The sequence below is a fragment of the Schistocerca gregaria genome, chromosome 5, assembly GCF_023897955.1.
Source record: "Schistocerca gregaria isolate iqSchGreg1 chromosome 5, iqSchGreg1.2, whole genome shotgun sequence".
In the NCBI taxonomy this organism is placed as follows: Eukaryota; Metazoa; Arthropoda; class Insecta; order Orthoptera; family Acrididae; genus Schistocerca; species Schistocerca gregaria.
The window spans coordinates 476,553,883-477,707,315 of NC_064924.1; the positions used below are offsets into that span (position 1 = coordinate 476,553,883).

At 42.1% G+C, this 1,153,433-nt stretch overlaps 6 protein-coding genes and 2 non-coding genes across 8 annotated transcripts; 4 read left to right on the forward strand and 4 right to left on the reverse strand.

Annotated features, from left to right (window-relative positions):
- Positions 1–514: 514 nt before the first annotated feature.
- Positions 515–34,793, reverse strand: LOC126273388 (uncharacterized). The gene is made up of 3 exons (XM_049976940.1): positions 34,695–34,793; positions 9,464–9,780; positions 515–1,115 (listed from the first exon to the last, which is right to left on the reverse strand). The coding sequence occupies exons 1-3, from the start codon at positions 34,791–34,793 to the stop codon at positions 515–517; spliced, it is 1,017 nt and encodes a 338-aa protein (XP_049832897.1).
- A 41,490-nt stretch (positions 34,794–76,283) lies between these two features.
- LOC126271937 (tyrosine-protein kinase Src42A) lies at positions 76,284–269,835 on the reverse strand. The gene is made up of 8 exons (XM_049974358.1): positions 268,949–269,835; positions 97,345–97,466; positions 94,129–94,292; positions 89,139–89,307; positions 88,774–88,932; positions 87,464–87,642; positions 80,369–80,525; positions 76,284–78,403 (listed from the first exon to the last, which is right to left on the reverse strand). Exons 1-8 carry the CDS (start codon positions 269,326–269,328, stop codon positions 78,195–78,197), a joined length of 1,539 nt encoding a protein of 512 aa, XP_049830315.1. The 5' UTR covers positions 269,329–269,835; the 3' UTR covers positions 76,284–78,194.
- Positions 269,836–282,989: 13,154 nt separating this feature from the next.
- LOC126271870 (ubiquitin carboxyl-terminal hydrolase 14) lies at positions 282,990–379,190 on the reverse strand. Its single transcript, XM_049974216.1, has 11 exons — positions 378,935–379,190; positions 372,071–372,249; positions 371,798–371,905; positions 353,142–353,256; positions 331,410–331,674; positions 323,687–323,843; positions 315,365–315,430; positions 297,236–297,418; positions 295,035–295,140; positions 292,527–292,709; positions 282,990–283,601 (listed from the first exon to the last, which is right to left on the reverse strand). The coding sequence occupies exons 1-11, from the start codon at positions 378,948–378,950 to the stop codon at positions 283,480–283,482; spliced, it is 1,500 nt and encodes a 499-aa protein (XP_049830173.1). The 5' UTR covers positions 378,951–379,190; the 3' UTR covers positions 282,990–283,479.
- A 41-nt stretch (positions 379,191–379,231) lies between these two features.
- LOC126271871 (ras-related protein Rab-23) lies at positions 379,232–822,230 on the forward strand. The gene is made up of 7 exons (XM_049974217.1): positions 379,232–379,478; positions 428,224–428,294; positions 599,401–599,522; positions 804,750–804,912; positions 815,578–815,657; positions 815,799–815,980; positions 821,379–822,230. The coding sequence occupies exons 2-7, from the start codon at positions 428,262–428,264 to the stop codon at positions 821,504–821,506; spliced, it is 708 nt and encodes a 235-aa protein (XP_049830174.1). The 5' UTR covers positions 379,232–379,478; positions 428,224–428,261; the 3' UTR covers positions 821,507–822,230.
- Trnat-ugu (transfer RNA threonine (anticodon UGU)) lies at positions 643,673–643,746 on the forward strand. Its single transcript has one exon. It is a non-coding gene; the product is annotated as a tRNA-Thr (tRNA).
- Positions 766,919–766,993, forward strand: Trnas-cga (transfer RNA serine (anticodon CGA)). Its single transcript has one exon. It is a non-coding gene; the product is annotated as a tRNA-Ser (tRNA).
- A 97,735-nt stretch (positions 822,231–919,965) lies between the features above and the next one.
- On the forward strand, positions 919,966–925,806 carry LOC126272277 (BAG family molecular chaperone regulator 2). Its single transcript, XM_049975029.1, has 2 exons — positions 919,966–920,516; positions 923,591–925,806. The coding sequence occupies exons 1-2, from the start codon at positions 920,219–920,221 to the stop codon at positions 923,926–923,928; spliced, it is 636 nt and encodes a 211-aa protein (XP_049830986.1). The 5' UTR covers positions 919,966–920,218; the 3' UTR covers positions 923,929–925,806.
- Positions 925,807–972,432: 46,626 nt separating this feature from the next.
- On the reverse strand, positions 972,433–1,078,829 carry LOC126272276 (armadillo repeat-containing protein gudu). The gene is made up of 11 exons (XM_049975028.1): positions 1,078,682–1,078,829; positions 1,072,174–1,072,405; positions 1,060,446–1,060,592; positions 1,048,065–1,048,274; positions 1,026,703–1,026,951; positions 1,018,396–1,018,506; positions 1,018,082–1,018,306; positions 1,012,172–1,012,468; positions 1,000,174–1,000,362; positions 987,491–987,712; positions 972,433–973,205 (listed from the first exon to the last, which is right to left on the reverse strand). Exons 1-11 carry the CDS (start codon positions 1,078,684–1,078,686, stop codon positions 973,080–973,082), a joined length of 2,013 nt encoding a protein of 670 aa, XP_049830985.1. The 5' UTR covers positions 1,078,687–1,078,829; the 3' UTR covers positions 972,433–973,079.
- Positions 1,078,830–1,153,433: the final 74,604 nt, after the last annotated feature.

Consider the following 1,153,433-nt stretch of genomic DNA (forward strand, 5'->3'; position numbering starts at 1 on the left):
TGCACCCGGCGAACGGTCTACCCGACGGGGACCCTAGTCAAACGACATTTTTTTTTACTGCTTACTACCAGATGAGTAAACTAATAAACACTACAGAGCGCTGTGTTGAACTCTTGTAGATGATAGATGTCCTTGTTACTGGATATCAGATCCGCCTGTTACGCAAACATCTTTTATATAAACCCGAACATGTCTTTTCTGAATGCATAATGTTGTCCCTAGCACATACCAATTCTCTCACTGCTCGCATCTCTACAGACAAAAGCTGCATACTTTGTTGGACTAAAACTCCTGGAAGGAAGTACACAGTTGAGAATTACTTAGTCACATCCTAGTGTTAATTTTTAAATTGAAACTGTCTCCTTGTACTGGGATGTAAGCTGTTAATAAATTTTAGGACAAATTATGTAAAATAGTACCCAGCAGACAGTCTTATTTGGACAGAACACATGACACTACAGGCTGAAGGTATTGTAATACAAATTGAGGAGAAATCAGCTAATTTTTTTTCTGATTACCGCATGATTTTCTGGTGCTGCATTACGAGACGAATTAAATCCTGGTACATCGCCCTTTGCCGCTCGACCAGCGCTAGACTCTCTTCATTCGTGTCCCACAAAGGACCATTCACTTGGTTGCCATACGACGAGTGCTCACTTTCAGTACTGCCTCGTCGTCGATTTTGTAGACAAGGGGAACTGCGAACAGGACGTCGCGAACCCATCTGACAGAGAGCATTGTTGAGCTCCTCGAGCTGGGAGCTGGCGTGGTTGGTAACGGCAAAGAAAAACAAATCGACATTAATCGCCGTGTGGCACGTGTAGTAGATGGCCACCAGTTGCAGTACGTAGACAACGTGGTACAATGGCGCGGTGTGCACAGCAGTGGGGTACCACAGCTCCAGCGGAAAGCGCCCAGAGAAGCAACCGCCAGCAATGCTGACATCGTCCTCAGTCTGCGGTGAAGCACAGATGGTCGCACCATCATCTTCATGTCCCAAGAGCGGCACCACCGAGTGCGTAGCGACGGCGAACATCACCATCGCCTGAGGCAGCGCGAACATCCACCTCGCCTTGCGTAGTGAAGTTGCTTCCATCTTCTTGTTACGCTCTGGCCTAGGTAAACAAAGAGCATTTATCAGCTCCGATGGAGATTGGTTTAATATTCAATTTTTAACTTAGTATTTCGTTTGCTGATAGGGTAAAACTAAATGACAGACCAGGATTCGAAACCATAGAGATGTACGCGCACTTGCATCTCTTTGCGTTCCAAGAGAAAACATTTCTTATTACCCAGTTCTTCAAATAATAGCTAGAAAGCCGTTCAGGTCACCCCTTACACCCATACCCATTCTCCACCAAACATTGTTTCTTCCACTGTAATACTGCGCATATATCTCCAAATATTCAGTTTTGTCACTTACACCCTTTTGCATCTAACCGCCTCGATTAATAAATCAGCTGCAAACAATTTCCTGTGAGTACAAACATAAAGAACAGTGAAGTGTCAAGCTACTATAAATTACTGAAGTCGTGATGATTTGTTTGTCAAAAAACTGAAAGTTTATCTAACCTAATATCAAATATACTGCTCACTGGTGGCTATTGTCAGCCTCAAGTTGTACTAACGGCAAAGCCCTGCCTCATGTGTGCTTAAAATGAGTTATAAAAATCAGTAAACTGACTCGTGAGCCGCAGCACAACTTAGATAACATTGTAAATTCCTCAAGTTCCGACCACTGACGCTCAAAATAAAGCACTTTTCACAAAAAGATGATAAATTCAAGTCTCGACTGTTCGTTACACTGCAAAAAAAGCTTCTAATTGCAGCTAGCATAAATGAAAAATGGAAATGGAAAACTTTCTAAATGCCAAACAGAAATTGGTCAGAGGAATGGAAAAACAGTGCTCTTACCAAATGAACAATGTTTTAAGGAGTTGTAAATTAGAAAGTGAAATGTTTCCTTCTACAGCTAATTACGTACTACGCAAAATACTATAAAGTATGTCCGAGAAGTCCTCGCATCCCTACTGTAAAAAGTATACAGGATGATTTTATCCGTCGTGTGCAAACTCTATGGAATGAGAGGATAGCCTACAGAACGAAAAAAGCTATAATAAACTTATGTCCGAAAATTCATGATTTCCATGCTAGAGACCATTTATTCAATCATACTTTGTTCAAATGGTTCAAATGGCTCTGAGCACTATGGGACTCAACTGCTGTGGTCATTAGTCCCCTAGAACTTAGAACTACTTAAATGTAACTAACCTAAGGACATCACACACATCCATGCCCGAGGCAGGATTCGAACCTGCGACCGTAGCAGTCGCACGGTTCCGGACTGCGCGCCTAGAACCGCGAGACCACCGCGGCCGGCTCATACTTTGTTACAGAGAGTGCGGTCTAATACCCGCTTTACCATGCTGCCACAGTTTCAGTATGCATTATTTCGCCGGCCGTAATGGCCGACCGGTTCTAGACGCTTCAGTCCGTAACCGCGCGACTTCTACGATCGCAGGTTCGAATTCTGCCTCGGGCATGGATGTGTGTGATGTCCTTAGGTTAGTTAGGTTTAAGTAGTTCTAAGTTCTAGGGGACTGATGACCTCAGATGTTAAGTCCTATAGTGTTCAGAGCCTTTTTTGTGTGTGTGTGTGTTATTTCCTCCTAGAGTGTTGTACTGTTCCTCATACGTCATGCACAAACGCCCTCTCCGCCACAGTAATTGGTAATGTTGTATCGGATGCACTTCTCTTGCTGACTCACATTGTAGTGTATGTGATACAGCGTTGTACACGATGGTTCCGTATTCGAATCGGGAGCTTGCCGACATGTTATTTACTTACGAAAGGGCGGCAACGGGCGCTGGGTGGCAATGGTGTATCAGGAGACCTATCGTCGCCGACAAAAGCCACAGCACTCAATGTGTACAAGTGTTTCTCTGTTTGTCTGAGACAGGATCGTTTCAGGAAGCAGGAAATCATGAAAGACGCACCCGAAATGTTCGGTCACGAGACCTGGAGGATAATGTGATTGACACTGTGGAAGGCGACCGCCTTGTCAGTGCTGGGCAGCTGGCCCGCCAGTACAAGGTACAGTGTGGAACATTCTCGCCGCGTGTGGTAGCCGTGCGGTCTCAGGCGTCTTGTCATGGTTCGCGCGGCTCCCCCTGTCGGACGTCCGAGTCCTCCCTCAGGCATGGGTGTGTGTGATGTACTTAGCGTAAATCAGATTAAATAGTGCGTCAGCCTAGGGAACGATGACCTCAGCAGTTTGGTCCCACAGTCCTTACTACAAATTTCCAACTGGAACATTCTCCATGACAAATGTTACCACCGTTATCACTTACAGCGTGTGCAGAGCTTACTAGCGACAGACTTTCCACAACAGCAGCAGTTTTCCCACTTGTTTTCTTCACCAGTCAACCACGGTTCCAGGATATGTGGCATCCACCCTATTCACAGATGAGCCCACCTTTAAGCGGAGTGGTCTCTTCAACTTCCATAACAGTCATCTGTGGAATAATATGCACAACCCCCATGGAATGGTGACACCGAGTCACCAGAATAGGTGCAGCCGGAACGTGTGGGCCAGGATAACTGGCGACCGTATCATGGGACCAGTCTTCCTTCCACGTCGCCTAACAGGCCGAAACTATCGGTGTTTCTTGCGGGTGACTTGGCCTCCCCTGCTGCAAGAAGTGTCATTGATGGTTCGAAGGGTTATGAGACTGCTACATGATGGTGCTCCTTCCCACCATGCGGTTAACGTCCGCACACATCTCAGTCGTGTCTTCCCAGGACGATGGATCGGTCGAGGGGATCCAGTTCCATGACCTACTCTTTCACCGGATCTCAACCCGTGCGATTTATGATTATGGGGCCATCTCAATAGTGTCGTGTATGCAAAGCCCATTCCAGATGTGGAGACACTGGAGCAGCGTATTCATGCTGCCTTGGCACTGTTCAGGTGCAGCCTGGCTGATGTGAAGGTGTGAGACATAACATGCTGTGAGGTGTACACGCATGCGTTGAGGCACAAACTGTAACTGTGGCTGCATGGTTCAGTGCTTATTAGACAGCAGTCTCTATATCTACACTCCTGGAAATGGAAAAAAGAACACATTGACACCGGTGTGTCAGACCCACCATACTTGCTCCGGACACTGCGAAAGAGCTGTACAAGCAACGATCACACGCACGGCAAAGCGGACACACCAGGAACCGCGGTGTTGGCCGTCGAATGGCGCTAGCTGCGCAGCATTTGTGCACCGCTGCCGTCAGTGTCAGCCAGTTTGCCGCGGCATACGGAGCTCCATCGCAGTCATTAACACTGGTAGCATGCCGCGACAGCGTGGACGTGAACCGTATGTGCAGTTGACGGACTTTGAGCGAGGGCGTATAGTGGGCATGCGGGAGGCCGGATGGACGTACCGCCGAATTCCTCAACACGTGGGGCGTGAGGTCTCCACAGTACATCGATGTTGTCGCCAGTGGTCGGCGGAATGTGCACGTGCCCGTCGACCTGGGAACGGACCGCAGCGACGCACGGATGTACGCCAAGACCGTAGGATCCTACGCAGTGCCGTAGGGGACCGCACCGCCACTTCCCAGCAAATTAGGGACACTGTTGCTCCTGGAGTATCGGCGAGGACCATTCGCAACCGTCTCCATTAAGCTGGGCTACGGTCCCGCACACCGTTTGGCCGTCTTCCGCTCACGCCCCAACATCATGCAGCCCGCCTCCAGTGGTGTCGCGACAGGCGTGAATGGAGGGACGAATGGAGACGTGTCGTCTTCAGCGATGAGAGTCGCTTCTGCCTTGGTGCCAATGATGGTCGTATGCGTGTTTGGCGCCGTGCAGGTGAGCGCCACAATCAGGACTGCATACGACCGAGGCACACAGGGCCAACACCCGGCATCATGGTGTGGGGAGCGATCTCCTACACTGGCCGTACACCTCTGGTGATCGTCGAGGGGACACTGAATAGTGCACGGTACATCCAAACCTTCATCGAACCCATCGTTCTACCATTCCTAGACCGGCAAGGGAACTTGCTGTTCCAATAGAACAATGCACGTCCGCGTGTATCCCGTGCCCCCCAACGTGCTCTAGAAGGTGTAAGTCAACTACCCTGGCCAGCAAGATCTCCGGATCTGTCCCCCATTGAGCATGTTTGGGACTGGATGAAGCGTCGTCTCACGCGGTCTGCACGTCCAGCACGAACGCTGGTCCACCTGAGGCGCCAGGTGGAAATGGCATGGCAAGCTGTTCCACAGGACTACATCCAGCATCTCTACGATCGTCTCCATGGGAGAATAGCAGCCTGCATTGCTGCGAAAGGTAGATATACACTGTACTAGTGCCGACATTGTGCATGCTCTGTTGCCTGTGTCTATGTGCCTGTGGTTCTGTCAGTGTGATCATGTGATGTATCTGACCCCAGGAATGTGTCAATGAAGTTTCCCCTTCCTGGGACAATGAATTCACGGTGTTCTTATTTCAATTTCCAGGAGTGTATGTATGTTTGAATAAATGGTCTCTACCATGGAAATCATGCATTTCCGGACATAAGTTCACAGTACTTTTTTGTTTCGCATCCTCTCATCGATCAATTCCCAGACTCTCTACACTGTGAGATAACAGGCGAGTTGTGGTGCCCTGAAAAAGTTGGGAGTTGGCGTGGCCGCTCGGCAAGCCAGGGCTCGTCAGCAACGGCATGGTGCCGAACATAAGTAGATTAGCCGGAGCGAGAGGGGGTAGCCCCAGCGCGTGGTCGAGGCCGACCGCGTGGATGGGAATTCCATGTTCACACTTTGTCGAGGAATAGGCTTCGTGTCGATGAAGGAGATTTGTATGCCGGGAGTGCCAAATATGGCGGACTTCGTGAAACCATAATGGCAGACATTTCACAGTTCATGTAGAAATTAATAATAGCCAGAGGAATCATGATACCTTAAAAAGAAACATGTACATTACCATTATTTGCACGACGATTCTGATGGAGTGGTCAGATTTTCAATATCTTTATTAGATTAAAGTTTAGTACCTGATTGTAAATTATACAAGTAACACCCAGCAACGAATTTCCAAAATCTAAACGGTTCATCCGATTTTGTCGATCGACATGTCTTTAGAAAGCTATTAGTGTAAACATAAATCGGTACGAATTACATGCATGTAACTTGAACAGTGAATGAGTTATTGGAGGTCAAAGTGGCAGATTCCTACTGATCGCGTCAGGCCGTAAGTACTCCACAGTTAGACGAAAAAACGGTAGCAGCATGCTTATAAATATATTTATTCATCTATGTCTTGGTTTATATCTGATATATACCACTCATGAAGAAATTGGTTAAATATCTCACTAGGGGTAAGATAGATATTGCATACAGGAAAATTAAAGAGACCTTTGGGGAGAAGAGAACCACGTGTATGAATATCAAGAGCTCAGATGGCAACCCAGTTCTAAGCAAAGAAGGGAAGGCAGAAAGGTGGAAGGAGTATATAGAAGGTTTATACAAGGGTGATGTACTTGAGGACAATGTTATGGAAATGGAAGAGGATGTAGATGTAGACGAAATGGGTGATACGATACTGCGTGAAGAGTTTGACAGAGCACTGAAAGACCTGAGTCGAAACAAGGCCCCCGGAGTAGACAACATTCCATTAGAACTACTGACGGCCTTGGGAGAGCCAGTCATGACAAAACTCTACCAGCTGGTGAGCAAGATGTATGAGACAGGCGAAATACCCTCAGACTTCAAGAAGAATATAATAATTCCAATCCCAAAGAAAGCAGTTGCTGACAGATGTGAAAATTACCGAACTATCAGTTTAATAAGTCACAGCTGCAAAATACTAACGCGAATTCTTTACAGACGAATCGAAAAACTGATAGATGCGGACCTCGGGGAGGATCAGTTTGGATTCCGTCGAAATGTTGGAACACGTGAGGCAATACTGACCTTACGACTTATCTTAGAAGAAAGATTAAGAAAAGGCAAACCTACGTTTCTAGCATTTGTAGACTTAGAGAAAGCTTTTGACAATGTTGACTGGAATACTCTTTTTCAAATTCTAAAGGTGGCAGGGGTAAAATACAGGGAGCGAAAGGCTATTTACAATTTGTACAGAAACCAGATGGCAGTCATAAGAGTCGAGGGGCATGAAAGGGAAGCAGTGGTTGGGAAAGGAGTGAGACAGGGTTGTAGCCTCTCCTCGATGTTATTCAATCTGTATATTGAGCAAGCAGTAAAGGAAACAAAAGAAAAATTTGGAGTAGGTATTAAAATTCATGGAGACGAAGCAAAAACTTTGAGATTCGCCGATGACATTGTAATTCTGTCAGAGACGGCAAAGGACTTGGAAGAGCAGTTGAACGGAATGGACAGTGTCTTGAAAGGGGGATATAAGATGAACGTCAACAAAAGCAAAACGAGGATAATGGAATGTAGTCGAATTAAGTCGGGTGATGCTGAGGGAATTAGATTAGGAAATGAGACACTTAAAGTAGTAAAGGAGTTTTGCAAAATAACTGATGATGGTCGAAGTAGAGAGGATATAAAATGTAGACTGGCAATGGCAAGGAAATCGTTTCTGAAGAAGAGAAATTTGTTAACAATGAGCATAGATTTAAGTGTCAGGAAGTCATTTCTGAAAGTATTTGTATGGACTGTAGCCATGTATGGAAGAGAAACATGGACAATAAATAGTTTGGACAAGAAGAGAATAGAAGCTTTCGAAATGTGGTGCTACAGAAGAATGCTGAAGATTAGATGGGTAGATCACATAACTAATGAGGAGGTATTGAATAGGATTGGGGAGAAGAGAAGTTTGTGGCACAACTTGACCAGAAGAAGGGATCGGTTGGTAGGACATGTTTTGAGGCATCAAGGGATCACAAATTTAGCATTGGAGGGCAGTGTGGAGGGTAAAAATCGTAGAGGGAGACCGAGAGATGAGTACACTAAACAGATTCAGAAGGATGTAGGTTGCAGTAGGTACTGGGAGATGAAGAAGCTTGCACAGGATAGAGTAGCATGGAGAGCTGCATCAAACCAGTCTCAGGACTGAAGACCACAACAACAACATTTACTGTGTTTCAGAAAGCAGAGAGACAGCCTACCCTTTGTTCTGTTCCTTTGATATATGTTGATTTAATTTGTTTACGTATCTAATAATGTGTGTTAGAGCGTGTTTATGGTCCAGCCGTAGGAATATTTATTTAATTTCAAGTATTTAAACGTAAATACAGTATTCAAAAGTGTTTTATGTTTGTGAGTGTGCATTGGATTGAAGACATGGCGGGAGCGCTCTAGCCAATATCTGCGCTCGTGAAGGGGTAGTTTTTGGGAGTGCAGTGCGAGGCTCAGTGTCGACAGAGACTTGGAGAATGTGGAGCAGTTTGCACGTTGTCGCGGCGGATATAAATACTTCGGAGTGCGGACTTGTGCACTTGAGAGAGTTCCGTGGCTTCTACATTGAAGACGTAGTTTGTGTTCAGAAGTGAATATCTCGAGAGCTGTGTTGTTGTTCATAACTAATTACGTGCTGTAGGATTCTACTGTTTCCCTGTTATTCAACATATATTTTATTTAACTGCTGGATCATCGACACCAATAAGCGTTCAGCAGAAATATGCCGCATTCTTAAAAGTACTTCTACTATCGTACTCATCATTTAAAGTTGTTGAGATAATAAGCGTTCAGCAGAAATATGCCGCATTCTTAAAAGTACTTCTACTATCGTACTCATCATTTAACGTTGTTGAGATAATACGTGCAGATTTTATTTAATTTCAACCTTTCATTTATAGATTTATATGTTACATTCATAGTTCGCAGTTGCCAAGTAATAGAAACATTCGCGCATTCGATTCATGTGTGTATTCCTGTCGTATACTGTAGACTCAACAGTATTTGTCCTGTAATGCGACAACCACGTATCCCAGCCCCTAGACAACGAAACCAGTTTAAACTTTTAAAATTGCAACTCTGAGTTGAAGGGTACGTAGTTGCGGCCATTCATCATTTCATTAGTGTTGTGAAAGCCCTCAACTGGTGTGCAGTACCAGGCGACGTCGTCGCACGATTGTGGCTCCATTTGGTGAATGTATTGGAGCGGGATTCATGCTGATGGTTCACAATACACGACACCATCGTCATAATCTTGTGATAATCTTCCTAGTGAAGCATTGACTCAGATGGAATGGCCTCTATATTCTCCAGATCTCAGCTGCATTAAGAATGCATGGGGCATGCTAAAGGTTCGCAATCGCCTCGACCTACCAGCGATCTTACAGGGCTTCTTGGAGGCCGCTGTAGAGGTAGGGGTGTTGGGATTGGATCTTGTGGCGGCCCTAGGATGGCTAAAGTATCCCAGGTGTTTCAGGAGATGGATGGGGGGCGTGTTACTTTGAAACAGTTGAACAGGAACATGTGTGGCAGAATTGGGCTGACCTGGGACCGCGGGCCAGAGTGGTGAGTGCCTGCCCGAGCCTGGCGCGGCAGCAGGCGAACACGGTGATCTTGGTGGTGTTGGAGAGCAGCACGGTGCAGTAGTAGGTGTGCAGGGCGAGCGCGCTGCCCCCGGCCTGCCCCTCCGCCCCCGACCGCCGCGCCACGTGGTCCGCGCTGAGCAGCACTCCGGCCACCAGCAGGGGGCCCACGGCCGCCACCACGGCCTGGTACAGCCGGTACGACGCCCCGGCGCCCGCAGGACGCCACAGGCCGCCCCACCGGAGCGCCGCCACCACCAGCCGCAGCAGCTCGTCCCCCTGCCACGACACTCACTGTGACGTATGCAGCTTCTACACTGGTTGTACACAAATACAGAGGGGTCCAAAAATAAATGTGTCCACTGTTTAAAAAACCATAACTGGCAAACTAATTGACACAGTTGTCTCATCTTTGGTAGTGTAATAGTTTGTAGTTCCGGCAATCGCCACACAAGCGCTGTATTGCGTTCTTTTGTTTTGTCAAATGACAGCCGCCAGATAGTCAGTGTTTTGTTCTTAGTTGCACCAATAGTTCAATTCTTTTTTTTTTTTTTTTTTTTTTTTTTTTTTTTTTTTTTTTTTCAAACTGCAAACTGCATGTCTCCAACTCTTAGCATTCCCCGGTCTACTGCTGTTGACATTCTAATAGTAACCAGGTATTTAGTTTTGTCTTCACTTATCCTTAGACCTACATCTTCACTAGCCTTGATTAACGCATTCGCATTTGCTGTTACAGATTCTTTCCTATCGCTGATGATGTTTAGATCATCTGCATATCCTAATATCTTAATATTTCCATTTAAATCCACACCCACTGAATTATCTGCTGCCATTCGTACAATATATTCTAGGACTAAATTAAAAAGTAGCGGAGACAGGGCATCTCCCTGCTTAAGTCCGTCCTTTATTACAAATTCTTCTGACTCCAATTTCCCCACTCGTACTCTACCTTTTGTGTTTTTCAAACTCGCTTTAGTATTCCAAGTTCCAAAAGAATTCTGTACAATTTTGATTGCAATACTCAATCATATACTTCTGTAAAATCTATGAAAAGATTATGAACTGATTTATTGTATTCCCATTTATTTTCCAAAATTTGAAGCACGGTGAATATTTTGTCTATAGTTGATCTGTTCCTCCGAAAGCCGGCTTGGTAATCCCCCACAATTTCATCTGCATATCCCTTCTCAAGGGAAGTATCTAGGCGTGGACAACCGTGTTTAGCAGAATATTGGAGACAATTTTCGAACATACTGGTAATAGCGATATCCCTCTATAATTACTACAATCCATTTTGTCGCCCTTCTTAAAAATTCGGATCAGATTCGACTCCTGCCACTCTTCAGGTATCATCTCTGAGTTCCATATTTAGTTATCACTTTGTGAACTACTTCCACCAATTTCTGTCCCCCATTTTTAACTAATTCTGCAGTTATGCAATCTGATCCTGGTGCTTTATGGTTTTTCAATTTGTTGATTGCATCTCTTACTTCCTTTAATGTTGGCTCAGGTATCTGCAATTATGCTGTATGTATTTCGTACGCCTGCTCATTTCCTGCTTCCTGGTGTACATTTAATAGATGCTCAAAATGCGCACTCCATGTACTTAATATAGCACTGGGATCTGTCAGTATTCCCCCAGCATCCCCTCGAAGTGCGTTTGTCCTAGCCCTCAAGCACTTCCTATACCTATTTATGTCTAGCTGAAGTTCCCTAATGTTTTTTGTTTTACTGTTTGTTTCCATTTTTGTAATTTGATTGTTCAAATAATCCCTCTTCTTTGCCCGTAGCCTACGACCAACTTCCCTTCTCAAGGGAAGTGTCTAGGCGTGGACAACACTTCGAGAAATGAGATTGAATCCGAACTGAAGAAGAGATTACGTGCAGGAAATGTGTACTACTTCTCACTGAATAGATTACTTTCATCACGGATATTCTCTAGGAATTTAAAGATTAGAATATACAAAACTATTATTCTTCCAGTTGTGCTGTATGTGTGTGCGACTTGGTCTCTCACTGTGCAAAATGTAAAGCCGTTTCGAGTATTTGAAAACAAAATTTTGAGGAAAATTATCGGAGCAAAAAAAGGATGGCATTAGCGGAGAGTGGCGAAAACTGCACACCGAAGAGCTTCACGAACTCTATTCAAGCCCTGACATAATCAGTATTATTAAATAATGTAGGCTGCTATGGGCGGATCACGTAGCTCGATTGGACGAGGGCAGGGCAGCGCGCAGATTACTGGTAGGGCACCTAAAGGGAAAACGTCCTGTGGGGAGACCGAGGCGTAAATGGGAGGACAATGTGAAGGCTGATTTAAGGAGCCTAGGTATTGAAGGTGAATGGAAGGAAATAGCCCAAGACAGGGACAGGTGGCGAAAATACGTTGCTGCGGTAATGGACTCTCGAGTCCGGTATGACAAGCGAGTAAGTAAGTAAGTACAGTTCAATTCTTTTATCTTAGCGGCTCGCGCATTCCCGCCCAGACGCAGGAGATTGCTGCGTTGCCAGCTGCAAACGACGCACGCGCCAAGAGAAGCCGCGCCATAGCATAGTATATGGCTCTGAGCACTATGGGACTTAACTTCTGAGCTCATCAGTCCCCTAGAACTTAGAACTACTTAAAGCTAACTAACCTAAGGACGTCACACACATCCATGCCCGAGGCAGGATTCGAACCTACGACCGTAGCGGTCGCGCGGTTCCAGATAGTAGCACCTAGAACGGCTCGACCACTCCGGCCGGCATAGTATAGTATAGTTCGCAAACTTACGTTTAGGGTGGAGCGCGCAGTTTATGAAGTAAAGCCATCACAGCCGCATTAACCCTTTCGCTGTTACAGAGACGTGCTCCCCGCATTCCGCTCTGTGCGCGATTTTGTCATCACTGCACTGTTCGCCTGTGCAGACACATGGTGTTCCGACTGCTTTGACACACTTAGCATTCGATTTCACAAAATCTATTTGGCCCAAAAATTTGATTTTTACTCATCTTCTTAATTGACACCTTCCCCCCATAAATGACTTAATTTTGTTTCGATGTTCAACGCAGTTACTGTACACCATTAAATGTAGTAAACCATTGTAGTAAACAATTTTGAAGAGTTTGCAGAGGTAGAAGTCCATAGCGTATACTTTCCGTATTGTCGATTTTAGTTGCCACAATGTTGAGAATGAAATGTGGACAAGATACCTAAATTTCATATATAATTCACTGTATAACAATATCTCATTTAAGTACCATATTGAGAAATATTCCGTCTTTCGCGACTGTAATAAAAGTTTTATTTATACCAGAGTCATTTCTCTTTTTTCTAAAAAGTTCTGATTAAAACAAAGTTGGCGAAGCACACAAAACTGAATTGTGGACGTCATAAAACATAGAAACTAAAATATATTGTCAGTGAGGCGCAGTGCGCAAACAATTTGTGTTTGTCACAATGGACAGCAAATACTTGCCAAAACATAGATCAGTCGACGAAAACATTGAATATGATGATGTTGCCAGAGCAGCGAAGCAAAGAACTGCGTCAGACAATCAAGTAGCTCGGCAACGTGCGAGCCGAAATTCTGCTCTAAATGATACTTTTAATACTGTCGCAAATGAATATATCTCAATACGAATAGTAAAACAGCGACTGCGGAAGAGAAGACATACAAACAAAACAGATAACATGAATATTGTAAGTGTGCCTTTTCATTGTTTTTAATTGCTGTGAAAAGAAATATTGGAGGACAAAATTAGTAAAACCGATAACGTATTGTGATTCTAATGAAGAGACAGCGCACTAGAAATTTCAAAAAATTACGTTCAAACGAATAAAATTCATGAAGTAAGACACTTCAATATTGTTTTTAAATAAAGAAAACGTTAATCATCGAACAAGGTTTGAACTCAGAACCTTTCGTGTAGCAGCTAAACACCTCAGCCAGTACTCTAACGCAGCTCGTCGTTCAATAGAATATCTGGAGGAGTCTGAAATATCACGCAAAATACCGACAAACACTGTTGGTATGACTATGAATTACTCACGCTTCGTCGAAGTACAACAGGAAATAAACAATTGCCGCTGTTCTTTATTGCGAAAAAGCGGTTAGTGACAATGATACAAATACCTTGCCTTGCTATTGTATTAAATAGGAGGCTTATTGCTTGTTTGGTTTAATTAATTAATAGAATATAAAGCGATTGGTATAATGAATGCTTTTTTCCAAACTTTCTATGAAATGAAGTCTGCTATCAAGACATTGCCTTTGTTCAATTACTTTATTTATGACTGAACGTTTCTAAAACTGAAGACACTCGTCCGTGCTCTGCACCTCAGTCCAGCTCTGGCAACGTCGTTCGCTGTTCATTGGCTGACTGTGTTTTGTGACGTCAGATGCGCAGAACGAATCTAAACTCGGCCCCCGTCGTAAGTGACGCGCACTTTAATTACTCGAGTAAACATGGCTGGCGCAAGGCTTACATTTGATGAAAGGAAGTCAGTTTTGAAGTGGTATTTTAAATACGAAAGCATTAATGAGTTTCAACGGCAATGGCGAAATGAGTATCAGAGCCACCGACACGTTTAACGATTCGTCGCATTCGAGACAAATTTTAAGCCTAAAGCTGTGTTAAAGATGTACACAAACAAAGATCTGGACGACCTGTAACAGTAACAAGTCCAACTAACTCCCGTCGTGTGAATTCACTCGTTCATCACAGAAGTCTTTGAGACAGTGTGCCCGTGAAACTGGAGTGAGTCGCTCAAGTGTTCGGCGAATTTTGAAGACAGCAAAGTGGAAATGCTACATCCCACGACTGCTACACTCAATGATCGAGGACGACCCAGATCGTAGATTGGAGTACTGCGAGTGGTTTACTAACTTGATGCACAACGATGAAGAGTTTGCAGAGATGATTGTGTGGTGTGATGAGGCACAGTTCAAACTCAATGATACAGTAAATCGCCACAATTGCATCTACTGGGCCGCCGAAAATCCGAACATCCATGTAGACAAAGACGTGAATTTGCCAGGAGTAAATGTGTGGTGTGGGTTGTCTTATCGGGGCTTCATTAGGCCATTCTTCTTTGAAGGCACAATTACCGGTGAGGTGTACCTTCAGAAGCTTCAGACATCCATTTTACCTGCCATCCGAGACTTGTATGGAGACGGAAGAGTTTAATTTTAACAAGATGGTGCCCGAGCCCACTACCAAAATCGTGTTAGGGTGTATCTCGACGAAAATCTACCAGGAAGATGGATAGGCCGTAGGGGTGCTGTGGAGTATCCACCACGTTCCCCAGACCTAACTCCTCTGGACTTTTACCTGTGGGGAACACTAAAGGTCGTCGTTTATTGACAAAAGCCGTGCTGCAGTTCGGCGGCATCGTTTGTGTGTGGATGTTAATTGTGACCGTTTCGAACACCTACAGTGATATGTTTAAGTTAGACTTTAAGCTACACTTTCACCAAAACTGAGACAGCTCCGTCAATTAGTTTACAAATTATGGACTTTTAAACAGTGGATACATTTTTTGAACCCCTCTGTATAGAAGCACAACAAACGCAATACGTTGCCATGTCTAATGCTGTTTAGGAAACCCTCTGGCAGTCAAAACAGCTTCCAGTCATCTCAGGATGAATAAATACAGATCCTGTATGGTTTTCAAGGGTATCTTATAACATCTGCATCTACATCTACGTGATCACACTGCAATTCACAATTAAGTGCCTGGTAGAGGGTTCATCGAACCACCTTTAAGTTACTTCTCTACTGCTCCACTCTCGAATAGCGCGTGAGAAAAACGAACAGTTAAATCTTTCCGTGCAAGCTATGATTCTTCTATTTTATTACGATGATCTCCCTACAACGTAGGAACCAGTAAAATATTTACACACTTTGAGGGGAAAGTTGGTGATTGAAATTTTACCAGAAGGTCCTGCCGCAGTGAAAGACACGCTTGTATTAATGACTGCCACCCCAATTCATGTATCATATTCATGACATTCTCTCCCCTGTTCGCGATATTACAAAACGAGATGCTCTTCTTTGAAATTTTTCGATGTTCTCCGTCAGTCCTGTACCTCATCGCACAACAATACCCCAGAAGAGAGCGGACAAGTATAGTGAAAGCAGTTTCTTCAGTACGCCTGTTGCATTTTCTAAGTGTCCTACCAATATCACCGTCTTTGATTTGCTTTCTTCACAACATTATCTATGTGATCGTTCCAGTTTAAGTTATTAGTAATAGTAATCCCTAAGTATTTAGCAGGGTTTACAGTCTTAAGATTCGTGACATTTATTTTCTAACTGAAATTTAGCAGATTCTTTTTAGAGCTCGTGTGGATGACTGCACACTTTTCATGATTTACAGTCAGTTGCCATTTTTTGCATCATACACATATCATGTATAGATCATGCTGCAATTCGGTTTAATCATCTAATGACAGCATCATCTGCAAACAATCTAACAGGACTGCCCAGACTGTCTCCTAAATCGCTTCTGTAGATCAGGAACAACAGAGGGCATATAACACTTTCTTGGTAAACGCCAGGATTACTTCTGTTTTACTCGACGACTTTCGGTCAGCTATTACAAACTGTGACCTTGCTGACAGGAAATCACGAATCTAGTCTAACTGTGACGATACTCGAGGCATATAATTTAATTAGAAGTCGGATGTGAGGAACGGTTTCAAAAGCCTTCAGGAAATCTAAAAATGTGGAATCAATTTGACTTCCTCTGTCGACAGCACTACTTACTTAGTGGCAACAATGATCTAGTTGTATTTCACAGGAATGATATTTTCTGAATCCGTGTTGGCCGTTTGTCAATAAATCGTTTTCTTCGTGGTGATTCATAATGCTGGAGCACAGTATATGCTTCAGAAGCCTACTGCAAATCGACGCTAGTCATAAGGGTCTTTAATTTAGCGGATTACTCCTATTTCCTTACTTGAATATTGGTGTGACTTGTACAACTTTCCAGTCTTTGAGTATGGGTCTTTCTACGAGCGACCGGTTGTGTACTACTGCTAAGTAAAGAGCAGTTGTATCAGCGTACTCTGCAAAGAACTTGACTGTACAATCTCAAGATGATTGAGGTTCTCTCCAAAATAGACCGCAAAGGCTGAATAATTTTGAGGTCTGGTCGCTGTGGTGACCAGGGCAGGTAGTCGTAGTCATAGCCTATGGGATTGAAATCGGATGATTTAATCGGCCTATCGAAGTGTGACAGTGTTCCTCAGTGTCCGTCGTACCAGGGAAGTGAGCGTGCAGCGCTGTGAAGATGGCTGTTGTCATCTTAGAAGGTGTGAGTGAGCACAGGACACTGATCGTGGAGATACTGAAGAAAAGGCAACACTTGGTCATGAGGACTTTGGAATAAACGTCCTGGTTCGTGTTGACTGTGGGACTTGAATGAATGAGTTCACATCGTTGTACGAAAAACAAAACTCAGAACTTCAGAGAACAATATTCACCTAAACCCTCCACAACCTGCGGATTAGGTGCCTCATTGGGCTGTCGGTGCACACGACTTCTGGAATATTTTGGAAAGAGGCAAAATCGTGATTCGTCGGACCACTACAGACGCCAGATGCCGTCCAGTTTCTCTGTTGTTTGCTCCACTGATGGCGTTCAGGCCGGCCGCGGTGGTCTAGCGGTTGTAGGCGCTCAGCCCGGAACCGCGCGACTGCTGCGGTCGCAGGTTCGAATCCTGCCTCGGGCATGGATGTGTGTGATGTCCTTAGGTTAATTAGGTTTAAGTAGTTCTAAGTTCTAGGGGACTGATGATCACAGATGTTAAGTCCCATAGTGCTCAGAGCCATTTGAACCAATTTTTTGATGGCGTTCAGCTTCATGTGCCGCTGTGAAGAATGGTCTTTTGTGAAGCACCCAATTCCGAAAGTCCATTACATGCAGTTCACTTCACATCTTGCCTTCGGATACTGGATGAGGCGTACTTTCATGCCCTGATGGCATCAATTCGCGCCATATTTGAAACCGATTGTCACTGCCACGTTGCGACACTGGTCTGCGGTCCCCGTCGGTTAGGTCATTTGCATCACCCCACCACTTCTTTAGGTCGTGTTACGTGGTTGCGAGTGGTGCAACAGTCCATGCAGCAACATTAGACAGTCTTCACAGATACATCAACAAATCGGGCAACTTCAATCGCCATATCGATAATGGCTCGCCGAGATACGATAGCTCATTTCTGCCACTCTTTCCCTTCTCTCTGTCGATCCAGGCTTCTGCGCAGATTCCTTTCAGCTTAACTGGTACATGCACAACACTTCCCTGCTATGACTTGAGTCAGCGGTGGACCGTCCCATCACCGCCTGGTAGCAGTTCAACAACTTACTACCCTTCTAGGTGAATAGTGCGCCCGTTTTAGACGCTGTCTGACATTGTATCCGCTGAGTTTACCTATAAATCACTCATAATCACGGGCGTCACAAATATTAAATTATTTGGGGTGGGGTGCGCTTCAAGAGATAGGATGTAGATCATAAGTGGCTCTAAACGGGACATCCCCCTGAAAAAAGCTGAAAGAAATTAGGACCTAAAAACCCTTTTTGAAGCATTGTGGATGACTCAGATGACACATTTCAATGGCCCTTAAGACACCTAAGGCACGCCAATTTCAGCCAGGATTAAAAAGTAATTTGCTATTAGCGGGTATAAAAGATTAGTATAATATTAATATTTAAATTTCCCAACAGTGTGTGTGTAATTATTATATGTTGTGTCCTAAATAACTGAGGATACTATTTCAAACTAATAGTTTTCAAACTAAATTGCGCTTGATTTTTATTGCAAATATAAATAAATAGTCTATCACATATAAAGTTTTATTCAGTTTCTTTTTCAGACATTAAAAATACATTTAAAAACACAAATGGAAAAATATAAAGACTATGAATAAAAAATAAGCAGTTAAAAAGTGAGAAACGATAATTAAATACGGTATCAAGAGCATAAGGTAAAATAATCTTGTAAAGTTCATCCTAAAGTGATCCAAATACATTTCTCCTGTTGCCAAAATTTAATATAAATTTTTCACCAACATTTCTTAAGTCTATTTTATACAACAGCAACTTGTGCATACTGCAAACTGCTACGTAATTGAGCCACTGTTCTGTCACTGTTCAACATTCTGCATCGTGACTTGGAGCTAGCGCAGATGCATAAGTGATATCAGTGCTTCAACATTAGCAAATAAAATGTATAGAACATAATAAACTGTGTCTCACATTTTGATCAGTTTAGAAGATAATTGATCAATTCCTATAAACTAGGTAAATGGGTAAAAGTGAATAAAATGGAAAACATTCTGTAATAAATATTTACTTAATACTATGCTAAAACGATACAGCAGTGATGAATTGTCTTGAACTTTGTTCATAGCAGTTCCTCTTGACACATGCACTGACTGTAACTTCATTATTAAAACAACACCGGATTGTAAGTGACATGATTTTTGTTGACATGATTTTTGTTGACTATTCTTCTACCAGTTAAAATGTTATTGCTGTAATTCTTCCTTGTAGTATCACCTCTATGTTAAAGTCACTTGGAATAAAAACTTCTTATTCGCCTTAAAACAAATCACTTTCCTGATCTGACTTCGTAACATCAAAATATTTGAGGACTAAGAAGTAAAATGATGGAAGTAATTATCTGCATTGATGAATCAGAGTTATTAAATCCAACTGCCATAATCTGTTTCTCTGAATATGATGTGAGTAATGGTATGGATGTCTAAAGTGTTAAAGGATTTGGATTAGCATCTCACTTTTGTAGAGCATAAATGGAGAAAGGCGAAGTTGCAAAATTCGTCAGGAATTGTCATAAATTTAAGAACATAGACATTCATAAATTTTGTCTAGACACCATGTGGCAGCATGCACAACAGAAGTAGAATTTCAAAATAGATCTTTCACAATAGTAAGTGTATATCAAGCATTTGTACCCTTTAATCGGTTTGTAAACCACATTGAAGCTCTAAAGGCCTACTTAACAACAAACAACAAAGAAATGGTTGCTGGTGGTGTTAATGTAGATTTCCCTAAAAATTTTCCCAATAAGAATTTAAAGAGTGAATAACTCTGGCATTCAGCTTCATTCAAACTGTAAACGTCCCAACTATGGGTCTAATGTACAAAACTATATTACAGAAACAATAACTAATTGCCTCTCAAACTATGGCATACAGTTTTTTTTGTTCAATATTAGTACTGAACAGGATGTAAGATCTGCCAAATCTGAATACAAGAGAGTTGTCAGTAAGCCAAAAATTGATTATTTTAGGGCAATCCTCACAGACATGAACTGGAGCGAGGTATACAGCGCTCATGACATGAATTAAAAATACAACACTTTCAATAATAAAGAACTTATCTCGTTTGCATACTGTTTTCCACAAAAACTAACCCAGATTAGACCAAACTTTACAAAGAAACCATGGATTACTTGACAAATAAAGGTATCCTGTTAGACAAACAGGAAACTGTATCTGTTAGTCATGCATGGCTCTGATGTTTTCATAATTGTTACTGAAAAGATGAAATTGTCATGTTCAGAAGATGTTGCCATGGAGTACCTCAAACCACATGCTTGTGACGGTACGTCACGTAAATGGACATTTGCAGAAAGAGAAAGGAAGTTTTGAAGTTTTTGTTATGAGACACGTGAATTATAAATTATTTCAAGACTGTGTACGTGTGCGCGATGTATAACAAAAAGTAAGGAATGTACGTTATTATTATCAGAACACAAATATCGATGTAATTAACTTATTATCAGAACACAAATATAGATGTAATTAACAAAAGACTTTTTTTGGTATAATCTCTGTGTAACATGGGCCATGAAGATCAGAGATAATGCTTTGATTGAAATAACTCTCCTGTTTTGTTTCGTCTAGCGGTAGGCCGCCATTGTAGCGCTGGATGATTATTAATGTGAGTTTTTCTGTATTTTTTTGCAAAATATAATAGAAATTGTTATTAGAAAGTGTGTATTACTGAATTAGTTGTCACCTCTCATGGTCGCAACCATTAATTTTCATTAACCACGTTTTTTACAGAACTTCGTAGTGCAGGGAACTCATCTCCCCTAGCAGGATTTGGTCGGCCATTATGCTGACTGTATTATTTAATTAAAATTTCATATCATAATATTAAATGTAAATGCGAGAGACTTCTCAATTTTGATCATTCATTAATTTCAAAGTTAAAGACAGTAGCGATAAATTTCATTTACTAAAATCCACAGCACTGAATGAGTTCAGTATGATTCATTTTGGCCGCCTAACGGCAGATGAGATTCTCTCCAGTTTTGCCTTGCAAACAGTGAACAAGAAATATTGAAAATCATTACATTCCGCAATATCTCAGTTAGTCATTATGTAATTTGGTGCATAAATAACCAGTAGCCCCTGAGACCCATATTAATAATTACAGTTTGCGTCAGAATACGCATATTTCCTTTTCTAAATAGCAGCGCTCACGCAAACTATTTATTACAAGGTCGTGAGTCGCGCGCTGTGTTTAAAAAATATTATATCGTACGTACTTCGGGGCAGCCGATGTCCGTACCAGTGTTATCGCGGTATAAGTTAATTTAAAGTCTCATGCTATCCCACAGTATTTAAAGGCACTCCAACCAAAATCATAAAATGTATAATTATAAAAACAAAAATATATAATTATTGTTTAATTATACCGTGATATGCTTCACTAACTCCCCCGACATGTATATGACTCTCACTACAGTAGTAGAAATAATGTCCACGATAAAATCCGCTGGTGGTTATGATAAAATATCAAAAAGTTAATTAAAGAGTGTGCTTTTGAGTTTACTAACATACTAAGCTACCTGCATAACCCGTCGTTTATCAGTGGGACATTTCCTGAATGGTTCAGATATGCTGTAGATAAGCTTTTGTTTAAGAAAAGAGATAAATAGATACCATCCAGTTTTCGTTCAGTTTCACTTTTTCCAGCATTCTCGAAAAAGGTAATAAGCTATTTGCCTCTTAAGCAACTGACAACTAATAGTATACTGTCAGTGTAACAGATTGGATTTCTAAAAGGTTCTGGTATTGAGAAGGCTCTCTACACGTGCAGTGAAAATTTATTTAATTCATTAGACAGTAAATTACAGGCTACTACTATATTCTGTGATCTGCCAAAGGTATATGACTGGGTCCAATTAAAATTCCATTGTGTACCGGGTCATTCTGCAAAATGGTTCAAATTCTGCACTTCTTGTAGGAAACGAAGACTTTTGTTAGGAAAGAGAGTTGTATTAAGGTATCAGTCATCATCCAACTTGGGACTAATTACTTGTGGTGTCTTAGGGCTCTAACTTTTTCTTGTGTATACCAATGATCTTTCATCAGTAGCATTACTAGATACCAAGTCTGTTTTGTTCTCAGATGATACAAACATTGCAGTAAATAGCAAACCAAGTACAGACTTAGAAAGCTCGGTTAATGAAATTTTCAGAGACATTAGTAAATGGCTACTAGCCAATCCTTTGTCACTGAACTTTGAAAAGACACACTACATGATGTTCAAAACTTGTAAGGTGTTTCACCCACCGTATATATGCCGAAAATACGATGACAGACAGAGAAAAGAAGTGAATGGTGTTAAATTCTTGGGATTATAGTTCGTTAATAAACTCACCTGGGAGGAGCACATCACACAACTGCTGAAGCCCCTAAACAATTCTATTTGCAATGCGAATGTTGTCAAACATAGAGATTATAAAAATGAAAAAGCTGGCGTACCATGCGTATTTGAATTCCATAATGTCATTTGAGTATTTAGATGGGTAATTCACCAAGCCAAACTAAAGTTTTCCATGTCCCAAAAAGTGTAATAAGAATTATTTGGGGTGTGAACTGAAGATCATCCGCAGAGGCCTGTTTAGGGATCTAGGAATATTAACTGCTGCTTCCCAATATACTAATTTCTTAACGAAATTTTTCATTAAAAAAGTATCTCTTTCAGACCAACAACTCACTTCATGGAGTCGATGCTAGAAGTAAGAATAATTTCCACGAACATTTAAAGTCACTTACTTTCGTCCAAAAAGGTGTCCATAACTCAGAAACACATATTTTCATTAACTTACCAGCAGCCATAAAATGTTTGCCTAGCAGTAAAGTCCAGTTTAAGGGTAGCATTAAAGATTTATTGATGACCAATTCCTACTTCGTTGATGAATTTCTTAGTAGAAACAACTGATGTGCGTGTATTACTAATAATATCAAGTAACGCTAGTACAAATTCAGTGCAACAATGCGACCATTGTAAATAGGTGTTGTAAAATAATTATCCTACTCAATATTTATTACCTGATAAATGAACACATTTCTCCAAATTTTTATTACTTACTTTATATCCACGACGATCATTCCACTTGGAATCTGTGTAAAGTACTTTAGCATATCTGTTTTTCATTGTAAAAGCTTATTGTGTATTCTTGTTTTTACGACATGTTATACATCCCGGAGGATCTCCTCATTTTGGATCAGTTGGAACGAAAAGTATATCTAATCTAATTTAAACTAATCTGAATGTCTGAATAAATTATTCATTTTCTATCTTTTTTGTAGTAGTGAGGCGGTTAGCATAATTCTGTGGTATCAGAACACCTCAAGTTTTAGGATACAAATAAGTTACATACAAAAAGAGATACTTGTAGAAATTCATTGTCCTGCATGGGCTGCTTTTTTTTTTACATAAAGACTATTTCATGATGTTTCGCTATTAGCTAGTTCCTCCCGCTTGGGCATAAACAAGCTATCTCTGTCACAGAGAGAAACTGGTCACCCACCTTCCACACATTAGTGTGGAGGAAGCCCTATCTAAGGTATCCTTGGTAAAGGTTATTTATGAAAGTGGTGGTTACGGGCACAACTTTCACAGGTGTGAATTCCTTACGTAAAATGATGAAATGTAGCGGATATTTGTCGCTGTGACAGCGTGAACCACACTAAAATCCGTTTTTAGATGTTGATGATGTCATGTTTTTCCTTTTCTTTTTTTAATATGAACCAATGAATGTAACATATACAGTCCCGACACTCACTGCTGCAAAAATTGTTAGCCTCAGGCAGTTGGTGCGACACTAGCGCCTCAAACGGCGAGAAAGCACCCGTAAATTTAAATTTTGTTTTTAATTATTTTTTGAGTTGATTAGCGAAATAGTTATTACATTTTTTGCGTTCACAGCACTAGTAAATCATCAAGAGATATGAATGATCCTGCAATACATGCAACAACAGACGAATCTCCCTGATTCAGTGACATAAGCTACAAATTAATGATGAAGAAATACCTTCGAAAATGTGAATACAAATACATATTTCATTAATGAGAAGAACATGTTTCGTTTCTTGTCTGTTCTTATTACGACAGGCACTTTCCTTGACACTTAACTACTCTGTAGGGAGCCTAATGTTTCCTACAGTCATACACTTCACTCAAATTTCTAATACAGGTACATAAATAATTTTGTAAATTTAGTTACTTTTGCATCAAACGCGAATGTGTTGAAGATTTTTTTCAGTTTATGGTTCAGATGCAGCAACAATTGTGGAATTGGGGTTATTGCTTTACTTCTTTTATAATCACGTCTGCGTGGTTTTCTCTTCAGCAACAGTTGTGATAGCTTATCTGCAACGTCAAATAATGTAGCTATTGCATTCCATACACGTTTCTTGTGTTCTACATTCACTGATTTGACTGGAAATGTTGTGAAGAAAACTACACGCTTTTTAGTACACATACGACGCCTTTCTGCAAAAGATCAAGTCTTCTGCTGTTTACTAGCAATTTTTTGTTCTTATAGAAGACAAGATTCTCCAGTCAACATAGTAGGTTACAAGAAAATCGTAAGAATACTGTTCTGTAATGCAGCGGTTCACACTTGTTACGGTTGCTACTGTCGTTAGAAAACCTGCAAAAAGACAAATGTGGTGTCTTCCTATTGCTGTTGCTGCAGTTTATTGCGCTACAGCCGCTCCCGTTTGAAAAACAATTCTACAGATCAATAGATCAATTTAGTTTCGCTTTCGCTTTTACAAGAACTTGCCGAACTTAACGGTGCAACTTCTGGCCGCTTGGCTCGCTGCAATCGCAGTGGGTAACAAAAGAGAGACGCGTGTCGCGACTGTTATATTAGACTGTGGTATTCCGGTAAGAGTTAGGACATCGATTTTTTACCCCAGTATTGGGATGCACAACCTGGCTGCTACCAAAACCGCTCAAATCGCGCGTCTTGGCCGCCCTGCACTTTAGCGACACCCCGACGTGTCAATACAGCGCCTGAAAGCATGCTAGCCTCTTGACACGCAGAATTACTCCATACTTCGTAGCGACAGGACAGTAGTAGTTTCTAATTCAGTAGGATAGCAGATGGGTTAAGACACTAACTCGCATTCGGAATGACGTCGGCTCCAATCATCATCCGATATTCCCTATTCAGGATTCTCGACCTTCCCCTGAAATATTCAAGGCAAATGCTGCATGATTTCTTTGAAAAGAACCAATTGATACTTCCCTCTCTATCCATCCCCATTCCGAGCCTGTGTTCAGTCTGTAGAAATCTCACTGTCGACGGCAGTTTAAACCCTTGTCTTCCTTCCTTCTCTATTTTGGTAGCTCCTGACGATAGTCTTCCAAGCAAAACCCAGACGTGTGTCTTTGCATTCATATCAGGTGAGTAAGTTAGACAGGGTCTGAGACTGGACAAGTTTTCGATTGATACCCTCGCCTTTTGGACTCCAATGCGTAAAGAGAAATTACTCGCGAAAGACATCATCACAAGGCAGATCAGATGCTCAAACGACAAAGTAATCGATTTTGGCTGTCAAAAGGGCTATGCGTGAAACCTTGAAGGTTAGTGTAATAGAATCTTATCGGGAGTCCTATGGCAAAACCGAAAGAAGTTCTGGTCCCATGCAACGTCTGAGAGGACAGAAAAGTTAACGTCCAGACACTCGTGGATGACACAGGAATACTAAACTCTGTTTTAAATGTTCCTTTACAAAGGAAATTCCAGAAGTACTGCCCCAGTTTAAATGTCGAACCACTGCAAAGTGAATGATATACTTAACAACTTTGAGGTGTTTTGACCACAATTTTATTACGCCAATACGCCTTAAGCGATTCGACATCACATCTATATCAAAGGCTATAAAATACAAAGACAAAATTGGTATCGGGAGAAATACAAGACATGTTGCATTTTCAGCAATTAAGAGGAGCCATAGTATAGAACGTACAAACATGGTTTAAAATTTACCAAGTGCTTAATGTCATTACTACGAGTCAGTAGAAACTTGTCTCCAAATGGTTACATAGTATGTCGTGGATATTCTTTCGCAACAAGAAAATACAAACCTAGCAGTTTATTCCACTTTGTATCAACATTGATCCTGAAGTCAATTTGCACTTTCTTGTGAAGAAATGTATCCATTTAGACAGGTTTCTACTGACTCATAGCAACGACATTAAGCATTCGGTAAGTTTCAAACCACATTTGTACTTTCCATATTGTAGCTACACTTAATTGGTGAAAGTGTAACATATCTTGTATTTCTACTGATACCAGTATTTTATAGTCTTACGCGATTTAGAGCAGGTACAAAAGTGGTTAAGTGCGTCCAATGGCCGCTTTGTCTCACAGGAATTTTATGCAGATGTTGTGAATGATGTAGATACTAGCGTCAGTAGCAGGGAGAAAGAGCTGTGTCTGCTAAAATCAAACAGGGCCCGATCTCTGGGACACTATAAACAGGATTTGCGTCTGAGTTACGCGATTTTTCACTCCAATGTGCCACAGATCCCTCGAACAATCTGAGTGTAGTAATTTTTATAGATATGAAATGGAATGACCATAAAGGCTCAGATGTAGATAAAGCTGGTGCCGACTTTGGTTCATTGGTAGACTACTGGGAACATGTAATCAGTCTGCAAAGAAGTACAAAACACTCGCTGGACTCATCGAGCAATTTTACTCTAGTGTGTGAGACCTATAGCAAAGCCAGCCGCTGTGGCCGAGCGGTTCTAGGTGCTTCAGTCCGGAACCGCGCTGCTGCTACGGTCGCAGGTTCGAATCCTGCCTCGGGCTTGGACGTGTATGATGTCCTTAGGTCAGTTAGGTTTAAGTACTTCTAAGTCTAGGGGACAGATGACCTCAGATGTTAAGTGCAATAGTGCTTAGAGCCATTTGAACCTGTACCAAATGAGACTATTCAGGGAATATTGGAGGTATACTCGAATGTAAATATTTTCAACATTTCGCGGCCCTATCAGCAACTGCATAAATATTAATTTTAATTAAAGTTGCAACTGAGACTGTTGATAAAATTAAAATTAATATACTGGAGTGGTCACAGGCTTGTTCGACACACGCGAGAGCCTCACGGAGATGCTGGGAGATGTGATCTGGCAGATGTTTGAAGGTAGGCGCCCACTACACTGCGAAAGAACCAGTATTAAGTGAGGAATCTAGAAATACACTAACTACAGCTCCCTCCGTATCGCTCATATGAGGACCGCGTAGAGGTCTAAGTATCATCTCAACAATTTAAATGATCGTTTGTACATAAAAGCACATTGCTGTCCACACCTATAGTGTGCCGGCCGGAGTGGCCGAGCGGTTCTAGGCGCTACAGTCTGGAACCGCGCGACCGCTACGGACGCAGGTTCGAATCCTGCCTCGGGCATGGATGTGTGTGATGTCCTTAGGTTAGTTAGGTTTAAGTAGTTCTTAGTTCTAGGGGACTGATGACCTCAGAAGTTAGGTCCCATAGTGCTGAGAGCCATTTGAACCATTTGAACCAATAGTGTAGAGTTACCGTACAGGATTGTTTCGCATACATACCTGGAACTGAATCGCATATCATAATTAATTCAGTTTACACATTAGAAACATCCGCGATTTAGAGCAGGTAAAAAAAAACATATCATTTGTGTTGAAAGAAACAGCCCAAAGTGAGCAATGAAAGAATAGAGGCAGGGATGCAGTTTATCTCCCACGCTGTTTGATCTCCACGTCGACGATGCTATTTGCGGACGCAGTTTTAAAGCAAACACTGGCGTACAGCTGCATGACCTGTCTGTATTAAAAGAACTTATTTATGATGACGGTTGTACACTGAAGTCTAAAAAAGAAAATTACCTTCAGATAGTTGTTAGTGAACTGTGTAAAGTTTGTTAAGAATACAGTCTGGATATTTCGTTGCAAAAAACTAAAACTGTGGTTTTTAGGCAAACACCAAACTCTCACTACTATTATCGTTGATAATAAAATAACAGCACATACGAAATTCCTGTGATATACTGAACACGATATAACGTATGATTATGATAAAGATATACAAAATAATGTCAATATTTGCAGAAAAGTCAGTAGATCTCTAGAAAATAAAACTATGAAACAAGTGAGATTAAAGTTTTTATAAGTCGATTGCTCTATCATCATTATTATATGGAACTGAGTAGCGGCTTCTAAACAGAAAGCGAGAATGTGTGGATAAAGTTTCTAAGAAGTGTCAATGGATGTAAAAATAGCAGTCAGAATAAGACATACCGTTATCAGAAATGAACTAATCATCCGACACATAAAAGAAAAATTAGGAGAAAATTATGGGAAAGGAATGAACATCTGCAAAGATTGGCGTCTGAAATATTAGCAGTAAAAACAAAATAACGACAAAGGAAAATTGAAACGAGACCCCGTGGAGAACCAAGAAAAAAAAATGGGAAACGTAATGTTTAATAAATTGCCTAAAAAAGGAAGTGAAGAAACAAAAAGAATATAAGAATCGGTACTTTTTATTGCATTTTTGCACGCATTCCGAAGAGTTCGCACCCCTGTCAGCTGAAATAATGGCGTTTTGTATAAACGGCAGAAAAGTAAGAAAACTTGCCGGTTGTTCCTCGACGACGTTCATCTCCACGAAAGGAAACTCGCTGTGTTAACATACGCTGTGCCCGGACTGGAAAATACATGTCCAGGTAGTTATATAGAACCGGACACCAAAGAAAACGTGTCCCATATTGAAAATAAGCGAAAGCTGCATGATTTATCGCTCTTTTGTAGGCGTATTACAAGGTGAATTCCGGACTGCGCACTTATAATATCTGTCCATCTCCTGTGGTCAATAACGTTTAATTTAGTGACTATACATGTGGTATACTGCTACATTCCTAAGTACTGCCACGCCACAAGGATGCATTAGAGTCAGGAACCCTGGGCTAAGAGTCGTTAACGTTTCAAGTCACTGCCAATTACGTAGTTTTAAGGCCTCGACACTAAAATCACGAGAGCTGCTGTCCTACATTCTTAATGAAACATTCGACAGCCTGAGTACACATTTGTTATTCCCTTTTGTTCTAGACAAGACAGTGGTCGTTAGGCGCCAGTTTAGGTCGTTTGACACTTATTGACTGTGAATGTAGCACAACGGCGTCAGTTGTTACTGGCAACGCTGCAGCTGCGGCATAAAATACGTAACGGCATATCAGTCGTCAAGAAAGTAAAGCACCGAAAGGAAACTTTGGAAATTAGGAAGGAGATACTGACAGAATTGAAGCTGTAAGGAGAGGAAGAGGTGGCGGGGGAGGGGGTGTAGGGAAGGGGAGAACGTTGGCCGTGTCTCGATAGTCAAGCTGGTACGAGCATTCCCCGCAAGAGGGAAGTTTCTGAATTTAATCACGACCCGATACACAGTTGCAATCGGGCAGGAAGTTTCGCAATGACGTACATACTGCTGCAGAATGAAAGAGTCGCTGTTGTTTGTTGTAATCTTCAGCACAACCATTGGTTTGGTGTAGCTATTCCACCCGGCGCAAGCATCCTCATCTTTGCATAACTACCGCATATGAATGCATCTGAACCATCTTACTGTACTCAAGTCTTGGTCTGCCTCCATAATTTTTAGCCATTCCGCACATTAAAAAATATTTCTTGATGCCTGAGAATGTGCCACAGCTCCTTTTTTCCCCCCACTTCCATACAAACCTCATCATTAGTTATTCGCCCTGTCCATCTCATCTTCAACATTGTTCTTTAGCGATACATTTCATAAGTTTCTGTTCTCTTGTCTGTACTGTTTATCGTCCACGTTTCACCTTCGTATGAAGCTCCACTTCAAATACTTTCAGAAAAGACTCCTTAACACTTAAATTTTTTTCCATGTTAAAATATTTCTCTCCTTCAGAAACGTTTTTCCCCTGACATTATCAGTTACCTTGCTGTGCAAATAGCAGAACTCGTCTACTAATTTAGCGTCTCATTTGCTAACCTAATTACTCTCCATCACCTTTGTTTTACTTTTGTTGATGTTCATCTTACAACTTATTTTTAAGACACTGTCCATTCCGTTCTGCTGATCTTACAAGGCTTTTGCCTTCTCTGAGAAAATTACAACGTCATTGGCAAATCTTAAAGTTTTTATTTCTTATGTCTGAACCTTGATTGTCATTCTGATTTCTTTTAGGTACTCTTTACTTTTTGCTCAGTGTACAGATTTAAGAACATAGGCGATAGGCTACAACCCTGCTTCAGGTACTGCTTCCCTTTCATCTCCTACGACAGAGATAACGGCAGTCTTGTCTCTTTACAAGTTATGGATTAAGATTCATTATATCGAAATAAAGCTGATAACTACGGTAAGAGGCAAGCTATCAGCTAACTAAAAGTTTTCTATACTCCTTAAATGGAACGTTCTTCCCTCCATGCCTACGGACTCTGTAATCATCCCAACCATGATTTATGTGCCTAGTTTTGCGTCTCCTTTTGGCTATCTCAATCAACGGTGAAATTAGTCTAGATGTAGCGTTAACGCCAGGTGAAAAAGCATACCAGCAATGTAAAAGGTCTGACAGAAATTAAATGCTACTACTCGCATTACTAGGCAACTGATTGCTGTCATGAATTAGCGCGCAGCTGTTTCTCAATCTCGTAATATCCCTTTACACTTGTAACGTTAGCTTTCATTTGGGATATTTAAATCATGTCCCTCTAGTGTTTCAAGTGGCAACACAGGTCTACAATTTGGTATCTTTGCAATTTTTTTAAAATCATTTTAGGTGATACCAATAGTTCAGAAATAATAAGGGTTTTCCTCTATCACATAAAGGCTTTTTTTGGGGAGATAATGATAAAGAATCAGAAAATTATAGAAAACCGTACATGTAAAAAACTTCATTAAAAACACGACAAAATCAATAAAATTAGGCACTCCTAACATTATTATACACACTGTAGAGCCAAAGAAACTTGTACACTTTCCTAATACAGTGTAGGGTCCCCGCGAGCACGCAGAAGTGCCGCAGCACGGCGTGATATGGAGTCGACTAATGTCTGAAGTAGTGCTAGAGGGAACTGACACCATGAATTTTGCAGGGCTGTCCATAAATACGTAAAAGCATGAGGGGGTAGATATCTCTTCTGAACAGCATGCTGAAAGCCATCCCAGATGTGCTCAATAATGTTAATTTCTGGGGAGTTTGGTGACCAGAGGAAGTTTCCTGGCGCCACTCTGTAGCAATTCTGGACGTTTGGGGTGTCGCATTGTCCTGCTGGAATTGCCCAAGTTCGTCGGAATGCACAATGGGCATGAATGGATGCAGGTGATCAGAAAGGATGCTTACATACGTGTCACCTGTCTGAGTCGTATGTGTCTTTGTAACCCTGTTCCATGTACTCAGTGTTTTGATGGAATCTTTTCCCAGTTCTTCACGCACAGCGCTTCGATTCTCCAGAGTACAGCTGACGCGAGAGGGCCTGAAATGCACCTTCAAGTCCACTGAGGCATCCAATACTTCGATGTTATCCAGCACGTTTCGTACTAATTGTCGTAATCAAGGTTTCTGTAATTGCCAAGAAACGCGTTGATAATTTGTTTACAGAATATCCAAGATGGTTTTCCATTTCATTCAGTTTGTCTTCAAATGTTTCATCTTTCAGTAGTTTCCAAATGTCAGGGCTGATAAAAACCACGTTCTTTCATTTTAGCTTTTCGTATCCATCGTAGCTTTCTTGCCACATACCTGAAAGTGTCACGTAATTTTGGCTGGACTTTCATAAATTGTTTCATAATACCAAGTATCATGTTAAATCGAGGCAGACGTTATTTGGGGGGGGGGGTTCCACCTTTGAATCGAATACTACATTACCGACCCAACTTTTGAAGTTCTAATTGGCCAGATTATTATTATTATTTTTAGTTTTACTGTTTGTCTTTTGCACGAATGTCCCGTTAGCGGTCGTTCCCAAATTAACGGGTCCAAAGGAACGGTTCACCAAAATGACCGGAACGAGCGAGGAACGAATTCTAAGGAACGGTGTTTCATAGTTCTCTTCAGTCGCTGCTTTCTACTTACAGTTTCCGGGAACAGGATACGGTCAGTCTCGTTCCCGAACGGCACGTCGGCTGGTCTCGTTCCAGGCTCGGTCCCGTTCCCGCCTGTCTCGGTCTCGGTCTCCCTCAGCCAGACTCGCCCTTCGCGTGGCCACTCGTCGCAGTTCCACTGCCGACTGCTCATAGTTCAGTATCGAGTTGTTGTTGCTCGTTCCGTTCGCTTCGCACGCCCAATCCAGATCTGTTTCAAATCTTTTTTTAACTCTGAACTTCTGCTTCTTTTCGTATTCTATTCAGTGTCCACGACCGGTAATTAAAATGTATTTTATAATTACGTAAACTACATAAAAATTACGTGGTATGTAATACATATATCTTTTCAGTAACAAAACGGCGTATCAGCTTACTTCACTATTCGATAAACAGGAGAAGAAATACTAGTAGCCGGCCGCGGTGGTCTAGCGGTTCTGGGCGCTCAGTCCGGAACCGCGCGACTGCTACGGTCGCAGGTTCGAATCCTGCCTCGGCCATGGATGTGTGTGACGTCCTTAGGTTAGTTAGGTTTAATTAGTTATAAGTTCTAGGGGACTGATGACCACAGCAGTTAAGTCCCATAGTGCTCAAAGCCATTTGAAATACTAGTAAAAAGGTAAGACTTTTTGTTATTACGCATGCAAAGGACTTCGGCACGGCACACACGAGTGACCATTTCCCAACCTTTTTTTGATCAAAGGTAAAAGAGCATGTTTATTGTTATGAAAGGCAGACCGACTTACAACCAAATGAAGCAAGCGCTTCGTAATCGAGTGTATGGTGTCTCATTTTGTAAAGAGAATATGATAACTCCTACAATATTATTTCAGTGGTAAGTGGTGGCGCACGAAAAATCGGCTCCGAGTACTAGACTGTTCATTGTCGCTTACTAATCGTCATCTATTGTTTCGAAGTTGTTTGCATTAACTTATTTGTTATTTCTTCACTGCCTTATTATTACATTTTTCTCTATTCTGCTCGTAGCGGTCAACAAATTGTGCATAATTGGCAAGCAGTCTGTACTCGGGACCGGTTTCTCATGCGCCACCTTATATTATTTCACTGCGATCAGCCACATAACGCTACAGTTGGCTAAACGAGATGTCTTGCAGAATCACGAAAATTACAAGTGGGTGAGAATTCTGTTATGAATAAAAAGTCTGTACTCCAGAGGGGGAGGCAAGTCACCCTCTTGGGGCCTTCCATCTTCGGTCACCTATGCTACTAATTTCCAATTTTTCATAAGAACCATATACCAAGCACAATGAACAGTGAACGAGTAAAAATGAACGAACGGTTCCAAAAAAGAGCGATCACCAATGAACTAGTTCCCAAGGATGAACGACTTTGCCCAACTGTAGTAGGAAGCAGGGGTCCTGCGTTACAACTTGAATATAGTCAATGTGGAGGAATGGCTTGTCCTGATCCCCAGTCTTTGGGCCAAACTACGCAAAATAACCACCCGTGTCAAAGTCTGAGACTGTCCCTCCTCCTTTTTCACTCTTAGTTTGTCAGAGATGTATCAGAAGTAGTTATGATATTAAATAATCTCTTGAAGCAAAGAAATTCGCAAAATCGGACACCAGTAGCTTTATCGCTCGTTGTTGAAGTTAAAGTGAAAAATGATATCTAAAACAAACACTTAGGCCTTAACTTTACAATATCACCGAAATATTATAGATTATCAAACTAAACATGTTTTTGTAGCAGGTTACATTGAAAACCTTCACAGAACAATACTGGCGTTATTATAACGATTAAATAGATATATTTTGCGTACTTCACAAAATTTCTAAATTATAGTCAAAACTGCATGTGACTGAACATTCTAAGTATGTTAACGGAAATCAGCACGCAAAAATACACCAGAGAAACCCTTTACCTTTAAGAAAAATATTTCACTGTCAGTCAGCGTAATTATCACAAATACCGTCTTTTTATTCAGGACCCACAATTCTTCGGCTATTGGACTTCATTTTTTGATTATAGTATCGGGAAAGCTACAGTACTATTATAATTCCACATTCGCAAAGTTAAGGTTCTTCTTTGAAATAGCGAGCACCCTCCTACTCCACAAAATTTACTGCCGAAACTGCCCCTCGCCCACCCTCCTCCACAGTCGCAAAAAAAAAAAAAAAAAAAAAAATATATATATATATATATATATATATATATATATATATATATATATATATATATATATATTCAAATTATTCTGAGCACTATGGGACTTAACATCTGAGGTCATCAGTCCCCTAGAACTTAGAACTACTTAAACCTAACTAACCTAAGGACATCACACACATCCGTGCCCGAGATAGGATTCGAACCTGCGATCGTAGCGGTCGCGCGGTTCCAAAATGAAGCGCCTACAACCACTCGGCCAAACCGGCCGGCGAAGTTAACTAAGCAAAAGCTATCTCAGGCAGTTACGTCTGTTAACAGCTCTCTGCCTACTTTGATATCATTTCCCGCTAAATTTCCGGAAAAAAGTTTGCAGTGGGGGGCAGAGTCAGTAATTTACAAGAACGTAGGGAGGTAATAACTCGCAGGTTCCAATAATTTTTATCAATTGTGTATTCTCAGCAAGAATGGCAGATTACGTAAATTTTGAACCATCGCTAAAGTGTTAAAATTAGTTAACAAAAACTTTGTTCCAGAAAGTCTTTGAAACTAGAGGTGTCGTTTTACAAGATGGTGGAGGTCATTTCATTTACGTGCTGCAACAAACGGCAGGCATGTTTACTTCTGATTCTATTACCCATCTAATCCTTACAGCAGAGGTGTTACGAGGTGAAGCAGCCCGTAATTCGTAGTGGAGTCTCCACATCAGCAGCCGGTACGTCGTCTGAGATGGCAGTGTCCCAGCCGCCATGTCCCTCCTCCACCGGATCCCTCAGTCGCCGGCTGCCGCCGCTATTCTGTAACTCGCACACTCACAGTGGTGACGTTTCGCCTCCGGTAACCTTCTGAATGTTTGTCTCAAAAAGGACCCTCTCTCGTGCATCTTCCACCGCTCAGCTGCCCCAGCAAGGCACGTTCTCATTGGTGGTCCTTCGTCCTGCTTTGTTACGTTAATATTTTAAATCTTTGCATGGTTCACTTAGGTAAAAAAGAAATAGCGGATATTGTCTGCATCTAAAATATATCATCACACTGTTACTTAGTTGCAACTCTTTTAGTATAAGAATTTATGTAATATAAAAAAAGATATATAGATCTTATACACTACTGGCCATTAAAATTGCTACACCAAGAAGAAATGCAGATGATAAACGGGTATTCATTGGACACATATATATGATACTAGAAATGACATGTGATTACATTTTCACGCAATTTGGGTGCATAGAGCTTGAGAAATCACTACCCAAAACAACCGCCTCTGGCCGTAATAACGGCCTTGATACGCCTGGGCATTGAACCAAACAGAGCTTGGATGGCGTGTACAAGTACAGCTGCCCATGCAGCTTCAACACGACACCACAGTTCATCAAGAGTAGTGACTGGCGTATTGTGACGAGCCAGTTGCTTGGCCACCATTGACCAGACGTTTTCAGTTGGTGAGAGATCTGGAGAATGTGCTGGGGAGGGCAGCAGTCGAACATTTCCTGTATCCAGAATGCCCGTACAGGACCTGCAACATGCGGTCATGCACTATCCCTGCTGAAATGTACGGTTTCACAGCGATCGAATGAAGGGTAGAGCCACGGGTCGTAACACATCTTAAATCTAACGTCCACTGTTCAAAGTGCCGTCAATGCGAACAAGAGGTGACCGAGACGTGCAACATATGGCACCCCATGCCATCACGCTGGGTGATATGTCAGTATGCCGATGACGAATACACGCTTCCGATGTGCGTTCACCGCGATGTCGCCAAACACGAATGCGACCATCATGATGCTGTAAACAGAACCTGGATTCATCCCAAAAAATGACGTTTTGCCATTCGTGTACCCATGTTCGTCGTTGAGTACACCATCGCAGGCGCTCCTGTCTGTGATGCAGCGTCAAGGGTAACCGCAGCCATGATCTCCGAGCTGATGGTCCATGCTGCTGCAAATGTCCTCAGATTGTTCATGCAGATGGTTGTTGTCTTGCAAACGTCCCCATTTGTTGACTCAGGGATCGAGACGTGGCAGCACGATCCGTACAGCCATCCGGATAAGATGCCTCTCATCTCGACTGCTAGTGATACGAGTCCGTTGGGATCCAGCACGGCGTTCCGTATTACCCTCCCGAACCCACCGATTCCATATTCTGCTAACAGTCATTGGACCTCGACCAATGCGAGCAGCAATGTGCCGATACGATAATCCGCAATAGCGATAGGCTACAATCCGACCTTTATCAAAGTCGGAAACGTGATGGTACGCATTTCTCCTCCTTACACGAGGCATCACAACAACGTTTGACCTGGCAACGCCGGTCAGCTTCTGTTTGTGTATGAGAAATTGGTTGGAAACTTTCCTAATGTCAGCACGTTGTAGGTGTCGCCACCGACGCTAACCTTGTGTGAATGCTCTGAAAAGCTAATCATTTGCATATCACAGAATCTTCTCCCTGTCGGTTAAATTTCGCGTCTGTAGCACGTCACCTTCGAGGTGTAGCCTTCGCCAGTAGAGTACTTAATTTTTCCTTGAGATGTTAAAGTCTAATCTTTACCTACAATAATGATGGAATCTGAAGAAATGGATTAAAATTTGTGCTATAGCCAGGTCTCCTTGCTTACTAGGTAGAAATGCTAACCATTACACCACCACAGCACTATAGTTTGGCCGGCCGCGGTGGTCTAGCGGTTCTAGACGCTTAGTCCGGAGCCGCGAGACTGCTACGGTCGCAGGTTCGAATCCTGCCTCGGGCATGGATGTGTGTGCTGTCCTTAGGTTAGTTAGGTTTAAGTAGTTCTAAGTTCTAGGGGACTTATGACCTCAGATGTTGAGTCCCATAGTGCTCAGAGCCATTTGAACCATTTGAACTATAGTTTACATTGCTGCATGGACTACTCGTATCAAATGCCAGCCCCAACACAAACGTCATATCTTCAGCTTATTTTCCCCTTCTAGTGTTCCTACCTGGTAAGCAAGAAGACCTGGGTTCAGGTCCTGTCTGTAGCACAATTTATAATTCATTTCCTCAAATTACTTCGTTATTGTAGGTAAAGATAAGACTTAAATATCTCAAGGAAAATTTAATTATAAGATCTATAGACCTATATCTGAGCTACAGGATTTCCCCATTATGTCCAACGCTGGGGTGCTATTCCAATGCAGGAGACCTTCGGCACTAGTAACAATCTAAGAAGGGGAAAATAAGCTGAAGATATGAAGTTTGTGTTGCAGGGGACAATGGACCTTGGGTAGTCCGTATACCCAAGTTTACTATAGTGCTGTAGTGGTGTAATGGTTACCATTTCTACGCACTAAGGAAGGAGATGCGGGTTCAGTGTTGGATGCAGCACAAATTTTAATTCACTTCTTCAGATTCCATCATAAAAAATATACACGACTGGCCATTAAAATTGCTACACCAAGAAGAAATACAGATGATAAACGGATATTCATCGGACAAATATATTATGCTAGAACTGACATGTGATTACATTTTCACGCAATTTGGGTGCATAGATCCTGAGATATCAGTACCCAGAACAACCACCTCTGGCCGTAATAATGGCCTTGATACGCCTGGGCATTGAGTCAAACAGAGCTTGGATGGCGTGTACAGGTACGGCTGACCACGCAGCTTCAATCTCGGGCACCATTGACCACACGTTTTCAATTGTTGAGATATCTGGAGGATGCGCAGCAGTCGAACATTTTCTGTATCCAGAATAGCCCCTACAGGACCTGCAACATGTGGTCGTTCATTATCCTGCTGAAATGTAGGTAATTTGCAGCGATCGAATGAATGGTAGAGCCACGGGTCGTAACACATCTAAAATCTAACGTCCACGGTTCAAAGTGCCGTCAATGCGAACAAGAGGTGACCGAGACGTGTAACCAGTGGCACTCCATACCATCACGCCGGGTGATACGCCAGTATGCCGATGACGAATACACGCTTCCAATGTGCGTTCACCGCTATGTCGCCAAACATGGATGCGACCCTCATGATGCTGTGAACAGAACCTGGATTCATCCTAAAAATATGAAGTTTTGCCATGCATGCACCCAGATTCGTCGTTGAGTACGCCATCGCAGCCCCCCCCCCCCCTGTGTCTGTGATGCAACGTCAAGGGTAACCGCAGCCATGGTATCCGAGCTGATGGTCCATGCTGCTGCAAACGTCGTCGTACTGTTCGTGCAGATGGTTGTTGTCTCGCAAATGTCCCCATCTGTTGACTCAGGGATCGAGACTTGGCTGCACGATCCGTTACAGCCATCCGGATAAGATGCCTCTCATCTCGACTGCTAGTGATACGAGGCCGTTGGGATCCAGCACGGCGTTCCGTATTACCCTCCCGAACCCACCGATTCCATATTCTGCTAACAGTCATTGGATCTCGACCAACACGAGCAGCAATGTCGCGATACTATAAACCGCAATCGCGATAGGCTACAATCCGACCTTTATCAAAGTCGGAAACGTGATGGTACGCATTTCTCGTCCTTACACGAGGCATCACAACAATGTTTGACCAGGCAACGTCGGTCAACTGCTGTTTGTGTATGAGAAATCGGTTGGAAACATTCCTCGTGTCAGCACGTTGTAGGTGTCGCCACCGGCGCCAACCTTGTGTGTTTGTCTGAAAAGCTAATCATTTACTTATCACAGCATCTTCATCCTGTCGGTTAAATTTCGCGTCTGTAGCACGTCACCTTCGAGGTGTAGCAATTTTAATCATCAACCGTGTATTTGAGTTTGAATTTGCCTTTGCCTCTAAGGTTTTTTACAAATTGCAGGCTTTGTAATGCATACGTGCATTCCCTTCACGTGTTTATGCTAATTATTACGCACATTTATTAACCTTTGCGAGATCTAAACGTTCGTTAATGCTCTGTAGCAGCCAGGATACATGTCCATCTGACAATTATGCGACAGAAAAGGCATTAACGATAGTATCATAAGAGGCAATGTTGTGTAACCTTAGTAGGCACAAGATCCGACCGGGTGTAGGACCTTACAATATGAGAAAGTGTTCCGAGACAAACTTCCGTCACACTGTCCGCAAACGTGACGTCACATCCGCCTGGCAACAGCGATCTGAACGCCCATTAGCTGAGAGTTTTGATATCTATATGCGTAGGAGACAAGTGGAGTATCCCTACTGGCTGAGGGAGAACGGTGCGGTCTCTCTTGTGCGTCGTGAAGACGGTGCAAAGGTAGTAGCAAGGCGCCACTCGAAACACATGGTCGAGTAACCGGAGGCGGCTCCAAAGGGACGGTCGCTATTAGGCAGTGGCAGTAGCAGAATGCACCATTGACGACAAATACGGAAGCGATAAACAAGATATAAAGTTTAAGTGAGCGGCATTAATTATCAGAGAACGCCACGTGTCATGGGCAGTATGTGCAAGGAGTACTGAAAGTGATAACTTACAGGGTGTTTCAAAAATGACCGGTATATTTGAAACGGCAATAAAAACTAAACGAGCAGCGATAGAAATACACCGTTTGTTGCAATATGCTTGGGACAACAGTACATTTTCAGGCGGACAAACTTTCGAAATTACAGTAGTTACAATTTCCAACAACAGATGGCACTGCAAGTGATGTGAAAGATTTAGAAGACAACGCAGTCTGTGGGTGCGCCATTCTGTACGTCGTCTTTCTGCTGTAAGCGTGTGCTGTTCACAACGTGCAAGTGTGCTGTGGACAACATGGTTTATTCCTTAGAACAGAGGATTTTTCTGGTGTTGGAATTCCACCGCCTAGAACACAGTGTTGTTGCAACAAGACGAAGTTTTCAACGGAGGTTTAATGTAACCAAAGGACCGAAAAGCGATACAATAAAGGATCTGTTTGAAAAATTTCAATGGACTGGGAACGTGACGGATGAATGTGCTGGAAAGGTAGGACGACCGCGTACGGCAACCACAGAGGGCAACGCGCAGCTAGTGCAGCATGTGATCCAACAGAGGCCTCGGGTTTCCGTTCGCCGTGTTGCAGCTGCTGTCCAAATGACGCCAACGTCCACGTATCGTCTCATGCACCAGAGTTACACCTCTATCCTTACAAAATTCAAACGCAGCAACCCCTCAGCGCCGCTACCATTGCTGCACGAGAGACATTCGCTAACGATATAGTGCACAGGATTGATGACGGCGATATGCATGTGGGCAGCATTTGGTTTACTGACGAAGCTTATTTTTACCTGGACGGCTTCGTCAATAAACAGAACTGGTGCATATGGGCAACCGAAAAGCCCCATGTTGCAGTCCCATCGTCCCTGCATCCTCAAAAAATTACTGGTCTGGGCCGCCATTTCTTCCAAAGGAATCATTGGCCCATTTTTCAGATCCGAAACGATTAGTGCATCACACTATCTGGACATTCTTCGTGAATTTTTGGCGGTACAAACTGCCTTAGACGGCAGTGCGAACACCTCGTGGTTTATGCAAGATGGTGCCCGGCCACATCGCACGGCTGACGTTTTTAATATCCTGAATGAATATTTCGATGATCGTGTGATTGCTTTGGGCTATCCAAAACATACAGGAGGCGGCGTGGATTGGCCTCCCTATTCGCCAGACATGAACCCCTGTGACTTCTTTCTGTGGGGACACTTGAAAGACCAGGTGTACCGCCAGAATCCAGGAACAATTGAACAGCTCAAGCAGTACATCTCATCTGCATGTGAAGCCATTCCGCCAGACACGTTGTCAAAGGTTTCGGGTAATTTCATTCAGAGACTACGCCATATTATTGCTACGCATGGTGGATATGTGGAAAATATCGTACTATAGAGTTTCCCAGACCGCAGCGCCATCTGTTGTTGACAATTGTAACTACTGTAATTTCGAAAGTTGGTCTGACTGAAAATGTACTGTTGTCCCAAGCATATTGCAACAAACGGTGTATTTCTATCGCTGCTCGTTTAGTTTGTATTGCCGTTTAAAATATACCGGTCATTTTTGAAACACCCTGTATGTAAAGTGTTGAGAGTAGCAGCGTAGCCCAGAGCTGTCATATTGGAAAGTCTGTGATGCGTGTTTTAAAGTCTTCTTCATTAAAACGATTATATTTCAAAACGTTGTTAACCTATAACAACTGACAGGAAGACACCAGCTTAGTGATAAAGATACCAGAGAAGGAAGGCATAGTCGCTTCCCTCTCGCTACAATACAACACATAAGAAGGAGGGCATTGTAGCTTCTTGTCTGATGTTAATGACTCCTGCCACACTACTTGTCTGTGTGCAGTGTGAGAGACTCAGAGATGCCCTTCAACAGTATTGCAACTTACCTCATAATTCTTGAAAAAAAATTCAGTGCCTGTCAATAGAAATGAAGCACGTACAAGAGAAAGGGAAATGGAAATGTGATGTTATTTCAGTCATTACAATAACGAGTCATAATTTACAAACGACTTTGCAATATGGGCTCACTTATCAGTATGACGCTGGACATCCTCTGGCCTGCATGTACGCACTAATTCTGTTGGGAAGGATGTTAGAAAGCCGCTGTATCGTATTCTGAAGCTAACTGGTTCTCAACTGTTGTAACTGGACATTGATATCCCGGGTACTGTCACCAGGAGGGAGTTCACTCTGAGCTGATCCGGGACAGATCTGGGGAGCACCTCAGCATTACACTGTCAGTTCACAGAGGCACGTACCACGTGTGGATGAGCACTGTCACGTTGAAAACTTCCTGCGAGTCGTTGAAGAAGCAGACGCAGCCGTGACAAGAGGACGTAGACGAGTCCGAAGTGGACACACGCGGATTTTAAGCACTTAAATCATCACAAAAATGCCTCCAACGATTTTCTAATTAGCTTGCATTTCATATCGACAGATAAACTATTGCAGATGTAATTGTTGCACAAGTTACTAGCAGAGGGAAGAAAATCAAGACAATGTATTACGTTACAAAACAGACGACTCCCACCATTCAGGACTTCACCATATTGATATTAAATATTTTATAACAATTCCTGTAACACATTCCTGTGATAACGTTTGAGTAATATTTATTTTACTAACAATCCAACAGTTCCTTGTTTATTCCCTGTAGTCGTCATAAAAATGTGAAGCATCTGTTGCGTAACGTTGCCAAACATTTTCCTTACACCAGGGACACCTGTTAAAAGAAAAATTAATGCGTTCGGGTACTTCACAGTAATTACTAGTCTTATTCATACAGAAGTGGAGTATGAAATGGCCGTGGCCGTTGTTCTGCATATTGCGCTGCGTACCAGGCATACTGGATCGAATTCGTAAAATGTGGTGATGCAAACTGACAATGCAGGAAGGACTGAAGTTTAACAGTACTGATCGCCTGATGAGCCAGAAATGAGAAGAGAACTATGGGAAATTATATTTTCGACAGTTTTATGGAGAATGCTGTATACTGATGAAAAATATCTTATACACAGGCTGAATCACACTATTAATTCCGGCTGTAATCCGAATTACATTAACAGTATTTTCATCGTCGTCCTAAAGACAGAAATGTCGTTATGTCCAGGCCAAGAGTATACAACAAAGGCAATGAAATATTTCCTACAAATGGTAAGAAGCGTCCTGGGACCTCTACTGTTCCTGATCTATATAAATGACCTGGGTGACAACCTGAGCAGTTCCCTTAGACTGTTCGCAGATGATGCTGTAATTTACCGTCTAGTAAGGTCATCCGAAGACCAGTATCAGCTGCAAAGCGATTTAGAAAAGATTGCTGTATGGTGTGTCAGGTGGCAGTTGACGCTAAATAACGAAAAGTGTGAGATGATCCACATGAGTTCCAAAAGAAATCCGTTGGAATTCGATTACTCGATAAATAGTACAATTCTCAAGGCTGTCAATTCAACTAAGTACCTGGGTGTTAAAATTACGAACAACTTCAGTTGGAAGGACCACATAGATAATATTGTCGGGAAGGCGAGCCAAAGGTTGCGTTTCATTGGCAGGACACTTAGAAGATGCAACAAGTCCACTAAAGAGACAGCTTACACTACACTCGTTCGTCCTCTGTTAGAATATTGCTGCGCGGTGTGGGATCCTTACCAGGTGGGATTGACGAAGGACATCGAAAGGGTGCAAAAAAGGGCAGCTCGTTTTGTATTATCGCGTTATAGGGGAGAGAGTGTGGCAGATATGATACACGAGTTGGGATGGAAGTCATTACAGCATAGACGTTTTTCGTCGCGGCGAGACCTTTTTACGAAATTTCAGTCACCAACTTTCTCTTCCGAATGCGAAAATATTTTGTTGAGCCCAACCTACATAGGTAGGAATGATCATCAAAATAAAATAAGAGAAATCAGAGCTCGAACAGAAAGGTTTAGGTGTTCGTTTTTCCCGCTCGCTGTTCGGGAGTGGAATAGTAGAGAGATAGTATGATTGTGGTTCGATGAACCCTCTGCCAAGCACTTAAATGTGAATTGCAGAGTAGTCATGTAGATGTAGATGTAACATTGAACACTATTCTCTCCCACTTTTCCAGATTTTGCTACATCGGCTATAAGACTTCCGCAAGTAAACAGTCCTTCTTTTTTAACTTTTGTCCGTAATTTCCCTTGATGTTCCCGAAGACAGAAATAGAGCTGCAGAAACAGCAATCCACTGATGTACGAGGGCTGTCCAAAAAGTAAGTTCCGATCGGTCGTGAAATGGAAACCACTGTAAAAATCGGGTGAAGCTTTTGCACAGATGTGTTGGGCAGTGTCTGTAGAACGCCCGTCGATCGCGCCACATCGCTCTTTCAGTTCTGAGCGCACCGTGAAGTGTATATAGAAAATAGTGTCTCCCGCCAAGTACGAGAGCCTGATGAGAAATTTCGTCCGAAGCTACGCACCCCACATAACACTTCTGTCACGCCGTTCCTTCTTCATGACAAAATCTCAGCTGCACTCTGCATGGGCAATGAAGATCCTCCTACAGCGTTTTCAGTGGGAAGTGTTTGATCACCTACAATACAGATTGCAATTGACCCCCTGAGTTTCATCTCTGCTCGCACGAACCGCTGACTATGAAGACAACATTTTGGCACAGACAGCGACCTGCACACCCGCGTAGAGAATTAGCGGAAAGCACTGGCGGCTGCCTTCTATGACAAGAGTTTTGAAAATACGCCACGACAAATATCCAAGTCGGAGCGGCGATTATTTAGATAATCAGTTGGGAGTTGTGGCTAGCTGTTGCAAACAAAATATTTATTATTTATACAATAGTGCCCATTTCACGGACGATCGGAACTTAGTTTCTGGATAGCTCTGGTATATCATTGTCATTGTTGAATATGGATGTATCGCAGCGTTCATCGACGCCACAAGCAGCTCTGTTCTTTATCGGTCGAAATGAGAAAGTGCGATTTGCACTAAATCTGATTGGCTTTATATGCAGCTTTTAGAGGATAACAGATAGCTTCGTCTTCATGTCAGCTACGAATTTCTCTGTAGTACTACCTGTGAATAATATCTCATCCACACGTTTCCTTTATGTAAACTTCGTAACTTTAAGACTTCCTTTACCGTACAATGTCCTGAATTTCTTTAACCAGATCGAAGAAGCCTATTGTTGTTGTTGTTGTGTTGTCTTCAGTCCTGAGACTGGTTTGATTCAGCTCTCCATGCTACTCTATCCTGTGCAAGCTGCTTCATCTCCCAGTACCTACTGCAACCTACATCCTTCTGAATCTGTTTAGTGTACTCATCTCTCGGTCTCCCTCTACGATTTTTACCCTCCACGCTGCCCTCCAATGCTAAATTTGTGATCCCTTGATGCCTCAAAACATGTCCTACCAACCGATCCCTTCTTCTAGTCAGGTTGTGTCACAGACTTCTCTTCTCCCCAATCCTATTCAATACCTCCTCATTAGTTACGTGCTCTATCCACCTTATCTTCAGTATTCTTCTGTAGCACCACATTTCGAAAGCTTCTATTCTCTTCTTGTCCAAACTAGTTATCGTCCATGTTTCACTTCCATATATGGCTACACTCCAAACAAATACTTTCAGAAACGACTTCCTGATACATAAATCTATATTCGATATTAACAAATTTCTCTTGTTCAGAAACGCTTTCCTTGCCATTGCCAGTCTACATTTTATATCCTCTCTACTTCGACAATCATCAGTTATTTTACTTCCTAAATAGCAAAACTCCTTTACTACTTTAAGTGTCTCATTTCCTAATCTAATTCCCTCAGCATCACCCGATTTAATTTGACTACATTCCATTATCCTCGTTTTGCTTTTGTTAATGTTCATCTTATATCCTCCTTTCAAGACACTGTCCATTCCGTTCAACTGCTCTTCCAAGTCCTTTGCCGTCTCTGACAGAATTACAATGTCATCGGCGAACCTCAAAGTTTTTACTTCGTCTCCATGAATTTTAATACCTACTCCAAATTTTTCTTTTGTTTCCTTTACTGCTTGCTCAATATACAGATTGAATAACATCGGGGAGAGGCTACAACCCTGTCTCACTCCATTCCCAACCACTGCTTCCCTTTCATGCCCCTCGACTCTTATGACTGCCATCTGGTTTCTCTACAAATTATAAATAACCTTTCGCTCCCTGTATTTTACCCCTGCCACCTTTAGAATTTGAAAAAGAGTATTCCAGTCAACATTGTCAAAAGTTTTCTCTAAGTCTACAAATGCTAGAAGCGTAGGTTTGCCTTTTCTTAATCTTTCTTCTAAGATAAGTCGTAAAGTCAGTATTGCCTCACGTGTTCCAACATTTCGACGGAATCCAAACTGATCCTCCCCGAGGTCTGCATCTACCAGTTTTTCCATTCGTCTGTAAAGAATTCGCGTTAGTATTTTGCAGCCGTGGCTTATTAAACTGATAGTTCGGTAATTTTCACATCTGTCAGCACCTGCTTTCTTTGGGATTGGAATTATTATATTCTTCTTGAAGTCTGAGGGTATTTCGCCTGTCTCATACATCTTGCTCACCAGCTGGTAGAGTTTTGTCAGGACTGGTTGTCCCAAGACCGTCAGTAGTTCTAATGGAATGTTGTCTACTCCGGGGGCCTTGTTTCGACTCAGGTCTTTCAGTGCTCTGTCAAACTCTTCACGCAGTATCGTATCTCCCATTTCGTCTTCATCTAGCCTGGCAATCAATAATTGTTATCTCACTTGCAATTCAGAGCGCCCAGTCTCTTAAACCTCCCTAGTTAACACTGCACTGACTCCCATGAGCTGTTCTAAATCTTTCGAGCGGTTTTTCTTTACTTCTGTGACTTTCATTTTGGTGCATATTTCATGCTTTGTTTACGTCTCTGCCGCGCGGGATTAGCCGAGCGGACTAGGCGCTGCAGTAATGCACTGTGCGGCTGGTCCCGGCGGAGGTTCGAGTCTTCCCTCGGGCATGGATGTGTGTGTTTGTCCTTAAGATAATTTAGGTTAAGTATTGTGTAAGCTTAGGGACTGATGACCTTAGCAGTTAAGTCCCTTAAAATTTCACACACATTTGAACTTTTTTTTTTTTTACGTCTTTCTTCCGATGATGCAATTCATGTTCAGATTTTACAAGACGAAGCTGGCTTTGTACTCTGCTTAAGTTTAAGCATCTTCTCCTTCCTTCCTTTAACCAAAAAATTTACGGCCTTTTCTTTCTTAATGAAAGCTGTCACTTATCTCTTAACGAAAGCTGTCACTACACCCGTTTTGGGGGGGGGAGGGGGCGGGGGGGGGGGGAGGATCTGGAAGGTACACTGTTTTTTGTTCTGGACCTTTTACTACAATCACTGTTTGAACCACAATTCACAAAATTGTCGGAATTATTCTTGTTTCTCTTAATGTTTTCACATTACTAACGAAATGATGACGTCTTTGGAATGAACGCCCAAGAAATTAACTAATAAATAACACACATGTATGTGCTCAGGAGAAGAGGTGATTACAATTGCACACCACGTTCTAAATGTTTCATCTGAGCAACGCTGAAAACATTAATTGGATTCCCCTTACTGTCAAGCTCTGGAACCTGTATAAAGATAGCTGCTATTAGCAAACACATACCAAGAAATCAAAAAGGAAATTAGTTCAGTTTTTTCCTTGTCGTTAACACTTAGCGTTACTGCAAAGGGAGCTGCTAATTATTATGAATATTAAATGAGTTGCAAACTCTAGTGAATAGTAACTGTGAACAGCTGTGTCAAGAAACTATCAATGGAAAGTGAAATTCGCTTTACAAATTACGATCACATTGTGCCGTGGTCTCTGTTTACCTAAACCGAGGCTCGTGGTCTAGTGGCTAGCACCGCTGCCTCTAGATCACGGGATCCCACGTTCGATGCCCGGCCAGTTCGTCGATTTTCTCCACCCGAGGACTGGGTGTTTGTGTTGTCCTCATCTTTTCATCATGATTTGTGAGAGTGACTAGATTGGATTGTGGAAAAAAATGGAATGTGGAAAAATTGGAAATTTGTACGGCCGCTGATGACCGCGCAGTTGAGCACCCCACAAAACAAATATCGTCAACATCATCTGCTGTTTACCTATGTGTCGCCAATCAAGGAAATGCGGCCGCCGTGTTGTGTATGCGCTGTCCGCTACAGCTACGATAAGGCTGTATTTCTCCAGTTGGCGAGCGAGATACGAATTTGGGAAATTTCAACAGTTTTAAAAAAATGCTTGCAGTGCGTTTTATCAGCTAAAATTTTGGTAGTGTGTTTCTTTTGGTATATTCTTCCCGCATAAAAAATTTCAGGGCAGGTTTTAAGATGTCGAGTTCGAAAGCTCCGTTGTATGTAGCAGTTTAGCTAGTAAAATGAAGGCATAAAAAAACAGTTTGGCTGGCAAAATTAAATTATGAATAATTATATAAAAAATGTGAGAAAAGAGATAGCAGTCTTCAATAGGTAAAAATTCGATCGCAGCACTAAGAAAGAAACTTACATTAGAGGCAGAACACAAATGATCTGATGCACGATTAGCTCCTGTAGAAAATAATGTTGTAAAACTAGAATAAGATCGAATAAATAACAATGAAAATACTTGCGCTGTAGAGCTCTAGAAAACTGACTCTGATGTAGACAGGCTGGCAGCAGTGAATGGATGTTTGTGAACAAACACACTGTTAAGCTGCATGTCGTGAACAAAACTGCAAATGGTACTGATGCTGCACCCAAGAATTGCACAAACAACAAAAACAGAAGTGAAAGCACTAAAATATAGTTGAAATATCCAAAAACTAAAGCAAAAAGAAAACTTCTGAGTAAACATGAAGAAGTTGTATATAAAACAATTTTCGACAGAAGATATGTAGCAAAGAAAGTGATTATTTGCTTATGAGATAGATAGAGCTAGTAATGATACCAAAGAAAGGTAAAAGTATTGTAGGTTTACGTAATGCGAAAATGAATAGTAACCATGTCGTGTATAGTGGTAATTTCCAAGAATGTTTGCCTATCGAAGCCGCGGGCTCCAAACGATAGGTATCGCACGTGCGATTCTAAATCGATCACCCAACTACGGTGGCGCGAGTTATGATAAATTATTTGTGAGATGTTGGGAAAACCTAAACGATTTATGACGGTATTGACTGGAATGTCTAGTATTGTAGACGCTTCTTCGGCCGACCCCTCACGTGGAAGAATTTAATTCCATGCTTATGCAATGTAGAACATTGTTTGAATTTTTGTCGGAAATGTGACACTCCGCCCATATTTATGCGTGACACAAAGTCTATCCAAGTTACGGCAAAAAGTGAATACTTCCCGTAGCATACACATCAGATGGACTTTCTCATGACGACAACGTCGACGACGTGTGAGGCATGTCGTTTCCTTTGTAATTACTTCTATTTTGGTAACGCTCTTCTTTTCCCGTTGCTGCAGAGACCATTGCAAACATGCTCATAACGAGCGCCACCACAGCGGCGTGATCGATGTAGAATCGCACGTTCGATATCTATCGTTTGGAGCCTGCGGCTTCAATAGGCAAACATTCTTGGGAATTACCCGTATAGTAATACTATATGGGTGCAGCTAGAATTGGTGCTGTACTACCTTTGAATGGAGTGTATTTATTAAGCCGAGAGACAGTACTTGGAATATCATTCTCGCGATCTGTGAAAAGTAGGAACTTTATTTAACAGAATGAACACAACACACAATAGTTCCGAGCAACAAATAGGCAGAGAGACGTTGTACTTGAAAGCAGAGCTGTTTCTAAACGATAAGTATTAGCTCGTAACGGGGGAAAACTCCGTAACTATGCACATATTACAAATAATGAAATACGGAACGCAAAAGTCAAAGAATAAACTGTCACTGCTGCTGATTCATATAGCGTATCTGGCTGGTGCGTAATTAAATCTGACAGCCGCAGAGAGACGTTGTACTTGAAAGCAGAGCTGTTTCTAAAAGATAAGTATTAGCTCGTAACGGGGGAAAACTCCGTAACTATGTACATATTACAAATTATGAAATACGGAACGCAAATGTCAAAGAATAAACTGTCACTGCTGCTGATTCATATAGCGTATATGGGTGGTGCGTAATTAAATCTGATAGCCGCGACAACGGAGCAGATGACGGCTATTTGAGTTTATTTCAGCCGTCTCGCGGGAAGCGGAACGACGTTGAGAACACGTACGGAAAGTGCATGCGACGTCCGATTGAATCGTGCGTACCGGGTAAGGTTCTGCGTCGGACGATTGTTGAACCTGCGGTTGTTGTTTGGTGCTGGTAGTGAGAGGTTAGATTATCTTCATGGTGCTTCAGCTGGTAATGCACCCTGGAAGATGTATGAGGCCTTAACGCGATCGAGAGAAACGGTTGTGTTCTTGCCATTCAATGCAATGTCTAGTGTCCGCGCATCTCTTTTTAAAACACCGCGTGGAACAGTATAAAGAGGTTGTACTGAAGATTTCACTGTCTATGTGTAGCAATGCGTGAGAGCAACTGTCCGAATTGTGATGAACGATACCAGGTGGCGTGCCGTGTCTGGAAGCTTTGCGAGGACGAATGCGAGCAATGTGGTCGCTTAGACGATGTATAAAGTGTGATTGGTCTTGAGTGGATGACTCCAGAGAATTGGCATCAATAAATCCTTCTGGGAGAACTAGTGCTTCACCATAAACGAGCTCCGCTGACGAGGACTCTTATGTCTGCACTGTACGCATTCTGCAAACCAAGGAGAACTAATGGGAGAGCGGTCGTCCAATTAGTGTCGTGACACATAAGTGCAGCTTTGAGGCAAAGATTCAATCTTAAGGGCCCGGTTTCGATTCCCGGCTGGGTCGGAGATTTTCTCCGCTCAGGGACTGGATGTTGTGTTGTCCTAATCATCATCATGGGGATCGACGCGCAAGTCGCCGAAGTGGCGTCAAATCGAAAGACTTGCACCCGGCGAACGGTCTACCCGACGTGAGGCCCTAGGCATAAGACATTTAATTTTTTTTTTCTTTTTTTTAAGGCAAAAATACCATCGCTCGATCACGCCATTACTAGCTATATTACAGCTGGTGGTCCTATGGTGCACATATCCGCAGAACTTTTCGAGCTGGGCTAATACGTCAGGGCCGGCCGAGGTGGCCGAGCTGTTCTAAGTCAAGTCCAATAGTGCTCAGAGTCATTTGAACCATAATACGTCAGGTTCCAATTGCCGATTCTAACCTTCACTCATGCTCATAAATTAAGGATAATGCTGATACATGGTGAAACGACGCTATGGTGGGTGGTTTGTGGGTTTAAATCACCTCGGGGTATGACCATGCGGTGTATTTGACCTGCGGTCGTCGCACGGTGGTGCTGGCAGCAGTCTACATACACAGAGCTGTGCTGGTGCATGTCAGAGTACGGTGCAGCGAGTAAGTGTGCAGACGTTTTCAGATGTGCTAATGATGACAGTGTGTTGAAAATGGCTCAAAGAACACATATTGATGACGTTATGAGGGGTAGAATACTAGGGCAGATGGAGGCTGGTCGAACACAGCAGGTCATAGCACGGGCCCTCCGTGTGCCACAAAGTGCGATCTCAGGATTATGGCAACGATTCCAGCAGACAGGAAACGTGTCCAGGCGCTACAGTACGGGACGTCCAAGGTGTACAATACCACAAGACCGATATCTCACTATCAGTGCCCGCAGACAGCCACGGAGTACTGCAGATAGCCTTGCTCGGGACCTTACTGCAGTCACTCGAACAATTATCCCCAGACACACAGTCTACAGACGACTGAACAGACGTGGTTTATTCGCTCAGAGAACTGCAAGGTGCATTCCACTGACCCCTGGTCACAGGAGAGCCGGTGAAGCCTGTTGTGAAGAACAAAGTATATGGTCATTGGAACAGTGGTCCCAGGTTATGTTCACGGACGAGTCCAGGTCTAGCCTGAACAGTGATTCACGCCGAGTTTTCATCTGGTGTGAACCAGGAAGCAGATACCAACCCCTTAATGTCGTTGAAAGGGACCTGTATGGAGGTTGTGGTTTAATTGTTTGGGGTGGGATTATGATTGATTCACGTACACCCCTTCATGTCTTTGACAGAGGAATTGTAACAGGTCAGTGTATTGGGACGTTATTTTGCACCAGTATCTCCACTTTTTCAGGGGTGCAGTGGGTCCCACCTTCCTCCTGATGGGTGATAATGCACTGCCCCACCGAGCTGCCGTCGTGGAGGACTACTTTCAAACAGACGATATTAGGCGAATGGAGTAGCCTGCCTGTTCTCCAGGCCTAAACCCCATCGAGCACATCTGGGATGCTCTCGGTCGCTGCACGTCTTCAAACCCCTACGACACTTTAGGAGCTCCGACAGGCACTGGTGCAAAAATGGGAGGCCATACCCCAGCAGCTGCTCGACCACCTGATCCAGAGTATGCCAACCTGCTGTGCGGCCTGTGTACGTGTGCATGGTGATTATATACCATATTGATGTCGGGGTACATGCGCAGGAATCAGTGGCGTTTTGTAGCACATGTGTTTCGGGACGGTTTTCTCAACTCATCACCAACACCGTGGACTTACAGATCTGTGTCGTGTGTGTTGCCCATGTGCCTATGCTATTAGCGCCAGTTTTGTGTAGTGCCACATTGTGTGGCACCACATTCTGCAATTATCCTTAATATATGAGCATGAGTCTCCATAACCAAGCCACTACAAATCGGAGGCTAACGATTCTGCGGCAATACCGGGTGGTTATAATTAAATTTTCCCTATTTAACACGTTATAACATGGAAACTAATCACCATACGAGGACCAAATTAGGCAGCACTAATCTCAAGGACATGGCGAAGAGAAATGCAGAATCAATTTAGTTGTAACGCTTTTAATGTGCTGCCACAGTACATCATACCATTACATACCTGTACCATTACTGCTACAAAAGGGGCTCAATACGGCGCCTATCAATCTTCAGAAGAGTTTGAAAGCGCAGGATTGCATTCTGCACAGCAGAACGAAGAATGTCCATAGGTATGCTGGCTACATCTCTTGATATGCTGAGGGTTCTAGCACAACCAAGCGCACTGAATATAACCGCAGCATGCAAGGCATAATTATAGTCACACAATAATGGTACCACATATCAGCCTAACACAATTCTGGCGTTAATCATTCAATAATCTCCACATGAATGCTACACTCCACACTTCTTTGTTACGTGCTATAGGGGGGCTTGTCTGTCAGATAATGCCTTCTTTGAGTATGTTGTTGAACTCGGCTTTAGTGATAGCCAGGCAACTGGGTGCCAAACACCTTGGTCTGCATGGTACCAGTGGGCCACCAGTGATTTTTATATGGTGCTTCATATTATGTAGCACCGGTTTAGGAGCGCCTGGAAGTCTAGTCAAAGTTGGGAATTGTTGTAACAGAAAGGTGTACTTACTATCACTCACTTGAGTTAGCTTTGTGCTGTCCACTGCTGCGCTGCGACGAAATCCTGTAGTAGTCAGGCCGGTAACAATGTCAGCGAACTGGTCGTTCCCCATGTCTGACAGCAGAGGGTTACAAGCCAGAAGATCAATACCTGCTATTGTTTCCAACACACCAATAATGATGAAGAGGCAATGCAGTCCTAAATCCAGTTCCCTTCGTTGGGCTCCATATGTCGATGTGGAGCAGTTGTTTGTTACTGACAAACAGAATGCTCTATGAGATTTTGGGATTGCAGCTGGATCATGTTGACTTCTTGCCACAATATTTTGGCTGGCAACCGTCCAGGCATCTTCAGGTCGGTGTCCGCTACTGAAGACTGTTAGTTTTTTTTTTTTCTTTATTGTTATTTCATTCCCTGGCCACATAGGGGCAGGAGAGGGCTGTCAGCGGCACAGTCCACTGCTCTTCAATTGCGTGACAGTACAAATAAAAAGATGAAATGATACACATAAATGGTGATAAAAAGGTGGACATAACAACAGAAATAAGGGGAGACAATGGGGGTTAAAATATACACTTACTCGGAGATGTTCATTGTAGGACAGGTAAAACAAAAGGTCCACATAAAGATAAAAAACACAGGTGGTGGTGTGTGCAGAACATAGAAATACACTGAAGCCACATACACAAGTTAAAAGTTGGCCACAGTTAAAACACACCATAAAGACGACACTTTAAAAACCACTGCATGAGATGGAGCACACACGATGAAGAGTAAAAACTGCCAGGAGTGACCTGCCAAGACAGGGAAGGCCTGAGAGGAGGGAAAAGAGGGGAGAGGAGGGGGTAGCTGGAGAGGGGGGCTGAAGTGTGTGGTCTGAAAAGGAAGGGGGGCTTGGCCAGGCCAAGGGGCAAGGGATGGGTGGAGTGAGAGATAGACAGGGAAGGCAATTCAGGAGGGAGCACAGAGATACAGTAGGGGTGTGCTGGAAGAGGAGGGGATGGAGAAGGGAGGAAAAAACCGCTCAGGAGAAGGGGAGTGGAGAGGGAGCCCTGAGGAGGAGGAGGGGGAGGGGGAAGGAGGGGAGTTGGTAGGAGGGTTAGATATCAGGGCGAATCTCATCATGTGGGAGGTGTAGCCATTGGAAATTGCTTTGTGAAAGGAGGTGGAGGGTGTGGAGATGGAGAGCGGGGAGTAGTGGATCTGTGAGGGGGATGGGAGGCAGACATGGAAGGCGAGGTGGAGTGCATGACATTCGAGGCTTTGGAGAGCTTTATAGAATTTGGGGGTGGGGGGGAGGGGCGGAAATCCAGGCAAAGCTGGTATAACAAGGATGGACGAATCAAGGATTTGTAGGTGTGAAGGATAGTGGATGAAGTCCCCAAGTCTGGTCAGACAAGAGTTTCAGGAGGCGTAGTCTATTGTGGGCTTTATGTTGTATCGTAAGGAGATGGAGAGTCCAGGTGGAGACTGCTAGTTCACGGCGTCGACTTTATACGAAAAATTGGCCTGGAGACACATGAGCACTGGTGGCCATCACAGGAGTATCCTCTGTCGAAATACTGTTACATCTGTGGCACACAGGTGCATGCGTAAAAGTGAAACTACATATCTGTCCTCGGTCGGAACGAGCATGCGGCACTAAAAGCAAACATTAGATGTCGCCAGAAGAGTCGTTATGAATATTCCAGCCTCCCCCACTCTCAGATTGTCCTTTACGAAAACGAGAAGGTCACTAATCTACACAAGTGGCTGGTAGATTGTTTTAACTCGATGTTTCCTTAGGATCCTGACTACTTTAGATGAAAGGTTACTGAAGTATGGAAGGAACACCCTAGGCTTGAACAGCTCCTTATCCTCTTGATGTAGTGGGTGGTCACGTTCCTTCCTCCTCAGTGCTATACTAATCTGATGTGAAGAATAACCATTGTCTTTGAACATTGACTGTATATGTTCTAGCTCCTTTGTAAGGCTGTCTCCATCAGAAACAACATGTGACAGATCCACCAACGTTCTAAGGACATAGGAAGTTTGTGAAGGGTGATGGCAGCTCGACGATTGCAGTCAGAGGCGAACGCTCACCTTAAGATGGCTGAATGGTTGCCAGCCGAAACACAGAGTGTATCAGAAAGAATCATCCAATTTGACACATCTGTATTTCTGAAACTAATAAACATATACAATGAATTTTGTTTTTTGATGAACAAAAAACTCAAAAAGTTTTTTTCATATCTTCCATAGGTGTTCAATATGCCCCCCCTCCCCTCCCTGAGATGCATGGCATATGTCAGTGCAGTATTCAAATTGTACCCACACCGCAGCGAGTATGTCTTTGAGTTACAGCTTCCACAGCTCCTGTTATGCGATGTCTCAGTTCATTCATTGTTGTTGGTAATGGAGGCACATAAACAGAGTGTTTTATAAACCCCCACAAGAAATAACCACATACAGTCAGGCCCCGTGACCTTGGTGGCCAGTAATGTGAGGCTGAATTATTCGGTCCCTGCGACCGACCTATCGTTCAGTAATCCTTTGATTTAAAAATCGCCACACTTCCAGATGCCAGTGTGGCTGCGCTCCATCCAGTTGGTAAATGAAGTCGTTCGAATCAGTCTTCAACTGTGAGAAAAGAAAGTTCTCATGCATATCGAGATACGTGCGTCTTGTAAAGGATTCTTGGCAAAAAAAAAAAAAAATAAATAAATAAATAAATAAAAATTGCTGTACGCCTTTTCCCATGAAACTGCACGAAACACCTTAAATTTTGGAGAGTCCCTATCATGTAGTTGTTTCATATCCCATACTTTCACATTGCGACGGTTCACCTTTCCATTTAAATGGAATGTTGCCTCGTCACTAAAGACTAAGCGTAGAAGAAAAGTGTCATCCTCCATCTTGCCAACAACGAAATTACAAAACACCACGCGTTGTTGTTTGTCACCTTCACGAAGAGCTTGCAGTATTTGAATTTTGTTTGATTTCATGAGTAAACGTCGACTCAAGGCACGCCAGACGGGCATCGGGGACATGTTAAGCTGTCGAGCTGCAAGGCAAACGGATTTCTGCGGACTCCTTGTGAAACTATGGCGGATACGTTCGACGTCTTTGTCAAGACACTCGGGGATGGCCCGGCGATTTGCGTTTACACAAACAACCTGTTTCTCAGATTTGTTCATGCCATCGTCTAATCCTCTGTGTTGTAGGCACCATACCTACTACGAAAGTCACTCCGAACAGTCATTACTGACCCGCACTGCGGAAAAGATAGAATACAAAACGCTCTCTGTTGTCCCAACATTATTTTTACTAGAACTGAAGTGGGCGCACACTGCTGCTGCCTAGCGGAAACTATGTAAAACTCGAGAGTTGGCTCTTTCAAGTGTAAGTTGTTCACGCACATGTCTCAAATAACATAATAGTTATGATCTTTTTAAATCAGATGATTCTTTTTGGTACACCCTGTATTGTGTCAAGAAGTCAGCATGATCAGGCTACAGTCTCGAAACCTCATACAATATTCAGTGCGCCGGGAAAACTTTAAAAAATCATAAAGAGATAGCTGCCAGTGGTCTGCAGCAATGAGCTGAAGTTCGTGGCAGTAGACTTTAATCAGAACCGGCGACCACCAAATATTTTTGGCCTTATTTCCTATCGCTCATAAACAGGTGCTACGATGTTGACAGATAGCTAGCTGCGCGTACAACCGACTGACTGCCTCTGGCATTTGGGAAGGAACGCGGTTCAGTACACTTTCACGCTCACTGACCGAACTTGTCATGACACCACCGTACGGATGCCCTGCATTAAAAGACGTGGCGTTAGTCGATGAATGGCTCCTTGATCTTCTACGGTATCACCCTCTATCTTTGGTGGTACCGCTCTGAGACAACAGCTAGCTAACTTCTGCACTCAATAACCCAACCTTTGGCGCTAGGGAGTCGTAATCGGTGTGTACAACTGCTGCTGCCGTTGTATTGCTGCACGGCACTTTTACTGGGCTAACCTAAGCAGCAGCAATGACTTCTTGTATTCTGCCTGCAAGATCTGTAGCGCCATCCAGTACAATCTCTTTGGACCATTACAATCATCTTGACTTGTGATGATAGGCAGCTGCTCCAGATGGTGTGGAGGAAATTATCTGGAAGAATACCGATATCCGCCATGCTCGTTAGGTGCTGAAGGTAATGTGACGGTCTGCAGTCTCCAGTATCCTACTGCGCCAGCACTCGACGAATTCTGTCTAACAGTGAGACTGCGACTCTTCTAATTAACACTGTGTTGAGCTTCTCGTAAGCATTTGCCGCAGTGGCACATCAGCAGCCGGACACAGTGGTCATGTCTGTGTAAGTTGTGCTTGTGGAATGTGTGTGTGTGTGTGTGTGTGTGTGTGTGTGTGTGTGTGTGTGTGTGTGTGTGTGTCTTTTATACTTTTGAAGAAGGGCTGTTGGCCGAAACCTTAAATGTATAGCAATATTTTTATTGTACCTTTCTGTGACTCACCTTCTCCTCTGTATGATGAGTGGCAATCATGTTTAAATCATTCTTTACTTAATTATTTATGTTGTACGCTTAGTGAGATTTCTCACTACCAATTAGTAATACAAATAGATACAGACATCAAAATTATTGTATAACACACTCCTGTTCGGTGCATGCATACCACATCAGATGATGATGATGATATTTGGTTTGTGGGGCGCTCAACTGAGTGGTTGTCAGCACCCATACAAATTCCCAATTTTTCATAGTCCAGTCTCGTCCCTTTTCCATATGATGGTGAAATGATGAGAACAACACAAACACCCAGTCTCCGCCCGGAAAAAATTCCCGAACCCCGCAGAGAATCGAACTTGGGACCTCGTGGCAGCAACGCTAACCACCAGACCACAAACTGTCAGCGACTCGTCCGTAATTCTTACGGGCGATGTTTTAGGGGAAGGCGTGTAAACTAACAGAATGGGACGACACTTAACGAAAAGAGAATACACATCGTATCGTAGAATCATAGATACTGTTAGTATCCAGGGAACCCATTTTTATTAATTAAGTCAACTGATATCGTTACAATGAGTGCCCATTAAGTAATGTAACTTCATGCACCCATTGGGAGGTACTAACAGTCACCTCCTGTTAGGTCTTCCCTTGCTCTGCCTTCGGCAGGGCCCTGGCTGATGCCACGCAACTCCTGGTCACCAACTTTAGCTGCTCTTGCTCACAGGTCTCTCTGGTGGTCTTGTGGATTTCCCTGTGCCTCCTGTACATTGCTCCTAGACGTTCTGCTGCAAGACTTGCCCACATCTCGTTTTGCCACCTCCAGTGACCTGGATCCACTTCTTGATGGCTTCTCTGTAAGTCCTTTGTTTTTCCAGACCACCTCCCAGACAACCTTCAGCTGCTCATTGCTGCATACCTTTAGTCCTGTCAAAGCGCTTCCCAATGCCTGCTCCAATGCTGCCAGCCCATTCGCTGCTGGCACTGGTGCTGCTCTTTCTGTCCATCACTGGCTCGTACACTCAGCATCCGCCACTGGTCCAGCATGCACTCCCAGCTGCTTGCCTGCCCGTGCCTTCACACATGCACAAAGCTTACTTACCAGCCTCCTTCCTGCCTATTTCCTGTGTTCTACCCACGCCCTCGGCTCTCTGCTTCCACCCTTTGATATCTGCTTTCTCTCATGCACTGGGTTTTATTCCAGCAGCCACATTTGTGAGCCACCATACACCCTCATCCCGATGCTGCTCTGCACCATTCTGCCCTGCTCATCACCCTGGCTGTCTCTCTCATCCTCCAGGATCATCTCTTTCTGTGAGAGTACCAGCTTCTTATTTTCCCTGATGCCCCTTTTCTCCTGTTGGGTTCTCCCAACCAGCTGCACCCACTCCTCCATGGAGAAGAAGAATGCCACGCCCTTTGCTGTTGCCTCTGCCACAACAACTGTTCATACATTAAGATGGCTTCACCATCTCCCTCCAAAGGGAAGAGGAGTGCAGCATACAGCTAGAGCCAGATGACTCAGCACACAGCATTGGCCTGCCAGATTTCTGCAGGAGATGCATCTCCAATGCGCTGCAACATCTATTGCATTAACAAGGGTGCTACAATCACCAGACACACCTGGTAGTATCTCACATCTGCAGAGTCATGCTATGCTGGCCACTTCTTGGTATCCTTACTCTGAGAGGACTTTTAGGACCTTGAGCTCTCTGGCAATCTGAATCTGAGTGTGACACTGAATCCCGAGTAAAATGACTAGTTTACAGTACAGTACAACAGGACCAAGCCAATGCCAATACAAACATCAATTGTGACTGCAACAAATTCTGATCATGTCTACAGCAGTGTAACCTAAGCTGATAGACTGTGTGCCTTCTCTCACACCTTCATGAAACTCTATTGATAAACTGACAATTCTTCTCATAGGTCAGGATGATCTCTTACATTCCTTTCATGGAAACTCTGCTTTCTGTTATTCTTGTTTAATTTTTTTTATTTTCTTATAGAAATAAATTTCTATTGTTCATTGCTGCCTGGGCACCTCCTTGTTTTCTGCATGCACCATTCTACAATGGGATACTTTACCAATCTTTGAGTAAGGTCTGGATAAGAAGCAGCAGACATCCACATAGTCCCCATTCTTGAAGTTAATTAAGGTTGATGTACCATGAAGTGGTGTACACTTTTTTAAGGTCAAAAATACACTGACCAAATGTTTATGGCTAAGAAGGACTACTGTATCGCCATCTACAGTAGACTTAAGTTGTCAAGGGTGAAGCAGTAGTGAATGGAAAATTGTTTACTAACAACATAATCTATTTATAAATTAAATATATTCCCAGTTTGCTTATACATATTGATGTCAGGGAATAATAAGAGAAATGTATGTAGATTTCACACAGACATAGCATCATGCAATGCAATATGCAACACAGCACTAATAACACAAGAAAATTAAGATAAAAAAAGAATAAAAAACACTGAAGCAATTCAGATATTAGGTCATGGACTAACATTTGTAATAGAACACAATCACACAGCTCTGGAAGAGAACATTTCATACATAACAACGGAGCATTGCAAAGAAACCTTGTGCATCAGATACACAGGGAAATGAACGGAAAATGGCTGAAAATAATATTTCAGTAGGAAAATTTTAAAATTAAAAAATGAATAATAGAATGTAGCATGCTATGTGCTATTGGAGTCATAGCATGTAGGGAACCACTGCCATATTCTCTTCGAGTCAGTGCGATGCATTTGGTTGAAGTTGCCACTCATTAATCCAGTCACAGATCTAGGCATATCACACCTAGTATTATTTTCCCTTTAGAGGTGTTAGTGCAATACTGAACCTGATTTCTTTTAATTGATGAATACACAACCCACCCATGACCTTGATCTGTGAATAACAGCAGCTTCAGGATGAAGGGGAATGTAAGAAAGTATAGATGACATCAAAGGAAATTTGACTGAATAATCTGTCATTTTAAACCAGTTTTATGACTCTGCCTTCTTTTAGAAACTCCTCTTGAACATAACCTTTCACAGTGGTTACCTCTACATCAGTTCAACAACCATGTGGGTCCCAGTTTCTCTTTTCCGTAACTGATTGAATATTGGAGAAATGTTAATGTTTTCAAAAACCATGTGCAAAACAAGTTATGCAGTACCTGTTTCATTCCATCTATAGTCTTGGTATGGGACCTCTTAGCTAGTGTGACTGTTTATTGATAAGACTGTCATGAAAAAAATCTACAAATTTGTAGGTTGCAGTATTCACCCTTTAGAAAAATGAGTGGGTTTCAGAAAAGAAGACAGTAATTATGAACAATACTTGCTGTGAAAGAAAATTATCAGTATGCATGCAACAGCATGTACAATCAATATTTTCCAAAATGCCATGTATAGAAATGGAATTTTTCAAGGGCTTATACCTCAGGTTCCATAGAAAGTTAGCAACAAGTGTTTTGGATAGCCCTTGATCCTGGCAATACTTCTATACCCAGCAGAAGGATCAGAGAAAACTGGCTGGTTCTTATTTGCATTAGATGTGGTCTACAGTGCACTTTATAGGGTGTTTCCTGAGACAAACTGAAAAAAGCATTTTTCACCATTTTTTCACCACCAGCAGTGGGCATCTAAATAACTAACTGCAAGAAACTGCACAAATTTTAATGGTATATTCTCTAGGCATTTATCTAGAAGTACCACTTTCCCATTTTCAAAAATCTTGATTTGTCATCAAGGAATATCCCCCATAACATTGTTTATGTGTACCAAAACAGAGCTGCAGAGTCGAAGACAGCTGTGCAAAGCAAATGACTGAAATTTTTGCAGTATATTCCGAAGATCCCAATGTCAAAAAACCTTGAAATTTTTCTTGATAGCTTCATCCTTTCCCAGGATCAAGAGGTTGTAAGTTACCCTATTTGTACTTGCAAAATATGCACATAAAATAAAATGTGATGCAAAAAAGTAGTTTATAAAGTAACATAGCATGGAGGAATATGTTGTAGAGTGTTATCATCAACAGGATTCTAGGAACCTCATGCAAAATTCTTGTGCATGTAAAATCCAGTGAGAAGTGTGAAATTAGTTTTACATTATTTCAATTTCACATGAGTAAAATTATCGAAACTTTACCAACCCATAAAGTTATTTTCATATGAGTACCATTCCCTGCTGTAGCAGGGAAAGGAAGGGAAGCTATTGGATCACAAAACTGGCAAATATGTTCCTGTTTAAAATAAAAGACTTTAAGTGAAAAGTGGAATACCAGCTGCTTCATTCTGCCTTCATCAACACCTTTAAAAATTTTCCCTCAAATTTTGGCATGTGAACATATTTGCACTTTCTCATGCTGAGATAGGAGGACACAGTGGCAGTGGGAAAGAGGCAGAAAAATCATAAATAAGAGTGAAGGAGACAACTGCAATGTGAGAGGAAGGCACAAAGAATGAAGGAGACAGTGCGAGTGGGAGAGGAATAAAAAGAAGGAGAGCCAGTGACAATGAGAAACAGAGTGTATGTCAGCAACAACGAGGATGAAAGAGATAGCGAGTGGGAGAAGAGACAGTAGCAGTGGGAAGGCATGAATGAGATGGTGTCATTAACAGTGGACAAAAGGGAGACAGTGACAGTGAGAGAACGCAGCAGTATTACATAACAGCGAAGGACTGTAGCCTTGAGTCAGGAGACAGTGACAGCTAGAGAGACACAAAGAGATAATTGCAATGAGGTGGGATGAATAAGTGAATGAGAATGGGCAAGTGGGAGTGCAGGGGTACGAGCTACTTGCAGCATGTGTTGTGTGTGAGTTACTGTTAGGAGAGATCATGGGAATAAGGGGTGAGTTGCATGTTAAAAAGAGTGAATGTTTGCATGCTTAAAATTTTGGGAAAATTTTTAAAGGTGCTGAGAGAGGTAAAATGAGGCAACTGTCACCTCACTTTTTAATTGGAGTCTTTTAAACAGGAGCATATTCATCTTTTTTGTGCTCTGATAGTATTTTTCCATTGGTCAGAAATTACTCTCAATATCTGAGAATCATTTGTTTCAGTTTTCAATAACAGATACTAAAAGAAGACCAAATGCAACAACATGAAATTGAATCAATAGGTTGTACACTGCCAAAATCTTGTGTAATACCATCTCTTGTTGCTAACATCGTAATAATGAAAATTGTTTTCATTGCATCTATACTAAATTGTGCCAATAGTTATTCCAGTAATAAAATATTTATTTCAGGGCTCTTTCAGCCCAAACGAATATGGAAGTAATCTTCATCTCATGATACTTTCTGCACCAAAGAAACAAACAAAGTTAACTACAACTCAACACAGAAGATTAGGTGGTTTCTGAGAAGTTTGATAATAAGAACTTTTAGTGATTTGCCAATACATTTGAGTTGGATATAAAACAATCCCCCACATCTTTTGTGAGAAGTGAATTTTTTGCACTGTGTGATAAGCTGCTGCAAAAAACCTCATGCCAATTCTTGATTTGTTACTTGTGAGTAGCAAGTACACAGTGCCTAAGATGTATTGTGTTATACACAAAAACATTTTATTACAATAATATAAATGTGTGTCAATAGTACAAAAGAAAGAAACAAAACCAAAGACCTCGGCAGACAGTGATGTGGTTGCCATTTTATCCATGGACCAACCAGGTCTTGGTTCTTCATTTATGAACATAAATCACTCTTCCCTAATCGCAAACTTTGAGCAAATTTAAACAGGTGTTTATAACAATGCACAGAACTAGATATATGATATTCAGGCAGTAAATCATTTTTGAATACACAATATATAACAAGAGTAAACATTACTTGTCAAATCTCGTATATAGAAATGAGACAAAGAATGAATAAACTGTGTGTGGGTAGAAGGTACATTGAATCCAGAACTTAAAAATGTTCATGATGTCAAGTGAAGTGAGCGTAGAAAGTAAAATTATGCCTGACTTTTATTTTAGGCACAATCACAGAAGGTGATCACTATCAGCTCTGGTCCCAGCCCTAAGCTGGATATCTCCAGAATTTTGAATATGAGCAATGTATGACTGCAACCGTTAGTAATTTTATTCATATTCTGTGATTGAGTCTACAATAAAAGAAGTGTACAATAAGTCAATCACTTTTCTCCATAAGCAGAATGTTAATTTTTCTGGCAAGTAAAATTTGTGGAAGCAAACATACATTTTACAGTGACAGCAAAGACACCTGTAAAAATCATCACAAGCAAAAAATTTCTGCAAAGAGAGTATTCAAAAACTGGTACCACATTACAACAAAGATTTAATAATAGAGGCAGTGTTTCACACTGAATCATACATTCCAGATGACCTTTAAATTTCCTATGAAATCTTAGAGTACAACATATCAGTACTGCTACTTTTTCACAGAGCATGTTGTAATGCAGGTAAATGAAATATTTTCTGAAAATTTATGTCATGCTATCTACACCACATTTCATTTTGTTAGCTTCAGAAGGACACTGCTGCTTTGATGTAGTCGCTGTTATTCTCAATCTTCTTCATAGTTCCTTTTTTTATTGTGCTCTGTACTATGACAGTTTTCAGGAAACTTGGCTCAGAATTTGCTCTGTACTATGACAGTTTGAGGAAACTTGGCGGAGAATGCAAGGAACATGATGTTTTTATTTACTAATTCAGTCATTGTGTTCAGTACATAAACTCAAAAAGGAGATCTTTCATTCAAGTCAAAAGAGTCTGTATACTATATTACACATAAACTATCACTATACTGCTAAATACTCATTGAGAGTACACTAGCTAAGTTGTATCCTAATAAACTGAAAATAAAACAGATACATTTATCAAAGTTAGCGCTTCCTCTGTTTTACTAAACAGGTGTAGGTAAGGGATGTGATCAAAAAGTAATAGGAATTTTTTAATTTTGCGAGCTTTACACACTCAATTTTTAAATTTTTTTTATCTTATTGGTACACATCTTCCTGATGCATGTTTACATTTTCCGCTGTCTTGAATATTTAGTTTACTGTTGACAACTGAAAAGATTATAGATGTTTTTGAAAAGTTGACAAATTTTTATTTTCAAAAAAGATGGATCAAAGAATTTGCCCTAAATTTTGCCTGAAGAATGGAATACAGCACAAGAATGGAATGCATCACAGCACCGCATTTGAAATGTCAACTGTGGCTTTTGTGAATCTGCTATGAGTAAGATAAGAGTTTATGAGTGGTATAAATGTTCCAAAGAGGGTGCGAAGATGTAGAACACAACTACTGTCCTGAATGACCTCACACATCACTTACTGCCAAAAATGTGGAAAAAGGAAAGAAAGTGAAAAATAGTTGAATCACCATCAGAAGAGATGCTGATAATGTCAGCATATCCTTAGCTCATGCCAAGCAATTTTTATTATTATATATATTTTGGAAATGAAACGTATAGCAGCAAAAGATGTTCTGAAATTGTTGAATTTCAGACCAAAAACAACATCACATAGACATCGATCAGCAATTGCTGAATAACGTCGACAATGATCTAGAACATCTGAAGAGGGTTATAACAGGTGACAAAACCTGGGTATATGGGTATCACATCAAAACCAAGGCCCAGTCGTCCCAATGGAAACTGTCTGATGAGCCAGAACAAGAAAAAATTGAAAAGTTCGATCATATGTGAAGGTTCTTCTCACTGTTTTCTTCAGTTAAAATGGGATAGTGCATCATTAGTTCCCGCCTTATGGTCGTACAGACAACAAGGAATACTACCTGGAAGTCATGGACCACTTGCATGAAGCAATCCGAAGAAAACTGTGGCAAAACCACTCGTGGAAATTGCATCACCATAATGTTGCTGCTCGCACCTCAATGCTTGCTCAAGACTTTTTGGTATATTTTCTACCAGTAGACTACATATATCAAGGTTAATATTATTTCTTGATATAATTGAAAACATGTTAATCAAAAATTTTATGATATGACCATCAGCTGCTGTGAAAAACCTTTATTATTGCCATTACTTTCAGTTATCTCAGATCATCACCAGGCACTGGTAGCTACAAAAAAGATTTTGCATAGCAGCTAATAGTTGTACAATTATGTTTTTGATAAATATCTGCAGTCTAAAAGTATCTGCCACCCACTGAAAATACAAGGCATGTGCATAAAGTAAGTGTATTAGACTTTTAAATTTTTTTACAAAACATTTATTGGAAAAAACTTACATGATATTGTTGTTACACTTGCTGACTATTTTTCCACATAATTGGCAGATGGCAATTAATTCAGTGCACATGGTGAGCCGTAGCACAAGCTTCTTTAAACCTTCCTCAAACAACTCTCCCACCAGTTCCTTTCCCCACTTCAGAACCTCTTTCTGCATCTGCTCATCACTTTAAAATTTCATTCCACTCATCTGTGCCTTCAGAGAGATGAAAAGATGATCATGTAAATGTGCCAAGTCAGGGAAATATGGGTGGGGTGGGATTTCAATCATCTAACCAGATGAACCCAAGAGTGCCTTAGTGGATAATGCTGTATGAGGATGCATGTTGCCACGCAACAAGCACACTCCTCTCATCAGCATTCCCCACCTTTTGTTTTGAATGCTCATTTTCAGTTTTTTTTTAGGACTCACAATATCATTGTCCATTGACGGTCTCCACCAGAGGCAGAAATTTGAACAAAATGATTCTTTTTTGGTCCCAAAACACTGAAGCCATGATTTTTTTTGCCTGAAATTGTGATTCTGAAGTTTTTGGAAGATGGGAAATGATATGATGCCACTATGACAATTGTCTGTCTGCCTGAGGCATATAATGGGCCATCACATTTCATCTCCAGTTGCAACCGAGCAAAGAAAATCCTCACTGTCCAATCCAAGTTGCTCAAGAAACTTGTGGGCACTACTGACCAGAGTTTTCTTGTGCTGTTTTGGAATCATCTAGCAGCCAGTCCCTGATACCCCAGTATTTCTGTGAATGCCTCATATAAGAGAGTTGTGGAAACAATGCAGAAATTTCATCCACTATCAATCAGCAGTCTTCATGAACAGTTTCCTCAGTATTTTACATCAACTCATTAGTCAAAATGGAAGGTTCATCACGAACATTTGTTCTGCCTCCACAGAACCCTCAGCATCACTTAAACACACTCATTCTGTTTAAAACACCTTCACCACAAACTGTTTTGATTCATATAAAAAATTTGGTAGATGCTATTACTTCTGAGAGTAGGAAGCACATGGCACATACTTGACAGGATTTCTTACTGACATCTTTCATTCAGCTGGACACTTCAACACAAGTTTATGTACTACCATGTTCCTGCGATGCTCGCTCTGGTCAGGGGATCGCCCTCTGTCTACCAGCCCTTAAAAAATATAAAGCAACAGTCTGTTATGGCCGCAGTACACTTCCATTCTCAACATGCCTCATACTTCAAGAATACATTTCTTTAATGACTGTCTTATGTTTCTATTAAATTTGCTCACATTACCTTTTACATTTCTTCATACACAACATAACAACAGTGCACAGACAGAAGCGCATTGGGTCCACATTTTCAACAAAGAAAATGTATGGGAAAGGAAAAAAGGCAAATCATACTCATTTGATTATGTTTGTGCCCATTGAATAATATTACAAAACTACATACTTCAGTAACACATAAAGACAGAAATATAAAGAAAGCCAGCCAATGTTGCAGCTTGAATAGGTTTTTCATCAGCTTTCTGCAGATTGTCCGCAGCATATGGCCTGCACACCTGTAATATACAAAAAAGGGGCTTTGAGTGTTGCAGTTCACCATGTTCACAGTTAGCCCCACTGCTCCAGGTTCTCCATGCACCACATGACTCCATGTTCCAGCTTCTTCTAAATTTTCACTGCACCACATGGAACACCCATGAGGTATTATATTATAATGACTGGATTTAGTAATGGGAAGTTACCACAATTACACCTCATTCAGATTGGTGTCAGTCTGGTATGAGGAAAACTCCTCCAGATGGTTGCTGTAAATTCTGATACAGAGAAACACAAAGTAAGAGCCACATTACCAAATTATGAAAGCTTCATATTCCATACATTCCTGAGAATCTTGATAAATTCCTTATTATTGTATCTCCTTAATTTTCATCCTTTTTTTTTCAGTTTCTTCCATTTTAGTACGCAGGTCGAACCAATAAATTAAAGTCCAAGTGATGTCAGCCTCTGGAAACATCTTACAGTATAAAATGTGGTTTTGAAATCTTTGTCTTGCCATTACACAATTTTAAGCTTCCAGTGTCCTCATTTCTCTTTCATGCAAGCAACTTTCTTTCATGATTCTTAAAATGGGTGGTGGTGATGATTAAATTATGCTCTGTTCAAAATTCTACAAAGGAGGGTGGAGAGATGGGGGCTGCCTGGCTCAAAAATTCCTCTGAGCACTATTGGACTTAATTTCTGAGTCATCAGTTCCATAGAGCTTAGAACTACTTAAACATAACTAACCTAAGGATATCACAGACATCCATGCCCGAGGCAGGATTCGAACCTGCGACCGTAGCGGTCACACGGTTTATGATTGTAGCGTCTAGGACCGCACGGCCACTCTGGCTGGCGGGAGCTGCCTCTTCCATTCCTTTCCCTCAATCCATGTTCTCCTACTATTTTTCATTCTCTTTCTTTTCCTACTACTGAAATCCAGTTATCCATCACAATTAAATTTTCACCTCCTTCAACCATCTGAGTAACTTCCTGTATCTCATCATACGTTCATTCAATCTCTTCATCTGCTGAGCTGGTTGACATATACACTTGTTCTACTATGGTAGGTGTTGGCGTCATGTCTATGACGGCTGCAATAATGTGTTCACTATGCTGTTCAGCAACAGCTTACCCACAATCTTATTTTCTTACTCATTATCACACCTGCAACATGCCAGGATCTGAACAACTGAAAGGAAAGAGAAGAGTATCATTTTGTGCATTATGTGCACTGTTATGCACACCAGCTGCACTTTATTCTTGCCCAAGCTAGATGTCAAAATAAACATGTAAAATTGCTTTCCAGTACCATTGCACAGCTACTGCTATTTTTCTCTCATTCACCTCAAAGAGTGGCTGTTCAAGATGAATAGTGAAACAGAGTGTCCCTCATAGATCAGCCAAAAGATGGAGCTTTAAATTGAAAGCAATACTTACAGTTAACAAGAAAAAAAAAGAGATCATTCTAGAATGGCTTAAATATAGTAAAGGTACCAGCAAGCAGATAACAACTGTGAATCAAGCATATGGTCTAAGGTTGAAATAGCAACAGCCAAATCTTCATTTTGGTTAGAGGTATTTTATAACATAATGCCCCATTTGGATATCTCGTACAGCCAATTATAAAAGCGCACCACTGATTCCGTCTCAATAAAGTTTGCAACAGCATCATTCAAAAATGAAATTTTGAAAATTAGGGACAACACTGATAATATCATTATCGAGGAAGACCCAAATACATGAAAAAGAAGATGTGAGGACATTTATAAAACAAGGAACACAGCAGAAATAGAAGTATGTGACATAATAATTTAGCGGAGCAAACAGGTTTGAATTCTCCAGCCACTTATTGGCCTCTGCTTTACTTGACCAGCCCTTCCTACATTCACTGAAAAATAAATTTTTTCTGTTGTTGTGCAGTCCTATCCTTTCTTAAACACAGCCAAGTAAAAACAGAACAACAAATCATTTATTTTCTAAATGATTTTCAAGAAGTGGTAGGTGCAGTAGCCCTTCTGAAGCTTTCAATTGAAAATTACCTGCAAGAACCATTTGGTGACATCATAAAATTGTTGAAATTAGTAGCTACTATCCCAATGATGATGTGTGAAGCAGAGGTGTGGATCAAAATGTTTCTTAGAAGTACCGTGGATGAAGACAGACTGTCTGCTCTTGCCATACTATCTATCGAAAAGGAAATGATACACAAGCTTCCACATTTCAGCAAGTCACGGACAGATTCACAATAGAAATGAAAAGGAGGCTGAACTTCCTCTATAAACATACTCCTATAGGAGATTCAACCCCATGAATATCATCAGCATCTTTTAAAATAATTTTAGATCTGCAGAAATATTTTGAGTAGTTAAGGAAATTAAATTCTTTGGAAGCATAAAGTGTATGATACAATAAAAATAGCAAACCCTCATTCATTTTGGGCACAAGCCATCACTGCTGATCATATACATTTACCTGGGATAAGAAGGGGAAAATTTAAAACTTCATTTACAACAATCAAATTAAATTTCTTACAGAGATTCAGCATACAGTGATCAAAATTTATGTTGTTATGTATTTCAGCCTCCCAGTGAGTGCGTCTCCAGGAATGTTTAGTTAAACAGTTACTGTGTAACTAGTCATATCAACTAATGACAACTTGGTAATAAGTCAAAACTACTAATGATACTGCATGTGTGACCAAAGGCTGAACTATGTAATAATAGTAATAGTAATAATAATAATAACAATAACAATAATAATAACAGATTACATTTCCTTATGTTTTGGTACATTAACCATAACTCGTTGTATTATATAAAACCTAGGAATAATTTCAAACACAGCTGTAGTATGTAAACAAGGAATACTGTCAGTACATAGAAACCAAATGTGTTGAAAGTACATGTTATTGTTTCTATGCTCCTAAACTTATATAATTCTGTAAAAAGTATCAGTTCTCAGCAATAATACTGTAACACATTTGACAGTACCATCATTTATCTTAGTTTGGAGTATAAAAGGAGGAATGTCCACTTCCCGACAAAAAAAGTGATGCACACGGAAGAGACATATAGATGTCAATGTAACCTCGTACATGTACAAATCATCAGTGGGTACATGTTAGAACTGCAATTTTCTGTGAATGGTAGAACAGGCATCAAAATGCAGTAGCATTATTCATGTTTAGTGTTGTCATTAGGCCTGTTAGGGCATACAAGGGGCATGCACAGCATCAGATCTTAAGTGATCACTGTGAAGGAGATGCAGCCACCAGCTGAGCACCAGCAGCAACAGGGAAGTAACTAATTTTGTGCCATTTTACAAGCTTCTAACCGGGAGTGGATTATTTAGTCTCATCTGTGTGCTTTGGTAGTTTAGGTTTTGAATCTCTGTGTGTTAACCTAATTTACCAGACACAGCTTTTCAGTTTTCGTAACTGTCTACAGTAGAGTTCCACAGCATGTGTCAATAGTCATTTGTTTGTCTGTGTGGTGTAGTTTTCCACCATCTTTAGTATGAATAGGGAATGTAACTGCTGTATGCAATGTGAGATGAGTTGGTGACAGTTCGCTCTCAGCTCCAGGCTGTGCTAGCTTTGGTTACACAGCTCGAGGCTGCAGTAGATGTGCTTCGCTACTGTGAACAGGCGGTGGGGATCCAATGAATGTCCAGCACAACTCATTAGTCCACAGATCAGTCGACCGGATAGCCAGCCTGGTTGTTACCTGCATTGAAGTTGACCCCTCACCTGTGGTTGAGTGAGTGGTTGCCTCACGGTGCAGCGGGCTGTGAAAGACTTTCTATTTTGTATTATTGAGAAATAAGGGAGAGAGTGTCATGGACATGATACAGGATTTGGGGTGGAAATCATTAATACAAAGGCTTTTTCATTGTGCCCTGATCTGCTCATGAAATTTCAATCACCAACTTTCTCCTCCAAATGAGAAAATATTTTGTTTATGCCAGCCTACGTAGGAAGAAATGATCATCATAATAAAATAAGGGAAATCAGTGTTTGCACAGAAAGATATACTGTTTTTTCCATGCGCTGTTCGAGAGTGGACTAATAGAGAAATAGCATGAAGGTGATTCGATGATGCAGAGCAGCCATGTAAATGTCCAGAAGTTGGACCATGACAGAATATGGGAAGTAGCTCACAATTGGTTCACCTGTTACTTTAAAAACAGACAGCAAAAGGTCATTATTCAAAGAATGGCTGTGATGTGGGGCCTGAGTGAGGTGTGGACAAGTTGGGGGGAGGGGCAGGGGGGAGGGATCAGTGTTGGGGCCACTCCTGTTCCTTATTTATATAAATGATATGTTCTCTAGTATGGCAGATAATTCTAGAAAATTTCTGTTTGCTGATGACATTATCTTGGTAGTACATGGTGTTGTGTGCAACATTGGCTCTGTTTCAAATAGTGCAGTTCATGGCTTGTAGAAAATCGCTAAATCAAAGTAAGACCCAGTTTTTACAGTTTCTAACACACAATTCAACAAAACCAGACGTTTTAATTTCACAAAATGGGCATATGACTAGTGAAACTGTACAGTTCAAATTTCAAGGTGTTCAGATAGATGGTAAACTGTTATAGAAAGTCCACATTCAGGATCTTATTGAAAGACTTAATGCTGCCAGTTTTAGTAATTGAACGGTATCTGAGGTAAGTGTTCGTTCGACATGAAAATTAGTCTACTTTTCTCAGTTTCATTCTCTTATGTCATATGGTATTAAATTTTGGTAAATCTTCCCATTCTAAAAGAATATTTTTGGCTCAGAAACAGGCAGTTTGGGCAATAAGTGGTGTAGGTTTGCAAACCTCTTGTCGACCCCTGTTCACTAGTCGCTTCTTGTTAGCAGTATCAGCTTATTTCCAAGAATAGGCAGCTTTCACTCAATTAATACCCGACAGAAATCTAGTCTGTATTTGGATCGCAATTCCTTAACTCTTGGCAGAAAGGTGTGCAGTATACTGCTGCATCTATTTTCAGCACACCACCACAAGAATTCAAAAATCTTAGCAGTAATCTACATACTTTCAAATTGAAACTGAAGAGTTTCTTCATGGGTCACTCCTATTCTGTTGAGGAGTTTCTTGAAAAATTAAGCTGATTCTTACATTATATTGTTGACTACATTCATATAAACTTATAGTTTGACATTTTTAGGCTTCATAAACATTTCAATTTACCTGTTGTTAATTTTATGTTGTAATTTCTTGTACTGACATGTTCCATGACCTTCGAGATATGCTCCTCAATTTGGTCCTACAGAACTAGACATGTAAATAAATATATAAAATATGGATGTAGATGCAACATACTCATACGAAAGAGCATTATAAGCACCTGACAAAAACTGAAATGGTTATCATTGTGGACCTCTTTTTGGCAGATGGCAGAATCAGGCAATGTCCAGATCTGAGGAACATTCCGGGGTGACAGTGACCCGTTAATGGACGGCATGGAAAGGTGTAGGCAGACATGCCTGTCCATGTTCCGATCAACCACATCTGATCACCACAAGGGAGAATCCCCATATTGTGAACCAAGCACATCGTAATTCTTTCACATTTGCAAATGCCAGTCGAGAAAAAGTAATGGAGTCCCTGAAACATTCTGTGTTATCTTGCATTACTGGTGGGAGACTAGCAGCAGATGGACTAGGGAACTACCATCCCATGAATAGGCTACCATTACCACAACAACACAAATGGCTCCATTTGGAGTGGTGCTGTGACCAGGAAGCATGGACTGATGAAGAATGGCATCACATTGTGTTTAGTGATGAACTGTGGTTCTACACCATCCCAAATGACTTTCGTTGGTGAGTATGGTTGCAAATTAGGTAGGTTCCATTCTTCCAATGTTTTGGGGAGGTACAGTGGTCTTACTCCCTGGGAGCCACAGGTATGACTTGATATCAAAGCTGGTAGTGATTGAGAGAATAACAGCGCAACACTACATCTCCTACATCCAGCATCCTCATGTGTTACATCTCACACTACAGTACGCTTGTTCAACAATGCTCATTTACACATGGCACATGTCTCTACAAACTGTATGCATGATGATGAGTTACTGCCATGGCTAGCTAGAGCCACATATCTGTCCTTAACAAAAGGTGTGTGTGTGTGTGTGTGTGTGTGTGTGTGTGTGTGTGTGTGTGTGTGTGTGTGTAAAGGTACAAATGCTGTGTGACGACCTTTCCAACCAAATCAGTGCATGCATCCAGGTCAGAGGGTATGCAGTGTCATACTGTTAAGTGGGCTGCAAAGTTCTTTGTAAATTTGACTCAATATTTTAACTGCTGAAATAACATCACACCCCTTCTCAAACCATGAAGTTTCATTTGCTTTCCTCCGCCTCTTTCGATGCTTCAATTTTTTTCTCAGACAGTGCAATTATGGTACTTACTGTCCAGCACTTCCAGAAATAGGAAGAGATAAGTTTAAAACTTCATTGTGCTTATTTCACGATTTCTTTATGTCGGTTGTTTAATTCCTCATCCATGCCTACCAGCTACAATTAGTCCTCAGTAACCCACAATCCCTTATTATTCAGTTTTCATTTCCTTACATAAAATCATATGTAAGAGTTCTTCTAGACAAAATGTTTCTTTGTTCTTGAATTCTGCTGTGCAGTGTTATGGTCTCAATATATAATTTCAGAAACTTCTAATCTACTTCAAAGTTAATTTTTGATAGCATTTTCCTTAAGCAACTAAGGAAAGCTTCTCACTGTTGACAAACTTTTTTTTTTTACCACTTTTCTTTCACTGTTTCGAATTGGTTTATGTTCTCAACAGCGAAACACTACACTCCCTTTATTTCTCCTTTTTTACTATAATGAGAACTAATTTGCAGAAGACAATCCATTAGTTCTAAATGAAAGTCTCTTAACACTCAGTATAGGTCTCTAAAACAATAACCCGCTTGATTTAACTATCACAGAGTAAACTTTGCCTACTGTTTTCTGTTACTGGTCATTAGCATTGGCATTGCAGCATGGCAGTTCCTGTTTAGGACTACCATAAACACTGCTCACATGCTCTGTGAAGTACCAGAGAAATAGTATACTTTTACAATCCATCATATACAATACTGCCAAATGCTACCTTCCTTTTGGGATTCCACTATCAGTGAATCAGTGGAAATTTAAAGACCTGATTAATCAAGATGGCAGTTTTCAAACAGATATAAAATGGCATCTTGTCAATGTGAAACTCTGGGTACTTGAAGCCAGTACCTTTTTGAGTTTTTACCCAATAAAGATGATCAATTTGATATTGGTAACATGAACTTTCAGTGTGGAGAGCCACTATGTAATGCACTAACGAATCACCCATGTGCCAGCAGAGTAATGAATTGATGAGCTTACGTGCTCAGTAAATACCTGCAGGAGGCCACATGGCTCTGCTCCTCAATATCTAAGCAGCAAGTTAGTAGAATTTTACAGCTGTCCCAGAATGTAAATACTGGTTCTGTGTTTACGCTATTTCTCACAGTTAATACTTCATTCATAAGGTGAAAGGCTGGTCTCTGTTCACCTCTTTTTATATCCTGCAAAGGTTTTCCCATAACTCTATTAACTGAGCAAGAAGAAAGCAATATTTGAAATTCCAAATGTGAAGTTACATGAGAAACTAGTCAATATATGTTAGTCATTTGTTCCTTTGTTTGTGGGGTTAAACTGGCAATTGTGAGATAAAAGTTGTATTTCAGAGTTATGTTTTGTGGATTTTACAATCATTGTGACCCTTCAACATTTTTTTTTCTGTTCAACTATCTTGCACATCCAAAGATAGATAACAAGAGAATGAAAAGTACAGGGTCAGCAAAGAGACCTCCTTTATTTCTAAAGGTAGTTAGAAACAAACAAAGATGAATACAGATAAATTATTCTCTTTGTGAACAACAAATACAAAAATTATGTCCTGCAAATGGTATCCTCCACATTTACAGAGCTTTTCCTGGAAGCTGCCATAGTTTGTGTCATTTCTGGCGATGTGGCAGCCACTTCCTGGATGATTGCTTCCTGTACTACTTGCAGGGTTGTGGGGCAATGTTAGTACAATTGAGCCTTTAAGTGTCCCCAAAAGCAAAAATATCAAAAAGTGATAAACTGGGTAACTTTTAGGGCCAGACAATGTCTCCTAATAGAGAGAGAAGACTTCCAGGAAAGAACTTCCTCAAAATTTCTAGACAATGATGAGAAGTGAGAGTTGTAGCTCCATATTGTTGGAACGAGACTTCTCCTTCATGGTCCCCAACACACTGGTTTAACTTAGGACGGAAGAAGATCTCCATCAACTGACAGCAGCAATTCAAATTAACCATTACCATTACTCCATTGTCTATGAAAAAATACTGACCCCCTCACATCAAGTTCAGCAGTGGCATGCCGAACTGTTACATGATGGCTGTGAAGTGGTGTTTGGCAAAGTTCCTTGGCAATGAGGCTCAACAGAAGAAATCAAAACAGCATAAGGCGGAATGTTCGGAAGAATTTCCTCACACACAGCTCTACAAATTTCAAAATCTCTCTTACTTAATTCTTGGAGAACAATAATTTTGTAGGGGTGCCTATGAAGACCTCTGTGTAGGATCCAAATTACGTAACTCCAGGACAACTGCATGTTTAAGTCCTGAACATTTTGAAGCTTGCTGGATGGATACTCTCAAACACACCAAATTTTTTAGAGTTGTTACAGTCCGAGGTCGGCCAGTAGATTTTCTTTTCAGTGTAGAACCTGATGATTTAAAATATGATACCCAAGCTCTAATAGATTTTCTTTCAGGAACAGAATCATGCTGATCAAGTTCAAACCAAATGCTGCATGGTCACTGAGTAGTAACCACAGAACCACCATTACATATACATACTCCACAGTAAACTCATGATGTTTACCTAGCCAAGCCATTGCGCCTACTGAAACTGGCATGTACACCACTATCGATCGATACTCCTCCAGCATCAGTATCCCCAACAAAACTCACACAGTGGACTCTCCAAATACAGGAAGTCTTTTTACAGGAGTCTGTTTTGGGATTTACAGCCACTTGATCAAAATTCAGTGGTATTAAATTGTATATCAATTTCAATTATTCTTTTCTGAGTAAAGATTTCTTACTAACAGCATATAATTACTGGTGGTGAGTAATGAATAAGAAAAGAAACAACATTTGTAATAGATTTATGTTTCTTCATACAATTACACTGTCATACAGCTAATATATAACAAGCACTTTTGAATCGATATTTTATTTTTAGGAAACATCCACATAAATTTTGTACAAAAAAGATACTTGAATTAAATGCAAGTAAAATAAATCAAATAGGCTAATCTGAGATTTTAAAAGTTGTAAAACACTGCATAAATTTTTGCAAGCTTATACAGGGTTACTTTATAAAATGGAAAACATTTCTACTAATACATCTTCACTGCCGAACACACACACACACACACACACACACACACACACACACACACACACACACACACACACACACACACAATAATTTCACAACAGGGACCAAGTCAATCAATGTTCAATGAATAATCCAAAATGTAAACTTTCCAGAAAACTCTTTGTGCGAAAGTGTGCATTAAGTCTTTGTACCCACTGAGGCTAATGAACATGATACTGACATAAAACAAGCACAGAGAGAGAAAGAGAAAAAGAAAGAGAGAGAGAGAGAGAGAGAGAGAGAGAGAGAGAGAGAGAGAGAGAGAGAGAGAGAGAGGTAAGGTACCTACCAACCACTACTTTGGTTTGTTCCAGAAAAATAGAATCTGCTCAACAGTCAGTGTCTGCTATTAAACAAATATTTCTCAACAGTGAACTTTGTTCTTTGTAACGTGCATACCTATGCATGCATTGTAAAAAAGGAAATCAGAAGATTTGCTTGTTAAAATGAAACAAGAATAGAACTGTACAGCTAGCAAATCACACAAATATTTTACAACTGAAAAAAAAAAAAACAAATCATAAAATTTGAATACAGTGATGTAATTCATCTCTGTTGTAAACTATATAATAAACGCAACTATTACTGTGATTAGGCTTCCACAATTAAGTTCTGTGGCTCATAAAAAATTAAAGAAATAATGTCTCAGTTCTATAAGCCCTAAAGATGGGCAACTAGTTTATAAAAATAATATTTACATTGCATAATTACACATCCTTAACAATACGGGAGTATGAGCATTTCAAACATATGTACTATCTAAATATGACATGATATTTTTTTTTTTACGTTTTATCGATTCACAATTCCAAGTAACATCTAAAATAATGAGTGAGGGAATGCTTGTTAATGGAACTGTTTTCATTTTTCACTTCAGCACTATTTAATCAAGCAACATTCCCACCGTAGAATCAAGTCACAATGTTTAAATAAAAACATGAGAACTTGATAATTTTCCAAAGGAAGCGACACAAAACAAGCCTGTTGCAGACACGAGAAAAATACATAAAAGCTATATATTAGACAGTCTTTCATGAAGTGTGTGTGCTTAAGTAAATAAATACTCCACTATTCAATATGTTTGGCTGTGAACAAATAACTTTTTTGCTCCTGAATACTCTGACACTTCAGCTGGTACTGCCTGACTGTACTGCATCACTTTTGTAGGTATAATACTGCAAGTCAGCTGAGGAGCCTACATTTACTTTTTGCAGCTGATAACTGTTTACACTGAAAAGTTCTATGCTCCACATTTCATGCCAATTGAAAGGTACTTTTAACGAAATATATTTCACATTTAGTGATGACCAAAATACTAAGTTTAAGAGATTTCAAAAGCCTCGATGAGCACGGATTTTATGGAGCTTTACTTTTGAAGTAACCAGCAATATATTCTCATTCCTATACCAACAAGTCAAGTCTCTCATTCTCTAATTTACAACTGACAGAAGTACAACCGACCTCTGGCAGAGCCCAACATTAGATGGAAGCATTTCTATTCTTTAACCACCAAACCCGAAACGTTTTCCACAGCATTCAGACAGGGGGAGACAAAAAGTGCATGTGCGGAACCCTCCGTGGCAGAGTGTGCAGTGGCCATTCCGGGAGGTGGGCGCATTCTCAGTATGCCGAAGCTTCCTTGTACTCTGAACCTTCCATTGTAAAGAAGTCTTCCAGTTTCCACTGCAACGTTTCAAACGTAGGGCGTTTCATTGGATCCTTATGCCAGCATTCCAACATTATCTCATACAGGCTATTTGGGCAACCAGGAGGACACGGCATTCGATACCCATGTTCTACTTGATGAAGAACTTCTGCATTTGTCATACCTGAAAACACACACAATATATAATTATACATTATAAAGTTCTTTTTTCAATAAAAATGATAGTGAGACTCACTGCTAGACAAAACTAGATACATTAGGCACAATTATCAAGGAAGCATTGACTCACAGGCAGGCATAATGGAAAGATTGCCAGCATTCAAGCTTGCGGACAAAAGTCCTTCTTTGGAAATTAGAAAACACTTGTGTTCACACAAGCACAATTCACACACACACACGGCCACTGTCTCCTGCCACTGTGGCCCGACTGTGAGTCGGGATCAGGCCACAACAACTTGTGTGTGTGTGTGTGTGTGTGTGTGTGTGTGTGTGTGTGTGTGTGTGTGTGTGTGCACGCATGCATAAGTTTGTGTTTTATTTCCAAAGAGGGACATTTTGTCCAAAAGCTTAAATGTTTAGCAGTCTTTTCACCGGCCTGTCTGCAACTCAACAACGCCTCGCCTATGTGGCGAGCAGCAATCTATTCACATTCAATCACGAATTTTCTATTCTAATACAGAAATACTTCACGACACCACTTAAACAGAATACAGTTGACACAAAATGTTCAAACTTGTGCGAATGTTATACAATAAGTATTGTGGGACAGTCTGACTTCTTTCCATGATTAAGTTATATACAACGAGTCAACGCTCAACAACATGACACCGATACAAAGTATTACATGTCCACCAGTTTCTCCATTAATTTAAAAAATTTCAAATTAGGCAATTCTTATTATACCATTGATTGCCAATACTAGATTATATCAAAAAGGCTGTAATGATCAAATTAAACTTGGGGATCAGACTAGAAGACAAATCTAGGGATGGGCATTTATAATTAAAAGTCCATTAATTAGCTTTTTCAAATGATTAAATGGATAAATTAATCATACTGATTACCTGTGTCTTAGTAATCGATTATTTGATTAACTGTTATGTACTGTTTATTTTTATTTCCTCCTAAAATTATTTTTTAAGATGGACTATTTGCTCTACAAAAATTAAAGTAACAATATCACAACAACAAGGCTTAGTTATGGACGGAAGTCCAACTGGCCTATAGGCAGGTGGGGAGCAGAGAAAGACTGACATTACTGAAGAGATGAAAAAGAGAATGTTTACTTATTTCCCTCCAGCGGTGAAAACTCTTAGGTTTGTGTGCCTCACACCAATCAGCAACTATGTCATAGGCAAACCAGTCAGCTACTATGTCATAAGTTACACAAGTTTCAAGGATTGGTGAAAGCACATCACAGAGACAGATGGGTTCACACACACTTGTTATGTCATTTATTTCTGAACTGACACATACATAAGACTTCATCACACTACTTAAGATGTTGGCAGCAATCATAAACAGAGTGCAGTCAGCACAACATGTTCAAATTTGTGAGAACATTACACGATTAGCAATATGGAACAGTCACACTTCTTTTCCTAGTCAAGTTATAGGCATTCAGTCAACACTCAACAAGCTTTAAAACAAAAAAAAAAAGCAAATATAAATAATTAATTGTAGGGGCAATCAATTATGTAAAATTAATTATTTTGAAGAAATAGTGGTATATTATAATGACCACAAGAATAATTATGATTAATTGATTAATAGCAATTAATAATCCATCCCTTGTCAAAATCTAGTTCTAAGTTAGTGAAAAAACAGTCCTGTTAATTTGTGAACCACCATGTATAAATGTTGTACTGCTTCCATGCTCTTTACTGTTCCTTAAAATTACCACTGTACCATTCATAAATTTCTGTAGTTCCTGCATTTCTTCCCATTAAACTCCACTGACAAGCATTTTTAAATGCTCACACACTGAATGCAGTTATCAACAATATGTTCACACACAACCACATGAAAGATGAAAACTGATCTTCATGTCGACCCCCACAAAAAGTAAAAGGTGAATAAAAACTGTCTTACAATTCTGTGTACACGTGTAACTCCTTTATGCACATACCTGGATATGGGATACGACCATAGGTGACTAACTCAGTGAGAAGTATACCGAATGACCAGACATCAGACTTTATAGAAAACTTGCTGTAATTGGCAGCTTCTGGAGCAGTCCACTTAATTGGAAACCTGGCACCAACACGAGCTTCATACTCATCCTCCTGTACAACACAGAGATTTTCAAATCATTAGCCATATAAGTAAAGGTATATCACTAAAAGCACATTTGTTGAACAGAAACAATGAATTCATGTTTTGCATAAAAATATGTCGCTTAGTAAAAGACACCAAATATTGCTACTTGCATTAGCACAATCAAGGGCAACTCAAAACACCTGCAGATTAACCTCAAGTTTTCAGAGACAAAGATCATTTCTTTGCAAATAATGCCACAAGATTAATGAGGAAAAGTAGTATGACATATTTTAACTGAGAGTCTAGTTACTCAGGATTTTAAGTCATAAGAAAACAGTGTCGTGATATAGAAGAATAAAATACACAAATGTACAATACATACTGTATTTAGTCCAATTTTCACACCTCTCTTATCACAATATTTTGAGCAACATCTATTAGCCCCTCTTACAATTACCTATCTCTCTTTCTGGATTCCTTGGAAACCAGTTCCCCAGCCCTGAATTCTCTCTCTCATGAGGACAATGCTTCATCCTAGTTTTTTCAAGCAGAAAATAGAGTGCTGTGAATACTTTTTATCTGTAAAAATGGTGGTCATAATCAGCCCAGCGTGACAACTCCCGCAACACAAAACTCCCCATTTTGATTACCTTCCATCACCACACAAAATTTCTTGACTGCTGGTCTTTCAAGTTCTCCTGGAAGGTATTTTCGAAAAAGCTACTAAAAGAATAAATAAAATTACCAATTATCATCTAACAAAATAGAACTTACTCCTTCCTTAAAGTTAGTTTATGTCATATTCCTGTTAAAACTTCTTCAACGCTCGATGATTCAATACCTCTCTTGCGTTCTTCTTCAGGATTCTGCTGGTGTTCCTGAAAAGCCAAATACAGTCGAAGGACACTTTTGTTCACTTATAAAATGCTGTTTCCCAGCCATATTCCAAAGAAGTGGAGTAACCATGTAAAATTCTTCAGGCTGCTATTGTTGGACCATCATCATTCGATTACCGTATTTACTCAAATCTTAGCCACACTCGAATCTAAGCCGCACCTGAAAAATGAGACTCGAAATCGAGGAAAAAAAATTCCCGAATCTAAGCCGCACCTGAAATTTGAAACTCGAAATTCAAGGGGAGAGAAAAGTTTCAGACCACACCTCCAAATCAAAACAAAGTTGGTTCATTGCAACATGAGAAACAATTGAGGTCGAATGGATGAAGATACAGCTACAGTAGTTTGGTGCGAGTCGTAACCTTAACAGTTAAGCTTTACCAAGTAGCCATTGTTATGTCAAGCGCTCCGTCCGTATTTATACGGGTACCCTTCCTTTTTCACGTCTGGTTTGAATCAATTGCTTATTTTGCTTTGATCTGAGAAGTGCCGTTATCTTTCTTATAGGTGTTTAGGTCGCTCTCAGCTGAAAATGCATTATTGTACTGTGTCATGCATTGTTTCTCGCATTCTGATAATGAGTGTTTACGGTCTGTCGCCGCTCGTGGTATACCCTGCTATTGTGCAAACTACCGACGCTTAAAAAAAAAAAGTGAAACAATGTCAAGAGACTGCTATTTGTTGTTATTTACACTGCTGCTTTATTTGATAATGATCAGCAAGAACCAAATAATAGTCTCCGTATGATAGAAGATGTTCTGAACAAGAGTTTAGTGAAAATTTTTCTCTGTTTGAAAATCTTTGCAGACACCTCTTTAGTACATTACATTCTGCACAGAATTTAGAGTCATCTTAGATTTAAAAATCTAGTCAATAGCCGTGCTTCATTTCTGACTGTGTCACTATTAGGCATAAAAATAATACGAATATAAACATGACATGGTATGTATATTCTTCCGTGTTTGCTGTTGTCTCATTCTAGTTTCATAGTTTATTAGGCAAACAGGATTTAAATGAGATAGCAGCAAACACGAAAGAATACATGGTAAAATGTTTATATTCATATTATTCTTATGGTGAAGAGAATACTGCAAGTGATTCACACTTCATAAAAGTTGCTATTGGCAACCATCTCTTCGCATAGGTAGGAAATAATTCAGGAAGTAGAGTTGGCCATATTGAAAAACAGCCCAAACAGTCTTGCCAGTCGGATTTTCATAATACACTGAAATGCTGCTAGATTCGAAGATGAACAATACGGAATTTGTATTTACTTTGTTGGATAATGTATGAAAATGCAGTGGTCGAAACTCTGAGCGGAGAAAAAAAGATCGTCTTCCAACCCCCCCCCCCTCTTTTTTTTTTCTTTTCACGCAGAGGTTTTGGCGCCAGTATTTATCTTTGTGCCTGAAAAGCATGCCTGTGTAGCGCTACATATATTCGACTGCAGAAGTTAGTTGTGGCGGCACCTACCAACATTTTTCAGAACTTTCGCTTACTTTGCACTCTATTCTAAGCCGCAGGAGCTATTTTGGATCACAAAAACCGGAAAAAAATTGCATCTTAGATTCGAGTAAATACGGTCAATGAATTCAAAATATTATTGCTATTGTGCCACTTCAGTTTTTTTTTCCCCCTTCCTGGTAGCTGTTTTTATTCCTCACTCACTATTGCCGAGTGGTTTTCTGTGTCAGCGAGTAGATAAAAAGACAGAAGCCTGTAACCATAATCTCTGTCGAAATTGTACTCTTGCTTCAATATTGCAACTGCTTTGTTGACTTTCCTTCTGCATATGATATATTCTCTGGCTAGCATTTATGTTCTTTAAGTTCAAACTGGTTCACATTCTCCTCAGAGCTCTGCTATCACTGATTTTATATTTTGTCTCAAAAATGTGTGGTGTTCATGCTCTGTGATGTATTTTGTTACTGCACTTCCAGGTATTCAGGTAATCTTGTTGTAGATCAATGAAGTCTTATCATGTGTTGACTGAAAAGTATAGCCCTTATACAATTCCTTCAAAATATTCTGCATATGCTGTTCTTGTTTGCAATGTTGTTATTACCACTTCATTTTACAGGCCTATTTATATAAAGGTCATGATATTCATTGGCTATCAACATTTCCCTAAGGAAATCTGGTGCCAGTCACAAGCTGTATCTGTCACTGATGCGGACTACACGTAAAGACAGTGTTCAGAATGGCTTGCTTCTGGGCTGGATGGTGTAGCTTTTCTATAAATCTGTGTCCTAGAATACTGTGTCATATATTGATCAAAAAAATTATGAAATGGAGGCTGACATCACTCTCTGACTCAATGATAAAGCTGATTTTTAGATGAATGTTGTATAGAAAATTCTGGAATTTACATAGCTTGTCACTGTTGTGTGGTCGTGCAGCAAATCTGTCATCTATATAGAGGATCCAACAAGATAGTTATAGTTCTGCTTAGCTTAATGCCTTCCTTTTGAAATGCTAAAAAAAATGATAATTCCTACAGGCAACAAAGGTGAGCCCAAGAATCCCAGTCACATTGCTCATAAATTTCTCCCTTATATTTAAAACTAGCTGAGTACCAAGTGTTGCCTGCGTATGTATTTATTCCAATCTTCTATTAGTCCATCTCTTCCCCTTCCCCACACACTATCCATCTGCTCCTTCCTTCTCTCTCTATCCATTTGCTCCTTCCCCCTCTATCGATCTCCCCTCCCTCTCTATCTCCTTCCCCTTGTCTCTGTCCATCTCCTCCTTCCTCCTCACTGACTGTCGATATTCTCCTCACCCCTTCTCTCTCCACAATATCACCCCCACCTCAATAGAAGATTCTGGTTTTTACCCCACAGTATTTCTTTCCAGATAAGTAGTACATGTACAAAATTTAACAGAAATCGATCCAGGTGTTTAGGAGGAGCTTTTTACCTATGGCTTTACCAGTTTGCATGTCAAATACATTTCACATATATTTAATGTATTTTACACTTTCTTGAACACATAGTTCACTTGTATATCTCCAGCAAATTACGCTCTTTAGTTTTGTTTTCACACAGCTCAATCTTTATGACTCATCTACTGAACTATGAGTCATACAATGACATTTTCCAGAGGCCCTCTGTCGTGTATGTGAATACTGCCTACAAAACATGTCACAAATACAATTACTAGTAATGAAGTAATAAATTAAAATACCACACCTGATGCAGAAGTTTTACTGTACAATCAGTGAAAATGTAGTAAGTGATAAACTTCATCCATTTTGTGCACGTTGTCAGTGAGGAATGGTTTGAAATTATGTGTAAAGTTTGTTGCATCTCATTGAGTGCTCTCATTTTGAAATAATGCATGGATAAAGTCCAGGTATTCATGTGATGTGAGCTACACGTCTTTTTCACCCCCACCTCCACCATTTTCAAAGGTAGGTGTTTCTTATCCCCATAGTGATTCTTTCCACACAGTAAGTGATTTGTGTACAAAGATTGGCTGATATTGATCCATTGGTTTTGCAGGACACGTGGAACATACAACATACATTTTTATAACATGACTGGATTACATGACTGCAAGCATAACTGAAGCAGGTGGCACAAGTCTGGGACAATTTTACTTCCTATGAGCTGCATAATACCTGCTTGCTGGATGATAGTAATGAAGATTTGACACCGAATCTCACAAACATGTCAGCTGTGAATACTTTTACTCTGTTGTTTTAATGTCTGTTTTATACAGAAAAGTGATACTGTCTGTTGATAAGTGTTCAGGCACCTAGGAACACTAGGGGAATCCTGCAGAGATCCCAGCAGAAGGATCGAAATACCGAGGATTGAAGTTTGAAGAAGAACATTGCATGGCCTAACAACTCAGATGGTTTCACTATCAATAAGAATGGCCACAAAAGCTTGTTGACATACTCAGCAACAATGGTGTTCCTCCACCAGACTCGTTACAGTTCCTCAGAAGCTTGCTCCAACAACATCCATTCCTCTTCAATGAAACTCTCCATGCCACCCAGAACTTAAGCTAACCACAAGTATTAGTAACAGCAGGGTACCTTGAACCTGTCTTAGACAACTATTACACCTGGTAAACTGTCCAAACTACAGATGAGTCCTGGGTCAGCATGCAGTTTCAGTACAGTGAACAATCCACCTTGGTGTGGAAACTTCATTCTGAATTTCTTAGATACCTCAAATATCTTACTACTTCACTACCATCATCAACATCATTGTCTCTACACTAATGATATTCATGCGCATAGTATGATGCTCAACTCTTCCTGATACATTGCTTAACTGTAATCAAACCCACACTCTTTCCCCCTTACCTTAATTTTATAGCCCTATCAAAATTACATTAGGATAAATAGCTACGACAGAAGTACTGAATGAGGTTCATGAGGAAGGCATAGCATACATTTAGCCAGTGCCACAAGAGCTGTAGATGCAGCAACAACATGTGATTGCCTGACTTTAACACTGCCACTATTGCACTTGTCACTCTCAGTACTCCGCAGTTTCAAGAGGCTTCTTGTCCTGTGGGATCTTTTGTTGGGCATTAAGATTTTTGTTTTCATTTTTTAACAGTTTAGGGCTAATATTTTAATCGACATAATTCTCTTGACCAGGGATTACTGAATGAAGTAAGTTGAGAAAAATCATTTTGTGCTACATGCCTACACTGTCACCAACTCTTCTTCATCACTCTAGCACACATTCTGTTATTAACAAGACACCCACCATGTTAAAGTAGGAGATAGGTGGTTTCATCTTTGAAGTTAATGAATAATTTAAAGGTTGGTGCTTCTTAATCAAGTATCTCCACATTAACCACAGTTACCCATACATGAAATCAATGAACTGGCAAAGGCATATGGGCATCCAGTCATTAGGCTGTCACCTTATCACTGGCATTTAAATACAAGAATTGAAATGGATCCAAATTAATGGTTATGTTGCCAGCACCTTCAGCTGACTGTATACACCAAGAACACACTCTCCTACATCAATATCATTAACCACCCGACAGAAAAGAATATTTATAGTCGTTAAAGTATGAGGCACAAGTACCTGAGGGTAAGGAGAAAATTCTCACAGTCAATGAGGCATGTAGCAGAAAGAGTGTATCACACAAAAAAATAAAATTTCACATAGGAATGAACCGCCGTTCACAAGCAGATGAGTTTTGTTCCTGTATATGCATGTATAAGTGGTGTGTGTGTGTGTGTGTGTGTGTGTGTGTGTGTGTGTGTGTGTGTTGTCTATTTCAGAAGAAGGCCTTCTGGCCAAAAGCTTTGTGCCTAGCAGTCTTTTTGTTGAGCCTGTCTGCGACTCAACATCTCCGCTATATGATGAATAGCAATGTATCTGTCCTTATCATCCTGGATTTTCCATTCATCTATTTTATTTCATAACAATTTTCTTTGGATATGGGTCCACTATTGTTGCAATTTTCAAAATGACTCGACCACTGCCTGCAACAGCAAACCTCTCGGTTTATTATCAGTATAAATGTTGGATTCTACGAAAATGCAGCACACGGATATCACTCATATCTATGCATTTATTTGTACATTTATTTAAGAGGAACATTGAAGCATATACGAATCTGTTCTTTCTCACTGTACAGTCAACACATTCAACACCACTTGAAATAAACATCAGCTTTTCCTCTTGTGCTGACCAATCAGTACAAAAGGTTTCTACATGAGTGGAAAAATTTTACAATTTCAATGTGCAATTGTGTTGTTAAATCAGGGTACAGAACAGCCAAACACAATGTTACTGACGAAAATTTCTGAGAGAAACCCAGAGAAATCTACATTTCAGTCCTGTAAGTAGACCACATAAAACTTAACTCTAGAGCCAGTTGGAAACATTTTTTTTCTGTGTAGCTGGGTGTTATGTGGTTAAGGTACACATTGACATTACACACAGACAAATCTTAATCCAATAAATCTGCACAAGTAAAAGTAATATTTTATGAGAGAACATGTAGCAATTCTTTTATCTGCATTTACTGTAAATCACAAACCAATTTAGAGGATACCTTCCATTTAAAATGTAAAACATCATTACCTTTATGAGTCTCGCCAAACCAAAATCAGCAATTTTAACAATGTTTCCATCGCCAACCAGAACATTTCGCGCCGCCAAATCCCTATGGATGTAGTTCTGCGATTCCAGGTATGCCATTCCTGCTGCTATTTGTGCAGCCATATCTATCAGCTGTGGCAACTTCAGAGAGCGTCCCTTCCCTGGAAGGAGGATACCGTCTTGCAATAACTTTTCTTTGTCGTCACTTCACCCGACATTATCTTTAAAAATTAGATGCAGTGAAAAACACTGTTGATGAAATGTTATCAATTCAATGTTATCAATTCATAGTAAGGATGTTATGGCTACAGTATTTCACAGTTTCACCTGACTGTGCAATGAGGGTGGTGTGAAGATAAGTGGATTTCTCACATATAAACATGTATCTCTTCACAGAATAATTTTATCCTACTCTCCAGTAACCAATTAGTTCCACTTTTTGTGCAGAGTACTGCGATGTCAAATATGTAACATAACATTACGTTACAACTGTTACCATCCTCCACAGTGACTAGATGGTAATGAGAGTTCAAAACATGTGTTATATCAACTCTCATCTGACAGTAAGTTAACTGATTACCATTGTGATGTCAGGTTTCCTAACTTCATTGATAACTGGTGAAAAGATGATTGTTAACAAGTTACAATCCTGTCGAATGCAAATTTGTCCACAGGTTAATACTTGGAGCACTTAATGATACTCCTTCAAAAGTGGCAATGTGACAACTATGCAGCTCACACACTAATCCTCGACATCCATCATATTCACAAAATTTCTCTCATATCATTTCCAGAGGAAAACATCAAATGTTACAAAAAATTGTGATACTGAACTAGTATCGCAATGGAATAGATAAACTTCAATAACTGAAAATTAGGAGGTATCAATGAAGATCCATGACATAAGATTACAATTGTCTGAAGCATTGCATGCAACATCTCACGTGCAAAAATTTGAATATATGATTAATTTCTTTGTACTTTTCATTTGTATGATCTCATTAATTGTTACTCTGTACAAAAAAAAAAAAAAAAAAAAAAAAAAAAATCTTAGACTTTAATATATTTGAGTACTACTTGTACCACACAATGACAATAAGGAAATAGAAAGTCCTTGGTATAATATAAATGTTTTTCAAACACAAATTCAGGTACTACCATTGTAGACCACATGTTGACTTCTGTTTCAAAAAAATATTTTAAATTTATGACATCCCATTCCTTTACAAAAGAGTTTTAACCAGGTAAATGTACAGATTGCACTACAAAGTATTGATAGCACACGTATTTACCTTGCAAATATTCTAGCAAACTTCCATTCTTCATAAGTTCAGTGACAATATATATGGGTTCCTCTAATGTGCACACTGCATAGAGCTGAATTAATTTATTGTGTCTTAGCTTCTTCATAATATGAGCTTCCGCCATAAAATCTTGCCCATCCATGGTTCCTGTAACACCATTACTGTAATCAGTTGTCAGGATATGAATAGAGAAAAGTGTGACTTATGTGAGCTACATATAGAGCATTAGTGGCCCTTCAGTTGAAGCTTTTATTTTATTTCATTTAGTTCTTACACAGGAACTAAAGATAAAAATAGATAACTGAAAGTTACATAATTTATCAAATGTACTCTTCAAAATTCATTCTGTGTACCTGGCTTAAGGGTTTTTATGGCTACAGGGGTAGTGTTGTTCCACAAGCCCTCCCAGACCTCACCAAACTGGCCGTGACCTAACTTGCGGACGAACTTGAGGGACGAGCGGTCTATCTCCCACTGGTCTCGCGTGCTGTGGGACAGACCACCAGTAACTGGCTTCTCCACCTGTTACAATAATACATCAGTGCAAAATTAGTCCAGGACACTACCACATTTTTATCACTCAGAAGTCATTCAAGTTCTCTACACTTTCTAAAAACAGAACTTTATCAACAAGACACACTTGACTCCTTCATATGGCAATTCAAATCATGAAACTGCAGCATTTAGCAAAAATCTCACATTTCTGAAGTAGTTCACAATATTTACTACAGCAATTAAGTAATCTTGCAGTCTTTTCTAATCCAAGAAACTCCAATTTGTCTCAATTTTTACATTACCTGAAGTACAGTAATACGAGATGAATTACAAAATTATTGTTAAATCACTAATTTATAAAAAAATGACTCATCTTGCTAGAAACACAATATAATTTTTTGAAGTTAAACCACAATTTACTTTCTAATAATCATAATTATAAAAGCTGACACTTATTTGGTCCTTTTCAACTAGATACTTAAATGTGCACAGATCTCAAATTTCCCTCAAAAATTTTGCACTTGAAGACATCTAACATGGCTATTGGTTGCAGTAGTCTTATCTAGTGACTTAAATCCACTGAAAACTGTGTTTCAAGAAAAACGGGACAAACATTTTTTGAAGTCAAGGTAACATGACATCAAGATGTTTAAGTTCAGTAGCAAAAAAATTTGAGGCAAAAGCAAGTTCTCACCAATATTGCATCAGATGATTACCGACTTTATTAAAATGCGACCCCATGGACAAAGTTAGTTGTAAAAATGTTATAAAGTAAGGCACAAAACAAGACATTTCACTCCTGAAGTAAAGTGAAACCCAGAATTTATTTTAACGTGTGTACAGTACGTGTCACAGAGTGCAGTTAGTGTTTTTTTTTATTATTATTATTACTAAAGTTGAAATTATATGTACGTAAGTGTGACAGCAAAAACACAAAGGAACGAGTCCTTTCATTAAAATCAGCTAAAAAATTTGAAATTTTATCAATAAGAAAGAAAATTCCGTAACACTGATCAAAAAGCATTGAAGACAGCAGACCAATTTAAATATTTCAATTATTCTATATTCTGTAAATATCAATGGTATAGATGTTAATGACCGAAAAGATAAATTTAATATGAACAAAATCAACCTAGTTACAATTCTACATTTTGACATTTAAGTGATTTAAACATACTGCCATATAAATAAATAAAAATATCTTTGTTCAATTACATTTTTTTAAAGTATGTTACGACATGATGTACAATTAGAAAGATCCCACGTTTGAGTCCCAGACGTCCAGCACACAGTTATAATCTATCAGGAGGTTTTATGAGATGTAATTCACTGACACATTTCACATCACTGAATGCATATAGCAGGACAAATCTGTTAGCGGATTAATCACATCTGAAGATGGCAGTAAATCAGCAAAACTGGTATCAGTAATGTGAACATTGTATTTGTAAGGTGCTCTTCACATAGTAAATGATCATCATATAAACAGCTGAATTATGACTGTGGTAATGCTAGTGAATACAAATAATCACCACAGATGAGATCAGGTTATCATCGCCCATAAATGCTGGCTAAGAGTATGATGATTCAAGTTCAAAGTACAAAACACACTAACCGAAAAAATATAATGTATGTGACAAGTAACAGCAGTATTCTAGTGTTTCCAATTATGTCATCATATTTCACATAAAACTGATAACACTAGCAAACAGATTTATGTTGTTTTTGAGCATATTAATTATTTGGCATTTTCCCAACTGACTTACTGGAATGAGCTTAGTTCAGTTTACATTCAAGATGTTCTGAAATCTTATATGGTTGTATGAAATAGTTAATTCCAAACACAGAATCAAAAAACTAAATCTCTTTTATTTCCGTATTTTGTCTCTCTATTTTCTCAATGGTTTTCAGTTACCTCTAACTCAGAAAGTCTAAAAGTCTAAGAACTATGATCTGTCGATCTAGCAACAAATTTTGTTCTAATTCGTGGTAGAGCTTCACAGTATTTCACAGGTCATGAAGTACTGAAACAAAGAGAGAGAGTGTGTGTGTGTGTGTGTGTGTGTGTGTGTGTGTGTGTGTGTGTGTGTGTGTTTCTTGCTGAACACCACAGAACAAGCAAATATTCAAATACATACGAAAGTGTGTCTTACACATTAAGTTAGATGTTAATTAAATTTAATGCTAAAGTGATGTTGAGTCAAAAATCAAAATACACTAGTCTAAATGTTTTACAGCACGAGCTGTCTAAAATAACTTCCTTGAAAAGCTGAACACACATTCAGATGTTGGTAAACTAATAGCTTTGGATTTATCACTCTGAATTTGGTATTCATTAAGGAAAATGAATAACACAAATTAACTATTGTTATGAAATTTGATTTGTTGACTTGTTATATTGTAACAGTACAGCATACACACACATTTTCAAGCAGAATTTAATAAGGCACAACAAAAATACTTGCTGTCACATTGAGATGAATTGAAAGTGGGTCTACATTAATCTTGAGAAACATTTTTACTTTGCGCATAACTGAGCTTGGAAATTTATAACAAAAAGGAAATTGGGAAGATAACCATACTCTGACTGGAAAGGCAATTCAAACGCAAACAACAACAAATACCAAGCAAGCAAAAGGTTTTTATAACTTGAATACTTTGGTCTTAGTTGAGCACTTTATAACAAAGATTATTTGCAGTCTTCACCATAGCGAGAAAGATGTTGAGACTGCTGTAAGTATTGACACAGACATTAATGAAGATTATTTTAAATCCCAAATTACAGACTGTATTTCTTTCTGTACATTGTTGATGCACTGAAGATATTTCTGACAAAGTGGTTAACCATCAACACACAAATTGAAAGTGCAAACGAATTCAACCAGGCACAACATATGAAATAGTGCACTTAAGGTAACAAATACCTACATTAAACAGAACTAATATGGACTGAGAAGTATTTTGCATAAGCCGCAAAACAACTTTTTATGAAAAATCTAACTTTTATCAAGCAATGTGTGTCTGATGCCACACATTAACACATAACATTCAAAATGTGACCACTACATTTCTGCAATGTCACTACAAGGAAGGTACTTCTATACAGAATGAAGCAGCAAAAAGCATATCATCAAGGAATTCAACTACAACAGCAATGTAACTGAGAGATAACAATAACAAAAGAATCTGATGCAGCTGAGGAATGATTTTCATTCATAGTATAATGGTTCTATGTGCATATAAATAATCCAACAAATGTGGAACAAGTTCACTAAATTAACGAACACAAAGAATAGTGCAAAAAATAGTGGATAGCCCCTATATGCTTAGCACATAATTATTCTATAGTATGGAAATACACAAAAACAATGCTTTTCTAGAAAGTGCTAAAGCAGCAATGTGATATATACAGTGCTTATTTCTCTATGCAAGTGATTTATCGACACCCTAGGCATCCATACATTTCCATTCTGCATTCTGGTTCAAAATGGGCTATAAATATATGCAAGAAGAAGCACATGCAAGTAATTATACACGCAATAACTCCTAACATTCTGTTGTGTGTAACAATGCTACAGTAAATAGCCATGATTTACCAAAATATCCAGCAGGGGAAGCAGTAAAGAAAACAAAAGAGTAAATTGGTCCATTGGCACCAAATTATCATATAACACAAAATATTAGATCAGTTTAACAACAGATCCTGTAACTCAACAACTACATAAAATGAAAAAAAAAGAAACAAATATTAAGACTGTTAGTGAAAACTAAGCTTTACACATGTGACAAATATTTTTACCACAGTCTTTCCATGATGCCTGCTCAGTTCCACTAATTTTCCAGCAGATTGAGCTAAGAGTGTCTAGAATTAAAATATAGACACTGAATAAATATGTGCACTCAAAATCTGTTAACAATTGATCTTTAACTATTTTTTTTTACAAATAAATGTCTACAGAGCTTTATCACATCTTGTACAGAAGCCATGCTTTCTGTAAAGAAAATTATTTGCATTTTTGTGACAAACAGAATGCAGAAATAAAAGTATGGATGAAGCACTGATGATTCGACAATATACTGTTTCATTATTTCCAAAATACATGTGACTAAGGTAGTTCTTACATTAATAAATATTGCAATATAGAAACAGTTTACATTTTAGAAAAACACATGCAATGCCAATGAACTGCTGCTCCTAGGTGACTTCATTCAGCAACAGCAATAAAGATATCACAGAGGAGCAAATGGTATTTATGGCAAAACGAGGTAGAAAATGAAGCAGCTGAAGCAAATTATCTGAGATATTATTGCAAAGTTTATTTCAGCTTTCATCCACGAAATCAAGTTATAAACGGTATTCCATTTGAATACAGTATTAATGAAGATATCTGAAGCAAAAGAATTCACACGAAAACAAGACAATCTCAGTCCATACAAATACCTTACCAAAATATGCGAACATGCTTTAATAATTTTATTTCTCAGAAGTGCAATGTAAATGTTTCTACTTTCAGATACACATGCACTAGTAGCCCGCACACCGAGAACCAAAAATATAAAGTTCTTAGTCATTACTAACATAATCCTTAGTGCATTGAAAACTTAGTAATTCTGAAAATACTGGTCGATCCATTTAAGCAACATTTTAAGATGAAAAGCAAGATAAACAAAAATGTCTGCAGAAAGAGCTTCCCTGTTATATTACTTTTTTCTGTTGCAATGACTGTTATAACAAAAAGGAAAAAAAAACAGCCAGCAATTTTCTAAAGAATTTTTACTGAAATTCACAAATTTTTAAGCACCACACAATGCTATGCAGCAGGAAAAGGTTTTGAAAACATTACTTACCTGAATGCATGGTTTCCTAAGGTTCACACAGAGTCCATCTGCATCCTTGCTGTAGTGCTCTACAAGCTCTTGCAGAGTACGGAATGCTGTGCGACGAGCGATGAAGAAGCCTCCCTCATCAAGTTGCCTTATTCGATAGTGCTTAACAGTATCCCCATCCCTTACTGTGAATGGAGTAAACCAAACAAAATATATATCACATTATATATTACAAATTCATGTAAGCACAATTCATATTACAACACTTACAGTTACAGTACATGAGAAGCAACTTTTGACTGCCTAACCATACTTTGTTTCTAATATTATGGATTAATAACTACTTCTGAAGGAATTTACAACAACCAGTTACTATACAGACTTTTTGGCACACTCCACAGTCGATAACCAAATTTCCACGTTTTTACAGGCCGTAACACGAGAGTCACATTAATTACACAAAACAGAACATTTACATTTATATTTCATTATATGAAAATATTTAATAGTAAGACTCTTGTAATACACTACAAAGGGAGAATGTGTTAACAGATTCAAACTAAGACGGAGAAAAGCATTCTATGTATGTATGATTTATGGTGAGGATGAGTATGATTTAGGACATCTTTCTAACAACTCTAAAAGCATCAGCCCTGAAAGTGGCAAGTGTTTCTTTTTTTTTTTGTTGCAAACAAATGACTCACATCTGCGAGCAATGCAGTTCAAATTCCATTCCTATTTGACCATTTTTCGGTGGTTTCTTAAATTGCTTAGAGTGCAGGGTGGGGGGGGGACTTCAAAAACTAAGTTACACATGTCTTCACAACCTGAGGGCATTGTACAATAAGAGTGGTGCATTGTCAGAGGAGAGTACATGTTTCTGAGTATCTTGCAGACACAGTTCTGGACAACAGGTGCATCATATTTTGCAAATGAAATGGTGCAACAACTAGAAACATTCTCCAGAGTTGTAGTACCTGGGGCAGTACAATTCTTGTGGGCAAACAACCTAAATTATGCACAGATTCACCATAAAATTCTGGCTGTATATGGTTAAAATGCAATGTCAAGTCCAGCCATTGTGAAATTGGGCCAATGATGTGTCCAAAGCCACGCATACTCACATAGGTGGTGGTGGTGGTGATCGAGAAGGAAGACTGTCCATCAACCACAGATGACGCTGTTTGGTCGATTGAGGATCTGATTCTCAATAAGATTTCCATTGTTGATGACGTTCACATAGCAATTCTCAAGTGGTTCCATGACCAATGATACAATGTCTATCATTGAAGACCTTAATGACTGGTAGAATGTTCCTTCCATTGTTATCAGGCACTTGGTGACTATGCTGAAAAACAGTGTTATGTATCTGTGTGCAGCATTCAATAAAAGATACTTGGTCTGCTGTAATATACATACATTGTATCTTCCTTCCCCTATCTATTCTTGTGCTCCATCTTTAATGACCTCGTCAACTGCTGCTGTTGTAGTCCTCAGTACAAAGACATGTCTGATACAGCTCTTCACAACAGTCCATCATGTGCAAGCCTCATCACTTCATCTTCTTTTGCTATAATTTTCCTTTTCCCCCAATTCAATTTACAACAACCTCATTAATTATGCTGTCTACCCAGCATTCTTCTATAGCTCCACATTAGAGGAGCTTCTATTCTTTTCTTGTTTGAATAGTGTATCACTCATGTTTCAATTCCCTACAAGGCTACACTACAGACATGTACTTTCAGAATAGACTTCCTAACAATTAAATCTATATCCAATGGTAACAAAATCGTTATTTTCAGCAATGCTTTTCTTGCTTTTCCAGCATGCATTTTATATCCTCTGTGCTTCAGTCATCAACAGTCATTTTACTGCCCACATAGTAAAACTCATATGTTAATTTGTCTCTTTCCCTAATCTAATTTCTCAGTATCACCTGATTTTGTTTCAGCTACATTCCATCACCCATGTTTTACCATTACTGACATCTTATAAACTCTTATGGAGATATTATTCTGTCCATTCAACTGCTCTTTCTAGTCCTTTGCTGTCTCTGACAGAATTACAATGTCATCCTCACCATCTGTAATACCCTATCCTTCACATTCGTTCCCTTCTCAACCTCTCACTTCTATGCTAGAGTGTACATTGCACCATGTAAGTTATATATGAGAGAGATGTCACTGGGATATGGAAAGCAGTCATTTTAGTGTAATACTGTGCTTTAGAAAATAAGCATTTCGCCTCGAAGGTGAAGGTGACGAAGCTGTCTTCCATTAACTAGAAAGGTTAACTGCTACAATGTGAGACTGTGGGGCACTGAAAATCTGCACAAAATTGTGTGAACAAATGAGATTCACCGAAGGTTAATATTTTCTGTGCGATGTCACAGACATATCTCTGTAGGCCATTTTTCTTCTGTGTGAATTGATTGTTTCCACAGCTGACTGCCCATTTCCTGAATTTCATCTTCCAACAAGAACGGACACCCCTTCATTGGGGCATCAGTGTTCGTCGCTGCCTAAAAGACAAATTTCCTCACACCGCCTAGATTGGGCTTCATGGTGTAGATGATGTGGTTTTATTCCCTTGGCCACCCCAGATTGCCTGACCTAAAACCTTTCTATTTTTTCCTTTGGGGGTACATAAAGGATTATATTAATGTACACCCCTCTCCTCCCCCTCACACACAGCCAAAAACATTGGAACAGCTTGAGTATTCTGCACTGATAACTACTGAAACAATGTTGCTATATAAGGTATGGAACAAACTTGACTACCACTTGGACGTGATTGAGACCAGGAGGACACTTGCTGAACATTTGTATAGTACTAAATGCGAACTTGATGAGCTTGTTATTCTATAATGCTTCAGTCATATTTGTGCAAGTAACACTTTGGAAAATACAGAGCTTTGAAGACGAATGAATCACTTGTAGTAGCCTTGTATGTCTATATAACCAACATTTTGTTTTCCAAAATTGGATAAAATCCAATTAAACCACTGATCTTTCATGATGTCAATCGGTTGTTAAAAACTTCAGTAATGTGTGAGATAAGCAAGTTGTGTGACAAATGAAATGAAGAATGCTTATCCATCTGTACCATAAAAGTAGCACAGGAACCCAGAAAGTGCTGATAACAGATACTGTTAATTTTTATAAAACTACACACGTTAAATGTACACAAGTACAGACATGCAAGCAAGTTAGAAAACTGAAGTAGACTTATACACACCAGACAAAGAATAATCATTGCGACGACTCTCAGAATCTCTTATCAGAAAAGCACCGTGGTCGTTCTCTGGTAGCAGTAATTTCTTCTCAGCTTCGATTCGTTTTATTTTTCCAAAATACCACCTGCAAAAAAAAAATTCACAAAATTAACACCAGATCAAGATTTAATAATATTTAATCATATGTCACATACAAATATTGTTGATCTCTATCCCTTCTACATATGATACCACTTAAGATTACAATGATAGTTATAGCTTTCTAGGGAAAAAAGGTGAAACGTGAAACTTTATGTGCTGTATCTTTTAACTAGATGGAATGTTTAACCTCTTATATTTCATAACAGAGGCATTATTAGAATTACACTCAATAATTTAACTTGGCAGAGTCACATACTACTGAAAGCAAGCTGCAGAAACTTATTTGACACACACCACACCAAGACTAGAATTCCTATTCTTTCAAATGTAATTTTCTGATATTCATCCGTCAACTATCCTATGGAAAAATACCTTCAAGACCTGCAACTATGTACAATTAATAAAACACCAGTAAATCCCCAATTATTTAAAGAATCAAACCTCTCTGTATTACAAATGAGTCAACGTGTTAAATGTTTGACGTTAAGCATGTGAGCAAGTCAAAGTTTAGAAAAGGTTTAAAATTGTACTTAAAGTTTGCTGGACATCACTAAGTGCTCTCATTATGAAACACTGGATAAATATAGTGTCTGGGTAACTTGCACTTCATTTCAAGCAAAAGCAAGTTTTCCACACATCTCAGTATTTATGACATCTTATCATCTGACCTGTGTGTCGCACAATGATGTAATTTTTGGATTTATATTCAATGAGACATGCAGATACAATCTGCAAAGTGTGTTCGGAACAGAATTAACAATAAAGAAGTAATACATTAAAACTCGTGGCAGCTCACACAAAATTTTACCAATGTGCTACAATGTGGTGGCATATGAAAAAACTGTTTGAACACATTTACATTTTATAACTAGTAGTTCAACACTGCGAGGAATGGAAGGAAAAAAGAAAGAAATATGATGATGATGAAGGCGAAATCATAGCAGCAGGAACTGAAACTGAGCCGAACTACCAGTCAGTGCACTTGACCATTCGAACAGGATGCCTTTACATCGACTGCTTCTCAAAAATCTCCCATACTCTTTACTTGCACATTGTGTTACATGCACTCTAAAAGAAAGTACTGAGCTAGTGCTGCGAGCAACGTAGCACTCATGGTGGGAATGGATGAAATCATATCAGAGCACGTGCAGTCGAAAATAGACAGCTGCATCCCCTCTCTGAGTTGCTCGTAGCGTCACTGACCTTCATTTCACCACTTGAGACCAGTTTCTAGTTATCATAGAGAGTGCAATAAAACCTGTTTTCGTCCATTTTATTGGCATATCATCACGCATTTGAAGAGAATTTTAGTGTGATATCTATAGTGTGCTGTAACACATCAGCAGCTGATGACATGACGCCACTTGCCATGTCCGATACAGAAGTTGTACTGCATGAAGAGTGAGACTGTAACAAACAATGAACTTTTTCTCCTTTTATCTTTTTGTGGGCACTATCAGCGAGAAAAAGTTTCTTTTAAAGTTTGTAATTACTTGTAAAGTTTGTTGAACTAAAGTTTTTTGGAACTCACTAAGGGCTCTCATTCTCAAATACTGGATGAATAAATGTATTTGCAAGCCATCAGTTCACTGCCTTAAGACATACATACAGCCTCTAATTTTAATAGCTCACTTCCCACATTAAACTTTTAACATATTATTATACCTCTTAATGGCTAGATTATGATGGCATTTTAAATTTGTAATTCAGTCACTAAATGTGAGATATTGAAAATGAGATTTTATTGCCCCTGAAAGCCATTAGATAGGCATCCTGCAACCGGATCCGAGTTCCAGGATAGTCACTTCGTAATCAAGATACCAAGACAATTTTACCCCAAAAAGAGTAAATTATTTGGTAAAAACAATTTTATTTTCAGTCACAATCGCAAATAATTTCTTCAATGACAGATTTTTATGTTTAAGTCACCTTCAGGTAGCCAGTTCTGTTGTGACTTGTGATACATTTGGAACACTGACTTCAGAACTTTTCTACTGCTAACATGGCTCTACTAAAAGTTGATAAGTGGGTCTTAATAAGAGAATGGATTACCATTCTGTCAGTATAGTTGATGTGAATAAAAGCAATTTAATTCTACTCCACATTTTCAAAACATTCTCCAAATCTACAAATGCTGTAGGAAACATCCTTATTTTCTTCAAAATCTGCCCTGCACTATTAGTCCCAGCGCTAAAATTTCTTCTTGAGTGCCCAGATTCTCCTGAAACCAAACTGGTCCTCTCCTAATTGACTATCAATTTTCAAGTCCATTCTTCATTCAAGTACTCTCACAATTTTTTTGAGTATGTGATACTCGACTGACACTGCAGTAATTTTTAAACTGGGCAGTATGGTGTCAATAGTCACATCAGGTAGTAGTTAGTGACATATTACAGTTTTTATTTGTGGACTTGATGGACATGCCCTGCATTTGATTTTAATTGATGTTGTCATGTTGGCATAATTGTTTTTATTCCATTCAGATCTGAAGACAGTCATCACAAGCTGAAATACACAATAAATTACAATGAAGTGACATATTCATGGGACGCCTCCTAATATTGTGCATGGTACAGTGCAGAACGTGACGTGGCTTGGACTCAACAAATCACTGTAAGTTTCCTGCAGAAATATTGAGCCATGCTGCCTCTACAGCCATCCATTATTGCGGAACTGTTGCCAATGCAAGATTTTTTGCACAAAATGAATTATCATTTCTGTCTCATTAATGTTCAATGGGATTCAGGTAGGATGATATGGTTGGCCAAATCATTCGCCTAAATTGTCCAGAATGTTCCTCAAACCAACTGCGAACAATTGTGGCCCGGTTACATAGCACATAGTTAGCCATAAAAATTCAATCGTTGTTTGGGGACATGAAGTCCATGAATGGCTGCAGTTCTCCTAGTTGCCAAACATAACAACTTCCAGTCAATGATCGGTTGGGCTGAACCACAGCCCACACCATTATGGAAAAGCCACCAGCTCACACAGTGATTTGTTGACAACTTGGGTCCATGGCATGTGAAGTCTGCGCCACACTAACTCCACCATCAGCTCCACCAACTGAAATTGGGACTCATCTGACAAGGCCACGGTTTCCCAGTCATCTAGAGTCCAACCGATGTGGTCACAATCTCTAGAGAGGCGCTGCAGGCGATGTTTTGCTGTAAGCAGAGGCACTCGATTCGGTCGTCTGCTGCCATAATCCATTAATGCCAAATTTCACCGAACTGTCGTAACACATACGTTGGTGAAATGTCCCACATTGATTTCTGTGGTTATTTCACGCAGCGTTGCTTGTTTGTTAGCACTGACGACTCTAGGCAAATGACACTGCACTCTATCGTTAAGTGAAGGCCGTCGGTCACTGAGTTGTCCGTGGTGAGGGGTAATGCCTGAAATTTGGTATTCTCGGCACACTCTTGACACTGTGCGTCTCGGAACACTGAATACCTTAATGATTTCCGAAATGGAATGTCCCGTGCGTCTAGTTCTAATTACTATTCAGCGTTCAAAGTCTATTAATTCCCATCGTACGGCCATAATCACGTCGGACAGCCATTCACGTGAATCATCTGAGTGCAAATGACAGCTCCGCCAATGCACTGCCGTTTTATACCTTGTGGACGCAATATTACCGGCATCTGTATTTGTGCGTATCGACTTTCGTCACCTCAGGTTACCTACCATTTCGATCAAGCTCTGTGATTAAAGAGAATTATCGACATTGTTTAGATAGCTGTTTTGTTTCACTGAGGCGCTGTCGTAACTTATGAACAATTTTCACATCTATCTGCTGTTTCTGTTGAAGTGTATTAGTTATAGCCTATTATATAGAAAGTCTGTTGGAAATTGCTCAGTTAAATAAACTTCGTTCACGAGTTTGTACAGTTCTAAACCTGCCCTTTGGCTTGATGCTCGTAAAGATCTGATAATATTTCATGAATACATGATAATAAATCGTGTGAAATCTATCATCTACAGATCGTGTGGGACATCTAATGTGCATACAGAAGGAGAGCGGGAATAAACTTGGGTCTCCTCGCTTTTAGGAAAGTATTTGCCTATACGCATTCAATTTGCAATTTCACCACATGGCATGTGACAGAGGGTACCTAACTTTCCGGTGTCAAATCCTGCCCTCTTCCCACCTATGCCATTCACATACCATATCGGAGAAGAACGAGTGTTCATACTGATACCATTAAACGAATTTCTTCAGTTCAAAATCGTGTCCACTACGGAAAATTTATAGAAGGTGGCGTCATGGCACATACGCTCTCATGGTTTACGCCGTCTTTCAAGTGGTGGCACCGAGGAACTTGAAATGGGAGACGTGAACGGGAAGACAGCGATTACCTCATGCAATTATATTTACAGATTTCCAAAAACGGGCTTTCTAAGGACTGTCGTTTGAACTCTTAAGTCATGCGTCCCACTTCAGTTAAAAAGATGGGTCGAAGGCCGTGAAAGAAATGCGAGGGTAGTTTGAAAACTCTGATAAATTTCCGTGAAGGCATGGAACATTTCTGTTGCGCCTTCATGATTCGTTAGCTTGATTACTCAAAGGGTGTCATAAAGATATTCAACAATGCACGGTGTACAAATCATTGTTGACAGCCGTCTGAACTGATCAGCGTGACGAGAGCGATTGAAAATGGAGAAAACCGAGTTCGGTGGTTTATTAAACATTTTGATTTGAAGGCTTGGACTGCCGCAAAAATCAAAACAGAAATGCATGAAGTTCACGCCGATCACTGAAAACCATTTACCTTTGTACTAATGAATTTAAAATGGTCGGACAAGCATAAAAGACGTAGCGCGCTACGGCCGTGCAACTGAGGTCACCACAAAGGAAACCATTAACAAAACCCGTCATATGTTAATGCAAAACATCCGAATACAAATTCGGGTGATGTTTAATTGCAATCCGGAAGACTTTTTGCAGAGATTTGTGACTGCTGACGTAACCAGGATCCATCGCTACGCACCTGAGTCAAAACTATGGACAAAGACAGTTGAAAGTCCACCGATAAAGGTAGATAGAATTTTGTGAACTGATTAGGTGATGGCCATCGTTTTTGGGGATTCTCAAGCAATAATCATTACGAATTACTTGGGAAAAGGCAGAAAGACGTGACTGGATCCTATAACGCTTCAATGTTGGATTGCTTGAAACTTGCGTTAGCTGAATAAAGAACCAGAGTTGGCATGCAAAAATGTGCTCTTTCACCAGGATAACGCACCACACCACACAACAGCGATAATAATGGCGAAATTGCATGAACTGAGCTTTCAATTGGTTTCTCATCCACTATTTTCACTGAACTTCGCCCCCATGTGACTTCTTTCTGTTCCCTAATCACATTTTGGCTTGGTGGCAAGAACTTTTCAGCAAATGTGGACGCGATGGCTGTAGTTAATGAGTATTTTGCAGAGTTTGACGAAACCTATTTTTCCGATGGGATGAAAAAGCTGAAGGATCGCTCGACCACATGTATATCTCTCAAAGGAGGCTTTGTCGAGAAGTAAATTGTTTCCAAAACAATTATTTTCTTTCTTTTTTACCAGACTTATCAAACTACACTCGTATTCATAAAAAAACAAGTTTCATCAAGTCAGTGTCATAGACAAAGGTAGTATGAATATTCCATAAAAAGGTTTCTCTTTCGCATCGGGCGAAACTAACGTGAATTTTCATGGCACATCTGTATATGGCAGTTACTTGCCACAAGTGGCAATGTTAACATGTTCAACTAATGGTACATTTTTTCCCCCTAAATGAGTTTTCAGTAAATTGGGTGCAGTTAATTGTGTTCCACATTCTGCCGTTCGCTGCATAATATTTGCGCAACGAAAATAAATTTGATTAAAAGACAATTCAAAGAGGTGCAAATAAGCAATCATTCTTCCGTCTACGAATGCAGCTATTATCGTGGTTAACTTCTATCACAGTATAAAGTGTAGCTTGCCAATCACCGCTCTGTGATTTGCTAAGTGTGTAAGTGTCGCAGCTGTAAAACGAGCCTCGTGCGGCAGAAACTTCTAATCTGAAACGGAGCGGGGCGTTTTTCGGATGGATACGCAGTGGTGCCTCGCTTGCATGGCCGGTGGAATTCCGCTTCTAATGCACTCCTGCGCCACGGCTAACGGAGTGAAACCAGTGAAAGTGAGTGCCCCTAGCTGGCAACGCCGCTGTTCACCTTGAGCCGCTAACACCTGACAAGCGCGGTTCCATTCCCGGTGGCGGCTCGTTTCACAAGCGACAGCGAATCAAAGAGATACAAGAGTCAGCACACGGCTGTTAAGTGACGTCACACGTTCGCTGCAGCTGCGGGGCGTAATGCAACGAAAGTTTGGCTGCCAATACGTGGAGTCCAAATACAGACAATCTCCATCAGGATTACGTGTAACGTCCTCTGTGTGATAGTCAAACCTATCTTGGCAACAATGAGTGATTTTTTCTCCTATTTCTAAAGACACTGTAATCTTCGGAAGAAATGCTGCCATTTTAACAGTCGAGACCTCGGCGCTAGATCGTTGAAACTACGTATTGTTAATATGCAGAGTCTTTGGGGACTGTGCATATTTAAGCGTTATCGTTATGTCAATGGAATTTAGATTTTAAATAACTATCAATTTCTGAAAAGGCAGCTATACAAGTTTGAACTGGCTGTATTGATCTATCCAGAGGCCAGTGAAAAAAAAAAGTTCAAATGGCTCTGAGCACTATGGAACTTAACTTATGAGGTCATCAGTCCCCTAGAACTTAAACCTAACTAATCTAAGGACATCACACACATCCATGCCCGAGGCAGGATTCGAACCTGCGACCGTAGCGGTCACGCGGTTCCAGACTGTAGCGCCTAGAACCGCTCGGCCACTCCGGCCGGCCGAAATAACTACACTACTTACGTGCAAAATCCTCTCCCCCTAACAATGACGGCTGTTATATACGCGCAATAAAAACTGCATGTAATACGCAAATGCCGCTATGATGACGAGTGCAATAACTACTTCAACACAACTTATTGCCAACAGCTGTTTACAGCAATTGCATGGAAATTTCTTTATGTTATTGTGGCAGTTCTTAGTTGAAGGGAGGAGCGGGGGTGGGGGGGGGGGGGGGGGGAGTGATGTCTGAATTACGGCTGTATAACAACTTGAGCAACTTTTAATGACGAGAGGGGGAACACAAAATGCGCCCAGGAACATTGTCGAATGTTCGCTCTTGTGGTCCAGGTGCTATGGCATGGTGAGTCTTAATACTGTCTGGACATACTGACCTCCAAATCTTCACAAACGGTGCACTCAACTGTGAATTCCTTTCCCATCTGCGTCTTTTCAATTGTGCATTCGGCCCTAGCTTTATTTTTATGGATGACTGCGCGAACCACATCGAACCGTGCTGGTGAAGGAGCTATTACAACGTGAGGATATTCAGCGAACCGAGCACGTGTTGAATGCGTTGTGGAGACGAATTGCATCACGTCCATGTGTACCAACGATCATCTACCAGTTGTCAAGAGCTTTAGTGAAGGAATGGAATGTCTTACAAACAGAAATCCTTACCAACCTTGTGCCATGTCCTGCCTTTTGTAATCATAAATCGCAGTGACTTCGGTGTAACTACAGTCTTTGAACAAAAGTGTCACTTCTGTTCCCCTCATTGCGTATTTCTCTCAGTTACCTTGTGTACTATCTGCAGCTGTTCTTTCTATGTTAGGCACAAGTTTCATCGCGCTCTGTTATTTGGCAGTGACACATTATATGAAAGTTACTTTCGTCTTTAAATTTTGCTCACCAGCGAATACGTAACGCTTATGCATGATCCAATGGAGATTAGAGCTGGCTCGGAAGCATACAAGCAATTGTTTTCCCTGGCTCTATTTGCGAATGGAACAGGTAGGGGAATGACTGTAAAACTGAACAAAGAGTACCTACCGTCCGGACGCACTGTACAGTGGCTCGACGAGAATGTAAGCAGTACAGAATCATACATCGTGGTATTTACTGTACAGCTGCTTGAGATTAATTATGCTGTTTAGTGGCGATACTTTGGCTAATTTGTACGTCTCTCACTGGCTCCAAGGCCGAAGATAAATTCTTAGTTACCGTAATTTCACGTTTTATTTTTCTGCATCATGTCTTTTTGCTCGGGTAAGTTTCCATCGCAATGGACACGCAACGTATCTAGCAGCCTTTATATTTTATTCCTGCTCCCTGACTCACCGACATCAGTTAAGCAGTCTCAGTTACAGTAGACAGAGCGTCGCGTGAGAAGACAGAAGAGAATCGCTGGCTATTCGCTGGGAAATCCAAATTTCGATCCTCGCCTACATTGGGTATTTTCCGTTGAGGAGTCGATAGCTCACAGCAATATCAAACTACCGCCCAAGTTAGCAAGTATTGCTCCTTATCTAAGAGTACTGAAGAGTGTTCATACTTGTTTGTCATTCACAAACTGTGTATGTGTTTCAAGTTTTATTACCCTCACTCAACCGTCTTACAAGTCATTGGGATATTTATCTGAGCGGCGACGTGTTTCTTTACTTCAACACAGTTTCGATTTTATTCTCAAAAATATTATTAGTGGCTTGAAAATATCTCAGAGCTCAAATGGTAAAATGCGCAAGAAACATGATTTTGCAATTAAGAATCTATTTTAAAGCATGTTGCATAACAAAAAATGTAGCTTCTTCCCACTGAACACATTATGAGATTAGAATACAAAATATTGATGTCTAGGTTCCAAATCCACGCGCACCTGCATGACGCTAAAATAAAATACTCGAGCAATTTCTCGCTAACAACACACTAGTTAACGCCAACGATCATGTTCTTGTTTCATACGAATCGTGTGTGACGCATCACATTTTTTGAAATACCTTATTTAAGAAGAACTGCGCAGTTCGCTTCTGTCTACCACGGATGAACAGACTTGTTCGTACAGTACTTCAATACACATCACAATTCACAATGTCTGTCTTTCTTATTTTTGTCACAGGTTCTCTTTCAGTGCTTAAAACAATGGCAGATATCTTTTCACAGATTCTCGTCGCGGAGTGGAACAGTAAGCACGAGTATAAAGCGGTCGCTATTGCGAATTATGAAGAAAGTACGCACCGAAACATGTCTTCAATCTAGATCGTCACTGCGAAGTTACCATTTAGATAGCGCCAACTGTAATGGCGGAATGTAGCAGCGATGCCAATAGCTCTCTTCAAAGATCAAGGCAGGAAAATATAGGTATCGTTGCAGAAACTGCTATCTGCCAGATGAATTTGAAAAGGGAGTAAAGCTGGTCACAACCGAAGGTTACTTCGAACTCGGCTGTGCTTTAATGTCAAGACATCCTGAGAGTTAATCTGTAAACCAAAACGAATGGAAACACTTTTTATACCTATAACACCTTCTCCAAAATAAACACTGGATAATGGCTTAAGCAGCCGAAATTTCGTTGTGAAACGGAGAAAAAGTATAAATAAATGACTGTCTAAGTTTTAAAAAATCCCACATTCATTTAATTCAGTTCTGATCTTAGCAAGTTGATTACGTTGCCACATCGGTGTTAGGTCCATTTACAATAAGAACGGTCATTTATCTTTCGCCGCAAACAGTGAACAGCCTTCTGTGGATGAACAAGTCAGTTCTGAACTGGCAACTGCGATATTTATACCTAATAAATAGCATTACTAACACTGGCTGGTTGCTGAGCTACTTAATTATAAGAATCTACCTGCATTTTCTAATAGCCACCGTCTCGCCATGTCAGTTTTCAACAAAATAAGTCACACAAATTAACTCAAGTTCTTGACACTGCATTTACGAGAAACCCTTACTCTGCAGAAAAAAGAACGGCACTAGTAAAGATTTGCTGTTCGAGATTTCGCGTGGAAACGTCACCATACGCTTCTGTTCGTGTTTGGAATAGTCCACTCATCACTTCTACAAATAAATTGCATTCCTACGATCAGTTCTGCGTAGAGGCTGATCAGTTAGCATCACAGCGAGACGTCGCAATGGGAAAATATTGGGGCAAGCTGTTTTGTCGTTCAGTTTTTCCCGCGGATTGGTCCGATCATTTGCTTGGAAGTAATGTTTCCAAAGCCTGTACAAGAATGTGCACGACTTTCAGACTTCTGAAGAATTCGTGCGTATTACCTCAACAACAACTGAATGGACGGGAAAATAAAAATGCTTCTGCTACGTGAGATCTATTATCAGCATGTACTGCCAGATTAGACTATACTTTTTCGATCCAGAAAGCAGTCGTCATGCAATGCACACCATCCTACAAGTACAGAATAAAATGCGGTATCTATCTTTTTTTGTTAGTGTGACACCCATTGACAGAGTAACAAGTTTCATGTTTCATCTCGTGCGTGAAGAACCGTCCGTAAAATTGAAAGGGCGCACCTTGGTAAACAATTACACGAAACATCAAAACCTTGCCTCACACTCCACCGCAAATACGACCTACTGCCATTCTGCATGCCATTGTCTTCAAACGCGAGTGGCATAGCGGTTACAGCTTCATGTCCCAGTCGTTTTATGTCCTATAACGGTTTGATGCTACGCCATGAAACACAAGGTTCAGATTTAGGGACTAAAAACGGCGCCTGGGAAAGGTCAAACAGAAACCGGCCACTAGATGCAACTGCATTCTTACTTTCCTACGTGCCAAGTTCTTGGAATAGCGCACTAACAAAGTATAGTTGCAATAACGAGAGTTACCTGAGGCGTTTGTTAACAGTACCGGTACTTTATGCAGCTCTTACGACCGAGTACTACGTAAGATGTTGGACTTTTATTACCTGACGCTTTATTTACTCCTCTACGCTTGCGTCTACAGCGAACTGAGACGACATCCCCAATACAGTTCACAACCGTTATAATGGCATTCCACGGTAACTTGCGTCTGCACTATCAAGAGGAAATTAATTAAACACCCTTCCGACGTAAGAAGGAATCGATGTACAGTTTTACCAGGACTAGCATAAAAAATTAACTCCTAGTTGCGTTAGTATTCACACAAGTACTTATATCATTATCAGCATCATCATCATCATCATCATCATCATCATCATTTAAGTTTGCCGTTTGGCATCCGCAGCTGGATGAGTGTCTCCCCTGGACTTTTCCATGAACTACAGTGTTCATCTAATCGCATCAGCCGCGCGATTTGAGGCGACGTCACGGAATGCGCGGCCGCTTCCGCCGGGGGTTCGAGTCCTCTCTCGGGCGTAGGTGTGTGTGTGTGTGTGTGTGTGTGTGTGTGTGTGTGTGTGTGTGTGTGTGTGTGTGTGTGTGTGTGCGCGCGCGTGTGCGTGTGTGTGTGTGTGTTTTTTGTCCTTAGCATTAGTTAAAGTAGTGCGTAAGTCTAGGGGGCGATGACCCTAGCAGTCTGGTCCCTTTAACCCCAACCAACCAACGAACCAACGAACCAACGACCTCAGCGGTTTGGTCCCTAGGGAATTCACACACATTTGAACATTTTATTCGCATCCGTGTTATTCCTGCATGTTTTCAAACCCACCAACCAATCTTCGATCACAGTCTCTCTGATTTCAGCAAAGAACTCTCTCGATCCTTCAACAATCCTTCTGCCTGGCTGGATGCCGCTTCCTTCATTTCGTCTTCACTGCGGTCATTATAAAGGTAATTGATGACCTGAAGTATGTCATGCACAACCGCGAGGCAACAATATCGACATTATTAGTCTTAAACAAAGTATGTGGTACAGTCAAATTTTGACATACTGACCAGAAAAATGAGACAGCTAAAATTTTCATATACTACGCTGAAGTGGTTTCAAAGATTGTTTATGTGGCTTCTGTCACACTCTTCAGAGCCTGTTGCTGTCTGTATTGCGGTAAAATCCCAAGATATCTTAGTGATCCGTCAGATTCTATTAATTTCTGAATATTGCAAATAGTTCCTTCCTACTCTTCTCAGAAGTATTCCAATACCTTAGCACAGAACAATGGAGAACCTGGGTGTAACTTTGGATTAGCATCACAAGTGGACGCACAACACTATCGCCACATACAGGAAAACTTCAGCTTGCCTCCATGCCCTCAAAAAGTTCCGGAACATGTTTCCACAGAACGTGTAAACGTAATCATATGCAGTCATTCGTTGAACCATCTGAAACACCCATCTATTTCACCAATTCAGTGCTTCATACGTCCAGTTAGTAGGTCGCGGCCAGACAAGTTACTTGACTACGTCAACTTCAATAGGTTCCCTAGTGTGCAGGCGCACCAGTTCCTCACATCAGAGATTAAATACCCGTCACCTTATCATAATCTAAACTCGCGATCTCACTTATCTAGTATCCTACCTGTGTCAATCCATAAAAGAAAAATATTCGCAAACTCCTTCCCTGCTGCTGCAATCTAGCTCTGGAACATGTAACTATGCATTATGCGCATAATTCAATAGCGTTTTGTATTTATGAAGACACTGAAGCGCTTCCTTCCTCCGTCCAAAAATTAAACTTACATTGTCAGTTCTCCCTGTGTCAAACTGTAAAGCGAATGCTCCAAGATTTCCCAAGTTAAGCTTCCTTATGTTTACAGGTTTCAACTATCACGACACTTCTTTTCCACTACCTTAATAGTATTTCGTCACGTTCCTCTTTCTCCCCCTCTTCCGCCATTTCTGTTATGTCCATCGCTCAGAGCACACTTCAGCCTTCCGACAGTTTGTCTTTGCGGTATTACTTTTAACTAACGAATGCAAACCTTTTTTTCCTGCACTGCAGCTAATTCTAAATGTCGTATTTTATGTAAAATGTAACTTACACGATTCAGTCACATTAACGTGACCACAGCCCACGTTCGACGTCAACGTGCAATGACCACTCACAGACGACAGGTGGCAGCACTAGCAGTGGATGGTATACAAAAAAGTTGGGGGGAGGGGGAGTGTTTGATGCGGAAAACATTGCAGTCGTCGATAAGCGGAAACGGACTGATTTATCTGACGCCCGAAAGGGCATGATGACTTGCTTCCGAGCCAAGAGTGTAAGCATTTCCAAACCTGATAAGTTTGGAAACTGTTCGCCGATCTCTGTGTAAACCGTGCATCGCAAAACAGCACCACCAAAACCGGCGCCGGGGCAACCTTGGTGCACCACAGATGACAGGTGTGAACGACAGCTGTGACGATGTGTACGGCGAATAGACGTGCAACTGTTGAGGAACGGAACGCCCATATAAACTAAGGCTGGTATTACACTATCAAATTTCTTTGTCCAACAGCTTTGTCAAATACATTTGTCAAAGAAATTTGATGGTGTAATAGGGAACTTTGTCAAATGTCAAATATTTGATCAAATCTAGGACCTCGCAGTATATTTGATCAAAGAAGTCGCTTGTCTTCTGTTCTCTGCAATGTGACATGTTACCACGTGGAGCGCTAGCATCGCTGCAGCGTTCTGTCATCTGTAGGGTTTTTATAAACATTGCCGGTAAATACAATTGGTGTGTACCGACAACTGCAAAATTAATAGAAATTTATGAAGCTGATCGGGCTCTTTACAACGTGAGGCACCCTGAGTACAAAAATAGATTAAGAAGATTGGAGATCTGACCTGACCTGACCTAACCGAACCTGTCTCCTGTAGTAATGAATCGGAATGTTACAGTGAGCCTGTCTTCTGCAGATATAGCAGTCCTTAAGTGAGTATTGTGCTTTGTGATATGAGGATACACTTCACTGAGCACATACAGAAATGTATTTACACCCATTCTGAAGTAATTGATGTACGACTTGACGTCCTCCACTACAAGCTCAAGTAACAAGTTTTGTTGAATGCTTTTATCGTGTCGTCGTAAAACCCACGGCTTCACCCAGGCACGTTTCGTTTTTTTTCCCCCCCGCTTCTCTTCCGCATGTGCCCACAGCGCAATTGTGGTACATGCAACTGCTGCGGTTAATAACAAGTTGTTGTTGTCAGCCATCTTGAACTTTGACGAAAAATATGATGGCAGTGTAATACCCCCTTTTAGCGCCACGACAAAGATCTTTGTCAAATAAATTTGACGAATATTTGATGACATCTTTGATCAAATATTTGACAAAGAAATTTGACAGTGTAATACCGGCCTAAAGAGCAACAACAGTGTCTTCCCTGCAGGTACCTGGTTCATTCAAACATGCTGATTGCTATTCATTCGTGACAAAGGCTGGAATTGGCAGGCCAATAGCGGGTTTGGGCGTCCACTGAGCGGCGGCAGGAGCCTTTTCAGATGAATCACGTTTTATGCTCCAGCAGACAGATGGCCGTTGATGTGTACGGCACGGAACGTCTGATAGCAAACACCCCGCAACCCCGAGAGAGCGTTGTGGCCTGAGGAATGTTTTCTTGGTATTCCCAGGGTGAACTCGGTATTCTGGAAGTTACAATGGATCAACCCAAGTATGCACCTATCCTTCGGGGCTATGTTCGACTCTACATGTAGTCTGTTTTTGCTCGACGCGATGGCATCTACAAGCACGACAACTCAACGTGCCACACGGCTTGGCAGTGTACGTGCATGTTTCGAAGAGCACCCGGATGAGTTTACCCTACTGTCTGGCCACCAAATTTGCCGGATTTAAATCTAGTCGAGAATCTATGAGACCACCTCGATCGGGCTCCTGGTGCCATGGATCGTCAGTCGTGCAAACTAGCGCAAACGGCCACGGAACTGGAGGCGGGAGGGCTCTACATCCCATCCTTTCCTGCATGCCTCTCAGCGGTCCACGGTGCAAACGTGGTTATTCAGGCATTTGACAAGTGGTCTCAATATGAGTGGACAGTGTACAACATGCTTATCGTAATGATTGTAACAGGAAACATGCAGAATGCTTCGTTACATGAAACTTCGGGCTCCCGCTCTAGTCTGCTCCCCGATCCACTTGCTTTTCTTTCTGTCCCAGTAAATTTCCAACACATATCTCTCAATACTCGTTCGGCAAACTTTAGTGATTAAACAGTTTTTCGCAGTGAAAGCCCAAGTCTCAGTGTCGAAGACAAAACTGGTAACACATACTGTTTAACATCGTTTTTCAGACACATCAGTAGCTTAGAGAAACCCGTACAGAAACAGTCTGAAAAGCTTTTACAAGTGCTGAAGGGTAGGTTGTGTTGAAAAATAACTTAAGTAAAGAATACGATACAGTGCGCAGTTTCCAAGTAAATGGGACTGAACCTATCCAACCAGACAGCTGCGCGTGCAAATTCAAGCGCCCCCTTCAGAAACGGTGTCGCCAAATGTGTTCGTCTGGTTTCCAAAAACCTAAAAATAAAGCGACACAGAAACTGGACACGGGACGGTAGTAAGGATCTAACCTGAGCTAAAGCGTGAGCAGTCTCTTGCGCTGATATCTGCGCTAGGAGAACTGATACTATTGTATCTGGCAGGGAGGTTGAATTTGCACCGCGCAATGGCCTGATGGGCTAACTCCAATGCTAATTGGCGGAGCAAAGTGTCATTTTTTCTGAACAGCTGTTTCTTACCACAATCTACGCTGCAACAACCTTACAAGCTTTTCAGAGTGCTTCTGACCACTCTGCACATGTTGTGCATGGTCCTACGTGTCGGTCTAATAAGACCCATCAATAGCAGAAATGTCGATGTAAACAATGCTAACAACGTCAACAGATAAAGAAAGGTAAAACATTAGTATCTCAATAACATTATTTCACATTCCTGTCAGTATGCTGCATCGATGAGGGCAATTGCGCTATGAAAATATACAGTTGCATTTATTAATAGTGATCAATTTTTTAAGCGATCTGACATGTCAAGGTAGTTTGTTCTGCTTTATCACATAATGTAGGTGACAGATTGCGTAATCGTTCCCTAAATTGGACACGGTTCGACTTTCATCACTGCAAGCGACTTCGAAGACGACGGGTCGAAATCTTGAATTTCAGTTACTTTGTCGTAGGAAGTAGACTCGCTTAATTGTGCCAGTGTTCATTTAGAAAATTATCATTACATACTTCAACAACAGAACTGTGAGAACGTTGAGTGTTGACAAACTGAGTTTGATAGGATTGTTGATCACCACATTCGATGATTAATGCCGTTGGTATTAAGGATGAATTATAATTTTTCTACCGTCGAACCCTTTACTTACAAAACCCAAAATCGTTTGCTCAGCGCAGATACTACTGTAATATAGCAACGATAGCTAAAAATTATAAAAAAAAAAAGCGAATGGGGAATCATACTAGCGAATACATGGGCCAAAAATGAGAAACCCACTGAAGTAAGGGATATTCAGAAAGGACAGATTGAGATGGCCCGACATCTAAGAACGAGCATCTCGCAAGACGAAGCTGGTCAACTCTTGGCGTGCTCTTTCGTGTTCATCTGTGGATAGCGGCTGAACGACCGTGAAATCACGAGTACGCTACAAGATGTAGGACCGTCCACGCCTCATCGCAGAATATGGGGAGGCCGGAGGCTTTGAGTAGGATGGGCCTCAATCCATGGCAGATCTGACAAAGAGGGTAACGCTGCTGCACGCACAAGTTTCCGTAACACTGCGTTCAGCGCACATGCTAAGCAGGAGTGAGTGGGAAAAGGGGGGGGGGGGGGGCAGAGGGCACAGATGCATTAGACTGGTCAGTCTTCTGCCACCTCCCCCCCTCACCTCGATGCACCTCCTCACCACTACTCCTTCATTTTACTTACAATTTAAATACGTTTTTGACATCAAGAAAAATCACAACTAGCGGTTAAGTTGGCAACGCTACACACACAGAAGCCCAGAGGCACGTTCAGCCAGAAGTATGCAAACAAACGGTAGCTGTACTACAGTGTGTCGCGTTTCACATCAAGAAATAAGCAATGTGGGATTATGAGGGGAAAAAACGGCCGTGCAAAACGAGTATCTCAAAACAGTGCAAGCAGACGGCACTTCACGATGCGCAAGAGTACTAGATACAAATATCCCTAAGTGAAGTCATCTCTTCTAACGAATCAGGTCTAGAAAGTAAGCCGAATTGTAATTATCTTTCATTACAGATGTTTTCTACCAATAAAACGAACGCGTTTGGCGACGAAAATACGCATTTTTTGCAGCTGCACTGATCGATTTAAAGTATCTTCAGTAATTATAATGCAGCTACAGAAAATGGCCAAGCGAAATAAGAATTTAAATTTCCCAATTCTCTCAAATGCCGTGTACTATTGGTATCAACTATCCTGCCCGTAGTTCACACGAGCAGCGTAAACTCTCATAGCTGTTTTATGCGTGATTCCACACTAAAGTGAAGATATCGGGGGAAATTAATTGAAATCGACGTTCGGGCCACTTAGCACCGGCAAAGACGCGAGAAGCTGGTGAAATTAATGGGACACAACTAACAGCGGCGATATACAAACTGCTGTCTTAAACCAATGATAGTTCCGAAAATGGAAACTAGTTGGGAGCACAATGCAACGGCCCATTCTCGTGCAATCTATACTGCTGTTCTAAAGTGTTGTATGCCTTTGATTGCAATGATGTTCTTTTGTTAAGTTACATATTTCCACGCAGAAATGTACCTTTTTTAGGGAGCGGTACCTTGCGACAATCCCTAACAACAATGTTATCTCATATTGAGATCTTCGCCTCATAAAGGGCTCTGTATTAACAAACTCCTGCACTGAAAGTACTGCTGGAGTTTTTTTTTTTTTTTTTTTTTTTTTTTTTTTTTTTTTTAATTTTCTTCCTACTGTGCTTATGTGCATATACCGTGATGGTGAAAATTCTTGAATTATCGCCCAAAAAGAAAAAGTGCATCGAGTTTTTACTCAACGAAGGCCTACAAAACACTCAAATTGTGGAGGGATTAAACTGTTCGAGGTCAGCTGCAAAAGCTAATGACTAAAGGAAACACGCAAACTTTACCACGAAGCTGGCGCCCACACATTTCTTCGCACTGACAAAAGCATGGCACGAAACGATTGGAGTTGACTCCAGATCATCAGTTGTTGGGAAAAGTCTCTGTTCAATTGGAATAAAGGCAAGAGTTGTCAAGTACAAGCCGTTTTCAACTGCTGCTCTGAGGAACTGAGAGACTGACCTGGGCCAGACTTCACGTAAACTGGACGAAAGAGCAGTGACGAACTGTGATGTTTCCGGATGAAAGCCGATTTTCCATGAAGAGTGACAGACCACAACTTGTCAGGTGTGAACCCAACGATAGGATAGATCCTGACTGCCCTGTGCGGACGATGAAAGATGCTCCATCGTTAATGGTGTGGGAAGCAATGTCATACCAAGATGTTGGAAGGCTGTATTTTGTTCTGGGGACAATGAAAGGTTATCAATACGATGTTGTGTTTTGGACCCCTCTGATGTTCACTGTGGTACTTTCTCGGATGCGCAGTGGATTTTGCTCTAGGATTTGGTTCCATGCCACATATCAACAACGGCGAGGTTCTTTTTTGTTATCTTTGCAATACAATTTCCAAGGTAACTGCTGTTATATACCGTCCAAATCTGTCATTTCAGATTCGTCCTGCCATGAATGGATCGGGTATCAGAGAGCTTCCCTGGTCGGCAAATTCACCCGACTTACATGAAACTGACATCAGTACCATTAGAAAATTGATCGACACTATGTCCGACAGAGTGAAGAATAGCGTGGGGGCATCAGGGGGGGAGGGAAAAAAAATAATCATCATTTGAAGTACGACTATTGAATAGCTGAATACTGCGCTTGTGATACACAATATTTTACACTATGACCGATGTAATGGAAATTTCATCAAAATATTTAATTTCGATATCAGTGACATGACAAGTCATTGTACAGATAGGTAAGTACTGTTGCCATACACTGATGAGCCAAAACATTACTACCACATGTTTTTAATAGCGTGTTGTTCCACTTTTCAGAGATTCTTTATGGCAAGGTTTCTACAAGTCCTTAACAGGATTCCAGAACGATGTGGCACCATATGTATACGCAAAGGTCAAACAATTCCTGAAAATTACTAGATGGTGGTTTACGTGCACGCAGCTGGCGCCCGATGTGCCTGATCTGTGTTCATTGGAACACACATTTGCTGGCCAAGACATTAACGTGAGTTCGCTGTAATACCCCTCAAACCACTGTAGCACGATTCTGACCTTGCAACACGGACAGTTATCCTGCTGGAAGATGTCATAGCTGTAGGGGGAGACTTCAAGAATGAAGCGATGCAGGTGTTCCACAATAATGTAGTTCACTGCTGCCATCATGCCTTCGATTACCACCAAACATCCCATAAAGCCCAACTCAATGCACCACGTAGCATTATTCTGCCGTCACCGGCCTGCACCTGTGGCGCCGTTCATGTTGTGTGCAGTCATTTGCCTCGCTGACGACGTGTAAGGATCCAACCATCGATGCGATGTAGCAAGAAATGTGATTCATTCGAAAGGCGACATGTTTCTATTGATCCACGGTGAAGACTGAATTTTTCTGTGCCCACTGCAATCGTAACTGGCGATGTTGTTGGGTCACATACGAATAGGGATAATATGATGTGGAGCTCCATGTTCAACAATGGCCTTTTACGGTGTGGTCCCAAACACTGGTACCTGCACCAGCATTGTACTCTGTCGCCAGATCTGTCACAGATAGCTGTCTATCCTGGATTACACAGCAGGGGATCCTCCGACCTCTACGTTTTGTGATGAGACGCGGTCGTCCAATACCATACGGCCTACTCGTTATTTCACCCTCCTTCAACTACCTTTCACAGGAGCTAACGGCAGTAATATGCTAACAGGCGACCAACTTCGCCGTTTCAGATATTCCCGTTTCCAGCGCAGAGCCATAACAGTGTGCACTTTTGTCAAAAAGTAAGAGCATATGGACTATCAGACCAATTGTGTGATTGGATTGAAGCGTTCCTAGATAACAGAACGCAGCATGTGATTCTCAATGGAGGAAAGTCTTCCGAAGTAAGAGTGATTTCAGTGTGCCGCAGGGGAGTATCGTAGGACCGTTGCTATTCACAATATACATAAATGACCTTGTGGATAATAGCGGAAGGTCACTGAGGCTTTTTGCGGATGATGCTGTGGTATATCGAGAGGTTGTAACAATGGAAACTTGTACTGAAATGCATGAGGATCTACAACGAATTGACGCATGGTGCAGAGAATGGCAATTAAATCTCAATATAGACAAGTATAATGTGCTGCGAGTACATAGAAAGAAAGATCCTTTATCATTTGGCTACAATATAGCAGGTCAGCAACTGGAAGCAGTTCAAAATGGCTCTGAGCACTATGGGACTTAGCATCTGAGGTCATCAGTCCCCTAGAACTTAGAACTACTTAAACTTATCTAAGGACATGACACACATCCATGCCCGAGGCAGGATTCGAACCTGCGACCGTAGCGGTCGCGCGGTTCCAGACTGAAGAACCCAGAACCACTCTGCCACTTCGGCCGGCTGGAAGCAATTAATTCCATAAATTATCTGGGAGTAGGCATTAGGAGTGATTTAAAATGGAATGATCATATAAAGATGATCGTCGGTAAAGCAGATGCCAGACTGAGATTCATTGGAAGAATTCTAAGGAAATGCAATCCGAAAACAAAGGATGTAGGTCACAGTACACTTGTTCGCCCACTGCTTGAATATTGCTGACCAGTGTGGGATCCGTACCAGATAGGGTTGATAGAAGAGATAGAAGATCCAACGGAGAGCAGCGCGCTTCGTTACAGGATTATTTAGTAATCGCGAAAGCGTTACGGAGATGATTGATAGACTCCAGAGGAGGACTTTGCAGGAGAGACGCTCAGTAGCTCGGTACGGGCTTTTGTTGAAGTTTCGAGGACATACCTTCACCGAGTCAAGCAGTATATTGCTCCTTCCTACGTATATCTCGCGCAGAGACCATGAGGATAAAATCAGAGAGATTAGACCCCACAAGAGGCATACCGACAATCTTTCTTTCCACGAACAATACGAGACTGGAACAGAAGGGAGAACCGATAGAGGTACTCAGGGTACCCTCCGCCACACACCGTCAGGTGGTTTGCGGAGTACGGATGTAGATGTATCAGTGGATTTTCGCATTTGCGGCACGTATCATCGCTACAATGACAGCCCGTTCGTCCCTCTTCCGCTTACACTCTTCCGCTACTGCGTGCCCGCAGCACCACCTGAGTCGTCAGTGTATTTCCTTGAATTAAAATATTAGAAACGATCTTGTCCTTCCTAGTAGACAATCTCTCTTCAATAAATATTTGAAATTTCGAAGACGAATGGCTTCTTAGAAGTTCTGTACCAAAATTCTATAGGGATTTGCAATACTTTAGAACAGATTGTACATCATTTCCAGGAGAAGGCGTTAAGCACAATAGCAGTTCAAAATTTTTACGGGTAGTGTGACACAGACTCGGGCTCTGTCTGCGACGCGTATCAGGAAGTTGGACAACAGGAGGCTGTGGATTGCAGCCTCTGGCCGCGTCCTCTGTCCAGGGCCTCTGCAGGGCGCGGCGCTCTACCGCCAGCCAGTCGCCCACGGCCCGTGCGAAGGGCGCCGCCCGCGCGTATCGCACGCCATGCCACCTTCTTTTCTGCGTCCCCCCATTGTCCGCACCTCCGCGCATGCGCCGCGGGATTCCACCACAGCCGTGACCCGCCGCCTGCATTCTCACGCACAAGCACCCACCGTGAATGGCGATGCGTCTGCACAGAGGGCGGTGGCGCCAGCTTTCCGTCAAGGTATCATCGGCAAACCAGCTTCCCTTCTCATCAGAGAGAGAAAACAAAAGATGAATGTTTATCATCCCTGATAACGTCATCAGGATAGGTGGGGTGACAGGAACTGGTCGTTGGCGTTCCAAATATATCACTCCTGTTTTCACTTTAAATAATTTATGGAGACACGAAAAACTGAAAATCTTTGTTCAAGTACAGGGTGGCGCACGAAATGTGTTACCATTTTGTTTTTGAATATAAACTTTATTGTCAATACCATCTGAAAGGAACCTATACTACAATGAAGAGCCGTCCATGGAGATTTGTTCTAACTCAGCATATGCTCAGTATGTCCACCATTTAGTTTCCTAACTTCCTTCAAACGAGCACTGAAGTTAGTGAACACCCTACGGCACATGTCTTCCGTAATTTCACTACAAGCTTGAAGAATAAGTCTTCCGAGCTCCATTAAAGCATGTGGAAGTTTCGGGAAAAATTTTTCCTTCAGGTACCCCCAAAGAAAAAAGTCACGTGGATTGAGGTCTGGACTATTCGGAGGCCAATTTTGTCCGTCACTGAAGCGACCTGGAAACCTGAGTGAAATGATCCGCATGCCGAAATGCTCGTGTAGAAACTCCAACACAGTGTTTCCAGTATGTGGCCTTCCTCCATCCTTCATAAACCAACGCGTATTGAAGGACAAGGCAGTAGCAAGAAGCTGTGGAATGAAGCTCTTTCGAAGGATCCTGAAGTACTGCTCGCTGTTAACAGTTTCTTCAAAGAGAAAGGGTCCAATAAGTTCGTGACTGGAAATTGCATCCTCGGAGCACAATTTTGTCGTTCATGAAGAACTAGTGGGTTTTCAGTGGCCCAAAAGCGTGCATTTTGTTTGTTAGCCACACCGTCTAAATGAAAATGCGCCTCGTCTCAAAACCAAACGTTGTTGAGAGTTTCTTCCCTATCCTCCGCCCACTGAACAAACGGTAATCTCTGCTGCTTGTGTTCTTCATTGAGCTGTGCACAGGTCATCTTGTATAGGTACATATGGAGGTCACTTTTAAGAATACGTTGAACGGAGCGTCTGGATATTCCCAGTCGCACTGCTGCCTTTCTACACGATCTGTACAGCAACTCGTCCCGCTTCAATATTCTCCGGCGAACAAACAGGCTTAGGCAGAGGTCGCTTCGCTTCCAATACTGTTCCTTCCTGTACAAAGTTATCGTACAACCTGTGGATGGTCTTGCAAGGGACCCATCGTGTGTTAAAGTATTGTCGAAAACGCCTCTGAGTCACAACTAGGCTTTTGGTTTCATGAAAAAGTAACACAATTGCCGATCGTTGCTGTGTCGTCAGTCTTCCATTGTCAGCCATTGCTGCTTACTAGTCTCCTAGCGGCAGTATCGTGAATTACACGTCGTTCAGTAACTCTGTTTTTACAAGCTCTGCTGGTACTGCTGTAGAAATCCCAGCGGGATATCTAATGTGCGTCGTAAATTGTGAAAGACACAATTGGTAACACATTTCGTGCGCCACCCTGTATATAGGGTGATGGCTATTACATGTACAAAGGAAAAAGGAAATCAAAGGACGATGAAACGATGAAAAATTCTACGGTTCCCTCCATACGACGTATACACAACTGCACTCATACCAGTGCACAGTTAATGTCTAAGAGTTTGTTTACACTGATCAGTCAGTCAGTCAGAACATTATGACCACCTACCTAATAACCGGTATGTCCACCTTTGGCACGGACAACAGCTGCTGCATTTAGTGACGTGAAAGCAATGACACCTTGGTAGGTCGTTGGAGGGAGATAGCATCACATCTGCACAACCAAGTCACATAATCCCCGTAAATTCCGGGGAGGGCGGCGATGAACTCTGACACCACTTTCAATCACATCCCAGACGTGTTCGATCGGGTTCAGATCTGGCAAGTTGGTGGGCCAGCACATCAACTGGAACTCGCTACTGGGTTTCTCGAAACACTATCAAACTCCTGGCTTTATGATATGGCGCATTATCTTGTTGGAATATGCCACCGCCGACGGGAAACATGATCGTCATGAAGGGATGTACGCGGTCTGCAAACAGTGAACGATATTTCTTGGCCGTCATGATGCCTCGCACGAGCCCCACTAGACCCATCGATGGCCATGTAAATGTTCCACTGAGCATAATGGAGACGCCGCCAGCTTGTCACTGCCCTGCAGTACGGGTGTCAAGGAGCTGTTGCCCTGGAAGACGACGCAATCGTGCCCTCCCATCGGCATGATGAAGAAAGTATCGGGCTTCATCAGACCATGCAAAGCTCTGCCACTGTGCCAACGTGCAGAGCCGATGGTTACGTGCTCACTTCAGTAGTAGTTGCTAATTTCGTGGTGCTAATATTGGCACTAGAATGGGTTGTCGGCTGTGGAGGCCCATCGTTAGGAGTGTTCGGTGCACTGCATGTTCAGACACACTTGTACTCTGCCCAGCATTAAAGTCTGGTGTTAGTTCCGTCCTCGTACTACACACAGACGCCACTCTGACATACTACATGCACTGTGCATGTGTCTGATTAGCAGTAATTCCTCGCCAGATAACACTGCTACCGCCTGGACAGGTCTGTATCGATAATGTGTTGGTAGCCATGATAATCTGGCTGATTGCTGTATTTCTAAACGTCGTAAATAAGGCGCACAATACAAATTGGAAAACTGCCCTTGTTTGGTTTTATCAGCATTCCAGATACCTAAGTACTGGTAACTAACGTTTCGACAAGAAGTGTATCGGTCGAGGATCACGAATACCAGGCATACCAGCCCCCCCCCCCCCTCCCCCACTGGAACCCGTCGGACTTTTCTATGGAGTGGTATGTAATAGCTGTGCTGCATTTCAGTCCTGTTGATAGTGTCGAGTAACTCTGGGGAATTGTGGATGGCTTTCAATGCATTCGTAACACTTTTTTTAAATGTGTGTGGAAATCAAAGAAGAGACTACAGTAAAGCCCATCTTCACATCAACGGTGGTCACGTGAAAACCTTGTTGTAATGTGTTTCTCATCAAGTGCATATCTGCAGAACGAGTCCTCGGGGACTCTGTTATAAGGTATTCGCGTACTCAGTCGGAAACCACTGGTTTCCAGACCTACGTCTATTAAGAGTATTTGCTTGTTTCATTGTCCTTTCCTCACCCCTTTTGTTTGTACCTATAATAATCGCAATTTTTGATGTCCAGCATCTCCTCCCAAAACCCCTGTATCTATTTCAACCAAATCTGCCACACAAACAGCACACAAGTATCAGCACCTTAGAGGTTACAAGCTCCCCCACAGCAGTGGAGATAGGGTCAAAATCGTGTTTCTTGAACCCCTGATATGTAGGCAGCTGTGCAGGACAGGTGTGTTGTATGGGAGCAGTACGGACAGGGGGAAGGACGAGATGTACAGAGAGTTCAGGACAGGAAGGCAGGCAGGCAGGCAGGCAGGCAGGCACGCACACAGACAGAGACAGAGAGAGAGAGAGAGAGAGAGAGAGGATGGACGGACTAAGAGAGAGGGGGACAAAGAGAAGGTTCACAAAGGGTAGGGAAGAGGACTTGGGGGGAGAGGGGGGAAGGCGAGGTGCACTAAGGGAGAGGAAAAGAGATGTGCGCATTTTTCCACATAAACGACGTATTATTTGGACCCCCTGCTCCCCATTCCTCAGACATTAGTTGTCTTCCTTGAGCATTTACTAACTTTACTGTCACAAATATTCTTATATATTGACAGGCTGTAGATGATGTGGCACCAGATGAAGATATGTGCATCAATCTGTGAGCGACACAACATTTATAGTTTATCTAACTATACTCATTAAAATAGAAATTTTGTCGTTATTTATAGGGTGAACCACGATTAATAGCGGAAAGTGACTCGTGTGAAAATATACAGTAAGAGATGCAAAAACGTTCCAGTAAACATGTTTCCACGAAGGACCTGCTTGAGAGAGGACTGCGAACGTGTGATAACCATTCGCCACTGACTACACTGTCCTAGTTATTACGAATGTATTTCAAACGTAAACTTTTCAGTTGTCCATCTAATTGTGCGTAAATTTCAACGACGCACTTCCATACGTCGCGGGATGTCACCTGACCTCAGTCCTCTACATAGGTCTGGGGTCACCTCGATTGTGAAGTGCACATCACGTCTGTTAATGCGGGAGTAGTGAACTGAAACAGTTTTGGCAAGCTTGACGACGTGATCCGCATGCATCTCGAAGAATTCGCAACTAACTGCAGGAACTAGTGCAGTACTGCATCCAGAACAGAAGCCAAGTGGAACACCTTCCTTAACATGTACGAGTTGACAGTAAACTGTGGCATGGAACGTGCTGCAGGAGGTTTGTCTTGGGTTCAATTTAAACCGAATTAGATATTGACTTGATAGGAAAGTTTACATTTCGAATATATTTATACTAACCAGGACAATGCTTCATACAGGAGTCACTGTCTGCTCTTCAACACACATTCGCAATTACTTCTCAAATGGTTTGTTTGCTTCCACTCCTGTCAGTTTTCGCTCCAGCCGATACAAAAATTTCCCATTCTATGACTGCCGGTCCGAGGGGCCTCTTGCGTCGCAAACCAATCATCGGAATGAAGATCACAACAAAGATGCCATACCGCGCAGTAGCTCTCCAGAAGGGGGACGGACAAGCCCGGTGTGATGTCGATATTCCGTGACTGGATGATCAATGGACGTTTGATCACTGTCGTTCTGAGGTGACCTGTCGTTCCGTTGACGTCCAATGTGAAAAGAACGTCTCCAGCCGAGCGACACGTGGCCGCCACCCAGCGGTGGCGCGCAGCAGCCGCAGGCAGGCAGGTACGTGGGCAGACGGACGGCGGAGCCCGGTTCGCCTGGCCTCTGTTCTCCGCCGGCCTTGGAATGCCGCTGGCTGCCACCTGCACCGTTCCTCCGTCTATCTGCCAGCCGCTGCAGCCGACACGCCAAACTGGCTGCTACGCTAGCATAACCTCAAGCACGCCGCATCAGACTTTTCCCACAAAATTACACTCACAAGGGGAGGCCACGACGTTTGGAGTTTGGATTTACTGCAAACTTCGTACACACTTAGTACTCCACGAGGACAACAAAATGTGTAAGCAGTACTTCTCAAGCGTTATTGATAAAATCGCAACATAAGTTCGGTCGTCAAATATATACCTGTGAGTGGCCATTTTTACCGTGAAGCGCCGGCAGCCCTGTGGAGGCGATTTTAGCTGAAAGACGGAAACATGAAAGGAAAAATAACGTAGAAACTAAATATGCTGGAATAGTATGGAATGTGGTCTGGAAAAACATCAGTAGTGATGTTCTTTCGTCTGACGTGAGATCAGCGTGGTACAAGGTAGTCAATAACATCATCAGCACTAATGAGCGTCTCTTTGCCATCGGTTTAAGTGACACTAACCTCTGCAGCAAATGCAGCCTCGTTGATAGTGTGCCTCATCGTTACACATTTGGAGATCGGATAATAAACTGGAAAAGGACCAGGGAGAAAATTGCTCAAATAACAAAAACTTCAGCAAACAATGTACCGACTAACATTTTCTTCAGACCAGAGGAAAGTTACTACCCTCAGCCAAAAATAACGCAGTGATTTGGTTAATGGGCAAATATACAAGTTATGTTTTTAACAATATTGGGAGCGATGAACATATTGAATACAGGATGTGTATGGAAAATGAATTCGAGAAAATACTTAAATATCAGAATCACAACAAGAAATATGGTAACATGCTCCGAATTGTCTTCAACACAATGGGTATAGGTTAGGAAATGGATTCCTAGTAGAGAGAGAATGGGTTGGGTCACGTTTCCCACCCTAACCTCACCTGCAGCTCACACATGAAAAATAAATCGGTAGTACAGCAGATACAAGAATATGGCGACAAACATCTGGTGTCTGATATAAAGGAAGATCTTGAACTCCCTATGGATGCGTTTAGAAGGCTGGAACTGACAAAAATAACGAGGCCATGACGCGATTTTGTGATGTCGCTGTTCGGTACTGCTCTTTTGTCCACGTAATTTAGCCTGGAAGGAACACACATCAAGGATTTACTGAATGATTAATTTGGGTCTGAGAAATGATGATGAGGAACCTCAGGCTGCAGAAGAAGAAAACGTGCTGCTGGATTGCGACCAGTTGAAGGTGCTAAATGTGTGCTACTGCTAAAGCCTCATTATTTGAATGCTGTAATTTATGACTGCAATTATCTGTCACCTTATTTATGTCATTTCATCGTAGCCATTTTTGTAACAGTTTTTGTGGAATAAAAAAGAAGTGATTAGCGTTCACGCCCCGTAATCGCTGGGTCGCTAGGTCGAGACCCGCTCTTCAGGTTTTTTTTTCCTTTTTTCATTTCTAACACAGTCATTTTCTTTGCTATTTATATTACAATTGATGTAATGGGGAAAAATGCGTGTAATCGGATGAACTTTTATTAAATTTATAATGTTATTTGGCAGTATACAATTTTTTATTATCACAAATAATATAATATTCGTAACTACCGACTATTAAACGGCCATAGGCATAAAGTGATACTGAATATGTATTCTTGTCCGTGATTTGAGAAATCCCTTACACCTGGAAGGAGCCCGAAACGACTTGTTACCTCCAAGTTTTGACCGGCACAGACGGCTATCGAAAGATGTGCAATTAATCGTCGCTTTCGACATTACAAGTTGCGGGATGGTATTTTTCGTAAAAACATGAAAAACGAAGTTAAACGACACCAGCTGCATTGAATAAATGCTATGCTTCCGCACACGCACGGTCTTTTGAGGTTTTCCGTGGAAAAGCAAACCTCGTTAACATTTTCAAAAACCTCTCTTTCAGCCGATAATTTGGAAGCAAACTATGCATAACGCAGTAGTTCCTTAAATAACGGCGCTGATCGTTGGTCATGTAGTATCGAGTGTATTTTAATAGCGTCTTCAAGAGAAGCAATTTCTCGTTCTCTTTCGATTAAATACGAACAATTTTAAAGACACGGACAAGGATACATTGTCAGTATCATTTTATGCGTTTGGTCGTTTACTAGTCGATAGTTATGAATATTGTATTATTTGTGATGATAAAAATTTGTAGACTGCCAAATAACATTGAAAATTTAATAAAAATTCATCCGATTACACGTATTTTCCCCATTACATCAATTGTAATATAAATAGAAAAGAAAATGACTGCGTTGGAAATTAAAAAAAAAAAAAAAAAACTGACGAGCGGGACTCGATACAGCGACCCAGCGATTACGGGGCTTAAACGCTAACCACATTTTTTTAAATTTTATTTTATGACGCTGTCGTGTTTTATTCACACTGTTAAAACTTCGCTTGCACACTTCTGATATTAATTTTACCAACAGCTATATTTTCAGTAGTTTCCAATAGAGTGATTTAGAAACTAATCATAAGGCGAAAGAAGTGCATATACGTAATAGGTATATCAATTAAAAACGGAATCTTAAAACATAAAAATATTCATGGCTCTAACCACTCGGATGTCTGCACTTCATGGTAAAAATGGCCACGCACAGGTGTATATATATATTGGACGACCGAAATTATCTTGCGATTTTCTCAATAACGCTTGAGAAGTACGCGCTGCTGCTTACACATTTTGTTGTCCTAATGGGGTACTACGAGAGTACGAAGTTTGCAGTAAATCCGCGTTCCAAACGCCGAGGCCTCCCCTTGTCAGTAATGGCACCAGATGCGATTTCATAATCATCGTCGTCGTCTACTTTTTATTAATCCCCGTCGTCATCGACTTCTAATTACTGATGGATAAAGGCCTTCTCTACAACTTCCCAGGCATTATAGTCTTGAGTTATGAGCATCCACGTTGCTCCAGCATATTACCTAACGGCCTTCCATCAGGTCGTAAACTTGGTGTTTACGTCATCTCCTGCAATTCAGCAAGGAATTCCCGTTGTACACCCGTCATCTACTCACCTGGCTACATCTCTCGCCAACATCCAGTTCATTTCCATTATGGTCATTATTAAGCCTTCCACTCCAGTCTGTTCCCTGGTCAATTTATCTGTTTCCCTGTTTCTCCTGCCTGCTGAGCATCTATCAGTTTTTCACCGGTTTTTAGCATTGAAAGCCTATGTCCAACAGCCATATACCCAAAACACTAAAGGGTACTACTATTCTTTTGTTTTATTCTGCCATTGTCTTCAATTGCTCTGCGAATAAAAGCTCTTAGAATTGATTAAATACCCTCATTATTAATTTGTACTGTTTTCTTTTTGATGTGCTGCTTACAGACTTTTCTGTTATTATACCGGAGTACCAACTTCAACAGGACTATGCCTTGTAAAGCAGTGTGGTGTTAAAAACAATCTTAGGATTGATGACTGCTTTTCCATTTACTTACCTAATTTTTAGGCGTACTTTGAAATTTGCTCTATTAACGTTTTTCCATTCGTTGTTGTTTATCTGCACAAGAGACAAACGTAGTCGAACTAAGTCAAGTGCTGTTCTGGGGAAACTGGATAAGGAGATAGTAGTGCGAAACTTGAAAATAAAATTAAGACCGACAATAGCAAGAAAGCTTTCAGGAAAGAATAAGTATGCTAAAACTGAATGTTAATTTTAGTGTATGACTCGCTTTTTTAAAATCTTTTTTCAAGTGTAGTCTTATGTGGTAGAGGTGAGACATGGGCGACAAACAGTTACACACAAGGGGACAAACAGTTACAGACAAGGGGACAGTAAGAGATGTGTTAGAGAACGCTGAAAATTAAATGGGCAGATACAGTAACTACTTACGAGGTACTGAATCAAATCGAGGAAAAAAGAGCTTTGAGGCACACTATACGCAGAGATAAGTTAAAGGGGCACATCCTTAAATATCAGAAGCAATTAATTTAATAATGGAGGAGTGTTAGGGGGGGGGGGGGACGGTAAAAATGTAAAAAGGTCTTTTCAGCATTATCACGCACAGTTAAATGGATATAGACTGTAATACTTATGTAGAGATCAGGAGACATTTACGTCACATACTACCACATAAGTTGTAATCTTTGACTTTACGTCGTCTCTTGCAATCCAGCAAGGAGTTCCCATTGTGCGCCTAGCATCAATTCGCCTGGCTACATCTCTCACAAACCTGCAGTCCACCTCCAACCCAAGATTACGACAACAATACCAAAGAGTACAATGCAGCCGTCTCTAGTAAGATCGTCCGAAATGTTTAATTGGCGCGTTTTTCTTCAACATTTTCCTTGTTTATGGTTTTGGAAAGTTCCTAAAAGGAGGAGTATTCAAGATTCCTCTTATTCGACGTTTGCTGGAAAGAGATGGAGCTATCACGAGGCGCTCAAGGCAAAAGAAAACTGAAAGATAATGTGTAACTTCTACACTATTTCTCATATTCTTCTGGTAATCAATGAAGGAGATTAAGAAAAAATGGATATCTTGAGCAAACCTTCAGCTCTATCGGTTAAAAACCGACCGGCATTCGTATAAGCCATAAAGTTCGCTTGAAAGGTTGCAGGCACCGTTTGGATTCTGGTCAGTTCAATTGCAACGATTAGATAAAAAGTTTGCGATAAGCAACTTGGCTCTGAGCACTATGAGACTTAACTTCTAAGGTCATCAGTCCCCTAGAACTTAGAACTACTTAAACCTAACTAGCCTAAGGACATCACACACATCCATGCCCGAGGCAGAATTCGAACCTGCGACCGTAGCGGTCGCGCGGTTCCAGACTGAAGCGCCTAGAACCGCTCGGCCACCCAAGCTGGCAAAAGCAGCTACAGAGCCGCATGTAGAGTAGGAAGAAATGTTCGGAACAGAAACCACGAGCACAAGAAGTGTTTACCGACAGGGCATAAGCTTTCTGAAAGAACAGAGACCGCTTATGTCACGCCACGTTTTGTTCGACTGCCAAAGATAATATCGTCAGACAATATAGAAAACTGTGACTGTTGCTGTGACAAAATCGGCCACTGTCTTGGATATGGTCGAATTTAGGATTAATATCAGTAATGCTGACGCTGTATTTGACGAAAATTAGAGATAGGGGAGTATATGCCCACTATTTGTGCTGCTCGAAGCTATAACTTCGGCAGGCTTCCACACGACGGACGGTCGTGGCGAGCTGCTTCATCAAACAAGTACGTGAACTGAACATGACAACAACGAAACAACAACAACAACAACAACAAAGAAAAACAGCGTGAGAGAAAACGCGCTTACGTAATTGGTGACAACCTGTAACGCGAATGATTCAAAGGGTTGCAATCATTTGTTTCGGCGTTTCAGCATATACTTATAACTTTGTTTTTGTAACGTGCTGATTGAATAACTCCAACACAGAACGCTCAAAAGATGTTTCGTACATAGCCCAATGTCACCGCGAAACGTCCGTTCGTTTGTAGTAACAAAATTTTTTTAGTAGAATTGTTTTTGCCCACTCACGGTCCTATATGGTCTAGTGCGATCTTCTGTTTAACGATACGTCCACAGACACATGTGTAAAAATCACGGCGCTTCGTCAGACTGGTACGCCGTGCCGCGCCGTTCTGTCCGCCACCACCATGCAGCCATCCCATTCGGTACTAGTCATCTTCGCGTTTTGTTCTCCTCGATAATACATATTCGTAAATTGGGATATCGCACTAGATTAAATTGTGGCCGTTATACGGAATCAACACAAAAAAATCATTACAAAAATTTTAATGTTTGTTACGAGCTGCTTTTTATCCCTAAGTCATTGGGTTCAATACGAATTATTGGGTAATTTCACAGTATCGTATGAAATATTAAACTACTGGTTTCGGAAGCTTGAAATGGTGTTGGGAAAACAATATCGTATAACTAGTAACTTATACGCAGGTAACGTTAATAAACACAAGTAATGTTGAGTACGCACTCATTATCTTGGGATGGTGCTGGAGCATTGATTTTATAGTCGAGTTTGCCCCCCCCCCCTCCAAAAAAAACAGCGTACGTTCCATACTTTGTCTTGTATTCAAAATTGGTATTTTTGTCTTAAAAATACCTTGAAATGAAGAACCATAATATCAGTATTGGGTACAGCTTAAAATTTATGTTTAAGATCTGTATTTTGTTTGAGATTAGGGTATTTGTCGTTTACATCCGAAGTTTCTAATTCATTTTATATTCAATCTGGTTCATGAAAACATACCGGCAAGCAAAATTTGAATTGTCCTAAATTAACATTTTTGTGATCAGGAGAAGCTTAAAAACCCGTAAACAATCAATACCTTCCACTACAGTCGATACTGTTTCTTTTGTTCTGATATTATCGAGTAATCGATACAATTTTAGGTACTTGACACGATAGTGAAGCAGTAGGTGAGAACGGAGTGAGACAGGGTTGTAGCCAGTCCCCCTGGTTATTCACTGAGAAAGCAGTAAAGTTAACCAAGGAGAAATTTGGTAACCCCACTTATGTTTAGGGAGAATAAATAAAAAATTGCGGATTGCTGATGACATTTGATTGTCAGAGACGTAAAGGACTTGGAAAAATCAGTTGAACGGAATAGATGGTGCCCTTAAAAAGAGATTATTAGATGAATATCGACGAAAATAACACAAAGGTCATGGAACGCAGTTGCTCTATATCAGGCGATGAGGGGAGAATTAGATCACAAAATGAAGAAGTAATAGTAGCTGATAACTTCCTGTACTTGGACATCAAAATAACTGACGATAGGGAAGTAGCAAGAAGACACAATGCAGGCTGGCAATAGCAAGAACAGCATTTCTGAAATTTGTTAAAATCAATTATAAATGTTAACCAGTTGAAAGGATTTCCTGAAGATATTTGTATGGGATGTTGCAATATACGGAAGTGAAACGTGAGCGATAAACAGTTCAGGCAAGAAAAAATCAGAAGCTTTTGAAGTGGGATGCTACAATGTAGTGCTAAAGAGCAAACAATCATGTCAGGAAACCGAAAGAAGTAGAGAAGAGGATGTCACGGCACACCCGATTGAGGGGGGGGGGGGGGATGGGAGGGGGGAGGAGGAGGAGTAGTACGGTTGATATGACACAACCAAAGGCATCAACGAATCGTTAATTTGGTAATGAAAGGAAATGTGGAGGAGTAAAGTGGCAGAGGGTCACAAAAGCTTCATTACAGTAATTTGGTACAAAAGATTTAATATAATCCATTATGGAGTCGAGGTAGCAGTTGTCGTTATACTGGTTATCATTGTTAGCATTCAACCGCGATTCTTATACATATATTTTAACAACGCGTTTCAAGAGACAATGCTCTCATCATCAGGTTGGAAAGTCTTTACAACCTGATGATGAGAGCATTGTCTCTTGAAACAAAGGTCTTTACAACCTGATGATGAGAGCATTGTCTCTTGAAACGCGTTGTTAAAATATATGTATAAGAATCGCGGTTGAATGCTAACAGTGATAACCTTGGTACAAAAGGATGTGTGAGGCAGTAGTTTCGCAGAGATGAATATGCTGCATCAAATCAGTATGCGAATTGATGACAAAGGCAACGGCAACAGTACCAAACAACATGAAGTCTGATATTGAAACGTCCTTGTCTGCAACGAACAACTCCCGAGCACTTGCACTTAGGTGTAAGAGTTCCAGCCGTCATGGAGCTGTTATGTAACGTCCATTGAGCAGACTTTGCGCCTGTTATAGGCTGGACGTGCCCTGCCTAGAAGTGAAACGCAGCGACAGCTATTTGTGACGCGATCATCACAACAATTAATTATCGCCTGTGGGCGAAATGGCCGTTGCCACCCGGGCTGTCGTTAGGTGGCAGCGCCTACGACAGCGCGAGGCGTCTAGCTAGTGGCTTTCTCCGTGCAGGCTCGAGTCGGCCGAACAGTTAGCTACGCAAATGTCACCGGTCACGTTCCAGAAGCTCGCGAGCGCGTTCGCACACGGAATCCGGAGTTAACGCGGCAGCCGAGCAGCTTCTGAAGGTGGCTAAACACATAAATACAAGCTTGACAGACGTTCGTGTTCAAGCGGTTTGACCAAGACCAAGCATACTTTTACAATCACAAATTTTTACTTCAAATACATGAACATTTGCCTCCGACGATTTCTTCGTTCTGGCCACCTTACAGAATGCAATCATGAGAAAAATTTCAAATTCCACAAAAGAAGAACAGCAATAATGCGATTTTTCGCGAGCTAAAGTCTATGTAGACCTCGAACGTGCATCTACACACACACACATATATTCAGTCACTGTTAACTAAGTACCTCATTTCCTCCTGCCCAAGAATACTTTTTTTTCCTTTTCCTTTGCCCGTTTGTATCTTTTTCATGATGACACGTTCTTCTGAAGAAATCCATTGGTTTGTATTTTGTTAAAAATAAGTATAGTATATGTAACATCCTTCGTTGCCCAGTTGTGACAGATTTTCAATTGCATACCACTGAAACAATGTTTGATTTCATTTATTGACGAAGTTTCTCAGCAATTTGTGTTCCATTTGCTTCAACTCGTGTGGCGTATTAGCAGTACGAAGTCTGCCACGAAAAGCTTCTTCAAGCCTGCACACTGTCGATGTATACGGTGAATCACGTGAACGCCAGTATCCTTGCAGAAGCTTGCATGACTGAAAATCTATCAAACCTCAAATCGCTTGAACAGTCCGAATGGTCGCGAAACATTACTCCCAACAGACGGGCACGCACGCTTGAACAAAGTTCTGGACCACTCATTTCTGTCAAGCGCGTGTAATCTACCTTAAATCTCTAGATCTGTAGCCAGCGAAACAGTGTGTGTCTCATGCGTCAATTTACGAATTACCTGTTTCATTCACTGATCGTACTGCAATTTACGACAAGACTTTCGAAACAAACCGTCACTGCCCGAAGTACATAACAACATAAAGGCAGTTTATTTGTATTTCTTCCTCGTGTTCGATTGCATCTAAGGCAAAGCTACGACACAGAGAATGGGTCTCTACATACGTAACCCACACAACACAACTGAATGGAGCAGCGTGGGCAGGTGACACTTTTTTTGTGTGTATCCACACTGCAGCGGATCAATATCAAGAGCCACAGCGACCACATTATCTAGATCTCGACAAAACAGCTTAAATTTCGTTGTGTTTTGATCGACTTAACAGAAACTCCACGTTTGCGCTTCGATGATGCCAAATACCACACCAACTTCCATTTTGGTTAAAAAAAATGGCTAAGTACTACGTATGCTGTTCCGCAGCTCGTCGTCTTGCGGTGGCGTTTTTGCTTCCCGCGCACGGGGTTTCTGGTTCGATTCCCGGCGTGGTCAGGGATTTTCCCTGCCTCGAGATGAGTGGGTGTTGTTGTGTCGTCTTCATCATCATCATCATCATCATCATCATCATCATCATCATCATCATCATTCATCCCCTGCGCTCCTCGCAGTGTATGACATCATCATCATCACTGTGTTTGTTAACACATTTCATTTCAAGCAAAAGTTTATCTTCTTTGCCAAATCATACCTAGCTTCTGACTCTCGTGCATCTGCTAGCCATCTACACTGTGACGAACGTCAATGGATAGCAATAAATGGACACATACAGAAGATGGTAGTATGGCGTACACAAGGTGAAAAAGGACAGTGCATTTGTACTCAGTTGATTCATGTGAAAAGTTTCCGACGTGATTATAGCTGTAAGGCGGAAATTAACACACTTTGAACTCGGAATGGTGCTTGAAGCTAGACGCATTCGGAAATTGTCAAGGGATTCAGTTTTCCGAGAAACGAGGGTGTGCCGAGAATGTCACATTTCAGGCATTACCTCTCACCACGCACAACTGACTGGCCGACGGCTTTCACTTAACGATCGAAGAGCAGTGGCGTTGGCGCAGATTTGTCAGTACTGACACACGAACAACAGTGCGTGAAGAACTGCAGAAATCAATGTGGGATGTAAGACGAACGTATCCGTTAAGACAGAGCGGCTAAATTTGGCGTTGATTGGTCATAGCAGCAAAGGACCTACGCAAAAGACTTTGCTAACAGGACGACATCGTCTGCAGCCCCCCTTGGGAGTCAATTTGCAGCCATTCATGGACGCCATGTTCCCAAAAAAAAAGATGGCATTTTTATGGATGACAATGCGCCAAGTCATGGGACCACAATTCTTCGCGATTGGGTTGAGGAACATTCTGGCCGATTTGAGCGAATTATTTTGCCAGCCAGATTGTCCGACATGAATCCCAACGAACATTTATACAACATAATCACACTGGCAACACCTAGGACGTGTCACGCGACTTTTGTCAACTCAGTGCAGATATCTAAATGGCTGACCCAGTACAGGGTCCAAGCTGCAGGTTGCTAATCTAACTGCTTCTAAGGGGAACAAAAATTCTATTTTCAATGTTTCGTATCATTACTGACCTATTTTTAAAAATTAAAATGCTATCATAAATTACTAATTAAGAGCTATAATGTTAAGGTGCAACACAATAGCACAAGTACTATACCTAGAAACGGTGTATATGTCATTGGGCGGCGAAACTCACGGCGCGCAGTTTAACCAGACTATGTTGTTGTTGTTGTTGTTGTTGTTGTGGTCTTCAGTCCAGAGACTGGTTTGATGCAGCTTTCCATGCTACCCTATACTGTGCAAGCTTTTTCACCTCTAAGTACCTACTGCAACCTACATCCTTCTTAGTCTACTTAGTATATTCATCTCTTGGTCTTCCTCTACGATTTTTACCCTCCACGCTGCCCTCCAATACTATACGGGTAATTCCTTGATGCCTCAGAACATGTCCTACTAATTGATACCTTCCTCTAATCAAGTTGTGCCACAAATTCCTCTTCTCCCCACTTCTATTCAATACCTCCTCTTTGGTTACGTGATATATCCATCTAATCTTCAGCATTCTTATGTAGCACCACATTTCGAAAGCTTCTATTCTCTTCTTGTCCAAACTAGTTATCGTCCATGTTTCACTTCCATGCACGGCTACACTCCATACAAATACTTTCAGAAACGACTTCCTGACACTTAAATCTATACTGGATGTTAACAAATTTCTCTTCTTCAGAAACGCTTTCCTTGCCATTGCCGGTCTACATTTTATATCCTCTCTACTTTGACCATCATCAGTTATTTTGCTCCCCAAATAACAAAACTTCTTCACTACTTTGTGTGTCTCATATCCTAATCTAATTCCCTCAGCATCACCTCATTTAATTCGACTACATTCCATTATCCTCGTTTTGCTTTTGATGATGTTCATCTTATATCCTCTTTTCATAACACTGTCCATTCCGTTCAACTGCTCTTCCAGATCCTTTGCTGTCTCTGACAGAATTACGATGTCATCGGCAAACCTCAAAGTCTTTATTTCTTCTCTATGGATTTTAATACCTACTCCGAATTTTTCTTTTGTTTCCTTTATTGCTTGCTCAATATACAGATTGCATAACATCGGGGACAGGTTACAACCCTGTCTCACTCCCTTCCCAACCACTGCTTCCTTTCATGCTTCTCGACTCTTATAAATGGTTCTGTACAAATTGTAAATAGCCTTTCGCTGCCTGTATTTTACCCCTGCCACTTTCAGAATTTGAAAGAGAGTATTCCAGTCAACATTGTCAAAAGCTTTCTCTAAGCCTACAAATGCTAGAAACTTAGGTTTGCCTTTTCTTACTCTTTCTTCTAAGATAAGTCATAGCGTCTGTATTGCCTCACTTGTTCCAACATTTCTACGGAATCCAAACTGATCTTCCCCGAGGTCGGCTTCTATCAGTTTTTCCCTTCGTCTATAAAGAATTCGTGTTAGTATTTTGCAGCCGGACTTATTGAACTGATAGTTAGATAATTTTCACACCTGTCAATACCTGCTTTCTTTGTGAATGGAGTTATATTCAACCAGTATTTGAGAATGAAAGCACTTAGTGCTTTCCAAAATAGTACGTAATTGCAAACCTTTACATAACACTTTTTCGCCGGTAACCACCATAATATTATGAAAGGAAAATGTTTGTCGTTTACTACACTTTCGCTGTTCATGCAGTAAAACATCAGCAACAGAAATGACGTTTCAGCTTATTACTCTCTTAGTACCAACGCTATTGGCAATACATTTAACAGACAGTATCCACATGTACCACTGACTGATCTTAATGTCAAATATTTAACACACTAACTCATTTGTAATGTAATCAACCGTTTGAAGCTGTGTTTTGTAGGTGGGAGTTGGATCCTTCCAAGAACAGGGGCCAGGGTATTCGTAACTGTCTGTTACACGGTACTGCTTGTCAAAGCGACCTGAGCTCCTGAGGTCTTACGATTCGTTAACCTACAAACGTCGAATGTGCATAATTTCAGAGTTTTACAGGCAACTTGCCTTGTTGAGTGGTAAAACATATACATTGCCGCATTTCAATAAACAGTGTGCATCAAAAGGTACGCTACAATTCCAGTGCGTTATAAGCACACAAGCTAATTAAGATATTCACACCGTGTTTCGCTTATGTGATCGACAAACTCAAAAAGTTTTATTTGTGTGTGTAGCTGGTTGTCGTGAGAGAAGCATAATGACAACCCTTCGAGAAAAAGCTTAGTGAGTGGAATGGTTTATTCAGACCAATTCAGTCACGCAGATTCCAAGGAACTTCCGAACACGGTATAGGAAGCCGGTGTTACAAGTATTTTATGCAGACAACAATGGGCTCTAGACTGTGCGAGATGTTATAGACCAGGTGTTTCAACATCGCTGGACTGGCAGAGGTGGTTAAATTCCTTGGCCTCCTAGGTCGCCCGACACAACACCAAAACATTTCTTTATGAGCAGGTATGTCAGGGATAGTGTCTACAAGACGCCTGTCAACCACCGTTGATGCGTGTATGTTGTGCCGAGTGCGGATAGAACTTGAATGCACACTGGATAATGTGCATGCCAACTTTGTCTCACATGTTGAAACTGACTGAATGGCATAAAAGGTTTGTGAGAGACTATGTCACGTAAGCCAAATATAGTGTGAATATCTTAATTAGTTTGGATGCTGTAAAACATTAAAGCTGTACAGTACCTTTTGAGACACCTTGTAATTTTCACCCGGTTCTAGCCTTTGGGGCTGGGGTATTTCGCTTGTCAGTAGGTAATGTCTACAATCTGCTGACCATGTTTAAAGTTGTTAATTACTACGTACGACTGTGAGCTTTTGTTAAAAATTAACATTCCACATCATGGGCGACCAGTTTTGCCTTTAGCGACCAATTTCAAGCGAAGCCAAGGAGCCGGTCGAAATTTAGAGACTAGCAGCACACAGCACGGTTCTCAAACAGGGACGGTCCACAAAGAGCTGTATTTGGCAGTTCCTTAGAAAATGAGATTAGACATTCCGTAAGTAAAAAGTACTTATATATTTTCCCAACAACGAATTATTTTCGCGAAGTTTTATTACAGCTGAGTTTCCAAAACCATGCAACACCCAACAGACATAAAGCATGTCATTTAAAGCACCATAATATAACAAAAAAATTAACTAGATCTTTTCTGGAACGCGTCCTATGCAAAATTAGATAAAAATCATAACTGGTAGATGAGTCTTTACATCACATGAGTTTCATAAACAAAAATAGAAAAATAATTTCAACAATTACATTTATAAATGGTACACGAGATGACTTCCGCTTAAAAGAGGATCTGTTCATTACGCCATGCCCAGCGAAGAGTCGTTTGCAGGCTTCAGGAATAAGAATTGAAAATACTGTTCCCCATTCGTGTAGATGGAAGACTGATAGGAAACACTGTTAATATGGTAACGATGGCATTGGTTAATTGGTTACAAAAGTGCAATTAGTCGAACCACAGTAAATTACTGTCACTCTTAAAGCTATGAAAATGTTTGTTATTTTATCAAGGAAACGCACATGAGTTAGTTTTCAAACCATCATCTGTAATGTGCTTTACTGTAGATTTTTGAATTAATAAAATAAATGTTTTACTTTAAGCAGCTTACGACAATCTAATGCTTTTAGCTTGGTTGCATGTAACAGTATGATATACCAAAGCTACGCAAACGTAGTTTTAAAACACTGAATTCTCATCTGAGGCAATGCTTCACTGTGGAGGTCAGGGAAGTTTCGATTAACGACCAAGAACAAAAGAAAACCTCGGCCAAACAAAGTAATTGTACAACAGCTGAAAATCGTCAGTTCGTCCGAAAAAAGCTTCGTCTGTGGCATGCTAATGCTGCTGCCTGAGGTTTTACTAAGAACTGTGCCGTGTTACCGCCCTGTAATCAGCGATAAATATGACCTCCACTATCCGAGAATCAGTTTCGTCCCGAGAAGATGTAAGGAAGTAGTTATTAACAAAGCACATGACATCAACCTGGAAGAGACACTACACCGACAGCGAGATTCGCAGGAGATTATTCTTAGAGACCACCTCACCTGCGGTGTCTTGACTACTTTCCTTCTCTTCTGGACGGAGGTTACACTGAAAACTATATACAGCTTTTAACACATCTTTGTTCGCTCAGCGTTCTTGTATTTAACGACTAAGATAACTCAGTTTCCACCGTTAAATCTGAATATAAACGTGATGACCATTATATTCACCGTATGCAAATCTCATTATTTCGAAATAAATGTAATATTTGTGTGCTTCAACGATCCATACTGAGAACTGTCTTCTCGAAATTTCAAAGCTTCCGAGCCAGTACATTTCTGACAATACATCGGTAATTTCAAACGTTGTAGGCAGATTAGATAGTATGATCATAATCAATGTGCAGTAATGTCATATTACCGTAATGTTGCCTCGCATTATTCACTCCCCAACTGTTACGAAAAAGGCTCTCACATACACATCCTGCGAGTTTGAGCTCATTCGGGCACTCTGAATGTTGCCATTTTCACAATGGTTACTGTACACATATAACCACTGCTCATGGTCGTATCTTTGTGTTACTTGCGTTCGTGTTATTCATTTCAGTGCTTTTGTCGACTGCGTTCGTGAATGTGTGAGTTTTTAAACAAGAGCACACTTGGAAATTTCCCATTTAGGTGTCAAATAGACATTGTTAAAGCAAATATTCCGTATTTTCTGTTAGAGCAGGAAAACGGATATCATCCATTCCAAAGGCGACTAACAATAACTTTAAAAAAATTTTGAAATTATGAAAGTAGCGTATAGTACAGAATATATGTTACGGTTCTCTACAGTCTCTGCGCAAGTCAAAATCTGTTGTTAATTATGGCTGGATTTATGATTCTTCTTGAAATCGGCGAAATTTTCACTTGCGTATAACTTTCTATACTCGCGACTTGGCACAATGCTTTGCGCAGGGGAAAGCGCCAAAACAATGGGAGCCGACAATGCCAGACCACCACTGGTGTATCACTGGTGATAGCAATCTAGTTCGCTCATTATCAAATACCACCTAATTTATATAGGACTATAAACGGTCTTGAAGATGGGCATACTAAAGTAGCTGCGAGCAACAACATGTAAACTGCATATAAACCTTAACAAAAATTAAAGTTGTATGTCATTAATGGCCGGGGGATCCCTTCTGGTGCAGTTAGGCCTCGAGACTTGACTTCAAAAATCTACTCAAAATGGTGCGATAAAGCGGAAATTCATGTAAAATGGAGACACTGAATGCATTAACTTTTCTCTGACTGATGACGTCAAAACAGATGGGAGGGAGAGAAGTTGGCTGCTTTGTCTTCTTATCAACGGTTTAATAAAGTTTATAAAAATACCGGTGGTCTTCTAGCAATGTACGTCGCACAGCAGTTCTCTGTCCGAAGCAGTTTTATTTTTCCTGTTAACAGTGCACTTCTACAGAGTTCTTTCCTCGACTTTCACATGACGCATGTCAATGAGGGTTTCTAATTCATATTTTCGGTGTTTCACTTGTAAGGTAATAATTTCCTTTTTTCTCGCAGTTACTGTGAGTGTAGTGAACACTGCATGCCCTAATATTAAGGTAAAACATCCAATATAAGCACAAGCACGCCGCCATATAATGACTAGTTGAACCGGCGTTTATCTTGTGTTCAAATTGTTATGTTTCATGAGACTTTAATAAGCACAGACATTATACATGAGAACATTGTTCTATACCAACCTCACGTTAAAATCATAGTGACAAGTGACTAAAAACGATGAACAACAGTATTAAAAACAGAACGACGGCAAATTCTCGAGCGCTGCAGCAGCCAGCGGACGTACATGCAATATGCACCACCCTTAGGCAAGTAATATTTCATTTTTTCCACTCGTGTATACGATGTGGACCTAGGCAACATGGTGCCAACCAAGCAAACTAGCGGCAACCTACTTAACAATCTTAGTAACGGCACAGCTTCAAGATGGCGTTGGGCTTAGTAACGTAAATATATTTGACATGTATGCCTTCATGACTGCTAATAATGCGAGACACACATTCACCGAGGCCCTACCTCCTTCATATATACAAATGCACGATGAACATGAAATTTCAGAAAATAATCTCTTCTGAAAGTATGAAATCCTCAGTTAGATACACAAACTGGATAATACTACGCTGGATTTAGTCTTAACTGATCGTGTTCAGAGCGAATTATAAACCTCAAACGAGTAATTAGGTACATGAAATATCAAATAAAAAGATAATGCAAATATTTGTCTATTTTTAAAATGCTTCGATGAGGCTCCCTCCTCAAAATCTTGAAATTTGTAGCAAATAGGAAAACTCTCGAAATAACGAACCCTTATAAACACAGCATCTGAAGATAAATTTATTCCCTTCCAAATTGTAACAAAGGTCAGGCAAGAAGACTGCCGCCACTATCATTCAACTGTGAGCTACAAAGTTAGAGGAGAAAACAAAAACAAAAATTAATATGTACATAATGTTTATTAGGTCGAAGGAAGCAATTAACTTGTTTGATCTTTGCATACAATCTTGTAATAAATGATCGACCCTCAGAAGATGCAAACATTCTGAAGTAGACAACTGAAAAGGCAGATCTAAAAATATCGTTAGATGAGACAGAATACACGACCACTGAAAGTAACTCACCAAGGATGTTGAAAATCAAGTATGGCAATAAAAAAAAGGCAAAATTCAACTATCTGGATGAAAATTACAAAAAGTGAAAAACAAGCAATTAAAATAACGAAAAAATGCAAAGGGCGTACATGAAAGCAAGAAATCTATACAATACAAAATCTTTATCTAAAGATGTTAAATTAAGGCATTATAATACAGTCGTAAAACAACGAGTCCTCTGTGGGTCGGAAATACATTTATCTGGATGCAAAACAGGCAGTGACAGAAAATCTTGGGAAATATATTAGGTCCAAGACCAAATAAGAAAATACACAGCAGGGTGGTTATAATCAAACTTTCTCTACTTGAGAAAAAAGGGTGATCGTAGGACAATGGAGCTTTGTGGGAACATTTGTAAAGACATGCGGAAGAAAAGGAACCAATAAACAATTGAAAGAAAGACGTATTAATTTTCACATGAAAGACTTCATAGCTGATGATGATAGTGGTTATACAGTAGGAACAATTGGCCAATGATTCAATTTCCGCCTAACCTCACGACCATATGAGGTGAAGCTCGATCGTGCACCAAAACAGATGAGTCATTAGCTCCTCTCTCCCGCAGTGCAACGATCATATGTTGGCGAAGCAGATAACAGTAACACGTGACGTGCCGTTCACGATGTATGTCCTCGGCCCCTGGGCACGAGCTTTTCAAAGAAAAATGGACCAATCATGATCTGTGTTGTGAAGCCACACCACAGAGTGTGCACGACAACTTCATGAAAGGTCGTTGACGATGCCAATCCCGATGTGCGACAATTGTGTTCTCTGGTCCAGTGAATGCGAAGTGTGCTTCATCTCTCCACAAAATGTTACAACGCAACATGTCGTCAACTTCAACACTTGCGAGAAACGTACGAGCATACTAGAATATCTGCGACACGTGGCAGAAGTTGGTGAGTAATGTGAAGTTTGTACGGGTAACTGTTCGCAGCATTTTTCCAACGTCGGACAGTGAAAAGTTCAGCTTTCGTGACACAGCTTGTGCACTGCTTGAAGATCGCATATTGAGCCCAGCATTCTCAGCAATCACAACAGTAAATTCTTCAGCAATTAGTGGCGCAATTGGCCGTCGGCGTGTCTAAAGGAGCAAACCGAATCATAGGCCGGTCGTTCCAAACTGCATAACCACTAAGATGACCAGATTTGACGTGTTTCTTTCAAAGGTTTATTCGTTATCTCTCTTCCGCATATCCTTACAGAGGTTTCCAGAAAGCTTCATTGTCCTACGAACAACTCATTTTTCTCATATAGAGAGGGTTTAATTAAAATCACTCTGTACTCATTCAAATAACAGATGGGATCGGAAAATACGTCATATGCTTTACAGGCATACAGGGTAGGTCTTCCCAACATTTCCTCTGACGGAACAATTTGCAAATTCTGGTACTTCGGTGGAACACATTGTTTGTTTTGAACGTTAATAAAATTGTAAATAATGAAAAAAAATCTTGTTTTATTAAGTGATTACTCCGATTTTAAATCATACCTAATAACACAGAAATCAAAACGAAATTGAAGAATTAGTATCGTGAAAATGACGAAAAATAAAAACGCCACGTTACTTATAGTTTTTTGCGGAACACTTGTCCGCTTCCCGCAAAACACAATTTGGGAAATCCTGATCTAGAGAGAATGAAAGAAGGCAGATTAACAAAGAAGATTCACACATTCTTCCAAAACAATGCATGTTGAACAGGAGGCCTTATTCAACAGAGAATATTCAGACTAGAAGTCAAGAAACTGAAATTTTTTCAGACAGGAAAGAAGAACAAAAACACTGGAGTCAAATGTTCAGGTGAGAAGAAAAGAGCTCATTCTGGGGAAATAACGCGTTTTGGAGAGTGATGAATGAAAAAGAGGGATTTATCTTTACGTGGTCCTTAGTTGGGTCTGAAACCAAATAAGAAGCAACGATACTGCGAAAGCAAATACAGCGAACACATTGGCTACGACATCTAGTTAGTATTTGGGAGGACCCATCAATGTTGGATTATAGGACTGCGCTGCGCCTAGAGCTTCTAAAGTTAACGGCAAGACAGCGTACATTGTTAATGAGAATCCTTCAATACGCCATACATCGGCGCACAAAAACTGAATTTGCTTATAAACGTAATGCACGACATTAAAGAGGATTGTTACCTCCAGTGAAACGGAAACTGTGAAAGTAAATACCGCGAACACATTGGCTACGACATCTAGTTAGCATCACATCTCTGCCGGTTCACGATATACATCGTCCTCATCAAGTACGCTGTCAACGAGACGGCGAACAGCAAGTGAAGTCGAAGTCGGGATCATTAGGGGACGGATCAAAATGCGGGAGCGACGCCTCTGAAAAACATGCCTCCGCTAGGCTTCATCAGCTGTCGTGCAGAACGCCCACTTCTTGTTGCTGTGTGCGCCACGGTGGTGGCGCGTAATCTGATAAAGCACAGTACGCGCGTCACACACGCCGTCATGCGCAGAGCGGGATGAGCGTATCGAGCGGCACCTGCTCTGCGTCGCGGCGACGGCCTAACCCGGCCAATTACGCGGTTCGTCAGTGCGCCTTAAGCGTTAATCACGACCCGAGGCGACACACGGCCGGAGCCCCGTGTGGCGCCACACATCCGCGGTGCCGTCTAGAGGGGGGCGTGGCGCGTGTCCCGTAACTGGGTCGCCAGCGTCGCTCGCCTCAATCTCGACTACCTGCGCCTCACACTTCCTGTTTTCGTTCCGCGTGATGGGGCTGGCCGAAATTACATGACCGCACTGGTGCGGACTCTAACAGAGCTTGTGTTCCGAATGTCTGTAACCGACTGGCGTGTTTTAAGTTTCTCTCCTGAATAGTATGTTCGTAACTCCTCTGAGTTAGCAACACTATACATATCTGACAGTTCTTGCGTTGCGTTGACGTCCTGCCATGGTGAACCTTACAGACTTCTTACAAGGGGAAATTTTCTGTGGGCGTTTAGTTCCTGCACTGGCGACAACATTACTAAATCAATGCGCTGCGTCTAGAGCTACTGAAGTTAACGTCATGACAGCGTATGTTGTTAATGAGAAAACTTCAATACGCCTACACTTGTTTATAAACGTAATGCAAGACATTAAAAAGGATTGTTACCTCCAGTGAAACGGAAACTGCAAAAGCAAATATAGCGAACAGATTGGCTACATCTAGTTAGTATTTCGGAGGACCCATCAATGTTCGATTACAGGATTGACTATAAATCATTGTCTACAGTAACAATCGTAAAATATCTGTGACTCTTCCTCCGGAGTGAAATGACGACATAAACTAGCAGTAGGGAAACCGCGACGCCTCGCTCAGATTCAATGAAATAGGAGTAGCTTATGAAACGTTTGTCGTATGTTTCTTTTGTATGTTTATCAGTCTGTGGTCCTTACAATGTTGGATTAATAAGACGTAGATAAGATATAACGTCGTGCGGCGCGTCTCTTCGTGAGACCGCGAGATGGTATGGTTAGCGCAACAGTGATGCGGAGATGTCCAATAAACGTCGGACAAGCTATTTGCCTTACGGACAGACTCACTGTTAAAAACCCTAGCGCGGACTTTTCAAAAACGTCAGGCAGCGTGTTAATCCACGCATATAATCGCGAAATGACCACGACGCAAATCACAAGAATTTGAGCTCATACGAGGACAGTCGATCTTTCCACGTGCCACACGTCAACTGGTGAGATGAGGAAGGAAATGATAGTGTTAGGTACACACAGCCTCTGCCACACACTGTACAGTGGCTTGCAGGGCAAAGCTGTACATGATTGTTAGTCCCAGTAAGAAGGGTCCTGCAAGTGCAATTGTTACGTCACTGGGATGGTACTGAGGAAGTATGCAGGCCCAATTACTGACCGTTCCCCCAGATACCGTTTTCTTCGCGGTTAAAGGTTAAAATACGAGTAATGGTTACTCTGTGACACTAAAGGTTTATCAATAATTAAAATGTTACTCATACATTATTACTGACCAGTTCCAGTATTAAACCACATTTCCTAGTGATACATGTACGCTCAAGAAGATGTGCATTAAAAGCATTCTGTCTACGGGCAGTTTTAAATTCCCCAAATATATAATCATACAGTGACGAACGAGTTGATGCACCGAGAAGCTGCCAAATGCATCAGTTCTCTCACAGAGTAAAACAGGGCTAGGCAATAACTCGTTACACAGAGTCAGCTGAAGCCACGTGCTTCCTGCACTTTCGTGCTACACATATCAGCCGATATATGTCAGCTTCTTGGCTTCCTAGCAAGATCTTTGGAACAGGTGGGTAACCAATGCTTAACCAGTTGTATAAAAAAAAACAAGAACACCTCCGAGAGTGAAGGTCACTCTACTTTCACGTAATCTTTACGCATTGCTTAGGCACATATTATACTTGCTGAGTTCCTAATACAAATCTTTAAAAACTAGGACCACGCTGTATGATCAAAGTACCCCAGTGCACCGCCAAAGACTTTCCAAACCTACTTTTATGAAAGATATTTGACAAAGATCTTTTACAGTGTAATACAGGCGTTGTGAATGTATCAGGAGCGAATGTGTAAATTATTTTAAAACATCCATGTACAAAATGTCGGCGAGAACAATGGCTAAATACACTCCTGGAAATGGAAAAAAGAACACATTGACATCGGTGTGTCAGACCCACCATACTTGCTCCGGACACTGCGAGAAGGCTGTACAAGCAATGATCACACGCACGGCACAGCGGACACACCAGGAACCGCGGTGTTGGCCGTCGAATGGCGCTAGCTGCGCAGCATTTGTACACAGCCGCCGTCAGTGTCAGCCAGTTTTCCGTGGCATACGGAGCTCCATCGCAGTCTTTAACACTGGTAGCATGCCGCGACAGCGTGGACGTGAACCGTATGTGCAGTTGACGGACTTTGAGCGAGGGCGTATAGTGGGCATGAGGGAGGCGGGGTGGACGTACCGCCGAACTGCTCAACACGTGGGGCGTGAGGTCTCCACAGTACATCGATGTTGTTGCCAGTGGTCGGCGGAAGGTGCACGTGCCCGTCGACCTGGGACCGGACCGCAGCGACGCACGGATGCATTCCAAGACCGTAGGATCCTACGCAGTGCCGTAGGGGACCGCACCGCCACTTCCCAGCAAATTAGGGACACTGTTGCTCCTGGAGTATCGACGAGGACCATTCGCAACCGTCTCCATGAAGCTGGGCTACGGTCCCGCACACCGTTAGGCCGTCTTCCGCTCATGCCCAAACATCGTGCAGCCCGCCTCCAGTGGTGTCGCGACTGGCGTGAATGGAGAGACGAATGGAGACGTGTCGTCTTCAGCGATGAGAGTCGCTTCTGCCTTGGTGCCAATGATGGTCGTATGCGTGTTTGGCGCCGTGCAGGTGAGCGCCACAATGAGGACTGCATACGACCCAGGCACACAGGGCCAACACCCGGCATCATGGTGTGGGGAGCGATCTCCTACACTGGCCGTACACCTCTGGTGATCGTCGAGGGGACACTGAATAGTGCACGGTACATCCAAACCGTCATCGAACCCATCGTTCTACCATTCCTAGACCGGCAAGGGAACTTGCTGTTCCAACAGGACAATGCACTTCCGCATGTATCCCGTGCCACCCAACGTGCTCTAGAAGGTGTAAGTCAACTACCCTGGATCGCAAGATCTCCGGATCTGTCCCCCATTGAGCATGTTTGGGACTGGATGAAGCGTCGTCTCACGCGGTCTGCACGTCCAGCACGAACGCTGGTCCAACTGAGGCGCCAGGTGGAAATGGCATGGCAAGCCGTTCCACAGGACTACATCCAGCATCTCTACGATCGTCTCCATGGGAGAATAGCAGCCTGCATTGCTGCGAAAGGTGGATATACACTGTACTAGTGACGACATTGTGCATGCTCTGTTGCCTGTGTCTATGTGCCTGTGGTTCTGTCAGTGTGATCATGTGATGTATCTGACCCCAGGAATGTGTCAATAAAGTTTCCCCTTCCTGGGACAATAAATTCACGTTGTTCTTATTTCAATTTCCAGGAGTGTATATTCACTATATTATGCCACACAATCGCCAAACAAATTAGCACGTCGACGTATATCTGAAGATTTATCACTCGAAAAAAAGTATGTAGACCATTCAGTGATCATACCTGACATTTTATTAATAACTGATCGTACTGTTCGCACTTTATTACATAATACACAATACTAACGGTTTAACCTCGCTCATATACATTGTCCTTTCGTATTAATGGGGCCAACTGTCAAAAGTTTGAATAGCCACCTACTGCTGGGCGAACCGCTGCGAGACGCGCAGGCAAAGTGATGCTCTGAGAGGTACCGACTGGGATGCGGAACCACGCTGACTCCATTGCCGTGGCCAGTTGGGCTAGGTTTGTCAGTTGTTGAGGATCCATTGCGCATACAGCCCGATTCTCGACTGGGTTTAAAATCCGGGGAGTTTGGTGGCTACACGCGGGCGGTAAACTTACCGTGGTGCTCTTCCAACCACGCACATAAACCGCAAGCTGTGTGACAGCTGGTAAGATGCTATCGTGCTGCAGAAAAGAAACTGCTTGTAGCGGTGGATACTGTCCCAAAGGATAGATGCATACTTGTGCTGCTCCATTAACGCCTTCCAGAATGACGAGATCACTCAGGGAATGCCACGAAAACATTCCCCAGATCACAACGCTCCGTCCTCCGGCTTGGACCCTTACGACGATTGTCACAGGGTATTTGCTTTCACGCTGGTCCAAGCCAACGGCCATCTGTCCAATGAAGCATAAAACATGATTAATATGAAATGATCACCTGTCACTACTCAATCAACGCCCAGTTTCGTACGTCGCCGATTAGCAGCAGTCAGCCATGCGCAGCAACGTTTGCTGAACGGTCGTTGAGGAAGGACTGTTGGCAGCCCCTTGGTTCATCTGGGCGGACAGTTGTTCAACAGTTACACGCCTATTCGGTCGTAAAACACACCTCCGCAGCCGTCGTTCACGGCTGCCATGTATGGCCCGTGGTGCACCTAAGTTACCTCGACGCCGGTTTTTGGAGGCGCTATTTTGCCCTGCGCGGCGGCAAGCAAACGTTTACAAACTTATGCCGTCGGCACACGGACCGTGCTATCGAACGTCAACGTTGAGCGTGCTAAGTTCAACGTGCTGCTGAACGCTCAGAAATGATGCGACTTGTGCATACGGTACGTAGGGCCCAACGTGGTATACGCGACCACAACGCACTCCAACGGCAGTTGAGGGATTTTTCCAGTTCGTAAATCACACAGTTTACTAAACGGGCGTGCGTAAAATTTCCACGTTAGCCCTATTAAAACGCACATTTCCTCCATCGTCCACGAAAAGGAAAGCACCATGTCCAATCAGTAAGGACACAGGCTTATAAAAGTTCCATTACAAACAGTGAGATAGAAATTTGCAATACGTCTTCACATAAGATAAACATTATTTCATCATTCCCACATTTTAGTAAAACTCCAAGGCCAGTCTTACTTGATCACTGTTCCTACCCAGTGGCAGAATCTTTGCAACATGTGAAATACGAAGCGTAAAAGAAAAAGGAGCAAAATATCCTTGTACAAGTAGCACAAGCTGTCCAGTAGAAAAGCCAATCGAACAAACTCGCCCCCTCGAAAAACGGTGAACTTATATTTACATAACATCAAATATTATAGTATATACTTATACAAAACTAATATGAAAGTATCAGAAACTAATAAAAACGCAAATGTTAGGAAAAAAAATTCGAAAGTTCCGGGAAGCGAACCACCGCCCTACGTTTCAACCTTTCTACAAATTGGTGACGCTACTTACTACGCTAAACCTACAATAATTTGTGTGTAGCCAATTTTACATTTTTCCACTTGCCGAAAATCGTAGATATTTTACTGATTGAAATTTAATAATACCAAATTGTACCACGAACAATGGCTTTTTGGTGGACGTTCAGTTTGTCACTGCCTTCAAATAGCGTACTCTCATAATTCTGTTGCCAAGAACATGTTGCTTCTAATTATTTTATTGGAACGAATCACACAGGTAACAACGGGTTTCCCAGTGATTTTCAATTTGCTGGTGCTCAGAAACGGCATCTATACGGCGTATACGCTTGAAATGAATGTCAATACGGCACTTCACAACTCTGTGCTGAATGTGGACGGCGTTCATGTGACGTAGGTGGCGTTATGCCATCTCATTGATGCACGCTCAGAATATCTGACATACCAGATATCGCTCTGCACGTTCGTAAAGACTCCTGAACGTGCTATTCCACTCTATGACGTCAAAAACTCGGCACTCTCAACGCTCAACGTTCTGATGCACGGTCAGTGTGCCGACGACTTTAGCCCTTTCCGAAACGCATCCACCTTTTACTCGAAGGCCAAAGGTGTGCCGTTTTGGGTATCATTGCGCATCCCCCCTCCCCTCACCCCCCCCCCCCACTCCCACCCCAAACCCCCATCCACGACATGGTTTATACACGCTCCAAGGCTGCCGTCCTCGAGTGTAAAGCATTTGATAATGATACTCGTATAAGAATACTGCAAATGATGTTATAAATGCAAAAATCCGAAACTGGTAATATTGTGGACTACCTGTAAGTAGAGCAGTGTTATCAGTGCGGACTATTAATAATTCAAAAAAGTATAATTCTTGGCAAAAAGTTAACAGCGCGAGAGGAACGAGGCAACAATGGTTTTATCTCGTCTGGGCATAGAGTCGAAGTGAGTTTCGTCATTCCGTGATTTTTAATGTACTTCAAAGCATCTACTTGTATACTGCTCCCATCCGCGGAGCGTCTGCGCGTAAAGGTAGACTTACAAGGTCGTACATTAGAAACTGTCTTTTTCCAACTGTGAAACACAGTGGAGGTTAAATAAACATCTGGGCATTCAGTTCGTTCTGTGGTCATACTGGAAAGAAAGGATCACGTAAACATGTTTCCTGACGAATTCCATCTTCCTAGAAGAAAATATTCTCACTTGCACAGCTAAAAATTCTCATGATATGTCTGACTGGCAAATGCATGTAACAACATATCTTCCCCGACCGGCACAAGAGCCGGACTTGAAAACACTGTACTCATTATGATCATTATTCGAAAAAGAATTAGGAATTCTTATCCTACAGCAGCAACTCTGAGTGAATTCGAATAGCTCCTTTCAAAATAAATGTGTCACCATTCGGGTTTTTTTACTCATCAATCAGCCGTTTCGGACCAAATGAGATGCGGTTTCATATTTTTCACTTCAACCGATGTTTCTGACCAAAAAAACTACGTGTGTATCTGGTAACGAAGCTGCTCATGAAGCTATATAGAGTGTGGGTTCTATTTCTGTAAACTGTGATTCAACGTACATTGGACATGAATCACACAACTGTCGCCACCCCCCCCCCCCCCCAACCAATGGATAAAAGTAATAAAAACGAATGTCTATTACTCACTTCAATTAAAACTCCTCCTCCCCTCCAATTCACAGACCACTTTTTACCGCTTCAAAACGTCATCATGACTTCACTCGCACGTTACGTAACCTTTCCTTGAACAGCCGGGCGACCTTCGCGCAGGTAGTCTCACTTTACTATCGTTAATATTACAATCACATTTCTTAAGGCTTACGAAAAACAGTGACGACAAAGTTTGGATTCACCGCAGCGATGTATCCTGTTACAATGTTGGCCGTAAGCGCAGATCGTCATCATCATCATCATCATCATCATCATCATCTACATGTCATCATCAAGACCTTACCCTTCGGCTGTAACACCTCATCGACAGCGAGGTCATTCCAGACGGGTCTCTCTCCTAAATGAACAAAAGTGGGGACATTAGTCCTCGTTGCCTTATCAAAGGAATCGTCACAACTTTCAACTGAATTTTTTTGGAGCACGCATACAGAACCTAGAGCAAGATACCCTGACAGCTATCTCCACAACCATCATCACATGAATATTATCACATACTACAGTCTTATATGTGCTCTGAATGTGAGCTCTCAACTTCCGTCCATTTCGGAAGGCATCTTCACATACGAGATGTTGTCCATTTGTTTGATCTTCTTTAAGAGTGTTACTTAATCCGGTAAATCGACTTCGAGGGCCAGTCCTTGGATTTATTAAACTCCATTTTTTGTCAAATCACACTCTAGCCCTCCTCGTTAACTGCATTATTTTAATGTGATCGAACGACTGTGGTTTCAACACAGATCTCACCGGATGACAGCAGTGCCGAACGACAGCTGGAGCACACGTGCGAGCAATGTTTATCACAAAGATACCAGGATACAAGGGAGCCATTTCCACCACCATTATTAGTTGATTATTAGATGTAAAATGGCTTCTAGCCCAACACGCGCTTAACTACACACGGCTGGTGTTTGCAACACTTGAGGCGATTCGAATGCCAAGAACATTTTACGGTATGTCAAGTAGTCCTGAGTACGCTTAGGTGGCGGATTGCTAGCCGAGCCATAATTACCAAACGTCTCCGTGTGTACATTTGGAGTATAACCGCAAGAAATTACCAACTCCTCTACATGTTTTGCTCATTTGTTCAGTATTTCTTCCATCGTGTCGGAAGAGAAACTACAAACAATAAGATCATCCAGCATTATCTCAACCATATTCAGGTTGCTGTCTTTGATAGTCATTTTTACTACTAATCTGCTAATTACGCAAGCCAAACCAAAGCTGTACACTGAAGACTCTATACAGTTATTTACAAAATTTTATGTTCTGCCCTGTTTTGCAATCTTCTAACTCGTGGTATGCACGGTATTTGCCAAGCATTTAGTTACTGTGCTGAACTTGATGGTACGGTAACGGTTATACAAGCTGTTGTACTTGAAATATCCTCAACTCAGTATATTTTGCACATTTCAAATTTTTAATTGAAACAATGGGGCTAAGGGGATATATGTAAACTACACGTTGAGCTAGAGGTCCGAAATGGCAATCATTCTATACGCAGCCACAAACTGTCGTAAATTTTTTCAACACTGAACACTATTTCCAGCACTGAAACTACAAAACAGGATTTTGTAGAGAGTAATATGGCTTCTTAAAGCCTAATAGTTTGACTAACTCTGTCTACCTTTCTTCAGGTTCCAGTATAATCCTCCTTAAGTTTACATGCTGTCCTAGCCATTTTGTCTACGAACGATAAATACTAACACTGGCTTCCACCCGCAACATGCAAAAACTGATTGATCATGTAGTGCCAATAATGCTGAAGAAATACGATTCAGTGAGACTGCAATACGAGGAAACATCCAATACTTAAAAATATGATTTTTCCCCCTTTTAGTCACAGGCCTGGACTCTATCACAGACAAACTTTCTAGAACTAGTAACGTATTATTAACACCTACGTGCCAGTTCCTGACGAAGGCCTTATGAAGTACGCCGTCAAGTCCGTTGGCAGCGAAGTCTTCTAGTTACTTACAAGGCAAGTAGGATTACACACGACATTCATACCCTTTCTGGAAAGGAGGTTTGCATTAGCACCACTCACCGGAACGTTCCAAGGATTTAGATAAAAGTGAAATTTTGTAAATCTTGTTGCAAACGACGGGTTTACTTATTTTAAGAAGAAATTTCACGAACTACAGCTGCGCACACTCATGCAAGAGTTCGCTTATGCGGAACCGGATCTGCTGAGGTTTACGTCAGCTTTGGCGTTTCACTGGACGCAGTAACAGTTTCCAGTAGAAGTCTTGTGAAACGACTAACGCAACTTCTTTTTTTTTTCATAATAACGGTGTGTTTTGGATTAAGGCATTACGTCCTAAGCACGGGTTCAAAATTATTTTGATGGACACGTTAAGATAGAATTTAATGATTTCACCTGGAATATATCGAGATGTTCCGTACCTAATGTACCAGCTTGTTAACAAAAATTGCGCGAGCGATTTTTTCGGCATGCGATGGGTACTGTGCAAACGTTGAATGCTAGAACTGGATGGTGAACCTCAAATGACACATCAACTAAAAGCTGGACGACACGAAGTCAGTTTCAGAATTTGAAATGCAAAGGAAGGAAGAATGGAAGATTAGTGTTTAAAGTTCGACGCGACGATGACGACGACTTCACTAGAGACGGTGCAACCTCTGAGATGTCGTGTTACCTGTCTAAGGTATTGTGTTATTCGCACACAACCATTCCCCTCCAGAATGTCTGTTTCTTTCCCTAATCGTAGAAACATTTTCCCAAAAAATACCCACACTTAGTTAATGTTAGACATAACTGCCTGTAGTAACAATGTATATATACAAAACTTTGTTTCGCAAATTTGTAAACACTATCCCAAAAACTCAAATTTATATATGTACAAATAATAAAGAGCATTCTTCCTTTTCATAGACAAAAAAGTCCCCTAATGATTTTAAAACTTCAGTGAATCATGTCTGGGAAAGGTAAAAATTGTGTTTTGCTCATGGCGCATCCTCTTCAAAAACAAATAGAAGTTACGTCTGGAAGACCCTGTGTATGAATTTACACCACGTTCAATTCGCAATTTAAGATAATTGCTTTAATTTTGAACAAACATGGTGCCAACTGTAGTGACAAAGAGGTTAAAACGCAGCAGGAGCTGGTTAAAATCCCCGTCCGACATGCTAATTTAAGCTTTCCTCGTTCCCACTAAATCACTAGGATCGAATGTTTGGATAATAGCTTTAGCAATTTAATTCATGTCCATCTGTGCTCAATCTCCGCCTCTAAAAACGTAAGAGTCAAATACCCTTTTTCATTACTCGTACTCAACACACCCTATTTTTTAGGGCCGCTGTTGCCCATTAAACAGTTAGAGCGGCCAGTAATTAATTGCCTTAGATTTTCGTAATTCGCGAGTGAATTATCTCTCTGTTCATCACGGCGATTCTGAAGTACCTACACGAATCTGGCAATTCTAAACTTTGGCCTAGATATCCACACAGCTCTTTGACGGACGAGGGCATGACGTTTTCGATGGAAGCGTATCGAAGCCCGCTGTGACTCGTAGCACTTCACAGACCGGAAATATCAAAAGTGCAGACAGCCGGCGCACGTCACGAAGCCCCGTTCTACAACATTGCCAGTTCCGCACATGCTGCGACACACAGCTACATTCTGCATAGTTTTGGAGGGGTAAACACGCAGTACTTAAGAATCAATAACGCGATTTCTGTTAACTGAATTCGCAATTCCTGAAAAGTTGCACTTTTCCTAATATGACTGCGCCAAAATCACGATTAGATGATTTACTATACAATTAGGCTTCCTCTGTATAGTTTCATCCGCAGTAACGTTGTCATTTGAGCGCAATGCTACGGCGAGGGAACTATATTAGCACATATGACACTGAAAGTAGCAGGCGAGTTCTGCAAAATAACTGACGGTGGCTGAAATAAAGATATCGGGAACAGCAAGAAAAGCGCTTCTGAAGAGAATTTATCGTCATCAAACGGAAATATAAGTATTAGGAACACTTGAGTTATTTGTGTGCGCGTAATCTTAAACGGAGGTGAAACGTGGGCGACACAGAGACAAGAGGAGAAAAAACATTTTTGAAATGTGGTAGTAGAGAAGAGTGCTGAAGGTCATATGTAAAGATTGAATTAGTAATTAACTTCCGAAGGGACAGATGGATAGGGCACCATCCTGAGGCATCAAAGAATTGTTAATTTGATGATGGAGGAAGGGGTAATAGTTGTAGAAGAAAAACAGTGATTGACTACAGTAACAGGTCCCTTCACCGTAGAAGAACAATGAAGTGGTAATAATCCTACAGACCAATTTGTCTTTTGAACGTTTTCAGTAAGATAAATGAAAAACTTTTTTGCAAAAGATTACAAGATCACAGACTGTTACACGATGTCAGACCTCACCACTGTGAGTTTAGAAGAGGTAAGTCAACTGAAGACCCAATTAATAAGACGATTCTGCTAGCGACAGATACTATTTCTACGTGCGCTCTAGAGATGATGATCGATACTGCTGGAGCTTTCGATAATGTATGGTGGCCATCATTCTTTAGTCCCCTTAGGGATTTGAAGTGTTCAGTTGCGCTCTACAACTGCCTGAGAGATTATTACTACACGCGACAACCTCCTTTAACATGCCCGGGAAAGAAAATAACAAAGACAATAACGGAAGGTTCTCTGTACGACTCAGTGTGTGATCCAGAGTTTTTGGATGTAGCACTGGAGCCCATACTACAGAAGTTACATGGCACGCTTAACATAAGCGGACTGGTAGCATTTACATATGATGTGCAGAATAATATTATGGAAACTCGGAAAAATTATGGAAGATAAATGTAATGCAGTGCTCCACGAACTTGACGTGTTAGATTGTCACTACCACCTACGAAAACGTACCTCCAGCTGAAAGGGAACCTAGTAACAAAAACCTAAAACATAATTGAATAATGTAACGATCACGAGAAGGGCAGTACCGAAATATCTAGGGGTATTTCTGGATGAAAGTCGTAACTTTGCACATCACACAGCGGGAGCAGTCAGAAACGGTACCACGTGATGAATAAAATTATAACCATTGCAAATATGCAATTTCGGCTTTCGTTGAAAACAATCATGGTTTACCACCAATCCATACCACCATAAGCCGTAGGACATGATGCGAGCGTTTGGGCTCGCAGATTGCAGGTAGTTAAGTAAGCCCCATTAGGGTGGAGAGATGAACAAGGAGTGTTAAAAGATTAACGGTCGCCTATTGCACAACCCCCAATGGTGTTTTGTTAGTAATTCTAGGAATATACCCACTGGACTTTGACATTACGAAAAGATAAGCCTTTAACTGGTTAAAGACAGGCAATCACATGGAAGTGCAAATGGTTCTTGGACTGAGGCCAATTCGAAAAAAGTAATAAAAGATCGCGTATTACAACTGTGGTAAAATGAATGAAACACTTCAGGCACAGGCACAGGCAGGACATACGAATTTTTCTGTAACATCAAGGAAAGATTAACATGAGATTTTTTAACTCATCGTTTGGATTGATACATTACCTGACTGGCCACGGCCAGACAGACGAATGGTAGCTGGCCCTGCGGCAGTGTGGGCACACCAGAACAAACACTGTGGAACCGCGCGTCTACGAAGATGGGCGGCGGGTGATAGGCGTCAGGTATTAACGATGCTGGATCCCAAATCGGCACTAAGGAGCGAGTCGATATGGTGCATCTTGGACAACATAATCTGCAGATCGAAAGACGATAACTCTGGTCGGCGACCAGCGAATGAAATAGCTTTCCAAGAGTCTACACTGCGTTGGTGCAAGTGATCATGGAGGTGTGGATTTTAAGATGTAAGAGTGATGGGTGGAATCGATTGTTACAATGGAAACACTGCTGACGTGCTGCCCGACGCCCAAGGAATCCAGCCGGCAATGCCTGTTGACCGAAGTAGTATGAGGGCGGATCCAGTAACGGAAATAACCATCGACAAGTCAAATGCAGCACAATAAACGAACAAACACAGAGCAAATTCTGTAGGATTTATAGTAGTATTAGTAGTTGGGTAACTGATTAACGCTTTTATTGCAGTTTTGTATCAGTTGAATTAAAAAACATTATGTCAGAAATAAATAGTCAACACACAAATTAATTACCATCCAAGGAAATGTGACTTGCATGGCCTATTTTAGCTTTTCAGATAATAGGCTGCAATTATGAAGAATGAATAACAAAGTAAAGTATAGTAACAGGATCGGGCGTATGCAGTGTGTAATAATTCTGCAGAGATGATTGGTTAACAAAGCAGAGTGTTCCATGGAGAGCTGCATCAAAAATCAGTTTTCGGACTGAAAACAACAACAAGAAAACATGGGGTGCTGGATCCCCGTACAACGAGCACTCACTGAGTGTGATATTATCTTACCCTGAGAAGCCCGGCAACTCACTGGTGACTCCACGAAGATGATGTAAGTTCATCGTACGCGAGAGTACGAATTCTTGAACGCTGACAAATGTACATTACTAGTTGTTTGAAGTAGTTACTATAACAGTAATAACTTCCAGATATGGTAAAGAATAGTTCCAGAAGAAAAAAATGCGGAGCCATACATGAGAGTACGAAATCCCAATGATGTATGATTAAGACACAAACGAAAGAGCCACCAGCGAAATTTTCTGTCTGTCGCACATCTGAAGGGTAGCAGATCGATCTGTTAGCTCCAAGCTGCAGAATTACCGAAAAATCTCTTCCACTGTTTTCAGAAAGTGTAAATAAATTACCTTGAGTTCAGAAAGTATCACTTTAAGATTATGCATATGATTCGCTACTGATTTGTTCTAATTTATCAGAATGGGCCAGGTGAAATGCATCCAAGTGTTATATGAGAATGCAGGCTTTCTCGGCGAATCTCGATGATGAAATCTTCTGGGGTTGACAGCCGAGTCAATGCGTTGTTCTCCAGGCGAAGATTTCTGCATCCATGTGGTCTCCAAAACGATGCGCGGAAGTTTCTGCCGGTGTAGCCAACATCACGACCGTGGCAAGAATGAATACAACAGAGCAGGGGTTTCCAAACTGCGTCGCGGCTCCCACGTCCTTACGGTAGGGAAGTCGCTATGGTTTCATAAAAATAATTTGGCTGATTTTGTTTCTCAGTAACGACATGCGTGTAAGTGGTAATAGTCGGCAAGTAAGTGTTGTTACTATGGCAGCGTGATAGATGTAGTCAAATCGTATTACGTGCCTGATTCGCTTTTTTTTTTTTTTTTTTTTCATAAAGAGCAGTTTGGGCTAAGTTTCGTCGAATAAAGATCGTTTATGATTGTTGTTTGTCCTCTATGATTTTGATTCTTTGTCAGCAAGAACATATTTTTAAATTTAAGCACAAAACGTGAGATTTCAAATGAACCATGCAGCTCTAAAGACATAAATAGAAGAAAATGGCGGGAGTATGAAGATAGTAGTTTGAGCTCCAGTTCTGGGTGTACTGCTGTTGGACATGAAGAGCAATCATAGTGTATCTTTCTTTCGAAATCCTATATACGTAAGAGCCCCAATAGTGAGCCAAATCACGGTTATTTCGTAAACAAACCACGAGAATACTTTCCCACAAGTTAAAAGAAAGGATTAAAAAATAACTTTCACTGAGCAAGTTATGATTTCTACATAGTTGCGTGTTGTGTAGCAAAGAGCAAGAAACACCACTCCATAGCTAAAGGCAAAATTTCGGACTACAGAAAGAAAGTACTATTGCGAAAACGAAGTTGGGTGTTGAAGACGTACGTTACGTGTTCCGAGCCCATCACACGGTTTCAAAATACAATGGCTAACAGCAGAACGGAAGTCATGTTTGTGGATCATTTAACTGAACTCAGTGATTACTTTCTGAAGTACTTTCCAGATAATGTTAATCAACACAACGAGATGGAAGATAATGTCAGTATATAACTTCCATTAACAATTACCTCTGAAGAACAAGAGCCATTTACTGATATTTCTTTAGACTGTACATTGAAATCTAATTTCTTTTTCTCATCAAAGCTTGAGTTTTGGAGCTCGACGAAGCAGTCGGTAACAAAGCCCTACGAGATTTGATATCTTTTGCAACATGCCACTTACGTGAGGATGGTTTCTCCATTATTGGCAATCATCAACACGAAATATATATCACGAATGAATCTCGGCCTGACATTTGAATAACTGCTGCTGAAGAAGCAATTTCCCCCTTCCTATTGATTTACGTGCAAGGATGTGATCTGATAAAATTAAAAATTATTTAGAGTATCTTACGTCGACGGTTAATGAAGGAGAAATTGCTGTTTTTCATTTTTTGAAACTTAAGTTTATTTACTTTACAACTGGAGTCGAATGTTATGCGAGAAAGGAGCCGAAGGGTGTTTATGCTCTGGTAAAGTTTGAAAACTCATGTAATAGAGGAAAGTCTTTAGGAATTTACGAAATATTGATTTTTCATGACAATAAGCTGTAACCCATGCTGCAAACTTTTCTGGTCATTGTTCACAACGCACGACAGTCAGTCAGTCAGTCGGTCCGTCCTCAGTCCCAGAGCTGCCTTCATTCCAACATATGCAGCTCTACGTGCTATTTGCTGTATTATTCACTCTGCCAAATCAGACAAGACAAGATTAATCACTATGCTTCGTGACGAATGGAAACAATGTTATCTTAAGCTCACATACGACGGTCGTTCAACAAATAATGCGTCAATTTTGCTCTCAGCCGTTAAAACACAGCCGTTTTCCGAAAATTATTTCCTGCAGTTAGTTCATGAGCCCACGCGAATAGTCAACGGTTGTGTAAACACACTTGACCTCTTAACAACAAACAATCTTGAATTAATAACTAGCATCAAAACGGGTACAGGGATCAGTGAAAACATGGTTGTCGTAGCGAGATCGAATACTGTAACCCACAGGCCGCATCTCGTGGTCGTGCGGTAGCGTTCTCGCTTCCCACGCACGGGTTTCCGGGTTAGATTCCCGGCGTGGTCAGGGATTTTCTCTGCCTCGTGACGGCTGGGTGTTGTGTGATGTCCTTAGGTTAGTTAGGTTTAAGTGGTTCTAAGTTCTAGAGGACTGATGACCATAGATGTTAAGTCCCATAGTGCTCAGAGCCATTTTTGTAACCCACAAAGCCTCCAAATATAAACGAAAAATATACCTATTCAAAAAAGCCGATAAAAATTCATGTAACGCCTTCCTGGGAGACAATCTCCACTCCTTCAGAAAGTGTCGACCAGATGGCTTAAATTCAATGAAATAGTCTCGGCAGCAATTGAGAGATTTATACCAAATAAATTAACAAACGACGGAATTGATCCTCCTTGATACAAAAAATTGGTCAAGGACACTGTTGCAGTAACAACGAAACAAACATGCCAAATTTAAACGTGTGTGTGTGTGTGTGTGTGTGTGTGTGTGTGTGTGTGTGTGTGTGTGTGTGAGAGAGAGAGAGAGAGAGAGAGAGAGAGAGAGAGAGACTAAGAACATACACACCCATGCCTCGAACCTCCTGCGCGAGGGGTAAATTTAAACAGACGCAAAATCCACAAGATTGGCGAACTTTTACAGAAGCTCGAAATTTAGCGCGGACTTCAATGCTAGAGGCTTATAACAGTTTACACAATGAAACTTTGTCTCGGAACCTGGAAGAAAAACCATAGAGATTCTCGTCGTATGTGAAGTATGATAGGCACGAAACAAACAATGCCTTCTCTGAGGCGATATCAATGGAGAAAAGAAGACGAAGTAAATATTCCAGAATTCGAATCAAGAGCACCTGCTAACATGAGTAACGTAGAAGTAAATATCCTCGGAATAGTGAAGCAACTTAAATCACTTAATAAAAGCAAGTCTTCTGGTCCAGACTGTATACCAATTAGGTTCCTTTCGGAGTAGGCCGATGCATTAAACAATCGTATACAACCGTTCGCTTGACGAAAGATCCGTACCCAAAGACTGGAAAGTTGCACACGTCACACCAATATTCAAAAGAAAGGTAGTAGGAGTAATCGGCGAAATTACAGGCCCATATCGTTAAAGACGATATGCAGCAGGATTTTGGAACATATATTGTGTTCGAACATTTTGAATTACCTCGAAGAAAACTCTCTATTGACACACAATCAACATGGATTTAGAAAACATCGTTCTTGTGAAACACAATTAGCTCTTATGGTGTTGAGTGCTATTGACAAGGGATTTCAAATTGATTCCGTATTTCTGTATTTCCAGAGGCTTTTGACACTGTACCACACAAGCGGTTTATAGTGAAATTGCGTGCTTATGGAATATCGTCATAGTTATGAGACTGGATTTGTGACTTACTGTCAGAGGCGTCACAGTTCGTAGTAACTGACGGAAAGTCATCGAGTAAAACAGAAGTGATTTCTGGCGTTCCCGAAGGTAGTGTTCCTTATCTATATAAACGATTTGGGAGACAATCTGAGCGGCCGTATTAGGTTGTTTGCAGATGACACAGTCGTTTATCGACTAATGAAGTCGTCAGAAAATGAAAACAAACTGCTAAACTATTTAGAAATGACATCTGAATGATGTGAATATTGGCAGTTGACCCTAAATAACGAAAAGTGTGAGGTCATCCACATGAGTGCTAAAATAAATTCGTTAAACTTTGGTTACACCATAAATCAGTCAAATATAAAGAGCGTAAGTTCAACTAAATACCTAGGAATCACAATTACGAACAACTTAAATTGGAAGGAACACACAGAAAATGTTGCGGGGAAGGCTAACCAAAGACTGCGTTTTATTGGCAGGACACTTAGAAAATGTAACAGATCTACTAAGGAGACTGCCTACAGTACGCTTGTCCGTCCTCTTTTAGAATACTGCTGCGCGGCGTGGGATTCTTACCAGATAAAACTGACGGAGTACATCGAAAAAGTTCAAAGGGCACCACGTTTTGTTTTATCGCGAAATATGGGAGTGTGTGTCACTGAAATGACACAGGATTTGGGCTGGACAACATTAAAAGAATGGCGTTTTTCGCTGAGACGGAATCTTATCACGAAATTCCCGTCACCACCTTTCTCCTCCGAATGTGAAAATATTTTGTTGACACCAACCTACATAGGGCGGAACGATCACCACGATAAAATAAGGGAAATCAGAGCTCGTACGAAAAGATATATGAGTTCGTTCTTTCCGCGCGCTATACCAGATTGGAATAACAGACAATTGTGAAGGTGGTTCGATGAACCGTCGGCCAGGCACTTAAATATGATTTGCAAAGTATACTTGTAGATGTATGACGAAGTGAAGCACTCAGAAGACATGGTCGGTTATCAACGTAGCCGTCAATACGAATACCATCGGCAGGTATGTAAATGATTAAAGCTGCAATTCTCTAAGAAAGGTGGAACGGTCACCAGAGTGCGTTAATGATATTTGTGTTTAGTGTTGTTACCGTATCTCGAAAGTTATGTAAAAGGCGTGAGCAGCGTCGCATTTTGAATGATCAGTGTGGAGAAGCTGGGTAGTCGTGTGAGTCAGCGTGGCGTGTGCCAGCGTTGTCAGCACCAGACAGTTTGAAACGTGCCTCACTGTGACACATTAATTAACCGGCTGGTAAAATTGTGCAATATCCAGATTTGTTGGCTATTCGGATGTGGCAGTGGCCAGATGTTGGACTGCACGGGAATGTCGGAGCAGGCATACTCGTCGCCAAGACTCCGGCCGACCAGGTCACACCACAGTGATGATTGCTGTATTGTACACCAAGCACATCGTAACCCCTTCCCTTCTGCGCCCGCCGTCCGAGAACAAGTAACGGACACACTGCCGCATTCTGTGTCACTCCGCTTCACAGGTCGCAGACTAGCATCAGCCAAGTTAGATGATTACCGCCTCATACAGTTAACACGACAACGCAAACGGGTGCGTCTGGAAAAGTGTCGTCACCAGGAAGCATGGTCTGCTGATAAATGGCCCTCTGTTCAGCGATGAAGCGCTGTTCTGCACTATCCCGAGTGACCGTCGCTGGCGACAATGGCAACGACCTGCGAAAAGGTCAATTGTTGCGATATTTTGGGAGAAGCACGTCGATGTTAATCCTGGCAACAAGGTGTGGGCAGCCATCGCATGTGACCTGTGGTCATGGCTTGTGATTCAGGGAACCCTGACAGCACAACGTTTTACATCATTTGTTACTTTTCATGGGATGGTATCGTTGTGCCACTGAAGAGGAAAATGGTCGTCCACACATGACACGTATGTCTACGAGTCTGTCTGTGTGATGTTTAGGCACGCCCGTGGCCAATATGAGTCCCAGATCTGTCCCCGGTAGAACATGTGTAGGACCAGCTTGAACGTCAACTCCGTTACAGCGCCACTACCGATTACATCAATGGCCAGTTACAACGTTTATGGGCCGGCTTGCCTCGGGACGGGATGGGTGGGGGAATACAACGGCTTTATGACACACTTCCCAACCGAATCAGTGCCTGCATCCAGGCCAAATGGGAGTTCTCTCATAGACTGGCTCTTACTGCAAAGCTCTACAGTAAATTGGACTCGATTTTGTTATCAAACAACATCACATACCCCCTCTCAACCAGGTAAGTTTCATGTTGTTTCCTCCTCCCTTTCTGGGTGCCTCACTTTGTTTGTCAGGCAGTGAGTACAGAAAAAAGTACTTTTTAGGTGTTACAAATTTCATGTTTTCTTCGGACAGGTGAAAAGTTTCGAACAATCCAACAGAGTGCACTGCCACAGTAAATCATCAAAATGGCGTCTAAGCACAACACTCGTTAGAAACAACGTGCTGTAATTGTACTCTTGGCCGAGGAAAAAGAAGTCGTAGCGGAAACCTTTAATTGTCTGTGTGTAGTGTACGGTAACGACGCAGCTGAAAGGAGTACTGCTGGGCGATTAAGTATAGAGAAGTGTCAGTACGTGCAGAACATGAGCTCAATAATTGGCAATGTCCGAGAAGTCCTGTCACAGCCACTGCTCGCAACGTGGAGAATCACGCTGATACCATTATTTGTGGAGACTGGCGCCTCACAAATGGACTATTGCCTCTAAAAGTTATTGGTGAGGATAAGATGCATGTGTGCGATGACAGACTTCTGGATATTCAAAGGGCGTGCTCAAGAGGGTTTCCACAAATCCTCACTACAGGCTATACGTTTCAAAGAAAACCCACTTCATATGAACCGTTAGCAGCCAATGGAGAGGAGTTTTAATGGGACACCTTTTTCTAACATATCCTTTTTTTAAATAGAAGTATAGGATTAATCCCTAATATGGTGTAAGTGAAAATTCCTGGCTGTTTCCCTGAAAGAATTTCATTTGATTTTGTATACGATGTATTATATTTCAGGCTAACTTGTTACAAACGATACAGCTAAAATTATTCTTTTTGTAGAAATATTTGAAATTACGAAATATATGGCATACTTAAAATTCATGTTATTATTTACACAATCTAACGCTAATTATTAAATTTATTTCTGAATTCATTTACAAAATAATGATATATTTTAGCGAAGATCCTTCTTTTGTCAAGGAAGTTCGTAAACTCTTTGGAATACTGTGAGTACCACAGAATGTTAGGAGTAGTGGGCATGCCTCTGGTGGAGACAGACGTATTTATATGATCGATACAAACAATGTTATTTTGGAATTTTACGTGGAAATTGTAAAATCGGTGTGATATTTAATAATGTGACAGTGAATAAAATTCAAGAAATATACAGGCAAATCTTCATCAGTTATTTAGTCACCAGATAGCTACAACGTTAAATCAAAACTTCAGCCGCATGAATGTACCCCTAGACGCAACAACTGGAGCCAACAAGGAGATAATGAAAATAAGTAAAAAGTTTTCTTTTGTATATCTTGCGCCTCTCGAAGCTTTCAAAACTTGTGCAGACACACAGAATTTTAATAATGATGTGTCGGAGAGTAAGATTACAACTTTCTGTCACGAACTGCTACACGTGGCGACACCTGGGTGCATCAATTTGAATCAAAAACGAAAAGGCAATCACTGAAGCAGCACAAAAAAGAAGAAATTCAAGGCAGCTCTGCCTCCTGGTGATGTCATCACGACAGTCTTTTGGGACAGTGATGGTGTCATTCGCGTGGATGTGTTTCCTAAAGCATCAATCACTACTTCAGAGGCACATGTGAGGACTGAACAAACTTAGAACGGTTTCCGACGCTTTCGGTCCGACAAGAATCCAAAAGAAATACTGCTTCAGCACGACAATGCACGTCAGCCCAGACCTGGTGCCCCCGTACTTCCATCATAGCGTGATGTAGACTACCTGTAACAGAAATGATGACTAATATTCTCCAATTTCTAGCTCTTAAGAATAAATACACTAAGGTGACAGAAGTCACGGGATACCTCGTAATGTCTTGTCGGGTTTACCCGGCGCAGTGCACCGCCTCGACGTGGCATGAACTCTACAAGTAGATGGAAGTCCCCTGCAGAAACACTGAGCAATGCTGCCTCCATAGCCGTCAATAATTGCGAGTGGATTGCCAGTGCAGGCTTTCGTGCACGAACTGACCTCTAGACTGTCCCATAAACGTTCGATGGCATAAATGCCAGGCGTTCTGGGTTGCCAAACCATTCACTCCAACTGTCCAGAGTGTTCTTCAAACCAATCGCAAACAACTGTGGCCTGGTGACATGGTGTATTGACATCCAGAAATACTCCATCGTCGTTTGAGAACATGGCATCCATGGATGGCAGCAAGTGATCTCCAAGAAGCCGAACATCCAGAGAAGCAGTCACTTCCAAGTAAACTCAGCCCACACCATCATGGAGCTTCTACCAACTTGTACAGTGCGGTATGACAACTTGAGTCCATGGCGGGGACTGCGTCACACTCGAACGCTACCGTCCGGTCTTACCAACTGAAATCGGTACTCATCTGACCAGGCCACGATTTTCCAGTCATCTAGGGTACAACCGATACGCTCACGAGCCTAAGAGGGGCGCTGAGGGCGATGTGCTGTTAACTCAGTCACTCGCATCGGTCGTCTGCTGCCATGGCGCATCAACGTCAAATTTCGCCGCACTGTTCCAAGGGACACGTTCGTCGAACATACCGCTTTGATTTCTGTGATTATTTCATGCACTGTTGCTTGTCTGTTAGCCCTAAAAGCTCTATGCAAACACTGCTGCTCTCGGCCGTTAAGTGGAGGCCGTGGGCCACTGAGTTGTCTGTGGTGAGAGGTAATGCGTGAAACGCGATGTTCTCGACATACTATTTACGGTGTGGGTCGCGAAATACTGAATTCCGTAACGATTATCGAAATACAGTGTCCCATGCTTCTAGCTCCACCACTCCGCGTTCGAATTCTGTTAACACCCGTCGTGCGGCCATAATCATGCCGGACACATTTTCACATGAATCACAGAGTACAAATGACAGCTCCATCAACGCACTGTCCTTTTATAGCTTGTATACGCGATACTACGGCCATATGTATATGTGCATATCGCTATCCCAGACTTTTTGTCACCTCACTGTAAGTTCCGATGGGGAAAAAAAATGTATCGTAAGACACTTGCACATACTATCGTATGGCGCGCTAACTAGCCATCGTACAGTTTACTTCGTACAAAAATTGGTCGCTTCTATCTTGTTCCAATCACAGATTGCGTGAGGAAACACTCACTGCCTATATGCCCTTGTTTCTCAGATCTTATTTTTCATGATCCATACGAGGAATATACGATGATGGCAGCAGAGCGGTATAACAGTCTTCCTCGAATATAGGTTCTCTTAATGCACTCAGCTGGGTTTTGCGAGAATTACGTCGTCTGTGTTCCAAGAATTCGCACTGAAATTCCCGAAACATCGCGATCACATGTTTGCACGAGCTGTATCTAACATGTCGCATGCTAGCATCGCCTCTGAATTCTTTATACGACTGCTGTAATGCCTACTTGTTAATGACTACTAACGATGGCACAGTACACTGAATTGGTTGCTCCATCATTTTCTATGCGATTTCGTTCACATATTCACTGCACTTCACCAGAAATCTTATCGACAAACCTAATTCTTCAATCTGTGTTCCCCACTACTAATTTTACGAGCCCGTCCTGTTTCATATCGTTTCTTAGCGTTACCGCTTGAAGATTTACATGGTGAGATGTGCTGAAGTTGTTTAGCAATATTACAGCCGGAAACTATCGCATTCTCTCTCTTCCTTAAGGGCGTAATCACTATTTAAACGGAGCTGCCTTTCATCATCATAAATGAAAATTTTATTCAAATCTTTCTGCATTTTCTCACGATGACATATCGCATAGGAACTAGCATGTGGAGTTAGAGAGCGTGCGTAATCGGTACACGAGAACAGTGCACAGCTGTACAGTGAGACAGACAACGTAGCAAGGAAGGGACTTCACAAACTTCCTCCCAGTTATCTGGAGCAGCGATTAGCCACTTCCGCGGTTGGCGCAAACTGGAATGCCAGGAAAGAGAAGACACAGGGCGCAGGACAGCCCCGCGACCGGTCTGTAACGCCCATTTCACATGAGCGCCGTTTTGTCTTAATTGGCTGCTCGTCGCAAGATAGTCTACTGCAGCGTTTCCGACGTATTACTCCTTTTACGAGTCTCGCCTGTCACGACTGATAGTTTCTGTTCACACGTCTGCGACAAAACTGATTGTGTAAGACCTGTCTGCTATGCAGTTAAGTACTCGAATGGCGATGATCAGGTTACGAAGGACAGTCCTTACACAAAGTCTAAGTATAGTAACAGAACTGAGGACGTAGAATGAGGAAGGAAAATTCAGAAGGGATATTCTCTACGAAGGTAGAACGGCAAATTCCTCACACTGCTGATAAAATGAAAGAATAGGGGAAGTATTGTTCACATATCAAACAATACTGGCCATGGTAGGGATTGGCAAGAATGAAGAGAAACAGTAGAATCTCTCGTTGTGTGCGGGCGAATATTATCTTGCTGAAATGGAAGCCTAGGATGGCTTGGATGACGGGTAACAAAACGGGCCGTAGAATACCATCGACGTCGTACTACGCTGTACGGATGCCTCAGATGATAATGGAGTCCTGCTATAAAATGTAAGGGCACTCTACCATCAGTCCTGGTTGTCGGGCCATATAGCGGGCAACAGTCACCTTGGTATCCCACCGGTGTCAAGGCGCCTCCAGACAAGTCTTCACTGGTCATGGGGACTCAGTTAAAAGCTGAACTCATCACTGAAGACAGTTCTCCTCCAGTCAATGAGATTCCAGTCCCAATGTGTTCGGCACCACATCAAACGGACTTGTTGGAGTACAGAGGTCAATGGCAGTCGGCAGACGGGGCGCCGTGAGCTCAGCCTCCCTTTTGTCAGCCGCCTATTCATGCACCTTGTGATCACTGAAGCAGCAGTTGCACGTCAGATTGATGATGATGATGAATCAGGGGCAGTGAGTATATGACCAGGGTTTACCTATTCCCGCCAACATTGTCGAATAATGGCAACGCTCCTATTTAAATGTCGAACGATTCGCCGATTACTCCAGCAGGCTTCTCCGCGCCAAGCCACACATCCACTTCAAATGCTAACATCTGTGCACACTGTTCACTCGCCTGCCTGCGAGATATATCATTAATGTCCAACAGAGTACACGGAATGTTATTCGCAAAGACTTCATGCCCTGGTATCGACATGCCCCCTATTTACTGTCCTTGCCAGCTGCGATGTGGAATTTTGCTGCAATGTGATACATACATCCACCGGTCGCCGGAGTTTACAAATTTGGATTCTCCGTCGAAACCAGTATCAATATCAATTTGTTACCAATATGCTTAACTCCTTTGTGGTGTGGCGTTTTTTTCTGCCTTAGAGTGTTGTTGTTGTTGTCTTCAGTCCTGAGGCTGGTTTGATGCAACTCTACATGCTACTCTATCCTGTGCAAGCTTCTTCGTCTCCCAGTACCTACTGCAACCTACATCCTTCTGAATCTGCTTAGTGTAGTCATCTCTTGGTCTCCCTCTACGATTTTTACCCTCCACGCTGCCCTCCAATACTAAATTGGTGATCCCTTGATGCCTCAGAACATGTCCTACCAACCGATCCCTTCTTCTGGTCAAATTGTGCCACAGACTTCTCTTCTCCCCAATCCTATTCAATACTTCCTCATTAGTTATGTGATTTACCCATCTAATCTTCAGCATTCTTCTGTAGCACCACATTTCGAAAGCTTCTATTCTCTTCTTGTCCAAACTATTTATCGTCCATGATTCACTTCCATACATGGCTACACTCCACACAAATACTTTCAGAAACAACTTCATGACACTTAAATCTATACTCGATGTTAACAAATTTCTCTTCTTCAGAAACGCTTTCCTTGCCATTGCCAGTCTACATTTTATATCCTCTCTACTTCGACCATCATCAGTTATTTTGCTCCCCAAATAGCAAAACTCCTTTACTACTTTAAGTGTCTCATTTCCTAATGTAATTCCCTCAGCATCACCCGACTTAATTCGACTACATTCCATTATCCTCGTTTTGCTTTTGTTGATGATCATCTTATATCCTCCTTTCAAGACACTATCCATTCCGTTCAACTGCTCTTCCAAGTGCTTTGCTGTCTCTGACAGAATTACAATGTCACCGGCGAACCTCAAAGTTTTTATTTCTTCTCCATGGATTTTAATACCTACTCCGAATTTCTTAGAGTGTATATAGTAATTTTTTAAAACTCAGTCAATGCCGTGAGCAAGGGGAAAGGCAGAGGGACAACACGGTGTATATGAGGGAGACATGGTCGCGTGTTGGGGAATGATGTTCAGTACCCACTTTTTGCTATAAGAAGGGTGAGCGAGGCCTTTTAAGTTCAAATTCGGCGAACTAGACACAGATATTGTCTCAAGCTGGCGCAAAATCGAACCCAGGTTATGTCTCTCATATGGGAGCAGCTAAGCTACAGCACGAATTGTGTTGCCAATCTCGGAAAAGCCAGTGGGAGATATTTTCTGAAGCCAACTGCGTGTAACATGGGCCTACCTGCAGACGGGGGTCGTCAGGAAGCAGACGTGTCGTGCGGTCGCCTCCACGAAGAATGAGCCTCCGCTTCTGACGCCTGCTCTAAGCGGCAAGGCTACGGTGTTAAGTCTGAGTCCTCTGCGCGTCCCAAAACACTGGTGCGATTCTTCCTCTTTCTTGTCCCAGGCCCATCGGATCTCTGTGCGTTTTTCGATCGTTACAGCTTGTGCAATGAAACGCAATAAGAATACGTGCAGTTTTTACCAGGCCTTTTGTGTTTATGAGTTGTTTGATATCACCAGCCAAAATGGTAGAAAGTGTGACGGTACCCCACCCATCTTGCAGCTCTGGAATCGACCCGCGACTTATGGTAAGTAGGATCCAAGCGATGACCTCTGATCAAGAGCATTTCTATTTCGATTAATGTGCATGTTTATTCTTTCAGAGAAAACGGAGAGAAGGGTTCTTTTGTCGACCGTACTTCAATCACTTCAAGCCAGCAATACAGGCCCAGTCGGTGACGTAATCAGTAAGCAATGCACAACCTTAGGCGGAGACCATCAGATGGTTACAAGCGCAAGTTCTTTGCCGAGGTTAAATACCAAGTCCCTATGCGGGCTTAGCAATGCGTCACGAGAAGAAGGCCAACAATAGAATAAAGATTAAGGAGGCACAAACAGCGCAAAATCCATTACTGAAACATGAATGGGCGTGGCGAGAATTCCTGTTTTTGCGTGAGCGCAGTGTTCAGCATACTCTAGATTTTACAGCTCCACTTCTCGGACCAGCGGACCAGATAATTGATCGTTGACGTCACTGCTCCAACTTGTGACGCGATTGGCTGCTAACTTAACAAGTAAGCAGGTGACGCACGTCCACCGCTAGTAGTGGGATTTCTTGATTTTGAGGCAGAAAGTCGCTCGTGTGAAACGGTCGAAGGAGGGGTGCACATTTGGCGGCAGAAGATCCCGGTCGAGAAAGAAAGCGTGCTCACCAAGGACGAGAAAACAACGAAGAAGACTGGGACGCTGCTGGTAACGTTTGCAGCAGCAGCAGCTGCGGTAACAAAAAGCGTCAGTCGGTCCCACGGGCCGCCGCGGATACTGCAGTGCAGCCGCGCGCGGGGCTTCGTCCGCTGCGCGCAGCCCTAGCAGTTCACTTGCCCAGCAAACACGCGAGCCGGGCCAACCACTCGGCTGAGTGCTACTTTAGGACAGAAGCTAGTGGCTGCCCTCGCGAGGTTTCTCCTCGCTCCACGAGCCGTGTCTGCCGTGGATGGTCTCAAGTGAGCAATCCGAAGTCGGCTGGCTCCGCACCGTCTCGGAGACTACAAAAACGAGGAGAATAAATACCAAACGCTGCCAGGACATAAACAACTGACGCAGCATTCCCAACGCACGTACATTCATCGAATACTCGTCCGTCCCTTTAAATCTACAGTGACTCCACAAAGTATTCGTCGTCCGACCGTGGGGCATAGACTGTAATATGCACAGCCACACAAATATACCTGCGAAATGAATAATAACTATTTCCTTACATTCGTTGATTTCTACACTTGAAAATAACACGCTCTTTACGATTCACACGTCGCTTAATTTGTGATCAAATACACGCTATGTAAAATCACGCTGCAATGGACGCCAAACAACTATTCGTCTACTACGCAATATCTGTCGTACTGGGCCGCACAGACACACGTTCGATATGCAGTTCCGTTCCATCCAGGGCAATGAATAGTTGTCTCTTCGGTCTGAAAGCCGTTAAGTGATATTTACGTGAAAGGGTCGAAAACGTTGCGAAATTACAAAGGGAGGGAGAGAAATCTGCGTGAGGTTGTTTCGACAAGGAAAATGTTTTCGAGAAATCTGAGAAACCGTCGGTAGACCAACCAGTACAGTGAAGAGTATGATATACAGCATTAAAGTACGAAAACAAATCACGAAGCGGTAGTCCTGCAATTCTGTCCAAGAGGGAGAAACAACTGCTACTTCGAGAAGTCATCAGAATAAAGAAACTGGGCGCTCCACACTTTGCTACTGCTTTTCATATGCGTACAGGAAGGTCTGTTTCTGCACAGACTGTAAGAAATATGAAACTTTCTGGCAGATTAAAACTGTATGCCGGACCGTCACTCGAACTCGGGACCTTTGCCTTATATATGCTTCATGAAGCTGGGTATGGACGCCGAACAGCCCGCAGAAAACCGTACATCAGTAAAATCAACAGTAGAAAGCGACTTGCATTTGCAAGGGAACAATAATCAGATGGTTTTGATTTCTGGAAGTTGTATTTACTGATGAGAGTCGATTTAAGATGTTTAAGTATAAAGATCGCTTAACAGTGTGGAGGAAAAAAAAACTGTGAACTTGAAGAGAGAAATGTAGTAGCCTCAGTTAAACATGAAGGAGGTTCAGTACTTGTGTGGGGGTGCATGAGTGCAAATGGTTTGAGGGAATTTGTGTTTTATTGATGGCTTTATGGACCACAAGATCTACATAAATATCTTAAAAGCACACCTATCCAGAAGAGTGAATCAAATGGGTCTTAATGGGGATTACATTTTCACACAAGATAATGATCCAAAACATACGGCTCAAAATACAAATCAGTGGCTGTTGCATAACACGCTCCACTGGATGCAGACCACCGCAATCCCCAGACATTAATCCTATCGATAATTTGTGGCATTTACCCGATAAAAAAAAAATCAGAAATCGTTAGATATCCGGTTCAAATGGCTCTAAGCACTATGGGACTTAACATCTACGGTCATCAGTCCCCTAGAACGTAGAACTACTTAAACCTAACTAACCGAAGGACATCACACAACATGACCCCGCCGGGAATTGAACCCGTGAACCCGGGCGCGGGAAGCGAGAACGCTACCGCACGACCACGAGCTGCGGACTAGATAACCGGTAGATATGATCTACAGCCCGCTCTACAAGAGGAATAGCGTAAAACTACAGGGCAAACAACAGAAAAAGAGGCCCTACTAAGTACTGACAACAACATTCTATGTCCGAAGTGTGATTTTCAGTATTGTAGACGAATACTTATTTTGCGTCTTACTGTGCCTATCTGTACTTCTTAATGCTTAACCACGTATGTTTACATAGCAATCTGCGTTCCTTTATTCTATTCTCATTTTCACTGATCAATAAAGACATCCTTCTCCCTGCTTTAATTTAATCCACCACTTTTCACTCCTTTATACACCCTTACGCATCCAATCATGTATTAGACGAATATTTTGTGAAGTAGTTGTATCTCGTGCACCCATCTGCCATTGAAACTAAAGCGGCTGACTGAACAGAAATACAATAAATACCACGTCTGCCGTAGAAGAATGCACAGAATTATAAAAATATCGCTGACGTCCGCCTATCGCAAGATCCTAGAGCGTATCGTAACCTCAAACTTTACTACTTTCCTGTAGAGAAACAATATTCTCTGAAAGATTCAGGAAAAATCACTCGACACCTCCAAGCACGTGCAGGTCAACAGGTAGATTATTTCTCCCTATATTTCCGTAAGACGTTCGACATAGTAGTATATTGCCGACTACAACTCAAGATGCCATCATACAGAGTATCCTCCCGAATGTGTGATTGGTTCGAGGAATATGTAAGTAATACAGACCACAAAGTTATACTGGACAGGGAGATTGTTCAACATAAAAGAAGGTAACATCGGGCGTGTCCCAAGGAAGCGTAAGGTTGTTCGCTGACGACGGTGTCGTGTACAGGAAAGTATCTTCGTTGGAAGATCCTAAGTAATTTCAGAGAGACTACAAAGATTTCCACTAGGTGTAATTAATGGTAGTTCTCTTTACATGTGAGTACATGCAAGATAATGCCTATGGACGTAAATGTAAATTTGCATTCTCGGAGCATTTCAACAGAGTACTTTACCTCCAACAGTGTACGGTACTAAGCCACTTGTGTATATTATTACTATTATTTCGTGTGGCTCAATAGCTGACTGCAAGTCTTTTCATTGTACATCATTTCGGCGATTTGCGTGTCAATGTACCTCAGTTATCCAACCGGGGAACGAACTTACAGTTTAATGTCGAATCCGAACCACGCGTCGTTCCCTGTGGCTCACCACATCATTCTGAAGGCTAGATTCAGCCTTTGAGTGACAAAATGTTGTATCCAGCACAATAATCAAATTCATGTCAGTATGTACTCCTTGATAGCAATCAATAAAGCCGAACTTATCTATTTCTAGGCTCATCACCAGCTACCGCCATTACCATTTTCTTGCGCTTTGTTTAGCATGGACATTGTTATTAATCGGATGTAGCATGGTTAATTTAACGTGTAGCCAGATGGCCTTCCTGCTGCCACCCCCACACCCCATATGACGCAATACGAAACACCTCAACTGTCTCGGTGTTGAGTTATTCAAGTGAAAGTGAAAGTTTTCTAAATTTTGCTGATCGTGTAACTGAAGCGGGACTGGGATACCAGCCCCGCATTCACCTAGTGGCATGTGGAAAACCGCCTAAAACACCACAGCCAGGCCGGCGTACACCGAAGCTCGTCGTCATTCCGCCGGGCGGATTTGATCCGGGGTGAGTGCACCTCCCCCGTCCACGAAGCGGCGCTTTAACGCGCACGGCTGTCCGGGAAGGTCTAAGTCCACCAGCAGTTATGGGCTGGTAAATATTCATACCAATGAATGAGGAACACAAAATCTGTCCTGACGAAGTTCGAAAAAATATGCAGAAAATTAGTAATGTCAACTGCTGTTAGTAACCGAAAGTCCTCTGGAGGAAAACATTTGTCAGAGGATTGGCGTTCAGAACCAACTTCGTACCACGTATACAGGGTGTTACAAAAAGGTACGGCCAAACTTTCAGGAAACATTCCTCACACATAAATAAAGAAAAGATGTTATGTGGACATGTGTCCGGAAACGCTTACTTTCCATGTTAGAGCTCATTTTAGTTTCGTCAGTATGTACTGTACTTCCTCGATTCACCGCCAGTCGGCCCAACTGAAAGAAGGTAATGTTGACTTCGGTGCTTGTGTTGACATGCGACTCATTGTTCCACAGTACTAGCATCAAGCACATCAGTACGTAGCATCAACGGGTTAGTGTTCATCACGGACGTGGTTTTGCAGTCAGCGCAATGTTTACAAATGGGGAATTGGCAGATGCCCATTTGATGTATGGATTAGCACGGGACAATAGCCGTGGCACGGTACGTTTGTATCGAAACAGATTTCCAGAACGAAGGTGTCCCGACAGGAAGACGTTCGAAGCAATTTATCGGCGTCGTAGGGAGCACGGAACAGTCCAGCGTATGACTCGCGACTGAGGAAGACCTAAAACGACGAGGACACCTGCAATGGACGAGGCAATTCTTCGTGCAGTTGACGATAACCCTAATGTCAGCGTCAGAGAAGTTGCTGCTGTACAAGGTAACGTTGACCACGTCACTGTATGGAGAGTGCTACGGGAGAACCAGTTGTTTCCGTACCATGTACAGCGCGTGCAGGCACTGGATCATCCAACAATGTATCAATCCTCATTTCAGTCCAAATGTTCTCTTTACGGATGAGGCTTCATTCCAACGTGATCAAATTGTAAATTTTCACAATCAAAATGTGTGGGCTGACAAGAATCCGCACGCATTGTGCAATCACGTCATCAACACGGATTTTCTGTGAACGTTTGGGCAGGCATTGTTGGTGATGTCTTGATTGGGCCCCATGTTCTTCCACCTACGCTCAATGGAGCACGTTATCATGATTTCATACGGGATACTCTACCTGTGCTGCTAGAACACGTGCCTTTACAAGTACGATACAACATGTGGTTCATGCACGATGGAGCTCCTGCACATTTCAGTCGAAGTGTTCGTACGGTTCTCAACAACGGATTCGGTGACCAATGGATTGGTAGAGGCGGACCACTTCCATGGCCTCCACGCTCTCCTGACCTCAACCCTCTTGACTTTCATTTATGGAGGCATTTGAAAAATCTTGTCTACGCAACCCCGGTACCAAATATAGAGACTCTTCGTGCTCGTATTGTGGACGGCTGTGATACAGTACCCCATTCTCCAGGGCTGCATCAGCGTATCAGGGATTCCATGCGACGGAGGGTGGATGCATGTATCCTCGCTAACGGAGGACATTTTGAACATTTCCTGTAACAAAGTGTTTGAAGCCATGCTGGTACGTTCTGTTGCTGTGTGTTTGGATTCCATGATTAATGTGATTTGAAGAGATGTAATAAAATGAGCTCTAACATGGAAAGTAAGCGTTTCCGGACACATGCCCACATAACATATTTTCTTTCTTTGTGTGTGAGGAATGTTTCCTGAAAGTTTGGCCGTACCTTTTTGTAACATCCTGTATAAATTCGTATTTCCAGCCACTCCATTATCCAAGTCGGTTTCACGACTTTGATGAGCGCTTTTTCAAGCACTGGCTAACAGCCTAAACCACGAGCTGCATCTGTACGAGACGTTCTACCTACTGATCCAGTTGACACAGTGTTAATACACTAGTGTTTGAAACTGCATTCACGTCTACGCCAAATTCTTGATCTTCTGCGTGATCGTCTACAACGTCTTCCTATCACCTCATTACACGATCCGCCAGAATTTCAAAATGTTTCAAATGGCTCTGAGCACTATGGGACTTAACATCTGAGGTCATTAGTCCCCTAGAACTTAGAACTACTTAAACCTAACTAACCTAATGACATCACACACGTCCATGCCCGAGGCAGGATTCGAACGTGCGACCGTAGCGGTCGCGCGGTTCCAGACTAAAGCGTCTAGAACCACTCGGCCACCACGGCCGGCCCGTCAGAATTTCATCTGCCGTGAAGTCATTCTTATACATCTAAAAGAAATATTCATGATTTTCAGTATGATCCCTGTAACTACAAAAAGTAATCAGAAACGAGTAAAACATACGCTATCGTAAGTGTTTGCATCAACTGTTTTCGTCATTTGCGTATTTTTACTGATCATTCTAAATGTGCACTGCCAACGGAAATAATATGTATTATCTCAGCGACTAACTGTTGCTGGCTAATTTTGTCAAACATTATCTGCGATCTTCATTTTTCATTGGAAGAAGCATTTCACAGCAAATAATCAGTAAAACTGAATGTAACGAGAAACTACTCTTTGCTTACAAGGACGGAGCGAAAGGAAACTAGCTGCATACATGCTTAAAAACTATTCCAGTATTGATTTTATATTGGATAATGTGGGAAATTAACCCATCGTCGTTTATTTCAGAAGATATCACAACAGTAGATCCATAGGAGAAAATTGCCAACTGAACACAAAATCAGCTCTCAAGACGAGTGCCGCAAAGGCTGTCGGTAAATATTCGTTCCATTACTCACTTGTTCGCTTATATCTGAAGCCTACTGACTTATAATAGTATTCATAATTATCAGAGGAACTATTGTGAATATATTAATGCCAATTAAATCAACTGTTTGCAGCCAAGTAATGAACAGCATTTAAAGTCAGTGGCATATACATTTACAACTGTCACTGGGTTTTAAGCAAATATGAAAAAATCCGTGGTCCGGCCGGCATTCAATCCCGCGACCTCTCTAGTTTCCAGACACGCGGCTTACAGCTAGGACCGACGCGATGAATGTAGACAGGAAGAGATGTAGATACCTCATATACTCAGTCTACAGCGGGAGCTAGACGAAAAGCGGATTTTCTGAAGTAAACCAAACGCTCGTGACAAAGATCTGGATAATAACATCTCTACCGTCTTCGATTCGATGCTGGACCCCGCCTCACTGATACACAGAAAGAGATGTAACATGTCACAAGTTGCCCTTGTCAAGAGTGGACAGTGTTACATTCCGCCGTGTTTTAATCATTTGATTGAAACTACACACACACACACACACACACACACACACACACACACACACACACACACACACACACAGGGGAGGGAGGGAGACTTGCACGAAAAACAAGGAAAGAACGTACGACAACACTGTAAATTCTTAATTTCGGAAAAATGAGACTAAGTATTGCATGTGTTAACATCATTATATTATTTCTACCTATTGTTTAGCTTTTTGCCAAATACTGTCATCTGTGACTTCTGTGAGCCTGTTGGACATGCTTACCTACTACCCAGTCTCTTCAAGAAATTGTGTTTCCTTCGTTTCAGACTCTTAAATCTTCATAGATCGTTCACATAGAGTTTGGCAGACAATCTTGATGGGTGATAAAACAGATACCTCTTTGTACTTTGTAATCATTTTTATTCGGCTTTACCCATTCGCGCTGGAGTACCTCCCTTATTATAGGCTCATTCAAATTCGTCTTACTGCGAAAAGTTCAGACAAGCACAGTATGAAAAGAAATATTACGTAACCTTGTCCTGCTACGGAACATGCAAAGTCTTGTTAGATTTCGTGGAGCCAGACGTACAAACAACATGATGTGTAATGTCAGACACAATCAAAAAAATTAGACATGTCAAAATCAGACCCGATGCAAAGAAAAGCTGAGATACAGAACTGTCGGGATTTACGAGAACGCTCGTTACACACTACGCCCTAAAGATTCAGATCATTAAGAACTTTTGTACGTAATCCTTCCGCTGATTTCACAGATTCTTGACCATCGCTCTGAAGTTACACCCACTGCCTATTACCTCTTCCAATTCCCTCAAGTCATGGCTCACTAATCAATGTCAGAAAAAGACCAAGGCATCGAAAATATGATGAGTTCTTGACTGGCTAAGATACAATTTTGTTATACGTAGATGACTGTTCCGTAGCCGCGCTTAGGAACTAATGGTGGATATGTAGAAAAATGTGCAGAAAATGTATGTAGATCTAGCACCTAATTTTAATCGGTTCTCGTTAATGTGGAACTGTACAACCATGATGAAAGCTCATTTCATCTGCATCGTGAATAATACTTTAGTTTCACGCGTAAACAACTAAGACAGTAGTAATACTGTCAAACCGCGTTCTTTTTTATGTTCAGAAGGCATGAGACAGTGGACAAGTGTCGTACAGAAGTAATACGCTAACATCATGGTGGTATTTTGCTTGTTATCTCGCTGCTGGACGGAGGAACTTCCTTTTGTGCGGTTTTTAACTATCACTCCTCAACCAGCAAAACAGAAACCGATACTTCCCCGCAGCGCACTCTTGTATTCGTTGAAGAGCGCAATATTGGAACGCTGGAGTAGAACTACGCTAAGGTCAAGAGGAGTTTAGTTTCTATATTACATTTCTGGTGGAAGACAGAATCCGATCGGCAACTCATCAATATTTCTACGAAGAGATGTAAATAAAGAAACAGCATCTAGGCTGCAAATACGCTCACTGTCCCCTCTCACACCAGACCCACGCAACAGCGACGAGACACTTCTGCACGTTTCTGAGAACACGTTTTACACGAAGTTCAGAATGCAGCAGTTTCTATGTCGTAAGTCCCACGACCACAAGAATGATGGAAAGTTCCCTCTTTATTTGATGCAAAGAGTACTTGGAAAGTTTCACAATGTAAGTCTACAGGTGTAAAAACCGTGAACGTCATCTAAGACTTTTACGCCAGTTCGATACGTATCACAGCCAGCTATAACTTGAACTGCTCTTTCCACTTTTCCCGAGATTCTGATCATTTAGTGTTAAACTAAATAAATACATAAATAAATAAACACTCCGATGGAAGGAGGGAGTGTACTGAGCAATTATGCGGTATAATTTTTCAAATTGGCTGTTGGTGGTTCAGCGTTTTGAAGAAACTTCTTCAGTGTTTAAAATGACTCTTTCCGATTCGCTACAACACCTTCGCAAGGGATTACCTGCTTTTACTCTTTACCCGGCTATACACTGCGACACCCATGTTATGAGGAGTCGGCGTATTTGCCCCACATAGCACAAATGCTTATGCGTAATCAAGCAAGTGATTTACATGGCTCAAACACTCAGATTATCTCTAACTCGTGATGGAAAGACTTTGTGATACAATGTAGAACATTAAGTGCACAATGGTCTGACTAATTCAGACTGAGAATTGCGGAGAGTAGAATCGCAGTGGAACTGTAATCAGCGGCATTGTTGTAAGCTACTATTTTGAATAAGGAATGAAATTTCATTAATTGTGATAACATTTCATCTCATACAAGAGGATGACGTATAATGCAATGTAGCTACGTAAATCGTTCATGGGAAATTATAATTTAATGAGTGGAAAAGATTCACACAATTCTTTGGTTATTTTAATTTCTCCCTTGTTTGTGACTCAGAACATTATTTGGTGTGTCGTAACTTTCGGGGAACTTAGTATACTGGGTAATCAGTAGAGCCTGCACCATGGTCGTTTCTGCTCTATTTTAAGAGATTACATTCTGGAATTTATCGAAATTGACAACTTGGGCACTCATTCCCATGCTCCAGAGAGAGTACGTCGTAACACCCATGACGGGTTCCCCACGGAGTACGATTGTGCTTCTGATTATTTTAAGAATTGTCAGACGTGACAATCACCGAACTTCTGCAGAGTCGCAGAGATTTTATTCCAGGTGCTAATGCCGATGTCGGGAGTCAGGCAGGGTATGATTATAAAACGTAATTTCTAATCATTTTGTTTTCTAAACTCAAGCATTCAAAATAATAACAAAATTTCTAGCTAGAAGATAGTTGTGTAAAAATAATTGGGAAGTGACTTCTTTCGCCCAAATGTTTCGTTCAAGTAACTACATATTATTCAGTCATAATAATTAACTTCAATTTCATGGGGAGATAAGTTAAACCGACTGGGATTAGAAGCCGGATTCGGACCTTCCGCTGCCAATCGTGCCATCCAGGTATGCCTATCGGACTAACTCAAACGCGCCTTAGGTTGTTTTTATTCCTTCCAAATTTCTTAAGGTTCAAAAGATTTCAACACAGTTAACTTCTGTGTTGACATTACTAACTATTCATAGACCCTAAAAAGGCTTTAAAAAACGTCGTAGTTCACCGCCAGGAGCTGATGGTAAATACTCCTTTACTACAACAAATTTCAATTTTCAGACTATAACGTATCTCCAAGATACATGAAACAGCGCACGTGGCGATTTAAATCTATGGCGTTAAGTGAAATCCATTGTAAGTCACTGTTCCCAAGGACTGAAACCGGTTGTAATAAATTTACTAAATTTATTCCCAGCTCTTGGCCGTGATCTATTACCTTTTTTAAATATTTACTCGCTGTGGGACAATTCCTTCACAAGATGTTCTAAGAAAATTCTTGGCGGTGTGGATGATGGGACACGCTGAGTCGATAGACTCGACTGAAACAAATTCCATGCCTCGACCAACGTTAGATAGAAGACAACACTATGTTTAATGCGCTTAACATTATATAATGATTTCGCATCCAATTATTTATAACATACCTGCTACCGTAAACTATGTGTTACTTCCGTTTTCGTAGAAGCAGCTGCACAAAACAAATTATTTCTGCTAGTGAGCTGTGGCGGTGACAAGCAAAACCGATCGACGTCATTAGATTTCTTGCTACTTCGTAAACCTTGACAATGCTACCATCGAATATTTCTTTTCTCTCTTTTTTTTATTATTTTTTTCAGTATTTGAATCGACTTTCTTCGCAGAAAATGTTGGTCGTTACAGACACAAATATGTAGTTGCACATTTCAACAATTTACGGCTACTCTGAGGATCTACACTATCGTATTCAGAGGTGCCAATAGTTTCGGAGATTATGAACAGGCCAGCCAAAAATTAGTCACACCCCGCCAATAGTGTACCACAGACGCCAACGCTAATATTCTACTAAGGTTCCACGATTGCAATTCGGTACAGAAGACAGTCCAGAATCTCCTTCAGGTGTGCCGTATCAATCTGAAGCCCTCACAGACGATTACATCCCGTAGACCTACACAACTGCGGTGATGATTGCGACGTTACACCGTGTGTTCCAAATAGTCTCAAACATTTTCTGTGGCAAGACGACGGGGTCGGCCAACAGAGATGGAACAAAGAGTGCCAGAGTGAGGAACGTACGAGGTATGATCAGACAGTAACGGACATCTCTATTTTTCTTCAAGAATCTTTATTTATTGATCAATATCAACTGCGTTCCCTACAAGGCAATACTCCTCAGATATAACACACTAGCGCTAGCGCTTTTTCCAGTCTTGAAAACACTTCTGGAACATACTTTTCGTTATGATGTTCAGCTCCTTCAGCGATCCTGTTTTTATCCCATCCTTTCATGGCTCTCTTCAGCCTAGGGAATAGAAAGAAGTAGCATCGGGGAGCACGTCCGGAGAATACCGTGGCTGAGGCAACATAACGATTTGGTTTTTTGCCAAAAAATCACGCACAAGTATTGGTGTGTGAGTGGGAGCATTATTGTATTGCAATTTCCACGAGTGGTTCTACCACAATTCTGGAAGTTTTCTTCGGATTGCTTCACGCAAACAGCACACAGCTTCCAGAAAGTTTTCTTATTGACCGTGCGACCATAAGGCAGGAACTAATGATGCACTGTCCCACTGTACCCACTGTAATCGAAGAAAGCAGTGAGAAGAACCTTCACTTGTGTTCGAAATTGCCGAATTTTGTTTTCGGTCTTGGCTCTTCAGGCTGTTTCCATTCGGACGAATGGGGCTTGGTTTCGCCGTCACACACATATACGCACGTTTCGTCACCTGTTATAACCTTCTTCAGAAGTTCTGGGTCGTTGTCGATTTCACTCAGCAATTCCTTAGCGGAGTCCACGACGTCGTTTTTGGTAGAAATTTAACAATTTCGGAATAAACTTCGCGGCTACACGTTTCATGCTAAAAAAATATCCGAGAAAATCACTTGGCATGAGCCAAAGGATATACCGACATCATCAGTAACCTCCCTAATGGTGATTCGACGATTTACCAGAACCATTTTCTTTACTTCTTCCATAATGTCATCAGTGAATGATGTGCCAGGGCGTCTAGCGCTGCTGTCGTCTTCAATGTCTCTTAAACCCTCTCTGAAACGTTTAGACCTCTCGTAAACTCTCATCTTACTCGTAGTATATTCGTCAAAAGCCACAGTCAACAATTCGAATGAGGTGCTGCACTTTATTCCATATTTCAAGACAAATTTCATGAAAATTCTTTGATCCATCTTTTTCAAAAGCAAAAAGTCGTCTAGTACCCGAAAATACTTAGGACCATTTCGACTGAGAACAATAAACTAAGTATTCAAAATAAATGAAAATGAAAAAGTACATGACGAATGTTATGAGCCAACTACACAAATAATTGAAAATCTGACGCATTACGTCCGCGAAATTAAAAAAAAATTCGTTACTTTCTGACCATATCTCGTATGTGTACAGCCCTGTGAATACCGCTGTTGTCTTGGAAGATAGGAGTGTCGACACGAAAAAAAAAAAGGTGTCATCACTTGTCACCATCAGTGCTGAAATAAACGTTTTGATTATCGTCGCGTTAATCTGAATGAATGGGTCCAAACCATAGTACCTCCAAAACATAACACAACCACCTTCGGCTTGTACTCTGACATCATCACAGGCCTCCACTCAGCTACTGTCCTGTTTCTATTGTTCAGCCAATCGATGACATGCAGCTCAATGTGCCGCTGGGAGCAATGGGATTTTACGATGTACCCCACCCCAAATGTCCACTGCATGCATTTTCCTTCGTACCTGCCACTCAGAAACTGGTCGAGCTGCACTTACATTCACTGACAGCAGCAATTCTCGTCAAATTTGAAACGCACTGTCACTGAAAGGGCGGGACACTCGTCCACGGTACCTGCAGGTTACAACGTTTCTATGACCATACTTCTTACACCGTGCTATATGACGAGAGGTACGCTTCTCCTTGTACACATATTGGACAGCCTGCGTTGATAAAATGACAAATGAAGTTACTTCATTTGGTGTGTTGTCATTACACGACCAAAACCAATAGCTCTTTTCTGACATTCTGACAGGTCTCCATATCGATGTACCTTACTGCGCTGATTCCATACAGGTGACTGGCACATACACACCACTTCACCACATCTTACGTTAACAATGGAGCGTCGCAAGACCGCCTGGTACCAGTTCTGAGCTCTTTGGAAAAAAAGACGGGGAGGGGATGACGAATATTTCGGCCGGTCCTTTTAATTTGTGTAGCGTGCACCACATAAACACTGTTTTTATTTGAGCCTTTTATGAATGGTTTTAGTGTTTTATCATCATCATCATCATCATCATCATCATCATCAACAACAACAACAACATTTTAATTATATACTCTTGTCTCCGGTTTTATCCTTCAGTAGGTTGAACTTCGTAGCTCTGGCGCAAGCCAAGCATCAAAATTGTTAACAGATTCCCAGAATAGAGCTGAACTATGAATGCAGCTGCGACAAGATATGCTGGGTTATATCCTTTGGCACGAACCCAGTGGAGGCTGCAACTGTGGACCCACACACAGCGTAAAGTTTGAAAGCGCCAGAACGCTTGCGACCGCCAGGCTAAGAAGCTCTAAAACAGTGGTCGTCAAACGTTTCTGCTCAGGAGCCTATAGTGACATCGCAGGGCGGCGCCTCGGGCCGCATATGTACCGACCTTATAATTAATTCGTAACTCGCGTAATTAGCATGTTACAAGTCCCCCATGGGCTAGTTATAGTAAGGGCACGACAAGGTAGCCAATGGCTCCCTAGTACTGCTTATCGTTTAAACAGTCGGCACCATTCGCCACACAACGTGTTGACTGTTCTCTGTCAAATTGTTGCCACCCTCATCGACCCCATGGTTGTGACATAGTAACTGCCCGATAAAGTGTTGTTATGCTCTCTGTGGGAGCGGATGATTAACTGAATAACAACAGTAATTTATACTTAAATGCATAATGCAACACAAGAGACGATCGTAAAAGTTTACCCAATGTTCTGAGTATCATCTTCCTTCTACTCATCGTGAAGTATTACAACAGACTTAATTTGATTTCATATTCCTTATTACCAGCAAGTAGTGCATTTGAAGATGGCTGTCACTGTACTGTGAATTCACGAATCCATGTTACTTCCGCATCAAACTCTATATTGTAGCAGCTGACCGTTACGAGTTCTACACGACTATTAGTTGTCAGTACTGGAAGACAAGCAAAACATTTCTCCTGTCACATCCTCCAACAAGGAAGCTCTTAACGTTAGTTGGCGTTTTTGGGTTTGGCTGGTAGTTGGCAGAAAAATGCGAGGGTTGGAACTTAAATAGCTTCAACTATTTATTCACAACCGACACAAGAGTCATGTTTGCACCTGTTACACTGACCTTTAAAGCACTCGCCCGCGCTGTGTAGAACCCGTTGCCAGCGATGTGGAAGTATACTGTTAGCATAGCCTGTTCTGTGGATGGTGCGAATGGAGCGGTCAAAAGTTATGGTGGTTCTCGTGTACGACTGTGATGGTGTTATCCTAATGCATTACGTTCCTCCACGGCAGACCGTAAATGCACAGTACTACTGTTCATCTTTGGAGCATCACCTGCAACCAGCTTTGCGAAACAAGCTTTCTGCGCAACCCACCCATCATTTTGCACGACAATTCGCGGGCGCATACAGCGCAAGCTTTGGCTGCACTGTTCGGTCTATGGGACTAGGGAGTACTGTACCATCCATCATACTCCCAGGACTTAAGTCCTTGTGACTTAGATTTGACTCCGAAGATGAACGAACCACTTCGTGGCATTCGCTTCAGAACTGTTCCAGAGATTCGACAGGCAGTAGGCCGCTCCATTCGCACCATCAACGAAACTGGCTCTGCTGACGGTATACTACGCCTTCCACATCGCTGGCAACGGGTTCTACACAACGCTGGTGACTACTTTGAAGGACTTGTAACAAGGGCAAACATGTAACTCTTTTGTATCAGTTGTGAATAAATAGTTGCCACTATTTAAGTTCCAACCCTCGTACGTCTGAGGACAGTGGCCGTACGAATAGGTGATTTGGGCCGCAGTTCGACGATCACTGTGCAAAGGGAACTCGGAACAGTGGAACGATCCGTCACCGAGATACAGTAGATGCACGTCCCTCCTGTCTGAAAGAGGTCGGCCGGTAGAGCAGCAAACGTCGCATCACACTGATAACTCCACCTGTAGACTGACTGAGCCAGTGACCTACAAACGTCAGTCTGAATATTACAAACACTCAAGACGAAAGTCAATCCGGAGCATCTGCTCTAGTATCTTCAAACCGATCTCCAATGGAGTTGCACAAGCTGTGTTGGCAAAGGAGGGCGCGTATCACATGAGAACTTGTTTCTGCGACACAGTTTCAGCGACAGTATCAAGTTGAGTGCAGCGGCGCGCAGCCTGCTTCGACGGTATTACAGTGACGGGATAATATGGGTATCAACGGTAAATTGGAAAAAAATACAGGACTAACAGAAACGTTCGGCTTTCTGTTGCGTGGGAAACAACTGCTCTCAACTGTGCACCTAACGGTGAATTTCGTGTGTTCAGCACAACTATAAATACGAAAGATAATGACATGCAACTCATTTCATAGTTCTGAAAGGCCAGATAGAAAACGGCGCGTCATATACATCGGAATATTTCCCGAAAAGAGAGCATACAGCTCAAGTCGTTTGCGAAGTTTGTTTCGTGGGTCGTCTTTATTGCTGTTGTGGTCTTCAGTTCAAAGACCACAAGAAATACAGCTCTTCACACTCTTCTACCGTGTGCAGTCCTCTTCGTCTCTGCGCAGCTACTGCAACCTGCATCAGTTTGAACCTGCTTACTGCATTCAAGCCATAGCGCCCACCCCCCCCCCCCCCCCTCCAACCACACCCCACAAACGCTTTCTTCCATTACGGAACTGACAATTTCTTCAATCCCTTCATGCCCCAGCATATGTCTTATTAGCCCATCCCTTTTTTAGTTTCTCGAATTCGTTTCAATACCTCTTCATTTGTCATCCGCTCAATCTATCTAATCTTCAGAATTCTTCTCTAAAAGCGCATTTCAAAAGCTCGGTGCTCTTCTTGTCTAAATAGTTTATCATTCACGTTTCACTTCCATGCAAGGTTACAGTCCAGACAATTACCTGCAGAAAAGGTTTCCTAACACATTTATGTTCGTCGTTAAATCTCTCTTTTTCAAAATCGTTTTCTTGCTATTGCCAATCCACCATTTTACATCTCTCTCCTCTCTCCCGTTCGGCTATAGTCAGTTATTTTCTGGCTAAACAGCAAAACTCGTCTCCTAATTTTAGTGTCCTATTTCCTAATACAATTCCTTTAACATCACCATAATTACTTCAACTACATTCCATTACCCATTTTACTTTTGTTGTTGTTAATCTTGTAATCACTCTTCAATGCCACTATCGATTCTGTTTAACTGATCTTAAAAGTCAGTTGTCGTTCGCAATAGTTGATATACGTGATGTTTCAAAAAGATTCAGCCGATTTCAGAAGACTACATGAATTAAGGTAGAAACTAGGGGTAAATTTTAATTTATGCAACGAATCTGAAAGTTTCCTTGGAGCCAGTGGCAGGATGTCGGAAGGGGTATCCCTTGGTGCCGCTAGCCAGCTGATTACCCAATGTGCGCCGAGATGATCACAACACAGCAATGAAAGGCGTTTAGTGTTCTGAAAAGGTGCAGTTCAATTACAAATGTGGTGTTGATTTTCGTCGTTAAGACGGAACTGCATCTTCTCCAGCGTGTGACTCCGCTTCCAACAACTTTGGACAAACCGTAACGCCGCACAGAAACTGCAGTGAAAGCAAAAGCTCCAGACATACTGGTAGAAGTATGCTACAAATTTGTTTATCCGATGGATTCTGTCGTGCGTTGTGTAGAGCGCACGCTGAACATTTGTTAAAGGCAATTGAAAACTTTGCTCCTACACACAACTGTAACTCGTACCCCACGGCTGATTGTATACGCATGTCAAAGATATACCCTTGTAACATCAGTTTAGTTAGCCGGAATTTCTGTTTTGATTCACGTAGAAGAAACCGTCTTGTGAAAACGGGAAAATTTTTTGGGACACACTGTAGTATTCTCATGGTCGTTGTAATTAATATTACATGCTACAGACGTAGATCTATCCCACATCACCGTACCAGAATATTGTGCCCTGGAAAACGATAAATGCAGCTGTGTGTGTAAAGAAAATGAAATACAAAGTGTGGTACCTCACTTCCTCACTGAAAATACTTCCGGCCACGTCTCAACATGTGTTTGTGTAATCTATAATCTGCATCCGTACTCAGAAACTACATCATCGACTGGCGTCAGACGCTGTCGATTCGCCAACCACGGCGAACAATGCAGCAAAACCAAAATTAGCTAATATTGCAATTAATATACGTTTCTCTTTCTCATCTTTCAGCCGTTAACAGATAATAATTAATCTGAACCCATCTCTTAACCAGTATGCCGAGATACTGAAGTAACTATCGCTTCTTTTTTCCAGTCCTGAATTATTTACTTCTTTTGCGGTATTCGACAATTCGTGAAAAGAACAAAAGTACTCTGTAACACAACGTTTACACTATAATTTCATATAGATGGTATCCCACAATTTCTAAACGCAGATGCTTCAATAAAAACTTTTATTAACCATAACATTATCAGGTCCCTGTATAACAATGGAAAATCATGAAATCTCTTTGAGTAAGTTTTTTATCAAAATAAGTCATGCATGAAGCACATCTAGTCCACAATATGAAAACATAAAAATAAATGCTTAACACAAGTAAGACTTTGACGTAAATAACAGCATGTAATCTGAGTGATTTTTTAAATCATATCCATTGCTGTAAAGCAAAAAACCCAAGATATGAGAAAATATGGTACAAACTTGTACAACATAAACAGTTCAAATTACTGTAAATACTCTCAACATATGTATAAGAAGAAACAAATCATCGAGGCGACAGGATATATGTATGGACGATCACAGAAAGAATTAAAAATGCAATATGAAACACAAGTAACCACCTATTAACACTAACCTGCCTGACGTGTGTTGTATGATTACGGGGAAATTAAATTTTAAGTGATGTAATCATTATATACCTCACGACTCCTCGGAATTCAAGAGAACAGCAATTAAATGTATTTTGACATTCGCAGAAAACCATACAGCTATAATAGGGAAAAGTCGTTGGTTACAAATGTCAAATGTTCAAATATGTGTGAATTCCTAAGGGATCCCTCTTACACACTGCTTAAACTAACTTAAGCTAAGGACAACACACACACCCTCGCCCGAGGGAGGACTCGAACCTCCGGCGGGAGGGTCCACGCAATTCGTGACATGGCGCCTCTAACCGCCCGGCCACCCCGCGCGGCTTACAAATGTCACATGATCATGCTCGTAAAACATACCCCGTTACTTATCTGAATAAAAAAGAGCATACTTCAATATTACGCATTACAACATTAGCAACAGCTTATCCTGTTGGTCACACCATTTCGGAAATTATTTACAGTACTACTTCAGGCAAAAACAGCCGTAAGTTTTTCTACGTATATGGCCGTAGTATGCCGGTATAGTCCGTTATCTAACGTATATACTATAGCGAAAGTGAGATTTTGAAGTACCAGAAGAGTTACCACAGAAAAAATTAAAAATGGGACCCATAAAACAGCGATGTTATTTCTCTTTCACAGCGAACACCCTGAAACTGAAAACTAGCCAAAGTAAACGAACTTTCGCGTTTCACTACCAGCTACAATGCATATTCCAATACGATTGGTTGGTTGGTTGGTTGTTTGGGGAAGGAGACCAGACAGCGTGGTCATCGGTCTCATCGGATTAGGGAAGGAAGTCGGCCGTGCCCTTTCAAAGAAACCATCCCGGCATTTGCCTGGAGCGATTTAGGGAAATCACGGAAAACCTAAATCAGGATGGCCGGACGCAGGATTGAACTGTCGTCCTCTCGAATGCGAGTCCAGTGTGCTAGCCGCTGCGCCACCTCGCTCGGTGACATAATACTGATTTTAACACTGACCGCAAGTACCCAGCCATATGTGGGACAATTCGGTAACATTAACTCGGTAAAAGAGAAAAGAAACAAGAAGGAAATCTCATAAAATGAGGTCTACTCCTGTCCTGCTGAAAGGCTAAGAAACGTTGCTGAGAAGCGCTTAACATCTTTATAAGATACAGAGATCAGAAATAAGATTAGTGATATCCGTGTAAGGCTGCAGGAGACTGAATGGATTTAAAAACGACGATTTACAGAGAGAACTGAAAATTGTTAAAACACAAGAGACTTCCTGGCACATTACAACTGTGTGCCGAGCCGGAATCCGAAGCCGGCGTCGTGCTTGGTTAGCTCACTCTGGAGAGCATTTGCCTGTTAAAGGCAAAGATTCTGGGTTTGAATCTAGATCCAGCACTCAACTTTTAACATGCCATCAAGATTTGAGCCAGCGCAAACTCAGCAGCAGGGTGAAATTTCATTCTGCAAGATGGCTCTACACCTGAACAAAATGCAAGAAAGAATAATACCACAACAAGTTTTATTATATACATCAAACCTCAGTGATCGGACAGGCGAATCGCCTAATCCTTGAAGGAGGACGACACTTTGTCGACGTATTGGGAAATGTCGACGTATTGGGAAATTTCGGAACAATAGTTGTACTGTGACATAAAAACGAAAATACCATTTCGTAAAGGCAAGGTAAATCTTGTGCCGACGAATGGCGTCGACTTCAACAAAAACACTGAGGGGGACAGTTCATCCGTGACGTCGCGGGGAGCTGCCACGGCTGCAGACACCCAGCAGCCATTACTTTGGTGACTGGCAGCATGATACCGTAGCTCACTGCCCGACATCAAAGCTCGCCTGCTCCCCGGCTTACGACTGCGCGCAACGCCTGCAGCAAACCTAAATATTTTACGGAGCTCGCACGGCTGGGCGGCTGCTGTTGGTACTGGCGCTTCCGGTGCAAGCAGCATTAACCCCTCCCTTCCCGTCACAACAGCTCGCTCACTCAGTAAATTCTCTGATTTGCTCGCACAGGAAGGGGGGACCGGGACGATGAGTCGACGGTGGGGGCAGGAGAGAGGGGGGATGAGGACTCGCTAACACAAACACAGTCTGCTTTTAGCGATGATGCGAAACGGTATTTTTAGAGTTATTACCTTTGGGACAATGGACGCCACCTTTAATAGAATACGCCTCGACGATACTTATAGAGCTGCGCTGTTTATCTATACGTATAGATGTGTTCCAGGAGGAATTACCAGTATCTAGGGATACAACAAGAACGATCATTCAAATCACCAACATCCAGTAAATATGAGCTCTAAAATGCATAACTTAAGAGCTATTAACACTACTACTTCTTCGCAACTGGGAAACACATATCTCCTACTGAACAAGAGCTCATAGCTCTTAAGGTATGAATTTTATAGCCGATGTTTACAGTTTTTTTAAATTTATTTTTCTGCTTCGAATGGTCGTCCGTATTACATCCGTAAATACTGAATATTCTTCCTGAGACACCTTGTATACAGGGTGAATCATCTGAAACTTGCCCCCTTCTTATTCCGCGAACGATCCGAGACACTAAAACGAGCACTTCGGCAAATGATTGTAGGAGGAGAGCCACGTAATTTTGTTATATCAATTGATAGTTTGACTATTATGTATTTTTTAATGTAACGGTGTACTGTTTTAACGGCATTTGAAAGCTCTTGAAAACATTAATACAGTGATACAACACTTACGTTGGCGTTGAAACTTTTCGTCACAATATCACACAAATGTGGTAAAGCGTAAAAAGGCAATGCGGCCGGAATGTAACGTTCGATTACACACCGCCAAAGTTTCGCTCTCATGGCACACTCCGGCGTTGAGTGAAGTCTTTCGATGTTTACTGGTTTCATTGAAGCCGATTACGTGAACAGGAGATTGTACACACATTGGAAATAAGTTGTTTTAAATACTACTAACACGCTGGAATTTGGTATTTACAACAATCACAGCTAACCTTGCAACTACGTCGTTTGAAGTGGGGCCAAAAGAACACACGCTTTATCTTCGTAGCGTGTGCGTACCCTGCCTTTAGCACATGTCTGGGATATTTTCGCAAAAAAAACACGAGTTAAAAGAATTGAACTTACCACAAAATTACGCATACGTCTGTCTACTATCATTTGCCGTAAGCTTTGTTCCGATATGTCAAAGCACACCCGAAATAATAAGAACGCAAATTTTCGCTTACTGACAGCGTACAGCCCGCAAGTCAGTGTACAACGTACGGTAGCAGGCTACCGATACTGCCCAGTGTTGTATGTATTCCACCTGCAGAAGGATCGAGGGAGACAGTAACCTGTACGCTTCTGGCTGCGCCATAATATCCTATCTCCCCATGCGATACACGGCGTGTATCACAATTAACAGTGAAAACTGACAGCGACAAAAACATATGACAACAGAAGGTCCGCAAACGAGATAACAGCGAAATGTGTTGTTACTAACAACCACTTACTTCAGAGTCAAATATTACCGTAATCAGCACAAATGTGTCTGAAATATGAACTTTCACCCTCGACATACCTTAACAAGAAATAGAACACTGCGCTGCACGTTACACGTTACAATGTACTGTACACACTTTAAAGGTGTTCCACGTGTCGTCCTCTCATTTCGATGCAATACGCCACGTGTGTCTGCACTGAGTTACGAATTATTTTACACACACACACACACACACACACACACACACACACACACACACACACACAGACAGACAGACAGATGTCTTGAAAAGACTGTACAATTCACCGCTCCAGTTCAACCTTATCAACATGAATGCTGTACACCTCACTTTTGAGACGACCCCAAACAGAAAATCCAGAGATTGAAATCAGGTAACCTTGGAGATCAAGACAGAGGCCTTATTCGACCTATTCCTTTTGCACCATATTGGAACTTACGATACTGTCTTACATTATCAACAAAATGTGCTGTTGTCCCACAATGCATCTACCACAAACTTCAAACCATGGGTCATGAGTAAAGTTTGAGCCCTACTTAGAAGCGAACTTAATCGAAAATTTGTACGTCAAAAACATTTGTACTAACTAAGACAATATTTAACACTTGTGTCAAAGGCTATTCATTACCATAAATTCGTAATTATCTAGTAAACAGTTCGTTTTCTGAACCCCGTTTTTGATTCTACTGTCGCAAACCTTTACTTGCGTCAGTTTTCTCTATTATGATACCCACTGTATATGGCGATGGCAGTAGAATTGTCTTTTCGGGTATCACAATCATCATCATCATCATCAAAGTTGACACAACAGGGACTCAATAACAATCACTTTCTCTTTTTTTTTTTTTTAAGCTCCCATTTCAGTTGCCTGAGAATTTCTGTTACATCCAAGTCTGCTAAATCTCGTCGCTGTTGACAAAAACAAGCCAAGCACTTTTCAACGTAACGTTTCCGTCCCAATGCCGAAGCATTACCACAATTTCTTCACGAATCTAATAGTACGTCTGTTTATGTATGTTATATGTACTTTTATACAGGCTATGACCACCTGTTACGATCCTTGCACTGATTCTCTTCGCACAAAACAGTTCTAAACTTTACAGAACACGTAAGTGCTGTCCGTACTTCATACCGCTTCGTGGCATACCGGTAAGTATCGAAACGAGGTGGTAGGCTGCAGGCGTTTCTCGCTACTGTTGGAATATGATAGTACGATGCTTCCACGACGACGAATAACCACATTATCACTTACTGAGTATTTCGCTTACTTCAGCTTACATTCGGTGGAATCAGAACACATTACCTTACTCGTGTCACGTCTTCTTTAACGCCCATGCTCTCGCACTTCCAAGATTGCAGTACCTCAGACACTAACGAAAGTTCTCAGCTCATTTCGCCTCAACAGATAACACTATCACAAAACGTTATCAGCACCAATCCCGCTCCTATCGCAAAACAATATCATAACATCTTCAGAAGTACATTTAATTTCTCTTGTGTGCGTAATATTGGAAATAATAACAACAACAATCTTGATGTTAGTTACTTAAGCGTAATACAATACTGCAGCGAATACTAAAACGTGATACCACACTATACCACCTTATGAAATATAACTCACAAGTTGTATGTGAAGAAAATTTAAACCCACAGCTCACAGCTGATAAAAGTACTGTTAATGCACTTACCAGCAATTGTCTTTATCTCTTGTTACAGTAATATACCTGGTGTGCATACAAGTTCAACTAAATGTACGTCATCGATTTCTATGAAGTTGCTAATTAAGATATATTTCGCAGAAAATAAGGGTGCACCTGTGTCTTCCGGTCACAACCCAGTCCTTGATGTGAGTCATCACACCGCGTCATCACTGTTCATGTGTGTTATTTTCTAAATTTATACATTGATCGTTCAAAAACAATAATGAATAATTCGATATAGTTTACGCAACAGCGTTTAGGTTTTTAAATTAATGAATACACATTACTGTCAAGTTAAGTAAATTTTCATCAACGGCTTGAGTGAGTGACATATGTAATAACTGAATACAGTAACAGCTGTGTGCCAATTCACATTATTTTACATTTAAACCGACCACGAAATATGATGCAACAGACAATGAGACAACTCTAGGATTGTTACAGCGTAACCTGACGGGGACAAGAGTAACTATACAGGTAACATTTTTTCATAACGAACCATTCCCCTTAAAACAGCGTCGCAGCTCATGTGATACTTTTTCAGTTTTTCATATTTTGTCTTAATTAACTGGCCATTCACTAATAATATACTCCCAAATTATAAGAAACAAAATTACAGTGACAAACAACCATTGGCTATATATAAATCACAAGCAGAGGTCCACGATCCACGCTAAGCGTGACTGAACACTTGTCTCAACGTAGCGATTCCTTAGAAGTTTCGCAACCTGATTCTGTGGCATAGGCAGCACTGAACTGGCAGCTTCGCTTTTAAAGTTCATTGATATCAACATTCGTTTTTCATATTATGATTCGGAAAGAAACTTGTAAATACGAAGTCCCCGTCAGTCAAGTAATAAAATACTGGGAGATTTCTAGTACGTTCTGCCAAAAATTCAAACTTTGACATCCTTTGGAAACCAGCGAACAGAAATTGACTACTTGCGATAACGAGAAACAAGTAATGCGGTGTATCAAATCAATAGCTGTATCTCCAGACGGGCAGTGAATAGGAACTATTTCTGAATTCAGTGTTGTGACGTCAGTTCAATGTCAATCTGAAAAACATAACAGACTTAGATAAACAGCAACCGACGATTTGCATTCTTCTTCGCAGTAAATGGAAACTTTCAGTGGTAAAAAAATTCCTTGAGCTCAAAATTATTTTTAATCTATGTCTTTGAGCACTAGCGTTGTAAGCGCACCGAAAAATATAGTCGTCCCGAAGTTACACAGCTTCGTAGCTTCGATAATGGCCTCTATTTGGCGAGGACGTTCTTCACATATACGAGGGTAATCCCAAAAGTAAGGTCTCTTATTTTTTTAATAAGTACATAGACCTGTTTATTTCTACAATGATTTACATTAGTTTACAGCTTGAACATTTAGCTATTTTTCGACATAATCACCATTTCTGTAGATGCATTTTTGTAGACGCTGTGGCAGTTTTTGTATGTCCATGTCATACCAGCTCGCCTCCATGCTGTTCTTCTTTCACCTCGTTGTCGGAGCTGAATTGCTTTGCGGCCAAATGTTCTTTTAACCTAGGGAACAGGTGAAAATCACTGTCCGCCAAGTCAGAACTATAGAGTGGGTGGGTGATTATGTTCCACTGAAACTGTTGCAGGAGAGCAACGGTTAGCCGAGCGATGTGTGGGCGAGGGTTGTCATGGAGAATGTGTACGCCCTTGTTCAACATTCCTCTTCTCCGGTTCTGAAGTGCCCGTTTCAGTTTGTTCACAGTCTCACAGTATCTGTCAGTGTTAATTGTTGTCCCAGCGATTCAGCTCCCACGACGAGGTCAAAGAAGAGGTTAATAACTTTCTGAACAGCATGGCGGCGAGCTGGTATGACATGGGCATACAAAAACTGCCACAGCGTCTACAAAAATGCATCGACAGAAATGGCGATTATGTCGAAAAATAGCTAACTGTTCAAACTTTGAACTGGTGTAAACCATTGTAGAAATAAACATGTCTATGTACTTATAAAAAAAATAGGAGACCTTACTTTTGGGAATAACCTCGCATCATACCCAACTAAAGCCATTTCTTGATGACAAGACCCCTTAAAGGATTTGTGAGGATGTTCATTTTTACGATTCACCTGCTACTCCAAATAGTCCAGTGACTTTTCTACACGATTAAGATCTGAGTGATTATGTGGTTCAGTCCAGGTGCGACAGGCGTGCCTGAGTGTTCAACAAACAAGGTACGCAGGTGTACAGCCCTGTGAACAAGACAGTTGTCATTTTGGAAGACGGGAGAGCCCACAGGATAATTCTGAAGATGTGGAGCAAGGGCAACGCTTGGGCTGAAATGAACATCCCGATTCGTGCTCTGTGTTCCGCCCACTGACGACGTACAGCTTTGTGTGCCACCGAAAGCACTGGGCTTTTCCCGATGTAGTCGACTCTAAACGTCCATTGAATGCAATTCTCTCCGCAATTCGATTCGTGTGGGAACTGGTTGACAAAGACCTACATTCGATGACAGCAGCAAATTCTGTTGAGTTTGAAACCGAGTTACTGAGAGAACGTGCTACTATTCTCCGGTTCCCGACCATTAGAGTCTTTTTCGACCTATGTTTTTACGCCTTGTTACTTGGAGCGAGTAGTACACCATTCTTTCTAGACACATTGGACAACAGTCCACTTTAAAACACCAGCGAATCGGGCAATCTCATTCACAGGGTTGTTACGGGCACGACTAAACCCAACAACTCGCTTCTGGCATTCTGTCAGTTGGTCTCCACGTCGAGCATCTTACTGTGCTGATGACATACAACCGACAGACACATACGCATCACTTCATTGCCACGACTTGGTCAGCAGTGGAGCGTCCAGGGTCCACATCTGTAGGTGGCCATGTGTGGAGTGTCATACGACCTCCTCCTTCCACATCATCTGCAGCGCTCTGCGCTCCAAAGCGACTTGTGGTGACATGTATTGTGTGTGTGTGTGTGTGTGTGTGTGTGTGAGAGAGAGAGAGAGAGAGAGAGAGAGAGAGAGAGAGAGAGGTATGCTCTTTTCAACGCTCACTTGTTTACTTTCTCCTTCGATACTTCAACGTGCAAGTGGTGGTGCTCTCACTTTCTTTCCAGCAAAGCACTGGCCTACTGTTAACTGCAATCACTACCGACCCAACAAGGTGTCGCAGTGGTTATCACAGTGGATTCCTATTACAAAGTGAATCCCAGTACGGCCATCCACATTTCGAATTTCCGGTTTTCCTAAATCACGTAAGGCGAGTGCCGACATGGTTCCTTCGAAAAGGGACATTGCCTGTTACAACCACCTCACCCCAAGCCGAGGCTGAGCTCCGTCTGTAATAACCTCGACGTCGATAGGATTCGATATCGGCACCAGCTTACGCAGATATCCACGTCTCTGACGTCTCAAGAACGAGCTGCTGTAGCTAGATATAAATAAAGCTAGAAGTCCTGCGTACACCATAAGGAAAGTTCATCACTACCATTTGGCCAGAGAAGAAAAAAAGAGTGATGGTTATGCACAATTGCGTATGACCTGGATGCTGGATGAAGTTCGGAAACATTCCGTATCTTCTCTAACACGCAAGGGTTCGAGCTCCATTCACGATACTTGTGTTAATAATCATACTACATGCAGGAGCTGTAAAACACACAAGTTCACGAAATACGTTTTAGTTTTCATAAAATAATTTTCTCTGAACTAGACACGTTTTGTATCCAATATGGTGCCTTCTCTGGGTTTCATTTTTATTGTTAATAACTGTCACTTATGTCTTCTATGTGTAGAGTCACACTCTTCGATAAATAATGGATTCACAGCATGTCATGTTTCATTGTGCTAACATTTTTTTCTGTTTGTTGTGTAGTCATCCGATTTCGCAAGACTATATTTTCTACATGAATCAGGATAGAGACTTGTGGTATATCTTCGTTACGCATCAAACTAAAAATTTAAGTTGGCGCCAGTTGTAGGCTGCCGGTTTATGAGGCTGTCAGTGTGATCTAACCGGAGTAGTTTGTTGATTCACTCGCTCGCTTCTTTATTACCCCATGTTTCCGAATCGAGATGGTAGTAACACAGTAGTCCATTGTCCATTTCAAAAGCTGCAGCTCAGTTAGTAGATTGCGAAGTGATTTCCGTAGACAATACGGCACTGCAGGCCCTATACAACAACGGCCGTACATTTTACGCATTGCACAATTGGCCTCCTTGGTCGCCAGATCTCATGGCGGGCGGGCGGGGGGGTATTATTATTATTATTATTATTATTATTATTATTAAGTCGTAGGAGAGACTTCGTTACTCCCATGTAAGGTGAATTACAACACCGCATAGCAACAGAACTGATGCAGGAACTCCAAATATACTAGTGAAAGTATGGGACGAATTTTACCATCGTTCAGATGTTTGTCGTGCGTTGGATGGAGGGCACATTGAATGTTTGTGAAAGGTAATTGAAAACTTTGATCCTAAATGAAGTTATAAAAAGTACCACAAGGATGTAAGTGTATGCCTGTAAGAGACATACAGGGTGTATCATAACTAATGGCGTAAACACACACAGTTGAAAGCACAGGATACTAGGAGCAAAGAAATCTCAGTGAACATAGGATCGAAAATGCACACTTTAAGAGCTAAGAGTTATTTTTCACCATCGATACTGTGAAACAAATCTCTTCTTCTGCAAGCTCTTTGCTTTCCGTATTTTGGTAAGCGGTAGTATGGACCAAAACAAGAAAAAAAAAAGTCCAGTAAACATGTGTTCTAAAATGCATACTTTAAGAGCTATGAGCACTTTAACATCTTTGCTACATAACTCTTCTAATGAACAAATGCTCATAACTTTTAAGGTATGCATTTTAAAGCACATGTTTACTCGACCTTTTTTTCTTGTTTTGGCCCATACTGCCATTTCCCAAAATATGGAAAGCAAAGAGCATGCAGTATCGAAGATGAGAAATTGCTCGTAGCTCTTAAGGTACGCATTTTCCACCCTATGTTTACTGGGACTCTTTTTGCTTCGGTTTACTTCACGAAAACGGTGGAAACAAAGGAATACCATGCTACGTCGCTTTAAATAATTCTCGTAAATCTTAGATACTTTTCACTATTTTTTATTCATAAGACAATAAGACTTGCTCTGCTCGTCGCACAAACCATGAATACTAACAAGATGGCTGCCTTTCAGCACACACAAAAGATTACGTCCCTCCACTACAACGTAACAATCGAAAGTGTATCTTAACTCCTTCTTGGAGTATAAAACAAAAGAGAATCCAATATGAACATTACAGAGATTATATTCTACATTCCTCTCAATTTAATCTTTGGCGCAGACTTTAAAGCATTGAATCTCTCTGCGTCGGCGTGTCATTACAACCTCTGCTAGTTAATGACAAGTTGTAGTGTCACTTTATTACAAGCAAGCATCGCCTCCTAACAGTTCGTCAACTATAAGCAGTGCGCAATACTGTAAAATCTGTTCACATCCTTCCGCATTCAATATCTTCTTAAGCGTAATAAAGGGACCACACCCTCATCACGAAAAACACCCCCCACAACGTACATCACCAGCCGCGCAATTCACTGTCGGCACTTCATCATGGCAGGCAACTTTCTCAAAGCATTCGCCAAACGCGAACCCTTCCCGATTTAACATTTCAAATCACAAGTTTCCAGTCATCCACTGTCCAGTGGTGTCCCTCTTTGCACCACCTCCAGTATCGCTTAGTATTGGCAACAGCAACGGGTACTGCTGCTCGAGCACTGTACCCCATTCTTCTCAACTGCCTACGCACAGTCACTGTGATAGCTGTACTGCTGGGAGCACTTTGGAAATCACGAGTGATCCTTTCAGTTGATTTCATGCGAATTTTTGTACCCACCCAGTGCAGTGCTGGACAGTCCCTCTCTGTGAGTACATGCATGAATGAAAGTCTCTCGGTGTACATGCCGCGTCAATTCAGGATAAAACTCCAAGCTTTCGACCACTACCTCCAAGGTAGTCGTCAAGGTTAAAACTGACTGTCGTAAACTGGCGGGGTTTCCACTTTTACATGCAAAGGACTGCTTCTGATTGGCTGGAATACGTTATAGCAACAGCTATATGGCACGTAGTGAAGTGGTGCCATCTACTTCTATAGATGTTTCTATCCCATGTTGCTTGCAGCGCCATCCCTTGAATCAGGAGGTAAAGTGCGAGAAGTTTTTCTCTGCGATTTTTCTTTATCCAGTGCACTCTTCCAAGTGTTGCTAAGTGCATAACCGGCACCCTGATTCAAGGGATGGCGCTGCAAGCAACACGGGATTGAAACTACATCTATGGAAGTAGAGGGCACCACTTCACTACGCGCCATATCGCTGTTGCTAGAACGTATTCCAGCCAATCAGAAACCGTCCTTTGCGTATAAAAGTGGGAGCCTCGCCAGTTAACGAACGTCAGTTTTAGCCCTGACAACGACCATGGAGGTAGTGGTCGAAAGCTTGGAGTTTTATCCTGAATTGACGCGGCATGTGCACCGGCAGACTTTTATTCACGAAATACGTCGCGAAAGACTTCGTAGCCATGCACTGTGCACGGTATTGATTTTGCAGTGGTTGTTTCTTCGCGTTTCCACTTTTCAATCACACCACCAATAGTCGACTTGGGCACCTTTAGGAGGACTGAAACGTCCGCGATGGATTTATTGCTGAGGTGACATACGATGACTAGTCCACATTCGAAGTCACTGAGCTCTCCAGGCCGACCCATTGTCGCGTTACTGTTTCTCTGTTGACAACACCATACTTCCTGCCTCCTATCACTCCTGACTGAAAGGATCGTCTCGTGTGAGATCTAGTGGTCTATTCCGCATTACGTTGGGGTGTCCGGACACTTTTGATCAGGCAATGTAGATAGAGTTCTTCCGGGAAAGGACACTTCCCGTATGGAAAGCGCCACTCGTTCGTAAGTTTCCACGCTACTGTCAAACTACTCAGAAGTACTCGAGCATGCGCAATTTCAAACTCTCTGAGGTCACTGCCGGAACAAAGCCTTCGTGTTTTGTTACAGTACGCGGCTGTGACCGTGAGAGTGTTGCGCTTTAGACGGGGAGTAAATAGGAAGTTGGCCGGAAGCGTGGTGGCGACCCCTGGCGAGCCGGAGCGCGGCGGAAACTGCGCAGGTCGGCGGCTGTGGTCGGCAGGTACCGCTACAGAGCCGGGCCAGGCCAGACGGTGGAAGGCCGCGGCCGGTCTGCATTCCTTGCCCATACGGGCTGCGCGGAGGCAGCGCCCGCTCGGTATGCGTAGCGCGGCGCCCGCCCAGTGTCCGAGCGGCCAATCAGGCTGAGGTTCCGCACGGACGCGCAGACCTTCCTTCCGGTGGCGCTGCGTTCCCGCCGCGAATCCCAGTCAAGGGCGGGCGCGCCGTTCTGCGCACGCCAGCCTGTGGGGCACTACCATCTGGGCCTGCTGATAAACTATCGAGATATTTCAAGAAATATCTACAAATATTTCTCCAACATGTTGTTGTTGTTGTGGTCTTCAGTCCTGAGACTGGTTTGATGCAGCTCTCCATGCTACTCTATCCTGTGCAAGCTGCTTCATCTCCCAGTACCTACTGCAACATACATCCTTCTGAATCTGCTTAGTGTAGTCATCTCTTGGTCTCCCTCTACCGTTTTTACCCTCCACGCTGCCCTCCAATACTAAATTGGTGATCCCTTGATGCCTCAGAACATGTCCTACCAACCGATCCCTTCTTCTGGTCAAGTTGTGCCACAAACTTCTCTTCTCCCCAATCCTATTCAATACTTCGTCATTAGTTATGTGATCTACCCATCTGATCTTCAGCATTCTTCTGTAGCACCAAATTACGAAAGCTTCTATTCTCTTCTTGTCCAAACTATTTATCGTCCATGTTTCAGTTCCATACATGGCTACAGTCCATACAAATACTTTCAGAAATGACTTCCTGACACTGAAATCTATACTGGATGTTAACAAATTTCTCTTCTTCAGAAATGCTTTCCTTCCCATTGCCAGTCTACATTTTATATCCTCTCTACTTCGACCATCATCAATTATTTTGCTCCCCAAACAGCAAAACTCCTTTACTACTTTGTGTGTCTCATTTCCTAGTCTAGTTCCCTCAGCATCACCCGACTCAATTCGACTACATTCCATTATCCTCTTTTTGTTTTTGTTGATGTTCATCTTATATCCTCCTTTCAAGACACTATCCATTCCGTTTAACTGCTATTCCAAGTCCTTTGCTGTCTCTGACAGAATTACGATGTCATCGGCGAACCTCAAAGTTTTTATTTCTTCTCCATGGATTTTAATACCTACTCCGATTTTTTCTTTTGTTTCCTTCACTGTTTGCTCAATATACAGATTGAATAACATCGGGGAGAGACTACAACCCTGTCTCACTCCCTTCCCAACCACTGCTTCCTTTTCATGTCCCTCAACTCTTATAACTGCCATCTGGTTTCTGTACAAATTGTAAATAGCCTTTCGCTCCCTGTATTTTACCCCTGCCACCTTCATAATTTGAAAGAGAGTATTCCAGTCAACATTGTCAAAAGCTTTCTCTAAGTCTACAAATGCTAGAAACGTAGGTTTGCCCTTCCTTAATCTAGCTTCTAAGGTAAGTCGTAGGCTTAGTATTGCCTCACGTGTTCCAACATTTCTACGGAATCCAACTGATCTTCCCCGAGGTCGGCTTCTACTAGTTTTTCCATTCATCTGTAAAGAATTCGCGTTAGTATTTTGCAGCCGTGACTTATTAAACTGATTGTTCGGTAATTTTCACATCTGTCAACACCTGCTTTCTCTGGGACTGGAATTATTATTTTCTTCTTGAAGTCTGAGGGTATTTCGCCTGTCTCGTACATCTTGCTCACCAGATGGTAGAGTTTTGTCAGGACTGGCTCTCCCAAGGCCGTCAGCAGTTCCAATGAAATGTTGTCTACTCCGGGGGCCTTGTTTCGACTCAGGTCTTTCAGTACTCTGTCAAGCTCTTCACGCAGTATCGTATCTCTCATTTCATCTTCATCTACATCCTCTTCCATTTCCATAATATTGTCCTCAAGTACATCGCCCTTGTATAGACCCTCTATATACTCCCTCCACCTTTCTGCTTTCCCTTCTTTGCTTAGAACTGGGTTTCCATCTGAGCTCTTGATGTTCATACAAGTCGTTCTCTCATCTCCAAAGGTATCTTTGATTCTCCTGTAGACAGTATCTATCTTACCCCTAGTGAGATAAGCCTCTACATCCTTACATTTGTCCTCTAGCCATCCCTGCTTAGCCATTTTGCACTTCCTGTCGATCTCATTTTTGAGATGTCTGTATTCCTTTTTGCTTGCTTCATTTATTGCATTTTTATATTTTCTCTTTTCATAAATTAAATTCAATATTTCTTCTGTTACCCACGGATTTCTACTAGTCCTCGTCTTTTTACCTACTTGATCCTCTGCTGCCTTCACTACTTCATCCCTCGAAGCTACCCATTTTTCTTCTATTGTATTTCTTTCCCCCATTCCTGTCAATTGCTCCCTTATGCTTTCCCTGAAACTCTGTACAACCTCTGGTTCTTTTAGTTTATCCAGGTCCCATCTCCTTAAATTCCCACTTTTTTGCAGTTTCTTCATTTTTAAACTACAGGTCATAACCACTAGATTGTGGTCAGAGTCCACATCTGCCCCTGGAAATGTCTTGCAATTTATAACCTGGTTCCTAAATCTCCGTCGTACCATTATATAATCTATCTGAAACCTGACAGTATCTCGAGGCTTCTTCCATGTACACAGCCTTCTTTTATGATTCTTGAACCAAGTGTTAGCTATGATTAAATTGTGCTCTGTGCAAAATTCTACCAGGCGGCTTCCTCTTTCATTTCTTACCCCCCCCCCCCCAAACCATATTCACCTACTACGTTTCCTTCTCTCCCCTTTCCTACTACCGAATTCCTGTCACCCATGACTATTAAATTTTCGTCTCCTTTCACTATCTGAATAATTTCTTTTATTTCATCATACATTTCTTCAATTTCTTCGTCATCTGCGGAGCTAGTTGGCATATAGACTTGTACTACTGTAGTAGGTGTGGACTTCGTATCTATCTTGGCCACAATAATGCGTTCACTATGCTGTTTGTAGTAGCTTACCCGCATTCCTATTTTCCTATTCATTATTAAACCTACTCCAGTATTACCCCTATTTTATTTTGTGTTTGTAACCCTGTAGTCACCTGACCAGAAGCCTTGTTCCTCCTGCCACCGAACTGCACTAATTTCCATTATATCTAACTTTACCCTATCCATTTCCCTTTTTAAATTTTCTAACCTACCTGCCCGATTAAGGGATCTGACATTCCACGCTCCGATCAGTAGAACGCCAGTTTTCTTTCTCCTGATAACGACATCCTCTTGAGTAATCCCCGCCCGGAGATCCGAATGGGGGACTATTTTACCGCCGGAATATTTTACCCAAGAGGACGCCATCATCATTTAACCATACAGTAAAACTGCATGCCCTCGGGAGGATATCGAAATGGCAATTTCCAGTGCCGATATTTTTATTTCATATTTTACTTTTTCGTGCAATTTTCGGTAAACATTTGAAATTGTAGAACACCATAATTTTCTTTCACCGTGTGAAGGAGTCTTACTAGTTTCTGAGCTTCCATCATGTCCAGTCTTTCACTTTGACTGTGTGAAGGAAGTACAGGTGATCCAAAGAAGAAGTCCGATTGCAAAGGGGATATATAGGGTGTTACAAAAAGGTACGGCCAAACTTTCAGGAAACATTCCTCACACACAAAGAAAGAAAATATGTTATGTGGACATGTGTCCGGAAATGCTTACTTTCCATGTTAGAGCTCATTTTATTACTTCTCTTCAAATAACATTAATCGTGGAATGGAAACACACAGCAACAGAACGTACCAGCATGGCTTCAAACACTTTGTTACATGAAATGTTCAAAATGTCCTCCGTTAGCGAGGATACATGCATCCACCCTCCGTCGCATGGAATCCCTGATGCGCTGATGCAGCCCTTGGAGAATGGCGTACTGTATCACAGCCGTCCACAATACGAGCACGAAGAGTCTCTACATTTGGTACCGGGGTTGTGTAGACTAGAGGTTTCAAATGCCTCCATAAATGAAAGTCAAGAGGGTTGAGGTCAGGAGAGCGTGGAGGCCATGGAATTGGTCCGCCTCTACCAATCCATTGGTCACCGAATCTGTTGTTGAGAAGGGTACGAACATTTCGACTGAAATGTTCAGGAGCTCCATCGTGCATGAACCACATGTGTCGTACTTGTAAAGGTACATGTTCTAGCAGCACTGGTAGAGTATCCCGTATGAAATCATGATAACGTTCTCCGTTGAGGGCAGGTGGAAGAACATGGGGCCTAATCAAGACATCACCAACAATGCCTGACCAAACGTTCACAGGAAATCCGTGTTGATGACGCGATTGCACAATTGCGTGCGGATTCTGTGAAAATTTACAATTTGACCACGTTGGAATGAAGCCTCATCCGTAAAGATAACATTTGCATTGAAATGAGGATTGACACATTGTTGGATGAACCATTCGCAGAAGTGTACGCGTGGAGGCCAATCAGCTGGTGATAGTGCCTGCACACAGTGTACATGGTACGGAAACAACTGGTTCTCCCGTAGCACTCTCCATACAGTGAAGTGGTCAACGTTACCTTGTACAGCAGCAATTTCTCTGACGCTGACATTAGGGTTATCGTCAACTGCACGAAGAATTGCCTCGTCCATTGCAGGTGTCCTCGTCGTTTTAGGTCTTCCTCAGTCGCGAGTCATACGCTGGACTGTTCCGTGCTCCCTACGACGCCGATCAATTGCTTCGAACGTCTGCCTGTCGGGACACCTTCGTTCTGGAAATCTGTTTCGATACAAACGTACCGCGCCACGGCTATTGCCCCGTGCTAATCCATACGTCAAATGGGCATCTGCCAATTCCGCATTTGTAAACATTGCATTGACTGAAAAAACCACGTTCGTAATGAACACTAACCTGTTGATGCTACCTACTGATGTGCTTGATGCTAGTACTTTAGAGCAATGAGTCGCATGTCAACACAAGCACCAAAGTCAACAGTACCTTCTTTCAATTGTACCAACTGGCGGTGAATCGAGGAAGTGCAGTAAGTACTGACGAAACTAAAATGAGCTCTAACATGGAAAGTAAGCGTTTCCGGACACATGTCCACATAACATATTTTCTTTATTTGTGTGTGAGGAATGTTTCCTGAAAGTTTGGCCGTACCTTTTTGTAGCACTATATATATATATTATAGGGAGAGAGAGGTATCGGGGGTGTATGTGTGAGTGGAAATAATAAGATATCCGATGTGAAGAAATAGCACACCAGTTGCGCTGTGCTATTTCTTCACGTCAGCATTCTACAAAAACAGTTTCTGAAACTGATGAACAAAAGAGCTAAATGACAAGATTGTCTCTGCGGTGGCCGGAGGCACGTGAGGAGAAATGCTGACGTAATCGGCGCTACGAACAGAAAGTGCAACGTTTAACTTCACCACGCAATTTTGACACTACAATTGCTACGCCGCTGGCGTTTGCAGAAACGACAAAATAGGATAGTCGACAAGGAGTGTTCAGGGCAAATCCGATGTGACGAAACCGAACGACGGGCCCATCCGACACCTTTTATTTTGCCACTGGCATGGAGTTACCATTCTCAGCAAAGTAGTTATCGCCGAGCATAAACGTGCAAGGTTTTCCTTCCTATTCTTGCTGTAAGGGGGGATAAGCAGGCTGCTAGCTTGTTGGTGTATAGAATATCTAATAATAAATCAATACTTATATATACAGCTCCACAACCGGCAGCGTATTTACAATGTGCAGCCAATATTTTTAGGGCGGTACGTCGACATATCGATATGTCGAAGATAATTTTTTAAACATTGATATATAGTTTTCCTGAGATTTTTAAAAATATCAACACTCCTACTACCATCTAGTAAGTACTTTCTTGGAAAGCGCTTTCACCACCACCACCACCAGCATCACCAGCATCATGATCGCCTACGTTGTACAGTGATGAAACTGTCTCACGTGTGCAGAGCAGCACATCCTCTACTCGACACATTTACATCTGATGGACAGGTGCGTAACTAGAAATAGGCTATAGAGAATTACTGGGGCTGCTCGAAAGGAGCGCGAAATTAATCTATACCACAGGGATGCTACGGTGGTTGCGGACACAATCGTATACAGGGGACTGCACTCATACGATCCTACGGAATCTAATTCAGATAGATATGACCTACCTGAACGAACTTAAGGACACTCTTCCTTGCCAAACTGAAGCCATTATTAAGCCTCGTGTTGTGGTCCGGTGTGATTATTTAGGCGTTGATACTGGAAAACGTTTCTATCTTCCGTGACGCACTGTACAGTGGCTTGCAAAGTATATTTGTAAACGTAGGCTTGCCTGAAATAATCACTTAACTGACAAATGATAGTTACGCGCTGTTATTCCACCTGGTCCCTGTGCTAAAAAGGCACGATTTCACTACAGATAGCAAGCTCGTACTCTGGCGTCAGTTCATTTTCTTGTGTTTCTGCTGTATGCGGCTACGAAGTGTGATCTAATTTGTCGTGCCTCCCAGCGTCCGCAAGGGAGGGCAAGAGGGGGCACCTGGACACAGACTTTGCATCCATCTGTTCTCTGCGGAATTCTCTCTAACGTCTAGCAATGAAAGGCTGCGACTTCAATAAACTGCAGATTTAACAATGCCAACCGAGACGACAAATACTGCCGACTTAACAATGACTATACACCGTGGGTTTTCTTGGTTGTGACCGCCCACAGGAAATCCTGTCGATTCCTTGGTGCGGCTGCAATTCCGGCGCTGACCAGCAATCAAGCACAGTGCCGAAATGGTCTTTGTTCTGTCGCTTCGTCGTTCAGTCCTTACCGAGCTGCAGATAGGAGATGGTCCAGCACCTGGTGCTCGGATTTCGTCGCCAATTCGCGACACGTCATAAACATGGCCATGCCCGTCATTCCTCTCCAGTTCTCTACGGACAACCAATCCTTACTCCACAATAGAATCAAGACAACAGTTTACCATTTGCCTGTGGTCAGGGAAAACCCTTAAGGCTTGTAGATTCTACGTTCAGTTTTACACGAAAGAACTACTAAACAGAGCCATGCTATATACAGGGCGATCCACATAAACCTTAACTATTTCAATGGGTAAAAATTTCCCTTCGAAAGCTCGTAGAAACGGGAACGTTGTTTTAATGATATGTGTAGCTCTGCGAGAATCAGACGTACAACCCGTCGTTGCAAGTTCATTGTTGTTTCTGCGCATGATGTCCTCGACTCTGTGTAATGCCGCGCTTGCTCTGCCCGTGTTCATTCGTAGTCTCTTCAGCCGCGGTTTGTGAAGTCTGAGTGTGTAGTTCGGGCCGCATGACAATAACGAGCACATTAGTGATTCATTCCCAGTGTTTAGCTGACAGAAACACGCAGTACACACTTCGAGAGCGGATTTTTATTGCGAAAACATATTGGAAGGCAGACCCTCTGGTTACACACAATGGGCACTCAAGAGAATTCAATGCGCGCGATGTCCCAACAAAGGCACAAATTTTATCGATTGTAAGGAAGCTGGAGACAACTGGTGTTCTAAACAGTGACAGCATTAAACACTGACGACCACTGAACGGAGCAGTTATTGATTGTGTTGGAAGACGTTTGGAGATGTCTCCAAGGAAATGGTTGCGTCAATTGAGTCACGAGACACGTATTTCATATGACACAAGTCAGACAGCTGCGAAGAAATCAGAATTCCGACAGTAAAGAGTGCAAATGGCACAGTAAGAGACAGACCATGAGAGAAGAATTCTTGCTGTCGACTGTTTCTCTGGTTTCTGATTCAACGTCCAGATATTCTGTCGTTAGCTTTCTATACAGATAATGCATGGTTCCACCTGTTAGGGTACATCAACACACGAAACAGCAGATAGTGGGCTGCTGTAAAACCCCCACATCATCCACGAAACACCACTGCATAATGAAAAGGTTGAAGTGTGTTGCGCAGTTTCGGTTTCCCTATTGGAGGTGTTTAATTTCTCATTATTGAAGTACGAATAAATTATTTTTGTCGATATTTGCTAGCTTTTTTTCCCTAGTTCGTTGGATACTCTGGATTAATCATATGAGGATGTAATTTCAGCTCACATGATTCTAAAATTGGCACCCATATTCATATTTGGAAATGTGTACTTTCATGTACTACTGAAATATTCGTAAGTATTTAGGTAGCAAAATAATCTACCTTCAAAGTATTAATAATAGAAAACTGTTTCGAGATAAAACAGTTTTTCTGTACTGCTTGTCAAATCCACTTCTTGGGACAACTACAGCTGAACTTGAAGTCGGACGAACACAGGTTGGGGGCGGTTCACAATTAAATAAGATACTGACTGACATGGCATGGAGCCTGTATTTGTTTTCGAAGAAGTCTCATTCCAAGCGTACTGAATTCCATACGTAAACAAATGACGCCTCTACCTCCACAGTGCGTCCGTAAGTGGATACATTTGTGCCTTGAGCCGGTGTCTGGAACAGTAACTGTGCTATGTAGGCATGTATGGAATACGTCATTCAGGGGCCACTGGTCTGTAGACCGTTCCAGAGGCGAACCACAGCTGCGACGTGTTCTGGTGGGAGCAACCGACGCGAGGGATCGCTCGCCGGTCCACATCGGCACGAAACAGTTCGCCCGCGCCCCTCCCGGAACTCGCCTATTTAAGCGCTATCTGTTTGCCCAACACAAACACGGAATGCTGCTCTTCCACTTGAGATAGCTCGCCTTCCTGCCTGATACAGGCCCCAGGCAGCACGCCCGCTACCGCTGGGCTCCTCTTATCCGAGGTGTGCGCTCAGCTGCTTCCTCCGTCAGATTTTCTCGCAGACGGAAAGCTCTCAGTGTACTTCAAAACCTTGTGAAACTGTGTAAAACAAGACCAGCTTTTGGAAATCAAGATATACAATTCAGCAAACGCGAAACCTTTTATCTCGAATATTATAAAATACGAATACTGTAACATTAAATGCCAACCAAATAAATATGATATCGCAGTGCCTGTGTTGATCAAAAGTACGATGTAGTGTTCCTTCGGACATCCAAAACTGCCCGAAGAAAGAGGCACTACGGCGGCGACGGTCGCTATGAAGTACATCAAATGCATTCGCAGTTGGGAATAACGACGACAGTGAAAATTTGTACCGCATCGGGACACGAACCGGTATTTCCCGAACGGTCGCCTTATCATTAAGCTATTCCAGCACGCGTCACGGGCAGACTGAAACTTCCACATGTCAATCGTGTGTCTGACCGTGAGGAGTGCTCGGACAGCTTAATGGAAAAGCGACCGCAAGCGATAAATAGGAAATCACGGTTCGAGTACTGGTCCGGCACATTTTCATTGTCATTCCATTATAAAGCTGATGGTCTCATATTCGCAACTGCGAATACATTTCACGTATTCCACAACGGGTTGTAGTCGCCGCAGTGCCTTTTGCGTCGCACTTCTGAATAACACAGGCATGGCAATAACATATTTATCCAGCGACTTTGACCTAAAATGTCTCCCCTGTACAGAAATATATATAATTAATGCATAAGTGCAGGTTGAAGACACATGGTTGACGACAAGTGGAAATTTGGGTCTCGCCGTGAAGCGTGCTCGAACAGCATAATGGCAAAGCGTCCGCTCGCGATTAGTGGCAAATCTGGGTTCGAGTCCCGGTTCGACACAAATTTCCATTGTCTTCATTGCTTTATACAACTGATGGTTGTCGATATTAGCAACTGCGAATGCAGTTCATGTATGTCAAATAGATATGTTTCGTACTGATAATGCCTTCATAAAATACAAACTGCTCCTCTTTTCACATTTACATGTTTCAGTGTTTCACTATCATGTGTTTTCTCTCTTTTTGCTAATATACAACATACAGTCGTTCATGAAGCTGCCTGTCAGCTGATATTTCCGCACTGCTTTTTATCTGCAATAACTGAGGTTTTCCGTATTGTCAAAGTTTTAAGGAACTGTACTCGATGTTTAGGACACACACACACACACACACACACACACACACACACACACACACACACAGAGAGAGAGAGAGAGAGAGAGAGAGAGAGAGAGAGAGAGAGAGAGAGAGAGAGAGAGAGCGCAGTCAGTTTGACAGAACCTTGGGACCGCAGAAACCACAAAAATTGCAAATAAAAAGGCGGCTACACGAACAACAGTATTTAGCATTATTAAATAAAAAAATAGGATCCGAAACATCATTGGAACACGTGCGGGAGAAAACATAGAAGGAGTAAATTGTATCTGCTCAAACGTTTTCCAAAGATGTTGATTCGCTGAAGCGCACAGGAAAGTGACATTTCACCTCAATGTGCATATTTAAAAGAGTCTGGAATTATTTCCACAAACCTTTGTGTTGCTCTAGTACAGATTGGACGCGAAATGCAGATATTCCAAATTATGTGACCAACTTCAAATAAGCATTAGAAACCACAACAACGTCAACGAGCATTTTCTGGGATTCTGGGAGATGCGCGGACCCGGAGCGAGTCCGTACGGTGGATAAACTACAAGGGCTGGTGTGCCGACAATGTGTGTATGCAGTTTTCCGAGGACTTTCGCATGAGATAACACTGGACGCAGAAAGGTGGGGCACACAACTATCGTCCCATGGGGGAAAGGGTGGCGACACGAAGGGCTACGGTCACCCTATACTACTAACATTGCCAAATCCTAAAATTAACATGCCGACCCTTGAAGACGCGAGTAGACACCAGCATAATGAAGAAAGATACGTGACTGGTTTCCCACACAAATATTATGATGGAATATGTATTCCGAAATCGATCATGCATGTTGTACGTGTAATAAACATTAAAAGCAGCCCGAGGAAGTCAGCAATGTTACACATAATTAAAAACAATAACTTCAAATGCTTTACCCTTTCAGAAATATAACCCATGTCCTGAAATTTAAGCAGAATTAAATACAATCACGCTTCAAAATTCCATGGATATCGACGTCAGCAGTGACCTTACCAAGGGATTAAGAATGGACAGGAATGGAGAAGTAAATCTGGGATGAAGTTATCCACGCCTCCTCCTCAAGTATCCACCAAAAATACACTACTGGCCATTAAAATTGCTACACAAGAAGAAATGCAGATGATAAACAGGTATTCATTGGACAAATATATTATACTGGAAATGACATGTCATCATATTTACGCGCAATTTGGGTACATTGATCATGAGATATCGGTATCCCGAACAACCACCTCTGGCCATAATAGCGGCCTTGACGCGTCTGGGCATGAGTCAAACAGAGCTTGGATGGCGCGTACAGGTACAGCTGCCCATGCAGCTACAACACGATACCACAGTTCATCAAGAGTAGTGACTGGCTTATTGTGACGAGCCAGTTGCTCGGCCACCATTGACCAGACATTTTCAATTGGTAAGCGATCTGGAGAATGTGCTAGCCAGGGCAGCAGTCGAACATTTTCTGTATCCAGAAAGGAACGTACAGGACGTGCAACATGCAATCGTGCATTATCCTACTGAAATGTAGTGTTTCTCAGGGTTCGAATGAAGGGTAGAACCACGGGTCGTAACACATCTGAAATGTAACGTCCACTGTTCAGAGTGCCGTCAATGCGAACAAGAGGTGACCGAGACGTGTAACTAATGGCACCCCATACCATCTCGCCCGGTGATACGCCAGTATGGCGATGACGAATACACGCTTCCAATGTGCGTTCACCGCGATGTCGCTAAACACGCATGCGATCATCATGATGCTGTAAACAGAACCTGGATTCATCTGAAGAAATGAGCAATGCAACACATTTTTTCTCGGCAAGTTTCGCTTGAGGAGAAAAAAAGCAGCATTTGTTGTGGGACATCGTGCAATAGTCCTTATAGTTCCATGACGTTCCGACAGGTGGCGGCGCTATAGGTAGCTTTCAACGCGGCGTCCGTAACGGAGGTGCGTTCCAGAGCGCTGTCGCTGGGTTTCCTTTGGCGGTAAATCAGAACATCGCAGATATTCGTAGGCGCTTGCAGAATGTCTACGGCGGAACAAATGCACGGGCAGTCGTTGGGCAAGGCGTCTATCATCATCGGAACACGGTCGCGCAAACCTGCCCGATCTCCAGCGTGCTGGCCTGTCACGCACAGCTGTGACGCCTGCAACTTTGGAACGTGCGTACACTCTCACTCGTCGTGATCGACGAACCACAAGCAAACACCTCGCTGCTCAACTGGACGTTTCTGCTCGTAGTGCTGATGCACTCGTCTACCAGGTGGCGTACTTCAAAGTGTAAGACCGTTGGATTCCTCGCCGCCTAACGGAAGACCATAAAGAGCAACGACTGTTCATCTGTACGAAACTGCTTCGCATTCAGAGGCTGATAGTGACAATTTTATATCGAGCATCGCCATAGGCGATGAAACATGGGTTCACCACTTTGAACCGGTAAGAAAACGGCAATCCCTAGAGTTCCTCAGAGGAAAAAGTTCAAAGCCGCACCCTCAGCCGGTAAAGTCATGGCGGCGGTCTTAGGGACTCTGAAAAGAATATTCTGGTTGATGTCATTCCTCAACGTGCAACGATCAACTCTGAAGTGAATTGTGTTACACCCAGGAAGCTGAAGGAACGGCTTGAGCTTCCTCGTCGCCACGAAAATGCGAACGAACTTCTCCATGACAAGTCACGGCCCCACAGAGGTCTGGGTACGTAAGATGAGCTCAAGGGACCTCAGAGCAGCTCACTGGACTGTTCTTTCTCTTCTACCCTACACCCTGGATCTCGCACCTTTCGACTTCCATCTGTTTGCCCCAATGAAGGATGCACTCAGCGGGGACAGTACGTGGATAATTGATGCAGTAAGACGCTGGCTCCGATGTCGACCAGTTTAGTGGTACCATGCAGGCGTACACAGGCCCTCGCAATAATGCGATGTAAGGTCGTCGCATTGAACGGGGAATATGTTGAAAGATAGGGTTTTGTAGGAAAAGAGAGAGGAATAATATGGTGTACTGGAATCCTGAATAAAACCAACCTGCTCAAAAAATGTCACTACTTACTGAGCACCCCACGCAGAAAGCTGGACGTCAATTTTGAGGCCCGCTTCTCACGAAGGTTAGTTGACTACCTTCACAATTTCATCACCAGTTGAAGTCAACTTTAAGCAGAGGTCTCTGTAAAATAAGAGACGAAAGCGCAACGGTCTCGTGAGACACGATCGGAATTGCACAGACTACGTACTTTTGGGCGAAATATCAGGTTATTCCACTAATGAGCTTTCAGCAGCAGAAAGTATGGCGTTTAGCCTAGTTGACGTTCGTCTCCACGGGAAGGAGTGGAAACTGTGAGCCTTGGAAACCATTCAGACGGCTACGCTGTAACAAAATAGCTCGTGTGTTCAGAACACTCTCAACACACACGATGCCATTAGAGTATAGGGCTGATCCGAATTCTACATTCACAGCAGTTTCCGCTCTAGAGAGGAACCTGAATTAAGGTCGGTTCGAATACTGCAGTGCCTTAATAGTCCCGGTCCTGTAGGAGGTGGTTTGCCTTTGCCTTACTCCGATCTTTGAACTATCTTGCCCTGCCAGCTACGTGGGAAATTACAGTTCAACGTCGACTCCGACTACAATGCAGCCTGCCACATTTCTCATTAACAAATCACTGCACTGGCTGAAAGAAGCGATACTGACAGAATAAGTATCAGGACCGAGGGTGATCGAACCCTAGAACCTCTGGATTGCTAGAATCGTACTAATCATCGAACCTCGCCTACACACAGCCAGATTTCCCTACGTCAAATATCAAAGAAATTGCTCTCAATCTTTTCCTATTTACGAGTCTGTCTTTTTCCATTTCTCAATCAGTCAGGTCAAATGAGAGATTTGGAGTTAAGAACCACGCTATACCGGTTGACAACCTGATGGAAGGTTTCGAGTCTGGCGAATGCATGGAGAATGTTACCTGCCATCACGTGTAATGCCAGCAATGGAGTACAAATGAGGTGGAGTTACGGTATAGATATGATCTTCATAGTTAGGATGTGGTTCCCTTATTGCGCTTAAGAAAACGCTAAACGCGAAAGGATTTGGACACCTTTTACTACTCTGTGTATTACGTACAACACAGGAACGCTTCGGAGATTATAATTTACTGGCACTCAGTCATAAAATAGCATCTCTGAGGGAGTGGATTGTGGACAGCAACATTGCTGAAATGAACTGGCCAACCCAAAACCTCGACCTGGACCCAAGGAACATCTTTGGGAATAGTTACAGCGTCGACTTCGCTCCATATCCCAACGTCCAACATCAATAATTATTGTAGTTTCGGTTCTTCGCGAAGCGAAATTGTCGTTCCTATTCACTCATTCAGACACACACAATCGAAAGTGTCCTCAGGAGAGTTCAGGCCGTCATAAAGGCGAAGGATGGACGCAGCACCCCCATATTAATGTCCACTAATAGGTGTCCGGATACTTTTGACCAGATAGAATATACATACAGTATTGTAAAAGTTGGCCTAGTATATGGGATAGCGTCCAGCCCAGAACACTGGGCGCCACAATGTTGTCTTTTTGTTAAGTTTTTTTTTCGGGTTTGTAGTGGAATACACGGAAGTTTTATTTATAGAAAGTTGTGGACAAAAACGTAAAGAAGATTTTAATATACAACAACAGAACAGATAAAAACTGTGCGCGAGACCAGAACATGAATCCTTGTCTTTCGTGGACAATGCACTAATCCTGAGCTATCCAAGAACAACTCAATTCATGACGCGCCCACAAAGCTTCCATTCTGCTAGCACACTCTACTAGAAGAAAAGATACCTCGAAGAAATGTTTTAACTGTAGCCTACTGGTTGTATCCAGAAAAACTGTTTCACACTGTAGCGGAATGTGCGCTATTCTGAAACTTCTCGGCAGATAAAACTGTGCCGAATTGGGACTCCAACTTAGAAACTTGCCTTTCGAGGGCAAAGTTCTTTAACAGCCTGAGCAGTACTGTTTCGGAATCTTGCCCGGATAGCTCACGTGGAAACCCCACTGCCTGCAAAAGAGTAGTCCAGCAGAGTGCACGGTCTTCAGATTGAGACGAGTGTCGCTAAAATATACTAAACAGGAAGATAAAACAGTACGTAAAACACAGATAACGAAAGTTGGAAAACTAGTGCGTAGCCACACAGGAGTAAGGAACAAAGTATTGCTTCAGTACTAAAACATGAGCTACACAGGAAGAAACCGGCACAAGGAACTGAAACAATATAGCAGATGGATGTGGCTGGCTAACCGCAAGAATACAATAGGAGGAGCTGCAACACACTAAAACCTCCAGCCTACAAGTTCAGGCCAGAGTCCAGACATATCACAAAACTTTAAAACCATAGTCACACTCATCTCATCATCAGCTAAAATAGAGGGCAGATCCCCACCAATATTGGCTTTATTCTTGCATCACGGCATAAAATGCACTCTGTTAATATACGGCGGAGAGAGATGAGCACACCAGTTTAGTCTTCGAGTAAGCTTCAAAACGAGTCAGACGGCTGTAAAGCGATAGATCTATGCTATGGAAAATAGGATCCATCGATGGCCAGCGTCCTCCCTCAGGAAGCGAAGGTCGCGGGTTTCAGTCCTGCCCGTCGTTTGCTCAACAAAGTGTGACCCTACTGCTCGAAAACTGTCTTTAAATTTCAAGCGCGAAGGTAGTTCTGATGAAAGTGGGCCGCACTCTATAAACCTCACGGACAACCGTCGAATTACGAAATGTGCCGTAAAGGATGAAGACGTTTTGCGTAAAAGTAACCCACCATTAGATAACTTCAAGTACTCGCTTTGAGCAATTCAAGGGAACTGCGAAGAGGTTAGAACTTGTACGGTCTGGTAAGGATTGTACCCTGCAGTTATCTCAACGCGAATGAATAAGAGTCCTAGCAATTACTTTTGCACTGTGGATTAGATGATACGGACGATGAAATTGAACAAGGCAAGTATATACGAATAGCTGTCATAAATATCGCTAAGCCGACAATTTAGGAAGGAATCGCTCCAACTGACAAGGGGAGCTCTACATAGATCGCTCTGTGACACCTATTTCGGCTTAGGTGCCGAACCTCAATAGTTTCTGAGAAAAATGACGGTCAGTTTCGACAGCACTTCATCAGTCTGCACGCACGGCACATATGGATGAAACCCAATGTATCACATCACTGATGAAGGGAACATTATCGTTTCGAGGTGAGAAGGTTACGAAAATAGTTATGAGCCAACTGAATCACAAGACAATTACCCTTCCCAGTAAAAATTAACACTTGCCGAAAAACTTACCAAAATTTTTTGTTTGTCTCTAAGAAGTCCAACAAGACTGGAACGGGATCAGAATATGTAAGCAAAAGCCACGAAATTTGGAAAGCTCACAAAAGAAACCTGCCAACAGTTTTTGGGCAAGTTGTGCTATCTTACTAACAGATGTAGCAGTTACCGTATATTATTGATTCGTAGTGTCGACGAAACGATCCCTTCTTATGTATTGGGCTTTTTGTCAATGAAATCGGAATATCGACGTATTCATTAAAAGTTAATTCCGCCGAAGTGTACGCCGTTGTGTCAAACCTGTGTCGTATTCTTTCTCCGAAGAGTGAAGAACGACATTCGCCGATTACAGAAGCGCCCTATTTTAATCACACAGCAAATGGAAGCTGTGCAATTACAAGACACGCCTTGATCCATCATCCACTGCAGGCTCCAACTTTCGATAAAATGGTCCGCTGTGCGTGGTTTGGCGCAAAATTGCCGCCAAACAGCGAGGTATTTACCAAGGTAAACGAGATTTCTTTTTCCTAATGATATTCACGATAAAAAAATTTGGGTGTAACATACGTGCATTCGCACGTTGCTCATGGTGTTTCGAAATTTTATACTTTCAATGTTTTTGTACCTCCTTCTCCTTGTGGATGCACTTGTTGGTTCTCTTTAGGTACAGAAGTAAAAATCAAACCACGATTTGAAATTTTAGAATTTGCGCGTTTCTCATCTTCACTTACTATTAATGATATAAGATTATATAATATTTGTGATGATAGAACCTATTTTTTGTAACATTTGAAATACTTATTTCTTTTATGAATAATTCCATTGTATTTCAGCATGTATTAAAAAAATATTTATGACACATGGTTCAGCGACAACAAAACATTAAAAAATATCAGACTTAATCTAAACGCGGGTTGCAAAAATTCGAAATCATACTCTTAGCCACCGCGCTGCCAATTCAACTGGGCTTTGTACATCGCGGGCGCACTGATGAATAGACGTCGAAACTTAACTTATTTTCTCGGAAACAATAAATTGAGTGTCGTCACAAAACCAAAATTAAGTAGCCCTTTGTTTTCAGCCATCTTCAATACTGCGGCGTTTCCACTGTTACAGCGCCACCTGTGGAACGTTCCTCTAGTGAGCAAATACTTTGATTCTTCTCAATACAGCGCACACTACGAGGTCAGGGCACATATTTCAGTATTCTGCAAAATTTTATAAATTTAGCAATGGTGCTCGAAACATTTTGTGTAGCCACCACTGTCTGCAGCTACTTCAATTTAACGGTACTCTGCTGCAACTCCGTCCGACACTCACCATTAGACGGATACCCTATCGATCTACATCTACAGATGTGAAAATTACCGAACAATCAGTTTAATAAGCCACAGTTGCAAAATACTAACACGAATTCTTTACAGACGAATGGAAAAACTAGTAGAAGCCGACCTCGGGGAAGATCAGTTTGAATTCCGTAGAAACACTGGAACACGCGAGGCAATACTGACCTTACGACTTATCTTAGAAGAAAGATTAAGGAAAGGCAAACCTACGTTTCTAGCATTTGTAGACTTAGAGAAAGCTTTTGACAATGTTGACTGGAATACTCTCTTTCGAATTCTGGAGGTGGCAGGGGTAAAATAAGGGAGCGAAAGGCAATTTACAATTTGTACAGAAACCAGATGGCAGTTACAAGAGTCGAGGGACACGAAAGGGAAGCAGTGGTTGGGAAGGGAGTGAGACAGGGTTGTAGTCTCTCCCCGATGTTATTCAATCTGTATATTGAGCAAACAGTGAAGGAAACAAAAGAAAAATTCTGAGTAGGTATTAAAATCCATGGAGAAGAAATAATTTTGGGGAGCAAAATAACTGATGATGGTCGAAGTAGAGAGGATATAAAATGTAGACTGGCAATGGCAAGGAAATCGTTTCTGAAGAAGAGAAATTTGTTAACATCGAGTATAGATTTAAGTGTCAGGAAGTCGTTTCTGAAAGTATTTATATGGAGTGTAGCCATGTATGGAAGTGAAACATTGGAGGGCAGCGTGGAGGGTAAAAACCATAGAGGGAGACCAAGAGATGACTACACTAAGCAGATTCAGAAGGATGTATGTTGCAGTAGGTACTGGGAGATGAAGCAGCTTGCACAGGATAGAGTAGCATGGAGAGCTGCATCAAACCAGTCTCAGGACTGAAGACCACAACAACAACAACAACAACAACAACATATTAAGATCTTTTGCAGTGGTACGTAAGAAGTACAAAGTAAAACGTTAGTTTTTTTCTTGGAATGCCTCTTTAGACGGCGCCCTATTCGAACAATGGGAAGAGGAGACACAAGGTAGCTGGAGGCTTTTAAATGATGGATATTGGGGAGAAAGGCACAGCGACAAACGAAGAGGTGCTGAGAATAGCCAGAGAAGGAAAGTATCAACTGATATATTTGAACGTAAAAAATGGATTGGGAATATACCGAATTAAATATAAATAAATTTATGGAACAGTTTTATGATACGACTAGGGCAAGAGGAAATGATGAATGGAAAGATCCATGACAATGTGCTAAATCGATGCAGATACAACAATATGAAGCGATCGACTGAAAGAAGTGGTGGCAACAATTACCTGCACACATTGCAGAAAAAGTGATTATTGTCTCCTACACAGTTATGAAGTGACACGAAGTTTAACGTGGAGTCCAAAACACGTGGCAACTTGGTACTTTTCGCATTAAGAAATCTTTTCCACTGGTGAAAGAAGCGATAACTGAAAGAATAAATCCCATGACCGAGGACTGAACTCTGAGACCTTGGATTTGTAATCTAACAACGCGGAAATACGAGTATGAGGACATGAGCTTTCTCACACTTTTCTCAAAGATCAACATTACATATTTCTTCAATGAGAAATCCTTCATGTAGCTCAATGCGTCGGTGACCGGCGTGGACGATATACATGATCTGGCTGAGCTGGCGACCTCGCCAAGTGATTAACAAGTGAAATTACGAGAAAAGCCAGGGAGGGAGGGAGGGAGAGAGAGAGAGAGAGAGAGAGAGGGAGAGGGAGAGAGAGAGAGAGAGAGAGAGAGAGAGACTTAAGAAATTTACATAATTCAAGGCAGCACAGACGAAGCGAAACTGCGGAAACGCAACACCTTGTTTGTAACGAGGAAGTGAATCGACTTACGGCTGGGGACAAACAGGAACAGAGTGATTTAAAAAAACATTGCATAGCAAGGTACCCGCTTCCTACAATCGATCACCACAAAGTCACATCAACAAGAAAAGGATTTTAAAATTTTAGAAAGCATTACTTCAACGGAGAGTGAATGGCAATCGGTGTAAAACATTGAAAAGTAATTAAAAAAGTCTTGGTCACAGCAGATGTTTGTTTTGGTTAGCAACCGGTTTCGGTGAACAATTTTGACAATCTTCAAGCCGTAGAAACTGCCATACAATAGTAATACACATTCACAAGGATTTCTGTAACAAGCGGTGGTAACACGGCTAGAAATATCTTGAATGAAAGCTGCAATAATAGTTACGCCCATGGTGGCGGCTGGCGGTGGTGGATGGAGCAAGATCCGTCAGACCTGCTGAATTAGACAGTATTATTGGAGAATACATATTGTAAGCTCCGCTCTTCACATACGGCATTACATAACTCACAACCAGTCATGTAATTATTACTTGCAGTTAACTTTATCCTGAGAGGTGATAATTACAACTCCATGACTACAGCCAGTGGTAACCCCTTTCGGCCTGATTGCGATGCAGACACCGTGGCACGGACTTCACCATACAAAGGCGGCGGCTCAGGGGCAATTTTATCCATGATCGCTCAGTCTCAGTCCACCACTCACCGAGACTGGACAGTGTTTGTAAAATTTGCGCGCATTTCGCACGCTGGAGTCAGGCGACGTGGGCGCTCCGTAAGCACCTTCGTGTTCATGGACACAATTCTATAGCGACAGGGTGGTGCATTGCCTTCCTGAAGATTCACTGGCCTAAGGGATGCTACCGGTGAATAACAAGATCCACATAATCGACAGTACGTTAATGCAGTGTTCATCTATGAGAGGACGTATCTGGGGTCCATTTCATCCTTTATAATCATTCTCAAACGAGAATACGCCCACCACCTGCTCTTAAGAATGCCTTTATGCCCACGGAGAAATTAAATGGAGTAACGAAGAAAGACTGGCGAAGAATGCGCTCATGAGCTCACGATCCGTCACTAAGCTAATTAATAATTCGTACTCAAAGCTTACGTATTACTAATTTTATTTTACATATAAACATGGGCAAAAGATCTGTTTTAATGGAAATGTGTTTGTCTTGAGCCAACACAAAATCTACATAGAACTGATATGTATTTTAATGCGAAATTTCTTTGTATGTTATTTGATAGAGACCAATGATCCGACTGACGGGGGTGGAACTTCAGAGACAGGTGTACGGGTGTAAAAAGAATTATCATTTCTGTTGACTGAAGGCAGAACCACATTTTCCTCACTAAGTATTAGGAAGTAAACACTGACAAGAGAAGAACTTCACATGAATATCTTCTGAGACAAGTTTAAAATGCTCTCCCATAAGTTTACATCGTCAACTATTCTGTAAATATTAAAGTTTGTACAGTAGACTTTCCGTAAATGTTACTTTATTTTTAAGACTGATTAAAAAACATGTCTTCGTGTTGTATGTGTGGCAATCATGACGATTATACAAAATGTCTTTCGGTGCAAATCATAAAAATAAATTAATATTCCAGCGCATTTTCATGAGTTCATCAACCTAACATCGGCTGTAGGCACCAAAGTAGTGACCGCAGCACGGCAACGGAAAAGCTAGGGTAGCCTCCCTGCGCCCATCCGTATTTCCGTGGTTTATAACGAAGTGATCAGGGCTGGCTTTTCTACCCCATTGTGAGACGGTGATCCTGGATGGAATGGCTCTCCACCGGTTGTTTGTTGGTCGGTTGATTGCAGAGGAGGGGGAAAGGGGGACCACCACTGGGTTTTGTCCTACATCTAACTGAGGAGTGATAAGCTGCACAACACTGACTCTTCTATCAGTTTTTCAAACCATCGATGGATGCCTGCGGCACCTGTCACCAACGCGTTCTTAGCCAAGTTACTACTTTTGCCTGAATCGATGTCCTCACGGTATACCCTTGACAAAATAGCACGTGGAAAGCCCGATGCCTGCAAAACGTCAAATACGGAATGTCCCAAGAACTGGCTGCGATCAAGTGCGCTGATATCGCCCGTTTTGCCAATGCTACGCTCTATTGTCACGTGACACACACTACTCTGCATCACGCTGAGACCAGTCCTCATGAGAGTAAATACATCAGTAAAGAATAAGGCTTCAGAAGGCACGTCGCCAGAGTGAATATGCATGTCCTCTCGATACTCATTGCGACTGTGCACAATACGTGAATCAGTTGTAACTACTGAATGCTGAGCGACGAAACGTTTTGCGGTGATGACTAAAAGAGGGTTAGTAAAAAACAAAACTATCTAAACAGAATATTTCGCATCCTAGATGTACGTACTTAACGAATACCCCACAATCGGAAAACAAGCTGGATGTGAAAGTTCCATTTCCGTGCAAATGGATTGAGAGTACACTGACATATCGCTAGGTGCTTCCCCCATATATCGTTCTCGAATCAGTGTGGGACGTGGCAGCGAGCTCAGAAGTCCGAATAGTTGTTGGTGAGCATATTTGAACACTTCGTTTTCCGTGCGTTTGCGGAGGCTGACCAGAAAGAGCTACTTGCCTGCATAAAATTTTGTTTCAAACTTGGGAAAACCGCTGCACAAAGAACCAAATTTCGAAGCAAGCTTCTGGAGACAACACTAAGTCAGACACAGATTTACGACTGGTATATGCATTTCAAAAACGACAACAGAAGAGCCGTAAGAACGAATTGTTACTCTGCCTTTACAATGCAAGATCGCACACGGCTCTCATTATTTACGAAATTTTGGCTACAGACAATATGACAGCTGGCGCCCATCCGCCTTTCTTGCCAAACTCTGCTCCGAGTCATCTTTCCTCTTCCCAAACATAAAAACGAAGTTCAAGGGGGCTAATATTCGATACAGTGCAGCAGATTCAAACGCAAGTCTTGCAAGGGACATTTCGAATGTGGCAGAAACGTTGGGATCTGTGTATTAGCTCCCACTGGGACTACTTTGAAGGTGATGGTGCAAAATATGATCTAGGTAACATGTACTATTTTAATTAATATATTTCAGCAAATTTTGTATAAAACATCCAAATTTTTTACCACACTTAGAAAATTTTTTGTGTTGTGAGATCATTAAGGATCATCGTTACAGTCTCCTTCACTCATCAACTAGGTTCACCAGACTGACTCTTACGTAACACAGCAGTTCTCCGTCCTGGAAAACGCGGCCAAGGATGGAATCCAGGTCACGGCCTACCTGTAAAGTCACTGTGGTTTTCACGCGGTTTTCCACATACATCCTTCTAGATTCTACACTGATTCGCAGTTTGCATCTAAAATATACGCCGTAAAACTTGAGGCAATACAACATGAAAATTTATGCCTACAGTATACTATTATCGGGTTTACGACGGAGATTAATAGACTTCTGAGACCAACAAGAGGTTTCAGCAATGCATTTTCTCCATTACTTTGCGCTGCCCTATTCCTGAGTTTACACGTTCAGCACCTCCCAAGATACCCAGTTTCACCTGAAACTCTAATGCGGATGCTATTCAGTAACCTGATTTGTAGAGTTAACCGTTCATAAACCACTGGAAGCAAAAATATAAAAACGTCAGAATGTTCAATGCTTATAGAACATACTCATGACGTCACAGTTGTTAACCTGAGAAGCGTGGCGTTATGAACAACGAAGTTTAAATAAGCGGCAGTCAAATGCACAACAAGGAGTCTATACAGAAACGCGTGTTGGCTTAAAAAGCTACAACTGCAGTAGGACCTCACTCAAAATTCAAGAATAAAGGTCACGTCGTTGGCGAAGTCATTAGTGACCCAGCTCAGTAACTGTCTGAACTGTCTTAGAAAACCGCAGAAAATTACATATTCTTGCCTGGGTTTTAAGCATGCTAGTTCCAATGGGAATAGAGTGTCGTCTTTACACTCATGTTAAGACGACTCTCCTCAGTTCTGCCACGCGAGATTTCCATTTCTACACGAGTTTCTGTATCACCACTACCGCATTCCCAGATTAAAGGTATTCCTGTATTTAAAAATGCATTTTCCTGTTTCATTTACACATCGTGTGACATAAGCTACGCTGCTAGATGATAGACGACACATTCTGAGGGCAAAGTCCAACAGTAAAATATTCTCAGAGAGCCTGCATTTCGAAACTTTGACCGAAGGGCCTGCCGGTGCTGGGAGGAATGCCTCAACCTTTTCGGATACCTTTTCATTCACACGTCCTAATTTCTCCTTTTCGTTACTATGTGGGCGTGAAATAAACGTGTAGGCGGTAACGAGTTCTCCGAAGCATCACTTACGCTGTCCTCTCGGAACTGTGGCAGAAGTTTCTCGCAGGAGAAAGAGCGATGTCATTTCTCAAGAATCCCCATCGGAAACACAAAGTATCTCCGTGACTTTCGCGTTGAACAAGAACGCCATTGACGGCCCACGCAGTCTCTCTGAATCTTCGAGGTCATTTCCTCTGAGCATGCAACATATGGCGTATCATTTGGGAAGAGGCTTTTTCACTGGGCGAGGTAGTAATCATTATATGCAAGTTTTATATCTGTTTGGTCCTCGCTGCTTCAAACTGCGATGTTTTTATGATGCATCCAGAATGGTTCCATCGTGAAGGCCAGGCACGAATCTTCCCCCGTTACTGGTCAAAAATCGAACAGGTGTTCCGTCTCTTTGCTATCTACACTTTGATTACAAATCAAGCCCCAGTCATCAGCAGACACACGGGTGAGGCGCCCCTTAATTTGAGAGAAGCAGGATCAAATCTTCATTCGAATATCGCAAAACTGGTTTTCTGTCGCTTCCCTAAATCATTTTGTGTGAATGTTAGGACATTGCTTTGATAAAGCCACGGTCGTTTTCATTCTGCAGTCTTCGGTGGCAAAACTAGCACCCCTCCTTATTGACACGGTTGTTGTCTTAGACCATGAATCCGAATTTTCTTTTTTACCTTTGTAAACTCTTGTGGAGTTTGGGTTCCACCAACTGAGGAAACACATCCATGCCCCTTAATTAGATTCGCAGACTACTGCACTTGTTGCCTCAAAATAAATAAATAAAACACACACATCAGTGTGTGTGTGTGTGATCGCTCATATTTTCCATTTGTTCTAGTTGCGTACTAAAAGCAGTATCTGTAGAATAGTAGAAACCTTTCTGTATAATAATTCACCTATTGCTTAGTAAAACTATACGTCTTTAGTTGTATTATTACTATTCATGTAAGAAAAATTTAGTTTTATTTGCTCTGATTTCACGATGATGTACTTTTTCTTCCAGGTTGGGCATGGTAAGATTCTTGAGGCGTAAAACGATAACGATAAATGGCAATTAATATGGTAGCGTATCGTTAGAGTGCACCTATTAAAAAGACATCATTACTGTCAGAGGTGAAATCGATTCGCCACTAGAAGAGAAAGTAGGGAACAGTAACGAGGATGCGGAACGTTAGGAGAAACCTTCACGGTTCACATAATCCAAGCTATAGAAAACTTATTTTGCGAAAAGTAATTGGGACTCGTCACCATTCTTCTGTCCAGATTCTTGACTACTACTTGACTTCATCCGCATCTCATTTACTCGACAGCAGTAAAACTGTTTTGCTATTTTGACACCAGAATAAATGATGAGCGAAGAAGAGAGGATATAAAGTGTAGACAGACTACAGCACAGAAAGAAATTCTGAAAAAGATGAATTTGATAATATACAACAAAATGTTTCAGGAAGACTTTTCTGAAGGTATTTATAAGAAGTGTAGTCTTACACAGAAGTGAAACGTGGATGACATGCAGTGCAGATAAGAAGAGGACAGAAGCTTTTGCAAAGTGGCGCTACAGAAGAATACTGAAGATTAGATATGCAGATCGGGCAACTAATGAGGCACTATATCGAACTGGGGAAAAAAAAGGAAATTAACGGGATGATTGATAGGAGACATCCTGTGGCATGAAAGAATCGCTGTTTGCTAATGGAAGGAAGTGTGGGAGGTAAAAATCGTGGAGGGAGATCGAGGGATGAATACAGCATGCGGGTTCACATGGATGTAAGTTGCTGTAGTTATTCGGAGACGAAGAAGAGTGCATAAGACAGATTAGCGTGGACAGCTTCACCTTCATCAAATCAGCCTTCGAACTGAAGCCGACGACGAATACGACAACAACAATTGTGGAAATATTTCTGCGAAGTCGTTAATTCGAAAGTTGTGAACCATTTTCTCAGAATGGTATGAAAAAGAAGGTGAGCGTGCAACAGAGAATGTCTCACGAAGTACTCCTCTCAAAAAGCACCAACTTTAACGACTCTATTCTACAAATGAATCTCCATCAATAGATCTCATTCCCTATGTTACTGCTCGGGGATTTAGAACTTAACCTGTGATATTGGCATAAAGTGTTTTGGTTTTTCACGCTATCACCTATCTTCCCTTGGCGGCCATGTACTCCATATACAGGGTATATTTGAAACGGCAATAAAAACTAAACGAGCAGCGATAGAAATACACCGTTTGTTGCAATATGCTTGGGACAACAGTACATTTTCAGGCGGACAAACTTTCGAAATTACAGTAGTTACAATTTTCAACAACAGATGGCGCTGCAAGTGATGCGAAAGATATAGAAGGCAACGCAGTCTGTGGGTGCGCCATTCTGCACGTTGTCTTTCTGCTGTAAGCGTGTGCTGTTCACAACGTGCAAGTGTTCTGTGGACAACATGGTTTATTCCTTAGAACAGAGGATTTTTCTGTTGTTGGAATTCCACCACCTAGAACACAGTGTTGTTGCAACAAGACGAAGTTTTCAACGGAGGTTTAATGTAACCTAAGGACCGAAAAGCGATACAATTAAGGATCTGTTTGAAAAATTTCAACAGACTGGGAACGTGACGGATGAACGTGCTGGAAAGGTAGGGCGACCGCGTACGGCAACCACAGAGGGCAACGCGCAGCTAGTGCAGCAGGTGATCCAACAGCGGCCTCGCGTTACCGTTCGCCGTGTTGCAGCTGCGGTCCAAATGACGCCAACGTCCACGTATCGTCTCATGCGCCAGAGTTTACACCTCTATCCATACAAAATTCAAACGCAGCAACCCCTCAGCGCCGCTACCATTGCTGCACGAGAGACATTCGCTAACAATATAGTGCACAGGATTGATGACGGCGATATGCATGTGGGCAGCATTTGGTTTACTGACGAAGCTTATTTTTACCTGGACGGCTTCGTCAATAAACAGAACTGGCGCATATGGGGAACCGAAAAGCCCCATGTTGCAGTCCCATCGTCCCTGCATCCTCAAAAAGTACTGGTCTGGGCCGCCATTTCTTCCAAAGGAATCATTGACCCATTTTTCACATCCGAAACGATTACTGCATCAAGCTATCTGAACATTCTTCGTGCATTTGTGGCGGTACAAACTGCCTCAGACGACACTGCGAACACCTCGTGGTTTATGCAAGATGGTGCCCGGCCACATCGCACGGCCGACGTCTTTAATTTCCTGAATGAATATTTCGATGATCGTGTGATTGCTTTGGGCTATCCGAAACATACAGGAGGCGGCGTGGATTGGCCTCCCTATTCGCCAGACATGAACCCCTGTGACTTCTTTCTGTGGGGACACTTGAAAGACCAGGTGTACCGCCAGAATCCAGAAACAATTGAACAGCTGAAGCAGTACATCTCATCTGCATGTGAAGCCATTCCGCCAGACACGTTGTCAAAGGTTTCGGGTAATTTCATTCAGAGACTACGCCATATTATTGCTACGCATGGTGGATATGTGGAAAATATCGTACTATAGAGTTTCCCAGACCGCAGAGCCATCTGTTGTTGACAATTGTAACTACTGTAATTTCGAAAGTTTGTCTGCATGAAAATGTACTGTTGTCCCGAGCATATTGCAACAAACGGTGTATTTCTATCGCTGCTCGTTTAGTTTGTATTGCCGTTTCAAATATACCGGTCATTTTTGAAACACCCTGTACTAGTGGTGGAAATTTCTTGTGCCGCTAGGTATCGAATTGGCTACCTCCGAGTCGGGACCCAGTGCACAAGCGAGCGTCACTAACGTCCACTACAAGGATGAAAGAGAAGGAACGTACGGAGAGAAGTTCAGGAAACTGAAGTCGGAAGAAGGGAGGAACACGTTGAAATTTCGGTCTTAGTCATTAATGTTCACTAACATAAAAAATACCGGACAGGTGCGAGTAGAAATCGCACTCTGAGGGGTCCGTACAAACTTAATGACGTATATAGATACGTCATCCGCAGGTTTTGATGAGTGAGTTTGCGATTATCGAAATTGTGACATAAATGGCCGTATCCTTTGAATGCACTTACTTAGAAAATTAAATTTTGTACACCACCAAGAGACCGTAGACCTTAGTATTTGACATGAATTTCAACTTCATTACACTACCTGTTCCTGAGAAAAAGGGGTCTTAATAGACGGGTGGGCAAACGGACGGACAGAACCCATATTTACATTACCCCTTTCAGACTATAAATAAGCTCATTACGGATCGGTTTCAAGACGCTAAATATGCCGAGGGAGAGATTTGTTTGCTTGAAAAATAGAAACTGAAATTTGCAGTTTATTAATATAGTGAAAGAAAAAAATGCATGAGGGTGTACCAAGTGTAGGAACCAGAGGTCCAATTAACACGAAAGACAGTCCGCAGATCGTGTCAAGAGCTCTCATGTGATCGCAAGTTGCCACAGTAGCTCAGCGTGTTCGGTAAGAGGGCTGGCTGCCTTCTGCCCTGAAAAAACTGGTGAAGTATTGAAAAATAAAGTTGAAGGTGTGCCATGTGACGTCCGCACAGACCAAATGTCGAGAAAAATGACGAACAATACGAAAAAAAAGGAAAAAACCTGTTTAGCGTTGCTGCCTCTCGACCGTGGGGTCTCTGGTTCGATTCCCCCAGCTGAGTAGGAGGTAACACCGCTCGGGGGGTCGTTGTTGTGTTACCACCACCACCAAATCGACGCACAATTCGCGTCAAATAAAATTACATGCACCAGGCGGCCGGACAATCCCAGATGGGGTCTCCTGGGCAATTATACCATTCAATCATTTCGTTTCAAGTTGCAGTGTTACAGTACTGTAGTGCACTCCATTATCGGACGAGTAAAAATTGAGCGAAATCGTTCTGTTAATTGAAAGGGATGTAATATATTTCTTGCGTATGTAGCAGTCATTTTGGCTTGGTTCAAAATAAGCTTTTAGCAATTCGCACAGCTCTACCTACGATAATGGAGCCCATGTCATCGAAGATGAGTCAGGCACGGATGTCATACGTAAAAGCACCAGAGTACAAAGAGCGTGCCAACAGCTGGCGACAAACGCCGACCGGACACAAAGATGAGAAGCACTATCATATTTTCAAGGAACAACAGCGTCTGGGGACGCGTCATGTGTGGACCTTACGGTTGGGGCGTGGGGAGACTGTCGATACAGAAGGAGAAACTCGTCGGTAATGTAATGAAAAGTTTGGCCTCGCGACCATCGGGAATACAAATATCACAGACGAGGACGTACACAGACGATAACCAAACACGGATACGAGTCGTGTAGAAAAAGAGGGTAAGTACCTTCAATCGAAACTCTCGATAACGGGCGAGGAAGAGCATGAGAAATAATGCTCGTTGTCTCTGATCGGGACGTAATGGAAAGTGAAATGTAATGACTTTGCACTGGAGAACATCAAGATGACAGGCCAGTACAGCTATCTGCGTACACTAATGTTCGTGATAACTGCAACACACAGATTGATCGACTATGGGCTTAACTGAACGAATCCGCGAGATCATGCGTCACCCTGCTTCATTTAGAGTGGTTTGACGCAATTTCTCGCAGCTAATCTAGCCTACAGCGGTGCTAGTCTCTTCATCTCGGCATAACAATTGCCACCTACACTCACTAGATCCCGCTTACTGTATTTAAGCTTTTGTTCCCCTCTCCAGCTTCCCTCCATTAGAAAAACTAACTACTCCGTAATTCCTCAGGATCTGTCTAATCAATATAGTCCTTTCCTTGTCAAATTGTGCCACTGAGCTCTTATCTCTGATTCGATTCAGAAACTCTTTACCACTATCTTCACATTGTCAAAATTCTTCTGTAACGCCATATTTATAAAGTTTCTAATCTCTTCTTGTTTGTAGTAATTGTTGTCCACGTTTCACTTGCATGTAAAGCCACACTCCAAATACTTACAGAAAATTTTTTTCTGACAAGCTTATGTACAATGTTACCGAATATTTTATTATTTTATCAAAATCAGTTACAGATCCATTTCTTATGATTTGGAGCAATAGTTATGTTTCACTTTATTAAAAGTACTAGTTTCGGTTGTACAACAGATTATACTCCGGCATACAAACGACATTAATTTCAGGACATGTGTTTAACCAAGCATCATCACATGTACCTAGATGAACTTCATAAACAACGACATTATTGCATTTGACGGATAACGTTGATCTACACTACTGGCCATTAAAATTGATATACCAAGAAGATATGCAGATGATAAACGGGTATTCACTGGACAAATATATTATACTAGAACCGACATGTGATTGCATTTTCACGCATAGATCCTGAGAAATCAGTACCCAGAATAACCACTCCTCGCCGTAATAACGGCCTTGATACGCCTGGGCATTGACTCAAACAGAGCTTGGATGGTGTGTACAGGTACAGCTGCCCATGCAGCTTCTACACGATACCACAGTTCATCAAGAGTAGTGACTGGCGTGTTGTGACGAGCCAGTTATTCGGCCACTATTGACCAGACGTTTCCAATTGGTGAGAGATATGAAGAATGTGCTGGCCAGGGCAACAGTCGAACATTTTCCGTATCCAGAAAGGTACGTACAGGATCTGCAACACGTGATCGTACATTATCCTGCTGTAATGTAGGGTTTCGCAGCGATCGAATGAAGGGTAGAGCCACGGGTCGTAACACATCTGAAATGTAACGTCCACTGTTCAATGTGCCGTCAATGCGAACAAGAGGTGACCGAGACGTGTAACCAATGGCACCCCAAACCATCACGCCGGGTGTTACGCCAGTATGGCGATGACGAATACACGCTTCCAATCTGCGTTCACAGTGATGTCGCCGAACACGGATGCGACCATGATGATGCTGTAAAGAGAACCTGCATCCCAGGTTCGTCGTTGAGTACACCATCGCAGTCGCTCCTGTCTGTGATGCAGCGTCAAGGGTAACCGCAGCCATGGTCTCCGAGCTGATAGTCCATGCTTTTGCAAACGTCGTCGAACTGTTCGTGCAGATGGTTGTTCTCTTGCAAACGTCCCCATATGTTGACTCAGGGATCGAGACGTGGCTGCACGATCCGTTACAGCCATGCGGATAAGAGGCCTGTCATCTCAACTGCTAGTGATACGAGGCCGTTGGGATCCAGCACGGAGTTCCGTATTACCCTCCTGAACCCACCGATTCCATATTCTGCTAATAGTCATTCGATTTCGACCAACGTGAGCAGCAATGTCGCGATACGATAAACCGCAATCGCGATAGGCTACAATCCGACCTTTATCAAAGTCGGAAACGTGATGGTACGCATTTCTCCTCCTTACACGAGGCACCACAATAACGTTTCACCAGGCAACGTCGGTCAACTGCTGTTTGTGTATGAGAAATCGGTTGGAAGCTTTTCTCATGTCAGCACGTTGCCACCGGCGCCAACCTTGTGTGAATGCTCTAAAGAGCTAATCATTTGCACATCATAGCATCTTCTGCATCTTCTTTCCGTCAGTTAAATTTCGCGTCTGTAGCACGTCATCTTCGTGGTGTAGCAATTTTAATGGCCAGTAGTGTAGATACAAGTGAAGACGTTGAGCGCATGTAATGCATTTAATGTCGCTTCTTATGCGTTTGGCCAAAACTGGCAGCTTTAATAATACAACTATATAATCCCATAATTTTTCAGTCAGAACCCTCCCAGATAAAAAAAAAAGGGGGCTCCTAGCCAACGGGCACTTTAATGGCTCCACAATAACGTAAGCGAGCTCATCGCGGAAATAGATTTCCATCCTGTTGCAAAATAACAATAAAGAAAAATGGTGCTGTTCAGTGACTGAAGCGAGGAGTGTGTGTGGGGTGGGGGCAGGGGGGTGGGATGACTGGTAACCTGCAAAGTGAAGCGCATCATTTAGTCTGCACCAACCAATTCACTGCAGAAATAACAGGGAACGTAAGGCTCGACTGAATGGGGACGTCTACAACAAACTACCGGCCACGAACGATAATAAGAGACGGCGCAACAGCGTCTTACCTGTACAAGCGAAGAGCGGTAAATAACGCAGAATATTTTTTTTCTCCTACTATTTCAGCTGGAATGTTGAAATTTCATGGTGACATAGTCTGAAGTTTGCGCTACAGAGAGTATTTTGTTTTCATATGCACCGCTAGCGAGAGTAGCCTGAACTACAAAACAAACATGGCGCAAATGTCACTGTCATCAGCTTGTAAAGGGCAGCGAAGTGCAGTTCTCCATTTGTGGGTCAAAGGGCATAAACCGAGAGAAATTCACAGGGACATGAGTGGCGTGTATGGCGACGACTGTACGGACTGTAGCAATGTCTCTAGGTGGTGTGCGATCTATCAAGAGGATTGTGTGAACCTAAGTGATTAGCCGCGCTCCGGGCGATCGGTAACAGCTGAACCCCGCAGAACATCCGAGCCATTAGCGCAGCAGTTTTGACCGACCAACGTGTGCAATTGTGGACCTTATTGCAGCAGTTCAACATTTCCTACAGTGCGGTGTACGAAATTGTTCATGACACGCTGAAATTTCGTGCGGAAAGGAATCGTCACTGGTGATGAGTCATGAGCGTACCACTACACGTCCGAAACCAAGCAGGCTTCTATGGGGTGGAAACATTCTGGTTCCCCAGTACGGAGAAAAGAAAACGAAGTGACTCGGTCTGCTATGAAAGTGCTTGATGGTAACTGGTGGACTTCGCTGCACACGGGACCACTGTGAAACGTTGGTTAAGCCACGTCGTGCCCTTCTTGACAAACGCCACAACATTAATGCTGACGGTGTGAAACTATACCTTGACAATGCTCGCCCTATGTTGCTGTTCCTGTTCGTGAGAAAATCAAATTTGGGTGGGAGATGCTCCAGCAACCACCACACAGTCTGGGACCTGGACCGTCAAACTTTCATCTGTTTGGTCCCATGAAGAATTCCTTGCCGGCCAGTGCTTTGCAACAGACGCAGAAGTGATATCAGCAGTTCGAATGCGGCTATACTCCAACCAAATGGGCTTCTACGAACAGGTCGTATTGGAACTGGTACCACAATAGAAGAAATGTGTTGAGGACATTGGCCACTATGTAGAACAGGACTTAAAAGATGCACGTTCATTTGTGACTTTCGTTTTGTTACCTGTTAAAACCTTTTGGCAATAAAATTATTCTGCGTCACTTTCCGATCTTTCCTCGCATAACCAGCAATGACAGCGAAGGGTTGTCATACTAAAGTCGAAACGTGGAATGGACCGACAGCGTCTCTCTGCAACGCTAAATGACGGAAACAAACGAAATGTTACTATGTCTCCTGAAACGCGTTCGTCACACGGCAGCATTTCTGCCCCTACAAGATATTCCATGACGACAGCAGAGGCTGCGTACGAACAGCGAATCTGGATGATAACGTGCTATGACAGCCATCTCAACCGACCAGTCGTTACTGACCACGAAGTTTCGCCTACATTGTAACCTGGACACTGGATCGCAGACAGCGTCAGTGGTTCGACAAAGCAAGGAATGTGTTACTCTTCTACGGACAACGATGAGACCAAGTGGTTCCCTGCAGCGCACGAACGCCTATCACCAGTACAAATGGTTAGCGGATTCGGTTATCTACAGGGATATCACAAGAGGAAAAGCGGATGGGGTGGTCAATTGAGAAAAGATAGAGGAAGGACATTGATACTGTGTGTTCTAACACACTCTGTCATACGGAGAAGCAGGTACATTGCAGTTTATTTAGATTCTTGGATTCTTCTTGTAAAAGTGCTTCATCGAGTTTTATTATTATATTTGTAATCGGCAAATATAGTGGGTCGTTGCGCAAGTTCATGCCGATCTTCACTGCATTGTAAAGTCATGTTTTTCCATTATTTAATTGTTTTTCTTCACTTTGAAATATGACTGTTGTAAGGACGACTTGCATGCTGTTAATTACTCATTTTAGCCATTTTCAAGGCTAATCACAACGGAGTACCACGAGAGAAAAATGAACACTTCCAACATAATTTACTCTTCGAGTTTAATCGAGGATCTAGAACGACATAAGCCACGAAAATAATATTTTATTTGCTACAGCGGGGCACAGAAATGGTTTTCTCGTTTCCGAGAAGGATACTTCAGATTGTGTGCTGAACTACATTCTGGAAGACTTCTTTTTGACGGAAAATGTCAAAATCAGTTGGTTCGTAATAATCCTCGCCAAACAACGCGGGAATTGGCACTAGTTATGGAAAACGATGACACAATAATCGTGAGCCGTTTGCATTCATTGGGTTAGGTGCAAAAATTGGGTTCATGGGTATTACATGCGTTAAAGATATTTACATCTGTACGATTATTCTGCAACTCACAATTTAGGGGCTGGCAGAGGGTTCAAGCTATTTCTCTAGCTTTCCACACTCTAACAGCGTACGGGAGAAACTAGCACTTAAATCCTTCTGAATGAACTCTAAATTTATTTTATTACAATGGTCATTTCACCCTATACAGGTGAGCACCAACAAAATATTTTCACACTCTGAGGAGGCAAGTGGTGATCGAAATTTCATGAGTATGTCCTGCCATAACGGTGAGAAATGGTGCCTGTATGTGAACATAAACAAAAGGAAATAATGGCACAGCTCATCGAAAAAACAAACTCCCCGAGTGAGGGATGGCGCACGCAAGCACCTTCTGAATCTAGCGCCATCAGTCGAGAAAATACCAGACTTCTCCAGTACGTCAGGGCTAGAAATGTATTTAAGCAGAGCCACGCGGAAGAATCGGGCTCTTACCTTTTGAATAGCGATCTGATAAGACGACTTTTCTAAACGTTCACACTTGAATAGCGATCTGATAAGATGATTTCTTCTAAACGTAATACGAAGAACGGGTGCAAGTTAGTAATGACTGAAGTGTTTACTGCGGATATACATGGCGTGAAGTGTGTAGTGACGTGTACTTCGATGACTAACGTGTTACTGTCGACTGTTTATCCTCTAATAAACTTATCATAGCTTACGAAACTGTCTAAGGATGGAAAGAGAAAGTGCCACTTTTCGGGTGATTACACAAAAGAGTGGTCTTTTGTCAAGAAAGGACATACAGATCAGGAAGCGCTGAGAGAGATTTGTAGGCAGAGGTAGAGCATCACATTTCTACGAAGAATCATACAAAAAGATTCGCTTAAAAAGTTGTCAAGCACCATCGGTCCTTCAGTTCTCTTGACTGTACCGTAAAACTGAATGCCACGGATGTATCTTGACTCCAAAGTCGTCGCAAAGCAGTCTACAGTCAGGAACACAGCTTCAGTGATTGTTAAAAATATCAACACACCACACTCCGTATTCGAATGCATAAAACAATTCTTCTACTTCTTCAGCACTACAGCCCTTGGTGGGCCTTGGCCTCCTCAACAATCTTCCTCCATATCTGTTCTCAGCTTTTTTCTTACATCCACGGATCCCCATCTTGGCAAGGTCAGCCAGCACATTGTTCGTCCATCTAGCTCTTGGTCTGCCCTTCCATTTGGTGGAATACAGTCTGGCATTCGTTATTCCTTTGTGCATCCTGTCCTCCGTCATCCTCTCACCAAGTCCTAACCAACGTACTCTTTGAGATTTGATAAATTTCACTGCATCTTTCCCTTGTATAAGCTCCTGTATTTCATCGTTGTATCTGACTCTCCAATCTTCTGCCTCTCTCACAGGCTCAGAAATTTTCGTTTCAAATGCCTTTAGGCTGTTACTGTCTGCTGCTGTCACTGTCTACGTTTCTGATCCATATGTGGCAACAGGTCGCACAAGGGAATATTATACTCTCAATTTAGTTGTTCTTGTTATTAGAGAGCATAAAACAATTGCAAGATGTATCATTTTACGACATAGGCACCGACACATCGAACCACACGACAGAAAAGATGCTTCCTTTAGTTGTTCAACAGTTTACTGAAACTGAATCCAAAGGAAGCCGTTCAAGTCTGATTCGCGGAATAACAAAATATCGGAGACAACTGCAAAGTTTTGTCTAGACACTTTAAAACAACTACAAAATCCATTACAAAAATCAATCGCTTGTTGTGGAGACAATGTCAATACCAACTTTGGAAGGCTTCATCGACGCGGCCAGCGAAATGTGTTCCAGCAAATTAAAGAAAAACTACGATAAACTTTAGAAGGAATTGGATGTACTACCCATATTCCTCACAATACTACATCAAACGCTACTACAATCTTAACGTCGACACTGAAATAATCAATACAAAATTATTTAATTATTTTACAACATAGACGATATGGACAGAGAAGCTGAATGAGTTCTGCTTATACACTGATGTCAATCATCAGAGTGTTCTATCTCACTCAAAATGAAAATGGCTGTCGTTAATACCCGCAGTCAAGAGAATTCTTAACGTTTGGATTCTATTAACACAATTTTTTGACGCCAAAGATAGGCCACCTCACATAATTTCAAATTTTTTCAGCAGACCGAGCACGGAAATTTACTTAAAGTTTCTGCAGTCAAACGTGGCTCTATTTGGAAAAAAAGACAGAAAGAGCGTCAAGAAGAATAGCCTCGATAATTGAAATATGAAATATATTAGTCGACACTCAATGAAGTCCGAATGAAAGGAAGACTGCCAATTTTTATGGCACGCAAACCACGATGAATGACGCTATCTGAAACCCGAGATTGGGTGACGGTTGAAAACACTGTTATATAACTGACTAAAATGGTGTGAAGATTTAGGCGACAATTGTTTTCAGGAATATGTGTATCTAAAGAGCTTTTTAAAAACTAGGCGTGACTGGAGAATGGAAGACTAAACATCATTCCGTGGAAGAAAGGTCGATTCACTTTCTTAAGGAAACCGAAAACCCTGAACGCAAATGCCAACTGCTAAAATCAAATTACGCGAGTATCTGTTTTCTATTCCCCTACACACTGGCAATGTGGAAAGAATATCTTCGCTGATCATAGAAATCGATTGCTGCCAGGGACTGTGGAATTAATCTTACAGTGTCAGTTTAACAACAAGCCAATTTGAATGGTGTTTTTGAAATACGTAAAAGGTAAAACAAGAATTGCTGAAAAAGGTGAAACCTTCCGAAAAATATGGTGTACCAACTATTTCTGCCCCAACAAGTTCCATGCAACTGCGTTCAGAAAAAAAATTATATTAAATTAATTTTTACTTCATTTCTACACCTCCATCCCAGAGTGTTCCGACGAGGTCCCAGCTAGGTATGGCAACACTACGCACACTTAAAAAAATCTTGTGGGTTTTTGAAACTAAACTGGAATTCTTCATCGTGAATTGCCACCACGAAAGGCAACGATAAAAGCTACAGTACATCCTGAACAGCTAAGACGACTCGCTGTTGCTATTGAAAACTAAACACCCGGTAAAATTGTGTTGCTGCTACTCCACGATAATGCACGGCCGCACACGACCAAAATCACCACAGATGCGTCTGCTAAACTTGGTTGAGACCCAGTTGCTCATCCTTCCTATTCACCACTTACACTTAGCCCCTTGTGATTGTCATCTTTTCTGGTCTCTCTTTAACAACATTCGGGCACAAGTTTCTCGTAACAAATGGCTAACAGATTTTTTCAACTCGAAACTACAATAGTTCTGCTAAAGAGGCATATAGCCTCTACCTGAACGCTCACCGTCGGTGATTGGCAAAGATGGCGATTACATCACTGAATAGTGCATGGGCACTGTTATTGTGTACTGAATTGTTGTGCAGTGTATTTTATATTAAAACAAAGAAATCAAAGCACTGATCCTTGTATATACATTTATTTCAAAATTGGCAGCTTTTTGAAAGAGCAGAGGAGCAAAAACAAGCTATATACAGTGTCTATAGATGGAAGTGATCGTTCTATTTTGCATCTTCACAAACTGTTACAACTTGGTATTTGCACGAGTTGACTAATTCCAATTGCGCTCAGCAACACTGTAGTTACAGGATACCTAATTTTTCACATCTTGTAAAGACAAAATTTTTGAACGCCTACAGGAAATTACCATTCTTCACAACACTTTTAAAAAATATCAAAATCTGATCAAATATTTGTGTACCAGTTTTCAGACAGTGCTACAGTACATGCAACCCTATCATCAGCAAAAAGTCTGAGGTTACTAATAATACTGTCTGCCATGTTATTAACATACGCACAATATTTTAAATAAATACCGCTATTTGTGTTGAAATGAAGGTGAGTTAGATCGTGGCAGAAGTTTGTTAGTCACAACAGTAATGCCTTTATATGATGATGATGCAAAAACGCTAACACCACAGACGGTTTGTTGACATTTTCGAAATTTCCGCGGATGGATAGCTCGCCTACTCGGTACGACAAGCCCTTCATGTCGGGAATCGACTATGGTTCAAATGGCTCTGAGCACTACGGGACTTAACACCTGAGGTCATCAGTCCCCTAGAACTTAGAACTACTTAAACCTAACTAACCTAAGGACATCACACACATCCATGCCCGAAGCAGGATTCGAAACTGCGACCGTAGCAGTCGCGCGGTTCCGGACTGAAGTGCCTAGTACCGCTCGGCCACCGCGGCCGGCAATCGACTACGTCTGCGATACGGTTAGTCGGCGACTTTGCAAAGTCACACTTCTTGGCAACCATGGCTTATTCTTTGTAGTCTCGCATACACATCGCGAAGAGGGAGATCCCCATCGTCATGTTCAGACTCGCTGTGATACCATGCCGCTTCGTCTAAAGGCTCCGACTACAGTTCGTAGGGACGTTACACCACATTGAATTCTCCGAGCTGACGCACAGTTCTACGAGAGTAGACTTTTACTGAAGGATGCACTACATAGATATATGACACTATTTTTTCAACATTCGCCATTTTCTGTAAACAATCGTCAGAACGTTCTACTAACGGTTCAATTCCTTGACGACAGAAACCCGCGTCTTGCTCGCGGAGCTATTCGAGAACCGATCTCTTTCCCCCAGATATTATTTCAGCTTGCAGAAAAGATGGAAATCGCTCGGTGAAAGATCTGGCCTTCAAGGATCAGCATCGCCCAGTCTGTTCGGCCTCGATAAAACTGTTAGCCTCCTTTCACTAGGGTTGGACGTGACAATAGATTTCGTCCATATATCGCCAGAATTTCACAGTGAAGCTGTATAAAATTTACAGGTTCTGTCGACAAGAACCGCACTGCCCCACGTAGTTCAACTTTGGACTACGTCCCCAGTTACCATGCCTTTTCAATCGTGCCCTATGATAAACCTGTCATCTGTACCGGAGCAGTACAGTGTGTGTGGCGGGAGGGAGGGAGAGAGGGAGAGGGAGCGAGGGGGGGAGAGAGAGAGAGAGAGAGAGAGAGAGAGAGAGAGAGAGAGAGAGAGAGAGAGAGAGAGAGGGGGGGGGGGGGGGGGGGCAACCGGAATATGTACTCTGTTTTGACGATTTGCGACTCTTTACTACGTAACGTTCGTAGCGTGGAATGACATCTGTAACTTGCTTTGCGAAGTCCCTATATCATTAAACTCTGTAGTCGAAAGTCATGGGAAGGATTGTTTCATTGGAATATGTGTCGTGTATGACGTCCAAGTGTTGCGGGTAGATACAGCGTATCGCGCGCGAGTGGACACTATACCTGAAGCAGCCACAACTCTGTTACACACAGGTGTCACAAAACGTGGGATGGCAGTCGCAGCAAAGATGTGACGATAACAACATATCAGATACTACACAGATACATTAGTGTGCAAAACTAAAGGACGAGCTACACAGAGTAAGGTTAACGTATTAACTACTTGACAAATATGAAAGAAAGTGCGGGAGCAGGTTGCCAGTGGTGGATAGAAAGCTGGGCGTCACATGGCGTGACGTCGGGCCCACGAGAAAGACAGGCAGCGGCGCGTACGTCACGGCACATGACACTGCAGCTCTTAAACGAGTGTCAGCAGCTGTCTCCGGCTGGGAGAGAGCAACTATTTCAGAGGAGTTTAATAACTCTTAACCGCGCTTTTAAACGCACGCAGGCTCTCGACAGCACACGACAATGTTAAGACCTTTATGGATGCCTTGTCACTGACATACTGATCGTCCGCTTGCGCGATGTATGGCGGGCAAGGCGACTAATGTGACGTCAGGCCCGCCCGGCTAGCCGCGAGGTCTAACGCGCTGCTTCCCGAGCGGCAATCCGCCCGGCGGATTAGTGTCAAGATCCGGTGTTCCGGCTAGCCTGTGTATGGTTTTTACGGCGGTTTTCCATCTACCTCGGCCAATGAGAGCTAGTTCCCCTTATTCCGCCTCAGTTACACTATGTTGGCGATTGCTGCGCCAACACTGTCTCCGCGTACACGTACACCATCATTCATCACTCTACCACGCAATGACTTGGGATTACATTCGTCTGGTTTGAGACGTTTCCGGGAGGGAGAGTGGGTCCACTGGGGGCCGAACAGCACAATAACCTTGGGTTCGGTGTGGGGCGGCGGTGGGGTGAGTGGGAGAATGCTATGGGGTTGTGAACCACTGAGGGCTACAGCGGTACGAAGCCTCTCTGTCGTTTCTAGCTCCCCGGCTTAATACACAATTCACACACAATGAGACGTCACAAATTCGTTGCAGGGACTCGAGTTTGTCGTGGACTCCAGAATGAGATCAGAGTTATTGTAGCGCCATATGGGACTGGCCCCGTAACACGAGGCAGTTGAAGGAATGGCAAGAGACTGCCAACCAGTGAGCGGCAACGCTGCACTGTGGTGGTGGTGTTCATTATAGCATGGCCCGGAGACAACACCTGGAAGACTTCTCATGGGGAAGAATCACCAGGAAACTGAAAGCAGAACAAACTGATGCGAGTCCACGAACTATGGTACTGCTCACGGTGTTGTTTCATGTGCATGGGGAGTCTTTGGAACCACAGGGCACAGCTGTCCGAAGGAGGTGGTCGGTCACAGTAAACTACAGCAGCAGATGACCGCTATATTGGCCAGCAGCCAAGAAGGCACCTACGTCAAACAGCGGGTGCAACTGCCACCACTTGAACAAATCTGGAAGGCACGCAATCTCATATGCATGGTGGCACGGCAACTGCATGCGGGTAGCCTCTTTGCCCGACATCCAGTACGTTGTGTTCCGTTGATAGCCGCACATCGTCGGCATTTTTTCCGATGATGCCATGATCATAGAGTCTGGACCAGCCAGGAGTGGGATCGCAACGCAGATGAGAGAAGCTTCAATCTGTGTAGGTTTCTCGACACACCCTCATAGATCAATAGCTGGGGACACGTAATGCACCCTAACATGATCGTCGCGGCCGTCCAGGTGCTACGGTGTGGGGAGGCTTAATACTGCAAGGGCGTACTGACCTCCAGATATGAACACGGTACACTCACCGGTCTACTTTATAATGATTTCATTTGGCCCTGACTTCATTCTTATGGATGACAACGTGCGACTGCATCGAAGTGCAGGTGGAGCAGTTCTTCGAACGAGGAGGTACTAAGCGAATGGGCGGGACTGGCGTGCCCGACTCCCTTGCTTAAACCCCACAGAGCACTGGTGGGATACGTTGAGAGACGTGTTGCAGCACGTCCACACGCTCCCACGACCATAAAACAGCCGTCAACGGCGCTGGTGGAGGAATGTGACGCCCTCCCACCACCTGCACTCCCTACCGACACGGTAGCCACCATTGAAGCACGTTCCAAGGCATGCACTGCCGTCTGCGGTTATCATACATTCTATTAAGAATCATGCCCCGCCTCCTGTAACGTCCAGGGGACCGACATAAATCGCGATGACTGGAGCATAATTACAGCAGAGTCTCGATTATCCGATCTTCGGTTATCCGCCCCTCTGTGTTATCCGACCCTTTCAAAGCGCCGGCCGAGCGCCAGCCGACGACAGGTCAGTGACTAACGTGTTGTTTGTTGATACTCAGTTCATTGTAGCCGTCTGCTAACTTACATCTGTAGTGGAGTAGACGTATTGCACTTTATTGTAAAAATTTGTGGTGATGGCTTCAAAACGGAAAAAGGGAGTCGTTTCAATGGAAGAAAAACTTAAAGCTCTAAAAGAATAGACAATGGTGAAACTTATTTAAAAGTGGCGCAAGATTATAACGTCGGGAAAACAACAGGTGGAGACTGGAAAAGGAGCCGCAATAAAATTGAGAAATAGTTCCCAGCGAGCAACCTCGGCTGTTTTGCAAGATCGCAAAACCATGAAAAAATGTGATTATGAAAAAGTAAGTGAAGCTTTGTTCCTATAGTTTACTCAACATACAGATAAAGGTGTACTCATGTCGGGACCTAATTTGGAGGAAAAACAAAGTTTCGTAACGAACTAAACGAAGGCGAACCTAATTTCACAGCTAGTGTAGGCTGGCTCGATAGATGGAAGATACGGAATTCGGCAACTTGATGTCTGTGGTGAAAAGCTTTCAGCAAATTTTGAAGCTGTTCAATTGTTTAGGAATAAACTTCACAAGGTATTGGACAAGGAAAACTTAACAGGCGATCAAATTTTTAACTGCGACGAGACTGGTCTCAATTACAAAATTTTACCGGAAAAAACATTAGCGTCAAAGGGCGAAAAGGCAACGCCAGACTACAAACGTAGCAAAGAATGAGTGAGAATTCTTGCATGCATTAACGCCACAGCAAATTTGAAAATCGAACTGTCTATGATACGTACGCCAAAAATGCCGAGAGCATTTAAAAATGTATCAAAAAATGCTTTACCGGTGAAATATTACAACCAAAATATGCTTGGATGAGCTCAGACATTTTTAAAGAATGGTTTTTTCAACAATTTCATGCCACAAACTGAGAAGTTTTTGAAAGCCAACAACTTGCCCCGCAAAGTACTGTTGCTTCTAGACAATGCCACTTGTCATCCTAATGAAGACGAACTTCAAGATCAAGATATAAAGGCCATGTTTTTGCCTCCAAATGTCACATCCTTATGTCAGTCTATGGACCAAGGGACCTTAGAGACACTGAAGAGAAACTACCGCAGAAACTTGCTTTCCTCTTTAATTAATGCTATGGACAAAGGCGAGGACATGCTCGAGCAGTTGCGCCGTATTAATTTGAAAGACGTAGCTTATGACGTGGTCCAATCTAGCGAGAGTGTTGGAGCAAATACAATTGCAAAATCCTGGAAAATTTTGCTACAGGAAAATCAAGAAAATTCTCCAGATGATGGAAATCTACAGCATCAGACCGAACCAGAAAATACTACCCTGCTTTCATTGTTATGAAAAGTTCCGGGATGTGCTGACGCCACAGGGGATTATGACATAAATGAATGGATTGTCCGAGATGAAGAATTTGAAGTGACAGATGAAGAAATAGTCAACATGGTAAACAAAATCGAAGACGAAGAACACACACTGTGCTTTTCCTTTTTTTTTTTCCTTTTCCATTTAAGCAAACTGAAACAGCAACGCGTGGCCAAGTATAGCTAACACTGTATATATTTACTCTGGGTAATTTGCACGTGAGTTACGTTACCTCAAGACTTACACACAGTTTAAACCTTTAAAATAAGATTATACACCTCTTAGCGAATATGTTATGACAGCATATTAATCTTTAAAATTCGCTAAAAATTCGAAAAATACGAAAAATCAAATTTTTGTTTGCCGTGGAAACCGCTAGACAGCCGATTTGGAACTTGGCCCGCGTAACGTGAATCAGGTTATCCGTTTAGTAATATACAGGACGTCTCAAAAGGTAAACAACAACTTTGAAATGTTATGGCACCCTAACTAATTATGACATTCACACCATGTTTGGCTTACGTGACTGACAATCTCAGAACGTTTTGTTTTTATGTCCCAACAAGACGGGGCACCGCCACATTTACCTCAGACTGTGCGAGGTGTTCTACACCAGTTGTTTCCAAATCGCAGCGATGGCCCAACTTCCTGGCCTCCACAGTCGCCTGGCATAACACCGATGGACTTCTTTCTATGACGGCATGTCAAGGACTGAGTCTACCAAACGCCTGTCAACCAAATCAATGATTTGAAGAATCGGATCGTTGCCGCCATTGCCACAGGTGATGCGGATAAGTAGTGCCGTGTGTGGGTAGAGATTGAGTATAGATTGGATGTTGTGCGTGTCTGTATTTTAAAGCATTCCCTCCTGAGTGAAGTGGAACAGCAGTTAACGCATTGAGATCGTTACTGGAATGAGTTTGGTTAAATCACGCATACAAACGCCTAGATATTGGTTTTCCGTGGATTCCCTCAGTCACTAGAGGCAAGAATTGGGTTGGTTAATGACATAGGTCACGGCCGAATAGTTTCCCCATGTTTGTGTAACTGAGTTAGAGGGAATTCTTTAACCGGCTCCCTGTCGACGAGATGCGAAGCCCTAACCGTACTGTCTCTTTCTTCTCCCTGTCATCACATGTCGGTGCGTCCTCGAATTCGGGTTATTGAAAAGGTTATCCGGAGTGACTAAGCTGGATAGCAGTAAAAGTGCAATTAGAGGAATGCTGGTTATACGACAGTGACAGTCGAAGGAATTGTGTAACGCGAATGAAGTTGTGGAACTGGTTGGGGGCGAAAGTTCGCTGGGAACGCTGGCGCATACATATCTGCTAGCCTGACAGCAGTCAAAACAGATAAGGCTGATGGGCTTGTCCCTTGTTTGCAGGCAGAAGTTACAGGACGGAGAGGAACAGGTAGAATCTTCTCCTTACAGTGAGGTGACAATAGTCATGGGGTATCTCCTAAAATTGTATAGGTATTGACGGGTATAGTGCAGCAACACGACGAGGCACAGACTCAATAAGTCCCCAGCTGAAACACTGAGTCATGCTGCTTCTATTGCCGCCCATAATTGCGAAAGTGTTGCCGGTGCAGGATTTTATGTACGAACTGACCTCCCGATCATGTCCCATAAATTTTCGATGGGATTCCTATCGACCGATCTTGGTGGGTCATAATTAGCTCGAATTGTCCAGTGTGTTCAAGCCAAAAGAATAACAGTGGCCATGTGACATGGCGCATCGTCATCCATAGAAGTACCGTCGTTGTTTGGGAACAGGAATCCATGAAAGTCTGCAAATGACCTCCAAGTAGCCGAACATAACCATTTACAGGCAATGATCCGTTGACTTGGACCAGAGAATCCAGTCTGTTCCAGGTAAACACAGCTCACCCTTTCTGAAGCCACCACCAGCTTGCACAGTGCCTTGTTGACAACTTAGGTCAATGGCTTCGTGGGGTTTGCGCCACATTCGAACCCTAACATCACCTCTTACCAACTTAAATAGCGTCTCAACTGACCAGGCAGGGTCTTCCAGAGTCCAACCGATAGGGCCAGGAGCCCAGGAGAGGCGCTGCAGGCGATGTCGTGCTGTTAGAAAAGGCACTCGCGTGGGTCGTCTGCTGCCACAGTTCATTAACGCCAAATTACGCCGCACTGTGCTAATGGATACGATCGTCGCACTGTCCACATTGACTTCTGCTGTTATGTCACACAGTGTTGCTTGTCTGTTAGCACAAACAACTCTAGCAAACACCGCTGGTCTCGGTCGTTAAGTGAAGCTATCGGCCAATGTATTGTCCGTGGTGAGAGGTAAATGACTGAAATTTGGTCTTCTCGGAACACTCCTAACACTGTAGATCTCGGGAAACTGAATTCCCGAAAGATTTCCGAAATAGAATGTCCCCTGCATCTACCTCCAACCACCATTACGCGTTCAAAGTCTTAATTTTCATGGTGCGGTCTTAGTCACGTCGGAAACGTTTTACCACGAATCACCTGAATACAAATGACAGCTCCGCCAATGTATTGCCGTTCTATATCTTGTGTACGCGATACCACCGTCATGTGTGTATGTGCGTGTACCATGAGTGTTGTCACCTCAGTGTATCTTGTCTGGCCAACAGTCTTCTTTCCGAAAGTGTAATGGGTCGCGAACTCTGCTTCCAGCACATCCAACATTATATTACTTACTGAAACATTAATGAAAGTTGGCAACAATTGCTGCTCCTCTCTCTTAGGCCGGTATGAGGATACGCATCTACAGCACGAGGTGGCGTTTAGTTCTTATCACTTGTTTGCTATGTATACATTCTGCGTTAAGGACATGTTTACCCTCACCGTTTGCTGATAGGTACACAGTTAGTGGGAGGATCACTGATTCGCTTCAAGAGCCAATTTCACACTGCTGCAACTTAATTCTCTCATCCTTAGCCTTGACAGCAAGATCATAATCTTCTACTTATCCTTACTTTCTGCAAATCTCTTCAGCCGCGAACGTATATTAGATATTTTTAAGTTTTTGTTCTCTGCTTGTATAATGAAGACTTATCTTCCACGTACAGTTATTTTCCTGTAATATTAAGGATGTGGAATATCTGTGCATGTGATTAAGCCTCCAAACTCTCTGTTCCTTGACAGACAATTTTTTTTAAATTATATGTCATTCTATCTGCCCATGCGATTATTAAGAGTCTTTCACCGCACAATGCGTTATATTCTACAGTCTTTTTCTTCACGACTCTTCCACGGTCTGTACCTGGGCGAAAACAAAAACAACTTTGAAGCGTGGATTTCCACGTACAGCCGAACGTTAGGAAACGCGAGTCCTAAAGAAGGTAACAATGTATTAATTATTAAATGTATGTGGTTTTTCTGTCATCAAAGTTCGTAGTTCTTGCTGACACCCTATTCATTTTTCAGTTCACTTGTACAGAAATAAGAATTGTGCCAGTGAAATGGTAGATCACTATTGGAGTATGGCTTACAATAAATGAGTCTGATAGTGTGAATCATGTAACCAGGTGATAGCGAGTCTACAGGTTCGCTTCTTGAGGAACTACAGGAGTCGTAAGCAGACCCAAGACACAAACGGTACGTGAGGAATTAATATGTTTACAGACGAATCAGAAACAACATCGTATTTACAGGGGCCACTGGCGGAGGGCAAAGGAAAAGCATTGATCCGTACTCTGGATAGTCAGAATCATGTCCTGAGAACACTCGACCCATAACATTTCCATTTGACTTACTGAGGGAATCGTGCTTTGAACATTAGCAAACACTGTAGCAATGTAGGATGCTACCGACGAGCGCACTTCCTCCAATCACCTGACTTGCAACCAGATCGTACTGTGGCCGCTTGGGAGCTACGGCGTTCTTCCAGGTGACGCACAGTGTGTTGGTCCGGTGATTACCAAAGGTGGTGCAACTGGTCCAAGGGAGGTGTCAATGCTCATTGTCATCGTCAGGGACGGCAGTGGTATACAGATTCACGCCTGGAGTGCACGAAGTTCACAGTACGAATGAGGAACAACACTGTTCCCACTCTGTCAGTATTGGGAAACATTACAAACCATGGCTCATGGCTGGACTTCGAGCGTGGGTGTCATCAGCTACGCTTCCTGATGATGATTTAGATGTTTGTTTGTGGGGCGCTCAATATCGCGGTCACCAGTGCCCGTTCAAGTTCCCAATCTTTCCGTTTCCAGCCTCGCTACTTCCCGAATGATGATGATGACGACGAGATGGTAAGGACAACACAAAACACCCAGCTCCCGGGCGGAGAAAATCCCTGACCCGGGACCCCGTGATCCACACGCAGCAACGCTAACCATCTCTTTTTTGTTTTGTTTTTTAATCTCATTTCGTTCTTGATTAGTCGTCGTATTTGTTCGGGGTGGACGTGCCATGACGCTTGTTCAAGTTCATTGTTGATCCATTCATTCAGTTTTTATTTTATTGTTATTACATAGGGGAGCTATATCTCGGACCGATCACGCTGAGCTACCGCACCGGCATCCACTAGACCACGAGCTGCGGACGCAAACGTTTATCATCGGACTGAGCAGGTGGAAATGCTGAAGTGTATCAGGCAGTGACGTAAGAGACCGACACTGGGAAACATTACGTGCAGAGCCATACCAAACTCAACAGCATGCGAACATCCAGAAAAAAATGGCTCTGAGCACTATGGGACTTAACATCTGTGGTCATCAGTCCCCTGGAACTTAGAACTACTTAAACCTAACTAACCTAAGGACATCACACACATCCATGCCCGAGGCAGGATTCGAACCTGCGAACATCCAGAACATCGAGCAGGCACATCAGACACCACTATTATCGTTTCTGTGATTGAGGGCAGAAATGCACTGCGGAGACTGAAAGCTATACGAGTTACTCAAATTTCGGTATGCAGCCGTAACACACTGTGATTTTGATCAAACGCAGTGTACAACCTGTAAGAAATGCGAATAAAACTTCATAACTTGCGGCTATTGCCTCTGGGTGTTCGCTCTCAGTTTGCAGAAAGATAGAAACAATTCCCACAATATGAAAGCGACGTATGTATGCTGCATGTAAGTATGCACACGTGTAATATCAAGACATAAACAATTATTTTTACCATTTAAATGGCGCGCAGCCAATTACAAACAACATATATTGAATAACAGAAATAGTACGAGGGATAATCAAAGTTTTTTTAATTATCGCCTCGAACAAATAAATGTTTGTTTGCAGGTACATGTTTGCGGTCCCGATACACACTGAAATTCCCGCGCAACACTGCCATACGACATTTCATTTCAGTACTACAGCATTCCTTGACGTGAGGTTAAAACTTTGTGACTACTTCTCGTTTATCCTAGGTTACTTCAGTTTTGTCAATTTGTTCGCAAATTGCTCATCCACAGTTCGTTCTAGTGTCGTATGTCAAGTACAAATGTCGTTCGTATCAATTCCTTCGTAATTTTTGTGTTTATTGTAATTGGACGATATACTACGCTAAGTGCAATTTAACTTCCTTTGTACTTCCGCGGCAAATGCGGTATACGTAAAAGTGAGCGATTAGCGTTCGATAGCTGTTTTTACCATGAAGTGATAGCTCTGGTTGCAAGCTGTCATGACGACCTATGTCATGGAAATAGTACAGATTTGGAGAGTTTGAGGAACCTCAAAAGCAATACACTCAAAGGAACGGCCATGAATCCTGTAAAACAAATTCTCAATACAAGACATAGTTAACGTGTGACATTTATTTGATCTCCTTAAAAAATTTCGAATAAAATATGTGAATATTCACATGCGGCATTTTGAAGCTGGCAAGTAAGTGCATGCCAACTTCTCCCCGGAATAAAAGACACAGCTGATAAGAATCTGCAGAAGGGGCACAGTGAAGTGATAGCGAAAGAAAAGAATAGAAGAGGTACGCCGATATGTATGTGACATAGGCGATAGACAGTGAAGGCTGCAGCAGTTACAGAGAAATGGGGACTGCATTAGAAGAACTACAGAGTGGATAACCAAAACAACATTTTAAAAAGTGGGTAACGTTAAGATCGACTGACGTAACGTTTCCAGACATTTTCGCACCTCACGTCGTACCAAAAACAACGCATATTTTTAGAGCCATTTAATGAGCGAAACAGTGAATTTTCACAGAACGCGAGTTTAAGCATGTAGTCCAACATAACTACTTCATTTCTCCTAACAGCCAATTAAAGCACAGAAAATGGCACATCACGTAAACGTTTTTCCGGTGATAAAATGAAACACCATGCACTTTTATACAGTATTACTTCGATTACTTTGTTGTAATAAATTTTGTTGTTGAAGACTGCTAAGTAGTGTGGATCGAGGTCTGGTTTAGGTTGAAGGTTTAGGTTGAGTTGACAAACCTAACGTGATTTAACAAGAAGCTTTCACACTACTGGTGATGTGAAGACTATGGCGCTCAACCCGTAGCAGCGCTTACAGCCTGACTGCAGGCGGAGTGCCAGCTTTCGATCGCCGCGGCGCTCTGGTAAGGCGGAGGGAGATGAGTAGTCCATCGCCCCGGTCGACTTTTGCCCCCGGGGAAATATCCCCGAGACACAATTTGATAGCAGGTTGAGTGGACCAAGGACCGTCCTTGAAGGGCTGGAACGAGAGAAAAAAAAATCCTGTTCCTACCCGCGAATGAACCCGAGACCTACAGGGAGGTCTACCGCTACACCCACTAGGACCACCACATCGTACTAATGGGACAGCATTAATTACATTCTGAAATCCACCGAAAGTGACCACACAGCAACGTCTGTGTGATACATATGTTCTGTGCTATGACTACTTGACATAAGAAATTCGAAAGGCGTCGGTAATGGACAACACGTAGTATTTCCCAAAAATGTGATTGACTCAAGGAATGTATGAGTAACTCGACGGCGAACGTGCCACAGAAATGAATGTAACACCAGGAGTGCCGCAAGATAGTATAAAAGGGCCTTATTTAATGTGCTCAATGTACAGGGTGTGGGCCAAAATATGGAAATATCACAAAAACAACATACTACCAAGCGAAATACGGCATAAGGAAACTGCTCACATACAGCTTTCAGTCGTCTCGGAATGGATAAATATAATAGGTCATTAGTGGTTTTCAAGGAAAGCTTATACCATTCTACTGCAAAGTAAGGACACGTTCTGGTAACGATAATGGAGGTGAATAGCGAACACGCATCCTTCTCTCCTGGGTGGACCATAAAGGCTCAATAATGCTGAGATCTGGTGACCAGAGGAGATGCTCACAAGACCGGTCCAGGACGATACAAGCTCTATGAACGGAGGTCCGGTCTTGGAACACGGCATCATCATTGGGGAGCAAATTAGGTACCATGGGATGGACCTGATCAACCAAAATGGTTCCATGATCCTTGGCAGTAATCCCAACCATGTTTCAGTCTTGGTACGTTAAGTTGGCCAGAAGCTGGAAACAGTACCAAACAAGACCCATTCGACCAAACTACATTCTTCCACTGATACATAGTCCAGGTTTTATGATGTGGCACGAAGTTTTCCAGTTACTGACATCTGCCGCACTGACAACTGGTTTTCGAAACCCACCCCACCCTGTAATTCCCTTCTTCTGAAGCTCCCTTCGTATTGTTTTGGTGCTGACTAACACGTCGAGTACCTTTGTTACTGAAGCATCCACCATAACAGTATCAACACTTTGTCCACGTTCGAATTCACTTAGCTCCGGCACAATGCGCACACACACAAGTACATAGAACTCTGCCCTGACCTTGACTGACACCTGCAACAGTACTAAGAACATTGCACAGGTGCCGTCCGTGATGAAATACAACAGCGCAACCTGCAGGCTTGAATAGCATCTGCATTTCTGTTCAAGTGTTTCCATATTTCTATCCAGCCCCTGTGTATAAATAACTTATCAGAAATTATCAGGAGCACGATAGGGTTGTTCGTTGACGATGCTATGGTGTACAGGGAAACATCGTCGTCGGACGATCGTATGGGATTGCAAAAAGACAGGGGAAGAAACATATGAAACGTGCCTATCTAGCCGAATCAGCATTAAGGAAGGCGAATGGAAGACTTGATTTGTTGGAACGGTTCTGGGAAAGTATGGGATTTCCCCTACAAACGCCCCACAAAAGACGCTCGTGAAACCAATTCAGTACTGTTGCCCTAGTCATAATATGACATTTTATAAGGAATAATTCCAGGTAAACTGTAAGTACTTTAATTAGTACTGTTTCTACCTTACTACAAGCTTGTTTCGGTTATAATGCCATTCTCAACTGAACCTGTATGTCTTACAGTTGTTGAGTCCACTTATGTTTATTAACATTGAACCTATATAATGGCCAGTTTATATATATACTTACATTTAGTTGTAATAGACGCCCATACCGCATCCTGTTGACTGTATGTTGCGCTATTGGTTCAAGTTACGTTAGTTCTATTTGTACAGAGTTTTTCGTGAAATATCGGTGTTTCAAAAAGAAAGATGAGATTTTAATTGTTTATTACAGACAAACCACAAAATATAGGAACACATTGCGCATATCACTGGATAGAGTAAGGTTAAAGGTTTTGACAGCTGTGCTGTTGTTTCTACGAAGGACGTTAGAATACAGGGAGACGCTCTTATGCTGAAAAAGTGAATCCTGTCTCCGCCACATCGGTAAGTAAGAGGGAAGTATTGGTATTGCAGTGCCGCTCTTCAACGTCGGGTAAAACAGGAATAAAATGATCGCCTTATTTGTCACAATGTATACCATGCTCGACGAGTGCGAACCGGCGTTAAAAAATTAAAATGTCAATAGTCATCCACAACAACACATTGCTTCGAAGCACATACACAGAACTGACTGTCAATTCAACGTATTACCACTAGAAGGGTAGGTTTAGCACAGGGCTTTAACGGACAAACAACGTTCGAAGACACACAAAGATGACTGACAAGCTTTCCAATGATGTCTGTGCTCGGCATAGATAATGCGATCTCCTTTTATTCTAACCTCCTTGGTTAGTAGCAACATGGCGACTACACCACAAGAGATTTTTTTGTTGTAATTTCCGCGAAGTCAGAAGTCATTATATTGTTCAAGTGTAACGTGAATTCCATCGTGGAGTCAGCAAAACGCCGCCTCTGCACAAATAGATTTATAATTGGCATACAAAATTCTTGGAAGTTGGTTGCATCATCAAAGGGAAGGGCAATGGTCGGCCACGCACGTCTGATGAAACTGTCGGATGTATCTGAGATGCGTTCACACGGAGCTCTCGGAAATCCCCAAGACGGGTAGGCCACGAACTTCAACTAACAACGGCGTGGCGTGTTCTCAAAGGACGCCAGTAAATTGTTACAAGTAGCAGTTACTGCAGCAACTGCGTCCCAGCGACTATAACAGAAGGTAAGAATTTTGCATTTTAATTCTCCAGGATATGGCACAGGACACCTTTTCCAAACGACTCATCTTTTCGGACGAATCACGTTTCGTCTATCGGGTAAAGTAAAGAGCCAAGATGTAAGAATTTGGGGGTCACAATATCCTGGAGGAGTCGTCGAACATGAAAGAGACCCAAGGGAAAGAAATGTGTGTTTTGTGCTGTTCCGGTCCACAAAATTTATAGGCCTTTCTTTTTTCCGCAGGAAACTATGACAAAAACGTCATACCCGGGCAGGTGGTTTCCTCCACTTCACAAAGATTCCAATGACTTCGGGGTGTTGGTTTTTTTTCCGACGGCGCCCCGCCTCACTTTCAACTTAAGGTGCGGCGTTAACACCCCCACTTCACAATGTTGGATTGTAGAAGGACAACAAGATTTTTTTCATTGTTTTTGGCCTTCCAGGTCACCAGACCTCACACCTTGAGATTTTTTCTGCGGGCGTACATAAAAGACAAAGTTTTTGTCTCACTTATGGCAGCTACTCTTCAAGAGCTGAGAAATCGAATTGTTGAAGCTGTCCATTCAGTAAACCTGGAACTGTTGATTCGTGTGTGGAATGAAATGGACTAACGTTTCGATATTTCTCCAGCAATTCTTGGTGTTCATTGTGATTGTGTGGTGCAGCGTCCATGTGAACATAAATTTTTTAACTTGCCTCTGTCCAGTGACATGCACAATGTATTTCTATTTTTCATAATTTGTCTGTAATAAACAACTGAAATTCGTTCTTCCTTTTTGAATGACTTCGAAATTATATTACTGTTATGATTTTTATTTATAGTTGTCTTTAGTTTTCATTTACCGCGTATTTCTTTTATCCGTTCTCGTTTCCCAAAAGTCAGTAAAATTTTCTAGATAATTTTTATGTTTGAAATCGATTTATTCATTAATTTTTCCAAAATGTCCGTACCAAGTCCATGTGGAATTTTGTGTAGCACTTGTAATGCTTTTTCGATGTATGTTCTGCTTTTCGGTTTTGGTTATTGAAGTATAGGTAGTAGCTTGATTGATTTCTGTCGCCATTTCTTATGTGTTTTTTGAATCTAACGCTAAAATTTCGTCCCCTGTGACCGAAGCGCAGTCGTCACACGAAATACAGGATGTGAGCTAGAGTGATTGTGTGTGTGGTGATAGTTGAAGTTGGGAGAGAGTGAGCGCAATTTTCTCTCAGACTGCCTCTTACTTCTACATGTATACCTACATGATTACTCTGTAATTCACAATTACATGCCTGGCAGAGGTTCGCCGAACCGCCTTCCCTCCCGTTCCAAACTCAAACAGCCAGCGGGAAAAACGAGCACTTAAATCTTTCCGTGCGAGCTCTGATTTCTCTTATTCTATTCTAGTGATCATTTCTTCCTAAGCACGTGGTGTCAACTAAATATTTTAACACACTGAGGAGAAACTTGGTGATTGAAATTTCTTGAGAATATCATACTCCACGAAAAACGCCTTTGATTTAATGATTGCCACCCCAATTCATGTAGCGTACCCGTGGCACCCCCTGCCCTATTTCGCGACAGTACGAAACGAGCTGCCCTTCTTTGACCTTTTTGTATTAAGACCGTCGATCCTACCTGATGCACCTTGCTGCCGAGCGGTTCTAGGGGCTTCAGTCTGGAACCGCGCTACCGCTAAGGTCGCAGGTTCGAATCCAGCCTCGGGCATGGATGTGTGTGATGTCCTTAGGTTAGTTAGGTTTAAGTAGTTCTAAGTTCTAGGGGACGGATGACAGCAGATGTTAAGTTCCATAGTGCTCAGAGTTAGCCTATCTTGTGCGGATTCCGCAATGCAAAGCAATACCCCACAAGAGGGCCGACAAGCGTAGTGTAAGCAGTCTCTTAAGTAGACTTGCATTTTCTAAGTGTTCTGCCGATATTGCAGTCTTTGGTTTGCTGTACTCCTAACATTATGTGATCGTTATTGGAGTTATTCGTAACTGTAATCCTCAAGTAATTAGCTGAATTAACAACCCTTAGATTTGTGTGATTTATCGTATAACCGAAATTTTTGGGATTTCTTTTAGCACTCATGTGGATGACTTCACGCACTTATTATTTATAGTCATCTGCACATTTCGCACCATACAGATATTTTGTCTAAATCGTTTTGCAATTTGTCTTGATCATCCGATGACTTTATAAGACGGTAAATGACAGAATCCTCTGCAAACAAATTTTTAACGCGTTTAAAACGTTTAACGCCAACGGCCTTGCCGCAGTGGTAACAACGGTTCCCTTAAGGTCACCCAAGTTAAGCGGTTATCAATATTAATGAAATTCTCCAACAGCCATATAACTAAGCTGTTATTTTATTTTATTTTGAAAGTAACCAGTTTCGGCATTCCACTATGCCATCTTCAGGCCCCATATGCATCTCTCCAAATAAACGATATTGTTGTACAGTGCCCTAAATCCCTGGATGTCATGAATTCAATTGTTTCACAACTGCTTCATTCGAAGACTTGATAGCAACCTGTCTAGTTCCCAGAATGAGAGTTTCACTTTGCAGTGTTCGGAAGGTAGAAGACGAGGTACTGGCAGAAGTAGAGCTGTGAGGTCGGGGCCTGAGTCGTGCTTGGGAAGCTCAGTTGGTAGAGCACTTGGCCGCCAAAGGCAAAGGTCCCGAGTTCGAGTCTCGGTCTGGCAAACAGTTTTAATCTGCCAGGAAGTTTCAACCTATCAAGTTGCTACCAAGTCTTCGAATGACGCACTAATAAAAGATAGAATTCACGACATCCAGGGATTTATGGCACTACGTGACATCGTTTATTCGGGGAGACGCATATGTGAAGTTAAGCGCTGTCGGGCTCGGCTAACACTTGGATGGGTACCGTCCGGGTCCGTCGAGCGCTGTTGGCACGCAGTGAGGGCAATGGGGAAGCTACCTGAATGAGAAGTAACGGCTCCAGTCACGGAAGCTAACAACGGCTGAGAAAGCGGTGTGCTGACCACATGCCCCTTCGGAACTGCATTCAGTGACGCCTACAGGCAGGGGATGACATTGTGATCGGTCAGTACCGTTGGCCCTCCAGAGGCCTGTTCGGACGGAGACATTGTGATCAAAAAGCCAGCATAAATTTGAAAACTGAATAAATCACGGAATAATGTAGATAGAGGTACAAATTGAAACAAATGCTTAGAACAACATTGGGTTTTAATAAAAACCAAAAAAATACAAAAGTTCAAAAAATGTCCGACAGATGGCGCTTCATCTGATCAGAATAGCAATAATTAGCATAACAAAGTAAGACAAAGCAAAGATTATGTTCTTTACAGGAAATGCTCAATACGTCCACCATCATCCTCAAGAATAGCTATAGTCGAGGAATAATGTTGTGAACAGCACTGTAAAGAACATCCGGAGTTATGGTGGGGCATTGGCGTCGGATGTTGTCTTTCTGCGTCCCTAGAGATGTCGGTCGATCACGATACACTTGGCGACTTCAGGTAACCCCAAAGCCAATAATCGCACGGACTGAGGTCTGGGGACCTGGGAGGCCAAGCATGACGAAAGTGGCGGCTGAGCACACGATCATCACCAAACGACGCGCGCAAGAGATCTGTCGGACATTTTGTGAAGTTTTTTGTTCCAATAAAAACCCCATGTCATTCCAAGCATGTGTGTCAATTTTTACGTCTCTGTCTACATTATTCCGTGGTTTATTAAGTTTTCAAATTTATACTGACTTTTTGATCACCCGGTACGTAACCACATTCGTTTCAGCTAATTTTCGTAAGGGCGCCGATAGCCTAGTTGTTGGGCGACGGTAACCCCCCCCCCCCCCCCCACACACACACAATGACGATGAGTGTAGCAGACGCAAGAGCAGGAGACTTACGGCGGATGCACAGAGGAGGCTCCGGGCCGTCGCTGGGGTCGGGCGACGCCCAGCAGCTTCCGCCGCCACGACGCCGGCCAGGACTCGCATCGGCGCTCGGCGAACGCCTTCCTGCGCTCGCCCACCTCTGGAAGGGACTTCTGCTTGGACAGCCTGTTCTCCAGCCTCAGCACCTTGCCCGCGCCCCGGTCTTCCGCTCCCTCGTTACGCGGAACCGGCGACAGCCGCTGCTGGAGTCCTTCCCGTAACGCCCCCGCAACACCACTCGCCGAGGACTCGACGCGCTCCTCCGCAGTTCCTTTCGAACTCTCACTCTTATCCACGGCACACTCCCGTGTCGGCGTTTCCGCCGCCGGTACATCCTTCACCAAATCCGGCCTCTGGCTCCAAAACCGCCTCTCAGCGTCCGCACGGTCAACATTCCCTGCCCTCAGCTTGACACGATGTTCTCTACCAGGCACTGCAAGCACCGCAGCACTTTTCCCGCTTCGCGCATCCTGGCGCGGGGGAGATTTCTCGTCGCTCGGAAGAGGTTTATCTGCGCTCAGCTTCTCGTCATTCGGAGAAGACTCCTCGTCATTCGGAGGAGATTTATCATCATTCGCTGCAACACTTTGGGACACGAGCTCCTTGACGACTGCCCCGGCTGCTATCAACTGCAGAAGTCTGGTGGCAGACTCCCACTGCACTTGTTTTGGGTCGCCCAAGACATGGACGGCCTGCACTTGATGCGGCAGCCAACGATCGCCGTTCCAACACCAAAAGAGACCGCCTCCTTCCATTGGATCAACCAACAATAAAACTCAAATCACTCAGAAAAAAAAAGACACTGGCTACGGACAGCTTCGCATTACGTTCCTCCACCAACAGTCGTCCCAAAACGGTGTCCTCCAATTAGCGCCGAAAAATGTTCCACGTTCAACGATGGAGCTCAAACCGCAACTGCACCTATTGAAACACGAAACGTCACTCTCCACTGAACAGAGAGAGCAGCGCGACACGCAGAAACTCATAAGTGCGCACACGACCGCGCAGTCTGCAGAACTGAACGCCAGCACGGCGTGTGGGGAAGAGATTTTGCCTTCGTGCGTCCTCTCGCCGTCGCTTCTGAGAAGCCACTGCCGCCTCGGAATTACCTGTTCGCGCGTCCCTTGGGTAACCCCGCACGTGGTCACAGGCGACGAAAAGCGACCGCACCAAGGTCGGTGGCCGGTCGCCGGCTACGGTCATAACCTCGGCCGGGGCCTACGCACGCTTCACGGCCGGTGTGGTGCACCAGGGTACGAGAAGGATGCAGCCTGCACATTCCCGCCTGCAGCCAATCAGGCCATTGCCGCTGTCCAGAAGTAACGCAAATCGCGATAGCGGCTTCAGCACTGCACGAACTTCAGAGTGCCCGTCAAGGACTGTCGTGCAGTTACAGTGTCCTCAAGGCACCTACCACGCAGCGCGAAAGCTAATTCCGGGAGAAAAGGCAATTAACTCGACAAAAAAACCAAACACTGATTTCCTATAGCGAAACCCGATTTCCGTGAAGGAGAAGGTCGCCGCAACCTTATACAACCAATTTTCTTAATAAGGCGTTTACTTCCAATGTCAGATCGATACACCGCTAAAAGACGCGGGAATATACGTAGCTTGTGCTTCTCCTAGCGTATCGAATGTTCAAAAACCGTCGTCGACAAATGCCGTTATTTCGACAGATGAACACCCCCTCCCCCCGTCAGTTTCAATGCACAAATGAAACTCCAGTTGCCATGCACAGCGTTCTGTCGTTTCAATTGTGCATTGAATATTATCGAGTGTTCATCTGTCGATATAAAAGCAACTGGTTCAAATGGCTCTGAGCACTGCTGTCGTCACCAGTCCCCTAGAACTTAGAACTACTTAAACCTAACTAACCTAAGGACATCACACACATCCATGCCCGAGGCAGGATTCGAACCTGCGACCGTAGCAGTCGCACGGTTCCGGACTGCGCGCCTAGAACCGCGAGACCACCGCAAAAGCAACTGTCGAGGACGTTATTTGAACACTCGATACGCTGGAAGAAGCACAAGCTCGACAAAAAATCCGAATGCTGATTGCCTATGGCGAAATCTGATTTCCGTGACCGCAACCTTATACAAGCAATTTCCTTAATAAGGCGTTTACTTCCAATGCCAGATTCATAAACCGATAAATACACGCGAATATTCGGAGCTTGTGCTTCTCTCAGCGTATCGAATGTTCAAATAACGCCCTCAACAACTGCCGTAATATCGACAGATGAACAACCCGCCATTTTCGAGGCTCAAATGAAATTTCAGTTCCCATGCAGATCCATGGGTCGGTTCACCAGTGCCTTGAAAATCAGGGGGTATTTGAACATTCGATACGCCGGGAGAAGCAGGAGCTCTACATGCTCCGTATATTCGGCTGTGTTTTGGCAATGTTTCAGTCAACCAGTGGAAATAAACACTTTATTACGAAAATTCGTTGTATATAGTTGTGACGACTTCTCCCGTCATAGAAATAAAATTCTTTGGAATGGAAATTAGGTTCTTTACATATACTAACGGCAAAACTAAGTTACAACTAATTATGTACTAGCACACGTTTTGACGGAATGGGAAAGATGTAATTACATGGATTTATGCCGCCGTAATTTACGCAGCTGTTATTTACGATGTCAATTCGGGTCACAAGCGCATCATTTTTTTAATCCCCAACTGCCTCATCAGAGGTGATTTTCTGCCAATGATTATATCTGCACCACCATTACTATTAAACTGTCTGGTATCCACTACTAGGTGCATCTTCACACTGCGTTATGTATTATACTTCATTTACATTAGATCGCCATTCAGAGTTTTAATGCTTCAGTTGGTTTTGACAAAAGTTTTTGCACATGTTTTGTCCTCTGTTCCGAGCTTGGTACATGGTTGGTTTATTACGGTGTACGACGGCATCAGGCTTTATCACGTTCTGAATGCTGTGTGGGACTGTATGTAAAATACTAAGTCAGATTTCCTCCACTTTTACCATCATTGTCTCGCCGAACCTTGAAAACTGATTTTTATGATTACCTCTCACGAATTTCGGTTTTTAATGGCGAAACTATAACCAGTGGCGAGCGCTATTGAAAAACCGCCATCTTTTATCCATAAAAGATGAAATGTATTGTTACACTTTGTAAAAGCTATGCGAAAATACAGCGGCCAGTTTATGCGTCAGAACAACGAAAGATCTGGCATAACTGAAAACGCAAGTGTCTGCAGATAATCGCCTTTGACGAAGATTTAGGAAAATAATAAACGAAAGGCTAATAGAAAACTAACATGGAGTAAACAAAGACACCAAACATACATGAAAAAGAGCAGCTAAGATTATTGATAACACCTTAGAGACAAATCCGTGGAGATAAATATTCGACCCGCTCACTAGGTTCTTTTCCAGATTAATAACTCTATTGAAATTCTGACAACGCATCTCTCAACCACTCACCGAACACGCACGTTCAACAAGCGCTTACTTCTAGTGTGCCGCGTACCCGTCACGAAGTGTGATTTGGGCATAATCCGACGGCTGGTTTAACTATGAAAAGCTCAACGACGTTGCGGAAAAAAAGTTGGAGCTGGGAAACTGAAGACAAGTTTCAGTGATACGTCGATGGTGGTACGCAATAAAAGTGTAGTCTTGAGCGGCCACAAATTTCGCAAATTTTTTCCCATGTTTCGTTTCACATGGAACGTTGCAAACAAGATCGCACCTCATTTTCGTTCCAAATTTCCACAATTATATTACGTTTCACGCCCAACGCCCTGTTGGCGGCAATGTCGGTCGGTACGACCCATAACTTGGATGTCCGTGTGACATGGGTAGTGCGAGAACCGCTCAGTCTATTTAATGAATCGCCCGAACAGCAGGCGTTGTTTAGGAAAATGAAAGAGAGGGATTTTGACACTCTTATACAGTAGTTGCCCGCTTTTGTGGCATGCTACTTACGTGGCGCCCCCGCCCCTAAAACACACACACATATATATATATATATATATATATATATATATATATATATATATATATGCCCGCGCATCTGCAAATACGTGATTTTTAGGTGTAAAAATCCTATTGGGTTGTAAACATAGCTTTTATGTAGCATCTTTTACTTCCGAACCTTCAAACCCTGAAGACAATAACCGAAAGACGTATTCTCAATAAACGTAAAAAATTGAATAAAACAACGAAAAGTGTTTACGTTAAATTGAAAAAAAAGTAAACCAAATCATATTATTTTGTTGCGTCTGATGAACATAAAACAACACGCCCAAAGAAAATGCGTCAAATGAGCTTTTTTAAAAAAAATAAAAATAAAAAAAGGCTAGCTGACTCATTTTAAACTGCGGAAAAATGAACCTACAGTAGCTTACAGACAGTGCTGCAAATAGTCATGTATTTTTTGTGGATTTTATAAACTGCAGTGCAGCACAGTATTTCATTTGAAATTACTCTATTGTTATTGTCTGGCAGCAGTGTCACTGAATTTCATCTTACAGCTGTATTTTGTAAGTTTTTAAATGTCCTCTTTCTACTTTTATCTTAAATTTAAATACTGCAAATTAGCTCGCGGGAACTTTAGAGAAGCATATAATGCATTATATGCTTCTTTAAAGTTCCCGCGAGCAGTTTATCATTCCACAGCTCGCTTGCGATAACGCAGGTGTAAAGCATATACTTCGACAGGCGCGTTGTATCGACCTACCGTACCAGCTTATCGATGGGAACTGTCATTAAATTAAATCCAAGAGTGGCGTGTTATTTGCTGCCTGCTTCAGCCGAGACTTTTACACATCCGGTATCAAATCTTTTGATCCGTGTAGTAACACGGTTTATTGAAATTAAACTCGCATTCTGTGTGTAAGGCCAGAACCTGTTTTGATTTCAACAGCCATCGTCATATAACCAAACAGCATTCCTGTGCTAAAAAGACTACGTCACGCAGTGATAAACTCCGACCAAAGCCCTCCGGGCGCCTTGAATCATACAAAGTTCCTAACTGTAGTAAGCCAGCAGCTGCTTCGGAGAAAGTGGGCGTCAATAATGACTTCGCGCAGGCACCATTTCGAAGAAGCAAGATTTCGAATTAAGGTGACGATGAAAAGATGACGTGATTGGACACAAATCACAATGTAGGTCTGGACAAGATCAAAGAACAAAATCTATGCCAGCTACTTTCGAAAGTGACCATCGCTGCATTTGTCGTAAGTGATTTGGGGAAACGACAGGAAACTTACATCTGGACGGCAGGGGAGATTTGAACCCACCTTCAGCCGAATACGATCTTACTGTCTTATGCTGAGGAACCTCGGTGCGGCATTTTCGCCCAAGATATATTCTTTGCCTATTTGATGTTGACTGGTTAGGTCGAACAAACTATAGCCAGACATACAGGAGTGTAGTAGGAATGGATGCAATAAACCACAGTGTGATAAAATGCAGCTCTCGCTGTCGGTCTGTGACAAGTATAGGAAATACAGTACCTGATCAAAAGTATCCAGACACACCTATGTAACGTGCAATTCATCACTGCGAGAGGTCACAGCAGATGAACTCACCAGTATTGTGATGTCAGTAGAGAGGCAGTGAGAGCAGGGTAAGTCGACCAGGAGAGCTCAGTTACTTCGAATGTGGTCTAGTCACTGGATGTCACCCCATTAACACATCATTCAGGGACATTTCAATTCTCCTAAAGCTACCCAAGTCGACAGTTGGTCATGTGATTCTGAACTGGAAACGCGAAGGAACAACAACAACAAAACTAACACCAGGCATACCCTCATGTACTGAGAGAATGGTTGTAAAAAATTGGATCGAAGCAGCTTAAAGAATCACTTGTGAGTTCCATGGTGCTAGCAGTAGTCCGCACAATGAAAGTGCTAGGGAGTTACAAAGAATGGGGTACAATGGTCAGCACCACACACTTCTGTGGTCAGTGCTACGCGACACTTGAGGGGGGGGGGGGGGGGGGGTGAAGAGTGACACCACTAAACAGTGGAAGACTGTGTCATTCTGATAGAAAGGTTTGTGTTTGTCGCTGGAGACCTTTACTTGGCATCGTGCGAAGTACAAACAGTGAAGTGTGAAGGAGGTGGAGCTACGGAATGGGGGTGTTTTTCATGGTTATGTTGTGGTCCCTTTATTGTGCTCAAGAAAAACGCTAAACGCAGAGGGATATGAACACATTTTACCACAATGTACTGCGTACAGTAGAGGAACAGTCCAGAGACTATCAGCACAACAACACACCTTGTCATATAGCAGCATTATGCGGCAAAGTTTTGTGGACAATAACATTCTTGAAATGGACTAGTGTGCCCACAGTCGCGAACTTAACCCAATGGAACACCTTTGGGTAGAGTCAGAACGTCTACTCCTCTACAGATCCCACTAAGGATCATAATTACTATCTCTGGTACTGGCTCCTGAGGAAGAGTGAACGGCCATTCCTCCACTGACATTCAAGAGGACTGATTGAAAGTGTCGAAGTAGAGTTCAAATAGGTACAAAGGCAAAGAATGGACACACCTCATATTTACATCCACTAATAGGTAGCCATGAATATGTAACGGGATAGTGTACATAGATTAGATATAGAAACGACAGTCGCAACTTACAAATCACTTATTTACCATTAAACGAGTCAGGAGATCCTTGTTTTGACAAATTTGTACTTTTTTACAGTTACAATGCTAATGATATTTTCTTCACACCGAACTTTCACATAATCTGCCGCTGCAACTCAGCACTTTGTGTGTCAAGAGTGTCATACGATGGATGTGGATACTGCTAAGTATTTTTTAAGGGACCCGATGCACGTGGGATGTACTGGAGAAGTGCAAGCGAAGCGTGCACTGTTTTGAAATTTCCTGATGAATTAAAAACTGTGCGCCAAGCCAGGACCCCAACATTGAACCTTACCTGTTGTGTTCTGAGCATCCCTAAAAACCTGCATCAGAATAATTGTACAAGTACGGGAAATGTGTTTTTGCTGATCGTGCCTGCAGTCTCCAAACTGTTAAAGACTGCCTCGCAACTAGTCTAGTCTTCAACACCTGTCAAACCGCTACCGATGTTTTTGTTCATACCTGACAAGAACGAGCAAAAAGTCAACGGCCCTAATTGCTGCGTTCGTGGAAGCACTTCAGCTTACATAAAGAAATGCCACAAATTTTATGTCCAGAAGTGTGGCCAGGACCAGACAGAATAGCTCTGAGATGTTCAATAAATTCTGACCATGAGGGGTCTGGCAAACCATACATGAACATACACATTATGTAAGAGCGACCTTGCGGCTCTTCTCACCAAGTTCTCAGGGCTTGAAGAGCAGTTTATGCCTCGCAGTAGTGGTTAAGAAAGGACTAAGATAGGGTGTGGCGTCTGCCCAATGTTATTTCATCAGTACACTGGGTAAGCAGTAAAGAAAATCAATGAGAAATTTGTAAAGGGAATTAAAGCTCACAGAGAAGCAATGAAAAAAATGTGGTTGTAGTTCTGTCAGAGACGACTAAGGACTTATAAAAGCAGCTGAACAGAACTGTTAGCGAGTTTAAAGGATGTTACAAGACGATTATCAACAAGAGTGAAACAAGATTAGAAGAATATCGACAAATTAAATCAGGTTATGCTCTTAGAATCAGATTTGGCAATAGAAAGTAAAACCAGTTGATCAGTTTTGCTTTTGGACACAGCGGCAAAATTACTAATGATGGCAGAAGTAGAGAGCATGCTGGCAATAGCAAGAAAACATTTCTTTAAAATAGAAATTTGTCAATATCGAACATAAATTTAAGAAATGTGGTGCTACAGAATACTGTTGAAAACTGGATGGGTATTTCAAACTCAGGAGGATGTACTGAATTGTGTGTGTGTGTGTGTGTGTGTGTGTGTGTGTGTGTGTGTGTGTGTGTGTGTAACTACAGCATATCAAATTTCGGACCGCAGATCACAATCAAAACTCTTCTATCAGTGGTAGATTTCAACTGGCACCTTCAATTGCGAGGGGAGAAAATGAAGGCTTTTATGTGCACACCAGTGTATGGTATGATGGAGGGTACTATGCATCCATATTAGCTACTGCTTGTATTACAGCAGTCCCGTATGGAGCAAGGGGAAAAATGTTTGCGTAAGCGCTGGAAGTGTCCTGATCTCATCTCATTTTCCTAATCATTACACGAGATAAATGCCGGATGTAGCTGAAACGTTATTTTCCCATATGCCCAAATAATAGCGCTCTAAATTTACTAAAGAGATTTTAACGAAAAAGACGTCTCCTTTCTTACGACGAGTCGGTTTTGGGTTCGGACAAGGGACAAACCAACGTTTAAGGAGGGTGTAAGCCGTGTCCGCAAAATACACGAATTCTGAATTAGCGCCTCGATCCGGCATATATTTTCGCATTCTAAAATACGGTTAATCGCTCTTACATTCTCATATATGCTGCACGAATCTCTAACGAACCTAACTACACGAATCCGAGGTTGTTCTCCTTCTTTGCCCATGTGACATGGGCTCCAAAACCATATAACACCACACAGTACAAGACGGGACTGTGAGTCTTACATGAAGTTTCCTTCCCCAGAAATTCTATCAGTAAACAGAAGTTTTCCAGGCGTCTTTTCTATCGCTGAACTCACGTATCCATACCATTTCAAATTGCTTCTAAGTACACCCGTCGAGCTTCAAACAATGTGTCAAATTCCAGACATTAACCAAGATTGCTTTTATATCGAAATCACTCGCGGTATGAGATTTACGTTACACTTACCCGACTGATATAATTTTACTGAACTTTTAACCACCAAACCATTTGGAAATACTATCTGAAGTTATTGTGAAATTCCTTTCAATCATTGGGAGACGATAACTTCCAGCAGACTGTAACATCATTCTATCTGATACTCCTGTTGATGCTATTTTGAGGCATATCCTTTATGATTGAAGCATCTGGCGAACTTTTAAGAGTGTCTGAAGTCTAAACGTATTAGAAACAATAGTAGTTTTGAGACTTACAACGTATGACCGTGCCTTTGTTATCAGTCAACAGTTTGGAACAGTGTCTAACATCTTCCGGGAATACAGGAAGACGGGATCCATCTGCTATTTTCAAGTCAATATTCTATGTGCCACACGACTGATGTTTCTTGGACACGCGCTTATTAGCTGGCAGAAACTTTTTTACCTTGAGGGATGTAATTATATCCGAGCATATAAAGTGCTGTGACAAAAAGAAGTTAGCAAGACTGGTTCGTAATTTTGCAGTTTCCCGGATGTTTCACTGCCATTTTCTCAGCTTATTTTTACCAACATTAAACACGTATGATACGTGGATTGTTCAGTGACAGAAATTGCTGTCATCGCGCCTACTTATCCGAGTGCTAGATCTTTGTAGCGTTACTCTTCTCTCTTCTCAAATTTAACCAATTGGACATGCGTGGCCTTGCTCTTTTCCTTAAAAAGTATCATACGAAATCTTCAGGTTGTAGATGACGGCTACTGGAGCAATAGCATAGTAGGTCTACTTTGCGGCGCACATTGCAGTAACAGCACGCAAAAATCCCTGACTACAAGGCCAGACATTGTGTAACAGATAAAAAGGCTAGGTGATGCAGTTAACGAAAGAATGCCGCCTAATGTTAGCTGATGTCATGAACGTCACCGCTAACCTCCGACAGTTTTTTGAAGCGATTAATATGGCATGTATCATAATGCCGATTTGACGTGTCGCGAATTATATGACTTAGTTTCTTGGGGCACCTCAGACAATAAAATGTCCCTTACACTTTATCGTTGGAAAATTCGTAGCCTACACATACCTTACAATATATTATCCTGAGTCGTCGTATTTTATATAACTTCTCGTATTTTTTGTAACTTCACATTCTGCTTGTTGCGCCAGATTAGTTTCAGACAAAATCCGTATGAAACAATATGCCGGTTATTCGTAGCAAAACAACATTTAGAAGAACCTAGTCTTACCCAAAATGATGTTGGCGTCTTGGAATAACGAAAACACAATATGACGTTCATTGCCGGCACTATATTTCCGTTACTTTCTTTCATTTTAGTATGCCGTTGATGGCTTTAAAAATAAATAAATAAATAAATGTTAAAGTATGAGACAGAATTCGATAACAGCAGGAGCTTGTGGCTGTTATATCAATGACAGTCTGGAACAGAGCTCAGTGCAGATTAATGGAACATATTTTAAGCGTCGCCCTTATAACCGTATTAAAGTAACAGTATGTGACAGAACTAGCCGCTACTTCCATCCTAGCTTTAGATTGATAATTCTGGCCAAGGACTACGAAAAGATGTATACAATGTTTCCGATCTGAAATCAAAACATTACAGGATCGATGCAAATTCAGCATAACAAACACCACTTTTGTCTTCCATCCTGCCATTAATAACAATAAACCCCGAAGAGCTAACAGAGATATGTGTATACTATCAGAGGATGATACACGGAATAAAATACATCCCGATATACTTTTTTTTTACCAACAATTCCAACATGACACCCACTTTCAGTGTTATCTCTCAAAATTCAGTCCGAAAATCCCTACGTAATTAAACATGAACTAAAGCAAAAACACACAGATGACTGACGTTTTGTTCACTAATGTATGTTTCGTAGCTTATATCTCACAAATGATGTGTCTCCAAATAACAAAATCTTTTATTTAGACAGACGTGTTGTGTTGACAGAGCGTTCACCTGTCAACACTCATGGGTTTGTCGAAGCCATGAATTACAGCCATGATTTACTCTTTCTTGGATGACAGGTAGGCATATACTGGTAGACATCTGAACTGGATTATTTAGTTGGTATCTGAATGAACTAGCCACTACAAACCATGTGATACATTTAACTGCGTCTCTTGTCCCACGAGTACAAAATGTTGCAATTTTCAAAGAAGGGCACGTGCTTAAATATAATGTCAGTATGTTTACACATGGTATAATCTAACCAAACAGGTGCCTTCTGACCTGACATCGTTTTTACAGTAGTAAAATTTTTCTGCTGGCTTCACTTAGCAACAGAAACCTAAAAGTTCTGTTCTTTATCATATCATGAGAACATAAATTTCATCGAATGTCAGAAACCAAACTATCCACCTTGACGGCAGCAAATTTTCTCTCAAATCAGAAAATAATATAACATATAGAATATTGTTCAACTTGTAGTATTGCGAAGGCTGTGAATGATTGTCGCTGAATTACAAATGCTGTTTGGTACTATATGAACCTGGGACAAGGCATATTATGTTTCACTCAAGTTCACTAAAGCTGTATTAGTCACAATACTTCTAACTTTGTTATTTTGCAAATGTATTAATGTTTATGTTGCCATAAGAGTATGGAAAAAAATGTAGAAGCAATCAACAAAATTGAACTAGACCTATTTAATTAAATTATTACTTACGGTTCAGCTTCAATGGATTTCAGCTTGGCCACGTAATTAGACGGAATATATCCCTCTTGTTTCGTAGCCTTACTTCTTGCAAGCCACCAATCGCCCTGAGTATCGTTCAGTATTTCCAAATGTTCACCTTTTCTGAAACTAAGGTCCTCATCAGTTCGTGCATCGTAATCATATAAAGCAACAAAGATTTTTGCATTGGCATTCGTGGAGCCTTCATCAGGAATGGGAGGCATTGGTCCATTCCTAACTTCTCTATGTTGTTCATGTGATGGTATTGCCAAAGGTGCATTTGTCGGTACTACAGGAGTTGGGTCTGGAGCTGGAAGTCCAACGCCGTCCTTTTTCGTCGGGGTTCTGGGTCGGCTGAAGCAGTTGCCCATTTTTGCACAGTAGATGTTCTAGGCGAACATGTAAAAATGATTTTGTGCGCTTTGATACTGCATCGAAATTTCCATACACAACTGTCATTCGGTTTGATGTTGTTCTCCCATTACAGCACTCGGAAAAACATCACATATGGTATAATCGTGCGTCTAGACTTTCGCGTCAGTCGCTCAGGTTTTAACAACACAGAACCCTGCCAAACACTTAGAATAATATGTCTCCATGCACAGTGTCTAGCGACGAGTGAAGTCTGTTTTTTTGTATCTTCCACAAGCTTTCACACGTATTTCACTCAAGACATCCCAAACGCATTCCTTGGTCAGTTACGCTATTCACATAATGTTTTTTACTTTATGAACATCCAATAAAAAGAACAACACTCACGCACTAAAAATGGAAACTAATATCAGACTACATAACTTAATACATTACTTCCTGTAGCCCCTACATTCACTTCAACCAAAGATATTCAGAGACGGCAGATACTACATACGATGTCACTTAGCACAGTAGATGGCTGAGATGCGTCAAAATTGCCCCATTCTGTTTTTGTCAGACAGTATTTCGGTCCTTCTCTTCAAAATTAAGTCGTACGTTTTATACTTGTTCACATGTGAGTAATTAGCGGGAACACAATTTGATTTTTTCATACAGACAAAAACGCGGGGAACTCTGTGCGCAAAGTACGCATAATGGCGCTATATTCGAAAGATATGTCTCAGCAATTCTATACTAAACGCAGTTGAAAGCTGTATCCACAACTAGAATATGATTATCAACTAAGAATTAAATTCCAGAGTAAATTGCGCTCTTTCGCTGTGTTTAGTTGTATGGCTGAAAACTTTGAATCAGTGTAGGGTCTATCGTGATAAATGTTGCACATAACCAGGGAAAACGCGATGTGGAAAGTTTAAGCCGTAAGTTTTCTGGTCGTATGTGCTCCACAAATCAATAACTTTGTACGAATTTATGAAAGTCATAATCCCTGTTTTAGTGTTCAGTTAAATGAATTTCAGCTATAAAAGACCTTACTCATCCCATTTCACAAATGGTATAGCAATACTTTCTGTTGGTAGTAGTTGTTTTAGTCATCTGCAGACCACTTTAACAAAGGTATTGGTTCTGTCATGGTATTATACTTTAATAACAACATATATCTCTTTCAGTTCCCTTTACCCAGAGAATAATGTATATTAAAATTCTTTAACCCGGAAGTACATTTCCATGTTTTCATGACATTGCTACTCGCATGTGGTATTTTTTTACCCCAGTTGGTAAAAATATTTGCAAGAAGTTATTCTGGGCATCGGAATATATATGTTTACATCACAAGTTATAATATTTTAAAGGTGTATTTAATGAAAAAATTACTGGAGTGTTTGTCTTTTATATCTAATCTGAATAATTGCCAGTACATTCTTCCCAAACTGAAAATTAATGTTCCTTACATAGTAACCCACAGCAAGTCTTGCACATAGTTTTTGTTTTCTGGTCTTACTGGTGACACACTTCACATCTCACAGAAGACGATCTACCTTTCTTCTGTCTTGGCTCTTCCACTCAGGTGATGAACTTCTCATAGGTTTGATAAATGAGGGTAAGTGTTGCAGTGAAGAATTTTTTGAGAGACTGCCATCCTTTCCTTCATAGCTCGCTTGAGATAGTGCAGCCACATCCTCTGAATTATCACTGTCTACCCCTTGGCCGGTATATGTATTGTGATCACTTTATGAAATGAGACTATTTTCCCTCTCAGACTCATTGTTTATCTTGTATTTGTTTGTGTCATAGTCTACATAGGATAACATGTCTTTATCTTGTTAAAATACACATTCTATTCAGTAGCTACATTATCACATACGTGGTAACTTGAGTAACTTACACATTATTACAAGGAGGGACAGTCAGTTGAAAGGCTTATGGAGGATCAAATTTGTAGAATCTATCTAACAATGTTACTTACGTATCAAAGCAACAGTGGGGTATATTTTACCCCATGCATGTGCTTTTGGGTTAAGTACCCACTAGAAAAGAAAGAAAGAGCCTTCCTAACTGTTCATGATATTCAATTGCGAATAAAATAAAAACAGGTTCCCTGTATTAATTTTTTCTGAAATTGTGAAATCATGTAGCACTTGATCGCTGGCTCAGAAATAGCATATGGTTCCTTAGTGGATCGTCATCTTAACCACTGTGCATAAGACACAGCATATCAGTTAGACCTCTACACTCCAAAACCACTGCTTCCAAACTGTTTGCACTTAGTGCATGCCATTTGTGTATTTATGCACTAGCCTCTTACTTTTGTCTGTTGCCATTCCTCCAACAACCTTCACCTGCAACTCTGTTTTTCTTATTCTCTGTATCACTACATACTGTTTTAATCAAACAGTGGAAAATCTGGGACAGAATAATAACAATATTTGAGTGACAACTATCCTTTTCATAATATTGTATAGTTTTTTATATTATTTTACATTTCCCTACTTTGCTCTGTCATCCACAGATGCCCACAAGGTGTGCAACAGAGGACACTTGTCATCCCTCCACAATATGAAATACAGAGCTTTTATTTATTACACAATTCTCATTTTATAACAAATATCAAGTGCATAACTATAACTTTTCTGGGATATCATAAGTTTTGTGTGTCACCTATTAAATATAGTTCTTGTGGTGGCATGACAAGTCTCGAAACTGACCCACTCATTTATACTAAAAATGGCAATTTTAGAGTCTTGTGTGCCCACCCAGATAAACTTCTGCAGACACCCTTTCCCTAATCGCCTCTGTTTATCTTCGGTTTCCATTTGCATCCTAATATTTCTTTTAGTTATACACCTCACCTGAGACACGTACATCATTATTACAAGTACTCTCAGAGTTTAATCTCAGCTTCTAGTTCATTGTTACTTCCCAGATATTTGCTTTCCGTGATGAACAAAGTTTTAAAAAAATCCAGAAAACTGTGAGTCAATTCTTGTTTCAAATAAAGTGATTTTAAAAATTACAGGAAATAAACTGTAAAATACTTACATTTGTATTTGAAAATATTTTCTGTAACAAACATGGGCAAATAATTGAACTAAAAAGTCACTTTATTTAATTTTTATAATTTGTAACAACATTAATACGGAGAAAGCACCTATACACCACATGGTTTGAGAGAGCTGTGCGGATGGACAAAAAAATAACAGGATGAACTCAAAAAGTGTGTCACTTCTCTATGTTGGCAAATTACTACACAAAACTGGAATTGTCAGATGCTTGAAGGTAGATGTCAGCTGTTCTGGAAGAGCCTGCTTAGAAACTTTCAAGAACCAGTTTAAAATACCAATTTTAACTTCTCCGAGGAGCTAAGTGTTTTAATCCACGGCATTGTTAGAACTCGTGAAGGAAAATCACCAAAATATGATAGCATATTCCTGTTATTGCACAGGCAGGCTGAACAAGCTTTATGTGCATGAAGTCCTGCTACCCAACATATTGCAAGTAGAATTCTAGCTCCTTGTATTTTTGGACCGTGCCAAAAATCACGTCCATCTGACCCTTGCCTCACAAACAGTAGAAGAAGAGGCTCCTGGAGTCTTAATTGTGACCTCTTAAAAGACAAACAACTCATCAGATGTTATAGCTTTGGGAAAAACCTTTCGAATAATTTGAACAAATATGACAGTGCCATTAGCTGTCATATTTTGTAAAATAAACGAAAAGAGTGACACCTAGTTATTTGTTCATAACAATACTTTCAGAGCTAGTACCATGTAGAAATTTATGGGGCCCTTCCATATATTTAATCAAGCACACAAAATATTAATAGTGCAGAAGCTCCCATCTAAAAGACAAAAAAAGGACATAGTTATCATTTTCAAGGGGTGATCACTTACATTCAGATTGCTTCTAATTGGCACTTTTTAATAACAAAACATCACTTTTTGCAGATTTAAACTTTTCTGAACAGAGCATGCTTTCATGGTTCACTGTCACCTGGAGTTCTGCCTTTATTAAATCTGTTGACCATCTGTATCTTGCATGCAGTTTAGAGTCATTATGACGTACCTACAAAACTGTCCATTTTGACATACCTGCTTCACTATTAAAGCTAGTAATTGTTGAATGAATGAAAACACGCTCTAAGAATCATGAAGTACCACAATTTTCAGCAATGTGAATCAGACAGCAGCAGCAATTGTGTTCCTACTGTTTCAAAATTTCTTTTGCCTTCATCTCAAAATATGCATTTTGTAGATACATTGTTATCAGCCTTATATCCTCATTGTGTTACACCATTTATTTTTCATAAACAAAATGATTCACTCCAAAGGGACATTGAAGCAAGTGCTACTGAACAAAAACCTTGCCACTTTGAAAATACTTGATACACCTTCCTCAGCTACTGAAGGAAATAATTAAGCCAATTTTCAAGATAATCACCATCTCTGTTCACACTGCTACTAAGGTAGTCTTCATAGGGGTCAACTATGCAAATATTTTCACTTAGGTGAAAGAGTTCTGCTGCTTTTTAAAATCTTTGAAATCAATGCCTTCCTGTGGAGAAAATGTTGCAAGGACTGTGCAGAGGCTCTCATCTGCGACATCATACCTTTCTTTGTCGATACCAAAGCGTACTGTTATAAAACCTCTTAAGGTCATCAGTGCTTTTTTTTTTATGGAATAGACAAGCCTTTTAGAAGGTTTTGCTTTGCTACCAAAAAAGCTGTCTTTCCTTCTCTGGTGGATTTTAGGATTGAAAAGTCTAATGTGTTTGTATGTCTCTAGTACACTTAAGTCAGATTTTGGCTACTATTTCCAGCCAACTCATAGCCAAATAAACTATAGCAAAGTAATTTTTCAAGATGATAAGTTTCAAGATTATATATATACCATAAAATGTAATTCGGAAAATAATCAATTACTGATAATGTAATTTTTAAATACAGAAACGAGAAGTTATTCATTCCCAGTAAAAAAAAATAAACAGAGGAAGAAAATTTGGGCAAAAGAAGGAAGAATCCATTAAAAACAGAGTGTCTGATGCCCCCATACACGTGAGACCATAACTTCAGGGTGACCACTGTTCCAATTCCATTATTGTGTTAATGTAGTATTCTGTTCCTTCTTGTCATGGTAATTTTTTCAGACTACAATGCCCTTTCTAGTGTTAGTGCACAAACTCACAAAAACAGCCATAAAGACACACAAATGTACACACCTACCAATGCCACATTGACTGTTTGCAAACGGCTCCTCACGCTGATGGGAGTAGGCAAATATTATAGGCATGGTGCAACATGATTGGAACTTTGAGAGAGGGAACAAGAGTGAGAGCCAGGAGGGGGGGGGGGGGGGGGGGAGCGTATTTGGGAGAAAAGTTGTATATACTATTTAGGTAAGCGAGGACAGTTATGAAAAATGATACGAGAGGAAAAGTACGGGTAGAGTCAGGGAGTGGGAAGGAGGGTAGTGGTAGATTATACGAAGTGGTACTGCGTGAACAGATGATGTGCTGTAGTCCAGAGAAGTCATTCCTGGAGGGGTGGGGGTTAAGAGGGAAATTCAAATGGCACCAGCATATGAGATTCTATTAAAGTTACTAATGTTGGTTGCTACTGTCAATAAGCTACAAAGGCTCTGTCTGCTGCTTTTACAATGATTTACCAAGCAGTTCCATCCCTGCATTTAGTTTCTCCGATTTCTTATGTGTAGGATTTTACTATCTTCTCTGATAATGTCAGAGAAACATGGTCTAGATTGCTGCATGGCTCTTCATTCTTGAGGACATTCTGTACATATTTGGTGAATTCTCCTTTCTTCAGGAGCAGCAATCAATACAGCGAAGTCTTACAGCTTTAATTTGGAGTAAGATGTCTGGCTCTCAGTATTGTCATAGCCTATGGAATTTGTTTCTTCATTGTGCTATGATTGTAACTTTGATTTGACCAAATATCTTCCTTAAAAGTTATCTTTAAAATATTTTATTTTTGCCTTTTCTGATTATGTCCAGATAGCACAAGCTAACATAGCATAGTTATGAGTTATATGTAAATGCATCACAGGATTTCTTGAATTAAGTTTACTTTTTATATTGCAGGCCTGAAGCAATGTATAATATACCTATACCCTTTTTTGTTGACTGTAGCTAAATTATCCCAAGGTAAGTAAATGTACCAAGAAACTTGTATAACACTATTGTGATTTAAGTTAAGTCTTGCCAGCTCTCTCCCAAAATTAGTGCATCACCTGCCTATGCCATTAGGTTAAACCTGTGAGTCAGTTTTGTTTGAAGATGTGGTGATTATTTTCTTGGCAGTCTTTGTACAATTAGATTGAACAAGTGGATTTTGTAGTATCTCCTTGTTTGACTACATACATAACAAAGAACATTTCTGAGAGACTTTTCTGTACATTAACTCTTAAATTTGAGTAAACATTTTTAAAACCTGTATTAATGTTCTGGAATAGGAAATTTTTCTTTGTTATCTGTGTATAGTTCCTGGTAAATACAAGGTGCCAAGAACATCCAGTAAACACATGAAATGAAAGGATTTAGACTGATGTTCATGGAGTAGCAATTACAACCTGCTAAACTTTGTTGGCATAATTTCCAAATGCTGTGTCACACTCAAGAGATATTTTCAGACAAATGTGCAGTTATCACTATTCATGCAGGACAAGAATCTCTATTATAGGCAAGAACTGAAAAGGAACCTGACTTGTGTTATTTGATATGAGCCAGGATATCCATCATGATGCCTATCCAGGCATCCCAACTTTGCAAACCACTGAAATGCATAGTACATGGCAATGACTCCTGTACCTGTTATAGCTTTTTCCTGTTCATTCATGTATGGAGCCAAGGAAGAATGATTGCTCAACACTTTGGAGACCAGCCATTTAGAAGAATATTGAGCCTAGCAGACTAGCCATTTATGCTGTTATTTAAGGTGTTACTGACACATATGCAACTGATGTATCTTTTAATAGTAATAAATACTAAAAAAGAACCAGGCTTCAAGAATTATTTTTTGTATTTGCTTTAGTTCTTTGATAGGTTACAAATAATGATGACAAAGTATAATTATCCCCCAAGAAAAACGTGTGAGATGATTTATAGAGCAATTTCTTGTTCACTCAGCAAACATGACATATTTGTAGCAGAAATACAGCAAAGCCTAGTGCATAAACAAACAGAAGTAGACAATGTGATCATATTGGTTTAGCCATTCCCGGCAGTAGCTGTTATGTTCACTAATGTTTCTTTTGAAATAATTCTAGAAATTGGCAACAAAAGGCAGTGGCAGCCAAGAAATAGGTAGCAAGACATCCATACATTGTTCTCATGTGAAACGAGTCCAGTTTTCAGTTTTCAAGCACTAGATATGGCTTGCGCATTCTGAAATTGTAGTTCAACCTTTATTTTGGTGGGGTCTTTATAACACAAAGTAGTGGCTAGAGTTACACTCGTGCTTGGTCTCCAAAGTGTTAAAGGCCTTTGTGCACATTGTAATTAGACTAATCTTATCTTCATGATCCCTATGGAAGCAATACTTAGGTGGCTGTAGAATATTCCAGGATTCATCACTTGAAGTTTGATTCTTGAAACTAAGTAGACTTTCATGGGATGTCCTGTATCTATATTCAAGCATTTGCCAATTGAGGTCTTTCACAATTCTGTGACACCCTCCCATAGGTCAAATAAGCTTTCGTGTTGCCCTCCTTTCTATGCGTTCAATATTTCCTGTTAGTCCTATCTGGTATAGATCCCACATTCTTGAGTAATATTCTAGGTGGGTCACAAGAATGGTTTGTAAGCAATCTCTTTAGTAGGTAGATTGAATTTCCCTTGTATTCTACTAATGAACCCAAGCCTGCCATCTGATTTACTACGACTGACTGTATGTGACTGTTCCACTTTAAGTAGTTGTGTTCAGTCTGAAGGTTGGTATGATGTAGCTCTACAAGCCACTCTATCCTAGGCAAGCCTCTTCATCTACAAATAACTACTGTGACATACAAATTTACACATCATACCCAACAAATTGTTACACTCAGGTATTTGTAAGAGTTGACCGGTTCCAACTACAGCTCAACAATATTGAAGTCATAAGATTTTTTTTTTCATTTTGTCCAATTCAAAATTTTAAATTTTTCAATATTTAAGCCAATTTGCCAGTCTCTGCACCACATTGAAATATTATCAAGATCTGTCTGAATCTTTATGCAGCTTCTTTCAGTCAGTACTTCACTATAGATAACTTAACCACCTGCAAAAAGACTGAGAATACTATTATATTATTCGCAATGTCATTAATATATGAGATGAACAGCAAGGGTCCCAAGGGCACTCCAAAGTTACTTCCAAGTCTGTCAATAGCACTTCATCGAAGGTAACTTGCTGTGTTCTCTCCCGCACGAAATTCCCCAATTCAGTCCCAAAATTTGCTCGATACCCCATACTATCATATTCTCAATAAATGAGTCAAGTGCTTGTTGGAAGTCAAGAAACACTATTTACATGTATGTGAGAATTCTACAATTCACACTTTTAAAAGTGCTCAGCAGAATCACTTTCAGACTGTTTCTTGACTGTTCCACACATACAGCATGTGGAAAAAATGAACATCAAAAAATTTTGGTGTGAACTCTGATGTCTCATTTTATCATGACAGTCATGTCTCATTATGTAGAAGGGAGTCAAAAATATATTTTTGCATTCAGAGGAGAAAGCTGGTGATTGAAACTTTGTGAAAAGATCTCCTCATAACAGAAAACACTTTTGTTTTAATGACTTATGTGCACCGTATCCACATTAATACAAAACAACTTCCACTTTGATCATACAATGTAAGCTTTCACGGCCGGTATTGTCTTCACTTAAAACTTTCGGGCTGATAGGCCGTGGTCGAAGTATAAAACTCTCTCCTGACGTTTTGTCTCCGACTGCGGGAGACATCCTTGGAGGTAAGGATGTCTCCCGCAGTCGGAGACAAAACGTCAGGAGAAAGTTTTATACTTCAACCACGGCCTATCAGCCCGGAAGTTTTAAGTGAAAACCTCCACTTTCTTGCACAACCCCAGAGAAACTGTCAATTACTGCGAGCTGTGACTTTTCTGACAGCACATCACGAATCCAGTTGTGCAACTGAGACATAGGCAAATGATTTGATTGAAAACCTCTTGTGAAGAATAGTGTCAAAAGCCTCCCGATAAGCTAGAAATATGGAATCAACTCAAGATCCCCTGCCAATAACATTCATTGTGTTGCATGGATAAAGAGCTATTATGACACAGAAGTATGAAATTGTCTAAATTGGTTATGGTTCTGTGCCAATTCCCAATAATGACCAAACACAGTGCATGTTCCAAAATCCTACTATAAATCGTTGTCAATGATATAAGTTTTATTTTAGTTTCTGAATGCTTTGTTTCAGTTCTTGCAGGGAAGGTACTTCAATCAATATTTAATGATTTTGAATTATGTATTATTGTTGATTATGTTGATGTCACTATTATTACTAAATAATCCTTTCTATTTCTATCTGAATTAAATCTAATCAACTGCCTTGATCCATGGCTTTTAAGATGTCATGAGGAAAGCATGAGCTGGGTTTCACATGCTTGATATTTTCGAAACATGCTGTTTCACATGGAGGAGGTTATTCTGTTTAAGGTACCTCATCACATTTGGAGTTCAGATTCTACGACAAATGGATACCAAGGACACTGGACAATACTTTCGTGGATAATGTTTGCTAACCTTCTTTTAAAAGGGTGTGACCTGTGCTTCCTTCCATCCATCCATTGGGCACAGCTTTTTATTCAAGGTGTCTACAGTACATTATGGTTAACAAGAGGGGGTAACTCAATTGCAAATGAGATATAGAATCTGATAGGGATGAGTCAGGCCCCGGAGCTTTGTTTAGATTTTACCATGCCATGCAATTTGTGGGGAACAAAGAAACGAAGATACCCCATTTGGTTCAACAAGGACACGAGACTAATGAGGAACTGCACAACAGTTTTCAGGGAGGCTTTTGACATAGAACTACTAAGATGTGCCACAAGATGTCAGAGGATGTGAGGACAGACAAATCTCTGTAAAGGCATTACAGTGGAGGGGGGGGGGGGGGGTGAGAGAGTTGCTGGACCCACAGTTTTAATATGTAGGTCCCCCCCCCCCCCCCATATACAATATACTGTTTGTATCTAGAGGTACAGGGACTTCCTGAAGTCTGTGAAAACTATGTAAACATCCCAAACATTTACAAATCTTTTTTCCAGCAACATGCATGAAATAATAATAATTTAAAAAATCGTTCTTTATTGATTTCTTCTAAAATCAGCCTCCACATTATCAAGAATTTCTTCCAGAGATGTAGACTTTTCTAATTAGAATTGCGCAACAAAAATCCTTTACACTTTGTACGGATAGCTGAATCTTGTCTTTTTTATGTACTGGGAACATTAAAATACCTCGACTGGGATTTGCTCCTTTCATCATTTTTACAGTTAAATTATGAAGCTATTCAGGTATAAGTAAATTCTTTGTTTTCCAAATGTCAGCTGATAACTGCAATCTGCTTTACATAATTTAAGTTTCTGTATACTTCGTTTCACTTCTTACAGCAAAGTCCCATCAGTAAGCATTTTTATGATTTGAATTCTATATTATTGTTGATAGTGCTGATGTCACTTATTTAATACTCCTCCAAAATAGTATTTCTGCCTGCAATCAGTTTATTTTAATATATCCTCTTTTACATTCCATATGTTGTTGTAATATTTATTTTTATTTCTTTTATGCAGGGTGCATATGCTCAAAATGAATCATCTGGTGTCTGTTCTCGTGCCATTTTCTGTTTCATAAACTATTTCTTTTTCTCAGTCTCTTTTTATTCCTTATTAAAGAGCAACAAATCCAGATGGATTTGTTATCATCTGTATCAGTAGAAATTTCATTTTTGCTACCTTTGTATCAGCAACGGATTCAAGACATTCTTCATCAAACCATCTACTTTGTGACTGATCCTTAAACCTTAAAATATTATTTAAAGTAGCTTTTGAGCACTAACAGTCTTCCCACATAGAATGCATCAATGTATATTCAGCACAGCAGGCATATAATCTGGTTGGTTTCACATTTTTTTAAATTTGCTCATCTGGTATTCCTGATGAGGCAGTTGCTCCAGCACTGTGTGTTTAAGAGCTTGCTGTCATAGACGTACCTTACAAAAGTTTAGTAAATAATACACAACACACTGCAATAATTAGTTTTCAATTTCTTCTAGTTAGTTTATAATCAATATCACTGTTTGGTGATTAGCTCTGTCAGAAGCAATAGTTTCAACATACAAACCAGATGGGCAACTAGATTCACATAAACAATGTAGCACAGTTTATTGGCGGCAGCTTGGTTCATAGATTCACAATGAAGTCACTTTGCATTGTGACTGATATTGTCCAACTGATGTATAAAGTTACCTGCTTAACACTGGATGACTTTTGATACCTGTTACATGATAATGAAATGAATGCTAACTATAGTAATGCTGAGATGTTTACAATTTAGCTATTTGGTGCCAACTGACTGTATACACTTTACCCCAAAAACATCCACATGGTGTTGACAAAATTAATGTTGCCGCCTGAATGAATCATTGTTCTCCACATATACTTACAGATGCACATAAGATTAAAAATCAAAATTTGTTATAATATCTGTAAGATTAACTAAATGTCAAGAAAATTACAGGATGAATAATTATAATAAACAAAAAAGCATGTTGGATTAACTATGATCTATACAATCAGAAAAAAGCCAAATTTTATCTACTATTTGATGAATCCGATTTCTGGCTCTGCAGGATTCCCCAAATGTGCCAAAATTTTCTCGATAAAATTTTTCCAAACCAAATAACGAACAACCTACCAAGTTATTCCAGTTAAAGTGGTTACTTCTGAAATCTGAAAAATCAGTGTTACACAACTATTGTCCTGGATTTAGGAAATAATGATTATTTAAGATTTGAACATTCAGCAACACAAACATTTTGAATATGAATAACTTTTTTAAAGAGGAAGCTTTTGGAATGAGTTTATTTTGTTTCTTGGAAGATGGCTTTTAAATGAGCTGACTTATTTTAGAAACAAACAGCTATTTATTCACAGAAAATTTCACCCTCACATTTTTAAACAAATCTTAAATTATGGCTATTTCTTTACCAATAATTTTCATAAACTACCTATAATATTACTGTTCATGATTGAACAGTTATACAGCAAATAATAAAACTCGCTGGAATAAGAAATGAGCTCTTGTGTGTAACTGACAACAGGAAGCAGGAGTTAGCCAGTATGTTGATAACCTATCCAGAGCCTATAAATGCAATATCCTACCTGGCTGGTCTGGGAACAGATTTTATATGCCAATCTTCCTTTGACACCCAGTATAACCCAGGTCTTGAAAAACTTGAGCACATCCTTTGCCAAGGCTAACAGTGCAATGTATAGAGTTATGGCAGTAATCCATACAAAATTCCTGTGCTTTCTTCTGATACTTTGTTTTGATTGAGATACTAGCAAAGTAGTCACCATGATCACAATCATTCAGCTGACTGTGTAAGTCAATAGGAATTCCAATTTTTGACAAATTTATTACTATGCAACCAACCATGACACGATGTGTTAGAACAAAATTGGAAGAATTAAATTTGAATGCTTATTCCATCTTATGTTAAATGGTCTTTTTTATGCTTAACTGAGCAAGACAACCAAGATACTGTTACATGCACGTATGGAAAACTGTGACTACAACTTCAGTTTCTTACTTAAAATGATTTGCATATCATTAACTTTTACCTGACCATCTACTATCCATAACTGTTTACACAGAAAATTTAATACCCCTTTAAGCAGAAGTACTGTTCCTCACATGTTACCTTCTAATTAGTGTGTCAGGCCTTTTTCGATCCAGTTGACTCCTTCAGGCAAATTTCATAGCTAGAATGTGGCTAGCCCATATGAGATCAATGATGTTCTGGAACATGATTTCTTAAGACTAACCTTTTTCTTTGTGTTACCTGTATTGCTGGCAACTGAAGCAGATGATATTGCCAGCAATTTAAACAGTATTTAGGATTAGGTACACAACACTTAAGTTCAAGAGGATAAATCATGGATTCACATACTTGGGAGCATTGGCCAGTTTAATGTCACATACTCCGTAACTCCTCATTCGATTTTTGGCAGTATGCTTCCACACATACCTTCTGTAGTTCTCAGTAAATATTGCACTCAAATTGTAGTCTCTCCCTCTCCCTCTCCCACACACACACACACACACACACACACACACACACACACACACACACACACACACACAGTTCATAAGTAATGAGCAAACTTGTTTCTTTTTGTAGAGATAGTACATCATTTTAACAGCACATTAACTAGGGAGTGTCTTAGTTAAAAATAAATATTCTTACAAGAAGGAAAGGAACGTGTCACAGGTATGACCAAGCTATATTGCATGATAATATAGCTCATATTTTCTGAATCTGACTAAGGTACAATCCATCAACATACATATTAAATCATACACCAAACTTTAAATTTGAAGAATCTTCAAAATAGCGAAAAAGAGAAAAAGTCAGCCAGCTTTCAGTTTTCAGTTCACTGTATTGCATTACAATCACAGACATGACAACGAAACTGCTCTTACAAGACCAAATAATAATTTATACACACAGATGAATGTGCCTAGTTTGCCACAAAGTTTGATGCCCAACATACTGGATAGCCCCAATTGAACACTTAGGCCTCAGCAGGCACAGATGCTAGCAGTAACTCCATGAACAAAGCAGTTTAGGTATTACTGAAATGAAGGGCAACCAAAATATAAATGCAGGCAAGTCAATAAACAATTTAGAAAACATTAAGAATATGGAAAACTGACAATATATTTAAGAAATGGCACACTTAAAACTTTCTCAATGTTTAGTTTCTATGAAATTTCATTGGTACCACACTCACTTTCAAAACAAGCACATAAAAAATGAAGTTCAGAGACGCGATTTCCACTGTTATGCAGTTTCTTTTCTTTATTGATTATAAACCTTTTTCACTAATGTTTGCGTTCAAGTTTCAAATTAAAGAAGAACAGATGGCGTGTTAACAGAAGATGAAGCAGAAGCAGAGGTTTCTGATTCTTCAGCAGGAACTTCCAATATACGGGGACCGTACAGCAAAACATATGCACAGTGCCAATCACCTGTAAAAAAAAAAAAAAAAAAAAAAAACAAATTTTTAGAATCTTAGTCTTGATTCAAAAACATATGCATGAAATAGAACAAAATTAGGATCACAGATTAAAATTTAATAACAGATTTTCCGCATAATGTCACACTTTTCTACTGTAGCCATCTCCACCACAGTTTTTTCCCCATAGTAATAAAATATGCTCTGATTTGTAATTACTTAATAATCCATAAAAAAATTGCTGTTATGTGCTTAATGCAGCATGACCTAGGCATCACATCACAATTTAATCCTAATTCACTACCACTCAAGGCAGACAACATTTTCTAGCCATAGGCAATAAGTATTCCCCTTCAGCAACAAAAGGTAAAGAAATAAATGCAATGTCTTCCACCAGCCATGCACCAGGTATGTGTTCTTGTTGAGTCACTTGGCAGAAGTTCAAAATAAATTTTTGTTCAGAAATACCGATATTCATCAGGGCAGTGGATAAGATTAGACAGTTGTGTACACTGTACAAGTAGCAGAGAACATTACTGACAACACCCTAACCCATAGAAAAAGGTACTAAATTGGTACTTGCAACACAAAGCAGAACTACAATTAACACTTTTCCAGACAGTAAACAAAACACACACAAAACTCTCACATGTATAGCCACCGTCTTAGTGCTCCGTGACTGCATCTCATGAGGGCTGCCACCTGTTGGGGTGAGTTGTATGAGTAAGGAGGCGGCAAGGGTGGCGATGGGGAGGAATATCAGGATGTAGGTGGGGGAAGATGCTCTGCTGTCTGTGGGACGCAGCATCTTCTCACCACCATTACCCTGCTATCCCCCCCCCCCCCCCCTCTCTGCCACTTGTCACTTGCTTAACCACCACCCCCCCCACCCCACCCCACCCCGTCACCCACCCAGAGATTACTGCTCACATCCAACTCCATCACAGTCACACAATAAAGACTTTTTCTAAAAGCTTAAATGCTTTAGCAGTCTTCTTCACTGTGCTTCTCAACGACTCCAGCTCTCCTCTCACTAGTACGTAGCAATCTGTTGTCGTCGTCGTCGTCTTCAGTCCTGAGACTGGCTTGATGCAGCTCTCCATGCTACTCTATCCTGTGCAAGCTGCTTCATCTCCCAGTACATACTGCAACCTACATCCTTCTGAATCTGCTTAGTGTATTCATCTCTTGGTCTCCCTCTACGACTTTTACCCTCCACGCTGCCCTCCAATACTAAATTTGGGATGCCTCAGAACATGTCCTACCAAACGATCCCTTCTTCTAGTCAAGTTGTGCCACAAACTCCTCTTCTCCCCAATCCTATTCAGTACCTCCTCTTTACTTATGTGATCTACCCATCTAAACTTCAGCATTCTTCTGTAGCACCACATTTCAAAAGCTTCTATTCTCTTCTTGTCCAAACTATTTATCGTCCATGTTTCACTTCCATACATGGCTACACTCCATACAAATACTTTCAGAAACGACTTCCTAATACTTAAATCTATACTCGATGTTAACAAATTTCTCTTCTTCAGAAACACTTTCCTTATCCTCTCTACTTCGACCATCATCAGTTATTTTGCTCCCCAAATAGCAAAACTCCTTTACTACTGTGTGTGTCTCATTTCCTAATCTAATTCCCTCAGCATCGACTTAATTCGACTACATTCCATTATCCTCTTTTTGATTTTGTTGATGTTCATCTTATATCCTCCTTTCAAGACACTATCCATTCCGTTCAACTGCTCTTCCAAGTCCTTTGCTGTCTCTGACAGAATTACGATGTCATCGGCGAACCTCAAAGTTTTTATTTCTTCTCCATGGATTTTAATACCTACTCCGAATTTTTCTTTTGTTTCCTTTACTGCTTGCTCAATATACAGATTGAATAACATCGGGGAGAGACTACAACCCTGTCTCACTCCCTTCCCAACCACTGTTTCCCTTTCATGTCCCTCGACTCTTATAACTGCCATCTGGTTTCTGTACAAATTGTAAATAACCTTTCGCTCCCTGTATTTTACCCCTGCCACCTTCATAATTTGAAAGAGAGTATTCCAGTCAACATTGTCAAAAGCTTTCTCAAAGTCTACAAATGCTAGAAATGTAGGTTTGCCTTTCCTTAATCTAGCTTCTAAGATAAGTCGTAGGGTCAGTATTGCCTCACGTGTTCCAACATTTCTACGGAATTCAAACTGATCTTCCCCGAGGTCGGCTTCTACCAGTTTTTCCATTTGTCTGTAAAGAATTCGTGTTAGTATTTTGCAGCAGCTGTGGCCTATTAAACTGATTGTTTGGTAATTTTCACATCTGTCAACACCTGCTTTCTTTGGGATTGGAATTATTATATTCTTCTTGAAGTCTGAGGGTATTTCGCCTGTCTCATACATTTTGCTCAACAGATGATAGAATTTTGTCAGGACTGGCTCTTTTTGCACTTCCTGACGATCTCATTTTTGAGATGTCTGTATTCCTTTTTGCCTGCTTCATTTATTGCATTTTTATATTTTCTCCTTTCATCAATTAAATTCAATATTTCTTCTGTTACCCACGGATTTCTACTAGCCCTCGTCTTTTTACCTACTTGATCCTCTGCTGCCTTCACTACTTCATCCCTCAAAGCTACCCATTTTTCTTCTATTGTATTTCTTTCCCCCATTCCTGTCAATTGCTCCCTTATGCTTTCCCTGAAACTCTGTACAACCTCTGGTTCTTTTAGTTTATCCAGGTCCCATCTCCTTAAATTCCCACTTTTTTGCAGTTTCTTCAGTTTTAAACTACAGGTCATAACCACTAGATTGTGGTCAGAGTCCACATCTGCCCCTGGAAATGTCTTACAATTTAAAACCTGGTTCCTAAATCTCCGTCGTACCATTATATAATCTATCTGATACCTTTTAGTATCTCCAGGGTTTATCCATGTATACAACCTTCTTTGACGATTCTTAAACCTAGTGTAAGCTATGATTAAGTTATGCTGTGCGCAAAATTCTACCAGGCAGCTTCCTCTTTCATTTCTTACCCCCCAATCCATATTCACCTACTACATTTCCTTCTCTACCTTTTCCTATTAGCGAATTCCAGTCACCCATGACTATTAAATTTTCATCTCCTTTCACTATCTGAATAATTTCTTTTATTTCATCATACATTTCTTTAATATCTTCGTCATTTGCAGAGCTAGTTAGCATATAGACTTTTACTACTGTCGTAGGTGTGAGCTTCGTGTCTATATTGGCCACAACAATGCGTTTGCTATGCTATTTGTAGTAGCTTACTCGCATTCCTATGGTTTTATTCATTATTAAACCTACTCGTGTATTACCTCTATTTGATTTTGTATTTGTAACACTGTATTTACCTGACAGTATCTTGTTCCTCCTGCCATCGAACTTCGCTAATCCCCAGTATATCTAACTTTAACCTATCCATTTCCATTTTTAAATTTTCTAACCTACCTGCCAGATTAAGGGATCTGACATTCCATGCTCCGATCCGTAGAATGCCAATTTTATTTCTCCTGATAACGAAGTCCTCCTGAGTAGTCCCCGCCTGGAGATCCGAATGGGGGACTATTTTGCCTCTGGAATATTTTACCCAAGAGGACGCCATCATCATTTATCCGTACAGTAAAGCTGCATGCCCTCAGGAAAAATTACGGCCGTAGTTTCCCCTTGCTTTCAGCCGTTCCCAGTACCAGCATAGCAAGGCCATTTTGGTTAGTGTTACAAGGCCAGATCAGTCATCATCCACACTGTTGCCCCTGCAACTACTGAAAAGGCTGCTCCCCCTCTTCAGGAAACACACATTTGTCTGGCCTCTCAACAGATTGTGATTGCACCTATGGTACGGCTATCTGTATCGCTGAGGCACGCAAGCCTCCCCACCAACGGCAAGGTCTGTGGTTCATGTGGGGGGGGGGGAGTAGCAATCTATCCTTTCCATATTGTTGCTATTCCGTGTTTTCCAGCTTCACTTTCCACATAAGATTGTCCAAGAAAACCAGTTTACATGAAACACTGGACTGTGTGCAGCTGCACAAGCACGGCATGTGTTTGCATCACTTGTTGTTGAAACTAAACAGTTTTGATTTATTTCAACTTCAGCTACACTTGTTGCACATGTTCTGAGGTGAGGTGTCATGAAAATACAGTGCTGAGTGCACACGAACTGAAATGAGAAGTGGGGAATAGATACCTATGCTACACATAGATGTTTGTGGGATTTCAATGATGTTGACCATAAAAAACAAACAGTGATGTGTTGCTGCACTTGAGGCCGTCCTATGCCATCTGAACATAGATGGGTCGACAATTTATGATCTGGAGAGCCAAATTCATTCAGTGGGGACGTCATACACAGATGAATTAAGAAAAATAGAGGCAAGACGAACATCTTGCTTTGGAACATCCAATGACTACTTGGCAGATTCTTTTCAGGTATTCAGCAAGTCCCATACAGATGGCATCACAAACAATTTTAATAAAGACAGCAACTTTTGATTTTGGAACCTAATATATGTACTGTAGAAATGCATACGAACCCTCATTTGCGAACAAACATGTGAGTTGTAGTCTCAGTTGGGCAACAATGCTTATGCATTATAGTCTCTTCCTCATTGCATTATTGACTCTACTTCAAAGAAACATGAACAGCTGTGGTGAAATTCTCAGGCAATTGAAATAACTTCCTATGTCTCCCACAATTTCTTTCAACAAGGTTGCTGCATAATTGAGCTTACATCTTTTCTTTAACCCATCACAAGGTCAAACACTTCATATTTCTTTCCTTATGCAGTTATTTCATGCAGACAAGCATTAACTTCGCCACGGTTTTTACAGCTGTCAAAACCTTCCTTTTAGACAGGACTTACAAAACAATGAAACTGAAGTGTATACTGATGTCAATGTGTCTACAGTCTATCACAAAAACACTTGGAGAAACTTTTCATGAAACAATTTGCACAACCTGATATCATCAGGTAAACTAGCCTTAAGTAAAATATTTATTAACTGGGGAATTTAAGAAAAGCACACAGAGTGGATGTAATACACTCCTGCTTTCCTTTGATCACCAATCGTATTCACTTAACTACTTATAAAGAATCCTACTGTTTCACAAGGACTCCAAGGCTATGTGCATTTTCTCATTTTTCAAATAAATGAAGCGTAGTCAAGAGTGAAAGTGACACAAAGGTACAGGAGCAAAAATAAATACAAAACATTAAGCCAACACTGGAATTAAGCTTAAAAACTTTGGATCTGATGTCTGGCATACAAGGAACAAGTACACTTAGATATAAAAGGTCGTGCATAACCAACTTAGACTAAGTCATAATCCATCGCTGTAGCTTCTCTCATCCAAAGATTTTCTGGAAGTAATTTCGAATATTAAAAGATGCATGCTCTACCTGTCTGCCGTTCACAGCAGTCACACTTAAATCAAAGAGCACAGAAATCTGAATTTGTGTGTAGTAATGAACATTAGAAAGATAAAACATAGTCTGCTAGTTTTGAGATTTAAGGTAACTTAAACTCTTTGCAACCTTTAGAAGAGTCTAGTTACGTTGCACCATCTTGAAAGTGACTTTTCAGAACAACTGCTCTCATATTTTTTTTTAATTTTTTTTTTATCCATCATTCTCCAATTTTAACTGAAGTATTGATTTCTTACTCCTACTTTTGGACAAAAATACTGTGACTGAGAAGAAAAAATACATTCATGAGGAATTTCATTTGAAAATGTCAAAAGCTAGCACATAATCTACAGATCAACCACAGTTTCAAGACCAAACTGTTGGATTCTTATAATTAATATGATATAGGTTTGTGGCCCACAGCTGACAGAAGCAATGTCATCACCTCTTTATCACCATCACTGGTGACACGTGATCATTAATATCTGCAATGTGAGGGTAAACATAACAGCATCCACAAACTATTTTACGGACATATCTGTGACTGGTTTCCATCTCAAGGAAGGCCATTATTCAGCAGAGAGTGTTCCTGATTCATAAATAAGAACATGTATATACTTGGTAACGGCCTCATTTGAGGCAGAAACTGGCTTTGGCTTTATCAAGTTAACTGCAATGGAAAGTGTTGTATTCATCTTTATTAGCTTTGAGTTACAGATCAAACTGTTGTTTCTTTTCACGAAAGGATTTATTGCTCTAAAGCAGCCTCAACATGGTTAAGAACCTGAAGAACATTGTTCGATATAACAGGTAGCTACATTAGAGTTTAATGTCCTGTCAGCAATGAGGCTATCAGAGAGGGAGTGAAAGCTCCGATTATGGAAAAATGAAGAAGGAAATTGACAATGCCTTTTGCAAAAGAACCTTCTTGGAATTTGCCTGAAGCAATTTTGGGAAATCACAGAAACTCTAAATTTGGAATGCAGCATGGGGATTTTAAACATTGTCCTTACAAATGCTTTTTGATATGTCACTGTGCAAAGGACACAATTCTTCCCACATATCAAATAGATGTGTGTTAAAAGATGACTCATCCTTTTAATTCCTCCTCAAAAAACAATTTACTGTCATTCTCTTGCAGAACTTCCTGGCAAATTCATTGTCTTTCATGATGTCTGAAAAATGCAGTCAGGCATTTTCAGTGAAAAGTAAACTACATGCGTAATGCAATGTATCAAAAATGGGTTGATTCTGTTTCTTGTTCTACCAGTGACTCCAACAAACTCAACACTATAGGTCTGTCTGTAATATTATGCCTACATCAGGAATATTTTTCAGCTAATTGACTTAAAAAGTAATATCTTCTAGCAAGCAAGATAGTGCATTTTTTCCCACATTCTGAGAAATTCTTATTATCTTCTTATGTACTCTATATAAAAAGTGACATTTTAAACATGACTGATTAGCAAAATGTAGGAGGCATGAACCTCTGCTCTGCAATGGTTTATCAATAGCAGTTTAAGAAAAATGTCTACTTGACTAGGCAATCACACATTTCAGGACAGACCTACAGTTGGAGTAAGTTAAAAATATTTGCAGTAGCTCAAGACCTACACTCACCACAGACTGAAATAATGAAATGCATCTGCATGTGGGATCAAAAGCATCACAAAGTGAAGAAGTTAAAAATCCAACAAATTTTCACTGAATACTGGAAAAATTTCTGTAGATGTCCAACAGTATTCAAACAATTTGGTTCAGATATACATTTGGACATTCTGTTATGGTTATGGTTTCCACTGGTCAAACCTAAACTGCACACATTTAATTTGGTTTCAGAATGGTCCACAAAATAAAGTCGAACACGATTTGCACACTTTACTGGCATGAATATTGTAGTAGGTGGCAGATAAAAACACCAACAGCAAAAATGTTACACTTTGAAGCAGCAAGTCACACACTGAGGTGTGCCTCCTTGTGTGATTGCAAGTGTGCTTTCCATTCTTTTCTAAAGAAGGCTTTGAGAGAAAGTTAAGTGTGTAACAGTCTTTTCATTGTGCCTTGTCCGCAACTCAGGTTGCAGTGAATGTTCACTGCACTATGTTCACTATGTTCACAACTGTTGATATTCAGGTCTGGATCTTCTATTGTTTGATTGCGCCCAATAAATTTGCACAATGTTCCATGCAACTCTATTACCAACTGAGCTATCCCACCATGTTTGATGCCCCACTTCAAGTTCTGTCTTTCAGCATCTCTCTACAATCTCATCACCTCTTTACTTTTACAGTGTAGAACTGAATACCTTATTTCATTACTTTTACTACAAGTGTTAGTCAAAAATACACATTCATGCCAATTTCAAAATTTGGCTTTTCGTATCACATGGTATTTTAAGGTACTAAGCCACCATCAAGGAATTGTCAATTTGGTAATGAAATGGAGAGGGGGGAGGGGGTAGAGGGAGGGGGGAGGGGGAGATAGAGATAGAGAGAGAGATAGAGAGATAGATAGAGAGAGAGAGAGAGAGAGATAGATAGAGATAGAGAGAGAGAGAGAGAGAGAGAGAGAGAGAGAGAGAGAGATAGAGATAGAGAGACAGAGAGATAGAGATAGAGAGACAGAGAGATAGAGATAGAGAGACAGAGAGATAGAGAGACAGAGAGATAGAGAGAGAGAGATAGAGAGAGAGAGAGATAGAGAGAGAGATAGAGAAGGGGGGGGGGGCAGGCTTTACTACAGTAAGCAGGTTCAACTGATGTAGGTTGCAGTAGCTATGCAGAGATGAAGAGGCTTGCACAGAGTAGTAGGAAAGCTGTACAAAACCAATCTTCCGGCTCAAGGCACGACAACGACGAAGACAACAGCAACCTGGTGTGATAGTGCCCCAAAATTAGGACAAATAAAATGCACACAATAAATGTTTCGTTGCTGATATAAATAAATGTATTATTAGACAATATTAGAGAAGGGAAGCTGATATTCACCATATAGTGGAGATGCTGAGTCACAACAGGCACAACAAGAAGATTCACACAATCATAGCTTTCGGCCAGGTCATTAAGGCCTTTGTCAGCAACACAAACAAACAAACACAACCTGCACATAAGTCTGCAGTCTCAGACAACTGAAACCACACTACAGATGTGTGTGCAAGTTGCTCAATTTATAAGAGTACTGTACTGTACTGTACACTAGTGGTGTTCCGTCCCTGCTTCTCAGGTGTAAAGGCCAGGTTGCCAATTTGCGTTGCGTGTAATAGATGAGACAGAGAAGTATTGAACGTGTTGCTATACAAATCTGATTTTACACATAAGTAGTGAGGCGACACTTGCCATTCATTGTAATGGTACTAATGATTCATTGTTCACATTTTACGAAGAAAGCAATTTAATGTCACACAGTTACAGTTTCCTGTGTCAGCCTTATTAAATACAACAACATGACAAGTAGAAAACAAAACATAAAAAAACTGTTTAAATCTTAGACAATAACTGAGTCTGTGTTTCAATGTATTACCTCCTCCAGACAGTTTCAGGACATCATCTGATGTAACTGGTGAGACTGTGTCGTCATCACACTTGATCCATGTATCTTCCTTCTGTCTCACCCATGCGACATAGTGGCCACTAGAACTGGAACGGCCTCTATGAGTCAAAACTGCCTGCAGTGTGTAGTATCCAGAATTGTTGGAACCAAGATCTGGCAACAAAATATGTTAAATTTTGCAATACATATTAGCTCAATTATTTCATACAGAATATTCATGATCAGTAGTAAACATTCTTGTGTAGCTTCTGTGGCTACAAGCACTTATTCCACACTTGTGGAAGACACACAATAGTTACAATCAATGATAGTGACTGCACAAACAGAATGCGCCAAGATCATCTTGGTTGTGCAACGTGTGCATTATCACAGGTGAACTACACCTGACAATGAGCTCTCCATGGTAATTTTGTAAACAATTGAGCTGACTTGAAATCTAATAAAAAATTAGTATTACAAATTTTCAAGAGAGACGATGGTCTTTTTACATAGCCCTGTCACTTGGACAAAGAAAAAATAAGGAAGGCAAGAAGAGGAATGGGAAAGACAGGCAGAAGCTACAGGGAAGAAAAAAATGCCTCGACAGGGGGGGGGGGGGGGGGGGGGGATATGCTAGGTATATAGAAGAAATGGGGAAATAAGAAGCAATTTAGTTCTTTTGTATGTCAAATACAGTTATGATTATTATTATTATGTAAGTAACACAGATCAATGAGCCAACACCCTTAATGGCTGTGTACAAACTACAATTCAAGGTACTGTGATGACCTACTTCAACTATTATGCCTCTATAGTTTTGACACCTAGACGCACCCTAAAAGTCAACTAGGGGTAAATGAACCTGGATTAATACTTTCAAGCAATGGAAAAATGAGGATGGAATGTAACAATATTATGGAAAGAAAGTTGCTACTCACCATGTAATAGAGATGCTGAGTCACAGATAGGTACAACAAAATGACTGTCACAAATAAGCTTTCAGCCAGTAAGGCCTTAGTCAAAAATAGAACACACACACACACACACACACACACACACACACACACACACAACTCTCTCACCCATGACTGCAGTCTCTGGCAACTGAAGCCAGATTAACACTTTGCTTTAACAGCTTTATGAATCAATAGTATACTAATATGCTATGTTGAACTACAATGTTACCAGCAGAAGTTGACTGTTTTGGAACATTACAGGTTGCTATCAACATTTTATCACAGTACAGAGAGTTGTTGAGTAATCTGACAAAAAGAAAAACATATGATATAAGAATGCATGATATATATATGGGCAGGGAAACTACAAATGTAGTTACTGTGTGGACAGTAAGTTGGAAATGTACATCTCATGGGGAGCATGCCAGAGATAAGTCCCTGAAGTTGCACTATCCTCTGTGCCCTTGATGGCTTAGACAGATCGAACATCTGCCATGTAAGCAGGAGATCCCAGCTTTGGGTCCCAGTTGGGACATACATTTTCAACTGTCCCCATTGAAATTTATCAATGCCTGTAAGCAGCTAAAGGTTGGGAGTTCCTTTTAATTTCATTCAAGAAGAAAAATATATTCCAGTGATTTTGTTATGAAATATCTGCAATAGTTACATTGTTTGCAAGGCAAAATAAGCTAAGACAAGGCATTCTAGTTCAACTGCCCAAGTGCAGGCAACTGGGCGCTCACTGGCAGAGGTGAGCAAACAGCTGACATGCTTCAGTGACAGAGCCGGGCAGTAACCTCCTTGACTATATGCCTTATCTGAGTGCCCATAAGCGGGGATGAATAAGTGGCTCACGTACACAACTGAATGACACCCAAATGCGGTGGAATAATGCTGCATAGTTGTGGCCTGTAGTAAGCCCACCTGTCTGTGGGCATGCTGACTGTCATTCACGGGTCAGACAATCACAGTAGACTTTGTGACTTTGGTAACCCCATTATCAATAATTACACAAATTGAGATCTGTGATCCCAGGAGATCGATCATGATGAACATGGTAGCTCAGCGCATGAACCTCACCAAATTGTGTGTGCAAGAGGTCTTTCACACATGTAGCAATACGGGATGAGTGCCGTCCTACAATTAAATCATACTTTCCAGCAGGAGTTTCTCAGCCAGAGTAAGGATGATGTGAATTTCTTTCTCATTACTGATCATTTTATAACGATTCTCATGTGGCATCGTTAACTTGTTGCTCTCCAGTGTCATCTCTTTGCCAGTTTTTGTATTTTTTCTTTCAACAGAGCCTAGAGCATTTTTAAATGATAGCAGACTTTTGGTCAGACTGTATTTTTAGAGATTGCTAGATTCTCCCCGGCACAGATGGCCAGATAGGGATTTTAGCCACTATCTTCCCAAATCCCAGTCAGAAAGAGAGAGAGAGAGAGAGAGAGAGAGAGAGAGAGAGAGAGAGAAGTGGGGGGGCTGAAGTCAGTCTAAGGCTACATATTGAATATGGAACTTCAACCAAAAGTACACAAACCATTTTCAAACCAAAAAGGCACAGCCTTCATTTTCGCTTTCTCCCCATCATCTCCTTTATCCGTCTTGTCAGCCTGCGATTCTTCCACTCGCTTATCTTCATATTCCTGTGATAGATAAATCAATATTATAAGTACATCAAACTGGAGTCATTTTACTCCACAGTATTAACACAAAGCACAAAAATACTTTGTAATTTCTTTAGTAACACACAAACTGTATGAACCTCTTACAAACAAGGTTAACAGCAGACAATATTAATAGGAATCTTGGACTGATGACACACTGACGTTACATTTAGTGAAAAACTGTGTGTGTGTGTGTGGGGGGGGGGGGGGGGGGGCTGTGCATGCACACATGTATATGTGTATGTAATAACTCCGTATTGACTCGGCTGGAAACCAAATGTGATGGATGGAGTTCTGTTAACATAAGAAGACATTTGCATGGAGTATAATTTATAGACTGTCCAGTCACATTAATGTAACCATCCGTCCAAAGCCTAAATAACCACCATTTGCAGTGTGGACCACTGTGAGCCATGCTCGAAGAGAAACAGTGATGTTCTGGAAGAGAACATGTGGAGCCACACATTTGCGATTGGTTTTAAATCTGGAGAGTTTGGTGGCCAGAGGAGTGCTGTAAACTCATCTCGGTGCTCTTCAAACCACATATGTACACTGCGAGCTGTGTGGCACATTGCATTATTCTGCTGGCAGATGCCACTATGCAGAGGAAAAACAAACTTGGTGTATCGGTGGTTGTTGTCTCTAAGGATATATGGAGACCTGTATTGATCCATTGCACCTTTCTGAATGACAAGATCACCCAGGAAATGCTATGGAAACATTCTCCAGACCATAACATTCCCGCCTCCAGCCCAGACCTTTCTGATAACTGTTGCAGGGTGTTTGCTTTCAGATGTTTCATGCTGTACATGCCAACGTCCCTCTGTCAGATGGAGCATAAACCTGCTGGAGGAGGTCCATACACAGCAATGTTTGCTGAACGGTGATTGATGAAACGACTGTTGGTAGCCCTCTGGTTCATCTGGGCAGTCAGTTGCTCAACAACTGCACATCTATGGCCCGTTGTGCACCACAGTTTCCATAACACCAGTTTTGGATAGTGCCATTTTGCCATGCACAGTGCTCTTTACCACTTTGAGGATCAGCCACTTAGATGGATTTTGTGGCTGGAATAGCAGTCATCTATCCATTATTTCAAGTGTTACTGGCACATATATCACTGAAATAGCTTTGAGAGTAATGCATATGAAAAAAGCTTCATATAAATATCCTCCTACAAAAAAGTGCGATGTGAATTACTTAGAAATTTCTTCCTCTTGACTTTCCAAAATTTCTTGTTCACTCAACAAACATGACATTTGTATCATAATTACAGCAAACTGCAAAACATAATGAGTAAATGAACGAATTGCATCAATGCTATTAAACTGGCAGAGCCATTCGTGACAGCAGCTGTTATGTTTGCTAATGTTTGTTTAGAAGTAATTCTACAAATTGACAACAGAAGGCAGCCAAGCTCAAGTGGCAGGTAGCAAAATGTCCGTACACTGTTCTCAAATGAAATGAGTCCAGTTTTCAAGCAACAGGTGGTTTGTGCATCAAGAAAAATGGGGCCCGAGCTATACTTAGGAGCAGTCTTTTGAACATGGCAGTGTGGCCCGCGGAAAGTTTACAAACTTAGCCATTTCGGAAAATGCTTCCACCCTTGGCTGGAAAGCCAATGACAATCCCCTTTTGGACATCAACACACTTTATAATGCTAGTGCTGCAACCTGTGTATGAAGGGTTAGTGCACGGTTATATCAAACACAGGTTATGGTCATGTTAATGTATATGGAACACTCCTGCAAACAATTTTAGAAAGGACATAGGAAGAAAAGAATAGCTGAAGATGGCCTTCACAAGCAGTACATTGGATAAATGAGAAAGTATAAAAGCTGGAACAATTAAAATGATGTGAAGGAACTAGTTGAGGACAGATAGATTGATGTTGCCCATAAGCTCCAGTAATTTCTGGTCCATACTCCAAATCCACAATATCAATGATCTACCACTTGTCACAATTCTCTGAGTCATCTTTTTCTCACAATACCAAGTTTCAAAGACAGAAGCTTTGTATCTATAAAGCTCACACATACTATAATAAATATTGTGCAATGTGTAGTACACTCACCTTAAATTTGGAGCGCATGGGTGTCAATTTTTGTTGAAGTTCAGGTGTACACAGCTCAAATGCATCGAAATCCAAAGGAAACTTAACATCTTTCAAAATTTTGGCATTTATTGCTTCTCTTTCTTTATAATAAAACCTCACAAACTGCACAGTTAGGTATGCTGGAAGCCTGCTGATTTTAGACTGCAACAACAAACAAGAAATTTATGGAGATAAACTGAATTACATTTAGACTGTGAGGCTCTGAATACAAAATATTTCATCAGCATTTCTGACAGAAGTCAATTGAATTCCTATCAATATAACTAAAAATTAATTGTACTGACTGTATAGTTCACTTCTAGTAGTACCATTTAATTTTTAGGACTCCGCATATCACAGAAATCTGCAATTCTGAAATAATAACTATATTGAATGAAATGAGATGTACTAGAAAATCTTGTTTGAATTTGAAACTGATTTTCTTGTGATATCAAAGTAACCAATGGACACATTGGATAAATGATCGCAAATTACCATGACCCGAGTAATGACAGCATTACCCCAGGTAGGAACCAATCCAACCGTCGACAAACGGAAACCGCACACAATGATTCTGGTGGAGCCGGGTAATCACAAATACAGAGAAAATCAGAATTCTCAGGCAATCTTCCACCTAGAATTCACACTTACATTGGCACCATGAATGTCAACCAATTAATTCCACCTGGGAAATTACACACCCTACAGTCAGTGTTAGATACAAAGAAACCTGGTACTAGCTCTCCAAGGAACTAATGAACACACAATACACTACAGTAACTATTGGACGTTCAAGTGTAAAAACACAAAAATGAGTAGCTGATGGCACTCTGTTTCTGGGCATGATCTTCGTGAAATGCATAAATATAGACAACTCAATCACAGAAGTCTCTGCCATAAACACCTGCCAAATGACCATGTACATACAAAGTGCCAACAAGAAGCACACACTGATCAATTTCCATGAACCCGATGACACAGAAAAAGATCTATGAAATACTGAAAAATTCTGGGCCAAACTCTAAACAGTCATGGCAAAAATCCCTAAAGTCGATGAGAAGATTCAGCTTGGTGATTTCGATGTGCAAATCAGCAAAGAAAGAAAATACCTAAAAGACATAGGCCAATATCCAGCTCACAGATTCGGAACACAAACAGCACAAGACTCATTGAACTGAGCCAACAAGAGAACTTAAAATCACGTTAACATCACTAAGGAAAGTTCCATGAAAACAAAGGTTTGGAGACAGAAAGGGGGCTATTCATGGATTATACAGTTTGTTGCTGATTGGCACTTGTATGCAGATCAGCACTTGGGTTCGGTGAACTTGGTTCCTTCCTAGCATGCTTGGAAATACACTGACAGTTCCCATATAGTTGTTTGTTTAGGCTACCGCCTTCTCCTGGTGATGCTTCTACCCCGTGATTGCTCATGACCCATTGGATTGAAGTAGCAGGCAGTCAGGACACCAGAAGTAATACTCATTGGCACAAGACATGTGGCATAGTTATATGAATTTTTCTTTGATCCTGCATAAGAATATACAGTTTATGCACGAAATCAGAAATAACAACGCAATACCAGTTTTGGATGTGGAGCTAACATATCAACCAGTACCTTCCCACTGAGAGCAACCACTATCCAGCTTAGAAGTATTCTGTCCAGCACATCCTTACTGCCCATGCCCAACAGATAAATGACACTAATAATATAATAAAAGAAAGTCGAAGGGTATGATGATATTATAACAAAGGCAGCCAATACCAAACAGATTAAAACACAAAGAAAAGGGCTAGGAAAAGGAGCTTCTGCTAGTGCACTTACGCTACGTGAAGGGTATCAATGAATGGCTAAGCAATTTCCTCCGCCGCCAAGGTTTCACACCAATTTTCCGCAGTAGCCATAGGATTCATGAGATAATATGATCCACCAAGGATGCAGGAGTGTATGAGCTACATAGGGGTGACAGATGTGCCAGTATGCACATGAGCGGCAGAATGTGTGTTCTATCAGCAATAAGAATACCACAATAAATTAGTAATAGCAGAACACGCCACCTTGATAGTGGACAATCTATCACATTCTAGGAAACCTATGTACTGGCGAAAGAGCTGTGTACGTGTCACTGCAGAATATGACAGGTGATTGAAATTATTAAGCAGCCTGACAAGATCAATAGAGAGGATGGTTACAAACTGTGTCCTAGCTACCAGCTAGCTCAGTCCAATGGGCAGTGGGCAGTCGTGAGGCAGAAGCCTCACCGGGAATGATCATGATTGCCTAGACAAATAGCTTTATAGGAACTGTCAGTGTATTTCCATGCACAGCAGGGGGAAAAAAAAAACATGTGCGCCAGAAGCCAGGTACTGATTTACAGACAAGTGCCAATCGTCAACTAGCAGGGTATTCCTCAAATAGGCTCTCCTCTCGGCATGACTAGACTCTCATATCCTCTAGCCGATAAAGTTCCAGATGATGCTGATAGTTAGCACTAAATAAGGACATCTTTCCTCCAGTAAAATCAGTCTTGCCCTGAGGAAGGCCTCTTTAATACCACTGAAATGTTGGTTTTATAGTTTGTATATATTAAACTATTTCATATAGCAGCAGCAATAAAAAACACTGATAAAGGTTAAAGGAAAGTAAAATCTTTCAGAGCTAGTGATTCATTATTCTGGCAGAAGAGGAACGAAGAGGGATGATGAAAAAGGACTGGTGAGCTTTAGGAAATGGGAAGAGTTCAGGAAAGTCACCCAGAACACCCAAATCAGGGGAGGCTTACTGGACGGGATGTGAAGGGAAGACTGATTGCTGAGGACTGCCTCAGATGAGATTTGAAAATGTGTTTAAAAGTGGAAGATAGGGCAATAAGTAAGACAGAGCTTGTTGACAAAACATTGTGCAAGAGTTAATAACAGCAGAAAGCAAAGTGCATTATATGTGGTAGAGAGAGGGGTTGGGAAAATACAAGGTATAAGCCCAAAGAAAGTGGAGAAATAACGTAAATTGAGGCCATGTTGGTGGCAAGAATCAAGGACACGTTGCAATGCCAGTTCCCACCTACAGAGTTCTGGGAAGCTAGTCTGTGGGGGAGGAATGGCATGTGTTAAAACAGATACACAGGACATGACTATCATGCTGCAGAGCAATGCTCTGCAACAGAATACTGTGTGCTGCCAATATACACCCTTTGTCTATGCATACTCATTGTAACTAATAATGTGCTGGCAATCATATGAATGTAGAAGGCTGAACTGTGTTTACATAACAGCTGGTACATGATGTGTAGTTTCACATATGGCTCCCTTTAACAGCATATGTTTTGCCATTATGTATTTATGTCTATTCGTATGTAGACCCATTTGTCAGGCATTTTTGTTGTCTTATCTTGTTCAAACTGCTGGATGTTTTTGACCTTATGTGCTAGTTCGCTTGTTTATCTGTCTATCCCACCTATATTAATGAACATCTTGCTCCCGTATCTTTTTTAATGCTGATTTCTGCACACTTAGAGTGGTTAATTGTTATTTAAGAATTTGCACTTAACTCTCCGTTTACAGTTCAATACACTTGAGGGCCTCTCCTGATCATTTTTTGACAATTTATTTGCAAATTTGACAGCAGTTTTCTTTCCCACCCTTACTTACCTTGCTTATACATAGTTCATTTGTTATTCACCAAACTGCACTGATCGACTGTTACTACCATCTCCTGCACTGTTTTATTTCCCAAATGCTGTAGAGTCTGTTCAGTACACTGACTTCCTCTATCTCTCGGTCCTGTTATTAAATTTTTGTCCATTTTCACTTCTTTTCCAGGACCTCACACAGTTGCAATTTATTATTATAATTCTTTACTATCACAATATTTTGTAGTTTTTGTATTGTACAGCCCACTTTTCTAGTGAGAAATTCTCACTCACTCCTCGTCAGTTCTCACTATTTTCATATGAATTTTTCTACATTTTTCCTATCTTTTTACTCACTTGTCTTTCTTTCTGCTCCATTTCCCCCCTTTGCTTCTTTTTAGCTACTCCCACCACCTTGAATATTCCAAATGCTCCTCTCTTGCCATGGAGAAACCCGTCACTTATTATATTCGGGCCTTTTGCAAACATGCTCTTGCACTACCAAAACTAAGGTCCCACATTTTGTTTCTTGAAACCATCTTGCCCACAGGAGTTACCACCAATAGCCTAACATTGGACATTTTTTGATGTAATCCTAGTGTGCACCAATCCCTTTTACAGTTGAAAATACAGCTATCTCTGCACTTACACTTCTAATAAGCTATCTGCCTCATCTACCAATTTCCACTCCACCAGACTTCTCTCCTCCTGCTAAAACATGCAGTTACAGAACTGTCATGTGTCCTCCGATGGTATCATCTGTCAAGTCAACTTCAAACTGCAACACAGACCAGACTTCACCAATAAAAAGCTATTTTACTTTCTCCCAAACTACCTCAATAGTTATGTTTCCCTTCCTGCCTCCTCCAGTTCCTGTAACAGCAAGATCATCAACTAGCACTCCTCTCCTATAAATGAGCTTGACCAACCTTAACATCCCCCCAGCCTTCACCACTGCCTCCTAGAGCAATTGTAATTATAGTCGCAAGAACCAGCCACAACAGCACTGTGTTTTCAGTCTTGCATCTAAGGCTCTCCCCCTTCTGAATTATCTATATATTCACTTTCAGCCCTAAGCCTGCATTTAATCATGCTGCTTTGGTGAAAGACCTACTTCCATTCACAGTAATGTCAACTGGAAAAATCACTTTGCAATCCAATCCCAGAACCCACCCAACAGCAAACCTAACACTGAACCCTCCCTTGAACAATTTCAACCACGATCCCCTCTTGATCCATCATCACTACTGCACAAATCATCCCTTGTAACCCTTCCAAGAATTCCTAATATTCAGCATTGCTTCACAACCCTTCTTAAGGCTCTACAACACGACCCTAACCTGTCCTCTTCAACTCCAGGCAATTCATTCCTTAAAAACTGATGACTCCACCATTATCCTCCCAGCGGACGAACGATCTACCACTGTGGTATTAGAAAGACAAAGACAAATATACAAATATGTAAGCAACGGCCAAAGCCAGCTATCTGACACCTCTCGTACAGCACCTGCTATCAAGACCTGTGATACAAACTGACGTACAGTCCTTCCTTAAAACTTCAGGCTACTCATTAAGGTCTAACACCTCAATCCATAGAAATTCTTACCCTTTCCAAATTAGGCACTCCCTCCTTTTACCCTCTTCCTAAGATCCACGAACCCAATCACCCTGGCTGTCCCATCATTACTGGCTTCAAAGCACCCACTGAATATATATTTGCCTTAGTTGATCAACACGCGCAACCTATAGTACAAAGAATCCCCTCCTATATTTAAAACACGGAACACTTCCTAGATCCTCTGAAATCTTTGCCTGTACCACTCCCATTACACACCTCGTGTCACCACAGATGCCACCACCTCCCATTGTAACAACAATCCCCATATGCATGGTCGGTCTGTTGATTAAAATTACCTCAACCAGCATCCACCTGGTTCCAAACCTATGACATCTTTCCTGCTCACATTGATCAACTTTATACTTACTTGAGAGAAAGACATACAAACATATCAGGGGCACAGCCATGGGAACCAAGATATGGGTCACTTGAAGTGGCGCTTTCTGGAATCCATAAGACTTCAGCCCCTGGTTTGGTTTAGATATATTGATGAAATCTTTGCCATAAGGACTCATGGTGAGGCTGACCTGCTAAAATTTTTCGAATCTCTTAATACATTCCCCCAATTAAATTTCACTTGGTTTTATTCTGAATATCATGCCACGTTCCTTGATGATGACATCCTCACTGAGTGGCAGCTACAGACTTACTTTCACATTATACCTACTACCAAACAACAGTGCTTACATTACAGTTGCCATACTTTCCATGTCAAACGATCACTCATGTACAGCCTTCGCGTTTGAGACAAACTTATTTGTTCAGATGCAGCCTCATTACAGCAGTACACTACCATCCTCACCTCATACTTCCCTGGTTGTAATTACCCCACCAGCTTAGTTGAAAATCATATTTCCCAGACCATCACATCCAATCCTGATACTGCTTATCCTCTTATCCTGCCAAAAAACAATTTATGAATACACAACTTGTCACTCAGTATTATGCTGGTCTTTAATGTACTAATCAATTACTTTGACAAGGGTATGACTTTCCTAAAATCATGTCATGAAATGAGGTCATTCTGCCAATATTCTTCCCACCGCACCTAGAACAGCTTCAACCCCCCCCCCACCCCCCTCCTCCTCTAACTCCGCAATATCCTGGTCAGACCCTGTGCTCCTACTGCACTCATTTCCCTATCCTATGACTTGTCCTACGCACCCTTGTGACACCCCTGTACCAGCCCTGTGACTGGCAGAACACACACTATCAGAGCGAGAGCCACCTATGAAATGGCATATGCCTTATACCAGCTGTTACGTAAACACTGTTCGGCCCTCTACATTGATTTAAGTACCAACATGTAGTAGGGCAAAAAAATGGGTTTATATTAGCGACACACAATACCCTGTTGCAGAGTATGCTCTACAACATGACAGTCGTGACTTCTGTACCTGGTTCGCCACATGTACCATCTGGATTTTTCTGCCAGACACTGGTTTCTCAGAACTTTTCAAGTCGGAACAGGCATAGCAACATGTCCTCGGTTCTCACCAGTCTGGTGGCCTTAATTTACATTATGATCTCCAATTTCCTTGGTTTCAACACTAGTTCTCAGTAACTATTCATTTCTTCAGTCCCTTTTAGTTTTCTATAATTTGTGTTTTCTGACCTGTCTATCCCCCCTCCTGCCTCTGCTATACATAATGCACTTAGTTTTTTGCATTGTTTTGTCAGCAAGCTCTGTCTTACCTATTATTCCATCTCCCACCTTCAAGCTCTCAGGTTCTCACATCTCATCCAGTGCACGTGCACCCCCCCCCCCCCCCCCTCCCCAACAATTGGTCTTCCCTTCTCATCTCGCCTTCCTAAGTCTTCCCTGATCTTGGATTCTTGGCAACTGTTCTGAGCCCTCCCAATTTCCTAAACCTCATCAGCCCTTTTTCTTCCTCGGTCTTCCTTCACCTTCAACATTCTGCCAGGAGGAGGAGACAAGGGCTTGGAAAGCTTGCACATTTCTTTAACTTTATATGTCTTTTCTTCCCCTGCTGCTGCTTTGTGAGTATTTTTTGTATGTATCCAATTATATTATATTTAAAAAATTGATTTTTTCAAGTATTTTAAATTTTATACAATGTCAAGTTTCAACAACCAGAAAAAAATTTTTAATCATTTCGACACTAGTCACAGAAGTCTATACGTTATCTTGAAGAATTCCACCCAAAAACGGTACAAAAGGTCAAAGAATTAATCCCACTGAAGCAGAACTCCAGACAGTACTGGTGGGATTCAAAACGTGAGAAAGTACTGGAAGAAGGCAATGAGGCTCTTTTCTAGTGTAACAGAAAGAAAAGCTAGAAAATAAACAACACTTCTATGAAATTTTAGCAAGTGATGAAAATCATTAGCAAACCAAGAGGGAACACATGAAGGAGAACTGGACTTCGTCAAAGAAAATTTTTCCAAATATAACATGCGAGATTTTTTATAAGATTTTGCAGGAATAATACTAGGTTATACCCCTCAAAACCTATGTTTTAGAAAGTTAGATGGGAGACTTGCCTTTAACAATCTCGGAAACTCTCAGGAACAGGCATTTTGAACTCAACTGCCCCAAACCACCCTCATGACCTATGAAAATCTCCACTTACACCCACACCAAATCCCTACCATCCTCACAAGGAAGGTTCACAGGCATATCCTCCAATTCAAAAATAACAGAGCTTCAAGTCCGTCATAGAAATCATACAAATCATGAGAGATTTAGCAAACAGAAAAGCTTCCCAAAGACTGGAAATGTGCCCTAAATCATACACCACACAAAAAAGGCAACAAAACGGATTTAATTAACTTCTCCAAGTGACATACAAAATTCTGTCAGCACGAGGTCAGCAGCAGCCTGATCACAAAACTGTCGAACATCAAGTCGGATTCCACACTGGTCTAAACATTAGAGGGCAAACTTTTAATTACAAACAAGTTTAAAATACAAAGTCTTCAGAAACAGCCAATCATATGCTCATTGTGGACTTCAACAAGACGTATGCTCCTGCTGCTTGGCAATACCTTTTAGTTATCCTCAAACACCAGCTCAGCATGAAAGTCTCATCTCTCTCTCTCTCTCACACACACACACACACACACACACACACACACACACACACTAAAGGTCATGGGTGAGATGTCAGAACCATTTCTGACCAAAACTGGTGTTTGGCAGGGTGACAGCCTTTCTCCTATCCTCTTCAATTTGGTTTTGGATAAAGTCATCAAAGAGTGGTAAAAATAACTTAAAAACCAAAACTGCTGGAAGACATGTAAGACTTGAAGGAGCTAAAAATGACATCCAAATCTATTGCCTATCTTTATTAGATGATATGGCAATACTAGCTGATGACAAAATGACAGCAATTAAACAGACAGACATTTTCATGGAATGCGCTGAAAGAGTTGGCCTTTAAATATCCTTCCTAAAAACCAAGTGTATCTGCTCCAAACATCCCACTCAAAAACTGATTACAAAATGTACAAATCTAGGGAGTTCCACACTTCAAGGACTTCAGCAAAATCCTTGAATCGACAGGGGGAGAAAAAATTCAGGTACAATAACTTGAAGAGAGCTTATGATAAAATCTACAACACCTAAAACAAAAAATAAAAGCCCCTACACACAAAAATCAGCCACTATTATGCATTAATCAAGCCACAGAAAATATGATCAGGAAGATATACTAAAAGAAGAATGCAAAATTTAAGCAAAGATACTCTGTCCCGAAAGACCAGAAAGTGGACCCAAACTATAATCATGAAAAATTATCAAATCTTGCGGCAGGCATAAGAAAAAGAAGATTGAAATTTTATGGACACTGCGTTATGCAGTACAACGCAAAAACATACCACAGGTCCAGCTGGTCACATAGGATTTAGAAAAGCATCATATAAACCCATCAGACAGTTTTAATAGAAACTTATACAGACAAAAAAATTATCAAATGGGAGGTACTGCTAACTAATCTAGTTGCTGACAGACTAGGGACAAACTAGACTGAAGAAAGAGAAAGAATCCATGAAATAAAAAATGAAAGCTGCTTGGAAACACTGAAAATTTAAACACAATAGTGCTGCATGATGTGATAGGGTCCATTTGCACTTAATATGTATTTTGCTTAATTCAAGAACAACGAATGTCAATTTTTCATGAATTTGAGATACATTTTTCAAAAGAGTGAACAATCTCTGTTGCAGTTATATAATTATTGTATTGATTCCAATTACACATTTCAAGCAGTTAGCACACCACCAGACTGGAATAATAAGAAAATAATTACAGCCCAAATATGTGAACCTAGTGAGCAACAGGTTTGGTAAATGTGACAGGTGAATGAATTTGAAAGGCTTTAAAATTTATGTGGTTCCACACTGAAAACATTAAGTATTGGGCTCAGTTGTCATTCAAAATGGTGGCAGAAAACATGCTTGTCATAAACTGCAATTTAACTTACAGGGACATAAAAAAAGCTAAAAGGATAAATAGCAAAAGCATTGTGTATACTGCATTAGGGGAGGGGGCAAATAAAATATAGAAGTAATGAAAAGAAGGTGTCTTGCAATTAAAACTCATCATAGCAGAAGGGAGAGCCAGTACAGTGGTAGGTACAGATTTTGTATTTACAGCCGTCAAACTAAATAAGGTGGAATTGCAGTGCACTTGCCGACAGTAAACACGGAAGTTGTGCAGCGAGTATACAGACAGGAAAAACTGCAAAAGTTTAAAATCAGCCCGGTGGCAGCACTGGAGCAGCCGGAACTTAAATCATGAGCAGGGGAATGGGAGAGGGGAGAATGGAAAAGTATGAGCAGGGGAATGGGAGAGGGGAGAATGGAAAAGTAGAGGAGTGTAGTGTTTTGATTAAGCACACCCAACATTTACATCAAGCACTCATATCATCAGCGACAGTAAATGCTTACAGAAAGACACACTAATGGAATTCTGCCCATCATACGTTTTGGGTGTCTCATTTTTGCGCAGGCCAATGAAACGTATAATTTTCAAAAGAACTAATAATGCTAAGGCAAAGAAATTTACTGCTTCAGTGTACTCATTTCTTAGTCATAGTAATTTTGATCATTATTTAATCCTTCACTCCTGTTTTATTCTTGCATAATGTCTATAAAGTATGTTATGTAGCACCATATAATACTGAGGAGGAGTACGTCTTAAGGAAGCATGTCTCTCAGGAATGGTACTGTTATATAGATAATGTTTGAGAGGACCTACAGTTAGTTTTTACATAAGGTCCTCTAAATGGGTCATAAAATGAAAGATAAATATTTAAGCTGATATATTTAATCAATCATATCATTACACATTTATTTTTTTCTTCTTTGTACACAGACTACAGGAGGTTGAATATATGGGGACCCTTATGTATTAATGTGAAAGTGTAGGGAAAAGTGAAAGGGTGGAGGGAATAAAAAAGGAAATGGTGTGCCATGTGGTTCATGTAAGATGTTGTAACAAAGGGCAGCTTGCCATGCTGTTGGAGTGAAGTTTTGACCTGAGAAGAGTCTACATCTACTTGGATACTCTGCAAATCACTCTTAAGTACCTGGAAGAGGGTTCATCGAACCACTTCTACAATAATTCTCTACATTCCAATCTTGAACTGCGCGCGGAAAAAAATGAACACCTATATCTTTAAGCTCTGTTTTCCCTTATTTCATGATGATCATTTCTCCCTATGTAGGTCAGCGTCAACAAAATATTTTCACATTTGGAGGAGAAAGTCGGTGACAGAATTTTTGTGAGAAGATTCTGCCGCAGCGAAAAACGTTTTTGTTTTAATGATGTCCAGCCCAAACACTGTATCATATCAGTGACTCTCCCCCCAGTTTTGCGACAATACAAAACGTGTTGCTCCTCTTTGAACTTTCTTGATGTATCCGTTAATCCTATCTGATAAGGATTCCAGACAACACAACAGTTTTCCAAAAGAGGACGGACAAGCGTAGTGGCACTCTATTTAGTAGATCAGTTACATTTTCTAAGTGTTCCACTGATAAAATGCAGTCTTTGGTATCCCTTTCCCACAACATTTTCTGTGTTCTTTCCAAATTAAGTTGTTCATAATTGTAATTCCTAGGTATTTAGTTGAATTTACGGCCTTTGGATTTGACTAATTTATCATGTAACCAAAGTTTAACAGATTTCTTTTAGCATTCACATGGATGACCTCACACTTTTCGTTATTTAGGGTCAACTGTCAATTTTTGAACCATTCAGATATCTTTACTAAATTGTTGCAATTTGTTTTTATCTTCTCATGACTAATAAATGACAGCATCAGCTACAAACAACCTACGACGGCTGCTCAGATTGTCTCCTAAATCATTTATATAGATGAGGGACAGCTGAGGGCCTATAACACTATCTTGTGGAACACCAGAAATCACCACTGTTTTACTCTATGACTTTCCATCAGGTGCTAGAGACTGTGACCTCTCTGCCAGGATATGACAAATCCAGTTGCAAAACTGAGACAATATTCCATATGCATACAATTTCACTCCAAATCAAGTGTGAGCTACAGTGTCAAAAGCCTCCTGGAAAACTAGAAATCTGGAATCAATTTGTAATCTCTTGTCAATAGCACTCAATACTTGGTGTGGGTAAAAAGCTGGTTGTGTTTTAAAAGAATGATATTTTCTAAACATTTGTTGAATGTGTGTCAATAGACCATTCTCTTCAAGGTAACTTGTCATGTTCAAACACAACATAAATTCCAAAATCCTTCTTCAAATTAACGTTAATGATGTGGCCCTGTAATTCAGTGGATTACTCCTACTACCTTTTTTGAATATTGGTGTGACCTGTGCAACTTCCTAGTCTTTAGGTACCTATCTTTGTCGAGCAAACAGTTGTATATGATCATGAAGTATGGCGTTATTGCTCCAATATACTCTGAAAGGAACACAACTGGTATACAGCCTGTACTGAAAAATTTGATTTTCTTAAGTGACTTAAGTTGCTTCACTGCTCTGAGGATATCTATTTCTAATATACTCATGTTTGCAGCTGTTCTCGATTCAAATTCTGGAGCATTTACTTCGTCTTCTTTGGTGAAGGAATTTCAAAAAGTGTGTCTTTAGTAGCTCTGGTTTGGCAGCATTTCCGTTAATAGTATTTCCATTGCTATCACGCTGAGAAGACATTGATTGTGCCTTGCTGCTAGCATACTTTACACACAATTTCTTAGGACTTTCTGCCAGGTTTCAAGAATGTTTCATTGCAGAAACTATTAAAAGCATCTCGCATTGAAGTCCGCACCAAGTTTCAAGCTTCTGTAAAAGATAGCCAATCTTGAAGATTTTGTGTTCATTTAAATTTGGCATGCTTTTTCGTTGTTTCTGCCACAGTGGTCTGATCCATTTTGTGTACCATGGGGGATCAGCTCTGTCATTTGTTAAGTTATTTAATATAAATCTCTCAATTTATGTTGATAATATTTCTTTGAATTCAAACCAAGAATGGAAACGAAGGCGTCATAAGTGCTGAAAGAAGAGGGGGACGGGTAATTGTTTTTAAGTAGGAAATAGGTTACAAGGGGGTGCGAGGTGAGGGTTGGGGGTCTGAAATATTTTATTCTGGAAAGAAGATGGATAACATAGTATTGTAAGAAGTTTGATTTCTTGCAATCAAATGCTCATTAAGACTTTTCTGCAAACCGTGCCACAAACTTGGAAATATATAATTCTTCCGAAAGTGAAAGTTTCTTCCCCTACTGGGTTGGGCGGGGGGGGGGGGGGGCATAGTAGAGGATCTGCAATTTGTCCATAGGAAGCTGTTTATGCTTGCTTCTCTTTAAAAAAAGCTGAGCTGTTTTTGATGCACCCTTTCTAGTTAAAAATCAAACAATAGAAAATCCAGGATGGAATGTGACAATAATGTGAAAAGAAAAGTTGCTACTCTATATGTAGAGGAGATGCTGAGTCGCAGATAGGCACAACAAAAAGATTATCACAAACATAGCTTTTGGACAGAAAGGCCTTTGTCGAAATTAGATTAAAAACAAACACATACACACACTCACAAATGCAACTCACACACACCACTGCAGCCTCAGGCAACTGAGGTGAACACTGCAAGCAGCAGTACCAGTGCATGGTGGGAGTGGCGACTGGTTGGGGATAAGGAGGAGGCTGGGGTGGGGATGGGGAGGGATAGTAGGGTAGTGGTGGTGGACAGTGGCATGCTGTTGGGGAGTGCACAGGGACGAGGTGGAAAGAGGGTAGGGTAGCTATGTGCAGTCGAGAGGTAGACGGAGGGCAGTGGAGAGGTAGGGGGGGGGGGGGGGGAGGGAAGGGGAGATAGTGGAAAAGGAAAGAATTAAAAAGACTGAATGCGATGGAGGAATGAGGGCTATGTAGTACTGAAATGGGAACAGAGAAGAAGCTGGATGGGAGAGGACAATAGCTAAGGAAGGTTGAGACCAGGAGGGTTACGGGGACATAGGGTTTATTGCAGGGAAAGAGTTCCCACCTGCTCAATTCAGTAAAGTTGGTGTTGGTGGAAGGATCCATATGGCACAGGCTGTGAAGCAGTCATTGAAATGAAGGATGTCATGTTTGGTAGCATGCTCATCAACAGGGTATTCCACTTGTTTCTTGGCCACTGTTTGTTAGTGGCCATTCATGCAGACAGACAGCTTGTTGGCTGTCATGCTCACACAGAATGCAGCACAGTGGTTGCAGCTTAGCTTGCAGATCACATGACTGGTTTCACAGGCAGCCCTGCATATGAGGTAAGGGGTTGGGAGCAGGGATGGAAGAGTAATTGCGTACATTAGGCGCACGGTGGAATACCTCTGTGGGAGGGGGGGGGGGGGGGGGGGTGCAAAGGATAGTGGGCAGGGCATTACTCATTTCAGGGCAGGGCAATGAGAAATGTCCTGCCCATCCACTGAACCTACACAATATATTCATCCATCACTACACAACCCCTGCTCCCAACACCTTACCCCATGGCTCATACCCCTGTAATAGACCTACATGCAAGACCTGTCCTATACATCCTCCCGCCACCGCCACCCACTCCATCTAACCTCCCAACTGCAAATAGCTGCCCTACCCCCTTTCCCCCTGTGCTCTCCCCAACAGCATGTCACAGGCTGAAAGCTTTTTGTTGTGCCTATCTGCGGCTCAGAATCTCTGCTATATGGTGAATAACAACTTTCCTTTTCACAATATTGTTACTTTCTAGTTCTTGAAATTTAGTATTGAAGACTTGTCAAGTTTGACCAATGTACAAAAAGGGGCATTGTAAGCACACATTTTTGTAGACCCCAGAGCAAGAATATGGGTCTCTCGACGATTGTTCATTGTGATAATTATGATGTTGGAGCTTATCATGAATTGTGAAAGCTACCTTTATGTGATTACCTATAAGAAGGTTGGTGAGTCTGTAAGAGAGGTCTCCTAGAAAAGGTAAGGAGACATAGATGGGCTTAGAAGTACTGGCTCTGGGGTCGAGGGAGGATCTGTTTCATACATTTTTTATTGTATATTTGGCCTACCAGACCATCAACTGGTTCCAGCAATAGGTCTCAAATTTGGAATCTCTTTTTCCCACAGTTTCTGAATCTGAGGGGAGGTCACAAACTTCAACCATAGAAGAAAAAAAGCTTCTTTTGTAACTGAAAGAGTGGCAAGATGTCAAGTGGATGCCGATGTCATTAGTTGTGGACTTTCTATCAATACAAAACCCAATATATTATTGAATAAAGATAATGTTAGGTCAGAATAGTTGACACAGCATTCACTGATGTGATGGTGAGTGGAAACCACTTTTGGATAAAGACAGCCAAATTTACCTGAGAGGAGGTGCATGTCATCCATCGATGCATTCATTATAGCAAAAATATTGTCCACATATTTGCATTAAAACGAGAGTTTCTTACAAAGAGTGGAAGCGTGCGAGAAATAGTGGTTTTCAAGGGTGTTGACAAATATGTGTGCTTAATGACCTGTGAGCTAGATGCCCATTGCATCATTACCTCTGTTTAGACAGGATGTTATTAAAAGAAAAATAAATACATGACGTAATGAGGTGGAGGAGACAGATACGCTCATCAACTTCATCTGGATTTAATTTGCTACATCTGGATGGACTGTCAAAATGATATCTATTGTTTCTTGATTGGGAACATTATTGTACATATTTTTTATGTCAAGGTAAGCCAAACAAGAGAAGGATGGGAAAAATTTTTCCTGTAGTGACTCAACTAATACTTTGCAGTCAGGGAAACTCATGTCAACTAATTGCTCAATCAACATTTTGATGTAACATTCACTTTAACTGTCAAGTTTAGGACTGGTAGAAAGCCCACAACTAGTGATGCCATCATCCACTTGACACACTGCCACCCTTTCCGTTACAAAAAAGCTTTTGTCCTTCTATGGTCGACCATTTATGTTATCTCCCCTTACATCCAGAAACTGCTGAACGAGAGCTTGCAAACTTGAGATACACTGCTCGTACCATACTAGTCTGACAGAATATGTAATTAAAAAAATCTCTAAAAGCAACATCTCCCTCAACCTCAGTGCTGTTACTTCTGAGTCCATCTTGTCTCCCTCACAAAACTTGTTAAAGGCCATCACGTGAAGGTACCTTTCACAATTAACAATAAGATCTAACACAATTTTCATCACAATGAATGACCGCTGAAAGACCTATATTCTTGCTCTGGCATCTACAAAATCATGCGCTTAAGGTGACCCTCTTCATATATTGGTCAAACTGGATGAGCCCTTGAACAGATTTCAAGAACACCTTTTAACAAGGAAGGGTGCCATGAAAAGTAACAACCTTCTCCTATCATCTCAGGAGAAACAAGCATAATCAGCCTCCTTTGGACAAATTAATAAATCCTCAGATATGCCCCAAAGGACAAAAAGCTCTCTCTTTTGGAAGAACTAAAAATTTCCAAATTAATGAGACGGCCTGCGGAACACAGTCAATACAGTTGATTACGGAAAGACAATTTTTTACGGTAGTATGTTATCCATCTTCCTTCCAAAATTAAATGTTCCTGCCCCTCCCCCCTCCTCCCACTTCCACTCACCCCTACCCTCCCTCTTAGCCTATTTCCTCATTAAAACCAATCCTCCTTTCCCTCTTCTTACAACACTTATGGCACCTTTCTTGCTATCCTTCCTGGGTCAAAATTTTCCTCTAACTGCACAACAGCCTTCCCTTTTCATTACGGCAACATTACCCTCCATCTTATATGAATCTCATGTCACACTATTTCCTCATTTATCTCCCTCCCCCCTTCTTCCAATTATTTCATGTTAATAAAAAGTTCCCTGCATATCATACCTCCAACCTCCCCCCCCCATCTCCATTCCCCTACATTTCATTTAAATTCCCACTGTTCCAGCACTACCACCTCACTGGCTCTCAAGTCACGCAGTTTCACCTCATTTAGTCTGGTGGTTGTACATGTGTACCTACCACTGTCCCAGCTCTTCCTTGCTCTTGTATTTTATTCACTGCAACCCCACTCCCTCCCCTCCCCAATTTGGTAAACTCAATGCTTTTGCTATTTATCCCTTTAGCTTTTTTTATGGTTCACCGACATTAACTTGCAGTTTATGACAAGGGTGTTCCTCACTATCATTTTACATGACAATTGAGCCCAATACTTGAAACTTTGAGGGTTCAAACAAGTAAGTTTTTAAGACAGCGATATTAAACCCATTGTTTGTTAGTTTGCATATCTGAGCTGTAATTAGTTTCTTATTGTTACAGTCTGATGATGCACCAACCACGTGAAAATCATAATTGGAATTAATACAATTACGTAATTGCAACAAAGATTGTTCATGCATCTGAATAATTTATCTACTGTTACTGCATCTGCTGGGAAATCAGGTAAGAAAGTTGCAACGTTTTATTTTTAAGAGCAACCACAATTTTGCTTTAATGGGAACTACTGAACTGGCTTCTAGGACACCAATGTTTTATCATAAACATGGAAGTACTTAATGCAACAATAACAAATTTGTGCAATGGTAAAGGATCTAACATGTTTTTTCATTTCTGGAGCAGACTATGACAAACGTGGTAAATATAACACTAGAATAGACTTGCCATTGCTTTAGTTTCTCACTGATGAACTTCTGCCTGACATAATAAAAACAGTGTATATTGTTTTTATTGAGAGGAAGGTGTATTGTAGAGGTCTGCAGAAATTCTTTAAGGAAGCAATGTGCAATTTCTTTCTTTCTTTTTTTTTTTTTTTTGCGAGGAAATTACTTGAATGCCTAACTGTACTAAAATGATCAAAATGATGTAAGAGTGTTTTACAAGAATGTAAGACATTTCAATTGACCTGAAATAAAGAAAATAGCCACTATTTATATTGCTACAGTAATTATAATTAGCAGCATCTTAAAAATTATTTTAAAGTATCAATCAATCAATCAAAATTAATTTAGTGGGATGGAATATAAATGTAACTGCAATATTCAATGACCACTACCTCGATTGAGCACACTTATTTTTCATTAGGTGGTTGTTGAAAACAAGTAACTAACTTCAATTGCAGGCTTTGGCAGAAAAATAAATGTTTCGTTGTAAATACTTTAGGAGTAATGGAAGCAACTCACCAAATAGTACTGTAGCAGGACAAAGGACTTCTTCCGAAAGCTACTATGTTTTCTTTCTCTTCTGTGTGTGCCTACTCAAGGAGTGGCCTCCTTTACACCCAAAGTATTTGCATTTTGCCGGAACTTCCCTTATTATATGAATGTTTCATTGTGGTATACTTAAAATGCCACTGTGGTGCAATAGTAAGCAAGCCTATACTTCTATCAAATTATTGTCATGTACACAAATGTATGATTTTTACTTACTGTCTTAGTATACACTGCATCTCGTTGCAAAGAGGGAGAAAGTTTTGTAATCTGTTCTTGCATTTTCTGCAGAAATTGACAAATCAAAACCATTAATACACAGTTTCAAATTTTAAAAAACATAAAAAGCAAATGTTACTGCATATTCAACTTACAACATTTTTCTTACTGTAAACTATTCTGCATAGATGATCAATCAGACAATAAAGATATGAGGCACTCTCTTTGCACCACCTCTTGTACTACAAATGTTCTAGTGGAAACAGTTCCATACTACAACATGCTCACTACCAATTTTACAAATGAAATCAATTGTTACTTTACATTAAAATACTTTGAGGTTTTTACATGGTATATGATGAGTCATGCTGGTACCCCTAAGGCCAAGTGCTTGTAACCATTATAGTAAAATGAAATCACAAAAAAAATCTGTGACCATTGGGCCACCAAAAGGCTGCAAGTTTTAAACGAAACCAGAACTTTAATGACCTACTTTGTAAGTATCAAATAATAGTGTAATAATTCTGTCACAAAGATGAGGCAGAACGTTATGACACTCTTCTAGTGCACAGGTTGCAAGGACCAGCAGCTGGGAAAAATTACAGTGAAAATGAGTGACATTTAGGATGTTCACATGTTACAATAATTATCATCATCATCTTTTGATAATGGACGAATGGCAGTAAATCCACTAATAGATGACAGGGCATTAGACACCCACAAGTGGTATCAATACGTTTGCCTACTCTGTAGATCAGAATGCAAGACAATCTGCTCTACGAATTACAGTGAAGTGTGATGTCATGAAAAGCAGGCACTGCTTCTGAGAATACTGTTGATCATATCTTGTTCCAAATGTTGCTTTACAGCATCAAACCATAAGTTTGATTTGCTGAATCAATTTAATCATTTGTCACTTTTGATAGATAACTTGCTAGTGCTGTTAAATAAATGAAGAAAAGCATTTTTACAGCCCTCAACTTACACATTCATTTTTTTTCTTTTTTGCCTGTCCTTTCTTTCTTTCTTTATCGAGTTGAGCCTCTATGGACTGTGTGGTAACAACCAATTTCATTTTAGTGTCTGGATCTTGTTCTTGTTTCAGCTTTGACTTCTTGCCAGTATCTTCTGAGGCCAACAAGAAGAGTCTGTCTATGCTATTCGGATAAAGGTCCTGTATGTCTTTTGAACATTGGTGCCATTTTAATACCCTGGTAGTTGTTCACCAATCTTCTAAATTTGTTCCTGTCAGGAATTTCTCTCTCTGAGATACCAATCTGCCTAATATCTTTTTCACATTCTTTGAATCACCTCAGCCTTGTTTTCTTGGATTGGATGAAACTCCATATTCTTTTTGTTAGTTGATCACCGTCCATCCTCATGAGATGACCGTAAAATAATAATAGTCTCTTCTTAATGGATGTCTTGTTGTACAAGTCCTCATTTGCTCTCAATCGCCACTGTCCATCAACCCAACTATTACTTAGGATTTTCCTTAATATCCTATGTTCTCACTTTTCCAGTCACTCAGCTTGACCTTGTCTATTCATGGTCAAAGTTTCTCAGACGCAGATAAGCCCTCAGGTTTTACAACTGTATTATAATGTTGGAACTTGGCCCCTATAGTCATAGACTTTTTGTTATAGGTATTCTTTGTCATTTGGTATGACTGGTCTAACTGTCTCATCCTGACATTAACTGCTTCTTCTTCTAACCCATTCTCCTAGATGACTTCACCGAGATACCTGAAGTTCTTAACTCGTCTGATTTTTGCCAGATTGGTGATCATCCATTCAGATCCATCACACATGTTTGTCATGTATTCTGTCTTTTGAATAGAGATCTGGAGTCCAACTTTTTCAGCACTTTCTGACAGCCTACTGATCTTGTTGACTGCTGACTATGTTGTTAGCAAAAATTGCCACGTCATCCGCAAAGGCCAAGCAGTCAATGTACACCCCTTTGTTCTTAGGACCAAGTCTGAACCGCTCTTTGTTTGTTTCTTCTTGGGCCAACAACTTTCTCCACTCTCGAATGACCTTTTCCAACACACAGTTGAAAAGGAGTGTGGATAGTCCACCTCCTTGTCTTACTCCCATTTTGATTGTAAAGGGTTTTGAAATACCACCCATAAATTTTATTTTTTACCTCGTGTTAGTGAGAGTGTTTGATCAGCTTTCTTAATGTATCATCCATCCCCAACTCTGCCTCTCGGTCGATGGAGTCCTATACTTTCTGAAAATCAACAAACATGACCACATAGTTATTTCCTCCAGTTTTTTTTTTTTTTTTTTTTTTTTTTTGCCTGATGATGTTCTTCAGATTAAAGATCTGTTCTGGGCATGAACAGCCCTTTCGGAAACCAGCTTGATATTTCCCAATCAGTTGGTCAAGATGACCTACTCTGTTCTGTAATGCTTTGGAGAGAATCTTATATGGAACAGATACCAACGAGATGCCCCTATAGTTACTGGCATTCTTTTTATCACCTTTTCTGTGTAGATGATGGATTAAAGCTGACTGTCATTCAGTTGGTATCATCTCAGTTCTCCATATCTCCTCGAAAAGTTGGACTAGTACATCTATAGTTTCATTATTTGCCAGCTTCAGTAGTTCCACCTCTACTGAATCCTCTCTAGCTGCACTATTATCCTTAATGTTGTTGTTGATCTCTCTGATCTCCTCTTTACCAGGTGGAGATGAGTTGGGTAATTTATGGATTGGGGGACATACAGCGAATCTTTCTTTCAATTCAACATAATTAAGTAGATTTTCAAAATAACGAGACACGATCATGCAGTTTTCTTTGTTGGTCAGGCCGAGCTTTCCATTTTCGTCTCTAAAACAAAGATTAGGGGCTTGGTATCCTTTCAAATTCAACTTGAATGTCTGATAGAAGACTCTGGTATTGTTTCTGTGGAAATCCTGATCAATCTGTTCTAACTGCTGTTTCTCATACAATCGCTTAGCCCTTCATAAAGTTCTAGCTGCATACTTTCGAACTTCATGGAATAAATCAAAATCTTCAACTCTCCTGGTTGAGTTCCCATTTTTCCAGGTATTTGCTCTTTGGACCACCACATCACCACAAACCTCATTCCACCATCTATGTTTTCTCTTTTTAGCTTCCAGGATTGCAGTATTAGTGGCTTGTTGGATATTGGAGGCGATGCCCATCCATTTATGAGATTCAAATGTCTGTTGCTGGTTGTATTGCTCTAGATTGATTTTGAGCTTCGCATCATCATATTTATGAATTTTATTTCTGGTTTTCACGGCCTTATTGAGAGGGATGAAATTAATTTTGATCTTGGAAACATAATGATCCGAATCAAACTGGGCAGCTCTCTGTACTTTTAACATTCATTATTACCTTAATTGCTCTCCTAGAGATTGCTACATGATCATTCTGTTCCTCTCCACACTTCATTTAAAGTTATATTCATCTGTTTCAGTTTTTATATCCAGTATCAGTGGAAAACTGAACAGCAACAAAAACTTAAGTAGTTTACAGATAATAAAAACCTTCAGAATTCTACTTATGAACGTAAAAGCATACACATTACTTACAAAGTAGTAACAATATTATGAAAAGAAAAGTTGCTACCCACCATATAATGGAGATGCTGAATCGCAGAAAGGCACAACAAAAAGACTGTTACAAAGAAAGCTTTCGGCCATTAAGGCTTTCATCAACAATAGGCAACACACACACACACACACACACACACACACACTCGAGTAGCTGAAACCACAGTGTGACTGTCGTCTATTGTTGACGAAGACCTTGATGGCCGAAAACTTTATTTGTGGCAGTTTTTTGTTGTGCCTATCTGCGACTAAGCAATTCCACTATATGGTGAGTAACAACTTTCCTTTTCATAATATTGCTACAATCCACACTGGATTTTCCATTGTTTGATCACATAGTAGTATATCAGATGGATCACAAAGGTATACTACTCATAAATGACTCAACAATGTACTGTCATAAATCAGACAGGTAGGTTATAGTCTAGTGCATAACAGGTTGTGTAAATATTTTTGACAGTTACTAAGTACGTAGGTTGAAACTTAAATAGTGGCAACACTGCTGTGGTGACACTATACAATGGAATCTACTATTGTCGCTGATAGCAAACGTTGTTGACGTACCTACCTTACCTCCAAGCAAATGGACTCGCCCGTCCCACATCAACGGTGTATGCACAATCAAGAGAAACACAGTCACTTCTGACCAAATGGTCTAACATAATGCTGTCACTACGTTTTCAAAACAGGAATGACGGAGATTTATCAAGATTGAATGTGCCAGAGAGTGTACAGAACGTCAGTGTCATCAACGTCTTCAAGAGGCAGGCAGGAAAACGGCATTGCCGTACAGAACAGTGGCAAGTTGGGTAAAAGCCTTCAACGAAGGTCAGCACACTGGTGCAGACATGCATCGGGGAGGTCGTCCTAGTGTCTCTGAAGTAGTAGTGCATGCTGTTGCCGCATTAGTGGACAGTGATTGACGCCATACAATGTGTGAGCTTGCCCACGAAACTGGGTTAGCGCCTACGACTGTGCTTCGCATCCTGAAGGGACACCTGGGCATGTGAAAAACTGCATCATGATAGGTTCCGTGTGACTTGAGGGAAATACAGAAATGGATGGGTTACGACACTGGTCAGATGCACTTGGAGTGCTATGAGCATGAAGGAGAGGCTTTCTTATGCCATATCTTAACACTGGATGAGACATGGGCCACATCGTACAAGCCAAAACTGAAATGCCAATTCAATGAATGGTGTCATTACGGGTCGCCGCGAAAGTCGAAAGTGCATCAGAGCCTCAGTATGGTGAAAGTTATGGTGATTCTCGTGTACAACTGTGATGGTGTTATCCTAACGCATTACGTTCCTCCACAGCAGACCGTCAATGTACAGTATTACTGTTCATTTTTTGGAGCATCACCTGTGAACAGATTTGCGAAAGAAGCAGCGACACATTCTGCACAACCCACTCATCATTTTGCACGACAATGTGAGGGTGGATACAGCGCAAGCTGTGGCTGCTCTGTTCGGTCATTGGAATTGGGAATTACTGTACCATCCACCATACTCCCTGGACTTAAGTCCTTGTGACTATGATTTGATTCCGAAGATAAAGTAACTACTTTGTAGCATTGGCTTCAGAACTGTTCCAGAGATTCAACAGGCAGTAGACCACTCCATTCACACCAACAGAACAGGCTCTGCTAATGGTATACTACGGCTTCCACATCGCTAGCAATGGGTCCTACACACTATTTAAGTTCCAACCGTCGTATATGACTCACAGACATACATAACCTAAGATAATCAATGTGTATAATACCCAAGATTAAAACACACTCTAGGACAAAAAAGTGCCATTAAGTAATTATCCAAATGGGATGGATATTGACGAATGTGATGTATGTGTGCAGACAAATAAATGATAACAATATCAGAAAAAAATGTATGATTTATTTAAGAGAAAGAGCTTGTCGTGCCATTGTTGACAAAGTGGTATCCCTCCGCTATCGAGAGGGTCTCCAGACAACTAACTGGTCATTGGGGCTCAATTTGAAGTGTGACTTCACTGAAGACAATTCTACTCAGATTTCAGGCTGAAGATGTGTCTGGACTGTGTGCCGACTGTGGACAGAGCAACCATCTGGTGGGAGGGAGATAGGGAGGAAGGAGACTAAGCCTGTCCCCGGGTGTGGACCATTGATGAAGTGCTAGGTCGGAAGGAAGGGGAGAGGAGGTAATGTGGTTGCTTGCAGAAATACTGAGCCCACTGAAAACTGATATCCAGCTTTTCATACATGAACTATTTCTTCACAAATTATGCCAGGAGAAATTAAGAATTACAAAACTGAATGGATTGCTGTTTACATCATTATGATCAAGTAATATGAACATGTATAAATGGCACAGGGACATTGTTTTGTAAAAACACTTTACACAAACAGATTTTATCCCATTATGCCCCCTGGATGCCACACAGCTCTATAAAACACAAGTGTTCTCAGTCCATGTAATCAGGAAATAAAATACACTGTACTCCTGATTATTTGTGGGTGGATTATGTAGTTTGCAGATTATTCATGCATAAAAAAATACATGCAATATTTTTCTTTAGAACGCACAATAGACAACCCACCATGTGGCAGGAGGAGTGATTTTCATTGCGCAAACAACTATCAAGTGATAGCAGAGTACTGTTTCCACTGTTTTCAGCCAGCCTGTTCCATGTAAATCGAAAACAAACTTCAGTTCTCTGGTGTTAATTGGCACACAAGTGTCAATGAAGGAAGCTAAATGAAATTTGTAAAAGAGATGAAGGTGAAGTGCAAGAAACATGTTGGCATTAAAACAGAAATTTAAATTAACTGAAGAATTTAAGAAGGGGGAAACGGCTGGACAACCAAGTGCTAATTATGGTATTGAAATGCATACTGTTCAACACATTAAAAAGAAATGGATTTTGTAAGGAAATGTGATTCTAGTTCTGAACTACCTGTACAAAAAAACATGAAGAGATCTACATTTGATTAACTAGATGCTACCCTTCTGCAATTGTTTAGCCAAAAATGAACAAGTGTCATTGTTTCATGTGCAATGGGTGCCAAAAAAGCTAAAATTTTTTATGAATTTCTAGGGTTACAGAGAGAATTTAATGCCTCATCTGGATGGCTAACCAGTTTCACACATCATGGGATTCACAAACTTACTGTGCAACAAGAGTACTTGGTTCAAATGTTGCGGCATTTGACTCCTTCTGAGAGGGGTTCCAGAAATTTGTGGAAGAAGAGAACTTCACAACAGACTAAATTTATAACACACATGAAAGTGGTCTGTGTTGTTAATGTCTACCAGCCAAAACTCTTCCTTTTAAGAGCAAAGTTCATGCTCTTGGATTAAGCTGTGTAAAGAACACACTACAGGTTTGTGCATTGTTAATGCTTCTGGGAACCACAAAGTGAAACTACTAGTGATTGCAGGGGTAAGGGGGGGGGGGGGGGGGACGACATTCAAGGATATTGCAGCTAAGAGCCTCCTTGTATATTATTGCAATAAAAAAATAGCGTGGATAGATAGTGAAATTTTTCAAAAACTGGTTCCACACTCATTTTCTGCCACAAGTTTGATAATTTCTAGAAGAGAAAGGACTGCTAAAGAAGGCTGTTTTATTGCTTGATAACATCTTCACATCCCAATAAAAGGATTCTTGTATCTGATGATGGTCTCATCAAAACTAAGTTTTCAGCTCCTGACATGACAACCATTATACAGCCAATGTAGCAAGGCTTAACTTCATCAATAAAACAGCACCACTGGGCTGTTCTACTGAGAAAGCTAGTTGACGAGGATGATTTGGTGGCATTCTGGAAGCAGCTGACAAATCTATTTCTGATGCAGGTAGCAAACCAAACTCCATATCCTAGTTCGATCATGTAGGAAAATTCTTCCAGATATAGAAGAGAGTAATTTGTAAGGTGGCTGAAGACTGAAAAGTATGAATCCGACTTCCAGTACAAGAGTGATGCCAAAATTTTGACTGCTGCTTCAGAATAAAACAAAGAGGACAGTGAGTGTGAAAGTGGGGATGAAGACAGTGACCCAGTCAGACACTATCCCACATTGCAGTGTGCTGATACCATTCTAGATTATATGAGCCAGAGGGCCTTTCAGTACAACTGCATTATTGCTGCAAGAAAAGTTCAAACTGCCATGCGAAAAAAACGTCAGTTCCTCTCAGAAGCAGACCATCATCACAGACTATTTTAAGAAATAACCATGCCTACAATGTCTATGAACAGAAATTTGATAAACTTTTGAAGAAAGAACACATTTTCAAATCTCTCTACTATTCACGTTTTTCAATTTGTCACACATCATCTGCCCCACATGACCCCATATAATTGGGAGTGTACTATACACAGAAGAAGAAAAATAAATACTGTTAAATAAGTTTAGCAATAACAACAAAAATATACAAAGTGGTAACTGGGAGGTTGCTACAATTATGATACCTCAAACAGTGGAAAATCCAGGATGGAATGTAACAATATAGTCATATGATATATTTTGGTTATCCTGTCTTATTTCCTGATACAGACACAAACAAGCACAGTCACAGTTTTGCCTTGGGTACTTCACTAAATTAACTACATTTTATGTCAATAACCCACACATTCACAAAGATGACAATAGCCTTGGACTGAAATAACAATATGCACCACACTTAAGCACTGTTGAGTCAACCTGGTTATATTCAGACATAAAGAGAAGACATTTACTATATACTCACAGATCTTAAGCCTGAATGCATGTATCGGACATCTTGCGATATGAAGCAACTCAGTTGCAGAAAGTTTTCTATGCTGTGACTTGGAGGTTCATCTTCAGACTCTGTACACTTCAATTCAACATCAAAGGTGCCACCAAAGTACTGGTCTACCAGTGACCTGTAAATTGAACGGTCAAATTAACAACTTAGCTTACTAACTTCACATCATTCGCAAACACGCAAACACACACACACACACACACACACACACACACACACACACACCAAAAGATTGAGTGGACTGAGAAGGTAGTAGCTTCACATAGATTCAGTGAGGAAAGGAAGGAACAGGATAATGGGACATGTATTAAAGGATTTGGGAATAATTTCCATGGTACAGGAGGAAGCAGTAGAGAGCAAAAATTGTAGGAATGGAAGGTATCTGAACACATCCAACACATAAATCAGGACATTTGGTTTAAGTGCTATCCTGAGAAGAAGGGGTTAAGGCAAGAGAATAAAACCATGTTGGCTGCATCATGCCAGACTGAATGGTAACATAAAAATACAACTTGTGGAGAGAATTGTAAGAACAAAATATTTTTGTATTCCTGGTCAAGCCAGATTTCTGCAGTACTGGTAGTTCCCATTAGGTAACAGCTTTCATTTTTCCCAGAGGATCAGGTAGGTTGCACTTCAGATATATCGTGAAATGTCAATGAAATGGTTGAATTGGAATACCAATAACATTTTATTAGAGTCATATAAAAATAAAATTCACTCACACAAAAGCAGAAGCATTGATTTGTTCACAGGCATTTTGCGTGTGCCTGTTCGCAACTCCAGGGTTGCCCCAAGTGAAATTCCCTGATTTCCAGACAAGTTTTAGCATTTTTCCCAGACAAATTTTGAGATCTCAAGGGTAAGCAAAGATGTAAGTTGACAAAAAATGTAAGGACTTCTGTATTTCTAAACATGTGAGTAGATCTGGTCTCACCGCTTTATCATGTGAACCATCATTGTTTAAACAAGTGAAGATTTAATAGCAATAAACTTGGGTGAGCTCTCATGCTGTGTTTCTGTTGTTACAAACTTCCCAGAACCAGTGCTTACTTTAAGTGCATCCAAATGAGTTTTCTTTCAAAACATCACATATCAATGAACTAAATGAGATGTATGGTATGAGATTTCAGAGGCACCATACATTACTGTAAGGAGGAGCTAAGAGAGCTGTTTCTCACATATGAGACACACAAGTGGAATTAAACCGATCACAAATACGGCTGGAGTTTGACAATTTGCAAAACTGGGATTACTTACAAACAAAGCCTCTGGCTACATGTTTAAGAAAAGACAAATAACATCTTAATTTTTTAGTACTAGTAAATTTATATTTCAAAATAAATTTGCACATACTTGCAACATAGGAAACATCAAAATAGGAATTTTAAATGTATTCACCATTCTGTCTGTCAAAAATAATGCAATAAACACTTCCGACATCATTGACAAGCTCCGAAAAATGTAACATAAAAATGTATTTATAATATAAACAAAAACGACTGATTCCAAAATCATTCCATTGATGCAAATAGTGTTGTGGGATGAAAAAAATACAACAAACTTAAAAAATAGGTTGCAACATTTTCTTTGGGAACTAATAAAAGAAGATAGTGGAAAGTAAGTGCGTATTATAAAAATTACTAAAGAAAGAAATTTACATCCTAAGCTGAGAAAAAGATCTGAGGTGTGGTGTATGACAAGGAAACTAAATGAAAATTATTCTTCAAAAATAAATAAAACAAATATATGCACAAATACTTATAGGCAAGGTTGACATCCATGACTGGAAACAATATTAAAATGAAAAGAACAAAAGGAAGAATGTCAGTAAAAAAGAAGTAGCAGGACAGAGAGGAAAGTAATGAGGAAGCAGACTGACAAGATAGAGTATAAGGTATTAATGGGACATGCTGTCAGAAAGAAATCAAGTATGTAGGGCAGTGTAATAACGGAGGACTGAAGGTATCTATTTTAAAAAGTTCTGCAGGATACACCTATATATGTAGTAGGCCGTATGTTTTACTTTACACACATTGGTTTAATGAGGACTTATAGTTGTTCCTACATCTACACCTACATCTACATTTATACTCCGCAAGCCACCCAACAGTGTGTGGCGGAGGGCGCTTTATCTCCCTTTCCTGTTCCAGTCGTATATGGTTCGTGGGAAGAACAACTGCTGGAAAGCCTCCGTGCGCGCTCGAATCTCTCTAATTTTACATTCGTGATCTCCTTGGGAGGTATAAGTAGGGGGAAGCAATATATTCAATACCTCATCCAGAAACACACCCTCTCAAAACCTGGACAGCAAGCTACACCGTGATACAGAGCGCCTCTATTGAAGAGTCTGCCACTTGAGTTTGCTAAACATCTCCGTGACGCCATCACGATTACCAAATAACCCTGTGACGAAAAGCGCCGCTCTTCTTTGAATCTTCTCTATTTCCTCCGTCAACTCGACCTGGTAAGGATCCCACACTGATGAGCAATACTCAAGTATAGGTCGAACGAGTATTTTGGAAGCCACCTCCTCTGTTGATGGACTACATTTTCTAAGGACTCTCCCAATGAATCTCAACTAGGTACCCGGCTTACCAACTATTAATTTTATATGATCATTCCACTTCAAATCATTCCGCATGCATACTCCCAGATATTTTACAGAAGTAACTGCTACCAGTGTTTGTTCCGCTATCATACAATCATACAATGATTCGCAATAAATTACATTTGTTTATGTTAAGGGTCAGTTGCCACTCCCTGCACCAAGTGTCTATCCACTGCAGATCTTCCTGCATTTCGCTCCAATTTTCTAATGCTGCAACTTCTCTGTATACTACAGCATGATCCACGAAAAGCCACATGGAACTTCCGACACTAACTGCTAGGTCATTTATATATACTGTGAATAGCAATGGTCCCATAACACTCCCCCGTGGCATGCCTGAGGTTACTTTAACGCATGTAGACGTCTCTCCATTGCAAACAACATGCTGTGTTCTGTTTGCTAAAAACTCTTCAATCCAGCCACATAGCTGGTCTGATATTCCGTGGGATCTTACAGCGCAGACCTGTATCGAATGCCTTCCGGAAGTCAAGGAAAATGGCATCTACCTGGGAGCCTGTATCTAATATTTTGTGGGTCTCATGAACAAATAAAGCGAGTTGTCTCTCGCATGATCGCTGTTTCCGGAATCCATGTTGATTTCTACAGAGTAGATTCTGGGTTTCCAGAAATAACATGTACGCGAGCAAAAAACATGTTCTAAAATTCTACAACAGATCGATGTCAGAGATATAGGTCTATAATTTTGCGCATCTGCTCGACGACCCTTCTTGAAGATTGGGACTACCTGTGCTCTTTTCCAATTATTTGGAATCTTCCGTTCCTCTAGAGGCTCGTGATAAACGGCTGTTAGAAGGGAGCAAGTTCTTTCGCGTACTCAGTGTAGAATCAAACTGATATCCCGTCAGGGCCAGTGGACTTTCCTCTGTTGAGTGAGTCCAGTTGCTTTTTTATTCCTTGGACAATTATTTTGATGTCAGCCATTTTTCCGTTTGTGCGAGGATTTAGAGAAAGAACTGCATTGCGGTCTTCCTCTGTGAAAAAGCTTTGGAAAAAGGTGTTTAGTATTTCAGCTTTATGCGTGTCACCCTTGTTTCAATGCCATCATCATCTCAGAGTGTCTGGATATGCTGTTTCAATCCACTTACTGATTTAACGTAAGACCAGAACTTCCTAGGATTTTCTGTCAGGTCGGTACATAGAATTTTACTTTCGAATTCACTGAATGCTACACGCATAGCCCTCCTTACACTAACTTTGACATCACTTAGCTTCTGTTTGTCTGAGAGGTTTTGGCTGCGTTTAAACTTGCAGTGAAGCTCTCTTTGCTTTCGCAGTAGTTTCCTAACTTTGTTGTTGAACCACGGAGGGTTTTTCCCGTCTGTCGCAGTTTTACTCGACACATACCTATCTAAAACACATTTTACGATTGCCTTGAACTTTTTCCATAAACACTCAACACTGTCAGTGTCGTAACAGAAATTTTCGTTTTTATCTGTAAGTTAGTCTGAAATCTGCCCCCTATTACTCTTGCTAAACAGATAAACCGTCCTTTTTTTATATTTCTATTGACTTCCATGTTCAGGGATGCTGCAATGGCCTTATGATCACCGATTCCCTGTTATGCGTTTACGGAGTCTAAAAGTTCGGGTCTGTTAGTTATCAGTAGGTCCAAGATGTTATCTCCACAAGTTGGTTATCTGTTTAATTGCTCGAGGTAATTTTCGGATAGTAAACTCAGTATAATGTCACTCGATGCTCTGTTCCTACCACCCGTCCTAAACATGTGAGTGTCCCAGTCTATATCTGGTAAATTGAAATCTCCACCTAAGATTATAACATGCTGAGAAAATTTATGTGAAATGTACTCCAGATTTTCTCTGAGTTGTTCTGCCACAAATGCTGATGAGTCGGGAGGTCGGTAAAAGGAGCCAATAATTAACCTAGCTAGGTTGTTGAGTGTAACCTCCACCCATAATAATTCACAGGAACTATCAACTTCTACTTCACTACAGGATAAACTACTACTAACAGCGACAAACACGCCACCACCGGTTGCATGCAATCTATCCTTTCTTAACACCATCTGTGCCTTTGTAAAAATTTCGGCAGAATTTATCTCTGGCTTCAGCCAGCTTTCCGTACCTATAACGATTTCAGCTTCGGTGCTTTCTATCAGCGCCTGAAGTTCAGGTACTTTACCAATGCAGCTTCGACAGTTTACAATTACAATACCGATTGCTGCTTGGTCCTCGCATGTCCTGACTTTGCCCCGCACCCTTTGAGGCTGTTGCCCTTTCTGTACTTGCCCAAGGCCATCTAACCCAAAAATCGCCCAGTCCACCCCATACAACCCCTGCTACCCGTGAGCCGCCTACTGTGTGTAGTGGACTCCTGACCTATCCAGCGGAACCCGAAACCCCACCACCCTATGGCGCAAGTTGAGGAATCCTAAAGTGGAATGTTTCACATAGAGGAGATAGAATCTCAATAGGCCCAGATGTGAGTGGTGTAAGCAGTTATTGTGTCAAAGAGTCCCACGCATCACAGAAAATCCTAATGACTCAAGTCTCATATGGTTTAACACTGCTAAGGTGGAAAAGCCTTTGACAATCCCTCACTTAAACTTGATGTTCCCACATAATTTCTTGGACTGTACTAGCAAACAACTTGTCTTAAACCACACAGATTTAAAACAGTGTACAATGGAGTTTTCTGCTGAAACATATTTCATTGAGTTAGATTTTACAGGTAGTTTACTGGAAGAAACATTACTTAGCGGCAAAGTAAGTACACACAACTGTCACATTTAGGTCAGTGAAAGTTTACAGCAATCTTAAATAAAAAAAAAAAAAAAAAAAAAAAAAAAAAAAAAACCATTAGTGACAGTTCAAAACTTGATGTCCTTCCTGTCATACACAAGAATACTGTTTACTGACATTTCGTTTTTCACAAAAGAACAGTCAACACATTAATATTTTCCTCAGAGGTCAATTTGCTTGTCAGTGGACATATCAAGATGGGTACACTGAATGGCCATTTTGTTTACTGCACCTGGCACCTCTTTATCTTTACTTCGGCAGAATTATTACACAACCTCAACCAGGTACACTAGCTTATCTCTGATTAAGAGTGTATGCCACACCAGAGTAAGTTACAGCAGACATTCTCCAGTGGATATACAATAAATCAGTTTCAGTTGAGATGTCTACCACATTAACAAAAGATATTGCTGTATGGAATAATGCATAAAATATGGTAAAGGCAACTATTCACCTAAAGTGGGGCCGATGTGTTGAGAACAGAAACACATAACAGAAAACAGTATTCACATTAGATTTAGAGCTCTTGCTCTTTTTCTAGTGGTTACATTCGCCCACCAACCAGACACAAACTTCAGCATACATTCATGAACAGAGGTCCCCAATGATGGGATGAACTTCTTGAAATCAAAGATACGGTGTTGTAGGTTAAGATGCCAAGTATCACATTGTGCAGCCAATCACCCTGGCGGTCCTCGTTTCCAAGTAACTGACGAAAAAAGTTTAGGAATTTTGCATAGTGCTCTATAGCATTTAAAAAGTTGTATTACATAAACTGATTATGCGGTATAATGAATACAGTAAGGGCTTCACATGCAGGAGATGGAGGGTTTGAATCTCATCAGGTGCATTAATTTTTGTTTATTTTTAAATCTTTATCAAAATCACTATTTTTATTCTATTAATTGGTTCAAATGTAATTTTTTACTTCTCTTCCTTTGTCACATCACTTTAATCGCCATATGAACTTTTTCATTCATTTAATTTTTCTTAGTATTATTCTTTCTCCACTCAGAATTTAATTATATTTATCTACTACAACATTCAATCTATTGATTAAAAAACAAAAGACAAACTATTTCTATCTCCTGTGCAATGGTGTGAAAAATGTAATTTTTTCGCATGGTAATCGGCACATAAACATAAATGATGTGACAAAGGAATAGAAATAAAAAAACACATTTAAATCAATTAATTGGATAAAAATTATGATCAAAGTCATTTCTATAAAGATTTAAAAATAAAAAAATTAGAGCATGTGATGAGATTCGAACTCATAATCTCTTGCATGTGAAGCCATTACCCTACCTGTTACACCATGTAACCAGTCAATGTAATTTAACTTTTTTAACGCTACTGAGATTCAAACAAAATTCTGACTTTTTATCGTTAACTATTCACAAAAGACAGCCAACATGGTGAATGGCTGCAGTGTGTGATACTTAGGATCTTAACTTCCATGACCATACAGATGGTTTCAGAAAGTCAATTCCACTGTTAAGGACCTCTCCTTGACAGCCACTGGAATGTACGTCTGTGTTTCTGTGGGTTGTGTGTGTGAATTTATATACCTTTACTACAAAAAGAGCAAGAGATGAAAAAACTAGTGCGACTACTGTTTTCTGTTACACAAGTTCACGTTCCATACATCAGTGTGCTACAAATGAGTGGTCGTATTTCCCTTATTTTACATACATTACCAAAAGAAATCACTGAACTTCAAGAAATTCTATAGTTGAAACATTATATATGGTGATAAAGAATAGCATCAGAATTGGTGTGGTGACATGTCAGAAGCCTCCTGAAAACTCTATATATAATACAAATGAAATAATAAAACAGGGTGAAAAACGTTCAAAAAGAAGATATTTAGCCTGTCTTTCACCTATCTGTTCTTATTTTTCAAACAGTTTCTACTGCAGAAGAATTTCTTCTTAAATCTGAAAGTTTTTGTTCAAGTGTTTATATTGGTCTCACCTTCCTCGTTACATCTGTTCCAAATGAATAACTCTTTCGATGCCTATACCCACTTCAGCACAGTTTGCGGTTGCCAACAGTTTCTTTTACCTTTATATGTATAACATTACTGTACTGAAGAAGAAAACTTATTGTGGAAATAAATATCTCCTTACACAATTAACAGTACAAATGTTACCTTTCTATCCAGTGTCATACATGAAATGCGTGACACATGTATTAAGCACTGATTGTTCACTGCTGCACAGTACACTGAAAGAACAATGGATGTAATTATCTCTTTGGAATTACTGTCATCATTTTTCAGTTAACTCACTTGAAAGTAGAAGTCTGGCCTTCAGCTGTCTTTGGTGGTAGCTTCTGCTGCAACATTCTCACCATTTCCGTCCAACACTCATTAGCATCTTGTTGAGTAAAGCCCCCATGTTCACTTTTCTCAGCAAACCGAGGAAAAGCCATGTGTAACACTTCCAACAATAGTATAGGAGGAATAGTGGCTCCCTTCTCCATTGACTCATACAAATCTCTAAGAGCTGCAGTAATTGACTGTGCAGGAATCATTTCCCCAGATAATGTCACACCTGTTGGAAATTAATAGTATGATTCTGACAGAGCAATGACATACACTATTACACTCTTAACATCTCACACATTTTCCTATGTAAAGGACCATGTATAAATCTCTTAGAAATACATGGCTGCGGTACAACATCTCACAACATCCCAAGGTTCATTTACAGAGAGAAAATGCAATTTTAGGCAAGCAACTACTCACTAACTCTGAATTTGACTTTGCAAGACATGTATAACTAACACTAAACATATGTTGCTTGGCACCTCAATAGATAGGTAACTGAACAAGTAGCTAGTTCTTGGATAAAAAGAGAATGAAAGCATTAACTTTTCCAACAAAACTACACACAGCACTGTGGTGCTCAAACTAAACAATGTTTTAGACTGGTTTACTTTGTCAGATATGCAAAAATTTAAATTTTCATCTGACTTTGAAGCATACAGAACCAGAAATATGGTACATAATGTTATGATGGTGAGCACACCTAGATTTAAGTTTCAGATACACTTAGAAAGAATATGCAAGATTAAGAAACTTTTGCTGAGTGAAAAGAGTTGTTATAGTGATTAATGTTAATGTACCTTGTACTTTTAGCATTTGTTTTTCTCAGTTCAGGTACCACTGATCTGAACCGAGCTATTAAGGATTTGAAGTCTCATGTAGATTCACCTTTGGGGTAAAGCAATAGTTAATTTGTTTCAGAAGAGTGACTTCGTAATCCTACAATTATAGTATGGTTTTCTGTAAATAAAGTTGTAATTATCCCTGGGACTTTTTTGCAAGCACTGGAATTTTGTTTTCTAAAATAAAATGATATAATTAACACATTTTGTTTCCATTCAAATTATTCTGCGAAAGAAACAGGAGAGAAAACAAACTATTTTACCGTTTATTAAAAATATTTTCTCAATCTTTAAGTTTTGAATAAGTCGTCAACAAAATTTGGAATAAGAAAGGGTGACATTGTGAAGTGTACAATTGCTTTTCACTTGGCAAATTTTCAAAGGAGACCCTATTCAGGCAAAACGAACTGGAATGTGTCCAGAAGGGTCTCCTTGTATCATGTTCCATTTGTAAAGATTAGTGATGCATGACAGAGAAATATAGACTACACTTAACAGTAAATTTCTAGAGCCTCCCGTTTTCTTTGCTACACTGAAACACCCTGTATGCTTCCACAGCCTTGAATTTGTGTGGCTTGCTAGTGCACTTTTGTATCTTCCATAAATTCAGCACAACATTTTCAAACAGAATCTACACTTCACAAGGCTATTTATCATACCAGTGTAAAGAGGTAACTTTGTTTAGGCCACTGTCCAAGTATCTTTGAATTCTAACCCTGCCATTCCAGTACATAAATGACTAATGGTATTAGTAGTTAAGAACACGGACTCCTTCAACAGCACCTACTCCATGTACATCACACAGAAAAATGATTTTCACTTCCACAAAACTTAATCATCGCTATACAGAATGGAACAACTTATTCTGTAGGTTTCCTATTTCATAAGTTTCCTGCAAAATAGAAAAAAACTGAGTCATGAATCCCAGGTTTTTAAATCCAAGTTGAAAGGCTTCCTTGGGCCGCACACCATTTATCCTACACATGACTTCATTACAGTAGTTTGATCCTTACACCACAAATGGAACTCTGTTTTCTTATTTTTTTATTTTCTTATCATGTTTTTGGTTATGAAACAGTGACACATTCCAAATCCAAGTAGCTTTGATACTCACAGTCTCGCACAATTTGATAAATTAAATGAAAAATTACATTAAATTAGCTTTACAATGAAACAACCAGTTTTGTGTGGCTTGTGTTTTTACTCCACAACAGTTAAGAGACTGAAAGTCAAACATTGTACCTTATTACTACAGCTGAGATAGCAAAATCCTCATAATAGTTGCATACTATATTATAATGTGCAGATACATTAACAGAGAGAGAATTACTACTAAAATTCTGGTAACTTTTTGTGATACACTTACGACCAAATGGAGGAGACACTTTGTATGAAAACGTGCTGTTCAGGTCAAAACATTCCACCATTAAATATGATATTACCTATTTACACCAGTACACTGATGATGTTTTCGTGAACACACATTTATAGATAAGAAAATTGTAAATGATAGGGAATCCACCAAGACTTGTGACAGGTCAACTACTCAATATGTACAGAGTGTCTTTCTAAGAGTTGTCAGGTGCATATTCTCTTATGTTTCAGCAGATATTTGCAATTTTGGTGTTGCACTGAGTATCAGGAGTCACCCCAAACTAACAGTACTCATCAAGTCTTTTATGCAACCCCCAGTGACAATGGAAAACATTGGTTTGTTTCCTGTAATGAACAAAATTATTTTTAAAGAGGAACTGTCCCCAATTAGTCTAATGTGATATTTCTTTTATCAATGTGTATTAAATGTGACAGTACATCGTGAAGAGTAAATAGCATCCAGCAGCAACTCAACAGTGCTGCATGCTTGGTGGTAGCAGTCAGTGCGTGCCAGAGCATTGCTGTTGCTACTGGAGTACTAGTTGTTCTTTGAGTTTTATTGTCCCTGTTAATACATATTGATAAACAATTGTCACACTAGATTAATATGGGACTGTTCTATTACATGAGTATGTAAAATTCCACTTTAAAAATCATTTTGTTGATAGTGGGAAATAAACTGAAGTTTTCCACTGACACTGGGCATTGCATAAAATACCAGATGAACACTATTTGTTTGGGCTGACTCCAGCTACACAATGCAAAAATGAAATCACAAATATCTGCTGAAACACAAGAGAAAATGCACCTGATGACTCTTAGGAGAGAGACCACTGTCCTGAGCCTCACGTTTTGTAATTTCTTCAACTATTTATGATTATCTTTGTATTTTTAACTTTGATGATTTGACAAAAATACTAAAAGATACCTATTAAGATGGTATGGGCATGTTAAGAGGATGCCTGGGCAGAGACTCCCCAAAATTATGGAAGAACTAAAGATGGATGGAGAAAGACCTAGAGGGCGCCCAAAAACACGATGGAAAATGGGAGTGAGAATATCTGTGGAAAGGAGATATGTGACCTGGCAGCAAGTGGAGGAAGAAAAGTGGCGGGAGGACCAAACCAAATGGAGAGGACTCATCACCACCCAGACCTGACAGTGGCTGGAATGGGATCCGGATATAGATAGACTAAAAGAAGAATGAACCAGGAAAAAAATGAGCATATCCACATTACCATCTACCACGTGATTCATTTATTAACTCAGTTTCAACAAAAACATTGATTACTACATTGTTAATTTAAATTATTCAATTGTAAAGATACAGTAAAAGTGTATGTATTGTTAGCATTTCTTGTAAGAATACTTTTCAGTGCAGCTTCACTAGAACTGCTCTCATGTCAGAGGATGGCTTAGTTATCCCTGAGAATGTGTGTGTGTTTAAATAGTGCTCCAAAATGTGGTAACAGTAGTAGTCGTAGTAGTCGTAGTAGTAGTAGTAGTAGTAGTAGTAGCAGCAGCAGCAGCAGCAGTAGTTTTTGGTGTCATCGTCGTCGTCATTGTCAACTTCCACAGAACTACAATTTCAGCATACGATGGAAAACTTAGCGAAGAAGAGACTTCCAACATCATTAGACTGAAGTGTAATACTTATAACTAATCCTTACATTAGTTTAGTTGAGAGCAGAGATGTCATTGCATGCTGCCAACCCATGCTATTCCATCTCGGACAGGATGGCCTGTGTAGCACAAGTATGCTCAATCTGGCCTGGGTTGCTGGGGCCTGCTGAGCTAGGCTTTAAAGGGCTGTTAATGGCTCATGTATCACAGCACAGGCTCAACTTGCTGATCGACTCATTAAGCAACAGAAACAATGCCACACGTCATCTCCAGATGGGATGATCCCTACTGTGTATGCTGGCCTGTAGTCACTTACTTGGATGAAATTACTGTCATCGATAATTAAGGGTTTCCTTTGATTTTCTTATAGTAAAGTGTTATTCCTCACTTTTTTCAGTACTTTAAGAGAAAGAAGTTATGGTGATCCAATGAGTATTTAATTTTGTTTGTAGTCTCTAAATGAAATAATAGCATCTAACACTATGCTACTGTCTGGTTAATATAGCAGTTATGGGCATCCAAACTAACTGTTTGAAAAACAAACTAATAATTTCATAAACATGTTTTGCCTGGTGCAATAGACAGTGCAACTCTGGGTGGGAGAAAAGGCAAAGAGAACGTCTTCAAACCTATGAGATGGAACCGCTACTTCGACCAGCATGGTAGCATAGCCCTGCAATGATCAGCCCACGGCATTGGTGGAAATGGTATGCTCTGAACCACAGAGAAAACAGCATATCCAGAAGGAGAATCTGGCTGATAACCAAAAGGGCAACTACCATGACAGTTGTGTATCTAGTGTCAGTGAATGAAGGGAACTGCTGTTCATTGCATCCTTTTAATTGGTACTGTTTATGTTGGTCTGGTTTTATGTGGGTGTAATCTAGCAAGAGCTACTATTGTTGTGTGGTAATGCATGAATGCATGAACACACTTCTATCTCAAATAAAATAATGGAGAGCTAGTTAATGTGTTATCATATGAACTAGGTAGATATTTTTGGATAAAATGTTCTTGGTCAACTTTCCACATCAGATCAGAGTTAAACTTCAAACTTTGACATTTTAATTCTTAGAACATCATTTGACAGTGATTTCTTGTATACAGAGTGACATTGATCTTTTTTTAGGTGTACAAAATGAAACTACACCGGAGAATAAAAGCCCATCATTCAAGAAGAGCAGATCTGGAGGCTGGGCTTCTGAGAATTACAATCTTGAGAATGTCAGTATGTGAGTTACATACAAGATTAAATTGTATAAAACTAGACAAGGGGGCTGCGAAGAATGAAAACTGTTGCTGATTTATAGGAAGTTATGACTTAATTGCTTCCAAATCTTTGTATACTGTCATGCAAGATTTTTAGCCTCTCTTGCTGTTTATTTTGCGAAATTGGTTCAAGAGCCCACATAAAGTGTGAATAATCACAGTAACATGCTAGACCTCTTCATAACAAACAATCCTGAGTAACAGAAAGCATCCTGACGAATACAAGAACTAGTGAGCACAAAGTTGTAACAACAATGAATACCATACCATCCAAAACCACCAAAAATAAATGCAAAAGATATCTATTTGGAAAAGCTGACAGTCTCTTTTACTTCAGTACTAACTACATAACTGTCAACCAGATATGGTTCAATTCAGAAACATAGTACAGACAGCAATTGAGAGTTTTACACCACGTAAATTAAAAAGCAACAGAACAAATCCCCCAAGGCACACAAAAAAAATCAAGATATTACTGAAGAAGCAATGAAAAGAGCACTCATATTTAAAAGAATGTAAAATATCCAAGACGGCTGAAGTTTTCAGATACACGATACTTGGCATGGACTTCAATGCAAAATTCTTTCAATAGCATTCACAATGAAACTATCTGAAAATCTGTTAGGAAATCCAAAAGGATTAATCAGTACCTTCATTGTGTGGTGGTGGAGAGAATATTACCAACAACAGTGAAACTAAAGCGAAGTTCCTAAACACAGTTTTCCAAAATTCCTCCATCAAAGAAGATGCAGTAAATAAGAATTCAAACCGAAAACAGGTGTCAACATGACTAATTTGGAAGTAAATACCCTCAGTGTAGTGAAGCAACTTAGGTCACTTAATAAAGGCACATCTTCCACTTCAATCTGTCTACCGAAAAGGTTCAGTTCAGAGTAGGCTGATGAAATAGCTCCATTTTTAGCTATCATATACAATCGCTCACACAACAAAGGATCCATACCTAAAGACTAGAAAGTTGCACAGGTCATACCAATATACAAGACAGGAAATAGGAATAATCTGCTGTGTTATAAACCCATACCATTGATATCAATTTGTAGCAGGATTATGGAACATGTACTGTGTTCCAACACTATGAGATACCTCAAAGAAAATGATCTAGTGACATCACCAACACAGATTTAAAAAAAATATTGTTCTTGAGAAATTAAACTGGCTGTTTACTAACAAGACTGTTAATGAGAGGAAATCTGAAGTTGATTCCATATTTCTAGATTTCCAGAGAGCTTTTGACACTGTTCCTCACGAAGGCTACTAACCACAGTATGTGGCTATGAAGTATAATCTCAGCAGTGTGACTGATTCGTCATCTCCTGTAACGAAGTTCACAGTGCACAGTAATTGACAGATTGTAGATTCAACTAATTACCACAGTATCACAATTACAAACAACTTAAATTCGAACTGTCATGTACAAAAAGGTTATGGGGCGGGTGAACCAAAGACTGTGCTTTATTTGCAGAACATTTAGAAGACATAACAATTATACTACACTTGTCCATTCACTTCTGGAATATTGCTGCGAAGTATAGGACCCTTACCAGTTAAGACTGACGGAGGACATCAAGAAAGTTTAAAGGAGCAGAGTTTGTTTTGTATTACTGCAAAGTACGGGAGAGAGTGTCACAGATATGGTGAGTGAGTTGGGGTGACAATCATTAAAACAAAGGTGTTTTGCATTGTGGTGACATGTTTCATTAAATTTCAGTCAGCAACTTCATTTTTCGAACGTGTAAGTTTTTTAACTCTACCTATGGAGAAATGACGACTGTAATAAAATATGTAAAATCTAAGTTCACACAGAAAGATATACATATTTAGGTGTTTCTCCCACACACTATCTGAGAGCGGAACGCTTGAGAAATAGTCTGAAAACTGTTCTATGAACCATCTGCCAAACTCTGAAGTGTGAATTGCAGAATAATTATGTAGGTGCATCAGCAGAAAGTGATTTCAGCTGCGCAGAAATTATAAGTCTCAAAATGCGAATGTCTGCAATTTGAGGTCTTTTCTTTACGGTAATTAACAATCTATCTTTTGCTATATTACTGACATTCTATTTATATACAGTTATTTGATAAGGTTCTCACCAAAATTATTTACTGTAAAACTGCTTAGTTTTTGTTCAAGGGTATAAAGGGTAAACAAATACTTCCTCTTCCAGTTTTTATTTTCTGTCTGAATCTGATGCACTGAGCTTACGAAAGACAAAAGCTTCCTAACTCTTGAGACTTTTGTCTAGTTTCAGTGGAAACAACAGTGTCTTGTCAAGTATTGTTCAGTCAGGCTGCATAAATACCGAACCTAATGATTGATATTACTCGACTGTGGCTGAACTTTAAAATGCACTTAATTTCAACTAGGAAGTTACATCCAGCAGAGACTTGATGAATATAGATGTCCAGATACAATTGGGAGTAGAAAGTGGTACTGATATGATAAGTGTAATGAAGAGGAAAATTGTGAGACAGATGCTTTCATACTATATTGGTGCAAAATTCTCCATTGTGGCATCAAAATGGCAAAAATCATGTACTGTGAACAACAATTCAAAATTCCACGAAAAAAAGCAATAGCAATTTGGAATATTATTAATCATGAATTGAATAGACTTGGTAACGCAAATGGTATTAAAACCTCCGATCACAGTAACAGTAACATTGTTTACTGGTGTGCTGTATCCAGCCAATGTTGGGTTGGGGCTGGTATGATGCTTAGATGCTTACCTCTTATGCGGAGAACCAACCGTACCCTATATGTAGGCCATTATATTATGATGAATTTGCCAGTTCCAAAGGCCTTCTAAAGCTAATGCCAGATCATCCTCCTCTGCCCCCTCCCCATCATCTCTCCCTCTCCTCGCCCAGTACAATCTGTGTTTAATGTGTTGGTCACATGTGACAAAATACACTGAAGTGCCAAAGAAACTGGTATAGACATGCGTATTCAAACACAGAGATATGTAAAGAAGCAGAATACAGCACCACAGTCGGCAGCAGCTGTATAACACAACAAGTGTCTGGCGCAGTTGTTAGATCAGTTACTGCTGCTACAATGGCATATTATCAAGATTTAAGTGAGTTTGAACTTAGTGTTATTGGCACACGAGCGATGGGACACAGTATCTCCGAGGTAGCGATGAAGTGGGGATTTTGCTATATGATCTTTTCACAAGTGCACCGTGAATATCGGGAATCTGGTAAAACATCAATTCTCCTACATCACTGCGGCGGGAAAAAGATCCTGAAAGAACGGGACCAACAGTCATTTAATGTGACAGAAGTGCAACCCTTCTGCAAATTGCTGCAGATTTCAATGATGGGTCATTCAACAAGCATCAGCGTGTGAATCATTCAGTGAAGCATCACCAATATGGGCTTCTGGAGCCGAAGGCCCACTTGTGTACCCTTGATGAGTGCACGACACAAAGCTTTGCGCTTCGCCTGGGCCCATCAACATCAGCATTGAATTGTTGATGACTGGAAACATGTTGCCTGGTTGGGCGAGTTTCATTTCAAATTGTATCGAGTGGATGGAGGTGTACGGGTTTGATTGAATGGGGTGTATGGATTTAGAGACAACCTCATGAATCCATGTGTCTGGATATGACCTTGACAGGAGACATGTAGGTAAGCATCCTGTCTGATCACCATCATCATTCATGTTCATTGTGCTTTCCAACGGACTTGGGCAACTCCAGCAGGACAATGCAACACCCCACATGTCCAGAATTGCTACAGATTGGCTCCAGGAACAGTCTTCTGAGTTTAAACACTTCCGCTGGCCACCAAACTCCCCAGACATGAACATTATTGAGCATGTCTGGGATGCCTTGCAATGTGCTGTTCAGAAGAGATCCCCTCCCCGTCGTACTCTTACGGATTTATGGACAGCCTCGCATGATTCATGGTGTCGATTCGTTCCAGCACTACTTCAGGCACTAGTCGAGTGCATGCCATGTAGTATTGCGGCACTTTTGCATGCTCGCGGGGACCCTACATGATATTAGGCAGGTGTACCAGTTTCTTTGGCTCTTCAGTGTATATCAAGTATCTGAGACAGGACTTGGTAACCAGGTCAGTAATTTCCTCAGGATGGGTGTGAAAAACTGCCAAAAAATGACATCCAGACTGGTTAGCACACTGACTCCAACTATCACTCTGCAAGGTGGATTCGAACTGGGGCCGGTGCACCTCTATGGGTCCTGGGTCCTGGAAGCAGGCACTTTAATGCACTCGACTATCAAAGTGTGTCCAAGGCAGATGATATCAAATTCAAATTGTTGGCCACTAATCTCCTTGAATTCTTTTCAATATTAACCAAAGCACAAGGGGAGAAAAAGCAAATCCATTAGACATACTTAGACAATACATACTCCACCAGCAGATGCCAGTTTTGCCAAATCAACTGTAAAAAATATCACAGAAATCATGAGGTCACTGAAAAACGGTAACTTTTCTTGCTATGATGGTGTTTTCGGAAAACTACTGAAATCTTGTACTGACTTGGTAGAGCTCCTTTTGAGTTGAGTTGTCTACATAATCAGTTGAGTGAAAGTGTGTTTCCAGCAAGATTGAATTATGTGGTAGTAACAGTCCTTTGTAAAACTGGAGATAAGTAAGTGAACTCAAATTACAGACCCATTAGTGACACACCCCAGCTCTGTGAGGGTAGTGCTAAAGATCTATGGCAGGACAAATTGTCTGGCATAGCTATAACTTTATTTATGGATTAGTGTGTAGAGTTGTTATTGAAATTCAGAGAACTATATTAGGTAACAGAATTTCTTCACTTTCATATAACTTATACGGTTTAAGCAGTGCATTCTAGGAAAGTTTTCAGGAGATATGAATGTTAACTGTAGGTATTAATTGGGATTTGGAGTGACATCTCATGGTAATGTTGAGATGTAACACACTGCTCAGTCCGCCTACCTCAACAGAGTTCAATGGAAGCTAAAGCAGTAGGTTGGCAAACCAATGCCAGCACAATCTGGTACAAGCAACATTTTGTTAGATGTTTTCCTGCACTTTTGTTCTCATCAGCTTAATATCTATTACATCCTGTATCACATATTGTTTAAGAAGCTAGTGGTGGTTACACTGGTGTCCAGGTGGTGAAGCATGCACTGACCTCTCAGTGCAGTAAGGCTCCCTTATACTTATCTGCTGTTCACTGCTAGATGGAAGTGGTTCATTTCCACTGCAGCAGGAGACTTTAAACATGATAGTTCAGTCAATTTTCACCAAATATTTATAAATTATACATACAAACATTCTTTGTGAATCAGTCTGTCTAATAACGAAGGCCTTATCAAAATCCCTACGTTAGTTCCTGAGTTCAGTTACAGGCAGAAAAGTGCTTTGGGGAACTTCAAATTATAATGTGCATGGATGATTTCAAGGAGTACTATCATTCACTGCTAGATGGCAATGTTACCCTGGACATTGTAAGATTCTTCAAAAAGTGTGATGTTTGTTGACAGCAGGTCTCAAAGACATCCATACAGGATGTAGTCAAGACAATAATGGAACAGGCGTACAACTGGCTCACAGACTCGTGCAGTTCCAAACAGTGTTCGGAAATATAGGTCAGTGAACACACACTGGATGAAATGCGAAGTTCCTAGGTATCCAGATGGATAGTAAATTAAAGTTGCACCAGCAGTTGGATAAGGTACCAGAACCAAAAGGTCGCCACTATACAGATGGGTCTGCTGTCATGCTTTTAACACTTTCATTCAATGATGTTCTATGGCTTAGTCTTCTGTGGCAATGTAGCTAATGTCAAACAAGCATTTATTTTACAGAAGCACACAATAAGAATATTCTGTAAAGTTGATAACCAAACATTTTGACAAATCTCTTAAGGGTCCTACAGTTTTATGGCACTTTCACAGCATTTTTTAAATATATATTTCCTAATGGCATTTGTGTTTATTAACAACAAAAATTTAGGATTCTCTTTATGTCATGCTCACATTTGAATCGGGGCTTACCTCGAGTTCTAACACTTTAGATCACTGTTTTGGATACAAAATTTTGCATTTCCACCAGAAATATTACCTGTTTCTTAAGTTCCTAACATTTGTTCATTATTTCACTTATTTATTTCTAAAGATGGAAATCGCACATTGAGCAGATGTATACAAGGTGTGATTGGAAAGTAACAGGAATTTTTGTTTTTCTTAAAGTATATTTCTTTATCAACAACAACTTCGTCTGCTTCAAAGTAATGCACCTCAGATATAATAATCTTGTGCCAACGCTTTTTCCAACCTTGGAAGCATTTCTGGAGCTCACTTTTTGTTATGACATTCAGCTCTTTCAGTGCCTCTGTTTTTATCTCATAGGTGGTGGCAAAACAATTTCCTTTCATGGTTCTTTTCAGCCTCGGGAATAGAAGGATAGATTATTATTAAAACTGGAACAGCAGAAAATGTGGTACAGCTAGAGCAGTGGGAATGGATAATTTGATCTCTAATGAGATTAACATTTAAAATCCACAATGTGGTTAATATAAGAACTTACTTTATTTATTTTTTTCTCCATTCATTTGTATGTCATTCACACTTTTGAGTCAATTATTATTCCAATTTCTAACATTTTCTGATTACTGTTTTTGATACAAAACATTACATTTCGACCCAGAGACATGACCTGTTTCTAACATTTGTTCTTTCATTTCTTTACTTGTCTCAAAAGATTGAAATTAAAGTTTTAGCAGATTTTTGGTACTTTTCGTGCCCATTTTCTGCAGATAACTTTTTTACATTTCTCACAAATATTGTTGGTCTTGTTATGTTGCACATTCCAATTTGACATTTCTTTTGCTTTTTCCATTTGTTCAGACCTATTGGCACTTCTTTGTTCAATTGGCTTTCTTGCTCCCGTTTTGCACTATTGTTTCCCATTCGTGAGTTTATTTGCCAGCTCAGTAATGAACACTGTACCCTTCAGGATAATTTTTGGTATTTTATTGTAGATGATCCACAAATTTATTTTTAACATGCCTAGGATACTTTAAAAGACCTGCAACTGCCATCTTCTGCAAGCATCCTTAGTTGAATATTTATGGATCATTTGATCAGCAGTGTCCACATTACAACTTGTGACATTATAGAAGATAACAGTTTTTGGTGTCATCTCCCCCCCCCCCCCCCTTTCACTGCCACTTCAGGATGTAGTGTGCCGAGATGAACGGCATTCTTATTCTTCTCTTAATACAATGCTCTTGCTTATCATTCTTTTTTGAGATGATGGTGAGTTGTTTTTCTTCATGCAGTTGGGGTTTTCTCATAAGTTATTCTTCATTGTTCCCACTAATGTTTTTTCTTCAGTTTGAGTGTCTTGACAGTCTGAACGGTTGTGAAGCAGTAGTCTGTTGTCGCATTCCTTCTATGGTTTAGAAATGACTCGTTGAGGCAAAGAACAACATACTCTCCCAATGGCAGGTTGCTGGTCGGCCTTCCCCTTTACCATGATACAGGAAGGTATTGCAGTGGACTTGGATTTCACACAAGCAGCTATCTGCTGCCTGAGTGTATTTGCCAGCTTCGTTTGGTGTAAATTGCATAAATCTGCACTTTCCTTTGCTTGGACATAAATGCTGATAAGTTGTAATGTTTTCCCCAGAGTAGTAACGAGGGAGACATGTCTGTGAGAATTTGTTCCTTATTTCAGAAATAGGAGTGAACTTGACAGCAGGGATGTGTTGAGCTTGGGATGATTTCTCAAAGAGGAGCAGTCTGGTAGGTTCACACTATTTTATTGCTGATAAAACCTGACCCTCAAGAACATGACCAGAGCCCTCTTGTGTATATGATAGTGATTATTGTGTGCGATTCCTCCGACTATATGGTCAAAGTGGTATTTCTTATGTTGTACCAGACATTTTATACTGCGTGTTTCTTAATGATATGCGGCATCAGTTCATGAAAAATAATTCAGAAGACACTGTGTGACATTCACCTGCTTTATTTCTTCGCTGATAGTCCTCAGTTTCGACATACTGCATTTTTATACTGGTTGAAAAATGTGGGGGTAGGAGTTCAGCAATGACTCTGTAAATGATGTAGCTGACAGTTGTACAGTTGTGTTCCGTAGTTCTTTACTTTCAGTTCACAACCCACAATATTACAGTGTTATATAGCCAGTTCACTATTGGTTAACTTTTTATAAGTCTCATTAATAGTTTGCAGGCAAACATCAGCATACTGCTACAATAGTTTATTGTTGAAAATTTATGAGCAGTAAATACCTAACCACACAGTTCACCATTTCTCAAATGAACTGACAGACAATTGTCATTATTTTAACACATGGCCTATTGGTGTTACACTAATTCCATTATTGTTACTCTAATTGATACAGACTTCCCGTCTGAAAATCAGCTATGGACTGACTGACTGACTGAGGACCAAAAATTCAGGCCTTTTATATCCTCACAATAATAGGCACTGAAACAATACGTTGTTTGAAGTTTACAGAAATTACAATTAAAACTCATTCAATTAAGTGAATCCATCAAAAAATCCCTGCTTTTTAACAGTTCATCCTATGTCAAAGATTGGGCCTAATTATTTGCTTAAATAATGAAATTAACAAATATGGATACAAACAATACTTTTGACAAACTTGGTAATTATTTTGGATTTAGTTAAGGGCCGGCTTTTCTAATATGTTTCCGAAAAGAGACAAATAAATACTTTAAGAATCCTAGTAGTTCTTCTTCCAAATGTTTATAATTAGTATAGCATTTATAAGTCAACAATAGAATGTAAGTCTCGAAACAATTACCGACTTCACCCTACAACAGAAGTATAAGCTAGGAGTGGTCAAAATAAATTAGGAAATTAATTACATATGCAAAACTAAGCACAAAATTAGATCAGGTGCTATATTTCTTAAGACTGAGAGGCAACCTTTCTCTTTTATGAAAATGCAGATTATACTCATATATGTTAATGGTAATTAGGCAAAAATGAAAATAAAATGAATTTAAGGAGGCAGATGGCAAAACAGGAGAGGAAGAGAGATCCCTGCTTGCTTCATCACAACTGACACCAGAGTCATCCACATCATGGCAGGCATCAACGGTGGACACTCCTCTCTGCTTGAGGATGTTCAAAGCAGCGCTTATTCCACGCGATGTCATGTTAGATAGTTTCCATTCTGTTTCACCCCTAGCTACTCGCCACTGTTTTGGCAGTAGATTCCAGAGTCCATTGCTGAAAGAATTGAGATAGTGAGACATCTACTGACATTAACTGGTACTCAGTCTCGCTACCTTCATTGTCACTTGTCTGTACCAGAAAATCGCCACCTGAATCTGATTAATCATTTTCTGATTCAGTATCTGAGTTCTCCAGAATATGTGAAATCTCTTCATCAGTAAATCCGTGCTATCAGAACAAAATTGAAAATTTCTGTCACAGAATAAAAACATATCTGACTGAGATGAGTAACAGCTACAGTGTGTGAAACCCTACTGAAAAGTTACATGCAGTGCCCAGAGTGGAAACCTTTCCACCAAAGCATTTATCGCCATTCAGGACAGCGATCGTTGACCAAAGTAAAATGCAGCCCAAAGTACCTTAGTTGTTCACAGAACAGCAGTGCTCCAAAAAGGAATTGTGCCAGGGGTCAATTAACCGCTTCTGCTGTCCCACATACGCATCACAAAATTTCCATGAAATCTTAAAAAATCAGTAAATTGTAGTACATTGTTGTTAAAAGTAGAAGAAATTAGGGAAAGTCATGTAGTTTGGTGGAAAGATTAAAAACTTCCTTCATTATTGGGAGAATAAAAGTTGAAAGTTCTCTTTCACTGTTCTAGTGTTAATGTAAGAAGTCACTCACTCCTCATCTGAAGGCTTTCCACGTTTATGGAACACAATGTGTGAATGAATGGATTGGGAAGAGAGTAAAAAGTGATTGGTTTTCTTGTTCATTAAAATGCACCACTCCTTGCCTTTCTACTTAACTGTTAATTTGAAGAATGTTGGTGTCACTGTGAATTTGCCAAATGAAGTTACTATAGGTGAAGTGGCACTCTATAACCATGCAGCATTTCATTCCTTTATTGTGGCTTTTAAGTCGTGGCATTAGCTTTCATTACACACTCCTGACCTCGCACATAGTTCTCACTGGAAAGTGGCCAATGGCTTGCATACTGACCCTTTGACTGCTGCGCACATGTTAACTTGTCATGCCTCGCCGTTCCCCTGGCATGCATGACGTTTATACATGCGGCCTTCGGTCTTCCCTACAGCGCTAAGGACGTGTTTATGCGTCCCACACTACCGGCATTCCCACCACTAGGGACGAGTTTAGGTGTGCTGAGTCACAGCTGCCTCAGCACTGCGGACATGTATACACGTAGAACTGTCTTTCTGCCCTGCTCTTCTAGCAGCTGTTCAGTGGTCTGACTCTGTAGTTCAAGAGTGCATATATCATTGTTGCTTTGTTCACTCTTTGCAGAATTCGACTTAGATTCCTGTATTTTCGGCAGTTTTCTAGTTTCTGCATGAGAAATGTCACGTTACTGTGGTTGCACAGATAAAGAAATCCTAGATATGCTCACTAAGAGTGACAATGAGTGTGAATTATCTGACATTGCTAACAGTGATGAGTCTTCAACAGAATCTCGAAGCTGTAGTCCTCAGCCCTTTCCATCAGAGAGGAGAGCAAGAATTACAGTCAGCAGTTCCTCTGAATCCAAGGAATCAGAAAGTGACAGTGAAATGGTCCAGAAAGGAGTGTGCTTCAGTGACACATTTGAATGGAAAGAAACAGATTTCCATCTGTTAAACCTTTACTTCGATGACTCGAATTCAGGACACAAATGTCAATTACATACTGACCCAAGCATTCTTTGATTGTTTCTGATATTTATGCCTCGACAACTGTTGCAATTTATTGCAGGCAAAACAAATCGTTTTTACGTTTAAACCAGAGAAAATACTACAGAATATGTGAATTCTCGAATGTCAAAGTGGAAAGGCACTGGATTTGAGAAAATGTATTGTTTTGTTGTTGTTTACCGTCTAATGGTGCAAGTTGAGAAGTTAAAATTAAGTGATTATTGGTCCAGATATACACTTTTGAACACACCAGTTGTCAGTGAAATTATGTCCCGAGACCGTTTTTGTCTACTTCTGAGAATGTTACACTTCAGTGATGACTCTGTGAGTATTGGAGGCGACAGTCTATTTAAAATTAGGTCGACTGTTGACAAAGTTCATAAGATGTTTCGTAATTCATTTCCCCACATCACAAGCATTGTATAGATGAAAGTCTCTTGCTGTTCAAAGGACGATTGTCTTTTAAGCAATTTATTGCAGCTGAGCGAAGTAGATTTGGAATAAAGACATTTGTACTGTGTGACTGTCAGAATCAGTATATTTTAGATTTTATTGTATATACAGGTGCAACAACAGGAATTGGGTTCCACAATTTGGGAAAAAGTGATGACGTAGTGGAAACTCTTATGGTACCATATTTGGAACAGGGTCGTATCATATATGTCGATAACTGGTACTCCAACCCGGACCTGTTCTTCTGGCTTCACAGCCATGGAACAGCCACATGTGGCAGTGTTTGCAATTCAAAACATTTTTTTTTTCCCCCTTGTGACTAAAGGTTTGTTCATATTTCAAGTCAAGGCGGTTAAGGTCCATGGTGCCTGATTAACAAGGAACCACATTCCACTGGTCGCTGAAGCACATACGGAGTAGACAGTCCTAAAAGGTTTGGTAACACTGGCTGCATCAAGCTCTGGACCCTTTAGTTTGCCAAAAATGAACTCTGCAGCTGCTCACAATGTTCCATGAGATGACAGCCATTTAGTACCATCTGAAATGTTTTTACACCCCACAAATGCTGTTAACACTATCCCCAAGGTAGAATTCTCATTCACAGATGTCAATACATAAGATCTCAGGTATTTCTTTCACATGAATGACATGTGAAATTCATATTTGTTGCAGGTGACTGGAAACAGGTCACTGTTCTTCCAGAAAGGGGAGAAATGCTGCAACCTGTGCAGCATACCAGCTTACATTTACATCTCCCGCCAACATTCATAATTTAATAGTCACATAGTTCTTGAAGAAAGCAGGGCATAAAAAATTTCATTTTGAGTTTTGAGAAATTTATGGCATTTATCCCCCCCATGAACCATGGACCTTGCCGTTGGTGGGGAGGCTTGCGTGCCTCAGCGATACAGATGGCCGTAACGTAGGTGCAACCACAACGGAGGGGTATCTGTTGAGAGGCCAGACAAACGTGTGGTTCTTGAAGAGGGGCAGCAGCCTTTTCAGTAGTTGCAAGGGCAACAGTCTGGATGATTGACTGATCTGGCATTGTAACAATAACCAAAACAGCCTTGCTGTGCTGGTACTGCGAACGGCTGAAAGCAAGGGGAAACTACGGCTGTAATTTTTCCCGAGGGCATGCAGCTTTACTGTATGATTAAATGATGATGGCGTCCTCTTGGGTAAAATATTCCGGAGGTAAAATAGTCCCCCTTTCGAATCTCCGGGCGGAGACTACTCAAGAGGATGTCGTTATCAGGAGAAAGAAAACTGGCGTTCTACGGATCGGAGCGTGGAATGTCAGATCCCTTAATCGGGCAGGTAGGTTAGAAAATTTAAAAAGGGAAATGGATAGGTTGAAGTTAGATATAGTGGGAATTAGTGAAGTTCGGTGGCAGGAGGAACAAGACTTCTGGTCAGGTGACTACAGGGTTATAAACACAAAATCAAATAGGGGTAATGCAGGAGTAGGTTTAATAATCAATAGGAAAATAGGAATGCGGGTAAGCTACTACAAACAGCATAGTGAACACATTATTGTGGCCAAGATAGATACGAAGCCCACACCTACTACAGTAGTACAAGTTTATATGCCAACTAGCTCTGCAGATGACGAAGAAATTGAAGAAATGTATGATGAAATAAAAGAAATTATTCAAATAGTGAAGGGTGATGAAAATTTAATAGTCATAGGTGACAGGAATTCGGTAGTAGGAAAAGGGAGAGAAGGAAACATAGTAGGTGAATATGGATTGGGGGGTAAGAAATGAAACAGGAAGCCGCCTGGTAGAATTTTGCACAGAGCATAACTTAATCATAGCTAATACTCGGTTTAAGAATCATAAAAGAAGGTTGTATACATGGAAGAATCATGGAGATACTAAAAGGTATCAGATAGATTATATAATGGTAAGACAAAGATTTAGGAACCAGGTTTTAAATTGTAAGACATTTCCAGGGGCAGATGTGGACTCTGACCACAATCTAGTGGTTATGACCTGTAGTTTAAAACTGAAGAAACTGCAAAAAAGTGGGAATTTAAGGAAATGGGACCTGGATAAACTAAAAGAACCAGAGGTTGTACAGAGTTTCAGGGAAAGCGTAAGGGAGCAATTGACAGGAATGGGGGAAAGAAATACAATAGAAGAAAAATGGGTAGCTTTGAGGGATGAAGTAGTGAAGGCAGCAGAGGATCAAGTAGGTAAAAAGACGAGGGCTAGTAGAAATCCTTGGGTAACAGAAGAAATATTGAATTTAATTGATGAAAGGAGAAAATATAAAAATGCAGTAAATGAAGCAGGCAAAAAGGAATACAAACGTCTCAAAAATGAGATCAACAGGAAGTGCAAAATGGCTAAGCAGGGATGGCTAGAGGACAAATGTAAGGATGTAGAGGCTTATCTCACTAGGGGTAAGATAGATACTGCCTACAGGAAAATTAAAGAGACCTTTGGAGAAAAGAGAACCACTTGTATGAACATCAAGAGCTCAGATGGAAACCCAGTTCTAAGCAAAGAAGGGAAAGCAGAAAGGTGGAAGGAGTATATAGAGGGTCTATACAAGGGCGATGTACTTGATGACAATATTATGGAAATGGAAGAGGATGTGGATGAAGATGAAATGGGAGATACGATACTGCGTGAAGAGTTTGACACAGCACTGAAAGACCTGAGCCGAAACAAGGCCCCCGGAGTAGACAACATTCCACTGGAACTACTGACGGCCTTGGGAGAGCCAGTCCTGACAAAACTCTACCATCTGGTGAACAAGATGTATTAAACAGGTGAAATACCCGCAGACTTCAAGAAGAATATAATAATTCCAATCCCAGAGAAAGCAGGTGTCGACAGATCTGAAAATTACCGAACTATCAGTTTAATAAGCCACAGCTGCAAAATACTAACACGATTTCTTTACAGACAAATGGAAAAACTAGTAGAAGCCGACCTCGGGGAAGATCAGTTTGGATTCTGTAGAAATGTTGGAACACGGGAGGCAATACTGACCTTACGACTTATCTTAGAAGAAAGATTAAGAAAAGGCAAACCTACTTTTCTAGCATTCGTAGACTGAGAAAGCTTTTGACAATGTTGACTGGAATACTCTCTTTCAAATTCTAAAGGTGGCAGGGGTAAAATACAGGGAGCGAAAGGCTATTTACAATTTGTACAGAAACCAGATGGCAGTTATAAGAGGGACATGAAAGGGAAGCAGTTGTTGGGAAGGGAGTAAGACAGGGTTGTAGCCTCTCCCCGATGTTATTCAATCTCTATATAGAGCAAGCAGTAAAGGAAACAAAAGAAAAATTCGGGGTAGGTATTAAAATCCATGGAGAAGAAATAAAAACTTTGAGGTTCGCCGATGACATCGTAATTCTGTCAGAGACAGCAAAGGACTTGGAAGAGCAGTTGAATGGAATGGATAGTGTCTTGAAAGGAGGATATAAGATGAACATCAACAAAAGCAAAACGAGGATAATGGAATGTAAACGAATTAAGTCGGGTGATGCTGAGGGAATTAGATTAGGAAATGAGACACTTAAAGTAGTAAAGGAGTTTTGCTATTTGGGAAGCAAAATAACTGACGATGGTCGAAGTAGAGAGGATATAAGAGGTAGACTGACAATGGCAAGGAAAGCGTTTCTGAAGAAGAGACATTTGTTAACATCGAGTATAGATTTAAGTGTCAGGAAGTCGTTTCTGAAAGTATTTGTATGGAGTGTAGCCATATATGGAAGGGAAACATGGACGATAAATAGTTTGGACAAGAAGAGAATAGAAGCTTTCGAAATGTGGTGCTACAGAAGAATGCTGAAGAGATCACATAACTAATGAGGAAGTATTGAATAGGATTGGGGAGAAGAGAAGTTTGTGGCACAACTTGACCAGAAGAAGGGATCAGTTGGTAGGACATGTTCTGAGGCATCAAGGGATCACCAATTTAGTATTGGAGGGCACCGCGGAGGGTAAAAATCGTAGAGGGAGACCAACAGATGAATACACTAAGCAGATTCAGAAGGATGTAGGTTGCACTAGGTACTGGGAGATGAAGAAGCTTGCACAGGATAGAGTAGCATGGAGAGCTGCATCAAACCAGTCTCACGACTGAAGACCACCACAACAACAACATGTCATTTATGAACAGCGTGGATTCCTTGCAGCAGGCATTTTTCTCAGTGTGCACTTTGAAACGTCTTTATGCAACAAACCTCATTTCTGCTTTCTGTTGTGGCTTTCACTGACAATCCTGCTACTGTATTCACTATACAATATCAAAAATTACATGACAATATAAACTACAACCAAAAACTATATCTTCAAAATTCAATAGTTTTCTGTCCCGCTACTCAACCAGTAAATGATGTAATTTTCACATGTTTGCTTTCTATCAATTTACTTTTAAGACAAGTGCTGATAAAGTGCATAAGAAGAATGAGAATGCAGCAAGCTCTATTGTTGTGAGTTAAATCAGCACAACAGAGCACAAAAGGTCATTGTCTTCGATTATTCTAATTATAACCAAACTTAAATTAGCTTGATGTTTTTCCAGAGTGTGTATTAGTATAAAAATACAAACTCAATACAGCAAAGTAAGCTTTTAATAAACTAGACAAAAACTGGTAAGTTCTTTCACACACAACTTCTTTAAATGCTTGCAGAGGTTGATGTGGAGGGTAAAAGAAGTGAGCTCTGTCCCTTATCTGGAGTGCCACAGGGAGAGAAGCACTGCCTTCAAGCAAAGCAGTCATCTCATATTTTCTAACTGCACAAAAATTAGTACAAGTATTTTCAATTCTTTGCATCAAGTGTGTACGAAACTACAAGTAACAAATGAGAGAGAAAAAAAAGAGGAAGAACAGAAAAAAAGAGCACAGTTAACTAAAAAACAGCAGTCATCAATAGCTGCTACAATTTAGTACTGTTTCACAGGGTTGTTACATTGTTAACATTTTAGTGAAGGAAGATGAAACACACTCCATTTCAGAATACGCTGTTGATGTGGCATGAAAAATGGGCAGACAGTGTAATCTACTATACTAAGTTAATTTTATGATGCAATTTGAACACTGCCATGCCAAAAGTTTTGCAAATCTGTAGACTCTATTCAATTATGAGGAAGAAGTTTTCATTCACAGTCTCGGCGTAAAAGTATACGAGACATAAGTACAAGCCATTCTGAATCAACACTTCTCTTTCAGGCAACCAATCAACTGTTTTCAAAATTTAACCAGAGCCATTTAACACAGACCTCCCTTGAAGTCCCTCAGTGCCTCTCGTAGCTCAGGGACAGTCTTGAGGCACTGCACTGTTGCATTCATGTAACAAGTATTGCCAAGATTAGTCAGACCTGCAGGCAAGTCGAGCTGAAATGAAAGAATGTCAATCTGTATCAATATAAATGCCTTTAAAACATGAAATTAAAAAGTATAAAATAATAATGGAGTTTTCAGTCTCCTGTTACACCACAGCAAAAAATATTTTTCACATAAATTATAAATTAATTCTTATGAATGAAAATGCGACAGTGGCTGATCTACAGTTGTCACAAGTACAAACCTGTTCTACCAAGTGATGCTAGATGAATTCTTTAATATAATAAATTTATTATGACTATCAAAATTAAAATAACATTTACATAATAGCAGTATTTGAAATAAGAAGTGCTGGACAAGAAACACCTATCTACTATGCACAGAACAAAGAACTACCACAACTGCATGCTGAACATAATTATATGGCTAAAGTGCAGTTTCTTCTTTTTTTCCCCTTTCAGAGTACAGTGTAGAGATGAAACTGAACCAATTAGTTACATATTCTTCCAGTCTGATAAAATACTAACCACAGACAGTGTTAGTGCCTTTGGGTATAAAGAAAAAGTTACACGTCTTTAACTGTGCACAGTTATACTGTTATTGGTTACACCCCTCTTCCCCCCAGCCACCCCAGCATAAAAGCCACTCAAGTTTATATATTTTTCACAGCAATGTAGACTGCAGCATTTACTTTTGAATGAAGTTCTTCACCACAGTATTTTTAACAATGGAGCTTAATGTTCTGTTTCATTTTTTCATAGCCTGGCCACAGAACACTTTTTTTTTTTTTTTTTTTTGGGGGGGGGGGGGGTCATGCACATCAAATATTCTCCCATGTTGCACCTTTCTTTTATTTCTGGCTTTTGATGACAAACTCATCTTCGGTCTACAATAAATACCAAACAAAACTGAAATTTCATTTTCACTTCTACCATAAACAATAAATATTGTCCATGCATATCTTTTTCTGCTCAGTTTAAATTGTTTGGTAAACAAGAAGCCCAATGGGTAAGCCATTTTGTCATTTGTAGAGCTTTCAGAACCAATTCACAATTAATGGTGGCTACATAGGCATAAGCAATCCTCTTGAGACAGTGATGAACATATTAGAGACTTGAAAGACTGCCTCCATTCCTCAAATGTATTAAAAGAGAAATTGACACACAGAAAAAACTGTAAAACTATGAGATTATTGCTCGATTCGGAATTTGTGATTTCTTGATTTAAGATGAATAGCGATGAAGATAGGGTGAAATCACCCACAAGGAAGGGAACTAGAAACGTGTGTTTACCGTTTATGTTGGTAAGAAACATATGTCTGGATTCGTCCTGTGAAAGCTAATTGTTTCAAAGCCTTCTGTTGGACCTGGAAATGGGAATTTAGTGTGGTACACGGAGGCAACACCGACTTATCTCAGCATGCAAAAACTACAGGTAAACTATAAGAGAATTTTGTAGAACCATTGTATTATTTTGTTTTCTGCAATTTAAAATTATGTTACTATGAATTTAATGTAGTAATCAATATCTTTTAACTTCATTAGGCCATATAAACAAGGAAAAAGACAAAGGAGTCTTCCAAAATTTCCAGCTTCTTTTCTGCTAATGGTAGCTCCACCACAAGTGGATCACAAAGAGCTGCTGCAGCAGAACTAACATTTGGGTATCACACAGCGAAACATAATCCCAGCTTGGGCTGCAAAGTTAAAATCATGAAGGATGTATTCAGTGATTCTAGTTTTAAAAAAATGTTTTGTGAGTGCACTAAAGCTGAAGCAATAGTGAAAGAAGTTTTGGCTACAAAAAACGTTTCACATTTTGTGACATTTTAACCAATCACAAGAAGCCAAATAAATTTTTCTCTATAGCAACTGATGCTTCAAACCATACAAACAGGAAGATGTTTCCTACTGTTCTGAGGTATTTTGATCCCGAAAATGGAATTCAAACTAAATTTCTGGATTTTATAGAAGAGAGCTGTGAAATAAGCAATGTCTATTCATAATCTGTTAAAACATTCATTGGAGACCCACAAACTTGATAGAAACAACTGTAGTGCTTTTTATACTGATAATGTCAACATTAATTTTGGAAAGCATAATTCAGTACTTAAAAAGTTAAATGGTGATGACAAACAAATATTCAATGCAAACTGTTTGAATCATATTTTGCACAATATAATGAAACATGCCTGTCGTACTCTACATGTTGATCTTGAAAATTTTGGTCCTAAAATTACATGGTCACTTCTCCATTTCTGCAAAGAGAAGAGAAAATCTAACATGTTTTTTTGAATTTGTAGATGTAGAAGGGAGTGAAATTCTCCTACATGTACCTACTAGATGGCTTTCTGTAACAGAAGCAGTACATAGAATCATTACAAATTGGGAACCCATTACAAGTTATATGACAAGTGCTGCTGATTGTCCTAAAGCTCCTAAAGCGCTAAAGACATTTTCAAAATAATCTGATGACACTGAAAAAGAGTTAACTTTCGAAATTTATTTAACTTTTTCTCCCATGCTGGTGCAGTTGTCTTTAGATTGTTCTAAGTTTTCAGAGCGCTCTGATGTTACTATAATGGTAACTTTTGAGGCAATCAACACTTTGATCAGTAAAATTGAGCAAGGAATGAGTGACATATTTTGGTAGTCGCACATAAAAATTTCTAAATAAGTTAACTTCTTCCATAACCAGAAAACGCATTGAAGATAATCATATGGAATTTTATGTGTCACTGAAAGCATATTGATCCAGAATTTCGAATTTGAAGGTCAACTGCCAATGTCAATTGAGTCTTGGATACCTCTTTGTCTAAGTTATGAGGTAAAATTTAAGCATCTTCAAGGAATAATGGACTCAGTGCAGATAGATGATGTAAATGAAGATCTGCATCTACATCTATGTGATTATTCTGCTATTCACAATAAAGTGCCTGGCAGAGGGTTCAATGAACCACTTTCATGCAGTCTCTCTACCGTTCCATTCTCGAATGGCACACGGGAAAAATGAGCACTTCATTTATTCTGTGCGAGCCCTGATTTCTCTTATTTTATCGTGCTGATCATTTTTCCTATGTAGGTGGGTTCCAACGGAATGTTTTCGCAAACGGAGGAGAAAACTAGTGATTGAAATTCCATGGAAGATCCCATCGCAACGAAAAACGCCTTTGTTTTAATGATTTTCACTCTAATTCACCTATCATGTCTGTGACACTATCTCCCCTATTTTGCGATAATACAAAACGAGCTGCTCTTCTTTGTACCTTCTCAATGCCATCCGTCAGTCCCACCTGATGGGGATCCCACACCGCACAGCAATACTCCAGAATAGGGCGGACAAGCATGTAGGCAGTCTCTTTGGTAGACCTGTTGCACCTTCTAAGTGTTCTGCCAATGAACCGCAGTCTTTGGTTTGCTCTACCCATAATATTATCTATGTGATTGTTCCAATTTAGGTTATTTGTAATTATAATCCCTAAGAATTTAGTTGAATTTACAGCCTTCAGATTTGTGTGACTTATCACGTAATCAAAATTTAGCTGATTTCTTTTAGTACTCATGTGAATAACTTCACACTTCTCTTTTATTCAGGTTCAATTGCCACTTTTCACACCATACAGATATCTTATCTAAATCATTTTGCAAGTCGTTTTGATCATCTGACGACTTTACAAGACAGTAAATGACAGCATCATCTGCAAACAATCTAAGACGGCTACTCAGATCGTCTCCTATGTCGTTAATGTAGATCAGGAACAATAAAGGGCCCATAACACTTCCTTGGGGAATGCCGGATATTACTTCTGTTTTACTCGATGACTTTCCGCCATTACTACTAACTGTGACCTTCTGACAGGAAATCACGAATTCAGTCGCACAACTGAGGTGATACTCCGTAGGCACGCAGTTTGGTTAGAAGACGCTTGTGAGGAATGGTGTCGAAAGTCTTCTAGAAATCTAAAAATATGGAATCAATTTGACACCCCCAGTCAATAGCACTTATTACCTAGTTGTGTTTAACAAGAACAATATTTTCTGAATCTGTGCTGACTATATGTCAATAAATCATTTTCTTCGAGTTCCTTGGTAATGTTCAAATACAGTGTATGTTCCAAAACCCTACTGCAAATCGATGTTAGTGATATAGACCTGTAATTCAGCAGATTACTCCTACTTCCCTTTTTGGGTATTGGTGCGACTTGAGCAATTTTCGAGTCTTTAGGTACATTCTATGTTTCTCATCTTTAAAGTTGTTCTTGATTGGAATTCAGGAATATTTACTTTGTCTTCTTTGGTGAAGGAGTTTTGGAAAACCGTGTTTAATAACTCTTCTTTAGTGGCACAGTCATTAGTGACTTCACTGTTGTTATCATGCAGTGAAGGTATTTACTGCGTCTTGCCACTGGTGTGCTTTATGTATGACCAGAATCTCTTTGGGTTTTCTGCCCGATTTCAAGACAAAAGTTCATTGTGGAAATTATTAAAAGCATCTCGCATTGAAGTACAAACTTCTGTAAAACTTTGCCAATTTTGGGAATTTTGTATTCTTTTAAATTTGGCATGCTTTTTTTGTTGCTTCTACAACAACGATCTGATCCATTTTGTGTACCATGGGGGATCTGTACCATCACTTATTAATTTATGTGGTATGTATCTCTCAATTGCTGTTGGTGCTATCTTTTCAAAAACATTCCACAACTTTTCTACACTTACATGATCAGATCAGAAGGAGCGAAGACTGCCTCTTAAAAAGGGGTTAGGAGCATTTTTATCAGCTTTTTTTAAATAGATATACTTTGCGTTGTTTTTTTTATGTTTGTAGGTGTAACGGTATTCAGCCTAGCAGCAACTGCCTTGTGGTTGCTAATCCACGTATTCGTCACAACACTCAATATTTGTCCAGGATTATTTGTTGCTAATAGGTCAAGTATGCTTTCACAACCATTTACGCTTTGAGTGGACTCATGATCTAATTGCTCAAAATAATTTTCTGAGAAAGCATTCAGTACAATTTCGGATGATGTTTTATGCCTGCCACCGGCTTTAAACTTATAATTTTTCCAGTCTGTTAAGGGTAGATTGAAGTCACCACTGACTATAATTGTATGAGCGGGGTACTTATTTGAAATGAGACTAAAGTTTTCTTTGAACTGTTCAGCACCTATGTCTTCTGAGTTGCGGGAGGGGGGAGGGAGATCGGTAAAACAATCCAGTTAATAGTTTAGTCTGATTGTCAGGTACAACCACTACCGATACTATTTCACATAAACTATCTATTTCAATTTTGCTACAAGGCAAACTACCTCTGACAGCAATAAATACTCCACCACCAACTGTATTCAATCTATTCTTTCTGAACATTGTTAGATCGTTGGAAAAAATTTCGGCTGAACTTATTTCCGGCTTTAGCCAGCTCTCTGTGCTTACAACTACTTGAGCTTCAGTGCTTTCTATTAGGGTTTGGAGCTCTGGCTCTTTCCCAACACAGCTATGACAATTTACAACTACAATACCAATCATTTCTACAACTACTTTACTGTGTTTTACCTGCCTACTTTTAGACGGACGCCCCTTCTGTGGTTCCCCGAGACCCTCTAACCTAAAAAATCTGCTCATTCCCATCCACACAGCCCCCACTACCTGTGTAGCCGCCTCCTGTGTGTAGTGGACTGCTGACCTATTAAGCGGAACCCGGAAACCCATCACCCGATGGCACAGAAGTTAAGGAATCTGCAGCCTACACGGTCACAGAACCGCCTGAGCCTCTGATTCAGACCCTCCACTCAGCTTTGCACCAAAGGATCACAGTCGGTTCTATCAACAATGTTGCAGATGGTGAGCTCTGCCTTAATCTCGGAAGCACGAAACCAGACAGAATCTGCTCCAATCCAAAGTGACACACGCCATTGGTATTGACATGAGCCACCACCTGCAGTTGGCTGCACCCTATACTCTTCATGGCATCCAGAAGCACCCTTTCCACATCCAGAATGACTCCCCTGGATTGCACACTGGCTTCCTTACCCTCCTTGGCAGCCATGTTCCTAAGGGGCCCCATTACACGCCTAACGTTGGAGCTCCCAATTACCAGCAAACCCACCCTCTGTGAATGCCCAGACCTTGCGGGCCAAGAAGCTTCCTCTGGAACAGGGTGGACAACTGCATCTGGCTCAGAGACATCAGCAGCCACAGATAATGCCCGAAACCTGTTCATCAAACGAACCAGAGAGGCTCTATGATTGGCCCCTCGGAAAGTTTTTTGCTGCCTGCCAGACTGGATCGATCTCCCATTCAACTATGGGTGAGAGGGTCAACCTCAGTGCAGGTAGTACCCAGGGAGGGTCACAGCAGTGGACCGATCAGAGGACACTTGGGATGTGCTCGAAGTCCCTCGCATCCCCACGTCCGATCCCCCACAGTGATGCCCCTGGGCAGCAGCCTCAAGCTGTGTGACGGAAGCCATTGCAGCCTGAAGCTATGAGCGAAAGGTCGCCAGCTCAGCTCGCATCTGTACACAACAATCACAGTTCCTATCCATTACTGCAGTCGCTCCTGTTCAAAGCTCGTAAAAATATGTAACAAGCGAATGATGTACTCGCCTTTTTAGAAGCAGAAACTAGCGGTGCGTCCTCGCTGATAGTCTAACTGTTTGTATGAGGAATTTCGTAATGTAAAGAATGTTTTGAAACAAAGCATATCTATAGAAGGCAATGCAAACAGAATGTTGTTTAATGTTTGCTGCATCTTGAGAGCCAAAAATGTTCAGGTTCCCAACTTGCTGAAAGTAGTTGGGTTTATATTACGCAATTCTGGTTCAAATGCTAAGGCAGAAAGAATTTTTTCCCTAATGAACCATAAACGGACAGAGGTGTGCAACAAATGTACCACTGAGCTTATAAAAGCAGAACTGCAAGTAGCTGTGAATTTTAATTTTAAGTGTAAAGGATTATTTACCTACGTAAAATCAAATGAATCTTTGCAAAAATAAGCAAAGTCTGTAAATAAATACAAGCAATAATGTAAAATAAAACACGTATGTATATTTTTAATATATTTCTTTGTAGAAAACACTATTTGAATTGTTATTTTGTGGCATTCCTACTCCATCTCTTATCATCTCTGTAAAAAGTTGGCAACCCTAGTCCAGACAGCCATGTTCACCACACTGAGCTCTGCAAGTTGCTCCTTCACTCTAATCTGAAACTTTTTTTGTGATTTACATAGAGATGTCCAGCTGGAAATAGAACAAGAAAATTTAAGGCTGCAGATTATGAAGGAGAGAGAGAGAGAGAGAGTAGAGTTTATATGCATGCTGCACCATGAATAACTGTTGTCAGATGGCTACAAGTGGTTTCCTAGCCTCTGCACAGTAGCTGTTTTTATTTGCAATTATCTGTGCGTTACTGTCTATAAAAATGGTTCAAATGGCTCTGAGCACTATGGGACTTAACATCTATGGTCGTAAGTCCCCTAGAACTTAGAACTACTTAAACCTAACTAACCTAAGGACATCACACAACACCCAGTCATCACGAGGCAGAGAAAATTCCTGACCCCGCCAGGAACTGAACCCGGGAACCCGGGCGTGGGAAGCGAGAACGCTACCGCATGACCACGAGCTGCGGACTACTGTCTATACTCTACAGAATATTTCTGCTCTCTTTAGTATCACAGAAACTGCAACTGCTGTGTTCAGATGCAAGTTGAGCTGGTGACGCTTCGCTCACAGCTCCAGGCGGTGGTGGCTTTGGTCACGAAGCTCTCTCTCTCTCTCTCTCTCTGCCTGTGTGTGTGTGTGTGTGTGTGTGTGTGTGTGGGGGGGGGGGGGGGGGGTGTGTGTGGGGGGGGGGGAGTGTGGGGGGGGGGGGGGGGGGGGGGGGAGCGGACGCATCTGAAGGACATACACCATGTCCCATGTGTTCCCTGATTGGTTCACTAACATGGGCGCTCCGAGTACTGCACACACTGGTGTTGACCATCTGTAATATTGTTGACTGAACTGACTGTAATCCATCGGTACAGGGCCAGTATAGGATCTGAGTCAGAGGCTCAGGTGGTTCTGCGACCATGTAAGCTGGTGACTCCTCGACTTGCACTGTAGGGAGGTGGTTTCCAGGTTCCACTGAATAGTTTAGGGATTCACTACACACACATGAAATGGCTACACTTCTAGGGCTGGGTGGGGGGGGGGGGGGGGGGGGGGGGACTGTGTCAAGGGGTTTGAGAAGTTTTTTTAGGTTAGAGTATCTCAGGAAACTACAGGAAGGGCATCAGTGTAAAAAGGTGCAATGCAGACACAGGAAGATAGACGTAGCAACAATCAATTTAGTTGTAATTTGTCACAGCTGTATTGTAAAGAAACAGAATTCCAAGTTCTAATAGAAAGTACTGAAGCTCAAAATCATTATAGTCATGGAAAGCTGGCTAATGCTGGAAATACGTTAAGCCGAAATTTTTACGAGGGAGCTAACTGTATCCAGAAAGAATTGGTAATGGAGTGTTTACTGCTGATAGAAACAGTTTACCTCACAATGAAGTTTAAGTAGATAGTTCCTGTGAGCCAGTATAGGTAAGGTTATATTTCACAAGTGGAATAAATTAATAATTAGTTCCTTTTGTCAACCCCCAGATTCATATGTTTATAGTTGCTGGATAATTAAGAGAAAACTGGAGTACCATTTCAAATAGGTACCCCACTCATGCAATTACAGCTCGTTGGAACTTCAATCTACCCTCAATTTGTTGGCAACCATCTGTATTCAAAGCCAGTGGTACGTATAAAACAGACAGAAATTGCACTAAATGCCCCAAATTATTTCCAGAAATTAGTTAAGAAACCCACTCAAAGTCGGAAAACACAGTTGACCGATTAGCAAAAAATAATCCTGAGCAAATAGTGAGCATCTCAAAAGAAACAGGGATTAATGACCACTAGGTGGTTGTACAAGACTGAATACCGTAACATCCAAAATCACCAAAAATATAAGCAGACTTTAAAAAGTAAACAAAAATTAACTTGACATCTTCCTAAGAAAGAGTCTCCACTCCTTGCAATTTGACTAAGTAAGTGTAAACCAGATATAGTTTAAATTTAAAGAAATAGTATCCACAACAACAGAGATATACTACATTAATTAATAAGAAATAGTATTGACCCCATGATACAAAAAACAGGTCAGAACACTAATGCAGAAGCAACAAAAAGAGCACGCCAAATAGAAAAGAACACAAAACCCCCAAGATTGGGGAAGTTTTACAGAAGCTCTAAATTTAGCATTAAATTCAATGTGAGATGCTTTTAATAATTTCCACAATGAAACTCTCTTGAAACATGGCAAAAAAATTAAAACCAAAGAGATTCTTGTCATATGTGAGGTGCACCAGCAATGGCACTCAATCAATACCTTCATTGCTCAATAACAATGGTAATCCAGAATGAGATTTTCACAATGGTAATGTTACTTATGACAAAGCCACTAAAGAAGATCTACTAAACATTGTTTTCTGAAAATCTTTCATCAAAGACGACGACATTAATATTCTAGAATTTGAACTAAAAACAATAGACAACATGAGTAACTTAGAAGAAGTAGCTATCCTCAGTGTAGCGAAGCAGCTTAAATCACTTAATAAAGGCAAGACGTCTGGTAAAAATTTTATACCAGTCATGTTCGTTTCAGAGTATAGTTTCATACTCAGCAATAATATAACGACTCACTCATTGAAAGTTCCGTACTAACAGACTGGAAAGTTGCACAGGTCACACCAATACTCAAGAAAAGAAATAGGAGTAATCTGCTGAATTACAGACCTATATCACTAACATTAATTTGCAATATGATTTTGGAACATGTATAGTATATGAACATCCTGAATTCTCTCTCAAGAAACCAATTTATTGATAAACTACTAACAAGCATTCAGGAAATATCGTTCTTGAGAAATACAACTAGATCTTTACTGTCACAAAGTAATGAGTGATATCAACAGCAGGTGTCAAATTGATTACATATTTTTTGATTTCCAAAAGGCTTTTGACAATGTCCCTCGCAAGCAACTTCTAATCGAACTGTGTGCCTATGGAGTATCATCTCAGTTGTGCAACAGGATTCGTTACCACCTGTCACAAAGGTCAAACTTCGTAGTAACCGATGGAAAGTCATAGAGTAAAACAGAAGTAATATCTGGCATACCCCAAGGAACTGTTATATGCATTCTGCCATTCCCACTCCACATGAACAATTCAGGAGACAATCTGAGCATACCTCAGATTGTTTGCAGATGGTGCTATCATTTACTGCCTTGTAAGGTCATCAGGTGATCAAAACCAATTGCGAAATGATTTTGAGAAAATATCTGTATGGTGCAAAGAGAAGCAACTGACTAAATAGTAAACAGCCTGAAGTAATCTTCATTAATAACAAAAGGAATACGCTAAATTTTTGTTTCACAATAAATCACACAAATTCAAAGGCTGTAAATTCAATTGATGCATAGGGAATACAATTACCAGAAACTTAAATTTGCACACTCACATAGATAATGTTATGGAGGAAGAAAATCAAAAACTGATTTATTGGCAGAACACTCAGAAAATGCAACAGGTCTACTAAAGAAACTGTCTACACTACACTTGTCAACCCTTTTCTGTTGCTAAGTGGTGTGGGATCCACATCAGATAGGATTGACGGAGAACATCCAAAAAAGTTTGTATAAGGGCAGCTATTTTTATATTATCATGAATTAGGGAGAGAGCGGGCCACGGATATGTTATGTGAATTGGGGTGGCAATCATAAAAACAGAGGCCTTTTCGCTGCAGAAAGATCTTCTCATGAAGTTTCAATCACCAATTTTTTCCTCAAGAGTATGAAAATAATTCGTCATTCACCTACACAGGGACAAATTATCATCATAATAAAATACAAGTAATCAGAACTCACATGCAAAGATTTTAGTGTTCATTTTTGCTGCATGCTTTTGGATAGTGAAGGTAGAGAAACAGTTTTAAGATGATTCGATGAACCCTCTCTGCCAAGACTCTTAACCTTGAATTGCAGAATAAACGTGTATATGTAGATACTGCACTCATCCTGACAACAATCTAGTACCCTCATGGCGAGCATAGTGTGAGCTCTTTTGATAGGAGAGTTGTGGAGAACCTTATAAACTACAGTCATAGTCAAGCTGTAAGAGAACAAAGGCTCTGTAAACAACAGAGAGGACACACCCTGCCAGTAAGGCACAATGTTGGTTAACTGGATGGCTGGCACGTGGTTAACTGGATGGTTGGTGGGTGGGTTGTGGGAGTTAAAGAAATAAACAGCAGGCTCTTCATTCCATTGTCTCTCATATCTGACCTAACTGACCCAATGCAATTATAAGATAGTAGCAGGATAAATAATTCCTTATAGCTGGGCAGAGAGGAGATCTAAAACCCTAATAGTGGAAAGGCTGAGAAATGTAATGAACATCAATATGACCAACAATAGTAAAATAAGGTGAGAGAGATAGTCAGGTCAGTAGCTGGGTGGTTCAAAATGGAGCAAGGGGTGTCCCTGACACAACCATCGTACCCTCCATTTGTTATAATCAATATGCTGAAGACGGGAATAGAACTGCTCACTCAGAGGAAGCAAAGAAACCTGTTCAACTGTACTTTATCACTTAGTGTCCATATAAGGAAACACTAAAGATCTCACCTTCAGAGTATTGTATGAAGAGGCAATCCTAAGAAAGTAAATGGTAGACTCCACGTAAACAATTAAAAACAGAATAAAAGAAGTACAACTAAGGCAGCCAGCACAGGAAGTATGGGTGAGGACCCACAGACCCCTTCCTGGGCCCAGTGTGTGGCGACAGACCCCCAACCACATCGCCCCTGCAATGAAAGCTGGTTAAACTGTTGGATATGAGAATAAAAATTATTTTCTGAAGAAAGGAAGCTGTCCATATGGGATGGTGAATTCCTTCAGTGGGGAATCAATGCAAGAACACCATGCAGCTGTTGTCTCTTTTAATAACAAGAACTTTGTTAGAGGGGGCAGTAGCCCACAAGATATTGTTCCATCTCAGAGTAAGTGGAGGTCTTATCTGCATCCACAGACCTGCACCCACCATTGTGAAAGCAAATGTTGCATGGGTAATCGTTTCTCTGGTCGAACAGTCTGCCATTTCATTCACCAGGATACCCACATGGCTTGGGTCCAAGACAAAGACACGAGAGTATGATTAAAGTCAGAGAGAATATTATAAACAGTAGATATCACAGAGTGACACGAATAACATTGATCACTAGCCTGGTCACGGTCCACTGAGTCACTACAAATTAAGGAAGGCCTGTTTAATAAAACATATGGTTCTGCCAATGCCCACCAGCTCCACCTTAAAACACAGTGTAATTTTAAAGTAGCCAGTGTAAGTGATGATAGCACCATGACAGTTCTGGAGAACTGAGAAAAACAGCCACCAAAAGATCTTGAGGATGACTGATATTTTAGGTCCTTGAAAGGTCAGGGTACATGCAAGCAGATTCTAGGGGAGGTATGTGTGGGTGTGGGGGGTGTTAGGTAGAGGTCCTGGCATAGTCTCAATGCCCATTCTAAATGAGAAACCCGAGGCTGAGAGTAAGGGGATAGGCACCCCCAGCATGAAAAATAAATTCACCCCTTTGAACTGGTGTTCAACCATGGCCACATGTTGGGATATGCACAAAATGCAAAAACTGTCAACATGCATCATCATCATCATCATCATCATCATCATCATCATCATCATCATCATCATCATCATCTATGAGATAAGGAAGAGTGTAACCTCAGCACAGAGCCCTGAGGGACCCCATTTACTTGGACACTTGGGAAACGGAGTAATTTTCCAACTGCAGCCCACAATGATTGAAGGGATAAAAACTGACAAGTAGAAATCACCAGGGAGGCTCAGAAGCCCCACTCATGGAGGGTAACTAAAATGTGAGGGCACCAAGTTGTAATGTATGCCTTATGTGAATCAAAAAGACTGCAATGAAATGTTGACATTGGGGGACAATCTGCCAGATTGCTGGTTTCAACCAAGAACCCAGAACCCAGAATATCTGTTGAGGATTGTACCTCCTGGAAACCAACTGATAGGGAGACAAAAGGTTAACTCAATGTCCCCTTTTCAAGATTATTTCATTTTGAAAGAATGTTCAAGTGACCTTTCTGAAACGTGTTTTATTCACAGTAGCAATTTTCTTTTAAAACCAGAAACAGTATAAAAAAGTCCCAAACTGTGAGATCTTTTATTAAATGTTTTTACAACATCCATAATGTCACTTATTTTGGCACATTCTGCCAGCAGATTAGTGCTGTGTATGATGCAATTTATCACTCGTGTTTCCTACTGCTTATCAGCTTCCGTCACTTTTTTTTATCAAAGCAAGGTAAAAAAGACAGACATTGAGTCAGTTTGTGTTTCAATAAAAAAAGTTTTTTTTTCCACTATGGGTTGGAAATGTAAATGCCGTGTGTCTAGGGCCTCCCGTCGGGTAGACCGTTCGCCTGGTGCAAGTCTTTCGAGTTGACGCCACTTGGGCAACTTGCGTGTCGATGGGGATGAAATGATGATGAAAGACACACAACACCCAGTCATCACGAGGCAGGGAAAATCCCTGGCCCCGCCGGGAATCGAACCCGGGAGCCCGTGCGCGGGAAGCGAGAACGCTACCGCAAGACCACGAGCTGCAGACTTCACTATGGGTTGAAGCACAGGCATAGGGCCAATTTTTGTTTTGAGGATCTTAACTCCTCCACAACCAATTTGCTCCCACTAATTTTGTCCTGCCACAATGCCAAAGAGACTTTGACACTAATAACACAATGCACACATGCCCTGCTTGGCACGTGCATCGGTAACAAATGAGCAATATTAGAAGAGAGGTGCAGAGGGAACTGCTGGTTGACAGTGCCTGTGGGCAAGCAGTATCAGTGTCTGCACCTATGTTACCTAATTTACCCATTCCAGCTTTGGAATGATAGGTGAACTGATTGTTAGGATGACAGTGGTAGTCTCCTGCAGCATACCATTCGATCTTCTCACAACATTTCCAAATTCTGTTCTCTCTCCCATTTCCCATTCTTTTTGCTGTTCAAGAGTGTCCAACTCCATGATGTCTCTACAGCTAATTACGGTCTTTTTATAGTTGACTGTATTGGTTTCCCGTCTACTGCTGCCACATTCTAACTTCTTAGAGTGCAGATGTGTAGTTTTCTTGGCAAAACCTAGCAGCCTCATCTAAGAAAGACCCCTCTTCACACTATCATGGCAAAGGCATTCTGACAACACTGTGACATGTTTAATTTTGCTAATGCAATTCCAGGGAGATTACACCATGTCTTCTTAGTTCTGTGGTGTGGTGTGGTGGTTGGTGATCTTTGAAGGCTCATGACTAGCACTGGGACATTTGAAGTTTCATTTGCAAGGATTACATTAATTAGTACTTGTTCCATAGATCATGAATACGACACTTCGTACTGATGTGGAACGTGTCAGGTTAATAAAAGGTGTATATACAAGATATTACATTAGACAAAATATTACATGACACTCAAATATTTATTTATTTATTTTTTGGAAATTACCCACTTTTTTATCCAAAAATTCCTCTAATGAGCAGGAGTTGCCATTAAGAAATTCTTTTAATTTCCTTTTAAATGCTATATGGCTATCTGTCAGACTTTTGGTGCTATTAGGTGAGTGACCAAAGACTTTTGTGGCAGCATAATTTACCCCCTTCTGAGCCAAAGTTAGATTTAACCTTGCGTAGTGAAGATCATCTTTCCTCCTAGGATCCATCTAAGTTCTCAAGAATGGCTGGAGATCTATACAATCCACTCAGACAGTGTCCCACTTGTCTGGATATGGTTTATACAACTGACATGTGGACGAGTGTCCACCGCCCCCCCCCCCCCCCCCCGAAGTTGCCTGCTAACAAACATTTTACTACCTGAGGTGGCATCAATTCCATTGGCATATACAGCATTCTCTGACCCCCCCCCCCCCCTTTTCACAAACGCACGCACGAGCGCTCTCTCTCTCTCTCTCTCTCTCTCTCTCTCCCTCACACACACACACACACACACACACACACACACACACACACACACACACACACACACACACACACACACAAGCACGCGCGCGCGCGCACACACACACACAAACAAACAAGTGCATGAGTGATGTGTACCATGACTTGGGCAGTTAAGCTGAAACTCTAAACACACAACATCCCATCTTCACAGTTCACGCTGGTCACTAAAGCATGACCTGACTTAATACCGCCAAAAATCCTTATGTTTGCTGTGCACGTCTGCCCATCTTTGGCTGAGTTCAAGGGAGAGTGTATACAATAGTTAAAAGGTTACACTTGCAGCACAGAAAATAAAACAGCACTGCAACAGTTCAGAGTTCTGTATTTGGTATTACATGCTCACAAAAGTTTTATGCCTTCTAGGGAGATTGGATGATTATCTGTTTATCAGACAACATTAAAGACTCCAGTAAATAATTGTAAATTCCCTTGATCAGAATAGGTCTTATGTTTTGAATTGTGTCTTCATTTCTTGTGGCAACACAGAAACAAAACAATTTTCCCCATTTCTTTTCACCATAATTCCTGGAGCATTGTTTCTCTAAAACACCCTCACAGTGAATTTACTACAAGAATTCACACTTCATCAATACCTGTTTCACTGACTTTTTAACATTCCTCTCCAAGGTTCAAATAACAAACTCCTAAACTCTAAATAATTAATGGAAAATCTCATATAAAGATGTGAAACAAATACTAACAAAGAGAGAGAGGGGCTGGCCAGTACTTACCTCAGCTCAGTGCAGCCAATAGATACACAAAAAAAACAACCAAAAATTTACATTCCTAGCTTTCGGAATAAATGTTCCTTCATCAGGGAGGAGAGAGGGGAAAGAAAGAGAAGAAGGGAAAGTGGATTTAGTTACTCACAACCCAGGTTATGAAGCAACAGGGAAAGGAAAACAGGGAGGGTAGCAAGGATGGAGGCATGGCTGTCAGAGGGAAGCCAAAGATATTCTATTGTAAGTACTGTGCCAGCTTCAAACCAAAGAGGATGCATACAGAAGTAAAGAGGTATATAGTATAAAAATGTAGGATGAAAAGATGCATGAATGGCTAAAGAGGAAAGGAAAAGAGGAGAAGACTGAAGAGTAAATGGGAGTGAGGTAGTTTAACGTAGATTCAGTCCAGGGGGATGGCGGGATGAAAGTATGTGTTGGAGTGCAAGTTCCCATCTGCGCAGTTCAGAGGGACTGGTGTTGGGTGGGAGAAGCCAAATGGCACATACGGTGTAGCAGGTTCCTAGGTCCCTAGAATTATGCTGGAGGGCATGCTCCGCTACTGGGTATTGGACGTCTCCTAGGCGGACAGTTCGTCTGTGTCCATTCATGCGCTCAGCCAGTTTAGTTGCTGTCATACCAATGTAGAAGGCTGTGCAGTGCAGGCATGTCAGCTGAAAAATGACATGTATAGTTTCACACGTGGCCTTGCCTTGAATTGTGTATGTTTTACCAGTAGTGGGGCTGGAGTAGGTGGTTGTGGGGGGATGCATGGGGCAGGTTTTGCAGCGGGGTCGGTTACAGGGGTAGGAACCGCTGGGTAGAGAAATTCAGTCAATAGAGGCAAAAAGAAAACAATTTATAATATGACTACTGCTTAATGAATCACAAAAGGGCAAAGGTATTCATATTCCTGTACTGATTCTTCATGAACAGAATTGAAGTATACAATACACTAAAAAAAGCAATTTGGTTGTACTGTTCCAGTTGAGCAAATTCTCGCAAGACGACAAAGTAAAGATACAAATTGCCAACTCTGTATTTCTGAACAAATGAAAAGGATTTTATGAAGTCAATACTATTCAATGTGTAGGCTTGACTGTTTAATTTTTTGTACAGCTGAGTGAAAGCTCCCACTCATAGTAACCAACATTTCCCTGATTGTTTAGCTTGTACATCTGTTTCCTCAATACACGGAAAATCCAAGATGGAATGCTCTGCCCTGAAATGAGAAATGTCTGGCCCACTATCCCCCCCCCCCCCCCCCCCAGTGGTATTCCACCATCCACCAACCCCTCCCATAGTGGTAGTCCGCCATCTACCAAACTTACACAATATACTCATCCATCACTACACAACCCCTGTTCCCAACCCCTTAACTCATGGCTCATACTCCTGTAATAGACCTAGATGCAACACCTGTCCTATAAATCCTCCCACCACCAACTACTCCAGACCGGTCACAAGCATCATCTATCACATTAAAGGCAGGGCTACCTGTGAAACCAGTCGAGTGATCTACAAACTCAGCTGCAACCACTGCTGCATTCTATGTGGGAATGACAAGCGACAAGCTATCTGTCAGCATGAATGGCCATCGACAAACTGTGGCCAAGAAACAAGTGGACCACTCTGTTGCTGAGCATGCCTCCAAACATGACATCCTTCATTTCAATGACTGTTTTGCAGCCTTTGCCTTATGGATGGATCATTCCCACCAACGCCAGATTTTCTGAATTACGCAGGTGGGAACTTTCCCTGCAATACATCCTACATTCCTGTAACCCTCCTGGCCTCAACCTTTGTTAGTAACTGTCCTCACCCATCCAACCCCTTCCATGTTCCCATTCCAGCACTAGACAGCCGTCATTCCACCACCACACCTACTTCTCTCCTTTTCCACTAGTCCCTCCCCCCTCCCCACCCCTCAACTGCCCTCCATCTAACCTGCAGCACTTCACAGTCCACCATCCCCACCATACTCCCCCTTCCCCTCTGTGCCCCACCCTACCCCCACCCAGTCACCACTCCCATAATGCCCTGGTGCTGCTGCTTGCCTGAGACTACAGTCGCGCGCGCGCGCGCGTGTGTGTGTGTGTGTGTGTGTGTGTGTGTGTGTGTGTGTGTGTGTGTGTGTGTGTGTGTGTGTGTGTGTGTGTCTATAGTATCTAAATTTCATGTGTGTCAATTCATTTAAATTATTTTTCACAGGCAGTTCTTAATGCGTATTTTTCGGTCTGCTACATTCTTATATCCTGTACTAAAAAACAATTGTTTTGTATAATATTCCCCTCATAATCCTGACATCAGGAAACATTTTGAACACAAATGCAACAGTTAACTCCCACATACAATCCCATTCATTCAGCAATGGCCCTTGACATCTATACACTTAACACAAAATTCCTGCCACACTGTATCATTATCAGATTGCTTCTTATCCTGAAGATGACATGTTAAGTTGCAGGCAGGCCTTTTCTATCTAAGTCTTTTATGAAAGCTAATGTGTAGGTGTCTTTTCATTGTGCCTGTCTCCAACTTAAGTTGTCATCTTTACAGTAAGCAGAATCAATCTTTTCCTTATATTGCTGATAGGCCAACCTGCAATTTTCACTGTTTGAAATCAGTATTAGTTATTTTCAAAACAAATATTTTAGTCACAAATAATGCTGTGAAATCAAGGCTTCTATCAATCTGTAAAGAGTATCCATACAGATTACAACACTTATGACACACTTACTGCAGATGCTAGTTCACTTTCATTCATATCCTCTACAAACAATGGCTTTTCTGTAGGTTCTACTGGAACATCCTCTTCTTTGCTGCCCATCAACAATATAGTTGCACCCTGAAATATATGAATTACAATAGGAATATCTGTTAAATTCATAAAATACAGATTTGTATGGCATGTATAATGCAAACACACACACACACACACACACACACACACACACACACACACACACACACACAGTCTCCGCAATTACTATCATGTAAAAGAAATACTTACATCTCTTAATTTTGTATTTCCCCAATCACCATCTTTTAATGTTGTGCCTTTCACCATTACCTTTTGTCGCTCAGGCTGGACGCCTGTTAAGGCAAATATCTGTGCTTTGAACACCAGAGGATCTTCATCTGTGTTGACTTCAACATCAGTGTATGTCTCCTTACCCCACTTCACTTTCACTGTAAATCAGAGATATTAGTACAGAAGTGTTTGACGACCAACGGGTTTGAATGAACACTTAAGATAAAAGACAAATTTACCATAATCCACAAATACTTAACAAAAAATTGCACTTATCACAAAACCCCAAGTGAGTTTGTACCTATTACAATTTTCAATGAAATGCGTAACCTGTGACACCAGATTCTTGCTTAACCGGGTGGTGTACACAATACTTATCTTAGCCAAAATTTGTTTTGCACAATCAAAGTAAGCAAATGACCATATCCGAGATGGCATATCTTTCACCAAGCATTAATAAACTAAGCATACTATTTACTGTTATCTCATTCAATGAAGCATTACTAATGTACGAAACCTCATGGAATATGCCAACTGCAAAGATCACAGATCGATTAGTTCTGACAATATCCTGCTACACTATGATAATATTGACCAAACGTGACACCACACAGTTTCAATTATTGCACAACTCTTACTATCACTTCGCTTGTGTTATCTTTATGATAAACAGTTTGCAGTGTCTTGATTCCCATATATGTCTTTCTTTTGATCTGAACAGTACCTCTTCCTAACTTTTCTTGGATTACTATTCCCAATATGTTCAGCTACAACCTTAAATATATATTTTCTGCATTCCATTTAGCAGTCATGTATTACAATGTTCTTCACCATAGTTATATATTTTCTTCTTTTTAAATATGACATCCACCTCTAGTTATTAATCACATTTCATATTCTTCTTCTCTTTATCCAAAATTTGATTCATCCCATTTACTTTTGGCAACCTGAAATATTTCTTTTCACACATCAAACCTTCTCTGATGTTACAACTAAATCCTCTAGCCTGCACAAAATGTTAAACAACATACTCTGGAAACAATAAGTCATGCATATGAAATCTGCATCCTGCTACGTTAGTTAAGAATTCAAAAACCCAAACATGGGTATGAAGTTTCATCTCTATGGAAATATGCAGATCACTACACCTGCATTTACCGCAAAACTGAAAAGCAATTGAATAATATAGTTAATGTGTAAAAAATATTTTAGGATGACTGGATTACGGCAGTGGCGGATACATATGGGGGGTCATGCGGAGTGCATGCCCACCCCTTATGGGGCCACCCGCATTGCAACGCATGCTGCCCCCACCAGTCAGCCTGCATGCTATTCGTTGATTTCTCTTGTCAGTGGACTCAACTAAATCAAGTTATCGAGTAGTTGTACTTTCCTATGTAGCATGCGCATCCGCGTCATTGTGTTTTATATGTTTCTCTCTGGCACATATACAGCTAACACATCTCTATGAGAAAAGTCGCAGCCATTCTAGTGAATGGCTGATGCTGTTATTCAATTCGCACCTTATCTCGGAACAGTTTACAAAGTTCTCAAAGAAATACCGTGTTGAAGGGATAGAATAACAGCTGCCAAAGCCAATATTGTTCTTCAAGCTCTCTCTAATTGCAAGTTCATCATCACTCTGTTTACACTGAGTGACATTATGAGCATAACATATCCAGTCAGCAAAATTTTACAAAACTCTAGCTTGGGCGTTGCAATGACAAAAGCAAAATTAGATTCGACGCTCAAGGTGTATGACGGCATGAAAACTAATGCTGATAGCCACTATGCTCATATTGTTGAAGAGGTGAAGGCAGTTATCGAAGAGTTAGATGTGAAGATGAGTGTTCCTTGTCTTACAGGCAGTCAAAGACACAGGGAAAACTATGAGCATAATGATGATGCTATGACATTGGAAAAGAACTGCTTTTGTTCCAACACTGGACTAAGTTACGACTGACACGAGAGACCGTTTTGCTGAAGAAAATATTTACCATTTAAAATTCAACATGCCTTTCTGAATCAGCGCTTATCTGAACTACTGTTCTCTGAACTAGAATCACTCTTTGTGATTAAAAACAGACTAATGGGAGAGATTCTTCAATACCAGTTGGCAAGTATAAACGCCCTTAATGTTCGTTTCCTTGGTTGTAGTTTTTTGTCATTTATTCTGTTGATGTGTGTGTGGGGGGAGGGGGGGTTGGTTGTGTGTGATTGTGGTGTCCGATCTAGTAGCCAGCACCGAAGCTTTCATTGTTTTTCCTTCATGTTTTTATCTGGTTAGATGATTTGTGGATTATGCATCGGGGGAGGGGAGGGGGGGAGGGGGGGGGGGCTGGCTGGCTGGTATTGGTGAGTTGGTTTTGTGTCTTCTTTTTGACCCTGTAGAGTTAAGGGAAGTGTTAGATTCCAGATTTGGTGTTTTCTTGCGGTTGCATGTTCTGGGGTTTCTGAATTGGCATCGATACTTTCTGTTGACCTATATAGGTCAAGAAATGTTTGATTCCACTGGACATTGTTTCTAGTTGATTTTGCAAATGTTGTGGTCGGTTTATTTTACCGGTTTTGTCGTTTGGTTTACTGGCATACATTTCTTGAGAGTTTGTCGCCCCCCCCCCCCCCCCCCCAAAAAAAACCCAATTTCCCTCGTTTTTTCCATTAGTTTCATTATAGTATAGGAGGGATATGTGATTGATGATTTTCGATCTATTTTCGTGTTTGCTGCTATGTTTACGTAATGACGTCATAGTCGCAATATGGGAGTAGTTGTGAATGGTCGTTTCTGTCATATTGGTGACGTCACTGGTCAAAGCAGATGGATGAAATCAGACGTTTCCATTAACTGCTTATGTAGTCTAATTCCATTTTCTTTCACACTTTCTTTTTTCCCTAGCATAACATGGCTTACATTATGATAACAGTAAAAATTACATACACACTGAACGGTTTCTTTAGATACGATCCTACCATATGGCTTTGAACACCATGTTCTACTGGTGACTCCTCTGTGAAGAAAGAGGCTTCAGCTTGAGAAAAATTACACAATGTAAAAACTGAAAAAGCTGGCTCAGTGCTGGAGGATGCTTATATGGCATAACTGGAAAAAAAGTATGTGTGACTGTTTTGCTCTTCGTACCATGTAATTTGAAGTGGAAAGTCCTATCAAGATTTTTCTTATGCTCCAGTTATTTGGAATTACTGCCAAAATTTGTATTTTATCACACATACAGTTTGTATTGTGAATTTTACCATTCAGCTGGGCTATGATTTCTTTTTCTTTGTCCACCCCCCCCCCCCACCACCACCACCACCACCAAACACACACATCCTTTTTTTTCCAGTTATGCCATATAAGCATCCTCCAGCATTGGGCCAACTTTTTCAGTTTTTACATTGCGTAATTTTTCTCAAGCTGAAGCCTCTTTCTTCACAGAGGAGTCACCACATAAATACTGAAGGCTACTATTTAAAGAATCCAGTGTCCACACAGCTAATGCAAAGTCTGCAGGGGTTGGTGGGTTTTACAATGTTTGATTTCTATTGGTACAAGCTACATTTATTTTTCAACATAGTCACTTTGGTGACAAACACGTTTCTCCTCATAAAAAACCAATTTGTTGATAGAGTCACTGTAGAACGTTTGACTTGTTCAGAGCCAAAACCTGATCCTTGCTTGCACCACTTGATCAGTACCAAAGCGAAGTCCTCGAAGGTATTTAAGCTTCAGAAACTGATGAAAATCCAATGGGGCCAAGTTGGAACTGTATGGATGATGACTGATGACAGTAAACCCAAGGCGATGCAGATGTTATGGCACTTGGATGTGATCTGGCACTGTTATGCTAAAGGAGAGGGTGGTCCATGTGCAGATGAACTCTTAAAATATAAAACTCGACTAGGCCTACATCACGCTGTTTGTCAAGTGCTAACACTGTTATGTTAAACACTGCCATGTTAAACACTACAATTCAAGAGCTTTTAGCAGTGGCAGGCTGTAAATATTGACACTTGAATAAAAATGTAGAATGATGATAACGTCCATTTTATTTAATAAGCTTTAACAGTTTTCATATAAAAAAAAATCGGAGGCACTACTTTTCAGCATGCCCTCACATATCTGCTGCAAATTTTTCAGCCTAACAATAGATTAGACCACTTGTTTACCTTCCAATCCTTAACATTCCTCAAATTCTTCTGTACTCTTGCATGATCCCTTTTTAAAATTGATTGCAACAGTACAATTTTAGCCTGAAATCTGCTTTTTACAAACTACTACTAAATACTACCTCAATGAACAAGTATATTGCCAGTTGCAGTAGGCATGAAACAAGCTAATAATTACTGATTGAAAAGAAGTCTCATCGACTGCTTCTTTACAGCAGTAAATGTTCAAAAAATTTTCAGAATAATATTGACTTTTACTATATCCTGTTCTGGTGGGGAAAAAAAAAACTATATTCTGCTCACTGCATTTTGTGGATGTCGTTATGTAGTCAAAATAAATTTTTGGGCATGATTCCTCTGGTGTGCACTTGATATTTACCATGTTTATAGAAGCATATTAGAATACAATACTTGTCTTCCAAAAAAAATTTAAGCTGGGATGTTTTGAAATATCCAAGGTCAAATGCTGAGGTCTTTGACCTTGAATGTGAACATTCTCAGAAACCCACTAGGTTGCATACCAATGAAAACTCTATTCATCAGCTTTTCAATGATACATGTTTCATTGGTATATCTGGAATACAAACATATTTATAGCAATTTCAAATTCCACACAATTTTTGAACTTTGCAGACCTGCAATTTTATTTACATTTATATACCTACTCAAATTTGTAGTTTCCCATCTCTTATCTGAGCTACTGAAAGCACTAAATTAGAAAGGAATATGATTAGTGTTACATACATGTTATTATGCCTACATTACGTGGAACATATTCCATCATCGTCACCCTTCTTACCGCAGCACAGTGTGCAAGATGAAACTTGGTCTGTCTGATGCCCATAACAACCAATGTAAAACTGGTCAAAAGTATGCAGACTATGCACTGTGATTTGATACAATGAAGAATGGTTATATCATGCCACAACTGCAATGTTAGACGTAAATTATTACAGTGACACTTGCATTACATAATGCTCTTTGCAATTCCTCATTCTTATTCTTTTGTCTCCGTAGATATGATGAAAGAGTCCAACATATGTCTCTTAGCGTCTTATGATAAGAATCTAGTAGGTCTGAGATGTGTGTTAATGTGAAATGGGGGCCTTTTACCCTTCAAGTTGTTATATAAAATTTTCTGTCCATACAATCCCTGGAATTACACAACCTTTCAGAAACCTCATCACATAGCTCAAAATGACAGTTACAGTGAAATGAGACGGTTTCTTTTTTTGTCATACTAGCAATGCTGCGTTCCTGTCTAAAATTACAACTTACTTAGCTCACTTTTTCATGCAACAAACCATTTACAAAATTCTCAAAAGTATGGTGTTTGCCTTCATACTTTAAGTGGCTGATCCAATAACTGTGCCAAGCACTCAGCAATCTTAAGTTTCACAGCAGTTTCCCGTGCACTCAGAGTGATTTCATTAATAATTTCTTCAGTTATACATATATTACTGCTACAACTGTATGTGTACCTAATATTCATCCAGTTTCATTCTCTCTCTCCCACTATTATTTTATGTTCCATCAATATCTTGCTTAGCTGCGAATGAAGTGGTCGTTTTAGAAATGAAGCAGTAGCACGGACTGGGAAGGTAATAAGTTGCTTCTTTTATATTGGCATTTGCCTAAAGCTGTTCCATTTGAGTATTGTCACTTATGTCAATTGTGTGTTCTTGTTTTAGTGCCTCACAAAAGTTTCACAACTTATAGTCAATGATTCTGTCACTGTAGGCCTATATTGTAAAATGTTCAGTACTGTGTTCAGGCCAAGTATTTTTTTTTTAATGGAAAGGAAACAAAACAATCCCCATTCATTGACACTACACAGGAAAAGAACAAGTTATTTTTTTACAATGCATGTCATTTACAATCATTTTAGGACACCGAAAAGCATCTAAACAAACAAAGGTTTTATCATAGGCATTTTCTCAAAATTCTGCCTTAAGTGATGGACCAGTTCTTTGCTAGTTGTGTCAGAACTTAGAAACTGCCATCTATTCCAGCAACAAGCCACAGCTCAAAGTAAAAGGGGAAGAAATCAAAAGCCTATAATTTTTTTCTGGATATCTAGTGTACATATATTTTGTTACTACGTTCAATACATAATTTTCTCAGTAACTAAGTGAAAGATGTAACTGCTGCAATGACCTACACTGTAAACAATTCTAGTTTTATGAAAGTTAAAAAAATACTTTTACACGATGACTAACATGATTTCTTGAAAAATAACCGTCGCCTTAAAACTCATATGCTCCTCTTCTTCTCCTTAAAACATACAAAGCTATTTAGACTATTCGTTGCGCACACCTGCATGACAAACGTCTATTTACTGAGCGCGTAGCTTAGAAAGTGGTACACAATGAATTCGCTTTTTCTACAAATAATAATGTTCACACCTGCTTCAGATGCGGTATCTTAAAGTAAAACACCCAGCCACTTCACACAAATCCGAATTTGTGATGTACAATTTTTTCTGCTCACAACGCTAACAACCTGAATTTTTGTGTCTTTAAAGCTCCCTTTCTGCGAATTCTTATGAATAAACTGACCTCTCTTCCACATGAAATCCAGAAAAATATTAACTTCACATACAAAATAATGAGGTAATTAACAATGTGAAGTTTGCGTTCCTAAAACGTGTAACCGAATATTTTAAAATATACGTACCTTTGTAAGTTGGCATTACAAAAATGAGTGTAGCAAGCAGTTACGATAATCGAATATTTTCACACCCTCGCTGCACAAACAAGAGACACTGAAGTGACAATGCTTACGGGGTCAGTATTTCATTTCTAAACACACACCACAACACAAAATTCATCAGTCACTTCCAGAGATGTAGCTTCGCTTGTTCCAAAGATATAGGTCCGCAGGACTGCAATGGTATTATAAGTGATCTCTGAACCCGACAAACATATGAAAGACACTAAATACAGCAGCACAGTGCTGCGCTCTTGTCGACAAATTGCCAAGCATTCACAACCAACTGTAACCTAGGACGCTCGTATTCGGAGTGCGACTCCGTGGAGAATCGGTAGGACGTGGGGTTGTGTCGCAGTTTGAGTGATTTATCGGCTGTTGGACGTGCTCTTGTCATAGTGCTTCGTGCAGTTTAGCGTTCTCGTGAAAATATATATTTTTTATGTTATAAGTGATTGTAGATTGTGCTGTATGACAGTTCAGGGGAGCATAAGCGTTCGACGAAGTGTAGGTAAGTTGGAAAAGTGATCTTTAACGATTAAAAGCATGATGATATCTTAAACTGCAACAGAGTGTGAACTTAATATTTGCCGCGCAGAACCTAATACAATTTTCCCCGTTACCATCGTTTCAAAGAGAAAAAAAATCCACTACCTCCAGAATGCGTTGTAGAGAGAGTAGTTCTTTTTAATAAACTGATCAAATTCTTGCATAGTAACTGCATTCAGTGACAATTTTTGGTTCACGAACCCTCACAAAAGCAATATGGCTATCGATAGCGTCATTCGTGGTAAGTATCCTGTCGCAATTATTGTATGATAAATACACTTGTGCCTTGAGATAACACTTCCTATGTCATGTTACGCGGCCGACTGAGACAGCTGTTTTGGGAGGCCCTCCCAGTATTCATTTCATTTCACGCCTCCCAATCTCTTCTGCGTGGAGTGTCCTGCTGGGCTTCTCCGCGCTTTGACATTGTAGCATAGCTTTTCGCTGCATTATTTTGTGTAGTGTAGATGCTGACTTAGGCATTAAATCGCAAATAGTTTTGAGTCTTATAGTTAACTCTTTTTTTCTAGTAAAGTTCACGAGAGTGTATTTCGTACTGACGGGGAAAACACATAACTTGTAGTGGGTTTACTACTAGTAAAGTTTCAGGAGTAAGCTACATTTCATATTTTGCGTCTGTATGTCGAATCTTATGAGACGTGCTATTCACATGTAATAATGCGAGCCAGCACCTTCATGTTTCAGCGTTACGTATCGTCATTAAACATCTTCCATCAGAATCTTATGAAATGTTCTGCTGTCTTTATACGTAAAAGTACAGTTTATCGATAAGTTCGACTCAACGAATTGTCGTATTCTGTCAAGATAATTTTTTTCCATGTCTAAATAGCGGTACGGCTGTCGAGGTGTAATGTTAAGTATCTGTTTAAGCGCAACGTGCAGCATTAAGGTACTGAATTACAAGGAATCTTCTTGGTCTTGGCGTACAGTACATTTGAGTACTAAAGTAATACCGCAGTTTGTATTTTTGCGTAGGAGGATGATTTCATTGAGAGACTTTTATTTCTTGCCTACAGTTTGACAGCTCAGACATGCAGGAGAGAATCTTTGGATTAAGTACAAATTGATAGTCGACCAAGCTTTAGAAAAGTATGTACTTAATAGTACAGTAAAAGTGATGCAGATCATACTTGTTTTGCAGAGTGTGAAGAACCTTCTCAGGAAGCAACGCCTGCTGCACAATAGATACAAAATACAACATAAATCCAGTGATTGCCTAAAGTTCTTCGGAACGCTTTCGCCTAGCAAGAAGACTTTCAGTAACCACCGAAACAAAATGTTATCACAAGACTTCTCTCCGAAACCCCCAAAGACTTTGGTCATTTGTTAAGGGTGTCCGTGGCTCAAAAATCCATGTTTCGATGCTTAAGATAGCAGAAATCGAAACAGAAAGTAGCAAAGCAAAAGCAGAAATGTTAAAAAGTCCTGAGATCAACAACTCACTAATACTCAACAACCGTTTGCAGCAGAATGTGCCCCCTAGAACATATTCTGAGTTCAAAGACTGTAATCTACCTGGAACAAAATAACTGTCTCAACGGAAATCAACATGGTTTTCGAAGATATCAATCATGCGAAACTCAACTTGCGCACTTCACGCATGTCAAAGGAAATCAGATTGAGTGTTTCTAGAGTTTGGAAACGCATTTCATTCGATATTGTATCGACTCCTTCTGAACAAAATAAGTTCCTACGAGATGTCTAACTAGTCAGACGAATGAATCGAAATTTGTCCTGGCAGGCAGGACGCAACACGCTGTCTTGGATGGGAAGTCATAGCACTATCTGGTGTACCCCAGGGGAGTGTAATAGGACCGTTGTTCATGTTATACATTAATTACTTAGTAGATGGTATTCGTTGCAATCTCAGGCTTTTCGCGGACGATGCAGTTACCTATAATTAAATTATATTCAGTTAAAACTGCAGTGCTATATAATTATATCTCGACAAAATAATAGCACTGTACGAAGTTTGCAACTTGATCTTAAAATTAAGAAATGCAAAGACATGCGCTTTACGAAACGTAACAGCGTGCTATTCTTCGACTAATAGATTGAGCCACAACTTGTCAGTCATGGCATACAAATATGTAAGAGTGATACGAAGTAAAATTTTCTCATAGGCTCAATTGTAGATAGAGCATACGCCAGCCTAAGATTCATTGATATTATAAGAGACTGGGTACAAAAAAAATTCCCCTAAGCTGAAATAGCGCTCAAATATGTGAGACCAACTTCGGGTGAGACTAATAGAATACATCTATTATGTACTAATGAGGGCGGTGGGAATGGTCGCAGACTTGATTTGCGAGAGAGGGTGTAACAGAAATTTCAAATTCTGCTTAAAAAAGCTTCAAGACTGGTATTCAGGCCAGAAACTACGAATAATCTGAAGTCCCCTACCTATCTTCCCCACAGAAAACGCGTCGATAAATTTGGGCAAAAAACATCTAGCTCAGGGGTAAAATCAATCTCTTTCCACGTTCCGTCCGTGAATGGAACAGAAAGAAACCTTAATACAAGTAGCGCCCGGGTCACGCACTGCAGTGAGTCTCCGGGCTTTGAAATTGATTATTTTTGCTTCACCAGCACTACCAATGATTTCCTAACTGTCAGTAAACCTTCACCCCTGTGTGAAGAATATTCTATTAAGATTTCTTTGTCAAAGCGTAACATTATTTGAATTTCACGGACGAACCACATCTATATCGGTACTATGTTTTTCTATTTCTTATAATCGTAAAATGTTTATGAAGCGAAGCTGATTTTTTAAAATATTGTCGATCGATTTTTCTTTGTCTTTCCAATGATCAATTTCTATTTATAACCTTTTGTTGCCCCTACAGCTGCCTAAGATTTCCATTCTTCAGTTAACGAGTTCTTCTACGTTGTCTACGATTGACTTATCAGCCAGAATCGCTTTTGCCGGCCCCCTCATGCAACTGTGTCTTTTGGGTCTGTATAGAATATATAGGCTCTGTAATAATTTCATGTTCGTAATGCTGTACGCATACTATCATCGCGAGTCTCTGTTCTTCTTATAGCTCCACATGCTTTTGTAATTCAGTTGGTTCTATCTGTTGGCATTCTGTGAATAGATTCAGATGTATTGACTGGCACAACCTCACCAACACCCAACTTTTCACAGTATATTGTCTTAGTCTTAAGTTCTGTAAACTGAATGTTGCGTAACCAGTCTGCATTATTTTACAAGACGCTGGAAATTCCATCAGATAAACAAATATACCCGTACCTCATCTGTATCTATCAGCTATTTTCGCGGAGCAAATGTTGATAATGTAGATTGACTATCTCATACAGTAGAAATATCTTAGACGTACAGATTGTCAAGATTAGTTTACAGTTTACATAATGTAATTATAAGGAATATTTCTGATAGCTATAGAGTAGAGGGAAGTAAGCGACAATGCATTTTATGCAGATACTTTTAAATGCCGTTGCAAATATGCAGTCGTCCCGGCACCACACATGAATTGTTACGCAGTTAGTTCCTATGCCAGGTTCTCTTTATCATGATGTAGGTTTTAGATTATTACCTGAAATAATTTCATCCAAAAACCCAAATGGTTCATCTAACAAAGTCTCGTCTGGTTTCAGTTAAACATGCTTTTCTGATCTCATCGTCGATACATCAGAAACGAAATAAAACAGGGAAAAATCGATGAAAAACGATAGATATTACACTCACTTAGGACTGTATATTCGCTGAATGTGTGCGATCCATCTTATGTTTGCACGGAAAAACTTTTTTTTAGCGAATATAAATTTAATTGAAACTTATAAGTTACATCTACACGGATTTCAGTAAATACAGAGCACAGTCCTGAATTGGATAAGGACGAGGAAAAATCGACGGTGCGTTATTTAAAGAATAATTCGACAATTCGCTTGACATGATATTGAAAAACCTCGAAAATTTTAAATGTGGATAACCCATTCCTCCGAATACTGCTTTATGCACTGCTCGCGTCTCTCGGTTGTAAATATAAACATTCTTCAGTGTTAATGAACATTGCATTGCTACGTAAACAGTGATTTATCGTCTTTAATGAAACTTATTTCATAAATGCAGTGGGAAAATCATCTTGAATAACATTGACATAAGTTATCATCAACAATGAAATAGGTCTGAACCCAACATTGCTCTAGTTGGCATGGTCGTATTGGAAATGTTGTACCCTTGCCTTCCTGTTACAGGTAAACTGACTTCGTTTCACATGACTCCGAATCTCGATAAAATCTTCGTGGAGGATTAAAATACCTAAAAGAAGCTATGGAATCGACCAGTGTTCGAACCCCAACGTCTTGGAATTGTCTTAAAACTTGCCCACTCAGCCACTGAGCCATAGGATTTTCAAAATCAGGGTTTATTTCTTCTATGTTACACATTCTTTCATCATTGACTTGTGTGAAACATTCGATAGATGACTGACAGAACGTAGAAATAAAAGACACTAATAAAAATTGAAATGCGTTAGTCATTTTCAAAGTATGGAAATTTTGGACATTTAGATTGACTTACCGAAAAATTTTCCTCTTAGAAATTACTTAGCAAATTTCGGCTTTTGACGTGTAAATTGATTTAATAGTTTCTTTTATCAGAGGCTTTTGGGCGACGTCATCATCCACAGACGAAATTTATTGACCAATGTGCAATGTGCAGACGATAACGCTGGAGACTTCAACGCGCGAGTAGAAAACGAACTTGAATGTCTCGATAGCCTGTGCATTCAATACCATGCTTCATAGGCGTACATTCAGAACCACACTTCATAGGAATACGTCGTGTCATCGTCATTATTGCGGCACGTTTTGCTGCTTGGTACTTTCGGCTATCTTGAAGTCATTAACTAATGTTACGGAGTAAATTTCAAGCGTCAGGCAAGTGAGGGCTTCACATATCATTGCACACTGCAGTCCAAAGGTTAAGCATAATTCAGAAATGAGAAAAATGGAAAAGAGAACGGCACGCATGACTGTAGATGACTTGAAAGGTTAATGCAGGAGCTGAGTGTCCCCAACCTGTAGCGTCAAAGAAAAGTTCGAATATGTTGTGCAATTGCTGCTCCATCAGCCTTTCCCAGGTTGTATCCTTGCAAATATACATTTAACGGGAAAATTGAAATGTGCTTATTGATGAATCTTAGTCTGACACCATCTCCTCGGATTCTACTGTGAGAGCAACTCTTCGTCGATAACGTTGATCAGCTTTGTGGCTTGAAGGATCTAGTTTATCTTAACTTTCCATCCACAGTTCCGTTGCGAAATGTTTGTGTGTTCATTGGATCAGCATTTCCGGTAATGCATTCCGCCGCAGCACATGTTAAATGCAGGTCTAGAATTTGCTGGAGTTGCTAATGATCGATATTTGACGAGTTATGAACCGCAAACAGTAACAAACACCATCGTGAACGTTTCACATACAATTGTGATTTTTTTTTCCAAATTAGCTTCACTAAATTCAATGCGGCAGGCACTTGTTAGTTGTGAAATGTGGGAAGTTAACACTTGAGTTCAGTTTCGCGAGGGTTTGTGGCACCGGATGTAAACGCATATATCATACAATTCCCAGTTCCCGTAAATTACGGCTCAATGTTTGGTACGCACAAATCCAGCGTCCGATAGCGCAATAGACTTGTGCCATCGGGTTCATGTCAGGAGAATTCAGCGGCTAAGGCATCAACGTGAATTCATGGTCCTCAAAGCAGAGTAGCACCATTCTCGCCTTGCGACACGGACTGTTAACGCCCTACAAGATGCCATCGGCATCAGGGAAGACCGTAACCATGAAGACCTGCAGGTAATACGCAGTCACGTTTACTTAGTCCACGGTTGTCACGGTGCCTTCGATTACTGCCGCATGTCCCTTTAAGGTGCAGGTGACCGTCTCCCACAGAACAATACTACCTCCAACGGCCTGCTACCGTAGCATGATGCACCTCTGGAGCAACTGTTCGCCTGTATGATGGCGTATCCTGAGACAAGTGTTCATGTTACCAGGCGATACGTTTCCATTGATTCATAGTCCAGTCCCTGTGATCCATTTCCTACTGCAGTCGTAACTAACGATGTCGATGGGTCAATACGAGGACACGTAGAAGTTGTCTGTTGCGGAGCCCCATCCTCAACAAAGTGCACTGAACGATGTGTTTCAGAACACTTCCGCATGCGCCAACATTATACTCTGTCAGATCTGCCCCTGGTCGCTGCCTGCCCAGTCTGTTTTACAGAGCTTCTGTGATGAGGCATGGAAGTTCAGCACCTTGTCGCCGGCTTGTGTTTTCACCGTCCTTCAACAATCCAGAGCGAGCAACCGGCCAACTTAGTCGTTTCTACATTTACCTTTATGCTCCGCAAGCCACCCAACGGTATGTGGCGGAGGGCTTTTTACGTGCCACTGTCATTATTTCCCTTTCCTGTTCCAGTCGCGTAAGGTTCTCGGGAAGAACGACCGCCGGAAAGCCTCCGTGCGCCCTCGGATCTCTCTAATTTTACATTCGTGATCTCATCGGGAGGTATAAGTAGGAGGAAGCAATATATTCGATACCTCATCCAGAAACGCACCCTCTCGAACCCTGGGCAGCAAGCTACACAGCGATGCAGAGCGCCCCTCTTGCAGAGTCTGCCACTTGAGTTTGCTAAACATCTCCGTAACGCTATCACGCTTAACAAATAACCCTGTGACGAAACGCGCCGCTTTTATTTGGATCTCAAACAGCCAAAGAAATTATTAAATTAAAAACAGGAGAAAAATAATAAAGTAAGTAATTAGATATAATAGGAATTGCCTGCTCCTTACAAATTAACTTAATAGCATCACTAAAAGGTTGTGGGATTCCTACAAATCCTACCTTTAAAACCTTACGCTCTAACAAAGTTAAAAAAGCAACACTAATTAAAACACAAATAACTAATAAAAGAAAATTCAAAATAAACATAAATAAATCATAAAGTATCAATACTATTTGTAGAAAAAATCTACATAAATGAATTCTAAATTTAACACATTAATCTGTCAAAATAGTAAATCAATTAATATTAATCAATATAATAAAAAATATTTCAACCATATGGTCCTTTCGTACTAACATGGATTAATAGTCTTAGGATAGAAACCGACCTGGCTCACGCCGGTCCGAACTCAGATCATGTAAGAATTTAAAGATCGAACAGACCTAATCATTGAGCTCCTGCTCCCAAAATTTTTCTTAATCCAACATCGAGGTCGCAATCTGCTTTGTCGATATGAGCTATCAAAAACAATTACGCTGTTATCCCTAAGGTAACTTAATCTTATGATCATAAATTATGGATCAAAACAACAAACATAAATCAATGATATAATAATGAAGAGTTTATTTATTCTTCATGTCACCCCAACAAAACATCGTGATTAAATATAGAAAGACAAACATGATTTCTCGTCAAGCCATTCATTCCAGCCACTGCGGTTGCAGGTTCGAATCCTGCCGCGGGCATGGATGTGTGTGATGTCCTTAGGTTAGTTAGGTTTAAGTAGGTCTAAGTTCTAGGGGACTGATGACCTTACAAGTCCCATAGTGCTCACAGCCATTTGAACCATTTTTTTATGTCTTTTGCGACACACGATGCATACTATGTTTTAGATTAAGGTAATTACAGAATTCTAAATCGCCAGACAAGCAAAACTATCGCGCTAAATTTGTCGAACAAATAATTCTTAATTAAGAAGTTCTAATTCTTAATTAAAAAGTTGTTTCATCCACCTGCGAAAATGTGTCTGAATAGTATATAACTTTTTTTTTATATATTACACTCCTGGAAATTGAAATAAGAACACCGTGAATTCATTGTCCCAGGAAGGGGAAACTTTATTGACACATTCCTGGGGTCAGATACATCACATGATCACACTGACAGAACCACAGGCACATAGACACAGGCAACAGAGCATGCACAATGTCGGCACTAGTACAGTGTATATCCACCTTTCGCAGCAATGCAGGCTGCTGTTCTCCCATGGAGACGATCGTAGAGATGCTGGATGTAGTCCTGTGGAACGGCTTGCCGTGCCATTTCCGCCTGGCGCCTCAGTTGGACCAGCGTTCGTGCTGGACGTGCAGACCGCGTGAGACGACGCTTCATCCAGTTCCAAACATGCTCAATGGGGGACAGGTCCGGAGATCTTGCTGGCCAGGGTAGTTGACTTCCACCTTCTAGAGCACGTTGGGTGGCACGGGATACATGCGGACGTGCATTCTCCTGTTGGAACAGCAAGTTCCCTTGCCGGTCTAGGAATGGTAGAACGATGGGTTCGATGACGGTTTGGATGTACCGTGCACTATTCAGTGTCCCCTCGACGATCACCAGAGGTGTACGGCCAGTGTAGGAGATCGCTCCCCACACCATGATGCCGGGTGTTGGCCCTGTGTGCCTCGGTCGTATGCAGTCCTGATTGTGGCGCTCACCTGCACGGCGCCAAACACGCGTACGACCATAATTGGCACCAAGGCAGAAGCGACTCTCATCGCTGAAGACGACACGTCTCCATTCGTCCCTCCATTCACGCCTGTCGCGACACCACTGGAGGCGGGCTGCACGATGTTGGGGCGTGAGCGGAAGACGGCCTAACGGTGTGCGGGACCGTAGCCCAGCTTCATGGAGACGGTTGCGAATGGTCCTCGCCGATACCCCAGGAGCAACAGTGTCCCTAATTTGCTGGGAAGTGGCGCTGCGGTCCCCTACGGCACTGCGTAGGGTCCTACAGTCTTGGCGTGCATCCGTGCGTCGCTGCGGTCCGGTCCCAGGTCGACGGGCACGTGCACCTTCCGCCGACCACTGGCGACAACATCGATGTACTGTGGAGACCTCACGCCCCACGTGTTGAGCAATTCGGCGGTAGGTCCACCCGGCCTCCCGCATGCCCACTATACGCCCTCGCTCAAAGTCCGTCAGCTGCACATACGGTTCACGTCCACGCTGTCGCGGCATGCTAACAGTGTTAAAGACTGCGATGGAGCTCCGTATGCCACGGCAAACTGGCTGACACTGACGGCGGCGGTGCACAAATGCTGCGCACCTAGCGCCATTCGACGGCCAACACCGCGGTTCCTGGTGTGTCCGCTGTGCCGTGCGTGTGATCATTGCTTGTACAGCCCTCTCGCAGTGTCCGGAGCAAGTTTGGTGGGTCTGACACACCGGTGTCAATGTGTTCTTTTTTCCATTTCCAGGAGTGTATTATTACAAAAGTAGTGTAACGAGGTGCTGACAAATCAGGTTAAGTACGTTTCAGCATGTGCACATCGTAGTTTTTTCTGGTAAAGTTACTCGCCTCAAAGATGGACAATGGATAATAAATAGCCACTACGTATTTTGAAATTGCTGACTTTATTCAGCTGGATTTTGTACACACCAAATGAAAAATCAAAATTTTCATGTGCTAAAAATGCGCTTGAGTGTCACGATTTGAATTAAGTGATGAACTTTATTTGCGAGCCTGTTTTTTTATGAATAAAACTCCATGAATCTCCGAAACGTCAGTGTCAGAACGCGCCGTTGAAGAAAGTCGTTGGCGTTGCGAAGCTCGCCAATTCTTATTAAAAGCGGCCAACAACTTCCCTGTGGTAGCAGGCGTGGGAAAGGCAGCGGCAAATAACGCGGAAGGCGTTGTGCTAGTGTCCTAGGTCTGCTGTCTGGGGCGGGGCGGGGTAGCTCCACGTGGCAGGAAGTGGCAGGTGGCGGCGCACGTGCGGCAGTTGTTCAACTGCGACGGCGGCCGGGTAGGTGAAGCGGGAGGGTTTAATTTCCTGCCAGTCTGGGCCGGTGTCAGCCAGACGGGAAAGCAGGTGCATTCGGTCTGAACAGACCAACGGGTATACGAGCCCTGTTGCAACAGGTGCGCGGGGACCGGAAATAACTGAGGCTCGTAATGGCAGAATTTCGCGCGCATCTGGTTGAAAGGTGGCTCGTCGGTACCACTTCGCAGCGCTAAAGTCGCTTGTCTTAATCGACTACTAGGAGACGACTGAGTCATCCGCAAGGCCCCTGGTGTACTACACCTACACTTGCAAGGGAGCATTTAGGACTCGCCCTCTTCTATTTTCTTCGTACTTACGAATCAGAAGTTCATTGCCCGGACACGAAGAGGAAGCAGTTGTAAAATATCGCCTTCGAAGATTGAGATTTGCGAGCGCTGTTAAGTTCAAAATATTTGTACGTTATTCATGTGTTTGTCGGTAGCTGAGTCAGAGAAACAAATGTGTCTAGTGAAAAAGTCTTGTAATTGTGGTGTCGTGGATCCGAATCTCACTAGAAGCAACATTTTAGTTTTATTTAAATTCCACATTTATCAAGGAATAGATATATTTATTAACAAACATTGAATCATAATTTTTTTGTGTGAGTAATACCTTTTTAATTTTTAACTTCCAGTCATGAAAATTTCCAGTATTCATAATAAATTAATATTTGGTGCGAAAATACGAAATATCAAGTTGAAAATAACTTCTTTATTTTTAAAGTGTGGGCAGCGTTATTGATGTGTGAACCTTTTTCGTTTAACAATAAGGCATTTCGCATAGTTCTATCAAATTTTCATGCGACCGATAGTTAAGACAGTCACAGTGGGAAGCGCGATGTCACAGCGTGCGAACCGTAGTGCGAGCGCAGTCAAGGCTGTTGCCTATGCCAAGCTTTAGCCGATCGGTCGCCGTCTGGGGGAGCTTTCCCTGCCGGCAACTCCATCGCTCCCTCCATATACGACAGACATGGCAAAAGCAAGAGGACCACCGCCGTTGACGACCCAGGCTGTGCACGTGGTTTGCGAGAGGCAAGGACGATCGAACGGGTACAAGCCATACTCCAGGGACAGGGGATCCACAGGTGCCGTACGAAAAAGAATGTCAAACTTGCATCTGAAGACGTCAGCTTCTCCATCCACCAAGAGAAACCGACAGAAATCTGTGAGGAAACAACACATCATCCGCTGAGCCTTGCCATCAGTCTGTCTCATGGCAGCTTGAAACATAAAGTCTTTCGGAAGGTTACACATACCGACAGATACTTGCATAAGGATTCCACAACAGAAAAGAGGTGTAATTAAAAGTATAGTGGACAAAGCTACAAGGATTGGTATGCCGGAGTACCTGGATGCTGAGTTAAAACATCTAAAGTAGGCTTTTGAGAAGAATGGATGCTCTAGTATGAAAATAAATAGAGTTTTGCGACCGAATAAGGGGAAGCCTAAGGACGATAGGACACAGCCATGGAAGAAAACGGTTACTCTACCCTTCATCACAAAAGTAATGTATCAAATAGGAAAGATTTTAAGGAAACATAACGTTCGACCGATTTTCAGACCAACTAAGAAAATAGGCCAAATCGCTTAGTTCCGTTAAGGATAAATATCCCCCTCTCTCAACAAGTGGTGTATACAACATTCCCTGTACGTGTGGTAAGGTCTACATTGGAAATACAAAGAGAAGCGTGAATACACGGTTGAAGGAAAATAAAAGTTCTTGCCGACTAGGGAAAACAAACAACACAGCCGTGGCGGAACATGCACTTCAGTCAGGCGATCGTGTTGTGAAATTTTCGGAAACTGAAGTTTTATGTACTATGAAGAAATGTTATCCATGGCTACATAGAGAATCCATCGAAATATATAAACATAGGGATAATTTTAACACAAAAGAAGAAGCCATTAAACTCGGATATATATGGACAGTGGCGCTACAGAATCTATGAGAAGTTTTAATCTTTGACGTACTATGATCGATAGTTATATTTCATCTTTGACAAGGTTTATCTCTGCTGTCATGTAAAATCCAGACCACGCCCACTTTCCACGGTATTTTGGCCACTCTTCGCCGTCCGACTCGCCAGTCGGCAAGAATCAGCACAACTAGGAGCACCTCTGAAGATGTCCAACGTAGCTTTGGACGAAACGTCAGGGATAGAAGAGTTCCATGGACCACGGCCATACAACCCGGAAGAATTCTCAGCAGCTGAAACTTTCGGTCGTGAAAGCCTTCATTGTATGAACACATCCAACAAGCAAGACAAGACGCCAACAGCATCTTCCAACAACCCACCTCCAGGAGAGTCAGAAAAGGAACAACAACAACACCGACGACGAAGCCGGCATAGAGTAAGACCACGCAGAAGAAGGAAGTGAACCCTCGAACCACTATGAGGAAGGTTTCACAACAGAGCACTACAAACGAAGACAGAGCAAGAACACCCATAGTGAACCGGAAAACCAAAGAGCGGATGGAAGGAACGCAGACGACAAACTGCTATCCCCCAATTGTGCCACAAGAGGAAACACCGTCAAGGACGAATAAAGACAAAAACTGAATCAAGAAGACGAACAGGAACGTGTCCGCAACATGATCCGGAAGGTACTAATGGTCACCATTTACTAAACCAAACATTACACAGAGCTTATAAAGTACTCAAAGGACAACTAGATGCCTTCAAAAATCTACCAAAACGATCGTTTTAAATACCATTTAAAGACTCTTGACGACCAGAAAAGGTAATCAGAATCTTTTGTTCTAACCAGGAATTCCTTCTTCACGCATGTCACCTAAAGAGAGATAGAGAGATATAGATAGAGTGAGGTGGGGGGAGGGAGGGAGAGATATGAATGTCGTCATCAAATGTTTACATACAGAAGTAACACAAGAAAAGTTGCTTGAAGCACTTCAAGAGGAAGGGTTCAAGGCCCTACAAATTTATCAAATTAAGAATCGTGACGAAAACACAAAAGAGCTCTTATGACAACCAGTTTACCGCGACATCCTGCATTCAGGAAAGGACAGTGACAAAAGCAATGTTGTCCGCTACCCCTTGTACACATGAGCGAGAATTGAACATACAGTAGCAAAGTCGGTTCAGTCCAACGCCGAAATTGCTAGCAGTTAGAACGTACTGCGGACTATTGCAGTATGCAAGCAGCATGCGTCCGTTGTGGAGGGCATCACAGATCAGCATAATGTATCCACTCCAGTACAGAAAAACCAAACCGTATAAACGGAGGAAAACCACACCCTGCGACGTTCAGAGGATGTCAAAAGCTCCAGAAATTATTTCGAAAACAAGCAGAGGACGACAACCAAACCTCCCACACAACCTACGATTAGTGTAAGAAATTCGGCAATGCCAGAAGTGCAAGCCGCTCTCCCTATCTGAGACTGTAGTGAAGATTTTCGTCACACCATAAATGGAGTCACCAACGAACAAGAAACTTTAGATTTTGTATTTGAAATACAGAAGGACTTCACGTAAAGAAGACTTAGTTCGCAGATTTTATACATCTTCACCATATAGATGTCGCCTCCATTTTGGAAACACATCTCGGAGAAACAAACGAGTCGCGGATAAGAAACATGCATGTTTATATGACAGATCGACAACGACAATCAGGCGGAGGGGTCGCCGCTCTAATGAAGAGAGACATATGTCAAAATCACGAACAGCTCCCACAGCCGTAAGTACTTGAAACCACAGCAATAACAGTCCAAACGGCAATAGGTGCCACTACAAATGCATTGCTGCCTATCTGAGCCCAAAGAAAAGCCTCATTCCAGATGATATGAATATAGTCATCGGAGGAGAATGAAATACCAAAAATATGACATGGAAGTCGCCAAAAACCAATCGAAAGGGACGGGTCCTATTTTGACCATAAAGCGGACGTCAACGTAACAGTCCATGGACCCAGAGAACCAGTGAGGACGCCGTACTTCACAGTGCTGGACAATTAGGTAATTAAAAACATATATTCTAAACTGCTATTGATGACGGTCGACGGCTTACCCTCTCATCACAAGCTAGTCCTGGAACTCATAGAAGGGCGACTGTACAACCACACTCACATAGCACAAGCGTCGTCGATTGGCTGCAATACAAGGCCTACTTAAACAACAACATCCGTCAGACATAGGATACATCAAGCAAAGAGGCCGACGGTTTCGCCATCCAAACACTGACAAAAAAATTTAAAAAGGCAATATGAAGAGCAACCACGCAGAACTTCTTCCCACACACTAACTTCGACGAATTTCTGCCTGTACTCCAGAAACTGAAGGCAGAACGAAACAGAAATCGAAAACGATGGGTTTGCTCTCGTAAGCTGGAACACAGGAGAGAGACCCACAGACTGACCTGTGAACTCCAGAAAAGGTTCAAGGAATGGAAACAACAGTCTTGGTATGACAGGATGACAGAATTTCTCCTACGATCGAAAAATGAATGGCAGATAGTAAACAACATCCAACAGAAGTGTCCCTCCATAAGGGCAATTCGAGGACCATATGGGTTCACTTACGACATGCTCGCCCTGGAGGAGCTCCACGCTCAAACCTACGTGAAGCAGATGTCAACACTCCCAACCCTGGCCGACGACAACTACCTATAACGCAATGAAGCCGAGTTTATGAATGAATGGGAAACAATCCAGCTCAAGACCGCCCTCTACCGACTACACTGGCGGAAATCGAACGAATTATCCAATCTATAAACAACATCTCGTCCAGCAAAGACTGAATCAGCTACATGGACCCAAAGAAGTAGCCGTGGAAACTGATAATGCTAATTCCAAGGATTATCAATAATTGTTTGATGCTGGGACACTTTCCTGAGTCGTGGAAAGCGGTCAGGGTAGTGCCCATACCCAAACCAGAAAGAGACCTCTCCCAACTGTTAAACTGCTGACCAATAAGCCTACTTCCGACGTTGGGAAAGGTACTAGGGACATGAAACTTCCTGGCAGATTAAAACTGTGTGCTCGACCGAGACTCGAACTCGGGACCTTTGCCTTTCCGCGGGCAAATGGTCTACCAACTGAGCTACCGAAGCAGTTGGTAGAGCACTTGCCCGCAAAAGGCAAAGGTCCCGAGTTCGAGTCTCGGTCGGGCACACAGTTTTAATCTGCCAGGAAGATTCATATCAGCGCACACTCCGCTGCAGAGTGAGAATCTCATTCTGGTATTAGGGACAGTCATCTCAAAGCGGATTCAAAGTGTCGTAATCACTAACGACTTTATATGACCCAAACAGTATGAGTTTCAGGAAAAGTTAGCATAATTGCAATTACTGTGAATGAGTGAAATGGTACAGGACAAATCAAATGAGAAAAACTCGAACATCTGAGTTTTTGTGGACTTACAAAAAATCTATAATAAAGTTTGCCGCCAAAATCTGATAATCAGGTCACAACAAAACACGCCACTTCCGGACTGTTGCGTCAAGGTAATTAACAACCAGACAGAAGCTTACATGTCCGCATCGACCATCAAAACTCACCAACTTGACCTATCGCTGTTGGAATTCACCAAGTCTCAGTTACCTCGCCACTGCTTTTTAACAAACGTGTTAATTACAATCCCAATGTTCTGCAGGTATCAGACATCTTATTTTTAGGCGACACGGTACTCCTAACCTCTGGAAAGAAGTCTGACCTACCTCTAGCACGAATCGAAATCCAATTAGATGTCATGTAGCAGTGACCACCTGATAACAAAATACAAGTGAACCCAGACGAGACGACGGCTGTTAAGTTTACGAAGAGGAAACCTATCATTTATGACAGACCGAGATACTCTTGTCAACCAATTTCACGGTCAAACAGTGTCAACTATCTGGCGTCCGTCTAAAATATATGCGGCTGTACGCAACACACATTAGAAAGAAGCAGCCAGCTAGACCGAGGATCATGGGTGCACTAATCTCGTTCCTGAATAGCACAGATTCGAATCCGTGCCCAAAACAACTAGTCTACTACACCATCGTAGAACTAACTGTATTATGCCGGTCAGCATTGTGGGAGACAAAGCGAAACAAACTACAAGAACCTAAAAGTCCTACAAAATTGATGTTGGGTTACAGGAACAATCATCGCGAACTCAGCAAGAAATACCTTAAAAAGTCAAAGTGAAAGAGTAGGCCACAAAGACGTTCGACAAGCTTGACGCCCTCCGAGGCATAGTACGCCAAATAGGTCCTCCAAGACACAAGTACAAATTTTCGAAGTTAGTAGTGTTAGACTCTTCCATCCACCAAGATATTAAAACGTAGAGAGATTATCGATCCAACAAAGCCATCCATGAGAAGGAAACAAAATTAAACATCATTAGATTCAAGGACGCAAGTCAGTGCCCAGACCCAGACCGATTGAAACAGTAAATAAAATGTGCAAACCTTTTACCTGTACCATATACTCCAAAAGTATAAATCACCAGAAGTGATCAGACTTCAGGCAACACCACGCAAAAAAAACTAAAAATTAAAAATAATATTATTGCATACTGAAAATTGTTTCGATATTTGTTAACTAACATTTATATTTGTTAATAAATACGCATTTTACATAAAATTAAAAAGAAAATTTACCACCAGTGGGATTCTAGACAGTAACTTCGCAGTTGCAACACATCTACGCAACATACTCAGCCACTAATAAATTCGTTACAAATATTCCGTAGTTGAGAGCACGCAGAAACTTCTGATCTTAGAAGCAGATATTTACAGCACTCAGAAATCTTCACATCTTAAAAGGCGATATTGAGAGATGTGTCGTACTGATTTACGAAATTGATGTCCACGCACAACGCTTCAAATCGTACAAGTATGAAGTAGATCGAAGAGGGCTAGTGTGTAAGATTTCCGTTGGGTCTTGCTTGTCACGCGCGACTGCTTTTGTTTACGCACCAGCGCCAAAATTGCATGTGTTGTGGTAGCTATGGGCTGCGTAGTTTGACAGCTGAATGCTGAAAATGAGATAAGCATGGATTAGCAATGCTGGATTTGATGACATGAGCACTAGCTCTCTCGTAATCGCTCACACTAGTAGCCGGTCCTCCGGCACCAACATTATTCCATGAATTCCCTGCCCTGTCCTTCTCACTATGTAGCAATGGCGTTGGGCTCTGGGGGGGCACCAGTGGCGTGCGTGCTTCCCCCCCTCCCCCTCCCAACAACCCACCTACCTTCGACAATTTTAATTTTTATAGTTAGATTGTGCGCACGCTGTCACTTGTTCACTGTCCCTATATCTGCATAGGTCTCACGTGTTCTTATAGGTAAGTAACTATAGTTTCAGCTACCTAGTTTTGGCTACTTTTTCAAGTTACCCTACTACCCGCTTCCCATACACGTACATAATCCTAAATAGGAGACTTTTTTTAGAATTCTTGGCTGGATAGAGATTACGAAAACAAATATTCGTGTACAAACCTTTATTAAATTCTCCATATACATTTACAGTCACGGAAAACAACTGTCTATTTTTTTTTCTTGGTGTAGTTTTAATAGCAACGAGCGTAATTTTTATGTGTTTACGCGCTATTATGTGGAAGCAGCACTGACGAATCACTGTGGTATTTCATGAAGCAGACAGTCACACTGTCAGCACATACAAACGTGGTCCTAACCTCAGTTAAGTGCTGCCAGAACTTGACTCACGGCATTTCAGAATGTAAATAAGGAGTACCTTACAAATTTCACTACACTAGTGATAAAACAACTCTAGGTACCTGGACATAGCGCATGTCAGCGAGTTTTTGTCTCGTATATTACAGTGTGTAGAAGCAGCAGTTTAACAATCGAATGGATGCCTGTCAGGGGGTGTGCTACAATAGAATCTTAAAGACGGGAGCCGAACGGATTGTGTATTTGAACCTGTTCAAGGCTGTTTGTGTATTAGACGCCAACAAACAGGCACCTTTGTCCAGGGCAACAGGGTGCCTCAAGGCTCCATCCTGAGCGTTGTCCTCTTTGCTATAGCCACTAACCCTCTTAGGGCTTGTCTGCCGCCAGGCATCTCCGGCTCCCTTTCCGCTCTATTACGGTTCTATACGGACTTGTCTCCTTGAGCGGCGTCTTCAGCGATGTTTCCATCGTCTTTGCTCATGGGGCATCGATAGTTGTTTTCGCCTTTCTACTGACAAAATCATTTGTATGAATTTATGGTGGCGAAAGTGTTTCTTCCACCGTCTGTACATCTTGCACCTGTTGCTCTTCCGTCCGCTGAAACTACGAAATTCCTGGGGCTCATGCTTGATAGAAAACTTGGTTGGTCCTCCCACGTGTCTTACCCAGTCCCACACTGTAAGTGGTCCCTCAGTGTCCTGTATGTCCGAAGTGGTACTTCTGGGAAGCGGATCGGCCATCCATCCTCCATTTATACCGATCACTTGTCCAATCGAATCTAGACGCTGGGTGTTTCGTTTATTCACCTGCGCGTCTGTCCATCTTATGCCGTCTTAACGCAGTCCACCATTGCGGAATACGTTTAGCCACTGGCACTTTCTACGCTAGCCCTATTGAGTCTCTATGCGGAAGCTGCCGAACTAACACTGTCGCACTGCCGTGATGCCCTCCTCAGTATATACGCTTGCCGTTTCTCTCCCATGCCCGACCACCTACCCTATGCTCCTTTCTCGACGAGCCCCTTGACCGTCAGTTTTGGGCGCACCCTACTTCTTTGTTACCTTGCTTTCGGCTACTGTTCCACCAGCCTAACTTAACGTTACCTGCCACATTCCCGATGAGTGTAAAGTCTTCACAGCCTTGACTTCCTGCGGAAGCCTGTGTTCATCTTGGCCTTCATTTGCTTCCCAAGGACACTACTGCAGATTCCGTCCATCGCTGTAAGTTTCTTGACCTCCGCACGCAACTTAGCGACAGCACCTTCATGTACAGTGATGACTCTGAGGTCGACCATGGTGTCAGGCGTGCCTGCGTCATTGGCACCGACAGTTTTCGGTATCGGCTTCCAGAACACTGCTCGATTCTTATAGCAGAGATCTTTGGCCTCTTCCAAGCCACCCAGTACATCCGACGACAGGCTTTTTAACCCTTTGTGCGTCACATTTAGAAAAAAATGAGGAAAATTCTTTTTGGTGATGGATATTTACTGTATATGTTGCACATATGCCATATCCGTTGTAAAAGTTCTTTTGAAGCTATTGGTTAATAAATAAAATAATGATTCCAAATGGCATCACTAGAAATTACATAACAATTACTCAAAAAATGCATTCATAACTGTATTGTAAACTTACCGTATTACTTTCACTTGCCCTTGAGGAACTACGTAAAGTGGTTCCATAACCAAGAATTTCAGTAAACACAGAATAAAACTAAACACAGCAGTTATTGTTCACTCACAAATGCAGTAGCACACCTCACGACACATCTCTGTTCTGCACTTCAAACAAACGGCGAGTCATGAAAGCATATGCCACTGTGATCTGTTGGCCAAACTTGGAACTACGTGAAGTGATGCCAAACGGTATCACTGAAGCATTGGGAAGCTCAAAAAAGCCAGGAATACTTAATGATGCCATTTGGAATCGCAGACGCAGAAAGGGTTAATTGTGTCATATGCTCCGATTCTCTCAGTGCCCTTCAGAGCCTCAGTATGCTGTACACAGTCCGTCCCTTAGTGCAATAGGTCCAAGAAACCTCCTCCTTGCTCGCTGTCGAGAGAGCCGCAGTGATGTTCATGTGGGTTTGCGGTCACGTCGGTCTGAGGGGAAATAAGGCTGCTGCCAAGGCTGCAGTCATACCTCAGCGTACTAGCTCTTCTATTCGTTCGGGTGATCTGTGTTGCAGTCCGTCGGCAGATGGTGTCGCTTTGGAGTCACCACTGGTCTTCTCTTCATGGGAACAAGCTCTAGGGGATTAAACCTCTCCTAACGGCTTGGCCGACCTCCTCTAGGCCGTGTCATCGCCAGACCATCTTTTTAGCCAGGTTGTGTATTGGGCACTGTCATTTTAGCCATCGCCGTTTGTTATATGGTCGTTCCCCACCACTTTATGCTAATTGTCATGAACCTTTGACGGTTCGCTGTTTCCTGACCCCATGCCCTTTTTTTAATCATTTACGTTCCACTGTATGTTTGCCTTCTGAGTTACCGGCCGTTTAGCAAACGACGTGCGGGCTCGCTCGCGTTTTTACGTTTTATCCGTCGTAACAATATGGCGAGGGTCATTCAATCTTCGGTTATGGACCTCCGCTGTCTGTACGGAGTATTTTGTGGACCTTTCTCCAAGGGGAAGTCCTTGTTCTTAGCTCTCTTTTCTTCCATCGATTCGGCTTAACGTACAGTCGCTTTTAACGCCTTTTGCTTCTCTAAGGTTTTGGCATGGCCTCTTATGACCTCAGTTGTTTTTGTACCCTAAAACAAAACAAAAAAACAAGAAACAGAATTTACAATGTACTCCGCTGTACTCTGTGCCAATCACCCCCATGTCTTGTCGGTTAACTAAGAACGTACAGAACAACTTCTGCGTGGTAGTAACTCGCTAGAGTGCCGCAATCTTGGTTCTTTAGATCATAAAAGGTGACTTGAAAGCTGCAATAGATTAGTCTCTTTGGTAATGGAAAATGTCAGTATGGATTCCTCGATAGTGCCTTACACCCTCAGCTATTACGTAGGAAGACGAGGCCAACTGACAATCGCTTTGGTAATTGGTTATTACTGGGGAATCTGGACAGTCTTTTTACTAACTCTGGGAACATTAATTACACCGAAAATGGTGTGCTCTGTAGCAGGAAGACTTTAAATATGCTTACACCCACTAAGAACTGTTTTGTGATAACCCAATGGTAGTTAAAATCCGTGATCAAGTTGATTGTCAGGAGAAGAGGCATTCACTATTGTTAGAGGAGGAGATTTGTAGATCATTTATTTGTTATATACATAGTAACTTCTCAAAGTTCGTCACTGCGAGACACCGTGTCAGAGCAAAGGTACGGCTTCTTCTATGCGGGAACGACGATGTGATAGCAAGAGAACAATCGAAAAAATCAATAGAAAATCACGGTAAATCATTTCGGAGGAGTGTAGAAAATCTTTGATTATGTCGTGTAAAGTGGAATTAGCTGACGTTAAAATGAACTTTCCACAGGAAGAGCTGCGTGTAATTTTGGGACAGATCCATGTAGACAACTGCTAACTATGGGAGTCTGACATAACCGAATATTTTTCCGGGATTATTAATAATTTTTCCGGGATTTTTAATAAAATGGATATGAGTGACTGTCTACTATCAAACCACAGCTACTGCATAGTAGGAGACTGCCAGGGAAAGAGCAGTGTGATTCTGTACAACGATAAGACAGTTGGGATCGACTGTTCACGAGTCAGATCGCAAGCCCAGGAGTGAACAAAGTTATTGGTAAACACCTTGCAGTTTTTATAAGGTATTCACACAAGCAACGCTGAGACACTTTTACGTCTTCCTTTGCTTAAGTTGATAATATCACCAGGTTGGACGCTGCGCTATACAATGACAGAATGGATTGTGTCAAGTATGTTGAGCACCAACAAACACTATTTACAATATGCTCCCCTCTTCTCTGTGCCAAATAATTCCATGAGGCATCAATTAACGAATAACTCACAGAATAGCTGCTTTGTGGAGTTTAGCAACGTTCTGTAGTTTGTCTACTGGAGTAATAAGAATACACCAAAGTTGACTGGCATACAAGTAAGTCTTCCAGACACACAAGTCTGAGGAAAGCTGACTCCAACAAACACAATATAAATGTTATACATATGTTCTTTGTGAAAGTAGGAAAACCATATTTCTCTCAGTCTAAGAGATTGTTCTCCACAATATAATCTAATACAGATATTGTCAAATTAGGACGGGTTGCTACCAACAATGTTAGTCCATTAACATTAAGAATGAGTAAATATAGCAAACAGACTTAAACCATTCCACATTAAAGAAATTGCACCCTTAAATGCACTTACTGTGTTATGTGTACGAAAAGGAAAACTGTAAAAGGCAGAGATCGAAGTCAAGAAACGAAATCTGAGTATATGGCTAAAACAACTGCCATAAGGAAAGATAGAACGGCAATTTCAAAATAAATAAATGCTATTACAGGTGTTCAATCAAAGTTTAATACGGCTTTAAACACAGTGTATGATGAAATCTGGCTATGACTGGGGAGTAAAAGATATCAACATTGACTGTAAACAGCAGTGTGAAGTGGCCAAAAATTACGAACTGGAGCATGTTTCCTACTTTTCAGGACACATGAAAAATTTGTTTATAAAATTCCATGCCCATATGGATCTACATAAAACGTATATCGAAATGTAGTGGACTGGGCGTTGTGTACAATCTAGCAACAGAACAATCTTTTGCAACCAACAGAATAACTTGAAGTTCTGCATGGAAACTCACAAGAATGTGCAGCAGAGTAGTTGGTAGCATACAATCAGGAAGATGTGGAGGGTAATAAAAATAGTTTTGTACAGGAAATAAGAGGTAAAATTACAGTCACCGAATGCTCTCAGCTGGAAGGCTTGCAGGAATGAACGGAATTAATAATTAATTCCTAAAAACAGGTATTGGAGGAGCGGAGTCATCAAACACATCGAGACTGGCGGTAACTAGCAGTCAACTGTTAAATCTCCATATATTTTTTTTTAGCAATACGGTGCAGTTTGTGATTGGAATAAGGTGGACAGGCTAACATTTAGATCCATGGAACTAAGTGCAGAAGAATCTTCTAATAGGCAGAAGAAGTAGTTCGAGAATTTACAGAAGGGCAGACGGGAAACACCAGTTACAGGTGATTCCCGTCGGGAAGGGAAGGGAAAAATTTGTGTTCACTCGAAAGGAGGAAATTTTGCAATCACTCCATCAAAGGTTCCTACGAAGGATATTACAGCTAATATAGAGGCGGGGATTAGGCAGTTATCACCACATTCTGGTGATAAAATCAGGATGGAAACAGCCAGGATACTACGTAAAGATTAGCCACCTAGTAGTAATTTGTCTCAAGGAGAAAGGAAGGCGTTACAGGAGATTAATGCGGACGAGAATATTATTGTACTTACTGCTGATAAAGGTAATGCTACAGTTGTGATGAAGAGTGAGGACTAGCATGGGAACATCAGTGACCTTTTGGATTCTAACACATAAAAACCTTAAAAAGGATCCTACGATTCTAACACATAAAAACCTTAAAAAGGATCCTACAACAAAAGTGTTAGGAACTATCAATCGATTAATAAAAATGTCTTCCATTCCTTCAGAGGATAAAAAATGTCTATGTAAAACGGAAGCTTACCCTCCTAGATTATATGAGCTACCGAAGACACAAACCTAATGTCCCATTGAGACCGATAGTGAGTGTTATTGGATCACCTACTCAAGTGTTAGCTAGAAATCTCAACTCCTTGTTACAACTGCGTATAACACTAAACATTCTGTGCACTGTATTGAAAAATTGAAGGAGATTACTGTCAGCCCAGGTGATATCCTTGTTAGTTTTGATGTGATATCCCTGTTTACTATGGTTCCTGTTCACGAAGCTTTTTGATACATAGCTGATTTGTTTCCCACTGATATAGTAGCTCTATTTCCAGTATGGTAATGAGTTTTACGAACAAACCGAAGGAGTGGCCATGGGCACCTCTCTGAGTTCAGCTGTTGCTAATCTATTCATGAAACTTTTTGAACAGCAGGCGCTGCAGTCTGCCAGTAAAAGCCCTTTCAAGTGGTATCGGTATGTGGATGACACTTTTGTGGTTTGGAATCAAAGTAAAGAGGAACTGTATGGTTTCCTGGTGCACCTAAATAGTATTAATCCAAAGATACAATTTACTATGGAAATGGGAGTTTGGAGAATAAAGTATATAGAAAAGATAAACACACCTACCGTTACCTCCGTAAGGATTCGAACCATCATCGCAGGCAGAAGAGAAGTGTCATTAAAACATTCGTGGACAGAGCTAATAAGATCTGTGAGCCAGTTTATTTGCAAAATAAACTAAATCATTTGTGAACGCCTCTTAAGAAAAATCGACACGCTGACAACGAGGTAGATCGAACACTTCATCCCAGAAGAAAAGTGTGTGACAACATTCAGCAACACAACTGTCAGCTGGAAAAGTTTTTCTTCCATTTATTCGCAATATTACCGACCGTATTGGAAAAGGGCTGGCCAAGTTTCAAGCTGAAACAATCTTTAGACCTACCAAGAAAGTTAGTGAGTGTTTAAGGTCGGCGAAACACGCACAGGACCCATTAGGAACTCCTGGGATGTATAAAATTCCGTGTAGCTGTGGGAAGGTTTATATTGGAACAACGAAAAGAAGTGTCAATGCCCGCTTAACCGAACACAAAAGGAACTGTCGTCTAGAACATTCCGACAAATCAGCTGTAGCGGAACATGTTTTTGAAGACGGTGATCATGAAATATAATTTAGCGAGACGAGCGTACTCGCCAGGTCACCGCATTATTATGCACATATGTATAGGGAAGTTAGAGATTCAGAAACACCCCAATATTTTTAATAGAAAAGAGGAAGGCTTGAAGTTATACAAGATATGGCTGTCGACTTTGCACCAACGATGTAACAATCGTTTACCTTCAATCGAGAATAATGATGTTGGTCAGAGATAGGCTTACAGTCGGCCCCACGTGACGTATGGTGGTGCCCTCTATACGCTCTACATGAACGGGATCTCCATGGCCTGGTAGCCAGTCGTTGTCTCACCTCGGAAAATGTTGTTCGCAGTTTGAACGAAACGTCAGAAAGTAGTAGTTTTACAGATCGACCACGGCCTCTCAGCCCGGAAGTTTTAACTAATGAGCTCAATAGGCGGTTCAGTTGAAGAGGAATGGATATCTCTAAAAAGGTTAATCACAGAAGTTGGAGAAAAAACGTAGGTACAGGGTAACTGCGAAGAAACCGTGGGTAGCAGAGGAAATGTTTGAACTGATGGACGAAAGAAGGGAGTACAAAAATACTCCGGGAAATTACGGGAAAAGTACAAGTCATTTGGAAGTGTAGAGCAGCTAAGACGAAATGGCTGCATGAAAAATGGGAGGAAATTGAAACAGAAATGATTGTCTGAAGGACTGACTCAATATATAGAAAAATCATTACAGCCTAATGGGACTTTCACTGTTAAATGCAAATGAGAGAGCAGATGGGTGAAAAGACTACTTTGAGGGTCTCTGTGAGCGGGAGGACTTACCTGATGACTTGATAGAAGAAGAAACAGGAGTCGATAGGGAAGAGATAGGGGATCCAGTATTGGAATCAGAATTTAAAAGAGCTGTGGAAGGCTTGAAATCAAAAAAAGGGATAGCTAACATTCCATCGGATTTTCCAGAATCATTGCACGAAGTGGCAACAAAACTATTATTCACGTTGATATGTAGAATGTATGAAACGGCAATTTACCATCAGACTTTCGGAAAATCATTCACATAGTTGCCAAGACAGGAGAGCCGACAAGTGCAGGAATTATCACAGCATATGATTACTAGTTCATGATTCCAAGTTACTGACAAGAATAATATTCAGAAAAATGGAAAAGAAAATTCAGGCTCTGTTAGATGACGATCATTTGGCTTTAGGAAAGGCAAAGGCAGCAGAGACTTCTGACGTTGTGGTTGACAACGAAAGCAAGACTGAAGAAAAATCAAGACACGTTCATAGGATTTGTCGATCTGGAAAAAGCGTTCAAGAATGTAAAATGGTGCAAGACGTTGGAAATCCTGAGAAAAAGAGGGATGAGCTATAAGGAAAGACGGATTATATACAATATGTGTACAAGGACCAAGAGGGAACAGTAATTGTTGAAGACAAAGAACGAAGTGCACGAATTAAAAAGGGTGTAACACAGGGATGTAGTATTTCGCTCCTGCTGGTCACTCTATACGTTGAAGATGCTATGACGGACGTCAAAGAAAGCTTTAAGAGTGGAATTAAAATTTAAGATGAAAGGATATCTGTGGTAAGATTCATTTATGGCATTGCTATCCTCAGTGAAAGTGAAGAAGAATTACAGGACCTGTTGAACAGAATGGCCAGTCTAAAATGAGTATAGAATATGGATTAAGAGTAGATCGAAGAAAGACGAAAGTAACAAGAAGTAGCTGAAATGAGAATTGCGAGAAACTTGCCATAACTGGTGATCACGAAGTACATGAAGTTAAGGAATTCTGCTACCTAATCAGCAAATAACCCATGGCGGACAGAGCAAGGAGGAAATAAAGAGCAGGCTAGCACTGGAAAAAAGGGCAATCCTGGCCGTAATTTGAGGAAGAAATTTCTAAGAATGTAGGGTTGGAAAACAGCATTGTATGGCAGTGAGACAAGGACTGTGGGAAAACCGGAACACAAGAGAACAGAAGCGTTTGAGATGTGGTGCTGCAGAAAAATGTTGAAAATTAGGTGGACTAATAAGGTAAGGAATACGGAGGTTTACTGCAGAATCAGCGAGGAAAGAAATGTATGAAAAACACTGACAAGAAGTAGTGACAGGATGATGAGGAATCTGTTAAGACATCAGGGAACAACTTCCATGGTACTAGAGGGGGCTTTAGAGGGTAATACTCGTAGAGGAAGACAGAGATTGGGATACATAGAGTAAATAATTGAGGACGTAGGTTGCAAGTACTACCCTGAGATGAAAAGGTTGCCACAGGAGAGCAGTTCGTGGAGGGCTGCAGGAAACCAGTAAGAAAACTGACGACGCAAAAACTGATCTGTTGTTTTAATCACTTGCGAAATTTATTTTATTTTTTGTCCGTATACGCTTCCATTGCAACACAAATACAACACTCCAATCCGCAACCCCATTTCCTCACCCGGTGTAGGCGGCGTGCGTCGGTTATAGATGGTTAGTGAAATGAATATCTTAGAATGGTGTGCTGGAAAACCTTATTGCGTAGCGTGTCCAGATAAAACGTCCGTCGTTATTTCTGTCCGTTCGCGCTCACCGTTCCCCACTCTTTGGAGTCTAGGCTCGCTGTGCCGTGGTTAAAAATTCAACAGCTCCGCAAGGCGTCAATACAATCCATAACCTATACCGCGCTCCGGCTTAGGTCGACGACACAACCGACCTTTATTCTCCGTATGGCTTAGGAAATTTCGTCGAAAGTCGTTTACCTCAAGACGACAGTATATGAAACAGTAAGTTAATACCGATTTCAGTTTTCAACGGGTCATTTACTGTCCCCCCTGCAGAAGACACCTTTCTAGGACCGTTTCAAATATTGCTTTAATGACAGCTAGCAGTGGACCATAATTTAGCTGGGACTCTCTTTACCCAGTGAGCTCACAGGAGGAGACCACCACGTTGGGATCACAGATTTACTTCAAACTTAGTACACCTTCAGTAGGCCATTAAAACAACGTAATGAAAGAAAGATGAAGTCGAACAAGAATCATGGAACGACCACACCGAACAAATACAACGAACACTAACGAACAAAATGAGATCAAACCAAAAAAAAAAAAAAGTGTTTAGCGTTTGAACTCAGTCAGACGAACGTGTATCAGGCGAGGGTCCGAATCCCGCTCAGATTTAATTTTAAATCTATATTTTTTCATCATTGGTCATATTATTTAATTTATATGACGATTGGGAGGTAATATAATTTAAACACTGTACCATCCGCCGTAGCTCACGCAAAGTCTGGCTTTAGCTGTCGCAGCGGTCGCACACTCCTCAAGTTTGCTCCGTGAACGTTCAGTGTTTACACCAGTGTTTTCGTGTTTCGTGATCGTTTATTGACGTTTTTGCACGTGAATTATGCGTTATCAATTGAGCATTTGGTCTTCGTTCGTGTCGTCTTTCTACGCAGTGCCTTGGGATTTCGGCGTTGTCCGAGATTTCTGAACACCATGGCAAACTCCGTGAGAAAAAACACCGTGATTTTCACCTCCGACAAGTACACCCGTCAAGTACAGCCCTCTGCACTTGAAATACACGACTGGATTACCGAGGTAATTGGCCTTCATTCTGAATCTGTTCATACCATGCAGCTAGACGCTGATGAATACTGAATTTTTGTAAAGTTTGATTCCGTGAGTGTAGACCGCTTTCTGGCACAATTTGGTTATGAAACGGAATTTATACACCGTGATGGTACTAGAAGTACTGCCAAACTCCGGAATTCCGAGTCTGTAATTAGGAATGTTAGGGTTTTGAATATTCCCATCGAAGTAGACAACTCGAAAATTAAAGACGTCCTTTCAAAGTATGGGGTTGTCAGGCAAATAGTCAACGAAAGGTGGGCTTTGCATTTCGAGCTGCAGTGCTTTAACGGCATTCGCTCCGTGGTGATGGAAGTGAAAGCAAACATTCCCTCCCACATCTTTGTTGACGGGCACAAGGCGCATGTTATGTACTCGGGGCAAACCTCTACATGTCATGTATGTAACGAGTCTGGTCACCTCCGTCAGGACTGCCCTCGCCGTGTTTTTGTGCTAACAAATAACCTTACGCAACGCCGGAAATTAACACTCAACGATTTGTTGCCTGCCAGTAATATAACAGAGCCGGCGGCTGGCGTGGATCCTGTTACTACCTCTGAAAATGTTGCACTTAATGTTAATGACTTTCCGCCTATAAAACCTGCATTAACTGCTGAAACTACGTCCCGTGACAGCGAGATCCCCACTAAAAAGCGTCCTCTAGAGGACACTGAAAAAAATGTTGATGAGGACTCTTCGTGTGAAACACCCGTTGCCAGGAGGCCGAAGCCCAGTCCTGAAGATCAGTTGGAAGTGGAAAAAGGAGATGAAATGCAGGTCAATGTGGCTCCCACTTCCGCACGACTTATACCGCAGCGAACAGATAGTGACGCAGCTGGTAGTGACCTTTCACGGAAATGTGACCCTGAGCCTGAGGTCACGTCTGAAATAACCGCATCAAGTGCACAGCCCATACAGTGCGAACAGTACGAGGAAGTACCAAGTAAACAACCTGCTGACTCCGAAGCGCAACGCCGCGCCGAAGGAGTAAACAAACAAGCATCACCGCCTCGCCAGCAAGACAACACAACAGACACCACGCCGGACCCAAATATTGACGACTCGCAAGCCACGGCCGTTGCCCCATACAACCACCGCCGGCGGCAGCGATCGACACCGGGTCATGCTGTCACGCGTCATCAAGCAAAAGCCACACCAGAGAAGAAAGGCATCAAGAAAAAGAATATTAAATATGAAGTCATCAGGGCCTACACTGACAAGGAGAAGGAGAAGGGCCACAGTGACTCGTAGCCATGCATTGTCAGGATTTCAGGATACTTTTCTTCTCAAGCTCTTTGTTTAAACGCAGTGCAAATTTTTCTAGAAAGTTAGTACATGTAATGGGCACACAGCTTGTAAAGATCGTGCCTTGTAGGGAAGCACGTTTCTGCTATAATCATACCGATCCCAAATAGCTTCTTCTGGTATGTCTGTGATGCAAGCATATAGCATTACTACTATTAACATTAGTAAAATACAGTCACCCTTGAAATTGGCAGCACTAAAAGAATTCTTGTACCAGTCCGGGACAGATATCGCGTTGCTACAAGAAGTTGCGATAACGGAATTTCGGATCCCAGGCTTTTTTGAAATTGTTAATGTTTCCACGGAAGCCAATATCGGTACAGCCATTCTTATAAGGGAAGGCATTCCGGTGACTGAAATCGAACGACTAGAATCAGGAAGAGCCATAGGCATAAAAATTTTCGATGTGACAGTGCTTAACCTTTACGCCCCATCAGGAAATTCCCACAAATTGCATCGTGCGAAGTTTTTTCAAGATGAACTGATTTATTTATTGAGGAAAAATCCGTGTTCTCTTATACTAGGTGGAGATTTTAAATGTGTTTTAAACCAGAAAGAGCAACAACCCAACTTCAACTACTCGCCACAATTAAAAAAGTTAGTAAGTGATCTACACCTTAAGGATGTGTGAACTTTAGCACCCGACGTCAGTCGGGTTCACTTATATAACCAGCCACTCCCGCAGCGGACTAGATAGAATTTACGTGTCAGCAAATTTGCAAAATTATTTATTAAACGTTGAAACTATTCCCGCGTATTTTAGCGATCACAGTACAATTTTAACTTGCTTTAATTTAAGTGTGCAGCCAACCCGTCGATTCAGAGGCCAATGGAATTGAAATATCTCTGTTTTAACTGACGAAGAACTGGAACAGGAAATAAGAGTAGCGTGGACTACGTGCCTCCGCACAGCAGACAAGCAGCCAACAGTCATTGACTGGTGGACTAGGAGGGCTAAACCAAGGCTGCGGAAAGTTGTCATGCAGTTTAGTGCAGCGAGGCACAGGGAGCTGAGGAATACAATGGAGTTTTATTATAAGGTTTTAAGAGACTTATATCAACAGGCACCTGATGACGTAACTCGTCTGAATGATATCAAAAAAATAAAAGCCAAGTTATTAAGCATTAAACGGCAACAGATGGAGGGACTAAAAATTAAATCGAAAACCACATCAGTCGTAGCCGATGAAACAGCTTCTCTGTATCACTTGGTGCGACATGCTAAAAACAGACGTCAAACTTTAATTGATGAAGTCCAGACGCATACTGGTAAGAGGCTCACATGCCAGAAACAAATACTGGACGAAGTCCACAGGTACTATGAAACCTTATATGCCCCTACCACAGTGGAAGATGCAGTTCTCGAGGACTTTCTCACTATTTTAGGTCCACAGTTGTCGGGAACAGACAACGCTGACATCCTGTCACCATATTACTAAAGATGAATTGCATGAGGCAGTGCGTATCTCACCTCTAAAAAAATCTCCGGGACTTTATGGCCTCCCTGTGGAGTTTTATGCCCGCTACTGGTCTATAATTGGGGACAAGATCACTTTCATGTCAAATGAGGTCCTGAACGGAAAACCGGTCCCTGCAGATTTTAAGGAAAGTAAAATAGTACTGATTCCTAAGAGTAAAGGCAAAGCCAACTTAAACAATTTTCGGCCTTTTTCCCTACTAAATTCTGATTACAAAATAATTTCGCGTATTATCAACAAAAGACACTCTGCCTTTTCCAACAAAATATTTAGTTATCATCAGACTTGTTCTCCGATCAGAACGATATTCGAAAATCTATCTGCATACAGAGACGTCATTGCAATTACCTCAGTGAAAAGTATAAAATGTGCTTTAATCTTTATAGATTTCAACAAAGCTTTTGACCGCGTTAGTCACAGATGCCTCTTTGCGACGCTGTCAGGAATGCCTTTCCACCCCCAGATTGTGAACATGCTAAGGAATATTGCAACAGGTATAAATGCGAAAATAGCAATCAATGGCCAAACATCTAAACCCATACAGATAAGGTGAGGGGTTCCACAGGGCAGTCCCTTATCTATGTTTTTATTTTCCGTATCTTTAGAGCCCTTCCTCCGCACTGTCCACGCAAGATTAACAGGCATAACATTGAGTGGTGAGAAAACTGTCATACGAATGGTTCAAATGGCTCTGAACACTATGGGATTCAACTGCCGTGGTCATCAGTCCCCTAGAACTTAGAGCTACTGAAACCTAACTAACCTAAGGACATCACACACATCCATGCCCAAGGCAGGATTCGAACCTGCGACCGTAGCAGTCGCACGGTTCCGGACTGCGCGCCTAGAACCGCGAGACCACCGCGGCCGGCAGCTGTCATACGAGCTTATGCTGATGACGTGGGCGTTGTAATAAGGAATAAGGAGGAGACAGTTACACTGGAAAGAGAAATCCAAAGGTATTGTCTAGTGTCGGGAGCGACAGCAAATGAAAACAAAAGTTAAATATTTAATCTACGGGGCCTAGATCACCTTCGACTGGCATGGGCAAAACAAGACAACAAACACAAAACTTTGGGAATAACCTTAATGGCATGTCCGATGAGGATGGCTGCTTTTAACTGGACGGAAACTAGGAGGAAAGTTCATGGTGCTGTAACGGAGAACATCCATCGAACTATGGACCTGATACAAAAAGTCAGATTCATCAACTCCTGCGTTTTGTCTAAAGCGTATTTCACTGCGCAGGTATTTCCAATCCCTAAACTAGTACCGAAAGGGATCATGTCCACTGTTACCAATTATTTATGGCGAGGAGACATATTCAGGGTTGGTGCGACTACCGTTATACTGGGTGTCAGAAACGGGGGCCTCGGTTTGGTGGATATTCGCAATAAAGCATCTGCTCTGTTCCTCAAACGGACTTTCCATATACTCAGAGAACTTCCACAATGTATAACCGCGAAGCTCTTTGAGGCTGTGACACCCCATAGCCTGCAAGCACCGATTGATGTGCTAAGGATTAATGCCCGTCTGCAGTATATGAGGAACTTTTTCCTCGAAGCAAGATATCGTAGTGACGAAATCAGAAGCAACACATGTATCACAGCGCGCGACATCATACTTGAAAGTAAGTTAAACAAAATTGAAACGAAATTCCCAAATTGTGACTGGAAAGCTGTATGGCGGAACATCAACTTTGCCGGGCTATCTACAGACGTTATTTCCGCATGGTACAAAACAGTTAATAATGTCATCAGCACCAACGAGAGACTATATGGGATCGGTTTAAACCAGACACACCTTTGTGGAAAATGCAATCTGGTGGATACACTCAGCCACAGATTCACCTATGGTGGCAATGTGCATAACTGGAATTGGATCAGGCAACAAATCGCCCTTCTCACCAGATCCTCTACGGAATATATAACGCCATCGCTCCTCCTGAGACCAGACACGACATACTTTCCGAAATTAAAAACCAACGCAATTAGCTGGTTACTGGGAAAATATGTTATTTATGTCATCCACACACTTGGGTCGGACAACGAGATGGAATTCCGCGTTTACATGAAGTGTGAATACGCAAAAATCAGCACGTATCGCAACCACAAGAAGCACTACGGCAACATGCTGAAGATCGTTTTTGAAAGAATGGGAGTCGGTTAAACATGTGGCACCACTACAACACCTTGAATGACAACTAACAGAAGTCACTTGTGTTCTCATTATTATTTACTATTATCTTGCTTCCGGAACTTTTTTTGAGAAGAATTGTTAAGTTTTTATTTTTTTATTTATTTATTTTTCAGTGTTCAGTTTCTACTCAGAGAAGAGGTTTGTTTGTCTTTCTTACATCGGAGAATGGGAATATCGTGTTACGATTTCTGCACACTTAGTGATATGACCCAACAGGGAACATGAGAAAGGGGTGGGAGGGGTTTGGGCCTGGACGCACTGCTAGTGCGGTGTGTACCACGCCCTGACCATCCTAAAAATACAATACAATAAAATAAAATAAGTGAATAATAAAAATTGGATTGCTGGGAAAAAAGGATGGATAAAAAAGTGGATAGAGAAAAAAGGAAAAAAAGCGGCCTAAGGGAAAAAAAGCGTGTTCGCTCAAAGGGTAAGCTGTCCTCTGTAATAAAAAAACTGAGTTCATGGATGAAAGATGAAGTCGAACAAGAATCATGGAACGACCACACCGAACAAATACAACGAACACTAACGAACAAAATGAGATCAATCAAAAAAAAAAAAAAAGCGCTTAGCGTTTGAACTGTCAGATGAACGTGTATCAGGCGAGGGCTCGAATCCCGCTCAGATTTAATTTTAAATCTATATTTTTTTCATCACTGGTCATATTATTTAATTTATATGACAACTGAGAGGTAATATAATTTAAAGAAAACAACGTGTACTTGCATGAAGTGAGTGAATTTTTGAGTTATTTGACTAGTTGGTATTTTTGATTAAATTTAATTATTAGAACAAACATGTTTATAGCTATCGGCAAGTAAATTAAAAAATGGATAGAGTTTTCCTGAAAATGTATGCCTCTCGTCGTGATTTGTGAAATCCGCTATACATGCAGTCTGGTAAGGTACCCGGAACTAACTCTGTACTTCGACACTTCGAGTTGCAGAAACAGAGGCAGGCCTCATTTGGCAGTTAACTTGCGTAGCTGTCAGATGTTGCTAATGTAGGAAGGATGAATAGTGTAGGTACAAATTTGCATTTGTAACACAAAAACGAAGATTTGACCGGTAGTCGAACCGTCGCCTAACGAAGCTCGCACGCTAACCACTTTTTAAAAAAATATGATTTCTTTCGGTATTGTTCGTTTTATTTGGTCTCGGCGGACGTCACATGACATCATTCAAGTTGATCGTTGATTCCTTTACTCAGTTTTTTTTTTTTATCACAGAGGAGAATCGGCCCGTTGACCGAACACGCTGAGCTAAAGTTCGGCACCTAAGCAGACACATCAGTTACATAAAAGACGCTTGAGACTTCTCTTGCGATTCTCTCGAAATTGCCATTCTAGTGCACCTTCCTACTTGCACATTACGTTGGTTTAATGGCTACTCTCTCTTTCCAAGCATTAATCCCGACTGGCGGGGTGTGCTGGTTAATCGGATGTGGCATGTTAATTTTAAGGGATGGCCGGATGCCCTTCCTGGCGCCACCCCATTTGCCCCCCCCCCCCTCCCCCCCGGGAAGGAATTAGTGTACCCCAATCGTCTACATCTAGTGTAATCCATAGAGTAGTGCGAATGTGTTCAGATGTCTGCGAGCCGTGTAACTGAGGCGGAACGTGGGGACCAGCCCGGTATTTACCTAGCGGGATGTGTAAAACCGCCTAAAAACCACATCCAGGCTGGCTGGCACACCGGCCCTCGTCGGTAAAACGCCTACCCGAGTCCAGGAAGTACCGAGTTAGCGCACTCGGCTATCCTGGCGCGTATTTAATAGATACTAAGGGTGTACAAAGTTTGAAGTAAATCCGTGATCCCGACGTCGTGGCCTCGCCTTGCCAGTACTGCACTAAACAGCAACGACTACTAGACGAAGCAAATCAGAAAATATTACTCTGTTCCACAAGTCTTCCGTTTTGAATCCAAGTTGCATCGCAAAATGAAGACGTTACTTCGACTGAACCGTCGATCTAGGTCTACCGACTACTTTAGCAATCTCTTAAGAATATTTGCACTCATTATGTAAGCGCAGAATAAGTTTCCTTTCGATCAGCGTCGTCTTAATACCCTTACGGCCCAAGGCGCTAATTGCACTGTAACGGCGCCGTTCAGAACCACAACAGGCGATAGAGGGGGCAGCGCACGGTTGACTAGTGTGTGCCGTGGGTCAGCGCTATACTTTAATCATTGCGCGCAGTATTTCGGCATGTTCAGATGGTTGACGAATACTTTAGGAACCAGCTCTTGTATTACATTTTCTATTTAGTTAAACTTGCTGTCGATTTGGATGTTTCTTTCTTTACTTTTCAACAAGAATGTCTTACCGAGGTAATTCTTACAAGACTGGCTCTTTAGATTGTGTATACATTTCTTTTCATGGTTCAAATGGCTCTAAGCACTATAGGACTTAATATCTGAGTTCATCAGTCCCAAAGACTTAGAACTACTTAAACCTAACTAACATAAGGACATCACACACATCAATGCCCGAGGCAGTATTCGAACCTGCGACCGTAGCAGCCGTGTGGCTCCGAACTGAAGCGCCTAGAACCGCTCGGCCACCGCAACCGACTTTCTTTTCATGTTACCCAGACTTTGTTTTCTAAAAGATATGCAGCTAGACGAATACTTTTTGGACTGACTGTACTTGATGAGTCGAGTTCTTCTGTTCATCTTGCTCACTGACTTACATCTCGTGCTCTTCCAATGTCATATATATACTCCTGGAAATTGAAATAAGAACACCGTGAATTCATTGTCCCAGGAAGGGGAAACTTTATTGACACATTCCTGGGGTCAGATACATCACATGATCACACTGACAGAACCACAGGCACATAGACACAGGCAACAGAGCATGCACAATTTCGGCACTAGTACAGTGTATATCCATCTTTCGCAGCAATGCAGGCTGCTATTCTCCCATGGAGACGATCGTAGTGATGCTGGATGTAGTCCTGTGGAACGGCTTGCCATTTCCACCAGGCGCCTCAGTTGGACCAGCGTTCGTGCTGGACGTGCAGACCGCGTGAGACGACGCTTCATCCAGTCCCAAGCATGCTCAATGGGGGACAGATCCGGAGATCTTGCTGGCCAGGGTAGTTGACTTACACCTTCTAGAGCACGTTGGGTGGCACGGGATACATGCGGACGTGCATTGTCCTGTTGGAACAGCAAGTTCCCTTGCCGGTCTAGGAATGATAGGACGATGGGTTCGATGACGGTTTGGATGTACCGTGCACTATTCAGTGTCCCCTCGACGATCACCAGAGGTGTACGGCCAGTGTAGGGGATCGCTCCCCTCACCATGATGCCGGGTGTTGGCCCTGTGTGTCTCGGTCGTATGCAGTCCTGATTGTGGCGCTCACCTGCACGGCGCCAAACACGCATACGACCATCATTGGCATCAAGGCAGAAGCGACTCTCATCGCTGAAGACTACACGTCTCCATTCGTCCCTCCATTCACGCCTGTCGCGACACCACTGGAGGCGGGCTGCACGATGTTGGGGCGTGAGCGGAAGACGGCCTAACGGTGTGCGGGACCGTAGCCCAGCTTCATGGAGACGGTTGCGAATGGTCCTCGCCGATACCCCAGGAGCAACAGTGTCCCTAATTTGCTGGGAAGTGGCGGTGCGGTCCCCTACGGCACTGCGTAAGATCCTACGGTCTTGGCGTGCATCCGTGCGTCGCTGCGGTCCGGTCCCAGGTCGACGGGCACGTGCACCTTCCGCCGACCACTGGCGACAACATCGATGTACTGTGGAGACCTCACGCCCCACGTGTTGAGCAATTCGGCGGTACGTCCACCCGGCCTCCCGCATGCCCACTATACGCCCTCGCTCAAAGTCCGTCAACTGCACATACGGTTCACGTCCACGCTGTCGCGGCATGCTACCAGTGTTAAAGACTGCGATGGAGCTCCGTATGCCACGGCAAACTGGCTGATACTGATGGCGGCGGTGCACAAATGCTGCGCAGCTAGCGCCATTCGACGGCCAACACCGCGGTTCCTGGTGTGTCCGCTGTGCCGTGCGTGTGATCATTGCTTGTACAGCCCTCTCGCAGTGTCCGGAGCAAGTACGGTGGGTCTGACACACCGCTGTCAATGTGTTCTTTTGTCCATTTCCAGGAGTGTATATTCCCATTGTTTATGTTACAGTTATACAGACAGAAAACTATTTTGTGGGATTCTGAATGAGATATAGCACATAGTTTCGGATTTTGTCACAGAATAATTCATTTGAGGCGCTGAGAACAATAAATCACACCATCGTTGATTGCGATACAGTAGCATTAATTCATGCTCCTGACATCTGTTGATCTTATGGGGTGTCAGGTTCATCTGTACTGTATACCACGTTGAACGTATATCTGAATACTCTCAAGAAGTTGTCTCACTGGTTTCTCTGAGATTCGCTTGAATTTAGGGTGTCGAAGACGACCTGCTTTCGGCCCTTAGGGCTCTGCGCCTCATTTGCATTCTTGTCAAGTGACCTTGTTGACAGATGGTACTCCTTGAATTTAATCATTCCTCAAACGGCAGTTTGTGTTCGGAGCTGGTTATCTGCTATGCAGGAATCGACTTTCCTGTGGAGTGTCAATATGTACCTGTATTATTTGCTAACAGAAAAGAAGATTACCAGGAAAAGTTAACCGCAAAGAAACTAGGGCATTTCAGACCAGATCCATTGTGAGAGAAAGTGACGAAATCAAATCAGCGTGACTGCAGATGAACATTCAACAAGAAAGTGTATATATATAATATGCGTAAGTTGTGTGGGTGCAACGTAAGAATGCCTGACTTTAAGCCCAGAAGTTACTTCGTTAACTAATACATGATTAAGGATGTTGTACATTTGTTTGAAAAAAATAAAAAACCGCGAAGACTTCCGCTTACACAAAAATGCGAAACGGATAGTAGCGAGAACTAAAATATTCTTTCGTTCGTGCCATAAACTGTATGATCAAAACAAAATACCACCAAACAGCTCTTCCTTTTTTTCAAACAAGTTTTGCTTATTATTATTATTATTATTATTATTATTATTATTATTACTGACAGCGGCTGAAATTGTATAAATAAGTTGATAAGTATAACTGTTCAGCAGATGCTATTAATTCTGCACTCTCATATTTATCGGAATTTAACAATTTGTGAACACCCTGAATGTATACCTACGACCCGCCACTGGGAGAATCTTAGCTCTAACTCAGTTTGGAATCAGTACTGATAAAAATTCCTGAACTTACGAAAATAATACACTCGTCATGCCACGACATCCTGCTGTATTTGAATGTACTGACTCCATATGTTGTTTACTACGTAAAGTTGCAAATGTGCGCTACTTTTGATAACTGCAAGATTAAATTCAGTCCTCACTCAGTGATTTGCTGATTGTTGGTGGCTCGTTGACCTCATTCGAATAATTCATCTCCGTTGGCCGCGGCTTGTAATATAGTTGTTTTCAACCAAGTTAGGGTGAGTTTAAGCTTGACACCTCGCTGCTCGTCAGCCTGGCCCGGCGATGAGGAACCAAGTCGACTGAGTCACACCGGAGCATTTAACCTTAGCCAAAGCTGCTCGCCAAGGCCGGAATAACACTATCAAATATCTTTGTCAAAGATTTGATCAAAGATATGATCAAATATTCGACAAATTTATTTGACAAAGGTCTTTGTCGTGACGCTAAAAGGGGTATTACACTGTCATCATATTTTTCTTCAACGTTCAAGATGGCTGACAACAACATCTTATTAACCGCAGCAGTTTCATGTACCACAATTGCAATGTGTGCACACGTGGAAGAGAAGCGGGGGAAAAAAAGGAAATGTACCTGGAGGACGTTGTTGGTTTTACGACGAGACGATAAAAGCATTCAACAAAACTTATTACGTGAGCTTGTAGTGGAGGACGTCAAGCCATACATATATTACTTAAGAATGGATGAACATACATTTCCGTATATACTCAGTGAAGTTTATCCTCATATCACAAAGCACAATACTCACTTAAGAACTGCTATATCTGCAGTAGACAGGCTCACTGTGACACTCCGATTCTTTGGTACAGGAAGAGTTACTCTAGCTTACAGTACAGCACTCGAATACCACAGTTCACATTAACGAAAATAATAAATGTTTCAAATGCTACAAAAATGGCTCTGAGCACTATGGGATTTAACTTCTGTGGTCATCAGTCCCCTAGAACTTAGAACTACTTAAACCTAACTAACCTAAGGACATCACACACATCTATGCCCGAGGCAGGATTCGAACCTGCGACCGTAGCAGTCGCGCGGTTCCGGACTGAGCGCCTAGAATCGCTAGACCACCGCGACCGGCACGAAAATAATACCTGAAACGTGTGCAGCAATTTATAAAGTACTAAAGGACCAATGTCTGAAGGTAACTAAATCGCTTCAGGCAACTGCCGGGATGGTCCCTTTGAAAGGGCACGGCCGATTTCCTTCCCCATCCTTCCCTAATCCGATGAGACCGATGACCTCGCAGTTTGGTCTCTTCCCCCAAAATCAACCCAACCCTCTGAAGGTAAACAAATGTTCAATACACTTTATGTGCATTAAGAACTATTTTTATTTTATAAACAAATCAATTAAATTTTGTGTCCGAAAACCGTATCTCTCGGCTAATGACCTTCTCAATATTTTTATAGCTCTCCAATCTTCATGAACTATTTTTTTTTTTCATGGTGCCTCGCGTTGTAAAGCGCCTCATCAGCTTCATACATGTCTATCAATTTTGTAGTTGACGGTACAAACCAATTGTATGTACCAGCCATGTCTCTAAACACACTACAGATGACAGAACGCTGCAGCGACGCTAGCACTCCACGTGGTAACAAGTCACATTGCAGTGAACAGAAGACAAGCGACTTCATGATGAAATCTACAGCGAGGTCCTAGATTTGATCAAATTTGACGACGGAAGAGATTTGACAAAGTGCCCTATTACACCATCAAACTTCTGTGACATAAATATTTGACATATCAACTTTGACAAAGAAATTTGATAGTGTAATACCGGCCCAAGATCCCAAGATGCATCTGGTTTGCGTTTCGCGCCGCCAGCACCTCCGCCAGTCCTGAAACTTGATACATGGTTGCCTGCCTCAAGGCCACTCTAGCAGCGCGTTGTTTGACTGCTCCTCGTTGTGCGGTTTCTCCCACAGCTTATATCCATTTCTAAACCTCCATCTACATCCATACTTTCCAAACTAAAAGGCGTTAATTTTATACGGGAGTGGCCTGGTTCATTGCCCTATGTGACACCAATTTTGCTTGGTCGCGACGTTCCGATGGTAGCTGTTACACTATTGACCATTTAAGTTGCTATACCACGAAGATGACGTGCTACAGACGCGAAATTTAAACGACAGGAAGAATATGTTGTGATGTGCAAATGATTAGCTTCTCAGAGCATTCGCACAAGGTTGGTGCCGATGGTGACACCTACAACGTGCTAACATGAGGAAAGATTCCAACCGATTTCTCATACACAAACAGCAGTTGACCGGCGTTGCCTCGTGAAACTTTGGTTTGATGCCTCGTGTAAAGAGGAGAAATGCGTATCATCACGTTTCTGACTTTGATAAAGGTCGGATTGTAGCCTATCGCGATTGCGGTTTATCGTATCGCGACATTGCTGCTCGCTTTGGTCGAGATCAAATGACTGTTAGCAGAATATTGAATCGGTGGGTTCAGGAGGGTAATACGGAACGCCGTGCTGGATCCCAACGGCCTTGTATCACTAGCAGTCGAGATGACAGGCATCTTATCCTCATGGCTGTAACGGATCGTGCAGCCACGTCTCGATCCCTGAGTCAACAGATGGGGACGTTTGCAAGACAACAACCATCTGCACGAACAGTTCCACGACGTTTGCAGTAACATTGACTATCAGCTCGGAGACCATGGCTGCGGTTACCCTTGACGCTTCACCACAGACAGGAGCGTCTGCGATGGTATACTCAACGACGAAACTGGGTGCACGAATGGCTAAACCTCATTTTTTCGGATGAATCCAGGTTCTTTTTACAGCATCGTGATGGTCGCATCCGTGTTTGGCGCCATCGCGGTGAACACACATTGGAAGCGTGCATTCGTCATCGCCATACTTCCGTATCACCCGCGATATGCTATGGGGTGCCATTGGTTACACTTCTCGGTCACCTCTTGTTATCATTGACGGCACTTTGAACAGTGGACGTTACATTTCAGATGTGTTACGACCCGGGACTCTACCCTTCATTCGATCCCTGCGAAACCCTACATTTCATCAGCATACTGCACGACCGCATGTTGCAGGTCCTGTACGGGCCTTTCTGGATACAGAAACTGTTCGACTGCTGCTCTGGCCAGAACATTCTCCAGATCTCTCACCAATTGAAAACGTCCGGCCAATGGTGGCCGAGCAACTGGCTCGTCACAATACGCCAGTCACTACTCTTGATGAACTGTGGTATCGTGTTGAAGCTGCATGGGCAGCTGTACCTGACACGCCATCCAAGCTCTGTTTGACTCAATGCCCAGGCGTATCAAGGCCGTTATTACGGCCAGAGGTGGCTGTTCTGGGTACTGATTTCTCAGGATCTATGCACCGGAATTGCGTGAAAATGTAATCACATGTCAGTTCTAGTATAATATATGTGCCCAATGAATACCCGTTTATCATCTTCATTTCTTCTTGGTGTAGCAGTTTTAATGGCCAGTGGTGTTGTTGAACGCATCGGCTAATCGCTTGAAGGCTTTGTGGAATGCGCGTCTACGGCGCTTGGTTCGTTGAACCGCGCAGACCGCCGGCCTGGGCAGGTTCTTCGCGAGGTTGTTCTACGTGCGTCGCCCACGCATCCCATTTGCATCCCAGCAGCCCACACTCGAGTGCCCGCTAGCTGCTGGCCGCCCACTCTACTGCAGATGCCGGTCGTGCATTTCCTGACCAGCGGGCAGATGGCCCCGTATATCTTCCTTTGTGAAACAGCTCTGGCAGCGACAGAACTGGCCCCAGAAGCAGAGCTTGAGAGAGCCGATCTGTACTCTGTCTACACACGTGATCGTGTTTCGTACTGTACCACTGTAAGCTTTCTATGAAAATTTGTCTATCAATGAAAATACTGAATATTCTTTTTTCAAAAACTTCCTCCCCGTGTAACCTTGTGCTTTAGTTATCGTATTCATCTGCTGAACAATACTGACTGTTGGTTGGCTCTGTGTTGCGCATGTGAACAGTGTTGTGAAAAAGAATGTTAAACTTGGTGAAATACTAATTTGGAACAACGAAAACTAATCTAATTAAATACCAAAAGTTAGTAATTGTGTACTCAATGAAAACTGTTCAACTGCAGCTCAGTACTGAAGTTCATTATGAAGTGCAATTTCTGACTTGAAATGCCCACAAAAATAAAATACTGCTGTACTCAGAACAAAAATAACTATTTGAGATTACCTACACTGTTGACTAAATTAATCTGTTTGCGTAGCGCAACACCTGATAACCCCGACTACGAACTGTTTCAAAGCGAGATATGCCCTGAAAAAAAAATACTTTCCTTATACTGAGTATTTTATTTTGTGTCTGGTGTACTGACTTTCTAGAAACTAAACAGAAATCAGTGGTTGCTGCATCAGCTAAATAAAAAAAAAAAAACTAATTACAAGATTTGTATTTTTCTTGTCAGAAACAATCCTTGGCTTCATGTTATCGCATATCCACTATTTTATTAATTATATGACGGTGTATATATGTTAAAAAAAACGTCTGTTACACCTGGGGTGGAGATAAGTAGTGACTATGAATACTATTTTGTAATTTTAAGTATCTTTCATGGGTCTGGTGTCCGGGGTTTTTTTCTAATAACATTCCAGGTCTCGTCAATTATATTCACGTTTATTTGTAATTCCAAAGTCCTTGATACATCCAATTTGATACATATTCTCATTGATAATTCAACAGCTGACAGAGAGAACTTTCCCGAACAAAGGCTACCACACAAGTACAAACTGACAGACAGACTCACAGCACTGAACTGAACTCTCACTGCATGACAGCGTTCCCTATTTATACTTCACAAACAGTCAGTGTTTCTGATATTCATTATTACTGTATCGTGAAATTAATAGTTACAATTAAAATTTACAAATATACAAAAGGTTAACAATGAGAGTATGTACAAAATAAAATATCATTTTGTTACGGAAAAGTTTAGAAATCGTACAGTTTAATCTTTACAAGTAAATATGAGTTATTTACAATAATGCGTTTTGTTAATTAAAAAATGCAAATTAATTACCGCACAGAAAATGTTCCTAACATTTGTATTAGATATGCACAAGCTGTTTGATTTTTCTACAACAGTAAAATTTCGAAATATGCGTCCAAACGCAAGTAATGTAGTTAACTACAAGTGCTGGAAATGATAAGTTAATTATTTTGGTAATGATGATAGCTCTGGTTTACAAATTTGGGATTGAAGTTACATATTGCTAGAAATTACGTAATTTTAGATTTGGTTCTACCTTTTTTTTATTAAGTTACAATAACTTTTCCAAATAGAAATTTCGAGATCAATTTGCTGTTCATTAACGAAAGGAATAACGATACTAATATTTATGTTTGCTTATTGTTCAATGAATTACACACTGATTATTACATTCATTATTAAAAATATATGGTTCATAGTTATTATTATGTTACAAATGTACATATTATATAATAGTTAGTCGTTGTATTTAAATATCAGTCTTTGCTCAAAAAAAATCATTAGATCATAAATCACTCTTCCACAGTGTCTTAAATTTAATAACTGAAATGATCGATACCAGGCTACACATTCCAGGCATCGACTGTTATAGTAAAGCGGGGGGGGGGGGGGGGTCTGGTATGTTATAATGTCACGTAAGATTCAGTGCACACACGACAAAATATTCAAAACTTTACTAACTATGCCAGAAGAGGGTTTTACTTTAAAGAAGGTCGCACTTGAAAAATTAAACTCTGATTACTGTCGAAAAAAGCTGTACAACATAAGAGGAGCCTTAACAATTATAAAATTCTCTCAATACAGAAGTTCCGCCGTGTTGTTTGAGGCACCATGTCACGGACTGCGCGGCCCCTCCCGCCGGAGGTTCGATGGGTGTGTGTGTTGTCCTTGGCATAAGTTAGTTTAAGTAGTTTGTAAGACAAGGGACCGATGACCTCAGCAGTTTGGTCCCTTAGGAATTCACACACATTTGAACATTTTTTGAACAAAAGTTACAGGGATTCCAACCAACTGCGTTGTTTGTTACATACTAAAAGCAGAGAGATCCATTTAATACTAATCATGAATTTTATTGGTTATTTGAGGACAAAAATTTCCTTCAATTAGCGGTACTGTCAAACATTTTATTTTTGCGCATGCATTGGTTACAAAAATCTTCCAAAAAATTTTCTCCGTTAGGAGAATCTGTAACGTATGCTTATGAACAAGTTTTCATCTCCATTATGAAGTCTTTCAGCTAGTTTCTCTCAGTTTCAGTAATATTGAATCTCCTTCCCTTAAAAACTCAACTGTTCGGTACTATTCTTCAAATAAGAAAGCCCCATCGCTGCACAACTGACAGGCGAGAAAGCGAACCGTAGACACATTTAAATACATAGTGAAGGACCTTATTCATTGCTCGTCCAGAGCGCTCATTCATCTTTGTCCCTGTACAGGAAAGGTGAATTATTTACAAGGGCAGAAAACATGTGTAAACCTCACACCACGTTCTCGTTAGTGTGACACCAAATACTGGCGATACATTCATACGTCTCTATTCTAGAAATTGTTTACTTGAAAATAAAAACATGCTAAATGATACTCCTTGTGCAACGATGCGGTTATTTGTTGTTCGTCCTACAGAAATAATGTCCACTCACCTTGCGGTGAATTTCTTCTTCTGCAGTCCAACCCGCACGACTAACCTGTTACAAATTGCGCAATTTGTACGTCGCCTAGAGAAAGCTGAGCCGGAAAGTAGTCGCACTACACGCTTTCTACAAATGGCATGAAATGGTTTCTAATATCAGGTTAAATGAGCTATTAAACGATAGATAATCTGTGAGTGAAAGCTCCAGTTTATTGTTACTAGCTTGATACGAAAACACCGCCAAGCCCGTGCTACTGTTGAGTTATAGATCCATCGCTCACACGCCATCATTGCTCCTTGTAACGGTGAGCTTATGATATCCGTCCGAACCAGTTAATAAAAAGGTTACAAAACGGGTTGTTTGTGGCAAATGTTACACAGATTGACTACCACGAATTTTCAGTTCACGGTCACGGTCACTTCACGGTCACGATTTTGATTAATTCAAAAGAAACAGTTTGCACATTAAAACCATGAGTTTGTGCACTCATCTTTCTCATTCGTTCGCGCTCACTTTGCGGTACTCAACCGTCAATTTTAACCCATAATTGCGCAGAATACTCTTACTTATTCATAGCTCGTAACACACGCGCCCGGAACATTGCAAAGGCTCCGAACGCTTTAGAAAGCAATTCTCTCACTCCACAAAATACGCGTGAACATGCTGCCCTCCGATTGGCTAATACACGTCGTAGCCAATACGATATTTGTATTGATCCGCGTAATTCCGTTGTTTTTTTTACGTTTGACCAGTCACTAATTGATAGTCTTTTATGACCAAATTATTAAATGAAGGAATTTATAAAGTCCACAATTATCAAAATAGCTCTCGATTTAAATAACTGAATTGTCGTAAAACGTTTCTTGCTTTCCTAGCCCCGTAAACTGGCTAGTTGCACTTCACAATTTTTCCCAACTGCAACTGACATGGACAGACGAAAAGTAGCATATGCAAGCTACTTCGAATCGATTATTAGGTATGGTATTGTTTTCTGGGATAACTCGACAAACATAGTGCGGATACTAAAAATACAGAAAAAATCATACTAAATATGTGCACTGCAAATCACAAAGAACCATGTCGACCATTATTTAGAAAACTTAAAATATTAACTCTGCCATTCTTATACATATATGATATTATTATATTTTTGTACACCAGACATGAATTAGTTGAGGGAAACCATTTTGTCCATTCACATGATACCAGAAACAAAGAAAATTTTGTGCTCCCCACCCACCGCTTCAGACTGTATGCCCAGGGACCTCAATACATGGGAATAAAAATTTGTAATAAATTAAAAGGGAACAAGTTGATGCAGATGAATTTAGGTTCACTTGAAAGAAAACTATATGAGGTACTCAAACTGAAGTGTTATTACTCAGTGGAAGAATTCATGAGGGACAAACTGGAAATTTGAGCTGGGTACAATGTGTTATTCTTATAGTGCTGTTATTTATTATAGTGCTATTATTTATTAATCTAAAATTATTGCAATTGTTTTATAAATTTTTGACATGTCTCCTGTACGCAAACGAAATGGATTGCAAACGTACGTCACGAGATGAATAACACACAATTCAATTCAACAGTATTGTTCCCATAGTATACTGCCTCGACTCCTAAGAATTATACAGTCCGTAAGATGCTGACACCTTTCGGCGACAGCTGTAACTACTTGAAACTGTTGCTGGATTGGAGAGCACATCTGCCAGGCGATAGCCATAACTCCTGTCTGCAGGGAACTGTCCATTCTTATTAACTGCTATGGGCGCGATGTAAAGGCGCTACGCCTCATATGTGCATAGTCATTGTGCTAGCCGGACTTTTCATAGCGCTTTCGGACTCGCGAATGATTCCTTGAGCTGATTTCACACAATTTGTTACAACCACCGGCCGCGATGCTCGAAGCTCCCTGACCGTCAATACATGACGTCTGTCTGGTCGTGATTCATCGCCGTTGCTCCTTCGTGTTTGCACTTCACATTCCCATCAAAGTTGATTAGGACAGCTTTCGATGGGCGCGCGTTAGAAGTCCCTGAGCTCTTGTGACACTTATTCTGCCGTTGCTGCTTTTCTTCTGAGAACAGAATACTCCCCTCCTCCGTTGATATCGGCTGGTCCGCCTTTCGTGGCTGCTAGTGGTCAACTCCGCACGAGTCATCAACGGCCATAGTTGGCTTTCACGCAGTAAATCCTCAGCGACTCTCCTCCGTATCACGTTGCAAAGACATCCTAAGGATACAGTGAGTCTAAAAAGGTATTCGTCTAGTTGTAATAATTTTTTAAAAAAACTTAGTATGTCACGTGAAAGGAAGCGAACATAAAATGTGAACATCCAGTCATATGCAACGAACCATGGTAAGTCATTTTTATTTGTGGACAAGGAAATAAATACATCCACAGCGATGACAAATTTGTCAAAATGAAGAATTTATTCAAGGGCTATTTCAAAAAGTATTCGTCCACTCATTTTTTTTTAAATTTGCAGTCTGAAAATATGAATTCAGTTACAAAAATTAATATTTAGTGGTGTTTCCCTTTGCAGCTATTACTGCTTGTAGTAGTCTGGCCATCGACTTGATAAAGTTTGCCGTCAGAGAGGCTGGAATTTAGTCCCATTCGTCTTGAAGTGCCTCTTTTAGGTCTCTTTTGTTAGAAATGTGTCTTCTACTGATGCTATCTTCCAGTACTTTCCCAAGGTGTTCAGTAGGATTAATGTCTGGGCTCTGAGGAGAGGTGTTTTAAGTTGTTTTATGGTATTGTACGAGAGCCACAGCCTTGTGTTTAGAGCCGTATGCTTTGGGCCGTCATCTTGTTGAAAAATGTAAGATCCTCGCGGACCTAATTTTTCGGCGCTAGGATTCAGATTGTCCTTTAAAATGTTGATATACATAGCGTGATCCATTGTACCTTCTATGAAATGTAATTTCCCAACACCTGGAGCACTCATACAGCCCCACGCCGTCAGGGAGCTACAACTGTGTTTAACCATTGGCACTAGATTGCGTGGCAGCATTTCCGCATTCTTCTTACGCCACTTCTTCTTACCCCACACCATTCGCCTGCCATCCGACCCTAACATATTATACTTACTCGCATCAGAAAATATTACTCTATTCCAGAAGCCGTCCTATTTGTATCTGTATTTCATCGCAAAACGAAGACGTTTCTTTCGATTCTGTTCACTGATCCAAAACTTCTTGCCCGGTACCCGGCCGTGATACCCTAAGTTTTCAAGGTATTTATGATTGTGTTGACACGTACCTTCTTTCCCCTAGACTCTCACTCCCCAGACAACTAAGGAGCGCTGATTTTAGGTTTCTTCTTCATTTCCCTCATGATAAATCTCACGTCTGCATCAGTCAAAGTGCGAGGGCGTCCGGTACGTGATTGCTTTCTTAATGATTTTGTTGCGTAAAATCGATCTGTTATCGACTGAACCGTCGATCTAGGCCTAGCGACTACATTAGCAATCTCGTAAGATGACTTGCACTCATTATGCAAGCGCAGAATAAGTTTCCTTTCGGTCAGCGTCGCCTCACCACCCTTACGGCCCATGGCGCTAATTGCACTGTGTCGGCGCCGTTCAGAACCACAGCAGGCGATAGAGTGGGGCCGCGTACGGTTGACTCTAGTGTGTGCCGTGGGTCAGCGTTGTAGTTTAATCTCTGCTCGCAGAATTTTGGCATGTTCAAATGGTGGACGAATACGTTATGAACTAGCTCTTATATTACCTCTTCTATTTTGTTAACCTTGCTGTCGATTTGGATGTATTTCTTCCCTTGCTTTTCAACAAAAATGACTTACCGAGGTACTTCTTACATGACTGGATCTTTAGATTTTGTATTCATTTCTTTTCATGTTACACAGACTTTGTTTTGTAAGAGATGTGCAGCTTGAAGAATACTTTTGGACTCACTGTAAGTCCCCTCACGTGTATTACTGCGTGGTCGGACTGACTCCACCCTTGTTATTGTTCCAGGTGCGGCGATGAGCTGAGTGCACGGAAACCAACCAGCCATGCGGGAAGAGGAGCTCGAGGTGGCCATCAAGGTAAGAAACCACAGTGAGGCATTAATCCCCCTGTCTCCCAGCAGAGTAGCTTCGGTATACATACCAAAAGAAAGTAGTTATGTAAAATGTCAAAGTACATTGTACTGCATGTGTCAGTCTTCTCCAATGAACCGTCATGAGAACAGGACGGACGATCCAAAAGCAACCAGAAGTCCCTACCAGTCCGCAGAGGGCCATAGTGACCGGTTCTCCTGCTGTGTGCCACTTCGATGCTCTGCTTTGAATCACGAGACCAAAGTTCCTCTTTTTCCTAGGATACGCGTCCAGGAGTCCGTCTTTCTACATGGTGTTGCATCTGTTTGGTCATTTTATGTTGCGGACCCCACACAATAGTGTACTCACATAAAGCTTTTGCCAGAACCTAAACTCCATTTACCCCTGACGGTTCTTTGGTCACAAGAACTTGCTCCCTTTCATGCTGTTGATCTTATATCTTTCCACATTGTTCGAGTGTGACCTTACTAATGCACGTGCATTCTTTCTCAGTTGAATGACTATAACAGCATTAACTTTTAGGAGGATGATTAAATGAAGGATAAGAGGAGCACGCCTGAAGAACGTTTTCATTAAATGTCTTCAGTATGTACTGCCGTATCAGTACACAAACATCTTTAAATAGTAAAATGGATGTTTCGGCTGTCCTGCTTCAGATTTCCGCTGGGCGTGTATCATTACTTACCGGTAACTCAGAAAGATTTAACTGAACTTGACACCGGCTGCAGAAACCTACGTACATCGAGAAATTTTTTCTCTAGAGACATTAAAAGAATATACTGTAGTGTGCCATATGTTCTGATTACGTTCCTATATTACCAGCAGCTCAAAAAAAATCATGATCCGCCTGCATGCGAGGCTACATGGAATAAATAACCTGCAGTGATGACGTGTTGATCTCTATTTCCAGTCAGCTGTTAACGTTCATGCTATCCTCCCTAACAGTTCTTGCAGGAAAAGAAATAAAAACACCAACTGTGTGTAATTATCGTCGCCTGTACCTCCGCTTCCCCTCTTGTAAAATTTTACTCATTAACTTTCTCGGCACGACAGCACAACATGCGTCTCTCTTTTTGTTGCCTGTCGCATTCATCCTGAGCCTTTTCTAACACCCACTAACTCGTCTCTTGCCGCTTTAATTATTTTTGCCTCTGTTTCAGTTCCGCAACACTACCCGAAACCTTGGAATGACCTAGTGTGTATTGTGTATGAAACCTGGGACCTAGAAACGACAGAGGCTCCCTCATGCAGTAGCCCGCCTCGCAGGCCACCCACCCCACCGGCGTCCCACACCGAAGCCAAGGTTATTGTGCGGTTCGGCCCCCAGTGGACCCCCCTCCCCCACCGGAAACGTCTCATACCAGACGAGTGTAACCCCCTATGTTTGCATGGTAGAGCAATTATGTTGTACGTGTACGTGGAGACAGTATTTGCGCAGCAATCGGCGACTTAGTGTAACCGAGTCAGATGGAAAACCGCCTAAAAACCATCCACAGACTGGCCGGCACATCGTACCTCGACACTAATCTGCAGGGCGGATTCGTGCCGCGGACCGGCACGCCATCCCGCTCGTCAAGCAGCGCGTTAGACCGCGCGGTTAGCCGAGCGGGCAGAATGACTTTGAATCTCCATTATTTAAACCTGTTACACTTACTGATGTTCCAGTTAGTTAGTGGTTTGGAAGGTACTCTTCCCGGGTATATATATACCATCTGGTGAGCAAGATGTATGAGACAGGCGAAATTCCCTCAGACTACAAGAAGAATATAATAATTCCAATCCAAAAGAAAGCAAGTGTTGGCAGATGTGAAAATTATCGAACTATCAGTTCAATAAACCACAGCTGCAAAATACTAACGCGAATTCTTTACAGACGAATGGAAAAACTGGTAGAACCCGACCTCGTGGTAGATCAGTTTGGATTCTGTAGAAACGTTGGAACTCGTGGCGCAATTCTGATCCTACGACTTATCTTAGAAAACAGATTAAGGAAAGGCAAACCTACGTTTCTAGCATTTGTAGACTGAGAAAGCTTTTGACAATGTTAACTGGAAAACTCTCTTTCAAATTCTGAGGGTGGCAGGGGTAAAATACAGGGAGCGAAAGGCTATTTACAATTTGTACAGAAAGCAGATGGCAGTTATTAGAGTCGAGGGGCATGAAAAGGAAGCTGTGGTTGAGAAGGGAGTGAGACAGGGTTGTAGCCTGTCCCCGATGTTATTCAATCTGTATATTGAGCAAGCAATAAAGGAAACAAATGAAAAATTCGGAGTAGGTATTAAAATCCATGGAGAAGAAATAAAAACTCTGAAGTTCGCCGATGACATTGTAATTCTGTCAGAGACAGCAAAGGACTTCGAAGAGCAGTTGAACGGAATTGACAGTGTCTTGAAAGTAGGGTGTAAGATGAACATCAACAGAAATAAAACAAGGATAATTGAATGTAGTCGAATTAAGTCGGGTGATGCTGCAGGAATTAGATTAGGAAATGAGACACTTAAAGTAGTAAAGGAGTTTTGCTATTTAGGAAGCAAAATAGCTGATGAAGGTCGAAGTAGAGAGGATATCAAATGTAGACTGGCAATGGCAAGGAAAGCGTTTCTGAAGAAGAGAAATCTATTAACATCGAGTATAGATTTAAGTGTGAGGAAGTCGTTTGTGAAAGTATTTGTATGGAGTGTAACCATGTATGGAAGTGAAACGTGGACGATAAGTAGTTTAGACAAGAAGAGAATAGAAGCTTTCGAAATGTGGTGCTACAGAAGAACGCTGAAAATTAGATGGGTAGATCACATAACTAATGAGGAAGTATTGAATAGGATTGGGGAGAAGAGGAGTTTGTGGCACAACTTGCTAGAAGAAGGAATCGGTTGGCAACACATGTTCTGAGGCATAAAGGGATCACCAATTTAGTACTGGAGGGCAGCGTGGAGGGTAAAAATCGTAGAGGGAGACCAAGAGATGAATACACTAAACAGATTCAGAAGGATGTAGGCTGCAGTAGGTACTGGGAGATGAAGAAGCTTGCACAGGATAGAGTAGCATGCAGAGCTATATGAAACCAGTCTCAGGAACCAAGACAACAATATATATACGTTTAATCAACAGACGAAACGTGTCGTTTAGATGATGTATGAGTCAGTTGACATTGTAACAATGACTTCACGAGCCTATATGTCAGTAGAAGCTGCTTCTCTTCAAGGTGAAGTTTGTGTGGTAATCAAGCGCCGAGGGGAAGTTCAGCTATATGCGTTGCATCAGTGTATGCATTTGTATCACTGTCGATTCCAGCCATCATACTTTGCCATCGAATGTTTTTTTCTCTTTTATGGAAGTGAAAAATAAACATACGCTAACTTTTTCTGTTATTCATTGGTAACGAAACATCAGAATATGCACAAAAATACTCTTAAGAGAAGTCGTGGGCTTGCACCTCTAAATACATCAATAACTTTAAATGTGTAAAAGGTAATTATATTCAAGAAAACTTGGAAATTTTAGAATTTTATGGTGGCTCGTATACTTTGCAAATAAACCATACGTTGATCTCAGGTGGTTACTTTGAACACAAGCAGGTGGCCATAATATTGTGACAAAACCGTGTATTTTTGTGACTATATATATTTCTAGTTCCGCGTTAGACTGAAAAAAAACTGTCCGTTTTGAACAACCAATGTATTTTAATGAAACAAATAAAGGAAAACGTGACTGGCTTAAAACACACGTCGTACGCTACATTTTTCCTCGGGTACATAAAAACTCATGAGATAGTGCAGGCATTGGTAATAAAATGCATTAAACTCTTCAGCAGCTAGTTGCGATCGTAACTTGTTCAGTAGTAGCGTACGGTTTCCTGTAGAAAACGCTTAGTCGGTTGTCAGATAAAGCGTGCTGTTTAATACGATGCGCGTTTCTGTTTTAGGTGTTTCCACCTACTAGTACACAACGTCACTGCGGGACATCTAACTGTGCTCTCAACTGATTTTGTGCTTGTTGAGAACCAGGCAGTCGTAATACTGCATTCCATAACTTGGGTAGAAATTAGCCGTGTTCGGCCATAAATTCTACGTCAGACGTGATTGTCAGTTTCCTAGCGTTGTGTTTGAGATAGCGCTGTCGAGATAGCGAATTTTGCGCCATGGCTCATGAGAAACTGACTGCAGTAAGAGTAACTTACAGAAAAGCTTTTAGTGAATCAAGGAATGATGGTCTATGTTCATTAGCCACAACATTAAAACATTTCATCTCATATTCAACTACGTTTCGAAAACACTACCTCATAATCACGGAGCCATCCGTTTAAGCTAATTCGTGTGATGCGTGTTATTTGCTTTCCACGTTTTTTCAGCCAAGCTGGTTATGCAATTTAATCACAAAAAAGCTTTACGTACTGCAATTACAGTGTGACATGTCACATGGTTACATAAAAAATTTGTTGCGTAACGTAATGAGTATAATCGCAAAATACTGATCGGAATTATTTACAGAAGAATCGAGGCCGACCTCGGAGAAATCAATTCAAATTTCGTAGAAATGTAGGAACATGAGAGGTGATACTGAACTTACATTGGAGACAGGCAGAACAATGGCAAAGTATGTACCCGCCCTCGTGTGGGTTGCGAATGTGTGTTTTGATAAACATGTATATGTTTTGAATCTTGGTCATTACGTTCTGTAGCTTACACTGCCGCAAAATAATTAGTACACCGGGAAAGACAACGTCGATTTTGATCCGATGACGGTATATGCCTCCTGCGGGACATTAAACGTATTGATAATGGTTTCAACGTCACCCGCCAACAGATAGTGTAGGGGCATAACTACCAGAGCGCCATCTGTGCCTAACGTTTAATAGGGAATGCTCACAGCCAGAAGGCGACCGGGTTCGACAACGAGGTGGCGGGACTGTAGTATTCGTCAAAAACACAGTACGACATCATCAGGAGGATCTAGCACCCCTAAAATCACTGGAAGCCACGGCGGTTACAATCTTCACGGCAATAGGTAACATAACTCTGGTGGCGGCGTATCTTAGCCTCAAGAAACAGTTGGTAGCCAGAGATTTTCATGCTGTCTTCGGCCGACTCAGTAAGGTCTTGTTGGGAGGAGACCTTAACTCCAAACATGGGGCTTAGCATAAAAGCAGGGCCAACCGATGAGGACAGCTACTCTACGATCTACCGAACGATCAAGTCGCCATCTATGGGACACGGGAGCCAACACGAATCCCGGACTTTGCCGTCCATTCTCGATATAGTGATTGTTAAAAACGTCGCTGCAAATCTACAGCTCAAGATCATCCAGGACCTGTCATCTGATCATCTATCAGTTCCCGGACTTCTCGACGGTGGCGGCCTCCCAATACCACCTCCAAGCTCCAGAGCTAACTGGGACTTACCTTTACAATAACGCCCGACCGACCCAAGCCGTCTCTACAGTTTCGGAAACTGATATCACTGGGGCAACTTTGAGAGCTAAAAATCAGCAAGCAACAAGACGTGCAGCAACTGGTATCTTTCATCTCAATGAAATCAAGCATCACCGGAATACTCGCAGAAAACGATGGCAACGGCACAGACATCCAGAATATAGCCGGATGATGTTTCGTTTGTCCCGGGAGCTACGCCGCCGAGCTGAAGAATGGCGGCAAGACTGTAAGTAGGATGTTTAGGTTTTTATGTTGGTAACGCCACGTAGCGCTCTATATGAAAATCACCGACTGTGCTGTGTGCAGTCATGTGGCTGGTTTGCATTCTTGGAATTTGCTATTGTAGTGTTGGGCAGTTAGATGTGAACAGCGCGTAGCGTTGCGCAGTTGGAGGTGAGCCGCCAGCAATGATGGATGTGAGGAGAGAGATTTCAGAATTTTGAGAGCGGACGATCTGGACCTGTGTCCATCAGGAAGAGTAAATTTGTAATATTGGATATGGTGAACTGATATGTACACTCCTGGAAATGGAAAAAAGAACACATTGACACCGGTGTGTCAGACCCACCATACTTGCTCCGGACACTGCGAGAGGGCTGTACAAGCAATGATCACACGCACGGCACAGCGGACACACCAGGAACCGCGGTGTTGGCCGTCGAATGCGCAGCATTTGTGCACTGCCGTCGTCAGTGTCAGCCAGTTTGCCGTGGCATACGGAGCTCCATCGCAGTCTTTAATACTGGTAGCATGCCGCGACAGCGTGGACGTGAACCGTATGTGCAGTTGACGGACTTTGAGCGAGGGCGTATAGTGGGCATGCGGGAGGCCGGGTGGACCTACCGCCGAATTGCTCAACACGTGGGCCGTGAGGTCTCCACAGTACATCGATGTTGTCGCCAGTGGTCGGCGGAAGGTGCACGTGCCCGTCGACCTGGGACCGGACCGCAGCGACGCACGGATGCACGCCAAGACCGTAGGATCCTACGCAGTGCCGTAGGGGACCGCACCGCCACTTCCCAGTAAATTAGGGACACTGTTTCTCCTGGGGTATCGGCGAGGACCATTCGCAACCGTCTTCATAAAGCTGGGCTACGGTCCCGCACACCGTTAGGCCGTCTTCCGCTCACGCCCCAACATCGTGCAACCCGCTTCCAGTGGTGTCGTGACAGGCGTGAATGGAGGGACGAATGGAGACGTGTAGTCTTCAGCGATGAGAGTCGCTTCTGCCTTGGTACCAATGATGGTCGTATGTGTGTTTGGCGCCGTGCAGGTGAGCGCCACAATCAGGACTGCATACGACCGAGGCACACAGGGCCAACACCCGGCATCATGGTGTGGGGAGCGATGTCCTACACTGGCCGTACACCTCTGGTGATCGTCGAGGGGACACTGAATAGTGCACGGTACATCCAAACCGTCATCGAACCCATCGTTCTACCATTCCTAGACCGGCGAGGGAACTTGCTGTTCCAACAGGACAATGCACGTCCGCATGTATCCCGTGCCACCTAACGTTCTCTAGAAGGTGTAAGTCAACTACCCTGGCCAGCAAGATCTCCGGATCTGTCCCCCATTGAGCATGTTTGGGATTGGATGAAGCGTCGTCTCACGCGGTCTGCACGTCCAGCACGAACGCTGGTCCAACTGAGGCGCCAGGTGGAAATGGCGTGGCAAGCCGTTTCACAGGACTACATCCAGCATCTCTACGATCGTCTCCATCGGAGAATAGCAGCCTGCATTGCTGCGAAAGGTGGATATACACTGTACTATTGCCGACATTGTGCATGCTCTGTTGCCTGTGTCTATGTGCCTGTGGTTCTGTCAGTGTGATCAAGTGATGTATCTGACCCCAGGAATGTGTCAATAAAGTTTCCCCTTCCTGGGACAATGAATTCACGGTGTTCTTATTTCAATTTCCAGGAGTGTATATGTATGATGACTTTGGAACATTCTTAAGGTAAATACATTGTTCTCTGTCAATGTCTTTCATTTGCTAACTATACCTATCAGTAGTTAGTGACTTCAGTAGTTAGAATCTTTTATTTAGCTGGCAGTATTGACGCTCGCTGTATTGCAGTAGTTAGAGTAATGAAGATTTTTGTAAGGTAAGTGATTGATGGAAAGGTATAGGTTATTGTTAGTCAGGGCCATTCTTTTGTAGGGATTATTGAAAGTCAGATTGCGTTGCGCTAAATATATTGTGTGTCAGTTTAGTGTTGATCAGAATAAGTAAAGAGAAATGTCTGAGTACGTTCAGTTCTGCTCAGCTGTTTGAAAATCAAATAACGTGACAGGTTCATCAGCACAGTAATTCATTAATTTTTCTCAGGGGACGTTTCAAGACCTGTGGGAAACAAAGATGAACGAAATGTTCCTCCAGACTAGGGAAGAGTGGCAATTTGTCAGGGCACTACGCCCAACGAGACCGCCAAAGAGAGCAACACGCGGCCCTGATGGCCTCATATACGACTCGCTTGGCCAAGCTGGATTATATGTCGACGTATATGAACACCACATGACAACTCCGAGCCCACAGGATGCAGAGGACGCGTTTCCCGCAGCGAATCGCCGACTTCCGCCAATTCTCCTGACAACAGAGGCCTGTTCTTGGCACTCCTGCTGAAATTAGAAAACTCAACAGGAAGACGAACAACTCGGTGCCTGGCAGGGATTCTGTGACCAACGTCGACTTAAGCAGCTTCCGAGAAAGGCCATCGTTCTCTTAACTCGAATTATCAACAGCTGCTTACTCAAGGGCTGCTTTCCTGCAAATTGGGAGACGATGAAGACGACCGCTATTCCCAAAAGAGGAAAAAACCCATCGTTGCCAGACAGCTACCGCCCGATTAGTCTGTTGCCCACACTCGACAAAATATTGGAACGGGAGCTGCTACAGCATCTCAAAGAGCATCTGGAAGAAAATATCATCATCTGCCACGAACAATTTGGCTTCCAGCCACGGTTATCGGCGTAGCTTCAGCTGCCAGAGTCCATAAAAGTCAACCTGCATAGAGGAAATTCCACAGTTGGGGTTCTCCTAGATATCGAGAAGGCATATGATTGGGCGTGGCGTGACAAGCTTATAGTCAAACTAGTCGATCAAACCCATCTCCCCAACTGTTAGATCAAGCCGATTGATAGTTTTGTGCAGGACGGGCGCCTGTTTGTACAAATAGATGGGAAGAAGTTATCACTGAAAACTGCCTCAGCTGGCATCCCGCAGGGAGCGGTGATATCGCCATGCCTGTTTAATTTGTATTTTAACGACATTCCCACCATTCAACACGTCACCGCCAGTCCGTACGCCGATGTCACGGCCTTCCTAACCTCTGGAAGGAACATCGAACAACTTGTCAACAGAGGGCAAAAAAATCACCCTAAACCCTACGAAAACTACAGCAATAATGTTTACGTGAAACGGCCGGAAAAGAGGCCGCTACTTACCATCAGTGGATAGCCAGTACCCTGGACTACGACGACGAAATACCTGGGAGTGATACTGGATAAAGGGACGACTTTTACCCCACACATACAAGATATAAAATTGTTGATCCGGGCACTCACATCGTTTTTCACTCGCAGGAATAAAAACTCATCAACGAAATTAAAACTTTATAGGGCAACGATACAACCCTCCCTGCTGTGCAGCTCGACGACTTTGTGAACAACATGTGACTCTAATATACGCAGTTTGCAACCACTACAAAACAGATATTTGAAGTGGAACCTAGGCGCCCCAAGGTGGGCCAGGACGAGAGAAAAACACGAGCTGACTGAAGAAACCTACGTCGCCGAGAAGATAAAAGACCAGGCAACTCGTCTTTTTCACAAATTAGACGAGTAGCGGGGGAATGCCTGCCAACTTGCGAATGTAGGCCAAGCCCTACCATGACATTGCCACAAATACAAGGTGTCTAGAGCCATTATTGCAACCTCCTCCCTCCCCCCCCCCCCCACCCCCACCTCCCAGGACCATCAGAGATGATGCAATGTTCAATTACTCGGTATCTCACATGTAAATAGGAGGTAGACTGAAAAGTTATGCCTCCACCTTCGTAACTCTTCGACAGACGACTGTCACTAAACCAGTGACAAAATTCCACGCATGTGCCATTGTCGCCAGTGTGAAGACTGTGGGCATGGTGTATGTGACAATGGCCACAAGTTTTCCGAATGTAATGTTCGTCATATCCGTGTCCGTATGTCATTTATAACGCGCAATAAGGCGCCAAGTCCGGTCAGTAGGACTACGCTGCACGATTCCAACAATGTGTTACTGTTCCTGCATAGGTTGTAGAATCAACGTTTGAAAGAAAAATGGGAACTTGAAAGAATATCTGTTTCACGCAGTGTCCTGAAAACTATGATAAACTCTCTACGGTCAGGAATTCTACGTGCCGGATAGCGCCGACGGTATTCTTCGACAGCAGCACAGCACTACCATCGCAAAAGCCGTGAGCAACCATCATAATTGCATATTCTTCACTAATGCAGATGAGCGGCGTTTTAGCCAGTTAGAGTACAAACACAGTTAGTCGATGCTTCTCTCTGACACAGTCTCAATCCTTCGCAGTACTGCACTCAGACACAAAATGGGCAACTTCGCCTTCAACAGGTTAGTTTAATGACAGAGATCCCGACCAAAGAGGTTGGGCTACAACAAAACGTCAATAAAGTTGGGTGCGTAAGACACACACCTAGGCGCCACTAGCCCAAAAATAATTGTGCATTAAATGTGTTCTGGCTCTCAAACTATTCGGAATAGGATATTATGTCCATCTCAAGTATTTTGCTTCAAATTAACGTTCCTGTCATATTCCTGAATACTGACCATCTCTCCTGGAACACCCTTTATAACTGAACAATTCAGTAGTGACGTTGATCATGCTCACTTTTACATAACTGTATTTAAATTCATATCATCAAACAGTGCGTTCTGCAATGTCAAATCAGTGCGGTGGTTTGCTATCTGAATAGTTCTCTATAGCAAAATAATTTAACGTACTTTTCTCATATCTGCTCTTGTAAAATAGTATTTACAAAGGTTGACTGAAAAGTAATGCCTCCACCTAAGTAAATCTTCAACATTTGCCAGCTTTGGTATGCGGCAGGAACTGGCTTTTTCCATAGCCTCTTCTTTACAACTGCAGTTGGCGTGAAGCCTTAGAATTGAATCGTTGTGTTGTTACAGTGTAAAGTATGGAACCCTGCGCAGACGGTCGGTCAATGCGATTTAAGCAACGTGCACTCATTGAATTCTTCACAGCAGAAGGTGTCACCCCAAAGGAGATTCATCAGACAATGAAAGCAGTTTACGGTGATTGTGTTGATGTTAGTACTGTGCGTCGTTGGGCGAGTAAGTTTAAAGATGTTGAGGCGGGAACATCTGACCTGCTGGACAAACAAAGAGTTGGGCGTCCTGTGACAGCAACCACCGAGTTCCACAAGCAAAATGTTGACAGATTGATTCAGGACGATGGTCGTATCACTCAGAGAGAAACTGCAAACACAATCGGCATTTCATAAGAGCGTGTGGGTCACGTTATTGCATTGCTTGGCTGTCTGAAGATCTGTGCATGATGGGTAGCCCGGATGCTGACTCATGAAATGAAAGCGCACAGACTTGAAACTTGTCCTGAACTCCTCTCGCGTTACGAGAATGAAGGTGACGTCTTTCTCCATTCAATTGTGACAGGAGACGAAACGTGCGTGCGCCATTACGACCCAGAGACGAAACGTTAGTCTATGGAATATCGACACAGAGACTCGTCCCAGAAAAAGAAATTAAAATCACAGCCCTCAGCTGGAAAAATCATGGCCACATAGTTCTGGGACGCAGATGGTGCTATCCATGTTGATTTCCTTCATTGTGGAACAACGATAAATTCAGAGCGTTACATCACAACGCTGCGAACTCTGAAACGATGGCTAACAAGGGTCCGAAAGGAAAATGGAAATGTTTTCCTGCAGCACGACAATGCCAAACCACACACTTCACGTGCCACAGCAGAACGTCAGAGACTGAATCTCACCGCCGTACGGCATCCTCCATACAGTCCATATTTAGCACCGTCTGACTTCCATCTGTTCCCGATAATGAAAGACGATCTCAGGGACATCATTATGCTTCTAATGAAGACGTTGAGGGAACTGTGAGACTGTGGTTGCGGAAACAGATTGTCGACTGCTTCCGTGACGGCTTCAGGAAACTTGTTCATCGTTGGCCGAAATGTATCCAGTTGGCTGGTGATTTTGTGGACAAGTGAATATTGGTAATTAAAGATCACATTCTAAGGATTATTTCTGCGTTTGATCTACTAAAATATTCGCATCCAAACCTAATTAACGAAGGTGGAGGCATTAATTTTCATTCAACCCTCGTAGTTACTGTCAATCACTCGTATGAAAATGTTCAAATGTGTGTGAAATCTTATGGGACTTAACTGCTAAGGTCATCAGTCCCTAAGCTTACACACTACTTAACCTAAATTACCCTAAGGACAAACACACACACCCATGCCCGAGGGAGGACTCGAACCTCCGCCAGAACCAGCCGCACAGTCCATGACTGCAGCGCCCTAGACTGTTCGGCTAATCCCGCGCGGCACACTCGTATGACTACGTAGCCAACACCCTCAAAGGAGTCAAGGACCCACAGAGAGCCCAAATCCCTTGCAAGCGAATACACAAGAAAGTGAAACTATTTCTCACATCTTGCCATCCCAGAAGAAGAAATCGCTAAAAGCGATCACTCTTTGGACACAACATGCAAAAAAAAAAAAAAAAAAAAAAAAAAAAAAAAAAGCTCGAAGGCTCAGCGTGATGCAAGTGCGAGAAGCTAGCAGACAGCCATGTCACAGAGACGCACTCGTGCTTCCTACAGCCAACTGAGCAAGTCTGAACGGCGTCAGATTGTGGTCTTCCCAGTAGCGGGATGGTCCTTTCGGAGAAACGCCACACAAGTCGAACATACGGCGTCAGTTGTGAAACGGTGCGGTGTCAGTGATCACGCGAACATTCTCACGCCCGTAGACAAGGTTCTGGACGTCCATGCAGCACCGACGCCGCCAGGATCGTCGTATTGTAAAGGCAGCAGTCGCAGATCGTCCAGCTACCACAGTACAGATAAGAGGGCTTGTGAGCCCATACTTGTCAATACGAGTGTTGCACACCGGTTGTTAGCAGTGGGAATACGGGCACGCACACCTCTAGCCCGTCTCGCGCGGACGCCAAAGCATCGACGTGCACGGCTCGACTCGTGCCGTCAGAGGATCACTTGGAAGATGGAACGGTGCGCCGTAGTCTTCAGCGATGAAAGCACGTTTGCGGACACGACGAAAAACCTGTAAGCGCTGTCTAGTAGAGTGCGCTCGTCCAAGACACACCAGCCCACCTAGGCCTCATGGTCTGGGTGCGAGAAGCTACAACTCTCGTTCACCTTTGTTGTTTCTAGAGCGGCCGCTAACCAGCTGTCGATTGGTGTAGAATGTTGTTGGACCAGTTCTTTTGCCGTTCTTGCAACAAGAATGGGACGTGCTGTTCCAGCAGAATAGTGTTCACCCACACACTACCCGTGGAACTCAACGTGCTCTACAAGACGTACGCCAATTACCCTGCCCAGCTCAATCTGCAGACTTATCTCCAATCGAGCACGTCTAGGATGCGATGAGACGAGAAGTGACTCGTGCAACTCGTCAGCCAACAACTATTACAGAACTACGCCAACAGGTCGAGCAGGCGTAGCATAACATAGCCCAGGACAGTATTCACTAGCTGTACGATGGACTGGATGCTAGAGTCAGCTGTGGAGGCTACAGCAATGGTTACTACACTGTACTGTTGTTCTAGAGGAATTCCCGCCTAATATGGGTTTTTCAACATGAGTCTGTACCTGGTAGCTCAGAACCGTCTGTGCTAAAATGGCTCTAAGCACTATGGGACTTAACATCTGAGGTCATCAGTCTCCTAGACTTAGAACTACTTAAACCTAACTAACCTAAGGTCATCACACACATCCATGTCCGAGGCAGGGTTCGAACCTGCGACCGTAGCAGCAGCGCGGTTCCAGACTGAAGCGCCTAGAACCGCTCTGTCACAGCGGTCGGATGTTTGTACTATTGATCTGTAAATCTAATCATTTCATGTACTCCATATGCATTGTTGTAACAATAAATCGTGAGTGAATTGGAAACATCTAAAAGGATGTATTGTATTGTTGGCAGTATATTAATGTTGATTCAGCCATGAATTTAGCAATTTGTCCATTTTATTTGGACTGTTGAGCTCCATGGTCGTGGATAATGACATTTCACTGAAAAAATACGGCAACCAGCCACTTTTTAATGCGTTTTTTTTATTTACGCCAATATGCATTTCGGGTTTGCACCCATCTTCAGCTGGCAAATTACATGGATCTTCAGTTACTACAGTAGTACAATCTCGACAGCAGTTTGGATGCTGCAGCAGGCCTGTGCAAAAGCAACGACTCCAATCATTGGAATCGTTGCTTTTGCACAGGCCTGCTGCAGCATCCAAACTGCTGTCGAGATTGTACTACTGTAGTAACTGAAGATCCATGTAATTTGCCAGCTGAAGATGGGTGCAAACCCGAAATTCATATTGGCGTAAATAAAAAAACGTTAAAAAGTGGCTGGTTGCTGCATTTTTTCAGTGAAAAGCCTTGAATTTGTTCTAAATTCAACAATTTAAGAACAACCTTGTTGGCACGCTCTTAATACCTAAAACACGGGAAGAAATTGCATGACGTGCACCAAATGATATACCATCGTCATTAATTCTTGTTCCATTTAGTTCTGTATGCGATGGGACTGTGACACGATAGTAGACAAGTGTCATATCGCAAAGTCGGCTAATAGCGTAGGCGGCATGACACGTTTTCTTCTTCGATGCCACTGATCGATAATAACGGGTAAAATTACACTCGCTTCTTGAATGTGTGAGTTGGACGTGACCCAAGGCAACAGGTTGAATGAACTTCGATCGCTGAATAATTCGCGCAGTGTCAGAGCCTGTCTTGTTTTCGAAAGCTTAAGCTGCTCTCTCTGAAAATAAATGATCGAGCGTTCGCAGAACTGTTCTTTCTGTAGGAACTAAATCCGCTTGCGACATCTGCTTTGTTACTACAAATCGGACAAAGACACTATTTGCGTTTCACCATTCTCCCCCTTTCACCGTTGTATCGTAAATTTAAAAGCTGCTTTGAGATAGTATACACAGAATGCCGTTATTACGGCTCGTCAAGCCACACACAGCCAAGACTGTACGTCCGTTTGGACTACTGTGGTTGAATTATGTACACACGACGCCCCCTTTCCTCGTGAAAACAGCGGATGTGTGGGAACAAAAGCACATGCGCAAAAATCAGTGGCAATGAAATATCTTTGACTTGCACTTGCACTTGCACTTGCACTTGAACTTACACTCTCGTATCCTCATGTTGCCTCATTGTTCAAGCAGTCTGCTATGCGTCCGCTTCTTTGCTTGGCAGTTTGTGCTGCCTTTATTATGACGAACACCATACAACTCGAGGATTACGCCTTAGGCCTGTAGACAAGGCAGTAAGAGAAGTGATCTGTGATTGTGGGCCACGTGTTCGGAATTTCACCAGCCCGTCCTGCACTTTCGCCAGTAGATGAATCCTGAAGGTACTCCGGCTTCTTTATTCAAGCAGCTCCTCACTTGCCCTTGCGAGGCTGCGTCGACTCCTTTTCAGACGTGCCAACCTCAGAATAATCCTGAGAAGGTAAAGGGAATCGAACCCGGGTACTTCCGCACCGAAGGCAGCAACACTTACCGTTCGGCTGCGGAGGCGGCTCTATTGTGGTGGTCGTGATGATGATGATGATAATAATCAGTGTTATTATTATTATTGTTGTTGTTGTTGTTGTTGTTATGAAACGAGGCAGAAAAGCAAAACACGAAAGCGATCATGGGCAAAGCAGTATCTAAATAACAAAGGTACTATGTGCGAGAAACACATAGTCAGGGTGATGTTCTGTTCACAAATTTCTGAAGAATGTCACGTCAAGATTTTGTGTGTTTTTCCTTGGAAAACCGAGTACTTTCCTGTCCATACAAGATAACTTTTGTCCTTACTGGAGTTGCTGTAGCTGTAAGGCTGACAATAATATTTATTTCTCTTTCTTGGTGTTCATTATGTCATTTGTATGATATTTTATGAAAGATTGTTTATACGGCGTCAGTCAGAAAAGATTGCCTGGTGATATCCTCGGACTCGATAAATTCGCCGATGTCACAGACACCAGAATCCACTACAACGGAGGTAGTGTTTTCCAGATGTATATTTTTTGTGTCCCCCATTTATTTCACTTCAGTTTCTGCCAGTAGTCTGTTGAGGAGCTCCAACTGTGTCATCCTTTTCAGCTGTTCAGATTGCGGGCCCCTCAGTTGTTGTGCAGGTCGTCAAAGCATGAATAATCATTCATTTATTACATGAATTTTTCATAAACTTATAGGCTGCTGATTCTCTACTTAACTAATTCGAAACTTATTCTTTATAGCAATATAACCGACAACTTTTTATCTTATTTCTTTATTTCACTCCAAATCAAGTCCATACACGGTGATCAGGACATCGCATGTCAGTTTTTTGTTGAAGGAATTTTTCCGAAGTGGCTATCCGTATGACTTCTTTGTCTGCAATCTATACACATTTCTTAAAAGACATCATAGTCGCCGTTGATTGTATGAAATATTTATTATTACGGTTGCAATTTTGGCCTTAGGGCCATTTTCAAGTAACACTGCAAAAGGTATATAGACACAAAAAACACAAAAATGAAGCACACGGTGTATATACATAATTAAACAAACATTTCGTTAAGATAGTAGTGTAATTATAAACATTTGTGAGAAATATACATAACTTAAATCCTGTCAGAATATAAGACTATCTGACATTAGGAAATGTCGCCGTCAAAATGTAGCCTTTTGACTGCGAGAGTCCTACAAGATTAGATGAGTACGAAACTTGTTACATCGTAAAATGTTGTTAAAAATGTGCTGTATTGTCAATGTTACCATCGTTTTAATAATCTATCACAAATAAAAGCTCAGGTGCACTGACAACATGTGGAGCTAAGTCTCTTGGCGCGAAAATACATTTCCCGCGGCGTTTTTCTGTCAGGAACTACTTTAGGGATTGTGGTACGGTTTTCACTAATAGAGAGTCTGATTCATGAGTAAGGTTTGCATGTATATTCCATTGTCGCTACGCCAGAGGAGTCGTCAGGCCAGGAGATACCCGGTTGTTACAGTTAAAGTGCAACTACTCAATGAGATCCAGTGTGGACTGTAATTATCATATGGGAGCGAATTGGTAAATGCGCTAATGACTTAGCATGCCGCTGTGGCCGAGCTGTTCTACGCGCTTCAATCCGAAACCGCGCTACTGCTACGGTCGCAGGTTCCAATCCTGCCTCGGGCAAGGACGTGTGTGATGTGTTCAGGTTAGTTAGGTTTAAGTAGTTCTAAGTCAAGGGGACTGATGACCTCAGATGTTAAGTACTATCCTGCTTAGAGCCATTTGAACCATTTTGCTAGTGCCTGAATGTGGCACTGATTTACGCGGGAAAAATATTAGTTCCAATTTTGGCCACCAGGTGCAAATCTGGCACTGTGAATGGAAGAAAGACGTACATAATTGTTTCCATATGTAATGGATTAGGAACGAGACAGGGGCGGAAAATGTCAAACAAGTGAGGAAGACATAATATTGATTTTTATTATGAACCATGCTGCCTGAAAGCCGTGGTTTACACACAATTGTGCTCTTTCAAAGCAGGATCACATGCTGTGCCAGGTGGTCTCTGTACACTTGACAGGGCGCTCTTGGTGTATTCTCTTCAAAGAAGAACATTCCGAGAATAAAGGTGTTTCTGAATCCATAGTACACAGTCACATGCAGCGAATACAGCGGTTCTTCTTGAACAACACGCTGTTCAGAAGTACCCAAAATTCAGCAGTAGTGTTTATTCACTGCACCCTGTAGTATAAAGTGTGCCTCGTCACTCCGTAGAATATTGCCCGGCCACATGTTATCAACTTCTATCTGTGCCACAAACTGGAGAGCAAATCCAGAACTTTGCTGTCGACCATGCGGTTTCAGTTGCTGCACCGATTGGATCTTGTACGGGTACCAACACAAAACGACCGCAAAACTTTCCGTACTGTTGACCGTGGGATGGACAACTCGCGTGACGCTGCATGAGCATTAACACTACCCGCGGCACGTGCTGCGTGATCAGTTCATTTTGTCATAACTTCCACCGAGATAGGATGCCTTCCTCATCCAGGTCAACACCAAGCTCATCCTTGTTTTCGAATTTTGTCATCATCTTTAAATTTATCGCCTAGTAAAATCATCAGACGATCAATTCCAATTACAAAATGGTCTAGAGAGAAATTCTGTATGGTGCGAAAAGTGGTAAATAAAATTGCGAGGTCATTCACATGGGTACTAAAAGGAATTCGATACATTTTGGGTATACGATAAATCGCTCAAATCTAGGGGCTGTCAATTCGACTAAATACCTAGGAATTACAATTACGAGCAACTTAAATTGGAAAGACCACATAGATAATATTCTGGGGAAGTCGAAACAAAGACTGCGCTTTGTTGACAGAACACTCAGAAGATGCGACAAAGCCACTAAAGAGACAGCCTACATTACACTTGTCCGTCCTCTGCTGGAATATTGCTGCGCGGTATGAGGTCCTTACTAGGTAGGATTGACGGAGGACATCGAAAAAGTGCAAAGAAGGGCAGCTCGTTTCGTGTTATCGCGCAATAGGGGTGAGAGTGTCAGTGATATGATACGCGACTTAGGGTGGCAATCACTGAAACAAAGGCGGTTGTCTTTGTGGCGTGATTTATTTACGAAATTTCAGTCACCAACTTCCCCTTCCGAATGCGAAAATATTTTGACACCCACCTACGTAGGGAGAAATGATCATCATAATAAAATAAGAGAAATCAGAGCTCGAACGGAAAGATTTAGGTGTTCCTTTTTCCCACGCGCCATTCGAGAGTGGAATGGTAGAGAAGTAGCATGAAAATGGTTCGATGAACCCTCTGCCAGGCACTTAAGTGTGAGTCGCAGAGTAACCTTGTAGATGTAGATGTAAACCATTGAATGACACCGGGCCTCTCTTCAGATCTTTCAGTTAACGATATTCTCTGAATGTAACACTGAAACTGCTGCCGTTCACATAACAGTTTCACTAACAGCGCACGGTCTCTCTTCTCGACAGCAATACTGTTCACTGACGTTGTATCCTGTCAAATGACAGTGTCGCCGCCGTAATGTCATGCACATGGTGTACAGCGCCATATTTGCACATAGGGGCTAAAACTGAAACTAATTTGTTTTCCAGCATAGGTTGGTTCCGCATTAACGCATGGTAATATGTACCAGGCTTTGCTGACATTACATTATTACAGCCCACAATTTACCTGCATGAGTAGCTGCACTTTTATTATTACCACCTCGTACTTCATGCTATCCGTGCAAAGTCGTGGCAGGTCATCTATAAATTTCAGCGTAATTTCTGTGGCATCAGCAGACATACTGCGCACAAATCGCGTTAAAATTCAGGCGCTCGCTCAATTTGAAGCAACGTCAGCATTCGCGCGACGGCATCTACAGCGGCACGAATTGGTTTTCCCTTTCGAATGCCCATACTTTATTACATCGGGCTAAAGAGTCAAATCAACCAGTGTCAAAGTCACAGGACTAAGGTGAGCCGATAGATAACCAGGGATTACCTTAGAATCAAGCGCGTAGTTGGATGTCCAATAGGCGTGTAAATATCGCCCACTAAAGCGCCCGAAGATTAAAGCATAGGCACATCACAGCACGCAACGAAACACGCATGAACACCAGCTGCTTGTCGTGTGCTAAATAACGCAAGAGATTCCCACCAAACCCGAGAAGCAATGCGCTATGAGCCGGCCACTGTTGCCGAGAGGTTCTAGGCGCTGCTACGCTCGCAGGTTAGAATCCTGCCTCGGGCATGGATGTGTGTGATGTCCTTAGGTTAGGTAGGTTTAAGTAGTTCTAAGTTCTAGTGTACTGATGACCTCAGCTGTTAAGTCCCATAGTGCTCAGAGCCATTTGAGCCAATGCGCTATGAGGCTCCCAATTTGAACAAATTATGCAGGCATGCTTGCTCTGTTAGAAATGCAAGACTGTGCCACATTGAACAGAAATAAGCCCTACTTGCGTTTCGGAGACGGTAGTTGTTCAATATTGATAAGCTAGCATACATTGTAGCATGATTTCCCGCATATCACAATTTCACTTCGTGATGGGACTTAATCGAAAGGTTACATTTGGGTTGGTTTGCGGGGAGCGGACCAAACAGCGAGGTTCACGATCCCATCGGTTTAGGGAATGATGGGCAAGGAAATCGGTCGTGCCCTTTCAAAGGAACCATCCCGGAATTTGCCTGAAGCGATTTAGGGAAATCACTGAAACCTACATCAGGATGGCCGGACGTGGGTTTAGACTGTCGTCCTCCCGAATGCGAGTCGAGTGTGCTAACCACCACGCCACCTCGGTACTTCACATTTAAAATAAATTTGCAGTAATTAGGATAGTATTCCTTGGGAAAGTTTGCAGGTATCTCGCAGACGGGTCGCATGTGGACCCTTGTTCACTGGAACGTTTTGCTACTAATTTCATAATGTACTTTCACCTGTGTTTGGTTTCGCAATTAATACGATGCACCTTGTATACCATCTCCTGTGGCATCCTAAAGAGCCTTGGAAGAGGACTTCGACCAGCTTGTTAGACTCTCCTTTGCGTTTTTTTCGTGAATGAGAAAGTTATTCGTACTGATCGAATAGTCTTTCGTGACCGTTGTCTCAAGTTCTTTGCCCGGAGCAAGAGCGAGTCGACATCTATAAAAGTTACATGAGAAACGTGGGAAGCGTCACTTTGTAGTCACTTAATCGAGACCGATTCTATGAATGACGCTGTATTTCGAGCAAGTTACAATTTAGTGGTAAATATAATGTACTGAAACTTTTACTACGGCCTTTTTCTGCGTGGAATGACTGCCAATAGGGTAGTGTAACCGATAATTACGTAGGCGTCATTTCAGACCTGGACAACGGCATCCTTTCTGTGAATCTTTTCAGTAAAATTTTGATCCATTATTTGAATTGTATACTTGCGCACGCAAAGCGAAGTTCACTACCATGCTTTGGTGTTCGATCCGGGAGTAGGTGGTTCGAATCCCTTTCATGGACGTATGCCTCAGTACCACCGATGTCCACGTTAGTAGTATTCGAAAGGAGAACGTGACGTTTCGCCACCGTGTTCCAACATCTCTTTTTCTTATGAACACATTTATCTTCTTCTAGTCTATACAAAGAATCAAAAACACGGGCACATTACATATGAAAAAAAACTTACATCACAGTTGCGCAGCTGGGCAACCTTTTAAGGCCTGTTGATGTCCTTTACTGTTGATGTGACCTATGTACATCATACCATACGTTTTTCTACGACTGCCGTCTAGTAATATACAACTGAATAACGTAACGTGAAAAAAGTGTTGACATCTGTTGTGTACCACTGCGCACACAATAGTAAGGAGAGGTGGCTACAGAGTGGTGCGGCAGCTGTCAGCGTAGGAGAGCTGGACAGGAGCAGAAATGATTAGCCATTAAGTAAATATACAATCGTGCTCATAAATTAAGAGTAATGCTGATACATGGTGAAACAACCCTCTGGTGGACGGTTTGCGGGTTTAAATCACTTCGGGGTATGACCTTGCGGCGCATTTGACCTGCGGTCGTCGCACGGTGGCGCTGGCAGCAGTCCACATACGCAGAGGTGTGTTGGTGCATGTCAGAGTACGATGCAGCGAATAAGTGTGCAGACGTTTCAGACGTGCTAATGGTGACTGTATGTTGAAATGGCTCAAAGAACACATGTTGATAACGTTATGAGGGATAGAATACTAGGGCGACTGGAGGCTGGTCAAAGACAGCAGGTCGTAGCACGGGCCCTCCGTGTGCCACAAAGTGTGATGTTAATATTATGATAACGATTCCAGCAGACAGGAAACCTGTCCAGGCGCTACAATACGGGACGTCCACAGTGTACAACACCACAAAAAGAACGATATCTCACCATCAGTGCTCGCAGACGACCACGAAGTACTGCAGGTAGCCCTGCTCAGGACCTTACCGCAGCCACTGGAACAGTTGTCACCAGACACACAGTCTACCGACGACTGAACAGACATGGTTTATTCGCCCCGAGACCTGCAAGGTGCTTTCCACTGACCCCTAGTCACAGGAGAGCCCATAAAGCCTGGTGTTAAGAAGAACATAGTACTTGGTCATTGGAACAGTGGTCCCAGGTTATGTTCACAGAAGAGTCCAGGTATAGCCTGATCAGTGATTCTCGCCAGGTTTTCATCTGGCGTGAACCGGGAACCATGTCCTTGAAAGGGGCCTGTATGGAGGTCGTGTGGTTTGATGGTGTGGGGTGGGATTATGATTGGTGCTGGTACATCCCTGTATGTCTTTGACAGAGGAACTGTTTACAGGTCAGGTGTATCGGGACGTAATTTTTGTACCATTATGTTCGCCTTTTCAGGAGTACAGTGGGCCCAACCTTCCTCCTGACGGATGATAACGCACGGCCTCACATAACGCACGGCCTCACCGTTCTACCATCGTGGAGGAGTACCTTGAAACAGAAGATATCAGGCGAATGGAGTGGCCTGCCAGTTCTCCAGACCTCAACTCCATAGAGCATGTCTGGGATGCTCTCGGTCGACGTATCGCTGCTCGACTTCTAACCCCTAGAACACTTCTGGAGCTCCTACAGGCATTAGTGCAAGAATAGGAGGCTATACCTCAGCTGATGCTCGACCACCTGATCCAGAGTATGCCAACCCGTTGTGCGGCCTGTGTACGTGTGCATGGTGATCATATTCCATATTGTTGTCAGGGTACATGCGCAGGGAACAGTGACGTTTTGTAGCACGTGTGTTTCGGGACGGTTTTCTCAACTTATCACCAATACCGTGGACTTACAGATCTGTATCGTGTGTGTTCCGTATGTGCCTATGCTATTAGCGCCAGTATTTTGTGGTGCCACGTTGTGTGGCACCACATTCTGCAATTATCCTTAATTTATGAACATTAGTGTAGTAAACAGAAGCTCTACGTAAATTGTAACTTACTCCAAGCATACGAAGACTCTTTGCAAATGAACATGCAACAATAGAGTCCGGCTAATACAATAGCAACAAGAGCACCTTAGGAAGAGGCTCTCTCAAGTAATGCACGAGCGACAGTCAGCGCTGCGACTGGGCTGTGTCTCGATGGCGACTCCTTTGCGAATAGGTCGTGTGGCTGCCGCGGCGGCAGAGAGCGCTCGTACTACGGTGCCGCTGGAGTTGGGGCTCAGAAGGCATGCACCGTGTACAGTCAACACCGACTCAAAGGAAGGCCTCGGTGCTTGTTCGTAACGTCACGTCAGCTAGGCACGGCGAACACCAGGTCTGTTGCAGGCATACTCATAATGGTTGTGTCTCCCTCTCTGACACAGGAAAATGTGAAGCTATTGGTGGTAGTTGACCAACACACATTGTTCTGAGAGATTTCTGCAATCAATTAATTGTGCAATTCATTACACTTCTAAACAAATAGTGTACCCCTGAACTTAAATTTCCACCTGTTTTAAGGATTGACATACAAAATCAACTTCATGGTCCAGCAGCAACAGAAGTCGTGCTTCTTTACCTTGTTTGTAAATCTGAGGAAGTTACGTTTGTACTGGGTTGCTTTTACAAGAAACTGTGAGCATATTGGTGCTCTTATTTAGGTATCTTGACTGACTATGGGTTAAGGAGCACTGAATGTTAATTAAATATCTTGCGATTGCACACGTTTCGGGATGGGGTGGGGGACAGAAGAAGAGGCAGAAGAGAGATACTTGTTTTATCATTTTTTTTATCTTATAAAGTTTCTCCTTTCAGTTGCAAGAGGGGAATATTTATCTTTTCTAATGTGCATGTTAAAAAAAAGTTTAAGCTCAGCAGTATTTTCGATGTATGAAGCTATTTTGTTCCCTGTTTAGAATTCCTTTCGTTGAAAACTACTGTAATCTAAGGACTGCCAACAGTTGGACATTTACACATATAAATTAGTTCACGTTTCCAGTGACGATGTCAAACGAAAATAAATAAATAAATAAAAGAAACTAGTTAATTGTAAGGTTCAAAATGGTTCAAATGGCTCTGAGCACTATGGGACTTAACATCTGAGGTTATCAGTCCCCTAGAACTTAGAACTACTTAAACCTAACTAACCTAAGGACATCACACACATCCATGCCCGAGACAGAATTCGAACCTGCGACAGTAGCGGTCGCGCGGTTCCAGACTGTAGCGCCTAGAACCGCTCGGCCATCCCAGCCGGCTAATTGTAAGGGGTTTGGGGTAAGTTTCGATAGCAAAATGGATCAAGTAAATATAGTTACTTGCAGGTAAAATTTCCGAAGCTTTCAATAGGGCAAAGCATCTACTCATATTGATCTACGTTCGTTTCGACAGGATTCAGTAATACAGAACTATGATCTTCATTTGTAGCTTTACGATAGTAAGAAAATCTTTCATCTACATAAAACTGCAGAATCCAAAACAATACCATACATTTTGTCCAAAAGTAAGAGATTTATAGTGATAAGCACGCCCAGGCGTTTCTGCCTGCAACAGACCTGGCGTTCGCCGTGCCTAGCTGACGTGACGTCACGAACAAGCGCCGAGGCCTTCCTTTGAGTCGGTATTGGTACAGCACGACCGCTGTCGGCGTCTGATGGAAACTTGCGGTGCCAGTACTAACTGTGGGATGTCAGTGGAGTGGTATCGATCTATTGTACCACGACATAACCAATACATATGCAACTGATTTCAAGATTGAGAACTAGTAATGTTTTGAATTCTTCCGGGCCTGCAGCGTTATACAAGTCTTATAAGGACATTATGTGTACATTAAGCCAAAATGCTACTTTGTGTAGCAGCTGTTATTATTGTGACTTTTATTTTCATTGGCTACAGGCCTATTTCGGCTCAAAGGCCATTTTCAAGCACTCGGCAACATATAGTACGGTACCAGAATGAGATTTTCACTCTGCAGCGGAGTGTGCGCTGATATGAAACTTCCTGGCAGATTAAAACTGTGTGCCCGACCGAGACTCGAACTCGGCACCTTTGCCTTTCGCGGGCAAGTGCTCTACCAACTGAGCTACCGAAGCACGACTCACGCCCGGTACTCACAGCTTTACTTCTGCCAGTATTATAGTACGGTACATGTGAAGATAGTAAGTGTTTTCGAAAGAACAGATGCCATTGATGACCGTGCAGCTTCTCTAGAATAAATGATAATTAATTGAAACCCTCAGCTGCAGACAAGTGTTGTTGATATACCTCGACGGGGACAGCTGAAACGTGGATGTCCTGCTTACATGGCAGACGCTCTATACATCTGAGCCACCGAGGACAGAGATGAATAGCGCAACTGTAGGGACTTATCACTTGCACGCTTCCAGTAAGACCACATTTCTATTAGGTACATTACATATGTAGTATTGTGGACAGTTGGGAATGTGGGTCTCACAGGAAGCGTGCAAGTCGCGCTATTCATCTGTGTCTTCGGTGGCTCAGATGGTCTCCACAGAATCATTTTGTCCGCAGCTCGTGGTCTTGTGGTTGCGTTCTTGCTTCCCGAGCTCGGGGTTCCGTGTTCGATTCCCGGCGGGGTCAGGGATTTTCTCCTGCCTCCGGCACGGTAGCTCAGCGTGTTCGGTCAGAGGGTTAGCTGCCCTCTGTAATAAAAAAACTGAGTTAACCGATCAGCGACGAACTTAAGCGGGTGTTTTACGATGACCGCCCCGAGCAGATGCAACGACCGAAAGGGAACAAAATGCGATTTAACAAAAACAAAAAAAAAAAGGAAGGAGAAGAAGATGGATAGAGCGTGTGCCATGTAATCAGGAGATACCGGGTTCGATTCCCGGTCGGAGCACACATTTTTAGCTGTCCCCATCGAGTTATATCAGCAACACCTGTCGGCAGCTGAGGGTTTCAATTAAGTATCATATAGTACGGTATTTAGATTATATATCTGTGAGTTTTCATTATAAATAATTATTTTGTACATTTGGCGTAAAACTTACTTCCATATTACGCCGTTGACGCTCTTGCTGCCAGGTACTTTGGTTGGTGTGTTTTTAAGCAAAGCAGAGGTGAAATTATAACTTACTCGCTAAGTAATGTTTCAGCAGTGGAATTTTTCTTTGTTGGCCAGTATCGTGAAGATCTTGTTAATATTTTGTAAGTTTGATAGCTTCGAGTTATGTTAGCGATGTTACGTGGTTACAGATTTGTTTTTATAAATCTATAGAGTTGTGTGATAGTAAAATCATGGATCTCGAAATACTTAATTCTCTAACGATTTCCGAAATGGAATGGCCGATGCAGCTAGCTCCAGCTACTACTCCGCGTTGAAAAGTCTGTTAATTCCCTTCGTGTGGCCTTAATCGTCCTCGAAACCTTTTCACTTGAGTCACCAGAGTGCAAATGACAGCTCCGCCAATGCACTGCCCTTTTACACCCTGTGTACGCGATACTACCGCCACCTGCCCATGTGCATATCGCTATCCCACGACTTTTGTTACCGCAATGTATAATCTTGTTTGAAGGTAGGCTGTATTGTCTAGCGAGGTCGCGTCCCGGTTGTAGGCGGCTCGGTAGCCTTTCAGTTCATTTACTCTGCTACGTAGCGCGTCGTTGTAATCTAAGGGGGTTGTTTAGTCCTGCCATTTCACTGTACTGTCTCACCAGTCTGGCTCTCCCGACTGTCGGGGAATGAGTTCCTTGTGCGCGCGAGTTCGAATCGCGGTGTGGCATGAGTTAAGGATTTCTTATGTCCAGAATTGCCCGTGTTTGCAAGTTGACTGTGCCCCTGAAGAATTCCTTCAGGTAAGAACTGAGTGGAACGCCTGCTGTGAGCACGAGCCATCAAGTGGTCTCATCAACGGACCAGCTGGCTAATTGGCACCTGCGCAGCACTCGCGCCGCTGCACGTTTTTGCCGCAGCAGTGGCGGGGGTCTTCACTTTCTTCGCTGCAGGCGACAGAAGATGCGGCCAACACCGCGGCAGTCCCACTCCAGTGCAACATCTCTCAGCTTTCCCCAAGACGCTAGTGGTCCACTGTCCCAATGTGTGTGACTCCTTTGGAGACACACATTCTACATCGGTATTTGTGTCTTCTGCAAGCAGTGAATAGTGACATATTTCATTCTTGTCTTTTCTCCCCATCCCTTCCGCCTCCTCCCCCCCCTTATCCCTCCCCCGCTTATTTAGAGTTTCTTCTTGACGTCTGGGGCACGTAACATGCAGCCAGAATCTTTTAACATCACTGAAAGACCTAAGTCGAAACAAGGCCCTGGGAGTGGACAACATTCCATTAGAACTACTGACAGCCTTGGGAGAGCCAGTCCACACAAAACTCTACCATCTGGTGAACTAGATGTATGAGACAGCGAAATTCCCTCAGACTTCAAGAAGAATATAATAATTCCAACTCCAAAGAAAGCAGGTGTTGACAGGTGTGAAAATTACCGAACTATCAGTTTAATAAGTCACAGCTGCAAAATACTAACGCGAATTCTTTACAGACGAATGGAAAAACTGGTAGAAGCCGACTTCGGGGAAGATCAGTTTGGATTCCGTAGAAATGTTGAAACACGTGAGGCAATACTAACCCTACGACTTATCTTAGAAGAAAGATTAAGGAAAGGCAAACCCACATTTCTACCATTTGTAGACTTAGAGAAAGCTTTTGACAATGTTGACTGGAATACTCTCTTTCAAATTCTGAAGGTGGCAGGGGTACAATACAGGGAGCGAAAGGCTATTTACAATTTGTACAGAAACCAGATGGCAGTTATAAGAGTCGAGGGGCATGAAAGGGAAGCAGTGGTTGGGAAGGGAGTGAGACAGGTTTGTAGCCCATCCCCGATGTTACTCAATCTGTATATTGAGCAAGCAATGAAGGAAACAAAAGAAAAGTTCGGAGTAGGTATTAAAATCCATGGAGAAGAAATAAAAACTTTGAGGTTCGCCGATGACATTGTAATTCTGTCAGAGACAGCAAGGACTTGCAACAGCAGTGTCTTGAAAGGAGGGTATAAGATGAACATCTACAAAAGCAAAACGAGGATAATGGAATGTAGTCGAATTAAGTCAGGTGATGCTGAAGGAATTAGAGTAGGAAATGAGACACTTAAAGTGGTAAAAGAGTTTTGCTATTTGGGGAGCAAAATAACTGATGATGGTCGAAGTAGAGAGGATATAAAATGTAGACTGGCAATGGCAAGGTAACCGTTTCTGAAGAAGAAAAATTTGTTAACATCGAGTATAGATTTAAATATCAGGAAGTCGTTTCTGAAAGTATTTGTATGGAGTGTAACTATGTCTGCAAGTGAAACATGGACGATAACTAGTTTGGACAAGAAGAGAATAGAAGCTTTCGAAATGTGGTGCTACAGAAGAATGCTGAAGATTAGATGGGTAGATCACATAACTAATGAGGTGGTATTGAATAGAATTGGGCAGAAGAGAAGTTTGTGGCGCAACTTGACTAGAAGAAGGGACCGGTTGGTAGGACATGTTCTGAGGCATCAAGGGACCACCAATTTAGTACTGGAGGGCAGTGTGGAGGGTAAAAATCGTAGAGGGAGACCAAGAGATGAATACACCTAGCAGATTCAGAAGGATGTAGGCTGCAGTAGCTACTGGGAGACGAAGAAGCTTGCACAGGATAGAGTAGCATGGAGAGCTGCATCAAACCAGTCTCAGGACTGAAGACCACAACAACAACAACAACAACAACAACAACAACAACAAGGAATATGTCCATATGCATAGGAACTGAGGTTCAGGAAACTCCCATTGTGATTTGCATTCCTTGTGAAGAGGTCCACGGACAGATTTTGTTGTATATGTTGGTCTGCTGATATCCAAGACAATTCACCTAAGTTCCGTACCGCTTTATAACAGACAAGGCCATATAAGACAGTATAAGTTAAATGTAGTCCAAGGCATTCCGTCCATTGCTGTATAGCAAACCAACACTAATTCCACTTCATTAATCCGAAATTCGCGATTTTTCGGAAAGGTTTCATTACGACGAAGTGAAACGCCCCCTTTCTCTAACGGACATCATTAACGACTTGCTCAATATCTCTAAAATGTTGAATACGTCACAAGATTTCAGATTCGCTTCACCCGTGCCCGATAATGAGTAACGGATGTGTCATTGTCGGTCACAATCAGGCAACAAAAATTAAAGCCTGCTCGCAAGTGGTAGGACAACCGATTAGGCTCATGTTTGTAAGATCACATGTGTCCTACATGAAATGCATCCTATCTCGTTTTTCAGAAGCCCTGAACTTCATGGCACATAGTCGACTGAAAACTGACGGAGTCAATAAATAACTGAAAACTGAGCATTTTTCATCTTCATATATGGAGTCATAACGCCCTTTCACGCAAAGGACCTTACAAGTCGTGTGAAATATTTTACAAAATATTTGCGCGTGATCGTGTTACTAATGGTTAATTTAAGCAGTCGGATTCAAAATTAATTTTTCTTCAAAAAGTACCGTAATTACTTTACAAAACCATGAAATTACTTATTGTAGCAAGTTAAAATCACGATCGTCAGTCTCATTCGGACATAATTTATACTGAATAAAGAAATTGCAATAATTTAACCCAAAATTTCAATTATACTTATTAACTGTCTGCATTAAGTATTTCGTGAATAAGGTTTTGAACCTACTTCTACGTGTTACATTGTTTAGGTACTTTACTGTGAGCTAATCAGCAAATCACTTCCGCACATTAACGGTTACGAAAATACACTGTACTATTCTGAACAAAGCAACAACTAAGGTAAGCAAAAGAAATTAAACTGCGGGCCTATTTTCTTTACATATATTTTTTTAAACACAAATACACATAAAATCACGTATACTTCACAGTACTCGTAAAGCAAGAAGCACTAAACAAAAGGAATTAAACTTCCATCTTGAATGTGGAATAACACTGTCACAATCAGTTTTTTTAGATATTGATGGACTTCTGATGAAGATTGGTTGTATTATAACATTACGAAGCATGCAAAATCTGTGACCCTTTAACCCAGGCTGAATTTTTAAATAGTTTTTGAAGGCAACACTTATTTCTGACAAACTTGAAGAAAATAAGACTGTTTTATCTTTACAGTTATGACACCCAAAGTAAATTTTAGAGCCACGAACCTATTAGAAGCAGCATAACTCGGATCAATAAAAATCTGTTTGCACTCTTTTATTACAGCATGATGATAAAGGAACATACAGTAAATACATACAGTACTAAAGCGAAGTCTACGTTACCTGCAGGCGTCGATAAGAGGCCCTACGACCACGTCGTCGGGTATTGTGTAGTTTTACTCTCAGCATTTACGAGACTCGCACATTCGTTTTCCTCCAATCAACAATTGCTATGGAGCACTGTTCAGACTTCCACTACTTTACTATGGGAACCAAAGACGACATGAGAAAATATTTCCACTAACTTGTAAGGTTTTAGCATCGTATTCGATGCGAGATGAGTTCAGTATGATGGCAGACTACTGGCGGGTGCTTTGTCCTCAGCGCGTTCACCATGCGATAGCCATCTTTCCCATTGGTGGGCTTTTGCCTCCTTAACACAGAGGAACTCCCCTCCAGCTTTTCCTATCCTATCCTATCTATACATGGACCAGTAACTCACACGATATTTTCACAAATTACATCGATGGAAACAGTTTTTATTTGGTACAAAACCATAAATATACATTAATAGTGACAGAATAGCTACAAAATACAATCAAAACATATACATAAAAGATTGAAAATTATGAGTGACATAAAGCGGTGATGTAACAGTGTCCGCAAATGTTAATTTTAGGAGAGATAGGGAAAAGAAACTTTTACGACTGCTGCTTATGTACAGGTGAGATTAAACCCTACAAGAAATGTATCGCTGGCCGAGTGATCAAGGCAAGTGGCTCTGGAAAGGAAGAACTGTGTGCATTCCCATATGCACTCTGTAGTAATTATTTAAAAGTATTTTTCTCTGGGGTCTAATTGGTGGGAATAAGAGGGTTAACAAGGTAAATAAATCAGTACGGAATAACAACGGGGTAGGTAAATAAATTTCTCAAATTATTTGGATAAGTGAAGAATTAAAATTTTAATTCCCATGGTATGAAAACAGCTCGGAGAAGGACTGCTCCGAATTCGTCTCTGTAGAGATGGACAGCTTTATTTCGAGGCTTCTTTTCCAGTCGTCCCAGGGCAACGAGACCATTTGGGATTCGTGCCAAGCATTTGCTTGAGTCCCTTGGTGTGGAGCGTGCGGCACCCCAACTCCAGGGTTTTACCCGCCTGCCTCCCTGGTCGCTCCAGAGCCCCAGCGTCGTTTAAGACTTGTCAGAGTACCGGAGGAGCTGCACTCCTGCGTTTGTTTTTACCTCCTTATTTTACGATATTTTAAACCAGCATCCCGACCATGTACCAGTATTTACGGATGGCTCTAAACAGGGGGACTCTGTTGGTTGTGCTGTTGTTTTCCCTGATCGAGTCACCAAGTTACGGCTTCGTGCGGCGTTTACCATCTTTGATGCCGAATTGTTTGCGATCTTGCAGGCATTGGAGCAAATGAGATGTGTTTCCAGTCTTAAGTTTCTCATCTGTTCTGACTCCCTGATTGGCCTTCAGACCATGCAACACTTGTACCCAGCGGATACGGTCGTCCAGAACATCCATGATGCCCTACTCCTCTTGCAACGGCAGGGGAAGGAGGTTTCTTTCTGCTGGGTGCCGGGGCACGTGGGTATTAGGGGAAACGAACTGGCGGATGTGGCTGCCAAAGATGCATGTTCCCTCCCTCACGTTGTTGAATGTGTCGTTCCCCTCCATGCTGTTACCTCCCTTTTGCGTTTTCGTTTTATGTGTCAGTGGGAAGAGGAGTGTCTTGCAGGCGGGATGAGGTTCTCCTCACTCGCCTCCGCATCGGGCACAGTCCCTTAACGCAGGATTTTTTACTCCGGCGGGAGGACCCCCCAATCTGCAGTGCTTGTGGCGTCCAGATTACTGTCCCGCCACATTTTACTTGACTGCCCTTTATTCTCTGACCAGAGGGCGGTGGTATCCTTGCCACCGGATTTGCCCTCTATTTTGCAAGACGATGCAACGACTGTGGTTAAGGTCTTACGGTTTTGTGTCCTGTCCAATTTGTTGCCTCGGATTTTAGGGAGAGGATTTTAATGTGCTGCTGCGTGACTGGCTCACCCAGGTTTTAGGTAAGAGGTCCGCCAGTCACAATTACCTACTAGTTTTACTTCGATTTCTGTTCTCTTTTCCTTGTGTTTCCTTTCCTTTTTAGTGCGTTTCTTTTCCTCTTGTTTTGCCTCTGTATGTGAGGATTTGTAACTGCGTCAGGTCTGTGTCTTTCAGCCGTTCTCCTTGTTTGCTGTCCGTCTTCGTCCCTTCACCGCATGTGTTCCTGTTTCTATGCGTTTGGGCGCTGATGACCACGCAGTTTAGCGCCCGAAAACCTCAAATCACACACACACACACACACACACACACACACAAGAGCATATGGACTATCAGACCAATTGTGTGATTGGACTGAATAGTTCTTAGATAACAGAACGCAGCATGTCATTCTCAATGGAGAGAAGTCTTCCGAAGTAAGAGTGATTTCAGGTATGCCGCAGGGGAGTATACATAAATGACCTTGTGGATGACATCGGAAGTTCACTGAGACTTTTTGCGGATGATGCTGTGCTATATAGAGAGGTTTTAACAATGGAAAATTGTACTGAAATGCAGGAGGATCTGCAGCGAATTGACGCATGGTGCAGGGAATGGCAATTGAATCTCAATGTAGACAAGTGTAATGTGCTGCGAATACATAGAAAGATAGATCCCTTATCATTTAGCTACAAAATAGCAGGTCAGCAACTGGAAGCAGTTAATTCCATAAATTATGTGGAGTATGCATTAAGAGTGATTTAAAATGGAATGATCATACAAAGTTGATCGTTGGTAAAGCAGATGCCAGACTGAGATTCATTGGAAGAATCCTAAGGAAATTCAATCCGAAAACAAAGGAAGTAGGTTACAGTACGCTCGTTCGCCCACTGCTCGAATACTGCTCAGCAGTGTGGGATCCGTATCAGACAGGATTGATAGAAGAGATAGAGAAGATCGAACGGAGAGCAGCGCGCTTCGTTATACAGGATCATTTAGTAATCGCGAAAACGTTACGGAGATGATAGATAAAATCCAGTGAAAGACTCTGCAGAAGAGACGCTCAGTAGCTCAGTACGGGCTTTTGTTGAAGTTTCGAGAACATACCTTCACTGAGGAGTTAATCAGTATATGGCTCCCTCCTACGTATATCTCGCGAAAGACCATGAGAATAAAATCAGAGAGATTAGAGCCCACACAGAGGTATACCGACAATCCTTCTTTCCACAAACAATACGAGACTTGAATAGAAGGGAGAACCGATAGAGGTACTCAAGGTACCCTCCTCCACACACCGTCAGGTGGCTTGCGGAGTATGGATGTAGATGGAGGCTTGATAATAGCGGTTCGGTTCTGGAATCCCAGGCAATTGTCGAAAAATTTTATTTTTTAAGTGTGCACCTAATCTTTCCCCTAATCTAGGGAAGGAACGACGTATTTGGTCTAAGATTTCATTCATTAGATGTTCTTGGTGCCGGGAGTATAGACTGTTCAAGAGAAATAGGGGAACATTTGAATCAATGTCCAGTGTCTTAAATGTATTTTGATACAGGCGTTACCTGTGGTCATATTGCATGTCTTGAGAGCTTCGCTTTCAATATACGGAACAGTCAAAATCATTCGCCATCTATTGGGTGTGTACGCTTTACAGAGCCATGCGGCTCCTCAGAAGGAAATGAGTAGCTGTGTACCACTGTATTCTTGTGATTTATACAGATCACTAATGGAGTGGAAGCTGCAAGGGCGGCATGTTTGATCCAAAAAGGATGAACATTTCCGTTGTGTTGCTGCAGATGGCAACAACTCTCCATCTGTCGTCCCCGTCCATAGGTGGTGGACACACTTCAGGAAGACAGGTTAGTACACAAGGCGACTTGGACAAGGTCGCCGACGCATTACAACCCTACACAAAGACCGACATCCGGCTACGCACGGACACCACCAGAGGGCGGCGAGGCGATCCCAGAAGCGCCACTGGAGCCACTTGTTGTTGATCAGACTACAATGAACAGGTTATATGAAAGCAACCGTACAACGCACACGCCCTATTCGAATACCCCTCTTGACACAACATCTTGCAGCTCGCCTTCAGTTCTGCCGTTCCCATGTCAAAAGGCAACATCTTCAGTGCCGAAAAGTATTACAGCCGAGTCCAGATATCCTGTGACGCAAGATGATGGCAGTGCTCGTGTGCAGGGACCTGTGGTGAGCAGTACCTTCCAAATATTGTCCAGGAAACAGAGAATTTTCCAAGGATGTGTGATGCTGGGTGGAGGCCTCAGTGTTGACAGCCGTACGAATCTTGTCGTTGTCCATGATCGCTTCATCGCCAGGCAGTACATCGAACAGATGGACTATGTAGTGGATGGTGCATACGGAGGTGGCCCTGAACTGTTTTTAATGCCAGGGTCCATGTGGCGGGCGACAGCAAAGTTTGTCTTGCGAGACCTTGAACATTGAAGTGGTGCAATGGCCGGCGATGGTCCCAACCAAAACCCTGTCGCGCATATGGCAGACATGCTTAATAGACGTGTTCGTCTTGTTTCACCGCAGACCCTCCAAGAACTCTCATGAGCTGTCATTGAAGAACGGTAACAGGTACCGCAGGGTGACCTCCGCAGACTTACACGGAGCATGCCACGTAGGTGTCAGGCCGTGATGAACGCTCACGGAGGGCATACACGTTATTGAAGCCCTAGAAGTCCAATGAAAATCACCCAAGATGACGGGATAAATGATTGATTCGACTTTTTTTTCTCGACGCCTCTCGGACATTTCAGTTTCTTAATGGAAACACTCGAGAATATAATGTCCTGTTGTGTGCTTAGTTTGTAAAAGATAAAATATGTAATTTGGTAATAGACTCAGTCCTCAAATGTTGATCACTGCAGTGTGGCAGACGTCCAGAGTTAGGTCCTCCAAATTCTCTTGATCAATTTGTTAACTTCGAATGTTTATATGGTAAATAACATCCATCTATTGAAACGACCAGCGTTAAAAGTTTAATTCTTTACTAACCCACGTTGCTTGGGAAATTTATTTACCTACCTTAGATGAGTGTGTGCCAAGTAAGATCGTAAGAGATGGAAAAGAGCCACCGTGGTACAGCAACCGAGTTAGAAAACTGCTACGGAAGCATAGGGAACTTCACAGCAAACATAAACATAGTCAAAGCCTTGCAGACAAACGAAAATTACACGAAGTGAAATGTAGTGTGGAGGAGGCCTATGCGAGAGGCGTTCAACGAATTCGCAAGTAAAGTTCTATGTACTGACTTGGCACAAAATTCTAAGAAATTTTGGTCTTATGTCAAAGCGGTAGGTGGATCAAAACAAAGTGTCCAGACACTCTGTGACCAAAATGGTACTGAAACAGAGGATGACAGACTAAAGGCCGAAATACTAAATGTCTTTTTTCAAAGCTGTTTCACAGGGGAAGATTGTACTGTAGTTCCTTCACTAGATTGTCGTACAGATGACAAAATAGTAGATATCGAAATAGATGACAGAGGGATAGAAAAACAATTAAAATCGCTCAAGAGAGGAAAGGCCGCTGACCTGATGGTATACAAGTTCGATTTTACACAGAGTACGCGAAGGAACTTGCCCCCTTCTTACAGCGGTGTACCTTAGGTCTCTAGAAGAGCGTAGCGTTCCAAAAGATTGGGAAAGGACGTAGGTCATCCCCGTTTTCAAGAAGCGACGTCGAACAGATATGCAGAACTACAGACTTACATCTCTAACGTCGATCACTTGTAGAATTTTGGAACACGTATTATGTTTGAGTATAATGACTTTTCTGGAAGCTAGAAATCTTCTCTGTAGGAATTAGCATGGGTTTCGAAAAAGACGATCCTGTGAAACCCAGCTCGCGCTATTCGTCCACGAGACTCAGAGGGCCATAGACACGGGTTCACAGGTAGATGCCGTGTTTCTTGACTTCCGCAAGGCGGTTGATACAGTTCCCCACAGTCGTTTAGTGAACAACGTAAGAGCATATGGACTATCAGACCAATCGTGTGATTGGATTAGAATTCCTAGATAACAGAACGCAGTTTGACATTCTCAATGGAGAGAAGTCTTCCGAAGCAAGAGTGATTTCAGGTGTGCCGCAGGTGAGTGTCGTAGGACCGTTGCTATTCACAATATACGTAAATGAGCTTGTGGATAACATCAAAAGTTCACTGCTGCTTTTTTCGGATGATGCTGTAGTATATCGAGAGGTTTTAACAATGGAAAATTGTACTGAAATGCAGGAGGATCTGCAACGAATTGGCGCATGGTGCAGGGATTGGCAATTGAATCTCAATATAGACTAGTGTAATGTGCTGCGAATACATAGAAAGAAAGATCCTTTATCATTTAGCTACAATATAGCAGGTCAGCAACTGGAAGCAGTTAATTCCATAAATTATCTGGGAGTATGCATTAGGAGTGATTTAAAATGGAATGATCATATAAAGTTGATCGTCGGTAAAGCAGATGCCAGACTAAGATTCATTGGAAGAATCCTAAGGAAGTGCAGTCCGAAAACAAAGGAAGTAGGTTACAGTACACTTGTTCGCCCACTGCCTGAATACTGCTCAGCAGTGTGCGATCCGTACCAGATAGGGTTTATAGAAGAGATAGGGAAGATCCAAGAGAGAGCAGCGCGCTTTGTTACAGGATCATTTAGTAATCGCGAAAGCGTTACGGAGATGATAGATAAAATCCAGTGGAAGACTCTGCAAGAGAGAAGCTCAGCAGCTCGGTGCGGCCTTTTGTTGGAGTTTTGAGAACATACCTTCCCTCCTACGTATATCTCGCGAAGAGACCATGAGGATAAAATCAGTGAGATTAGAGCCCACACAGAGGCATGCCGACAATCTTTCTTTCCATGAACAATACGAGACTGGAATAGAAGGGAGAACCGATAGAGGTTCTCAAGGTACCCTCCGCCACACACCGTCAGGTTGCTTGCTCAGTATGTATGTAGATGTACCTTGTTACTATTCGTTATAGATTTATTTGCATTAATAACCTTCCTATTCTAACTGATGTTGACGCTGAGAAAAATACGTACTGAAAAAAAAGATAAATCCTCGGGAGGGATGGGGGAGCACGAGGGCACGCAGTACGTCTGGAGTGAAATGGGGCTACACTCGCTTCGTGTTCGCGTGTTCAGCAGCTGGGAGCCACCGCTGCCCGTGGCGTGTCTAATGAGGGAAGACCAAGGCCGCTGTCATGCTGCCGTGCTTGACTTTTCTTTGTCTCGAGGCAGCCCGTCTTCTACCAGTGGCCCGGTCTTCCCAGAGGGGCTCCTTCCGTGAGATACATGCAGCCAGCTACATCACAACGCTGCTGTCTTTAATTAGCGCGTCATAGGCCCTTGGAGCACAAATGGTCGCGCAAAGCGCCTCTAACGGTCGGCAGCTGTAGGTGGCTGCAGCCAACCGGGAGCTGATTGTTCTCAATGGCTGAAGGTGACGCCGGCGCAGTCGACCTTTGCTTCTCACGAATGCAGTTCCCTAGCTTACTCCAACTAGCTATTGCGATGTAACGTTTGAGTCCGTGACATGCTTAAACCGTAGTTATAATTACATGCTACCACATACACAATTCGGTGATCAAACACTTATTCATGAGATGGTCATGGATAAATCGGCAGAACAACTTTTTTTAGACAGTGGGGGAAAACAACAGCAATCGATTCCGAAATCCGTCGTTTTATTAGAGCAAATCTAGATTTCAACTATTACATAGTCTAAATTTCCTTTAATTCACGTCGATGGTCACACATTTTTTGTCATTAGACTACTGGTGTCGGTGTATAAGGACCATCCTCAGGCCTGCAGCAAAATATGGAAATAAACACAAATACACTAGCAGATTGTCTGCAGCTTAAACCAATAAAATAGACCATAATGAAAAGTATTACTGCCATACATGTCCATTGTGCGCTTTAAATATGAAGGGGCGTACTTGTTTTATAAAACATGCCTTAATATACTGGAACCATAGTGGCATCGTCAAATGCTAAACATAAAATTAGCGCGAGCATCGTCAAATATATATATAAATAATAGTATATACAACAGCCATCTTGCCAGCAGCACTTTTGTTCGAAACAAACTGCTGTACATAGCCACAAAATGTTTGTGTTGCAAGGCCACCAGATGTCACTGCTGTAGGCGTACACACGTTCTTAAATGATTAATTGTACGACATAAAAAGTAAATTAACATCAAATTAATAGCTAAGAATTACATCTGTACCCTTTGTGTGGCATCTGCGATGGTCCGTTAATTTCCTGAATGAAATTCAGATATTTCACCGTGCGAGTTCCATCTTTTCGATTAGCTGAAAGGATATCTTGGAGAAACAGATTTTCAACGATGTGGATGTTGAAAGAGCGGTTCTCAAAGGGGTCCGTGACCAACGAGATTTCTGTTGTCCAGGAACTGAACGACTGGTAGAACGGCCCCACAGTTGTTTGCAGAGACTTTGTGACTATATTGAAAAATAACGTCATGTATCTGTGTCACTTTGAAGTACAGTGTAGCAGTCAACAAAAAAAGGTAAGATGGCATGCCTTAATAACGTGTAACTTATTTTTGAAGCCCTCTCGTAAGTACAAAACATTTCGGGTAATTTGACAGGTACACGGGAGCTCAGAGTGTAGTATATTAGTCTGGGCATCGTAACCCACTGGAACCAGTGTCGTTAGCAGCAGCATCTGATTTTAAATTTATTTCAACTGTACATTTACTATCAAATTTAGATAAAGTATGAAGAACAGGAAATCTGAAGTAAAAGAAAGGAAAAAAATCGAAAAATATGTACATCATAAAGGAAACAGGAACACAGTCAAATAATAAAGAGATTATGGAAAAGAAAGAGAAATAAAAAAGAAAAAAATGAATAATCATGTAACATTAATGTTTAAACACAGTCTTAAGAGCAAAAATGTTTAAGTAATAATAATAATAATAATAATTTCAAATTATATTTGACACAGAAATGCCTGATTGTTAATAATAATTTCAAATTATATTTGATACAAAAATGCCTGATTGTTAAATATACACTATGTGATCAAAAGTATCCGGAAATCCCCAAAAACATACGTTTTTCACATTAGGTGCGTTGTGCTGCCACCTACTGCCAGGTGCTCCATATCAACGATCTCAGTAGTCATTAGACATCGTGGGAGAGCAGAATGGGGCGCTCTCCGGAACTCACGGACTTCGAACGTGGTCACAGGTGATTGGGTGTCACTTGTGTCGTATGTCTGTACGCGAGATTTCCACACGACTAAACATCCCTAGTTCCACTGTTTCCGATGTGATAGTGAAGTGGAAACGTGGAGGGATACGTACAGCACAAAAGCGTACAGGCCGACCTCGTCTGTTGACAGACAGAGACCGCCGACAGTTGAAGAGGGTCGTAATGTGTAATAGGCAGACATCTATCCAGACCGTCACACAGGAATTCCAAACTGCATCAGAATCCACTGCAAGTACTATGACAGTTAGTTGGGAGGTGAGAAAACATGGATTTCGTTGACGAGCGGCTGCTCATAAGATACACATCACGCCGGTAAATGCCACACGACGCCTCGCATGGTGTTAAGGAGCGTACACATTGGACTATTGAACAGTGGGAAAGGGTTGTATGGAGTGACGAATAACGGTACACAATGTGGCGATCCGATGGCAGGGTGTGGGTATGGCGAATGCCCAGTAGACGTCATCTGCCAGCGTGTGTAGTGCCAACAGTAAAATTCGAAGACGGTAGTGTTATGGTGTGGTCGTGTTGTTTTATGGATGGGGCTTGCAGACGTTGTTTTGCATGGCACTATCGCAGCACAGGCCTACATTGATGTGTTAAGCACCTTCTTGTTTCCCACTGTTGAAGAGCAATTCTGGGATGGCGATTGCTTCTTTCAACACGATCAAGCACCCGTTCATAATGCAAGGCCTGTGGCGGAGTGGTTACACGACAATAACATCCCTGTAATGGACTGGCCTGCACATAGTCCTGACCTAAATCCTATAGAACATCTTTTGGATGTTTTGGAACGCCGACTTCATGCCAGGCCTCACCGACCAACATGGATACCTCTCCTCAGTGCAACACTCCGTGAAGAATCGGCTGCCAATCAGCAACAAACCTTGCAGCACCTGATTGAACTTATGCCTGCGAGAGTGGAAGCTGTCATCAATGCTAAGGGTGGGCCAACACCATATTGAATTCCAGCTTTACCGATTTGATCACACACACACACACACACACACACACACACACACACACACACACACACACATATATATATATATATATATATATATATATATATATATATATAATTTGAGATTAATCAAGCTATAGTCTCTTCTTAGAATCATCAGGCACATTTCGCTGGTGTTTCGTCGGGTATCTGGAATTTGTTGAAAAGTGCAGCTGGAGTCATTCCAAACAAATTCTGCTCATAACGTATTTTATGCGACGTCCGGAGCCGATGAAAAAGGTTGGTTTGTTTCCGATATGAATAAAATTATTTTTGAAGTATAATTTTGCGTGCCCATTGTACAGAGCGGTCCTAAATTAGTGTAGTGCGATATCCTTTTTATCGATGTGTATTAACAGGGCGAGTAAAACATGAAGAATAACCAGTACTTCAGCAGCGCGCAGGTGCGCAGTGACTGCTACCGCCATGCAGAAGCTTCGCTCAACCGCTTCTGCAGTACTCGTTATTCGTCGTGTTTTACCGTTCCTGTTAATACATTTCGACAGAAATATCACACTAGACTAACCTGGTAGCGCTTTATTGAAATGGCACGTAAAATTCCGATTTAAAAATCATTTTGTGTGATACGGGAAAAAGATCGACGCTTTCCATGGACGACAGGCGTCGGTAAAAGACGTAATATGAGCAGTAGTTGTTTGGGTTGACTCTAGCTACACATTGCGGGAACTAAATTTCAAATATCTGCAGAAAAACCAGAAAAATGCGCCTGAGTAAGTCAAAATCGGAGAGGACCAGCCCACAAGGTCACCTTCTGAGTCTCGCATTAGTATTTGCAAAGATTATATATATGTGATCATTCCAGCTTATCACTTACTACACGCCTATTATTTCACACCACATTTGTTTCCCTCGTTGTGTTACTCGTTGTAGGCAGAGAGAAAAGACCATGCAGGTGATCAATGTTACTGCTTATGATTTACTTTGTACAGTAACTATTTTCCGTTTTCCCTAAATCAAGGGGATGCAGATACATTAGGTAATATTACCTCCCGTCTAACGTTACGTTAAATAAAGGAATTCGGGAATGGTATTACAATAGTAATGAGACGGGTAGGACAAGAGAAAGGCTGTTGCGAATGCCTGGGAACGTAGACTGTTGGGCATGCCTGGGAACGTAGATGATCACACCCTTACCCTCCTTAGCGAACGCGTTATTAGCCGTCGTCGCTTAATTACGCTGTAGACGCTGCGATAGTTTCAGACAAGAAGGTGCAGAGGCAGCACGACTTTGGGAAACTCGTCTTTCATTGCAGTGCAAGCAACTAAAGCGTACGATACATAGCTCTTTTAAGCTACATCATGAGATAAGCCTCAAATTCTGCATTTTTATCCGCATAAATACTCAGCAGGCCCCTTCGTTGTCCACAGTACAACTTCCTGAACTCGTTTATTACTCTATTGCTTTTCCCGCTTGACTTGCTTATGACGCACCGAGCGAGGTGGCGCAGTGGCTAGCACACTGGACTCGCATTCGGGAGGACGACGGTTCAATCCCGCGTCCGGCCATCCTGATTAAGGTTTTTCGTGATTTCCCCAAATCGCTCCAGGCAAATGCCGGCATGGTTCCTTCGAAAGGGCTCGACCGACTTCCTTCCCTAACCCGATGAGACTTATGACCACCTCGCTGTTTGCTCTCCTCCCCCAAACAACCCAACCCAATTTGCTTATGTCGCATGGTTAATTATTGTCCGTTCGTACACGAACTCGCCGTAACACATCTTTTTTATATGGGGAGATACATGAAGTAGGTAGCAGAATCGTTTAATAGGCTGATTCAGAATGTTACTGATTAAAATGACCATTTCGATTAAGGTTTCATGTTTTTTCCTAAATATTTTGAGGCGAATAGGCGGACTGGTTGTCAAACATGGTTACGACATACTTTCTTGTCTTCCATGTACAACCGATCTATGACTACCTTAAAGTCGACTCGATATTCAACTCTTACTTTCATTGTTTACTTCGATCCCTCCCTTTAATTCGACATGTTCAAACGTTCCAGTGACCCGCCATAGTTGACGAAATTAATGACAGTGAAAGTGATGTGACGCATGAATTCACTCCCAATACGGCATTCATCAGTTCCTGTGTGCCAAAGCATAAAAGAATTTCTCCACAGGATTCACTAAAGATCAGAGGAATTTGATTACCTGAATGATTCTGGAACTGGAATACTGTCCGCGTGTTTGGGCAGAACGTGTTTCATTTCAGAGTCTTTCGTTCTTCAGTTGGCAAAATAAAAACCTGTGGGTACAATCTTGTAGCACATTTATCAGTCTCCTAAGGAAGCTCCAAAGACTAAATATACGCCAGTTCGAACGCTTTAAAAAACACAGGATGAAATAATAAAGTAAGTTTGTTTGTTCATACGTACACGTATGCCGTCAGCGGCGACCAGTTATCATGACCGATGTGCTGCAGCACATTTTAAATATCGCTATGAAATAACACAATTTCGCTTCGAATGCCTGCTGAAAATAGCATTAAAATTAGTACAACCGATCTATGACTACCTTAAAGTCGACTCGATATTCAACTCTTACTTTCATTGTTTACTTCGATCCCTCCCTTTAATTCGACATGTTCAAACGTTCCAGTGACCCGCCATAGTTGACGAAATTAATGACAGTGAAAGTGATGTGACGCATGAATTCACTCCCAATACGGCATTCATCAGTTCCTGTGTGCCAAAGCATAAAAGAATTTCTCCACAGGATTCACTAAAGATCAGAGGAATTTGATTACCTGAATGATTCTGGAACTGGAATACTGTCCGCGTGTTTGGGCAGAACGTGTTTCATTTCAGAGTCTTTCGTTCTTCAGTTGGCAAAATAAAAACCTGTGGGTACAATCTTGTAGCACATTTATCAGTCTCCTAAGGAAGCTCCAAAGACTAAATATACGCCAGTTCGAACGCTTTAAAAAACACAGGATGAAATAATAAAGTAAGTTTGTTTGTTCATACGTACACGTATGCCGTCAGCGGCGACCAGTTATCATGACCGATGTGCTGCAGCACATTTTAAATATCGCTATGAAATAACACAATTTCGCTTCGAATGCCTGCTGAAAATAGCATTAAAATTATGCCATTTCCTTTCGAATGCCACTCGGAAATTGCACTATAATTACGTCATTTCTCTTCTAATGCGAGGCAGAAATCGCACTAAAAGCACGCCTTTCTCTTCAAATCCATACTGGTACGCAAATTAAACGGACAAACATCTTTTGAAGCGCTTTCTACGTGATAACTACGAATCAATGTTGACTGCTGAAATGACAGCCAGCCGCGCTACGATCAACTCAGAAAAATAAGGTAGCTGTGTATTTTCTGCTGGTCATGCTTTGATGTGACGTCATCCCTTCCGGCACTACGAATGCTATACTACTCACACCACCAAATGAACGTATCTCTTTGGAACTGCATGTAGCATATTGTGCAAGTGTGAATATGAGGACATATTTATCAGTGAGCGGTCGAAAGTGCAAAATGGTAATTTACGGATCTGGGCTCCTGGTGTTAACATTTCTTTTTTTAATTTTATTTTACTCCTAACAAATGTTTAACTATTAATCATAAAATTTAAAAATAACAGTTAAATTTATCTAAATGAAATTAATATATTCGACTGAGGCAAAACAAACGAGTATATGAATAAATTTAGATGAAAGTGTTTTCTGTAGATGATCTGCTAAAGAGCCCCTTTTCCAGTAGTTCTTTGGAGAAGAAAGTGAAATTTAAAAGTTAGGTAGATGTACTTCAAATGTAAATCCAACAACAGAAAGGTGTGAGACGAGGCTCACTGATCTGGTTTATAAACATTAAAATTTTTGAAGTACTTGTAAGACATTTTGATTAGCTGCTTAATTGTCCAGCACCAGTACATAAGCTCAAATTCTCACGAACTTCTCCAAATATAAATCAAGATTTATCGCTCACTATCAAAGACATTGAACTTAAGAAGTTCTAAAAACTTTATAAAGCTAACGGAGAAGACTCTTATTAGTTCGGAACTTTTGAAATGGTCTCTACCAAAAACAAAAAAGAATGAGCTAACGTTAATCTTTGCGAAAATTTGGAAAACCGGAAAAACTCTCAGCCAGCCTCATTGCGTCGGTTGTATACAACCGGTCGGCACGTACACATCACCTTCACTACCATTAATTACATCAGCTATATCGGGTCACTGGAACGTTTGAACATATCGAATTACAGGGAGGGATCGACGTAAACAAGGAAGGTAAGAACTAAATGGGAAGGCGGCCTTGATATATCCACTGCATAAGAAAGGTAATAAGTTCGATGTTGACCACAACAGAGGGATTTCTTTGCAAACAGTTGCATATGAGAGTAATAAAGGTGAATATCAAAGTGGTTTTAGGTAGGGGAGACCATGTTCTGAAAAAATATTTATTCTGAACTTCGTAATATGTCACAGATTATTGATTTCAAAGGGTTAGTATTTTTCTCTGAAATTGCATGTAGCGTATCATGCAAGCGTAGAGGATGAAGCATTTTTATAGCTCTGTTGTCAAATTTCCACTATGGGCGAGTGGTCTAAAACTTAAATGGTAATATGCGAACCTAGGTCCAATTTCTGCAGGTACCAAAATATTTAATCATATGCAGAACGTCTTAAAATCGAGAAACACACTCGTCCTCCTCCATTCTTGCTTCTTGAGGTGCCCTGAACGGAGCTTGTTACAACATTGCATGAAACCATTCAGCAAAGAATGACATCTGGGTCATACTTACATCAAAAGAAATAATGTTTTATCACTCACAACAATGAATTTGATAATTGAACGCTCTAATATATAGCTTGTCCAATTCATTTTGATGCCTGAGATGACGTGAGTACGGTGCGCCGAGGGAGGAGGAAGTTTGCCACCTGTGAGTGGGAAGATTTCCTGCAGGACTGTTAACACACTCTGTTCGCGCTTCATAGCAATCACTTGTTGCCGTGGAAATGACGGGCGCAAGTAACAAGATTTCGTGAAAACTTTTTGAAGAGCCGTAACACTCAGCTCACTGATAATCAATTAGTTGTTCACTGCTTAATGGCTAGTGCAGTGCCACAGGGTAGATTGCCTAGGTTGGCAGCAGTTGCAAATGACACGAAGTCTTGCGAATCCTATCGACGAGTTCCGAGAAGGAGTCGCAGGGGTATAAAGAAAATGGAGGGGGGGGGAGACAAGCTATATAGTCTATACCAGTTTTAGTGAGTTCATCTCGTACAGAGCACTCCCGTGGGCAGATGGGTAGTGCAGGGTTCAAATGGCTTTGAGCACTATGGGACTTAACTTCTGAGGTCATCAGTCCCCTAGACTTAGAACTACTTAAACCTAATTAACCTAAGGACATCACACACACCAATGCCCGAGGCAGGATTCGAACCTGCGACCACAGCGGTCGCCCGGATCCAGACCGTAGCGCCTAGAACCGCTTGGCCACCCTGGCCGGCGTAGTGCAGGGGAATGTAGTTAAGGCCATGTTGTAGAGTTCTAACGACATATACTTTGTGGCGATGGTAGAAAATTCACACGTGATGAAGTGGGTTCTTGAAAGAACATTATCGAGGCGCTCATGGTAAAATGTGGTAGGTACTTCTTTGTAGTAATGAATTACTGTTTGGTTGGAAACGTCAGTAGCAGCGAGAAGTAGCACTATATCTGTTGACTTAACAGGCATTTGCGGAGCAGAAACCACTGAAACGTTTACGGACCTCATAGACAAATCGGTAAACGATGATTTTTGTGCTTACTTGCTGCCTTTTAAATTTTTTTTGCAGTTGGAGGTTGTTGGTGAAATGAATCTATTATATTTGCGTCGGAAGACTAGCATATTCACCAATCCGCTATCGAGGCTGACAAATTAAGAAACAACGACTATTGAACAATTTGCAGCATATTCAACTTCTCTTAAACATGAACCTCTTAGTACTGCTCGTAACTCGGTAGAATTCGGAAGTTTTCGTAACGTCAGCCACTGCTGACAATCAATACGATGTAACACTGTGTGGCACTGCGATAGCCACTGGGCTAAAACTGCTTATTGCTTGACATTGAGCTGTGACCTTGTTTTCATTTCATATTGATTGCCACAAATAAGTGTAATATGTGAACACTTACATCACTATTACGCACATTCACCGAACCTTGCTGACATTTCTTTCCGTTCTTCCCTTTTTGGTTTTCTCTTCACTGCCCCAGACTTGTGTTTAGAGGCCATAATGTTAATATCACTTATATCAGGCTTGCACCTCAAACTCACAAATGTCAAAAGTTTGTAAAACAAATGACTGTCAGTGTTGCAAATAGAGAAGTCTCGAGATGATGTGGAGGCGCTCGTCAGCTGTTGGTATCGCTTTGTAAGAAACCATTGGAGTTACGATTACACTCTCCGTAGTTGTGGGTGCAGCTGACAGCTGTCAGGTGTGTGTGAGGACGATTGTGTTTTGAAGAATAGCAAAGGGAATTCTGTAGACGGCGTAATTAGATTAAGTAGTTCATTATTTCAGCGTCCGCGGAAGCTGTGGGCCGATGACGCGAAGATAACTGAGGAAAAGGGATGGGAAAACCTACCGGTTTTTTTAGTGTTATTAACCGGTCCTTACGATTGTTTTAGTCTTAGTTATAACCGCTTTCTGAAAAAAAAGGCAAAAGTGAAAAAAAGGGCAAAATTTCAACTTGCCACATCAGAGGTGCTAAAATTTTCAGTTTCTAAATAAAACATTGTTATTGGTAAAATTTGCCGGCCCGAGTGGCCGAGCGGTTCTTGGCGCTTCAGTCTGGAACCGCGCGACCACTACGGCGCAGGTTCGAACCTGCCTCGGGCATGGATGTGTGTGATGTCCTTAGGTTAGTTAGGTTTAAGTAGTTCTAAATTCTAGGGGACTGATGACCTCAGGTGTTAAGTCCCATAGTGCTCAGAGCCATTTTTTTGGTAAAATTTCTGTTGGTTTCAAATGCTGAGATATTGAAAACCAGTTCTCGTTAGTAGCAATCTAGAGCAACAGTCATTTGACAATAGAAGGGTTGCAGCATTGTTGACCCAATAACGAAGCTTCGCCATGCGGCGTTCACGTACATGGGCTCAATGCAGACGAGCGAGTAACAGCTGCGTGTATTCACAGCGGGAATAGGCCGTCAGAAATGATTCCAGCGCACACACAGCAATATTTGCGCAGCAGTACATATTGGAAACAAACCAGTATTCACTTAAGAAGCAGAAAGCAAGCTGTGTTGGCGTATTTCTTTAATGAATGCATAAAGAAAAGCAACAGAAGGTTTGGATTCACCGAATGATTAGTTCACGGCTGCTGTAAAGAACGTTCGAAACGGTGTTTACAGGTTTAACAGATGATTAAAGTATTCTTTATTTTCGAATAAATGTGCAGTCGTTAGCAGAATTGACAGTAAAACTACAGCTGCAGCATCAACTGCTCATCTTTTTCAACTGCTCATCTCTTCTGGATATCTGGGTAGCGTCTGCAATCTAATTTATATTCAGTGGCAATACAGAATTGGCCACACGACATTGCAAACTGACAAGGAAAATTTGTGACGCTGCTTGAAAAGTCTTGCATAAAGAGTGCATACCGAAATTCACAGAAGAACGGTGGCCGAAAAATGTCAGGGTATTTAAAGTCTGGGCAGTGGAATGCCATCAGCCCAAGGAGTAAGTTCAATTAACAGTAAAAGAAACATTTTCAGTGATTAATTTATAGACAGTGCTGGGAAGTGGAACTCCAAGATAAATGTATTTGAATCAGGTCGATAACAATCGTAGTGAAAACTATAAATTTATTCCCGAACGTGGAAGACTATTTCATTTATATGAATATTCAAATGTGTGTACTTATGCATTTTGTTGCTGCAGTGCAACAAAGCACTGACAACACTGAACAGGCCGAGGTAACAGAATTTATTTTAAACTGTTACTGGTAACTGAAAATTTGTTCAGTGATTTGAAATGGCTCGCGCTACGGAGCAAAACATTAGCCGCTTAGCGCTATTCCAAGTTTTAAATGGCCATATTCGAGGAAAAACGCCACTTGTAGTACACAAACTCAAAGTGGTTTAACAGTATCTTTACCTATATAATTTATCTCCTGATTCGGTTTCACAGTGAAACACTCAAAAAACTTAGCACAGGATTAAATGGAGCCGTGCGGCTCTTCTCAATCCTGTCAAGATAGTATGATAGGTGCGTCCAGTATGGCAGGATATTCTTCACGCTTTCAATGAAAAATTTCACGTCCAAAGGGGCTGCATCCCTAGCGGCTGACGGCAGCCGTTGTCGGGGTCACGAACGCGTGTACACTGCCCCATTCACTTATATAACGACTGCTGCTTTGCGTCTATGGGCGAGATCGCTGCGATGCGAGAGTGGCTGGCGATCTGAGTGCGGACTCTGTGCACGCATACTTTCATACGTTCGTAGAGCAGCCAATGTAAAAGTGCGCCGCCAAATGGAACCCTGTGTTGGAGGAGTAGTAACTGCTGACTTGACGACACTGACCTCTACTATGAACTAATGACTGATAAATGTTGACATGTTTGGACATGTTCTAAAACCCAATATGATACAAGTCATGGCATAGCGACACCCACAAACACAGATGGCGACAGCATCGTGCATTGGCAGAGTTGCCATTTGTACTCAGGCGATTCTTGTGAAAAGCTTTCCTACGTGATTATAGCGCCACGACGGCAATTCAAATGGTTCAAATGGCTCTGAGCACTATGGGACTCAACTGCTGGGGTCATCAGTCCCCTAGAACTTAGAACTACTTAAACCTAACTAACCTAAGGACATCACACACATCCATGCCCGAGGCAGGATTCGAACCTGCGACCGTAGCAGTCGCACGGTTCCGGACTGCGCGCCTAGAACCGCGAGACCACCGCGGCCGGGCAATTAACAGACTGAATGCGGAATGTTAGTTGGAGCTTGTGGAACATTCCATATCGGGCATCACTACGGAATTCAATGTTCCGACAGTCACAGTGTCAAGATTGTCCCGAGAATACCAAATTTCAGGTATTTACCTGTCACCTATAGATGAATGTTGAAAATTAAGTGGACTGATAAGGTAAGGAATGAGGAGATTCTACGCAGAATGGGAGAGGAAAGGAATATGTGGAAAACACTGATAAGGAGAAGGGACAGGATGATAGGACATCTGCTAAGACATGAGGGAATGACTTCCATGGTACTAGAGGGAGCTGTAGAGGGCAAAAACTGTAGAGGAAGACAGAGATTGGAATACGTCAAGCAAATAATTGAGGACGTAGGTTGCAAGTGCTACCCTGAGATGAAGAGGTTAGCACAGGAAAGGAGTTCGTGGCGGGCCGCATCAAACCAGTCAGTAGACTGATGGAAAAAAAAACAAAAAAACAAAGAAAAACAAAAAACTTTTCACCACGGACAACGTAGTTGCTGACAGCCTTCACTTAACGACCAAGTACAGCAGCGTCTGCGTATAGTCGTCAGTGCTAATAGACAAACAATACTGCTTGAAATATGCACAGAAAGCAATATAGGATGTACGACAAACACATCAGTTAGCACAGTGCGGCAAAATTTGGCACCAGTGAGCTATGGCAGCAGACGACGGATGTGAGTGCTCGTGCTAACAGCAGACATGTCTGCAGCGCCTCTGCTGGGCTCGTGACCATGTCGGCTGGATCTTAGACGACTGGAAAACACACTCGTGGTCAGTTCTGTCCTGATTTCATTGGTAAGAGCTGTTGGTAGGGTTCGAGTGCGACGCACGCCTCACGAAGACATGGATCCAAGTTGTCAACAAGGCACTGTTCAAGCTGTTGGTGTCTGCATAATGGTGTGGGCTGTGTTTACATTGAATGGACTGGGTCCTCTAGTCCAGCTGAACCAATCATAGACTCTATATGGGTACGTTTGAGTACTTGTAAACTATTTGCAGCCCTTCATGGACTTAATGTTACCAAACAACGATGGAATTTTTGTGAGTGATATAGCAGCATGTCACCGGGAGACAGTTATGGTCAGTTCGAGCGAATGCTTTGGTCACTCAGGTCTCCCAACATGAATTCTATCTAATACTTATGGTGCGTGAATAAAACTTCCTTGGTTTTCAACTCGCGTCAATCCCAATAAAATCCTCGAGCTTTCGATAACCATCTCCGCCATCGTCGTCAGGAGTTCACTGAATGCCGTGGCTGCTACGGTTCCTCACTGATATAGGCATGATGACATCATCAGCAGCCAATCAGGTAGACCTGTAACTTGCTTCTAGTTACTTAACAGTATGGCAGGAATGCAGTCCGTTTGGCCTCTTCTACTGATTCACCAGGTGTCTTTCGTCGGCGGACCTTGAAAGCGTTTGCGATGTCTCTTTTGCTGTATCCATTTTCCCCGAAAACACGTTTTAAGTTCTGCAATTCAGACTGTAGGTGGTCTTTCTTAGAGCCAAGATTATCCCTGACGACGACCAGAGAGTTGAGACATCTGCTGCAGAAACTTGGCTAAGACCAGTCTTCCGGCCCGCTCCCAAGATACGAGATAGTTGCGCCCTGTAAAGGACGACCTTGCTCTTCGAGTGTCCGGCGAGTATGGCGTACCTTGTGAATGTGGCAGCATGTATATCGGACAAACAATTCGCACCGTGGCGGAGCTGCATGATGATGTCATCATGCCTATATAAGTCCCGGCAGTCAGTGAACTCCTGACGACGATGGCGGAGATGGTCATCGGAAGCTCGAGGATTTTATTCGAACTAACGGGGCTTGAAAACCGAGAACGTTTTATTCATGTATGCCGTCGCGAAAGACTCCGAGGACACTTAGGGTACATAATAGAGAGGTCAGTTCGTGCACAAAATCCAGCACCGGCAACACTTCCGCAGTTATGGACGGATGCCGTGGCAGCATAAGGCTTCCAACGATTTGGTTGAGTTCATGCCATATTGCGTTGCTGCGGGACGGCTGGCAAAAGGCGATCCGACGCGATATTAGGAGTCTCTCACGATTTTTGTCACCACCGGGCACTACCGATATCTTGTGACATGATTACGGAATACTTTCAAGACGAAGCGTTGTAGGAAACTGCTGAAAGGGGGGGGGGGGGGGGGGGGCTTTCGTGCAGGACGGCAACAGCCAGCTCATTCTGCATAGGACAAAATCAAGTATGTCCCTTATTTGGGGCAATGGAACTTCCCCCCCCCCCCCCCTCCAAATACAGTTATGACAATGCAGCCAGTGTCCTTTTTCTCTTTCCTCTGATGAATAGAATAACGAGGACGTCGTTTCCGAGTTGAAGTTTCCTGGCAAATCAGAATGCAGACTTTGTAAGGTGCTTCTTACGCGAGGAAAACTTTTTACCAGTTTTAATAAATTACTGTCTCTTATTGATGTATTCACGATAGTTAGGAAGTGCTGTAGTCCGTAGACGGCCATGAGTCGGAGAGCATTTCCCACGCTGGCTGGCTAGGTGACAAAGCGACCATATGTCGCGCGTAGTGGGGTGGGGCTTGGCGCTGGACCTTAACAACAAGTGTCAGCCTCGGAAATATATATGACGGGAAGTACCGCCATCTTGGCGCCAAAGTCATCGATTTTATTTATATTTAACAATTAGTCATTTATGACAACATGAATACTAAGAGGAGTCTCTGGATGTTTAAATCTAGTTATCATAATTTTGCCTCGTTAAAATTCACACCCGTTCATTAGCAAATGCATATCTTAGTAAGTACGAACTCGATCGGAAATCCACGAACTGTGACGAAACTAGTAAGAGATACGGACTGCGCGTCAAAGTCGGCAGTCAGAGTTAAGAGCTCTTCCTATCTTGTTCGGTGGTAGCCATGCTCTCGGTTACGAGTAGTTTGTGACATGATTGTTTCGTTATTGATCTAATAGGAATAAAAGTGATTTACGGCATTCTGAATGTTAATTTCGAGTAAACAGATACCCCAAAGTTGATCGACAGCAATTTCAGATAATTAGCTTCCACCGACAGAGACATCCAATGCGCCAATGAAGAATCTGCACGGGACATCATTTACGAGAGCTGCACCGCGCACAGGTAGGAGGAAATCCGACGACACGACCCACCAAGGCGGATCAAAGAAGGTCCGACTAACACTCGCAAATTCTGGGTGGAAATGCTGACCAGTCATACTGTACGTCAGTCACATATACCACCCTCTACGGACTCGCGGCTAAGCTGATGAATAACAGTATCAGTTTAGAATAGGGTGAACAAACGTCCCCGAAAACCGGGATTGTCCCGGTTTTCATCCCTGTGTTCCGGTGTCCCGAAAATTTGTTTCGGGACGCTCAAAAGTCCCGGATTTCAGTTTTTAAATACATTTCGTGAAACTTTCTCAAATTTTTGGGATTTCGCTACATAACACAAGAAATTAATATATTTTAGCTTATTTGTCTAAAACCTCCATTGTCCCATGCTAGTAATCACAGTATCAGTATTGATACACTCAGGCAATAATTTACTTTGAGCGGTACTTTGGCCAACAAGTAGTAAGTTGTATTATTGTAACAGAGCTAAGAAACCGTCCGATTGTCGCGCCACTTACACACTCATTGTCAGAACAGTGTAGTAGTTGTTTTGTCAGACATATTAGTGGTATTAATGCTGCAGTACTGTGAAACGCAATGCTGAAACGTACCTACAAGTTCAGTGATTGTTATTCCAAGGGACGGAATTTCATTAAGAAAAGTCGTTTTGATTACGAAGCAGAGTGTTCCGTATGTAACTGTTTTATTAGTATAAGTCATGGTGGACGTTCCGACATAGTTCGTCACATCAGGTCAACACATTAACAGATACAGTACACCGAGCTGCAGTAAAACTCTACAAAATTATTTTGTGAAACATCAGTCAAGTGAAGAGGCGAAAGTTCGAGCAGCCGAGCTTACACCAGCCTACCACACGGTAAAACATTACCAAACTCATAGATCTAGTGATTGTACTAATAAGCTTAACAGCAATATGTTTTATGATTCTTCCATTGCAAAAGAGTTTAGTTCAGCAAGAACTAAAGTGTCAGCCTTAGTGAAAGGAGATATTGCTCCCCAGAGTGTAAAGGAAAGCCTTGAATACATCAAAAAGTCTTCTTTCTACGGGATATCCACTGATGCCAGCAATCATAAGGCCACTAAAATATTTCCGTTTGTTATTCAGTTTTTAGATATTAATCAGGGAATTCAGACCAAACTTTTGAAGGTGAGTTCCCTACCTAGTGAAACACCTGACGACATTTCAAGATTTTTAATGAATACTATCGAAATGTTTGATCTTGAGGAAAATAAATGTGTGGATCTTGTGGAGACAACACCAACACAAACTTTGGTGGTTTCAAAAGACATGGCAAATGCAACGTATTGACCAAATTAAAGGCAACATTGCATGAAAACATTGAAGTCATTGGGTGCCCTGCACATGTTTTACACAATATCGTGCAGACATCTGCTGACAGCTTAAGCTGTGATGTTGAAACTATGGTCATGAAGGTGTATTTACACTTTTGTATATATACTGTTAGAACAGAGAGGCCTAAGGAGTTCTGTGATTATGTGGGAACTGAATATGTGAATGTAATGTGTCACTCGAAAACTCGCTGGTTATCACTGTTTCCAGCAGTTGAAAGAGTGATCCGCCTGTTTGAACCGTTAAAAGATTTTTTCCTAAATGAAGACAAAGCCCCCAAAATGGAGGTGGTCTCTCTTGAAGCAATCCTGCAGGTCCTGTACAACTACAAAATGGATTGTGCCAAGTTGTATCACTGTGTCTCAAAGAACAAAGACACGATCAAGAAGGCTGGAGGCAGTGAAAAATACCCTTTTCTCCAAGGACAGTCAATTCCATCTACAAGCGCTCAGTAATATTAAAGCTCATGTTAATATTAATTGATTAAAAGTTGAATGGCTATAAAATTTTGTAAAATCGTAATACATTTCTTTATTACTGTACACGTTTATTAAATGTTATTAATTATATGGATAATCTAGATTATATCAATCTTTTGTGTCCTCTTATTAGTTGTAATAATCGGGTTAGCAAAATGTATCAACAAAACATTAATATTTAAAATTAAGAAACCTGGGTACATGTGGAATGAGGTGTCCATTGGCACCTGGGTGAATGTGTCCCGGTTTTCACCGAAAATAATTTGGTCACCCTAGTTTAGAAGCGAGGGTATCTTGCAACTTCTAGAACAAAATCCTCCGCCAAATCAGTCATTATTGGGATATGAATATGCAGAGAACACCTTTACCAAGATTGATGGTCGCAACTTGATTTTTTAGATGAGATTATTTAAATTTATGACTATTTCGCGTGACGAACAGCATTTAAATAAAATCTAGGTCGCCACTTCACCGACGCCCGTGATATTCCAGATTTTCCCCGTGAGTGACGCGAGCCGCATTTCCAGCGAGCGATTCTCCCTAAAGCGGAGCCAGGTGTTAGGAGAGACGGGCCGCGGCCCGGTGTGAAGAAAGCGCCGTCGGAACCTGTTGCTCGGCGGCGAGTGCTGTGGCGTGCCCGCCGCCTGCAGCCTGGGCGCCTCGCCTGCTAATTGGGGAGTGCGGTGTGAGGAGGTTCGGAGGCCGGCTTCCCACAGCCGCGGGCCCGCACGCACCGGAACTGGGACGGCCCGCGAGCGTGCGGCGACACGCTTCTGCCATTGCCCTACACGTTACGTAAGGAGCCCTCTCGTGCGTTACCCGAGAACTGTGCCCATTCGAGAACTGATTGTCACTGCTGAGCGTCTTACGTACTGTGGTGTGCGTACTGTAAGACCTTCAGTTCACATACCATCAGATTATTTGACTTGTCGCACTACCGAAGTAGGCGAGTGTCAGCAATATGTCTCGTGGTCTTATTGTGGCGTGTTTATCTTCTGCCGTTAGGCCAGACGATAGAAATGCCATTTGCACGCTTAGAGTAGCAGATTGACGGTGACCAGCTTGAAACAGAACTTGATTAATTTTCACACACATTTATTAAAATAATGACAAGCATAAAAAATACTTAACTTCGTTCTGTATGCTATTTACAATTGGCAATCTGAAGTTCCTTCGCTATTGGTACGTTAGTCTTATTCTCACATACACGTATATATCTGATACTTGACAAAAGTGTCTATACATTTATCTTCATGGTTATGTACAGGAATATGGTAATCTTATTAGCCGCAGACTGAAACTTGAGTATAGACTGGTACAGACAAGGGTAGATCTCGTACACACTGGTACAGACTAATGCAGAATGACTAATCGGAGGTCTGTACACTCGTTATAATACCTCGCGCGTTCATGTATCACTGCGCGAGTGTCATACGCGAGGAAAAAAGGTTCTATGTTACCAGCAATCTCATTGGCTGCGTTATATATTAGGTCGGCGAAAGCAGAATTTGGTCCGTCTCTTTGGCAGCGCCGTCTCGTAGTGCGGAGACGGACGAGCGCTGCGCCTGCGCTGTTGTGCTTAGCGGGGTGCGCTCTAGTGGGAAAGTTGTGTACGCGCTGACTACGCGGAACTATGTACACAACACGTACTTTAACGTTCTTTTCGTCCGCCCTACGGAGCTTTCGTGGCTTAGACGCCCTGCTTAACCTGCAGGACAGGACAGGACAGTACAGATAGTTAGATTGGGGGCGGGGCCAAAACAAGGGGCTGTCAGTTACACTCCAACGTAGAACTTTATATATTAATGGCGTGTGACGAGGGTCTCCCATCGCGTAGACCTCTCGCCTAGTGCAAGTCTTTCGATTTGACGCCACTTCGGCGTCGATTGGGATGAGATGATGATGATTAAAACTACATAACACCCAGTCCCTGAGCGGAGAAAATCTCCGACCCAGCCGGGAATCGAACCCGGGCCCTTAGGATTGACACTTCGTCGCACTGACCACAGCTTTTTTTTTTCTTTTTTCGTTCGTTGCATTTGCTCGGGGCCGATGTCGCAAGACATCCGTTTCAGTTCGTTGATGATTCATCAACTCAGTTTTTTATTACAGAGGGCAGCTAAACCTCTGACCGAACACGCTGAGCTACCGTGCCGGCTGTAAATGTTTGGAGCAGCATAATCAGGTTTAGTTTGTAATGTGGGAGTGAGCTCCACGTGGGATCCGAAGCACGGACCCCACGGGGGTGCCCGGCTTGCGCCACATGCCAGGGCAGAGGTGGAGGCTCGTGTTCGGAAGTCTGAAAACTCCACCGCCGGCCGAATAGCCCCAGCCAAGGCGCTGGAACGTTCCACAGCCCCTTACCACTAGACCACCGGGGATCCCGGCCACTCATTTACCTAGGGCGGACATAGAACTTTATTACTTGACCATACATTACAAGAGCCAAAAAAAAAATTATTTAACTCACAGCTTTAATCTTTGGGAGTTAATTACCGGCTGAAAGCCACTTTAATTTAAAAATGGCTGAAGGCCAATAACTTAAAACGCAAGCATAATCAGAAATTTACACTACTGGCGATTAAAACTGCTACACCACGAAGATGACGTGCTGCAGACGCGAAATTTAACCGACAGGAAGCAGATACTGTTATATGCAAATTATTAGCTTTCCAGAGCATTCACACAAGGTTGGCGCCGGTGGTGACACCTACAACGTGCTGGCATGAGGAAAGTTTCCAACCGATTTCTCATACACAAACAACAGTTGACCGGCGTTGCCTGGTGAAACGTTGTTGTGATACCTCGTGTAAGGAGGAGAAATGCGTACCATCAAGTTTCCGACTTTGATAACGGTCGGATGGTAACCTATCGTGATTGCGTTTTATCGTATCGCGACATTGCTACTCGCGTTGGTCGAGATCCAATGACGGTCAGCAGAATATGGAATAGGTGGGTTCAGGAGGGTAATACGGAACGCCGTGCTGGATCGCAACGGCCTCGTATCACTAGCAGTCGAGATGGCAAGCATCTTATGCGCATGGCTGTAACGGATCGTGGAGCCTCGTCTCGATCCCTGAGTCAACAGTTGGGGACGTTTGCAAGACAACAACCATCTGCACGAACAGTTCGACGACGTTTGCAGCAGCATGGACTATCAGCTCGGAGACCATGGCTGCGGTTACCCTTGACGCTGCATCAAAGACAGGGGCGCCTGCGATGGTGTACTCAACGACGAACCTGGGTGCACGAATGGCAAAACGTCATTTTTTCGGTTGAATCCAGGTTCTTTTTATAGCATCATGAAGGTTGTATACGTGTTTGGCGACATCGCGGTGAACTTACAGTGGAAGCGTGTATTCGTCATCGCCATACTGGTGTATCACCCGGCGTGATGGTATGGGGTGCCATTGGTTACACGTCTCAGTCACCTCTTGTTCGCATTGACGGCACTTTGAACAGTGGACTTTACATTTCAGATGTGTTACGACCCGTGGCTCTACCCTTCATTCGATCCCTGCGAAACCCTACATTTCGGCAGGATAATGCACGACCGCATGTTGCAGGTCCTGTACGGGACTTTCTGGATACAGAAAATGTTCGACTTCTGCCCTGGCCAGCACATTCTCAAGATCTCTCACCAATTGAAAACGTCTTGTCAGTAGTGGCCGAGCAACTGGCTCGTCACAATACGCCAGTCACTACTCTTGATGGACTGTGGCATCGTGTTGAAGCTGCATGGGCAGCTGTACCTGTACACGCCATCCAAGCTCTGTTTCATTCAATGCCCAGGTGTATCAAGGCCGTTATTACGGCCAGAGGTGGTTGTTCTGGGTACTGATTTCTTAGTATCTATGCACCCAAATTGCCTGAAAATGTAATCACATGTCACTTCTAGTATTTTTGTCCAATGAATACCCGTTTGTCATCTGCATTTCTTCTTGGTGTAGTAATTTTGATGGCCATTATTGTAAAAGGCATGCCTTATCTTAAACAGTTCTTTAGTTAGGTTGAAATAAAAAAGTTAAATTCAAGTCGGCTGAAGGCCTAACAGTTAAAAATCCACAACATTATTTTTTTTAAAATACTAAACACCATAAGTGAAACAGTTTTTTAGTTTAGGCTGAAGGCCTTAACAGCAAACAACTCAAACTCAAAATCGGCTCAAGGGCCAAGACTGAAAATTCAACAACATTAAAATTTTTAAAATGCCAAAGTCCTTACGTGACACAGTTCTTTGAAATAGGCTGAAGGCCTTAAGAGCAAAACAGTTCTAATTTAAAACAAAAATCGGCTAGAAACCATACAAGTAGAACACAACGAAAAACAAATTTAAAAAATGGGGCAGTACACCCAAGGGCGCTCAGATGTTAGAGTGTCGGCCTGGAACTCAAACACTAACGCTTGCTTAGGTGAGACAGGCAGTCGACCCAACCATTTTCAATCCTCTGCGAACCCAACCGACAGACAGTCAACAGACCAATGATCAAGACCAGCTCCGCTCCACACTTGCACCAAAACTCAAATGATGCCAACAACGGAGACTGGACCAACAACCAGAACGGATCACAGACAACCCATGGGCGGTGGAGGACCCAAAATACACGTCGTCTAATCGGTCGACTGACCAAACGGACAAGCAAGGTGGTTGCCACGCAAACGTGTGTGTCGGTAATGGTCGGGCGAGTGATGGTATCCTGTCCTTCCTCGCTACTCCACGCCAACCGACCAACGCCGAGCCAGTACGTCGAGAACATTGAAATTAACTTGTCAGTCAGAATCACACAAACGCCACACAGTTTCACGAACACCTGCGCGAAGAACTCGAGGATGTTAACGGCAATGACTGTGCAATAACAAAGGCAAACTACGAGTTGGCACACACAGCCAATCCTTCAGCGATCGCTGGACAAATATACGTCGTCGGACAAGACGACCGACCGACGATCAACCGAAGTCATCCCCACTCAAATCATGTGTGTCGGCAATCATCAGCGAGTGATGGCTATCCGCGCCTCCCTGGCGCTGCATGCCCCACTGGTGCTACAACGCGACTGCGCCAACCGGCGAACTGCTACACATCAGCACGGAGACAGCACTAAAATAATTGGGCAGTGAACATAACAGGCTACACACAATTTCACAAACACTTTGAAACGTCCCCTTAGAACAATTGTACACCGCCATCTCTCTCCCCACGTCCACCACTGCTGGCGGCTCACCTCCAACTGCGCAACGCTACGCGCTGTTAGCATCCAGCTGCCGCTGCCCAACACTACAATGGCGAGTATTACAACAATGCCAACCAGCCACAGACTGCACACGGCACAGCCAGTGATTTTCATACAGAGCGCTACGTGGCGGCGGCGTTACCAATAGAAAAACCTAAACAGCCTACTTACAACTTGGACGAAGAACGCGACCAATGCTAAAAGCAGTGACTGTACAATCACCAGGACGAACCACGAGTTGAGACACACACACCGCCAACCCATAAGCGATCGGCGAGCAAATACACGTCGTCCGGCAAGACGACCATCGACGATCAGCCAAGACCGTCCCCATCCATGTGTGGTGGCAGCGGTCGGGCGAGCCATGGTTATCCGAACCTCACTGCCGCTCCAACCCGACCGAACTTCTGCCGCGTCCCAACCGTCCGACTGCCAGGTCCGAACTCCACTGTTGGCTCGTTCAAACTGACTTCAATTCCCGGTCCGAGCTGCACTGCTGGCGCGTTCCAACTCGTTGGACGACAGACGACTACCAGGAAGTAATAGCAGTCCAGCAAAGATAATACGGCAGGGCCTATATCGATAAGCGCTGCTGCCACCGCTCACGGCAGGCAAGGCAACAACTCAGTGACACCAGTATTTGAAGATTAACATAACGAGGCGGCAGTACGGTAAAAACAGGGCGTTAAATAAGAGATGGAACGAACACGAGCCACGCACGGCTCAGTGGCTTCAAGCCTATGATCACAATCACACAGTGGACTCGCATTCGGGAGGGCGGCAGTTCAATCCCGCGTCCGGCCATCCTGATTTAGGTTTTCCGTGATTTCCCTAAATCGCTCCAGGCAAATGCAGGGATGGTTCCTTTGAAAGGGCACGGCCGACTTCCTTCCCTAACCCGATGAGACCGATGACCTCGCTGTCTGGTCTCTTTCCCCCAAACAACCCAACCACAATCACAGCAGCGGCCGGAATCCACGCACTCTTTGTCATGTGCAATGCTCGGGACAATACGTCACATGCTGTTGAGCTGATTTAGGCCGAATGGGTTACTGACAAACACGGAGCAATTCTATGCGTTGTTACTGGTGTGAAATCAGTAGTCATAAAGATCACCAGCCTAACTTCGACCCGCTAGACACTACTACATTGTCAAAAATTAAAGCTGTGTAACAATCCACCTTATTTTAGAAGGATTCAAGGGAATATGTCCTCCGCTAATGGTTCCTACATCGCCTTCAACTGGCTTCTAACAACTCCCGCCGATGATATCCGCACAACTAAACAATATCGCACTCAAATTTGCATGGAAACACACATCATCCATCCAACATTCCTTATTAAACGCGCGCGCGCGCGCGCGCACACACACACACACACACACACACACACACACACACACACACACACACACACAGAGAGAGAGAGAGAGAGAGAGAGAGAGAGAGAGAGAGAGAGAGAGAGAAGGACTTTCTCCAGCATCCACTAAAAACAAAAGGCGATCACACCCCGGAACGTCAAAACGAAGTACACGAAACGTAAGTGGATCTACACAATATGAGAACGAAAGTACGTTTAGTGTCTGTGAAGTGCAGTGCACTGAGAAGGAACCCCTATGTGTAGAGCAATATTACGAATGAAGCAAGGAAAAAGACGTAAGTAATAATTGTAATATAATACTATTTAATAATTGGTTGGTTGATCGATTTGGGGGAGGTGACGAAACAGCGAGGTCATCGGTCCCATCGGATTAGGGAAAGGAAATCGGCCACGCCGTTTCAAAGGAACCATTCCGATATTTGCCTGAAGCGATTTGGGTGAATCACGGAAAACTTAAATCAGGGTGGGTGCAAGCAGGTTTGAACCGTCGTCCTTTAAATGGGTGTCTAATGTGATAACCTCTCCGCCACCTTGCTCGGTCTATTTAGTAGTAGTAATTTGAAACATGAGAGCTGTTTACGATCTTGGCAAACACATTTCTAAGAAAAATCGCATTGTTACACTGACCATTGAAGCTTCTTCGAAATACTGCAAACGTCGTATGGTCTAAATAAGACTTTTGTTACAGTCCCAAAACATTACATGACTTGTACAACTGCGACTCCGGAAACTAGACCTGAAAACAAAATCAAGATACAAAAGAAAATACACCGGGTGGTTATAATCAAAGTGGAGGTACTCACAAAGGTTCTGTGTGGAACGTAGTTTCGTGTGGCAGCGAAATGTCATTATTATGCTAATGCGTCAGTGTGGAAGCAATTTACGCAGGAAAAAATTAGTTCCAATCTTGCCCACCAGGTGGAACTCTGACGTTGTGAATGCAAGAAAGATGTTTCGGAATGTTTTCATATACACATGGAAACCGAAGTTCAAATTCAGAACGTTGCTGCGGATCATGATGTTTCAGTTGCTGCACAGCCAGCATCTTTTATGTCTACCAGTGTAATATAGCAGCAAGAATTTGCGTACTGTTGATCGTGGGATGCAATATTCCCGTGACACTGTCCGGGCGGTGCTGACGGTGTGGCCGAGCAGTTCTAGGCGCTTCAGTCTGGAACCGACTACTACGGTCGCAAGTTCGAGTCCTTCTTCGAGCATGGATGTGTGTGATGTCCTTAGGTTAGTTAGGTTTAAGTAGTTCTAAGTTCTAGGGGACTGATGACCTCAGATGTTAAGTCCCATAGTTCAAATGGCTCTGGGACATAACTTCTGAGGTCATCAGTCACCTAGAACTACTTAAACCTAACACACATCCGTGCCTGAGGCAGGATTTAAACCTGCCACCGTAGCGGTCGCGCGGTTCCAGACTGTAGCGCCTACCGCTCGGCCACTCTGGCCGGCCAGTCCCATAGTGCTCAAAACCATTTGAACCATTTGAACGTGCGGTAGTACCATCTAGGGCATGTGCTTCATGGTCAGCAACAGCAACATTGTCAATAACACCCACCAGGATGGACGCCTCCCTCGCCGTGATTTCGTTTATCACTACCATCGTATTTAAACGAATTAATGAATCAGACCTCTCCTCAGATCTTTCAGTCGGCACTACTCTCTGTGTACCAGTGCAATTGCTGCCGTCCATATAAAACAGTTTGACTAACAGCACACGGTCTTTCTCCTCGATAGCCATTCTGTTCATTCACGTTATGGTTTGTCAAATGACTGCGTGAACATCATACCGTCATACGAACGGCGTAGGGCGCCGGGTTTGCACCTGATGGCCATAAGTGGAACTAATTTTCTTCCAGCGTAAACAGGTTCGGCGTTAACGCACTAGCATATCTACAAGTTTCGCTGCCAAACGATAATTGCAGTCCACACTGGAGCTCTGTAAGTAACGACACTTTAATTATAGCCAGCCGGTACAAACCAATTTATTGGCTTCTATTAAACCTCGCCAAGTCCGTCTCTATCAGTAAAATACTACTGTCCAGCTAGCTACTTACCTGCACAGCCTGCTGTAAGACGTATCGTCCTATCGAGCGCTTGCACTCTCACTAAAATAATGCACTTGTATAGAAAACCCAGAAAAGGACTAAACAAAATTCCACGCTCACACACGGGAACGCACTTTCGATTCTTGCAGTTATTCCGTGTTTGAAAAGTAGTGCAGTTGATCGCGAAGGATATCAACTCCCAACTCGAAACACATAAAACACAATCTCTGCTCTCTACTGCCCATGTCATGACGCTGGATAACGGTGGTCAAAATAAATGTCGTACACTACTGGCCATTAAAATTGCTACACCACGAAGATGACGTGCTACAGACGCTTTAGCCGACAGGAAGAAGATGCTGTGATATGCAAATGATTAGCTTTGCAGAGCATTCACACAAGGTTGGTGCTGGTGGTGACACCTACAACGTGCTGACATGAGGAAAGTTTCCAACCGATTTCTCATACACAAACAGCAGTTGACCGGCGTTGCCTAGTGAAACGTTGTTGTGATACCTCGTGTAAGGAAGAGAAATGCATACCATCACGTTTCCGATTTTGATAAAGGTCGGATTGTAGCCTATCGCGATTGCGGTTTATCGTATCGCGACATTGCTGCTCGCGTTGGTCGAGATCCAATGACTGTTAGCAGAATATGGAATAGGTGGGTTCAGGAGCGTAATATGGAACGCCGTGCCCGATCCCAACGGCCTCGTATCACTAGAAGTCGAGATGACAGGCATCTTATCCGCATGGCTGTAACGGATCGTGCAGCCACGTCTCGATCCCTGAGTCAAGAGATGAGGACGTTTGCAAGACAATAACCACCTGCACGAACAGTTCGATGACGTTTGCAGCAGCATGGACTATCAGCTCGAAGACCATGGCTGCGGTTACCTTTGACGCTGCATCACAGACAGGAAGGAGCGCCTGCGAAGGTGTACTCAACAACGAACCAGGGTGCACGAACGGCAAAATGTCACTTTTTCGGATGAATCGAGGTTCTGTTTACAGCATCATGATGGTCGCATTCGTGTTTGGCGCCATCGCGGTGAACGCACATTGGAAGCGAGTATTCGTCATCGCCATACTGGCGTATCACCCGGCGTGATGGTATGGCGTGCCATTGGTTACACGTTGACGGCAATTCGAACAGTGGACGTTACATTTCAGATGTGTTACGACCCGGGACTCTACCCTTCATTCGATCTCTGCGAAACTCTACATTTCAGCAGGATAATGCACGACCGCATGTTGCATGTCCTCTACGGGCCTTTCGGGATACAGAAAATGTTCGACTGCTGCCCTGGCCAGCACATTCTCCAGATCTCTCACCAATTGGAAACGTCTGGTCAATGGCGGCCGAGCAACTGGCTCGTCACAATACGCCATTCACTACTCTTGATGAACTGTGGTATCGTGTTGAAGCTGTACCTGTACATGCCATCCAAGCTCTGTTTGACTCAATGCCCAGGCATATCAAGGCCGTTATTACGGTCAGAGGTGATTGTTCTGGGTGCTGATTTCTCAGGATCTATGCACCCAAACTGCGTGAAATGTAATCACATGTCAGTTCTAGTATAATATATTTGTCCAATGAATTCCCGTTTATCATCTGCATTTCTTCTTGGTGTAGCAATTTTAATGGCCAGTAGTGTATATTTCCGAAACTTTTATACTGAATGTTGTGATCCAGAAATACATTATGATGTCAATACATTGTTTGCTTGCAATGTAGTCCAGCGGAAATAGTCCTTGTTTCTACCACGAGGGGGCAGTATATGCAGTCAGTGGCAACCGTATCACCTATAAATATTGCAGTATTTGCGTGTGTGTTATTACTTGAGTTGTGGTGCTTGAGGGTGGTTCGGACAACAGTAACGTACGATTAAAGGCTCCTTATAGGCACTCCAGTGAAGTAGCAAATGGGACAGGCGAACGTCGGAGCAGCGAATGTCGCTGGGAGTCAAAGTGAAGTCTCCTAGAATATGTAAAGAGTTTCTACATCTACATCTACATGACTACTCTGCAATTCACATTTAAGTGCTTGGCAGAGGGTTCATCGAACCACAATCATACTATCTCTCTACTATTCCACTCCCGAACAGCGAGCGGGAAAAACGAACACCTAAACCTTTCTGTTCGAGCTCTGATTTCTCTTATTTTATTTTGATGATCATTCCTACCTATGTAGGTTGGGCTCAACAAAATATTTTCGCTTTCGGAAGAGAAAGTTGGTGACTGAAATTTCGTAAAAAGGTCTCGCCGCGACGAAAAACGTCTATGCTGTAATGACTTCCATCCCAACTCGTGTATCATATCTGCCACACTCTCTCCCCTATAACGTGATAATACAAAACGAGCTGCCCTTTTTTGCACCCTTTCGATGTCGTCCGTCAATCCCACCTGGTAAGGATCCCACACCGCGCAGCAATATTCTAACAGAGGACGAACGAGTGTAGTGTAAGCTGTCTCTTTAGTGGACTTGTTGCATCTTCTAAGTGTCCTGCCAATGAAACGCAACCTTTGGCTCGCCTTCCCGACAATATTATCTATGTGGTCCTTCCAACTGAAGTTGTTCGTAATTTTAACACCCAGGTACTTAGTTGAATTGACAGCCTTGAGAATTGTACTATTTATCGAGTAATCGAATTCCAACGGATTTCTTTTGGAACTCATGTGGATCATCTCACACTTTTCGTTATTTAGCGTCAACTGCCACCTGACACACCATACAGCAATCTTTTCTAAATCGCTTTGCAACTGATACTGGTCTTCGGATGACCTTACTAGACGGTAAATTACAGCATCATCTGCGAACAGTCTAAGAGAACTGCTCAGATTGTCACCCAGGTCATTTATATAGATCAGGAACAGTAGAGGTCCCAGGACGCTTCCCTAGGGAACACCTGATATCACTTCAGTTTTACTCGATGATTTGCCGTCTATTACTACGAACTGCGACCTTCCTGACAGGAAATCACGAATCCAGTCGCACAACTGAGACGATACCCCATAGCTCCGCAGCCTGATTAGAAGTCGCTTATGAGGAACGGTGTCAAAAGCTTTCCGGAAATCTAGAAATACGGAATCAACTTGAGATCCCCTGTCGATAGCGGCCATTACTTCGTGCGAATAAAGAGCTAGCTGCGTTGCACAAGAGCGATGTTTTCTGAAGCCATGCTGATTACGTGTCAATAGATAGTTCCCTTCGAGGTGATTCATAATGTTTGAATACAGTATATGCTCCAAAACCCTACTGCAAACCGACGTCATATAGGTCTGTAGTTAAATGGATTACTCCTACTACCCTTCTTGAACACTGGTGCGACCTGCGCAATTTTACAATCTGTAGGTACAGATCTATCGGTGAGCGAGCGTTTGTATATGAGTGCTAAGTAGGGAGCTATAGTATCAGCGTAATCTGAAAGGAACCTAATCGGTATACAATCTGGACCTGAAGACTTATCCGTATCAAGCGATTTGAGTTGCTTCGCAACCCCTAAGGTATCTACTTCTAAGAAACTCATGCTAGCAGATGTTCGTGTTTCAAATTCTGGAATATTCCATTCGTCTTCCATGGTGAAGGAATTTCGGAAAACTGCGTTCAATAACTCCGCTTTAGCGGCACAGTCGTCGATAACAGTACCATCGGCACTGCGCAGCGAAGGTATTGACTGCGTCTTGCCGCTTGTGTACTTTACATACGACCAGAATTTCTTCGGATTTTCTACCAAATTTCGAGACAATGTTTCGTTGTGGAACCTATTAAAGGCATCTCGCATCGAAGTACGTGCCAAATTTCGCGCGTCTGTAAATTTTAGCCCATCTTCGGGATTTCGCGTTCTTCTGAACATCGCATGCTTTTTCCGTTGCCTCTGCAACAGCGTTCGGACCTTTTTTGTGTACCACGGGGGATCCGTTCCATCTCTTACCAATTTATGAGGTATGAATATCTCAATTGCTGTTGCTACTATATCTTTGAATTTGAGCCACATCTCGTCTACATTCGCATAGTCAGTTCGGAAGGAATGGAAATTGTCTTTTAGGAATGCTTCTAGTGGCACTTTATCCGCTTTTTTAAATAAAATTATTTTGCGTTTGTTTCTGATGGATTTGGAAGAAATGGTATTGAGCCTAGCTACAATGACCTTGTGATCACTAATCCCTGTATCAGTCATGATGCTCTCTATCAGCTCTGGAATGTTTGTGGCTAAGAGGTCAAGTGTGTTTTCGCAACCATTTACAATTCGCGTGGGTTCGTGGACTAACTGCTCGAAATAATTTTCGGAGAATGCATTTAGGACAATCTCGGAAGACGTTTTCTGCCTACCACCGGTTTTGAACAAGTATTTTTGCCAACATACCGAGGGTAGGTTGAAGTCCCCACCAACTATAACCGTATGAGTGGGGTATTTATTTGTTACGAGACTCAAACTTTTTCTGAACTGTTCCGCAACTGTATCATCGGAGTCTGGGGGTCGGTAGAAGGAGCCAATTATTAACTTAATTCGGCTGTTAAGTATAACCTCCACCCATACCAATTCGCACGGAGTATCTACTTTGACTTCACTACAAGATAAACCACTACTGACAGACACAAACACTCCACCACCAATTCTGCCTAATCTATCTTTCCTGAACACCGTCTGAGACTTCGTAAAAATTTCTGCAGAACTTATTTCAGGCTTTAGCCAGCTTTCTGTACCTATAACGATATCAGCTTCTGTGCTTTCTATTAGCGCTTGAATCTCAGGGACTTTTCCAGCGGAGCTACAACAATTTACAACTATAATTCCGACTGTTCCTTGATCCAAGCACGTCCTGTAATTGCCAAGCACCCTTTGACATTGCAGCCCATCCCGCACTTTCCCGAGGCCATCTAACCTAGAAAACCGCCCAGTCCACGCCACACAGCCTCCGCTACCCGTGTAGCGACAGGATCAATTGACGATAGTTACAGAAGCGACGAAGGAAAACAGCAGGTGTGGAGGACCCATACCTGCGTATAACCGCAAGCAGAAACCCTGAACACGATGCAACATGCCTACGGCTGCAGCTCCAAACAGCTACACGACTGCAGGTGTCAACACAAATGATATGAAATAGGCTCCATGAGAAGGGATTACTTGATAGAGGATCTCTTACGGCTCCTCCTCTAAATCGGGGTAGGAGAGCGTCTCCTGTTACGTGGACATAAAACCACTTTTTGTGGACTGGGCGGCAATGGGACACAATGCTCTTTTCTAATGAGGCTAATATCAGTCTGCACCCTGACGATATTCGTGTGTGAAAGTAACGAACACAACGTGTACACTCCAAATGTATCGTAGAGCGCCACCATTATGAAAGCGGATTAGTCATGTTTTGGGGTGGAATCATGTACGACCGCAGGGCACACCTGGCTACAACACACGGGAGGATGACTGTTGTGAAATATCGGGACGACAACCTTGCATGTATCGTGGCTCCATTTGGTGAAGATGTTGTTGTTGTTGTTGTTGTTGTGTGTTGTTGTGGTCTTCAGTCCTGAGACTGGTTTGTTGCAGCTCTCCATGCTACTCTATCCTGTGCAAGCTACATCTCCCAGTACCTACTGCAAACTACATCCTTTTTAATCTGCTTAGTGTATTCATCTCTTGGTCTCCCTCTACGAATTTTACCCTCCACGCTGCCCTCCAGTACTAAACTGGTGATCCCTTGATGCCTCAGAACATGTCCTACCAACTGATCCCTTCTTCTAGTCAAGTTGTGCCACAAATTTCTCTTCTCCCCAATTCTATTCAATACCTCCTCATTAGTTATATGATCTACCCACCTAAACTACAACATTCTTCTGTAGCACCACATTTCTAAAGCTTCTATTCTCTTCTTGTCTAAACTAGTTATCGTCTGTGTTTCACTTCCATACATGGCTACACTCCATACAAATATTTTCAGAAACGACTTCCTGACACTTAAATCTATACTCGATGTTAACAAATTTCTCTTCTTCAGAAACGCTTTCCTTGCCATAGCCAGTATAATTTTATATCTTCTCTACTTCGACCATCATCAGTTATTTTGCTCCCCAAATAGCAAAACTCCTTTACTACTTTAAGTGTCTCATTTCCTAATCTAATTCCCTCAACATCATCCGACTTAATTCGACAACATTCCATTAGCCTAGTTTAGCTTTTGTTGATGTTCATCTTATATCCTCCTTTCAAGACACTATCCATTCCGTTCAACTGCTCTTCCATGTCCTTTGCTGTCTCTGACAGAATTGCAATTGCATCGGCAAACCTCAGAGTTTTTATTTCTTCTCCATGAATTTTAATACCTACCCTGAATTTTTCTTTTGTTTCCTTTACTGTTTGCTCAATATACAGATTGAACAACACCGGGGAGAGGCTACAACCGTGTCTCACTACCTTCCCAACCACTGCTTTCCTTTGATGTCCCTCGACTCTTATAACTGCCATCTGGTTTCTGTACAATTTGTAAATAGCTTTTCGCTCCCTGTATTTTACCCCTGCCACCTTCAGAATTTGAAAGAGAAGATATTGGAGCGGTATTCACGCTTACGGACAATGCACGGCCCCGTCGTCACAATCGTGTGAACATAGAACCAGTCGCGTGGAATAAATAGCCTTCACAGTCTCCAGATCTCAACTGCATTGAGAATGCATGAGCTATGCTAAAATGAGTGGTTTGCAATCGTTCTGTCCCACTGGAGACGTTACAAGGCCTCATAGAGGCTGCTGTGGAGGAATGGACCAATATGCCACAGGCTTATGTGTACAAATTGGTAAGAAGTATGCCTAGCCACATACAAAAGTTTTATTTCCGGTTTTGTCCATTACTGAGAGTAAAACAATAAAATAATGTTCATTTTGACAACTTTAAAATTATTTTCTAAACTGTACAAAGTAACGCCTTTGTTTTTTCTTGTATTACAGATTCTCATCATGGTTTAAGCCGTAACTCGTTGATCTGCGTAATTTATAAAATAGTAAGGTGATTAAAATGGAAAATTATATTCATTAATGCTATAATGACCGCTGACTCGCATTATGATTGTCTTGGGGAGAAGAAGTAAAAACTTTGAGGTGGTTTACCAGTCACATTGTGATTATGTAATAGGTGGAAGTACAGTTGAACGAAATGAAACACTCTTAAAAAGATGTTATAAGACAAGTATCATCGAAAGCAGAACAAGAGTAATGGCAGCTAGTCGAATTAAATCAGGCGATCCTGAGGGAATTACATTAGGAAATGACACTAAAAGGTAGTAGACTGGTTTTGGTATTTGGGAAGCAAAACAACAGGCGGTGGGCGAAGTCAGAAAGATATATCGCGTGGTTATAATTAACTTTTCCCTATTTAACACGTTATAAAACGGAAACTAATTACCGTACGAGTACCAAATTTGGTAGCATTAATGTCCAGAGTATGTGGTGCATGATATCCATGCGTCGTAGCGCCGACGTCCAGTTCCAACTATGGCTATCAAATGCCGTGATCAGACATCGTCGTTCATAGTCTCACACACCTGACCAGTCACAGTGCACTTATTGACGTGTCAACATGAGCTTCGACAAAAGGAGCAAGGTACCATTGTTGAACCTCTATTATCATAACAACAGTAAGCTGCAGTTACACTTCGAAAATATCGCCAGGTGAAAGGATTACAGAAGGTCCTCTTTCTCCACCTACTCTGCGGAACATGGTGAAGAAGTTCGAATCAACTGGAGAACTGGACGCCACTCCGGGAAGAGGCCGACGATCGGTTGCACCACGGCCTGTTGGTGAAATCGCTGGCAGACAATGCTGTCTGCTGTTCACGATTGCCAGGTTCAAAATGGTTCAAATGGCTCTGAGCACTGTGGGACTTCACATCTATGGTCATCAGTCCCCTAGAACTTGGAGCTACTTAAACCTAACTAACCTAAGGACATCACACAATACCCAGTCATCACGACGCTCGCAGTTGGAGGAAGTAGGCGCTCCTAGTGCCCCCTGCTGGGAGCCGCAGAAAGCGTTCCGCGCGTGCGCTGTGGGCAGTGACTGCTGCCTGACCCTTGTATGCTTAAAAGGCGAAGTAAATATCAGCAGTCCGTTGCGTCAAGTCAGGAATCGGTAGTTCTTGTTTTCCCCGTTTTGATTTAATGGCAAACAGTGCTGGATTTCCTCCAGATCCTCGAGCGCCATGCACTCTGCCTCGCCTTCCGTATACACCTCCCGTCCCCCACGCGAATCCTCTATGACCTGATTCCTTTCCCCCATCTGCTCCTCTTCCTCGAATGTATCCCGCCGCCTTGATCCCCCTCATACCCTGGATGCTCCTCTCCTCTCCAACATTCGGGAGGACGACGGTTCAATCCTGCGTCTGGCCATCCTGATTTAGGTTTTCTGTGATTTCCCTAAATCGCTCCAGGCAATTGCCGGGATGGTTCCTTTCAAAGGGCACGGCCGACTTCCTTCCCCTTCCTTCCCGAATCCGATGAGACCGATGACCTCGCTGTCTGGTCTCCTTCCCCCAAACAACCAACCAACCTCCTCTCCAACCTCCGCCCTCTGCCGCTCCTTCACTGTTGTGTCCTCACTACCCTCCACCTTTCCCAAGGTGGCTTCCGTCAACTCCGCCTCCCGGATGATGGCCTCTCTCTCTCCATTTATCCCTCCTGTCAACTCTTATCCCCTCCTTTCCTCTGTCGTCCTCCCGCCCCCTCCCCTTCCATCCTGTTTTTTCCCCACCTACCCACTCTCTGCCTCCCTTCTCTCCCCCGAGGCCTTTTGCGTTGCCTTCCTCCGCCTTTCTTCATTCCCTCTTGCGTCTGCCCTGCTCCCCCCTTCTGAGTCCTCTTCCTCCATCGTCCCCCTTTCGTTTTTCCTCTCCTCCCCCCTTGTTTTTCCTCCTCATCTGTCCTGGTCCCCCCATCTGCCCTCGACTCTGGTGTGTCATATTTGTGCCAAGTTTTTAGTGCAGTGTTCAAGTGTTGCAAACAGAAATGATCCTGTCGCTGGGTGTGATTTTTATGTCTCGCGAACAGAAACCAGCCTGTCGCCAGGTTTTTTAATTCTGTCTATTATTTTAACTGTCTGACCTCTGTGTATTTTATTAGCATCGCCAACCCTTTGTTTTACGTTTTAAGTTCCACAATTTTCCGCCATTATACCATTTAAGTCAACGATTTTATCGCCTGCTTTTATTATTTATTACCTTCATTTTTTAAAACAAATTCTGTAGGCTGAAGAGCGGCGTACTTAGCTGGGGGGGGGGGGGGGGGGAGGAATCGAAATCCAATAAAGGAAAAAAAAGGAATAAAACAGTCACAGGCAGATGACGCTGGGAATAAAATTTTAGTCTTTTCGTAAAACATGTGATGCCCCTTGTCCAGTCAATGCTCCGCTACCGCTGATTTATCAGGTTGCCCCAGGGGTGTATGTCGATGGTATTAGACGCAACGTTCTTGCACTGTTCGGTGTGTCTGGTCAATATAAGATTTTCCACATTGGTATGAGATCTCATACCCACCATGTTTCCTGAGACCAAGGTCGTCTTGAACCCAACACAATGAATTCCTCAGTTTTGCTGGTAGCCGAAAAACATACTTGATGTCGTGCCTTCTGAGGATTCTTTCTATATTTGAAGACATACCGCGAAACTAGGACAAGAACGCCGTTGCAATGGGTAGCTCCGCATGCTCATTTACATCACTGCTTACAACGGAATGCATGGTGTATCTATCAGAATAGCCATTCTGTCGGTATACAGCTCCTAGGTGTTGTGCTCACCATATGTCTGGAATGTAGCCGTATGCGGAAGTGAAACGTGGGCGATTATCGGCTCAGGCAAGAAGAGAATAAATGATTTTGAAATGTGATGCTACAAAAAAATTCTGGAGATCGGATGGATAGATCGGATAACTAATTAAGAAATACTGAATTGAACTAAATAGGGAAGAAACTTATGGCACAGATTGATTAAGGAAACGATTGCTTGAGACCTATCTTCGAACTGTAAACATAATTTTTTGACAAAATTGCTTTGCAACGGAAGTTTGAAACCGGTCGCCTTTAAAATAAAAACAAACTTGTGCGCGACTTTCACGGTTTTGTAATTTCATTTGAACTAAAGTAAGTTGCTGCCTATTGCCATCCTGCATGCTGGAAGTAAGTAAATACGTTGGAACGTGTTACACAATAAAACGACTTAGTTGTCGAGTTTCTCTGTGGAATAGCTACTTTATACAACAGCCAACTTGTGTTTCGCTGAAACTGACAATAAGGAAAACCTTGTTGTGGTCGGTAAAGGGCGAATGGGTCTGCGTCCAAAATTAGCGCAATCTTACAATAAGACCAAAAATTGCTGACGGAAAACCGAGAAAGTGCGGAGTGTGGTACTGGTCGATTGGCAATTGGAAGTTACAGCTGATTAACGACGACAGCAGGATTCACATGGGAAATAAACTACGAGAAAGCTTTCCATTACGTGAGTGCCGCTTTTACTGAATGCCAGGGGAAATTAAAAGAGGGAATATTTCGATATTTTTGAAAAAAGTTTCAACTGACGTTGTGCGTCGTTAACTTAATTTGTATGACACGGAGCGCCTCACTTCACGCCTTAAACAAAGCACAATCAAGGTATTGTGTGGCAGACGGCCTACACCCAAAAGGGCAACGTCGATTTCACCTGCTGGAAAGGTTATTTCCCTACTTGCTTTTCTCCGCCCAGCGGTATTTATTCGTGTCAAACGTACATGTCACCGATTTCACAGCCAGTTACTGACTGTGAAATCTACTGCTTGTAAATTTACGCAATAAATACAGCTGAGTCGAGGAAGGAAAGGAGAGTAACGGAAAAAATTATATTTTTTTTTATTATCCTTTTGGGAAGTCTTTAGTTGTTGACCTCTCCACCGTTTTCTCACGTTCAGAAAGATTCTTGTTATTGACTACCTACCATGTGAATAAGACAATAACTGGCGAATAATACAAAAATTACCAAACACAAGAGAAAAGATAGGAATTCCAGAAGAAAAGAAAAATCGTCTTTCTCATTGCACTATGACTGTGCATTAAGATATTTTTACCGCTGTTAAACTGTGGGCACCGAAATACGAATCGTTGCATTTTTTGTAACATTAATCGGATTTGACACAATCTGATACCCCCCCCCCCCCCCTACACACACACATACACACTAAATTAACGTACCAATTTTATATTAGAAACAAAACAAAACTGAACTCTTCGAAGTATAATAAGGAAAAACTTTCATTTCCATGTATTCGTGAAGAAACCTTGGTAATTATGAAACAGTCGTACAATGATACGTGGATAATGTACAAATTTGTAAGCACAGTATCTCAGCTTCTGTACGCTGGGCGCAGCTGCTTCGGATATATACAACTCGATTTTGTAAGCGTCTCTATGCCAACGTCTCCTCATAACTCCATAGACGGCTATTGCTTTCTCGTACAGCCGTCTGCGCTTTGCAGCTGAAATCTGTCGAAAGCACTGTCAGGTGTCAGGGATTTCCTTGAGTTGACTCGTCTGTAGGAGTGTCTTAGTACCGAAAAATAAATGTATTAAAACTTCATACGTGATACAGCAATGTCTCACGCATCTCAGTGTTTATGACGTCACCAGTGCCGATCTTTGATAAGTAGGTGGTGCTTAACCCGATAGCTATTGTTGCCTGACAGTAAGGACAGTAAGCACTAATACGGTAATGGGCAGGGTATGTCTTGTAAAGAACTGATGCTACGTCGAGTAAACTTAGTCCAGATTGCGTCTTGCTAGAGGGGAGAGGGCAGCAAGAAAGAAGAAATATTGTTAATAGGGTTTGGATGGCACCCACCAGTTTACCAGCTACATTTTGTTTATACAGCTACATATCTCTGCAATTTGAAAATTTACAAGTTACATAAACGTACATACATGGCTACTTACACAGATATAAATACTCAAAACAAAATGCAGTTAAATATTGATGTCTGAGTTTTTGGGGTACTTTCCTCTGATGTGAGAGGTCCTTATACCAAGAAGAAATAGATGGAGGGATAATTTTATGCATGCAGTGCAGCTGCGTGCGGAGACTTTCAAACTTCCTTTTTCATGATAAAATTTATCTACAGAGCAATAAAAAACACAGCAGCTATTTCCAGAAGATGGTTAAGATTGATTGCGTGTGCTCAGCTGTTCTCCAGGGTCGTCTCCAGAGAGTCGAAACGAATCTGGTGCTGGGCGTTTCACAAGGTGTAACGTTATCCTTTAGTTCCTTCCTTCCACTTCTCCTTCTTTACTTTCTGGAGCCCAGTAAACGTTGGTCCGACATATTACAAGGTCATTTTGTGTTCAAATAAAAATAAACATTCACTCAGTTATGCGCTATGAACATACAGATTACGATCTAAAACTGTATCGTGATCTGTCATTCTCTCCTTGCTTGTCAGGAAACTGTCAAAGTGACATATTAGCGGAATTTCGAAAGCTGGCGTCTGACTCTCAGCCTTAATGTCAGTCAGCTCACTTGTTCTGAGAAGACGAACTGTTGCAAGAGTTAAACAAGGCAAGAACTACATTTCGATAGAATTGTATTTACAGTGTAATATGTAACAGTTTTGATGCAAAAACAGATTCCATGAAACGAAATAGGAATGGGGGTCAAAAATACATTGCATAAAATAAGAGAACTCGTGAATTTATACTCGGACATATTCCGTAATTACGATTAATTCTCGCGATGTATGTCAAAATATTCACTTGATCCTTTTGTTACATATAGTAACTGCCTTTTGTAGAGGGTTCGTTTTCCCTGGCAAGAGATTACCCGTCCACAACGTTGTCATACGAACAGTGACCCCTGTCATTTGCAATGGCGTGACGTCCAGCCGCCACTATTGTCTTTTCGTATCTACTATCCAACACGGCTGCTCCATTAAGTTCTCAAATGGAATTAAGCGCCGATATCATCTCTGCCGATACGATGCAGTTTCGCTCTTGTTCGACTGCGCTATATAATGTCAAGGTGAAAATGTCGACTCCAAACATTGAAAGATAATTTCGTAGGTTAGAAATGTACATATTTTTCTAATTCGTCTCCTATTTGAACAACACATGGTCGACAAATTTCTACATACACTGTGACAAAAGTCATGCGATAGCCATATGCATAATGTATAGATGGCATTAGTATCGCTTACACGAAGCATGAAAGGGCAGTGCGTAGGCGGAGCTGTCATTTGTACTCAGGAGATTCTTGTGAAAAAGTTTCCGACATGATTATAGCCGCACAACGGGAATCAACAGACTTCAAACGCGGAATGGTAACTGGTGCAAGACGCATGGGATATTCAGTTTCGGACATCGTTAGGAAATTAACTATTCCGAGACCACAATGTCAAGTGTGTTCCGAGAATACCAAATTTCAGGAATTAACTTCTCACCACGGAGAACGTAGTGGCTGATGACATTCATTTAACGAACGAGAGCAGCGACATTTTCATAGAGTTGTCAGAGCTAACAGACAAGCAACGCTGCGTGAAATAGCCGCAACAGTCAATGTGGGACGTACGACGAACTCATTCGTTAGGACGGTGCGGCGAAATTCGGCAGTAGACTATCGATCCGAGTGTCTTTGTTAACATAACGACGTCATGACATCGCCTGCAGCGCCTCTCCTGGTCTCGTGACTTGACCCTAGACGAGTGGAAAATCGTGGCCTGGTCAAATGAGTCCAGATTTCAGTTGGTAAGAGCGGATGGTGAGGTTAGAGTGTGGCACAGACCCCGCGAAGCCATGGACTCAAGTTGTCACCAAGATTCTGTGCAAGCTGGTGGTGGCTCCATAATGGTATTGTCTGTGTTTACATGGGATGGACTGGGTCCTCTGGCTATGTTTGACTGCTTGGGGACCATTTTCAGCTTTTCATGGACGTTATGTCCGAAAGAACAGATATCATCGTCATACATGTGGTACAAAAATGTACGGCCAAACTTTCAACAAACATTCCTCATACACAAAGAAAGAAAATATGTTGTGTGGACATGTGTCCAGAAACGCTTACTTTCCATGTTAGAGCTCATTTTATTATTTATCTTCAAATCACATTAATCATGGAATGGAAACACACAGCAACAGAACATACCAGCGTGACTTCAAACACTTTGTTACAAGAAATGTTCAAAATGTCCTCCGTTAGCGAGGATACATGCATCCACCTTCCGTCGCATGGAATCCCTGATGCGCTGATGCAGGCCTGGAGAATGGCGTATTGTATCACAGTCGTCCACAATACGAGCACGAAGAGTCTCTGCATTTGGTACCGGGGTTGCGTAGACAAGAGCTTGCAAATGGCCCCATAAATGAAAGTCAAGAGGGTTGAGGTCAGGAGAGCGTGGAGGCCATGGAATTGGTCCGCCTCTACCAATCCATCGGTCACCGAATCCGTTGTTGAGAAGTGTACGAACACTTTGACTGGAGAAATGTGCAGGAGCTCCATCGTGCATGAACCACATGTTGTGTCGTACTTGTAAAGGCACATGTTCTAGCAGCACAGGTAGAGTATCCCGTATGAAATCATGATAACGTGCTGCATTGAGCGTAGGTGGAAGAACATGGGTTCCAATCAAAACATCACCAACAATGCCTGCCCAAACGTTCACAGAAAATCTGTGTTGATGACGTGATTGCACAATTGCGTGCGGATTCTCGTCAGCGCACACATGTTGATTGTGAAAATTTACAATTTGATCACGTTGGAATGAAGCCTCATCCGTAAAGAGAACATTTGCACTGAAAAGATGATTGACGCATTGTTGGATGAACCATTCCCATAAGTGTACCCGTTGAAGCCAATCAGCTGCTGATAGTGCCTGCACACTCTGTACATGGCACGGAAACAACTGGTTCTCCCGTAGCACTCTCCATACAGTGACGTGGTCAACGTTACCTTGTACAGCAGCAACTTCTCTGACGTTGACATTAGGGTTATCGTCAACTGCAGTAAGAATTGCCTCGTCCATTGCAGGTGTCCTCGTCTTTCTAGGTCTTCCCCAGTCGCGTCACAGGCTGGAATGTTCCGTGCTCCCTAAGACCTTGCTTCGAACGTCTTCCTATCGGGACACCTTCGTTCTGGAAATCTGTCTCGATACAAACGTACCGCGCCATGGCTATTGCTCCGTGCTAATCCATACATCAAATGGGCATCTGCCAACTCCGCATTTGTAAACATTGCAGTGACTGCAAAACCACGTTCGTGATGATCAGTAACCTGTTGATGCTACGTAATGATGTGCTTGATGCTAGTACTGTAGAGTCGCATGTCAACACAAGCACCGAAGTCAACATTACCTTCCTTCGATGGGGCCAACTGGCGGTTAATCGAGGAAGTACAGTACGTACTGACGAAACTAAAATGAGCTCTAACATGGAAATTAAGCGTTTCCGGACACATGTCCACATAACATTTTTTTCTTTATTTGTGTGCGAGGAATGTTTCCTGAAAGTTTGGCCGTACCTTTTTGTAACACCCTGTATAAAAGGCTCACCGGCCATTTGACCATCTTCTTCTTCTGTGCGGATGCACAAACAGTGCCCGAATTCTTACGCGAATCGGCATCGCGCCGCGAGTAATTAGCATAATGGCCGCTGGGCACTACGAATGTAGTGCGGGACAATACGTTGCGAATGTGGGTCTCGCGGAAGGCGTGCCAGAGATAAACCCCTGCAGTCGCGCTATCCTCTGTGTCCTGCTGCAGCAGAGCATGTCTCTCATGTGGAAAGAAATGTCTTGGTCAGTGAAATTTAGACAGTTTACTTACGTGAGACTGAAATAACGCAAAAATAAACTTCAGAGTGGATTTTATGTGCAAAAAAATATGGGGTTACCATCTGATAATTTACCATATGATACTTTACGTGCTACGTCACTTCATAAATTGCGTTTTCGCCTCACAACGGATTTTACCTGTACAAGTAGGGTAACTTTGAATCTCTGTATCTTGGAAACGGATAAAGAAATGAAGAAAATTTTCAAAATTGTTCGAGATCGTAAAATTTTTACAGCCATTTGCTGAACATATCCGTTTCGGAATCTGCGGCTGGGTTTTGGTACCAAAAAAACAAATTTTTAGGGTGTGATTCTTTAGTTTCTCCCGGCGTATTTGATAATCAAAATATCCACGGGTGTACTGCCGGTCTATAGTGTCCAACGGGCACAATATTTCGGCGATCAAACATGTCACCATCATTTCATGCTGCGATACATCTCCTCCCGTAAAGGTGTATGATGTGATTCTTGAGTTTGTCGCGGCGTATTTGATAATCAAAATATCCACGGGTGTACTGCCATCATGATGGCGACATGTTTGATCGCCGAAATATTGTGCCCGTTGGACACTATAGACCGGCAGTACACCCGTGGATATTTTAATAAATTTTTAGGGTGTTTCTCGATAACGGATAAATGATTAGTGGAAACAGGGAGACGGCTCTTCCAGATAAATGACTAGAGAATATACCGTAATAATCATAGTAATTTGCTGTGTTTATTAATTATTTCCATTTCGTCTCATGCCGGATTTTACATGTAGAAGTAGGGTAACTTTTAACCTTTATATCTTGGAAACGGATAAAGATATCGAGAAATTGTTGGAAGGTTGTTAGAGATCGGAATCTTAGGAATATATCGTAACAATTTCAACTTTTTGTGTGTATGGCCGTCGTGGTTTTCTCTGCTCGGGGACTGGGTGTGTTCGTGTTTCTCTCATCATTTCATCGTCATCATTCGTGACAGTGGCTGGATTGGACTGTGTTCAAAAACTGGACTGTGTAAAAAAAATTGGGACTTTGTACGGGAACTGATGACCGCGCAGTTGAGCGCCCCATAAACTAAACATCATGGCCGTCGTGGCATCCTCAGCTGAGTTTTGTTTCACTGTTGACGGTGAAAATGTAGAAAAAAATCTTTCTTTGCGGTGTTTTCCGAGGAACTGCCCATGAACTAATTGTGCGTCCATAAGTCTCATCAATCTTACCGTCGACCACATCGAATGCAAAAAAGAATCAACCGATGCGCTCCAGTTGCTTCAGCAAGAGGGAAGTATCTAATATTGACACAAAGACGACCTTTCCATTTAGTATGCAAATGGTTCCTACACCAGGGACTATACAAAACAACTGACAACATTTTTATCACTAATAGAACCCAACGTATGAGCAACGGAAAATCCCATTTTTATGCGCGGAGTTTTGGAACAAATTAGATACGCATGGTATATCTTGACTTCAAGGATAATAAAATGACATTTCCAAATAAGGTAACTGCTGACGTGTTTTTTCGTTTTAGTTTCAGCTATGTCATGTTCCTTAGATCATTTTCCCGATTATTTTATCGATATGATATGGTTCAAAAAATGGTTCAAATGGCTCTGAGCACTATGGAACTTAACATCTATGGTCATCAGTCCCCTAGAACTTAGAACTACTTAAATCTAACTAACCTAAGGACATCACACAACACCCAGCCATCACGAGGCAGAGAAAATCCCTGACCCCGCCGGGAATCGAACCCGGGCTTGGGAAGCGAGAACGCTACCGCACGACCACGAGATGCGGGCGATATGTTATGGAACAAGTCGGATTACAAGCTATATGTACACACGAGTAGTTCTAATGTTAATATTACTGAAATTTTTAGTTCTACACATGCAACTACATTTAGAGTACAATTTTTTTTACCATATCTGAAACAGAATCTCGTCCTTGTAGTAGAAGGAGTTGTCTAAAAGAAATGATTTTAAGCTAGATTTAAAACTTGATTTGCTACCTGCCAGACACTTTATGTTGTTGGGCAAACGATCAAAGATTTTTGTTGCTGAATAATGTACTCCTTTTTGAGCAACTGACAGCTTCAATAACGGATAGGAAAGGTCATTTTTCCCTCAGTGTTGTACGTATGAACATCACTGTTCTTCGCGAACTGAGATGGATTATTCATAACGAATTTCATGAGCGAATATATGTATTCTGATGGTGCAGTTAAAGTGCCTAACTCCTTGAAAAGGTGCCTACATGACGTCCTTGGGTGAACACCACTAATTATTCTCACTGCTCACTTTTGTGCAATCAATACTTTATGTCTCAGTGGTGAGTTAACCCAGAAAACTATTCCATAAGACATTGTTGAGTGGAAATATGCAAAGTACGTTAGGAGGCATTAATTGTTTGAGAAGCTCAGTAATATGCTTCTTCCAGTTCAAGTTGTCATCAATGTGAATAGCCAAAAATTTGGAGAAATCTTCCCTGCTAACTGAGCCCTGTTCGTATGCTACATCACATGTCGGTATGACGGTAGTCGGTATGGCTCTATTCGGTGCACAGAACTGGATATAGTGAGGTTTTTTTCAAAATTAAGGGAGAGTCTATTTTCTGAGAACCACTTAATAAAGACGTCCTTAACAATATCTTCAGCTGCTTTTTCTGGAATGGGATTTATTATAACACTCGTGTCATCTGCAAAAAGTACCAGTTCCGCTTGCTGAGTATTACCGAACCGTCAGTCTAACAATATATTCTTGCAAAATTATGACACGAATTATTTACGTAAGAATTGAAAACTGATAGAAGTCGCTGTAGGGAAATATCAGGTAGTTACTTAGCTGTTCACGTTTACGATAAATGTTATGATGTGGAACGACAATTTTTGTAGTGAAAGATATTATATGGCTACATGCTGATCATTTACAGGTTTTTATCTGTAACTTATTATTTATATCCAATAATACCTCTATGGTATAGAAAGTGTTAACGAAAAGCATAATCAGCCTCCACCTGAAAATACTTCTGACATATAAGACTTTTATTTACATGGATAGATTGCCAAAGAGCTTTATAATTGCATATTTAGCCCCTTTTCGTGCAAAAGTTAGATTCATTAAAGAATAACGCAGATCATTTTTCCTTTTAGTGCTGTGCTTATGACTAGGGCCTGGATTGTAATGATAACTTATTATTTTCCTGAAAATCAGGAACCCAGGCACTGCAGCGTAGAAACATGTATTTTTATTGTGCATATAAAATCATAATTACATCTTTTTTAATTATAAGTCATACTTATATTTCGGCCAACTTTTGCCGTATAGGTCGTATTTCGGCCAACTATTGCCAAAAAAGGGTATATTTCGGCCAGTCATGTCGGATCGATTATAATGATGAAGTCGGGAATGTGAGCGCGTCTCTAACGACTGCTCGCTCCTCCAGTGCTGTCGTCTCTCTAGGTCGACGCAGTGTTCGGCCATGGTTCACCCATTCCTGCCAACATCGTTGAATACTGTCAACTCTCCTATGCAAATGTCGAGCGGTTTCCCGATTACTCCAACCGGTTTCTTTTAGCCCAACAGGACGTTATTTCTCAAATACTCACATCTGCATTTCCTTCTCCCCCCACTTCCCTCCTTCGCTCAGAACTAACCCGTGGTCCGTCCCTCTTGCAACAGGCTTGTCACTAACCACTTTTGGAATCCGCGTCCGCGTGAGAAATTTTCATGTAGTGTTTCCCCTCGTGCTTGTGTGCTAAGTTTTTACGTAAATGTTTCTGCACTGGTGTCCAAAATTAAAGCAACAAACGGAAATTTTGCATGGTACCGTTTATTTTCCCACAAAACAGTATAAACAGGTGATAGTACATTAGAAACAATGTGAAAAATAGAGAAACTAAAGAAATGCAACTTGCATAACGGTAAATAAAAATATTCTTCCGTTTTTTTCCAATTTAACGAATTTGCACACATGTCGCGACAACTGGTTAATGTTCTCAACATGAGGTGTTTCCACCTCTGACAACGACGGGGTATGCCGTGGGTGATGTCATCAGTCTCGTTTTGACTCAATAACGCCCATTCTCCCTGAAGAGCTGCCCACAGTGTTGGAGAGTGGTTGGTGTATGCTGATGTGATGCAACCTGTCGGCATACTGCATCCCAGACATGCTCTCTGGGATTCAAATCGCGAGAGTGAGCAGGGCACGCCATACGTACAGTATCTTCCGTTTCCAAGAAAACATCAACCGCCCATCCTCTATGAGGTCGAGCATTATCGTCCATCAGCACCTCGCAATAACCGCACGTGAGGTCGCAAGATCTAGTCACAATACCTGACAGTAGTTAAATTTTGCCGATTCACCCTACCCGTACAGTGTCATGGAGAGGGGTTCGAGTGGCAAACAAAATCCCTGACCACACCACTAGGGATCCTCGTCGATATCGGTCTCTTTCCGCAACGTTTGGGTCCCGTAATCGCGTTCCACTTTCCCCCCAGACGCGAATCCATAGAGAATCACTCTCTAGAACAAATCGGGACTCATGTGTGAGAACAGCATTGGCCCACTGTTCCAAAGTCCACGTGGCGTGTTGATGACTACACTCTACACGTTCCCTTCTGTGAAGACGCATGAGACGTAAACATACAGCAGATATTCGACAATAAAGGCTACTCTGCCGAAGACTTCTGCACACCGTTTGCCTCGATACAACACGTCCAGCGGATGCTGCGAGCTCACATGCCAATTACGCTGCGATAATAAGGCGGTACCGACGTGCTCTTACAGCTAAATAAATCTCTTTCTGATGTCACACGTGATTGGCCCTGCCCTGGTCTTCCGGATACACTTTCGGTCTCTGTAAACTGTCGCCGGATCCGAGAAACAACAGAAAGGTCCAGACTAAGCCATCGGGCCACATCAGTTTGCAACTGTCCAGCTAGCTTTCTTTCTTTCTTTCTCTGGCTCTCCACACAAAGTGTCTGGTAGGCATTTTCTCTGCGCCATACTGCGCTATTTGGGACTGTGTACACAGCGATTGTGGATGTGAAGCTAACAGGCAAAACACCTCGTTTCGTAGGTGCCATGACGTCATCGTTTGCATGGTTGTCCGTTGATCCAAATGCCATCATCCATGCAGAACACGATCGTACAGACATCTGGTTGACAGTCTGTATGATTATATCGTGAATTAGACACAGAACGAGGAAATTGCGGTTTGTGTCTTTAAATGTTCAAATGTTTGTGAATTCCTAAGGGACCAAACTGCTGAGTCCCTAAACTTACACACTACTTAAAGTAAACTAACTTATGCTAAGAACAAAACACACACACACACACACACACACACACACACACACACGTCCGAAGGAGGACTCGAAACTCTGGCGGGAGGGGCCGCGCAAACCGTGACATAGCGCCTCAAACAGCACCATTCCGGGCGCATTTGTTGCTTTAATTTTGCATACCAGTGTATTATTTATCGCAGGGACGCTGTATTTTCGTTGTACGCGCAGTAGGAGAGTACAATGATATACAGTGTTCTATGGAGTTCTTCGTTCTTTAATGTTGTAGGGACGGAAGAGTTCACTCAAAAAACAGTTCTACGGTCGGAAGCTGTACAACACATAAAACACCGTATTTGCAGCTTTTTTTCTGGAAACGTATCTGATTTGAATTAAATGCCTTTTCCCTGCTGGTCCAGCAGAAAATTTCTAAACCTTTAAATAAAGTTTATTTATGCAAAGGCAAGTAGCGCACAAGAATAAGACCCAGAGATATTAGTTATTGAGTGAGGAAGCAACTAAACCCGACAGCTGAAGGACGTTCTGCCTCGTCGCCTAAATCTCATGTCGTTCACTATTCCGGAAAAAGAGTCGCTTTTGAAGAAAGTCACTCAGTTTTCAGATTGTAAACGATTTCAAATATTAAAATTCTTAATGTCCGTAAATGTTTGATAAAATTTGAAATGGTTTTCAGTAACCGGTCGCTTTAAGGATCTCTACTTAAAAGAAAATAATTTTATTTTCCAATTAGTACGTAGTTTGGAACTTAAATAGTGGCAACAGTGCTGTGGAGACACCATGCAATGGAATCTACTATTGTCGCTGATAGCACACGTTGTTGACTTACTTACCTTACCTCCGAGCAAATGGACTCGCCCGACCCACGTCACCGGCGTACGTACAATCGGGGGAAACACAGTCACTTGTGAGCGAGCGGTCCAGCGCAACGGAGTCACTATGTTTCCGAAACAGGAACAACGGAATTGGATCAAGATTGAATGTGCCAGAGGTCGTACAGCACGAGTGTCTTAAAGAGGCATGCGGGGCACGTTGGGAAAAACCCTTCAACGAAGGTCGGCAAACTGTGGCACACACACATCGGGCAGGTAGTCCTAGCGTCTCTGAAGATGATGTCCATGCTGTTGTCGCGTTAGTGGACAGTGAGCTCGTCCACGAAACCGGATTAGCGCATACGACTGTGCTTCGCATCCTGAAGGAACGCCTGGGCATGCGAAAAATTGCATGAAGATGGGTTCCACATGACTTGACAGAAATGCAGAAATGGATGGGTTACGACAGTGCTTAGACACACTTGGAGCGCTACGAGTGCGAAGGAGAGGCTTTCTTACGCCGTATCGTAACACTGGATAAGGCATGGGCCACATCGTACAAGCCAAAATTGAAACGCCAGTCCAATGAATGGGGTCATTATGGGTCGCCGCGAAAGTCGAAAGTGCGTCAGAGACCCAGTATAGTGAAAGTTATGGTGATTCTCGTGTACTGTTAACCCTAACGCATTACGTTCCTCCACGGCAGACCGTCAGTGCACAGTATTACTGTTCGTTTTTGGAGCCTCACCTGCGATCAGCTTTGCGCAAGAAGCGGCGACACTTTCTGCGCAACCCACTCGTCATTTTGCACGACAATGCGCGAGCGTATACAGCGCAAGCTTTGACCGCTCTGTTCGTTCGATGGGACTGGGAAGCACTGTACCATCCACCATACTCCCCGGACCTAAGTCCTTGTGACTTTGATTTGATTCCGAAGATGAAGGAACCACTTCGTGGCACTCGCTTCAGAACTGTTCCAGAGATTCGACAGGCAGTAGACCACTCCATTCGCTCCATCAACAGAACAGGCTCTGCCAGCGGTCTACTACGCCTTCCACATCGCTGGCAACGGGTTCTACACGACGCTGGTGACCACTTTGAAGGACAGTAACAGATGCAAACATGTAAGGCTTTTGTATCGGTTGTGAATAAATAACTGCCACTATTTAAGTTCCACCCCTCGTATATTTTTCTCTTATAGAACAAACGATCGACGTAACACCAGACTGAATCCACAGTCGTAACAGAAGAAAGAACAACAGTGATAGTAACGGTAGCACTAATAATAAACAAAACAATTTCTTGTATTAGTGTATACAGGGTGGTCCATTGTTCGTGACCGGACCAAATATCTCACGAAATAAGCATCAAACCTAAAAACTACGAAGAACGAAACTCGTCTAGCTTGAAGGGGGAAACCAGATGGCGCTAGGGTTGGCCCGCTAGGTCAAACGGATATCAACTGCGTTTTTAAATACGAACCCCCCATTTTTTATTACATATTCGTGTAGTACGTAAAGAAACATGAATGTTTTAGTTGGGCCACTTTTTTCGTTTTGTGATAGATGGCGCTGTAATAGTCACAAATATGGCTCACAATTTTAGACGGACACTTGGTAACAGGTAGGTTTTTTAAATCAAAATACAGAACGTAGGCACGTTTGAACATTTTATTTCGGTTATTCCAATAACCTGTAAATACCACATTAATGCAATAAATGCTCAAAATGATGTCCGTCAACCTCAATGCTTTTGGCAATTCGTTTAATGACATTCCTCTCAACAGCGAGTATTTCGCCTTCCGTTATGTTCACACATGCATTGACAATGCGCTGACGCATGTTGTAAGGTGCTGTCGGTGGATCACGATAGCAAATATCCTTCAACTTTCCCCACAGAAAGAAATCCGGGGACTTCCGTTCTGGTGAACGTGCGGGCCATGGCATGGTGCTTCGACGACCAGTCCACCTGTCATGAAATATTCTATTCAATACCGCTTCAACAGCACGCGAGCGATGTGCAGGACATCCGTCATTTTGGAAGTACATAGCCATTCTGTCATGCAGTGAAACATTTTTTAGTAACGTTGGTCGAACATTACGTAGGAAATCAGCATACATTGCACAATTCAGATTGCCATCGATAAAATGGGGGCCAATTATCCTTCCTCCCATAATGCCGCACCATACATTAACCCGACAAGGTCGCTGATGTTCCACTTGTCGCAGCCATCGTGGATTTTCCGTTGCCCAATAGTGCATATTAGGCCGTTTTACGTTACCGCTATTGGTGAATGACGCTTCGTCGCTAAATAGAACGCGTGCAAAAAATCTGTCATCGTCTCGTAATTTCTCTTGTGCCCAGTGGCAGAACTGTACACGACGTTCAGAGTCGTCGCCCTGCAATTCCTGGTGCATAGAAATATGGTACGGGTACAATCGATATTGATGTAGCATTCTCAAGACTGATGTTTTTGAGATTCCCGATTCTCGGACAATTTGCCTGCTACTGATGTGCGGATTAGCCGCGACAGTAGTTAAAACACCTACTTGGCATCATCATTTGTTGCAGGTCGTGGTTGACGTTTCACATGTGGCTAAACACTTCCTGCTTCCTTAAATAACGTAACTATTCGGCGAAGGGTCCGGATACTTGGATGATGTCGTCCAGGATTCCGAGCAGCATACATAGAACATGCCCGTTGGCCATTTTGACCACAATAGCCAAACATCAACAAGAAATGTTTTCCGCAATCGGTAAACGGTCCATTTTAACACGGGTAATGTATCACGAAGCAAATACCGTCCGCATTGGTGAAATGTTACGTGATACCACGTACATATACGTTTGTGACTATTACAGCGCCATCTATCGCAATGCGAAAAGAGTGGTCCAATTAAAACATTCAAATTTCTTACGTACTACACGAATATGTAATAAAAATGGGGGTTCCTATTTTAAAAACGCAGTTGATATCCGTTTGACCTAGCGGGCCAACCCTAGCGCCATCTGGTTTCCCCCTTCAAGCTAGACGAGTTTCGTTCTTCGTAGTTTTTAGGTTTGACGCTTATTTCGTGAGATATTTGGCCCGGTCTCTAATCAATGGACCACCCTGTATACTGAGAAAAAAAAAAGTAACACAATGGCTGCAGTTACATATTCCTGGCACGTGTAAGTTCTTAGTAATTTTAATATTCTTTAATATTAATGTTAATTTCATTAATATTGATGATAATTTAATTTACTATATGTAATAATCAATTAGACTTGATAAATTACAATTTATTATCGACCAAAGGAATGTTGACCCAAATATCTGGAGACGAGTAATTCGCGTCTACGACATCTCGTTCGCGCAGTGCTGGTAAACCATAGCGAACGTGATGCTGGGAGCGACACTGGAAACGAAGCCGTGTGTTGTCGGGACGGCGAGTCTGGTGGTCGTTGGAATCCGGAGCGCACACACGGCGGCCGTGGTTAGCCAGTAGCCAGCCAGATAACGGCTCTTAATGGCTGGCCGCCGCGGCGACGGCTCCATTACGTCGGCGCTGGCTGCGCAAGGTCGGCGCTCCGTTACGGAAAATATTACGTTAGCGGTACGGGCCACACCTGCGTCGCGGGTACCTCCTGAAAATACACACGCGTCCCTACTTGAGGCAGTCTTCGAGGTACACGAAACATGAGATGTGGCATTAATGTGTGTACTGAAAGGTGGCGTAGCAACATGGTGGCAGATACAGTGGAGGGGTACAGTTGAAACAACCGGTTTCCGGTTACACAGTTTTTCGTCTCCAGTTCAGCCTGACTGTTAAACCTGCTCAAAATAACCGGTTACTAAGCTAACCGAATTGCGTTTTTGTTTTGCTGTTATTTCCAGCAATAAACACAGATTTCGAACAGAAATACAGATATTGTAATGAAGGTGAAGGAGTAGGACATCTCGATCGATACGAGTTTGAGCCTGGGGCATAAATTGGTCTCAGTGTGTCCTCTAAAGATGTAGGAGAAAGAGGGCGGCGACGGCGGGAGCGAAGTGTCACAAGTTCTCGACTTTCTTCATCTACTTCGGTACTGCGCAATCCACCGTACCACTACTAGCCATTTCCTTTCCTTTTCCACTCACAAATAGAACGAGGGGATAACGACTGTCAACACTCACGCTCATAAATTAAGGATAATTGCAGATGGGGTGCCACACAACGTGACACTGCACAAAACTCGCGCTAATAGCATAGGCACATAGGGAACACACACGACACAGGTCTCTAAGTCCACGGTATTGATTATAAGTTGAGAAAACCGTCCCGAAACACATGAGCTACAAAATGCCATTGTTCCCTGCGCACGTACCCCGACATCAATATGGGATATGATCATCAAGCACACGTGTGCAGGCCGCACAACGGGTTGGCATACTCTGCACCAGGTGGTCGAGCATCAGCTGAGGTATAGCCTCCTATTCTTGCACTAATGCCTATAGGAGCTCCAGAAGTGTTCTAGGGGTTAGAAGACGAGCAGCGATACGTCGACCGAGAGCATCCCAAACGTGCCGGATGGGGTTTAAGTCTGGAGAACAGGCAGGCCACTCCATTCGCCTGATATCTTCTGTTTCAAGGTACTCCTCCACGATGGCAGCTCGGTGGGGCCGTGCGTTATCATCCATCAGGAGGAAGGTTGGGCCCACTGTACTCCTGCAAAGGCGAACATCCTGGTACAAAAATTACGTCCCGATACACCTGACCTGTAAACAGTTCCTCTGTCAAAGACATACAGGGGTGTACCAGCACCAATCATAATCCCACCCCACACCATCAAACCACACGACCTCCATACAGGTCCCTTTCAAGGACATTAAGGGGTTGAGATCTGGTTCCTGGTTCACGCCAGATGAAAACCCGACGAGAGTCACTGTTCTGACTATACCTGGACTCGTCCGTGAACATAACCTGGGACCACTGTTCCAATGACCATGTACTGTGTTTTGACACCAGGCTTTACGGGCTCTCCTGTGACCAGGGGTCAGTGGAATTCACCTTGAAGGTCTCTGGGCGAGTAAACCATGTCTGTTCAGTCGTCTGTAGACAGTGTGTCTTTTGAGAACTGTTCCTGTGGCTGCGGTAAGGTCCCGAGCAAGGTTACGTGCAGTACTCCGCGGCCGTTTGCGGGCACTGATGGTGAGATATCGGTCTTCTTGTGGTGTTGTACACTGTGGACGTCTCGTACTGTAGCGCCTGGACACGTTTCCTGTCTGCTGTAACCTTGAGATCACACTTTGTGGCACACAGGGGGCCCGTGCTGCGAACTGATGTGTTTGATCAGTCTCCAGTCGTCCTAGTATTCTACCTGTCGAACGTCATCAATATGTTCTGTGAGCCATTTTCAACACACAGTCACCATTAGCGCGTCTAAAAACGTCTGCACACTTGCTGCACCGTACCCCGACATGCACCAACACACCTCTGCGTATGTGGACTGCTGCCAGCGCAACCGTGCGATGACCGCAGGTCAAATGCACCGCACGGTCATAGCCCGAGGTGATTTAAACCTGCAAACCGCCCACCAGACAGTTGTTTCATTGTGTATCAGCATTATCCTTCATTTATGAGCGTGAGTGTATATGCTTCCATATGAGTGCTAATTTCTCGTATCTTAGCTTCGTGGTCCTTTCGTGCAATATTTGTTGGAGGCAGTAGAATCGTTCTGCAGTCACCTTCGAATGCCGGTTCTCTAAATTTTCTCAGTAGTGTTCCTCGGAAAAAAACGTCGCCTTCCTTCCAGGGTTTCCCATTTAAGTTCTCGAAGCATCTCAGTAACACTTGCGTGCTGCTCTTACCTACCGGTAACAAATCTAGCTCCTCGCCTATGAATTGTTTCAATGTGTTCCTTTAATACGACTTTGTACCGATTCTAACCCCTGGAGCAGTACTCAGAAATAGGCCGCACTTGCATCCTATATTGATCTCCTTTACAGATGAACCACATTTTCCCAATAAACCGAAGTCGACCATTCGCCTTTCCTACCACAATCCTCACATGCTCGTTCCTTTTCATATCGCATTGCAATATAACGCCCAGATATTTAGACGATGTGACTGTGACAGGCAGGACACTGCTACTACTGTAGCAGAACATATGGGTTTGTTGCATCGTCAGTTGTAGATGTTATTACCAATTTCTACCCTGAAGCATCCACCAAAAAAGGACTCAGCTACCAATCCCAAGTTTATAGTACACCAGTATAATTGTAGACATATGAATCAAGTTTTCTTTCTATTCCAAGAGATGTTGTGGATGTTTACTGCGATGTCACAGGTTTGTTGTGTCTACTCTCGCTTTAATCTTTTAAAGCAAATAGCTGTGTCCGAGGATGACAGCGAGAAACAACCATATGGACCAGTTTGAAGTGAATCATTGCGCATTGGATGTACACACGTAACGTCTGTTAGGACACACTGCACGGAATAGGTACATTATTGTCTCAGCAACGCTGAACTCATTCTTATGTTACGTTTCTGTTGCTAGTTTATAACTTTCGTCATTATTAAATTAGCATTTATCGCTTTTCGCATTTTCTATACTAACCCAATATTTCAAAACAATGGAAATTACATTAACAAACATCTATATCTACATACATACTCCGCAATCCACCATACGGTGCGTGGCGGAGGATACCTCGTACCACAACTAGCATCTTCTCTCCCTGTTCCACTCCCAAACAGAACTAGGGAAAAAATGATTGCCTATATGCTTCCGTACGAGCCCTGATCTCTCTTATCTTATCTTTGTAGTCTTTCCGCAAACTGTAAGTTGGCGGCAGTAAAATTGTACTGCAGTCAGCCTCAAATGCTGCTTCTCTAAATTTCCTCAGTAGCGATTCACGAAAAGAACGCCTCCTTTCCTCCAGAGACTCCCATCCGAGGTCCTGAAGCATTTCCGTAACACTCGCGTGATGATCAAACATACCAGTAACAAATCTAGCAGCCCTCCTCTGTATTGCTTCTATATCCTCCCTCAATCCGACCTGATAGATTCCCAAACGCTCGAGCAGTACTCAAGAACAGGTCGTATTAGTGTTATATAAGCGGCCTCCTTTACAGATGAACCACATCTTCCCAAAATTCTACCAATGAGCCGAAGACGACTATCCGCCTTCCCCACAACTGCCATTACATGCTTTTCCCACTTCATATCGCTCTGCAATCTTACGCCCAAATATTTAATCGACGTGACTGTGTCAAGCGCTACACTACTAATGGAGTATTCAAACATTACGGGATTCTTTTTCCTATTCATCTGCATTAATTTACATTTATCTATATTTAGAGTTAGCTGCCACTCTTTACACCAATCGCAAATCCTGTCCAAGTCATCTTGTATCCTTCTACAGTCACTCAAAGACGACACCTTGCCGTATACCACAGCATCATCAGCAAACAGCCGCACGTTGCTATCCACCCTATCCAAAAGATCATTTATTTAGATAGAAAACAACAGCGGACCTACCACACTTCCCTGGGGCACTCCAGATGATACCCTCACCTCCGTTGAACACTTACCATCGAGGACAATGTACTGGGTTCTATTACTTAAGAAGTCTTCGAGCCACTCATATATTTGGGAACCAATCCCATATGCTCGTACCTTAGTTAGGAATCTGCAGTGGGACACCAAGTCAAACGCTTTCCGGAAGTCAAGGAATATGGCATCCGTCTGATAACCTTCATCCATGGTTCGCAAGATATCATGTAAAAAGGGCGAGTTGCGTTTCGCAGGAGCGATGTTTTCTAAAGCCGTGCTGATGCATGGAGAGCAACTTCTCTGTCTCAAGGAAATTCATTATATTCGAACTGAGAATATGTTCGCCCGCATCTCGTGGTGGTGCGGTAGCGTTCTCGCTTCCCACGCCCGGGTTCCCGGGTTCGATTCCCGGCGGGATCAGGGATTTTCTCTGCCTCGTGATGGCTGGGTGTTGTGTGATGTCCTTAGGTTAGTTAGGTTTAAGTAGTTCTAAGTTCTAGGGAACTAATGACCACAGGTGTTAGGTCCCATAGTGCTCAGAGCCATTTTTTGAGAATATGTTCGAGAATCCTGCAACAAACCGGTGTTAAGGATATTGGTCTGTAATTTTGAGGATCCGTCCTTCTACTCTTCTTATATACAGGCGTCAGCTGCCCTTTTTTCCAGTCGCTCGGGACTTTACTTTGGTCAAGAGATTCGCGATAAATGCAAGCTAAGTAAGGAGCCACTGCAGAGAGTATTCCCTGCAAAACCAAACTGGAATCTCATGAGGACCTGGCGATTTATTTATTTACTCCAAATTCATTCACTCAAAAAAAAAAAAGTTTTATTTAAGAACCCAAAGTTTTACCACTGCTGCTGTGGCAAATTGATATGCCTGTATTTTTTACCTGGTTGTTACTAAAGTACGGAAAAAAAATTCTTTTATACCCGAGACCAAACAAATATCGAAAAATACCTGTTATTCCGAACAAAAACGCCAGTAACGGTTTTAAACAGTCTGGTTTTCCCGTCCATATGACAATATACTGCAGTGCTATATAATCCAGACGTGGATCCAACTTTCGGTTCAGGGACGCTCACGGCTCCTTACTGTGTATCTCCTTCTTCCGTCTCAAATATGACTGGCACCGCCCATACGTTTGATATGTCACAGATATATACGGTTTAATAATAATAATAATAATAATAATAATAATAATAATAATAATAATAATAATAATAATAATCCTACAGGAGGTAGTATTGATCAAAACTAGAAGAAAATTCCCATAGCGATACGCGCGGAAACCAATAATTGTTGAGATAGGGGACATTGAAGATCACAAGTTCACATCCCGCATTGCAGATGAGGCAAGATTCACAAGGGATGGCATACTATATAATCACAATACGCACTTGTGGCTGCATGCAAATCCTCGAGCAATAATGGAGTTGAGGCATCAGCATCGCTTTATTATCAGTGTCTGGGCTGGAACAGTGGCGACAAGACTTACAGGGCCATATACTTTACCAAACAGATTAACAGCTGCTGCCTATCATTGATTCCTGCGCGATTGATTACCAGCACTATTGGAGTACGGAACCCTTGCACATCAGACCAATGCATGTGACTACGGAACCCGAAAACAGCTACGTGTATTTAAAAGAGTGCATCCTTCACTGCAGAAGAATGGCTGAAGGATGTTCAGGATGCGTGTTAACCGCATGCAGCACTGCGTATAGTCTCTGCTCTTACGTAGCAGGGCTGATAGGAATGGTGTGACAGACTGGTTCATGTCTCACCAGGTACTGGTTTCCGGACATATCATTATAAGAACTTTTCTTCTACTTTCGACCAATACCACCTCATGTAGGACCATGTGTCAGTTTAAAACACCCTGTATATTAATAATGAATTGCTTCATTACCATAACATGTATAAAAGTTTCAGTATATTATTATTACTAGTTTACGTCAGTGAATTGCACAATGCTTTAGCCCAAGTCCAAGAAATTATAATTAAGAAAAACGTAGTCTTTGGAAAAGCACATTTGCGAAAATTATAGAATACATATTTTACACAACAAATTTAATGTCTAGAATACCAACGAAGTCTCACAACTTTGATAACATTATATTTATCGCCAAAGGCCTATAAAATTGATGTGTGTGCTCTGAGTTAACAGTATTTCACTAAGCACTAAGAGTAGGAACAGTGATCTGTAAATTGAGTTTCAACAGCAGTGCTTCGACCTCCGGATTCATGAGGCGTGTTAGACTTGTCGACCGCAAGAGGTAGGTCAGCCTGGGAATGCGCGCTTTTGCTTGGCTGAGTGTTGCCTGTCAGGCCGCAGGCCCGTGCACGTGAAGAAAGTCCTCACGCAAGGAACTGAAAAGCAGACTGTGCTGAATGTAACTCGTAAATTGTAGAAGTCCTGACTATTTGGGAGCCTTAGTTTTACTCCTACTACCTTGTTTGACAGTCAGCTGTGAAATTTGGGAACTGAAGGATGTTAAAAATATCAACACTTCTACAAAAAATTCATTTTTGTGCTTTTTTTAGCATTTTGTCTCTCAATCTATAAAAACGGAACGTTTATAGGGTCACTTTTTCCGTCTGTCTGTGTGACCTACTGTTGAGAACCCTTTTTCTCACGACCGGGGGGGGGGGGGGGGGGGGGGGGGGGGGGGGGACGTGTCAAGTTCAAATATATGTGACATGATAAAATCTGTGGTTCCTTGACGGTGGAAAAAATTTAAGCTTCTAAGAAAATGCAATCAAAAGATTAGGTTATTTATGTCACATACTCGCAAGCTTAGAATGAGATTTTCACTCTGCAGCGGAGTGTGCGCTGATATGAAACTTCCTGGCAGATTAAAACTGTGTGCCCGACCGAGACTCGAACTCGGGACCTTTGCCTTTCGCGGGCAAGTGCTCTACCAACTGAGCTACCGAAGCACGACTCACGTCCGGTACTCACAGCTTTACTTCTGCCAGTATCCGTCTCCTACCTTCCAAACTTTACAGAAGCTCTTCTGCGAACCTTGCAGAACTAGCACTCCTGAAAGAAAGGATATTGCGGAGACATGGCTTAGCCACAGCCTGGGGGATGTTTCCAGAATGAGATTTTCACTCTGCAGCGGAGTGTGCGCTGATATGAAACTTCCTGGCAGATTAAAACTGTGTGCCCGACCGAGACTCGAACTCGGGACCTTTGCCTTTCGCGGGCAAGTGCTCTACCAACTGAGCTACCGAAGCCCGACTCACGTCCGGTACTCACAGCTTTACTTCTGCCGGTATCCGTCTCCTACCTGCTAGTTCTGCAAGGTTCGCAGAAGAGCTTCTGTAAAGTTTGGAAGGTAGGAGACGGATACTGGCAGAAGTAAAGCTGTGAGTACCGGACGTGAGTCGTGCTTCGGTAGCTCAGTTGGTAGAGCACTTGCCCGCGAGAGGCAAAGGTCCCGAGTTCGAGTCTCGGTCGGGCACAAAGTTTTAATCTGCCAGGAAGTTTCACTCGCAAGCTTATTAAAAAAAATGGTTCAAATAGGTCTGACCACTATGGGACTCAACATCTTCTGAGGTCATTAGTCCCCTAGAACTTAGAACTACTTAAACCTAACTAACCTAAGGACATCACACACATCCATGCCCGAGGCAGGATTCGAACCTGTGATGGTAGCGGTCGCGCGGTTCCAGACTGTAGCGCCTAGAACCGCTCGCGTAACCCGGCCGGCCGCAAACTCATTCATCGAAACCTATAGGCAATCACGAAATTCGACAAGAAGTTTTTTCATTGCACTTGTAAAATAAAAAAATCCGACCCTTGTTAAATTGTAAAAATATCACGCACAAAAAAAAAATCCATGGGCATTTGTACATCCGTCAAAGCGTAATAGGCGAACATTATTGGATGCAAATATAAAATGTAATTTATAGTCATATTTAAGTAAGTAAATAATTTTTTTATTAAAGCTTGTGTTTCTACGTATTTAGACTGAAGTTCCCAACTCGCTTCTTTTTGTGTATCCTGGCTAATATGAGGAACTACTGTAGAGATTTTGATAAGGTCTTGCAATTACCGGTACTAATGTACAGCCAGTGTCGATATCAGCAACTGGCAAAAGTAGTTGTGCTCGACGATTCCCAGGATGGATGAACTGTCTGTATACACTATGTGATTAAAAGTATCCGGACACCCCAAAAACATACGTCTTTCATATTAGGTGCATCGTGCTGTCGCCTACTGTCAGGTACGCCATGTCAGCGACCTCAGTAGTCATTAGACAACGTGAGAGGGCAGTATGGGGCTCTCCGCGGAACTCACGGACTTCGAACGTGGCCAGGAGATTGGGTGTCACTTGTCTCATACGTCTGTACGCGAGATTTCCGCACTTCTAAACATCCCTAGGTGAAATGTTTCCGATGTGATAGTAAAGTGGAAACGGTAAGGATCACGTACAGGCCGACCTCGTCTGTTGACTGACAGGCCGCAGAGAGTTGAAGAGGGTCGTAATGTGTAATAGGCAGACATCTACCCAGACCATCACACAAGAATTCCAAACTGCATCGGGATCCGCTGCAAATACTATGAGCGTTAGGCGGAAGGTCAGAAAACTGGGGTTTCATGGTCGAGCGGCTGCTCATAAGCCACACATCACGCCGGTAAATGCCAAACAACGCCTCGCTTGGCGTAAAGAGCGTAAACATTGGACGACTGAACAGTGGGAAAATGTTGATGGAGTGACGAATCACGGTACACAAAGTGGCGATCCGATGGCAGGTCGTGGGTATCCCCGATGAACGTGATCTGCCAGCGTGTGTGGCGCCAACAGTAAAAATTCGGAGGCGATGGTGTTATGGTGTGGTCGTGTTTTTCATGGAGGGAGCTTGCACTCCTTGTTGTTTTGCGTGGCACTATCACGGCACAGGCCTACATTGATGTTTTAAGCACCTTCTTGCCTCCCACTGTTGAAGAGCAAATCGGGGTTGGCGATTGCTTCTTTCAACACGATCGAGCACTTGTTTATAATTCACGACCTGTGGCGGAGTGGTTACACGACAATAACGTTCCTGTAGTGGACTGACGTCCACAGAGTTCTGGCCTGAATCCTATACAACACATATGGAATGTTTTGGAACGCCGACTTCGTGCCAGGTCTCACCGACTGACATCGATACCTCTCCTCAGTGCAGTACTTTCTGAAGAATGGGCTGCAATTCCGCAAGAAACCTTCCAGCACATGATTGAACGTATGCCTGTGACAGTGGAAGCTGTCATCAAGGCTAAGGGTAAGCGAACACCATATTGAATTACAACATTACCTATGGAGGGCGCCACAAGCTTGTAAGTCATATTCAACCAGGTGTCCGCATACTTTTGATAACATAGTGTATATAATTAAGTTTCTAGGGGACACTCAGTGCGCGAATTCTACTTACGCTTGGCCTTTTTTCCACACTTCTACGCATTCAATGTATACAGATAGCTGGCCTTAGCTCTTAGCGGGTGTGATGTCTCCTACCCAGTTTGGCCGTTGTTGTTCTCGTCTTCGCACAGAAGACGGGTTTGATGCAGCTATCCACGCTAGGGTGGAAGAGGAGGAGATTAGTGTTTAACGTCCCGTCAACAACGAGGTCATTAGAGACGGCCACGCTAGGGTATCCTGTCCAAGTCGCATCATGCGCATAATTACTCTAGGCTGTATCCATCTGAAGCAAACTAATCTTGGTTTTGCCTTAGGATTCCAACATTCTGCCCCCCCCCCTCTTCCGCCCCCGCCCAGCAACCCCCCACCCCACCCCACCCCCCCTCACACGCACTTCCGTCTATTATTCCTTTATGCCTGACAATGTAGTAAAAAGCTTTTTTTCTCCCAGGTCGATTCAGTGCCTCTTCATTATTTGCGTGATCTATACCTTAGTATTCTTCCACAACGAGGTAGCTAGCCGCTGTGGCCGAGCGGTTCTAGACGCTTCAGTCTAGTACCGCGTTGCTGCTACGGTCACAAATTCGAATCCTGCCTCGGGCATGGATGTGTGTGATGTCCTTAGGTTAGTTAGGTGTAAGGAGTTCTAAATCTAGGGGACTGATGACCTCAGATGTTAAGTCCCGTAGTGCTTAAGAGCCATTTGAACCATTTGAAGAACGTGCTATATTAGAAGCTGCCTTGCTATTCCTGTCTGTACCGCTTATCACACATGTTTAATTAGCACATAAGGCTGCATGCCAAATAAGTACTTCCAGAAATGACTGCCTAGGGTCTTAATTTATGTTCAGTGATAGTAATGGTCTTCTTCTCAGAAACGCTTTTCTTGCTATTCCCAGATTGCATTTTTATCTCATTTACTTCTGCTGCAGTCGTTTATTTTGATGGTCAAATAGCGACATACATTAATTTTATTGTCTCGTTTCTCAATCTAACCCCCACAGCATCACATCGCTTACTACTACTACCGTTGCTTTCCTTTTATTTATCTTTAACTTATAATCTCTTTTCAAGGTACTATCCATCCCGACAACTAATCTTCCAAGTCATTCACTGTGTCTGACGGAACTAAATTTTTTTTAGTGCTCTCTGAACTTGAATTCCTTTCCCAAATTTTTCTTACTTACACTTGGTCACTTAAGAGCTCATGAAAGGGAAACGGATATATTTTGAAGAGAAGATTCTCTAAACAAAAGTAGCACCAAGCGTCGTGTACCACCAGCGTCCGAGAAGAACATCATGAATAGTGTATAAAATTTTTGCGAAGGGCCGAGATGTTTTAAGTGATTGGTCCTCCTGCGAGCTGCCACTACTACGCCAGTTTTGAATTAATTTATCACTCGTCATCGGAGGGGTAGCATTAGTTAGGGCAGAGTCCTTTTTTTTATTAAGGTTGTCTTCCGTATTTGAACACTTTTCCTTTCGCTTACAGCCGGCCGCTGTGGCCGAGCGGTTCTAGGTGCTTCACTACGGAACCGCGCGACTGCTCCGGTCGCAGGTTCGAATTCTGCCTCTGGCATGGATGTGTGTGATATGTCCTTAGGCTAGTTCGGTTTAAGTAGTTCTAAGTTCTAGGAGACTGATGACCTGATGTGTTAAGTCGCGTAGTGCTCTGAGCCATTAATCCCATTAATCCCTTTCGCTTACACATCCTGTTACTGATCATTTCCACTGCACGTAACACGGAAAAGTACTCGTAATAGGGAGCCAATTGCAGTGAATGGGATGGATACGATACCGTTAGCATTTTATAGTTGGGCAAACCTTAGAGACGGATTTCCTGTAGTGTCTTTACAAGTTTGTTTAGCTGTTGTCAAGTATTGGTTGTTAATTTTGCTGCTTCGAGGAATAATTTGATGGTGTAGTATCCCTTTCTTGGGGAAAAAAGCGTTAGATTGTTTCGTCGTTTACTAAACATCAAGTTTGCATGTTAAACTGTATTCACCAAAATTGCAAATCAGCCTGACGCGTCATACAGCGTTTAGGAAAACAAGCGGTTTTTATTAAAAGTAATTTTAAAATATTACTATAATTCATATTTATATTTACCGGATATCTGCGAAAACGAATAATCTGCACATCCTAATTTTAAGGGAGGAAAAAAGGAAGCATTGGTTTTAATTTGTTTTATATATGAAAACATTATTCTACTATAATAATGCCTGACCACGATATTACTGCACTTTGCCTCCCGCGGCCGGTATCGGAAACATGCGATGACGTTAAACGAGTACAATGGTGACTTAAGGCAAACGCATTGCATTGTGAATTATGTCAAGACAGTTCTGCATGAACTATCAAGTGGTTTAGCATGTCCTCGTGAAATAAAGCGGTTAAAACTCGCTATAAGCCGACCTAAGCACCCTGACTTCCAGGTGCAACAACATTGTGGTCGACCAATATTCATCATCGCATTCATCGTCATCACTATCAGAAAAATAATTGATGCCGTCGTCACCATTCCAACCTCAGTTCCGTCCAGTGAATTTGTGATACTGAATTTTTTTGAAGAACTTTTCCACCAGTAGTAGCAGATCGGAATCCCATGCACATTACACCCACACAAAAATTTAGGGCAAATCCGGGTGCTTGATTTTTGCACTCGGCGTAAACTTGTGGTTTTAATCGGCTATTCACTGTGTACCAGTATTTCGCTGTTTAATACTGCTTTGAATGGCCGATTTACACACACATCTAGAGTTTGCAGGACAGCTGTTAGGCCTCCAGGAATAATGAGCAAGTCAGTTTACCCTTTGGCTAACGTGCTGCGCACTTTCTCAGTTCTATGTCCGCGGAAGCTGTCGAAGACCAACATGTTGCGTAAATTCAGTATCGCACCAACGTGACAGAAGTCACCTAGTCAACCACAAGGTCATTGCCCATTCACCCTTTTGGATTCGCTCTCACCAATATGCTTTTCAGTGATGTTTATAGATTAATTTTCGTTTTAAAAATCACATAAAGGTGGTAGCCTCCGTCTATCTCCAGTTACACACATCATTACTGTACAACTTTTACTTCTTATTTCCGCCAGTTGCTATCATGAAGCTGGGTTTCGCCTTCCTATTCGCAGCCGTTTCAGGCGGCATCTCAAAACAGACTGGCGTTTGATCTGTGCTACTGCCACACACATCAAAAAAAGTTTTGCATCTCCACGTTCCCGAGAAATGCTGAAGATAGACGTGGACTGTGGATGTTGCATCACAGACACAGTCCCTTTGACTGTTCAGAGATGTCACTAATCCCTCCCGAAGATGTAAACAACCATGCACGAGTAGCGCCTGTTAGACGGAGGGGATCCGACAGCCGATCAGTTTCATTCATTCCACCAGGAAGGAGGTTCACGACTCGTGTTGTCTGTAGTTCAACCATGACGGTCAATACAGTGGTTCGATCGCGTCTGAGTTGTTACTTTGAAGGTCTCTCAACAAGGGAAGTGTCACGGCCTCTCGGAGTCAACCAAAGTGATGTTGATCGGACATGGAGGAGAGACAGAGAGACCGGAATTGTCGATAACATTTCTCAATAGGCCGCCCAAAAACTACTACTGCAGTGGATGACGCTACCTACGGATTATGGCTCGGAGGAACCCTGACAGCAAAGCCACCATGTTGAATAATGCTTTTCGTGCAGCCACAGGACGTCCTGTTACGACTCAAAGTGTGTGCAATGGGCCACATGATGCGCAACTTCACTCCCGATGTGCATGGAGAGGTCCATCTTTGCAATGACGACACGACGCAGCGCGGTAAAGATGGGCCCAGCAACATGCCGAATGGCCCGCTCAGGATTGGCACCACGTTGTCTTCAACCAGACGATCATCGGAGACGTGGTTGGAGGCAACCCGGTCAGACTGACCAGCTTACACACACTGTCCAGCGACTACAGCAAGCTGTAGGTTCCCTGGGGTGGCATTATATGGAGCCGACGTACGCCGCTGGTGGTCTTGGAAGGCTACGTCACGCCTGTACGATACGTGAATGCTATCCTCCTACCCATAGCGCAACCACATCGGCAGCATATTAGCGAGGCAATTCGTCTTCATGGACGACAGTTCGCGCCGCCATCGTGCACATCTTTTGAATGAGTTCCTTCAGGACGACGACATCGCTCGACGAGAGTGGCCAGCATGTACTCCAGACATGAACCCTATCGAACATGCCTGGGATAGATAGAAAAGGGCTGTTTATGGACGACGTGACCCACCAGCCACTCTAAGGGATATACGCCGAATCGCCGTTGAGGAATGGGACCAACAGTGCCTCGATGTGCTTGTATGCCACGACGAATACAGGTATGCTACTGGTTATTAGACGTACCGGTGTGTACAGCAATCTGGACCACCACCTCTGTATGGTGGTACAACATGCAATGTGTGATTTTCGTGAACAATAAACAGGGCGGAAGTGATGTTTGTGTTGATCTCTATTCCAATTCTCTGTACAAGTTCCGGAACTCTCGGAACCGAGATGATGCAGAACTTTTTTTGATGTGTGTATATTGGAATGTTTGCGGCACGATTTATCATGTACAGATGAAAATTCTCTTACTTCTTGCTCGTACTCTGTTGGAAGCCGGTGAGCGATGGTAATTTTTCTCCGCAGGTGTAGTCCATTTTGATTGAAAAATGTTGGTAGCCAGCCTCGGGCAGCTTTGAAACCGGTGCTGTCTAGTTCTTTGGTTAACGTCAGTGTTTTGACTTGGCCCATTTTCACTAGTCACCGCGCATCCATATTGCCGCTACTCCTCCACATAATCGCAGAGCCTTTTTTCGAGGGCCGGATGCTTCGCTTTTGGGCTGCGTAATGCCTGCTATTACCGTTCGTTTCTTGAAGCCGCGTTTTGTTTTTTCGCTTGTCGTGACTACAGCCGTCGCTCACATCGTGCCTCCTTCCCGCTGCGCGGTTTCTAATATTCTCTGCTTCTTCAATGTTGTTAAATCTTTCTTCAGCTGTGTACGAGCGATAACGATAATTTGTATCCGTGATTAACAAGTTAAAACGTGGGTAGTATTTAGCTTTTAAAGTGCTACTGACGCGTCAGCGACTGAGGCCACACCAACGCTAAAGCATTGTATTACTGTTGTTGGACGCGAAACAGTACCGCCCTTATTACAATTAATCCGTGCACGCAGCTTTTCGTCCTTAAATTTGGGAAAAAGTACGCGCAGATTATTCGCAGATATACGGAATTTTAATATAACAGACAAGTGGATGCTGTGTCGTTCCTTAAATACACCGATGAGCCAAATCATAATAGTTCGTTTTTCCGTATTTGGAATGAAATACATCACTGACTCTGCATGTCAGGGGTCCGACAGTTTGACAGGTTTATGGAGGTATGTGGCATTAGATGTCAACGCACAGGTCACGTAGTTCGCGAAAATAACGGGCCGTTGATGTGCGTGGATGGTGATGGCGACCTAGAGAGGTTCCATAGGATTTAGATCGGGCGAATTTTATCGCCGAGACATCAACGTGATTTCACTATAATGCTGATCAAACCACAGTAGTAGGGTTCCGGCTCCGAGGCACGGACTATTATCCTGCTGAAGATCGACATCGTCGTCGGAAAAGACATCCAGCATGAAGGGATGCAGGTGGTTTGCAGCTGTCAGCGTGTCTTCGATTACTGCAATAGGTACCATGCAAGCGCAAGAGAATGTCTCCAATACTGCTCTCACCAACCTGCGTCCGTGGCGCGCTGCACGTTTCGAGCGGCCGTTCACGTCGATGACGACGTTTGTGGAAACGACCATCGACCTAGTGTAGCAAAAATATGATCCACCCGAAGAGCCGACACGTTTCCACTGATCAGCGGTCAAATCCCGATGGTCCCGTGCCCACTGCAATCGTAATTGAAGATGTCGTTGGGCCAACAAGTGAATACGTAGGTGTGGTCTGCTGCTGAGCTCAGTGTTCAACAATGTACGGTGAACGGTGTGCTCCGAGACACTGGTGCTCTTTCGCCAGGGATGCCACAGATTACCATCTATCCTACTTGACAGGGTGAACAAGTCAACGAATGAGGAGCGAACGTCCAACCATTTGGCGCCTAGTGGTAGTTTCACTGTCCTATCTCTATCCGTAGATGCTCACGACAAGTAGCACATGAACATTAGACGATCTTCGCCGTCTTCCAGATGTTTATACGCTCTGCGTAAAAATAATCTGCCCTTTGTCAGAGTCGCTTATCTCAATGGATTTCCCCATTTGCAGCCCATATCTTCGCTAGGGTGATCCCCCTTCCGTGTCTGCTCCGCGTACATACTTTTGTTAACGCGTCACATGCCCGCAACACCACCAGGTGCCATCAGAGACCAAGCGCAAACTGAGACGCGTATAGCACATGTGACGTGGCACGTTCCGCACGTGTCGCGTGGGTCCAACGCATATTGAGACGCCGGTCGGTGTGGCCGAGCGGTTCTAGGCGCTTCAGTCTGGAACCGCGCGACCGCTACGGACGCAGGTTCGAATCATGCCTCGGACATGGATGTGTGTGATGTCCTTAGGTTGGTTAGGTTTAAGTAGTTCTAAGTTCTAGGGGCCCGTTGACCTCAGATGTTAAGTCCCATAGTGGTCAGAGCCATTTGAACCATATTGAGACGCGCAGTCAGGAACCGTGCGACTGCTACGGTCGCAGGTTCGAATCCTGCCTCGGGCATGGATGTGTGTGAAGTCCTTAGGTTAGTTAGGTTTAAGTAGTTCTAAGTTCTAGGGGACTAATGACCACAGCAGTTGAGTCCCATAGTGCTCAGAGCCATTTGAACCATTTTTTTGAGACGCGTACAAATATTTTGCACGCGCCGGTTGGCGACGCTCTGCTCTGACAGAAACGAAGCGCACTCACGCTGTAATCTTTCTCAAACGATTTTACAGAAACTATCCAGTAAAAATATTTCATTTTTACCCTGCTTGTAGCGTTGTATGTCAGCTTCATGGCAAACTGTCCATAATCTCGCAAATGATTACACTTTTTTGTGGTATACACATTTTAGTAAGACGCTACTCAAAATTCAAAAAGTTTGCAATGAAAAATAGGGGACGCTATGATTTTGCGCTTGGTGCGTATTACATCATATACTGTTGCGTATGAAATTTAGCTAACATGTAGAATTTTTCTTTAGACTTCGGAGGAAGTCTCTATATGTCTCCGATCTCGAGAAAAGGATTCTATGTAACGCGCTCAATTCCGATCTGCGAGAATGAAATATTCACAAGATTCCTCATATCTCCTAACCCGCTCAAGACATCGAAACGAGATTTTGGCGAATGACAGCACACAAAGAGGAGAATATTTTGCCAATTTGTAAACACACGGAACTTTCTTATCTATGGTTATACTTCCCTTTTTTTCATTCCAATCATTGTAATTTTTTAAGAGTTATCGACAGCTAGTGAAACAAGAGTTTCTTAGTATGAAATTAAACTTAAACTTTCTTCTCTTATGTTACTGCAAACAGACAGAATGAGCTCTTTCTTAAGCTATTGAGGTCTCTGATTGCCGATTACTCGTTTAATGAGGCACTCTGTTTCAGAATTCTGTCGCAATAGCTGCTGTGAGATGAAATGATTCAAATGGCTCTGAGCAGTATGGGACTCTTAACATTTGAGGTCATCAGTCCCCTAGAACTTAGAACTACTTAAACCTAACTAACCTAAGGACATCTCACACATCCATGCCCGAGGCAGGATTCGAACCTGCGACCGTAGCAGTCGCGCGGCTCCGGACTGAAGCGCCTAGAACCGCTCACTTACCGATGCCGGCTAAGATATTGTTCTCCACAATATAATCTAATACAGATATTGTCAAATTAGGACGGGTTGCTACCAACAGTGTTATTCCATTAAGATGAAGAATGAGTAAATATAGCAAACAGACTTAAACCATTACACATTAAAGAAATTGCACCTTTAAGCACCTTTAAATGCACTAACTGTGTTATGTGTACTACTACTACTACTACTACGTGATCAGGCCCAGTGGACCGCACTCATCTACAAGTTTCCTCCTCCACTGTATTCTGTCCATTGCTGCTATCCGTCATTCGTCCACATCTATTGACACTTGGTTTAAATCTTCATGGAGTCTATCCCTCCAAAGCTTCTTGGGTCTCCCTGGCGGTCTCTTTCGTGTAGGTGTAAAATCCAGCAGCTTCCGAGGCCATCTGCGATCCTCCATCCGGACCACATGGCCGGCCCACTGCATTCGTTGGGCTTTGACAGTTCCTGCTATGTTGGGTAGCTGGTATGGTTCCTCATGCTCTTGGTTGTATCTTATCCTCCATTCTCCTGTATCTGCATCCAGAACCGGACCGAAGATCTTCCGAAGCAATTTTCTCTCAATAACAAGGACCTTATGGAAGTCCTGTTTCCGGATACTCCATGTCTCACAGCCATATAGAACAACAGGCTGGATCAGGGTTATGTACAGTCGGATCTTGAACTGTCTGGAGAGAGATTTGGACCGAAGCAGTTGTGCTAGGCTGTGGTAAGATCGGTTTCCTGCTTGTGTTCTGGCATTGATATCTGCTTCACATGACGAGTTCTCAGTGAAAAGTGCCCCTAGGTATTTGAATTCTTGCACTCTCTTGTAGGAATGGTCCCCAACCTGAAGTGATTGTAGATGATCAGCAGTCTGACAATGACCACCCGTTATATCAAGTTACTCTGTCTTGGCTTCGTTTATGTTTAGCATGTTATTATATGTACAAAAAGGAAAACTGTAAATGGCAGAGATCGAAGTCGAGAAACGAAATCTGAGTATACGGCTAAAAACAACTGCTATAAGGAAAGATATACCTGCAATTGCAAAAGAAAAAAAGCTATTACAGGCGTTCAAGCAAAGTTTACATTCGGCTTTAAACACAGTGTATGATGAAATCTGGCTATAACTGGGGAGTAAACGATACCAGCATTTACTGTAAACAGCATTGTGAAGTAGCCAAAAATGACGAAGTGGAGCATGTTTCCTACTTTTCAGGACACATAAAAAATTTGTTTATAAAACTCCATTCCCATCTGGATCGGCTTTCTGTGAGATGAGTTTGTGCAAATTACACTGTGTTTTGGCGAAGGAAGTACAATTAAAACTGTCAACAAGAGAAACGTGGCCGTTTCTCATAAACGGAGATTCTTCTTCGAATGAGAAAAGGTTAACATTTCAAACAAAAATAAATTGCCAATTCTGTTGGAATTTTAGTTTAATCCCCGTAACCCATCGTATTTTTAACACTGTATGACTGGAATGGAAATCTACCAAAGGATTTTATTCCTTTTCTTGATCTGAGCAGTATTAAAATAATGATGACCGTTCCCTTCAGGTGGAATGATAGGCACATGCCAGATGCTGGTTACTCACCTATGGCTTGCAAAACTGGCAATGTGTGATTCGTGAGCCTTGTAAGCGGTAGTTCGAAAAACATTGTCACGGAAGTAGATCTGGCTTTGTCAGCAATACATTTCAACAAATTAAATATATGTCATCACCACACTCTCTGAAGGATACTTCTACCATTTTTTTCATTTGTGTTGCCTGTTGTATAATTAGTTTATTAAAGCTGATAATGTGTCTGCAACAATTGAATTGCTTTTTCTCAACACAGCGAGCCAATTAAGTAGTAGTAGTAGTAGTAGTAGTAGTTTTATTCATCCGTAGATCTCTTTTTACAAGGATATAGGACATGTCAAAGTATTTACAAGCTTAGATCAATTTACAATAAGCTAATTCGTATACACATATATTTACAGACTTCTAGTTAGAGACAATCATTAGATTTTACTCCTGGTATACGATAATTTATTTACAAATAACTCATTAAATAATGTAATGCCACACTATTCACTCATATTTCACTATCAGTCACTGCACACACTATACACACATTGTTTCATAACACTTCACTCACTGCACACACACACACACACACACACACACACACACACACACACACACACACACAGGTGATCCTTGGGCCATTTTCTGTACTGCAAGTTACCATTTGCTATCCTGAAAAACTGAGTCAGCATCCCTTCATAATGAGTGAGATGTTGAGCTCAGAAAGAGGAAGAGGTGTTAGTATTGTGCTATGCATAGCTTGAGGGGAGAGTGTCTCTAGAAAGGAAAAAAGAAGAAAAATAATAAAGTGAAGGTGTTATGTGGAATATTGGATGTTTTATAATCATCATTATTATTATTATTTGTTTGTATAACATTTTTTTATCAAACCCCTACTCTGCTTTATCTAAGTAATCCTTCAATGTATAAAATGTATTGCATAACAGGTACTTTTTAGCTGCCTTCTTAAATAAGTGTATTTTTGAAATTTCTTTAATCTCTTTTGGTAATTTATTGTACAGTTTTATTCCTTGGTAGAAAATGCTGTTTTGAGTTTTGTGTTTATTTTTTCTTGGTAAATGTAAGTTGAGTCTATCTCTTGTTGCATGGTCATGGACAGAGCTGTTTGTGCAGTAATTGCCAATGTTACTTTTGATGTGTACAACTGACTGGTAAATGTGTTCACATGGAGCAGTTAAAATTCCCAGTGTTTTGAACAGATCTTTACAATGAGCTCGACTACTATTTCTGGTTATTATTCTTATGGCTCTTTTCTGGAGTTTGAAAATTGTGTTCATATTTTGTGGATTTGTTCCCCAAAAAAGAATGCCATAGCTAAGAATTGAGTGTACATATAAATAATATGTAACTAAAAGACACTGCATGTTACACACAGATGATAGAATTCTAAGGGCATAACATGCTGATGACATTCTGTTTGCAAGTACCTTTGTGTGTTCGCACCACTTCAGCTGAGAGTCAATATTCATTCCTAGAAATTTTGCATTTGTTACACAGTCTATAGAGGTGCCATCTACATTTAATTTAACATTGTCATTTTTCCTCTTCAAACTGAAGTTCATGGCATTAGTTTTCTTTATGTTTAATGTCAATTTGTTGCTTATTGACCAATCGTAAACTTCCTTGAGAGTTTCATTTGCTTTCTCGGTAAGGAGTTCTCTTGTTCTCTCAGTGACTATAATATTGCTGTCATCAGCGAAGAGAATTTTCTCACCATGAGTAACACTACTGGGAAAGTCATTGATGTATATCAGGAATAGTATTGGTCCTAATATGCTACCTTGTGGAACCCCTATATTAATATGTTTTGGTTCTGATAAGTATTTTACTAAATGTTTAGATCTATTTGAAGTATGTGTTATCTCTACTCTTTGTACCCTATCTGTTAGGTATGATCGAAACCAGTCATTAGCTACCCCTCTTATTCCTAATGCTTCTAATTTATTTAATAGAATCTTGTGGTCGACTGTATCAAAAGCCTTAGAAAGATCCAAAAATATGCCTGTGACACACTCATCTTTATCAAGAGCATTAAGTACAACTTTTGTGAATTCTACTATGGCTGACTCCGTATTTTTGCCACTTCGAAAACTAAACTGTGATTTGCTTAAAAGATTGTATTTATTCAGATAATTCATTAATCTGTCTTTCATAATTGCTTCTATTATTTTTGAGAATGCTGACAGCAGGGAAATGGGCCGGTAATTTTCTATGTCTTCTGCATTACCTTTCTTAAGCAAAGGTACAACTCTTGCCTGTTTTAGCTGCTCTGGAAATGTCCCTGATGTGAAGGATTCATTTATTATATTTGTTAATGGGCCTTGTATAATCCCTATGCATTTTTTCAGTACACACATTGGTACATCATCTAAGCCTTCTGACTTTTTATTTTTTAGGTTTTGAACAGTTTTATTGACTTCATTCTCTGTGGTTGGAAGTAACATCATTGTATCTAGTGCAACAATTTTTGCAGGTGTTATATTTGTTTTGGGGAATTTTTGCTGTAACTTCTGTGCAATACTTGAAAACTGTTCGTTTACATAGTTTGCTAAGTGTTGTGGATCATTTATTACCTTATCCCCCTCCCTTAGCAGTATGTTATTCTGCGTTTGTTTGCCTCTCCCCGTTTCCTTTTTTATAACATCCCAGACTGCTTTGCTTTTATTCTCTTCATTATATATTATTTTGTCATTAAATGACTTTTTTTCAGCAATCAGCACCTTCCTATAAATCTTTTTGTATCTATGATAGAAATTTAAGAATGCTGGATCATTGTGAATCTTTTTCATGGAACTGAGGTGTTTAAGTGTTTGGGAGGACTTCTTAATGCCTGCTATTATCCATCTGTTTTTGTGAGATGTTGATACAGTCATGCATACTTTTGGAAATGCTGTTTCAAAGTTCAGTTTAAACAATGTGGAGAATTTGGAGAATTTCATATTCACATTGGTTTCCTTATACACTTCATCCCAGCTTTGTTTTTCTAGTTCTTTTGAAAAATCTTTTATTTTGATTTCTGATAGATGTCGTTTATAGGCTTGTAGTTTAGGGTATGATTCGATGCCTGATTTTACGGTTGTTATTTGACAGAGATGGTCTGATAGTCCGAGATCTTTTACAGCTACATCACATTTTTCCCTGTCTATATTTGTGGCCACATGGTCAATTACTGATGCAGTCATTGTAGTAACCCTTGTTGCACTATTGACCAATAGGGACATGCCAAAACTTTGAAGGATATTTATGAAGGTGCTGCTGGATTGATTTATGATATTAGTGTTGATGTTTATGTCCCCAAACAGAATTATGTTGACCTTTGTACTTGAGACTTTATCTAGAACTTCTGTTAATTTATTGAAAAAAGTGTCCACACTACCACTGGGAGATCTATACACACACAAAATGATTAATTTCTTGGTGATATCGAGCCCTGATAATTCAATAGCTGATATTTCAATGTGTTTGTCTTCACTTACTGTACTGAGGTCATGTCTAGATTTGAACTGTGTTCCTTTTCTGATATAAATGCATGATCCTCCACCCCTTGAAGTAGTTCTGCAGTAAGAGTTTGCCCTTTCATACAATGATAATACTACATGTTGGATTTCTGTGTCTCTACACCAGTGCTCAGTAATACAAACTACTGTGCAGTTCAAAGATTGGAGCTCAACTTCTAATGCTTGTATTTTATTTTTTATTGATTGCATGTTTTGATGGAGGATTGTTAAGTCTGTGAAATGCCCCATGTTACTCTTTCCGATGGTTTGTTTTTCTTTGTGACATCTGGTATGTGTGATTTTTGAAGTGTTATAATCTGTCTTGTGAGTGATTGTTTCAGTATTTTTTGAACTGCTAGAGATACTCTTTAGGTAGGGGAACCTGTTGTCTGGATTTATCCTAAAAAAGACCTACTTTTCCTACCTATGACAACAGGTATTTGACCATGTGTGGCCCGAGATCCACCCCCTATACTTTCATGAATCAGCTGTACCAATCTTCCCTTCCCAGTCCTGTTTAGGTGTAGGCCATGCCTAGTGAAACCCCATCTGTTGATAGTCCCGACGGGCACCAGAGAAACATGAGCAAAGTTGGCCGTCCTCAGAGCCATCCCCAGCCCCACATTGATTCGCCTCACAGCTCCATCAAGGCGTGGCTGATCATGACGACGGAACAGCTCAACAAAGTGTACATTGGTGCCATGAGTCAGGGAAGCTATCTTGTCCAGGTCACCACCTATTTCATATGCCCCATCCCTGTCCAAACTGTTTCCCGCCCCACCCACTATCACTACATGGTCCTCTTTTGTAAAATCCTTACATAAAGACCCTAGGTCCTCTATCACATGACTTAGCCCTGCATTTGGTTTGAAGATACTGGTGGCCTGGTACGCTGCCCCTAAACTTTCCTGTAACTGAGGGCCTACACCCCACCCATGGCTACTACCTAGCAGCAGCACTTTCTTCTTCCTAACACTTTGTACATTCCTAGGCTTCTTGGCCTCGGTTGAAGTGTGCTGCACATTTCCTGCTCCTCGTTCTACCTGAGGCTCTTCTCCACTTAACTCTGGCAGTGGCAGATACCTGTTTTTGGTGTTGATGATAAAACTATCAGATCGCGTTCTCTTTCTTCCTATCCTCCTACCAGCTGCCAGTTCCCAACCACCCTCCTCCCCCCTATTTCCCTTTATCCTTATCAGTTCCTTCCTTGCTTCCTCCAACTGTGCCTGAAGGGCACAGATTTTCCTTTCCTGCTCCCCAATCAAAATGTTCCTACTGCATACTCTGCAGTTCCAGGAGAGAGCCTCTTCTGTTCTCCCAACATTCTCCCCACTGCATCCCCCCCAGTGAAAATATTTCCTACAAGATTGGCAACAAATCCCTCTACTCACTACCCTATAACAGCTCCCACATTTCTCACTCATGGTCAGTTTCGAAATAACTCGGAAAATTTAGACCTAGATCGCGTCTATCTAACTAGTAAACAATACGAAATGTGTTAGTTAAATACGATTTAGAAATGTTTAATTACACTTTTATTGCGACAATAGACACTGATGAAAATAGTAGCTGTCTTTTTTAAACGATTTTTGCACTATCAAGAAAACTTGAATAGAATTTGTTGTGTTTATGTCACGCAAAATTACGTGGTCAAATTATTGCTACCGGAGTGGTGGGTGCTTCCGTAACAGAGGGAAACAAAGTGATTGGTGTTTCAAGAGGTACTTATCGATGATTTATACGGCGATTCTCTGTATGTTAGAGAGTGCGTGACGCGAGCAGTGAGAAGCGCTAGCTCGACGTGAGGCGATTGTGGCCGCCGAGTGCCCTGGATTCGTGCCGCCTCGTTGCGTGTTAGGCCCGTTTTTTTTTCTGGCCGAAATCTGGAGCATAAGTCAGGGGGTCTGCCGACAGCGAAGATTTCATTCACCATGTGGAATTTTGGCTGCAGTTGACCGACCTCTAAAACAAAATGTTCAAATATACATTTGTTTGACCGTTGTACAGTCTCCCGTATGGAGGACCTACTGATAGGCATCCCTGGCTTAGAGAACCAGCTGAAAGAGTTAAAAAGAAAGTCGCCATATCGATACAGAACCCCAGTTAGGTTCATAGATACCGAGGATTCTCATTCCTTTCTTCTATCATTCTTATGTTTAAAGGCTTGTAACGATATATGCTTAGACTGCCTCATGTTCTGCAAACGTCCATCTCATTACAATTTCAAATGACGTCCTTAATACCACGAACAAATAGCGAAGGGTAACATCGCTGACACCACAGTTATGCCACACCGCAGTACTAAATGAAATGTGGCTCTATACCGGGTACTCATCGGAAGGAACGACGGAAGTCGGAGGAGCGGAGCCGTGGCCTACGCACTCGGGCATTTAGGTACGCCATGGCCGGCCGAGGCATACAGAAAAGGCGAAAAACATTATTCGCTAAGCGACAACGCGCACAAATTGTGTGCTGTGTGATCGCGACAGACGTTCATTGAAGAAGATTGTGAAGAAAAGTGATAGGACGACAGCTGCAAAAGTCACTGCGATACTGAATGTTGCACTCGCGAACCTTGTCAGCAGCAAAACAACACGAAGGAACCTCCGTAAGCAGGGAACTGCAGAGCGAGCTAGAATTCCAAAACATCGTCAGTGATGCAAATATTCGTTACAGGAAAACATGATGCCTGAACCATAACGCATTGACTATGGAGCAATGGAAAGATATAATTTGGTCGGGTGATTGTTGTTTCACACCGTTTCCAACTTTTGGGAGAGTTTACGTTCCAAGAGCGATATGATTTGTGTGATAATTAGGGCAGTCACAAAGGAGTGTTATGAATTATCTCACTAGTGCCAAGGATTATGTGACCATTTTGACTGACCAGGCCATCCCGTGGTAAAAAGTTTGTTCGACAGTGGTTGTGTTGTTTTCGAGGACTATTGATAAAGTATCGATGTATTCATATTCTTCCAAAAAAAATATCGATATACATCGGCGATATTTTTCCACCGATACAACAATATCAAAATGGCAATATCGAGTGCCGATATTTTTATTTTCTATTATATTTTTTCAGAATTTTTGGTAAATATTTGAAGTTGTTCTTTAGAAGCTGCAGTAGAACATAATTTACTTCACTGTGTGAAGGAGTCTTACTACTTTGAGCTTTCAACACGTCCTCACCCTAATCCTATAGAACACCTTTGGGATGTTTTGGAATGCCGACTTCGTGCCAGGCTTCACCGACTGACACCGATACCTCTCCTCGGTACAGCACTCCGTGAAGAGTGGGCTGCCATTCCCCAAGAAACCTTCCAGCACCTGATTGAACGTATGCCTGTGAGAGTGTAAGCTGTCATCGAGGCTAAGGGTGGGCCAACAGCACATTGAATTCCATCAATACCGATGGAGGGCGCCACGAACTTGCACTTTTTCAGCCAGGTGTCCGGATTCTTTTGATCGCATAGTGTAGCTCAGCGTCTAACACTCATGCGGCCGTCACTGTAGGACTTGTTGAAGCTGTAGTCTTACAAAAACGGATGTTTCTACGCTGTACACCAATGGTGGTGGTCTCGTGCCCATTGCAGTCTGAGGCGTTGGTGTTTTCCGGTCAGTGGAACCTGACGTAATTACTTGCTTGCCACCAGTCCAGTACTTAGCCGACGGCGTTGGACAGTCGACGCAGTCATGGCCTCACACGTTGCAGTGCTCCATCGTGGAGCCAACACTGTCTGTTACAGCCGTGAGGACAAGATGGAGGTAATTTTGCGTTGTGGTAGCGTTTGTGTGGTCCAGTACCCACTCGTCGCTGTGTACGACTCCACTGGTTCCACACATGCATCACAATCGTAACAGCGTACCATGCACGAGCTGCAGTGTCACGGTAAGACGAAGTCGTCTGCTGGAAACCAATCACTCTTCCCTCTAATTCATTCACCCTTGCTGTTGTTGCACCCGGTGACGACAACAAGGCATACCATCGTTTGCTTGCATGTTTCCACTTATTTCGTAAATTGTCCTGCCCGGCCACAGAAAAGAGGGTGCTGCTGGGCCGAAATGCACACCAGCTCTCAATCTTAATGAATGGTTATGATCGCACTGTTCCAAATATCCTCCGATTTTGAAGTGATTCAGACCATTTCTTCTTGGCATTGCATCAAATGTACTTACACCGTTTGTGAAAAATCGCAACTGGAGCTGTCGTTTAATAAAACTGACAACGTTGGCAGAAATCCTGTGTCCGAGAAGCATTTTCGAGGAAACAATGTAAAAATTTCCATAGTAGGAACTACTTTGTTTATAACACGAAACTAACCAACGTCTATTGTTGGCGTTGAGCGTTGCATGAAACGCGAGGAGCGGTACTATCGTCGAGTAGGAGGAATCTCAGCAGCTTGTAGGCACGTCAATTAACTCTTGAACTATCAAAATTTGGCTGCTTATTACGCTAGCCATGAGACGGCTAAAGTTTGATCAAGGATTTGGCACCGGCCACTGTGGCCGAGCGGTTCTAGGCGCTTCAGTCCGGAACCGCGTTGCTGCTGCGGTCACAGGTTCGAATCCTGCCTGGGGCATGGATGTGTGTGATGCCCTTAGGTTAGTTAGCTTTACGTAGTTCTAAGTCTAGGGGACTGATGACCTCAGATGTGAAATCCCATAGTGGTAAGATCCATTTGAATCATTTTTGAAGGATTTGGCTACACGTGTCGCGCATGCGCACAATGTGCTCAATTTCCATCTAGAGCGGATTTCTCGTGGGGCTATCACGGTATTTGTTTAGGTTCGAAAATAATGGTTCAAATGGCTCTGAGCACTATGGGACTCAACTTCTAAGGTCATCATTCCCCTAGAACTTAGAACTACTTAAACCTAACTAACCTAAGGACATCACACATATACATGCCCGAGGCAGGATTCGAACCTGCGACCGTAGCGGTCTCGAGATTCCAGACTCTAGCGCCTAGAACCGCTCGGCCACTTCGGCCGGCGTGTTTAGGTTCAATGTGGCTTCTATTGTGTAATAACATTGACTTCGAAACTTCCTGGCAGATTAAAACTGTGTGCCCGACCGAGACTCGAACTCGGGACCTTTGCCTTTCGCGGGCAAGTGCTCTACCAACTGAGCTACCGAAGCACGACTCACGACCGGTACTCACCGCTTTACTTCTGCCAGTATCCGTCTCCTACCTTCCAAACTTTACAGAACCTCTTCTGCGAAACATGCAGAACTAGCACTCCTGAAAGAAAGGATACTGTGGAGACATGGCTTAGCCACAGCCTGGGGGATGTTTCCAGAATGAGATTTTCACTCTGCAGCGGAGTGTGCGCTGATATGAAACTTCCTGGCAGATTAAAACTGTGTGCCCGACCGAGACTCGAACTCGGGACCTGTGAGTACCGGTCGTGAGTCGTGCTTCGGTAGCTCAGTTGGTAGAGCACTTGCCCGCGAAGGCAGAGGTCCCGAGTTCGAGTCTCGGTCGGGCACACAGTTTTAATCTGCCAGGAAGTTTCATATCAGCGAACACTCCGCTGCAGAGTGAAAATCTCATTCTGGAAACATTGACTTCGGTAGGAGGTGCATTCCATAAACAGAAACCGATTGACTAGGCAAGATTGGAAGGAATTAAGTCAGAACTTCACACAATGCGCTTCTGCGCTTGTGGTTGTCCTTCGTCACGTCATTTGCCTCTTTGCCTGAGCGGCGAGTCGTGCAAACGGCTCGATATGCCAGACCAGAAGTGAATGGCAGTGCATGACTGGGCCGCATCGGTCACTGCCCATTCAGCTGGCGCGCTCGTATACCTTCCAGATGCGCTCTTAGATAAATGTACGATATTTATGGCTGGCTCTCGGTAAGGGCTGGGGCGTTGTATGTGGAGCGCGGTAGCCACTCTTCCCAGCACTTAGTTTTCAAACCACTGCGGACGTTCTAGCTTAAAAGTTGCTTACTTATCTCAAGTTTTAACTATCTCTACATTTGCATGGGATTGACAGCAAGTGCAAAGTGACTAAGCAGGAATGGCTAGATGACAAATAAAAGGCAATTGAATGAAAAACAGCCGTCGGTCACTATTTTTAAGGTTGCAACCTGCACCACGGAATTAACGAGCAGCCCTTAGTGGCTCGCCATCACAGTTTTCTTTATTTTAAATATCTTTGTGACTAATGCTATTTTGGCACATTTATTATTTTATAAATGACATATAAGTACTGCCAGTCTTTAACGATGATTCCGTACTTACACCCTATCATACGTTTTTAGTCATAATTCTGTGACCATGTTATAGAATATAGACCATTCTTTGATTTAAATTCTGAGGAAGACACTCCTAGCAGTGTTGAAACCAGGTTAATTTGTTAAAAATAGTGACCGAGGGCTGTTTTTCTTTTAATTGTAACTATTCGCGGTCTCTGAACGTGCAGCAATATACAAAATTTTTCAAATATAAGGATTTAGAAGCATATTTCACTAGAGGAAAAATCGATACTGCCTACAGGAAACTTAAAAAAGGCCTTCGGAGAAAGGAGAAACAGCTGTTTGAATATCAAGAGCTCAGATGGAAAAACCACTACTGAGAAGGGAAAGCTGAAAGGTGGAAGGATTATATAGAAGGTCTATACAAGGGATATGCGCTTGAAATCAACATTATAGAAATGGAAAAGGACGTAGATCTAGATGAAATAGGATATACACTCCTGGAAATTGAAATAAGAACACCGTGAATTCATTGTCCCAGGAAGGGGAAACTTTATTGACACAATCCTGGGGTCAGATACATCACATGATCACACTGACAGAACCACAGGCACATAGACACAGGCAACAGAGCATGCACAATGTCGGCACTAGTACAGTGTATATCCACCTTTCGCAGCCATGCAGGCTGCTATTCTCCCATGGAGACGATCGTAGAGATGCTGGATGTAGTCCTGTGGAACGGCTTGCTATGCCATTTCCACCTGGCGCCTCAGATGCACCAGCGTTCGTGCTGGACGTGCAGACCGCGTGAGACGACGCTTCATCCAGTCCCAAATATGCTCAATGGGGAACTGATCCGGAGATCTTGCTGGCCAGGGTAGTTGACTTACACCTTCTAGAGCACGTTGGGTGGCACGTGATACATGCGGACGTGCATTGTCCTGTTGGAACAGCAAGTTCCCTTGCCGGTCTAGGAATGGTAGAACGATGGGTTCGATGACGGTTTGGATGTACCGTGCACTATTCAGTGTCCCCTCGACGATCACCAGAGGTGTACGGCCAGTGTAGGAGATGGCTCCCCACACCATGATGCCGGGTGTTGGCCCTGTGTGCCTCGGTCGTATGCAGTCCTGATTGTGGCGCTCACCTGCACGGCGCCAAACACGCATACGACCATCATTGGCACCAAGGCAGAAGCGACTCTCATCGCTGAAGACGACACGTCTCCATTCGTCCCTCCATTCACGCCTGTCGCGACACCACTGGAGGCGGGCTGCACGATGTTGGGGCGTGACGGTGTGCGGGACCGTAGTCCAGCTTCATGGAGACGGTTGCGAATGGTCCTCGCCGATACCCCAGGAGCAACAGTGTCCCTAATTTGCTGGGAAGTGGCGGCGCGGTCCCCTACGGCACTGCGTAGGATCCTACGGTCTTGGCGTGCATCCGTGCGTCGCTGCGGTCCGGTCCCAGGTCGACGGGCACGTGCACCTTCCGCCGACCACTGGCGACAACATCGATGTACTGTGGAGACCTCACGCCCCACGTGTTGAGCAATTCGGCGGTACGTCCACCCGGCCTCCCGCATGCCCACTATACGCCCTCGCTCAAAGTCCGTCAACCGCACATACGGTTCACGTCCACGCTGTCGCGGTATGCTACCAGTGTTAAAGACTGCGATGGAGCTCCGTATGCCACGGCAAACTGGCTGACACTGACGGCGGCGGTGCACAAATGCTGCGCAGATAGCGCCATTCGACGGCCAACACCGCGGTTCCTGGTATGTCCGCTGTGCCGTGCGTGTGATCATTGCTTGTACAGCCCTCTCGCAGTGTCCGGAGCAAGTATGGTGGGTCTGACACACCGGTGTCAATGTGTTCTTTTTTCCATTTCCAGGAGTGTATGATACTGCGAGGAGAATCTGTCCTAGCAGTGAAAGACCTGAGCCGAAACATGGCCCCGGGAGTAGACGACATACCGTCAGAACTTCTGATAGCCTTGAGAGAGCCAGCATGACAAAACTCTTCCATCTGCTGTGCAAGATGTATGAAACAGGCGATTTACCCTCAGACTTAAAGAAGAATGTAATCGTTCCAATTCCAAAGAAAGCAGGTGCTGACGTGTGTAAAAATTAAGGAACTATCAATTTAATAAGTCATGGTTGCAAATTACTAACACGAATTCTTTACAGGAAAAACTGGTAGAAGCCGACATCGGCAAAGATCAGCTTAGATTTCGGAGAAATGTAGGAACGCGTATGGCAGTATTGACGCATCGACTTTTCATAGAAGATCGGTTAAGGAAAGACAAACTTTTATTTATGGCCTTTGTAGACTTACAGAAAGCTTTTGACAGTGATGATCGGAACAATCTCTCTGAAATTGTGAAGGTAGCAGGAGTAAAATACAGGAAGCGAAAGGCCATTTACAACTTGTATAAAAAACTGACGGCAGTTATAAGAGTCGAGGGGCATGAAAGGGTTGCAGTTATTGAGAAGGGTGGGAGTGAGACAGGGCTGTAACACATCCCCGATGTTATTCAGTCTGTACGTTGAGCAAGCAATAAAGAAAACCAAATAAAAATCTGGAGTAGGAATTAAAGTTCTGAGAGTAGAAATAAGAAGATGAGGTTTGCCAGTGACATTGTGATTCTGTCAGAGACTGCGAAAGACTTGGAAGAGTAGTTGAATGGAAAACTAGACAAGGATAATGGAACGCAGGCGAATTAGGTGATACCTAGGGAATTAAATTAGGAAACGACACACTTAGAATAGTAGATGAGTTTTGTTATTCGGGCAGCAAAATAACGGATAACGGCTGAGGTAGGAATGATATTAAATGTAGACTGGCAATACGAAAAGCGTTCGTAAAGAAAAGAAATTTGTTAATATCGAATATAAACATAAGTATTAGAGAAACTTTTCTGGAGGAAATCGTCTGAATTGTAGTCATGCATGGAAGCTAAATATGGACGATAAATAGTTTAGACAAGATGAGAATAGAAGCTTTTGAATTGTGGTGTTACAGAAGAAGGCGAAGATTAGACGGGTAGATCAGGTAACCAATGATAAAGTAGTGAATAGAATTGGGGAGAAAAGAAATTTGTGGCACAACTTGACTAAAAGAAGGGTTCGTTTGATAGGAAACATTCTGAGACGTCAAGGGGGATTACCAATTTAGTATTCGAGGGAAGTGTGTGTGTGTGTGGGGGGGGGGGGGGGGGAGTGAGAGTAAATATGGTAGAGGGAGATCAAGAGATGTATGCAGTAAGCAGACTCAGAAGGATGTAGAATGCAGCAGTTATTCGGAGATGAAGAGGCTTGCACAGCATAGAGGAGCATTGAGAGGTGCGTCAAACTAGTCTTTGGGCTGAAGACCTCAACAACAGTGACAACAAAAACAAAATTTTCATCTATACTTTGCTAATCATTACACAGTTCATATCACGAGATATTTTCTTGTGTATCATGTATTATTGTTTCGGTTGGTTCCATCAAGAGCAAATCGACGGACTAATATCTACTTCGTGCCTTTGAGTAGCTGTTAATAGCTTCATTTTATCTTCACTGACGCTAACGGAGCGATACGTAATGGGCGGAATCATGTTAATAGATTCCGTACTAAAATCGGATTCCATGAACTTTATGAGTAGGTTTTTGAGAAACACGAGGTGTTATCCAAAAGTCCCCGAAATTTGAATTTTGTGTGTAAATGGTTATGCGTAAATTGAAATACCGCCAGATGTTCCCCTACGTCTCCTCCTTGAATCATTGAGACAGGTGGCTGCGAGCTGAGTGTTGGTGAGAGTATTTCCACTGTCAGGTTTTCTTGAGTTTGCTGTTTCACGATGTCTGACCTGAAAGAGCAGCGTGAGTGCATTAGCAATTTCACGCACCTTTATACGCCGATCTTCCAAAATTGTATCATGCACTTTCGATTATTTCCGGTGTGCCTGCACCTCTTGGACGCTTTCGCGCGAGCGCTTAAACTCGGCCGCCCATTTCTTCACGCTGGAAATTGAAGGTGAAGAACAGCCATACACATTTGTAAACCGCAAATGATTTTCGGTCGGTGTTAAACCTTATTTTATGAAGAATTTAATCACTGCATGATACTCGATTTCTTCTTCGTTTTCAGCCCTCGTACGTGAAATGACAGCTGTATAATAAGTTTGTCCCGAATATTTTAATTTAAATGTCCACTTAATTTTACGGTATTCCGAAGAGGAGTTAAAAACTTTAATAATGCGTGTAATTGTTTAATAAGCATCTCAAAACCATCAGATGGTACCCAGTGTGTCGTGACTGTTCCTATGAATTTCCGATCAGTTCTACTTCTACAGCATAATCTTCAAAAATGCTAATGACTGCTAAATCGGAGGTTCTATTTTGTATTCTTGTTCATATAAATGGCAATAATTTCAGCCTCAACTTCACAGCTTAGAGTGATTAGTGGTCCTTGAATAACTATAAATTATAACGTAAAGTTCTTACGCACCACGGGCAAAGCAAAACGAAACAAAAGTACACAATCACGCTGAGCAGCTATACGAAATTATTGCAGCCATATTACCACACATCTCTGCTAACCAACCAGGCAGCTATAGTGCATTCATGGATCGCACATGCGTCGCAGTTCATATAAAGTCGATGGAGGCATATAGACGGAATCTGTCAGAAACCTCTCAAAAATATATATATAATCACACACCGTAAGAGCTGACCAAAGTGCCCTGCAATACTGAGGATACACTTGCTGGTTCTAAAGAAAAAAGTGCTATGTAGCATTCAGAAAATACTCATGGATCAAAAACGGCTCTAAGCACTATGGGACTTAACAGCTGAGGTCATCAGTCCCCTAGACTTAGAACTACTTAAACCTAACTAACCTAAGGATATCACACACATCCATGCACGAGGCAGGATTCGAACCTGTGACCGTAGTGGTCGCGCGGCTCCAGACTGTAGCGCCTAGAACCTCTCGGCCACTCCGGCCGGCTAAAATACTCATGGTAGTAGCTAATTTTTTTGTAGGGTTGTATTAATTTGTATTGAAAAGTTTTTAACCGGTTTTAAGTGTTTTACATATAGAAATCCCAGTGGCCATAATAGCATGTAAAGCCAACCCCGCCACCTTTCTAGTAATAGATAGCATCAGTTCGATCCAAATCTCGCGCTAGCGCACGTGGCTCCTAATACCGACCAATAAGTACAGTTTATGCTGGCTCTATGATATGCTCTCTATGATATGGTAAGACATTCAAGGCTCTATTGTACTTATTAAGACATGTTAATGTAGAGTTTATAGTTAGATCTCATCATTACACGGGAGTCAGAAATTTAACAGGTTTATCGGACTTCGCATCACTTGCAGATGCTGCTCGATCCCAGTCAGTTAAACCGCAGACAACCGCTTTTAGCTTGCTATCGGTTGTATCTAGACGATGAACTATCGGACTCGGCTGCGAGTAACCACTTACTCGCACCATGATTTTTTAAAAATGTGTGATTACTCAGTTCCCATTGATATATGGCGCTTAATGGTAGTACACGTCTCTTTTAAAAACCATTGTAATTCTGTAATGTTTTAATTTCTTGTAAAGATCGCCTGAAGATCCATCTGTACTGATGCGAAGCCCGTAGTGACTTTTTAATAAAAGTATTTTAACGATCATTGCGAAAGATTTCATTCACCATGTGGAATTTTGGCTGCAGTTGACCGACCTCTAAAACAAAATGTTCAAATATACATTTGTTTGACCGTTGTACAGTCTCCCGTATGGAGGACCTACTGATAGGCATCCCTGGCTTAGAGAACCAGCTGAAAGAGTTAAAAAGAAAGTCGCCATATCGATACAGAACCCCAGTTAGGTTTTAGAGGGAGTAAGTACTCTATGACATTTGCCAGTTACTTAGCTTAGCTTAGCTTTCATTCAGAGCGAAGTCTCAAGCGAGGGGCAAAAAGCGCAGTTGTGTAAAGAAAGTTAGAAGAAGGCACTCGCAAAATTACAGACCAGTATCCATAAAAATGGGTTTTCTTCAGAATTCTTGAACGTATTCTCTGTTCGAACAAAATAAATTTCCTTCAGACGGAAAAGAGTCTGTCGAGAGTCAACGCTGTTTTAGAAAACTTTGCCCGACGAACTCAGCCTACCCTTATCTCACATGATGTCAAAAATGGTTCTAAGCACTATGGGACATAACCCAATATGTTATCAGTCCCCTAGACTTAGAACTACTTAAACCTAACCAACCTAAGGACATCACATACATCCATGCCCGAGGCAGGACTCGAACCTGCGACCGCAGCAGCAGCGCAGTTCCGGACAGAAGCGCCTAGAACCGCTCGGCCACAGCGGCCGGCTCATATGATGTCCTGCGAATTATGTACTGGGTGGAGCGCGGTAAATTGCTTTTTTAGAATTCACGTTGTGAAGCACTGGTGGTCGAATAGAGGGGATAATGGGCATGGTTTATTCTGACCGACAAGGGTTTGTATTCAGTTGTTGTTGTTCAGTTACAATAATGCAGTGGATAGATAAGGAGCACCCATTTTCTGTTGAAGTGTATTTCTCGAATTCCCGCTTGATAATTGCTGTGCAGCGTGCTTTTTGTTTGCGATTTGAAGATGCACCATGCGGACGTTTTCCTGGACGGCAATCAATTTTAAATTCGGTAAATGCATTCAGAATAACGGGGGACATCTCATTTGTACGAAGAGGACCCGAGAGAAGCGTTACAACACCAGAAAATTGCAGTACTGCAATCTCCGAAACGCTCAACTCTGAAACACGCACTTGCTCTTGGCATTTCAAGACGTTCTCTCCACCGGATTCTTCCGTCGATTTGTCGATGGAGTGATTACAGCTAGGTAGAAGATTATATCTGTGGGAACAGGTTTCAGACAGCTGGTAATTCGTCTCATACAGTGTTATGTACGGTTTATTTCTCTATTGCGGCCCTTTCATTTCTATTGACGTATCTAAAATGAATCAGTGCTGAATTATATTCTAATATTCCAAATTCTCCAGTGTCACTATGAAAGTGAAGCCTTCATCTAATACTGTTTAGATACGTGGAGTTAAATCCAAGTCCTATAAGAAAATTGATCGTACTGTTCGAAGGAAGATACTTTTCTTGATCCCTTCCTTACCGCTGGATAAGCGTGTGTTCTGGGGGAGTAGTGGCTGGCCTTTAGATGGTCCTTTTTAGCAAGCGCAAGTGGTATAGCTTCGCTGATGTGTGAAACTCTCACTGCTCTCTTACAAGTCGGAGAGGATGTCTGTGACCTGCTAATGGAGGCAGTTTTGCTGCGTCATACAAGTAAATTTATGCGCTGACGCGTGTGTATCTACTTGTGCACAGAACTCTGCTGCTCTGTCGGTCGGTGGGGTGAAACACCTCGGCAAAGTGAACAAGCAGTTTGTCCGACTTGAAATGTGCATCAATGGCAAACAGTGGCAATCCTGAATCCGAGAAGAGGCACGGTACAATTTCCGTCTGGACATGTCACTGCCCCATGTTATTTCCAGTGGACATACCGAACACACATTTCATTTTGTAAATGTCAACAAATCGGACCAGACCACCACAACTGGGAATGCAGTCAGAGCAGCTAGTGGAAGAAGAGAGAAACATCTCTGAGGGAAGCACTCTGGGGGAAAGTAAGTCCCCTAGAACTAATTAAACCTAACTAACCTAAGGGCATCACATACATCCATGCCCGAGGCAGGATTCGAACCTGCGACCGTAGCCGTCGCTCGGTCCCAGACTGTAGCGCCTAGAACCGCACGGCCACTCCGGCCGGCTGTGACGAGGTTCTTGGAGGATATTCCAGAAATGTTACCATCAATGGCAGAAGCGCTGGAAAAAGTAATTGCAATCAGAAGGGAACTACTTTGAAGGAGACAACAGTAAACTTGACTAAATTGGTAAGAAACATTTTTTCCACATCAATCTCATTACTTTATTGTCGCACGAAAACTGCTTACAATCTTACCCATCCCGTCAAGGCGAAACACACGGAGCGCGCTGCTGCGCAGAGACTTTAGGGCTGTAGATCAGGTCAGTGCGCGCAACAAGCAATCATGCGTTATCTTGTTGAATGATAGCGTCACAGAGACCTAAAATTTTGGGCACAGTCAGCGGACTTAAAAGGTCAGGATTGTAACACCTGCTGTCCAAATAATCACACATGCCGAGGTGATTGTGTCATTTTGCCTCGGACCACGGCACCAGATGATGGTGTAGCGATGACAGTGACGAATGTAATCTAGCAACGTAGGTTCTCCTCAGAGCCCTCACACACAGATATGATCGTAGCGATGCTTTATACAGAGCCAAGAATCGTCTGAAAAGTCGACGCAGTGCCACTCTTGTGTTCTACATTGTCTCCGGGCGCACCTCTGTTGGTTTGCCTCTCTCCCCTGGCGTGTCAGAGGAAGCCACAAGAGTAATTACTGCACTGACGGAACTCGCCACGCTATCCATCTGGAAACATGCCCTCTACAAGTATTCCCATTTGCTGACTCAAGGTATGCTTAGGCCGGGAACACTTTCCATTGTTTATTGCACAAGAACCAAACATTGTACAGAAATCATACATACGTCATTTTGAAGAGAAACCATGAAAGTTTTTTTTTTCTTCATGGGTACCTCCACAGCGTGGTTTGGTAATTTGCCGATGGTGAGCGATAGTCGCAAACATGGCGAATTCAGATACGGAGCGAGCTTTTTTCATGAAATAGCCTCCCCGATCACCGTATCTCACTCCGTGTGACGTTTTTCTGTGATGATGAAGTCCCATCCTCCTTGACGGAGCCTGGGGAACGATGCAGGACACCCGCACCGCTGTACTACGCAAGGTCCTAGCGGAGGTGGTTTGCCATTGTCTTCCTCCAACCGTAATGGGGATGAATGATTATGATGAAGACGACGCAACAAGACCCAGTCATCTCGAGGGAGGTGAAAATCCCTGACCCCGCCGGGAATCAAACCCGGGGCCCCTTGCTCGGGAAGCGGGCACATACCACGTGATGTAGCTGAGCTCCGGGAGAGGATACCGGAAGCGACTGCCACAGTCGACGATGCCATGCTGGGACGGGTATGGCAAGAAATCGATTACCGTGTTGACGTCTGCAGGGTCACTCATGGTTCGCATATTGAATTCATAGTTTACCTTCAAAATGAAATATGTATGCCATCAGTACAAAGTTTAGTTCTTGTGCAATAAATAATTGAAAGTGTTCCAGGACGTTATGTACAACCTGTATATTGTTCCCTCGACCGAGCAAGATAGTGAAGCAACTTCCTATTTGTCCTCCCAGGTGGTAGTTCACTTACGCGTCTAAGGTGCTGCATAGAGTTGAGTATGGCCATATTCGCATCTACATCTACAAGCCAACGGCCTTGCTGCAGTGGTAATACCGGTTCCCGTCATATCACCTAAGTTAAGCGCTGTTGGGCTTGGCTAAATGGATGCGTCACCATCTCGGTCTGCCGAGTGCTGTTCGCAAGCGCGGTGCACTCAGCCCTCGTATACTATAATTTTATTTATTTGCTGCCATTTACAAATAACCTGCCACTTTGTACCTGACGTAGGTCATACCTTTCACAATACGAAATAGTACATGTACGAAACGTGATGCTTATTTGTCATTTGTCATTTTAATAAGGATTAATGATACTGCAGGTTCAAATTCTTATGAACTTAAAAGTAATTAAGAAACGAAAATCTTAAGGTTAGCGATTTCTGAAAGGAAGATAGGAATTTACGAAAACAGAGAAGAGGTTGTGACATGTTCTACACTACTGGCCATTAAAATTGCTACACCAAGAAGAAATGCAGACGATAAACGGGTATTCATTGGACCAATATATATTTACTAGAACTGACATGTGATTACATTTTCACGCAATTTGCGTGCATAGATCCTGAGAAATCAGTACCCAGAACAACCCCCTCTGGCCATAATAACGGCCTTGATACGCCTGGGTATTGAGTCAAACAGAGCTTGGATGGCGTATACGGGTCAGCTGCCCAAGCAGCTTCAACACGATACCACAGTTCATCAAGAGTAGTGACTGGCGTATTGTGACGAGCCAGTTGCTCGGACACCATTGACCAGACGTTTTCAATTGGTGACAGTTCTGGAGAATGTGCTGGTCAGGGCAGAAGTCGAACATTTTCTGTATCCAGAACGACCCGTACAGGACCTGCAGCATTCGGTCGTGCATTATCCTGCTGAAGTGTAGGGTTTCATAGGGATCGAATGAAGGGTAGAGCCACGGGTCGTAACACATCTGAAATGTAACGTCCATTGTTCAAAGTGCCGTCAATGCGAACGAGAAGTGACCGACACGTGTAACCAATGGCACCCCATACCATATCGCGGGTGATGCGCCAGTATGGCGTTGACGAATACACGCTTCCAATGTGCGTTCACCGCGATGTCACCAAACACGGATGCGACCATCATGATGTTGTAAACAGAACTTGGATTCGTAGGAAAAAATGACGTTTTGCCATTCGTGCACCCAGGTTCGTCGTTGAGTACACCATCGCAGGCGAACCTGTCTGTGATGCAGCGTCAAGGGTAACCGCAGCCATGGTATCCGAGCTGATAGTCCATGCTGTTGCAAACGTCGTCGAACTGTTCGTGCAGATGGTTGTTGTCTTGCAAACGTCCCCATCTGTTGACTCAGGCATCGAGACGTGGCTGCACGATCCGTTACAGCTAAGCGGATAAGATGCCTGTCATCTCGACTGCCAGTGATACGAGGCCGTTGGGAGCCAGCACGGGGTTCCGTATTACCCTCCTGAACCCACCGATTCCATATTCTGCTGACCGTCATTGGATCTCGACCAACGCGAGCAGTAATGTCGCGATACGATAAACCGCAATCGGGATAGGCTACAATCCGACCTTTATCAAAGTCGGAAACGTGATGGTACGAATTTTTCCTCCTTACACGAGGCATCACAACAACGTTTCACCAGGCAACGCCGGTCAATGCTGTTTGTGTATGAGAAATGGGTTGGAAACTTTTTTCATGTCAGCACGTTGTAGGTGTCGCCACCGTGGCCAACCCTGTGTGAATGCTCTGAAAAGCTAATCATTTGCATATTACAGCATCTTCTTCCTGTCGGTTAAATTTCGCTCCCTCCTACGTATCTCTCGCGAAGAGACCATGAGGATAAAATCAGAGAGATTAGAGCCCACACAGAAGCATACCGACAATCCTTCTTTCCACGACAATACGAGATAGAATAGAAGGGAGAACCGATAGAGGTATTCAAGGTACGCTCCGCCACAGACGGTCAGGTGACTTGGGAGTGTGGATGTACATGTAGATCTTCGTGGTGTAGCAGTTTTAATGGGCAGTAGTGTAGCTTTAAGCTATAAGCTTTAATTCGGAAATGTTTTTCTAAAATAAACAAGATTCTTACATTTAAGACGTGTCACAAAATTGAAAACGGCCGGGAGAGATGTGATCCGTATCCACATGGCCCTGTGTGTCCGCATCCGGTGACGCCTAGGAGATGTGGATGACGCGGCGGCTGCTCGGTACCGTTGGGCCTTCAAGGCGGGCTCTGACTGTGTTTGTTTTCATCTACATCCACACACATACTCTACAAGCCCCCGTATGGTGCATGGCGGAGTATACCCTGTACCACTAGTAGTCGTGTCATCTTCTGTTCCTCTCGGAGACAGAGAGAGGGAAAAACGACTGTTTGTATGCCTCCGTACTAGGCCTAATTTCTCGTATGGTACCTAAGCGAAATATGTTTCGGCGGCAGTAGGACCATTCTGCAGTCAACTTCAATTTCTCATTAGTGATCTTCAGAAAGATCGCCGCCTTCTCTCCAGGAATTCCCATATGAGTTCTCAAGGCATCTCCGTAACTCTTACGTTTAGTTCGAACGTACCGGAAACAAATCGGTCAGCTCGTCTCTGAATTGCTTCGATGTGTTTCTTTAATCTGATCTGGCACGGATCCCAGACACTCGAGCAGTACTCAAGAATTGGTCGCACTAGCGTCCTAAAGACGAGTTTCTTTACAGATCAACTACATTTCCCTAAGATGCTTCCAGTAAACCGAAGTCGACTATTCCCCTTTCCTACCTCACATGGTCATTCCATGTCATACTGCTTTGCAACGTTGTGCCTAGATATTTAATAAACTTGACTTTCTCAATCGGCACATCACTAATGGTGTATTCGACATTACTGGTTCGTTTTTCCTACTCATCCTCATTAATTGACATTTTTGCCCAAGTCACCTTGTATCCTCATACAGTCACCGAACTTCGACCACTACAGGACACCACACTATCATGAGTAAACAACCGCAGTTTGCTGCTCACCATGTCCGCCAGATCATTTATATACACACATAAAAAAAGTTTTGCATCCCTCCTTTTCGAGAGTTTCAGAACTTGTACAGATAACTGGAATAGAGATCAACATAAACATCATTTCCGCCCTTTTTATTGCTTACGAAAACCACACATTACATGTTGTACCACCATACAGCGAGTCCTTCAGTGGTGGTGGTGGTCCAGATGGCTGTACACACCCGTATGTCTAATACCAGTACCAAGTCCTCTCTCACTGATATATGACTGCATTCGTCGTGACACACTATCCACAAGTTCATCAAGGCGCTGTTGGTCCAGATTGTCCCACTCCTCAACGGCGACTCGGCGTGGATCCCTCAGAGTGGTTGGTGGGTCACGTCGTCCATAAACAGCCCTTTTCAATCTATCCCAGGCATGTTCGATAGCGTTCATGTCTGGATGAACAACAGTGGCGTACGTCGGCCCCAGATAATGCCTCCCCAAAACAACAGGGAACCTCCACCTTGCTGCACTCGCTGGATAGTGTGTCTAAGGCGTTCAGGCTGACCGAGTTCCCTCCAAACACGTCTCCGACGATTGTCTGGTTGAAGGCAGATGCGACACGCATCGGTGAAGAGAACGTGATGCCAATCCTGGGCGCTCCATTCGGCATGTTGTTGGGCCCCTCTGTACCGCGCTGCACGGTGTCGTGGTTGCAAAGATGGGCCTCGCCATGGACGTCGAGAGTGAAGTTGCGTATCATGCAGCCTATTCGACTATCTGAGGCTGCACGAAAAGCATTATTCAACATGGTGCCGTTTCTGTCGGGGTTCCCCCGAGCCATAATCCATAGCTAGCGGTCATCCACTACAGTAGTAGCCCTTGGGCGGCCTGAGCGAGGCATGTCATCGAAAATTTCTGTCTCTCTGCCACGTCCGAACAACATCGCTATGGTTTTCTCCGAGACGCCTGGACATTTTCTTGTTGACAGACGTTCCTGGCACAAAGTAACAATTCGGATGCGATCGAGCCGCGGTATTGTCATTCTAGGCATGGTTGAGCTACAGACAACACGAGCCGTGTACCTCCTTCCTCGTGGAATGACTGGAACTGATCGGCTGTCTGTCCGCCTCCGTCTAAAAGGCAGTGCTCATGCATGGTTATTTACATCTTTGGGCGGGTTTAGTGACATCTCTGAACAGTCAGAGGGACTGTATCCATGATACAATATCCACAGCCAACGCCTATCTTCAGGAGTTCTGGAAACCGGGGTGATGCAAAACTTTTTGATGTGTGTGTATATAGAAAATAACAGCGGTCTTATGACACTTCTCTGGGGCGTTCCTGGCGATACCTTTGTCTCTGATGAACACTTGCCGTCGAGGACAATATACGTAAGATGTCTTCGAGCCACTGACATATCTGTGAACCTATTCATAGGCTCGTATCTTCTTCAACAGTCAGCAGTGGGGAACCGTGTCAAATGCTTCTAGGAAATCTAGAAATATGGAATCTGCCTGTTGCTCTTCATATTTCTCAGTGTATCATGTGAGCAAAGGGGAAATTGAGTTTCACACGAGCGATGCTTTCTAAAACCATGCTGATTTGTGGACAAGAGCTGCTTAGCTTTAAGAAAGTCTGTTATATTCGAACTGAGAAAGTGTTCATGGATTGTGCAGAAAACAGAAGTTAGGGATATTGCTCTGTAATTTTGCGGGCCACTTTTACTAACTCTCTTGACTGATTTAGACTTCTATAGAAATCAAATAAAACTTAACAGACAACGCGTCAGTGCCTCATGACTGCTCATTCCGGAGTGGCTGGCAACGGAAACCACTTCGCTTGGGAGCGCACGTTAGGACACACGCGAAGATTTCCTAAGTGCTTCTCTGTCTCTTCCTTCAACTTTTGTTCTTAGTTTTGGTTGTTGTTACGAGTTTTGAAAGTGGGCGGCAGCCTGCTATTTACAGATGCCTGTATTTGAATGGCAAGAAAATTTAATGCATAGATTTTATAATTTTATTTATAGAAAATTAGCGTTTTGCCGCGCCGTCTCCGAACACAGCAGCGCATCGTACTACAATTCGGGCGGCCTTTCCACGAAAGCGGTACCTGTTACACCGTCTGCTACTGGTACCTGACACTACTTATTACACCTACTCAATACTGCAGTCTCAACTGAGGAGGGAATCTTCGAGCTAGATATAATGTCTGCTAAAGCCAGAAATATTACTGCATAACATTATCATCACACAAGAAACCAACCTTCACTGCGATTTGGGAATGAGAAACCGACTGCGCAGTCTTACGTTATACGCAAAATGTAGATGTCATTCGTACCTACTTTTTGCTGTTGCCATGAAACGCTAATCATTTGCATACATATGTATGTACTACACCTTATGCCAGTTTGACGTTTGCTACATAGTGGCTTACAGTTTTAATGGCCAGCACTATATTACAGGCAACGTAATAGAGGAGATTAGTGTTTAACGTCCCGTCGACAACTTTGTCATTAGAGACGGAGCCCAAGCTCGGGTGAGGGAAGGATGGGGAAGGAAATCGGCCGTGCCCTTTCAAAGGAACCATCCCGGCATTTACCTGAAGCGATTTAGGGAAATCACGGAAAACCTAAATCACGATGGCCGGAGACGTGATTGAACCGTCGTCCTCCCGAATGCGAGTCCCGTGTGCTAACCATTGCGCCACCTCGCTCGGTGGCAACGTAATAGACGGACAAATTTGTGTGATAAGGATATGCTTGTAAAAGAGTGGAGAACTGGACAACAGCCATCATCAAAAGAAGACAGACGTCAGGCGAGGCTGAAGAACATATCGGGCCCGATGGTACGGTGGTAGCCTGCAGACCGAGAGATATAGATCGGACCACGGAATTTTTGATGTGGCACCTAGCATTCACCTCTCAGCGATGTGGGGAGTCATCAAGAACAACACTTGGTTGAGGTTCGACATTAAACAGTAGGTCCCCCTTTTACCGGTTGGCTAATTGGGATATATTAGGGATACACAAGTCGCTGAAGCGGAGTACAGTCGAGACGTTGCACCCGGCCATTGCGCCACATGCACTTATTATGACTGCTGAATGTACTGCCGGGGCAGTAGACATTTGTCAAGTCGAGAACGGCACAAGATGATTAAAAGTGTCGCGGTACAGACAGAAGAAGACACAGAAACATTAGATTGCACACTTCCCTGAGATACCTTCGTTTAGCGTTCAGTCTCTCTCTGGATAATGTACGTATGCTCATGTGAAAGATGGCTGCTGTGAAGGAAACACACACACACACACACACACACAGAGAGAGAGAGAGAGAGAGAGAGAGAGAGAGAGAGAGAGAGAGAGAGAGAGCGTGCTTCTCCCGCCATGGCGAATAGAAAATGTCGGGGTGTCATGCAACGGGGACATCGTCTGAGATTTGCCACCTGTCGGCGTCGTAAGTTACGCAAGGCACGTGCTGTCAGTACATTTCACTGCTACCAGACGGTGGCTCTCCGACATATGGGCATTAAATCTGCAAGGCGGTTTCAGTCGCTGGTTGATTTCCGAAGAACTGTGCCAGGACCCTATCGTTCACACCGAACGGTGCAGAAGATTATCATTAGGTTAGCCTCGGTAGTGACGTCATTTTCGGTTCTTTATCCAAAGTTATTATTCTGTAAGCTTCTAAGAACCTACAGACTTTTTGACAACTGTACCGAGAGGTTTTTGGATTTCGGCATGCTCCTCTCCTTCAGTTCAGTGTGAGTTATTTGTACCTAGAATTTCTAATTGTAAACATATTGAGCAGTTTTAGCTTCGGATTTAGTGATTGTGTTACTAAAGATTCACCAAGGCGCGTCTGAGCTCATAATAATTTTCTTTTGTTAGAAATATGATTTGTATTATTGTTACCGTGAATGATTCTAACATAAAAATCCAGTTTCGGTCAATATTCTCACAAAATACCTGTTATTTTTACGTAAGTAAGAGTTTAATAAAATCATTAAATTTCAAAAAGTTGGCTCTACTTACGTATGTCACATGAGTGTTGGCTGAAATTACTAGTGACTTAGCGTACTTTTTTTCTGTAAATGGTTTACTTATTAATTATTGGAACGCGTTTAAAACTTTTAAGTAACAATGCAAAGGAATTTTGTAAAACCTGATATAGGAAACCTTCCAAAATTTCATGCATTTAAGACTTATGCTCGCATCATTCGGCGATGAAGTCAGCCTGCGTCTCTCTCGACTGGCATTATGTAAAACAAAGCACTTACTGCCAGCAAGTTGCAGCAACGCAGTGGATAAAGAAACGAACTGCTGTGTGAAACGTCGTAGGATCGCATACTGCTGTGTACCAAAATATTTTTTTCTTCTTCGTTTTTTTAACACATTCTGAGACTTCGTTAATCGTGATAAATTTGTTATTTCCACGTAAGATCGCGCTTTCTCAGTAAAGAGTATCTTTGATTTCGTGAGTTCCATATGTTTAAGAAATGAAATATGAAATTGCTGTGCATGAAACAACTGACATTGGCATTTATACTTTGTCTTGTCACAAATAATTCGCCATTTTTTCTGATTTTGTAGCGATTTCCGAGTGTGTGGTCAAACAGGTATCTAGGAGCACAACTTAAATTACTGCGAATGAAACTAGCAGCAATTATCTTTATAGTTAAGCTTGTTACATGTACTTAGCCGCGATCGGATCCTTAACAACAGTAGACAGAGATGAAAGATTCCCGCCACAATTTTAGACTGTACCACCATATATGAAACATTTTGATTCATCAGATGCATGTTATAAACTACATCGAATCCTGTAGCTGCACTCGCCACACGCTCTCGTAAAGCTGTTTTTTTTTTTTTAATTTTGTTTTTATGAACCAAATCGTTGATGTATCATATAGCGAAGTAGGCTACTTCATGATTTGGATTTCTAGGAGCGAGTTACAACCACATTCTATGCATGTTCTTATTCTTTGACAAGCTCCTAAACAATTTTTCGTGTTCGTGGAAATATGTCCCGTCTGTGCAATTAATCGAAGGTAGTTTGTCTGTTGCCATACACTTTTCACTTCTTTTATTTGTGAAGCATCTTCGCGAATAAAAGAAGCGAAACGCGTATGGCAATAAACAAACTTCCTTCAATTAGCTGTGTAGACGGATGTACTTCCATGAATTTTGAAGCAACTAATGAACGAGAGAAAACAGAAAAAAATTGCGAATTTTTCGGGTGTTTATATACATGTATTTGTACAATGTGGTACTACACTCCATTCCTAACTCATATTCCCAAACATAAAATCCAAAACGAGACGTCGATGTGAATGAGAATAAAATGACATATGTGACATTTACAACACACTATTGTGAAGAAAAGCTGTTTGTGTCGACTGCTTGTCGCTTCGGGTTCGTGCCACTGTGGCGCCGAAGTGCGCATGCGCGGATCTGAGGCAGCTTGCTTTTGATTGGTTGGCGTAAGGAGAACTGACAACAGCGTTTCGGTTCTTTAGGACCATTCGGCATCGCTTCCGAAATATTCACAGAACAATGTTGGGGCTCCCCTTCGAAATCAAAACCGTTCGGTACGCTCGCTTACCGAACTGATCGACAAAATGGCGGAAAGATACAGAATAGCGCCCCAGGCGAGTACCGCTTAGGTTTACGAACAGAATCGATAAGTAACACCCATTTCACACTTGTCTGGCAACCGTGTGTGTATATGCTACCGTTTACTCGGCCGTGGTTTGGGAAGCCAGATGGAGGGGTTTCACATGTACGTGGCTTGGTCTGGTGGCGCCTAAGCGGCTGCCGGTCACTCCCACGTTTGTGGATAGATGCTGTGCCGTCATCACGGTCGATGTCGGGTAGTAGGGCCTAAGTAAACATTGGCGCCGTTCACATCTTCCCGACATGGCATGGGGCAGTAGCCTTTTAGAGGCAACAGATCATTCGTTCTGTTATTTGCCTCTTTTTGTCGTAACTTCTTGCCATAGGGCTATACATGGCTCAGGAAATACGAGAGAGGGTCGAAAAGTTTCTAGCCTAACAAATAAAGAGGGACAGAAATTTCATAATACAATTTATTTTTCAATATAATACCTGTGTACACTAATACTCTTGTGGGCATGCTCAGGTCTTCGATTTCGAGACCAACCAAGCTTTCACAGCATCACTCACTGCTTCATCATTGTCAAATCGTCGTCCTTTGGTGGCTTTTTGTAGGTTAGGGAAAAGAAAAAGGTCTGATGGAGCTAAATCTGGAGAATATGGCGGATGGCGTAACAATTCGAACCCGCAGTCTCGCAGAGTTTCCAGTGTTGGGCGGGCTTTGTGCGCCGGTGCGTTGTCCTGACGCAAAAGAACTCCTCGCGCCAATTTTCCGCACCTTTTTTTTCTTTTTCTCTTCTCTCAAAAGGCGCAGGAGGGTGCAATAGCATGGCGCATTCATAGTTACGCCCTTTTGCAAGTAATTCACCATAATTACTCCTTCTGCATCCCAAAAGGCCGATGCCATCAGCTTACCGGCTGATTTTTGCATCCGGATTTTTTGGGGTAGGGAATGAAGGATGTTTCCATTGTTGTGGCTGTTCTTTTCATTCCGTTCGTTGCCACATACCTTGCAAGAAAGCTGTTTTCATCCGCTGCAAATCGGCGGACGATTTCTTCACAACACCGCACATGCTCTCGTCTCTGAGCTGCATTCAAGTCTTTCGGAACGCCCTTAGATGAAACTTTCCGCACTCCCAAAATATCCACAACAATGTCATAAGTACGCCCATTGGGATTCCAAATATGGTGTCAATGTGCTGCAACGTTGTTCAATGATCCTGTAAAATCTTTGGTGCATCTTCCACGCTCTTTCTTCCACTGTTTAAGTCGGACAAACAGTTTTACAATGTTGCAAAAGACGGAGTCCTGTCCTTAAATGTATTCCGCATGTCCTTCGCAATTTCCTTGGGCATCATTTCCTTCAAATGAAGATATTGAATCACAGCACGGTTCTTGATTCTCTCGATATTCACCATTTTACTTACACCACGGTATACAACGCATCCTAGCGGCAAAACTAACGAACCTGAAGCCACGAAATTTGACTTGCTTGCCCACAAAGGGAGTTATTTGTGTGAGACATTACGGTAGCTATCTCGAGCTAGAAACTTTTCGACCGCCGCTCGTAGACATTGAGTGATTGATGTTTTTAGTGGGAGGAACGATCAGTTTTGTGGGACAAAACTCTAGAAACTTAGGAAAGGTTTCATACAAAAAGAGTGTGGATCGGTGGATTGAAGCGTTGGAGGAATCGTGCGGATAATTTCAAAACATGAACGACAGGGAGGAAAAGGAATGCAGTAAATATGAGTCACTTAAAGATCGTGTATTGTACCATTTTTGAAAACGTGTTGACATTAAATGGTTTCATAAGGCCATAGATGACAGTGGTGAACGACGGCTGCGGATACGTGTACGGCCGAATAGACGTGCAGCTATTGAGAAACAGACTGTACTGATGGACCAAGGTGCTATCAGCAATGTCTCTCCTCAACAGCCTTCAGCGGACGTTGCTGGGTATGGGCCACGGCAGCAGGCGCTCGGCTCATACACTCATGCTGACTGCCGTTCCTCAGGTGGCCTTTTCGGATGAATCACGTTTTATGCTCCCTCGGACAGATGGCCGTTGGCGTGTACGGAATGAACGTTTGAAAGGATACAGCGTACAACCGGGAGGGAGTATTATGGTTTGGGCTGTGTTTTCGTCGTATTCTGTGGGCGCTCTCGTCGTTCTGGAAGGCATAATGGATCAACATAAATATGTCTCTATCTGTGGGGACCTTATGGGCCACTATATACAGTTTGGTATCAACCAAAAAGGCAATGCAGCGGGTCACACAGCTCGCAGTCTACGGGCGTGGTTCGAAGTGCACCAGTATGAGTTTACCGTACTCCGCTAGCTACCACACTATCCGAATTTAAATCTATCCGAAAATATGTGTTAGCGCCAAGGCTCCTCAACCGAGAAACCCGGCCTACATGCCCACGGCATGGCATGGCTCGACATTCCTGTAGGTACCTTCCAGAACCTCATTAACTCCCTCCACGTCTCGCAGCGGCCCGCGCTGATTATTCAGGGTTTTATTAAGTGTCACTTTAATGTGACTGGACAGTGTATTTGTTCTCAAAATTGTCACCCTGCTGAGGAAAACATTTCTCTCAACGGGAGACCAGTTTGTCGGTGCAGTTGTAGAATGTTAATTTTTATTTATGGAGCCACAACCTCATCTCTACTTGCACCGCTTCATCACTATCAGAGTGAAATCCTCAAACTCGAAGGCATTCTTTAAGTTTCCGAAACAGATGATAATCGGATGGGGCCAAGTCGGTACCGGATGGAGGCTAATCGGAGACAATGAAGCCAAGGCTTCGGATTGTTGCAGATGTCGCAGGGCTCGTGTGTGGTCTGGCATTGACACCCTAAAGGAGAGAGTGCACCGTATGTGGACGAATTCTTCGAATTCCAAACTCGATTACAACACACTGTTTCTCGCGCACTGACATAGTTACGTGACCCACCGCAATGTTACACACTACTTTTCTGAGCCCTCTAGCGACAGAAGGCTGAAATATGTAGATACGAAGACTAAAGACGTAGAAACAATCCTGTCCGAGGGGCATCTGCAGCTGGCCATTATACCAGATGTTGAAAATACCGCTACAGTTGTAAGGTTCTTTTATTTAACATACGGCCGGTTTCGGGCTCTTATACACCCATCTTCAGGTGTCCTACTGAAAATAGCAAGAGACGGGAGGTAATTTTTACCGCAGCTATACACACAAAAAACAAAAAATCCATAAAAACATTTAAAAACCGCCGGTCAGGCTAGGTACTGTGAAACCTAAGTCAATGCCAAAGTGACACAAGACAGTATTATAGACGACTGCCTGGGCAAAGAAATATGCAAAGAATACCAGGGCAGGTAGCACACCGCGCCTTGTACACGTCCACAGCGGCGCTTGCGGTCACAGCACCAAGTGTAAGTGTCCTGAAATTTGCGGCTGAGTTATCCCCTCTTTTAACTGTAGTCTAACACAGATCCGTCGAAGCCCAGGAGTTGAAAGAAACGAGAGGCACACCCATCTACAAGAGGGATAACAGAAATAATCCACAAAACTGCCGCTCAGCATCCTTGATATGCGTTTGTTGAAGAATGTTAGAACATATTCTGATCTCGGATCGAATGAGGTATCTCGAACAGAATGACCCGCATGCCAACGAGCATGAATTTCGTAAACGTAGCTAAATTAATTACTTTTATGTCTTTCTGATTTAGTTTAACATTGTGACAATCGACAGTTCAGTACGAAGAGGTACTGTTGAAGGCACATCTTGTAGAAAAAAGGAATAAATAAATTACTTAATTAATGTAAACACGTTTTGCAACAAATTATAAGGCCCTCGGGTGATGGTAGCTGCTATTTTAACGCTGTCTTTAAATTTTGCCCGAATTATCAGCCATTGGGATTTCTGATGACTATGCACACTCCATGGCTGCAATCAGTCTTATTTCGTTGTAAAGGATGAGAGGGGGAGAATAAGTGCTCATAGTTTCGCTGACATCGTGGCTGAGTTGAAAGAAATCTATCGCAGCCTCGTTGAAGAGAACGAGTGAAATGAAAAAAAAAAAAAAAAAAACAAGTAAGACTGATTTCATGTGTGCCGCAGGGGAGTGTCGTAGGACCGTTGCTATTCACAATATACATAAATGACCTTGACGATAACATCAAAAGTTCACTGAGGTTATTTGCGGATGGTGCTGTGGTATATCGAGAGGCTGTGACAATGGAAAATTATACTGAAATGCAGAAGGATCTGCAACGAATTGACGCATGGTGCAGGGAATGACAGTTGAATCTCAATGTAGACAAGTGTAATGTGCTGCGAATACACAGAAAGAAAGATCCTTTATCATTTAGCTACAATATAGCAGGCCAGCAACTAGAAGCAGTTAATTCCCTAAATTATCTGGGAGTACGCATTAGGAGTGATTTAAAATGGAATGATCATATAAAGATAATCGTCGGTAAAGCAGATGCCAGACTGAGATTCATTGGAAGAATCCTAAGGAAATGCAATCCGACAACAAAGGAAGTAGGTTACAGTACGCTTGTTCGCCCACTGCTTCAATACTACTCAGCAGTTTGGCATGCGTACCAGATAGGGTTGATAGAAGAGATAGGGAAGATCGTAGAGAGAGCAGCGCGCTTTGTTACAGGATCATTTAGTAATCGCCAAAGCGTTACGGAGATGATAGATAAACTCCAGTGGAAGACTTTGCAGGAGAGATGCTCAGTAGCTCGGTACGGGAGTTTGTTGAAGTTTCGAGAACATACCTTCACCGAGGAGTCAAGCAGTATATTGCTCCCTCCTACGTATATCTCGCGAAGAGACCATGAGGATAAAATCAGAGAGATTAGAGCCCACAGAGAGGCATACCGACAATCCTCCTTTCCACGAACAATACGATACTGGAATAGAAGAGAGAACCGATTGAGGTACTCAAAGTACCCTCCGCCACACACCGGCAGGTGCCTTGCGAGGTATGGATGTAGAAGTGATCTGAAAATAACAAAGGAATAATGTACTTCAGTTTTTCCCTTTAGTTACGAGTGAGGATGCAGAATTCGCATTTTTAATACTTGTGAAATTAGTGTTCTTGAACATTTTACGGGAGCACGATCAGAGCTCCCTCGTAAATTTTCCCGACATCAAAGTTAACTCCACTGGAGACTCGGTAACGACACGAGACCGCAATCAATAGCTTGCGGGGTGCGTAATTTGTAGGCAGCCGCACAGGTCGTTGGAAGGGGGTAATAATTCTTGGGAGCTGTGACGCTTACTGAGAGAGCGCTGATGGAAATATCGCGTGCGACCGCGGACCATCCACCGTGGCACACACGGTTTAGCCTCCTCCACCCGCAACGCCACCCCAAGGCGACGTCTTCAGATGACGACGTAGATAAAGGAGACTTCCAAAGTAGCGGTAATTATAGCTCCCCTGTGTTAAATATTGCAGCGCGAAAATAGTGTGCTCAGAAGACAGAAGACCGCTTCCAAATTACGCTGTGTGGCGTCACTAGCTCCCGAGATTGTGCTGAGGGAATAGGCGTCCGCAAGAGAGGGGGAGGGGGGGAAGTCGGGAGGGGGGAGAAGGGGTAGAGGTTGCATTTGTCTCTCCACCCTCCCTTCCACTCCCCCCCTCCCCCCATGACCGAGGGGTACACAGTTTTTATTCTTGTCAGAATGTCCATACACTCCTAAAAGTGAGTGCGTAATCATGGATTTTCTGGGATATATTTTTTTTGTGTGAGCTATAAAATTTAGTTCTTGTCGTATCCCCCGCACGGCGATAACTAGGGTGTCTCAAATTTGAATACTCTGCTACGTAATGGAAAGAATTGTGATGTAAATGTGTAATACGAATTAGTAGACTAAACAATTGTACTTGAATCAAGCATACAGTATACTGCCTGACCAAAAAGGTATAGCAAACAGAAGCCATGGTCGGATGTCAATTTTAGTTCGTTCGGGTACATGCCATCGTTAGGTTTGAAAAGTACTAGAGTTGTAATTATCTGTGACACGTAGACGGATTCCTTTTAGCTATCATGTGGATGACCTCACACTCTTCATTGTTTAGGGTCAACTGCCAATTTTCGCACCATACAGATATCTTTTCTAAATCGTTTTGCAATTTGTTATGATCTTCTGATGACCTTATTAGTCGATAAACGACAGCGTCATTGCAAACAACCTAAACGGCTGCTCAAGTTGTCTCCCAAATCGTTTGTATAAATAAGGAACAGCAAAGGGCCTATAACACTACCTTGGGGAAGGTCGGAAATCACTTCTGTTTTACTCGATGAATTTCCGTCAATTGCCACGAACTTTGACCTCTCTGACAGGAATCACAAATCCAGTCACATAACTGAGACGATATTCCATAAGCAAGCAATTTCACTACCAGTCGCTTGGTGGTACAGTGTCAAAAGCCTTCTGGAAAACCAAGAATATGGAATCGATATGAAATCCCGGATCAATAGCACTCAACACATCATCTCTCTCTCTCTCTCTCTCTCTCTCTCTCTCTCTCACACACACACACACACACACACACACACACACACACACACACACACACACTTTTTTTTATGTCATCTGTCAACTGACTGGTTTGATGCGGCCCGCCGCGAATTCCTTTCCTGTGCTAGCCTCTTCATCTCAGAGTAGCACTTGCAACCTACGTCCTCAATTATTTGCTTGACGTATTCCAATCTCTGTCTTCCTCTACAGTTTTTGCCCTCTACAACTCCCTCTAGTACCATGGAAGTCATTCCCTCTGGCCTTAGCAGATGTCCTATCATCCTGTCCCTTCTTCTTATCGGTGTTTTCCACATGTTCCTTTCCTCTCCGATTCTGCGTAGAACCTCCTCATTCCTTACCTTATCAGTCCACCTAATTTTCAACATTCGTCAGCCGGCCGCGGTGGTCTCGCGGTTCTAGGCGCGCAGTCCGGAACCGTGCGACTGCTACGGTCGCAGGTTCGAATCCTGCATCGGGCATGGATGTGTGTGATGTCCTTAAGTTAGTTAGGCTTAAGTAGTTCTAAGTTCTAGGGGACTAATGACCACAGCAGTTGAGTCCCATAGTGCTCAGAGCCATTTCAACCAACATTCGTCTATAGCACCACATCTCAAATGCTTTGATTCTCTTTTGTTCCGATTTTCCCACAGTCCATGTTTCACTACCATACAATGCTGTACTCCAGACGTACATCCTCAGAAATTTCTTCCTCAAATTAAGGCCGGTATTTGATATTAGTAGACTTCTCTTGGCCAGAAATGCCTTTTTTGCCATAGCGAGTCTGCTTTTGATGTCCTCCTTGCTCCGTCCGTCATTGGTTATTTTACTGCCTAGGTAGCAGGATTCCTTAACTTCATTGATTTCGTGACCATCAATCCTGATGTTAAGTTTCTCGCTGTTCTCATTTCTACTACTTCTCATTACCTTCGTCTTTCTCCGATTTACTCTCAAACCATACTGTGTACTCATTAGACTGTTCATTCTGTTCAGCAGATCATTTAACTCTTCTTCACTTTCACTCGGGTTAGCAATGTCATCAGCGAATCGTATCATTGAAATCCTTTCACCTTGTATTTTAATTCCACTCCTGAACCTTTCTTTTATTTCCATCATTGCTTCCTCGATGTACAGATTGAAGAGTAGGGGCGAAATGCTACAGCCTTGTCCTACTCCCTTCTTAATACGGGCACTTCGTTCTTGATCGTCCACTCTTATTATTCCCTCTTGGTTGTTGTACATATTGTATATGACCCGTCTCTCCCTATAGCTTACCCCTACTTTTTTCAGAATCTTGAACAGCTTGCACCATTTTATATTGTCGAACGCTTTTTCCAGGTCGACAAATCCTATGAACGTGTCTTGATTTTTCTTTAGCCTTGCTTCCATTATTAGCCGTAACGTCAGAATTGCCTCTCTCGTGCCTTTACTTTTCCTAAAGCCAAACTGATCGTCACCTAGCGCATTCTCAATTTTCTTTTCCATTCTTCTGTATATTATTCTTGTAAGCAGCTTCGATGCATGAGCTGTTAAGCTGATTGTGCGATAATTCTCGCACTTGTCAGCTCTTGCCGTCTTCGGAATTGTGTGGATGATGCTTTTCCGAAAGTCAGATGGTATGTCGCCAGACTCATATTCTACACACCAACGTGAATAGTCGTTTCGTTGCCACTTCCCCTAATGATTTAAGAAATTCTGATGGGAATGTTATCTATCCCTTCTGCGTTATTTGACCGTAAGTCCTCCAAAGCTGTTTTAAATTCCGATTCTAATACTGGATCCCCTATCTCTTCTAAATCGAATCCTGTTTCTTCTTCTATCACATCAGACAAATCTTCACCCTCATATAGGCTTTCAATGTATTCTTTCCACCTATCTGCTCTCTCCTCTGCATTTAACAGTGGAATCTCCGTTGCAATGTTAATGTTACCACCGTTCCTTTTAATGTCACCAAAGGTTGTTTTGACTTTCCTGTCTGCTGAGTCTGTCCTTCCGGCAATCATATCTTTTTCGATGTCTTCACATTTTTCCTGCAGCCATTTCGTCTTAGCTTCCCTGCACTTCCTATTGATTTCATTCCTCAGCGACTTGTATTTCTGTATTCCTGATTTTCCCGGAACATGTTTGTACTTCCTCCTTTCATCAATCAACTGAAGTATTTCTTCTGTTACCCATGGCTTCTTCGCAGCTATCTTCTTTGTACCTATGTTTTCCTTCCCAACTTCTGTGGTGGCCCTTTTTAGAGATGTTCATTCCTCTTCAACTGTGTTGCCTACTGCGCTATTCCTTATTGCTGTATCTATAGCGTTAGAGAAGTTCAAACGTGTCTCGTCATTCCTTAGAACTTCCGTATCCCACTTCTTTGCGTATTGATTCTTCCTGACTAATGTCTTGAAGAGTAGGCTGAAGTTCATCACTACTATATTGTGATCTGAGTCTATATCTGCTCCTGGGTACGCCTTACAATCCAGTATCTGATTTCGGAATCTCTGTCTGACCATGGTGTAATCTAATTGAAGTCTTCCCGCATCTCTCGGCCTTTTCCAAGTATACCTCCTCCTCTTGTGATTCTTGAACAGGGTATTCGCTATTACTACCTGAAACTTGTTACAGAACTCAATTAGTCTTTCTCCTCTTCCATTCCTTGTCCCAAGCCCATATTCTCTTGTAACCTTTTCTTCTACTCCTTCGCGTACAACTGCATTCCAGTCGCCCATGACTTTTAGATTTTCGTCCTCCTTTACATACTGCATTACCCTTTCAATATCCTCATACACTTTCTCTATCTGTTCATCTTCAGCTTGCGACGTCGGCATGTATACCTGAACTATCGTTGTCGGTGTTGGTCTGCTGTCTATTCTGATTAGAAGAACCCGGTCACTGAACTGTTCACAGTAACAGACCCTCTGCCCTACCTTCCTCTTCATAACGAATCCTACACCTGTTATACCATTTTCTGCTGCTGTTGATATTACCCGATACTCATCTGACCAGAAATCCTTGTCTTCCTTCCACTTCACTTCACTGACCCCTACTATATCTAGATTGAGCCTTTGCATTTCCCTCTTCAGATTTTCTAGTTTTCCTACCACGTTCAAGCTTCTGACATTCCACGCCCCGACTCGTAGAACATTATCGTTTCGTTGATTATTCAATCTTTTTCTCACGGTAACCTCCCTCTTGGCTGTCCCCTCCCAAAGATCCGAATGGGGGACTATTCCGGAATCTTTTGCCGATGGAGAGATCATCATGACACTTCTTCAACTACACGCCACATGTCCTGTGGGTACACGTTACGTGTCTTTAATGCAGTGGTTTCCATTGCCTTCTGCATCCTCATGTCGTTGATCATTGCTGATTCTTCCGCCTTTAGGGGCAATTTCCCACCCCTAGGACAAGAGAGTGCCCTGAACCTCTATCCGCTCCTCCGCCCTCTTTGACAAGGCCGTTGGCAGAATGAGGCTGACTTCTTATGCCGGAAGTCTTCGGCCGCCAATGCTGATTATTTATTAAAATTTAGGCAGTGGCGGGGATCGAACCCGGGACCGAAGATGTTTTGATTATGAATCAAAGACGCTACCCTCCTTTTTTTTTCTTATATCGAACCCGCGCTCTCCTGCTTACATGGAAAACGCTCTATCCATCGTCTTTTTTTTCAATCTTTTGTAACAATTTGTTTTTCAAAGCCAAACTCAAATTTATTTTTCCGTTAAGAACAAATTATGAGGAATAAATAAGGAAAACTGTTTTTTTTCTTTTCTTCAAAACAAAACAAAGACTCCAATTATACCGGTTTCTCCTTCCAGCAAATAAAAATGAGTCTCCTTCGTCTTGTTGGCAAAGAAGCAATCTTTTGTAACAATTTTTTTTTCACAGCCAAACTCAAATTTTTTTAAGAACAAATGATGAGGAATAAATAAGGAAGAGTTTTTTTTTAATTCGTAAAGTCGTCGTGCGACTTGTAGTTGAAGTCCAGTTCTTTCAGGAGCTCCTGAAGTGCCTCCGCATACAGCGTGCCAGCTCGTCCAAACGTGTCTTCTCATGGCGTAGGCGTGGGTTCTGGGTAGCAGATCTATTCAGTTCGGCTCGGTTTATACAGTTTTCAGCTTCTCAGGGCTTGGACGTTCCAACTACTAGGTGGGTCATCGAAAGTGCTCCGTAAGAAATTGGAAAAATATTGTTTATAGCGTGGGTTGCGTATCAGGACGCAGTGTCGGTCGTTAAGTCCAATATCCTAGCGTAGACTTGTCGCCAGAAGTAAAAAGATAGCGGATCGTGTGGCCACAGATCCAATTCACAGAGTGAGTTTTGCCGGAGGGGTAGAAAGTCTTATCGGGGTACAAAAGCATGTGTACGTCGATCTGAGTCGGTGTCTGGCGAGTAAGAAACACCAAAATTCGCCCCGCAAGTGTCCAGGCGTCGAACGCTGTGCCACAGTGGAACCGGTGGACATCCGTGTCATCCACTCCACAGTGGGTGCAGAGGGATGAATCGGCGAGATGGATGCGGTGCAGACGGTATCGGTTAACTTGTTTGCCATTCACGGTGATGTACCACGCTGATTGAACGTCTGATTCAAGCAAACGCGCAGGGATCGCCTTCCATATGTGTCGCCACACGTACTGTGGATACTTACGTTCGATGTGGTTGGACGGGCGGCACTGTTGTAACAATTCGGAGACTGTTTTCGTGAGGTACAAACGTGGAAGTGGTAAGGACCGGTAGACATAACTGAACTCCAGGAAAAATCGTTGGATGTAATAAAAAGGGGGTTGGAATGGTCGATACCAGTACTGGGGCGGACAAGGAGGCCGTTGCAAAGTTGTGAAGCAGGAGGCTAGTAAGGCTCTGCGGGCAACGGTGCCAAAGTTTTACTTGGGAGCTGACGTATAGTGCCTTGACACGAGTCGGCACGTGGATGAGTCCCACCCCGCCACGATCTCGTGGCAGTGCAAGGGATTCATACTGCACCTTGAATAACATCCCCGAGCTGACGAAGGAGCCGAGAGCCATCAACAGTCGTCTCGCCAGGAGGTTTGGGACTGGTAGTACTTGAGCCACGTGTGGTATACGGGAAGCATGATACATGTTCACGTATTGCGCGCGTTGGATAACGTCGAGAGCTCGTAGCCGGTGATCTGCGAGATTTGCTCTGATTGTCTGTAGCAAGCGTCTACCATTGATAGTGGCTGAGCGGCGCAGGTCTGTTGTGAAATCAAGTCCAAGACACCGTATGGTGGCGGCGACACTAAGGGGGGCAACGCATCTCTCCGGCAAGCCCTCACCAATGAGCAGGACCTTGGATTTTGACACGTTGAGGCAGCTCCCCGACGCTTCGCCGTAAGTCGCCACCCATGTCAGTGCTGCTCGTACTTCATCTTCACTGCGCAGATATAGTACTATGTCGTCTGCGTAGGCTGTACAACAAAAACGGTGGCCTTGCACGGCCATACCTTCCAAACGTTGGCGCATGCCCTGTAGCAGGGGTTCCAAGGCGAAAGCATACAAAATCGTGGAAAGAGGGCAGCCTTGTCGTACAGGTCGTGCAATGGCTACGGACGGTGTAAGGCGACCATTGTACATGATTTTAGAGGTTGCACTACTCAACAGGCGCATAACCACTGTGACAATACCGCCAGGAAAACCCGTATGCTGAAGAACTGTCCGTAAATAGAAATAGTCAACACGGTCGAAAGCCTGGCTAAAGTCCAGTGAAGCCAAGACGCCAGGGAGACGCTGATAATGCGCTAATGCTATCATGTCTCTGTAACGACAAAGGGCCGTACGGATGTTGTTAGTCGCCTCTTAGGGAAGTCTGGTCGCAGGATGTGACGTAACGTGCGACCTTCTTGAGTCGCGATGCCAATAGCCGTATGAATATTTTCATGTCGCTGTTGAGCAAAGTAATTGGTCGATAGTCCTGGACCCTCGGTAACCCGCGCGGTTTATGTACGGGGATAATAATGCCTTCTAGAAAGGCGCTCGAGACCACTGTCATCGGTGACATCAGCTCTTGTGCGATTGCCGTCCACGTGGAAGCCAACAAATAGTGAAAACTTTTATAAAATTCGATGGGTATACCGTCAGGTCCAGGAGATCTGTTATCGGAACCCGCCTTGATAGCATCTACCACTTCATCTGTGGTTACGTCGTCTTGGAGGTCGTGCACTGCATCCTCCGGAAGAGCGTTCGTAGTAAGCTGAGCGACTTCTGTGATCAGTGCTGCAGAATGCGGTACGGCTGCGTATAGCCTGGCAAGATGAGCATGGAGAGCACGACCGATACTTTGTTGGGTGTCGTGCCGGCGCCCTTCCACATCACTGAGGACTTGGATCAGAGCTCGTCGTCGTCATTGTCGTTCCTGAAGGAGGTGGTACATCGACGGACGTTCTTGAGGGATTCGATTAGAATCTCGAGAACGGACTACTGTGCCTTCCAAGTTACGCCGCATGATCAAGGAGATCTGCGCCTTCCTGCGATGGACCGACTGCTGGGCTGGCGAGAAAGGCATCGTCGTACAGTCACGTAGAATGGTGTAGTAGAAGTGCAGGGTATTAGTTTGCCATGCCTTTAATTCCTTTCCATAACTCATCAGAGTCTTCCTGAGGGTCGGCTTTGCACAGGAGAGCCACCATGATAAGGTGGAGTCATAGGCTTCTCGACGATGGTGGCAGCGTGCCCACGCTGCTTCGACCATACGGCGACAGTCTGAGGAGGTCAGCCGAGCGACATTGAGTTTCTACAGACGACTATGCCACACTTGCTGTCGGGTGAGGGTGACGTCACAGAGGTACGCATGATGGTCTGAAAAGGCCAAGGGCCAGACTTCCGCATGACGTGTGCCATCAGCAAGGGAGCGGGTAACGTAGATGCGATTTATGCGGTTGACGAGTGAGAGGTGTAGAATGTATAGCCCGGTTGAATTCCGTGGAGCTTCTTCCATGTGTCAACAAGTCGTAGATGGTCGATGACCACTGAGAGAGATGCACAAGGGGAATGTCGCGGGAGTTGGTCAGAGCTCTCTTGTGTCGAGTTAAAATCCCCACCGAGTACCAAATCGTCCTGCGGACCGGTGAAGAGGGGTGTGACGCTTTCGGCAAAAAAAGTTTGTCGGTCATGACGGCGGCCAGTGCCGGACGGAGCGTAGATATTAATAATACGCACGCCGAACAGTGTGAGGGCGTTACCTCGAGCAGTGGGGAGGTAGGCGACGTCCTCTGCAGGGAGTCCGTCGCGTAGCAGGATGGCGACGCCACTACCGGTGTCTATGCGGGGGAAACATGGGCGTTGTATCCGGTGGGAACTAGGAAGTCAGCCACAAACACCTCTTGTAAGAGTGCTATATCCACATCCGCAGAGTAAATAGTGTCTCTGAACATGGCCATTTTATGGGGGGCACGAATGGTGGCAAGATTCATCGTGGCGATACGATATTGCTGTGTATGGCCATCCTCAGTATTTGCAGAACTTGCGGTAGAAGTAGCCGGCAGGTGGAGACCCACCGGTGGTCCCGCAGTGGTGATAATTACTGGCGGGGGGCCAGCCCCAGAGTCGCCGAGGTGGACTCCTGTGCAGACACGCTGGCACTCTGTTCCACTTCTTCTTCAACGTCATCGGCCCAGGAAGCTGACGACGTGGACATGTGGCGGTCACGTACTGCCGGAACGGGTGTTGTGGATTCCGCAACATGAGTGGCAGGGGGACCGCCGTCATCATTCGTTGACAACGGCGAGGACACGTCCTTGGCTGGGAGAGTAGGCGTTACAGGAGGGGCGCCTGTTGCTGCCGCATCGCGTGACTAGCCGCAATGTGGGAGATCACCGTCAGACATCGGGTCGACATCTCGCGGGGCCGTCTGAGAAAGGGCGTCATCGGAAGGCGTTCGTCGTCGTTTCCTGTGTTTGCGAGGCGACCGCTGTTTTCTGATGTGGCCTTCTGAATCTGAATGTGGTCGCCCGTCGTCTGACGCCGAACCCGTCTGGACAAAGGCAGACGTCGGCCCCGACACCGAGGTTGACGTCCATGGTTCCAACAGGAACATCGGTTTCGGTCTGCAACCCGGACGGTCCTGAAGCGAGCACTGGAGGCGACGCCGTGCTGGTGTCGTCGGCGCGTTGTGCTGCGGCGGGTGGCGTTGACGATGCTGCTGGTGCAATCGAGATTGGTACGACGGGGTCCTGTGCAACCTTGGCGTAGGTGATGGATAAGGACGTGACCGTCGAAGCCTGGGTTTCTTCACGTAACGGCGTCTGTATTAAACGGCGGTGTAAACATTCGGAACGTACATGTCCCTCCTGGCCACATCCTGCGCACGTTCGTGGCTGTCCATCGTACATGACGATGGCCCCCACACCGCCAATCAGCAGGTACGATGGGACATGTTTCGTCAGCTCAATTTTTATTTGCCGGACTCCATTTAATACGGGGTAGGTCGTAAATGTCTGCCACTTCTCCGCGACGTGACCCAAGACGGTGCCATATGTTTGGAAAGCGGCAGTGACCACATCCTGAGGTACCTCGAACGGGAGCTCAAACACCCGCAATGTCCGGAGACCGAATCCAGCATGGGCGACTGTCACAGCACCAATATGTCCGTCAGAGTGTTTAAATTTCAGTCCGGTGGCATGACGGTGAATTACGTCATTGCAAATTTCCTCCGTCGACATCTTGATGTAGACAACACTACCAGTGATGGAGAAATGTATGCCGATTACTTCCTGGGAGTTCAAACGTAGATCCTCACGTATGAACTGTTCGACTTCGAAAGCTCGTGGATGATCGGCCTGAAACGTTACTTTGATTGTTGCACGGCGATACGAGTGCGCCATGGTGTAAGTTAGTACTGGACTCGATTGACACAAACACCGCGACGCGGAAGTAAACACCGCCGAGAGCGGAGCGTCGAACGGCGCGCGGAGCAGCACCGCACGCTAGCACGGCTGCGAGCCGACTGACCCTAGACCACGGGTACATACACACATGTTGTTGTTGTTGTTGTCTTCAGTCCTGAGACTGGTTTGATGCAGCTCTCCATGCTACTCTATCCTGTGCAAGCTTCTTCATCTCCCAGTACCTACTGCAACCTACATCCTTCTGAATCTGCTTAGTGTATTCATCTCTTGGTCTCCCTCTACGATTTTTTCCCTCCACGCTGCCCTCCAATGCTAAATTTCTGATCCCTTGATGCCTCAAAACATGTCCTACCAACCGATCCCTTCTTCTAGTCAAGTTGTGCCACAAACTTCTCTTCTCCCCAATCGTATTCAATACCTCCTCATTAGTTACGTGATCTATCCACCTTATCTTCAGCATTCTGCTGTAGCACCACATTTCGAAAGCTTCTATTCTCTTCTTCTCCAAACTAGTTATCGTCCATGTTTCACGTCCATACATGGCTACACTCCAAACAAATACTTTCAGAAACGACTTCCTGATACATAAATCTATATTCGATGTTAAAAAATTTCTCTTCTTCAGAAACGCTTTCCTTGCCATTGCCAGTCTACATTTTATATCCTCTCTACTTCGACCATCATCAGTTATTTTACTTCCTAAATAGCAAAACTCCTTTACTACTTTAAGTGTCTCATTTCCTAATCTAATTCCCTCAGCATCACCCGATTTAATTTGACTACATTCCATTATCCTCGTTTTGCTTTTGTTGATGTTCATCTTGTATCCTCCTTTCAAGACACTGTCCATTCCATTCAACTGCTCTTCCAAGTCCTTTGCCGCCTCTGACAGAATTACAATGTCATCGGCGAACCTCAAAGTTTTTACTTCTTCTCCGCGAATTTTAATACCTACTCCAAATTTTTCTTTTGTTTCCTTTACTGCTTGCTCAATATACAGATTGAATAACATCAGGGAGAGACTACAAGCCTGTCTCACTCCCTTCCCAACCACTACCTCCCATTCATGTCCCTCGACTCTTATGACTGCCATCTGGTTTCTGTACAAATTGTAAATAGCCTTTCGCTCCCTGTATTTTACCCCTGCCACCTTCAGAATTTGAAAGAGAGTATTCCAGTCAACATTGTCAAAAGCTTTCTCTAAGTCTACAAATGCTAGAAACGTAGGTTTGCCTTTTCTTAATCTTTCTTCTAAGATAAGTCGTAAGGTTAGTATTGCCTCACGTGTTCCAACATTTCTGCGGAATCCAAACTGATCTTCAGCAAGGTCCGCTTCTACCAGTTTTTCCATTCGTCTGTAAAGAATTCGTGTTAGTATTTTGCAGCTGTGACTTATTAAACTGATAGTTCGGTAATTTTCACATCTGTCAGCACCTGCTTTCTTTGGGATTGGAATTATTATATTCTTCTTGAAGTCTGAGGGTATTTCGCCTGTCTCATACATCTTGCTCACTAGCTGGTAGAGTTTTGTCATGACTGGCCATCCCAAGGCCGTCAGTAGTTCTAATGGAATGTTGTCTACTCCGGGGGCCTTGTTTCGACTCAGGTCTTTCAGTACTCTGTCAAACTCTTCACTCAGTATCTTATCTCCCATTTCGTCTTCATCTACATCCTCTTCTATTTCCATAATATTGTCCTCAAGTACATCGCCCTTGTATAAACCTTCTATATACTCCTTCCACCTTTCTGCCTTCCCTTCTTTGTTTAGAACTGGGTTTCCATCTGAACTCTTGATATTCATACACGTGGTTCTCTTCTCTCCAAAGGTCTCTTTAATTTTCCTGTAGGCAGTATCTATCGTACCCCTAGTGAGATAAGCTTCTACATCCTTACATTTGTCCTCTAGCCATCCCTGCTTAGCCATTTTGCACTTCCTGTCGATCTCATTTTTGAGACGTTTGTATTCCTTTTTGCCTGCTTCATTTACTGCATTTTTATATTTTCTCCTTTCATCAATTAAATTCAATATTTCTTCTGTTACCCAAGGATTTCTAGCAGCCCTCGTCTTTTTACCTACTTGATCCTCTGCTGCCTTCACGACCTCATCCTTCAGAGCTACCCATTCTTCTTCAACTGTGTTTCTTTCCCCCATTCCTGTCAATTGTTCCCTTATGCTCTCCTTGAAACTCTGTACAACCTCTGGTTCTTTCAGCTTATCCAGATCCCATGTCCTTAAATTCCCACCTTTTGCAGTTTCTTCAGTTTTAATCTACAGGTCATAACCAATAGATTGTGGTCAGAGTCCACATCTGCCCCTGGAAATGTCTTACAATTTAAAACCTGATTCCTAAATCTCTGTCTTACCATTATATAATCTATCTGATACCTTTTAGTATCTCCAGGATTCTTCCATGTATACAACCTTCTTTTATGATTCTTGAACCAAGTGTTAGCTATGATTAAGTTACGTTCTGTGCAAAATTTTACCAGACGGCTTCCTCTTTCATTTCTTAGCCCCAATCCATAATCACCTACTATGTTTCTCCCTTCTCCTACTGACGTATTCCAGTCACCCATGACTATTAAATTTTCGTCTCCCTTCACTACGTGAATAATTTTTTTTTATCTCATCATACATTTCATCAATTTCTTCATCATCTGCAGAGCTAGTTGGCATATAAACTTGTACTACTGTAGTAGGCATGGGCTTTGTGTCTATCTTGGCCACAATAATGCCATCACTATGCTGTTTGTAGTAGCTTACCCGCACTCCTGTTTCTTTATTCATTATTAAACCTACTCCTGCATTATCCCTATTTGATTTTGTGTTTATAACCCTGTATTCACCTGACCAAAAGTCTTGTTCCTCCTGCCACCGAACTTCACTAATTCCCACTATATCTAACTTTAACCTATCCATTTCCCTTTTTAAATTTTCTAACCTACCTGCCCGATTAAGGGATCTGACATTCCACGCTCCGATCCGTAGAACGCCAGTTTTCTTTCTCCTGATAACGACATCCTCCTGAGTAGTCCCCGCCCGGAGATCCGAATGGGGGACTATTTTACCTCCGGAATATTTTACCCAAGAGGACGCCATCATCATTCAATCATACAGTAAAGCTGCATGTCCTCGGGAAAAATTACGGCTGTATTTTCCCCTTGCTTTCAGCCGTTCGCAGTACCAGCACAGCAAGGCCGTTTTGGTTAATGTTGCAAGGACAGATCAGTCAGTCATCCAGACTGTTGCCCCTGCAACTACTGAAAAGGCTGCTGCCCCTCTTCAGGAACCACATGTTTGTCTGGCCTCTCAACAGATACCCCTCCGTTGTGGTACGGCCATCTGTATCGCTGAGGCACGCAAGCCTCCCCACCAACGGCAAGGTCCATGGTTCATGAGGGGGACATACACACACAGTAATCCTGCCTGTGTTAAGGGTACTCCTGAGAAGTACTCAAGAACCCGTGGAACGAGTGTTTCGTAAGCTATATTTTTTTGTGGGCGTGTTGGACTTGTGTAACATTATACCAGCGAATGTGTCAGACATAATCCACCTCACATCGCTCTGGGTGCATCGCTGTAGATACATATGGTTTTGACCATTTCCGATGATCGATTCTGTAATCGGACAATAATAGTCCTTGACGCCTGTTTATATGCAAAACGTCGCACCTATGTTTCGGCTGCCAGTCCCTGCGGCAGGAATCGGTTATCCAAACATATTTCTGCATTTCAATACAGCTACGAGTACTTCAACCTGTTCCCGTGAGTGGCGCCGTCACAGCATATCTTCAAGATGGCTGCTACATTTGACGTTCGTCAGAAGCAACGTGCTGTTATAGAATTCCTGTGGTGTTAAAACGAGACAGTGGGAAACATCCACAAGAGGTTGAAAAAGGTGTATGGAGATGCTGCTGTTGATCGCAGTACAATTAGTCGCTGCGCAAGCAGGTTAAGTGATGAAAACGGGCACGGCAATATTGAGGATTGTCCTCCACATGCGTTGTCTTGTAGGGAGCGGGACGTCTTCCAGCAATTCTGGCAATGCTGTGGCGAGAAAATTGTAATAGTGCCTGCCATTTAATGGCCTAGGTAGCAGATATGGCCCAATTAAACAGTCCCCAACAAGAATGACTCACTCATTAACGAAAAACCGCACTTGATGAGCGCTAATAACTGTGGGATGTGGGTTATCCTCACTCCAACATGTTGAAGTCTCTATAACGCCCGAACGTTGCTTCATCGGTAAACAACACAGAGGCTGGAAATGTAGGATGCATTTCACAGTGTTCCAGGTACCACTGCAGAAACTGTGCACTGGGTGGATAATCAACTGGTTCCAAGTTTTGGACACGCTGTAAGTGAAATACACGTAGCAGTTGCTCTCGAGGGACTGTTCTTACATTCGTCTGATTCGTCCCCATGTTATGTGCAGTTGCACGAGTGCTGATTGAAGGATCCCGCTCCACATGCTGCAAGACAGCTCCTCAAATTGCAGCGTTCTTACCGTGCGACGGCGTCCCTGTCCAGGTAATCCGCTAAATGACACGGTCTCTAGCAGACGTTGGTACACAGCAGCAAAGGTCGTATGATGCGGGATACGGCGATTAGGATATTGTTGTTGATAAACCCGCTGTGCAGCTCGTCCGTTGTGGTGCGCTACATAGTATGCACCAACGGTATCAGTGTACTCACTCCAGGGTTATCGCTCCATTAGTAAACAGAGACAATGCACTACGACACTGGTGGACAGCAGTTGCCTACAACGAAAGAGCGTAATACGACCTCTAACAACTGAAGATCGTAATACGGTCTCTAAGAACTGAAGAGCGTAATACGGCCTCCACCGTTTTAAATAATCCTCATAGGAAAAAATTACATTAGGGAAAAATATTTGTTTCGATGTCCCCTACAACTTCCCATATTTTGTCGGTTTAAATACTTTTCACCCTGTATAAACCACTTACATCTTAAAGCACCAACTTAAGATCATAGCAGAAGCAATCATAGTAGTACGATCCAGTAATATCCTGGTCGTGGAATAAGGTCTCCTCTTCCAATCCTATGTCGAGATACCCATGCACAAGCACAGTAATAGAGACGCGAAATGGTGCATTACGGTTTTGTAAGCACATCCTTTTCTTATGATCTGTCAGCTGGCACGAATTGCTGGATGCTCACATGCTCACTCAGCGAAATAATACCAGCGTCCCGTTACATTCTCCCAGCGAGATTCATCTTCGAACGATTCTTATTAACTTCCCTAAGCGTCTCTCTTACACTTTCATATGGATTTTTATACATCTGTTGCGTTTCCAGCTTCAGATTTCGGAGTTCCTTCCACACCTTGCGTCGGGCTGAGTTGATGAAGACCCAAACACTGGAGAAGTACTCTACAATCGGTACTTCATACAAATACATCGTCACTCGCTTCCCTACTATGCAACTATAGTTTTTGTTACATTTATTGTTGTTTAGTAGTATTAACCCTAGGTCAGGGTTTCTCAATCTGTGTTCCACGGGAAACGAATAAGTGCTCCGCGGAAGATTATTAATAATGTATCGTTTTTTCCGACATTTTGACGATACTACTAATTTTTTAAAATTGTATTATGATTTCCATATTATTGGTTAAGATTAGATCTTGAAACAGTAACTGGATAAAACGAATTTTTCTCATTTTTAAAAACGTTATTTATCTTCAAAATAAACAAGGCTTTCCATGAAAGTTCCAGGATTCTCAAAGTGTTCCGTCAGAGGAAAAGTTTTGGACCCCGTGCCCTAGGCATTTAAACGATGTGACATTCTCCAGTAGATAAGTGCTAATTCTGTAATCAATCGGATACTCTCACGTCCATGTGCTTTATCTTGCATTTACCCACTCTTAAGAGGTATTACTGAGTCTAACAAGAGTGCATACTGTCTACCTATCCAGGTAATTTCTTTATCCATTGCAACTGGTCGGCTGTTTATAATTTTATTACGTGAAACCGTTGCTGTTGTGTAGCTGTGTTTAAAATACTGTCTACCTACGTCTCCATTTCCTGACACTCATCCTGCACGCTAGTTTTATCTGAGCAGCAACATAATCCGGGAACGATCTGATTTTGCTGATGTGCATTGCTATTACGCTTCCTTGTGACACAGACAACTTTTCTTTTGTCCTTTTGAACATTCGCCGCTGGCTACAACGTACATTATTGTATCGGCAAACATTCTGAGAGTCAGTTACATATCTGGCAGGATAATCTATGTAATCGGCTGTTTATTATTAGTCGACAGTTTATTGCAATGTCGAATGCCTTTCGGCCAATTTCTAAGGATCAAAACATCTTGTACGACTAGTATTAGAACCAGTGGCTCCGCAGCAGAGTGTCGCAGCGTTAACACAAATTTATAGATCAAACATTGTAGTTACGGCCTAGGGCTGTGAACAATTTTTGCTTGAAAATGAAGAATTGCAATAAATAAAAAAAATTGACAATTGTAAGCTGTAACTGGCTCTGAGCACTATGCGACTTAACTTCAGAGGTCATCAGTCCCGTAGAACTTAGAACTACTTAAACCTAATTAACCTAACGACATCACACACATCCATGCCCGAATTAGGATTCGAACCTGTGACCGTAGCGGTCGCTCGGTTCCAGACTGTAGCGCCTAGAACCGCGCGGCCACTCCGGCCGGCCGTAAGCAGTAACTAACACTTACACTAATTACTTGAAGTTTGTGAATCCATCCCACATCAAGAGGAACAGTGGCCGTGGATCGGGGATTTACCGAAGAGGACAAGGTGCTTAAGTTGCTCCTTTGATGCAAAGTAGTAAAACAGGAATGTTGCGTTAGCCTGAAATAGCTAGAGGAATGTGGCACGAGAAACAGTAACACGTCCAGAGTTGTGTGCGCTTGGCGCTGTGTGCGAGTGTGTGTGTGTGTGTGTGTGTCATAAACTCTGCCGACAGACTACGTCGCAACGTCTACAGCGCTCTCTCTCTCTCTCTCTCTCTCTCTCTCTCTCTCTCTCTCTCCCAGTCTTTCCCTCTCCCTCCCCTGCAATAAGTCCTCCGGCCGTTCATTCTCTGGGCAAATGACATCGCTGTCACTTTCGTTTGTTCCGCAATAATAATTGTTTTCCTTATGCTGGCGCTAACGAACGGAGCAGCAGCAGCAGCAACACTGCGGTCATCCAACGTCCATAAACCGGAAAATCGAAGCTCAGTTTTGCCATAATGGGCGAACGAGGCAGACGGAATAGTGATAATGAGGCTATTGATTGAAGCTTCACATTCATTCATCGCGCCCTCTCTGTGCACCTCTCCACCAGCAATATCTCTCTCTCTCTCTCTCTCTCTCTCTCCCCCTCCCCTCTATTTCTCTATCTCTGTTGTACTCTATGAGAGTATGAGAGGCTAACAGATACCACTGGCATCAGAAGACGATGGGATCGGTTTCGCTAGCGTGGTCGACCTACAGCCTGAGAAAATCGCTACATACGTAACAGACACCTGAAAGACGGGAAGATCCGATTTCCGAACAGAGAGCCGCTGCGTCTTACGTTATTACTTTCCACTGAAACTGTACCCTGAGAGCGTACTATCGTAGCTCATAGGCTTTACGTAAGGGCTCAACAGTGCGCCACTTGATACATCAGTGAAGACGCAACCAGTAAAAAGTAAATACGTTCTCGAAGCTATACGCTGGAAGACAAACAAGTGAAATACAACCGTATGTTATCGATCCTATTAGATGGATCTCTGTCGTAAAGAGACGACAGTTTCGCTGTTTCATAAGTCGTTAACGAAAATTCCGGTATCGAGATAATGAAAGTCACACGATAGCGCCATAATATAGGAAAACGATTAGGTTCTATTCTTGTACAAGAGTTAGTGCCATTTGGTCACACACACGTGATAGGTTTATGCGTAAATCCTACAACTGCTGTGTAACATTTCCTGTGGTTCGTCCTGCAGAAATATAGTTTTCACTTGCATCGTTTCATGTCATTGTATGCTCTTTGCTTTCATTCCCTTCAATCCATTCATTTGTTTTCAGTGAATCTAATGCAGCTGGCGTACACCGCATGTGCCGGAGTAAGACACGATGTTCAACCACGATGAGACTTCAAAAACTAAGTTACATGTTATCATCGCAGGCCAAATAACGTTTACTGAATGCTGCACTACGCTTCAGAGTGACACAGAAGCATGATGCTGTTTTCCTTCTTAGTCACCAAGTCTCTGTAAACAGATGTCGGAACGTCCTACCAGTCGTTTAATTCTTCGACGGTACAAATACGCTCTCCGTTCACGGAACCATTCGAGAACCGCTATGTGAACGTCTTCATCGTTTGAAAATCTCTTCTCTCTCGCCCCCCCCCCCCCTCCTCCCCTCCTCCCACTCTCCAAAAGTTCTTTCAGGTTGCCGAAAAGATGAATGTCGCATTGTGTAACATCTGGAGCTCCCGGTCAGCATGACAATGTCTTCGCGACCTGGGTAAAATTTTTGCTACAGTCTCACTATGGCTGAATGTGCCATGCATTTGGTCCATGAACCGCCAGAATGTCACGGTGAATCTTTGAGCTATTTTGACGTTTTTCCCATGAGAATCGTACTGCCCTGCGTACTTCAACTTCGGAGTACGTTTCCACTTGCCGCGCCATTTCTCTCCCACACTTTGATCCATCTATTATCCGTATCGCAGTAGGAATGCATCTGCAGGAAACCCGGAAATACGTACACTCTTCTGAGAATGCGCCACTCTTGTTGTGCACTGGCCTTTCCGTGCTACGCCCTGTGTAACTTAGTTCCTGAAGTCTCTACGTCCCGTGCTGCATCTACATACGTCTACACATATACCCCGTTAGCCACCAAGCGGTGTGTGGCGGAGGGCACAATTCGCGCCAAAGTCATATTTCACCCCCCTGTGTTCCACTGTCGGATAGCCAGTAAGAGCCGTAATTTCCCTTATCTTTGAATAGTGATCACTGTGCGATTTGCAAGTTGGTGGTAATAATATATTCTCTACATCCTCGGCGAAGATCGGATTTCGGAATGTAGTGAGCAGCCCCTTCCGTGTAGCGCCTCGTCTATCTGCAAGTGTATCTCACTTCAAACTTTCTATGAGATTTGTGACGCTCTCGTGATGGCTAAATGTACCAGTCACAAATCTTGCCGCTCATCTTTGGACCTTTTCAATCTCTTGAATGAGACCCAACTGGTAAGGGGGACCCATACAGACGAACAATACTCTAAGACTGGACGAACTAACTTATTGTAAGCAATTTCCTTTGTCGAAGGACTGCATCGCTTCACAATTCTACCAATAGAGTAGATTGTTGTATAGTTCGCCTTGCCCGTTACTTGTGTAATTTGGTCATTCCATTTGAGGTCATTTCGGATAGTCACACCCAGATACTTGAAGGAGGGTACCGCTTCCACAGACCGGGCATTTATTTTGTACTCGTACATTAATGGGGATTTTCTCCTTATTATACGCAGTAGGTTACACTTACTAAGGTAACTGCCAGTCATTATTTTCTACAAATCCTCATTGACTTTTTTCACAACTTTCGTGTGATACTACTTTCCTGTAGACTACAGCGTCGTCGGTAAACAGTCTAATGGCGCTGTCAATACCATCAACCAGATCGTTTATGTATATCGTAAAAAGTAGCTGACCTATTACGCTGCCGTGGGGCACACCTGAAGTTACGCTTGTTTCTGTTGAAGTCATCCCGTTCAGGACGACATACTGCTCTCTGTCTGTTAGAAAACTTTCTATCCAACCGTATATGTCATCGGAAAGACCGTAAGCGCGCACCTTTTGGAGCAAGCGACAGTGCGGAACTGAGTGGAACGCATTTCGAAAGTCAAGGAATATGACATCAACCTGGGAGCTGGTATCTAGAGCCTGTTGTCTGTCATGCACAAAGAGGGCCAGCTGTGTCTCGCATGACAGCTGTTTCCTAAAACCGTGCTGGTTTCTGCAGATGAGCTTCTCAGAGCACAGAAAGGTCATTATGTCTAATCATAAAATATATTCCATGATTCTACAACAAATCAATGTAAGTGAAATTGACCGGTAATTGTGTGCATCCGATTTTCTACCATTTTTATAGATTGCTATGACCTGCGCCTTCTTCCAGTCTCGTGGAACTTTCCGCTGTTCCAGTGATCTCTGATAGATGATGGATAAGAATGGTGCTATATTTGTAGCATAGTCAACATATAATCTTACGAGGATACCGTCTGGGTCAGTACACTAAAGACTATGACAGCCAGCCTTGCGTTCGTGCGATAATTGAAAGGGGGTTGGTGCTGCAGACATCTACCGTAAACGAGTTTTTGAAAGCTAGGTTTAGAATTTCGGCCTTTTGCTTATCATCATCAGTTACATTACCCGTACTGTCAGCAAGAGAAGGTATTGAATTATTTGTAGCGTTCACAGATTTTACGTACGACCAAAATTTTTTGGGGCTATTTTTAGAATATGCAGATAAAATATTGCATTCAAATTCGTTAAAAGAATCTCTCATTGACCTTTTGACAGCTGCTTTCATTCCCCCCCCCCCCCTCCCCATGAACCATGGACCTTGCCGTTGGTGGGGAGGCTTGCGTGCCTCAGCGATACAGATGGCCGTACCGTAGGTGCAACCACAACGGAGGGGTATCTGTTGAGAGGCCAGACAAACGTGTGGTTCCTGAAGAGGGGCAGCAGCCTTTTCAGTAGTTGTAGGGGCAACAGTCTGGATGATTGACTGATCTGGCCTTGCAAGATTAACCAAAACGGCCTTGCTGTGCTGGTACTGCGAACGGCTGAAAGCAAGGGGAAACTACAGCCGTAATTTTTCCCGAGGGCATGCAGCTTTACTGTATGAGCACTGAAACACTTGAGTCGAAACAAGGCGCCAGAATTAGACAACATTTCATTAGAACTACTGACGGCCTTGGGAGAGCCAGTCATGACAAAACTCTACCAGCTGGTGAGCAAGATGTATGAGACAGGCGAAATATCCTCAGACTTCAAGAAGAATATAATAATTCCAATCCCAAAGAAAGCAGGTGCTGACAGATGTGAAAATTACCGAACTATCAGTTTAATAAGTCACAGCTGCAAAATACTAACGCGAATTCTTTACAGACGAATGGAAAAACTGGTAGATGCGGACCTCGGGGAGGATCAGTTTGGATTCCGTAGAAATGTTGGAACACGTGAGGCAATACTGACCTTACGACTTATCTTAGAAGAAAGATTAAGAAAAGAGAAACCTACGTTTCTAGCATTTGTAGACTGAGAAAGCTTTTGACAATGTTGACTGGAATACTCTCTTTCAAATTCTAAAGGTGGCAGGGGTAAAATACAGGGAGCGTACGGCTATTTACAATTTGTACAGAAACCAGATGGCAGTAATAAGAGTCGAGGGGCATGAAAGGGAAGCAGTGGTTGGGAAAGGAGTGAGACAGGGTTGTAGTCTCTCCCCGATGTTATTCAATCTGTATATTGAGCAAGCAGTAAAGGAAACAAAAGAAAAATTCGGTGTAGGTATTAAAATTCATGGAGAAGAAGTAAAAACTTTGAGCTTCGCCGATGACATTGTAATTCTGTCAGAGACGGCAAAGGACTTGGAAGAGCAGTTGAACGGAATGGATAGTGTCTTGAAAGGAGGATATAAGATGAACATCAACAAAAGCAAAACGAGGATAATGGAATGTAGTCAAATTAAATCGGGTGATGCTGAGGGAATTAGATTAGGAAATGAGACATTTAAAGTAGTAAAGGAATTTTGCTATTTAGGAAGTAAAATAACTGATGATGGTCGAAGCAGAGAGGATTTAAAATGTAGACTGGCAATGGCCAGGAAAGCGTTTCTGAAGAAGAGAAATTTGTTAACATCGAATATAGATTTATGTATCAGGAAGTCGTTTCTGAAAGTATAAGTTTGAAGTGTAGCCATGTATGGAAGTGAAACATGGACGATAACTAGTTTGGACAAGAAGAGAATAGAAGCTTTCGAAATGTGGTGCTACAGAAGAATGCTGAATATAAGGTGGATATATCACGTAACTAATGAGGAGGTATTGAATAGGATTGGGGAGAAGAGAAGTTTGTGGCAGAACTTGACTAGAAGAAGGGATCGGTTAGTAGGACATGTTTTGAGGCATCAAGGGATCACACATTTAGCATTGGAGGGCAGCGTGGAGGGTAAAAATCGTAGAGGGAGACCAAGAGATGAATACACTAAGCAGATTCAGAAGGATGTAGGTTGCAGTAGGTACTGGGAGATGAAGAAGCTTGCACAGGATAGAGTAGCATGGAGAGCTGCATCAAACCAGTCTCAGGACTGAAGACAACAACAACAACAAATTTCTGTTTGTCAGCGGGGCAGTGACTACGTTTAAAACGACTGTGCAAAATTCTCTGCTTTCTCAGCAACTTCCTAGTATGTCTGTTGAAACAAGTTGGATCCTTTCCATCCTCTATATTTTTGCTAAGCACACATTTCTCTAGCACGTGGTGGGCAATACCTTTAAATTACGACCAAAGATGCTCATTATCATTGTGACCCGCAGAGACTGCTGGGAGCTGACTATGAATATATTCATTAATGGCATTTTTATTTGCTTTCCCAAACAAGAAAACTTTACGCTGGTATTTTTTATCTTCCACAGACCATAGAAGCCACAACGACATTATGGTCGCTAATACCTTTTTCTAGATTAACTTCCTCAAAAACATCAGGTCTGTTTGTTGCCAAGATATCTAACATGTTCCCATCTCGGGTTGGTTTTCTAACCAATTGCTCAAAGTTTGTATGTTGAAAGCGCTCCTAGAATAACTTCACACGAATCTTTGCTTCTGTCCATTTGATGTACGCGTAATTTTCCCAGTCAGTGGATGCCAGATTAAAGTCTCCACCTATAACTAATAGATAATTTGGATATTTATTTCCTATGTACTAAAGACATTCCCTGAAACGTTGTGTGACGTTTGTTGCGGATGCTCGCGGTCTATAAAAACATGCTTATACAGTGGTTAATTCTTGGCTGATTGACAGCTTTATCCAGACTATTTCACAGTCCGACCCAGTATCGATCTCAACTGCGTTTAAACAGCTTTTAACTGCAATGAACACACCACCTCCCATAGCATCAGTCCTAACCTTCCCAAACATTGTCCCATCCAAGTTCAAAATTTCACTGCTATTTATGTCTGGTTTCAACCAGCTTTCGGTGTCTAATACAATATTGGCATTGCTACTGTTAATTTCCGAGAGTAACTCGGGGATCTTGCTACACACATTTCGACAATTTACTAACATGGGATTTAGAATACCCTGGTGGTACTATTCGCACACACTACGTGTACCTCTCGTTGTAGCGTTGGGATGTCGTAGGTGGAAACATCACTGCCAATGAGATTTTCAGTCAGGCCTGGTGGCGAGGTCGGCTATTATAATGGTTAGAACGACTGCTCGCGATAAGGACGACCGGGTTCGCGTCCTGGTCTGCCACATTCCCATTTTCATGATATATTCATAATTCTAGAATTTCTGTGTTGACGTTTTATTCTGTTTATGATCACAAACCGAAAACGACTGTCGGTAATGGCGAAAGACTGCTTCAGCGATGGACAGCAACGTCTATTTTGAGAACTACTCTCGTTCCTAAAAGGCAGTGTTCCATGTGCGTGTAAAGTTGACACACCCTCTTCAGAATATTTTTGAATGAACTAAGCTTGGATAGTTTGTTTTGTAATAAGTTAGTTGGGGCTGGAGTGAAAAACTGTATGCGCCATTAGGAGCGAAGTTAGTCTAATTTCGACTATACTGCTCTACATTTTCTGTCATTTTGGTAATCCAGCACAGGCGATTATTGGGGCGTTTTCTCTAAAGTTCAAATGGTTCAAATGGCTCTAAGCATTATATGACTTAACATCTGAGGTCATCAGTCCCCTAGACTTACAACTACTTAAACCTAACTAACCTAAGAACAACACACATCCATGCTCGAGACAGGATTCGAACCTGCGACCGTAGCAGCAGCGTGGTTCCGGACTGAAGCGCCTAGAACCGCTCGGCCACAGCGGCCGGCCCTCTAAAGTTCTTCGCCTCCGTGGAGGAGATGGTGGTCGACTTACCTGGCAATCAAGCAGAGGGACATTGTTCAATTCTGAGTACTGGAAAGAATTTTTACTTGACGGTCGGAATGGAACTGGGTGCATCCCGTCTCTTAAGGATAATCAAGGAACTACCAGAATTAGAAGCAATTAGTTTCAGGTCGGAAAGCTAATAACTCCTCGCAACGGATGTGCTGAGATGCCCCAGATAAGCATCTAAAGACGGCATTAGCAGAAGTTGACACGACGGTCGTCAGCAGACATCTACAAACCTTTACTACACAATAACTTTTTATATGAATGCGCGGTGTCTGTTCCATACCACTTGCAAATAGAGAAAAAATTATACAGGTGTCTGTAGTAATTTAACACCTTCTAAATTAGCAGCGTCCGAATAACCCACATCATCACTTGCAGCAATGTCTTGTAGTATCATATCGTGCCGATCCATCGCAATACTGGAATGGAGATCGTCTAGAAACGTACGTCCATGTTGATTGCGAGATGGTTCACGACAAGCGATCAGGCGTCATCCGTCCATACGACGGTAGTGATGACGAACCGGGCTGTAGTGGTGTTCTTAGGCGTGACGAATACATCATAGACGAACCAGGCTGGGGCGGCGAACACATCATCATTTCGTCAGTCGTAGAGTAATTGTTATAGGTGCATCTCTTGAGTCTGCACGCCTCTATCAGTCTTGGAACAAGATGAAGAAATTAATCATCAGAATACAGCTACAGCGAGCACATCATCATCAGTTATCTTCTATATTAGCAGGTCCTTTGCCTTTCCATTTTCTGCGATCCATTGCTTCCTTCTTAAGGCTGCTGTATGTTGTACCGTCCATCATGTCATCCAGTATCTGGAATCTCTTCCTCCCTCGCTTCCTTTTCCCTTCTACATAACCTTCTAAAACTGTTTCTATCAGTCCGCCATTCTTTCCTAATATATGCCTAATCCAATTTCTTTTTCTTCTCTTTATTACATCTAGTAACTGTCTTTTCTCTCCCACTCTTCTCAGTACCTCTTCATTTTTTACTCTGTCCATCCAACTTATTCTTTCCATCTTCCGCCATGTCCAGATCTCAAAAGCCTCCAGCCTTTCTCTGTCTTTTTTCCTCATAGTCCATGTTTCAGCGCCATATAGAACAACACTCCATACAAGACATTTCATGAGTCTCTTTCTGAGGTCTCTGTCCAGACCGCTGCAGAAGACTCTCCTTTTCTTATAAAACGCCTCTTTTGCCATTGCTATCCTTGTTTTAATTTCTGTGGTGCCCTTCCAGTCGGTGTCTATCCTGCTTCCAAGATACTTAAAATTTTGCAGCTGTTCTAGTGTTTCTCCATTCAGCATAATTTTTATTTCCTTATTTCCTCCTGATGCCAATACTTCTGTTTTATTTGTGTTAATTTTCATTCCATACTTTTTTCCGTTAGTTGCAGTGGTGTCCACCAAATCCTGTAATTCTTATTCCCCTGTGGCTAGAAGGGCCATGTCATCAGCAAATCTCAAACACCCTACTCTTCTTCCTCCAATTTCTACTCCTTTGTCATCTAATGAACATTGGTCAATCATATTTTCCAAGTAGAGGTTGAAAAATGTAGGTGATAAACAGCATCCTTTTCTTACTCCTTTTCCTAGTCTGATCCAGTTTGTACTTTCTCCTCTCACTTTAACTGAAACTTTTTGATTAAGATATAATGAGTTTATAAGTCTTCTGGTTTTCCAGTCCACTCTCTTTTCCCTCATTATAGTCGCCAGCTTGTCCCAAACCACATTGTCAAATGCGTTTTCTAGATCGATGAAGCACATATATAGGTCTCTTCCTTTCTCAATAAACCTTTCTCCCAAGATTCGTAGGAGCCCTATTGCATCTCTGGTGCCCGTACTCCTCGCCAAGATTCTCCTCCATTCCTTTTTCAAGTCCTTTAATAATTGTTCTTAACGAGCACATACAAACATAAAATATCATTTTAAATACATACTTGTAGGATTACTGGAGTCAGATCGGGGTCCCTTATTAGCCCCTGATGACCCATTGTTTGCATTATTGCGTTTCATTTCTGCTGATTCTATCGGCGCTATTCATGTTGCTGCTAAACAAGTCTTAAACTGGAATGACTTCCGCGCCATGACGACTCGTACTTATAGATTAAAACCAAATTTCTTTGCTTATTTCAAGCAGTGAGAGACTAGTAGTCATATCGCAAGTACTGGGTCGATCGAGACTCGTTGCGGTGCTCTTGCCTTTCTCGGCAGTGTTCTGTCTGAGCTACTCGGCTCTCATTGCACGACTAGGCGAACAACCTTCACAGCTTTCTTCTAAGATTACTAGTGCATCAAGGTACGTAAGAGAGTGCCTGTTTAGTAAGCGAAATAAGACAAAAGTCTAGGTAGAATTGTCGTTGTGAAGGCGGGTCGTGAGTCTTCCATAGTTAGCTGAGTCGCTAAAAGCGTTGTCCACGTACTCCTACGTCAGGGTTCGAATTCTGGTGCGCCACACAGGTTTAATATGTCACTGAGTTCTACCACAGTACACATTCCGTTGCGGAATGCAAGTTCACTCAGGGACATTTCCATGTGTTTACCACCACCACCAAGTATCAACGTCAGTCAACGTTCGTCGCCATTATCATAATCATGGCGTCGTGCCTTGTGGGCTAATAGTGAAGTGCTCGCCTAGAGACCAGAAGGTCCCAGTCGAAACACGGAATTTTTCAGTCTGCATTTAGTCCAGCCTTCACCTCCCACGTGAAAAACTCGTCAGAAACGACGTCGGGTTCGAAGTTCACTTTAATCTGTAGGTTCTCTTTCCCAAGAGCTCAAGTAGAAACCGAGCACCAAGACCCCTCCCCCCCCCCCCCCCCCCCCCACTTCCCAAACCATGATTGTACGCGTGATGTTCTCAGACAAATTCGTTACAGCGCTTCCACATTATAACGGTAAAATAACTGGGTTTTTCCCGATATAATTAAATATTTACAGAATCGTGAAATAAAGACGTCAGATCTCGACAACACACTACGTACAAGGAAATTAGTCAGGAGCGAGGCGTGCTGATAACTGCTGTAATCGCCGATTACAGTACACAAAAGAATTTTTTTTTAAAGATTTAAATGTTCTTGTTATATATTTTTTCTACAATTTCAGTTGCTGGCATACTTCGTACTCGTAAAACGCACCGTTAACTCGGGGGCATTTAAGACATTAACGGCTGTCGTTGTGCCGGGCGCCAGTTTTGGAAGGCCACAGGGACTGGTCAGCTACTTGCTACACACCTGTAACTTCACAGCAACAGCGATTAACGGTGCGCCCGCATCTCATGAAGTCCATCGCCTTTGTCGCTTCCGCTAGAGAAAGAGAAGGTGGTCTGTGCAGCTGTTACAGGCAATTGATAATCGTATCGCGCCTATGATTCTCTAGCTGTTCCAAACACACTATAGTGCTGAAAGTTTTCAGATATAATTCGCGGCACATATTTTAGTGTTTCATAATGTTCCAGTACATATTATTTATTCATTTAGTACTAGTGAAGAGGTTAATTTTTAAATGATTTCAATTTAGTTTCTGCGTAAATGTGAAGTTGGGGCTTCTCAAAAGCCATAAACATATCAGATCGTAAATATGTGCTGGACAGTCTGAGGAAACTTTCATTTGGTGGAGGACTTGGTTTTGAGGGTAAATGTGACGTGATCCAACAGGGATGGCCTGCACTAAATCTTCGACGTTTACAGTGCAGCAACTAAAAATTACACCTCTTACAAATGGTTCAAAAATGTGTGTGAAATCTTATGGACTTAACTGCTAAGGTCATCAGTACCTAAGCTTAAACACTAACACTTCATAACCTAAATCATCCTAAGGACAAACACACACACCCGTGCCCGAGGGAGGACTCGAACCTCCACCAGGACCAGTCGCACAGTCCATGACTACAAATGGTACATGACTGTAAGGGGAGACAAGAATAGTACTGTTTGGTCGCATATTTTGTTTTTTCCGATGTCTTGAGGACAGAAAGATGACATGAACAATTTCAACAACATAAGGAAACGGCCGGAAATTTCCAAGGAACATATTACGTCTGTATGGACACTCATTAAATTTAACAGAACAAGGCTAATTTTTTGTTTGACCATTGCCTTGCTATTAAATGTTCAGAAGCATAACGAACAAATGAAAAAAAAGAATACACACATTGCACACATTGTGAGATGTGTGACTGATGTTGCACATTTCCTAGCCGCTGAGTAACAGTAATTATGTTGAACTGCTACGATTAATGGCTCAAAATGATGAATGTCTGTCAGATCACTTTCAGACTTTAAACTGTTTTTCAAGGTATCTCAAGCGACATACAGCATTACGTCATCGATTCCATTGCCTAAGTCATTCGTACAAAAATTCGAAAGAACTGAAAGAAACGGCATTTGTTGCCATTATTATGGCTGAATAATAATAATTACAACGATCATACCGTTACTTGGAGAAAATATAAAAATGCAGTAAATGAAGCAGGCAAAAAGGAATACAAACGTCTCAAAAATGAGATCGACAGGAAGTGCAAAATGGCTAAACAGGGATGGCTAGAGGACAAATGTAAGGATGTAGAAGCTTATCTCACTAGGGGTAAGATAGATACTGCCTACAGGAAAATTAAAGAGACCTTTGGAGAGAAGAGAACCACGTGTATGAATATCAAGAGCTCAGATGGCAGCCCAGTTCTAAGCAAAGAAGGGAAGGCAGAAAGGTGGAAGGAGTATATAGAAGGCTTATACAAGGGCGATGTACTTGAGGACAATATTATGGAAATAGAAGAGGATGTAGATGAAGACGAAATGGGAGATACGATACTGCGTGAAGAGTTTGACAGAGCACTGAAAGATCTGAGTCGAAACAAGGCCCCCGGAGTAGACAAAATTCCATTAGAACTACTGACGGTCTTGGGAGAGCCAGTCATGACAAAACTCTACCAGCTGGTGAGCAAGATGTATGAGACAGGCGAAATACCCTCAGACTTCAAGAAGAATATAATAATTCCAATCCCAAAGAAAGCAGGTGCTGACAGATGTGAAAATTACCGAACTATCAGTTTAATAAGCCACGGCTGCAAAATACTAACGCGAATTCTTTACAGACGAATGGAAAAACTGGTAGATGCAGACCTCGGGGAGGATCAGTTTGGATTCCGTCGAAATGTTGGAACACGTGAGGCAATACTGACCTTACGACTTATCTTAGAAGAAAGATTAAGAAAGGCAAACCTACGTTTCTAGCATTTGTAGACTTAGAGAAAGCTTTTGACAATGTTGATTGGAATACTCTTTTTCAAATTCTAAAGGTGGCAGGGGTAAAATACAGGGAGCGAAAGGCTATTTATAATTTGTACAGAAACCAGATGGCAGTAAGAAGAGTCGAGGGGCATGAAAGGGAAGCAGTGGTTGGGAAAGGAGTGAGACAGGGTTGTAGCCTCTCCCCGATGTTATTCAATCTGTATATTGAGCAAGCAGTAAAGGAAACAAAAGAAAAATTTGGAGTAGGTATTAAAATTCATGGAGACGAAGTAAAAACTTTGAGGTTCGCCGATGACATTGTAATTCTGTCAGAGACGGCAAAGGACTTGGAAGAACAGTTGAACGGAATGGACAGTGTCTTGAAAGGAGGATATAAGATGAACATTAACAAAAGCAAAACGAGGATAATGGAATGTAGTCAAATTAAATCGGGTGACGCTGAGGGAATTAGATTAGGAAATGAGGCACTTAAAGTAGTAAAGGAGTTTTGCTATTTAGGAAGTAAAATAACTGATGATGGTCGAAGTAGAGAGGATATAAAATGTAGACTGGCAATGGCAAGGAAAGCGTTTATGAAGAAGAGAAATTTGTTGACATCGAATATAGATTTATGTATCAGGAAGTCGTTTCTGAAAGTATTTGTTTGGAGTGTAGCCATGTATGGACGTGAAACATGGACGATAACTAGTTTGGACAAGAAGAGAATAGAAGCTTTCGAAATGTGGTGCTACAGAAGAATACTGAAGATAAGGTGGATAGATCACGTAACTAATGAGGAGGTATTGAATAGGATTGGGGAGAAGAGAAGTTTGTGGCACAACTTGACTAGAAGAAGGGATCGGTTGGTAGGACATGTTTTGAGGCATCAAGGGATCACAAATTTAGCATTGGAGGGCAGCGTGGAGGGTAAAAATCGTAGAGGGAGACCGAGAGATGAGTACACTAAGCAGATTCAGAAGGATGTAGGTTGCAGTAGGTACTGGGAGATGAAGCAGCTTGCAGAGGATAGAGTAGCATGGAGAGCTGCATCAAACCAGTCTCAGGACTGAAGACAACAACAACGACAACAACACCGTTACTTGGCCGGCCGGAGTGGCCGTGCGGTTCTAGGTGCTACAGTCTGGAGCCGAGCGACCGCTACGGTCGCAGGTTCGAATCCTGCCTCGGGCATGGATGTGTGTGATGTCCTTAGGTTAGTTAGGTTTAATTAGTTCTAGGCGACTGATGACCTCAGATGTTAAGTCGCATAGTGCTCAGAACTATTTGAACCATTTTGAACCGGTACTTGGATAATAGTAAACAATAATAATAATGACTGTCATTATTATTGTTGTTATTATCATTATTATTACAACAATAATGTTACTTTAAACAATTTTTAAAAGCGATTGCAGTTATGAATACGTCGTGCATCGTCATTGAAATTAACACTACTCCGTTATAACTCGTCGAGCACGAAAGTGGAGAAACTCGCCGTAGAGCGAGTAGAAACTGGTGTTGGACCGAGCAGCTATCAGTGCGAGCAGAGGTGCCCGGAGTGGACTGGACGAGTTCCGAGAAAGCCTCGTGCCGCTTGCCTTGCCGTGTGGCTCCCGGCCGCCGGCTGCCAGCTGACGAGTTAAGCTAAGCCAACCACTCGCTCGCTCTTTTGCAGGTCGTCATCGTGGGCAACGGCGCCGTCGGCAAGTCCAGCATGATCCAGCGCTACTGCAAGGGCACCTTCACCAAAGACTACAAGAAGACCATCGGCGTCGACTTTCTCGAGCGGCAAATCGAGTGAGTAGCACGCATTTCTTTGTCGAATATATGATCAAAGGTGTGATCAAATATTCGTCAAATATATTTGACAAAAATCTGTGACGTGTCGCTAAAAAGAGGTATCACACTGTCATATATTTCGTCTCAAAGTTCAAGATGGCTGACAACTAGCGGTGGGTCGAACTCGTTCATTCCCGTGAACTACTTCATTCATTTCACTCTTTGCCGTGAAGCGTTCAAATGAAGTAGTTCATTCATTAAGTACGGAAGCCTGGAGAAGTTGCCCAGTTCGCCGCTCAGCCGCGGCTACGCATGCTTCTCCTCGCTATTACAATAAAACTTCGTAATAATTCATAATTTTACCAACAGATGGCCGAACTATGCAGTACTGTACACGCAACGTTTTACGCTCTTACAGCGCCTGAGTTAAATAAAGCATGGTCGAAGGGCACAAAGGAAAGATAAACAGGGAAGCCTGTCACATATAAAGAAGGTATTACATTTAATCTTGCTCGACATTTTCTCATGAAGCGCCCAAAAAAGTCTTTATCTGCCACATGAAACATTATTTGTTGTATTCATGGACTGAAAACTAGGGCTACCAACGAAATGCAGTCCAATTTTATGTTCCTTTTAAAATTTAATCCAGAATAGAATGAGTGTTTACCACTATCACAAAGTCAATCTACCTACGTTAAGTAATTATTCAAAAGTTTTCCTGTAGATTTTATTTCTGTTGAGAATAATAACCCTCCGGATTCAAAACGTAAAGTGTCACCTGTAGTCATTGGTACGATTTTAGGTAAAATCCGTCTTTCAGTGTTATTAACAAACCTTTTATTTTCATGTTACCTGTGCGTCCTCACGCAGCCAGCCTCTTCGTTTGTATCTTTAATATTCATTTGTCTGCAGGCGCTGCCAAAGGTAGGCTACCCACAGTCGCGACGTTTAACTGCACAAATAGTCACGGGTAATGATGTCAGCACCGCAGGAAGCAGTTGACGCTGCCTTCCCCTCGCCCCTCACCTCCCCAACACCTCGCAAACTTATCGTTCGGCACAAACACAGGCAGTAGAGAGAGGATTGAAGTGAAGGGAGGATGAGTGACGTGGCGCCGATGTATTGGGTGAGGGAGAGGGAGAGGGGAAGAGGTGGTCACCGTGGGCAACGCCGACGCCGCCGTCGGCAAGTTTCACGAGCTCCCCATCTCTACTGACAACAACTTCTTATTGACTGCAGCAGTTGCATGTAGCACAATTGCACTGTGTGAACATGCGGAAGAGAAGCGGGGGAAAAAAAGGAAACGTACCTGGGTGAAGCCGTGGGTTCTACGACGACACGACGAAAGCATTCAAAAAAACTTGTTACGTGAGCTTACAGTAGAGGACGTCAAGTCATACATCAACTACTTAAGAATGGATGCGCATACATTACTGTATGTGCTCAGTGAAGTGTATCCTCATATCGCAAAGCACAATGCTCACTAAGAACTGCTATATCTGCATAGGACAGGCTCACTGTAACAGATTCCTTGCTACAGGAGAGAGTTAGGTTAGATTAGGTCTCCAATCTTCTTAATCTATTTTTGTATTAACGCTGCCACACGTTGTAAAGCGCCTCATCAGCTTCATACATCTCTGTTTATTTTGTAGTAATCGGTACACACTAATTGTATTTACCGGCAATGTTTATAAAAACACTACAGATGACAAAACGCTGCAGCGATGCTAGCGCTCCTCGTGGCAACATGTCACATTCCAGTGAACAGAACACAAGCGACTTCTTTGATCAAATCTACAGCGAGGCCCTACATTTGATCAAATATCTGACGACATTTGACAAAGTTCCCTATTACACCATCAAATTTCTTTGACAAAGCTGTTCGACAAAGAAATTTGATAGCGTAATACTGGCCTTATTCCGGGCCGGACTCACGTCGATCCTCTTGTTGCGAAAGTCCGATTAAAATTACTTAATTGTTGACTTCTGTTACTTACCGCTAAAGTCTTGTCCCATCCGCTAGCGGCTAGAGCTCTGTTATAGATGACACACAACACGGCGGGGCGCTTCACAAATGCTGTTAATGTGTAACGCGCAGCAATCAGTTACATGAATGCGTGACTCCTTTCGGACGTGTCCGAGAATCCGCATCTGAGATACATTATATGTGAGCTGAAGGGGGAGAGAGGCAGAAATGAAAGGAAAGGGAATTTATTACTGCTGTCAGCTGCACCGGGATATTACGCGGAATCAGCGGCGACGAGTGAAAATGTGTACCGTGCCGGGATTCGAACGCGGGATCTCCTGCTTAATTGGCAGATGCGGTAACCACTGCGCCATCTAGGACACAAGTGTTACCGCAACTGCGCGGGCTATCTCGGAACGTCTAACGGTCGATCGACGCTCCCACTTAGCGCCACCTATGTGCAGTCCCTGTCCATTTCCTCCATTCCCTGGCATGTCCGAAAGAACAGACGTCACACTTTCATATAACTGGTAGTCCTAGCTGGGCAGTGGATCCACTTTCTTCAGTGCGGATGCACAGATACCTCCGGTCTCCAGTGGGAATCTCGGAGTAGCGAACATGGAGGAGATAGGTAGGGTTCTATGCAAGTGTGGATCGGCCGAGATAGTCAACGCAGTTGCGAAACACTGTGTCCCGGATGGCGCAGTCGCTAACGCACCTGCCTGGTAAGCAGATTTTGGGTTCGAATCCCGATGCGGTACACGTTTTCTCTCGTCGCCGCTGATTACGCGTAATGTCACGATGCAGCTGACAGCAATGGTCCCCTCCCTTTCTTCCCCTGTCCCTCTTCAATTTACATACAAGGCGGAGCTAATGCCACGAGTTATGACGGAAATTGGAGAGGCTCTGTCCACAGCTATTTTGATTGACCAATAGCAGAACTGCTGCAGACGATGGGTATTGTAGCCTTGAATTCAAACTCGTGTCCGAACCTAACGGCAGCCTCGTGATATGCAGTGTATCGGAGAAAAAGGCGATGAACAATCTGCGACAGAACTAAAATCACAATCGGTCTGTTCACGGCTTTTAAGGCTAACCTGTACGAGCAAATTAGATAGGAAAATTCGTATATGTTTGTTTGGACAACCACCTGCTGCGTCAGAATTTCAGTTTTAGCGGTGAAGGAAAACTTTATTATTTCTCGCTGTCTTTGGTTATCTCAAGCTATCCTCACACTGGCTGCCACAATACCAACCGATGAGCAGTCCTCGTTGGGACTTGGTTGCAGATTATAGGCGACATGTGCAGATTCCAGACGAAAAAAGAATTACAGGAAGGAAAATAACAGTATATAAAGAAGTCGTAACCGTGATGAAAATGACCCGGTGAAGTATTAGAAACAAAGAAATTACATTTAAACCAATTAACTGAATAAAAATTATAGTCTTTTGATTAGATTTAGAAAAACAAAAAAATTCGCTGTGTGTGACGATATTTGAATCCACGACATTTCTTCACACGTCATGATTACAGGCTAACCACTACGGCATGCCGTTACAACACACGATAGTGTTGTATTTATGAGCCAGTCGCAATGATTAATTGCAGCCTTCAAAAATTCAGCTTTACACAATGTCGTTCTAAACGTATCTAATGTAAACCGATCACTGTGATTATAACAGAGTATATGTGGACCCTAAATCGCCTCTTGTGCGGAAGCATCCAGTAGTATTTGCTTAGCGCTGTTTATGAATCGTGTTTATTTGGTCAGCATTGTTTTGTGTTGTTGTTGTGCGCGCGCGCGCGTGTGTGTCTCTGTGTGTGTGTGTGTGTGTGTGTGTGTGTGTGTGTGTGTGTGTGTTCGGTGTGGAGAAATCATGTGTGCCGAAATATAAGGGCCAGACCCAGGATTCGGGATCCAAACACATAAGAAACATAGCCGGACACGGAATTGGAAGTGAACTGACTAAATTTTGTGGCAGTTTGGCAACACCGAAAGGGGTCGAAAGTGTCGTTGAGCGCTGTTATTGGAAAAAGTCAGCTACAATACGTGAACTGTCAAGTATCAAGTAATTTTAATCGGACCATGGTGTCTAGTCTCCACGACAACTACAAAAAGTAATAGCTTGCGAAACAATAATTACTTTAGTTGCCTTAAAGATGCTACACTAGTTGAAGGAGAATTTTGTCAATACTGGGCGCAAAAAATGTCCACATCACAAAATCACCCCCAAGATCAGCTCTTGTTATTAGATTGCTCATATCTTATTTTGAAATTCTAAAATACTGTACATGTGTCTAAATTCAACTACTCCATACAATTTTCAGTCGTGTGTAAACTAGATCACTAATGCCAATTTTTTTTAAATCTTATTCGCATTACTTACTCAGTTGTATTTTATTGATGTAGCATTTCGTTGCTATCGCCGTGGGTAAATTTTATATCTAGAGCTTTTAAATAAGCAGATAGAGGACGGTTACTGGTTATTTGTTAGATGTGAGTGCGACAATAAGTTTTATTTGGGGGAGGGATGGCGGCAGGAGACAGAGACTGAGAGTGAATCCCTTCCATAACAGAACTGTGGATCCGCCCCTATTTTTATGTAGTTGCCTAGACGAACCACGTTTCCAAAAAGGTAATAAATAATAATGATGATGATAATAATAATAATAAAATTTAAATCTGATAAAGAAGTTACCCGCTGAAGAACAGAGGACTTGATGGAACTACACAAGAACTCATAAAAGAAATTGTGACAGACACAAATGCAAGGGTGAGATTCAGAAGAGCACTGTCAGAAGAATTTGATATCAAGACTGGTGTTAAACAGGGAGATGGATTGTCACCATTGTTGTTCAGTATAGCACTGGACGAAGTGATCAGGCAGTGGAGAGCAATAAACGAGGAAATGGGAATACCAAAGACCCATGTGGGGGACAAAAAGGACAACAGGGCTCAAGTGGACTGCTTAGCCTTTGCAGATGACATAGCAATAGTAAGGGAGACGGAAGAAGATGCAGAGACAACTCGACAACTTAAGTTAGGTAACCAGAAAGGTAGGACTGAGGATCGTCTATAACAAGACAAAGACATTAAATACCACTGCAGTCTGCGAAGCACCGGAAGGCACTGTGCAAATGGTGGACAAATTTAAATTGCTGAGAGAATTTATGACAGGGAGGAACAGGAGCTAGGAGGGAATAACAGAGGATAAAGAAGAGGCATGACGAGAGAGATATACAATAAAAAGAATATATCCACAGAGGCAAAGATAAGCCACTACAAGGCAACCGCGAGGAATGCAGTATTATATGCTGCTGAGATGATGACACTAGGAAGAAATGGGGCAGAACAAGAAGAGAGACAAATACTGAGAAAAATACTAGGTTCCAAAAGAGGTGGATTCGAAGACGTAGGGAAGAATTGTACCGGAACATGAAAAATATATCCGGGGAAATCCGACTCAAAAGGGCAAGGTTTTCTGGACATGTAATTAGGATGAGTATGGACAGAATGACGAAGAGCGTGTGGGAAACAACAGGGAGTATAAGGGGAAAGACAGGAACAAAGTGGGTTGTTGAACTTCGGAAGGACTAGTTGGAATTGGGGATCAAGGTCGAAGGAAAGGAAAATTGGAGGAACAAATATACTCCGATCAATATGCCAGACATCAATGACAGAGAAGAATACAGGAAAAGATTAGAGCGTCACCTGTGGAGCCGACAGGAGAAACGGACACTGAAGATCTAGGAAGAAGAGCGGGAGAGAAGAAGAGAAAGAATGAGGAGTGTCTGGGAGAAGAAGAGGAAAATGCACTCCACGAAGGGGCTACCCGTGGTCCTACCGAGGCCGTAACGCAAGAAGAAGAAGAAGAATAAGCTACGTGCTTATGTAAGGATTAATTCGATAGAAAATTCATTATTGACGGAGGAGGTTAGTCTGCAGTGGCGGCGGTCGAAATGCGACGTTCTGTGTGCGGCGTCTGTGGCGTAGAGCCATAACGAGTGACTGAGTGACTACTGTGAAACGTTAACGACCCGCTGCGCGGCCGCGACTGACCGGAATGCTGCAGGTTGTCTGTCGCGCGACAGAGCCGGTCTGACTGCAGCCGACAAGAAACGGGGACAGCGGGACACCGCGCACTGGCTGGCTGGGTTGCCGCTGTACCGTGCTGTTATTCCCGCCGAGACACCTGTCTCCTCCGCTACCCTGTGTATTCAGGCAGCTGACGCGCCAACTGGCGCTCAACGGTCGCACTGCGATCGCAACATGGCCGCTAGCGTTTGCGAAATGCGACAATTTTCGCAGTCTCCCTGATCGCTGGTAAGCGTCCAGAAATATCGAAATTTTAATTTGAGACGATTCCAATGAGTGTCCTTTTCGATTTAAAAGTAGGCCAGAGCTGGCTCGCTTAACTCAGCGGCAAAATGCGTTTCTAAAACCTGTTATCTTGCAGCTGGGTGTCTACGTACTAACGAGTACTGTGTCTTCTACTAGAATCTCCTATTATGAAGTTTTGCTTATTACTAGTCGTTCAACAAAATTCAAAATCAATTCTCGGCATAAATAGTATAACGGCTTTTTTTATGCCATTTAGTCTCTTCTGCGTAACAGTCTTCATTCCATAGAAGATGTGGTGCCTTATGCAACGGATAATCATTTTGGCACGATTTATATTGTACCCCAGTACAGCCGCAACAAATTATTAGTAGGCCCATGGACTAATAACAATGAGATTCCATAATAGTGGATTCCAGTAGAAGATGCAGTTACGCGTTAACAGGTGTAGAAAGCAGTTTATCTGCTGAGTTGAGCGAGCTCGGCCTACCTTCGTGACGTAACGCCCCGCGGCCTGTCTTTCCCGTAGGCATAAAAAAAAAAAAAAAAATCAAATGGCTCTGAGCACTATGGGACTTATCATCTGAGGTCATCAGTCCCCTAGACTTAGAACTACTTAAACCTAACTAACCTAAGGACATCACACATAACCATGCCCGAGGCAGGATTCGAACCTGCGACCGTAGCAACAGCGCGGTTCAGGACTGAAGCGGCCAGAACCGCTCGTCCAAAACGGCCGGCGAAGTACAGCAGGGAGACCTCAACGCAGTATGTCTTTCCGCGTGAAACTTCAAACAGAGACCTTTCCAGGGAAAATGTAAACAATGATATACAAGAAAGGGAAGGATTTTTGGCGAGCAGAGAAAGTTTGTCGTATGAAAAGCTTTCAGTTGAAAAGGTTTATGTAACTAAATACGGAAATAAACCAGTCTGTTATATGAAAGTCCTGGGTTATTCATTGTAGCAAACATGAATAACTTTAGTAAGTCTATATATGGAAGAATAAAGTGTAACAGTGTCCTGCAGGACTAAAAGATACATAATTTTATGCTTCTAGGACCTTGAAAGCCCCATATTTTACATACCACAGATGCCGGCCGGAGTGGCCGTGCGGCTCTAGGCGCTACAGTCTGGAACCGAGCGACCGCTACGTCGCAGGTTCGAATCCTGCCTCGGACATGTATGTGTGTGATGTCCTTAGGTTAGTTAGGCTTAATTAGTTCCAAGTTCTAGGCGACTAATGACCTCAGAAGTTAAGTAGCGTAGTGCTCACAGCCATTTGAACCATTTGAACATAGCACAGATGCCTAGGCTTTTAATAATAATACCTACAAAAGCAAGGGGAAACTACAGCCGTAATTTTTCCCGAGGGCATGCAGCTTTACTGTATGGTTAAATGATGATGGCGGCCTCTTGGGTAAAATATTCCGGAGGTAAAATAGTCCCCCATTCGGATCTCCGGGCGGGGACTACTCAAGAGGACATTGTTATCAGGAGAAAGTAAACTGGCGTTCTGCGAATCAGAGCGTGGAATGTCAGATCCCTTAATCGAGCAGGTAGGTTAGAAAATTTAAAAAGGGAAATGGATAGGTTAAAGTTAGATGTAGTGGGAATTAGTGAAGTTCGGTGGCAGGAGGAACAAGACTTTTGGTCAGGCGAATACAGAATTATAAATACAAAATCAAATAGGAGTAATGCAGGAGTAGGTGTAATAATGAATAAAAACATAGGAGTGCGGGTAAGCTACTACAAACAGCATAGTGAACCTACAAAAATATATTAAATGCTGTAGTATAATATTAATATCTTTTTTCTTTTACGTCTTTGGTTAGTGTTGTGCTGTTGCCTTTTTTGGGAGGGTGAGGTGGGGAGGGGTCATGATTCCCCTCTTGGTAGTCATGTAGAAGTCGGTAGGCTTCAAGGTGCTACTGTTTTATGCCCACCTTTGGAACACAATACAGTAGCGGTCCGTTTACTCCCATCTCAACCAGTTTAGCTCCTCGTGCAACCCGTGGCTTCTCAAGATCAAACCTTTCAAGTCTCAAGCAATAATTATACGAGGAATCATTCACAGTTATTGCCCACATGATTTCTATCCCACAAATCACAAACACGCTGAAATACCTCCGACTACTATCCATTTCATAATGGCTGACTCCTGACTCTGATCTCATATTCTGGTTGCATCACAAGACGAACATCAGTGTGTTGTATCTTGACGGAATCGTGGAAACGTTTACTCCTTTTTGGTCTATGAGTATTTTAATTGAAACGGGGGTGACATACGTGGTAATATTTAAGAGAAAACTTACGTGAAAGTGGTAGCATAACACCTATACAACATAATAGAAGGAAACAAGCGACGAAAGAGGAGGAGGAAATTAATTTTCTTACTGCTTTTGCAGTTGATCCCGTCGTTAGCTCCCGCGCAATCGCACGAGGAACTAGCATGACTCAGGGGAGTGTGGTACGCATTCTCCATCGAAATAGGCTTCATCCGTATCGCGTCTCTCTCCATCAACAGCTTCATGGAAACGATTATGAGAATCGTGTTATCTTCTGTACATGGGCAAGACATCTTATTGAATAATGAAGCAATAGTTACCAATTATGGTCAGGTAAACCGCTGAAACATGCAGTGTTCGTCTGCTGACAACCCGCCCTGGCTTCATTAGGTGGAAAGTCAGCGTCCTTGTAGTGCAAACCTGTGGTGTGGTCTAGTGAACCATCAGCTCATAGAGCCGTTTTTCATAGACGGAACACCGAACTCGCACATGTATCGCAGCCTCCAAACAGACCGTCTTACACTGATGGTAGAATTCATACCTCTACAGTCTAGGTGGAACCTACTGTATCTGCATGATGGCTTTCCAGTCCATAGTGCACGAATTACTGCAGCATGTCTTCACCAATTTTTTCAAAATCTTTGGATTGGACGCAGAGGACCTGTTTCTTGGCAGGCCCGTTCTACGTATTTAACGCCTGTAAACTTTTTTCTGTGGGGAAAGCGGAACAATGCTGTCTAGAAGGACGTACCAACCACATCCGATGATATGCAAAGATGTGTTACTGCAGCCTGCTCGGTCATCTCTGCTGAAATGCTAACACGTGTGCAGCAGTTCTTCCATATCAGACTGGAAGCGTGTATTGCCACTTCCAGTGGTCATTTTGAACACAGTCTGTGATTGTCAGTTGTCGTATCATAGGTCAAAATCCAAGTAACTAGTGCTTCTGCCAGGTTCTTAAGTGTGATTTGCAGAGTATTCATGTAGTTGTAGATGCACTTGTGTTGTTATTTAGTGTATCCCACCACAGGTATTGTACAAGTGTCGGTGTGCGAACTTTTCAAAATATGATATCTCGTAAACGACTCGCACTAGAATCCTGCAACAACACCATTGACATTCCAGTTTACCGTACTTCTAGTTTTTTAGTGTCACTAGGCATTGTACCTCCCCCGATGAACCATGGACCTTGTTGGTGGGGAGGCTTGCGTGCCTCAGCGATACAGATGGCCGTACCGTAGGTGCAACCACAACGGAGGGGTATCTGTTGAGAGGCCAGACAAACGTGTGGTTCCTGAAGAGGGGCAGCAGCCTTTTCAGTAGTTGCAGGGGCAACAGTCTGGATGATTGACTGATCTGGCCTTGTAACATTAACCAAAACGGCCTTGCTGTGCTGGTACTGCGAACGGCTGAAAGCAAGGGGAAACTACAGCCGTAATCTTTCCCGAGGGCATGCTGCTTTACTGTATGATTAAATGATGATGTCGTCCTCTTGGGTAAAATATTCCGGAGCTAAAATAGTCCCCCATTCGGATCTCCGGGCGGGGACTACCCAAGAGGACGTCGTTATCAGGAGAAAGAAAACTGGCGTTCTACGGATCGGAGCATGGAATGTCAGATCCCTTAATCGGGCAGGTAGGTTAGAAAATTTAAAAAGGGAAATGGATAGGTTAAAGTTAGATATAGTGGGAATTAGTGAAGTTCGGTGGCAGGAGGAACAAGACTTTTGGTCAGGTGAATACAGGGTTATAAATACAAAATCAAATAGGAGTAATGCAGGAGTAGGTTTAATAATGAATAAAAAAATAAGAGTGCGGGTAAGCTACTACAAACAGCATAGTGAGCGCATTATTGTGGCCAAGATAGACACAAAGCCCACGCCTACTACAGTAGTACAAGTTTATATGCCAACTAGCTCTGCAGATGATGAAGAAATTGAGGAAATCTATGATGAGATAAAAGAAATTTTTCAGGTAGTGAAGGGAGACGAAAATTTAATAGTCATTGGTGACTGGAATTCGTCAGTAGGAAAAGGGAGAGAAGGAAACATAGTAGGTGAATATGGATTGGGGGTAAGAAATGAAAGAGGAAGCCGTCTGGTAGAATTTTGCACAGAGCATAACTTAATCATAGCTAATACTCGGTTTAAGAATCATAAAAGGAGGTTGTATACATGGAAGAATCCTGGAGATACTAAAAGGTATCAGATAGATTATATAATGGTAAGACAGAGATTTAGGAATCAGGTTTTAAATTGTAAGACATTTCCAGGGGCAGATGTGGACTCTGACCACAATCTATTGGTTATGAACTGTAGATTAAAACTGAAGAAACTACAAAAAGGTGCTAATTTAAGGAGATGGGACCTGGATAAACTGAAAGAACCAGAGGTTGTAGAGAGTTTCAGGGAGAGCATAAGGGAACAATTGACAGGAATGGAGGAAGGAAATACAGTAGAAGAAGAATGGGTAGCTCTGAGGGATGAGGTCGTGAAGGCAGCAGAGGCACAAGTAGGTAAAAAGACGAGGGCTGCTAGAAATCCTTGGGTAACAGAAGAAATATTGAATTTAATTGATGAAAGGAGAAACTATAAAAATGCAGTAAATGAAGCAGGCAAAAAGGAATACGAACGTCTAAAAAATGAGATCGACAGGATGTGCAAAATGTCTAAGCAGGGATGGCTAGAGGACAAATGTAAGCATGTAGAGGCCTATCTCATTAGGGGTAAGATAGATACTGCCTACAGGAAAGTTAAAGAGACCTTTGGAGAAAAGAGAGCCACTTGTTTGAATATCAAGAGCTCAGATGGAAACCCAGTTCTAAGCAAAGAAGAGAAGGCGGAAAGGTGGAATGAGTATATAGAAGGTTTATACAAGAGCGATGTACTGGAAATGGAAGAGGATGCAGATGAAGATGAAATGGGAGATACGAGACTGCGTGAAGAGTTTGACAGAGCACTGAAAGACCTGAGTCGAAACAAGGCCCCGGGAGTAGACAACATTCCATTAGAACTACTGACGGCCTTGGGAGAGCCAGTCATGACAAAACTCTACCATCTGGTGAGCAAGATTTATGAGACAGGCGAAATACCCTCAGACTTCAAGAAGAATATAATAATTCCAATCCCAAAGAAAGCAGGTGTTGACAGATGTGAAAATTAACGAAGTATCAGTTTAATAAGTCACAGCTGCAAAATACTAACACGAATTCTTTACAGACGAATGGAAAAACTAGTAGAAGCCGACCTCGGGGAAGATCAGTTTGGATTCCGTAGAAATGTTGGAACACGTGAGGCAATACTAACCTTACGACTTATCTTAGAAGAAAGATTAAGAAAAGGCAAACCTACGTTTCTAGCATTTGTAGACTTAGAGAAAGCTTTTGACAATGTTGACTTGAATACTCTCTTTCAAATTCTAAAGGTGGCAGGGGTAAAATACAGAGAGCGTACGACTATTTACAATTTGTACAGAAACCAGAGGGCAGTATAAGAGTCGAGGGACATGAAAGGGAAGCAGTGGTTGGGAAGGGAGTGAGACAGGGTTGTAGTCTCTCCCCGATGTTATTCAATCTGTATATTGAGCAAGCAGTAAAGGAAACAAAAGAAAAATTTGGAGTAGGTATTAAAATTCACGGAGAAGAAGTAAAAACTTTCAGGTTCGCCGATGACATTGTAATTCTGTCAGAGACAGCAAAGGACTTGGAAGAGCAATTGAACGGAATGGACAGTGTCTTAAAAGGAGGATATAAGATGAACATCAACAAAAGCAAAACGAGGATAATTGAATGTAGTCAAATTAAATCGGGTGATGCTGAGGGAATTAGATTAGGAAATGAGACACTTAACGTAGTAAAGGAGTTTTGCTATTTAGGGAGTAAAATAACTGAGGATGGTCGAAGAAGAGAGGATATAAAATGTAGACTGGCAATGGCAAGGAAAGCGTTTCTGAAGAAGAGAAATTTGTTAACATCGAGTATAGATTTAATGGTCAGGAAGTCGTTTGTGAAAGTATTTGTATGGAGTGTAGCCGTGTATGGAAGTGAAACATGGACAATAACTAGTTTGGACAAGAGGAGAATAGAAGCTTTCGAAATGTGGTGCTACAGCAGAATGCTGAAGATAAGGTGGATAGATCACGTAACTAATGAGGAGGTATTGAATAGGATTGGGGAGAAGAGAAGTTTGTGGCACAACTTGACTAGAAGAAGGGATCGGTTGGTAGGACATGTTTTGAGGCATCAAGGGATCACAAATTTAGCATTGGAGGGCAGCATGGAGGGTAAAAATCGTAGAGGGAGACCAAGGGATGAATACACTAAGCAGATTCAGAAGGATGTAGGTTGCAGCAAGTACTGGGAGATGAAGAAGCTTGCACAGGATAGAGCAGTATGGAGAGCTGCATCAAACCAGTCTCAGGACTGAAGACCACAACAACAACAACAACAACAGGCATTGTTACATTTAAAAAAGTGTATGTTTCCACAAAAATTACGCATTATAAGTATTATTACAATCTGACGATTGGCTAACACTACGAGCCCCTGACTACGAATCCATTCTGTGAATTCCGCTCATCAATAACACTTTTCGTTTCCGTAATATTTTCGGTGTTAGTTTCAGATGATTCAGTCTTTCGGGATTAGCCGATCGGTCTAGGGCGCTGTGCAGCTGGTCCCGGTGGAGGTTCGAGTTCTCCCTCGGGCATGGGTGTGTGTGTTTGTCCTTAGGATAATTTAGGTTAAGTAGTGTGTAAGCTTAGGGACTGATGACCTTAGCAGTTAAGTCCCATAAGATTTCACACACATTTGAACATTTTTTTAGATGATTCACTCTGTGTAACTTACTACTAGTCTCATGTTAAGTTTATTTACTTCCATGTTTCTCCACATGGTGGTAAATCAGATATAAGGGATCATTTTAATAACGAAAATCACAAGAAAAGTAAATAAGCACAACGAACATCGCGAAGAATCGTTGAGTTCTTTCCGCAAATCAGCAGTGAAAGTGATCTGGAGATAGCAGCAGCTGCAGCAGCGTATGCAATTCATACCGAAGAGCACCATCAGAGTTTCAGCTCGATGGATTCTACCAATAACTTGGCTGGAAAGGCTTTCAGTGACTCCAAAATTGTTGGAAATTTTCTTGCGCTAGAACGAAACGTGAAGCAATAGCCAACAATGTCTTTTTCCTACAATGCCTCGATCAATTAAAAGTTGAGTTAGAAGGAAATGATTTTCTTAGCGCTGCTGCTGATGCAAGCAATCACAGAAATGTTAAACTTTTGCCTGTACTTACTCAGATCTTTTGTCTAGCCGTGGGGATTCGTGGATCTTTCTTGTCCTTTTGTACTATTGCCCTCTCTTCTCTCCCTCTTTTCTCTCCTCACAAATATCCTGTCCTCATATTTATATAAACGAGAGATGTTCCCTACAATACTTTTCTTCATGTTCAGTATTCTTGTTATTTCTCGGTATGTTCTTCGTTTCGTGGTACAATATTACTAACTGCCTCTGTTCAAAGTGCTGTTTTTACCTCTACGTACCATTGTATACAAACATACTTGTGTTTCCTTTGAGCTCTTGACAGGTAATTACTGACACCGCAGTAAGTAACGAATAACAGATATGAAGGGCTTATTTCAATAATGGTGCAAGTCCATTACCTCCACTTTTCTGCCTATAATGCTTCTGAAATTAATGATCCAAACAAACAAAGAAAAGTTCACCTTTAGCGAGAAGTCATATGCTTCAATATTTTTGGTATCTCAACTCCAGATTTTTCAGTGCTCATTTAAGTTTAGGACTCTATATCTCAAAATGAACAAAAATGCACTTGTACCACTATTGAAATAAGCCCTTCATATAAGCACACTGACACTATTGCCAACACGTGTCCCAATACTTTTGAAGTAAGAAATGGGTCTTGGACTGCTGTAAACAAGAAACATACGTGACTGCTTTTTTTATCGCCCATAATTACATCTAGAACTTGCACACGTACATCTTCATTTCCGTATTAACCGTCATATATTCTTTCATACCCAAGCATACCGTGCACAATGTTCACCCAAAACGTATGAGAGGCACTGTATACTTCCGTATAAAAGTGAGCCATTGTGGTTCAAATGAAGATTGTAATACTCCACCCCTGTTTTTTCATTTCGATATACGGTTGTTGTTGTTGTTGTTGTTGTTGTTGTTGTCTTCAGTCCTGAGACTGGTTTGATGCAGCTCTCCATGCGATTCTATCCTGTGCAAGCTTCTTCATCTCCCAGTAACTACTGCAACCTACATCCTTCTGAATCTGCTTAGTGTATTCATCTCTTGGTCTCCCTCTACGATTTTTTCCCTCCACGCTTCCCTCCAGTACTAAATTTGTGATCCCTTGATGCCTCAGAACATGTCCTACCAACCGGTCCCTTCTTCTTGTCAAGTTGTGCCACAAACTCCTCTTCTCCCCAATTCTATTCAATACCTCCTCATTAGTTACGTGATCTACCCATCTAATCTTCAGCATTCTTCTGTAGCACCACATTTCAAAAGCTTCTGTTCTCTTCTAGTCCAAACTATTTATCGTCCATGTTTCACTGCCATATATGACCTTCTCCATACAAATACTTTCAGAAACGACTTCCTGACACTTAAATCTATACTCGATGTTAACAAATTTCTCTTATTCAGAAACGCTCTCTTTGCCATTGGCAGTCTACATTTTATATCCTCTCTTCTTCGACCATCATCAGTTATTTTGCTCTCTAAATAGCAAAACTCCTTTACTTCTTTAAGTGTCTCATTTCCTAATCTAATTCCCTCAGCATCACCCGACTTAATTCGACTACATTCCATTATCCTCGTTTTGCTTTTGTTGATGTTCATCTTATGAGTACTACGGGACATCTATGGTCATCAGTCTCCTAGAACTTAGAACTACTTAAACCTAACTAACCTAAGGACATCACACAACACCCAGTCATCACGAGGCAGAGAAAATCCCTGACACCGCGGGGAATCGAACCCGGGAACCCGGGCGTGGGAAGCGAGAACGCTACCGTACGACCACGAGTTGCGGACTGTTCATCTTATACCCTCCTTTCAAGACACTGTTCATTCCATTGAACTGCTCTTCCAAGTCCTTTGCTGTCTCTGACAGAATCACAATGTCATGGGCGAACCTCACAGTTTTTATTTGTTCTCCCTGGATTTTAATACCTACTCCGAATTTTTCTTTTGTTTCCGTTACTGCTTGCTCAATATACAGATTGAATAACATCGGGGAGAGGCTACAACCCTGTCTCACTCCCTTCCCAACCACTGCTTCCCTTTCGTGCACCTCGAATCCTATAACTGCCATCTGCTTTCTGTACAAATTGTAAATAGTCTTTCGCTCCCTGTATTTTACCCCTGCCTCCTTTAGAATTTGAAAGAGAGTATTCCAGACAACATTGTCAAAAGCTTGCTCTAAATGTACGTGTGCTAGAAACGTAGGTTTGCCTTTCCTTAGTCTTTCTTCTAAGATAACCGTAAGTATAATTTCCATGGGCTTCCGGCCGTGAGTAGGCGGCGCGTGTCGCTGGTATCGGGCCGAGTGCAGACTGGGTTGGCAGCCCTGCTCCGCCCCGCCGGCTGCCAGCCTTGGGAATCCCTCACGTCCAGTAGGTTACGTGACAGTAGGACGCGGCGCCGCGCCGTGCCCCATTGATCGGTACGTGGGCGCCGTGTTTGCTGCTGACCATCACCTCGTGAGCACGAGCACGCCATGTCGCGCCGTCCTTTTGCGCCCGGGTGGCTTCGGAGCCGCACGCAATTTCTGCGTAATTCACCCGTCTAGTCAGAGCAGCAGCACCAGTACTCGGAAGTGACAAATGTTGTCAGATAGCGATATGCACTTATACAGATGGCGGTATCACGTACACGAGGTGTGTGACGCACAGTGTCAATGGTTTGCCGAGAATACCACATTCCAGGCTTTACCGCTCACCACGGCAGCAGCGCAGTGCCTGTCTTCACTTAACGTCCGAGAGCAGCGGCGTTTGCTAGTGTTGTCACTGCTAACAGACAAGCAACACTGCGTGAAATAACGGAAAAAATCTGTGTGGGACGGACGACAAACATATCCGTTAGGGCAGTGCAGCGAAATCTGGCGTTAATGGGCAACGGTAACATGGTTCAAATGGCTCTAAGCATTATGGAACTTAACATCTGAGGTCAACAGTCCCCTAGACTTAGAACTACTGAAACCTAACTAACCTAAGGACATCACACACATCCATGCAATGGCAAGAGACGACCGACGCGAGTGCCAGTGCTAACAGCAAAGCATCGCCTGTAGCTTCTCTCCAAACTTGTGTAAACATCGACTGGACCCTAGATGACTGGAAAGTTGTGGCCTGGTGAGATGATTCCCTATTTCAGATAGTAAAAGCTGATAGTGGGGTTCGAATGTGGGGGACGACACGATCGCCTGTAGCATCTCTCCAAACTGGTGTAAACGTCGACTGGATCCTAGATGACAGGAAAACTGTGGCGTGGTCAGATGAGTCCCGATTTCAGTGGGTAAGTGCTGATGGTAGAGTTCTAGTGTGGGGCACCACACGAAGCCATGGCCCCAGGTTGTCCACAAGGCACGGTGCAAGCTGGTGGTAGCTCCATAATGGTGTAGACTGTGTTTACATGTAATGGACTGGGTCCTCTGAAGTAACTGAACCGATCATGGACTCGAAGTGGTTATGGTCGGCTGCTTGGAAACCATATGCAGACGCTCATGTTCCTAAACAACGATGACATGTCATCGGGACACAATTGTTTGCAATTGGTTTGAGAAACATTCCAGACAATTCGAGCGGGGCCATCCAGATCTCCCGACAGGAATTACATTTATGAGACATAATCGAGAGTTCAGTTCGAGCTACAAAATCCTGCACCGGGAAGACTTTCGCAATTATGGACGGATATAAAGGCAGCATCTCTCTATATTTCTGCAGGGGACTTAGTAACGATTCGTGCGAATGTTACTCAACTTAAGTTTCTTCTGCCTGGACCATTGATGAACGAATGCGGAATTTTCATGCTTCAGAAAATTTATTCACATTAATTAACATCCGAACTGCACACTCGTCATGTAAACAAAACAGACTTCACTGATATCTTTGACTTCCAAAAGTAACTTCAAAAACTGACTCGTCGCAGCATCGCTTTATATAGAATTGTAACAACAGCTTCCAAAATAAATGGTTCGAATGGCTCTGAACACTATGGGACTTAACATCTGAGGTCATCAGACCCCTAGAACTTAGAACTACCTAAACCTAACCAACCTAAGGACATCACACACATCCATGCCCGAAGCAGGATTCGAACCTGCTACGGTAGCGGTCGCGCGGTTCCAGACTGAAGCGGCTAGAACCGCTTGGTTACAGCGGACGGCTTCCAAAATAAAGCATTATTAATTTTTTACAATTTTGATGTTACAGTTAAAATTTACAAAACGTAAAGAAACTGATGTTACAGCCAAATAAGGTATAGAATACAATATTGAATGGCAGTCTTTTATAGTAATATCTTTAGTTTTCCATAAGAAAATCATTCAGAACTTTAATTACAATAATGTCTCTTGCATTACTTTAGTTGGGTAATTAATTACAGTTTGGATTTGGTTACTAATATTCAGTGGTAGTACCGAGCTCGTGCTTTATCCGATTACATACATAAAATGCACAAATGAGGCCTCAAATTCTGGAAATTGGAAAACTGTGAGCTGTAAACAATTGGAGGGTTAATTAGAAATGTAATTACAAAGAATATTAATTACAGAGGAAGACATAAAAATAAATAACAAATGAAAATACGTCGCTTGGTAATAACTTTAAGCTGTTTCTCAAGATAGTGAGGCCTTCCATTACTGGATTTTTAGATTACCATTTTGTTAATTAGAAGCATTGATTTTTCATGCTAACATCTCTACAGTCTGTAGTTGTTTATTGCTAAGGTTTTATTACTTCAACTTCTTGATTAGTTACTTAATTTAGTATATGTACATAATTTTATCAGTGACAATAATCCACCGATAATCATGACAACACGCATCCTTCCAGAACATTCCATATGCTTTTGCAATGAATATCAAGTCTTTTTTATCAAATAGGACAGATTGATATAAATAAAGACACACATACAAGGCCTTAGGAAGCACTGAATTGTCCGATAATTATCCGGATGCATATAAAAAAAGGTGGTATCTGATATTCCATATGAGTCTTGGGGGAGGCTGTAGCGTTATTACTTTCAATGACTTGTTGAGTCCATGTGACATGGAGTTGCTGCACTACTCCGGGCAAAAGGAGGTCCGACACGATATTGGGAGACATCCCATGACTTTTGTCACCTCAGTGTGCAGCATGTGGCCAAGTGAGAGTTTCTTAAGTTTTAATTATCACTTCCGAGAACTCAGTGACCGGGAAACAGGGTGATGGTGTGATTCCTTCCGTGCGTGTTCACCCTCCAAAGCTATACTTTTTCCGCAACGATGGATGAAATGACGCAGAAGTACGCATTTTATGTTAGAAATGCATGTCAGGCAATGCTTTTTTTCATCTGATGAAAGAGGAAGATGTAAATAGGTGTCGTGTCGCGAGCATAGGGAGGGGGAGGCTAAATTTGATAGCCTAAAAACATCATGTATGTCTGTATCCAATACAAAATGGGCTGGCGCATTGTTGTGAGGCTCAGACACCCTGAGTTCGAGTCTCGGTCCGGTACACAGTTTTAATCTGCCAGGAAGTTTCATATCAGCGTACACTCCAATGCATAGTCAAAATCTCATTCTAGAAACATCCCCTAGGCTGTGGCTAAGCCATGTCTCCGCCATATCCTTTCTTCCTGGAGTGTAAGTTATGGTAGGTTCGCAGAAGAGCTTCTGTGAAGTTTGGGAGTTAGGAGACGAGGTACTGGGAGAATTGAAGCTCTGATGACGAGTCGTGAGTCGTGCTTGGGTAGCTCAGATGGTAGAGCACTTGCCCGCGAAAGGCAAACATCCCGAGTTCGAGTCTCGGTCCGGTACACAGTTTTAATCTGCCAGGAAGTTTCATAACAGCGCACACTCCGCTGCAGAGTGAAAATCTCATTCTGGAAACATCCCTCAGGCTGTGGCTAAGCCATGTCTCCGCCATATCCTTTCTTCCAGGAGTGCTAGTTCTGCTAGGTTCGCCAAAGAGCCTCTATGAAGTTTCGATGTCAGGAGACGAGGTACTGGCAAAATTGTAGCTGTGAGGACGGGTCGTTGAGTCGTGCTTGGGTAGCTCAGATGGTAGAGCACTTGCCCGCGAAAGGAAAAGGTCCCGAGTTAGAGTCTCAGTCCGTCACACAGTTTTAATCTGCTAGGATGTTTCATAAACACCCTGTTGGGCAGCTTCCGGCGACGCTTCATCTTGCTAGCCTCACGGAACCTTGTAAGGAGATTTCGGTGGTACAGTCCTATGAAGTTTTGCCCATTAGGAGCATAGTATATTAGCACCCCACCATGGCAGTCCTTTGCAATCCCTTACCGACTGAAGGTTGAGTCTTCCCCTTTTCCGCCATGTGTGGTTCCACGTTTCCCCTTTTTGTTTTTCTCCTTCGTCTTGCGGTCATAGTGGTACACCCAACACATGCGCGTGATGATTAGGCGGCTGAGGAAGTTACGTGGACTGGCCTGACACAGCTTCGACATTTCCACTGTGTAAGATGCCTAGTCGCTTATGCGTATCTATCACGGCCAAGTTTCTCTCCAAAAGCAGCTGTGTTGATGTAACAACGGCGATCGGACCGATGTTTATGCTACACAGCTTAGAAAAGGCTCAAATGGCTCTGAGCACTATGGGACTTAACATCTGAGGTCATCAGTCCCCTAGAACTTAGAACTACTTAAACTTAACCAACGTAAGGACATCACACACATCCATGCCCGAGGCAGGATTCGAACCTGCGACCGTAGCGGTCGCGCGGTTCCAGACTGTAGCACCTAGAACCACTCAGCCACTCCGGCCGGCAGAACAAGGCACGGTACACTCTCCTAACGTCTCTGCACACACGTACTGACATTCACTCTTATTTTGATTTATTACTTTTCTGAAGTAAGCATTGCTTCTACCGATCTTTGTTAACGACTCGCCTTTAATTTTGACGAGTTCTCAATACTGTCCACGAACAATACAACATTCAACGGATTTATCGAACTTCTCACAACACATGGCCGTGTATCGTACTATAACGTCTGACATTCAGGCACGACTCTCATTCCTTGGCTTCCTTGCCACCCGTAAAGGTTGGAGCCAAGCCGAGCTTCGCGAACACTGGGGGGTTCCCCTGGCGGTAGTGCTGCTGCGCTAGTTTGCTGCGTGTAAGGTACAGGTATCGATGCTCAAGGTATACCTGTAACCTTACAACTGTCGTCTCGCTTCGGCAGACGTTTTGAATAGGTGTGAGCAGTCCCGAAACCTACTGGGCCGCCACTTTTGTCATGTTCGAACTGTAGTGCAAGATATTAAACTGATCCATGACTGATTTCCACTTTCTCCTCTGTCGCCTAAACTGTGATACGCCGGTTTTTCAGCGTCAGGGGCGCCCCATACAGTTACCAGTTCTTCACTGAGAGTTGGTCTGCCAGTCCGTTTTTCGTCATTCAGACTTGTTTGACCGCACTGGAGGCATCTGCGCCACTTACTGTACCACGTGATGGTGCACTGTTGACGTACGCTTCAGCCAAATCGGCATGGACTGTTGTACCGTTGTTCTCCTTCAAATTCAGAAAACGAGTTACCTCGCGATATCAGTGGGATGCGCTATACTGACTCCCCTAACGGTGCTACTGTGTGTGGCGTCGGGATTTCAATTCGTACCACGACTGCAGATGTGCTCCTGCAAACAGCTACAAAATAATTGCATAACTTTATCTTTCGAGGTGTTTGCGAAAACTTTGACTACTCCTCGTACATACAGGGTGTTTCAAAAATGACCGGTATATTCGAAACGGCAATAAAAACTAAACGAGCAGCGATAGAAATACACCGTTTGTTGGAATATGCTTGGGACAACAAAACATTTTCAGGCGGACAAACTTTCGAAATTACAGTAGTTACAATTTTCAACAACAGATGGCGCTGCAAGTGATGTGAAAGATATAGAAGACAACGCAGTCTGTGGGTGCGCCATTCTGTACGTCGTCTTTCTGCTGTAAGCGTGTGCTGTTCACAACGTGCAAGTGTGCTGTGGACAACATGGTTTATTCCTTAGAACAGAGGATTTTTCTGGTGTTGGAATTCCACCGCCTAGAACACAGTGTTATTGCAACAAGACGAAGTTTTCAACGGAGGTTTAATGTAACCAAAGGACCGAAAAGCGATACAGTCTGTTTGAAAAATTTCAACGGACTGGGAACGTGACGGATGAACGTGCTGGAAAGTTAGGGCTACCGCGTACGGCAACCACAGAGGGCAACGCGCTGCTAGTGCAGCAGGTGATCAAACAGCGGCCTCGGGTTTCCGTTCGCCGTGTTGCAGCTGCGGTCCAAATGACGCCAACGTCCACGTATCGTCTCATGCTCCAGAGTTTACACCTCTATCCATACAAAATTCAAACGCGGCAACCCCTCAGCGCCACTACCATTGCTGCACAAGAGACATTCGCTAACGATATAGTGCACAGGATTGATGACAGCGATATGCATGTGGGCAGCATTTGGTTTACTGACGAAGCTTATTTTTACCTGGACGGCTTCGTCAATAAACAGAACTGGCGCATATGGGGAACCGAAAAGCCCCATGTTGTAGTCCTATCGTCCCTGCATCCTCAAAAAGTACTGGTCTGGGCCGCCATTTCTTCCAAAGGAATCATTGGCCCATTTTTCAGATCCTAAACGATTACTGCATCACGCTATCTGGACATTCTTCGTGAATTTGTAGCGGTACAAACTGCCTTAGACGACACTGCGAACACCTCGTGGTTTATGCAAGATGGTGCCCGGCCACATCGCACGCCCGAGGTCTTTAATTTCTTGAATGAATATTTCGATGATCGTGTGATTGCTTTGGGCTATCCGAAACATACAGGAGGCGGCGTGGATTGGCTTCCCTATTCGCCAGACATGAATCCCTGTGACTTCTTACTGTGGGGAGTCTTGAAAGACCAGGTGTACCGCCAGAATCCAGAAACAATTGAACAGTTGTAGCAGTACATCTCATCTGCATGTGAAGCCATTCCGCCAGACACGATGTCAAAGGTTTCGGGTAATTTCATTCAGAGACTACGCCATATTATTGCTAAGCATGGTGGATATGTGGAAAATATCGTACTATAGAGTTTCCCAGACCGCAGCGCCATCTGCTGTTGACAATTGTAACTACTGTAATTTCGAAAGTTTGTCTGCCTGAAAATGTACTGTTGTCCCAAGCATATTGCAACAAACGGTGTATTTCCATCGCTGCTCGTTTAGTTTGTATTGCCGTTTCAAATATATCGGTCATTTTTGAAACACCCTGTAAGTACTCCTCAAGCCATAGTTTAGTATGTGGGGAGAGAGGTCCGCGTAGTTGTTACATCTCTTTCTTGCTCCACCTGCGAATTGATCGAAGAAAAGTCGGCTAGTCGATTTCTCTCGTCTCGGGACAGAGGGTGAGGGACGTTGATGTATTGGCTGGTATAAAAAAGAGGTTCGTATCTTTAGTCATCCTGATAGGTTTTCCATGCTTTTCTAAATTACTCCAGGTTAACAACGCAAATGGTTGCTTAAATACGGCGGCGCGGCGTTTTCGTGCCCCTTCCGTCTTGCAGTTGGTGCTTCATTGTTAATTCTGGAACAGAGATCTGCAGCATCTATGTCTTCTGTTGTAATCAACAACTTCTTCAGTATTTTTGCTTTCGTGTAAGCTCATGTATAACGATCGTAGATTGTGTTCTTTTCATCACAGCTATCTAATTCTTATTGATTTTCTTTTGCTGGAATATTCTTGAAGCATTAACTATGCCTATTTTCGTTTCTTTCACCAGATTACTAAACTATTATTTCCTTGCTCTTAGAATTCTAGTTTTATAAATTGGGTTTTGAAAATACAAATACGAACATTGTATACTGCTGTTTTACCTCTAGCTTTGTCTGTCCCCGGTATTTGAGTGGTCAGCGTGACAGAATGTCAGTCCTAAGGGCCCGGATTCGATTCCCAGCTGGGTCGGAGATTTTCTCCGCTGAGGGACTGGGTGTTGTGTTGTCCTAATCATCATCCCCATCAACGTGTAAGCCACCGAAGTGGCGTCAAATCGAAAGACTTGCACCCGGCGAACGGTCTATCCGACGGGAGGCCCTAGTCACATGACATTTACGTTTACCTCTAGCTTCTACTGTGGGAAACGCATTTCATTGCTTTCAAGTGATGCTGAGTGAAATACTGTTTTTTCCATCTGACACCAGTATCATGAAGTCTTTCTTTGGAGGGCATGATTTAGAAACTAAATATGCAATTTTCGAGGCACTAGAAAACGCCATCCTGTGTATAATCGCGATGTTTTTAATGGTTCATGGTGTGTTTTAGTGGACGATTTGGTTATGTCTGTATTACAAAGTTTCAGATTTCTGTTGCTCGTAATGCTCTTAATGGTATTTAATTTGACTGTCACCTACAGCTGTAAACTGTATAACTGAAAAAAAAAAAATTATATGTTCGGATGCTACGATGGGCTATGGGTTACCCGTATCTCTGTGGTTAGCTGGTTGTCTGACAGGAAGAAGGAAGTAAGTTTAGGTTCAAGATGCTTTTGCTTCGTCTATAATGACCGCGTTGTCGACGGTACATTAAACACTAATCTCGTCCTCCTCCTTCTCCTCCTCCTGAAGGACCCTCGGCAAATCGTTACTGTCTTCTGGCGTTGCTCCTTTCTTATAGACAACTGCATTCTCTGCGAATTAAAGACCTTCCGACGCTTTTTACTTGGTTATATATATATACATTTTAAATATCAACGGCCTGCCACACTTCCTGTAGGTACGCCGGAAATGATCTTTATTACATCTGCCGATTTTCTTCCGTTAATACCGATGTTCAAATGGTTCTAAGTACTATGGGACTTAACATCTGAGGTCATCAGTCCCCTAGAACTTGGAACTACTTAAACTTAACTAACCTAAGAACATCACACACATCCATGTCCGAGTCAGGAGTCGAACCTGCGACTGTAGTAGCAGCGCGGTTCCGGACTGAAGCGCCTAGAACCGCTCGGTCACAAGGGCCGGCGATACCGATGTGCTGAGTTGTATTTGCAAGGAAGCCTTGAATCCAGTATCGGATTTGGTCGGATACTCGCTAAGCTTGCGGTTTTGTCACTAAACGGCAGTACGGGAAGATTCGACCATCGACCCCGGCAGCCACCGGGAACCCTTCACAAGGAACTCCGAGACACGGGCGCTTTCTCCCTGCAGGGTGCGTCGGGTGCGTAGCGTTCGTTGGTTCGATAACTTCCCCTCGACGCTGCAACGGCGGTCGATATGGCGTGTCGGTCAATCATGTTTACGCCGGACGCATGATCGCTGGGTGTGTGCACAGCGGAAACATGACGCGTCATGCGCCCGAATGCCGTTCGGCTCTCCTGCTACCGGTACGATGTTCCTGGAGCATTTGGGACACTTCGATCAAGTTGCTGTTTCTCAGTTCAGAAGCAGTGGTATGTGTCAACAGCGAAGGGTCATGAATATTAAAGAGGGAAGACGAGGCTGCCACAGATTTCATCGAAGAAATGTTTCTCTGAAGGGTCTCACGACAACGACGGGTTCCATAAAGCTATTGAATTATTTTTCGGTGTTGATTTTACCTCTCATCCTTGTCACCTGCAATACGCAGTTCTTCAGCGGCTATGTGAATAGTGGGAGATTCCTGTTCCTTTTTTCGTGTGGTACAGCTACTTCGCCAAATACGCTCGTAGTTCTATAACGAACGGTTTATAACTAAGAAATGCCGCGCGGAGTGGCCTCGCGGTTTGAGGCGTCCTGTCATGGGCTGCGTGGCAACTTCCGCCGGAGGTTTGAGTCCTCCCTTGGGCATGTACGTGTGTGTGGTGTGCGTGTGTGTGTGTGTGTGTGTGTGTGTGTGTGTGTGTGTGAAATCTTATGGGACCTAACTGCTAAGGACAAACACACACACCCATGCCCGAAGGAGGAGTCGAACCTCCGCCGGGACCAGCCGCACAGTCCATGACTGTAGCGCCTTAGACCTCTCAGCTAATCCCGCGCGGCTGATAATAAGTAACAAAGATATGTGATAAACAATCAGTCGACGGGTGCAAGACAATCTGTTGACATCGGTAATGTGTAAACCGACTGAGGCTCACTCAGTCTGTCAAAACTGGTTAAAAACAATGTAGTTCAGACAGCATTTGAATAATATACACGTATTGTCTTCTGCAGAGGGGCTGTAAACCGCCTGGGGCTAGGTACGTTTTCTGTCTTCCAAATGAAAGGGACGATTTTTTCCACCGTGTACGAACTCTAGAGATTGATCGATGAGAGTATACGGAAAAAAAAGATGTAATGAACTTATGTCCGGACATGCATGGTCCCCATGCTAGAGACCTTTTATTCTATCATACTTTATTACAGAGACTACGGTCTAGTACACACTGTGGCACACAGCCACGGTTGCAGTACGCATGGTTTCCTCCTAGAGGGTGGTACTGTTCCTCATAGATCATACCCTAGCGCCCTTTTGCCATAATTGGTAATGTTGTGTCGGAGTCACTTCAAATGGTTCAAATGTGTGTGAAATCTTATGGGACTCAACTGCTAAGGTCATCAGTCCCCAAGCTTACACACTACTTAACCTAAGTTATCCCAAGGACAAACACACTCACACCCATGCCCGAGGGAGGACTCGAACCTCCGCCGGGACCAGCAGCACAGTAATTCAATTGGTTCAAATGGCTCTAAGCACTATGGGACTTAACATCTGTGGTCATCAGTCCCCTAGAACTTAGAACTACTTAAACCTAACTAACCTAAGGACATCACACACATCCATGCCCGATGCAGGATTCGAACCTGTGACCGCAGCGGTCGCGCGTTTCCAGACTGAAGCGGCTAGAACCGCACGGCCAAAACCACCGGCCGAGTCACTTCTCTTGCCCACTCTACTTGTAGTGGATGTGATACCGTGTTGTACGCAATGGTTCTGCATTCGAATCGAGAGTTTGCCGTCTGGTGTTCACTTACGGAAAGGTAAATGGCAATGGTCGGCGGGCAGCAAGGTTGTATCAGGAGACCTATCTCCGCCGATCACAGTTACAGCGTTCAATGTGTGAAACACTGTTCCGCCGTTTGTCTGAGACAGGGTCGTTTCAGGAAGCAGGGGATCATGAAGGCTGTACCCGAAATATTCGGACACCAGACTTGGAGGGAACTACTGTGGAAGGTGACCGCCGTGTCAGTACCAGGCAGTTGGCCCGCCAGTACAGGGTAAGCGAGGCGACCGTGTGGAACATTCTCCGTGACAGTGGGTATTGTCGTTATCACTTACCGCGTGCGCAGGGCCTACTAGCGACAGATTTTCCACATAGGGAGCAGTTTTGTCTCTGGTTTCTTCGCCAGGTAACTACGGTTTCGGGATTTGTGTCATCCATCATTCTCACAGATGAGGCCACCATTATGCAGAGTGATATCTTCGACTTTCATAACAGTAATCGGTGGGATAGTATGCCGAATCCCCATGGTATGGTGACAGCGAATTATCACATCGGTGCAACCGAAATGTATGGGCCGGAATAATTGGCGGCCGTATTTTCGGTCCAGTCTTCCTTTCACGTAACTTAACAGGCCGGAGTAACTGTGCCTCCGTTGCTGGAACAAGTGCCATTGACGATTTGAAGGGTTATGTGGCCTCTACATGATGGTGCTCCAGCCCACTTCGCCGTTAACGTCGGAGCACATCTCAGTCGTGTCTTCCCTGGTCGATCGCTGCGGTCCAGTAACATGGGTTGCTCGTTCACCGGATTTCAACCGTCGATCACTCCCTAGAGCTTTTACACGGTGGAAAAAATGTCACCCTGTACAGAAGAGACTATCACCAACGGATTAGGCTTTAGGCCTGTTCCGCCTGAAAGACTGCCGCCCACCAGGCAGTGAGGAGCTTTCTATGATCGTTGGACGCATGATTAGTATGTGCCCCATCTCTCCAGCCGTTACTGCCAGCAGATGGAACCTGATGATGCCCCTGGTTCTTAGCTCCTCATCTGACATCACGACGCTGAGAGAACCCCCTTCCAAACTTCCATATACAGTACTGGCCATTAATATTGCTACACCAAGAAGAAATGCAAATGATAAAGGGGTATTCATTGGACAAATATACTAGAACTGGCATGTGATTACATTTTCACACAAATTGGGTGCATAGATCCTGAGAAATCAGTACCCAGAACAACCACCTCTGGCTGTAATAACGGCCTTGATACGCCTGGGCATTGAGTCAAACAGAGCTTGGATGGTGCGTACAGGTACAGACAGCTGCCCATGCAGCTTCAACACGATACCGCAGTTCATCAAGAGTAGTGACTGGCGAATTGTGACGAGCCAGATGCTCGGCCACCATTGACGAGAAGTTTTCAATTGGTGAGAGATCTGGAGAATATGCTGGCCAGGGCAGCAGTCGAACATTTTCTGTATCCAGAAAGGCCCGTACAGCACCTGCAACTTGCGGTCGTGCATTATCTTGCTGAAATGTAGGGTTTCGCAGGGATCGTATGATGGGTAGAGCCACGGGTCGTAACACAACTGCAATGTAACGTCCACTGTTCAAAGTACCGTCAACGCGAACAAGAGATGACCGAGACGTGTAACCAATGACACCCCATACCATGACGCCGGCTGATAGGCCAATATGGCGATGACGAATACACGCAGCCGGCTTGTGTGGTCGTTCGGTTCTAGGCGCTTCAGTCTGGAACTGCGTGACCGCTACGGTCGCAGGTTCGAATCCTGCCTCGGGCATGGATATGTGTGATGTCTTAAGCTTAGTTAGGTTTAAGTAGTTCTAAGGTCTAGGGGACTGATGACCACACATGTTAAGTCCCATAGTGCTCAGAGCCCACGAATACACACTTCCAATGTGCGTTTACTGCGATAGCGCCAAACATGGATGCGACCATCATGATGCTGTAAACAGAACCTGGATTCATCCGAAAAGATGACGTTTTGCCATTCGTGCACCCAGGTTCGTCGTTGAGTACACCATCGCAGGAACTCCTGTCTCTGATGCAGGATCAAGGGTAACCGCAGCCATGGTCTCCGAGCTGATAGTCCATGCTTCTGCAAACGTCGTCGAACTGTTCGTGCAGATGGTTGTTGTCTTGCGAACGTCCCCATCTGATGACTCAGGGATCGAGTCGTGGCTGCACGATCCGTTAGAGCCATGTGGATAAGATGCCTGTCATCTCGACTGCTTGGCCGTTGGGATGCAGCACGGTAATAACTCTCCTGAACCCGCCGATTCCACATTCTGCTAACAGTCATTGGATCTCGACCAACGCGAGCATCCATGCCACGATACGATAAACCGCAATCACCATAGGCTACAATCCAACCTTTATCAAAGTCGGCGTGATGGTACGCATTTCTCCTCCTTACACGAGGCATCGCAACAACGTTTCACCAGGCAACACCGGTCAACTGCTGTTTGTGTATTAGAAATCGGTTGAAAACTTTCCTTATGTCAGCACGTTGTAGGTGTCGCCACCGGCGCCAACCTTGTGTGAATGCTCTGAAAAGCTAATCATTTGCATATCACAGCGTCTTCTTCGGTTTAATTTCGCATCTGTAGCGCCTTATCTTCGTGGTGTAGCAATTTTAAAGGCCAGAAGTGTATCAGAAAATTCTGAGTAGGTACCAGGAATCCAGTCCGAGTCCTTCTGCACCAAATACAGAGGCTGCAGAGACGATCCTTCTAGTTAGATAGAGAAAAAATAAGGATAATCTTAGAATTACACACACAGGAACCACCTCAATTAGTTCTGTGTCACGATTTGCAACTACAACAATCTTTATACTGGATCGGTGCATTTGTTCGTAGCATTTTTCCATAAGTTTAATAAACAAATCAGGTACACATAAAAGATACTTTAATCATCAGTAATCTGTGACTACATTCCTGCGAAGTCTTTCTGTAATATATCAGAAGGAACATCCAGCTTCGCGTAGCCCTGTTACACGACCTCGTCCAAACTCAGTGAGGCGTTGATAATGGTGTCTTTGTTGCCTTAAGGCGTTCTTGACTAACATCAACTCACCGAGTCCAGTCTCAAAAATTCTTGTCTAATATCAACTCGCCGAGTCCTATCTCAAAGGTAACTAACGCTCACGACCGTCACAGCGTGGATTTAAAGTAGACTTATATAATTGTGAGGAAATGCGGTGCTTGTTTCAGCTTGAATCTATCAATCCACTGTCAAATTCTTCTTGCAGTATGATACTCTCATACCATCTTCAGGAACTTTCGATTATGTCGTACAACTCCTTCTTGGTGTTATGGTTTCTTTTCTGTCAATGGATTTTTAATATATACATCTTATATACAAAGTGGAGATACTGTTACCAAAAATCTCAGAAAGTACTTGACCGATTTACTTCAAATTTTACGCGTTACTGTAATAAACGTTTGGACGAATACAAAAGCATATATGTTGTTAACAAAACTTTCGAAAAGCTCTTGATCAATTTACTTCAAATTTTTACACGATACTCTAATAAACCGATGGACAAACAAAGGCTACATATTTTTAATGTATATGGCATGTAATTATATAGACACTCTGCAGTGGGGCAACGTTATTAGCAAAAACCTCGAAAAGATCTTGGCCGATTTACTTCCAATCTTTAAACATTGATATTATAAACGTTTGGACAGACATGGGATACATGTTTTCAATATATACAGATAAAACAATGGTAGCAGAAATCTCCAAAATTTCTTGATTTAGTTACTGCCAATTTGCACACGATAATCTAATAAACAACTGGACAGACATGGGCTGTAATATATATAGTTTCTGTTGAAACCGACTACAAGGAAGGAAATGATGTGCTATTTTGGTGCTGTGAAACTGTGCTGTTTAGATTTGTTTTTCTTTTTCTTTCCAGTTTCAGCTGTAGTAGTATGGAATTCAAATCATTAGACAAATTGTTTGTCTTATACACATTCCTTCTCATTATATATTATTTTAAACAATATTATACACATCTCTGTTCTGTTTTGTTTTCTTCCTCAGAGTCGGTTTTTAACAGGAAAGTTGTATTTTTGGCTGTGGGCTTATTATTGAAGTACTATTACAGAATCTGAATCGTATGAAACTTTTGAATCCTTTCCGTGTGCAGGTTAAAACTATGCAAAATACTGTCATTGAAGCTAGTATCCTCACAGATCCAGCATGTAAAGAAGTCTCTCATACCTCATATACCAATGATCTCAACTGATTTCTCCATTTATTGTAAGCGACTTCAGTTCATAATCCAGGTTTCTTTGACTATAACAGTAGACAAGGCTCAAGGTCAGCGAGAGGGAGAAAGAGGAAGCGGACGAAGAGGAGGGAGGGTTGGTAAATTGATGTAGAGAGGGGCTGCGAGAAAATACACAGGGAGAGGAGTGAAGAGGAGGTGAAGACAGATATGCAGAAGAGATGGACAGAGAGTAGTGGGGAGTCGGTAGTGGACGAGAGAGGGAAGGAGGAGGAAAAAAAGGAAGGTAGAGAAGAGAACGGACATAGAGAGGGGGGAGAAGGAGATCAGGGCGTATATCCAGTTCCGAACATACACTCCTGGAAATTGAAATAAGAACACCGTGAATTCATTGTCCCAGGAAGGGGAAACTTTATAGACACGTTCCTGGGGTCAGATACATCACATGATCACACTGACAGAACCACAGGCACATAGACACAGGCAACAGAGCATGCACAATGTCGGCACTAGTACAGTGTATATCCACCTTTCGCAGCAATGAAGGCTGCTATTCTCCCATGGAGACGATCGTAGAGATGCTGGATGTAGTCCTGTGGAACGTCTTGCCATGCCATTTCCACCTGGCGCCTCAGTTGGACCAGCGTTCGTACTGGACGTGCAGACCGCGTGAGACGACGCTTCATCCAGTCCCAAACATGCTCAATGGGGGACAGATCCGGAGATCTTGCTGGCCAGGGTAGTTGACTTACACCTTCTAGAGCACGTTGGGTGGCACGGGATACATGCGGACGTGCATTGTCCCGTTGGAACAGCAAGTTCCCTTGCTGGTCTAGGAATGGTAGAACGATGGGTTCGATGACGGTTTGGATGTACCGTGCACTATTCAGTGTCCCCTCGACGATCACCAGAGGTGTACGGCCAGTGTAGGAGATTGCTCCCCACACCATGATGCCGGGTGTTGGCCCTGTGTGCCTCGGTCGTATGCAATCCTGATTGTGGCGCTCACCTGCATGGCGCCAAACACGCATACGACCATCATTGGCACCAAGGCAGAAGCGACTCTCATCGCTGAAGACGACACGTCTCCATTCGTCCCTCCATTCACGCCTGTCGCGACACCACTGGAGGCGGGCTGCACGATGGTGGGGCGTGAGCGGAAGACGGCCTCACGGTGTGCGGGACCGTAGCCCAGCTTCATGGAGACGGTTACGAATGGTCCTTGCCGATACCCCAGGAGCAACAGTGTCTCTAATTTGCTGGGAAGTGGCGGTGTGGTCCCCTACGGCACTGCGTAGGATCCTACGGTCTTGGCGTGCATCCGTGCGTCGCTGCGGTCCGGTCCCAGGTCGACGGGCACGTGCACCTTCCGCCGACCACTGGCGACAACATCGATGTACTGTGGAGACCTCACGCCCCACGTGTTGAGCAATTCGGCGGTACGTCCACCCGGCCTCCCGCATGCCCACTATACGCCCTCACTCAAAGTCCGTCAACTGCACATAAGGTTCACGTCCACGCTGTCGCGGCATGCTACCAGTGTTAAAGACTGCGATGGAGCTCCGTATGCCACGGCAAACTGGCTGACACTGACGGCGGCGGTGCCCAAATGCAGCGCAGCTAGCGTCATTCGACGGCCAACACCGCGGTTCCTGGTGTGTCCGCTGTGCCGTGCGTGTGATCATTGCTTGTACAGCCCTCTCACAGTGTCCGGAGCAAGTATGGTGGGTCTGACACACCGGTGTCAATGTGTTCTTTTTTCCATTTCCAGGAGTGTATTTAGCAACTGCGAAGCATTGCCGGGTTCACAAGTACATATTATATTCTCTAAGCATCTTAAGGTGGTTGTAGAATGAAGTTATTTCGGTAGCACGCTAACTGGCCGAAGGATCAGCCGAGGACTGCTGCGAAGTCAGCCTGCTTTGGCGTGCTGAGCGTCATATCCCCTCTCCGTTGCGTGCCTGGTGACACACGGGCCGGGTGGACGCCAAACACACGTGCCGTCGCTTCCCACGAACTCCGCTGTCCGATGGAGTTCGGTGAAGTACTGTGTATACGTATCAGATACACGGAGGTGAAAACGTGAAGTGTGCAGGTTATTAACAAACAACTCGTGCTAGCTACACACAAAATCTTGCCATTGTATTTCCATAAAACGTGAAATGAGCGATGCATTGACACGTCAGCATTAAAATTAGTATGTAAATCACAGTTCACCGAAACATCATTCCCGTTACATAACATGTCATGCCTACTAGGGCGCCGCAAGACTATCAGTAGCCAACGCATGAAACGAACTGATCACAAGCGCAACAGGTGTCGCTGTAGTACACACATTCTATCAGTAAAAGTCAAATACGTAATTTAAAAACAAACATGATTCCAGATATATATATATAAAAAATTGTGAAATGTTTTAGGCGCTGAGTCCGGAACCGCGCGACTGCTACGGTCGCAGGTTCGAATCCTGCCTCGGGCATGGATGTGTGTGATGTCCTTAGGTTAGTTAGGTTTAACTAGTTCTAAGTTCTAGGGTCTAATGACCTTAGAAGTTGAGTCCCATAGTGCTCAGAGCCATCTGAACCATCTGTGAAATGTTTATAAATACTTTTCATAATTTCTTAATGACAGAATACCGCTAAGTATTGTGTTCCACAGAAAAATGGACTTCACAAACGGACAGACGGATAAAAAAATGACCAAAACTATTTTTTCGTGCTATATAATTCAAATTAAAAATTTTCCAATTTTTTCCGTTACTTGTGCTGTTAAATCTTGCTTCTTGCCAAATTTCATGAATCTAGGTCCACGGGAAGGATCCTATGGGTTTTGATGAGCTCCAAGTATCAAAATATGTGACGTACATAGCCGTATCTTTTGATCGCTTAGACTTAGAAGCTTAAATTTTTTACGCCAGCAAGAAACCAAAGACCGTAATATATGACAAAAATCTGAACTTGATTCGTCTATCTGTTCCTGAGAAAATGAGTTCTTGACAGACAAGCGAACGGACGGACGAACGGACAAGGAAGCGATCCTGTAGCGATTTTTACACGCTGAGGCATCATATTTAGTGCACCTAAAAATCAGCCGATGTGATAGCCTATATCAGGGCCATGAATACTACGTGGGACACCAACGGAAGATAAAAATAATTTCAGTCCGCGTCTTAGACTGAGTAGAAGGACGCCTGTAGACAAAGAATGTTGAACATTAGAAACCAAAATGTAATCCTCACTCACAAACCTATGGAAGCTCATTCATTGCATTATGTTAATATAAGTTACGGACTAATATATAACTCAACGCCTAGGAATATGGTATCTGTCTTAATACAACTTACAAAAAGGTTATCCACTATAGATGGAAACTGGAATAACCCATAGGATACGCCACAGACGCGGAAAAAGCCAGAATAATTAATAAAAGAATGTTTAGAGGCATCCCTAAATAAATCGTTTTATTACGCCACTGTAGCTAGCGGTCTACATGCAGCAGCGTTGAGTTGAAAGTACTGAAGTAGCCGGCACATGTATGACAGTTACAGCACCTCTTCTAACTTTATTACAGCTCTGAAGTTGGTAACGTAGTTTTTCCGAAACCGGTTATCTATAACAAAAAAAAAAAAAATTATAGCGATCTCGGCTAAGAAGTTTTCTTCTCCTACGTAATCACTACAGATCGCCGCTTCGAGCTCAACATGAGTGAAGTAATGTGCTAGGTTTATATCTTGCGTTTCGTATCAAAATAAGCTACGTGACTGGATCGTTCTGCAATAAATGCACTGCATTTCCTTATAGAGTATTAGGGTTGGAAGTGAAGAGTTTGGACAGAAATATAGAAACATGGCGAGAAATGCACGCTTGAATATAAATGCCGGTGCTAGCCAAACCTGCAAGTTGCGTCGATAGGTGTTCGACAACGACTGGCACGTGTGCAATATCCTCGCTACATTAATTGTGTCAGAGCTGAGTGAATTCGAACGCTGGCAAGTTGATGGTGCTCATATGGTGGGCGATACCGTAACCAAAGTAGTGTCTGGTATTTCAAGAGGCACCGTACCGAAGATTTATACCGCTTACAGGGAACGGTCACAGCCGGTCGCGGTGGCCGAGCGGTTCTAGGCACTTCAGTCCGGAACCGCGCGACTGCTACGTCGCAGGTTCGAATCCTGCCTGGGGCATGGATGTGTGTCATGTCCTTAGGTTAGTTAGATTTAAGTAGTTCCAAGTTCTAGGGGACTGATGACCTCCGATTTTAAGTCCCCTAGTGCTCAGAGCCATTTGAACCACTTTTGGAACGGTCACAAAGCGGACGAGTTGCTATTAAGTTCCTATGGGACCAAACTGCTAAGGCAATCGGTCCCTAGGCTTACACACTGCTTAATCTAACTTAGGATAAGGAGAATAGACACACCCATGCCCGAGGGAGGACTCGAACCTCCGACGAGGGGAACCGCGCGAACCGTAACAAGGCGCCATAGACCACGCAGCTACGCGGTCGGAAGTGTATGTTTGACTGATCGTGACGGTCAGCCATTGACGACGATTGTGACCAAAAATAAGAGGACGGCAGCTGAAAAAGTCACTGCAGGACTGAATGTCGTATTTGCGAAACCTGTCAGCACCAGAACAACACGAATCGAGCCCCGTAAACAGGGAACTACAGGGCGAGTTGCAATTCCAAAACCACACATCAGTGAACAAATTCCCGTAACAGCAGAAGGCGGTGCTGGAAAGTCATTTGTCGGATGATTTGCGTCACACTGTTTCCAGCTTCCGGCCGAGTCTACGTCCAATGAGTGAAACTTAGGGAGGTTTGGTGACGATTTGGGCAGCTATACCTTGGTATTCGCTGGGCCTCATGGCTACTCCGGCAACGGCCTTGCCTCAGTGGATACTCCAGTTCCCGTGAGATCATCGGAGTTCAGCGCTGTCGGGCGTGGCCGGCACTTGGATGGGTGACCATTCAGCCGCCCTGCGCTGTTGCAATTTTTTGGGGTGCACTCAGCCTCGTGATGCCAATTGAGGAGCTCCTCGACTGAATAGTAGCGGTTCCGGTCAAAGAAAACCATCATAACGACCGGGAGAGCGGTGTGCTGACCACACGCCCCTCCTATCCGTATCCTCAACTGAGGATGACACGGCGGTCGGATGGCCCCGATGGGCCAATTGTGGCCTGAGGACGGAGTTCTCCTCCTCCATGGCTACTCCGTATGGTCCCATTACTGCAAAGAATTATGTGACCGTTTTGGCTGATCAGATCCATTCCATGTTACGATGGTTGTTCCCCAGTGGTGATGCTCTGTTCGAAGAGTAGAGCCCCTGTAACACTGCTCGCATCGTCAAGGATGGATTTGTGATCAGGAGGATAAACTGTCGCACCTCCCATGGTCGCTATGGTCACCAGATGTCAATACCATTCAGTCTTTGTGGTCTACTTTGGAGATAAGAGTGTGTGATCGCTATCTACCTCTAACATCGTTACCTGAAAGTGCGACTATTTTGAAGGAAGAGTGGCATAAGATTCCGTTGACACTCGATCTGTTTTTATCCATTCCGAGTCGATTGGAACTTTGAGTGTTAACGATTTTCCTACATCGCCCCCGGGCATGGTAATGTGTTCTTTTTGGTGTTTCCATATGTTTGTCCATCACCCCGTACCTTATCCTAGACGGCAAATTTTAAACATAAATTAAATTAACATCGGAAAAGCCCCAAGTTGATATAGTAGGACCGCTAATGTTCTCATTATAAACAAACGTTTAACAAATAGGTTAATAGGCATTATCAGATTGTTCACTGGCGAGGTGGTTGTCAGTGGGAAAGTATCGTCGCTAAATGAACACAAGAATTAGACAGAACGTCATTTAGATTTGATGTAGTGAATAGAGCCTCAAAGTTGTGAACAAATCAATGAGAATTTTCAGAAAATAAATGCGTGATGTAACGACTGGCAGTTATCTCTCAATATTAGTAAGTGTAACCTACTGCGTATAACAAGGGGAAAATCCCCATTAATGTACGAGTACTAAATATAAATGGTCAGTCTTTGGAAGCGGTAACATCCGTCAAGTATCTGGGTTTGACTATTCGAAATGACCTCAAGTGCAACGATCAGATTACACAAGTAACGGGTAAGGCGAACTCTAGATTCCCGTTTGTTGGTAGAATCCTGAAGCGATGCAGTCCTCCAACAAAGGAAATAGCTTACAATAGTGAAAAGTCCTAGAGTACTGATCGTCTGTATGGGACCCTTACCAGTTGGATCTGATTCAAGTGATTGAGACTAGATTCGTGACTAACATTTAGCCATCGCGAGAGCGTTACAAATCTCATAGAAAGTTTGAAGTGGGACACACTTGCAGATAGACGGCGCGCTAAACGGAAGGGGCTGCTCACTAAATTCCGAAATCCGATCTTCATCGAGGATGTAGAGCATATATTATTACCACTAACTTTCAAATCGCGCAGTGATTACCATTCAAAGATAAAGCAAATTAGAGCTCGTACTGAGGCGTCCAGACAGTCGTTTTACCCTGCGCATACCGCGAGTGGAACAGAATGGAGAAACTATGACTTTAGATCGAATTGTGCCCTCCGCCACACACCACTTGGTGGCTAGCGGAGTATATATGTAGATGTAGAAAGAAAGTGGATACAAAGAAGAAATTCCCATAAATAGTAGCTTTTGTATGTCACCGCGTTTCCGCCGTGCCTTTCTAGTGGTAATTTATTGTACTAATGAGTATGATGATTCCATCTTTACCGGTGCCGAAAGAACGAACGACAACCGCCGTAAACAAGCAACACCATTGGACTAACCCGCAACTGCTTGTGTTGGCATATACGGTTAAGTGTCGTCGCGATAACCGACTCCTGCTGGACACGCAAGGGCTTTAGTGGCCATTGCGGCTGGACTTACTGGCTGACCTCAGCAGCACTCGAAATAAAACTCTATTCTCGTGTGCTGGCCAAGTTTTAGCGATCGAAGTTTGCAGGGTGGCAGTTACAGCGGGGCGCTTCTGGGTACATGTCCGAGTTCGGCGAAGCAGGCTGAAAGTGTCCGGAGTGCGGTCGAAGTATTGTGCTACGCGAAATCGCGGACGTGAACAGCCAATTGTGTAAAACACGGAGTACATGTATGAAGCGGCTTACCGTTCATGATAATGACGAACCACAAAGAAAAAATAATTCAAAATGTGTCCGAGGTAGCATACATTAGTGCCGTAGTGCCAATTATTACGTCATACTTGATTAGAGTATTAACTTGGCATCTGCGTGTGCTTACATACCCACTATTTAGTGTACAGCAGGGGATATTTCGTAACATTGCTTCTACGAGAAACTACCTGGCAAATAATGTAAATTGGAAGTTTGTGGTAAGAACTATGGAACCAAACTGCTGAGGTCATCGCTCCCTTAGGCTTACACACTACTTAATCTAACTTACGCTAAGGAAAACACATACATCCATGCCCGAGGGAGGACTCGAACCTCCGACTATGGGATGGTAAATACTCTTTAGGGTTCCTTGCCTCAATCTGTAGAAACGGATCCCCTAAAGGGTCGGGTTGTTGTTCCTCTCTCTCTCTCTCTCTCTCTCTCTCTCTCTCTCTGTGTGTGTGTGTGTGTGTGTGTGTGTGTGTGTGTGTGTGTGTGTCTGTGTCTGACAGTTAAGAACTCATTTTCTCAGGAACGTAAGGTCTTTGGTTTCTTGGTGGCGTAAAAATTTTAAGCTCCTAAGTCAATGCAGTCAAAAGATACGGCCAAGCATGTCATATTTTGATCTCACTCATCAAAACCTGGAGCACACTTCCTGTTGACATAGAATCATGAAATTTGACAAGAAGCAAGCTTTCGCAGTACAAGTAAAGGAAAAAAATTCAGAAGGTTGTTAATTTGCAATTATGTAACGCAGAAAATATTTTTAGACTTTTTTTTATCCGTCTGTCCATTTGTATGTTGGTACGTTATGACCATTTTTCGCTGGAACAGTTTAGCGTGTCGAGTTCAAATTTATATCACACACGGATGTCGGGTCCCTTGGCACTGTTAAAATTTTAAGATTCTAACTCAACGTAATAAAAAAATACAGCCATTTGTGGCACATATTTTGGTACTCAAAAACTCGCTCATAAAAACCAGTATGACTTTAGCGCGAATAGTGCCCTTCGCCACACACCGCTTGGCGGATAGCGGAGTATATATGTAGATGTAATTGGGGTGACCTGTCTTAGCTGCCTAACCTTGCGTTGTGTGCACGTGGTGTGTGTGTGTGTGTGAAATGAATAGACAAGAAAGTCCAGAAATGTTAGTAAGTATTTATAAGACTTTATGTGGTGATAAAAGATAGGCATTTCTCTTGTTAGCTCTTAAGGACCATGAATACATTTACGTATATTTATATTAATACCTTTCAGATTTACTAACTTAGTCAGCACACCGCTCTCCCGGTCGTTACGATGGTGTTCTTGACCGAAGCCGCTACTATTCGGTCGAGTAGCTCCTCAAATGGCACCACGAGGCTGAGTGCACCCCGAAAAATGGCAACAGCACATGGCGGCCTGGATGGTCACCCATCCAAGTGCCGACCACGCACGACGGCGCTTAACTTAAGTGATCTCACGGGAACCGGTGTAGCCACTGCGGCAAGGTCGTTGCCAACTTAACAACCCGGACGTATTAATTTGTTGTATCAGTTTCTCGTGAAAGAAACGCAAAAGTACTGAAGTGGAGTCGGTCTGTCCATTGGCGTGAACCAAATACTGATTAGAAAATTACCAGCTGTTTTACTGTGCATCGGTGAACCTGCAGTATCGCAGCAAAGAAGTCCGACATTCAATTAACTATGCAACATAACGTCATTGATCCACTGCGTTATGCACTCAACTTTTGAAATTTACGTTAGAGCACCTCTGTGTAGCTTTGCCCTTCCCACCAACAGAAAATAAAACAGGAATTAAAAAGCACTGCTCGGTTAACTTCAGGTTACTGAGTTGACTTCCTGCTGCGAAGTGATAGGTTATTGCGACTGTATTTGCGTTCTCCATCTTCTTTCCGCCTTCTCAAGGAGGCAAGGTAGCCGGTTACAACTCCGCGTATGCAGATTGTCGAGCAGGCCAGACAGTTTCCGATTAGGTGCCGGTGACCCAGAAAGGACCCCGCTCGCGGCTAGCGACCGACCAGACGCACACGTATTCCCAGAAGGCCGTGCGCCGCTCTGCGGCGTAGCGTCCCGTTGCGCTCGCCTGGACCCGGAGCCAGCCTCCGGCAGGGAATGCGGAACACGGCCGCGCAGCTGGCGCAGGCCCCACTGCGGCGGCCTCGCCCTCCGCAGCCCACGCGACGGGCCAACCGAACCTACCGATGCCAGGCGACGAATTCGTCTCGTGACGTAGTTGGTTCAAATGGCTCTGAGTACTATGGGACTTACCTTCTAAGGTCATCAGTCCCCCAGAACTTAGCAGGCCGCGGTGGCCTACCGGTTCAGGCGCTCAGTCCGGAACCGCGCGACTGCTACGGTCGCAGGTTCGAATCCTGCCTCGGGTATGGATGTGTGTGATGTCCTTAGGTTAGTTAGGTTTAAGTAGTTCTAAGTTCTAGGGGACTGATGACCACAGATGTTAAGTCCCATAGTGCTCAGAGTCATTTTTCCCTCCATAACTTAGAACTACGTAAACCTAACGAACCTAAGGACATCACACACATCCATCCCCAAGGCAGGATTCGAACCTGCGACCGTAGCGGTCGCGCGGCTCCAGACTGTAGCGCCTAGAACCGCTCGGCCACTCCGGCCGGCAAGGAACCCTGGATCCGCGCGTGATGCCAGTATGCAGTTTTTTCACACGTGTAAATTTACAAATGTGTGGTATTGCCGAGAGAAGATACAGGTTCACTGATAAACGGGTCCTCGCTAATCCGTTGTGCAAAGTTTGTCTCGTTACAATCTGCCCGCTGACGCACGTTAGACTTAGCGCGTCACGGCATCACGTATAACGAGATCGTGGAACTTCCGAATTGCTGTACCGTTAACTATAAGATGGTCCGCCCCTAGTCAGCGCGGCGGAATGTCGTAACTAACGGCCCGGGTTCTATTCGCGGCTGGGGCGGAGATTTTCTCCGCTCAGGGACAGGGTGTTGTTTTGTCCTAATCATCATTATTTCATCCCCATCGACACGCAAGCTGCCAAAGTGGCGTCAGCTCGAAGGACTTGCACCCGGCGAACGGTCTATCCGACGGGAGGCCCTAGCCACACTGCGTTTCCAACGACAAGACACCTCTATGTGAGAGATGGTGCGACAACATACCACATTATATCGTTAGGCAAGACTCCAGGAAGACCATCGCCGACAGATTTGACGAAACTGAAAGTGAATTTAAGCGAATCACCGAGCCACAGCCACAGTCTGAGCGCCACTGGCCAACTCCAACATCTGGAACAGCGGAATCCGATTTTTTCTGTTAAAATAGCAGAACTGTTTAAATATTGTCTCACAGTCACAGTCAAATCAGCACCCACGACAAAAGTGGTGTGTTGTTAAAAAGCTAGAGTGAATAACATCTGTCAACAGGAGCTATCTGGAAGATTTGATATTCGTCCGCTGAGATAAGCGGAGCGTTAAGACGCCCACGAAAAGATTATGGAGAATCATCGGAGTCTGCAAAATTCAAGGTTTTCCTGCCGTTCATTAAAGACGTTAATAGCCACATAGAAAAGAAATTGACGAAACGGAATATCGGAGCAATCTACAAACTCACCCGGAATGTACAGGAACACTAAGGATCGGCCAATGATGTTGACAGATCTCTGGGAATACCGGAAAAGAGCAGGAGTTTAGTGTGGCCGAGCGGTTCTAGGCGCTACGGTCTGGAACCGCGCGACCGCTACGGTCGCAGGTTCGAATCCTGCCTCGGGCATGGATGTGTGTGATGTCCTTAGTTAGGTTTAAGTAGTTGTAAATTCTAGGGGACTGATGATCTCAGAAGTTAAGTCCCATAGTGCTCAGAGCGATTTGAACCGTATGAAGCAGAAGTTTACAGGATACGTTGTGCTTGTGGCGACGCGTAGGTGGGTACTACTAAAAGAACGATCTGAAAAGAACTACAGAGTCCAGCAGAAAGACCTCCCGTACATGGAGAAGTCGCTGTCTGAGTTGTGGTGGACATACTGATGTGGAGGGGGTATCGATCGGTAATTTTTAGAAGTAGCAATATCTTGGCTAGGTGAACATCTTGCCTTTGTTGTGGAGGAATACATTCTGAGTGATGATTCTGTAATTACTACTCAGCGAGAATTTTGCATTCAGTTCGAATTTAGCCGATATGATTCTGTTTGTGATGGAAAAACTATAGAATTTTGGTATGAAACATGAGAACATTGGGTTCTGCGCTGAAAAGAAAAGCTGCTGCAGACCTCTGACTGTAACAACGTGTGGAAGTGTCTGTCCTGCAATCTCCGAAGCGTTCAGCATTTACACAAGTAGCTGCCCTGGAATTTAAGAATAATCCTGTTCAGAGATGACCACATGCGTCCATACAAAATGATGGTTGAAACTTCCTGGCAGATTAAAACTGTGTGCCCGACCGAGACTCGAACTCGGGACCTTTGCCTTTCGCGGGCAAGTGGTTTATCAACTGAGCTACCGAAGCAGTTGGAAGAGCACTTGCCCGCGAAAGGCAAAGGTCCCGAGTTCGAGTCTCGTTCGGGCGCACAGTTTTAATCTGCCTGGAAGTTTCATATCAGCGCACACTCCGCTGCAGAGTGAAAATCTCATTCTGAAAATGATGGTTACCCATTCCCCGTGGTGCTGTTTTGCTTTCTTCTGATGAAGCCCGCTTCCACCTGTCAGGTACTGTAAAAAAACAAAATTTCCGCTATGGGGTTGCAGAAACCGTCCAGGAACTTCACAGCCGTCGTGCGACAGTGTGGTGCGTCGTTGCTGAATTTGGTGTTTTCCAAGAAGTTGGCGTAACGGTAATTGTTAATTCAGATCGCTGCTGTCACATGACACAGACCTTCATCCGAGTATCTTGGGGACCACGAAGAGGGAGAAGTCTGGTTCGATAAAGACGGAGTCACAGCTCTCACTTCTCGGCATAAATTTTGAGCGAGTTGCGTCATAGATTTCATCTCTCTTTAAGAGAAGACATCGCCTGGCCCACAAAGTGATTTTTTTTTCTTTGGGGACACTTAAAGGCTCAAGTGTACAAACATCGCCCCACAACTCTGCAAGCACTTAGAGAGACAATTACCGAAGATGTGACTGCCATTGCACTGGATATTGAACGAAGAACTATGGACAACTTCCGGAAAAGACTCCGTCAATGTGTCAACAGTGGAGAACGCCATTTACCGGACATATTTTTTTTAAAATCAGCTAATGTAAAATGAGATAATGACATATTATTTGTTGTTCACAGATAAAAATGTTTTGTCTGTATCTTTGTATGCAGCTACTTGTTGAAATTCGGGAGGTCTTTTTGCGAAACTCTGTAGAACAGTAGAGGGGCAAATGTAAAAATGATGGGGAGGGGGAGACAAATCAGCTGTTGCACTATATGCTTCGCAGCCAGGAGACAACCGGATTCTGTCTGGTAAGAAACAAGCGAATATTATGAAAGGCTACACAGAGTGGCCATAGAGATTACTAAACACTGCAGTAATTTTCATCGGAAAGAGAAGGGTCTGAGACTGAATGTTATCTGGATTTCGGTGCTTAAGAAAATATGTACTATTCTTCCACTATGGGGTTAGGACAACAGCGGACGAGAGCAACCGACAATGGCAAATTGCCCTCGAGTTTTCAAAACACGTGACGTCACACCTCTGCTCGGAAGGACGCGAAAATAAAATTCGAACAATATATATATATATATATATATATATATATATATATATATATATATATATATATATATAAAAGGCTCATCGGCCACTTGACCATCTTCTTCTTCTGTGCACAAACAGTGCCCGAACTCACGGGAATCGTCAACGCGCCGCGAGCAATGGGTATAATGGGCGGGGGCACTACGAATGTAGTGCGGGACAATACGTTGAGAATGTGGGTTTCGTGGGAGGCGTGCCAGAGATAAATCCCTGCAGTCGCGCTATCCTCTGTCTCCTCGGTGGCTCAGATGGATAGAGCGTCTGCCATGTAAGCAGGAGATCCCGGGTTCGAGTCCCGGTCGGGGCACACATTTTCATCTGTCCCCGTTGACGTATGTCAACGCCTGTAAGCAGCTAAGGGTGTTCATTTAATTGTAATTTCATAAAATTACCCCAAGGTCTGCAACTGACCGAAAAAGGAACAACGTATCTTTAAAATGTCGTCCGCGGAAGGGTCCTCTGGAAAAGTTATGCAGCGTAGGTGTATATATGCCTATATACAGCGCTGGTTGTTTCCAGCGCTCCAGGAGCTGCACCGGCGTGCTGGGGGAGTGACTTGCGATGTAACCTTCGATTTCCGGCGGTAAGCTATCAAAAGAGGACGAAGGTCGTATCTGATCAATACTTCGGATGATAAATGATTTCTCCAGGAGCAGCGGTCGTATGGAGGACCTAGCGGCGACCTTACATAATGCGTAGAAGCTATGGTGGTTCGTAGATGAGGCGAAACTTGGGTCTGGGTACCAACGCACCTTTTGCGTTTTGTAAAGATAGTGTTGTCTCCTGGAACATTGAATCCTGAACAACAAGGTTACTTGTATCTCTCTGCTTGCATTATCGGCATTGTTGCAACTTCTTATACATCGTTATGGGGAGTACGTTACATTCTTCTGCTGGTACATGTGCACCTTGTGGCCTGTATATAGACAGTTAGAGAAGTTAAGTGTATCTCCAGGAATTGTTCTGGTGTGAGAGCATGTGTTGCCGAGTCATTTTTTGTGACAGGCTTGAACAGCACTCCATCTAACGTAACAAGATTTCAGAGAATCTGTACACTGTAATCAGACTGAAATGAGCAAAACCTATTCTTCCAAGTAATATCTAACGGAGTCTTTAATCAGATATATGATTTGATCTAATCATTTTGGTCTAATAGAAATCCGTGTGCTAAAATCGACTGCAAACGGTCAACATAATCGAATACGACATCGTGTGAGCGTAAAGGAGGCGTTACGTGATAGTCGTTCTAATGTTCTCAGTACATCATTTTTTTTAACCTGATCAAATAAAGGAATTCTGGCCCAGTCTTACATCGGACCTCTATTTATCACAGACAGTATTTTTACGTCACAGTTCCTTAAGAAAGATGATAATTTTAATATGATAAATAGTAATGAAATGGTATTCATAGACTTAAAAATGATTTGAATATATCTAAGGGCAGTGTCAATAATAATTCTGAGACATACTAGCAATAATACTAACGGTTCCGCTGCTGCTGCTGATGATAATAATAATAATAATAATAATAATAATAATAATGTATGATGACGATTGTCTTGATGATGATGTGGTAGTAACAGACGTAGAATGTGTTTATTGGTGTACAGAAGTGAAATTTTCTGATAGTGAGTTGTAAGACAAGAGACATTTTTTTAGACAGCCTATTCCCTGAGTTTTGTGAAATGAGGATGGTCTGGTTGGAAAGTAGGATACTTGGTTTTACGGGATTCACGAGAGCGTACAAGAACCAGTGCAGACGTCGTTGTAGCTGTAGTAGGTATTCCATTGACTTTCTTTTAATGCCGGTGCTGTTATTCTGTTCTCTGATATATTGAGGGATCTCATTCAGAGTCAGGTCTTGCTACTGTAAGAGACTCCGAACAAATGACTGAACGATGCGGATAGACTGTTCGCTGACGGACGGTACCGAAATGCTGAATTACTCGGATGGGATGAGTGGCAGCTATCTTTAATCCGAAAAGATATAATACAGTGGTCATAACGAAGAAGGAAGTCTGTAGTGTTAGATTACATGATTACTTGTAGTCTTTTTGATCCTGTCACGTCAATTCAGTATACAGGAAAATGCTAAGACTCAGATTGAAATGGAACGAAAACGTGATATCAGTATTAGGGAAGGAGGATGAAAAATGTCGATTCGTTGGAAGGGTTATGCGAAAGAGCGGAGCATCTGCAACGAGTAACTAGTTCTAGATTACTGCTCCAGCGTTCAGAGCCAATATCGAGTAGACATTTCGACTGAAGAAGAACGAATTAGAGATTCATTTCAACGGCAGATGTTAAGTCCCATAGTGCTTAGAGCCATTTTTTTAGAGGTGCTCCGGGAACGTAACTGAACGTCTTTGGAACAAAGGCGACGTGGTTGTCACGAAACCTTGTCGAGTAAATTTAGAAACCTGGTATTGGAGGAAGGCTGTGCAACGATTGTCCTATCACCACTGTAGGCCTCTGTGCCGCATAGGACTCCAGCGAATAAAATAAGAGAGACTTGAAGGCATACAGACAAATTAATTTTCTCTTGCACAGTTCGCGAATAGAATACGACAAATAATCACTTATGGTGGTACGAAATATCCTCCGCCACGCGCTGTGTAGTAGCTTGCGGTCTGTATACAAATGTACATGTAGAAACACATGAAGCGAAAGGTTATTTACAAAGTGTACAGATGCCAGACCGCAGTTCTAAAAGGAGAAAGATGTGAAAGGAGAGCTTAGTTGTGAAGTGGAGTAATAACATTGCTGTAGCAATGATGTTATTCAGTCCGTATTTAGCAAGCAGGACAAGAAGCCAAGAACAACTTAGGAAAGGAAATTAACGTCCAGGTAGAAGAATTGCAAACATTCAGGTTCGCTGATGAACTTTTGATTACGTCAAATGCAGCAAAGGATATGGAAAATTAGTTGAATGGAGTGGATAGTGTCTTGAAAAGAGGTTAAAAGATGAATATCAGCAAAAATAATCCAACAGTAATGCAATGAACTCTAAGTAAATCAGGTGATACTGAGGGAGTTAGATTGCGAAATGAGACTGTAAAAGTAGTAGATGAATTTTGCTATTTGAGCACCAAAATAACTGAAGTCCAAAATATAAAGGATAAAATTCAGACTAGCAACAACAACAAAAGCATTTCTCAAAGAAATAAATCTGTTCATATTGAATAGGAATGTGTTAGGACGTAGCTTTCCCGAAGGTGAGTAAGGAGTGTAGCCTTGCACAGATGTGAAAGATGGACGATGAACAGTTCGGATAAGAAGAAAACGTAAGATGTTGAAATGTAGTACGGGAAAATGCCAAAAATTAGTTTGGTTGACCGAAAAACTGACGAATCTGTGTTGTTAGTAGGCTAGAATGGTCACACAGCCCCAGTTACAGGTGGCTTCCAAGGGCAACAAAAATGTAATATTCAGTATTTCATATAATTATTGACCAAATTTACAAATGTAAAACACTGTCGTAATCTTCTCATTAAGAGAGATAACCTTATAGTAAAGCTTAAGCACAATAAGTCTAATGATAATGTTAGAAACTATGTCTATGCCTTGAACGCATTGTAACTCCGGTGCGCACGAATCACCCAGACTTCACTGAGGTGACAAAAGTCATGGGATAGCGATATCTACATACACACATGGCGGTTATATCGCGTACATGAGGTATAAAAGGATAGTGCATTGGCGGAGCTTCATTTGTGCTCAGGCGATTCGTCTGGAAGGGTTTCCTACACGATGTGACTTCTGAAATTTTCCCGGCGTATTTGTTCTTCTAATAATTTCCGGGTATGCAGCCGGATCCCGTCGACATTCTGCCACGATATTTCGGCCCAGAGACGTTCGGCCATCATCAGGTGAGTACACAACTACTGAAGAGCCCAGGTGCAGTCGCGGTATTTATACCGATTCTCGCGCACGTGTTGACATGCGCGGCATAGCCGAGTTGTACGTGCTGCCCTCGGTGGTGAAAGTAAAAGATCATCTAGTCATTGAGTATCGAATGACGCTGTCTATTCCGCTGTGAATGTATAACTTTAATAACAGGATTCCAAGTTTTATCCAGTTGAAAGCCGTTGTCACGATTTATAAGATTATCGGCAAGACGTATTTCCACTGATTCCTTGATTACGGAATCCCAAAATCCGGAAACCGGAGCTAAAATTTTTGTTCCATTGTATTCCATTGAATGTCCCAATGAAATACAGTGCTCTGCTACTGCCGATTTTGACGGTTGCCGCAGACGGGTGTATCTTTCATGTTCTGTTCACCGTTCATGGACAGTTCTTGTCGTCTGGCCAATATATGCAGAGCCACATTCACAGGGAATTTTGTAGACGCCTGCTTTCTTCAGTTGTAAATCGTCTTTAACGGATCCAACCAGGGCCCGGTTCTTTGCTGGTGGACGGAAGATAACCTTGATTTTATTCTTCTTCAGTAATCGGCCTATTTTCGACGACACATTCCCGGCGTATGGAAGAAACGCAGTTGATTTAAAGTCGTCATCAGCGTCCTCAGTGCGCTGCTTCTTGTTGTGACAGTTGCGCATGGCCTTTCTTATTTGGCGTGAAGTGTAGCCATTCTCTTTAAAAACCTTCTCCAAGTGTTCTAATTGTGCGTGGAGGTTTTCATCGTCCGATATTACATGCGCTCGATGTATTAAGGTACTGAGAACGCCGGCTGTTTGTGCTGGGTGGTGGCAGCTTGACGCCTGGAGATACAGATCTGTGTGAGTCGGTTTCCTGTACACAGAATGTCCTAATGACCCATCATTTTTACGGCATACTAGCACGTCTAGAAATGGTAAAGTGCCATCTTTTTCAATCTCCATCGTGAATTTGATGTTCTCATGTAAAGAGTTTAAATGATGAAGGAATTTCTCCAGTTCCTGTCTGCCATGAGGCCATACAACAAAAGTATCATCTACGTACCGCCAGAAGACCGTAGGCTTTAAGACAGCAGACTCAAGTGCTTTCTCCTCAAAGTCCTCCATAAAGAGATTAGCTACCACAGGGGACAAAGGGCTCCCCATGGCGACGCCGTCTGTTTGTTCAAAGAATTCGTCATTGAATAGAAAGTACGTTGAGGAGAGTATATGTTCAAACAAGGCCGTCATTTCTGCACTGAATAAGTTACCAATAAGATGTAACGATTCCATTAAAGGCACTTTGGTAAATAGTGAGACCACATCAAAGCTGACTAATAAATCCGAACTGCTAAGCTTAACTTCCTTCAAGCGACTGACAAAATCCTCGGAATTACGTATATGGTGGCAACACTTACCCACATACGGCTTTAGTAGTGAGGCCAGATATTTTGCTGTAGAATAGGTGGCAGCACCAATATTACTCACTATTAATCGTAGTGGGGCACCATCCTTGTGTATCTTGGGAAGACCGTAGAGTCTTGGTGGTACTGCATTGTGTGGTCTCAATCTCTTGATCTACAAAATTCCCTGTGAATGTGGCTCTGCATATATTGGCCAGACGACAAGAACTGTCCATGAACGGTGTACAGAACATGAAAGATACACCCGTCTGCGGCAACCGTCAAAATCGGCAGTAGCAGAGCACTGTATTTCATTGGGACATTCAATGGAATACAATGGAACAAAAATTTTAGCTCCGGTTTCCGGATTTTGGGATTCCGTAATCAAGGAATCAGTGGAAATACGTCTTGCCGATAATCTTATAAATCGTGACAACGGCTTTCAACTGGATAAAACTTGGAATCCTGTTATTAAAGTTATACATTCACAGCGGAATAGACAGCGTCATTCGATACTCAATGACTAGATGATCTTTTACTTTCACCACCGAGGGCAGCACGTACAACTCGGCTATGCCGCGCATGTCAACACGTGCGCGAGAATCGGTATAAATACCGCGACTGCACCTGGGCTCTTCAGTAGTTGTGTACTCACCTGATGATGGCCGGACGTCTCTGGGCCGAAATATCGTGGCAGAATGTCGACGGGATCCGGCTGCATACCCGGAAATTCCTACACGATTATGGCCGCGTGCCGGGTATTAACAGACTGAACACGGAATGGTAGCTGGAGCTGGACACATGTGACATTCCATTTCGGAAATCGTTAGGGAATTCAATATTCCGAGATCCACACAGTCAAGACTGTAAGGAGAATACCAAATTCCAAGCATTATCTCTCATCAGGGACAACGAACTGGCTGACGACCTTCGCTTAACGACCGAGAGCAGCGGCGTTTGCGTGGAGTTGTCAGCGCTAACGGACAAGCAGAACTGTGTGAAATAACTGCGGAAATCAGTGTGGTACGTACGACGTACGTATCCGTTAGAAGAGTGCGGTGAAATTTGGCGTTAATAGGCTATGGCGATAGACGACAGACGAGAGTGCCTTTGGTAACAGCACGGCATCGATTGCATCCTGCGCTGTTGACCATATCGGTTGGACCCCAGGCAACTGGAAAACCGTGGCATGGTCAGATGAGTCCCGATTTTAGTTGACTCGAGTCGATAGAAGGGTTGGAGTGGGGTGCAGACCTCACGACGCCACGGACACAAGTTGTCAACAAGGCACTATTCATCTTCCCAAACAACGATGGAATTTGTACGGATGACTAAGTGCCGTGTCACCGGCCACAATTGTTTGTGATTGGTATGAAGAACATTTTGGACAGTTTGAGCGAACGATATGGCCACCCAGATCGCACTGCATGAATCCAATCGAACATTTATCGGACACAATCGAGAGGTCAGTTGGCGCACGAAATCCTGCACCGGCAGCCCTTTCGCAGTTGCGGACAGCTATAGAGGCAGCACAGAGCTACACACACACACACACACACACACACACACACACACACACACACAATTGCATCACCTAATTTCCGAGAGTTCCGGAAACAGTACAGAAAATTATAATAGATATCAACATAAACATCACTTACGCCCTTTTTATTGCTCATTAAAAGCACATATTGTATGTTGTACCACCATACAGCGAGACTTCCAGAGGTTGTGGTCGAGATTGCTGCACGCACCGGTACCTCTAATAACCAGTAACACGTCCTCTTGCATTGATGCATGCCTGTATTCGTCGTGGCATACTATCTAGTTCATCAAGGCACTGTTGGTCCAGATTGTCCCACAACTCAACGGCGATTTGGGGTAGATCCCTCGCAGTGGTTGGTGGGTCACGTCGTCCATAAATAGCCCGTTTCAAAAAATGTTCAAATGTGTGTGAAATCTAACGGGACTTAACTGCTAAGGTCACCAGTCACTAAATTATCCTAAGGACAAACACACACATCCATGTCGGAGGGAGGACTCGAACCTCCGCCGGGACCAGCCGTACAGTCCATGACTGCAGCGTCCCAGACCGCTCGGCTAATCCCGCGCGGCTAGCCCGTTTCAGTCTATCCCAGGCATGTTCGATAGGTTTCATGTCTGGAGAACATAATGGACACTGTAGTCGAGCGATGTCATTATCTTGAAGGAAGTCATTCACAAGATGTGCACGATGGTGGCGCGAATTGTCGTCCATGAAGACGAATGCCTCGCCAATATGCTGCCGATATGGTTGCACTATCAATCGGAGGATGGGATTCACGTATCGTACAGCCGTGACGGCGTCTTCCATGAACACCAGCGGCATACGTCGGCCACACATAATGCCACTCCAAAACAACAGGGAGCCTCCACCTTGCTGTACTCGCTGGACAGTGTGTCTAAGACGTTCAGTCTGACCAGGTTGCCTCCAAACACGTCTCCGACAATTGTCTTGCTGAAGGCATATGCGACACTCATCGGTGAAGAGAACGTGATACGAATCCTGAGCGGTCCATTCGGTATGTTGTTGAGGCCATCTGTACCGCGATGCTCGGTGTCGTGGTTGCAAAGATGGACCTCGCCATGGACGTCGGGAGTGAAGTTGCGCATGATGCAGCCTATTGCGCACAGTTTCAGCCGTAGCACGACTTCCTGTGGTTGCACGAAAAGCGTTAGCCGACATGGTGGCATTGCTGTCAGTGTTCTTCCGAGCCATAATCGATAGGTAGCGGTCATTCACTGCAGTGGGTGGCCTGACCGAGGCATGTTACCGACAGTACATATCTCTCGGTATCTCCTCCATGCCCTTAAAACATTGCTTTGGTTCACTCTGAGACGCGTAGACACTTCCCTTGTTGAGAGCCCTTCCTGGTTCAAAGTAACAAGCGGTCGCGATGGAACCGCGTTATTGACCGTCTAGGCATGGTTGACCTACAGACAAGACGAGCTGTGTACGTCCTTCGTGGTGGAATGACTGGAACTGATGGGCTGTCGGACCCCCTTCTTCTAATAGGCGCTGATCATGCATGGTTGTTTACATCTTTGGGCGGGTTTAGTGACACCTCTGAACAGTGAAAGGGACTGTGTCTGTGATACAATATCCACAGCCAACGTCTATCTTCAGGACTTGTAGGAACGGGGGTGATGCGAAACTTTTTTTGATGTGTGTATATTTCGGCAGGGGACTTCCAGCGACTTACTGAGTCCATACCACGTCGATTTGCTGCACTACACCGTGCAAAAGGAGGTTCGACACGATATTAGAAGGTATCCCGTGACTTCTGCGACCTCCGTGTATGTTCATCCAATGTTTTAGAATGAGAGGATTTAGCAGCTTCCAACAAACTTTACGCATAATTTCAAGTCATTAAGATCCTTTCTCGCTAACACTACCCCACGAAATGAAGAAAGGAAAAAAGTTTATCATTTTTCTACATTACCCTGTTGACAGTAAAACTTCAGTGTCAGGCGTGACAATTTAATTTAGTACTTCTTTGCTACTACCTCTGTTCGCAATGCATTTTGCAGACAGTGTTCACATGTGCCACTGAGTGTATCCCGAGTACTATATCTTTGTACTACTCCTAGTTGGCAAGATATGACTTTTATTCATGGGAGTGCGATTCTACAGAGAATCGGAGGGATGAGAGATTGCTGGTAGGTACGAAATCTGAACGAAGGGAAAAAGAAATCTATGCGACAACTTGAGTAAAGGAAAAAATCGGCTGACAGGACACACGCAGAGCATGAGTTATGAAGGAATGGTAAGTCTGGTAATGGAGAGAGAGAGAGAGAGAGAGAGAGAGAGAGAGAGAGAGAGAGAATGGGAGTGCGTGCGCGTGCTTGCATGGGAGGTTCAAAAATGGTTCAAATGGCTCTGAGCACTATGGGACTTAACATCTATGGTCATCAGTCCCCTAGAACTTAGAACTACTTAAACCTAACTAACCTAAGGACATCACACAACACCCAGCCATCACGAGGCAGAGCAAATCCCTGACACCGACGGGAATCGACCCCGGGAACCCGGGCGTCGGAAGCGAGAACGCTACCGTACGACCACGAGATGCGGGCTGCATGGGAGGGGGATTGTAAAGTTAAAAGAGGAAACCAAGGCTTTACTACCGCTAGCAAGTTAAAATTGATGTAGTTTACAGTAGTTAGGCGGAGTTGAAGAGGCTTGCACAAGATAGACTAGCGTGGAGAGGTGTTTAAAACCCGTCTTCGTAGTGAAGACGACGAGAAGTGCAGACTCATTAAAAGTGATGGTCATCCTCCCTGATCCATGCATTACACATTTACCAATACAATTTAGCAAGCTAGAGAAATATTTGGCACCATATAAAATGACACTATTGGGGAGAACGTTTCTCTCTCCGCCCCGCCTTAAACTTCTCAATGAAGTGAAATGAACGTAATGATCGTATGGCTGGCCAGGTGACCCATTTTGGGGTTGCTTTGCCTCTTGGTGCAAATTTTTGTTTGACTCACCTTTGGCGACCTGCGCTTCTATGATTGAGATCAAACGAAATGATTAGGATAACACAAACAGTCAATCCCCGAGTGAAGAAAACTGCCGACCGGGAATCGAACCCGAGACTCCCCATGTGTAGAGGGGAATCTTAACTTCTATGCCACGAGCTACGGGCGACGTCTCAGTTAGTGTTGGTTAATCCTTCAAATATTATATTTTTATACGTATTCCTTCTAGCAGGTGAGAAACCTTTCAATTTAGCCCTTGAGATATCACTACGCTGTTCAGAAAGGCTTCACAAACAACCTCACAGCAGTGCCCTAAATCCAGCCTCACCCACACGCGTAAGTGAACAGTTTAACTGTTCCACTTTCCAAATTGACACCTTCACCCAGTTCGCCAGCCAGGCGCAAAATTGTCGGCTACGCGCAATTTCCTAATGTTTGACGAAGCGCTTGACGTCGGTGTAGGGCGACGGTTAGGCGGCAGTGATAAGGAGGCAAATGGGGCGGGATTGTCGGAAGGAAGCAGGCGCAGGATCGATATGGAGGCGGCGATGACCCGCCGTGACCGCCGGCCAGTTCTGACCCCTCCTCCCTCGCGATAAGTCAGGGCGGATCTCTCACCCCAGGCGGTGCCGATGGCCGATAGCCGCAAGACCCCACCTAGTCTCCGGCCGCTGTCCGAATAATAAAGAGTGGCGAGGAGGCGCCAGCGTGCGAGACTGGTGCCGGCCAGCGCATACATCAAGATCGCTATCGCTGCGCCGTCTGGCCGAACACTTCACCCCGAGTGGCCGTCGCACGCTATCCCTTCTGGGCCACTCACAGCGTCACCCAGGCGTACATGGTTTGGCGACTAAGAAATCGGAGCTGTGGCTGCTATTCCAAATCTTAATAATTAAATGCAGCAGAACCTCGCTAATCCGATCACGGATGGCCCGACTCCCCCTCTAGTCCGATCATCCCATTCCCAGTATTTGTTGGCACTTGTCGATGACTCATCATCTGCGATATGGATCAGTAGGCAGTTCACTATTAATAGATGCGGTAGTTCGATCAGTTTTAGTGTGAAACGACTTGTTTCTAACTTGGACAGCAAGTTTATTGTGGGTGCATTTGTTTTATAAATTAGTAATAATGTTCTTCTCACATATTAAAGTATGTAAAACTAAATTGTATCAGGAACTAAACGTAAGTATTTGAGGATGTCTTTAGCGGATAAACTGAAAGTACTTGGAGGGTTGGATGAGGCTAGGGTTGCCATAATCCAAGGACGAACATCGAGGACAAAATTCGGTGATTATAAAGATGTTGTTGAAACACGGACCTATATGTTCTGCAAGTGACAATTGGTTTGCATTTCAGCTGAATCTTCATCATTACTTTACAGTGGTAATTATGAAGAGATGGTTGAAACCTGGAATCACACAATGTCCTTTCACGTTTCTGCACTCAGCCAAATCTTCATAATTACCATAATTCAGACAGTGATTCTGTCAGCAAAGAAGCTGTAAGTAACAAGGAAAATTAATCAAAGCATTAATGGTGTCTATAAAGGAGTGGTCAATGATGAAGAAAATTAATTGCAATTGACATTAAATAACTTTTTAATTAAAGCACTGAACACAAATTATTAACATGTATACAGTCATGCTGCTAAAATTGATATATGTCTTTCGCTTTATGTTTTAAACCAGTCATATTTTTCTGAGCCCTGGACGGAAGATTCTGAATCAGTCTATGAAAATCTGTGCAATTTGTGTTTTGTGTTGCAAACCAACAGCGGAAGACCGAAACAATCGCAAAGAATCGATTATTGCACTGCTTCCACTGTTCTGTTCTGAAAATAGCCGAACGATTCTGAAGTGACACGGAATATCAGCACAGGTTTCAACGGTTATCGTCAAGTTCGCAGGAGTTATGAAACACTTGATCGGTGGCCAGTGGCAAAACTTGCTTAAATTTTTTTTTTACTTACTAGCCACTTTCTTCGTGGACATTTTCCTCTTCGTCCAGCATAAAATCGCGGACTGTCCGCGAAATCCGCGATGTATGGCAACCATAGGTGAGGCGTGTCTCTTCAAAACATTGGAAGTTAGATAGGGGTTAGCATAACAACTGTTAAACACGGCAGCAAAAATATGAAGACTCTTGAAAGTCATACAGTGACGACCGATAAAGTGAAACAACTGAAAATGAGAAGCTCATTTCCAAAGGGTATCAAATCCATAGTAGAATCTAATTTAACAGGCGAGGCAAAAAATTTTACGGCCACAGGAATATCAGAATATGTTTTGTAGCTTCAGACAGATGTTGAGACACGTGACGCCAAGTATTTCTGTTAAATGTTTATTTCTTTAATTGCTATTGCATAAATAAGAATATATTTGATACTTTTTAGCAGAAAGTTGTATTAAGTTTGGTAATTGTTGTTCTGGAGTTTCTGCCTATGATGCACAGTATTCACCTGATCTATAAGACTCGATAATTTAATAAAAAAATTCACAATGAATATAAAAAAACGCAACACACATCCTTACAACATATAGTGTCATGCGAACAAATGTCGGACACGTTGTGTGTGACGTCATTACCAAGAAGAGCAACGATTGGGTGCCGGGATTTGGTACTTCTCAGAAACGAATTAACATTGGATTTGGTATTCTTCATCATGGACAGCAAGTCTTAAGGGGAAATATATAACGGATATGGTACGTTTTGGCATACATAAGTTCTTATTACATAGTCAATAGTTCTAAGTAGTGCTGCCACCTGAGCTTCTCAAATACAACTTTAAATAAGTCAAAAAGTTAAAATCTAGACAGTGCTTTGCGTGTGTGGTTTGAGCAGGAGAGGAGAAAAGCAACTCCGTTGTCTGGACGAATCATAAAAGAAAAAGGCATTGATTTTGTGTGAAAATTACATGAAAATGAAAAGTTTACAGCTAGTGAAGACTAGTTACATTGGTAGAAAGAAAGGCGTGGCATTCAAAGTGTAATTATTTCGGACGAGAAGTTGTCTGCTGACGAAACAGCTACCAATGAATTTGTTCCGAAATTTGAAAACTGAGTTAAAGAACGTAACCTGGCCCCTGATCAGGCGTATAACGTCGATGAGTCTGACTTGAACTACACAAAAACAGTCTGTAACAGGTACAAAACTGGCCAAAGATAGAATTACAGTTGCTCTCTGTAGTATCGCTAATGACAGTCACAAGATCCCATTCTTTGTGATTGGAGAAGCAAAAGAATAAACGCCGATCTAAAACCTTAATATCGCATCAGTGCCTGTATGTTATCGTAACCAAAAGTCAAGATGGATGGAATCCAGCCTTATTAACGAATGGTTTTTTGACCAAATAGTCTCTGCGGTTACGAAATAATTAAAAGGAAAAAAAAAACCATTCCTAAACGTGCCATATTGGTCTTCCACATTACATCTCACCCATCCGAATATCAACTTTAAAAGGTGAAATAAAAGCTTTATTTCGTCCTGCCATCGAACATGTCTAATCCAGCTCACGACACAGGGGATTAGTGAATGACTGATGAGGCGATAATGTTGAAAATACTTTTCATCAATTTTAGAGAGGCACAAGAAGGCATCAGTTTGTTTCAAGTGAAGAAATCAATACAATTGCCAAAGTTCGGGAAGAAATGCCCCGTCATCAGCGCTTTAAAAATCCTGGCTCAAACTGTGGCCATAAATGAATGAAATTAAGGACGACACATCAAACGAAACGAGTGAAGAGAATCAAGATGAAACAGAGTATGAAACAAATGTTGAAAGTCAAGACGTACACACTCCATCGACTTTATGGCATTTACAAACTTCGCAACTGGACGATGGCCTCAGTGACGTGAGTGGATCAGTACAGCTGAAGTTGAATGCATAATGGAAGCAGAGTTAATTGACGTTCAAATCATTGACGCTGTATGTCGAGGAACCGATGAGAACGAGAAAGATGACAGGGCAACAAAGAGAATAAGCCTATGGTTCGAGTATCACATACAAATGGTAAAAATGCATTTTGTATAGTATTCCATTACATCGAACAAAGGTCGACGTCTACCCCAAAGATATCTTGTGGATAGGAAAGGGTGGAACACCACGGCAACATCAAGGCTGTTGGTTGCTGAGCAAAAGCTCATTACGGATTTCTTTCCTCCTGCTTAAGAACAGAATATTTTTTACCGTGTGATCTTATCTTCGAAACAGTTAGTTGCAAATCTATTGTGTGTTACTGCAGTCCTGTAATAAAGTATGTACAACTGTTAAACGTTCACGCACAGCAATAATATCTTTCTGTACGATGCAGACGTATTTTGCAGTACAGACACTACGTTACGTTACACATTCGAATAAGATTGTTTTACTAGGTAAAAGAGTTCTTTTGGTTTTGTTAGTGTTTTAACATGGAATAGTATTTCAGACTGTACATCCAGTTGAAAATTAAAGTATTGCTGTACGGTATTGTGATGTTACGGCTCAATAAAAGAGTTCCTCTGATAATCTGTCCTTTCTTGCGTTCCAAACATACTGTAGGTCACATAGGGGAGGTTCTACTGAAATAAAATAACAAAAAATGTTCAGTTGTGTGTGAAAATCTTATGGGACTTAACTGCTAAGGTCATCAGTCCCTAAGCTTACACACTACTTAACCTAAATTATCCTAAGGACAAACACACATACCCATGCCCGAGGGAGGACTCTAACCTCTGCCGGGACCAGCCGCACAGTCCATGACTGCGGCGCCTAAGACAGTTTGGTTAATCCCGAGCGGCAGTTCAGCCACATTTGCACTTAGAATCACTGCAAATCTTGGGGAAAGAGAAATCAGTAAGTTGGCATATTTTACATATTTTCATTCCTTAATGTCACATGGGATAATGTTCTGGGGTAACTCTTATTGAAGAAAGAAAGCGTTCATTGCTCAGAAACGTGTCATAAGAGTAACATGTAATGCACACACGATCAGCTTGTAGATCTGTTTAAAGTGTTAAGCATTCTGATTACTGATTCACAGTGTATTTATGGCCTCATGAAATTTGTTGTAAATATTCCATTGCATTTCAAAAGGAACAATGGTGCACATAATTGCATGACATTCATTACTCCACATTAAGGCTGTCTTGAGCAAAAAAGGGGTATCCAAAGCTGCAACACAAATGTTTTATACTCGCCAAGGATATAAAATGTTTGACAGATAGCAAACTAAAATTTGAAAACAAACTAAAAATGAAACTTCCTGGCAGATTAAAACTGTGTGCGCGACCGAGACTCGGGACCTTTGTCTTTCGCGGGCAAGTGCTCTACCATCTGAGCTTGCTTCGGTAGCTCAGATGGTAGAGCACTTGCCCGCGAAAGGCAAAGGTCCCGAGTTCGAGTCTCGGTCGACCACACAGTTTTAATCTGCCAGGAAGTTTCATATCAGCGCACACTCCGCTGCAGAGTGAAAATCTCATTCTGGAAACTAAAAATGTTTCTCCTTGACAACTTCTCCTGATACGTAGAAGAATTTCTGTTACTGTAATGTGTAAAAGATGATGAGTAGGAAATACTAACTAATATCTATAGATTTAAAAAATAAATATTAAGCATGTAGCAACATTTAAAAATTAAGTTGTGATGCGTATGTAAAATGATTCGTTCCACATCATTACGAATTATCTTGAAAATGAACCACTATGATGGGGACACTTTCAGTGAGTTCTCTGTATGTCGACCTTTTTACAGATGGTTGCGGAACATCGGCTGTTAAGTGCAGACTGTCAAATAAAGCACCTTTCAATGTTTTAAGTTTCCAAATTGTTATTTTATTGGGCTACCAGTTTCGGCGGTATATTACGCCATCTTCAGGCCCCCTGACCGACGAGCAGGAAGATTCCCACCTCCGGTCATGCCAAAATAGGACCCAGCTTTCAATGACTGGTATCCGTAAATTTTTGAGACAGCGATCACTTCAAACGTCACCTGCCGACCAGGACTTCACCCTGGAGTCGGTCTCAATTTCAGTGAAATGTCGATGAAACACTGGTCTCACGTGTGACGGAGCCCTGTTTGAGTGTGGGCACTCCATACTAATGGCCTCGTTATCCCCAAAACAGCGTGCTCGTAAAAGTTTTAAGAGTCTAAATTCTTCTGTTAACTGACCACCCATCGTGTATTATAGAGTAATATTGTTGTGCAGTGCGGGTACTCAGTATCTGATTGAACTAATGTGTACTCACATTCATCTTTCCGTGTCTGCTGTTAAAGTTACTGGATGTAGGTTCCACCTTTTATGCAAAAGGCTGTTTTTTGTTGTTGCCCAAATAGTCTGTCACAACAAAACAGTGCAGGCCACCACACAGATGGTCCTGTAAAACCATATACTGTAAAATCAAGTTGTCCAGCAGACAAAACCAACTGATGATGGGACATAGGTGCTGAAATATGTTTGAGGTGCTGAAATATGTTTGGATGACAAGAAAGAACTATATTTTGCGTAAAAGGCGGAACCTATATCCAATAATATATGCTCGTATAGTTTTGAGGCTCTGGATTATTGGATGCCAGCGTGAGTAAAATACGAATCGAGACTTCGGTGCACTAACGTTGAGTCGACAGCGGCCGAGAGGGAGACACGTCACTGCGTCGATAACTTTCGGTGTCTGCTGGCAATCACACTTGATGGCAGGAAGCCATTTGTAACTAGGATGCTGACAGTTATCGAACCAGCGTCCAGCGAGCACAAAAGCGCTTTGCCGGACACCGCTGTCGGGCTGCCATTAATGTTCGTGCAAATTGCTTTTGGCGCGCATTGATCGTCCCGCATTAGCTATGTATTGCAATCCTCGTGATTCAGAAGAGGCCCGCTCTGGCTTCCAGGTGGGGACAGTTTATTACCTGGTAGCACATGAAAAGTCAGTGTAAGCGACATCGACGATTTTGTAATCGGAAAATTTATGTGGACGTTTTAAATGCCTGTGTTCGGGTCGTAATATGATTGCACTGATAGTGAATGCTGCTGAATAATTGTGCAATTGGAGACCATCATGGTTCTTACACTGCAGCAGCGCGTGACGTGACTGAAATGAAAGAACGATGAAAGACGTCTTGAGAAACGTATGTCATTAAATGTAAATACAACGACCTGTTTGAAATCAGTCACATTAAACTAAGTAATGAAATGCGCATGTTCCTATTACAGTAAATTTATAGCCCTCGTAGAATATAATTTGATACTACTTCATGAAGGTTTCTTATTACAAACAGCAATCTTCAACTCTATATTATGGTGGTGACGTATGTAATGTGGCATCTTCGATCTGATTATGAAGAGCGGATAAGTTTTTTCACAACACACATTTTCAGTGGTGTTGTGTTCTCGGTACGCTGTTGCATGTCCCTAGACTTGTTCCAAGTGGAGAAAATGTTTCAACATTCATTATAAAGTGCTATACGTCTAGGCCTCCTCCAGTTAAATTTTTAATTACGTTTCTGGTAAGCTCGGCACGATTCGAAGAGATACCACTCAAGTTTTTGGTAAGTAAACACAGCTTTTTGAAGGGTAGCATTCATCTCACGCTAGGTGAGGAGAACCCTACGTCATAGTGACGTAACGCTACCTCATCGTGACGTAAATAAAACTATATCGACTTCAAGACTACGTATATTGATCTTGGCAGTTGTACCACAGAGTTGCATCGATAACGTGAAAGCTAAATGTAGATACATGTGTAGAAAAGAAGTTACAGCAGTTGTGAGGTATGCTCATCCCAGTTGAATTACTTATTAAGCTGTAATCTCAAAAGTTTTGAATGTTATTGTGTGTTTCTTGATGTAATGAATGTCTGAATGAAGGAACCATAACCACAACAAAAGTAAAAAAAAAATGTACTCATTTTTTTTTAGAAAAAATCCGATTAAATATGCATAAATCGTGTGACAGAAACGTGAAATGGAGAGAAATTAAAGTGTTTTGTATTTTTATAAAAGCCAATGGATTGTACATAATTCTTCTGGGCAGAAACGTTAAACTGAGAAATTAGTGTGGTTCCAGAAATAATTCCGAATGTTGTCGGAATTTTAATTTTGCCTTCATGCTGGAGATCAGGACAGAAACTTTTGCTCTTCAGAAATAAATTATTGCTGATGATTATAATGTACTGACCTGTTATAACACGTCATTACTTTTCTTTATACGTTGTATACTGTGAAAAAACAATGACACGCAAGTCACATTTACTAGCATTTTAAGCAACTGAAAGCAGTGAGTGCTGTCGCCATTTTCAGCTACTTTTTGAATGACTCTTACGCAATATGGAAATAGCTATAGTAATCTTTCCAAATACCCCCAAAATTTATACCATGTCTATTGAGAGAATAAACAAACACAGTATTCCACCGTCGCATATGAAATATCACTTACTGCTGCTAAAAACTGTGGACTGTTGAGTTTATTTTGTCAAGTAGCTCACTCATTGTGACAGTCAGTGTTCAACATCATTTGGCAACTACAAGGAAACTTACCTTTTTTATAGTTGATACTGCTTAGATATTAAAATGTGAGTAACAATTAGAAACGAAATATCATTGTTTTTTCACAGTATACAACGTATAAAGAACAATAATTACATGTGTTATAAACAGGTTACATTATAATTATCGGCAACAATTTATTTCTGAAGAGCAAAATTTTGTGAGTTGATCTGCGACGTGAAGGCAAAATTAAAATTCCTGAACATTCGGAATTATCTTTGGAACCACATCAATTTCTCGGTTTAACGTTTGTGCCCAGAAGAATTGTGTGCAATCCATTGGCTTTTATAAAAATATGAAACTCTTTAATTTCTCCCTAATTCACGTTTCAATCCACATGATTTATGCACAGTAAATCTGATTTTAAAAAAATGACTACTCACTTTACTTCGTTGTGGTTATGGTTCCTTCATTCAGACATTCATTATGTTCATGAAACACACAATAACATCCCACATACTTGGGATTAGAGCTTAGTAATTAATTATTTCACGTTTCTCTCGACACAATCATGCACGATTGATGAGATTTTTTACAAATGTCTACAAGCTTTTCTTGACTTCCGTTGTGTTCATGAAATACCCAATAACATCCCAGATTCTTTGGATTACAGCTTAACAATTAATTATTTCATGTTTCTGTCCACATGACTTATGGACGATTCATCGGATTAAAAAAAAAAAAATCTGCAAGCTTTTCTTTCTTTCTTTCTTTTTTACATTCGTTATAATGCCTTCTTTCAGACATTCATTATGATCAAGAAACACATAATAACATCAAAAATTGTTAGGTTTCCGGCTTAATGACTAATTCAACTGGGCTGAACATACCACACAACTGCTGTAACTTCGTTTCTACACATGTATTTACTTTTAGCTTTCACGTTATCGGTGCAACCTCTGTGATACAACTGCAAAGATCGATATCCGTACTCACGAAGTCGATTTAGGTTTATTAACGTCACGATGACGTAGCGTTATGTCACTATGGCGTAGGGTACTCCTCACCTAGCGTGAGATGAATGCTACCCCTTTTTGAACTGCGTCAGAGATTTTGCAGTTGTAGAGAACCAAAGAAAATTAAGCAAGACCTTTGTCCTAGGGATGGAGCTTATCGCTGAAACAAACGGTTTTAGTTTTTTTTCTTTTTTCAACACTCCGGTTTAACCTGACTGTTAAAAGCGCTCTAAATAACAGGTTTCTGAAATAACTGATTTTCGTTTTTTTTTATTCGTATTATTTCTTTACGTAAAATTAGAAATCGAACAAAGACTGAAAATTTTTGGCTCTCTGTTTCGAGGTACATTGAATCGAAATATTTAATTAAGTAAATAAATTAAAATGTAGCGCGTCCACCGATCGCTGCTGTTCTCGAAAAGTGGTAAGTGATAGAATACTACAAAATATCACCAGTATTCTACTACAGAATCTATTTTTTTGAAATTCTGATCAAAAATCATATTGTAATTGGGGATCATGCCATTTGGGCTTCAAATACCGAAAAATACCATTTATTCAGAACTCGGTATCGATTATGACGAGCTGGTTTTTCCCGTCCCTACTTTGTACCACATGTTGTTGTTGTCTTCAGTCCTGAGACTGGTTTGATGCAGCTCTCCATGCTTGTCTATCCTGTGCAAGCTTCTTCATCTCCCACTACTTACTGCAACCTACATCCTTCAGAACCTGCTTAGTGAATTCATCTCTTGGTCTCCCTCTACGATTTTTACCTCCACGCTGCCCTCCAATGCTTAATTTGTGATCCCCTGATGTCTCAGAACATGTCCTACCAACCGGTCCCTTGTTCTTGTCAAGTTGCGCCACAAGCTCCTCTTCTCCTCAGTTCTATTCCATACCTCCTCATAGTTATGTGATCTACCCATCTAATCTTCAGCATTCTTCTGTAGTACCACATTTCGAAAGCTTCTATTCTCTTCTTGTCCAAATTATTTATCGTCCACGTTTCGCTTCCATACATGGCTACACTCCATACAAATACTTTCAGAAACGACTTCCTAACACTAAAATCTATACTCGATGTTAACAAATTTCTCTTCTTCAGAAACGCTTTCCTTGCCAATGCCAGTCTACATTTTACATCCTCTCTACTTCGACCATCATCAGTTATTTTGCTCCCTAAATAGCAAAACTCCTTTACTACTTTAAGTGTCTCATTTCGTAATCTAAGTCCCTCAGCATCACCCGACTTAATTCGACTACATTCCATTATCCTCGTTAGCTAAAGCTATAAACCCGTTCTGTAAACCCATACCATGTAATTCCAATGTATAAAAACTGACTGTTTCCATTTTAAATTTGCTACAGGCGTGTAAACTATCTAATTGCAGTATGAATAAAGTTAGCCGTGCGGTCTAACGCCCTGCTTTCCGAGCGGGAAGGCGTTCCGGTCCGCCCGGCGGATTAGTGCGGAGGTCCTCGGTGTGCCGGCCAGCCTGTGGATGGATTTTAAGGTGGTTTTCCATCTACCTCGGCGAATGCGGGCTGGTTCCCCGTATTCCGCCTTAGTTACACTATGTCGGCGATTGCTGCGCAAACACTTTCTCCACGTACGCGTACACTATAATTACTCTACCACGCAAAGAATGGGGGTACACTCGTCTGGTGTGAGACGTTCCCGGTCCGCTGGGGGCCGGACCGCACAATAAAATAACCCTGGGTTCGGTGTGGGGCAGCGGTGGGGTGAGTGGATTGCTGTAGCCTGTTGGGGGGCTGTGTACAACTGATGAGTACGGCGGGGACGAAGCCTCTCCGTCGTTTCTAGGTCCCCAGGTCAATACAATACAACACCACACATCCATCCTAAGTAGCTATTAAAAGTGTTTACTATGAAACAGAAGAATGGAAAAGTGTTAATGAATTCAAAACAGGAAAGACAATGGCTGCTATATGCTATCCCGAACCTTATCTGAAAGAACAGCCATGTTTGAGTTGGACAAAAGAAAGACCTGTCGGTATGTTACCATTTCTTCCTCAACAGTACACGGAGTTCTATAGGAACTTTCCAACATTTGATCCCAACAATAGAGTTGTGTTAGAAAGTGATATTTTTTATTTTTCCTTATTCTCTTTTTAAAAAAATTAAAAGATAGGAGAAATTGTTCTGTTCAGTGCAGTTTTACTACTTAAGACATAACAGCTGTATTTCTGCACTTCTGTTTCCTGGTATGGCACCTACAAAGTTCTTAATAAATTAGCCGCTTTCGAACAAAACTCATTTTAAATGGTTTAAATGGCTCTAAGCACTATGGGACTTAACATCTGAGGTCATCAGTCCCCTAGAAATTAGAACTACTTAAGCCCAACTAACCTAAGGACATCACACACATCCATGCCCGAGGCAGGATTCGAACCTGCGACCGTAGCGGTCGCGCGGTACCAGATTGAAGCGCCTAGAACCGCTCGGCCACCCCATCCAGCAAGAAAATTTGTCTCCGCGCGGGATTAGCCGAGTGGTCTTGGGAGCTGCAGTCATGGACTGTGCGGCTGGTCCCGACGGAGGTTCGAGTCCTCCCTCGGGCATGGGTGTGTGTGTTTGTCCTTAGGATAATTTAGGTTAAGTAGTGTGTAAGCTTAGGGACTGATGATCTCAGCAGTTAAGTCCCATAAGATTTCACACAAATTTGAACATTCGTCTGCTATATACTGTATATACAGGATATGATGGTAATAAGTGCAGTTATTTCCTTTAGTGACTGAGAATGGTGTGCTGAGCAACATTATGTTAGTATTTACTTGATTTATAGACTAAGAATTCTAGCTACTACAAATAGTACCTCGAAATACACATGACAAGAGCGAGCCATTACTGTTTATTTTCCCCTGAACAGCAGGTCAGATATTGAAGTGTGTACGCGTGGATGCAAAACAATTAGTCTATATTGAGAGGTGTAGTCCACTTTGTGGTGCGGTTATGTCCATGCAGCGAGCATTAGGTTGTATTTTGTGACGTGTTAGTGGGGAGAGAGTACAACGCAGAGAAAAAACGAACATCACAATTATATGTGTACATATTAAGGTCCCACATATAAAAATATCTGTGCTTGTACCCGTTACACCCTATATGTATGGAATGATTACGTGATCAGTATAATTGGGCCAAATGGCTCTGAGCACTATGGGACTTAACTTCTGAGGTCATCAGTCCCCTAGATGTTAGAACTACTTAAACCTAACAAACCTAAGGACATCACACACATTCATGCACGAGGCAGGATTCGAACCTGCGACCGTAGCGGTCGCGCGGTTACAGACTGTAGCGCCTAGAACCTCTCGGCCACCTCGGTCGCCGAAGAGTATAATTCTGCGGTATCAGAATACCTTCTCAGTTTTTTGGATACCAATAAATTATGTACAAATGATGATTTGATTTTTTTATGTATTTAATATTGATTTATTTTTGATGCTCGTGGCAAATGTGAATTTTGCATTTAGAACGTTTGATATTTCCCTTCTGAAGAGACAAACCGGTTTTTTTTCTTACAGTTATTATTGTTTGGGGCAGAAAGAAAGGTGATAGAGAAATAATGGTTGGGGTAGTATTTGAGCATATATTTAAGAATATTACAAAAAAAATTGTCAGAAAATATTATAAAATGGCGACAATACAACAGTTCTTTTGAGGAATGCTAAATTTGAGGCAATCTTCCACATGCATTATCACTGGCGTAAATTTGATCTGAAAAAAAAGTAAAAAATCTGTGTAAGACACATGAGAGTAGCTAGTGAACCACGCAGGGGATTTCAGAAATATTGATTTTTGCGTAACTGGCGAGTGTTTGAATAAAGTCCATTTTCACCAAACAAGACAATAATTTATTAATAAATGTTTTTGAAGTCAACTAATCTAAAATCCCCTATGTGGTTGGTTTTTGAAATGTTATTCTTAAGTTGTGATTAAATTTTGAAACGAAATAGTTGAAATTTGTTGGAGTTACGCTGTGCGCCATTTTGGAAAATCATATTCCGAGAAAAATTAGTTCGAAGTTTTGAAATGTGTTATAGACACGGACAAATTTTAAAAAAATCTGCTTTTGGAAAACTCTTATTATTATTATTCTGCTATCCTAGGATTGGCCTGTCGTTCTGATGCCGTTGCGATGGAAGTCATCCAAGAGCTTATAATAGAAGGATTGAAATATGGATCGTGGCAATTCCATTAGCGCACAAAACTATACAATTCCGTTTAACACTACTCCAAGCAGGCGCTTCGCTAGGACGATTCGACGGTTGATTTCAGGCCCATTTCATGTAAACTTATTACTTAGTGTAACAGCTTCTGAGCAGTTTGGGGAAACAGTAAGCGTTGTGAAGCCTAAACCTGAAGGGCTTCGTTCTTGCAAAGTAGTGTATGCATTGCACATTTTACATTTCTCGCGTTGAGGAATAACAATGACAATGGCAAGAAAATTTATAATACTATAGCTCAATGCGTAATCCACATCAAAATGCTGGTTTCTTAGCAGAGGCGTTAATTCCTTCCGAACTACTCTCAGCGTCGTATCTATTCTGTGGACGCTTTAACGACACACTGCTTCAGCGTGCGTTGGGTCCGATGTGTTAGTACCTTTTCTGCCCGAGTGCATTTTCTTACCACTCATTCTTACTTGAAAGACAAAATTGTATGCTATAAGATCACGAAAACTATCAAAAATCTATACTTCCAACAGACGCTTGCTGTCGAATCCCAGGCGTCTGCCAATACAAGATTTTCAGAATTCAAGTGTTGCTCTCCCAGCAGTCATACAATCATGTGATTATTCCTACCACCCGTCTTTGTGTTCGTTAAGTACCACTTGTTTGTTAGTCCTATTTTTGAATGGGTGTCATACATTAGAAACGGATCCCAGGAAGGGGCGTACAAGTGTTCTACAAACAGTCTCCTTTGTAGACCTACTTATTGCAGTATCGTACGACTGAAGCAAAGTCTGCTACAGAGTATACCCACGACTGATCATGTTTTCATTGGGAAAATCTCAGATGGCGTCATTATTTGGATTTCCAGTGTGAAATTTTGTTACATGTTTTGTGAAGAAGACGTCGAAAGAACGATAAAAGTTTGGATAAAACGACCTTTCGTTGCAGCTGTTTAACTCATTTGGATTCAATTACCGGTACTAAATTTCTTCGTTTTGAGAAGTGCACGATTTTACGTTTCTGCACGTTTAAAGCATGCTGTCAGTCTTTGCGCTACTTCCAAATTTTATCATGATCTGAGTGAATATTTATGAATGTTTTTCTCAGACATTGCTTTGTTACAGATAACTGCATCAAATGAGTTACGCCCTAGGTTACTATGAATACTGTCTGTGGGGTCATTAATGTGCAATACTAACCACAAGGGACCCAGTACACTTCCCAGGAGAAAGCCTGAAGTTCCTCTTTCATCAGTCGATGACTGTCCATCGAAGATAGCATGCTGCATTCTTCCCACGAAAAAATCCTCGGGCCAGTCATAAAATTTGCTTTATACCCTCGTTTGATCGTAATTTTGTTAATGTATGTTGGTGTTGTACCAAGTCATACACCTTGCGGAAGTCACGAAATACTACATTAACCTGATTGCCTTTAACCATGGCATTCAGGAGTCATGCGAGGAAAGCGCAGATGGACGTAGGACAGAAAAACCACTGATATTGGTTTGGAGTACACTCCACCACGAACAGTGGCAGGGGGGTCGTACGTTTGTAAATGGAGGTTGGGATGTAAACTGACTTGCTCTTAGCCGCTTAGTTTCAGCCATTGTTAAACGCCCAGTTTCATTTCACAGTGCCTTGACCTGGCTCATCTTGACAGACGAACTGACGGTGACAAAGCAGTTCCTCGTGCATTGTGCTCGTTGCCAATGACTCCACAGAAAAAGGTCCACCGTGGGGACACATACTATAACAATGAGTCGAATAAAATACACCGCGTTACAAGGGGAAAAAAATGAAGCACGTAGGAGACACGGTTGGATGTCAGTATAACTTTGTACAAGTACACACCGCAGCGGGTGTGAAAATGGAGTTGGAATTCTCTGTGAGAGGTAGGACGGCCACAGAGTGCATTACTGTTGTTTGCGTTAAGTGCTGTTACCAACACTGGTAGGTTAGACATGGTGCGTTGAACGGCGTCAGATGTTGAGTGATCACTGTGAAGCAAACAGAGATGGTGCGTACTCGTGTGGCGCAGGACTTATCAGCACCTGACAGCGTTTGAGAGAGAGCCTTATTGTGGACCTCATTTTGGCCGGCTAGTCGAGTCGTGGAGCATCCGGATTTGTGGAGCATTCGCATGTGACTGTGGCCGGATGTTGGAGTGCATGGAAACGGGATGGTAGGCATAACTCGTCGTCAAGGTTGGTTGGTTGTTTGGTTGGTTACGATCGACCACGTCTGACCACCATAAGAGAAGATAGGGATATTGCGCACCAAGAACATTGTAAACGGTACACAAAACGGGTCAGAACACTGTTGCAGAAACAACGAAACAAATACGCCAAATTAAAATAGACCCAAAATCCCCAAGACTGGCGATCTTTTAGAGAAGCTCGAAATTTAGCGCGTGCTTCAATGCGAGATGCTTAAACAGTTTCCACAACGAAACTTTGTCGCGAAACCTGACAGAAAAACCAAAGAGATTCTCGTCATATGTGAAGTATGTTAGCGGCAATAAACAGTCAATGCCTTCTCTACGCGATAGCAATGGAGATACTATCGAAGGCAGTGCTGCCAAAGCAGACTACCTAAACAAAGCCTTCCGAAATGCCTTCACAAAAGAAGACGAGGTAAATATTCCAGAATTCGAATCAAGAACATCTGCCAAGATGTGTAACGTAGAAGTAAATATCCTCGGAGTAGTGAAGCAACTTAAGTCACTTAATAGAAGCAAGTCTTCTGGTCCAGACTGTATACCAAATAGGTTCCTGGCAGAGTATGCTTATGCATTAGTTCCATACTTGACAATCATATACAACTGTTCGCTTGACAAAATATCTGTACTCGAAGACTGGGAAGTTGCACAGGTCACACAAATCTTCAGGAAAAGTAGTACGAGTAATCCACTAAATTACAGGTCCATATCATTAACGTCGATATGCAGCAGGATTTTGGAACATATATTGTGTTCGAACATTATGAATTACCTCGAAGAAAACGGTCCATTAACAGAGTATCAACATAGGTTTAGAAAACATCGTTCTTGTGAAAAACAAGCTCTTTACTCGCATCAAGGGTTGAGTGCTATTTCTGGATTTCTGGAAAGATTTTTAAACTGTACCACACAAGCAGCTTGTAGTGAAATTACGTGCTTATGGAATATAGTCTCCGTTATGTGACTGTATTCGTGATTTCCTGTCAGAGGGGTCACAGTTCGTAGTAACTGACGGAAAGTCATCGAGTAAAACGGAAGTGATTTCTGGTGTTCCCCAAGGTAGTGTTATAGGCCATTTGTTCTTCCTTATCTATATAAACGATTTGGGTGACAATCTCAGCAGCTGTTTTAGGTTGTTTGCAGATGACGCTGTCGTTTATCGACTAGTAAACTCATCTGAAGATAAAAAAATATTGCAATACGGTTTAGAAGAGATATCTAAATGATGCGAAAATTAGCAGCTGACCCTAAATCATGAAGAGTGTGAGGTCATCCACATGATTGCTAAAACGAATCCGTTAAACTTCGGTTACACAATAAATCAGTCAAATCTGAAGGCGGTAAATTCAACTACATACCTAGGAATTACGGTTACGAACAACTTAAATTGGAAGGAACACTTAGAAAATGTTATAGGGAAGGCTAACCATAGACTGCTTTATATTGGCAGGATACTTAGAAAACTTACAGATCTACTAAGGCGACTGCCTGCACTACGCTTGTCCGTCCTCTTTTAAAATGCTGCTGCGCCGTGTGGGATCCTTACCAAATAGGACTGACGGAGTACATATAAAACGTTCAAAGAAGGGTAGCACGTTTTGTATTATTGCGAAATGTGGGAGAGACTGTCACTGAAATGATATAGGATTTGGGCGGGACATCGTTAAAACAAAGGCGTATTTCGTTAGAACCGTATCGTCTCACGAAATTACAATCAACGATCATTATGATAAAATAATGTAAAAAAATCTCGTACGTAAAGATACAGGTGTTCATTCTATCCGCGCGCTATAGATTGGAATAACACAGTATTGTGAAGGTGGTTCGATGAACCCTCTGCAGGCACTTAAATGTGATTTGCAGGGTATCCATGTAGATGTAGATCTTTCGCATGTGCGCGTGCCATCCGAAGACAAGTAATGCACTTCATCCAACATTCTGTTTCATCCCACAACACTAGTCGGAGACCAGCAGTAGGTGGGGTAGGAAATGACCATAGCATACGTGGGCTGCCGTTAACATCTCAACACAAGTGGTGCAGTGACGGAGAAGCAGTGACCGTTTATCACTGGCATCGCACTATTTTCAGCGATGAATCGCGGTTCTGCGGCACCCCGGATTATCATGAGACGTTTGTTAGATTTCATTCCTCAAATAAGAAAGACAACCAAAATACAGAAACAAAATTAATCACTTGCCTTAGAAACCGGTAGCGCAGGCAGCAAAATATTTTCGTGCACTAAGAGCTATAGCAAAACTATCAAGCATTCAGAGCAGTCAAAGCACTGAAGAGAGGAAGAAAATAACCAACTCCAGCACTCATGGATACACGAGCTTCTGCCATACGGAGGCGGAAATGGAAATCACAGTAGCGGCCGGTATGTAAGCCAGCCGATACCCCACGACTTACGCCACTCTCTTCCAAATTCTAAAGGTGGCAGGGGTAAAATACAGGGAGCGAAAGGCTATTTACAATTTGTACAGAAACCAGATGGCAGTTATAAGAGTCGAGGGACATGAAAGGGAAGCAGTTGTTGGGGAGGGAGTAAGACAGGGTTGTAGCCTCTCCGCGATGTTATTCAATCTCTATATAGAGCAAGCAGTAAAGGAAACAAAAGAAAAATTCGGGGTAGGCATTAAAATCCATGGAGAAGAAATAAAAACTTTGAGGTTCGCCGATGACATCGTAATTCTGTCAGAGACAGCAAAGGACTTGGAAGAGCAGTTGAATGGAATGGATAGTGTCTTGAAAGGAGGATATAAGATGAACATCAACAAAAGCAAAACAAGGATCATGGAATGTAGTCGAATTAAGTCGGGTGCTGCCGAGGGAATTAGATTAGGAAATGAGACACTTAAAGTAGTAAAGGAGTTTTTCTATTTGGGGAGCAAAATAACTGATGATGATCGAAGTAGAGAGGATATAAAATGTAGACTGGCAATGGCAAGGAAAGCGTTTCTGAAGAAGAGAAATTTGTTAACACCGAGTATAGATTTAAGTGTCAGGAAGTCATTTCTGAAAGTATTTGTATGGAGTGTAGCCATGTATGGAAGTGAAACATGGACGATAAATAGTTTGGACAAGAGTAGAATAGAAGCTTTCGAAATGTGGTGCTACAGAAGAATGCTGAAGATTAGATGGGTAGATCACATAACTAATGAGGAAGTATTGAATAGGATTGGGGAGAAGAGAAGTTTGTGGCACAATTTGACCAGAAGAAGGGATCGGTTAGTAGGACATGTTCTGAGGCATCAAGGGATCACCAATTTAGTATTGGAGGGCAGTGTGGAGGGTAAAAATCGTAGAGGGAGACCAAGAGGTGAATACACTAAGCAGATTCAGAAGGATGTAGGTTGCACTAGGTACTGGGAGATGAAGAAGCTTGCACAGGATAGAGCAGCATGGAGAGCTGCATCAAACCAGTCTCAGGACTGAAGACCACAACAACAACAACCCGTAATAAATTAAAATGTAACGCCTAGTGCTGATATTTTAGTGCATGAGCAGCGAAAATGTTGTAAGCAACAAACCGTTTTTCCTTTCAGCATTTAGTGGGGAGTGACAGGGAGAAAAAGTTTCATAAATGGTTGAAATTACGTGTAGAGTATACTGGAAATAGCTAAGTGCTCTGATTCCCAAATAATGGATGTATAAAGTGTGGGTAATTAGCGCTCCGTGAGCTCCACTGCTTGACGACAAACACAGAGCTTCAACTCTGTTACTTGAGTAACTCTATCAAGCTCTTCATTTAAGATTAAACCTCATGATGAGTAGACAACATTTTATTTTTTGAATTCGATCAGTAATTACAGAAAGTACTGAAGAGCAATAGGCCACCTTGTGCACGGTCCGTTCGTCCCTCCCCCTCCCCGTCGGACGTTCGAGTCGTCTTTATCGTAAGTTAGATTAAGTAGAATGCAAGCCTAGGGACCGATGACCTCAGCAGTTTGGTCCCATAACACCTAACCACAAATTTCCAACTATGCAACTATGGAGCAAGGTGCACTCAGTCTTGTGGTCCAGTTACGAAGCTACTGAAATGAGAATTTGCGATTCCAAGGTCTAGAAAGCTGCAGGGTGCTGGGCGAGGGCTTCGCTGAACCCATGTCCTATACCGTACCTAAGAAGGAGACCGTCCAAACTCACCATCACCGATTTGTTTCATATTGACAACGTGTGGACCGCACGACAAGGACTTCGGCACACGTTGACAGGAATACCCAACTCTTAATCATTTCCGAGAAGATCGAGATTGAAAATTTTAGACGTCCTTATATACATAATATGGCCGAAAATGTTTAAGCAGTTCGCAGCCGCGCGAGTAGGTGCATAGTATCTTAAGCGCGAGGACTCTGGATCGATTCTTACGGCTGGTACTTTTTCTCCATTTCCACCCAACACTAACACCAGATCTATGGTGACTGTGCAGATTATCTGACAACGGCCTTATCGCAGTGGTACATTTACATCTACACTCCTGGAAATGGAAAAAAGAACACATTGACACCGGTGTGTCAGACCCACCATACTTGCTCCGGACACTGCGAGAGGGCTGTACAAGCAATGATCACACGCACGGCACAGCGGACACACCAGGAACCGCGGTGTTGGCCGTCGAATGGCGCTAGCTGCGCAGCATTTGTGCACCGCCGCCGTCAGTGTCAGCCAGTTTGCCGTGGCATACGGAGCTCCATCGCAGTCTTTAACACTGGTAGCATGCCGCGACAGCGTGGACGTGAACCGTGTGTGCAGTTGACGAACTTTGAGCGAGGGCGTATAGTGGGCATGCGGGAGGCCGGGTGGACGTACCGCCGAATTGCTCAACACGTGGGGCGTGAGGTCTCCACAGTACATCGATGTTGTCGCCAGTGGTCGGCGGAAGGTGCACTTGCCCGTCGACCTGGGACCGGACCGCAGCGACGCACGGATGCACGCCAAGACCGTAGGATCCTACGCAGTGCCGTAGGGGACCGCACCGCCACTTCCCAGCAAATTAGGGACACTGTTGCTCCTGGAGTATCGGCGAGGACCATTCGCAACCGTCTCCATGAAGCTGGGCTACGGTCCCGCACACCGTTAGGCCGTCTTCCGCTCACGCCCCAACATCGTGCAGCCCGCCTCCAGTGGTGTCGCGACAGGCGTGAATGGAGGAACGAATGGAGACGTGTCCTCTTCAGCGATGAGAGTCGCTTCTGCCTTGGTGCCAATGATGGTCATATGCGTGTTTGGCGCCGTGCAGCTGAGCGCCACAATCAGGACTGCATACGACCGAGGCACACAGGGCCAACACTCGGCATCATGGTGTGGGGAGCGATCTCATACACTGGCTGTACACCTCTGGTGATCGTCGAGGGGACACTGAATAGTGCACGGTACATCCAAACCGTCATCGAACCCATCGTTCTACCATTCCTAGACCGGCAAGGGAACTTGCTGTTCCAACAGGACAATGCACGTCCGCATGTATTCCGTGCCACCCAACGTGCTCTAGAAGGTGTAAGTCAAGTACCCTGGCCAGCAAGATCTCCGGATCTGTCCCCCATTGAGCATGTTTGGGACTGGATGAAGCGTCGTCTCACGCGGTCTGCACGTCCAGCACGAACGCTGGTCCAACTGAGGCGCCAGGTGGAAATGGCATGGCAAGCCGTTCCACAGGACTACATCCAGCATCTCTACGATCGTCTCCATGGGAGAATAGCAGCCTGCATTGCTGCGAAAGGTGGATATACACTGTACTAGTGCCGACATTGTGCATTCTCTGTTGCCTGTGTCTATGTGCCTGTGGTTCTGTCAGTGTGATCATGGGATGTATCTGACCCCAGGAATGTGTCAAGTTTCCCCTTCCTGGGACAATGAATTTACGGTGTTCTTATTTCAATTTCCAGGAGTGTACATGGTAACTGTGCAATTCACACTTAAGTGCCTGGGGAGGGTTCATCGAACCATTTTCATACTACTTCTCTACCATTCCACTCTCGAATGGCGCGTGGGAAATGGGAACACCTAAATCTTTCCATTCGAGCTCTGATTTCTCTTATTTTATTATGATGATCATTTCTCCCTACGTAGGTGGGTGTCAACAAAATATTTTTGAATTCGGAAGAGAAAGTTGGTGATTGAGATTTCTTAAATAGACCTCGCCGCAAGGAAAACTGCCTTTGTTTCAGTGACTGCCACCCCAACTCGCGTATCACATCAGTGACACTCTCACCCCTATTGCGCGATAACACGAAACGAGCTGCCCTTCTGTGCACTTTTTCCGTGTCCTCCGTCAATTCTACCTGGCAAGGATTCCACAGCGCGCAGCAATATTCCAGCAGAGTACGAACAAGTGTAATGTAGGCTGCCTCTTTAGTGGGTTTGTCGAATCTTCTAAGTGTTCTGCCAACAAAGCGCAGTCTTTGTTTCGCCTTCCCCACAATATTATCTATGTGGTCTTTCCAATTTAAGTTTCTCGTAATTGTAATTCCTAGGTATTTAGTCGAATTGACAGCCCTTAGATTTGTGCGATTTACCGTATACCCAAAATTTATCGAATTTCCTTTAGTACTAGTGTGGATGACCTCGCACTTTTCTTTGTTTAGTGCCAATTGCCACTTTTCGGATCATACAGAAATTCTCTCTAGATCATTTTGTAATTGGAATTGATCGTCTGATTATTTTACTAGACGGTAAATTACAGCGTCATCTGCAAACAATCTAAGGTGGCTGATCAGATTATCACCTAAATCATTTATACAAATCAGGAACAGCAGAGGGCCTATGACACCTTGCGGAACGCCAGAAATCAGTTCTGTTCTACTCGATGATTTACCGTCTATCACTACGAACTGTGACGTCCCTGAGAGGAAATCACGAATGCAGTCACACAACTGAGACGATACTCCATAAGCACGGAATTTGATTACCAGTCGCTTGTGAGGAGCGGTATCAAAAGCCTTCTGGAAATCTAGGGATATGGAATCGATCTGAGATCCCTTGTCGACAGCACTCATTTCTTCATGTCAGTAAAGAGCTAGCTGTGTTGCACAATAACGATATTTTCTGAATCCGTGTTGGTTATGTATCAGTAAGTCATTTTCTTCAAGGTGATTCATAATGTTCGAGTACAGTATATGCTCCAAAATCCTACTGCAAATTGCGGTCAGTGGACGGGTCTGTAATTCAATGGGTTACTCCTATTTCCTTTCTTGAATATTGGTGTGACCTGTGATTTCCAGTCTTTATGAACAGATCTTTCGTCAAGTGAGCGGTTGTATATGATTGCTAAGAAAGGCGCTATTGTGTCTGCGTACTCTGAAAGGAACCTGACTGATATACCATCTGGACCGGAAGACTTGCCTTTCTGAAGCGATTTCAGTTGTTTCGCAACACCTAAGATATCTACTTTCATATCACTCATGCTAACAGCTGTTTTGGTTTCGAATTCTGGAATATTTACTTCGTCTTCTTCCGTGAAGGAGTTACGGAAAACTGTATTTAGTAACTGCGCTGTAGTGGCACCATCGTCGGTAATATTTCCATCGCTATAGCGCATTGATGGTACTGACTGTTTTTTGCCACTGGTGTACGTTACTTGCGACCAGAATCTCTTTGCGTTTTCTACCATATTTTGAGACAATATTTCACTGTGGAAACTATTAAAGGCATCTCGGTTCCCGTCAGATCATCGTAATTAGGCGCTGTCGGGTTTGGGTAGCATTTGGATGGATGACTGCGTGTCTGCCGAGCGCTGTTGGCAAGCGGGGTGCACTCAGCCGTTGTTAGGCAAACTGAGGAGCTACTTGATTGAGAAGTAGCGGCTCTGGTCTCATAAACTGACATACGACCGGGAGAGCAGTCTGCTGACCACATGCCCCTCCATATCCGCATCCATTTAAGCCTATGGGCTGAGGATGACATGGCGGCCGGTCGTTATCGGTGGCCTTCAAGGCGGGTTTGGACGGTGTTTATTTTCTTGTGTGCAGATTATCAATATTTAATAATTCATTTAGTTTTACGTAATATTTATCTGGAGAAAATGAGAAAAAGCTTTTTTCGTAAAAAGTTTGGAAATAAAGAAAGGGTTAAAGAGAATTGCAATCAAATCACTATAGACATTTCATTCATATCATTGTATCCACAACTGCTCAAATAAGAATGACACTGATCGTAGAAACATGGAAAACAATAATTATTGCGACATACAACACCTGTGATGAACACCAAATTCATGTGCGTGCATGATTTTTCAAAGTAAGCAAAACAAACTCGATTTACATTCGTAAAGGGTTATGGGTCATCAGACAATTTAGCGGTGTTCCACATGTATCGAAGCATATCACTGAATATTAGTAAAGGCGACTGATGGTGTACGATTGATAGAATTTTTATGCAGTGTTCTCTAGATGCTATCGCTCTGTTCTGTTCTATGGTGAAAGAAAAAAAGAGTACCGTCAGCCAGATTCGATCCAGAGACCTCGCGCTTGTGAAACTAGCCCAGCTGCGAACTCCTTGAATACTAGCGACCGTACAAAGTATATAAACGGGCCTGACGTTTCCAAACTCGATTTTTCTGAAAAACGATTGAGATTGCGTCTTCCTGTTTACATACATTGAAGTTCTTGTTGTGCTCTACACAACCTGTCAGTATGAACGATGAGGGGAGGTTCGTCCGATCCCCTCGTGACACCACTGGCAGAAGGTGAAAGAGGACGTGTCGGTGTCGCTTGGTCCCCACAGCCACAATACTTTTCGCTTGTCTCTTTATTTATTTATTTTTTGCCGTTTTTTCTGCGGGGTCGACATTGTTATATACCGGCTTTGCCAGAGTCAATGGAATTTAGTGGCCGGAAGACCTTCCCGAAACCACCACTCATCCCTCCGTCTCTCCCCCCCCCCCCCCTACCCCCTCCCCCCTCCCCGGGAATGATCGTGCGTCTAATGTAGATCTCATGTTCGAGTGTGATAGGTTTTCTCCAAAGTGTTTGCGTAGAGCTTATTTCAGAGGGGTGTAGGTGGCAGCCCTGTGTGTACTTAGCTGCGTAGAGGAAAACCACATTCAGGCTGGATGGCTCACTAGCCTTCGTCGTTAACCCGCAAGGTGGATTCGATCTCGGGCAGGCTCCACTCCCCGAATCCCGGAAGCGTGCGCTTTAGCGCTCTCGGCTATCCAGGTGGGTATGGCCGCAACACTGGCTTTGAAAACTAAAACAGCAATCCATTTAAATTCTGATAATTTTTCGGTTCACCCGTAGTCACGCCAGAAGAGATTTTTTTCTAACCCACGCAAGACTGTAATAAAAATATCGGATAACGTTGTTCCTATTTATAAATCTCTCACGCGATGCTGTCAGCACTAGGGTACTTGGACTGTGTTGATCTGCGTCTCCCTCTAGGACTGGGAGGAAGCCAAGGATATCGCCTGCTTGTTACGGGACTGGAAGCCGGCCACTTGAGAGCGAAAGGGATCGCGGACGGGTGAAACCCGTTCCCGCTGGGCTCGCTAGCTTTTGAATACGAGCGTGGTCGGCCGGCGGTCGTGACCAGACGGGCGTTATCTGGCGTATCTACACGCGATACGCCGGCCGATCGCTGCTGCAACCGGGCTGCCTTCCCAGAAATCGTTGCCACGTGGCAGCGCGTGCATTGCCGTAAAAACGGACCACAAAACGAACACGGCGCCGGCTGCGCCACCTCCGCCTATTGTACTCGGATTCAGACCGCAACATTGTCTGCAACTATTAGCTACGTTAGACGGCCCCCAGTTTTACTCAGCGTTCGTGCTGTGTGGAGCAAAGTCGTACTTGCTCCCCTGACAAAGTGCCAAAGGTTTGCCCCCTCCCCCCTTTCCCCTCCCCCCCCCCATCCCGGTTATCAACCTTTCTGCAATTTTTTCTTGCTGATGCAGCCTAATTTATTATTTTTTCGTCTAGGTTTAAGTGCAACAGTGTGGCAGCTACCGTACAAATCGTTGTACAATATCGAGTGAGGTGGCGCAGTGGTTAGCGCACTGGACTTCCATCCGGGAGGACGACGGTTCAAACCCGCGTCTGGCCATCCTGATTTAGATTTTTCTTGATTTTCTTAAATCGCTTCAGGCAAATGACGGGATGGTTTCTTCCGTAATCTGATGGGACCGATAACCTCGCTTTACATTGATTCTAATATGATGATTAAGAAAGAACAGCCTTTATTTCTTCCTAATAAATTACTTGTAATGAATAAGTTAATAATTAGAAAACGGCAATAAACTAAGAATTAAAAAATTCATACTAGGAATTTTTTTCGTAAAATTTTCCGTAGTGTTTCCATACTTTTAGCGATGCAAGTGCATTTTTTTTTTAAATCTCATTTTGTTCGCTATTGTTCGTTGCATCTGCTCGGGGCGGACGTCGTAAGACATCCGTTTTTTAAGTTCGTTGTTGATCGATTAGCTCAGTTTTTTTTTATTACAGAGGGCTGCTAACCCTCTGACCGAACACGCTGAGCTACCGTGCCGGCTAGGAACTTGAATAGGCCTATGTTAATAGAGTTAAATTTAGCAAAACTTTGTGTCCTATTCTGACGACAAGGTAGTTAAATTTGACTGTGTGCTTTTCACCCATTGTTGTTGTTGTTGTTGTCGTCGTCTTCAGTCCTGAGACTGGTTTGATGCAGTTTTCCACGCTACTCTATCCTGTGCAAGCCTCTTCATCTCCCAGTACTTACTGCAACCTACATCCTTCTGAATCTGTTTAGTGTATTCATCTCTTGGTCTCCCTCTACGATTTTTACCTTCCACTCTGCCATGCTAAATTGGTGATCCCTTGATGCCTCAGAACATGCCCTACCAACCGGTCCCTTCTTCTTGTCAACTTGTGCCACAAACTCCTCTTCTCCCCTATTCTATACAATACCTCCTCACTAGTTACGTGATCTACCCATCTAATCTTCAGCATTCTTCTGCCCCATCACATTCCGAAAGCTTCTATTCTCTTCTTGTCTAAACTATTTATCATCCATGTTTCACTTCCATACATGGCTACACTCTATACATGCACTTTCAGAAACGGCTTCCTGACACTTAAATCTATACTCGATGTTAACAAATTCCTCTTATCCAGAAACGCTTTACTAGACTTAAAATAGTTTTCACTGTCTTTAATTTCCAGAAACTTCGTTCATAAGATGCAGCAGTCCCTAGCATTGTCGTAAATATCCTCACAGCTATTTCTGTGTTTGGAGTAGAATCTCCCGTGCTATGAGTCGAAAAAAAAAATCCTTCAAAATATCTAATTTCAAAGGCGTATCCATACTGTCAATCCAGTCTTTCGCTTGGAACTTGATTGCAGCTATTTCGTTTAACAAGATTTGCTGTATCTGTGTGCCGGCCGCGGTGGTCTCGCGGTTCTAGGTGCGCAGTCCGGAACCGTGCGACTGCTACGGTCGCAGGTTCGAATCCTGCCTCGGGCATAGATGTGTGTGATGTCCTTAGGTTATTTAGGTTTAAGTAGTTCTAAGTTCTAGGGGACTAATGACCACAGCAGTTGAGTCCCATAGTGCTCAGAGCCATTTGAACCATTTTTTTTTTGTATCTGAGTCCATGCTTTATTTTGGAGCAAAATGTGCTACACATTTCCCAAAATATAGAGCTTCCATTTAAGGCATACACTGGCAGGTGATTAAGTTCAGATGAAATGGTGTGATATACGTGAGATAAGATGTTTGGGCAATTGAGGCGATGGCCAGTGACAAAGCATACGTTTCTGTACACGATGGAGATGACAGTTGTCTATAGGATGTCCCAGGAGGAATGGTCAATATTCAGGGATATGACAGGAACGGTCATTCGAAGCAAAAAAGTTTCTTAAACACTAGCTCTAAAAATCATACCTTAAGAGCTATGAACTCTTCTTCATCTTGGATACTGTGAAAAACATTTCTTCTACTGCAAGCTCTTTGCTATGCATATTTTGGGAGGTGGTAGTGTGGATCGAACCAAGAAAAAAGTGAAGTAAACGTAGGCTCTAAAAGTGCCATGTCTTCTGCTGCACAGGTGCTCATTTCCGTTAAGGTATGTGTTTTAGAGGTCATGCTTACTATACAATTTTTTCTTGTTTTGACCCATACTACGTCCTCCCAAAATATGGAAGGCAAAGAGGCTGCAGTAGAAAAGATTTGTCTCACACTATCAAAGAGGAAGAAGTGCCCATAGCTCTTAAGATATTCGTTGTGAAGCCCATGTTTACTTGGCTTCTTTGCTTCGAATGATCTCTTCCGTTATATCCCTGAATATTCGCCATTTCTCCTGGGACACAATTAACAATTTCTTTAATATTGTTAGTCACAGAAGGTTTATTACTGAATTCTTTTTTATCTACACAGCACAACATACAACTAAAACTTCGGAGCAGCAGAGTACTGAATGAAATGACAAGTAAATTACGTATCACCTCCATGTTTTTTCGTTGCTTTCTCTCCGCCGTCGCGTCTCGGTCATGTCTTAGTAGTGTCATAAAGAAACTACTTCCACCTCGTTGGTCTACTGATAACATGGCTTAGGGGGTAACAGTCCGTTTGGTTCATGCAGCTGCCGCCTATGCAGTTCGCCCATGTTAGACAGTAGAGCTCCTGCTGGTACATCGCTACGCTACTGTAGGACCTTTGAGGTAGGCGAGCAGACGCAGAAACGAATATGGAATTTGTCGAAAACTACCAGTTTTAGCGGATAACCCCCCCCCCCCCCCCCCAAGCGGTGCTGATATTCAAGACAAAAAAACGGGTTCAAAGCTGTGAGCTATCTAGGGAAGTTAACCTTGCATTACTGAGCAACTTTTTCACCAGGTATCCAGTCTAGCTTACCAAATTACCAACCAGACTAGCATTAATTATAATCTTTTAATAGTCATCTTACGACAACCGGTGATATATATATATATATATACCAACCAGACTAGCATTAATTATAATCTTTTAATAGTCATCTTACGACAACCGGTGATATATATATATATATATATATATATATATATATATATATATATATATATATATATATATATAGAGAGAGAGAGAGAGAGAGAGAGAGAGAGAGAGAATGTAAATAAAAAGAAATAAATCAGTTTATATTTGGACATTTATTTTAACATTGATCATTGTTCCGTTAAACTTTCAGCATATTAAACTTGATTCATAACTAAACTGGTGCCTTATTTAGGATTGTGAAAATGTGAGTTTGTCATCTTACGGAACACATCAAATGTGGAGCCAAGATTGGGAGACTGCATACAACACTGCATTCATAAAATAACACACGAAGAACGTTGAAACATATGCAAGAGGAAGTTAACCACAACCAACCGATTCAATTTTTACCCAAAGAAGTTAGTTCGTAGCGCAATCCTGTCCGTCATGAAATTACCACACACTGGTATACTAAATTCATACTAACTCTCTGTTAAATCTTCCCCAAAAGAATAGCTGTGGGCTACTTTGATGATTACACTACATGCTTCACGTGGTCAACTTGGTTTACACAAAGAGTGTAACTCCACAATAATTTTGATAATTAAAATAAATTACATCGAAACACAAATTACAAGAGAAAAACCTCGAACTGGTTTCTGTCGTCTTACTATTAACCTGATGGATCAAACAATTGTATAAGCACGTGTTACTGGTCTCACGAAGTACACCCCACGTAGGTTGAACATAAAGAAAAGTTGCTATATTGAAAAATATTGTCAAGACGAGACGTTATAATCTCACGCACATTCGCATTTAAGATTGATGATCTTAGTTAGAATTACGGATCATCCACACGTGGTTCCACTTTACTCACAAAGTAGTGACAAAGCAACTACTGGAAGATATTCTGAACTTCACACTCGAATAACACTGCGTTGCAATTTAAGATAACATTAGATATTGTAGATCTAAACCTGAAATAAAGGTGATTAAATTTTCAGTTAGGCTGAACTTAAGAAATCCATTGTCCTACGGACTTAGCAGACACGCGCTTAGCCGGAGATCTTACCACTTCAGACGCTCGCCGGGGACAGACTGCCGTGGGCCCGTACTAAGGGTGCTTCCAGATACAAAACGAAAGTGACCAGAGAGGCAGCTTCCTATACCAACATGACAAGGGACGGACAGGACCATACTAAGAATAGAAACCTCTTTGCTTTTATAAAGCGTAGCTACCTGTTCCGACGTTGGTCCTACTGTTCTCTAGCAGACTAGCTTGTCTGCTACCATCAAGCATGCAACTAGAAATACATTTGCTCATTCATCCTTTCACACAGAAGGGAAGGGGGATGGCAGTATCTTATCATATACAGTATACAAAAGAAAGCGGATGTAGGTTCCGTATGAGACTGTGTGACATGAATTGCATATAAACTGTGTTTTAAAGTGTAGTAGTGTGACAGATCGTTCTTTTTTATGTGTAAAAGTAACACGTTCCACTGCTCAGCGTCCTCCCAAATAGTCAGAAACATCACAGTAATTTTGGAAGTGGAATGTATGCCGTAAATGACAATAGTTTTAAAAAATTAACATGAAAGGAATCCAACAGAGACCTTTCATTGTTTCAAAAATAGTCGTCATAACTGTTAATACAAATAGCATCTGTGAGACAAGATGGTCATATCTTGATGGAAAAATATTTGCAGTTGCCTAAAATGTACAAATGTGGGTGAAATCGTATGGGACTTAACTGCTAAGGTCATCAGTCCCTAAGCTTACACACTACATAACCTAAATTATCCTAAGGACAAACACACACACCCACGCCCGAGGGAGGACTCGAACCTCCGCTGGGACCAGCCGCACAATCCATGATTGCAGCAGTTGCCTAAGGAACCATGATTTTACCCAGGCGCACACCTCTTCTTCCCAAGAAAATCTACAGCCACGGATGTCTTTCTTCAGGGCTCCAAAAATATGTAAATCGCATGGGGAGAGATCGGGACTGTATGGAGGATGTGCAGGAGATTCCTAGCGAAACTTCTGCAGCGTACCCTAAACAACCCGTACACATCCTCCAGTCCCGATCTCTCCCCATGAAGTTTTCACAATCTTGGAGCCCTGAACAAAGATTGTGGTCGCCTTTGGTTTGCTTCCGACAAAGAAGGGCACGCCTGGGTACAATCATTGTTCTGTAGGCAACAGCAAACATTTTTCCGTAAAGATACTGACCGTCTTGTATCAGACTGGTATAAATGTATCAACAGTTATGCCCATTACTTTTGAAACAGTAAATAGTTTGAAACTTTCTGGCAGATTAAAACTGTGTGCCGGAGCGAGACTCGAACTCGGGACCTTTGCCTTTCGCGGGCAAGTGCTCTACCATCTAAGGAGGAGAGCTTCTGTAAAGTTTGGAAGGTAGGAGACGAGGTACTGGCAGAAGTAAAGCTGTGAGGACGGGGCGTGAGTCGTGCTGTGGTAGCTCAGTTGGTAGAGCACGTGCCCGTGAAAGGCACAAGTCCCGAGTCTCGGTCCGGCACACAGTTTTAATCTGCCAGGAAGTTTCATATCAGCGCACACTACGCTGAAGAGTGAAAATCTCATAAAAGCAGTTCACATAAATAAACAAGAAAATAATAACAGACACAAAATCGAGAAGTGGGAAAGGCACCAACACAGCACAATACTTCTAAGTAGACAGAAAAGTTAATGGACAGCAGAAGAGCGGTGAAAAAGGTGAACAGATTAAGTATTGTAGAGAAATCAGGCTAAGCTATTTAAACGTATTCTTTAACTGGCGTGTAACAAAAGATAGTAACCGTCACCATTACGGATTTCTATTCTAATTTTTCTCCATTGGGGACTTGTCCTTGACGGGCCCGTAACGCAAGGAGGAGGTGAGAGTTGTAACGTACTATTGTTTTTTTTTCTATTTTTCTCATCGATTGACCTGAAAGACGCTGAAAATACGACTACAGAGAAAATAGGCACACAAAAATGAAGAACAAAGGTGGATAATTCTTCCGTAATATAGTCATACTGTCTGTGAACCGTTTCCCCTGCTCTAGCTGTAGCACTCGCGATAATGCCTGTAATTTCCACTTCCCCATACGCGCAATGCAGCGTGCGGGTGTTGCTCGAACTAATTTGCAATTTTTGTCGCTGCATCGCGTCTTATCACGCATGAGTCATGGCTCGTCGGTGTGAGGGGCAATACCCTGAAGTAAGAATTTATTTCACACTCAGGAATGTAGATAGCAATCGTGCATAAAGCAACGGTACGATCCAAGTTAATGTGCGCATAAAGTGCCGCAGTGGCACGGAGGCATTGCCTGCCGCGGAACGGGCTGTTAGGCGGCTCCAAGTACGTGCTACTGCGAAACAAAAACAGTGGTTACAAAGCATTCTCCTTCTCAGTGGCGAATAGACCTGAAACAGTAAGAGCTCGTGGTCATTTAGTGATTCAATACTCTCACTGATTTGTTTCTCCAGAATATAGAGCCCCAATAACTTTTATGGCGATTTTCAATTACCGTGACGCGGCTTTTACTTGACGTTATAGTCCAATCCATTACGTGCCATAACAAATATTAATGTCACAGTGTGTATCAAATATACTCTTCTTTTCAGCTCCCGTCTCAGAAGTTGTAATTGTTCTTAAAGCGAACAAGGAGTTTCTGCCTGTGTAAGGAGCCTTGTACAAGGTGCCCCCAAATAAAAGCGCCAAAAAACCTGGCTTAGGCATGCGCATTCAGAGATATGTAAGCAGGCAGAATACGGCGATGCGGTCGGCAACGTCTATATAAGACAAGTGTCTGGCGCAGTTGTTAGATCGGTTACTGCTGCTACAGGTTATCAAGAATCAAGTGAATTTGAACGTGGTGTTATAGTCGGCGTACGATTGATGGGGCACAGCATCCCCGAGATAGCGATGAAGTGGGGATTTTCCAGTACGATCATTTCACGTGTGTATGGTGAATATCAGGAATGCGGTAAAACATCTAATGTGCAACATCGCTGTAGCCGGAAAAAGACCGTGCATAACCTGGACCAATGACAACTAAAGAGAGCGTTCAAGGTGACAGAAGTGCAACCCTCCCGCAAGTTTCAGTGGTGGGCTATCAACGAGTGTCAGCGTGCGAACTGTTCAACGAAACGTCATCGATATGGGCTTTCGGGGCCGAATGCCCACCTGTGTACCCTTGCTGTCTGCATGACACAAAGCTTTACGCCTCGCCTGGGCCCGTCAACACTGACTTCGGACTGTTGATGACTGGGAACATGTTGCCTGGTCGGACGAGACTCGTTTCAAATTGTATCGAGAGGATTGACGCATACGGGTATGGAGACAACTTCATGAATCCATGGACCCTGCATAGCAGTAGGGGACTGATAAAACTGGTGGAGTCTCTGTAATGGTATGGGGCGTGTGCAGTTGGAGTGATGTGGAACTCCTGATAGGTCTAGATGCGACTCTGAAAAGTGACACGTACGTAATCATCCTGTTTGATCACCTGCATCGCCGGCCGCAGTGGGCGAACGGTTCTAGGCGCTTCAGTCTGGAACCGCGTGATCGCTACGGTCGCAGGTTCGAATCCTGCCTCTCGCATGGAGTTTAAGTAGTTCTAAGATCTAGGGGACTGATGACCTCAGATGTTAAGTCCCATAGTGCTCAGAGCAGAGCCATATGAATCATTTGATCACCTGCATGCATTAATTCCGCTGTGCATTGGGCAATTCCAGCAGGACAATGCGACAACTCACACATCCTGAATTGCTCGAGAGTGGCTCCAAGAACACTCTTCTGAATTAAAAAAGCTCCGCTTGAGCGTATCTGGGATGCCTTGCAACGTGCTGCTCAGAAGACATCTGCACCCCCTCGTCCTCTTAACGAATTTATGGATAGCCCTGCAGGATTCATGGTGTCAGTTCTCTCCAGCACTACTTCAGACATTAGTCGAGTCCATGCGACGGCGTGTTGCGGCAGTTCTGCGTTCTCACAGGGGGCCCTACACGACATTAGGTATTTGTGCCTGTTTCTTTGGCTCTTCAGTGTATATCATCAGAAGTGTCCGGACATCTAATAGTTGACATTAATGTGAGGTGTGACACCATTCGAATTTATGATGGCTTCAGCTCTGCCGGCGAGACTTTCAGTGTGGTGTCTTGGTGCCTATAGAGGAATGGCAGCCCGTTCTTCCTCACAAGCCGAGACTAGAGAAGGTCGTGACGTTGGACGCTGGTGCCAGAAGCGAAATCAATGTTTTAAATCATACGAGAGGTATTCTATTGGGTTCACGTCAGGACTCTGGGCAGGCCAGCCCATTTCGGAAATGTTGAAACCCACAAAGCAGTTTCTCACAGATACTGCTTTATGACACGGTGCATTGTCGTAATGATGCAGTCATCATCCCCGAAATGTCCCTCTACTGTACGCAGTACACAATTCTGTAAAATGTATTCATATCCTTGCGCATTTATGGTTCCATCATCAAGCGCAGTAAGAGACTACAAGTTATGCATGATAACAAACCCTCATACCGTAACACCAGTTTCTTCTTTCTCCACTGTTGACACTAAACATGATGGTAGGTAACGTTCTCCAGGCATGCTCCAAACCTAAACAATTCCGTCGGATTGCCGCAGGGTATAGGATGATTTATCACTCCAAAAGGAGAGGCTGCTCGACCGTTGTATCCCACTCTTCTTAACCTCCTACGCTCGGTCATTGTGCTAACTGGACTGCTGGTAGCACTTCGAAACGCATGAGTGATCCGTTCGGTTAATTTCATGCGGTTTTTGACAACCACCGTCCGCAATGCTCGATGTGCACTGTTCATCAGTACAAAAGGTCTGCTGGTCTTGATTTAGCTGCGGTTGTTCCTTCAGGTTTTCACTTCACAATCATCACAGCATCACAGTCGACTTGGGCAGCTTTAGGAGGACTGAAATTTCGCTGAGGGACTTGTTAGGTGACATCCAATGACTAATCCACTTTCGAAGACACTGAGCTCTCTTGATGATGTTTTGTGCTATTTCAGCTTCTCTGCTGACAACACTCATCGCTCCCGTTAAACTGACGGGTCCGCCTCTCATGACATCTAACGGCCAGTTCCACATTTCGTGTTGTCCGAATCCTATTGATGTAATGTATTCAGAACGACTAAACTTAATGATGTGTGCTTTTGGGGAAGTTATAGCGGTAAATGTGGCGAATTTTGTACTTTACACAGATAAGTTTGTTAATTTACTGCTTCTGCATTATGACACCGATGCTGTGACTTTCATAAAGTTTAACTGCAAATGATGTTTCTGTTGTGGTCTTCAGTCGAGAGACTGGTTTGATGCCGCTCTCCATGCTACTGTATCCTGTCAAGCTGCTGCTTCTCCCAGTAACTACTGCACCCTGCACCCTTCTGAATCTGCTTAGTGTATTCATCCCTTGCCCTTCTTCTGCGATTTTTACCCTCCACACTTCCGTCCAATACTAAATTAGTGATCCCTTGATGCCTCAGAACGTGTCCTACAAACCGATGCCATCTTCTAGTCAAGTTGTGCCAGAAATTCCTCTTCTCACCAAGTCTATTCAGTACCTCCTCATTAGTTACGTGGTCTACCAATCTAATCTTCAGCATTCTTCTGCAGCACCACATTTCAAAAGCTTCTATTCTCTTCTTTTCTAAACTATTTATCGTCCATGTTTCACTTCCATATATGTTTTCCTGACACTTAAATCTAAACTACAAATAACACTCACTAATTCGGAATTCTTGATAATTTGGACTACTTTTTATTGAAACGCCACCCTACTGTACCGGAAAATATCGGCATCAAGCAGTTGTAAGATATTGAACGTGTGCCCTTCTCCCTCATTCGCTTCACCCGTCGCCGATAACGAATAATGTATTCGTAAGTGTCATTGTTGATCACAAGCATGCAAAGGTGTCAAATCGAGTTCCTTAACTTTCTGAAGCCCCCAGGACGAATTGTGTTAAATTTCAACCCAGTGATCGCTCAAAAGTCTGTTAAAATATCGTATAGTACAATACAGAAACCAAGATGAGGGCTAAGAGTAATTTTAAGCAGTTGGGTTTAAATGATAAATAGCCAGTGGTTCTATCCAAAGTGCTATAATAGATTTTGCGTTGCTAAGTCGACTTATTACGGCATTAAGAACTTCGGACTAGTGAGAAAACAATAACCTGCAACTGGTGTGCCACCGTTGATGGAGCTGTGTGCATCTGATTCAAAAAGCATTTAGTTTTTATTTAACCACCACAAACACTGTACCCGACAGTATAAATTCGAGAGATTGCGAGGCCTTCGTATTGGCGAACCACACAGTTACACTTGTTGTTGAAACGCTATTTACCAGTTCTCAGGGACCCAGAATAATGTTAAAATTAAACGAGGAAAGTTCATCATTTTCGAATTTACCTCTCACTTGCTATTTTTCTAAATAAAAGTAACGTGAGGTTTAAACAGTGTTGTAACATTGGAATGACTGCACTCGTTCGCATGTCGTATCCGGGAAAATATTGTTTACCACACATACGTTTGTTAGCAATGCCTGTTTGTTTCATTGTCCTCTACTCTCGTGTTTCGTTTCTACCTGTAACTATCAAACACTCTGAATACTTCTTTCAAATGGCATTGGAAAGAATCTTTGAAGTATTTCTGTCTTCATTAGTGCAAAAGAAAGTCTTGTGGAGTCGAAGGAATCCTTTTGAAACATCCTGTAGAGTAATGGCTATAAGCACTATGGGACTTAACATCTAAGGTCAACAGTCCCCTAATCGTTGTCTTGCGGTAGCGTTCTCGCTTCTGGAGCAAGGGGTCCCAGGTTCGATTCTCGGCGGGGTTAGGGATTTTCTCTGCCTGGTGATGACTGGCTGTTGTGTGTTCTTCATCATTTGATCATCATTGTGGAGTCAACTAAAAAGGCCTTGTAATACGGCCGCCGAACTTCCGCGCATGGGGCCTCCCGGCCAACAATGCCATACGATAATTTCATTTTTTCAGTGCCCTAGACTTGTGAGGCAGGATTCGAACCGTAGCAGCAGCGCGATTCCAGACTGAAGCGCGTAAAACCGCTCGGCCGCAGCGGCCGGCTCCTGTACAATATTGCAATGACTAGTGTACAGGTGTTGTAAGATTGCGTCGCCCGGTAACCCATAACTGTTTCAAATGTTACCAGATTGTTCGGATACGGGAAGACAGAAGGTCACGGCCAAAATTAAAAGCTGTCAGTGTGACAGCGGAAGCACGCAGGCGTGTTACGTGTGTCTGATGGCACTGCACGCCGTGCTCGGCTCTCCAGATTACATAGGTGATAGCAGGCACCGTATAGTGTCGGGGACAAAGAAAATTAGCGCTGCAGATATAGTTTGTATGCGAGTGAGTAATGGAATTTCACGGCTTTGAGCCTGGAGTATCAGCGCGAATATCAAAAAGGTCAGCCTGCTGGGAAAACGATCGGCGTGCGCTATTGCAAATGAGTGGACTGCGGTTCGTAAGCACGCCACCTCTCCCCCCCCCCCCCCCTCCCCCTATGCAGTAGGTTCAGGGCTCAGGACTAGCTGGTCGACAACCCGAGCCACTGACCGCAGGGCTTGGGGGTGGGGGGTGGAGTGGGGGTGGGGGGTAGGTCAGCAGGGGAGGAGGAGGCACAACCCACTGCAACCCAGAATTTATTGCTGACTAACTTACACCACTAAGATATGCCGATGGTATAGCTCCCCTAGCTGAAAATGCAGAAGAAGGAGACCACACCGTGGTTCAGGTCGAAAAAATCGATTTTCTGTTTTCATCATATTTCGATAGATTAAGGTTTTATTTAAGTACTCTGAAACGGATTTAACTGAAAAACTTTTTTTCGAGCATTTAAAGAGCATTTTCCTACCACGTGTGTTTATGTGTCACGCCCACTTTTCTGTCACCCACTTTTCTGCTTTTTCCCTGCTCCCGAGTGTGTTGGCTATCCTTGGAATGCAACGATCGGTATTCTTTTGTTTCTGCTATTTCTAAACAACACGCTTTCAAACACGCGGTTAGTTTTGTTCAAGTGTGATTGCGAGTACTTGTTATACTTACGTTTGCAGTGCTTGTGTTTATTGAAGATGAAACGTAAAGCCATTTTCAAGAAACGACAATTCAGAGGAAACAAGTTTAGAAAGCTTTCTGTATAAGAGGTTATGTCGTCTGGCAACGATGTTTCTAATTGTAATTCTTCAACGAGTGCATCATCAAAGAAACTCTCACAATTTCAAGAGAGTTACAATGAATTTACTGTAAGTGGCAAGGGGTGCAGTAACATTATTATAAATTTGAGAATATTATCAGATGTAATTTCTAAATTTGTACGATGTAGACAGTGTGGTGAGTCACAGAGTGTGAAAATCTGTGAGAGTGCCATTGGGCGAAAAGGCCTAGCAATTGCTTTGGATTTAATTTGCACTAAATGCTCAGCTGTGATTTCATTTATGAGTTCTTCAAAACCACATTCAAGTGGCTCTTATGAAATCAGTACTAGATTAGTTTATGCCTTACGGTCCATTGCAAGGGCACGGATGCAGGGAGAACATTTTGTTCAGTGATGAACTTACATCAACCACCAAATAAGTTTGAAAAACTGACTGCAATATTAGATAAAGCTGTGTGTGAGGTCAGTGAGGAAAGCATGAAATTGGCTGCTAGGGAAGCAGTGGAAGAAAATGATGGATGTTCGGACATTGCAGTTGCACTTGATGGAAGTTGGCAGAAAAGAGTACATACTTCTCTGAATGGAGTAGTGACTGCCACGAGTGTAGACACCGGAAAAGTGTTAGATGTGGAGATAATTTCTAAATATCGCAAATGTTGTGAAGTCAATGAACATAAAGAACACAACTGTGTGGCTAATTTTAGAGGAACAAGTGGTGGAATGGAAGGTGATGGAGTACAACAAATATTTCATCGCTCCGTAGAAACAAGAGGTGTACGGTACACCAAATATTTGGGCGATGGTGACAGTAAGGCATACAACAATGTGGTGAACCCTAAGCCATATGGAGATGTCATTATTAGCAAAATAGAATGTGTAGGACAAGTTCAAAAACGTTTGAGAACAAGGCTGAGAAAACGTACTGTTGATATGAGAGAAAAAAAATAGAAGATGGAAAATTGTTGACTGGATAGGGTCGGTTAACTAAAACTGAAATAGAAAACTTGCAGGTATATTATGGGCAGGCAATTAGGAGAAATAAAGAAAAACTGGAGGCAATGAAGAGAGATGTTTGGGTCATATTCTTCCATAAGTCCTCTACTGATGATAAGCCATGTCATGGATTGTGTCGATCAGGAGAAAATTCGTGGTGCAAATAACAATAGGGCTCAGACAACTGGAGAATCTTATTCTCACCAGCACTCTTTTCCTGCTGCTGTTGTTACAGCAATTAAACCTATTTTCAGAGACTTTGCTCATCCTGACTTTCTAAGGAAATGTCTGCATGGGCAGACACAGAACCCAAATGAATGTTTCAGCAGCATAATTTGGAACCGCCTTCCTAAAACTGTATTTGTAGGCATTCATACAATGAAACTAGGAGTTCATGATGCTGTTATTATATTCAATTGTGGCAATATTGGAAAGTGTTGGGTACTGAAAAAGCTGGGAATTAATCCTGGTGAAAATACGATCACTGGGCTGCAACATTGCGATAAAATGAGGATAGCCGATGCAGACAGGTATGAATATAATATGACGAAGAAAGCAAGAAAAACATCCAGGAAAGTGAAAAAGAAGCTGGAAGACCTGCTAGAGGCCAAAGAAGGGCCATCGTTTGCAGCAGGACAGTTTTAATTAACTGTAAGTAACAAATTTCAAAAGTTTTTTTCTGGAAAGTCAATTTCCCGCAAACTAAAATTTTCAGTACATATGCCCCATTATATCAGAAACTATCATAGATAAATGAATGAAATTTTCAGAGACTCTGCATAACTTAAAAAGCCACCTCTGGTACTACATTCATTAACATTCCCCCATTATGAAGCTCACAAAAATAATATTTTCTGCAGAAAAAACTTAATATTTTTTGTTAATAAATTTAAAAAAGTGTTTCTTTAAAAACTATAAAATGGATGAAGTAGATTTTAGTACAGTTTACTCTATCAGCATCATGCAACATACAGTAAAAATATTAAGGTCCTGCATCAAATAGCTTTTTTCAGAAATGGGTCTGATACTTGCATAAATTAACATAGGTTACATAGGCAGGGTGTGGTCCCCTTAAGCCGTGCTCATACAGGATGTGTTTCTCATCGCGAAGCACGCCATACGTGGTAACTGTCGTGGTTGCTACACAGCTGCATCTCACTGTATGTGCTCCTCAGCGTGATTTGCGACTGCAGCGCTCTCCAGCGGCACTTCTCGCCTGCATCTGGCGCGCAGATCACAGTTTCTTTACGAAAATGGACTCGTCGAGGGCTTGAACAGCGAATTGTTGGTAGAGGAACACTACATAATGCTGTACAAGGATCTGAAATACATACTAGTAGAAGTTATTTGTTAACTCAGTTGAATCTCCATGTCATTGTCGGTTTTAAATTGAATATACCTGTAGTTAACGTGTACCGTAAGTTTGCGCATGCATAATATCCATATCCTCCATGTTGTATTGACTGCCATCGCTCCGCAGTGACTCAATTCGTCTAGGATTTACGATCGGGATTCGTTTCGTAATTTCATTCGAATGGAAGAGATTTTTGAAAGATGCTCACCGTCATTGGAGAAGTAGTTTGTACTGTAATATCCCGGACCGTTTCTGTACGCTGTGTGCAGGTGTTTCTACAACGTAATTTTGAAAACGTCTCTGTGGCAATGCCTCTTCATAGCTCTGTAGACGGACATTTTTTTTCGCCTACACAATTGAAAGCTGCCTAGAGCGCTGCCAGGTGTCATGGATTTCCTTAAGCTGACTCAACTGTAGTGTCTTAGTAGTAAAGAATAAATATATTAAAACATCGTCCATAATGCGGAATTTTTTCACACTCACAGTCTTTAAGACGTCATAGCTCTTGAAGTACGTGTCGTACAATGATATGTTTGTGTAGTTACACTGAGCGACGTATGTGGACAGTGTCTGAGAAATAAGTTACGAGTAGAGTTAGTAGCAAAGGAGTAATAAATTTAAACGTCATGCATGCTGCGGCGTGTTTATGACATATCTCCTGAACTGTAATAGATAGGTGGTTCTTACTTCCCAACGATTATTACCTTACAGTAAGGAACATACGTACCAAGTTTCGTTGAAGTCGGTCAATTGCTTTAGGAGGAGATGTGGAAAACACACACACACACACACACACACACACACACACAGCTATATATAAAGGATGACATTAACGACGACTTTTGCAGGTAACACTTCTACACTGAAGGACCCAAGACGCAGAAGTGCCTCAAGACGACATGGCATGGTCTCAGCTAATGTCGGAAGTAGTGTTCGAGGGGATTGACGCCATGAATCCTGCACGGCTGTCCATAAATCCGCAAGAGTACGATGGGGTGGAGATCTCTTCTGAACAGCACGTTGCATCGCGTTCCAGATATGCTCAATAATGTCCATTTCTGGGGAGTCTCGTGACCAGCGTAAGTGTTTAAACTCAGAAGAGCGTTCCTGAAGCGACTCTGTAGCAATTTTGGACGTAAAGATTGTCGTATTGTCCTGCTGGAATTGCCCAAGTAAACATGAATAGATGCAAGTAATCAGACAGCATGCTTACGTACGTGTCACTTATCAGAGCCGTATATAGACGTATCAGGGGTCCCGTATCACTCCAACTGTAAACACTCCACACCATTACAGAGCCTACACCAGCTTGAACTGTCCCCTGCAGACATGCAGGGTCATGAGGTTGTATCCATACTCGTATCCATACTCGTACACGTCCATCCGCTCGACACAATTTGAAATGAGACTTGTCAGACCAGCAACATGTTCCCAGTCATCAAAAGTTCAATTTCGGTGTTGACGAGCTCAGGCGAGGTGTAAAGCGTTGTGTCGTGCAGTCATCAAGGGCACACGAGTGGACCTTCCGCTCCGAAAGCAAATGTCGATGATGTTTCGTTGAATGGTTCACACGCTGATACTTGCTGATGGTCCAGCATTGAAATCTGCAGAAATTAGCGGGCGGGTTGCACTTCTGTCACGTTTAACGATTTTCTTCAGTCGACGTTGATCCCATTCTTGCAGGATCTTTTTCCGGCCGCAGGATGTCGAAAATTGGATGTTTTACCGGATTCCTGATATTCTCAGTACACTCGTGAAATGATCATACAGGAAAATCCCCACTTGATAGCTACCTCGGAGATGCTGTCGTTCAAACTCACTCAAATCATGATAACCTGCAATTGTAGCAGCAGTAACCGATCTAAAAATTATGCCAGACATTCGTTGTCTTATATAAGCTTTGCTGACAGCATATTCTTCCTATTAACATATCTCTGTATTTGAATTATTATGCATGTCTATACCGTTTTCTTGGGCGCTTCAGGGTATTACATGAATACGAAAGATGCAGCATATTTTAGAAAAGAAAAGGTGAAAAAATTTTGGAAGAAGGTGGACACAAACCTGCTACCTTTGTGTTATCAGCTCATGACGCTATCAGTTACACTAGGGCGTCGAGATGGCAGCTAGGCCTCCGTGAATGGTATAGTGCGTAAACAGTGTACCTTCAAATGTCATTGATATTTAACTCTTACAAATTGTTTCAGGATGCCACACTTTCGATAGATAATCATTATGCCGCAGTGCTGAAACTGTATGTTTCCATAACACGTAAGTTATAACTCTGATAGCGTCAAATATATGAAGCCTTTAACTACTGATGGCAACGGCCTTGCCGCAGTGGATCACTGACGTTAATCGCTGTCGGGCGTGGCCGGCACTTGGATGGGTGATCATCCGGGCCGCCATGCGCTGTTGCCATTTATCGGGGTGCACTGAGCCTCGTGATATCAATTGAGGAACTACTCGACCGAGTAGTAGCGGCTCCGGTCAAAGAAAACCATCTTAACGACCGGGAGAGCGGTGTGCTGACCACACGCCCCCCCTATCCACATCCTCAACTGAGGATGACACGGCGGTCGGATGGTCCCGATGGGCCGCTAGTGGCGTGCAGACGGAGTGCTTTAACTTCTGGTACGTAGATTCCTGTCATTTTGTTATAAAAAATCGTGTCTGAAACGTCACATTTTTCGGAAGACCCTCAATTTGCCGATACTTTGAAACAGTTTGTATGCATACCACATACATTGTAGTAAATGAACACACCAAATGCGGAGTTTATTCCGTGCAATATACCGTCTCCTGTGTTCACCTTGTGACGTAAACTTGACGTTGCATGTCAGTGGCCACGTTCCTCTCCACGAGGAAAAAATCTGACGTGGCATAGTGTCAATTTTACGCTTCGCGGTCCAGTGGCGCGTTGAATTACGCGTACGTATGCACGTCCCGTGAGAGGACGGCTATGGGCATGTTAATTCGCTATGTGCAAACCATGTACGTTTTCACGTCCCGTGAGAGGACGGCTTAAGGTACGTTAATTCGCTATGCACACACTATTAGTCCTACACAAAAAAGGAACAGGAACTTTTTGTAGAAAATTTAATGTACTTATATTTTGTATTTGGATACATTTTCACCGGAAGCTGTTTTTTTTAATCACTCCAGAAAAACTTAGAAAAGTGATCCACAAACATTCTGAAACTGCGACCTCAAACAAAAACGTATCTTAGTACAAAATTTAAATAAATTAAACCTACTACAAAAAGGTCCTATTCATTTTTTCTGTAGGACTAATAGTTTGCGTGTAGCGAGCGAGAGACTGTGAAAATCTTACAATGGTATTTGAAAATGATGCATGTTGCATAAAACCTGTAGGTAGGGTCAGCTGAACCATGCTTTATATATTTTTGAAGGTTCAAAATGGTTCAAATGGCTCTGAGCACTATGGGACTTAACATCTGTGGTCATCAGTCCCCTAGAACTTAGAACTACTTAAACCTAACTAACCTAACGACATCACACACATCCATGCCCGAAGCAGGATTCGAACCTGCGACCGTAGCGGCCACGCGGTTCCAGACTGAAGCGCCTAGAACCGCACGGCCACACCGGCCGGTATTTCTGAAGGAACGCGATGGCTTCTTGACGTTTGATTGAGTGTGGATGCACTAATATCGTCCGAACTTCTGTGGTAATCAGTAATTTGCCAGTAGCGATTAATGGGCGAGGGACGCACTTGAGTCAATCAGGGACCGTGTCTGGATGGCCAAAGCGGTTAAGGCAACCGCTCATGAGAAGCGGTAAATCCGAGTTCGAATCCCGGTCTGGCACAGACTTTTAACTTTGGCCATTGCATCACCATAGTGCCCTGTGCGGCGGGAAATCACGAATTCCCACCCATCCTTTCCCGTGTTTTTTCCATTCTCTATTTTATATAATTTAAACCTTCACGATACTTTCACTCCCAGACACCCACCCACAACCCACCACAAAATGATGAAACGAAAAAAGTTTTGTCATTTATCACATTTTCGCTGTTTCATGTAGTACAGCTTACAGTGTCAGTCATAACGTTTATGTTATTTACTTCTAACTTCGTTCGTAACTCATTTTGCAGACAGTATTCACATATGCCTTGTACATGCAAAATCATATCACCATATGACACACAGTTCGGGAGACACGACATTTTATACATGGGAGTTTTCTAACGAATAGTGGTGAGGGTATCTTGGTAAAGTTTGGAAATAAGTAAGTCCAAAACAAAAGTGATAGCATGTGATGTAGATCCGAAAGCCAAAGTCTAAATTTACTTATACAACCAGCTACACCGACAAGTTGACTCGTTTACTTGTTTAGGAAGCAAGAGCGGTAGGGATAGACAGAGCAAAGCGCAAGTTGCTAATATGATTGCTCAAGAAAAACTGCCTTCGACAAGATGTCCTTGAAAAAGCATCTGCCTTGAAATCAAACATTTCTCGAAGCCTACGTCTGCAGCGTGAAACCTTGACTCCTGGAGCTGGGGAACAGAAGAAACTAAATTCTTTCGAGATGTGATGTAAGACGCAAGCTCAAAATAAAGTCGACTGGCATGATTGGAATCTAAGACGTCCTTAAGAGTGGGTGGAAAGAAAAGCGTGTTGAAATCAGTTGTCAAAAGAAAAGTTCAACTTATTGGTCATTGATAGAACTTGAGCCCCTCAACACAATAATAGAACGGTATGTTAATGAAAAATGACCTAAAGGAAGCCGACATAGGTCAAATAATGGAAACACAGAATGTAATACATATGGAGAAATGGAGAGGAAATCGGAAAGACGTGATGGAGACCTGCAACCAGCCAGTCCTCGGACTGAACACTGCAGGAAAAGAGGAAAAGGAAACTATGTAGATATGATGACATTAATTTCAGCATTTACATCCTTCAACTGCAAATCACTGTGGAGTGTATCGCAGTGTGTGCTTCTGGTTGTACCACGTATTAGGGTTCCTCCTCGTTCCATTCACACTTGGAGCGCGGCATGGGAGTCCGTAGAAATTGATCCAAGAGCGTGAAAAATTCCATAATGTGGTGCCATTATTGGTATGATTGATTTGGCGAGTTGGAGAACGTGTTGTACCTCGGAACTTAATTTGACAGGAAGTGTACAAAAAATATCGTGTGTCAGATTCAAAATATTTTGAAGGTAGATTACTTTGATACCTAAAAGTAAGCATTTTTTATTTGCAGAGTACATCTTCTTGTCTTATCAGCACGAATATTGATGTTGCTTCCTTCATTCAACCATCATCTTATGACTGAACCCACAACAACGTTAGGTTGAAACCAGAAATCAAAAATAAGATATAGAAATAAAATAAGACAACTATAGAAAATCGTATTGCAGCTGAAGAAACTTAACCGACAAAAACGCCACATTAATTTACTCCTCAAAGTGGGGAAATAGTAAATAAACTCTAAAAATGTTACCCAGTTTTATGCCACCAAGCACAAAATTTTTGCTTACACATCTCATAATGCTAATGGTTGAATTGCGTTATTTTCGTACCCGTCCATTTTTCTTTATGTCGTCGCTTTTAAAATCCCCTCTTACCAAGTTTTCTTCATCGTTATACGTATGTTTTTAACTCGTATTCCTCCATCCGTTTGACATGACCATACACTCATAATTGAACGTCTTCGTTACATATTTTGTCACTCCTGGATATTTCCAGTGACAGTCTGAACACATCCTTTTCGATGGCCTCCAACTCCCTCTTCTTGTTCTCTGCAACTGTGACTCGGCCACATGCAACAAGGTATTTATAAGTAGAGTTTCGTTGATAACGTACGAGGGTTGGAACTTTAATAGTGGCAACTATTTATGTACAGTCCGTACAAAATAGATACGTGTTTCAAAGTTTTACTGACCTTCAAAGTAGTCACTAGCATTGTGTATACCCTTCGCCAGCGATGTGGACATCGTGGAATACTCTTAGCAGTGCCAGTTGTGTTGACAGTTCGAGCGGCGCGGTCTATTGCCCGACGAATTTGTAGAAGTTCTGAAGCGAATGCCGTGAAGTGTTTCTTCAGTTTAGTAATCGAGTTGTACCCACGAGGGCTGAAGTCAGGCGAGTGCAGTAGGTGGTATAGCACTTAGTAGCCCCAACAGTCAAACAAATCAGTGACAGCTTGCACTGTATGTGCTTGAGCATTGTCGAACAAAATGATGGTCAGGTCCTGCAGAAAGTGTCATCACTTCTGTCTCTGTGCTGTTCATTTTTGTAACACAGCTTACGACCAGCTTACAGACAGAAGTGATGACACTTTCTGCAGGACCTGATCATCATTTTGCACGACAATGCTCAAGCAAGTACATTGCAAGCTGTTACTGATTTGTTTAACTGATGAGGCTGGTAAGTGCTATACCACCTAATGCAATCCCCTGACTTACGCCCTCGTAAGTTCAACTCGATTTCTAAACTGAAGGAAACACTTCACGGCATTCGCTTCAGAACTGCTACAAATTCGTCGGGCAATAGGCAGGCCCGCTAGAACTTTCAACACAACTGGCACTGCTAAGAAAATCCTACGACTTCCACATCGCTGGCAACGGGTTATACGCAATGCTAGTGACTACTTTGAAGGTCAGTAAAGCTTTGAAACACGTATTTATTTTGAACGAGCTGTAAATGAATAATTGCCATTATTAAAGTTCCAACCCTTGTATTTCTGTTTGTTACCTATTTTGCAACCGCATAAGATTCCGTTTCGACATGAGGCCAACCTCCATCCTGATTTATCTTCATTTATTCATCTTTACCTATGGTACAAAATTCTAATACTAGATTCATGTAAGTGCTGCAAGTTACAATTTGCTCTGTATCGAATTGTATGCTGGATAGATCTGCTGCCTGCCGGAGTGGCCGAGCGGTTCTAGGCACTACAGTTTGGAACCGCGCGACCGCTACGGTCGCAGGTTTGAATCCTGCCTCGGGCATGGATGTATGTGATGTACTTAGGTTAGTTAGGTTTAATTAGCTCTAAGTTCTAGGGGACTGATGACCTCAGCAGTTAAGTTCCATAGTGCTCAGAGCCATTTGAACCATTTTGATAGATCTGCTCCTATTGGATGATACTTTGTGTTGCGGGTGTTAAATTCTAAGTTACTAAACACCTATCTACTAAATATACAACTCAAGAAACCTGGTAGCTAAATGAATTGTTATTTTGCACAGGTCAACTTCAGCGTGGAAAATATCGTCAACAGAGACGTATATCTGATGGAGATACACATTCATTAAGCCAGTTGTAAATGGATAAAAATCCGCAGCGCGTCTTGTCATAAATAAAGCTATATAAAACGTGACAGATTCTGTATTAACACAAGTAATGGCGTGTGTAGTTTCAGAAACTGAAGAGAATGAAAGAGGACGGTGAATACTTTTTTAAGTAACTGCAGTTTTTGCGAAGCTTTAGCGGTGCCCACTATAGTCTTCGCCGAAAATATATGTGCTCATGCCTTCTTCAAAGCCGCCGCCCAGCTTTATTTTCTGCCTTATTAATGCTGACTTCGCAAGATAGCAAACGATTTGCACTCACTGACGGCCGGCAGCAGCGCAGGAAAAGGCAAGAGCTAAGGCAGGTAATTGGTATGGACGTAAACTATTCAGACGCTTAGGTTTCATTGGAATTGCACGGCCAACGGGGGCTATCGCACTATCTGCCTCCACACACATTCACCACGATGCTCCTTATACGTACCGCACTGGATCGTAACACTGCTTGGCGACGCGGCAGTAACGCGGCAACTACCGACACGTATCCCTGTTTGTCGTTAAGCATACTGCAGCAGCGCGTATCATAGGGAGGTCGTCTGAAGAGCGCCACTACTTTCTTATATGGAGCGTTGTAACAACAGCCGAACTTCATCATTTAAGTGCTTGGATGATGATTCATCGAACCACTTTGTGATTACTTCTCTACCGATCCACTCTCGAACAGAACATCGGAAAAATTAATACCCAAATCTCTCTGTGAGAGCATTGATTTCTCTTATTTTATTGCGATGATCATTCCTCACCCTGTAGGTAGGAGTCAGCAAAATGCTTTCACACGCAGAGGAGAAAGTTATTCAATGAAACTTTGATAAAAAAAATATCGCCACAGAGAATAACGCTCTTGTTTTAGCGATTGCCGCCCCAGCTCACTTATAATATCTATGAAACTCCAGTATTTCGTGTCAATAAAAAACTTGCTTCCCTTCTTTTTAAGTTTTCGATGTCCTCCTCCAGTTCTATCTGCTAAAGATCCCACACCGCGCACCAATAATCCAGAAGAGGACGGACTAACGCAGTGTAGACAGCTCTTTAACAGATACGTTGTACCTTCTAAATTTTCTATCAATAAACGTAGTACCACCCCGACTAACCGAAATTTAACAGAACTTTTTCAGTACTTAAGTGGAGGACCTCACAGTTTCTGTTTTGTTTAGGGCCAAACGCCACGCTGATATCTTTTCTAAATCATTTTGCAATTCGTTTTGATCTTCGTAGTACTTTACTACACCTAAACGACAACATAAGAGGGTTCCGCCTAAATCGTTTTATTTGGAGTACGAACAGCAGGGTGCCTATAACACTTCTTTCCAGAATCCTATATATCACCTCGGTTTTACTATGTGACTCATCATTTACTACGAATGATGACCTTCCTGAGAGGAAATCACGAACCCAGTCGCACAACTGTGAAAATACTCGGTAGTCACGCAATCCGATCAGAAGCGGCTTGTGTGGAACTGAGTCAAAAATCTTCTGGAAATGTAGAAATGTGGTGATGTCAACTTAAGATCCCTGTAGATAGCACTTATTTTTTCGTGTGAATAAAGCCCAGTCCTGTTTCATAAGATCCGTATTTTTGATTCCGTGCTGGTTGTGTGTCACTATATCTTCAGTACCAGGTATTCCATAATATTGGAACACAGTACCTGTTCGAAAAGTCCTGCTACAGATCGATGGTAATGATATGGGCCTGTAATTCAGTGAATTACTTCTGTTTTCTTTCATGTGTACTACACAACACCATGTTTTCTTTCATATGTACTACACAACACGAAAACAACACAAGCATCAGTCCAGTTCTGCTATAGGGAGCAGAAGCATCCATGACCAAAAAAGAAGAGCGCCAACTCTCAGTATTCAAAAATAAAGTTTACAGAAAAAGCTTTGGGTCAACATGTTGCCAAAGCAACACAAAAATGGGTCTGGAGATCCAACGAAGAATTTAGTTAAGCTAGCCGACGAACCCTCGGTGTGAACATCGCCAAACCGTGACGTTTGCAGCTGACAGACCTTGTTGGTTCAAATGGCTCTGAGCACTATGGGACTCAACTGCTGTGGCCATCAGTCCCCTAGAACTTAGAACTACTTAAACCTAACTAACCTAACGACATCACACACATCCATACCCGAGGCAGGATTCGAACCTGCGACCGTAGCAGTCGCACGGTTCCGGACTGCGCGCCTAGAACCACGAGACCACCGCGGCCGGCCCGACAGACCTTGTTGTCAGAATGGACCATGGCATAATAGTCCGTCAGTTTTGTGACAAGAAGGTGGGAGGCTCAAGACCGTCTGGAAAACGAAGAAGCAGATTGCAAGACGAGGTGACATCACTTTGCAGAGTGCTGGGTAGCACTGAATGGGAGGAAGCGGCGCAAGACAGGAAGATATGAAGGGAGATAGTGAAGGCGGCGCGGGGTGTCAAGTCCCAAAGAAGCCAACGGAGTGAGTCTATTTCTTTCTTGTGTGTTGTGTAACATTGGCAACTTGACGGTCGTTAGGTGCGGATCTTTCATCTAAAGAGTGGCTGTATAGAACTGCTAAAAATCGACCCCTTTCATCAACGAAATATGGTGGATAAAACATAGTGGAACATTGGAACAATTCGGGTAATGTCTGATGTCTGTTTAAAAAAGTATGTCCCGTCTTTTCATAAACTTGTGGGCATAGTGTGTGGCCGCCCAAGTGATTGCTAAATTTTACAAATAAGAGGGCATTGGCAAGTAAGGCGAGTGGTAAGACCTCGAGCCCTCTGGGCAGGGCGTCCCGAAACACAGGCAGCCTCCATTTAGTTATTTTTTTTCTCGGCCTGTTCCCTCGCTCATCTGAATTTCAGATAGCGTTCTGCATTTGCATATACACCTGTATTCCACGAATTACAACAAGAACCGTCCGACACACGGCACAGGCCGCCGCTTTCGCTCGTGTAACCACGGCCACGCGAGGAAAAGAAGGCAGATTACGTGAGTCAGCAGACCGTCGCCATTCACTCTACTTTCTAATCCTCACACAGAGTCATGCGTGTGTTGATAACAACACCTTCTAATTCTGCTATTACGTCATACAGCGTTTTATAGTGTATTTCGCTGACAAGTTGGTCGACTGCCACTTTGGCTTTACTCAAGTGCTCGACCGTCCCTCCTTTTTTTACCACAGTTCCAAAACGGATACTAAATGTTTAAATAATTATCGTTGTTTCGGTTGTTGTCCATGTTTCTGTTTTGTTTAGTCTGAAGACTGATTAGATGCAGCTCTGACCCGAGTCTACCCTCAGCGAGCCTTTTTTCATATCTGAACAATTACTGCAGCCTACGTCCATTTGAACCTCCTTACTGTATCCATCCCTCAGTCTGTACCAAATGCGAGGGTTGGAACTTTAATGGTGGCAACTATTTACAGCTTATACAAAACTAGATTAGCGCCCGCTGCTTCGCTCGCGTAGAGTGTAGGGTTTGCGCAGATGTTTTTGGTTTTCTTTAATCAATTTTTTATGTTGTTCACAAATTGAAACACCTTCTGAACTTTTCACGCTAATTAAGGTCATAGAAGCACTTTCTTTTCCTAATGTCCTTCTGACCAAAAAGCAATTCTGGTAGTTGGAATCTAAGGTTTTTGTTATCATGCTTTTTGAGTGGTGGTGGTTAGTGTTTAACGTCCCGTCGACAACGAGGTCATTAGAGACGGAGCGCAAGCTCGGGTTAGGGAAGGATTGGCAAGGAAATCGGCCGTGCCCTTTCAAAGGAACCATCCCGACATTTGCCTGAAACGATTTAGGGAAATCACGGAAAACCTAAATCAGGATGGCCGGAGACGGGATTGAACCGTCGTCATCCCGAATGCGAGTCCAGTGTGCTAACCACTGCGCCACCTCGCTCGGTGCTTTTTGAGTTCTTGTGGGGATATTTCAATAGAAACTTTCATCCCGTAACATATTTCGTTATATCTAACTGAGAAATGAAATATCAATTTTCAGAGATTCAGCGTAAAAATGTTTTGATTTAACGAAATATTTCCCCAAAAAATTTTCATTCCTTCTTCCACCTCCTTAGGGGTGAATTTGCAAAACAGTGAAACATGTGTTTTTTTTTAATTCTGAAACAGAAGCCAAATTAAATTTTCATAAATTTAGCTTCAAAAATGCTTGCGCAGCGAAATTCTGCCAGTTACATATACATTTCTAACTGAGAAGTCAAATACCAGTTTTCATAGATTTAGATTAAAAAATATTTTAATATAATGAAATATTTTCATACAGCTTTTATCCCTTATTTACGTCCATAGGTGTTGAGTTTTCCCTGTATTTTCTTTTAATTTGTAACCGAGAAGTCAAGTACCAGTTTGATAGATATAGTGCATGGGGACTTAATTAAAAAGAAAAGACTAATATTAATGAATAAATGCAATAATTTTACTAACTGTGTGACCGGTTACGAAGTCTCGTAACCGATTGGCCCTTACTATTATTAGCACCCAATCTGACTGCATAAAATAAAACTAAAGAATGACAAGGAATTTCCATTAACACAATTGATTAATTAAGCCCCCTGCAACTGTAAAAGCTACGAAACAACAAATCACAAGTTTAACTGTTCCGTGTGTGGTAGTGTGACTCAACATACATGTATCTGGCTCGGTTCTTTCTCAATACGACAAAATATTTTAAACACCATTTACAATGAACTAACTGAAAAACGAGAAATACTATAATTGCGCGTTTTTAGTACTTCCTGTTTTTCTGATTTCTATGTCCACTTCGTTTTAACTTCCTTTTGTTGGAGCACTACAGCAAAACAAATCATATATATCATGTATGAAAGATTCAGGGCTCAGAGGTGTCCTAGCCGTTGACATTACACCTTAATTTATCTTTCAAATCTTCAAAATGGCTCTGAGCACTATGGACCTAACATCTGACGTCATCTGTCCCCTAGAACTGAGAACTACTTAAACCTAACTAACATAAGGGCATCACACACATCCATGCCCGAGGCAGGATTCGAACCTGCGACTGTAGCGGTCGCGCGGTTCCAGACCGACTATGGAGTGTGTGGCAGAGGTAATTAATATGTGGTAAGGTCTTATTGGACCAAACTGCTGAGGTCATCGGTCTCTGAGCAAACGCACTACCTAATCTAACTTAAACTAACTTACACTATGGGCAACACACACACACACACACACACACACACACACACACACACACACATGCCCGAGGGAGGACTCGAACCTCCGCCGGGACCAGCCGCACGGTCCATGACTGCAACGCCTAAGACCGTTCGGCTAATCCCGCGCGGCAGAGGGTGCTTCACGGACGTTTCGTGTAATGGTACATCTTGAACATGGACAGGGTCTTCGGCCTGCCGTTCGCCGCACACGGGAGTTCTTCTGCCGATGGCCTATTAGAATGCCAGTCCATTGTATATTCAATCTTGTTGACAGACAAGCAATACTGACAAGAGATGGAATGGCAGAGTTCCACAACTAACATCTGTTGGAAGTAAATCCTCACACCACAATCGAGGCTAGGCTAGACACCAGCAGAAGTTCAATCTTAATGTGCGGTTGGAACTGTTTGTCGACGACAGCACGTTCTCCCGAAACATACTGTAAGTGGGATCTTCCGAACTGCCACTCTTAGATCAGTGCCAGACACCAGTCTGCTAAAGCAATACGACGTAATTCACAAACCAGAATTACAAGTCTAATAAATGAACACGAGCCAGATGCTTTGTTGACTGTACCTGTGAGCAAGAGGGATTGTTATTAAAGAAAACTGTAATACCTTTCTACGTCATTATACATTGACGAAAATATTTCATTACACCAGCATCATAAATCAAAAGCCCATCTCCTTTCTCAAATATGTTCTGACAATTGCATCTTCTTCCATCTATACATTACACCAACCGAACAGTACAACATTTCAATCAACACTCAGATCGTCTACTCTCTCGCCCAACAGAACAACGACTGCCCTCGACATCCTCTGAACTACTACTGCGCCCACTGGAGGCGGCGGAATAATAATCTTTGGCGCACTCTCTGGCGCTGTGACTCAGTGTAGCCACCTTTCAATAGCCTTGAAAATACTTCAGCAGTTCTTTAATAATGATTTGTCTAAAAAGTACTTTCATTCACTATTTATCTCCCATAGGGGCTAAATTTCCAAAACATGGCGAAATACGTATTTCACTATTTCTGACCGGGAAATCATCTACCAGTTTTCGTAGGTCTTGCTTCAAAATTGCCTTAATAGCGACAAGTTTGAAAAAGCTTTTATCAAATGTTTCAATCCCTTAGGAGTGGAATTTGGAAAAATCTCTTCTTAAACGATGTCTAGAATATAAGATGGACGCCCTCTCCAAATTTAAAGTTTCTATCCTTAGTGGTTTGAGGTGGACGACGATCAATCAGTCAGGGCATTGTCTTTATATATTCACGGTTCAAATTTTTACTGTCTTCCAACGTAGTCACCAGCATTGCGTGTAACCCGTTGAGAACGCTGTGGAAGTCGTGGAATACCCTTAACAGCGCCATTTGTGTTGATAGAGGGCAGTGGTCTGCTGGCCGACGAATCTCTGTAACAGTTCTGAAGCGAATACCATGAAGTGCGTCCTTCAATTTAGCAATCAGGTTGAAATCGCAAGAACTTAAGTGCGGGGGGGGGGGGGGGGGGGGAATTAGGGTAGGTAGTAAAGCACTTTCTAGTCCCATCGACCGAAGAAATTAGTCACAACTTGCGCCACATACGCCCGAGCATTATCCTGTAAAATGATGGCCGGATCCTGCAGAAAGTGTCATCGCTTCTGTCTCTAAGCTATTCGCAGGTTGTAAAAAAGTGAACAAGTTACAGAAAGTAGCGGTGACACTTTCTGCAGGTCTTGGCTATCATTTTGCAGGACAACGCTTGAATGCATGTGGTGCAAGTTATGACTGATTCGACTTGGGCTGGGAAGTGCTGTACCACCCACCACATTCCCCCCACTTAACCGCTAGCGACTTTGATTTGATTGCTAAATTGAAGGAAGCACTTCGCTTCAGAATTGTTACAGAGATGCGTCGGGCAGTAGACCACCCCGCTCGAACTATCAACAAAACTGACATTGCTAAGGGTATCCCACATCTTGTACATCGGGGGCAGCGGGTTATAAGCAATGCCGGTCGTTACTTCGAAGACCACAATACTTTGAACCTGTATCTATTGTGTACAAGTTGTCTGTTTTCCCGAATCTGGTTCAGTACATCCTTATTAGTTATCCGATCTCTTCATCTGATCTTCGGCATTCTTCTCCAACGCTACGTTTCAAAAACTTCTTTCTTTTCTTCTCTGAACTACTAGTCGTTCACGTTCGTTTCTGTGCAAGGCAATACATCTGGCAAATACGTACAGAAAAGAGATTCCAAACATCTAAACTCAATTTTAACAGATTTCCCTTCTTCAGAAAAGTTTCTCTCGCTATTGTCAGTCTGACTTGTATACCTCCTCTACTTTGGCCACCGGGTTATTTCCTTGCCCACATAGCAAAACTCACCTACCACTTCTAGTGTATTGATGCTGTGTTCTGTGTCACCCTATCCTGAGCTGCTATTACCGTCTCTGCGTAATTACTGCAACAAAAGTTGTGGTTTGTATTACTTGAATTTCGTCGCTCCTTGCAAGAGTTATCGACAGATATTGCTTCGATTTCCTGGGTGCGTTTTTAGTACTTCCTGTTTTTCTGATTTCTATGTCCACTTCGTTTTAACTTCCTTTTGTTGGAGCACTACAGCAAAACAAATCATATATATCATGTATGAAAGATTCAGGACTCGGAGGTGTCCTAGCCGTTGACATTACACCTTAATTTATCTTTCAAATCTTCAAAATGGCTCTGAGCACTATGGGCCTAACATCTGACGTCATCAGTCCCCTAGAACTGAGAACTACTTAAACCTAACTAACATAGGGGCATCACACGCATCCATGCCCGAGGCAGGATTCGAACCTGCGACTGTAGCGGTCGCCCGGTTCCAGACCGACTATGGAGTGTGTGGCAGAGGTAATTAATATGTGGTAAGGTCTTGTTGGACCAAACTGCTGAGGTCATCGGTCCCTGAGCAAACGCACTACCTAATCTAACTTAAACTAACTTACACTATGGGCAACACACACACACACACACACACACACACACACACACACACACACACACACACATGCCCGAGGGAGGACTCGAACCTCCGCCGGGACCAGCCACATGGTCCATGACTGTAACGCCTAAGACCGTTCGGCTAATCCCGCGCGGCGGAGGGTGCTTCAAGGACATTTCGTGTAATGGTACATCTTGAACATGGACAGGGTCTTCGGCCTGCCGTTCGCCGCACACGGGAGTTGTTCTGCCTATGGCCTATTAGAATGCAAGTCCATTGTATATTCAATCTTGTTGACAGACAAGCAATACTGAGAAGAGATGGAATGGCAGAGTTCCACAACTAACATCTGTTGGAAGTAAATCCTCACACCACAATCGAGGCTAGGCTAGACACCATCAGGAGTTCAATCTTAATGTGCGGGTTGGAACTGTTTGTCGACGACAGCACGTTCTCCCGAAACATACTGTAAGTGGGATCTTCCGAACTGCCACTCTTAGATCAGTGCCAGACACCAGTCTGCTAAAGCAATACGACGTAATTCACAATAAAACCATTAAAAATCGACTACGGTGTTTTGAAGACTTCAGAGCTATTTTAAGTACAAAATACAGAAAAACGGGAACATTTCCATAATCCAATAAAACTAGAAGTGATGAACGAAAGAAATTGAATTCATAGTAATTGAAACCTTAAAACTTTGCCATTTACGAACATTTATCATTAAAAAAAATTACGCTCATCAGATGGCATTCTCCTGTACGAATACATTCGAGAAATCTGCTGTTGAGATTCCTCATTGACCGCTGCAACATCTCACCTGGGACACTATGAATTGCATCCTGAAATCTCTGTTTTAACTTATCCAGCGTTCTTGGTCGAGTCGTGTAGATCTTGCTCTTGAAGTAGTCCAACAATAAAAAACGTAATAAACATATCAAGCTGGCGATCTAGGGGGCCAGGGAATGTTACCGCATCGGGAGATCACACGGATGCCAAACAATCCTCGCCCATATGCAGTTGACTGCCGTGCCGTGTGTGATGTCGGTCCGTCCCGTTGAAACCAGGCTTCTTGAACCTTTGAGAAGTTGTTCAATGCAGGTGTAACGACAGTTCGTAACATCTGCACGTAACGATTGGCATTGACAGTTGTTGTGTTACCCTGTTCATTTGCGAAAAAATATGGTCCGATAATCCCATGTGATGAAGCACCACACCGTACTGTCACTTTACTAGCGTGTAAAGGTCGCTCATGAACGTCATTAGAATTTGTGTTAGCCCTATAACGGTAGTTCTGTTTATTCACATAACCTGCGAGATGAAATTGTGCCTCATTTGACATTCATAGCTTGTTTAGATATTCATCGTCATTGTTAATTTTTGTTATCATTTGTTGACAGAATCCTAATCGTAACCGGTAATCGTTGTTCTTCAATTGTTGCACCATCTGTAGTTTGGTTTGTACGGATGAAATTTTAAATTAAGATGAAGAATTCTGCGAATACTCTCCCGTGACATTCAAACCTCTGCTGCTTGATTACGACTTGAACGCCGTGGGCTCCGTAACACAGACTCTCGCACAAAAACACTGTTCGCTAGAGAACTGTTGGTTTCTTAGTGAAGGCAGATCCAGTCTCTTCAAAGTTATTAATCCAACATTTTAACGCGTGTTTCAACGGAACGGCATCAAGACGTCGTAAATTTAAAACGTCGAAACTCCCTCTGCGCCGCTACCGAACTATCGTTTTTTAAAAACATTTTTATGGCTAACGCACGCTGTTGTCCGTTCCACTGATTCATGATTGCTGAAATGGCGGACTGTTTACTCGCTGTCACGAACCCGCAGTGCTGCCAACTGCTCATGGCTGCCACTACTCATTTTAAACATTCCCGCTATTCTGTGTCACCCTGTCTTTACCCCGTTCCCATCCTCTCTCTCTCTCTCTCTCTCTCTCTCTCTCTCTCTCTCTCTCCCTCCCCGTCTATGTGTAGGTCGGTCGGTGAATCTGTCATTTCGTCTATCTGTCAAAGGCCCTTTTTCCAACGAACGTTTCGAAGTATCAAGTTGAAATTTATGTGGAACGCTAAGATTTACGGTCCCTTGGCGGAGTGAATAAATTGAGCTTCAAAATCAGGGCAATCAAAAGATACGCACATATTTTGATATTGCAAACACACTCATCAAAATCTATAGGTGAACTACCTACATCCTACATAGCGGGCCTGGTTGTTAAGCATTAAAGCGCACGTCTGCTAACCAGAAGGTCATGGGATCGAATCTCTGTCGGGCTACGGATTTTTCAGTCTTCGTTTTAACCTAACCTCAGCGACATGGTGACTCAGCAGAAACACGTTGACCTGTAGGTCCACTTTATATATATATATAATTTTGTAGGGAACCCTCAGAGAGCGAATCCTTCGCGCATTTATTCGGTTTTCCTTCTTCATCTGAAGACCATACAGCCACCACTCAGTATTTTAGGATTTTTTGGAATTGTCTAGGATTTTACAGGCTGATATTACATTTAATTAAAAATTATAATTAATTTCATAATTAATTTGCTTTGGTGGAGACCTGGTATATTAATAGGTAATGCTTGATGATAACTAATTACAATAAAACCATTAAAAATCGACTACGGTGTTTTGAAGACTTCAGAGCTATTTTAAGTACAAAATACAGAAAAACGGGAACATTTCCATAATCCAATAAAACTAGAAGTGATGAACGAAAGAAATTGAATTCATAGTAATTGAAACCTTAAAACTTTGCCATTTACGAACATTTATCATTAAAAAAAATTACGCTCATCAGATGGCATTCTCCTGTACGAATACATTCGAGAAATCTGCTGTTGAGATTCCTCATTGACCGCTGCAACATCTCACCTGGGACACTATGAATTGCATCCTGAAATCTCTGTTTTAACTTATCCAGCGTTCTTGGTCGAGTCGTGTAGATCTTGCTCTTGAAGTAGTCCAACAATAAAAAACGTAATAAACATATCAAGCTGGCGATCTAGGGGGCCAGGGAATGTTACCGCATCGGGAGATCACACGGATGCCAAACAATCCTCGCCCATATGCAGTTGACTGCCGTGCCGTGTGTGATGTCGGTCCGTCCCGTTGAAACCAGGCTTCTTGAACCTTTGAGAAGTTGTTCAATGCAGGTGTAACGACAGTTCGTAACATCTGCACGTAACGATTGGCATTGACAGTTGTTGTGTTACCCTGTTCATTTGCGAAAAAATATGGTCCGATAATCCCATGTGATGAAGCACCACACCGTACTGTCACTTTACTAGCGTGTAAAGGTCGCTCATGAACGTCATTAGAATTTGTGTTAGCCCTATAACGGTAGTTCTGTTTATTCACATAACCTGCGAGATGAAATTGTGCCTCATTTGACATTCATAGCTTGTTTAGATATTCATCGTCATTGTTAATTTTTGTTATCATTTGTTGACAGAATCCTAATCGTAACCGGTAATCGTTGTTCTTCAATTGTTGCACCATCTGTAGTTTGGTTTGTACGGATGAAATTTTAAATTAAGATGAAGAATTCTGCGAATACTCTCCCGTGACATTCAAACCTCTGCTGCTTGATTACGACTTGAACGCCGTGGGCTCCGTAACACAGACTCTCGCACAAAAACACTGTTCGCTAGAGAACTGTTGGTTTCTTAGTGAAGGCAGATCCAGTCTCTTCAAAGTTATTAATCCAACATTTTAACGCGTGTTTCAACGGAACGGCATCAAGACGTCGTAAATTTAAAACGTCGAAACTCCCTCTGCGCCGCTACCGAACTATCGTTTTTTAAAAACATTTTTATGGCTAACGCACGCTGTTGTCCGTTCCACTGATTCATGATTGCTGAAATGGCGGACTGTTTACTCGCTGTCACGAACCCGCAGTGCTGCCAACTGCTCATGGCTGCCACTACTCATTTTAAACATTCCCGCTATTCTGTGTCACCCTGTCTTTACCCCGTTCCCATCCTCTCTCTCTCTCTCTCTCTCTCTCTCTCTCTCTCTCTCTCTCTCTCCTCCCCGTCTATGTGTAGGTCGGTCGGTGAATCTGTCATTTCGTCTATCTGTCAAAGGCCCTTTTTCCAACGAACGTTTCGAAGTATCAAGTTGAAATTTATGTGGAACGCTAAGATTTACGGTCCCTTGGCGGAGTGAATAAATTGAGCTTCAAAATCAGGGCAATCAAAAGATACGCACATATTTTGATATTGCAAACACACTCATCAAAATCTATAGGTGAACTACCTACATCCTACATAGCGGGCCTGGTTGTTAAGCATTAAAGCGCACGTCTGCTAACCAGAAGGTCATGGGATCGAATCTCTGTCGGGCTACGGATTTTTCAGTCTTCGTTTTAACCTAACCTCAGCGACATGGTGACTCAGCAGAAACACGTTGACCTGTAGGTCCACTTTATATATATATATAATTTTGTAGGGAACCCTCAGAGAGCGAATCCTTCGCGCATTTATTCGGTTTTCCTTCTTCATCTGAAGACCATACAGCCACCACTCAGTATTTTAGGATTTTTTGGAATTGTCTAGGATTTTACAGGCTGATATTACATTTAATTAAAAATTATAATTAATTTCATAATTAATTTGCTTTGGTGGAGACCTGGTATATTAATAGGTAATGCTTGATGATAACTAATTAACTGTCGTATGAAATTAGTTTGCTGGTCTGCATACAGTTTCATTCGGAAAGAAAATGTAATTGATATCTCTTGCTGTTACTCCATCACTTACGCAATAAGGATTACGTTGATCATTCAGAACATTATGCCCACCGACCTACTATTGATTTATACCCGTTTAGGCGATAGCAACGTTACGTGGCGAGGAATCACTGCTGATTAGACACACGCACGGTTCATGTTGCATCAATGAGCGTGCTGTCCGTGCGTAGAATGGGGAAGGCGTCCCATCTATCTGAGTTTGACCGAGGGCAGATTATGATGGCCCGGAGGATCGGCACAGGTATTTCGGTACCTGTGAGTGTTCGAGAAGGGCTGTGGTGAGTGTTTCCAACATGGGTCGAAACCAAGGTGATACCACGTCCAGACGTCGTGGCGTTGGGCGGCCACCCCTCACGAGAGATGTCTGACGTCGTAGGCTGGGCAGACTGGTTCAAAAACGGCTCTGAGAACTACAGGGTGTTCCAAAAATGACCGGTATATTTGAAACGGCAATAAAAACTAAACGAGCAGCGATAGAAATACACCGTTTGTTGGAATATGCTTGGGACAACAAAACATGTTCAGGCGGACAAACTTTCGAAATTACAGTAGTTACAATTTTCAACAACAGATGGCGCTGCAAGTAGTGTGAAAGATATAGAAGACAACGCAGTCTATGGGTGCTTCATTCTGTACGTCGTCTTTCTGCTGTAAGCGTGTGCAGTTCACAACGTGCAAGTGTGCTGTGGACAACATGGTTTATTCCTTATAACAGAGGATATTTCTGGTGTTGGAATTCCACCGCCTAGAACACAGTGTTGCAACAAGACGAAGTTTTCAACGGAGGTTTAATGTAACCAAAGGACCGAAAAGCGATACAATGAAGGATCTGTTTGAAAAATTTCAACGGACTGGGAACGCGACGGATGAACGTGCTGGAAAGGTAGGGCGACCGCGTACGGCAACCACAGAGGGCAACGTGCAGCTAGTGCAGCAAGTGATCCAACAGCGGCCTCGGGTTTCCGTTCGCCGTGTTGCAGCTGCGGTCCAAATGACGCCAACGTCCACGTATCGTCTCATGCTCCAGAGTTTACACCTCTATCCATACAAAATTCAAACGCGGCAACCCCTCAGCGCCGCTACCATTGCTGCACGAGAGACATTCGCTACAATATAGTGCACAGGATTGATGACGGCGATATGCATGTGGGCAGCATTTGGTTTACTGACGAAACTTATTTTTACCTGGACGGCTTCGTCAATAAACAGAACTGGCGCATATGGGGAACCGAAAAGCCCCATGTTGCCGTCCCATCGTCCCTGCATCCTCAAAAAGTACTGGTCTGGGCCGCCATTTCTTCCAAAGGAATCATTGGCCCATTTTTCAGATCCGAAACGATTACTGCATCACGCTATCTAGACATTCTTCGTGAATTTGTGGCGGTACAAACTGCCTTAGACGACACTGCGAACACCTCGTGGTTTATGCAAGATGGTGCCCGGCCACATCGCACGGCCGACGTCTTTAATTTCCTGAATGAATATTTCGATGATCGTGAGATTGCTTTGGGCTATCCGAAACATACAGAAGGCGGCGTGGATTGGCCTCCCTGTTCGCCAGACTTCTTTCTGTGGGGACACTTGTAAGACCAGGTGTACCTCCAGAAACAATTGAACAGCTGAAGCAGTACATCTCATCTTCATGTGAAGCCATTCCGCCAGACACGTTGTCAAAGGTTTCGGGTAATTTCATTCAGAGACTACGCCATATTATTGCTACGCATGGTCGAAATGTGGAAAATATCGTACTATAGAGTTCCCCAGACCGCAGCGCCATCTGTTGTTGACAATTGTAACTACTATAATTTCGAAAGTTTGTCTGCCTGAAAATGTATTGTTGTCCCAAGCATATTGCAACAAACGGTGTATTTCTATCGCTGCTCGTTTAGTTTGTGTTGCCGTTTCAAATATACCGGTCATTTTTGAAACATCCTGTATGATATGAACTGCTGAGGTCATCGGTCCCCTAGAACTTAGAACTACTTAAACCTAACTAACCTAAGGACAGCACACACATCCATGTCCAAGGCAAGATTCGAACCTGCGACCGTAGCGGTCGCTCGGTTCCAGACTGTAGCGCCTAGAACCGCTCGGTCACTCCGGATGGCGGCAGACTGGTAAAACAGAACACGCGGCGAACTGTGGCGGAACTAAAATCAGACTTTAATGCTGTGCAGAGTAAAAATGTGTCTGAACACGCAATGCACCGAACACTCCAAACGATGGGCCTCCGCAGCCGACAACCCCGGCATGTGCCAATGTTAATACCCGACATCAACTACGACTGACTAGGGCGCGTGACCATCGGCACTGGCCGTTAGCGCTGTGTCAGAGCGTTGCGTGTTCTGGTGAGTCCCGATACCTTCTTCATCGTGCCGATGGGAGGGCGCGAAACGGTCGCCTTCCAGGCGAACAGCTCCTTGACGCCTGTCCTGCGTGACGGAGACAAGCTGGCGGCGGCTACGTTATGCTCTGGGAAACATTCACGTGAGTATCCTTGAATCCAGTGGAGCTCGTACAAGGCACCACGACGGACAGGGAGTATCGTACAGTGGTTGCATACTACATACACCTCTTCATGTTTCCCGACGGCCGTGGCATTTTCAACAAGATAATGCGCTAATCGTAAGTTCATATGTGTGTTGGAATAGTTCGAGGAACGCAGTGGCGAGTTACAGTTGATGTGCTGGACCCCCAACTCGCCAGATCTGAACCATATTGAACACATCTGGGATGTGACTGAACGTGGAGTCAGCGCTCATCGCTTCCCTCACCGGAAGTTACTGGAATTAGGTGACTTGTGCATGCAAATGTGGTACCAACTCCCCCCAATGACCTACCAAGGTCACATTGCTTCCATGTTACGACGAGTCGCCGCTGTTATCCTCGCCAAACGTGGACATAACGGCTATTAGGTAGGTCATAATGTTCTGATTGATCAGTGTAAAATCGCAATCAGAACAAATGTCAACTACGTTAAGTGCAATGTAACGGCCTCAAATAAAACTCAGTTTCAAACACAAGGTGTCCGGTGTGACGTAGCGCGATTCTAAAATTGGCTCTGAGCACTATGCGACTTAACTTCTGAGGTCATCAGTCGCCTAGAACGTAGAACTACTTAAACCTAACTAACCTAAGGACATCACACACATCCATGCCCGAGGCAGGATTCGAACCTGCGACCGTAGCGAGCGCTATTCTGATCGATATTTTTGAGCCGTTACCTGGTGTAATAATAGATTAAGAAAATAAAGCTCTTTTACTCTAGAGAAGTTGAAGACTTCCATGGATGCTCTCGCGGTGTCAGCTGTGGCACCGTCCTGCTGAAACCATATTTCTGTCATGTTCGCTTGACACCTTTCAAGTTCTGGACGAAGAAAGTTGTTTGACATTTTAACTTAGCGCGCTGATGTCACAGTAACTGCAGTTCCTTCCTCTTCAAAAAAAGTAGGGTCCAACAATCCCTGTCTTTGACATGCAGCACCAAACTGTTACTTTTAGACTGTGGAGAGGTCTTTGGTGTAATTTATGTGGGTTCTCCGGCGCCCAGTACCGACCATTTTGAACATACAAAGTTTGATGAGCTCACACCCTCTTCCCCCCGTCACCCCGTCCCATACTAAATTCCTGGATTCTCCAATGAAATGCTGAGATGGTTCCATGGTTCCTTTGAAGCACCGTCGATTTCCTTCCCCATTGTAAGTTTGTGCTCCATCTCTAATTACCTCGAGGCCGATAGGGCGTTAAATCCTAGTCTTGTTTTTCTCTCTCTCTCTTTCTGTCTCGTGTACTACTGCACCCCTTGAAATCCGATAATATCAGTGACATCGTATCGTGAGGAGCTTGGATGCTGCAGTAATCTCAGGAGATTGTAAACGCGTCGCATTGCCCGCCGGCATAAAGTAATTAAGTAGTATTAGAGATGGCGCCGCGTGCAAAACACGCCGCTTTATTGCCACGTATAAAGGCAAATCGGTATCTTCGGCTACCGGCTGGTACCGAAGGCTGTAAACTCGAGAGCGCGTACAGCCGTCGAACGAGACGGGTGCCTCGGCAGCTGCGTCTGCGGCGAAAGTTCTGTAGGAGGCTATGCGGTTGTGAGCACATTGTGCACTGGCGTGCTGGGAGAAAGTGAGCAGCCTTCCAGGACGTGCCGGCGGGGCGTTCACCCCGCTGCTACCGCCGGCACTCGCCGGCAAGGCCGCTGCTCTACCAGAGGCACGCTCCACGTCGTGACGCAGCGCACCTGTTTGCCGTGTCACGCTCCAGCTAACCTTCCTTGGAGATGACATCACGCCTACCTTGTATTGCGAATATGTACAAAAAGTCGTCCCAGACTTGTCTCTCATATGAAGATGGGATGGCGACTTCCCGTAGCAGCCACAAATAAGAAATGAAAAGGATGATCAACCCCTGCCACTTTACCGTATTCACTACTAGCTTTCTGCTGGTTGCTTTGTCCGCGTACTCACAGCCGACAGACACTGATGAGCCAAAACATTACTGCCACCTGCTGAGTAGCGCACTCGTCTACCTTTGAAAGACAGTACAGCATCTATTTTGCCTGATATGTTCCGGCAAGTCCTTGGTAAGTATCCGGTGGTGCCGGCCGCTGTGGCCGAGTGGTTCTAGGCGCTTCAGTCCGGAACCGCGCTGCTGCTACGGTCGCAAGTTCGAATCCTACCTCGGGCATGGATGTGTGTGTTGTCCTTAGGTTAGTTAGGCTTAAGTAGTTCTAAGTCTAGCGGACTGATGACCTCAGATGTTAAGTCCCATAGTGCTTAGAGCCATTTGTACCATTTTTTTATCCGGTGGTATGCGTCAGAAGATGTCTACTTACAGATCACGCAATTCTAGTAAATTACTGGCCCCCGGTTTGTGGTTGCGGAGCTACCGCACGATAGAGTCCCAGGTGTGTTCGATCGGGTTCAGATCAGAAGTATTGCATGCCCAAGATAACAGCGGGTGTTCACTGTTATTCTCAAACCACTGCAGCGCGATTCTGTCCCTAAGATATGGTTAGTTGTCCTGCTGGTAAAAGTTATCGCAGTGAGGGAAAATATCAAGCGTTCAGGGTTGCAGGTTTTTCGCAGTAATGTTCAGTTGTCATGGTGCCTTAGGTTACTACCATTGGGGCCTGTTTAAGCATAGGTGAATGTATCATAATACTGTCCCCACAGGCCTTTGCCCGCTCTGTGGCGCGACGCATATTTCGAAAAGCCGTTTGCCGGGTGACGGCTCATGAGGACACGACCATTTATCTGGTTTCAGAAGAAACGTTATAATCCGACAAGGAGGCACGTTTTCATTGGTACATGATCCAGTCAGAAATCGTAATTGGTAATGTCGCTGGGTCGACACGTTGGGGTTGTTTTCTGCAGAACCGCAAGTTCAGTAAAGTGCGATGAACAATGTTCTCTGAAACACCTGCGCCTACAACAGCACTGTACTCTGTCATCACGTCTACCACACATCGCCCCTGGTTTACTTTACAGAGAGGACAAGCCTCGAACGTCCACTTTGTGTGATGAAGCATGGACGCCAACAACTTGTCGCCTACTCATGCTTTCAACTTCCTTCAGTCACTTTTCACAGATGCTCACGACAGTTGTACGTGAACAGCCGACCACTTTCGCCGTTTCTGATATGCTCGCTCCGAGCCACCGGACCGTAACCATGTCAGTGGACTCCCCATTGGGGCCCGTATTGTCACTAGAATGATTCCTCATTGGTCTCTGCTGCGTTTGGTGGCGAAAGGCGTGGGATACCTCCTAACGTTGTGTCGGACGTCGTTTTGTACTCAACAAGCCTTTGAAGTCCCCTTCAGGAACATTGAGCTGTGCTGCCTCTATAGGCGTCCAAAATTGCAAAAGTGTTGCCCTTCCAGGATGTTGTGCTCGAACTTACCTCTCGATTTTGCCCCATAAATGTCATGTCGGGCGATAAGGGTGGCCAAGTCATTCGCTCCAATTGTCCGGAATTTTCTTCGAACCATTCGCGAACACTTGTGGCCCTGTGACATGGCGCATCGTCGTCTACAGGGTCGAGCAGAGGAAACACATGTTTTTTGAACCGCTAGTACGCGACGACGAGAAGGGGTATTGAGCGTAGAGCATCGTATGTTCGATGTCGAGCAGTACTTTAGAAAGAATGTTTCCGCAGTCACAGTGCAATGTCTTTTATGTCAAAATTTTGGACTTGGACGTCGAGGTGCAGTGCCTGATCAAAATACTGTACTCCAATGGGTTGCAGCGTTTAGAAGTACTGGACCTGTGAAAAGGAAACACCTGGTCGTACTCCGAAAAATGTAGACCGAGTGAGAACGACAGTTGTTGCTAGCCCGAAACGGTCGGCTAGACGACAACCTGCAGCGCTGGGTACGTCACGTCATTCGCTTCACCGCATCTTACATGATGATCTTAAGTCTCACCCGTACAAGATAATTTATCGTCCACCAGCATAGTGGAGGGGATTTTGTGCAGCGCAGAGAGTTTTGCCGCGTAATGGACGAAATTTTTACGGAAGATGCAAATACTACAGTCTTCATGAGTGATGAAGCACATTTTCATGTAGACGGTTACGTCAGTGTTCAAAATTGTCGGTATTGGACGCCGGATAACCCACATGAATTACAGCAAAGACCTCTCTACAGTTTAAAAGTAACAGTGTGGTGCTCATTTCAAAGATGGGGATTGTTGAACCCAATTTTTTGGAGAGGAAGGAACAGCAGTTACTGACATCAGCGCGCTACGTTAAAATGTTAAACAACTTTCTTCGTCCAGAACTTGAAAGGCGCCGGCTGGTGTGGTCGTGCGGTTCTGGGCGCTTCAGTCTGGAACCGCGTGACCGCTACGATCGTAGGTTCTAATTCTGCCTCGGGTATGGATGTGTGTGATGTCCTTAGTTCGGTTTAAGTAGTTCTAAGTTCTAGGGGACTGATGACCACAGATGTTAAGTCCCATAGTGCTCAGAGTCAGTCAGTCAACTCGAAAGGCTTCAAGTGAAGCTGAGGGAATTATGGTTTCAGCAGGACGGTACCACAGCTCACACGGCGAGAGCATCCATGGAAGTTGTTCGACAAATGTTCCCAGGACATGTCACTTCCAGATATGGTGATGTTTACTGGCCCTCTCGCTCACCCGATTTGTCGATGCGACTTCTTTTTGTGGGGATATTTAAAATCAAAAGTCTACATGAATAAGCCTCGCACAATCGATAACCTGAAGAGTTCCATTCGTCAGGAAATTGAAGCCGTGCCTAATAGAATGTTGGAGAGAGCCATGCGTAACTTTCGGGAGAGGATCCAGATTTGTATCCAACAAGATCTCGAAGACATTATTTTTCGAACCTAATTAAAGTATGTATATTTGAAAACTGCATTAAAAATCTATCACTTAACGCTTGTTTTTATTATTTTCATCAAACCGTGTCCCACTCATGTGTTTCCTCTGCTCCACCCTGTATAACAATTCCATCGTTGTTTGGAAACATGAAGTCCGTGAATGACTGCACATGCTCGCCAAGTAGACGAACATAACCATTTCCAGTTAGTGATCGGTTCAACTGCACCAAATGACCCAATGCATTCCTTGTAAACACAACCAATACTATAATGGACCCACCACCAGCTAGCCCAGTGCCTTGTTGACAACTAGGGTGCATGGCCTCGTGGGGTCTGCGCCATGCTCGAACCTTCCCTTCATCTCTTACCAACTAAAATCGGGACTCATTCGACCAGCCCACGGTTTGCCAGTCGTCTAGCGTCCAACTGATATGATCACGAGCCCAGGAGGGGCGCTGCAGGCGAAGTCATGCTGTTAGAAAAGGGACTCGGGTCAGTCGTCTGCTGCTATAGCTCATTTACGCCGAATTTCGCCGCACTGTTCGTACGGATACGTTCGTCGTACGTCCCGCATTGATTTCTGCGGTTATTTCACGCTTTTTTGCTTGTCTGTTAGCACTAACAACAAAAGCAGCTGTTGGTTGTTATGTGAAGACCGTCGGCCACACCTTTTTCCGTGGCGAGAGGCAATGCCTGAAACGTAGTGTTCTCGCTATACCCTTGAGACTGTGAATCTCGGATTACTAAATTCCGTAACGATTTCCGAAATGGAATGTCCCATGCCTCAAGCTCCAATTACCACTCCGCGTTCAAAGTCAGGTAACTCACGTCGTGCGGCCACCACACATCGGAAACCTTTTCACCTGAGTCACCTGAGTACAAATGACAGCTCCGCCAATGCACTGCCCTTTTACATCTAGTGTACGCGATACTACCGCCATCTGCATACGTGCATATAGCTGTCCCATGAATTTTTTCACCTACCGGATCATGCGTCCGTAGTAGCACCTGCCGACATTCATTCTCGCGGTAGACGATTGTCATAGTGTTTTTGTCATTAGTGTATATTATACATATACTGTAGCGAATTTAGGCCTTTACTGTATCTGAATCCTGAGAAAACGGTCTGATTCTCCGCTGTTTTGCACCGTGTGGTCCCACAGAGGAAGTTAAATCTGTATCTGGCTTCGTCTTTGACATCGAATGTAACAGACAAAATTATGAGCTCGCTGCAGTACTGTTTCTATCGACTGGTTGGCGCATTGAGGAATACAAAGTGAAGGAAGACCGCACTTAATTCTTTTAAAGTTTTCAAAGTCAACGACATACAAGAAAGTCGGTTTTGGACTCTGCATTTCCATGTCGTCCCTGCTGATGCCCTCCCCCGGGTCGTATGCTGTGTTCCAAAAATGAGCAGCATAGAGGCAAAAGTGAGGACACTTCTTGCAGGACCTGACCATCATTTTCCAGGACAATGATCAAACACGTACAGTGCAAGCTGTTACTGATTTGTTTGACTGATGGGGCTGCTCAGTGCTGTACCACTTCCCTGACTTAAGACCCTCGTGAGTTCAACTGGATTTCTAAACTGAAGGAAATACTTCACTGCATTCGCTTCAGAACTGCAACAAATTCGTCGGGCAATAGACCGCGTCGCTCGAACTGTCAACACAACTGACACTGCTAAGAGTTTTCCACGATTTCCACACCGCTGGCGGTAGGCTATAAACAATGCTGGTGACTACTCTGAAGGTCAGTAACACTTTGAAACACGTATCTATTTTGTACGCGCTATAAATAAATAGTTGCCACTATTAAAGCTCCCACTCTCGTATTTTACTGTTGGCAGCAGTAGGTGAGGATACTATTTATTTCACTCTACAGTAAGAACGAATGATATCAGACATTCGAAACTGATAGTAAACGAAGAACAATTTTATCAGCTGCTCCTGCCGGTGTTGAAATAATATTAACCAGTTGTGTGGCGGCACCTGCACAAGCTGCAATTGGCATTTCAGATAACAAGAAATGCTATCTTGCATGTCGTGATTCGGTGCTCCGAAAATATTAGCGTTCCAGTTTTATTTTGCTTAAAATTCAGATGAAGCTTAACAGCGCAGGAATTATATGCAACCACTTATCTTTGCACACGAGTCGCGTGAGTTATAATCGAAGTTCCCTCTGGGAGTATTATCTCCTTCTCACATGTTGTCGTTGTAAACCATAATACAATGTACGTAATTTGTGTAAATAACAAGTTTTAATTGCAACGAAATATTTATGGCTATAAAAGTTTCCGAAGTGTATACTGATTGATATTGTATTTTCTCGATCGCGTGTTTGGTAGTAAGGATTTGTTTTTCAGAATGTTTTCGTTAAGAGCAATGCAGGACATAAGAAATTATTTCAGTTTTCTTCTGCAGGTAACCCAGTTTATTTTTACCTTATCCTTTCTTTTTTCTTAGTTTCTGTGGGACCATGTAGACAGAAGGTAATCAAATGGCTCTGAGAACTAAGAGACTTAACATCTAAGCCATCAGTCCCCTAGACTTAGAACTACTTAAATCTAACCAACCTAAGGACAACACACACATCCATGCCCGAGGCAGGGTTCGAACCTGCGACCGTAGCAGCAGCGCGGTTGCGTACTGAAGCGCCTAGAACCGCTCGGTCACAATGGCTGGCAGAGGATAATCACTATAAAATGAATCACAACATGATTCAAGTAAAGATGACAAAAAATTTAAGTACTTCTTATATTATGGTACAAATAAATAAGACATTAGAGCTGAATCCAGCAATCTGTTGCGAGTAACAACCCTACAGGACAAAATGAGTCACTGCAAGGAAACCTTGCAGAGTGGACTTGAAAATGTAGGGTTGTTACTGAATGTTGATGAGAAAAGAAACAGTAAAACACCCTCCCGAAAAAATAAATTAGTACACGTGGAAAGACGACCTCGATTTCGATTCGATGATGGCACACGCCACCAGGGGGGTTAAAGATGTACTGATAATGGTTTCATCGTTGCCCGCCAATAGATGGCATAGAGCCATATTTGCCAGACGACCATCTAATGTATGAAGCAAGCAGACAACCATGCCACAGATAAACACTCTTGCTTCGTACAGCCAAGAGAGCGAATTTGAAAGGGGTCAAATTGTGGCCTTCCGAATGGCGGGATGGTCCTTTCGGAGAACTGCCGCACAAGTTGGATGTGCTGCCCCAGTCGTTAAAAGATGATGGTATCAGTGGTCAAGTTAACATTGTCACACCCGTAGACGAGGTTCTGGAAGTCCACACAGCACAGACGCCCGCAGGATCGTCATATTGTCAGAGCAACAGTGGCAGACCATACAGCTACGGCAGCAGAGATAGGAGGGCTTTTGAACCTAGATGTGTCCACACGAAGTGTTGCGAACCGGTTACTAGCAGTGGGACAATGGCCATGCGCACCTCTAGCCCGTCTTCCACTCACACCACACCACACCATCGACGTGCACTGCTCGACTGGTGACGTCAGACGATCGCTTGGAAGATTGGATGGTACGCCGTGGTCTTCAGCGATGAAAGAAGATTCCGCCGGCATGTAGGTGATAGTCGTTTGCGCGTACGTCGTAGACCTGATAAGCGCTGTCTTGAGTGCATACGCCGAAGACACAGTGGCCCCATCCCAGGCCTTCTGGTATAGAGTGCGATAAGCTACAACTCTCGTACACTTTGGTGTCTCTAGAGGGGGCATTAACCAGTGATCGGTAAGTGCAGAATGTTGTTAGACCCTTCAACTTCTTTGCCGTCTTTGCAACAGGAAGGTAATGTGTTGATCCAACAGCTAATGCTCTCCCACACACTGCCCTTGGAACTCACTGTGCTCTGCAATACGTGCAGCATGATTTCCGGCATTGTCTCCAGTCGAGCACGTGTGGTATATGATGGGACGAAAGGTGACTGGTGCGGCTCGCCAACCAACAACTCTTGCGAACTACGGGAACAGGTCGAACAGGCTGGCATAACGTATCACAGGACGGTATTCGCCATCTGTACGATCGACTGGATGCCAGAGTCAGAGCCTGTATTGCCGCCCGTGGAGGCTACGCCACATACTAATAGTAGTGTTTCTGCAAATATACCTGGGAACCGCTTGTGCTATTGATCTGTAAGTGTAATCATTTTGTGTACTCCATGTGCACTGTTGCAACAATAAATCTTGAGCGAATTGGAAACCAGCAAAAGGGTGTACTAATTTTTTCCAGCAGTGTGTTATACACGTTACTTCAAAGTGGTCGAAGAAGTGCCCCCCCCCCCCCTCCGGCCTCCCAAATGCAAATCTTTTCCCTGTGGAATCGTGCAGATTCTTTTCAACGAGTCCATGTTATTGGGTGCAGGTCCTATGAGGATATATGTAAGACGGCAGAGTTCGAATCCCAAAAATAAAGTTCAGTGTAATAGTGATCTTCTTTAACTTTATGTGGACTGTGTGGTTGGTGCCCAGCAGCGGAGTGTACGCTGGTATGAGACTTCCTGGCAGATTAAAACTGTGTGTCGGACCGAGACTTGAACTCGGGACCTTTGCCTTTCGCGGGCAAGTGCTCTACCACCTCAGGGTAGGAGACGAGGTACTGGCAGCATTGAAGTTGTGGGGACGGGGCGTGAGTCGTGCTGGGGTAGCTCCGATGGTAGAGCACTTGCCCGCGAAAGGCAAAGGTCCCGAGTTCGAATCTCGATCCGACACACAGTTTAAACGTGCCAGGAAGTTTCATGGGATATTTGTTTCCTCGGAGCAGGTACGAAGGGCGTTCCCGTAAGTAATGTAACATTTTTTTCTGAAAGTAGGTTGATTTTATTCAGGATTCCAGTACACCATATTATTCCAGACTCTTTTAGTTACAGCCGGCCAGAGTGGCCGAGCGGTTCTAGGCGCTACAGTCTGGAACCGCGCGACTGCTACGGTCGTAGGTTCGAATCTTGCCTCGGACATGGATGTGTGTTATGTCCTTAGGTTAGTTAGGTTTAAGTAGTTTTAAGTTCTAGGGGACTGATGACCTCAGATGTTAAGTCCCATAGTGCTCAGAGCCATTTGAACAATTTTTTTTCTTTTGGCTACAAAACAATGTTTTTTCAACATAATCTCCGTTCAGTGGACAGCTTTACGTCAGTGTCTGGGAGGGCCTGTAAGCCCGCATGGTTCCAGTCTATAGGGCGATATCGGAGCCGACGTTTCGCTCCATCAACAATCTCCCCATCATCCACGTACTGCTTCCTGCAGAGTGCATACTTTATTGGACCAAACATATGGAAACAGAAATATGCAAATGCGGGCTGTAGGGTGGATGAGAAACAACTTTCCAATGAAGGTTTGTGAGCTTCTCTCGGGTGCGCAGACTTGAGTGACGCTTTACGTTGTATTGGAGAAAAAGTTCGTTTGTACATATCTTTTGTGGCGTCTAAAACGCTGAAGTCTTTTCTTCAATTTCCTGAAGGTAACACAGTACACTTCAGCGTTGATCTTTGTACCATGAGAGAGGGCATCAAACAGAATAACACCTTCAGAGTCCCAGAAGACCGTCGCCACGACTTTTCCTTTGGAGGAGAGGTGATGTGACGCCACTCGCTGCATTGCCGATTTGTTTCCGGTTCTAAGTGATAAACTCATAGATTTGTTTTTGGAGAGGGTCCGGCTTGGGCAAAACACAATTCATCCTTTTCTTACTGTCCCCCAGACATGTTTGCTGAAGTTTCAGTATCATCAATATGTTTCTTATTATCCTCTATAAAATGGGAAAAAGTGCTTTTTATTACTTGCACATACATAAATTTGAGTTTTTAAGACGGTATTTACATATTTGAGAAACAATTTTTTTTATATACAGGGTATTCCACTTATCGTGACCGGGCCAAATATCTCACGAAATAAGCGTCAAACGAAAAAACTACAAAGAACGAAACTCGTCTAGCTTGAAGGGAAAACCAGATGACGCTATGGTTGGCCCGCTAGATGGCGCTGCCATAGGTCAAACGGATATCAACTGCGTTTATTGAAATAGGAACCCCCATTTTTTATTACATATTCGTGTAGTACGCAAAGAAATATGAATGTTTTAGTTGGACCATTTTTTTCGCTTTGTGATAGATGGCGCTGTAATAGTCGCAAATGTATAAGAACGTGGTATCACGTAACAGTCCCCCAGTGCAGACGGTATTTGCTTCGTGATACATTACCCGTGTTAAAATGGACCGTTTACCAATTGCAGAAAATGTCGATATCGTGTTGATGTATGGCTATTGTGATCAAAATGCCCACCGGGGATGTGATACGTGTGCTGCTCGGTATCCTGGACGACATCATCCAAGTGTCCGGACCGTTCGCCGGCTGGTTACGTTATTTAAGGAAACATGAAGTGTTCAGCCACATGTGAAACTTCAACCACGACCTGCAACAAATGATGATACCCAAGTAGGTGTTTTAGCTGCTGTCACGGCTAATCCGCTAATGAAGTTGTTTTGGTTCACAATTTGTCATTTGCAACCATTATTTACTTCGAAAATTTTGCGTTATCTTCACTGTGAAGGCCTGCACTAAGTATCTTTTCGTGCACTCTTTACAAATCCGGAGGCTTTACTTTAGCATGTCCTCATACAACAACGTATGAACATTTTTATTCAAAAATGACTTGCAACCTTAGTTACAGAGTGGTCTGTGTACAAAATCACATGCAAACGTTGTGTAAAAGTACTTGTTGGCCATTAACGCAGGGCTGTTGCAACTAGACTATTACAACAAGATTCTGAAGCTGTGCTGTGAAGTGTCATCCTAACCACAAGCTCGAAAAGCGTGACGTACTTGGGAAAAGAAGATTGGATTGAGCGATTCTCATTGGCCAACGTCTACTGGCACCCGACTTGTTAAGATCAGCGACAACGAATTACCAACAGCATCACGCAACGGATGAGCTGTGGACGCGGCGAGCACCCTTTAGGCAACTAATCAAACGGTGTCTTGCTTGAAGCGGAATTTCTCTTGAAGTTCTCTTAGGAAGCATGGAAAGTAAAAAGTAAAGCACAAGCTTAAGAATATTCACACCTTATTCATATACATATTCTATCCACCAAAGGTTACAACAGTGAAGGTCTCACCGGCACATTGATTATAGTTTCATAGAATTTTAATTTTCATGAACTAGTTTTGATATCGCCTTCTAAATATAAAATTTTTATTAAAATAACTGATTACTATACTTCATTAGACTACTTTTTTTAACATTTTCACGATTAAGTAAATTAGAAGTTATCGAATCATTGTGGCCAGCTGATGGCATTCTGAACGTTGAAACGCGTGCACGTAAAATATAATAAATGTGTGGCTGATGCTAGACAACTGTTTTCTTCCAACCTTAATGGTTTTCATCGGAATTAAATCTACATCTACACCCCGCAAGCCTTCTCACGGTGTGTGAATGAGGGTACTTTGTGTATAAGTGTAACTTCTTTCTTTTCTTTACTACTCGCCAATGGTCCGCTGAAGGAATGGGTGCTGATCAGTCTCCGTGTAGGACGGTCTCTTCGCGAGATATACACTGAAGCGCCAAATAAACTGGTATAGGCATGCGTATTCAAATACAGAGATACGTAAACTGGCAGAATACGGCTCTGCGATCAGCACCGCCCATAAAAGACAAGAAGTGTCTAGCGCACTTGTTAGCTCGGCTACTGCTGTTACAATGGCAGTTTATCAAGATTTAAGTGAGTTTGAACGTGGTGTTCTAGTCAGTGCACGAGCGATGGGACGCAGCATCTCCGAGGTAGCGACAAAGTGCGGAATTTTTCGAGCGACCATATCACGAGTGTACCGTGAACATCAGGAACCCGGTAAAACATCAAGTCTCCGACATAGCTGCGGACAGAAAAAGATGCTGCAAGAACGGGACCAACGACGACTGAAAGAATCATTCAGTGTGACAGAAGTACAACCCTTCCGCAAACTGCTGCAGATTTCGGTGCTGGGCCATCAGCAAGTCTCAGCGCGCAAGCCATTCAACGTAATATTATCGATATGGGCTTTCGGAGCCGAAGACCCACTCGTGGCCCTTGATGACTGCACGACTCATAGCTTTACGCCTCGCCTGGGCACATCAACACCGAAATTGGTTCTTGATGACTGGAAACATGTTGCCTGGTCGCACGAGTCTCGTTTCAAGTTCTATTGAGCGGATGAACATATACAGGTATGAAGACAACCTCATGAATCCATGGGCCCTCCATACCAGCAGGGGACTGTTCATGCTGATGGAGGCTCAGTAGTAGTGTGTTGTTGTTGTTGTTGTTGTCTTCAGTCCTGAAACTGGTTTGATGCAGCTCTCCATGCTACTCTATCCTGTGCAAGCTTCTTCATCTCCCAGTACCTACTGCAACCTACATCCTTCTGAATCTGCTTAGTGTATTCAACTCTTGGTCTCCCTCTACGATTTTTACCCTCCATGCTGCCCTCCAATGCTAAATTAGTGATCCCTTGATGCCTCAAAATATGTCCTACCAACCTATCCCTTCTTCTAGTCAAGTTCTGCCACAAACTTCTCTTCTCCCCAATCCTATTCAATACCTCCTCATTAGTTACGTGATGTATCCACCTTATCTTCAGCATTCTTCTGTAGCACCACATTTCGAAAGCTTCTATTCTCTTCTTGTCCAAACTAGTTATCGTCCATGTTTCACTTCCATACATGGCTACACTCCATACAAATACTTTCAGAAACGACTTCCTGATACATAAATCTATATTCGATGTTAAAACATTTCTCTTCTTCAGAAACGCTTTCCTTGCCGTTGCCAGTCTACATTTTATATCCTCTCTACTTCGACCATCATCAGTTATTTCACTTCCTAAATAGCAAAACTCTTTGACTACTTTAAGTGTCTCATTTCCTAATCTAATTCCCTCAGCATCACCCGATTTAATTTGACATTCCATTATCTTCGTTTTGCTTTTGTTGATGTTCATCTTATATCGTCCTTTCAAGACACTGTCCATTCCGTTCAACTGCTCTTCCAAGTCCTTTGCCGTCTCTGACAGAATTACAATGTCATCGGCGAACCTCAAAGTTTTTACTTCTTCTCCATGAATTTTAATACCTACTCCAAATTTTTCTTTTGTTTCCTTTACTGCTTGCTCAATATACAGATTGAATAACATCGGGGAGAGGCTACAACCCTGTCTCACTCCCTTCCCAACCACTGCTTCCCTTTCATGCCCCTCGACTCTTATGACTGCCATCTGGTTTCTGTACAAATTATAAATAGCCTTTCGCTCCCTGTATTTTACCCCTGCCACCTTTAGAATTTGAAAGAGAGTATTCCAGTCAACATTGTCAAAAGCTTTCTCTAAGTCTACATATGCTAGAAACGTATGTTTGCCTTATCTTAATCTTTCTTCTAAGATAAGTCGTAAGGTCAGTATTGCCTCACGTGTTCCAACATTTCTACGGAATCCAAACTGATCCTCCCCGAGGTCCGCATCTACAAGTTTTTCCATTCGTCTGTAAAGAATTAGCGTTAGTATTTTGCAGCTGTGACTTATTAAACTGATAGTTCGGTAATTTTCACATCCGTCAACACCTGCTTTCTTTGGGATTGGAATTATTATATACTTCTTGAAGTCTGAGGGTATTTCGCCTGTCTCATACATCTTGCAGACCAGCTGGTAGAGTTTTGTCATGACTGGCTCTCCCAAGGCCGTCAGTAGTTCTAATGGAATGTTGTCTGTTCCCGGGGCCTTGTTGTAGTTGGAGTGATATGGGACCGTTGATACGTCTAGATACGCCTCTGACAGGTGACACGTACGTAAGCATCCTGTCTGATCACCTGCGTCCATTCATGCCCACTGTTCATTCCAACGGACTTGGGCAATTCCAGCAGGACAATGCGACACCTCACACGTCCAGAATTGCTACAGAGTGGCTCCTGGAACGTTCTTCTGAGTTTAAACACTTTCGATGTCCACCAGAATCCCCAGATATGAGCATTATTGAACATATCTGGTATGCTTTGCAACGTGCTGTTCAGAATAAATCTCCACCCCATCGTACTCTTACGTATTTATGGACTGACCTGCAGTATTCATGGTGCCAATTCCCTCCAACACTAGTTCAGACACTAGTCGAGTCCATGCCACTTCGTGTTGCGGCACTTGTGCGTGGTCGCGGTGGCCATACACGATATTAGACAGGTGTACCTGTTTCTTCGGGTCATCGGAGTAGTAGATAGGAGGAAGCAATTATTGGTTGCCTCTTCCACGAACGCATGCTCTCTTATTTACATTTCTCAGAATTAGTAATTAATCTCATTACTTGCCCCAGAAGGAAAAAAAACTAATTACCAGAAGTTACTATATTAAACATGTTCAAAAACCTGTTGCGCTAGCAAAACCTATTGCCTTTTCACGACCAGTATGGTACGTAAACAACTACGCGCAATCTTCAGCAGTTTACTCCGTTAATCGTTTCTCCAAAAATAGCGGTGTGACGAGAAACAGGAAAGCCTTGGACGTGAAATTACTCACTGGAGACAGGTCGATTAAGCTTTAAACGGCGAAATAAATACTCAGCAAAAATTCCTACTGAGGTTATCGTCTCTACACGACGTAGCAGGCGGAACAGGTTTAGAAGCTGAAGACTTAAAGTTACTGCTAAAAGGTACTGCGCCAGCACCTAGCGCGTTTATCAGAGTACCGTTCTACGGACAACACGCGTCATCTCTCCTCTTAATGTGAGACGGAGGGCCTCACTACTTCGGGTGAATGACCAGGTGGTTCCTTTGATACCGCCACGAGTGATTTTCGTCTCCCCCCCCCCCCCCCCTCTGCCCGATCCCTCACCGTCCACCTACCCCCACCCTGCAAAAATAGTTCGCCAAATGATATGAGGGCCGTCGTGAATGACGTATAGAAAGAGGACGATCGTCAATACGGCATTTGAGTTGTGCGCCTGGCTTTAAAATCGACCAGAATATTTCATATAAGGAATACATTACTTTAAGCTGGCAGACGAATGTTCGGCAGAAACGAAAGCAACATCAGCTTGCGAGAACCATGCGGTCTAGACGTTAGCAAGAATCCTCGCGCCTGGAATCTGTCTGTATATTAGGCGTCCATTAACAGTTTATGATATTGTCCCGGTGAACTGTTACTTGCGAAAGAAGCTACCAAATAACGTAGGCGAAAGCAGAATGTACAACTTAAAACATTTTATTTTGCACCTCAGTACTAAACTGTTAGCGATCGGAACACCGGCCTAAGTAATGAATACTCATGCAAAGTTATAAAATAGTCAGTGCACAAGCCCGTGTGTGTTCGTTGAAGTGACACCTTCCGCTGAATCGGGTTAATAATTTCGCGAACATTCGCCGCTCATCGGGCATACGCAGCGACTTCTGGACGCACAACGGCCCACACGGCATGTGCGTGGGGTTTGGGACCCTTGTACGGAGTAATTCCTTTGCAGAAAGACATTTCTACAGAGTCAGGGCCTCTTGCTAGGTTAAGCGGCTTTTTGCTGGTAGCACATGGCACACTAAAAATTTGGTTCTGTGTAGCTATGTTGCACAGCGAGCTGTATTCCGAGATACTCGTTGTTAGGTAGTTTTTATATACGTCGAAAGGCTGAAAAACTGCCGCATGTCACCTTTTATGGTAATTTATTTTCTATATCTCAGCTGCAGACTTGTTTTTCCATCTTCAGACAGGGTCTAATGTAGGTTGGAATGTAAGATTGCGAAGCCAACGAATGTGAAAGCAAAAGGCACGGGCTCCACAGAAATGTCAACACGTTCCAGCTCCGCAAAAGTATCACTCCTTACAAACATCACCAACTCGCATTCATGCTCCCGTGCAACCTTGTCTTCTCTTCCCGTGCGGAAGTTCTGACCGTTACAATCACCTAAGAAAAACCGCACATTTACCACAGGCGAGTCTCAGAAGTTGTCATGGCCTATCATGCTATCATGTGCACCCAAAAAAAGGGTATTAGGACGACAGATGTTCTCTGCATAGATAAATGGTCTATGGGATACTCAGCAGCACTATCACATTGCGCGCTAGTGATGCTGCTGTAGCTCTTAAAAGGATCGTAATGAATTTTAGAACGACTTGGACATTACTTCCATTTGGTCTGAGGAATGGCAGCTGTCTTTAAATATGCACACATGCACGGTCACGCCCATAACGAAGAGAAATAGCCCGACTGTGTATGATTACAAGACTAATGCTAAATTTCCGCGTGTCTCCGAATTTTTTATGTGAAAACTCGAACATGATTAACGTTCTACATCTGTATTCTTCACGTCTACATAAACTGTGTCATCAGAAAGTAACGGGAATGTTTTCTTAAAGAATCTCTATTTATTCATCAACATCAACCTTATCCCCTTCAAGGTAATACTCATGTGTCCAGCGCTTTTTCCACTCTTGAAGTCACTTCTGAAACTCATTTTTCCTCATGGTGTTCGGCTCCATCAGTGATTCTGCTTTTGTCTCGACAATGGTGGCAAAATGGCGTCCTTCCGTGTTTCTCTTCAACCTCGGGAGTAGAAGGCAGCCACAGAGGACCATGTTCGGAGAATTTAATGGCTGAGGCAACATGACGGTGTGAGCAGGAGCATTATTGTGATGCAGTTTCCATGAATGGTTTTGCACAATTCTCTTCGTTTTCATCAGACTGCTTCACGCAAACGGCGCATAACTTCCAGGTAGCATTTCCTTATTGACCGCGCGACCATAAGGCAGGAACTCATTTTGAACCATCCCATTGTAGTAGAAGAAAACAGTAAGAAGAACTTTCACGTGTGATCGAACTTCTCGAATTTTTCGTCCTTGGCTCTTCGGACAGTTTCCGTTGGGACAACTGGGCCTTAGTTTCGACGTCGTATCCGTACACCCGAGTTTTGTCACCTGTTATAACGTTTTTTAAAAGTTCCGCATCGTTGTCGACTTCAATCTGCTACGTGTTTCATGCTCAAAACATCCGAAAACATTACTTAGTATGAGCCGAAGGATATGCCGACATCATCAGCAACGCGTCTGATGGCGATTCGGCGATTTTTCAGAACCATTTTCATTACTACTTCCACAGTGTCGTCCGTAATTGATGCGCTAGGAAGTCCATGGGCTCTTCTTCTTAACCCTCTTTGAGGCTTGTATATCACTCATAAACTCTTGTCTTACTCACAGAAGGTTCGCCAAAAGCTTCAGTCAACATTCGAATGCAGTGCTGCACGTCATTCCATTTTTCAAGCGAGATTTGTGTATTTTAAACTTATAAATTGTTTTGTTATTCTGAAATATTTTACAATAATCAACGGCTGGCTGGCCGCTGTGGCCGAGCGGTTCTAGGCGCTTCAGTCCGGAACCGCACAGCTGCTACGGTCGCAGGTTCGAATCCTGCCTCGGGCATGGATGTGTGTGGTGTCCTTAGTTTAGTTAGGTTTACGTATTTCTATGTCTAGGGGACTGATGGAAAAAAATGTTCAAATGTGTGTGAAATCTTATGAGACTTAACTGCTAAGGTCATCAGTCCCTAAGCTTACGCACTACTTAACCTAAATCAACCTAAGGACAAACACACACACACACCCATGCCCGAGGGAGGACTAGAACCTCCGCCGGGACCAGCCGCACAGTCCATGACGGCAGCGCCCCAGACCGCTCGGCTAATCCCGCGCGGCGGGGCTGATGACCTCAGGTATTAAGTCCCATAGTGCTTAGAGCCATTTGAACCATTAACGGCTGCCCACTCCTCAATATTAGAGGGGAGTAAATTAAAAAATGGCATTCATACTGCTAGAAGATACGTTTCGGCATCTCATACCTTAACTTTGGACAGTGGAGTTCACCTTCCACGTAGGTATTACTTGCGTTATGAGTTTTAACGCTCTATTACGTTATTTTAAATGCCAGAGTATTTCAGTTGGTGACAATATTTGCTTTCAGGAAGCTTGAAAATGGCATAAAATTTAAATTGCAATCGCAGTGAGTACACTGCCTGACAAAAAAAGTGAAACACCCAGAAGGCAAGGAGGAAACGAAATTTTGCAGGTTGCAGGGTGTGTGATGTTATTTCAATGATTGCAATAATTAGTCAAACTTGCAATGAGCCCCTCTGGCCTGGATGCAGGCACTGCTGATTAGGAAGGGTGTCATAAAGCCATTGTACCCTCTCCCGAAGAAAGTTTGCCGACGACAGTGGTAGCTGATCTATAATGAACCTGGGTACTGCCACAGGGACGGGAGCGATGTCCAAGTTGATCCCACAGTTTCTGTCGGTCACGAATCTCGAAACGTTGATGACAATGGGAGTACTTCATCATCACGAGTATCTTAGCATCACACAGACAGTTCGTAGAACACGTGCCACGTGTGGACGAACATTATCCTGTTGAACAATGGGATTGTCCCATGAGAAGTGATACATGAAGAAGCTGGATGTGTGTGACGTATCATTGCGCCATTATAGTATTCTTCATTGGTACCAGCCATTACCTGAAGTCATACCCGATGGTTCCCTACAACACGACGGCTGGAGTAACACTGCCGTGCCTCCCCAATACATCGGCGGAATGGGGGCTCTGCCCTGGACACCGCCGTACTCGACGGCATCCGGGATAGCGTAGAACAGAATTCATGGCTGAGCACAATCCAACCTCATTTATCAGCAGTCCATGCTTCAGAGTCACAGCACTACTACAAACACAGTCCTGTGTTTGGTAGCCTACACGTGGGACATTACTTCCAAAGTCCAACTGCTGTGTTTCCCATAAAACGTGCAGGGTGCACAGAATGTCACAGGGAGTGTATTAACAGTACCAAATTGGCAGTTGCAGATGCTTGCCCTCACATTCCAGTGGATTTCAGCATTGGGGGCTGTTACATCCGAATGTCCCAGAAATCTGGATATTGCGCAGTTAGACCAGTGGCCGAAATTAACACCCATAATGAGACTCCTTTCAAAGTATGTCAGGAGGTAGTAACGCTGTCTCACGTGAGTACATGGCATCTCCATGTCCTTCATAGTAAACACTCAACATCTGACTCTTTTCGCGTCCCGTAAACTGAGGTGACAAAGGTCACGGGATACCTCCTAACATCGTATCGGACCTCCTTTTGCCCAGTGTAGTTCAGGAACTCGACGTGGCAGTACTCAAAAGGTCGTTGGAAGTCTCCTGCAGAAATATTGAGCCATGCTGCCTCTATAGCCGTTCATAATTGCGAAGGTGTTGACGCTGCAGGGTTATGTGTACGAACAGACATCTCGATTATGTCCCATAAATGTTCGATAGGATTCGTGTTGGGTGATCTGGGTGACCAAATCATTAGCTCGAATTTTCCAGAATGTCCTTCAAACCAGCTGCGAACAATTGTGGCCTGGCACATGGCCCATTGTCGTCTGCAAAAATTGCATCGATGTTTGAGGGCAATAAGTCCATGGATCACTGCAGATTGTCTGCAAGTGGGGAACAAAACAACATCCAGTCAATGATGGTTCATTTGGACCAGAGGACACAGTCCATTCCATGTAAGCACAGCCCACACCATTATGGAGCCACCACTAATTTGCACTGTGCCTTGACGTTTTGTATCAGTGGCTTCGTGGGTTCTGTGCCAGACCAGCACCCTACCATCAGATCTTACCAACGGAAATCAGGACTCATCTGACCAGGCTAAAGTTTTCCAGTCACGTTGCGTTCAACCGAAATGACCACCATTTTATGAGAGGCGCTGCAGGTGCTGTGCTGTTAACAGAGTCACTCACTCACGTCGGTCATCTGATGATGATGATGTTCGGTTTGTGGGGCACTCAACTGCGCAGTCATGAGCGCCCGTACAAATTTCCAACCTTTGCTCAGTCCAGTCTCGCCACTTTCATGAATGATGATGAAATGATGACAACACTAACGCTCAGTCATCTCGAGGCAGGTGAAAATCCCTTACCCGTCTGTCATCTGTTGCCTTCTGCGGTTATTTCACGCAGTTTTGCTTGTCTGATAGCACTCTCAGTTCTACACAAACGCCGCTGCTGTCAGTCGTTAAGTAAAGGCCGTCGGCCACTGCGTCTTCCGTGGTGAGAGATGATGCCTGAAATGTGATACTCTCGGCACGCTCTTGACACTGTGGATCTCGGAATACTGAATCCCCTAACGATTTCCGAAATGAACTGTCCCATGCGTCTAGCTTCTACCGTTCCGTGTTCAAAGTCTGTTAATTCCCGTCACGCGGCCGTAATCGAGTCGGAAATCTTTTCACGTGAATCACCCGAGTACAAATGACAGCTCCGCAGAGGCACTGTCCTTTTATACCTCGGTACACGATGCTACCGCCATCTGTATAAGTGCATATTGCTGTCCCATGATTTTCACCACAGTGTGTATCTTGCCAGCCCTGGTAACAACGTTGAAAACGAACAACGCTAATGCGTTCTATTGGTCATTATACCTGTGGGAGAGAACTGCAACTCACCAGTGATGTGTACATGTACTAAATTACTTTGACGTCCGGCCATATCTGCTAGTTGCTGCGCTTTTTTGTCAGGCGGAGCATTTTTGACAGCCATAAGCGGAGTGACTGTATTCGAAGGCAGAGACCCAGTCCTCTTCAAAGTTACTCCAAATGGTTCACGACGACCTCTGTAGCTGGGGGACGCAGTCGAGGCTCCGTAAGATGAGCGCCACGGCCAGCACGTACGATGGCGTGCGGGTACAAGGAAAGGGAGGAGGCGTGCGTGCCGCCGCGGTGTCCCTGGCCGAGGTCAGCGGTTGAACGGCCTGCGTGTGGGCGAGCAAGGCGCAAGGTGTTGGCCTTGCCGCGGGGACCGCCATCTGGGGAGCCGGGGCCGGGCCTGGCCCATTCAGTCGCACGCACTGGGGACTGGAACATCTGGCGGTCAAGGGCGCTCTCCACCGGCGACCCGGCCTATAGCGCCGTGCGCCAAACAGGGGGAACACGGGAACGAGGGGCCAGGTCGTTGAAGACGCAGCGCCCGCCACCAGAGACCTTCTTTGAGTATTTGTCCTTTTTTATCTTCCTGGTGACTACACTGAGGTGATGAAAGTCATGGGATACCGATTTCCACATATACAGATGGGGGTAGTATCGCTTACACGAGGTATAAAAGGTTGTAAGACGTGTATATTTCTATTGTCTATTGTCAAACCACAATTTATGGAAGTTCTTTATATTTTATTAATAGGATTAAGTAGGAATAATTAATATTTGTCATGTTGGAAAAAATTGTCGTAGCAGGGAATATCTGCACCAAAGTAATGTTGATATAACTTTAAAAAGGGCGGGAGAAATCGCGTGCGGATACATTTTAAGAAAAGAGCGGGAAAGACCGCGCATTGATACATTTTGTAATGGTAGCAGGCAGAAAGCATTGTTGGCAGGAGAGACCGCACTTAAGCGTTCGTAGGATGTATGTAGTAAGCGAGGAGTGAAGCGAGTCGGTAGCAGGTCTGAAGCGAGAGGTTGAGAGGAGCGGTGTGCCTGCCAGCCACCAGCTATGATTTACAAGAGATTATAATCGGATGTACAGAGACGTCAGCTAACTATTATAATAAGAGGAACTAATATTATTGAATTAATTTTTTGAAAAACTCTAGACTACTGAAGGTATGTTTGCGCATATTATTGTAATATTATTGTAAAAAGTAACTCCCATTTGAACGTTTGTAAAATCATTTCATTTAGAATATAATTAACTTTTGCCAGCAATATTGCATTTCTAATTATAATCCACCCCAAAAACCATCAACGTAAAACTTTGCAAAATTTTATTGTTGTCAAGAAAAAGTTTAACTATGAATTACGTAACTTCAGTCAAATTAATTAAAGAATAACTTCAGCTTTGGTAATAAATACAGCCACTTATTATGAAAACCCACCAGCAGCTAATAGAGTATAGTAAATCAGAGTAAGTATATTCATGTCGCAGTTCTATGTAGCAGCCAGATGGCGATCTAGTAACAGTAAAAAAAGGTAAGGAACAGTTTTGGGTTATTTCAGATAACGACTAAGGGCCACGACGACGACACATTCTATTTTTCGTCGAAATAATCAGAAAATCACTTTTAATAAGCAGCAGTTAAATTTGTATGCGAAGATACAGAAAGAGAATAAATTTCAAAGGGAAGATTTCATTTGTTCTTATGAAGCAAGAGATAGAAATCCTAAGGGAAGGTTATCATTAACAAAAGAGGTATAGAGGAGACGGGAAGGTTTCAAGGGCAGTGCATTGAAGGAGTTGTCACTTGTACTCAGGTGATTCATGTGGAAAGGTTTCCGACGTGATTATGGCCTCACGACGGAAATCGACAGACTTTGAATGGGGAAGTGTAATTGGAGCTTGCAAGATCCCCTCGCTTCTAAACTGATACTGTTATTACTCAGCTTAGCCGCGACTCCGTAGAGGGTGGTATATGTGACGTACAGTAAAACATGGTCAGCATTTCCACCCGGAATTTGCTAATGTAAGTCGGAGCTTCCTTGATCCGCCTTGGTGGGTCGTGTCGTCGGATTTCCTCCTACCTGTGCGCGGTGCAGCTCTCGTAAATGTCGTCCCGTGCAGATTCTTCACGGGCGCACTGGATGTCTCTGTTGGTGGAAGCTAATTATCTGAAATTGCTGTCTATCGGCTTTGGAGTAAATAGAATTTACTCGAAATTAACATTCAGGATGCGGTAATATCAATTTTATTCCTATTAGATAAATAATGAAACACTCATGTCACAAAACTACTCGTAACCGAGAGTATGGCTACCATCGAACAAGACAGGAAGTTCTCTTACAGCCGACTGCCGACTTTGGCGTGCAGTCCGTATCTCTTACTAGTTTCTTCACAGTTCGTGGATTTCCGATCCAAGTTCGTACTTACTAAGGTATGCATTCGTTAATGAACGGGTGTGAATTTTAACGAGGCAAAATTATGATAAATAGTTTTAAAAATCCAGAAGCTCCTCCTAGTATACATGTTGTCATGAATGACTTTAATTATTAAATATAAACAAACAAAATCAGTGACTTTGGCGCCAAGATGGCGGTACTTCCCGTCATGTATATTTCCCAGGCTGACGCTTGTTGCTACGGTTCAGCGCCGAGCTCCACCCCACTATGCGCGACGTATGGTCGCTTTGTCACCTAGCCAGCCAGCGTGGGAAATGCTCTCCGACTCATGGCCGGCTACGGACTACAGCACTTCCTAACTATCGTGAATACATCAATAAGAGACAGTAATTTATTAAAACTGGTAAAAAGTCTTCCTCAAGTAAGAGGCACCTTACAAGCTAGACGTATTGGGCATTCCATTTCAGAAATTTTTAGGGAATTCAGTATCCTGTGGTCCACAGTGGCATTACCTTTCACTAGCTACAACACAGTGGCCGACGGCCTTCGTTTAACGTCCGAGGGCAGTGGCGCCTGCGTAGGGTTACCAGTGCTACAGACACTTTTCATTTGACCAGTCGCTTTCTTCTCCATCCCTGCTCTGTAGGCCCAGAAATGCTAGTTCATGTTTGATCACTTGCGTACCTAATAATCCTATAACTTGTTTCCTACTTATCAATATTTGAGTTCCTCCATAAGAAAACAATGTGCTGCGGCCGGGAATACTCGGGTCACTTCCACAACTATAGTTTCCCAGCTGCTCCTGTCTCATATGCACGGCAAGGTCATTTCCGTATACTCTTGATCGGCCATTCCATTTTTCGTTGAAACGCGAATGTCCCCAAGTGCACATCACTACTTCGCCACTCGTTGCTAGAGTCCGAGAAACGGCGCACATTTCACACTTAATTTCAGCCGTGTTATGCCGTCTTACTGGAGAAATCAATCACTGATTGTCGTTCACGCCGGTCGGGACTGAGTACTTTTAACACTATCGCAGAAGGAACCACCCCCGCGACCTACTACTACTAAAAATCAGTGTAAGATTCATTCATTCACGGATACTATTACCGAGCCAGGTGTCGCAGTGGCTAGCACCCTGGACACGCATTCGGAAGGACAACGGTTCAATCTCGCGTCCGGCCCTCCTGATTTAGGTTTTTCCTGATTTCCCTAAATCACTCCAGGCAAATGCCAGGCTGGTTCCTTTGAAAGGACACGGCCGATTTCCTTCCACGTTTTTCCCAAATCAGATGAGACCGATAACCTCGCTGTCTCCCCCAAACAACCCAACTCAACATATGCTATTTCTCCGCCAAAACTTCGACATGGTTCTCGTCTTGAAAAATGACCGGTTTATCATCGTGCTAAAGATACTAAGCTTTCCTCAGGCGCAAAGCGTGCTCCCACGTTATAGCCTTGTCTATTGGATTGCACTACGGAAGATACTGAATATAATTCGAAGAACTCAAGAAATTGGCATTCGTAATGAAATCGTCATAGATGATCTACAGTCCTAATTCACTAGCAGAAATTCAAAAATGGTTCAAATGGCTCGGAGCACTATGGGACTTAACATCTATGGTCATCAGTCCCCTAGAACTTAGAACTACTTAAACCTAACTAACCTAAGGACATCACACAGCACCCAGCCATCACGAGACAGAGAAAATCCCTGAACCCGCCGGGAATCGAACCCGGGAGGCAGAAATTCGCTGAGAAGCCTATCGACATAGACGGAAAAAGAAACACAGTGAACGAGTGAAGAGATGCTGGGAGGAAAAGAAGAAGTAAGATACTAATTAAGTTCAAATGCGGTCCGTAGATCAGAACGATGAATAACAATTCGAAGAAGCAATGACAACGCAGTCATCAAACATTGACGTCCGAGAATGCAGATAATATGTGCTTCTTCTAAGGCGCTGCAGTCACGGAATTTGCGGTTGGTCCCGGCGGAAGTTCGAGTCCTCCCTCGGGCATGGGTGTGTGAGTTTGTCCTTAGGATAATTTAGGTTAAGTAGTGTGTAAGCTTAGTGACTGATGACCTTAGCAGTTAAGTCCCATAAGATTTCACACACATTTGAATATTTTTATGTACTTCTGGATGACCTCTTGAAAAAATGAGTTTACCGTCCAACGGCACATTCAAAGAGTCTCCGCTTTTTTCCTTCCAATATATACAGCGTATGTTCCATGAGAAACTGTAAATATTTTAGAACGTGGTCGTATAGACTTATTCGAATAAAACATTTCAAATAACATACAGGGTGGTTATAATTAAACTTTCGCTACTTGAGAGGTCCTCCATGAAACATGAGCGATCGTAGGCCAATGAAAGTTGGTTGAAACAGTTGTCAAGACATATTGAAGAAAATTAACGAATAGACAACTGAAAGAAAGACGTTTTATTTTCCACATGAGCGGATAACGTTTATTAATGTTCACATGTGTATGAATTTCTAAGGGACCAAACTGCTGAAGTCATCGGTCCCTAGACTTACACACTACTTAGACTAATTTAAACGAACTTATGCTAAGAACAACACACATACCCATGCCCGAGGCAGGACTCGAACCTCCGGCCGGAGAGGTCGCGCAATAACATTTGTTAATTGCGTACCATATTTAGGTTCCAGGCTACACACTTTGCTCAATGTGACGACCATCTGCTTCCCCGACAGCTTGTAACGGTACTGGAGATACCATTCCACAATTGTTTTGCAGCATTTTTCTAACGGTGAATCATAGAACTTTCAGCTGTTGTGACACATCTCGTACACTGCTTGAAGATCGCAAATTGCATCCTGCATTCTCAGCTATGCCAACAATAATTTCTTCAACAATTTGTGGCACAGCTGGCCATCGGCCTCTCTCAGAACGAAATCGCCTTATTAATTCGAAATGCCGAATCATGTTCTTCAACCCCAATGCGGAAAGAGGACCTCTCCGTATTCCTTTAAAGCGTCGATACTCGCCAAGAGCAGCAACACTACTGCTCCTGTTATGACAAAACAACTTTTCGAGTAAAGCTCTGACTCGCTTTGTCCAGTTCCAAGCTGTCTGTCTGCATCTGTAATGCACACTGATGCTTATCTTTCAACCCTACGTCGCCGTACCAGTGCCGGCGCCATACGGCACGCCATGATACCAATACTACTAACACCGCAAATCGTAAAGCACACAGTCTGAACATCATTTCTATAATGTTATGTGACCAAACGATAAATAATTTTCCACCTACACTGGCTCAAGTAAGGAAAGTTCAACCGCCCAGTCTGTTCATTTTTCATCGGTTACAAATTTACAGCTGCTTACGTAGATGAGTTTTCATTTCGCTTGTTAGTACTCTAATTATTGGTTTATTTACCGACTGTAATTTTTATGGTAAAGTTCAGATTGTGAAGTAGTGTCTGAGTTTACGTAACTGAATTTTTCGATTTTATTGTAGCTGTGATTTTTGTCCAGTTCTACTGTACCATTTGCCGGCCGCGGTGGTCTAGCGGTTCAGGCGCTCAGTCCGGAACCGCGCGACTGCTTCGGTCGCAGGTTCGAATCCTGCCTCGGGCATGGTTGTGTGTGATGTCCTTAGGTTAGTTAGGTTTAAGTAGCTCTAAGTTCTAGGGGACTGATGACCACAGATGTTAAGTCCCATAGTGCTCAGAGCCATTTGAACCATTTGAACTGTACCATTTAACCGCGTCGCACACGTTTGCAAATACTGAATATCTACATCTACATCTATACTCCGCAATCCACCTGACGGTGTGTGGCGGAGGGTACCCTGAGTACCTCTATCGGTTCTCCCTTCTATTCCAGTCTCGTATTGTTCGTGGAAAGAAGGATTGTCGGTATGCTTCTGTGTGGGCTCTAATCTCTCTGATTTTATCTTCATGGTCTCTTCGCGAGATATACGTAGGAGGGAGCAATATACTGCTTGACTCTTCGGTGAAGGTATGTTCTCGAAACTTTAACAAAAGCCCGTGCCGAGCTACTGAGCGTCTCTCCTGTAGAGTCTTCCACTGGAGTTTATCTATCATTTCCGTAACGCTTTCGCGTTTACTAAATGATCCTGTAACGAAGCGCGCTGCTCTCCGTTGGATCTTCTCTATCTCTTCTATCAACCCTATCTAGTACGGATCCCACACTGTTTAGCAGTATTCAAGCAGTGGGCGAACAAGCGTACTGTAACCTACTTCCTTTGTTTTGGATTGCATTTCCTTAGGATTCTTCCAATTTATCTCAGTCTAGCATCTGCTTTACTGACGAACAACTTTATATGATCATTCCATTTTAAATCACTCCTAATGCGTACTCCCAGATAATTTATGGAATTAACTGTTTCCAGTTGCTGACCTGCTATTTTGTAGCTAAATGATAAGGGATCTATCTTTCTATGTATTCGCAGCACATTACACTTGTCTACATTGAGATTCAATTGCCATTCCCTGCACCATGCGTCAATTCGCTGCAGATCCTCCTGCATTTCAGTACAATTTTCCATTGTTAAAACCTCTCGATACACCACAGCAACAACTGCAAAAAGCCTCAGTGAACTTCCAATGTCATCCACCAGGTCATTCATGTATATTGTGAATAGCAACGGTCCTATGACACTCCCCTGCGGCACACCTGAAATCACTCTTACTTCGGAAGTCTTCTCTTCATTGAGAATGACATGCTGCTTTCTGTTATCTAGGAACTCCTCAATCCAATCACACAATTGGTCCGATAGTCCTTATGCTATTACTTTGTTCATTAAACGACTGTGGGGAACTGCATCGAACGCCTTGCGGAAGTCAAGAAACACGGCATCTACCTGTGAACCCGTGTCTATGGCCCTCTGAGTCTCGTGGACGAATACCGGTATGGTATGTGTGTACAGGTTTTATAATGGAAACGCTGCTACTGCTTATAGAGAACGATAAACAATTCCTAGCGGCAGAGTACCAGATTGTGTTTACTCGGTCTGGACTAACCTACGTTAGGCTGTTGCAGTGCCCAGCAGTCTTATTTCATCTGAGGGTTAAAGTGAACAGTGTGTGGATAAAGTCGAAGACATTATTCGGGTAAAACGTAGTCCCTCAACAAGCATATGCAGAATTTCTACACGTACCGTTGTTCCGTGTACAAGCATACGGCGGACACTTGTGTGGGCACGGCGTTTGTCTTCATCATTTATAGCGGCTGTATAGGTCATGCTAGTGGTTCAACAAAACCCACTTGCTTTTCTGGAGAGACATTACCAAAAACTGATCTCTGTAAATGTGTGTCGTAGTATGAAAGACGATTAGTTGAGGCTAACATTCCCTGGAACATGGTCACAAAGTAAAAGTAAAAGTAAACGAAAAGGAAAACTAATCACAAGCTACTTACAGACCGTTCCGATTATGAACAGTGCTCCACTTATAAACGAACGCCAAGACGTACTTGAACAGCTACAAAAGGTGATGTCAAGAGATTTCGAAACTGCACTGAAGTCAGGAGTAGAGATCATGAAAATAAACTTCCAATTAAGGTACTTGATTTTTTACTTAACAACTTAAGCGAGTATTTATTTGGTTTTCATTCTAACCCCCGCATCTCTGCAACCAATAAAAATTGGAGCCTTCTTGTATGGAATGTTCTATACGAGCATTTCCTATAATGCACTGCGGGGTAAAAATTAGTACACCTCGAAAGACAACGCCGATTTTGATCCGATGATGGGACATGCCACCTGAAGGATAGTACGTTTACATACGCACAGTATATGTCGGAGGCAACAGCATCATTCTGCAGTGAGCTTCAGATGCTGGTTCTCTAGTGGCCAGTGCCGTAGAGCACTCTTTGAAAAACCGAAATGGGACTCCAACCGGACCTTGTGACTTATTTGTTTTTAACTCCTTCCGTTGTTTCTCTATGCGAGGGATGATTATTACTATGTCTTCCATACGAGAGTCTTTAGATGGTCAAACGATGGTATGTTTTTACGATTCTCCCGCGTGAACGGCTTTTTGAACCATAAATTTAAAACTTTAGTTTTGCTATCTTCAACTGTCACACCAGACTGGTCAACAAGGGGCTGAATGAAAGCCTTAGGCCGACCGCTGTGACCGAGCGGTTCTGGACGCTTCAGTCCGGAACCACGCGGCTACTACGGTCGCAGGTTCGAATCCTGCTCTCGGGTATGGATGTGTGTGATGTCCTTAGGTTAGTTAGATTTAAGTAGTTCTAAGTTCTAGGTGACGTATGACCTCAGATGTTAAGTCCCATAGTGCTTAGAGCCATTTGAAACATATGAAAGCTTTAGACCCAGTTCGCGATTTTACATAGGACCAGAATTTTTTCGGGTTCTCTGCTAGGTCTTTTGCTAAGGTACGAAGGTGATAGTGGTTGTATGCTTCACGCATAGATCTTTTCACTGTCGCAAGAATCCCTACTAACCTTTGCGCCTTCTGTTTTGAACCGAGAATGCAACAGCCGCTGCTTCCTCGGCATTTTCCGAATCTCGCTATTAAACCATGGTGGGTGTCTTCTGTCCTTAATCCTCTTACTATGCACTTTTTACTATAATTTCTCTACGTCCATTTTACTCGAACTAAGTGATGTCAGTTCACTATCTAAGTGCTCTGCTAACAACTGCTTATCTGCCCTTTCTAGCAGAAACACTCTCCTAGCCCTCTTAATTGATTTATTGAGTTTTGCAACCATAATTGTTACAATATCACGATCGTTAACCCCTGTTTTTATACTGATGTTGTCGATAAGGTCCAGCCTATTTGTACCTAGAGATAGTCCCGTGTGTGTGGCTGCCGAACTAGCTGCTCATGACAGTTGTCAGAAAACGTTTTCAGAAGTACTTCGCATAACTATCTGTCTGTACCACCCGTAATGAATCCACAGACATCCAAGTCTCTACTCGGTAGGTTAAAGCCATCGCCAGCTAGTAATGCACGTTCTGGATATTTACGCGCTACTGACCAAAGACATTCTTTGAAGAACTCTAGAATTGTAACAGCAGAACCGGGTGACAAGTAAAAATATCCAGCAATTAGCTTGGTTTCACCTAGATAACTTCAGTGTCACATTCAAGTTCTGCCTCAATAGGAACAATATATTTGTCAGTTAACAATGAGCACTCATCCTCCTATGATCTCTAATCTGTCTTTCCGATATACGTTCTATGACTCGCTAAATATCTCAGAGCTTTCCATTTCGGGCTGTAGCTCTCCCCCCTGGAAATATTTTAAGCGTGAGAACTTTCCTGGGGCGCAGTAAGTCCGGGAACTTTCTTACGAATATTTCGACAATTTACTAATAAAATTTTGGCAGCCGAAGCGTCTTTACTCTGAACGTTGTGTGACTTCCATGGCAGCGCTTCGACTGGCGAGTTTTCATCAAAGTACCTCAAACTACCGCCTAGCCTAAAAAGCTTCATGTGCACTCCACAAGTACTCTGCAACCCAAGTAGCTGCTTCCTCTGTGTAGTGCATACCTGACCTATCAAGGGAAGTCTTACAAATCCCCAATCGATAATGCAGATCTAGAAATCTGCAGCCAAGACCATCACAGAGTCGACAAATCCTTTGGTTGAGACCTTCCACTCGACCCCAAACCAAAGGACCCCGATCAAATGGTTCAAACAGCTCTGAGCTCTATGAGGCTAACATCTGAGGTCATCAGTCCCCTAGAACTTAGAACTACTTAAACTTAACTAACGTAAGGACATCACACACATCCGTGCCCAAGACAGGATTCGAACCTGCGACCATAGCAGTCGCGCGTTTCCGGACTGACCGAGCGAGGTGGCGCAGTGGTTAGCACACTGGACTCGCATTCGGGAGGACGACGGTTCAATCCCGCGTCCGGCCATCCTGATTTAGGTGTTTCTGTGATTTCCCTAAATCGCTTCAGGGAAATGCCAGGATGGTTCCTTACGAAGGGCACGGCCGATTTCCTTCCCCATCCTTCCCTAATCCGAGCTTGTGCTACATCTCTAATGACCTCATTGTCGACGGGACGTTAAACAGTAATCTCCTCCTCCTCCTTTCCGGACTGAAGCTCCTAGAACCGCTCGGCCAAAACGGTCGGCAGGACCCCCATCAATTCTGGGAACAATGCTGCAAATTTCGAGCTCCGCTTGAACCCTGCGCGCGAGGCCAGTAGTCTAAACCACCCTCGCCAGTCACCTGTACGAACTGAGAATGGCCTCAGAGCCCATGCGACAGGAGGCGTCGTTGGTGCCGACGTGTGGCACATCTTGCCACGACAGCACCCTGCACGGTTGGTAGAGGCAGGCAAGGCTGCTTCCACATCTTGGATGAGAACCTCCGGCAGAAAAAACCGATTGCACAATGGCTTTCTTTCCAACCCTGAACACTTGCCCGCGAAAGGCAAAGGTCCAGAGTTGGAGTCTCGGTCCGGCACACAGTTTTAATCTGCCAGGAAGTTTCATATCAGCGCACACTCCGCTGCAGAGTGAAAATCCCATTCTGAACCCTGAACGCTATCTGCCTAAGGGGCTCCATAACGCGACTAACATTGGAGCTCCCGAGAACTAGTAAATCCGTCCCCCTTTGTGCCTGCACGGACCATGTTGAAGGAGCTGCCACCTGTCCACTCAAAGGGTGAATGGGCGAGACCAGAAGACCAGTCTGCCCATTGGCCCTTTGCCTCGAGCGACACGAACACGTTACCACTTGCCACTCACTCTGCCTGTGAGGGAGGATCCACTGCGTCACGTACACTGGGAGGTGCCTCGGTAGCAGGGCCCATGGGCAAAACAAGCGACAAATAAGGTGTTCCATACGACGCGTCACATTTAAGCCACGGCTACACCCCCAGACAACAGCCTTAAGGTGACTGTGCTGGCTGTTAGCGAACTGGAGCCAGCTAGTCCTACGTCCACACTCAGCATAAACTCGCTCTACTCATCATATCAAGACTAACAAAAGAAGAAAGGTATACCTGTGAAAGGAGACAGAAACGTAGATATGCAACTTGATACCCTCCTGACGTGTCATCAGTGAGCTATGCAACTGGGTGTTCAGAAGAAATGAAAACAGTGCTACAGACTGCCGGAATTTACAGTTACAAAATACGAGCTTGCATCTCTTAAACAGAAAGACGTACGAAATGTAATAAATACGCGACGAGAAACAGACAGGCAAATATAATCGCACTCTGTAGATCTTTATTAACCGAGAGCTGGAGTCACACTGACTGACTTACTGATGATGGTTTTACCGTCGTTCGCCAACAGATAGCGTAGTGCCACAGCTACCGGAACGCCATCTGTGTCTACTGTACAACAGGGGAATGCTCTCAGTCAGAAAGCTCAGTGTGTTGCCACCGTGTGAAGCAAGCAGGAACCATGCCATGGAGACGCACGCGTGCTTCCTATAGCCAACTGAGCTAGTTTGCAAGGGGTCAGATTGTGGCATTCTGAGTGGTAGGATGTTCCATTCGGAGAATTGCCACACCAGTTGGTAGGCTGTATCACCTGTGCAATGATGCTGGTATCAGTGGTCACGTGAACATTCCCACACCCGCAGACGAGGTTCTGGACGTCCTCGCAGCAGAGACGCCCGCTAGGATCGTCTGATTCTAAGAGCAAAAGTGGCAGATCGTACAGCTACCACAGCAGACAAGATTGCATGTGAGTCCAGACGTGTCAACAAGAATTGTTGCGAAACGCTTATTAACAGTGAGACTACAGGCACCCACACATGGGGCTCGTCTTCCACTCGCGGCACAGCATCGATGTGCTCGTCTGGTGCTGTCAGAGAATCACTTGGATTATAGATTAAAATCTGGCATTGCGCACCATGGTCTTCAGCGCTGAAAGCGGATTCTGCCGCACCGCGTACGTCGTAGACTTGGTTAGTGCTGCCTCGTAAGAGTGCATTCGTCGAAGACACACTGGCCCCAGTCCAGGATTTCTGGTCAGGGGTGCGATAGGCTACAACTCTCGTTCACCTTTGGTGTTACTGGAGGTGACACTAACCAGCACTCGGTATGTGCAGAATGTTTCTTAGACCCGTTCTTTTGCCGTTCTTGCAACAGGAAGGCAGTGTGTTGTTGCAACAGGATAATGCTCACTCATACACTGTGCATGAAACTCGCTGTGCTCTGCAATACGTGCACCAACTTCTCTGGCCAGCATGATCTCCAGACCTCCCAGATCGATGTGACGAGAAGAGACTCGCACGTCTCGTCAACCAGCAACTATTACAGAACTACGTGAACAGTTCGAACAGGCGTGGAACAACGTATCCCAGGACAATATTCGCAATCTGTGCGATTGACTGAATGCCAGCCGGAGCCAGCATCTGTAATGTCGCCCGTGGAGGCTACGCCATATGTTAATGCGCGTGCTTCAGGGTGGGTCGATACTTGTTAGAACCGCTTGTGCTACTGATCTTTATATATAACCACCGTATCTATGGTTGCAACAATAAATCCTGAGTAAATTGGACACCTCTAGTAGGGTGTACTATTTTATTCTGACAGTGTATTAGACGATTCTTCCTGAAACTCAATATTGTAGAGCAAGTGCTGGTCATAACGACGCAGAGCACGTGGCATCAGTTGCTTAGCCCTGATAACAGATTTGCGGTGGCAGTAGAGGTGGGTCGTTCGCAAACTAACGAGTCCAAAAGAATGATTCATCAAGATGGACGAAAGGAGCGAGGAACGAATTCTAAGGAACGGTCTTTCATAGTTCATTTCGGTCGTTGCTTTCTACTTACAGTTCCCGGGAACGGGAAACGGTCGGTCTCGTTCCCGCAACGGCACGTCGGCCGGTCTCGTCCCAGCCTCGGTCTCGTTCCCGTCTCGGTCTGGGTCTCGCTCGGCCGGACTCGTCCTTCTTTTCGTGGCCACTTGTAGCAGTTCCACTGCCGACTCTTCATAGTTACTTCAGTATCGAGTTGTTCGTTTCGTTTGGTGCGCACACCCATTTTAGATCTGTTTCAAACCTTCTCATTCTGTTATGAATAAAAACTCTGTACTCCAGGGGGCAGGCAAGTGCCCCCTCTTGGCGCCTTCTATCTTCAGTCACCTATGCTACTAATTTTCAGTTTTTCATAAGAACCATATATCAACCACAAATGAACGGTTCCCAAAAAAGAGTGATCACCAGTGAACTAGTTGCCAAGGATGAAAGAGTTTGCCCATCTGTAGGTGGCAATCTCTGAAAGCTCGCAATCGACCACCGAGTTGACACAGCTTAGACTTACAGAAGTTTTTTCGTTAAGAAGTCCACAACGAAAAGCTCCGAAGTGAAACAGCATGAGCAACTGTTGTTGCTCCGACACAGGTGATCAGTGCGTGCCGATCGATCGCTGCAGACAGCCCAGTTTTCTAGCTTTTGAATCACGTCTTGGGTGTAGCGAGTACTGCATCGGGTTGTGGCGGCAGCTACGAGAGGAGACAGTTGTGTTCTGCGAGCAGAGTCGTCTGTTGAGAATGCTGGCGCGTTTACTCGCACATTTCCTGTTGTTCATGCAAATGACATTCTGGCGGCTAGTTGCGTGTACTGCGGGAGTCTGTACTCGCATGCGCAGAGATCTCCGTCACGATGTACGTGTTTTATGTCTTGTCGGCTAATTTCTCGGGGAAACATGCATCTATGGAATAATAGCACTTATGCTAAAATGGTGGAATAGCAATGTGTGTCGTGTTAACTGCGAGTAATAGCGTGCAGTAACCTCTACTCACTAGATCGCCCGTTATATGCACGATTTGAAAATTGCATAATGGCGGGGGAATAAAGTCAGCAGTAACAATTTTTAGCGTTTTATATGTTGGAACACATATTTGTTTGTATATAAAAATATACCAATACGCAGAGCACTGACATATTTCGTGGTCTTCAGTATGAAGACAGGTCTGATGCAATTTTGCACACTAGTCTACACTCTGCATCCTTCACATGCAGTTGTCCATGCAATCCTGTCGCTTCGTACCCTCCTCGTTTTCTCGTAATTTTTTCTATCCTTATACTATCTGCTATCTGGTGGTATCTTCTGCGTCATTTTGATCTTCCGCGATTCGCTGTTCCTTCTGTAGCATCCACAGTAAACAATTTTCTCTCATCCAGTGTCCAAGCCAATTTTGTTCCCTCTTCCTGATTACTTTTAAAATTTCTCTCTTCCCACACTCTTCTCAGCACCACCTCATTTCTCACCTTATTTTATTCATTCCATCCTCCTCCAACTCCACATCTCAAATGGTATTCTTCTTCCTTCCTCTTCCTCCAGTGTCCATGTTTCAGCTTCGTATAGTGCCACCTTCCATATAAAGCACTTCGTCAGTTTCTTCCTCAGATCCCTGTCCATGCACCCTCATAGAACCCTCATCATCTTATTAAATGCCTGCTATACGTGTTTTCATCTCCTTATTACAGCTCACGTCGTCCATAATAATGCTTCCCAGATATCTGTAACCACTAACTTGTTCTATATCTCCCTGTCCCAATTTTGTAGTAGCTCTTACTTTTCTTGCACTTCCGCCACACAGTTTGCCTTGTCCTTATTAATTCATATTTTAAATTCCTCGCTGATCTTGTTTGATTCCTTTAACATTCCAGTCACAGTTCTTTCGCTCTCTGCCAAAAACACCATATCATCCGCAAATCGAACACATACTATCCTCCTACCACCAACCCGCACTTCTCTGATAGTTTCAAATATTTCTGAATAAAAAGCTCCAAATGTATGTTAACAGCATTGCGGAGAGACAGCAACTTTGCGTCACTCCCCTTCCAGTTGCACTTTCTTCTGTCATTCCCAATCTGTATTTATATTTTCTGCTGTAGGTATAGGTTTTTATAAGTCTTCTATCTTTCCAGTAGACACTATTATTCCTTAGAACATCCATGCAAGCCTCTTAATCTGAGAGTAACTTGTTCAACGTACATCCATTTTAATCTACTTGCTGCATTCATCCCTTGACATCCCTCAGCAATGTTTACACCAACTATCGCCCCCCCCCCCCCCCCCCAACCACCAACGAGCGAGGTGGCGCAGTGGTTAGCACACTGGACTCGCATTCGGGAGGACGACGGCTCAACCCCGTCTCCGGCCATCCTGATTTAGGTTTTCCGTGATCTCCCTAAATCGCTTCAGGCAAATGCCGGGATGGTTCCTTTGAAAGGGCACGGCCGATTTCCTTCCCAATCCTTCCCTAACCCGAGCTTGCGCTCCGTCTCTAATGACCTCGTTGTCGACGGGACGTTAAACACTACCCACCACCACCACCACCACCACCACCGCCACCACCACCACCACCACCACCACCACCACCGCCACCACTACCACCACTTGCCTCCATTATCAAATTGACTATTCCCTGATGCCTCATGACGTTTCCTCTTTTCCTCTTAACCGATTCCTTCTTTCAGTTACGTTGCGCCACAAATTTCTTGTTTACCCATTCCGATTCAGTACCACCTCATTAGTTATGTGCTCTACCCATCCAGTCAAGACCGTTTTTCTGTATAGCCTGCTGACTTCGGCCATCACCAGTTATTTTGCTTCCAAAATAGCAAAACTCATGTACTACTTGTAGCATCTCAAATGGTTCAAATGGCTCTAAGCACTATGGGACTTAACATCTGAGATCATCAGCCGCTAGACTTAGAACTACTTAAACATAACTAACCTAAGGACATCACACACATCCATGCCCGAGGCAGGATTCGAACCTGCGACAACAAACTTGAACGGTGTCACAACGATCAACAACGAACAAAATGCAAAAAGAAAAAAAATCGATAGAGCGTCTCCCATTTAAGCAGGAGATCCCGGGTTCGAGTCCCGATCGGGGCACACATTTTCGACATTTCCCTAATGATGTATATCAACGCCTGTTTGCAGCTAGGGTGTCGATTTAACTATCATTCTAGAGAAGTTGCGGTCATCAGTGGTATGTGTTCTTTCGGGAACAGATACTACCTTCATATATAGACAATCACTATTTTTTATGAAAAATTCCAATTTTCGTCACAAATATAAATTCTTGATTAGCCAAGATTGTTTAAATTAAGAAAACGTGTATTAAATTTTTAGGACAAAGATGCAAAATCAAATACTCTTTATTTAGACTATGCCCATTGTTTCATAAGAAATGCGAGCCCTCACACGAGATAGTGATAAGCGTACAAGAAACATGGAAAACAATAACTCTCACGGCATGGAGCATACCATACAAATGGAGTATTTTTACTGTTGTTTGGAGTTTTCATTATTGTTGTTTTTAATTACAATACTGTGTTAGCTAAGAACGAGAGCACGTTATTCTTTCCATCTCGCCCGTAAGAATCATGCGGTATTCTTTGAATTTTGCCGGATATTATTTCATTCTGTATAAACATGAAATGTTATTCGAAGCTATATTGTATCTCCGCTCCTTTCTTTTCACGTCTTAACTTCAACTGCCAAAAACACTGAAGGTTAGTTGCACCAGCTGGCTGGCCTATGCTGTCTAAGTCAAATGCGCCGGTAAATCTTTTGTCCCGTATCATCACTCAGTCGATCTACGCGTGACACAGAGCATAAAACGTACAGTATCCCTCTTATCTTACCTGACTGTACTAGAGCTTCCGCTCCACATGAAACGGAATCCAATGAGACTCGAGCAAAGGCGGAAGAATACATGCTGTATTCTTAAAATGAACACAGTACAGTTACGCCCCTGCGACTTGACGTTTTGTAGATGTTCCGCGTAGTGTTAGCACATCAACATTTGATCTCGCCGTTCCGTTCAGTGACTGTCCGTTGGCGCCCAGCGTGCATTGTCCTCTACACGGAGTTCAAAGGTGTGACGCGGCCTATGTTAAGGTCTCGCTGCATCAAGTGACCGCCCGGGGCTAGGGATGTAAGCATTCTGCTAAGTGCCGTTTCGCTGGCTGTCGTGTGGTGGGGACCGGTTGCCGCGGGGTCAGACGTACTGTTAGGTCAGCGCGGGGGCAGCGGTAACTGGGACGGGACGAGGTCAAGTGGGACAGGTGTTCTCCACAGCGTGTGGCGCGAGAGGCCTCCTTTATAAGCTCCATGATGCTGGAGGTGCCGCAACTTGTGGTCTAGTGGCTAGTGTAGCTGCGTCTGGACCACGAGGTCCCGGGTTCGATTCCCGGCCGGATTACGGATTTTTCTCTGCCGGGGGACTGGGTGTCTGTGTTGTCCTCATCGTTTCATCATCACCATTTGTGACAGAGGCTAGAGTGGACTTTGAAACAATTGGGACTTCATACGGGCCCTGATGACCGCGCATTTGAGCGCTCCACAAACCAAAGATCATCACCATCATCATCATCACCATCATCATCATCATCATCATCATCATCATCATCATCATCATGGAGCACTCCCTGGGAAACAGAACGTACAAAGTCCACACCTGGGTGGCATATCTGCATGAAGACATATCCTAGCGGGAGTACCGAAGGGGTTTTTACTTGGATAATTGCTGTGCCTCCTGTACATCTCAACCTAAAAGTCGACCGAGTACAGTTAGTTTTATACAAGAGCGATACCGGACCCTATACTCAAATTGTTAAAAGAAGCACGATGTGGTCCGCCACAAATTCCTCTCCTTCACCGCCTTCAATTGTGTTATTTTCGCAAAATATCAGTATTCAATGCCGAACTTGTTGTTGTTATGAAAACATGGGACAGCAGAACTGTCAGACCAAACGCCTGCGTTGTGCGTTAGCGGATGATGTTTTACTGATTTCCCTGTATGTGGTATAAATTTTAGATACAGATATACCATCCAATTTTCCGACTTTTCCAGTGGAATTTCCAAAAAATTCTTTAATATAGACCTTCTCCTGACAATTACGAACACACACACACACACACACACACACACACACACAAAGAATGAGCCAAATCGGTCAAGCCTTTCTCGAGTGATGATTTTCTATACATGATTCGTAGAAGCGAGAACACTCCGCGGATCGACATGCTGCGGGAGTAAGCAGCTTTCGTAGCAAAATAGTGGCAATTGATTTTCATTTACATAGACATCTGGCACTGATCTGACCATACCAGAATACGCGCATCCGTGGTGTGGGAGAACGCCGCAGACTAATACGTGCAAGTACGTCTGCCACACTACAGCTGAGTACCTCGTTTCGTCATGCACGTACCTCGTGATTTCCTTACGAAGGAATTGCACGACGTTACAGACATCTCACTACTGCGAAAATGTTTCAGACTGATTGCTCGGAAGTTCTACGCCAAGTTGCAGCAGTCACACAATAGGCTAATATCGAACGTGAGACATCAGAGTCGTAGGTGCGAGACCACTCCTCGTGGCCCGACGTGCTACGGGAGTAAGTAGCTCTCGTAGCAAAATAGTGGTAAAACTGTAGGCAAATTACAGATCGAACAATAGAGACGATCTACTGGGCCGGCCGATGTGGCCGATCGGTTCTAGGCGCTTCAGTCTGGAACCGCGCCATCGCTACCGCCGCAGGTTCGAATCCTGCCTCGGGCATGGATGTGTGTGATGTCCTTAGGTTAGTTAGGTTTAAGTAGTTCTAAGTTCTAGGGGACTGGTGACCTCAGATGTTAAGTCCCATAGTGCACAGAGCCACTTGAACCAATTGAAATTCGCCGAGAAGCCTATTGACATAGACGGAAAAAGAAACACAGTGAACGAATGAAGGGATACTGGAAGGAAAAGTAGTAGTAAGACGCTAAGTTCAAATGTGGTCCGTAGATCAGAACGATGAATAACAATAATTCGAAGAAGTAATGACACCGCAGTTATCAAACTTCGACGTCCGACAGTGCAGAAAGTATGTACTTCTGGATGACCTCTTGAAAAAAATCAGTTTACCGTCCAACGGCACATACAAAGGGTCTCGGCTGCAGGGCAATATACGATCTACAGGGACTGGGCAAAACATATGGAAACACCAACAATACAAGTACATCACATTACTATGCCTAACACAGTGTACAAAGCCCGATAGAATTCAAAACAGTCGCACGGAGTGGCAGCGCGGTTTGAGGCGTCATGTCACGGACTGCGCGGTCCCTCACGCCGGAGGTTCGAGTCCTCCCGCGGCCATGGTTGAGTGCGTGCGTGTTGTTCTTAGCATAAGTTAGTTCAAGTAATGTGTAAGTGTAGGGACCGATGACCTAAGCAATTTGGTCCCTTAGGAATTCACACACATTTGAACATTTGAATTCAAAACAGCTTTTAGTCGTCTCAGAATGGATAAATATGGGTCCTGTATGATTTTTAAGGGAATCTTGTGGCATTCTTCCTGCAAAATAGTTGCAACTTCAGGTAACGATGATGGAGGTGATCATCCACCCTTGTCTCCAAAGTAGACCACAAAGGCTCAGTTATACTAAGATCGATTGACTGATGGGCAGGAGAGAAGCGACAATTCACGCTCGTCGTAACGAAACCGATCCTGGACGACACGAGCTCTATGAACAGGGGCCCTGTTGTCTTGGAACACGGCGTCCCCATTGGGAAACAAACATTGTATCATAGGATGGACCTGATCAGCCAGAATGTCACATAATCCTTTGCAGTAATGAGACCTTGCAGCGTAACCGCGGGGCCCCTGTAGCACCCACAATATGGCTGCCCAAATCATCTGTGAAGGGCATTTACGTCGCTGAGGAATTGCAGCTCCCCCTGCAATTCCCTACTTACGAAGCTCCCTTGTTGCACTACCGGCCATTAAAATTCCTACACAACGAAGATGACGTGCTACAGACGCGAAATTTAACCGACAGGAAGAAGATGCTGTGATATGCAAATTATTAGCTGTTCACAGCATTCACACAAGGTTGGCGCCGGTGGCGACACCTAGAACGAGCTGACATGAGGAAAGGTTCCTACCGATTTCTCATACACAAACAGCAGTTGACCGTCATTGACTGGTGAAATGTTGTTGTGATGCCTCGTGTAAAGAGGAGAAATGCCTACCATCACGTTTCCGACTTTGATAAAGGTCGGATTGTAGCCTATCGCGATTGCGGTTTATCGTATCGCGACATTGCTGCTCGCGTTGGTCGAGATCCAATGACTGTTAGCAGAATATGGAATCGGTGGGTTCAGAAGGGTAATAGGAACGCCGTGCTGGATCCCAACGGCCTCGTATTACTAGCAGTCGAGATGACAGGCATCTTACCCGCACGCCTGTAACGTCTCTATCCCTAAGGGGACCTATGCAAGACAACAACCATCTACACGAACAGTTCGACGACGTTTGCAGCAGCACGGACTATCACCTCGGAGACCATGGCTGCGGTTACCCTTGACGCTGCATCACAGACAGGAGCGCCTGCGATGGTGTACTCAACGACGAACCTAGGTGCACGAATGGCAAAACATTACTTTTTCGGATGAATCCAGGTTCTATTTACAGCATCATGATGGTCGCATCCGTGTTTGGCGACATCGCGGTGAACGCACATTGGAAGCGTGTATTCGTCATCGCCATACTAGCGTATCACCCGGCTGGATGGTATGGGGTGCCATTGGTTACACGTCTCTGTCACCTCTTGTTCGTGTTGACGGCACTTTGAACAGTTGACGTCACATTTCAGATGTGTAACGACCCGTGGCTCTACTCTTCATTTGATCCCTGCGAAACCCCACGTTTCAGCAGGATAATGCAGGACCGCATGTTGTAGATCCTGTACGGGCGTTCCTGGATACAGAAAATGTTCGACTGCTGCCCTGGCCAGCACACTCTCCAGATCTCTCACAAATTGAAAACGTCTGGTTAATGGTGGCTGAGCAATTGGCTCGTTACAATACGCCAGACACTACTCTTGATGAACTGTGGTATCGTGTTGAAGCTGCATGGGCAGCTGTACCTGTACACGCCATCCAAACTCTGTTTGACTCAATGCTCAGTCGTATCAAGGCCTTTATTACTGCCAGAGGTGGTTGTTTTGGGTACTGATTTCTCAGGATCTATGCACCCAAATTGCGTGAAAATGTTATCACATGTCAGTTCTAGTATCATATATTGCCAATGAATACCCATTTTTCATCTGCATTTGTTCTTGGCGATTATAATGGCCTGTAGTGTATTTTGGTGCTGACAGGGTTGGCGAGTTCATTCAGTTCTGCAGCGACTTACTCAGCTGTTTTCCTCTTATTTTCCGTCGCAATCCTCTTCAATGCCTGTCTGTCGACTCGACACAGGCTTTCGCTTGTGACTTAGCGGAAGTTTTTTTCCGTTTGCCCTGCATGTAGTGTAAATTTTCGATAGGGTGCCTCCTGAAACACGAAACACTTGGGCTTCCTTCGTTACGGAAGCACCCACCGTTCGAGCACCAGTAGTTTGCCCACTTTCTAATTCGCTTAGCTCCTACATAATCCACTCAAAACTACACAGAACACTCTTCCGACACTTGCAAGGTATTGAGAACATTGAACTAGCGCCGTTTGCGGTCAAATACAACAGCGCAACCTGCAGGCTTGGGCAGAATTTGCATTCGTGTTCAGTCTTACATTTCTCGCGATATTTTCATAATTTCCTCGAGAAGCTGTGCAAAATTTTTTAGGCATATTAAAACTACTACGTATTTACGAAACGCGGGAACAGCGCAGTGCGCTTATGCTGCAAAAATCAAACAAAAAGGGTTGTCGCACCTGGTAAAAAGCGATTGGGAACTACGGAAACTGGGACAAGGCAACGCCAGACGGGACGGGTCATGTGTTCGCTATAAACCGTTGTACACGCTCGACCCAGTCTCTTCTGCATCGGCTTTTCTGTTGGCGTTTTCAACAGTGCGTCGCCTCGGGCAGCAAGTTATTACTTAGCGGCAGCTTTGTCACCTCCTAGTCATGTCCTCCATACACTGATGCGTGCAGTAAGTGTTACACGTAGAAGCGCCAGTCCAATATTGATATCAATATTCATCACGTAACACTGTTTTGTTAGAGGCTGAAGTAGAGAGCGTAGGCTTCATGATGGGTAGCTATGGGGTTCACGAGCAATTTGAGTGTATTCAAGATTTCTTGTTGGGGAGGATGTAGCAGGTTATGTAAAATGAAGGCGGAGGGGGAGAAAGGACAGGGAAGGGAAGGGAACGAAATATTGATGTTAGCTGTATCGGGAAATTTTTGCGGAATCAGTGGCGACGAATGAAAATATTTGGCAGGCCGGAACTTTAACCAGGATCTCCTGCTTACTATGCAGTTGCGCTAACCATTGCACCATCTGGACACAGTGTTTATCACAAATGCAGAAACTATCTGGGCACGCTCTCTGGTCGACCCACATTCCCACCAAGCGACATCAATCCGCAGTCCCCGTCCATATCCTTCATTATCGCCAGTTTTTAGATTCCCGCCGAATGTCGTGGATTCATTGCCCATCGTAGCGAATCAGTTACATAAATGCCATGCATTCATATAGTAGCAGGTTATCTTAGATGGACAGTCAGCTTCGAATGTAAAAGTAACTTCAGGGGTGCCCCAGGGATATGTGTTGGAACCCTTGCTGTTCAACCATATACTTTTCGCAGATGATACTGCTCTTTGAAATGAGATCCTCTCGGAGAAAAAGTGGCCAGGTATTCAGTCAGCTGGAAATCAGATTTCGAAGTGGTGCAGAAGCCGGCAACTTCAAACAATGGTTCAAATGTCTCTTAGCACTATGGGACTTAACTTCTGAGCTCATCAGTCCCGTAGAACTTAGAACTACTTAAATCTAACTAACCTAAGGACATCACACACATCCATGCCCGAGGCAGGATTCGAACCAGTGACCGAAGCGATCGCGCGGTTCCAGATTGTAACACCGGCACCTTCCTTTAAATGTCCAGAAAAGTGAAGCTGTGCAGTTCACGAAACGGAAAAAAGCGTAGTATCTTATCGCTGCAATATCAGCGAGTCTTTGAACTCGTGGAAATAACTGGATGTCCGGGTTGTACACCCATCAGGTTCCTTACACCCACCAGGTTCCTTTCAGAGTGTGCTGATACAATAGCTAGCTCCATATTTAGCTATTATATACAGCTACTCACTCGAAGAAAGATCCGTACCTAAAGACTGGAAAATTGCGCAAGTCATACCAATACCCATTAAGGGAAGTAGGAGTAATCCGCAGAATTACAGGCCCATATCACTAACGTCGATTTGCAGTAGGGTTTTGGAATATATATATATATATATATATATATATATATATATATATATATATATATATATATTATCAATTACCTCGAAGAAAACGATTTATCGACACACAGTCAGCACGGATCCAGGAAACATTGTTCTTGTGAAACACAACTAGCTCTTTATACTCATGAAGTAATGAGTGCTATCTACAGGAGCTGTCAAATTGATTCTATATTTTTAGATTTCCACTCCGTTCCTCACAAACGTCTTCCAACCAAACTGCGTGCCTATGGAATATCGCCTCAGTTGTGCGACTGGATTCGTGATTTCCTGTCAGAAAGGTCACAGTTCATAGTAATAACGGAAGGTCATCGAATAAAACAGAAATAATATTCGGCGTTCCCCAAGGAAGGGTTGTAGGCCCTGATTTCGTGATCTCTATTACCGACATAGGAGACAATCTTAGTAGCCGTCTTAGATTGTTTGCAGATGATGCTGTCATTTACTGTCTTGTAAAGTCATCAGATGACGAAAACGACTTGCAAAATGATTTAGATAAGATATCTGTATGGTGCGAAAAGTGGCAATAGACAGTGACTAAAAAAAGTTTTTTGCATGAATAAATAGAAATCCCTTAAATTTCGATTACGCGATCAGTCTCACAAATCTAAAGGCTATAGATTCAAGTAATTACTTAGGGATTACGATTACAGATAACGTAAATTAGAACGATCACATAGATAATGTTGTGGATAGAGCAAACCAAAGACTGTGTTTCACTGACAGAACACTTAGAAAGTGCTACAGGTCTAATAAAGAGAGTACTTACACCACGCTTGTCCGCCATATTCTGGAGTAGTGCTGTGCGGTGTGGGATCTACATCAGGTGGGACTGACGGATGACGTCGAAAAAGTTCAAAGAAGGGCAGCTCGTTTTGTATTATCGCAAAGTAGGGGAGATTGTGCCACAGACACGATACGTGAATTGGACTGACCATCATTAAAACAAAGGCGTTTTTCGTTGTGACTGGATCTTTTCATGAAATTTCAATCACCAGTTTTCTCCCCCGATTGCGAAAGCGTTTTGTTGCCCCCACCTACGTAGGGAGAAATGATCATCGCGATAAAATTAGAGAAATGAGAGGTCGCACAGAAAAATTTAAGTGCTCGTTTTTCCCGCATGCCGTTCGACAGTGGAACGGCAGAGAGACAGTTTGAAGATGGTTCATTGAACCCTCTGCCAGGCACTTCATTGTGAATAGCCGAATAATCACGTAGATATAGATGTAGAAATGTAATAATTCGTAATGATAATGTTGGTATGAATGGACAAATTTAAAGAGCATTGTATACTACGGTTTAGACAGGTATGTGCCGACCACATTAGTGAGCGATGAAAAGCACCCCCTGTGGTTTGTCAGCCTTGTTAGAAAGCTGTGACGAAACCAGAGAGAGCTCCACCGCGAATTTACGCGCAGTCAAAGCCTCACAGACAAACAGAAACTAAACGAAACAAAAATTAGCGTAAGGAGAGCCATGCCTGAGGCATTCAATGGATTCGGAAGTCAAATTCTGTCTACCGACTTCAAAGAAAATTGTAAAAAGTTTTGCTCTTACGTTAAATTAGTAAACGGATAAGTCATCCCGCCAAGACACTCTGTGACCATAACGGCCTTGAAATTAGGCATGGCACAGTATAGGCCGAAATACTGAATAGTCTTTCTCCAAAATTGTTTCACTCTGGAAGACGCACTGCAATACCTCGTTTAAATCGTCGTACGAACGACGAAATGGCTGATATCGAAATAAGTGAACGTGGGGTAGGAAAGCTGCTGAAATAGCTCAACAATGTGAAGGCCACTGGACGTGACAGGATAGCAATTCGACTCTACTTCGAGAATGCGAAAGAGCTTGTCCTCTTCTAACAGCGGCGTAACGTTTAGTTCTCTTTAGGGGTGTAGAGTTCGTAATTTTTGGAAAAGATGGGCATGTCATTCCCGTCTTCAAGAGACGTCTTCGAACAGTCGCACAAAACTACTGGCCTCTTTTCCTGAAGTCAGTCTGTTGCAAAATTTTGGAACATGTTTTACGCTCGCGTATCATGACATTCCTGGAGACGGAAAATCTCCAATGTAGGAATCAACATGGGTTCCAGAAACAACGATGGTGTGAAACTAGTGATGGGGAGCTCGTGAATGAGTCGTTCAAATGAACGCTTCACTCCACTCAAGTGTGAACTAACCACTCTATTTCAATGAACTGGTACTTCAAATTCTTCACAGATAACACACCCCACACTTTTTTTTCTAGTTCGCTGACTCTCTTCCCCTCTGCTCATCCCATTACATCGGCGCTACGTCACTCATTTCCCTTTCACTTCAGTCCCCCTTCTACTGCCTGTCGACGAATCGCGCGGCGTTTGAGCGAAACGGTAAGTTTGCGAGGGGTTGGGGAGGTGAGGGGCGAGGGAAAGGCAGCGTCAGCTGCTTCCTGCAGTGCTGACATCATTACCCGTGACTAATTGCGCAGTTCACTTATACTTCGTGTCTACCAGTAGCCTACCGTTGGCAGCGCTTGCGGACAAATGAATATTACAGATACAAACGAAGAGGCTGGCTGTGTGAGCACGCACATCCAACATGAAAATGAAAGGTTTGTTAATGACACTGAAAGAGGGATTTTACCTGAAATCGTACCAATGACTACAGGGGACAGTTTACGTTTTGAATCTGGAGGGTTATTATTCTCAACAAAAATAAAATCTACAGTAAAACTGAATAATTACTTAATGTAGATATATAGCCTTTGTGACAGTGGTAAACATACTCATTCTATTTTGGATTAAATTTTAAAAGGAATATAAAGTTGGACTGCATTTCGTTGGTAGCCCTAGTTTTTAGTCCATGAATACAACAAATAATGTTTCACTTGGCAGATAAAGACTTTTTTGGGCGCTTCATGAGAAAATATCAAGCAAGATTAAATGTAATACCTTCTTTATATGTGACAGGCTTCTCTGTTTATCTTTCCTTTGTCCCCATCGACCATGCTCTATTTAAGTTGGCTCAGACGCTGTAAGAGAGTAAAACGTAGTGTGCACTTTACTGCATAGCTCAGACGCTGTAAGAGAGTAAAACGTTGCGTGCACGTTACTGCAAAGCTCGGCCATCTGTTGGTAAAATTATGAAGTATTACGAAGCTTTATTGTACGAGCGAGGCGAAGCGAGCGTAGCCGCGGCTGAGCGGCGAACTGGGCAACTTCGCCAGGCTTCCGTACTTCATGAATGAACCACTTCATTTGAAGTAGTTCACGGGAATGAACGAGTTCGACCCATCTCTATGTAAAACCCTACTCGCTTGATCATCCATGAAACCCAGAAAGCAGTAGATGCTTGCCCCCCCCCCCCCCCCCCCCCCAAGTAAACGCGGTGTTCCATGACGTCCGTAAGGCGTTCGATGCTGTCCCGCAATGCCGCCTAAGGAACAGAATACAAGCGTACGGAGTAAAAGATCAACTGCGTGATTTGACTGAGCAGTTCCTAACAAAGAGAACATTTCATGATATAAAGGGGAGAAGTCTTCAGAACTGCAGCCGAAGGGAGTGTTGTAGATTCATTACTTGTCACAATAGACACACCGAGAGGAAGAAAAAAGACACGCCACGAGAGAATTAAGGAATGAGATGGAAATCGGTAGACGCGATGTGCAAGTACAGACAAACAAATGATTACAGTTTCAGAAAAAAATTGCTATCATTTATTGAGGAGAAAGAGCTTAGCAAGTTGAGCAAGGCAATAACGCGGTGGTCCACCTCTGGCTCTTAAGCAAGCAGTTATTGGGCTTGGCATTGAGTTGTTGAATGTCCTCCTGAGGGATATCATGCCAAATTCTGTTCAGTTGGCGCGTTAGATCGTCAAAATACTGAGATGTTTGGAGGGCCCTGCCCATAATGCTCCAAACGTTCTCACTTGGGGAGAGATTCAATCTTGCTGGCCAAGGCAGGGTTTGGCAAGCAGGAAGACAGGCAGTGGAAACTCTCGCTTTGTGCGGGCGGGCATTATCTTGCTGAAACGTAAGCCCAGGATGGCATGGCATAAAGGTCAACAAAACGGGACGTAGAATATCATATACGTTTCTCTGCGCTCTAAGGGTGCCGTCAAAGGCTTGTGCTGTGGGGATGTGGGGAGGCGTGATCTTACATGGGGATACTGATCGCCAAATTTTTGTATATTCAGCGGTCAACGTATTTGTGACACTGAACCCCTTCCCCAAGGGGGTCTTTCCGTGGTTGCATTCGGCCCCGACTTCATTTTTATGGACGATGTGCGATCTCCTCGAACAGTGCAGGTGAAACAGCTCTTGCAACGAGAGGATATTCGGCTTAAACCTCGCCGAAAATGTGAGATGGGAAGATGTGTTGCAGCACGTCCACAGGCATCTACAATCATCCAGAAGAAATCAACCGCGCGGGGGGAGAAATGGAACGCTCTGCCACAAGAACACTTTTTTTAAAAATTCTTTATTAATGCAATACAATAATGTTACACAAAATAACCCACCACCTAAAATAATTAGTCGGTCTTTAGTTAATACAATATCAAATGCAGCATCTACTTGAATTATTGAAACTGACAATTCTGTGGACAAGGTTAATCTAAAACTTCCTGGCAGATTAAAACTGTGTGCCCGACCGAGACTCGAACTCGGGACCTTTGCCTTTCGCGGGCAAGTGCTCTACCAACTGAGCTACCGAAGCACGACTCACGACCGGTACTCACAGCTTTACTTCTGCCAGTATCCGTCTCCTACCTTCCAAACTTTACAGAAGCTCTTCTGCCAACCTTGCAAAACTAGTACTCCTGAAAGAAAGGATACTGCGGAGACATGGCTTAGCCACAGCCTGGGGGATGTTCCCAGAATGAGATTTTCACTCTGCAGCGGAGTGTGCGCTGATATGAAACTTCCTGGCAGATTAAAACTGTGTGCCCGACCAAGACTCGAACTCGGGACCTTTGCCTTTCGCGGGCAAGTGCTCTACCATCTGAGCTACCGAAGCACGACTCACGGCCGGTACCCACAGCTTTTCTTCTGCCAGTACCTCGTCTCCTACCTTCCATACTTTACAGAAGCTCTCCTGCGAACCATGCAGAAATAGCACTCCTGAAAGAAAGGATATTGCGGAGACATGGCTTAGCCACAGCCTGGGGGATGTTTCCAGAATCTGCCAGGAAGTTTCACATCAGCGCACACTCCGCTGCAGAGTGAAAATCTCATTCTGGAAACATCCCCCAGGCTGTGGCTAAGCCATGTCTCCGCAATATCCTTTCTTTCAGGAGTGCTAGTTCTGCACGGTTCGCAGGAGAGCTTCTGTAAAGTTTGGAAGGTAGGAGACGAGGTACTGGCAGAAGTAAAGCTGTGGGTACCGGCCGTGAGTCGTGCTTCGGTAGCTCAGTTGGTAGAGCACTTGCCCGCGAAAGGCAAAGGTCCCGAGTTCGAGTCTCGGTCGGGCACACAGTGTTAATCTGCCAGGAAGTTTCATATCAGCGCACACTCCGCTGCAGAGTGAAAATCTCATTCTGGAAACATCCCCCAGGCTGTGGCTAAGCCATGTTTCCGCAATATCCTTTCTTTCAGGAGTGCTACTTCTGCATGGTTCGCAGGAGAGCTTGTGTAAAGTTTGGAAGGTAGGAGACGAGGTACTGGCAGAAGTAAAGCTGTGAGTACCGGATGTGAGTCGTGCTTCGGTGGCTCAGTTGGTAGAGCACTTGCCCGCGAAAGGCAAAGGTCCCGAGTTCGAGTCTCGGTCGGGCACACAGTTTTAATCTGCCAGGAAGTTTCATATCAGCGCACACTCCGCTGCAGAGTGAAAATCTCATTCTGGAAGGTTAATCTAGTCTATTAACCTACAGTAATGATGATCTATCCTGCAGCGTTACAGGTGTGCCAGTTGAGCTACAAACCTATTCTTCGTGGCCTGCCCACCTAACTAGTTCCAGTGGGCGTGCCCCTAGAACTGGGCTGGCCGAGTTACTGAAAATCGCTGCAGTCCCTGGTCTTGTTAGTTTGTCTGCGCTCTACCTTATATTTCTATTAATATCTACTATCTAAATTGTAGTGCTGGTGAGTTGTGGTAATCCCGCCTACCTGATTCCGAAGCGCGACGGATCTCGGTCGTAACGGCGATCGGCCAATCCGCGCCCGACGGTATTTGGCAGGTGCACCTTAGTCCTTGTCGATTGTTTATTTATTAACCATTTTGGTCCCTAATAAATTACCTCGTAATCTTCTGTGATACCTCGTTTACCAGACTTTTTAATACACGAAAGGTGTTAGCACGTCGTCTTAAGGAATAGGTGTTGCTGTTAGGTAGTTGAACTCTCAATTCATTTGCCACGTCATCATATAATGGGCAATCATAGACGATGCGTTCGGGTGTGCCGCCTTGAGCTCCACAGTCACACGCTGGTGTAGCCCATTTACCAAATCGACATGTTGGATATGGTTCATGGCCTGTGAGGAAATGCAGCAGACCCCTGCTTGGCTGAAAGTACCCCATCTGTAATCTTTCCCTGATATTGGGCACCCTTACGAATTCTTGGCCAGAACGGGAGCACACACCATATTAAGAATTATGTCCGGCCGCTTTTAATGTCCAGGGGACCATCATAAATCGCGGCGACGTCAGCGTAATTATTGTCTTTGAATAAAACTGTCATTTCTGTTAGTCTCATTGTGTATTTCTGTCAGTTACCTTCGTACTTTACTGTTGCAGCTCCTTCTGTATATGGTCCAAGTTTCAACGAGATATGTTATTTAGCAGTGACACATCATGTGAAAGATACTTTCGTCCATAAGTTTTGCACATCAGCATACGTACAGAGACAGTAATATTTAAGATGTGCGTAACTGTAACTGACGTTGCCACTTGGCAGAAAGATAAGTATTGCGGCCACAGCGCTGTCAAAGGATGTGAGAAGGGGGATGTTTTGTTCGTCTTCCAGTAACTGACAGTGACGGGCGCTCGCGTGTCCTACCGTCCAGCTGCTGTGGTATAAATTTTGACACAGAAGTAACATGGATTAGTGAGTGTGGATTACAGAGACTGCCATCTTCAAATCCACTAATGTAAGGCAGTTTGGTAGTATTTTCAAGAAACATATTGTTCTATTAGATAAATAACGTTGCAATTAATTGCATTAAGCAGCTACATATGCTTGTGAGTCGCATTTCTGAACGTATTACACTCTTCTTATTATTAGCACTGTTCATAACTGTACAGAACCTTGAAGCATAGACAGGAACGTAATTTTGCAATAGGTAAGGCTATTCTGCAGTAGTGCTAAAGTAACGTCGCAACACTAAGTTTCATTCTCCGTAGCACATCAGTCCTCATTTTCAGAACTTGAATGTTCACAACAGTTGTCATACATGTAGACAGCTTCCATAGTCGCTTGTTGGCTGCCGTTATGGTAGGGTATGAAGCAAAAACAGCATTGTGTCCATTATGCACCTGTTTTTTTTCCTCTTCACATCAGTTTGTGTCTGAAATACTCGCCTCAAATAATATTTACCACAAACGTCTTGCAGAAAGGTGTAGAACTGATGTAAGAGCAGCGTTGACAGTCGTTCAGATGATTGTCGTAACGCTAAGCGTTGACTTCCTTATGTCCCTGGCGCCACAAAATAAATAACCCAATAATTTAAGTATCACTGGAGGTCTCATAGCATCTATTGTGTATGAATAAAATGTACAATGCTTGCTTATTATAGACCTAAAATGGATTCTTAACCACGAGGGAAGCAACCTCTCGGCTTCCATCGTGAAACGCGCCTCACAACAGTAGCTTGTTTAATCGGCCCATACTTTGGACCGCGGGAGAGCACAGCTCTAGTGCTACTCGAGAATAGATTGCCATGCCATCTGTTGGCAAAACCAGAAAACACTGCATTGACTTGCATCATTGCAACTAGCTTACAACAAAATACTTCAAAATTACATATACTGCGAAATTACCTTCAGTTATTCTACTTATTTGTAGCAAGGAATAAGAAATTAAATAAAGACTATTGTAATAAGAAGCAATTAATAGAAGAAAATGCATAAACATTTGTCATCGTTTCTCATATTGCATAATCCATCGAAACATAATTATAGTTACTGTTATTAATTAGTCAATTAATAACTTTATCATCTTCTCACAAAGAGAACAGAACAGTAGTTAATCAGGGAATTACAGGTCACATCATTGGGTCGCTGAGTGTGGCAAAAATCTGAAACAGAGGTCAACACGAAATGGTCCAAATGATGCCGACTTACGATTAGTACTTGGCGCCGGCTGCCAACTTATTGCGCCATTACTATAGCTAGTCTATTGTGGGTTCATAACATGTTAATTTATGTAGGTTACCAATTAATAATCAGATCGGTACATGGGAAGTCCCAAGGTACCTCCTCACAATACCGGTATCGGCCCTTGAGCCAGAACGAAAAATGTTCAAATGTGTGTGAAATCTTATGGGACTTAACTGCTAAGGTCATCAGTCCCTAAGCTCACACACTACTTAACCTAAATTCTCCTAAGGACAAACACTCTCACCCATGCCCGAGGGAGGACTCGAACCTCCGCCGGGACCAGTCGCTCGAGCCAGAACGTTTGACGAACATTGCTGTAACGTAGAATGTATTAGTAGGTAGAGGATTTCACTCTTCTCCTTCAACATATCCTTTGTTGCCTTCAGTATTATTGAGAACGCAACGGGAACGTCAGACAGAATTTGCCTTTAGGTATGACTTTGTTCTTTTTTGTCATTTCGTAGACAGTTACTTGGAAGATTCAGTAGGGTATATAATGATTCTTTGTCTCCTTTTTTTATCTATCAACGCTCTGAATATAACTATTGGCTCGTTTACACAGGTTACGGCGTTGTGAAATGCTCGTGTGATTGTGTCGTAAAAAAATATAACACTAAAAGAAACACATCGTACATAAGCTCGCGTCTCTTTATGGACACCGTGTAATCTGCCGACATTGCTGAAGGTTGTTAATGCGTGCCGAAGGCAGTCTTCAAGACGGCCGTCGGCCAACGCTCCCTGCACGCACGGACGCCTGAGACTTGCGCAAGCCGTCGCTCGCTTGTTCACGCGCGCGGGGAAACGGCAAGATGGCGGACCACGTGTCGGAATGCGGCGGATGGCTCTGCCGGAGGCGGCGAAATGTCAGGAGGCTGCAGACCGGCGGATCCGCGTGCAACTTGCAGCCGCCACTGTGCACTCGTGTGTGTGTTCGGGAGGAGAGAGAGGGAGACACGCAAACACACACACAGTGCACTCTTCGCGAAAGCGCCGAAGCTGCGTCGAGTGGCTTCGCCTCTTCTACGCGAAGCAGCTGTGTGGAGTGACTCAAGCGTGTAGATACACAAGGCACATTAGTATTCAGTGCGTAAAAATAAGCACCGAGACACTGCAGGAGTTTATTTTTTCTGCAGCCGTCTCTGCGCTGGTACCGTGGAGGGGGTTCGTTGTTGCTGACTGAGAGTGTTTCCCTATAACTAGGCGTTATGGGAAGTATAGTCGCCGTTTCTCACAATTCAGTAACATGATGGCTGGAGGTAGCATGTTCTGCAGTTGATTTGGGGCAGTCACGTCTGTCCCGACAAAATTCAATTTGGGCTCGTCATACTTGGTATCCCATAGTTTGACATATTCTGATAGTTTAGATGTTTTTTTTAACATTCGCGAGTTATAAGAAATTCATTCACTATAGTACCTGTGCCTGCAAAAGAAATTACGTTCGTAAGAGGTATTTGTATCTGTGAGGGCAATTTTCTATGTGCACCTACAGGTGTAACTGCGCCAATAGTATTGTTGTTTATGTACACACATCAAAAAAAGATTTGCATCACCCCGGTTCCCAGAAATCTTAGACGTTGACTGTGGATATTGTATCACAGACGCAGTCCCTTTGACTGTTCAGAGATGTCACTAAACCCTCCCAAAGATGTAAACAACCATGCATGAGTAGCGCCTATTAGACGGAGGGGGTCCGACAGCCGATCATTCATTCCACCAGGAAGGAGGTACACGGTTCGTGTTGTCTATAGTACAACCCTGCCTAGACGGTTCGATCGCGTCCGCATTGTTACTTTGTGCCAGGAAGGGATCTCAACAAGAGAAGTGACCAGGCGTCTCGGAGTGAACCGAAGCGATGTTGTTCGGACTTGGAGGAGATACGGAGAGATACACAGGAACTGTCAACGACATGCCTCGCTCAGGCCGCCCAAGGGCTACTACTGCAGTGAATGACCGCTACCTACGGATTATGGCTTTGAGGAACCCTGTCAGCAACGCCACCATGTAAAATAGTGCTTTTCGTGCTGTCACAGGACGTCGTGTTACGAGTCAAACTGTGCGCAATAGACTGCATGATGTGCAACTTCACTCCCGACATCCATGGCGTGGTCCATCTTTTGCAAACACGACACCATACACCGCGGTACAGATGGGCCAACAACATGCCGAATGGACTGCTCAAGGTTAGCATCACGTTCTCTTCACCGATGAGTGCCGTATATGCCTTCAACCAGACAATCGTCGGAGACGTGTTAGGAGGCAACCCGGTCAGGCTGAAGGCCTTAGACACACTGTCCAGCGAGTGCAGCAAGGTGGAGGTTCCCTGTTGTTTTGGGGAGGCATTATGTAGGGCCGACGTTCGCCGCTGGTGGTCATGGAAGGCGCCGTAACGGCTGTACGATACGTGAATGCCATCCTATTACCGATAGTGCAATCGTATCGGCAGCATATTGGCGAGGCATTAGTTTTCGTGGACGACTATTCACTTCCCCTCGTGCACATTTTGTGAATGACTTCCTTCAGGATAACGACATCGCTCGACTAGAGTGGCCAGTATGTTATCCAGACATGAACCCTATCGAACATGCCTGGGATAGATTGTAAAGGGCTGTTTATGGACAACGACCCACCAACCACTTTGAGGTATCTACGCCGAATCGGCGTTGAGGAGTGGGACAATCTGGACAAACAGTGCCTTGATGAACTTGTCGACAGTATGGCACGACGAATACAGACGTGCATCAATGCAAGAGGACGTGTTACTGGGTTTTAGAGGTACCGGTGTGTAGAGCAATCTGGATCACCACCTCTGTAGGTCTCGCTGTATGGTGGTGCAACATGCAATGTGTGGTTTTCATGTGCAATAAAAAGGACGGAAATGAAGCTTATGTTGATCTCTATTCCAATTTTCTGTACTGGCTCCGGAACTTTCGTAACCGAGGTGTTGCAAAACTTTTTTTGATGAGTGTATTAAAGACAGAGATGTTTTAGCTGCAACACTTGTAATGTTAGATCTTTGTACGTGATAATTTCAAGTACCGTATTTTTGCAGTGGCAGAATGCGTTAAGTGAACATATTATTTGATTATGGTTTGGACAGGCCTCCTGTCACCATTTAAATGAATTTGTAGTACTAACAGCGAATTGCCTGACAATCCACCATCACATGCCGAATCTCCCACACTCTTACTCCTATTTAAGGTGACAGACCTGCATAAAAACTAAATCGATAATAACATTAGCTTAACAATTAGTAGGAAATATGCTATCAAATGAAACCTATCTGGATATCCCTGCGTAATGCGTAATTGAGTACGAGATGTCACTGGAGGGGGGGGGGGGGGGAGACGCGATGGACCTGACAGTGTAAATAACAGAAGAACGGGTCGGAGAGCTCAGTCGACTTGGAAAGTGCACTATTCCATTATATGTCACTTGTGTGTATTGTGTGCATTGAACTGGAGACCTAGAAAAGATGGAGACACTTCGTCCCACCGTGGCCCTCAGTAGTTCACAACACGCCACAGCAGTCCACCCACTTCACTGCCGCAGCCCCCCTCCCGGGAACGTCTCATGCCAGATGAGTGTAGCCCCACATGTTTAGGTTCAAAATGGTTCAAATGCCTCTGAGCACCATGGGACTTAACAGCTATGGCCATCAGTCCCCTAGAACTTAGAACTACTTAAACCTAACTAACCTAAGGACATCACACAACACCCAGCCATCACGAGACAGAGAAAATCCCGGACCCCGGCGGGAATCGAACCCGCACGACCACGAGATGCGGGCCATGTTTGGGTGGTAGAGTAATTATGGTGTACATGTACGTGGAGACAGTGTTTGCGCAGCAAACCCCGGTATAGTGTAACTGAGGCAGGATAAGGGGAACCAACCCGCATTCGCGGAGGCAGATGGAAAACCGCCTTAAAAACCATCCACAGGCTGGCCGGCACACCCAACCTCGACACTAATCCGCCGAGCAGATTCGTGCCGGGGACCGGCACGCCTTCTCGCTCGGGAAGCAGCGAGTTAGACCGCGTGGAAGTCAGCTGAGTAACAGATCCATCAGGGACAATTAGGCCATTCTAAAGCTGTCCAAGGCGATTGTTGGTGATGTGATTACGAAATAGACGCGAAGACACAGCAACATCTACACCAGGTACCTTACATACTAGAAGTGGGACTGTCGAAGATCACGGAAAGAATCTAATGAAATCAGTGGAAGGAATCACACTTGAGTTCTAAAGTGCTACTACAGTGCAGCTAGCGTCATGAGTGTGTGTAGGGAGTTAAAAAGCATGGGGTTCAGTGGCCAAGCAGCCCCTCAGAAGCCTCATATTTCTGTAGTCAGTGCTAGGAATGCATGATGTGGTGGAAAGAGCGACGTTACTAGAGGTTTGGAGAACGACTTAGAACGTTACTCGCTATCACGTTTACTGTCAACAGTAAAGTATGGAGAAGGTTGTGTTACAGTATGGGAGTGTTTTGGTGGTTAGGGTGTGGACCCTCCGTTACACTTAAGAAAACCCTAATACCGAAGGATATGAACACATTTTACAGTATTGTGTAGTACGTGTAGTAGAGGAACAAATCGGAGACCATGACTGACTGTTGGGGGATGACATTTCCCACTGTCATACAGCAGGATCTGAGATGGGGTTTGTGGACAATAACATTCCTGAAATGGACTGGCCTGCCCATTCTCGCGACCCGAACCCAATGGAACACCCTTAACATGAGTTAGAAAGTCTACATCATTCCAGCTTTCACAGTCCAACAACATCACTAACTTCTCTGAATGTCTGTGGAGGCCGGCCTGTGTGGCCGAGCGGTTCTAGGCGCTACAATTTGGAACCGCGCGACTGGTACGGTCGCAGGTTGGAATCCTGCCTCGGGCATGGATGTGTGTGATGTCCTTAGGTTAGTTAGGTTTAAGTAGTTCTAAGTTCTAGGGAACTGATGACCTCAGAAGTTAAGTCCCATAGTGCTCAGAGCTTTTTTTTTGGAGGAATGGTTGTCCATTCTTGCTCAAGAGCCGAAATACCTCGTTGAAAGTGTCCCCAGAGTTTAGACAGTCATAAAGGTGAAAGGTGGACATACCCAATGACGATGCCCACTAACAGATGTCCGGATACTTTTAATCAGATATAGTGTAGCAAACGCGTTTACAATCACTTGCCAACAGTAAAATCATTAATGTTGTGATTCAGCATTTTCATCCTGAAAACTCAGAAAAACTGAGAGACCACGTTAAAATAATTTCTTTATATTTTATGAATGCCTGTTATTAGATACTTCGTCTTCGACTAAGAACGTAGTAACATATATATTACAATGTATTAGTAGAGGAACTGAAGTCGATAACTGATATTTGAGAAGACTGATAGTCTAAGACGCTGAGGACGTATTCCTTTCGGAAAGGGCAGCCAAACAAAATGGTTCAGATCTTCCTCCTCGCGATCGAGGTGGCGCAGTGGTTAGCACACTGGACTTGCATTTGGGAGGACGACGGTTCAAACCTGCGTCCGACCATCCTGATTTGGATTTTCCGTGATTTTCCTAAATCGCTTCAGGCAAATGCCGGGATGGTTCCTTTGAAAGGGCACAGCCGACTTCCTTCCTCATCCTTCCCTAAAACGATGGGACCGGTGACCTCACTGTTTGGGTGGCTGGTTGATTTGGGGCAGTGGACCAATGTTCCTCTTCACCACAATAGCACAGAGAAGACTGTTTGATGTTGAAGCGATCGATGTGTTCTTTGAATCGATCGTGATTAAAATCTCCGTCCGTAGTTGAGCCCTAGTGACCTAGTCGGTATATGCTTTTATCGAACAAACTACGATGTGGCGTTCCTTTCTAATCGGCTAACACATATTGATAACAATCAAACAGGCTTTTGTAAGGTTTGAGAGGCCCTTCCTCAGATTTTTCAGCATCGGTGATTATACATTGGTGCTCTTGCGTGTTAATATGTGAGCATACTTTGTAGTTTCCAAAATAGCAATTAGCTCTGACCTTAAGTACTGGCGTCATTATTTTATTTTTTTATTTATGTTCATATTGTCGCAGTGGGTGCCAAAATGTACATCCACCGCTATCCACATTCTCTCTCCCTTCCATTTACAGTGCGTAAAACTCCCTTCTGTTTCTAGCGTCTCTCTCTTGTTTTCTTGTCCTCTTTTGTTCCTTTTAGTATTCGTTGCTTTCCCTTTGTTCTTGTGGCTCTTCCTTTCTTTCCGTTTTGTGTTATATGTTTCGTCCGTTTTATTCTCACCCTTGTGGCATTGTTTTCCTAGGAACAAGGGACCGATAACCTCGTAGTTTGGTTCCCTTCGTTCTCTTTAAACCAACCAACAGTGCGTAATAAATTATATATATATATATATATATATATATATATATATATATATATATATATATATATATATAACTTCGAATGGGCGTAGAGGACTTCTTGAAAAAGACATTGAGGACAGGAACTCTCGTCCATGAACCTGACGTAACGACACTACAAGGCGTCTAAGTTACAGAGAAAACGCCTGCTGCTTAGGCCACCACATGCGCAACGAATATGAGTTGTAAATTTGACGCATAATGACAGGAGTGGTCTGAGACGTCCTGACTAGTAAATTTGACGCATAATGACAGGAGTGGTCTGAGACGTCCTGACTACTGTCAAGGCCACTGCGAGTACTTTTGTTTGTGGTCTGTCGACATGACAACTTACGTCTGTTAGCGTAGGAGCTGTTTGAAGATAGAAATTTGGCGCCATAAGTGTGACGCCTTGAAGTGTCATCCTCTCTCTCTCAAATCTCACACCGTTTATCGGTCTATCTACGTTACAACTCTGTACATTGTTCTCTTCGCCTCTATGGTTAATTGACTACTATGCGGAGGACCCGGGTTCGATTCCTAGTATTGCCACGGAGTTTTCCTTGATGGCACGACTGCAACAAGATGCTCCCAGTCTCTAGGTGCCATTTAAGGAGCTCCTTCACCGAATAGTAGCGGCTTCAGATAAGAACACTGAGAACGGCAGGAAAAGCGGTGTGCTCACCCCTCGCCCTCCACACCGCATCCAATCACGTCATTGGCAGAGGATGACACGGCGGTCGGTCGTTACCGATGGGTGCGCCATCGCCTGTGGACAGTTTACTGTACATTGTTCTAGCTCGTGGATGCTCTATTAGTAGTTCAACAATGTAAGCTAAATTTTTCTTTTGTAGTAAAAGACGGGCACACTATTACTACTGGATCAAAGATGCTATCGCAGAATTCTGGCTCTGACAATAACGTTCGCCGCGATGACTTGATGCGCTTAGACGTAGATGCAAATAATCCGTCCACGCGCCTCCGTCTGCCGTGGTAATATTTGAAACAAACGTCTGAGTCACGTGAGGGGACCAAAAGGTCAAGTGTTCTTCAGTACGCACTAGGCGAAGAGGAGCCGACAGTATTGTTCTTCTCACTTATAGCTAGAATCAAGCATTGATTTTAACGGCTGAACTCCTAATACTGACGCAATGGTTATCGTTTCTACACTTCACTAGGTGAGAGAGTAACAGACAGTTAGAAAATACGAGGGTGAGTCAATAAATACGTTAAGTGACAAACGCCAGAATATCGCATATCGTTTTAAATTTCGCGCCTATACGTATCTGGAAGATGACAGTGTTTTACTTGGAGGGTAGCCAATACACAGTTTTCCGCGGCCGATGCTTAATGGTCTGAAGTCTGAACAAGATGGCAAGCGTGCTATTTGAGTTTTTACGTAATTGCAACAACGCAATTTTTATGAGCCATGGGACTGTCCGCATAGGACTTTCATAGTGAAACTCGTCTCGTATGTGGTTAGACTGTATTTCATGCAAAGCGGTGTTCCAGTGGATACAGAACAAGAAAATGTCACAAACAAGAAGCGTCCTCGCCGCCCTGGTTATCTAGTGATGGGACATTGTTTCACAGTCTGAGGGCATTTGGCGTAGCCGTTGCTCACATTGAACAAATGGTGTAAGCGGCGGTTAATAATAAAATTAACATTATGTCTTTCTCACTTTTTTGACCTTTTCTGCCCACTTCCCGTTCGTAAACCATTACATACGCCCACAGTGGACCTTTGTGAGTAGCTACACTTTCATTATAACTAGCCGTGCGAAGCCGGGGCGACTCGTTAGTTTCAGAAAAAAAACAATGTTACACCCATTTTACTGTGATCTTCACTATGAATGATGGTTATCTGGTTTCTTACATCTATAAGAACTCTGTTTTTTCCCTATGCGAACGTCTTTATTTCAGAGTTGAAACCAGTTTTCTCCTAATAATGCACATTGCGCTCAGACCGTGTAGTTTACATTTTTGTTACAGATGGTCTTGTTACTCCTGGAATACCTTGTAATTTATCTACAGCTTAGGCTGTCAAACAGATAATCTAAAAACAGCCAACAAATTGGCAGGATTACATTGTGTGCCATATATCGGAACATTTCCGACAAGGTTGGGTTGTGGCGTACCTGCAGGGTGTGTTGAATGAGGCTCGCATTCTTTCACGGCCAGCGATGCCCCCTGAGCGATAATTGCTGCAGTGCGGGGCGTTGCCTGGCAGAGGCGCGGGCGCAGATTTGAATACAATGCGTTTCGCCGTGCTGTGCGTAATCACAAGCGGACGGTACACACGAGGACAGAGAGGCGTAGCCTTTACAACCAGTACCCGGTACTCGAGTTAACCTTCCTATCCAGTATATAACGAGGACTCAGCTGCAGAAGTACTTACCAGGAACCACCAGCACCACGTTGCTGGCATATTTACTGCTGTTCCTGGTGTGATTTATCGCAACATATCAGTGCGCAACAACCAGTACCGACAGACAATTTGAAATAAGAACACCGTGAATTCATTGTCCCAGGAAGGGGAAACTTTATTGACACATTCCTGGGGTCAGATACATCACATGATCACACTGACAGAACCACAGGCACATAGACACAGGCAACAGAGCATGCACAATGTCGGCACTAGTACAGTGTATATCCACCTTTCTCAGCAATGCAGGCTGCTATTCTCCCATGGAGACGATCGTAGAGATGCTGGATGTAGTCCTGTGGAACGGCTTGCCATGCCATTTCCACCTGGCGCCTCAGTTGGACCAGCGTTCGTGCTGGACGTGCAGACCACGTGAGACGACGCTTCATCCAGTCCCAAACATGCTCAATGGGGGACAGATCCGGAGATCTTGCTGGCCAGGGTAGTTGACTTACACCTTCTAGAGCACGTTGGGTGGCACGGAATACATGCGGACGTGCATTGTCCTGTTGGAACAGCAAGTTCCCTTGCCGGGCTAGGAGTGGTAGAACGATGGGTTCGCTGACGGTTTGGATGTACCGTGCACTATTCAGTGTCCCCTCGACGATCACCAGAGGTGTACGGCCAGTGTAGGAGATCGCTCCCCACACCATGATGCCGGGTGTTGGCCCTGTGTGCCTCGGTCGTATGCAGTCCTGATTGTGGCGCTCACCTGCACGGCGCCAAACACGCATAGGACCATCATTGGCACCAAGGCAGAAGCGACTCTCATCGCTGAAGACGACACGTCTCCATTCGTCCCTCCATTCACGCCTGTCGCGACACCACTGGAGGCGGGCTGCACGATGTTGGGGCGTGAGCGGAAGACGGCCTAACGGTGTGCGGGACCGTAGCCCAGCTTCATGGAGACGGTTGCGAATGGTCCTCGCCGATACCCCAGGAGCAACAGTGTCCCTAATTTGCTGGGAAGTGGCGGTGCGGTCCCCTACGGCACTGCGTAGGATCCTACGGTCTTGGCGTGCATCCGTGCGTCGCTGCGGTCCGGTCCCAGGTCGACGGGCACGTGCACCTTCCGCCGACCACTGGCGACAACATCGATGTACTGTGGAGACCTCACGCCCCACGTGTTGAGCAATTCGGCGGTACGTCCACCCGGCCTCCCGCATGCCCACTATACGCCCTCGCTCAAAGTCCGTCAACTGCACATGCGGTTCACGTCCGCGCTGTCGCGGCATGCTACCAGTGTTAAAGACTGCGATGGAGCTCCGTATGCCACGGCAAACTGGCTGACACTGACGGCGGCGGTGCACAAATGCTGCGCAGCTAGCGCCATTCGACGGCCAACACCGCGGTTCCTGGTGTGTCCGCTGTGCCGTGAGTGTGATCATTGCTGTACAGCCCTCTCGTAGTGTCCGGAGCAAGTATGGTGGGTCTGACACATCGGTGTCAATGTGTTCTTTTTTCCATTTCCAGGAGTGTATATCTTATTAGATTCCGGGGGAAACGTGGGACAAGCGAGGCAGTACTGACCCTACGACTTAGCTTGAAAGATAGGTTAAGGAAAGGTAAATCTTCATTTGTAGACTTAGAGAAAGCTTTTGACAATATTGAAACTGGGGAGGTAGCACGGGTAAAATACAGGGAGCGAAAGGCTACCTATAACTTGAACAGAAACCAGACGGCAGTTATAAAGAGTCGAAAAGCATGAAAGGGAACGTCTGCGATGTTATTCAGTCTGTACATGGAGCAAGCAGTAAAGTAAAGCAAAGAAAAATTTGGAGTAGAAATTAAAGTTCAGGAGGAAGAAATAAAAACTTTTAAGCTTTGCCGATGACATTGCAATTCTGTCAGACGGCAAAGGACTTGGAAGAGCAGTAGAACGAAATGTCTTGAAAGGAGACATAAGATGAAAATCAACAAAATCAGAAGTAGTCGAATTAAATCAGGTGATACTAAGGGAATCAGATTAGGAAACGAGATGCTTAAGTAGTACATACGTTTTGCCATTTGAGGAGCAAATAACTGATGATGGCCGAAGTAGAGAGGAAATAAAATGTAGATTGGCAATGGCAAGGAAAGCATTTCTGAAGAAGAGAAATTTGCTGACATCAAATATAGATTTAAAGTTTTAGCAAGTCTTTTTTGAAGGTGTTTGTCGTGATTGTAGCTATGTATGGAAGGGAAACATGGATGATAAACAGATAGGCAAAAAGAGAATAGAAGCTTTGGAAATGTGGTGCTACAGAAGATTGTTGAAGATTAGTGGGTCGATCACGTAACTAATGAGGAGGTACTGAATAGAAAATGGGGAGACAAGACATCTGTGGCACAAATTGGCCAAAAGGAGGGATGGGTTGATAGAACACAGTTGATAGAACACATTCTGAGACATCAAGGGAGCATCAGTTTAGTATTGGAGGGAAGTGGGGGGGGGGGGGGGGTAAAATTGTAGAGCGACACCAAGAGATGAATACAGTAAGCAGATTCGGTAGGTTGTTGGTTGCAGTAGTTACTCGGAGATGAAGCATATTGCACAGGATAAAGCAGCATGAAGTGCTGCATGAAACCAGTCTTCGGACTGAAGACTACAACACCATCTAATCTTAAATGGGACTATATCTGCGGGGAAACACAGCTTACTGAAAAGGGAAATAACTGTTTCTGTCTGCTGACTCTTATACATGGTGCCTCACAGTTCCTGTTACAGGCTTCTAGGGATTTTAGAGCGCAGGGCACTTTTACTTTGTTTTTTAGTCATTTCATTCTTCACCCCAAGGAATACAGCGCGCTGTTCAAAATGCGTCCCATTAGAGGGTCGCAGTTCTATTAAGCCAAGTATCAGGCGAGCTGCTAGTGGGACAGATGAAGGATCCCAACTGGGAATAAATGGGACAGGCTACCACAGAGAACATCGTTCGTGACGTACAAGAGAACCTGAGGACGAATATGCGAAACATTGCTCATGCTTTGGGTTCTCGTAGAGCACACAGGATATAGCTCATTGTCTCCGATCTTGAAACTTACTCCATATGCTAACAGTACATAGTTTCCTTATCAAAACTTAATCTATTAAGCGTCCTTCACAACCCCTAGACGCCCGTAACAGGAATTCTGAAACACCCCGTATAGTGTCAGCCAAACAAATGCAGCGGAATACCAATGAAACAGATAGTTTTAAAACTGGGGCAACCACACCTAAAATAGTTATACGTGACTGATTGGCAGTTGATACAGTAAACAGTTTTTAATGCAGATCTGAAGATAATTAAATGTGACAGTGAATGAAAAGTCCAATAGTCAACTGTATATTTATTCAAATCAATTATAGACCAACACAATCGGTTTTGCATCTTCTGGTGTATACAGGGTGTAGAAAAATTCGTGCTCTCTGACTTCACAGCGCGATTCCTCACATATTGGCAATACAGAAATGTCTCTCACAAAATTTCATCCTGCACATATTTTAAACAGTAAATGAGCGTTAAAGACTAATAATCTGGTAACACTAATCACATGTACGGTCACTAGCTCTGTCAGTAAACGGAGTAGTGCTGTGAAAGTGGTGCAGTGGATGGCGTTTTGGGGTAGCAAGCAGGAGATCGAGGGTTCGATTCTGGGTATGGGCTATTGGTTTTTATTTGCTAATAGTCTGTGTGTTACGGTATCTGGCGTCTTAACCTTCATACAGCGATTACAGTGGTTCCACTACGAACACAGAAATCGAAGGACAATCGTTTTTATTTGTCAGCTTTTAAGGAACCATTTCGCACGTTGTGGACGCGAATTCTTTCGCGCTCCTGCATATAGTGCACTACTGGCCATTAAAATTGCTACAGACACGAAATTTAACCTACAGGAAGAATATGCTGTGATATGCAAATGATTAGCTTTTCAGAGCATTCACACAAGGTTGGCGCCGGTGGCGACACCTACAACGTGCTGACATGAGGAAAATTTCCAACCGATTTCTCATACACAAACAGCAGTTGACCGGCGTTGCCTGGTGGAACGTTGTTGTGATGCCTCGTGTAAGGAGGAGAAATGCCTACCATCACGTTTCCGACTTTGTTAAGGTCGGATTGTAGCCTATCGCAAATGCGATTTATCGTATCGCGACATTGCTGCTCGCATTGGTCGAGATCCAATGACGGTCAGCAGAATATGGAATCGGTGGGTTCAGGAGGGTAATACGGAACTCCGTGCTGGATCCCAACGGCCTCGTATCACTAGCAGTCGAGATGACGGGCATCTTATCCGCATGGCTGTAACGGATCGTGCAGCCACGTCTCGATCCCTGAGTCAACAGATGGGGACCATTGCAAGACAACAACTACCTGCACGAACAGTTCGACGACGTTTGCAGCAGCATGGATATCAGCTCGGAGACCATGGCAGCGGTTACCCTTGACGCTGCATCACAGACAGGAGCGCCTGCGATGGTGTACTCAACAACGAACCTGGGTGCACGAATGGTAAAACGTGATTTTTTCGGATGAAGCCAGGTACTGTTTACAGCATCATGATGGTCGCATCTGTGTTTGGCGCTATTTTGGTGAACGCACATCGGAAGCGTGTATTCGTCATCGCCATACTGGCGTATCACTTGGCGTGATGGTTGGTTGGTTGGTTGTTTGGGGAAGGAGACCAGACAGCGTGGTCATCGGTGTACGGAAGGATGGGGAAGGAAGTCGGACGTGCCCTTTCAGAGGAGCCATCCCGGCCTTTGCCTGCAGTGCTTTAGGGAAATCACGGAAAACCTAAATCAGGATGGCCCGACGCGGGATTGAACCGTCGTCCTCCCGAATGCGAGTCCAGTGCCTTACCACTGCGCCACCTCGCTCGGTGGCGTGATGGTATGGGGTACCCTTGGTTACACGGCTCGGTCACCTCTTGTTCGAATTGACGGCACTTTGGACACTGAACGTTACGTTCCAGATGTGTTATGACCCGTGGCTCTACCCTTCATTCGATCCCTGCGAAACCCTACATTTGAGCAGGATAATGCACGACCGCATGTTGCAGGTCCTGTACGTTCCTTCCTGGATACAGAAAATGTTCGACTGCTGCCCTGGCCAGCACAATCTCCAGATCTCTCGCCAATTGAAAACGTGTGGTCAGTGGTGGTCGAGCAACTGGCTTGTCACAATACGCCAATAACTACTCTTGATGACATCCAAACTCTGTTTGACTCAATGCCCAGGCGTATCAAAGCCATTATTACGGCCAGAGGTGGTTGTTCTGGATACTGATTTATCAGGATCTATGCACCCAAATTGCTTGAAAATGCAATCACATCTCAGTTCTAGTATAATATATCTGTCCAATGAATACCCGTTATCATTTGCATTTCTTCTAGCTGTAGCAATTTTAACAGCCAGTAGTGTATATCAACTCAGCTAGCGCCAATACACGCCTCCGACTACAACCGTCTCACACAGTTCTCGTTGGTGTTTCGCCAAATGACCAGGAACACACACCACCGTGCCCTCTAGCGCAGGCCAGCACCATGCGTCCTCGTCGCGCCATCGGGCTGGCGCAGACCACGAACTCATCCTTACCGAAGGAGGAAGATAGAAAGCAGGCGGCACCACTGGCAGCTCGGCACAAGTAAAATCACCAGAAGATCGAATCCAACTGTAAAATGATTTAGACAAGATATCTATATGGTGTGAAAAGTAGCAGTTGACCCTAAACAACAGAAGCCTGAGGCCACCCAACGAGTACAAAATAAATTCGGTTAACCATAAATAATGCAAACGTAAAGGTTGTCGATCCAACTAAACATCCAAACATTACAACTACAAACAACAGAAAATTGGGTATGGAAGCCGAACTGAAGACTGCATTTTATTAGCAGAACGCTTGGAAGATGCAACAGGGCTACTAAAGAGACTCCCTACACCACTGTTGACGGCCCTGTTCTGGGATAGTGCTGCACTGTGTGGGATCCCTACCGCATAGCATGGATGGTGACATTGAAAATGTTGAAAGTTGGGAAGCTCGTTTTGTGTTAGCGGGAAATACGGAAGACAGTGTCACGGATATGATACATAAACTGGTGCGGCAATCATTTAATGAAAGCGTTTTTTGGTGTTGTCAAATTTTTTCACGAAATTTCAAACACCAGTTTTCTTCTGTGAAATGACAAAATATTTTGTTGACTCCTTCCTACATAAGCCGAAACAACTATTGTAAATCAGAGCTGTCAAGGAAAGATTCAGATTTTTACTTTCCCCACATGCTGCTATTGGAGAGTGGAACGGTCGAGAAATGGTTGGAAAGTGGTTCTGTGAAACCTCTGCCAAGCACTTAAGCATTAATTGCAGAATAATCAAAACTAGTTCAAATCGCTCTGAGCACTATGGGACTTAACATCTGAGGTCATCAGTCCCATAGAACTTAGAACCCCTTAAACCTAACTAACCTAAGGACATCACAGACAGCCATTCCCGAGGCAGGATTCGAACCTGCGACCGTAGCGGTCGCGCGGTTCCAGACTAAAGCGCCTAGAACCGCTCAGCCACGCCGGCCGGCGCAGGATAATCATTTAGATGTAAACGTAGTAGCGGAGTTGGGAGTTGGTGATGTTTATTAACGTGGGAATAAACCAGTTTTCTTGTGAAAAGTGGATTGTATGGTTAAGTGTGACATTCAAACGTTGGTACCGTCTGCCTCGTATCCCGTACTTTGCTAAGATTGCTGAGGACGTGACAAGTGTGAGCAATCAAATCGATAGAGGGTGGTGAGAAGCAGTGTCACCGATGTAACTTTCAGCCATATGTCGCGGATTAAAGCGAGGCTAACTACCGTTATAAGAAACCTACTTCACTGCTACAGTGGAATAGGAAAAAAAATCCGGATTCGCCTATAAAATGTAGTAGAGTTTCGTCTTGTGGGGGGCTTGCGTGCGTCGAGAAGACATGGAGCGTGGCACGGATGTGTTTTCAGGGTTTTACGCAGCGGAGAAACGGAGAGGAGCTTGTTAGAGGGAGTAGATAAAACGCGTGGTAATTTTTTCGTAGTCTCACGCGACTTCACAAACGAAACCGCAGATACTCTCATCCCTGTTGTCCCTTTCTCCTGATACAAACACAAGGAAAAACCTACTTGTCCGTTGCTTCTGAACAACGTACTGCTGCCATAAGAATGGTATATCGCTTGAAGTGTAAGCAGGCACGGATCCAGAGCTGGTTTCAGACGTCCTCGTTCCCCCGCTCCCCCCCCCCCCCTTCCCCTCTCACAATCTCGCTCTGATGCAGTTTACCACTCCCACTTTGACGTAACACACTTGTCTAGAATTTAATAATAATAACAATAATAATAATAATAATAATAATAATAATAGGAACAGGCCAATCGCACAAGAGTGGCACTAGGAGCGCTACTATGAAGATGCAAATCAGGTTTGCTTTAAATACACGCAGTAACAGTCGTGAGTATTACTTACCATTGAGATTTGACGTGGTGAGTTGTTGATAGTGAAGAACGCATTAAAGGCGACAATGACGCTGTTATCAACACGTCACCGAGTTTCGACGAGTTCGCGTAATAGAGCTACGAGATGATGGATGTTCGTTCTGCAATATTGCAAACAGACTTGGCAGGAATTTAGCCACTGTACGTGATTAGTGGCAGCGATGGTCACGAGTAGTACGTTCAAAAGAAGACTGTGCTCTCGAGTGCCACGTGGGGCGACCGGGAGGGAAGGCCATCATGTACAACCTATGGCTCTGGCGCATAATACTGCATCTGCAGCAGCAATACTTGGTTAAATACCTCGTTCGATACTAGCGTCAAGGCTACTACCCACTTCACTAGGTGTCAACAATAATTTGCCGAAAACCTCTCTTCTGTATTTGGAGCCGTTCACGAAATAAAAAGGGGTGCACGTGTCGTCTTATTTGCCTATTACTTACCTCTCGTCTAAGAACCGCCAAGAGTTTAGATGGAATCAGCCCCAAAAAAATACTGCTCATCCTTCATTTCAAGGGGCGCCCTGTCTCAAGGGCAAACGTCCGTCGTTTCTCATTGCTCTCAGTGATCCTTAATGTGGAATTTTATCTGCCTATATGACAGAGCGCTCCGAAATTAGTCTAGTACGCTATTCTTCTGGAATACAGTAGAACTGGTGACAGCCTCATCGTCGGAAGCCTCACGTTGTTTGTGATACTGCCCGCACGGCACCAACGTTCGGCAGCGCAGCCGCTCAACTCACGGACGACTTTTCCCGGATCAGCGCCTCATCTCTCCCTGGATGACAGCCGCCGCTGTCCCAAGTCTGTTGGCAAGGAGACCTACTATTAGAGGTCGCAAAGCGCCAAGAGAGACATGAGAAAATCAAACGTCAGCATGATTATAGACAACTTAGTATACGAGTCATCGGGACGTAACAGATTACATGAAAAAACTAATAATACACAAATTCACACACACACAAACAAAATACATGATAAAACACAATCAGAATGCAATAGGTAAGTGAAATGTGCTTGCAGACGTCGAAATTCGGACATTCCGGTGCACGCAGGACAGGACAACGAGCGACAATTCCAAGGCGGCATATATATATATATATATATATATATATATATATATATATATATATATATATATATATATATATATAATGTAACATTACGAAACCTGAGCCCCAAAAAGTTGTTTCGTACTTTACAATAGGAGAGCAATGGCGAACAATATTATAGTAACATACTTGAAACCATTACCCATCTTTTCTGTTCCGTGTTTTACAGACTATAAGACGGTACGGACTAAAAGACGCACCTTAATATTTACGTAATTTTTAAAAAAAATAATTTTTTGACCATTTTGATTATTAAATTGCGAATTCAGACTAAAAAAATTCATAGTTTTTAAAATCGAACTGACCTTTAAAATCCCTGAAAATCGACATCTGAACTCTCTTCTTCTTTTTCTTATTCTTCTTCTTTCTTTTCTTATACTTCTTCCTTCTTTCCGTCGTCATCGTTGTCCTCTTCACATATAAGATCGTATTCACTACCGTCGAGAGCGTTACTTACGAGTCACTTCTTGAAACATTTAACAATAATGTCTTCTCTCACTCTAGACCGCGACTTTTTATATCTACTGACGCACTTGTATGATTGTAGGTCGTTTCCAAACTCCCTTCGACCTGAATTCCTCTCTCATATACACTTTAAATGGTTTGATGTTGCAATTGTGAAGTAAGTCCTCTCGGAATAACAGTAAACTTCGTATTTCCCTGTCTGTAATTCTCTTTAACAGAACTTTTCAGTTTGGAATGATCAAGCACAAGAAGAGAAATCTTCTTCAATGAAACATATTTCCTTTTCCCCCACCCTCTGTCAATCCATAATTTCATACCAACCTCGTCCATCCAACACTTGTTATGTACGTGAATAACAACACCGCCTCGTCGTCTAAGGCGCCCTGTCACGGTCCGTGCGGCTCCCCACATCCCTCGGGCATGGGTGTGTGTGTGCGTGTGTGTTGTCCATTGTGTAAGTTAAAGTTAGTTTAAGTAGTGTGTAGGCTTAGTGACCGATGACCTCAGCGGTTTGGTCCAATGAGATCCTCAAAAAAAACCCTAGCGGTATTTCGGAATATTTTGGCATTGTTTTGCGCTTGAAAAGATATCATTGGATTACTTTTAGCACCATCAGCACAGCATGAAAGGACAGCAGCGTATCGCATATTTTTATGCCCACTTGTTTTTATAGTTACAGCTTTAGCACCTTTCCTTTCTGTTACTCGGTACAGCAAATGCCATAGGAGTTTCGTCCATATTCATCAATTGGCTTAGTTCCACACTGGTTTTCTTCCGATGTTGAATAATAAAGCGATGGAAAGATAATATTTTCTCTTCATACTCTTGTGGCATTTTATATTTTGGCTTCGGTTCGTATGCTAAGTCCATGACTCTTCATAAACCTGTAGCAACAACTAATTCCACCCTTAAAGTCTGTTATGTTCCACTGTAGCACTAGCTTACGAGCGTGTATTTTAATAATTTTTGTAATAATTCCAATGCCATTTTGACGGTGCCCTTGAATTCATTTAAATATGTCATTTTCTAGTTTTGACCATTTTGAATTCTGTCCTCTGCACATGTAATCTTCCTCAATTTTTCAATTCTTCTTTACTAGCGCGCCAATTGCGAATGGTTTTATTCTGTTTTCGGGGGGGGGGGGGGGGGCGAAATGCTGCTTTGTTTTGTAGCCGCATCATGTGAATACCTTTTATTTTTTTCATTTACGAAATTAGCCACTAGCAAAAATATTGTACTGTTACCGATAACACAAATCACTTTCACTTCAAGTTCACTGGTACCGCAGACTGAGGTGGCGCATCATAGGGTAGACAGTGTTCTAGATTTGTGAATTTGTGATAGAGGGGCGGGAGGGACCAAGCTTGTGAATCATCACAACTTACGTCGTCGAATCGGTGTACTGCTGCTGCCAGTTGAGTTCAGTGATGCCAGATAGAGATAGGTTTCCCGCGATATCGAATAGATGACCATTTTTATGACTGACGGGAATTTTAGATCAATCACTGGACATTTTTATGTTAATTTTGAGTATAAGGCGCACCTAAATTTTGGATGCAATTTTTCGAAAAAAATGTGCGTCTTATAGTCCTTAAAATACGGTACGTACAATTACCATGTATTACAGCCCACCGAGGATGCTTCGTGGGGTCTGTAGAAGAAAGCGAAACGCGTATGGCATGAACATAAACAGCATTTTATAAAGTTGCGTAGACGTGCTTCATTTCCGAGACGACAGTTCCTATTGTGACTACTTTTGACACACTATATACGAACAGCATTCAAAACTGTTCGACGCACGCGCTAGCTGCGCGGTCTGGGCGCCTTGTCTCGGTTCGCGCCGTTCCCCCCGTCGGAGGTCCGAGTCCTCCCTCGGGCATGCGTGTGTATGTTGTCCTTAGCGTAAGTTAATTTAAGTTGGGTTAAGTAGTGTGTAAGCCTAGGGACCGATGATCTCAGCAGTTTGGTCCCGCAGGAACGTAACACAAATTTCAAAACGGTTCCTCTTTTGGTAGCGAACAGCTATCCTCCACATAATGAACCTCAACGACACAGCTCGATAACTCGCCATGTCGTCGCTGACGACTGTGGCCGGTACCAGGTACCAATGCACATCTAAGGCATACAGTCCCACTGGTACAGCAGGAAGGTGGGTCAGTCTTATGTTGGGTCGGTACCATTAACGGATCGGGAGCCTCTAGTCGCTTTGGAGGATAATTCGTGGTCTGTGCAGTCTCGGGACAGGATCTTCTGACCCTACAGTCAGCCCTTTAGTGATGTGGTCGCCTTTCGAGGTGATAATGCACGAGGATACTGCAACCATCCTGTAGAACATTTCTTCCAGGAGGTAGGAGTCAACGGGATAGAATGATCTACCATTATCAGCTGACACGAACCTGTTTGAACGTAATTTGCACTGCGTTTTCGTAGAAACCATCCCCATCTACTAGATGATCTGATGAGCGTCCATCAAAGAGTGGGACCACGGGATTGTTTTGAGTAGTAGTAATAATAAGCACTGAAATCAGGAGGAAAGAGTGCACTAATATTCAAAAATCAGGTTTCACAAGTGTTCAAGTATAATTTTAAAAATTAAGCTTACAAAATTATGTCGAGGAAGCAACTATAAGGCTGAGACGAGATCAGTGACGGCTTCTGCAGAATGTCACCAATTTTCTATAATGTGGTTTCCTGTAGTCCTTGACTTACAAAAGTATTAATCGTAAATAATTTGAATAGGGACCAATCGTAAACAGCTCTAAAAATGCATTATGATGGTTTTACCTGTCATTGTAACGCCGTGCTCAGAACTGCCAGGCAGCTATGCTCGTAATTGTAGGCGAATGGCCACAATGTCACAGAATAGTAGAAATATTAGCCTACTGTAACAAGACACCCTTCTATTTTTCTATATAATCATGGACCGCGATAAAATACAACGTAATCATCATAAAAAGAAAGAGGAACTTAAAAGCAGAGATACCAAACGAAAATTCTTTTCGTGTTTTATATTCTTCAATTCACTGAAGGAAAACGCAAGCCGGAGTGGCCGTGCGGTTCTAGGCGCTACAGTCAGGAGCCGAGCGACCGGTACGGTCGCAGGTTCGAATCCTGCCTCGGGCATGGATGTGTGTGATGTGATTAGGTTAGTTAGATTTAATTAGTTGTATGTTCTAGCCGACTGATGACCTCAGAAGTTAAGTCGCATAGAGCTCAGAGCCATTTCGTCGAAGGAAAAATTCTACAGGAAGTTGCAAAGACTTCAGGTTAGTTGGCTAGGAACGATAGATCACATCATAGGGAACAACTTTTATAGAGACGAAATGTTCGCTGACGCTTCCCTGTGTCGCTAGACGTCCTTCTGTATTGGTTATGCCCCTGAGAGGCAACAGGGCGTAGGCACCTGGCGACGTCCATATGCCTTGCGTGTTGCCTATAATCCAGCCTATCTGCTCCCCGTGAAAGAGGGTAGGCCGACCGCAATTAAAGTTCCTGGTTTGCTTCTACACTACTGGCCATTAAAATTCCTACACCAAGAAGAAATGCAGATGATAAACGGGTATTCAGTGGCAAATATATTATACTAGAACTGACATGTGATTACATTTTCACGCAGTTAGGGTGCATAGATCCTGAGAAATCAGTACCCAGAACAACCACCTCTGGCTGTAATAACGGCCTTGATGCGCCTGGATATTGAGTCAAACAGAGCTTGGATGGCGTGTACGGGTACAGCTGCCCATGCAGCTTCAACACGATACCACAGTTCATCAAGAGTAGTGACGGGCGTATTGTGACGAGCCAGTTCCTCGGCCACCATTGACCAGACGTTTTCATTTGGTTAGAGATTTGGAGAATGTGCTGGCCAGGGCAGCAGTCGAACATTTTCTGTATCCAGAAAGGCCCGTACAGAACCTGCAACATGCGGTCGTGCAGTATCCTGCTGAAATGTAGGGTTTCGCAAGGATGGAATGAAGGGTAGAGCCACGGATCGTTACACATTTGAAATGTAGCGTCCACTGTTCAAAGTGCCGTCAATGCGAACAAGAGGCGACCTGAGACGTGCAACCAATGGCACCCCATACCGTCACGTCGGGTGATACGCCAGTATGGCGACGACGAATACACGCTTCGAATGTGCGTTCACCGCGATGTCGCCAAACACGGATGCGACCATCATGGTGCTGTAAACAGAACCTGGCTTCATATGAAAAAAATGACATTTTGCCTTTCGTGCACCCAGGTTCGTCGTTGAGTACACCATCGCAGGCGCTCCTGTCTGTGATTTAGCATCAAGGGTAACCGCAGCCGTGGTCTCCGAGCTGATAGTCCATGCTGCTGCAAACGTCGTCGAACTGTTCGTGCAGATGGTTGTTTTCTTGCAAACGTCCCCATCTGTTGACTCAGGGATCGAGACGTGGCTGCACGATCCTTACAGCCATGCGGATAAGATGCGTGTCACCTCGACTGCTAGTGATACGAGGCCGTTGGGATCCAGCACGTCGTTCCGTATTACCCTCCTAAACCCACCGATTCCATATTCTGCAAACAGTCAATGGATCTCGACCAACGCGACCAGCAATGTCGCTATACGAGAAACCGCAATCGCGATAGGCTACAATCTGACCTTTATCAAAGTCGGAAACGTGATGGTACGCATTTCTCCTTCTTACACGAGGCATCACAACAACGTTTCACCAGGCAACGCCGGCCAACTGCTGTTTGTGTATGAGAAATCGGTTGGAATCTTTCCTCGCGTGAGCACGTTATATGTGTCGTCACCGGCGCCAACCTGGTGTGAATGCTCTAGAAAGCTAATCAATTGCATATCACAGCATCTTCTTCCTTTCGATAAACTTTCGCGTCTGTAGCACGTCATCTACGTGGTGTAGCAATTTTAATGGCCAGTAGTGTATAACGTAATGCCATTGTAGCTGCGCAGGATAACAATAACTGCTTCATAAACACGAATCTAGACCTCTTACGAGTTTCAGTATGAGTAAATAGAAGCTTCACAGAAATATCACCTTTAACACTCAACGCAGGGTTGTAGCCTATCCCCGATGTTACTCAATCTGTATATTGAGGAAGCAATAAAGGAAACAAAAGAAAAATTCGGAGTGGGTATTAAAATCCATGGAGAAGAAATAAAAAGTTTGAGGTTCGCCGATGACATTGTAATTCTGTCAGAGATAGCAAAGGACTTGAAAGAGCAGTTGAACGGAATGGATAGGGTCTTGAAATGAGAATATAAGATGAACATCAACAAAATCAAAACGAGGATAATGGAATGTAGTCGAATTAAATCGGGTGATGCTGAGGGAATTAGATTAGGAAATTAGACATTAAAAGTAGTAAAGGAGTTTTGCTAGTTGGGGAGCAAAATAACTGATGATGGTCGAAGTAGAGAGAATATAAAATGTAGACTGGCAATGGCAAGGAAAGCGTTTCTGAAGAAGAAAAATTTATTAACATCGAGTATAGATGTAAATGTCAGGAAGTCATTTCTGAAAGTATTTGTATGGAGTGTAGCCATGTATGGAAGTGAAACGTGGATGATAAATAGTTTAGACAAGAAGAGAATAGAAGCTTTCGAAATGTGGAGCTACAGAAGAATGCTGAAGATTAGATGGGTAGATCACATAACTAATGAAAAGGTATTGAATAGAATTGGGGAGAAGAGGAGTTTGTGGCACAACTTGACTAGAAGAAGGGATCGGTTGGTAGGACATGTTCTGAGTCATCGAGGGATCACCAATTTAGTATTGGAGGGCAGCGTGGAGGGTAAAAATCGTAGAGGGAGACCAAGAGATGAATACACTAAGCAGATTCAGAAGGATGTAGGTTGCTGTAGGTACTGGGAGATGAAGAAGCTTGCACAGGATAGAGTAGCATGGAGAGCTGCATCAAACCAGTCTCAGGACTGAAGACCACAACAACAACAACAACACAACAACACTCAACGACGTAAACGACACTTCCCAGTTCCGAATGTGTACTTTTGCGGTGTTGGTGCAGATATGCATATCGTGGAATAGGACTAACGAAAAAGTTGGCAGTTACAGACTTATACGCATGGAGCGCTGGTGCTGCCTTTCATACGACAGGTGTCTCGTGTAAATATCGTCTTAAGACCTGGTGAAGTCGTTCGATTATCGCCGGCTAGCTGTGAGCAGCGCAGTAGCAGCAGGAACGCAGCGTAAAGAAACAAGTCCATTGCTGGAGTGGAGACGCAGTCTCCGACGGTGAGTGCTCTCGGAGCAGGCCGAGCGGCTGGCTATCGTATCGCGCGGTAAATCACGGCAATTAGCCGGCATCCGGCCGGGAGAACGCCGTGGGCGAGGCGAGTTGCACGCCTCCCGCCAACCTGAGCCCTCCATCCGGGCCCGCTGGGGCACGGCGCGCCGGCTCGCTAGCTGGCTGCTCCTCTCGAGGGTCGCTGCCCCCACAGGCACCCCCACTGCCGCCTCCTCACAGAGCACCAAGCGGGCCACGCAAGTCTTTCAATGTCCTGATGCAATAATTTACCAACAGCCCTATGTATTGTAGAAATTTATTTTATTTTATGAACTTCTATGTGCTACCAGTTTCGGCATTACATTGATGCCATCTTCAGGCCCCTGTACAATGAGTAGAAGAAATGTACTTTTCCAAAAAAATTATACAAGATATAGAGCATACGTTAAAAGTTGACAGGTATCATGTTAACTATGTAAGTGGCTGATAGAGATATATCGTATATCCTTAAAACTATATGTAACGTTAGGGTACATTTTCTTCTGCCTATGTCATGCTGTTGTTAATAGTTTTCCCTGTTTTAGTAATAACGCATGATATATGTACATGTATGTACGCTATTATTCATAAAACCGTAGCACACAGTTGTAATAGGCCATGCAACACATCAGATGTACTGCATACATTCGTATGTCCAGTGGCACAGATAAATAACAATAAGAATACAAGGAAATGTGACAACCATGTCAGACTACACAGTTACTTATGTGTGGTGTAGGTCGTATTCTTGGTCGTGTCTTGAAAGGACGATACAAGATGAATATCAACAAAAGCAAAACGAGGATCATGGAATGTAGTCGAATTAAGTCGGGTGATGCTGAGGGAATAAGATTAGGAAATGAGACACTTAAAGTAGTAAAGGAGTTTTGCTATTTGGGGAGCAAAATAACTGATGATGGTCGAAGAAGAGAGGATATAAAATGTAGATTGGCAATGGCAAGGAAAGCGTTTCTGAAGAAGAGAAATTTGTTAAAATCGAGTATAGATTTAAGTGTCAGGAAGTCGTTTCTGAAAGCATTTGTATGGAGTGTAGCCATGTATGGAAGTGAAATATGGGCGATAAATAGTTTGGACAAGAAGAGAATAGAACCTTTCGAAATGTGGTGCTACAGAAGAATGCTGAAGATTAGGTGGGTAGATCACGTAACTAATGAGAAGGTATTGAATAGAATAGGGGAGGAGTTTGTGGCACAACTTGACAATAAGAAGGGACCGGTTGGTAGGGCATGTTCTGAGGCATCAAGGGATCACAAATTTAGCATTGGAGGGCAGAGCGGAGGGTAAAAGTCGTAGAGGGAGACCAAGAGATGAATACACTAAGCAGATTCAGAAGGATGTAGGTTGCAGTAAGTACTGGGAGATGAAGAAACTTGCACAGGATAGAGTAGCATGGAGAGCTGCATCAAACCAGTCTCAGGACTGAAGACCACAACAACAACATCATGTCGTATTATGAGTGGTACGACAAACTGCTGCCGCAATATTAACGATAAAAAACATAAAAGAGTTTGTCTTAAAACCCAATTGCATTCCCGAAGAAAACCAATGCAATCGTAGTATAAAATCATCAAACACCTGGTCATCATAGACACTTCATTAGGACCCCTATGTAGGACAACCCCACATTGTGCCGAGTAGATTAATGCAATGCCAGTAGCTGCCTATGTAGTCATGGTTACAAAGAAGTTTCTCGATCTCTGTATATCAAAAAATGTCTATCTCCCTACGTGTAAGTCCTATACAACTATGCAGGATTATACCAAGTGGAATCGATTGAATAAAAAGCAAAGGAAGAAAAATATGGGATACCGCCTACATATACGAAGATAAATCTCAAAATGAAATGTATGCAATCCCTAAGACTCAGCGTATGACGTATAAACATGTCAAATCATTTTGAGGTTGCATTAAGGGAGGTGTAGTAGCGTATGATCCTACAACTGTGGAGTAAATTTATGAGGAGAGAGACAAAACGTAACTGGGAGTTTAAAAATGCTTTATTTGTTTAATTTTTATGTGCAGTCAGTATTGTGTTGTGTTTTGAACTATTATCATTAATAATGTTATCAAAAACTTATACGAGGGGCTTTCAATAAGTAACGCAACACATTTTTTCTCGGCCAGTTTCGGTGGGAAAAAAATGTGGAATTTGTTGTGGGACATGGTGGAACATTCCCACTTCAACCCGTATAGTTTATTGAATTCCGATAGGTGGCAGCCCTACGCATAGCCTTTATAAAGGCGTCTGTAACGGAGGTACCTTCAAGAAAAGCAAGGAAGATTGGGTTTTACGTCCTGTCGACATCGATGTCATTAGAGACGGAGCATAACCTCGGATCGATTGTGAAGGAAATCGGCCCTTTGAAAGGAAACATCCCGACATTTGCCTAAAGTGATTTAGGGAATCACGGGAAAGCTAAATCTGGATGGCCGGAAGCGGGTTTGAATCGTCGTCGTTCCGAATGCGAGTCCAGTGTGCTAACCACTGCGCCACCTCGCTCGGTGTGCGTTCAAAGTTCTTTCTTTTGGCGGAAAATTAGAGCATCGCAGATATTCGTAAACCCCTGCAGAATGTCTACACAGAGCTAGAAGTGAACAAAAGCGCGGTAATGATCGAAGCAGACGAAACGAATTAAAATTTGTGCTGCAGCCGGGACTCTAACCCGGGTCTTCTTGCTTGCTAGGCAGAAATGTTAACCTTTTTTTTAATCTCATTTTGTTCGTTTTCTTTCGTTGCATCTGCTTGGCGCGGACGTCGCAAGACACCCGTTACAGCTCGTTGTTGATCCATTAACTGTTTTTATTATTATTATTATTATTATTTTTATTTTTATTATTACAGAGGGCATCTAACCCTCTGACCGAACACACTGAGTTACCGTGCCAGCATACCATTACACCACCGCATTACGATGGTCAACATTGCTCCACGAACTACCTAAGCTGAGTGCCCTCTCCAGAACAAACTTCAATTCATTTTTCCCTAACATATTGTCACTACTGCCAGGGCTCTCCGATATTGGCAAGAACCCCAGCATTGGACGTAATGGGACGTCCTTGTACCATTGGTGATCTTATAATTAAATGTTTCTCTGAAACATTTAAGTCTCTTTTTATTCATTACGATAATGATTGAAGCAGACGAATGAATTAAAATTCTGCCTAGCAAGCAAGAAGACACGGGTTCGAGACCCGGCCGCCACACAAATTTTAATTCATTTCGTCTGCTTCGATCATTATCGTAGATAATAAAGAGACTTAAATGTCTCAGAGAAACATTTAATTATAAAAAGCGCGGGTACACCTGCATTATATCGTTTAGGGCCCCTGCGAGCATGTAGAAGTGCCGCAACACAGGGTGGCATGGTTTCGACTAATGTCTGAAGTAGAGCTGGAGGGAATTGACACCATGAATCTTGCAGAGCTGTCCATAAATCCGTAAGAGTATGAGGGTATGGAGATCTCTTCTGAACAGCACGTTGCAAGGCCTCCAGATATGCTCAATAATGTTCATGTCTGGGGAGTTTGGTGGCCAGCGGAAGTGTTTTAACTTAGAAGAGTGTTCCTGGAGTCGCTCTGTGGCAACTCTGGACGTGTGGGGTGTCGCATTGTCCTGCTGGAATTGTCAAGTCCGTCGGATTGCACAATGGACATGAATGGATGCAGGTGATCGGACAGGATGCTTACGGACGTGTTACTTGTCAGATTCGTGTCTAGGCGTATCAGGGGTCCCATATAACTCAAACTGCACTCGTTCCACACCATTACAGAGCCTCCACCAGCTTGACCAGGCCCTTGCTGAAACGCAGCGTTCATGGATTCATGCAGTTGTCTCCATATCCACACACATTCATCCGCTCGATACAATTTGAAACGGGACTCATCCGATCAGAGAACATGTTTCCAGTCATCAGCAGTCCAATGTCGCTTTTCACGGGGGCTAGACGAGACGTATAGCTTTGTGTCGTGCAGTCATCAAGGGTACACGAGTGGGTCATCGGCCCCGAAAGCCTGTAGCGATGATGTTTCGTTGAATGGTTCGCACGCTGACATTTGTTGATGGCCCATCATTTAAATCTGGAGCAATTTGCGGAAGGGTTGCCCTCCTGTCACGTTGAACGATTCTCTTCATTTGTCGTTGGTGCCGTTCTTGCAGGATATTTCTCCGACCACGTTCAAATTCACTTAAGGATTGATAACCTGCCATTGTAGCAGCAGTAACGGATCTAACAACTGCGCTAGACACTTGTGTTATGTAGGCACTGTCGACCGAAGCGCCGTATTCTGCCCGTTCACACATATCTGTATTTGAATACGCATGTGTATACTAGTTTCTTTGCCGCTTCAGTGTAGCTTTATCCAGTGATCCGTGTGTACCATATGTCGTCAGCCATATGTCTACAACTCGCAATCGTACATCCATCATGTATATTCCCGTTCAGGGGAGGGATTTTAATTGCAAGTCACTTGTCCGATGTCGACGGATAAATATGATATTGCAATGACTGTGTCGTTCAGAAATGCGGCACATGCATGTCTGAAGGAACATTGAATCGTAATTCTGAACAACCCTGCAGTACCGTATATAACATTTAGATGACTTCAGAACTGCTAGCAAACTGAATCATTTTGTCTCCGTTTTTCTGAATATCACGGATCTGAGTTTCATCCCCATTGTAAACCAGAGGCATATTTCGCGCACCAGTACTATGTATTGTGGATTATTTGCACTTTCTGCTGTAGCAGCTTTCAAACATTGTTTTGCACTAACAGAACCAACGTTTATCTTCCGCTACAATTACGGTACAGCGCTTGCTGTGTCCGAACAGCTAACTGCACATTGTTCAGTACATTCGTGTTGCAACGTCGGATTATCGCTCACCTGCGACCACTCCTGAGTTAAAAAAAAATATTTAAGCAGCAAAAGTAGTGAGAGAAATAGGCCGCGAATAATCCGCAAAGTAGATAAACCGCCTGCGGATAATCGAGATTTTACTTATTTATACTGGCGACACGCTGAGGCAATGGATAAGTAACTGAAATTTTTATACTTGTAACTTAAACGAGAGGAATTATTCTACGACTCTTTGCTGATGATGAAGCTGTGACTGCTGGTAGCGAGAACACAAATCTTCCTTGGTGGTAAACAGTCAGCTAAGTCGACCAGTTTAAATTCTTAGGACTGAATGTAGATGTAATGCTTCCTTGGAAAAGATTTTGTGCGGAAACGGAATATTGCTATTTTTCCACTATAAAAATGATCTCCACTTTTTCTGCGTTGGAGCACAAAGGCGTGTTTGCTTTGCTTACTTTCAATCTGATGTCTTGTGTTATATTTTCGGGCAACTCTATGCACTCACCAAGAACATCCTTAGCCCAGAAAAGGCCAGCATCAGTACATGAACTTCTTGTATGCTGTGGGGCTTCTAACTCTGCCATCCCAGCATATATATCCATCATGGTATTTTATGTCGACAATATTAACTCATTCATAACAAGTTGAAACCTTCATCAACAGTAACACTAGGAAGCAATGCTGTTCACCCCTATTTTAATAAACCCAACCAAATCTGTTACTTTGACCAGGACCTCTTCCTGCTGTTACCCCACAACAATTCAAAACTGGCGCACAAGAACAACACAGGATTAGAGTAAACTGTTGTGCACTCAGCTTTGTGAAAATCACAATTGTAAATTTGCCAATAATACTACAGTGTAATCATCCTCTCGTGCACGAAGGAAGAGTCTGTCTTTGAAATTGTGAACTGTAAATAAAATTCTACATCTGAGTCATGTTGGACTTAATTTCTGGTCTCCTAAACAACCCTCTGCCAAATCCCATCTCAGAGCATCACCTACTTCGCGAGCATTCAGCACTGTTGCTGTGTAATTCATGGCTTGGTTTTCGCCCACACTGGTGTTCATATTGGTTAACCCCCCCCCACCCCTCCCCCTCCTCAGCATTCTGCAGCTGATAACACCACAAATACGCCAAACAAATTTTGCAAAGCAACCTACAGAAAATCTCCTATGGCATAATGGAGAAACAGTTTGAAACCTTCATTAGGTTGCCGACAAAGGGAGTGTTCCACCTTCCATCTTACCGGAGAGCCTCCCAGAAATGCCACTAAGGCTCAGGGCCTCTCGGGGCTACACCAGTCTGCTAGAGCACAAATTAACCATTGCATGATGTCTGGGGTCTTTTTAGCCCCTAAGGCTCGTTTAACTACAAATAAACAGTTTTAATGTGGGTGTAGACTGCTCATCCTCCAGATAGTTATTCATGGACTTTCTATTATAACTTGGTAAAACATTTATGATTATATCACAGTTTGTAGTACAACAATTTGAAATTTTTGCAGTGGGGTCAGAAAATAAATCTTACCAACAATGCACCTTATAAACCGACATTTATTTGTACATTGTTGTAAATAATGAACCGAAAATATGTTCACGCGCATTGTTACAACAAATTCACAGTTTGGACGTAAGTTTTGTGGAAGGAAGACGTGGTGTTATAGTTTGTCAAGGAAGAGATATACATTTTGCAAGGGGCTACGGTCTCGAGCAGGCTTTGGCAGACTTACGGAAGAGTGATAGTGATAAAAAATCAATTACTGGAAACGAACATGACAGTGATGCTGATGGAAATATGATAGAGAAAGATATACAGGTTGCAGATGAAGCGGATATGAGTGACTGTGAAGATGATGATAATGGTATTCAGGTAATGAGTGCATCTACTTTTGGGTGTAGAAGTGGACAGATGACATATAACGTAGTACCACCTGATGTGCGCAAGCAGGTTTCCAGGAATGTAATACGTGAAACTGCGCATATTCCATGTCACCTTAGACCACAATTCCAAACAAGGGCAGATTGTTTGAGACTTTTTATCACTAATCACATTCAGAGTGCAATAGTAATGCATACCAATAATCATCCAAAAGATAACAAAATTCTGTACCCAGCTATTGAACGCTGGATTGAACTTCATGCTACAGAGCTGCAGGCATTCTTTGGTCTACTAATAATAGCTGGCTTGTATGAGGCATGTGGAAAGCCTTTGAGTCAGTTTTGGTCAGAAGAGTATGGCTTACTTATTTTTTGTGCCACAACGAGCTATTCAAGATTTCGTGATATTTTGATGTGTCTCCGGTTCAATGATAAACTTACAAGGGAAGAAAGAAAAGCTGCTTCTGGAACAAGATCTGAACCTATAAGGGCTGTGTTTGAAATGTTTGTTGATGCATGCATTTCGTTTTATGTCCGTACACCTTATATTATAGTTGATGAGCAACTGTGTACTGTCAGGGTACGGTGTCCATCCTAGGTGTACATTCCTTCTAAACCTCAAAAGTATGGGATAAAATTGTGGGCTGCTGTAAATTGTGTGACCAATTGTGTCATAAATGCACTAGTGTATATGGGGAAATTTGCTGAAGGAAGGGGAAACAAATGGAACATGATTTAGTTGATCACCTGAATGGAAGTGGTAGGAACATTACTGCTGATAACTTTTTTTTACAAGTTTTGACTTTGGACAAGAACTTCATGCTAACAAATTGACAGTTGTGGGAACTTCTCGGACCAACTGAAAAGAGATACCAAAAGAAATGTTGCCATCAAAACAGAGGTGTCCATTACCGACCACTTTTGGGTATGCCCAGAATACTGTTTTTGCTTCTTAGGTTCCTATACAAAATAAATCAGGCATTTTGTTGTCCACTCTACACCAAAAATTTGATGTAAGTGAGCATGAGCACAATAAAAATGAAATAATAATGTTCTATAACCCAACAAAGTCAGGAGTTGATACGGTTGATAAGATGGCTGGACATTATCCAGTGAAATATGGAACAAGAAGGTGGCCACTTGCTGTAGTTTTTGATATACTGAATTTAGCTTGTCTCAGTGCTTATGTTCTGTATTGTAAATTTTACATGATGTGAGAAGTAAAAATGCAAGAAGAGAATTCCTCTCAGAAATAGGAAAAGAACTAGTCAAACCTCACACTGAATGACAGATCCTGTCACCACAGTGAAGATCACAACACAATCATTGAGCAATAATATCTTCAGGCTTCAAGTATCTCCTAAAGGAAAAACAACACGATAACCAGGAAGCTGATGTTCCAAATCTGAAAAGAAAGTGGCATGTTTTCAGCCCAAGGTCAAAGGACAAGAAAGTGAATCAACAGTGTGATAGGTCACAAGTTTTTCTGTAAATAACATGCTAGGATAAGTGTGTTGTGTAATGATTGTTCATCATATGACACGGAAAGCAAGTAGGAGTGTGTTTCTAATAAAATTCCATTAAGTGATATTCCACATAACATTAGTAAATTGCAGTACTGTTACATAGTGTGTGGGTTGTGAATATTTTGTGTTAAAATAATTTTTATAACTAAACAAACTAAACAAAATATGCTTTCATAATTCAAACAAATGTAGTAAATAATTACAACTTATATGTAATTTAATTATACTAAGAAACCATGCAGTTGTAATATTGACATCGTGCTTATGTTTCTCAATAAATGATAATTATTGTGGTAGACATATTTCAAATTTTATTACCATGAAGTTGCTTGAATCACTCGGGGGTCAAAAAAGACCCCAGGCATACAGTATGTTTTTCCACAGCTGGTACCATGTTAGGGTTAAGCCCATATATTCCTGTCTGGATGAGTGAAGTCCTCTTGTAATAAACCATCCCTATCTGCTTGGAAAAGATTTGTGATCTCTCAGTTTCCATGGCTATATATTTGTGATTATTTATGTATATAACATTGCTGTTGCATGTGATATTTTAAGGCTTTCTACCTTCCATTCTTTCCTTGGCAGCACAAATGTTGCATCTATGAGAATACTAGTTTGCCTCCTTCCCCACTACTGTATTCTCCAACAGTCTTTCAAAAATAAAAGGGGGGAAAGAAAACAATTGAAATTACAGAGGACTTTACTCTGTTCCTTTTCTAAATGAAATAGTTTACTAGAAGAACTGAAAACACAGCATTTGTAAAGCACATTATTCTAGCTTACAAGTACACATACTGCTCCACAAACATTAACCAATTCATTATATAAAGTTGGGAATGGGGATTGGACCCATAGCACACTGTTATCAGGCATATCAACTCCATAGGCAGTATCACTGAGATACAAGTATGTAATCAGCACTGTAGCACTGAAGATCAGTAACATGTAGGATATGATGCAACTGACAATACAGTTTTTACCAATCTGGAAAGCAGTGAATTTTTGTTTACCTTAAAAGATATCCATTATGAAATAAAATATTCACAGAAGTCAGTATCACTTCAGTGTCATTTGATGGTTGGAAATAAGGCAGAAGAGGTGCATGGATTCCATATTAGTAGGGCACATTACCTTTAGGTACACAGGTGGTGCAGCATTGAGATCTGAGGACGACATCTGTAGCTGAAGACCTGTCACACTTTCACTGAAACCCATAATTTTAAATATGCATGCTCTCAAATGGCAGATGATTTATTCCTTTACTTCTAGTGACAAAGGTCATGAAACTACTGATTTATGGCTCATTCTAGCAAGACAGTATATAAAAATTCCATGGTTCATTATAGTACTGTAAAATCAGCACCAACACTATCTTTGAAACAGAGTAAAACAGTGACATCCACACTACTGGTAACTGAAACTTTACCAACAAACATTATGCCCAGGGAAATGATTACACTAACACACAATTACAGCTGACAAATTAAATGCTTATAAGCTGAGATCTCTTAGTTTGCTGGGACACTACTGATTAATGGTCCTCATTAACCTGATCAACTGAGTTCTTGTTGCCAATTTTCTTCAGAATATATTGATGGCCAGCTTAGTCACAATCTCCAGATGCAGCTGACTGAGTTATGCTTAGTTGCTGACTGGTCTCCAGTCATTCAGATGTAGCTCCTCTGTCAAATAATTAGTTTGCTTTAGGTCATACTTTCATTTTATTAAATAAAGCTGTCCTCAACATGAAGGCTGAATTGAACACTGCAGTGTTCACTGATCATTATCCTATTGGAGGGGATATGTGTGTGCCTTCCCAATGCCTGCAAACTGAAATACCCCAACAGTTACAGGGAGTCTTACAGTTTAACATGGACAAATGATTCCTAGAGGTGGAAGAGTAGATAACTAACATCAAAAGTCATTGCTCTGACTGCATATTGGACCCTTGATCTTTGGGCTTGAAGTCTGGCACTTACTCTATTATTCACTTAACAGAGCTGCAGCATAGGAGCCCAGACCACAAAAAAATTAAATAAAAATGTCTGTGTCTTAATACTGCCATACAAGTTCTCTTACAATAATAATTCTGATTGGCAGCCAGTTGAACACCTTCAGTTTCAGTTGACAGAGTATGGGCAAGCCAATCAGCCAATAAGATTATTTGAAACTTTTAGTTGAAAGCAGATTGTTTGGGAGAGTTTGTACTTGAGCTAAAAGTAATTAAATTTTGCTCTGTCGTTATAGTCCTTTTATTAGTTGCCCGGTAAACACATTTGCTTTTAGTTACTAATGTTATTTTTAAAATTTAAACACTGATTTTTTTTTCATGGATTTGACTCTTCTTCTTCTTCTTCTTCTTCTTCTTCTTCTTCTTCTTCTTCTTCTTCTTCTTTTTTCATAGCTTTGTTAATAAATTGAGTTGAATGACTTATTGATGTCAGTTCTTTCCACTTTTTACATCTCATCAGTTCATTACACTATAAATTTTGTTGTACAATTTCATATATTTAACAAAAAACATAAATGCTATGGTATAGGTTTAAATTTGAAAGTTGCTGCAAAATGTTATTTTTGTGGGTTAATTATCACAAAATCTCCCCATAGGGCCCACACCACTGATTCATACTAGGCGTCTGTAGATCCTATTATTGTCCTGGCACACTATGTGTCTGTTATTATTTGAAAAAAAAAGAGATAATAATATGATTTTGTTCTTTATTGTTCATGAGTGTGTGCTGTAAAACTAAGACATGAGATATATTGTTAGAACATAGCTAATATCTAACCGCTGTGTTTGCATGTTGCAGGCTGGATGGCGAGGAGGTGCGGCTGATGCTGTGGGATACAGCAGGCCAGGAGGAGTTTGATGCCATCACCAAGGCCTACTACCGGGGTGCCCAGGCCTGTGTGCTTGCCTTCTCCACCACTGACCGTGACTCCTTCGAGGCTGCGCACTCCTGGAAGATGAAGGTATGTGACGGTAGAAGGAGTGCTTACTGTTCTGACTTCTCAACATTAGCCACAGCTATTAAAAAAAAAAAAAAAAGGAAGGAAGCTTGCAACTACCTCCATACAGAAAATGCTACAGGAAAATGTGGTTTTCTCACTGAGAATTTTAGACTCTGACAAGTGCTGTACACCAATGTTTCTCATTTAAATGCTGATGTGTTCTTGAGAACTGACATAGAGTATCTGAAAGCTCCATGACAGAACACCCCTGTTTCACTCTGACAGATCATTTGTGGCCACAGCACTCTAGAGCGGAATGAAAACAGATGTTGGTTATTTTTGTAAAACTCAATCTGTTTTGTTTGTTTCCATCTGCCTCCTAGTATGGCAATTTGGGCAGTGACTTTCATTTGTTACACAAATAAAAGAGTTGCAATAAAATATATATTTCAAAAATGATATCGCATCATTTCCCTTAACATAATCCCACAGACTGTTTCTGAGAATTTTCCCATAAACTGCCTATGGAAAAACAGAGAAGGATAAAATATTTTGAAGACAAGTTCTGATGTAAATGGTGAAATTGTTTATTTTTGAATTTAACACTGGAGTTCAGTTCTCAAAACTTATTTAACTTTCCACTGCAGAAAAAAAGGGTGCCTGTTTTCTCAGCAAATAAATATGAATAAAATTATAAATTTGAAATTAACACTGACTGTAAATGAACATTAATTAAATGGAGTCATCCATAAACTATGATGCAGTTTAATCAGATGGGGGCATTAATACCCCAAACTTAAAATAGTAATAGTTCTTAAGAAATGTAGGAAAAGATAAATTGCTACTTACCATAAAAAAGACACATAAAGTTGCAGATGTGCATGATTAAAAGACACCCACTTATACCATTCAGCTAGAGCCTGCCAACTCCAGCATCTTGGGCCGAAATACATCACATGGGATGCAAGCGGCAATCCGGAGGGTGTAGGGGACAGGAAGGGGAAGGGATAGTAGAGTACGAGTGGGGAGAGAGACAGACACTCTCTGGTGGAGTTTACAGTGAATAGACTGCTGACAAGTGCAGTTTCAGGAAGTTGTTGGATAGGGAGGTGGTGGTGGGGGGGGGGGGGGGGGGAAAGGAAGAAGCAAAAAAGGAGAGGAGTGAGGAAAGACAGCTGGATGTGTTGGCAGAGGGCTGCAGATAAACAGGGTGGGAGATGAGAATGGTGTGGAGATGATAGGACAGAAGTGATGGAAATTGTTGGGTCTAGGGTGTGGAGGCAGTATGTTACTGTAGGATCAGGCCGGGATAGTTATGGGAGCAGAGAATGTGTTGTAAGGAGAACTCCCATTCGCACAGTTCAGAAAAGCTGGTGGTGGAGAGAAGAATCCAGATGGCTTGGATAGTGAAGCAGCCATTGAAATCAAGTGTGTTGTGTTCAGCTGCATGTTGTGCCACAGGGTGGTCTACTTTGTTTTTGGCCACAGTTTGGCGGAGTCTGTTCATCCTGGCAGACAACTAGTTGGTAGTCATACCAATTTAAAAAGCTATGCAATGATTGCAGCAGAGCTGGTAAATGACATGGCTGCTTTCACAGGTGGCCCAGCCCCTGATGGGGTAGGATAAATCTATGACAGGACTCAAATAGGAAGTGTTGGGTGGGTGGATTGGACAGGTTTTGTACCTGGGTCTTTCCCAGGTATGTGATCCTTTGGTAAGGGGTTGGGATTGGGAGTGGCATAGTGATGGACTAGGATGCTGTGGAAGTAGGGTGGGTGGTGGAACACCACTTTAGGAGGAGTGGGAAGTGTCTTGGATAGGATGTCCCTCATTTGAGGGCACAATGGTAATCAAAGACGTGGTGAAGGATGTGGTTCAATTGTTCCAGTCTGGGTTGGTACTGGTTGATGAAGGGGACACTCCTTTGGGGCTAGTTTTTTTTTTTTGGTGGTGGGGGGGGGGGGGGGGTGGAAGAATTGGAGTTGTTAGGGGAAATGGCACGGAAGATCTGTTTGCGGACTAAGTCTGGAGGATAATACCTATTTGTGAAGGCATTTGGTGAGACGTCTCACTCCCCACACATACTCCACTATCCCTTCCCCACCACCTCCAGGTTGCTGCTTTTGTCTCACATGATGTTGCATTCCAGCACGAGATGCTGGAGTTGGTGGTTACTGATGGAGGTTGTAGCCAAAAGCTATAAGTGAGTGTCTTCTAATTGTGCCTGCCTGCAACTTGACGTATCCTCTTTATGGTAAGTACCAATCTATCTTTTCCTGGATTGTTGATATTTCCTGGAGTATCCATTCTTTGATAATTCTTCAAATTACTTGTGGTTTCTTAATATCAGAGCACCATCATAACTTGACCAGCAATAAAAAGATATGCCTTTCATATTAACTGTTAAATGCGAGATTGTGATAATCAAAATAATCACTTTTTTAAATGCTGAATAATTTCCATAAACTGCATGAGAAAGATGCCATAGTACAGAAAATACAGTAATCCAGAACCAGTTCTTTTTATTTTAACATGAAAGGTACAATGTTACCAATTACCTGACATCAGAAATGTAAGATTGGCTCATGCATATTAACTACTTGCTTTAGATGCTCAGCTGAAGATATGAAGTTGCGTGGTAAAAACCCAGGCACACCAAACACATATCCAAAAACAGAGAACTTCACGAGTAAAACAAACTGTGTGGCTGATGCATTCAGTGCCCTTAGCAGTTAATCTGTATTCATAAACGTTTTCAGTTTCTGGATGCGTATTCAATTCCTTTTGTGTATTCAATTCCTTTTGTGTATTCAATTTCTTTTGTGTATTCAGTTCCATTTGTGTATTCAATTCCTTTTGTGTATTCAATTCCTTTCCTTGTGAATTCAATTCCTCTTTGAAGTTCTCAGTTCCGTCCATCACTAGTGGATACTTTGGCTAATGAGTCATCCCAGATACCAGTTACATGCCATATTGTGTAGAATCTATTAGTTTGTCCACTTATGTTGCAGCCACCAAGTACTTCCTGTTCATTTTACTAATCCACTAACCATGATTGTGCCCTTTTCATTTTCTCTTTAATACTTCCACTTAACAAATCCATAATGCTATCATAGCTTACCAGTTTACTGCATGTTATTTCAATCAGCAAGCAATCAGTTGCCAACAAAAGTCAGTAAAGACTCACCCCACTGCAGTTACGCTACCTGTGCTACTGTTATGCTACTGATGTTCCACTGTAGTTTTCATTTCTAACATATCTGTTGTGTAGATCTTCATTTGGGAAATGGTCAATAGCTGTTCATTGGAAAAAAGTAGGCTCTTCTTATTTTGCATCACAAAGCATCTCTTGCAGTCAGCTATATTATATTGATACTTATTAAATGATTCAATCAAATAGAAGATTTAAAATTGTTAACAATTTCACACACAGCATTTATGCAGCACTGTTAACTTATAGGTGAAGCTCCAAATTCATTAAAAATCTTTGTTAGGATCTGTACATGTATTAGCTGTTCTTTGACAATAATAATGATCGTGAAGTTGCCAGAGAACAGTTTAGTTTTAGCAGATCTTGCAACAGAGCATTTCATGGTTCATTAACATTTATGCAACCAAAGAAGATACGGGTGGTGTCCTTTTCACCACATGCTCACAGTAGGGATGCAGTGCAGGTGTTTCTTGAAGGAGTTGTATCTAAATCCCAGGGGCATGACCTTGGTTCTGAAGCTCAGTGAACATTTGTGACTGTCATCTCAGCTACACACTGATAGCAAAGTATATATTTGTGCACAGGCATCTGCCCTACCACTCTAGAGCTCTCTCAGTTCTTTATTCCATACTTCCCTTCCTGAAACTGTAACTCTTTCTAGGACATGGATAGTGACAAATTTGTACTGGGTTGTGCAGGAGTGTTCCAGTAGTTTGAATGATTCTACACAAGCTTCCACCTTGTGTCACATAAAATACAAATGGTGATACGTAACGTGTAAATCTTCATATTGCAGCAATCCCATGTACTTGTAAATCTCTCTAGGCATCAGTTACAACAACAGTTAGGCTGACTGACAAAATAACAAATGTAATTTTTAGTGAACATTGCACAATCCAGTAACATCTGTTGTCCACAGCCTCTGCAGTACTGATTAAAAACCTTCTTTCCTGAAAGAAACCGAGATTTTCTTGTTTCACAGTGAATGCCTGCTGCACAACTGTTGAATCCTGTAAACTGTGTGAACATTGATAGCACAAGCTTGTATCAAATATTTCTGGTCTGTAGTCATTTTGTTCATAAGTTCCAATTGCACACGCATTTCTTTGTAGGCAGATGTAGGGATGAATAAGTTCCTCATCCTGGTAAAAAGTATCACAAGGAAGGAAGGAAGATTAATTAGTGTTCAACATTCCAGTGACATAGAGGTCATTACAAACTGAGCACATGCTCAGATTGTTTCAGGGATGGGGAACGAAATCTGCCATGCCCTTTCAAAGGAACCCTCCCAGCATTTTCCTGTAGCAACTGAGGGAAACCACAAAATCAGGAAATCAGGATTGTCGGACATGGATTTGAACCAACAGCCTCCTGAATGCAAGTCCAGTGTGCTAACCTGTGCACCACCTCCAGTAGGAAATAGCACAATGTCTCATCACTAAAGACAAGCGTGTAAACAGGATGTTAAGATCTTCTTCTATTTACATGGTTTTATAATGCTATCCTCCAAAAATTGCATGCCAGGCAGACCTGTAAATGTCTGCAGCAATGCTTCCAATCTCCACAAAGCTGCAGTGTCTTCTCCAGAGTATACATCTTGTGCTAGTATGTTTGTAGCTCATATTATGCTTTCAGTTATTATTTTAGTGGGAAACTAAAGCTAGACATCCATTAGATGTAGATATCAGATGACGACTACTTACTAACCAAAAATAGTCAATGAGAAAGCATTGTGCAACTTGAGCTGCTGTTTAATTACTGTAGTGTAGAGTGCTCACACAATTTTACCATCTAATTTTCAACATTTGCTTATTAGATTTGTAGCAGAATATTTTCATAAAGGCCATAAGAACCACAGGGTGCGTAAAAACATTTGCCAGACACTTGATACCAGAACATTATAAAAAGTGTGGTGTGATATCAGAACATTATAAAAAGTTCGTATGAACAAGATTCCAAAAATTCCTGCCTCATCATACTTCATGAGGGTTTTCAAATGCCCAGACACAACTGTTATGGTGACTGTGAGATCTCATTACATGATAAGCCAATCATATAAGTGAATAAGACACATGTTAAGAATTGCAGAAATGCAGCACAGTGCTCTAACACACATTAACAAAGTTATTCTTGGCTGAAAGGCTGCCTCATTTAATCCTTGAACCTATTGAAGGTGATAATGATAGACATGATTTTCATGCAGAATGTTCCAGATCATCATGTGATCAACAGCTTCCCTTTCAACAGTTCTCCTTAATGGAAAATGAATAACCTGTTTTTCCTGCTTGGGTGTTCATACATTATATTGTCTCCCACCCTCTGCAACACCCTTCTAAAATTAGCATGTCTTTATAAACATTGTTGGAGTCATAAAACATTGGAAATTTGATGTAAGATGGGACCAAACTGCTGAGGTCATCAGTCTGTAAGCTTACCCACTACTTAATCTAACTTAAACTAACTTACGCTAAGTACAACACACACACCCCTGCCTGAGGGAGGACTCAAACTTCCGCTGCGCACACCATGACAAGACCCTTTAGACTGTGCAACTACCCTGTGCAGCCATACAAACATTCTTGCTGCACAATTTAACTGTCTCCCATTGTAACATTTAGCATAAAGTTGATGTGCTGCATCTGCGTTCCCACCTGCTAGAGTGTACTAGTAGTGCATATCTGTCATTTCAGATACTGAATACATCATTGTCACGGAGGTTACTCTAAAACAGAACAGATAACAACAACAACAACAACAACAACAACAAATCTTGATTAACTGTAAAGAAATGAGTTAAAATCCATGTTTAGGGTAAATCACAAGGCCAAGAGTCACTACAGGGAATTCCTTTCATATCTCCCTAACGAATGAATTTTGGACTCGTGTTCATATCAACTTTCTGTGATGTTTTAATGTCAAGAATAAATCTGTAAAGTTTCCAACACCTTGTATACCAGGCAAGTCACTTTAGCTATTAATCAGAAATACTACCAAAATAGTTCAAAACACTGAAAAAATGTTTTTGCCTAGTGATAATAAAGAAAACACAGAGGATCTTATTATTTGATGAATTACAGTAATAACTTTTGTGCAAGGAGATATCAAAGCAAGTGTTGTTACGAATAACTTCTGCTGCTTGGGGCCCACAATGAAAATGATGTTATTGAAGGTCATAATCTTTCTGCCATTGACTGTAATGTTTTATTTTTTCAATACGTGATTGCAATTACGGCACCTATAATACTGTCAAGTTCTTAAAACAATGTCTTATCATAAGTCAAAAGTATGTGGCTATTATCGAGATTTTTGACACTGTTGTCAAGAAAGCCTGAGTGTCATAATAATTTGACCTTTAAAAATTCTATCAGACAGGTGCTTTTATGTGTCATCACAACCATGTCAGACTGTGAAATACATTATTTGGCAGGAACAGTTGTCAATTATCATTCTTTCTAAGACACTGTTTTAAACACTTGATGATGGCCTAAGTGCCAAAATTGTAATCATGTACTGAAAAATAAAACATTAAGATGGCAGCTCTCCTTTTCTAAATGGAACTTTTTTTCCATTTAACAGGAGCTAAGACTGCTCAACAAGAGCAGTGTTGTTGTAAGATGTCTATTCTACTTCACAATAATTTTTGCAGAAATAGGAGGGGGAGGGAGAGAACCTGATACATATAAAGGTTCAGATTACCACCACAGTACTGTTTACTACTTATATAAGTTAATATAAAAAAAGAATATGTTGGCAGCATCATTTTCACATTTAGTACTGTCTTGCTGCTTTCCACCAAAAGTTACACTGCCAAAAATAACAAGCATCATAGTGTATCATTGTACTTTTATTTTCAGGAATTCTTGAATGCCATCAAACAAATACAGTACTGAGTGCTGTTTAACAAATGCATTGTCCAACCAAAACTTTTTTCAGAGTCTCTGCAGATAAGGTTATGACCATTGGCTATAACTGTAAACTCTTACTGTGAAAAACCTTATAAAACCTTATAAATATAGCTTCTACAATGCTGATAATATTACCAAGAAAGTTGCCTTGGAGGTAAGACAGTGGATTCGCATTAGAATGGACAGCAAATAATATCACAGCCCAGCTATCCAGACTTAGGTTTTCTCTAGGTTCCATACATTGCTTAAGACAAATGCTGAGATGGTACCTTTAAAAATTCCACCCCTGATTTCATTCTCGATCATTTCCAATCTGAGCTTGTGATCTATCTCCAATGATCTGTACACTGACAGACCATTAAACCCTAATCTTGCTTTTGCTCTCTGTACTTCTTCTAGTGATATTCATTATTGCCAGCTTGGGCTAAACTCAGTAAAATCTTAAGCGAATAGTGATACATGTTACTCATAGGACCAAGAGCAGAAGAAAAGCCCATATATAAATTAGAGCTAAGATGCTTCTATCAATATCTAAGGACCTTTGATACACACAGGGTTTGGGACAAAAATGTGGAAACTCCATGAGAAATGGGTGCTTGAACATAAATGCAGATGTTAGCCATGCCTTCAGATTGCACCATTGTATTTGGCCACAAAAGGCACTTACACATTGTCCTCAAGCATTACAAGTGTGAGCGATGCTCAGAACAGTGGTCTTTGTAATTGTGAGTGCATTATATCAGAGCTAAGTGAATTTCAGTATGACTAAATTGTTGTTACTGATATGGTGGTACTTCTATAACCAAGGTAACCGAAGTGTTTGGTGTTTTAAGAGGCAATGTATCAAAAATTTGTGCCACATGCAAGGAATGAGAAAAACATCATCTACTATGTCACAACACAGGCATAAATGTGTGTCTAATGATAATGACAAATGGTTGTGACTGGAATACTCTCTTTCGAATTCTGAAGGTGGCAGGGGTAAAATACAGGGAGCGAAAGGCTATTTACAATTTGTACAGAAACCAGAGAGCAGTTATAAGAGTTGAGGGACATGAAAGGGAAGCAGTGGTTGGGAAGGGAGTAAGACAGGGTTGTAGTCTCTCCCCGATGTTATTCAATCTGTATATTGAGCAAGCAGCAAAGGAAACAAAATAAACATTCGGAGTAGGTATTAAAATCCATGGAGAAGAATTAAAAACTTTGAGGTTCGCCAATGACATTGTAATTCTGTCAGAGACAGCAAAGGACTTGGAAGAGCAGTTGAATGGAATGGATAGGGTCTTGAAAGGAGAATATAAGATGAACATCAACAAAAACAAAATGAGGATAATGGAATGTAGTCGAATTAAGTCGGGTGATGCTGAGGGAATTAGAGTAGGAAATGAGACACTTAAAGTAGTAAAGGAGTTTTGCTATTTGGGGAGCAAAATAACTGATGATGGTCAAAGTAGAGAGGATATAAAATGTAGACTGGCAATAGCAAGGAAAGCATTTATGAAGAAGAGAAATTTGTTAACATCGAGTATAGATTTAAGTGTCAGGAAGTCATTTCTGAAAGTATTAGTATGGAGTGTAGCCATGTATGGAAGTGAAACATGGACAATAAATAGTTTGGACAAGAAGAGAATAGAAGCTTTTGTAATGTGGTGCTTCAGAAGAATGCTGAAGATTAGATGGGTAGATCACATAACTAATGAGGAAGTATTGAATAGGACTGGGGAGAAGATTAGTTTGTGGCACAACTTGACCAGAAGAAGGGATAGGTTGGTAGGACATGTTCTGAGGCATCAAGGGATCACCAATTTAGTATTGGAGGGCAGCGTGGAGGGTAAAAATCGTAGAGGGAGACCAATAGAGGAATACACTAAGCAGATTCAGAAGGATGTAGGCTGCAGTAGGTACTGGGAGATGAAGAAGCTTGCACAGGATAGAGTAGCATGGAGAGCTGCATCAAACCAGTCTCAGGGCTGAAGACCACAACAACTACCATGATATTTCATGGGCCTAATGGTTACTCTGTAAGGTCACATTCCTGCCAGGGATTATGTGACCATTTTGGCTGATGAGATCCATCCCATGGTACAATGTTTGTTCCCCAGTGGTGAGCTGTGTTCCAAGACAATAGGGCCCCTGTTAACACAGATTTCATCATCCAGGGCTGGCTTTGTGAGCATGAGGTTCTACATCCACATTCATACTCCACAAGCCACCCAACGGTGTGTGGCGGAGGGCACTTTACGTGCCATTGTCATTACCTCCCTTTTCTGTTCCAGTTGTGTATGGTTCGCAGGAAGAACGACTGTCTGAAAGCCTCCTTGCGCACTCGAATCTCTCTAATTTTACATTTGTGATGTCCACGGGAGGTATAAGTAGGGGGAAGCAGTATTTTCGATACCTCATCCAGAAACGCACCCTCTCGAAACCTGGCGAGCAAGCTATACCGCGATGCAGAGCGCCTCTCTTGCAGAGTCTGCCACTTGAGTTTGCTAAACATCTCTGTAACGCTATCACGGTTACCAAATAACCCTGTGACGAAACGCGCCCCTCTTCTTTGGATCTTCTCTATCTCCTCCGTCAACCCGATCTGGTATGGATACCACACTGATGAGCAATACTCAAGTATAGGTCGAACGAGTGTTTTGTAAGCCACCTCCTTTGTTGATGGACTACATTTTCTAAGGACTCTCCCCAGGAATCTCAACCTGGTACCCGCCTTACCAACAATTAATTTTATATGATCATTCCATTTCAAATCGTTCTGCACGCATACTCCCAGATATTTAACAGAAGTAACTGCTACCAGTGTTTGTTCCGCTATCATATAATCATACAATAAAGGATCCTTGAAGTGTGGCATATCCCCTGGTCACCACAGTCACTATATCTCAACATTATGGAGCCCTTGTGTCATGCTTTGGAGAGAAAAGTGCATGATTGCTATATATCTCCATTATTGTTACCTGAGATTGCCACTGTTTTGGTTTGCCTGAAAACCATACATGACCTGGAAGCTGTTTTGAATGCCAGCAATTTTCCTACATCGTGTTAGGCATGGTAATGTGATTTTGGTGTTTCGATATTTTTGTCTATCCCTGTATTTGAAACTTACTGTTTTCATCTCTCTTTCACACTCAGTAAGTTACAAATATACACCTTCACCACCACATTTGAAGCCAGGCAACACAAATAAGATCATTAGGTTGCCTTATTTTGCCACCAATGCTGTGTACTTGCTGATTCTTTCTGCACCATACTGGCACAAGGCAATTGCACAACTGCCCACGTTGACATAAGGAACACTCCCCCCCCCCCCCCCCCCCTAAAAAAAAGAAAACCCCTGCTTGCTTTTTGGCGTGGCATTTAAGAATGCAGTGCTTGAAAAGATACACATCACCCCTCTCTGCAAATTATTTCACTTGTATAAAGAGTTATCATCTCAGAACTTTTGATCACACATTTATGTAGGCTTCTCAGCTGTTCTTAGGTCCAGGAAAGCTTTCTAGTAATTTTTTAAATGAGTTACACTCCAGGTGTCCACTAATGCATATTTTCTTTGCATTTTGCAGGTGGAAGATGAATGTGGAGAAATTCCGACAGTGCTTGTACAAAATAAAATCGACCTCCTCGATCAGAGCGTTGTTGATCCGTAAGTACTGACAGTGTTGTATGGTATTTAAATTTCTCATAGTCATAATACATATTTCAGTAAGAGATAGTAGATAAAAATATATGTTTTCTGGATTTGAACATTTTATGTAATACAGCTAAACCACTTATTATTTGTCAGGGAGGAAGCAGAACTCCTTGCGAGAGCCCTGGGCTGCCGGCTCTTGCGGACCTCAGTGAAGGAAGACGTGAATGTGGCGGCTGTCTTCCGGCATCTGGCAGCAGCCTGCCTGGCAGAGATGCAGCGGCAGGATGACATGGACTACTGCCCTGTTGGAGGGCCGCTGCCTCCACTCACCATCAGTCAGTCTCCCATCTTGTCCTCTTTAGCAAAGATATTCTGTCACATAATCTCACTACTGCATTTAAACAGTTGACTTCAGATTAAAAACAGCCGTCATCATTCACTAGCGGGCTCCTCAATGTTTTTACTGAAATTGTCGTGATTACAAAATTAGTAAAAATACCAACCAGTTTCAGCTGCTAAGCAATCATCATTAGAACTGTTCAAGTTGTCATAATAATGGCCACATGATTGTTATTCCCCCCCCCCCCCCCCCTCTCTCTGCCTGAATGGCTGTCTTTTTCCCTATTTATAGATTTTCTTTTTATTTATTTCACTTGCTGGTCTGCAGTATCATTCCAAGTATTTAACTTTGGTATTATTCTGACAGAGGTCTGTTATTTAGTTCAGGCTTTGAACTAATTAAGCTAACCAAACTAAAAAAAAAAAAAACTGCAGTACAGATGAATTTGTAACATCTGCTCTCACATCAGAAAGACTGCAATTATCAGCCTATCATTATCATTATATGAATTTTTTTCACCAATGGCAGGAAGAATACTTTCGATTAACATCCCCTTGACAATTAGGATGTCGAGGATAGAGCTTACCTTTGGACTGGATATGGAAATCAGTGCACCCTTATCAAATTAACTATCCCAGTATTTGCCTTTACCCATTTAGAGGAAATGGAAAACTTAAATTTGGTTGTCTGGATGGGGAATGTCAGTCCAGTGTCTTACCATTGTGGTTGCCAGTGGCCTCAACATCAGTGTTTGTGAAACCAAAGTACAAGAACAACATGAACCAGAGACAATACTCTCAAATTACAACATCTTCTATACAGCATTGGATAAGATAAACTACTTTATGTACCTTGTAAAGATATAGTATACCTGTAATCCACAAACCACTGTGAACAACATGACAGAGGGCACACCTCATTGTAGTAGTTATTAGGGTATTTTCCCACTCAATTCACGTAAAGTACAGGAAGAAATAACTGTTTAAATGCTACAGTGCATGCTGTGATTAATGTGGTCTTGTCTTAATTATCCATATTGGAGTAATATGTGAAGGTTGTAGAATATTTTTAGTGTCATCATTCAAAATTGGTTCCTGAAACTTCATTAGAAGGCTTTCTCGGGATAGTTTCTGTCTGTCTGTTAGAGTTTGCCAGTTCATTTCTTTCAACACCTCTGTGACACTCTCCTTCAGGTAAACAAATCTGTGACCATTCATGGTGCTCTTCTCTGTGTATGTTCAACAACCCCTGTTAGTCCTATCTGGTAAAAGTCCCAAACACTTGAGTAGTATTCTAGAATGGGTTACGTGACTGATTCTTAAGCAATCTCCTTTGTAGACCAATTGCACTTACCTAGTATTCTACCAGTAAACTGAAGTCTGCTACCTGCTTTCCTCACATCTAAGCCAATGTGATTGTTCAATTTCATTTCATGTCATGTCATGTCAACGTCAATGTCATGTTCAATTTCATGTCCCCAGAGGTATTTGTATGAGTTTACAGATTCCAGTTGTGACTCACTGGTATTACAGTCACAGCCCACTACATTTTTTAATTTTGTAAAGTGCACAGCTTTACGTTTCTGAACATCTAAAGAAAGTTGCCAATCTTTGCACCACTTAAAAATCTTATCAAGATCTGACTGAATATTTGTGCAACTTCTTATTGGCCATACTTCATTATAGATAATTGTTAATAAGAATACAGTATAAAAATTTCAGAAATATGCCCATCAGTGGTTCTGAAGTTGCCATTACAGTAACTTCCTCAATGACGTGAAGCACATTTGGCCTTTAGTCTCTCCCACAGGTGTAATTTTCAAATCACCAGTTAATTCAAACTTCTGAATTATGTCCATCAACTTTGGTGCAGAAAGAAGACCTCTCCATATTCTTTTAATGCATCAGTACCCACTAAGATCAGCAGCTTTAAGAATAAAGACCTACTCACTTTGTCCAGATGTGTGTTGACATACTGCAACTGTAGCACACACTGATGCGTGTGTTTCAGCCTTTGTCACTGAACCAGTACGGACATCTAATGCAAGTTACAAATTGTTGAAGCAATAACTATTGCCATGGCTGAAAATGGTGGAAGCAGTTTGCGACCTTCAAGCACCCTGCACGAACTGTGTCATGACAGTTGAACATTCTATGGTCCACCATTGTTTCAGGCAGTAGTAGAGCAATCTCTAGCATTGTTCCAAACTGTCCTGGATGCAAAGCAGCTTCTTTAACCTGAAATATAAATGTGGTGCATAATAACAAATGGTACAATCTCATGTGGGAATTATAATGTGTTTCTTTCAATGGTGTACTCATTATGTCTCTTTCACATGTTCTTACAAATTTTTTCACGGAGTTCCCCTGTCCTACAGTCAGTTTTTTGTCATTTGGTCCCTCTCATGGAGTGAGAGTTTAATTATAACCATCCTGTATACAATTTTAAACAAAAACTGTATACACAACTATTTGCTATTTTGTTTTCTTCCTCACAGTTTGTTTTCACAGAAAAATGAAAGTTGTATTTATGGCTGATTGGCTTATGATTAGAGTACTATTACTGAATCTAAATCATCAAAAAATTTGCAATTTTATCCATTTGCAGATTAAAACTATGCCAAAAACTGTCATTGGAGCTGCTATCCTTAAAGATCCAGCAGCAGGAGAGGTTTCTCACACCTCATATACCAGTGATTCCTCCTGATTTACCCCTTCATTTTAAGTGACTTCAATCCCCAATCAAGGAGAGGGAGGAGAAAGGGGGAGGGGAGGAAATAGATGTAGAGGGGCAGGAGGGGGGGATATGGGAGATGGATAGACAGAGAGGTGCAGGAGGATGACATGTGTAGAGACGGGGAAGGAGGAGATGTAAAGAGAGAGGGGGCAGGAGTTGACAGACAGAGAGAGGACGAGCAAGAAGAGATGAGAAAGAGGAGGCGGGTGGAAGGGGGAAGCAGATAGTCAAAGAGAAGGGGTGAGAAAGAGATTAAGATGTATATCGAATTCCCACACATATTTAGCAATTGTGAAGCATTGTTATGTTCACTAGTAATATATTGGTACATGTAGAAAAGTATTTGATAGATGACAGATTTACTTCAGATTTTCACAGGATACTCTAATAAACATCCATATGGACAAAGGCTATATATTTTTTTCAAACAGCAAAGTACAGGTTTTCTGTTAAAACTGTTTGTGAGAAAGGAAGTGCTGTGTTTTGCTCTGCTGTGAATAAAGTGCAGTTTTGCTGCTTTCTCACAATCAGTTTTAACAATGATAGTAGAGCATTTAAACTATTAGAAAAAATATTCTCCCGTACATATACTATACACAACAAAGTGCTGTTTTTTTTTTCTTCCTCGCCATCTGTTTGCAGAGAACTCAGAAAAGTTTTATTTTATGGCTTATCAGCTTATGATTAGAATACTACTACGAAATTATATTTTGCAATACCAATATACAAGTCCGAAGGTCAGAGAGAGGAGAAGATGAACAGAGAAGGATGGTGGTGGGGGGAGGGGCGAGGAGGAAATGGACACAGAGAGTGGGAAGAAGGATATGGAGAGAATGAGAGTGATAGAGGGAAGGGGGTGGGGGGGGGGGGGGACTGAGAGAGTGAGTAGGAGGAGGAGATGGACATAGGGAAGAGCAAGATGAGATTATTACATACATCCATTTACCATACACATTTAGCAATTGCAAAGTACTGCTGAGCTCCCAAGTAAACTGGTATTTATGAAAAATATTACCACAGAGTGTTATCAAAAGTCCAAGCAAAAATGCGTTGCCTGCCACAAGTTCATCTATTGTTTGTATTCTGAATGTTTAGTAGTCACACATACATTTCTTTAAAGTTTCTCATAGACTGTAGTTACTGTTCCATGGCCGTATAACTTTACATTGCACAATATTTGCTGTTAAAAGGTTTTAAATATTTATATTACCTTTATTAAACCAAAAAACAGCAATCATGTCAGGCTACTTCCATTGTCTTTGTGTCTTGTAGTATATATTAAAGCAACAGAAAAATTTGAACAGCATCAGTCTCTGATCTCCTAGTTTTCTTTCATTTTACCTGTTATAAATTGCACTTTTGTTCATAATTACTCCCCTTTCCCACTTTTACACCCTTCCCACCTCAAAATATAGCATGAGCTCTTTTCCATCCCCTAAGATGAAAATGAGCTCTACACTTCTGCCTGGTCAAATACAAACCTTGTTTGATTATGTGAATCAAGAATAATTAAGATTAACTATAGCACTTCATGGAAGTACATTCATGTATTTATTAATTCATATTTTGAAAAGTTTTCTGTTTCAGATACTTTTTAACTACCTTTGCATGTATCTGAGATTAACTGTAGTGCCCGCTTTAAACAGACATGTGAATTGCCTCAAACTGAATTCTCACAGTTCATAAGCAACATTTCTTGCAATACTGGCCAATTTCAACCTTACAGGCCATTTTCAAATGCAATCTGCATATAAAGAGATCAACAAGACAACACATTGATCTGTCTCTCTGTAGACTGCACTTTAAAGTGGCCTGTAAGACTAAAATGGTCTAATCATGCAAGATACAATAAATTGAATGTTTTTGTAAAGCAGCTGAGGTGGAAAACTTCAAAACGCCCTTTAACAAATATATGAATGTTGTGCTCCACATGTAGAAAATGATCTCATGTTTCAGTTAATTTGATCTAATAAATCTGCTAAACTTTTCTGTAGTGTCTCCTGTTTCCTTACTGACAACATGTATAGACAATTTGTGCTCCAATTTCTTGACTATCATTATAGAAAAGCTTATTGTTTTAATTGCTTGTCCAAGATACTGGGAAAATTCTCATACAGCACAAGTTAATATTTTGATTGGCATTGATAAAAGACTGTTACAGAACACTTTGACAACAAAGCATCATTTCCACACACATGGGATTCTTAAGCTCCTCCAATAGATACCCGATCTATACATACATGATTCTTGGAGTACTCTGATCTAGTCATCTTTCAATCATTTTTCTCATATAACACTTCTCTTTTTTGTACAGTAGGCAGCAGTTCAGAGTTTCTGTTCTAGTAACTTCATTTCAGAACAATGAAACAACAACATATGCTACCTCTCCTAGGAATGGAGATGTAATTGGTGTGATGTCTGGCTAATTATTTTAAATGTTGTCACAAGTTATTGCAAAAGTACTACAAGAGAAAGAATTGACATAACTGAACATCAACAAAATAATGCATCAGGAACTCTATTTTTAATCAATTTCATAACTTGCTTTAATTCTATCCACATCTAACAACAAAAAGTTACTTTTACTACGAGTTATTACCTTGTTAGCAACCTGTGGCAGTTACTTGATTTGCATTAATACCTCTGATTTATTCCAGGTGCCTTCAGTCCAAATTCTCAAAATGGGAAGTCCAGTCACAGTAATGGGACCATTGTTCTTCGGCCAGGAAAACAGAAGAATCATAAAAAGAAGAATGTACTGAGAAATGCATGCAGGATACTGTGATAATTGAATACATTTCAGGAACCTCACAATAATTTTAGCTGGTTTAACCAAAACACAGAATGATAAACTTTCAGTGACGTTACAATTCTTCACTGGAACATTACCAGAAGCCTGTTGATAACAGTTTCAGATATGTAAATAATTAGTCAGTCATAATGTGCAATATACCCAAACTCATAAGAGTTTCACATTGTAATTTTTGATATAATTTTATACAAAACAATAGGCAAATGTTTTACTTTTTATAAATTACTGCACTGTAGGTTTCAGATAGTGCCTGTTTCTGGGGAGATATAAATAAATTTATATATATAGTAATCAATTTGGCATCTGGCCACCCAGCTCTCAGGAGAAATAATACAACAAGTTTTTCATGTGGTCTTATCCTTCCAATGCTCTGTAACATTGTGCCTTACACACTGTAGAATATTTTATAATCACAAATGTGGGAACAAATGGTCACCCCTTATCTTGTGAAATAGTAGCCTAAAGTCAGAAAAATTATTATTTTAAAAATATTAGAAATTACAATTGTTCTATGCAGCCACATTGATGCTCAAGACCTCATCAACATGATTAGGGGTGTCCTGTTCCTTAGAGGACTGTAATTATTCCATCCAGGTTTTCCACTGTAATGTTTTATAATCCTTAATTTCTTTTTTATAGTGTCCATGAGAGAAATGTGTAACATGTTTACTGGTGTGTAAATAAATATTTATAATATTAATATAACCCTTTGTTTTACATGTTATGAAGTGCACAAAGAGATAAACCACATTTAGAAGTAATCTGCGCCCAATTAATAAAATTTTTCATTGTGGGCCTGTGGTTTTAGCCCTTATTGACCTTGTTGTGCAATTAAAATGGGATTACATGAAATATTTACAACATATTATAACAGGGGCCATATACAAATGTTCATAGAAACATATCATTACCAGATTTTTTTCCTTAAAATAAGTACAAAACCAAATACCTAAATTGTACTCATATGGGGAAAGGAGCCACTAGCAGTACTGTACAAGTCTCAAGTAATACTTCAGTGACTCAACATAGGAAATATTTTTCTATGCATTTTCAGCTTTTCGCAATGTAATGAACACTGCATTAAATTTGAGGCATGCAGCCTCACACACAGCTGATAGACACATGTCCGAAATATTGCTGAAAGAGATGGAATTCACACAGCTGCATGTCTGGAACTGAATGGATTAAGCATCACTTCCAGTCAAAAATGTTGTTTTATGAGATGATTCTCCTCATACATCACATGAAATCTTTACAGGAGAAACCCTCCTTGATAATGAAAAAGATGCTGCAATTAGCTTGACTGTTTCAGTTGTTTGACTGGTTCATTGACACACATTATGTTCAATAATTAACATGAATGAGGACTTTCAGGAATAAGTAACAGGCAATAGCAGCTATTGCCAGCAGCTTCACTGATGTACACCAACAACAAAATCGGGTAAGTGCTTCGACGAAGGGGGCAATAGTTTTGCCGTCAACAGTGGGTTTCTGTCCCTAATGTGTCACAACATTGTTTAATTACTGTTTCCTCAAACAGCACAAATGCATTAATGGTGTGCCTGGAGGTGGTCCAAGTTGCTGATTCTATTACATACACAATATGTTGATGACCGACCCAGTCATCTTAAATGTATTCTTTTAAAAATAATAATGTGAAAAACTTGAATTATCATATTCTTTGATTTTGCTGATGCCTTTTGTCTATTTATAACTGCTTGTGTCCAATATAATGTTATATAATCATGTACCATTTGGCGTGCTATTGGGGACAAGGAATACTATAAATATTATGTTAATGCTTTAATCCTCGGTGGCTATAGTTCTGGGAACATTTAAGAAATGTCCTCATTAGTAACATACAGAAGACACAAAACTGATGTTTAAGCTGCCTTTGGCATATTTTTGTCCTTTAAGCATAGTAATGTTTAGAGTATGCACTCTATTACAGTTCTTTAGACACCTTATTAATAAATAAAGCAAATTACATTTAAATTAGCTACGATACATATAATGGCAGATATCAGATATTGATGGAGTAGGTTACAAAAGGCATCTTGCTGCCCTCAGTGATGAACTAGAAGTAACTTCTCTAGCATAGTCTCCATCTTCAAAAAGAGGGAGGCAAAAGAATGTATAGAAAATATTCCAAACATTTGCCCTGGTTTATCATATGTGCTAAAATCTATTTCATATTTATATGTATATCAGTAAGACTTTTGTGACATTGGAGGCAGAAGACAAAAACAGACATCCTATAGTCTTCTTCAGATGTTATGAGCTGTGTTGTTATGTGTACTTTCTGCCAGGACTCCAACCAGAGAAGAACATAAGTTGCACCACCTGATGATGCTGACTGAAATATTGTACACTAAATGAAAACAACTACTCAGACAACCTAAAGCACATCATTAATCAATCACACTAAGAAAACTTATAAGTATAGCTTAAACACAGATAGTCCATTGTAAAATTGTGTGATAGCATACTGTTGGCCTGGGAATGATGTCTGCTGGTCAAATTTTGAGTTCCTATGAATTCCAGTGCCTGACTCTGTTTCACAGATGCTCAGTGTTGGTGCCAGAATCGCAATATTATAATGAACCCTGGAATTCTGATATGCAATCTTGCTTGCATCAATAGTTTCATAGCAGTCTTGCTCTCATGAAGTAAGGAATAAATCGTTTGCCATTTGAGATTGTTTATATTGACAATTACATGTCTCTGTGAAAGTGTGACAAGTCTTCAGCTGCAGATGTCATCTTCAGATTTCAGGTAACTTCATCTGTGATTCCTAAATGTAATCTAACCTATCAATATGGAATTAATGCAACTTGTGGTGACAGGCACTCATGAGGCTGCCATTGCGTGATCAGCTGATCAACAATGACATGTCAACTGAGTTCACATGCTGGCTGCTATGAGTGCTCACATGTGGTTACTCCTTGCTGCAGCACACGGATGTTATAAGTTTTCGACTATTACACTTATCGTTATTCTGTTGTTGCCTATTTCCTGAGACTCTTGATCATAGCTTGGTCAATGAATTGCTTCCTCCAGTTACATTAATTCTATTTTCAGGTTCCTTGTGATTGCTGTAATCACAAGATTCATGCTCAGCAAAACTTGTGACAGTGGTGACCCCAGCATGATTTGTGGTCAAGAATATGATTTAAAAGATTCAAGAACATTGAATTCAATAACAGAAGCATGCCAGAGGAAGATGCACCTACAGTCTCAAGACTGGCAGTGTGGAAAACACTTTTCTGGGCCCAAAACACCATGTCATGGGTTACACTGCATGAGGCAAGCTTCCTGTGTGCCAATGTTGTACCGATTTGAGATGTTCTGCATAAATTCTAGAACCACTCAGCCTTATACCATCTCAAACACTTGATATTGTAGATAAGAGTGTAGGGTGGTAAAATCCTACTTAATATGTGTCACATGTTTGTGTGTGCAGGTTTAAAACCAGTCACGGGAAGAAAGTAGATGCGGCGGTCAAACGGCACCGACAAGTACCTGTCGGGCAATCAATAGCTGTGTTAGTGAGTGTGTATGGAAGAACCATGGAATCTATATGCAGCTTTGTGCTTATTGTGTCACTGACTTTTGTTATGTGAAACAAGAACAGTTGAAAAAGTACTCATATAGACTCTTGACTCAGCCTTGTCAGAGGCAAGACGTTTTTTTCAATCTCCTTTTCTGCAAGTCATGGTGTCTAAGCAGACTTTCTTTAGAATTAAATCAATTTGTTTCTAACATATGACTTTACAGCTCACTTACTTAAGTTACAAATTATGTCGAAAGTGAGAATTTTTATTGTGCTTGAAAGTCAAATACACCATTGACTGACGAAATGTAAAGTTTTTATGGCTACTTATTTCACTGGTAGAAAGAGGCTTGAAAGTTTCTGTACCTAGCGTTATTCGATGGAGAAGAAATCAAGGGTGTTTCCAGCAGCCAGCTATCCAGTAAAGAAGAGTAGCTGCTAACCCCGTGTAAGTCATCTTGTAAAGAATTGGAATGTGGTTTGGGGAAATAAATCAGTATAACCCAGACCCAAACTCACATTTAAAGTTGTCAAAACATTAACAGTGTGGCATCTGATTCTGTCAAGTTTGCTTTAGTAGTTATTCAGTTGGATCACTGATATGCTGCTGAAGTACAAGACATTATAACTTAATCACCCAACTTTGAAACACACTTGAAATGCAAGACGGCATTAGTACAGTGAGTACTGACATCACAAGAAGAGAGAATGCGACAAGTACTAATGCAAGAGGATATTGGGGAAAAGAAATTGTCACAATATCTTCATCACTTGAGGAGTAAAGTTGATGCATGCATAGCTCCAGACACACTACTTTATACCTTGTGGAGCAGTAAACTGCCAGGTGAAAGCTATCATCACATCACAAACAGATAGGCCATTTGATGCTGCAGCTTAATCTGGCTGATCGTATTCAAGATGCAACTGTGTCTATCTTCTATTATGACCTGGAAATGGCATGAGGCAGCACTTCAGTGGTGACTAGACCTGAAACAACAGTCTACTGAATGAAGTCGAGGCACTGAACAAACAGCTGAATGACAACCTCTTGAGCAAGTCAGCACCAACAGTAAACAGATGAGTGAGCATCTCGCCAGTTGGAACATTGGAAGATAGTCCCAACGAAGGTCACAGAGTCACTCGCCAACTTGCAGTAGATTAGATTAGATTAGATTAATACTTGTTCTGTAGATCATGAATACGACACTTCGTAATGATGTGGAACGTGTCAGGTTAATGAAAGATGTCTGTACAAGATATAACATTACACAAAATATTGCATGACACTAATGCTTAAGTTAGTTTTTTTCCCTCCCTTGATTTATATCTAAAAATTCAGCCAATGAGTAGAAGGAGTTGTCATCTAGAAATTCTTTTAATTTATTTTTAAATGTTGGTTGACTATCTGTCAGGCATTTGATGCTGTTTGGTAGGTGAACAAAGACTTTTGTGGCAGCATAATTTACCCCCTTCTGTGCCAAAGTCAGATTTAACCCTGAATAGTGAAGATCATCCTTTCTCCTGGTGTTATAGCTATGCACACTGCTATTACTTTTGAACTGGGCTGGACTATTAACAACAAATTTCATAAGTGAATATATATACTGTGAGGTTACTGTGAGGATCCCTAGATCCTTAAATAGATGTCTGCAAGATGACCGTGGGTGGGCTCCATCAATTATTCTGATTACACGTTTTTGAGCAATGAATACTTTTCTACTCAATGATGAATTACCCCAGAATATGATACCATACGAAAGCAGTGAATGAAAGTAGGCATAGTAAGCTAATTTACTGAGATTCTTATCACCAAAATTTGCAATAACCCTAATAGCATACGTAGCCGAACTCAGATGTTTCAGCAGACCATCAATGTGTTGCTTCCAGTTTAACCTCTCATCAATGGACACACCTAAAAATTTTGAAAATTCTACCTTAGCTACAGACTTCTGTTCAAAGTCTATATTTATTACTGGAGTTGTGCCATTTGCTGTACGGAACTGTATATACTGTGTTTTATCAAAATTTAAAGAGAGTCCGTTTGCTGAGAACCACTTAATAATTTTGTGAAAAACATCATTTACCATTACATCACTTAGTTCTTGGTTTTTGGATGTTATTACTATACTTGTATCATCAGCAAAAAGAACTAACTTTGCATCTTAATCAATATGGAACGGTAAGTCATTAATGTGTATCAAGAACAGTAAAGGACCTAAGACCGAACCCTGTGGGACCCCGTGCTTGATAGCCCCCCAGTTTGAGGAATCAGCTGTTGTATTAACATTACATGAACCACTTATTTCAACTTTCTGCATTCTTCCAGTTAAGTATGAATTAAACCATTTGTGCATTGCCCCCCACAAACCACAATGATTTAGCTTATCTAAAAGAATTCCATGATTTACACAGTTAAAGGCCTTTGAGAGATCACAAAAAATACCAATGGGTGATGTCCGGTTATTCAGAGCATTTAATATTTGATCAGTGAAAGTGTATATAGCATTTTCTGTTGAAAAGCCTTTCTGAAAACCAAACTGACATTTTGTTAGTACTTTATTTTTACATATATGGGAGGCTACTCTTGAATACATTACTTTCTCAAAATTTTTTGATAGAGCTGTCAGAAGAGAGATTGGGTGATAGTTGTTGACATCCGACGTATCCCCCTTTTTATGCAATGGTTTTACAATGGCATATTTCAGTCTATCGGGGAAAACACCCTGCTCCAAAGAGATATTACATATGTGGCTGAGAATCCTACTTATCTGTGGGGAACAAGCTTTAAGTGATCATATGTTGGTATCAACAGTGATTTGGAGACCAGGCACACAAATGTAACCTGCTACGCATGTACATCAGATATAAATGTCAGGCAGAGGGAGAGGCACCAGGTTATCCTTCTGCATGCCTGTTCATAATGGATCTCAAGTTGGACAAAATTTTTAGATAGATACAGGGTCTGATCTAAGCTTTCTGCCACCACACAAGTACCGTCCAGCCACCATGTTTCAACTGTCAGTCACTAACAGCTCTGCTATAGCATGTACTGCATGCAGCTCTTGGAACTGGACCAGGGACTGACATGCTGTTTAATTTTGTAATTGCAGATGTGATGGAGCCTTTCATTACCACCTGATTGGCCACGCAGGGTAGCTGTGCACTCTAGGGCACCTCGCCACGGTTTGCGCAGCTTCCCTCAGCAGAGGGGTGAGTCCTCCCTTGGACATGGGTGTGTGTGTTCTACTTAGCATAAGTTAGGACTGATTACCTCAACAGTTTGATCCCATAGGAACTTACCTCCACACCAACGCCAACACCTGATTTCCAATGTCGCCAACACTCAGCTACTAGACACCATCACTGGGTTCTGGCATCAAGCTGCTACATTTGATGCCAAGGTGACTGTGGCAACAAGAAATGGAGTATGCCATGCTGTTTAACCAGTTTTGGCACATCCCCTGATTTCATGCATGCCCAGACAATTAGCTCCTCATCTGTATGCAATCACTGAGTCAGAGTTTGACACTATTCTAAATGAGGTTATTATCCATTCATGTAAAAGGCTGTGGTCCCCATCCTTGCATTTACTCCCAAAAAAGAACAGTGCTTGATGGCCATGCAGCAACTAACATGCTTTACATGTGAGAATGATCTCAGACTTATTCAGTGCCTCTGCTGTGAGATTATACTCATGTGTTGTGAGGGAAACAGGTATTTAGCATGTGAGATAGTGCCGAAGCATTCAGACAAATCCGGGTTGCTGAAAAAGACATTCCAAAGACAAGTGTTATGATGTCTTATGATATTATGCATTTTTGTCATAGATAGATATGGTTGGAGACCATGGCTGTTATGCAACATAAACTGTTGATAGTGAATAGGAACCAACCACTGTTATGCAGGTTTTTTGGAGTTCTCAGTTTCTACTGCTGCCATGTGGCAGAACTTCAAAAATCACTTACATCAGATCTGGCTGGTCCAAAAACAAAAGGCAGGATGCCTGTGTAGTGGTTGCAATCAATGACAGCTGCCTTTGAGGCTGCCAATAAGAGTGTAGCTGAGGCTGTGATTCTCACTCATCCTGTTTGGGATGCACCCCTTGCTCTAGTAGTCGATGCTAGCTGGCTGGCCATGGGCACAGCATTACAACAGTATGTTAAAGAGGCCTAGCAGCCCTTTGCTTTTTTCTCTCAGAAATTGTTTGCAGCTCAGAAACAATGGAGTGCATATGACTGAGAGCTGTTGGCATTCTTCACATCCGTGAAATTTTTCTATATGCAGTTGGAGGCAAGAGTAATCACAATCTACACTGACTACAAACATCTGACTTTCACCTGCTGCCAGAACAACAACAAATGCTCTCAGAATCAGTTTAATCAGCTGGAATTTATTGCTCAATTTTCCACTAATGGTAAACATATTTCAGTATTGAAAAATGCAGTGGTGGACTTTTTATCGTGTGTCACGATAGACAATAGATCTTGCACACCTGTCTCAAGCACACTAGTCTGACCGGGAACTCAAAAATTGCTTCAACGATATTACCGCAAGCCTGCAGCTCATCCTCACTGACATGCCAGAGGTGAACATTAAGGTGCATTGTGACATCTTTAATGGAAAAACTACCCTTTTGTTCCCACTGAATTGTGCACACAAGTATTTATATCATTCCAGAGTAACGGTGATGACAAAGCTCATATGTAATCATTACGTGTGGCGTGGGATACAAAAGAATAAGCTGTCAGTGGTCTCACACAAGCATAAATGTCAATGCAGCAAAGTTTCATGTCATGTTCAAGTGCCAGTAGGTAAATTCCCAGATATGATCAAGTGTTTCTTCCACATACATAGTGACGTGGGACTGTTACCACCATCAGAAGGTCAACAATATTTGCTAACCATTGTTGATAGATTCCATGCTGGCCAAAAGCCATTTCTGTAGATTATATCTCTACCAAGACAGTAGCTGCTGCATTTATGTTTAACTGGGTTGTTTCCTTCATATGTCCACTGCATATGACAAAAACTGGCAGACGATGCCAGTTTGAGTCCGACTTACTTTGTCTATGATTCCTAAAGGTAACGTGGTCTAGTAATATGGAATTAATGCAACTCTTCTGCCCCATTTCCAAACAAGCAATGTCATTTGAGTGATATTGATTTCTTCGAATGTTTTATTTCAAAGTGAATATCTTTTAGTGTAAGCAGCACTTCACTAGTTAGTAAAAACTAGTGCACCATATCCTAAATGTTATTAACCTTTCCTGAACTGTGCTGTTTACACACCTATTGCGTAATGGCACTGTCTGTGGAGTTGAAATGCCTGTTAAAAGTGTGCAATGAGAGCCAGTCCTGAGGCTTAAGGTTTGTAAAGCAGTATACATACTTGTATGGTGGTCTGTCATTTAGTAAAAATGTTTAAATAATACAGTTGGGATAAAAAAATAAGAAATTTTGGCAATAACTGTTATTCTTAGGCAGTAATGTAGATATGAATTCACCAGGAAAATGTAAAGCTCCAATGTTTTAAAGTTAACGTCTTTCTGATGATGAATTCTTGTCATATCCATGTTACATCCAATATTAGCTACCTACTTGCATATAGCATTTTTCTAAAACATGCACCCTATTTTCATATGCAAAGCCTTTAACATGTCTACAACCTATTGTGTCAGTCAAGGGGATATCATTATGCAACACTATTATGGTCCATCCCTGCATGACTGAGGTACTCCTGTGGTACGTACCACAAAGTTTCTGGTCACCATGTTCCGCCTTCACTTTTAACTATGGACAGTTCTGACTATCTGTATTGGCTACACCAGACTGGCTCACACTTGCATGATTGTGGCACAGAGGAGGACAACAGCTACATTTCCTTTGGATGTCCACTGTGACACTATATGACAACCAATTTCCTGCAGTGTTTGGTGCTTCATTTACGCCAACTCCCTATGAGAAAGAGAAAGCTATTCATAGTGTATGGTGTGCCACTGTATAGAGATACATACAGGGTGTGGAAAAACCATTTTCCCAAATGTGTATGGGAAGAAACGCAGCAAAAATAAAGAAATTTGAGAATAGGAACAAGGGGGTGCAGTTTCATATTTACGTCACTACATGCATCAGCGTAAACTCTGGCTGTGTGGCAGTCTTTGAATCTGAAACTTGTGTTTATCAGATATAAACATACTGCACACTACTCACCATCACTAGGGAGAACTGATTTGCAATGCAGAACAATGGTTTTCAGTACCCTTTCGTCATGTTCAGTAGATACGGTGACCTGACTAGGGTAGGTACCAATGTGAGTGAGCGACTGAGTGTTGCGGAGCAGCAACATGGAATATAGTTTTTGTGAAATGAGCTAAGTGACATGCAGTTGGCCTGTGGCACTGCTCATGGCAATGCAAGGTTGGCTTGTTGGATTTACCATGAATGTTGTACACATTGCATGCTGTCTCATAAAAATATGTTTGTGTCAATTGAAAGAAATTCAGAGAGACAGATAAGACTAATAAGCTTGATACAGGCAGGAGGCTCACTGTTTACATAGTTGAGTTTGACAAAGATGTGTTACATCACATAGAGCAAGATCCAGTGACATGTACCAAATGAATCGCCGATGAACCAGTGTCATGTCGTGCATGAGACTGGTCTACAGCCTTCTCAGTGACAAAAGGCACAAGCCATGGGTCTGGACAACTTCCCTAGGTGTCTGGAATTTGTTGACTGGTTCCTACAATGAGTAACACAACTGCTGCATTTCTCTGAATGTGTGTTGATTAAGGGTAATGCTTACTTTACCCGTGAATGCATTTTTATTCACACAACAGCTGTATTTGGACTCTACAGAATCCTCGTGCAACATTTTTCTGAGGTCATAAAGAGCAATTCACTGTAAACATGTGAGCAGGTCAGGGGTAAGCAGAACCTCTGGTTCCAACATGAAGGCACAACTCCACATTTTGAACATACCTTTGGAGATCACCAGACAGGACATTCGCAGACTGGTGGATTGGACATGCTGGACAAATGTGGTGGCCTCTGCGGTCACCAAACTTGACACTACTGGATATTATCATGTGGGTACCATGAAAGACAGCATCTATGCAGTACCAGCTGAAGGTGAATGGGACTTGGTGGCTTGCATTATGGAAGCAGCAGAAGTGTTTCAGACTACTCTTGATGTATTTCAGCGAACAGACCAATTGCTGCATTTTCTATGCCAGCATGAAAACGGTGGTCAGTATGAGCATTTAGTTGGATGCATTAAAGTTAATTAAGTTATGGTATATCTATTTACAAAAGAATACTCATTTTTCATTTAATTTGCCTTTTTCAGGACATGTTGTAACATGAAATATGAATATGTGATTGTTTCATTTCTTAAGGAATACTGTACAGAACGTCAACTAAGTACAGTACAGGTACATGTGATGCCTTAAGTTTTTCTTGTAGTCTTCAGGATGATTAGTAAGTCCAAAATTCTGTTTATGTATAAATTTTCTGTGAATTACTTTTCATTTTGAGTAAAGATGTCCATATGTCAGATTTCAATTAAGTTCACACAGTGTTGAAAATATGCAACTGCGAGCCCTAGTTCCTATAATCAGACTTCTTTGTTTGATGCTGCTTTTCTGCCATTTAGGTCAAATTGTTTCTCTACACCCCTTATAACTTTTAACAGCTGGTTATATCAGTATATAATTATTATGTTTTACAACACGTCAGTATTCTGTGTGATTCATGGGTGTTGATATGTGTGTGATTCTGTACACCACTTTGTTGGTTGCATGTCATATGTCAAAGGCTGGCTGAATGGATCAGGCCTGGAGGGGGGGGGGGGGGGGGAGTAGGTTTAATTGAAAAAGTTGCAAATGGAAATATGTATGAGCTGAGGAGTCCAGTCACTGTCACAAAAATTAGAGCTCATTTGTCCATGGAGCACTTCGTGTAGGTTGTGACACAATATATCTACATTTACATCAATACTCTCCCACCCATTAGAATTATATGCCAGAGGGTAGTTATCATTGTATTAAGACATACTGTAAATAGTCTAATTTTGTCTTTGCAGTTGTAGTTCATTCGTAGTTTCCGCACTTAATGAGGGTTCTTGAAAAATGTGTGATCATTTGTGCTACCTGACTTTGTATACAGCCAAATAGGCCCTGTTAGTCCTATATGGAACAGGTGTCACAATGTTGAGCAATATTCTAGTGTGAGTCACATAAGCATTTTGTAATCTGTTTTGATTGTACACTGATTGTACCTTCAAGTATATCATCAATGAATCAAGTTCTGCCATCTTCTATTCCTATGACGGAGACTATGTATCCCTACAAGTAGTTACATAAAAGTACTTGAGGTGATTGTTTCCAATTGTGACTCATAGATATTGTAGTTGGGAAATATTAATCTTCTGCATTTTTTGTAGTGCACAGTTTTATGTTTCTCAATATGTAAAGCAAATTGCCAATCTTTGCACCACTGGGCATTCTTATCAGGATTTAAACGAACAATTATGCTGCTTTCTTCAAACGGTATACTATTACAGAAACTGTGTCAACCAAAGGTGGATTGGGAGGAAGGGGGCACATGCATACCCCACCTCCCTGCCATCCCCCTCCTCCACTCCAAATAGTCAGAGGGAGACAGAGCGAGAGAGAATTTGGCTTAATCATAATTTTTGGTTATGGACAGCATGTAATTGTGAGTTTAAAAATGCAGGAAGTCTTCAATTAAACTAATATAATATGACTTTTTGTTATGTCTTAATTTCATTGCTTATTATTTCATTTTTGCCATAATTTGCAATAAAATTACAATAAAATGTGATGCTGTTTATCATTTCATAATTGCATAGCAGATAAATGAACTATTGTGTAGTTTTTACTCACTATGCAAGTAAAGTTAACTCTTTTACTTTGTGAAAAATTTCACATTCAGGTGTTTTCAGTAATATCTGATCTCTCTGGATTCTTTTCTTGGGTAGTAAAAAATAGTGCTGCCACCAGCTCTGTTTGAAGCTACAAATTTCAGTTTTCTATCATTGTCAGGCTGTTTATAGTCAGTACCTTTGTTGTTCTATGCATCATGACATTTGGCCCAAGTCTTCTTTTTAGCAACTGGTACTCTGTGTCCTATTTGGTATTTTTATCATGAACTAGCATATTTCAGTTGTCATGTAGCATTTCACATTTTTCTGCAACACACAGTGAGCAATCCGTAAGGTGACAATATTATAAATGAGAAAGTAATTATATCTGTTTGTCACCTTTCCATGGCTGAACCACCAAGCAGAATTTGATGAAGTTTGATGTGGAGATAGGATAAACAAAGGCTACTTAAAAAATTAAATCAGTAATCAGTAATAAGAGATCATAATAGTCGATAATATTGAATCAGTGCAGCATAACATTTGTCAGCTATGCAGTATCTTGTAATAAGTTGGGCATGCATTAAGAGATATGTTAGATTGGAAAGTAATAAATTGCAGATCTGAAAAAGATCTACACAAAGTCCAGCAGAGCATATGCTTATCTTCTGCAGTGCACTCATAATCACCATTTTTGTTTTTTGATTGCGCCTGGCACAGTGAATGTGAAAAGCAAAAATAGTGACTGTGGGTGAACGATAAGATATGCTTAAGTTCTCATGGACTTCTTTGTAGATATTTTTGAGATCTATATTTTAACATGACATCAAATTATGTACCACATATTGATTAGACATCATGTTGCTGGTGGTAAACTCTTTACTTTATACAGCAGATTACCTTTAAACGATGGAACAAGCTGTCATCAAACATACGAGGTGTGATTGGAAATTCTTAAGAATGGATCCGCTACTGCTTACTGGTTTAGCAGGCAGGTACACGGATGGTGGGGAGTGAGTCCTTGCCTTGTCCTTAAACACCCTGTGACAGGAAACTGTGTTTCCTTTATTCAGTTTGTTGTGGCAGCTAGCTGAGTGCAGTTCTGTTAGGGCTTGTTGCCAGATTCCATCTGCGTGAAAATGGATGTAAAAACGGAGCAACGAGTTTGTGCGAAATTTTGTTTAAAACCAGGAAATCAGCTTCTGAGACATATGAACTATTAAAAACAGCTTTTGAAGATAATTTTATGAGCCACTCAAATGCTTTTGTCTGGTTAAACTGATTTAAAAGTGGCTGCAAATCATTTGAAGATGAACCACAGTCTGGCCGTCCTTTCACCTCAAAAACAAATGAAAATGTTGTGAAAGTTCAAGACACAAAATGTCCTCAGTATTGTCAATACACACTGAATGTGTGAGTTCAAGTATTGACTGATTTACAGTATTCTCCATTCAGTTGTTGACAGAGCTTCATGTATTAGCCACAAGGCTTTTGTGTGCACTGTTTGTTTTCAATTCAACTTCGAGTATTTGAATGACTTACATGTCACTAGAAATCTCTCATTGACTGTGATTCCCTTTCTCATTAACATATCTTGCTTTTCTGTTTTATCTCATTTCAACATTAATAACTTGTCATACTGGTATGGTGCAGGGATATTTATTTATTTATTTATTTATTTTTTTTTTCCTGAACCCATTTCGTATCTTTCTCTGTCTTGCAGGCTATGGATAATATAATTCCTGGGCATACTTTCTTTTGGGTGTTTGACATGTTAGCTTTGTAAAACTGCATTATCAGCTGACAATTTTTGCCCTTACTGTTGATGCTGTGAGATTGCTTCAGTATATTGAAAGTTTGACAAATTAGTATTATCAATAAATATTGAACATGTGTGGGCCCCTTTATGGCATCTTTGCAACAGGATGACAAGAAGATCATTTAAATGACTGGCACTGATGTATATCCATCAAATATTACCTCAATTATGAATGCTGAGGAAGTATTGGATAGCTTGTGTAGGGAACATGAGAGAAAATTTGCATTGCATCACACATAATAACGACTGTGATAAAATTATGAGTGTATTAAAATTATTTTTCTAATATGTGTATCATATGTCATAATTGTAAAACGTAAACTTTCATGACCAGAATTGTCACACTTAACAAAATATTCCAGGCCATTATGTAGTGGTTGAAGGGGTTTCACTTTAAAACCCAACATTTTGTCCCCATCTGCAGAGGATATTTTTAAGAGGGATCCTATCTTTGTTGAATGTCCAGTTCACACCTTGGCTCACTACTGACTACAGCAAAATCCTGCTTCTGCACAGTGGCATGACATCACACGTTTTGAGTTTGTAGGCTCAATTGGCTGTTGTCATCTGCTGTTACTATCTTCCTATGGTGGAAGACTGGCATACATTGTCTTCAATGCCAGAATCCAAATTTCTTTCACTTTCATGCTCTTCTCCTTCCTATTGAAATTCCTGAAATATTTCACAATCTCTATGGTCTCTTGTATAGCTTTACATGGTATCCACTTATGGCTGGCTGTATTGAGTTCTACCAAAATGAATGTGTTTGTTTCTCTGCTGTAAAGCATGTTCCATAACAGCTGATCTGTCACTCTCTCACTTCTGCATTTGCTCTTGTGCTCTTCAAGTCATTTTTTGAGAGTACACCTACCCACAACTACATGGAATCCTATAAATTCCAGCTTTTTCCAGTGGTTGGAGAGCATCCTTGGCTGAATTTAGATGAGCTTGTATTTTCCGTGTGGCTGTGTAAATTATTGCAATGCTCCACTTTTTCAGGATTTTTCCTGTGTGGTTAGTTGCATTCTTAATGAATGGCAGGAAAACTTTTGATTTCACCAGTGCTTGAGCATCACTATGATTTCTATGTGGTGGTCGTAATACTTTTTTCACCTGAGTGAATGAATAACAATTCTTGAGCAATGCATTGGTGAGATGTTTTGATTCTGTGTCCAGCAGCTTTGGTTCAAAGACTTTCCTGGCTCTATCTCCCAAGATTTTTATGATGCTTCACTTTTGGTGTGGGTGGTGGTTCGAATCTTGGTGTAGATAACATTCTGTTTGCGTGGGTTTTCTGTAAACTGTCTGGCCCAAGCTATGATCTTCTTTCTTGAAAACTAGCACGTCAAGAAAATTTAACATTCCACTGCCTCCTCCTCCTTGGTAGACTGAATCTTTGGACTGATCCCAGTCAGATGTTTGTGAAAATGATCCAGCTTTAGGGCACAAAAACAGAAAATCATGAATTTCAACCAAAATATTACTTTGTGAGATCCAGCGTGCAGTTTCCATTAAATTACAATGAAAAAGGAATCCGAGTATAAATTTTGAGGTTTCTAACTCCTTCATGTTCTGCCGATGATTTTTACGTATAACGTCCAAATTTCGAAAACCGATAAAGTTACTAAACTGAAACTTAATACATCATTATATTAGCATCATTCCTGACATGCTATCAACTTTTCGGGTTATTCACTTTACTTTTAAGGTACTGCGCAACATTCGTGACGTCATAGCTAGTTACAGCGGACTATGCTGGTACACAATGGAATGCCTATGAATTCTATATGGCGTGAGTAGGCTGCTTCCCTACACACGCTGTCGTAAACATAACAAAAATGTTACTTTTTCACTGCCATTCCCCTCTCGAACAGACAACTACGCTTCTTCCAAGCCATGCGCCCGTAATAAATCAACCAACACCACGCCCTGCCCACACGCAGTCATAGAACATTTGGTTTCCACCGCCATGGACGGATGTTGTTCATCGCATCATCATGTCCGAGGGCCCACCCACTTGCCACGAGGCCTTAACACACTCAAGTTACACTCGGCTCTCCAGCAAATACAGGAACTTCTTAATGCGGGAATTTTACAGCCCGCCGATAGTAACTGGTTGTCACACATACACCTCACTCCTAAACAGGACGGCTCCTGTCGTATATGTGGCGATTACAGATGTGATGTACAACTATCCTATACCAAACATTTCCGACGTCACTAGCCTTCTCGTGGGTGCTACAATTTTCAGCATACTGGATTTCAAATGTGCTTATCACCAAATTCCAGTCGCACCCAAAGACATTCCGAAAACGGCGATTATCACACCAGTCGGATTGTACAAGTACCATTTCATGCCATTCGGGTTAGAAAATGCCGCCCAGACGTGGCAACGCTTTATTGACTCTCTCTTGCTCCAGTTCAACTTCTGTTTCATATACCTCGACGATATCCTGATCTTCAGCAAATCCGCGCAAGATCACAAGCGCCACATCACGATAGTAAAGGATACTCTCTCATCAAACAGAGTCGAGACCAACACTGGCAAGCTGCAACTGCGTTAACCAATTCTTGGGGTACACAGTCTCAGCAACGGTATACACATCCCTGAATCGAAAGTGCAATCAATCTTATCCAAGCCACTCTCTATCAATACAAAGAGCTCCATCGGTTCCTAGGAACAATAAACTATTACCATTGTCATTTGCTTGCAGCAGTCGACACCCAGGCTGTCCTCACTAATGCCCTCACTGGTAAGCAAACTTCAGGGTCACGCCCTGTTCCGTGGACGGAACCAATGCGTGCAGCCTTCCAGGCCCTGAAAGACTGTCTCGCACGAGCTGTCATCCTCGCTCATCCAATTTCGGATCCTGAACTCACCATCGCCACAGATTCCAGTGATTCTACCATAGGCACGGTTCTACAGCAATGCCACAACGACATGGTCACACCACCTCAGTTCTTTTCGAAGAATCTTTCACGTGCCCAACAAAAATACTCAGCCCTCAACCGCGAACTTTTAGCAGTTTGAGGCAGTGAAACACTTACCCCCAACATCGAGGGCCGAACTTTCCACATCCTGACCGACCATAAACCAGTAGCAAATGCCATGCTTTCGGCATTTCGATATCATCTCTCAGTTCTCTACTGACATTCGCCATATCAAAGGCGCCGACAGCATCGTTGCTACTGCGTCCAGACTAAGCGCCTGCAACTCTCGCTTCCCGCGAAGCAGACCGGTACAGCGGACCTCGGACCGAGTAGGGGTCAGCCTGGCCGGTCGTCCCGGAAACACAGACGCTTCCCAGAGACCACCAGGAGGCGTCCACGGCGCCGCAAGAGGTCGCTACAGCCGCGGACCTCTTTACTTCCGCTCGACACTTGACTGCAAATAGAGCCAGCCATATCCGTGCGCCAAGCAGTATTTAGGCTGGCGCAGAAGCCTGTAGAGGGTCACTATGTTCATTTCTGATTCACCATTCTGTGTTCTGTTATTGTCAACACTATGGCTGTAGAGCGGCGTAGCATGCCGCTGACACCCTCCCTGATTGTTTAGGTATTAAAATAACAATATAGGAAAAAAAAGCCTGGAGAGGCGGTTCACGCCGAGAGAGCCCACTGGTGTCATCGTAGCCGCCGCGTCATCGTCCACCGCCGCCAGCGTACCGGAGCCATCCTCGCAGGGCCTCTGCTCGTCCTCGGACTCAGGTGACGGTAGCGTGGTCTCCGCGCCGCTCTTCACGAGACGCACGGGGCTTGGTTTGGTGAAGTTGTATGGTTACTACAGACAGTTTATGTTTGGAAGAGTCTCTGATTTAGTTATCGGTGGGCTTGGAGGATCAGTCCTACTTCACGAATATTGTTTTGTAAATTTTGAAGAAAGACTTTAGTTTAAATAAAAACGCTATAGCCCACACCCTGAGATTTTCCTATCCGCGGACGGCGGATATATTAGACTCCTGGAAATTGAAATAAGAACACCGTGAATTCATTGTCCCAGGAAGGGGAAACTTTATTGACACATTCCTGGGGTCAGATACATCACATGATCACACTGACAGAACCACAGGCACATAGACACAGGCAACAGAGCATGCACAATGTCGGCACTAGTACAGTGTATATCCACCTATCGCAGCAATGCAGGCTGCTATTCTCCCATGGAGACGATCGTAGAGATGCTGGATGTAGTCCTGTGGAACGGCTTACCATTCCATTTCCACCTGGCGCCTCAGTTGGACCAGCGTTCGTGCTAGACGTGCAGGCCTCGTGAGACGACGCTTCATCCAGTCCCAAACATGCTCAATGGGGGACAGATCCGGAGATCTTGCTCGCCAGGTAGTTGACTTACACCTTCTAGAGCACGTTGGGTGGCACGGGATACATGCTGACGTGCATTGTCCTGTTGGAACAGCAAGTTCCCTTGCCGGTCTAGGAATGGTAGAACGATGGGTTCGATGACGGTTTGGATGCACCCTGCACTATTCAGTGTCCCCTCGACGATCACCAGAGGTGTACGGCCAGTGTAGGAGATCGCTCCCCACACCATGATGCCGGGTGTTGGCCCTGTGTGCCTCGGTCGTATGCAGTCCTGATTGTGGCGCTCACCTGCACGGCGCCAAACACGCATACGACCATCATTGGCACCAAGGCAGAAGCGACTCTCATCGCTGAAGACGATACGTCTCCATTCGTCCCTCCATTCACGCCTGTCGCGACACCACTGGAGGCGGACTGCACGATGTTGTCGCGTGAGCGGAAGACGGTCTAACGGTGTGCGGGACCGTAGCCCAGCTTAATGGAGACGGTTGCGAATAGTCCTCGCCGATACCCCAGGAGCAACAGTGTCCCTAATTTGCTGGGAAGTGGCGGTCCGGTCCCCTACGGCACTGCGTAGGATCCTACGGTCTTGGCGTGCATCCGTGCGTCGCTACGGTCCGGTCCCAGGTCGACGGGCACGTGCACCTTCCGCCGACCACTGGCGATAACATCGATGTACTGTGGAGACCTCACGCCCCACGTGTTGAGCAATTCGGCGGTACGTCCACCCGGCCTCCCGCATTCCCACTATACGCCCTCGCTCAAAGTCCGTCAACTGCACATACGGTTCACGTCCACGCTGTCGCGGCATGCTACCAGTGTTAAAGACTGCGATGGAGCTCCGTATGCCACGGCAAACTGGCTGACACTGAAGGCGGCGGTGCACAAATGCTGCGCAGCTAGCGCCATTCGACGGCCAACACCGCGGTTCCTTGTGTGTCCGCTGTGCCGTGCGTGTGATCATTGCTTGTACAGCCCTCTCGCAGTATCCGGAGCAAGTATGGTGGGTTTGACACACCGGTGTCAATGTGTTCTTTTTTCCATTTCCAGGAGTGTAGTTGCAGACTTCCATTCCTGCACTAGCGCCGCCAGACGACGTCGTGTCCCTACAGAACCAGGCCGAGGATACACACCAACTTCTCAACAGCACCTCCATTTCGCTTTCTTTCACCAAAACAAAATTCGCCAGCGTCCGGAAGGAAGTCTGGTGTGCATCCTCCACCAGCACCCTCCAACTCCTCACCCCCACCCCTATCCGCCGTTCAGTGTTTGCACACATTCTCTAGCATAGTCCAGAATTAAGTTAACGACACGCCTCGTGTCCAAATGCTTCGTGTGGTGAGACATGAAGCGCGATTGTCAGACCTGGGCACGGAACTGCATCACCTGCCAGCGCAACAGTCACCGAGCACACTGTTCCACCTCTCCGCAAATTCGACATTCCCTCTGGCTGCTTTCGCCACTTACATCTAGACCTCATCGGCCCCCTTCCCCCCTCAGAGGGCTTCCGTTATGTTCTTTCCTGCATCGATCGTTTACCTCGGTGGGTAGAGGCGGTACTTCTCACCAACATAACTGCAGAAACCGTGGCTAAGGATTTTGTGTCTTCTCGGTTTTCCCGCTTCGGCTGCCCCGGTACCGTCACCACCAACCAGGGCCAGCAGTTCGAATCAGCACTCTTCACCCAACTCTGCCTGCTGTGTAGTATCAACAAACGTTGCATGACCCTACCACCTCCATGCAAACAGACTGGATCGAGACCCTCCAATGGGTACTCCTCGGTCTACGGTCATCATACAAACCAGATATCGAGAGTACCACGACTGAGTTCGTCTATGGTGAAAACCCTGTCCTCACTGGGGAGCTATTACTACCTACCTCTCCTGATAATCCCGCCCTCCTTCCCATCTTCGTAAGCCGGATCTGCACGCATTTTGCAAACATTTCCCTGACCCTCCTCGTCTAGCCATACTCCACCCACACTCACCTACATGCCATCTGATCTCCTTTCATGTCCGTTCATTTTTCTCCACTTGCTCCACCATATTCAGACCCATACGAGGTCATAACTGCACCGCTAAAGTGATGGGCACCCAGGTTTTGGAGGAGTATTCATCAGAATACAGATAAGAAAATGAGACGTTGACACAGTCATTTCGAAAAATATATCGACTCAGAATTCATAACTAGATAATGCCTGTTGAAGGAAGGTGAACTCAGGCTTTTCAATCTTGCAAATGAGAGACCGGATAATATGGTTCTGAGTGAATGTGTACTGGCGTCTCAGTATAATTCTATTGCTTACTATACCTGTAATACGTGACATTAACTGGGCACATGCTTTTACTTTGAGAGCGAAGGGAACATTATAAATAAATTAAGCTCACTTTCATCCGTGGTGAAAGAACCACATTTCAGTGTTCTTGTGTTGCCACTGCTATAGTATTTCCTCGATTCGTATTTTTACGCAGCAAAAACAAAACAAAAAATTCAAAATGGGTCTGGTAACACAAAAAAAAATCTTCCTTCTCGAGGCTTATACACTACTGGCCATTAAAACTGCTACACCACGAAGGTGACGTGCTACAGACCCGAAATTTAACCGACAGGAAGAAGATGCGGTGATATGCAAATGATTAGCTTCTTAGAGCATTCATCCAAGGTTGGCGCCAGTGGCGACACCTACAACCTGCTCACATGAGGAAAGTTTCCAACCGATTTCTGATACACAAACAGCAGTTGACCGACGTTGCCTGGTGAAACGTTGTTGTGATGCCTCGTGTAAGGAGGAGAAATGCGTACCATCACGTTTCCGACTTTGATAAAGGTCGGATTGTAGCCTATCGCGATTGCAGTTTATCATATTGCGACATTGCTGCTCGCGTTGGTCGAGATCCAATGATTGTTAGCAGAATATGGAATCGGTGGGTTCAGGAGGGTAATACGGAACGCCGTGCTGGATCCCAACGGCCTCGTATCACTAGCAGTCGAGATGACAGGCATCTTATCCGCATGGCTGTAACGTCGAGATCCCTGAGTCAACAGATGCGGACGTTTGCAAGACAACAACCATCTGCAAGAACAGTTCGACGATTGCAGCAGCATGGACTATCAGCTCGGAGACCATGGCTGCGGTTACCCTTGACGTTGCACCACAGACCGGAGAGCCTGCGATGGTGTACTCGACGACGAACCTGGGTGCACGAATGGCAAAATGTCATTTTTTCGGATGAATCCAGACTCTGTGTATAGCATCATGATGGTCGCATCCGTGTTTGGCGACATCGCGGTGAACGCACATTGGAAGCGCGTATTCGTCATCGCCAAACTGGCGTATACCCAGCGTGATGGTATGGGGTGCCATTGGTTACACGTCTCGGTCACCTCTTGTTCGCATTGACGGCATTTAGAACAGTGGAAGTTACTTTTCAGATGTGTTACGACCCGTGGCTCTACCCTTCATTCGATCCCAGCGAAACCCTACATTTCAGCAGGATAATGCACGACCACATGTTGCAGGTCCTGTACGGGCCTTTTTGGATACAGAAAGTGTTCGACTGCTGCTCTGGCCAGCACATTCTCCAGATCTCTCACCAACTGAAAACATCTGGTCAATGGTGGCCGAGCAACTGGCTCGTCACAATACGCCAGTCAACACTCTTGATGAACTGTGGTATCGTGTGGAAGCTATATGGGCAGCTGTACCTGTACACGCCATCCAAGCTCTGTTTGACTCAATGCCCAGGCGTATCATGGCCGTTATTACGGCCAGATGTGGTTGTCCTGGGAACTGATTTCTCAGGATCTATGCACCGAAATTGCGTGAAAATGTAATGATATGTCAATTTTAGTATGATATATTTGTCCAATGAATACCCATTGTCATCTTCATTTCTTCTTGGTGTAGCCTTTTTAATGTCCAGTGTTATAAAAGGGTATTTGACTGTTTGCTGGAAATCATCTTAAATTGTTAATTACTACATTCTACGATCATAACATGATTTTTCTCTCTAGAATTTCAGTATTCTTTTATAAAAATGGAAATGAAATTCAAATAACTTGAAAGCCCGCTAAAGCGCTCCATTCGAGTCATGCGATGCGAGTGACGTCACTATCATAAACTAATTCACAGTGACGCCTTGATTTGGAATTTACGTTTCGGAAAAACTGTTTAAAAATTGTTTCTGCGCGTGCGCAGGTGCGCAAAAAGTGGTTGCACTGTACTGGCAAAATGCCACCACATCGTTGCCCAAGTTCCCTTATTTAATTAAAAGTGGTTAACACTCTGAGGCTAACATTCACCTCCGAGATATGTTTTCGCACTGCTTCAAACAAGGATAGCGTCACTGAACGACATTAAATTCTCTTCAGAGCTTCGCATCATTGCCATTTCATTACACTTCATTTGAACCGGCCAGTGTGGCCGAGCGGTTCAGGCACTTCAGTCCGGAATCGCGCTGCTGCTACGGTCACAGGTTCGAAACGGGCATGGATGTGTGTGGTGGCCATAGGTTAGTTAGGTTTAAGTAGTTCTAAGTTGTAGGGGACTGATGACCTCAGATGTTAAGTCCAACAGTGCTCAGAGCCATTTGAACCATTCGAACACTTCATTTGTCAGTGCTGCCTTAGCCGCCACCATGTTCGGAGCTCGCAGCGAGTGGTCACATCGACGGCCGGGTGTCGCTGTAGCTTGTGAGTACAACACAGCCATCCAGTTATGAAGATGAGATTAGGAAGACTACGTTGAAATTTTCGTTCCCGTTCGGATATGACAGGCCGATAGTTTATGAAATTGACGATTGGTTGTCCGAAAAGATATATTTACAAGATGATGACGTTCACTGTTTGGTATATCGTTTCCTTGGTAATGCAGCGTACGTTAAAGTGTAAGACACAGAAACATGTAACCGGATTATGACAAAAACAGGCGTTTAGGCGAACTTTCTTCATTCCAATGGTGAATCTAGTTCATCTGTGATCAGCTACGCTGGTTTAGGGTTGTGCTCTGTGCGCATATTCAACCTCCTATTTGAACTGAAGTTCGACCTCCTGAAACAAGCATTAACGCCTCATGGAACGGTTTTGCAGGTTACTGGTGAGAAATAGACGGGCAACAAACATTTCAATGTTGACATTGGTGTGCGAAGTGTTAGAATAGATCTTCATAAGCATATCCCGTCGGATATTATGGTTCAAGGCTTCAAAGCCTTAGTTGTTTACGATGGCCAACCAAGGACCTGCATAGTATCTGGATCCACGGATCATCTTAAGGCAACGAGTCCCCGTGTCAAATCTTTACGGAGGGAAAACCAGGCACTCAACTCCGCGGGCAATGTTTGACATTAACAAAAACTGTCAAATGCGGATACCTTGTCAGCCCCATTACAGGAAACCGGGAATGGGCAGGGCCCTGACACATCATGTCAGCGAGAAAGTGAAGGAAATCAGGATTCAATTGCATCTAGCGTATTCACGAATGAACAGAGTTCAACGGTTACCCTACCAAAATGTTCGAATCAGGCCTCTCCAGGGGAGAGTAATCCCCAGACTTTAGATGGTAGCAAGACACCTGGAAAAGAAATTACTATGGCTGATAAACATCCCGAGGAACCACTAGGTTGCAGTTCAAATGGTTGTGAGCACTATGGGACCCAACTTCTGTGGTCATGAGTCCCCTAGAACTTAGAACTACTTAAACCTAACTAACCTAAGGACATCACACACATCCATGCCCGAGGCAGGATTCGAACCTGTGACAGTAGCGGTCGCGCGGTTCCAGACTGTAGCGCCTAGAACCGCTCGGCCACTCCGGCCGGCACTAGGTTGCAGTCCTGATGATGTTCAAGTGGCATGCTAGTTGATGAGAACAAAAACCCGAACAACCCAACATACAACGACCGATCTGATCACCCAGTGTCATGAAAGGACAATTTAAAAAAGTCGCCTAAACGAAAGAAACCGCCGCCTAGAATACAAAGTCAGGAAGAGACCCAGGTATTAGAAAGGAAAGGAACACGCACAAGAGAAATCCTTAAGAAAGCCCAGAAGGGGGAAATGGCGGTGGCTGATGCAATGAGGGTAATGGCTCCTTTTCGGAATGAGGACGTTCAGATGGAGTTAGACAATCACGTGAATACGATCGTGTTAACATATTTCGGGTCTCTTCCGGTTCCGAGCATGCTTTGTTCGGAAGATTCTGAGCAGTAGTAAATAGTTATATCCAGACTTACAAGCTGGCTACAGTTAATGCCCCTCGGATAAGTTAGGCGGTAAAGTTACAATGTTTCAAAGATTATCTTTATGCTGCTGAAATAGATGTTGTCATGTTACAAGAGGTCATAACAACTAAAGTAGAGGACGTAACAGGTTATGAAGCAGTCATTAACATCGGTAATGAAGAAGGAACAGCGGGTTTATTCAGAGAGGGTAACGCCTGTCGAGCTCAATCTATTTTAGAGACTGTCCAACTTCATGACCTCGTCCTAATTAACGCATATGCACCATTTGGGACTAATGAAAGACGGCAAAGAAGTAACTTTTATCGGAATGGGATACTGAACTGTTAAAGAACGTTGGGCCGCCGCCTTGCTTGCCGGAGATTTTAACTTTGTGTTGCGCCGTGAAGACCAGAGGCCCAATTTTAACACTTGTCAAGAGCTACAAACATTCGTGACTGAATTAGATCTGCAAGACACCTGGTTTACTTGAATCCCCTCCATACTGGATATACTTACGTCAGTAGCATGTCAGCAAGCAAGTTAGATAGAATCTATTTTACAGAAGAATTCATGCGCTATGTTGATGATTGTGAGATGTGGCCTTTAAACTATGCTTGTACGAGTATTTCTTGTAAGACTTTTGAAAGTATATGACTCTTCCACGATTCAAACCTCTGTCCATTTCATTCACAGTCAGACGCACTATACGTTGCACCACATACCACATGTTATAGGTGACACAAGTGTTGAGTGTCTTGTGTAGCTCAAATATGCACCAAGATTTGCCGAGGATGATTTTATTGCGTTTCGGGTCGTAGTTCACGATTGATAGACGCCAATCTAGATGTAAGATACGGGCCCATTTCCAACAGTTCTACAATTCCTTAGTCTTGAGAGAGTGTAATGATGTTGTAGAAAGTAGTAAAAAGAAGTCCGTCCTTGCACATATCGCTGCTCTAAATGAGTAGAGCATAAACGCATCAACTTTCTTAAGGTTTCATCTATAAGCGTTCACAACATTTTCATCACTGGATAGCTAAACTATCTGCATAAAAGTACGTAAAAATATAGTAATTTCGGCTAACTCTCCTGTGACACACGTATAGCTTCGTCTCACTCCTAGTATGTGACGTCATCAGAGTTTCAGCCAATAACAGCGCGTTTTCCGTCACATGACCAAATCTTGCTATTTAATTATTTTTATACTTTAATTACATAAAAATAACAGATAATTTGTGAAAATATTGACTGTAAACGCGAGCTCAATGTTATAATTACTCAGAGTAACAAAAATCTGAACCATAAAACTTCCTGATAGATTAAAACTGCGTGCCGGACCGAGACGCGAACGCGGGACCTTTGCCTTTTGCGAGCAAGTGGTCTACCATTTTTTCTGATCTCATTTTGTTCGTTTCTTTTTGTTCGGGGCGGACGTTCCATGACACCTGTTAAACTTCGTCGTTGATCCGTTCACTTAGTTTTTTGTTACAGAGGACAGCTAACCCTCTGACCGGAGACGCTGAGCTACCGTGCCAGCTTATCGTCTGAGCTGCCCAACCACAACTCACGACACGTCTTCACAGCCTTTAATTCCGCCAGTACCTCGTCTCCTACCTTCCAAACTTCACAGAAGCTGTACTGCAGTCCTTGCAGAATTAGCACTCCTGGAAGAAAGGATATTGCGGAGACATGGTTTAGCCACAGCCTGAGGGATGTTTCTAGAATGAGATTTTCACTCTGCAACGGAGTGTGCGCTGAAATTAAACTTCCGCCAGGGCGTGGTTAAGCCAAGTCTCCGCAATATCCTACCTTCCAGGAGTTCTAGATCTGCAAGGTCTGCAGGAGAGTTTCTGTGAAGTTTGGAAGGCAGGAAACAACTTACTGGCAGAATTGAAACTATGAGGACAGATGCTTGGGTAGCTCAGACCATAGCCGGCTCTGTAGCTCAGTGTGTTCTGTCACAGGGTTAGCTACTCCTGTAATAAAAAGCTCGGTGAATAGATCAACGAAGAACCTAAACGGGTATCATCGGACGTCAGCCTCGAATAAATTTAACGAACAATATATAGAACAAAACGAGGTAAAAAAAAAGGTCGTAGAGCACTTGCCCACAAAAGATAAAGGTCTCTAGTTCGAGTCTCGGTCTGGCACACACTTTTAATCTGCCACGAAGTTCCATTTCAGCGCACACTCCGTTGCAGAATGAAAATCTCATTCTCAATCTGAACCAAATTTTTAACATAGGAAAGTAGCATATTGATAACACAGGCTACCAACTTGGCTAAAGTGCACTAACGGTGTACCAGGCTCTTCCACTGCTAGCTGCTGTTGTTAATTTTTTTCCGTCAGCCACAGCAAATCGAGTGATAGTACAGTAAACTTTAAATCCTGCGTGATTCCCCTCATACCCCTTCTAGCAAATGTTGTTGGAACGTCAAAACGATGAGTCACTAGATGCGACATTCGCTGTATTGGTTTCGTGCCGCTTTGCTTTTTTGAATTATAGCTTGCAGTAGGCCATTTCAAGGAAATGGCGCATTGAATATTTATCACAAAGACGTCACGCTTGGTACAAATTCTTGTAATAAAATGTCAATGACTGACGCCTTCCGGATATCTTAGGATCAGAAATAATGGATTGGATTGGATTGATTTGTGGGGGGTGGGGGGAGACCAAAAAGCGAGGTCATCGGTCTTGTCGGATTAGGGAAGGATGGGGAAGGACGTCAGCCGTGTCCTTTCAAAGGAACCATCCCGGCATTTGCCTGAAGCGATTTAGGGAAATCACGGAAAACCTTAATCAGGAGGGCTGGACGCGGGACTGAAGCGTCGTCCTCCCGAATGCGAGTCCAGTGTGCTAACCACTGCGCCACCTCCTTCGCTGAAAATAATGCGAAGTATTCAAAAAGAAGGGGGGAGCCGTGTGGATAAAGAGGTCGAATTACATTACCAAAGAAACCAGGTTCGTGCCCAGCTGGGTGCTATTTTTTTTTCATTTTTACCTTTTGCAGCGGATTCTGGGACCAATAATCACACTGTATTCGTCTATATGCGAAGTTAACGTGCCAAATTTGGTGACTTCGATATTCACACTTGTGTACCGCGAAAATATGCAGTTTTAGTGATACACTGCAATAAAGATCTCTCCAAAGCGTGCCGTTTTTAGTACGGTTTGTTCTGCTAAAGTATCGGGAAATGTACGTAAACGTGAAATGTATGGAGGTAGTGCACTGATTACTGAACTGAAGTTGGAGCTTAGCATTGGAGATATGTAAGATGATACTTCTTGCTGGCTTCTCATTGCAACCGAGGATGAAATTTAAAAGCGGAACAATGACTACTTCTCTGTTTATTAGCAGCCGGAGACATTTACGAGAGTGATTGCTTTGCATGTAAGGAGCTGCCATCATGAGGTTCTATCCGACGTCTGCAGTGACATATGGGAAGCAGTTCAAGATTTTATTAAAGTTCAAGAATCTTATTAAAGTAGCTTTTAAATCAGGAAGTTAATATCAACAAAACATGATTAATGAAATGAGAAGTAGACGTACGACGAGTCACAGAGGTTAGTTGATAAAATCTGCTATACAGTTTCTTAGAGGCCAGATCCTAGGTAAACCACTCTTATTTATCTTAAAAAAAGTCTCCAACAGTGATACATCAGCATTGTGAGTACAGATAGTGTGCACGTACGCAACCAAAATAACCAGGTCTTTCGTATATTTTTAATTTTAATCAGTATAATAGACACACTTTCGCACTTGTTTACTTTCACGCAAATTTATTGTGTTTTCCTTTTTAATAAAAGCTTGTGCTTATATTCTCCGCCTGGTGAAAGCACCTGTAATGAAACTTCATCGTCTTTCTTAGGTTCCCAATTGGACAAACTGCTGCGAGTGAAATATTTATCTATCGTATCTGCTGTTTCGGAGAGAGCGCTCACCCATGGAACAAGGTGGTTCCCTGTCACGACTCGCTTACTCGGTCGAAATGCGCTGCTTGAGACGTACACGTCATTTTGACATCACTTCCGGACCTCTGGAGCCGCACAAGCTTTAAGCTCGTGGGGTAATACAAGATACCCAACGAGAATCGCCGAATTGAATGATTTCGTTGGGAATATGCGAATTGATTTATTTTCGGTATGGAGAGCAGGAAGAAAACTAGATGTGCTGACTTACTGATTTGTATCTCAACCCGAGACCTAGGTTAGGTTGGAATCTAATGACTTGGTTGACAGTTGGCGAAGCCATTGAATTTGACCTCGAAATTGCGATTGCGATCACAGATTGATGTGTAGCGTAACCTGAGATGTACCTTCGTTATTGCAATAACATACTTATTTCCTGTTTTGCCAAAAATTCTTATAATGTGGTAAAATACTAACGTAAGAGGACAAAATACTAGACAATTTTCTTTAGGAACAATAGGAGTTCACGAACGAGCATTCTGATTACCTACCAGCAACCTGCTCATTTCACATCATTCATCGCGGCAACAGTTACCAACAACAGCATGCAACAGAAAAGCTGCGGCATACAGTAAGTGCACCATTCCCACAATATTATTCCACCTTCTTCCCTTACAGATGGTGTTTTCTGTAAACAGATGAACAGTGTTAGAACAACAACTAGCTTTTTAATTGAAGTACACTACTGGCTATGAAAGTTGCTACACCAAGAAGAAATGCAGATGATAAACGGGTATTCATTGGACAAATATATTACACTAGAACTGACATGTGATTACATTTTCACGCAATTTGGGTGCATAGATCCTGAGAAATCAGTACCCAGAACAACAACCTCTGGCCGTAATAACGGCCTCGATACGCATGGGCATTGAGTCAAACAGAGCTTGGCAAGCGTATACAGGTACAGCCGCCCGTGCAGCTTCATCACGATACCACAGTTCATCAAGAGCCAGTTGCTGGGCCACCATTGACTACACGTTTGCAACTGGTGAGAGATCTGGAGAATGTGCTGGCCAGGACAGCAGTCGAACATTTTCTGTATCCAGAAAGGCCCGTACAGGACCTGCAACATGCGGTTGTGCATTATCCTGCTGAAATGTAGGGTTTTGCAGGGATCGAATGAAGGGTAGAGCCATGGGTCGTAAACATCTGAAATGTAACGTCCACCGTTCAACGTGCCGTCAATGCGAACAAGAGGTGACCGGGACGTATAACCAATGGCACCTCATACCATCACGCCGGGTGATACGCCAGTATGGCAATGACGAATACACGCTTCCAATGGGCGTTCACCGCCATGTCGCCAAACACGTATGCGACCACCATGATGCTGTGAACAGAACCTGGATTCATCCGAAAAAATGACGTTTTGCCATTCGTGCACCCAGGTTCGTCGTTGAGTACACAGTACCAGGCGCTCCTGTCTGTGATGCAGCGTCAAGGGTAACCTCTGCCATAGTCTCCGAGCTCATAGTCCATGCTGCTGCAATCGTCGAACTGTTCTTGCAGATGGTTGTTGTCTTGCAAACGTCCCCATCTGTTGGCTCAGGGATCGAGACGTGGCTGCACGATCCGTTGCAGTACGATAAACCGCAATCGCGATAGGCTACAATCCGACCTTTATCAAAGCCGGAAACCTGATGGTACGCATTTCTCCTCCTTACACGAGGCATCACAACAACGTTTCACCAGGCAACGTCGGTCAACCGCTGTTTGTGTATGAGGAATCGGTTGTAAACTTTCCTCGTGTCAGCACGTTGTAGGTGTCGCCACCGGCGCCAACCTTGTGTGAATGCTCTGAATAGCTAATCATTTGCATATCACAGCATCTTCTTCCTCTTGGTTAAATTTCGCGTCTGTAGCACGTCATCTTCGTGGTGTAGCAATTATAATGGCCAGTAGTGCATTAAAATAACAGGCTCATTAATGCTGAAACAATATTATCTCTCAGCTAACATCAGATTCATCGCCTTAGCTGTTAGGGGTAAGTTTCTCAGAATTATAGAGTTTGTGGGAGATAATGAAAGGAATTTCTAAGAGCTCAACTACGAACGAACAACTCTGTAATACTACAGTCGCAGGTTCGAATCCTACCTCGGGCATGGGTTTGTGTGATGCCCTTAGGTTAGTTAGATTTAATTAGTTCTAAGTTCTAGAGGGCTGATGACCTCAGAAGTTAAGTCCCATAGTGCTCAGAGCCATTTTTTGAACTCTGTCATAGAGCACTGCAAATAACCTATAAAGCATCAAAACATTTGTGGTGAACATAGATACATATACATTCGACACAAGTTGAAGAAGCCATGCATACATTTCAAAGACGTTCATGCATAGTCATTTCTCTGGAGTTAATGGATTAGTCGATATTGTGGTCACCACAGAAGCTCTGCTCCCTCGAAAAGCTGTAGAGGCTACGGCTTCGACGGCGCATTGTGGATCATCCGACTTCTGTCTTCCCAGAGAACTTTGGGGGAGATGACCAGCTCATGACTGTGGCAGGCTACCTGGGCAGGGGCATGGCTGGGCCGTTTCTCGATAGAGGTGGAAACAGCAGGAGCCATAGTGAGCACCTGGGCATAAGCTGGTACACAGGGAAGCAGAGTTTTGGAGAGTGAAGCCATCTCATCTCCTCCTTTACTGTGTACACAATAGCCTGTTGCATCAAGAATCTGTGGGAATTTCCATTTGATTTGTCTGTCAGTGCAAATGAATAATCGTGTAGCAGATGGCGGGACAGAGTTGTTTGCGTTCCCCGACGCGGTTGTCACTTGAGACAAAGCAGAGAGGCGGGTGGCTGCAGAGGCGTGTGACAAAGGTGTCGTCACAGGTTGGTTGCACGGTACTTCATCTCGAGGTGGAGCAATGTAGGCAGATGTGTCTTTGTATTGATGCTGTCTCAGTGCCTCCTCCCTTGCAGATGATAAATTGTTAGGTCCCCTCGGGAGCACTTTGTGTGGTCCAGAGTATGGGGGAAAAGAGCCAGCCAAACTACATCATCACACAGCCATATATGCTTTGATGTGTGTAGTTCTTTGAAGATGATTTGATCACGTTGACCATGGGTTGTGGATTGAGTGTGCGCAGGTGACTGATGTGTTCTTCCACTTTTTTAAAGAAATCTCAGCTAGTCATCGGCAATCTGTGCTGGTGAAGATGCTATGAAGTCACCCAGTACCTGCAGTTGTTCTCTGAATACTAGATGGCTGGAGGCCAAGCAGCACCCAGGGCAGAGTATCAGTCCATGACTGTTTGTGGCACTTGACAAGTGCCTGCATTCAACCATGCCATTGCTAACAGGGTGATAGCTTGTGGCACGAAGGTGATGGGTACCACACAAGTTGGGTAGGTGGTTGAATAACGATGCTTGAAACTGACAGCCATGGTCAGTCGTGATGGAGAGGAACGGCATGGTGAGAAAACCATATGGTGATCAGTGCTGCAGCAACAGATTCAGTGGTGATGTTGGCGAGAGGTGTGGTCTCAGGCCATCTTGTGGAACGATCAACAATGGCCAGGAGGTTACGTTGATCATCAATGCATGGTAGTGGGCCAACCAGATCTAAGTGGACGTGGTCAAAGCATGCCAATGGTAAACGGAAGTCCTGAGTAGTGGCATGCATATACCATGAGATTTTGGTAAGTTGGCATGCAAGGCAGTAACAGGCCCGTGTATGACAGTCCTTTTTGACCCCAGGCCAGACAACCTTGCTCGTCACCAATTTGACTGTTGCCTTGATACCAGGATGTGACATGTGGCGGATTGTGTTGAAGACCTCTCGACAGTATTTTTGTGAGATGAATGTACGTAATTGGTTCCCACCACTGTCACACCGCATTTCATATGAAGAACCATCAACCGGTACAAGCACCAGACGAAGTGAGGCAGAGTTTGCAATGTGGACATTCTGTTGAGTGAAGTGTCTGTGCACTGGCTATCTGCAGTCTTCGCCTAGTCCACCATTGTAATACTTGCCACCACTCGCGAGAGGTAATCAGTGACAGTGTTATCTTTGCCTCTGATGCTGTGAATGTTGGTTGTGAATTGAACCACAAAGTCTGCGCGTCTGGCTTGATGTGGTGAGGCATGCTCCATTGGCCGCTCCAGAATGGACGTGAGAGGCTGATGATCAGTGAACACTGCGGAGTGTTAACCTTCTAATATAGGTTGGAAGTGTTTGACTGGAAGGTACATGGCCAACAGTTCTCTGTCCATGGCACTCCATTTTCTTTGTGCTTTTGTTTCAGATATTGGGGAAGAATGCTAAGGGTTGCCATAAACTGTGTATTTGTTGTTGTCACGCCCACTGCTCCCTAATTGGCATGAACAAAGAGCCTGATAGTTCCTCCAGGCATTGGATGTGCACCGAGCAAAGTGGCGCAGTGGCTGGCACACTGGACTCGCATTCGGGAGGACGACGGTTCAATCCCGCGTCCGGCCATCCTGATTTAGATTTTCCGTGATTTCCCTAAATCGCTCCAGGCAAATATCGGGATGGTTCCTTAGAAAGGGCACGACCGACTTCCTTCCCCGTCCTTCCCTAATCCGATGAGACCGATGACCTCGCTGTCTGGTCTCCTTCCCCAAACAACCCAACCCGAACTTTAGATGTGCGAGCAATGTAGCCTCAGGTAGCGGCGTTTTTTAGATTTTCGAATGCTGCAGCTGCTTCCACATTCCATGAGATGTTTTTGCCCAAGAGAAGTCATCAATAGACTGTTGTATCATTGCTACATTTGGTAGATAACGACGATAATAATTTATCATCCCGATGAATCGTCAGAGTACTTTGTATGTTATAGGGCGTGGCATATCTCGAATCGCAGAAACCTTTTCCTTCAGTGGAGCTAGGCCAGAATGGGAAACCTTGTAGTCCAAAAAGCCAACTTCAGGTCTGGCGAAAACACAATTCTCATGATTGATGACAGTACCATAATTCTCAAGATATTTAAAAAGCTGACAAAGATGTTGATATAGCAGGGATTTGTAAAAGATCAAATTGTCATCGACATAGCAGAAGAAGAATGAGAGATCACGTAAAACACCATGAATAAGTTTGTGTGTCATAGAGTTGCACTGGTATAGTCCAAACGGTGTTATGACGGCCGTTTCTTTGATATCCTCTTTGGTCATAGGAATTTTGGAGAACGCCTAGGCACAAATTAATGACGCTGAATATAGATGCATCACAAAGCGTGTACCCTATTTTATGGGCTATAAAGTGCACTGCTTCTTCAAACAATTGCCTCCAAAATTCAGGTCCGTCTTATACTCGTAATTGATATAAAAAGTCCAGTGTTTGATCTAAAATTCCCGTCAGTGTTAGAAATGGTCGTGTATTCAATGCTGCAGGAAACGGGTGCAACATGTACTGGGAACCAACTACTATGTGCACAGTTGGATGACTAGAGTATTTGTGTATGGCTGCGCTGGCTGTGGATGCTTCCCTGATTTTAGGTGTATATGAGTGAGGAATGGAACAAATAGATGATGGCTGAAACGTAACATGGACTCACGCCGAAAGGAGCTTTAAAACGGCCCACAATAAAACAAGTGTGTCAGTGGATAAAACAGTCATGGCCTAGACTGAGAGAAGACATTATTTTTAAATATTTCAGGAAGTGCACCACAAATAACGCTCTCGAAGGCAGTGAAGACCACCTTCTGTATGAAAAGGACAACAATGAGAGTGAAGAGGAAGAAGAAGAAGAAGAAGAAGAAGAAAGTTTAGATGACCATTTTAGGGAGTTTAAAGGTCAGTTCGGTTTTATAAACGAAGAATTTTTTGTCTAACTTTGCGATTTAATAATAAAATGGTAAAAATGTTATTTGAAAAATTGCTTGAACATTAAGGTGCATCTCATAGTTTGTAAAACACGGTAGTTGAATTGTGAAAGATTGGGCAGTGGGTGACAGTCCGGTATGGTACGAGCGTTTCGAGCGCAGTAGTCGTCACATAATCTCCATGTACCATCTTTCTTTTTCGCCATCCGCAGCGGCGACACCCAGTCACTGCCTGCTAACATGTTGTTCATTGCCTGTTGTGCTGCTTTGAATTTATCTGGGGGCAGGCGACATGCGTGGTAGAAGATAAGCTGTCCACACATTGTTTTGACGTGATGCTGTGCGGTGTGGGAACGTTTTTCACGTTCTTTGACAGGGTCTATCAGAGTGGGAAATTACACAATATCTGAGCACCAATAGTGCCGCTAGAGATGGCACAGAATTCATTGTCTGACACGGCAAAGTATCGGAAGGAAGGGGTTGCTTCTCGCGTTCCGCACTCGTGTACGGTTCGCACTTAGTTCAGGACGCGGCAGAGAGCTCCGTCCGAGCCAAAGCGATCTCAACACACTCATCAAGAACCGGCGCAGGCGATGTGACAGATGGAAAATTGTCAGTGTGCACTCTCGCTAGACACCCATTGACTAAGTCTGGCATCGGCCTGTAAAAACGTAGGAAATCAGCTCCAGTCATTAGACTACTACCATCAGCAAGAATGAACTTCCACGACGGGCAAAGGTAGGGCAGAAATCTAATGAATTTTGCGTTCGCCATACGTGCTGATGCGGGCATTGTTCGCTGTAGTCAATGTGTGGGGTGTGGCAGAAGCTACCTTGCGTGAGGCCTTCAAACACTACACTCTGCGCCGCATATTGCGGGTCCGCACCTCAACACCGTTCCCGATATAACTCGCGGCGGATCCACATTCGAACGTTAACCCTAGTATACCGCTGATCCTGGGAACCTTCCGCGAGGCTTTTATATATGTTAACAATTTGTGAGTGGAAATTGTCAGTGCAGCATGAATGACGACCGGTTCGCTGGCTGGGGGGGACACTGTTTACATGTCGAGTTGGAGATGCAGGGGAGGATAGAGATCGGCGCTATTCAGGAATCCATTTGTGCAGTGTATGTCGTTAGACAATAGCTGGAGAGCAGGTATAGAGAGAGAGCCCACTTCTGCATGCTGGTCCTGTAGCTGAGTGGACGGCTGTTTAGATGGACAGATATGTGGCTTTGACAAGCCGCCGCCGGCGCTCGCATTTCAGGCGAATGGTCAAGACAAGGTCATGTTGCAGTAACTGAGGTCATTCTGTTTGTAGACAGGCTGCAGAAGGTAATTGATATGTCTTTCTCCGACTTAAATTGCATATTTCAGATGCGTAAAGATCTGGAAATGGGATCAGCTGAACGATGTGTAGCCTGTGACTAAAGCCAAGTTGGAATTTTACTGTAGCATGCAGGTTCGGGAAAGGTGACACGTTTCGCACTGGGTGCAGCCGTCTTGAATAATGGTAAGTGCATAATCAACTGACGTGATGACAGAGCGCTCTGGTGGTTGTGATAGGAGCTAAACACAGTTGAACTTGGAGCCATTTTTGTCAGGTAAAGGAATTGTATGATCTTCAACCAAAATTCAAATTCCCTACCAAAATGGGACATCTTGAATGAGACGCGCTGCTGGTGGCGATGTGTACTAACCCAGTTAGTCTTCGGACCTCGTGGCGGACACATGCGCATGATATAAATAATAATAAAAAGTAAATCATAATAAATAATAATAAATGATGATAAATAACTGGAGCAGCTGACCGAATGCAGAGACCTGTTGGAGTGTATGGATCTGTAAGAGTTAACTTTGATGTCCTCTAGATGACCGAATAGCGAAGTAATAGTACACTCCTGGAAATTGAAATAAGAACACCGTGAATTCATTGTCCCAGGAAGGGGAAACATTATTGACACATTCCTGGGGTCAGATACATCACATGATCACACTGACAGAACCACAGGCACATAGACACAGGCAACAGAGCATGCACAATGTCGGCACTAGTACAGTGTATATCCACCTTTCGCAGCAATGCAGGCTGCTATTCTCCCATGGAGACGATCGTAGAGATGCTGGATGTAGTCCTGTGGAACGGCTTGCCATGCCATTTCCACCTGGCGCCTCAGTTGGACCAGCGTTCGTGCTGGACGTGCAGACCGCGTGAGACGACGCTTCATCCAGTCCCAAACATGCTCAAGGGGGGACAGATCCGGAGATCTTGCTGGCCAGGGTAGTTGACTTACACCTTCTAGAGCACGCTGGGTGGCACGGAATACATGCGGACGTGCATTGTCCTGTTGGAACAGCAAGTTCCCTTGCCGGTAGAACGATGGGTTCGATGACGGTTTGGAAGTACCGTGCACTATTCAGTGTCCCCTCGACGATCACCAGAGGTGTACAGCCAGTGTATGAGATCGCTCCCCACACCATGATGCCGGGTGTTGGCCCTGTGTGCCTCGGTCGTATGCAGTCCTGATTGTTGCGCTCACCTGCACGGCGCCAAACACGCATACGACCATCATTGGCACCAAGGCAGAAGCGACTCTCATCGCTGAAGACGACACGTCTCCATTCGTCCCTCCATTCACGCCTGTCGCGACACCACTGGAGGCGGGCTGCACGATATTGGGGCGTGAGCGGAAGACGGCCTAACGGTGTGCGGGACTGTAGCCCAGCTTCATGGAGACGGTTGCGAATGGTCCTCGCCGATACCCCAGGAGCAACAGTGTCCCTAATTTGCTGGGAAGTGGCAGTGCGGTCCCCTACGGCACTGCGTAGGATCCTACGGTCTTGGCGTGCATCCGTGCGTCGCTGCGGTCCGGTCCCAGGTCGACGGGCAAGTGCACCTTCCGCCGACCACTGGCGACAACATCGATGTACTGTGGAGACCTCACGCCCCACGTGTTGAGCAATTCGGCGGTACGTCCACCCGGCCTCCCGCATGCCCACTATACGCCCTCGCTCAAAGTCCGTCAACTGCACATACGGTTCACGTCCATTCTGTCGCGGCATGCTACCAGTGTTAAAGACTGCGATGGAGCTCCGTATGCCACGGCAAACTGGCTGACACTGACGGCGGCGGTGCACAAATGCTGCGCAGCTAGCGCCATTCGACGGCCAACACCGCGGTTCCTGGTGTGTCCGCTGTGCCGTGCGTGTGATCATTGCTTGTACAGCCCTCTCGCAGTGTCCGGAGCAAGTATGGTGGGTCTGACACACCGGTGTCAATGTGTTCTTTTTTCCATTTCCAGGAGTGTATGTTTTGGACGGCCTTGGTGATCAAGTCAGAATTTGAGAAGATGATTGATCTGGGTTGGAGTGTTATTAGATGGGATGTAGATTGCTCGGTTGACTACTTCTGCACATTTGATTCCTTTATTTAGCTGAGTGAAGATCGATTGTGGTGTGTTGGATACACGCTTTTCTGTTCTCTATACCTGGGACACACCTTAGTTAACATATAAATTATAGCCAAGATCTCGAAAATGTTACATGACTGAGATCGGTATTCGAGAGTGGAAATATTATTTTGCGTATGTTTGTTTCTAGATAGTCAGTGGTTTACAGCACGCTGCACATAGATAAAGTTCAGCGTTTGTAGAGAATTAATATGAAGTGTATATCTTGGGAATTATGATGAACTAGTGATCGGTAGGGTGTAGCCTAGTACATGATATTGAGAAGTACATCTAAAATGGTGTAATATTATGGAGAAAGTGCATGTGTTCTTGCAGCCTATGAGTCTGAGGATGCTTGTAGAAAAGCGACCAGATAAGGAAGGAGAGACAGTAAGGCGTTTGTGCTGAGGGGGGACGATACCGAATTTGTAAAAAGAGTTCTGAGGGTGACTTAGGTCCGCTGATGTAAGAGGGAAGATTAGCTCAGATTGTCGGGTCTGTAGAGAGAAAGAGCAGGTTGACGGTGCTTTCCTAGGATTGGTGAGCATTGCTGTATATAGACGCTGTAGGAATAGGATATTTTTCTCGCATGCTGGAGAGATATACTGGATAAGTGCACTGTTTTGTGTCAAATGTGTATCTACTCTATTGTAAAGTTAATGTGGTTTACATTTTGTAGCGTTTGTATATATTGCATTGTAAAGTTAATATTGTTTATGTTATGAGATGAGTAGAGAGGAAGTATTAAGGACGGTAGAGATACTTCCAGAGTAACAGCGGTCAAGAGAGTGTATTTCCGATACTTAGCTTATTGTGGAATGCCAATCAATTGAGGCCGCGATCGTAAGATTTAACTGTAAGTATAATGACATCAACGACTTCGGTATTCGAGAGTGCGAATATAATTTTTTGGTCTGTTTGTTTCTAGTTATTCAGTGGTTTACAGGATGCTGTACTTATAAAAAAATTGGTGTGTTCTTGTAGTCTATGAGTCTGGATAAGTTTGTAGAAAAAAAAGGGAGCAGGCAAGGAAGAAGAAGAGAGAGTAACACATTTGTGTTGAGGGGAAGCGATCGCCGAATTTGTGGGACAGTTCTGAGATGGACTTTCGTCCGTTGTAGAAGGGCTGATTACCGCTGAGTGTGGCGTGTGTAGAAAGGAAGAGCAGGTTCACAGTGCTTCCTTAGGAATGGAGAGAATTGGGATATGTAGTGGTTATTGTAAAGTTAATGTGGCTTACATTGTGTAGGGTTTGTATATAATGGATTGTAAAGTTACTATTGCTTATGTTATGGGATGAGAAGAGAGGATGACTGTGTGTGTGTGTGTGTGTGTGTGTGTGTGTGTGTGTGTGTGTGTGTGTGTGTTTGTGTGTGTGTGTGTGTGTGTGTGTGTGTGTGTGTGTGTGTGTAGATTGAGGGGGCTGTGGAGGTAATTTAGCGATCTGTGTAAAAGTTAGCACAGAAAGCATCAGAAAGGTATGCAGGATGGTACATCGATAACGGATCCTTAGGGAATTAGGCCAGTAAATTCGATAAGAAGGAATAGGAATGATTAATCGGTTGTGCTGGGATATAGGAGGGTTGAGAACATTCGCGTATGTTGAGAGCTGGAAGGGTAGGAGGTTAGGAGCGCACTCAGTATTAATTTGGTGAACAAGTTCTATTAGGGCAGGAATTTGAATTTATAAATAAATAATTTGGGGGCGCTATACAATTTCGGAGAGGTTGACTGGGCTCTTATTTTTTTTACATTGTCAGATGATCGTTTTAGATTGTGAGGGGAGGGAAGCGCTGGGATATGTGCGGACAGTGTGTGTGTGAACTCGCTTTCGGCTATTCTGACAACAGAAGTGAAGATGGAGATGTGTCGCGCATAGGGCGGCAAGCAATGTAATGCGGCCTTAACATGTGTGTTGGACCACACTGAGTTAGGACGGAGACAGACGACTCGCGCGGCCTGGCTTGGATAGTCATGTTCGGTGTGTAGGTGATATGAATTTCTCAGGTGTTAGGTGTGAATGCGGCTGTCATCAAGTCATGTTTGAGGGGTCGAACAGAGCCCTTTGAGCGAATTGAGAGTTGTCGGACGTGTGACTTAGTGTGGGACAGGTTGACTGCGCGCGTCTGTTGAGTTTTTTTGCTATGCATTATTTGGACAGATTAAGAGTAGTGATGGTGTTTGCAGTTATGTGTACTGCATTATTTAGGAGCAGTTTGATATTGTGCACTGAAATTAGGAGCTGTTTGCGTGTCTGCCGACTGTGCAACATGACACCAGGTACATCAGTGTGAGTGTTTTTTGTATGAGAGTGATAGGTATACTCGATGTGTAAATAAAATGTACGTTAAGTATTTGTGGGATGATATAGAATATGAGAGAGTTTGAGTTGGTTCTTATTTTTTCTACTTGGCGGTTTTGTTAGATCGAATTGCTGATGCGAGTTGCTATGAGAGCGCGAGGGATGTGATTGCAACACATCTCCTTCTCTCAGCGGTTAACTAAAGATGGGGCGAGCAATGTTCTCGGCTTAGGTAATGGGGGTGTGCTCTGGCCATGTGCTAGACCGTGTGGATTAACAACAGTATTAGGGTCATAGCTAGAATATTTACAGAGGTGTTTGTCCGACGTGAGTATAAAGGTCCAGGCTGTGATGTGGGGGTCTCACGATCACGGTGTGTGAGAGAGGCAAAGCAGACGATTTTGTCATCACAGGTGGCTTAGGTTAGTGGCTTCGTTTGCCACAATTTTCTTGTGTTGGTAGCGAAACACGAACTGACAATCAGAATTGAAGCTTGGCTTATTTGTATAGACAAAATGTGATATAAGTTAACGTAGGAGCCCGCATCTCGTGGTCGTGCGGTAGCGTTCTCGCTTCCCACGCCCGGGTTCCCGTGTTCGATTCCCGGCGAGGTCAGGGATTTTCTCTGTCTCGTGATGGCTGGGTGTTGCGTGATGTCTTTAGGTTAGTTAGGTTCAAGTAGTTCTAAGTTCTAGGGAACTGATGACATAAGATGTTAAGTCCCATAGTGCTCAGAGCCATTTGAACCATTTTTTAAATGTAGGTTAGTATACATTAGTGCACGCTAGTAAATGGAAGCAAGCAGTAGTACATGTTAGCCAACGAACAAGGGTCGGTAAAAGGGCGTGGTGGTCGGTAGCGAATTAAGCTATGGCGTAAATTGATTTCAAGTCTAGGTGGACGTGGCAGTTTTCCACACCAGAGAGGTTAATTAATTGATCATATTAATTAAATAGTCATGCGAACTTTGTTACATTCACTTGCGGAGGTACTAAGCTAGGTGCGCGCAACGGTTCATGTGTACGGACATGTGTTTTCGCGAAGATCTTGGATGAGGTAATCGAAGCATGTGGGGTGAATAATGAGAATCAGGTGGTCAGTTAGTGAGAGTGTTCTTTGTCCGACAGAGCCACGTGGTCGATTGAGCGTTGTGACATCAAGGAAGTTTCCAACTCGGTAGAAAAAACATTCCAATTCGAGTGTGTCAGCTCCTGTCTGTCGGTCTGGAATTCCAAAGTTTATGGGGATGAGAGCGTCCTTTGTGTTCCATCACACGTGCTGGTGACGCGGTATATGGCGTGAGGATGGTTTGGACAAAGCAAGCGCGTCGGTTCCTGTCCGTCGGTGCTGGGAATTTGGGAACTTTAGGACCGATATGGCTTTTAGCGTGTCACGTTATAGAACTTTCCAAACATCTCGGGCGATTGTGTGAAGTAGGTATCGGCAGGTTCGAACCTGTTCAGAAAAATAAATTTGGGGTAGAAAGTGTCCTTTGTCCAGCACGTGGTCGACAGGTTCCATCCTGTCCAGCGTTAAGTGCTCGCGGGCGCGAAAAGATGTTTACGTAGCCGGACTCCCGAGTCGAGCACGGCTGACCGTTTGTGGCGGGACTCTGGCGCCGCTCTCCGCCTACCTGGCGCGCTGGCCGGAGGCTGTGCGGGCGCCGCTGGTCGCTTGACGTCAGCCGGCCAGGGAGCGGCCGACGGAGCGGGCTCAGCCGGCCGCGCGTACGGCAGCTGCGCTCTGGAGTTCGCTGTGTAAGCATCGAGAAGTCAGTTGGGACACACCTGCATGACCGTAATGCCTGAAATAAAGAGTCATTTTCCCACCTTGTGACTTAGCGTAGTACAAGTGACGAGATTTTAATAATTTAGTAGCGGAAGCACAAGTGGCCGCGAAAATTCAAACTTGGTGGACGTGGCCCAATTGGCTTTCTTCCCGCCATCTTAAATGACGTCACGGCGACGTCCTCAGGTGGCTGAGATACGAACTAACACACAGTTGGACTCCGGACCTCGTAGCGAGCACGGTGGATGCTACTGGGATCTCGAAGATGTGTACTAAGTCTGTTGGAGAAGAAGTGATGACCGTAGTGTTTGAAATAAAGACTTCGGTCCTTTTCCCATGAATTGACAGGAGGTGACTTAGATTAGTGGAAGTGCGGTTTATTATTGCTATTTGACACAAATTTCATAGCTTACGAGTGGAGCAATAAGTCACCGCGAAAAAAATTAAAACTTCGTAGGATGAGGTGAACTATTTGGTATGTGTGACTGATTATCGTATTCAAATTTGAACTTGTGATCGATTTTTTGTTGTAAGGAAAATGGCTTTCTTCCCGCCAAAATCAGCCGTTTTGAATAAATAATAATAAATTATTGAACTGGGCGCGATTTTCTATGTTATTGGAGGTAGGCCAATAATAACAATAAGTGATAATAAATGAACATAAATAATGATAAATTATAATAAATTAACTTAAATAATAATAAATGATAAGAAATGAACATAAATAATGACAAATAATAATAATAATCAGAAGCACGCCAATATCCTACTGGAATTCAAACTTCCCGCCATTTTTCCTTCTGGAGGGTTATGTTAGTGGAGATAGCCCAATTCGTCTATTTTCCCACCAAAATTCAAAATTCCTACCATTTTTTCTGGAGGTTAGGTTAGTGGACGTAGCCCAATGGACCTATTTAAATATTAATAAATGATAGTGAATGTTAATAAATGATAATCGATAATAATGATAAAAAAAGACAAGTATGGTTTTTCATGCATTATCCTGTTGGAATTTGAATTTCGCGCCTATTTTTTCTGGAGGCTTAGGTTAGTGGATGTAGCCCAGTTGGTCTACTTTCCTGACAAAATTCAAAATTCCCGCCATTTTTACTGGAGGTTAGGTTAGTGGATGTAGCACAATTGGCCTATTTTCCCATCAAAAGCCGCCATCTTGGATGACGTCATGTGCTGTTGCCAAGTCTACATGCCGCCATCTTGGATGACGTCACCGCCGCCATCTTGAATAAATTTGGCAACAATGGAAAGTGGGGTGGTACATACTTAATCCCACTACTCAGAACATTTCCTTTTTTTGCATTAGCGCTAAACTTTTTCCGGAACCTACACCAAGTGGAAGAGTCAGTTGTGTTACAGGTGAACTTCGATTTTTTGCGTCCTACAGATTTGGTGGGGGATGTGAACTGAAGTTGAATTTCAGTACAGGTATCACTTGCTTGTTGTGTACATGCTGTGGTGCAGTACATGTCAGAGTTTTGTCTGCTGTAATCACATGCGTTACAGGGCCGCTAGTAAAGGAAATTTGAGGTAAGGACTACGGGACCAAACTGCTGAGGTCATTGGTCCCTAGGCTTACGCACTACTTAACCTAACTTAAACTAACTTACGCTAAGGACAACACACACACCCATGCCTGAGGGAGTACTCGAACCTCCGACGGAGGGAGCCGCACGCACAGTGTCTGTCAAGACGCCCCGCACCGGGCCGCTGGTCGTTACACGGTAGAGCATGCGCAGTCTGGGGCCGATCTCAGATGCACACGGTAAATTATAACAACAAAAACTGTCTTCGAAGTAAGTAGCCATAGTATCCATCTTCTTAACTAAATCGGCGAGTAGCAGATTAGTATCAACAGCTAATACAGGGCGTAATTTTGCGGGAAATTTTTTGAGCTATATAAGGTGTCAGGCAGTCTCATTCAAGAAGTGTTTGGGTGCAAATGAACGTAATTCTCGTAGCAGCTATGAAGGCTTGGGATGAGAGCACGTTTCATGTAGCGGTAGAGAATAATGTGCAATTAGAGCCTGTTTCAAATTGGCATACGATTGTTCATGTAGCGCATGCCCCACGTTTTTGATGTGATCGGAGTCTAGTTGCGCCAGCACTATCGCATATTTGTCAAAGTCACGGTGCACTCGGTGTCTCTGATATATTGCTTCCATCTGAATAAATCACAGTTCACCGTTTTTCAACCAAAATGGCGTTAGTTTCATATAACAAATGTTTGATTTACCCTTGTTCTAGTCGGTGGTCACCAATGTAGGAGATAATGAAAGGAATTTATGTGTTGTCTCAACTACGAACAAACACTTCTGTCATAGAGCACAGCAAATAATTTCTTAAGTATCAAAACACTTGGGAGTAGCACACATACAGACACACTCAACACAAGTTGAAGAATCTGTGTATACATCTCAAAGAAGTTAATCGATTAGTTGATACTGTGGTCACTAGAAGTACAGACTATATTTTTACTCCTGTTCTAAAGACCATGGCTTACAATTTTTGCCAAAATCTACTTGCCTACAAGGTCTATGACTGATAAAGATTTACATACAGAGAAATAGACTGCAGTTGTCAGATATAATTTTCCTTTCAGAAATGGTTACACCATCTGTGAATCAGCTGCTTTTGTCTCTCATAAACTTCTTCTGTACTTATCCTTCTGAATTCCGGAAATTTTCGTTGACATTGGCAAAGGCATAAACAGCACGACATTTTTTTTATTCTAGGAAACCACTGTGTAAGTTACCATTGCTTACTTCACGTACAGGAAAAATCAGCTATAGCACAGAGTGTTTCTTCAAAACAACTTTATTCCCATCAGTATGTGTTACCAATAACTGCTCCATATTAAAATGAAAAGCAAAGGTGGCGAGATTGTGGTTGCTGCACTCATTCTGCAGATATTATGCATGGCATAACTTATTTACAGATTCTTCTCTTAACAACAGAGCGCCCATATGCAGCTTTAATTGTAAGCGATTATTTGGGAATCTAGCGTACTATTTTATAGTTTAAAAAGTCAGAATGTCTAAAATTTCCACATTTCAGACATTTTTATGAGACAATTAAATGCATGAAGTCCAACAGTGTAACTGATTAAAATATTTATGAAGTAGCTTTTGTGAATCTTTCCTGTGTACTACATGGCTAAGGTCACTGGCATACTGCCAGTGGTGGTAACATGCTCAAAAACACAACATTATGGCATATGTACAGCAACTACAAAAACCGATGGGGAACGGATGTATAAACAGAGGCCAAGAATTTTCAAATTTTCTTTCAGTCTACTGCCCATTGAAACTTCTATTAATTAATTACTGCTGCAAATACAAGCTAGCTAATGAGTGATACCTCAGAACTGTCAGCCAATGTTTTGTTAAATGATTTCTATGTTGTTGGAGAATGCAGCATGCTCTGAAAATATCACCTAATATAGAACAAGTTTTTCACAAATAAACTGTCATTTCAAAAACACTGCTACAGTACATAGAATTACATTAATCAGAGGAAGTATAGCATCATGTGCCACACAGATTTTTTTGGCTAATGATTAGTATGCCATGAACTGTATCATAGCTTTAGTATCTCACATACAACATGATTCACTATATGAGATTTACGTTCTATGTACCAAACACCACCATTTGTAACCTCCATTGTCTTTGTTTGGTATAACTTTGCCTTGATTGTTTGTAACAGAGTCATACAAAAAAGAAACTCTTGCATCAACTGTTCCCCTGATCAGCATGAAATATTTGATAACTGAAAACCTAGCATTACATATATTCCATTTTTTCCTCAAACTAGTATCTCTTATAGAGAAAACAGTACGTATCTAATTCTTAATCTAACTGACTGTAAGGTAAGAATGTTGTGTTATTTGAGTATTTTCAAGCTTGGTAAAATGTTTCCCATTAATATTTTCATTCTATATAATTTCTTTATTTTGCATATTACAAAACAAACTGAAATACAATTATGATAAATAAAATGCATAACAGTAGAAAATAAATCCAACTAAAACGCTAAATCTATAAATTATTATCCAAATTTTCAATCATTTCAAGGATTGTCTCTGTCACTTCAAAGAAATCTTCTAGATTCCCATGGTAAGTTCGATTGCTGCAGCTTGTTACAATGAGTTTTATGGCCTGCCACAGTCACACTGAGAGGACGAAACCTTTCCCCATTGGTGGAGACTCTCTGCCGAGATTGCATGGCCTGTACAAACACTATTAATTGTCCTCCAAGCAGGTCGCGGCAATTCAGTGCCAGCTGGTCTTGTACTGTGTATTATAAGGGGCTGATATTCCTCATGGGAGATGCTATTCCATCTTTCTAATCACTTCCTGCTCATGTTGAAATCCATTGCATGAACCGATTCTGAAAGCTTCGTAGGTGACTGCCTCGATTTTAAGCGGCTCATCCTAAGTGCAGGCAGATCAGTGTGGATTGAGAGCTGGGGAATTTTAATTAGTATGTTTTCTACTGTTGACGCTTATAAACATCAACTGTAGTAGTTATCTAGGAGAATACAGTCTCAGATAGCGATCTTATCGCGTCCAGTGTCATGTTGCATATCCACTGTCAGGTTACACACTTGGGTTCCTTGTTTCACCCACTCCCTCTTCCCCTGGGAACTACGAGGAATTGATAAAGGTCACCCAGGGGAACCACCCAGGTCATTGTGCCAATTATATTCAATGTCATGAGACATAAAGTGGCGACAAATGCTCTCATCCAATGAGGACTGAGCATTACTTTCCTCTCTCCATATTCATAATTTGTCAAGGGAAACTTGAGTGGGGTTCCTCAGGAGCTGGACAGCTTAGGAAGAGGGTGTGTCTATTTGTTAAATAACTGTATTATGTGACACCAGCAGAGATCATGCCCAGACCGATATGTAGGTGCTGTCACTATTCTATATTTTTCAACTATTTTACTGTTTTATAACAGGAGGCTACCTGGAGCTGAGCAACATACAAAGAAATTTATAACAAATTACGTCACTCTAGGTCATTTGTTAATAAAATTTAGTGTTACATGACACCAGCAGAGATCTCACCTAGGCAAGTATGTAAGTACACTCGTTTTTATATATTTTTCCGTATTTTCCTCAATTTTATGTATTTTTCACCCATTCTGTATTTTTACTGGGTTTTTCAAAATTTTACATATTTTGACCAATTACGCAAGATTGTTCCCGATGTTGCATCGAAGACATGATGCTCTCAGGCGCTCACAACGCAGAATTGATACTGAGGCACTCCTCCACAATGCCGTCTTTTGTAACTGGGACACTTGGGAGCTGGTCATCAGAGGGATAGTCCCAGTCCGTTTGTTAATAACAAATTGTCACTTGAGGTGGTGGTGGTGGTTAGTGTTTAACGTCCCGTCGACAACGAGGTCATTAGAGACGGAGCGCAGGCTCGGATTAGGGAAGGATTGGGAAGGAAATCGGCCGTGCCCTTTCAGAGGAACCATCCCGGCATTTGCCTGAAACGATTTAGGGAAATCACGGAAAACCTAAATCAGGATGGCTGGAGACGGGATTGAACCGTCGTCCTCCCGAATGCGAGTCCAGTGTGCTAACCACTGCGCCACCTCGCTCGGTGTGTCACTTGAGGTCTGTTTGTTAATAACAATTTAATATTTCGAGGCACCAGCTGACGCCACACCCAGACGCATACGTAATTAGTCTCAATTTTACATACTTTCTCCATGTTTTCCACAATCTTGCACACTGTACCCAATTACGCCAGTTATGTGTCAACAGCATTTCGCATGGTGTCATGCCGTTATGTCACGACATCCTATGACAGTGTCACGTTGCATTGCAGCACGTCACGTTGCGTAGTGTCGACATCATAATGTTGTCAGACAATGACAATGCATATTGGCTTCAGTTTATGTATCATGGCTAAGCCACCATTCCATTACTAGTGTGTGACGTCATAGAGTTATAAATGAGCACATTGGTAGAAAGACTGATGTCATAGAAAATTCTACAACGAATACCGATTTCTAACCAAAGATATTGTATAAGAAATACTACACTAAATTACTAGATTGTGTGACATCATAGTAAAATTCTGATGCATTCAAACAAAGATAATGTATGTGCAGCAGGGCACTACACAAAAACTCCCCTAGAGAGAGGCGAGCAGTATCTACAAGAACTCCAGCAAAAATCATGTCTGACTCAGATGAATGGGTGTGTAGCCGTGAACGCTGATGATCGAGGACACTGCACCTAGCAATTGCTGAGAAAGTTGCGGTTGGTGCGTAACATTGCTGCTGTATCAGTTCTGGCCGAAGGACTGCTACTCGCAGTAATAACGGCAAGCAGATCCCGAGATGCAGGTGGAATCATGCCGAACAGGTCATGAATGGGAGTGTTCCACATGTCAGTCACACTCAACGATAGACCATCTACCCAGGCATGGAAGAGAAATTTGCGCAATGTACATATAATCACCTCTGACCTAGTAGCTGGCACAAATGGTGCTCAGTCATTCAGGGAGAGAGCATCCCATCACAACATAACTAGTCGTAACTTATTGATGCCTTTTCAAATAAACGATGCTAACTGTTTAAGCTCCTAGCACTTCCTTGCCTCCCCCGCCATAATTTCTCTACGGAATGCATAGGCAAACATGTCATAACTCACAGACACGTACACATTCACCAGAGGAAACCCATGGACTCCTTTGCAGACAAACATTCCTAACAGTTTAAGAGCGAAGTACATCCTCCGCACCACAATTTCTATCTGGCACGATCAAAAACATACTTCTCCTCCTCCTCCCAACAGATACACCTTTAAAACTAGCATGGATACCTCCATTTTTAGCCAGACAGGGCTCCCATGTGTAATGAAAACTCATAAAAAGTAAACCTTGCAAATATAAGGGACATTACTATAAGCATCATATATTAATCATGGAGAAATCCAAGTATGATACAAAATTTCGACTGATTCATAGAATTCCAAAGGCACACACCAGACAGCTATCACACTGCCGTATTGATTATCTCTCAAACATGAACATGAATGGTGCAACAGACATATACGGTGTTACACGTGACAAATACCTGGTGGCCGGCCGGATTGACCGTGTGGTTCTACGTGCTACAGTCTGGGGCCGAGCGACCGCTACGGTCGCAGGTTCGAATCATGCCTCGGGCATGGATGTGTGTGATGTCCTTAGGTTACTTAGGTTTACTTAGTTCTAAGTCCTAGGCGACTGATGACCTTAGAAGTTAAGTCGCATAGTGCTCAGAGCCATTTGAACCAAACCACATACCTGGTATATCGGGGGAAAAAATTTAGTGACAAAATGCAATACCAGAATCACATCGATGATGGACCAGATCTGCCAGGCATGTAACTTTCGCAGTATTACAGTATGGCTTCACAATAAGACTCGTAACCACATGCGAAAATAATCCGAGGTGTACAGGGTGTTACAAAAAGGTACGGCCAGACTTTCAGGAAACATTCCTCACACACAAATAAAGAAAATATGTTATGTGGACATGTGTCCGGAAAGGCTTAATTTCCATGTTACAGCTCATTTTAGTTTCGTCAGTATGTTCTTCCACCTACGCTCAATGGAGCACGTTATCACGATTTCATACGAGATACTCTACCTGTGCTGCTAGAACATGTGCCTTTACAAGTACGACACAACATGTGGTTCATGCACGATGGAGCTCCTGTACATTTCAATCGAAGTGTTCGTACGCTTCTCAACAACAGATTCGGTGACCGATGGATTGGTAGAGGCGGACCAATTCCGTGGCCTCCACGCTCTCCTGACCTCAACCCTCTTGACTTTCATTTATGGGGGCATTTGAAAGCTCTTGTCTACGCAACCCCGGTACCAAATGTAGAGACTGTTCGTGCTCGTATTGTGGACGGCTGTTATACAATACGCCATTCTCCAGGGCTGCATCAGCGCATCAGGGATTCCATGCGACGGAGGGTGGATGCATGTATCCTCGCCAACGCAGGACATTTTGAACATTTCCTGTAACTAAGTGTTTGAAGTCACGCTGGTACGTTCTGTTGCTGTGTGTTTCCATTGCATGATTAATGTGATTTGAAGAGAAGTAATAAAATGAGCTCTAACATGGAAAGTAAGCATTTCCGGACACGTGTCCACGTAACATATTTTCTTTCTTTGAGTGTGAGGAATGTTTCCTGAAAGTTTGACCGTACCTTTTTGTAACACCCTGTATATTATCTCGTCACACACGCAAACGAGACTGAGAAGTTTTCACAGCCTAACAAAAAAATAAACTCTTCCTACATATAAAGTCATCGACTCGCAGAGATCACGATACATAATCAACTGAGCGATAAAAAATTCGCTCTGACAAATCGAGCACTGTATACCGATAAGCGTATCCTCCAAACATTAATTACTTACGTGTTTAACAAATGCGAATAATACATGCACAATGCCACTGGAAAAGCAAGTTGCACATACAAAGGGCGTTCAAAAAGTTTTGCACAGTCGTCTCTAATTTTTTTATTTTTTTTGCAGGAGGAGAATGAAATTTTTTGTGAGAATACTTGGAACATTTAGCTACAAGTTGGTACATGAAAGTATTTTCTTTTATATTCAGGTGAGCCATAATGGACCGTGAAGTAGAAGTCAGGTTGCGACAACGGTCGGTGACGGAGCTCCTCTTCAAGACCGGCGATGACTCTGCCACATTGATTCACAGGAAGTTGCTCCCTGTTTATGAGGAGGACACAGTGGAACGCTGCAGTATCCAGCGATGGTTGCAGAGGTTTAAAGAAGCTGATTTCTCTCTACTGGACAACCCACGATGCGATAGACCATCGACGGCAGTGAGTGATGTGAATAAAGAGACCTTTGATCAAATCATCCAAAATGACAAATGTGTGACGACACGACAGCTTGCTGAAATTACTTGTTTGTGATTGGGTAGTGTGGTATCACTGGTACAGTCCCGGGGTACAGAAAAATCTGTGCAAGTTGGCTGCCTAGATTATTGACAAGAGAAATGAAAACGAGGGTCTCAGTGTTTTGACGGCGTCATTGCCCAGTATGAAACATAGTTGTTTTTGTCCGACCCTGAGAGGAAAACCCAATCCATGGAGTGGCGTCATCCGGGTTCCCCTCGGAAGAAGAATAGCAGGCCGAACGGTGATGGCCTCCTATTTCTGCGATCAGTGTGGTGTTATTTTCATTGACTTTTTGGAAACTGGTTTCACAATTAACCGGCGCTGTTACTGTTTGTCATTGGACAAGCTGCGATGTGTCATCAAGACGCACAGACCACAGCTTCAGGGCAGCTCATCAGACTATACCATGACAATGCAAAACCCCATACAGCCCTTATGACGCAAGAGGAAATCAGGAAAATCGGTTGGAAAATTGTTCCTCATCTTCCCTACAGTCGGGATTTGGCTCCATCTGGTTTTCACCTCTTTGGTCGTCTAAAGGCCCACATGCGGCGTAAAACATTTGATAATGATAAAGACCTTATTTCCTGTGTCAATCCCCAGAATTTTACCAAAATACATTTACATCATGGAAAGAACATTGGGCCAGACGCGTCACGGCTGATGGAGACTACATTGAGAAGGCTCAGTGTACAGCTAAATGTTCCAAGTATATTCACAAAAAAATTTCATTCTCCTCCTGCAAAAAATAAAAAAAAATAGGGACGACTGTGCAAAACTTTTTGAACGCCCTTTGTACTTGATAATAGCACCATATTTATGACGAAATGATGTGCGTCGCTACAGTCCCAGGAACCACTTGGGCAGACATCGTCATTGTGAGCTTACGAGCAGCCCTGGTAATAATGACCAGACTTCGGCCGTGCAGCACCTCTCTCGCACGTTCCGAGGTCCACAAACTTGAAGTGTGGTCATTGGCCGACGGAAAGCACGGTAAGTGGATTACACAAAGCCGATAAACTGGGGGAATCACTGACTTGTGAGTCTCGCTAGGAGTAACGATCCCGAATTCTCTTCCAGCGGCTTCCATCTGATAACTCGCACGACTTCGGCTGCAATGCAGAAGCTAAGAAACAAGAGCTGAGCATCATCTATGTGCTGCCAGTAATCTCCAGAGGCTGCCGACTGATAAAGCTACCAGTGTGCCGCCTGTCGAAGGTAAAGCAGACTGCATATACTGTCAGAATAATGACGTTCTAAAGTCACACAGGCCAACGAAAATTTTTTTCAAAACCATTTTTACTCTGATAGCTGATCTTTATAGATTTTTATGAGCTGAATCCAAATCTAGCATTAGTTTTTTTATCACCCATAGTTTTCGAGCAATATGCTTTTTATTATATGAAACGTCCCCTTAGAAAAATTATACATGACTGTGTTTAAACTGACACACAATATTTTTAGCGCAACGCAATCTGACTTTCAAAATCCCTACAGAAGAATGGCCCTGACTAACATTAACCTATACCTCTTCACAAATCGCTTACCTCACCAAAAATCTTCGTAACTCGAACTACTGCAATACAGCGAGCGGCACTACTGCCAGCAAAATAAAAGATTCAAACTACTGAAGGCACTAACTACTGATAGGCATAGTTAGCAAATGAAAGATTTTAATAGAGAACAAACAATGTATTTACCTTAATAGTCATAATATATGTAGCAGTTCATGACATCCATTCTTACAAATTTCAAAACTCCGCCATCTCTCTCCTGACATCCACCACTGCTGGCGGCTCACCTCCAACTGCCCAACGCTACACGCTGTTAACAACCAACTGCCCAACACTACAATGGCAGACAACAATGCAAACTAGCCACTGACTGCACACAGCACAGCCAGTGATTTTCATACAAAGCGCTATCTAGCGTTACCAACAAAATAACCTAAACAGTCTACTTACATAGCCCCCACGCTCCCCACAAAAAATTTTACAAATTGTTTTGGGCAGTGGCCAATAATGATTTGATAAAATTTTTCATAATTACAATAACAAAGGTATCAAATGCACACACTTATTGATACAATGTTGGTCAAAAGCTAAAATTTTCTCACAGTGCATAAAACAGTCCTGATCGTTCATCACAGTAAAATAGCAAAGTTTTTCTCAAAGTCTGAGCAGTAAAAGAAAATGCACACGGAAGTAGTGGATTTCCATGCAGTCTTGAAGAAGTAGTGTTGTCCTTCCAACGGACAGATAGTGCTGACTCTTGACATGCAGAGAGGTAATGGGCCACAACAGAACAAACCCACAGTAGAGTCAGTCGAAGTTTTGAAGAATATTGGTAGGTAGTTAGAGATTACGGTATTGGTGGGCAACCGGAGGTTCAGACCCACTGCAGTCCTTGTAGAAATAATGGTATTGGTGGGCCATCAAAGATGCAGACCCACTGTAGTACTTGTAGAGACGGCCAGCAGCCATCTGTTGCAACTGTGCAGGTGCGCAATCACCATCGAAGAGTCTTGCGGACAATATAGCAAGTCCGTAAATCACCACTTGTGCACTCACAAAACTTTTTTGTGAAATGTCCTTAGAACCAGCAATGCTGTTAATCAGTCCCTTGCTGACTTATTAACACAAGTCCAAACACTAACAGTCCCTACTTCTCACACATTGCCCATATACTATGACCAAAAGAAACATGTGCAGTGAAATGTAACTTACAAGTTACTTAATTTGATGAACTGGTGTCAATTATAATTTTATAACATAAGAATACAATAACAAAGGTACAAAATACATCATTAAAAACATTATAATACAGATAACATTTGTAGTAATGCAGACTTTACAAAACAATAGAAATAAACATATACATCAGTATTACAGGAATTATGATGTAAGTAAATACATAAAAGATCAGAATAACTTTTGAAACATCAACTTCACACATGAGCCTTAAAACAATACAGAATAAATAATGTCTAAACATCCTTACAAAGTAAATAACAAATTAACAGAAAAATTCTACAACGTAACTCTCATCAGATAAACACATAAAGACAGGAAGAACACAAATACCCAAGGGTACACAAACACATAGTGGGATACACAAGAGGAAAGGGCAGGGTTTGTTTTCAGTGTAACATTTGGTACTGCAGTCCAACCCAAAACTTCATTCCATAGATCTTTCGTCTTAGTTCAACATTTGTTTCCAGCAAAACATCCTATCCAAGCATGCTTTCTGTATTTATATGTTTACATATTTCTTACCTCATTATTTATTTCCAAGTAAATCCTACCTAAACCTGTTGTCCTTAAACCCAACTTTTTTGTTCATATCCTCTTTCAAAATACTTTTCTTGGCCAAACCATTTTCTTACAGCTTCCCAATGCATTTCTTCCAATTCATCATAACTCGTTCTCTTATATAGCCTACCCCATCTTAAGCTAACTTAAATCTACTGAGCTCAGATGCATAAACTAAGGGACGAGGCAATGCAGCAACACAAAACAATTAACACAAACAGCAATGAAAAAAAAAGCAAATTGGCAAAGCTAGCAGCAAACCAAATACAACTAGTATGAGGCAATGAGCAGCAACAAGAAAAATAAATCAGTAGTAAATCTAGCTTAATACAATGTAAAGTTCAGTAGAACTATGCCTGGCAAACAGCAGCAACAAATGCAATAACTTATACCTAAATATGATAAAGCTGAAGCAGAAAGAATTTTACAGTAAAGATATGAAATGTCTAATACCTATGTCAGATCTTAACTCTAGAGTGATGCATCACCATAGCTTACTCTAGCAGACAAATTACCAAATAGTTAAAATATTATTTATGCAGTTCCTGTGAAGGAAAATGTCTATTTGTGCTGTCTTTTCTAAGAAAGTGCATCATAAACGTATTCTTTATTGGGTCTGTAGACAGAAAATAGTGATATTAGTACATCTATTAAATTTTATTTTAACCAATGCTGCAGTCCAACTAGAAACTAGATATTAAACAAAATGAGCAATCTCTCAACTAGAAAGACAATAGATGCAAAATGTTTCTGATCATTTCATTAGGCATTTTAGTAAATATCATAAATTAAGAGCTCCACAGTGTAATCATATATTTTCAAGTTTGAGCGTGTCGTATTTGCGATGCTTTCTACAAAGAAATGTCAATAGCGAGGATAATGGCCTCCTTTTTTCTCCACCTGTACCTCTGAAAGGCACGCACTAATGGCTTTTTTCCAGGCGTCTGTTGCGCAGCTGGGTGCCCACGACGCATTACGTGAAGGTGGTCACTTAACTTTTTTACCGAAATATTCACGACACCAGTTTGCACTACAGTGACAGTATCATAAAAAAATTCACTGGTCGAGAGTTTGCATTGCAAATATGTAGAAACAAAATCCTATGAATATAGGATAAAAATTTTTCGCGTGCATTATGATACATTCACGCATTTACACACACTTCATAACTGTTTAAAGTATGATTCTTGGTTTCCATCATCCTTTTTCACAAGTCAGAATCCCTAACTACTACTTCTTATTCCTTACCTTATTACACATATACATATTCATCAACACATCTTCAATATTTCATCATAATAAATACATAGCATAATCAGATTCCTCATATAGCATCATCTCATTGATCATAAACATAACTCAACAGCATAATACACATCATCGTCATAATAATTACATCATAATAGATCAATCACATGTCAAAATCGTCATAGCCTTCTGAATATTTTAAAGCCTAAAAAAAAATTCTCTGCTCATTTCAAAAGTGTCATCTACCTCAAACGTACTTTAAAAATCATGATCCCATACCAAAGCTCTCATAGTATCACAATGGTTCCGAAAAAATATGAACAGTTCACAGAGTACAGACTAAATACAATTTCATAAGTGTGAAGTTATCCAACCGTGTGATTACGTAAACATCTGTCACTGATGTAGTAAAATAAATATTTGTCTCTCTCAGTTAAATGATCAGATAGCTGTGTAATTCTGTGTTAGAGAAATATGGTACTGATGTGTAAAATTGTATAAGCAAATACCATATTAGCTAGGGCTGCTTGTGCTTACCATACACATGTTACACAAAGTAAGTTTGTACCCCCCTGAGGATTTATGTAATTATACCCTCAGGTGTTACAGATTACAGCACTGGAATGAAATGTATCACAGAAAACTATCTTTGTAATTCAAAAATCTTTAAAAATAAATGTTTTAAGTACAAAATTAATAACTCAAATGCGTGTCCTGTAGCGCTAAATGTGCGTCTTGCTGTAAGATAATTCTGTGGAAGTGTCGTAGTTATCGTCCTCTGTAAGCGAAGTTCTGCTGAAGTCAATGTACTCACCTCATCATAAACAAAAGTGAAATGCTTTGCGTAAAGATATCGTAGTTATTACGTATCTTACCGTGATGAAGGAAGTACTGTGCTGTGAGGTATTGTTGTGCTACGGAAAAGACTGTCTCCTTGTAGCTATACCACAAAATTTACTACTAAAACATGTTTTACTTTCCAGAATAATTCAGAAAAACTGTGCAGATATAAAACAGATACACCGCAAAAGCAACATTGTAAATTGTCACTTATTAGTAGCGTTGTGATAAAATCGTGTAGTTGTCACATAAACGAACCACTGTGTCATCTGGTATCTCACAGAAAGTACTTTAAATCCAGAATGTATTTTCAAGTAAACCAAAATATTGCATTAAAATCTCATTAGCAGTGCTGGTAAATGTTCTAAGTATGTGAGCCTTATAGTCGTTACGTAATCGTGCAAATAACAAGCAAGAATGTACACACACAATAACACTGTGTCGTCTGTTCACAATAACAATGCATTCGTAATTTCTGTTTAAATAAGTTCTCTTGGTTCTTGACTGGATATTTAACTTCAAACATTGTTGCATGTTAACAGTTTCTAAGTCTGACAAAGCATACTAGTAACATGAAGTGAAAAATTTTATAGCAAAGACTACGTTAAAAAAACAATTATCTTTCAATAAACGGTTTTACATGTGAAATGTGGTGTAAACTTTACTCTTCCTACTATGCAGAGCTCCAGCTTCAGTGGAATTATCATGTGGTATATGGTACATCGGTAAAGAATGCTCAAATTTTTCTGAAGGTTAGCGTCTATGTTATTTTTCTCTGAGCCAGCCGGCATACGTGGGCTGCCTGCGGTGCGAATCATTGTCTGCTATCTCTTTGTTGGCGTGCGTCGTTATTGGGGTTACGAGACCTAACTTCTACAAATTCACCTTGCCGAGAGGGCCCAGCCTCTTTCAATCCCGCCAGTTCTGATGAAATTCAGGACTGTCGTTATGATTATATCGTCTGTCGTCATGTCGGTAGTTCCTGTAGTTTCTTTCTCGTCGGTTAAGTAGTGGAGAATTTCACCCTGAATTATCATTGCAAGGTGGACTGGTTCGTCTGAAGTTATTCTGTCTCCCTTGATAATAATTATTTTGGTTCCTATATCGTCTGTTTCTCTGATTGTCTCTGTGATAGTCACTACTGCGGAGAGGTGATCCTTCCCTGTAATTATTGCTACTCTGCCAATGGTTGTCATACGGGTGGTGTCTGTTTTGGTCACGATTTGTGTTGTGTGAATAGCCTTGTCGAGTATTATTTCTGTCATCGCGGAATTGTGACAGGTGTGACCTGTAATTGTGCTCCTGTTATCGCGTTCCGCGATTGTCAGTGTCAATTTCCAGTTCTTGTAACAGTCCCTGGAAAGCTTCAATGTCCTGCTAAAATAATCTGTCGTAAATGTTCAGGCAATTTGATTAAGCAAATGCGGATGAGTTCTGAGGGGCTGTATGGGATTGAAAGATACTGATTCTTATGTAACATGTCTTCGAAATATTTCACAAGACTGGAAAATTCAGATTGTTCGAAATGTTTCATCATTATGATGCAATGTTTTACTCGATCTTGTGTAGCTTGAGACCAATATGCTGAGAGGAAGGCAAGATAAAATTCTCCTTCACTGTGGCAGTCGTGAATGACCGATCGCATTCTTACAGCTAGTTCATTCTCTAAATAGCCACACATAAATCCTAATCTGTGCTCTAATGACCAGTTGAGAGGAAAACAATGAGAGAATTGATGGAGCCACACTTGTGGATGAATGTCGTTGCCGGAATTCTTAAATGTTTTGAATTTACATGTAGTAATGAACAGATTATAGTCAAAATCATCGTGTCGCCGAGTAGCATATCGGTCATTGTTACGTCGTGTCGGCGGTTCCACCTCAAAATTCAGTGCGCCTTGACAATTTCTTTCATAATTTCCGAAATGCCCTGTGTGGCTTTTCCGTATTTCTAAGTCCCTCTTCCCGTACTGGAGCGCGAGTGTCCTCTGAAATATGTAATTTTTGTATTACCTACGTCAACTGATCTTTTACTTCCCGGATTTCTCTTTTGTATTGCGTATTAATTTGATTCTGTTTGAATTTTCTAATTTGTTCATACTCTTCAGTGTCCGTGAAGGCTACAGGTCTTGTGTCATTCAGATCATCATCTACCTTTGTAGATAAGTTAGTGAACTGATCTGAAAGTTCGGCTACTTTATCCGATAGTGAAATTATTTCCTCTGTGTGTTTTTCTGAGTTTCGAGTGTCCATTTGTGTTGAAATCGTATCTACTGTGTCCTTTAAGTTTTCCTGAGTTCTTGCAAGTTGCGTAACCGAATCGGTAGATGCAACCGAGTCAATTTTAGCTTTGCAAGGTGTCGTGATTTTCATGAACAATAGTTTGCAGTTCTTTTATGGCTGCTTCGTGATTCTGTAATGCATTTTCATGGCGCGAAAAAATATGTTGGAAATGCTCACAAATTTGTGTTTCTACGTCATTACAGACTTTTTGAAATTTCGATTCAGTAACTCAGTAGTTAAATCTTCACGTATGGTGCCTAACTTCCAAAGATTTTGTTCCATTGTGTCTAACTTCTTGAAGATTTTTTTTCCATTGTGTCTAACTGTTGCTGTGTTTGTCTCTGGTGTTGTTCCATTGTGTCTAACTTTTGAAGATTTTCTCCCATTTGTTTCTGATTTTGTTCAAGCGTTGTGTCTAACTTTAGTTGCATTAACTGTAATAACAGTGCACTGGTCTGAAACATGTTCCTCAGTGCTATTCGGCAGTGCATTTGAACCGGCAATATTCGCATTTTTAAAAGCAGAAAATGTGTCTTGATTTATTTGAGAAAACGGTGAGGACGCAAAACCTGAATTTACAGTATTAGCAAGATTGTGTCCTGTCATTTTGGATACTGCGGCGAGCTGTTGCCGACCGATCGATCGATAATGCTTCCCTGTTCACTAATTGTTTCACTGCCTACACCATTAATTGCAGCCCGCTACATTTCCCTATGCACAATTACCAAATTACTACTTTGAACATTAGTTAATTCATTACATGGTGGCGCTAAAACATTGCTTTCGACTTCACCGTCATTTCTCAGTTTACTTTGGAGCCTAGTATTACGTTTTTCACACGCCATTATTGTCACAATATTTCACACGATAACACAGAAAAGTACAAATTGAAAAGCAAAAATAAGAGAACACATTAACATAGCACTGAAAATAATATCTAGTTAATTGCAAGCGCAGCTGCGAAATACTTGGTGCAAATCTACATACATGCCACAACGGTTTTACTGTACAAGAATGAAAACTGCAACTACAAAGGAAATTCTCTCTACAATTATGCACTAGCAATAAACAAAAGCTACACTAATTACACAAACTACAAGAAAAAATCAGAACATTCCAGTGAGGTATCCTCGGCTAAGGGTCGACATATGAAAGGTCCCCTTTGAAAAATTATACATGACTGTGTTTAAACTGACACACAATATTTTTAACGCAACGCAATATGACTTTCAAAATCCCTACAAAAGAATGGCCCTGACTAACATTAACCTATACCTTTCACAAATCACTTACCTCACCAAAATTCGTTACTCAAACTACTGTAATACAGCGAGCGCCACTACTGCCAGCTAAATAAAAGATTCTAACTACTGAAGGCACTAACTACTGATAGGCATAGTTAGCAAATGAAAGATTTTAATAGAGAACAAACAATGTATTTACCTTAATAGTCATAATATATGTAGCAGTTCATGACATTCATTCTTACAAATTTCAAAACTCCGCCATCTCTCTCCTGACATCCACCACTGCTGGCGGCTCACAGCACAGCACAGCACAGCCAGTGATTTTCATACAAAGCGCTACGTGATGTTACCAATAAAAAACTTAAACAGTCTGCTTACATATATAATATAAAAATACTATGCTATATGGTAAACAGGGAAATTAATGAAACGCTTTGTTACAACATATGCATGGTTTGTATTCACAGTAAGCTACTTAAACAATGATATGTGTTAACAGAGGTTTCACTTGTCGGCTGGAATTGATTTGTAGTTTCTTCCTCTTTTTTCAGTGAAGCTGAGTGTCTGAGCAGTACACTAAATCTTTTTCGTTGAAAAAACTTGGAAAATTGCTTTTCTCTCTTTCTGTACATGTATATGCTGCTTCTAACTGCCAACAAGTTCTTTTCTTTTAATCTAGAGCCAAGCAGTTCAGCTTTTTCTTTCACTAAACCCAGATCCCGAACCAAATCGTTAAGCTCGGTCTGAGTGAACAATTTGGGCTTTAGACTTTCTGTATTTCATTGGAATTCAGCATCATCTGGTTCATCTAAATCATATTGGACATCAGAAAATACTTCTTTTGGAATAGAATTTGAATCATCTGGTGGTTCAGGAAATGGCAAATCTACACCATGCCCTACTGGTCAGATGGCGGATGGAAGGTTAGGGTAGTTTATTACCTTCTTGTTTTTCGAATTATGACCAGTAATATCAACATTGCAAAAGCAGCAATCATTGGAATGATTTCTTGGCTCCATCCATATCATACAGACAGCAAATCTAAACGCTTTTTCCTCCTTTTTTGAACCATTTTCTCAGATCTTCTAAACACACATATCTTATGCGCCAAGTTTAGCTCCAAAGTATGATAGATAAACCTTTTTCACAAAGTTTGTAATGTTTCTTTCGTGTTTTTTAATCACAAATTCACCACAAATATAACAAAAACTGTCAGCCAAGGTTTTAAAACCACGATTAGACGTTGTACTGAACACATGAACAGGAAACGGGAAACTGAGGTTGGGTTGACAGTAAACAAAACACCATCTGTTAGCACAAATATAGATCGACTTTTTTGCCAGCATAATTTTTTCAGCAGTGCTACCAAAGTCATCTACATTCATCACACCTCCTTTTCAATTATTTTAACTATGTAAAAGCTATTAAATTGTTTAAAAATCGCTTAATTTAATAAATTTAACTGTAACATGTGAAGAAATGGTAGGTGATACAGTTTGTTTAGTATCATATTTGGATTTCCCACCCTAAAAAAATATAAGAATAACATATTTTCAGCAAAAAAGTTTTTCCATTGTTGGCCTGCGTTATTTTTATTCGTGTTTGTGAGCTACTGCATACGGTCTTACTAACAAAAAAAGCATTATTCATTAGCAAAAACAGTAATTGTACTCGTTACAATAATATCAGCAAGTGCTGGAGCTTAAGTTTCGACTATGACGCCACCTCTCACATAGCAGTGGAGTTTCTATAGCAATGCATCTGCAAAGTGACAAGTAATATGAGAACCTAATACTTCTGGGAGGAACTGTAGTAGTGTGTGCCTACACAGCGATATTTTATTAAGTCGACTGTACTAGGAGATAAATGTTGTGAGAGATATAAGCAGTAACTTGTGTCATGTTTACCATCGTGATGGATCCATTAAAAGATGTGTTCTGACAACATATGTAGCGGTGAGTTGTGATCGATGTATCACAAGACAGACTCACAAACTGTTTCCTACGAAAAAGAAAACAGAAATATTATCAACCCATGTGTTTTGTAAGGTTGCTGGTCACACTTGGTAGCAGAGAATATTTTGACAATGGAAAACTCCCCTTACCAAGCTGAAGACCTTTCCAAAAATCGGTAACATAATGCTGGACTTGGTAACAGTAGCTTCAGTTACCTGGCTCGAAAACATTATTGTGAATGGACATATATATCCAGCAAAAGATAAGAGAATTTAGAAATTGTACAGATATACACTTTCCTCTCTCTAGCTTTGGTTTTGTTGAATTGTACATAGTATCATAAAGAATATGTCTGTGTGTGTGAGTTTTTTCTAAAAAAAAATTAAGAAGATACATCATGATTCCATGTTCCTCTTATAAGTGACCAATTAAAAAAGCACGATGGCATCGCATCTGGACAGAACATAGTTCTGCCATCCATAACTGCGAGGACATAATAAAGCATGTTTACCAGTCTGGGATCTGTAGGAAATAATGAAGCAGATGAAATGATTTTCAGACATCTGGCGGAGTAACTTGGAATTCCACCATTAGTTCGGCTGCCAATATAGCTGTTTTGTATAATCGACTTCCACATCAAAACTATAGGCTTACAGACCATTGTTTTACACTGAAGAGCCCAAGAAACGGGAACACCTGCATTATATCGTTTAGGGTCCCTGCGAGCATGTAGAAGTGCCGCAACACAGGGTGGCAGGGTTTCGGCTAATGTCTGAAGTAGAGCTGGAGGGAATTGACACCATGAATCCTGCAGAGCTGTCCATAAATCCGTAAGAGTATGAGGGTATGGAGATCTCTTCTGAACAGCACGTTGATAGGCCTCCAGATATGCTCAATAATGTTCATGTCTGGGGAGTTTGGTGGCCAGCGGAAGTGTTTAAACACAGAAGAGTGTTCCTGGAGTCGCTCTGTGGCAACTCTGGACGTGTGGGCTGTCGCATTGTCCTGCTGGAATTGCCCAAGACTGTCATAATTCACAATGGACATGAATGTATGCAGGTGATCAGACAGGATGCTTACGCACGTGTCACCTGTCAGAGTCATATCTAGACGTATCAGGGGTCCCATATCACTCCAACTGCACACGCCCCACACCATTACAGATCATTCACCAGCCTAGACAGTCTCCCACTGACATACAGGGTCCATGGATTCATGAGGTTGTCTCCATGCCTTTACACGTCCATCCTCTTGATATAATCTGAAACGAAATACGTCCAACCAGGCGACATGTTTTCAGTAATCAACAGTACAATGCCAGTGTCGACTGGCCTGGGAAAGGCGTAGAGCTTTGTGTAGTGCAGTCATCAAGGGTACAAGGGTGGGATTTGGCTCTGAAAGTCCATATTGTCTTTCTGTAAGTAGAGTATCAAGGTATTACCTACTACCGTTACTGAATAATCCATTAAAACTACAGTCAGTTCACACCATGTATACATCCAGCTAGAAATGTAGCAATTATGTATTTGAATTTTTGGAGTCATAACCAGAAAAGACATGACGACCAATACCATCTAGTCTACCATTACTCACCCCCAGAAGACAATTTCCTGAATATGTGAGAGATATTATTAATAGGTTATTAATAGGTTTTCTCGACAAACAATGTCTCCTATACTTTTCAGAGAGGCACAATGTATTGTATATCACAACCGACCAGAGCCTCTAGATATTTGTAATTGTTCTTTGCATTCTCAGATTTACTCGCAGAAGAATTTTCCATAATGATTTGTTTACAACAAATAGTCATCTGGATGAGCAGCATGGAGTACCACGAAGATGTAGACCATAATAATACTGTCAGTACCATGTTTGGTGTTTTGTGCAACCCTTTATCAGTCTATGAACCGACATCAGCTGTATAATGGAATGATGACAAAAATGTATGCTGGACTGGGACTCGAACTCAGATATACTGCTAACAAGTGCAGTTGCTTTACCAGTAGGTTGTCTGAGCATCACTCACGGTCAGACGAAAACTTTCATGTATTGTCTACCTTGTGTCTACAGCCTACACTCGCACACTCATTACGTGTATTCCCGTACAGGGGAGACATTTTGAAGGAAAGTCGCTTCCCCAATATTGGTGGATAAATGAGAATACGTTTCATGTATTTCATTCAGGCTGTAGTTACTGCAGTCCTGGTCTCCAGACATGCATATTTGTCTGAAGGAAGATTGCATCGTACTTCCGAAACGAGGCAGGCACTGCAATACCCTCTTTATTAGTCCACTTTAGTGGGAGTGAATGAACTTCCACCCCAAAATATCTACAGTAATTCTCCGGATGGCGGTCGTTTGATCCAAGATCAATCTATGTTAGTAATTTTGTATACCTGTCTCTTCATTATTATTGTGTAATTCAACCCTTGGAATGCATATTTCCACATTAAATAATGAAAGCTTTAGGGATACAATTCGATAATCCGTTAATCGACTTGATTGTCGGAGTACATTTGACCCTTCACCTGACATCTAGACCTGCTGTAACTCCACGGGATGCTGTGGTTTAGATCTCATGTTGGCCAGTTTTAGTATTTGCCACTTCTCTCTCCCATGTGTCATCTTTCGTGAGCATTTGGTAAACATAGGATGACCATTATTCGTGCCAATAACAGAAAACAATATCTAGGTAAAGATGGAAGCACTTCCAGTTATATGGGGCCACTATGCTTTCAGCCACTTAATATGGGTCTGCTCGACACATTACCTCTTTTAGATGCCTATATTACCACCTGTTAGGCCTCTAATTTACATCATCGGAATTTTTTCCTATATTCTTAACACACCAGCAAAAACCGCTGGGAAACGTGATGCTTTTGGTGGTTTTAGAAACGATAAATAACGTACATGTCTCCCAGTCTTGATTCAGCAATGTGTACCAGACCCCCAGCTGTAATGTGCCTGACGAATGAACACTCATCCGATCCCTTCTGCATTTAGAGAGGGGAAAAATACTTTTCTACAGCTTACTAATTTACTTACAAGTAATATCCAGCAGCGCTTTGAAAAAGAAATCTAATTTATGAGCAATAATATTTCAAATATTTTTAACGCTAGGGGCTATGATCGGAGGAGCTCGTAGGATGATGGACAAAACTGTCGTCGGCCCTGAACAATTCGGCAGTGATGGACATGACCTACCACATACAGTGGCGATGAGGTATGGACTGGTTGTTGGCACTGTTGGCACTCGATTACAGTGTCCCTGATGATTCAGTTACGACAGCAGCTGTGGTCTACCACACTGAGCATTAAAAACTAAACTCCGCCAGAACAGGCCATGAAGGCCCAATAGTACCGACCAGCCACTGTGTCATCCTCAGCCCACAGGCGTCACTGGATGCGGATATGGAGGGGCATGTTATCTGTACACCGCTCTCCCAGCCGTATATCAGTTTATGAGACTGAACAATGGAATCATTAGCATTCTCGAATTCAAATACATATCTAATTTTCATCTTGTACATTGTATGTTTTATAATTTTAACAGTTCCTTCCTCCACTCGGGAATTTTTATTCTGCTTCGTATCTCTAGCATAACATTATTGATAAACCCTCAAAATCTACCTGAGTCTACGCTGAAAACTCTTCTACTCCACATTCTTCGCAGCTTCGATCTCTTTTTTGTACTCACAAGACGTTAATTACACTCAAAGGCGTAATTTCTTAAATGAACAACTGCTTAAAATTGTGTGACATATTTACTCTTTTTCTTACAACTTGTAGGATAATGTCGTGTGTGGATATGAGACCTAATTCGGCGATGTTCTTATCTGACAGCATTGTGGAGAACAATGACATGAATTGAGAGGAATATATTTCTCCTTCTTCAACAAAGCTCTTCTGTGTAATATTTGTGTTGTCTTTGTTGGAGTCAATGTCACGAATAATCACATAGCAGATCATTAAAACTGTATGCAGACAGAGCAAAAATGATAAGTTTTCCCCAGTTTTGAGAGTCTGGCAGACGTACCTGTGCACCAGTCAATATTCAGGTATTCTTGTTACCTCAGTAAACAAACTCCAACTGTTCTGCAAGATACATGTTAGCTGACACCACATAGATTTGACATGTAAATTTATTATATATATTTACAATAAAAGATCATCCACGTTAAACAGTATGCTCCAACTATCTTATCGTTGTCCACAATCACATTTGTCTCCCTGGCAGTTCTCAATAATGTTGTCAAATGAGTATATCGCCGAATTAGGACTGGCGCCCACAAACATTGTTATGCAACAAGTTGTAGGAAAAAGAGTAAATGTATCATACACTTTTAAGTCATTACTCATTTAAGAAATTACGCCTTTAACTGTAGTTAGTGTGTTGTGTGTACGAGGAATAAAACTTGAATAGAAGAGACTGAAGCACAGAATGTGGAGCAGAATAGTTTTCAGCGTACACAGATGGAGGTGTGGAAGGCTTTATTAATAGTGTTATGCTAGGGATACGAGGCATAACAAAAATTCCTCAATGCTGTTGTCCAGAAGAATTGCATGAAGGAACAGAGCTAATTGCTGAAGTCCTAAAAGATACATTTTACATGATGAAAATTAAATATGTGCTTGATTTCGAGAACGCTAGTGGTGACATCTCAAAGCACTATTGTTTAAAGTCTAGGTGGCAACTCGACAAATTTGAAGTACGTTGCACAACTTACGTAGAACTCATTCACACATGTTTCTGCTTTCTAATATGTCTGATGTTGTGTAAGATTGGTTTTCACATGTTTACGAAATGGAAATGAACAAATTTAAAAATACGTCAAACAAATAAAAGTTGTATGACCATAGTCACAGGAAAATCTTATCTTTTCTTCTCAAAATCCTTACATCTTCTGTAAAAACCTGAAAAGTGATATCAACACATTCAAGAGAAATTTTATCACTGCATGATGAAAGGGAAACATTGGAATTTCATCAAGCAACTTCTGCTTAAGATAAACGTCAAGCAACTTCTTGTACTAGTATTGGTTTTCACAAACGATTTGCGCTACTTGCAACGAGGACAGATGAAATGCCTGTTGTAAATTCATGTTCTGCTCACAGCATAATGTTTCTTATATTCCCATCTATGTATCAGAATCCTTTGTTTAGTATTTATATTTTTTTCTCAGCTAGTCACTGTTGAAAATGTCTTTGGATGTTACAAACATAAATATGTCTTTTTATTGCATTTTATTTTGATGTTCACTGGTAACTCTGTATTTGAGTATAGTGTTCATATGTTTCTACAACACTAGTTTTGTATTAGTTTTTGTACCCTCAGGTTTGGCTTGCATAACCATGTATGTATTTCATAGGATATAACATTCAAACGTTTAAATAAACACTTCATATGCAGGCTAAGTTAATGTGAGATCCACTGTTCTCATTATTACTCTTCAGCTGGCACAGATAGAGTTATGTTTAAATGTTTCAACGTAGTAGATATAAATGTACCTACTTATTTCTTTTCCATAAATTCACACACAATCACAATTATACCTAATGTATAAACTAAAATCAGAGGGAGGGCCCTTTTATTTAGTACCTTCCAGCTCAAATTCTTATTACTACATTAGTTCTTCATTATGCGTAACTGCCCATAGGTCAGTCAGTGAGTGCTCATTCACACATATGCACACATAAAGTACATCTCGATACATTTAATGTTTCTGAGAATAACGATTTGTCTTCATTCCTCTCGAATTATATGTTTATCAATATTTTCTACTTCCTTATGGGCTCTTTGACAGTGATTTGCCTGCTGCACTGTGTTTGTGCAAATAACACTTACACTCCTGGAAATGGAAAAAAGAACACATTGACACTGGTATGTCAGACCCACCATACTTGCTCCAGACACTGCGAGAGGGCTGTACAAGCAATGATCACACGCACGGCACAGTGGACACACCAGGAACCGTGGTGTTGGCTGTCGAATGGCGCTAGCTGCGCAGCATTTGTGCACCGTCGCCGTCAGTGTCAGCCAGTTTGCCATGGCATACGGAGCTTCATCGCAGTCTTTAACACTGGTAGCATGCCGCGACAGCGTGGACGTGAACCGTATGTGCAGTTGACGGACTTTGAGCGAGGGCGTATAGTGGGCATGCGGGAGGCCGGGTGGACGTACAGCCGAATTGCTCAACACATGGGGCGTGAGGTCTCCACAGTACATCGATGTTGTCGCCAGTGGTCGGCGGAAGGTGCACGTGCCCGTCGACCTGGGACCGGACCGCAGTGACGCACGGATGCACGCCAAGACCGTAGGATCCTACACAGTGCCGTAGGGGACCGCACCGCCACTTCCCAGCAAATTAGGGACACTGTTGCTCCTGGGGTATCGGCGAGGACCATTCGCAACCGTCTCCATGAAGCTGGGCTACGGTCCCGCACACCGTTAGACCGTCTTCCGCTCACGCCCCAACATCGTGCAGCCCGCCTCCAGTGGTGTCGCGACAGGCGTGAATGGAGGGACGAATGGAGACGTGTCGTCTTCAGCGATGAGAGTCGCTTCTGCCTTGGTGCCAATGATGGTTGTATGCGTGTTTGGCGCCGTGCAGGTGAGCACCACAATCAGGACTGCATACGACCGAGGCACACAGGGCCAACACCCGGCATCATGGTGCGGGGAGCGATCTCCTACACTGGCCGTACGCCTCTGGTGATCGTCGAGGGGACACTGAATATTGCACGGTACATCCAAACCGTCATCGAACCCATCGTTCTACCATTCCTAGACCGGCAAGGGAACTTGCTGTGCCAACAGGACAATGCACGTCCGCATGTATCCCGTGCCACCCAACGTGCTCTGGAAGGTGTAAGTCAACTACCCTGGCCAGCAAGATCTCCGGATCTGTCCCCCATTGAGCATGTTTGGGACTGGATGAAGCGTCGTCTCACGCAATCTGCATGTCTAGCACGATCGCTGGTCCAACTGAGGCGCCAGGTGGAAATGGCATGGCAAGCCGTTCCACAGGACTACATCCAGCATCTCTACGATCGTCTCCATGGGAGAATAGCAGCCTGCATTGCTGCGAAAGGTGGATATACACTGTACTAGTGCCGACATTGTGCATGCTCTGTTGCCTGTGTCTATGTGCCTGTGGTTCTGTCAGTGTGATCATGTGATGTATCTGACCCCAGGAATGTGTCAATAAAGTTTCCCCTTCCTGGGACAATGAGTTCACGGTGTTCTTATTTCAATTTCCAGGAGTGTATTTGCTGTAATGAACATTCCTTACCTTGAGGCTTGTAGCTGCTAGCTATGCAATGTTTCTTCCATTTTAATCATGTGTGTCTAATTTCACTTTCTTCTTATTTTTTGTATTCCTTCCTCCAAAGTACAAGAGTTTTTCATATTCACTTTAATGTGGAGTTAGTTTCAATAGCACAGTGTAAAATATTCTAAGTATGTCATAGCTTAATCAGATGTAGATTTATACAAATAGCATAATTCTTCCTTATTGTGAGTAGCTGTAGTTGGTGTAATACAAATCTCATTTAATTGTAGTACCACCACTATATACATTAGATTGCTTCGCTTTTTAGCTTACTCATTAACATCTCCTGTCCAATGTGAAAAGTAGTTATGTGACCTCTTCTTCTGTCATATTGTTTTTTCTTCATTTGTGCCATGCTTCCAACGTTAATAAGGCGAACATTTTCTTCTAATGCTATCTCCTTCTCAGGAAATTTAGGTAAGTGCTTAACCTAGTCATCTATTTTATACTTCTCATACATTAATTCGATTGATGAAAAACTTCTTAATAAGTGTGGGGAAATATTTACTATTTTTTGAAAGGACATGACGTATTCAGCCCATTTAGTTTGTCTATTTGGTGTATATGTTCTGGTAAAGCTATGAAACTCACAGAATACCAATGCTATTGGGCTGGCCTCACAATGAAATTTGGACACATAAACGTTTTTTTTTTATTATGTGACTTCTCAAATTCTTTGCAGTTTGCATTTGTGAAGTTAGCTGTATTACCAGTAAGAATAACTTTTGGTTTACCCACCCTCACAAAAAATTTTCTCTCGTGATAGTTAATGGACTCCTACATTTCAGTTTTAGTGACTATGTCTGCAGATATTTAGAAACCACATTTTACAGGGCTACTGCATATTTCATTCCTGCTTATGCCATCACAAAGGTCCTGCGGCATCGACTGATGCGAGATCAGCGGATTTGAATGGTATAATAGGATGTAATCAGTTGAATCATGATCTGTTTCAGTCCTTAGTCTATTCAGACATTACACATTTCTTGATGACCTAATATTAATGAAAAGCAGTATGACATTACTTTCTGAGCACATTTAGCTACACCATAGCGATCCCACAAGTTATGTGTATATCAGGTAAAACTATCTACATACGCTTTAGGTAAACCAGTCACAAGATTGAGTTGTTCAATGATAAAACAAAATTCTATTATGTAACTTATAACATGTTCTCAAGTCTGCATCATCATTACTTGTTAGTTGTTGCCTTAACTTCTTCCATTGAGTATCTTGCTCTTGAAGCTGATTAATATTTTTTCCCATTTTCACAAAATAGGGCCTTTATGTAACATCAGACAAGCGCTGAACCCTGAAGTTGTATGTCTGTTATGTTAATTCTGTATATTCATTTAATCCTAGTGGATGTCTACACAGGGCATCTGCCAAAATATTCTGTTTACATTTGATATAAATTACCTCAAAACTGAACTCTTTAAGAACATCTTTTGTGCAACAGTTTACATGTCAGTAAGAATGAAAGTGCTTGATGATCACAATTTGCTGTGATTTCTCCATAGGAAGTACTGGAATTTGTGGAATGACTGTGAGCGCTTCAACTTTACTAACAGAATAAGTTCTTTCATGTCCTGCTAGTGTGCAGCTACCAAATCTGATAATATTTACATTTTGATTTTTATTATCATGGTTAATCTGAAACAATATTGCCTTTAGATTATGGAAGGATGTATCGATACTGGAGCAAACTTCTTCTGTCAGTAGGATATTCTAATATGTCAGAGTTTACAAAAGCTTGTTCTATGGTGTCAAAGTTATTCTGACAATTTTCTGTGATGTGCAGTTTTTCCAAAAAAGTCAGCAGTGCATCTCTATTTAGTATATAATGAGGCACATACTTATGGAAGAACAATGCCAAATCCCTGACTGCTTTTAGCGTTTTTTAGTTTGTGGAATAGGAAAGTGTCTGATGGTGTCTAGTTTGTGTGGGCCAGGCTGCATGCCTCTTGGTGAAATAGTGTGAATTAAGAACTTAATTTCTTTTCTGAAAAATTCTGATTTCTTTAAGATAACTGTGACTTCATAAGTGGAAAATTTGCCTAATACATTTCTTAATATGCACAAATGCTTATCTCATTCACATGCGCCAATAAGTAAATCATTGACCTAGACTGTAACTTGACTCAATAATTCGGGGCCTACTACCTCATGCAAAGCTGAGTAAACACTTTTGCACTTACAGTAAGTGTAGATAGTAAATTGTGAAACTGATAACTTATACCATTACAGACAATTGCAGTATATTGTTGGCTATCTAGGTGCAACAATATTTGCCAGTATTGGTTTGGTTCTCTTACAGGTACTATGATTTTGTTCATTTTCCTTGCATCCAATATAAGTCATATGCTTCCATAACGTTTGCTAGTGTTAGGATGGGTCTACAATATAGCAAGTGAGATGGTTCACTATCCAAGTTAATCACATATCTTCTTTATTACTGTCTTTGTCCAAGGAACTGCATCTGATATAACAGAAAGTTTCATGGGGGTCTACTTCCCTATGACAGACATATTAATTACTCCTGGTTTCTTTTTAAAAACGTACAAATATTGTGACAATGTACCTAGTTCTTGAAACTTCCTGGCAGATTAAAACTGTGTGCCCGACCGAGACTCGAACTCGGGACATTTGCCTTTCGCGGGCAAGTGCTCTACCCGCGAAAGGCAAAGGTCCCGAGTTCGAGTCTCAATCGGGCACACAGTTTTAATCTGCCAGGAAGTTTCATATCAGCGCACACTCCGCTGCAGAGTGAAAATCTCATTCTGGAAACATCCCCAGGCTGTGGCTAAGCCATGTCTCCGCAGTATCCTTTCTTTCAGGAGTGCTAGTTCTGCATGGTTCGCAGAAGAGCTTCTGTAAAGTTTGGAAGGTAGGAGACGGATACTGGCAGAAGTAAAGCTGTGAGTACCGGTCGTGAGTCGTGCTTCGGTAGCTCAGTTGGTAGAGCACTTGCCCGCGAAAGGCAAAGGTCCCGAGTTCGAGTCTCGGTCAGGCACACAGTTTTAATCTGCCAGGAAGTTTCATATCAGCGCACACTCCGCTGCAGAGTGAAAATCGCATTCTGGATACCTAGTTCTTGTTTCTATGTAGATGATTAGCTACCTGATTCTTCTACCTTACTCTGAATAGTGTGTAAAACTGTCGTTACCTCTGTGATCTGTTTATTGTATTGCTCATCTGTGCATAAGACTGCTGGATACATTAGATAGATTGTCACTATATCTTCTAACAGGATACTCACACAGGACTTTGTTTTCATTAACTCAACTGAAATTACGTTATAACCTCAGTAAAGTTAACATCTTCCATTGCCAAGGTCAATTTGACCTTCATATTGCCTGAAAAACCCCATTCCTAGAAGACAGCTGACTATTAATTTTTCTTTCACTAGGAATGTACAAGTATATGTGTCTCCAACGAAGCTTATTGTAATAGAGGTGACAACTTGATGCTTTTTGACTTATTTCTCATAGCATTAAAATATGACAGTTCTGCACAGATAAAGTAGGTAGATTTAGTTTCCCTTTTGTTTCGTTGAACAAGCTGTACAAAACAAGATCTGTAGCCACTGTTGTGTCTAGTACCATGTGTACATCTATTATTCCTATTTTGGCATTAACAATCACCTGTACTTCATCGTTTATAGCTTTTATTTCATGGTGCTATCTGCATATAGGATATCTCACACATCGATTTATGTGTCTACCTTACGAAATAATTATTTATTAGCGTCATTCCCCCACTCCTGTTTTCTAATGTTGGTTGGGGTCTCGGTCGATCAATCGCAGTTTACTATTTGAGAAGTGTGGGTTGCTCTCGCTCCCGTCAGTCACTTCTACAATGTTCACAACTTGATCACTATTTTGCCACGTTATATTCTATGATTATTGTGTTTGGCGGTTCGCCGATTATGCTTTATGCCACTCCCATAGCCATTGTTTTCATAATTGTTATTTATGTGCGGTTGTTTATTCCCTTTCCTGTATGCTAGTCTATTACCACGGGGACCTTACCAATTATTCCAACCATTGCAGTTATTTCTTGATGGTGAGCAATGGTACCCTGATTTTTAATTTCTATTATTTCTCCCTCGAAACCATTACTCAGCGATTTCGGAATCCTACCATTATATCCTTTCAGTGGAGCATATGGTTGCCAGCTGTGTTGTGCATTGCCGTACTGATACCTGCTATTATTGGCGCTGTTGTTGTTGTTATTACCGTTATCACAATTATAAAATCCTTCATTTGTCAGTGGACTTGGCTGCTTTCTATTATACTCATTTGAGTTTTGATTTCTCTCATAAATGAGATCAGTCAAATATTATAGATCTTAAGTTGATACAGTTAACGGTCTCTCACAAATGTCGTTTGGCAAACGACTCTTTAATATTTTCAAAATATCGACTTGTGGTGTCGTTTGCTGCAGTATCCCGTCTTGTTCAAGTATCTTCCGAAATACTATCGCAGTCAACCTTGTTTTGCGTTAAAATGGCTGTGGCTTAAAAACTTCCGTTCGTAGTCTTTCCTATATTCCCGGTGTTCCTGTAGAAAGGCCTGTACAAACTCTTCATACGTTCTACAGTGGTCTGCCTCTTCGGCTGCCCACAAATAGGCGTCAACTTAACAATGAACTGAATGTTTTGCATTTTGGACCAATACCGAAGTAAAACATTTCTAAAAGCGCTCGCAGAGACAAAAGGGGTGTGTTTTCTTGAATTCTTGTTGGAAGATGGGGAATTGTCTGTTTTATTAGACCCTCGTCTGACTGATGATAGGTCATGCATTACGACATCAGAATGTGAGGCTGTCCTACCCCTTCTTGCAGGGGTTGTGTATGGTGACACTAGGGCATACATTTCATTGTTTGCAAACTGCTAATTCGCTTTTGTTATAATCTGACTTTGGCCAAATAATGTTCACATGACTACTGTCTAGTACTACTTTTCTGAAGGCGATTCATTCGAACCATCTCTTTCACAGTTAAGCTTGGGACGAATCTTATCTTCAATTGCTTTCGTGTCACTATCGATTTTAGCTAGAATTTTTTGTTCTCTTTCGTTTATGACCTCTTCAACCGTTCAACATAAGTGTTCTGTTCCCAGATGTACTTTTTAGCTAGGGCACAATCGCCATCAAAGGTGCTCGCCTCAGCTTTTTCATTTAATATTTTTACATCCTTATTTATGCGTTTGTACTCGGCCTGAAATGCTACATCTTGTGTGAGTGTCTGCCATCACCCGGTAAATTTTCGCACATAGACTTCATTTCAAGATAAGTGTGTTTGAATTGTTGTTACCACTTGAGCTAAGGTTTCATGCACTGTTAATAAACTATCATGCACCACTGCAAGTTCCTCAACTTGACGTGCACTTTGACCTCCATCTATACCCAAATTAGAAACTATTTTGTCTATCTGATTGTACATATTAACAAGTTTTGTATGTCATTTATTGGTTGCTTCTGTCAGCTGTGTGTCCAAGGTAGTATGCAAATTTTCGAAATCGTTCTAAAGTACTGGAACTTTGATCTAAATTGCTGAGATGAGTGGACACATTTGTGATTTTTGTACTCAAGTCTGTACATAGCTCAGTAATCATTTGTACTAATTTCTGTAAGTAATGTTCTATGGTTGATACCTGTGAATGGTGATTGTCTAACATGCGTATAGCCTGAGTATGTGTGTGTACGTTCGATTCACTCAGTATCGAGATCGGAAAATTAACGACGCCTGTTGTGTTGTTTCTATCCAAATTATTTTGAAAAGAGACATTGCCTGTTGAGGACTGTGAATTAACTACATCGACTGTTACTTATGTTATATTTCTTGGTCTAATGTTCTCTTCATTCATTGCTGCGAGTTGAGCTGTATACTGTTTTTGGCTGTTACATTGCCATCCTGTTGAGATGCATGTCATTTACCTTATCTAATAACTAAATTATGATTCAGAATTTTCATGATCACTTCGATTAGCATAAATTTTCTCATTGCCACTTGGTTTCATTTTTACCAACAATAAGAGATAGCCATTGTAACTGAATTACCGAAATGTAACAGAAACTCAATAGCTGTGGAAAATTTTACTCATGATACGTTTGTGACAAGATGGTTTCTCATTACTGTCAGTGTTACGTGTATGAAAACCGTTTAGGACTGCAATAGAAAATCAACTCTACCATAAATATTGTTTCTTGCAAAAAGATTTAAGCAGGTTAAGGTTCACGACATTGTACCGAAATTGCTTTATGTGCTATGATCAATGGGATATTCTTGATCTTACTTTTGGTTGACGTACTTCTGTTCACTTTCTGTAGAGTCCAGTTACTTGTCTCTGGACAAGAATCTCTTCTGTTTCCATAATTTTATTCCGTTTTTACGGTAACGTTCTCCTTTTCTCATTATATCCTTATAGACAAATATGTGGAACTAAGACAGAATACAATCAGTACTTCAATAATCTCTATTACAACTACATTGTTTTTTACTTACGACCTGAAGATAACAGGAGCTACTCTCTGTTCAATCGCTAGTGTATTATACAGGGTTATTCTATATGATGGACCCAGCTTCAAAAGTTCGTATGTATTCCAGTACAAATCCAAAATGAACAAGTTTTATACCAATGAAAAGAGGAAGTTTCAAAGTTTTTTCATAATGATTGATATCAATTTAATAAATACAATAATTTGTAATATTTAGTAATTAAGCAGTATTATATAATTATAAACGTGATAAATGTTATAAATATTCAATGTGGTCACCACTGGCTGCACTGCAATCATTGACACAGTAGTCATACTCGTTCCACACACGCAAAAGCATATCTGCTGTTAGTGACTGCACGGCAGCAGTGACCTGGTTCCACAGATCGTTCAGAGTGGTTGGTAGAGGTGGGACGTAAACAGCTTCCTTCACTTAACCCCATGACAAATACTCGCAGGATGTGAGATCAGGAGATCTCAGTGGACAGAATTGCAGATCCTGGTCCTCAAGTTCCCTGTGACCAATCCACCACTGAGGAAGGGAGTCGTTCAAAAAGCCTCATACCTCACAGTTCCAATGGGATGGAGCTCCATCCTGTTGGAAAATGAAGTTCTGTGAATCTTCTGTAACTTGAGGGAAAAGCCATTGTTCCAATATGTCCAGGTATGTGATTCCTATTACAGTAATTTCTGCAAAGAAAAATGGTCCATAAACCATTGTACAGGATTCGACATGGAGCATGTTGATCTTTGGCGGGTCTCTTTCATGTTGCATTGGTGAATGTGGATTTTCCAAATACCATGTGCGAACCTTGTGTCTGTTGGCTTTTCCACTAAAGTGGAACATTGCTTCATTGCTAAAAATTACACACTTCAGAAATGCGTCATCCTCCATCTTTGCTAACACATAACCTCAAAATGTGGAACCCTTCTCTTTGTCATTGGGGTTGACAGCCTGCAGAACCTGTAATTGGAAGGGCTTGAACAGCAAACACCGTCTAAGAACTTTCCTTACAGTTGCTTGGGGTATTCCAAGTTCTCGGCTGGCTCTATTGGTAGACTTACTGGGACTGCGCACAAAACTTTCTTGAACATGTCGGACATCATCCTCTGACACACGCGGGCGGCCTGTGCTTTTTTCTTTGCACACATTCCCAGTCTGTTTAAACTGCTTAAACCAACGGCTAAGGTTTTAGCGAGTTGGTGGTTGAATACCAAATTTGGTACAAAATGCTCTCTGCACTGCAATTTGCGAATCGCTTTTCGCGAACTCAAGAATGCAGAAAACCTTGTGCTCACAGTCGCCATCTCACTCGCAACCGACAGTGTAACGGAATGACGGCCTCATTGTCACGTGAACTCTACCGGCCGTTTCTGGAAGCATCATCGTCCGCCCGCCGCCGCCTGCCAAAACGAAATAAACTATCTAGGAAAGTTAGTAGTAAATGTTCTTAGTTGTATTTTCTTATTGGTGAGAAATTTTACCTCTTCCTTCTCCTGCAATTGTGATATTGAATAAAACCTCCATAGAAGCTGCTAATTGTTGATCATGTTGCCTAATGAAAAAAACTCATTTTCGACACAGTGAGATGAATTGTTTGTCAAATAAATAGACAACTACTGTATTTTACTTGACGTTATTTATACTGCCAAAAATGCAATATTATTAATGAAACTGTTACAAAAGGAGGAGCGATAAAATGTTTCCATCCTCTCTTCATCAAGACGCACCACAGACTGCACTATTTTTGCTGACTTAAAAAAAGTGGTAGTTACATCTCTCTCATCCAACAGCATCTGTGCTGCAGTGCATCACTTCCTTTTTTATCTTACATATACCTCTCTGGAAACATCTAGCACATGACATTACAATACCTATTAAAATTACCGAATATGTATCCCTAAGATTATTTTGGAACTTTTCAACTGTGGGTGAGTGATGCTACATTAAATAGTATTGGTCATTACTTTTTTCTGATTACTACTCCTAATATTCAAATATGTCAGTACTACATCTTTAGCCAGATGTATACAAGGTGTGGACTGACTGTAGTTATAATGGATTATTCGGTAATGGTAGGAAGTAATACCATGATACTCTACTTAAAAAAAGACAATCACGATCTGTAATGGTTTATAATTTTAACGTGGAAATCGATTACGCAAAACAGCCATACTGGAAGATGAACTAATGGTGGAACTCAAAGTTATTCTGCCAGACGTCTGAAAATCATTTCATCTGCTTCATTACTTCCTGTAGACCCCAGAATGACAATCATGCTTTATTATATGGTCACGATTATGGACGGCAGAACCATGTTCTCTCCAGATGTGTTGCGATCATGCTTTTTTAATGGACTGTAATCAAGATGTAGCCACTGGCATTAGCGCAGTGGTAACACTGGTTCCCGTCAGATTACCGAAGTTAAGCGCTGTCTAGCTGGGCTAGCACTTGCATGGGTGACTAGCCGGTCTGCTGAGTGCTGTTGGCAACCAGGGTGCACTCAGCCCTTGTGAGGCAACCTGAGGAGCTACTTGATTGAGGAGTAACGGCTCCAGTCTCCGAAGATGGCATACAGCTGGGAGAATAGTGTGCTGACCACATGCACCCATATCCGCATCCAGTGATGCCTATGAGCTGAGAATGCCATGGTGGCCAGTCGATCCCATTAGGCCTTCATGGCCTGTTCGGGAGGAGTTTAGTTTTTAGTTTTTTTTAACCAAGATGTTGGACACACACACACTCGCATATACATGTTCCTTATGGTACTATGTGCAATTCGACGAAACCAGAGATAGAGAGAGGAAAGTGTCTATCTGTAGAAGCTCAAATTTCTCTGACCTTTCGCTGGCTACAAATATCAGTACACAATAATATTATTGAGCATGGTGACTGAAGCTGCTGATACCAAGACCAGCATTATGTTCCTGATTTCTTGGAGAAGTCTTTGATGAGGTAAGATTAGATTAGATTAGCTTAGATTTACTTTCATTCCAAGTGATCCGTAGTGAGGAGGTACTCCAGGATGTGGAACATGTCAGAAAAACAACAATACATGACAAATATTCACAACTAAAACAAATAAGCTAATGTACCATTCCACAGGTCCCAAGTGGAATGATCGTCATTTTTTTTAATGAACACTATATGAAAGTCATTTTAGAAATACTAATGCACTGAATTTAAAATAAAAAAAGTTTTTTATTTATTTATAAGGTAGTAAACATGTAATACAACTACTATAATACTTATTTACAATGAACACATTACTGCGCTGAAATGGTGCAGAAGTTAGATTGTACTTAAACACACACACACACACACACACACACACACATTTACAATGAACACATTACTACACTGCTATTGCGCAGAAGTTATATAGTACAAATTAGTTGGTTTTATTGAGAAATTCATTACTGGAGTAGAAGGAGTTGGCCACCAATAAATCCTTCAGGCTTCTCTTAAACTGGATTTCATTGGTTATTAAGCTTTTTATGGCTGCTGGCAAGTTACTGAAAAGGTGTGTTCCTGAATAATTATAGTGACAAAACATTCTCTGCTACCAAGTTTGACCAGCGACCTTACGAAGCAAATAGATGGGTCATAGCTCCTTTTTCTTCTTCCTACGAAACAGTGTGTGAGTCTGTCTTGTGGTACACCGATCATAATTCACAACTACACACATCAGAACACATCACTTAATGGGTCCAGATTGATGGCAAATATGACACTAGTTATTGCATATTTGTCTCACAACGTTTTTCTCCTAGTGCAATCGGCGTAATAAAAATCTGTTCTGCAGGCACACTCTGCTACATTTCCTCCCAGAAGAAATAGGCTCCAATATTATCTGATTTGCGATCATCGACGTCACGTCGCAGACGCAGTGCTGCCGGAGCTCCACTGAAGGAGTCTTAGTTGCAGCTTATCGTCCAACACCTGCTGATATTATTGTAACGAATACAAGTCTGGTTTGTTGCAGCTCACAGACGTAATAAAAATAATGTTAGATCGTTTTTATTTTGGCAGTGTTCGCAGTCTGCTTCACCATGGAAGGACGACACACTGATAGCTTCATCAGTCACCAGCCACTGGAGATTAATCGCAGTGCATAGGCTATCCTCGGATCTTGTTTCTCAACTGCCATGAGGCAACCGAGTTTGTGCGATTTATCAGACTGAAGCCGCTGGAAAAGAATTCTGGATCGTTACTCCTAGCGAGACACATTGGTCACTGATTCATCTAATTTATCAGCTTTGCGTAGGCCACATCCCACGATTTAGCAACAAATAATCCTGAGTTAATAACGAGCATCAAAACGGATAAGGGGTTAGTGGATTGTTGTAGCGAGATTGAATATTGAAAGCCAGCTGAAGTGGCCTTTGCGGTTCTAGGCGCTACAGTCTAGAACCGGGCTACCGCTACGGTCGCAGGTTCGAATCCTGCCTCAGGCATGGATGTGTGTGATGTCCTTAGGTTAGTTAGGTTTAATTAGTTCTAAGTTCTAGGCGACTGATGACCTCAGAAGTTAAGTCGCATAGTGCTCAGAGCTGTTTGAACCATTTGAATATTGAAACCCCCAAATCCTCCAAAAAAGCACGAAAAATATACCTATTCAAAAAAAAAAAAAACAGATAAAAATTCCTGAAAGACAATCTCCACTCCTTCCAAATTAATAATATAAGTTTAGACCAGATGTGGCTTGAATTCAGAGAAATAGTATCGGTAGCAATTGAGAGATTTATACAAAATAAATTAACAAACGACGGAGCTAATTCTCCTTGGTACACAAAACAAGCCAGAACACTATTGCAGAAACAACAAAACAAACATGCCAAATTTAAACAGCCGCAAAATCCCCGAGATTGGCGATCTTTTGCAAAAGACAACGAAACTTTTTCCGAAATCTGGCATAAAATCCAAAGAGGTTCTGGTAGTATGTGAAGTATGAAAGCAGCAAGACAAAATCAACGCCTTCTCTGCGGGATAGCAACGGAGATGCTATTCGAACTCGTTCTCAAAATAAGACGAAGCATATATTCCAGAATTCCAATCGAGAACAGCTCCCAACATGAGAAATGTAGAAGTAAATATCCTCTGAGTAGTGAAGCAACTTAAATCACTTAATAAAAGCAAGTCTACTGGTCCAGAGTGTATACAAATTATGTTCCTTTCAGAGTATGCTGATGCAATAGTTCCATCCTTAACAATCATATACAACCGTTCGCACGATGAAAGATTCGTACCCAAAGACTGGAAAGTTGCACAGGTCACACCAGTATTCAACGCCGTCCAGAGTAGCCGAGTGGTTCTAGTGGAATCATTACCAGATAGATTTTGCGGAGTTCAAAGAAGGGGAGACCTTTTTGTATTATAGCGAAATAGAGGAAAGAGTGTTACCGAATGATACAGGATTTGTGGTGTACGTCATAAAACAAAAGCCTTTTTCGTTGCGGCGGAATCTTCTCATGAAATTCCAATCACCAACTTTCTCCTCCGAATGTGAAAATATTTTATTGACACCAACCTCAATAGGGAGAATAATCACCGTGCTAAAGTAAGGGAAATCAGAACTCGTACAGAAAGACATAGGTGTTTGTTCTTTCCACGCCCTATACGAGATTGGAATAACAGAGAACTGTGAAGGTAGTTTGATGAACCCTCTGCAAGGCACTTAAATGTGTCCATGTGGATGTGGATGTAGATGTGGATTTACGTCAGGGAATGTCCACTGCAGTTCGAGCTATTCTAACTGTTGAAAATCTGATGCAAGAAGGTTTATCAAAAAGAGATGGAAATTCCAGCTTGCTCTTTTGACCAACGATAGTTTTCCGTTTTCAGTGTACGACATTATTTTCTGTCCATTGTCTTATATATTGTCTCTCCACTTGGAAGACCATGAAAAATAAGAAACAGAGAGAAAATGTTTATACCCATTACATTAACAAGGTGGTTGAGTGCAAGCCAGTCATAATCGAAAAGCGTTAAATATTGAATTGCGAAAGAACTAATATCACATTCGCTCACCCTGTCTTGTGGCACCAGACTAATTAGGAATGTAATTCTCCTGAATGTTGTCACAGTGAGTTAAATCTTTGGCAAAACAAGAACAAGACAGCCAGTAATTTTCTGCCATAATTAATATGAACATTTAATTTCCATTTCATATAGCTGCCATCCTAGGTGAGGTCCTATGAGATTATAAAACATTATTTCTGTAATTATTCTTAATGACTGTGAGTTTCTTTTTATAGTTTATATTGTCTTAAGTGAAGGGAATGTAATAAGAAGATGTACAAGGATTCCCATTGTGTGTGAATGATTACTTTGTATCGTTATGTAATCTCTGTTCAACACCGGATGCATGGGAAATATTTCATAAGATATATGTTGCACAGCTCTACTCAAGTAACAGCAAAAGGAAGTACAAATTAGCTGCTAAGTTCACCAAAAAAGCTAACTACCAACGTTTTCAAAACCGATTGTGAGCATTGCTGTTCGTGTGTTACATTAGACAGTGGCAGATGGCATGAGACACTTGCTGTATGTGGCTACTGTAGTCTTTTGTGAAAAAGTGAACAATTTTTGACATTTTAATGCACACATTATTAAAGTGTCTGTAATTTTAAGGAACTGTGTTATAAGTGCTCCAAGATATCTGGAAACATTAAAGACACTGAAGCCATGCACACAATCATGGAAATTTGTAGATTTTGTTGGAAATAACTATTCCTCTAGGATTAAATGTCTAAAAGGACTTCTTGGAAATATAAATGCTTTGTACATGTTTTGATGAGGTTTGAGTGGAACCAAACTGTATTTATTGTCCTGGAAAATTACCAAAGGTCCACTGGAATACTTTTTTGCAGCAGTGAAGTCACCAGTTTGGTTTATGCAGCAATCCATCACCAAGACAGTTCTGTGCTGCATTCAACAGTTGTGCATTAAGCAAATAAATTAGCACATATATGTAGCTCCCACTGATTGAGATCAGGCAATTGTGGATGCATAATCTGCACCCAAATTACATGTTTCTCCATTGTTGACCATTTATGAAACAAGTTCAATGATGAACCTACCAAACGTGGCAGTCCTAGCCGACCTTGGAGAGACAGACAGCATGAGATATATCTTTGCCTAAGAATTAAAGAAATTATTTTCAGTTCATGACTCTTAAATGTGGGACAATACTTGTAGATGGCAGCCAACATCTACATACAGATGACAAAGTTTGCTGTCATTTTAAAAGTTATGGAGGCAACTCTGGAAGCCTATTTAATTCTACCGGAAATGTCAGAGCATTTTTAACTGATTGTGAAAGTCTGATGACTGCTGTTTTTTGTTGACACTCTCACAAAAGCAGTTGTGGTGCATTCTCTGTAGATTTATTGAATATTCCCTATTTTCCACCTGGGTGCTGTACTGAAACCAAGCTGCTATTAATGAAATTATCTGTTAAAGCGAGGCTCTTTATATTATTAAACTGGTGAAGAAAGCCTGCGTTGCATGGATATTTCTTTATAGCTGTGTTTCCAAACCCATACAATGCAGTGTCTGGCCTTGCAGTTGATGTTTCATGACACCATATCTCCTGAACTAAGTGCCGCACAAAGATATAATTTTACAGGTACATTCAGCAGCATATGTAGATACTCTCTGCAAAACATATTTTGAATAGAGTTAGTAGGAACAATGTAGTAAATATAAACGTCATGCACGTTTTGCACTCATCTCATAGTTCAAATGTTATATCTCCAGAACTATGTGTAGCACAATGTTATGATATTGAAGATACATTCAGTGACATATGTGGATACTGTCTGCGAAATTTATTGCAAATAGGATTAGTAGCAAAGTGGTAATAAATTTAGACGCCGTGCATGATGCATTAGTTTTTCACGCATCTCATTTTATATGATGTTATATCTCCTAAACTATGTGTTCCACAATGATATAATTTTGCTCTTACATTCAGTGGTATATGTGCATACCATCTGTAAAATGTATCACAAATACAGTTAACAATTAATAATAAGATATAACGTCATGCCACATGCGGTTCTTTTACTGCATGAGCAACAGAAGGTAGTAAGTGATAAACATTTTTCCTTTCATGATTTTGTAGGGGTTGTCACACATAAAAAATTCACAAAGGTTTGAAATTATGCTTCACGTTTCTTGCAAGCCCCTAATTGCTTTCATGATCAAATTCTATATTAATGAAATCTGGGAATTCCTGTGTCAGTGGGTATGCTTCTTTTTCACCCTCATTTCCACCCCATTCATAGGCAGGTGTTTCTTACTCTCACAGCGACTGTCATGTGGCCATAAAGTATGTGTGTATCAAGTTTGGTTGAAATAAGTTTAGTGGTTTATGAGGAGACGTGAAACATACAAAAACAAACACACACACACACACGTTTTTGTAATATAGATGATTCAGAAATCAAGGTATACTCTGTGGGAGTAGGAGGCAAAATAAGAAAGTTATGTTGCATGCTCATTTGGGCTGTTAATGTATTAGATTTGAGTTTTAATCGCACTTCTGTCTATAATTAAAACAACCTGAGATTACACAGAATAAGATAGAAGTTGTATTTTTGGAAGCAGGAGCCCTACAAAACAGAGCGAATGAAAAGTGTTGTGTCGCTCATTTTCTAGAAATGGGAGAGCATATGTACACTTATTATGTGTGATATATTGTATATATTCTCGTACTTTCAGTAGAGTAAAGTGCAGTTATATATAACTTGTAAATTATTTCTTTGTGAAGTTGTTACAGCTTGTATCAGTTCATTTATGAGTTTGTGCTCTATTTACTTTTATTTCATGATGATACAGGTCTCGTGCTGTTCGACTAATGCTTGTGATGCAAAAACTATTTTCTAAATTACACAGGGAACGAATTAAAAATACTCTTCACCACAGCGCATCTGACGTGAAAGAACGACGAGTCTTCTTCCGGCTAGAGATGCTAGTGTACATAAACGAAACGGGAAAAAGCCCTAATAACTGGTACTGTGGACTCTGCCATGCACTACACAATTGCTCGCAGAGTGCAGATGTTGATGACTGTCTCATTTCAGACAGTCACACTTTCCACAGGAATGAGCGTAGCAGTTGAATAAATTAGATCATGTTTATATTGTACCATTGGATGTGAGGTGCCTTAACTTTACATATGTCACGAGAGGTATTGTGGATATGCTCCTTTCAAAGTTATGTCACAGTCTAACATATAGTCGTGCCACTCACTGACATGAAAATTGTTACTGTCCAACAATTGGTGCGACACTAACGCCCAAAGCGGCGAGAAAGTACATGTAAAATTAAAGTCAGTTTTTATTTTTCTAGCTAATTAGCGAAATAGTTACTAAATTTTTGCATTATTAAATTATCAAGAGAGATGAATAATAGGTGGAAACGTCTGAATCTTCTTAATGCAGTGACAAGTAAATGATGATGAAATATTTTCCAATGTGTGTATAGTTGGTGCATACTCCACTGAAAACAAGAAAATATATACTCATATTTCGTGTGTGAGTTGAATGTGTCTTCTGTTGTCTGTTATTATGACAGGCCTTTCCTAGACACATAACTTTGTAGGGATCCTAATGTTTCACTCAGCCTTACATTTTACTCGACTTTCTAATACACGAATATTTTTGTTAACATAATTGAAACATGGGAGTTAGGGAAAGCAGGAAAAGGTGTGGACCGGGCCCAGTCAGTTACTGTTGGTTGCACAGTTAACACATACACTTTTCTTAAGGAAATAATTTTTAAAAAATAATCTTTTAAAAAAATGACTAATACAAGCTGCACTGATGGCTGAAGACCTTATTACGAAAGAATTCAAATTATTTGTCTGCTGAAGGCCACAAGCAGTAGGAATAATTTAAAAACATATTTTTTTAAACAATTGACACAACCAGACCAAATAAAGAAGGGGGTGATCCACAGACAGTGCTCCAATAATCGACCGGAGAAAGTCCCTCAAACGTAAGTAAGGTGATACAGGCAGACCAGTGTTATACTCTCTTAACAGGATGGCATCTCAAACCAGTCACAGTTAAATGCAAGACCAACACTCTCGCAAAATCTACCTAACGTCCTATACCCAATACACGGTAGAATAAACCATGCCAGACATACGGGCGGACTCTTCACATCGTAAAATGACAAACATTATACAAGAGAACACGTTCAAACGCAAGAATAATCCGATAATCACAAGAAGTTGCCTCCACGAATCCAGTACACAGACAACATTAAAATGATTGTTCATTCAAAACCACACTAGATACACACGGATCCAAGAAAACAGTTCCACAAAAAACAACTCAAACAATACTAAAACCAGTCACTGTGGAGCAAGAACGAGGAATTACAAGCCGACACAAACACAGAGAACCCAGAAGCGCTCCTGAAGACCAAATGCACGTCGTCCATTGAGACGACCGAGCGAACGACCAACCAATGGTCGCTCTCGATCAAGTCAGGCCAGGCAAACGTCCCAGAACAATCGTCGGCTGACAGCTTATTCCATGCGGACACACACACACACACACACACACACACACACACACACACACACACACACACACACACACACACACCAGTGAAGGTTGCACTACTCGAATACAACGATCCATTCAACTTAAACTCGCTGAATACGGAACTCGACGTGGTCGTGGACATTCTTCCATTGGGCAGTGCATGTAACGCCAGCTGTCCTGGCGAGTACTGGCACTGTACAGACCTCATTCCTGCTCTGTCCCCGAACTGAGCAACGACACGCGACGACCTGGAAATACTTGAGGGGGTAGCACTCATTTCACGCTAGGTGAGGAGAGCCCTACGTCATAGTGCCGTAGGTTCGCGTCATCGCGACGCAAATAACGTAAATCGACTAATGAGTACGTGTATCGATCTTTGCAGGTGTATCGATAACGTCGAAGGTAAATGTAAATACATGTGTGATGTGTACAATCGAAGTGACAGTTGTGTGATATGCTTATCCTAGTTGAATGAATGTCTGAACGAATGTCTGAACGAAGGAACCATAACGAAAGTATAACAATCGTGTGTACAGAAACGTGTGTGTTTCATGAACATAACGAATCTCTCAAGGAAGGAACCACAACGTAAAAAAAAACTTTTTTTAATCCGATCAATCATGCATAAATCTTGTGGACAGAAACGTGAAATAATTACTTATTAAGCTGCAATCCAAAGAAACTGGAATTTTATTGTGTTTCATGAACACAACGAATATTTGAATGAAGGAATCATAACCATAACGGAAGTTAAGAAAAGTGTCTAGTCATTTTTAAAAATCCGATTAATCGTGCGTAAATCATGTGGATAAAAACGTGAAGTAGGGAGAAATTAAAGTGTTTCGTATTTTTGGAAAAGCCAATGAATTGTACATGATTCATGCGGGCAGAAACGTTAAACTGAAAAATTGTGGTGATTCCGATGTTGGTGGAAATATTATACCATCTAGTTCCATCTAATTTTGCCTTCATGTTGTAAATCAACAAAGAAAATTTTTCTCTCTGGAAATGCTGCTGATCATAATGTACTGACCTTTTACAACACACATCATTATTTTTCTGTATAAGCTGTATATTGTGAAAAAACAACGACAAATCACATTTACCAGCATCTGAAAGCAGTGAGTACTGTGCCATTTTTGCTACTTTTTGTATGAGTTTCACTCAGTATGAAAATAGCTACAGTAATCATGCCATACACCCACAAAATATATGCCATGTCTACTGAGAGAATAAACACAGTATGCCACCATCACATATGAAACATCAGATAGTACAAGAATCATTCACAAGTACTCTTTGGTCACAAACTTTCTTTAAAAGGAACTTCATCCTTTGTGTATTGATAAACAATATCTGCAGTTACTCATAAATTTTCCTATTAGGTATATGGCTGACATTCATATGCTTCTAAGAAAATTCTTAATGCCTCGAAACATTATCACATTCGTCCATATCACAAACAATCGGAAGTTTTTTTAATGGGAAAATGACTGAAGCTGAGAAGATTCAAGGAAACTTTGGGCGTTGTGCCAGTTATTTGGTTAAAGATGCTGTGGGTACCTGGTGCTTAAAGGTGACAGACATCTCAGTATTTGGATCTAGCAAGTGGATCTATCCTCTAGGTGATTCTCAGGCAAATCAACAACGGTACTTTGATACTTTCCTTTTTGGCTTTCAGATACTGCGATAAAAATGGCATTCCAACAGAAACTTAACCTTATCTCTGATTTCCTGGGGAAGTTTGTAAGAAAATGATAATATATCTGCTTCCTCTGAGTACTTGAGGAAACGCCATATACCTGTACATCGAACAAACTTCCATAACAAGGATTGTAAGTGGTGTAGAGCCAGATCTGCCACGATATAGGTATCACAAATGCATTACACCGTGTGAATTGCTTTAAATTTTAGTCTGGATTTTATACTTCAGGGAAACACACCGAAAACAATGGAAAATTTAACAATGAGTAAGAAAAGTGTAAGTGGCACACTCATAAATGTTAATTCAGAGCCTCGCTTCCCAGAATGCTATCTCAATAAATTCTATCCCATGATATACCTTTTCTAGAGCACATACAGATCACTACTCATAAAACCTATCAAAGTTAGGCACTATACTCAAGGAAACGTTTTTGGCAAAATCTGTTATGTCAATCATACACACTCTGACCTCAACCTATTGGGAAATATGAAACTGACATGACACGGAAACAGCGCATTTGTTGCAGGAAATACGGAACACTCAAGACACCTAAGTGAAATTTTCATACTTTCTGCGCTATGATTGGCGCTCTCGCATCTCATTTGTGTTTATGAGACAATATTTATACAGTAGACACCCAATATGATATAATGTGTAGGCCTATACAATTACGAAACACAAACTGTTTCGAAACAGCTTTTCGAAACATTATATCGTACTGTCTCATTTGTTTCAGTTTGACCATGTCTAACACAACCAAACAGCAATGCATATCGAAGATGTACGCAACAGTCGATGTATACGGCATACACACAACAGTCGATCGGACATATTGTGAAACATCATGACGTCACTATGACGTAGGGCTCTCCTCACTTAGCGTGAAATGAATGCTACCCTACTTGAGGCCACTTCAAAGATAGTACCAGAGTACCAGGTATCGATAAACGCCTCTGCTGTCACTCGTGGACAGACAAGCGAGCAAAAGTAGTGGCGCCAGTGAACAGACTAAGAAAATGAGAGGTGACAATACCAGTACACAACGCCAACCTGTCAATAGCACCAAGGCGAGCTGGAGCACGCCCAAGTAATTACTTTTGTTTTAAAAGCGAATGTGTTGAAGATTCTTACTGTTTGTGGGTCAGATGCAGCAACAACTGTGGAATTGGTTTCTTCTGTGTTTGGAAACAATTTTATTGTTTTGTTATTTTATTATCAAATCTGTGTGGTTTTTCTTACAGCTACAGTTGTGGTAGACTATCTGCTACATTAAATGATCTAGGTATTGCATTCCATACACGTTACCTATGTTCCACATTCACTGATTTGACTGGAAATGTTGCGAAGAAAGCTTCACTTGTTTGAGTAGATATAAGACCCCTTTCTGCAAAACGTCAGGTCTTCCACTGTTTGCTAGCGATATTTTTGTTCTTAAAGAACGCGACATTCTCCAGCAGATGTCTATAGGTTACAAGGAACTTGTGTATAAACTATTCTGAAATGTAGCGTTCCACACTTCCTAGGGTTGTTAGAAAACCTAAAATAAGATAAATGTGGTCCACTTGTTGTTGTTGACATTAATTGCGCCATAGACGCTCTCGTTTGTGAAACCCATTCTACAGACCAATATAAACAATTACCATTCAATTTCGCTTCACTAGATCTTGCCAAACTCAGTATAACTTTCTGGCAGCTTGGCGCTCAGCAATCGCAGTGGGTAACAAAAAAGAGGGGGGGGTGTCGCACCTGTTACGTCAAACACACCTCCTCCATCTTAATTAGAACAAAACATTAGGTTCATCGCATTCATACACCCTGTCACGGCGACGACACTTGCATATGACGCCACTCTGACTGCGTCATATTACTAGAGCAAATACGCATTCAGGAACATAAAAACGTTCGAAATTGCCTTTCCAACACTATGTTATTCATGTAAGTTCTATACTTTTTACTATTTAAAGCTGTTGTTGGTCTTCCACGACAGAACTAATGAACAAGAGCCACTCGTAAACAGTAGTCTGCTAATGTTTTAGGCTACTTAAAATGGCGGCAAGCACCGTCCATCCTGGCTTCAAACCAATGTACAGCATAAATCTGTAGTGCCACCTCCCTTCTTTCTTTACCTCCATGGTTATGTTAGTTAGACTGTGGATATACTTTGGCTTTCTTGAAGACATCGATAGATGTCTCTGTTGTCAAGATATGGTCATGATTGCGGCAGCCATTCTAGCAGAGAAATTAAAGCAGAAACTATTTATGTATTCGGCTGGTTCATGATTTACTTTGGAAAGTATTGCTGTCTTTTATTTCTTTGAAAGTGACAACCTGCACACTTTACACTCGTTATTTACGGTACATAGCGGTATTCAGTACAAAGAGTACTGAAGATGCTCTGCTAACACTACAGGGATACGCTGGTTGTGTGAAGTTTGCTCTAATTTATGCCAAAAATTACAACTATTTCTGGATTTTGTTTCTTTGACAGTGGGAACCTGTGAACTTCATACTGGTTATATAAATAGTGGTATGTATTGTAAAAAGTACATTAGGAATAGCTCCCCCCTGCTAAATGAAGTGCTGCTTGTGTTAAGTATGTTCTAATTTGTATGACAAATAAAAGTTCACTGCCAAGGAACTAAACCTTTTACTCTACTCTTGAAAGCAACTGAAACATCAACAGAAATATGCCTACGTAAATACCAAAATATATTTTCTATGCATATGTACTTCATTTGAAGACATTCTTGTTTGGAAAAGAAATATCCTGAAATAATCAACTTGTAGACTTTCTGCCATACTTCATAGATGGCTGACACTGAGACTACGTCACCTTTCAATCCATTTTCACATGAGTGAGTCTTTTTTATGTTTTTCTGTTCTGATGATGAGTGGTGGCTTGTTTTATCAGATAATCTATTTGTTTTGATTATTCGCTTGCATTTCCACGTTTCACTCTTAATTTGTAAGTTGCTGACAATGAAAAGTCGCAGAAGCTCTGAAAACTGTGAATTTTTGCAGATGGCAGGATCAAACCAAAACAACCAAATTTGAAATTCAAATGCCTTACCGACTATTAAGGACGTTACCTATTACACCAAAGTGATGAACCGCCATTCTGCCCTTTTCCCTGTCTGATATGGCTTCTGAAATCATTAAACGCCAATGCCTCTTTATCTGGCATCTAATATCAATAAATTGTAAGTTTCAAGGAGTCTCTACATACTAGTGTTTCGGGACAGCGTTCAATTGTAGGACAAATGTTAGAATGTGGTTCATGCATAGTGACTAGTGGATGCACCAGTGTTTGAGCACCAACATACATAATCTTGTGGGTTGCTGCACCCATAAATTTTTTAGTTTGATAAAATCAAAATAAAATAAATATTTCTCACTTGCCTTCATCAAGAAACAGTGAACTATTAAAACACTGAGATGAAAGTTAAGTTTCCTGATCTCTAAAACATGTCCATTTGTTTCAGATGTCTTCATGCAAAGGCAACCAAGAAACACACTCCCCAGTTCCTTGACTTTCTCTTGCCAAGTCAAAGGCACTCCCCAGAAGTACACTTGCTTTATAGTGTGAATGACTGGAATCTCATCTTTTCGGCTTCCTTTCATGTTTCCTTACAAGTCACACATTATACTATGCCTATTCTATGTTTTAAAATATCTGCTTGCCAATATTGAGCAATAATAGCGAATAATCCTAAATGCAATGACGCTGATTGTTACACATTACCTCAGTAGTTATTTTTTAAAAACATAACAGAGGTGTGGTTTAGGATTTCAGTGAAATTGTTTGTATATATTCTGGATTGATATCGTTTTGTTTGTTTAGACAATGGCTGTGAAGGACATGGTAGCTTATATTGTTGACTGAATGGATGTTACCACATCAATAGTTAGTACACAGCAGAGAGTCTACTGATGAGACATGTGGAGTAAACTCTCTTTGCTGGGCAAAAGTTTCTGCAGTTTTCAAAACTTGTGCAATTACTAGATGCATGTGGAAAACTGGAACACAATATTGGTTATTGCTTCTACGCAAACTTTGGAATTCGAACAGTTTCCTAGTCGCTATGGATAAATTCGTCATATGTTTGTTGTAATCATCACAGGTAGATATCACTAACACCAACAGTAGGAAAAGCATATTCAGCCCAAAAATACAGAATCCGAGAATGTGTTTCTATCTATTCCTGCAGCACATCAGCAAGTCCACTGTCACTAGGAGTGAAGATGGGTACAGTGAGATTTTATAAGTATAAATCAATCGGACGACAGATAGAGGTATATGCTTATGCTTATTGATATTGACTGTCAACCACTATAATGTGTTTAATATTTAATAACATTTATCTGTATTAATAATTTTTGTTTAATACTTGTAGTACAATAAACGATTACAACACATTCCATTAAATTTCTGTTTCTATCTGCATTAATGAAAGTTACGTTGGTTAATGATAGGTTACATATGTTATGTTAGGGGGTCAGGTGTTTTATTTTTGCAGGTGGAACCGTACTGCATATGTTACACCTCTGGGCCTGTAGGTTCATCCAAGTACATTTGAATCAGAGTCTGGTCTCATTTCTCTTGCTGTAAAGTTAGTTATGTTAGTGGTTGAACTAGGGCAGTCCCAATGTATGCCTACTTTATGGCAGAACGGATCTTCATGACTCAGGCAGTGTTCATAAAAGATTATAAACAGTATCAGCTTGTGAGTATACATTCTGGGTGTTCACAAATTTTAGGTTCTGTTCAGTTTGAGAGAGTGAAATTAATAGTATCTGCTGTATAACACTTATGTTTTTAACAAGTTTATACAACTACAGCCTCTGACCATAATAATAATAATAATAATAATAATAATAATAGTAGTAGTAGTAGTAGTAATAAGTAGAAGAAGATGCATAACTTATCTGACAAAAGAAGGAATTGTTTTTGCGGAATTTTGTTGTTTTGTACATAGTTCAGTACAGTTCAGGGCAATAACTAAATGATATGTAAACTTTCTCAACTCTCCATCGCACATTTTTGTGTAAGTGGGAGTTTCCCCACTTTTAATTTTTTTTGGAAAAATTTACAAGATTCATAACAGATGCATTCGTTAACGAATTTACTTGCACACTGAAAACCAGATATTTTACATTGCACCCACACAACAACTTGTGCTAACTGTACATTTCCTTTTTAAATGTTCACTTAAATGTTCGCTTATTTGACTTTGTCACTCTCTCACTCAAAGAATCCGTTCTTGAAGGACCTAAGTGCCATTTGTGGAAATGATTTAACTCAGTAGTACTGTCTACAAACATGGTTACTTGACTAGAATATAAATGAGATGCTAAGATCCATAGTGGCCTAAAGCACACCGCAGTCAGTCCCACATTTAAGTGAATGTTAGAGAAACCAATGATACAACTTTTTGCGAATTTTATATATACAATGTGGGCCTACAGCACAGATAAACCTGACTCACCATAAGTTCAACAGATTTCAAAAGCATGAATAAATGCTACAGTCTCACAATGGGTGGTGACGTGCTTTAAGGCCGGTATTACACTATCAAATTTCCTTGTGCAATATCTTTGTCCAATATCTTTGTCAAAGATATTTGATAGTGTAATAAGGAAATTTGACAAATGTCGTCCCATATTTGATCAAATCTAGGGCGAGGCCGTATAATTGATCAAACAAATCGCCTGTCTTCTGTTCACTGCAATGCGACATGTTACCACGCAGAGCGCCAGCATCACTGGAGCGTTCTGTCATCTTTTGTGTTTGTAAACATGGCTGCTAAATATAGTTGGTGTGAGGCGTCTACCATAAAATTAATTGAAATGTATGAGGAGGATGAGGCGCTTTACAATGTAAGGCACCCTGATTACAAAAACAGATTACGAAGATTGGAGAGCTATAAAAATATAGCAGAGATCATTAGCCGTGACATAAGGCCTGGATGTACGGCCGAGGACATAAAGAGGAAGATAAATGGCCTCCGCACTAGCTACTCGTACGAGAAAGCAAAAGTATGTATTACATATTCATTTATATTTATTTATGCAAGTAAAGTTTACATGTCATACAAATGATTAGCATTAATTTGTTCACTGCAGCGACTTGAAGCATACAATAATTTTTACGTAACCTACAAGTAGTTTAAATTATTTTCATTGCTAATATTGCAGATGCATAAAAGCAAAAGTGGAGCCAGTGCACAGGCGGCGTACACACCACAAGTGTACTGGTTTCAAATGCTCAAATTTCTCAACCAAGCAACCGAGGCAGACGAGAGTGTGTGTAATCTAGAGAGCACGGAAAGTGAGAATGAACGTGCCACACCGACGTTTGAGGAAATGTTTGAGGTATGTACATTTGTTTACATTTTTCGTTACTAAATGTGATTGTCTTGCCAGGGCACTTTCCCAGCGCCATTGTAAAATGTCTTAAAGTATTCCCTAACTGCTCTCCCGTGTACTGAACGTCCAGAAGCAGCTTGGCAAGCTATTGGTTCCATTCGCTGCAGTCTCCTACTATGGCAGACACTGTTTCCTGACGAGTGTACAAGTGTTTTCTTCTCTCAGTTAACAAGTTGTGCAATGTGCAGGCAGCCAGTGTTATAGTGGTAACTTTTTCAGGAGGCAGATTAATGGTAGTAAGAAAAATCCTGAAACGACTTGCAAGAATGCCAAAACTGCTCTCCACTAATCTTCTCCCTCGTGACAGTCGGTAATTGAAAACCTTTTCTTCTTTTGTGATCCCTTTTAAGAGGTATGGCTTCATAATGTTATAACTGAGAGGAAAAGCGTCATCTGCCAGTACTACCATTGGAGTTGTAATGTTTGTGTTCCCAAGCTTCATGCTTTCAGGAATGTTGAGCGTAGATCGGTCAATGAGACACTCACGTACTTTGCTTTTTGAAAACACACCAGCATCACCAACACGCCCATTAGTTCCTACATTTACATACAAAAATTTGTAGGAAGCATCTACTATGGCAAATAAAATGATACTGTTGAAGGATTTATAATTGAAAAAGTGAGATTCACTAGCTTGTGGACATTTGATACGAATGTGCTTTCCACCCATTGCTCCTATAGTGTTATAACAGTTCCACTTCTTCTCGAAATCCTCTGCAATTTTATCCCACTCTCCTCTGCTTGTGGGTACCTGTAAATAAATAAGATTTATGTATGTGCAAGGAAGTACGTAACTAATGGCTTTTATCTTTTATTTATAGCATGAGATGCAAGAACCTGTCGCATGTAGCGAGGCACAACCACAGCCCCAGCGTCAAGAGCGGCCTCCCACTAAAAGAAGGAAAGTCACGCCAGACGTGGCAACAAACGTCATGGAGGAGGCCGGCAGAACACTTAAGGCTATGGCTGATGCTGCCAGAACCATGCCTGTCCATGAAGATCGCTACAGCACCCTTGGCGCCCACATCGCAGCAGAACTGCGTGAAATGGAGAAAGTGGGCGGCAGGGAATACACCACTGCCACTATGCACGGTCTGCAGCGGACATTAATGGACAGGTGGGATAATCTGCATGCGACAGCCCGTGCACAACCGTCGACCTCTGGATATATCCAGGCTGCCTTGCAACAGGCTGGAATAGAGGAAGATGACTCTATTCTTTAAATATGTATGCATATAATTTTTGTATCTCTCCAATCTTCGTAATCTGTTTTTATAATCAGGGTGCCTCACATTGTAAAGCGTCTCATCCGCTTCATACATCTCTATTAATTTTGTGGCATCACACATCCATTGTAATTTGATATGTAACTAAAATAAAATAATAACAATTTATCTTCATGGACATAAAGTGTATTGAACATTTATTTACCTTCAGACAATGGTCCTTTAGCGCTTTATAAATTGCTTCACACGTTTCAGGTATTATTTTACTTAATGTTCATTGTGGAATTCGAGTGCTGTACTGTAAGCTAGAGTAACTTTCTCCTGTAGCAAGGAATCGAAGTGTTACAGTGAGCGTGTCTTCTGCAGATATAGCAGTCCTTAGGTGAGTATTGTGTATTGAGATATGAGGAATCACTTCACTGAGAACATACTGAAAAGTATGCTCATCCATTTGCAAGAAATTGATGTATGATTTGACGTCTTGCACTATTAGCTCACGTAACAAGTTTTGCTGAATAATTTTTTCTTCTCGTCGTGAAACCCACGGCTTCACCCAGGTACGTTTCCTTTTTTTCCCCTGCTTCTGTATCACATGTGCACACACAGCAATTGTGGCACAAGCGGCCGCTGCTGCGGTTAAAACTAACAATTTGTTTTTGTCAGCCATCTTGAACTTTGATGAAAACTTTGATGACAGTGTAATACCCAATCTAGCGCTATGTCAAAGATCTTTGTCAAATATATTGGACGGAATATTGGATGACACCGTTCTTAGGTCCTTGTGATTCACGGCGCCTCAAATGGATTACTTTATGATAAAATTTGTTACTTAATATACTATAGCTTATTCAGCAAGCCACAAAATAGCTTTAACATATACTGTCGTCCAGTCCAATTTTACTACAATATATAGTGAGTTAGTTAACATATCTGAGTAGTGTGCTGTTATATATCAGCATTCATACCGAGCGAATGGGGATAAAAGTCTCTCACCTGGTGGCACTGATGTAAACTTCTAGCTGAGTGGCAAAGACTAGCTGTGCACATTGGGTTTATCAACTGCATATGTATTTCTACTGTAAGGCCATTATGTCACGGGACTTGCACATGTACAAAAGCTCCTTCAAACTTCCACAACTGAAAATGTGTTCGGGACCCTGATGCCAAGTTTCACAGAGTCTAGAGGAACAGTAGCGCAGTAGATTTAAGTGCCTAAAGATTGCAGCATCTATGTTACACTTAACAGCATTCAAAGAAAACGAAACAATAAATTCGAAAGGCTCTTGTGCTCTTACACAGCAGCTGCCACAGATTATAAATGAAAGGTAATCATTTCAAAAAAATATCGAGACTGCCCAGAAAACATGTACTAGTGTACTATCTTGACGAAACCCAATATGGCTTTACACAGGTGCTTCAGCCAATGTACATGTTTGAAAACTGTGCACATCAGTACATGTCGTAACGTTTATGCAAATAAAGGCACGTTTGAACGAATCGTTAAAATGAGTACGGTACAACAGGCGTTGGGATGAAATCCGTGGAATTGGCTATGATGACAGAGTGATCTGTATCGCAGACTTAATTTTTACTTTTTCACCATATTTAATCAGTCGAAGCCAATATACAACTAAACTATCACCTAAGTCTCGGAGTACGCTACAGGTACACCTGTCACAACCAAAACGACCGATTTCAGCCGAACTCCAATTGTTCCATACTCATTTTAATGATTCAGAAGTTATTCACAGGTTTACCTCGGGTAGCATTCGTTTCACGCTAGGTGAGGAGAGCCCTACGTCAACGTGACGTAGGCACGCGTCATGAGCTTCACGAGTTGTCCTATCGACTGTTGTGTGCGTTCTGTATACATCGACTGTTGTGTGCGTCTTTAATCTGCACTGTTCTTAGTTGATTTACAAGATGAAGGCAAAATTAAATGGAACTAGATGGTTTAATATTTCCAGCAACATTCGGAATTACTTCCAACTTCAGTTTCTCATTTTAACGTTTCTGCCCACGTGAATTATGCACAATACATTGGCTTTTATAAAAATACGAAACACTTTAATTTCTCCCTATTTCACGTTTTTATCCACATGATTTATGGACGATTAAGCGGACTAAAAATGCCTAGACACTTTCGTTATAGTTATGATTCCTTCATTCAGATATTCGTAATGTTCATGAAACACGCAATAATATCCCATATTCTTTGTATTGCAGCTTAATAATTAGTTATTTCATGTTTCTATCCACAGGATTTAGACACGATTTTTTTTTTTTTTTTTGCTTGGGGTAGCATTCATTTCAGGCTAGAAAAAAAACAAGACACTTTCGTTATGGTTATGATTCCTTCATTCAGATATTCGTCATGTTCATGAAACACACAGTAACATCCCACATTCTTTGGATTGCAGCTTAATAATTGATTATTTCACATTTCTATCCACACGATTTATGCACGATTCATCGGATATTTTTTTTAAAAATATTGACTAAAACCTTTTTTTACTTTCGGTATGGTTCCTTCGTTCAGACATTCATTACGTTCCTGAAACACATAATACCATCCCAAATTGTTGGGATTACAGCTTAATAATTAATTCAACTGGGATGAGTGTAACAGATAACTCCTGTCACTTCGTTTGTACACATGTATGTACATTTAGCTTTGACGTTATCGATACAACCACAAAGATCGATATACGCACTCATGTAGTCGATTTAGGTAATTTACTTCTGATGACGTAGTGTTACGTCACTTTGACGTAGGGTTCTCCTCACTTAGCGTGAGATGAATGTTACCCGCTTACCTCAGTCAGAGATCTTAGCCTCCGTGCTCATGAATATAGCAACTTTGGATATAGAGAACTCTAGAAAGTCCGAGTTGTTTCCAAATGGAAATCTTTGAGTACAAGAGTTGTTATGGTGGTAACGGTGTGTTGAGAGGGTTTGTTGTGTTGTGTACGTGAAAAATTTGTCGTGTTGACGTTAATGTCGTCTGACCGTAGCATTCCACTGCCTGCTACTGAAAGTTGGAATATAATGGAAGTTGATAGTGGATCAAAAGTAATAGAAGAAAGTGCAGAGGTAGTAACCCATATAGTGGACTCCAATCCAGGAAGTCCGCAGAAGTCGCCGAAAGACCGAATAGTAGATATTTTGGATCAGGTTGAACTGCATGTAGAACGACTAAGAAGAGAAGCTTTAAAATTGGAAGAAGAAAGGGACACGCTTCTTACAACGTTAGATACGCTGAAGAATTCCGAGATGATGATTGAATTGTCTGAAAGTGAGTACCTTTGTAATTATTGTATGTAACTGCCGACATTTTCGTTTCATGAGTACTGGCATATGGTAGCTGCTATTACAGATGTCCGTGGATGCGTATTCAAAATTCTATAGTGCACAAAATGCTACCTGTTACTCGGATGCAGTAGTTCATTTGTAAAATTCGTGTGTTGTTTGCAATTGGTCTGTAGCCATGTAATGTGAAGCATTCATTGAAATATGGATATTTTTCTAATTCAAAATGACTGGTCAACAGAAATACTTGTTTGAAGTGAAGGAATTGGCCTCTGTAGGAACGGAGTTAATGGTTTTATCACTGCCGTTGCGTGAACCTTAATTCCTGAAACAGCAGAACTTGATGAGTAATCCACTTATTAGATATTCTTTTTGTGAGGCTATGAGAATATGTGTGTGTAGCTTTGTCATCAGTCTGTGTACTTAGTGTGACGAGTGAGCACTACCCAAAGCAAAGTAGGCTCATGATAGACTGAGCAAATACATGATTTACGATATCGTATTAAACTGCCATTCTACGGAGTCGTTTTAAAGAACTCTGTGTTAGTATATAATTGTATGACGGTAAGGTAAGAGCACCTGTAGTCGACACGTTATCGAATTTTTTTGCCTTCTAATATTGCTGGCATACTATTAAATAATTCTGGGTTATAAAATTACCTGAAAATTCATCTTCCAGAGTCACCTATAATACCGTGGATTGTTAAACTGATGGTGTACACTATTGTCTAAAAGTGGGAACAGAATCTTTGAATTGCTCGTAAAATAGACACCCTAAAATGGACATGCTCCCCCAGGTGACATCCTTACCACATAAGGTTTACATATTTTTCATATCCCCATGATTATAAAAGGATGGAAGGAAATTGCAGAGCTAGTCACAACAATTATTTTTTATGTGACACACACAAATATGAGCATACAGTAGCAGAACACCTGGAAACTGAAATTTTCTTTTCATCAATCATTGGTGGTAAATGTTGACAATGTGTTAGTAGCAGTTTTCATAGTTCATCCACACCTGGTCTGAATGCCCTGCGGCCCATTCCTTTGGGGCTGCTTTGGCAGTGGTAACTGGTATTCTGGTTTACCTGAAGGAACATGGTGCAGAATATAAACTAGTCTTGCTAGAGACTACAGAGACAAAACACAGTAAACAACTGAAACTACTCTATTTACCTAAATACAATCATTGGTGGATGAGTTCCCCAACAGCCTTTCCCATAATGAGTGTTGTGATGGTCTCCTATTAATCATTTCCAGCCCCTTGGTATACTGTTTTGCTTCCTTGTTCAGCCTGAACCATTCCACACTTTGGATTGAGAAAGAGGGGTGTTTCATCTTCGTTAAAAATTCTTCTTGTGTCCACAGACACTGAAATTGTTCGTCTCTCCTGAAAATAACTGTGAACCTCATTAACCAGTATTAGATATTATCTGCCGGCCACGGTGGTCTCGCGGTTCTAAGCGTGCAGTCCGGAACCGTGCGACTGCTACGGTCGCAGGTTCGAATCCTGCCTCTGGCATGGATGTGTGTGATGTCCTTAGGTTAGTTAGGTTTAAGTAGTTCTAAGTTCTAGGGGACTGATGACCACAGAAGTTGAGTCCCATAGTGCTCAGAGCCATTTTTTGAAATATTATCTTGAGTGACTTTTCTTGGAAATATGGAAGCATCAGATTCCACCTGTCTGCTTTGACCCATGATATCACAGATATAGCCAAAACATCCATCCACTATGACTCCAATATGGCGCCTATGGTGTCATTACATAAACATGACAACAAACACAAAATACATAAAAGAAACCTAGCGCATACACCTTCCACAAAAAGCCTAATCAAACTAATGGGACAAGCATGGGAAATTGAGTGTTTTCCGGTGGGAACAAACTAAATATAAACAAATTTAGACACAAATCACAGTACTCCCCAAATACCACTAAAGACAATATCCTCTGGAATCGGTCACTTCCCTTGAGCTATACAGCTCAACTGCAGCTCCCAATATCAGATCACCCAAAGCCATGACCACACATTGGAATCAAAAACTTCCCTTTAACTACATACGTACAAAGCAGCACATGATACCAAATCACCAATACCGCAAACCACACAACTCAGAACCACCCCACCAGCCACAACACACTTAACAGATACACAAAAATAAGAAAAAGAAACTTACCACAGCAAAGTTCTGGTGTCTCAACCTAGGTCAGCCACCACACACACACACACACACACACACACACACACACACACACACACACACACCAACAAAAAAATACACAACCAAAAGAAAGACCCATCCAACGTGCCCCCCTCACCCAAAAATAAAATGCCCGTAAACAAAAACAAAAAGCTACATCTCAATCACACACTAATACTCAACAAAACTGCAAAAAAATAGATCCCCCAAAACTAAATCACAAACCTACATCCCCTCTGAGCTGCTGCCACCAGCTACACAAACCACCCTAACTAACGACCTTCAGCCTGTACATCTTACTAATAGCCCTTTAAAAAAAAGACAATAGCCTTCAGGTACGCCCTTACAACAACAGTACATATCTAAATGAGACTGAAGATTAGAAGAGCACCTCTTCCCCCTCCCAAGAACTGACTTAACGGCCCCCCACATCCTCCCTATAGTATTCGTACAAGCCCCCATCTCATAGTTTTTAAACTCTGAACCATGGTTCACTACTAAATGATTATACCCCCTCTCACCCAATCCCTATAAGAAAAAGCATCAGATCATAGAAAATGTGACTTTTCCCAACCAGGATGCTTTCTCTGTGATTGTAGATACCAGTGTTAAACAATTGATAATAGCAATGTACTTTAGAAGCAAGCCTACTATGTTACATAATTTCCTTATTTCAAACATTTTAAAATTCTTGTCGACTTTAGTAACCTGCAGCCATAGGTGTTCTTAACTGAACTCTGTTAAGGATTATATAGCTCTCACAGGTTTATACATCTTAAAACAAATTATAGCTTATTTATAGGATCTCTTGTATACATGCAAGTCGTCTAAGAAAATGCCGTCCTGTGTTTGCAGGTGATAGGGAACATGTGTTGCACTATGCAGATCATATAGCTAACCACTGTTTAACTGTGGAAGTCCTTGTAAAGACTACACGTGATGGAACCCAGGAGGAAGCTCTGCATCAAGTGAATGGTTTTATTGATTCACTTGTAATCGGATTACGTGAAGATCCTTTTGGAACAAAATCCAAGTGTATCGCATTCATGAATTCGTGTTCATCACATACATCCATTGGAAACATTGACAAGAATTTTGAAAGTGCAATCTTGGGCTGTACACTGGATGATCAGAAGAGGATAAAGAAGCGCTTGCAAGGTTTATTAGATTACATAGACACTTTGTCTGGGTAGAAGTTATGTTGTGCCTTCCGAGAGTGACGGGATTGCACTTAACACTGGAAGTGCTTTACAAAATTCCATTCCCGATATTTTCAGTATAAACATCATAATTGAGACACAACAATTGACAAAAACTAACTTAGAATTAAGTTTCAGAAATATTACAATTTTTGTGTTTCAGATTTTGTGGTTAATTTGTGAAAGCATATTTGATGTGTTGTAAAGGAATTTTATTTGTATTGTTATTTTATAGCTGTTCATAGTTAATATAAAAAAAAACCATACAGCTGCTTTGGAAATATGGATGACATTAATTGCTTCATATAAAGACAGTTTATGACACTACGAGGTTACTAGTAAAGACATAATTATTGCTGATAGTGATTATGTTTAGAGTATAATATATAAAAGACAACACATTGAGGAATATAGGTGATATAACTTCATATTAGTTAAATGTCATTCTTTGATTCAGACATGTGATTATTTGCAAAGGAAAACAGTTGGTTATATGTTTCAAAAACATGTTTCCTGCTATATTGGTATGAACATTTTTCATTTGTGAAAATTGTGGTTGTTCAATATTTTCTTATCAATTGTTTTATTGGAAATTGAGCAATATTAACAGTTGGCTGGAAATGGTAGGTGCTATCATTTCTGCTGTCCTAAATTTTGTTGCTGAAATATAAATTTCCTAAAACTTGTATTATATTTGGCCAGGAAAAGCCTTTTTTTACTTATGAGGTGCTGGAGAATAACTTCTTGTGACATAAGATTTGCACTATGTCAGTTAGAATCAATTGATAGTTTACTTAACTGGATTTAAATGCAGTAGAACAACAATGATCTTGTACTATTTTGGCAAAAGTAAAGCATTTGCAAAATATTCAGGTAGCTCTTGGATAAAGCGCTATGTTGTAGGTAGTTTCAAATTACTGTTACTGGAAACATTGCTCGTGTGTAAAAGTATGGGAACTGGAAAATTAGTTGAAGATTGATAGAGGCATCATAACTAATTAAATTTGCTGAATGTCCATCAGTTTCAGCTGAAAATGTTCCTTCCAGTTCACTGCCTTTTTTATGATACTTATGAATTTTAGATGGTGTAGTAATTTGTCTTAAAAGTGATAACTTTTAATTCCTTGTAAGTTTCAATATTAAGCATAAGCTTTCCTCGTTTCCACTGTTAATTTCTTCTTAAATACATTAAATGATCATGTTCAACATTATTTTTAAACAAAAATTTTGGTGCAAATGTATATGCAGCTTTGTTGCAGTAAATCTATTTTTATACCGTTATAATATTATACAAGTGGCTTTAGGTGTGAATACAAATGTCACCATTGTTGAAGTATGTGATACTTTATGCAGACAAAACCCATATGTTGAAACCTATTACATACATTTTGTAGTGTATACAGGAATAATCCTCAGTAAATTGACATAAATTATTGCTTCCATGCTTCATATTCAAATTATCAGGAGTTTAATAACTTGAAAATAATATGAGAGTACCTTAATTAAACAGACCTAACTTTTTGCAAGTTTCTGACATAGAAGTGCTTGTAACTTACGCTTGTTATTTTGGTGTGTGCTGCGTAGCTTAGTTTCCGACATATGAATGTCGGAAGGATATGACGTTTCTTACCTTCAGTACTTAAACTATTTATGCATTTTATATTCTGTATTGTCACACATTACACAAGTTCCTGATGCCTTACATAAAAAAAAAGATTTTTGTAATTGCTGTATGGCTTGCTCACATCTTCCTCACTTGGGGCACATGGTTAATTCACTAATTATTTTGCAGTGTACTATGAATGACAACAACTGTTCCATTATTGTATTGCAAAATAAGAATGATTAAAATACTTAATTGTGCCATTCTAATTTATTTAGAAAGTTATTCACCTATCCATTAAGCTTTTTGTTTGGATAAAGGAAATTTTGTTGTGAAATGGGCTGTGCCAAGCCAAAATGAACCTTTTCAGAGCAAAATGGTATGTCCTACCAGGACTCAGACTAGGATCTGATAACGTTTTTTGTATGTGAAGTATGTTGTCTTTATTTATTGAAAGAGTGTGTGTGTGTAATTGAAAAAGTCCCAGACAAAGGGCAGAGTCTATATTTAGATGAAGGTCTTCACTACATTAATGTGAAGACAGCTGAAATATTTCATCTCATGTTAGGGTTGACTTGATTTTGAATACAAGGTTTGTGCACTATGTCATTTGATTGGTATGCTCTTTGTGTTCACCTACTTTATGTTACCAACATGACATTAACATTATTTCCAAGTTAGCTAGAAGAATGTGGAACAGGTTTAATAGATTGACTGCCAAGAGGCAGCCAGCAGACATAGTAAAGATGCTCACTGGCTGCCACAAGATCCTCTTTCTTTAATAGGCTACAATATATTTTGCAGTAGTGTGCATTTACATTTTTTTGATTCAACAGCAGCATATAGGAAATTGGGTACAATGTCTTGCTCAATGTTTTGAACTTAATTTTTTGTAACTTTACACCATCCAAAGTATACTGTACTTAACAGAGTGGACCGTGTGGCTGCCAGCAGGTGCACGGCATCAGGTGTGAACCTCTATTGTGTCTGCCAGGGGCCTCGTGGCAGTGAGTGTGTTAATTCACTTTCACCTCTCATTGGCTACAACAATATTTGCCTTGGCAACGGAGATCCTTAGTCTTAAGCCAAAAACAATTTTCTTCACTATGCACTGAGTATCAGCATAGACTAGAGATGCTGCAACGACATAATGTTTTAGCAGTATTCTTTCATACTGTGATGACAATATTTTAGCAGTGTTCTTTTATTGTGTCTGTGATTCACCTTCTTTTCTGAATGGTAAGTAGCAATCAATTCTTTTAATATTGTTATTCCATTCTGGATTTTCCATTGTCAAAATTAAAAGTCAATTAAGAGAGTTAAGAAGTTTTTACAAGCCAAGTGAAGAAGGCAATGTTACAATATATATTAAACAATTTGTGGGAAATGGGGCTGTTGTCCTTACATAATGATCTTGCAGCTGAGAGTCAACAAGATGTAAAGGGGGGTGGAGCGGGGGTGGGCACTGAAATAAGACTTGAAATTTGTAAACTGTATTGTTATTTGAGTTGAAATATAGTAAATTGTGCTGTTACTTGAGGGGTGTAGAACACAAAGCAAGCATGTGTTCTAAAACTATGTTTCAGAAACTAGAGATGAAAGTAGAGTGGAATTTGAAAGCCACCAACAGAAATCAGCAGTTATTGTTTACTCTTTAGCATTTATTAAAAATTACATAGGTTATACCAAAACAATATTTTTTTCTTTGGCATCTAGTACATGTATCTCTTTGCTGAATGCATTTTGCAGATTCCAATAAAAGAAGGAAATCAGCAAGCAAAATATTTAATATACAAATACAAAAAAGACAGTCCATGCAATCTTACTGCAGAAGAAGTAGCTCTTTGAACTCAGTGATTTAATAGTGTCTGATTCTCAAATATAGCCAGGTCAGTGGAAGCCTGTGTAACCTTAACCTGGGGTTCTAAAGGCATTTGCTTGTGGTTAAGACTTCTTTCAGTCCTAAACATTGATACTGGAGAGAATTGTAAAATTTGGGGTGCAAGGATGGGACAAATTTTAAATTTGTTCACTACATTCTGAATGATTTCTTAAGGGATGTGGGGATCGGAGATAGCAAACTCGACATTGAAAACTTATTTTATGAAACACTATATTTATGAAGTTGTCTTGGCCTATATTCTAAACCTTCAATTTCCTGCTAGCTACGGTTACAATGGTTTTTGAAGTGCTGTTTCACAGTCATCACTAGACCACGGATTTTAGGTAAAAACCTATTTTGTTCCCGAGTTCCTATTTGCATCAAAATTTGTACTGATGCATTTCATGATTATTTACACTTAATAGTGTTAATTCTATACGACCTAAAAAAGCCTATTTCGGCATTAGTGCCTATTTTTGCCTATTTCGGCTTTAATATCCTAAAAAGTGCCTATTTCATCAGATAAGACAGTGGCTCCAAGTTTTTCGACACTATACGACAGATGGAAAAAAATATTTTCTGCCCAGCGTACAGCAAGGTGGCTAGTTGATATGCGCTCATGCTTCGTATTTGCCTAACACTTCGGTCTTTTTTTAATTTTGATATCGCTATCCCTGTTAATACCAAATACTCTTTATAGGTGTTTTATTATTCATACGTAAAAAATAGATCAAGGGTCTTTGGGTTGAAACCTTTTTTTTTCCCCTAAGCTCCAATTTGGATAGAAGTTGGTGCTTATGCATTTCATGACTAACTAAACTGAATACCGTTAGTTCTATAGGACTTAAAATTGCGTATTTCGATGTTGACGCCTAATTTTGCCTAGTTCATCAAAATCCTAGAAAGTACATATTTCGTTAATCTGACATAGAGTTCTTGTGTTTTCAAAGATTAGAAAAAGGAAGTAAACTTGGGGCTTTACGTCTCGTCGAAGGTCGTTAGAGACTGTTTACAATTCCTTTGCTTGCCCTACTACCAACAGCACTCGGCATGGTTGAATCGTCATACATCCAAGTACGCGCTGAGCCCGACAGTGCTTAACTTCGGTGAGCCGGTCAAAGATTTGAGTTACACATTAAAATCGAATGTGGGAGTACTAAATGTTATATTTGAAAATATTTCCGTTCGTAGGATTCTGGCCAGCTGTGTATTTTCGCAAAGAAACGGGTTTCACAGGCCTTAAGCTGAGCACGGATTAAAAAATCACAATGTTAATCGTAGACGCCCTCTATAGCTAAATTACTGCCCTTCTTGCATTTTTTCGCTGCTGTCTACAGGCAGTCCTATCAAATTACTGTTTCGTGAAAGGTATTATACGTGAATTTTCCGGTTTGAAAAATAATATGCCAGAAGTGAGATGTTTTCATCTGAAGCAGCGCTTGTTCAGAACGGGCGGCCATCTGTCAGGGGCCATATGTCCACTAACGAGTACGGTACTTCCCCTACCGCTCCCATGCACCGAAAGGGGGGGGGGGAACACAGATCGTTTACTTTTCCCCAGAGAAAACAAATCAGTACATTGTGTAACGACCGACGTTTTAAGTGTTACTGACGTTCTAAGTGCAAAATAGATTCTAGTTTCTGTGTGAGAATACTACGCCATGCCGAAAACAGGTAGTTCCAAGTCTACTCATATAACGCAGTGGCTGCAAGATTTTCCGCATTATACAACAGATGGGAAAATTATTTTCTGCGAAGCATGCAACAAGGAGATTTCTTATTTTCATATCACTTAGGATTCTTTTTTTATCACTATCCTTTAGTAATGCGAAATACTCTTTATATGCGATTCTAAACTGCATTTCCCTTTTCTCTCATATTAGGTTTCGAGTGTTAAGAGATCTCACTTAACTCAGCATGCAGATGGAATCGTACATAAAGCTAATGTTGAACGAAAGTCAAAATTGAAGCAAACTCTTTTAACCAATAAATCTGGTGAATTCTCCGAAAAAAACAAGTTCTGCAGTGATTTGTGCCATGCACTTGTGGCAGCAAACATCCCCTTTCGGAAACTAGAAAACCCTATTTTCAGAGGTTTGCTTGAGAAGTACTGCCATCAGTCTATTCCTGCAGAGTCAACATTACGTAAGAATTATGTGGATTCAGCTTACAATCCTCCACTGTAAAGAATGCGAGAAGATGTTGGAGAATCTTGTATATGGATTTCTGTGGATGAAACTACTGACAGTCTTGGCCATTACATTGCAAACCTGGTTATTGGCAAGCTAGATCCAGATGCTCCCTCCGTCCAGGGCACATTTGATTTACTCAAAACAGCTTGCAAAAACTAACCAACAAACAATTGCATCATTTGTGAACAATGGGCTTAAGGTGCTATAGCCAAAAGGAGTGGATGAGAATAAGGTGCTTCTGGCCGTCACTGTTGCTGCTGCATATACGATAGCAGTGTTTCTACTATTAAAAGTGTTCTACCCATTGATGCTGCATGTAACTTGTGTAGTGCATGGAATCAACCGCATAGCAAAGCAAGTAAGGCTACAATTTCCTAAAGTAAATAAAGTAATATCTACAGTGAAGAAAATTTTTGTTAAGGCACCATCAAGAATACAGGCATTCAGAGAACAGCTTTCAGATGTCCCATTGCCGCCAGAGCCTGTTTGCACCTGCTGGGGCATGTGGCTGATAGCAGCAGAATACTATAGTACGCATCTCTCAGCTGTCCAGAAGGTGGTTGAAAATATACCGGAGGATGTTGCATCCGTAACTGCAGCAATGGAGTTACTCAAAGATTCTTCTTTAAAACTGGACTTATCTTACATTAGGGACCACTACACATTTATGGCAAGTTCACAATTGGAAGGCTCAGGGAGACCATCTACGACAATATTTCTTTGCTTGAAGAAGTCAAAATGAAAATTAATGAAGTGCCAGGTGAAGTAGGGGAAAAGTATGGGCAAAAATGCAAACTGTTTTGCAGAACAACACTGGCCTGAAGGAGTTATTTGCAGCTGTCGACATACTTAGTGGAAAATCCGGCACTCCTGATTGCAGAATTTCTGTCCACCATGTGCCAAAAATGAAGTACGCCCCTGTCACATGTGTTGATGTAGAACATTCTTTTTCAGTGTATAAATTGATTCTGACTGACAAGTGCAACAGTTTTTCACTGGATACCTAGAAAAGATTTTGGTTATTTGTTGTGAAGACAACTATGGTCAGAATATGTGAAACTACGAATGTATTAATTAAGCCATTGCCACATCTTTTTTACGGAGATCTTTATCTTGCATGAACTCAAAAATATAAAGAGTTAATTAATTAATGTTGTAGATTGCTGTGCTCTGTAACTGTGTAGATATTCATTCTCCTTCTTTTAATGACTAATAAGATGTTCATACTGTCAACACTGTGTATTTTAGTTTATTTTTATTTTCTCTGCATCATTTTTATTAGAGCATATTTTAGGTTTTATATAGCCTAAATGAACTACTGAAGGATCCTATTTTAGGTGCCTAAAACACACTTTTTTACGACCTAAAAATCCGTGGTCTAGTCATCACAGTACCATTAGCATGTTTACCTTTCTCAACCACATTTAAACTTTGGTCATATTAAGTGCATGAATGTCAAGAAGTGGGAATTTTGGTCTACATTCTGGATATTCATGTTACTGTGATGCAGGATGACATTTTTTATAATTTTATTTTTATTACTGATGACACAGAGTGATGTGATATTGGCTGGTAGAGTAATTTGTTTCATCCCAGTTGGACTCATAGGCTGCTTGATCAACTTGCTGAATGTTTGTCACTGAATTTTATGACCTTTGATATCTGCCACTCCTTGACTACTTTTACTTCTCCATAAAATTTTGAAGTCTCAGGTCTTTCATCTAGTTATTAGGTGGAAAACACTTTACATTCACTAGACTAAAGGTGCACATATGCATGGATTGGACGTTCTGTTACCCAATACTTTCCTTTTGCTTCTTTTGTTGCTTAGAGATTTTGCTTAATTAGGTAATCAGCAAGCAAAATTTGATCTTCAATGAATAATGACTGAAAGTTTAAGTTAACTATGTTTTTTTTCAGTGAAAGTGATGAGGTTAATGTTTTTACTCTTACATCTTCATCCTTCCTTAAACTTTACTTTACCCAGCAATATAATCCTTACCCAATGGTGGTACTCTTTTCCACTCCACTGTTCATTTCACCTTTTTCCTGACATTCTAACTACACCGTGAAGAACAAATATGTAACATGATACCATTGTATACACTACATGTTCTTTGTTTTCAAGTGTCAAATTTTTCTACTGGCTTGGGTGTTGCACTATATAATAACCACATCATCTCCAAAATTTATATTTATTTCACTTGTTGTCATTTATGATTTTATAAGACTCTTCACATTAAGTGTTTGTATAATACTTATATAACATATAAACTTAAGACACTTCAGGGTGATTAGTGCTGTGTGATACTCATTGACCAAAACTAGTAACAGAAACAAAACCATTATCTTAAATAGCACCTTTGCTATCTTTTTAGAGTGTACCTCATAAAGTTATCTTAAAATAATGTAATTTCTCACATTACAGTGGTACTTGCAGTGTAAATTCTGTTCTTAATGGAACAAATTTGTTGAAATAGCATTTTGCTGTCAACATAGGCTTCACTTATTTTAGATTTTACTCTCTCAGTAATTATACTGCCATTTGCATTAAATTAATGTTTGTTGGAGGGCTAAATTTTGAAACTTACTGATTTTCAAATTTGCAGCATCTTAATTGGAAAGACACCACATAAATTTTATAATTGAATGGGAGATAATATTACCCAAGACTTTCCTGTAATTGACAGCAGTTTGGTGACATTAGACACATGCTGTACGAGAAAAGTTCTGGTAAATTTAAGCTTCAAAGTGTGGTTGGGTGGTTTAATTGCTGTTGCCCATTGAAGGCGAATGGTCTGCTAAGAGTCATGGCTTTACACACAATGCAATAATTTTGATTGTAAGTGAAAGGCATAGTACTTGCTTGTTGGGATGGACTATCATAAGACAGTACTTGAAAAGAATATTGGCACTGATCCTGGAACTGAATGTTACATATGTAATAAAGCATTGGTACTGCACAGGCTTAATTATGTATTAAATTTCAATAAAAACTAAAATAATTGTGCTTGAAAGTCTAATATGGATATCTAAAATGGCTCCTTCTGACAGAAGGGTTGAAGGGAAAGGAATAGGGATGAGGGAAAAGGACTGCTGAGGTTTAGGAAATGGAAAGAGTTATGGAAAAGTCTCCCAGAATCATGGAAAAGTCTTTCAGAATCTCCCTCTCAGGGGAGGGAGACTCATTGGGCTGGATGAAAGGGAGAAAGACTGATCGTTGGTGACTGCATCGTCTGAGACTTTAAAACAGAGTAAGGATGGAACATAGGGTAATAATCAAGACAGAGATTACTGAAATAAATGTCATGAAAGAGTCAAAGTGAAAAGCTATGTGCATTGTACATGGTAGACAGATGAGGGGCTGGGGGGGGGGGGGGGGAGAAATAAACAAAAATAAAAGGAAACAAAGACAAGGAATGGTTACTGTAAAGAAATTCTGAGACAACAGAAATTCACTAGGTTTGGACAGATGTTCAGCAAGAATCAAGCACATGTAAAATCAATTCTCAACTGTGAAGTTCTGGGAAACGTGTTAGGAGGGAGAATTCAGATAGCATGTGTGGTCAAACAGGCATCGAGGTCATAAATGTTATGTTGTAGAATTTGCTCTGCAATAGAATGTTGTGCATTGCCAGTATACACAGTCCATCTCTGCCCATTAAGCTTTGCTGATAAGTTGGCAGTAGTCATACCAATGTACACTGAAGCATCAAAGAAGCTGGTACACCTGCTTAATATTGTGTAGGGCTCCCATGACCACATAGAAGTGCTGCAGCGTGACATGGCATGGTCTCGACAAATGTTTGAAGTAGTGCTGGAGGGAATTGACACTGTGAATCTTGCAGGGCTGTCCATAAATCTGTAAGAGTATGAAGGGTCAGGGAGCTCTTCTGAACAGCATGTTGCAAGGCATGCCACATATGCTCAGAATGTTCATTTCTGGAGATTTTGATGTCCAGCCGAAGTGTTTAAACTCACAAGACTGTTCCCAGAGCCACACTGCAGCAATTTTGGATGTGTGGGTTGTTACACTGTCCTTTTGGAAGTGCCAAAGTCTCTTGGAATGCACAATGGACATCAATGGATGCAGGTAACAGACAGGATGTTTACCTATGTGTCACCTGTCAGAGTTGCATCTAGACGTATCAGGTGTCCCATATCACTCCAACTGCACATGCTCCACACCATTACAGAGCCTCTACCAGCTTGAACTGTCTGCTGCTGACATGCAGGGTCCATAGATTCATGAGGTTGTCTTCATACATGTACCTGTCCATCTGCTCAATATAATTTCAAATGAAACTCATCTGACCAGGCAACATGTTTCCAGTCATCAATAGTCCAATGGCAGTGTTGACGGGCCCAGTTGAGACTTAAAGCTTTGTGTTGTGCAGTCATCGAGCCCATATCGATGATGTTTCATTGAGTGGTTTGCACACCGGCAGTTGTTGATGGCCCAGCATTGAAATCTGCAGCAATTTGCAGAAGGGTTGCACTTCAGTCACGTTGAACAATTATCTTCAGTTGTCGTTGGTCTCGTTCTTGCATGATCTGCTCACAGCATTGTCAGTGATTTGATGTTTTATTGGCTTTCTGATATCAATGATACACTCTTGAAATGGTTGTAGTGGAAAATTCCCACTTGATATGTATCTTGGAGATGCTGTGTCCCATGACTCTTGCACTGACTATAGCACCACATTCATAGTTGCTTAAATTTTGATAACCTGCCATAGTAGCAGCAGTAATAGATCTAACAACTGTGCTAGACACTTGTCTTCTTATATAGGCATTTCTGACTGCCTTATTCTCCCTGCTTACATATCTCTGTATTTGAGTACACATGTTTCTACCAGTTTCTTTGGCACTTCAGTGTAGAAGGCAGAACATTGCTTACATAGCAGCTGGTACACAACATATGTTGTTTCACAGATGGTGCTTCCTTTGATAGTGTGTGTGTTGCCAGCTACTGGGCTGGTGTAGGTAATGGCAGGAGGGTGCATTGGGCATGCCTTAACAATGGTGTGGTCACAGGATTCGGGATTTGGGTAGGAAAATGGGTGCAGAAAGAATGTAGGGTCTGACTAGAATATAGTGTAGACTTTTTTGTGAGAGGGGGGGGGGGGTGAAAAGCTGTTCTGGGTGGGATGGACAAAATATAAGCAGAATAGACCTCATTTCTGGGTACAATTTCAAAATGTCATAGCCCTGTTGAAGCAGGTGCTTAATAAATAAGAGTTGAATAGTACTGAGTAACAATAGGTGCACCTAGTTTTTTTTCCTCTTGGATGCATCAGCAGTACCAGGCTCAGGTGTTGCGGACTGGGAAATCTGCTTTTAAGCTAGACTGATGGGATAATTATGTACAGTAAAGCTGGTGGTAAGAGTGGTGGTGTAATGCTGTAAAGATTCTGCATCTGAACAAATGGTTTGCCACAAATGCCAATGCATTACACGAGGGAATGTTTGATGTAGGTGGCAACTGTCAAAATGAAAACACTGCTGTTTCTTTGTAGGTTTACTTTGAACAGAAGGGTGTAATTAACACTGTAAGGGTGAGGTGAACATCAAGAAAGCGGCATAATACTTATAATACGACCATGTGAAATTTAATTTGTAGAATGTATAAGGAGATTCCAAAAATTTCAAGTCAACCCCGCCATGAGTCCAGTGGCAAAAATATACTCAATGTATGTAAACCCAACAGGACGCTGAAGGCTTATAGATCTAATTATTCCATGAGCCTAGTTCAAAAGCAAATTTCCTGGATCACCATATACCATCCTGGTAATGGTGATCCCTCCAAAAAATAAACTGTTGTTAATTAGTACTATTCTTGTTTTGAGTGTATTACTCAGCTATTTCAGCAGGCTTATGACTTCCTGAAATCATGTTCTGAAATGAGATGTAGTCTGTCCAACATTTTTCCCACTACATGTGGAATAGTTTTTCTTCATAAACCCATCCTCACAATCTGCGCAATATCATGTTCATATTCTGTTCTCCTTTTGCACCCATTTTCCTGCCCTATGGCTTCTGTCCTGCTGTAAGACGTGTTGATTTTATCACCACCTTCACCAGCCCTACAACCAACAAAGTGTATATTATCAAAGGTATAGACTCTGTGAAACAACATGACATTCTACCAGCTGTTACGTGAACACTGTTTGGCCTTTGCATTGATATGACTACCACCAAGTTATCAGTAAGAATGAATGGGTGTAGACAAAGTGTGCATATTGGCAACACACAATATTCTGTGAGTGAGCACATTCTCCAGCATGCTATCTGGATCCTCATTCCTGACACGTTTCTCAGAACTTCACTCATGGGAACTGGCTTTACAACATATGCTTGACTCTTCCCACTTGTCTGCCCTAAATTTACATTAACTTGTGTGGGTTGAACATTTATTTTCAGTAACTCTTCCTTTTCTTTGCTTCCTTTTACCTTTTACTTTTTATTGTTTGTTTTCTGACCTGTCTCCTTTTTCCCGCCTTCTCATCTTGTCTCGTACTTAGCTTTCTGCCCTTATGACTTCTTTCTGATGTCTTTTCAGTAATCTTTGTTTTGTTTATTCCCTTACCTGTTACATTTAAGTCCTATGGTTTTCAAATCTCACCCAATGCAGGTACTAACAGTCATTCTTTCTTCCTCATACCTTACTATAAGTCTCCTTTGACCTGGGGTCCTGGGTGACTTTTCAGTAACTCTTCCCATTTCCTAAACCTCACAAATTCTTTTCCTGCATCCATCTTCTTTTCTTTTCAGTGATTCTGCTGAAAGAAAGAGCCACTGGCTCTGAAAGCTCCTGTTTTCCCACTTCTTTTATGTGTTATCTCCTGATGCCAGTTGGTGAATAGTTTTTATCCACCCATATTATAAATTTCAATAAAAGATATAAATAAATTCTCAGGTAATTCACAGGCACCAAATTTCATTCATTTCTTTTTTCACTTTTGGGGGATGGGGACAACTTGCTTGGGATCTTAATAATACCCTCTACATTGATTGTTATTGTAAATTCTTATCTTTTGCTCTGAAACCTCCCAGAAAGAGATGATGGCAGCAAAGAAGGTGGCACTCAGATGAATTCCCATTTAAAAGGGACAAACTTTTAATTTTTCAATGTTTTGCAGCTGCTATCCCAAACATTCTGTTGAGTTGCTATCAAGAATCTGCAGCATATGTTTTAAATCTGAGTTTCTGTGGGATATCTGTAATACACAGGATGTGCTTCATTACGTTCCCAGTTCCAAAACACTATATTTTCTTTTTATCCAGGTGTGTAAATAATGCCCACTTTTGGCTTAAATACGATGTGAGCTATCATTAACATTTATATTTACAATTTCATTTGAATGGTCATGACAGTTTTATGGGACTGTAAACACACTATAATATGTGCAAATTGAGAAAGTCTGTTACTGAAGGATGATCATTGAAACTCAAGGGATCTTACAATGCTAAATTAATGCTCCAGTGAATCATGATGGAATCCTGTTGGTGATGGCAGATGTCCTTTCAGTTTTTACTCTTATGAACAGAAAAATTCTTTTGAAAGCATAGTTGTCATTTTTCTTGAGAATATTTTTCCATTTCATTAACATTTTGTGTGCCTCTGAGTTTTTGTAGAAAGTGACATTGGGGGGAGGAGAAGCGTGCAGTATATCCGCTAGGTTGTTCATATCCCTTGTGAATGATTCTATGATGCTACTTGCAAATCTGACAGCCTTTTTTCCCTGGAAGAATTTCATGTTATTGGCTACTGAGTTACTGAACACCTACGGAGCTATTCGAGATTCATTTGTTGAAATAGTGTCAGGTCCGTGTGAGCAGGTATTGACTGTTGGTAAACTTTTAATCCCACAAATTCTGTGGAAGTGTCTTGTTTACAAACTGAAGGATAAAAATTGTAATAGATTATCTTATGATTAAAAAGCACATACTTTTATTTCTTTGTATGCAATTAATTGCATGAATTGCATCTAAAAATGCCCATCATCTCATGGCTTTATCAGTTGAATTTGGAACTGTGTATAACCTGTAAGTTGGCTAATAGTCAGAGGGGGAAATGGAGGGTGTTAGAAGGAAGCCCAGTCCACCACATAGATTACCTCAGAGAGAGGAGCTGTGGGAGGGACCAAGCCACACAAGCCTCCTGCAGTACATGCTTCTGTGTAAATCACTTAAATATTGTTTGTTGTCATAACTCAGTGTCATATGTATTGTCATGTTTAGTAAAGATCTTAAGCCAACAATTATGTACACTTCTCACAACGAAAGAAAACAGCAGGAAACGTTATGCAGTGCAACAAAGTAACTCTTCTCACAGCAGTGGCTGCCTCGCACAGTAATGTCAGCGAATGTTGGCTGCAACCAAAGACAAATGACTACTGTTCAGGACTAAGGAGCTGTTTGATCTACTTACAGTTGATATACTGTACAGAGCATGTGACTCTGTATTTTGTGCCACATAATTCTTTGACATATTCTGATATTTTTATGAGAAGATAATGGAATAATACTTGTTCCAGCATGCTTTTGCTGGATAATTACATCATCTATTATCTATGGGATGATGTTACAAGGAGTTGTTACAACTTGCATGCACAGCAGCAGGCTGGATCCAGTTGTGCAGCAGCAGAATAATGAAGACAAACTTTAGAGCACAATATCTGTGCAGTACTTGAGAGACTAGTAAACAATGAACTGCATATGAATAGTAAGGGGAAGCAAATATTAGCTGAAGATCTTGCAGAAAGTGTAAGTGCGGCCATAAGCACACAAAGCAAAATCTCTGATTACTGAAGTCAGGGGTGGCAGTTTCTCAGGGAATCCATTAAAAAGCAAGTAAGCCTTTGATAACAGGTAAAAGCAAAGGGTAATTTTCATGTCAGGTACAGAAAATTGTTTCTCAGATTGAAAAATTTTTCACAGTGAGTCCCACAAGGTTCAGTCTTGGGCCCAATCCTGTACTTTACATCAATGATTTATAGATGTAGACCATGAGACAGTAAAGTTCTGATTCTGAGAATTAAAATCGCATGTGAAAGGAAGAGCAAAACTTATATAATGGTCAGAATATGTCAAGATCCAACATTGCTTGCATGCTACAAAAAATACTGCAACATTTTAAAGAAATTTGTTAAAAATGTCCAGAAGTAATCACATCCTGACAAATTAATAATGCAGATAATAATATCAAAACTGTGGGATGTCGTCAAATGGGAGGCAGGAAAGTAGTCAGTGTACAAGATACCATAACAGTTAAATAAAATGACAATGTTAAGACTGATAATTCACAAGCTGCAAGTAATTTTAGTGATCACTTTCTGAATGTAGCAGGAAAATGGGATTAAATGGTTCAGTTTAAGCAAGAGACTATGTAAAAAATGACATTCCACAAAACTTTAAACAATGAGAAATAGCACCAACATCCTTTACTGACAATAATAGTATTATAAACATTCTTGAAAATGAAAGCTCGTATGGTGTTGGAATCTCAGACAGAATTCTGCAAAAACTTAATTTAATAAGTAATGTCCTTAGTGACATATGTAATCACCATTGGCATGGGGAATTTTTCCATACATTGAGATTGCATTTATTAGACCACTTTATAAGAAAGCTGACAAGAAAGGCTTAAATAATTATTGTCGAGTAATGTTCTCAATTTAAGTAGAAACAATTTACTTAGCATGTTAAGGAATTAGACATTTTAGCTGCACCATCACAGTACATATATTCACGAACGGAATTATCACAATCTGAGAACAATAATGTTGTCTATATCTAGAAAATTAGAGGTAAAAATGACCTATATTACCCATTATTAAAGCTGTCATTGGCTCGGAAGGGAGTTCAATATGCAGCAACAGAAAATTTTAATCATTTGCCCAATAATATAAAATATCTGAAAGGTACCAAAGCAAGTTTTAAATCTGCCCTAAAATCATTTCTCCTGGACAACTGCTGCTACTCCATGGATGAATGCCTATTTGAAAACTGGTAGCCTGAGGAAAAGAAAGAAACTAATGTAGTATTTAAGTTTAGTTGCGTGAGTAGTACTAAAAACTACATCTATTAATATTAGCAGTAATCGCTTTACATATCCTATAAATTGACTCATTCCACAATATTTTGATGAAAGAATCGTTCAAGTGATCTGCAAAACATTAAGAAACTATCTGGGATCAACAGTCACCTCAGAACACAATTTTTATGAAATTAAACAGAGATTAATAGCATCCAACCAACCCTGTTTTGTACTGAAAACTGTCTTCCTCAGTGCTGTTAATTCATACCACCAAATTAAGGACTTATAAGACCAGTGTTTACACATGTCTCAGAAACTTGCTCATTAATTTCAAAAGCTATTGGACTGTTATATGCTAAAGAGATAAAAGAAATTTGAAGAATTATTGGCCCAACATGTGAAAGAGGGAATATGGAAGCAAAGAGCTGACATCAAGATCAGTAAGAGATGGAGCTCAGATCATTTTAAGCAGGGGGAAGGAAATCAGCTGTGCCCTTTCAAAGAAATTACCCAAGCATTTGCCTGATGCGATTTAGAGAAATCACAGAAAACCTATTTCTGGATGGCTGGACATGGATTTGAACCATCATCCTCCTGAATGCGAGTCCAGTGTGCTAACCACTGCACTACCTCACTCGATGGGAAAATGGAGGAGGTGGTACAATCATGAGCCGTATATTATATATGAAGATCCATCTATTAGAATAGTGAAATCAGCCCAATGTGCCACGGAAGTAACTGAAAGTATACTAGACGGAAATCCTGGGGGGCGCAGGTGGGGGAGGAGGAGGATTGGGTTGACTGGGACCCATATGAGTAGATGGTGTCATGAGGGTCCTGCAGAAAAATGGGCTGGAGGGAATGTATAGCTCAAGTGTTGAATTGCGATAGCTTGGTGAGAATTTCAAAGAGGCCCAGGATCAAAATCAACTGTAGAGCCACAGAAGAAAAATTAATATGAAGTTAAAAATCTTTTCCAGGGACAAATATCAAAATCAGATTTTACACAGATAAAAAAAATTATAAAGGACAAAGCCACCCATAACATTAAAAATAATGCAAGATATGATGTTGTTGTTGTTGTTGTTGTTGTGGTTTTCAGTCCTGAGACTGGCTTGATGCAGCTCTCCATGCTACTCTATCCTGTGCAAGCTTCTTCATCTCCCAGTACCTACTGCAACCTACATCCTTCTGAATCTGCTTACTGTATACATCTGTTGGTCTCTCTCTACGATTTTTACCCTCCACGGTGCCCTCCAATACTAAATTGGTGATCCCTTGATGGCTCAGAACATGTCCTACCAACCGATCACTTCTTCTGGTCAAGTTGTGCCACAAACTTCTCTTCTCCCCAATCCTATTCAATACTTCCTCATTAGTTATGTGATCTACCCATTTAATCTTCAGCATTCTTCTGTAGCACCACATTTCCAAAGCTTGTATTCTCTTCTTGCCCAAACTATTTATCGTCCATGTTTCACTTCCAAACATGGCTACACTCCATACAAATACTTTCAGAAATGACTTCCTGACACTTAAATCTATACTTGATGTTAACAAATTTCTCTTTTTTAGAAACACTTTCCTTGCCATTGCCAGTCTACATTTTATATCCTCTCTACTTCGACCATCATCAGTTATTTTACTTTCTAAATAGCAAAACTCATTTACTACATTAAGTGTCTCATTTCTTAATCTAATTCCCTCAGCGTCACCTGACTTAATTCGACTACATTCCATTATCCTTGTTTTGCTTTTGTTGATGTTCATCTTATATCGTCCTTTCAAGACACTATCCATTCCGTTCAACTGCTCTTCCAAGTCCTTTGCCGTCTCTGACAGAATTACAATGTCATCGGCGAACCTCAAACTTTTTATTTCTTCTCCATGGATTTTAATACCCACTCCGAATTTTTCTTTTGTTTCCTTTGCAGCTTGCTCAATATACAGATTGAATAACATCAGGGAGAGGCTACAACCCTGTCTCACTCCTTTCCCAACCACTGCTACCCTTTCATGCCCCTCGACTCTTATAACTGCCATCCGGTTTCTGTACAAATTGTAAATAGCCTTTCGCTCCCTGTATTTTACCCCTGCCACCTTCAGAATTTGAAGGAGAGTATTCCAGTCAACATTGTCAAAAGCTTTCTCTAAGTCTACAAATGCTAGAAACGTAGGTTTGCTTTTCCTTAATCTTTCTTCTAAGATAAGTCGTAGGGTCAGTATTGCCTCACGTGTTCCAACATTTCTACGGAATCCAAACTGATCTTCCCCGAGGTCGTCTGTAAAGAATTCGTGTTAGTATTTTGCAGCTGTGACTTATTAAACTGATAGTTCGGTAATTTTCACATCTGTCAACAACTGCTTTCTTTGGGATTGGAATTATTATATTCTTCTTGAAGTCTGAGGGTATTTCGCCTGTCTCATACATCTTGCTCACCAGATGGTAGAGTTTTGTAAGGACTGGCTCTCCCGGGGCCGTCAGTAGTTCCAATGGAATATTGTCTACTCCGGGGGCCTTGTTTCGACTCAGGTCTTTCAGTGCTCTGTCAAACTCTACACGCAATATCGTATCTCCCATTTCATCTTCATCTACATCCTCCTCCAATTCCATAATATTGTCCTCATGTACATCGTCCTTGTATAGACCCTCTATATACTCCTTCCACCTTTCTGCTTTATCTTCTTTGCTTAGAACTGGGTTTCCATCTGAGCTCTTGATGTTCATACAAGTGGTTCTCTTATCTCCAAAGGTCTCTTTAATTTTCCTGTAGGCAGTATCTATCTTACCCCTAGTGAGACAAGCCTCTACATCTTTACATTTGTCCTCTAGCCATCCCTGCTTAGCCATTTTGCACTTCCTGTCGATCTCATTTTTGAAACGTCTGTATTCCTTTTTGCCTGCTTCATTTACTGCATTTTTATGTTTTCTCCTTTCATCAATTAAATTCAATATTTCTTCTGTTACCCAAGGATTTCTACTAGCCCTCGTCTTTTTACCTACTTGATCCTCTGCTGCCTTCACTACTTCATCCCTCAAAGCTACCCATTCTTCTTCCACTGTATTTGTTTCCCCCATTCCTGTCAATTGCTCCCTTATGCTCTCCCTGAAACCTCTGGTTCTTTCAGTTTATCCAGCTCCCATCTCGTTAAATTCCCACCTTTTTGCAGTTTCTTCAGTTTTAATCTACACGCAAGATATATATTGGTCAAATAGAAAGAAACTTCAACATATGCTTCCATAAAAACATGGATGCTGTATGTTTAAGAAATATACACAAATCCACATTTGCCTTACATAGAGCTGAAGAACATCTACATAGATACGTCACAAGCCACTGTACCGTGCATGGAGGAGGGTACCCTGTACCACTATTTGTCATTTCCTTCCCTGTCCCACTAACAAATAGAACAAGGGAAAAATAACTGTCTGTCTCTGTATGAGCCCTAATTTCTCATATCTTACCTTCATGGTCCTTACATGCAATGTTTGTTGGCCGCAGTAGAATCGTTTGGCAGTCAGCTTCAAGTGCCGGGTCTCTAAATTTTGTCAATAGTGTCTCTCAAAAAGAACTTCGCCTTCCCTCCAATGATTCCCATTTCATTTCCCGAGGCATCTCCATAACACTTAAGCGTTGTTCGAAACTACCAATAACAAATCTAGCAGCCCGCCTCTGAATTGCTTCAGTGTCTTCCTTCAATTTGACCTGGTATGGATCCCAAACACTCAAGCAGTACTCAAGACTAGGTCACCCCAGCATCCTATATGTGGTCTCTTTTACAGGTGAACCACTCTTTTCTAAAATTCTCCCAATAAACCAGAGTCGACCATTCGCCTTCCCTACCACAGTTCTCACTTGCTCATTTCGCCTCATATTGCCTTGTAACACTAAGACCTGATATTTAAATGAGCTGTCTGTGGCAAGTGGAGCACTAGTAATACTATATCTGAACATTACAGGTTTGGTCTTCCTACTCGTGTGCATTAACTTACATTTTTCTACGTTTAGGACTAGCTGCCAGTCATGACACCAACTGGAAATTCTGTTGAAGTTGTCTTGCATCTTCCTACAGTCAGTCAATTTTGATATCTTATCATACGTCATGGCATCATCAGGTAATGGGCGTGAACTGCTCTTGGTGGAAGATTCTTCAGAAAATGCGAATATGATCTTCTGTTGAAGTCTTTCAGCTTCAACAACCTTCAAATAGTCTTTCCTGAATCTTGGGTCTAGAAAGGCTGCAGTCAAATAATTTGGATCTTCATTTAAGGAGCTGAAATGACTTTCTAATTCAGCTTTTAATGAGGCTCTCATGTGTGGTAAGTCCATGGTTCTTTGTAGTGTCTCATCCTTATCTGAATATTTATTTAATACTGCAACATCTGCCATTACTTTCGAGATACAGGAGATACCAGAACTTATTTTTGTTGTTTCTCCGAAGAGCTTCGAAAGGTTAACACAATGCTTCGTCAAACATCTCTGATGAGGCCTCAAATTAGTAAGCATATCATGATCTCTCACATACAGTGATATAGCCAGTTTTTGTGTTCTACCATTAAAAAGGTAGAACTCCACCTCGTCCTGATATCTTGCACCAACTGTTGCTCTTGCATATTGAGCTCCTTTGAATCACCAAGGTTTTCTTGAGCTAAGATCAAATGGTTGAAATGCATTATGAGACCTTTCCCAGTTGCGATCACCCCAGCTCCTTGAGGCTGGACCTTAAATGGCTTAATTATAACGTCAAAAGCAAATTGATGAAACATGTAGCAGAATCATACTCAGACATTTCAGCATCTTTCGCCATGTTAGTCCCAGTGTGCTGAATGGCTAATGTATTTTACTTTGATCAATATCTCAGTGGTCTCGTGTGCTACATTTTCTCCAATGTGAGAACTTAGTAAAGGCCTCATAACAAAAACTTCCATGTTCCAGATGGAACACAGGAGACAACCAATAAGCTCTGAAACTCAGGAAGTTGACATTTACACAAACAGGTCCATATGTTAGCAGTTACAAAAACACTGAGAGCATCTTAAATGTATCTTTTGATTTTTTTCATGAATCCTGTTTTAGGTATTGGGAACAATTTCTTGTAAAATGTACATGTGTGTTGGCATTTTATTGCAGGGTAAAACTTGTTATAAGAGGCTTGTAAATTTGGTCCTTTCTACGGCAGATAATAGCTCACTGTCTAGTGCAGTAATTCCTGCTATTAAAGATATTTTACAGCTTTTGTATCATTTACATTGCAAAACAATTTCCTTTCAAGTCTGACACTTGCTTGCTTTCTGTTGATGTTGAAGACAAACACATACTGGGGATGACTAAAAATGATGTAGGTATGACAGCATCTGTACCTTTATTAATTGCTTGGATTTTGTCTGGATGTTTCATTTTCAAATGATTTTTTTCATCGCTGAGATGTCTGTTAGAGGAAAAAAAATCGTTAGGTTTAAGGTAGGTTGGGTATTTTCTATTGGTTTTACAGATACTGCTCATGGTTTAGTCTACAGATACAGAAACTCCCCATAATACTGAGCAGCAACTATTAATTTTCTTGATTACATCAAAATTTCCACTTATTAATGGATAAACAGAGAACTGTCAAAAACATTAATGCAAAGAATAAATAGGGAAAAAATGACTCATTCAGTCAGCCAAAGAATAACTTAAGTCTTTCACTTGCTGTCCATAGTTGGTGCTTCCCAAACAAAGACCCCCACCCCACAACTCGCAGTAGAGCAGACTTCCTGGAATGTATGGGAATTTGTGCCATACTCGTCTGCCTGCTCTTATGCAAGTCACTGGTTGCTTCAGCCTCTCTTGTGGACTTGTTTATTATATGGAAGGTGGCAATAGTGCTGGTTGTACGATCTCCATTTCATGTGGTGTAGAGGATTCACAGTCTCTTATTCTCTTCCTCTTTGAAAGGCATGTCCATAATGGGCGCATATGCTGCTTTAACACACTTCCATGACACTGTAAGAGACTGGTGTTGTACACTATTTGAACTGTATGTTCGCTGTGTTGTAAGACTCGGAAAGGTATGAGTATGGCAGATGTAATGGTGTGCATACAGCCTCTGTCCACCACATCACATGGGAGCAAGTAACAGTTAAGTTATCTACCCATAAACTGCCATTTAGAGGGGTATAGCATGAATATATGGAGCTTCACCTGTTGTAGCATATCTGGCAGTTCCAGTTCTATAGATGCCAGCTGTGCTGAAAAAAATTTTGATGGCAGATGTGACTTTTTGCTGTAAACCATTTCAGTGGTCAATGTCCCACTGACTGGCTTAATTGCTGTTCGAAGTACTAATAGGACTAGTGGTAGGGCAGCTGTCCAGCAACTACTGTGGCACATAAGTATGACCTTTAGTATACAATGCTATCGCTCCACCATTCCATTGCTTGACATATGGTAGCTAGTGGTATGGTGGTGGTGCTGGAACCCACATAATCTAGATATCTCAAGAGAGTGGTTTCGCGCACGTGTGTGTGTGTGTGTGTGTGTGTGTGTGTGTGTGTGTGTGTGTGTGTGTGTGTGTGTGTGTGTTCTTATTGTCTGTCAATTTATCCCACTGTAATTAATCAGTGCATTAATTTTCAAATCTATGTTATGTTCAAATGCTGTTATGTTAAAATAGTATTTGTAGAACTGGTTCATACATAGAGCAAGTAGGTTTGTAATTATGTAAAAGCTGATGGGAAGTTCCTCAGCTATGAAATCCTCATGGTGAGAATAGAAAATGTGGCTTCGACAATAGAACCGCAAGAAGCCCTTGTGGCAAGCATGTAAATTGTTCACACGGAGTGTGATGAATGAAGCGAGGAAAGCAACTACATTGAAAAATAATGCCTTGGATATGAAAGATTACTGGATAATTATTCATGGCATTTATTTGTTGACTCTGAATCACAAAAAAAACAACACTGAGAAGATAGTTTTCAGGGCCTTTTAAACATCAAGAGCCATGAGTATGTTTGTTGCTTTTATCTTAGCTCCAAAAGATTGTCACAGTTGCCAACTTAATCTCAAGTCATAAATTGAGTACTGTAATCTTGCATGGACCAGTTATTTGCTTTATCAGCAATTAATAACTGCCTTTTGTTTAACCTTGTGTCGAGAACCTTATATTAATCCTTAATCATTTTACCTGGACAGGAGTCTTTCTGTAGTGAGGCAATAAATATATCTGAGTGACCTATTTTATCAATCTGCAAAAGCAATTCTTGTTATAACTCTGTTCAGTAGCTTCTGCAGAGTAGTAAATTCCTTAAGTGTTTAGTTAGTTTTGTTCTGAAATACTCCACATACATTTTTGTAAGTGAAGAGCTAAAGTTTTGCATAAGTGTAGATGCAAAGAAAATAACTACTTTCTTTACTTAATTCATTCTAATTGAAACCCCTAACCACTATTAAAAGTATCTAAATAGAACAATGATCACAATAAAACATTATTGGCTATTGCAATTTAATGGCCAGCTTAATGAACACCTGCTTCAGAAGTTTGTTAAAGTGTTTATATTCACATATTTGTGTTTAGAAGTGTTTCCTGATTGTGTCTTACTAGAAGTGTTTGGTTATTTATTTTATTTTATTTGTTTTTGCAATACACATTCCTTAGACCCATTTTTGTGTGATAATGCATGGATATGGAATGAATCAAAACATTCAGATTTTATCTTTGTAACATTAAGGACCACAAACAAAGGTTAAGAATATATATTAGAAAATAGTAATAAAAAGCACAATCAGTAAGTTCTAATTACACTCACAAACAGAGGTCAAGATATAATTTTCAGATATTATCTAACCAGTTATTTATAAAGTAAAAAAGACCATCTTCTTGATTTACAGAGCACAAATTATTGTAATTAAGGCAGGAATACATGGGAAATAATCTTATCTATCTGTGTTAAAGAATTCATCTAGAGAATAGAAACTTTTTTTGGGGAGTTCTATTCAATACCGCTTCAATTGCACGAGAGCTATGTGTCGGACATCCATCATGTTGGAAGTAAATCGCCATTCTGTCATGCAGTGAAACACCTTGAAACATTGGTAGAACATTACGTAGGAAATCAGCATACATTGCACCATTTAGATTGCCATTGATAAAATGGGGGCCAATTATCCTTCCTCCCATAATGCCGCACCATACAGTAACCTGCCAAGGTAGCTGATGTTCCACTTGTTGCAGCCATTGTGGATTTTCCATTGCCAAATAGTGCATATTATGCCGGTTTTTATTACCGCTGTTGGTGAATGATGCTTCGTCGCTAAATAGAACGCGTGCAAAAAATCTGTCATCGTCCCGTAATTTCTCTTGTGCCCAGTGGCAGAATTGTACACGACGTTCAAAGTCATCGCCATGCAATTCCTGGTGCATAGAAATATGGTATGGGTGCAATCAATGTTGATGTAGCATTCTCAACACCGACGTTTTTGAAATTCCCAATTCTCATGTAATTTGTCTGCTACAGATGTGCGGATTAGCCACGACAGCAGCTAAAGCACCTACTTGGGCATCATCATTTGTTGCAGGTTGTGGTTGACGTTTCACATGTGGCTGAACACTTCCTGTTTCCTTAAATAACGTAACTATCTGGCGAATGGTCTGGGCACTTGGATGATGTCGTCCAGGATACTGAGCAGCATACATAGCACACGCTCTTTGGGCATTTTGATCTCAATAGCTGTACATCAACATGATATCGACCTTTTCCACAATTGGTAAAGGTCAATTTTAACGCGGGTAATGTATCATGAAGCAAATACCGTCTGCACTGGCATAATGTTATATACTTACAGGTTTGTGACTATTACAGCGCCATCTATCACAAAGCGAAAAAAGTGGTCCAACTAAAACATTCATATTTTTTTACATACTACACGAATATGTAATAAAAAAATGGGGGTTAATATTAAAAAAAAAAAAAACACAGTTGATATACGTTTGACCTATGGCAAAGCCATCTAGCGGGCCAACCATAGCTCCATCTGGTTTCACCCTTCAAGCTAGACGAATTTTGTTCTTTGCAGTTTTTCATTGATGATTATTTCATGAGATATTTGGCCCGGTCACTATCAATGGACCACCCTGTATAAGACCAAGGACAGAATCCTGTAAATCCCCATAACATACTGCTCCCCAGTTGAACTCTAGCCCTCCTACCTGCATGTTATTACCATCTAACACTATTTTCTATTGATTTAAGCCAGTTGCCCATTTTCCCTTGGATTCCATAGTGGCATGCTTTCTGTGTAAGTATTCTATGACTGACGCAGTTGAAGGCCTTTTACAGATTGCAAAACATGCCAACAGGCAATGTCTTCTTATCAAGGCTTTCCAAAACAATATTGGTAAATGAAAATATAGCTTCAGTTTTAGCGATACCTTCTCTGAATCTGAGCTGATTTTTACTAATTATTGCAAAGTTTTTCAGGTGACTGACTATTGAGGTGCGTATTTATTTTTTGAGGGCTTTAGAAAATGTTGCCCGAAGAGAGAGAGAATGATAGTTTGTAACGTCTGAGACATCACCTTTTTTGAAGAATGGTTTTACCATAGCACACTTCATCCTGTCAGTCAAGATATCTTTTTTGAGAAAGGCATTGAATATATAAGCTAGGACTTTACTGAACTGATTCCAGCAGTCTTTTAGCAGTTCGACGAAAATATTGTTCACACCAGTCAAATTTTTACCTCTTAAAGAAGTTATGGTCATTCTTAGTTCCTGTACTGCTATAGGACTTATCCCAAACTTCTCCGAAGGATGTGAGAAATTGTTACTGAAGTATTTTTTAGCCTTTTCTGAGGAACCACTGTGTCCTGTTTTCTCAGCAACACTTAAAAAGAGCCCATTAAAACTTTTGCACAATCTCTTGATTTTGTACTTGTCCACCCTCATTATTGAGAACAATGTTTTGGGTCATCCTGGGACAATTTGCACCAGTCTCACTCATTATCACTTCCCTTACAGCTATGATTTTGTTATTAGATTTATTAATTTTGGATCATTTTAGTTACAATAGTATTTTACAGTATTTTTTTATTAGTGATTTAATTGGCTGCAGTGGTCTGAATTTTTTGAAGTGATGTACAGCTCTCATTTCCTTTTGCATGAAATCTTAATACCAAAGGTTATCCAGGGATTTTTGATGAGTTTCTTGGTTTGGGTCTTTTATATCCTTTTTGGGAAAGTATGTTCAAATATTGATGCCACCTCATAACTGAAAAGATTGTACTTGGAATTGGCATTATCTAAATTATATACACGTTCGCTCTCTATGTCTTCAAGATTCAATTTAAAACTCTAGATAGTTTCATCATTAATTATCCTAGCCGGTTTCAGTGGGGGTCATTTTCTTTCTCATAGATACTTGCACTGGTACTAGTGGTTCTTTGTCTATGATGGTTGGAGAGACCGTTCAGATTTGCTTGGTAGTTGTATCACCTACAATCATCTTGTGGTATTGCAGTTCTTCTTATGTCTGCACTTGCTATGAAAACAGGACAAGGAATCCTGCCTTATGCAAGACACTTTTTCAGTTTCATTTTACCCAGACATGTTTTGTGCTTTTTCTGCTATCTTCAGTGGGTTATTTTATTTTCTTACTGTAAAATTGTTGTTACATATTAACAGTTAGAGAAACTTATGATACAAATTTTTTCTAATTGTGAATGAATAATTGTTGTAAAATATTATACATCATTTGTTTACAGTTCACAGTTGAAATATGTATTATCGATCTGATGCACTGTATGTTTATTACGTTATGTCTAAAGTTCTAGTTATATCTTAATTGACGAAAGCATGGATGTATGCATTAGTTTACATACCTTACATGAAGCTATTGAGTGTTTAAGTTGGTAGCTAGTCTGCTACACAATCTACAACTTGTTATCTGCAAACAGGAACATGTAATTTTATTTTTCTGTTTATTATGCTTTACAAACGGAAATGTGTATATATATAAAGCTTTTTGTGTGTAACTTGCAGCTTTGATGTTGTAGTGTTTTCTCATATGTTTTGGCAAGATGAATACACTGATTCTATGACTTATGGTTGTTTGACAATGCACTTTCTATGAATTTTCAAACATGGGCATCGTTTTTGCTGCCATTACATTGTTGCTGTGTATTATTCCTTTGTTTCGTGGTGTTTTAATGTGGGTGAAGTGTGCAAGTGTGAAGTATGTTGGAATGTATTTGGCATTGGTTGTGTGTGTGTGTGTGTGTGTGTGTGTGTGTGTGTGTGTGTGTGTGAGAGAGAGAGAGAGAGAGAGAGCTATAAATAGAACTTTAGACATAATGTAGTAAACATACAGTGCATCAGATTGTTAATACATATCTCAACTGTGAACTGTAAACAAATGATGTATAATATTTTACAACAATTACCCATTCACAATTGTAAATATTTTGTGCCAAAAGTTTCTCTAAACATTAACATGTAACAATAATTTTACAGGAAGAAAATAAAATAACCCACTGAAGATAGCACAAAAAGTGCTGAAACATGTCTGGGTAATACGAAACTGAAAAGGTGTCTTGCATAAGGCAGAATTCCTCGTCCTATGTATCACTGATTTTGGTCTGATCTGCAAATATATTATGAATTAGTCTGCTTGTACATGAAGTTATTCTAATAGGGAAACTAACTACAGAAGCAAGATTATGTGTTGACACCAAATTTCCAAGGTCTGATCTGTCCATGGAATTTGTTAGAAAGTTTACATTGAAGTCCCCAGGCACTATCACATCTCTTCTGTGTTTGAATGTATATATTGGAGAGCACCAAATTGCTTCAAAAAGAGACTAAAGTTCCCTGAAGGTGCTCTGTATACTGTTATTACTGATATATGAGAATAATTGAAAGACAGTTCTATGGCACACAGTTCCAAATTTTGTTCTAAACAATAATTCTGCACATCAATTAGTCTACATGTGACACTGTATTTAAGATAGATAGCAACACCACCGTTTTCTTTATATTTTATACTGTATGCTGTAGCCAAGTAATAATTATTTATCATAATTTTTGTATTCCTTGTGGAACTCAAGCATTGTATATGTCTTGTAAGGACATCATGTATTGAAAAACTAGTCATACTACTATAATGTTTTTATTTAACTGTTCTGCTTGCTGTGAGCTGATTTCAAACCCCATGGTCATTTTCAAGCTTTATCCTTAGTTCAATGTTATTGCTGGTGCTGTCAAAATGTTAATATAGAAGGGGATGTATTAACCATCAGATTATGCATGTACTGCACTCAGTTTTTGAAATTGTAGATCATTTTTGTATTTGACAGCTTTTAACGATGTACTGGAGAGATGTAACCATAGTACATTGTTAAAAGCTGTCAAAAGAAGCTGCAGAATACAAATAATTGACCGTCACAAAAATAATGTGCAGTATCTGCATAAACTGAAGGTTAATACATCTTCACCTATATTAACATTTCAACAGCACCAGCAATAACAATATGCTAAAGATATAGCATGAAAATGACCAAGGGGTTTAAGATGAGCTCATAGCAATCAAAATAGCTCAATAAAACATTATAGCAGTGTAATTGGTTTTGCAATATATATTTATCGTAAGTTTTTTTATACCAGAATTAATATGGTGCTCGCTAAAGCACAGACCATGGGCTCATGGACGTTGATTATAAGTTCATTGATCTTACTACAGAGGTCTTTAGTATGCTTGACGACAAAGTTCCTGTTTTTGTTTTTCAGAAGCAGTTGCACAGTTTGCTCTAAATAAGAAGTTTCAGTTAAGGATGCAGGCAAGGTATTTTTCATCACCCATTTCCCCAAGCTGGTCTGTTTCCACACGCGGCTAACTGTGCAATGTAATCTGTCTACATCCATTCCTAAAATTTTGTTTTGTTGTAGTGCACTCTGTGTTCAATTGTGATTGTCCTGTGTTCGCATTGTTCCTTGCATTTGCAATGTTGTCACAAATTAAATTTGCTAGATGATTTTTCCCACACTAGTTGAGGTGAAGGCCAATTTGTGTTTTTTGATTCTATGAATATTCTCAAAACACTTAAAGATTTCTTTGTAATGTCTGTCTCTAGCTATCACTGCCATTGTTGACATGCAAGGAGTGTGTAAAATTATGCCGGTGTGGAGTATCAAGTGCAGTGCTTCAGGTGGTTTAGAGCTGTTCTTAATACATTAGCAGCATCCAAACCTTCATTGTGAGTAACACCATTTGAACCACTGCAAATCACTATATAATCTTCCATTGTTACCTTTTGAGAAATATCAGTTACTGTTGTAGTATTTGTCAGTGCAAGCACCTGGTTTGATATAACCTATAACCTAAGGCACTTAACGCATTGTTAGTGTCTCATTTCATGAGCAACACCTCTAAGGTGACTATCACCTAGCAAAACTATAATGCTTCTTCCAGTGGCATTTGTTGTGTTAGTTACATTTTCCATTTTCTTGAGCATTGGAATAATATTGTTTATATTTTCGAGTGATGATTTTGGCTGGTGTTGATGCACAGTTTGTATAATATATGCGTCCTTTTCCTCCTGGCATATAATTTGACCATTTGTTTATAAAGCTCTTTGATGCTGCACACAAGTAGCAAGCTTTGGAGTTCTGGTATTAGTAACATTATCTTTGACCACTGTACACACTTCTCTTTCATTATATCTGCTTTTGGTCTGCTTGGCAGTCTTTAGTTTATTACGTTCATTTTCTTATATATGTGATGTCTGTTCTTCTCTACGTATCTGAAAGAACTAATACCATTTTGGTGCTAGGCAAACAAGCTGAACATTGTGCCACCTGGATACATTGGTAAACACAGCCACATGGACTACCCTAGCACGCCTCCCATCAGATGCAAATTCTCAACTTAAACCACACAATGCTAATGTAAGGCCCCTGCTCATTAGTCTCGTTGCTTATTGCATCTCTCCAATTCCCGTAAGAGTTGCTGCTTGGTGTGCATCTGCACTGATGGGATCATTGGCAGTCATAATCTTAATTAGATATTTGGTGTCTGTTCTATTGATCGTGCAGCCACTATGAATTAAAACACAAAGAAATTTAGCTACCAGAGGGCACTGATTTACATCAGTGGGGCAACCTGAAAATTTGTGCCAGACTAGGATTTGAACCCAGTCTCCTGCTTACTAGGTAAATGCGCTGACCACTACACCATCTGGACACAGTGCTCACCACAATTGTACAGACTAGCCTAGCACACTTCCTGTCAGACTCATAGTCTCAACTTATACTACACTTTACTGATGTAGTGCCCCTGCTCATAGCATCATTACTTTCATAATTTTGCTAATTACCATAAGAGTTCAAGGTTGGTGTTCGTCTGCACTGTCTGACACAAATGTTCAACTTGCCCCATTCATATAAATCAACACGATGACACCCAATAATCTCTTCAGTGTATATGCACACCAAGCTTGAATTATTATGGGAATTGGCAAGATGTCACAAGAAATGAGGCTAATTAGGAGTGACGCTACATCTGTAGTGTTTTGTATATGTTGATAATTTAGGTCTGACTGGCAGGGGCTAGGGTAGTTCGTGTGCTTGTGGTGACCACTGTGTCCAGATGGCATAGTGTCAGTTCAAGCAGGATATGTGGATAAAAATTCCAGTCTAGCACCAATTTTCAGCTTGCCCCATTGATTTAAGTCAGTGCCCACTGGCAGCTAACGTCTTTAATTCCTTTGCGTCTACATTCAGTTTTGGTTCATGTAGTTTTGTAAGAGCTGTTGGTTGATGAGTTGTACAAGTCACTTCACATCCCATCATATCCCACACATGCTCGCCTGGAGGCAATTCTGTAGCTTGTGCTGGTCATGTAAGTTTCTGCATGTTTTGCAGAGCAAGTTGAGTTTCATGGGCAGCGTGTGGGCAAACATTTCCTCTTGGAACAACACATCACCTTACTGTTGCAAGAATGCCAAAAGAATGGGCCTAACAATATTCTGCACACACTGAGTGTGGTTAGCAACCCCTCCAGAAACACTAAAGGTGAACAAGAGTTGTAGCTTGTGGCACAACAGACCTCGAGGCGTGGGTTGCAGCTAGTGTCTGTTGGACGAATTCACTCTGAGACAGTGCCCACCAGGTGCACAACATATGCACAAATGACCATCACTTGCATGCAGCCAGAACCTGCTGTCATCACTGAAGACTACAGCATGCCATTCCATCTGCCAAGTTATCCTCTGATGGTGCCAGTCGAGCCATGCATACTATGGCATGAGTGGAAGATGGACTCAAGGTGTACATGGCTGTAGTCCCACTGCTAATAACTGGTTCACAACACTTTGTGTTAATGTGTCTGGGCTCACAAGCCCTCTTATCTGTGCTGTGGTAACTGTACAGTCTGCCACTGTTGCCCTTGCGATACAATGATCGTGGTGGGTGTCTGTGCTGCATAGACATCCAGAACCTTGTCTGCAGGTGTGTGAATGTTCATGTGACCACTAATACCAGCACATCCAACTTGTGTGGCAGTTCTCCAAAATTAGCATCCCACCTCTCAGAAGGCCACAATTTGAACACTTTCAAACTCTCTCAGTTGGCTTTAGGAACACACTTCTCTGTGGCATGGTCACCTGCTTGCTTCACCCGTTTGCACCATTCCGAGTCTTCTGGCTGTGAGCATTCCCTATTAAAGGGGAGACACAGAGGGCACCCTGGCAGCCATGCCACTATGCTATCTGCTGGTGGAGAACGTTGAAACTGTTCAGTACATTCCCCAGGTGGCATACACCATCATCAGACCAAAATTGATGTCATCTTTCCATTTGTACTAATTTTTTTCCAGCCGCTGATAACTTAAGTGAATTAATAAAAATGGGAGGTACAACTTCACTTGTCTCCTTACTCGCAGCCAACTTGAACACATATATTATGACCTCCATCAAATATTAGAACAGTTTCTGGGTCCTCATGCTAAAGGTTGAGCTAGTATTGCAAACATTAGTATAGTAAAAGTACTTACAGAGTGCAGGAATCATTTTCATAGCTTTTGTGTTCTTTAAAGATTAACTGGCTGCAACAGTTAAGGTTAATACGGATTGAGGGACCTCATTTTTCATATATGCCCTACTTAATTCAAGCAAACAAATGCTACCAAAGAAACCAGACAGTAATGAGATCAGTTAAAAAACAATTTAAAGATAAAGTAAAAGCTCCACATGCCCTAATTAGTTGTGTTCCTCCTTCACGTAGTGGCACTGTGCGATGCACATTAACTTTCTTCCATTGAATATGGTACTGCAAGTAACCTTACGTTAGTGAGAAACAGTTTGTTGCCAGAATATTTTAACATTACACCTGCATTGCTTATAGCAAACTCCTGTTCCAATTCTTTCTAGATTGTGCTATTGTTTCATACACTATTTGTAAAACAAATTTTAGCTCAAAGTTTAAAGGTATTTATAGTAGTTAACTTTCTTAGTGAACAGTGAGGCACTTGCTACAACATTACCAGATGAGGCTGACAACCATTTCTTCCTTTACACAAGTTTGCCATTTACTTTATAAATAATAGAACTTTGATTATATTCTTGCTAGGTCAGCTAATGCTTCCTACCAAACATCAACTTTTGGATGACACAGAATTACCGATACCTACTCCATTAGCGCAGTCATGGTCATTTAAAATTCCTTTCATACAAGCACATTATTGGAAACTTGCTCTGATAGTGTTGGATGATGATGATGATGATGATGTTTGGTTTGTGGAGTGCTCAACTGTGCGGTTGTCAGTACCTGTACAAATTCCCAACCTTTGCTCAGTCCAATCTAGCCACTTTCATGAATGATGATGAAATGATGAGGACAACACAAACACCCAGTCATCTCGAGGCAGATGAAAATCCCTGATCCCGCTGAAAATGGAACCCGGGACCCTGTGCTCGGGAAGCGAGAATGTGACCGCAAGACCACAAGTTGCAGACTGTAGTGTTGGAGGGAAGTGTTATATTTGTCTTCACATGTAACAGGTGTAGTAATAACTGGCAGTATTGTACTTGGCACTCATGGCAGGACATTCATGTTGTTTTTGTGTAGTAAGCTGCAGATTCCAGCATTAGTACTAATTGCATAACAAACATATTATGAGCATTTCAGGTCCAGTGGCATGAGCTTGTAGGCAAGCGTGTAGGAAAAACAACAAATATTAACAGATTTTATAAGGTAAATTGTAACCCACATTCATTATTATACTGGCTACAAGAACTGTTTTAGATCACTGTGAGAAGAATACAGGGTGGGCAGACGAGCTGGAACCCGATAGCATTCACAGATGGCTCCACAGTATGCAGCCAGGTATATGTGGAATACCATGCATTCGTAAATGATCAGATTCAGACGACATGCCCCTGACAAATAAAACAGGAGTCTGTGAATGGAAAAAATAAGGAACTGTACGTGGAAAATAATGATTATATAACTGAAATGGATGATATGTTCAGTAATTCACAAACAGAAAAAGAACCGATATAAATAGATGAGATAGAATTGAATGATGAGGACATAGTAGAACAGGACAGTGAAATACCATTAATTATAAATGACCTATATTATAAACTTTTGACCACTCAAATGAAAGCTCAGAACACAGCACAAAGTAATCAGTTGGTTAGTATTGCTGGTGATCTTGATAACCAACTGAAAAGACAGGGTTTTAAAATGGAAAATCAAATGAAAACACAGTGTCAATTAAGACCCAGGGCATTAAGATCAGACAACAAATTGATGGAGTAGACAAGAAAGCAGGCATTTTGAGTAACAAAACTGAGGACATGAAAACTGAAATAGACAACATAAATATGCTATGCAGGGACAGATTAGTGATATCTGTGAAACCTTTGATTCAGAAATCATAAAGATCAGAGAAAGTGTGGTCCTGTAGCGATAGTGAAAGTTTTCGATCTGATAACCAAAATTGTTGATGATTGTAGGAATGAAATCTCACAGTTGAGAAAAACAGGATCAGATTCTGAACATGAATTAGGTAAACAGCTACCTAACTGTGAAAAGAAGTGTGATTTTAATGCTTAAAGATGGATAGTAAATAAATTAATTAAAACACTTCACAAATTCAAGGCAAAATTTGCGACCTTGAGAAGAAAATTCATGACAAACCAAGTTATATGACTGACAGAGTTGTTTATGACAAACTATTAGATGGCAAAGAACACTATGATACTGCCAAAAGACTGGGCTTCCTGAAAAATTGTGAAACGATTTTTCCTGAAAATGTAACAGATTAGGAAAAGATAAATGTGGTAATTAGTGCATTAGCAGATGATGCTAAGAGATGAGGTCTAAATCTGAACACAGATCATAAACTTTTAGTGATTTCAAATAAAAGTTTACTGAAGAATGCTGATTGGAGCAGAAACAAGAGTGTTTATGTCATGAATCATTATGACCAGAATGTATGACAGTAAGGGCATAAATGCCATGAAAGAATCCTAAGGAAATGCAATCCGAAAACAAAGGAAGTAGGTTACAGTACACTTGTTCGCCCACTGCTTGAATACTGCTCAACAGTGTGGGATCCGTACCAGATAGGGTTGATAGAAGAGATAGAGAAGATCCAACAGAGAGCAGCGTGCTTTGTTACAGAATCATTTAGTAATCGCGAAAGCGTTACGGAGATGATAGATAAACTCCAGTGGAAGACTCTGCAGGAGAGACACTCAATAGCTCGGTACGGGCCTTTGTTAAAGTTTCGAGAGCATACCTTCACCGAAGAGTCAAGCTGTATATTGCTCCCTCCTACGTATATCTCACGAAGAGACCATGAGGATAAAATCAGAGAGATTAGAGCTCACACAGAAGCATACTAACAATCCTTCTTTCCACGAACAATACGAGACTGGAATAGAAGGGAGAACCGATAGAGGTACTCAGGGTACCCTCCGCCACACACCGTCAGGTGGCTTGCGGAGTATGGATGTAGATGTAGATGTAGATGTAGAAAGATTTCTGCAAATCCTGGTACTAGAAGTTGACTCATTTGAGAAGTAGATGATCCAAATCCAAGATAATTTTGGAGCTATCTAAAAAGCAGCCAGAGAGTTTGAAGAGATACGTTGGAAACAATCATATGAGCTTTTTATCATTTCTGGAACTAGTTGAGGATGAAGGTGATTGGTGAGGAAATTGTTATTATTGTCAAAACAATAAGAATGGTAGAGGTAATCACAGTGACAATTAACAGAATGACAGTGATAAATATCATGTTAATATGATGTAAAGACGAAGGGGCAGAGGTCGAGATACTTACACTACTCGTGGTAAAGGATTTGCACTGCAGCACTAGCATGACTGCAATACCTTGAAAAACTAAGGACCACATATGTTGCAGTCCAAACCACCACAAACAGATTCTCACAGCCCAAACATAAGAAGCCACACAGAAATAAACATTATGAATCCTGTTCATGAGAAAGGGACTGTGAAGGATTGCAGGCCACTACAAGTGTAGCAACAAGTGTGATCAGTGATAGTCATGGCAGGCATATAATGAAATGAACACCAGCTTGCAGACAGAGCTCCCATCAGTTACAGTAAAATCCAACAGATGCTTCAGTTATAGCTACATAACAGATAATGACATCACAACAGAAAGTTAAGACTCACTTCAGTAGCTAACAACAACATAGCAAAAGAAAATATGAGCATGCTCATAGCCAAGGAAGAAAACACCAATAACAGTGTAAATAATAAAATTTACCAAAATGAGTTATTAGTGGAAGTGAGAGGATTTCAGATTACGCGAACGGGAGGTTAAGTAATAATGAAGGGGGAGAAGGGGTGTCAACAGTAGGATGTTACCTGACAGGAGGAGAATGTTGATGTAAACAACACCATAAGAAGTACACAAGTAGCATATATTAAAAGAGGTGGTAGACAGTGAGAAAAAGGATGCCACACTGAGTATGGAAGATGCCAATAATATTTAGGTTAAAAGTAGGGAAATACGTACAGTTGCAAAGAGAAGGAAAATTAAGGAAGATGAAAGCATCAGCATTGCTGATGAAGCTTTCATGATTAATAAAATGCCACTAGAACAAACTGTTGTCAGTAGGCAAGAAGAGGTAGATTTGGATGAATGCTTATGAATTATTGAAGCACATGATGATTACACAAATTATTTTTTCCTTCTTTTTTTCCTTTCTAGAAATACTTACCCCCAAGCTATGCGTAGCACAATACGAACACCTTTTCCTCTTTCTGAGCTCAACATCTCACTCATTATGGAAGGATACTGACTCAGTTTTTCTGGATAGCAAATGGGAAGTTGCAGTACAGAAAACGGCCCAGAGATCACTTGTGTGTGTGTGTGTGTGTGTGTGTGTGTGTGTGTGTGTGTGTGTGTGTGTGTAGTGAGTGAAGTGTTATGGAACAATGTGTGTATAGTGTATGCGGTGACTGAGAGTGAGATATGAGTGAACAATATGGCATTACATTATTTAATAAGTTATTTCTAAGAAAAGTATTGTATACTAGGAGTAAATCTAATGATTGTCTCTAACTAGAAGTCTGTAAATATATGTGTATACAAATTAGCTTATTTCAAACTGATCTAAATTTCTAAATACTTTGACATGTCCTATATTCTTGCAAAAAGAGATCTATGGACGAATAAAGCTACTACTACTACTACTACTACTACTACGACTACTACTGCTACTGCTACTACATAAAGTGAAGGTATATATCATTAGAGCAGATGAAGATGACAGCTTAGGCAAAGAGTCTGCTGTGATAGAAAAATAATTAAATTTTTGGAGGAAACTGTGACGCCGAGAATTTAAGATATGATAAAAGACCAGAGAAATAAATTAACATCCGTCTTAGAAAAGCATGTATGTTGGAACTAAACAATGACCCAGAGTTGTCAGATTCAGAGGATAGTTCAGATGAAGAAAATACTGAGGTTTGTACCCAACATGTATATCTGTCCACAGCCATAAACATATGACAATATCACTCTGATGGTAGTAGTGGGCCAACAAGGTCTGTGTGGTGGTGCTCTCTCACTGGCTGGTGCACTTGTCTGGCAACTTTAAATTTTTAATAAGCCAAACATGCCCTCGATGACATGTGACATACTATCTTCATACTGGGGCATACAAATTTCTCTGTCGTCGACTTCATGCTGGTGTTCATGCTGGGATGCATGAAGTTGTGGACACTGTCAAAAACTGGTTTTCGTTGTAACTGATTCACAAATGGCCTAGGCAGCATCTTGGACACATCACACAAAATAAGGTCTTTCCTACACAGTAACCACACTAGCTGAGCTTAATGTGTGTTAGGTTGCTTTACAATAACTGTTGTAGCTGCTTGCCTGTGGCTTTCTTCATTTTCAATTGATTGTAATTTTTGGTGGCAAGAATTGCTCCGATTCTTGAGAAAAAATCAGGCACCATGTTCTCTGCACTTTAATGTATCTCCTATTGGTAATAAATAGTCTGATAAAAATCAACTAGCAGAAATGCTGAGAAGAACAGCTTTCTTTCATTCCTTGAAAAGTGAATGTGACCAATTAATGATCAGTGTAGAATGTAAATGGCCGAATTTCAACATAAGGACAGAAGTGTCGTATGGCTTATAAATCTCCTGAATTCCTGATCGTAAACCCTCTTTTTCTGGGCTTCAAATACTTTTTTGGAGAAAAACTCTGATTTTGATGGAGTGCTGCGACAATAGCCAATTGACTAGTGTCTATGACAACTACCAACAGTGCATTATGAACTGAGTGGGACAACTGTGCTGCTCTTTGTAAATGGGTTTTTATCATTTTGAAGGCTTGCTGTATGGTGGGTGTCCATGGAAGAGCCTGTTTGCCCATAGTTTTGCTACCTGCTAGAGTGTCTGTCAGTGGTACCTGCATCTCCTTGTCCCTCGTAAATGGCACCTATAAAAGTTGATGGTGATAATTGCTGACAGTCAGCCAGCCAAGGAATGTTTCATAAGGCTTCTACTATCTCCTTGAGCGGACAAGTATCAGCTGCTGATACCATGTAACTGAGAAATGTCAATTGGTTTTGAAGGAGCACACATTTTGTTTCAGTACTAGAAACCTAAATTTATTTATCCTGTCAAATATTGCTTTGAGGCAATCTTTATGTAACTCGACTTTCCATGAAAATATTAAAACGTCATCCAAAATTACAAAGAAGAAATCCAGTGGAAGTCTGGGCTGCATTTTTCAATCCAAATAGCATTTGGATATATTCAAAGAGTTTGAAAACATCTTCCTCAGTGACAGGAATTTGGTTGTATGACTTCTTGCAGTCCACCACACAAAAGACTGTAGTCCCAGCTAAAATATTTGTAAATTCTCGTAAGTTAAGTATGGGATAACAGTCAGGTACTGTTTGTGCATTCAGAGCCTACTAGACCCCACGTGTCTGTCACATCCCTTCGTTCTTGCAAGTAAGGAACAATGGTGCTACCCATGGACTATTCTGATCCTAGTACAATGTCAAATTCCACTTGTGGTTCTGCAAACTGGTCAGATGCTGGTCTTCTCGGTCATCAGGTGACCGGTTGACCTGTGATAGTCTCGATGTGGTGCACCATGTTATGCAATATCTTCTGCCGTTTATTTTTAATCTCTTACCTCATTTCAGGTTTAACTGAATCATCAGGTGAAGTGACTGCATTGCTTACACTTATGTCTATCATGCCTCTTATCATCTCACCCCTCCATCTAACTTGCGTTCTTCTCAGCTATAATCCCAGTCCGTGGTGGTGGGTGAAATCTGCACCTAGAATTGGCTCTGGCACATCAGCCAGTACAACTTCCCATTTGAAAACCTTGCTGAAGCCTATGTCCACTGTCACTTCCTGTTCACCATAAGTCATGATGGATGAGTGGTTTGTGGCAGTTAGGTGGAGTGTTGCACTCGCTGCCTCTTCCTCATTTTGATTACATACAAGTAGTATAATGTCCGAGCCTGAGTCAGCCAGGCAACACTTATTTGCCTTTCTGTCTATCACATACAAGTGGTGTGACAACTTGAGTGGGCAAGCTTCTTTGGATGTCATCAAGGGCATGGAAGACGAAAAACTGGGCTGATCTTGAATCCTGCTCCACCATCACTGTCTGTGGATATAATTGCTGTACTTTTGTACATACTCTGGCACTCTTGTGATGCCAGGTGGCCTTCTGTACCTATTGCAGGCTGCTGGGGCCATTTGGAAATGTGCAGGGACATGTGCATCTCATGGCCTGCACACTGAACCTTTTGTGGTACCAGACATACTCAACCATCTAGCCCATCAGTTCTTGCTTTGTTGGCTGGACAAATGCCTCTCTACTTTATATCTCTGCACATTGTCTAGTGTGTTCGATTCCAGCACCGATAATTGTTTTTGCATTGTGTCCAACTATAACTTTAGACCACAGGGCTCCTCACTGATGGACTTTCGTGGCTTCTGTCATTTAGCTGCAGCTTCCATTGTGTTACAGTTGTCAGCTACCTCTGTTACTGTTGAGGCACTCACCTGCCCACTATTGTGTGCACCTTGTCAGTGATTGGCAGTGCAGAACTAATGTTGTCCATCCCACAAGTGATTACTACTGTTTTTACTGGCAGTGGTAGCTTCGTGAGCAACACATACTGAAGCATCTCATCCAACATTGCTATGCCCCCCACTATATGTGGAAGTGCTGTCAGATTGTGGAAGGTATCCTGTCACAAAATTGTTCTAACTGTAGAACCTGTTGTTCTAAAGATTTACCCAAGTGTTGGACTACCATATCCTGCAGGTGTCAATATCCGTCATGTGTAGGAGGCTTCACAATGATGCCTGACAGCATCTCCACCACTTGAAAATCCAGGCTATTAACTGCCACTGCAAACTTTGTACTGTCTTCTGTGACAGTGATTTGTGTAAATATTAACCATAGTTTGGGTTTATCCAGTTGAAACTTCAGCACTTGTGCTTTCATTGTCTCACTGGCGGCCACATTAGACATGGCAGTTCTTTCACCTGCTGTATATACTGCTTGTTAATGCAACTTCCTGTCCTAATGTGTCACATTGTGCATATGCAGGTCCCTAATCTGTCTCTCTAGCTCTTCTTGCAAGTGTGAAAGTTTTTTCCCAGCTGTTCCAATCCAGCCATTTCAGTCTGCACTGTGCTTGAATTTTCTGTTTTCTTTTGCACTTTTGGAGTCACAATTTTATAGTTATTGCTCATGGTGTAGTTTACAGATAAAGAAACTCCCCAGAATACTGAGAAATGACTATTTATTTTGTTGATTACATGAAAATTGCCACTTAACAAAGGAGAAACATAGAATTGTCAAAAATTTTAAAGCAAAGAATAAATGGGGAATAACAACTCAGCTGGTTGCTGAAAAATAATAACTAAGTCTTTTCACTTGCAGCCCATAGTTGGGACTTCCCACACTTTATATGTTTCTTATAATTACTTTTCACAAAAACATCAACACATTCCAAATCAGTTTATTAAGCTGAGTATTTGATAAATAGCTGCCTACTTAAAGATTTTAATCATCATATATATAGACAAACACCATATCGATCAGTATAATAGAACAATTCAAAATGAAAGAATAGAAGAAAAGTTAAGGCTCTGGCATGCACCTGTGTTACTTTCCTTCTCCCCATGAAAAATTTGAACTTGCCACAACAAACAAAAGACAAACTTATTAGTCTTTGTTTGTATCAATATATTCCCAAACAGGCAAATTTTTTGCAATTGATCTTGTGTTTAACAAATTATTTTCAGTAGTAGTCTCAAATAACAAGTGAAAGTAATTGCAACTCTGCCAGAGAAATTTGAACTTGCCACAACAAACAAATAAAAATTTATTATTGTCAATTTTTATATCCAAATATGCCAAATGACATTTTTCATAATTGCAGTTAAGAAATTATTTTCATTAGCAGTCTCAAATAACAAGAAGTAAAAGTGACAGCAATTCTTAACAAATCAATTAGTCAAGTCAGTCGATCTATATGACATTCGCTCATTTCACTCATGAACAATGATGACTGAATCTGTCCGATCATCTGTGCATGACCTCCAAGAGGTCGCTCAGACGTACCTGTTAAGACATGCTCTGTGGTAATATTTGACCAGATATCTTGCTTACAAGATGGCCGAAGAACCTGTATCTGACCAAACAGCTGTCTGTTTCATCTCTAGAAGATATCATAATATGTGGTACAGTAGAAAGTACTCTGTCACACACTTTACAATGATTGCAGAGTGTGTATGTAGATGCAGGAGACTAATGTTGGGATTACAATTACATGATAGAATAGATTTTTCAAAGGGTATACCAGAGCATGTGAGCTGGTTAGAGGATGTGTTTAGTAGATTATGTTAAGCATGTTTGACACTGAGCAAGGACAAGTGCCACTTTGCTTAATCTTGAGTTAACTATATAGGTACATAATCAGTGAACATGGTGTGCAAACCAATCCTTGTCTTACAGAAGCAATTCAAAGTTTTCCAACACCATGGGCAACCAAACAGATACAGTTGTTCATCGGTTTGTGTAAGTACAACTGTAAAGTTGCAGTGGACTCAAGAGTGCCAGCTAGTGTTCAAGAAATTGAGGGAGGCATTGATTTCATATCCGGTATTAAGTTTCCAGATTTTGAAAATGAGTTCATCCTCTCACATGACACTTCTAACAAAGTAGTAAGCTGTATTTTGGGTCAGATGGTTAATGGGCAGGAGCATCCAGCAACATATGCTTCAAGACTGTTAAGTAAAGTATAACAGAACCACTTGACATTTGAGATGGAAATGTCAGCAGTTATATTGGGTATTACATATTTTCGGTTACTTGTGTAATAGAAGATATGAAGTTGTGACTTAGCATGTGCCAAAGAAATGATTGCTTGTTCTAAAACACCCATCTAGTTGCCCAGCATATTGGGGTCTCTAGCTTAGTGAAATTGATTATGAGGTTATCCATATGCCAGGTAGAAAACTGACGAATGCAAACGTGTTAAGTTGCAAAGTGGCCTTGTTGAGCACACAGGGCAAGAGTGTGTTGGAATGGCAACAAGCACAGGCAGAGGATAGAGACTGTCAGTCTTTTAAGTCACAGCCACACTGTATTGTATATGAAGATTTGTTGTGCAGAATCATGAAATGCAGACACATGTCATGGTCCCATCAGTTTTTCAAAAGGGAGTGTTTACAAAAGGCTGATGACTGTGTTGTCACGTCATAGTGGCCAATGAGCAACAGTTAGGGATGTTGTGGAACACTTTGGGTGAAGGAATTGGAAGCACAATGTGGAGCAGTAGGTCAGAAATTGTGTACCATGTGTGCGAAGAGCAGATATTTTGCATCACAAAATCCCTTTGCAGAGGTTACCAAAGGCATTGAAGCCACTTCAAATGCTTGGGCTTGACATCTGTAGGCCATTCAGCAAAATACCTGCAGGGAATGTGTATGTGCTTTTGATCATTGACCCTTGACCATTTTTCAGTTTCTAGTAATGGTAGGCATTCCTGACTAACAGGTCAGTACTGTGGCACATGTATTAGTTAACAGTTTGATATTGAAGTTTGGAGCACTTGATACCTTTAATCATGGTTCAGGATGTGAACTTCGTTTCAGAACTTATGAAACAGCAATGCCGTGTCTTATATATTCTGAAGTTACAAATGAGCACATTCCACCCTCAAATTAACAGCATATCCGTGAGACCATTTCAAATATGCTAAGCACTTTAGGGAGTATTGTTGTCTGCCCAGACAGATTGGTACAGACTGTTGCGGACATGTGAGATGAGTATGTTTTTGAGGAAATGATTGAGATGAGTTGCAAACAGGAAATCTCCTGCATATGGTCTTGCTTACAAAAGGTAGGGATGCATTGGCTGTAGTCAGTCTTCTCACCAGAAACTGTTTTGAAAAATTGCTATGAAAAGGAGAAACCTGAAGGGTTGAGGAAATTAGGATAGCAGGAAATCAGTGTTATCATTAACAGTCTGACTTTTGTGCGATAGCCAGGAAGGATATCCATCTTCCGGTTACACTCTCAGGTATGACTGTCATCACACTGATGCAGAATACATTTTATTGGCCAGAAGGAGCACTAAGGGTACTCATTATCATCTTGGACAGTTTCCAGCCTTTGGCTGTACCTTAGTGCCACCCTCAAGCCTGAATTTATACATTCACTAGGCACATTTAATGAGTCACTACAGGGGAAAATTTCAGTGGAGCGGATGTTACAATATATTCAAAATTTTGAAGAAAATCATCAGCACAAGATTATATCAAGAAATATTTTAGCTACCAGTTATAGCATATTTCTGCTAGATATATACAAATTTTACTTCTGTAATAAGTGCGGATGTGCACAGTCTACCGATCTTCTGACACATCAGTTCCCAATCGAATGGTTAGCCAACATAGGCTGAGGGAACAGCTGATGGAAGTAAAAACACTGTATTTAAATTATGTAAGCATTAGATTAAGGATTGTATTGTAATAAGATGCTGGAAATTGAACTTTAAGAGAAAGATTATGTAGTAATGGATAAGGGGAAAATTATTGTGAGACAGATTATGGTTAAAATTGGGTGTTGATATCAACACAGTACAGAGTTATGTTGGTTAAAAGTAGTTTTAAGGGAAGGCTAGTCTTGGAAGATTCAGGATGAATCTTTTGAGAACGGAGAGGAATTCTGTGCCCTGAAAAAGTTTGGCTCACAAATTATAAATTTTTTAATTTAATTCCAGCCATGGCCAGGCAGTAGAGGTCAGCTTAGGCAATGTGCTAATCATCTAAGGCACTAGGCAGTATTGCTGATAATACATCAAAACATTCGAGCCAGATAGGGTGGCTACATCAGTCATGGTTGAGGCAAAATTTTGTAACACAGAAGAACTCACATGTTGAATATTTAGCCCAGCCCAGCAACCAGTGCTTGGGTCAAAGTTAGCATGGAAAAGCCTGCAAGACAAGTACATGGCAAATCTACTCCTGCCCCCTCTCTTCCCCGCCCCCAGGTGAGCAACGTCAGAAGTGTGGCATACACAGTCGCAGTCCAGAAACAGCAGTAACATTCATGAATATAATACAAAAGGAGTAATTTCTTTCACTGCCTGTCACTCATCTTTGTGTAGCATATTAAGAAGTGACAATAGTGGAAATTCCTTGATGCAAGAGTAGGGGGGGGGGGGGGGGGAGGGAGAAAGGTAACCATTCAACATTCACTAGAGTGATGTGTGGCGCATAGGCTCACACAACAGAAAACAGTATTGACGCTAGGTTTTGAACTCTCGTGCTTTTTATTATGAAAAGTACACACATTTATACACACAACTCCACGGACACCTAAATGTGTACTCCCATGGCTGCAATGAGACTGATTAGTGATTATTGAGAGCTGTTTCCTGGGCTGATGTAGGTGGGGAAGGGGTTAGAGAAGAATGGACAAGGTGATGAAGGTTTTGTGGAATAATGTGAGTCAATTCTTTTTACAGATAACTCAGTAACCTTGCATAGAAATGAAAAGAGTATGGAGGGTAGAGCATCTAAGAGATATAGAGATAGGGAGAGGGATAGGGGCCAAGAAAAGGAAGGTGGAGATGGAAGATGGTGACACTGAAGGGACAGAGAAAGAGAGAGGGTGAAAAAGGGGTGAGAGATGTGGAGGGAGAGAGAAAGAGAAGAGAGCATAGGAGGAAGAGCAGAAGTGAAGCAACATATGGTCTGATCAGGGAAGGAGAGATGTTGATAGAAGAGGGAAAGGAAAAAGTAAGGTGAGGCAGTGGTAACAGGTTAGTGGAGGTTCAGGCGAGGGGCATTGCGAGAGTGAAGGAAATATTGTTTTGGAGCTGCTGAGTCATCTGTTAGAAGACCTGCCTCACACTATCCCACTACCCCCTCCTTGCCTTGTCCATCTTTCCCTATCCTCTCCCCACTTCCACCAACTCAGGCAACTGCTCTCAGTGGTCAATAATCAATAATCAGTCTTGTCCCAGCCACAGGAATGTGTGTTTGGTTCTCTGTGCTGTTGTATGTGTGTGTTAATGTGTATACTTTTGTTAGAAAAAGCACAAGTGCTTGAAAGCTAGTTTGAACACTGTTCTCTGTTACATGTATCTATGTGCCACCCATCAGTCCACAATATGTGAGTGGATGTCTTTACGTTTTTTACATGTTGTAAGAAGTGGATTACTTATCAAGAAAAATCTATGACCACTTATCCATTAAGGTGATGAACATCATAGATTATGAAAATAGCTTAAAATACAAATTAAATACTCTCTGCCTGTCAACTCCCGTTACTCCATAGAAAAATTTCTGAAGCTATAATTGATATTTATATTTGTGTGTATAGAGGCAAATCTGCTTAAAAAGAAACTTTATGTTAAGATTGGTGGCAAAATCAGTCATGCAAAGGATCAACTTGTAGCCATATTTTTCATTGTGAAAATGCACTATGTTTGTAAATTGATTGACACAGTCCATGACACAGTTAGAGTTCATAGTTATGGTACATACATGAGATTAGATTAGATTCAGTTTTCATTCCATAGAACTAAAAATGAGATGATTCTCATGAGCGTGGAACAAGTCAGAAAATATGTCATAAAAAACATAAAACATTTGAATATAATACTCACTACCCTGACCGTTTTTCAGAAGATTGTCAAAATAGGTGAATACATTACAGTAACTAGAACTGCTAATATTTACAGAATTAATACACTGTCAGAATGAAAAATAGTTATGTACTTTTAATAAATTTATCATACACAAAATACCTAATCTTGACTGTTGTGACCAAGTGCTGTCAAAACTGAAATCTAACATACGTTTTTGCTTAAGCTTATCTAACAGTTCCTGTTAAGATAGTCATATACAGAGCAGAAGAAGTTGCCCACTGAAAAGTCCTTCAGACTCTGTTTGAACTGTGCTTCACCTGAAACCAAGGTTTTATTATTGAAAATGTGTGTTCCGGAATCTTGGACTCCTATTTGAACCAAGAAAGTGATTTTAGGTCTTTATCCAGACTGCTCTTATTCCCAGCATTCGCACCATGCACCAAGCTGTTGGTTGGACCAAACTTCATTAAGGGATAAACATACTGAGAAGCAGTAGTCAGAATACGAAGTTCCCCAAACAGGCGTCTACATGAAGTGCCCAAATTTACACCACAAATGAATCTTATTACACACTCCTGCATGCCAAAAACTCCTGCTCAGTCTGATGAGCCAACCCAGGATACGATCCCACATAAAAAATCAGAATGAAAGCAGGGAAAGTATGCAAGCCTTCTCATACTTACACCTCCCATGTCTGACATGACTCAGTGCAAACACAGATCCATCTATGCACCCTAGCAACTCCGTGGCATGCCTCTCCCACCTGAATCCATTATTGAGCTGCAATACCAGGAACTCAACACCGTCAATCTCCTCCATCTGCATGCCTTCACATGTCATACACATGCTGGAAGGGAATCACCCATGGGTTATGAACCACATATATTGGGTCTTTTCAAAGTTTAATGACAGTGAACTAGCTTTAAACCATTTATTAATGTCAGTGAAAATTTGGTTAGCAGCCATTTCTAAATTTGTACTTGCAACTTATTGCAAGGTTTCTATCATCTGCAAACAAAACAAACTTAGCATCTGGCAATGTAACAGATGAGAGGTCATTACTGCACACAAGAAAAAACAGCAGACACAAGATGGAACCCTGAGGAATACCACGTGTAATTAATTCCTAGGTAGATGAAGACTGACTGCTTACTGCACAGGTATTTTGCAGTGACACCCTTTGTTTCCCACTAGTTAAGTAAGACAAAATTCAAGGAACCAAATAACAGGCTGCAAGTCGCTGATAAGGATAACAAGAAATTACAGCTTTTCTGTGAGGTTAGCTATTGTGTTTTCTCTCATATTAATTCCTTCCTTATGTAATTTAATAAGTTGGAGAAAATGTTGATGTGAGAGTGTAGATGAATTATAACTCAGTGCATGCTGGTCTTATTCGATCTACTTTTGCACATTGGCTGTAATGAATGATGAGATGGGATACAGTATGCAGAAGCTGATACCACTGGCAGCTGTGCAAGTTCATATTCTGGAATATCTTATAACTGAATCTTCAAGAACTAGAGATAATTATTAATCACAGTTGTCAGAGACATGAAAGAGAGATCCAACATCACACGCCTCATAAATACATTTGAGAGACTGGATAACTTCTCACTTTGAGGACTTGCTACATCAAGATGATTTGATCTATGATTACTGCCTGTTGAAGATTACTGTAGTGACATCATTGTCTGCAAAAGTTACATAGATGGGTCAAAGCACATTATTATTAGACTATCTGAGGTTGTTGCAAGATGTTCTGTATCAATTTTTCTTGCCAATTTCAAATTAGTTTAGTAACATAAAAATCGACGGGTGCTACTAGTCAGAAAAGTAAAAATTTTTGATGTGAGAAGAGTTTGTAAACATAGCAAAAAGTACTGATGGTCACAAAAAACAAAAGACAAGAATAATGTAACAAGTACCTGTATTCTTTTAATAGAAAATGATAAATGGTGAATTCTGGAAAAGAATAACTGAAGACTTAAAATGAAAATCAATAAAATAGTACACAGGTGGACATGAAAAAATTCTGAGGACCAACAAATCCAGTTTTGACAAGTGGTATTGAACCCAAGATGAAATCATGAAGACAAACTAAGGAAGCAAGATATGACAAACAGTAATTATTAAAATAATGTGTACTTAGATGCAGTTATTTCAGTTTGAATGTTTGCTATAGTGTAAGATCATGAATGTTATGCCATTGCAAGAACAAGTGTTAATATGTGTTGGAATAAGAGCATGATAAGACATCACATCTGGGAAGACCCAACTTCAAAGGTAAAAATGTGTTTGGAAAAAACAACATTTATCTATGAAGAAGCATGATTGGCGTATATGCAGTTTTTTTTTATTTTAGCACAGTGACATATTTTTATAACAATCAAAAGCTATTGTGACCATACATTAGTCATCTTGAGATTCTATAGGTTATAAGTGGTGTTCAGAGAACACAGTGCTCTCATATTAATCCAGGGACAAACACCAGGAACCAAATGCCACCCATAGCATCTGAATGTTATATATGACCAAAGACTAGTTATGATTGTTATCATATTATGTGGTGGTGTCTAAAATAGAAAAGAGCTAAAAAAATGTGTTTCACATCACTAACTGGGTATGGGTTTATTGCCAGTATATCACTCAAAAAAACAGTGGTAAAAAGCATGAGTGCCATACAGGACAGTTTGATGGGTCACAGGTTGAAAACTAAAGAAGACACCAGAAATAAACTCAGTAAAAGTAAGACTTAGTGTGGTAGATAGAGTAAACATGTGAGTGAAATATAGTTCTTTAGCTGAACAAACGAATAGTATTTCAACAACTCTTAACCAGACAGCAGATGATGTGAAAATTAGAACTAAAAATATTTTCACCTGCAAAATAATATAACAAACTGTTGCACAAGGGAATTTTCTTGGGTATCTCTCACCTGATATATTAACAAACAAAATAGGAAAGTCTTTATATGATTTTTACATGCATCCTGAAGTAGTAGCTGATGACAAAGATATACTTTTAGCTTCTGACTTGTGGAGTATACATAGCAGGCTGGTAGGAAGGAAGGACATTTAGTAACTATTACTATTATTATTATTACACCAAATACATAATTATTAAAACAATGTATTTGCAATTTCTCAAAGCTCCAGAGCACCAAATGTGTAAGAATGGCTTTTAGGATTTAAATGTCTTTTCAACACTAATGTCATTAATGACAAAGAACTAGCTTCATTTTCTTGCCCACTATTAACAATTACACTGTATGTTTAGTGTCAATATCTTCATTCCTGAATTTTCATACTTGAATGTAATGTTATTGAATTTTTGTGTTACTAACTCTTTAAAATGTTAGGAGTTTTTCAGTGACCCTTTCTCACTGTTACAGATGTCCAGTTGAATAGCACACAAGTATATAAAGATGGACAAGAACATTGTCAAATACTTTACACATCACTTCAAGTCACTAGTTTTCCCTACATCTTCTTATTTTTCTTGCTTCTTGGAAGTATCTGAAAGTTTGCAGAAAATGAGTGGTTGTGAATGTCTGTTGCCTTAAAGAAGCAGAATTTCCTGTACATTGATTGTTTAAAAGTGTACACAACTACTGCATGTATCATAAAACCTAAGACTATACAAAAATATATAACAGTGTTTAAATGGTACTCCGTGAAATCTTGCTATATGTGTGAATCATACTAGTACATTCAGTAAATTTTGGTGTTCAGATTTTGAAATTTAATTGTCTCTCCTTGATTCAGAATGGAACTTCATTGTTCTTAAACTTTTCTGCAGAAAGTGCTAGTTTTCTGATGTTGCTCAGGCACCCAGCAGAAGCTTCCTGTAGTTTTTCGTCACTTGATCCTATGGTCTCCAAGAGATACTGCAAATGTAAGAATACTGCATTAATGATATTATATGGTAAACAGAAAAGTAATTCTTTGTTTGAGGGTAACATTTGATAAAAACAAAAAAATTAGATATAAAAGTGAACAATGTTGTGGACATTATTGCGTAGCCTGCCACAGCCAGATCATTTGACATAAAAGTTTTCTGGGTATAATACCATGAGATGGTACAATACTCAGAAAACGTTTACCAATATAGTAAACACCTTTGTAACCCAATAAAAATGATATGCTGTGATTGAATGATATGCATATAGTGCAGAGCTTGAATTGGCTGAAAATTATCATAACAACCTCTTTGTGAGAGGAATTTATCTTGTAGAACTGATATATACAGATGTGTCTCTTCCCAAATGCTTGTGGCTAAGACATGTCACAGTATAAGGCCTGAAGTGAATGCTATCATATCTGCCATCATTTGAAGGAAAGGCTAGTCTCTTCACTCAGTGATGCCATGTGGTGGCAACATGGAGTCATATATGTCACTTCCATTACATATTATTAATGAAGTAATTTTGTATCACATTTTTGGTATACAGGAACCTGATGATGGTCTGTGAATTGAAAGTGGTTGTCCAGTTAAGAAGTTTTATCAGGAGCTCTTGGTGGTAAATCAAGACATTCATAAAATACACTCTATAAAAACTACATACTGAGAAATAATTATCTGAATGGGATGCAAATTCAGTAATTGTCATCCTGTAATTACACTTCCAAAAATCAGGTCTTGGAAAATATTGTTAGCCCACCAGTTTCAATATAACTTTATCTGGACAAGGAATGAGATATACATCAACCACAGACTGTGAGCTGACTGTTGCCTTAAAGTCACCACAAATTCAGAGTTTGCCTTTCGGCTTCTTGATAATAACATACGATATAGCCCATTGACTGGACGGAATGGGTTCCATGATGCCTCAAGCTGTCAGTATGTGTAATTCCTCCTTCACTTGAGTGTAAAGTGGAAGTAGTGAAGTCTGGCAGGATAAAAACAGGGTTGAACCTTATATTTGAGAGTAATGTGTGCTACATGGTCAGTAGCCTTGCTGAGGCTGAGCAGAAAAGGACAAATATTCATTGCATAAATCACCCAACCCTTGACAGGGTGCAAGATCTGACACTAAATGATTGGAATCTGAGACTGTGAATCCAAAAGCCTAGAAAGCACCCAAACCAAACAAATGTTCTGCAAACACACTGTCCATTAACAGAAATGTAACTGGCTAAACCATTGCTTTTTATGTCATTTCTGCAGTAAACTGGCCAAGAAGCAGAATGAGCTATCTATTGTAACTAACAACATGACATAAAATAGTTAATAGCTGCAGGGAATGAAGGCATAAGTAACTACACTCCTGGAAATGGAAAAAAGAACACGTTGACACCGGTGTGTCAGACCCACCATACTTGCTCCGGACACTGCGAGAGGGCTGTACAAGCAATGATCACACGCACGGCACAGCGGACACACCAAGAACCGCGGTGTTGGCCGTCGAATGGCGCTAGCTGCGCAGCATTTGTGCACCGCCGCCGTCAGTGTCAGCCAGTTTGCCGTGGCATACGGAGCTCCATCGCAGTCTTTAACACTGGTAGCATGCCGCGACAGCATGAACATGAACCGTATGTGCAGTTGATGGACTTTGAGCGAGGGCGTATAGTGGGCATGCGGGAGGCCGTGTGGATGTACCGCCGAATTGCTCAATGCATGGGGCGTGAGGTCTCCACAGTACATCGATGTTGTCGCCAGTGGTCGGCGGAAGGTGCACGTGCCTGTCGACCTGGGACCGGACCGCAGCGACGCACGGATGCACGCCAAGACCGTAGGATGCTACGCAGTGCCGTAGGGGACCACACCGCCACTTCCCAGCAAATTAGGGACACTGTTGCTCCTGCAGTATCGGCGAGGACCATTCGCAACCATCTCCATGAAGCTGGGCTACGGTCGCGCACACCGTTAGGCCGTCTTCCGCTCACGCCCCAACATCGTGCAGCCCGCCTCCAGTGGTGTCGCGACAGGCGTGAATGGAGGGACGAATGGAGACGTGTCGTCTTCAGCGATGAGATTCGCTTCTGCCTTGGTGCCAATGATGGTCGTATGCGTGTTTGGCGCCGTGCAGGTGAGCGCCACAATCAGGACTGCATACAACCGAGGCACAGAGGGCCAACACCCGGCATCATGGTGTGGGGAGCGATCTCCTACACTGGCCGTACACCTCTGGTGATCGTCGAGGGGACACTGAATAGTGCACGGTACATCCAAACCGTCATCGAACCCATCGTTCTACCATTCCTAGACTGGCAAGGGAACTTGCTGTTCCAACAGGACAATGCACGTCCGCATGTATCCCGTGCCACCCAACGTGCTCTAGAAAGTGTAAGTCAACTACCCTGGCCAGCAAGATCTCCGGATCTGTCCCCCATTAAGCATGTTTGGGACTGGATGAAGCGTCGTCTCACGTGGTCTACACGTCCAGCACGAACGCTGGTCTAACTGAGGCGCCAGGTAGAAATGGCATGGCAAGCCGTTCCACAGGACTACATCCAGCATCTCTACGATCGTCTCCATGGGAGAATAGCTGCCTGCATTGCTGCGAAAGGTGGATATACACTGTACTAGTGCCGACATTGTGCATGCTCTGTTGCCTGTGTCTATGTGCATGTGGTTCTGTCAGTGTGATCATGTGATGTATCTGACCCCAGGAATGTGTCAATAAAGTTTCCCCTTCCTGGGACAATGGATTCACCGTGTTCTTATTTCAATTTCCAGGAGTGTATTAGAATTCAGTAGTGAGGCTGCTGTACCTGTATCCACCTGAAGGTATAAGGGATGTTGACTTCATAGCAGCTGAGGAGAGCTCCACTTACCATCCTCCAAGGAAGCCATGGGTCTGAAGATGGTTATATAAATATAACCAAAACCGGTCACCTAGGTTATTGAGACATAAGTGTTGTGACCAAGACTGAACTTTACTTAAAATATAATACTTTATTGATCACTGTTCCAAAAATGTTTACCAAAATTCATCTGCTTTATTTCTTCATTGATAGTCCTCGATGTCGATGTAGTGCATTGTTATACTGGCAGAAAAATAGGGGATGGAAGTTCAACACTGACTACTGGTTGGTTGGTTGGTTGGTTGGGGGAAGGAGACCAGACAGCCTGGTCATCGGTCTCATCGGATTAGGGAAGGATGGGGAAGGAAGTCGGCCATGCCCTTTCAGAGAAACCATCCTGGCATTTGCCTGGGGTGATTTAGGGAAATCACGGATGCGAGTCCATTGTCTAACCACTGTGCCACCTCGCTCGGTACTGACTACTCTAAATGATGTAGCCAACAGTTGCAAAGTTGCATTTCACAGTTCTTTACTTTCACAGTTCACAACTCTCACCACTCCCAATATTGCACAGTTATATGGCCAGTTCACTATTGTTAAATGTTAAGCTCCATTAATAGGTTGCAGGCAAACAAGAGCATACTGCTACAATAGTTTGCTGTTGAACATCTATGAGCAGTAAAATCCTAACCACACAGTTCTACAGTTCCTGCAGAATTTTAAGGAACGTGTCACACTATTTTTCAAATAAATTGAACAGGCACTGTCATTGTTTTAACCTGCCGTCTGTTTGTGTTACACTAATTCCACTGTTAAGTTGATGCATTGTTGATACTTGAAACAGTACATAATTTCCCTCTGAAAATCAGCCATGGACTGACTGTCTCAGGACCAAAAAATGGGCCTTTATATATCCTCACAATAATAGGCACTGAAAAACTATACATTATTCAGTGTTTAAGATACAGAAACTACAATTATAAGATAACTCATTCAGTTAACTGAATACATTGAAAAATTCCTTTTTCTTAACAGTTTCTTCTGCTGCAAAGGTTAGGCTGAATTATTTGTTTAAATAATGAAATTAACAGATATATTTATACAAACAATACTTTTGACAAATCTGGTAATTATTTGGAATTAATTAAGGGCTGACTTTGCTAATGTGTTTTCGAATAGAGCGAAATAAATACTTTAAGAATCCTAGTAGTTCTTCTTTGAAATGTTTATAATTATTACAGAATTTATATTTGTTTGTTAGTCAACAATAGAATCTAAATCATGAATCAATTACTGATTTCATTCTATAACAAAAGATATCAACCCTCAGTGGGCATGCCTGGGTATAAAGTGCGCCAACAGCAGATAACATTGCCGTGCACAGTTCCATTATTGTTTTACAATAGCAAGCCCCTACCTATTCCTGCATTTTTGTTTCAGCTAGCATAGTGAGAAGTTGTGCTATTATAGGTTCACTTGAACTACAATAAATTAAAATAAACTGCGAGTGTGTCATCTTAGTGTACAAAGTATGCCATGCGCACAGTCATGTAAATAATTTTTCCTTCACTTTTATTTCATTCCTTTTTAATCAAATTAAAAAAATAACACATAACAAGCAGTTATATCACTATCCAGGGTGAGATCAAAGCAACAGACAATGAGCTTGATTGTTTACTCAATGAGGATCCAGAGTTAAACTCTGTACCAGACAACGAAAACAATGACGATTCTGAAGAATAAGAGGAATTTATCACACAAAGTGACCACGATTCAGATTCTGTTCAAGTTCATGATTCAGATGATGACTGAAGAACCACTCTCCAAAGGTGGTATTTTTATTGGGAGGGACTAAACTTGTAAATGGAATAAAATATGTTCTAATGTGACTTCGAAAACAAAAAGACAGAATATTATGAAAATATTCCCTGGGTTTAAACATTTTGCCAGAGGAGTAACAAGTGAATTGAAGGCTTTATGGACAATACTTAGCCTGGGAATGATTGATGAAATTATAAAATACACAAACATATACATTCAATCTAAGAAAGAATGTATACAATATTCCAGAGAAAGGGATGCTAAGGAAACTACAAGTTGTGAAATAATGGCATTATTCGGATTGCTGTATCTTACTGGGACTGAGAAAGCCAACCACACAAATGTCATCGAAGTGTCGACAGCAGATGTGGAGATTACGAGAGCTGTGATGAGCTACAGAAGATCTCTGTTCCTTTTATGATGTATCCGTTTTGATGACAAGAGTATAAGGCAAGAAAGTAAAGTAACTGATAAACTTGCTGCAATAAGGCAAGTATTGGGTGCCTTTGTGGTGAACTGCAGGAATGCTTATAGTGTAGGACAATTTGTGACAGTAGACGAAAACTTCCCGGCAGATTCATATCGGTGCACACTCCACTGCAGAGTGAAAATCTCATTCCAGTAGAAAAAACGTTGCAAGCTTTCTGGGGTTGCTGTTCTTTTGTTCAGTATATCCCAAAAAACAAGCGAAGTATGGGATAAAGAATTTTGTTTTAGCAGATGCTAAAGCATTCTTCACTAGTAATATTGAATGTGTTGTGGAAAACAACCTATAGGACCATCCAATGTTTCTAATTCTCCCTGTGAAATTGTAGGAAGGCTAGTTACCCTAATGCTTTGCCAGAAATGTTATAATTGGTACACTAGCTGTTGCTTAGCCAATTCCCTTTTGAAAAAGTGGCTAACAAGTTGATGGAAAACAAACGCGAGGTCCCACAAGAATTTTTACCTCTTTATTTGGTTTTCAAAATGATATGATGCTAGTTTCGTATGTGCCAAAACAAAACAAGGCAGTTATTCCTTTCAACTATGTATGAGTTTGGAACCATTGACGATGTTACAGAGTCGACACAGCCTATCAACAGGGAGGTGCATATTCTGTCGTACATGTGAAAAGAAGATGGCCATTGGTTGTGTTCTATGCTCTAATGGATATAGCAGAAACCAATGCTCAAATAATTTTACATGCAAATGAGACAAACCCATAAAAGAAGAGAAGAATTTTCTTGAAAGATTTAGCACTGTCTCCTATGAAGCCTCAACTAGTGGGAAGAGCTAATATTCCTTCACTTCCTGCCGACATTGCAATTTTACTCATGAAATAAAAAGATCAATGTGTTGAAAGAACTGAGGTGTCTACCAGCATGAAAAGAGGTCAGTGTGTGTTGTGTGGATGAGCAAGAAACACATCTACTGTCATAAACTGTAGCTCATGCTATTGCTTTGTTTACGAAGGACATGTAGAAACAGTGCATACATGTGCGAAGTGTAAAGCATTTCCTGAAAATGCACAAGACAGTTAACTGTGTAGATGGAAGGCACTTTGTGATAACTGATATCTTTTCAATACATAAAACCTTTGCCTTTTATATTGCAATGAAAGAGTGTTTTTGTTCAGTATGTGCTTAGAAAAGTGTTGGAATAGATTGTTATGTCATCTGCGGCAATAAAATGTGATGAAAGTTTCTTACTTGGTTAATCAAATAGTAAATTACTGGTTTAATATAAGTTCCTTGTATTGCTGTTTAAATAAACTAAAATTAAACTGTGATTTAGCTCATACATGTTTCCCTTGGTAGCATAATGACAGCTTTCGACTATATGTGTACAAAGTGCGCCATGCGCCTGCTTGTGTTATGAAAATTGATGCGCCTGCTCAAGGGTTAACTAGGAATAGTCCATATAAATTAGGAAATTAATTACATACACAAAACTAAGCACAAAATTAGACCTAGTGCTATACTCCTTAAGACTGGTGGCCAACCTTTCTCTTTTATGGAAATGCAGATTATACTCATGTATGTTAATGGTAATTAGGCAAAAATGAAAATAAAATGAATTTTAGGAGGCAGATGGCAAAATAAGAGAGGAAGTAAAAAGATCACAGCTTCCTACGTCACAAGCTTTAATGGAGTTGGGTCTATTAGCTAGAAGGCTGTAAAGTGTTGTCATAGGCATTTTTCATATGAGTCTCACTCTTTGGTGGCGGAATTGTAGGTGGGGAATGGAGGCAGATAGGCTAGCAAAAGTTGAGGCCTTATTAACAGACCCTCAACACCATGTCCAGCTTGGCCATCTGCCAGTAAAAATACAATCACTTAACACTGAAAACATAAAATTGTCACTCTTGTACATTGCCAAGTTGGTACCAGTTAGACAAACAGTGATCTGCAAGTGGAATGAAGTTAGTTGTTGCATAGAACGTTACAGAATGAGAGTGAGAGAATCTCTGCCCTACGGGGGGGGGGGGGGGGGGGGGGGACACAGATAGAGAGAGAGAGAGAGAGAGAGAGAGAGAGAGAGAGAGAGAGAGAAAATAGTTAGATATTTCCACGTGGTGCTGCTGGATGGCAGCTGCATGCACCATTGGATGCACAGCTGTCGACACTGTCTGTAGGTGCCAGCTTCTGGTGTCCTAGCTTGGCTCCTGGTTGCCAGCATGGGCTGATTGAACAACATGTTATGGGCTGGCACCTCGCATCCTGCTTAACTTTGACAGACAGTGAGCTACCGGTACAAGTGATTCGGTAACTGTGGGTTACCCCAGTGATACATACTTAATATATTCTTGATTATACAAACTCCTTTCACCAGGCATCTCCTCAATGTACAAAACCAATGAAAATAATACTTACCTCTGCAGAGTACAACAGACATGACACTGAGCTGAGAATGCAAAGAGTAGACTGAAGAATGTGTTGTGTCAGCAGTAACCTGGTGATGCATCAGGCAAAGCCTATGCTGCCTACTGTACAAAAAATGTACTTGCTAATTGTAAGAAGAACATAACATTTTTGGTTAGTCTGACTGCATCCTGCTTTCTTCTAAGCTGCTCCCCTCCCTCATAAATCTCTCCTCTGGGGGAGGGTACACCTTCACTACTTCAGAGACAGACTAATGCCAGCAGCATTAAGAGATGACTTCAACTCCAAAATAGATTGCCTGGCTCAGCAGTACATCCACACATTGTCGTATCCAGTTAATGGGCAATATGTTAGTGTTACAAAAACCGAGCAGCTCGCTACGTGTCTATGATGCCTTCAAATCAACTATAAGTGCCAAGCAGAAGTTGATGTATACCTAAATCCAAGGCTTATCAGTACTTCTCTAAAATTGATCTATCTGAAGCATGTTTACAATTGCCAATAGACACACAATCCCACCACTGCATGGTCACCACCACTCGATTACGACTATACAGATATAGCAGTTTGCCTTTCAGAATTGTTAGTGCACCAGCAATTTTGAATGATTTTGGAGCAACTTATTGAAAGTGTTGCGAACACAGTCAGTGATGTGGACAATATATTAGTAAGTGGTGCTACAGGAGAACAATATCTTGTGGACTTAAGTGTTCTGCTCCAGACAACAACATACAAAAGTGTGAATTTTTTCAAGAGCAAGCGGCATCCTTTGGCTGCATAATGAACTGGAAAGGACTTCTAATGACCCAGCAATATAAGGAAGCCATAGAATAATAAAAAAAAAAAAAACCCTAGCACCTATTAACTCAAAAGATTTCCAGTCATTTCTTGACAGTATAAATTATTATGCAAAATTTACACCAAATGCTGTTCAGTTGGCCAGGCCTCTTAATAATCTATGCAAGAAAGGGGCAAAATGTGAATGGTCACAGCAGTGACAGGAGACTTTTTGCAAGTTAAAATATTACCCCAAGTCTGCTCCTGGTCTGGTGACCTTCAACTCATCAAAATGTCTTACCATGGCCACTGATCCATCTAAACATGGCATCATGACTATTGTTTCTCACAGAAATGGAGTGGCATGAACAGTAAATGCACATGTGTCTGAAACACTCAATTCAGGCCAACTACTAATAAATAAATAAATAAATAAATAAACAAATCAAAGAAGCCTGACTAACATATTTAGTTTCCAAAAATTCCATACATTTTTACAGCTTCAAATTTCTCCTCATATCGTACCGTAACTCATTAATTTCCTTGTTTGGTCCTAATAACCAGTTTTTAAAAAAATGTCTACAATACTACATCCTGTACCTCAACAATTACAGTTATTCAATGGACTATTGGCCAACAGCACAACACACCAATGCTGATGGCCTATTCAGGCTACCTGTGGATCTGGTCCCACATCTCACTTTTGGGAAACACTGCGCTTTCAAACAGATGACACCTTACAAAACTGACTACAAGAGATTTCTGTCACTGCATCTGTAATCGTGAAGGATACCAGTGATGGTTTTATCATAATGTTATGAAGTACATTTGCCAAGGTTAGTCGGAACACCTCCTACTTCACTCTCCTCCAGAACCCCATTTGCAAGGCAGCATGCCTAATGGCCCGGCATCGTGCAGCACATTGAGAGTGCAGCCAGCACCTGTGAGAGTTATGTATCCACACTGCCAGAAGCTGCACAATGGTTTCATGCATGGCCAACATAGCAGTGCTCTTGGGAATGCATCCATTTGGACTTCAGCAGCTCCTTTTTCAGAGAGATATTTTGGTCATTGTAATAGACTCATTTTCCAAGTTTCCTTATGTCGTTCAAATGTAAAATACCACATCACATGAGGCAATAAGCACTCACAGAAAATTGTCACCGTTGGAGGAGCCCCAGAAACTATCATTTTGGACAACGGCCTCCTATTTTCATCCAATATGGCACGGAATGTGTGCTCTGAGAATGGCATAGTGTACCTGCCAATGGCACCCCCCTCCCTCATCCCCCTGCTTCAAGAGATGAAGCCGATTATTTACCCTTTGTCCACATCTTTAAGGTGCAGATGCACAAGTTGCTGTCAGTTGCACCCAAGGCTGAGGTCTTGATGCAATTTCTAGCCTCACACACGGCCACACTGATACAAGGTGGAACTTTGGTAGAACTGCTGCATGGCCATTGGACTGAACCTCTTGGACCTTCTTAGACCTACAGGATGCACATGCCAGCCCAACCATCACCCCCACTACTTGCTGAGCACAGGGATTTGAGCTTGCACCTCTGAGAGAGTCCCAAGATGGATATCTGATGTGTCAGAGCTTCCCTAGAATGACAAATGTTCAGGGTGGATGTCACTAATGTCATTACAGTACAACATGCCAACCAGCCACATGCACACTTAGTGGCTTCCACCTTGAGACAACCATCACTGCCCCTGGAGCTGTCTGAATACAACTTCAGACACCTGGGAGATCCATATACCTGGATTCGGTGCTGTCAGAGCTGGTCCTGCATGAAATGGGAACCTTTCCCACATCCAGCACCACTGACTGAAACACAGTCATGGAGACTGGAACACAAGCTCCAGCTGTCTGCAGCATCAGCATATGCTGATCATATGTAAGCACAGTTTTCATCTCAGTATTGTCAGTCAGCCAATCTTTGTACGACCTGTAATACATGTCTTCCCATTGCGTGGATTGAAAATATGATATGACTATTGTCTTATGACACTTCAGATATGCTTACTGCATCTTAGGGGCATAAAATGTCACTTTATTCATTGTACCCAGGAAATAATATCTGCAGGGATACGAGTAAAATGTGAAAACACCACAGCATCATAATGATTGCAGTGGACACCTCTCTCACACTTCTGTACATTATATGATAGTGCCATTTTAACAACAGAATCAATGGAATAAAAGGGAGGAAGAAATGTTAGCGTTTAATGTGCCTCCATTGACAAAGTTATTAGGGATGAAGCACAAACTTGCCTTGTTCTTTTGAAAATTGATGAAACTGTTTAGCTGTTTCCCTAAGTGGTTTAAGGAAACCATAGAAAATCTGTCTCTAGAAAGCCAGATAGAGATTTGAATTGCCACCCTCCCAAATATGAATCTAGTGTCACCACTCGACCACCTTTAATAGTCATTGTTCACTGAAAATCTCAGTTTGTTTTAAACAGATTTTTGTTGTTAACCACAGTTACTATTAAGAAGTACATTTACTGCAAAGTGAATACTGATTTCAGTGGCTTGCAAGATCTGAGTAAAGTTAATGGCACAATTTTATCAATTTCATTGGATTTGAGGTTTCAGAGTATCAAGTTTTAATTGTTATTTTAGTCAACTTGTAGTTGATGTTGACAGGAATTATAAATACTCCATTTATATCTTTAGATAGGTCATCAAATACTCAGTGTTATGACATACTTTCACATTTAAAAGTTAGGGTTCATTTATTAACCTCTTAACATACTGATTTTTTTACAGGTTATGTTCCAAAAATTAATGTTTTTTTTATTAATTTATGACATTACATTTAGACACATGAAGGTAACTTTTCAAGTTCAAAATAATGAATCACAAATTTTTCAAGATCAACATTAATAAAATCTCAAGTAAACTCATGCATTGGATGTTGATTAAAGTATTCTGAAACATAGTCATACTAGCTGGAGCATAGTAGGCATATTTATCCTGTACCATGGTAAGCACTTTCAGTCATTTAGCAACTGTTGTCACTTCCAGTAATGTAACATCACTTTCTTTTTAACTTCCTGAGCTGCTAAATTGAATGTCAAACTCAGGATCACTATAGGTATCTATTTTCAGAAGCACTGCCTAATAACAAAACAGGACAGAAACTGAAAGCATGAATTTTGTTGTTGAGTATCCAAAGCTGCTCTCAGTGAAGATAATATCTAGTGGCAACCACTTCAACAAAAATATGACACACAGACTATAAATGTAGGACTGGATGCTCTCTAGTGATCAAACATGTAATGTCAGTGCTGAAATGAATATAAACAAGGTTTTATTTTTTCAGAGGTCTGTTCTCAAGTTGCCGGATTATAACCTGGACATTTCAATTAATGAAAACCACAACAGACATGCCAAATCAATTTACTAATCATGACCAGTTTCATTTGATTATAGTCACAACTTCAGCTAGCAAATTGTTGACATAAAGAAGACACAATAACTGTAATTAGAACTATCCTAAAACAACACACCAGACTGATAAAATTCTGACTGACGTGTGGCATATGAAACTTTCAATATACTACATCCTAAAAGCTCTGTAAAGGTAAATATTAGAAGTTCCCTACCTTTCAGCACAAAACTGGCATCACAAAGTATGCAACTGTCAAGAATAAAGTAACCAGAGAAAGACCTAGTTCTAGAAACAAGAAGTTGAATAAGAACTGGGATCCTAACTATAGAAAGAATCTCCAACCTAAAACAAGCTTACTGGAAATATGTGGTACGTCTTCTCAGGCAGCAGCCAGCTACACTATTGTCATGTAGACAGAATAAGCAAACCCCATCCTAACAAGACTGCACATTGGTGCATTTACAGAACCGAGTAGAGCCAATCTAGTAAGCCAAGAGTCATGGACTGATGCGAGAAGCAATGTCAAAGTGCCAAACTAAAGTGATGTAAGAATGTGGGTAAGCATTGGAGGAAAGGAAAACCCCTGTACAGGCCAAAACACATGATAGCAGGTGTTAATAGCATTACAAGTACCAAGAAGATATCAATGTAACTTGACAAAGTATCACATAAACAAGTTAAAAGTTAAGCCATAGAAAGATGATAGAAAGAGTGCCACAAAAGACATAAGCAGAGAGTAAACATACTTGTTTTGTGTTATGTTTACCCTTTACTTATGCTTTTTGTGGGGCTGCTTCTATTATATTTCATGAGAAATGTCCTGCTTACTATCCTTCCCACCCCTCCCACAGTGGTATTCCACTATCCATTGAACCTAAACAATATATTCGTCCATCCCTACATGAACTCTGCTCCCAACCACTTACCTCATGGCTCATACCCCTGTAATAGACCTAGATGCAAGATCTTTCCCATACATCCTCCCACCACCACCATCTATTCCATTCCAGTCACAAACATCACTTATCCCATCAAAGGCAAGGCTACATGTGAAACCAGTCGTGTGATATACAAGCTAAACTGTAACCACTGTGCTGCATCCTATGTGGGCATGACAACCAACAAACAGTCTGTCCGCATGAATGGCCACCGACAAACTGTGGCCAACAAACAAGTGGACCACCCTGTTGCTGAGCATGCTGCCAAACATGACATCCTCCATTTCAATGACTGCTTCGTAGCCTCTGTCATATAGATCCTTCCCACTAACAGCAGCTTTTCTGAATTCGCAGGTAGGAACTTTTCCTGCAATACATCATACATTCCCGTAACCCTCCTGGCCTCAACCTTTGTTAGCCATTGTCCTCTCCCATCCAGCTCCTTCTCTGTTCCCATTCCCGCACAACACAACCCTCATTCCTCCATTGCACCCAATCTTTTTTCCTTCTCTCCTTTTCTGCATCCCCTCACCAAATCTCCACTCCCTCCGTCCAACCTCCTGACTGCACATAGCTGTCCTACCCTCTTTCTACCTCATTCCTCCACACTCCCCAATAGCACGCCACTGTCTGCCATGCCTACCCTACTATCCCATTCCCTCCCTGCCCCAGCCTCCTCCTTACTCCCACCCAGTTGCCACTCCCATCATGCACCAGTGCTACTGCTCACAGTGTGGCCTCAGTTGCCTGAGACTGCAGTCACGTGTGTGTGAGTTGTGATTGTGTGAGTGTGTATGTGTGTGTTTGCTGTCTAATTCTGATGAAGGCCTTACGTGCCGAAAGCTATTTTGTGACAGTCTTTTTGTAGTGCCCATCTGCGACTCAGCATCTTTGCTATACGGTGAGTAGCAACTTTCCTTTTCACAATATGCTTGTAATTCTGTTAACACCCACTGTCTTGACAACTTCTTCTTCTTCTCCTCCTTCTCCTTCTTATTCTCTGTCTTTTTTAATTGGGTTTCCCTCTCTTTCAGTGCTTAGCCACCAGTTTACATTGGTTTGGTTTGGCACTTTGCCATTGCTTCTTGTATTATTTGGTGGCTCTTGGCTCACTAACTCAGTTCTAGTGGTTTCTGTGCATGCACTGCTGTGCAGTCTTCCTAGGATGGGGCTTGCTTATTCTGTCTATGTGACAATAATGTGCTGGAAGTTAGGGGACTATTATTTACCCTTATGGAGTTTTAAGTATGTTACATACTGAAAGCTCCATATGTCACACAGGTCAGTCACAAATTTATCAGTTTGGTGTTTTGTTTTAAAATGGCACTGATTATGGTTATTGCATTTTCTTTAAGTCAACAGTTTGTTAACTGAAGCTGTGACTACAATGGCACAAAACTAGTCTTGATTAAAAAATCATTTTGATGCAGCAGTTGTGGTTTTCATCAACTGATGAAACATATTATCACAGCTGTGGTGATACCAAGTGATTTGTGTACTCTGGATTTTAACAATTAGATTACTTGGGACCTTATGTTAAGGGTTTAAAACTGTTTCTTGAAACAGAGTCTGTCTTAATACAATGTATCATTTATCTGAATTTAAACTTAAGTAAATACACTACCGGCACAACTCCACTTTGGTGCATAGTGATGCAGTTAAATGGATCAGTTGAGAGCTGGTGAAGGGCATAAGCAGTGGTCCGATGAACAGCCTTATCCTTTGAGGCCATGTAACCAACAAGTGGTGTAATAGATCCTAGACGACCAAATTCATGGCAGTTGTTGCCCCATCTGCAGCAGTTAGCAATGGCCTCTGCCAGATGTTCTTGAAGACGGTTCTCTTGCTAATGTAAGAGAGCAAAAAAGTTTTATTGGTTCTCAAGTGTTTAAATATCAGCATTAGGTGGCTTGCAAATACCAATGCACTTGTCTTATATAGTTTGAATTAGAAGATATGCAAATAACAATTAAAGGCCGATTGGAGAGAACATAATTCTCAGATATGTTAATTTCACAGTATTGAAATCTAATCCTTATAATAAATGTGTATCATTTCTGTTTGATAAGAGATATGTTAGAAGCTGTGAGCGTACATAATAAATGACTAAACATTGATGGTGACCATAGACACATTCGTGCATATTATTTTATGTGACATTCTCAGTGCAGCATGCTTTAGTATTAACCTATGGAAGAAGGCTATGCTATGAAGTTTTATGAACACGTACATATACTATTACCTAAGATTATGTTGGAAAAAGCATATCAAAGGAAGATATAAATCATCGCTCATATGCAGACATTTAGAGAATCTATTGTAGTGCATATACAATAAGGACTAGTTGCTGAAAGTTGGCATTGTACACAGACTATATGTGAGAAATGTGTTATTGTGATATCTGACATTACAATGTGCAGTGCAGAACTGACTATTCATTGAGAATTCAAGCTACATAGTTAGTTTACAATACAAATGTTTATAAAACAAATGAATCCTAAAGATAAAAGAAAGTGCCCTCAACGTTGAATTCTGGCCTCAACCTATGGTAACTTACTGACCCCATGCCCACCTTCCAATAGTTTCCACCCACTGTGTCCTACCATCTCCTCCCCATTCTCTCTCCAAGCCTCTTTGTCAACCTCTGCCCATGCACCTTCCCATCTTTCCCCGCTCCTCTTCTTTTTGCTTGTTTTTTTTTTCTACTTGCCTTCCCCACAACCTTCTGACACTGGACCTGTTGGCATTCTAGTCTCTGCACACACTGCCAGACAGCATTCCTCTGTAGCCCTCCCATACATTACTATCCATTCCCCTTCCCTGCCCCCCCTCCAGATTGCTGCTGCCATCCCACATGGTAGCTGCATTCTGGCCTGAGCTGCCAGAGTTGACGGTCACATGTGCATGAAGTGTGCCTGCTTTCATGTATGAATCATATGTGTTTCTCTGTCTCTCTTTTGCTGATAAAGGCAGTGACCTAAAGCATTATGTAGGTGTCTTTTTATTGCGACTGTCTGCAACTGAATGTATCTTCTTTATGGTAAGTAGCAATATATCTTTTCTGACATTGTTAAATAAGTACTCTGTTATCTTGTATCAGTCATCATCATTCTTGATTACACTAAGGGTGGAATTTTTGTAAACATAAGGTACAAAGGTACTAAATTAAAGTGAATGATATAATACTAAGCCAAAGAAAGGAAAACCTTAAGGAAATCTATGCATTAGGATCATGTATAATGATTCATAACTGTTAGTCAAAGATATATTTGTGAACAGGCAAGAGAAGTTAGAAGTACCAATGGAGTATAATATGTGAGGTTAAATTTCACAGTGATCTAAGTAAGCAGCTGGTAGTGAAAGACAAAAGTTAAAAATCAGGGTGGAATCTGTAGGATGTAGACAGAAATGAAAAAGGAGAGAACAGAGGCATAAGTGAGTAAACAGAATGGAAAATAAAATATCAAATGAAGGAAATGAATAGGATGACAGATGAGCAAGATGTGATAGAAATGCATATGGAGAGAGAAAAAGTGTGAGAGAAAATAAACATTTGACTAAAAGAAGGCACTGTTCAACAGTTGAGTGGGAGGGAGGGGGGAGGACTAAGAGAGAAGACAGTTGCATTTAAATGGTTTTGTGATGGATGTCAAGCATCTAGTTATGTATTGGAAGGCCAGCTTCAGAATTACTTGTTTTGGAAGAGTTTTTGATTTTTTTGTTGTATACAACATTCTTACTAACACACTAGCATCCATTTTAACCATAACATACCATAGATCAACCCCATGCACAGTTATTGGAAGAAAGCACAGGTCACAGTTGTCTTCAAAAAGGGTAGCAGAAATGATTCACAACCCTAGAACAAATTCTGAGCCCAAACAGCGAGGTATCTGGAATGGTATGTCCTCCTCCATGCCAACCAGGATTGATTCCGAAAACATCAATCATGCAAGACTCAACTTGTTCTTCCCTTCGTTGACAACCTGAAAACCATGAATCAAGGCATTCGGGTGAATGCACTGCTTATGGACTTCCAAAAGGCATTCGGCTTAGTACCATACCAATGTTTACTAATGAAATTACAATCATATATGAGATCAAACAGAATTTGAGCAGGAGTGAGTATTTCTCAATAGGAACAATACGCATGATATGGTGTCAAAGAGTGAGGTCCCAGTTTAAAGTTGGAACCTCATAAGAGAAACACAGTCACTAATGAGAGATGTCAGTGATGACACACCCTCAAAATGTTCCACTCAAGTCTACTTATGTCAGAATGCAGTGCTCCATGCCCCATTCTGTGGTAGCTGACTATGATGGCAGCATCATCATTGCTCAGATCCAGCAGTGGGCTAGTATTATTAGTCATAAGTTATACTTGAGTTCTAGTTACATGAACATGACATTTGACTGTCACTCAGTTCAAAGTGATAAACAGTTCTACATTTACATAGATACTCTGCAAGCCACCTTATGGTGCACAGTGGAGGGTACTCTGTACCACTGCCATTTATTTCATTTTCTGTTCCACTCACGAATAGAACAAGGGAAAAATGACTGCCTGTATTCCTCCATATGTGCCCTAATTTCTTGTATCTTATCTTCATGGTCCTTACACACAATTTACATTGGAAGCAGTAGAATCATTCAGCAGTCAGCTTCAAATGCCAGTTCTCTAAATTTTCTCAATAGTGTTGAATTCCTGAAGCACATCCATAACACTTACATGTTGTTCAAACCTACCGGTAAAAAACCTAGCAGCCTCCCTCTCAATTCTCTCAATGTCTCCCTTTAATTCAATCCGATATGGATCCCAGACATTCAAGCAGTACTCAAGAGCAGGTCACACCAGCATCCTATATGAGGTCTTCTTTACAGATGAACCACACTTTCCTAAAATTCTCCCCATAAACCAAAGTTGGCCATTCACCTTCCCTACCACAGTCTCCACATACCCGTTCCATTTCACATCGCTTTGCAAAATTACATCTGGATATTCAAAACAACATGACTGTGTGAAGCTGGACACTGTATCCAAACATTATGGGTTTGTTTTTCCTACTTATCTGTATTAATTTACTTTTTTGGCATTCATTGTACCAACTAAAAATTTTGTCTAATTCATCTTGCAACCTCCTACAGTCACTTGACTTCAACATCTTACCATACACCACAGCACCATCAGCAAACAACTGCAGCTTGCTGCCCATCCTGTGTGCCAAATCATTTATTTATATAGGGAACAAAAGTGCTCCTATCACACTTCCCTGGATCATTCTTGATGATACCCTTATCTCTGATGAACACTTACTATCAAGGACAACATACTGGGCTCTGTAATGTAAAAAGTCTACCATATGCTCATATCTGTGTTAACAGCCTGGAAAGGGGCACTGTGTCAAATGCTGCCTGTTGCATCCACAGTTCACAATATATTGTATGAGAAAAGGGCAAGCTGAGTTTTGCATGCAAGATGTTTTCTAAACTCATGCTGATTCATGAGCATAAGCTTCTCAGCCTCAAGAAAAATTATTGTATTTGAACTGAGGGTATGTACAGGGATTCTGTAGCAAACCAAAGTTAGGGATATTGGTCTATAATTTTGCAGGTCCATTCTTTTTCCCTTCTTATGTACAGGAGTCACCTGCACTTTTTCCCAGTCACCTGGGACTTCCTGCTGGGTAAAAGGCTTGTGATAAATGCAAACTAGTTAAGGGACCAATCTTTAGGGTACTCTGGAAAATCGAATTGGGATTCCATCCAGACCTGATGACTTACTTGCTTTCTAATCTTTCCGTTGTTTCTGTACACCAGGGATGCTTATTACTATGTTGTCCATACAGGAGTGTGTCTGGAGTTCAAGTGATGATATGTTTGTATGACTTTCCTGCATGAATGACTTCTTGAACGTGAAATTTAAAACTTTGTTTTTCCTTTTGGTGTCTCCAAATGCTACACCAGATTGGTCAACAAGGGAGTGGATGGAAGCCATAGATCCGCTTAGCGATTTTGCGCAAGACCAGAATTTTTTTTGGTTCTCTGCCACATCTTTTGATAAGATATGATGGGGGTAATTGTTGTTTGCTTCATGCATAGAACTTTTCACAGATGCATGAATCTCTACAAACCTTTGCTTCTCATCGTTTGTGCATTCTCTTTCAAACCAAGAGTGCAACAGCCTCTGCTTCCTCAGCATTTCCCAAATTTTGTTATTAAATCATTGGGAGTCTCTTCCATCCTTAATGCACTTAGTAGGCACATAACTCTCCAAACCATGGTTTACAATCTGCCTGAACTTTGTGCATAATTCCTCTATGTCATTCTTACTGGAACTGAGTGATGTCAATTCATGGTCTAAGTGAGATGCTATCAATTGCTTATCTGCTCTATCTAGCAGAAACATGCTCCTAGCCTTCTTGACTGATTTATTAACTTTCATAACCATAGTTGCTATAGTGAAATCAAGATTGCTAATCCCCATTTCTATACTGACATTGTCAATGGGTCCAACCTATTTGTAGCTACAACGTCTAAGATACTTCCATTGCATATCAGCTGCTGAACTAGCTTCTCAAGACAGTTTTCAGAAAATGTGTTCAAAAGTATTTCATATGACTGTCACTCTGTACCCTCCCATGATGAATCCTTAGACATCCCAGTCTGTACTCGGTGGGTTAAGGTATTGCACGAGCTGCATATTTACTTGATACTGATCATAGACTTTCTTTGAATGACTCCAAAACTGTCATAGTGGAATCCCACAGCCAGTAAAAATGTCCAACAATTAACTTGGTTTCACCTACACTTGTTATATGTGACCAGATAACTTCACTATTACACTCAACTCTAACCTCAACAGAGGCAGAATTTCGTCAACTGCAATGAACACTCACCCTCCTATGTCCTCTAATCTGCCCTTCTGATGTACATTCCGTGACTCACTAAATATCTCAGAACTTTCCACTTCAGGTTTCAGCCAGCACTCAGTCCCAAGGATAATATGAGCATGAGAACTTTCCAGGAGGGTAATAAATTTGGGAACTTTGTTGCGAATACTTCGACAGTTTACTGATGAAATTTTGATAGTATTTTGATACTCTGAATGCGACCTGACTTCACTTGCTGCATTTAAAAATCCCCACATGATAATGTGAGTGTAGAAATATGCAGCCAAGACTGTCATATAGTGATATAGATGAAGCATTGATTGAGACCGTCCACTTGGCTCCAAACCAAAAGACCCTGATCAACTCTAGGAACAAAGCTGCAAATTGTGAGCTCTGCTTGCAGCCCACACATGAGGCCAGCAGCCTTCACCGCTTTTGCCAGCTGCCTGTATGAACTGAGGATGGCTTCAGAACAAATGTTACAGGCATTGATGGAGCTGGCATGAGTCACAACTTGCAGACAACTGCATCCTGCATGCTCAGTAGCTGCAGATGAGACTGCCTCCACATCTTGGATGAGGCCCACCAGCAGGCATACTAAGTATACATTGGCTTTCTTTGCAGCCCTGAATTCTGTCTGCCTAAGGGGTTCCATAATGTACCTAGCATTGGAGCTCTTGATAACTAGTAAACCTCTCCACCCTTATACCGGCTTGGACCATGCTGAAGAACCAGTTACTTGTTCACTCACAGGGTGAATGGGCAAGGCTAGATGACCAGTCTCCACATTGGCTCTCCACCTCAAGTGATGTGAACACATTACCATGTGCCACTCACTCTGTTTTGAGGGTGCATCCGCAGCATTGCATACATTAGAAGGTGCCTCGGCAGCAGAGCTAGCCAAAAGCACTTTCAGTTGTTCGTTAACTGCAGTGAGCTCCTCCTGCATCTGCACACAGCATGCACAATTCCTAACCATACTAGCAAGTGTCACTGAAGAAGTAAACTGTAAAATTAGACAGAATCCTAGCTATGCAGCTTGCTACCCTCCTGATGTGTCACCAATTGATGTTGATGCATTGATGAACTATGCAGTTGGCTGTTCAGCAGGCATCTACTTTGCTACATACTGAATGAATTTACACTTACAAAAATGCAAGATGAAATCTTTTAAACAGAAAAACATACATCAAGTTTAAGAAATATACTATGAAGAAAACACAGCAAAAGATAAACACTTGACTTGCTCTATAGATTCGTATCGACAGAGAGCTGTGGCCTGAATGACTGACTTACTAAATGACTGGACACGTGTCTTCAAAACAAGACAAATGAGCAACTACTCTGCTGCAGACTGAATGAATTTACACTTACAATAATGTGACACTGAACCTCTTAAACAGAAAAACATGTACTGCAAAGGTAACACAGTTATTGTGTTCTGTGATAGTACCGTAAGTATGGATTTACTGATCAAGTGGAAGCAGGAGAACATACACACAAAAAGGCAAGCTTTCAGAGCCAGTTGCTCCTTCTTCTGCCAGAGGAACTGAATGGGAAGGAAGAAGGTTGAACAAAAGGGACTGGAGAGGCTTCGTAAAATGGGTACAGTTCAGAAAAGGCACCCAGAACCTTGGGTCAGAGGAGACTTACTGTATGGGATGAGAAGAATCAGTCTTTCCTTCTCATCCTGTCCAGTAAGTCTGTCCTATCCCAGAGTTCTGGTTGACTTTTCCAAACTCTGCCCCTCTTCCTAAACATCTCCAGTCCTTTTCCTTCAACCCTCTTCCTTCCCCTTTAACTCTTCTACCAGAAGAAGAGGCCACTTGCTCTTAAAGCTTGCATGAGCTAAACCATTTTGTGTGTGTGTTCTCCTGCCACTACTTGGTGAGTAGATCATTTTATCTACCCAGTTACATCATGTTGTAAATAATTGATTATTTTTGTTGTTACATAAATTCATGTGGACATGGATTACATTCAAGTTAAGCATTAAATATTACATAATTTTACCAAAGTGAGCTAATATTTTATGTGTGTTGTGGTAACTGCCCAGCCTCCTCCAGAATTAAAACTAATATACTGTCATCTAGGCTTGCTATGACATAAATGACAGTATATTTTACCGAAGTAACAAGCAGTGCTTGCTTCCACCTGTTAATGTATAGTTTGATTTACTTCACATACCTTAAGGCTCTCCTTCATGATGGTATTTTCAGAACATGATGTATGAATGAATGAAGCAATCAATTAATTAATATCCATGATGAATAGCATTTAAATAGCCAACAAGTATGCAGAATGACTCCTGTTATCACATTTAAACTGTAGATTTTTTCAGTAATGTCAGCCTGACCAACTCCCAGTTTTTCCTCAGAAGTTGCCTAGATGTGTAGAAAAGTGTGCCAAAAACATAACTGACTGTGGGAAGAGAACACCTGTGGTTGGAACAAGAGTGACCAACAACTACTCTTTAAATTGTCTGTGAAGTGATGGGACATTAAGCAGAAGTGAAAATTTGAGGTCACATCACAAAAACTGTATGGCCATATAAAATGGTCCATAATATTAAGAGAAAATTAATTGCATGCATGCATGCATGCATGCATCCTAGCGCCACACATACAAATTTCAATATGCTATCACAGCTACTTAAAAAAATCATCAACATACCAGAGTCGAATGTGGTTCACTTGTGCCAAGCTAGTGTGTTTCTAATCTACTTGAGTGCAGAATTATGTAGTGGTCCATATACATACTGCAACCAGAATAACATTTAGCTGCATAAAATTAGTAATACAAAATCACAAAAAATTAGTTCCCGCTATTTGAGCCTATGGCTGACATTTTCACCTCTCTATCATCTTCGGTATCATCACACTGCTCACTCTTTCTGCCTTTCTTCTTAGAGGATACACTTCCAATACTGTCCTTCCTGCTGGCTATCTACCATATCAGGAGCACATAAAGCAATACATGCAACATACAAACACATTGACAAACAACAGACACACATAAAAAAGAATAAAATGATAAACACAAAAGATTCAAGGCCCACAGACAAAATGCGCATAGACAACAGAAGTGAGTTAATGTGTTTTGTGTCTGTGAGATCAAATTTTTTTTAAATATTACAACAATTAATAGCTAAATTTTCATTAGAAAAGAACTTCCCAAAAGAGACACTATCAACCCAGAAGTCAAACTACTGTTGTTAAATTTCACATACATCTTGTTTTCTGTCATTATTTTTCTTACTATTTGTTTCCACTCATAAGTCAATAATTACATGCTGATATTCTGACATGTTGCTGTGCCAAACCTAAAGTATAGATGGAAGAGCATTTAATGCCTGCTGCATGTGAGAAGTTTTCTAGTACATAAATAATGTTTTTTTCCAATTCAGAGTGCTAAATATAGAAATAATTTTTTTAAATGGAAGTGTCTTTGTCCAAATACTTATGCTTTAATTTCAGAGTCAATCTACAGGCACAAAGACTAAAGTTACAAAACATCTGACATGATCTAAGGTTTGAATACAGTTGTAACTGATCTTTTTTTATCCAATTTCATTACCCTTTTTACCGATTATCAAAGAACTCTCATATTTATTTCACAAGGAACTTATTTGTTGCTATGTGATTATTCAACGCTATCTTTTAAATCACAATAGCAAAAATTCCAGCCTTGATAGTGAATATTATCGATTTGATAATAATATACCTTTCTATTATTTAAGTCAGTGCAAGTAATTAGGCTTCTGTGGCTCAACACAGTTCTGTGTGCCAGTTTTGATTGTTCTAACCTTATCTCTGGTTTTATTTCCATCTTCAATAGCATCCATTAATTTCTTATGTATCACAAGAGTTGTTATAATGTACAATACTTTAGACCAGATAGTTGTATTTTTCACTGTCTTACAAACATTCACCTGTGCATCTGTACTTATATTTGAAATGCCTTGTGCCCTCAGCTTACATTTTGCTGTTGTCATTATAGTGACAACCGAAGTTTGCTTTATAGGATAAAGCAAATAGTTCTATATAGAAACAAATAAAAAGTAATATAGACTGGGAGTTGGTAACATTGCAATTGCAGCATCATTATTTTTGCAGTTGTTGAAACTGCGTTGACTGGTACCATTTTCTTCACTTTTCTGTGCATAGAACATCAAAGAACAAACTATTCAGTATGGTAGAGTGACAGTTTAGCTGACGATATTATTATCCACTTTTGTGGTAGTAGCCTTTTTATGTTTTAAACCACCTCTATAATTTATGTTCCCCTGTTGCATAATTAATGGTTATCTACTGTTAGGGCAAAACACTGAATCTTCCTTTCAGTTTTACCTCTCTTTCACACATGTGTACGTTTACAACCCCTTGTTTGTTTGCTCATATTTATAATAAACTGTTACATGATTGTGAAGTGTTGTGTTATTTTCATCTATCATATTATCAGTATATCCCTCATGTATGTGGGCACATCTCAGTCATCTGCTGATAAGTACGTATCATTTTTTCTTCTTGCTTTTCTTTTTATGTGGTTTTATAATGATGACATAGTCTATGTCTTGTTTGTTTTTTCACTTATTACAATCACATGTATTTGTAAGGGTTATACTATGTGTGATGTGTTTAGACAAACCAAAATGAGCCAGACTTGTGGCATAACTGAAAAGGAAAACATGAGTCAAGAAATACCACAGGACAGAACAAAGTACATATACAGCAACACGTGTTCAGCCATTTATTGACTACACGAAGAAGCTATTTTGCACAAAGGCAACAGATAAAGAATCTAGTTACTGGAACAGTTTTATCATGCTTCTAGAATGTCTGACTATAGGCTTTCCTGGCACACAATACTGATGAAAAGTTCCAATGATTTCCTGCCAGATAACAGCGATACTGTGTTGTTTTGACTAGTTTCATATTCACTATCTTCTTGCAAAATGATGACATATTGTAGATGTCCCTATATATATACATGTGGTGTGGCAGTTCCCTCACTCTGGTTATGTATATCGTGCTCTATTGCACCAATTAGGTTGGGAGAGGGCAGAATGGTAGGATGTAGGTGGTCTGTACCCTATTCTTGAATCTCTGCATGGGTGTTCTTGATCCATTTCACATACTGGACATGCTCTTGGCATCAAGCAACTAATGGGGGATTCCCTGACAAACTTAGCTAATAGCCGTTGTCTCTACTGACAAGATTCTCATGTATCATTATTTCTTTAGTTTCCTTAACTATGCTTTTGTAATAGCTGCTGGCTTGGCATAACAACTTGGTGATCCCAAAATCAAATATATGTACTATATTTAGGCGGTATTCTGCCAATGACATTTTCTCTGTGTGTCTAAGACATACACACCTAATGTCGTCCTCACAGTATTTTGAGATACAACAGTATGTTTGTCAGATGTACTGGTACCCACATGCACATGGCATGTGAAGTTTTTATGGGTCTTTTGCTTAACCAAGAGTCACTTTTAGCTTTGGTGGTGGTCAGAAGAAAGTTTTGATGTTGCATTTTCCAAGCAGCCTCACAATCTTGGTTGAAAGTGGCTCCATATAGGGAAGAAAAATGAGTCTGTTGTCTCCTTCCTCTTCTTCCCGCTTTGCTGTACCTTTCTTAATTGGAAGACCACAGGATCCCCACAAGTCCCTGTGTTTGCTAGTCAACATGGAACACTGTGGAGTTGGCACCTCAAACTGCCCACCTAAAACCAAGCACTTCTTCTGCTATGTCAATGAGACATTTGTGGTGTAGGAGCCTCAGATTGGATGAGTTCGTGCATTGCTTAAACAGTGTCCATCAAAACATCACTTACATAATGGAACTAGAAGAGAATGGATATCTTCCTTTCCTGGACATTCTAATAAGGAAAAATCAACAGTGCACTAACCATGTAGTGTGTAAGAAGGAGACACATATAGACCTACATGAAATGAGTTCAAACCATCTGACACAGAGGCATACTGTGTTAACCATGCTGGTACACAGGATGCATGCCATCTGTGAAAAAGAGCCAGCCACACCTAAAGGAAGTGTTGCATCAAAAAGGATACAGTGAAGCACAAATTAGAAGGGTATTCAACAAAAGAAAAGATGCAACAAATCAGAAATAAAACAAAAGAGCCAAGAATTGCTTTGATTCCCTATATGAAGCAATTCCCAGTCAAGACCATGTGGCTGCTCGGAAAATGTGACACAAAAACCATCCTCTTACCAACTGTAGACAGAAAACATTCTTGGTTGTGAGGAACTCACTGACACTCCAATATATCAGGCAAATCAGCACTGTATTTCAAACTACTGCAAGAAATACATGAGACATGAACATTTGGGAGACATAGAGAAAAAAGCATTTGTAGAGTGCAACCTACATGAAGCACATATATTTGGTTTTGAGATCACCAATTTGTTGTGCTCAGCCAGTAACTATTAGGGAAGCATTACTAAGGAATCTGTAAACACAAGGACCTTCAAATATATTGTCAAGAGGGATGAAGGCTATCAACTAATTTGGTGTGGGATCCCACATCAGTGGAATTGTGTTATGAATTTGCCCATGTGAGACAGGCCAAGAGTGCTGAGATTTTGGTGCAGCATCCAACCCACCACTGCAACACTGCTCCATCCTCATCCCTTCCTTGCCCATCATCAATGTCAGACTGGTTTACATAACCATATGAAAGGGCCAGCCATGCCACTAATATAAATATAGGGAGAGCCACAGTATTTTGGCACTTTACTGGAAGATAATGATCATGACACTTAACAAAATGTTGCAGAATCTGAACACTGCCCCCTTGCTGGAAACCCAAAAGCTTTTCGTCTCACTTCTAGAATGTTCAGAAAATCCGTAAGGAAATTTGTGCTATATTGAATTCCCTAGTGTTTTATTTCTGCAGTAAATGATGTTTCTGCTTACCTGAGTTGTTAGATTAACCAGAAAAGTGTGCAGTGTAACTGAACATAATTTAGCTTCAGCAAGGAATGTTCGTGATGACTGTTGTCATGTCCATTACATACATATACAATATTAATAGAAGAAACAATATACATATTCAGCAGTACTGTTGATGCTACAGTATAGGAATAGAAACAGTGGATTAAACAGCACAGTTGTTACAAGAGTTTCAAAGGAAATGAATCATATCTGCTGGAGTGTGGACTGAGTTCATGAGTCTGTTGTCTACATTGATCAACTGTAATAGTTTCACAGCTTTCTGTGGGTCCTCTGTATCTGGTGACATGATTTAAACATGACAACAGTAGATATTTGCATGTTACACAACAATTAGTAATTGTCTTTGTCTCAGCAGTTTATATCAATGCATAACTCTGCTAAGCAAAGTGTGCTTGTGGCTGGGATCTTAAGGGCTATAATGTTAAAAAACAGCTTACTGTAAGAACCAGTTGTGCTAACATTGGCACCACACCATGATCTGTAATAATAGCCAGATTCTCCTTATCCAGTGCTATTTTGGAAAGAGCAGCACATACACAGGCGAGGACATTAATATCGCTTGAACGAAGTAGGCTCACAATCAACTCCAGACCACCAACAAAACTTCTCACCATTTCTCCAGAATTCTAGGTAAAAAAAGAAAAAAAAGTTGAAGATCATTTAGTAACTGTATATTATGTTAAGTACATTATAAATGTAACAAGAATTCATAGTAATAGCTTTCATTATTTATCATATGAAACAACTTCTAAAAATTTTAATAACTGAATAACTGTATATTATGTTAAGTACATTATAAATGTAACAAGAATTCATAGTAATAGCTTTCATTATTCATCATATGAAACAAATTCTAAAAATTTTAATAACTGAATTATCGGAAACAAGTTATTTATGATTTATTCTCATTTGCTGAATAGACTTAAACATTTTAAGCTCCAAAGTAAGGCAAACAACAGTTGATGTACATGTGTTCAAAGCAATATGAGCATATGTAATTTGAATTTGTGGTATAATTCTTGTATTTTTCATGAAATAAATGCTGTGTTGATTATATGCGGTAAATTAAAAACTTGTGTTAGCTTGTCATACAATGTATCACTTGAGCCTCTCCATGTGTGAATCACAGATTGACTCAAAGCTAAGGCGTGCCATTAGTTCCCCTAGATTCCTTCCGGATTCTGCAGAGGCTCACCTACAATGCTGTGGACATGTTTAGTGTTACTGACCATATTTCATTGTGTCCCTTGACGTGCTCTTTCGCTCTGCATTATCGTTAAATAAAATGTACTTGCAACTATAATGAGGTGTGCCATGTTATATTGACTCTTCTTGTTTCAAGAGAAGGTTAAGTGGTTAAGGGCTCAGAATACTTTTACTGCACTTTATACATTGTGGATGTCCTCTTCTGACAATCACAGCTTTTAATGCGCTGCCTTCATTATCACATTTCATTTTTGTGGACCATCATTCTTCTCCTAATTCATAAGAGAGAAAAAGCCTGCTCATCACACTGAAAAATGAATTATCAAATTTGAAGTAAGGGGCTGTGGAGTCGTACGCCGCACACTGTTAATCGTAGTTAGTAGAGAAGATGGAACATTGAGTTTGGACCAAAAGGCATACACAAAAGAAATTTTAAATTAAACCTGAATGGAAAACATCATTCATAGTAAATGCACAAGTACAAAATGATGCAGACAAGATAAGCAAATAAGATGCATTGAAATACAGAACCATGACTGAAAGTCTCTTGTACTTAGCAATGGGAATATTGTTTGTAGTTGTGATCTTCAATCCAAAGAATTGTTTAATGCAGGTCTCCAATCTACTTTATCATTGGTAAGTATCTTGGTCTCTGCATGGTTAAGGCAACACCTGTCTACTCGAATCTGTTTACTGCTGTCAATGTCTCTTTTCCATTTCAATTTTCCCACTTCTTCCCATTATCAAAGCAATTTTTCCATGGTACCTCAGGATGCCTGCTTTTACTCAAATTGTGTGATATTATTTTTTTCTCCCTAATTAAATTCAGTATTTCTTCATTAGTTATCTGATCTGTCAACCTAATCCTCAGAAAACTTCTGTAGCACCACATTTTGAGGTCACTTCCACATAAGGCTGCACTCCAAAAATACTATCAGGAAATAATTCCTAACTACTAATGTACATTCAATCATGATGTGCGCAATTTCAGAGATCGTGCGTCCATACAATTCACAGACCTGCTTATAAAGACTACTTGGGTTGGCACCCTGGTGCACTCTGGCGAGCCACCAAAGAAACAGTATTAGTTAAGTGATCACAAATGAGTGCTCAGCCTATTCTGTAACCTGTATTACAGTTGTCCAGTCAATTGTTTAGTACTGTGCACAACCTGTACTTCACTTATCTTACGAGTTGCTCTGTAGAGTACTATGTTCCATAAATCGTGTTTCTTCTTGTTACAGCAAACTTAGTGACAAGTGACGGTTACATTTTTTTCTGCATGTTAGTGTCAGTGGTAAGTCATTTGATAACCATCTTGGTGGAAGAAATATTTCATGAAACAACAGCAGGCTCTTACTACCACTTTCACGGAAATGGTATCTGTGTGTTCGTGGTTACTCTCCAGTCAGTGCATCCATTACCCTTTCTGGCATATGATGTATCAGCTGAAGACTGGGACTCCTATGGAACGTGACTATGCCAACATTTACAGGTTTTTTGCATGGCTGTTGAAAAGCTGTGTAGTGCTGTCTTTCTTTCCTGGCTTTTGCCGTGCAGAACTTGTGACTTTGCAAGAACTGCTCAGCTTATCATTTGATGAAATGTGTAAGCTTCTCTCAACCTATTACTGTGTCAGAACTGCAACACATGTAGAATTTTACCATTGTCAGAAACGCCCAAACCAGTCTTACACGGGTTGAGCCAGTGATGTAAATTTGTTGCTGGTACCTATCATGAAGCCTACACTCAACACAGGGTGCATGATATTATTATCTGTCTAGCCCTGGATAGGAAAGTCTGCAAAAAAGCATATCAATGTGATAATCTGACACTTACAGAAGAGCTCAATATAGCACAGTCCTTTGAAGTGTCAATGGCCGCAGGCGACTAGGTTACTGTGTGTGTGTGGGGGGGGGGGGGGGGGGAGATATTGGAAGTTGGTCAGTCAACCCCTGTTAGGCATGCTGCAAGTGTTTAGGATGAAGGGGAATGCGTTGGTTATGGCCACAGCAGCAACAGGCTGGTTCACATCAGCAGCTGCATGCTCCCTTCCATCTTTCCTGTACTGCTTCATCCAACATGAGTGTGCTGCATGCCCTAAATGTTGGACTGTTTGCAACAACTGTCAAAAGAAAGGCCACATTACATCAGTGTGTAACTCCTCTTCAAATGTGCTGGACACAGTAGTACTGATAGACATAAATTGCATATCTTTAGTGACTGTTTCCCCAGACACTTTGTTTATTGACTTGTGTATGTTTAATAAACCACTAAAAATGCATGTGGACACAGAAACTGCTGTTACCCTAGTAAATGCCCAAACTTACACGGACTTGGGTTCCGCTCCTCTCGCACAGATTTAATGGAAATTGCTCAGCTACAATTAACTGCAGATTCCAATCCTAGGTTATTTCTCTGTTCCTGTCTCTTACAAATCTGTTGTTCACTCTCTCACCACCTTCCTTGTTGTGGATCATTCCCATACTGTTTTTTGGCACAGCATGTATGTCATGTTGCATGACTTTGACAAGGCCAAATCAGACAGTTTGATGTCACTTGATGTCATTCAGCCTATTTCTTCCAGTGAATGGTCTACATTATTCATCATCTTTAAGCAGGGGCACCAACTTATAAAAAAATATTGGGGGAGCCCATACTGGAGGTCTTTCCCTGGGAAATTTTCTAAATTTAGGATGAAAAATAGTGAGTTTTAAAGATTTTTTAAGCATTTTAGAGTCATATGATCTACATCAGAATCCTAAAAACTGGACTCTCAATAACTCAACACTCTGGGAAACTTGACAAGCTTGACACATTTTTTGGCTTTGAAAAAAAGAAACAAAACATGAACATGCATGGTATTTTTGTAAAAAGCTTATTTAATTTACAATAATAATCATGTTATAGACTATTACAGAGCAGTGAATATATAGCTCTGAAAAGGCTGAAATTATATTTGAACAAATTGTAAACAATCATTAAAAGAATAAAACATAAAATATTGCTGTCACACTGTAATAACACTTTAATTAATAAGCTTACTTTGATTAATGCTCAGGGTTCATTAAATAAAAACAATATCTCAAAGTCAATGCTTTAATACAGCTAAAAAAGTTAATACAGTGTGCCTAATACTTTCAGTCAAAAAGAGTGTAAATAGCGGGTTTTAATTGGGTCTTGCACCCTCAAGATATTTAAGTATTTAAAATTAACCAAAACAGTACTATAGTAATATAGTAATACAGTACTAAACTAGTACTAATATTTTGAAACTGAAAATTTAACATTATGTATATATTTAATTCTCTATTTTATAATTTTTTTTAACATTGCTCTAAATGCCATTATTAGGGCTAGAGTGTCTTTAAAAAGGTGCAAATGTCAACCATCTGACTGGATTACTGAATCATCCAAAACATCTTGGTTGGCATGAAGAACAGCCAAGTTGTTCAATCCCTTCTGTCCCATTGTTGATTGGAGATATGACTTCAGATGTCTAAGGGCGCTAAATGACCATTCTGCTGTTACTACCGTGATTGGAACTAATGCACTTCACTACTTCACATAAAATTTCCCCAACTGCAGGCTCTTGTCTAATGTACTTTCTCACATCATGCATGTTTTTTAAGACCAGTTGTTTTTTATTAGTAATATCGGCTAACATATTCAAATGTAAGTGCAGTCTCTCAGTGTCTAGGTCATTTTTGAAAAACAGTTGATTTTTCCAAATTTGTTTCACCTCTCTTTACTAAAAGCAAGCACTCTTGTTCAACTGCAATGAACTGTGTGAGTCCAGTTGAAGCAAACTGCTCAGTAATGAATATTGCATCATTTCACAAACTTCAGTGTAAATACCTTTTTAGTATTCCTTTGGGGTTTTGAAAGTTTGCAGTGAGCTGACTTCTTTGTTTTCATACTTCTTTGGTATACTTTGATTCCAAGGAAGTGAAGGATCATCAACTTGTGAAGGTTTTTCTTTTAGACAAAATTCCCAAAAGTGTTCAAAACTATTATGCCTTCCATCGAATATACAAATCAAGCCCTCATATATTTTTTTCCAGATCAGCAACACTTAGATGAGGGCATTGAATTTTTTCATTGGCATCCCCTACTGGGTTCACTGCATGGCAATAAAGACATAAAAAGAAATAAGTCTTGAATTTTAACATTGACTCAAGGTAGCCTGCACATTTGTAACCTGTCTCTGTTTTGCCCTCTGCAGAAAATATTTAAAAATCTCTATAAGTTCTTCAAAGTTTTTCAATATTCTCAAGATACTAGAAGCTTGTATAGTTCATCTAGTTGGGCAAAGGGGTCATAGACCAGCTTGGTCATTGGTGCTCTCACAGTGTATACTTCTGAAAATTCCCTTCCTTTTGTTGGATTCCCTTACGGTGTTTATTAAGTCCTTGGCTAAAGCCATAATGTACCTCATAGACATAAGATTGTGAAGACTGCCTACAACTGCCAAGTCTAAACTGTGAGCAGTGCAGTGCACATAATGTGCTTTTGGTTGTATATCCAAAACTAATGTTTTTAGTCCTTTGAACTTACCTCTCATATTCAAGGCACCTCTTAGGTTATACACTGACAAATGAAGACGAGCAAAAACATCTTTTAAAATACTAAACAGAGTTTGGGATTCCGTGTAGGGTGTCTCACATAAGCCAATAAAGTCTTTGTTGATGATTAAGGATTCATTGACAGTATGAATACAAAATGACACTAGTTTGTGAGTTGAAGAATCACTTGTTTTGTCAACCATAATAGATTGAAGCCAATACCTTTCTCAATACAGACTTTCCCAGTAAATCAATGATCTCATTTTGAATATTGTGGGGTGTCCTCTTATACCCAATCTTTAAACTCAGGTATGTCATTCTTTCGGAGTTCCAACACTCAGAAAAAAAATTGAGTTTACATCTTTGTGCCCTGTAATTGCTAGTCCTTGTTGGCATAGAAATTGCATGGTAGTAAAAATTGTCCCAAGAGCTATACAGCCTTTCTTCATATCACTATCTAACTGTTCATTCAATTGGGAGGCCACACTTCGGTTAGTGATAGACTTTAGTTTCAGAACACCTTCTTTATGCGTAAATGTATTTTCATGAAGGCAGAATTTTTCCAGAGCTATTTTCCAATTAGAAAACCCTACAGAAGTAAATGCATCTTCTTCTTCTCTCTCTCTCTCTTTTTTTTTTTTTTTTAAGAAAATTGTAATAGATCTTTAGCATTGCCTCTTTGCAGGTTTTGCAAAAAACTTTTTCGTAAATGCTCCATATTCTAGCCATGTATATTTGATCAACCAAGACTTCTGAAATGGTCTTCCCTTACCAAATTGTCCCGGTTTTGGTTATGAATGGTTCTCACCTGAAGACAATGAAGCAATTGACGACACAATAATTTTGGGTGTTGACTTGCAGTATCATTAACTTCCAAGTGAGCTTTTTTGGTAACAAATTTATCCACTGCAAAATTAATTCACAATAAACTAAGAAACTAAAGTAAATGAATAAAATATAGTCATATAAAATAGTCCACTAGACACTAAAGTTGGAGCACTAAACACGTCTGCAGCTTGCACTGAATGGAACTATTGACACTGAATGACTGCGACAGCAATGTGGACTTTATATAGCCATAGTGTCATAATGTCTCAAAGTGTCAAGGTGATGTGAGGTGGAGGGTTCCAGGTGCTTCTGCTCCAGTCCTTTTGATGTCACCGCGGCTGCAGCACCGGCTCACCTGCACCAGACTTTACCCGAAGGTTCACGCACTGGGACAAATTGTAAGTGTGCCCACAGCACTGTAACTCTGTCATGGTTCACACCACTCGTTTTCAGTTAACCTGCTTACTACCATAAGAATTATTTGTTTTAACCCATTAATGAATGTATTTTAAAAGGTAACTATCATCAAATAAGGAAAATAAAAAATTCCAACATAAATTTGTGATTTTACAAACCATAATATCACTAATAATTTTCTTAACTTATTCAGGGGTGGAGGACCCCCCCCCCTCCCCAAACGAATTTTTGAGGGGGCTTGGGCCCCTCAGGCCCCATGGAGTTGGCGCCTGTGTCTTTAAGAAGCCGATGGGTAAGCATTACCTCTATGGTGACTTCATTGTCACAATTAATGCACAGTCCATGATAGATACATATGCTTTGCCCTGCCCTGACGAGTTGCATGCAAAATTATCCGGTGGCCACTACTTTTCCAAGACTGATTTGTTGGAAGCATACCTCCAGATTCCTTTGGATAAGGCCACTGTGCACCTTTTCATCGTCAATACACATTTTGGTCTATGCCAAAATCAACGATTGCCTTTTGGTGTTGCTAACATGCCCACAATTTTTGAGCATTTTTTTAGAACAGCTGACAGCCTCTGTGTCTGAGTGCATCAATTACCTTGACAGTATCATTGTTTTGGGTTCTTCCACCGAAGACCACCTTAGAAATCTCTGATTGCTGTTTTCTCTTTTGCAGTCTACTGATCTCAAGTGCAATATTACCAAATCTCAATTTTTTCAGTCATCAACTGAGTACCTAGGTTTTGAAGTTTCTTGCATAGGGGTCAAATTGTTGCATCACCATGTTGATGCAGTTGTTGCTTTGCTGTGGCTGACATCCGTTAAGGAACTGCAGAAGTAAAGATGTAAGATTTTTCCAAAAGCATCCACTCTTGCTCAGCCCCTGCAAGCAATTTTGCATAAAAATATGCCTTTTTTCTGTCACCAGCTTGTGACTGAGCATTCACTTTGCTTAAGTCAATATGGCCACTTTTCAGCTGGGTCAGCATCTCATGTTTGCTACAGATGGCTCTCAGCATGGTCTTGGTACAGTGTTGGTGCACAAATATGCAGACAGGTCCAAATGACTCATTGCTTGCACTTCTAAGACTTTAACTCACATGCAGTTTTCAGCAGTATTCTCAGACTGAAAAGAAGACTTTAGTGATGGTGTTCACCATCAAGAAGTTTCATGTATTCTTGTATGGTTCTAAGTTCCATTTAGTCCTTGATTGCAGCAGTGGGCTCTCTTCCTCTCCTGTTATCATTATCAGATCCATTCCCAGCCAAAGGCACAACACACTAACGCTAATGTCTTATCTCATCTTCTGATCATGTCGGACCCACTGTTTGATCAGAATGAGTTGCTTTGTTCCTATTTAGATATTGAGAACCAGAATGTGGTCAATGGTTCTCCCATCATTAGCGCCATGGTAGCATCGGCCATCACCATGGATCCTGTACTTAGTTGAGTCCTCTCTTTTGTGCACCACGTTGGTGGGAAAAACCCCCAAGTCATGCTTCAGATCCCTTGTGTAATTACTTCTCTCTCCAAAATCACCTTTGTGTGTTTGACAGGGTTCTTTTGTTAGGTATGGAGAATGCTGTTCACCAGTTTGTGATTCCTGCTTCCTTGCATCCTAATGTACTGTTGCTAATGCATGTTGCACCAAAGCTTTGGTCCGCTGGCATGTGTATTGGCTGGGCAGAGAGGGGGATGTTATATGGCTATTGCCACTTACGCTCACTGTGGTCAGCAATACTTGGTCCCACAGGTTTCTTTTCCCCCTGGCCAATGCCACAGCACCTATGGAAGCATCAGCATGTCAATTTCACTAGGACTTTCTAAATCAGTACTGGCTCATTGTAGTGGATGCCAATTCCAAGTCTCCCTATGTAACACATCGTCTGTCCACGTCTGTGGCTGCCACTATTTCAGCCCCATCTAAGATTCTTGCAATTGAACGACTTGGGTATACTGTCATTACTGATAACAGAGCTCCCAGTTCTCACGAATCTGCATTTTTTTGTCAGGCTAGTGGTGTTCACCATCTCACAGCACATCCATTTCATCCTCAATCTAATGACTAGGCTGAATGCATGGTTCAGGCATTTCAAACTCAGATGGGGAGTATGTATCCAGCAGGTCCCCTGAAGCTGCTTTAGACCATTTTTTATTATTTTGTACCATTTCCGGTGGGAAACAAGAGCCCAGTGGAGCTGCTACATGGACACCAACCATGGCCCCTTTTTCACCTGCTGTATCTGATGCTGCATCTGCCAGTGTCATTGGCTTCATGATGGTTCCAGCTGGGTACACCTGCCTGGACTTGTGGTTTCAGCTGTGGGCTTAACTGGGTTCCTGTTGCCATCAGGCACTGCTAGGGCTGGTGCCTGTGCGTTTCCGTGCTCCTGAATGGTGGGCATCCTGTCACTTTGACCAGCTACAGCTGCACGTGGCAGGATTTGTTCTGGATGGCCTAGCGACTGCCTGACTGGGGTTCCTGCCCCCCTGCCCCCCACCCCTAATCCTTGACTGCCATTGCTGGCGCAGCCCCCACTGCACGTGATGTCGCAGTCACCACCACCTCTGTTGCTGGGTCCTGTGCGGCCATTGTCCCCAATGCCTTCACTGATGCCAACCACCAACCATGACAGGAAATTTGCTATGGAAATTTGCAATAAACTGTACTCTCATCACTTCTGCCCCTACTCACCAGTGACTGCCCGGCACATGCTGCAGTAGCCACTGATGTCAAGCGATGAAATGGATGTCAGTGCTATCATTGGTGTTTTCTGTGACTCGTAATCTCACTGCCTTGTGAGATCAGGGTTTTTTTTTTTTTTTTTTTTTTTTTTTTTTTTTTTTTTTTTTTTTTTTTTTTTTGACGATACCAGCGCTTCTTTGGTACCAGCAGATGTTTGGTAACTGTGCTTTCCGGTAGCAGTATTTTTTTCTGTACCATGCATTTTTTCTTTACTGTGCACTTTTTCTGTACCACACATTTTTTCTGTACCATGTATTTTTCTGTGCCTAGTGTTTTTATGTATGTATGCAGTTTATCCACCACCTAAAAGGGAGGAGTGATGTACTTTCACTCATGACATATGATTTTAGAGATTGCGCATCCTTACAGTCCAAAGGCCCGCTTATAGAGGCCACCTTATGAGCCGCCAAAGAAACAGTATTATTTAAGTGACTGAAAATAAGTGCTTGTCCTATTCTGTAACCTGTATTACTTTTGTCCAGTCAATGTATTCAGTGCCACACACAACTTTTACTTTACTGAATCTTATATCTTGCTCTGTAAAGAACTATGTTCCATAAATCATGTTTTTTCTTGCTGTAGCACTAACTCCTAGATGTATACTAAATGTTAACATATTTTTGTTTTTCAGAAAAAACTTTTCTTTTGATTGGCAACCTGCATTTTATGCCATTTTTACTCTTGTAAATGTTAATTATTTTGGTGCACAAACAGCAAGACTTGTTTACTTTTAGTGTTGAATCAGCGTCACCTGATTTAATTCAACAACACACTATTAACTTTCATTTACTTTCACTGATGTTCACCTTATAACCTCCTTTCAAGACACTGTTTCTTTCGTCCAAGTAATGTACCTCTAACAGAATTACATCATAGGCAAATCTTAAAGTTTTTATTTCTCGTTCTGAAGCTTTAATTCCTTTCCTAAATTTCTCCTTGATTTCCTTTAGTGCCTGCTGTACACACAATTGAGTAACATAGGGGCTAAGCTACAACACTGTCTCACTGCCTTCTCAACTACTGCCTTTCTCTCATGCCTTAAGTCTTATGAAGGTAATTTGATCCCAATTTTAGCTTATTCAGTGGCATATTCCAGCCAATTCAGTAGCAATCTATATCTACATTTACATCTATACTCTGCAAACCACCGTGAGGTGTATGGCAGAGGGTATGTCCACTTTACTAGTTGTTAGTGTTTCTTCCTGTTCCATTCATGTATGGAAAACAGCAAAAATGATTGTTTGAATACCTCTGTGCATGTAATAATTATTCTACTCTTATCCTCAAAATCCCAATGTCAGCGATACATAGGAAGTTGTAGTATATTCCTACAGTAATCATTTAAGGTCGGTTCCTGAAACTTTTTAGTAGACTTTCTTGTGATTGTTTACCTCTATCTTCAAGATTCTACCAGTTCAATTCCATTAATATCTCTGTGATACTCTCCCATGGATTAAACAAACCTGTGACCATTTGTGCTGCTTTTCTCTGTATATGTTCAATATCCCCTGTTAGTCATATCTGGTTGGTTCCCACATACTTGAGCAATATCCAAGAAAGAACCACTGGTGATGAGTGAAATATATGCTAAATTATTTGCAAGGTCCTACAAATACTGTACTCAGCTGCTGCAAGACTGGTAAGCAAGCTGAAATGTATATCAATGCAAATTGGAAAGCTGACAAAAAATTGTAAGACATTAGTAGATAGTTTACAATTTTTGGGAGTGCAGCCATAAGCTGAAGCATGAGAAAACAGCAAAATGTTGCAGAGTTTGTTGCATCAAGTAGCACTTAGCAAATCTTAAGTGGATGGACAACCCTCTCAATGAAATTGGTGAAGAGTTGATTCTGCTACATACTATGAAGCTCTTTATTAATAAATGGTGTGTTAAGAAATCTGCTGTAATCACAAGGCTTAGTAAGGTACCAGATATGTGGATGTAAAAATGTTCTTTGTGCAACATGAGGTGAAAGCCAACAACTGAAGCTATATCACAAGTGAGAAAAATTATTATCTGATGAAGGTAATCAATGATCTTATGACGAAAATCGGTTGGAAGTTAGTGAGTGTCAAGGACTGGGAGGAGGCTTTGATATTGACCATATCTTATTGTGTTCTTTGAGACACACTTTAATAAAGTAATGCATTGTAAAATTACTAATCATTAGCTATACATTGTCTCTAAACATGTTCTTACAACTGTGGTATGCTGTATGATTTTATAAGACTTCTGCTTGTTTTAAGAGAAAAATAATTGGCCTAACACCTCTAGGAAAGTGAACATGATTGCCAGTTTGCCTTAATACTGTCTTGTGGGGTTGGGTGGAATTCTTTTATGTCTGGTCAAAAATACAGTGCTTTGATTACATCTGAACTGTTAATACTCTGCGCCAACAAACGTTTTGGTCTTATACAGGCTCAGAAATTTATTTGTCTTTGTTATTGTCCTTACGGACTCAATCTCTTTCAATGAAATATTCCCTTCATGAAGAGATGCATGCAACGTAAGTTGTGAATAGGTGAGAGAATGATTACGTACAACCAACTGATTATGGAAGCATACATTAGGAAACACACCCTCCCATTCAATCCTGACTGCTTGTGTCTTATCTCACAGATTGGAATTTCTTAAAAGTTAGAATTAGTATTAATATTATATGTACCTTAGCATTGTGGATGCATGGACATAATGCCCAAGCAGCATTTGCTTGCACTCGAGGTGATGGATTCTTCAGCAAAGACCAGATGAGCCTCACGCCATCAAGTTCTTCAATGATTGCCATTGATTCCTTCTCATTAGCACACTCACCAAGCACAAGGGCAACGTTTTCCAGTAGTGACTGGTTAGTACTGTTCAGTAACTGCACTAGCAGGGGAATACCTTTGGCATTTCTCAGAACTTCTCGATTATGAGGAAATTTTGCACACTGGGCAAGCCCTCCAACAACATTTGTTAGCACCTGTTTTGACAAATATTTGGAGTGAGTAACAAGAAAAAATGTAAAAGAGAGGCTTCAATTAACTTTTGTTTATAGTTTGGAAACTTAATGAGTGGGCTCTTTAAGGTACCTGAATAAGATGCTATTAATGATGCTAATTGTTTATAATATAAACTTGGCACATTACACAGTAAATCCAAAGCATTCAGAGGAGCCAGATTCATACATACAAACACAAAAAATGAGGTGAGATACGAATATATCGATACATCGGGCGAACAGGTGGCACTACCCAGCGAAATGGAAAAAGCCGAAGAGTCACAGGAAATGTTTGTCAGCTTATTACTTGAGGATGTCTGTCTGCTGACATAACTCTTTCTGAAAGTGTCTTATAGTCAGGAGATCCTCAGATTAGCTAACTGCCAGTATGTGCTAGTTCATTTAGCATTACCCAGGGTACACATGTAGTGTTATACTACGGACGCGAATTAACCAGACCATCAGCCACATTGTTGAAGAGTGTTCCAGAAGAGCCTAAAATGGGAGTCCTGATGACTTCCGGCTTGCAACTCCAGAGTTGATAGATTATATTAATAGACTTGATGTTTGTTTGTAAGCCTTAAACTTTGTTATATTAGTGATGTTTGTTTGCAATTATTAACGTTTGTTAAATTAGTGATTTGTCTGCTTCTTTCTTATGTGTGTATATTGCCATACGATAAATAAATAATAATTTGAGGATATAACGTCAAGTGACAAAAAAATAATCAAAGGGTTCAAACCTAAATTAATGAGCTAGGCAATATTACAGGCTTCCCAGTAGAGAATATCCAAAGGTGTGTATCTGAGTAGTTGAACATGAAATTAGTTTTTCATGTAAGAGAACTGACTTGCCAGTGAACCTAGAGTAAATAATACAAGTTATGTAACTTCAGCTCCCTTCAGTAAGGAAAGTAGTCATTGTCATGACAGTAGTGGAGATAATACATCAGAGGTCTACTGGTCATTGAACAACAATCCCAGTTGGGATAAGACTCATATACTAGAGATGGAATTTTGTGGAGGAACCAAAGTTAGGAATGAAAGATAGTGGGCATCAATTTCCTCCTGGGATGATAAAAGTGTAAGATTTGAATCAAACAATGAAAAATCCAGGACGGAATGTAACAGTATTCTGAAAAGGAAAGTTGCTGCTCACCATATAGCAGAGATGCTGAGTTGCAGATAGGCAGAACAAAATAACAGTCTTTTTGTTGTGTCAATCTGTGACTCAGCATCTTTGCTATATTTGAAATAAAGTATAAGGCTTATTATGTCATTTGGAGGAAGATGCTTCACAGTAGATGATTTTAAATTTGAATACATTTAATGCAGTTAAAGATTTCTCCAAAGCATTTAAGGCCAAGTACTGGTCTGACAATACACAAAGAAAACTGAGATTAGAATTATTTGGTCCACAGAGATATATTGAAAACTGAGGCATTTGTAGGAATTTTGTTGAGTACCATTTGGACCAAACTTTGTAGCTGAATAAGCTTGTGAGGGAGTTACAGCTAAATGAACTGTTAATAACATGTTTATCAGATAAGGCATGAGTATGTTTAGTAGGTGAAAGGTGGACTCAGGACCAAATCCTATTAGAACTACTATACCAATTTGATTATTTAAATAAGGCTAAAAATAAACCCAAAACTAGGATATCTAACTATAAGTAAATGGGACTAGAAACAAGGTTATCAAAGGAAGAAGGAAGAGACAAAGGAAGAACTAATTAATTACAGTGGGTATCAAACTCCAAATTAGTCAAGATGCAGAAATATAAGGGGATGAAATGATCCACAATATCATAATTAAAATAGTAATGACAGTAATAATAATAATAATAATAATAATAATAATAATAATCACAGTAACAATAATGTAATGGTAATCATCCTAATGGCAATATAAGTAACAGGAACCATAATAATCAGACTTGTGGCAACAAAGGGAGTTACAAGCCAGTAAGCAATGGGATGATAATCTCAGAGGTCACAGGGGATGTTCAAGCCATTGTTATGACTAGTATATTGCAAACTTAAAACTGTTTTAAAAATGCTTTTCTCAAATACCAAGAATATCAAGCTTTAAATGAGGAATTAGTTATGTACAAAGAAGAATGGGAGATGAATATCTGGTGATTATTAATGCAAGGGTGTTTTGAGAATCAGATGGTAGAGTTTCTTTTGGAGATTTCTGGCCAAAACAGCTTATTGTTGAAAGAAAAGTGGGAATGGAATAGAAGTAAATGGGAGATGTCATTCTTTCCCAGTGAGCAATCTGCAGGTGGTAGGTTTAACTGACACAAAAGGTAGAAGGACTGTTACTGGTGTTTAGAATTTCTGGAATAATGATACAACAGTAAATGATGGTTGTAACTGACATTATGTTACCTGTATTGTTAGGTATGGATTGCATGGTCAGCCACAGTGTATTATTAGACTTACCATGAGGGTCATACTCATACATGTTCACGACCAGCAGGTCTGCGTTAGGTTGAACAAGGGACAATTACAAACTGATTCCATTGAGAAAACGAATAGTTACAAGATAAAGATGGAAAGAAATATAGAATCAATGGGTGAAGAAGATGCACTAGGAGTAATTAGAATTGATAGAAGTAACATATCGGAATATCAGGTCAAAGAGAAATGTGAGTCTGCTGCATGAACTGAAGTGGAAAGAAATTAGCTGGTAAAGGTACTGAGAAAAAATGAGAAAGCTTTCAGTGATAAACTAGGGTAACTAAAGGATATGAATGCAAATCTGAGATAATGTCACAGATACCATTTTTCAAGATACCATATCCATTGGTTTGATCTTACATGAAGTAGCAAGGAAAGAGATACATCATATGGTCAGATGGTAAATTATAGAGCTGTCTGATAGTCTATATTATAAACCTACAGTAGTCATGAGGAAATATAATGGTGATATTAGATTGGTTCTTGATGCTAGACTGTTGAATAAGGTAAATGAAATTGAGAGAGATCAACCTATAAAAGAAAAGCTGGTTAGGTTCTGCAACACTAAGTATTTAAGTATTGTAGATCTAATAGAAGGTAACTGGTAAGTTCCCTTGGCTGTGGAGTCTAGGAAGTATATGGATTTCTTATTTGATGGAAGGTGTTATCAGTATAAAGTTTCACCATTTGGACTTAATGTATCATTGGCTGCATTTATTTGTGCACTTGGTTTGGTATTAGGGGGTAAGTTCTTAGAGAAGGTATTTATTTATGTTGATGATTTTATGATTGTGACAGAGAACTGGGAAGACCATATTATTACTGGAATAATTATTGGAAAGATTAACTGAAAAGGGAATACTTATTGAGTTTTCAAAAGTGCATTTTGGATGTTGTTGAATAAAGCTTCTGGGACATATGGCAATCCAGCAAGCTGTTAAGCCTGATCCCAAATATATAGAGGCAATAAGAAACTGTCCTCCACCCAAGAATAAAAGACAGCTAAAATCGTTTCTAGACTTAATAGCTTTTTACCAAAAATATGTGCCAAGTCATGTCACAAACTGTTGTTTTTGAAAATGAAAGCTCATTGGTCGCGGGGTATGGAGTGCCAAGAAGAGTGAGACACCTTAAAATGTGAGCCTAGTGATTCCATGATTTTGGGACATCTAAATCTTGAAAAGGAATTGTGTATGGCTGTAGATGCTTCTTGATATGAAACTGATTGTCAGGTGTTCCAGGAGTATGAGGAAAAAGGAGAAAAGGATCTAATAATGTTAACTTTCCTGAATAGAATGCTGTAGAATGCTTACATGTTGTGAGAGAAACTATTCTACTACTAAAAAGGAAACCTTGCCTGTAGTTTGGGCAGCTAAAATGTGCAAGTATTTGTTCTGTTGACATAAAGTAATTGTGCATACAGAATATAGAGCACTAAAAATTTTAACATTGAGTAAAGTATTGCATGGTACACTGCTCCAAAGGGCAGTTTTCCTACAAGAGTGTGATCTAGAAATACAATACATAGAAGAGAAAGATAACAAAGTTTCCATGCACTCTCGCATTTACCATTAGTTATGGAAGGAGACCTTAACTGCTCAGAAACAGGGAAAGAATTTACAGTTACATTGTTAATAATTTAGAGTATGGAAGAGAATTAAACAGTTAATGAAAAATATAGGCATGGAATGGCAGCATAATTTTTGGCTTAATAGAGTTTGTGAGAGGTAGAAAATAGCAAATGAAGAAAAAGAAATGGATTTGTTATATAAGGTTTCTGTTTAATAAGCAAGATAAGGATTTATCCATATGGCAAGTATTTATTCCCAAAGTACATATCTGTAAATTAATATGGTGCATTCATAAAATTTCTGGACATTTTGAAATAAAAGGGATCAACAGAAGCTCTCTCCCAGAATGACACCTGTTTCTTCTTAATCTTCAAAAAGAAAAGATTCTTTGAAACTTGGCTTTCAGATTGAACAGCCTCAAAAACTTTTTTAGCTATTGTAGTTGGTATTATAGTAGATTAAGAAAACACATTCATCTACTCTAAAGATTTTGGATTCAGCATGGTAATATAAAATTTCCTTGAGCTCAGCCATGGCCCCCCTCCCCCCCTCTCCCTCCAAACAAAAGTCTGGATTTGACTGTGCTCGCTACTACAATCTTTCTCCAAGGGGTATTAGTCCAACAGTATGGTATCAAAGCCCCTGTTGAGGTTGAACGTTACAGGTGGAAACAAGTGACTAGTTGAAACTACAAGCTGGTTGACAAGACATACAAGGTGAATGCAGTTGGTAGTGCACTGCACATATAAAGAAGACATCCACATTTTTCAGCTCTTGTTTGGCACACAACTTAAGCTTACTGGAAATGTTTGTCTACTGAAAATCATGAAGAGCCCTTTTTAAAGGTGAATAAGTATGAAAGAATGTAGATGAACAAGAGAAAGAACTCAGTGACATGTGGAAACATAGCAGAGAAGGAGAATTAAAGCCCCAGATTGTGAAAATAGAATGCATCTTTTAAGGAAAACATGTACAAGACCCTACATTACTCAGAGTTCTGCTCTTGTGTTTGAGGCCCTTTTCAAATCAGACTGATGGAAGGCAGGGAAGGAATTCAGACGATAATTGTTAGCATTCCAAGAGGAAAGTGTAAGCCATTCAAAAGTTAAATATGCATACACTGAGAACTGTGATGGAATTCATTGGAAGAAAGGCATAAATCATTCCTGTTAATCTCTGTTGTGCAAATCTGGGTAACTGGTATTCAAGGAAACTATACTACAATTCTATTGCTTCCATCAAATGCCTATTGTAGGATATGAAAGTAAGCTAAAAGAATCTAGGACATGGTATGGTGGGCATTGGGGGCATATAGGCAGCCATTTCTTCTTTGCTGCACAAGCAAATGGAGTAGGACAAAGAGTGGATGATATTGATAAAAAGTATCACTCATCAGTGACCATTCAACATATATATGTAGATATGGCTAAAATTTTAACAATCTTCTGTTAATCAGAAAATGTTCTTAGACTTTGTGAATAACCTCCTTCTTGTTTACATATCATTCTGTATAGTGTGTGATATTAAAGAGCAAAAAGTAAACTTTACTTGAACAGTACCTCCTCACTTTCATCCTGTAATAGACTAACCAGGACCTCTACAGTTCTCAGTTCATCAAACCGGCGTACGTTGTCAGGGCTCATGGAACACTTCCAGATGGCCCCAGTCACAGCAGCCAGCAGTGGTTTATCTTGGTGGACATTGTTGTCCCGAGCAAGTTTCACCAAAGGGTCCAAACCACCGTTCTGGCGTACTAGGTCCCTTGTAATCTCATCTTCTGCGCACTGCTCACGAAACCAATGCATTACTGGTATTAAGAGCTGTTCATTTACTTTCATTACCATATTTTTAATAAGACTCAAATATGTCTCACCTTGAATATAGCTGAAGCACAGTGTTTCTTCAGTTCCATACTTTCGTCAGAGAGGTGTCGTACTAAGTCGATTATCATACCCTCTGTTTGGATTGCTAGTTGATAGTTTTTCTGGAAAGAATGAGAGATCTCATTATTGAAAAATGTATGCAATAATGTAGTCTAATACAGAATGATAAATCTGTTTCAAGTTTTAATTTAGATTGTGAATAACTGAATAGTGGCCTCTAAAGGCACCTAAAATATTTTAATTCTGGCACAACATTTCAAATTATTTTATTACTTGTGTAAGAGTATCATAAAAATTCAGACAGATTATGAAGTTGCTAGGATAAATTTGATAAGTTAATTTGTTGAACTTAATGACAACAAGAGTCAACTGCTAATTGCTGCACTAAGCATTGATCCTCTGCTGATCTTTTTACATTTCACTAGCTTTCCTGGTATTGTATTTTTCTTATATCAATGGATATGTAAAATGCTATATCATGAAGCATCAATCTGATATTTAACAAATTTTGTAGACCCTTTCATCATATAACTGGTGATTAAATTTTCATTCCATGTGCAGTTTACCTCCATCAACATCAGTATGAGGTGTGATGCACTGTGTGTAACCTCCATCCAGATTTCAGCTCGTGGCATCTGTCTGTTCGCTAGAGATGTAATACTATGACCTTCTCGTTGTGTAAACCTTTTGTCACACTGTTGTCCTGTGTCCATTTAAACACCATTCATCCTGAGGTCATTGCACTAAACCAACTGTCTGTGTGAATTTCTCTGTGGTCCTCTTATGACAATGGTGCAGTATTTCTTAAATTCCAACACACACTGACTTATATCTACAGGCTGACAGCTGCTATCACCCAATACAGAAGCATGGAGTCTGAGAACACTCGTACACCGAGCCAAAACGCTCTCTGACCCAGACAGCTTGACAACGGAATTAGAACATCTACAAAGAATGTTCACAGACAACGGATACTCCACCAGAGACATCCGCAGAGTGCTCCATCCCACCAGACGACCTGAGGTAACAGGAGAGGAGCAGAAGAAGAGACCAAGAAAGAAGCCCTTCTACCATATGCTGAGCCTATATCTGCCAAGATCAGCAGAATCTTGAAGAAACCCAATATCAAGACTGTGTTTGCCCACCTAAAAAGATAAAGACGCTCCTTGGAACTGTCAAGGGGATTTGGGGTGAAGGAAATCTGGTGTCTACCAACACCATGTGAATGTGGGATGTCTTACATCAGTCAAACTACCAGAACAGTTGAAATAAGATGTAAAGAACGCCTGAGACATACCAGGCTACGACAGGTAACTAAATGTGCAATAGCAGAACATTGCCTGGACCTTGAGCACACCATTGATTATGACAAAACCAGGATCCTGGCTCAGACCCCCCGATTATGGGCTAGTGTCATTAATGAATCGATTTAAATCAAGATGGTGGAGAACTTGATCAACTGGGAAGTAGGATATCAGCTTAGTACTGTGCGAAATCCTGTTTTGGAGCTACTACAGAAACATCGGAAGAAAGTTCCCTCCTCCAGGAATGAGCTACGGATGTCCAAGGGCACAGAACGGCATACGCGATACCAGGCGGCAGCAAGCTCCTTGGAGGATGGCCGTCATAATATGCAGCTCCAACAGCAGCCGGATGCCGCAGGAAGCGCAACTCATAGGCGCATACCGGGTTTAGAAGGCCAAGAAAATGGCTTCGACCGCAAGAGAAACTCGCCGCGGTCGCGGACAGCACAAGGAACTTCAACAGAGCCATGATAGTGCTAGAATCGCTCCTATCGGGCGCGGGCCCAATACGGCACGCCTTTGGATGTCCGCTACCTCAGAACAGAGCCGCAACGGGCGCGGAGTGAAGATGGTGCGCCTAGAGACTGACACCACCACCACCAGAAATAGCCACAGTGGGCGCGGACGGCATAGGGAGCGCCACACACCGCCCAGGCATAAGGCCAGCTCGTCAACTAGTCTCAAGGAACACCTGATGAAGACGCCGAGTTACGACGTCGCTCATTGATAGATCTGTACCTACAGATTGGAAAATTGCGCAGGTCGCACCAGTGTTCAAGAAGGGTAGTAGGAGTAATCCATTTAACTACAGACCTATATCATTGACGTCGGTTTGCAGTAGGGTTTTGGAGCATATACTGTATTCAAACATTATAAATCACCTCGAAGGGAACGATCTATTGAGACGTAATCAGCATGGCTTCAGAAAACATCGCTCTTGTGCAACACAGCTAGCTCTTTATTCGCACGAAGTAATGGCCGCTATCGACAGGGGATCTCAAGTTGATTCCGTATTTCTAGATTTCCGGAAAGCTTTTGACACCGTTCCTCACAAGCGACTTCTAATCAAGCTGCGGAGCTATGGGGTATCGTCTCAGTTGTGCGACTGGATTCGTGATTTCCTATCAGGAAGGTCGCAGTTCGTGCTGTAATTTACCGTCTAGTAAGGTCATCCGAAGACCAGTATCAGTTGCAAAGCGATTTAGAAAAGATTGCTGTATGGTGTGTCAGGTGGCAGTTGACGCTAAATAACGAAAAGTGTGAGTTCCAAAAGAAGTCCATTGGAATTCGATTACTCGATAAATAGTACAATTCTCAAGGCTGTCAATTCAACTAAGTACCTGGGTGTTAAAATTACGAACAACTTCAGTTGGAAGGACCACATAGATAATATTGTCGGGAAGGCGAGCCAAAGGTTGCGTTTCATTGGCAGGACACTTAGAAGATGCAACAAGTCCACTAAAGAGACAGCTTACACTACACTCGTTCGTCCTCTGTTAGAATATTGCTGCGCGGTGTGGGATCCTTACCAGGTGGGATTGACGGAGGACATCGAAAGGGTGCAAAAAAGGGCAGCTCGTTTAGTATTATCACGTAATAGGGGAGAGAGTGTGGCAGATATGATACACGAGTTGGGATGGAAGTCATTACAGCATAGACGTTTTTCGTCGCGGTGAGACCTTTTTACGAAATTTCAGTCACCAACTTTCTCTTCCGATTGCGAAAATATTTTGTTGAGCCCAACCTACATAGGTAGGAATGATCATCAAAATAAAATAAGAGAAATCAGAGCTCGAACAGAAAGGTTTAGGTGTTCGTTTTTCCCGCTCGCTGTTCGGGAGTGGAATAGTAGAGAGATAGTATGATTGTGGTTCGATGAACCCTCTGCCAAGCACTTAAATGTGAATTGCAGAGTAGTCATGTAGATGTAGATGTAGATGTAGATATCATGTTGGGAAGACGCGGACCACCGGCAGTACAGCCGATTCTACGAGATGACAGGTATGGGACTAGCTGCAAACTCGAGTCCATATTGTCAGGTTGGAGAGAAAGTGGATGTTATCAAATAAATAGGCAGTTATGGCGAATGGATACATTGTCAGGGTACAGGATGTCGAGGAAAACATGCAGCATGCCAAATGAGGGAATGCCTTCTAGGAATAGCTTCCGTGGCAGTTGTGTATGGTCTTTCTGCTGTGAGAACTGGGACTGTGTGCAACAGAAAAGGGCGATCTTGAAAATAATTTGATTGGCCGGACGAAGAACACAAGCTGACCAGTTGTGTAGAACCCCCTAGATTTTGCGTCTCAATACAAAACAAAAAAGTTCATGAAATTTGAGGAAATTGTATTGAGAGCTCCAAAACAGCGAAATGCCAGTTTTCGTGAATCTTTTCACTGATTTTCTCCACCAGTTCAGTATCGTCGATGCTCAGTTGGCAACTTCTCTCTTCCTTGTGAACTTTAGTGTAGCCATTGTTAATCCTCTATTGCTTGACTTTTTTTAGGAGACCAGTTTCAGTGAAAAATTGCTGTGTTTTAGAAAAGTAGAAAAGTTCTAGTAGAATGTAAATGCTTTTGGTTTAAAGGAGACCCAATCCCTCCCCTCTCTACACACACACACACACACACACACACACACACACACACACTGTGTGTGCTGGTGGACTGCCAATGCTACTGCTGCATTTTTTCAGGTGGACTGGTTATGGCGAGGTAGTATCGGGTGGGGTGTGTGAGAGAGAGTGGGGTAGGGAGAGGGATTGGGGTGTGTGGCTAGCAGCTAGGAGGGAGGCAGCCAGCCAGCCGGTTTGCTGGCCAGGAATGCGGGAGGAGGGGTGGCAGTTATACAGGCCAAGCATGTGAAGCATGACTCTAGTAGCAAGTGTGGGTAGCACACATTGAAGGTGACATTGGATATGTGAATTGGAAGAGGGAATCAGGATGGAGGGAGGGGAAAGTTTTGGGTAGAGTGTGCAGCGACTGAATTACCTGGGACTGAGGTCAGGATGATTACAGGAGCAGAGGATGCATTGTAAGAGTAACTCCCACCTGTGCAGTTCAGGAACGATTCAATCAGCCCAGGTTGTGAAGCAATCATTCGAATTGAGTTTTTTGTGCACAGCTGCGTGTTGTGTCACTGGATGGTCAACATTGTTCATGGCAACAGTTTGGTGGTAGCCATTCATCCTCATGGACAGCTGATTGGTAGTCACACTGACATTAAATGCTGTGCAGCTGAGTTGCTATATGACATTGCTGTTTTCACAGGCGGCCCAGGTTCTGATGGAGTAAGCCAGCAACAGGACAGGAATAGGAAGTGCTTGGTGGGTTGATAAGGGAAGCCTTGCACCTTGGTCTTCCACAGGGATGTGATCCTGTGGCAAAGGGTCAGGAGTGGGAGTGTCATAGGGATGGATTAGTATGTCGTGTAGGTTGGGTGGGTGATAGAAGACCACTTTAGGAAGGGAGGGAAAGAGCTAGGATAGGATGTCCCTCATCTCAGGGAATGATGATGGAGAATTAAAGCCCTGGTTAAGGATGTGGTTCAGTTGTTCCAGTACAGGGCGATATTGGATGACAAGGAGAGTGCTCTTTTGTAGCTGATTCTTGGGGGAGTTGGGAGGATTGGGGGTGGATGAGGACATGACATGGGAAATCTGTTTGTGGACTGTGTTTGAACAATACTGCATATCTGTGAAAGCCTTCATGAGGCCAACAGAATATTGGACAAGTGAGTTCTCATCACTGCAGATACCTCATCCACAGGTGGATAGGCTATGCGAGACAGACTTTTTGGTGTGGAAGCGATGACAGCTGTCAAAATGCTGGTGCTGTTGATGATGTGTTGGTTTAATGTGGACAGAGGTGTGGATGAAGCCATCAGAGGGGATGAGGTCAACGTCCAGGAAGGTGGAACATTGGGTTGAGGAAGACTAGGTGAATACCAGACTAGTACCCACGTCCCACCTTAGGTACATAAGCAAACGTTCTCACACCTGAACATGAGATCCACTTTAGACGCAGACACATGGCATACGCAGAAAAGGGGGGGGGGGAGGTAGGGAGGAGGCATCAAGAAAGACCTCTGGTCATCTACTGTTATTAACTTTGCCACTACTTACACTGAAACTTCGATGACGTAGATGTTTGTGAAAAGGCAAGGTCGAAACAGATGATGTGATGGCTAACCTCAGAAGATTTTGATACTGTTTTCTCTCACAAACAGTCTGATTCACAAAGAAGGTTTGTGTGTATGATTTAAAAATGTTTCGTGCAAATTGGCTGAACTATGATGGTGTCTGTAGATTACACCTGCCTTCTCAGAACTTTCATGGCATGCAATGCTTGAATCGTTTAAATTATACTAGAACTGGATTTTGATACTGAGTTACCTAACTTTGTTCCCTGGATTTTAATCACAACAGCTCACAGTGTCTCGTAAACAAAATTACCGTAATTCCAGACAAGTAATCAGGCCGTACGAAGCTGTGCCTAAAGGTCTCTGTAAACGATCATACAAATTGTCAGCCTTCGTCTGTTTGCCTAATTATTTGGCTATGTGCGGCTTTGTTTGGCGTGTCTGACAAACATAGACTGTGCTTGATGCGTGTGAGAGAAATTTTGATTGACAGCTGATTTGACAAGATAGGTGTTTGTGTTACTGCTCCACTGCGCTTGTTTAGCGAGGAAGAATTTTTCTCACTGTATCGCGAGTTCCCACTATTGTGGAAACTACGATTATCTTCAGGCGATGCCTGTAGAATGAGTGTCTTCGCTGCATCCCGCCTCCTTTATAGTGTCTCATCATGATGTTGAGGGAGCTGAGCCGACAGTTTTTCCTGTCGCGAAGCTTATCCAGCTTCATAGAGGGAGGACACCCGAGAACTGTAAAAATAGTAGATTCGTCGGGAAAGCTAAAGATCACACACGATCCGCTGAGGATATGGATAAAAACAAAAAAAACACTAGCAGTTACCAAAAGGGTACGGGCGTTGCATCTTCCCCACACAAATATTACGCAGGAAGACGGTGGGAAGAAAATCAATATTCTATCTACAACATACAAATGGGAGTGCAATGAAATAAAAAAAATCGAAGCTCTCTGGTTCTTCCACGCACGACGGACATGTTATAACGTTGCGGTATTTTAATGAACTTCCATTAGATTTCTGATGGGTGTTTATCTCTAAGTTTCAGCCATTCCCAGAACCAGCGACTTCTTTTCTTTTTCTTCTTCGCACGCAATGCTAAAGTCAATGCAAGTTGCTTTGGTAGCTATGCCCATTGGTGTCAAACTACACTCAAAAACAACAAGAGTACGACGCATCACGAAATGTTAGCCAAATAGGACGGAAATCGGTAGATGTGATTTACATGTACAGAAAATCGAATGATGACAGTTTCGTAAAATTTGGATGATTTATTCAAGAGAAAGAGCTCCACAAAACGAGCAAATCAGTAACACATTGGTCCACCTCTGACTATTATGCAAGTATTTATTCGGCTTGGTGTTGACTGATAGCGTTGTTGGATGCCCACCTGTGGGATATTAGGTCAAATTCTGTCCAAATGACGCATTAAATAGTCAAAATCCCGAGCTGGTTCGAGGACCCTGCCCATAATGCTCCAAATATTCTCTTTTGGGGAAAGAGTCGGGTACCTAGCTGGCCAAGGTGGGGTTTGGCATGCACGAAGACAAGCGGTAGAAACTCTCGTCGTGCGCGGGCGGGCAGTATGTTAGCACAGGATGGCTTGGGACGAAGGCCAACAAAACAAGCGGTAGAATATCGCCGACGTGACACTGCACCACAGATGACAACCAATGAAATGAAAATGCATCTCAGACCACCAATTCTGATTGTCAGGCTGTATGGCAGGCGACAATAAGTTTGGTATCTACAACTGTCCGGGGCTTCTCGAGACACGTCTTCGGCTTGGAATGTCGTTGACTGGAGTATAACTGTCTTCAGTGACTAGTCCCACTTCGAACTGAGCCCCAGTGACCAATGAAGACTTGTCTGGAGACACCCCAGACAGCAGTAGGACACCAACCTGGCTGTAGCCCGCTGTACAACCTGACAACCGGGAGTGACGGTCTGGTGTGCCATTTCGTTTCATAGCAGGACCTCTTTGGTTGCCAGCCACCGTGGCCGAGTGGTTCTAGGCGTTTCAATCCGGAACCGCGCTGCTGCTACGGTCGCAGGTTCGAATCCTGCCTTGGGCATGGATGTGTGTGATGTCCTTAGGTTAGTTAGGTTTAAGTAGTTCTAAGGTCTAGGGGACTGATGGCCTCAGATGTTAAGTCGCATCGTGGTTAGAGCCATTTGAACCATTTTGAACCTCTTTGGTTGCCATCTGCGGCACCCTTAAAGCACAGTGGGACGTCAACGGTATTCTACGCCCCTTTTTCTTGCCCTTCATGGCAAGCCATCATGGCTCACAAACGTCGAGTGTTTCTACTGCTTATCTCCGTGCTTGCCAAACTCTACCTAGGCCAGCAAGATCCCCGGATCTCTTCACAATTGTGAAATGTTGGAGCGTTATGGGCAGGTCCCTCCAACGAGATTGGGATTTTGACCTCTCTCGCGCGAATTGGACAGAATTTGGCATAATATCCCTCAAGAGGACGTTCACAACTCTGTAAATCTACGCCAAGTAGAATAACTTCTGCTCGTATAAGGGCGAGAGGTGGACCAGCGCGTTGTCGACTTGCTCAGTTTATGAAGCTCTTTCTCTTGAATGAATCAGCCAATTTTTCTGAAACTGTAATCATTTGTTTGTGTGTACGTGTACATCACGTCTACCGATTTCCGTCCCATTCGGATAGTTCCTTCGTGGTGCATCGATTATTTTTTTTCTTTGAATAGACTTCGTGGCAGGTGCTTCAAAAGTGAGCTTAAATTTGACAGGCTTTGGATGACAAACCTGTTGATAGGAAACAGATAATATTACGAGCTGGTTTAAGCGTTTAGGGGCCTCGTCCCAAACTCACCTCCGAGGCGCACTGCTGGATGGTGCCCATGATGGGCACGACGACGTCCTGGTGGCAGGACTTGAGCAGCTTGGCGAGCAGACGCACGCAGCCCGTCCTGCGCATAGCCTCCTTGTTCTTGACGGACTGCGACAGCGACCACAGCGCCTTGGCGCCGGCGCGCGCCACGTCCACCTGCTGCTGGTCGTCGGCAGACAGCGACTCCAGCGGCGAGCACAGCGCCGCCGGACTCACGTCCAGGAGGTCCACCTGCGGGTACAACACGTACCACAGTCCTGAGCCCTCTCTTCCCTCTGCCCGTTGCTACGTCCGGGCGCGGCTACAAGGGGGGGGGGGGGGGGGCATCGTGGGGATCATGGTCACTCCGACACACACACACACACACACACACACACTGGCCAAAGCATTTACACTGAGGTGACGAAGGTCATGGGATAGCGAATAGCGACATGCACATACACAGATAGCGGTAGTATCGCGTACATAAGGTATAAAGGGGCAGTGCATTGGCGGAGCCGTCATTTGTACTCAAGTAATTCACGAGAAAAAGTTCCCGACGTGATTACGTCAGCACGACGGGAATTAACAGACTTTTAACGTGGAATGCTGGTAGGAGGTAGACCCATGGGACATTCCATTTCGGAAATCGTCAGGGTATTCAATATTCCGAGATACACGGTGTCAAGAGCGCGCCAAAAAAAGCCAAATGTCAGGCATTACCTCTCACCATTGACGGTGCAGTACCTGACGGCCTTCATTTAACGTGATGGGGATAGCGAATAGCGATATGTACCGGATGATCAAAAAGTCAGTATAAATTTGAAAACTGAATAAATCACGGAATAATGTAGATAGAGAGGTACAAAATTACACACGTGCTTGGAATGACATGGGGTTTTATTAAAACAAAAAAAAGGTTCAAAAAATGTCCGACACATGGCGCTTCATCTGATCAGAATAGCAATAATTAGCATAACAAACCAAGACAAAGCAAAGATGATGTTATTTACAGGAAATGCTCAGTATGTCCACCATCATTCCTCAACAATAGCTGTAGTCGAGGAATAATGTTGTGAACAGCACTGTAAAGCATGTCCGAAGTTATGGTGAGGCATTGGCGTCGGATGTTGTCTTTCAGCATCCGTAGAGATGACGGTCGATCACGATACACTTGCGACTTCAGGTACCACAAAGCCAATAATCGCACGGACTGAGGTCTGGAGACCTGGGAGGCCAAGCATGACGAAAGTGGCGGCTGAGCGCAGCATCATCACCAAACAACGCGCGCAAGACATCTTTCACGCGTCTAACAATATGGGGTGGAGCACCATCTTGCATAAACCCCATGTCATTCCAAGCATGTGTGTCAATTTGTACCTCTTTCTCTACATTATTCCTTGGTTTATTAAGTTTTCAAATTTATACATACTTTTAGATCACCCTGTACATATACACATAGCGGTAGTATCGCGTACACAAGGTATTTAGGGGCACGGAATTGGCGGAGTTGTCATTTTTACTCAAGTAATTCACGAGAAAAAGTTTACGTCGTGATAACGGCAGCACGACAGGAATTAACAGACTTTGAACGTGGAATGCTGGTTGGAGGTAGACGCATGGGACATTCCATTTCGGAAATCGTCAGGTTATTCAATATTCAGAGATACACGGTGTCAAGAGCGCGCCGAGAATGCCAAATTTCAGGCATTACCTCTCACTACTGACGGAGCAATGGCCGAAGTCCTTCACATAACGACCGAGAGCAGCGGCGTTTAGGTAGAACTGTCAGTGCTAACAGACAAGTAACACTGCGTGAAGTAACGGCGGGTATCAATGTGGGACGTACGACGAACATATATGCAAGGACGGTGCGACAAAATTTGGCGTTAATAGGTTGTGGCAGCAGACGACCGACGCGAGTGCCTTTATTAACAGCACGCCATCGCCTGCAGTGCCTCTCCTGGGTTCTTGACCATACCAGTTCTGCCGTAGATAGCTGGAAAACTGTGGCCTGGTCAGATGAGTCCCAATTTCAGTTGATAAGAGCTGACGGTAGGTTTCATGTGTGACACAGACCCCACAATGCCGTGAACGCAAGTTTTTAACAAGGCACTGTGCAAGCTGGTGATGGCTCCGTAACGGTGTGGGCTGTGATTACGTAGAATGAACTACTTCCTCTGCTTCTGCTGAACCAATTATTCAGTGGAATTGGTTATGTTCGGCTTAGAGACCACATGCACCAATTCACATTATGGATGACAATGTGCCATGCAACCGGGACACATTTACACGCGATTGCTAATCGAACAATTCGAGTGAATGATGTGACCAACCAAATCGCTCGATATGAATCCCAACCAACGTTTATGTGAGATAACGAAGAAATCAGGTCGTGCACAAAATCCTGCACCGGCGACGCTTACACAGTTATAGACGGCTATAGAGGCAGCGTGGCTCAGTATTTCTGCATGGGACTTCCAACGACATCTTGAGTGAATCCCACATCGAGCTTCTGCACTGCGCCGGGCAAAAGGAGGTCCGATTGCTAATCGAACAATTCGAGTGAATGATGTGGCCAACCAAATCGCTCGATATGAATCCCAACCAACGTTTATGTGAGATAACGGAGAAATCAGGTCGTGCACAAAATCCTGCACCGGCGACGCTTACACAGTTATAGACGGCTATAGAGGCAGCGTGGCTCAGTATTTCTGCATGGGACTTCCAACGACATCTTGAGTGAATCCCACATCGAGCTTCTGCACTGCGCCGGGCAAAAGGAGGTCCGACATGATGTTAGGAGGTATCCCACGGTTTTTGTCGCTTCAATGTGTACCAGGTGGTTATAATTAACCCACTTTGGACATGTCCAAGTGTCCGTGTGTGACAGCGGAACTGAAATGAAACGAAATGTGTGGCTAGGGTTTTATGCCGGGTAGACTGGTTGCCTGATGCAAGTCTTTTGAGTTGACAAAGGATCAGTGGACAAAGTTCAAAACCATCATACAATATGCGTTAGACGAGTATGTGCCAAGCAAGATCGTAAGAGATGGAAAAGAGCCACCGTGGTACAACAACCGAGTTAGAAAACTGCTGAGGAAGCAAAAGGAACTTCACAGCAAACATAAACATAGCCAAAGCCTTGCAGACAAACAAAAATTACGCGAAGCGAAATGTAGTGTGAGGAGGGTCATGCGAGAGGCGTTCAATGAATTCGAAAGTAAAGTTCTATGTACTGACTTGGCAGAAAATCCTAAGAAATTTTGGTCTTATGTCAAAGCGGTTGGTGGATCAAAACAAAATGTCCAGACACTCTGTGACCAAAATGGTATTGAAACAGAGGATGACAGACTAAAGGCCGAAATACTAAATGTCTTTTTCCAAAGCTGTTTCACAGAGGAAGACTGCACTGCAGTTCCTTCTCTAGATTGTCGCACAGATGACAAAATGGTAGATATCGAAATAGACGACAGAGGGATAGAGAAACAATTAAAATCGCTCAAAAGAGGAAAGGCCGCTGGACCTGATGGGATACCAGTTCGATTTTACACAGAGTACGCGAAGGAACTTGCCCCCCTTCTTGCAGCGGTGTACCGTAGGTCTCTAGAAGAGCGAAACGTTCCAAAGGATTGGAAAAGGGCACAGGTCATCTCCGTTTTCAAGAAGGGACGTCGAACAGATGTGCAGAACTATAGACCTATATCTTTAACGTCGATCAGTTGTAGAATTTTGGAACACGTATTATGTTCGAGTATAATGACTTTTCTGGAGACTAGAAATCAACTGTGTAGGAATCAGCATGGGTTCGATCGTGTGAAACCCAGCTCGCGCTATTCGTCCACGAGACTCAGAGGGCCACAGACACTGGTTCACAGGTAGACGCCGTGTTTCTTGACTTCCGCAAAGCGTTCGATACAGTTCCCCATAGTCGTTTAATGAACAAAGTAAGAGCATATGGACTATCAGACCAATTCTGTGATTGAATTGAGGAGTTCCTAGATAACAGAACGCAGCATGTCATTCTCAATGGAGAGAAGTCTTCCGAAGTAAGAGTGTTTTCAGGTGTGCCGCTGGGGAGTATCATAGGACCGTTGCTATTCACAATATACATAAATGACCTGGTGGATGACATCGGTAGTTCACTGAGGCTTTTTGCAGATGATGCTGTGGTGTATCGAGAGGTTGTAACAATGGAAAATTGTGCTGAAATACAGGAGGATCTGCAGCAAATTGACGCATGGTGCAGGGAATGGCTATTGAATCTCAGTGTAGACAAGTGTAATGTGCTGCGAATACATAGAAAGATAGATCCCTTATCATTTAGCTACAAAATAGCAGGTCAGCAACTGGAAGCAGTTAATTCCATAAGTTATCTGGGAGTACGCATTAGGAGTGATTTAAAATGGAATGATCATATAAAGTTGATCGTGGGTAAAGCAGATGCCAGACTGAGATTCATTGGAAGAATCCTAAGGAAATGCAATCCGAAAACAAAGGAAGTAGATTACAGTACGCTTGTTCGCCCACTGCTCGAATACTACTCAGCAGTGTGGGATCCGTACCAGATAGGGTTGATAGAAGAGATAGAGAAGATCCAACGGAGAGCAGCGCGCTTCGTTACAGGATCATTTAGTAATCGCGAAAGCGTTACGGAGATGATAGATAAACTCCAGTGGAAGACTCTGCAGGAGAGACGCTCAGTAGCTCGGTACGGGCTTTTGTTAAAGTTTCGAGAACATACCTTCACCGAAGAGTCAAGCAGTATATTGCTCCCTCCTACGTATATCTCGCGAAGAGACCATGAGGATAAAATCAGAGAGATTAGACCCCACACAGAAGCATACCGACAGTCCTTCTTTCCACGAGCAATACGAGACTGGAATAGAGGGGAGAACCGATAGAGGTACTCAGGGTACCCTCCGCCACACACCGTCAGTTGGCTTGCGGAGTATGGATGTAGATGTAGATGTAGACGCCACTTCGACCAGTTGCGCTTCGGTGGGGATGAGATTATGGTGGTGAAGACAACACAACACCCGGTCCCCGAGCGGGGAAAATTTCCGACCCAACCAGGAATCGAACCAGGGTCCCTTAGCATGGCATTCCCTCGCGCTGGCCACTCAGCCATTGAGGCGGACACAGCGTAACTTAGTAGCAATGTTAATGCATTAATGCGGAACCGATATACGCTAGAAAAAAGGTAGCTCCAATTTTGTTCACCAGGTGCAAATCTGGCGCTGTACACCATCTCGCTGACGTCACCGGTGCTCATACTGAACAATCTGTGTAAGTGGAAATTAATAATAAAATGAACATTAAACCTTACTCACATGTTTGACCTATGCTGCTCGAGTCCCCCGTTCCTCATCGATTACACATGAAGACATTTCTATATGTCTTTCTTGGATTCACAGCATCAGATAGATTTTCACCTGGTGGCCAAAAATGAAACTATTTTTTCCGTGTAAATCGATTCCGCATTAACGCTTTAGAATATCTACTAAGTTTCGCTACCACACAATAATTACAGCCCACTCTGGAGCTCTGTGAGTAGCTACACTTTAATTATAACTACCCAGTGTCTTAAGTTAAACAACTTCCAAATTGACTGCTCCGGCCGTTGTGACTGAGCGGTTCTAGGTGCTTTAGTCCGGAGCCGCGCTGCTGCTACGGTCGCACGTTCGAGTCTTGCCTCGGGCATGGATGTGTGTGATATCCTTAGGTTAGTTAGGTTTAAGTAGTTCTAAGTCCGTGGGACTAATGACCTCAGATGTTAAGTCCCATAGTGCTTAGAGCCAAATGAACCAAACTGACTGCATTCAAAGTTACCGCATCTTTCTTTATGTCACCGACTCACCCGAGTCTTGGCCTACACACCGGTCTTTTGATTGTAATGTAGGGAATGAAAGCTTGTTTAGAAAGGTATGTCTCTGGCATATGGATTATATGACTGTCCGTTGAAGTTGTCTGCTCTTTAAATATTGTAAGTCGTCGGGTTGGTTCAGCATCTCTTAAATTTAATTGTTCTTTCTTGTTTTCGAAATATCTCCGTCTCTTACCGGTCCCCATAGTCTTATCATGGTTTTTTTTTTCAAGAGTTAGAAGCTTTTGCATCTTCCTTTTAGTTAGTGTCCTTTTTCTGAACCATAGAGAACATTAGGGCGTACAATAGCATTGTATATGCTCATTTTGACCGAATATGACATGGTTTTAGACTTAAGCGTATCTCTGCGGGCATACAGACATTTGGGGCCAGCAGCAATACTTTAATTTATATCTATGGGTATTTCGTTACAACTGTTGTACCAGTTTCCCACGTACAGATCAGTAGGGTGTCCGAAGATATACGGAGTTGGAGACCTCTGGCCACTGGAGATTTGCACACGCAGCCGTTAGGCGGAAGCATTTACCTGGTCCGAAGGGATGGATATCCTCTCTTGTCCTCCACCTTTCGGCCACGGGACAACAACAGTTGTTACTGATTGGCAGTTTTTTGAAACTTCATTCTAATTTAACATGTTAGATAAGTCGAGAGAATCACTGCTCCACGAAATTGCTGTATAAAATTACATAGTGGCGCTTAACATGACAAAAGCAAATTTATAAAGTAATAATCCATGTTTTATAGTCTATAAAAAGGATACATCTTTGTTTGACCGAAGAATAAGCCCGAAATTGCAGCACAAGAATCCATGCATGTCTCTGTACTATACATTTAAAACAAACAAAACACCGTCATTTGCCGCTTCGGTGGTGTCAAGCGAGAGATACTAGGGGGGGGGGGGGGGGGAGCAGGGTGCAGGTCTGTTGTATTTTCTGGTGAAAGCTGGTTCTGCTGCGGTGCCAGTGATTGCCGTGTGTTGGTTAGTAGGAGGCCAGTTGAGAGTCTGCAACCAACCTGTCTGCGAGCTAGATACACTGGACCTTCACCTGGAGTTAGTCTGGTGTGTGACTGCGTATGACAGCAGGAGCAGCCTCGTGGTTATCCCATGCACCGTCACTGCTAATTTGTACGTCAATTTGGAGACTCGACCTGTTGCCGGCCGGAGTGGCCGAGTGGTTCTAGGCGCTTCAGTCTGCAACCACGCAACCGCTACGGTCGCAGGTTCGAATTTTTGATTAATTAATTCTTCACTGACCGATTTTATTAATTTTTTTTACCTTTCCTTCTCATTTTAATTTTTTTTATTTCTTTTCTTTCTGCGCCAGGATAGACTTTCTTCGGGGATAGTGCCACAGGAGTTACAGCCCTGCTACTATCGCTGGATACTTTCTTTAATTATTCGGCGACCATTTTCCCGCATATGCTTGCTCTAAGAGTAAACAACAAAAATCGCGACGTGCTGTAGTCCTCAACAATACAGGGGCCTCTCAAACGATCTGCGCCGTTGCTTAGCACCAGTCTGAGACGAATCGAACAGTGAGCAACACGGATGTTTCCGTACCCAATCAGCACAATCTTAGGATAACCGTGAAATGCAGTAAGAACGCGAAACAACGATAGCAGTCAATAGGTAAGCCATAAAACAGCATCTAATTTCTGCCAATCCTTGGTATCCAAAATCATGTCCATTGCGTATTTCTACGGATGCGTAACTTAAATTCTCACAAGCATGCATGTTTAATGAACATGAAGATCTTCGACACAAAACTTCTATTCGGGGTAATTTTATTTGCAAACTAGTCGTTCAAACTATTTACCATTGGTTATTTGAGACAGTTTGTAATGGAGAAACCTGAGTTTTATAAATCTTGTAATTACCGGTACAGAAAAATCGGGATACTACCTTTAGACTTTTTCCTACAAAATTACTATATCAAGTGCTTTCTGTCTTCACTCATATACATAACAGTAGACAAGCTGAGTAACTTATTAATCTTATAAGAATTTATAAAGCATTATAAACGGATTTTATGCATTAAGCTATATTTTGTTCGAAACCTAATTTGCCTTTTAAATCATAGGTGTCTGTTTAATGAGTGAAATACAAGTTGAAATGGTCATTTGTGTTTGTGAATCTTTAAATAAGATGTGTCAGCTTTATCGTCTGTGCGCCCGTGCAGGTCATATCCTCAATCCCAGTACAGTGCGCCCACATTTTCTTGGCTTTTCGTCTCCTTAGTACTGAATCGGTAGAGATCAGTTAACTCAGCTGCTAATATGTAGATTCCTCTCGCTGACTCATTTAGCGATCAAGTCATACTGTAAGCCATACGCCCGACACAAAGCAGTCATTGCTTTATGCTGTGTTTCAGTTTGGTGGTATGTAATTTATAGTAGTGTGTATCATATGTACAGAACGTCTCACGCTACTGTGTATCCCATGGTCTGAGGCAATAAGTAGTTGCGATACTGATTATTATGGTTTTTAGGGTGGGGGGGGGGGGGGGTGACAGGTATCGTTGTCTTCTTTTAAGCTAGATAGGTCAAGAGAAATATTCAGTTCCAGTTGCGTGCTTTTGTTCGGTTTATTCGGGAGGAATTAGTGTGTGTTATTTTTCGATTACGTGATTGTCTTGGAATAATGTTAGTCTTATTGTATTATTGCCTCATTGCCTCGGTTGTTCCGATATTTTCATTTCATTAGGTGACTAATATTTCGCGTGTTCTTAAGTTTGTTTGCTGCCGTAACTGTCTCTCTTGTGATCGTCATCTTGAAGGGTGTAAGCAACTCAGTGACCTCTATAGGCTACTACCCGGATGTCGAACGTGCCGGTCAAATATTCTCGTATATCATTTCCTGTCTTATTATAACATGGATGCCACGAAACGTCACGAGAACGCAAACAGAAAATACTTTTCGATTCTGCTAACACAACAGCTTATAAAACGCATGTTGATATAAAGTCCAAAGCAATAAATGAGTAAACAATTCTTTATTACGTACAGACAGGTGAAATGTTTTTTTCCGTAACTACAGCATGGCGGACTATGCAGGTGGCAAGAATCTGCAGACACGCAGAAGTTCTATGCTTTGACATCAGATACCTACATGCAGGTAATATGGAGATCATTGACAGAAATCATTATCTTGGTGCAGACGATATCTTTGCAGTGTACCTGCGAGTTAATAACAAACGAAACAAATTCACCAGTGAAAGCTGAAAATGTGACAGGCAACTTTCAATATGTCTTCGGCATTGCTTTAGCTGATTAATGCGAGATGTGAAAGGAGCCATGCAAATTATTTTATGACGATCGTCGACCATAATAACCTAGGATTTATCTTGTACACTCTAGCGTACATACATTTAAATGTTTTCGATAAGATTTTAAATGAAAGTATTAATGAACTTTTTTTCTTCTTTACCACATTCTCGATAAACAATACACTTAGGATCCGTTGATTGCCATATTAATTCTTTTGCAAAATGTGTATGATGTATATTTATCTTTCTAACTTTTTCACCTACTTGAAAATCTCCTCCCTGTGAGTCTACGGAGAGATCAGTGTATGTAATCTAATCAAATCTTTATCTGTAGGAAACCTGTACCGAGAGTCAGCCTAAGCACTATGTTAACTCTTGTGAAACTGAGGTTGCTAGCAAACGATGTCAATGCACGAAAAGTCCAACTTCTTAAAACTATTTTTGGTGGCGTTGAGTACACGTAACATGCAGGCAGCATCTTATTAAATTTGTATGAATGCGTGGTGCCTGTTTTTTTCGAACATGTCCGAAAGAACAGACACCACACAAAACTCACAGCTGTGACGCATATTACGTAAACTGAAAATATGTGCTGGACTAAGACTCGAACTTGGGAACTCCCGCTTAAAGGGCAGTTGCTTTATCTACTGCACCAACGGGACGCCTCCATGGACACACAACCCTCAACCTTCAGTCTCGATGCATGTTTACGTTCAGCCTCCAGTGGGAATCTAAAATTGGCAAACACGGAGAACATGGACTAGGGCTGTTGGTAGGTTGCGCTGTGTGGCAATGTGAGTCGGCCGGGAAGCTAAAACGATACTATGCGTTAATTTAAGTGTCGTAGCTGGCAAACTGTCGCAGTAGAAGTCTTGGAAAACGGCAACTGTAAATTTTTACTATAAAGTAAAAACAATATTTAATCCAGTGTAGTGTTTCATTTGAATATTTATTACAGTCTCAAAGTAAATAAAAGCATCTTGACAAATCTGAAATAAGTTGTATCATACTTACAATAATGAAATAAATTGTGCTCAACAAGCTACAGTTTTCTGTCCAAATACAGTACTGACCCCCGGTGCCAGCATGGCTGTAACTATTTATACTTTCTTAACAATCCAGAACAATCCTCGGAATTGTTTAGAACCATTTTTGATTAATTAACGATTAAAATTGACATAGAAAAACTGAAAATACATATATAAACGTATGTTAACTCCAGAAGAGCTGGTACACTACGATATTAGTACATGTCTGTTATTTTATTCGAGAATAACTTCTCGAATATGTATTTACATTAATACTTTCACGTTTTTTATTAATTACTAGAGGCTCCCTTCATGGGAATTATTCCCTTCATTTACAGAGCTTCTACACTTTCAAGTGAATGAGATTAAACACTTTTTTTTCAGTTATAATTTTTTATGTCGAGTTACATATTTTGTTTACATGTGCGACCCTGAATTAGACTGGAAAATGTTCGTTTTCAGTGGGTCTTAACGGGCTGTTACGTTTCGGAGCGTGCCGACAATGTGCGGGCATTTGTGATAAACACTGTTTGTGGATGGTGTAGTGGTTAACACAATTGCTAGTAAGTAGAAGATCACATGTTCGAGTCCTGGACTGGCATATATTTTCACTCGTCGCTGCTGATTCCGCATAAAGTCTCGATGCTCATAAAGTGCCGATGCAACTGACAGTTTTTTCCCTTTCATTTCCTTTCTCCCACATTTGATTTTCGTGGTAGTTATTACAACAGTGGTACATATGTGACATGAAAAAGATGTGCAAAAATACACAGAACTTAAAAAAGACGAAAAGAGATTGTAATAACAACTTACGGTAATTACGAACAAATACGATCTGTTAGGTTTTTGAGGATAAAAAGGTAACGATTTGCACGGGCACTAATTTTTTTTTGCAGCTGCATTATAGTCTAGTTAAGCCATGGCCTCCACAATGTACCAGTGTGCTTCACTATTATCAGGTGCCTCAGCCAGACTTTGGGCTCAGGGTTTCCTCCCTGGATACCATCGCTTTTGTCACAGGCCGCTGCTGGGTTAGTACCAGCAAGTTCTGTTCTCAGCATAATGGCTCTGAGCACTACAGGACTTAACATCTGAGGTCATCAGTCCCCCAGAACTTTAAACTACTTAAACCTAACTAACCTCAGGACATTATACACATCCATGCCCGAGGCAAGATTCGAGCCTGCGGCCGTAGCGGACGCGCGGTTCCAGACTGAAGCGCCTAGAACCGCTCGGCCACACCGGCCGGCTGTTCTCAGCATAGCTGTGCTCTCTGCAGTGCCAGCACCAGATACAGCACTGCCGCCGGCCAGAAATGCCAACATCTACATCTACATCTACTCCACAAGCCACCGCGCGGTGCGTGGTGGAGGGTACATTGTACCACCACTAGTCATTTCCTTTCCTGCCCGACTCGCAAACAGAGAGATGGAAAATCAGCTGCCACCTCGTATATGCCTCCATATCAGCCTTAATCTATCGTATCTAATCTTTGTGGTCCTTACACGAAATGTGTGTTGGCGACAGTAGGATTGCTCTGCAGTCAGCTTCAGATGCCGGTTCTATATATTTTCTCAATAGGGTTAATCGAAAAGAACATCACCTTCCCTTCACTGATTCCCATTTGAGTTCTTGAAGCATCTCCGTAACACTTGCGTGTTGTTGTAACCGCCTCTGAATAGCTTCCACGTCTTCCTTTAATCCGATCTTGTGTGGATCTCACAAACACTCGAGTAGTACTCAATAATAGGTCGCAATAGCATCCTAGATGAGGTCTCCTTTGCAGATGACTCACACTTTCCTAAAATTCTCCCAGCAAACCAAAGTCGACCGTTCACCTTCCCTACCGCAATCCTGATAGGATTTCACATCGCTTTGCAACTTTACGAGCAGATATTTAAACGACCTGACTGCGTCAAGCAGGACACTACTAATGACGTGTGCAAACATAATGGGTTTATTGTTCCCACCCGTTCACGTTAACTTACATTATTCTGCACTTAGAGCCAGCTGGCATTTATAACACCGACTAGCAATTACTTGTAAGTCATGTTGTATCATCTTATAGCCATTCATTTTTGACACCTTCCCGTACATCACAGCATCATCAACAAACAATTGCTGCCCACCCTGTCCGCCAGATCATTTATGTATATAGAAAATAATTTCGCTACTACCACAGTTCCCTGACGACCTACAACGCAACGCCGCTCGGCTCCCGGGCAGTACTGATCTTGCGACCACAGACGACTACAAGGCAACACATCGCTGTCAACCATAGTGGATTCGATGCGCATCCTTTGCCTGTTGGAGGTGTGCACAGGATTTCCGTTGCAGACTGTATCTAATAAACAAATCAACTGCTGGCAAGGTGAATGTCACTGGATTTGCCCTCGCCTATCCAATAGAGAGCCTCACTCCAATACGCTTACAAAACTCTGGCTCGACCAAATATGGAGTGTTGTTCGACGGTCTGCTACCCTTTCAAAGTTGGGTTAACGGAAGAGATAGAAATACACAAACTGTTCAAAAATACCTACATTTATCTACGAAGGTTTGTTTATTCAGTGTGGTGTGTCGCCGACATTGTCAATAGACTTCTGTGATAGACAGTTAGAGGAAGATGTCCTGTCTTGTGGAGAGTCTTGTACAGTTCCGGCTGCTCACATTGCGGACAAGGTAAAGAACTACAGTATCTGTTTCATCATACATGTCGCGTAATGACCTCGTCGCTAAAGTTAGAGGAATTCGAGGCTACCGACAGTCTTTCTTCTCTCGTCAATCCTTGAACAGGATATGAAAGGGAGTGGGAAATCGTACTGGAGCTCTGTACACCCTCCATTAAATACTGTAAAGTCGTCTCCAGGTTACAGAAAAAGTCTATTGCTGGCGCGTATTGTACCTGCCAGTTGCAGCTGGCAACCACGAATGCCGCTGAATGCCGCACATGTGTACATTTCTGAATAGTAGGGAATCAAACAATTAGTATACCATAGAGTGGTGGCCTGTGCAGAAGCGAATTGCGGTGATAGAAACCTATATCCCAAGTAATTCTGTCACAGAGGCTCAGCAGGCATTGCGACGGAATGTTCACCATTTGGCTCTGTCCAAGACTCACTGCACTCTCAGAGGGGTGAGACGGTGGACAGCCACTGGTGGCGTGTTGTAACAGCAGCCACCAGGTCTGGCAAACAAGTGTTCGAACTCTTGAGGGTAGTTTTGTTCTGTCGTTGCAACTACAAAAATGTGTGATTTTTTCACCATACGCTTTTCGCTTTATTGAGGTAAAGCATCATCCGTGGTCTGTAATTAAGTTATTTATATTTTGATTTGCTTTTAGATCGAAAAACAGTTCGTTTAGAGTAGGTTGAATTGTACTTACGGTGATTTTTCGGCTGATTTCTCGCTTACATCGGGAAATGCCGTCTGCTGGCACATCGTTGTTTTTCTGTTAGACCCTGATACTTTTGGTCTAATTTTTAGATGTTCTGCAGCACTGTGCATTTCTTATGTTTTTCACAACACACTTTTATGCACACCACTATATTCTGTTTTCTTTTTTTTTTATCAAATATGTGTTGTGGTTTGTATTTGGTAGTGTTGCCAACACAACCTTTCCACTACTTTGTCTTTAACCTACAAATCTTTTTTAATTACATCATTGTATGTATGTACTTTTATTTAATTATGTTTGTGTGTATTTATCTACTGTATAAGAGTAGAGAAGAAATAGTGATTGAGTTTTTTTTTCTTTTCTTTTTTTTAAGGGTTATGCCGGAAACTACGATGAGTGGACGTAAGTATGTACACTACGTGATCAAAAGTATCCGAACACCCCTAAAAACATACGTTTTTCATATTAGGTGCATTGTGCTGCGACCTACTGCCAGGTACTCTATATCAGCCACCTCAGTAGTCATTACACGTAGTGAGAGATCAGAATGGTACGCTCCGTGGAACTCACGGACTTCGAACGTGGTCAAGTGATTGGGTGTCACTTGTGTCATTTACACACTCCTAAACATCCCTAGGTCCACTGTTTCTGATGTGATAGTGAAGTGGAAACATGAAGCACACGTACAGCACAAAAACTTACAGGCCGACCTTGTCTTTTGACTGACAGAGTGGCTCTGAGCACTATGGGGCTTAACATCTGTGGTCATCAGTCCCCTAGAACTTAGAACTACTTAAACCTAACTAACCTAAGGACATCACACACACCCATGCCCGAGGCATGGGTGGGTGGTCGAGCGGCTTCTCATAAGTCACGCGGGTAATTGCCAAACGACACCTCGCTTGGTGTAAGGAGCGTAAACATAGGACGATTAAACAGAGAAAAATCGTTTTTTGGAGTGACGAATCACGGTACACAATGTGGTGATCCGATGGCAGGGTGTGGGTATGGCGAATGCCCGGTGAACGTCATATGACAGGTGTGTAGTGCCAGCAGTAAAACTCGGATGCGATGGTGTTACGGTGTGGTCGTATTTTTCATGGAGGGGGCTTGCGCCCCTTGTTGTTTTGCCTGGCACTATCACAGCACAGGTTTACACTGATGTCTTAAGCATATTCTTGCTTCCGACTGTTGAAGAGCAATTCGGAGATGGCGATTTTGCGTCTTTCAACACGGTCGAGTACCTGTTCATAATGCACGGCCTGTGGTGGAGTTGTTACACGACAGTAACATCCTTGTAATGGGTTGGCCTGCACAGAGTCCTGACGTGGATCCTACAGAACACCTTTGGTATGTTTTGGAACACCGACTTCGTGCCAGACCTCACCGGCCGACAGCGATACCTCTCCTCAGTGCAGCACTCCGTGAAGAATGGGCTGTCATTCCCCAAGAAACCTTCCAGCACCTGATTGACCGTAGGCCTCCGAGAGTGGAAGCTGTCATCAAGGCTAAGGGTGGGTCACCACCTTATTGAATTCCAGCGTTGCCGATGGAGGGCATCACGAACTTGTAACTCATTTTCAACCTTGTGTCCGGATACTTTTGATCACATAGTGTAGCAGTGTGATGGAATGTGAGTTATAGGAGAAGGTGAGGAGCAAGAAGTGAAATGAAACTGTGAGGGGGGGTGGGGGGAAGGTTGTGGGAGAGTGGGAGGAGGTGAAGGATGGAAAAGGCTCTTTTCTTTTTTGTGTAATTTCATATTCACATTTATCTAATCATTGAGCAACTATTTTGTGTTAATGCTTTTTGTATGTGGAAATTTTCTTGTAAATGGAGGACGTGTCTGTCTTTACTGATTTTTATGATATTCAAATCGTTTTCAATGTTGCTTGGTCTATGGTGTTCGTTTTTTAGACGATCTGCGAACGTTGAATGATTTGTGCCGTATTATATCTTTTGTCGGATGTCCTGTCAGTCATTCCAATATATATCTTGTCACAATCTCTGCAACTGAGCTGACAGATACCACATTGCTAGTATCTGTCTGGTTTTGATTTCGGTTTTGGGATGAGCTTTTGTATGGTATTGTTTGATTTGTAAGCAATGTTTATGCCTTGTTTTTTTAATATGTTACCTATTTTATAAGTGAATTTTTTGTGGTAGTTCATTGTATGTCATTTTTTGTTGTAGTGCAATTTGTATGAGTTAGTGTGGTTTGGTTAGTTTTTTTTTCGTTATTTGTCTCTTTGTGCCCATTTTTAATGCTATTTGTTCTATAATGGCTACCTATTTGTGGTAATTAGAAGTGTTTATGGGGATCCTGTTCAGCCTGTTTTACATGTATCTGATTACTGCTTGGGTGTGGTTCTGTGGGTGGTTTGAGTTTGCATTTAAGACAATGTCACTTCTTGTGGGTTTCCTGTACATGTCAAATGCGTGTTTCGTATAGCCTTTTCTTATGGTTATGTCTAAAAAGTTGTGTTTTCTTGTTCTTCCTGTATTTGATCTTTATGTTTTTGACTACAGTGTTTATGTCTTTGTGTAGTTGTTGTATTCTGTTTTTAGGTTCATCCACCACGCATATTATGTCATCCATGTATCTGTACCACTAGATAATGTTGTAGCTTTTCTTTGTTATTATGTCTTCAAATATTAATTTTTCTACGTAATTCATGAAAATGTTGTCTAATGTTCCTGAAAGAGGTGAACTAATTGGTAAACCTTCTTCTTGTATGTAGTATTCTTGACTGAATTTAAAATAGTTTTGTTGTGTTATTAACTGCAATAATTTCATTGTTTAATCTGTGTGTTCATGAAGTAGCTGGTTGTGTGTTTTCAGGTTCCCTTCAATTATATGTATGGTTTCATTAACAAGGATGCAACTGTACATACTTTCTAAATCAAAGGAGAGCAACACTGCTGTGTCAGGGATTTGAGCCGGCCTTTGTGGCCGAGCGGTTCTAGGCGCTCAGTCGGGACCGCGCTACTGCTACGGTCGCAGGTTCGAATCCTGCCTCGGGCATGGATGTGTGTGATGTCCTTAGGTTAGTTAGGTTTAAGTAGTTCTAAGTTCTAGGGGACTGATGACCTCAGATGTTAAGTCCCATAGTGCTCAGAGCCATTTGAACCATTTTTTTTAGGGATTTGAGTGTCTATTATATGTTATACCAGTTGAGTGGTATTTCTGATTGTTCTATCATTTTCTAGTTTATAGTACTGGGTGGGCTGTGACTTAATTTGTTTTTCTAGCAGGTATCTAGTGTGTAAAAAAATCACGCATTTTTGCTGTTGCAACGACAGAACAAAAATACCCTCAAGAATTATAAAGCAACTACGGACACTATGGCCACACAAATGAAGAATTAGATGTTCGAACGTGTGAAAACTTATAGCGTACATATCGCTTGGAGAAAGTCCCAGGTGTTTATCACGGCGACATGCACGAACTTTGCAACTATCATGACGTTCATTGGTCCGCTTACTGGATGATCTGAAGTTTCGTCTATGTAGGCTGCAGATGGTTTAGGATCTGAAAGGTACTGACAGGTAAAACTGCACAATATTGTCAGTCATTGGCCCAGTAAACTGACCAATCCCACATTTTCTAAGTGTCCTGCCAATAAAACACAGTCTTTGGTTAGCCTTCTGCACAACATTTTCCATGTGTTCCTTCCAATTCCAACTGTTGTTCGTGATTGTAATACCTAGGCATTTAGTTGAATTTACGTCTTTTAGATTTGAAGTTTAACGAGTTCCTTTTAGCACTCATGTGGATGACCTCACATTTTTTGTTATTTAGGGTCAACTGCCACTTTTCGCACCATTCAGATACCTTTTCTAAATCGTACTGAAGTTCGTTTTGATCTTCTGATGACTTTATTAGTCGATAAACGACAGCGTCATCTGCAAACAACCGAAGACGGCTGCTCAGATTGTCTCCCAAATCGTTTATACAGATAAGAAGCTGCAAATGGTCTATAATACTACCTTGAGGAACGCCAGAAATCACTTCTGTTTTACTCAATGACTTTTCGTCAATGCTACGAACTGTGACCTCTGTGACAGGAAATCACAAATCCAGTCACATTACTGAGACGATATTCCATAAGCACGCAAATTCACTACGAGCCGCTTGTGTGGTACCTTCTCAAAAGCCTTCCGGAAATCCAGAAATACGGAATCGTCTGTAATCCCTTGTCAATAACACTCAACATTTCATGTGAATAAAGGGCTAGTTGTGTTTCACAGGAACTATGTTTTCTAAACCCATGTTGACTGTGTGTCAATAAACCGTTTTCTTCGAGGTAATTCATAATGTTCGAGCACAATATATGTTCCAAATTCCTGCTGCATGTGGACGTTAACGATATGGGTTTCCGTGAACTTTGATTCTAGTACTGTCATTTAAACAGTAGGGAAAACATTTTAAACATTGAACGACGCACTGAGGGTATAAAAATCATGGGACACCTTTTGCTCTCCCTAGTGCAGCAGCTTAACATGACATGGACTCATCAAGTCGTTGGAACTCCCATGCAGAAATATTGAGCCATGCTACCTGTACAGTCGTCCATAATTGTAAAAGTGTTGGCGGTGCATGAAGTTGTGCACGAATTGAAAATGGCTCTGAGCACTATGGTACTTAACTTCTGAGGTCATCAGTCCCCTAGAGCTTAGAACTACTTAAACCTAACTAACCTAAGGACACCACACACATCCAAGCCCGAGGCAGGATTCGAACCTGCGACCGTAGCGGTCGCGCGGTCCCAGACTGTAGCGCCTAGAACTGCTCGGCCACCTTGGCCGGCTGCACGAATTGACCTTTCGATTAAGTGCCACAAATGTTAGATGGGTTTCATGGCGAGCGATCTGGGTGGCCGAATCTTTCACTTGAATTGTCCAGAATGTTCTTCAAACAAGTCACGAACAATTGTGGCTCGGTGATATCATTGTTTGGGAACATGAAGTCCATGAATGGCTGCAAGTGGTCTCCAGGTAGACGAAGATAACCACTTCCAGTCAATGGTCGGCTCCGTTTGGCCAGAGGATCCAGTCCATTCCATGAAAATACAGCCCACACCATTATGGAGCCACCACCAGCTCGCAAAGGGCCTTTTTGACGACTTGGTTCCATGGCTTTTTCGGGTCTGCGCCACACTCGAACCCTACTATCAGCTCTTGCCAACTTCGGTGAGGGCTCATCGGTCCAGGCCACGGTCAGGGGTCCAATCGATATGGTCACGAACCCAGGAGAGGCGCTGTAGGCGATATTGTGCTGTTACCAAAGGACCTCGCGTCTGTCTGCTGCTATAGCCCATTTATGCCAAATTTCGCCGCATTGTCCTAACGGATACATTCGTCGTAGTTCAACATTGATTTCTGCGATTATTTCACGCAGTGTTGCTTGTCTGTTAGCACTGAAAACTATAAATATGGTATTCTTGGAATACTCTTGCCACTGTGGATCTAGGAATACTGAATAGCCTAGCATCTTCCGAAATGGGATATCCCTTACTACCAACTACCATACCGCGTTCAAAGTCTGTTAATTCCCGTCGTGTGGCAACAATCACGTCGGAAACCTTTTCACATGAGTCACCCAAGTACAAATGACAGTTCCGCCAATGCGCTTTCCTTTTATACTTTGTGTATGCAATAATAGTGCCATCTGTGAATGTGCATATCGCTATCCAATGACTTTTGTCATCTCTGTGTGGAACACTATGTGTGGCATATATTCAAGTATTACCATTAAACTGGCTCTAAAGACTATTTTTTCCTTATGTTTAATAGCATTTGTCTCAGTTGATAGGGAAATACTAGATAAAGTGATCAGAGAATTTGACATCAAATATAAATTAGCAAAACCTTATTCGTGAAACGCTCACAGACATCTCATCAAAAGTAAAGTTTCAGAGTGAAATATCGAAGGCATTCAACATAAAAACAGGTGTTAGGCAAGGTGGCAGCCTGTCTGCACACCTCTTTAACTGCCTACTAGGGAAAATAGTAAGAGAATGGAAACAAAAACTAAAAGAATCCCCAATCAGACTGGGAACTAAAAAGAAAAATATTGAAATTCGCTGTTTAGCATTTGCGGATGATGTTGTCATTCTTTCTGAAAATCTAACAAATGATTGAATACAAATCAGTTTCTTAGAAGAAATAGCCAACAAAGCAGATTAAAGAATATCTGTAGAAAAAAACAAAATTTATGACAAATATAAAAAATGCTCCGGAATCCCTAGTAACAGATATTGGCTAGATAAAGAGGGTAAATAAATTTAAATATTTGGGGGAAATTATCCAAGAAAATGGCTTAGAAAAATTCGCTATAGAAAAAAGAGTACATAAAATGTTTATGGAATAACTAGGAACGTCTACAACAAAAGGTGTCTGTCTAAAAATCTAAAGATACAGCACTACAACTCAGTAGTAAAATCAGAATGCCTTTATGCAAGTGAATGTTTAGTACTGAATTGCAAATTACACAAAATTGAAGTCCTAGAAAGAAAAATGATTCGAAAAATACTTGGAGCACCAAAAACTACAGAAGTATGGGAATTAAGAAGCAATGAAGAAGTTTATCGCAACATAGGAAACGTAAATGAAACACTACGAAAGAGGCGATTGCTATTTTTTGGACACTTACACAGAATGAACAGCAACAGGTTAACCAAACAGATTTTTAAATATCTTTGGGACAAGAAACGAACACTAGCCTGGATTCAAGAAGTTAGGAAAGATTTGTAAAGAAAAAACATAAGTGAAGAAGATGCAACAGGAAGAGAGAGTTTGAAGAGGAAAGTGTTAAAATGGAAGGATTCCAAGGCAAGAGGGAGAAGAAGACAGAGGCAAAATGGTCCGAGGAGAAAAAAAAATGATACATAGTGAAAAGATGAAAGAATACAGGAGAAAAAAGGCAGAACAACAAAGAAGGAAGCATTGAAATTGGTGCGTGGTCCTTAGATGACCCGAACGAAGAAAGAAAGAAGAAAGTAAGATGGAACTTTTATTTCGAGACTTAAATTGAAGTGGCGATGTGAGTTTGCCACTTGCTATTTCATCATTCGCAATTAGTTGTATGCATCTTAGAATCGGCGACTGGCGAAGAAGAAAACCAATGAGGGCATAGAGTCAGCTTCATATGACAAAAGGTAAAGCTACAGAAATTGCATAAAATTTTCCGGACCTTCTCGTTACAAGTTGATGAACGCAGCTCTCCACTTGCAACGATTAGAGGGGCACAACTTGTGCTCTTAATATGTCCGATGCAGTAATGTGTCACCACAGGGACATTCCTTATGATGATGATGATGATGATGATGATGATGATGATGTCCCGTACTCTAAGGAGCGTAGGGAACGATGCGGGAGACCCGCACCGCCGACTAGGCAAGGTCGTAGCGGAGGTCGTTTGCTATGCCTTCCTCCGACCGTAATGGGGATGAATGACGATGATGAAGACAACACAACAACACCCAGTCATCTCGAGGAAGGGAAAATCCCTGACCCCGCCGGGGCACATTACTTGTATCTAATCCTAATTAGTTAATTAGTTAGGTAGAGGGGTAAATTAAAAGAAGCCAGTACAAGCCATCATGTGCAATATCTATCTTATCGTCTTTATTATTCTCGTTTCTGTGGGAGGAAAGGAATGCTGTAACGAACTAGGCGCCGAGAGCGTGCTACTCTTGAGGCGGCTCCAAAACGTGCAGCCCACTTCTCCTGGTCGAGCTGCAACTGAGTTATGCTCTTGGCTAGACGGTTGGTGTACGTGTACTCACCAGCTTGGGGATGCCGCCGCACCGCCGGACGCTCCTCCTGGCCTTCCTGACCTTAGCGACATTCGAAATGGTCTCCGCGGCCAGGATCTGCAGGTGCTTGGCCTGATCAGAGAGGATGTTCACGAGCAGAGGCACAGCTCCTAGGTCGGTGACGCACCGCCTCACGTCTGTGTTTGTGGAGATTTTGCTCAGGACCGAAAGGGAGCCAAGCTGTAAGCATAAGAGAGACACTACAGTTTTGTGCAAATATTTTTAACACGACAGGAATTCTGTTCTTGCTAGTATAAACGCTTTACACTATTCTTTTACGGCAGGACTTATTTTGATAGTTCATCATCACAATTAGTCTGAGAACTTCAAGTTCATTCGATGAATCATCTACATCTACATCTACATCTACATGACTACTCTGCAATTCACATTTAAGTGCTTGTCAGAGGGTTCATCGAACCACAATCATACTATCTCTCTACTATTCCACTCCCGAACAGCGAGCGGGAAAAACGAACACCTAAACCTTTCTGTTCGAGCTCTTATTTCTCTTATTTCTCTTATTTTATTTTGATGATCATTCCTACCTATGTAGGTTGGGCTCAACAAAATATTTTCGCATTCGGAAGAGAAAGTTGGTGACTGAAATTTCGTAAGAAGGTCTCGCCGCGACGAAAAACGTCTATGCTGTAATGACTTCCATCCCAACTCGCTTACCATATCTGCCACACTCTCTCCCCTATAACGCGATAATACAAAACGAGCTGCCCTTTTTTGCACCCTTTCGATGTCCTCCGTCAATCCCACCTGGTAAGGATCCCACACCGCGCAGCAATATTCTAACAGAGGACGAACGAGTATAGTGTAAGCTGTCTCTTTAGTGGACTTGTAGCATCTGCTAAGTGTCCTGCCAATGAAACGCAACCTTTGGCTCGCCTTCCCGACAATATTATCTATGTGGTCCTTCCAACTGAAGTTGTTCGTAATTTTAACACCCAGGTACTTAGTTGAATTGACAGCCTTAAGAATTGTACTATTTATCGAGTAATCGAATTCCAACGGATTTCTTTTGGAACTCATGTGGATCATCTCACACTTTTCGTTATTTAGCGTCAACTGCCACCTGACACACTATACAGCAATCTTTTCTAAATCGCTTTGCAGCTGATACTGGTCTTCGGATGACCTTACTAGACGGTAAATTACAGCATCATCTGCGAACAGTCTAAGAGAACTGCTCAGATTGTCACCCAGGTCATTTATATAGATCAGGAACAGTAGAGGTCCCAGGACGCTTCCCTGGGGAACACCTGATATCACTTCAGTTTTACTCGATGATTTGCCGTCTATTACTACGAACTGCGACCTTACTGACAGGAAATCACGAATCCAGTCGCACAACTGAGACGATACCCCATAGCTCCGCAGCTTGATTAGAAGTCGCTTGTGAGGAACGGTGTCAAAAGCTTTCCGGAAATCTAGAAATACGGAATCAACTTGAGATCCCCTGTCGATAGCGGCCATTACTTTGTGCGAATAAAGAGCTAGCTGCGTTGCATAAGAGCGATGTTTTCTGAAGCCATGCTGATTACGTGTCAATAGATCGTTCCCTTCGAGGTGGTTCATAATGTTTGAATACAGTATATGCTCCAAAACCCTACTGCAAACCGACGTCAATGATATAGGTCTGTAGTTAAATGGATTACTCCTACTACCCTTCTTAAACACTGGTGCGACCTGTGCAATTTTCCAATCTGTAGGTACAGATCTATCGGTGAGCGAGCGGTTGTATATGAGTGCTAAGTAGGGAGCTATAGTATCAGCGTAATCTGAAAGGAACCTAATCGGTATACAATCTGGACCTGAAGACTTGCCCGTATTAAGCGATTTGAGTTGCTTCGCAACCCCTAAGGTATCTACTTCTAAGAAACTCATGCTAGCAGATGTTCGTGTTTCAAATTCTGGAATATTCCATTCGTCTTCCCTGGTGAAGGAATTTCGGAAAACTGCGTTCAATAACTCCGCTTTAGCGGCACAGTCGTCGATAACAGTACCATCGGCACTGCGCAGCGAAGGTATTGACTGCGTCTTGCCGCTTGTGTATTTTACATACGACCAGAATTTCTTCGGATTTTCTACCAAATTTCGAGACAATGTTTCGTTGTGGAACCTATTAAAGGCATCTCGCATCGAAGTACGTGCCAAATTTCGCGCGTCTGTAAATTTTAGCCCATCTTCGGGATTTCGCGTTCTTCTGAACTTCGCATGCTTTTTCCGTTGCCTCTGCAACAGCGTTCGGACCTTTTTTGTGTACCACGGGGGATCCGTTCCATCTCTTACCAATTTATGAGGTATGAATCTCTCAATTGCTGCTGCTACTATATCTTTGAATTTGAGCCACATCTCGTCTACATTCGCATAGTCAGTTCGGAAGGAATGGAAATTGTCTTTTAGGAAGGCTTCTAGTGGCACTTTATCCGCTTTTTTAAATAAAATTATTTTGCGTTTGTTTCTGATGGGTTTGGAAGAAATGGTATTGAGCCTAGCTACAATGACCTTGTGATCACTAATCCCTGTATCAGTCATGATGCTCTCTATCAGCTCTGGATTGTTTGTGGCCAAGAGGTCAAGTGTGTTTTCGCAACCATTTACAATTCGCGTGGGTTCGTGGACTAACTGCTCGAAATAATTTTCGGAGAATGCATTTAGGACAATCTCGGAAGACGTTTTCTGCCTACCACCGGTTTTGAACAAGTATTTTTGCCAACATACCGAGGGTAGGTTGAAGTCCCCACCAACTATAACCGTATGAGTGGGGTATTTATTTTTTACGAGACTCAAACTTTCTCTGAACTGTTCCGCAACTGTATCATCGGAGTCTGGGGGTCGGTAGAAGGAGCCAATTATTAACTTAATTCGGCTGTTAAGTATAACCTCCACCCACACCAATTCGCACGGAGTATCTACTTCGACTTCACTACAAGATAAACCACTACTGACAGACACAAACACTCCACCACCAATTCTGCCTAATCTATCTTTCCTGAACACCGTCTGAGACTTCGTAAAAATTTCTGCAGAACTTATTTCAGGCTTTAGCCAGCTTTCTGTACCTATAACGATATCAGCTTCTGTGCTTTCTATTAGCGCTTGAAGCTCAGGGACTTTTCCAGCGCAACTACAACAATTTACAACTATAATTCCGACTGTTCCTTGATCCAAGCACGTCCTGTAATTGCCAAGCACCCTTTGACATTGCAGCCCATCCCGCACTTTCCCGAGGCCTTCTAACCTAAAAAACCACCCAGTCCACGCCACACAGCCTCCGCTACCCGTGTAGCCGCCAGCTGAGTGTAGTGAACTCCTGACCTATTCAGCGGAACCCGAAACCCCACCACCCTATGGCGCAAGTCAAGGAATCTGCAGCCAATACGGTCGCAAAACCGTCTGAGCCTCTGATTCAGACCCTCCACCCGGCTCTGCACCAAAGGTCCGCAGTCGGTTCTGTCAACGATGCTGCAGATGGTGAGCTCTGCCTTCATCTCGTAAGCAAGACCGGCAGCCTTCACCAAATCAGATAGCCGCTGGAATCCAGAGAGAATTTCCTCAGATCCAAAGCGACACACGTCATTAGTGCCGACATGTGCCACCACCTGCAGCTGGCTGCACCCTGTGCTCTTCATGGCATCCGGAAGGACCCTTTCCACATCAAGAATGACTCCTCCCGGAATGCACACGGAGTGCACACTGGATTTCTTCCCCTCCTTAGCCGCCGTATCCCTAAGGGGCCCCATTACGCGCCTAACATTGGAGCTCCCAACTACCAGTAAGCCCACCCTCTGCGATTGCCCGGACCTTGAAGGCTGAGAATGATCCTCTGAAACAGGGCAGGCAGCTGCATCTGGCTCAGCCAGAGACAGTGCCTGAAACCTGTTTGTCAGACGCGCCGGGGAGGCTTTCTGATCAGCCTCCGGGGACGCCTTTCGCTGCCTGCCACGCCTTGGAACGACCTCCCAATCAACCACAGGCGAGGGCTCAGCCCCACTGCGGGCAGCAACCGGGGCAACCACAGCGGCAGACCGATCTGGGGACAGACGGGACGAGGTTGACATCCCCGTGATACCCGAATCCGGCTCCCCACAGTGGTGCCCATTGGCAACAGCCTCAAGCTGCGCGACCGAAGTCAGCGCCTTTTGCAGCTGTGAGCGAAGGGATGCCAAGTCAGCCCTCATCCGAACACAGCAATCGCAGTCCCTGTCCATTCTGATCGATCAGAAGAGAAAGAACATTTATTCATGTTTTTACTTTGGTATTTCTAATGGGTGTAACACTCACATTAGTCAGTCATATTTCTACATCTATACAACATCTAACCACTCTAATAAACACCCCCTCCCCTCCCCACCCCACCCCCTCCCACCAACCACAACCACCACGGTCACCACACTCACGTGCACAAAGAACTAAAGAAACTGACCACCAAAAGTGATGTCACTCAAGCATCTGACTATGAATAAATATACCGGGTGATCGAGTAACCGAAGTTAAACGGATTCCTTTTAGCACTCATGTGGATTGCCTCACGCTTTTCGTTATTTAGGGTCAGCTGCCAATTTTCGCACCATTCAGATTTCTTTTCTAAATCGTTTTCCAATTTGTTTTTATGTTCTGATGACTTTATTAGTCAATAAACGACAGTGTCATCTGCGAACAACCTAAGATGGCTGCTCAGATTGTCTCCCAAATTATTTATATACCGGGTGATCAAAAAGTCAGTATAAATTTGAAAACTGAATAAATCACGGAATAATGTAGATAGAGAGCTACAAATTGACACACATGCTTGGAATGACATGCGATTTTATTAGAAACAAAGAAATACAAACGTTCAAAAAATGTCCGACAGATGGCGCTTCATCTGATGAGAATAGCAATAATTAGCATAACAAAGTAAGACAAAGCAAAGATCGTGTTCTTTACAGGAAATGCTCAATATGTCCACCATCATTCCTCAACAATAGCTGTAGTCTAGGAATAATGTTGTGAACAGCACTGTAAAGCATGTTAGAAGTTACGGTGAGGCAATGGCGTCGGATGTTGTCTTTCAGCATCCCTAGAGATGTCGGTTGATCACGATACACTTGCGACTTCAGGTAATCCCAAAGCCAATAATCGCACGGACCGAAGTCTGGGGACCTGGCAGGCCATGACGAAAGTGGCGGTTGAGCACACGATCATCACCAAACGACGCGCGCAAGAGATCTATCACGCGTCTAGCAATATGGTTTTTTTTGTTCTAATAAAACCCCATGTCATTTCAAGCATATGTGTCAATTTTTACCTCTCTATCTACATTATTCCGCGATTTATTCAGTTTTCAAATTTATACTGCCCTTTTGATCAGCTGGTAATATCGGAGTCACAGTTTGGAAGTCTAAAGTGTTCAGATATTTAAGAAGGGTCCTCGCGCATACAGTGAGAAGGAATGAGGTGCAGTTAACTAAAAACAAGACAGATGCGAAAAAGTAATTGAACTGTTTATTACTTCAAAAATAACTGCCATAACTGTGAATACGAGGCCTCTCTAAGAAGTTTCCGACCTTTGGTTTTCCCTCGCAAAATAGAGACGATAGCACGGCGCCACTGTACACGGTAAAGGAAAAGAGAGACCTTTATGCGCATCTGTGAATTTTGTCCCCGCTTTCCAGCGCGTCAGTCGCTGCCTGTCGGTCGCTGAGTGAGGTTCTACAAAACGTGTTCGTCGCTTTACCACTTCCCTCAAGATGACTGAACGTGTTGAGCAAAGATACTGCATCAAATTTAATCAAAAGCTTCGCGATTCTCAAAGCGAAACAATTCGTAAGATTCAGCAGGTGTTTGTAAAAGATGCGATGGCTGTAACACAAATTAAGGAGTGGTTCAACCGATTCAAAAATGACTGCACATCAGCGGAGAGTGACCAGCGTTCTGGCAGGCCACAAACTGCTGGGAGTGCAGCTGTTTGTGCAAAATTTGGTGATGGCAGATCGTAGTTTGACCGTGCGGGAGATTTCCCAAGAGGTTGGAGTGAGTAAAGATTCTTCACATCCAATTTTGAATGATGATTTGAACATGCACCGAGTGGCTGCGAAATTCGTGCCCAAGTTGTTGTCGCCGGAACAAAAAGACCTCCGGTTTGACGTTGCACAGGGACGTTTGGACACTACCAAAACTGATCCCGGGTTTCTCAACGCCGTGAAAACTGGGGATGAGTCGTGGTGTAAGGGTACGACCCAGAAACAAAAAGACAGTCGTCGCAATGGAAGCATCCCGAGTCTCCAAGGCCGAAGAAAGTGCGGCAGGTGCGATTCCAAATCAAGGTGATGCTGTCTTCTTTGATGTCCTGGAATTGTGCATCACGAATACGCACCAAAAGGACAAACAGAAAGGAGTACTATCAAGACGTTCTCCGGCGACTCCGTGACGCAGTTCGGTGCAACAGACCAGACATGTGGACGGCGAAAAACTGGCAACTGCATTACGACAACGCCCCCACACATTCATACCACTTGATCCAAAATTTCTTGACCAAACAAATTACAGTCGTTCGCCACCTCCCTACTTTCCAAACATGGCTCCTTGCGACTTCTGGTTGTTTCCACGATTAGAGACGGCACTGAAAGGATCTCGTTTTGAGAGTAGAGAAGAGATAATGCGGAACGCAACGACGGAGCTGAACACCATTCCAAAAGAAGACTTCCAGAGGTGTTTCTATCAGTGGAAGGATCGGTGGGCTAAGTGTGTGCAAGAACAGGGGGCCTACTTTGAAGGGGATTTTCTGGCCAAAGGTCGGATACTTTTTAGACAGGCCTCGTATATTTATAACACTGTGTGACATGACGCTCAATGCCTGCATGGAAAAAAAAAGTTTGCAGTTGACAGAGGAATCGTGATTGAACCCAGGCGTGCACCTATTCGTCGGAAGCAAATCGACGGTCAGAAAGTCTCACTTCAGGGATACAAAAATATGGGAATCGCTTTGGTAGAGACTGGGACTGTATGGAGGATGTGTGAGGGCCTCCAGCGAAACTTCTGCGGCTTCCTTGAAACAATCTTGGCAGCATATGGGTGGCCATTATCTTGAAACAGAATGATACTGTCCGTCGACATTCCTGGGCGTTTGGATTACGTTCAGATGTTTCGCTGGAAAATCCTCACACACCGTTCATGCAGTCTCGACCTCTCTGCATGCGACTTCCATATTTCGGAAGCCCTGAAGAAACACATTAGTGGGCCTCGATCTACTTCAGACGAAGAGGTGTACCTCAGGATTCAATCGTGCTCCTGTAAGAAGAAGAAGATGATGAAAAAAGTTCAAATGGCTCTAAGAACTATGAGATTTAACATCTGAGGTCATAGGTCCCCTAAACTTAGAACTACATAAACCTAACTAAGCTAAGGACATCACATACATCCTTGCCCAAGGCAGGATTCGAACCTGCAACCGTAGCAGCAGTGCCGTTCCGGACTGATACGCCTAGAACCGCTCGGTCACACAAGCCGGCCTGCATGTTTCTAAGAAAATCAGAATATTACGGTGTAACAGGAAATGCTGCAAAATGATTGGAATGGTATCTTTCTAACAGGGTACGTAGTGAGTCAATAGAAAGAGCCCTGAATTAAGCTTTCAGGCATCATCGTACAGGAACTAATTACATTTGGTGTTCCACAAGGTTACGTCTTATAGTTCTTAATTTTCTCGCAAAGGCCCTGTGTCAATGATTCCTCTTTGATCAATAACATTACCAGGTGCCAAGTTTGTTTTGTTTGCAGATGATACAAACATTGCAATAAATAGAAAATCAAGTATAGTTTTAGAAAATCCTTGAATAAAATACTCGTGACCCTAAGTTAGTGGTTCATAGACAATTCTTTATCAACAACATTTGAAAAGATCCAAAATATGCAGTTTGAAACTTTTAAAATAAAAAAAAAGCTAGTACACTTCACTTAGTTTTACCCCATAATACTAGTATATCAATGGCAATTTCAGTCCACTTTTTACTTACATGATCTAGAAAAGTGTTATTGGGCTACAAACTTTATAAGTATAGTACCCATGACATCACAAGGCACGCAATCCTTATCAGTGACGTCATCTTAATGTGACAAGCCACACCTTCAGTACCTCAAGAAGCCACAACTCGTTTTCTTGAACGGTGGTGACCATTAAAATGATACAACCAGTGACAGCATAGTATTTCAGCAGGCATTCAAATGGAATGAGCAATTGAAGTACAGCCACAGTGGCCCATTTTGGCTTTTCTTAAAAGTGTCTGAACTATCGGAATTTTTTGCACCATGTTCAAAATTATTTATCCAAAAATTATCCAAAGGGTGTGACTTGCAGTATTTTCAGATCTAAAATACGTCAGCAAAACACACACACACACACACACACACACACACACACACATACACACATACCCGCACATACAAAGTCTGTGTTAAGTGTTATAATGGTATCTCCATGTCTAAAATACGTAAGGTACGTTGGCAGTTCGATCTGAGTCTCTGAGTCCTCTGAGTCTATGCTACTGCTGATTCACAGAGCAAATTGACGTCGCGTGACGTTTTTATAAGTTTTTCAGTAATTCCTCACTTTACCATACACCAGTTAAGTGGGGTAGGACACTGGTCTCATATTTGTGAGGACAACAGTACAAATCCCCATCTGGCCTTTCAGATTTAGGTTTTCCATGATTCCCCTAAACCGCTTAAGGTAACTGCCAGGATGGTTGCTTTCCCAGGGGACGGCCACATTCCTTGCTCATCCTTCCCTAATCTGAGCTACTTCTCCATATCTAGTGACCTCATTGTCAACAGGGCAGTAAACTCTTAACTTCTATTCAAAGATTATATTCTCGAGATATCGAAGTTTCACATTTGTCTTGGCCCATGACTGTCTTTGGCCAGGTTGTGTTGTATGGCCGGCCGCGGTGGCCGTGCAGTTCTAGGCGCTGCAGTCTGGAACCGCGAGACCACTACGGTCCCAGGTTCGAATCCTGCCTCGGGCATGGATGTGTGTGACGTCCTTAGGTTAGTTAGGTTTAACTAGTTCTAAGTTCTAGGGGACTAATGACCACAGAAGTAGAGTCCCATAGTGCACAGAGCCATTTTTTGTGTTGTATGTAAACATTTCATATAGTGATGTTCCGTTGTGTATTAGGAAAATATGCGATTAAGTGACGTATCACAATAATTAATATCTCAGCAAAACTGTTTCTTCCCACCTATAACAATTGTGCTTGGTCATTTCCGTTGTCCGTGACTAAGTTGTGTGATTACATTTTTTCAAATTTTGGAGGATTATAATTCGATTTTTGATATTGTTTAGTATTTAATTATTGAAAATACAGTTTTAGATAGCCTTGGCGCCTTAGTTTCGGTCACCAAATGTTGCAACCTCCTTCAAAAGTTGTCTTATGCGTAACTTCAAATGGGCCTAAATCATTTGTAATTGGTAAAGTGACAATTCTGTGAATCACAGTAACACATTCCCAGGTCGAACTACCAACATCCCTCAAGTATTTTAGATATGGAGGTAACATTGTAGCATCTGACGTAAACATTGTGTATGTGTGTGTGTTTTGTTAATGTACTCTTTTGACAAGATGTGGAATTAACACTGGCAGAAACACTGTGTTGCTGACGTACTCTTGCCTACATTTTGGACATTGAATTAAAAATCTGACACTAGACAAGCATCACAGAACAATTTAGATGTGGAAAACATTTCATTTGAGAGTCCGTTGTCTCTTATACCAATTACGGTACAGGGACCAACATTGGACATTCGTAAGTTCAAATGATTCTGAGCACTATGGAATTTAACATCTGTCACCAGCCCCCTAGAACTTAGGACTACTTAAACCTAACTAAACTAAGGACATAACACACATCCAAGCCCGAGTCAGGATTCAAACCTGCGACCGTAGCAGCAGCGCGGTTCGGGACTGAAGCGCCCAGAATCTCTCGGCCACAGCGGTCGGCCATTCTCAAGTGCTGCTAACCTCTAGGTCCATGGCATAAACATTGTACCACGCGGGTGTGCGCATATGTGTGTATGTATGTATGTGCGTGTGAGGTGTATGTGTATGTGTGTGTGATGTATTTTAGACGTGGAATTACTGGAAGCTACGTTCTTTATATTATTTTTACATAAATACTTTGTAATATAGAGAAAAAAATTCAGATCACTTGGATAATTTTGAGCACAGCCGAAATGGCACCAACTGCGGCTGCCTGTTGCAAATCATTTTGGTTGACACCACTTTGGCGACTTGCATGTCGATGAATATTAAATGGTGATAAAGACGACACAACACCCTGTGCCTAACAGGAGATAATCTGACTCAGCTGGGAATCAAACCTGGGCACCCCACAGGGTCTTACACCATGCTGATCGCTCACCTCTAAAAGAAATGCACACTATTTTTGTAAAAATACAGTTTTAATTCTGCATATGTGAAAGTTTTAGTCTGTAGGTACATCCTTCCCGCTTGTATTCAAACCTAGTTCAACCTGTTCCCGTGAGTGGCGCCATCACAGTATGTCTTCAAGATGGCTGCTGCACTTAATATTAGTCAGAAGCAACGAGCTGTCATAGAATTCCTGTGCTGTGAAAACAAGTCAGTGCGAAACATACACAAGCGGTTGAAAAGGTGTATGGAAATGCTGCTGTCGATCGCAGTGCAGTTAGTCGGTGGACGAGCAGATTACGTGATGAAAGCGGGCACGGCACTATTGAGGATTGTCCTCGCAGTGGCAGGCCTCGTACTGCACGCACTCCAGACAATGTGCAGAGAGTTAACGAATTGGTGACTGTTGACAGGCGCTTCACAGTGAACGAATTGTCACGCTACATTGGGATAGGGGAAGGAAGTGTTTGCAGAATACTGAAACTGTTGGCGTTAAAAAAGTTTTGTGCCATGTGGGTTTCCAGGATTTTGACAGTGGCTCGCAAAGAAACAAGAAAAACGGTATGCAGAGAACTTTTGGAACAGTACGAGAATGGTGGAGATGAATTTCTTGGAAGAACTGTGACAGGTGATGAAACATGGCTCCATCATTTTTCACCAGAGACAAAGAGGCAATCAATGGAGTAGCATCATGCAAATTCACCCAAGAAAAAAAAATTCAAAACCACACCTTCTGCTGGAAAAGTTATGGCTACGGTGTTTTTCGATTCCGAAGGACTCTTGCTTGTGGACATCATGCCAAGTGGAACCACCATAAATTCTGATGCATATGTGACGACACTGAAGAAACTTCAAGCTCGACTGAGTCGTGTTCGACCACATCGGCAAAAGCAGGATGTTTTCTATTGCACGACAATGGATGACCACATGTCAGTGAAGAAACCATGGAAGCGACCACAAAACTCGGATGGACAACACTGAAACACCCGCCTCACAGTCCAGACCTGGCTGCATGTGACTATAATCTCTTTGGGAAACTGAAAGACTCTCTTCGTGGAACAAGGTTTGAAGATGATGACTCCCTTGTGCACGCTCCAACAGGTTGGTCCAGAATTTTACCGTGCGGGTATACAGGCGCTGGTTCCAAGATGGCGGAAGGCAGTTGAGAGGGATGGAAATTATGTGGACAAATGAAAATATTGTTCGTAAAGGATGTATCTACACACTGTAAAACTTTCAAACGTGTAGAATAAAAGATGAATTTTTTAAAAAAATAGTGTGCATTTCTTTTGGAGTGACCCTTGTACATCACACGAAAAAACTGTTTTTTGTCATTTGTTGTCCTACTATCTGTGTGTCCTATTAAGACCAATTATTCTCAGAAATACGTAGACGTCTATCTTGTCTATATCGACGTCGATAGCAGGGAAAAATCGTCGAGCTTCTTGATTACCAGGTTTCACGAACTATCTGTATACATAATTAATTTTGTACGGAACCCTCGGCGTACGACTCCTACACGAATTGTCTGGATTTTTTTTAATTACCAGGAAATCTTGCATGATAAGCTTGGACCAGTTGATCAGGCCGTCTCTTCCGAGACAGAATATCACAGGTTCTTCGGGCTTCCTACTCCTCTTACATTTCCAGCTGTACCTCAAGATGAAGGCTATTTCAAAAGCACACCAGTTTCAGAGCCAAGGGAATACTGCACAACATGCGTGGGTACTGCAATATCGTAAGCTGCTGAAATCATCGAGTATAGAACCAATTTTTGCTCTATCAACATTGGACAGACGGTTGTACAAATCTCGAACAGACAAATATGCTGCGAGATATACTTTGTGGAATGTAATAATCGATACCCGGCTGTCATGAAAAACTATTTTATTTCAGAATTTAACCTTTGATATAATTGTAGGCTAGTTACCTTGCACTTGAAGTCGTCAGTTTCAATGAGGTTGACGAGAACTTCCAGTCCTCCAGTGTCTCTTATGGCTGTCTGGTTGGCATCGGTGGTGAGGTCGTGGTCCTTGAGGCAGCACAGTGCGATAACCGTCGCTGTCTGGTTTCCTGACTACACATTAAAAACATAATTTCAATTATGCACAAGTAAAAGTCAAAGAGTATGTCCCTCGTTTTAGTTACAGAACATCTCTAGGACGAAGACGAATCACCTGGAAGCGATGTCCTCCACTCCCAATTAAGGAAAACTAGTATGTAACCATGAGCATCAACAGCAATTTTCCAAAGGAACATGTAGTGGGAGGGGTGGGATGTGGTGGTGGTGGTGGGGGGGGGGGGGGGGGGAAACAAACATAGAATTTATAAAAATTGCTGCTCCAGGTTATAGATAGCCGCAGTCGGCCTGGGAGAGCGGTGTGCTTACCTCAGGCCCCTCCATACTGCATCCGAATGACGTCATTGGCGGAGGATGACATGTCGGTCGGTCGGACCCGATTAACTCATCGGAGACATAACGCAGAGCTTTGCTTTGATTTGCTATTACAGCGATATGGGACATTGTAGCGTAATACACAGAAGGACTATGGCAGCAAACACATCACCGTAAACGAGTAACAGCAATGTAATAGTAAAGAATTTTTTATTTCTCTGTTATTGCGGCCCGCCATAAAACACTAACCAGGAGAATTTCAAAGCATAAGTGTTAAATGAAAATTCCTTTCATTTTTTTTCAACCTCTTCAATTCACTAAACCATAAATTGGATCAGATAATTTTATTCAGTCAAATGAAAAACATTAAATAATGTGTTACGGGTTTTTTATTCGAAAAATGATATAAACTACTATTTTGTGAAGCTAATTACCATAAAATTTGCCTTTGCAGGGCCCACAGTACTAGTTCAGCTTAGAGGTGTAAAAACTGGCTATTCATCTGGGATTCAACGAAACGACGGATTGGTGCATGTATCAGTACCAACGGGGAGCATTTTGAACATTTCATGGAAAGAAAGGCTTTCATGTTGGCTGGTGGTGCATTCTCTTCCCCCCGACTAAGGTATAGTTCAGAGTTTTAGACAATGTAGTCTAACCTGGAAGGTTTCGGACCAGATTCCAAATACAATATTTTCTTGTGCCAAACAGGAAGAATGTGTTGTGAAAGCAGTCTGGATGTACTTTTTTTAAGGGTATTGTGAGATTCGTGAACAATGCGAGCCACATTTGGTCAGAAAACGTGTAAATACTTTATTTGCAGAACTAAAAAATTAATAAAACAAGAAAAATTGTAAAAGAGTACAAGAACAAAAATACGTTACAGAGTAAATTTCTCAACTGCTGAGAATAACTCTCGTTCAAAATAGGACTGTGACACAAAGAAACCTTCCGACACGGACCTGAAAGTATTCATAGCGATGTGAACAACGCCTTACACCAATTTCGCGAGCCGACAGGTCAGACTGAACGACCTAATACGGCCTAAGACTGTTGTTGGTGGAATCATACAGCTGCCCCAAAATATAAGGTGACAGGCGGTAATGGAATGAAACTAAGCAAAATAAACAAGCTTTCACGTTTTGTGTCAGAGACGGTGGAGATCATTCTTATAGTAAAATAGCAGCATTCAGCTTCTGCACAACTTCTTTAACGTTACACTTCTGACAAAGCCTCCCAAATACTCTCAGTACAAAAAGTATCAAATGATCTCCTTCACTGACTGTTTGGCCCCCATGAGACAGTAAATGTACGAAACTAAACTGAAAATGTTGCATCGTCCACACAATAATATGCCTTTGTTAAATCAAAGAATACACTACTGCCCTCAACTTATCCCGTAGCGCTACAAGTGTCTCACACCCATAAGCGTCCGCAAGAACCGGCAAGAGAGGTTCTGTCCCCCCCCCCCCCCCCCCCCCCATCTCTTAGGATCTGGAGTGCAGAGTTTTTAATCATTACAGGATTCTCATACTTTTCTAGAAGTAACTTCCCGTTCACGCTAATCTTATCGTTTAGTCAGCTGTAGTATTACGTGGCGGATCGCGAAGAGACTGAACTATTGTATTGTGTTATGTTTTGGGGCAGCTCTGTGCTTCAACGAACAACAGCTTTGGGCCAGATTATGAGGGTCAGTCAGATCTGCCTCGTAAGTTCGCGAAATCGTGTAGGACGTTGTGCAGGTATCTCAGAATCCTTTCAAGTCAACAGTACCTTAACCATGAGGAACAGAACGTACCAGTGATCCACATTAACTGTTTCTTGCATGAAACGTTCTAAATGCCCACTGCTGGTATTAATATATTCACCTACTCGTCGTCGCATTGAATCCCAGATGAACAGCCTTCTGCAGCGGATTCGTATTTAGAGTTCATAGACCTCTAGGCTGAACCTATTGCGTGGGCCCCAACTGGAAAAATTTCGTGATAATTAGCTCAACACAATAGTATTATAGAGCAATTTTGGAATTAAACACTTGTAACACTGCAATTAAGGTTTTTATTTGACTGTATAATATTTTGCTATGCCTCTTATGATTCAATGAATTGATGAAAACGAAGGAATTTTCATTTGACACCTCTGCTTTGAAATAATCTTTTTAGGGCGATTCGTCTTCTTTTCTTCCTAGCCGTAATAAAAGGTTGCACGGAAAAATACATTGTTCTCGTTCGCTTACTATAATATATACGCTGCGACAGCAGTTCGGTGCGTTACTTACAACGTCCCATATTGCTGTAATAGCAAAGCAAAGCAAAGCAAAGCTCCTCGTTATGGCTACAGTTGGGACCGACCGACTGCCGTATCATCCTCTGTCGATGGCGTCATTTGGATATGGCATGACGTGATAAAATAAGAAACCAGGGTCGGCAGGGAACAGATAGGGGACCCAGTATTAGTATCAGAATTTAAATGATCTTTGGGTGACGTAAGGTCAAGTAAGCCAAAAGGGATCGATAACATTGCATTGGAATTTCTAAAATCATTGAGGGAAGTGACCCCCAAAAGACTATTCAGGCTGGTTGGTAGAATCTATGAGACTGGCGATAAACCGTGAGACTTTCGGAAAAACTTCATCCACACAATTCCGACAATAGCAAGAACCGAAAAGTGCGAGAATCATCGCACAGTCAGCTTAACAGCTCATGCCTACAAGTAGGTAACAAGAATAATATAGAGAACGATCAGTGTCGCTTTAAGAAAGATAGTGACACCAGGGAGGAAATTATGACGTTGCCGTTGATAATAGAAAGAAAGACTAAAGAAATTTCAAGACACGTTCGTACGTTTGTCGACCTGGAAAAAGTGTTCGACAATGGTGCTAGATGTCCGAAATTTTGAGGAAACTTGGGATGAACTACAGGGAGAAGCGGGTAATATACAATATGGCTAAGAACCAAGAAGGAACAATAAAACTGAAGTGCGGAGTGCTCGGATGAACAAGGACGTAAGACAGGGATGTAGTCTTTAGCCCCTATTGTTCAATCTAAACATCGAAGAAGCAAAGACGGAAATTTAAAAAAGAGTGCAATGGATTAAAATTCGGGGTGAAAGGATGTCGATGATAGGATTCGCTGATGACTTTGATATCCTGAACAAAAATTAACAAGAATTATAGGATCTGTTGAAAGAAATGCACAGTATACAGAGAACAAAATATGGACTGAGAATAAATCGAAGGAAAGCGAAAGTAATGAGAAGGAGTATAACTTAGAGCAGCGATAAACTTCATATGAGCCTTGGGGATCACGAAAGTGGATGAAGGTAAGGAATACTGCTACATAGGAAGGAAAAAAAAGCATGGTAGACGGAGAAAGGAGGGCATATAAGACAGACTAGCACAGGCAAAAAAGGGCAGTGTAGCATCATACATGGGTCTTAATTAAGGTATAAATTTCTGAGGATGTATGTTTAGAGCACAGGATTGTGTGGTAGTTAAACATGGACTGTGGGAAAACCGAAACAGAAGACAACAGAAAGAGTTGAAAAGTACGTGGACCGATAAGGTAGGGAACAAGGATGTTTTGCGCAGAACTGGCGAGAAAAGGAAGGTGTGGGGAACACTGACAAGAAGAAAGGACAGGATGAAAGGATGTCTATTAAGGCATCAGGGAATAACTTCCATGGTATTAGAGGAAGCTGTAGACTGAAAAAACTGCATAGGAATGCAGAGATTGAAGTACATACAGCAAATAATTGAAGCCATAGGATACAAGTGTTACTCTGAGATGAAAAGGTTTGCACAGGAGAGGATTTCGTGGTGGGTCGCATCAAACCAGTCAGAAGAGTGATTAAAGAAATAAAATGTAGGGGCGTGGGGTCAGCACACTGTCTCCTCGCCCTTGGCGTTTTTTTAGACCTTGGAGCCGCTACTTCTCATTCAAGTAGCTCCGCAGTGTGCATCACGAGGCTGAGTGCGCTCGTTCCAGTCCGCTTAGCAAGCAAATATCCGTATCACTACTTGGAATCGAATCCGCGTCCTCCGCACACCAGCCAGACACGCTGAGCACTGAGCTACGGAGGCGAAAGTTGCTGCAATAGCGACGCTGAAGAAATTTCTGGATTTGTTTCCTGTTGGTAGTACCATAATTGTTGCGACGAAAATATTTTTACAAGCACAGAACAATATTTTAAAACTGCGTTTGTTTGTTTTCCTCACTAAACCGTGCACGGTGATCACGTGACAACTATTGTTGCCAAGAGTCAGTGTGTTGTCTTGTCAGGCACATTCCCAAACTTTCCCACCGCACCTCGATATAAAATTAAGCTTTTCACAACTTTAAGACACAAAAATCCGTGTCTGACTCAGTCGAGTTCACTTCAAACTGCAAACATTCCGTTAACTCTACTTTGAAAAGTCGAAGTGAAGTACTACAGGTTTGGCCAGCCACCAATGGGAATTTGAAGTAAGGAATCGCGGGGTTTGAGTGGTCAATGCTGACCTAAATCGTATCGGCTGTCCACTGAAAAATTCAGCCGAGTAAGCTCATACAAAGTAGCTACGTCTACGTCTCTTACGATTGTAAGAAGGCCTACAGCAGGCTATTGAAATAAACTTATGTGATGCGGTTCCTTAGGCCGTATCCTAGGTAGCCTGGGCTTAAATAAGGCCCTATTCCACGATACAGAAGCCAAAACGCTCTGCATTTTGTTTTCGTGTTTCGATACGTGACAGCTTACGAGTAGCCCACAAGTAAAAGTCTTAAGTAATAGAACCCAGTACGTTGTACTCGATGGTGAGTGTTCATCGGAGGTGTGGGTATCATCTGGAGTGCCCAAGGGAAGTGTGGTAGGTCCGCTGCTGTTTTCTATCTACATAAATGATCTTTTGGATGGGGTGGATAGGAATGTGCTGCTTTTTGCTGATGATGCAGTGGTGTACGGGAAGATGTCGTCGTTGAGTGACTGTAGGAGCACACAAGATGACTTGGACGGGATTTGTGATTGGCGTAAAGAATGGCAGTTAACTCTAAATATAGATAAATGTAAATCAATGCAGATGAATAGGAAAAAGAATCCTGTTTGACTACTCCATTGGTAGTGTAGCGCTTGATACAGTCACGTCGATTAAATATTTGGGCGTAACACTGCAGAGCGAAATGAAGTGGGACATGCATGTACTGGCAGTTGTGGGGAAGGCAGATAGTCGTCTTCGGTTTATAGATAGAATTTTGGGAAGATGTGGTTCATCTGTAAAGGAGATAGCTTATACAACACTAATACGACCTATTCTTGAGAACTGTTCGAGCGTTTGGGATCCCTATCAGGTCGGATTGGTGGAGGACATAGAAGCAATTCAGAGGTGGGCTGCTAGATTTGTTACTGGTTGGTTTGATCATCACGAGAGTGTTACGGAAATGCTTCAGGAACTCGGGTGGGAGTCTCTTGAGGAAAGGAGGCGTTCTTTTCGTGAATCGCTATTGAGGAAATTCAGAGAACCAGCATTTGAGGCTGACTATAGTACAATTTTACATCCGCCAACTTGCATTTCGCGGAAAGACTACAAGGATAAGATAAGAGAACAGAGGCATATAGGCAGTCATTTTTCCCTCGTTCTGTTTCCGTGTGGAGCAGGGAGAGAAGATGCTAGTTGTGGTACGAGGTACCCTCCGCCACGCACCGTATGGTGGATTGCGGAGCATGTATGTAGATGTAGATGTAGTGCGTTTCAGTCTGGAGAATTGATCTGTCGCGAAATCTGTTATTTAGTAGCCAATGGACATTAACACTAAAATGAAGAGCAGCTTCACCGTGCATCGAGTACATGTTTCGTCATATCGATAAGTGCTCATCCTCTGGCACATCAGGTAGAGGAGTGATTCCCAACCTAAGGGAGGGAGGAAAAGGGAGGAGGGAGAGGAGGTGAATTTAAATTTTGTATGAGGTAAAACCAAAAAGGAGACAGCAATCCGTCGGAGTGCTGTTTATTGCATATCTAGATTTCTGTCACTGTGATGCCATCTTTAGTGCAATAAATGGAAGTTAAAACATGAAAAACACTTGCACATGCACGCAGTCCAGTCCACACGAGGTGAACTCAGCCTCTGACATCAACAGCCCAGTTGGGTCTACGTATATATACAAGTGTTTTTAATATTTTAACTTACATTTAGTGCACTGAAAATGGACACACAGTGACAGAAATCTAGATAAGCAATAAACATAAATGATATTTACTGCTATACCCTTTACTACTTCAGATGAACACAGTCGCCGGGCTTGACTGTCTTCACATGGAATCAAACTTGATTAAGCCAGGCTACTAGTTACCACTGTGAATAATTATGTTGTCATTGAATCGAATCGCTTTGTAAACATGTCTCATAGCAAAGCCAGAGAAACACTTTTGCGACCTGGCAAACGTAGGCATGGGGGAAGCGAGGAGGAATATTTTTGAACGAACTGAGGCAGGAACATTGACTGTTGTTTTAGCTAAGTGTTGACTGACGCGTTTAATTGCCCATTCAGTTAATATTTTCTTGATGCCAAGTAGTGTGGTCCCTAATGTTTGGAATGCATTTTTTAATTGCTAAAAACTGTGCATCGAGCTATGTAAGTACATTTTCCGTTTGTGATACGTAAGATTACATTTCATCCACGTAAGTACAGTATGAAGAAAACCACCATACCCACACTTAAGGTTTTACAGTTGTGTTCCGTCAGTTATCGAATGATTTTACAGTTTGCTTATTCCTTCGAAAGATAGTTGTTGTTGTTGTGGTCTTCATTCCTGAGATTGGTTTGATGCAGCTCTCCATGATACTCTATCCTGTGCAAGCTTCTTCATCTCCCAGTAACTACTGCAACCTACATCCTTCTGAATCTGCTTAGTGTATTCACCTCTTGGTCTCCCTCTACTATTTTTACCCTCCACGCTGCCCTCCAATGCTAAATTTGTGATCCCTTGATGCCTCAGAACATGTCCTACCAACCGGTCCCTTCTTCTTGTCAAGATGTGCCACAAACTCCTCCCCAATTCTGTTCAATACCTCCTCATTAGTTATGTGATCTACCCATCTAATCTTCAGCATTCTTCTGTAGCACCACATTTCAAAAGATTCTATTCTCTTCTTGTCCACACTATTTATCGTCCATGTTTCACTTCCATACATGGCTACACTCCATACAAATGCTTTCAGAAATGACTTCCTGATACTTAAATCTATACTCGAAGTTAACAAATCTCTCTTCTTCAGAAACGCTTTCCTTGCCTTTGCCAGCCTACATTTTATATCCTCTCTACTTCTACCATCATCAGTTATTTTGCTCCCCAAATAGCAAAACTCCTTTACTACTTTACGTGTCTCATTTCCTAATCTAATTCCCTCAGCATCACCCGACTTAATTCGACTACATTCCATTATCCTCGTTTTGCTTTTGTTGATGTTCATCTTATAGCCTCCTTTCAAAACACTATCCATTCCGTTCAACAGCTCTTCCAAGTCCTTTGCTGCCTCTGACTGAATTACAATATCATCGGCAAAGAAATCAGTATACTATCTGGACATATCCTTGTGATATATGTAATATTAATTTTTCCTGTGTTTATTGATTAATAAATATGATGAATATATATTTGTGTGTTGCTTTTTACGCCGTTCTATACATTTATCATCGACGCTTTGGAGTCGATTATTATCGACCACCTACGGTTTGCCAACATCCCACATCCCTAGGAAGGTGTAAATGTTGGTGGAACGTGTGAGCGAACATTCCATCCCCATGGCTCGCGTCGGCCGCGGTAGGAAGATTCCAGGGCGTATCCGGCGAGGAACAGTGGAGGCCAGCTGCCCATCCCCCTCTCCCCACCCACGCAGCCAAAGACTGAGTAGTTTAACGGGTGGTATCGTGACACCAATTATACTCGTAGTTTGGGATGTTTAAACAGCAAAATATATCTGTTGGCCTATGGCTAAGCGCAAATAAATGTTTCGGAAGTTACAATGATTTGTAGAAACGCACGTGGACAGAAGTGATATTCTAATATGGGCCACTGCTGTATCCTGAGTAAAGGAACTAATATTTTCCAGTTTAAAAGGTTGTTCAGAAGTTTAAAATTGTTTCTACACGTTATCGAAGTTTTGAACGTTTCTATAATATGAACTTAAACAACAGATTGAATAACATTTGAATTCATTAACATGGAGAGAATGCTTCTCAGGGGACAATATTTCTTACTCAATAGAAATATTAATACATTCAATTTGTTTCAAATGACTTTATTGTTTGCAAAGAGTTCATCATTAGAAAAGAATATTTTATATGGACTTTTTGTGTACGTGTTGGTTTAGATCACATAGTTTAATATCCGCATGTGGCTCATGCAGGCGGCCATTATGAGGGCGGCTCAGTAAGTACCTGTGTTTGACGACAGATGCCATTGCAAATGAAAGTTGAGGTTATCATGGTACACCGCCATCTGCAACCCGACAAAGCTTTATTAAGATCTGGCAGATATTTCAGTAAGTTGTGCTGTGTGGTTTTCGCCGAGACGGAAAACAAGCAGTATCGTTCAGTGACTTAGTTTTTTAAAATTGGTGGGAAAATGTGTGACGGTATAGAATGCAAACTAACAATAACACGAAGTAGTTTGCTTCAGTGCGTTCCTACGAGGTCTAACATTTATTTTTTATGAGGATATCCCAGGATACCAGGCAGGTGTGAATATTGGAGAGATGGTTGGAAAATTCCACAACATAATTTTCGTTACGTATGTTTTTGGATAGGGTCCGCCTTTAGCAAAACACAATTTTATTTTTTTAACCCAAACATATTTCACTGCAGTTGCAGCATCTTCAGTGGGCTTTTATTTTCCATCTGGTAAAGATAAACAATGTTCTTTACTGTTTGTGTACATGTAACTATTAGTTTTTAAATCGTAATTACAGATATTTGAAAAAACACATAAATTATGAATTCATACCTGTGTGTGTGTGTGTGTGTGTGTGATATTTCAGTTACATTTTCTTTTTCTTCATCTTCGTCACTCTCAAACACTGCCACTCTTATTGTCAGTGTTTCACTGTTTACCAGCTGCAAAAACAAACATAGCAAACAGTGGAACTATTGAAGGTGTAAAAACACCCTCCACCCCCACTCCAGCCCCACCCCCCACACACACACAATAAAAAATAAATTTAAAACAGTTATCTCTCTCTCTCTCTCTCTCTCTCTCTCTCTCTCTCTCTCTCTCTCTCCCTTTTCACATACACACACAGACACACACACACACACACACACACACACACACACACACACACACACACACACAGATTTAATAATTTCAGGCAGAGAAATAATTTTTCAAATCGTAATTTTGGCTTAAACAGTTATCTACTTTAAGGTATAAGTGGTTGCAGATGACAAACTGGGGAACAAAACGGTCACTGTAGAAACGCAACACATCAGGAAAACCACACGATGTGGTAGAAAGGTATGAATTCATAATTTATGTGTTTCTCCAAATATCTGTAATTACGATTTAAAAACTAATAGTTGCATGTATACAAACAGTAAACAATATTGTTTATCTTTAACAGATGAAAAATAAAAGCCCACTGAAGATACTGCAACTGCAGTGAAACATGTCTGGGTTAAAAAAAACAAAATTGTGTTTTGATGAAGGCGGACCCTATCCAAAAACATACTTATTGTTAAAGCAAACACGGAAAAAAGAGCTTCAACCCCAAGATGATTCTAATTTTCGTTGATGGTCGAACAAATTTGTGCCATGTAGCTTCTTAGACTACAAAAACGATTACTCGATATTACTATAGTGACATATTGGACCTTTTTGGCAGGAAATTAAAGGTAATATGTTTCCCTTTATCAAAGAGGAAAAAAATGTTTCACCACGACAACATGCTAGCAAATTCATCTGGAGCTGTCACCGCCAATCGACATCTATTTGAAGTCACTTCCTTGTAGGCTTCGAGTGAAACTAGCTTTCCCTGGAGAGAGTTCAGCGGCTTCGCGTCACTGGTTATTTGAATCTAGTGCTTGAGTTGCTTTTGCACTCCCTTATTTGCCTGAGTTTACTCTGTTAAAATTATTTCCTGTTTCAAATTTGAGGAACTGGCCTTCTGGTAAAAAATTGTGCTTAGATGAGGTGATCAGTGTCGAGAGAGACCATTTCAGAGCTCGCTAACTGCTACCTTGAAGGGACTGAAAAAACTGGCGAGGAAGTTGGGTAAAAATGTATAAGCTTAAAGCGGATTATGTTGGAAGTTATTAGGGGATTGTTGAAAAATACATAATTTGTTACTGAAGAAGACGTCTTTGTTCCTAAGAAAGCTAATTACTGAAACGTCCTTGAAAGCTGGTATGACAGACGGCCTCGAAAGGAACCGTTACTTCAGAAAATGCGATAAAGATCCAAACTACAGAACCGAGAAATATTACAGTGATTCCAGAGATTAAACAAGCTAGCAAATTCATTTGGAGCTGTCACTGCCAATTGACGTTGTTTTGAAGCCACTTCTCAGTAGGCTTCGAGTGAAACTAGCTTTTCCCTGGACTGAGTTTAGCTGCATCGTGTCACTGGTTATTTGAATCTAGTCCTTCAGTTGCTGTTGCACTCCCTTATTGGTCTGAGTTTGTTCTGTTAAAATTTTTTTTCCGCATCGCGTCACTGGTTATTTGAATCTAGTACTTGAGTTGCTGTTGCACTCTCTTATTTGTCTGAGTTTGATCTGTTAAAATTTTTCCGGTTCCAGAGATGAGGAACTACAGAAGGGAGAACAGATAGAGGTACTCAGGGTACCCTCCGCCACACACCGTCAGGTGGCTTGCGGAGTATGGATGTAGATGTAGAACTGGCCTTCTGGAAAAAAAGAATCTGCTTAAATGAGGCGTTCAGCGTTGAGAGACTCTATTTTAAAGGTCGCAAATTGTTAACTTGAAGGGACTGAAAAAACTGGTGAGGGTGTTTGGAAAAGTGTATAGGGGATTGTGTTGAAAGATTATTAGGGAATTGTTGAAAAATACATGATTTGTTACTGAAGAAGGCGTCTTTGCTCCTAAGAAAGCTACTTATTGAAGCGTGCTTGAAAGCTGCTCTGACAGACAGCCTCGAAAGGAACAGCTACTTCAGAAAAAGCGATACACATCCAAACTACAGAACCGGGAAATGTTACAGTGATTCCAGAGACTAAACCGTGCAAGGAATGGGTAAGTGTGAAGGCACGTCGTGCAGACGAGTACTGGCCTTCATGTACTTGACGAGCTTCTGGATGTGCCAGAACTCGGAGGAGAGGTCCGAGCTGCGGGCGGCCTCCTGGAAGCGCGACTCGTCCTCCTCCTCCTCCGAGGAGTCCGAGGAGGAGGAGTCGCTGCCGTCGTCCAGGTCGGTGACGAGCACCACCCGGGGGCCGCCGCCGCCCGCTGCGGCGCCCCGCTCCGCCATTTGTGGGACTGGGGAGTCCCCGAAGTCCAGGTCCCTGCCAACAACACGCACAGTGCTTCACAGGAGAGCCCCTCCAGAGCGACTCGCTGCGCACACCACACAGCACATCCTACACGTGAATCCCCAAAGTCCAGTTCCCTACACACAACGGATCATGTGCTTTACAGGTACACACCCCACAGCATGTACACTGCTGACCATTAAAATTGCTACACCAAGGAGAAATGCAGATGATAAGCGGGTATTCATTGGACAAATACATTATACTGGAACTGACATGTGATTATATTTTCACGCAATTTTGGTGCCTAGATCCTGAGAAATCAATGCCCAGAACGGCCTTCATACGCCTGGGCGTTGAGTCAAACAGAGCTTGGATGGCGTGTACAGGTACAGCTGCCGATGCAGCTTTAACACGATACCGTAGTTCATCGAGAGTAGTGACTGGCGTATTGTGACGAGCCAGTTGCTCGGACACCATTGACCAGACGTTTTCAGTTGGTGAGAGATCTGGAGAATGTGCTGGCCAGAGCAGCAGTCGAATATTTTCTGTATCCAGAAAGGCCCGTACAGAACCTGCAACATGCGGTCGTGCATTATCCCGCTGAAATGCAGAGTTTCGCAGGAATCGAATAAAGGGTAGAGCCACGGATCGTTACACATCGGAAATGTAACGTCCACTGTTCAAAGTGCCGTCAATGCGAACAAAAGGTGAGCGAGACGTGTAACCCACGGCACCCCATACCTTCAAGCCGGGTGATACGCCAGTATGGCGATGACGAATACACGCTTCCAATGTGCGTTCACCGCGATGTCTCCAAACACGGATGCGACCAGCATGATGCTGTAAACAGATCCTGGATTGATCCGAAAAAATGACGTTTTGCCATTCGCGCACCCAGGTTCGTCGTTGAGTACACCATCGCAGGCGCTCCTGTCTGTGATGCAGCGTCAAGGGTAACTGCAGCCATGGTCTCCAAGCTGATAGTCCATGCTGCTGCTAACGTCGTCGAACTGTTCCTGCAGATGGTTGTTGTCTTCCAAACGTCCCCATCTGTCGAGAAGTGGCTGCAAGATCCGTTACAGCCATGCGGATAAGGTTCCTGTCATCTCCACTGCTTGTGATACGAGGCCGTTGGGACCCAGCACGGCGTTCCGTGTTACCCTCCTGAACCCACCGATTCCATATTCTGCTAACAGTCATTGGATTCGACCAACGCGAGCGGCATTGTCGCGATACGATAAACCACAATCGCGATAGGCTACAATCCGACCTTAATCAAAGTTTGAAACGTGATGGTACGCATTTCTCCTCCTTACACCGAGGCATCACAACAACGTTTCACCAGGCAACGCCGGTCAACTACTGTTTGTGTATGAGAAATCGGTTGGATACTTTCCTCATATCAGCACGTTGTAGGTGTCGCCACTGGCGCCAACCTTGTGTGAATGCTCTGAAAAGCTAATCATTTGCATATCACATCATCTTCCTATTGTCGGTTAAATTTCGCGTCTATAGCACGTCCTCTTCGTGGTGTAGCAATTTTATAGGGTAGCTCGTGAAGTCCAATCCTAGCGCTATAGGCGAGTTCACATATATGAAAGTCTTTGTTATCGCCACACAACACACATCATAGTGGAGCTCCCTAAATCCCTGTTGAGACCACACAGGATGCCTTATACCCCAAAGTCCAAGACTCTATGCACACCACACGCATCGTGCATTATTTGATGGTTATTCATAAAGTTTTATGTTAATCTTTCGAAAAAATAGTCACTTAATTAATTTTTTGTTTGTTTGCAAGTGTCCACCTCCGTAGCGTAGCAGACTCTCATACGGTGGGAACCCAGTTTCAGTTCCCGGTACAGCCAGGGATTTTTCCTTGGTGGGAGGTTTGGAATGCCGGCCGGAGTGGCCGAGCGGTTCTAGGCGCTTCAATCTGGAACCGCGCGACCGTTACCGTCGCAGGTTCGAATCCTACCTCGGGCATGGATGTGTGTGATGTGCTTAGGTTAGTTAGGTTTATGTAGTTCTAACTTCTAGGGGACTGATGACCTCAGATGTTAAGTCCCTTAGTGCTCAGAGACATTTGAACCATTTTGAGGTTTGGTATGGGGTGCACTCTGCCTCTTGTTGACCGTTGAGGATCTATCTGACAGGCGGAGCGGCTGCGAGGTCGGAATTTCGACAACGACCAGGAGTGTGGTGTGCTAACCTGATGCCTCTCTAAATCGCACTCGATGATGAATGACTGAGGATGGCACTATGGTCAGCTAACTGTCGCGTGGTCTTCAATGATTGTCTCACGGTTTCCTTTTCATTCTTCCTTTCTTTGCAGGTACATGTCTGCAGTCCAGGTACACATTAAAACACTGCACCACTGTACTGTAGCATGTCGCTAATGAGCCAAAATAAGGTGTCCCAGCACCTATTGTGTGGTAATTCGTTTCTTGCATTTGAATGGGATCGATGCTGCTGCAACTTTTACTGAGCTGGTGAAAGAGTGTGACATCAACTTATCGTGATCACATTGTGGACGGGGCGTTACACGTTATAATCTTCCTTCTGGAGTACCACTCCGGTGTGTGGTGTCCTTACAGAACAGCATTACAGCAGACATCGAACGAAATCGGGGAGTGCACAGAAATTCGCCATGAATTTATCGTGATATACGAGGTCTGTTCAGAAAATTCCGGAACCTTGTCCACAAAATTTTTCTACGCTTACCTTTTGCTTATTATGCATGGTCTCCTTCGAAATACTATCCTCCACAATTCATACACCGCTCCCAATGCTGTTTCCACTTCCGGAAGCAGTCTTGTTACGCCTCTTGCTGGATCGTGCGCAGTACCGTCTGCGAATTTTCTTTTATCTCGTCTATCGTTGCAAATCTTCGCCCTTTCAACGGCTTCTTCAACTTTGGAATTAAAGAAAAGTTCGCATTGGTGAGTGCGTTATCGTGGTTCAAAATCCATAAATTGTCTCGCCACGTTTCAGGCCGTTTCCTTCCCACATTTTCTTCAAAATTGGTTCAAATGGTTCTATTCACTATGGGACTTAACTCTGAGGTCATTAGTCCCCTAGTCTTAGAGCTACTTCAACCAAACCAATATAGTTCCAGTGTTAAATCGATATCGAGTTAACACTGCAACTCACTGGAACTACATTCGACAACGACCTATACTTTCGCATTTCAGTGGCACTCTTGTCATTGTTTTTATGTGTTTAACATTGAGTTTTTAGAGTACTGCACAAATTTCAGTTATTTTCTAACTTAAATAATATTCACCTTGAACATGTTCTTCAGTTTTGGTTAATCGCCTCAGTTTTTTTTATATCTAGTATTTTTATCTTATTTTGACCCAAAAGTGCATTGACCGCCAATCTGACATGATCCAAGATTATGCTACATTCTTCTGCAATCTCTCGGACAGTCAGTCTTCGATTGGCACCCACAGGTTTGTTGATGTTCCTGACCCGGGCGTTGTCGGTAGACGTCGGAGGGCATTCTGAACGCCGGCTTCGGTGGTCTCGCGGTTCTAGGCGCGATATATATATATATATATATATATATATATATATATATATATATATATATATATATATATCGCTTTGTTGTTGTAATGAAATTAGATAATGTAGCATATGTTACCACATTATTCACGTTCCAAACTCATTCCAGTCCAAAATCACTATAAAAAAATTAGAAATTACCTTTTTTCTTGACGACAGGCTCACACTGCGATAGACAGCTTTCTGTGAGCAGATGCTTCCACCTGCTACGAACATGCAGAGTCAAAAACAAATGATGCACTGAAAACATATAGTTAAGGTATCTACAATCTGGCACAGCACGTGTAGTTTATCATAGTAAAAAGTAAATTTTGGATCTAGCGTGTGTGTTACAAAGGACCGAGAAGGACATCGGCGTGATTAGGGCGTCCATGAAGCTAGGGCCAATACGTCGTGATTAGAAGAAAATGTTGTGTGTTTGTTTTACTAGTTGTCAAAACAGGCATTTTCTACTGGTTGCTTTCTGTTGTACAATCAGAAAACCGAATGGCTAACACAAAACTGTAAAACAGTAAAATAGATAACCAAGGGATACTCACCCACATTCGAATACGAGCTTGTTGACTTACGCTACTGCAGCTGCACAAATTACTGGTCACCAAATTCTGCGCCTTGTGCTAGTTTAATATGCAAAAAATGTCGCGCTTTTCTGATGGAATGAAACCCTGCTTGCAGTGATATGTCAGTCCGATTTGGATATTAAACTCAACCAGTCACTGTTGCCACTCGAGAGTAGTAGCTTGTGCGCTGACATCATCTCTCACTCTCTTTACTTCGTTTCCATAGTCACCGTAAAACACAAGCACGACATTGCACCGTACAAGCATTCATCACAGTAATCCATATTACGTAGTCACATATGTGACGGTTCAGTTTCTAGTCGCAGAAAGGAAATAGCAAACCACATTCCCTCAAACCATTCATGGGAAACGTAGTGACATATCACAGATTATTAGCAAACTAGTAGTAAGCGAATACAAATAACATGTACACGCCAGTGTTACACATGTCACAAATGAATTCCAGTGGTGGCCAATTTTTGTTTCGTATCATATATGCCTGAGAAGGATGCGCGCTCCTGATCTAAGTTGACTCAAAATGTCCAGCAGATCATCTGTTTCACTTGTTTAAAGTTCGTCGTTTTCACAGAATCACCGTGTACATGTAGAAGGACGAGTGTAAATTTTTGTTGTGGCATCTGGGGTAAAATACTAGAACCTAAGGTAAAATTCGATGCCTGTATAACAGCTTACGTCAGTCACAAGCCAGACGCACAAACGGAACGGATCAGCAACTCGGTAAGACACGCAATGAACCTAAGTCACTTGAAAAGAGGTCACCTTCCCACCTAAGACTTTTTTTTTATTCATTCGAAATAACCACTTCATTTCATTGGTTATTATCAAATTTCACCCCTTCGCGCATATCAAGCAACTTCACACAAAACATTTTTATAAGCTTCCATACGTCAGCACAACAAATGGAAGCATATTATGTATTTTTATGTGTTAGTGGTCGATAATATTGAGCATGATAAATTAAAGCATATAATGATTTTTTTGTATGATAGTGCTTGATAATGTCTAAGACGGAAGGGGTGTGGGAGGTGGGGGGGGGGGGGGGGGGGGGGAGGGAATTAGCTCGGTAACCACTGATCTAAAAAATTAACTGATGCTGTAGGGAAATGACTTCTTGTAAAGTAACAGAACGTGGCTCTGAACCCAAGCATAAAAAAGACTAATGAATTTTAATTACTTTATGAGCTAGATGAATAAATGTAACATGTAAACAATGGCTACAAGACGAATTTATGTGAAACACTAGACAGCTTTCTGCAATCATGAGTGGACGTCTATCTAATTACTATGACATACTGAAACAGTTGCGGGAATTATGAAAAAAATAAAAAATAAAAGAAGGGACATAAGATTAATTTATAGAAGAAGAGTATATCCGTATGTGGAAGTGTAGGAGTGGGTATGAAATGAAGATGAAAAATCTATTTTGACAAACAATTATGTACTTTTTATAACGCACTGAAACAGACCGGAAACGGACAAATAGAATGACAAACAAAAAAATCCACCTCTCCGTGAATCTCTTTCACTCACATAATTAGGCTCATACAAGATCCTCCCAGTTTACGGGTAAGATGAAAGAAAAATTATTAATTTTCTATGATAAACTAGTTCGAATGTTTCTAAACTGGACACTTTTAATTCGTTTCAGGTCACGGTTTACAGTTAAGCTAGCAGAAAATTGGAATGTAGTGTCAACTAAAAGTTATAACGCATATCACGTGTGAAATGAAAAACGTCTTTATCTGTAGACGAAGAAATAACGCTTCGAAACTCGTTAGTGGAAATAAGAAATTACGAAAGTGGTGATAGAGTGCAGTTGAACATGAAATAGTGTTTTGTATTCTCAGGCTTTTACAAACTATTGTTCGTAATATGTTTAGTGAAATAACAATTTAAATATGACCTTCAAGGGCATTTTAGAGCTAGAAAAGTACGAAGTCGTACATAACCCTTCTAATATTTAAATAGACTTCAGTATGGTGACAGGAGTATAAAATCAAAATGTGTCAAACCAGAATTAGCTCTGCGTGTATTCGAAGGATTGTAAAGCTGTGCTGATACTTGGAAGCGATGTGCCGCAGAAGTGGGCGTAATCTGAGAAGCAACAGCCTCGCGAGTTGACATCACCATGGTAACGAATTCTCAACGCACTTACCGCATGGCTGATACGTGGCGACGGCTGTGTGCTCACAAGCGGTGAATCCGCGGTTTCCGAACAGCTGCTTGGGGAATCGTTGACTAGTTTCTCGTGCTGTGTAGCTTAGATCTGAGCTCTATCGTGCATTATGCCTGTCTCCAGCGGACTATCGATCAAACAAACCGCACCAGACGTGCATAACGTGACGAATGCAGCGGAGCAGGGAAAGAGAAAAAAAAAAAAAACTGCTTCGACTCGAAGGCTTTACGACTAGTGATGGAAGAGTTACATCACGCACAGGAGGAAGCGTGATTTATGTCTGCATTCTTAAGTCTCAAAGCAGGGTTCAAGCTATCAGATTGCTAAGGCAGGAAACAGCATCTACAAAGAGCAAACTTACGGACGCCTTGCAGAATTTGCTACCACTCTATCGATCTAACTTTTGGCCAGTGTCTCCAACGCTTAAGACTTTAAGAGTCCGCAGCGAGATTAATTATCGAAGATGCCATTTACCAGTCATAAGCTTGACAAATTATGTTTCAAATGACATGAATTACTGGCAATACATCTGCAGCCACATCTGCATTTAAATTTCTTGCCTGATTCACATAAAAATTGTATCGTCTAATCAAATAATACGTAATATATCGTAAATAAAATTACAATAAAAATCAAGTTTAAGCAGGCAGCTACAACGTGAAACGCAATAATCCGCAGAATCCAGATCCCGGTACAAGTGTTCCATAACCCGCCATTCACTATTAACGATGTCGAAGCTAAAGGTTTTAACAGTTGCACACCCTGACAAAAAGATAGCTTGAAAGAGTACGAAAGCATATCGCAGGAGGATTGTGAACTGCATTTCGTATTATATGTTGCCGTCTTAGTTCAGTTCTTATATCAAGGATGTACTTAGTGTAGATAGACGAACTATCATTGCCTTGTGTGAGCGACGCAATTTGTGTAAGAATCAGCTATCAGATATGCTTCAAACAACTTTGTGTTAAAATACTGTTTTTCTTTGTTTGGTTCAAATGCTTCAAATGGCTCTGAGCACTATGGGACTTACCATCTGTGGTCATCGTTCCCCTAGAACTTAGAACTACTTAAACCTAACTAACCTAAGGACATCACACATCCATGCCCGAGGCATGCTACAGTAGCGGTCGCTAGGCTCCAGACTGTAGCGCCTGGAACCGCACGGCCACTCCGACCGGCAATTTCTTTGTTTGGAAATGGAAAAAAAAATGCACTACATTGCTGAGAGAACTTTACAATAAATTAACAATATAGTTCACTCAGTCAATACAGTACATATTTTTTCCTATTTCCAAACAAATCAAAACAGTCTGCAAAACCAACATGCAGCATGTTTAATGGCTGGGAACGCAGGGGTCAAGTGCAGGGTAATTAAAAGTTATACCTGCGGACGTGAACCGACTTAGACGGCCTACACATGTAGTCGTTTTGTATTACACCATCATTGTGTGTTCTGTTTTATATTCGGCATTTGTTCTCTCTCAAGTGTGTGCTTCTAATGCGTAAAACTCAGCATATGACCGAACAGCAGCAAAATACGCGGATTTCGTGCATAATAAGTGCAACACTTTAATATTTGCTTCTGCATTTATGCTGAATCTAAAAACTTGGCATGTTTAAAGCAAGAAATAAACGCCTCGAGACTGTAAAAAAAGTATTAACGTACGTACATCCACACATACCCTCGGACTGATAATTAGTGAGTGCAGCACAGCATAAGGCACGTGGGTCATATAGAATTACACATATCAAAAAAAGCCTCATTAGAAGTAGAAAAAAAATCCGAAAGACGTAGTTTAGTTCCATGCAAGTGACCACGTAAACCCAGCGATCTATTTGAGTCTCACAACCAATACAAAAATTACCAGCGTGCAGAGGAGGAGTCTCAACTACTCCCGCTATGGATAAATGACATAAGTCGTTATTTGCTTTGGGAGACAAGCCGCCACTGTGACGGTTGTTAGAATAATGAAAAAAAGAGATTAACTAACATTCCGTTCACTGCTTTTATTTAGAGTTCCATAGAGCATCAGTTCTTCTTTCAAGAGTTCCCCCTGGAATTTTGTGCAGTGCATCGTGATTTATAATCCACTCTTCCGTCAACGATAGCGAAGAAGGAAACATTTCCCAGGACAAAGGCAGTTGGTGTATATAGTGTCTTGTGACTGCCGACAAGCTTTCGAGTCAGTACCGCACCAACACTTGTTGAAGAAAGTATGAATGAAACGAAGTTTGTGACAGTTTTTAATGATTTCTTGGTGGGGAAGAAGCAGCATGTTGTTCAAATTGCTCTGAGCAACATGGGACTTAACATCTGAGGTCATCAGTCCCCTACAACTTAAAACTACTTAAAACTAACTAACCCAAGGATATCACACACATCCATGCCCGAGGCAGGATTCGAACTTGCGCCGTAGCGGTCGTGCGGTTCCAGACTGATACGCCTAGAACCGATCGGTCACACAAGCCGGCCTGCATGTTGTTTTAGTAGGAAATTCATCTAATGGTTCTAATGGCTCAAAGCACTATGGGACTTAACATCTGAGGTCATCAGTCCCCTAGGCTTAGAAGTACTTAAACATAGCTAACCCAAGGACATCACACACTTCCATGCCTGAGGCAAGATTCGAACCTGTGACCGTAGCAGCAGCGCGGTTCCGGACTGAAGCGTCTGGAACCTCTCGGCCGTAGGTTGTGTTCCAAAAATGAACAGCATAGAGACAGAAGTGATGACACTTTCTGTAGGACCTGACCATCATTTTGCTGGACAATGCTGAAACACGTACAATGCAAGCTGTTACTGATTTGTTTAACTGATGGGGCTGCTAAGTGCTATAACATCTACTGCACTCCCATGACTTAAGTACTCGTGAGTTCAACTCGATTTTTAAACTGAAGGAAACACTTCACGGCATTCGCTTCAGAACTGCTACAAATTCGTCGGGCAATAGACCGCGCTGCTCCAAAAAAATGTTCAAATGTTTGTGAAATCTTAAGCTACTTAACTGCTAAGGTCATCAGCACCTAGGCTTACACACTACTTAATCTAAATTATCCTAAGGACAAAACACACACACCCATGCACGAGGGAGCACTCGAACCTCCGCCGTAACCAGCCGCACAGTCCATGACTGCAGCGCCCAAGACCGCTCGGCTAATCCCGCGCGGCAGCTGCTCCAACTGTCAACACAACTGGTACTGCTAAGAGTATCCTACGACTTCCACATCGCTGGCAGCGGGTTATACACAATGCTGGCGAATACTTAGAAAGTCACTAAAACTTTGAAACACGTATCTATTTTGTACGAGCAGTAAATAAATAGTTGCCCCTATTAAAGTTCCATTCCCGTATTTCCATGGGACATTTGATGGAATACAATAGCAGAATAATTTTAGATCCAGTTTTTTTCTTTTTGGAATTCAGTAATAAAAGAATCGATGGAAATACGTATTGCTGACAGTCTTATCAATCGTTACAATGGATTTCAACTGAATGAAAATTGGAGATGATTTCACGGGGACAGCAATACAGCCAATAGCACCTAAATCAACAGATAAACGCGCTACCGATATTTTATGAAAATCAAACTGGGTTTTCTCACGTAATTTTTCCGCAAGAAATTTGTTGGATCGTTTCTTCAGCGAGGCAATTCAAGCCGATCCGTTATGGACAGCACTGGAAGCCGTTGTACATCTGTTTTAAACAAATCAGCAACCACCATTTAAAAAGCTTCCTTTGGTATAAAATCTTAATGTCAAAAGTAGCATCCCCGTTGAAGGCAGTGACTGGTTTTATTTGTTTGGTTTCAGCAAATACTCTCTTTTTGTGTGTTGTCAACCTTTTAACTGCTGCACGGTATTTTTGTCCACGCGAAACCTCAGTTTAAACGATTTATGATGGAATTCCGAATATGGGTTCGTCCTTTGTCGCCGTCAGTAGGCACAGCGGAGCACTCACATATCTGCAGTTTAAACGAAAGGAAACAATGTAACCCACATCGCGTAAGCACACACAGCGCTACTCCCCGTTGCTGATCTACAGAGCGTTTTATGCCCGATAACAAATTACGGGACGTAAAAGCTCTTCCCTGTGCTTGGACCTCTTCCTCCCAGCCTCTTCGTCAAGAGGAGGTAATTTTAACTAGACTCCGGATAGGGCATTGTCTTTTTAGCCATCGACATCTTTTAAGTCCTGGGACCTCTACTGTTCCTAATCTATATAAATGACCTGGGTGACAATCTGAGCAGTTCTCTTAGACTGTTCGCAGATGATGCTGTAATTTACCGTCTAGTAAGGTCATCCGAAGACCAGTATCAGCTGCAAAGCGATTTAGAAAAGATTGCTGTATGGTGTGTCAGGTGGCAGTTGACGCTAAATAACGAAAAGTGTGAGATGATCCACATGAGTTCAAAAAGAAATCCGTTGAAATTCGATTACTCGATAAATAGTACAATTCTCAAGGCTGTCAATTCAACTAAGTACCTGGGTGTTAAAATTACGAACAACTTCAGTTGGAAGGACCACATAAATAATATTGTCGGGAAGGCGAGCCAAAGGTTGCGTTTCATTGGCAGGACACTTAGAAGATGCAACAAGTCCACTAAAGAGACAGCTTACACTACACTTGTTCGTCCTCTGTTAGAATATTGCTGCGCGGTGTGGGATCCTTACCAGGTGGGATTGACGGAGGACATCGAGAGGGTGCAAAGAAGGGCAGCTCGTTTTGTATTATCGCGTTATAGGGGAGAGAGTGTGGCAGATATGATACGCGAGTTGGGATGGAAGTCATTACAGCATAGACGTTTTTCGTCGCGGCGAGACCTTTTTACGAAATTTCAGTCACCTACTTTCTCTTCCGAATGCGAAAATATTTTGTTGAGCCCAACCTACATACGTAGGAATGATCATCAAAATAAAATAAGAGAAATCAGAGCTCGAACAGAAAGGTTTAGGTGTTCATTTTTGCCGCTCGCTGTTCGGGAGTGGAATAGTAGAGAGATAGTATGATTGTGGTTCGATGAACCCTCTGCCAAGCACTTAAATGTGAATTGCAGAGTAGTCATGTAGATGTAGATGTAAGTGGTGACCCTGCCCCGCTTAGTCCTCACTGCTCTCAACCGTGGACAGTGAGACACCTTTTACTTCAGAGCACCTATTTTAATCTGCTACGCACCCGTTTACAGTTGTCGCCTGATATATCTTCCGTTTTAGCAGATGACACGCGCTCAGTTGATCGCGTCCTTGAGTTTATCAGTGTCAGTGAGATGACGTCGGTTATTTGAAGCTCCTTTTTGGGGAATAGAACGACCCTTAAATAGTAGTTTTCTAAGATTTTCTTCCGTTTTTAGTTTCCCTCCTTGAGTTTCGCTCCCATTGCTACTGATTGCACATTCGGTTTTTTTTACCCTTCCCTAAGCCACAAAATGGGCGCTTATGACCGTAGCAGAGTTGCGCTCTAAAACCGTAATAAAAAAAAATGAATGCTGCTCATCACTGTGACACAATGTTACGTCTCAGCTACCGAGACAGTGTAACACAGGTCTCCTCAAATCGTTCCTTCATTCATATAAACTTGCTTAAGTTTCATTCGTCAACGTGGCTGCAAATTGTCATAGCACTTTACGCACCGTGTTTGGTAGTTAAAAAAAATAATACGTTTTGTTAGAACTGGAGAGCAAGAACACATTTATAAGAGATGTTCGGTCATTATTGGCTACTGGCGAAATCAACATACTGTAAGTAGGCTGTTTGCATTTGCTGCTGCTGTTTGTCATGCGTAGTGCTACTGAATTTCCCTTTGTATTACTCTGCTAAGCCAGTTTTACTACTGATTTATTTTTCTTGTTTGCTGCGCATTGCCTTATATTAGTTGTAATATTGCACTTGCTTTGCTAATTTATGCTGCTTGCTTTGCCAATTTGCATTTTTTAGCGTTGCTGTTGGTGTTAATTGTTTTGCGCTGCTGCATTACCTCGTCCCTCAGTTTAGCATCTGAGCTCAGTAGATTTAAGTTAGTTTAAGATGGGGTAGGCTGTATGTGAGAACGAGTTGTGATGAATTGGAAGAAATGCACTGAGAAGCTATAAGAAAATGGTTTGGACAAAAAAAGAATTTTGAAAGAGGATGTGAACAGAATACAGAAAGCATGCTTGGATAGGATTTTTTTGCTGGAAACAAATGTTGAAATAAGAGGAAAGATCTATGGAATGAAGTTTTGGGTTGGACTGCAGTAACAAATGTTACACTGAAAACAAACCCTGTCCTGTATTTTTGTGTTACTCGTATTACGCTATGTGAATTTGTGTTTTTCCCATCTGTATGTGTTTAGCTAATAAGATTTATGTTGTAGAATTTTTCTGATAATATGTTATTTACCCTGTAAAGATGCTTAGACATTATTTATTCTGTTTTATTTTAATGCTCATGTGTGAAGTTGATGTTTCAAAAGTTATTCTGATCTTTTATGTATTTACTTATGCCATAATTTCTGTGACACTGATTGATATATGTTAGTTCGATTCTTTTGTAAAGCCCGTATTACTACAAATGTTAAAATGTTATCTGTATTGTTATGTTCTTTAATGATATATTTTGTACCTTTGTTATTGTATTCTCATGTTATAATATTGTAATTAACACCAGTTCAGCAAATTAATAATCTTGTAAGCATTGATTTCACTGCATACATTTCTGTTGGTCATAGTATATGCACAATATGTAAAAAAAAAAAAAAAAAAAAAAAAAGAGGGCTGTTAGATCTCCCACGTGTGTTAATAATTCAGCAAGGGACTGGTTAACAGCATTGCTGGTTCTAAGGACAATTCCAAAAACTTTGTGAGTACACAAGTGGTGGTTTATGGACTTGCTATATTATCCGCAAGACTCTTCGATGGTGATTGTGCACCTGCACAGTTGCAACAGATGGCTGCTGGCCGTCTCTACAAGTACTACAGTGGGTCTGCATCTTTGATGGCCCACCAATTCCATTATTTCTACAAGGACTGCGGTGGGTCTGCACCTCTGGTGGCCCACCAATACCATTATCTCTACTAGGACTACAGTGGCACTGCTCTGTGATGACCAACCTTCCAATATTCTTCAAACCTTCGACAGACTCTGCTATGGGTTTGCTCTGTTGTGGCCCATTACCTGTCTGCATGTCAAGAGTTAGCACTGTCTTTCCGTTGGAAGGACAACACTACTTCTTCAATACTGCATGGAAATCCACTACTTCCGTGTGCATTTTCTTTTACTGCTCAGCCTTTGAAAAAAAAAAAAACTGCAATTTTACTGTGATGAATGATCAGGACTGTCTTTATGGACTGTGAGAAAATTTTAGCTTTTGACCAACATTGTATAAATAAGTGTGTGCATTTGATATCTTTGTGATTGTAATTGTGAAACATTTTATCAAATCATTATTGGCCACTGCCGAAAACAATTTGTAAAATTTTTTGTGTGGAGCGTGGGGGCTATGTAAGTAGGCTGTTTAGGTTTTTTTTATTGGTACCGCCACGTAGCGCTTTGTATGAAAATCACTGGCTGTGCTATGTGCAGTCTGTGGCTAGTTTGCATTGTTGTCTGCCATTGTAGTGTTGGGCAGCGGCAGCTGGATGTTAACAGCGCGTAGCGTTGCGCAGTTGGAGGCGAGCCGCCAACAGTGGTGGATGTGGGGAGAGAGATGGCGGAGTTTTGAAATTTGTAAGACTGGATGTCATGAACTGCTATATATATTATGACTTTTGAACACTATTAAGGTAAATACATTGTTTGTTCTCTATCAAAATCTTTCATTTGCTAACTATGCCTATCAGTAGTTAGTGCCTTCAGTAGTTTGAATCTTTTATTTAGCTGGCAGTAGTGGCGCTCGCTGTATTGCAATAGTTCGAGTAACGAATTTTGGTGAGGTAAGTGATTTGTGAAAGGTATAGGTTAATGTTAGTCAGGGCCATTCTTTTGCAGGGATTTTTGAAAGTCAGATTGCGTTGCGATAAAAATACTGTGTGTCAGTTTAAGCACAGTCATGTATAATTTATCTAAGGGGACGTTTCAATACTTAACTATTCACGGCAAATATTTCGAATTTTCCTTTCTTACTATGCCGCTGAGTGTCTATAAAAGGCCTTTAAAGTTATTACGTAAATTATGAGACGTCTCCAAGAACTTTTATGTGATCAGTTATAATTTGAGTTCATTACGTACATAGCCGATAATTTCGAACCTAACCTTACAGATTGAAAAATATATATTAAGCTTCAGCAGTGTGGGGGTGGTGTCACAAATTTATGTGGTTTACAACAAATCTCTTGTATTTGCACAAAACAAAAGCGTTGTTTTACTATCTCACTACTTTGTAAATTGACGATTATACAAGACCCCTACTTTGATTCGCGAATTTTCACCAGTCAAAGTTTATCCTACTTCGCGGCGTTCTAATCTGGGATTAATAATTTATACAACGCAGATTTCCGAGTTAAGCTTGATCTGAACTCATTTTCTGTATTAAAATGTTTTATACAATCGGCCCTAGGTATTCATACGTCAAAATGCATTGTATCACAGAGTATGAGAAATTATAATCTTGGTCTTTATCCTGAGAATGTTGTTAAATACCAAATAATAAGTTAACAGTAATAAGTTAACAGGATAAAATAAGTATCAAGGGAAATGTTGCAGAGTGATCACAAGGAAAAAAAATGATTCAGTTGTCCAAAAGTATTGAGGGTCTGCGGCAAATATGAGGAAAATACGCTTTTGTGTGTTTTATTTTTAAATGTAAAATATCGTTAAATTCTTTCTGTGAGTTCCTGACATAATGAGAACAAAAAATACGGTCAAATTGTGCAGCTGTTTCTTGTTGTCCATTAAATACATTGACTATTTCAGTAAAAATACAGCCCAATCAGTTAACATATCTAAGTAACTACAGACGAGACGGCGGAAGAAATTCCCTGACCGTTCACATCGCTGTTGCCAGCTTCCAACTGCGAAGCGCTAACAGTTGCAGGCGAAAACAATAGCTCTCTAAAGAGCTGTTACACTGAGGCGTTGCCACAGAGACATTTACAAAACTGCGTTACGTTATTATTTGAAGGCAGGACTGCGAAGCTGCTGCTCCCCACTCAACCCAAATGTCAGGGATCAGTCTACGCCAGCTACGCTATAAACAGGCAGATCCATATTATAATTAATCTTGATCCTACAACAAAGTCTATGCACAGCTAAGACTGTATTCCATGGGTGCTGCGGCATTTCATGTAGACTGATATTCAGGCTAACAACAAGTGCCTCCTCTGCTGAGGCTCGTCCTGCGTGTCTCCAGCCTGCTCACACAAGAGGACCCTCCCCACAGTAAATCGCGGATTTTGATGAGCTTCAAATATGTTGTAGAGGCACCCACCCTGAGGACCTGGCTGTTCGGTTTTTTAGCGACGGGCTTTGGTTTTTCAAAAAATCGATTTTGAAGGTCACTGCATACTCTATATACCTGTAACATGACGTATATCCCGAACAAGTAAGCGAAGCTCAGGTGTAACTCAGCGTGTTCGGTCAGAGGGTTTGCCAGTATGGTAGATCAGCATGTTCAGTCAGAGGGTTTGCCGGCACAGTAACTGAGCGTGTTTGGTCAGAGGGTTTGCTGGCACAGTAACTCCGCATGTTCGGTCAGAGGGTTTGCTGGCATGGTAGCTCAGCGTGTTCGGTCAGAGGATTTGCCTGGACAGTAGCTCAGCATGTTCGGTCAGAGAGTTTGCCAGCACAGTAGTTCAGCGTGTTTGCTCAGAGGGTTTGCCGACATGGTAGTTCAGTGTGTTCGGTCAGAGGGTTTGCCGGCATGGTAGCTCAGTGTGTTCAGTCAGAGGGTTTGCCGGCACAGTAGGTCAGCGTGTTCGGTCCGAGGGTTTTCCAGCACGATAACTCAGCGTGTTCGGTCAGAGGGTTTGCCAGCATGGTAGCCCAGCGTGTTCAGTCAGAGGGTTTGCTGGCACGGTAGCTCAGCATGTTCGGTCAGAGGGTTTGCTGGCACAGTAGTTCAGCATGTTCAGTCAGAGGGTTTGCCGGCATGGTAGCTCAGCGTGTTCGGGCAGAGGGTTTGCCAGCACGGTAGCTCAGCGTGTTTGGTGAGAGGGTTTGTCGGCATGGTAGATCAGCATGTTCGGTCAGAGGGTTTGCCGGCACAGTAACTGAGCGTGTTTGGTCAGAGGGTTTGCTGGCACAGTAACTCCGCATGTTCGGTCAGAGGGTTTGTTGTCACGGTAGCTCAGTGTGTTCAGTCAGAGAATTTGCCTGCACAGTAGAGTTAATGGATCAAAGACGAACTGAAACGGGTGTCATCGGACGTCCGCCCCAAGCAGATGTAACGAACGAAAACGAACAAAATGAGATTAAACAAAAAAAAGAAAAAAAGATGTGAAGGTTGACGGTACCGTGTTCGAATCCTGCACTTGTACTTTTATTTTCTTTCCAAATCTACCGGATTTTTCAGTTGTATTTCAAAGAATATCAACAAACAGTGTAAGGTGTGCGAAATTATAAAGATATATTCAGTTCTTAATTTTTTCAAATATTCATTCCGTTCGTGGTTCGCAGTTGGAGTTCCAAATGTTTGTACAATGGTCGCTTCTTGTATTCCCTGAAATCGATCTCCGCCCATTATCGTCCCCTCTCCCGTGAATACCGTTAGCCGTAACGGGATCCCTGGCTCCTGGTTGCAGCCAATGATGATGCGAGTTGCATTCCTTTACGTTCGCATCTAACTACAGCGTCAGTTGCTCGCAAAGCGTCTCTAGTGCCGTGTGTTAGAAAAATTCTGTGAAATGGAAGAACCAAGTATTTCTGCAGTAGTGCAGCCAGAAGAAGATCCACAAGTAGAGGAGTTAAACGAAGAAACAAAAGGCGAAATCACAAATGCCATTAAATACACCGAAAATCTACTCCGCGATTAGGATTCGAACACGGTACCTCCAGAGTGGTAGCTGTGAACGTTAACAGCTGCGCTACGCTGACTTGCTCGGAGTGTGTGTAATGTTACGGGTATATAAAGTCCGCAATGAACTTCAAAATCGATTTTCTCAAAAACCAAGGCCCGTCGCTAAAAAACCGGATAGCCAGGTACCAAGGGAAAGTGCCTCTACGACATATCTGAAGTGCATCAAAATCCGTGATTTACGTGTGGAGGGTCCCCTTGTCAGCGTGAAATACCCATTCTCGTTTTGAACAGGCTGGCGTTCCTATCACTTCTGTGCTCAGTTTTGAAATCGACCAATATGCGACCACTTTATCCCCTTCAATATCCCAGGCTTCTCTACCTTGTAGTACAGTTAGTATTAATTTAACTTTTTCTACCCGTGACTCAAGTATCTCTCAACCGTTTCAATCCCAATAATAGGTAATCTACTCGAGACTCAAGTATCTCTCAACCGTTTCAATCCCAATAATACGCAATTTTTTTGTAACCTTTCATAAAATTGAGCTTCATCATCATAGTAAGCAACGAATAAAAGAAGAAACTGGAAAAAAGTAAACAATAAATTGTTTTAAGTGATGGTTCCACTTTGGAACCACTGGAACGTACAGTTTTTAGCCATCCATTATTTCATGAGATACATCTGAAAGCAGTTTCGCGTCGTCTAGTCGTTAGCGTTGCTGTCTCTGTATCACGGGTCACGGGTTCGATTCACAGGCAGGTGGCCGACTTTCTCTACCCGAGGTCTGGGTGTTTGTGACGTTCTCATCATTTCATCATCATTCGGGAAAATGGTGAGACTGGACTGTGGAAAGACTGGAAGTTTGTACGGGCTCTGGAAACCGCGTCGTCGAGCGTCTCACAAACCAAACATCATCATCATCATCATCATCATCATCCAGCGTTGGTTTACAGTACCAATTGCACTCGCTCATTGCAATAAATACACTGGCTACGCTTTGGCTAAATCGCTTCCAAAATAAAACAAAATCATTGCCTAAATTTCTTCGTCACATTCATGTTGTTATGGTAGAAAGTGCACGCCACAGTACAACAACCTTTATAATACAAGATAATACACAAAACAAAAAACAGCTTTACCGACCCTGTTTACCAGACCTAACACTTTAATTATTGAGTGAGTGGCAACATATGTAAACCCACGAAACATTGGCCACTTCACTCACAAACAGAAAAGCCGTATGAGCCTTACTGCTTAGTTTAACCCCAGTCATGTTCCAATGCAGTACAGGTTTTTCGTGGGTTCTGTGCTCACCGTCGTTGCTGCGCTGCACCTGCTGCAGATTCGTCTTGCCACATGTAGAAAATACTACAACAGGGTCCACAAGACTTTTATTAAAAACATTTATTCCTGTAAGAATACATCATAAGAATGATAAATCAGAAGAAACAAGGTCAATATACAAGGAAAAGAAGAATGAAGTGATGAAAAAAATAAGGATGGCAAAAAATGAAGCATGGGAAAGAACAAGTGCCAAGGTGAATAGCAAATTAGGATTTGGGAGAGTAAAAGAGGCATGGTCAGTATTGAAAGGGCTTCGACAGAATACAAAAAGCAAAACTAATCTCTAACTGATAACACAAAAGGAATGGGAAGAGTATTTCCAAAAATTATTAAATGAGGACAGAGAAGAATATCTAGAAGAAGAAACAGGGGAAGATAAAGGACATGAAGGTGATGAGATCGAGATTTTAGAAAGTGAAGTACTTCAGGCGTTGAGAACAGGAAAGAATGGTAAATCACCGGGACCAGGCAATATCAATCTCGAATGTCTGAAAAATGGTGGTGACAAAATTGTGAAACTGATAACACAGCTCTTCAACAAAATGATACATGGAGATTCAATACCCAACGAGATGAAGCTAGGTTACATTAATACAATATTCAAGAAAGGGGATCGCAAAATTTGTTCAAACTATCGAGGAATTAGTGTTACAAACACATTAATGAGAATTTTTGCGAAAGTAATTAAAAACAAACTGGAAAAAAAATTTTAGAACCCAAGAAGAGCAATGTGGATTTATGGCTGGGAGATCATATGTAGACCATATTTTCACATTACGACAGATTTTGGAGAAACATAGGGAAAAATAAAAAAAATATAGGATTAATTTTCATAGATCTAGAAAAAGCGTAGATACTGTTTCAAGAAAATTACTTTGGAGAGCATTACATATGGCAAACATAAACCCTTCCTTGATTAAAATAATACAACAGATGTATAAAGATAACATTTGCCAAGTGAAAGTTGGTAATAAACTTTCACAGGAATTTAGAACAAGCAAAGGCCATTTACAGGGCTGTCCCATGTCACCATCGTTATTTAAAATCTATATAGATATTAGACTTAGAACATGGTCACGTAAATGTAACAGTATGAGATTAGAAATAAGAGATGGAGTTTATCTACATCATTTATTATTTGCTGATGATCAAGTAGTCGTAGCACAAGATGGGGAGGATGCTAACTATATGTGCAATCAACTCGCAGTAGCATACAAAACTTGGGGTTTGAAGATTAATTACCAAAAAAACAGAATACTTGACTAATGATTCAGATGAGCTATACATTGAAGGAAAGAAAATCAAAAAGATAAACACTTTCTGTTATTTGGGATCCGTTTTAGAAATCGATGGAAAATCAGAGTCAGAAATCAATAAAGGAATTAGTAGCGGACGGTGGGTCATTGGGATGCTTAACTCAGTCTTGTGGTGCAGGAATGTAATGAGCAGAACTAAAAAATTAATATACAAATCCATATTAGAGAGTGTGGTTCTGTATGGAACGGAGACCTGGACAATTAACATGAAGCACATTAAAAATTACAAGCTCTAGAGATGGACTTTTGGAGAAGATCAGCAAGAATCTCCAGGAAAGATAAGATAAGAAACACCGAAGTATTAAGGAGAATGGAAATAAAAGAAAGAATATGTGACGTAATGGATAGGAAGAAATTACAGTGGTACGCGCATGTACGACGAATGGATAAAACCAGAATACCAAAATTGATACTGGAGTGGGAACCGGAGGGGAGAAGAAGAGGACGACCTATGACCACCTGGCTCCAAAATATACAGCACACAATGAGGAGAATGGGCGCAGAGGAAGAAGACACGCATGATCGAAACACCTGGAGAAATATTTTGAGAATATAGTTTAAGAACGTTTATTGTTTGTATTGTAATTTCCAAGTAAATTATTATGTTGGAGATAAGCCTCTGCAATGAGGAAAAGCTCAAAATAATAATAATAAGAATACATGCTATCCAATTAAAATAATTAAGCAGCTAGCATATGCTAGCAGAAGTAACTCACGGAACTGATGTTAGCTCAACTGATATGTTTAATTGAGCTTGAAATCGTGTGAATTGATGACGCAAAGAGAACACAGTTTGACGTAATGAAGAAACCAGTGAAAACCTTACTCTAGTGTTACTGTACAGAATATTGTTGCCTAAGCGACCGGGAACAGTGAATGTCGGTCACTGTCCGCCAGCTTCTTCCGGTTTCTCTTTCGATTTATCGACTCCCGTGAGGTAACCTCGCGTAGGGTGAACTTACACTGGTGTTACAGTTACTGTAGGAGCTGCATGATTCTTAATGCGAATGGAGGATAGCTTTGTTCCGTAATTCTAAGGCTTGGAAATGTCTGCTTCTGCCACCACCATAAGGAGAGTTTGAAACATTAATGTTAATCTCAAGGACAGAACGAGGTGTTGAGATCATCGTCGATGGTAATGACCGCTGTAGAATTGTCTACAGTATAGTTTGGTTTATACATGCAAGACACATGATTCGATCACTGACAGATGCATTCACATCTAGGATACAATCTAGAAAGAATACAGGCCAGCTCGAGTCTTGCAAACACGCAGAACACTAGCATAAGGATTAATTTTTCTCAGTGTGGCTTCTAATCTTAGCGCAACCACAGTCGATATTGACATAGCCCTATGTAGCTTAAATGGGGAGAACAGATTTATTAAAATTTTGCAGCTCACAATCAGAGAGAAAGAGAGAGAGAGAGAGAGAGAGAGATAGAGAGATAGTGAGAGAGAGAGAACAACCTTACTACAGTTTACACTGCCTGCTACAAAAAATTTGAAGCACATACAACAGACGCTAAGACGTCGATCTAACTTCGTACACGTACACAGCGTCAGTGCTTATGTTAGTGATCAGAGGTGCAATTCTCTGCAAGAGATAGAACGGCCACCAGAGTGCATTAGTGATGGTCGCGATTACCGTTACGCCTGGCAGAGTATATACCGTATTTTACGCACTATAAGATGCTAAGGACTATAAGACACACCTTAATTTTTAAGTGTCCTTTTTAAATAATGTTTTTACCATTTTTATTGTTAGATTGCAAAGCCAGTCTAAAAAATTATTAGTTTATAAAACCGAACTGATCTTTACTATCCCTGAAAATCATCACCTGAGCTTTCTTCTTCTTCTTCTTAATCTTCTTCTTCTTCCTCTTCATCGTCATCGTTGTCCTCTTTATATACACGATGGTCTTCACTGTCATCGAAAGCGTTACTTATGCAGCACTTCTTGAAAGATTCAACAATAATGTCTTTTCTCACCCTAGACCACGACTATTTTGTACGCTGACACACTCGTTTTATTGCAGGTCATTTTAAAGCTCCTCTCTCCGTGAATTCATGTTGGGTTTCATCCAGCAACCATCTGTTCCATTCCTCTCTCATATACACTGTAAATGGTTTATTTATCGAGACATCAATAGGTTGCACTTGCACCTTTCCTTCTCTTCCACACTCTGTTAATCTGTAATTTCATACCAGCCTCCTCTATCCAACCCTTGTCATGTACATGAACAACAGCACCTGGCGGTTTTTCAGAGCTTTTGGCACTGTTTTGCGCTTGAAACTGATCGTTGAATAAGTTTAGTACTGTCAGCACAACACGACAGGACATCGGTGTAGTGGATTTTTCATGTCCACTTGTTTTTACAGTTACAGTTTTAGCACCTTTCATGGCAATGGTTCTGGTACTCGGGACATTAAATGCGAGAGGAATTTCGTCCGTTTTTGATTTTTGGCTTAGTTACATACTGGTTGTCTTTCGATGTTGAATGATAAAGCGATGAAAAGATAATATTTTCTCTCCATATTCCTGTGGCAGTTAGTGAGATATTTTCGTTTTGGTTCGCATGCTAAGTCCAGGTCGCTTCATATATCTGTAACACCAACCAACTCAAGCCTTTAATGTGTTAAGTTGCACTATAGCGCTAGCTTACGAGCGTCCATTTGAATCATTTTTGTATTAATTCCAGTACCATTTTGACGGTGTCCTCGAGTCCGTTTCAATATCTCATCTTCTAGTCTTGGCCAGTTTTCATTCAGTCCTCTATTTCCACATTTAGTCTTCCTCATTTTTTTCAGTTCTTGTTTACTAACACGGCCAAACGTGAATGGTTTTTTCTTTCGGTGGAGGACCGAAATGCCGCTCAGCTGCTCTGTTTCCATGTTCTTCTGCATATGCTATTACGTTAGATTTATTGCCCGCATCATACGAATACCGTTTATTTTTTTCCATTACGAAAATTACATATAAAAGTACTGTACTAGAATGAGATTTTCACTCTGCAGCGGAGTGTGCGCTGATATGAAAGCGCACACTCCGCTGCAGAGTGAAAATCTCATTCTGGAAACATCCCCCAGGCTGTGGCTAAGCCATGTCTCCGCAATATCCTTTCTTTCAGGAGTGCTGGTTCTGCAAGTTTCGCAGGAGAGCTTCTGTTAAGTTTGGAAGGTAGGAGACGAGGCACTGGCAGAAGTAAAGCTGCGAGGACGGGGCGTCTCTCGTGCTTGGGTGGCTCAGTTGGTAGAGCACTTGCCTGCGAAAGACAAAGGTCCCGAGTTCGAGTCTCGGTCCGGCATACAGTTTTAATCTGCCAGGAAGTTCCAAAAATATTGTACTGTTCCGATAACACAAATCGCTTACAGTTCAAGTTCACTGGCACCATAAATTGCAATGAGGCATCTTAGGCTAGACAGTGTTCTGCATTTATAATGGCGAGGCGGGAGGAAGACAGTGTTAGCAAGCTTGTGAATTCCCCCGCAACTCATGTTCGTCACATCGGTGCATTGCTGCCACCAGTTGAATCTAATGTTTCCAGATACAGATAGGTTTCCCGCAGCATCGAGTATATGGTCATTTTTAAGACTGGTGGGGATTTTAACTCAGACACTAAACATTTTACATTAACTTTGAGAATAAGACGCACCTGAATTTTGGAGGCAATTTTTCGAAGAAGGAAGGTGGTCTTACAGTTTACAAAATACGGTGAGATGCCCGAACCGCGTCAGATGTTGAGTGGTCATTATGGACACGGAGATGGCGCGCACTCGTGTAAGACAGTGTCATTAGCACTTGACAGAGTTTGAAAGGGGCCTGCTAGGCGTGTCGTGCAATATACAGGTTTACAGAACATTCGGATCTGACAGTGGAGCATTGTTGGACTGCATGGGAACGTAAGAGCACGCCTACTTGTCATCAAAGTTCCGGTTGACCACGTCTGACGATCACAAAGGAAGGTCGCATGTTGTGTACCAAGCACATCGTGACCCCTTCATATCTCCATCAGTCATCTGAAAACAAGTAGTTGATTCCCTGCAACATTCTGTATCATCCTTGTAACACGACAACCTATTGAAAAGGGAAGAGACACTTTATTCAACCACAGACACATGACCGCAGACGCACAGGCGACGGCTAAGATCAAGGTCATGTTCGTGTTGACAATTGAAATAAACTTGACAGCCAATGTGGAGGGCCAGTTTCACATTCTGCTCCACAGATCGGGTAGTCTAGGGACTTCCATCGGCCTCTAAGGTGAGCGCGTGACCGGGGAAACCCGTCTGTTGGGCAGCACAATGGCTACTCGTTTCTCATAGCCGATTTTCGCGTCTAGTGCACAACTAAAGCTTACCCCAACATTAATAAGGATAGAGCCATTACTGTCACTGAAGAGCCAGTAGGCTCATTTGAAGCGGAAAGGACGGACGATTGAGCGTGTGAAGACGCGCCTTCGATATCCGCATTAGTTTATAAGTTACTTTAAGTTGAATGTTATAAATAATTCCTGAACTGTAGAAGTGAATATCTCGGCAACGCATTGTCCGATTAGAACAAACGAGAAGTGTACGGATACATCTCGAAGAACTGCATCGGGCTGTGGTAGTAGATTTATTGACATTATTCACAAATTTAAAAGAGAGGCCGAAAAGTGGGTTTCGCACAATTAAAAACAGCTTTTCTTCCTAAATTAATACATAAACATTAAACGTAGCAGCAGTACTGTAATTTTAGATGTATAGGGAATTATTTAATGTATAATTTAAATTGTTTGTTAATATTTACACTTGAAAACATGAAAACGGAGGAAAATGGTAGAAATTATTTTCATGAATAAACTATGGCAGATAAAATGTAACAGAAAACAGCACAATATTTCTAGAAAAATTTCGGTGTGATTTGATGTAACGTATTTGTATAAAAGGTTAAAATTAAAAATGTCAGCGATTTTCGCATTCAGAAGTTTAATGGACTTCAGTGGTGCTTGACCGAGATTTGCTGGGTGAGCAGCGGCAATTTGGGTGGGAGTCTGGGTTCGGACGCCGTTGGAGGTGGTCAGGCTGTGATAGCCTGTTAGGAGAAAGTTTTATCTGATGAGCGCTGAAAAGGCGCTGGTTCGCGTGTCCGAATTATTCAGAGTTCTACTTTCGGACACATATTTTTCGGCACCTGACGAACTTGTTACTTTTGGGGTTGCTAGTGATACAAGCCGCACTTATAATATGTCAATGTGTAGCCTTTGTGGAATTTATAGTTTGATATACTGTGAAACTTTAACGGTTTTCTAAAGATAATCCGCGCAGTTAATCAGGATTTATTCAACCACCTGCAGGATGTTAAAATCTCGGACAGGCTTTCAAATTAATTTATTGTGAACTGTCACTTTCCATTTTTCTATGTTCTTAATTGGAAATAAACTAAAATTTGTGAAACTTTAAAAATACACTCCTGAAAATTGAAATAAGAACACCGTGAATTCATTGTCCCAGGAAGGGGAAACTTTATTGACACATTCCTGGGGTCAGATACATCACATGATCACACTGACAGAACCACAGGCACATAGACACAGGCAACAGAGCATGCACAATGTCGACACTTGTACAGTGTATATCCACCTTTCGCAGCAATGCAGGCTGCTATTCTCCCATGGAGACGATCGTAGAGATGCTGGATGTAGTCTTGTGGAACGGCTTGCCATGCCATTTCCACCTGGCGCCTCAGTTGGACCAGCGTTTGTGCTGGACGTGCAGACCGCGTGAGACGACGCTTCATCCAGTCCCAAACATGCTCAATGGGGGACAGATCCGGAGATCTTGCTGGCCAGGGTAGTTGACTTACTCCTTCTAGAGCACATTGGGTGGCACGGGATACATGCGGACGTGCATTGTCCTGTTGGAACAGCAAGTTCCCTTGCCGGTCTAGGAATGGTAGAACGATGGGTTCGATGACGGTTTGGATGTACGGTGCACTATTCAATGTCCCCTCGACGATCACCAGAGGTGTACGGCCAGTGTAGGAGATCGCTCCCCACACCATGATGCCGGGTGTTGGCCCTGTGTGACTCGGTCACATACATTCCTGATTGTGGCGCTCACCTGCACGGCGCCAAACACGCATACGACCATCATTGGCACCAAGGCAGAAGCGACTCTCATTGCTGATGACGACACGTCTCCATTCGGCTCTCCATTCACGCCTGTCGTGACACCACTGGAGGCGGGCTGCACGATGTTGGGGCGTGAGCGGAAGTCGGCCTGCGGGACCAAGGCCCAGCTTCATGGAGACGGTTGAGCAATTCGGCGGTACGTTCACCCGGCCTCCTGCATGCCAACTATATGCCCTCGCTCAAAGTCCGTCAACTGCACATACGGTTCACGTCCACGCTGTCGCGGCATGCTACCAGTGTTAAAGACTGCGATGGAGCTCCGTATGCCACGGCAAACTGGCTGACACTGACGGCGACGGTGCACAAATGCTGCGCAGCTAGCGCCATTCGACGGCCAACACCGCGGTTCGTGGTGTGTCCGCTGTGCCGTGCGTGTGCTCATTGCTTGTACAGCCCTCTCGCAGTGTCCGGAGCAAGTATGGTGGGTCTGACACACCGGTGTCAATGTGTTCTTTTTTCCATTTCAAGGAGTGTACATGAGTGCATGCGTGATTTTTGCATAGGAAATAATATTTATTTTAAATACTTTTGTGCAACATTGGGTACATTGCTACCAATGTGAGTTGGTGCCCCACAGATGAAAATTAGAGAAACTCGTAAGTCCAATCACATTTACAGGGGTCCATTGAAGTGTTTGTGCTGTTTAATGTGTGGGTACATCTTGCAGTGCATTAGCACGGTGGGGCTCTGAGCTGATGTAGAACGTGGGGACAATTTTTCTTCTTTAGGGCCATAGGCAGATTATTAGAGTAGGTGCATCAAAAATCAGCTTATAATAAGTAATCTTTATTTACCTGAAATTATAAATCTTTTGGAAATAACATTATCACACAATTATTTTGAAGTTAACAAGAAATATATACAGAAGCAGATGGAGTAGCTATGGGTAATAGTGTAGCAAGCACTTTAACCGATATTTTCCTAAATACTGTGGAAAGAAATTCTTTAACTCAGACTATCAACCAAATTGTATTCTATTTTAGGTATGTAGATGATGATGGTTGATGGCAGCCACGCAGACATCGAAAATATCCACCAGAACCTAAACCAACTGCACCCTAAAATTAAATTCTCTACGGAAGTTGAGAAAGACAATAATACCATTAACTATCTAGAACTCGCAATTGGCAAAAATAATTATCGCCACGCGTTTGATACCTACAGAAAGAATACCGCTTTCCTGTCATCCAATGCCGGCCGCGGTGGCCGTGCGGTTCTGGCACTGCAGTCCGGAACCGCGGGATTGCTACGGTCGCAGGTTCGAATCCTGCCTCGGGCATGGGTGTGTGTGATGTCCTTAGGTTAGTTAGGTTTAAGTAGTTCTAAGTTCTAGGGGACTTATGACCTAAGATGTTGAGTCCTATAGTGCTCAGAGCCATTTGAACCATTTTTTTGTCATCCAATGGCTCATAAACTAACATTTTTCTATTCAGTAATTAATCGATTAAATAACGTACCATTAGGAAAGCCAGAAATTCAAAAATAACTTAATACCCTTCGTTATATAGTCTATACAAATGATTCTGACCCCAACATAATCACAAAATTGTACTGCAAATGTAAAACACCAAAGCAGAATACAGTACACAGCGAGTTTTACCTAACTCGAGTTACATCACCGGCACATAAAATAAGATACGCACCAGCATTAAGTAATAAATGAAAATTTTAAGCCGCTATTTGGTGCATCTACTCTAATAATCGTGTCGCTATCCAACTTGTGAACAGTTTAGAACTTGTATCGCCACACTTTCCCATACAACCCGTACAGTCGCATACTGCAGCTTTGAGTGGAGACGTGTAGCACCCGAACTGAGGAATTACCACATCTGTATAGGCTGCCGTTAACACCACAACACAAACGGCTGCGTTTGAAGTGGCGCCGTGACCAGGCAGCATGGATTGCCAGAGAATAGCGAAGCGTAGTGTTTGACGATGAATCGAAGTTCTGCATAGTTGACGACTACGGCGGTGAAAGTGAAATGAAATGTCATGTGGCTAGGGCCTCACATTGGGTAGGCCGGTCGCCTGGCGCAAGTCTTTTGAGTTGACTTCCGCGTCGTTGGGATGAGATTATGATAATGAAGACAATACAACACCCAGTGTCTGAGCGGAGAAAGTCTCCGACCCTATAAGGTGGCAGAATAAATGAAGGTCAGATTCGCACCTTACATGAGAGCTTTATACATCGCAACGGGAAGGTGAATATGACACCTAACTTAATTCAGCGGTTATGAGCAAATTTGCCTATCAGTATGTAATGCAAAAAGGGATGATACTCAATCGACGGTAACTAACACACCGTTCCTACATAATGCATGTTTATGAGCAGAAGGTGAAACAAGCAGCGAGAGGCGTTTTAGTTTGTAATTTAGAGGGGCGTGAGCAGAGGCAAGGTCACGCCACAGAGATACAACGGAAATCACTTAAATGGGCATCCTAAGTCAGCTCAACGACCGAACAGGTGACTCAGAAAGGGAGAGCGAGTTAACAGGCCACCTGAGGGAGGACAGGAAAGAAGGCTTTTAAAAACTGTGTTTCAGAATTCCAGATGGATACTAACAAGATCAGTGACGCATTTTCGATCACATGTCCAGCGAGTGGTACACATGTGAGAGACAACGTAAGCATTTTGACATCTGGCATAGGCACAAAACGTCCGATTAGCGGAAACGCACTAGGAAGGAGTAAACAACCGAAGTTTCGAGGCAGTTTAATGGTAGGGCCCCTGCGATTGGTAGAGAGAGTTTCCAAAAAATAAGAGGTAGGCTCCTATTGGTCGAAAAAAGCTATGACGTAAAGAACGAAAGATCCCAGGTGGGAAGACAGTTCGCCTATGCGAAAGACAAGACGGAAATTTTGAGGGGACTCTTCTCTGAACTGGCGTCTAGTGCAAGAACACTGCGTTCACAGGGCCTGACATCCAGCAAAAATTAGCTGTAGCGTCGTTGAGCTCCTACTGTGGAGAAACGAACCAGCCAATTAATTTATTCTTCTTGCAAGAACTGTGAGGGCATTAAAATATGCACGCTGCTCCAGCCATGCACGTGTATATCGCCACATTCTAAGACAAGGGTGAGCACATGTTTTTTCGCATAGCGAGAAACATAGGGAGAGTTTCTGCTGAAAAGTTCAGCAAAGGTTTTTAATAAGTTTTTATAGAAATTTCAGAGGGAGAGAGCGGCCTAGCAGACGACAGCTCATCGCAGCTTAAGGTAAATACCGCGTGCAGAGGCGTAAACTTGTTGGTTCACCAGCTTGCGTCCACTGTAAACTCGAGCGACCTTGGGTAATCTTTTGCTCAATTTGTCACTTAACTAACCATCCACCGTAGACTTGATTGTCATCCTAAAAATAGTACCGAACTTTGAACCGGAATCTGATGATTTATCGTAGTATTGGCCAACATCATAAAGAATTTGTAAGAATAATTTTGTTAAGAAACATCTAGATAAACTTTAATATTGTCGTGTTTAGGATAATTTAACTTTCTGAAAGTTAATATTTAATATTGTTGTGTTTAGGATTATTTCACTTTTGATGTTCATGAGATGAGTTATCCTGACAACTGTTTTAATTTTTTCACATGGTAAACTGTCTAAAAGTGTGTATTTGTATGCTAATATTGAGACATTAAACATGTCATTCCAACTTACACAGTTGCGCTCAGTCATAGACTAAGAAAAACCGAAAATATCACCTTACAACACAGCTGGGAATCGAACCGTGCCCCTTAGCATGGCTGACCACTCAGCTATCGAGGTGGTCACTATGGTAGTGACCTGCGGGGAGGTCTCAGTTTTCCAATGCTTTGGAGAAGAACAGCCGTGCTACTCCTGCCTTCGTGGCGTGTCGAGCCATCTGGTATGACTTCAGGTCACACCTGGTAAAGATTGACGTATCTCTGATGGCACAATGATACATTACAGACAACGAACCAGCCAATTAGTTAACTGTTCTTGCGAGAATTGAGAGGGCATTATAATATGCACGCAGCTCCAGCCATGCACGTGTAGGGAAGAGTACATGTTTTCTCCCATAACGAGAAACATAGGGAAAGTTTATGCTGGAAAGTCACCTCTCATGTGACTGTATGGTGGTGCCATTTTCCAACAGGACAATGCTCATCCACGCATGGCACATTTATGAACTGTCTGCATGATGCTGAGGTATTTCTGCGGTCACCAAAATCCACAGATCTGCTCTTGTGGTCCAGCTCGGAGGTCAACTCCTTCTCAGTTCCAGTATTCAGGATGTCAAGGACCACTTACGGGTTAGCGTTAGCGTAGAGTTGCCAGTGCTAACAAACAAGCAACACGGGTTGAAATAATCGCAAAGTGAATGTGGGACGTACGACGAACGTATCCGTTAGGACAGTGTGGCAAAATTTGGCGTTAATGGACTACGGCAGCAGACAACCGACGCGAGTGCTAACAGCACGACATCGTCCGCTGCGCCTCCGTTGGGCTCATGACCATATCGGTTGGACTCGAGGGAACCGTGGCCGTATCGGATGAGTTCTGATTTCAGCTGGTAAGAGCTGATGGTAGTGTTCGGGTGTGGCGCAGACCCCACGAATCCATAGACGCAAGTTGTCAACAAGGCAATGTGCAAGCTGGAAGTTGGCCCCGTAATGGTATGGATTGTGTTTGCATGGAATGGACTGGGTCCTCTAGTCTAACTGAACCAATCTCTGAATGGGAATTGGTTATGTTCGGCTACATGGAAACCATTTGTACCCATTCACGGACTTCATGTTTTCAGATAACGATGGAGTTTTTATGACTGACAATGCGCCATGTTTCTGGGACATAATTGTTCCGATTGATTTGAAGAACATTCTTGACAACTCGAGCGAATGATTTGGCCAACAATATCGCACGACATGAGTCACATCAAACATTTATGGGACATAATCGAGACATCAGTTTGTGCACAAAAGCTGGCATTGGCAACGTATTCGCAATTATGGACCGGTATAGAGGCAGCATAGCGCAACATTTCTGCAGTGATGAATTCTTCTCGGGTTATCAGCCGAGTGGTGGCGTCGTCTTGTCGCAACGTTTTAATGAGCTTCGTACCCATCTCCGATGCCACCATTCGGCTGATAACCCGAGAAGAATTCACCAGTGGAATACGCCGAGAAAGACTACAGAGGTCTTGCAACGACTTGTTGAGTCTGCACTACGCCGGACAGCAGGAGGTCCGATACGACATTATGAGGTATCCCATGACTTTTGTTACCTCAGTGTATATACACTCCTGGAAATTGAAATAAGAACACCGTGAATTCATTGTCCCAGAAAGGGGAAACTTTATTGACACATTCCTGGGGTCAGATACATCACATGATCACACTGACAGAACCACAGGCACATAGACACAGCCAACAGAGCATGCACAATGTCGGCACTAGTACAGTGTATATCCACCTTTCGCAGCAATTAAGGCTGCTATTCTCCCATGGAGACGATCGTAGAGATGCTGGATGTAGTCCTGTGGAACGGCTTGCCATGCCATTTCCACCTGGCGCCTCAGTTGGACCAGCGTTCGTGCTGGACGTGCAGACCGCGTGAAACGACGCTTCATCCAGTCCCAAACATGCTCAATGGGGGACAGATCCGGAGATCTTGCTGGCCAGGGTAGTTGACTTACATCTTCTAGAGCACGTTGGTTGGCACGGGATACATGCGGACGTGCATTGTCCTGTTGGAACAGCAAGTTCCCTTGCCGGTCTAGGAATGGTAGAACGATGGGTTCGATGACGGTTTGGATGTACCGTGCACTATTCAGTGTCCCCTCGACGATCACCAGAGGTGTACGGCCAGTGTAGGAGATCGCTCCCCACACCATGATACCGGGTGTTGGCCCTGTGTGCCTCGGTCGTATGCAGTCCTGATTGTGGCGCTCACCTGCACGGCGCCAAACACGCATACGACCATCATTGGCACCGAGGCAGAAGCGACTCTCATCGCTGAAGACGACACGTCTCCATTCGTCCCTCCATTCACGCCTGTCGCGACACCACTGGAGACGGGCTGCACGATGTTGGGACGTGAGCGGAAGACGGTGTGCGGGACCGTAGCCCAGCTTCATGGAGACGGTTGCGAATGGTCCTCGCCGATACCCCAGGAGCAACAGTGTCCCTAATTTGCTGGGAAGTGGCGGTGCGGTCCCCTACGGCACTGCGTAGGATCCTACGGTCTTGGCGTGCATCCGTGCGTCGCTGCGGTTCGGCCCCAGGTCACGGGCACGTGCACCTTCCGCCGACCACTGGCGACAACATCGATGTACTGTGGAGACCTCACGCCCCACGTGTTGAGCAATTCGGCGGTACGTCCACCCGGCCTCCCGCATGCCCACTATACGCCCTCGCTCAAAGTCCGTCAACTGCACATACGGTTCACGTCCACGCTGTCGCGGCATGCTACCAGTGTTAAAGACTGCGATGGAGCTCCGTATGCCACGGCAAACTGGCTGACACTGACGGCGGCGGTGCACAAATGCTGCGCAGCTAGCGCCATTCGACGGCCAACACCGCGGTTCCTGGTGTGTCCGCTGTGCCGTGCGTGTGATCATTGCTTGTACAGCCCTCTCGCAGTGTCCGGAGCAAGTATGGTGGGTCTGTCACACCGGTGTCAATGTGTTCTTTTTTCCATTTCCAGGAGTGTATAAATGAGAAAAGGACGTTGAGAAGTGAGGAAGGGGGACAGCCTCATTTCAGATTGTTTGTATTCTCCGTATACAAAAAAGTATCTACAGCTGACTCTCGGTAATTCATAATTCAAAGGACCTCATAAATAGTGAGAATAATTGAGTGTGTCTTTAAGTGTGACTTACCAATACAAATTTCCTAAAACACATAAAAATTTAAATATTATTCTGCAAAGAAGTTAGTGAACATATTCTGCTTCAGTGCTCTCCAGCGTGTTTGGTCTAGTGCATTTTCTATTGAGACTAAAGCCGAAAATATATTATTGTCTACTTCCCTTCTCAGGATCGTTGGTGTGCAACGTTTTCAGTGAAGACTTGCTACTTTTGGAGTTCACGGATAGAGCCGTAGAATCTCTTACACATATCAAGAATGCCATCCTAAAACATCAACACTTCCCTGACTTTTGGAAGGCTGCCAAGGTCCTGATGTTTAGGAAGCCAGGGAAAGACCACTCCCTCCCACAGAATTACCGACCCATCAGTCTCCTGTGCTCGCTCAGCAAGATTGTTGAGAAGGTAATATTAAAACACATCACCAGGGACTGCATCGCCTGTAACACCCTAGGATCGGAACAATTAGGCTTTAGGAATCACCACTCAACAACACAACTATTCCTCCGCGCAGTCGAACATATAACACACGGCTACAACATGAACAAAGCCACAGGGGCCGTGTTCCTGGACAGCGAAAAAGCTTTCAACCAACTCTGGCACAACGGCCTCATACGCAAACTAAACGAAGTTGACTTCCCGGACGGACTCGTACGTCTCATACACTCATATCTCACGAACAGGTGTTTCAACACTAACGTGCAGGACAAACAATCGACACAACATGGTATCCAAGCTAGAGTACCCCAGGGAAGCATCCTAGGGCTCATCTGGTTAAACCTGTACATTAACGACTTGCCAGCAACATAAAACATAACGTTAGCCATCTACGCAGATGACACAGCCATCCTTGCGCAAGATTGGAAACCGTCGAACATTAATTCACGAATACAGACGGCACTCAGAACTGCCGAGCCTTGCTTGGAACGATGGCGTATTAAAGCAAACGTTGAGAAGTGCGAAGCAGTTCTGTTTACACGCAGGCCGAAACTACTGAGCAAACATCAACACAGTAGACAGATAACACTACATACACGCCCAATACGTTTCCGAGAGAAAGTCAGATACCTCGGTGTCTGGGTGGACTGGAAACTTACATGGATAGACAACATCGAATACGTTGCCAACAGAGCGCACGCGAGGACCAAACAAATGTACCCAATGCTCAACAGGGAAAGCACACTGAATAGGAGGGTATCGAGGTCCATATACATGACACTGATTAGACCTCTGATGACGTACGCAGCTCCAGTCTGGCGATATGCAGCTCCCCTTCAATGGATGCCAGATTAAAGTCTCCACCTATAACTAATGGATAATTTGGGTATTTATTTCCTACGTACTCAAGACTTTCCCTGAAACGTTCTGCGTCGTTTGTTGCGAATGCTGGTGGTCTATAAAAACACCCTAATACAATGGTCAGTCCTTGTCTGATTGTCAGCTTCATCCAGACTCTTTCACAGTCCGTCCCAGAATCGATCTCAACTGCGTTTAAACAGCTTTTAACTGCAATGAACACAGCACTCCCATAGCACCAGTCCTATCCTTCCTCAACATTGTCCAATCCGAGTTCAAAATTTCACTGCTATTTATGTCTGGTTTCAACTTTCGGTACCTAATAAAATATTGGCATTGCTACTGCTTATTTCGGAGAGTAACTCGGGGATCTTGCTACAGACACTTCGAGAATTTGTAACATGGGGTATAGCATATTTAAATCCTTTGGAATGACCTGTTTAGGCGAACTAACAATTTTTGCAGCTGGCACACCCACATCAGTATCACAAACTGGTAATTTTTCAGGAGAACGGTTTGTTTCCCGTCTGGAGGAACCTAATCTAAAAAATCCCCATGTGCACTCGACAAGTACTGTCCTACCCACATAGCTGCTTCCTGTGTGTAGTGCACCCCTGATCTATCGAGGGGTGTCCTGCAACCTCTCACCCTATAGCATAGGTCGAGGAATCTACACCATTTTCGTCACAGAGTCGACGTAGCCCATCGTTTAGATTCTCCACTGGACTTCAAACCACAGGACCCCGGTCCACCCTGGGTACGATGTTGAAGATCGTCAGCTTGGCTTCCACTCCTGAAGCGATAAGGGCCGCCTTCACCATCTTAGCCAGTCGTCGAAAGTACCCAAGGATTTCCTCGGAACGCCGAGGACAGGCATCGCTGGTGCCGACATGTGCAACAATCTGCAGTTGGCCGCACCCTGCACGCTCGATAGCCGCCGGAAGAGCCTCTTCCACATCCTGGACAAGGCCGCCCAGCAAGCATACCGAATGAACGTTGGACTTCCCCACCCTAGCCGTTATGCTCCTGAGGGGCTTGATGACCCGCCTAACGTTGGAGCTCCTAATAACTAACAAATCACTACCCCCACGTACCTGTCCAGACCTTGCTGAAGGAATGGCCGGCCACTATCCTGACAGAAGGTGCATTCTGATGCGGCTCAGCCTCCCCCCTCCCCCCTCCCCCCAGCATCAGATAGCACACTGAAACTACTAGCAAAGTGCATGGGATTTGGTAGGAGCCTGCGTCCCCCATGCAGCCTTCGCCTTGAGGCTTGAGACCTCGACACAGTCCGCCACCCACACTGAGGTAAGAGTGGGCTGGCCGGCTCAGTCGCACCTGAGGTCGGCTCAGTGACAGAGTGCAGTGACCTCCCCCACTGCACATCTAGTACATCAGAGGCTGCCCCAGGCACCTCTTCTCCACCGCATTTCAAGATGGCACTCTGCAGCTTGTTGACTGTGACCAACAAAGCTTCCAGCTGCGTTTGAACTGTGGCCAACTCCTCCTGCATCCGCACACAACAAGCAAAGTTCCTATCCATCGAGCTAATAACTGATTTACTATAAGAAACTTACGGAAACCTACTGCCACACGAGGTTTACAGCTACACTGTAGTTGGCAGAAAGGACACTCAACAATGAAAAACAATAAAAATGTATGGTAGAAGCTAGATCTGGTGCTTATTTTCCTGCTAGGGGCTATCTAGTGAATACTAAAGAATAAGCGACCTACAGTAAACTGGTAGGGGCTGTCTAGTGAATATTATTAACGAATTAAACAGTAACCTACGGTAAGCTACACCTATTTATTATAGGTGATTTATAATGTAAACAAGCGTTTACATACACGCGAAAATGACCTCATAAAATTATAAAAAGTGCAACCTTAAATGTACCGAGTCTAAATGACACTAATAAACGTAAATACTGAGTATTGTACACTGACATATGTAGGTACAAAACAAAACCTTTAGCTAACAATAAGAATTAAGAATGTAAAGCACAAATACGAATTCTACTTTATGGGAAACGATAGGCTTACAATACACGATCACTAAGGCCCACTACGAGCTAAGGAATTTAAGCAGACGGCGAGGTGAGTTTTAGCTTTCTGGTAACTAAACCGTATGTACCAGGGGCTCAGAAATTGTATTGTGACACTGATTTACGCAGATACTGTAATGGAACTCTAATGTACCACGTATTTTAAGTTTGCTTAACTGTTAACGGTCGCAGGTTGCTCTAGTCAAACGTATACAAGTGAGGTTAGAATTCACCGTCAGTGTCACTTTTCCTAATAAAACGTATAGAAACTGCTACCTTCAATGTATCGAGTTTAAATGACACTAATAAACGTGAATACTGAGTATTGTACACTAACTTAAACTGAGTAACCAACGTATTTATAATGTAAACAAACGTTTACGTACACACGAAAAATGACCTAATAAAACGTATAAAAACTGCTACCTTCAATGTATCGAGTCTAAATGACACTAATAAACGTAAATACTGGGTATTGTGCTGTGACTTAATTGATAATCCCGCGTATTTAACGTCAGTTAAGAACGTAAACAAACGTTTGCTTAGACGCAAATATGCCATAAACAGAAACTTCACTTATCTTATTCAGACGCAAATTAAAACTGAAACCTTCAATTTATCACGTCTATCTGGCACTAATCCATGTAAATACTATAGAATATATAGCAAAAACCATTCATTACTAGCTAAATTACTTACCTCGTAACGCAGCAAGCGAAAAGCGCTCGTAGCCGGCGCAAAATTGAGGGTGACCCCATAATACTCTAATTTACTTAAGAGGATGCTGTGATTTACACAGTCAAAGGCTTTTGACAGGTCACAAAAAATGCCAGTAGACTCTAGTTTATTATATAATGAATGAATAGCTTTATCTGTATCAGAACCCTTAAGAAACCCAAACTGTGACATGGGCAATATATTATTTGTAGTTAGATGCTTAAGGAGATGCTTGAACACAACCTTTTCAAATATTTTTGAAAAAGCCGGCAAATGTGAAATTGGTCTACAGTTTGATGGTATCTCTTTATCCCCATTCTTGTAAAGAGGTTTAACGTCAGCGTATTTTAACCAGTCTGGAAATGTTCCTCTGATAAGAGACTGATTACACAAATAACTTAAGATAGAACTCAACTCACACGAGCACTTTTTGATTAACTTCGTTGACGTGATATCACACCCACTAGAGTACTTAGATTTTAAGGATTTTTTTATGGATGCTACTTCTTTGAGAGACGTGTCATTTCCATTTTACTGAATTAATTTTTAAAGACTGGTTTCAGATACTCCATTACACTGTTCACCAAACTCGATAACCCCATGCTGTCAGCAACAGAAACAAAGTACATGTTAAAATGTTTGCAACACTGCATGCACTTGTTACCAATGTCTTATTTTTAGAGCTGTCAGTTCATCTTCATTTTTGGCCCCACCTATCTCTCTCTTCATTACATCCCATACAGTTTTTACGTTTTCGCCTGATGTAATTATCCTTTTCTTATAATAAAGCTGCTTTGATTTCTGGGTTACTTACTTCAGTATTTTGAAATATGCATTACAATGCTAACATCAGAGCTGTTCCTCGTCTCCTCTTTGTCCTGTGTGATATATTTATTCCTTGTGTAATCCATGGTTTATTTATTGACTTCTGTTTGATTCGAGCTACCTTTATCGGAAAACAATCATCAAAAGCTGAAGTAACTTTATTAGTGAATGATTTGTATTTTACATTTGAGTCCGAAGTATTGTAAACATCTATCTAGTTCGTGTCTATGAAAAATTTCCTAAAATTCTCAATTTTTGACTGATTTATTACCCTCTAGTACTCAGATTTAATAGATTTTTTTATCCTGGAAATTTTCAACATTTAATACCAGGTGCTGCATGTCATGATTAGATACCTCTTTTACTATTTCTATTGTGACATGAATATTTTTCCTAGACTTGTCTACAAAGATATAATCAATAGCAGTCTCAGAGCAGGTGTGTTTCAAAGAGTGCGGCAATGTTTTCTACGCCTCTGTAATGCTCCCACTGGCACTGGTGGCCATCACTTTGAGCAACCGCTACGAGACTACATTTTACTGTAACATGTAAGTTGTTTGTGACAACACCAGCCACAAATTTAAATATTGGAGACTGTTTTCTGAAAATATTTATCTGGAGTGTGACTTAGCGTGGAATCTAAAAGTGGGCGATAAGCAGTGTTGACAGGAATAAAATAACTTCTGAAATGAGGTGTTACAGAAGACTGATGAATGTTAGATAGGTGTATAGGGTGACTAGTTTAGAGGATGTGTCTTGAATTGGGCAGAAAAGTTCTCGCTGCACAAACAGACGAAAAGAAGGGATACATTGATTGGACATATCCTGGTGTATAAAGAATAATTTCTTGGTGAAAACTGTAGATGGAGACCGAGGCTCGAATACAGTAAGCAGATTCAAATGAACGTAGGTTTCAGAGTTATACAGAGATATAGATAGTTACACAGTGACTAACATGGAAAGCTGCAGCAACAAGTCTTCATACTGAAGGCTACAACAACATAACTTCTAAAAGATATACAGAAACATGAAGAAAACAGAACTGTTGTGATGAAGGAAGATGACAGCTTCTTTACAGAACTCTTAATTTATGAATCGAACTTGCATGTATAAAACAGCTTCAAACGTCTGCTTACTTTACAAATAATGTAACGTGTTAAATATTTGACGTACAAATGATAAGGCATGTAAACTCTTCACTAAATGCATCAGTGGTATCTTATATTGATGTACGAAGCACTTTGTCTATTATAGTGCCACTCACATTAACATGTATAGCTGAATACTGACTTTTTACTCTATGAACAACGATCATTTAGTAAAAGAAATACTGTCTTCCTTCCATTATTACCTGACGCCGTTAGTGAGAAAAAATTACGAAAATTTCCGAAATTATGTTTAAAGTTTGTTGGAAGTCGCTAAGTGCTTTCATTGTCAAACAGTGGATCACTGTAGTGTTGGCAGTTTGCGCGTGGAATGCTCTCAACTCCCACGCTGATATTATTAGTAACAATTAATTAAATGAAAGCATTTCGAACTGGTTTATGGTGGAGTAAATTCAATAAATTGTTGGACATACTTAACTTCACCAAGGCTGTCTCGAGTTATGTTTCTTCTGTTAACCTGGTGTTAATAATGGTCCGCGTTTAATCAACTGCTTGAATAAAACACTAGATTCGTCTCTGGCTGTTATTCAAAACAGCAAAAACCTCTTCGTGTACTTTTTTTACACAGACAATACATTTCATTCTCATTACAGTAATTCTTCAGATGAAACTCATAACTTCAGAATTCGGCCCTACTCGTACAAAACAAGACGTAAAAACTTAACAGATAGGCGCCATAACACAGTACTTTTCGACTGACTGCTCCAGAAACATAACATGGAGGTAAAAAAAGAAGGGAGGTGGCGCTATAGAATTACGCTGTACATTGTTTCGAAGTCAGTGTGGGCGGGGCCTGTCGCCATCTTAAATATCCCAAAATATTGGCAGACTGTCGTTCGCGACTGCTTCTTGTTCTTTATTTCTGTTGTGTGCACTTAACAACTGTTTAAATACTAAAAATTACAGTGCTTATTTGAACAACATAGTGTCACGAAGGCAATTGAATAGTATTTGCTCTAGTAAGACGACACATTTGGCCTCGTTAGTGTAACTTACTTTTTGCTGATATGTTTCGGATAACCAAGAAGTGATGTGCAAAGCATGCTTTCGTAATCCATTTAATTCCACTTTTACTGTATTTGTTTTGTTAGCAAATGAAGCTGGAACTCCAAAACCAATACTTGTTTGCTTACTGGTACTACTTCCTGTCCGTTACATTTTCAGTTTTCAGCTTAATGAACAACATTTTTAATTTTCACGTTCGCCAAAAAACTTACCTACTTGTTCTTTGCAAACCCATAAACGTGTGTTAAGAAGAAAGAAGCAAGGGCATGCTGTCGTATCTTGTGCTTGTCAACAAAGTGAAATGTCAAAGAAATAGAACTGAATATACACTACGTGATCAAAAGTATCCGGACACCCCCGAAAACACACGTTTTTCGTATTAGGCGCATTGTGCTGACACCTACTGACAGGTACTCTATGTCAGCGACATCAGTAATCATTAGACATCTTGAGAGAGCGGAATGGAGTGCTCCGCAGAACTCACGGACTTCGAACGTGGTGGTGCCGGCCGCGGTGGCCTCGCGGTTAAGGCGCTCAGTCCGGAGCCGGGCGACTGCTACGGTCGCAGGTTCGAATCCTGCCTCGGGCATGGATGTGTGTGATGTCCTTAGGTTAGTTAGGTTTAAGTAGTTCTAAGTTCTAGGGGACTGATGACCACAGATGTTAAGTCCCATAGTGCTCAGAGCCATTTGAAATTTTTTTTCGAACGTGGTCAGGTGATTGGGTGTCACTTGTGTCATACGTCTGTACGCGAGACTTCCACACTCCTAAACTTCCCTAGGTCCACTGTTTCCGATGTGATAGTGAAGTGGAAACTTGAAGGGACACTTACGGCACAAAAGCGTACAGGCCGACCTCGTCTGTTGACTGACAGAGACTGCCGACAGTTGAAGAGGGTCGTAATGTGTAATAGGCAGACATCTATCCAGACCGTCACACAGGAATTCCAAACTGCATCAGGATCCACTGCAAGTACGATAACAGGTAGGCGGGAGGTGAGAAAACTTGGATTTCATGGTTGAGCGGCTGCTCATAAGCCACACATGGTGCCGGTAAGTGACAAACGATGCCTCGCTTGGTGTAAGGAGCGTAAACATTGGACGACTGAACAGTGAAAAAACTTTGTGCGGAGTGACGAATCACGGTACACAATGTGGCGATCCGATGGCAGGGTGCGGGTATAGCGAATGTCCGGCGAACGTCATCTGCCAGCGTGTGTTGTGCCATCAGTAAAACTCGGAGGCGTCGGTGTAATGGTGTGGTCGTGTTTTTCATGGAGGGGCTTGCTCCCCCTGTTGTTTTGTGTGGCACTATCACAGCATAGACCTACACTGATGTTTTAAGCACCTTCTTGCTTCCCACTGCTGAAGAGCACTTCGGGAATGGCAATTGCATCTTTCAACACGATCGAGCACCAGTTCGAAATGCCCGGCCTGTAGCGGATAGGTTACACGACCATAACATCTAAGTAACGGAATGGCCTATAGAACAACTTTGGGCTGTTTTGGAGCGCCGACTTCGCGCCACCCCTCACCGACCGATATCGATACCTCTCCTCAGTGCAGCACTTCGTGAAGAATGGGCTGCCATTCCCTAAGAAACTGTCCAGCACCTGATTGATCGTATGCCTGCGAGAGCGGAAGCTGCCATAAAGGCTAAGTATGGCCAACATCATGTTAAATTTCAGCATTACCGATGGAGGGCGCCACGAACTTGTAACTCATTTTCAGCCAGGTGTCCGGATACTTTTGATGACATAGTGTAGATGTACCTTCATGCAGAATAGAGTTCTTAAAACGACTGTCAGTGCATTACTTTCTGTGTAGTTTACGCATTTTCTCATTCTGAAAATTTACTGTGATGCGGCATTCAGTGTGTGGAACAATAGCAATTTAAAGGGTAAAAAAGCGATACAAATTTTCGAAACATGTTCTAGAATTGTGCAATACTATACATGTGATTAAAGGAATAGTCTGAAACTCTTATACCCCCATAAAATGGATATTTTGCTTTAACACGTATGCATGTCGTTTTGTTAGTTATGATGACCTATAACCGAAGTAACATACAGGCCTACCTTTCCAACAGCAACCTGCTTCTTTTCCCGAAATATCCCTTGTCAGTAACTCTGTAAGTTTGCCAGGAATATCTAATCGCAATTGGAACGTACATGTGCTTTGATCATCTGCTTCTTTCTACTTTTGATTTTCAGTTTGAGGGTTTCAAAGTATTGATGACTGTCCCATGCTTTGTGGTATACCAACAATTAGTTAGGTAGTTTGAGAGTTTCATGTTCCACGTATCATTTGCACGAAAAATCTTAATGGTGTGGAACGATTCATTTTATATTAACAACAGTTATTTTTCGAAGTATGCCTCCATTTTGATCACATATTAGTATTTTTGTTTTTAATTAAAGTAGTTCATAGTCATCGCCAAGTGTACATTACGACAGTAAATAGTCTTTTGTCGAATAAAAGGCGTTGTCAAAGAGAAACGTTTTCGTTTTAGTTTCATATTTTACTTTACTGTTATCTGATATCTTATGTCACTGGGTAAGTGATCAAAATTTTTGTTGGAGCACTGTGGACCCCTGTTTGTGCAACAGACAACCTTAATATACCAAATGTTCGCCCCCGGTAGCTGAGTGGTTTTGTGAACTGCCTAATTTTGTATCCAAATAGACTACTAATAAATAAATGTTCTATAGTGTAAAAAAGCGGTCTAAAAATTTAAAAAAATTGGTTAGCGTTCAAAGCCCGTACTCGCTGCTTCGCTGGATCGAGTCCCGCTCGTCCACGTTTTTTTTTTTTTTTTTATTTCTAACACAGTCATTATCTTTACTATTTATATTACAGTTGATGTAATGGGAAAAATACGTGTAATCAGATGAACGTTTATTAAATTTACAATGTTATTTGGCAGTCTACAAATTTTTATTATAACAAATAAAAAAATAAATGGTCAGCGCGACAGAATGTTAATCCTGAGGGCCCGGGTTCGATCCTCGGCTGGGTCAGATGTATTTTCCGCTCAGGGACTGGGTGTTGTGTTGTACTAATCATCATCATTTCATCCCCATCAAGCTTAACTCCCTAAGCACTGCAGTTGTGGACTGTGCGTCTGATCCCGGCGGAGGTTACAGTCCTCCCTCGGGCATGGGTGTGTGTGTTTGTCCTTAGGATAATTTAGCTTAAGTAGTGCGTAAGCTTAGGGACTGATGACCTTAGCAGTTAAGTCCCATAAGATTTCACACACATTTGATTTTTTTTTTTTTTTTTTTTTTACTCGACGAAGTGGCGTCAAATCGAAAGACTTGCACCCGGCAAACTGTCTACCTGACGGTAGGTCCTAGTCACGCGACATGGTACTGTAATTTTGTACATCATTGTTCCTATTGAAGTGCAGTGGTCCATTTACAACAAACTTCATGAGGGAATAACTACACTGCGAAGCTGTTACATTGCTGCTCACACACCCAGCAGTAGGCAGGCAAGACGGAAAGATTGTTCACATACGTTTTGGGTCAAAGACTTTTTTTAAAGCAAGAAAAGTACACTCACACGTTTATGCAATCAGACTTACAAAAGTCACACACACACGACCGCGGATGTTCTAACGAGAATCTTTATTAAAGAGCGAGGAAATGGGAAGAATGACTAATTTATTATCAGTGGGAGGAATTTAGGACATGAGATGAGATGCTACAGCAACAACCAGGGCGGTCACGCAGCCGTGTGTTGTGCGCGGACCAGACCGTTGCTACAGTGTGGCTCGGATGTCGGAGAGTTTGCAGTTTTGAAGGCAATGGAAAAAAATACAGGAACGAATAAAAATAAACAGCGCAATCATACACTCCTGGAAATTGAAATAAGAACACCATGAATTCATTGTCCCATGAAGGGGAAACTTTATTGACACATTCCTGGGGTCAGATACATCACATGATCACACTGACAGAACCACAGGCACATGGACACAGGCAACAGAGCATGCACAATGTCGGCACTAGTACAGTGTATATCCACCTTTCGCAGCAATGCAGGCTGTTATTCTCCCATGGAGACGATCGTAGAGATGCTGGATGTAGTCCTGTGGAACGGCTTGCCATGCCATTTCCACCTGGCGCCTCAGTTGGACCAGCGTTCGTGCTGGACGTGCAGACCGCGTGAGACGACGCTTCATCCAGTCCCAAACATGCTCAATGGGGGACAGATCCGGAGATCTTGCTGGCCAGGGTAGTGACTTACACCTTCTAGAGCACGTTGGGTGGCACGGGGTACATGCGGACGTGCATTGTCCTGTTGGAACAGCAAGTTCCCTTGCCGGTCTAGGAATGGTAGAACGATGGGTTCGATGACGGTTTGGATGTACCGTGCACTATTCAGTGTCCCCTCGACGATCACCAGAGGTGTACGGCCAGTGCAGGAGATCGCTCCCCACACCATGATGCCGGGTGTTGGCCCTGTGTGCCTCGGTCGTATGCAGTCCTGATTGTGGCGCTCACCTGCACGGCGCCAAACACGCATATGACCATCATTGGCAGCTAGGCAGAAGCGACTCTCATTGCTGATGACGACACGTCTCCATTCGTCCCTCCATTCACGCCTGTCGCGACACCACTGGAGGCGGGCTGCACGATGTTGGGGCGTGAGCGGAAGACGGCCTAACGGTGTGCGGGACCGTAACCCAGCTTCATGGAGACGGTTGCGAATGGACCTCGCCGATACCCCAGGAGCAACAATGTCCCTAATTTGCTGGGAAGTGGCGGTGCGGTCCCCTACGGCACTGCGTAGGATCCTACGGTCTTGGCGTGCATCCGTGCGTCGCTGCGGTCCGGTCCCAGGTCGACGGGCACGTGCACCTTCCGCCGACCACTGGCGACAACATCGATGTACTGTGGAGACCTCACGCCCCACGTGTTGAGCAATTCGGCGGTACGTCCACCCAGCCTCCCGCATGCCCGCTATACGCCCTCGCTCGAAGTCGGTCAACTGCACATACGGTTCACGTCCACGCTGTCGCGGCATGCTACCAGTGTTAAAGACTGCGATGGAGCTCCGTATGCCACGGCAAACTGGCTGACACTGACGGCGGCGGTGCACAAATGCTGCGCAACTAGCGCCATTCGACGGCCAACAGCGCGGTTCCTGGTGTGTCCGCTGTGCCGTGCGTGTGATCATTGCTTGTACAGCCCTCTCGCAGTGTCCGGAGCAAGTATGGTGGGTCTGACACACCGGTGTCAATGTGTTCTTTTTTCCATTTCCAGGAGTGTAGATTACGATCGGATCGATTAGTACACCCTTAAACAGCGGAAGCAGGCATTTTTTATAAAACTACTACGCCTCCACACAATCAAAGGATGCTATTTGGGTTACGACCACAAAAGTGAATGGATATTCCCAACGGTCGAAACTGGGCACGGATACCTCAGAGTGATATTACGGGGAAGTATTACCGTGGTAAACCACGGAGGTATAAATGGGGTGTACCTAATTTTTTGGGCTATTTAAGACGGCGGACGTCGGCAACAGAGTTTGTGATGCAATGACGACTCCCTTCTTTCTTTACCACCATGTTACTACCACATGATTAACAGCTGACAATTGTGTCACAAAGCTCACTTCAACGATGTTACATTGGAACTGAAATGTAAACTGAGATAATAATTTCATACATTTAAAAATATGAATTATTCCAAAATATAACTGGTATTGACATTGATGATACTTTTACAAATTGCGCAAACTAAGTTGACACTCGGCGCGGTGGCTGATGGAAGCAACAATTTCCTATTTACTGTCACTCTGATCAGCCACCGCGCCGACTGTCAATTTAGTTTGAGCCAGTAACGCTTGGTTTCATTTTAATTTGGGATTAAAAATGCCTGGATGACTAGCTTTCAGAAAGCCCTTATTTCCGTATAAAAAGTATATTGAAGATTATCATTTTTATCCAGTAGGATAAAGGAATAGAAATGATGACTAAATATAATAAAAAGCACCGCAGGAAGAGCTGAGAACTGTGCTAATATCGATAAAAAGTGGTATCGAGCGTTAGGGTCAGTTTGAAATAGAGAAATCCACCCTGGGGCTATTACGCGCACAATGAGTTACGGTGCCTCAAGGTGTTACACAGTTTCTGACTTTAATACTTGTCTTAAGCCTGTAACGTAGGATTATACCTCTTAAGGAGTAGATTATAACATCTTTTCAGTTTTTAAATTGGTCTATAATTGTATGAAATATTGAAAATAAAAATTTTGTTGCTCCTTACCAGCGTCTGTTATTTCGATTGAGCAAACTCACAACTTAGAAGATATTTTGTGTGACCTTATAGGTTGACGAAACTGCCTGACAGTTGCGCCATAGCCTTGCGTTTCCCTCGGTATGCTTGATAAGGCGGACGCATTAAGGGCGTGGCTCGGTGCACGCTTGTTCTCGGAGTTTAAACTTCAGCTGCAATCGAAAATCTGTTAATCGGTGTTCAAAGTACAGGTAAATACTGTTAACACGAGAAAGTCTAACGAATATCGTTGTCTCTGCCCTTTTTTTTCGTTCTGTGAGGTATTTTAACGATGTGTGTTCTCAAGGATCAGCTATCTTGACCTATTTGTTTACTTCGGCAAAATATATCATCTACAGCCATACTCTGCAAACCACATGAAGCACATCGCGAAGAGTACCTCCAATGCTAAATGTACACTACTGCCCATTAAAATTGCTACACCACGAAGATGACGTGCTACATACGCGAAATTTAACCGACAGGAAGAAGATGCTTACATATGCAAATGATTAGCTTTTCAGAGCATTCACACAAGATTGGCGCCGGTGGCGGCACCGACAACTTGCTGACATGGGGAAAGCTTCCAACCGATTTCTCATACACAAACAGCAGTTGACCGGCGTTGCCTGGTGAAACGTTGTTGTGATGTCTCGTGTAAGGACGAGAAATGCATACTACCACGTTTCCGACTTTGATAAAGGTCGGATTTTAGCCTATCGCGATTGCGGTTTATCGTATCGCGACATTGCTGCTCTCGTTGGTCGAGATCCAATGACTGTTAGCTGAATCGGTTGGTTCAGGGGGGTAATACGGAACGCCGTGCTGGATCCCAACGGCCTCGTATCACTAGCAATCGAGATGATAGGCATCTTATCCGCATGGCTGTAACGGATCTTGCAGCCACGTCTAGATCCCTGAGTCAAAAGATGGGGACGTTTTCAAGACAACAACCATCTGCACGAACAGTTGGGCGTCGTTTGCAGCAGCGTGGACTATCAGCTCGGAGACCGTGGCTCCGGTTACCCTTGACGCTGCATCACAGACAGAAGCTCCTGCGATGGTGTACTCAACGACGAACCTGGGTGCACGAATGGCAAAACGTCATTTTTTCGGATGAATCCAGGTTATGTTTACAGCATCATGATGGTCGCATCCGTGTTTGGCGACATCGCGGTGAACGCACATTGGAAGCGTCTATTCGTCATCGTCATACTGGCGTATCACCCGGAGAGATGGTATGGGGTGCCATTGGTTACGCGTCTCGGTCACCTCTTGTTTGCATTGACGGCACTTTGAACAGTGGACGTTACATTTCAGATGTGTTACCACCTGTGGCTCTACCCTTCATTCGATCCCTGTGAAATCACCAGGATAATGCACGACCGCATGTTGCAGGTCCTGTGCGGGACTTTCTGGATACAGAAAATGTTCGACTGCTGCCCTGGCGTGCACATTCTCCAGACCTCTCACCAATTGAAAACGTCTGATCAATCGTGGGCGAGCAACTGGCTCGTCACAATACGCCAGTCACTACTCTTGATGAACGGTGGTATCGTGTTGAAGCTGCATGGGCAGCTGTACCTGTACACGGCATCCAAGCTGTGTTTGACTTAATGCCCAGGGGTATCAAGGACATTATTACGGCCAGAGGTGGGTACTGATTTCTCAGGATCTATGCACCCAAATTGCGTGAAAATGTAATCACATGTTAGTTCTAGTATAATATATTTGTCCAATGAATACTCGTTTATCATCTGCATTTCTTCTTGGTGTAGCAATTTTAGTGGCCAATAGTGTAAATGTCGTGTGACTAGGGCCTCCCATCGGGTAGACCGTTCGCCGGGTGCAAGTCTTTCGATTGGACGCCACTTCGGCGACTTGCGCGTCGATAGGGATGAAATGAAGATGATTAGGACAACACAACACCCAGTCCCTGAGCGGAGAAAATCTTCGACTAGCCGGAAATCGAACCGGGACCCATAGAATTGACAGTCTGTCGCGCTGACCACTCAGCTACAGGGGGCGGACACCTCCAATGGTACCACTAATTAGTACATTTTTATGCTCCATTTTCACACGGAGAGCAGGAAGAATAACTGCTTAAAATGCCTCTGTAATTAGCCTGATCTTGTCTTCGCGATTCCTGCGGGAGCAATACGTAGAGGCTTTTAGTATATTCCTATAGTCCTTTCTTAAGGCTTCTTCTAAAATTCTGTATATAGGTTTTAAGAATAGTTCGCTACTATGTTGAAGCGTCTGCATTTCAAGTTTTTAGCATCACTTTGAAGCTCTCCCGCAGGTCAAACAAACATGTGGCCCTCCATGCTGCCCTTCTCCGTGTACGTTCTGTACCACTGTTAGTCCTAATTGGTACGGGTCCCATACACTTGAGCAATATTCTAGAATGGCTTGCGAAAATGTGGAACGGTTACATTTAAAATGGTAGAGGACGATTATACTTAATTTCAGTCTCCGTTCCTCTAAGCATTAACTTTATTTTCCATTTAACTGTCGTTTACTCTCAACTTTTCTTTAGAACCTAATCGCAGCATTTAAAGAAACGCGCAACGCAATACTGTCTTTCAAATTTAGCAGGATTAATTTAGGGAATAGAATATGAAGTTTGATTTCATTAATCTCTCAATTTAGCGTACCACAAATACGTTAAATAAGTGGATAGCATCGTATTATAGAAATCGTGGAATATTTTAACAAACGAGACAAAAGACTTATTCAACAGCCAGATTATCTGCCGACCTAGTCTAATCACACAACAGTATTGAATTATTAATAAATTCTGATCCTCTGGATTACATGAACCTTTAATGAATTACCTTAAGGCATCAAATCCACATACTGTTGTGGGGTGGTCAGGATGGTCAAAGGAAACGGGAATTCGGCAAACTAATGTACATTTTTATACTTGCACTTTCCACGACAGCCAGAATAAATATTCTACTACTATTGCTAGACACTAAACAAAATCCAGTGACTATTCGGCGGAGAGTATCTGCGCTAGGTCTAAAAGATAGACCGTGAACTGATCAGCACGAGGACGCATAAGGAGCAAGGAGTACAATGAAAACCCCGGCTATAGCTTCGTGAAAAACTGTCAAACATACAAATAATCCTCGAAGGCTGAAGGCGTTGGCATTTAACGACAATTTCATGTGAGGCTGATTTAAATGTGATCAAGTACAACAAATCGCGAAAATACTTTAAAGTATAAACTGGGCTATTGCCGAAACACCAAATAATTTAGAAAAAACAGTGGTAGTATATTTTTAATATGTTCACTCCAAGTTCAAATCCGGAATCCCACAATGAAAAGACATTAATTTACAACGGAAGATTCAGAAAATGGGCTTAGATTAGGTTTTCAACCACGTGGCATTGTGGCTGTGCAAAGCCATAGAGTTTAAGTTCTAAACTTACGGGTCTCACAGTTACTTTTAATAACTGTACTACATATTTTTAGAATAAATACACTACCAAAGCGGCCTGGGAAGCTAAGTCTTTTCTGTTCTGCTGTACATGTGGAACCTAACTCATTCATACACAAATTATTTCTATCAAAGCTCATGAACAAATCAAAACTGCAAACTCGCAGTTCTCACAATTCCGTCTAATAAATTTACTATATATTTTTAGAATGAATAACTGCCATGTCAACCTGAGAAACTGTCTCTTTTATTCTACATCGCACGTGGAACCTAGCTCATTCAAGTCTTCAATATTCATACCAAAATTCAAAAAATGACATTGAAACTTCACACGAAATTTTTTACCACCCTAACTAATATGAGTACCCCTGATTCTAAAAGAAACTGCAAAGAAATGACAGAAATTGGCACCATAAATATTTCAAATATTCCCATCCGTGGGCAACCTACAGATCGGTCCGTACTTAACAAGCTCCAGCCGAACAGTAATCCTTTTAGCCCCCAGCCCAACGACTTCCGCTACCCCTGTAGTGGAGTGGGATACCAAAAATTCGGACGTCGTACCCGCCAACCTAACTCTTTCGTGTGCTGTTGTACCACCTCTGATATCCAATCTACACCCCCCTGCCCTTCTGTTTCCCCTACGCCAATTGACAAAACTGGAGGAGCAGACGAAAACTGCGGTAGCAGAAAGGTACTGGCTACTCTCACAAAAACTCACGTTCGCTCGTTTCAGTTATGCCCAACAAGTTAAATAATGGAACAAGGACGTGGGTGTGATTCAGGCTCCCACTTCTTTGTAACACAATAAGGGGAGGAGAAGTCATATTCAAGTAAACGACTGACTTCCTTCTGAGAATAGACAGTACTTCATTATAGATAAATTCATCATCTATGAAAATTATTAGTTTATTATCAGTATTTGCAGTCATATCATTCATATACAACATGAAAAACAAGGGCCCCAACACACTTCCCTGGAGCACACTGAAGTTACTTCTACATCTACTAATGTCTGTCCATCCAGACAAAATGGTTCAAATGGCTCTAAGCACTATGGGACTTAACATCGAGGTCATCAATCCTCTAGACTTAAAACTGCTTAAACCTAACTAACCTAAGGACATCACACACATCCATGCCCGAGGCAGGATTCGAACCTGCGACCGTAGCGGTCGCGCGGTTCCGGACTGAAGCGCCTAGAACGACTCGGCCACAGCGGCCGGCAATCCGAGACATCATGCTGCATCTGCCCTGCTAAGAGCTCCTAAGTTCAGTCACGAATTTCGCTTGATACCACATACGATCGCACTTCCGACAATAGGCGTAGTTGTATACTGAGTCAATGTGTTAGTCACCGTATGTAACCCTATTTAGAAAGCTAATGGTTTTAGAGCATAAATGAGATGGACAGCGCATGATTTAACTAAATGTAATACTTCATCAGGGTCAACTGATGCGTCCGTTTCTTTTGTATGTGGATTACGGAGTACCCGCAAATTTTTGATTATGGCGTTTACAGTCAACATTTTTTGATTGTTATGTTCAAGCATTGAGGATCGTGTGGTTAGAAGAGAAGATATGTGACAAGAGGTAATATTTCGTTCCTCAAATTTTAAAAATACGAAAAGTTTGCCGACGCATTTATCGAAATAAAAGCTATTGAATTATATCGTTACTGAGCAGATGCAATCATCTTTTATTCGCGACTGTTTATGTTTAGCTAAGTCTGCAGAATTTCATTTACTGGTTGGTTGGTTGGTTTTGGGGAAGGAGACCAGACAGCGTGGTCATCGGTCTCATCGGATTAGGGAAGAATGGGGAAGGAAGTCGGCCGTGCCCTTTCAGAGGAACCATCCCGGCATTTACCCTGAGTGATTTAGGGAAATCACGGAAAACCTAAATCAGGATGGCCGGACGCGGGATTGAACCGTCGTCCTCCCGAATGCGAGTTCAGTGTGCTAACCACTGCGTCACCTTTGGTCGGTTCCATTTACTGCAGATTCAGTTGATCAGTTCATGACTTGAACGAGAAATATGGTAAATTCTTGGTTATAGTTATTTACTCAACAAACTTTCATAGTAACTTTTGGAGTTACATTTAGTAAGACCCTACGTCACAAGCAAATAGCCAAACTAAAAAAAAATGTTTATATTCACCTCGTTCGCGTCTACGATTATTTCGAATTAATTAGTTAGTCGCGCTTAGAGGAGACGATAAGTCGGAAACAGGCGCAATGAAAATACTGTTAAAATGTTAAATTATATGAATGAGCGTCGAACATGTTCGAAAGAACAGACATCACACGGAATACGCAACTGTGAGACAAGATGTAAATTGAAGGTTCAGGGGGGAGACAGGAAAGGAAAGGAATTATTGATGTGAGCTGCTTCGGGATTTTATGTGGGATCAGCGGCGACAAGTTCAAAAATGGTTCAAATGGCTCTGAGCACTATGGGACTCAACTGCTGTGGTCATCAGTCCCCTAGAACTTAGAACTACTTAAACCTAACTAACCTAAGGACATCACACACATCCATGCCTGAGGCAGGATTCGAACCTGCGACCGTAGCAGTCGCGCGGTTCCGGACTGCGCGCCTAGAACCGCGAGACCACCGCGGCCGGCGGCGACAAGTGAAAATGTGTGGCAGACCGGGAGTCGAACCCGGGATCTCCTCGATGGGCGAAGAGTCCACCACCTCCAGTGCGGATGCACAAGTACATTCGACCTCCTGCCGCAATCTCGAAGTAGTGAGCTTGGAGGAGATGGACGCTGTCTGTGAACGTGTGGCGTCCTATGAAGTGCGAGGTCGGACGACAGGCGGTCCGAGATGGTCGGCGCAGTTGCGATAAGCAACGTATCCCGATGGTGCAGTGCTTAGTGCAACAGCCTAGTGAGCCCCCTGTGTTCACTTTCACCTGGCTGTGCTTTGCACTAGGATCCACGGCACATATGACATAGCATTCCGCAGCTAGTTTTCCCTGTATGAATTTCGTTTTCAAGAGGAGAAATGTCAATGGCACCTGCATAGACTGCGTAAGAAATGCAAAATTTCTAGGAATGAATACTGATTCTCAGCTGAAGTGATATGAACATACAAAGGTACTCGCAAACAGTATGTCATCAGCATGTTATGCCCTTAGAATCCTATCATCAGTGTGTAACATGCAGTGTCTTTTAGTTACATATTATTCATATGTACACACAATTCTTAGCTATGGCATTCTTTTTTGGGAAAAAATGCACAAAATATGAACACAATTTTCAAACTCCATAAAAGAGCCATAAGAATAATAACCAAAAATACTAGTCGAGCTCATTGTAAAGATATGTTCTGAACACTGGGGATTTTAACTGCCCCATGTGAATATATTTACCAGTAAGTTGTACACATCAAAAATAACATTGGTAATTACTGCACAAACATCTCTGTCCATGACCATGCAACAAGGGATAGACTCAGCTTACATTTACCAAGAAAAAATAAACATGACACGCAAAACAGCAAATAAAACTGTACAATGAATTACCAAAAGAGATTAAATAAACTGCAAAAACAAACTTATTTAAAAAGGCCGCTAAAAATTACCTATACATTTTATACGTTGAAGGATTAATTAGCTAAAACAGAGTAGTGGTTTGATAAGAAAGGCTATACAAATAAACATAATAATGATTATAAAATATCCAACATTCCATATAACATCTTCACTTTGTTTCTTTTTCTTCATTTTTTCCTTTCTAGAAGTACTTACCCCTAAGCTATGCATAGCACAATACTAACAGCTCTTCCTCTTTCTGAGCTCAACATCTCACTCATTATGGACGGATGCTGACTCAGATTTCAGGATAGCAAATAGAAAGTAGCATTACAGAAAATGGCCCACAGGTCACCAGTGTGTGTGTGTGTGTGTGTGTGTGTGTGTGTGTGTGTGTGTGTGTTGTGAGTGAAGTATTATGAAATAATGTGTGTATAGCGTGTGCAGTGACTGATAGTGACATATGAGTGAACAATGTGGCATTATATTAATTAATAAGTTAGTTCTAAAAAAAGTATTGTATACCAGGAGTAAATCTAATGATTGTCTCTAATTAGAAGTCTATAAATATATGTGTAAACGAATTAGCTTATTTTAAATTGATCTAAATTTATAAATACTTTGAAACGTCCTATATCCTTGTAAAAAGAGGTCTAAGTTACCAAGAAAAAATAACATGACACGCAAAACAGCATTTTCTACCAAGAAATAAAACTGTACTACTACTACTACTACTACTGAAGCATTCACCCTACACCCCTGCTATGACTGATATCTAGCAGCAGAACTCTTTTCTTTCTAATTGACTTTTCAACCGACCTAGTCTGAAAGTTGTTCGTACGAGACTGCTCCACTCTGCTCAATAACAATGTTTTTTATCATGACGTCGTCTGAGTGATGACTCTATTTTACTCCCTAGTACCCTATCTGACACTGAAATTTAGAAATTGCTACCTCTGATATTCTCTCTCCTCTAATCCATTTACTACTTACACCCCACTTCAACTTTCTTCTCCAAAAATTCAAACTACCGGAGGCTTCATAACTACTCGTCCAATACCAGTCAGCACGCCGACAGGTGAGGGTAGAAAATTGTTTTTTGGTTATAAAATAAAAAAATAATTGTATAAAATGGTGAAACACAGATACAAGGAACAGTGAAGATAGTACACATAGGGCTGAAACATGTGCAATTTTTCTTTGCGGCAGGGAAAGTAAGAAGAGCTACAAGATCCGAAACATGATTATATAGTATCATACCTTGCGAGACGGCTGTGGAACCTAACTTTTCTTTCAGCTTCTGGCATCGTTCTTTCTGCATTTTCGCTTCGTGTACTTTTCAGTTGGATTCCTGCAGTGAAGAGAGGGTACCGTTCGCTCAACGTGACGTTGGTGTTGTGGTCTTCAATCCGAAGACTGGTTTGATGGATCTCTTCAGTCTAATATATCCTGTGAATGCTCTTCATCTCGAAATAACCATCTCATGCTACAGCCATTTGGACGGGCTTTCCATACACAAGCGTTGGTCTGGCTCAACAATCCCCCCCCCCCCCCCCTCCCCCCTGACATACACACACAACTTCCCTCCTTTACCAAACTGACGCTTCCTTCATGCCTCATGATGTATTTTATCAACCGACCCTTCTTTTAATCGAGTTGCGCTATAAATTTCTTTTCTACCCGATTCTGCTCAGTACCAGTTTAGTACTTACCTGACACACCCGTCAAACTTTTAACATTATTCTGTAGCATCGTATTAAAAAAAATTCTACCCTCGTCACGTCTGAACTGTTTGTCATTCGCGTTTAATTTCCACACAAAGTGCATAAAATAGAGCTGCATATCCTCGGGAAATACAACGGCGTGAACAACACAGGAAGACCATCTTGGTTAATATTACAACGCCAGATCAATAAGCGATCGAGACCGTTCCTCGCACAGCTTCTGAAAAGGCTGCTACCCGTTTTCATGAGCGATAGGTTTGTCTGGACTCTCCACAAATATCCCTCAGAAGTGGTTCCATCCACGGTATGTCTGTCTGTATCACTGAGGCACTCAAGCCATTCCATCACGGCAAGGCCAATGGCACCTTATGTGAGGTATAACTGCAGCGTAGACTCGCACTTGAGTTGTACCAGTTCCGTGACTGTCATCCGTGGAAGTTGTTCGCCAACATTTTAAGTGTATTGTGGTGATTATCATTTAATGTGTTAGTATTTCTACTGGCATCATTAATTCACACAATACGGGGCCATGAATAAGCTTGGTTTAGGTAGCAGTATTAATACTGACAAAGCCTGATAATTAATTCCTGCAATGCGTGCCAACGTCAGGTGCACCTCACCATTGAAAGCGTGCTGAGTAATTTGCCGCCGAAGGGCAAACTTTCTGCGTGTGTGTTTCGTAAATTAAAGCTGTGTATCATACATGTCATGTTTTGAAAATAGACTATGTGATCAAAAGTATCCGGACACCACCGAAAACATACGTTTTTCATATTACGTGCATTGTGCTGCTATCTACTGCCAGGTACTCCATATCAGCGACCTCAGTACTCATTAGACATCGTGAGAGAGCACAATGCTACGCTCCGGGTAACTCACGGACCTCGGACTTGGTCAAGTGATTGAGTGTCGCTTGTGCCATAAGTCTGTATGCGAGATTTCCGCACTCCTAAACATTTCTAGGTCCACTGTTTCGCATGTCATAGTGAAGTGGAAACGTGGAGGGACACGTATAGCGTTCAGGCCGACCTCGTCTGTTGACTGACAGAAAACGCCCACAGTTGAAGAGAGTCGTAATGTGTAATAGAGCGACATGTATCCAGGCCATCACACAGGAATTCCAAACTGCATCAGGATCCACTGAAAGTACTATGACAGTTAGGCGGGAGGTGAGAAAACTTGGATTTCATGGTCTAGTGGCTACTCAGAAGCCACACATTACGCCGGTAAATGCCAAACGACGCCTCGCTTGGTGTAAGGAGCGTAAACATTGGACGACTGAGCAGTGGAAAAACGTTGTGTGAACTGACCAATCACGGTACACACTGTGGCGATCCGATGGCAGAGGCTGTGGGTATGGCGAATGCCCGGTGAACGTCATCTGACAGGTGTGTAGTGCCAACAGTAAAATTCGGAGGTGGTGATGTTATGCTGTCGTCGTGTTTTTCATGAGGAGAGTTTGCACCCCTTGTTGTTTTGCTTGGGACTATCACAGCACAGGCCTACATTCATGTTTTAAGCACCTTCTTGCTTCCCACTGTTGAAGAGAAATTGCATCTTTCAACACGATCGAGCACCTGTGTGGAGTGGTTATATGACAATAACATCCCTATAATGGACTGGCCTCCACAGATTACTGACCACAATCCTATAGAACACCTTTGGTATGTTTTGGAACGCCGACTTCGTGCCAGGCCTCATCGACCGACATCGATACCTCTCGTCAGAGCAGCACCCCGTGAAGAATGGGTTACCATCCCCCAAGAAACCTTCCAGCACCTGATTAAACGTATGCCTGCGAGATCGGAAGCTGTCATCAAAGATAAGAGTGGGCCAACTCCGTATTGAATTCCACCATTACCGATGGAGAGCGCCACGAGCTTGTAAGTGGCTCTGAGCACTATGGGACTCAACTGCTGTGGTCATCAGTCCCCTAGAACTACTTAAACCTAACTAACCTAAGGACATCACGCACATCCATGCCCGAGGCAGAATTCGAACCTGCGACCGTAGCAGTCGCACGGTTCCGGACTGCGCGCCTAGAACCGCGAGACCACCGCGGCCGGCGAACTTGTAAGTCATTGTCAACCTGGTGTCCGGGTACTTTTGATCACATAGTGTATTATCTATATTTATCACGTAGTCCAACTCCACGGTGCAGACCTGACGAATATTCACTGTCGACTGGTCTCAGCGTCATCCTCTGCCAATGGTGACCACCTTATGAGGTGGGGAGGGTGTAGGTTCAGCTCTCGGAGTTGTTGGTTCTCTCTGCCGTTGACAGCTTTTCAGACTTTAAAGTCAAACTTTTCTTTCAAGTAGCTCCTCTGTTGACATCAAAAGGACGAACCCCATTGCAGACAGAGTTACTCATAAATGTCTCCAGGGTTTCAGGAGATAACTTCAAAAAATTTATAGGCATACAGAAAATTTCACATATCAGTGGGCAGAGTATCTGTCTAAGTTTTTGACTTATACTATCGGCGGTCAATGTGGCCACCGTTAGTGATGCGGCAATTTATTGAAGTCGCTGACACGAAATGCCTAGGCAGAGACGGCAACAGCACTCTTTGGAAATATGTTCATTGGGTTCCGTAACTGCACTGCCTATCTAATTCATCCGCAGCTGGTACTCTTCTGCCTAGGGTTGCTGCCTTTGGATCACAGGGTCCCGGGTTCGATTCTCGGCCGGGTCGTGGGTGTTTTTCTGCCCGGGGACTGAATGCTTGTGTTGTCCTCATCATTTCGCCATCATTCGTGAAAGTGGTGAGATTGGATTGTGGAAATTTGTATGAGCGCTGATAATCGTGAAGCTGAGCGCCCCACAAACGAATTGTCGTCATCATATCTGAACTAATTCGATGCTACAGAAGGGAGCTGGTGATTTATTTGCATGTTCTCTCAAAGGTGCGCCACAGTGGTTCAATCTACAATTACGTGACTGTGAGTATTGCTAATCTAAACTTGAAAAGATATTACATCCAGTGATGTGTGTCATTTTACTACATGTTTTGTAGTTTCTTCCCAGTCGTCCTCTCAAACTCCGGAGGTTCTTACGAATAACGCTGCACAGGAAATTGTACCTGGATCATTCACATGCTGGTCAAGTTCAAATGGTTCAAATGGCTCTGAGCACTATGGGCCTTAACATCTGAGGTCACCAGTCCCCGAAAACTTAGAACTACTTAAACCTAACTAACCTAATGACATCACACACATCCATGCCCGAGGGAGGATTCGAACCTGCGACCGTAGAGGTCGCGCGGTTCCAGACTGAAGTGCCTAGAACCACTCGGCCACATCGGCCGGCTGCTGGTCAAGCATGCAGACAGCTCCGCTGTGGATGTGGGTTGGTTACTCCATAGAACTTTTGAATTTATGAGGAAAAACAGTAGCAAATTATGAAACATGAACATTCTGAATTTTAATTTGAATCTTGAAAATAGAGATGCGAAATTGTTATTTAAATTTTCCAATAATTGTGTTTCTTTTTCAGACACTACATTTTCTGTAAAAGAGTGGGTTCAGCAAATTTATTTGTGCTTTTTTTTTGAGAAATATACTAGAACATGCAAGAAAACAGGAATGCACAGAAAATATTTTCAAAATAAGAACAGATCTGGTAATGTAATGTCCACAGATCCCAAACGACATTTCCCTTGTGGTTGTGGATTAGGTGAATAAAAAGCATATTTATATTTAAGGGGAAATTAAACTTGTCATAAAATATTAAATATTCAGTACGCTTAGATGCATTTTTTCCAGTTCATCATACTACGTACACTGAAGATTTACTTTTCTCAGAGGCTATTTATCATATATTCAGTCATCTAGCAGCTACATATCACTAAGGGGGATATTTTAATAATAATTTCCTATGTAGCAGAATTGATAGTTTCTTCTTAACACCATGTCTCGCAGAAATGAACATGGAAAATTTAAAACATAGTTAATTGTGAAAAGAAGCATATGTTGCCTTCTTGAACATTACAGAGCTGCCCTTCCCCAACTCTCTTTCGAAGATTGGTCTCAGTTCTGCTAAAACCGACATAAAAGTCATCAATATGTTATAGTGACTGCCCATGCTACGGCAGCTTTTGACTTTGACTGTTGATTGGCCTTTCCTTGTTTTTTACTTCACTTCTTCTATACGGTTGCCTGTTTGGAACGTAATGTTCACTTGGGAATGACATCTCGTGTTAAAAAGATATCGAGGTTGATACTTCAATAAACGCGTGGCACGAAATTTTCTCCCTAAGTAGATGATTTGGGATATAGAGCAACGCTATATATACAAAAAAACAGGGGCATGTTGCTTCTTGTAGTGCATACATATTGTCGAAATAGCTGAGTAGTGCAGTCACAGTGATGTAATGGTCAGTCTGCTTTCGGCTGCGGTGCGGCGAGGACGTCCGATGCGCCCCGCCGTGCGCTACCGTGAGCGCTTGCTTGTGTTTACCTTCTCGCGGCGCGAGTTGTATTAGTTCCAAGTTCAGTGCGACTATGGCACACACATGGCGCCACGATACGATCAAAATTACTTTCCAAACAGATCACGCTCGTCCTCAAGCCTATGAAATAGAACAGTTCATACGCGACGATCTGCGTTTAGATCCGGCGACTGTCGTCGGAATACATTTTTCTATAACGGCGAGCGTGGTTTATGTTAAAATGATCTGTGCAGAGGTCTGCGCGACAGTGGTGTCTAAATATTCGAACTCACTCACATTCAAACATTCTGACGGGCATATCGGTGCAGTGACGGTGGATCATGCAGGCATGGGCCTAAGGACTGTAAGGGTTTTTGAGCTCCCCTTCGAGGTCCCAGAGGAAGTTGTCAAGGACGCCTTCCGACCATATGGCAATGTCATCAGCCACGTTGCAGAAAAGAGGCAAACTTTTTCGACGTATAAGGACTACAATGGTGTGCGCCAAATTAAACATGTGCTCAAGAAACACGTGCCGTCCTATTTGAACATCGGTGGCTGTCGTGTAATCATCATGTACGACGGTCAATCGCGGTCCTGTTCCGGATGTGGGCAGGAAGGCCATGTTAGATCGAGCTACTTACAACGTAGAATTACGCAGACATTAGTGGGAGACTCCGTTTCCCCAATGGGGACGACAATCCTGCCCCTCACATACGCTCAGACGACGATGGCACCATAGATGAGGATGAAACGGTCGATCGAGCACATCCATCGACGTCAGAGGGACCAAGGGAGGAAGAGGAAGGACCCCGATGCCAACCCTTATGTCGCCCCCACCACAGCAACAACAGCAGCAACAGTCCCATGGAATCTAGACGCAACGTAACATCCAGAACGCGATGGACGTGGACGCGAACATTGTCCCGACTTCGGCTTTCCTAGCGGAAGGTGATACGACGCTGTATTGCCTTCCACATTACGATAAGGATGTCCACGTTCGAAAGCAACGTTCGCCTCGACGACGCAAGCGACGTCGGCGGACCCCTTCTGATGATTGCCTCCTACACACGGCCGGTCCAGAAGGTGACATCTCGTCCGACGGCATGGATGCTGTCCCTGCTGAGGATCTAAGTGGTGTAGACGGATCACTTGCCCATACTGCGAGTGCCCAGTTACTTCTTGCACCACAGATGCAGCAGCTCGCGTCGATGGATGGCGCTCCGTCTACCTCTACCAAAGACGACGTGCGTGAGAGAGATTTAGGTGCCGATCAACTACACAGCATCGTGTTGCACCTACTGTGGTCGGACGATGTTGGGGAACTTCCTGGAGAGGGCACGGATGACAGGGGAGGGGGTGGCATTGGGAATGCCACTCCTAGCGTGAAAGACTCATAATTTGTAACGGGTTCGGTGGGTCCGGTATCTCTTGCGGTTATCTTCGATTGCCATGGCGTCTACCCTAGGTGGAGAGGCTAGGCAGCACACTTTTCGCCTCGCCACAATCAATATCAAGGCGATAAGGGCACCACACAAACTGACAAGGCTACAACGCATGCTCGATGCGGCGGACATCGACGTGGCCCTCTTACAGAAAGTATGTGTCGCTAGTTTCCCTGACTTCTACGGATATACCGCCCACATCTCCCACGCCTCTTCTACCGATTGTGGTGTGGCTGTCCTGCTACGGGAAGGCTTGCCGGCTACGGACGTACTGCACTTACCGAGTGTGAGAGCCATGGCCGTAACTGTCAAATGTGTACGACTCATGAATGTATATGCCCCTTCAGGAACAGGGAGACGGAGAGATCGGGCCCGCTTTTTTTCTGAAGATATTGCGCGTCTATTTGTGGGCCGCATGGACGATATGGTGATTGGAGGAGATTTTAACTGTACATTATCTCCTTCTGATCAGCAGCCACATCACGTCCCTTGCGCGGAATTGGAAATGCTAGTGCGTGATCCCCACCTGCTCGACACTTGGCGCCACATCCATGGCCCAGCTCCTGGCTACACCCATTATACAAGTCATTCGTCCAGTCGGTTAGACAAGATTTATGTCACAAGCACCCTTTCAACGGCGACGAGAGGAGCAGAGCTCTGGCCCACTGCATTCACCGACCACACAGCCTATATTTGCTCCATTGCCCTCCAACTTGCACGTGTGTGGCGCAGTAGCCCCCCCCCCCCCCCCTGGAAACTGAACGTCGCCCATATGGACGAGCCGGCATTTAAAGGTGCTATAGAAGAGTCGTGGAACGCGTCCTTACAACGTCGTGGTCGTTACCGATCGACCCTCAGTTGGTGGCTTGAATGTGCGAAGCCTGCTCTTAGTCGCGCCTTCATGGCTTACGGCCGGGAAACGGCGGCATGGAGGAGGAGCACAGTAAACTTTTATTACACCGTCCTACGGGAATGTCTTGCTATGGAGCCCTCACCTGACAGGCAGATCATGGTCAGTCGCGCGAAAGCGCAGCTCGTCTCCTCAACACACCATCATTTACAGGGCGCTGTTATACGGTCGCGAGCTCCAGACATGGTAAAATCAGAAAGGCCATCTATGCACCAGGTGCTCCAAGAGCTTAGGAGGCGCCGTAGGGCACTGGTAACCGACATGATAACGGACGACGGTCGTCACGTGGTAGAACAAGCAGATATAGCAGAAGCCTTCTATGGACATTACGCTCACCTTTATTCATCAGTGCTCTCTGATATGGCGACGGTAGACTCCGTGTCAGCACATGTCCACGGTACAGTTCCACCAGACATGGTACCGACTTTACTGGAAGAAGTGACAGAAGAGGAAGTGCTCGACGCCATTGGTAAAGGTGCTCCCCATAAATCACCAGGAATCGACAGATTACCATTAGAGTTCTATCGAGCCTTTAAACAAATGTTGGTACCGTGTTGGGTTGTAATTTTTCAGGAATTGATGTCCCCGGGTATACCGTTGCCTGCACCGTTCTTGGAATGACTGATTGTCCCCATCCACAAGCCGAAGGGACGGAGTCATGTTCGCGATTATCGCCTCTTAACGTTATTGAACAGCGACTTTAAGATCTTTTCGAGGTTGCTATCAGAACATATTCGCAGCACACTACTGCACGTCCTGTCCAGCGATCAGACGTCCTTGGGGGGACCTAACAACATCAGAACTGCGTTATGTCGTTACAGAGATCTCATCTCCCTTGCACGGGCGAGACGTTTGCCTGCATTCCTGGCGTCTATTGACTTTAGCCAGGCTTTTGACCGTGTGGGCCACACTTTCCTCACGGCCGTTCTACGGCGCATGGAATATCCCGACCCCTTTATCACAGTGTTGACACGCCTTCTGCATGGTGGTACTTCTCGAGTTCTTGTTAATGGAAGACTGACGGCACCCATACCGATCCGCCGATCAGTACGACACGAATGTCCAATATCAACATTGTTATTTGCATTGGCCTTAGAACCTTCGTTGTGTGGTCTCCGAGACAGGCTCACTGGGATACAATTCGGCGGCTCCATCTATCGCTGCACCGCATATGCGATATGGCGACGGCTTTGGACTGGATTGCAACCTACAGTACAGCTTCTGGTAGCCAAATCAACGTTGACAAGTCCGTCGCCTTGAGCGTTGGGAGTGGGCTACCGCAGGAACACATTGCCCCCTTACGCTTCAGTGGTACTGACCGCTGCTTGGGCTTAGATTTCATGAACGACATGCGACGCGCGACGACGTTCAATTATCGACGCCTTCTTAACAAAATTCGGACCGGAATTGCGAATCAGCGATTGCGATCCCTCAACTTCGTTCAGCGGGCGTATTATGGCAATGTATAACTTGCGTCCTGCATACCGCATGTCGCCCAAACGCTACCCATTCCGAACCCCTTGGCGCGTAGCGTTATGGCAGCGCTGGGATACTTCGTCACCGCTGGTATGTTACTGAAGATCAGATACGTATTGAAACGACCCCTTAGAAAAATTGTACACGACTGTGCTTAAACTGACACACAATAGTTTTTAGCGCAACGCAATCTGACTTTCAATAATCCCTACAAAAGAATGGCCCTGACTAACATTAACCTATACCTTTCACAAATCACTTACCTCACAAAAAATCTTCGTTACTCGAACTACTGCAATACAGCGAGCACCACTACTGCTAGCTAAATAAAAGATTCAAACTACTGAAGGCACTAACTACTGATAGGCATAGTTAGCGAATGAAAGATTTTAATAGAGAACAAACAATGTATTTACCTTAATAGTCATAATATATATATCAGTTCATGACACCAATTCTTACAAATTTCAAAACTCCGCCATCTCTCTCCCCACATCCACCACTGCTGGCGGCTCACCTCCAACTGCGCAACGCCACGCGCTGTTAACATCCAGCTGCCGCTGCCCAACACTACAATGGCGAGTATCACAACAATGCCAACCAGCCACAGACTGCACATGGCACAGCCAGTGATTTTCATACAGAGCGCTACGTGGCGGCGGCGTTACCAATTAAAAAAACCCTAAACATCCTACTTACATAGCCCCCATGCTCCCCACAAAAAAATTACAAATTGTTTTGGGCAGTGGCCAATACAGATTTGAAATTTTTTTTCATAATTACAATAACAAAGAAATTAAATGCACACACTTATCGATACAATGTTGGTCAAAAGCTAAAATTTTCTCACAGTCCATAAAGACAGTCCTGATCATTCATCAAAGTAAAATTGCAGTGTTTTTCTCAAAGTCTGAGTAGTAAAAGAAAATGCACATGGAAGTAGTGGATTTGCATGCAGTCTTGAAGAAGTAGTGTTGTCCTTTCAACGAAAGAAAGTACTGACTCACGACATGCAGACAGGTAATGGGCCACAGCAGAGTCAGTCGACGTTGAAGACTATCGGTAGTAGGTCATCACAGAGCAGACCCACTGTAGTCCTGGTAGAGATTACTATTAGTGGGCCACCAGAGGTGCAGACCCACTGCGGTCCTTGTAGAAATAATGGTATTGGTGGGCCATCAAAGATGCAGACCCACTGTACTCCTTGTAGAGATGGCCAGCAGCCATCTGTTGCGACTGTGCAGGTGCGCAATCACCATCGAAGAGTCTTGCGGAGAATATAGCAAGTCCATGAACCACCACTTGTGCACTCACAAAAAGTTTTTTGAAATGTCCTTAGAACCAGCAATGCTGTTATACAGTACCTTACTGCAAACACTATCAGTCCCTATGTCTCACATATTGTTCATATACTATGACCAACAGAAACGTGTGCAGTGAAATGTAATTTACAAGTTACTTAATTTGATGAAATGGTGTCAATTACAATTTTATAACATAAGAATACAATAACAAAGGTACAAAAAACATCATTAAAGAACATAACAATACAGATAACATTAGCAGTAGTACAGGGTTTACAAAAGAATCGAAACAACAAATACATCAGTGTTACAAAAATTACGACATAAGTACATACATAAAAGATCAGAATAACTTTTGAAACATCAACTTCACACATGAGCATTAGAACAAAACAGAATAAATAATGTGTAAACATCTTTACAAAGTAAATAACATGTTATTAACACAAATTATATTTGAGGATAACAGAATTCCTCATCATAGTGAATGTAGCTTAGTATTAGAAGAGAATAAATTCTATGAAACAGTACACAGAGACAGGAAGAAAACAAATACACAAGGGTACACAAACACATAGTGTGATAACACAAAGAAGGACAGGGTTTGTTTTACTGCAGTATTTTGCAAACAAAACTTTCTTTACTTCTCGGAGATCTCCCTTCATTCTTCATTATTTCCAAAAAGTCATATCGAAGCCTGCTTTCTGTATTATGCTCACATCTTCTTTCAAAAATAGTTTTTCTCCACTATACACTACTTTTTTGGCCAAACCATTTTCTTATAGTTTCTCAATGCATTTCTTCTAATTCATCATAGTTATTTTCTTATATAGTCTACCCCCGCTTAAGCTAACTTAAAGCTACTGAGCTCAGATGCTAAACTAAGGGACGAGGCAATGCAGCAGCACAAAACAATAAATAAAAACAGCAATGACAAAAAAATGCAAGTAAGCAAAGCAAGCAGCAATAAATTTAATAACTTATACCTAAACATGACAAACCCACAAGCAGAAAAAATAGTACACTAAAGACAACAATCAGATAAGACAAATGTATATTCACATCTTAATGTCTATGAAATTAAAGTGGCACACTACAAAAACTAGTTCTAAAAAAAATTACCAAGTACTGGAAAAGAAAATTATATATGCAGTTACTGTTACTAGTCCCTTCTTATTGTTCTTTCCTTTCCAAGTGCTCCTTTTTTGAAGAATGTGGATCATAAAATTATTATTTAACATATCTGTTGACAGAAAGTTTTCACATTAGCAAATGCATTTAATTTTATTTTATAAAACCAATGCTGTAACACAGCTGGAAAACAGATATCAAATGAAATAAGCATTTATGTAAAAAGCATAAAATATCATTCAATAGTGATGTAGCATTTTATAAGTTAGTAGAAATTCTCTCAATTCTCGTAGAAAGACGCTTGTCATAATCAGGTGTGCAGATGTAAGGAAGTATCTTTCCAAGTAATAAGCGTGTCGTTTTTGCGATGCTTTCTACAAAGGAATGTCAATAGCGAGGATAACGGCCTCTTTTTTTTTTCACCTGTGCCTCTGACAGGCACACACTGATGGCTTTCTTTTGTCAGGTGGTTGTCGCGCAACTGGGTGCCCACGACGCATTACCTGCAGGTGGACACTTAACTGTCTTGTCGAAATATTTACGACACCAGTTTCCGCTACAGTGACAGTCTCATATAAAAAATATTTCATAGGTCAAGAATTTGCGTTACACATCTGTAGAAACAAAATCCTATTGATATAACAGTGTCCAAAAAATTTTCGTCGGCATTGTAATACATTCACGCATTTACATACATTTCATAACTCTTAAAGTACGATTCTCGGTTTCCGACATCCTTTTCCACAAACCGGAGTCCCTAACCACTACTCTTTATTCCTTACCTTATTCGTCGACACTTCTTCAATATTTCATCATAACAGATATGTAGCATAATCAAATAAGTCATATAGTATCAGCTTATTGCTCATAAACATATCGCAACAGCGTAATACACATCGTCATCATAACATCATAAAACCTCAGCCGAATCTCAAAATCGTCGTAGCTTCCTCCAATAATTTCAAAACCTAAAAAAAATTCTCTGCTCATGTCAAAAGTGTCACCTGCCTCAAACGTACTTCAAAAATCGTGATCCCATACCAAATACATCATTCAAAGCTCTCATAGCATCACAATGGTCCCGAAAAAAATATGAAGGATTCACACAGTACAGACAAAATACAATTTCATAAGTGTGAAGTTATCCAACTGTGTAATTACGTAAACATCTGTCACTGATGTAGTAAAAAAAAGTTTGTCTCTCAGTTAAATTATCAGATAGCTGTGTAATTTATGTGTTAGAGAAATATGGTACCGATGTGTAAAGTTGTATAAGTAAATACCATATTAGCTAGGGCTCCTTGTGCTTGCCAAACACATGGTACACAAAGTAAGCGTGTACCCCCCTGAGGAATAATGTAATTATATCCTCAGGTGTTACAGATTACAGCAATGTAATGAAATGTATCACGGAAAACTTTCTTTGTAATTCAAATATGTTGAAAAATAAATAGTTTAATGCGTGTCCTGTAGCGCTAAATGTGCATCTTGCTGTAAGACAATCTCTCTGGAAGTGTCGTAGTTATTGTCCTCCGAAAGCTAAGTTCTGCAGAAGTCAATGTACTTACCTCATGATAAACAAAAGTGAAATGCTTTGCGTATAGATATCGTAGTTACTACGCTTATTGCCGTGATGAAGTAAGTACTGTACTGTAACGTATTGTTGTGCTACAGAAAAGGCTGTCTCATTGTAGCTATACCACAAAGTTACTACTAAAACATGTTTTACTTTCCAGAAGAATTCAGAAAAACTGTGCAGATATAAAGCAGATACAGCACAAAAGCAACAGTGTAAATTTTGTCACACATTAGTAGCGTAGAGATATAATCGTGTAGCTGTCAAATAAACTAACCACTGTGTCATCTGGTATCTCTTAGAAAGTACTTTAAATAAAGAATGTCTTTTCAACTAAACTAAAATGTTGCATTAAAATCTCATTAACAGTATATGTTATAAGTATGTAAGCCTTATAGTCGTTACGTAATCGTGCAACTAACAAGCAAGAATGTACAAATAATAACACTGTGTCGTCTGTTCACTATAACAATGCATTCGTAATTTCTGTTTAAAAATGTTCCTTAGGTTGTAGACTGGATAGTTAACTTCAAAACATTGTTGCATGTTCACAGTTTCTCAGTGTGACAAAACATACTACAAATGTGAAGTGAAATGTTTTATGGCAAAGACAAAGTTAAAAAGCAGATTATCTCTTAATAAACGGTTTTACATGTAAAATGTGGTGTAAACCTTTACTCTTCCTAGTACGCAGACTGTCAACTGAAAAGCAATTATCATGTGGTTACGTCGGTAAGGAACGCTGGAATTTTGCTCAAGGTTAGCTTATGTTATTTTGCTCTGAGCCAGCCGGCGCACGCGGCTGCCTGCGGTGCGAGTCATTGTCTGTTTCTTTGTTGGCGCGCGTCGTTAATGGGATTAGGAGACCTAACTTCTACAAATTCACCTTGCTGAGAGGGCCCTGCTCTGTTTGAATCCCGCCAGTTCTGATGCAATTCAGGTCTGTCGTTACGATCATATCGTCTGTTGTCATAACGGTGATTTCTGTAATTAATTTGTTGTCGGTCACGTGGTGGAGAATTTCTCCCTGAATCGTAACTGCGCGCTGGACCGTTGCGTCTGAAGTTATTCCGTCTCCCTTGATAATAATTATTTTGGTTCCCGTATTGTCTGTTTTCTCTGATTGTCTCTGTGCTATTCATTACTACGGAAATGCGATCTTTCTCTGTAACTATTACTCTGCCAGTGGTTGTCATATGGGTGGTGTCTGTTTTGGTCACGATTTGTGTTGTGAGAATGGTCTTGTCGTATCTGACGTATCCAGTTATTGTTTCTTTCATCGCGGAATTGCGACGGATGTGACCTGTAGCGATTGTTTTCCTGTTTTCGCATTCAGGGACTGTCTGTGTCAATTTCTAATTCTTGTGAGAGTCCCTGAAAAGCTTCAATGTCGTCTTTGCAACGCCCTGCCAAAATAATATTCCTTAAATGTTCAGGCAATTTCATTATGCAAATGAGGATGAGTTCTGAAGGGCTATATGGGTTTGAAAGATATTGGTTCTTATGCAACATGTCTTCAAAATATTTGACAAGACTGGAAAATTCAGATTGTTCAAGGTGTTTCATCATCATTATGCTATGTTTTACTCTGTCTTGTGTAGCTTGAGACCAATATGCTGAGAGGAAAGCATGATAAAGTCTCCTTCACTGTGGCAATCGTGAATGACCGATCGCATTCTTACAGCTGGTTTATTCTCTAAGTAGCCACACATAAATTCTAATCTGTGCTCTAGTGACCATTTGGGAGGAAAACAATGAGAGAATTGATGAAGCCACGCTTGTGGATGAATTCGTTGCCAGAATTCTTAAATGTTTTGAATTTACGTGTAGTAATGAACAGCTTATAGTCTAAATCATCGTGTCGGCGGGTCGCATGTTGGTCATTTTTACGTCGTTTCGGCGGTTCCATCTCAAAATTCAATGCGTCTTCCGAGTTTCTTTCATAATTTCCGAAGTGTCTTGTGTTATTATTTTGTGGCTGTTCCGTATTTCTATGTCCCTCTTCCCGTACTGGAGCGCGAGTTTCCTCTGAAATATGTAATTCTTGTATTACTTGTGCCAACTGATCTTGTACTTCCCGGATTTCTCTTTGGTGTTGCGTATTAATTTGATTCTGATTTTGTTTGAATTTCCTAATTTGTTCGAACTCTTCTGTGTCATTAAAGACTACCGGTTTTGTGTCATTCAGATTATCATCTACCTTCGTAGATAAATTATTTAGCTGATCCGAAAGTTCAACTACTTTCTCTGATAATGAACTAATGTCCTCCATGTGTCTTTCTGAACCAATTTTCAGAGCATCTACTGTGTCCTTTAAGTTTTCTTGAGTTTTTACAAGTTGTGTAACCGAATCGGTAGATGCAACTGAGTCAATTTTAGCTTGCAAGGTCTCATGATTTTCATGAACAATTGTTTGCAGTTCTTTTATGGGTGCTTCGTGATTCTGTAATTCATTTTCATGACGCGAAAAAATAGGTTGGAAATGCTCACAAACTTGTGTTTTTACGTCATTACAGACTTTTTGACATTTCGATTCGATTTTATGTAATTCAGTAGTTAAATCTTAACGTGTTTGTTCAAGCGTATGTTCCACTGAGTCTAACTTTTGAAGCTTTTGCTCCATTGCGTCTAACTTTTGCTGTGTTTGTCTCTGATTTTGTTCCATTGTGTCTAACTTTTGAAGCTTTTGCTGTGTTTGTCTCTGATTTTGTTCCATTGTGTCTAACTTTTGAAGATTTTGTTCCATTGTGTCTAACTTTTGAAGCTTTTGTCCCATTTGTGGCATTAATTGTAATAACAATGCACTGGTGTCTGAAACATGTTCCTTGGTGCTATTCGGCAATGCATTTGAACCGGCAATATTCGCAGTTTGAAAAACAGAAAATGTGTCTTGACTTATTTGAGAAAGCGGTGAGGACGCAAAACCTGAATCTACAGTATTTGCAACAATGTGTCCTGTCATTTCGGAATCCTGAGGCGAGCTGTTGCCGACTGATCGATCAATAATTGTTCCTTGTTCACTACTTATTTCACTGTCTACACCATTGTTTGCAGCCCGCTCCATTTCCCTATGTACAATTACCAAATTACTACTTTGAACATTAGTTAATTCATTACTCGGTGGCGCTAACACACTGCTTTCGTCCTCACTGTCATTTCTCAGTTGACTTTGGAGTCTAGTATTACGTTTTTCACACGCCATTATTGTCACAATATTTCACACGACAACACAGAAAAGCACAATCTGAAGAGCAAATATAAGAGAATACATTAACATAGAAAATAATATCTAGTTAATTGCAAGCGCAGCTGCGAAATACTTGGTGCAACTCTACATGCATGCTACAACTGTTGTACTGTACAACAATGAAAGACTACAACTACAAAGGAGATTCTCTCTACAATTACGCGCTAGCAATAAACAAAATCTACATTAATTACACAAACTACAAGAAAAAATCAGAAGATTCCAGTGAGGTATCCTTGGCTAAGGGTCGACATATGAAACGTCCCCTTAGAAAAATTGTACACAATTGTGCTTAAACTGACACACAATAGTTTTTAGCGCAACGCAATCTGACTTTCAATAATCCCTACAAAAGAATGGCTCTGACTAACATTAACCTATACCTTTCACAAATCACTTACCTCACAAAAAATCTTCATTACTCGAACTACTGCAATACAGCGAGCACCACTACTGCTAGCTAAATAAAAGATTCAAACTACTGAAGGCACTAACTACTGATAGGCATAGTTAGCGAATGAAAGATTTTAATAGAGAACAAACAATGTATTTACCTTAATAGTCATAATATATATATCAGTTCATGACACCAATTCTTACAAATTTCAAAACTCCGCCATCTCTCCCCCCACGTTCACCACTGCTGGCGGCTCACCTCCAACTGCGCAACGCTACACGCTGTTAACATCCAACTGCCGCTGCCCAACACTACAATGGCGAGTATTACAACAATGCCAACCAGCCACTGACTGCACACAGCACAGCCAGTGATTTTCATACAGAGCGCTACGTGGCGGCGGCGTTACCAATTAAAAAAAACCTAAACATCCTACTTACAGTATCTCTTACCCTCCCCAAGGAAAAAGGTGGTCTCGGCCTAGTTAACGTCCATGATAGGGCCATTGGCCTCTATGTTAGCTCACATTTATGTCTGCTACGTCGTTTCTTACAAGCCTCACGAGTTTGCTTCTGACAGAGCTACGACCTGCTTCACTAACAGCGCCGGTGGCATTACAGGACATACCAGCGCCCCTCTTTTATATCGGACGTTTCTATTTAGAACAAATATCAAGAATCATTGTACATCTACATCTACATTTATACTCCGCAAGCCACCCAACGGTGTGTGGCGGAGGGCACTTTACGTGCCACTGTCATTACCTCCCTTTCCTGTTCCAGTCGCGTATGGTTCGCGGGAAGAACGACTGTCTGAAAGCCTCCGTGCGCGCTCTAATCTCTCTAATTTTACATTCGTGATCAAATAACCCTGTGACGAAAAGCGCCGCTCTTCTTTGGATCTTCTCTATCTCCTCCGTCAACCCGATCAGGTACGGATCCCACACTGATGAGCAATACTCAAGTATAGGTTGAACGAGTGTTTTGTAAGCCACCTCCTTTGTTGATGGACTACATTTTCTAAGGACTCTCCCAATGAATTTCAACCTGGTACCCGCCGTACCAACATTAATTTTATATTATCATTCCACTTCAAATCGTTCCGCTCGCATACTCCCAGATATTTTACAGAAGTAACTGCTACCAGTGTTTGTTCCGCTATTATATAATCACACTATAAGGGATCCCTCTTTCTATGTATTCGCGATACATTACATTTGTCTATGTTAAGGGTCAGTTGCCACTCCCTGCACCAAGTGCCTATCCGCTGCAGATCTTCCTGCATTTCGCTACAATTTTCTAATGCTGCAACTTTTCTGTATACTACAGCATCATCCACGAAAAGCCGCATGGAACTTCCAACACTATCTACTAGGTCATTTATATATATTGTGAATAGCAATGGTCCCATAACATTCCCCTGTGGCACGCCAGAGGTTACTTTAATGTCTGTAGACGACTATCCATTGATAACAACATGCTGTGTTCTGTTTGCTAAAAACTCTTCAATCCAGCCACACAGCTGGACTGATATTCCATAGGCTCTTACTTTCTTTATCAGGCGACAGTGCGGGACTGCATCGAACGTCTTCCGGAAGTCAAGAGAAATGGCATCTACCTGGGAGCCTGTATCTAATATTTTCTGGGTCTCATGAACAAATAAAGCGAGTTGGGTCTCACACGATCCCTGTTTCCAGAATCCATGTTGATTCCTACAGAGTAGATTCTGGGTTTCAAAAAACGACATGATACTCGAGCAAAAAAACATGTTCTAAAATTCTACAACAGATCGACGTCAGAGATATAGGTCTATAGTTTTGCACATCTGCTCAACGACACTTCTTGAAGACTGGGCCTACCTGTGCTCTTTTCCAATCACTTGGAACCTTTCGTTCCTCTAGAGACTTGCGGTACACGGTTGTTAGAAGGGGGGCAAGTTCTTTTGCGTACTCTGTGTAGAATCGAATTGGTATCCCTTCAGGTCCAGTGGACTGGAATGTTCTGTAACTGTATATATACCGTATGTGTTCTGGCCGGAGGCAGTTCACTCCGGGCTCTTGTAGGTGCAAGTGCTGAATAAACCTTCGTTAGCCGGCCGTTGTGGCAGAGCGGTTCTAGGCGCAACAGTCTGGAACCGCGCGACCGCTACGGTCGCAGGTTCGAATCCTGCCTCGGGCATGTATGTGTGTGATGTCCTTAGGTTAGTTAGGTTTAAGTAGTTCTAAGTTCTAGGGGACTGATGATCTCAGCAGTTAAGTCCCATAGTCCTCAGAGCCAAACCATCGTTAAGTGAAGTTAGTGTTAGTCATTCAACTAATTACACCTTCTTCAACTGTCATCAAAATCTTCGCAATTAGATGGGAGCTTTGCAGTGCATATCACTTTACTGCAAAGTAGCTGTCTTAAGTGTGTGTGATATCAATTTCATAAACAGACACCACTAAATTTCCTCCCTAAGCAACTGTTTTGTAGTGGAGAATAATAATGTATGTAAAAAGAACAGGCAGGTTTCTTATCGTAATATTCAGTCTGATTACAGATCTCTGTTTGCAAATGACAAAAATTCGATCCTGGGCCAAAGTAAAATTATGTATTATTATTAATCAAAATACACAATATTTCAAGTACAAAACACACATGATGCTACGGACATTATCAGGTTGTTCTACAGTGGCAAAGAATTACGTTTGCCTGTCACGGTGGTGCTGCTGATAAAAATTGTGTTACATGAATTATTGGTTGTAGCAGACCCACAAAGTAGCCATGCTATTATAAATGATCCAATGTATAATGTTCGAAGCTCCACGAGGCTGGTCCAGATTATGCACCTAGCAGAGGACTGAGGACTGGTGAAGGGATTGGGAGTGGACGCTGACTATATGCAAAAGTAACATAGTGCACATAAACAGGACAAGAAACCCAGTACTGTACGATTGCAGTGTCGATGAAAAATCACTAGAAACAGCAGCAGTCGTAATCTAATCCAACTAATCACCTGGATCGTCGTAAAATGGAATGACTGTACAAAACAGAATATATATAAAAAGAAACAAATGTCAGCCTCAAATTGACTGGAGGATTCTTATAGAAATTTGATCTATCCATGAAAGAAGTGGCCCATAGAACACCACTTCAACCACTTTTTGAGTATTGCTCATTAGGCTCAGTTCCTTACGTGTCACATTTGTATTGAGGTAGACAAGATTAACGTGCGTGGAATCGTTTAGTCAGCACGAGAGTGTTACAGAGATGATAATCTCGCGTGGGGCAAGCTAAAAGAGAGTGTTTGTGTATAATGAGGAAATTTACAGTAGAAAATGTGAGAGAATACGTTGAGGCAAGAAAGAGTTAGGCAACATATTGTAACATTGTTGTATTAATTTGTTGTGAAAGCGGTGCTGATATTCATGACCATAAAAGTGGGATAAAAGCTGTGAGCTCTCTGGGGAAGTTAACCTTGCATTACTGAGCAACTGTTTCACCAGGTATCCAGTCTAGCTTACCAAATTTCCAACCAGACTCAACATTAATTATAATCTTTTAATAGTCATACGAAAACCGGTGATACATATATAAGAAAGAGAATTTAAATAAAAAGAAATAAATCAGTTTATATTTGGAAATTTATTTTAACATTGATCATTGAAATTTCAGCATTTTAAACTTGAGACATAACTAAGCTGGTGCCTTATTTAGGATTGTGAAAATGTGAGTTTGTAATCTTACGGATCACATCAAATATGGAGCCAAGATTGGGAGACTGCATGAACACTACATTCATAAAATAACACACGAAGAACATTGAAACATATGCAAGAGGAAGTTAACCACAACCAACCGATTCAATTTTCACCTAAAGAAGCTACATTCGTAGCGCAATCCTGTCCGTCATGTAATTAGCACACACTGGTATACTAAATTCATACTAACTCTCTGTGAAATCTTCCCGAAAAGATTAGCTGAGGGCTACTTTGATGATTACACCACATGCTTCACGTGGTCAACTTGGTTTACACAAAGAGTGTACTCCACAATAATCTTGATAATTAAAATAAATTAGATCAAAAAGCAATTTACAAAACAAAAATCTCAAACTGGTTACTATCGTCTTACTATTAACCTGATGGGTCAAACAATTGTATAAGCACGTGGTACTGGTCTCACAAATTACACCCCACGTAGGTTGAACATAAAGAAAAGTTGCTATATTGAAAAATATTGTTAAGACGAGACGTTATAATCTCACGCACATTCGCATTTAAGATTGATGATTTTAGTTAGAGTTACTGATCAACACGTGGTTCCACTTTACTCACAAAGTAGTGACAAAGCAACTACCGGAAGATATTCTGAACTGTACACTCGAATCACACTGCGTTGCAATTTAAGATAACATTATATATTTTAGAGCTAAACCTGAAATAAAGGTGATTAAATTTTCAGTTAGGCTGAACTTAAGAAATCCATTGTCCTACGGACTTAGCAGACGCGTGCTTAGCCGGAGATCTTACCACTTCAGACACTCGCCACGGTCAGACTGACCTGCGCTCCTACCAAGGGTGCTTCCGTATACAAAACGGAAGTGACCAGAGGGGCAGCTTCCTATAACAACATGACAAGGGATGGACAGAACCATACTAAGGATAGAAACCTATTTGCTTTTAGAAAGCGTAGCTACGTGATCCGACGTTGGTCCTACAGTTCTCTAGCAGACAAGCTTGTCTGCTACCATCCAGCATGCAACTAGAAACACATTTGGTCATTCATCCTCTCACACAGAAGGGAAGGGGGATGACAGTATCTTATCATATACAGTACATAAAAGAAAGCAGATGTAGGTTCCGTATGAGACTGTGTGACATGAATTGCATATAAACTGTGTTTTAAAGTGTAGTAGTGTGACAGATCGTTCTTCTTTATGTGTAAAAGTAACACGTTCCACTACTCAGTCTCCTCGCAGATAGTCAGAAACGCCACAGTAAATTTAGAAGAGGAATTTAAGCCGTAAATGACAACAGATTTAAGAAATTAACATGAAAGGAATCCAACAGAGACCTTTCAATATTACCTCCTCCCGCAAATGTCTCGCAAACAGCCACAGCAAGAAAATCCGAGGAATTATAGCTAAAACAGGTTTGCCGACGGTTATTGTTTCCGCATACTATTTCAAGATTGAACTGGGACAGTTGTTAAATGACAGAGGTTCAATTTTAGGAATGACATGTAAATTTGGATTTGGCTATAAAATAGCTTTTTTCTATTACCAGTCACGATATTCGTTTTTAAACAGGGTCTACATAGCAACAGTAGATGCATAATTTTTTTAAAAAATCTCATTGTTAGTCTCTGTCTTTGCAGAGAAATCAGTAACAGCACGGCGGTGCTACATAAGTTATAAAGAGATTGAAAAAAAAATCAGTCAGCCACTTGCAAAACAAAGGTTCATTAGACCTTGAACTAGATTATGATACTTCTAAAAATATTTTCTTCAGAGGAAGTGGGCCCTAAAAATGTTTATAACCCGTTATAAAATTATTTTTACAAACACAACAAAATATTAATAGAAAAATACTTGTGATGTAAACGTACACACTCGTGACACGCATGATGATACGTTAGATTAGCTGAAGCCGAGCTGCTCGTCTCATATATAAAACCGACAAAACAAGGATTATCAGAAGCCATGGCTTTAGATAGCAGATTACATTGAGCGTACTTCAGAATGAATACTCACTATTAAATACCTACAGGTAGAACCTCTTGTCAACATAAAATTGTAACGAGAGTCACAGGACAAAATATTTGCGTATGTTACGTGTACATCATGTCAGAGACGAAGGCCAATTGTTACGGATATACGGTAAGTAGGCTGTTTAGGTTTTCTTATTGGTAACGCCACATTGCACTCTGTGTGAAAAATCACTGGCTGTGCTATGTGCAGTCAGTGGCTGGTTGGCATTGTTGTAATACTCGCCATTGTAGCGTTGGGCAGCTGGATGTTAACAGCGTGTAGCGTTGCGCAGTTGGAGGTGAGCCGCCAGCAGTGGTGAACGTGGGGAGAGAGATGGCGGAGTTTTGAAATTTGTAAGAATTGGTGTCATGAACTGATATACATATTATGACTATTAAGCTGGCAGTAGTGGCGCTCGCTGTATTGCAGTAGCTTGAGTAACGAAGATTTTTGTGTGGTAAGTGATTTGTGAAACGTATAGGTTAATGTTAGTCAGGGCCATTCTTTCGTAGGGATGTTTGGAAGTCAGATTGCGTTGCGCCAAAAATATTGTGTTTCAGTTTAAGTACAGTCGTGTATAATTTTTCTAAGGGGACGTTGCATATGTTGACCTTTAGCCAAGGATACCTCACTGGAATCTTCTGATTTTTTCTTATAGTTTGTGTAATTAGTGTAGACTTTGTTTTTTGCTAGCGCCTAATTGCAGAGAGAATCTACTTTGTAGTTGTAGTCTTTCATTGTTGTACAGTAAAACAGTTATGGCATGCATGTAGATTTGCACCAAATATTTCGCAGCTGCGCTTGTAATTAACTAGATATTATTTGCTATGTCAATGTGTTCTCTTATTTTTGCTCTTCAAATTGTGGTTTTCTGTGTTGTCGTGTGAAATATTGTGACAATAATAGCGTGTGAAAAACATAATACTAGGCTCCAAAGTAAACTGAGAAATGACAGTGAAGACGAAAGCACTATGTTAGCGCCACCGAATAATGAATTAATTAATGTTCAAAGTAGTAATTTAGTAATTGTGCATAGGGAAATGGAGCGGGATGCAAACAATGGTGTAGGCAGCGAAACAATTAGTGAACAGCGAAGCATTATCGATCGATCGGTCGGCAACAGCTCGCGTCAGGAATCCGAAATGACAGGACACAATCTAGGAAATACTGTACATTCAAGTTTTGCGCCCTCACCGTTTTCTCAAATAAGACCCATTTTCTGCTTGTCAAAATGTGAATGTTGCCGGTGCAAATGCACTCCCGAAAAGCATAGAGGAACAGATTCCAGACACTAATACATTATTATTGCAATTAATGCAACAAATGAAACAAAATCAGAGACAAACACAGCAACAGTTAGGCACAATGGAACAAAATCTTCAAAAGTTTGACACAATGGAACAAAATCTTCAAAGGTTAGACACAATGGAACAAAATCTTCAAAAGTTAGACACAATGGAACAAAATCTTCGAAAGTTAGACACAATGGAACAACACCAGAGACAACACAGCAACAGTTAGACACAATGGAACAAAAGCTTCAAAAGTTAGACTCAGTGGAACATACGCTTGAACAAACACGTGAAGATTTAACTACTGAGTTACATAAAATCGAATCGAAATGTCAAAAAGTCTGTAATGACGTAAAAACACAAATTTGTGAGCATTTTCAACCTATTTTTTCGCGGCATGAAAATGCATTACAGAACCATGAAGCAGCCATAAAAGAACAGCAAACAGGAACGCAACAATTACAGGTCAAATCCGTCGCAATTCCGCGATGAAAGAAATAATAACTGGACATGACAAGGCTATTCTCACAATACAAATCGTGACCAAAACAGACACCACCCGTATGACAACCGTTGGCAGAGTAGTAATAATTACAGGGAAAGGTTACCTCTCCGCAGTAATGACTATCACAGAGACAATCAGAGAAACAGACAATATGGGAACCAAAATAATTATTATCAGGGGAGACAGAATAACTTTAGACGCAACGGTCCAGCGCGCAGTTAGGATTCAGAGAGAAATTCTCCACCATGTGACCGACAAGAAAGAAACTATGGAATCTACGACATGACGACATACGATATGATCGTAACGACAGACCTGAATTGCAGCAGAACTGGCGGGATTCAAACAGAGCAGGGCCCTCTCGACAAGGTGAATTTGTAGAAGTTAGGTCTCCAAATCCCAATAACGACGCGCGCCAACAAAGACACAATAGGTAATGACTCATACCGCTGGCAGCCACAAAACGTACTTCTGAAACTGACGACGCAGCTGCCGTAGCTAGTAATTACGTAAAAATGGAAGACATTAGGGACATCTTACTCCAGGAACACGACGTAAAACATAACAACATTGCATATCCTGTGATTCACATTACAGTGAATGACGTAAAATTTACGGCAGTACTTGACTCTGGCAGTCCCATTTCAGTCATTAGTGAAACAGCCTTTAGAAATGCAACAAATCGAACGATTGCCCCACACTTCCGTTACGTAAGATTAATTTACAAGGTGCAATCTTTGGGAAAAGTGTAGATGTACGCCAACAAACCAACTTAGAATTCTCTTGTCAAAACCACAGCTTCTCTATGAACTTTCTTATTGTTCCATTGTTGTCGACGGAAATTATATTGGGAGTAGACTTTTTCAATGAATACAAAGCAATCTTAAACTTTCACGATGCTGAAATAAGTTTAGAGAAAGAAGGTAACTCAATAGCTTTGAAATTTGAAGATTGGCTCTCAAACCATGACGAGGAAATTAATCTGCTTTACTTTCTGTTAGACAACAGTTCAGAAATTTCTACGGAACTAGACACTAACAATCACTCTGCAAGTACTGACAGGCATGATATCGACGGCATATTTGAAACTAATGATTTAATTCAGAATAAAATTCGAACAATTGAGAATTGTAATGACACTGATAGGCAGGACCTTTTTGAGATTTTACAAGCACATTCCACAGTTTTTACTCACAAAACAGGAACAAGCAAGGGATTTCAGTACCAATTTCATGTTCGTGAGCATACTAAATTTTGTGTTAGACCATACGTAATTCCAGCACATTATAGGGACCGTGTTAGAACAGAAATACAATCTATGCTTGACGAGGGCATTATTGAGCCTGCAGTAAGCTCATACAACAATCCATTACATGTTGTTGAGAAGAAAAATGGATCGATCACGCTTGTCTTAGATTCGAGACAAATCAATACTACCATTATTCCTGAAACAGACAGGCCGGAAACGTTGGAAGAACTACTTCAAAATTTTAATGGTGTAAAAGTGTTGTCTTCCATTGATCTCAGATCCAGTTTTTATCAGATCGATCTTCGTCCAGAATGTAGAAAATACACAGCTTTCCTTTGTTTCGGCGTTTGTTATCAGTTTCGGAAACTTCCTTTTGGTTTGAACATTTCTAAGGCAGCATTCATTCGCGGGCTAAATTCCATATTACCTGAGCTCTTAAAACGTCACATCATCTTATATGTGGACGATATTCAGATAGCAGAAGCCTCATGGGAACAACATAATAGCATCCTCAACAGCGTGTTACATATTTTTGCAGAATCTGGAATTACAGTTAACTTGGAAAAGTCTGAATTCGGTAGGACAAAGGTGAAGTTTTTGGGACATATTATTTCTCCTGAAGGCATTCAGCCGGATCCTGAAAAGTTAGAAGCAATCAGAGCCATTCCAGTTCCATTCCCAAAAAAACAAGTCCGCAGTTTTCTAGGTCTCGTAAATTTTTACCGTCGTTTTCTGAATATGCAAATTCTAGTTACACCAAAACTTTGTTCTCTCACTGGAAAAAATACTATTTGGAACTGGGACGAACAAGCACAGTTGGAATTCAATTCTTTGAAAGAATCGCTACTTAACGCGCCAATACTAGTTCATCCAGATCTCTCACAAGATTTTTGCCTTAGCACAGATTCTTTTAAAGTCGGTCTTGGTACCCATTTATTTCAAGAAGCCATAGAAAATGACACTACCGTTCTGAAAACCATTGCTTTTGCTAGCCGAGTGCTAACAAAATCTGAAAAAAAATATTCCGTTAGTGAATTAGAAGCTTTAGCTATCGTTTGGGCATTTAACAAATTCCGTTTCTTTCTTTATGGTAAGTACGTAAAAGTATACAGTGATCATCGTGCATTATAATTTCTTATGTCTTCAAAATTAAATCGTGACAGGTTAAAGCGTTGGGCATCGTTTCTGCAAGAATTCCACTTCACAGTAGGCTACATTCCTGGCCAGGAGAACATTGTTGCGGACGCACTGTCACGCGCACCGGCTGGGCTTGAGAAAAGTAACACAGAAAGCAACCTCGAGAAAAATTTCAGTATTCTTTACATTCAGAAAGTCGCCTTTGAAAACTTCATCACCACATCTTTAAAGGACATTGCTCATGAACAAAATAAAGATCCGATTTGGAAA

Bases quoted from the DNA above. Each gene is read 5' to 3' on its own strand.
- LOC126273388 (XM_049976940.1), bottom strand. From the start codon at position 34,793: ATGGCGGCTGGGACACTGCCATCTCAGACGACGTACCGGCTGCTGATG. The intron at 9,781-34,694 runs GTAAGGATTAGA...GTGTCGTGGCAG, and splicing joins CACCTCGTAACACCTCTGCT to GGGGACGAGCTGCTGCGGCT. The intron at 1,116-9,463 runs GTCAGCCCAATT...TTGTTTACCTAG, and splicing joins ACTCTGGCCCGCGGTCCCAG to GCCAGAGCGTAACAAGAAGA.
- LOC126271937 (XM_049974358.1), bottom strand. From the start codon at position 269,328: ATGGGCAACTGCTTCAGCCGACCCAGAACCCCGACGAAAAAGGACGGC. The intron at 94,293-97,344 runs GTGTGTATAAGT...CTCCATTCACAG, and splicing joins CAATGATTATTCTTTGTCTG to TAAGGGATGGGGATACTGTT. The intron at 88,933-89,138 runs GTACACAGAATG...ATGGTGTTACAG, and splicing joins CATAAAAACCCTTAAGCCAG to GAACCATGGATGGGCAAGAT.
- LOC126272276 (XM_049975028.1), bottom strand. The intron at 1,018,307-1,018,395 runs GTGAGACATATT...TTTCGTGAGCAG, and splicing joins GTGCTTCAGCTATATTCAAG to TGCGCAGAAGATGAGATTAC. The intron at 1,000,363-1,012,171 runs GTACATATAATA...TTTTTTACCTAG, and splicing joins CATGCATCCACAATGCTAAG to AATTCTGGAGAAATGGTGAG.
- LOC126272277 (XM_049975029.1), top strand. From the start codon at position 920,219: ATGTCGTCTGACCGTAGCATTCCACTGCCTGCTACTGAAAGTTGGAAT. The intron at 920,517-923,590 runs GTGAGTACCTTT...CTGTGTTTGCAG, and splicing joins GATGATTGAATTGTCTGAAA to GTGATAGGGAACATGTGTTG.
- LOC126271870 (XM_049974216.1), bottom strand. The intron at 371,906-372,070 runs GTAAGTATTTCT...CATATATTTCAG, and splicing joins GAAATACAAAATTAAGAGAT to GGTGCAACTATATTGTTGAT. The intron at 283,602-292,526 runs GTAATACATTGA...TTTTTTTTACAG, and splicing joins CCTGAAACTGTCTGGAGGAG to GTGATTGGCACTGTGCATAT.
- LOC126271871 (XM_049974217.1), top strand. From the start codon at position 428,262: ATGCGGGAAGAGGAGCTCGAGGTGGCCATCAAG. The intron at 599,523-804,749 runs GTGAGTAGCACG...TGCATGTTGCAG, and splicing joins TTTCTCGAGCGGCAAATCGA to GCTGGATGGCGAGGAGGTGC. The intron at 815,981-821,378 runs GTCAGTCTCCCA...GATTTATTCCAG, and splicing joins GCTGCCTCCACTCACCATCA to GTGCCTTCAGTCCAAATTCT.